This window comes from Ambystoma mexicanum, chromosome 11 (genome assembly GCF_040938575.1).
Source record: "Ambystoma mexicanum isolate Mex_15411 chromosome 11, UKY_AmexF1_1, whole genome shotgun sequence".
In the NCBI taxonomy this organism is placed as follows: domain Eukaryota; kingdom Metazoa; phylum Chordata; class Amphibia; order Caudata; family Ambystomatidae; genus Ambystoma; species Ambystoma mexicanum.
In genome coordinates, this window is record NC_090934.1 from 1,377,218,110 (window position 1) to 1,378,371,542 (window position 1,153,433).

General features: G+C 46.9%; 1 protein-coding gene across 6 annotated transcripts; it reads left to right on the plus strand.

The window, feature by feature from the left end:
- The first annotated feature begins 101,881 nt into the window (after positions 1-101,881).
- GABPB1 (GA binding protein transcription factor subunit beta 1) lies at positions 101,882-943,600 on the plus strand. 6 transcript variants are annotated; one of them, XM_069624968.1, is made up of 11 exons: positions 101,882-103,234; positions 201,562-201,718; positions 274,703-274,810; positions 376,830-376,997; positions 466,586-466,780; positions 618,403-618,514; positions 670,640-670,756; positions 776,440-776,628; positions 830,718-830,833; positions 941,636-941,692; positions 941,955-943,600. In XM_069624968.1, exons 1-11 carry the CDS (start codon positions 103,008-103,010, stop codon positions 942,105-942,107), a joined length of 1,599 nt encoding a protein of 532 aa, XP_069481069.1. In that variant the 5' UTR covers positions 101,882-103,007; the 3' UTR covers positions 942,108-943,600. The 6 variants fall into 6 exon arrangements, with proteins under 6 accessions (XP_069481069.1, XP_069481070.1, XP_069481071.1 ...); XM_069624972.1 differs by having other exon boundaries at positions 102,256-102,798; XM_069624969.1 differs by lacking the exon at positions 941,636-941,692.
- Positions 943,601-1,153,433: the final 209,833 nt, after the last annotated feature.

The window sequence follows — 1,153,433 nt, forward strand, 5'->3', positions numbered from 1 at the left end:
GGCTCTGGCCATCAAGTGGGCCATTATCCATTTTAGGTATTACCTATTAGGATGAAAGATCACACTTGTTACAGACTACTCACCCCTAGTTGGATTAGCCAACGCAGTTTCATCCTTTCCCGTGTTCAACCCTGATAATGTTTCTAGACAAGTCCGATTTATGAAAGTCTCATCAAAGCAGGTTCTCCCCTGCTCATCCAGAACTATCAAGGACCACATCAACACCCTTGCTCCAGCGTTGGCCAATTTCTACAATCACTTATTTGCCACTGGAACTTCTCCTCCCCCTTTAGCACTCTCTTGTGCACCCCCTTTTAAAGAAGCTTGCGGCCGATCCTTCCCCTCCGGCTAACTATCGCCCGATCTCCATCACTCCTTTCCTGGGCAAGCTCTTGGAAAAGCTGACTATCTCCCAGCTTAATCTACATACTGAATCTGTTGGTTGCCTCCATCACCACCAGTCAGGCTTCAGAGCTGCCAGAAGCATGGAAACTGTTCGCCTGAACACCCATGAAGACTTGCTCTCCAATCTTGACTCTAATCTCCCTTTTGTCCTCATTTTTCTTCATCTATCCTCTGCTTTTGACACGGTCAACCATGCCATCCTGCGCCATTGTTTCTGGGACAACCTTGGGATTACTGATCAGGCCCTGGCCTGGTTGTCCTCTTTTCTCAACAACCGACCCTCTCAGGTGCAACTGGGGTCTTTCCTCTCTTCTATCTGTCTCTCTACTTGTGGTGTTCCACAGGGGTCTAACATCTCTCACTGGCTCTTCAACCATACCTGGTACCTGTTGCCCACCACATCGCTACTTTCTGCTCCAATTTTTTTTTTTTCACTTTGATTTTTATCGAACATTTTTCATTAGGCAATACAATGTGTTCCAAATAACAGCAGCAACAATAACAACCTCTTTTATCCCTACCCTCCTCCTAGCTGTACCCTCCCCCCTCACATGAGCTACCATGACCGACCGTCCAGTGGGACCTGAAGACTAGTAATTGAGTCCAAACCTTCAGCTTTATCTGGCGATGCAAGTTCTGTGTATCATGCCTGTGCACTACAAGTGCCTTCTTCGGCCCAGCAGACCAGTGGCTCTGCAAAAAGCGGATACCACCATTTGGCTTAGAGCTTAAGGCCCTCACATCCCTCTTTTAACAACACAGCGCCCCACTCGGTGAAAAACCTTTCCATCTTATCATTTGCAATCGCCGTCAACTTCTCATACGTTAAAATATCCCACAGTTTAGTTAACCATTCATTATTGGTTGGGGTGGTTTTGCTTTTCCATTTCTGGGCCAATGCTGCCCTTCCGGCCCTTAGCATGGCTTCCACAATTTTTGGGAACCAGGAGGATTTGGAATCAGAGGGCGGGATACCTAACAAAATCTCAGGGGGACATAAAGAAGGAGACACACCGACCAGGTCCTCAATCCAGCTCTAGACTTCCGGCCAGTAAACCTGAACGGACGGGCACTCTCAACACATATGGTACCACGTTCCTCAGTGTCCACACTCCCTTGGGCAGAATGGGGAGGATCCCACAGAAATGTTGGAGAGCCTCACAGGGGGCAGGTGCCAAGAATAAAGAATTTTAGAGTTGTGTTCCATCGCTGACGTGTACAGGGAGCCAGCGAGCATTAACTTATAAACTTTCCCCCAGGTTTCGTCCATTATTTCTGCCCCAACCCTCGTCTCCCAGCATTGTCTAAAATTCTGCCTCCCCTCTAGGTCAGCCGTTACCAATACTCTATAAATCCTCAACAGTGCTCCATTCCTTGTGGTAACCTCACAGAAAATATTTCTCAAAGGGCTTAAGGGCTTGGGAAGTATCCATGTACCACTTGGGGTCAGTCAAGATACCCTTCAGCGCAGATATTCAAAGACAGTCAAGGCATTCGTCCCCAGGGCTTCTGACAATGCCTCATACTCGATGAAACTATTCCCCCTGAACAATTGAGCAACTCTCTCCAAACCCATGTCTGACCACTGCTGCGTGTTGCAGAAGCCTTTGCTACCCAGGTCCAGCAGGGCGCCCCACAACGAACTCAGGGGAAAAGGCCAGGAAGAGAGGGGAGAGTTTGCTTTATTACATTTCCACAGGCCCCAGAGCACTGCCAAAGTAGGGTGTGTTCTAATGTGAGACAGGATCTCCTTGGCATGTGTCCATAGGAGGTCTCTGACTTTTTTAGGATGGGTATGTGTGTCTTCAATGAAAGTCCAGTAAGTACCCATGTCATCCCTGAGGTGCTCCAACATTAGCCCTAGCTGCGCTGTTTTATAATATAGTCTGAAGTCAGGGAGGCCGAATCCCACTAAATCTCTGGGGAGAGTCAGAGTAGCATATTTAATTCTAGGCCTCTTCCCATTCCATATGAACTGGTGCACCATACCCTGTGATTTCACAAAGAAGGTCTTTCGGAGGGGCGAGGGGGAGCCATAAATAAATATAGAAGACGGGGTAGGATATTCATTTTCACAGATACCATTCAGCCAAACAAAGAGAGGGTGAGGGCCCCCCAGCGCAGAAGATCTGATCTTATTCTCTCTAGTATAGGAGTATAATTGGCCTCTACTAATATTTTCAAGTCTCTAGGGAGGTGAATACCCAGATACAGGAAGGACGAGTTCTCAACTCTCATACCACCCACTGTCTTCCTACCTCTGGTCTCACAGTCGTCCTCCCCCATGGGCATAACGCTTGCTTTGGGGAGATTTAGTTTCAGGCCCCAAAACCTGCCAAAAGACTGTATCTAGTTTAGGAGTTGTCAGGACAGGCGGGTGGAGGCTTTGCGACTACTAGAGGCGTTAACCTGTTCAGAGCCACGCTCTAGTCCTTATCCAGCATGACGGCTTGCCTTATAACTTCCAGCTCTGCCCCCTCCTCCAGTGCGTTGTATCTGTGTACCCTCCTGTTACTACGCTCGTACTCTTGTGACTTTTTAAAGTGATTACTCTTGCGCTTTCACCTTTTTCCTTTTTCCTTTTCCCCGTGCCTGTGCATTTTCAGCCCTACGTTATTCTTGTGTTTCCAAGCTGTCCCTTTCACACGGCGTCTGGCCGTGTTTCCTTACAGCTGTTATTTCTTACTTTCACTTTTGTATTTGCTTTCACGGCGCTCGCCGTTTTTCCCTTCTGCAGCTTCATTTCCATCCACTGCGCTTGCAGCTCTTGCTTCCTTTCCTATCACTATACTTTCACGGCGCTAGCCGTCTCCCTCCTGCAGCCTTATTTTCTGTCCACTGTACTCGCAGCCCTTGCATCCTTTTTCTGTCATTATACATCCACGGCGCTTGCCGTTTCCCTTCTGTACTTTCACTGCCGGTTTAACACTGCAGCCTTTCTTTAGTCTCGTACGCAAGCTGCCCTTGCATACTAGCTTTCTTTTGTTTATGCACAGCTTCTAAACCGTTCCTTCGAATACAATTCTAGTTTTCCCCTTTTTTTTTACTCCGTTTAGGTTGCTTTACCTTGGTGCATTTCTGTAGCATTTTCTGTCCACTTAAGTATTTGTTTCTTCTGTTTATTCATTCTTTCTGCCTATTCCGGGTGGCACATTATCTTTGAGCCTTCTCACTAAATTGGACAATTACACTCGCTGGACAATTGGTCTTTGGAACTACCATCCATCCATCCGAATATTACCTTATCCAGGGTTTTTTCTGCCTTTCGGCTTTTTCCCTGGGGCAAGGCTGGCCCCCTGGGGGTGCCCGGGGGCAGGTTCTCAACTCTGTCACGGTGGCATCTGGAGGGGCCAGACCTTACTTACATGACAGAAGAGGTGGGAAACTTAAGGAAGACAAGCCCAAGAAGAAGAAGAAGAACCCAAAGAAGTCTGAAGCTACACTTAAGGAAAGCTCTTCGGAAGACTCAGGTGAGGAGAAGGGGGAGTTTGAACCTGAGCCTGACAGCATACAACGCCCGACTCACACGATGGCTTCTTTGGAGCAATATCAAGAATTGGTGGCCGCGTTGCAGAATCTAACTGCCGAGGTTCAAGCCTTGAGAACTGAGAATATTGCGCTCCGACAACATGTAGTTTTACGCCGGGATGACTACGGCGACTTGCCTACTATGCCACTCTCCTTCGGGAAGTACGATGGGTACCCCGGAGGCCTTAAAGACTTTATTGATGCTTGTAAGGTGTACTTTGCCTTCAGGCCCCATGCTTATGACACAGCCAGATCAAGGGTTGGCTTCATCATCGCAAACCTCTCAGGAAACGCCTTATCTTGGGTCACTCCGTTGGTAACGAACAACGATCCGTCTCTGAACGATTATGACCGTTTTTTGGAAATGTTCAAGGAAAGGTTTGATAGACCCGAAGTACTGTACTCCTCTTTGGAGGCCATTCTGGATGTTTGTCAAGGAAGCACTGATCTCCAAACCTACATCTCTCGCTTCCACAGACTAGCGGCCAAGGCTGACTGGCCAGATTCGGCTCAACAGACCATATTCAGACGAGGCCTTCACGATGATATTAAGGACGAACTAGCTAGAGTTGCCAGACCAGCTTCTTTCCGAGATCTGATAACCTTGTCACTCCAGAAAGAATTTCATCTACAGAAACGACGACAAGAAAGAAGACGACCCAGAGTAACTCCTCAGGCTTTAAATCTTCCTCCTCCTTCACCTCAATCAAGAGCCTCAAACATGGCGGAAGGACCCATGCAAATCGGAGCCACTCGAGGTCCCCTGACTCCGGAACAGCGAAAAAGACGATGTGATACCGGATTGTGTATGTACTGTGGTTCTTCTAAACACCTACTAAGAGACTGTCCGGAAGTACCACCTCGACGGAAGGAAAACTTCAGCCCCCGCTCAGCTGCAAGGGAAGTGTCGGGGGACTTGACAAGTATCCTTGCAACAGCTCAAGAACCTTAGAAAATACAGAAGAAAACAGTCTGATGGTGTTTAAGGTTGAACTATGGTTGTCTAAATCTGCTCCCATCGAGGTACAGGCAATTTCATGGATTTAAGATGGGCAACTGAACATCAGGTGGCTACCAGACTTAAGTCAGCTCCCATACCAGTAGAAGGGGTAGATGGCAGACCCCTATCCTCTGGACCAATCACCACAGAGACATTCCCTCTCAAGATGAAGATGGGCCATCATGACGAGATTTTGGTGTTTGACCAGATCATGGCAGCCCATTTTCCTTTGGTTATAGGCATCCCGTGGTTAAGAAGACATAACCCGCACATTAACTGAACAGACAACAAGGTGAATTTTGATTCTCTATTCTGTAAGACCAACTGCATAAACCAGTCAACGGCCTGCCTTTCTAAAGTCAGATCAGTAGAAGGAAGGTCTGTGCACAATCCCTTGATTGTATCTTCTGTCCCTCTTCCGTATCAGGCCTATGCAGAAGTGTTCATGGATACCCTACCCAGAATGCTGCCTCTGCATAGGGTTGAGGACTGCGGCATCGACTTAATACCTGAGGCTGTGGTTCCCTTTGGCCGCATGTATCCTCTATCTCATCCAGAGCGGAATGCCCTTCGGAACTATTTGGATGCTAATCTACAGAATGGACTTATCCGAGAATCTAAGTCTTCCTGTGGGGCTTCTCTGTTCTTTATCCCCAAAAAGGATACTGTGGAGTTACGCCCCTGTATTGATTATCGTGGCCTGAATAAGGTCACCATCCGTGACAGGTATCCCATGCCCTTGATACGAGACATAATAGAAGCAGTACAAGGAGCTGTCTACTTCACGAAGCTGGACTTAAGAGGTGCCTATCACCTATTGCGTATAAGACAAGGTGACGAATGGAAGACGGCCTTCCGCACCCCCTTTGGCCTATATGAATACAGGGTGATGTCGTTTGGCCTTGTAAATGCTCCTGCAGTGTTTCAAAGATACATGGATAAGGTATTTGCTGACATGCTGTTCATAACAGTGGTGGTATACCTCGATGACATATTGATATTTTCCAAGACACTTGCAGAGCACAGAAGACTTGTCATGCAGGTTTTGCAGCGCCTTAAGTCTCATCAACTGCTGATCAAACCGGAAAAGTGCCAATTTGAAACTACATCAGTGTCCTACTTGGGATTCATACTGTCCAAGGAGGGCATTGCGATGGATCCTATCAAGATAAGGGCAATTAGAGAGTGGAAGGAACCTACTAATGTCAAGGAACTACAGAGTTTTCTGGGGTTGGCAAACTTTTATCGAAGATTCATACCCAATTTCTCTAACACTGTGCTTCCTCTCACTTCTCTGCTGAAGAAGGGCATAAGGTTTATCTTTGGGGAGGAACCCAGAAGAGCATTTACAACCCTCAAGGATTGCTTTTCTACGGCACCCATACTACTCCAGCCGGATCAAACCAAACCTTACATCTTGGAAATAGACGCTTCCTTAGGAGCAGTCGGGGCCATCCTACTACAGAAATCTGAGGACGATTTCGAACATCCTGTGGCCTATTACTCCAAGACCCTGACTTCCAGTGAGCGTAACTACTCTGTACTCGAAAGGGAACTTTTGGCCATCAAGTTGGCTTGTCAAGAGTGGCGTCATCTTTTGCAAGGGGCCGCTCACAGCTATACCATCCAAACAGACCATCGCAATCTGCGGGTTTTACAGCAGATGGAATGCACAAATGCACGTCACGCCAGGTGGGCTTTTTTCTTTCTGCAATTCGATTTTAGCATCACTTACATTCCCGGTACTGAAAACATGAAGGCAGGCGCCTTGTCTCGAAGCCAAGGGGAAGGTTCTGGAATATACAAGGATCACAAATTGATCTTCCCAGGTCACAAGATTGTAGCATCCACTCTCTCTTTCCTTCAAGATTTGATACCACAGTATCAAACAGGATTAGACCTCCCTTCCTCCATCATCCAAGGTAAAGATGGGTTGTACTATCGTGGAGAAGCACTGTTCATTCCCACCAAGAAGCTTCAAACTCCAGTCCTATCCTGGTGCCACGACACCCCTTTAACAGGACATCCCGGAGTTAGAAAGACTTACAACCTGCTACGTAGGGGATTCTGGTGGCCTACACTTCGGAATGATGTTGGTCGGTATGTATCTACCTGTTCGGTTTGTGCCTCCAACAAACATCAAACTGGGAGACCGGTAGGATTACTACAGCAACAATCCTTACCTGAACGCCCCTGGGAACATATTTCCACCGATTTCATTGTGGATCTCCCACCATCTGATGGCATGACAGTGATCATGGTGACGGTAGATTAATTCAGTAAGTTAGCCCACTTCTCCGCTTTCAAGCAAGTTCCTTCAGCCTCAGAGACAGCTACAGTATTTCTTCGAGATATTGTCAGACTTCATGGTTTGCCTCTGACTGTGGTTTCTGATCGGGGACCCCAATTCACTTTGAGATTCTGGGCTTCTCTTTGGCTGACTTTGGGGATTCACAGGGCTCTCTCTTCGGGTTACCACCCTCAGAGCAATGGACAAACCGAAAGGTTGAACGCCAGTTTGGAACAGTATCTGAGGTGTTTTTGTAGCCCACAACAGGGGAACGGGTATCGTTTCCTTCCGCAAGCAGAGTTTGCCTACAACAATGCCCTTCTTACATCTATCCAGATGAGTCCTTTTTTGTGCTTATGGGTACAATCCTCAACATCTACCCTGGCTCAGTTCTCCATCCTCCAAGATTCCAGCAGTAGATGGTGTGCTTAAGGACTTGCATGAAGTACATGAAATAGCTCAGAAAGCACACCAGGCCAGTCAACAAGCACAAAAGAAGTGGGCAGACAAGGGCAGACGCCCCAACCCGACGTGGCAGATAGGACAATTGGTCTGGTTGTCCACCTGTTTCTTACCCCGATGGGTCCATTCTGGCAAGTTCTCCTCACGATTCCTTGGGCCTTTCCCCATTGTGCAACGAATAAACCCGGTGGCCTTCAAGCTCAAACTCCCGGACTACCTCAAGAGAGTGCATCCGGTTTTTCACGTCTCCTTACTTAAGGAACACAAGGATGACCCTTTCCAAAGACCTGTCCACAGAGTACGTGCCCAGGTAACCCCGGCTCCAGAGGAATATGAGGTGGCCTACCTGGTAGATTCCCGGTACCGCAGGGGTAGGTTGCAATACCTGGTTCATTGGAAGGGATACCCATTGGAGGAAAGATTCTGGGAACCCGTGAGCCACATTCATGCACCCCGATTGATCAGGAGATTCCACCACTTTCACCCGGGTAAACTTGGGGGATCCCCAAGGAGAAGAGGGTATACTGTCAGGACCGGCAGGCGGAGGCTTTGGGACTACTGGAGGCGTTAACCTGTTCAGAGCCACGCTCTAGTCCTCATCCAGCATGGCGGCTTGCCCTATAACTTCCAGCTCCGCCCCCTCCTCCAGTGCGTTGTATCTGTGTACCCTCCCGTTACTTCGCTCGTACTCTTGTGACTTTTCTAAGTGATTACTCTTGCGCTTTCACCTTTTTCCTTTTCCCCGTGCCTGTGCATTTTCAGCCCTACGTTATTCTTGTGTTTCCAAGCTGTCCCTTTCACATGGCGTCTGGCCGTGTTTCCTTACAGCTGTTATTTCTTACTTTCACTTTTGTATTTGCTTTCACGGCACTCGCCGTTTTTCCCTTCTGCAGCTTCATTTCCATCCACTGCACTCGCAGCTCTTGCTTCCTTTCCTATCACTATACTTTCACGGCGCTAGCCGTCTCCCTCCTGCAGCCTTATTTTCTGTCCACTGTACTCGCATCCCTTGCATCCTTTTTCTGTCATTATACATTCACGGCGCTTGCCGTTTCCCTTCTGTAATTTCACTGCCGGTTTAACACTGCAGCCTTTCTTTAGTCTCGTACGCAAGCTGCCCTTGCATACTAGATTTCTTTTGTTTATGCACAACTTCTAAACCATTCCTTCGAATACAATTCTAGTTTTCCCCTTTTTTTTTACTCTGTTTAGGTTGCTTTACCTTGGTGCATTTCTGTAGCATTTTCTGTCCACTTAAGTATTCGTTTCTTCTGTTTATTCATTCTTTCTGCCTATTCCGGATGACACATTATCTTTGAGCCTTCTCACCAAATTGGACAATTACACTAGCTGGACAATTGGTCTTTGGAACTACCATCCATCCATCCGAATATTACCTTATCCAGGGTTTTTCTGCCTTTCGGCTTTTTCCCTGGGGCGAGGCTGGCCCCCTGGGGGAGCCCCCGGGGGCAGGTTCTCAACTCTGTCACGGAGGCCTCTGGAGGGGCCAGACCTTACTTACACGACAGAAGAGGTGGGAAACCTAAGGAAGACATGCCCAAGAAGAAGAAGAAGAACCCAAAGAAGTCTGAAGCTACACTTAAGGAAAGCTCTTCGGAAGACTCAGGTGAGGAGAAGGGGGAGTTTGAACCTGAGCCTGACAGGAGTTCTGAAAGAGAGTTTGAGAGATTCATCAGATAGCAGAGAATATCATCTGCGAACAAGGAAAGCTTAAAGTCTACTTCCCCACATTGAATTCCCATAATCCCTTGGTTCAGGGCTACATGAACAGGGCGTACAGCTTGATGGAAATGGGACAGCCCTGCCTCGTCCCTCTAGTGAGCTGCAGGGTGGAGGAGACTATGCCATTGACAGCCACTTTTGCCATAGGACCGTTATATAGTGTTGCTATCCACCGCCTAAAATTCATGCCAAACCCCATCTTCTGCAACACTTCCCCCATATACTGCCTCTCAACGCGTTCAAAGGCCTTTTCTGAATCTATGGATATCAGGTGTGCTCACAGCCCCCTACGCCTGGATTTGTGCAATAAGTTTATGGTATTTCTTATTTATCTTCTCCCTGCTGACACAGGATAAATCCCACCTGATCCCCATGAACCAGCGAGGTCATCTAATGAGCCAGTCTGTTGGCCAACAGTTTAGCCATTATTTTAAAATCAATGTTCAGCATGGAAACAGATGTATAAGATTGACACAAGGCAGGATCTTTCCCCTGCTTGGGTATCACTACAATTAGGGTGGTTAGCATGGACTGTGATAGGAGGCCCGTCTCCAGGGTGCAATTGAACAGCTTGGCCATGAACTGCGCCAGGGTGGAACGAAATTTCTTATAGAAGAACACCCTAAAACCATCTTCCCCGAGAGTGGCCCCCCCTTTCATACCACTAATTGTATCTATCATTTCCTGGGTGGTAAGGGGCGCTTCCAGGGGCTAAGCCTTTTCTGGCGGGAGACACAGAATCGGGAGAGAGTCAAGAAAACTGTCTACCTCAGACCTGTCTTATAACAAAAGGATGGGTTTCCCCTTCATCGTGGACCTGATATGATATTATATGTTATGGCATTTATAACACGCCTATACACAAGTGTTTCAAGGCGCAATGAGGAAAGGGAGGGGGAAACAGAGGGAAGACAGACAACGATCATCCTACTAGGCCAAGTGTCATTCAGATTGCACAAGTGCATTGGAAGGAGGAAGGGGGAAAGTTGAGGGGGTAGGGGGAAGGGACGGTGCAGTACATGGGATAATAGAATAAATAACAATAAGTACAAATAAGGCCAGCAGGTGGCAAGTGCAAGGGTAGGTGCAGACATCAGGTGTCAAGTGTTGTTAGGGGGGCTGTAGTGATACAGAAAACAGTCCCCAAGTGCGGGGGTTGCCAAGAAGGCAGTGCAGGTGAGAAACTGGCGGGGAAGGGGGACCTGGGCCCGAGATCAGAGGGTGGCAAGGTATCTAGTGAGAGAAAGGTTTTGAGGTCCTTCCAGAACCGGAGATGATTCTCCTCAAGTTTCAGGGAGGCAGGGAGGCTGTCCAAGAGGGAGGCCCCAGCTGAAGAAAGAGATCTACCACCAACTCGTTGCTTGGAGAAGCGACTGACCACGAGGGAGTTGGAGGCGGATGAGTGAAGAGCTCGAGAGGGAAGATATTTAGGAAGAGAGAGTTGAAGGTATTGAGGCCTAAAGCCCCAGAAGGCCTTGTGCACAATGCAGAGGGTTTTGAACTTAATCCTTGCAGCCACGGGGAGCCAGTCCAGAGATTTTAGTCCTGTAGAGATACGATCCCTGGGCTTGAGGCCAAGGACAAGTCTTGCAGTCCTGTTCTGGATGAGTTGCAGAGGACGGAGAGTAGAAGCAGGCAGATTTAGAAAGAGGCTGTTGCAATAGTCCAGCCTAGAGAGAACCAGAGCTCTGGAGACAGTGAGCTTCTGGGGGAAGGAGAGGGAAGAAAGAATACCTCTGAGGGGGTGCAGCTGATAGTGTGACTTCTTAGAGACGTTGGAGAGAAGGAGAGTGTGGAGTCAAAGATGACTCAGAGGTTTTTAGCCTCACAGGTGGGAGCAGGAAGAGGGCCAAGAGAGGCCAGCCAGAGAGTGACAGGAAAGGAGGGTGTGGGTGTGCCGATGAGAATCTCAGTCTTACTGGCATTAAGGCAGAGATCATTGGCAGCACACCACTCCTGGGTGGCGGACAGACAGTCAGAGATGAGAGAGGGAGAGGAGGTGGCTGAGGGTAGCCTGAAAATGAGCTGAGTGTCATCCGCAAAGCACTGGAAGTTGGGGCAGAGAGCGGCAATGCGGTGGACAAGAAGTGTCAGGTATTGGTTGAAAATCCAGGGAGAGAGGTTAGACCCCCGGGGAACACCACAGGTAGAGATGGAGATAGAGGAGAGGAAGGGCCCAAGTTGAACCTGGGAGGGTCGATCAGAGAGCAAAAAAGTCAGCCATGCTAGGGCCTGACCGGTGATCCCCAAGTTATCACGGAGACGGTTGGGTAGGATGGCACGACTGACCGTGTCAAAGGCAGAAGGGAGATCAAGTAAAATGAGGACACAGGGGGTGTTGGAATCGAGGTTGGAGAGCAGGTCTTCACGGATGTTCAGGAGAACAGTTTCCGTGCTTCTGGCAGTTCTGAGGAACATATAGAATCAAGAGACCAAGGAAAACAGTCACACAGAAAAGGTTTTTTCAATTTAGGATGAGAATACACTCAACTCAGGTGGGTGGACAAGAGGATAAGCTTGGTCAGTAGTAATAATTATGTGGTCGTATTTTATTAATATAGTAAACACAGTTTATAAAAAATATATGTCATAAAATGTATACAAAAATACGAAGTTCTAAAAACATTTAAATCTGATACTGCATGAAACCAAAATTGATACTCTATATATAGAGAGAATCTTTATATTCAAAAATACCCCTAAAGCAATGGGTACTGAATTGCCTGTATTGTAATTAGCCAAGCACCCATATTATATCTATTTTTCATAGGACTCTATTTCTCTCCAGTGACTACAAGTATCTTGCATGAGCTTGTATAGTGCATGTCCCAAAATATTTAAATTTTTTGTAGTTTCAACGAGTACTTATATCTAGTTCAAACCAAAAAACAATGTGGAACTGATATTCGTCTTCCCCAGGACACAAACACACATGGCAAGTCAATGTTCAACAATCAATGTGCAAGAACATATTTAAAGTTTGACTCATATTGAGGCTTGCTCTTGTTTAAATAATCAGTTGACTTTCGTCTTGAGTCATGCTCAAACCACCTATTCTTGTTACATCCTGTTGAAGTGTGGAGAACATCAACTGTATACATCCGCCACGACAACAGACAGATAATGGCAAAATGTATCTCCAGTGGTGTACTGGAAAGGCATCATCTCGATAAGTAGACACCCATCTTTTGTGCCTGCTAATGGGATTCAGTGGTGGAAAGTCAATGTTCCATTATGTGGAAAGCCTGTAGTGAACAAACCACAGTCAAACCTGATGCTGCCTGAATCAAGTCATGAACGTCTCAGACCTGTCTCCATTATATTCTGAGGTGTAAAGAGTCTTGTAGAATACTCGAAACTCCTCTGCTATCTGCGGATCATCACACACTCAATCGAACTGATCACGTCCACCCTCTGGCTATTCCTCAGCTCCCTCAACCTCCATGCCAGTATTTTGTCAGCCTTCTCCCCTTTCTCCATATACTTTTGTTTCAAGAAGGATAATTTTCTTTCCGTTTGGCTGACCAAGAGGGCTCTCAGTTTGGCTCTGTGCTCTTGCAGTTCGGCCCATTTCCCTGGGAACCTTTGGGATTTCAGTTTACCCTCAGCCTCAATATATTCTAAAGACCTTCTCCTCGCGAGCCCTTTCCCTTTATCTCCTTGACCCCATTCTTATTAGAACTGCCCTTATCGTGGCCTTGAATGCCTCCCAGACCCCTGCAGTCCCCACCTCCCCATTGTCATTAATTTCAAAGAATTTGCTGATCGCTATGAGGAGTGCGTGGCTAGCTCTTTGTCTCGTAGCAACAGATCTTTGCATGACCACTTAGTATTGTGCTGGTTCCTCTGGGGCACCCTAATTCAGACCCTCACCAGGTCATTACCTGACCACGGGATTATCTCAACAGCAAATTCTCTCATGCGTTCCAACAGGGGGGAGTCTACCAAAATGAAATCTGTCCTCGAGAAAGTATCATGTACCTTTGAATAATATGTGAATAAAGGGTCCGGACCCTGTCCCCCTGTGTGGGTGTCTGACTATCCCAACTCTGTGTTAACCTTCTGGAAGCGATCGGAGGGCTGCCGTTGTACCATGGTTTCGGCATAGGGACCCTCTCTCTTTCTGTCACTCTTGGGGTGTAGAACCATATTGAAGTCACCTCCTATTATGTAGTGTTTCGTGTGTCAAGTGGTGCTGTGTACCACGAGACGCGTGAGGCAGGAAGGAGAGCGGGTGAAGAGAACGCAGTGAGGGACGACAGTTGGAAGAGAGAGGACGAACTAGGCAGAGAACATGTTACCGGTGTGGAAGTCCATCGCACTGGGCGAGCTGTAACACATGTCCTGCGCTAAGATAATTTGCAGAAGATGCAGTGGAAGAGGACATCTGGCCAAATGCTGTAGAAGCAATCGGCGTGATGACCCAAATATGAATTGGATTGGTGATAATGATGAAGAAGAAGAATGCATATTTATGGTATCTGATGAAGGTGTACAAATTGACAGTCCACGAACAAAGATAACAGTGAATGGTCATCCTATCGTCATGATGGTAGATTCAGAAGCTAGATATACATTAATTCCAGAAGAAGTATGGAAGAGCTGTGGGCCAGAGTATCTATGTGAGGTAGATGTTAGAGCAAAGGCATATGGAGGAGCCAAGATTGAGCTCATTGGGTGGTTCATGGCTACCATCAAGTTCAAAGATAGAGAGGCAGTAGGTCGCATCTATGTATCAAAGAATGGAGGAACCGCACTACTTAGCTGGACTCACCAAAAGCTAATGAAGGTTCGATTAGATCCTAATGCGAGTGACACCGTATTTCAGTGGAAGGAACAGGAAATGATCACATGCAGAAGATTAAAGATGAGATTTTCAAGGAGAACACTATAGGATGTTCAAAAGGTTTTTCTCATCGAATCTTACTCAAATCAGGTTCCAGACCTGTTGCTCAAAAGTTGCGCAATGTACCTTTAGCACTCAGAGATGAAGTCAAACAAGAATTAAAGAAGTTAGAGGACCAAGGTATAATTGAGAGGATAGATGCGGCTGGATGGGTGTCACCTATGGTTGTGGTCAGGAAAAGCTCTGGGAAGGTGAGATTGTGCATAGATATGAGAGAATTAAATAAATGCATAATCCCAGAGAGACATCCATTGCCAAATATTCAAGAACTTATATCGACACTAGGTACAGCAAGAATATTTTCCACTTTGGATCTTACAACTGCTTACCATCAGGTGAAATTACATGAAGATTCCAAACACCTAACAGCTTTTATAATGCCAGAAGGCCTTTATCAGTACCGGAGGATGCCATTTGGTCTGATTTCCACAGCATCTGTCTTTCAGAAAGTCATGTACAGGATTCTGGAAGAAGGAGTTGTATTTTTCCAGGATGATGTTTAGGTACATGCCAAAGATGAAGAAGAACATAATAAAAGACTGAGTAAAGTACTGAGAAAATTACATCAAGCTGGTATAGTACTCAGCAAAGAAAAGTCTAAAATCAATAGAAGGGAAATTGAGTATTTAGGACATGTAATTTCAGGTGAAGGAATTACACCAAAATAAGAATTGACAGACTCGATTAGACTCATGAATACACCAGCAAATAAAGAGCAACTCAGGACCTTCTTAGGCATGGCGGAATACTATGCAAAGTTCATTGAAAATGTCTCTGATCACACAGTTAAATTGAGACCCCTTTGAAAGTAAGCAAGAAATGTACATGGGATGAGGAGTGCGAAAATGAATTCCAGTTTATCAAAGAGGCACTTGGTGAGGCACCAGCTCTTCAGAGTTATGTGAGAGGAAGAAAGACTATTATTACAACTGATGCTAGTGATCTAGGACTAGGAGCATCCCTGACACAATATCATGATGGGAGAGACTTTGTGATAGCATTCACTTCAAGACTGCTCAAAGGTGCAGAGAAGAATTACGCGACTATAGAGAAAGAGGCATTAGCAATAAAGTGGTCAACGGAGAAATTTAGGAGTTTTGTGTGGAGTGTAAGGTTTGAAATCTACACAGACCACAAACCACTGGTGGAAGTATTTAGCACGAAAGGCTTGGATAAGATCTCCAGCAGGATTAGAAGATGGGTGTCCAGGCTTCAGGAATTCAATTTCAGTATCATCCACATTCCTGGTTCTAAGAACCATACAGCAGACTGTTTGTCACGTTTAACTAATTACAGTGATGCTGATGATGGTGATCAAGAACAAGAGCAAGAAATAATTTGTGAATTGTCGGATCAAACATTAACTAGACAGGAATGGGATGAGGAAGTGCGTAAAAATGCAGTGCTGAAAGAAGTGATGAGAAATGTGGAAGAGGCAAAATGGAATAAAAGAAATGTGATAGAAACTAGAGTTGGTGCATTGTGGAACATTAGAGATGAACTGTACCTACAAAGTGGGTGTTTGATGAGAGGAGACAGATTAATACCTCCAGATGGTCTCAGAGAGAAAATAATTCAACTTGGCCATGAAGGCCTTCAAGGCATTGTGAAAACGAAACGAAGAATAAGAAATACTTACTGGTGGCCTGGATGTGACCGACAGGTGGAAGAGAAAATCAAAAGCTGTATCCTTTGTTCAAAGAGTGATAAAGTGTGTGTGGGAGCGAGCTATCCAATGGTATTAAGAGACATACCAGAGGCACCTTGGAAGAAAATTGCTATTGAAGTGTTGGGTCCTATTTGGAGTGAGGGTTCTTCCACTTTCTGTTTAGTAGTTATTGATATGTTGACAAGGTGGGTGGAAGATGCTTTCATGCCTCAAGTCACTACCCAGAAAGTTATTGATTATATCGAAGAGTTGAGTGAACGTGAGGGCTATCCAGAAGAACTGCTGACAGATAATGGCTCGCAGTTCAAGTCTAAGACAATGGAAAGGTATCTGAGTGAGAGATCTATAGTCCACAAATGTTGTGCGATATATCATTCACAATCAAATGGCATTGTTGAGAGATACAATCGTATAAAAAAGGATGCTATTAAATGGGCCTGGGCCAATGGGAAAGAATCGAAAACTGTAGTGAGAGAAACTGTATTGGCCCACAGATTCACACCACACAGCACCACGGGAGTTTCTCCGTTTGAATGGAGCAGGGGGAGGAAGGCTAATACTAAATTATTCCCAGGTGAATGAGTTCTGTGGCTGGTAAAGCAGTAAATTTAGATGGTGTGGAGAAGAGCATCAAACAAATGAAATCTCCAATAAGAGACAACATGATAACAGATGTTTCAGAAAAGGGAAAGAACGGTATGTGGGTTGTTTCGTTCAAGCTAAAGTTCTGGTTCCCTTAAGAGAGAATGGTTGTCATTTGGTCCAGACCTGTGAAAGTAGTAGAAGTGTATAGTCATGCAGTGAAAACCAATGATGGAAGAGTATGGAACAATGAGAGAGTGATGGTGTTAGGAGAAGAGCATGTGGAAAGTGGTGAATGGAATGTGACAAGAAATACAGTGAGTGAAGCAATGGTAGTGGTGATGGACTGAGAGAACTTGGCAATGATGGTGACATATCCAGAGGTAGTCTTAGTCATACTTCTGTGAAATCATATTCCTTGGCAAACAGTGCAGATATGCGTTTGGAGACATCCAGGAGGAAGTCAAGAGTTGGAAGGAACTACAGACCGCCAAGACACTTGATGGACTATGTGAATTCATAATATAAATTATATTGTCATTAAGGAAAGGGGATGTGTAGTGTCTTGTGTGTCAAGGGACGCTGTGTACCACGAGACGCGCGAGGCAGGAAGGAGAGCGGGTGAAGAGAACACGGTGAGGGACGATGGTTGGAAGAGAGAGAGAGAAGAAGAAGCACGCACATCATTCATGTCCCCTTTTACCTTAGCTATTTCATATTGTATATGCTATATATTTATACTACTAAAGTAATAATAATATACCAATAAACCCGTAATCAACTTACCTTGTTTCCGCCCCAACTTCATATTATTAAGGAGCCCTCAGCAAAGGTTTGAATTTGACCCCTAACCAATTCCCAGTACTGGTCTTGGGCTTCATTCGGGCAGTAGATGGACACCACCGTGAGCATAAAGCCCTCCCCATAACCATAACAAAACGGCCCTCTGGGTCTTTGAGCTGTACTTTCGGTGTAAACTGTAGCCTACTGGATACCAAGAGGGCAACTCCTTTTTTTATTGGTTGGGCCAGACACATGGTATACCTCCTTAATTGACCTGCCTTTCAAAGCCTGTTCCCTTCCCCTTAGCCAGTGGGTCTCCTGTAGGAACATGAAGTGCAGTTATAACCGATTGAATTCCCTTACCACTAGGGACCTTTTGTGAGGAGAATTCAAACCTCTTACGTTTAGTGAACTCAACTCCAGTGTGTACCTTGTGTCATCCATTGTGGGGACGCACAAATCTCATATACCTGTCACGACCACTGGCTCTATGGTAGAACCCTACCCCAACTCCTGCATAATTGCACACATATCTAACCCCCTCCACTTGGCCACCTAGTCCTCAAAGACATTATTGGGGAATTCATGACAGTCCATGTGCAGCTACTAGTAAGCACAGCTGGGTACAAGCCTGGCGTGCTTGGCACCGCACCCATTATTCAATGGTTAAGGGTTAAGCAACATCAACTTTCTGTTTCTTCCAACATGGGGGAGGGCCAAACCAAGCAACACTGATGTGCTGCAGACCAGCTTTTGAATGTGTCTGGGAGTTTATGGGCGTGGTTGGGTGTGGCTGTCTATATAAGCAACACCCAGGCCAACAGCCCTCGCTTCGGTTGGGTGTGGCTGGCTATGTAAGCCACACCCAGGCCAACAGCCCTCGCTTCGCGTCACTCTGCTTGGCAGCGTGACGCTCACCGGTACCAGCTCCTGCAAGAAAGAAGCGTTACTAAAAGGACTCGATCATAGTTTCTGCATAATTACCTGTGATCCTGCAAATGATTCTGGATGCTCCAAATACTGCAATTCTTCCGATGCAGCTCCGGTCTGGGAAAATCCATCGCGATCTCAAGGAAAGAAAGACATTAGAAATCCACGTGCAAGAAGAAGAAAAGCGCAGTAGCCACGCGTAAACACTACAGAGAAAAGTCCCACGCAAAGGAGGAGAAAGACACACAAAGGGAAAAGACAGTCAAAGAAGCAGAGTGCGCAGTGCATAAGCACTCATTATGACATTGGCACGTCAATCAGCATCAACAACAACTGTGTATTAAAGGGAGCAGCGTGCATAGCACAGAAGCACGTATTAAGACATTGGCAGGGACCAGGTGGAACTACATTGCCAGAAACAGCAATCCACGCCGCAGCAGGTCAGGGCTGGATTTAAGTCTTTAACCAGTGACGTAACTGGTTTTCAACACGCGCCCCTGCTTGGAGAAGAGGCAGGATGGAGAGCTTCCTTGTTATATAAAGAAGGTGAGTGCAGTCCCTAGGGTCTTGGGTCCCAGGGAGGGTGTGGGGACAATCCGTTACACTGTTTCCTAACTCTAGTGTTGTTACAACAAAGGCAACTCCAGTGCACCAAACACAGTCCCAGGAGGGAGAAGGTCCTGGTGCTCCTGCAGAGCTAAGGTGAGTGTAACAGAACACAAAGCCTCATTTTTAAACCTCTGCCCGAGCACCAAGGATACACAGACCAGTTGGCCCAATTGTTAGGAGAACTCAGAGCCGAGGTCCATGCCGGCCGGCAGGAATCAACTGCCTTACGGAGGGAATTTGCAGTAAACAGAGACCGTACTGATGACCTGGCCTGGCAGGTACTTCTGAGTCAAGCCAGTCAAGCCCCATTACCAGGGAAGCAACCTCAGGCCCCTTCTGCGCCCCTGTACAGGTCGTCTTGCCTGGCGCAGTTCCCTTGGCCCCGCCTGAGCAGTTTTTGGGTGATCCCAAGAAGTTTGCTATATTCATGAACCAGTGTCGCCTGCATTTCCTTTGCAGACCCGGAATGTTCCCCAATGACCAGTGCAGGGTCGCTTTTCTGTTATCATACCTAGGGGGGAAGTGCCGCCGACTGGTCAATACCCCAGGTAAACTGAGATGACCACTTATTGCGAGATTTTGGAGGGTTCCAACGTGAACTTGAGAAACTATTTGCCCGTGGTACCAAGGGACAGGCTTTGGACAACAAACTATTGTCACTCCGACAAGGCAGTCGGGACTTATTGACGTACATCGCCACCTTCAATAGATTAATCGCTAAAATCAACTGGTGTCATGCATGCTGGACATATTACCTCTGGACCTGTAACAACATCTTCACGCAGAACGAGTTATGCTCATAGAACTGCTAGACCGTTCTATTCTAAATGGAGATTGTTTGATGCACTGCCGGGAAAACAACGTCTACATTATTCAAGTCGTTAAATTCACTTGATTCTGGTTAGTCACGTGTGTTATGGCAGTACGTTCATAAGCAGCGTGGATACGTCGCTCGCTGCTTCTGATTGAACCAATATGGCGTTTGGTAGCTGAAACCCTTGATCTGAGTCCTCGCATTCTCTTCAGTTACTTCCTTGGCTTCTTCGGTGTGTTTTCTTCCACACGCGAATTCCTGGAGCCACTGTCTGGAAATCACAGGTTGGCCGCACTGTCTGCGTGCTCTTCAGTCACGTGTATTCTGACACGCGGGTTCCTGATTTCTTCGCATGCTGCTTTCCTGACTACGTGAAGTTTGGTTGCGTGTAAATCCCGCGCGGATGCTGTTTTCAAGGGCGGCTGTCCTGGGCTACGTGCACTTTGGTTGCATGTTATATCTTACGCGGACGCTAGCACGGCTGTCCCGGCTGCGTGTACTTTGTTCGCGGGTAATACACACGCAGACTCTGGAACTCTTCAGGTAAGGCTGCTCTGGCTGCGTGCACTTCTGTTTGCGTATCGCACGCCGTCTACTCTACTCTTTACACGCTGCGGTCCTAGTTACGTGTCCTTGTGTTGCGTGTGAATCCTCACGCTTGCAAGAGCGGCTGTCCCGGCTGTGTGAACTCTGGCATGTATAAACCTGCACGCAGGCTTTTGAAATCTGTTGAAACGTGTAATTCCACACTCATACAATTCTTGGCTTTCGAGTGAATCCCTGGCACCTGTGATGAGATAACAGGTGGACTCATTTCATCATTTTTCTGTTCTACGTCGGAAAGTAAGTATTTCTTTTTGAAGGTGATTGTGCACAGTACTTTGGACACTATCCTGTGGTGCACCAACCCGGTATCTAGCGTGAGCCTCGTGCCGTTCGGGATAAGTCTCCCTTACTAACCTTCCCATCCTTTTCGTTGTTTCAACTGCTGAATTTCTTCAGAGACTTTGGTGGAGACTTCAGTTCTAAGCCTACAGGTCAGTGTTGTTAATTAGTGCTATTGCTGTTCTATAGTTGATTTGGGACAGTTTCTCATGATACTTTATTTATCCTAGGTGTAACGCTCACCTGATTCTCGCAGAGGCGCCGGTCTTGACTGGGCGACTACCGTATCTCCAAAGGTGATGTGTAGCACCCGGTTGGCTCTTGGGCTGGACCTCTGTGCACTGTATGCCTGACGTGTAGAGTAAGATATCTGCAGATAGAAAATATGGGGTTAATGAACTGGGGTTATTGGGGTGTCCCTATCTCTTTCCTCTTCTCCTCTCCTGTAGACCCCCAAAGGTTAACGCTCTCACCTTAGGTAAGTGAATGCCGAGCTCTCCATCTGCCTCGGGGCAGGGTGCTGTATCCAGTTTCTTCACTGGATAGGTAGCGCAGGCCTCTTGACTTCAGAGGACTGCTGTCCGTCGTTTACTGCACGAACGGTAAGTTTCGAGTCATTCAAATGTCTTTAAAGTCTTTAGTAATGATGTCTCTTGTTTTGCAGGGTTCCGGCGATGGCGGATGACGGGCTGAAGTGAGTTGAAGATGGAGCCCGTGTAATGAATAGAAGCGCCTGGAAGCACGTAAGTAAGCGCTTGTTGCCTGCTTCACGATGCGCTCTAACTGTCTTTTTATTTTGCAGGTACGAGTTCGGAGCGGCTGCAGGGTGCCGGAATACCCACTGGATTAGATGTGGAAAGGAGTAATGGCACGTGAGTATTAAAGTTCCCCAATGTCTTTAAACGCACCTTGTTTTGTCTTTCAGATGCGGGATGCAGCGCCGAAGGCCTCCGGAGCGTGCGAAGAGTTGGTAAGCTTTTGTCTTTCAGATGCCGGAATGCAGTGTGAAGACCTCCGGAGCGCACGAAGAGTAGGTAAGCCTTTGCCTTTCAGATGCCGGAATGCTAACCTGTTCTTTCTTGTCTTTATAGGTGTTGCTGAAGACTGGATTCAGGATGGTAAGCCTTTGCCTTTCAGATGCCGGAATGCTAACCTGTTCTTTCTTGTCTTTATAGGTGTTGCTGAAGACTGGATTCAGGATGGTAAGCCTTTTTCCTTAGGCCCAGGACCGGATGCAGAAGACACGATGAGCGTTCTGCTGCAGAGGTTGCAGAATAACGCAAAGCAAGATTCATCCACCGGGTGTGGTTTAAATAGCCTCCTGTAGTGCTTCGGTCTCTCCTTCCACAGCCACGCCTAGGTAAGAAAAGAGTTCCTGCTTTCCAGAAGAGTTCCAGTGTTCTGAATCTAGGGAGTGGCTCCAGCCCCACCCAACAGGAAAAGTAGTTCCAAACAGAAGGGGATCAGAGGCTCAACTGGCAGGCAAGTAAGCAGCATGGTCTGCTGCAGGTAAGTCCACCCAAGCATTATGAGCCCGGCGCTTCCAGCGCTGGGACTGGGCATATTTATGAGCCTGGTGCCACTGGCGCCAGGACTGGGTCCAAAAGGTCCCAATTGGGACTGGTTGGCACTCGGAACCTGGGTTATGGATCTGCTTCCAAGGGAGTTGGGAAAACCCTGACCGTTTGGAAGCAGAGATCATGACACTAGGCTGACTTCCTATAAAGCTCCCACGCCCTTTCCAGTGATCCCTCTCTCTGCCTGTGTCACCAGTCAGAGAGTGGTATCATTTGGAAGGTCTAATTTGACTTCAATACTATCAAGTTGTGTGAATAAGGATCCGGAAGAGCCCTACCAATTGTATCCTTTTTGGTTACCGTATCCTTTTCATAAAATACCTTGGTGATTTATGACAACTGGCCAGAGGAGAAAAGGACTAGACTCTTATATCGGGGTCTACGGGGGGAGTTAAAAAACGTTTTTAGCTCAGGTGGTAAACCCACCTGGTGGATGCGCTGAGTATATTGACCTCACAGTACAGTTGGTTAAAAGACTCCAGGAACGAAAAAAACGATTGGGCACAGGCAGAAGGGAGAGCACTGTGTGTACGGCTCCGGGAGAAGCAACCTCGTCAACCAGAGCACAACCAACCAGAACCGATGCAAATCGGAGAAGTACGGAGCCCTCTGACCAGAGATGAGAGGGAAAAAAGAAGACAGCAACCACTGTGTTTATATTGCGGCAAAGCAGGGCATTTCCTACGTGAGTGCCCGGTGAAACCACCACAAAGGACCATGGGGGCCCTTGCGAAAGAAAATGCGCAGATGGACCCAGATTCAGAAAACTCCTATGCCCGGCAAGCGTAGGGGTCTGTTTGTCGAGCCAGGAGAATGAACCACAGGCCTCACACCTAGCCGTGCCAGTAATCCTGATTTGCCACCAACAGCCATCAAAGATGTACGATTTGGAAGCGTACATAGATAGCGGAGCAGTGAGCAATTATATTGATAGGGACCTGGCAACTCGGATTGGTCTTCAAACGTGCCCAAAAGCAGATACAGAGAACGTCACAACCGTTGATGGTACTCAGTTGTCTTCCGGACCTGTGACTCATAGCACCGAAAAAGTGACACTCCTCTGTCAGGATGGCCATAGGGAAGACATTGCCTTCAATCTGATTCAAGCTCCACAATTCCAAATGATCTTGGAAATTCCATGGCTGGAGACTCACAATCCGCGCATCAACTGGCAAACCAGAGTAGTGACCTTCTCCGACGAATGTGCTCGGTCCTGCTATACAAGTGAACACTCCCCTGCACAACAGGTGCAAGCCATGCAAAAGGGTGGGCCGATGTTGGGCCTAACGGGAACTTTACCCGCAATCTACCATGACTTCCAAGACGTATTTCAGAAGGAACAGGCGAACACACTGCCGCCACACCGGGCAAACGACTGCCAAATCTACCCTGATCATGGTGCCCAGGATCCTTGCAGCCGCATTTATGCCCTCACAAAACAGGAGAACCGTCAGTTGAAGACCTACCTTGAACAATACTTAGTTAACGGCTTTATACAACCATCCAAATCTCCGGCAGCCTCCCCCCTCTTCTTGGTCCCAAAGAAGGAGGGGGACCTCAGGGCCTGCATCGATTATCGGTCACTGAACCAGATTACAGTGAAGAACAGATATCCTTTACCGCTTATCCCAGAGCTCCTAGATCAAGTGAAAGATGTGCAGATATATACTAAGCTGGACCTCAGAGGGGCTTATCACTTGGTATGAGTGTAACAGGGCGACAAATGGAAAACAGCATTCAGGACAAAGTATGGCCGCTACGAGTACCAGGTGATGCCCTTTGGACTTTGCAACGCTCCAGCCGCATTTCAGTACTTCATGAACGACGTATTACGGGACTTACTGGATGTCAAAGCAGTGGTATATATCGACGACATCTTGATATATTCCATCAAGGAGCAAGAACACATCAGACATGTACTGGCCATCTTGGAAAGGTTAAGACATCACTGGTAATACGCAAAGCTGGAGAAGTGTTTTTTTCACGTGACGGTGATTGAGGTTTTAGGATTCCTACTCACCCCTCAGGGCATCTAAATGGACAATCGTAAGGTGGATGCTATCTCAGGTGGCCATCACTGATATCGGTTGAAGGAGTTCAGAGCTTCTTAGGCATTGCGAATTTCTATCACCATATTATTCCCGTGTTTTCTCAAGTCGTACATCCAATAACACCCCTGTTAAGAAAAAACAAATGCTTCAGCTGGACCACGGAAGCGGAGGAGGCTTTTCAAGTACTGAAACAGCGATTTACCTTGGCACCAATACTACAACACCCAAAACCTGATCTCCCGTATGTGGTCGAGGCGGATGCCTCTAACATCACCATGGGAGCTATTCTATCGCAAAGGAATCCTGAAACCGGTCAATTACACCCAGTAGCTTTCTGGTCAAAGAAATTCTCCCCCGCCGAAGTAAACTATGCCATCACCGATAAGGAGCTCCTCGCGATAAAAACGACCTTTAAAGAATGGTGGCACTACCTCTTAGGGCCCAGGCACACTGTCACAGTTATTACCGACCATCGCAATCTGCAGTACTTAAAATCTGCTAGAGCACAGTCATCGCGTCAACTGAGGTGGGCTCTATTCTTCACTGAATATGATTATGTTATCACCTATCACCTGGGTGTGCGAAACGCAGAGGCAGACGCTTTATCCTGTCTGGGTAAGGGTGGGGATGCATATGTTACACTGAACCAGTTACCATCATACCAGATGACAAACTCCTGGGCGTTACTGCCATCTCCCTTCTGGAAGATTTAGAAGCCGACATACGGCGTCACATGAGCCCGAAAGAACTACAAGCCTGGACCACCAAACACGCCCAACATACGATAATCAAGGGATTGCCATACTACAAGGGTCGTCTTTATCTTCCAACAGCAAGCCAACAGGAATGGGTCATAGCCAGTTATCACAATATGTTATTGGAAGGACACACAGGTATAACTAAAACCTTGGCCAAAATCAAATGGGTTTACTGGTGGCCGACTTGGTGGAGGGATGCCGTCCAGTTCGTGCTGGCATGTTGGATCTGCGCGCAGAACAAGGCCGAAAAGTAGAAACCAACAGGGCTTCTACATCCACTGGAGATTCCCCCCATGCCATGGTATACATTGTCATTAGACTTCATCACCGACCTTGCTCCCTGCAATGGACATAATACGATTCTGGTCTAGTAGAGGTGTTTTTGAAAATGGCTCACTCACTCCCCCTAAAAGGATTACCCACTGCATCCACTCTGGCAAAGGTCTTCCTGGAGCAGATCATCCGATTACATGTTTTCCCGTCAGTTTTGGTATCAGATCGTGGTAGCCAGTTTGTGTCTAAGTTCTGGAGGAAGAGTTGTGCCTTAGCACAAATTGACATACGCTTATCCACCAGCCACCATCCTCAAACCGGTGGCCAGACAGAACGGACTAATCAGACACTCGAGCAAAACTTGAGGTGTCTGCTTCACCAATCGGAAGGCACATGGAAGGACATGTGATGGATTGCAAAATATGCTTACAACAACTCATATCATTCCACAACGGGACAAACTCCGTTCTACATTATGTATGGGCGACACCCGCAAACTTCCATCTTCGATCCCCTGGTAGAACTGGAGGTGCCTGCAGTGAAGACTTTACATACAAGAATTGACCAGGTCCTCAAAGAGGCTACGGAACAATTGACACAAGCCAAGGAAAGACACAAAAGGTTCGCAAATCAACACAGAAAAGTAGCTATTGCGTACAAAGTTGGCAACGTTGTATGGTTAGCATCAAGACACAAAAGGACCCAAAGCATTTTGCCCAAGGTATCTAGGCCTGTATACCATTGAAGCCATAATTAATCCGGTTGCGATGAAGCTGACCTTACCCTCCAACATGCGCATCCACCTGGTATTTTACGTGTCGCTCCTAAAACCAGTCCAGTCCGGCACCCGATTAATAACACCCCCGGTTCCCACGCTTATAGACGGGGAGCCAGAATACAAGGTCAGAGAGATACTAGACTCTAAGATATTTAAGTCAAAACTGTATTACCTCATTGATTGGAAAGGGTATGGACCACAAGACAGGTCATGGGAACTCTGTACACATGTGCATGCTCCTCGACTGGTCAGAAAATTTCACTATAACCATCCAGCCAAACCAGGTCCAGGGATTCTGCCCTTGAGAGGCGCCTTGGGGCGGAGTGCTGTCACAACCACTGGCTCTGTGGTAGAACCCTACCCCAACTCCTGCATAACTGCACACATATCTAACAAAGACATTATTGGGGAGTTCATGCCAGTCCATGTGCAACTACTAGTAAGCACAGCTGGGTACAAGCCTGGCGCGATTCGCACTGCACCCATTATTCAATGGTTAAGGGTTAAGGAACAACCACTTCCTGTTTCTTCCAACATGGGGGAGGGCCGAACCAAGCAACGCTGATGTGCTGCAGACCAGCTTTTGGGTGTGTCTGGGAGTTTTAGGGTGTGGTTGGGTGTGGCTGGCTATATAAACCACAGCCAGGCCAACAGCCCTCGCTTCGCGTTACTCTGTTTGGCAGCGTGACGCTCACCGGCACCAGCTCCTGCAGAAGTGTTACTCTGTTTGGCAGCATAACGCTCACCGGCACCAGCTCCTACAAGAAAGAAGAAGTTTTACTAAAATGACTCGATCATAGTTTCTGCATACTTACTTGTGATCCTGCAAATGATTCTGGATGCTCCAAATACTGCAACTCTTCCAATGCAGCTCCGGTCTGTGAAAATCCATTGCGATCGTATGAACCTGCAGAACAAGAAAGAAAGAACAGTAAGTGCTGCGCACACGAAGGCAATGCACAATAAGCTTACAATATCAAACGCATACAAGACTGTGGGCCTCATTACGAGGAGTGCGGTAAAAACGGGGTCATTACTGGCATGGAGGTACTAGCAGGCCCGTGCTCGTATGACGCCGCTAATAGTGGGTGATTACGAGTGTGCGAGCATGCGCGTACCCCCATGCCGGTAATGGTCATACCGGCATGCCGCTAAAGGCCCTCCAACCTCCTGATAGCTCCATCACGGGACCCGCCGATTCTGCCTCTGCCTAGAAGGCACCCCTTAATACCGACCCAGTAATAACAACATGCTAATACCGGGCTCGTAATACCGGACCCGGAAGTAACGTCATCGGAATGGGAAATGCTGCGGTGGCCATCTTTAAAAACACAATCCATTGCCATACTCCCAAATCACCAGTTGCATTCAGGAGAGACCAGTGGCAATCCCTTCACCATGTCGAAAGCTACCCATAAAACAACCTCCCGCCTGCGCAAAAAGCGTTTCTCAGACGCAGAACTTAATATGCTGGCAGACACCCTTGCCGCACATGCTGACGAGATAAATCAGCAGAACCTGAAGCGTGAGGTGCAGCAGCGCAAAAAGGAAATCTGGGAGGAGGTAGCCCGCAAGGTCTCGGCTGTCAGAACCACCCCACGGACAGTGAAGGATTGCAAAAAGAGGTGGGATGACCTCCGCCTCAGGGTTCGTAATATCCTGGCAAGCAACAGGAGGGAGGCCATGGCTACAGGCGGGGGTCCCCACTCTACTGCCAAACTGACCAGCTGGGAGGAGACGACAAGCACATTCATCCAGATGGAGTCCATCTAGGGATTTGGGGAGATGGAGACGGGTGTGGCAACATCTGCAGATGGAGGTTAGTGACCCTGAAGCTCTCTGTAGGGGAAACCATGACGTAGCACAAGTGATGTGGAAGAGAGCCTGTCAAGGCAACGCATCTCCCAACACACACAATAACATATTCTTGTCCAGATGGAGGGCCAAACCCTGCCACACTGAAATGCATGCTGAGTGCCAATCCCATTACCAACGCACAGCCAACACACACGGACCGTGCCCATGTATACATCACACAAACCCCAATACAACGGCATACCACCTGCCATGCAGCAAACGCCAAAATTCCCCCTCTATACTACCCTGTGTGACACACCTGTAAGATATGAATGCATGATAAATGAAATACTCCTCAGCACCATATAATGCATCTAGCATGTAACACCATCACTGATGTCCTGCATCTCTTCTACCCCTCCAGGCACCGATGGAGAAGATGCCAGCCAGGATCCCACCACAAGGGCATCCACGTCCGGGCCAAAGACAATGGCCAAAGACAACGGCCAGCGACAATACCACCTCCGGGGCAGCCTCGCAGTCCACACCTACACCCAGTGCGCCTGTCATGATGCCTATCCCCGGAGCACCAGGCCAGGCCCAGCACCCCCGGGAGCAGGCATCATGCCCCCGGGTAAAAGCCCAGCGGCCCCTTATAGGGGCTCTTTGGACTCTGTCCTGGTGCCGTTGGCGCCAGGCTCATGTTGAACATCAGTCCTGGCGCCATAGGCGCCAGGCTCATAAAGGAAGGTGTTTTGTGCACTTACCTGATGCAGACCATGCTGCAAGATTCAGGCCTCCCTTAGACCTGAAAGGGACTATTTTTTCATTGGGACTATTTTGCCACTCGGGCGTGGCCAGGGAAGGATACTTACCTGGAACTACTTTGGGGGGCTATTTAAGCCACGCCCAGACAGTAGCTCACGCTTCGCGTTGTTCTGCATCCAAGCAGCTGAACGCTCACTGTGTCTGCTCCTGCATCTGGTCTCCAGCCACGCCCGCCTCGATCCTGGAACACCTGTAAGGAAAGAAGAGAAGAGAAAGGTGAAAACCAAGAATTTTATCAAACTTCTTACCTGCATCCGGAACCTTCACGCCAGCGTTCCTGAGAAAAGACTTTCATTTAAAAGCACTGCGTTGTTCGCTGCAGCGCCGCGCTACACTCACCTGTCCTCGGGAGTTCTTCTGGCTCCACCGTGACTGTCTGCACCGGTCGCCACATCTCTGCGCCTAGGGGAGAGAAGAGACAAAAGGTGAGCAGAAGGAACATAAGAGGAAAGCATAATTTTCCGCCATAACACTTACCGGTCTTCTGTTGGTGGACCATTCCTCATTTCGGGTCGGCGCCGCTTCGTTGGCAGGTACCGCACCCCGGCCCGTATGGGGAAAGGACAAAAGACATTACTGGAGGAATATAAAGACATTAAGAGGGATCGCCCCCATCGCTAACTCACCTGAGTTTACCATCGGCAATTCAATCCCTCAACGCATTGCCTTCATTCTGCACCTGAAATAAAGGACAGATCACAGGTTAGGAAGGCAACAGAAAACGAGGCTCTACACTTGAACTTTTGTAATCTTCATACTTACGGTGTTCCGCTCGGAAACGTCAAGTGGATTTTGCCAGCGCCATTCTGAAAACCAGTGAAGTAACTGGACAAACACGCGCCCCTGCACCAGAAGCAGGATGGAGAGTTCATCCTTTCAAACCATAAGGTGAGCTTCAACCGGGGATTTCGGAGGAAGTTAAAGAAGAACGAAGGGGGAAAGGGGGAGCAAGCACACTATTCTGCAGACTGTTAATCCTATTTCTCATCTGCAGAAGGATATTCCTACGGGCCAGACAAGTAAGATTTGAGGGTCCTGTTCAGTCGGTGTTCCGAGTTCTGCGCATCACGCTCGAAGAGGCCACAGCAACCCAGACTAGACCAGCGCCTCCGTGGGAGTCAGGTGAGCGTTACAGTGCCTGACACCATGGACACTGAGCTGCCTACACATACACCAGTGGAAGGCAAGGTCGTAGACCCACTGACCAACACCGATGATGCAGAGGAGGAGTATGTGGACCAGGAAGGACTGACGCATATGGCATGTCCACACTCCCCAGGCCCGTGCCCACCCCCCACCCCACATTCAGCCCTCACCCACCTGCAGCAGTGCGGATCCCCGCCTGCACGATTCAGACCTAAGCAGCATCCACGAGAACAGCACTACCATTGCAGGCCCCGTCACAGCACCCTCGGCCATTGCTACTCCCACCATCAGCCTTGAGGCACGGCTGGCGAGGGTGGACGCCAGACAGGACTCTATGTTGGACCTGCTCCGGCAATATATCGCGGATGGGGAGGACACGAGGCATGGGATAGCCCAGGCCATAGCGGGGACCACAGCCGCCATGGTGGCGAACACAGCCGCCATAGCCGCCAACACAGCCACCGTCAATACCTCGGCATTGTTGATGAGAGACTGTCTGGGGGCCATCACGCAGGTCCTCACATCCATCCTGCTGCACATGCAGCAGCCACGACCCACACCAGGCGTGCAAATGACCACAGCTTCCTCCCCATCCACCACACCAGCTTCCTCTGCCCCCACTTCCGCTGGACCCTCCAGCCCTGTGCATCAAAAACGGCGGAGTGCGAGGCACACTGAAATGCCGCCCCCGGACAGCAAGAAGTCCCGGAAATAGTGTGGGAGAACTATGGGGGTGGGTCAGATGGTGTTGGCGGTGAATGGGAGTATTAGGGGGAGTACATTGGGGGGTTTTTGGAGTTCACTGGGGAGTTTTGGGAGTACATTGGGGGTTTTGGGAGTACATTGGGGTGTTCTGTGAGTTCACTGGGGGGTTTTGGGAGTTCACTGGGGGGTTTTGGGAGTTCACTGGGGGGTTGCACTTTCTTCATTTGATAACAATACACCCATTGTGTTAAAAAAAATTCAATGGCTGGACATTCTTCTTTTCGTGTGTATCAATTTAATGTATGACAGTGTACAGTGGCCAACTCCCCACATTTCCTGTGTGCATGTCCACATGGACACAGTGTACAATGTGTCACTGACACATATCTATCAAGGTCCCTGTGGGTCAGAAGTATTCGTCAATCAGTGATTGGCGTACTGCACGGCCATCCTGTGCAGTGCTCCTTCCCCTCCATCTTCATCCTCATTATCCGCACGGTGCATGCATGTCAATGTCAGGTGGCAGTGGTACATTTCTCCGGACACACATGTTGTGCAGCATGACACAGGCCATGGTGATCTTTGCCACCTTCTCAAGCGCATAGAGGAGTGCTCCACCAGAACTTCTTAGGCAGGGGAACCGCGCCTTCAACAGTCCAAAGGTCTGCTCAATCACTTCACGGGTACGGGTATGTATCTGCTGATTGTACTCCTCCTCATGGCTGTTCCGTGGGTTCCGCACAGGGGTAAGTAGCCACCGCTTCAAGGGATATCCTCCATCACCTGCAAGTGAATACAGATAGGTCTAGGTGAGTCACTCAGAGCTGCCACCTTCAGGATACACAGTCATGGCCGCAGCTATTTGCTGTCGACCTGCACATGTCCCTGTAGGTATGCACAAATATTGTTTAGATGCATTCTATACTGCAATATGGTGTGGTAATCTGGATGGCGTTGTACAGATGATGCAGGGTGAAATCATGCATGCTGATGCGGATGTACTGTGGTTGTAGGACTTTGTTTTGCCTCCCATTTCTGCTGTGTATATTACACTGTGCATGGTCACACTAGCCACATTGGCACAGTTGCAATCCTGTTCAGTCATACATTGCTTGACATAGCCATGGTGGCCAGGTTGTGCGTCTTACATGTTGTCATTGATATGCGTAATTGGTCAAATGTGTGCCAGTGATGTGTCATGTTGGGGTTGGGAGGTTCAGGTCAGGAGTGTTTAGCTCTGCGTGCATTCACCACTCACCATCAATTCCCACCCAGGTGGAGTATGCATCCCCCCTTTCCCACCCAGGTGGAGTATGCACCCCCCTTTCCCACCCAGGTGGAGTATGCACTCCCACCTTTCCCACCCAGGTGGAGTATGTATCCCAAGACATCACTGCCCTAAAGCACTGCCATGGGCCAGTTAGCTAACTCACCAAGCAGCCAGGCACGTGGTCCAGCATGTCGCTCCATGTGATGGGGTAGCGCGGAGTTGCGCAGCACCATGGCATCATGTGTTGATCCGGGAAATCGGGCGCAGCAATGTGTGATGATCTTGCTGGAGTCACATACCATCTGCACATTGATGGAGTGGTATTGCTTGCGATTGCGGTACACCGCCTCTATGGCATGGGGGAATACCAATTCCACATGGGTGCAGTCCAGGGCACCAACACAATTAGGCATGCCTGCCAGTGCATGGAAGCCTACTTTGGTGTTGGCTATCTCCTGGGCAGTCCGTGGTAGGGATATGTGGGTGCTAGCGTGCTTCAGGAGGGCATCCAGCACTTGGTTCAGCCAGGAAGTGGAGCACAGACACCACCTTTAGTAGCGGGGGATGGCAGTGCGTATTTCTATGAGGCTGGCAATGTCGTTGCCTATCATGTCCTCTATGGTGGTGATGGTGTCCCGGTCCAACCGGTACAGGGTATGGATCTGGTCAGGGGTTAGATTGAATGGACTGGGTCTGATGCGAGGGATTGGTGGCTGCCTACCAGGTACTACTGGCTGGACTGGTGGTAATTGCTGGGCCTGTCTCGCCCTCCTTCTTCTCCTGGGTCTCCTCTGTGCTGCCTGTTGCTGCTGCTGTAGTTGTTGTAGTTGCTGTTGTTGCTGTAGTTGTAGCAGTATAGGCATGTCCTCCAGCGCCATGATTGCAACAGCTAGTGGTATCATTTTGGTGTAGGAAGGGGTGTGGTGTGCGGGTTTACTCCTTTTATACTGGGCCAGGCTCCATTGAGTCCACCTGTGGTGATTGTGTGCACCTGTAGCAGTTGGCTTGATTGCTGATTGCTGTTTACGGGTGGTCCGCGATGCCTGTATGGCCGCCATTGTGCAGGCCCTGATTACCGCCTTCGGGATGCCGGTATTTGCATGCCCGCGTGGGTTGTGATGTCCTCCTATTACCAGCATGCCGGTATTTACTCCCCGAAGGGGCATGTGTACGCGCCCATGCCGGTATGAGGGTGAACGGTACGGGCGGTGCCGGTATTGGCGGGTTGTCGGGTCGTAATGCCCCGGACCCGTTAACAATGCCGGTATTACCATTCCGCCTTCCTTTTTTCATTACCTCCATTCTCGTAATGAGGTCCAGTACCTGAAAAGACATGGAAGCCACTAACACCAGGAACACAGCAGAAAAGGCACAGAAGCTGCGCACAAGGAAAGAAAGACATTAGAAATCCACATAGAAGAAGAAGAAAAGCGCCGTAGCCACGCAAGCACTACAAAGAGAAAAGTCACACGCAAAGGAGGAGAAAGACACGGAAAGGGAAAAGACAGTCAAGGAAGCAGCGTGAGCAGTGCATAAGCACTCATGACATTGGCACATCAATCAGCATCAACAACAACTGGACATTAAAGGGAGCAGCATGCACAGCGCAGAAGCACGTATTAAGAAATTGGCAGGGACCAGGTGGAACTACATTGCAAGAAACAGCAATCCACGCCGCAGCAGGTCTGGGCTGGAGTTAAGTCTTCAACCAGTGATGTAACTGCTTTTCAATACGCATCCCTGCTTGGAGAAGAGGCTGGATAGAGAGCTTCCTTGTTATATAAAGAAGGTGAGCGCAGTCACTACGGTCTTGGGTCCCAGGAAGGTTGTGGGGACAATCCGTTATACTGTTTCCTAACTCTAGTGTTGTTACAACAGAGGCAGCTCCAGTGCACCAAGCACAGTCCCAGGAGGTCTCTGCACAGAGTCCGGAGGGAGAAGGTCCTGGTGCTCCTGCAAAGCTGAGGTGAGCATAACAATACCCCTCAGGTTTGGGATCCCAGTGTGCAATCCCCCCAGGCCTTGGTCTCTTACCCCTCTCTGATTGCATGGGAAATCCCCAATGGATTGGACTGGATATTGGTAGCTTGCAAAAGTTGAATCTTACATTAAGTAACAACAAACCCCCCCAACTTCCCTCCGTTCCCCCACAGGCACCTGGATTACCTGTGACATTGATCTTGTTGCTGGACCAGGCCCCAACTTCTACGCCTCCTGGGCCTGAATGAGACAAAATACCACCTCTGGGGTGGGGGCGTGGTTTGAAGCTCTAGACCACGCGTCTAATTAAAAATGCCCCAGTGAAAGTGCATTCCGCACTTAAATCTTCGGTGTCCTGAGAAGCTGCAAGGCTGCTGCAGGTAATGACCGACTTCCAGCCGCCATCACCCCGCAGAACACAGGGTTTATGACAAATCCCCGCTGAAGCGGGCAGGAGGGTACACAGAGCCCACAAGATGGCGAATGGTGTGGCGGCAGGAGCAGCCAGTGGAAATAACCTCCCGAGCAGTCCGCGCCGGCATGAGGGGAAAGGATGGAAGCTGAACCACTAACAGCCCTGCACTGCCTCTTCTGACGGGACTGCCCTCCAGCAGCAGACCGCTCAATCACGCAGCCCAAGCACACCGGATCAGGCCACTTTAAGCAGCCGAGACAAGCCGGGGGCTAACCCAACGCCCCAGGAGCCCAGCCCCTCACATCTCACCTGCGGCCAAACAGACCGGCAGGAGGCCGACAACAGCATCCCGGGGTCCCGGAACCGTCCATCAACACCAGTTGACCCAGCACAGAGGGCAGAGGAGGCAGAGTAAACCCATCAAGCCCCTTCCAGCCTGCTTTCCGTGTCTCACAGCTTCGACCCCTGCAGCCGCAATCCTGCCCCAGCTGGCCGCATGGCTCCTTCCCCAGATTTGGAGCCCAGAGGCGGGGGTCGGGAGGAGGCGCAGGCGACTGGCCCATGAACAATGCCCTGCAAAGGGAGCTGCCCTGTCCCCGGCCCTTGTACGGACTGAGAACCTCCACCAGGGTGGGGGGCGCCAGGCTGGTGGGCCCAAACTCAGCGAACTGCACCATCAAGCTCAACAGCTCCCCACGCACATCACCTCCTGCAGCTAAAACCCCTGCTGCCGCAGTCTCACTCCGGCCTGCTGCGCGGCCCCTCTCCTGGGTGCTGGGCCTGGCGTGGGGACTACGCGGAGGCGGAGTGGACCACTGGACCCCCCGATCAACGCTCCGAAGTGGGGGCCGCCCCAGCCTTGACACCCGCACGGAGACCGCACTCCGGCTGAGGTAGGGCGGTACCAGCCGCACCACAGCGTGCCTCCCCCTGGGCCCTGCAGCAAGGTCGATTGTCAGTAGGGCACACCACGAATGGCAACAGATGGGGGGTACACACCCACCACCCTCCCCGTCGGACAAAGCAGAATGCCCGGTGAGTCCAGGGCCCACATGTGTCGGGCCCCCACCACCATCACTGCCCGAGCCTCCCAGCATCAGCAAACCGAGTGAGGGGGGAGAGCGAGTGTGGCTACTCCAACAAAGCCCCCCCATCCACGTTCCGGGCCCCACAGCTACGCAGTCTCGCACCGGCTGGGTGCGCGACTCCTCTCCTGGGCCCGGTGTGGAGACTGTGGGGAGGCGTGGATGACGGGGCTGCCCCCCCATCAGACAAATAAGAAAGCCCAGCAAGCCCAGGGCCCACACTGAAGGAGCTCCCACCCTGGTCCAGCGAGCCGCAGACTGAAGTTGCCCAGAAAGACATTCCCCCCACGGTCAGCCCCGGCCAGCCCGCCAACAACCAACCCGCTGCAGTGGAGGCCCTGAAGTGGGACCCTGGCCTTCCCTGTGACCACCAGGAAGTGGCCTAAGAGCCGGACCCACCAATAACTTAACCGGCACTTCAGAGTCCCAGAACTGCCTTTAGGCCCCAGGGGGACCCTAAAACCTAGTGCATTCTACAAGAGCAACTAGGCAACACAAACACCAGTCTTTGGAAGCCAAAGGCAAAGGGACAGAGTCCGGGAGAGGGGTGAGCCCCATGCCAATCATATTGGGGACTAGGCATGAAAAGTCGGGCTAAGCCCTGCAGCCCCGAGACAAACATAATAGAATGTCCAGAAACATCAAGCTCACCAAACAGACGGACATTGCCACCCTGCTCTCAACAACCATGGTGTAGAAACCAAAGGAAGGGGAGCGCAATGAAAATGCCACCCCAGGTTCACACCTAGAACACGGCCCCAAACAGGACCCAGGCTGTCACAAAAGCTGATCTCCAGGACCTCCTTTCCTCTATCACCAATGAGTACCACAAGGGAACCAAAGAACTAAAGAGCAAAATCTCAACCCAAGACAAGCCAGTTGGGGAAATATAAATAAGAACTGAAGAAATTGAAATGACTCTCTCTGAACAAATCTTCAAAATCGGAGATGGGGTGGACAGGCTTACCGTGCTCGAGGGCATGTGCGACGCCCTCAAGAACAAACAGGAAGATGCAAAAAATAGGTCCAGGTGCAACAACATCCACCTGAGGGGAATCCTGATAGCCGTCCCCGAAGAAGAACTCGAGGCCTACGTCAATGACCTATTCCTCTTCATCTTAACACTCCCGGGCGAAGCCACCTTAGAACTCGACAGAGTGCACAGGGTCAGGGCTAAGCAAAACTCAGCCTCCCCTCCAGATGTCCTTGCAAGGGTTCATTTCTACAGAATCAAGGAAGAAATCATGCACGAGGCTAGACCACAATAAATCCACACATAAATCCAAAAGTAACACAGAGGGAACACAACGGGAACCCCTCAAATCCTGGACCCGTGTAGAAGTTGGTTGCAGAATGCGCGGCCCTGACCAAAAGCAAGAAGAGTAACAACCACTAAGAGAGGAGTCCTCTTCCTCAGTGGCTAAGGCCTGAAGGGGCCCCCAGCTCCCACTTCTCCTAAAATCTCCTGGAAGGGAATAAGCCAGTAACTAACCGCATTTGATGAAAGTCATATACCGCTCAGCCCCCTCGGTCTCCTTGCCAGATCACGCATACATTACAAAGCGGTAAATGATGGGCTGGTGGGGGCTCGAATGCCCATAGGAACTCTTACAGCCACAAGACTCAAGAATCAGATGCCGAAAATTCTCCTGTTTCACTCAAGAGGCATAGTTGCCTCCAGTCGCGTTAGCGCAACCGTCGGTCGACTGCCCCGTTGGTCGAAGGCTGGCCCGGAAAACCTGCTGTTTGTTGGGGGGGGGGATTGGGTGGAGGGACGTCCCTGGGAGAGGGGAGGGAGCCCGAAGAAGGGGGAACCATGGGAAAGGGAGCCTACAATGCAAGATCAAACCACCACCAGGGAAGACAACAGACCAAAGAACCACTGGCTCACTAGATGGGTTCCCAAGATAAAGTACTCACCATAACGACCTGGAATGTGCAAGGCCTGAATACCCCAAGAAAGCGGAAAATCTGCAGAGCACAGACTCGCCCAACTAGCGGCTGACATCGTCTGCCTTCAAGAAACCCACCTCGTAGCTGATGACGAAAAACGGATACGCTTCAGATGTTGTGCAAAATGCTACTTTGACTCAAAGTGAGCCAGGAAAAAAGAGGGGTCGCTATCCGGCTAAGCCAAAACCTGCCACTAACCCAGATTACTAACAAAAGAGTCCATGAGGGCAGATATCTACTACTAAAAGGCCTCCTAGTCGAACTTCCTATCACCCTAATGGTAATTTATAGACCAACCAAGGAGCAAGGCCACTTCCTCTGCAACCTTCTACCAGTCATTGCAGCTTTCTCCAGTGGTCACTTGTTAATCGGGGGCGATTTCAACCTCCCCCCAGACCCAAGCACTGACAAGACTCTCCCCCCTCGAAGGAGGAATTCATTAAAGCCCTAGCCATGGCGAATTCCTAAGGAAAACAGAGACTATCGACATATGGAGACTACTCAACCGCAGAGAGAAGGACTACACATTTCTCTCCCATGTCCACAAAGGATATTCAAGGATCGACCTGCTGTTGGCCGTGAGTACGCTGGACCCACGCGTGGAGGAGGTCCAAATCGGGCACATTGCAGTCTCAGACCACGCCTGGTCACTACGAGCCTACGAATGCAGGGCTTCCCGAAGCTCATCCAAAAGCAATGGAAAATACAAGACCACATCCTATCAGACATAGCCACCAGCTCAGATTTAACCGAAGCTCAAAAACTACTTTAAGGAAAACACGACCCCAGACTCCCCGGTGGCAATTGTCTGGGACGCTATGAAACCAGTTATCCGTGGGGAGGCGATGAACGCAGCAGCAAGGCTCAGACAACAAAACCAACTGCAGCAAATCAGGCTGGAGGAGAAAGTAGTGGAAATGGAGAGCAGGCTCAAAAAGCGCCACACCAAAACAACAAACCGAGAACTCAAAAGAGCGAAAGTGACTCTGGAGATGCATTTAGCGGACCGGGCGGCCAGAGCCCTAACCCATACCAAGCAATTTTACTACCTCAATAGCAACAAAGCAAAATGCCTTCTGGTGCACAAATTAAAGAAACTACAAACAAGGAACAACATCCAATGCCTGGCCGATAAAGACGGCAACCTTCACCAGACAGAGGCAGAGAAGCCCGAGATAATGGTACAACACCACGAGGAGGTCATGGCGGGGCCCCCAACAATCAGCTCGGCCCTGGCACAATTCCTGGCCTCCGTCCCAAAGATGCCACCGCACCACCTTCTGGCAGGTCTAGAACGACCAATCACAACGGAAGAAATAGGAGACATGATACGCCACTTGAAAAACACGACCCAGGGACCAGACGGGCTGACATCACAATTCTACAAGAAGTTTGCTTATCTACTAGCACCCCAGCTGGGAAGCCTATTCAACTCGTTCCTGTCCACGGGATCCACCACTGCCTCCATGGAGGAATCGTTAATGGTTCTTATCCCAAAACCAGGGAAAGACCGAGCGCAATGCGCATCATACAGACCCATAGCACTGTTAATCAATGACGCCAAAATATTCCCAAAGATCCTAGCGGACAGATTGGCCCCACTCGTCCCAGACATAATTCACTCAGACCAGGCGGGCTTCATCCCAGGCCGGAATACCCAGGATAACATCCGAAGAACCATCAACGTAATTGAGTCGGCAAACAAGATGGGCTCGGAACTGACGGTTCTCTCCCTGGATGCACACAAAGCGTTCGACATGCTAGATTGGGGCCACATAAGGGAAACTCTTCTCCACTATGGCTTTGGACCGAACTTCCTCAAGTGGGTACTAGCCAACTACCAATGCTCTTCCATGAGACTGTGCTTAAACAGTGCCAAATCTGACAAAATCAGCATAACCAGAGGCACCAGGCAGGGATGCCCCATGTCCCCACTCATATTCGCTCTTTCGATGGAGCCAGAATCCGCTACAACTCGGCAATAGAATGCCTCACAGTTAAAGGAAAATCCTACAAAGTGGCCCTATACGCGGACAACATGCTAATGACGGTCAACCAAATGAAGGAATCTGTGGAGGCACTATGGCAAGAACTAGAAGAGTTCAGAGCAAACTCAGGGTATACAGTAAACATTGCGAAATCCATAGCAATGGGCATTAATGTGCCGAAAAAGCTCAAGACCACGCTGGAAGCCAAATACCTGATGCCGTGGGCAAAGTCGAGAATCAAATACCTAGGAGTCCATATACCCAACAAAACAGGGAACTTAAAGAGATGAAAAATGACCTGGCACGCTGGCGGAAGCAAGAAGTCTCGTGGTTTGGCCGGATCACGGTGCTAAAGATGAACTTAATTCCGAGGCTGCTATACTTCAGACTTGCCCTCCGAGTAACCATCCGGAAAAGGGTCCTCCAAAAGCTACAGGCGGACATCCTACACTACATCTGGGAAGGAAAGAAAGCACGCATTCCGAAGCGCATCATCCTCCCGAACTCAGCGACGTGCGGCCTAGGGGTCCCGGACGTGGCCAGGTACAGCCTTGCAGCTCAGCTCTCCCAAACCTTTGCATGGAAACTATCCACCAATCGCCCCCTGATGGTTGCAACTGGAAGAAGACTGGAGCAAGATCCTGATCGAAGCACTACCCCAAACAAAAGAGCCCAGTGGTACCGGGGATCCGGGCCCACTGCCAGCAACGAGAAACACAGTGACTAGCTGGAAAAGGGTGGCCTGCCTATGGAAATGCATGAGCACGACGGGACCCCTCTCGCCAATCTGGGACAACCAGGACTTCTCCCCAGGAATCTCACCAAACAAGTTCACCAAATGGAGGGACGGCGGACTGAGAACCACGGCAGACTTCTTCGAGAATGGAAACCCGCTGAACTTTGAGGAGTGCAAAACCAAATTCCAGATCCCAGAGACAGAGAGATTCGGGTACACGCAACTGAGACATTGGCTATCGAGTGAGCCCGCTAGGAAGCACGGCAGCAGAGATCTAACAGCGTTAGAATGCACACTCACAGTGAACCCTCCGAGGGGGAAAATCTCCTCCCTATACAAACCCTTGGACAGAACAGACCCAACCAAAAAAGAACCCTACATGCTAAAATGAGAAAAAGTCAAAGGGAGAGTCATCGAACCGGAGGAGTGGAGCCGAATCTGGACCCGAGCACACAAAAGCTCAAAATGCGTAACAAACAAAGAAGGGGCGTTCAAAGTTTGCTTCAGATGGTACTGAACCCCAGATATCTTAAACAAACGTAACTTGGCCATTCCCACACAATGCTGGAGGGGATGTCTGGACCTGGGGTCAGTGTTCAACCTTTTCTGGACTTGCTCGAAAGCCACCCAATTCTGGAAAAACGTCCTGGAACAAATCAAAGCAATAACAGGTCTCACTATTCCTTGGGATCCGGGAAGCATCCTTCTCGGGGCGACGGGGGAAGGCCAACTCCCATTAACAGGCCGTATGGCAGACCTCTGCTCGCACCTTCTAACAGCCGCTAAGATTTCAATCGGCAGACTGTGGGAAAACCCTGAGAGCCCATCCATGTAGATGTGGTTGCCCAAGTGCTGGGAAATAGCAGTAGCTGAAAAGATTACAGATATCAGATTTGGCAACAAACCCAAGTTCGATCGAGTCTGGGCCCCTTTCCTGGACTACACACAGCAATTCCCAGGAGTAGCAAGACAGCCCCCAACCCTTTGTTGGATGGAAAGTGTAGGGGAGGACTGGTCCAAAGGACCCTCCTCACCCGCGTCTCCTCCCCAGGTGAGGGCCCTGGCTCACTGGGCGTCCCCTCATACCACCCGGGCCCAGGTGGTGGAGGGTCCACCTGCTGACGACATGGCTCCCACGTATCAATTACCCACATATGTATTAAAATTAGTTAGGCCTAGAAACCAATTTCGCCCACCAAGGATGAGGAGAGCTCAGCGCACTGTAGCGCGGCCCCCGCCCTCGGAGGATTTCAACTATCCCTGTTGCCGCAGCTCCCTGGCAGATCCGCTGCAAGCATGTTCCCACGAGAAGGGCGGACATGAGCTAACACAATATGCTGACATTGTAACATCTCACCGTCCGCAGGACATCACTGCTCCCAGGATGACCCGGTTGGCAGGGCCTGGGTGAAGGGAAGGTCTGCAGAACGGGTCTCGGATGGAAGAGGAAAAGTACCCAGATATAAATGTAAAAGAAACTACTTGTTGTACTCTCCCCATACACACCATGCATGCCAAAGATACCTATAGAATTGTGTAGTTAGTGTACATAACACCAGCCATCAAGGACCCGCACACCCTGCAGTCCTGCGCCATGCCTCAACTAATGCTGCTATAGTACATAAGAAGACGAGTGTAACCATGCAGGGGGCACCTGTGAAAAGTGTGCAAGAATGTACTCACCACGTGTGTTTGTTCAAAACCCCCTTGCATAACCGCCACCGTCACCATACAGCGGCGGCCCATTCTCTGTGTACTGCACCAACCGTAATGCTACCTCATTTATTGCAAGATGTTTATGCATATAGTTAAATGTTGTGATTATTGAAACATAGTGTACTAATAAGGCACTCCGACTGAATATTACTGGAACACGTTCTGTAAAGTTAAAATGTGCATTCTCAAGTAATCCATACAAATATTACACAGTGTTTTAACGTTTGTAAATGGTTGCACCTCCAAAAGACCGGCAACACGGGAGGAAGATACCTTTGAAGAAATATGCAAGGCCATTCCCCTCCCACCCCGCGAAGACTGCCAAAAGCATGAGAACAGAGAGCCGCGCCACGCTGCCCCACCTCCCCCTACCAGACTGGAACCGCTCCACAGATGCGCAGCCCCCCTTAGCAGCACCGAAGGCCATGGGCCTTCACCTCAACTATTTACAGCCTAGCAGTAAACCTCGATCTGAACCCACCATCCACAGGCGCCCCCTCGTAAACCCCACAACCCACCAGATCACCCTAGACTTATGGCCCTGTGCAATGAGGACACCCAACACTGTGGCAACACACAGAGACACATTTATAACCACATCTAACAAGATAGAGAGACTTGTACCATCCGTCCCATGCCCTGAAGCTTAGCCCCTCAACCTATGATACCGGTCAACAGGACGTTGGTAACCATGCCCTGATGAATGACCATCAGGCCTCTTACAAGGTGCATTCCTCCTGTGTTGCATTGACCTGTAGAGTAACCTATTGGAAGATTTACTGAAAAAAGATAACACCATAATGACTGAATGACTGCGGTGTGCATGGCTTAGGGCAAAGAAGTCAGGAAAAGACATTCATCTCTGACACTGGCCACGGAGACACACCAACACCGCCCGGATGACCTCTGCCAACTTGTCAGGCCCAGCCCTACCCACGAGGCTGACCAGTGACGTTCTTCTGCCACGACCAACCACCTCGCAGCAGCACCTATAGTTAGTCATCGCCACCCAATCCCATTGAACTTGTGCCCCCTATAGCATGCAGGTTTTGATGACGTTTTTTGTAATTATATACGCCTGTCTTTGCGATTGTCAGACAGAGCGCTCTCGGAGTTTTGCAGAGTCCTTTGCATGCCCTATTCTGATTGATTAACTCCCATTTAAGCTCACCCGCACTCTGTCTTGGCTTTATTCCCTACCTGGGAGAGTCCATCATTGTCTCTCATTGCGGGGAGGATCGTGCTGGCTGGGGACGCCTCCTTTCAGTGGTGACCCCGAAAGCGTGATTGTCTTTTTCTTCCCGATCTAACACTACCGTCCCCTTTTGGCACGAGAATCTCCGGTCGAAAAGGGATACGCACGGTGAGCCGGCTCCGGAAGGCTGGCCGCCAACGGCGACCGGTACAATAAGAAGTGCGCACTCAAAAGAGAGGGGATACGGGATCCCAGTTGCAAAATCCCCTTTGAGTACCGCTCGCCGGAGCCGGGGCTGACTGTTGAGCTGACGGCGACACTGCCTGGACGGACCCAGTTTCGGAGACTATCGGTTCAAGACGGGCACGTGAGTACCGAGTGCGAGCGACTGTAAAGGGAGTGGGGAAAGAAGCGTAGGACAGGGAACGAAGAGAGGGTACGCAGATCTACTAAAGATCATTCTAAAAATGTCCTTGCTTTTTCTTTGCATATGGCCATTAGGATTAAGAGGTGAAGAAGAGATAAACGAGACGGGAACCTAGCTCCGAAAGGGGGTGGAAGGCGGCGCCGCATAGTGCTATCTTGACTAGTACTGGGAATATATAAATAAGTGAAACATACGAAAAAGTGTCCAGCAAAAGGGGGCACTGAGAATATATTAGAGACTGCTATTACTTCTTTTCTTTTTCTTTAGAGTTAGGGGGAAAGTAAGAGGGGGAGAATCCTACTACAAGAGGGAAGAGGAGACCAATACATATACCTATGCGCATCAATAGATATCGAAATAAAAAGGTTAGGGACAGCCGGCTAGGGAGGAAAGGGAGGGCAGCGTGAATTGTGAACGGAATGCTACTGAGAGGTGTGTGCACCTCGTGTGGGTCAGACGACAAGTTGATGTTGTAAGTGTGAAAACTGGCTACAGAAATGGAGTAAGTCAGGGTGAGCGTGACCGGATAAGAGTTCTGTGTAGAGACAAAACGACAAAGGGGAGTGAGTGTGTGCCTATTTTGGTTTCCGGGTAAATGTTGACAAATAACTGATATTTTGCCCTTGTATGTGCCCCCCCCCGAAAAAAGAGAAGAGAATAGCTACTGTACACAGCCAGTTGTGCCGTGCGTAGGGAGGGCATAGAGCACAGAAGAGCCCATTTTTTGACTGGGAGGTAAAAAACGGAAGCACTATTGGTAAGGGGTCTACATTGTAATTATAGACACACAGATAGAAACAAGCGTTAAGGGAAATACATAAGATGGGGGCCGAGACACCCTTGTCGCACATTTGTAAGAGTTTACCAGGCCACGCGGAGCGGATTAAGAAATATCATGACCAATGGGTGACCGAGTTAAAGGGGGAGGGGTTACCTCAGATTTGGCCCGAGGGAGGGTCTTTTGATAAAAGCGTTCTGGACATGGTGGCCACATGCATTTTCATGAAGTACAAGGGGAAGCAGTTGCAGAATAGGAGAGAAGTATTAGATTTCTGGAGGTTATTTGAGGAGATACCTCCTCCTAAAGCGCCAGCGTTAAATCCTGACCTCCCGTCCACCACCGACAATCCATTGATGATACAGAAAGATGTCAACGAAGCGTCAAGTGTAGTACCACCAATAGAGGTCATAAGTTTGTACCCGATATTAAAGAAGCCTGTACCCGCAGAAGGTTACAGCGACCCCACTTACATACCTCCCCCCATAAACAATACACCCCACCGGCCAACGGCACCCCCGCCATATGAAAGCACCAGGGAGAGAGCCCAGGCAGGCACACAAAGGGTAGACATAGAGAAGCTTACAGATGATTTACAATCAAGACTTTCAGTAGCCAAAGATGAGCTCTCAAGGATAAAAGACATATGCGAACGAACAGCATTAGATGCAACTAGGGCAGGGCGTACGTCTAGAGCGCCAGGTGAAAACAGAAAGCCCGAAGAGGGGTGGAAAAAGGGCGAGATCCTGTTCAGAATTGAGGAAGAACCGACACGAATAATAGAAATAGGGGCACAAGAAGGAGATGTTGATAGTGGAGACAGGCTCGGGGGGATTAGGGAGGAATTACTATGTGACATAAGGGACGAGTTAGAAGAAAGTGACAGGTTGAGCATGGCGATGGGAGGGGGAAGCGAAGGAGAGGAAGGGACATGTTCCATGAGAACATTAGACGATGAGTGGACGGGGCGATTGAGGAACAGGGTGGGGAAAATGGCATCACTGGGTACATCAGTGGTCAAACCAGGTCCAGCTGGAACAACAAGAGGAAGGTTGCAGCTCCCATTGATACATAGGGGGGAAGGGAGACCCAACTATATCCCATGGGCTCAGATGGATAAAGCCAATCTACTAAAGTTATTGCCCCCGCTGTCAGGAGGGGCAAGCAAGTGGATATACGCCTTTGAGAAGCACACTGCCGGGGTACCCCTAGCAATAGGAGACGTGAAGAGCTTGCTCGTATCAGCGGTGGGGGATCAGGCGGAGAGAGTATGGGTTAAGGCTGGTTTCCCGGGAGTAACACTAGACTGCGACCGCCATGACGGAGCCTCCTTTAACACAGTACGGGCAAGGGTGTGGGATGCCTTGCGGGAAACATTCCCGGATACGCCAGACTTACAGTCAGTAATGCAGTGCACAATGAATGATGGAGAGGAGGCTATGGATTACATTTTTCGGGTCCAAGAGATGTGGAGAGCTGAAACGGGTACGCCCTGGTACCAATCAACATCCTTATTCTATTTTATTATAAAAAGAGGACTCCCCAAAGAAATGCAAAGGGCACTTGATAAAATAGCTGGTATTGAAGCAAAGGGGTGGCCTGAGATTCAAAGCATAATAGTACACCATTGTAAAAGAATAAAGGAACGGGAGAAGGAAGTGGCACAGAAGAGATTGGCAGATGAGGCAAAACTAGTGCAGACAAAGTTGGTGAAGGTCGCAGCGGCTGTAGCCGCACTCCCCCACTGCAGGGAGGGAGATGAGGAAGAGGAGGGGCTGACAGCAATACAAGGGAGAGTAGCAGCTAATTGGGCAGGAGCAGGACAGCGGCAGTGGAACGAGCAGGAACAAGGTGGAGGTCCGCAGTGGCAAGAGTGGACCCCTCGAGGGGGACGAGGTGGGTACAGGGGCCGAAGGGGAGGTGGAGCAGGATATGGAGGGATGGGAGGAAATGGATGGCAGGGCCCTAGAGGTGCGCAGGGAAGTTGCTGGAACTGCGGAAGATGGGGGCACTATTCTAGGAAGTGCAGATCGAGGCCCAACAATGGGTTCCAAGAAGGAGGACAGTATGGCCACCCCCATCCGGGGAGCCCATACGGCCTCCCTATGGGACAGCAACAGCCGAGAAACCCAGGACAAGGTAACACTGAACAGCAGCAGGGTCCCCAGTACAGAACACAGGCCCACCCACAAAATAATGACAATATGGAATATACGTCAGGCAATCCTTTCGCAATAACAGCAAACGGAGCCCCTGCCCCAGCACCCTACAACAGCATGTCAGTGGTTTCAGGGAGTGTATTCAACCAGGGGGGGGCGATGAGACATCCCGCATAGGACAGCCCACAGAGAACACTTGCGTGTCCAGTTCTATCTACAACCTACAATGCCGCAGAGGAACCATTGGTTGGGGCGCAGATAGGAGACAAGCAGTTCATATTCATGGTTGATTCGGGAGCGGAAAAATCATGTATTAGGGAGGGCCGGTTCCCGTTATCTAACAGGAAGTTAGAGACGCAGGGGTTCTCTGGGGCTGTAATTGAAGTTCCTTACACAGAAGCTTTGGATGTGACAGTGGGGGGTAAAACGGTAAAAGCACCCTTACTGTATTATGAGCATTCACCCATAAATCTATTAGGGAGGGATCTCCTAAGTAAACTCAATATGACCATATCGTTCACTGAGAGAGGGATAGTGTGCTCTACACCCGGGATATGCCCCTTGCGGGCGATGCTGGTAGTGCAAGCCTATACAACCACACTGGAAGTACGAGGAGTACCAGAAAATAAAGAAATGTTTATTGAAGGGCTAAAGACATTAGCCCTCATAATTCCAGAACTAAGAAGGATGAACTGGAGGATTCCGGCGGAATTCCTCTTCCGCCCCATAGTGTACCCTGATACCGCACCCGGAACAGTGGTACTGTTAGACCTGCATGCTGTACAGGTATCAACAAAAAGAATTGCTGTGATTGGAATGGATAAGGAAGGATGTGAATGGCGCACAGTACTATGTACAAATGCCAACATCGCCCTACGAGAGGTAACAGATGAGGATCTCTTCTCCGATGCAGAAGGGGATGGTGAGATAGTAATGGAAATAGCGATGCCCTGTGACATTCTGATTCAAGCCAGGGAAACCCCCGTCCAACTGATGGCAGTGGTAGGAGCACCACCGTCATTCTTTGACGATGACATGAGGCTCGTACCAAATAATTTGTGGACAACAGGCCCCCATGATGTAGGGCTGTTGCATGGAGTACAACCTGTGGTGATAAAACTAAAGCAGGGAGCAATTTTACCCCGAGTCAAACAGTATCCATTGTCCCGTGAGGCTGAAGAAGGGATAAAAGAGACCATCAATGCACTCTTAACACAAGGAATAATAGTGCCCTCGACCTCCCCATGTAACACATGCATTTATCCAATCAAAAAAGCAAAAGGAGGGTCTTGGAGGATGATACAGGACTTACACCCCCTAAACGATGTAATTCAGAAAGAGTTCCCTTTGGTCCCGAACCCGGCATCGATATTATGCAGCATTCCGAAGACGGCATCACATTTCACAGTAGTGGATTTGAAAAATGCCTTTTTCTCAATACCCCTTGCTGAAGAGAGTAGATACCTTACAGCATTCACACTAGGGGGGAAGAGGTATGAACACTGCAGACTACCACAAGGATACTGTGAGAGCCCGAGCATATTCAACCGCATATTGCATGAAGACTTGGGAAACCTATCAGTTGCAAGTACAATCATTCAGTACGTAGACGATTTGTTAGTGTGTGCACAGGATGAAGAGGCATGTAGGAAGGATTCAACAACGCTCCTAACACTATTGGCCAATAAGGGGTACAAGGTAGATCAGGAGAAACTACAATATTGCCTGACAGAGGTCTTATACCTGGGTCAGCTGATATCCAAAGATGGAAAAAGAATAATTCCCGACAGGGCAGAAGCAATAAGGTCAGTAGCAGAGCCCACAACAGTAAAAGAGATGCAGAAATTCTTGGGAATGTGCAACTATTGCCGAGCATGGATATTAGATTATGCAGCATATACCAGACCCCTACTGCAAGCACTTAAAGAAGCACAACAGGACAATAAAAGGATCGAATGGTCAGGAGAAATGAGTACGTCATTTCAGTCATTAAAAGAGTTAATTTCAAGCGCTCCAGTGCTAGCCAACCCTGATTATGGACGCGAATTTTACCTATTTTCACACTGCAAGGGAACACTAATGACAGCCGTTCTGACACAAAAGACGTCATTAGGACACAAGCCTTTGGCTTACTATAGTGGCACTTTGGATGCCGTAATGCAAGGCCATTTCGCGTCCGAGCAATCGCTCGCTGCAGTCACATTCGCAATTGAAAAAAGCGCCACAATAGTAATGGGTTGCCCAGTGACATTGTTTGTGGAACATTCATTGTTCGCAATACTTGAGAGGTCAAAAAGCACACTAACAACACAGCGGGCAACAGCATATGAAATAATATTGTCCAGTACCAACATCCATGTGGTTCGATGCAAAACAGTAAACCCCGCAACATTCATTTCAGAGACCTGGACATTAGAAGACATGCAAGACCACGATTGCGCAACCTACACAGGAGAGAGAGAGGGGGACACGGTGGTATGTGAGAACGCTCTGAGCGAGGGGGAAGTGTACTTCGTGGATGGGTCTGCATCAATTGATGTTGATACAGGAGAAAAGCATGTTGGGATGGCAGTGGTAAGATTAGAAGACGGTGAGTATGAAACACTAGTGCAGTACCGCCTCCCATCACATTACTCCGCACAAGCCGCTGAATTGATCGCGCTCATAGAAGCATTGCATGCAGCAAAAGGTTGCGCGGTAACCATATACACGGACTCAGCTTACATGACAACAACAGTGCATGGAGGTCTAGCAAGGTGGGGGCGGAGGGGATTTCGGCGGGCAGACGGAACACCAGTACAGCATGCAGATTTGTTGAAAGAATTAATTGAGGCCCTACAAAATCCTACTGCAGTAGCCATAGTTAAGTGCCAAGCACATACATCCAACACAGACATTGTGTCTTTGGGGAACGCGGCAGCGGACGCTGCCGCCAAGGAGGCTTCCTATTTTCAGAAATATGAAGCAGGTGAGTACATGATGCAGCACAAAACAAACGAAGAGCCCCCAGAAGGGTACAATATGATGCCCATATCTCAAATACTAGAATTGCAGGACGGGGCTAGTGAGGACGAAAAGTTGATGTGGACAAAACGAGGGTGCAGCAAGTCGGGAACAGACTTATTGTGGCGACAAAATAATTCAGGAAAAGTAGTAATGCCAATGGAACTACTAGAAATTGCGTTCCAGCAACTACACTTCCCTGCTCACAATACAAAATAGCACATTGCAGCTGAAATACAAGAAGAATGGTACGTACCCTGTCTCCAGGAACACGTGTCTCGATTAGCCATGGAATGCACAACATGTCAGATTTACAATTCAGGAATGACATTACGCACACTGCGAGGAACTATCCCAAAACCCATTGGCCCATTCAGAGAGCTGCATATTGATTATGCAGACATGGGGGAAAGGTGTAACGGCGCGCGGTACATGATCGTGGTTGTGTGCCCATTTTCAAGGTGGGTGGAAGCAGGCCCGTGCGCCCGACCAGATGCCAAGAGCGCAGCAAAATTTTTAGTGAGGGAAGTTTTCCCGCGCTGGGGAATTTGTGACGTAATACGTTCGGACAACGGCACACATTTTGTGAATGAACTATTCAAGGAGGTGACAACATTATTGGGAATAAAGCATAAATTGTGTTCGATTTATCATCCCCAGAGTAATGGCGTTGTGGAAAAGATGAACGGACTGTTGAAGGGCAGGCTGTCAAAACTATGCTTCTCATTAAAGAAAAATTGGATATACTGTCTGCCCCTTGCACTATTTGAACTGAGAAATCAGCCAAGTAAAGATCACCATTTGTCCCCGCACGAAATAGTGACTGGGAGACGAATGCACACAGCACACTCTCCACTGCGCGAACACTCAGATGCACACAGGAGCGCAGCGATATTGGGAGAGGAATTCACAGACTATTTGAAAAAACTGACAAGGGCAGCGCGCGCAATATCAAAGCAGCTCTCCCCACCCATCACTAGAGAGGAGAAAAGCATAACAGGGTCTGCAACAGAACCCGAGCAACAGCTACAGCTAATGCCGGGAGAATTAATATATGTCAGGAGTTTTGTGCGTCGATGGAATGCTCCAAGGTTCCACGGCCCATACGAAGTAGTGTTCTGCACGCCCACCGCTGTAAAAGTTAAGGGATTGCGGTACTGGATCCACTTGACAGATGTGCGAAGAGCATATAGCAATGTGCGAGAGGAGGTAGATGAGGAGGCACAAACAACAGCAACAGCTGCAACTGAATGAAATGAATGATGTGTATGTGCGTCAGCAATGGACGTAAATGGGAAAGTGATTGACAAAATATACCTGTGGGTTTTCTTTTTGTTTTGTTTTGTTTTTAGGGTTATATATATATATATATATAAAAAAAAAAAAATACAATATTCAATGGAATGCTAATAAGGGGGGGGTCTTTGTTTAAAAGTAATAAGTAATTAATGAAGCGGTCAAAATATGAGATGTTGATACCTTTATCTGTCAAAGCCCTCCCCTGCAACCCTCCCCGCTTCCCTTCCCCGTCAACGTGTTTACTGGTACCAACGGTGCCAACCACAATGTTTACACAAATTGTTTACACAAATGCACTTAATGCACTTTTATATCTCAAACAGGAACTACCATGGCATCTAACAGGCAGCCTGCAACGGATAGAATTAGTAGAATGAGAGAATTAATAACTGAGAGATGCATGTATTCGTATGAGTGCGGATTATCTGTGTGTATTATTACGTTTTTTATGATACTGTTTGGTCTGGTCACATATTGGTTTATAGCGTTCATCTCTATCGAGATGAACGAGGGGGGAGGTATTACCAGCACTGGTATTAACAGCACCACTGGGACCAATGTAACTGCAAGTGCCAATATAAGGGAAGGTGATTTTCTGGTATGGGATGGCACTAAACTTGTATGGGGCTACTACACCACACCATCCAATACTGTCATATCTGAAAAGAAAGGACCACAGGGTGAAGTGCAAAACAACACAATGACCCCACCTGAGATGCCAAAGTATAATGCTGGCAGTTTAAATGACAGAAACCCATCTGCTATATCATGGCTGTACAATACGCCTACCAGTCAACCAGCCCCCATTTTTAAAGACAACCTGCAAGATAAAGTAAAAAACGAAAATGAAAAAATGTTAGCAGCACACGAAATATTATACGAGGATTGGGCCAAGGGGGGCGGGAATGAGAAAGGGGGGTCTATTTTTTCCCTCGCCCAGGAGACTGGGAAGTACATGAGGAATAAGAACAACAGACGGAGAAGGGACACCGGGAGGGGGAGATATGATGAGTATCATGGGTTAGGATTAGACAAAATGGAAGACCCACGACACCCCCACCAGACAAATAAGTGGTATGCAGATATGAGTGCCACCGCAAAACAAACAACAAATGAGAGTTGTTATGTGTGTTCCCTCATTCCCCATGCTTCAGGTACACCCAAAGTACTATTGCCCAAAGAATTGCCAATGGTGAACGCCCAATGTCTCCTTCATCTAAAGTTATGCAGAATTAAGAACACCTTCCAGGCACATGAAGTTATTTTTAAAATGTTACAGAACGGAAAAACCTGCTACTCCAAACCCGCAGGGGTGGTATGCCTGGAGGAACCATTTTTTGTGATACAAGGGACACTTTTTTCAGACAACAAATGGAAGGATGAAGAAGTAATGTGTAAAGTTGAAGCATTGAGAGGTGTGGCGCCAGAAAAACTACAGTGGATAGAAGAAACGTGCACACCAGTATGGAAGGAACACATTTCAAAACTAACCTGGGTAACTGCCATCGAAAAACCCTTCAAACTCCAAAGCGAAATAGACTATGAACTATGTTTCAAAGGAGAGGGGAAAACCGCAATGGGAACAAATAAGAACTGCAACAAGACCCTCACTATCCCAGATCTGAGAAAAGGAACAGCGGCCTGATGGACATGTACTGGGTCTGCGGCAACCAGGCGTACCTGCATCTCCCCCCGTCTTGGAGTGGCAGCTGCTCAATGGCCACTCTGCACTCAGCCCTAATGGTAATACCAGAAAGCCACATTGATGGAAGCAAAAGGGCACAGGAACGCATGCAACCAAGTGCAGCCCAGCCGACTACAGAAGAACACATGTATGTCTTGTCTTCCGGGAACCAGGAAGGGGTGTTGACCCGTAACAAAAGAGCATCGAATTACATATCAAAGGCATCATCTGAACTGTTGGCACAAATCCCAGACAGATACCGATTATTTAGCTCAGCAGAAACATTTTTCGCTTCACTCGTCTCAAGTGTCCAAGCAAGAGCAAACGCAAAATGGCTCCAGATAACGCGATGGGAACTGATACAACTGGCCAATGACACTGAAGAAGGATTTAATGTTATCAAGGTGGAACTAAGGGCTTTACGGCTGATGACAATGCAGAACCGGTATGTCTTGGACCTATTGACGGCGATGGACGGTGGTGTTTGCCGAAAAATCGGGAGTGCCTGCTGCACTTTCGTACCTTCCGAAGATGCGGAAAACGGCTCCCTGTCCCATGTGATCGAAGCGGTGCATAACCTAGCAGAAAAAATGAAGATGGAAGGAGGAGCAGAAGACAGTAAATGGTTCGATGATCTTTTTTCCTGGGTCCCCTCATGGCTTGGAGTAACTATGAAATTTTTGATGCCAGCGGTGGTGTTCCTCCTCTTCATTTTTTGCCTGTGTCAGGTGGGTCTTCGATGTTGTGCTAACGCAGTGCCTAATGGAGCAATGATGATGGTGACAATGGGCAACACCAGGGGTACCATGCAAGCCACACAAGAAGTACAGGTACAAACAGGAAATGATGACGCACCTAGGTATCAACTAGTGCCTAGGTACCACGATAAGGACATCATAGACAAACTATGGCACACCACCATCAGAGAACCACGCATACTAGAATGGTATGAGGAAGTATGGGTAGACTTGGAAAGGGACAGCGGGTGTATATACCTGACCTGTACCCCAGATGAGTACGCCAGGAGGGGTGAGAGCTTAAGGGGGGTGTGCAGAGCCTGGATGCCCATAAAAGGCACCCCAGCATGGGATGAGGCAGTTATGAACGCAGAAGAGTGCAGAAGACTGAATGAGTTGAAGAATTCGTTACTTTAGTAACGAAAGGGGGGAAATGTAGGGGAGGACTGGTCCAAAGGACCCTCCTCACCCGCGTCTCCTCCCCAGGTGAGGGCCCTGGCTCACTGGGCGTCCCCTCATACCACCCGGGCCCAGGTGGTGGAGGGTCCACCTGCTGACGACATGGCTCCCACGTATCGATTACCCACATATGTATTAAAATGAGTTAGGCCTAGAAACCAATTTCGCCCACCAAGGATGAGGAGAGCTCAGCGCACTGTAGCGCGGCCCCCGCCCTCGGAGGATTTCAACTATCCCTGTTGCCGCAGCTCCCTGGCAGATCCGCTGCAAGCATGTTCCCACGAGAAGGGCGGACATGAGCTAACACAATATGCTGACATTGTAACATCTCACCGTCCGCAGGACATCACTGCTCCCAGGATGACCCGGTTGGCAGGGCCTGGGTGAAGGGAAGGTCTGCAGAACGGGTCTCGGATGGAAGAGGAAAAGTACCCAGATATAAATGTAAAAGAAACTACTTGTTGTACTCTCCCCATACACACCATGCATGCCAAAGATACCTATAGAATTGTGTAGTTAGTGTACATAACACCAGCCATCAAGGACCCGCACACCCTGCAGTCCTGCGCCATGCCTCAACTAATGCTGCTATAGTATATAAGAAGACGAGTGTAACCATGCAGGGGGCACCTGTGAAAAGTGTGCAAGAATGTACTCACCACGTGTGTTTGTTCAAAACCCCCTTGCATAACCGCCACCGTCACCATACAGCGGCGGCCCATTCTCTGTGTACTGCACCAACCGTAATGCTACCTCATTTATTGCAAGATGTTTATGCATATAGTTAAATGTTGTGATTATTGAAACATAGTGTACTAATAAGGCACTCCGACTGAATATTACTGGAACACGTTCTGTAAAGTTAAAATGTGCATTCTCAAGTAATCCATACAAATATTACACAGTGTTTTAACGATTGTAAATGGTTGCACCTCCAAAAGACCGGCAACACGGGAGGAAGATACCTTTGAAGAAATATGCAAGGCCATTCCCCTCCCACCCCGCGAAGACTGCCAAAAGCATGAGAACAGAGAGCCGCGCCACGCTGCCCCACCTCCCCCTACCAGACTGGAACCGCTCCACAGATGCGCAGCCCCCCTTAGCAGCACCGAAGGCCATGGGCCGTCACCTCAACTATTTACAGCCTAGCAGTAAACCTCGATCTGAACCCACCATCCACAGGCGCCCCCTCGTAAACCCCACAACCCACCAGATCACCCTAGACTTATGGCCCTGTGCAATGAGGACACCCAACACTGTGGCAACACACAGAGACACATTTATAACCACATCTAACAAGATAGAGAGACTTGTACCATCCGTCCCATGCCCTGAAGCTTAGCCCCTCAACCTATGATACCGGTCAACAGGACGTTGGTAACCATGCCCTGATGAATGACCATCAGGCCTCTTACAAGGTGCATTCCTCCTGTGTTGCATTGACCTGTAGAGTAACCTATTGGAAGATTTACTGAAAAAAGATAACACCATAATGACTGAATGACTGCGGTGTGCGTGGCTTAGGGCAAAGAAGTCAGGAAAAGACATTCATCTCTGACACTGGCCACGGAGACACACCAACACCGCCCGGATGACCTCTGCCAACTTGTCAGGCCCAGCCCTACCCACGAGGCTGACCAGTGACGTTCTTCTGCCACGACCAACCACCTCGCAGCAGCACCTATAGTTAGTCATCGCCACCCAATCCCATTGAACTTGTGCCCCCTATAGCATGTAGGTTTTGATGACGTTTTTTGTAATTATATACGCCTGTCTTTGCGATTGTCAGACAGAGCGCTCTCGGAGTTTTGCAGAGTCCTTTGCATGCCCTATTCTGATTGATAAACTCCCATTTAAGCTCACCCGCATTCTGTCTTGGCTTTATTCCCTACCTGGGAGAGTCCATCATTGTCTCTCATTGCGGGGAGGATCGTGCTGGCTGGGGACGCCTCCTTTCAAAAGCCATGACTGAAAGACAAGCCACAGCACAACCCAGCGTCGAAAACCGAGACACTAAACAGCCCGCATTCCAAGCCGCAAACACCAACAGAACCCAACCACAAAAATGACCCCCGCATCCAAGCACCATGGTGACCGACACACCTGCACCAAGCCAAGCCAACTGTGAAGGACTCAATCTTCCCATTCCTCTCCCCTGCCCCTGCCCCCCGCCTCTCCAAGGACTGTTATTTATGTTATCATTTATTTGTTGTGGTTTTGTTTACTACTATTTGAAAGCTCTAAGAAATCTGTTACCTATGATCTTCCGGAAAGCTTGTACACTTGAAAACCAATCAAAATAAATCCGGAAATAAAAATACCACTTCTGAGCCCCCCACCCCAGTTAGTCCAACTATGATAAAGAAACCACGCACATCCCCACCACCCAGGTACCAGAGACCCAACAGTGCTTCCACCTGGGAGAGCTAAACAGCACATAGGGGCAGTGCCCCACCATCAGGGACACAGACCGGTGTCACAAAAAGCAGAAAAACAGAAACCGAAAAACAGCATGACCGTCGGCCTATCACTCGATCAACTTCGTTTGATCCGCTGGATCAGATCCAGTACAATTTCCACTGACCTTCCGAAGTGGCATGTTGAAACACTTCCTCCATGCGCTCCATGCGCTCCCAAGAGGTCAGCCCTGGCCATCATTGAGTGGCGGGGACGACAGATTCAGTTTCTTAAATTTCCTGTGGTTACGGACGCGATGTCTGTCCACAAACCCATTCGGTTTCTGGAATTCAATCAGCTCTCACCCTCGGAGCGTTGGAGCCTTAGCTGGGGCGTTTTTCACCCAACAGTTCCTGTGACACCCTCTGTATATCATGCTCTGTGATGAGGCTGAATTTGTATACCCCATGTTCAAAGGAAAGGGAAAAAGGGAATCCCCACCTATAACAAACTCCTTTAGCATTCAGCCACTTTGTTAGGGGCCCGCACAGCCTCCTTCTTTCCAGGGTGAACGCTGATAGATCCTGATAAATAGTTATTTGCAAATTTCCCCATTCTATCGGGCCCCTCTTCCATGCCAGCTCCAAAATCTTCAACTTCTCTGAGAAGTAGTGAAATCTTGGATGAACAGACCTTGGCCCCCTGGAGCTTGCTCCCGCTCTGTGGGCCCTGTCGATGGTAGGTTCATTGGTGTTGCCCTCGTCGAAGAGTTTACTGACCACTGCATTAATGGCTTTCATAATATCGCTTTGAGTTTCACCTTCGCCCTCCAGGAAGCCAAAGAATCTCATGTTGTTGCAGCGATCTCGATTTTCTAGATCGTCCATCTTAAGAGCGCACTTTTCCTCCCTTCTCTCCAACTCCGAGAGTCGTATGACGATTTGGGTTTCCAGAAGGTCTACCAAGGTTCGGTTGGCTTCAAGATCCTGTATCCGGTTGTCCATACTGTCCACTTTCTTGTCCAGGCCATCCAGCCGCTTGCCAATGTCAGCCAGAAAGCCCCTGATTTCGTACAATAGGGCAGCCATGCTTTTACTCACTGATTGGGTCTCCTCTGTGTCAGCTGGTGATGTGGTTGGCATAGTTGCTTGCGCCGGGGGGGGGCTCTGTTCATGGCAGAATCCTTGGAGTGAGTCTACCCAACTCATGGATGCTTGCAGAGCGGGGGAACTTTCCGGGCTTCAAACTGATGCACTGCGGCAGGAGATCTCTGGAGGACGGGAGGGGGCGCTCCAGTTCCCCCTCGCATTCCTCACAGCTGAACTGGGGAAGTCGGACCTTCTTTTGTCTTCCCCCTTACTGGTCCCCTGAGTTACGGGGGAGCTCTGTCAAGGAGTATGGGGGTAACAGGAACTATCGCGTAGAGCGTGTGCTCCGAACGGGAGCCGGCTGGGGACGATAGCCATTTACAAGCACTGTATTAGGTTGGATGCACAAAGGTTGACAGGCCCTTTCCCCAAAGACTCCTCAGGGGTTCACTCGAGTAGGTGCTGGGTCGTAAGATGTAACAGGGTAGCCAGCCATCCTCCCCTATAACCGGGCAACTTAGGCAAGATGACGTATGGTGGGTGCACAAGGGTCACCACAGAGCCCTGAGCCCACGTGGCACCTTAGGTCTTCACGGAACACTGGATAAGCCTGGTTTGGGGAGGCCTATCAGCTTGCAGCGGTGTTAACCATCCAACTGTCCATGCAAGGCTTTCCTCAAAGGAAACGGGACATCAACGCCAAGAGGTGGATTCACCCAGGTTGAGGCACTTGGTTTGCTTGCTGTGTTCACCTAAGGCTGGGAAAAGGGCCAGTTGTTCCCCACTGGGGCCCGCGAGGTGGAGGGGCGGGACTCCTTTTCGTTGACTTTGGATGGGGTCTGATGCTGCCTCCTGATGGTCCTCCCTGGCCCTTTACCACATGGGGGTGAGCTGGCTAGAAAACTGGCTGTCCAACGCTGCACTGTTGCGTCACCTTGCTGGGAGCAGTTGAGTGGGGTTCACCTGGGCAAAGAGCTCCCAGAAGGTGTAGAATCCAGGCGTCGGGCCGGCTGGTGTTGGATTATCCTGAAGCTAGGAGCAAATTGTGGTGGGCTCAGGCTGTGCTCGGGGGGGCTTCGTGGCCGGAGCCCTAGAAGCTGGAGAGACTCCTCACTCTGGGTATTCTGAAGGGAGAAGAGCCCCTCTGCGGGTCTTGTCTGGGTTTTGGGGCCTCTCTGTGCTTTTGGGACCCAACAAACTCTATTCCCCGAGCTCCCTGTTGTAGCTGCATTTTTATGGGGGGGGGCTCTCTCACACAGTCCCTGGGGGTGTCCGCAGTGTCAGGGACCAGCTCACCCCCCCGCGCGGTGATGGGGATCTGTGACGGACCTTCCTGCGGGGGAGCCAGGCCCAGCTCCCTAGGTCCCAACTGCAATGGCGCTGCCCAGACTCCACAGTCTCTTGTGGGTTTTGTCTGGAGCTGACGGGCGGCTTGCTGTTATTCTGAGCCCATCCTTCTCTTCACTGCACTATATCTTTGTTGTTGAATGGGCTTCAGCACCCATTCTTTCACCTGCACACTGCACTGGGTTTCAACTTGGCCTGCTGGGGGGCAGAGAGGGGCATTCAAGCTCTATGGGACTATCAGGGGGGCTCTACTCCCTTTTCTAGCCTTAGTGGAGGGGACCGACGCAGATGTGTCAACACATATCTGTGCCCCCTGGTGGCCTCCTGTTCCAATTTTCAATGTTATGCAGATGACACTCAGCTCTCTTTGAGGCTCCCCTCAGCCACCTCTGATTCTTCTCTCATATCAGACTGTCTGGCTGTAATTCAGGAATGGTGTGCTGCCAATGATCTCTGCCTTAATGCCAGTAAGGCTGACATCCTCCTCATTGTGACACAACCGCTCCCTCCTTTCCTCTCTCTCTCTGGCCGCCCACTCTGGTTCCTTGTTGTGAGGTGTTTAAGAACCTTGGTGTCATCTTCGACTCCACTCTCTCCTTCTCTCCTCACATCTCTGACGTATCTAAGAAGTCAAACTATCAGTTGCACCTCCTCAGAGGTATTATTCCTTTTCTCAGTTTCCCCCAGATCCTCACTGTCTCCAGAGCTCTGGTCCTCCCTAGGCTATACTATTGCAACATCCTCTTTCTAAATCTTCCTGCCTCTGCTTTTTGACTTTTACAACTTATCCAGAACAGGACTGTGAGACTTGTCCTTGACCTCAAGCCCAGGGATCATATCTCTCCTGTTCTGAAATCTCTTCACTGCCTCCCTGTGGCTGCAAGGATCAACTTCAAGAACGTCTGCATTGTCCACAAGACTTTCTGGGGCCTGGTACTGCTCTACCTCCAACTTTCTCTTCCTTCTCGAGCTCTCTGCTCATCCACCTACAACTCTTTGAGGCTCAGGAGCTTCTCCAAGCAGAGAGTTGGGGGTAGATCTATTTCCTCGGCTGGGGCCTCCCTCTGGAACAGCCTCCCTGCCTCCCTCAAACTTGAGCAGAACCACTTCCGGTTCTGAAAGCAACCCAAGACCTTCCATTTCTCTTCCACTTTCTCTCTTCCTCTCCCCTGCTGATGCACCTGACTGCTCCGCGCACTGGTCACCCTCTGAACTCATGCCCAGGCTCCTTCATGTCCAGTTGCCCTTGAACTGTCTCCAGGCTCCCCAGCACTTAAGGGTCTGTATCTGCAACCCTACAGTCCCTTCTCTCTGCACTTATGAGCCCGGTGGCTGCACTGAGTTAACTGCACTTCCCCCTTCCCCTTGGCACTTCTCCCCTTCCCTCTTCCCCGCACTTGTGTGATCTGAATGACACAAGGCCTAGTAAGATCGGTATTTTGTCCTCCCTTTTTTCCTCCTCCTTGTCTTGTCGGGCCTAGAAATACTTGTGTACAGGCGCGTTATAAATGCCACATCATATCATATCAAAGACTCCAACCCTAGGATCAGGCAGTGGTTTCTAGACCTACAACCCTATTGTTTCACTGTGGAACACTGAAAAGGAAAACACCAGGGAAATGTAGATTTTCTCTCCCGATTCCACTGTGAAATAAATGTGGCTACATCGCATGGAGAAAGGGTATGTGAGAAACCAGACAGTGTCTCCCTAGCTAGTCCCCGGGGATCTGTCATCCAAGTGGCCAGGACACGGCCATCACTATTGGATCCAGTTCCTGGGGTGGATCAGTCAGGGAGGATCACCTGGATGGGGGGATCCTTGGGGAGTGGGAGTGGGATACCAGCGTGCGAGACACAGGATCCCCCTTCTTTCAACATTTCCCCATCCTACCACTTATGATATTCCAAAACACTGCCCCCCCCTTTTTCACATGAACACTTTCGCACAACACGAAAGACAACAGACTAACACCTGAGCCGTTTACCTGACGTGTCCCAATACCAGGGTCAAGCAAAGTCAGGCAACTGACCAGAATCACACACACTTAACGGCCCTTTCCCTTCCCCAAAGGGATAAAAAGTGGAGCACAAGAACACAGGACGAGCAAGGCAGAGTGCAAGACGTAAGAGCTAACTCAACAGAGCAGTTCATGAGGGGAAAGACGGCCCAGACCTAGAGGGAGACAAGGAGAGAGTCGACCTTGCCCTTTCCGACCAAGGCCCGTGGAACCTCCGCAGAGGGAATGATAAGTCAGCGAACAATAGCCAACATATATTGCAACAGATATGCCCGTACGCGAGGCCCTCCTCCGCTGATTACCAAGCCGGGGAGAGACGCTGGTCTCAGTTGTACAAACATTGACTCCAAGACATAAGAAAGCCAAGCAGTTCATCACAGCCAGTGAGTCGAATGGAGTGTTGATAAGAAACCGAACTGTGTTGAATGAAACGTAGCAGAAGGATAAATTGAACTTTGAAAGCAAAAGGATACTTTGAGAAAGAGGGGGAAAACCAGATACAGAGGAGTCCGGCACCAGGTGGGTGTTCACGCAGGAAACTCTGGGTGATTACCCAAAGGTAAAAAGACTACCGTAACCAGAAGACCTTGGGAAGAGTCAAAGGATGGTCAAAATGCTCATACAGGGGTCTTGTAAAATCCTCTGTACTGTCAAAAGTCTTTGACCAACATAGAACTGTGAAAACTAAGGGACATGAATCCTGCATGTTAAAAATAAGTACATGAACAGTGTGTTACAAAGGTTGGTAAGAGTGAACCCGGCAGAGGGAAGCCAACAACCAGGGGCAAAGGCCAAAAACCTGTTTAAAAAGGCATTGAGATTTGTGAAAGCAAGAAACATTGTAAAACAAGGGGAAGGGAAGTGTCCCCCTTCTTTTCTAGGGTTCGAGCACAGCCATTGAGGGGTGGAAAGGTACCACCCAATGTTCGTGAGAAAGGACCTGTCTTGTTAATTTGTTGAATACGTCTTCTGAGGGGTCAGCACCCAGAAGAGGGGGACCCCGGGGTGAAGCCATCACCCAAAGTGTTCGTAGAACAGAACTTTGTGTTTGTTTGTTGAGAGAATCAGGCCTCGAAGGCAAGAGACTTTTCATTATAAAGAGACTTAACCATCTAAGAACCTGATAGCTGATATGGAACTGTTAGCGTGTGCTAGGAAGGCTTGAGTGTGTGCTGTGCTCCAAAGTTCCACCTTGTCCCGTGCTAAAAACATGGGGAAGGGAGACAACAAGGCAATCACATCCTGACTTATGATTTGAGAACACTTCTTTCTTTATATGATACCCTTTCCTGCACTCTTTTTGTTATTAGTTGTAAGGATTTGGCAATAGGTTTTTCTTAGTATAGGCCCTTTTATTTTGACACAACACCACTAGGACTGCCTTATATTTCATTTGAGGGTCGATGCTCGCTCCCATCTTAGATTTGGGTTTAGTTTAGGTGTTTTACCACCCTGCATTTATAGTTCAATAAACACCCTTGAACTGTGATCACGTGTGTCTGTCTTTACTGTTGTCACCATGAGTTCCTTACAGAAGTCACTTTTCATACTTATCTAGTCTCGCAAAACATAACATACATACCATTACACGCCTTGTAGCCATGTATGTATTATAGTGCTCTGAAACTCTTGTGTACGAGTGTGATACAAATAAAATATCAATATCAATATAGCACTATTTGTGTAACATCAAGCTATCTCCGCCTGCTCACGTCCATCCGACCTTATCTAAGCGAGGAGAGTTGTGCCACCATTGCCAGAGCAACAATTCTGTCTCGGTTGGACTTTGGGAAAGCACTGATGTTGGGTGCTAGCAAGGGTTGCCTAACTAAATGTCAGATTATTCTAAACAACGCTGTGAGAATAATAAAGAGAAGAACATCGAGGGAACATATCAACAAGGATAGTACTGTCACAAGTCTCTCCTCTTCTCACCTGTTTTTCCTGTTTGCTTGCAACCTTCTTTTGTGACTTCTTTCGCACGGTCCGGGATTTGTATAAGCCTGTGCGCGGTCTTCCGATTCCAGCGTGCTTCGTTCAGATTGTCCGGGACGGAACCAGGAAGGAACAATGTCCACGCGCGAGTTGAGTTTCCATCGATTGTTTCTCTTGAACTCCTTCTAGGTTTCAGAGGACTGAGTTTGAATTTGAATATCCTCCAGGTGGGCGATTGCTTGGGCAACAAATATTGTGTGGGGAAACATCTTAGGAAAAGTCTAATCTTCAAGGGTTTCGTAATCAGGACGTCTGGATAAGGCATCGACTATTAGATTGTGTGTTCCAGGGACATGATGGATTTGAAACTGATATTGAGCAAAAAAGAAGGCCCAACGGGCTTGACGACTGTTTCTACATTCTAGGGATTGCAGGACCTGAAGATTCCGATGGTCTGTGTGGACCTGTACCGGGTGTTTGGCTCCCAGGAGAAGATGACGCCAATCAGTAAAGGCTTGGCGGATGGCTAGCAGTTCCTTTTCCAGGACGGAATAATGAGTTTCACTGGGAGTAAAGGTGCGAGAAAGATAGGCGATGGGGTGTTCTAACTTATCATCAAATTCCTGTTTTAGGACTGCCCGATGGCGTAGTTGGAACCATCAGTTTCCACAAGAAAAGGGTGATCAATGTTGGGTTGAGCTAGAATGAGAGCTTGTGTAAACTCCGACTTCAACCGTTGGAAAGCCCTATCTTGGGCTGAGGTCCACTGAAAGGGAGTATCCTTCTTTAGCAATGTAACAATAGGATGTACAATCTCCGAAAAGGCTGGTATAAATTTCTGATAGAAGTTAGCAAGCCCCAGGAAGGATTGAATTTGTTTTACAGTAGTTGGAACGGGCCAGGATAGAATGGAATCTACCTTTGAGGGGTCCATTCCAATCCCCTTAAGGCTAAGAACGAATCCGAGATAGTGAACAGTTGATACATGGAAAAGACACTTCTCAGGTTTGGCCAGGAGCTTATGTTTACGTAGACGTTGTAAGACTGCCTTTACGTGTTCTTCATGTTTCAGATGGTCCTTGGAGTATATCAGTATGTCGTCCAGATATACAATGACGAAGAGGAACAGCATGTCAGAAAACACCCGGTCCATAAAACGTTGGAAGACCGCTGGGGCATTAGCAAGTCCGAAGGGCATAACCATGTATTCAAAATGGCCAAAAGGTGTTCTAAAGGCTGTTTTCCATTCGTCACCTTCCTTTATACGAATTAGATGGTAGGCACCCCTGAGATCTAATTTTGTGAATACTACTGCACCTCTTACTGCTTCCAGGATATCCGAGATTAGAGGCAATGGGTAGTGGTCCTTGAGAGTACACTGGTTAAGGCCACAGTAATCTAGACATTGTCTAAGCTCCTTGGTATCTTTCTTGGGAACTAAAAATAATGAAGCGTCTGCCGGGGACTTGGATGGTCGTATGGTGCCATTTTCCAAGTTAGTATCCAGGTATTCCCGGAGGGCCCTCTTTTCAGGTTCTGATAAAATAAACATTCTCCCGAAAGGGATCACTGCTGAAGGTTCAGTATTGATGGCACAATCCTCAGGTCTGTGAGGAGAAAGAGCCTGAACTATGGCAGTCGAAAATACATCTGTGTAAGCCTGATAGGCCCTGGGAATTCGGATGATGTTAGAGACAGTGACTGGACTTTGCTGGATTTCTTGCGAGTTTTCAGAGGACTTTGGTAAGGAATCTAGGAATAAGCAGTGGGACATACAGTGTTCAGAACCAAGAAACAAGGAGCCTGCTGCCCAATTGATGTAGGGGTTATGCTTCTGTAACCAGGGCATGCCTAGAACCATTGGATAGTGGGCATATCTTATGATGTCAAATTTGATCCTCTCTTGATGGTGATTTATAGAGAGTAGGATCTCTTTAGTTTGAAGGGTTATGGGTCCTGAAGATAGGGGTCTTCCATCAATTGCCTCTACAGGTTGCATCGTCTCTCGAGTTTCATGTGGAATGTTGTGAATAGTGACCCAATCATGATCTATGAATATACCCGGGCTCCGCAATCCACTAATGCCAGAATGGGGTAAGATTCTTTCTTGGAAGGTGATGGAAAGGCCTGAAGAATCACAAGCTTATTTGGTCCAGGAGAGTTCAAGGAAGGAATTGATGTGGAGCAGAGATCATTCTCCCGAAACTGTGCCCCATCTAGGATCGGGAGCTGGCACTCCCTGACAAGATGTTTATCGGAGGCGCAATACATGCAGAGACCAGTGTGAATACGGCGCATCCTTTCTTGTAGGGTAATGGGTCCACGGAATGCCCCCAGTTGCATGGGTTCTGGATCTGAGGTCAGAGAAACTGCGGGTTCTGGGCTAGAAGGGTGGTCTATGACAGCCTTTTGGAATGATGATTTCGACTTCTTTCTCTCCGCCTTTCTTTCCTGGATTTGAAAATCAATTTGCAAGGAAAGGTCCAAGATGGCTTGGAAGGAATTAGGGTGAGCTACCCTGTCTAGCTCGTCCTTTATTTCTTCATTCAAGCCTCTGTGAAAGAGAGTGAAGCTAGCCTCTTGGGACCAATCAGCTTCCTTCATAAGTTGTTTGAAACAGGTGACATAGGTAAGCATATCCTGAGATCCTTGTCAAAAAACAAGTAGACGTTCCTGAGCGCTGTAAACCTGATCAGGATGATCAAACATGGCCTTTAGGGCTTTCACAAATCCATTGTAATCATCCAGGAGGGCGTCGCCCGATTTGACTAGGGGAGTTGCCCAGGTTAATGCGTTGCCAGTGAGGTGTGATATCATAAACCCCAGCTTTGCTCTAGGGGTGGAAAAGTAGTAGGGCTTGAAGGTGAAATGCACCAAACATGAATAAAGGAAGGCACGTAGGGTCTTTGGAGAGCCATCATATTTGTCCACCACGCCTCCCAATAACACACTTTCCTTGGTAGCAGAATCACAAGACAATACCAGCTGCTTTAAGGCAGCGTTCTCAGCTTTAAGGTTTTGAACTTCTGTGCTGAGTTCCTGCATGCCTCGCATGAGGCCTTGAACCGCGGCTTCCATCCCTGTATCCGTATCGATTTTTAGGCGTCTCAATCTGTCACAAGTCTCTCCCCTTCTCACCTGTTTTTCCTGTTTGCTTGCGACCTTCTTTTGTGACTTCTTTCGCACGGTCCGGGATTTGTATAAGCCTGTGCACGGGTTTTCGGATTCCAGCGTGTTTTGTTCAGATTGTCCGGGACAGAACCACGAAGGAACAATGTCGGCACACGGAGGCACGGAAGCCGTGACTGGAGCGCGGGTGAAAATCCAGGAAAGTTCAGTAAAGTTTGAAGGATGAAAGGAAAGGAGGAGGAATCAAGGAACCGGGAAATAGAATTCAGGAAATTAGCCCCGGCTGAACTCCGGCAGCACACGTCCAGCTACAGCGAGCAGTAGCGTTGAGACGCGCAGAGCCGCAGGGGCGTGTCTGTTTTGTAGAACGTAGAGCATGTAGCGCAGAGACTGGCAAGCAGCGTTCCGCATCAAGCGGCCATGTTGGAAGGATTACTGAGTTCAATCCCCTATGTGTCAGGGACCACGAAGTCCAGAAGGGACGCAGACGGCGGTTCATGACAAGAACAGACCTCCACTGGCTTGCTGTAGCAGACATGATCACTTTCAAAAGCATGACATTAGCACACAGATGTCTGTGTGGACACGCCCCAGCTTATCTCAAAGAAAAGATCACCCAATACTTACCAGCAAGAACCTTAAGATCAGAAGCTCTGGGTCAGATCAAGTGCCCATCCTTTAAGCGATCAAACAGTCTTTATAGAGCGTTCCCTGTAAGGGTAGCCAAAGAGGTTGCCCCTTGTCTTCTTGTTGCGCCCTGATGCCAGCAGGCTTTGGAGTGGTACAAATAAATAAATATAAAATATAAATAACAAAAGTCCCAATCAGTGCTGCATCAGTGCTGCATCCAACACTTACCAATGTTTCAATCACGTTGTGACTCATAAATTGATGGCGCTGCCGGTAAAAACATTCAGTATTACCCCCTTGCTTGTGCCATTCCATGCGCTCCTGCAAACAACTTGTGCAGCTAATATCCATCGGTTAAGTTAGTCTGTGCAGTTTGTTTAACAAAGGTCACAATCGAAAAAGGACTCAAACATATTGCACATCACTGAAAATATTGGCGACCATCTTAACAAGGCACTGACAACCATGCCACTACATTGATCAATTGCTCCGTGTCAGCCATAACGTCAATCATTGCTATGTGGCACACCAAATACAAAATGTAATTTAATTGTATACACACTTCAACATCTGACCTGAGCTGCTCACAGCATTGCACGCTCCCAATTGTATGATACACAATATATAGAACCATAAGATACCACTGTTTTTTCAGTTATTTTCTACTGAGAGCTAACATGTATTATAATAACTCCTACCGATTAGCAAAAGGCTCCAAAAGCTGAAGACAGAGCCCAACTCGTACATGCTAATCCTATCTTAAAGCACTATTCCACTCCACTGCCTCATTGAGACCCACCAAATGGGTGTGCAAATTATAAATCCAGAATGCTTCTCGACTCGCCAACAAATCTACATGAGACCCCCCTCTACCATTGCGGTTTACCTTTTCAATAATAAACCACTTGAGATCATTTTCTCTGTGGTCCGCCTTTATGAAGTGATTAACTAGTGGGACCGAAATAGTCCCTGTACGTATCTGTGATCGATATTCAGTAATCCGGATGTGGACTGGTCTTGGATCTTTTTGTCGTGCAAAGATATGCAGTCAATTTACTACCAATAGGCGAGTCTTCCAATAGATTATTGTTTTCCAGTTGTCTGCACAGGTATATACCCCGATTCTGACTGTCCAATAGATGCAATGGTTATGATTTAGGTATTTTCCTTTTACGCCAACATGATTAATGTATAAACTTTTTCAAATAGCTTTCTCCACCATCTTCTTGAAAGAAAAGATGTATCCACAATTGGTACCGTTTCAAAATTTCACCAAATTTTTATTTCACACTTTCATTGTCTTTCTTGTACATGAATTTTTAGACATTTATCGTCCTCTCCCTACACATGTTTCAACCCTTTTTTAATACAGAGGCTCATCAGGAGAGAATTCTATATCAGTAACAAAACGAGACAAGAACATAACGATAGTATCATACCAAAAATAACACATATTTCATTAATACATTTTATGTTCCCAGTCTTACAACAAATTTAGTAATCCACGCACCCTTTCTTAATGACAGTGTTTTGCTTGCTTTCTCAACATTAGAAATTCAAGTTGACCTTATTTTGTTCTTTTCTCTTATATTTCCTCCTGTTTAGATGACTATTTACTTCCTTACTCTCAGTAAACAGAGGTTTTTTGTTATTCTGGTACAGAGACATTGCAAAAAGAAAAAAAGAAATTCTTAAAAAATTAGAGTGCTTATCCTTTTTTTCTAAAAAGTACTATAATAACAGGTTTTATAATTACTTTTTTGGGACGCAGGTGTTAGAAAAAGAATAGTCTACAGGCAGTCATAGTTTCTTACCTTTTTTTGCCTTTTTTGGAAAAATGAGGATGCGATTGACCTCCGCTGTGAGCCGCCGATCCTAGGCTCGCATCTAGGATCACTTTGGCGTTTTTTATATTGTTTTGTGTTGCCACATGATGACGTCATTACACCTACGCTAATAAGCGCAATGACAACATTGCGTTGATGCGTGAAGCAGCCATCTTGTTTTTTACCCCTTCTAATGAAACGCTGCCGAAAATTGTGTTATCTTGACTCGGGTTACACTATTGCAAGGTTTTGATATCATATTCTTTTGCTGGCATCTCAAATTTCTTAATATTTTACTTTATTTTGATTCTATTTTGTTTCTCTTAATTTGTACATGTAGGGTAATTTTTCTGTGTATTAACCACACTGAGAGTTGCTCTCCAACCCTTCTTAAGCATTTTTCATTAAGATATCATTTTTTAACCAGTTTCTCTATACATCATCATGCCAAATTACTAATTTAATCATAGTTAAAGAGCAATTTTACCTATTTATTTCCGATATTTCACGATAGGAGGATATACGTTCCACGGATTTGGTGTTTGTAGAATTCCCCGAAAAAGGGAATTTCCAATGTGTACATTTATGGTTAAACTCTAGGCTGGTGCAAAATACAATTTGGCTAGCAAAAAATGAGTTGTTTTCGTTGGGTTTCACACTGACTACTGAAACAATAGTGAAAGATGAGAAAAAAAAAGAAAGCACATTATCAATCTAATGCATATGGACCTACTCGTTCCATACTCAAAAAGAATCCTTCACAGTTTGAACCCACTAATTGCACGTGCAGTCAACCAACAAATAAAGCCTAACTATTCCAATCAGTTGTGGAAAAAAACATTGCACTCCTTAGTTGGAATACAAGGGGGTTCTCCCATTTGATTAATAATCACAACAGTAATTTAGCTCAATATAACATACTGATGCTACAAGAAACATGGTTAAGTTCAGTCCCAGTGTGGGACAATTATGATCTCTTTTTGAATCCCGCAACTAAGGCTATGCATGGGAGGCCGTCTTCGGGGTTGCTCATTGCCATCAAATCTGATGAAGGTATATGTGCTCAGGCATGGGCAATGCCCAATGAATTTTTACAACTGATCAAATTGAAAATTAATAATGAAACGTATGGGTTGATAAATGTGTACTGGAACCCGGTGGGAATATCGGACGGGTGTTTTATTAAATCTCTTGGTGAATTATGTAGTCTTATCGCATTGGATATAACTGTATCAAGAATTATAATTGCTGGAGATTTTAATTTAGATTGCACAAGAGATCAGCCCTTTAGTAACAACCTACGATTGGAAAAATGGGCTGCTTTTGTGTCCTTAAATAACTTGTTCAGAATAAATGGTGCCTTCCCGACCGATATTCCCCCACATCCAATGTGGCATCGTGGTGGTAGTGCTTCAACGATGATTTTATATATGTGAACATGAATATGTTTCAAATTGTAACCAAGTTTTACATTGTGGAAAATTCACATAGTGACCATAATCAACTTATAACCCAGTGGCACCTTCCTCGCGTGTCATTGGAGAAAAAAGTAAATTGCTTGAGTGAAAATCTTAGGGTAAACAACAATGGTAACCGGCTATGATGGTCGGAAAAATCCTTAACATTGTTAAAAGATCAACTGTCCCTTGGCATTAGTAAAGGGCGTGGTGGGTTGCAGCCTTGTTATTCTGATATGTTACAACATCTGCAAAGGGGAGGGTGGGGTAAAGGTGTACTAAGCGGTCAGAGATTGCATCCTAGGCCACATATATATGATGCGGCCACTAGAGAAAAAAAACTGAATATCGTCGACAGTTAAGAGCAACCCGCAAATTGTCAACTGAAGATCAACCAGAGCGTATAGACTGCAGCATGATGGTAAATATATGCTGTCCGCAGTGCAGTCACAAAATCTTGCTCTAACGTGGTCCCTACTTAATAAATCAACACATTATTCGCAGGACATCATGCAAGCAAATAATGTCACGGAACAAGATTGGATTTCTCACTTTCAAGAGCGATACGCAGCACTCCAAAACACGGTTGCACTTCTCGCTGATGTTCCGGGACCTTTCTATCAAAAGTTTGACCTAGATGACATTCTTTTCTACACAAATAAAATCAGTAAGTCAGGGGCATGTGGACCTGACGGTTTATCGAATAGGATACTCAAGGAACATCCTGAGTTATGGTCCAAGATACTTTTTCAAATATTTACGTCAATTAACATAACTCAAACTCTTCCAGTTTCATGGACTCATTCATTAATAGTCCCAATTTATAAAAAAAGGTGACCGCTCGTGCCCATCGAGCTATAGACCAATTGCGTTATTAGACGCACCTGGAAAAATCTTCATCAGACTGGTGTTGAGAGATTTCAGAGAATAGACTCGCACGAACCGGCTGGATGACCCATTTCAAATGGGTTTTGTGACAGGTTTGGGTACTAGTCCTAATCTGATGGTACTAAATATGGTAAAATCGAAATACTCAGCAAGGAATCAAATGCTTTACATTGCATATATAGATTTTTGTTCAGCGTTTGATACCATTGATAGGAATATTATGTACCATAAACTTTCACAATCTAATTGCCCTCCATCTTTGCTTTCCTTGATAATGCGATTTCATAGTAACACCACAGTCCAAGTAAGGTTAACCTTAGCAGGCAAATTGACGGTTAAGGTACATACATTTCAAGGGGTCAAGCAGGGTTGCATTTTGGCATCATCAATCTTTAATTTCTTCTTGCTTAATCTTGGCGGTGACTTACGGGCTGTTCAGTGTGACCCACCTAAACTGGGGAAGTATGAAATTTCACATTTGCTTCACGCTGACGATCTCATTCTTCTTTCCCAAACGCCATCAGGGTTACAGCGGTTGCTTAACAAGTTGAATGAGTATGTGGTAAGCCATAATTTGATCATAAATTTGCTCAAAACCCAAATCATGGTGTGTCTGCCTCACACTAATACTAAATCTAAAGAGTATAAGTGGCAGCTACAAAACAGATGTCTTTCTAATGTGTCACAGTATAAATATTTGAGACTAAAATTTGCAGTGTGTGTGTCCAATAAGATTAATGAACTGGACAGAGGTAATAAGCTTCGAACACTAATATCAAGCGAAAATCTTAAAAGGAAACTTTGGGAAGTTTACATTGAATCATATAATGACCTTTTATCAACAAAAGGTCATTCCTACATTGTTGTATGGAACTGATTGTCTTCTTTTTGTAAACAACTACTGTTCGTAATTAGAATCTCGGTTCTGGAAAGAACTTTTGATGTTACCTAGTTCTGTGCCGATGCCGATTATTAGACATGAACTAGGTTTGTTGTCCCCTTGAGGTTCAAGTCAAGTGGGAAAAGGTGGCACTATTGAGAAAAAAGCATCCTTGGTTTACAAGCCAATAATCTCCTGGGAATAATGGCTGAACATCTCCTAGCGCGTGACCAATTATTTACTAAAGAGTGGTGTGAGCACATATTGCATGCACTAGCTGATGCATCTATAACTCTTGATCTCTTGTTGAGAAACCCAGATCGCGCAAAGATCAAATTATTCCAACATGATTGGATAGAAAATCGAAACCTGTGCTTTGGATATAATGACTTTAAGTCAAATCCATTTATACACAAACAGTTTCGAAGTATGGCTGACTATCTATCCAAATGTCCAAATCCCCAATTGCGGAATCTTTATCTGAGATTTCGAATGAACTTATGGCCAACTCGTGAGATCTTGGTGAGAAGGAGAGTTATTGCAAAAGAGTTATCTCATTGTCGCTTTTGTGAAAACAAATCCTCAAAAGAAAACTTAGAGCACTGTCTAACAGTGTGTCCGAAACTATTAAATCTAAGGAGCACACATTTTAAAAAAGAATGGGTAGTTGTATATAGTAGTATGGAACCAGAGATGGTTTGGCATCATTTATTTAATAATACCAAGCAAACAATTTGTGTAGCAATTTGTCAGATAGATCTGTCATATCCTCTTCCACTTGTGAAGATTCTGATTCCCTGTCCTCCCCTTCCTCCTCACCTCTGATTTTCCGGTGTAATGCAAGCTTCGGGTTATCCTGGGTTCGACTCTTCACCTTTTTTTTTATGTAGAGAAGGACGACCGTGAAAGGACGCCACAGTGACACCCAATGGGTGAACTGTGGCTGCCCTCCTCAGCCGTTGAACAGGAGGGAAAAAAACAGTGGCATAAAAAAACCCAGTAAGGTAGTCCTCTGCTGATGAGATGTGTTGCGATCAGGAAACTCCAGGGGTAGCAAAACAATAACGTATGAACTGCAGTTGAGTGCCAGAGAAACGCAGGTAGAAAGTTCCGGTAGCAACAAATCAATCGAGGAAGAGGCAAGCATTCCGTTGGACAGGCAGAGGTCGGTACACAGAAAGAACCAGGATAAAGCCGATCAGGAAGAGGCAAGGCAGTCCGTAGTACAGGCGGAGGTCGATACACTGGAAGACAGAGGGCTGAAGGCAGGGAAGGTGGAGTAGAAAGGAGTGAAAGAAGACGAGCCTGAGGGAAAACAACACAAGACGGGAGGAAGGGACGGGCGGAAGACGGGAGCGGAAAAGTAGAAGGAGGAAGGCCTATGATAACAGAGGCGAGAGGATTTGCTGGAAAGAAGAAAGGGATGAATAGAACGGGGAGACTAAAACTGGGAAGGAGACCAAAGTCTGAGGAGCGAAGTACGAGGAGTACGACAGCGCAGGCGATCAGAGAAACTGGCCGTTGCAACGCATCCGACACCGGAAGTGGGAGGCTAAAGAGTCAGCGTCGGAATGCGTAGAGCAAAAGACTAGACCCGTACTCTGCGCTTCGCTGTGCGTGAAGGAACCAGCAATGGAGGACGCAGGTTCCATTTAGACCAAAGCCTCCAGGTTCCCTGAGGTGTGACACAATTATTCATTTTTTGTTGGCCATTTTTCCCGATATGCTTGCTTGTTATCAATGTATGCTTTGCTGGAGTAATGTCGTGATGTTGAACTGATTAAGTTGTATTGTTAAAAATGTGTTAAATTGGTTGTTTTATAATGATGTTTAAATAATTTGAAAGGATGATTTTACTATCCAATACAAATAAAATATTTTTTTTTTAAAAATCATAGTTATAACCAATTGTACATATCATTATCGCAATTTAGACCATTTTCATATGTGTCCATGAGACAGATCCATTTGGCTTCCATTTTCCTTAGCAACGATTCTCTGTCTCCTCCCCTAGGTCATTCTTTAATGCGTTTGAGGCCCAGGAATTTGATGAGTTAAATTTTCATTTCTGGATGTTCCGTGTATATCTGGATAGACAATTTTTCACAAATACATTTAATTCCATAGATCACATATCTCGTATTGCAGTTTATAAATTGAAGTATTTGTTTTGTTTTTCCATTTGGCATTGACAGTTATTTTGTGCCATGTAGCATTTGTGAGCATAATTTGCAACTTCCACATCTGTAATTACCAAGAATTGGATTAAGATTTAACATAGTACATAAATCAGTAGTTTTGAGTGATTTAAAATGGCTGGAGCTGATCATATTTTTGATTGTGGGAGCCTTGCGGTAACATATTTTTGGTGTATCATCCAGGTGTTTTTTCACATTTTCATCAATCTGAAGAATATGCCAGAATTGTGTCAGAGTTTTCCTTACTATGTGGGCCTCTGAGCTAAATGTGTTGATACATTTTGTAGTAGTTATTTTATTCTTGAGTTTCATGTTATCCTTAAGTAGAGATTCTCTTGAGGTTCTGTCCACCTTCTGCACTGCTAAATGTAGTTTCTTAGAATCATATCCTCTTTGAATACATTTATTCCGCGTTTTTTAATGCTCTCTTTGTAGACCGCTTCTGAACTGCAGTTCCTTTTTAGCCTAATGATTTCCCCCTAAGGAATGTTATCGATCACATGTCTGGGGTGATTACTTAACGCATGTAGTATGCTGTTACCTGCAGTTGGTTTGGTAAAGAGTTTTGTTTGAATCTGGCTCTTACCTATATAGTGGAGTTGGCATGGGCATGTAATAACGTAAATACCATTGCATGATTTACAGTTGGTGTGCTTGCTTGGTTTCCAGGTTTTTAATTGTGAACAAAATCAACAATTTTCAGTAAAATTCCACACAGTGCATCCCCCACACGGATGATGACCTAGCACTGGTGGTAGCCTGCAATAGGTTATCATAGTACCTTGTGGGCTATCATCTTTACGTGAAGCGCTCACCAGGGACTGCCCACAAATTGATCCCTCTCTTGAAGGCAAACATCGGTCTTAACAAATCTGGATCCATGCTTTGCAAGATATGCCAATTTGTATTTATTATTTGTCAAATTTTGTTACTCAGTGGGCAGAAAGTGGTAACATATACCATAGATCTACCTCAGGTCTAGGTGTGTGGACCAATAGATGTTCACGATCATAAAATCTGGCCTTTTCATTGAGCTTTTCAGGAGTTTTTTTTAATACCCTCTTTCAGACAGTCTCTCTATCATAATGGAAGCTTGTTTATAAAATTCCTCAAGAGATACAATTGCATCGAGGAACTGGTTAAATGGAATGTTTTTGCAAAGACTCATAGGGTGCTGACTATTACCATGCAGAATAGTGTTGCGATCTGTGGGTTTTTTAAATAACATGACATCAATCTGTCTGACATTTTCGATCTAAGTAACAGAACCAAAAAAGATATTTTTTTTTTACTATAATGTAAGTCCCCGCAAACGTCAAATGCTCACTCAAGGTGTTGATCCAGGTAAGGAAAGCCACCAAGGAGGGTAAATCGCCCCTCCAAATAATCATGAATTCATCAATATGTCCCGAAAGATAATTATATTAGGCAGAAATAGGTTGGTATCTGCACAAATAAATGTCTTCTTGAAATCCTCAACAAACAAATTAGCTAAACTTGGGGAGAACGTTGCCCCCATAGAGGTACCTTTGATTTGCTTAAAGAACTTACACTTAAACAGAAAGCAATTCTCTTTTAATGCCAAATCTGAAAATTCAGCCAGGAAGGGTGTAGGAATCCTAAGCGGCATGGGTTGTGCATCAAGTGCAGAAGTAATGACCTTCAAAGCCTCTTCCTGAGGAATATTTGGGTACAATGACACAATGTCTAGTGTGACAAACCATTCACTTGTGCTATTAAAAGTAAGATCTATCACCAAATTAATGATATCACGTGAATCATGGACATAAGCTCAAACTTGGGTGGATAATGGTCTAATGCTTGAATCAACAAACATAGTGACTGACTCAAAGATAGACCCACATGCTGAAACAATCAGTCTACCTGGTGGATTCAACAGTGCTTTATGCCCTTTTGGCAACATATAGAAGGCTGGTACCTTTGGATTTTTCGAGTATAGGAATGTTAGTTCATTAGAGTCAATGATGCCTTCTGTATACGCACATGCCGATTCTGTGAAGCATCGAATTTCCACTTGCAAATTAGTGGAAGGGTCTTTCTGAAGAGCCATATAACGATCTGGATTGTGAAGTTGTTTAAATGCTTCCTGATCATATTGGGTAGTATTCTGTATAACAATTCCACCTCCTTGTTGGCAGGTTTAACTATTATAGAGTTATCGGATTACAAAGCTTTAATCACTAGGAATTCTTCTTTATTGAGATTATACTTAATATGGGGTTTGTGTTCCAACATTTTCTCAATGCCTTGCATAACTACACTTTCAAAAGTCAAAACCTCTTTAGGTAAATCTTTAGTCAGTGGAGTAAATGTAGAAGGTGGTTTGAAAAGCGACACTCGTTGCCTATAACCACTATCTTCAGAGTTTATAAAAAAAGAAGTGAAAAATAATCCTGCCTAAAAACTGGCACATTTCAGTTTCTATAAGACATCCAGAGGGTACTTGGGATGGCACAAATGACACCCCTTTATTTAGTAAATCCAATTCTGTTTTTGTTAACAATTTTGTCAGATATGTTAAAGACAGCCTCTATATTCGATGTTGAGGCTATTTCCGATACCTCCTGCATCGAGTGTCTGGATAAGGTAATATTGGCATTGTTGGGCCTCCCCGAGCTCTCCCTCGCCCCTCTTGGCGGCCGCGTCTCTAAAAAAAGACATGTTGGTTCTTCATTTTGTTGACCCTCTGCATGTGATGTCCATGCATGGGCAATTTCTGAATCAGAATTTCAAGATGAAGTTTCTGAAAATGTCACCCATTTCTGTCTGTTAGTTTGACCCTTATCGTAGGGAAATTCCCCTGGATACCACTGTGGTTTTGGAATAAAGTCATCCAATAAATATCTTTCCACCAGATCTTTTTAAGTTTTCCATTTTTTTTATTTACCGTTGATGTCTTGAATTTGTCTACCTCTTTCTGCATGGCAATCAATAATTCCTCGGCATTCTTAATCTGAGTATAAGACTGGAAAGTGCATTCTACTTTTACAATTTCGATACACATTTTCCTACTTTCACTTTGGGAAGTGGTAATAGTAAATACTAGCAGGTCCCGGCTACACTTGTAGCTTTCTGACTAAAAGATACTTTATATTCTGAGTTGTTCAAAAATAGGCTGGGCTCATTCTTTATTCGTAGACCTAATGGGATTACATTGCCTTTTTTTTCAAATTTGATTTTATTGATTTTTAACATAACATTATCATTATACCATTATATCATTACCAGCGTCATTATGCATATAAACAGAAGAATGTCATGTAAATCAACATTAAATGAGGCAATTGTGTACATCTGTAATATAAGATTTTAACACAAGAACATTCCTTTCCCTTTCCCTTGTCATCCCCCCACCCCTCCCAATACAGTGATTTCGAGGGTCTGTTCCTGTTTTTTTATCAGCATCCGCAAGAAAGAAAGCATTTATAACCAGATTTGTGTCCATCAGGTGAGTTAAAGGGCGGTGACCACATAGTGTCCAAGATATGTGGCATAGGGGTCTCACCGTTCCGCTCTTAGTATCGGGCCTGGTTCTTTAGTGACTATTATCGTTTCCACACCTGTGCCGTAGCACCTCACTTTAGGGATCAATACAGCTTTTGCGGTCTAATGGTTGGGTATATGTTGGTCTACAAAGTCTTGCCATATGGTGTCACATTGTGTGGATCTCGCATGTAGACCTGCCGTAATTTTCTCCATCACACAGATGCTGGTTGCAACATTCACCCATTGTTTCTTACTTGGGGTTACCTCAGGTTTCCATTTGATGACAAGACACGCCCGGCCTGCCAACAACAAGGGAGTGATCAGACCGGTTGCTCTCACATACACATCCTCATTCAGTTCTAACCCAAAAAGTATCAAAACTGGCGTACATTCATGACGTATCCCTTCAATGTCCTTAATCCACCCCAGGACTTCGTCACAGAACACCTTCACTTTGGGGCATTCCCACCACATATGCCAATAGGTTGTGATTTGGCCGCACTGGCGCTGGCACAGGGGGTTCACCGTCTCGTACATTTTGGACAGTCTGCGGGGGTCATATTGCCACCTGTGGAGGAGTTTGACTGCATTTGGCTTATACTGTGAGGCTATTGATACCTTCGGGGTTCCTGTGCATATCTTTGACCATAATTCAGGGGAAATCTCTATTTTCATGTCGGTTTCCCACCTTTTCCTGAGGTTATTTGTGGTACCGCTCCCTGTTTCTATCAGCGTTTTGTAGTTGGCTGAAATTAGACCCTTAGTGTCAGAAAGACTGTCAAGAAGCTTTTCAAAGGGGTTAAGGTCCCTTTGTATCTTTTCTTTCCATGGTCCTCTCGACATTATACTCTTCAACTGTAGAAATTGTAAGATTGAAAGTTTCCCAATATTCAAGGCACTTTCAAGATCAGTGATTGAGATAAATGTCCCTCCTTTCCAGAGTTGGCCTACCCTCTCCAGGCACGCCTCGAACCATGTTTGGAACCGTGCGTGATCTGGGATTTCCTCTCTCATTCCCAGTGCCCAAATGTGGCTCAGTGGGGATGGCCATGTCGTGATGTGGCGTATTTCTGGAGTATCCTTCCAAATTTCCCAAATAGTGCTTATTATTGGGTGTTCCTGTATTCTGCGTGTCAGTTTACTCTTTGGGACCCAGAGCCATTCAGAAAGAGTGACAGGGGCGGACAGGAAGTTATCGAGGGCTAACCATTGTAAGTGTGTGTGGTTTCTGAGATGTGGTATTAGTATTCTAAGTTGTGTTGCAATGTAGTATTTTTCAAGATCAGGTAAACCAACCCCTCCCTTTTCCTTGGACAGCGTCAGTACGTCATATGCGATTCTTGGTTTCTTCCCCTGTGAGAGGAAGCGTAGGATGGCCGTCTTGACCTCGCTAAAGTATGATTTGGGGCTTCTAATGGGGAGCATTTGAAAGGGGTATAAGAATCGTGGAAGATATACATTTTAATTGCATTCACCCTCCCCATCCATGAGGCCCTTAGGCTTTGCCACTTTTCCAAGTCAGCACGAAACTTTTCAAGCAATTGTGGGAAATTAGCATCATAAAGGGCATCCAAGTGATTGACCAGATTAATCCCCAAATATTTCAGTGTGGGCCCGCCGATAGTTAATCCCAGGGTCAAGTAGTTCTCTTTGTCACTCTGAGTGGGTTCATGAAGCGGGAACAGGATGGACTTGCTCTTGTTAATTTTGAAGCCAGAGAGAATGCCGTAGTGTTCAATCAGTTCTATTGCTCTGGGAATGGATTCTAGCGGGTTTGTAATGTGTAATAAGTGGTCATCAGCATATAATGCTAGTTTATATTCATGTCCGTTGACAGAGATCCCTTTGACCAACTGATCTGCCGTAATATTTTGTGCCAGTGGTTCAAGTGACAGGGCAAACAGAATGGCCGATAGGGGGCAGCCCTGTCTTGTTCCTCTTCTCAGGGGGAACCATCTTGAATAATCAGAGTTGACGGGAGATGTATAAATTGCCTTCACACCTCTTCTAAATCTTTCCCCAAGACACACCTTGCTTAAGACTGCTTCCAAGAACCACCACTCAACCCTATCGAATGCTTTCTCTGCATCAATCGAGAGGAGGACTGATTCCTCCTCTCTCTTCTGCGATTCATTTATCAGGTGCAGGGTCTTTTGCATGGTGTCCGATCCCTGCCTACCTATTATAAAACCCACCTGGTCTGAATGTATGAGCCGAAGCATGTATATTTCTAAGCGTGCTGCCAATATTCTTGCGTGTATCTTCGCGTCTATGTTGAGCAGTGAAATCGGTCGGTACGAACCGCAATGTCTGGGATCCCTTCCTGCTTTTGGTATTACTGAAATTAGAGCTTCAGAGAACGAGTCTGGAGCTACACCGGAATCGAGGATGTCGTTAAAAGGTTTTAGCAACAGGGGAAGCAGGGGAGACAGAAATGTCTTGTAGAAACTGGCTGTAAAGCCGTAATTTCCGGGGGCTTTCCCCAATGGTAATCTCTTCAACGCTGCCTCAATTTCCTCTCCGGTGATTGGGGCGTCCATTATGTCTGCATCGCTGTCTGTCACGACAGGCATAGTAATGTTGGACAGGTAGCTATTTATATCTGAATTATTCTGATCCGCTTCTGAGTCATATAGATGTTGGTCAAATTGGGTGAATGCTTCTGGGATCTCCGTTTCTTGTGCGCTCTGTGAACCATCTGGACTGTTTTGTATAGACGTAACCCATCTTTCCTCCCTCTGCCCACGAAGTCTGCTCACCAATAGGGCGTCAGCTTTATCTTCTTTCTCATAATATTTTTGCTTGAGAAGTTGTAGCTTCCTGACGACTTGGGCTTCCTCAAGGAGGCGGAGTTCCTCTATTTTCTGTCTAGATAGAATGATCTGCTATTCTCTTCCTTCTGTAGCTGTTCGGGCCGCCCAGTCTAAGTCTGCTATCTCAGTTTCTTTTCTATTAGGCATCTCTCTCTTTTCTTGTTCGCACCTCTTATCTGTACCCCACACCAGGTCGCTTTCCCTGCATCCCAGACAGTTTTTACAGGCACTACTCCATCATCGTTCACCTTAATGGCTTCCTCTATTTTGGTTGTCATTTCTGCATGGAAGACGGAGTCTTTCCATAGCGACTCGTTGAAGCGCCATTTCATCCCTCTGCGTGGAAGTGCATCCAGATCTAGCTCTATAGAGACCATATTGTGGTCTGACCAAGTGATTGGTTCAATTTTCGAGTGTGCCGTGACTGCCATGAGTTCTTCCGAGATATAAATATAGTCAATTCATGTGTATGTACCATGAGGTCCGGAGTAGAAAGTGTATCCCATAGTGTCTTGGTTTAGGGCACGCCAAACATCTCGTAATCTATAAGTCTGCATCATCTTTGTTACCTCCATCTTATCAGCATCAGCCGTTTCCGAGCGGCAAGGAGCTGCTGACTGTCTGTCGCTTTTAGTGTTGAGCCATAAATTGAAGTCTCCTCCAACAATAACATGGACTTCTGCCTCTAGCATTATTTTTGATATTGTGCGTTGTATGAATCCGGCCTGGCCTACATTTGGGGCATAGAGCGTTGCTAATGTGATCTTTAGACCTCTCATGGTTCCTACCAGCATCATGGCCCTCCCATCTACATTCATCCAGGTCTTTGAGACTTTAAAATACCCTTTTTCACTAATATTCCCCCTTCCGCCCTCTTCAGAGTCCCGGAGCACCAGTATTCCGAACCCAGCCTGAGCGGTATCATCTTTCGCTCCTCTCCTCTGGCATACTTCGTCTCCTGCATGAAAAGTACATCTACCCCTGACCTCCTAAATTCCCTTAGTACCATGGACCTTTTTGTGGGGGAGTTAAGCCCCTTGACATTGAGCGAGCAGATTCTCGTGTGGACACCCCCTGTATAGGCACCGCGATCACCTGTCTACAAGTTGTCGCGCACGTATTCGGGACCTTATCAAGTCCGTGTCAACTTCGTGGTTGCAAAGATCAGTTCTTGCATAAACATGCAGCACTTTATACCCCATCCCCCTTCCAACTCCGCACCCCCAACTTCACCCCCACCCCCCATCTCCCCTGTGCGGCATCCGATCCAGCTGGGTTAACCTCACCCAGTCAGCCCCGGACCACCAGTGAGGACCTTACCTCGTTGGTCCATTAACTTAACGCTTCTAATAAACAATGAGCCCCCGCTGACTCCCCTCTCCCCATACCCCAACTCAGAGCATATGTTATCATTGAATATTCTTACTGTGTAGCATTATTGTCAGTTTTGAACATTGTCTGTTTGTTTCCAGCTTCACGTGGGAGATCAGTAGTCTTAGGCAGGATCACCAAGTGTCCACATGGGTCGAAGCTACTTTGACGACTTTAGTGTCTCATAGAGAGTTCAATGTTGCATATCGGAAGAGGCATTCATCCGCCTACATTTTCGGGATCCTGGAATTTTCTCTCGCCTCGGGCCTTTGATCTTCTATTCTCTGTCTCTGTTCCGACTGCCCTCGGGAACTGAGGGGCCTTCCTGTTCGCAAAGCAAGTCTGTGATGTAGCCGTTAATGCCTCTTTCAGATTTCAATTTGATTGTGGTCCCTTCCCATTCAAAGGTCAGCGAAAAAGGATAGCCCCACCGATATCTTATTGCTTTGTCCTTCAAGAGTTTAGTCAGTGGAAGGCATTTTCTTCTCATAGCTAGGGTGAGGGAGGAGAGGTCCTGGTAAATGGCAACTTTGGCCGTGTCCATGGAGATCTGGGTGGTATTCCTTGCTTTTTCCAAGATTCGAGTCTTATCTGCATAATTATGGAATTGGGCTAGTATTGTCCTGGTTCCTCCCGCAACACCTCCTGCACGATGAATGTAGTCAAGTTTAGGCTCATCTACAGAGTCATCGACAAACAGTAGTTTCAAGATTGTATGTAGAGTTCTCTTTAGATCTATTTCTGTTTCTCGTTCTCTCTCTGGAACACCAAAAATGTGAATGGTATTGCGTTGTTCGCTATTTTCCAGGTCATCAACCTTCAGCCGGAATTCTTCCTCCCTCATCTCAATATCGGTGAGTCTGGTGTCCATTTTTGTTTCAAGTGTAGATAATGAAGTCTGGTTGTGTTCTACCTCCTCAAGTCTTCCTTCCATTTTGTCAATCCTTTGTGTTATTTTGTCGATCCTCCCGCTTATGTCCGCCCGCATACTCTTCATTTCAGAAAGCAGGTCTGCTACATCGGATTTCTTAGCAGCAGCCTCAGAGGTCGCCACTTCAATATTGGGAGGAGGAACATTGGGGACACGTTGTGATGTAAATTTATAAGACACAAGTTTTTCTTTAGTGGTCATAGGCTCAGAGTGGAAGGTGTTTGAGTCTGAGGTGTTCTAAAGGGTGTACAGGAGGGTCGCAGTGTCTGGCACACTGTTGTGTTCCATTTATGTGGGGATTGGCGGTTCACTCGCTGCTTTCTCCGAGAAATATATTCGGATGCCTCCAGGCTGATTCCAGGAGTAGGGGTCCCTGACTGTAGGACAATCTCCAAGATGTGGCGGTCATGGGGATCAAGAGGAGGGGCAGTGGTTTATTCAGGTTTCAAGTTGTTGTGAGGTCTTTACTTATTCTTCCTTCCACTGTGGTGAGAGAGCAGGGATCTGTGTGTGCCTTTCTCACTGGTGCTGACAGGTGTGCCGGCGGGCAAGAACCTGGTCTAATGAATGAAGACTGAGCGCCGGGGGGCTAGACGTGCACTTCTTACATCTTATTTTTTCCCTGTGGGACGTGTGGGGTCAGGTATGGTATTTCAGGGTAACAGAGGGATCCATGCTTTGGTGGGAACGGGTTTCCTTCTTTCTATCCTGACGTTGCTTTCTGTCGGATTGTTATAGCACAACCAGTGTGGTCTGGGTCGCTATAGGAATGTGAGTGAGCAGCTGCTTGGGTCACGGTGTAGAGCCCAGTCTGGCTTCGTGTACGGCTGATTGCCTATGTCCACTTACCATCAGGTGGCCTTGTTGGCATATGTGGTATAGCTCACCCTATTATGGCAGAGATGTCTATGGGGCTGCCAACGTGTGGTGCCTTGTGAAGTAGTAATGCGTCTCACTTATGTGATCCCTTTTCACCCAGGCGGCACCGCCGGGTTGTGCGATGTGACTCCTTGTAAATTCTGGGTCTTTAGAAGCTAGTTGGCACCCCAGCCGTTACTACCGTTCAGTGGTGGGCATAGGTAGGCGTCATCCACTCACCGGGTGTGTTCTGAAGCTGTGCTCAATCCGCTGTTCGTGTACGTAGTGTTGCGCCCACAGTCCGCTGTTGTGCTTCAGCGGTCTGCTTCTTCTGTGGCACCTCCGGATATATGGGCAGTGCCTAACGCACCTTCACCGGATCTGTAGGACCGTGTATGGGGGATCTTCTTTCTAACTGTGGGGGTAGCAGCCCCTCAGCATACGTTGTTCACTGGGCACCGCAGGGCCTGGTCTGCTCACGTTCTGTACACTTCCTCGTTCTCACTGGGGAGGAGTTCCAGGGTCGCTGTGGGCGGCTCCGAGAGGGGCAGTAGGGAGATTGCATTATCGTGAGGGTTCTTGTGCATCTGATCACCCCTATTGTTCAGTTTATGATCTGTTGGGTGCGTTCGGGGACCTTAGAGGCACGTACGTTGGTTTGTCAGTATAGGTGCCTTGGTATTATTTCCGAGTCAGGGGCTGCCATAATGATGTTTCCCTGCGGTGGAGGTATTTCCTTAAGTTCTAGCATTCTCTTCCCAGCACTGATGCTAGAGAGTGGGGGCTGATGTGCGCCTTCAGTAGTGGAACATGCTCTGCCGTGCAAAGTCCTGATATCAGACATGTGGTCCCGTGCTTCAGTCACTTTGTGCGGAGGGGAGTGCACTAATAATCAATCGCTGCGCTGTGTTATGCTCTGTTATCAGGGTAAATTGGTCTGCACTTTCAGCCTGCGTGCGATTCTTTCAGCCAGTGCCGAGCCACAGGTGAATGACAGTATTTCTGAAACTTACTAATGCGTTAGCTTAGTAATGAAGGGCAGGCGGGGCAGGCAATGATCACTTACTGTTCGCCTGGTGTCGGTCGTTTTGGGAACGCTGTGCTCGGTATCCAGTGTGCCTCATAGGGTCGCAGATATTCCAACCGTCACACCGGAGTGGGATATAAGTTTGGCAGCACTGCACGGGTCGAAGAAAGTGCACAGAGGATGCCGTCCACAGAGTCACTGTGTCATTGAGTCACCTGGGCGCTAAATTGCTATGTCTGTCCAGCACTCCCAGTGCTCTAGCGCTGGGTTCTGTTGTAAACAGGGGGGAGTTTTGGACAAGACGATGCAAACGGAGCGATATGAGGTTAGGGGCTGCGACCTCTGTGCTTTACTCTATCTCTTATCCCGTGGAGTCGTCTTCTGTGCCAGGAGCTTGTGGCGTATATTTGGTTAAACTTGGTCTCCGTTGAGCTTTGTGCGCAGCTCGATGGGTTGGGTCCGCCTGTTCTGTTGTGTGATGTGCTCCAGTTTCGGTTTCGTTTTCAAGCGGCTCCTATTCTTTTCCACTGCGTTTTCACCTTGAATTCAAGTCGATTTTCTTCAGGAAGGTGGGGGGAACTTCATACTTCACCAGTTCATATTGTCTCCTGTGGGGGGAGGGGGAGGTCCAGAAGCAGGGGCTCAAGCCTCTACATGGACTACTGGGGCAGAGCTCACACGGAGGAAGGATTCATCCGTGCACCAAGAAGAAAGGCATGTACTCCAAGGGGATTACAATCACAAATCTGTCAATGTCGCAAGCTGGTGGAGTCTGACTGAGGTCCCACTGCTTGTAATTAAAGGAATAGGTACCTTGTAATTTCTTGAACTAGGGGCTAGAGTACTAAGGTTGGGGGGAGTCGAGACAAAAATGGCTCACCCCAGGTTTGATGTTAATTCAACAAAATGGTGTACGTTAAACACTTAATTTCATTCAAAAATATGTGGATTCAAAGATTAGCAACATGTCGATAAGACCGATTTTGTAACACAAAGTTTTCCAAAAGTAAAAGAGAACCCTCTATGGGTTATTTTAATTCACAAAAGTTTTTTTATAGGCATTTTTTGTTAAACACAAAATAGGGTAAAGCAAAGCAAGTTCACATCACAGGCTTTGTTTTACAGAATCTCAATTGTAAGACTTTTTTTTTGAAAAAACATATTTGTAAGGTCCCTTTTTGATTCTAAAAGCGGAAATAAAGTTCTTTGGTTTGAAGTCACCAATCCAAAATAGTATCAGGATTTTTCAGTGTATTGCCAACACGTTTCGGACTTTACAACAGTCCATCTTCAGGGCCAATGATACTATTTGTTCCCAAACTGTATATGTTCATGATTTCAATTCCTAAAGCAAAAGATGTAGAAAATATTCTACTATTAATATTGTTTAACTGACTCAATATTGGCAATTCCAACTATAAAAATTGCAAAAAATTACACTTAACGCACCTCCTTTTTCGTGCTGGTAGAACCTCTAATTCCGATCCTTGGACACACTCTGTAGGTGGATTTGACTGCGCCCAAACCCACTCTGTGTGTGTTAAACTCCCCCTCAAGGAGATTCACTCAGAAGAACATTTCTAGAGTAGACACAGAAAGAAGTGTGGATTCAGTATATACTTCTTTGGAGATTCTGGATCTACATTTAATCATCCTCTATTGACTTTGTTAATATGGTAAACACCTTTGTGTGCGGGGATAGATAAAGTTATCCAACCCCCCTTCCTTAGTTTACTAGTTATCCTCTGTTTACTATGTCAGGATGGTAGCTCTATCCTAAAAGATGTGTCTCAAGATGCAAGTTAGGGTAAGCTCCTAGTTTACCTCTGTGGTAGTGTAGGGGCTTTCATATATCAGTGTAGCTATATCTCTTACCTTCGTGCGTGAGGCGAGTGTAGTAAACAAATCCTCCAGTGTCTGGATCGCGAGTAACTCTCTCCAGTCCGTGAGTTCGTATATGTGTGCTGTTTGTATGCTTCTGCGCATGCGTCGAGCGGGTCGGGCTGCTCTCCATCCGCGCATGCATACGGTGAACGCTAAACTTCTCAAAGCGCATGTGCGGGAGAGCAGCGGGAGTCCCAAAGTCGGGCCGCAACACCATTGCGACTGCGCATGGTGATTCGTATGGACCCCGGGTCACGCTCGCTACTCTCTGGCGCATGCGCGCATGTATTCATAACATCCCTTGCCAGGGGAACCAAGATATGTCAACTACGCGTATATTTTTTCACAACGTTAAGGGCTGGTGAAATTCAATAGCGGTGACTCATCAGTGATTGTAGTTCGTAGGTATGTAAGTTTGGATAGTAATCCCATAACTCAATGCATAACTTCTACGTTAGTAGGACGTTAGTAGTAGGTTTGGTTAGTAGTCCCATAACTTAATGCATAAATTCTACATAAAGTAAAACAGGTACTAAATCTACAGTTGATTCTGATTATTATTGGTATGGAAGGTTCTGATTTATGGCAAGGGTTCCTGTCGCCTGGGCCACTGCACGGGTGAGTGGGGGGGACGCAGACAGAAGTCTGCTTGGGTCCCCGTTTGTCCCATGCTTAAATTCAGGGCCAGGGCATCTCATTGATTCTGATTATGACTCTTCACATTGATGTCTGCCGTTATATAGGCTCACATTCTAGAATGTACATTGGTTCTACTGTCTGTCCCATAATCAGGATTGTGGCAACATCCTTCAAGCAAATCAGATACATTTTTAGGCCACCATATGGCTTCAGGTCAAGATCTGTCAACATCTTAAGTTCAGGCATTCAAATGATTCAGGTAGGATACATCTCACATCAGAATCAACTTTACAGTTTGATATATTAAACATAACACATCAGATCGAACTCTACGTTCATGCCTCTAGGGCTAAAACAGTCCAAGTGTATCAATCCACATTATCTCCCTCTGGTGTAGAGTTCTTACAACATCTCCACCTCTAGGGCCCAGTTTCACATGTTCAAATATCACGCATTTCATTTGTGCTATAGAGTGTCTAGCTTCTGCAAAATGCATTGCGACAGGTGATTTCTGACTCTTTGTTCTAATGTTAGATTTGTGCTCTGACCACCGGGTTTTGGCTTTTCTAGTGGTCATGCCTACATAAAATAGGCCACAAGGACACTTAAGTCCATAGATAACATTTGATGAATCACATGTACAGGAATGTTTAAGGGGGATGGTTTTCCCTGTGTGTGGGTGGCTGATGGTATTTCAAGATAGTATGTTACCACAGTGCTGGCAGTTGTGGCATGGGACAGTGCCCTCGAATGTGGTTTTTCTGGTTCTCATGGTGGTTATGTCTGCTCTGATCAAGCTGTTGCATAGGGATTTGTTGTTCCTGTAGGCTGTTATAATTTTGGATCCATTTGTAGCATATGCCAGTGTTATTGAATGATCCTTTTTATTCTCTTACTCTTGGTAGAATATGTTGTCACATATACCAGTTTTTGTTGATCTTGAACAGATCTTGGTGTCAGGAGAGTTTCTCTTTGCGTTAAGTTCACCCTCTCTTTAATACCAGAGATAAAATTTCTGTCACATCCCCTTTCAATGAATTTTGTTTGTAAGGCTGATGACTGTCTGGAAAATTCTGTAGTTTCCGAGATGTTCCTTCTATACGTAGGAATTGACTAAGCGGTACACTGTCCAGTGTTCTCTGTGGATAAAAACTTGTGGCTAGGAGTAAGCTGTTTCTGTCTGTCTTCGTTGTAAAAACGCATGTTTCTAATTTCCCTTCTTTTACGTAGACTTCAACATCCAAAAAGTGTATTTCAGACTCACTAGTGGATGTTGTAAATTTAATCCTGGGATTCATCTGGTTCATCTTGGCAAAAAAATGGTTCCAGCTCGTCCTTTGGGCCCGTCCAGATCCCGAAGATGTCATCAATGTATCGTGTATAGAGTGATAAGTTTCGTGACCATCTCGGAGATGTTACCACGTTCTCATACTCCAAAAAGAACATGAATATGTTGGCATAGCATGGGGCCATGGCGGCTCCCATGCTGGTTCTCGATGTTTGTAAAAAGTAGCACTCTCCGAACTTGAAAGAATTATTCATTAGGACCAGTTTCAATAAGGTCAAAACAAACACCCGGTCTGCTTTGCAGTCTGCTGTTCTTAGCAGCATCCATTCCACTGCCTCTCAACCTGTTTCGTGAGGCGAGTGTAGTAAACAAATCCTCCGGTGTCTGGATCACGAGTAACTCTCCAGTCTGTGAGTTTGTATATGTGTGCTGTTTGTATGCCCCTGCACATGCGTCGAGCGGGTCGGGCCGCTCCCCATCCGCGCATGCATACGGTGAACGCTACAGTTCTCAAAGCGCATGTGCGCCCCCTGGTGGCCGATCATTATATTGCCTTTTAAGTATTATTTTAATAAGAAGCCAGCAATGACAGTTTCTTACTGTGGATTGGCAAGGACATAGCAAACATCATGAATGTTCTCACATGGATGAGCACTTCCGCAGTCAGCAAATGTATGTTTGCTTCCCATTTTCTCCTGCTGTGAAGTGCAAAGCCAACATGAAAAGATTTCTTATATGGAGGGATTTTGTGCAGCCAGCAAAGACATGTTCTCTTACTGTGGCATGGCTTTTTATACAGGGGTTAAGGGAAAAACCAACATGAGTGTTCGTACATGTGGGTGGAGGGGGTGCATTTGTGAAGCCAGTAAGGACATGTTTTATTTACTGTGGCATGACATGTTATGCTGGTTTTAAAGGCAAATATCATGTTGTATCTTACATAGGTGGGGCAATGGAGCAGTCAGCAAAATGATTCTTTCCTGGCATTACGGGCAAAGCCAACATGATGAATGGTCTTACATAGACCCATATTGGACTACTTTGGGGCAACCTTTGTGGACATGTTTTAAACATATCCAGTTTGCTGTGCTTATGCAGGCCAGTATAGCCAGATAATAACACTTTTTTAGTGTGACATGGCATTTTATTATTGGCAACAAGGAAAAAGCCTACATGATGAGTGTTCTTACATGGCCATACTGGCCAACATTGGTGTAGCCGGTCTCGACATGTTTTCTTATTGTGGTAGGGTATTTTTACTGACATCAAGGACAAAAGTTAACAGAAGTAAGTTATCATATGGGAATAAAGGCATATATTGACAGAGAAAACACAGACATGGTTTAGGATAATTACTGGCATTATGGGCAAAGCAAATAGGAGTATGTTCTTATGTTGGAGTTCTGGCGTGCAAATGTGTAGCCCACATGGATGTGTATGGACATAATCAGTGGCAGAGAAAGATAGTGCATGAAAGAACAGTGATAAGAAGAGCTGAAGTGGCGAGCATCATGGCATGTGTGCAGAGGGCCAGCAGTGCACTTTAGGGCTAAAAAGAGCCATACAGGCGATGTCAAAAAGGGCACTATCAGCAGCCACCCACCTCAGTGTTTGCACTGTTCTGGTTCCTTGTAAACCAGACAGTGACTTCCAAGACGTGGTATAGGATGTGAACCCCCACCCCCCAAACCTTGTTGCGACTATTGCCAGGTTAGACTGGGGCCACTTTTTGCTTCTTGAGTTCTTCCAACCTGGACGCTGTAAGGAAGTCATGGTGCCACAAGTAGACACTGACACAAGATTGCAAGTTTCAAAATCTTTATTTATATATTTTGAATGGGGGGTTGGGAGAACTCCTAGCTTACCCAAATACTAAAATGGGAGTAATCTCAACCATAAACTAAAGAAAACACCTGGTTAGTCTTGTCAAAATAATAATGGCCTATGCTAAAAAAAAAAAAAAACGAATGCCTGCACTTACTCTAAGATAACAAATGGGTGAAGGGATATGCATGAGATCAAAAGAAAATCAGTGTGAAAACAAATGTCAGTGTGGCTGAGCAACCGTCTCTCCCCATGTTTGGCAGCATGTGGTAAGGTGGCACCCTTTGCTTGGGTGACACACTCTGGCTCCAGACAGACAGATGCAGGTCAAAGATCATGGACTAGGGCCCACTTGGCCTACCACAATCAAGTTCCTTTCCTTGGCAGTTCAACAAAATTACCACAGTTCAAAATCACGGCTCAACTGCTCCAAAAGTACAATTTCACCCAGGTCTCCCTCTTCCTTTCCCCAAGCTTTGTGTCACATTCACTAGGCTCCCCTCCGTCGGACTCAAGCTTCTTTTATTTTTCCTGCTGTCAAAGACTTTTGAATGGCAAGGATTTTCTAAGACCTCTGAATGACCACTTTTTTGACTTTCTATTCTCATTTGATTTTCCCTTATAACACAAATGTTCGTAAACATACAAAAAGAAAGTTCAACAAAATATTCACCAAACTTTCTTGCAATGTCTTCTGGTACTTGCAGTGTTTCACTCTCAGGCTCCATCAGTCGGGCTTTGTTTACATTTCTTGTCTGCGCCTTATCACAAAGCCCTTCGATTGTACCGCTTGTTACGTTATGCTACTTGGTATAATGCTGCATCTTTAACTACAAACAAGAGTCTTTAATCGCTTTCCTCATGGATGCCGTCTTATGCGCCACTTTGTTGGCGCTACAATCTTCGTTTCACACAGACCGGTCTTTCAGGGCATTCATTTCACTCTCCGGCTGTGTGAACTCCTTGTGTCTGTTTGTGGAGTCAAGGTTTGTAGTTCACAGCTGGTGCCTTGCGTCCCCAACTCTGTCATTCACCCGGAAGCGTGACTGATAACGTGGAAACACTATGCAAGCTTTCTCTTTCCATCGGCCTTTCATCCGCAACCTTCACGATTCCTTGGCGGTAATGACCTCTCACAGGGAGGTTCCGGGTTTCTCTCCTCCTTGCTTCCATCCCTCAGTCTGTCGTCCGGGACCGCCTGGTTTGCTGCAGCCTTGTAAGTACTGCTACATTCCATGTCTCACTTTCCACGCATCTGGGGCCCAGCACTCTGTTGCGGTGGCTCAGGCTTGGACAGTCCTGCTTCATGGGAGTCTGGAGGATCTTCCTGGAGCTCGGGTCCGAATAAAAAAAAAATGATGCACTCGATCTGGTGTTCCTCTCCCTGGCAATCGGCTCCTGCAGCAGCAATGGAAGTACAGCCAGCTCTGAGAGGATGTCCAGACGAGTTCGCTTTGGGGTCGATTGGTCCCACCAACCCAAGGGGAGAAGTTGTCAGTTGCAGGGCTTCTCTGGTCGAGGCAAATTTGTAGCTTTAGCAATGCAGCAGGGCTTCACCGGGCAAACCAACGGTCCAGGTGTTGCAGCAAGCCTCTCTTCCAAGTTCTTCTTCGGATTCCTTCGTCCAGTGGTCGACTCTGCCTTCCAAGCTAAAAGCCTCACCTTTATGCAGGTTTCTCCCACTCATTCACAGCCTGTCACACAGCAGGGTGATTGTACTCCAAGCACAGACAGCCAGCCAATCACCTAAGAGTGCATACTTGTCATCTAGGAGATTAAGCACAGGGAGTTTCGGGCAGCTCCCTCATTTCCTGCCCTGCCAGACACGCTGGAGCCAGAGTTCACCACTCAATCCCGCCAAAGATAAAAGGAACAAAGGGACCAAACCTGGTTTGGCGCACCGAGTAAATCTCAAAAAGGACCTTTCCAACAAGAAATGGCGAAAAAAGTAGGCCAGGGTAATTTTTACAAAATGGGCACCCATGGGTGTCTTACTGCAGCTGCAACTGCAGCCCGCAGAAAAAACACACAATGGTAGGAAAAAGTAAACCACTGCCACCAGCCATTAATTGTAGAAAGGGGAACATAAAAATGTTACATGGGAAACTAGACAAAGGGGATACCAAGTAACTGCTCCAGCACCCTATTGTAAGATAGTGTGTGCTGGGTCTAGAAAGTTACAATGTAAGTAAAGTCAATTTAACTTCACTGCTCCTGGAAACAGAAGGCGGGCTTGGTCATTCTTAAGTCCTTAACCAAACAGGGTGAATTGCTGTATTCTCTTGAGAATGGGCATTTCTGCAGTCGAGTATTGTGAAAGAAATGAGAAAGGGCAGATCCTGCATGCATGCACAGAAAGCGAAGACATTTTGGCACTTTGGCCTAAACATAAAGATTGCGATTTATTTATTTGGATTTGTAGAGAGCACGTCAGCCCGGGGGCATCGTGGCGCTTGTTACAGACATATCTTAGTTGCATATACATGACAGATATATAATTTACAGGAGCAGGTATGACATTTGTACATATTTACAGTGCAGTATATTTACAAAGTTAGCGAGTGTAACAAGTTATTGTGCAAGGAAGGAGGTCTTCAGTTTTCTACAAAAAATCAGGAGTAAGTTCTCAGATAGAAGCTATTGGATATCCTCGAGGCATACGCAACACTGTGGCAGACTGGAATGTCAGGCACTGTCAGAACTTAAGAGATTGGAGGCTACATCAGTGTTTCTCAAACTCCTTCACCTCTGGGGTTCTCGAAATGCAGCTTTTTAAAAAATCCTTTACCAATGTCAAGCATGAGTTTTTTCAGATGGAGGATGGATTGACAGAAAGCCATTTTCAAGGATGTAAAGGCTGATTTTTTGCAATAAAATAACAGGTAATTCAGTTTCTGAAAGTGGGATCTGCTTATCATTCCTCCCTTTCATAGTGCTCCATGCCAAAAACAGTGCACCCATGTACCTTTACTATGGCTGTCTCCTGACATCATCAGTGCCTGCCCTGCCGTATAGCAGGTTCAGTGGTCACCTGTGCTTCTGAACAGCTGTTGAAAACACAATGTTCCACCAGACAGAGATGGCTTTTTACTTGTCTGCACATCTGGTTCAAAACATTGTGTGCCCCCTGCCACCTGGTGGCACGTTAGAATGTCTGATCATTGCAGGGTTCGAAATTCTGATTCCTTGAGCAGGAGCCCAAAACCAGCGCCTGGTTGTCAGGCATCATGCAGTAGGCAAAAGCTACCGCTCGGGAACCAGGAGAGTACTTCACACGCCACAATTCTAGTTTTCACACAAGATGCAAACTTTACGCCCAGTGAGTATGATCTACTATATTTTAAGTGTGTCCTATATGTGTCATAAATCTTCTTTATTTACATTCCAACTCAAAGTTAATGTATGTTTGTATGACACCCTCCAAGAAGGTCAACACCTACTTGCGCACAGGAACCCTCCCTGGCAAACATTGCTTCAAGACAATCCTGACATGAGAATTGGCCCTCACACGCCAAGGTGATGATTACTAGAGTCCTTTTTAAGTAAGCAGACAGGGGAATGTGGTGGAGTTGGAGTAATCCAGAAGAGCAGTTTAATCCAGAAGGGTTCCATCATCAGCCTTTGCAGGGGCTCCTCAAAATTCCTACAGACAAGGCAATGTGCTTATGACATCAGCAGGAAAAGGATACTTGTTGCAGCAGCCAGAATCAGACTCCACCGGCTTGCTGAGGACCAATTCACTGTAGCATTTTGCCTATATAAAGGGGGACTCCTCTACTTTGGACTACTGAAGAAGGATTCACCTGGAACCTGGTCAGGAGTACAGTGTGCTTAAAAGTCCTCTGCCAGAGAGGTGAAGATTAGAGACTTCTAAGCAAGAGGCAAGCTCCAGCCATCCCCGAGACACATTTGGGGTAAAGCTGCTGTGTGGATTAAGGCCTTACTTGCTGCCAGAACACTGGAACCAGGATCCTACTCAATGGAAGTAGCAGTTCCTGCTGGTATTCTTTGGTAGCAGTCCTGGACTGGAAGTGCCAAACAAAGGCTATCTTTGCCACTGGAGACTCTGGGTAGTGCCTCCCAGAAGTAAAGGAACAGCCCTGGCTCCCGCCTTGAACAGCTTGTACACCAACTCACATCACCTGTTTGTCCTAAGCTCCTTCCTGCCATGTGCTGTTACTGCTTGGACAGCATCAGGTGTTGGACACAGTCGACCAGTTTACCAACCCAATGCCAAGTCACTAGCTGAGGGAGCTCCTGGAAGCCTGTCTCAACAACTTTATATGTTTGGGATCACTGCAGATTTAGTAGTTGTGCGGGGCTGACCAGGCACTTCAGCCACTACTCGTCCATGTACTTCATCGTCACACCGGACCCAAGATGAAACTGCCCAGGTTGCTTTTCAACAAAATTGGACAGATATCCAGGTTTATGTGTTCCTGTCTTCATGATTAATAATGAGATCATAGGATGGGGGTCACATGAAAAAAATGGCATCGCTTTAAAATGTTTAAACATCAGCTTCTCCATGCTTGCCGTACATGATCAGGTTTTAATGTACCTCTTGATGCCGAATTTCTTGCTCTTCTAAGCATTTCAGTAATATCTGTTATTAATCCATCTAATCAACCTCTGAACAGTGAAGCTCTGAGTCGGGCCTTCCATCGATTTGAACTTGCTTACTGCAGGATTGCCTCATGTCAAAGTTGAGCATCTAACCCTTGAGCTTTCTACCCGACAGTAAAAACATTTTAAAAAAACAATGCATTTGCATACATACACAGAAACAAGCTCTTTTGGCCACTAAGGAGTGTGCAGAAAAGTTAATATAGCAGATAAACAGGGGCCAGCGAGCCTCTTATAACAGGGGGGGGGTGGGAAGAGTTTCAGTGGCCTAATGACTAGGTTTGAGAAGGAGTACATTGGATACAGGGAAAAATACAGTAGTCAAATGTAGGATAACGGTCAGCGCATAAGCAGTTTAGCCAGCTAAGCAGAAGCTGTGACCTCAAATTATTAAATGCTAGTGTGGTGGAGAAAAGAGAGGGAAGGGTACAATTTGTGGTGAGGGAAGGTGTCAGTAGTACGGTTGGATAGGTGGGTCAAGATGATAGCTCAGAAACAAGGAGGTAGGCTTTCAATCTGCTGTGTTTCCTACTAAGCGTAGCAAGAAGAGTAAAAGAGCGAGCAGAAGCACGGGGTGGTTGAGGTGCCAGGGGACCGGGGTGGGTGGAGGAGGCAGAGAGAAGGCAGTTAGTGGGTTTTTGTAGGGGTTGCTAGGAGGAGGATGGAAGACATTTTAATTTAGCCCTATTTTTTTGCATAGTAGCCAGCCTGCTGACGATAGGAGGAATTGGGGGTGAAGTAAGGTAGTTCAAAAAGAGTCCTGGTAGCAAAGTTAATAATATTGTCATCAGACAGAATATATAGTTTGGAAGACCAAACCAATACAGACACAGTAGGCCAGTTTACAGAAAACAAAAGATGTTTGGTAGTTTTGAAGAGAAGGTGTCTGATTTTTAGGTTGGGTCGTGCCACCATTGCAGTTTTAGAAGAGAGTATATATAGATTCGTAGATGATGCCAACGTTTCCATCTGAAGAGGAATAGTGTCAGGTGGGAACTGGGTAGGCAGGGGAGGAGAAGAGAGGAGTTGGCAGGAAAGAAAAGCACCTGTTTTGGAGGATTTCAACATAAGAGTGTGTGAGGACATCCAGTATTTAATAGAGACAGTTGAAGATGTTGGTAGATAGTTCAGGAAAGAATAACAATATTAGATCGTTGCGTGCAAAGAGTTGGTACGAGAATGCAAAAGGCGTATGCAAGTGCCCCGAGAGCAGACTTGTAGTGTGAACATGAAGGGACCAAAGATTGAGCCTTGCGTTACATCAACAATAAGAGGAGTGCGTTGAGAGGAGTGTTCCAGGAAACAGAGTATTGACGAGGTGCCAGGTAGGACTTAATCCAGGAAAGTGCTTGATTACAACTCTAAGCAGATAGAGTATTGAAATCAAAGTGATAGACTGCACCATCGGCAGCACATGTGTCAAGGAGGATTAGGATATGCCGATATGTTGGAACGTTTAGCAGAGGCAATAAAGGTGGAGACATTCATGACAACAGTTTCAATAGAGCAGCAGGAGCGGAAATGAGCTTCAATGGGGTAACAAAGGTTTTATGTGTCAAAGTTAATAAGGCGGTTAAAAACAACTCTAACAATTTAGAAAAGCAAGGAAGCGACACAGGTCAAAGGTTGGTTTGCAGGTTTGGATCAGCACCTTGCTTTTTCAGGAGATGGGCGACCATAGCCGTTTTGAAAGTATAGGGAAAACAGGCAGTGTTGAAGGACAGGTTGAAGAAATTAACGAGGTGAAAGGCCAGTAGAGGGGTAATAGGCTTGACAAGCTGAGGTGCAAGAAGAGACAATGTTCTTTGTACGCAGAACATCTTCAAGTCATGTTACAACCAATTCAATTTCACCACCATACTGGTCTACTGCAGGGGTTTAACATATTAACTTGCAAGCTACTGACCAGGCCTAATGTGTACCCCGAAAGTCTGTACATACGCAAACAGCACAGCGCTGTCGCTGAGATTTAAATCTCACTCCCTGATAGGAGTCAGGAAAATTACAGCTGGCAAAACGAAAATGGCGCAATTCGGCCCCACTCACTTAGTCAAAGATTATTCTCAGTTTGCAATGTTTACGAGAATTTATTTTTTTGTCCGAAATTCGCTTTCCCCCAGACAAAATCCATGTTTTTTTGTGCAATATCGAGGTGTAGGGCAACATTCCTGAAAAACAAAGCAACATTTCAAATGATAAATATTTAAAATTGTCTCAGGAAAAGAAAACCCAACACACACCAAGACGCAGGAAAGGATAGGCAGCAATAAACAAGCACACACTCTACACTGCAGCCTACTCTAAGAGCCACAGCCAAACACAAAATTAAAATGTATGAGCTAAGCGCGGGCAGCACAGAAACACTTTTTCACAGAAACATGGCTATCGGACAACTACAAAGCAATCGGCAACAAAGCCATACCAGACAGCTTCAAACTAATACATTCCAATAGAGAAAACCGAAGGAGTTGGAATTCCAATGGTGCACAAAGACCACATCTGCGCCACACCACTCCTCTCCAGCTGATATAGAAGACTGCGAATTACTCCTAATCAAGCTCAATGACCAGGCCAACTTACTGTTCCTCCTGATCCACTGACCACCATTCTACAACCCAATTTTGAAACTAAGCTTGCTGATGCCAAAGCTAACCTCTCCTCTTACCATAACAATTGTTCAGGGGGAGGCAGTGAAAATATCTGGTTCGAAGGAGAAAATTTTACTGCAGCAAACTCTCAGCGCCCCAATGGAAATACTCCACTTACAACAAATAGTGAACAGACCGCACCCACTGTGCTGAACACACCTTGGAAGCAATTTTCTGCAGAGAGGACTCTCAACCACTGCCCGATCATATGGAGTTAGCACCACTCAATCCCATCCACGGTCAAAATCCCAAACCGCATATTACCCAGAAACGCAATTCTACATGCTACTAACAAAAAGAGGCTGGCCTGGAATCCCTGACAAAATGGAATCAGACAAACCATCTCCCAGCTAAATAGGACTACAGACTCACCGGAACAAAAACACTGGATCATAGGGTCCATTTAGCATCTGCAAAACCCTTCAAAGCCACTGCAAAAAAAGGGCAGCAAGATGGATCACAGAAGAACTGAGGTAACTCCAAAAAACAAAACCGCAAACTGGAAAAACTATGGAGAAGTCATTGCAACCAATTGGACAAAAACCAAACACCAACTCAGAATGTACAAATAAAGCAAAAATAATCATAGTGCGCCACAAGAATCCAATCGGTAACAAACACACAAATAACTATTCAAAATCATCAAAGAAATCAAAAACCCAACATTGTGCAGGAAATGCGTGATACCATCACAACCCCTATGTGACAACATCATAAACCACCCAAGAACAAAACTAGAAACGATTCAACAGACCATCGACACAAGCCGTGCAACAACAAACAAATCAGGAATCACCAGAAACCAGCACACCACCAACCACCACAACACTCGACTGATATTGGACAAGAAATCTTCAACAAACTAATAAAAAGGCACCAACCTCGTCGGATCCCCCAGTGACCCATGCCCGTCAGGCATCTTGAAAGAAATCCTCAACCACAGAAACCCAGCATCATAATTCGGCTACTGATTAATCAATCCCTAAATACATGAATAGTACCTAAAACATTTAAATCAGCATACATTAAACCCCTCCAAAAAACATGGGGAAGTGCAGAAGAACCAACAAACTAGACCTATATCGAATCTATCCTACTCAGCAAAACTATTGTAGTCCCACATCCAGTGCTCCAGATAAGATTTGGAAGTGGGAATATTTTTAAAGTTGGGAGTAGATATATTTTAGGGAGTAAAAATGTAAGTCCAACTCCCAATGGGGGCATTTTATAAGCGAGTAAAAATGTTTAACTGGAAAACAAATAGTTTTGCAATAATTATTTATTTGCACCTAGTTATTCATGCACATTAAAAAGATACAGGTTTACTGTTATTACTGCCCGATCAGAAGACCTAGTTTCTTCTGGTGGTACTATGTGCACTGCTGCTGCAATTATATTAATGGAGCTGTGTCGGCGAAATCAGGGGCAAGTGTCTGTGCCCTACTTTTTGTTCTGAGTATTTGTACTCCCTATTTTTTATTTTCTGGGAGTATTCGCCTATTTTTAGGGAGTAAAAGTGGCTGATCCACCCACTTATTTGTAGGGCTGACCACATCTACAAAATATTACTCAACCATGCAGAAACCAACGTAACACTACCACTCCCAAGTCAGCTTCAGACCAATGAGGGGGAACAGAATCAGCACTTCTATCCATATGGGATGACCTAAAAACAAACAGACAACAGCACCCAATCGGCCCTCATACTACTAGACATAGCAGCAGCATTCAACACAATCAGCAACACAAAGCTAATCCAGAGACTGGAGGAACGTGACACAAAAGACTCCGACCTAGCCATTGCTAACGTTCAGTTTGGTTGGTATGTAAAGAAGGTACATACCACCATTTACACCCAACACCAAAAACATGCGGCGTACCACAAGGATCTAGCTCTCCCCACTCTTCTTCAACATCTAAATGTCCCCCCTAATGATTCTTATGCAAACCCATGGGCTGACCGCCTACAACTACACAGACGATACCAAACTCATCTTCAAGATCACCTTAACTCAAGACCGAAACAGCAACTTCAACAAATGCCTCACGGACATATACAGTGGATAACAATCTCAAACTAAACCGGACCAAAACAGAAATAATGACCCCCCCATAGGATAATGCAACACAAACACACCTGAACTGGCCCCCATGCATGGGAACTCAAACGGAGGTATCCGCCGTGATACAAAACCTGGGACTCCTCATGGACAACAGACTCTCATTAGAGCCACAAGTCAACGCAATAGCATAGCATAAAAAATGCTTCTACTTCCTGTGCCCGAATCTCATATATAGACTAATAAATAATGGTCCCGGATAGCTTGCGCTGACAAGTATAGTTAAGATTTAGTAATCGTGATTTACAAAATAATAATAGTTTGAATATATTAGCAGAGACGTGTTTTAACTAATCTGGGTCTTTTTCAAGGATACGAGGTTTGAAAAACTACCCACGTGTGGTGGGTTGGTGTGTCAGTTTGATTAATTTCGATACAAATGGGCATGGCACTCCTACATGCATCCGGGTGTCAGTTGCAACTATCTATAGTAAGTGTCCGATGGTCATGTATCAGCTGTGCCTTTTGGCTCTAGCAGTGCACCAGTCTACGCTAGAGCTGAAAGGCACAGCTGCTACATGCCCGGATGGGCAATTATTACATCAAGTTGTGACACATGGATGCACATAGGAGTGCCATGCCCATTAGTCCCAATCAGGATTCATTGAACTGACACTCCAACCACTGACACTCCAACCAACTCGCCACACGTGGGGAGTTTTCAAACCTCATAGCCTTGGCTGACATAGTCAAACTATTAATTAAAACAATGTGTTACCACGATTAGTAACTATTTAACTATACTCATCAGCACAAGATTTCTGAGGTCCATTACTTAACTACTCATCAAGGATACACTACAGAAACAGCCTATACCTTGGAATGCCAGAACGCCTTACAAAAAAACTCTGAAGCATCTAAAATATTGCAGCAAGACTACTCCAGAGACGATACAAAAGAGCACATTACACCAGCCCTGAGAAGACTACACTGGCTTCCAGTATTAAAAAAAAATATATATATTTTTTTAAATCTTCCAAGCGCTCTGCATCCCTCACAAATCACTTCACAGACAGGAAGCCAAATTCCTCCAACCCATAATCAACCGCTAACAGCCGGGAAGAAACTTGAGCAAGCAATGACCTCTAAATCGAAACAAAACACTACAAGAAAAATGGAAATTTGGGTGCCCGCGTTTTGTTCCAGATAGCCAAACAATGGAACTCAATCACGAAGGAACCAAGAACGACACACCAAACGCCCAACTGAGCCAGCCTTACTACACACAGCCACCAAAAGAACAAACTGCCCCAAACAAACAACCCAGACACTGGACATTGCCCCTCTGGACAAAATAACCACAGTGCACAAAACCAAGCACACTCAGTAAGCCGACACACAGATGCCAGTTTTGTCTGGTACTGCAAATGCCAACAGAAGAGCACAACCTCTACCCCATCCCCCTTTCCCCACTAACCTACCCCACCCACTCTCTTATAGAGCCACGTAACTGCCTGGAGACCATGCAAATGGTAGCAGTGTGCTGTATAAATCAACATACCAAATCTGTATGACCCCCAACCAGTCTAAATTGCAATCAAAGCACCGGCACAAACATAGCCTGTCATAATCCTAGTACCTGCATAAATAACAAGGTGCTATATTTCTCAGTTATTGGTAACATGTTGCAATGACTAATAAATAATTTTACTTTTTTTAATGACCTATTTGCTATTTTGATTTAACCACAAGGCATAAATTCGTTTTAAAAAATTGATTAGCAGAGTTTTCTAATTAAAATGTTCTTGATTATCAAATACACTCATTTGATTAGCAATGCTTTACTAAGATAATGTTACCAAAAGTTATTTGTACCCATGATATAAAATGAGTAACAACAGAGCGGTTTTGTGTACCACTGAAGTAGGACATTAGTGAGATGAGTCAGGACACATTTGTTAAAATTCTGCTAGTCCTGGGGGTCAAGTAACTTAGTTTACCTACTCGACCTAAGAAAAAAGCACTCTACCCATGGCAACATAAAATGTAAACGCACTTTCTGGAAAATGGTGCATGTCACCACAAGCCCACTTTGTTTGGCACACTATGACCACACTTGTATTTTACATTTACTGCAATGTGAACGTTTTTCAAATATCCCCTGCAAATGGTACCCACCCATCATAAAATCTACTCTATGTGAGTGGGCGAAAAGATTTAGCAAGCCCTAGTTTAGTGCCTGTAAAATGTAAACAATTAGCTGCATGAATGGACACAAATATATACAGGTGCAGAAAACCGTTTGGCCAGCTCTCTCCCACAAGTGCTAATATATAATGTTATCATAATCATAAAGCAAAGCAAGCTCTGGAGGCTAACTACAGTGTAATGTATTTCAGTAAATCTGTAGACATACAGACTGGATGGAACTATTGATCACTACTTAAACGTCTAGTTACCTTTATGTATTCATTATGCAAAAGGAAATAAAGTCAGAAGAGGATGGCGCAGCAGGCAGAGAACTGGGCAAACTAGGTGGAATATTACATTTTGCGGCCATCCACCTTTCAGGGTAGGTGGTATAAAGCAACAGGGTGATAAGATGCAATGTCAAGGTGTATGGGATCAGCTCACGGATTGAGCACCAGTTGCACGGATGTATGCAACCAGCAGGTTACAGAACCAGTTGCATAACCAGATTTTCTATCAAAACCATTTGGCTGTGTGATCATGTAGGTTTTCAAAACGGTTCGCTCTGCAATAGGATGCATCTTCCCAAACAAAATGAAATATAGTTGACACTGAGATTTAGTTACACAAACCTTAACTTTTCTGTAAAGCATGTAGACCATGCAGCATTTTATAGTAGCAATACTGTAATTATGCATTATGTAACATGACTGTCTTTAAAAAAAGAAAGTAAAGTTAACGCATACTATTATGTCAGGCAAGATATAGTTAGTTCAATAAAAGTATCAGCTTTCTGGTTTGCTATTTGAAAAAGAAAAATATTCTTGCCTAGCACACCCACACAGACCATTGGCACTTGAGTGGAGGAGATGGCTCTCTCCATTAGTCCCTTTGAATTTGCAGTGAACAGAGAAAGGAGGGTGGAGAGATGCCCAAAGGCAAGAGAGGTATGCAGGGTGAGCTGTGCCGTCAATGAACACAGTAAATTAAATAGCTAATTTGCTACACATGTCAATTTAATTAGAAAATCCGCAGAACACGTCTTATTTTATGCCTCGAACCAGTCATCAAGTGTTATAACACGGTTACAAATGTATTTATTTGCACTGTGCTCGTTTGCATCTCCTCTTTTAAAAGCGAAAAGAAGACAACTGAAAGCAAAACAAATATATAAAATACCTCCACCTTCTTCGCTTTTAAAACACCTTTTTTTTTAAAGTGAGCAGATTCCGCACATCACCTACTTGCAGGGAGTTGTACGGGACCAATTTCTGATTAAATGACATTTAATACAGTTATAATTGCATATATGGTTTCGTGAAATATCCTTCAAACCTCAGAAACACACAATAGTAACCCCCAAACTCCCCCTCCCCCCAATTTAAAAGTTGCTGGATGTGAGCCCCGAAAGAGAGCCCGATCTTGGGTGTGAGGCAGAATGACGGACGTCTTCAGGCCAGTGCACCTAGAGGCAGCAGCACGGCACCTGGGCACTATGGGCAGTGTGTAAATAAATATATCTTCGGCCGCAGCCAGTCTGGCTCCTACTGCGCAAGTGCGTGTACACCATGGAGAGAACGGACGTGCACCAACACAGAGATATCCCTCCGCCAACTCTGACACAAGTAAACACTAGAATATATCCATTTACACAGCTCTTGTTATTAGAGACGAGACATATACGGGTTTTGGGGCATCCCCTTGCGATGCCTCTGTGTTTGCTGTTGTTTTAATGCAGATATCGAGCTACGCGTGCATTGTTCTTCCCTCAAAAGCTCCATGTTGGTGTCCCTCCGCGCGTGCCACCGGCGGACTATTCTTCGAGATTTTAGGCGCCCGTCGGTCGGCATTTTTGGAAAATCTGCTCGCTTTCCTCAAAGTCCCACCGCGCTGGAGCTGCTGCCCTTGGCCCGGACCACCCACATCTTGCGACACGGTAAGAAGCGAGGCCGTAGTCCCCCGAAAAGCTTTTCCAGGTCACTGTCGGCACACGCTGTGGTGCCTCTCTGGCCCGTACCGGATGTGGAAGTTGATCTCTTTGCTGGTAAAAAATAATTCAACTTCCCCCGGAACCCGCCATCCACACCAACGATTTCCTGTTTATCGGCCTGTGCGGCGCTTGTTTCCGGGGCCCTGGTGCCGCGCATGCCGCTGTTGCGTCTTTGGAGGCTTTGCCGGCGCAATGCGGACTGTGGCGGGGGGCGATGCCTACGTAGGGAGCGCGGGCCATGCTTCGGCCATGGAGGCTCCGGCGGCCTAGCGCGCAGCGCGGGCTTCCGCCTCTCCAGCCCACCCTTCTGTGGGACTGGGGGAGATCTCTCGCCCACTGGGAGGCATTATGCCCCCCCCGGAGGAGTTTCGTTTGTGCATAGGTGTGTCTGACGTACATTTATAAAATGAACAATGGCCCCTTCAACTCTGGGCAGGCAGGCTCGCCCAGGTGCACACGTGCTGCATATTAATTACAGTCGATGCGCCTAACAGTTTTTCCAAAAAGACTTCGAGGAACAAAACCCCTTACTATTAAGTACCCCCCCCCCCCCCCCCGTCACGTGACTGCTGTGATTCTGGCCTCATTCATAACTTTAGCTACCGGCTTCATGCCCCTCATTGGGTACGTGCCAGAAGTTTGGGTGGGTGGGCTATGAACTGAACCTTTATTTTATTTTTTGTTTTAAAGCGCGCTGCAGCTCAAAGGCATCGAGGGCGCTGTTGCAAGCAAGTGCCTTAGAGAATTTCTCTCCTATCATATAGTGGTAGTAGCAGTACGTGTTTGGAGTTTTCGTACTTTAAAAGTGAATGGCCAAAATGAGTTAGTAAATCAAATGTTTTTTTTGTTGTAATATTTAAGTAAAACAGGTGTCTAATAGAAACATTTTAATTGCAAACGTGATTAAATTGGAGCATTTTTAACGTGGACATGCATTAGGTGCCATGCAAAAGTAAACTTACTTTCACGTGAAGTATTTTCCTATGTTTTAGCCATCTGTTTAGTCTGTTAAATAGGATGTTGCAGTGGAAAACAAATCTTGCATTGTTGTTGCCCTCTCTGATTTTTGAAGAAGGTGCAGTCAATACCCGTAGTTAACCTCAGTCTGAACATTTTGATTGGCTGAGAGGTCAATAATGATGCGTGCTAATACATATTAGAACCTTGCGGGGGGGTTTATTACCACGCACTACCACCATCATACATCATAGTGGTCCCCTGGCGGATCTGAAAGAAAGAGGGGTAGGTTAGGACATGTTAGTAGGAGAGCAAGGGAGCTGTGATGTGCTGTTGGCAGCTTCAGTTCGGTTAACACTGTTGGCTGAGCTTTTTTGTGTGGTATCCGGTCTGAGGCTGTTGTGTAAGGCTGTGTGTGGTGGTGTTGCAGTGTAGTGAAGTGCGTGCAGGTTGCTGTGGTTTAAGAGGTATGGTTCTGTTTGAGAGGTGTGTGAAGAGGGGTGAGGTTTTAGTAGGGGTGGGAGGGGCAATAAAACAGGAAGCTTGGAACGTAGGCTGATATTTTTCAATCCCTTATTGCCACAAGTGCTGCTGCCTCTCCTTCTCTGCGCATTTGGCCGCCGTGGAAATGGAATTGGGCCTCTGTACGTGGCCCTGCCTTCCCTTTCCATGGTGGCCATGTTTGTAGAGTATTTTCTTTCTTTGAAGGTGACGCAGCCCAGTGACCCGTTTACGGAAAGAAAATACTTAAAATTAGCCCCGTCTCTTAACATGGTCCTGGGACGTTACCACCCATTCTAGCCCTTGGAAGGGGTTGTTAACGCTTAATTAGCACATGTAGATCATTCTTGACCTTCTATGAGCCAATAAGAATATTTAGAGTGCCTTCCACAACTATGGTATTGACTGCATTCTGAAACTTTTTTTTTTCCTCCAAAATCAGACATGGAAACAATTCAGTTTCCAGGCAAGATTTCTCTCAATAAGACACAGCCTTGCTGAGGATGTATATTGTTTAATGCAACATCCTTGTTAACGCACTAAAGAGAAAGCTAAAACATGCTTTGATTTCTTATAGAGAATCCGTTTACATGACCACAAATGCTCATGTTAAACTTCTTTCAGTTCAACAAAATGTGCTTTTAAAATGCTTAATTTGAGGACTATTATGTTATTTGAATACATGTTTTTACTTCAACTCCAAAGCATGTATTGCTGCTAACACTTGGTGCTAATAGCCAGGGGCCATTATCGCTTGGGATAATGACCGCTCCCTCATATGAGATGGTGGGTGAAGTGCAGTGCGAAGAGTGTGGCTCATCCGGTGCGTGAATGTTTGAAGTATAATTGGAGGTTTGACTGTTATAGGGACCGGTGGAGGAGGAAGGGGGGGTCTTTTGGGTTTCACATGTGGGAGAAGGGAGTGCAGTGGGGTGTGGGTGATTTGATGACTGATGGGTACGGATTTGGAGAGATGGCCGAGGTGGATGATGGGGTCTCCAAAGGTGTGTTTGGGGTTGGCGAATGTGGTGTCGAAGAAGAGAGGATTGCGGGGCGAGATCAAAGCTTTGGGTCAGGCGTATGTGGCAGGAAAGGAAGGATGCAAGGTGTTCACGGATGGTTCGAAAGACCCTGTGTCTGGGAGAGTGGGTATGGCGTACTATCTGGAAAGCACTGGGGAGTATTAAGTGGGACGATTGACGAATGATGTGTCGATCTGTACGGCTGAGTTGGTGGCGATTGCATTGGCGATTGATAGGGTCTGCGAGTTGGGGTTAGAGAAGGTGGTGATGTTTTCAGATTCATTGAGTGGGTTGCAGGCGATTGTGGCAGGGGATGGCGACAGGAAGGATGTAATTTTGGACATCTGGAGGAAGATTGGTGTGTGCGTGGGGGAATGGATTTGGAGTTGGCGTGGGTCCCCAGTCACAGTGGCATAAATGGGTAATGAGTTGGTGGATCTCGTGGCGGGTGAGGGTGTGAGAAGGGGAGCGGTTGATGTGAGGCTGCCTTTGAGTGTGGATGAGGTGAAGGCTGTGGTGGTGAGACAGGTCATGGATGAGTGGCAGGAGAGGTGGGTGAGTGGGGTGAAGGGCAGGTGGATGTTTGGTGTTCGTGGGAAAGTGTCGGTGAAGGTGGATGCAGGGAGTTTGGAATGGAGGAGGGGGGAGGAAGTGATGCTGAATTGATTAAGGATAGGGCATGTGGGGCTGAATGATTGTATCGAGTAGGGAAGCGTGAGACGAGGGATTGTGTGGGGTGCCTGAGACTGTGGGACATTTTCTGCTTGGATGTGAGAGACATGTTGAGGAAAGAGAATTGATGAGGGTCTGGTTATCTGCGCTGGGTGTGGCTGAGCTGAGTGGGAAGGCTTTGCTGGGAGGTGACTGGGTGAGAGGCAGGAGGAGGAACAGTGTGATGTTGGATTTTGTGAGGCAGACAGGGCAGTGGGAGGAGTTGTGAGTTTGTGAGACAAGTATTTATTGGTGGGTCTGGTGCACATCATCCTTTAGGATGGGGAAGCGCCTGCGTGGGTCCGCCCACGCATCCGATAATTAAGAAGACCACCGCTCCCTCATTCTATAGGGCTATACTATTTCTTTTTTGAAACGTGCAGCATTAACGTATAAAGTAGACCTGCTCATTAATTCAGATTCTTGCTACATTCTATTGGACCTTTAAAACTGTTTCTTGGGCTACTTTTTAGTTTTGGTTGACGAGCCAAATCGATTGGCATAGGGTATAGATGGTGTGGTGGGTCGCACGTTCTTTGGTTGTTTGGCTTTTTATCCGCCCATTCACTGCGCAGGGACGTGTTTATTCCTATGGCCATTGCCACCTGCTGCCGACTCTTCCCGGCCTGAAGCACATCCTTCGGAGATCCCTTCGCGCTCGTGCTTTTGTTCATAAACCGTGTGCTTTTATGGGCAGCTGTTAATTTCTGAGTTCTTGGTGCCTTAATTGCAGCTGTAAATCGTCTTCTGCTGTAATAAAAAAATGTCTTGGCCAAATGTTCCGTCAGTAACTTGATTTATAATAAATGTGTCCATCTGTTTCTTGCACTGAATGCCTGTTAAAACAAGCATTGGCAAAACCAACAGTTTAGTCTCTTTTGTCAGTCTTAAGTCATTGCCAGGCTTTGCCATGTAGTAGCACCATTTTTCTGCTGCTGCTGCTATTTTATGGTTAAATATTACCATTATCTCAGTATCTGACAAATACCTACTGAAAAGTCCAAACTGTTCACATTGCCAATGCCTGTTTTTTTTATTCTTCTAAAGAGGTTGGCGTGCAAGGAATACAAAAAGTATATAGGAATGTTGGCGGATGGTGGTAAACTCCAAAACAAGCATTGGGCGAGCCAGTGTGTTTTGCCTGCCACATCATGCGAAGAATTAAAAACAGCAATAATATTTGCACCATTGCAAGTGGTAGTGTTTAAAATAAGCAGGCACTTCATTTAAACAAGCATTGGCAATGCCAATAGTTTTGGCTTTTGTGCAGGCCTGGGATAGGCATTTGCCTGGCACTGCCTTCATGGTACAACTGGCCATTAATGGTAGCAGCTGCTAAACGTTAGGAGTACCTGGGCATACAATTAAGATTAACCCTCAGAAGACTGCTTAGAAATGGCACGAATAGCCAGTGTACAGAATAAAATATAATGTTACGGCTTGACACAGCTATCTCAAAGATCCTTGGGTGGGGGGTGTTTTGGGCAGGGAGTGGCTTTAAATGGCTATAAGGATTAGCCTGCCTCATGGCAAACAATTGGTGGCTAAGTAACAAAAAAAACCTGCAACCTTTTTGCCGCTTTTCATATCCCACCTGTTTTCTAGCTGTACTCCAATGCAATAGTTTCGGCTTGCATAATAACTCAAAAAGGCAGTGACATTACTGATTTAACTGAATCCGGCACTGGGACCCATACTTCAAATAATGCCTGCGTGTCTACTGGCACAGGTGCAAGATGGGCTATTGCTGATCATTGTAGGTACTTGAATCATCGGCCGGCGGCACGTAGAGTCGCTCACATGCGAGTGCCACAAGAGAACGAAGTGGAGGAGGGGGTGCCCGGGAGAGTAGCGGGGGAAAGGAAAATGTAAAAAGTTAAGGGGGTACCCTTCACATCTTTCGGTAGCAATGCATTTCACATAGCAAGCATACAGGGAAAATAACCCAGATATTAATTGATGTTACAAATCAGTCAGTCAAGGCCTTGTGGAATAGAGGGCTTGGGTGCGTCTCAGAATATGAAGTGACCAGGTCCAAGCTTTAGTTCCCAGGGAAGGTTGTTGCACATATCCCCTTAATTAGGCATTCTCTTTAGGTTGCTCTACAGAAGCGAAAACTCTAGCGACCCTCGCTTAAATGTCCCATTTTCAGTCACCCGCAATGGACGAGCTTCATTATGGACGCTAATGAGTATGTTGGTATGGGTCTTAACAGGCAGAACGGGAACCCCATCAGTACGCCAACCATTGTGCTAAAACAATGTAGACACGTCTGGACCACAAAAGCAATAACCGCTAACACCCCGACATTTTACTGCCACAAGCTGCTGGATGCATGTTAGGGGAAAATACATTTATTTAGTAATGGAGTCACCGCCTGCCATGCTGAATCATGTGCAACTTTACAAACGCAACACGGCGAATGTGTTCATTAAGATACTGATCCCGACTTGGGGCATGTTTTACCCTTCCAAAGAAGGTCGATGAGTTTGGGTCTTTACTTTAAAGACACACTCTTGCAAATGCACTGACTGTCTGAAAGGAGAAAAATGGTCCAGTAATGACTTATTTATTTTGTGAACGTGTATTATAAGGGAGAGAAAGATTACCAATGACAAAAAAATAATTCCTCCGTGCCCACAACCCGTTTATCACAAGGTCTTCTGTATCTTTTTTTTTTTTTAATTTAAATTGTAGTTGGTTAGTTCAAACCTTTACAAAAAACAATTTCAAGTAATCACATAATTAACAGAAGATGCTAAGAGACAATTAAAATAGTACACACACAGTTACCAAACAGGAAAACAAAATAGATTGAGAAGGGTAATAGATTTAAGTCCAATACTTCAACGGAGGTTCTCCCTCAAGTTCAATTTAATTGGATTGGTTCAGTGTGCACACAGCAATTAATACTACCACAAATAGAGCAGCATATAAAAAGATCAACAATGACATTCATATCAGATATTAAAGACTACCACTTGTAGTCTAGAGACAGTGAATCCACAGACAGTTCAGATAAAATAAATAGATGCAAGTCCAAATTTTGTGGATCGTGTCAAGTTAAATAAAACTAAAATGAAATCCATCCCCTGCCAAGTAGTTTACCAGGTCTACAAATCAGTGATTTGATGAAACCAGCCAGGGCCAAACCTTCCTGGATATTAAAGTTTTCAAGACAAAGTTCCCATATCATTTATCATATGTTAGTGCACGGTACAAATATCCTTTAACATTATCACCACCGGAGTGGTACCCTGGCGGCTTTGAAAAAGGGAGAAGGGGGGGTTAGTTAGTAGGAATAAGCTGGAAAAGTGCAAGAGAGCAGGGATGTGCTGTTAGCAGTCTCAGCCTGGTGTGTCAGTGGGCTGGGCTTGGGGTGTTTCACAGTCGGTAGTCATTGTGTGCTGTTCTGCAAGTCTGTGTGGTTTGTTTTGTTGTTGCAGTGTAGTGAAGTTTGTGCGGATTGCTGTGTTTAGGCTTGTGGTTGTGTTTGGTTAGAGTTTGAGAGGTGTATGCAGAGGGCTGAAGTTGTTAGTGGATTGGTTAGTTGGCATTGCTGTCCTTGCGATTGTTTCGGTGTGATGCTTGCTATAATTCACTATTCCATCCAAGTGTGGCACTTGTCATCACTCAGTTTCATTTAAGTGTAGCACATGCTAACATTCATAATCCTTCCTTTCTAGATGTGACGAAAGCTAAAATTAAGGATGATATCTAAGTGTGGCACATGTTAACATAGAGGAATGGATTCATTGCAAGCGGCCCCAGATATTGGGTTCCTAAACCCTGTAGTGGGAGGCATTCAAGCACCAGATGCCTTGAGGTTTCAAGTTTTGCCATACAGAACGTACAAGTAGCTGACTCTGCCGTGATAAGTGATCTCCTAAAATGGATTTCCCTAGTTGGTGGTAAATTCCACCTTGCCTTTACCCTTAGTAGGATAGTGACGATTAGGAAAATGTAACGGGATCTTAGTCAGAGTTCCTCTTCGTCTGTGTTCATGTGTCAGGTGGCACATAGATGGATAAGGGTGAAATGTATCGGTATTCTGAGACCAATCATAGTCAAATAAGGCTCTCTTAGCCTTAGTAGCGTTCGAGATCAGCATTTCCACAGACACATCAATCTCATTTAAAATATGTTCAGACCAAGCTCGGAAGGCCATTAAAACAGATGAATGGTCCAGATTTCTACTCATTAATTGGTGGTTTTTGAGTAGAGAACAAGGGAGGCCAATTGTACCCGTGCTCACAGCGACACCATGCCCAGCTCAAAATGGATGGCTGAGATCGGAATCACGTTCGGCACTCCAAGGATTCTCCTCCACATTTTTCCCTCAGTTCGGCTCAGGATTTTACACAAATGATCAGATCTTAATTCTAAACAGTAGGTTAATTTAGGCACAATTTTGCCTTCAAAGAACGTAATTGAGGGTTTGAGGGAGAATGTGCCAAACGTTCGGTCAATTCTAATAATCTGAGCTTCTAAAAGTTTAGCCGTGTGCAGCAAGATATCATTACCTATTTTAGGGCCTTTACAGGCAGAGAAATAGAAACCCAGATACCAAACTGAATCTGATCATTTAGAGGCATGACTCCAATGGTGCATACAGGTCCTTTAGTCATCCCCTTTGCTTCCCTAAAGGTAAGAATCTTAGTTGGGTTGATAATTAGCCCGTTGTCAGTGGCATAGTTCTCAAAGTTGTTAAGTTGGGCTGCAAAGATCTTAAGTGCAGTCAATCAGTACGTCATCTGCATACATTACACATACAATTTTTTTATTTGTGAGACCATTAGGGCCTGAGGCACGTGATGACTTGCATCTTGAAATTAGACCGTAAATAGTGGATGGATCCAGCTGAGGATCCCACGTGGCATTTCCTGTTTTTTCGTTTGTCGGACTATTGGTCAGCGGGTGCTAAATCTGTCCTCACAGAATTGCACCCACTCTTGTTCAGAAATTGAGTTAAGCTGGGATACAACATAATTAGGGTCTTGCCCGTTGACCAAGTACCAGAGTGAACTGACTTCAGATGTAATCAAAATCCCTAACATCAATTCTGCATCTCGCTGTAGAGTGAGGTGTTTTACAGAAATATCTCTAGGACTGACCTTTCTGGTCAACTCATTACATGTAGCCTGTTCTGAGGTGGTACATTGTATAATTTGAATTTCCCTTCTAGCCCTTTTTGCTTCTGCTAATTCCTAATTCCATGTTAAAACCATGGGTATGCCTAGGTTGCATTTTATGCTTACTACATGGTCCTGCCCCAATACCAAATACCAGGCCTCCAACAAGATTCTGGAATTCGTTAGTATTGAAGCAATTAATCATTAACTCATAGGAGGATAAGTCAAGATTGTTCCTTACCCTCGAGTTCGACAAGTGAATATTATGGTCCGTCCATTTGACCGCATTCCCTGCCACATTAGCAATTACTCGCAGTTGAGTCAGAAATTCCCTAATACAGACCGGCAGGTCAGAGGAAGCCGTTAAGATAGTGATCACTCCAATCATTTTTCATCACCTCAAATGACTGGCATAGGTTCATGAGTTAAGAATCAACAAAACTATAGTCCATCAAAGATGAATTTATCCTTCTATGCCAAGAGGTGTTTGGTCTTCCTGCTACAAGGAAGTATGTGCACAAAGCTCAACTAACAGAATAGGAACACAAGCCACTTTGGCTCCTGGTAACAGGGGCACCCCGCTTTAGACAGCTGGGGTGTGCTAAGAGAAGAACAGGTGGTTTATTTGAATGTGAACTTCTTACTTAGCAAAATGCTGGAAGAGGGAAGGGAAGGGATAAAAGGTGCAAAGTGGTGACATCTGCAGCATTGACTGGCAATGCTCCGGCTGCTGGAGCCATTGGCTCGTGCGTCACCCTGTCAGCGTGTTATCACAGTGTGCAGACACTGAGCTCTGGAGTGAGTTCCTCTGGCTGCCCGCAGACACTGTGACTGGCAATGCCAGTGTAGCCGATGGCAAACAGCCTGCTCCCCCAGCCTTTGTCTTCGCTGTGGGCCTTTGTCGCCGACTGGGAAAGCAATTCCAGGCTGGTAAGTTAATCCTCCGCAAGTGAGCCACACAACTCAATCACCGCGGACGCCAGAGACTGTGAAGAACGAATCTCCAGCAAGCACGCATTTCGCATTTTACCTTCCCACACTCTCTGCCTGGAGAAGCGTCTAACCCGTAGAGTGTTGGAGGTAGCTGAGCTAAGGGTTCGAGAAGGAAAGTATTTTGGAAGATAGCATTTTATGTAGTGCGGACCCCGGCCCCTGAAAGCCTTGTGGACAATGCAAAGGGTCTTGGACTTGATCCTTGATCATATGTGTCACAGAGTAAAATGTGCTGTCTTAACCCCTCCATAACACAAAGTGGCGACAACCTCTCAGATTCAAACCAATATCTCTGATTTGTAGCTGGGTCATTGTTATTGGTTTCAGTAGGGAACAGTGGTTTTAGTAATGCACCTCAAAGTGTGATGGAAACATTCAATGTTGCCTGTGCAGTACATATAGAAGGGATAAGGGAAGGGAGTGACAAAAGTATACCGTTGTACTTGTATTTTACTTTTTTTTTTGGTATGGGAAGTGTGCGCCTAATTTGTCACTTGGCAATCACTCCTGCCATTGCATGGTTTTTCTGAAGAAAACCTCACACAGTCCGAGTCACTTCCTAGATGCAGTCCATCAAACTGACATTGCAACCTCTGTCTATTGCTCGCATTGTTTGAGAGATTTACTAAAGTCCACCAAAGGGAGGACTTCAGAAGACTCGCACTTGGGGTACAGGGCTCCAACTCTTATTATAGGCCTGAAACACACAAGTATATTGGTAGCAATGGCTGAGCAGTCAGGCTTATCTTGGGAGGGAGTAAGGGTTCGAGGAAAGTACAAAGGTCAAAAAAACACTGACACACTAAACGTTCTAAAAATAATGGTTCATTTTATATGTAAAATAAGGTAAGTGATTCTTCAGAAAGGCAAGTACTATAAAAACAAATGCAATTTTCACATTAAGTAAATCACTTTTGTAATACTTGTAGAATGGCAGTAAGCAATTCAAAGGTAAATATCTGTTTCAGGTAAAAATAAATGAAACAAGACTAACATAAAGCAGGTAAATACTTGTTATAATTTCAGGGGACTTAGGCTTTAGTGTCTCAGGGTCAGATTGGAGGGCCAAACAAGCTGTAGAAAGTCAAGAGTTCCAGAGTAAGTCTTCAGTAACAAGTAAATAAAAGTCTTTGTTGGGGGAAACGGTTTAGGGACATCTGGGAAGGCTCCCTGAAGGCACACAGGCATTGGGCCTGGGCGAGTGGGGATGGGAGAACTCCCAAATAAACAAACCAGCACTTCCGCAACATAGGAGTAAGGAAGCAACATAGGAGTAGCAAAGCAACTCTAGGTATGTTCTACCAAGAGTCTAACAGTACTGTAAATGTTAAGAAGAGGATGCAGCACGATGCCCCAGCAATGCAGCAGCAGATCCGGTCACATGATTCTTGGTCAGGCCGATGAAAGGAGGGACACTGGAATGGATCTCGCAGCATCAGTTGAGTGAAGAGGCTCCAGGCAAAGGATTCATTGTGGTTTTGTGATGGTGCCCATTTCAAAGCACCAGTGAAGAACGGTTACCGCACCGTTGATTTGTCTCGCTTTCTTGGTCCAGAGGACTTCAAGGAGTGGAATCTTGCCTCTGGAGGTCTGGAAGGAGACATTGGCACCTCCATAAAACACAAAGGAAGTCTAGATAAGAAACCGGGTTTTGCTTTCAAGAAAAATCAAAATTTAAGGGATACCCTCGTTCATACGTACGTTGATCCAGTCAGGGTACCGAAAACCTTATGGGATCTGCCCCAGGTGAAAGGACACCACAAATGCGGCCACTGTATCGCTTGCAACTTCACAGATACAAAGAAAACATTCGACCACAAGACCACGCACTGGGAGCTGATAACCCACACAAATTGCAACAGCACAAATGTTATATACATTATAGAATGCCTGTGTGGACTTCTATATGTGAATAAAACCATCAGACCTCAAGCAAAGGATATCAGAACATAGGTCATGCATCAAGAACAGCGTACCTGACAAACCCCTAGTGGAGCACTACATCAAAATGGGACACTCCATTAATGACATCAAATGGTTTGTGCTTCAGCCAGTTACTCCACATAGACGAAGAGGGGACATTAACAAAGCCCTGACCCAGCTAGAACAAAGATGGGTGCATAGACTCAATACAGCGAAGGATGGTCTGAACATTACAGTGGAATGGAAACACTTCTGGCACTCCGGAGTACGCTGTAGAGAGTCTTGAAGATCCAGATATACTCTGACAATACCAACGGGGGGGATAACCCCGTCCAATGCTTACTATCCAACCACTGTTCATTGGCCTAGCACCGTTGGTTTTGTGATAACCCAAGTTCAGCCAAAATGGTGGGTCCCATTCTAATATTTTGTCCACATCTGAGACAGAATTGTTTGTTTGGTGAGCACTATATATAGATCACTACATATAGAGCCAAGACGAAACCACTGAACAAAAATATTGTTTCATGATGTAGCAATTATGTCGAAGATCTATTACACCATGCATTACTTTATTGTAATACCTCAATGATGATCCTTCATTGACCTAGTAGATGTATCATAAACCAACTGTTTTTTTCAATTCAGCAATAGACTTCCAATGAATTTCCCAGATTCAGAAGATGGACATTGAAACAGAGTCTTAGATTAATAACACGACTTTCCAAATTGACACATTGATATGTGAACTATCGTTGTATTATTATCACATGTTAAAATTAAGGACAATATGCCACCTGCCAAGATGAGATGTAATTGTTGATATGATCATCATTGTGAAAATATATATTTCATGCTACGTGTATCCGCCTATGTCTCACAATGTAGAATGACGTGCACTAGTGTAGGCGCTTTAATCAGATCTTGTATGCCATATGCCGACATCACAAACCGTTTCCTGCACACAACTCCACGACCACTAACCACTTGCCGAAATGTGTTGTATTGGGCCTCTAACACAGGGGCCTGTTTAGACCACCACATTAGAATTGGATCACACGGTTTCTAAGTCTGTGCATTGACATGGTTATGAAACACAGCGTCATTTTTTGCATTCCAGACGAGTTGAGCATGCGTCCAGTACAGACATTAAGGCCAGATATCTATTGGTCAGGCTTTTTTCCAACGCACTCGCCAGTTGAGCATGCGCCAACCACAGACACCAACATACCTAACAATGTTGCACGGTCACCCATAGCAACGTTCCAGTATCCAAAATGGCTACCGTCAGTATAAAGCTCACACATTGCCTAGGCAATGGTGCATGGCGTTAGAGATCAGTCACTCGGCCGCAGCACCTTGTGAGTTGTACGGATCATTTATACGGTTCGAGTCTCCCAGGTAAGGCACTGTTATTGTTACGCTCCCCTTTCGTTCCCGCTGTTCACACAGATCGTGTAACACTATAAAATACTACAAGAAGTGTTGAGCTGCATTGGGCGCTATACCGTTTTGCATTTCGCCATGGGTCACTTTTACTCGACTACACGGCGCGTGATAATACTAACAGTAGAAACATGTCTCTTCGCTACGCGCACAGCATAACATTTTTTTATCAGGCTGTTGCGCACCCTAGTATAAAGCCATACTAACACACCAGTAAATCCTTCTCCACGCCCCCCATAGGGTTGACCGTGCTCCCAGACCCACGGTATCAGTCCCGGTATTTTTAGTTTGTTAAACCGTTGGAATCTGCGGTAGATGGGCATTTAACATCTGCCCTTTTAATCCCCTTTCAGTCATTGGAAGGTACCTTGCCGTATGATTCTATACCGAGGACCCGGTCCCTTGGTTCCACTAATAGGACCAAAAGACCGCTGAACCTGAGCTTTCACAATTGAACCGGACCATTCAGGTATTTTTGTTGGCTCTCAATCTGATCTCATTCGAGATTTTGACAATGGCCCACCACCATTAACACCATTTGGACCCTTCTGTCTCTTTGTTACCCTTGGGTCCTTGGGTTAACTAATCGGACCATTTTTACGCCATGACCACCTAGATTCAACATGGGAGTACCACGACCGCTCTACACCGTAGCAAGCCCAAGCATACAGTAAGAGTAATGACCTACAACTTACAAATAGGCCACTTGAATCGCTTGGATATAGCCGCATTTATTTGCCCTCTTAAATTTCGTTAATTATTACTGAGATCACATACATTCTAAAACCACATATCTCATGTCGTTTTTAGGCAGAGAATCGTAGGACACCCTAAATTCCAACTGTCTTTCCATCCTGGTGAAAGCCAACCACATGCAAGCCATACTTAAGAGCGTATGATTTGGCTGAAACACAGTAGTGTCGACTACCTATTTGTTTATACAGTGTGTACTATTAACACTGTCAATTGTGTACTGTTTTTTTTTTTTGTACTTCACATACATGTTGTTTATTCACTAAAATCCCTATTACAAATAAGGGACAACACATGTCTTTCTGGAATTTACTTTAGTCAGCTCAACTGGACCACAAATCTATGTATTATGTTCAAAGTCTGTTATTAATGTGTGTCCTTCTGCACAAAGATAAGAAAAATGTAATTTTATGCATTAAAAATTTTGGGACAAAACACTGACGTATGTTCAGATTGGTAATAGAGAGCAATAATTGTCTTTATTTAAGGTCAATGTGATGAATGTTATGTGATTTCAGTCACCCTGATCACTTCACCATATAGGTCTGGAAGGAGTCCACTAAAGTTTCGGGAGGATTAGATATTTGGAAGATGATGCACTGCACAATGGCCACAAGTCCCAGGATATTGCTGGTTTGCAGCTGGTGGAGGTCATAGCTCGCAGCTCGCTGTGGGTTGGCTTGAAATGCAAGTTGTCTTGAGACTGATTGGTCCCAGCAGTCTAAGGCAAGAGAGTCATCCTTTTTGGGGCTCTCGTGACGCTTGGAAGAAGGGGTCGGACAGCAGTGGTTACTCAGAAGAAGGCATCTCTGGTCCCCTGGAAGCGGCTGTGGACATCTCTCGTTTTCTTCTGTGTGGATTTTTCTGTGGTCAGGTTGTCTTCAAGCTCAGGATCCATGCCTCTTATGCAGGAACCCAGCCAATCCACACCCATGCATCATTCAAACTGTGGGTGGTGGCTGGCTCCAGGCAGGTACAGCAGAAGACCAAGAACAGAAGAGTTTCGGAGTCCTCCCCTGTTTCCTGTCCTTACAGACACACTGGTGCATTGGCAGGCTTCACAAAGGGATCCTGCCGAAGACCAAAGTCAAACAAGCCCCCCCTGCATGGCAGAAGGACCAAGAAAGGACAAACAATCTTGAATTGGCAAAAAAGAAAACTGTCACCATGTTGGATCAATGGAGACCCTTCTGTGCATTACCACTGCTGTGAGTGCGACCTGCGAGTAAAACGTGCACAGAAGTAGGTGTGATTAAAAACACTGCCGCCAGCTATTCAGATTAGCTTGTCACTGCAACCAAAAAGTTACAGCGGCCGTGAGAAAGGGGATACAAGATAGTCTCTCAGCAATCCACATGAGGTGGGGTGTGCTGATCTCACAATAGGAAACGATGAAGTATACAGATATCCCTGTGACCATGGGAACATGTGTTAACATAAGGCAAATAACAGAAAATAAAAAGGGAAGCACAAGAGGCTCCTAGCAACACTGTGTTCTGCATAAGTCAACGACGGGTGCCACGAAACATGGAGGAAAGCAGGACTCCAAGAAAAAGGTATACAAAATGATCCCAAACATAGGGTAAAAGAATGAGGGAGTGTCAGGAAAACTGACACCACCCAGTAGTCTAGCGAAAAATGCTGTAGGACTTACAGATGAAGGGGATTTCACATAAAAATGGAAAATCTACCGAACACCCATCATTTGGTCCAACCACCTTTTATTTTGCCTCTCATTTGTCACCACCTAGTCTTATCCCAAACCAACCTGTTTCAGATCATTGAAAGAGTTGACATCAACCAGTCTAAACGCCACGACTCAACAACTATGCATTAATTTAATTCTCACTTTTTGACCATTTCCCAGACCATTGCATCTTCTGCTCTTGAAAAGTTCCTCCATTTTTATTTTGGTATTAATTGAGCACAGACCTAGCTTTTGGAAGCAACAAAGTGCTTTACAATCATAGGGGAAGAGCACAGTGAGGGAAGCAGAGAAAAAGGAAGTGGGCAGCTAACCGGGCAGGGTGGGAAATTGCCAGCAAGTGATCTACAAGCAACCAGTGGAGGAAACTGAGGAGCAGATCACCGAGTCTCAGGTAGGTTGTGCTAGTGGAGGATGTGTTGACATAGGTGTTAGGGAAGCCATGCTGTCCTCCCAAAACTGGGTGAGTAATAGACTCAAAATTCTCCAAAACCACAGCTACAAATTAAAGACAGCTTGGCAACGATGCCCAAACCCCACTTCCTTCACCTGCTCGCGTTGCTCTCTACCACAGAGCTATCCCTCAGTTAAAAGGGGCTACTTCACTTTTAAAAGTTAAAGGCCATTCGTTTTCTCTGGCAGCTGTTCAAACTTTCGTTGACCCTCCCACACTGCATCACCTCTTCCGCAGAGGGAGGGTGATGACCTCTTCCTTTACCAAAAAGATTGAGTTAATCTGAGAAAATATCACTTTCTCCCTCCAACTGTTCAACTGACTTCTTTGCTACTATATCATTCAGTTGTGTGCAACTGAGCGCAACTCCCATTTGGTCACTGTGGACTACATCTATGAGCTGCACTTAGACCAGCTGAAGTCTCTGGTGACCGCTGCCAGTCTTCCATTCCAACATTATATGCTGACTTTATTGCGCCACATGTTACCAGACTTCATCAATAGTTCCATGTCTACTGGCTTAGTCCCAAACCCTGAACAAATTTCCTTGTATTCCCAGACCAAAAAAAAACTTTTAAAAAAAGTCCCTAGATCCCAGGCATCCTGCAAACATCAGTGGCCTCCCTTGGCTAGTTACAATTCTTGCAAAAGTTGTATCTGCACGCTCCCAAAAATATGTTCACAACACTTGCTCTAAAATGGGGATGTTACCCACATTGCAGCCAGCACTTAAATCGGCATAATGCTCTACACATGGCTGACTTCAGCAACTTAATCATGATAATCCTGCTTGACCTCTGTAGCTTTTTACACCATCGACCATTGCATCTTGCTTCGGGGACTTTAATGAACTGCAGGGATTGTCTAACCATTTAATGGCATCATTAATCTCTTTCATTGGAACCATGCTTCAGAGGTAATACTGTTGCTAATGCATATGTAATGCCTGACAATCTTATGGGCAGTTTAGCAAATTGGCATTAATGTACACACAGATTGTTTGAAACATCCCCTCCCCTAATGTTGTCAGGTATGATTATTAAAGGGTTAATTGAGACCATTAACTTATAGTAGTTGCCGTAGCATACATTAAAGTCTATATCCAATGGGACTCTGAAAACCTGGAAAGGTTGCAGATTCCCTGAAAAGTATTGTAGATTTCTGAATATTGTTGCCCTAAAGCTATGTACGAGTACTTCAAGAATATTTGTACACCCAGTATCATTTGCAAGCCAAGAAAATATTGATCTCGTTGCTCTCTCTCCGTACGTTGGCCCCACAAAGTGGCCGTGGTGTAGCAGGGGGAGCTGAGCATGAAATGTGCCTCCCCCAAATCCTTAGCTAGCAAATCCATATGTTTATGTGGTCACCCTTGCATGTCTTGATGATGTGAAACAGACTAGAGCAGAATATGAACACTAGTTGGTATAAATCAGCTTTAAAAAAATAAAGCAATTAACTGCTGTGACACCTTGGTTGAGAAGGTGATGTCTGCTGCTAATGCTCTTCTGAGTGGCAGCCGGAGGGAAGCTGGTCAAACGAGCTGAAGGGGATCGTGGTCTACAAGTCCCCCCTTTACCCCCCCACCCCGCCCCCCCCAAGCAATCAGTGATTTTTATGCTGAGGCTACACTCCTGCAATTATGTTTCCTTCAGGCTCCTAATTGTACAAAACGCCCTTTGATATTTTGGATACCAAGCTTTTCGCTATAAAAATCTAGACTAGTAGCTTTGGTAATCCTTGCTTACTGCCATACTTTTTAGGGTACTGGAACAATTTAAGGCTATTGGCCCGCATTACAAGTTTGGCGGTGCAGGGGAAAAGTGCCAGTAATTCTGTTATCGCCACTTTTCCTGCACTGTCAAATTATAATTTTTGATGGATTTACAACCAGCGGAATTGCCATGTGGTAAATCCGCCTATTTTCGGAGAAGTGGCAGATTCTCCCTCCAGCTTGTTGCTGGAGGGAAATCCTTCCCCACTATACCTCCCCAAAATCGGTCATTTACCAAGCTGTTTTGCCGCAGCTGGTACACCCACCAAAAACCCCCAACGGACCCCAAAAATGGGGAATTGCCACGACTTGTAATTCTGTGATCCTCTATTGGACCAAGTGGCGAAGTTTGGTTTTAATTAGGCTGATTTACTGCCAAACTCGTAAGGAGGCCAAATTGGGCTTTTGTAGAAGTACATCGTGTTTCTTGAGACTGCAACTATATTGTTATAAGTGGCTGTTGCTTTTATTAGACTCAAATCTTGTCTGAACGTGCAGATGAACTCATTCAGCTGTCCATGGAGCAAAATGAGAAACATAGTTTATTTATTTTTTTGTCTCGTGTCACGGTTATTGGGGAATGTTCACTGGTTGTGACAGCCTACTTCCTCCCTGTGGGCAGAGGGCAGTCACATGTCGGTCCTTTGGATAGATGGGCTGGGGGAGACACGTGGCCCCCATTGAACGGGAGGAGCTGGAAGCTTTTGCAGCTAGATACAAACCAACCCCAGGGAAAATAAACTTGCTCCACTTTAGGGAGCACAGAAAATGGAGTTGATACATTTGTTCCTGTGGCAACGTTGCTGAGGGCATCAATAAAAGTGCATTTCCATGGTTCATCAATGCCTGCGAATAACGAGTGCGTCTCCCACAAAGTAGAATCATTACCATTGTTCCGGCGGTCACTTCAAGATTTCTAATATTGCAATTTTCCTATACTAAACATTCTGTTGCAGGAAGAAACATTTCCCCAAGCTCGCCACATGGTTTTCTAATTTATAATTCAGGCACTGGGCAGGCAGACATGGAAGCTGGCAACCTCAGCAACTGCTGGGGGAGTAGAAGAAAACACCTACATAGCCAGTACAATTTAGCAATCAAAATGATGGCTAGCCTTAGTATAATCTCCGGCCATCTCTGGCAGAGTGCACAACCCTTAGCACATGGACTGATCAGGAGACTACCCAACCCCCTTCTGCACAAGTGCAGGCCATTTCCCGAAGTACTATCAAAGGGATGGAGTTAACGTGCTTTAAAAGGCAGCAAGCTCAGTCAGTAACTATCAAGACTTGGAAAAGCTGGCAGAAGGAGACCAGCAGACCCTGGATTACCAATGTCTTGGAGACTCCATGGCAAGTGAGTGCGACAGTGAAAATTAATAGGAGAGACTGGTACAGAGGCAGAAGTGTGGAGTAGTGGGGAGGGAGATATTTTCTTAGGAAAGTCACTTGGGGTTTTATGAGCAGGGGCTAATAGTTGTATGAAGCTGATCAAATATCCTGGCTTGTTAAAAAAAAAAAAGTGTGATTGGGACGGAGTCACACCATCTTGGAGTTAGGGTACTGCTGTAGCACATAATGGACACCTCAAAATCTCACTTCACACCACATGGACTTACCAGACTCTGAAGAACTCCTGATACTACTCGCACCTGTCTACCAAATCAACCTCTCCTTCCTACTTATTTACAGGTGACCATCATGCATCCCAACCTTTGCTGAAAACTTAGCAAACGCAATTTGCAAACGGACGGGAGGAGAGCTCTGTGACAACGCGCAGGTCTTGGAAGCAAGACCATGCTGAGCAAACGCACGTTTGAATTCCGGACCCGTGCTTGAAAGGAAAAAACGGCGTGTTCTAAATGAAACTAGCGCCTAGATACCTACGGGTTATGTGCACTGTAAAAACATGCAAAAATAAATAAATTGCAAATCTAGCGATACACAAACATCAAACGGTACTCTGAGACTTTAACATTTGGTGCGAGGAGCTAACAGAATCATCAGGACCTATATGGCCTGTGAGGTCCTATATGGCCAGCTTTCCCTCCAAACAAATGGTTAAAAGAGCCACACATGTAGGGCACACCCCCGACCCAATATTTTGTGGAGAAGGTCCAATGACCACAGCACGTTTCTCCTCTTTGGGATCTATAGAGCGATCATCTAAGGATTATGTTTACTATCAAAATGCCAATGTGTCAACTCCCAAATCACAAAGAACAAACAACCACTGCCGGGAGAAGCTGGAAAAATCTAAACCTGCAGTAACTGAGCAATCTCATGGAAGAGAACAAGCCCAACCCAGATCTTGCTACCATAAGTGATTTTAGCGACACTGAAAACAATGGAACTAAAGCACTAGACACCCTCAGCCCACTAAGGCACATCACCCTCTCAGGAAAAAAAAGACCTTAGCAAGATGTTTCTCACACCACCTACCAGCACTGAACAAAGGAAATACAATTCTTGGAAAAAGCATGGAGGAAACATTACTACCAACAAGACGTGTTGGTCTGCCAAAGACAGATCCACCATTACTAAGCAGAAATCCTTGAAACAAGAAACGTTACTATTCCAAACCAATGTATGATGCCTCAGTTTGTGCAACAAAGTACCTTAAATAAATGAAGACCACTTCAACTTTCCTATCTCAAACATACTATACCCAGCTAGAATTCTAAAGTGCTATGTCTTCTGACACATTCTGGAGGATGTAGTGTAATAACGTACTAGATTGCTCACAATTTGGATTTAGACCTATGAGATGCACAGAATAGGCATAAGTTTCCATTTGGGATGACCTCAAAATTGCAGCAGATCCAAAGTCACCTAGACACCCTTACTCCTCAACAGCCTTCAACACTGTTAGCCACAGTAGACCAGTTAAACGGCTTAAATAAACCAGACGCCATAGCACAACTCTACAAAGGACTGAACAGAAATCCCATGGCCCCATTTGTGTTCAAACCTACTACCTGTGGCGTTCCCTAGGGATCGAGCCACTTGCCACTCCTCTTCAACATCTATATGAACCCTTTGATGAATATTATAAAATCTTATGGGCTCACCTAATTTTCTCCGGAATTGCCTCACACAAAAATAACTGAATGGATGACAACCACCTACCTTAAACTCCAACCAGACAAACTGTACATAACCACATTAACCTGGTACGATGTCCATTCATCGCTGGTTTTTTAAAAAAAAATACTTTTTTTCCTCTGCATTTTTTTTAAAAATGTGGGGGTGGGTAGAGGGATATAAGTTGTGGGGACTAGATTTTATATGGTTGGGGAAGGGGTTGTTTGGGGGTAATCCCCCTCCCCCCCCCCCAAAAACAAACCCCAAAAGGCGTTTGAAGTGTTTTTGTGGCAAAGAATTAGGCAGCAAAAAAATGCAATAACATGGAACCGTTAATCTCAACTCACTGCAACTAAAACACCTACCAGGGCTTTTTGAAATGGGTAGCTGCCCTAAACCAGTGACTGTCCTTCCCCGATGGAACTTGGGTCCTTTATCTCCGCTATCACTCTCTCTCTACTTGTGGTGTTCCCCAATCTATCCCACTGGGTTTTCAATGTCCACATGACCCCTTTGGCCCACACGATCTCTGCTTTCACCTCCAATATTCAGTGTTATGTGGATGACACACCACTCTCAGGCTACCCTCGGCCACCTCCTCCTCGCTCATTCCTGACTGTCCGCAATTCAGTCCTGGTGTGCTGCTAATGATCTTTGCCTTTTAATACCAGTAAGCAAGAAATCGTCCTCATTGGGACCCCTGCTCTCGCTTTCCCCTCTTTCATCACTCTGGCCGGCCTGTCTTGGTCCTGTGCTCTCTGGGGGGGTCTCTCTCTCTCTCCCTCTCTCCCGAGGAGTCGCCTCAATTTGGCTTGGGTGGTTAAAAGTATCCCATTATGGGGACGGATTATTATGTCAACAACACTTGCAAGGGAACAGTTCTCAACACTCTTCCCCCGAACCACAGAAGCCAGATGGATTCGACCCTCCCACCGTGGTTGGCACAGGCACCTGATTTTACTACACAGGTATGGAGAGGTTGTGGATAGGGTGGGGTAGTTCGGAAAGAGGTAGAGGGGGAAAAAACCTAATTTGGATGGGTTTGGGGGAAGCAACAGGAAAAGACCTAGTATACACAAACTAACAAAACATACTCGTATCCATATTCTACAATCCATGCCCGTCTATTGAACTCTGAGATGCCTATACCCTATGGACTTAATCAAATACCTTCATCATTTAGTCGCACCCAACATATCACATGGAACATATAAGCATGACGGCATGAGGAAATGTAGCAGCAAGCTGAATGAAACAAACAAGGGGGAGCTCCCCAGATGAATTGACAAAACACATGGCCCTGTGGGCAGGCAGAAGCAACGTACATAGCAGTAACATAACATCACTTTCCAACATGAATCATATTGCACCGAACTGGCTGATTCGGATTACATGTGTTATCTCATCACACGTGACCACAACTTAGCAGAGCTTTCCCCACCCGCTTATTATAACCATAGCTGTGGGGTAAATCATATGCTACACAAAAGGCCTGGGGCCAAAACCCTGATTTCAGTCTTTTCCAGCATAACGTGAGAGACATAATGTTAACATGAGACTGAACTTGTTGCGTGCCAAAGAAACAGTCAATGCAGTCGGAACGCTGACTATAGTAATCAGAACAGTCATAAGCATACCCCCGAGTACTTAGCTTTTTGTCCGGGAGCCCCGCGGGACTACCGGGACTGAAGAAGTAGAGCGTAGTCAGGGACCCTAGTGGATTCACCGCCGCATGGCCCACGGTCCTCCTTCCCCTTCTCCTGAAGTCCTTCAGCGTGCAAGGAAACGTGCAGGGAATCCTCCTCCCCGCACCTGATAACGACTGCACCGAACAAAATAATCTGCACCTGAGCCATGCCGTTGCCTGCTGATGATAAGCTGACAACAATCACTGTCAGCTAGTTACGCGCGTGAACTGTAGAACTACCATTAGTCCCAGGGGCTGCTGGGTATTGAAGTTCACACGCTGTTTTCCTGCTCAGATAGTCTGTTAATGCTGCAAACCTCTATTACCGGGTAAACTGCAATACCCCACGTCTGCCCAAGCCCTTATTTCTGACACGCAGGCTCCTTGCGGGGCTGAAGGGCCGGAGGCAAGGGAGCAGTCCCCTTCCAGGTAGGCCCTAGGAAGCAGACTCTGCCAAAAAGGTCGACTCCGCTCCTTCGCCAAACACCGAAAACACGTTGCGTCACTTCGCAAGTGGAGGGTCCTTTTAAAGAGCCTGCTGTTGCTTAAAGATACAGGCACTGCATGTTGTTCCACACTGGGTTAGCTCGGGACCATTAGCCAGGTTGGTAATCCGCTCTCAAACACACTGGCAGCGTAACATTCAACCGAAAACACTTCACACACTTCTGGTTGCTGTTTACTGATGATGGCCTCGTCTCGAGTTGCAGAAAACAGTGCAGAGTCAGGAAATTACTGTCATTGACATAAATTAAATATAATAGAGTTGTTAGCAGTGAGGAGAAAAACGGTAGCATTGCAGTGTTTTAGAAACTAAGAATTACATGATTTTATGTATTTTTCCAAAAGTTAAAAACACTGAAATGAAGTGTAAATGTTTAGGTTTTTTTTCTCTAGCATTGTGTAATGTTGATATGTCTTGTACCTGATGTACTATGTTTGAATTTATTTGGTTGTGATGCTTTTATGGCTATCTGGATGTTAGCCGAATAAAGAAAACAAATTGTCAAATTGGCATCACTTACCACTTACTTTAATTAAATTGTGTAGTTACGTTCATGCCAGGAACAAAGAATGGAAAAGCAGATGCATTAGCAAGACAACAGAATTCAGACAATGTTGTGAATGAAGTAGAGACAATGATTCCCCCAGAGAAGGTCATGGTGCTATTACGAAGGCTTTTTTAAGACAAGTGAAGAGGGGGCTGAGGCCACAGGAATGACAGAAATGGAGGAACAGTCCGTCCTCCATCAAGAACGGTGTGGGAAGGGTTGCCGTATCATGCAGGACGGTTATTTTTGCCTACTAAAGAGCTACAAGACAGGGCTTTGTATTGGTGCCACAACTGTCCATTAGCGGGGCATTCTGATAAAAGAAAGACACAGGTGATGTTGAAGTACTTTTGGTGGCCCGAATTGAGAAAGGATGTGGGGGCTTACCTTTTGAAATGTTAAACTTGTGTGTGTAACAAGGCTGACCATGTTAAAAAGAAGGGCTTGTTACAACCTTTGCCGACCCCGGAGAAGTCATGGACCCACCTCTCCATGGACTTCATTACGGATCTTCCACCAGACAATCCGCATGACACTATTTGGGTGGTGGTGGATTATTTGTCTAAATAAGCTCATTTCATTTCATTGCATGTATTGCTATTCCGGGGGCTGGCAAATTAGTTGTTTCTACAACATATTGTGAGGTTGCATGGTCTCCCTAGGAGTATTATCTCAGATAGGGGACCCCTATTTACTTCAAGGTTTTGGCATGCTTTCTGTCGGATGTTGGGAATCAACTGTGCTCTATCCATCAGCTATCACCCTCAAATCGACAGACTGAAAAAGTTACTTAGACTCTCAAGCAATACCTGAGATGTTATTTAGGAGATGGCATGGAATCTTGAGTGCAGGCATTATGGCTGGTGGAATTTACCTACAATAACACAGAGCATACTTCTTTGGGTATGGCACCCAATGAATATTTATATGGTGATGAGCAGAACATGATACCAGAAAAACTTTCAGAGGTGGAAGGTGGAACAGATCCCCGTTTTACAGGAGCGTAAACAGATGCTTCTTGAGATCAGACAGAAGGCACGCTCAAATTTGGAACATGCTAAGATGGCTTATAAAACACAAGCTGACAAGAAGTGACAGGAGGCCCCAGAGTATCAAGTAGGGGACAGTGTTACGCTCCCCTGGTCTCTCGGAGGTGTTGGGGCACGGTTACAGCCCTCCCGGGGGTGAGGTCGCTTGGGTCCGACTTCGCCCTCAGTGCTTATGTGGTGACTGGTGGTAATGGGTGATGCTGCTCGGGACTGCTCCTGCGTGGCGAATAGGGGGCGTAAGGATGCCAGCTTGTACGCTTGATCCCCCTTTTCCCAAACCATGGTGCCCGTTGGATGCACTGTCCCTGGAAAGCTCACCTGTTGATTAGTTTTGGCGAGCACTCCGTCCTGCTGCTTCTGGCAGGGGCGCTTCTATGATCTGGACCGAGTTCCTTCGCTGGTCCCGTGCACGTGGTAGTCTAGTCCTGCTGCGACTAAGCCATTATACTTCAGGTAAGTGTTCCTATTTGCCTTTGTCTTTCCTCGTCTGTGTTTGTTGTGTTGTAAAGGACATTGTCTTGTATTGCTGTCCGTTCCACTTTTGATGTTTGCTCTTTTGCTTTCTTCATTGAAGGTGATGTTGCTGGCTCGAGGCAACAGCCAGAGGGAATGAGGAACGAAGCTGCATCGGTACAGTAGCTGGTAAATTGTTAACTAGGGGTTGCGTGGGGTTCAAATGCGGCGTGGCCCTAGGGCGGATGTTCTAACCTTGTCTGTCTTCTTCTTCACAGGGTCTGAGTTCGTGGATGCGGAGTGCAGTGCTGCGGCGTCAGGATCAAGATCACTGGATGGAGTCTGCAGATGAAGCGCCGGTTTCCTGGAGGTGAGTATGCAGGTGAACGCCTGGTTTCAAAGGTAAGTAAACTGGTCCAAGCGGCGGTGAGCATCACGTTGCATGCGAGTGCCCAGTATGGCGAAGCACCGGCCTTAAAGATGGAGCAGCTTATATAGCTGAACTTCAGAAGCCACGCCCACCAGGTTCAGCCTGCCTGCCACACCCGATGAGTCAGCACATGAGGAGGTACTCTGAAATAAAGGCTTTAAGCTCCTGGAAAGTTCTTGTAAAATGAAAGTACTCCTGCATTGAAATGAAGCATTCCTGCTCACATCTCTATATGAGCCTGGCGCCAAAGGCACCAGGTCTGAGTCCAGTCGGGGCCCGTGTGTTTATAGGTCCCAAAGGGACAGAAGTGAGTCAAGTGACCCATTGCCCCATCACTAGATGGTGTGGTTTTTGTGTTCTGAGGCCTGTGGCCATGACAGATAGGGTATGGTTGTCTACTCAGAATCTATCTTTGGTGGGGTCCCGTAAGTTTGCACCTCGATTTATTGGGCCATATGAGATAATAAAGTGTGTGTCTTCTACGGCGATGAGATTGCGTTTGCCAAAGACTTTACAGATGCATCCAGTATTCCATGTGTCTTTGCTTAAACCCGCAGCTCCAGGGATGACCACACAACGACCGCCAGCTATTCTTAAAGAAGGCCAAGTGGAATACGAAGTAAAACACACACTGGGCTCCAAAAGAAGATGCCAGCAGTTATGGTATCTTATTCAATGGTCAGGTTATGTTCCTGAGAATTGTTCATGGGAACTCGCGGGTGCTGTGCATGCTCCTAGGTTGGTGGGACAATTTAATTTGTGACACCCGATGAAACCAGGTCCTGGGAAGAGCCCTGGGAGAGGAGATCCTGTCAGAAATAAGGGCTGGGACAGACGTGGGGTATTGCAGTTTACCCGGTAATAGAGGTTTGCAGCATTAACAGGCTGAGCAGGAACACAGCTTATGAACTTCAATTCCCAGCAGCTCCTGAGACCAATGGTAGTTCTACAGTTCATGCTTGTAACCAGCTGACGGTGATTGTTGTCAGCTTATTAGCAGGCAACGGCACAGCCCAGGCACAGATTATTTTGTTGGGCACAGGCGTTTTCAGGCGCGGGGAGGATTCCCTGCACATTTCCTCTCACGCTGAAGGACTTCAGGAGAAGGGGAAGGAGGACTGTGGGCCATGCGGCGGTGAATCCTCTAGGGTGCCTGACTACACTCTACTTCTTCAGTCCGGGTAGTCCTGCGGGGCTCCCAGACCCAAAGCTAAGTACTTGGGAGCAGGGTAGGGGGTATGCTTATGACTGCTCTGATTACTACGGTCAGCGTTCCGACTGCATTGACTATGTTTTTTTGGCACGCCACAAGTCCAGTCTCATGTTAACATTATGTCTCTCACGTTACGCTGGAAAAGACTGCAATAAGGGCTTTGGCCCCAGGCCTTTTGTGTAGCATATGTTTTACACTACAGCTATGGTTGTAAGAAGCGGGTGGGGAAACTGTTAAGTTGTAGTCACGTGTAATTTCGAATCATCCAGTTCGGTGCAATAAGATTCATGTTGGAAAGTGATGTTATGTTACTGCTATTTACATTGCCTCTACCTGCCCACAGGGCCATGTGTTTTGTCAGTTCATCTGGGGAGCTTCTCCTTGTTTGTTTCATTCAGCTTGCTACTACATGTCCTCATGCCCTCATGCTTATATGTTCCATATGATATTTTGGGTATGACTAAAGGAGGAAGGTATTTGATTATGTCCATAGGGCACAGGACCCTCAGAGTTCAATAGACAGACAGAGATTGTAGCATATGAGTATGTGTAGTTATGTTTGTGTATGCTAGGTCTTTTCCTGTTGCTTCCCCCGTACCAATCCAAATTAGGTTTTTCCTCTCTACCTCTTTCAGGTTTTTCTAACCACCCCACCCTATCCACAACCTCTCCCTAATCCCCTCACCCCATTGGCTGCCCCATGGTTACCTGTGTTGTAAAATCAGATGCTTTTGCCAACCACGGTGGGAGGGTCGAATCCTTTTGGCTTCTGTGGTTCTGGGGAGAGGATCGAGAACTCTTCCCTTGCAAGTGTTGTTGACACTGCGGCTGGATCACCATCTCGGGTTGCGCTGTATGTGTTGGCATAAGTAACAGTTTCCTGTTGTGCTAGGTCAGTAGCTAACACTTGTTTTCATTTAAAGATGAAGTTGAATAACCTGCGGAAAGGCAGATGGAGGTCTGTCGCGCGCAAAGGAGGAAAACTAGAGCGCAGCGCCAACCTGGTAGGGACTGCACTCTCCCCTAAATCAAAAAAGGACAAATTGAGTGTGCAACAGGCCTCACAACTTAACATTTCTGCTTTCCTTCCATCTGTTGCAGCCGCTAAGCCCATGGCAGCAGCATCCATTGATCTACCGGGGGTGGGTGAACAACTGATAGAAGAAATTGCTAGTCCAGGATTTGGTAATATTGATAACAATCGCTGCTAAACCTATGGCGTGGGCTTCACCGAGACTCGATAGGAGGGGGTCTTCCACAGAAGGCAGAAGATACTGAGTTTGGGAATATTGTTGGGACAAATCTTTTGGCAGGTCCGGTCTTTCCTCAACTGATTTCTCAGAATCGTCCAGTAAGGATGAGAGTACCCTGTTATCTAAGGTACGCCAAGGGGGAAGAGAGCGACAATCCCTGCCCCCAGTTGGTGAAAGACTGTATGAGTAAGATAGACGTCCTCCATTTATTGTGCAAAAAGATGGCTGAAGAACAACAGGACATGAAATTTATGTTGGCAAGGCTGGCCAACCATTTTCTGGCGTTGCATCATCAGTCCACAGTGACTATGCCCAACCAAACACAGGCCCAAGTGCCGAGATCAGTGCTTGACACTCTCACCCCTCATCTGGAGCCCCTCGTTATGATTAACATACAGGAGTATCCCCTTTCAGAGCTGCCTGTGATGAGCTTCCCACAGGAGGAGGCGGCACAGCCCGTTGGCGAGGGTATGATATGATATTTTATTCATATCGCGCCTATACACCAGTGTTTCAAAGCGTGGCGATGGAGGGGAAACCAGAGGGAACAATGCAACAATCGTACTAGGCCCAGTGACATTGAGAACACACAAGTGCAGGGGAGATAGACGGGGAGAAGTGCCAGGGGATGGGGAGGAGGGACAAGTGGAAAACATAGGATCAAACATTGAAAAACAGGAAGTGCAGCTGGCAGCGCAAGGGTTAAGTTCAGAAAAAAGAGGTGATAGATAAGTGCAAGTATGGGGGAGTTGGTAGGGTTTTAGATACAGCTCCAAGTGCAGGGTTGCCAAGGGGGCAGTGCAGGTGTGCAACTGGGAGGGCCTGAACATGGGCTTGTGCTACAAATGGTAGCCAGGTAACCAGTGCAGTATCAGACAGGAGATAAGCAAGGTAGCGGAAGAGAGAAGGCAGAATCAAAGAGGAAAGTCTTGAGCTGCTTTCGGAACCGGAGATAGTTCTGCCCAAGCTTCAGAGAGGCAGGGAGGCTGTTCCAGAGGGAGGTGCCAGCCAAAGAGAGAGATCTGCCCCCAACTCGTTGCTTGGGAAAAGCATCTGACCCTCAAGGAGTTGGAGGAGCGAAGTGCTCAAGTAGGAAGATATTTCAGAAGAGAAAGCTGGAGATATTTTGGTCCTAGGCTCCAGTAGGCCTTGTGGACAATGCAAAGGGTCTTGAATTTGATCCTTGCAGCCACTGGAAGTGAATGGAGAGATTTCAGTGCTGGGAGAGATACGGTCCCTGGGTTTGAGGCCAAGGACAAGTCTTGCAGTCCTGTTCTGGATGAGTTGCAGAGGACGGAGAGGAGAGACAGGCAGATTTAAAAGGAGACTGTTGCAGTAGTCAAGCCTAGAGAGAACCAGACGTTTATATACAGTGAGCTTCTGTGGGAAGGAGAGGAAAGGAAGAATACATCTGAGGAGGTACAGTTCGTAATTCGATTTCTTAGAGATGTCAGAAATATGAGGAGATTGAGAGGAGTCAAAGATAACCCTGAGGTTCTTATCCCCGGAGGTGGGAGCAGGAGGAAGGCCCAGGCAGGATAGCCAGAGAGTGTCGGGAAAGAATGGTGCGGGTGTGCCGATGAGGAGGATCACTGTCTTGCTTACATTCAGGCAGAGATCATTTGAGGTGCACCACTCCTGAACTGCAGACAGACAGGTTGCCAAGAAGGTCCACCACCGGCTGGGTCCACATAGATCAGAGGAGCGGAACTAGCAGGAAGCGAGACTGTGAGGCAGCGGTGCCCGAGCACGCCAATTGATTGAAGGGCAGAACAGGTTCTTGTTGGCCACATGTTGTAAAATAAACTGCTCTGCCTCAAAAGGAATGCTCCTCCACCCCACCAGCCGTTGTGAACGTTGGCGTAGGAGAGGTATACAAAATGGTCGCCATGGACCACGGAGGTTGAGCTGCCATTTTGTCGACACCTGAGCAGACTGCGTCACAGGAGAAAGTGAAGCAACTGTCTCCTCAGGGAAATGTAAAACTTTAGCCTTGAAACAAGGATGCTCGGCTGAGCCGGTACTGGCAGATCTAGGATGTTTACTGGACATCTCTGGTACTGTCCCAGAATTAGCCTCCAGTGGAGGAACCTCGGCAGAGCTGATACTCAAAGGCCTGTGGTGCGTGACCGCCCTCTTCACCCCCTCGACAGAACCGGTACCACCACACTGAACGTGGGGCAGTTGAGAAATGTACCTCACCGACATGGCCCTCAAAGAGGAACCCTTGACTCTGTCTGTACTGGAACTAGCCCCAAGAAGGGGAACCTAAGAAACTAACCCGGAATGTATAGCTCCCTGAAAAGGGGCCTCGAGACGTGACTTGTGTGGAAAGCTCCAGAAATGGAGACCCACTGGGCGAACCCCGGTATCCAGAGCAACAGAAGAACTGGGGTGAACTTTAGTCCCCAATGGGGCACCTCTGAACAAAGTCTGGTTTTGGCAGGCCCTCTGTGGGAACCCTCGGAGGAGCCAACGGTGTGCCTATTAGGACCCTTGTAGTATACCTCAGGAATGCCCCTGGTAACAGAGCTACTCAAGCCCCTCCTGGTCCTGGAAGTCCCCGGGAAGGAGTCCCTCCCAACCCCCCCCCCCCCCACCCTAGCTGGGGCACCCTAAAAAGTAAAGAAGTTACCGGGCGTTTCTTCTTCTCGTCAATAAAAAGCTGCAAATGTGGTGGAGGAACGTGTTGAAACACCTCCTCCCACCGAAGACGACACTGGAGTGGCCGGATGGAGATGGAGTTGCAGTAAAAACAGGAGCCCCCGAGATGTTCCGGGCCCAGACACTCAAGACAAAAGGAATGGTGATCCGCCCTCGCGAAGTGACGTTTGCAGGAAGAACAGGGCATGAATCCCAGATGCTCCGGCATAGACAGAGGACTAGATGCTGTGGAACCAGAGCAGGAGGAAGGACAAAAGGGGGAGGGGGGGGAATATTCCCTGTGATGCTAGTGCGTCCAGGCCCGACCGCACGGAGAAGAGGATTGGAGGGCGATGCGCAGGGCGGAGCCCAGGAGGGCGGGTTTACGCCACATGTGGTGTCCCCGCATAAAAACAAAAGGACAAAAATCACACACTTTTTTTAATGCTTTATTTTTACAAAAGTGCTCCGGTCCCGACGGAATGTGCCTACAAGTATGGAGGAAATGGGACGGGACGTAGGAGTATGATTTTAAATTTGCAAATGGCAGTGTTGGATTCCCCATTAGTTGGTGCTATCTTCAAGTATATTGACTACATGATAATGGCATTGGAAGACATGTGACCGAAAGGAATGTTGATGATTGCGGGGGATTTGAATTCTTCTCAGTTGCAGGAATATGTCAATATCCGGGAGAATACCAAGGGTCCGATTAAGGAGCATGGAATACCGGGAGGATATTCATCCTGGTGCATGAAATGGGAGAGCCTTATTCAAATGCATGATCTGGTATGTCTAAATGTAAAAGATTTAGAAGTGGTTTGAGTTATCCATCCACCGGGACTAACCACTTATAATCTTCTTGTATTGACTGTCTTGTTGGATCGACAGCTTGCGAACCAATGTGGGGCGCTGACTATTGGATTTAACCTGCTGAGTGCCCATGCAACACTTAATTGAATCATTATGCTTTAAAAGCCTTATACCTTATCTTATCTTGGGATTAATCCCAAGGTTAATATATCTCTGAATCATCTTACTTGGTCGGACAGTAATATCAGCAAACTTTCTTGGTTCTATGCCACTCATGAGGTCACAATGGGGAGGTGGCTTAGTAGAAATCAGTGGATTTTTCTATGTTTAATGAAGGCAGTGCCTCGTAGAGGGGTCTCTGATGTTGAAGTCCAGAAAAAGAAAAGGGTATCAAAAGTCAAGAGCAGATATTAAGAACCATTGGGATTTGGAAGAAGTGGATAAAGATGTTTTGATTTTCAAACTGTCAACGAAATATAAAAACTGGGTCAAAATGCACAAGGGAACATTAACGAGTGCTAATTGGTCTCATCTATTTGAGCTCCTCTGGTCCAACGACAGCAAGATATTTTGGTCCCTAATTAGGGAGTTTTTATTGGATAGTGCAAAAATTGAGGTCTCGGTTTCCACACAACAGTGGGTAGAGTTTATTAGGAATCTGTACTACAAAACTGCTTTGGTGCCACTTAATGTTATACCCCGGAAGCCATGCTGTTAAAAGACACAGCCAATATCGTCCCGGCGAACCAGGTAAACCAGGGTACCTATTCAATGTAGTACCTTGTGCCGAAAAAGATATAACAATGCGCCCTGTATTAGATCTGTGCCCTGCAAACGCCTATGTCAAGCCACAAAAATTCCACATGACAGCGCTACAGGAAGTAATCACACTGCTAAAGCAAGGGGACTACATGGCAACCCTGGATATGAAAGATACATATTTTCATATTTCAATGTTCCCAGTGCACAGAAAATTCTTGCGTTTCAAGATAGCATATGTTAAAAAGGGTGGATCAGTAGAAGCACTCCCTAATATTATATATTTAGAAATTAGTTTAATCAATGGTGTAAAATAATATCAATACTTTTTTTGAGGTGCGGGGGAGGAAACGTGAACCTGGCACAGGTTCACTGCAACAGTATATGTAGAGGAAAAACGAGGATCCAAAAGTAGGAACCCTCCCGTCCCCTGCACTCTATCATAAATCCATTAAAGGATGGTTCAACAAACTTTCAAAAGCATTAGTAATAGTTAAACAATAGTTTTCAAATCAGATAGAAAATAAAAATAAACATTCAATGATTTCATAAAGACACCAAGATAGCATACCAGCAATACCAATTCAAGGTGCTTCCCTTCAGCAAAGCATCCACTCCAAGGGTATTCACCAAGGTACTGGCGGGGGTGGCAGCACACCTGCGCTGGGAGGCAATCCCATTGTACCCCTACCTGGACAACTGGCTGATCACGGGGAATCGCCCCAAATTTGCAAGCAAAATACCCAAAGAACGATAAACCTTCTTTTCCAATTGGGCTTCTCGATAAACGAGAAAGACAAGCCTTGTCTCAAACAAGACCTAACAGTTCTTAGGAGCTGTCATTAAAAACAAAGGAAGGCCTAGTCTTTCCATCAAAGTAAAGAATCCAAAACATACTGCTGCAGATACCTCAGTATCAAGCCGGTCACCATATAAGCGTACGCAAAGCTATGCGTCTGCTCAGATTGATGGCATCTTGCATTTACCTGGTCCCACAAGCACCATAGCGCATGCGCCCGATGCAGGAATGGTTGGCAAAACGGTGGTCTCAGGCAAGCGGTCGCTGGGACGATCTAGTGGTTGTTTCGCCAGCACTTGTACAAGCTCTACGCTGGTGGACCGAGGAGAATCTGTTGAAGGGGAAAACCCTTCCACGACCTGGCGGTGCAAGCGGTAGTTACAACAGACTTGTCACTCTCCGGGTGGGGGGGGCCCCATCACCTTCATCTCACAGCACATGGTCTTTGGACTCAAACCACAGCACAGAACCACATCAACTTGCTGGAACTTCTAGCAGTATTCAAAGCGCTCCAAGCCTTTGAAGCACACCTGACAAATCAGTTGGTACAAATTCTAACAGACATCACCACTGCAATGTTCTATATCAACAAGCAGGGGGCAAACATTCTCCAAATGTCTCCAAGCTAGCACAGAAAATTTGGAAATGGGCACTCAAACGGGGGATGTTCCTGACTTCCCAACATTTTCCAGGGGAACTCAACACCCTAGCCGACTTCCTAAGCAGAGATCCTCTACCAGAAGATAACTAGTGGCAACTCGACAGAAATGTCGTAGATCACATTTTCTCACAGTGGGGTTACCCCATGCCAGACTTGTTCGCTACAAGGGAAAAAAAGCAATTCCCAGACTTTGTGTCCAGGTTTCTCCAACCAGACTCCAGGGGAACGCCCTATGGATGAGTTGGTCGGGGAAATTAGCTTATGATTTCCCCTCCCAACTCCACTAATTGGCAGAGTGGTGAACAAGATTCACAGGGAACAGATGACGCTAATCCTAGTTACTCCCACGTGGGCGAGACAACCTTGGTATCCACATCTGCACAAACTGGCAATGCAAGGCATAAATTAGTTTTGCAAATTTGATTAGTCAAAAATGCTAAATAAAAATATTTTCATTAGCAATCCATCCTAAATGATTAGCAATGTTTGCATCAATATTCTAAATGGGACGAGCAGTTTGTTGCAGCAAGACATCAATGAAGACACACAGTTTGTGTGTACCATTTTTTTTTTTTTTTTGTTTTATTGTCAAGCTAGTAAGAACATTTTGCCAGTGCTTGGTATAAAAGTGCACAGGCACAAGTAGCTGGTTGGATTAAGACGGGTACATTTTTTTTTTTAAAGTAATTTATGGCTAAGATGTGTCTTGAGATGTGCTTGGTGTACATCTGCTCTTTTTCGGAGTGCTTGGTCTCAATTTCTCAACCGCACCAGCAAGTCATCTAGGTTTCATGCACAACACATACCAACAATCCTTTCTGAATTCAACCCTGCTGGCACAGGGCCATACACTGTCTGGTTTAAAATTGGTTTGTCTTTTCATGTGATGTGCACTGTTCAAGTCTAATAAAACCAGACATTTTGCTAGCCCGTTGAAAGCGGAAACTTTATACACATTTGTACAAACAACTAGAGCCGAGAACATGATCCAGTGCCTGAACTGTTGGCTGGGTGCAAATCCCAGCTTCACCGCTTAACTTGTGTGATCTTTGACAAATAATTTTCAGTCGAAAATTGGAAATGACTTTTCACTCACAAAAAGCCTCTGTTCTTCAAAAATCAAAGTGCTTGTTGCAGCTCCATAATGTAACAGTCACCAATTATGATTGCACATCACAATTTGTCACTTGGCTCAAACAACCTAACTGCCCATATGATATCATCCACTATCAAAGACTGGTGATAATTCAGACTTGCAAAATTCTATGTCAACGCTGTTGAGAGTGTGATAACTAAACATGGAACAAGGCACTGTACATTTAGACAGGAGGAAGAGGTGGGGTGTGTGTGTGTGTATATATATATATATATATGAGCAGGAGGTAGAGTGTGCAGAGGGTCTGGTAGGAAGTGAAGGCCCCAGCTGGTGGATACATAATGGTGGGCAATGGATGGATTGGCTATTAAACAGGTGAGCCATTTGCCCAGTGGGCCTACCATCAAAGAGTCTGGGGCGGGTCCTTTGATGGTTTAGGGCTGCCTCCCTGCATGTAATCACCCCTCTCCCCGTTTCCTCTCAAGCTAATAATGGTTGTCTTAGACCAAACAAATACATTAGCATAACTAACGTGACTGTGAGACTTTCTGCAGCACCTTCCTCCTACAGTCTTCAGTTTAAACAGGGCTGACAACTAGTCTGCCACAGCTATACAGCTCAGGTTCACCTACAGGATAGATAGCTTACTGTGGTAGGTGTTTGCTGTTGAGGTCTGTGCTCACAGTGTAGATAACCATGTTCAAACCCAGGAAGGATCAAATCAGTTTTTCTTACTAGGTTTGATAATAATTTGTATTAACAGTGCTGTGAAGCATGGTTAGAAGCACTACATAAAATAGACTATTAACCATTCTGTTTATCTGTGAACGTGGAGTCAGAGCAGAGGGAACGTCAGTTTGCTACCAGGTGAAAGACTTGTTAGTAACGGGCTTAGAAGTCTTTTTTTTGTGGCAGTGCTGAGCACAGAGGCATTTACTATAATAGAAGTGACTGTTAAAACTTTTTTTATTTTTTTACTATTCTAGAGTCTGATACTGCCCGTGAGTAGTCGGGTTTTATATTGTTGGTTTGTTATGTTATGTGCAGATTCATGTCCAATAAAACCAGTTACTATGTTAGCACATGAAAGCCGAACCCTTTGTCCCAACAAATAAAGATGAAGGCACAGTGCAGTCCCTAAAGTGTAGCATAGGCTCAAGTAAACGCTTTACTGCCTAAATAACATGTGAGATCTTTAGCAAACCATTTACTGTCACTGCTCCTTAATCTACAATAATTAAAAGAGTTTGGTTGCATTATTTATAAAGCCCCCACAGTTTTAAAATATACTGCTTCTTGCTCCATAGAGAACACATCGACCACTTATATGCACATGATTGATTATACAGGTTTTTGCTGCTTGGATCGCTCATGTCAACTTAAATTAAATGTCCATATGATATGCTCACTTCACCATCAGACTGGTGTCACTCCAGACTGGACATCATTTTTGTCACCGCTATCAGGGAGAAAACATGGAATGGCAATGTGCATATTTAGGTAGAGGTCAGATATAAAGCGCACATAACAAGTGAAACAATCAGAATAGTTGGCATTTAGAAGAGAAAATGAAGCCACTGAATGTACATAGATTGTGAATGGGAAACCGCAGCCATGGCAAAGTGACAGATTGCTATACAGGAATGCATAGCTGTCAGTCTTTTCTGTGCCCACGTTGGGTGAAAACACCAGATTTTTGTTTTTGGGTGGTGAGAGCCCATTGAAGTGTATGGGTGTGTAGGTGGCTTGGTTGGGGGGGGGAGAGTACAATAATTACAGGGAGGGGGGGACACCCGCCAAAACGTGTTGAGAGGTATGGGAATGCTTCAATCATCCTGCCCTACCTGGAATTTACGAGGCTGGCTACAACAAACAGCTGGACAACAGTGTGCTGCTCAGCTGGACTGTGAGACAGGCCAGCCTGGCCTTCTGTGAGGTGCTAGAGTACGCCGATCAGCAGAATGGGCTGGCAGATGCACACAATGCTTTCTGCATCAGTTGGGAGAAATATTGCCATTCCCCCATCTACTGCAGAGCCCCGAACTCAAATAACAACGTGCAGGGCCTACTTCAAATACGGTGATTTTGTTTCTTTGTAATGGCAAAGGCTTTATTTGCAGTGTTCCCACTCCCATCCAGCATGTGGGATGTCGCCCAACCCCAGCATGACCTTATGCCCCCTCGCCGTAGTAGATGCTTAGATAAGGCGCATTTCAGCACCAGGCCTCCATAAAGGATTTTGTCTGCTCCTGCGATGCTCAGCCTTTTACTTAAATGCATTTGTGAGGACACATGGCAGTTCAATTCTGGGCTCGGGCCTCTGCACATACATTCCACTGACAGCAGCATGTGCCTGTGCTCCCGGGCTGGGCACATACATTGATAGTATGTTTCAGCCCAGCCCAGGAGCCTCTGCCTTCGCTGAACACCGCGATGAGAAAAAAAAAAAAGTTTACTGAAGCTGCACTACCCTCGCTTTAGAAATCATTTTGCAATTAGTGCGACATAATTCCTTAAATAAAACGCAAATCAATGGTATTACATCGCAAAATGCGATGTGATACCGCTTATTTTATGCCTTGCAATGTGCGATTCCCATCAAGCGCCCGTGCCAGACCAACTTGCTTTCCCAGCACAGGGGGACAACATTACACCCTCAACCTCACTTGCTGAATTTGGAAGCATCGCACCTGAGGTCAAAGAGTTTGGAGTTAATTTACCTCAAAAGTGTATGGATATCCTCAAGGAGACACGTAAACCAAACACCAGACACTGTTATTTTGAAAAGTGGAGAAGATTTGTAATTTGGTGGTAGTCATAACTAATACATCTGATAGAATGTACTCCAACACACATTCTTCATTACATGCTCCACTTATTAGACTCAGGGTTAGTCTTTAACTCTATAAAGGTTCACCTGGCAGCTCTATCTGCATAAACCACCTCTCACAGTAAAGTATCATGTGGAAGATCCCTGTCATTAAGTCATTCATGGATGGCGTAAAGACTCCACACTCTCATATCAAACCCACCGCCAGGCGGGGACCTCAATGTAGTACTTGCAAAACTCATGGGAGCCCCCTTTGAGCCTATGCATAAGTTAAGCATTAAGCACCTCACATATAAAACGTCTTTCTTGGTGGCTATCGCCTCCATGAGGAGAGTCAGTGAACTTCAAGCATTGTCAGTGCAAGACCCTTTCTTTGTTATCCACAAAGACAAATTGGTGTTAAGAACGCACCCTAGGTTTTCACCTAAATTCATTTCAAAATTCCAAATAAACCAATCCATTGAGCTACCGACCTTCTTTCAGAACCCAACAAGCTCTGCTGAGCAGAAACTCCATACACTAGTTGTAAGGAGGGACGGCCCTTTACTATGTAAACAAGACGAGACTGCTCAGAAAAACAGACCAACTGTTTGTCTCTGTAGCACCAGGCACAGAAGGAGACCTCATTTCAAAGAATGTCATCTCCAGATGGTTAGTCCGATGCGTTCAGCTCTGCTACTCTTTATCAAGCAAAACGCTTTCACACCAAGAGCTCACTCCACTAGGGGTACAGGAGCTACTCTGGCTTTTATCGCAAACATCCCGCTGGACGCCATTTGCAAAGCAGCTACATGGCGCTCAGTACATACTTTTATTCAGCACTACTGCATTGACACACACACACTAAAGCAGATTGTCAGGTGGGACAAGCAGTTCTAAAACATCTATTTGCCGCTGTACCTTCTCACAACCCACCACCTTCTCCACACTGCTCGCTAATCTATGGATAGCATGTGATCTAAGCAGATTCCACAAGCCTCAGAAGGGATACATTACTCATCGTAATCGTATTTCTGATGCTTGTAGCTCCTTAGATTCACATGCGCCCACCCTTCCTCCCCTTGGAGTAGAAGGTGCATAGATGTCTTCCTGGTCTTTATCTGATTCATATCTGCTTTACTACACCTGTACTCGCGCTACACTTCATGCAACCTCATGTCAGAAACAAAACAATCTGAGGGACCTCGACTTGTGAAGGACCATGAGCACAGTGGACGTCTCAATAGGAATAGTATTACTGGCACGCCCTGTCAATGCCCCTTTTTGAGTTTCGAAAACAATAACTGTTATACTGTGCAGCTTCTACTAGATGTCGGCCTATGCATCGCATGTGAATCTAAGCAGATACAAGCATCAGAAATATGATTAAATATGATTACAGTGAGTAATGTATCCCATATATATCTATCTCCAGGAAGAGGTGCACAAGCACCTTGCAAATGCACTCCACCACACCGCCCCAAAATCAAGCCGCATCTGGGTTTACAGGTACGAAGTACTTTAAAGGATCCCCAGACCAGGGATTAACACATTGAGAACCGAATACACACACAAATGACTTGTGGTTTGACTTGGTATTTATTACAACTCTGTGGTTACCTTCTGTTTAACCATGAGCCATTGTTTGTGTTCATTTCCACTGTCAGAGATAAGAAAGGTAGTATCTGTTGGCCATCTTAACATCAGCTTAGTATCCATCGATGTGACCTAGTACTAAACACTGTTATTTCGTGCAAAAAAAAATGCAATCCTCATACAATTAGAACCCCATGGCCATTATACATGTATTCAGTTAGCTGCCTCATTATGATACACAATATAATGCATAGGTTCAAATATGCATCAAAATACATATTGGGATTGCCAGTTAGATGCTTAATAAATCAATGTCATTTTTTTAGAAGATGTAATTATTGAACTTTTTCAATAAAGTGCATTGTGCTGTGAACTAGGAATAATTTAATTTCTGCACAGATATATTGCTGTGCCATTTGCGTAATTGTATTACACATTCCTATATTAATACATGTTGCACGCTACAAGATGATCTGCAAAGCATTCAGCAATGCCGTTGTCTAAAGTGCATAGTGTCACATGCATGAAGTGTATGGGACTGAAATTGCACAGTGCTCGTCACGAGGTAGATTGCAATAATTAAACACAATCTAAAACGACAGCAACTCTCAAAGTGGATTGTGCTTTACATAGGATTATTACAAATTGTTTCCCTTGCGGAAACAACTGAACCATACATAATAATACACAAAACATGGATATATGAGGGCGTCTAGTCCCCTCATTGCCACAGTTGAGAATAGTGAGTGCCAATCAACAAATAATACACTAAATCAAGGTCCGACCATGCAACATTGAAAAAGACAAAACACGCTGACAAACATCAACGCGTACAACATACCCCTATATGAAACACCACACAGCCAAAAATACAGTGCAGTTTTTTCATTTTAAACTCCAATCTTCTTCATAAACACCTCCAGTAAAGAAATCAGCCGATTCCTAAAATAAACCTGCATGAGGGCAATCCTTCATTGTTAGTCCATAATTACTAAAAACAATATAATGAAAGAAGAAAGTGCTAAATAGTTGAAAGAAAAAAGAGCAGAATAAGAACTGCCAAAAGCAAAGAGAAAAAGGAGAAGGAAGACAAATGTGACACATGTACCTGAGTGAGTACATTGCTCATATCTCATACTTGTACTATAGTCCGCCGTGGATCTAGCACATTCCTGTCACCCTTCACTCAATAATTGCAATATCTCATTATTTGTCAGCTGATATGTCATTTTGTTTTCGATATACAGTAAAAGTGTCTCAACAATTTTCTATAGGAAAGTATTAAGTTCTTCATCTGTTTTGTGTTGAAGGGGAAAGTGGGTTTTAAGATCTAGTATTGCCCTGGTTTCTTGCTGAGGCAATGACAATTCTCGATTCTTGATTGACCTATCCCACAAATTCAGTGTTGCATGTTCATCTTGTTGTTGATTTTTAATGTATGTTTTAACACTTGGTCCTCATAAGTGGTGCAATTGTGAGCATAATGGTAGGCTTTACATTTGGTGCATTTGTGGAAGCCTAAACCAGAAGCTTGCATCCAATTTGCCCCAAGGAGGTTAGGGTCCTTTTGCAAGAAGCTAGAAACAAGCAGATCTTTGATTGAGGTTGATTGCCCATAACTTGTGCTATGATTTTTAGCCAGGCTAATGTCGATTCATGATGGCCCAGATACTCTTTGACTGTTTATCAAAGGCTATTATAAACCTTGACTCCTCACTCCTTTATTGCTTTCTGTTGCCTGATTTGTAGTTGCAAGGAGACCCTCCCAGTGCATCTTTCATACTTTTAAGTATGCAGGTTCTATGACTTTCTTGGGGTACACCTGATCTCTAAAGCCCTTAAGTGATTTTGCTTTCTTTATCAAAAAGCTAGATAGACGAGCAATTTCTCTGCAATCTCAAATTCCCTGTAGGGTATACTACAGAAAAGGCTCTTTGGATGTCTGCTGGTGGCATGCAGGGGAGAATTGTACCAAGTTGGCTTTCTGTACAAGTCGGATTTGTATTTTGCTTAGTTGTTTTACTATCACATCCAAAAATATAACACTATCATGACTGTGAGACTCTATAAATCTAAGGTTTAGTGTGCTGTCATCTAGGATTTTTACAAATTCTTACCACTCCTTTGTGTCCCCTTTGAGATGAAGACATTGTCTATAAACCACAACCATAATACGATTTTATCCTTGTATTGGATGTTGCCTTCTGACCTACTATAAACTTTTCAAACCACCTCCATTGTTAAAATGCAGTTGTCTATAGTACTTCCCATCAAACAAAAAGACATTATTGGTAGACAATTCAATCATACCCAAAGTAATTGTCCCACCCACATGGGCAGTCCAGCACCGAAATGCTATGGCAATTCTCTTCTGAACAAGAGTACCAGCAGCAGCCCCAGAAACGTGTTTCAGCCCTTTTGGGCCTCATCAGTGAGGTGGAGCTGTGCCTCTCTGAGCACAGTGAGCTATATTTTTTTATAGTTATTCAGAAGGTCGACGGGTCGTGACTCTACTCCCCACTGAGAAATGGATCTGTAGTTCATTTTAATTTCAGGTCGTATTAGTCATGGAAATCGGAACATTCTATTTCCACCTACCCAGGGTCACCATGCATTGCTGCCGTTATGCGTTCCATCAAGTATACGCTCCGAGCCATGTTGATCCATTATTTCTTGCCAGGAGGGAGCACTCTCTTCCAGTGTGCGGACAGACAAACCTTCCCCTCTTACAGCAGGCTATGTACCATTTTCGACAACCTCTTTCTCTTGTAAACCAAACAATATCAACATCTGTGTCTTCACCCTCGGGATCCCATCGAGGTCCCTTATCGAACTAAGGACCTCATCCCAGTAGGGACAGGACCACATTGCATCTCCACCACATATGCAAGTAGTCTGCCCTCGATCCACGTTCACGCCAGCACATGGGGCTCACACTTTGGAACATTCTGGAAAGCCTAACCGGGTCATATTGCCAACGGTGCAGCAATTTGATGACATTTAGTATATACTGGCAGGAAATTGATGTTTGGGAGGCTCCCAGGCATATCCTTTGCCATGTCTGAGGTGGAAGTTCCATCTCAAGATCTCCCTCCCACTGCTGTCTCAACCGAACTGAGGGTCCCCTTCTCATCCCCACCAGGGCCCTCTATAATGCCCCGTTCAACCCTTTGGAACCAGTTGCGGTGTCTAGGGTCTTCTCGAAGGGTGTGAGTTCCCTCTGGATTTTCTCTTTCCAAACCTCTCTTGTCAGTACTCCCTTCAATTGAAGGTACGAGAAGACGGAGAGTGTGCCCATACCAAGTACCTCTTCCAGCTCAAGTATCGTGATCTACCGTAACTCCACAATCGACCAACCCTTTCGAGACCCGCCTCGTACCAGCCCTGGAATCTCCCTGGATTTAGAATGGCATCCCTGATCCCTGGCACACACAAATGACCCAGTGGTGAAGGCCACGTAGTGACGCTCCCCCCACCCCAGTCTGGCTCCTTGTTGCTACATGCTCTAAAGAGGACCCAGAATGGGATGACTCCTTATCTTCCGCTGTAGCTTCTATCTGGGAACCCACAGCCATTCCCCCAACAGCAGCCAGCCGTAAGTGGTAGTTGTCAAGACCCACCCATTGTAAATCTTCACGTAGTCTGAGATGTGGAATCGGGATCCTAAGCCGAGTAGCTTTATAGTACAGTTGTATGTCCGGGAGGAACCCCAGCCCCTCCTTCCCCAGTCCTTTGAGAGACTCAATGCAGCGTTAGAGACCCTTGGTTTCTTCCCCTGCCAGAGAAATCGTGCGAGAGTGCCCTTGGTTATTTTACGTAGGAGTCAGGGATCTATACTGGGAGCATCTGGAATAGGTAAAGGATCTTGGGGAGTATTACCGTTTTAATCGCGTTCAACCTACCCATCCATGAGACGGTAAGCTTATTCCATTTTGTTAGGTCCGTCTCCAGTCCAATCATCAGGGAGGGAAATTTGCCTCATAGAGATCCTTCAGTTTTCTAGTGACTGTAATGCTGAGGTACCTCAGCATCACCATACTGACCTTCATGTCAAGGGATGAGAATAGCTTAATATCACCGTCCCTGCTTTTATCCAAGGGGAAAAGGACTGACTTGTCATGAGCATGGCTTTCACGTACAGTCCCAATTTATAAGTCTTCCCTCCTACAACAAGCCCTTCTATTTGCGGTCCCGTCTCAGCCTTTGGACTAATGGCTCTAACAAGAGCACAAAAAGATTGGTGGGAAAGCGTGCAACCTTGTCTTGTCCCCTCCCCAAGTTAAACCACCTCCAGTATCCCCCATTAACCGCCACGCAAGCCCTAGGGGAGGAGTAAATCGCCATGATACCACAAGAAGTCTCTTGCCCACCTTTTTGTAAGGACCGCCTCTAGGTAACCCCATTCCACCCTGTCGTAGGCCTTCTCCGCATCCACAGAGAGGAGACTGGGGTCGCTTTGCATGCCCTGAGCTTCGTTAATCAGGTGGAGTGTCTTTCTCATAGTGTCCGCATCCTGTCACCTGGTGCAAACCCCACTTGGTCAGAGTAGACAAGCTTCGGTAAGAGCACCTCCTGCCTAGCCGCCAGGTACCTAGCATACATCTTGGCATCTATGTTTAGAATTGAAATTGGGTGATATGAGCCGCAGCACCCAAAATCTCGACCTTCCTTTGGTATCACCGTTATGAGGGCATGGGTGAATTAATCTGGTGCTTTCCCCGTTTCCCGAATGTCGTGAGGAGTAGTGTCAAGAAGGGGAGCAGGGCCATCATCTCCTGGTGCTTTCCCAAGCCGGCTGCGCCCTATAGCGTTCTTAATTTCCTCATCGGTAATTGGGGCATCAATCGCCCCCGATTGTCCCTCAACAGGGATGGTAGAGAAGCCCCCTTCGAGATACTCTTCGACCTCCCCGTCGACGGTCTCCCCTTCACTTCTGTATAGGTCCTCGTAGAACGAGGCGGATTTCTCTTGGATCCCTTCCACTCTACCCTCCATAGACCCCTCCATTCCCTCGACCTCGTAGACCCATCTCTCTGCTCTTTGTCTCCGTAATCTTGCAGCGGCCAGGAGCGCGTCTGCCTGGTCACCTTTCTCATAAAATGTCTGTTTCAGAAACTGTAGATTGCAGATTATTTTCCCATGCTCGAGCAATTTCAGCTCCTGTATTGCTCGCCCAGAGTGCACGGACAGTCATTAATCACCAGCGCAATTGCAGAGCCAATACTTTAAACGCAGGTAGACAATGCAATGACTTACAACCACACGCACGCTTAGAAAATAATGAGCACTTATACGGCTATTTATTCAAAGCTTGGAAGCAACAAGTGATAACACAGAAATAAATCACAGAAAAGACTGAGAATTCCAAAGAAAATACATCACCGTGGGTGTAACTGAAGCCCTCATCTCGCCAGAAGCGGCTGGAACACCCCGATAACAGCCAGGCCAAGAGCACAACAGCCCACAGGTATGCCGGACAAAGGCGCCCCCCCCCCTTCCGACCGAGGTCTTTGTACTTGTCCCGTCTGACCACTGAGGGGTTCCGCATATATGCACTCCTCAAAAAGGGGTGGTCATTTCTCGAACCTTCTGGCAATGCACTTGCCAGCTGGGTCAACCGACAGTAATCTCAAGGAGCAAATCGCTTCCCTCCTCTCCTAAGAACAAACGCCACGGAAAACAGTCCCATAACTCATAACAAGACATAACAAAACCAGCCTTCCCAGCAGAATGTCCTTGACTGCATACCAGGTTTGGAAAGCATGTTTTCTTCAGCAAAGTAAATTCAGCTCTCCGCAAAGTAAGTACAGCTTTTCACTGAGGGATGGAGTAAATATCCATTATGGCTCTGAGTGCCCCCAGAATACACTGCGCACCAGCGCCATGTTTTAGCTCAAGCATAACAATTCCACCCTTGGATATTTATCTTCCATAGCCCAGTGGCAGAGGAGCCGGTCTCTGAAACCGACAAAATATTAAAACTAAGTTGGGAATGCATTGAATACAACAACAACAAGCCATTGTGATAGCTAATATAATGCAAATACAAGCAAAAGCGTAACGCAGTGTACCCCCAATATCAGGAATCCATGAAAATAACCAATCGCACCAATTCCCAGTATGATCTTGGGACACTTGAGAAATGAGATCCCTCGAATATGACTTTCAATGGATCGTGAATGGACACTTAGATAGAAACAATACATATCTTCAACTGCGTTACAACCTAAATTATGCTTTAGCAATAGATAATCAACAGCAGCCCTGTTTTGCAAAGTTGCTTTTCTAATAACTTTGCTATCAAGGAGTAACTCTTCTAATGCTTGAAGAATGATTGAGTCCTTTGACTACTAAACATGCTAATTTGATTAAAGATTTGTAACCCCCAGCAGCTAAACCCCAAACTCCCACTAATGAAAGGGTTAATGCTAGAACCTCAGCTTGATAGCAAATTCACATGTGAATCACAATCGGGGATAGACCCACAGACTCAAAAGTTGACCTATTGCCTCGAGATATCGCTGGGTGTAAAGGGAACATCATTAGTCCTAATCGAGCTAAGGCACATGGACCTTCGGAAATGTTAGCTGGAATATAAGTGTATGTGGTGTTGCCACATGAAAAGAGCCATCCTGTTGGAAGTTTCACATGATTCAGATGACTGGCAGCTATCACTGTATGATTACAAGACAGTGTTATTCGCACTGGTACATGTGCGTGGAAGTCGTGAACACAATCGTTTCTCAAACACAGTTTGATTTTGCTGTTTGGTTAAATTGAGCTGTTGGCATTTGCCAATTTCTTTTGCATTGCATGTCATAAGGGAACACACATCACCTTGAGTTATATTATAGGTTATAATAATACGTGTCAAATTTCTCCATTTGCGATCTGTTTCCTGGCAAAACCTGCAGTACTCATAGTCGGAAAAGGATTGCCTGATATCGGAATCTTGAACCAAAGTATCATTGTGCGTGACGCCGAAAATATGCTTTAGAACCGGAACTGGCGTCGGCACTGCTACTAAGCACGTAGTCAGTAAGGCTTCAGCATTTGGCACGTCAGTAAGGCAAAAGTGCGTAATGTTGAGCACCTGTTGTGCCAGGTATGTCCACATATTCTCCGTTTGGGTGATCATTGGAGAATGTTTTCGCCGTCCTGAAGATGCCTCTCGCATAACTGGCATCAATGTTGTTTTCACTTGCGCCTGACGTGTTTGCCGCATTTCACGAATCCATGCCTTCGGTCTGGCTGGCTTTTCGGCATCGGTATAGGGCTGCTTTTGGACATCATTACTCATCATTATCAGTTTCTCCTTGATCGTTGGCACATATGTGACATTTTTCATTGATATCAGCATGCCATTTGACTCCCCCGAATGGAGTCCATTTAGTCCCACAATTACACCAGCCAGACACAGGATCTACAAGGCAAACCCAGAAAAGAGATATCAGTGTTGTAAATCACTCTCTTTGGTAACATTTGTCTGCGGGCACATATTGCCATTTCTTTCTACCGGGCTCCATTACTAAAAGTACTTGGTCTTTGCCTGATGCAATGACATCTGCGGGTACTAGCGGGCCACTTGGCCTTTCCACCCACACCTTAGCACCCGGGACCATACTGTCTGAAGAGCCAAAACCACGATCCCCACGGGTAGCTAACACTGTAGGAGGCTCCCCCTTCTTAATCATGGACAACTTAACGGGGATAATTAATTAGTTGGGCCACCCGATCGCCCTTGTGGATCGGTAACAATTGGTCCCCACTATTCATCAGGATGACTTTGATCTCGCCTTGGTAATCGGCATCAATGACCCCTCCCAACACTTGAACTCCCTTCAATGCTAGGCCAGATCTAGGGGCAATCCATCCCATATGCTCAGGGGGAATTTGTACTCCAATCCCTGTTTCAATTACGACAATCCCTCTTGGGTCTAATCTGATTTCCTCATGGGAATGCAAGTCTACCCCTGTTGACTCTAGAGTCGCCCGATAGGGAGCTAAAGAACCCGGGGTAATTTCCCAGTGCAATAGGGTTTCGCTGACTGAATTGGGTTGAATCTGTAAAGCAGGAGTCATTAGCCGCATCAAAGCAGTTTCATGCTCATTCACAGGCCTATTGTTTAGCACTTGCACCGCATCAAACACACGATCACGCCAGCCTGCCAAATTGCCATCTCTAGATTTGCGCAGCTGTTCTTTCAACAAACCATTCATTCGTTCAATCAGCCCTGAACTGGCAGGGTAATAAGGCACATGGTAGAGCCATTCAATGCTCTTTTCCTGACAATATTCCTGAATCAATTTGCCTTTGAAGTGTGACCCATTGTCACTTTGAATCTGCAAAGGCACTCCGTAATGCAATATTATCTGATCTAACAACCTAATGGTGTTCAGTTGTGTGGCACGCTTGCACGGCAAAACCATCATGTATCCTGAGTATGTATCCACAATAGTGCATGCATACTGACAACCTTTACTGATTGGCAGGGGACCGATATAACCAATTTTGACCTGCCAAATTTGACCTGGTCATTTTCCTCTTCGCAATGTACCCCGAACAATCTGAGGGATAGGCCTATGCTGTTGGTGTTGGCACACTGGACATTGCAAAATGATCGTTTTCACTACCTCTAAAGGAATACTGATTCCTCGAGTTTGTGCCCACCTGATGGTAGCCTTTTCTCGAAGGTGCCCACATTTCTGGTGAGCCCACTTGGCCAAACCCTCCAAATCGTTTTCCTGAGCCTCCGCATCCACAGATGAAATCTTGGTGTGTTCATCTGCAACAGAATTAAACCAACGTTCTAATGAGTCTGTAGCACAATGCGCGTCCACATGATACACAGTGACTTAACTTTGAGATACAATTTCTTGCCACAGTTCTTTTCCCCACAACTCTTTTGAATGAATCTTCCACCCATTCTTTTGCCAGGTTGGCAACCACACCGCCAACCAATTCGCCACTGACCATGAATCCGTATACAAATGACATCGACCAGGGGTCTCTTGTTTCAATGCCTGGTAAGCTGCGTAAAGCTCTGCAAACTGACTGCTCTTCCCTTTCCCTGACGTTGTCAAAATCTTTTTCGTCTTGGGATTGTACGACACCGCTTTACAGTATCGCTCTGCTGCCACATATCGGGCTGAGCCATCCGTGAACCAGGCATGCTCTGTCTGCTCCACGGTCAAATTGCCATAAGATACTATTAGGCAGAAACCTGTGCAGTTCCCTTAGGGACCACTGCAAAAGGCTTAAGACTACAGGTGTTGGCAGTAAACCCAATTGGTAGCAGTCTGTACCACCCAGATTTACCTGGTAGCTGTGGCTGAGCAGCCAGACTTCTCTCAAGAAGAGTTAGACAGTATATAGAGTATACACAATAGATACGGAGATACAGTAGCACAAGCAAACACTAATCAGAGCTTTGGTGTAAAAAATATATAATTATTTATTTAAAGACACATTTGTAATTTACACTAGCAGAAAAAGAGGTAAGTAAATTCAACACAGTCACTATTATAGATATACAACCCTGATTACTTATTAGACAAGTTTTAGTGAGAAACGCCACTTATTTTCAGACAGAGGTGAGCGCTTAACCTAAGATGGCACTCTAATAAGTTTAAGAAAAAAGGGAGGGAAAAGGCAGAGTTATGAAAGCACACAATTTCAATACTTTTAAAAGAACCACAGTGAGGCAGGTTAGGCAATGTCTACTGGAGAGCAAGGAAGTTGAAATGCCAGGCCCACTCTTAGAGAGAGCAAGCGAAATGTGTCCAGGTTCACACAGTGGGGGTTATGCCCAAAGAGTCTTTGTAGATAGTTCACAAAAAGATGAGATCAAGTCAGGAAAAGTTAGTTAGCAGGCCCCAGGCTAACACAGGTTAGAAAGTCGAGGATTTACTGTCACCCCGAACGATCTGTCGCAAGGGAAGCCAGGCGGGACACAGTACCTGAAATGGGAAGAACGCTCCAGCGGGGGCAGTTGTTCCTGGCAGCGGGTGCAAGTTGGTGTTTCATCCAGGGAAAGAGGAGGTCTCGACGTGGAGGAAAGATGAAGGTCGTTGCACTGCCAGGGAAGAAACCAGTCGCGGAGTTCTCCGGTTAAAAGGTACTACCCTTTTATTCGCGGTAGTGGTAAACCGTGGTATCCCGGTTGCCGGGGTGCTTGGCACAGACAAGGCGGCCACGAGATGATCCAGGAAGGCGAAAAGACGGGCAAACTGGTTATCCCCACCAGTCAAAGGAAGAAGACTCTCCGGACCGGAGATTTCCTCTGTCATCGGGAAAAGTTGTGAGACGGTTCAGCAGGGCTCCACCGGTGGTGTCATCATTGCAGGTCGGCTCAGCTTCTCCCTCCTCGGATTCTTTAGTTCCTGTGACGACTTCTGAAGTTCCAGTCCCCAAAGCCCTGCTTTTATGCAGAAAACCCCCATTCATCAGTCCTAGCTGGCGCTCAAACATGTAAAGTGGTGAGCCGGGCGGCTCACCACTGGGCCAATCACACAAGAGTGCGACTTGAGTTGCCGAGGCAACTCAGTCCAGGGTGCCTAAACCCCCTCCCACACCCCCTGTGGTACCCAGACAGAGTGGCACCACTTTTGGAGGCTTCTGTAGAGAAGCCTGCCAAAATGTGGAACAAAGGGCTCGACTTGGGTTGGAGTCACAGAAGCGAACACAAACGCCATTTTGGAACAGAGTTTCGGCAAAAAATACCAACCGGTAAATTTTATATCAATTTAATAAACTGGCAGTATGTTCGAGGCTATGAGAATTAAATAATTAAAGTCGGTAGCCTCGACCAATGGGAAAATCCCATAGGAATATATTTGCGGTCGAATATAAAAAGTAGTATCCACTGCCACCAGCTGAAACTCGGTCGGGGGGACTGGACAGTGCCCCCTCAAACAACAGACCCTGGGGCAAGCGAATTGCCCCAACCAGTACGTCCACAATATGATGGTTTGTACTGGTTCTGTTCACAATTTGAGACTAGTAAAGCCAATGGTGACTTTACATGCCCTGGGCGACAGTAGTCAGTCCCAGGGTATGGAGTCTGTTTGGGGTTCGCTACGACACCCCTGGGTTACTGCAAGGAGGGTGCTGTGTAACCCACATACCAAAAACACATGAAGCCCTATGGGGTAAAGGACCCCATAGCCCAAAGAAACACATACAAAGTCAAAGGAACACCTTAAATCATGTCTAAAAGTGGGAGAAAAAGAGTCTCACTCTTAGCAGGAGAAAAAAATAAACCCCAAAAAATCCAGCAAAGCTGCTGGGGGACTCACTAGGTTTGGGAAATTAGCCTTTACAGAGAATTCTCCCTAACGGGTACTCCCCATTTCACGGGAGACTTGCGTTTTTCAGGCACTTCCAGTGGCATGTAATCTGAGGGCGGTATGTTGGCTACTTGCTCATGTAATTTTGCAACTCTATCCTTCCCTGATTTGGCTCTGTCTTGAATGTGCCATTTCCACTTAACTATGCTGGCTTCTTGAGCATGTCCTATTCTATGTGTTTTAGGAGCGTTTAGTGCCCATTGCATAATCGGTATTTCTGGCCTCTTCAATACATCATGGCCCACCGTCATTTGCTCGGTATCAACAAGGGCCCAATAACATGCCAGCAACTGCTTCTCAAACGGAGTGTATGAGTTACCAGCATCGGGTAACTTACGACTCCAGAACCCCAATGGCACACATTTCCTGTCCTGTTTCTGCCACACACTCCAGTTAGCATAATTGTCTTGTACAGACACATTCAATTCCACTTCGCCTTCCTTCAATGGCCATAGATCAAGCACCTGCTGCATGGTGTCTTTCGCCAAATCAAATGCTTTCTGCTGCTCCCCCTCCCCCCCCACTGAAACTCATATTTCTTTCGTGTCACTTTGTAGAGGGGGCCAGTATCTGCCCTAGATGGGGAATGTGCTGTCTCCAAAACCCAAACAGCCCTATAAACTGCTGAGCTTGCTTTTTGTTCATTGGAGTGGTGAACTCAGTTTTTTCTGTCGGCCTTCGGCACCATTTCTCGGTGCCCATTATGCCACTGAATCCCTAGGAATATCACTGTTTCAGCTGGGCCTTGAATTTTATTCAGGTTTAATCTCCCACCCTTCCTTCTTCAATCCTTCCATAATGACTTCTAACTGGTTTTGCACACTGCGCTCATCCTTGCCCTAAATCAAAATATCATCAATGTAGTGAGAGATTTGTATGTCAGGTTTACACGGTATCTTGTCTAAGTGCTCTACCACCAGCCGGTGACAGATAGTCGGGCTATGTATGTACCCCATAGGTAACCTTGTAAAGGTGTACTGACGCCCGCTCCAAGAAAATGTAAACTGCTCTGGACACTCTTCAGCAATTGGCACAGAGAAAAATGCATTGGCTAAATCTACCAGGTCCCCTCAAACTTTTGGACATTCTCAATCAAGGTATGGCATCTGGGTCCGCGGGCACTAAGGAAGGAGTGTGTTTATTCAACTCACGGTAATCCATCGTTATCCTCCACGACCCATCCCCCTTTTTAATAGGCCAGAGAGGATTGTTCCATGCGGTGGTGATAGGGCGTAACACACCCGCCTCCACATACTCTTTGATGGTGTCTGAAATTTCCTTGTGCCCCCCAGGAATGCGGTATTGCTTCATTGCTACCCGCTTGGTTGCCACAGGCACTTCCACTGGGGGCATCTTCAATTTGCCTACGGTAATGGGTGTGCAGGTCAATGCACTCACCCCAAACTGGTACATTTTACCTCCAAGTCCCAAAGTCAACCCTTCCAGAATGTCAAAGCCAATTATGTACTCGGGTATCGGGACAATCAACACTTGGTATTTCTGCCTATTCAAATTGCCTATTTTCATCTCCACTTCAGTTTGTACTGCGGGGGGTCTCCTTTCCCCCCCGAGACCTGTAATAGTAAATTGTCTGCCTTTGAATCGTGCTGGATTGCCATGAATCGGAGAGGCCTCCGCCCCGGTGTCTATCAATGCTCGCACCCTTGCGTATTTCCTGGCCCCCAAAAAAATGTTAACATTAACATGGGGCCGCCTGTCAACTTTTATGCGAGCAGACGCTGCCGGAGCTTGGCCGTAACCCTAGTCAAATTTTGAATGAGTGTGACTTGACTCTGCCTCTAGCATTGCACTCACCACCTTCCTCAAATCAGCGTATGTTGGCTGGTACGGGGAAGGTGTCCCCATAGACCCTTCTTCTTGTTCTTCCTCAGGAGGAGCGGAAGGTGAGGTGTCCCCCTGTGGCTTGGTTACTACCTGTTTCTTAACCTGTTTATAGCGCTCTTTGGCTGCAAGCCCTCTCTTTTTGTATAATTCATACATTACCCTAGTTTCGATGCCATCAATTTATTCTCGTGGCACACCATCTTTTAACAAAGCCAAAAACATGTCTTTCCTAGACATTGGGAGTCTCTACTATCTTGCCTCCTGCCTTCAGTTCTTCTCTCACTACGCCCCTCTCTCTCCCGTGGCTTGTCATCACTCTTGTCCCACTCCCCTAAATGTGGCAGTTGCCGAATGGCATCCACTACCTCATCAGTGGGTTTGCCCGTCATACCTACGAGCAAAGTCATAATGACACTTTTATATGCGGGCTGTGCAGTTCTGATCACCATATTTCTAGTTGAAACTGAGAGCGGCACGGCCCCCATGTGTCCTGGAGCATCTACGTGAATTGCCTCTTTCATAGCATGCTCTCTAATCTTTTGAATTGCCTCCACTTTGTTTCCTCGCTAGGCCAATCTGTGGTAATGGGGTATTTACGGTTACATGCTTGGGATGCTAGGTGCAACAAAGACACCTGTGAATCATGACCATTCTCATAAGAGGGCGGCCCTGCCCTTAAGACCTCCTGGACATTGGTGTCAGTTGACAAGGGTAGAAAGCGCGGTGAGTCCGTGGATTCTACCAACAACTCTGCGGCGCCCCCATCTAGCAACCTCACCATCCATGTCAATAAAGGTTCCCCTGAGTTTTGCCTCAAACGGGTAATCATTTCCCCAACCTCCTGCTGGGTGTAATCCTCCAGCGTGGTTAAATCCACAACCCCGCCCGCAGGATTCTGCGGGTGGGGTCCGGCTCGCCGTCTTCTAACTGGCTTAGCCACCACTGTCTTCTGCTTAAATTCCATTTTGGGATCTGACTCATTTGCCATACTCCTCTCTGGACTGGTTGAGTTAAAAATGTCACCATCCCAATTATCCGGATCCCAGTCCACACTGGCGGTAGCGATTACAGCTGCCACCTTTCTTTGGTTGACCCCTCCCCGTCTTTTCCTATACTTATACCGGGCTACTCGGACTGCTGCCCTCGGCCACGGCCTGGTATGTGTCGGCTTTATCTTTAAAAAGTTTCAAAAGTTTCATTTGAATCTGCTGCATTAACACAATCTGCCTTTCTGCAGCCAACTCTTTCCAATCGCAAAATATTTTTCATTTCCAAATTCCTTTGATGTATTTTCCTATAGGCATGCAGGAGGACCCAACCCTGCCTACCCACCGCAGTGCATTCCCTTCCCCTTTCCACTGAAACTTGTTGTAAGCACAACATTACCCTCCCAATACCTGATCCCATGTTTCACTTAGCCGTGCGCCGCATGCCCACACCTGGGCCAATTTATCATATGGGCTCTTAGCCCAGTCTGGAATGATAACATCAGAACATTCACCGCCAGCGGGAACGCTCTTTTTTTTTCCTGAACAAACTAGTCATCATTGAAATAATGTACAAAACCTCTTTATATCTATATTTTTTTTTCTTTCCACACTGCAGTCACTCGCGCAGGCACGCACACACCAAAAAATAACAGATTAACACAGTCCAACACTCGCTGCCAAATTACTTTCGCTTGCAATGTAAACAAAGGCTGTCTGCGTTCAAACAAATTCTTTAATATTTGGAACAATTCATCACAAATACCCTGCTCACAGCGCCAAAATGTATTGCTCGCCTAGAGTGCACGGACAGTCATTAATCACCAGCGCAATTGCAGAGCCAATACTTTAAACGCAGGTAGACGACGCAATGACTTACAACCACACGTATGCTTAGAAAATAATGAGCACTTATACAGCTATTTATTCAAAGCTTGGAAGCAACAAGTGATAACACAGAAATAAATCACAGAAAAGACAGAGAATTCCAAAGAAAATACATCACCGTGGGCGTAACTAGATCCCTTATCTCGCCAGAAGCGGCTGGAAGACCCCGATAACAGCCAGGCCGAGAGCACAACAGCCCACAGGTATGCCGGACAAAGGCGTCCCCCTTCCGACTGAGGTCTTTGTACTTGTCCCGTCTGACCGTTGAGGGGTTCCGCATATATGCACTCCTCAAAAAGGGGTGTTCATTTCTCGAACCTTCTGGCAATGCACTTGTGCACTGATGGGTAACCGTTGGTTGCCAGCTGGGTCAACCGACAGTAACCTCAAGGAGCAAAGCGCTTCCCTCCTCTTCTAAGAACAAACGCCACGGAAAACAGTCCCATAACTCATAACAAGACATAACAAAACCAGCTTTCCCAGCAGAATGTCCTTGACTGCATACCAGGTTTGGAAAGCATGTTTTCTTCAGCAGAGTAAATTCAGCTCTCAGCAAAGTAAGTACAGCTTTTCACTGAGGCATGGAGTAAATATCCATTATCGCTGAGAGTGCCCCCAGAATACACTGCGCATCAGCGCCATGTTTTAGCTCAAGCATAACAGCTCCTCTCTCAGGCCTTTTGCCTCCAGAATAAGGTCCTCCCTATTAGTGGGAGAGGACTGACCAAGCCTTTCCAGGGCTCCCATTTTGTCCCTGAGCCCTTTCTCTACAAGTGTATGTTCCCTCTTCTCGCGGGCCCCCTCCCTAATCCGCAAACCCCTCCATGTGGCCTTCGGGGTAATGGCCCAAAATGTCGCCCCTTACAGTATATATGTTGGTATATGTGAGGGATATAATAGTATTGCGGGGGGGGGGGTCTCCCCCGCATATGTATGTGGTGTAAAGGGGGCGTCAGAATTCTCGGGGTCGTAGTAATCACGTAATCAGGTAGAGCTGCCTTTGCTCCGTCCCATGCTGTTCCCTTCCCCACCTCCCCTGGTGGAGTCCCCAGAGACTCTTGCACCTCCATTTGGAGATTCTAGGGTACAGACCTCCACAATTAATGGTCTACTGACACCATGTCATGGTCTGACCGGGTGAATCTCTGAGTCTCCTGCCACATCCCATAAGTTCCTGGATATATACAGGTAATCTATTCTCGTGAGAGTGCAGCGTGGAGCTGAATAGAAAGTGAAATGCCTCTCCTATGGGTGGAAATGCCGCCATATGTCCCTCAGCCCGTACAACCCCATATCACCTTCTCCCTGTGTCTGAGGGTCCTTTTCCTGTTTATGTCTGACTGGCCTGTCCAAACACCCATCCATCCAAATGTTAAAATCACCTCCAAGGATAAGATGCCCCTGTCCCACCACTTTCTCTAGGGTTCTTTGCAGGAATCTTTTCTGACCCTGGTTTGGAGCGTATGTCGTTGCAAAGGTTAACCTTATTCTCTTGATCAGGCCCAAGATCAGCACAGCTCTCCCTTCTGCATCAGACCATACCTTTGTCATTGCCATCCAGAGACCTTTCTGGACCAGAATCCTAACCCCTGCCTTTCTCGATATTCCTGACCCCCAATTTTCGTCTCCTATAATGCTGCAAGGAATCCTCCGCTCGTCCCCTCATTGATATCTAGTTTCCTCGAGGAATAAGGCGTCGATCCCAGCCCTTCTGAATTCCCTGGCAACCAAGGACCACTTGGTGGGGGAGTTAATGTCATGATCTCTGCTTCCAAAAGGTCAGGGTTTTCCCAACTCCCTTGGAAGCAGATCCATAACCCAGGTTCCGAGTGCCAACCAGTCCCAATTGGGACCTTTTGGACCCAGTCCTGGCGCCAGTGGCACCAGGCTCATAAATCTGCCCAGTCCCAGCGCTGGAAGCGCCGGGCTCATAATGCTTGGGTGGACTTACCTGCAGCAGACCATGCTGCTTACTTGCCTGCCAGTTGAGCCTCTGATCCTCTTCTGTTTGGAACTACTTTTCCTGTTGGGTGGGGCAGGAGCCACTCCCTATATTCAGAACACTGGAACTCTTCTGGAAAGCAGGAACTCTTTTCTTACCTAGGCGTGGCTGTGGAAGGAGACACCTAAGCACTACAGGAGGCTATTTAAACCACACCCGATGGATGAATCTTGCTTTGCGTTATTCTGCATCCTCTGCAGCAGAACGCTCATCGTGTCTTCTGCATCTGATCCTGGGCCTAAGGAAAAAGGCTTACCATCCTGAATCCAGTCTTCAGCAACACCTATAAAGACAAGAAAGAACAGGTTAGCATTACGGTCTTCAGTGACAGCTCTTCACTTACCTGGTCCATCGGCTGTCACCAACGCCTCGCGCTGCATTCCGGCATCTGAAAGACAAAGGCTTACCTACTCTTCGTGCGCTCCGGAGGTCTTCACACTGCATTCCGGCATCTGAAAGACAAAATCTTACCAACTCTTTGCACGCTCCGGAGGCCTTCGGCGCTGCATCCCGCATCTGAAAGACAAAACAAGGTGCGTTTAAAGACATTGGGGAACTTTAATACTCACGTGCCATTACTCCTTTCCACATCTAACCCAGTGGGTATTCCGGCACCCTGCAGCTGCTCCGAACTTGTACCTGCAAAATAAAAAGACAGTTAGAGCGCATCGTGAAGCAGGCAACAAGCGCTTACTTACGTGCTTCCAGGCGCTTCTATTCATCACACGGGCTCCATCTTCAACTCACTTCAGCCCGTCATCCGCCATCGCCGGAACCCTGCAAAACAAGGGACATCATTACTAAAGACTTTAAAGACATTAGAATTACTCGAAACTTACTGTTCGTGCAGTAAACGACGGACAGCAGTCCTCTGAAGTCAAGAGGCCTGCTCCCCTTATCCAGTGAAGAAACTGGTTACAGCACCCTGCCCCGAGGCAGATGGAGAGCACAGCGTTCACTTACCTAAGGTGAGAGCGTTAACCTTTGGGGTTCTACAGGAGAAGAGAAAGGGAAGAAGAGAGAGACATTCAATAACCCAGTTCCTTAATCCCATATTTTCTATCTGCAGACATCTCACCCTATGAGTCAGACATACAGTGCACAGAGGTCCAGCCCAAAGAGCCAGCCGTGTGTTACACATCACCTTTGAAGATACAGTATACGCCCAGTCAAGACCGGCGCCTCTAAGGGAATCAGGTGAGCGTTACAGTTAAGCTCCTTCGCATTCAGTGTGCATACATGCAGACTGTCACCCATCCTGACTCGACCTCTCTCAGCCATGTCCATCCCCATGCCCGAAGTGAATCTCAGAACAAAACCAGGCCCCATAAAGTAAAAAGCACAATTCCCCAGGTGAACAGAACACGAGCCAACATATGTAATCTAAAATCCCTCCCCATCTCTGACACCTCCCCCCCCCACCCCTGCAGTGCTCTGCCCCTCCCAGTTACCATCACTAGGTGAGTCAGAGCCACCAAACAAGTCTGGAACCCAGGCCTAAGACATTTCTTAAGCCCTCTGACCAAACCTCAGAGCACACTTACATCGCCCGTAGTGCAACATTGTGATCGCCATCCGACCAGACCAGAAGTAAAGTTTCCATAGGCCACCTTCGTGCCACCGCTAGGAGTATACTCAGGATGGTTTTTTTGGGGTTGGAGGGGTTCAACTTCATAAATTTCCTTGAGCCTGGAATTCATCTCCTCTTTGGTGCCTTATTGCGCCATTCCTCTCTCCTCCGATATCACCCTGAGGACCCAGGGCCAGTTCCCCCTCAGCGAGTAGTGCTCTTGTAGCTTGGTTTATTTCTTCCTCTGTCACAAGCCTGTGCCACTGTCCCTCGAGCTCGAAGGAAATCGAGAACAGCAATCCCCATCTGTACCGCACCCCTTTCCCGTTCAACCACTTTGTCAAGAGTAGACATAGCATTCTCTTTGTGAGAGTCAAAGTGGACAAGTCCTGAAAGGTGGCAATTCTGCCCAACCCAGTTGCACCAGACCCCTGGACTTCACCTTGTCCGAGATTTTGAGCCTGTCTGGGTATTTGTGGAAGTATGCTAGAACGGATCTTGGGCCTCAGACGGACCGTTGGACCCTCTCGATTTTTATTTGGTCGATTGAGTCGTCTTCAAAGAGGAGTATTGTAATCTCATGTATCATTCTCCTGCGGTCTCTTTCCGTCTCACTGTGCAGAGGTTATTTCTCCTCTCACGATTCTAATATCGTCCATTTTGAACTCCATTTCAGCTTCCTCTCTCTCCAGTTCGCCCATCCTTACATCTATTTAGGTCTCCAAAGTGTCCATGAAGGATTGGTTATGTTCCACCTCCTGCAGCCTCTACTTCATTTTATCCAGTCTGACTTTAATCTTGTCGACTTTGCTTCCAATATTGGCCCTCATGCCTCCTAATTTCCTCCATTAGCGAAGCAACGTCCCTCTTTGTCGCCATTGAGTCCTCACTTCGGCCGCTATCGCCCTCTTTGTTGTTGTCCACCCCTTCAGGCGTGCTCAGGTATGTGAATTCAGCAAGCCGGGCTCTGGGCTCCATGCAGGGCTGCATCCGGATAGGGAACCACTGCGTAGCAGGTCCTCCTTGAGCACCAGGTCTCCCGAGGGGGAAAGGGTCAGAAAGAGGGTAACACCTGTGTACAGCCGGCAGCTTTTCCGATCTCAGACAAAGCAATGGAGGAAGGCTCTCTATTTTGCCCCCTTACGGGGCCTGTTCCAGATCACTGGTCCAAGTTGCTCTCCAAATGTTTGTCACCAGTCTGCGTTAACCCTCTTACTTCACTCCCCCCGAGGTCCCAAGGACACAGGGGTTTCAGTGAGTCTTAGTATGCCTCCTCAGTTTCTGCAGATCCCCCGTATCAAGATCCAGTGAGGCTTCACATGCCCCAGTGCAGGGGTTCCTGGCCTCACTCTTCGGTCCTCCGGATGGCCTTGAGGTTGGCTCCGGTCCCTGGCCATCAAATCAGCAGGAGGGCCCAAGGTGTTTCAGAGCACCCTAGTGCTCTATCCTCCTCAACGCCACAAAAGGCAGATGGGCACTGGGGCCCCAGTGGGTGAAGTGGGCACTCTTCCCAGGCCTGGGGGGTGGGGGGGCCCCTCTTACAGCCCCTTTGTAGTCCTTTGTCGGCCCTATGCATTGGCCTCACACACCGCAGCCCGGAGTTATCCCTCAGCGCTCAGGCTACCTTCACCAATGGCCGCTGGGGGCCTTACCTCCTAGTCACCAATGTGCAATGGGCTGAGAGGCATGTAGGCTCTGCTGTCTGCGCCGGCACCTCAGGCTGACTCATGATGCCCTACTCAAGGCCCCTGAGCGGGGCCGAGTCTCTATATTGTAGGTGGGGGGGTGGGCGGAGCGCTGCAAACGGTCCCTTGTGTCGAGGGGTACACCCGGGCCTCCTTCTCACTTTTGGCTGCCTCCTAGCCTAGGAAGGGGGGGCAGGAACTGGGCAGCCCACTCCCAAGTCAGGTCGGCAGAGTCAGAGAAACTGCAGTGTCTCTGCGCCCCGGGCCTTCTCTCTCTCCCTCTCTCCACTTTCAGTTTTGCGCCGTTTGGAGGGGGAGCTGGATCTCCTCTTGACTGGAACCAATTTCTACCAGACTCCAGCCAGAATGAAGGCCACCAGTTTAGACGTCCACCGCTGGGGTCACCTTGGCTCCCGGGGGCTATAAGTGGGGGCAAATACACCTTATAGGGCCTGGGTGGTGGAGGAGCGCGTTCAGGCGATCGTCATCTGCGCGCCCCCTGGTGGCCTCTCGATTTATTTTTTAGAAAAATCATTCTCTGAAAATGTTTTCATTAAAATCATTGGATACCATTTTGTGCATGCATTGGAAGAAGTGAATTAGAGCTTGGACATTATCATATGTCAAAGTGGGGCAGAAATTCAGACCCAAATTCAACAAGTTTTTGGTCTGTCGTGAAGATGTGATCCGACAGGTTAATCCTATTTCCTGTTGCTCCGTCTACCGTAGCATGTGGCTCGCTTGAGACTGCTGCTGGTCTCTTTTCTGCCCTCTTTGACTTTGAACTCTCACTTGTTTTTTTTTCTTTCTCCCCCTCGCGATTGGCCCCTTCCTCTTGTAGTTTTGTTTGCTCGACTTTGTTTGCATAACAATGGTATCTTGTCTGAGTTTTACCACTGCCTCCTCGTTTTCACTTGTGGAGGCATCAGATTAATTTACAGTTATGCTCTTTACTGGTTGCACACAAAAAACTGATTTCGCAACGTACATGTTGCTTGATCACATACAAATGACATGTGGTTTGACTCCATATTTATTACAACTCCATGGTCGCCTTTTGTTTAACCTTCGCCCATTGTTTGTATTTAGGCTTCCACTGTCGGGCATAGAAAAGGTTGTAAACTGTCGACCATCTTAACGCCAGCTTGGCATCCATCGAAGTGACCTAGTGCAATCGCATGGTGCTACTAATTCACTGTGCAATACGTTTTATGGATTGTTTATCATGAATACATTTGTATTTTTGCAATAGAGGAGACCGAGTGCTTTGGAATTTTTCTAGTGGATTGGCCTAGAGTGCTATGAACAGATAGCTACTTGATACTGGCCACAGTTTTTGTAACCTTTCTCCAACTGCGCTCACTAGCACCCGCTGTATAGCCGGCCAAGCACCACATTTGGAGGCATTTCTCAGTCTACACTCTCTATTCCTTTTTCTTTTGGATTTAGGAATATATGCCAAAGAATCTATTGAGCATGGCGTTGCTCTCAAGACACTCTGCAAAATGTACTGCCAGAGGGCAGTTGCTATCCTTGTTTTTAATGGCCGTGTAGTATTATGAAACCCTAAATTTCAACTGACAAATAGTTGAGCCTATGTATATTTTCTTATAGGGACAAGTAATCGCATATACCATAAATCTGGTCTGGCAATTAATTTTGGAGTCTAAACTCATAATTTAATAGAACACTATGAAGCCTCAACGGCAGAACTCTGATAAGGAATTGATGATCCATTTATATAATGATTGATTTTCTATTGAAATAACATAGTGTTGTGTACATTTGGTTGTTGAAACCAAGAGATTATTTGTGTGTTTAAATTAATTAAACTATAGTGGATATAGGATGTACATTATCTAAAGGGTTTGTGGAGGTTTTTCTGAAATAGGAAATTTTAAAAAAGTTACATCTTGAATGTTTTACTGTATTGTAGCACATCAGAACTTTAGGAGGTGGGGTGATGAAATTTGGATGACAATAGTTGAGGAATGAAGCAATCGTTTTGTAGAAGTAGTAGGGAACCCTAGTTTCTAGCATATCTAGATGAAATAAACTAAGTTTGTGGAATGTTAATTATGTATTATAGGTTATTAATAACCGGTATATTGGTGAGTATGTAATGCCTACATATATATTGGATATCGTTTGATTTTATAATGGCACTAATACACTCAATTAGATAATGGAGGTTAAAGAGTTTTTTTTAGCTATAAACACTACAATGCATACTATCACTATACCTTTTTAATATTTTATATGGCGTAAGCCCACTTGGGCAGAACTTTAGTGAACAGAATTGGTGAAGTAGACTGCTGTTCTTTAGGCAGCATTTGTGTCCTTTTAAGACGTTCCACCGACATCATCATATTTAGTTATATTGTATTAGAAATTAAGGTCTATCAGACAGGAGGGCCATATATTGTGTTGTATTATACAGTATTTGTGAAAGTAACCCCTAAGTTTCAAGTGATATGTAACGGACAGAAGTTATTAGAAGCTCTCTCATTCCTTATTAGTAGCTACAGGAGTGAGCAAGATGCTATTTTACCATGTTAAAATAGCCGCCACATTGGCAGCAGTACTATAGACACTAATGAAGAATCGCATAATTAGCAAGTAGGATAGAGCGCGGGATTGCTAATAGAAACAAAAGATGTCCCTGATAGAATATGTGTAACTTTGCATGATGAAGTACCTGCAATGGGATGGAACGTGTGGTGTTTGCAGTTCCTCCTTAAGAACCAATGCTGTTCTCTAAGTCCATGTTGGTCATACATTTTATGGATTGTCATGAATACATTTGCATTTTTGCACTAAAGGAGACCGAGAGTGCTTGAGCATTTTTCTAGTGGATTGGTAGACGGTGCTATGAACAGATAGCTACTTGATCTTGGCCACTTTCTTTTTAATATATGTATTTTTATGTTCAGACCACTGAAGTGTTTTGTGTACTGTAAGACTGTGTGCAAAAAGGGTACCATACTTGTTCCAAGTGTAAAATGTGTTTGACGAAGAGTAGTGCACCAGGTCAGTCCAGCTAATTCTCTTCAGTGTTGCTTTGCCCAAGATAATACCATTTAGGTAAGATAGAAATATGGAAGAGGGAGATTTGAGCAAGATTTCATTTTTTGTTCCAGTATGGCAATCTAACAACTTGCCCACTATACTAAATCGGCGAGTTGGGTGATTAGTGAGCCTGGTCCTTCCGAGCAAATATAAGGCACAGTATATTTTTATTGTGTTTTTTAAAGCATGGGCATAGCTCTGGAGCACAGTAATAATTTACTGGGTGTCGATCACCAGCATTTGGGCTGGCCTCTCAACAGTAGTAGTATATTAGAATAAGTTGCGGTCTGTGCATTCAACAAGATTAGTCCGTGGTCCGGTATTGTTGAAAAAAACACATTTGAGAGATTTTCTGAATTGCAGAGTTTTTGGGGGTGCGGAGAGGGGTGGGCATTCTGAGCCAATACTGGGATCGAGTTTTTGTGGGTGGGTACTTGACAAGAGAAGAATTATTTGCAGGTCCTCTCGTTGCTTGTGTGTTTTGCGATTCAAGACGGTTGATCGATTTGCTGCGCGAGGAGTGTGTACCACCAGATATTTGGCGCTTAGCCGCCAGGCACGCTGGTCTGCTCTTGTGACTGCTTTGTAGATGATGCATGCTGTCTTAACACTATCCTGGTGTGGAGAGGAAGCCAGTGTAGTTTGCATAGGGCGAGGGTCATTCGGTCAAATTTCCGTGCACCCGTAAAAGGGCATGCTGCTGCGTGGTGGACTGTTTCCGGGAGAGGTCAGGTGGGTGGCTGGGAGCCCCATCATAAGGACCTTTTTGCCGTTGATGTGCAAGACCACACAGTCTTTCATTAATGTCACGTAGTTCTGCGGTGGAATGAAGGGTTTGATTTTTACGAGCGATCGAGTTTGTGGGTTCTTTTCAGTTTCCTTTACAGTATGTATTCCAACATAGTGTGAATTCTCCAATTTTGACAGTGAAGGGGATTCGTAATTCTAGACAGTAATGTGATCTGTATTGCACAGTTGGAAAGTGTGGAAGATGCCGACTCGTAGTTAGAGCCAACTCTGATAGGATCTTGGCCAGTGTCCACTAGGTTCGAGATCCTTTGCATGAGACACATTAACTTATTTTGTTGGTGTTGAAATTTGCAACCAACAGTTGCATGAAGCGCAAAGCCGAATTTAAGAGCTGGCAGATAGCTTTTTGAAAATTGAAGTCCTGCTTTGCAAGTTTAAAAAAAATAAAAATAATGAATACGTTCCAGGTACTTGGCAGTTTAATTTCTGGATTACATGAAATTATGTGGCTGGGTACTGTGTGCAGCGACACTTTGTTTGGGCATCATTGTGGAAGTTTGGATTCGGAAGAATCCTTTCTCTTTCTCAATAATTCTGTTTTCTAAACTCCACTAACATCAAACTGGTTGCTGGATGGTTCTAATTGTTATGACGTGTACTGCCAGCCAAATTTATAAATCCAACACTGACCTTGTGAGTGGGCCAGATTTCCGAAATTGGTTCTGGCAGTGGAAGTCAGATCGTTTATATAAACATACGGTGTTGGAACCAGAAGGAGTCCAGTTTCTGCAGCAGCGAGGTGATGACCATGAACAGTACTGTAGACTGGGAGTAGTCCATTTACAGCAGAGTAGGGGCGTGTCGAAAGGCAAATGTCCACACTAACACGCTGTTGGGCTTGGGATGAGGGAGGGCAGATGGGGCAGCAAGGGGTGGTGGTGGTAGTAGTGACAGCATCTCTTATTGTATAATTGGGAGGGAATCCAGGAATACACTCGTTAACTAACTAGTGTATACCCTTCCTCTATCCGGGAGTGTACAGTAATCTCAAACAATGAAGCAAGGAGAAACCGACAGTTCAAGATTTTAAATGATCAGTGCTATCACTGAGATTAGCTATGTTTATAAAAAACCTTTCATTAGAATATTAAAACATAGTATTAAAACGCATCTATCAATAATTACAATGTGACGCAATCAATAAAAACAATTACAAAATAGTAAGTGACCTTCTCTATTCCTCTATCGTTAACTCTTCTTAATAGAGTATATTATTGATGGATAGTATGTCAATATTCACTTCCTTATCAGGTTTTGTAAATATGCCTTTGTGATCTAAACACGTGTGTTGAATTACAGAGGGTTATATTCTCAACATGTTTCTGTTCATACTCTATAAATAGTGAAAATTCTTCAGGAGATTTCACATTCTATTAGGGGTCTATCTCTGTGCCCCATTTCTTTCTGAGAGTTTTCTAATTCCTGAGCGGATTTCAGAAGGACAGTCATACTTTGAAGCTAAGCGATGAGCCTCAATTTGGATGAAGTGTCATATGTGCTATTACAGGTAGTCTAAAGGGATCCCTTAGAGAAAGGGTTCCTCCACCCACCAAGCAATACAGAGGAGGGCAGGTCACCTCTGCACAGTAAACCAGTAACCTGGGATTCTTTTTGGACTTGATGGGCCACATAAATAATTTGCAGTTTAAGGGACAGCGAACAAGGAATCCCTTTCTCAAGACACCCCCACCTATAGGAGTGCCTGTGTTCCAGCACAACAGAGGTGCGTTTAGCTGTTTGGACTGGGGCTGGACCCTTCTCTCTGGGTTCAGGGCAAGACTACTTTGCACGTGATTGGTTCCTTCCTATGTCCACAGATGTGGTAAAACAATGGTGTTCTAATACTCTAGCTAAGACGGTCGATCCTGCTGAGGTGCTCTGTATGAAACAGTATGCCACTACTGTTTCATACACTACTACTAATGTATTCCATTTCGCATTTCACCATCCCATATGTCTAGTAACACTGCCAACATTGCATGCGCATGTGCGAATACCCGCTGTAATCTGTGCTCAAGTCTCAAAAGCGGTCATTGCTTGATTTACTAGTGCTCGACATCAACTATGTATTTAATTGTATGCATCTAGCCCTCTCTGACTGCATCAGCCTTGAAGCTTTGCTACTTCCTTGGCGGACTAGCCTATTTTACCGCATTAGCATTGAATAATCCTGTCAGACTAGCCCGCTCTCGACTGCATCAGCCTAAGTGAACCTATGTCGGACTAGCCTATTCTTGACTGCATTAGCCTAAGTGAATTCATATTGGACCAGCCTATTTTTGACTACACTAGTCTAAGTGAATTTGTCAAACTAGCCCATTTTTTGTCCAGACTAGCCTAAGTGATCTTATGTTGGACTAGCCTATTTTGAATTTACACAAGTTAACATATGTTGGACCTGCCTATTCGGCATTAGCACTAGCTTTGCAATATCCATTGCATCAGCTCTCTAATATCCATCTATCCACTAACTATTCTAGCCTGTTCACCTCAGCCCATGTTCCTCAGGCTAACCTGCTTATTACTATAGTCGAGCCTCCCTTGTTCGTAGTGCTGCATCGAGTACCTCTGTGCTCATCTTCGCACACTATGCAAATGAACATCCACCAAGCTTCTTTAAAGTTGAGTGAGTTTTTTGGATTGTTCATTTGTGGTACTTTGTCCACTATCCACCAGAGCAAGTTGTCTGGGCCATGGCAGAGTTCTAAAAAGTGTGGTACCAATATTTGACTTCCAGACGTCGACTCATTACAAGGGCACCCTCTAGCCTGGCTTTAAAGGTCTAGGTCTTCAAGGTCTAGTCTCCTAGATCCAATATATTGACTACATTTCCATCTAAGGAAGACACAAAACAACAAAAAAACTCTTTATGGAGCTTCAATTTCTAACTACGAGGTGCAGGATCTTGTGCACCCTGTAGGCTCTGTCATTTGGGACTAACTATCTCTACATATTCATAATGTTCAGAACTGAATGACAAAATTGCATGAAGTAATGCTTTTGATTTTTCTGAGCACTCCCTTTCACATGTGAAAAAAATTAACACTGTTGTGACTACATTGCTATCTGTACGATTCCCAGATCATGAGATCATTTGCATTGGCATGAAGTAATGCTTTTGTTTATTTGCATTGGCATGAAGTAATGCTTTTGTCTGTTTGTTTTACCCTGTTGGGATTACACTGATATTTGTACGTGTCTCCAACCGTGAGATACCCTGTATAATGCTCTGTGAACCCTAGTTGTGTCTTTGCTTATGTTGTTCACAGTGTATATATTTTTTTAACTTATGTATTTGTTCTCAAAAAAAGTGTCAGCAATCAGTAAGAAACTGACCTTCACTAACTATATTGAGTGCTTAACTGCATTTGTTGTACACAGCTATGCATTACATAACAGTAAATAATATGCTGCCAGTTTGCTATACATGGAAGTAGATTTGCATTTGAACAATTTGCAAAGGAATAGTATGTTTACAGGCAGGACCCCCTCTCTTGTATACAGCCTTGGCTTGCCCATAGTCCTGTTCCTGTTCTGGGCTCTCCCTCCCGTGTCCTTCAGGTGGGTTGCCTGCACGCGGATTACCAGTTTGTCTATCAAGTGTTGGCTCCGCCCAAATGTTGAAGTCGCCTCCCATGGTCACTTCACCTTCTGCTTCGATCATGACTTTGGGGATTATTTGTTGTAAGAACCTGGATTGTCCTGTATTGGGGGCGTATATGGAGGCAAGTGTGATGGTGGTATCTCGTATCCTGCCCACCAGCATGAGTGCTTACATCTGCCCAGGTTTTTAGTACTTCCATTTTGACTCCTTTGCTTACTAGCATGCCAACCCCAGCTTTTCTGAGTGGGCCAGAGCCCCAGTGTTTGGTTCCATATCTGGCATACAAAACCCTTTGTTCTTCTCCTCTTATAAATCTTGTTTCTTGTAAAAACAGTACATCCAACTTGGCCCTTTTGAATTCTCTGGCAATTGGTGATCTCTTGGTGGGGGAGTTAATTCCTTTGACGTTCAGTGTTCCGGTTCTGATTGAGGCGGGCCTGTTGGTTACAACATCCATAATATTAGCCATTAGCATTTGTCCTTTGTCTGTTCAGTCCCTTTTTTTAATCTCTGATTGCCAATGATTTGCGGATGTTCTGCTCGCTACGTCTGTCTGTCTTAAGTTTTAACATTTTAACCCCCCCTCTCTCTTCTTGCTGCTTTTTAAACCCATCCCGTCTTCCCTTTCCCCTCCCCCTTCTCCCCTCTTGTCCAAGTCTTGCATCCTTGATTGGTGGCATCTGATTTGGATTGGGTAAAAACTGTCAATCCAACGTCAGACCACTGGGGAGAACCGTTACTGCGCGGTCCGTGTTTCACACACAATAACTTTAACAGTTTGAGCCCCCTTCGCACCCCCCTTTTTATATAGAACACATGTCCTGGCACAAGCACTTTCACAACCCATCTTCTGCTGGTCGTTTCGCCGCACCTCCAGGAGGGTATCTTTTCGGGGCATCTGGTCTCGTGTCCGTAGGTTTAGAAGTTTTTGGCCGCTTCGTCATCGTTGGCCTATTAGGTCAAGTCTCTCAGTCTCTCCTGTATTGGGTTCCGACCATCTAGTCAATGCTTTCATTTGTCATTGTCTGGAGTGTTGTTGCCTCGCCTGTATTTTCTAGACCCCTTCACTCTTTTTCTCCTTGGTCCCTGGAGTTCCCATCGCGTTCTCCCTTCCTCAGGTTCTTCTCTGTCTCTTTCCTTTGGGCTTGTTCCCCGAGTTCAGTGATGCAGTCTCGAATCTCCTCTTCAGTTTTCAGGTGTATTCTCCTCCTTCCATGTTCAAATGTGAGGGAGAAGGGGTATCCGCATCTGTATCGGGTTCCTTTGTCTTTGAGCTATTTCATGAGCGGGCTACATAAGCATTTCAGGGCCAGGGTGAGTGAGGATATGTCCTGGAAGATGGTAATCTGGGCACCTCCAAGGGTAAGTGGACCTCTGGACCTAGCTTTCTAAGATCCTGGCTGTATCTTAGTACCTGTGGAATCTGGCAAGGATAGACCTAGGGCCACCCGGCGGTCCTCCGCCCCTGTGTATCCGTTCTGTTTTAGGCTCGTCAATATCTTCATCAGCAGTCAAGATTTTAATAATGTCATGGATTGTTTTCTTGAGGTCTCCCTCCGTTTCACCCTCTTGTTCCGGAAAATACCGAAAAAATGTAAGTTGTTCCTTCTCTCGCGGTACTCTGAATCGTCCACTTTTAGTCAGAATTCCTCCTCCCTTTTCTCTTTCTCTTATTTTCAGGACCATTTGAGTTTAGAGGGTATCTATGGAGGCTTGGTTATTCTCCTACGTCCCATCCCCTTTCCTCCATACTTAGGGGACATCTCTCCGTCCTTTGGGATGGGACCAGAGCACTTTGTAAAAAGCATCCAAAAATGTGTCCTTCCTCTCTTTCTTGCGCGCGGCCCAGCACGCGGCCGTAACTCTGCCCATCTTGGCTCCGCCCCGCGCATCGCCCTTCAGTCCTTTTCTCCGCTCGATCAGGGCCGGACGCACTTGCATCCTTGGAAGTTTTTCTTCCCTTTTTTCCTCTCTGGCTCTTGCTAGCGTTCGTTTACTGGTCTGTCTATGCCGTTCAAGCTAGACTTTCCTGATTGTTCATCCTGTCACCGTCGCTTCGCGAGGGTGGATCCCCATCCTCTTTATTTAGTGTGTTTGGGTCCGGATCACCGTTGGGACTCCTGTTTTTACTGTGACTCCCTTTCGGTCCGGGCACTTCAACGTTGGTTGGGGCGGTGGGAGGAGGTGTTGCGACAAACTCCTCCTTCACATTTTCAGGCGTTCATCGACGAGAAGAAGAAACGCCCGGTAAGTTCTTTACTTTTCAGAGCACCCCGGCCGGGGATACCTTTCCGGGTTCCTCTCGGGCCGGGAGGGGCGTTGATCGCTCTGTCACCGGGGTTCACTCTGAGGTACCCTTCGGGCCTAATAATTCTACCGGAGTTATCTCTGAGGGTCTCCGTAAGGGGCCTGTGAATACCAGAGTACGCTCCGAGGCACCTCCTGTGGGGGCTGTTTGTAGACCCAGTTCTACTGAGTCGTGGGGTACCGAAGCTCGCTCTGAGGCCTCTGTCGGCTTCCCTCAAAGAGAAGACCGGGGTTCGCCCCGAGGCCTTGGCTGGGCTTGTTGTTACCGAACGGATGTTCGAGGCCCGCACAGATAAGGCTTTTACCGGGCCTGGGTCCGAGGTCCCTTGTTCAGAGGCTAAAGCTACCAACAGTTCTGAGAGGCCGGTCAGGGCTTTGTCGGTGAAAGCTGTTGCTCACCGTTCCCGCTCTTGTGACACCAGACCTGTTGAGGGGGCAAAGAAGCAAAGTTCTTCTTTTACCAGCAGTGCAGATGCCCTTCCTTCGAAGGCTCAGTTGGCGGTTGGTATGTCACAAAAACATTCCAGGCCTCATAGTACTGGCTCTGCCGAGGTTCCTTATGTTAAGGCTAAGATTAAGAGCCCTGATCCATCGATGGGGACCCCTGCCTCAATACCTCACGTGCCGCAGTTCCCCTCAGATGAGGACAAAATGGTGCCCGTTCCCGCCACGACTGCGGCGGCCATTTTAGGTGCTACCCCTACAACTATGCCATCAGCCTCTGGTGTAGGGCTTGGTCCCTTGGGTTGTAACCTAAGGTCCCTTGTGCGCATCCTTACCGGACGGTTTATGATTGGAACGCCTGGATGCCTCTTCCACACAATGTTTTGTTGCCCGCGGGGGCGGCACCTTTGATTTATGTGGCTACGTCGGTGGAGGGGCTGGTGTGGCACCCTTCCCTGCTACGTCCTTGGATTTGTCCACCTCATGAGAGGCCTCCTCAGGTTCCGAAACAGTCTCCGGAGGACGGCTTTTTCGGTAAATTTCAAGCGCTTATGCGCACCGACCCCATGAGGAAATATTTCAAAGGGCTTTTCAGGGAGATATGTCCACCTACGCCTTCGGCTCCACCCGTTCCTCCGGTGGTTCCGCCGGGGCCTCCATTGTCTGTGGTGCCTCCCCCGGCTCTTCCGCCTTTGCCTCCATTGTCCCCAGTGGACAGGGCAGTGCCTGACACGGCTCAGCAGGATCCTGACCTGTCAGATGACCCTCAAGGCGATCAGGACAACGAGGACCTTCCCCGCTCTATCAGAGCTTTTCATGACCGGGTACTGAACATGATGAGTTTCTTAGATGTTCCGGTGCCCGAGGCACCCACTCCGCAGGAGGGCGTGCTTTCTGGGACGTTCACCCCGTCTCCCTTGGAGCGTACCAGCCTGTTCCTGCAGAAGGATGTTCTGGCCGAGGTCCGAAGAGTCTGGGAAAAGCCACACTCAGGGCTTTTTGTCAATAAGAAGATTGACGCGAGGTACAGGCTACGTTCTTCGGAAGAGGTGGCCCTGTCGTCTTGTCCACCTCCCTCCTCCACAGTGGTGGCTGCAGCCACTTTGCAATCCAGACCTGCAGCATCCTCTTCCAGGACGGCTACTCAGGTCCTGGTTAAGGAGGACAAGCTCCTTGACTCCCTAGGGAGGAAAATCTTTGCCAACTCGGCCTTGCAGCTCAGGCAGGCCAATGCTGAGTTGATATTAGCGGGGGCTTATGCAGATGTGGAAAGGTCTGTCGGAGATTGAGGAGCACATCCCGGTCAAGAAGTGGGAAGACTTCAAGGGTGGCCTATCCGACGCCAGGGTCTTGGCCCAGGATCTCCTGGAGGCTGCGGCTCATCACATAGACACCTCAGCTCGGGGCCTTATGCTGGGGGTTGATACCTCATGGCAGGCGTGGCTGCATGCCACTAAATTTTCAAAAGAAGTGCAGGACAAGGTGTTGGACCTTCCGTTCGATTGGTAAAGGGCTCTTTCATTCTACAACAGATGTAGAGACGAAGGATAGCACTCATTGTCTGTCCTGGTTAAGGCTCCTTTCAAAACCCAGAGACCGTTGTCACAAAGTCGACCCTCCTCTGGCTTTAAGTGCTTCCTCGACCGCAAATCTCACAGAGTGGATACCCATGTGGGGAATAACCACTGTAGGCAACAACGGACGCGTTTTTTCTCCCGCTCTTCAGCCTCCTCCTCAGGTTCAGGTGGCACCGCCACCGATAAATCTACTAAATGAGGGTTTTCCGCGCTCGCATGAGACCCCGGTGGGGGGACGCATTGCGTCTCATTGGGAGGCGTGGCAGACCATTACAGAAGGCAGATGGGTCTTGTCAGTTGCTCAAGCGGGCTTCCGCTTACCTCTACCCCCTACCCCACCCTGCAACCCTCCTTTTCAGCTGTCGGGCTCGCCCTCCCTCAAAGCCGAGGTTCAGAAACTTCTGGACCTCAGAGCTGTGGAACCCGTTCCCCTCGGGGGCTTTTTACGGTGCCCAAATCCAATCAGGCTGGCCTGCGCACCATCCTAGACCTTTCCCAGTTCAGTCTTTTCCTACCCCAAGAGAAATTCAAGATGATTACGCCCAGCCAGATACGCTCCTCCTTGCAGATGGGCGACTGGCTCAGCGTTGTGGATCTTCAGGACGCGTACATACATATCCTGATTTGGAACCCACACAGGAGATGGCTCTGCTTCTCTTTGGGAGAGGAGCACTTCCAGTTTCGAGTGCTTCCTTTTGGCCTCTGCTCAGCGCGTCTTTACGAAGATGTCAGTGATTGCGGCCTATCTTCGTCTCCAGGGTATCCATGTGCATCTGTATTTGGACGACTGGCTCTTGCGCAGCCCTTGTCCGCTAGCAGCAGTGGGCAATCTCCAGTCTCTCCTACAGTTCCTGTTCCATCTTGGGCTGTCGGTGAACTGGCGGAAATCTTCCATGACGGTCTCGCAGGACCTGATTTTCCTGGGTTTTCGCTGGAACACGATCGACTGCAGAGTGTACCTGACCGGGGACAGAATGGCGGATCTGTTAGCCACGTGTCAGATGTTTGTGCAGTTGGAGAGCATGTCAGCCTGGTGGTTCCAGAGGCTTCTGGGCCTCATGGCCTTGTGCGTGCTGGCTCTTCCTCTTGCTCGTCTCAAGATGAGACGGACCCAGATGGTTCTTTGGAGTTCCTGGCGTCAGGCTGTGGACCCGGATTCCAAGCGGATAATGATTCCGGATTCCATGAGTGTACCTGGACTGGTGGTCATCTCTCAGCAACCTGTCGGTGGGTGCGGGGTTTCAGGACCCAGCCCCCACGGTGACGATCACGACTGACTCCTCCCTGCTGGGGTGGGGTGCGACGTTAGATCTTCTTCAGGTCTCGGACCTCTGGTCGCCTCAGGACAAGCTCCTGCACATAAATCATTTGGAGCTTCTGGCGATCTTTCTGGCGCTCAAGGCGTTCAGACCGCTCATTGCCAACAAGGTGGTCCGCATACCAACGAACAATGTGGTGTCAATGTATTACATCAACAAACAAGGGGGAACAAAGTCTCCCCCACGTTCCCCCCCCATCGACCTGTCTATGCAGATATGGGAGTGGGCCGTGCTTCATGGTGTCTGGCTGCTTGCAGTACACATCCGGGGCCAGCTGAATGTCACAGTGGATGCCCTCAGCCGGCGGACAGTGGTCAACTATGAGTGGGAGTTAAAGGCGGAGGTCCAGTCATGGATTTTCTCGCGTTGGGGCACACCGGAGGTGGACCTCTTCTCTACGATGGTAAACAAGAAGCTTCCTCAGTATGTCTCCAGAGGGGGGCTGGGAGCCTCCTCTTTGGGAGATGCTCTCGAGATTCCATGGCACAACATGAGAGCTTACACCTTCCCGCCTCTGCCTCTAGTTCACCGGGCAATTTGGAAGTTGAAGAATTCAGTGAACTCTTCCCTTTTACTCATAGCCCCGTGGTGGCCGGCCAGGTTTTGGTTCTCAGAGCTTCAACACTTGTCGTGTGTATGCGCCGATCAGGTTACCAGTAACTCCCGATCTTCTTCACCAAGGGGAACAGCAGCTGTGGCACCCCTCCCCTCAATCGCTCAACTTGGCGGCAAGGTGCCTGAGTTCAAGTCTTTAGAGCATCTGAATTTGTCTATGGAGAACATGCGTATTATCCAGGCAGCCAGGAAACCCTCGACCAAATCTCAGTACAAGAGTAAATGGCTCAGGTTCTGTCATTGGTGTTTGGAGCAGAAGTTGGATCCAAGGGTGGCCACAATTGACACAGTGCTGTCCTTTGTGTTCTCCCTAGCAGAGTCAGGGGTTCATGTTCTGTCATGCAGGACTTATCTCTCAGCGGTTTCCGCTTATCTTTCTACAGACCAGTGTTCTTATTCCCTGACTAACCCAGTGGTGAAGAGGCATTTTGCTGGCTTGACACGCCTCTACCCTCCGGTTCGTAATCCACACCTGCCGCGGGTCCCAAATGTGGTCCTGATGGCGCTGTGCCATAAACCCTTTGAACCAATGGCTACTGTGGACCTCAAGTACTTGTCCTGGAAAGTGTCCTTTTTGGTCGCAGTTACGTCAGCAAAGAGAGTGAGTGAGCCCCAGGTATTGTCGGTGGAGCATCCTTTCTTGGTCTTTCACAAGGACAAGGTAGTCCTTTGACGTACCCGGCCTTTCTGCCGAAGGTTGTGTCCGAATTCCATCTGAGTCAGTCGATTTCCCTACCAGTCTTTTTTCCGAACCCTGCCTCTGAGGCTGTGAGGGTTCTACACTGTCTTGATGTCCGAAGAGCTCTTAAGTTCTACCAGGACAGGACTTCCAAGCGTAGGAGTTCTTCTCAACTTTTTGTGACCTTCGGTAACCTTCAGGGCAAGCAGGCGTCTAAGGCAACTATTTCTCGGTGGATCGCCGCCTGCATCACGGAGTCTTTCACCGTCCAAGGGCTGAAACCTCCTAAGGGTATTCATGCACACCTGGTGTGGGGCAAGGCAGCCACGGTTGCTTTTCAGAAATATGTCCCCTGGGAGTCCATCGCTTGGGCAGCTACTTGGGCCTCCCCATCTGCGTTCTGTAAGCATTATTGTCTCGACATGAGCTCAAGGGCTGACGCTCAGTTTGGTCAGGTTGTGCTGAAGGACCTGTTTCAGTGAGGGGTATTTCCATCCACCCGTAGTTCCTGCAAGGAGTGCTTGGGAATCTTCCAAACGTATGGAGGAAAGGGGACGGGACGTAGGAGTATTACCAGGTTACTCACCGTAGTGACCACCTTACTCCTAGTCCATGGTCCCCTTTCCTCCATACGCCCGCCCGCAGTCCCCTCTAATAAGGTTCCTCTGTTATTGCTAATCGATCTTTGACCTGGCGATAGAAAAGTACTGAAGGGAGATGCGCGGGGCGGAGCCAAGATGGGCAGGGTTACGGCCGCGTGCCGGCCCCCGCGCAAGAAAGAGAGGAAGGACACATTTTTGGAAAAAATGTGGATGCTTTTTACAAAGTGCTCCGGTCCCGTCCCACAGGACGAAGAGATGTCCATAAGTATGGAGGAAAGGGTACTATGGACTAGGAGTAAGGTGGTCACTACGGTGAGTAACCTGGTAATTCTCGACCCCTTTCCTCAATGTTGTCCATTCTCTGGGTTATCTTATCTATTTTACCTCCTAGGTTAGCTCCCATGTTCTTTATCTCATTCAGTAGTGCTGCCATGCCGCCGCACCCATTTCGGCTGTATCCATTATCAATTTGTTCTCCGTGCCTAGGGTTGGTGGGTTTGGAGCGTAGGCGTATCTCGCGAGTTTCGCTTTAGCGTTCATGTGGGGTTGCTGCTGCTGCTGAGGAGGCACACGCCCCTGATCCCGGGGCCCAACCCTCAGTGCGGTAGGTTGTGCAGTCGGTTTTGGTGTGATTTCAATTGAACTTGGTAACTATAGGCACTTTGCGAGCTGGGGATTGGAGGGTATTACCTGAGTCTCCTTGAGTGTCCTTGCATGTTACCCGGGTGCATATGGTGGGGGGATTATTTTGTTATCCTTTTACTTCCGGGCTCGTTGTCGTCTGTTCTTTTCGTGTGGGTACTTAAGGCCGTTCAGCAGGGCTGCAGTGACTCCCTCAGTGGCCGCTGCACCTATTCCCAATGCTTCCTCTGGTCAATTTTTTTTCCCCCCTTAATACCTGGGGTTGGTGGGTATGAGCTATAGGCGCGTCTAGTGAGTTACGCTTTGGAGTTTATGTGGGGTTGCTGCGGCTGAGGAGGCACTCACCCCTAATTTGGGGGCCCAACCCTCAGTGCAATAATTTGTATGGTTGGCTTCGAAGTGATTCCATTTGCAACTTGGTGATCAGTGGCACTTTGTGGGCGGTGGTTTGTTGTGAGTTATGTGGATTCCCTTGTGTGGCCTTGCATGTTGTCTGGAATGTAAATGGTGGGGGGGGAGGGGTGTTGCCTGGTTAGCGTTGTACACCCTCTACGATTGCCCTCCGTTCACTTCATGTGGGGGCTTGTAGCCGGCTCTCCCCCTTGGCAATGGGGTAGTTTTGGGTGACCTTACCTCGTTGGGGCTGAAATCTGCATTAATTGTTCGTTGACTATGTCGGGGCCAAGCAGTATGTAGGGCTACTGGACTGTGGTGTTAAAGTTTTCTTTGCGGTAGCTCTTTACGTGGATGCGCTCAGGCCAAGGGGCCTGTGCCTCCCTCACACTTTTTTTTTTTTTTGGTCCTTTCTGTTGAGTGGGTGTCAAGGTGCAACCATTTATTGGTGGTTAGGTGTTTTTGGAGGTAGTTCCCTTTGTGATCACTGTTCAATGGCTTTTGTTCCCGCATGCTTTTTAGGGTGTTGGGTGTGCTGATGTGCACTAGCCGGGGTCCTGGGTGCTACTCATTGCCTGGCGGGTCTTATTTCGTTATAGCCGTGGTGCTCCGGTGCCCAAAGATCTGTCCGCCGATTCCACCCGCGGTTCGCGCACCTTCAGTGGCCGCCGTCGGAGTGGACCGAGTAGGCGCACACCACCACCACCACCAGCAGCAGCAGCAGGCGGACCACGAAAGGGGAGTGCTGCAAAGGGGTCCTCTGGGCTGACCGTGAGGCCAGGGGCACTCCCCTGCGGGGCCTACTGCTCTGTTGATTCGGTATTCCGCGGGGGCTGCCACTTATGTAAAGCTGGGGACTGGTATGCGCGCGGCTTACCCGGAGGCTCCCGCTGGTCTCTGAGGGCAATGGATGCCAAGATTCGATGGGTTGTGCGCTCTGGGTCACGCCGTGGGGACGTTCACTTCCTTCTGCAGGGGGGGAGAGTCCGCCGTGGTCCGATACCGCAGTGGTCCGATACCGCAGTGGGATATTGTATGTTGAGAGGACCCGGCCAGATGCTCACCAAGCCCTCAGGCCAGGCGTCTGCCATTTTTCATGATCGGCGTGCTGGGCACTGCATAGTGTCACCGGGGTTTCACTTTCACTTTCACTTGGGCTCCCTCGTTTGGGACGAAACTTCGCACGGTGGTTTCATGCCTTTTCTCGTACCAATTTTGCTTGGGATTTTCCCTGCGAGTGGGGGTAGTCTTCCCACAACTTCTCACTTGTTCTCATTCTGGGTGTTTTGGGGGGGGGGGGTCACGAAGCGGGGGCTCAGGTCGCTTCACGGACCCACAGGTGAGGAGCTCACACAGAGATGGTGTTCATCCGTGTGCCCCCTGGTGGCCACCTTATTTATATCTCTTTTAACACTGGTTTGCCACCATTCACTTGTTGGATTCTCCCACTTTTTCATAGTGTTGCTTTCAACATGTACAATTCCTCTTTTCCTTCTGGCTCTTTCCCATGTTTGCTTTCTCTCAATGAGTATAATTCACAGTGCTTTATATTCATTACCAATACTTGCTTTCTTTAGTTTCCATGATTCATAGTTCCTTTGTACCTCAGCTGTCGCTCGCTTATCTGCAAGCACTCTGACCTTACTTCACCACATGGCTCGCACCACAGCAAGCTCTCCGTTAAGCTCACCTGTGCGGGCTATAAGTCTGTATTAATAAAGGATCAATGTAGGTTTCTTATCTCAGTGCCATAACCACCATAGGGAATGGATTGGAAATATGCCATAAAAGCCTGGGGGACATTTAATTCTTTATGAATTGTAAATGGGGGGGGGGGATACCGCGTCTCACCCAAGGGTGCCTCATCCCCACTCCCCAAATCTCCTCCTCCCAGGTGATCCTTCATCGCATATACACCCCCAGGGTCAGGAACCGAAACTGACAGCCTTTCCCTAGCTACCTGCGGGGAGGATATTTTGGGGAAAGAAGTGAGAACACCCTCAGATTCCTCACACCACCAAGTCCAGTTCAATAAAGTATCTGTATGTAGTTCTTGGTAGCTACTTTTATCAAATCACTCGGTTCTGATACTGGGTTCTCCAAGCTTTCCACCATCTTTCATTCAATTATTCCTTCTTCCCCAGCATGGGGTCTGGCATGGATTCACATACTCATGAATATTCCGTTTTCAGGCTGTGAATCCTTGGTAAGAGAAAACAGTTTCACTTTAAAATTGTACTTCTTCTCTAAACCAATCACTGTCCTCTGGGTCATACTGTCCCATCCAATGACAGCCTCTTCCTAAGCCCCGTCTTTGGAAACCATTTTTTTAAACTTTTTTAAACTTTTTTAAAACTTTTTAAACATTTTTTTACATTTTTGTTTGAGTTTTAATATAATAGAACTACAAAAGAGTGTGGCGGCTTGTTTGATCGGAAGGACCAGCAGTCAGTGGCTCATTTGAAAATATTGGAACCTCTGGGATTCCTGTAAGCCTAATTCTTACTTACATTGAGTGAAGGGTTTGACGTTGTCCCTTTAAAACATGTAGTGCATTTTGGTGCACCTGCGCTTCGCCAGTTTGCAAAGGTCACCTGCTGCATGCCAGGAGTGAACTGGGGATTGGCGAGTATTGGGGTTAAGGGAGAGGGGAATGGGGGAATGTCGTGATATGATGACTCATTGCATGGTCCCATGTGTCTTCTACAAGTTTTCTAATTTTGCTACAATGAATGTTCCATGGCCTGTCCTGCCTGTTAAGCCATAAGTTATCCCCCTTCCGCAGGCCCATTAGCGCAGTCTCCATTTGTCCCCACCTTTTGTCTGAGCTCCCTGTAAAGCAGTCTTTTATCACTCGTAGCTGTGCAGCCCTGTAGTACTCTCTAAAGTCTGGGAGACCCAAGCCCCCTCTATTTGGGAGGAGCATCAGCGTCTTCAGCGCAATCCGCTGAGTTTTTTTCTTCCAAATTAATTTAGAGATCATTTTATTTATCGTTTAGAAGAAACGCAACAGGATCTTAATTGGAAGGGCCTGAAATAGAGGATCCGGGGTAAGACCACCATTTTAATAGTTGACTCTACCCAACCACGTGATCACAAGTGGAGTCCATGTCTGAAATTGAGTCTGGATTTGGATGAGAAGGGGTTGAAAGTTTGCCTCTTATAACTCCGCGGAAGTGCACGTGACGGAAACCCCTAGGATTCTGATGTTTTTGGGGACCCACTTCAATTGCGTTGCATCTTTGGCTTAGGGCAAGTCATCCCTGTCTACTGATAGATTTCGTATTTCCGACTTCAGTACGTTAATTTTTAATCCGGCTACCTGGCCAAATCTTTCTAACTCTGCCTGTGCTGCGGGGAGTGAGGTTGCCGGGTCTGTGTTGGCCAGGACCATATCGTCCGTGCATGCCATCAATGTGTGTTCATCGGCGCCGAAGTGAATAACTTTTATCGCTGCTGACATGTGGATCCGTGTTAACAGGGGTTCCTGGTGTAGAGCATATAAAGGGGGGGGCGGGGGGGGGTAGGGTGCAGCCCTGCCTCGTACCCCTCTGGAGGGGGACCAGATGAGACAGCTGGCCATTTATCAGCAGTCTAGCTTTGGGATTAGCATAGCTGGCCTGCATCCATGAAATGTATTTGGGCCCGAATCCATTGTTCACAGGGTGTTGAAAAGGAAGGCCCATTCTACCCTGTCAAACGCTTTCTCTGCGTCCAATGAGACCAGCACTGCCTTGTCTCAATTTTTTGCTTACTTTTTCCAATAAATGGCAGATCCTCCGCAGGTTATCATGGGTTTGACGTTTTTTATAATTCCCGATTGGTCGGGTGGATTAGTACTGGCATCAGCTATTCGATGTGGGTCACAAGGACCTTAGTATAGATTTACTCCTACGTCCCGTTCCCTTTCCTCCATACTTGTGGGACATTCCATCCTTCGGGACGGGACCAGAGCACATTTGATAAAAAGCATAAAAATTGAAAAAAAAATGTTGTCCCTTTTTTCTCTTATTACGCAGGGTACCGCACGTGACCGTAACCCCACCCTCCTGAGTTCTGCATCGCCCTTCAGTCCTTTTCTCCGCACGGTCGGGACTGGATGCAGTTGCATCTTCGGGAATTTTTTGTTCCCGTTGTCCTTCTCTTCTGCTCTGGTTCTGCGGTCACATAGTGTTGGGCTCGATGAGTGTCTCCCCCCTTCTCCTCACCTGATTCTTCAGAAGTAAGATCCTTAAGGGCCGCTTCAGTACCTTTCCAATCCTTTTTCTTCTTCTGGGGTTTCTTAACCTTGAGTCTCTGTTCTTTTTTTTTTTTTTTTTTTCTCGTGCAAATAATGTCTAGCCCCTCCGGAGGCCACCTTGGCAGAGGTGAGACTCTACTTATGGGGAACCCCAGGGGTCCAGCCTTGCTCCCAGGGAAAAAGCCGAAGGCAGAAAAAACCCTGGTATGATGGTGGATTTCAAAGAAGGTGCGATATCCAATATCCAAAGTAACAGCAACAGGCAATCCGGAATGAAAAAACAAATGTTCCTTGGGTAAGGAAGTCCTTGTGAAGATGTGTACCAAGCAGTACAAAAAGGCAGAAGTAAAGGGAGGGATAGAATAGCAGTTACAAGGAAGCAATAAGTACTGATGGAAAAGGAACCCTATAAGAACACGAGTAATAAGAAAGTGGGTGTCTCATAGAAAAGGAGCAAGTCAGAGTGAAAGGTAGTTCCGTGAATGCAGGGGAAAACCTGTGGAACTGAAGGATAATGGTTCCACGGTGTCAGGACGGTAATACTAGAACGGACAGGCGTAAAGAAAATAGAAGAAATTGAAGTATAGGCGGAAAAGGAAATTAAATGCTACAGAAGCCAGAGGCGAACGAAATAGTGAGGGCAGACGGCAAACGCTGCAAGGAAAGTCAATGCACTGCACGCCCGAGGCGGAGAAAGCAGCAAAGGTAGACGGCAAGCGCCGCAAGAAAGAGAATGCTGCTCGCATCCAAAGGCGGACGAAGCAGCAAAGGTAGACGGCAAGCGCTGCAAGAAAGAGAATGCTGCTTGCGCCGAATGGTGGACGAAGCAGCCAAGGCAGGAAGCCGAAATCGGCGAAAGCCGCAGGGGACTGAAAAACCAAAACGTCCGAGGCGGACGATAACAGAAAGCCAAGAACAGGACACAGTAGAGAAAGTTAAAATAAGGTATACAAAAGAGGAGGACAAAGAAATAAGTAGGATATTAGTGGGCTACAGACAAAACTAGGAAAGCAAGGGCCAAGAGGGCTATTAACGGGTCGGACCAAGGAAAGTACAGAAAGTACAGCCACCGGAGTAATGCGCGTCGTAAACAAGTTGAAATACACAGATACAACGCGTCGGCAGGGTGGGCGGAGCCGGAACTTATAGGACGGGATGCCATTTTTAATGAGGACTAGAACGTTAAATTGCATAGTCGATGCCTCCAAACGTTCCATAGCTTCCATTGGCAATTCCTGACAGTATGACTCCTTTTCCTCGTGGAGGGCCCCCCGGGCTTTTCCGGGTGGAAATGGTGAAACCTCTTCAAAAGTCGAGGTGCATGTATGCGGCTCACTGGTTCCCAAGACCTCTCGTCCACTGGATATCCCTTCCAATGGACCAAGTATTGTAGCCTGGCCCTTCTGTACCGGGAATCAACCAAATAGGCCACTTCATATTCTTCCGCAATCTGGATTACTTTAGTATGTCCCCTATGGTTAGGTCTTTGGAATGGATCTTCCTTATGTTCCTTGAGCAAGGAGACGTGGAAGACTGGATGCACCTTCTTGAGATCGCTAGGGAGCTTGAGCTTGAAGGCCACAGGATTGATTTGTTGTACAATAGGAAAAGGACCAAGGAATCGTGGGGAAAACTTGCCGGAGTGAACCCATCGTGGCAGGAATCGGGTAGATAACCAGACTAATTGCCCAGTTTCCCACTTTGGGTTGGAACCCCGACTTCTGTCAGCCAATCTCTTCTGTATCTGTTGACTGACTAAGTGGGCCGCCTTTGCGAGTTTGTGAACTTCACATAGGCCTCTGAGTACTCCATCCAAAGTAGGGATCTTGGTAGCATGGGAACTGAGCTAGGGCAAAAACTGAGGATTATACCCATAAATACAAAAAAAGGACTCATTTGGATTGATGTGTGTAAGGCATTGTTGTAGGAGAACTCTGCATGCTTCATACCATTTGTCCTGTTGTGTGCTGCAAAAACACCTCAAATATTGTTCCAGACCAGCGTTCAGTCTTTCCGTTTGCCCATTGCTTTGTGGGTGGTAACCTGAAGACAGAGCTCTGTGAATACCCAGAGTCTGGCAAAGGGAAGCCCAGAACTTTGACGTTAATTGAGGCCCGCGATCGGACACTATAGTCCGGGGTAATCCATGTAAGTGGACTACATCTCGTAGAAACACCGCAGCTGTTTCCAAAGCAGACAGAACTTGTTTGTATGCGGAAAAGTGGGCAAGCTTGCTGAACGAATCAATGGTTACCATTATCACTGTCATGCCATTTGATGGGGGGGTTATCTACAATGAAGTCGGTAGAGATGTGTTCCCAGGGGCGTTCAGGTAGTTTGGGTTGTTGTAACAACCCTACAGGTTTTCCTGTTCTGTGTTTACTGGAAGCACAAACCGAACAAGTAGATACGTATTGATCCACGTCCTTCTTGAGTGAAGGCCACCAAAACCCTCTACGTAGGAGATCATGTGTCTTTCTAACTCCCGGATGTCCTGTCAGGGGGGAGTTGTGACACCATGACAGGCCTAGTCTTTGGAGCTTCTTGTTGGGGATGAACAGAGCCTCTTCGTGGTAATACAACCCATCCCTGCCTTGAATGATAGGAGGAAGGTCGGAGTTAGTGTGGTATTGGGGAATCAACTCTTGGAGAAAAGACTGTGTAAACGCTACGATCTTCACTCCCGGAAAGACCAAGTCATGTCCCCTGTAGGCACCGGAGCCTTCCCCGAGACTCCTAGACAGGGCATCAGCCTTCTTGTTTGCAGATCCGGGAATGTAGGTTATGATAAAGTCGAACTGCAGAAAGAAATGCGCCCATCGGGCATGACGTGCGTTAGTACATTCCATTTGTTGCAATACTCGTAGGTTGCGGTGATCGGTTTGAATGATGAAGCAGTGTGCGGCACCCTGCAAAAGATGACGCCACTCTTGGCACACCATTTTGATCGCCAACAACTCCCTTTCGAGTACTGAGTAATTACGCTCACTGGTAGTCAGGCTCTTGGAATAACAAGCAACCGGATGTTCACATCCGTCCGTGGATTCCTGCAGTAGGATGGCTCCGACTGCCCCTATGGAAGCATCGGTTTCCAGAATGTAAGGTTTAGTCTGATCCGGCTGGACCAATATTGGTGCAGTGGAAAAGCAATTCTTGAGAGTTTCAAATGCTTCCCTAGGATTCTCCCCAAAGACAAACTTAACTCCTTTCTTAAGCAGGGAGGTGAGGGGAAGTACTGTGTTTGAGAAATTGGGAATGAACCTTCTGTAAAAGTTGGCTAATCCTAGGAAACTTTGTAGTTCTTTGCTGTTGGTCGGTTCCTTCCATTATCTAATCTCCTTTATCTTGATCGGATCCATCTCTATTCCCTCCTTGGATAAAATAAATCCCAAGTAGGACTCAGAAGTCGTTTCAAACTGGCACTTTTCAGGCTTTACCAGTAATTGGTGGGCTTGCAGGCACTGTAATACCTGCCTGACTAATTGTCTATGCTCAGAAAGTGTTCGAGAGAATACCAAGATGTCATCTAGGTAGACCACCACTGATACAAACAACATGTCAGCAAATACCTTGTCCATGTATCTTTGGAACACGGCTGGCGCGTTTACAAGGCCAAACGGCCTTACTCTGTATTCAAATAAGCCAATGGAGTGCGAAAAGCCGTTTTCCATTTGTCTCCTTGTCTTATGCGTAGTAGGTGGTACGCCCCTCTCGGGTCCAATTTGGTAAAGTATACAGCACCTTGTACCGCCTCCAAAATGTCCCGTATCAAGGGCATGGGATGTCTATCCCGGATTGTTACCTTATTAAGTCCTCGGTAATCAATACAAGTGCGTAAGTCTGCAGAATCTTTTTTGGGGATAAAAAAAAGAGGCCCCACAGGAGGATCTGGATTCTCTAATGAGTCCGTTTTGCAGATTGGCGTCTAAATATTCGCGAAGAACCTTCCGCTCAGGGAGTGACAAAGGGTACATACGCCCAAAAGGAACTACTGCCTCAGGAAGTAAGTCAATGCAACAGTCTTCCGCTCTGTGTGGGTGCAATAGTTTGGGTATAGTGTCCATGAATACTTCGGAAAATTCTTGATACTGGAGAGGAACCATGGATATTACCAAGGGTCCTTGAATAGGAGGCCCCCCTTTGGGTTGAACCTTAGAGGAGTAGCCTATAGGCTGGTTCATGCAGTTGGCCTCACAAAACGGGGAGTTAAAGCTCACCTTGTTTGCAACCCAGTCGACATGCGGGTTGTGTCTTCTTAACCATGGTATTCCAATCACCAAAGGAAAGTGTGCTGCCCTGATCTGATCAAACACAACATATTCTTCATGATGGCCTATTCCCATCTTCAAAGGGATCGTCTCTGTAGTGATGGGTCCAGAAGACAAGGGCTTGCCATCTACTCCCTCTACTGGTATAGGGGAAGTCTTTTGTCTTGAAGATACTTGATGCTCCGTGGCCCATTTCAGGTCCATGAAATTGCCTGCTGCACCACAGTCCAACATGGCCAATACCTCAGTGGGCCCAGAGTCAGATAACCACAAATTTACCTTAAATACCATCAAACTGTTTTCCGCAGACTCTTCTAGTGTTCTTGAGTTGTTGCAAGGATACTTGTTAAATCCCCCGACACTTCCCTTGCAGCAGAGCGGGGGTTGGAGTTTTCCTTCCGTCGAGGAGGTACCTCTGGGCAATCTCTTAATAGGTGTTTCGAAGAACCGCAGTACATCCACAATTCGGCCTCGCGTCGTCTTATTCTCTCTTCCGGAGTCAAAGGTCCTCTGGTAGCTCCGATTTGCATAGGTTCTTCTACTGGGCCCATAGCTCTCGTCTGTGGTGAAGGAGAAGGGAGATGAACATCCTGAGGGGTACTACGAAGACGCCTTCTTTCCTGTTGACGTTCTTGCAATCAGAATTCAATTTGGAGGGACAAATTCACCAGATCTCGGAACGAAGCAGGTCTCGCTACCCGCGCCAACTCGTCCTTGATCTCACCATGAAGACCACGTCTGAATATGGTCTGTTGGGCTGAATCGGGCCAGTCCGCTTTGGCGGCGGGTCTCTGGAAACGGGATACATAGGTTTGAAGGTCAGTGTTCCCCTGTCTGACGTCGAGAATAGCCTCCAAAGAGGAATAGAGCACTTCGGGTCTGTCAAACCTCTCCGTGAATACTTCCAAAAAACGGTCATAATTGTTCAAGGACGGATTGTTGTTTGTCACCAAAGGGGTGACCCAAGATAGAGCGTTACCAGTAAGGTTGGCAATGATGAAGCCAACTCTGGTTCTAGCCGAATCATAGGCATGCGGTCGGAAGGCAAAGTAAACCTTATAGGCGTCAAGGAAATCCTTCAGCCCTCCTGGGTGTCCATCATATTTGCCGAACGAGAGCGGCATAGTCAGCAGGTCTCCATGATCGTCTCGGTGTAAGACAACATGTTGTCGGAGAGCAATGTTCTCTGCTTGCAAGGATTGTACTTCAGCGGTTAGGTTCTGCATTGTTGCCACTAATTCTTGGTACTGCTCCAAGGAGGCCATGGTATGCGATGGGTGTTGTATGCTGTCAGGCTCGATGAGTGTCTCCCCCTTCTCCTCACCTGATTCTTCAGAAGTAAGATCCTTAAGGGCCGCTTCAGTACCTTTCCAATCCTTTTTCTTCTTCTGGGGTTTCTTAAACTTGAGTCTCTGTTCTTTTTTCTCGTGCAAGTAAGGTCTAGCCCCTCCGGAGGCCACCTTGGCAGAGGGGAGGCTCTACTTATGGGGAACCCCAGGGGCCAGCCTTGCGTCCAAAGGCGGACGAAGTAGCAAAGGCTGACAGCAAGCGCCGCTCGCACCCAATGGTGGACGAAGCAGCTAAGGCTGGAAGCCGAAATCGGCAAAAGCCGCAGGGGACTGAAAAACCAAAACGTCTGAGGCGGATGATAACAGAAAGCCAAGAACAGGAAACAGTAGAGAAAGTTAAAAAAAAGGTATACAAAAGAGGAGGACAAAGAAATAAGTAGGATATTAGTGGGCTACAGACAAAACTATGAAAGCAAGGGCCAAGAGGGCTATTAACAGGTCGGACCAAGGAAAGTACAGAAGGTACAGCCACCGGAGTAATGCGCGCCGTAAACAAGTCGAAATACACAGATACAACGCGTCGGCAGGGTGGAAGGAGCCGGAACTTATAGGACGGGACGCCATGTTTAATGAGGACTAGAACATTAAATTGCATAGTCAATGCCTCCAAACGTTCCATAGTTTCCATTGGCAATTCCTGACACATAGTCCTCCGTCTATGCCGGAGGATCTGGGATTTGTGTCCTGTTCTTCATGCGAACGTTGCTTCGCTAGGGCGGATCCATATTCTCTCTGCTTGGAGTGTCTTGTGCCGGACCACCGCTGGGATTCGTGCTTCCACTGCAATTCCCTCTCTGTCCGGGCACTCCAGTGCCGTCTTCGGTGGGAGGACATCTTTCAGCGCGTTCCTCCACCTCATCTTCAGCTTTTCATCAAAGAAAAGAAAAGATGTCCGGTAAATTCCTTACTTTTTAGGGCGCCCCCAGCGGGGGACTCATTTCTGGAGTCTTCTCGGTCCAGGAGGGGCTCGAGTAGCTCTACCAGCAGGATTTCTCCTGAGGTGCCTCGCAGGCCTAATAGGCGTACCAGAGTTTTCTCCGAGGGTTCCCACGACAGACCTGCCAAGACCGGAACACGTTCCGAGGTTCACCTGTTGGTTGCTGAACGTTGGCCCAGTTCACCAGAGGCTTTGGACGGCAGGGTTCGCTCTGAGGTCTGTTTCTGGAGCTTTCCACACAGGCACCGGGGTACGCCCTGAGGCCTCCTTTTCTGGAGCTTTCTGTACTAAGCCATGGCATGAGGCCCCTAACAAGGGAGCTACACATACCGGGATGAAACCCGAGGTTCCTCTTCTTGAGGCTAAGGTCCGTACCGACAAAACCGAGAGACCTGTTCCTAAGGTCTTGTCTTTAAGGGTGATTCCTCAGTTTTCCCGTGCTCACGCAGTGATACCAGTTCTGTCGAGGGGACAAAGAGAGCGGTCATGCACCGAAACTCCTCTGTTACCGGCTCTGCCCAGGTTCCTCCCCTGGAGGCTATTGTTGAGGCCACCTCCAAGATGTCAAGCAAACATCCGAGACCCCCCAGTACCGGCTCTGCCAAGGATCCTTGTGTCAAGGCTAAAATGTTACTTAGGTCACCTGACCAGCCTGAGGAGACTGAGGGGACGTTTGCCTCAGCTGTACATGTGACGCAGTTCTCTTCAGGCATTGACAAAATGGCGGCCCACCCCTCATGGTCCACGGCGCCCATTTTGGATTCTTCCCTTACACCTACGTTCTCGACGGCAGCAGAATTATATGCAGTACCCTTTGGGAACACCACACAATTAAGACTACAAGTGACAGTACACATTCACCTTTGGTACACTCCTGTACTACACATTGGGCCAAAGTCAATGGGTCAAAAGTCTTTTTCTCAAGATCACACGGTTCAGGGTAGTTCGCGGTAATGTTAGTACCACAGATTCCGGATGAGGTGGTTGGCAGAAAAGTTAGTTCAACGAGAAGGACAAGCCCTCGGATTGGAGAAAGATTTCAAACACTTTCACCGCGGCTGAACGAAACGAACAACCGGATTTGCACAGTACCTTAAAACAGAGAGGAAGCTGTAGCTGAGGCAGACGTTCCTGGTAGTTCCTGCAGGCTCACTATTCCTGAAGCAACTGTCGGACTGACAAGAAGTAGGAAGACTGGAGGGTCCTGCACTACCCAGGGAAGAAACCAGCAGCAGAGCGAAACAACGAATAATAGGTGCGCTCCTTAAAACCCAAGCAGGGTCCGACCTTCCTGGCTATGCCGCCCACTGTAGCTCTGTACAATGAATACGACCAGAGAAGGGGTCCTGGCTTGCAGTTTGGGCGAACAGGTTGGTCCCACCAGCTCAAGGGAAGAAGTTTCCTGGAGGATCTTCTCTGTCGTCGGATTCTGAAGATTCGGACCTGCAGCAGGGCTTCACCGGGCGGTTCAGTCGTTGTAGGGCTCCTCTTCTGTCAGCTCCTCGTTGGTTCTTTCGTTCCAGTGGTGACTCTGCCTTTCCAGTCCCAGAGACCTGCTTTTTATGCAGTTTCCACCATTCACACAGCCTGGCTGTCAATCACACAGCAGGGTGGCTGTCCTGGCAAGGACAGTTACCCAGTCAATCAAAAATTGCCACTTGGGTTACCAATGACCCCATGGCAGGGGTCCTAAGACCCCTCCCTCACATCCTGCCTACCCAGATGTGGGGATAGTAGGGTCCGGACAGGTACGAGCCCGCTTGATGGCACGAACTAGGAGCGTACAGTGCCTCCCGACAGAGCTGCGGTGCTCTCGCCCAGCCTGAAGCGAATGGCAACACCAGCCACGGCAATGACAACAGGGCGTGAGACGCCCTCGCCATGGCCACCGCGAGCAGCAGGGAGAGGACCGGCCACCCACTCCGCTGGGGTCTGGCGGCTGATGAGAGACATACATGTCCCATACCCTGCCCCGGACCCCTTACCTTATGTGCCGCACCTGCAAACACGGCCTACGTGGCTCCAGCAAGGAGACTTCCTGGAAGGGGGCGGGGCCGGAGGCACGCCGAAGCTGGTAGGGGAAGGACTTGTGGCATCCCAAGAACGGGGCAGGAAAGGAAGGGAGCTGCAGAAGCATCATTACCCATAGGAATGCTGGGAAGGTTCTGTCACTGAACTTGCTGAAGTAGGGGAGGAGGTGGGGACGGCAACTCCTTTTATCAGGATTGGCTCCTGAAGACAGCAGCCTATCAGTAGGGGAGAGACTTGGCCAGAGGCTGATTGGTGGGGACATAAGCCAATTGCAAAGTATAAAAGGGATAACGTGGACTCTGTTTGTCGTTTTCCAGAACCCTGGAGAGGAGAAAGGAAGTGAATGGTGGGCCTATCCGGGCTCGAGTGACTAGAAAGGAGTCTCTTGGAAAAAACCCTATCCCCAAGACTTTGAGGTAGTGAAGAAACTACCATCAACCCTTACTATAGTTTGTTAAAGAGAACAGGACATTCTGAACCTTAAGAAATAAAGTATAATTTGAAGCCTCAATACCGTCTCCCATCCTGGTTCTTACACCAGACTTCGCGAAAAGACGGCGAACAAAGGGACTTAACCTGGTTTGGCACGCATAGTGAAACACGAGAAAGACTTTAACAAAAAGAAATGGCGAATAAACCCAGCCGGAGCCAAAATAAAATATATTTGGTGAAGCGGGTTTATGTTCGAGGCTAATAAAATAGCCTAAAATAATACCATGGTTATATAAGATAACCGCAGTATGAATAATAGGGTAGTTACCACTGCCACGTCTTGATGAAAAGGGAGCGAAACAGTGCTCCAAGAGAAATGGATAAAAAGGGATAAGAATTAACCCTTTCCAATACTCCATGTAAGATGGGTTGTACTGGGTCTGTGATTCAAAGAGACTACATAAAGTTAATGGCAACTTGACATGTTTCTGGGAGACAGTAGTCAGTCCCAGAAAAATTGAGTCAGTGGGAAGTCTAAAAGACAACCCTGTGTCAAGGCACTGAAGGTGCTGTGTGACACACATTAAAATGATGCTCATGGAGTAGGTGAGGCTCCAGAACCCAAGATCACACAAATGGTAAAAACACAAACAGCAAAACGCATGTAAGAGTCGGAAAAAGGCTCACACTCCTACCAGGTATAAAACATAAACCCTAGAAATCCAGCAAAGCTGCTGAGGTACTCATTAGGTAATGGAAATTAGCCATTTATGAGAATTCTCCCTAACACCGGCCTGGTCCTCCAGAATGACGTTTTGGCTGAGGCCTGTAAGGTCAGGGATAAGCCCCACACTCGGCTGCATATCAATAAAAGAATTGACACCCGTTACAGGCTTCACACCTCTGAGGAGATAGCCTTGGCGTCTTGTCCACTCCCTTCCTCGACGGTGGTAGCTGCGGCCACGCTTCAATCCAAGCCGGCATCTGCGACCTCTACGGCTGCGGCTCCGATTCTCTCCAAGGAAGACAAAATTCTGGACTCCTTGGGCAAGAAAGTCTTTGCCAACTCAGCACTGCAACTTAGGCAAACAAATACTGAGCTGATCCTGGCGGCAGCTGATATGAAGCTGTGGAAGGAGTTGGCTGATTTCTAGGAGTGCATTCCTACGGATAGGCTAGACGACTTCAAGGCCGTTTTGTTGGACGATAGGGTGTTGGCACAGGATATCCTGGAGGCTGCGGCACACCATGTCGATACTTCAGCTTGAGGCCTGATGGTGGGAATTGACACCTCCCGCCATGCGTGGCTCCATGCGACAACGCTTTCGAAGGAGGTGCAAGATGAAGTTCTGGACCTTCCCTTCTATGGAAAAGTGTTGTTTCATTCTTCTACGGATGACGAACTCACAAAGACCAAGGCGAGTACCCAAACCGCCAAATCCTTGTTGGTCCTGGCAAAGGTCCCAGCTAAGGCCCCTTATACTCAGAGGTCGGGGTCTCGGTCTCGATCCTTCTCTGGCTTCAGAGGCTTTCAGGACAGCCGGACGCACAGTACTGACCCTCCGGTTGGTGGCACCCATTGAAAAGAACAATGTGGTCGTTTTTTCTCTCGGCCTTCAGCCTCCTCTCCATGAGCAGGTAGTCTCACTGCCAACAAATCTGCAAAAACAATATTTTTTGTCGGTCGCACGAGACTCTGGTCGGAGGATGAATCTCGATTCATCTGGAGGCGTGGCAGACCATCACCGACGATCAGTGGGTTTTGTCCAACGCTCGGGCAGGCTTTCGCTTGCCCCTTCCCCCAACCACACCCTTCAATCCTCCCTTCAAACCGATCGGGACACCCTCCCTCAGAGCCGAAGTTCAGAAGCTTCTAGACCTTAGGGCAGTGGAACCTGTTCCTGTCGGGGAGCAAGGGGAGGGCTTCTACTCTCGACTGTTCATGGTGCCCAAACCCAACCAGGCTGGCCTGCGCACCATCCTCGACCTTTCCCAGTTCAAACTTTCTCTTCCCCCAAGAGAAATTCAAGATGATCACACCCTGTCAAATAAAGTCCTCTCTTCGGAAGGGCGACTGGCTCAGTGTAGTGGACCTTCAGGACGCGTATATGCACATCCTGATATGGAAGCCGCATCGAAAGTATCTGCGGTTCTCCCTGGGAGGGGAGCATTTCCAGTTCCGTGTGCTCCCGTTTGGTCTCAGCTCTGCACTGCGCGTCTTTACGAAGATGATGCCGGTCATTGCAGCTTTCCTTCGGCTACAGAGCGTTCATGTATATCTGTATTTGGACGATTGGCTCCTACACAGCCCTTCTCCACAGATGGCATTGAGCAATCTCCAATCTCTCCTTTAGCTCCTGTTCCACTTTGGGCTTTCGGTGAACTGGCGGAAATCTTCCATGATGGTCTCCCAAGACCAGATCTTCCTGGGTTTTCATTGGAACACGGTCAACTGCAGGGTGTATTTGACAGCGGACAGGATTGCCAATCTATTCGCCACGTGTCAACTCTTCATACAGTCAGAGCACATGATGGCTTGGTGGTTCCAGAGACTGCTCAGCCTCCTGGCCGCGTGTGTACTTGCTCTTCTTGCGCGCCTCCAAAATAAGGCGTATGCAGCTAGTTCTTCGGAGCTCTTGGTGTCAGGCTTCGGAATCAGATTCCAAGATGATACCAGTTCCATCCTGCATGATGGCGGACCTTCTATGGTGGTCCTCAACCAACAATTTTACGGTGGGGTCCTACCTTTCAGGAGCCCTGCCCACAAGTGACGATTACCACGGACTCCTCCCTCCTAAGGTGGGGAGCAACTCTGGATAATCTCCAGGTTTTCGATCTATGGACACCGCAGGACAGGCAGTTTCATACAAATTATTTGGAGCGCCTGGCTGTTTTTCTGGCGCTGAAAGCATTCCAACCATCCATCATGAACCGGGTGGTCCGCGTCTGGTACCAAGTCACCACCTCTTGTGGGCCTTGCCATTCAGATTTGGGAATGGGCCATCATGCACAGCATTTGGCTGCTGGCGGTACACATTCCGGGGCAACTCAATGTGACTGCAGACTCACTCAGCTGGCAGACATTGGGAACTGAACATGGAAGGCCTCTCCAACATCTTTCGCAGATTGGGCACTCCAGAAGTGGACCTTTTTGCGACTGCCATAGACAGGAAACTTACCCAGTGATGATTATAGAAAGTGTTCAGATCCCGACCGGGCACTTCGAGTTTTCGCCTTTATGTTGTTGATGCTTCTCCTGCTGACGGGAGAGAGCCAGGTGTGTTTCATAGGGGTAGATTTTGGAGCTTCCGTTTGGTGCGTTCCTTCGTCGTCTACTCCCAGTGTCGAAGACCCTTAGAAGTGTGTCTTTTTAGGGTTGCAGAACCTGGCTGGTGGTCGAAGAGGAGGCCAAAAGGAAAGGTCCATCTATAGGTAATCTTTTTGGCTTGCAGGTGTTCCAGTAGTCTTCTCATGTCCCTTCTCCTTTGCAGGGTGAGTTGTGAAAGGTCTTGGTAGAGTTGTATCTCATTCCTGCAGTAGGAGATTGGTGCAGCTTTCCTCGCCACCCTAAGGATCAGTTATTTTTGCGGGTAAGAGGCTATTGCAGCAAGGGTGTCCCTCGGGTGATTCCCCCAGGTCATTGCGTATCGGTCCTACGCGGTGGATCCTGTCTATTGGGACATCCGTTTCTCCCTTGGCACCAAACAGATCTTTATTTTAAAAACTGTAATTATTGATTTTCTGACAACCAGTTAACAAAACCGCCATACTTAAAGACTGCGCTCATTGTCACACTCAAACACTTTGTACGAGCGGAGCCAGGAAGGAACAATGTCCGCGCGCGGAGCCATGGAAACCGTGGCTCGAGCGCGGGCGAAAATCCAGGAAAGTTCAGTAAGTTTGAGGGTTGAAAGGAAAGGAGGAGGAATCAAGGAATCGGGAATAGAGACATCAGGAAAATGGCCCCGAGCGAACCCCGACAGCACACGTCCAGCTATGGCGAACGGTAGCGTTGAGACGCAGAGCCGAGGGGGTGTGTCTGTTTAGTAGTGCTCCGAGCGTGGAACGTAAAGGCTGGCAAGCTGCGTTTTGAATTCGACGGCCATGTTGAGAGGGTTACTGCATTCAGTGCTCTATGGGTCAGGGACCACGAGGTCCAAAAGGAACGAAGGTGACTGTTCATGACACAGTCCTTTGTGTCCCACCTTGGGAGTGGGCCTTATCATTGCCTTCCAGGGGTCATTTACCAATTATCTCAGCAAAGGTCATAGTGTAGGATTAGAGGTCATATCCATTGTGCACGCGCTTCCTCTATTTCACGCTTTGTTCGACTGTCATTGGTGGGGGGGGGGGTGCCCCCATATTTGAATGACATTTGTAGTTCTTTACCAGGAGGTTTCCGGAGAGTGTGTTTTCTGGTGTAAATCTGCGTAGTATTGACGGAATGGGGGCCAGTCATCTAATGGGCGGCCGCTTGTTGGGAGTGTGGAGGCGTATCTGGTTTCCCTCTTCTCACATGTATTCATAGTTTTCAACCATTTCACAAATGAGGGGGTGTCTGTTTCCTCAAGGTCAATGCCACCAGATATTGGGCTATGGCTTTGGCCATACCCAGTAGTTTCTTTTCAGCGCGGGTTCCATCCGTGATCAGCGCTAGGAGTCAGTTCTGGTGAGTATTGCTCTGTTGTGGACAGCATTTCGGCCATTGCTTCCTCTAGCTTCACCCAGTAGGTTCTAATATGTGGGCAGGTCCATGCTACGTGGAAAAAGTCTGAAGGCTCTGAGCCACGTCTTTCACATGAGGGTAGCCTCTCGATGAAGAACCTGCTCAGTTTAAGGGGAGAATAGTATACTTGGTATATGACCTTGTAGTGTTTAAGTCTAAACCGGGCATTCAGAGCTAGGGTACGGGTTTGCATGCAGATAATGTTCCACTGTTCCTCGCTCATTGATGTTCCCACCAATTTCCCTCCCCTGATCAGCTTATAGATAGTGGAGACGGGTTTTTTGGTGGATAGCGGGTTAGTCACATATAGTTGTGCAGGTGTGTGGTGTAGGAGCTAGTGGGAAGTCGCCCCATTTGGTTTTCAGCAGTACCCAGAGCCTATAATATAGGAGAAATGTCACAGCATTATGTTCCCCCTTCCGTTTCAGATCTTCCTATTTAATAAATTGGCCTCTTTGTACCATATCCCCTAAGGTCTGAAGGTGAATCTGAAAGGATCTCTCATGTTTAAGTGGCACTCCTACAATGCTATGTATCGGGAGGTCAGGGAGGTAGCAGTGTTCTACTCCCAGTAGTCGACTCATTTGTTCCCAGGCTTTGCATGTTACAGCTCTGGGTTGTACTTCTCATCGGGGGAATCCCCTCTCTATTTCCCCTAGTTAGCCCCATCAGGTAATTTGGGTTGGTGAAAGCCCTGTGCTAGTGGGTATGAGGAGGGCTGTCAGTGAGCGTTTTCCATCCAGATATGTGTTTGTCAGAACTCGTCCGCTCAGGCAGTTGCTCGCGTAGCGTGGACGATGAGTTCTTCTGACCAATGTACCTCTCTGAGTGAAGGAACACCAATAGTTGACCCAAGCAGCAGTAAAGACTTACTTAGGGTTCTGAATCTAAAGGGCCCAGAATGGCGATTGTTTTCTGCGTATCAGTGTCCCTGCAGAAAAAGCAGGATACGTCAATACTCAGATGTAATGAGCAAAGAATATAAATGAGAGCGTAAACAAGACCTACCTACCAGCATCCCACAGGAAGAAGGAGGTTCCAAGAGTAGCCCAGCTGTTGGTAGTGGTGAGAGGGAGGCTACCCCGACGGCACACGGACGCCTGATGCTAAGGTGATCCAGTCACAAGTCCCAGGAGGGAATCAACGGACCCGCCGGCACGAGGACGCCTAGGCAGGAAGTACACAACACTATCGGCAGTCTCAAGTCTGTGTGTGTACCTGCAACGATGAACTACCAACAGACCAGGCAGATGGGACAGGGTCCAAGTAACAAGACAATCCGAACAGCAAATCCAAGTAGTCAATGAGCGGGCAAAAACCAAAACAAAACGTGATCCAAGTGAAGGTCCATACAGCAGTCTGGGTCAAAGCACGTTCCGAGCAGAGCACAACAATCAATGAGATAAGGCAATCTAGAATCAAAATACCGTTGGCAACGAGTAAGCAGCAGACCAAGGGATAATCCAAAACACAATACCAGGAGGACAGAAAAGTAATCGGCAAAGTAAGCATTCAAACCAAAACAGAGCAGGAACAAGGCGTACTCCTGTAAAGCTGCAATCAGAAGCACCGGGCTATAGAATGGTTGCAATCTTATTGGCCACGGGTGTCACGTGATCGGGGAGAAGAGAGTGGAGAGTTGCGTGAACATGAGGAAGCCAATCTCCATGGCAACCTCCAACACTCTGTCTGGAACGCCCAGTAATAAACACCCGCAATCGGCTACCCCTTAGAGCAGAAGCGGTGCGCCCTTTCGGGTTACAGTGTTGAAACTTGACAACAACACCGTCCATCAGACTTGCTCATGTTGCTTGCATTGGCAAGTTCCGCCAGGCGAGCAGAACGTTTACTGACCGTGTTGAATTTATGCCGCAAGATAGTATAGGTACATGTCAGGATACTCTCGTCCACCCTGTTTGTATGGCCTGGTGAGGATATCTTAAGCTATTCTGGCTTGTCTATCCGCCCATACCAGCCACGTCATAAGACACTTGACGCAGGACCAATAGCGCGATATGGGCCATATAGGTACGTCATTGAAGATGTACAGTAGCTTTGGCAGGATAACCATCTTAGCTAAAGCTATACGAGTGACTTGGGAGATGGGTAGCAGGATCCAGGATTCTACTTTGTGCTCTAGTGTGTCTAGCACCTACACATAGTTGTCCTTGTACAGGTAATTCACACTTGTTGAAACCATAATTCCCAGATCGCATATCCCTTGGGGGCACCAGCGATTCATCACCCACATCCTCCTGTTGTAACACCCTTTGGTCATTTTGAATACCTGGTTATGCCCTTCGGACTCGCCAATGCCCCAGCGGTCTTCCAACATTTTATGGACCGGGTGTTTTCCGATATGCTGTTCCTCTTCGTCATAGTTTACCTGGACGATATACTGATGTACTCCAAGGACCATCTTAAGCATGAAGAGTATGTTAAGGCAGTCTTACAGCGGCTACATGAACATAAGCTCCTGGCTAAACCCGAGAAATGCCTTTTTCATGTCTCTACTGTTCACTATCTCAGATTTGTCCTTAGTCCAGAAGGAATTGGAATGGACCACTCAAAAGTAAATTCCATACTATCCTGGCCTGTTCCAACTACTGTGAAACAGATTCAATCCTTCCTGGGGCTTGCCAACTTCTACTGAAAATTCATACCATAGTACAACCGATCATTATATTGTTGAAGAAGGATACTTCCTTTCTCTGGACAGCAGCCCAAGATGAAGCGTTCCAACGATTGAAGTCGGAGTTTACACAAGCCCCCATCCTGGCTCAACCTGACATTGATCGACCTTTCCTAGTGGAGACGGATGCCTCCAACTACGCCATTGGAGCAGTCCTAAAACAGGAATTCGAGGACAAGTTAGGACACCCCATCGCTTATCTCTCGCAAACCCTAACTCCTAGCGAGACCCATTATTCTGTTCTGGAAAAGGAACTATTAGCCATCCGTCAAGCCTTCACAGAGTGGCGTCATCTACTCCTGGGAGCAAAACATCCTTTTCAGGTCTGTATGGACCATCGGAACCTTCAAGTTCTACAATCCCTGGAATGTAGGGATAGTAATCAAGCCCGTTGGGCCTTCTTCTTTGCCCAGTACCAGTTCCAGATCCATCATGTTTCCGGAACACACAATATAATTGCTGCCGCTTTATCCCGATGTCCCGACTACGAAACTCTTGAATATCAATCCTTTCCAAAGATGTTTCACCACACAATATTTGTAGCCCAAGCAATCAGCCTCCTGGATGACATTCGGATTCAAACCCAGTCCTCTGGCATCTGGAAGGAATTTACTGGGAAGAATCAATGGAATCTTAAAACAAAGGATGGGTTATTTGTTCAAGGATAATGGCCTGGTCATCCCCACACAGATTGCGACAAAGGATTACAAGCCTCTGTCATGATAGCCTTCATTCAGGACATCGTGGCATCACCAACACTCTCCGTTTAATACAAAGACAGTTTGGTGGCCAAAAATGAAAGTTGACATCCAGCAGTACATCCAAGCCTGTGCAGTCTGCAATCAAAACAAGCATGATAACAAGAGACCGGCGGGTCTCCTACTCCAACCAACGCTACCAACAAGACCCTGGGATTTCATTGATACAGACTTTATTGTGGAATTACCACCTTCCAGGGGATACATAACTATCATGGTTACCATTGATTTATTCACTCACATGGCTCATTTTACACCCTTAACTACCATCTTCCTCAGAACTCGCTGGAATCTTCCTGGAACACCTATTCCGACTTCATGGACTCCCTTCCAAGATCATATCAGACAGAGGACCTCAATACATATCTCATTTCTGGAACCACTTATGCCGTATACTAGGAATCCAACATGCCCTCTCCTCAGGTTATCATCCACAGACCAACGGAGCTACTGAACGTGTGAACCAAACCCTGGAGCAGTGTCTTCGTTGTTTCACCTCCAAGGTCCAAGACGATTGGTCACTCTTAATTCCTGTGGCTGAATTCGCCTACAACAATTCGGATCACTCGGCTGTCAAGACCAGCCCTTTCTTCTGCAGCCAAGGATTCCACCCTTCGGTTCTACCATCCACTCTCCCACATCCTACACCAGTTCCTACAGTCGACTCCTGGATTGAATTCCTCATCAACGTACACAAGGAAGCCAAAGAACACCTCGAAAAGGCTCAAACTAACGCCAAGCACTAAGCGGACTCCAAAAGAAGACCAGGCCTTCCTATGCAGTGGGTGATGAGGTCTGACTATCCTCAAACTACTGCCTCGACACTTACTACCAAATAAGTTGGCTCCCTGGTACCATGGCCCTTTTTCCATAAAGGAAATCATTAACCCAGTGGCCTTCCGACTCAAACTACCATACTCCTGGAAGAGGATCCGCCCAGTGTTTCACACTTCTCTATTGAAGCCATACATCCAGACCTCCCGGACTGCTCCAAGGTCTACCCCTGTGGTTGTCCATGATCAGCTAGGATACGAAGTGTCCAGAATATGTGACTCTAGGCACAGACGCGGTCAGCTACAGTATCTGGTTGAGTGGAAAGGGTACCCTCCCAGTGAACGCACCTGGGAACCAGTCTCAAACCTAAATGCCCCCAGACTACTCCATAGGTACCACCTTATACACCGGGGCAAACCCGGAGGAACAGGCCTTCGGAGGAGGCATGCTGTCAGAACCATCGGATGCGCCCTTTCTGGACTTCCTGGTCCCTGACCCATAGGGGCGTGCACTCGGCAGTACTCCCAACATGGCTGCCGAACGCGGAACGCTGTTTACCAGTTTCTGCGTCGTACGCACTACGTGCTATAAAGCTGACACGCCCCCGCGGCCCTGCGCGTCTGAACGCTACTGCTTGCAGTGGCTAGACGTGTGCTGCTGTAGTTCATACTGCGTATTCCTTTGATTCCTGGTTCCCGGTCCCCTAAATTCCTCCTCCTTCATTCCTTCCCTTCTTATCTTCTGTTGCTTCCCGGATCTCCTTGCACTCGTTCCCCCGAGTGCACCCCTCTCCGTTTCCTGGACTTTTCCCGGACATCTGAATGTTCCCAGGAGACGGGACGCTGAACACACGCTGGAAGCCAAGGACCGACGCACAGGGTTATACAAGACCCGAACTGTGCGAAAGAAGACTCCATCGAAGAACTTCAACAAACACAGACAGGTGAGAAGGGGGGGGGAAACCTGTGACACGTCCTACCACATTTTGTCAGAATGAGGGCAACCGTAGGTTTAGACCCAAATGGATTTTGGTTTTGGACTTTCAGACATCGACTGCCCTTCGAAACATCAGTTGAGGGAACCATGCCTTTAGAGTTGGGGCCAGTTAGGTATTACAACAAACCCAGCATTATAGTAAATAAAGGTTTTGAAACTATAACACTTAGGTCTGTGTCTCACAAATGCCAGTGTTTCCGTTCTGGATCTTGTACCACTTTTAAAAATAAAAACAATTCTTCCAGAAATTTCAGTAAATATGGCCACAAATCCCCTTTCCAATTACAAATGCAATGTCTTCCATTGCATCTAAGATGTGACTGTTTATTCTTTTTTTTAATTTTTTTTTTTAGATTTGTTGTTCTCTTGCTGTTGTTCCTGGTTAACTTGCTTCATCGCTGGGTAGCCTTCTGCCTGGGCATGCAGTCCATCCTCTACATTACAGATACGAGGCTGGACAATGCCCGCTCTTCCAGAGAAGGCCACCATTTGAATCACCAGGTCATTCAGGTCAGTTACTTGTTTCTTTAATCAAAGTCTTTTGGCATCTTTCTTGACTAACTTGTGCTTATGTCATGTGTGAGTGTTCAAGTTGCCTGACCCTGTGAGAGGTATCTGATTGAGCAAAATTGTTTCTCTTGCCCACCAAATGCAAAGGGCCATTGAAGCATGCACATTGCAGAGGATTAATGGGAGATCACTGCTTGTATCTAATCAGATGCCTCTGTATACTGAATACTCCCTTCCCAAGTGACTGGGGTGGGAGGAACGTAGGGGGTGACCATAATGCAGTAATGCAGATTTTTGGCTTGATTTTTACGGCAGACTTTCACATACATGTGAGTATTCGAATGGATTGTGTCCTCCAATGTATTCCTCATCTTTGACATGTGTTGTGCAGCTTCGGCTGCTCCAGAAACCTTTTTCTGCAGAGGGCGCCCTGCGTCGATGGCGTCTGGTCCATGTCCCTCGAAGACCTTCGTCGAGGGTGACGTCATATATGTATATGAGAGAGAAACTTTATACCGATGTACAAAGTGTGCGGTGTGCACTCCAGAAAGTAGTTCAATGAGGAGAGTCCACGCTTGACATTGAGACAAAGGAAACCAGTAGTTGCCGGGCAATAAAATACTTATTTATTAAATTAAATGCCATGGACAAACGAAGATAAAACAAACGATGCATTTCGCGGTAAACACACCGCTTGATCACGTTTGGGGTGTAGACGGAGAAGAAGGACTTTTAAACTGGCATACTCTCTGTGGTTGCAGAGTGTAGAGAGGTGTACATCTATAAGCTGCCTGGAAAGGAAATCCGCCATCTTTGACCATTATCTATAACAAGATAAAACATTCCAAATTCATGTACATTCTTGCAATAAAGTATTTAGGCAGCATTCCATATATCTCGACAATTTTTAAGGCAATACAGCTAAAATGTTAAACCCAGATTCAATGTGACAGTAAGAGAGATAATAATAATAATGTGGGGGTCGGAACAGCAACTCCCTGATCACGTATGCTTAAGCTCACATATCCGTGTCGACTTCTAAGTAACCGTAGTGGTCCGCAATACGGAGAAACACACGGAAGAGGAAACTATGTTGTGTTTAACCAATTGTACAGATTGATACATTGACCGTGCGAATGCATGGTCAATAAATCCCTCATATGTCCCCCATTGAATCTGGGGAGCCTGCCATTGCATAAGAAGATATTTGTTAGGTGTTACTTTGTGTTCCTTCTGTGTAATGCATATATGCTGCTTGGCCAAATGGGTCTGTTAAGTAATGGTAGTTAATGCAGTGCTGTTACTGGAGTGCAAAGTGCTTTAGGCAACTGCGAATTCCCGTTCCTATGTCCTGAGTTACCTTATTAAAGTGCAAATGCCAGTTATAAATAACTGTGCAAATATACATTTAACTGCCTTATGATAATAAAGTGCAAAGTGCATTTAGCAGCTGGATAGTGTTTCCTTTATGGAAATACATAAAGTGCTTAGTGCTTGTAATCTCAGGACATTAGACCGAGAATGACGTTGCCTCATACCAAAAAATGATAATACAGGTCATAAGTTAAAATAAACACTGCTATAAAGTCTATATACATAATGGAACATCATAAATATTTGCTGACCTTGTATGAGACCTATACAAGTCGAGATCCAGAATGTACACCATTTTATTATACTGCCAGTAGTCCTATCTGTCTGAGTGCAAAGGCAAAAACGTGGCCCACCCTCTAAGAGAAAAAAAGTTAGAATTTGATAGCCAAAGAGCAGAGAGTCTAAAATCCATTAAATTTCTCTTGTGGAAGTAAAATATTGAATTAATAGTTACTCAATCCAAAATACTGGTGAAAAAACATTCCTGCCTCCAAAAATCCCTTAAGTGCAATAAATGACTGACTTTCCTATTCAATTAGTAAGAACCACCTTTCTAGGTTAAAAGATGTTAGTCTCAATGAAGAAAAAGTTACAAATAGTCCCTGCATGTAGAAAAAGTCATATCATGGGTCTAATATAAGGTGCATCAGTAGTTCAGTTCACTACAAATAAACTTCTATGTCCTTAGGTGCCCAAAAAGGTATATAGTTCTTCATCCAGATTGTGGCCCTTAGGTTTCTTGGTTTCCAGTTCAAGGATATACTTGGTCTCAGATTGCCTGAGGAGGAGCTCTCGGTTTCCTCCTCTTGGTGCTTTAGGGACAGTGTGTATACTAAAATAAGCAAAGCCTTCTAGTTTCCCTCCATGCTTTTCTTGCAAATGCAAGGCCATGGGGTATGTGTGGTCAATATTCTTAATGGCTCTTCTGTGTTAGAGTATCCTGAGTTTTAAGTTTGCCAATGGTACTCCCCACATACAATTTGTCGCACGGACAGATGAGTACGTACACAACATATTTTGACAAATTTATATGCCTTGCATTTCATACACTTCTGAAAACCATCTGATTTGGCACTGAGCCAACCTTGACCTGCTAGGGCAATCTTGGGGCTCATATAGCTGGATACTAGGTTATCCTTGAGCGAGGTAGAACGTCTAAAAGTGATATTGATAATGCCCAGGATGCTTCCCAGATGTTCATCTTGTTTTAGTATATGCCAATGTTTATACATTATATGGCATATGTTGCTAGAAGTTTTAATATATGTCAAGATGAGTCTGATGTCTATTGCATCTGGGTCTACCTCAGTCATCACTTTAGACATCAGTAAGGTAGAGCAATCCTTCTCACATGCTTTGTTATACGCTCATTCCAGCACTCTCTTAGCATAACCTCTTTGTTGGAACTTTAAGGCCATGCTCCTACATTCCTTATCAAGTCTCCATTTGCGGGCAGTTGCGCCTTTATACGAATACATTCGCCATAGGGACTACTCTACTTTAGGGCTATGGGATGGTTGCTTTTTGCGTGTAAGGGTATGTTGGAGCTTGTGGGTTTCCGGTAAAGTTCAGTCACCAGTGCATCTTGTGCCACAGTTACAAGAATATCTAAGTACACGATGGCAGTCTTGCTGTGGCACTCGGTGAACTGCAAATTTAGTTTATTAACATTCAGTGACTTAACAAACTCCAACCATTCACTGATCGATCCGTCCCAGATAACAAATAGGTCACCTATATAGCGTAACCAAACTTTATCCGTATAGTGACTATTTGTCAAGCTCCATACTGTAAAGGTCATCCCCATGGCTGTGCCTTGCAACTGTGTGTAGAAGTTCATATTAAATAAAAAAAAAACTGTTGTTTGTCAAACAGATTGGTCATCTCTAAAATCATCTTTCCATGTTACAAGTAATTTAGTGATCTGGTTTGTAAAAGGTACTCGCATGATTTCAAGCTATCTGTATGTTTAATTGATGTATACAGGGAGACCACATCCAGTGTTGCTAAAAGGTTTTTCCCAAGGTATACCGTCGATTTTATTAAGGAAGTCCTTAGTGTCTCTCAAATACGACGGTAAACTGGTAACAAAGTTTACTAGCGTTTTGTCCACTAGTTTAGACGCATTTTCAAAGAGAGCTCCACAAAGTGTAACTATAGGGTTCCCTGGTGGTCTAGTTTTGTTTTCATGAACCTTGGGCAGGAAGTAAATAGTAGGCATCTCCGAAAAATTGGGGTGCCGATATTTGCACATGTCTTCATCAAGTAGGCCTCTCTCTTTCCATTCAGTTATAACTTGAAGAGTTTATCATTCTTTTCCGCTGTGGGGTCTATGTCCAATAACTTGTAACATTCTGTATCTTTAAGTTGTCTGTTGGCCTCATTGATGTAATCTTGCCTGTTCATAACGACTATGTTGGTGCCCTTATCCGATGGTTTAATTACATAGTCTTCCAATGCACATATATTGGACAAGATCATCTGCTCACGGCAAGTAAGGTTATCCTTGATGTCAATTTTTCTTTTTTCTAAATTTCTTTAGATCACTAATGACCAGATCTTGGAAGGCCTCGATGTTTCCCCCTGGATTGAACATGGGGTTGAAGCGTGACTTTAGTTTCAGTTTGCTTTTACTCGGCTGATCAGTTTGTATTTTCATAAGTTCCCACTGTGGGTCACTTATATCTTCATTGTCTTGCCATTCCGATTCTAAATGGATGAGATCTCGTAATATGTGTATGACCTCTATGACCAGAGGGGTATACCCACCCAAAGGTTCTTCCGTCTTTGGCTTAGGAGGATAGATGGCAAATAATTTCTTCAAGCGTATTTTACGCATATATCTGTCAATCTATTCTGGTTTCTGCGTAGTTGTAGGGAGAGGAAGGACAAAAGTTTAATCCCAGTTTGAGTACTTTTAGTTCTTCAAAGGAGAAATCTTGTGATGTTAAATTTATGATGGACATGTCTGGTGACTTGCTCTGTATTTTCATGAATTTTTTGTCCCAGAGCGTGTTTGCCTTTCTATCTTGTCCATTGCTGCGAGGTCTGTAACAATTGACCCTCCTTGTTTTCTTGTTCCTCTTGATCTGGTCAATTTTCCCCATCCTCTTCCTCTTGCTTTTTTGCTGTTGTTGCTTCTGCCATCCATTCCCAAGAGTCCCATCTCTATTAAAAAATTCAATTTTCTCTGGGGCTGTTCATTTTCACTTTCTGTAGACACGTGAGGGATCATGGGTACAGTGGACGTCACACTAGGTATAGTATTACTGGCACGCCCTGTGTCGACACCCATTTTCGAGTTTCGAAAAACAAACTGTAATACTCTGCAACTTCCACTAGATGTCAGCCTATGCACAGCATGTGAATCTAAGCAGATACGAGCATCAGAAATACGATTACGGTGAGTAATGTATCATATATTTCTGAGGCTTGTGGAATCTGCTTAGATCACATGCTGCGCATAGGCCGACATCTACTGGAAGCTGCGGAGTAGTAGTTTGTTTTTCGAAACTCGAAAATGGGCGTCGACAGAGGGCGTGCCAGTAATACTATCCCTAGTGTGACGTCCACTGTACCCAAGATCCCTCATGCGTCTAGGATCCTCAGATTGTTTTTTTCTGCCATACTGGTCGGAAGCATTTTGCGGAGTCCCCTGGCCTTAGCCATACTTTTGCTAAAATATCGATAAATTTACAATCTTTCCCCACCCCAACGTCAAACTTCGACACTCGACACTGGCTTGGAGAAGAATTCGACCGTCGGCTGCTGCACGACGATTTGGGCCTCGTAAGGCCTCTGGCCTCGGCCCTGCAAGTAGGGTGAGTGGGGGGTTGGACATACTCTACACTCTTTGTATATAGGTACATCTTATACATTTCCTACACTTACCAGCCCGCTGCCTCAAGGTGCGTATGGAGGGTACCCCTTTTCAATTCTGCCCCAAGTGCAATCGCAAATACCCTTGGGTCGACAGGCACGGCACGTGCAATTTCTGCGTGCCGAGGGACCACCCAGAGGCAAACTGCAGAGCGTGTAGTAGGTTTAAACCTAAGACACTTAAGGACCGTTCGATGAAGCGTTGGGCCCACCACGCCAGGCAGGTGGCCATCGCGGCGGAGGGCGCCTTCAGCGATGGCAGCGACGCCGTGCTTTCGGACGGCAAGGGCATTACGGCGTCTAAAGACAGCCGAGCGCAAGTCCCCGACCTCAGAAGGTCGTCCGACAGGGCGGCTATGGGGAAGACCCCCGGCGACACAAGCGCTTCACACACCACTCACACAAAACACACGAAGTCCAACCGAGACTCGACGTCGAGTTCTCGCAAAGAGGCACATAGAGAACGGTCCGAATCGGTGTCCTCTGGGCGTTCTCGATCGAGATCGCCGCATGACTCCAGGCAATCATCTACTCTTGCCAAGAGTGCCTCGCTCCCTAAGCTAACGGAAGTTCGATCGTCGGAGGACAAAGACGACTTCCACCCCCAGGCCGCTCTCCAGGAGTCGGAGCCCGCAGAGATCAGCGCGGCCCCACGTTCGAAGGACAGGGACTCTACCCCCGATACTCTACGCCAGGCGTCGAAAACCTCCGGAACCACAAAGGGACAGGGAAAACACTCTTCCACTCACGGCGAGGGGGGAAAACAGCAGAAGCAGCCACTGCACTCTTCCACACCTGTAAAACACTCCACTCCTCATAAACAGACAGACAAGCCCAAGTTTGCTGCTATTTCTAAAACCAGCAAGTCTACTCAGGATAAGTCTCCTAGACTTTCTGAGAGAGTCATTCCCAGTTCCAAAGAATGGTCGAGTGATGACATAGATAGGGTCATGTCAAGGATGTCTTCTTTGGCAGACTTTTATGAGAAAAATCCAGACCATTTTTTTCATATAATCCACAAGGGTCTGCACCCTCAGGCTCTAATGATCCTATCCCCCCCGAGTAAGAAGCCCCGGTTTGAGACACCTAGGAGGTCTTCGGACCCCTTCGATGTACAACCATACTCACAGCCATACTCACAGTATCAAGGAGAGACTTCCTTTGGTGAGGACCAAGAATTTGGCATGGTAGAAGAGCAAACCGGGACGCGCTACTATGGGGATGATGACCAGGAAGAGGAAGACCCTGAAACCTACAGAGTAGATTCCCCGGTAGAGAAGGAAGCCCTGGTTACCGACTCCCCTGTCGATAACCAACCCCTCCTGAACGAGGTTCTCGCATGAGCAGCAGAACATTTCCATATTGACACCCACGGTGTCCAGGAGGAGAGGGACTTCGCCGAGCAGTTAGTGGGAGAAAGGAGGCCTGTTGCCCAGACCATCCCTATCCTTAAGTCTATTCAGCGAAGAATAGACCCGTCCCTGGTGAACCCGAACCTCACCAGAGCAGTCAATCCCAGAGTTGAAAAACTTTTCAGGGCAGCCCAGTCTGACCCTCTCTATATAAGAGGACATCTGAAGCCAGACTCCCTGGTTGTCACTAACACTCGTAAGAGGGCTGGAACAGCCTTGTCATCGTCCGAAGCTCCTCCAGACAAGGAGAGCAAAAAACTATATGGTTTCGGCAGGAAAGTAGCCTCAACGTCCGCCTATCAGGCAAGGATTGCAAACTCCACCACCCTGTTGGCCAGCTACAACTGCCATCAGTGGGAAGAAGTCACGGCACTCATAGCCTCTGCACCAGAACCCTGAAAGGGCCAGTTAGTGTTAAGGTGTACGTCTCGCAACTTGGACGTACCTCTGTTTCCGGATGATGTCCGCGTTGGGGAAGCCATGTCTGAGATTCGGATTAACCAGTAGAGAATATGGTACAAGGAAGCGGCCTCAGTCCCGTCCTGATAGTACAGGATTGGACGGGGACCACCCCCCAGCACCAAAGATCTTCTTCTTGTAGTGACCTTGGTTGCTGTAGCTGGCACAGGCGAGACGGGCAATCAGGAAGTCGAGAAGTCCAGAGAGGAGAGAGCTCCGGAGAATGGCCCAAGAGAGAGAGCTCAGAGGATCGCCAGGAGAGCCAGAAACACTCATTTCAAAGGAGTTCCAAACAGTCAATTTGCAGGCTGTGGAAGGATGGGTAGCCATGTTGATGGAGAGAGTCCAGGCCCAGGCACATCCGGAAGGTGTTGAGGTTAAATTGGAGCAGGCAGGTAGGCAGGTAGACTGGTAGACTGGTACCCCAGTAAGACAACAAGGTAGGTACACCAAGGAGGCGGCAGATAGACCTCAGGAAACCTCAAGGATTAACCAGGGGAAGGTAGTAAGGGAAGAACAGGGAGGCCAGCCAAGGAATAGTGAGCAAAACTGGGAAGTTGGGATTCCAGGCGAAAGGAGGGAACCTGGCAGGGAAACCAAGCAACAGGAGGCAGTGGGTCCGGAGGGAATTGCTAGAGCACCAGACTGAAGGACTGGACGGTCTGGCAGGAAAGCAGGGACCCAGGCGGGCAAAACAGGAAGGTCATGAAGGGGAACAGGAGGTCCAGACAAGGAAGGGCAGGGATCCAGGCAGGGAAGGGAAGCAAGACTGCAGAGTCAAACAGGAGCAGGTGGCGAAACAACGGTGAGTCAGGAACGAACCGCGTTAAGACGCGATTCGTTCCTGCACCCGATCGCTATTTACGGCCGCGGTGCGAAACCGAGGCTTGGAGCGCGAAGAGAACCGCGCATGCGCCGCGGTCCTTCTGAGGCGAGAACGAGGCTTGAAGCGCAAGCCTACGATCGTCTTGGTCCGCGGCTCACGCGTGCGCCCGTAACCTGGACCACACAGCTGATTGGGACATCGGAGAGTCTCCCTCCCACTGATCCGATACCTAGAATAAAGCTGCCAAGGAATGTAGCGACCCGCAGCCTTCCAGGTACGTGTCCTAACACTATAACCCCCTCCAGAAAGGCCAGGAGCCCCAGGTTTCCAGGGATGACGGCGATAAAACTCTCTCACTAAACGAGGCGCATGGACATTACCCACAGGTTCCCAAGTGCGATCACAGACAGGGTAACCCTTCCAATCGACCAAGAATTGCAATCTCCCCCTAAGGTAACGGGAATCACATATTTCCTGAACCTCAAATTCTGGCATACCCTCAACCTCAATGGGTGCTGGAGGTGAAGGGGAACGACCATAGGGGTCGGGGCGATAGGACTTCAACAAGGAAACGTGGAATACAGGATGTACACGCCAGGACGTGGGAAGGGCCAATTTGAAAGCCACCGGAGAAACCCGTCTGATTATTTGGAAGGGACCAAGAAATCTAGGAGCCCATTTCAATGGTAAGTTACGGGCCGGTAAGTACTTAGAAGACAGCCACACCCAATCTCCCACTTGAAATTGAGGTGCAGGACTCTGATGTTTATCGGCGGTCTTGCTCATGTATTCTTGTGCCTGAGCTAGGGTACCAGCTGCTCGAAGGTGGAGGGACTGAATCTCGGCAACCAACTGATCCGCAGACGGGACTGGACTGAGTTGAACAGGAGAGAGAGGCAGCAGCTTGGGATGAAGTCCAGAATAACAGTAAAATGGGCTGAATCCAGTTGCTGAATGGACAGAATTGTTGTAGGCCACTTCAGCCAACACAAGGTGAGAGGCTCAATTAGATTGAGATGCGTTTGTGAAACATCGCAGATATTGTTCCAAAGTCTGATTCGTCCTCTCAGTCTGCCCATTAGTTTGAGGGTGATGACCAGAACGAAGAGCTCGATGAATACCCAGATGTCGACACAGCTGCCCCCAAAAGGCCGAGATGAACTGAGAGCCCCGATCCGAAATAATCTTCTCTGGTAACCCATGCAGGCGAAAGATGTTTTGTAGGAAAGAGTTAGCCATCTGAGTTGCTGTTGGTATCTTCTCAAAGGGAATAAAATGGGCCGTCTTGGTGAAACAGTCCACCACCACCATGATACATGTGTTGCCTTTGGAACTTGGTAGGTCCACAATAAAATCTGTGGCGAGTGTATGCCACGGATAAGGCAGCCTTTCAGTAGGATGTAATAAGCCCAAAGGTTTCCTGCGGGGAGTCTTGACTTGGGCACAGGTGGGACAGGATTCTACGTACTGCTTGACCTGAGTCGCCCAACCAGGCCACCAGAATTGGCGTGCTATCACTTCTTGTGTAGATCGAACTCCTCGGTGTCCCCCAACCTTGGAATCATGTAAACCATGCAATATTGCTTTACGAAGAGCTTCAGTGGGTAAGTACAGTCTATTTTGGAAGAGCAGCAAGCCTTCTTTCTCACGCGCTTGTGGATGTGTTAGCAAAGCAGACCGTTTGGAATCCACTGATGTTTCTTGGGCTACTCTCTGTAAGAATGGTACCAAGGCCAGAAGGAAATGTTTCGGGGCCAGCACTGGCTGATCTCTGCCTTCATGTTTGATGTCATCCTCAAGGGATCGAGACAATGCATCTGCTTTCACATTCCGAGAGTTCGGTACATAGGTGATGTTGAAATCAAAATGTGAGAAAAAGAAAGCCCAACGGGCCTGCCGAGAAGTCCTGCATTGAAGAGATCGTAGAAATTGTAGATTGCGGTGGTCTGTGCGTACCTCCACCGGAAACCGACCCCCTAAAAGGTGGTGATGCCATTCTTCAAAGGCGATCTTGATGGCCAGAAGTTCCTTTTCAATAACCGGATAATTTCGTTCACTGGCCGAGAGTTTCCTGGAATAATATGCTACTGGGAATTCCATATTCAGTCTGGGATCATGTTGTAACAAAACAGCTCCAATCGCAAAGTCGGAGGCATCGGTCTCCACTATGAATGGTCTATCCTCCCGAGGATGACAGAGTATCGGGGAGGTGCTGAAAGCCTCCTTTAACTGTTGAAAAGAAGTCGAGGCTTCTGATCCCCACTCAAAACTCTTCTTGGTACTGGTTAAACTGGACAGTGGAGAAGTCACCTTAGAAAAAGCCGGTATAAAACGGCGATAGAAGTTGGCGAAACCGAGAAAGCGTTGGAGAGAACGTCGGTCCTTGGGAGTCTTCCATTCCAAGATAGCACGAACCTTTGCCGGATCCATATTTATCCCGGAGGCACTGATCACGTATCCAAGAAATTCGATGTGATCCTGATGAAACTGACACTTTTCTGGTTTAGCATATAGACGGTTCTGATGTAGTCGCTTAAGGACCTCCCTCACTTGAGTAGTGTGTTCCTTCAAGTCTTCAGAGAAAACCAGAATGTCATCCAGGTACACCCATACAGAAACTCCGATTAAATCAGTGAATATTTGATCCATCAGACGCTGAAAGACAGAGGGGGCATTACATAGGCCAAAAGGCATCACCCGATATTCGTAATGGCCCAATGGTGTCTTGAATGCTGTCTTTCATTCATCTCCAGGCTTTATGCGCACCAGATGGTAAGCCCCACGTAAATCTAGCTTGGTAAACACTCGGGCTTTGTGCAAGGATTCCATAATAGTGCGAATCAAAGGAAGCGGGTATCTGTCCTTTCGGGTGATTTCATTCAGCTGTCTATAATCGACGCAAGGCCGTAAGGTACCCTCCTTCTTCTTGACAAAGAATAATGGAAACCCGGCGGGAGAATTTGAAGGTGAGATATAACCCTTCTGAAGACATTCCTGCAGATATTCTCGTAGTACCTCCCTCTCTTGGGATGTCAAAGAATACACTTTACCATGTGGAATATCAGAATCTGGTAGCAGGTCTATGGTGGAGTCCAATGATCTGTGAGGAGGTAGAGGAATATCCCCAGGTTCAGAAAAAACTTCTTGAAATTCGGTGTACTCAGATGGAATTGAAACAACAGAATATAGACTGATTCTGTTCTCCCCATCGGTCTGTGTTGAAGCGGGGGCAGTTGTTTGAATGGGATCACAAATACAGCATTCCTTAGAGCAACGATCAGAACAGAACACCAACGTTCTAGTCTCCCAATTAATGTTCGGATTGTGATGCAACAACCAAGGTAACCCCAAAATTATGGGGTACGTAGGTGTCTTGATTACATCAAGTGAAATCCGTTCCCTATGCCCTTCAATCTGTAGATGCAAAGTTTCAGTATGTTGGTGAACAGGGCCTGAAGACAGAGGAGTCCCATCGATTACCTCCACCATAGAGATGCGCTACTTTTCAAGCAAGGTGATTCCATTTCTGGCCACAAAATCGACGTCAATATAATTACCAGAAGCTCCGCAATCCAACAAACCTAGCACTTCAACTGGTTTGCTACCTGACCAAGAAACTTTAATAGGCAGAGCCATAAGAACCACAGGCTGCATGGGCTGTGTCTTCACTGGAAGGTCTGGAAAAGAAGAGGGGCCTACGTAGACTTCCCTACATACGACAGGCCATTTAGTTTTCCGAATTTCGGAGTGGTCGAAGCGGGCAGGTACTGAGGTAATGTCCTGAGGCCCCACAATACAGACACAACCTGAGATCTCTTCTTCTCTTCTTCTCTGCCTCTGATAAAGGGCCTCTGACGGCTCCGAGTTGCATCGGTTCTGGCGTTGATTCAGTGGAACCCGAAGCCTTGGATGGAAGATTCGGGAATCGAGGAAATGTTTTCTCCGAACGCCGTCTTTCATTTCTTCTCTCGGCCAGCCTGTGATCGATTCGTAAGACCTGTTCCTGGAGAGACTGTAAGGTATCTGGTTCTGGAATGTGAAGTAGCTCATCCTTGTACTCTTCTCTTAAACCCCTTCGGAAGAGTGTCTTCTGGGTTACCTCAGGCCATTGAGAATCGGTGGCCAATTGCCGGAAACGACTGATGTAAGAAATAATATCGGTTGACCCCTGTCTTAAGTCCATAAGTTGGTTCTGAGCGGTAGCCGCAAGGTTTGGTGATTGAAATACTTCCAAGAATGCTTTCTCAAAAGCCACAAAATCTTCAAGAATGGGACTCTTGGCTACCACCAGCGGGGTTGCCCAGGCCAGTGCATTCCCAACTAAGTTTCCCAAGATATATCCAATCTTGGCCTTGTCTTGATTGAAATGCTTTGGACGGCACAAAAAATGAATCCTGCAATGGTTACAAAATTCGGCCACTCGGCGAGGATCAATATCAAACTTAACTGGACTAGTCTGAGCCATTACAGACTCTGCAGAGATGACTGAACTAGCCCCATGTGCCACTACTTGCTGCAAGGTGAGATTCTCTTGACGTAAGGCTGACATCTCAGTACGTAGGGCTCTGATTTAGTTTCTTAATTCTTCGGTTTCATCCATCTCAGAATCTGAACTGGTGGTAAGGCGTCTTAATCTGTTAAGGTGTACGTCTCGCAACTTGGACGTACCTCTGTTTCCGGATGATGTCCGCGTTGGGGAAGCCAGTCTGAGATTCGGATTAACCAGTAGAGAATATGGTACAAGGAAGCGGCCTCAGTCCCGTCCTGATAGTACAGGATTGGACGGGGACCACCCCCCAGCACCAAAGATCTTCTTCTTGTAGTGACCTTGGTTGCTGTAGCTGGCAAAGGCGAGACGGGCAATCAGGAAGTCGAGAAGTCCAGAGAGGAGAGAGCTCCGGAGAATGGCCCAAGGGAGAGAGCTCAGAGGATCGCCAGGAGAGCCAGAAACACTCAGTTCAAAGGAGTTCCAAACAACAGTCAATTTGCAGGCTGTGGAAGGATGGGTAGCCAAGTTGATGGAGAGAGTCTCCAGGCCCAGGCACATCCGGAAGGTGTTGAGGTTAAATTGGAGCAGGTAGGCAGGTAGACTGGTAGACTGGTACCCCAGTAAGACAACAAGGTAGGTACACCAAGGAGGCGGCAGATAGACCTCAGGAAACCTCAAGGATTAACCAGGGGAAGGCAGTAAGGGAAGAACAGGGAGGCCAGCCAAGGAATAGGGAGCAAAACTGGGAAGTTGGGATTCCAGGCGAGGGAACCTGGCAGGGAAACCAAGCAACAGGAGGCAGTGGGTCCGGAGGGAATTGCTAGAGCACCAGACTGAAGGACTGGACGGTCTGGCAGGAAAGCAGGGACCCAGGCGGGCAAAACAGGAAGGTCATGAAGGGGAACAGTAGGTCCAGGCAAGGAAGGGCAGGGATCCAGGCAGGGAAGGGAAGCAAGACTGCAGAGTCCAACAGGAGCAGGCGGCGAAACAACGGTGAGTCAGGAACGAACCGCGTTAAGACGCGATTCGTTCCTGCACCCGATCGCTATTTACGGCTGCGGTGCGAAACCGAGGCTTGGAGTGCGAAGAGAACCGCGCATGCGCCGCGGTCCGTCCGAGGCGAGAACGAGGCTTGAAGCGCAACCCTACGATCGTCTTGGTCCGCAGCTCACGCGTGCGCCCGTAACCTGGACCACACAGCTGATTGGGACATCGGAGAGTCTCCCTCCCACTGATCCGATACCTAGAATAAAGCTGCCAAGGAATGTAGCGACCCGCAGCCTTCCAGGTACGTGTCCTAACAGTTGGCATGAATTTCAGCAGAGGGTAGAGCCGTGTCTGGTTGCATTTTAAAAGCAACTTTTGACACCACGGACAACGCAGGCAGATTGATAGCAGAAGGTACTGTTATCAAGAGACATGCGTGGTTACGGCAGTCTGGGTTTAAGGCAGAAACCCAGGCATCATTGTTGGACAAACAGGTGAAAGCCGATCTGTTGTTTGGTAAGGCGGTCGAGGACGCGCTGAAGAATGCCAAGGACGAATATGAGACACTCAAGTCCCTTGGCCAACTAACCAATAAACCCCCTAACCACAGAGGGAATGGAAATGTTCGTCGTCCACGCGGCCAAAATTCCCAGAGAGGATCAAACTATTCCCAGGGGCAGGGTACACAGTGGAACAGCAGCCAACAGTCTACCCAAGGTTACGGCAGGGGTAATAGGAGAGGATGTGGTAAAGGCAGAGGCAGCCCCAGTAGAGGAGGCGGCACGCCTCCACCAAAGCAATGACGCTCAGTTCAGGGTCCCTTCTCACGCAACCCCAATAGGGGGACGCATTTCCAACTTCACCCAGGCTTGGGAAGGGATCACATAAGACAGATGGGTGCTGTCAACAGTATCCGCAGGGTACTGTATAGAACTACTGCAGCGTCCCCGGAACCATCTTCCACGACAAAGAGTACACTCTTTAGAACATCAGAAGATTCTCCTCGAGGAGATCGCCAATCTGCTAGCAAAGGACGCGATAGAACTCGTCCCGGGACACCAGGTAAACAAGGGTATTTATTCAACTTACTTCCTTGTGCCAAAAAAAGATTTGACAATGCGCACAGTATTGGACTTACGGCCTGCCAACAAGTATGTCAAGCCCCAAAAGTTTCGAATGACTACACTACAAGAGGTAATCCCCCTCCTAAAAAAGGGGGATTACATGGCAACCTTGGATATGAAAGATGCCTATTTTCATATTTCCATGTTCCCAGCGAACAGAAGGTACTTGCGCTTCAAGGTGGACAGTCGGCACTACCAGTTCAAGGTACTGCCCTTCGGGATAGCTTCGGCTCCAAGGGTATTCACCAACGTACTGGCGGTGGCGGCTGCACACCTACGCAGGAAGGCAATCCCGGTGTACCCTTATCTGGACGACTGTAATGACAGTAATTTGCAGGACAAACATTCAAAGGACTATCAACCTCCTCCACGAATTAGGCTTCTCAATCAATGAGAAAAAGTCAAGCCTGGTGCCAAGCACCTCCAAATAGTTCCTAGGAGGAATCCTAGATACTCAAGAGGGGTTGACATTTCCTTCAGAGGAAAGAATTCGGAATATACTACTGCAAATTCCGCAATATCAGTCTGGTCACCAAATAACGGTACGCAAAGCAATGCGTTTGCTGGGCATGATGGCGTCATGTATTTACCTGGTCCCCCACGTGCGCCTGCGCATGCGTCCCATGCAGGAATGGTTGACGAAACAGTGGTCTCAGGCAAGTGGTCAGTGGGACGATCTAGTGGTCGTTTCGCCAACACTGGTACAAAGCCTTCACTGGTGGACAAGAGAGAATCTTGCACAGGGGAAACCCTTTTACGATCTCGAAGTACAGGCAGTAGTCACTACCGATGCATGCCTGACGGGGTGGGGAGCTCACCATCTCCACCACACAGCTCAGGGTCTCTGGTCTCCCTCAGTGGCCAAGAACCACATCAACCTGCTAGAGCTTCTGGCAGTATTCAGAGCGCTATAAGCCCTACCTACTAAACCTGTCAGTGCAAATCCGGACGGACAGCACGACAGCCATGTTCTACCTGAACAAGCAAGGAGGGACTCGTTCGCCAAATCTGTCCAAGCTTGCCCAGAAAATCGGGATATGGGCACTCAGACGGAACATCTTCCTGTCATCACAACATGTTCCAGGGGAGCTCAATTCCCTAGCGGATACTTTGAACAGAGACTCCCTCCCAGAGGAACACGAATGGGTTCTACACAATGAGGTCGTAGAAGATATCTTCTCTCAGTGGGGTTTCCCCACTATAGACTTATTCGCCACAAGCGAAAACAGACAATGCCCAGGATTTGCATCCAGGTTCCCCCAACCAGACTCCCAGGGGAACGCCCTGTGGATGAACTGGTCAGGGATGTTTGCGTACGTTTTTCCACCAACTCCTCTCCAGGAAGGTGGTCAACAAGATGAACAGAGAGTGGATGACGCTCGTCCTAGTTGCTCCCATGTGGGCAAGACAACCGTGGTTCCCACACTTGCCCAGGATGGCGGTGTGCGAGCCCATCAAACTTCCGGCCTGGTACAACCTACTGCTCCAGCACCAAGGTCAAACAGTGCATCAGCAACCCAACTCAATGAACCTGGCAGCATGGCTCCTGAGGTCATAGAGTTTGGACATCTCAATTTACCACAGAGGTGTGTGGACATCCTAAAGGAATCTAGGAAACCAAACACAAGGCACTGCTACTTTGACAAGTGGAAGGGATTTGTTATCTGGTGCCAGAGTAAACAAATCAACCCAGTTGATTGCACTCCTTCCACTATTGTTACATACATGCTCCACCTGCTGGATGCAGGACTGGTTTTTAACTCACTGAAAGTACACCTGGCAGCCCTGTCGGCATACACCACTTCCCATAACAAGGTCTCGTGGTGGAAAGTACCAGTAATTAAAGCCTTCATGGAAGGAGTAAAGAGACTTCACCCTCCTATTTCAAACCCACCACCAGGGTGGGACCTTAATGTGGTGCTATCTAAGCTCATGGGGCCCCCTTTCGAGCCCATGCATAAAAGCAGTCTCAAACACCTGACTTATAAAACGGCCTTCTTAGTAGCTATTACGTCTATAAGAAGGGTCAGTGAAATTCAGGCTCTGTCAGTGCAGGATCCCTACTTTACTGTCCATAAAGACAAACTGGTTTTACGCACACACCCTAGGTTCTCACCTAAGTTTATATCTAAATTCCACGTAAACCAGTCCATTGAGCTTCCGGCTTCCTTCCAGGACCCTCAAAGCTTGGCTGAGGTGAAATTACACACCCTAGATGTGCGTAGGGCGGTCCTCTACTATGTAAATAAAACCAGACCGCTAAGGAAAACAGATCAGCTGTTTGTCTCCGTAGCTAGAGGCAGAGAGGGGGATCGCGTCTCTAAAGGTGCCATCTCGAAGTGTATTATTAACTGTATCCAGCTGTGTTACTCACTCTCTGAAAAGACTCTGCCTTTCACGCCAAGAGCCCACTCTATAAGAGGCATTGGGGCCCTCTGGCCTTCATTGCAAATGTACCCCTTGACACCATTTGCAAAGCAGCTACTTGGAGCTCTATTCACGCTTTTACTCAGCATTACTACATTGACACCCATTCCAAGGCAGATACACAAGTGGTACAAGCGGTTCTAAGACTTATTTGCTCATGACCCTTCTCACATCCCACCTCCTTCAGGTACTGCTCGCTAATCTATGCACAGCATGTGATCTAAGCAGATTCCACAAGCCTCAGAAGGGATACATTACTCACCGTAATCGTATTTCTGATGCTTGTATCTGCTTAGATTCACATGCGACCCACCCTTCCTCCCCTCTGAGAGAAGGCGCATGGTTGCTTGTAGTCTTACCTTTCTATCTATCTGCTTGGATTATCTGTGCTCGCGCTACTCCTCATGCTACCTCATGTCAGAAAAAATACAATCTGAGGATCCTAGACGCGTGAGGGATCTTGAGTACAGTGGACGTCACACCAGGGATAGTATTACTGGCATGCCCTGTGTCGACGCCCATTTTCGAGTTTCGAAAAACAAACTAATACTCCGCAGCTTCCACTAGATGTCGGCCTATGCACAGCATGTGAATCTAATCAGATACAAGCATCAGAAATACGATTACGGTGAGTAATGTATCATATATATATATATATATAGCACAGCGCTCGTTGGCTTTAGTTCTGTTTTTCTGCAAATGCGTTTGCTTCGTGAGAAACTCTGTGCGCCTCATACTTGTTAAAGTATATCTCGGTGTGTTTTTTTTTAAAACTCGATCTGCACAGTCGAGTCCATGGTCCAGTTTTAAAAAATAGACTGCGGATCGAAGATGTCCATAACCGACCTGCATCGGATCTGCCTGTGATGCCTCGGAAAGGGCCACGATACGGCTTTGCGTTCCAAGTGTGAGTCCATGACGGGAAAGGCCTTGCGGGAACACAAGGGGAAGCTTCAGGTAGGCAAAGATTCCAACCCCCAAAGTCCAGACCTGCTCAGCCTTCAACCGATGAGTCGCGAGACGACTGGCCTCGGAGGAAGAAGGCCAAGCATTCTAGGTGTAGGAGTGGCTCGTGCCACTCATCTTCTTTCAGAAGGTTGCGGAGAAGGCACCGCCGGGCGCCTTCACCGATGTCTTCATCCGATGGCTCCCCTGTGAGGGTGTCATGTCCGTCCATAAAGTCGCCTCCTGCAGAATGGGAAGCTTTCCGTGTGGAAATGCTCAAAATATTTGAGAAACGGGGTCATGCTCCGACCAGCCCTTCTGTGGAAGCCCGGAGGGAGAGGTCTCGGCCAAAAACTTGCTTGCCCTCAAGCCCGGGTGAACAAGGTAATCCCCATCGAGTCCTCGATCGGTGAAACATACGGAGGATCACTCGAGACGTCGGGAGAGATCGAGGTCTTCGAAGCCGTCAACGCCTATGACGCCCATAGGGTCCTCGACCCTTATTAGGCCATCAATGCCAGTGCCGATATCGACGCCACCATTGTCGACGCCGGTTGTTCCACTTTTGCTGGCTCAGCCTTTGCTGCCTAGTGGTATTGACACCTCTCCTGAGTTGGAGTTCGGTAGGCCAGAACCCGGGGAGCATGCTGACTCCCCATACAGAAAACTCATTTCAAAGGTTGTTGAGTACTTGAGTTGGTCTAGACCCCCAGTACCCTGTGATCAGGATGATATAACAGACATTCTGGACAAGGGTCCAGCCACTGATCCAGTCTTGCTTTTACATGTGGCAGTTCAAAAAAGGGTGGCAAGTAATTGGGAAACTCTGGAGACTAATCCAGCAGTTGACAAATACCGTCCCTCCAGTAGCGACCCCCGGCTGCCTGTCCAAACACCACACTCCCAAGAGTCTGGTGGTCCAGGCAGCTACGGCTACCTCAAAACAGGCAGCGTACCCTACCATCCCTCTTGATAGAGACAATAAGCGTGTAGATGGATGGGCGAGAAAGGTATTTTCTGCAGGGAGCATGGCATTGAAATCTGCTAACTCCACTTGTGCACTTGTAAAGTTTTCGTACACTCTGTGGAAGTGCATTTCTATGGCGGCAGAGCATATTCCCGAAGGGTAGGAAAGGGACTGCTTCCTACCTATAGTTAAGGACGGCAAGGAAGCCCTGTGCGAGTCCCTTCAATCTGGATTGGACTCTGTAGAGGGCATCAGCAGGTTCATGGCTACCAGCACTGTGATGCGCAGATTTACATGGTTGTAAAAGTTGGATTTTGCACCTGATGTGCAGGCTCGACTTCTCAACATGCCTTTTGACAGGTCTCAGCTTTTAGGCAACAAGGCTGACGAGAGTCTTGAAAAGTTGCAGACCTCGAAGGCGGCTGCCAAGTCTTTGGGTGCTGCTGTTAGGCAACCTCAGCCTTTTCGTGCTAGCGGACAACCTTAGAAGGGTGGATCATTTTGCTACTACTCCTCATTTGGAAGGGCGAGAGGAATGGCCAGTCGAAGAGGCCATAGAAAATGTCCTTGTGGTGCTAGAGGTGCCAAGCCAGCTCACACAGCAGACTCTGTACCATCGGCCGCTGCAACTGCTGCTTCAAAACCACTATGAGGGCTTGAATCATAGATCACCATTGCGGGGCAGGCTGTCTCAGCATCTGGAACAATGGCGAGACATTACTTCTGATGCGTGGACTCTGGAAACAATAGCCCACGGATACTGCCTTCCCTTTCTAAAGAAGCCCAAGGACAATACACTGGGGAAACACTCTTGGAAGATTCCGGATCTCCTCCTGGTGCAGGAAATTTTAACCCTGCTAGAGAAAGGCAATATAGAACCGGTGCCTGTGTCGGTGAGGAACAAGGTTGGTATCCCCCATATTTTTTGATTCCAAAAAGGACAGAGGACTGAGACCCATCTTGGACTTGAGATACTTGAACAAGTTCCTCAAGGAAGACTAACTCAAGATGTTCACTCTTTCTCAGATCCTTCAGGCCCTTCAAGTCCAGGATTGGTTGGTGTCATTGTACCTTCAGGATGCTTATTTTCATATGACAATTCATCTCAAGCACAGGAAATACCTGAGGTTCGCAGTTGTGGGCTCGCACTTTCAGTTTTGAGTCCTGCCATTCAGGTTGTCCTCCGCCCCAAGGGTTTTCACCAAGCTGATGGCTGTGGTAGCAGCAAGTCTCAGGATCGGGGGGGGGGGGGGGATTCACGTCTACCCCTACCTAGACGATTGGCTGAACCAGGCGCGTTCTCCCGGACAAGCCCTGGATCATCTCCATGTTACCTGCCACTTTCTTCAGACTGGGCTTCTCCCTCTGTTACAAGAAGTCCCATATGACACCTCCCCAAAAGCTCCAATAAATCGAAGCTGTGCTAGATATATCCTTGGGGAAAGAACTTTCCACCCGAGGTGAGGGCTCGAGACATTCTTCAGATGATAACGAAATTTCAGAGTGCCCATTGTCTTCCGCCCTTTGAATTTTTGAGGTTGCTCGGCCTCATGGCATCCTGCATTTTTCTAGTGCCAGAGGCCCGCCTGAGGATGAGATCCCTTCAGTGGGCTCTGAGAACACAATGGTCACAATTCTCAGGAAAGATGTCGGACCGCCTTCAGATTCCAACCACAGTCTGACAGGATCTTCTGTGGTGGGCCTGCGAGGAGAATAAGAATATTCTGAAGGGAGAACCCTTTTCACCGTAGCCATGCACTCTCAACAAGCGAGGAGCGTAGGGTCACTACCTCTGTGCAGAGAGGCAATGCAGCTCTGGTACTGGGCTATTCAAGAAGGAATCTCCCTATCTGCGGTTCACCTGGCCGGAGAGGAGAACACGGCGGCGGATGCTCTGAGCAGGCAGAGCACCGTCTCCCACGAGTGGGAACTAGCTCAGGAAGTCCTTCAAGAGATCTTCACCCTTTGGGGAACCCCTCAGGTGGATCTTTTCGCGACCAGTGCCAATCGGAAGTGCAAACAGTACTGCTCAAGGGAATTTCCTCCAAGAGGAGCTCTAGGGGACGCATTCATGGTTGACTGGGAGTTCCCACTACTGTACGCATTTCCTCCAGTCCCCGTCATTCCTCATGTACTCAGGAGGTTGCGAAGGTTCAGCAAATTCATGATCCTAATTGCCCCAGATTGGGCCAGGAGAACGTGGTATCTGGACATGTCCATCTGTCCTCCGATGCATCTGCCACAAAGAGAGGACCTTCTCTCACAGGAGGGGGGTCGGGTTCTCCATTCAGAAGTCAAGAATCTCAACCTTCACGCGTGGTTTCTGAATGGCTGAGATATAAGGATTGGGACCTCCCGGATGACGTAATTGAGGTGTTGCTTTCCGCCAGAAGGCCAGGAACAAAATCTCTGTACCGTTGCCGTTGGAATACGTTTTACGACGGTTGCAGAGAAAAGAATGTTGATCCTTTTCCATGTAAAACTCTGGATTTTTTATCCCTTTTGCTTTCATTAGCACATAAAGGGCTTCACGTTGGCACTATTAAGGGCTACTTAGCAGCGCTATTAATCTTTAAGTGCTCATCAGAGGAATGCTCTTTTGTCAAGATCCCACTGGTGACTCAATTCCTAAAGGGGCTTACCAATGTATTCCCCCATCTCCTTTTCAGGTTCCGGTTTGGGACCTCAATCTGGTTTAAAAATTTGATGTGTGCCCCATTTGAACCTTTGCACACATGCCCGTTAAGGTATTGGTTGCTATCACATCAGCACGTAGAGTGAGCGAGTTGCAGGCACTTTCTTCCAAGCCACCCTTTACCATATTCCTCAAGGACATGCTTGTGTTACGGGTAAAACCCTCCTTCTTGCCTAAGGTAGTCTCTTAATTCCATTTAAGTCAGAAAATCGTGCTACTGGTTTTGTATCCTCCGCCTCTTCCTGGTAAGGAAGAGGAGAGGCTCAATAGGCTGGATCTTAGGAGAACGTTAAGCTGTTACATCGCCAGAATGTCAAAGTTGAGAGTGGACAACCAACTCTTTGTAGGGTATGCAGGACACAAACTGGGACAAGCTATTACCAAACATACCTTGTCTTCCTGGATCGTTTTAGCCATATCTGAATGCTACAGACTGGCAGGCAAAGACCCTCCTGAGGGTTTACGTGCTCATTCCACCAGGGGCATGGCTACATCGACAGCCCTTCAAAGGGGTTTCCCTGTTAAGAACGTATGTGATGCTGCAACATGGTCCTCAATACACACGTGTACAAAGCATTATGCTCTGGATGCATCCCATGATCAAGATGTAGTTTTTAGTAAGGCGGTACTTTATTCCACCCTTTAAAATTCTGCATATACAAATTGTACTCCCTCCTCCAATCATGGATACTGCTTTGGGAGTCTGTCAAAGATGAGCAATACGTTGGAGGACACAATTCATTCGAAGAACAAATTACTTACCAACTGGTAACGTTCTTTCGACTGGATGTTACTCCAACGTATTCCTCATCGCCCTCCCAACCTACCCCTCTGTTGAATTTCCCATGGTGTTACTGTTTTCGTCTCACCATGGCTAAGTACTATCATGCACGTATAATGGGCATCTGTGCTGCTCGAGGAGAGGGGAAAACAGAATTGAGGTCAATGGGTGCCGTGTGTGCTATATATAACCTCTGACGTCACCCTCGAAGGAGGCTTTCGAGGGACATGGACCAGACGCCATAGACGTGGGGCTACCTGGCCGAAAAATGTTGCCAAAGCTGGACAACACATGTCAAAGATGAGGAATATGTTGGAGGGACATCCAGGCGAAAGAACGTTACCAGTTGGAAAGTAACTCATTCTTCTCCACTTTTTGTAAACATTTACATTTTTCTGTTTTTCCACTACTTTTGTACATTTTATATCTCATGTACACGTGTGAGGTAGCGGTGTAAGTGTGATGGGGAAGTTACCCATTCTGAGATCAGTTATTCGAGCTGAGAGCTAGGCAGAAGACAGATGCATACTACAATTTGCATGGACCGGTTAGTTGCAGCGCCTTCCCCGACATTTTATTATTTTAGTTATTTTCTTTAGATTTGCAATACATGGATATTAAATACCAAGTGAATAATACAAAGACAAAAACGAAACGGATATTCTGTATAGGCCGATAATACTTATAAATGTATGAATACATTACATTCCCATGTAAAAAAAATAAAAAAAATAAAAAAAAAAACATTTTCAGGCACACAGTTAATGAATAGTATTACGAAATGGCAAATATAGACTTGATTGCAATAAAAAATAGGAATCCATAAAGTATACATATAGTAGTAAAACAAATATGAACATCATATGACCATGATGTCAGACAAATTAAAGTTTTTCCTGGTTGTGTGATGAATCTGAGAGTGTCCTCATTTCTTTCCCCAAATTAGCTCCCCCCCCCCCAGGTGGCCAGGGAAAGGCCATCGCTTTTAAATCCTGACCCTGGGGGTGGATATGCGAGGGAGGATCACCTGGGAGGAGGAGACTTGGGGAGTGGGGAAGAGGCACCCTTGGGTGAGATGTGGTATCACTATTTCCCTTTTATCAGGTATTAAATGTCCACCAGTCTGTTGTGGGATATTTCCAATCCCCACCCTATTGTGTTCAAAAACATCTCTCAATGGACACCACTCTGGTACTGAAACGAGGAAGAGACCACATAGGAACTCATGTTCAATCTTTATGAACTCGGGACATATACAAACCCCACTCTGGTACTGGGACAAAGAAGAATGATGCAGAGTACCAAGACCGTTGTAAAATTGATGCAAATGGCCTGTGGCTGAGGCAGAAAGGGTGGTATAAATGGCCCGCTCAGGTGAGGATGAAGAGATCGACATTGACTGGGAGTTGGCTTGGGAGATAGCCTGTGGAATGCTTGTTGACGGGGGAGCCGGAGGTGAAGGCTGGGAGAAGCGTGTCCGAGGTGCTGCAGAGTTATTACAGCAAAAGCAGATTGTGGCTATCCTTGTTGGAAGGTCTTCGATGGAAGGGTCAGGCTGCCGACCTCCTGGAGTCATGAGGACTCCCCCTCCGTTAGCCTGATGTGTCTCAGACCCTGGAGGAGGTGCTTGCCGAGCCAGGAACATACGCAGCCATGCAGGACCCACTGAAGTGGAGAAGGGCACACGAAGACGGTGTACCCGGTGAGTCAAGTGAGGCTGAATGACTCCGGTACGATGTGGTGTGAGTCGCGTGGTACAGGAAGGTCGGAAGTGCTCGCGAGTGGCAATGGGATTGCCGGTTAAAGTCGAACACAATGTGAAAGATTGATGAATGAAGCAGATTTTGAATACCAAACTGAATAGAAAGTAAGAAAGCTGTAAAGGGGCAAAAAAAGCAGAAAGTGTTGTACAGAATTAAAGGCAAATAAGCAAGATGCAAATACCCAGCATGAGAGTTTACTGGGAATTTGTAGGTACGTTGGTTTAAAGATGAATGAATTACCATTTTCAATACCGAGCCAAAGGAAATTGATAATGAGTGAATGCCACGTGAATAGAATGCAAATCAATGTGTTCCCTGATACAAAGAAACTATAAATCATCAACACTAAAAGCATGCCTTGGTAAGAAAGAATAGTGAATTGTGACAAACTGAGGAAAAGCAAGCGTTGGCAAGAGCCACAAGGAAAAGAGGAACTATACAAAATTGAAAGTTGAAAAGGTGGCAAACTATGAGAAAGTTGTGATAACTCAACAAGTGATGAATGGTGGCAAAATAAGTGTTGAAAAGGACTGCAAGAGTTTAAGTCCAATACTGATTGGACCACTGCTTGCGTGCATGAGTGGGCAGATCTCCTAAACGTCCAGGGTGTGCTCGCACACAGCTGGCCAATGAGATCTGCCCCCAGCTAAAACCCTACCACCCACCGCGCACACTAAGATCAAGCTCCGCCCTCCTCTTAGAGATACCAAACACCAACTCAGTCAGGTTAGGAGGATCATCATTCTCAGAGCCCTGGCCCCCACGCTATGGAACTCGCTTCCACCCCACATTCGACACACCGAAGACTACCTGTCATTCCGCAAATTACTAAAAACATGACTCTTCCCTTAAAGAATTGACGCTCAGAGCACATGGAATGAATAGCCACAACAAATAGAAACCCAAGGCTGTTTGAACAAAGAAAATAACAGAGCAAAGGGAGTCCATGGAACAGATAGAATGACTAAAACGGATAGTTTAACTAAAATGGATAGACTGAGTGAAACGGATAAAATTAATGGAATGGATAGAGTAGATGGAACGGGTGGAAGGATTGAACGGAACGGAACGGAGTGGATGGAACGAACGAACGAACGAACGAACGAACGAACGAACGGATAGATGGAGTGAATGGAACGGACGAATGGAGTGGCTGAAACGGTCGGAACAATATATCTCTGTATAGCTCCTATTTATGCCAAGTATGTGCTATGTAGCTGTTCCCCATGTTATCTGTTTCACATGTTTACCCTATCCATCCTGTCGCTTTATATACGTGTGCTGCTATGTACGCCCCTGTCCTACTCTCGTGCTTGGTCAAAGGCGCTTTACTGATAATCGCCATATCACACTACCATGCTTACTCTCTTCTATACAGCATCATTCAACTAGAACACAGCTATGCTATGACACATTCAGCCTAGTTGTTCTCATACTAACATGACCCCACAAACGCCTCATCATCCTAATAAAACACAGCTAGCTGAGCACATTTCGGCTATTTTAGGCGTCTCCACAGGCCTAACGCAGCCAGAACTCAGTCTGGGTGTCCACCCTCCAGAATGAACACATACATCTGGTTTCCTCAGCACCACACCCACCGCTAAGAATCAGCTATCAAGCAACAACCACACCAGCTGCACACACATCCGGTGCGCCCACGCACCATACCTTTTTCTCTTTCTCTTTCTTGCTCCTCCCCCCCCCCCCCCCATACCCCTCCCTCCCCACAGGCCCACCCCAGACATCCTGGCACCAGTAGTGACAGGGAACACTTCTGCGACGTTGGCCAAGACAATTCAAAGTAGCTTGGAGAGCAGCCAAGGCTAAGTCTCGGGAGTAGTGGGGGGTGATCTGAGGTCTTGGATGAACACACACAGAGTAGGACGACAAGAATTATCCTTGGACCGTAGTATATCAAAAATACACAATTTATTAGACCCAGAACAAACACAAGTGAATAATGGAAAACGCAGTAATAGCACTACTTAAACATACACTATGTAAAATATATGTACAGTAACTTTTCAGTCAATGCGGTAAAGTGCGGATTCCCACCAAAACCTGTAAGGAGGGAAAGCAGACAAACATTATCACGATGGCAAACTCCAGGAATGGATATCCTTAACTTTGTAGGTCCAGCCCTATGAAGATTGGAGCATTGTGCTCAATGTCAAGTTTGTGCGTAAAAGCGCTCTGTGATGTGTAAAGGGGCAGAAAGTTAAAAGAGGATACTGGAGTGTGGAATATTCGGTTCAGAGAGTCAAAGGAGGATCTGTTGTGGAAATCAAAGCTGTACCAAACTTTTGGATGGCTTTAGAAAGCGGAGGCCACCCAAGCCAAGGCAAGGACCACCAGGCTTCCTTTCTGCATAAAAACAGGGTTGAATGAACTAGGGCCCACCGGTAAGTGGTATGATTACTCACCGCTGTTAGGTCACTCCGGGGTCAAACTTGGCAGGTTTATAGAAGGTCACCTGGAGTATGAAAGCCCCTCCTTGGTTAAGTTTCAAAGTGCACAGGAGCTGCGGATGCGGTCCGGGTTTACAACTGGAGCTGGATCTCTCATCACGATTGCAGGACAAAGAAAGCACTGATGCAGATGGTCTCAGGACCAAAGTCACCAGCAGCGACGGTCACTGTCGCACAGTGACTCAGGGCACCCAAGTCTCACGGACTGACTCATGCTTCTCTCTCACAGCCCAAAGTAACTAGGACAACAGCATTTGGCAAGAAAGATGCTTTGCAGTGCGAACTAGGATTTCCCTGAAGCTTGAGCCAAAACTCAATGAAACCGTGCTCCAGCTCGAGTGCCAAGGTACAAGCTGGTCAGTCCACTGGAGGCTCCAGGGACCCTTCCGAGAAGGCTTGTTTGCAGTTCACTGAGGAGGCGTCATGAGTGATTGGTCCCACCACTTGAAGGGGTTGAAGCACTTTCACAGGCCTTCAGAGATCGAGTGCTAAGCAGGGCTCTACCGGGACAACAGCGGGCTCAGGGTGCCAAACCTTCTCTGTGCAGTTCCGAATAGTCCTTGGAAATGCTTTGCTTCTCTGGATACTTGGCTCTGCGTATAATTTGATTCGGTCCTGTGGGTGATCTTCAGGTCTGCACTCAGGACCCCTCCTCATAACCTTAAAATCCAGGTAGTGCTTGCACACAGCTGGCCAATGATGAGACCTATCCAATCAGGAATCACTGAGGCTCTCGCGTCTGCAGGCATAAAAATTAATGAAAAAGATTTTGCTGCCACCCATCGACTCCAGACCATTGTCCAGTTACCAAAAAATCCTATAGCCGAAAATGCAAGGACCCAGTGCACGTACAGTAAGTTACTTTGCACACTGACATACAGTTGCCAAAAGTGGCAACAAAGTCATAAGAGTAAGGCAAACAAACTTTCCTAGTACTGAGTGTCAGAAGCACAAGTCAGTTTCCCCATAACGATGAGCAAAATCCCAGTGGAACGCAGCTGAAGGCTGTGCTCCACTGGCAGAAGTCAGGACTCCACTGGCAGAAGTCAGGACAGGAGGCTGAAACAAAAGCAAACAGTTTGGGGTGGGGGGGGTCCACTAATATAGAGATAAAATAGCAGTCAGTGAAATGTTACCTACCAATGTTGAGCTGAAGCAGTGCTAGGTCTACTGTGGAAAGGAAGTCAATCGGGTTTGTTGGTAGCATGACCTGTAATTGGTGGACCATCTGGTCTGACAACTGCGTCTAGACCGAATACACCCCCCCCCCCCCACTAAAGAGAAGCCACGTAAATCATCTATCAGTTTATGGTTGAATATCCAGAGAAGCTGAGATATTGTGAACTAAAGGACTTGAACTTTATGATTCTGATGAAAGAGCTGAAAGCCTGAAAGCTGGGAAGTATCCAGAGGAATTGTGGTGTTGTGAAAACAGTGAGCGACTTGGAAGCTTGGGGAAGGGAGAACCCCTTTCCGATCAAGAGCTGGAAGAAGCTCTAAACTTTTGTTTGAACACTTTTTCGTTTTGATGCCGACATCCCTATACAGTTTGAAAAAATAAGTGTGAAGGCAAGTATAGGCTTTGGACACAGATGGACATTTACTTTGGACTTCCAGACAGACTATCAGTAGTTTTAGTTAAGCATGGAAATACCACCTAAGCATAAGGCAAGCATTATCTCAACCTTTTGTGATTTTAATAAAAGCTTGTAACCCAAACTTCTGTTGTCTGTGTCTACTTCCTGATGCCTTCACAATAGGTTGCCAGAAATTAATATAACATTTAATATAAGAGTAACTGCAGAACCATGTCTGGTAAAATCAAATCAAGCCCTCTGCATATTAATTGATGGTCATTTTGCATCTTTTCCATTTGGTATGTTGGCCATTAAACCAATTGATAATAAGAAATATCAACATTTAAGCTTGGAAAATGTAATTAACTGAGAAATTAGTACATTAATGTTAAGTATAAAATAATGTTAGTTTAAAAGCTGAAGGCACGTCCCTGAAAGCTCGCACCAGAGCGAATACAGCCCGCTAGGGAAGAAAGGCCCAAGTCGATCTAAGGATATCAAGTTTTAACCTCACACGCAGATGAGAGCAACAGCAAAGAACTCTGCTGCTAAGAACGGTCTGCCGAAAAGTAGTACAAGCAGAATCTTATAAAGGAAAGCATCGTCCTAGATGACCCAATACATAAAGTAAAAACCTGTGCGGCTGGTTGGTGTGCACCTATACATGTTCTGCCTCCTCCACGTGAGATGCAAGGTCATTGGTTCCAGCCCAGTCCGTCCGTCTTCCATCACATGGGTGCTGCAGTGATCATCTTCTTCTCACATCAAAGAACAAATTAACTATACTCTTGACATAATACTGTTTTATCACTGTACTGTGCACCTGGCATGCCTTAAAACGGGCACAAAGGAGGTTCTGTGACACTCTAACCTTCACACACACATTTAATTCACTCCCTTCCACGCCATCCGGCTCCAAGGTCTCCATCCTTATTTTTAACTATAATTCATCCCTCCCAGCACCTCGCAATACAAATCACACAATTGTCGCTCAGCGATCATGCGTTGGCCAGTGTGAGATAACATGCACACCAGGCGCCAATCTGTGATCACGCCTTGTAGGGCACATTCCTCTTGAATATCTTTGCAACACTGTTAGAACAATGAGTCAGCGTTGTGGTGGTTGGGGGTGTGGGCTGTCCTCATGGGAGCTCGGGCATAGTTGGAGATTGCCCTCGTCTTGCGATTTGGGCCTGGTGCATACAATGATGCATTTGCCACGCAGGCCTCGTTTCTTAACTAAAATTACTAACATCTATGCAAGAATAGCAATATTATATTGAAGTGGGGTCCTTTTATTGGGAGGTGTTCCTTTCACCATCCCTCCCCCCTCCTAGCCCATCCTAGTGCTTTGAATGCATCTCGCCTCGCTCTAAAGCACTTACGGGTGTGGGACGGGTCTGCCCCCTTCCCAACATAGCCAAAACAATGCTGATAGTAGTCCAAAAATCTTTAGTTTATGCCCAAATGCATGTTTAAGTGTGCCCTCAATGTTTTGCAAACGTTTATCAGTCTATCAAATGATCTGTAAGCATTTTTAGGGGTTGTACGAGAAAATATCTTGTACATATTGTACAAGACGCATCTTAAACCATTTCTGATCACATAGCGTAGGAGTTTCTTTTTCCTTTGCGTCAGTTGAAATCAAGGATGATGTGCATGCCAGCTATTTTCCTCATCCTTAATTCATTATTTAATTTCCGCTGAATATTATTAAACATTTGTATTTAGTGAATTTTCAGAGGAACATTACGATAACTAGAAGAAGTATTTGGTGCCCACTCCATATTTGAGATGAAGGCTTCTGGTATAAGATTACGAAAAACCACCCACTGGATTGATCGGACTACAATTGCTATCATAATGGCATACAGGAATTGATTGGAGATTTTAAACTAGTCGTCTCTAGTACTAAGCAGTGGGGGATTTTATTGCCTGTTGAGGTAAGTAACTAGAGACTGCCTTCCTTAGTTTGAAATGCTGTGTAAGGTAATCCAAAGTCAGTGATGGTACTACCTTCCCAATGTTTAGGAGCCTTAATTTTTTTTATAAAAAACGATGCTTGGCTTTTTATTTAACGTAAACTTTGAGAACATGCGTTCTACTCCCAAAAAATGGAATTTGCAAGAGAAGTGTTAAAGGGGTAGCACGCTCAGAAATAGCATTGTCCCAATAGATTGGGCATGTATTTTTGATCATGCATCGACCCATCTGAAAAATAATTCCAATGGCTCTTACCTTAGTTTTCCTCACTTGTATACATGTGAAAACCCCTGCCTGTGCACTGCCATCTTGTGGAAATCTTATCTGTTGATCTATTCGCCTAAGTTCAAGTACCTTCACAGCAGTGATACAGATCACCCACCCCTAAAGCTAACATCACTAGACGCTTACGCCCCTGTTCACAATGCCAATGTATGTCTCGTGTGAACGTCCTCTGTGCGCAATCTATCGACGTGTCTCCACAGAAATGCCAAGACGCCTCTTTCCTCGATAAACGTAAACAAACCATTTCTGATCACAGAACATAGGAGTTTCTTTTTCCTTTGCGTCAGTGTATCTCTTTTCGAGTCTCCCTGACCTGTTTCTGCTCTGTTCATCTATCTGCCAAGTACGACACACTGAGAACAGGTACTTTTGCCGCCGATAATTACCTCCGTAGTCGATTCTTATTTGACTATTTCTTATCTTATTATTTAAATGTCTTTACCAAACCATATATAATTCTACTTTAACATGACATGTTATTTACATGTGTCCTTGCAAACTTTTAATGTTTTTCCCTATTAATCTTGTATTTGCACGATTGGTTTTTCTAACATGGCATTTTTTTTCACTTGTTTTTCGTTAACCTTGAATTTTAATGTGAAACCTCATTTTGTTACTTTATACAAACAAAATAGCCCAACAATTGTACCGAAGAGAGGGAGAATAACCCCCTTGGAAGTTTTGTTGAACTGGTAAAGGTTGACCTAAGGAACCTACGGAAGAGAGCTAAGCCCTGCGAAGATCACTGTTCATTAGAAAAAGCCTTTCTGTTGAATTGGAACTTTTGGGCTGTACTTGAACATTTGAGCACTTGGGAAGGTCAAGAAACAATCCCCTTTACACATTTAGAGTGTGAGGGCCAGAATAGGATTATGTACACAGGCCAGGTAGTTTGTTTGGACATCATGACACTAGACAGACTCTGTAGTTTTGGTTTGAGGTTGGGAAATCCCTCAAAGAATAGGGATAGTGAAGCATTTTCCATCCCTAATTATTTTAATTAAAGTTTATAACCAAAAATATGTCTCCTCTTCATCCACGTCTTTTTCCTGGATCCCCACAATATATAATTAGCTAACAGTTTTTATAGACCTATTAAAATTAAGAGTAATTCTTAGCTTTGTCAATAAACAATTGAAAACTGCCCTTTTACATGCATAGCCCAGTGTTTGCAAGGCAGATCAGTGAATGTTATCATTAGCCGCAATAGAACTATTCAGTACTAGCATTTTATTTTTCCATTTGTCTTATTTACTAATTTAGTATATCAAGCTGTACTGGAAATCTGGAAATAGCTATGTATGGAGATCACACTCCTATCCACATGTGAGGCATTGTGTACTACAAGGGTGCAGAAGTAAGACTCTGACACAATGCAATTAGAATTTTGGATCTTGACATGTATTAATAAGTGAGTTGGAAAATGCCTCTCTATCCGTACATCTAAGATGGGTTTCCCTACCTCAAAGGAAACTAATGAGGTTGTCAGGAAGTCTGAAACTAAAAAGGCTGTCCTCGTCGTGTCCCAAAACCTTACTTCTCTCCCTAACAGTCTAATATAAACGTGCAGGGTTAGTCTATCCTCAAAGGAAAAAGTGTTCTTTGTTTTCAAACGACTGAAGGTTTCCAACGTCGCTGAAAAAGGGTGTTAAAAAAATAATGTTCCAATCCTAGGGATGTACTCCTTTCCTCTAGCTTCTTTCGTAGGTTAAACCTCTGAATAATTGGGGAGGAACTGTTGTGTGTTATCACAGTTCCTATTTCTTACTAGCGTGGTATGCTCTGTTCCCAAGCAAAAGTTTCCAATGATAGGGTTTTGGTTCTTTCCCCTAGATGTCTTTGATGATACAAGTCAGAAGGAACTGTTTCTTGGTTGTACAGTCCCCCCACCCCTATCCTACCAGCTTGACATGTTCTGCTGCCAAGCCTAGGATTCCTGGGGTTTAGATCCTGTTCTTATGAATCTCTTATATGGGTGCGAGTCTCAGGCTCTCAATGCTTTGTGTGACGTGTTTGATTTTCTTTTTTAAACATGTGGTTGTCTTTGGTCGGTGTTATCCCTCCAAGTCCCGGACTCTCCTGGCTCTCGACCTTGGTTTCACATTTGGGTGCAATTTCTCAGACCCTTAATGTTGCATTGTTACTACTTGGTTCACTTCCCTTCAAGTCTGCAACTCTTCCTCACTTACTTCAGGGTCCTAGAACTTTCCAAATGTGTAATTTGTCTCTTGTTTATTTTAGGGTAGTGGTCTCTCTCTGGTTCCAAACCCTCTTGGCTTTGAACTGTGCAACTGTGTCGCATCCACTTAGTTCACTCTCCTACCAAGTTTGCAACTTTCTCTCATTTGTTTCAGGGTCCCAGACCCTCATGATTTTGGGTGCGGGCCCCAGACTTGCACAGGTGTGTTGTATTAGTTTGGCTCACTCGCCTGCCAAGCATACAGTTTTTCTTATTTGATGCAGGGTCCCAGACCCGCATGCTCTTTAGCTCACCCCTGCACTTCCCGGACTTCCTACAGCTCCCGGGCGTCCCGTATACCTGCTCGCCTCCTTTGTGGCGGCCTCCATGGTCCCCGGGCAGCTGTCTCCCTCCAGGAGGCTCTGGCAGCGTTCAGGCGTCCAGTGGGGTCTGCAGCTTCGGCTGCGTGTTTGGTTTCACTTGTGCGTCATCTCTCATCCGGTTCTGCTTCCTGCTCGTCTTCGGGGACGGCTCTCCCTCTCTCCGGTGCTTTTGTTTGAGCCTGAGCTTGGAAGTCCCGCCTTCGATTGAAAAGTTCCTTCAAGCCAGTCGCGTGCCTCGGAAGCAAGACCGCTCATTTGGTTGCTTGTGAGTGATCTTCGTACTTCTGTCCATCTTCCTTGTCACAGTACCGTCTGTCAAGTTACCTTCACAATAGTTTTGATTGTCAGCATTGTTCTGTTAGTGGGTTTAACTATATGCATTTTCAATATTATTATGCAGGTCCGTTTGGCTATATGCATAATACTTCATACTGTCTAGGTCTTGAATATTATCATGTGGGTTATTTTCATTAACTTCACGTGTGTGTGTGTGTGTGTGTGTGTGTGTGTGTGTGTGTGTGTGTGTATATATATATATATAATTTTTTTTTTTTCTGATGTTTGTGAAATCTGCTTAGATCACATGCTATGCATAGGCCGACATCTAGTGGAAGCTGCGGAGCATAATCGTTTGTTTTTCGAAACTCAAAAGGGACATCAAACCGGGCATGCCAGTAATACTATCCCTAGTGTGACGACCCTGTACCCATGATCCCTCACGTGTGTAGGACCCTCAGATTGTTTATTTCCGCCATAGTAGTCGGACATATGTTGCGGAGTTCCTTCGGTGCTAAGCCGTTTTATAGTTCAATTAACGTTAATACTTCTCCTTTCCCCCTTCCACCGTACGCCGAAGACCGACGCCGGTGAAGATCGGAGAAATCAGCCGTATGGAGAGTACTCATTCAAATTCTGCCCCAAATGCAACAGGAAATTTCCATGGGTGGATAAGCACCTTACGTGCAATTTGTGTCTCCTACAAGACCACTCCGAGGCTGCCTGTCAAGCCTGCAGGCTCTTAAAGCAGAAGACCCTTAAGGACCGCTCAACTAAGCGCTGGGCCCACTACGCTAGGCAACTAGAGGCCATGGACGTAGAGGGGACATTCAGCAGTGGCAGCAACACTGCCGAATCAGACGGCGAGGGCAAAGGGGTGACTTCAGACACCTGCGCGCAGGTCCCCGACCCCGAAGGACTTGTTGGCGGCCAGGTTGTGGAGACTGCACCCGGCGGCAAAAGCGCTACACATTCTAGCACCACTAAATACATCATCCCCGGCCATGACTCGACACGCGTGTTAAGAGTTCGGCACTGGACGACACCACAAGAGCGGTCCAATGAATCTTTGTCCTCTGGGCGTTCCTGTTCGCCTCATGGCAAGGCCCACTTGTATTCGGTTGATAAAGGTGTCGCCCGATCAACAGTCCCTGAGGTCCGGTCGTGGATGATGACACCGCCTGGCACCCTCAAGAAGCTAGACGTGATTGTTACACACACCTGGTATCCACGGGGGTGCTACACAATACTGGATGGAGGTCTAAGCGCTATCCCGGACCCCTCTCTGCTTGGTTATGTGCCAGATGTTGGGTAGCTCCTATAACAGGAGAATAGAGGGTTAAAATTCTGGTTCTGTGATGGGTGGACTCCCACCTCCCTCTGGTCCAAATCCCCTACCTTGGGGTTATTGCTCACCTTAGGTTTTTGTGTGTTGAACTCTCCGTCCTGCGTCTCTGTGCAGGGGTTCGTGGTTGGTGCAAGCGTTCCGTGGACCTAGTTGTTTCACTGGTCCGTGTGCCCTTATGTCGAGTCCAGATGGGCTGTGACTCCGACTCTGCTTGCTGTCTTCCAGGTGAGTTATGTCTTTTCCGTCTTTATTCTGTCTCTTTCTTTCCCTCTGTTTTCTCTGTCTTCTTGGCGTCTTGCACCTCTACGCTGCTCCCTAACAATGCCTCTTTTTGTTTTCCTAGGGATGGTTGCGATCTCGGAATGCCGCACCGATGGCGAAGACCACAGTGAGTTATTGATGCGCAGAGTGCTGCGCTGTTTATTGGTGTTAATTGCTAATCTATGTACTCTTCTCTTTGTACCGGTTGCAGTGTTTCGGAGTGATGAGCGATAGAAAGAAGCGCCGCTTGCCCAGGTAAGTGCTTTGTTAATGCTGACCTTGTTTCTTTAACTTTGCAGGTTGCGGCGAACTCCGGAGATGGGCGAGGTAAGCGAAGCGCAGGGTGGATTCAAGACCGGTTACTTCACAGGTAAGTGTTCTTGCTCGCTAATGCTGTTCTTGTTCTTCCAGGTTATTAATGGAATACAGATCTAGGGCTTCAGGATCGGGCCGCCTGAGAAGCAGATGAGCAGGAGCTGGACACGGTGAGCGTTACGCTGCAGGAGTGCAGAATAACGCAAAGCATGTTCTGCTGTTTGGGTGTGGTTTAAATAGCCCAGGCCAAGTAGTTCCAGGCCCAGCCACACCCAAAACAGTAGACCACATGGCTTGGTTCTAAAGAACTGAGCTGTGTAATGGGCCTCCATGTTGGATTAAGGTCCAAAACTGGTATTGCTTTATTATTGATAATGAGCCTGGCGCCAAAGGCGCCGGGACGACTTATGTATGTTTCTGATGGAGTTTTAACCCCCTTGTGGCCAGAGTGACAGGCTTTAGCCCCACTGCTGCCAGGTGGCTGTTCTACCTGAGGAGGTCAGGGGCATGGATCGTGACACGATGCGTCTTAATGTACACCCGAGATTCGACGTCATTCTTCGAATCCCGCCTCCAAAACTCGACGCAATGCGTCGGACACCTCGGAGGCCCCTAAAATGTCTGATAAACACTCCTCTAGCCAGGGTGCAGGGGATAAACAACAGAAAAAGACCTCTTCGGATCCCCATGTTCATAGGGAGAAGCATAAGGCCCCAAAGGTAACGGGGAAGTCCAAAGTTTCAGAACCTACCCCAAAAACAAAACACATTCCTCCCACTGCTGAGGATATGTGCACTGATGAGGATATGGGCATCACTCCAGAACCAGTAACTATTCCTAGCTCTAAAGAGTGGAGCTCAGCAGACATTGACAGGGTCATGACAAGGTTAACATTCATGGCTAACTTTTATGAAAAGGACCCTAGCTACTTTCGTAGTTGCTCTTAACACCCCTCCTACCTCTGCCCCTTCTGGGTCCAAGCTAACACCTGTGTCCTCTCAACCCCCTACTAAAAAACACAGCTCAGACGACCCTTTCCAGGGCTTGGTCACAGAGCCCCTTCGTGGTGGAGCCTTACCACCCTGATTCCTATTGTGACGAGACAGAGCCTCAATATGTTGAGGACCAGGTGGGTGACCCTTGTTATGGGGATGACGAAGACCAGGAGGAGGATGACGAAGCTGAAACTTACAACATTGACTCCCCGGTTCCTAAAGACCCCTTGGTGCATGACTTGCCTGTAGACCACAAACCCCTCCTTAATGAGGTACTGGCTAAGGCGGCTGCCCACTTCAGTATTGACACACAGGGTGTTCAGGAAGACAGAGATTTCACTGAGGAAATCCTAGGGGATAAGAAAGCCTTTACTCAGGCTATCCCATTGCTAAAGTCCATCCAGAGCAGGATTGATCCCTCGCTGCAAACCCTGAATCTCACTTGAGCGGTTAATCCGCGGGTCGAGAAATTGTTCGGTGCCACGCCCTCCGATCCCCTGTATATTAGGGGTCAATTAAAACCTGATTCTCTGGTCGTGACAACCACCAGGAAGAGGGAGGGCACCCCGCTTGCTTCCTTGGAAGCACCTCCTGATAAGGAGAGCAAACGTCTCTATGGCTTGGGAAGGAAAGTTGCCTCCACTGTGGCCTATCGAGCAAGAATTGACAACAGTGTCACCCTTTTGGCAAGCTACAATTACCAATAGTGGGAGGAAGTGTCTGCCTTAGTTTCCTCTGCACCCAACCCCTTAAAGTGGCAGTTGGCTCGGGTGGCAGCAGAAGGGAGATCTGTGTCAGGCTGCATGTTAAAGACTAACTTTGATGCAGCGGATCATGCTGGGAGGTTAATTGCAGAGGGCACTGTTATCAAGTGTCACGCTTGGCTTAGACAGTCAGGTTCCAAACCTGAAACCCAAGCAACCCTAATAGATATGCCTATGGAGCCGAATGTACTATTCGGCAAGGCCGTTGAGGAAGCTTTGAAAACGGCAAAAGATAAGTACGAGACCCTGAAATCTCTTGGCCAACTTACCAACAAGCCCCCTGGACAGAGAGGTAACAACAATTTTTGCCCCTTTCGGGGCCAAAATTCCCAAAGGGGTTCCAATTATTACCAAAACCAGGGAACTTCATGGGGTAATAACCAACCCCAGTCCTCACAGGGCTACCCCAGAGGGCAGCGTAGGGGTCACACACGGGGTAGAGGCAGCCCTGCCAGAGGTGGTACGCCACCCAACAAGCAGTGACGTTCCGATCCAGGTCCCCTCCTATGCATCCCCAGTAGAAGGGCGCATTTCCACCTTAACCCACGCATGGGAGGGGATCGCTTCGGACAGATGTGTGCTGTCCACAGTGTCCGGAGGGTACTGCATAGAGTTGCTAAGGCACCCCCAAGACCATCCTCCGCGACAAACAATGCACTCGCTGGTACATCAGAAGATCGTCCTCGAGGAGATCGCCGATCTGCTAGCAAAGGTCGCCATAGAAGTCGTCCCGGCCAACCAGGTAAACAGGGGTATTTATTCAACCTACTTCCTTGTGCCAAAAAACGATCTGACAATGCGCCCAGTATTAGATTTGCGCCTTGCAAACAAGTATGTCAAGCCACAAAAATTCTGCATGACTACACTACACCTGTTGTAGGTGAATCTGTACTGATTGCTTCAGTGCCTCAGGTTGGAGAACTTCTTATTTCTTCTTTTGGCGGAATTTTCAGTAAGCCTTAAGCGAAGTAACCTCTCTCCTCAGTAGTCGGGTAACTCGTGTGGCTACTGGCCTTATCTCTGGACGATGTGTCCTAGCGGAGCTTTAGACTGGATGGTAGTGTTCCTGTCCCCGTCAAATGCACCAAAAGAAGAAATTGTTCTCCAACCTGAGGCACTGAAGCAATCAGTATCGATTCACCTACAATAGGCGTGGTCAGCAAGATGCACACCACAGCACGACTCCGCAGTCCTGAAGACAGCATCAGAACACGAATAACCTCAGTTCTTGCCAGAAACACCAATAGTGTTGACTAGACAGATGTTTGGTCATGGAAACCATACTCTAAGTCACTATCAGTACTAACCTTTCACTTTGTATAACTCACATTGCAAGCTTGTGATATGAATGCTTAATATGTCAAAAGTGTATTTGGTCTAATATAGTAAAAAACAGCTTCAATGAGGTTTTCATGAAACAATTAAGGAAAGTAAAAATGTTATTTGTATCAATGTCACATTGTGCATGCAGGAAAAAGAGCACCAGATTGAATTATATGACTTGTGTTTTTGTGTTGTGAAAAACTACCGGCAAGTGCCAAAAAGGTGGGGTAGCTTGAGTCCTTTGTCATATTTCCTAGGGAGTAAAGAGACGCCACCCTCCAATCTCTAACCCACCACCAGGTTGGGACCTAAATGTGGTACTCGCCAAGCTCATGGGACCTCCATTCGAGCCAATGCACAAGTCTAGTCTCAAACACCTGACTTATAAAACTGTCTTCTTAGTAGCCATCATTTCCATAAGAAGGGTCTGTGAAATCCAAGCTTTGTCAGTGCAGGATCCTTTCTTTATTATACGTAAGGACAAACTGGTTTTACTGACTCACCCTAGGTTCTCACCTAAGTTAATTTCCAAATTCCATGTTAACCAGCCTATTGAGCTACCGGCTTTCTTTCTGGAACCCAAAAGCTCTGTTGAGGTTAAACTTCACACACGAGATGTGAGGTGGCGGTCCTCTACGACGTAGACCAGACCAAACCGCTAAGAAAAACAGATCAACGGTTTGTCTCCATGGCACCAGGCAGAGAAGGAGATTGCATCTCTAAAAATGCCATCTCTAGATGGATAGTCAAATGTATCCAACTGTGCTATTCCCTTTCAAATAAGACACTGCCTTTTACGCCCAGGGCCCACTCGACAAGAGGTACTGGAGCCGCTCTGGCTTTCATTGCATATGTCCCCTTAGATAATATTTGCAAAGCAGCTACATGAAGCCCTATACATACTTTCACTCAGCACTACTGCATTGACACTCATTCCAAGACAGATACTCAAGTGGGACAAGCGGTTCTAAGACATTTATTCGCTCATGACCCTTCTCATATACCACCTCCTTCTTCTAACACTGCTCGCTAATCTATGCCCAGCATGTGATCTAAGCAGATATCACAAACATCAGAAGGGATACATTACTCACCGTAATTGTATTTCGGATGCTTGTATCTGCTTAGATTCACATGCGCCCGACCTTCCTCCCCTCTGAGAGAAGGCACATGGATGCTTGTGGTCTTATCTATCTTATTTGCTTGGATACTCTACTCGCGCTACTCCTCATGCTACCTCATGTCAGAAAAAATACATTCGAGGGGATTGGGTCCTCCGACGTATTCCATATCTATGACCGTAATCGCCACAGCTGTGCTGCTTCGGAAAATCTTTCTGCGTCCTGCGTCGATGACGTCGATCTCGAGGACCTCCTCCGACGGCCGACGTCGCCAGATGTTATAAGTAGGACGCACGATGCCCGTAGCCTCAGTTCCGTTTTTTCCGCGAACGTGTTCGCTTCGGGAATCTCAGCGCGCCTCGACTCTTTGGAGTTTTAGTTTCTCAGTTCTTCGAACATGTTCGTTTTGTGAAGTTTCTTCTTCGTGAAGGATGTCTACCTCGTCTTCCACCCCGCGTCAGGGCTTTAAGAAGTGCGGGGACTGTGGGTCCAAGATGTCGGTGACGGACTTGCACGACGCCTGCCTCTGGTGCCTCGGGGTGGCCCATGACACGGATGACTGTCGACTGCCAGTCGCTCACGTCTAAAGCCTTGTGGGAGCGCAAGAAAAAGTTGTCGGTAGGCATGGTTCCTGATGCGGTGCCAGATGAGATTCTCTCGGGCCATAGCCAATTTGAGGACCTGAGGCAGTCCCTGCACGATGCTAGTGGGCTGGACACCTCTCTGGAGATGGAGTTTTGTAGGCCAGAGCCTGGCACTCATGCCGACTCCTCGTACCGGCACCTTATGTCTGGGGTCACCGAGTACTTGGGATGGTCTGCTCCCCCAGGGGAGTTTCTTCAGGATGACCTTACGGATATCCTCGACCACGGTCCACCAACTGACCCAGTACTGCCATTTCATATGGCTCTACAGAGGAGGGTGGCGGCGGCTTGGACTGCTACAGAGAGTCTCGCGGCAGTGGGCAAGTCTTTGCCGCGAAAATACCGTCCAGCCAGTAGCGACCCCTGCTACCTGTCCAAGCACCCCACTCCGGAGAGTTTGGTGGTGCAGGCAGCTACGGCCCCAGCAAAGCAGTCGTCGTATCCTACCATCCCTACTGATAGGGACGACGAGCGTTTTGACGGCTGGGCGAAGAAAGTGTTTTCTTCAGGGGGGTATGGAACTTCAGGCGGCCAACTCCGTATGTACCTTGTCACGTTTCACGCACACTCGAAGGGGATGAACGGGATGGTTTCCTTGCCATGGTTCCGGATGGTAAGGACGCCATGTGTGAGGCCGTTCAGTCGGGTTTGGACATGGCAGATTGCGTCAGCCGGTCCATGGCGGCGAGCACCGTGATATGCAGGTTTGCGCGGTTGCAGAAGTCGGGGTTTGCTCCTGATGTGCAGGTCCGGCTCCTCAACATGCCCTTTGACAGGGAACATCTTTTTGGCAGCAAGGCTGACGAGAGCCTTGAGAGGTTGCAGACCTCCAAAGCTGCAGTGAAGTTGTTGGGCGCTGCAGTTCGCCAACCTCTGCCTTTTCGTCCTAGGGGACAGCAATGGAGGGGAGGTTCCTTTCGTTATTACTCGTCCTTTGGTAAAGCGAGAGGAGCTGCCATTCAAAGGGGCCACTGTAGGAGTGCCAGAGGTGGAAAACAAGGTACTCGAGGTACCAAGGCCGCTCAGGCTGTTGCCTCGTTGCCCTCAGGCAACGCCGCAGCCGCTTCAGCTCAGTCATGAGGCCATGTCCCATGGTTCGCCGGTTGGGGGAAGGCTGGCGCAGCATCTTGTAGAGTGGCGTGCCATTACTTCAGATGTGTGGGTTCTGGAAATCCTAGCCCACGGTTACTGTCTTCCTTTCCAGCAGAGGCCTAACGACAATTCACTGGGGAATCTCTCTTTGAAGAGTCTGGATCCGCTCCTTGCGCAGGAAATTCAATCCCTGCTGGAGAAAGGCGCCATAGAACTGGTGCTTGTAGCGAAGAGGAACAAGGGATGGTATTCCCCTTATTTTTTGATTTCCAAGAAAGACGGGGGATTGAGACCCTTCATGGACTTGCGCAGTTAGAACAAACTCCTCCGGAAGGACAAGTTCAAGATGGTTACTCTCTCTCAAGTCCTCCAGGCCCTTCAACTTCAGGACTGGTTGGTGTCTCTCGACCTCAAGGACGCTTATTTTCATGTGCCGATACATCCAAAGCACAAGAAGTACCTGAGGTTTGCGGTTGGCGACTCGCACTTTCAGTTTCGGGTCCTTCCATTCGGATTGACTTCCGCCCGAGGGTCTTCACCAAGCTCATGGTAGTGGTGGCAGCGCACCTCAGGAAAGGGGGGATTGACGTCTACCCCTACCTGGACGATTGGTTGATCAGGGTGCACTCTCCCGAGCAAGTCCTGGATCAGTCACCTGCCATTCCCTCCACAAGCTGGGCTTCTCCCTCAACTCAAAGAAGTCCCATTTCACACCAACTTGGAGGCTCCAGTACATCGAAGCAGTGCTCGGCATGTCCCTGGGGGCAGTGTTTTCCTCCCCAGGTGAGGGCTCATCACATTCAGCAGATGGTGCACAAGTTTCAGCTTGCCCAGAGTCTCCCAGCGTTCGAGTTCTTGAGATTGCTCGGACTCATGGCATCCTGCATTCTTCTGGTGCCAGAGGCCAGGTTGCGGATGAGATCTTTGCAATGGGCACTCAAGCTCCAGTGGTCTCAGTCCTCCGGCAGGATGTCGGACCCTGTTCAGGTGCCGTCCTCGGTCGCCCAGGACCTTCTGTGGTGGGCCGTCGAAGACAATCTGATGACGGAGGCTCCGTTTTGGCTACCCTGGCCGGAGGTGAGAAACGTGACGGACGCATCCCTCACGGGATGGGGAGCTCATGCCAACGAGTTGACAGTCAGCGGTCATTGGTCTCCGTCGGAGTCCAGACTCCATATCAATCTGTTGGAGCTGAGGGCTGTCGGGCTAGCCCTGAAGGCTTTTCTGACGACTGTGCGAGGGAAGAATATCCTGATCCTGACGGACAACACGGTGGCCATGCACTACCTCAACAAAAAGGGGGGGGCTGGGTCACTTCCTCTGTGCAGGGAGGTGATGCAGCTCTGGTTCTGGGCAACCCAGAGGGAAGTTTCGATCTCGGCAGTTCATCTGGCCGGAGACGAAAACGAGACGGCGGACGCTCTGAGCAGGCAGAGCGCGATCTCTCACGAGTGGGAGTTGGCTCAGGAGATTCTCCTGGAGATCTTCGCCCTTTGGGGGACCCCTCAAGTGGATCTCTTCCCCTCCAGTGTCAACCGGAAGTGCGAGAGGTTCTGCTCGCAGGAATTTCCTCCAAAAGGAGCCTCAGGAGACGCGTTTGTGGTGGAGTGGTCATTCCCACTGCTGTACGCGTTTCCTCCAGTCCCTGTCATCCCGCAAGTACTGCAGAGGTTACGGAGGTTTGGTTCTCAGATGATCCTCATTGCTCCGGCATGGGCCCGGAGGACGTGGTACCCGGACCTTCTCGACTTGTCCATCTGTCCTCCACGTCGTCTTCCCTACCGAGACTATCTGCTCTCATGGGACGGGGGTCAGGTTCTCCATCCAGATGTCAGATCCCTCAACCTTCATGCTTGGTTTGTGAAAGGTTGAGGTATAAGGATTGGGACCTCCCTTAAGACGTGATGGAGGTGTTGCTCTCGGCCAGACGGCCCGCAACAAAGTCCCTGTACCGTTGGCGTAAGTTCTGCCACTGGTGCAGGGTTAAGAATGTGGATCTTTTTACATGTGACATTCCCATGGTTCTGTCTTTTTTGCTTTCTTTGGCCCACAGGGGCCCTCAAGTGGGTACCATTAAAGGTTACCTGGCGGCGCTGTCCATATTTAAGCGCTCGTCTGAAGAGTGTTCCTATTTTAAAATTCCTTTAATTTCTCAATTTCTGAAAGGGCTCACTAATGTGTTCCCTCCGTCACCTTTCCAGGTGCCCGGTTGGGATTTGAACCTTGTTCTCAAGTTTCTGATGAGTGCTCCGTTTGAGCCTTTGCATTCATGCCCTTTGAGACTGTTAACTCTCAAAACTGTATTTTTGGTTGCGGTCACTTCCGCTCGCAGAGTGAGTGAGTTACAGGCACTTTCAGTTAAGCCACCCTTCACTGTGTTTCATAAGGACAGGGTTGTCCTTAGAGTTTGTTCTTCCTTTCTTCCGAAGGTGGTGTCGGAATTTCATTTAGGCCAGAAGGTTGTTCTTCCGGCATTTTATCCTCCTCCACATCCTGGTAAGGAAGAGGAGAGGCTCCATAGGCTTGATCCTAGGAGAGCGTTAAGCTTTTATATTTCACGCATGTCCCGTGTCAGAGTGGACGATCAACTCTTCATTGGTTACGCTGGAAAGCGTTTGGGACAAGCTGTGACGAAACAGACTTTGTCTCGCTGGATTATTTTGGCTATCTCTGAGTGTTAACGCTTGGCGGGTAAGGACCCACCGGTCGGCTTGCGGGCCTATTCTACCAGGGATATGGCTGCCTCTACTGCCCTACAGAGGGGTGTTCCTATTCGTAACATCTGTGATGCAGCCACCTGGGCTTTGGTACATAGTTTTGTACGCCACTACCCCCTTGATTCAATCCGTGGGCAGGATCTGGCCTTTGGCAAGGCGGTCCTTTACTCCGTAATTTGATTGGGCATTCTAAATTTCTGTTTGCTAAATTCTTTTCCCACCTCCTTGCATTGGTACTGCTTTGGGAGTCTGTCATAGATATGGAATACGTTGGAGGACCCAATCCGCTCGAAGAACAAGTTACTCTCTTACCTGGTAACGTTCTTTCGATGGGATGGTACGACAAAGTATTCCATATCGCTCCCTCCCTGCCTTCCCCACTACAGAATTTCTTATGTGATTGCAGCTTACGTTTCTGCAAGGCTTTGTGGGTCAGACTGGCAGAAGACTGGTACCACACGTACAACTGAGGCTACGGGCGTCGTGCGTCCTACTTATAACATAGGGTCACGTCGGCCATCGGAGGTCCTCGAGGACGGCGTATCGGCGTCATTGACGCAGACGCCGAAAGATTTTCCAAAGCAGCCTAGCTCTGGTGATTACTGTCATAGAAATGGAATACGTCGTCGGACCATCCCATCGAAAGAACGTTACCAGGTAAGAGAGTAACTTGTTCATTTGAGGGTCCTACACGCGTAAGGGATCATGGGTACAGGGGACGTCACACTAGGGATAGTATTACTGGCATGCCCTGTGCGACGTCCCTTTTCGAGTTTCGAAAAACAAACTGTAAGCTTCCACTAGATGTCGGCCTATGCACATCATGTGAATCTAAGCAGATTCAAGCATCAGAAATACGATTACGGTGAGTAATGTATCCCATATATGGTGTATCTAGGGAGGGAATAGTAGGAGTTTGTTTTCGAAAAGGGGTAGGCTGAGGTAAAGCAGAGTGACACCACGTTCCCTTGTGACAATCGTCCTCCATCTCACAGGGAGATTCCTTCCCCATGTGATTCCCCCTCCTCGGCACACCACCCCCAGTGGGATCATTGCACCGTGGATGCACTGCCCCGGCCCCACTGGAAAGGTCTCACCCCAGGGAAGTAGGATGACCTCCTCAGACTTGTCACTACTTCCAGTAGGTTTATTTAGTACAAGCACATAGCGACAAATGCGTAGCTCCACGGAGAGACTGCGTCTCTCTTCTCTCTACAGCCTCTTAAAGTACTACTGATCTCACCCGGTGGCATGATGACAGACAGGGCTTTACAGTGTGAGGGGCACACTGGGAAAGGAGAGGGTGGGGTAGGATGTGAACAAGAGCAGGACACAACACTTCTCTTTGAACATGCAAGTGAGTATGGTCTTGGGTAAGCTAGAAACATTGGCTTGGTCAAATCCACCAGGGATAGCTTTGGACGGCGGGCAGCAGATGTCTGGTACTCAAAGCTTCCTCCTTCTCCTTATTCCAGGCACCGCCATTTGTCAACTTCACGGCAATTCCGAAATCTTCCTGACCCACCATTCTGCCACAGTATTTGGACTCTCCTGTCCTCAGATAACTGGTGAACTTAATCTTCGCTTCACACCAGGCTCCAAGCCGTTCTCTTTACACCACAAAACAGGTTATATCTATTTTTAGGCCACATTCACTATTGTCTTCTTTATTCTGTCATGATGTACATCTTAAGTATACTTGCTCTATCCAACTGTGACACATTGGTGTTTGTTGTGGGACATGTAATGAATCCAAGGATCACATCCCTTGTTCTACCCAAACCCACATTAATGCTGTGGCCAAAACCCAATCTGGCTAAAAGGTTTTCCTCAATGTTCCTGTTCCTAACCTACTGAGGCCATGTTCATTATCATGGCTGGGGGAAATGAGGACAGTAACAAACCCGAAAACCAACCCTGTTTGGTACTGGGACGAGGAGACCACTGAGGCTCAAGACCAGATACAACGTTCTAGTTGTTGTAAAACAAAGAAAGCTGACACAACCATGAAAGATACACAAAACAGTAGTTGGGGTGTTATGGTTGGGCTAGTAGCAGTCGCAGCAGGAGAAGTCGTGGCAATATGGGCATCAGCAGTGGTTGTAGAAGTTGTGGAAAGTGGAACTTGCAACACTGCAATAAGTGAGAGCCTGGACGGAGGAGTGAAAGCTAGTAAACCATTTAAATATGGCAATTGTCGAACACAAGAAGAAGCTGAAGTAAGGCAAATCGAAAGGCTAGAAACTTTGCCTACAACTTGCGAGAGAAAGAGGGACTTGGGGTAAGAACGCAAACGGCTTTCTGAACTTGCAGAGGGAAAGTGTTTCTGTTTGAGGCTGTACGCAATTGTGTGAATGCCAGGGTGATAAAACAAAAGACCAGCTGTTTTAGAAAGAACGAAGACCGGCGACGGACTGCTGCGAGAGCCTGAGAGCCGGCAGAAACCAGGGCTTCCCGTAGTGGTCCTGCCTCTGTCTTCTTAGGATACAAGTGCGGTGCGGACGGAGAGAAGCTTCATGGACTGAATCAGTGCTTCAACTCATATCGCTCAAGTCCCCAGAACTGATTCCTTTGTCTGCTCTCTTCCCCCTGCTTCCATGGTTCTCTCCATCTCACCTATCTGCCCTAATTTCTACTCTGCCACTTATCCTCCCTCCCTCCCGCAACCTGGAGGGAAAAGGTTTAAGAAAGCACTCCTGGTCTCTAACCGAGGTCTGCCCATTGCCGACACCTATGTCAATGTTTCTTCCAGGCAGACTGTCACTGACATCCTCTTTGTCACCCCCACCCTGGATCTATGGACTACCCATATGGTCTCTATAATCTCCCCTTTCTCTTTTCCACACATTAATGGTGAACCAGAAGGGAAGTACTCTTACTCTTGGCTCACTTCCCATCCTCTAGGTCTATCATTATTGTGTATCGCAATGGCACTGTCATGGCCCAGGGGCCTCAGCCCAACCTACTCCTTCTTGGTAGGCGTCTTCCGTCTCTCATCAACTTACTTCTCCTGCCACTCCTCCTTCTGCCATCTCCCGGCTGCTTCGCCACCGACGGGTGTACCAGATCCCTATACCCTTCCTCGGAAAACCTTCAAAGGGGGCAATCGCCTCACTTAGCTCCTCTCAATGCTCGTTCTGCCACTAAACACTCCTTTGACATATGTCTCTTTCTTGAAGACTTTGACCTCAATGTTTTCGCCCTAAATTAGGTGTGGTTCAATGCCTGTTCTGTCACTGCTCTTGACACTCTTCTTTCTGAGTGCTACAAGATTCACTACAAGCCCAGGCCCAACCTGTCTGGAGGTGTAGTGGTCCTGATCTTCCCTGAATGGGTTCCTTCCACCATCATACCCACTCAACCCTATTCCTCCTTCAAATGCCTCGTCTGCAGGCTAGGTGTTTTCAACACCCGCTCAGTTACTCCCGCCACCATCTATAGGCCCCCTAGCCCGGTCTCCCTCTTACTTTCTGAATGGGCCGACCTCGCCTTTTCTCTCCTGACCTCCTCCAAGCTTCTTCTCCTTGGTGACTTTAACATTCATCTTGATTCCACTGATGCGGCCACTTTACTTTTCCGCGACCTCTGACTCTCTCCCTCACCATTCTTCTCTCTGGTCTGACTCACTCCGCTGGACACACCTTGGATGCACTCATCGCAGCAGACATCATGATCTCTAACCCTCTCACCACACCTCTCTCCTGGTCTGACCACGCCCTTTCTTCCTTCCCGCAGTGCTCACTGGCCATCTTGCCAAGCCTCTCCCCACACTGCCAGTCTCCCCCTTCGTCATTTGACCGATGAAGCGAGTGTCAGCTGCTGGCTTTGCTGCCACGTTCATCCCTCCTCCGCCCCTGCTATTGACTTCCACCGACACAGTCCTCGCTAATCTTCACCTCTACATCTTCAACACCCATGACACTGTCAAAAGCATCTGTTTGAAGCCTGCCTTCAAGCGCAACAGCTGGTAAGATTCCGTTGTAGCCTCTCTGAAACGCAAGTGCAGAGTTGCTGAACAGTGGCAGGCATCAAGCACATCCACTGACAAACTGGCCTGTCGCCTGCTCTGAAGACAATACTGTCTCCATCAGCTCCAAGAAGAGGACCCACATCCAACCCCGCATATCTGGGGCCACCAACAGCACAGCAGAATTGTTCAAAATCTGTAAGGAACTCTCCAATTCTTCGGCAGTCTTCACCTCTCCTCTTCCATCTCGGGCCCTCTGCACTGCTCTAGCCTCCCATTTCACATCCAAAACCCAGGACATCCTGTCCTCACTCTCCTCTACCTCCCTTCCCACCCACCCCCCTGCTCTCAGGCCTGCCTGGGTCACCCTCTCCCAACACCCCCATCCTCTCCTCCTTCTCGCCCATAGCACCGGATGAGGTCTCTAAAGTTGTCCGCTCCATGAAGTCTCCTCCAAACAGGTGCTCCCCTGCTCCACCAGAACTATCAAGGACAACATCTCACTAGCTCCTGCCTTGGCCGACCTTTGTAACCATTCTTTGCCACTGGCTCCTTCCCACATTCCCTCAAGCACTCCCGTGTGCATCCTCTCCTATGAAAGCAGTCTGCTGACCCCTCCTGACCGGCAACTATCTCCGGCTCTATTTCCACTACCCCATTCTTAGGCAAACTACTGGAAAAGATGGCCATATCCCAATTGATCAACCACACTGAATCTGTTGGCTGCTGTCCAGGTTCTTCTTTTGCTTCTTTTTTTTTTAAAGCACTCACACAGCCCGCGTGCATCGAGGCGCTGTTACAGGAATTGTTTTTTTTTTTAGTTGCGCAATTGGTTTTTTTGTTGTCTTAGTTGCATATTTATAACGTGCTTAAATACCCAGCAGTTTCTAAGCACGGACCCGGGGATCGAACGTGTTGCTTCTCGTCGTCTTGCTTCCTAGGCGAGCACGTTGCCGCTTAGCTATCCTCCCGGGACCTTAACGTTCTTCCGTGGAAGCTGCTGAACCCCACAGTCCCTCGCTAATTGCTCTGTGACCTACTGATATAATAAATTCCAGGAAGACTCAGGTCAGCCTAGGGGGAAAGGGGAATTTGGATAAAATAACAATGACACAGGTGCTCTTCTTGCCTCACAGCTGGACTCCCTGTACAACAAGTAAAAGTGTTATTGCATACCTAAATACCAACTCCAACTCCATTACTTCCCCTTCCCGTTACCTGTGAATCCTCTGCTAAGGCTTAGAGGATAGAATTCGTTTTATTTTATCATACAAAGTGCGCTTGGAATGCTTAAATTCCTTTTTTTCTTTTTCTTCAATTCCAAATAGATTATTTCAGAAACAAGTCTTCAGATGAACTAAAGTCTTTACGCACTTTGCCACTCTATGAATCTTTACCTTTGCGTAGAAACTTGTTTATCTGTCAATTTAAGAATTTTCAGGGTTTTCAAAATGTTTGTTTTTGTGTTCCTCCTTTTTTCGTATTCCTTTTCCTTTAATGTCTTTAAGTCCTTCTAAAAACAATAGGAAGTGGAAATGGAAATACAACTCCCCAAAAGTCAAATAAAATGGCCACCAGAATCTAACTAAAAGCTAAGTGCTTAAAAACTACTTAATCCTAGAAAAAACAAGCAGTTATTAGTCTTCGGGATCCTGCTTGGCTTCCTTAAACATATCAGAGTAAGAATGTTATTTTTGAGTTTGCTTCCTTCATGGAAGTTAGTTGCACAAGATACGACTTTATAAAGCACTCTGATGGAGTGCGCACGTTTTGTTTACATTGTTGAATTACCAATCCGATTTACAAAATTCCCCGACTTTTTGTGAAGAGGGAAGCCGTGACTTGCTGTTGCTTTATTAACAATTAAGGTTTGCAGCATGAGGCGCAACTGCTAAACACCATCTAGCGGCGAGTGCGCAAGTTACAGAACGTTATTTTAATTCCAAAGAAATGGTAAGTCACCGGCTTCGATATTTGTTAGAAAGCCGCAGACCTCAAAGCGCCACCTTCCTCACTAGTGTGCTGTGCTGAAAGTAGAAGTGGAATTCTTTGTTTGCCAGTACATTTTACTTCACCTGTCTTGCTCCTTGAAACAATTTACACCACTATTTCCTAGACTCATAATGTACACAGTAGATTGAAATGAACAAAATTAATGTCAGTGCTGCGTACTATGCTGTCTCAATAGTAGAATGTTACTCAGAGAAAGCACCATCTTGCCCTGGGTAACAGCCCAATTCTCCATCTTGTGAGTTGCCAGCTACAGATCTCTGAAAAAGGTAGTTAAGGAAAGCTGTGTGTATTTTCTTTTTTTCCCAACCTCCTGCAAATATCTGTACACTTAAGTCTGCGCAAACTCCCACTAACACAAGACCCTGAACCCAGTCTTCCTCGATCCCCGACAGCTGCCTCCACGACCACCAGTCTGGCTTCAGATCATATAGAGGCATGGAAACTGCTCTCCTGAACACACGTGAAGATCTACTCTCTAACCTCGATTACAACTCTCCTTCGATTCTCATCCTCCTTGATCTATCCTCTGCCTTTGATACAGCCAATCTTGCCATCCTCATAAAGTGGCTGCATGATACCCTTGGTATCACAGACCTGAGACTTGATTGGTTGACTTCCTTTCTAATCGCCCGTTACCTTTCCTCTCCTCCATCTCACTCTCTACCAGCGCCATCCCTCAGGGCTCTGTCCTATCGCTCTGGCTCTTCAACAGTGGCCCACCTGATCTCCTCATTCACAGTGTTATACGCAGCTCTCCTTCAAGCTTCTCTCCTCTACTTCCTCCCCTCTCATGCCTGACTGACTTCTATCCAGGCTTGGTGCGCGGCTAATGATCTCTGCCTTTATTGCCAGTAAAACCGAGATCTTCTCATTAGGACTCCTGCTTCTAGTTTCCCGCTCACTCTCTGGCTGCCTTCCTTGGGTCCCCGCCCCTCCCCTCCCCATCTTGAGGCAAAAAACCTTGGGGGTAATCTTCGATTCCGCTCTCTTCTCCCCCCCTCCCCACCCCCCACATCATGGACCTGGCCAAGAAGGCCCACTTTCAGCTTCACCTCCTCAGAGACATTCTTCCCTTCCTTATCCTTCCCCCAGAAAATGAATGTCTCCAGAGCTCTGGTCCTCCCAAGGTTTGACTATTGCAATAACATCTTCCGCAATCTGCCTCTTTCCTCTTTGCCCCCTACAACTAATCCAGAATAGGACTGTGAGAATTATTGGCCTCAAGCCCAGGGACCACATCTCTCCAGCCCTAAAATCTCTTCACTGGCTCCTGGTGGCTGCAAGGATCAACTTTAAAAACCTCTGCAACATCCACAAGGCTATCTGGGGCCTTGGCCCCTGCTAGATCCAACTCTCTCTCCTCCATCTGATACCTCCCTGCTAGAGACTTTTGGTCCTCTAGCTCCAACTCTCTGCTGATCAGATGTTTTGCCAAGCAGAGAATGGGGTTGATTCTCTCTCTTCTCTTCTCTTCTCTCCCCCCCCCCCTTTGGAATGGCCTCCCTGACACTCTCAGACTTTGAGCTGGATCTCCCTACCTTTCCAGAAGCTTCTGAAGCCTCTGCTCTTCTTTTCCTCTGATAACTTCCCCACCTGCTGATGCGATTGGCGGCCTAGTAATCTATGAATCACACAGCACCACGCCCTTCCTGACCAGTATTTACCAGCACTTCCCCTCGACCTGCATCCCCCTTCACCCAGCATTTGCCATTTCACTAAGACCCACTCCCTGACATTTCTCTGCCCCCCCCCCAAACCCCTGCTGCACTTTTATTTGTTTGCTTGTTAGATGCTTATACAATAAGACAGTACTGTGCAAAGCGCCCATAAGGCAGGGAGGGAGCAAGGGTGGGAAGAAAAACATTAAAAACACAATATTTAAGCGCAAAGGGGGGGGGGGGACAAGGAGGTTGAAGGGACGAACCTACTATGCCTTGTGAGTATTCAGAACGTGCAGGTGCAGCAAAGAAGAGGCGGTAAGTGCTGGGGAGTCCAAGCTCATGGGTGAGCCACAGATGAAGTGCTAGGAATGTTGAGCGCTACACGGACTGGGGCTGCGGGAGGCGGAAGTGTGAACCTCCAGGGCAGAGGGTGTGCAGATACAAGTGCTGTGTATAGACGGGAGCTGGGCAGGATTGATGTGGGAGGTCCGGGCCCCGAGGATGCATAAGAGCCCGGGACACCAATCGCAGCAACTGTGGGATTAGCAAAGGAGAGAAGGGGAAGGAGGAGGAAAAGAGTAAAGTTTTAAGGAGCTTCTGGAATTTGAGAAGATGCTGCTCAAGGCGCGGAGGGAGCGGGAGGCTATTCCATAGGAGGGAGCCCACTGAGGAAAGTGTTCGACCACCTACCCTGTTTAGCAAAACGCTTTACACACAGAGTTTGTGCTAGAGGAACGTAGTGGTCTAGAGGGAGAGTATTTAGTGAGATAAAGTTGAAGATCGTCTGATCCCCGGGCGCAGACAGCCTTATGAATGATGCAGAGGGATCTGAATTTAATACATGCAGCAATCGGGAGCCAGTGAAGACTTTTTAGTACGGGAGAGATGCAGCCCCTGGGCTTAAGGCAAAGGATAATTCCTGCTGCCCTGTTCTGGATTAGCTGGAGGGGTCGCAGAGTGGAAGATAGTAGATTCAGGAGGAGGCTATGGCTTGGGTGACATTGAGCCTCTGGGGGAAAGTGAGAAAAGGTAGTAATAGCTGAAAGTGGGACTTCTTGGCCATGTCCTGTGTTTGAGGGAGGAAGGAGAGATAGGCGTTGAAGATTACTCCAAGGTTTCTGGCTTCAGTTAAAGGTGCAGACGGAGAGCACAAGGAGGAATGCCAGAGTGAGGGGAAGAAGGAGGGAGCAGGTGTCCCGATGGGAATGTTCTACGTTTTACAGGTGTTGAGGCAGAGATCGTTGGAGGCGCACCAGGACTGGATGGCAGATCGGCAGTCCGGGATGATGGAGGGTGCAAGAGAGTCAGCAGGGAGTTTGAAAAAGAGCTGTGTGTCACCTGCGTAACACTGGAAGTTGTAGGAGAAGTAGGCAATGAGGCGTGCAAGGAGAGCAAGGTAGATGTTAAAGAGCCAGGGGAAGAGTATAGAGCCCTGGGGGACACCACAGGTGGAGAGGGAAGGAGAAGAGGAGAAGGTGCCCAGGATGACTTGGGAAGAGTGATTAGTGAGGAAAGAGGTCAGCCAGTCCAGTGTCCATTCCGAGATACCAAGGGTATCGTGGAGCCTTTGTGTGAGGATGGAATGCTTCACTGTGTCAAAGGCAGAGGAGAGATTGAGAAGAATGACAGCTATTCATTAACAAAGACTTATGTCATTGTCTTTGCACGATCCGAATGTCACAAGGCCTAGTAGGACTTGTTGTTTATATCCCCTACTCTCCCCTTTTTTACCTTATGGCACCTTGAAACACTTGTTGATGTATAGTGCACCTTATAAATATACAATGAATAAATCCACCAATTTTCCACTTTAATGTGAGGTAATCTAGGGTCCCTGTGCAACCAATCATTCACCACGCCCAATTGTGCGGCCCAGTAATACTGTTGTAGGTCCAGTAGGCCAATCCTTCCCTCCCACACTGAGCACTGCAAAGTTTTCAGGGCAATGCGGGTCCCCCCGCCCCCTCACAACAACTCCCTGAGTGCCATCTCTATTTTGGCCAAAAACTGTTTTTGGGACCAGAAGAGGGGCATTTTGCAGCACATAGAGAAATTTAGGAACAGCACAGGCAGCATTTTAAAAGGAGTCTCTTAACCTTCCCCTCTGCTCTCTCCTCTTCCTCCCCCCACCTTTTCCCACTCCCTCTCTTTCCACCCCCCACCCCCAGTTAATTGCTCTTTGCAATGTTTTGTGCAATGATTCATGATGTAAATTTTGCTCCAATTGTTAAATGTTGTTGTTATTTTGTATCTTGTTGTTCCTTTGTACAGTGCCTTGGTGTAAATAAATAAATCAATCAACCTAATAAATTCAGTGGTAGAGATTGCCAATGCACCACATCAAGCAGGAATCGTCTATCAGTGCATGGCGATTCAATGGGAGGAATTCCAGGAGTTAAAGTCCCACTGGATGCCCACTGCAGAAATCTGGTAGTGACAATTTTGTGGAGTTGCCTCATCTCCATGTAAAGGAGGTTGGGAACGATTTCTCATAGTTTATTTTTTTACCACTGAACCCTTGATATTCGGAGTTCAAATCACAGCGGGGCAGGAGACAGAAATATAACCCATGCAGATCAAAAGGTCATCTGCATATAGCGCGAGACCCAATCTCTTCCTGCTCCTCGCTCCCAGGCCATCTAAATCCTTGCAGTCGGGGTCAGTTCTAAGTTTAATTACCAATGGTTCTATGGACAGAGTTAGTAGGGGAGACGGAGGGTAGTCCTGTCTCATCCCATGTACCAAAGGGAAGGTCCTGGAGGAGACCTCATTAACTCTGAACTCTGCCATTGGCAAATAATAGAGCAAACCCATCCAGCCCAGCAAGTTCATTCCAAACCCCATGCCTTCCATACTTTCCCATAAAGAATTCCAATGAACATAGTTGTGAGGGGTCAGAAATGAGAGGCGGACACAAAGCTGGAATATTTTCATTAGCCAACATCCTTATTAAAATAAAAGGGTTGGATAAAAGGCCTCTGTCCCTATCCTAAAGAAAGTTTCCTACCTAGGAAACTAAAACTAAAGATCAGTCTGTGTCTCATTTTCAAAACATATAAACTGTTCTTGTGTCCAAAACCTACTAGTCTGACTCTCACGCTAAAAATGAACAACTAAGGGTCCAAGGAAATGTCTGACTTATGTTTGGAGTAAGTGTTCACAATTAAAGGAAGTAGGTAAACCCACCAGAAACTGTCTTCCAAGGAGAAATCCTAGGATCCAGATGGTGGCTCCCTTCCCCCTGGATTATTTAGGTAGGATGGAAAAAATGTCTCTCTTAAACAACAGTTTTCTTAGTTCCTTACACCTGGTTCAGGCAGTTCCTGTGCAAACAATAGGCCCAATACAAAATGCGGTCTTATTCAAAATAAGATGTTCCACATATGATTCTCTTAAACCTCTCTGGCATCTTAGCAGATCACCTGAGGCGCTTGTCCGTCAGAAATCTTCCTGTGATCTCTTCCGGTCTCTGCATATACCCTTCTGCCGGGTGTTTGGATTTCAACAGCAAAAGGGTCTTTGTTCAATTTCACAACTTCAAATGCCTGCTTTCTTAGAGTCTCTGCTATTCTTCTTTTACCATGTGTTTTGCAAAGTTAGTATGTTTCTTTCTACAACTTTAGTGGACCTCCTGGTATACTCCCCTGCCAGGAATCCTTTAGTAAGTTCTTCATATATCCTGCTATGTTCTCCTCCCAGTTATCTTCCCACAATTTTAAAGTTCTTATTTAACTTAAACGTGCCTAGTGGTTTGATTGCCAGGGCTTCCTTTCATCAATTTCGTAGGTTACCTGGTATATTGCCCTGCCAGGTATCTTGTCAGGATTTCCTATACTTCCATATGCTTTGAATGCATTGCTTTGTATACTTCCCTGCCGGGAATCCCTTTTTGTGGACTTGCAGATCCCCTGGTATTCTTCTCCCCCTTGCCCCCCCCCCCATCCTCCCCCCATCCCCCCCAAATGCCCCACCGCCCCCAAATGTTCACTACCTGGTGTGTTCCTTTCACCAGGACTTCTTCTCGAGTTCACTGTCCTTTAGTATGGCACAGTTGTATTATTTCACAGTGGTTCTACTTTATTAGCTTAAGGTACTACTTGTTCCAACTTCCCCTCATTGATATCTCATTCATTGGGTTTGTTCAAGTTCTGTCTTTACACTTTACTTGGCCGGTATTCAAATGGTATTATCTGCTTACATGCCTGTCGGTACGCCCCAGGGCCTCCGATGGCTGTGGACAGACTCACTCATGTTTTGCAGCATTCCCGACCCGTGGCACGTTGCTGCGACAAAGCTTCCACTGTGTAACGGCCTTCCTTGCACAGCAGACCTTCTTCCAGCTCTCCTGACAGCTACGTGTTCAACCGCCATCAAGACTGCTGCTTCTCATCAAATTAACTAGTCTGCATGTTTAACTTGGTGTTTTTTTTTCTCCAATCCTCATTAACTCATACGCCCTCTTCCTCGTCTCGGTACTTGAGGCTACTTGGGAGATTGAGTTCATAGGAAATTTGGGACTGTTAAAGTTATATTGTTTAAAGTTTTTATTGGACTTTACAATGGGGGGGAGGATTTGTATAGTGACAAAAAGATGTCAATAATTTAGTAATTATGAGGTTTTCTTCTCTGGGAAGGGAATAATACTGCATCTCTCCTGATGGGCTCACCACCTTTTCCTGACAGCCTTCTCCTCCCATGTGATGCTCCCTCATAATACCACCCTCAGGATCAGGTAGTGGCTGCGGTCCTCTGGCCACATGGGAGGAGATCTCTGTCGGGGAATCTGTGATGACTCCACAGGATTCACCAAAGTCAAAAGCCTTCTCAAAGTCCACTGAGAGAAGAGCCAATGGTTCTGGCATCCTGGGTGCTGGACTTATGGGCATATGCACCCTATGTATATTCATGCGTGCACATCATTTAGGCATAAACCTGCATTGGTCGGATGAATTAAGGAGCTAATTACCCCATATAAACAGTTGGCTAGAACCCTTGCTAGGATTTTTGCCTCAGGAGACAGCCATAACAATTTCTTCTTCTGAAATGCCCATTTCCAAACCCAATTTCTACTGTTCTGTTAGACATGGAAGCATCTACCGGCTCAATTGCTTTCAGCCCCTCGGGTACGGGGTGTTCCCGCGGATTGCAGTATAATGACTCCTAATATGCAGGAAATTCATTAGCAATGTCCGAATCTCCCGTTTAAACATCCCCATTTCCATCCTGCAGAGCTCTTACATAACCATTACCCATACCCTATCTTTCCAGCACTGTTAACATTTTACCAGATTTGTCCCCAGATTCATGAATCTTACTACCAGTGTGCCTGCTTAGCGTTGTCCAAGGCTACATTACAAAGCAAATCCTTGGCCTTCAGGAGTGCCCCCTGTGCCATAGGGAACCTGTACGCTTGGAAATCCTCCTCAGCCACTCTTAAGCCGATGCTGCCTCCCTCTCCGCCAATGTGTGCTGTTTCCGTTTTGCTGACACAAAGGATGTAGACTCACCCCTGAGAACCACTTTATATCCCTCCCACAAAGTAACCGGGTAGTCCACTGAACCTTAATGGCAAAGTATTCCGATGTAGTGTGCAAAATAGTCTCTGTGAATTCAGGGAAACCGAAATAGTGCATGTTCAATTGCCAAACCGCTGTGGGTTTTGTATGCCCGCTTTTCAATTCAATGAGAAGCAGTGAGTAAACCTGAAATCCCTCTAGCCAAAAACTGAGCAGAGAGAAGCCTAGGACTATTATATTGTGGGATACAAAAATAACCAAACCTTGACATAGAGGCCGAAGTACAGACCAGAATGAAAACCCTTTTTCCGAAGTGTAACCTTCTTCAAGTGTCCGACAGACCCATTGCGGAGCTAAAGTAGTACAGTTTTGTGGGTACATCATGGTTCCTACTGCCGGTGCGGGATTGGTCCACACCTATATCCACAACATCATTAAAATCCCTCTAAAAGCCAGGAATCAACCTGACTGTGCACTAAAATCACCTGGGGATCATTCAGTAGTCCCAGCCTGAGAGGAAGTGGGTGCATAAACTGCTACAATGCCCCAAGCTAGCCCCACAGCTCCCCCTTATCAAGGCAAACCATCCCCAGGAGTCGGGCCATACCTCGATGAGGGGCCCTCTTGTGTATGAGAATCAGAGTGCTGCTGCCCCCTAGAGAATTCAGTGTGAAAGGCCGTTTTATAGTTGGTTCTCATGAAGAACATGCATTCCAACCCAGCCAGGTGAGTTTCTGTGAGGGCAAAATCTGGCAAATACCTATAAAGAAACTGCAGCACCAGCCTTGTTTAATGCTAGAGCACAGCCCATTCCCATTCCACATTAACAGAAGGCAGTCCCATCATGTGCTATCCGCCCCGTCAAAGATCGAGCACTCTGAGAACCCGTACCCCCAGCTACCATCCAGGAGGGAGAGACGCACTGACCCAACTTAAACTTCAAGCAATTCAGCCAAGCAATATAGGTAATCTGAAAAACGTTCCCAACCCCCCGCATCCCGCACTTCACCCTCAACTGAAGTACCTGTCACCCTAAACCCGTGTGTAACATACACAAGCAAACTCAATCAACCATGTGCGGGGAGTCCGCTGAAACAGTTAAAGTGAAGTAAAGCACATCCTCAGACGCCCTAATGGTGTTGAGGCCATTCTAGTTGTAATTACATAAGTGGGAAGAGACTGGTCATGCCTGAAAGCCAGAGAAACTGAAAACCCCCCAAAACATCAAAAGCAGAGCACAGCTTCATCCGTTGTCTGACATTCCACGAGCATCCTCTGTGTCCTCAACCAGAGCTGGCGCTTGTGTGTTCGGTGGAGTAGACCATGGTACAGTCGTCCGTAGTGGTAGTGAGACTGCTTTCTGTGATGTGTAGACTGATTCTGACTGGATTTGGGTCTCAAACCAATCCCTCGCCTCTCGACTGCTGAAAAGTGGAGTCTTTGCCCATGATATACCTTCAACTGGGCATGAAAAAAGAGGGCGTATTTGATGCCGAGAGGTCAGCTTCTTCTTTATAGAGTCAAAGGACCTCCTCACTCGCTTTACTTCGCTGGTATACTCCAGAAAAAATCGAATTCTGGAATCATTACACATGATCAGGCCTGTGGCCCTAGCCATCTATAGCAAAGTGTCCCTATTTCTATAGTTCAATAGTTTAGCAATCTTGGTACGTGGATGAGCACCAGGTATGGGCCTACCTGCAGGAATTTGGGGGGGTGTTGGAGGAATTTCTTTTCCGTTTGCTTTTTCCCCAATTCAGGACTAACCTACCCGTGGCCTTGGTGTCTGGGACGTACTTCAGACAGGCGCTGTGGCTACTGGGGGGATAGAGAGGGGACGACGACGTCCATTTCTCTACAAGGAAAACTGCAGCAAAGAAAGGAAAGACCAAAGGAAACCAATCTACGAAGGCTTCACTCGAAGGAGGTGAGACTAGTTTGACTTCAGTAAACTCTGAGAGATTGCAATGCCAAAAGAAGGTCTTTGATGTGGAGCAATTACAATAACTGATGCAAGCAGTTTAAGGAATATCCCTGGAAGTCCAGCAGTTAAAGACCGAGAATGCTACACTTAAGCAATCCGTGGCTATCAGGGATGCTCAGGCTGCTGAACTGCCTACCCTAGGCCTAGTATACAGAAAGGTTGACAGATCTCACAAGAAAGTAAGGGAATTCCTAGATGCTTGCACAGTTCACTTTACCTTCAGGATCACCGCCTTTGCTACCGATCGGGCCAAGGTGGGGTTCATGATTTCAAACATGACAGGAAACGCCTTGGCCTGGACAACCCCTTTCGTTACTACAGCTAGTCCTCTGTGGGTGGACCATACTACCTCTGTACAAGCCCTTAAAGAAATGTTTGACAGATCCGAACTGGTGTCCTCTCCATATGAAACACTGTTGGATATAAGACAAGGTACCTCTGATGTCTTTGCTTATGTGACCACCTTTAGGAAGACTGTGGTTGAAGCAGGCTGGCCCGAGATCGATCAGTACACCATCTTTTGGTGAGGACTCAACAATGATAAAAATGATGAACTGGCTAGGGTAGCCCAGCCAGCATCACTAGCAGAACTGATCTCCATCGTTGTCCAGATCGAGTTTCGCTTGGCTAAAGGAAAGGAGGAAAGAAGATCTAAAGGAACCACACCTTCCTTATGACCTATACCAAATCCACTCATGACTGAAACCCATCTGGTTGATGAGCCCATGCATGTTGGAACAACCCACAGACCTTTATTCCTGCTGAGAGAAAGAGAAGAAGGGACATGGGTTAATGTTTGTATTGTGGTGTTAAGGGACACCCGCTATGAGACTGTCCTGATGTGCCCCCTAGAAAGCGGGTAAACGGACCTCTATCCTAGATGGGGACCAGGGGTCTGGGTGCCGTCCATAGTCCTATTGTTTCTCTGGTTCCTGCTGAAGATATTGATTCCCGTTTGATGGTTCTTGGAGTTACTCTTCTTGTTCGTAACAGATCTCCTATTGAGGTTTCGGCCCTTTTGGTTTGTGGAGCAGCCGGAAACATCATGGACACCTTGTGGGCTGAAGAGAAGAAGATAACCTTCTCTGCTAAATCAGAGTCCCTAACTGTCGGAGGGGTTGATGATAGACCGCTAGTTTTTGGACCCACCAGCAAGTGCTCAGTACTTCTTACCATGGGAATCAAGAACCATACCGAATCCCTCTCTTTTGACTACATCCGAGCCGCACATTTTCCCATCATATTGAGGATCCCATGGTTAAGAAAACACAGCCCTTCTTTCGACTGGATAGCCAATTTGGTTCGATTCTTGTCCCAGTTCTGTTTCCAGCATTGTTTTGAGGATAAGGCTCCTGATCTTGCTTCAATCTGCAGGCCTGTGTCTTCAACGGGCATTCATTCCATAGCCTCTGCGTACCTAGACGTTATGGATGTCTTTGAAGAAGTTATTCTGCGAGTACATCCTCCTCACCGGCCAGAAGATGGCCCTATCGATCTTCTTCCTGAAGTCATAGTACCTTTTGGGCGAATTTACACTTATCCATTCCTGAGAAAGAGGCCTTACGGATATATCTTGACGCCAGTTTTGAGAACGGTCTTATTTTTGAGTCTAGATCACCTGCTGGGTCTTCCGTCTTCTTTGTCCCCAAGAAGGACACCAAGGAGTTGGATTATACGGGTCTTAATGGGGTAATCATCCACGATAGATATCCACTGCTCCTTGTAAAGGACATTTTAGAAGCAATCCAAGGTGCTAAGGTGTTCACTAAGCTGGATGTACGCGGAGCGTATCACCTATTGCGCTGCGCATAAGGCGTGGAGATGAATGGAACACCGTGTTCAGAGTACAGTGTGATGCCCTTCGGTCTTGTGAACGCTCCTGCAGTGTTTCAAAGGTTTTTCGACCTGATTGTCTCGGATTTACTGTTTCACACAGTAATAGTCTACCTTGACGATATCCTGGTCTATTCTGACTCCAAAGAAGAACACTACTTGCACTTGGAAGAGGTCTTACTCTGGTTAAGAGCAAACAAGTTACTTGTGAAGCCCGAGAAATGTTTGTTTGAGTTATCTACGGTCTCCTACCTAGGATTTATCTTGTCTGAGAAAGGTATAGAGATGGATCTTTGAAAGAACACCACCATTCTGGACTGGCCATCCCCGTCATTGGCAAAGGGTGTCCACAGATTGCTGGGTTTGGAAAACCTCTATCATCGTTTCATACCAAACCTTTCTGGGATCATTCTCCCCATCACCTCTCTTTTTTAAAGAAGGATACAAGTTTCCTTTGGCATACTCGAGCTGAAGGGTCTTTTCTGCAGTTGAAATTTTACTTCGAAGGGATTGTGTCCTCCGACGTATTCCTTATCTTAGATATCTTTCCAGCTTTGCTGGCCTCGGAAAACATTTTCTCTCTAGAGGGTGCTGCGCGTCGACGTCCGCCGAGTCGATGTCCCTCGACAGCCGCCGTGTCGACGTCATCCTGCCTATAAAGGCCGCGCGCAGCATCCGTTGCTCAGTTCCGTTTTTCCGCGCTTACTCAGTGCCTCGGAATATCGTTGCTCAGTTTCGTAGAGAATTAATCCAATTTCCTCGAGATATTCGATCCATACTCGATGGCTTCCTCGTCGGAACCGACGACCCCTCGGTCCGGCTTTAAAAAATGCTGAGACTGTGGGAAAAAGATGTCGCTGACTGACCGTCACAGAGTTTGTCTGTGGTGTTTGGGAGCTGAACACCATTGTTCGGAGTGCGAGGACTGTATGTCCATGACAGCTAAGGCCCTGAAGGAGCGTAGGGGGAAGCTGGAAAAAGGTAGGACTTCTAAAGCTTCTTCTTCCTCGACAAAGTCGAGACATTCGTCTCCTCGTCACCATTTGCGCTCCAGGTCACGAAGCGGGTCCCATCACTCCTCGAGATCAAAGCACTCGAAGAGGAGACGTCAAAGATCCCCTTCTTCGTCCTCCTCTTCCTCTATTTCACCAAAGAGAATCCCTTGCCCCACGAAACATAGTTCCCGGGCTGAATGGGAGGAATTCCGTAAAAATATGATGAGCGTCTTTGAGAAAGCGGCCTCGACCCCCTCGAAGACTGCCGAGAGCGATGCTCTGGTCGAAAGACCCGAAGGTCCAAAACGCTGCGAGTCGCAGTACCCGGCGAAGGAAGCTTCTCGAGTGCGTCACGAACCCTGGAGTAAAGCTAAGACCTCGAATCCTTCTTCGAAGGTTCCGTCGACGCAGAGGTCGGTGTCTTCGACGCCGTTGTCGAAGGGACCTTCGACACACGGGTCTGTCGACTCGACGCCATCTTCGACACCGGCGTCGACGCCAAGGAAAGTCACGGTTGCGGCGCTCCCAGTGGCTATCCCCAGGTCTTCGATGTCGTCGAGATTGTCGACATCCTCAAGTAGAATCCCAATTCTATCGAGGACCTCGAGGCCTCCGCCTTTGTTTTCGATGCCACGTTCGAAGCCTTCGGCGTCAACGACATCGACGTTTTCGAGGCCGATTACAACAAGTTTGGCACCCTCTGCCTTGGAGATGGGTTTCACACCCTTTGTGAGTTCAGACCAATTGAGAACAATGTCCTCAATTATGGAAGAGGGAGAACTATCTGACCAAGAAGAGACATTTGAGTTGCAGGGATCTGCAACCCCAGTTCAAGAGGAGTTATCCTCAGAGGAACGCAGATTAAAGGAACTCCATGATTCCTTACACGAGGCAAGTGGTTTAGACACTTCCCCTGAGGGAGTTCGCTAGGCCAGACCCGGGGGAGCATGCTGAAACCCCCTATAGAGCCTTAATGGCCAGGATCACAGAATTTATGGGGTGGTCAACACCTTCACAGGCTTTCCAACAAGATGACCTCACGGATATTCTTGATAAAGGTCCTCAGGAGGATCCTGTAGTACCTTTTTCATAAGGCTCTTCAAAGGAAAATCATGACGAACTGGGAAACCCCAGATGTCGTCCTGGCAGTAAATAAAAAACTGTTTACTAAATACAGGGTATCTTCTGCAGACCCGGAGTTTTTGCCCAAACACCCATCCCCAGAAAGTCTGGTGGTACAGGCAGCATCTTCTACTGACATCAAGACTGCTTACCCTACCGTCCCACAGGACAGGGACGACAAAAAATATGATGCTATGGCTAAAAGTTTTTTCTGCATGTAGCATGGCGTTAAAATCTATTAATGCTACTTGCACCATTGCTAGATTCAGCCATACACTTTGGGAGTGTGCTTCTACAGCGGCTGACTGCATCCCGGAGGGAGAAGAAAGGGAGGCGTTCCTAAATATCATAAAGGACGGTAAAGACGCTATGTGCGAATCCCTCCAGACGGGCATTGATTCGGCTGACAGTATCAGCAGAGCAATGGCGGCAAGTACAACAACCAGGAGATTCGCTTGGTTGAGAAAGTCTGGTTTCGCCCCAGATGTGCAAGCGAGGCTCTTGAACATGCCATTCGATGGCTCTTCTTTGTTTGGGAAAAAGGTGGATGACAGTTTAGAAAAACTGCAAACATCAAAGGCAGCAGCAAAATCCCTAGGCGCTGTAATCCATCAGGCACCTTTTCGTCCCACAGGATCCTCTGCGAGAGGCAAGTGCTTTCGCTTCTACCCCACATTCGGAAGAGGTAGAGGGCGACTGGCTCAAAGGGGACAAAGAAGAACTACCTGAGGTGGACGGGGTAGATATTCAAAAGCCGCAGCAACAGCAGGTGCCTCTTTACCATCGGCATCTTTATCAGCTGCCCCAAAACCACTCTGAGGACTTCCCTCACAAGACACCTGTAGGAGGCAGGTTAACTCAACATCTGGCGGAATGGCAGGCTATCACGTCAGATGCTTGGGCATTGGAGACAGTTGCACAAGGTTACTGCCTGCCTCTCCTACGCATACCTCAGAGTCATCCACCGGGGATCAGCTCTCAAAAAGCTCCAGATCTGCTCCTCTTGCAGGAAATTTTAGACCTGCTAGAGAAAGGTGCCATAGAACCGGTACCTGTAGCGGAGAGGAACAGGGGCTGGTACTCCCCTTACTTTCTCATTCCAAAGAAAGACGGAGGACTGAGACCCATCTTGGACTTGCGAGAATTGAACAAATTACTCAGGAAAGACAAATTCAAGATGGTAATTCTCTCTCAGATCCTTCAGTTCCAGGACTGGTTGGTATCTCTGGACCTTCAGGACGCTTATTTCCATGTGCCAATCCATCTCAAACACAGGGAATACCTGAGGTTTGCAATTGGCAACTCTCATTATCAATTTCGAGTGCTGCCATTTGGGCTGACCTCCGCCCCGAGGGTCTTCACCAAGTTAATATCGGTAATAGCCGCAAGTCTAAGGAGGGAAGGGATTCACGTCTACCCCTACCTGGACGATTGGTTGATCAGGGCTGTATCTTCGGAACAAGCTCAGATCCAGCTAAATCACGTTTGCCACTCCCTGCACAGACTGGGCTTCTCCCTCAATTTAAAGAAGTCACAAAGGATACCATCGCAGAGACTCCAGTTCATCGGAGCGATCATGGACACTTCCCTGGGAAAAGCCTCACCACCAGAGGTGAGGGCTCAAGATATTCTACAGATGGTTACCAAGTTTCAAAATGCCCAACGTCTCCCAGCCTTCGACTTTTTGAGGTTGCTAAGCCTCATGGCATCCTGCATTTTCCTAGTGCCAGAGGCTCGCCTGAGAATGAGATCCCTCCAGTGGACACTGAACTCAGTGGTCACAATTCTCAGGGAGAATGACAGATTTTCTCCAGGTTCCCGACAGGGTGGCTCGAGACCTTCAGTGGTGGGCCTGTCAGGAGAACATTCTGAAAGGAGAACAGTTTTGGCAACCCTGGCCGGAGATAACAGTAGTCACGGATGCCTCACTCACGGGGTGGGGAGCCCACGCCAACGACTTGACCATCAGCGGTCGTTGGTCTCCATCGGAGTCCAGACTACATATCAACCTGTTAGAGCTGAGGGCCATCAGACTTGCGCTGAAGGCTTTTCTGCCATCTGTACAAGGAAAGAATGTCCTGATAATGACGGACAACACAGTGGCCATGCATTACCTCAACAAAAGAGGAGGCGTAGGATCACTACCTCTGTGCAGAGAGGCGATGCAGCTCTGGTTTTGGGCAATCCAAGAAGGAATCTCTCTATCGGCAGTTCACCTAGCCGGAGAGAAGAACTTGACAGCGGACACTCTGAGCAGGCAGAGCACAGTCTCCCAAGAGTGGGAACTAGCTCAGTAAGTCCTTCAAGAGATCTTCGCCCTTTGGGGAACCCCTCAGGTGGATCTGTTTGCCACCAGTGTCAACAGGAAGTGCGATCTGTTCTGTTCAAGGGAATTTCCCCCGAGAGGAGCTCTGGGAGACGCGTTCATAGTGGACTGGGAGTTTCCGCTTCTGTACGCGTTTCCACCGGTCCCTGTCATTCCTCAAATGATCAGGAGGTTGAGAAGATTCCGGAAAACCATGATCCTAATTGCCCCCGATTGAGCCAGGAGAACGTGGTACCCGGACCTTCTAGACTTGTCCATCTGCTCTCCAATTCGACTTCCACTCAGAGAGAATCTGCTCTCACAGAAGGGAGGTCAGGTTCTCCATCCAGACATCAAAACCCTCAACCTTCACGCTTGGCTTCTGAAAGGCTGAGGTACAAGGATTGGGACCTCCCTGATGATGTTATGGAGGTGTTGCTTTCGGCAAGAAGGCCAGCAACACAATCTTTATACCGCTGCCGTTGGAACAGATTTTGCAGCTGGTGTAGAGAAAAGAATATCGATCCCTTTTCATGTGGTACACCAATGGTTTTGTCCTTCCTACTCTATTTAGCAAATTCAGGCCTTCAAGTTGGCACCATCAAGGGCTATCTCGCACCGCTATCCATCTTTAAGCGCACTGCAGAAGAACCATCCTATTTCAAGTTACCCTTCGTAATACAGTTTCTAAAGGGGTTAACTAACGTTTATCCCCCAAGACCATTCCAGGTTCCCCTATGGGATTTAAACTTAGTCCTAACTTTCCTGATGGGCACACCTTTTGAACCACTCCACTCTTGTTCGTTAAGATTTCTTACCCTTAAGTTTTATTAATAGCACTTACATCTGCTAGAAGGGTGAGCGAGTTACAAGCTCTTTCTTGTAAACCCCCTCATACAATCTTTCACAAAGACAGTTGTTCTGCAAGTGAAGCCTAATTTCCTCCCAAAGGTGGTTTCTGAATTTCATATCACTCAGAAGATTACCCTTCCATCTTTCTATCCTCCTCCTCATCCGGGGAAAGAGGAAGAGAGGTTACACAGGCTTGACCCAAGAAGGGCTTTAAGTTTTTACATCAGTAGAGTGGCTAGGATAAGACAAGCAGACCAGCTGTTTGTAGGCTACGCAGGTCACAAGCTGGGGTTACCGATAACTAAGCAGACCATTTCCAGATGGATCATTCTAGCCATTTTGGAATGTTATAAACTGGCAGGAAAAGAGCCCCCTCAAAATCTTAGGGCTCATTCGACCAGAGGTATCGCAGCTTCATCGGCCCTCAAAAGAGGAGTGCCGGTTAGAGACTTATGTGCGGCTGCCACATGGTCGTCCGTCCATACCTTTACACGGTTTTACAACTTGGATTCCTCCTCCAGTCAAGAGACTAGGTTTGGAAGGGCAGTATTGCACTCTATTCATCAATAAGAGGAAGCATGAAGTCAGTACTCCCACCTCCAATAACAGAATACTGCTATGGGAGCCTATCTAAGATGAGGAATACGTCGGAGGACACAATCCCTTCGAAAAACAAGTTACTTCTTACCTTGTAACGTTCTTTCGATGGGATGTTTCTCCGACGTATTCCTTATCGACCCTCCCATCCATCCCCGCAGTACTACTTCCCTTGTTGTTGCAGCTTACGCTCCTTCAGGGTGATTAGTCTAGTCTAGTCCAGAAAGAATTATTGTGGGCTACAAAACGGAACTGAGCAACGGACGCTGCGCGTGGCCTTTATAGGCAGGATGACGTCGACACGGCGGCTGTCGAGGGACATCGACTCGGCGGATGTCGACGCGCAGCGCCCTCTAGAGAGAAACATTTTTCCGAGGCCAGCAAAGCTGGAAAGAGATATCTAAGATAAGGAATACGTCGGAGGAACATCCCATCGAAAGAACGTTACAAGGTAAGAAGTAACTTGTTCTTCTGTTCTGCCCCTATTCTAATACAGCCTGACCAAACCAAGCCCTTCATTGTAGGGACTGATGCCTCTACTCATGCTTTGGGGGCCGTTCATAAGCAGGTTGAAATCGATGCACTGGAACATCTGGTTGCCTACTATTCCAAAACATTGACCATTAGCGAGATCATTCTTTCGACGTACAGACAGATCACAAGAATCTCAAGGTTCAATGTTGCAACAGTCAACAGGCCTGTTGGGCTTATTTTTATTTCTCAGTTCGATTTTCATCTCGTGTACTTACCCGGTAAACAGAACATTCTTATTATGGTTTAGACCCCATGGATTTCTTCCCCAAGTCGGAGAAGGTACTTCAGGGTAAGTGGTTATTAATGGTTGTAGATGGTTTCGATGAAGTCAAGAAGGCTACCGTCAATACATATCCGGTTAATGCCAACCTACTTGGAAGACCAGCTCAAAGGAACCTGATTTTAAAATCATTCAGGAAATCACTGAAAACTCTTCTTTTCAGATGCATTTCGCCCCTACTCCCTACCCTTACTTTTTTATTTTAGGCCTCCATGTCCTGTCTCTTTATGTTGTCTATCTATGTTACTGTTTGTACCCCGATGGCCGCGGGCTGTCGGTGCATTACAAATAAAGGAATAAATGAAGGAAGAATGGCCTACTATATTTGGACTCTAGGATTTTTATTCCTAATGCCTTCCTACAGAGGAAGGTCATGTCTTGGTGCCACGCCACTAGACTGACTGGCCATAAAGGAATCACGGCAACCACTGAGCTGGTTTCTCATTCATTTTGTTGGCTCTCCCTTAAGAACAATATACAACAGTACGTCTCTACCTGCCCTACCTGTAATCGCTGAAAGTATTCCACTGCCAAGCCTTTGGGAACACTTCATCAAGCTCTTACCCCTCCTAGTACCTGGACTCCTATTTCAATGGACTTCATTGTTGAACTTCCACCTTCCAATAACTGTACTGCCATCATGGTTACAGTTGATTTGTTTTCTAAGATGGCACATTTCACTCCTTTATCCGGTCTCCCTTCCACCCTGCAGATGGCTTGCGTTTTTCTTTTGGAGATTTTCAAATTACATGGTTTACCCGAGGTAATCCTCTCTGACAGTGGTTCCCAATATACTTCTCATTTTTGGGCAGCTATGTGTAAACAACTTGGAATCGAAAAAAGCCCTCTCGTCGGGATAGCACCCACAAACCGATGGACAGACCCATAGAACTAACCATACCCACAAACAGTATCTTCACTGTTTCACAACTCTAAACCAAGATAGCTGGGTGGAATTGTTACCCACTGCTGAATTCGTCTACAATAACGCCTTCCACTCAGCCATAAAGATGAGCCAATTCATCTGCTATACTGGAGTCCACTCAAGATCTCTTCCCATAACCATACTACCTCCTACTAAGATGCCTACCGTAGATACCATTCTTGATACCATATCTAGTTAATCATAAACAGGCCTACCTAAATCTGGAAGAGAGCAAGAAGATCAACAAGGACTACGCCGAGAGTCATAGAAGAAAGAACCCTGACTGGAAAACCGGAGATGAGGTTTGGCTCTCTACCGAGTACCTACCTCTGTGGCTTCATCCCTCCAAGCTTTCTCCTAGTTACGTTGACCTTTCAAGATCAAGGAATGCCTCAATTCTGTTGCTTATATATTATGCCTACGTAAGGCTTGGAAGCACATTTACTCTGTCTTCCTGTCTTCCATTCTTCCCTGTTGAGACCTTACCTCCCTGGCCTTTTTTTGCATAAGAAGACACATTTAAGAACCCTCCCTCTGGTTGACCCAGAAGAGTACTAGATTTCCAGAATCTGCGATTTGCAATATCATCGCCGGCATTCTATAGTATCTTATTCATTGGAAGGGGTATTCTTCAGAGGAAAGGTCTTGGGGAACCCTCTTCTCGTGTTTCAGCAGATAGACTACTTGGACGTTTCCATCGTCGTTTCCCCTGGAAACCTGGACCCCATACCTGGAGAAAGAAGGGTCATACTGTTACGGCACAAAGGTATTACTTATGTAGGAAGTGGAAATGGGTACATTCTGTGGTGCTGTCACGCTATGAACGGAACAACCTTTGCAGGTCTAGTTGTTTTCAAAATGGCCCCCTCAAAACTATGCAGAGAAGACACAGAACGCCAATGTGTTGCGGCCCTTGGCCTTCGTATAAGAAGCTAGTTGTGTTCTTGTGCTTCTGCCTTGGATTCAGCTTGTTCTTCCTTTGCCTCCCTCCTCTGCTTCCTGCTTCGTTCCTGCTTATGACGTTTGCTTTCCTTAGACTTTCTGCAGCTTTTTGCTTTCCTGTTCTGTTTTTTGCTTGCTGCCTTTTTACCTCTGCTGCCCCTGCCTTTACCTCTGTTTTTTTTTCCTTGGATTCCTTTGTTTTTCTTAACCAACTCAGTCTACTGTGATCTGGATATCTTTTGACTGCTACTTCCATCTCGACCACATCCGTAATTCATTTTTTTTGGGGGGATTTTTTTTTTTTTTGCATTACCCGTGGCATCAGTGTCTGGGATGTACTTCAGAGAGGCGCTGTGGCTACTGGGGGGCAGGGGAGAATGTCCATTTCTGTACATGGAAAACTATGCAGCAAACAAAGGAAAGACCGAAGGAAAGACATCTGCGAAGGCTTCACTCAAGAAGGGAGAGGTTGGAACCAGCACTGCCTGCAGCCAAAAGGATGTTAAGACTGTGCAAAATATCAGTGGGGTTGGAGTATCTAACCACCATTGCTCATCACCAAGAAACTACGGGTCTAGTAAATCAAGACAACCTCTGAGAAATTTTTGTGTCCAGCATTGCCAAAAGGTTATGAGGGACTCGTAATAAAACAACCAACCAAAGCGTAAGTTCCCTTGTAAGAGATCTAGTTCTGGAAAAGTATGCATCTCACTTTGCCAGCAGTCAAGAAGTTGTGAAACCACGTCAGAAGACTGGTGTGGAGAATACTGAAATCAAACAAACAAGTTGGAAGTTAGTGGTAGGAGTTTTCTTCCTGGCAGGCGAGTATACCAGGAATGGGTTTATAGTAGTTAGTCCTGGCAGGCGAGCGGACCATGAAAGAAGTTGGTAACTTGATAACCTTGTGGCAGAAAGAGTTGTGGAACCTTGGTTGAAAGAAAATAACTTGTATACTTTATTCAATGTTTACAAAAAATATCAATTAAACAAGTTGTGGTTTGCTATCCTGACAAAATGTTATTTTACCAAGAAGAACTTTTCTACACTAACAGAAGAATTGCATTTTAATCTTTGAACTTGTGTGTTGGAAGAACGTCAAGCGTCTTTGAGCTTGTATGTTGCATTCTTAAAAAGGGATATTGTGGAAGACCTTGTGGTGTTTGAACTTTTAGCCAGTTGTGGGAAAAGACATTTGTTATTTTTTCAAGAAAGACTCTAGGGTTGGAAAATACTTTTCTATTTTAACAGAACTTTGTTGGAACCACTATAATTTGAGTATTCCTGAATTGATCCAGGGGAAGGGACTATAGCCCTGGTCATAAGGAGTGCTTCCAAGACATATTTGAGTTTGAATTGAAAAACCGCATTTTTGTTGAACCAAAGGTCTGCCATATTTTCCTTGTATAATTTGTTTGTATGTGTAAGTGCAAGGGCCAGAAGGATTTTGGACACTAGGTCGGTTTTCTTTAGTTTTAGTCTGCTTGGCTGGGACCTCTGTGAGGTTAGGGAAAGTGGGGCGTTTATCAAAACCCTTTAACTTTAAATGAATGGCAGACTATGTGGAAACTTTACCTTTGTGTCTGTCTCGCATTTCTGACCGCTCACAGTACCCATATTGAATTGAAACTGTAACCTGAAAATATTCTAACCAATTCCTTCATTCAATTGTACCTTCCACAGTAAAGAGTTTTCTATCCTGTCGAAGGTTGTGGAAAGATCCATTAAAGCCAAAATAAAGATTTTCTCCCTTGCCCACATGACACACATCAATAAGCGCCAAATTTAAACACTGTTCTATCGGACCCAAAGATTCTTGAAAACCTAATTGAAGGTACGAGATTAATTTCCTCTCTTCATACGAAGTTTGGAGCTTCCGTAATATGCAGTTTACTATTGGCTTCAACAAGATATCAGTGAGATAAATGGGTCTATAACAAATTGGATCTTGTTGATCACCCTCCTTGAAAATGGGCACAATTGACAAGGAGTGTGAATAGTGATTGCCCCTCGCTTTGCTCGGGCCTAACTTAGGCTGAGGCCGTGTAGAACCCTGAATATGGGAGGGTGCAGGGGAGGTGATCGCTATATTCTAAAGGCGCACATAACTACACTGCCATCTATTCATAAGGGCTTGCGTTACAGAGACGTTGACCCCCTAAGTGACCCTTCACTAATTGTATTTGTGTATTAAAACAAATCAAACGGTGAACGCACTGATAGGTGTCCTTTCTAGAACTGCAACTCAAGACTCATGGAAATAGTAAATTGGCAATCGCATTGGACATACATGTTCCGCTTTGAAATGAATATATAATTTATGGTCATAAGATTTCTGCGATAAAGCCGAGAACATTACATTCCACAGGGACCACTGGAACAAATCAAATTGAAAAAATGGAGAACATTGTGCTTTGTATTGAATTGCAAGCCACTTGGGGATATAGTAGCTTCATTCTCATTTTAACTATTTTTCTTTTCTTTTACACCTCATACTTCTATTATAGCACTCTATATGAGGCCTTGAGGAAATGAGAAAAAAATTACAAACTATGCATTCGGCCATTGGCACATATATGTTTATTGGTTTACAATTGCCCTAGCCAACGCCAGTAGGGGCACTCCCTCAGTAACTAGTCCTACACATAACTATGATAGCATTTCTTTAAGAATACTAGGCATTGTGTTCATTTTTCTGTATGTAGGAAGAAATGGAAATCTATTGTATTAGTTCCGAGACCTTTAGAATTCAGTCAGTGCAGACTGTGAAACACTTTGCCCTATGAATGATACCGGAGTTTGCTGCCGCCCCTATGCACTTACTGTTCTGCTTCAGCGCTGTGCTTTCTTTCTGTTTACCAAATATGAGGTGATAGTCTGTGGCTACAAAATATTTATTTTTCTCCTTCGTAATAAATTAATTCTCATGCAGTCTCCAAACATTATTTAACCTCCTTTTTATCGTATAATTTAGAAATTATTTTTTGTTTAACTGTATTCACCTTTGTTAAGGTATTTCGCTCTGCCATTGTTTCCAAAAAATAGTGTTAATCTTCATGTGTCTTCTTGAACCCTTGGAGTTCCCTTGGGATGTGCGTTTATACATCTGAAAAAATAGCCACATTTTGCCTATGGACATCTATATAATATATCCCAATTTTCATTGCTATCATTGATTTCCCGGCAGTCTGGTCTCCTGGGGTGATGGAGGACAACACAAAACGTGTTAATGAACAATTCAAGCAGTCTAAAGCCTTCTGTCAAACCTTAGACTTCAATACTTTATTTTGTGCCGTTTTGACAATGATGCAATTATTTAGCAAAACCTCTTTTTTTGTTTAACTTTTTTTAGGGGTCTGCAACCTTTGGCCCGACAGATGTTTTGGACAACAGCTACCATTAGTCCTAACCAGCATAGCCCATGGTGACAGATTATAGTAGTTGTAATCCAAAATATCGCATTTGCAGACCCCTGATTAAATATTTGCAAATGGTGGTTGTTAATTTAATGAAACTATTAATCCACACAGGCTTGTTATGTTGTATATTTGCTTTGTTTAAATGTTATACTGTGGACATACTTTTGGTTATTTTACCAGATGTCGTTGGTTGATTTGGGAAAGAAGCTTTTAGAGGCTGCACGCTCAGGCCAAGATGATGAGGTTCGCGTTTTAATGGCAAATGGAGCACCATTTACCACAGATTGGGTAACGTGTTTTTTAAAATTCTTTTAATTCACTATGTCTTTACTTTTATTTTTAGCAGTAATTGCAACAGAAATGGGTGTTATATTTATTGAAGATTTTAAAAACGTGTTTACGCTTTGGTTGGATTACCTCGAGGTGGCCTCTCCATGTGGAATGTTAGTTTTGAGAAGATTTCTTGAACACATTTCAGCTTTTGGCTTTTGGGGACAGACTAAAATATATACATCCACAACATACAAAAAACAATAATCGTAAAGTATGGGTGGGGGGTGGGGGGGTCCAATATCTGTGTATTCATTGCAGTTTTGGTGTAACTTCGATATAGTTCTAGCTGAAAAGGAGCTTGACCGCAAAAAATGGCTACTATAACGATGGTGACACTATTAAAAATGTTTGCACTTCTAAAGAGGCTGTTATTGGATGGTTGTTCTAGGTAAAGATCAGCATGAGGAATGCATTGTTAAGCCATCAGAGAAGATGCACTTAAGCTAACTGTTAGGGTAGATTTCTCTTATTTTGTGAAATCTTCACTCCCTGTGAGTCCCCAGTACTTTTTGCTGGACACCTTGATTTCTTTCGGACTAATTCTACTGGGTGAGTGGGAATCTTTTTCCACACTCCCCTTCTTTTTACTCTGGTGTAAAGGACCTTTTTGTGAAACAACACACAGCACTGTTAGGTAGAATTTCATTCTTTGCAATATTCTCCCTACTTGTGACTCCCACTGGTAAATCCCCTAGCTCTTTTTGCTGGACTCTTTGATTTTTGACCAGTTTTCCTGAGTGAGTGGGACCCCTTTTCCAGACCCACTCAGTCTTTTAATTTATCTCTGGGAACCTTTTTCAACCCTTTTGGTTGTATATTTTTGGAGTAATGCTTTCCTCCACCTTTTTGAGGCATCTGCAATGTATTTTTGCAGCACACATCACTTTCTGTGCAGTGTTACTGCGGGCTCTTTGAGCTGCCCTTTTCATTTCCCTTGATTTATTTTGTGGAATCATCACAGCTTGCCTTATTTGGAGTGCTGAGGGGACACAATGTATCCCCTTTTCCACGTCTCCTGTAACTTTCTAGTTACTGTGACAAGTTCATCTGAGTGGCTGCTGGCAGTGGATATTTTCTACCTATTTTTCGTAAAACTTACACGCAGGTTGCTGTCGCAGCTGCGGTAAGGGACACTTGGCCCACCATTGTACTAAAATGTTGCCTGTCTTCTTTTTTTCACCATCTCTTGATGCCTTGTGCTTTCTTGAGCCTTCTTCTACCTAGCTGAGTGAGATAGGTCTTGGTAATTCTTCTGTCGTTGGCGGGCTTCCTGGCGAAAGCCTGCCAAGGCTCTGACTGCCTGAAAGGACAGGAAGTGGGGGGAGGAGGGAAGGTGACCAAAACCCCCCTAGTCTTTGTCCTGCAATGTGGCTGCCTGGATCCAGCTCAAACCAAGAGGCTTGCTGTCGTTCTGGAGCAGCAAGCGAGTCGACCCATGGAACAAAGAATCTGAGGAAGGATGGAGTGTTGAGCATCCACCGAGGAATGCTGAGTGACCACTACAGCTCCAGCTTCCTCTTCTGATCGACTGGGAAGATCCAGACTGGCTGACTTCCTCCGCTGGACTTGTGGGACTAACCAGTCTCGAGACAACCTGCATTTTGAGCCGTCCCACGAAGAGCTGCAATTGTCCTGGGCTGCAATTTCCCACCTGGACCAATGTGCTGCGCATCGTCTCCTGAAGTGTGGTTTCGGCTGGAATTCGTGGGCATCCTGCTGGACCTCCAGTGACTCTTTCCCGCTATGAGATGTCTCCCCTTCCAAGTCGAGGACTGAGAAACGGAGAGAAGTCTGCTGTGTGACACCCGTCGCTGAACTGAAGCCTGTGTCGAGTCCCAATGAGCCAGTATCGTGAAGACCATCTGCTGGGTGTCCCATCCAAGAAGATATCCGTCTGATCCTGCCAAAAATGTCCTTCTGCCTCCAGGCCAAGAATCAGAACAGAGACTGCTGTTGCCTCACTTGGGGACCCGCAAATGAAGGTACTGTCCCACTCCAAGGTACTCACCTGGGTGCTTGCTGTGTGGAATCAAATTCCTCTGAGCTTTCTGAGACGCATTGGAGTGGACAATCAACTTTGTTCTCCCAGACTTGAAGGACACTGGTCCTTTTGGTCTACAATCTTTCAGGGTGTCTACCTGACCTTCCTGAACCACCTTTTAGCTAGGCATTTTACTTACCTGCAACACAGAGGATACCTACTATTTTTTTTACAGCATCTGCCTTCCTTTGTTTTGCAGTCCAGGGGACCAGGTTCCCTTGCGCCTTGTCTGACTCGGAGACTCTTATCCTCAGATAGGGTTAGGCTTCTTAAAGTATAGGCTGCTTAAAAGTACTTACCAGTATCTGTGTTGGATTGCTTAATGTTAGTTACAAGAATTGATGTAATACTCTTGACTACTTACCTCTGTTCATCTAAAGTCTACTATTTCCTTGAGTAATGCTTATATGCCTTTCTGTATACATATGAATGTTTGCTTACCTTTGATTCTAATATTGTGTCAGTTGGCTTAGTATTAATAATAACCATATTTTCTATAAATCTAAGTGTATTCTTGACTATAGGTGTGCTGTGAGTTCTTTGTACTTACCTACAGCCCCCCCTCCCCCTAGACTAAACCTGCCTCCTCAGCCATAGCTACCAAACCTTTTTGGTGGTTCAGGCCAAATCTTAAGAATTGGAGCCCTGCATACCTAAGAATGAATCTTCTCTAATCCTATCATAGGTGGACTTTAGTAAACCTCCCCAAGAAGCACCTTCTGTGCAGTGTTGTCAGAAGCTCCTAAAGCATCTCTTTAGTCTTTGCTTTCCCTGATTTACTCCTGCAGTTACCAGTGTAGGAGGGGATACTTTTTTATCCTACCTGTGTTTTATTTTGCTAGATCAGGCCACACCACCTTATGTGGAGTGCTGAGGGGATACAGTGTGTCTTTTTTTCACCTCTCCAGTCCTATTTTGTTACTTTGACAAGACCATCTGTTCACATTTTCTTTACTTTCCATCGCAGACTGTCTTCGCAGCGGTGATAGAGATAAGGCACCCCATACCTAAAAAAGTGGCCTTGTTTTTTTAAGCTGTGAACAAGATGGCTTGTCCTTTCTGATCTCCTCTTCTACCATCCTGGGTGGGGTGAAGGTTCCATTGTCTTCCCCCGAGCTTCTGGTCAACCGAAACTCAACTGCCTCTCGCCCTGCAGTGTGCCTGGCTGAAACCAGTTTAGACTGGCTGTCCTCATGGACAGCCACCCCCAAGTTTGAATTGTGCATGGGGCATGATTGGTCCTGGAGCAGAAACTCAGTCGACCACTGGAATGAGAAGATTCTGAAGAGGACAAAGTAGGACGTCGCCAGCACTTCTGACTACAAGAGCCTGTTGAGTCTCAGCTGCTGTCCAGAACTCGTCACTCCAGTTAACAGGGAAGATCGGAAGAAGACTACTTCCTCCCATAGACTGGTGGGCCTAATCAGTCTTAAGACAAGCTACAATTCGCACCATCCCCAGAAGAGCTGAGACATACCGGGCCTGCAAACCTCCAATACCCTAGGGCCTTTGCTGCATCACTGTGCAATGTCCCCGGAAGCACAGTTTCGTCTACAACTTCGAGGGCACCCTTCCAAGTCTGCAACAATTTGAATTGGCTTCGGAGCATCTCCTCAACCAGAGGCGAGGACAGAGAAACTGAGTAGAGTTGACCGCCGTGACATTTGCCTGCCCACAGAGCCTGCAGAAGGCAACAGCAAGCCATCACCCTGAAGATCCATTGCTGGGCGTCCTTCTGTACGAGTGCTGTCGAAAGATCCACCAAAGTCACCTTCTCCCCATCCCTAGGCCAAAGAACAGGAGACTGACTGTCGCCTCACCGCTGGAACCGTCCTGCAGCAACACCTTCATTCAATGGTTGTGTTCACCCCTGGTATAACCTACCTGGGGCCTGCTTGTCCTGTGACTCTGGGGGTTGCAGATATGTTGCCACTCCTCAGGTCTCCGAAGAGCGACATTGGGAGCTGGGAGGGGCCACCCTTTGTACTCTTAGCGGTAAAACCACCTGCCCATGGACACCGGTCCTTGAGTCATCCATTCTGGGGGTCATCCTAACCTCTGTGAGCCTACTTGTAACCACTGAATATACTTACCTGAAACTCTAGGGGATCCCTCCTGGACCCTAGTATTCTGAACACTGTGTTATCTTATTGCCTTTTCCTGGCCAATCCCCAGCCACTGGTGGCCCTGTGGTTCATCTGAATTTTGAGGAACTCGCCCTAGATAGAGTAGAACTATTAAGACAGGATTGGGTTGAGTTTGGAATGTTTGCATTTATGTTTCCGGTCGGTTTACTATGTTATTTGTTACTATACAAACTACTCTAAAGTGATTACCTAAGTGCATATGTGGTTTACCATTGAAAGAGCATTGCAAGTGATCTTGTACTGTATATGTATATATATATATATATATATATATATATATATATATATATAAATTTGATTTATAGTACTTACCTGAACTTAGCTCTAACAGTGTTTCTGATGCTGGTGGATCTGCTTAAAATCACATGCTGTGCTTATAGTCCGCCATCTATTGGAAATCTCGGAGTATTGCATCTTTCTTTCGAAGATCGAAAGGGGACGTCGACATGGGTGTGACTGTAACACTATCCCTAGCGTGACGTGCAGTGTGCCCAAAATCCCTGGTGCGTCGTGGTCCCTCAGATATATTTTTTCCACCAACCTAGTTGGTCGCCTATGCGGAGCTCGCAAGAGTATTATATTGCTAACTTTGTCCCCACGACCTACGGTCGTCTAGTCTCCTGACTAATCTTCTCAACACTGCCTCGTGGGTTTTCCGGCCGCCGCCGACATCTACAACTGCTCGTCGACTCTTCAACTGCTCGACAACTGTCAACCGTGTGGCATCGGCCCTCCGGCCAGGCCCTTACAGTAGGGAGAGTGGGGCCCTGCGTTTATTCATCTCTAAGAAAGTATTTCCTCTACTCCTCTCTTTCTCTTCTTGGTCTGGCTTCCGCTGCCCTCTGTTATGGCGAGGACGCCCTTTAAATTTTGCCTGTCGTATAACGACAAGTTTCCTTGGAAGGATACCCGTCGCCTATGCAATCTGTGTCTTCCTCGAGACCACGACAAGCGCTCATGCAAGGCCTGTAAGCTCTTTCGACCGAAAACGTTAAAAGACAGGCAAACTAAACGGTTGGCAGCCTACGCTATGCAGGCCGAAAGCCTTTCCCCATTGGCGCCATAACTTAGGACGACGAGCAATCCGTCGGCAGCCATGGCTCCAAATTGGAAGCCAGCAACCTTTCAGCGGAGCCTGCAGGCTCTCAAATGCCCGTCCCCGGCCCTGTTATGGTGCGATCACACCCCGGCGACAAGGGCACCCACGCACGACGGGCACAAAAGCACCAAACCCCTAAGGCCTCTTCGACGGAATCATCGAAGCGCACAACACCAACGGGGCCGCCAAAGCTGTCGACGGCACCTTCCGAACCTCGCGGTTCGGCACCCTCCACGCAACCGTCTTCGTGGCATGCGACTGGGCATTCCTCTGGAACGGGTGTTCACCCTAAAAAATACCGTCCTAGGGCGCACAAGCACCTAAGGCCTCGGTGGAGTCAGCGACCGCGACTGCACCTTCAGGCGTGTCGAGACCTTCGATACAAATGCCAAAAATCTTCGAAAGCCTTGTGGCTATCCTTTTAGCAGCCACAGAACACAAGGGCACCCTCTCTTGTCAATGCAAGTATTCTGAAGCCCCCCAGCCTCTCTCTAAGGCCTTATTGGGAAATTCTCCCCCTCCTGGCAACCTTTTCCACCTCCAGATCCTTCTGCCTCTTCCCTATGGACTAAGGAGAAGTTTGAGCAATACATGGACAAAATGGCCCAGTTTATTGACTTTTATGATAGGTAGATTACATCAAAAAGGCCCAGGGAAGAGTACTCCTGCCTCATTGCTTACAAACTGCAGAAATGACCCAGCTCTGCACAAGGTCACCAGGACGATATCTTGGATGTCCCAGAGGACCCAACACAGGAGGGTACTTATGATGACCTTAATACTTTTGCACAAGACATGGCTGATCAAGACCCATACTGGGATCCGGATCAGGGCCCTTGGCTATCACCAAGGCATACCCCTGACCCGGACGTCATCTGCCTAGATCCCCCTTCTTCTCCTTCACAGAGGAATTCGTCACCTGTTGACAATCAGATGTTGTTCAATGCTATTTTAAAGAGAGCAGCCAATCATTTCCAGATTGCAACACATGAGGCAACTCCAGACTCAGACTTGGTAGAGGATATCCTCAAGGAGAAGGCCCTACTAAACTCTAGGCCCCTGGCCCCTTCCATGCTGTCCCCGTCTCGAACACGGGCAGTCAACCTCCGGGTTGAAAAATGATTCCGCCCATCACCTTCAGATCAACTCTAGATAAGGGGTCATACTACACCAGATTCCTTGGTGGTCACTACCACTGAAAAGAAGGTGAGGGTTCCACTGCCTTCGGCGGAAGCCCTTCTGGCAAGTTACAGTGATGTCCAATGGGGCCTAGTTCAGGATGGTCTTCAAGATGTGCCAGAGCCCACCCTATCACGCCTGCTGGTGGTCGTGGCTGAAGGCAGACAAGTCACTCATAACATATTGAAGAATACTCTGGACTCTGCTGAGATGGCTAGAGTCCCACCTGGTTAAAGAACTACAGACCTCTTTAAGCCTGAAACTCGGGCCTCTCTGATCAACAACCCAGTGGAGGACTCCAACCTTTTTGGGAAGGCTGTTGATGACGCCAAGTCGCTTAGCCAGATCACGGCTAAACCCTTCCACCAGCGTGGAAGCTCGAATTTGCGCTGGTCCTTTCGTGGCCAATCCTTTTCCTGCTTTCCCCAAGGACAATACGGCCCAGCAAATACCCACTGGTCCTCTAGCCAAGGCTCATCTAGTAACAACCAATACGAACAAAGAGGCCCTTGTAGGGGCAAGGGCAGAGGCAGGAACTCTACTCCTAGAGGCTCCCTGGCCTCCACCTCAAAGTGACTTGCCGGTTCAGGTCCCCTCCCATGCTTCCCTGGTCGCGGGTCGCTTGTCATCATTCATCTACGCCTGGGAGGGAATCACTTCAGACCAGTGGGTACTAAAGACTGTTGCCCACGGGTACTGCATCGAGTTTCACCGGCCACCTCGATACCACCCACCGAGAAGCAGACGCTTGTTGCCAGAACACCTGCATATCCTGCTAGACGAAGTTCAGGTCCTGCTGGAAAAGGGCGTCATAGAAGTCGTCCCCCTTCTCCAGGTAAACAAGGGTATTTATTCAGTGTACTTCCTTGTACCCAAATAGGATCTCACCATGCGCCCTGTTCTAGACCTGCGTCCAGCAAACCAATATGTCAAACCTCAAAAATTGAGGCTGCCAACACTGCAGCAGGAGGATTACATGGCCACATTGGACATGAGATGCATACTTTCATATTTCAATGTTGCCAACGCACAGAAAGTACCTCCAGTTCATGATAGAGGACACCCATAATCAGTTCAAGGTTCCCCCCTTCTCGCATTGCCTCAGCACCAAGGGTATTCACAAAGGAACTACCGGTAATAGCTGCTCATCTGCGCACACAGTCCATCCCAGTCTATCCTTACATCGACGACTGGCTCATAACAGAGGATTCGTATGGAACATGCCAGACAAATACCCAGAAGACGGAAGACCACCTCTTCAACCTAGGATTCTCTATCAATGAGAAAAAAATGCAGTCTAGACCCCAATCGGGTCAAACAGTTTCTTGAGGCTCTAATTCGGACCAAAGACATCCTCTTCTTTCCCTTCTAACGAGAGGGTTCAAAACATGCTGTTCCAGATCCCTCACTATATAGCCAGTCACCAGGTGACCCTACGCAAGGTCATGCAACTGTTAGGGATGATGGTTTCCTGCATCTACCTAGTTGTCAAGCCAGCGGCCAGTGGGACAATCAAGTGGTTGTCTCGGCAGCCCTCATTTAGTCTCTGCAGTGGTGTTCAAGGGAGAACCTTCTGCAGGGGAGAACCTTCACGACCCCAGCAGTAGAATCCACTCTCACCACTGACGCATCTCTGACGGGGTGGGTGGCTCACCTCCTTCAACAGAAGGTGCACAGTGTGTGGTCCCCAGTGGTAGCATCCACATAACAACTTGTTGGAACTGCTAGCAGTGTTCAAGGCCCTGAAGGCCTTCCAGACACACCTCCAGGGGAAGACTGTTCTAGTCCTCACGGACAGTACTATGGCCATGTATTACTTAAACAACCAAGTGGGCACTCATTGTCTAGGGCTGTCCAAACTGTCCCAGTACATATGGAAGTGGGCGCTCAAACAAAAAAATGTTCCTCCTTTCACAACATGTTCCAGGGGAACTCCATCTTCTGGCGGATACACTCAGCAGAGACTCCCACCCCCCCCTACCCACAGAGCACGAGTGGCGGCTACAGGAGGACTTTGTACTCAACGTCTTGGCAGAATGGGGCTTCCCAGAGGTCAACTTGTTCGCCACTCTGGAGAACACCCAATGCCCAGATTATGCCTCCATGTACCCTTAGAACTGCTCCAAGGGGAACGTTCTTTGAATAACATGGCCTGGGAAATGTGTCTACGCATCCACCACCCTCCAACCTCCCCCCAGATTCTCCACTCCAGAATAGTGCACAAGATGCACCAAGAGCCAGTCAGGATGATTCTGGTGGCCCCGATGTGGGCCCGCCAGCCTTGGTTCTCCCATCTCATAGCAATGTCAGCCTCCCCTCCCAGGAAGCTGCCATGCCCGTACAACATGCTGTCTCAAGTCCAGGGAGAAATACTACATCCATGCTCACACTCTCAATTTAGCAGCCTGACTCCTGAGGTCATAGAGTTCAGGAGCTTCCAGCTCCCTCAAAGATGCATGGACATACTCGGAGAAGCACGGAAACCTAACACCAGGCATGGCTACTCCATCAAATGGAAGCACTTTGTCATCTGGTGTAACGGCAAGGGCACCAATCCTATTGAATGCTCACCTAAAGATATCGTCCTGTACCTAACCCACCTGTTAGAATCCGGTCTGGTTTTCAATTCTCTAAAGGTCCACTTAGCCACACTTTTGGCGTACACCACGTCCCAGAACAAGGTTTCATGGTGGAAAATTCCTGTAATTAGTAATTAAAGCCTTTATGGAAGGGGTAAAGAGACTTCATCCCCCTATTTCCAACCCAGCTCCCGGGTGGGACCTGAATGTTGTTCTTACCAGATTAATGGGGCCTCCCTTTGGACCAATGCACAAGGCTAACCTTAAAGCACACGTCTACAAGATCGCCTTCCTAGTGGCGATCACCTCTATAAGGAGAGTTAGCGTACTACAGACCTTTCAATTTAGGACCCATTTGTCACGATTCACAAAGACAAGGGGGTTCTGCGCACACACCCTCGCTTTGCGCCTATATTTATCTCAATGTAAACCAGTCCATAGAACTACCCACCTTCTTCCAGAACCCCACTAACATGGCGGAAAGAAGCCTCCACACACTGGAAGTAAGGAGTGCGGTTATCTACTATCTGGAAAGCCACTTAGAAAAACAAACCAATTCTTCGTTTAAGTGGCAGCTGTTAGAGAAGGGGAGGCTGTCTCTAAATCCGCTATCCCCAAGTGGATCGTAAGGTACATCACACTGTTACACTCTTGCCAAGAGCGATCTACCCTTCACCCCTACACCCTGCAACACAACACTACTGCCGAGATACAACCTCTTGGTCTGATTCTCAGGTGGGACAAGCAGTGCTAAGACATCTCTTTGCTACTGTTCCTTCACACATCCCACCACCATCTCTGGGTACTGCTTGCTAGTCTATGCACAGCATGTCATTTGACGCAGATTCACAAGCATCAGAAGACACGCATTACTTACCGTGATAGCATTTCTGATGATTGGATCTGCTTAGATTCACATGCACCCACCCTTCCTCCCCACGTGGAATAGAAGGAACATAGACCTCTTACACCTTCCCTCTTCTGTACTTGCTCACTCTGACTATAAGGCTCCCTCACGGCAGAAACGAACGCACCCAGAGGGACCACGACCCATGTGGGTTTTTAGGCACACTACACTTCACGTTGGGGATAGTGTTACTGTCGTGCCCATGCCCATATCGACGTCCCCTTTCGATCCTCGAAAGAAAGATGCAGTACTCTGAGATTTCCACTTGATGTCGGACTATATGCACAGCATGTGAATCTAAGCAGATAAAATCATCAGAAATGCTATTGCGGTGAGTAATGCATGTCGTACGTTAAATAGTCAAAGGCGTGTGCGGTAACTGTTTTATATTACTGTGGTTTATTCGTGTTTAATTATTAAGGCCTAGAATAAATGTGTGTGTGTGTGTGTATATGTATATATATATATATATATATATATATATATATATATATATATATATATGTATATGTTTATATATACTTGCTTGTCTAAGCATATTCTGTGGAGATTTACTGTTTGCTCATTGTGGGCTTCTGATCGGTTCCATGTATTAAATCCGCCGCGAAAATATCGCGATGCAAAAATATCGCCATATTTTTCTGGTGAAATTCACACATGGACCCTGCGGGGGACACCCCCGCAACACCTGCATCATTTTTTAATGTGCGGGGGACATCTCGCAACCCCCGCTCCCACATAATATTCCCAACAAAAATATTGCCTATGGCGAACCAAACGGCCATATCTACGGCAATATTTTTGTTGGGGATATTATGTAGTGATACCTTCCGATCACTCACACCCCTCCTGAGACTTGGTCTTGACCGCCTGCCAATCTACCGTCTTTGGTCTGAATTGTCCAGAAGGTTCCCCTGTTACACTAAACTAGGGTGGCCTCCTAAACCTCTGCCCACCAGGTCACAGTTTAGAAATCCATCTTAACATGTCCACTAACAACTCAGATGAACTGTTTAAAAACTACAGGGAACTTGCCAATTCTACTGCAGTCTCCACTTCTCCCCTGACATCCCTGGCCCTTTGTACTTCACTGGCCTCCCACTTCTTCACCAAAATTCAGGACATCCTGTCCTCACTCTCCCCTCCTCTACTCCTCTCCCTCCCCCTCCACAACTCACAGGCCTCCCTTGGCCCCCCTCTCCTCTTACCTCTTAGTCTCCTCTTCCTTGCCCATAGCACCGGATGAGGTCTCTAGACCAGTCCTCTGTATGAAAGTCTCCTCCAAACAGGTGCTCCCCTGTTCCTCCAGAACTATCAATGGACAACATTACCGCCCTTGCGCCAGCCATGACCGATTTTTGTAATCACTCCTTTGCCACCGACTCCTTCCCGCTAGCCCTCAATCACTCCCTTGTGAATCCTCTCCTCAGGAGGGGCCCTCTGCTGACCCCTCCTGCCTGGCTAACTACCTTCTTATCTTCATTCCTGGGCTGGTCATCTCCAAACTGATCAACATACTGAATCTGTTATGATATATGATTTGGTATTTATAACACACCTTTAGACCAGTGTTTCTAGGCGCCACAAGGCAAGCCGGGCAGACGGAGGGATGACGAGACATCTCCACAACCACCAGTCTGGCTTCAGAGCAACCAGAGGCACGGAAACAGCTCTTCTGAACACCCATGAAGACTTGCTCTCAAATCTCGATTCCAACTCTTCATCTGTTCTTATTCCTCTGGATCTTTCCTCTGCTTTCGACACCGTCAATTGTGCCACCCTAACAAATCGTCTCTGTGACACCCTTGACATCACGGGCCTGGCACTGGATTGGTTGACCTCTTTCCTCTCCGAATGACCTTCCCTGGTCCGACTGTGACCTTTTCTCTCCCCTTTCACACTCTCGACCTGCAGCGTCTCTTAAGGCTCTATCCTCTCGCCGTGCTTTTCAACATCTACTTTGTCTGGTCCGCCTGAGCTCCTCCTCGCCTCACTTCCTGTGTTAGGCAGATGACACGCAGCTCTCCTTCAATCTTCCCTCTACTTCCTCTACATCCTCCTCTCTCATCCCTGACTGTCTGACTGCTATTCAGGCATGGTGTGTTGCCAGCTATCTCTGCCTTAATGCCAGTAAGCCTGAGCGCCTTTTCATTGGGACCCCAGCTCCCTTCTTCCCTCCTACCCTCTGGCCACCCTCTATGGGTCCCCTCCGCTCACCCTCTTGTTCAGCAAAAAACCTTGGTGTCATCTTTGACTTCTCTCTCTCCTTCTCTCCTCACATCGCGAACCTTGCCAAGAAGGCCCACTATCAGTTGCACCTCCTCAGAGGCATTCTCCCTTTCCTCACCTTCCCCCAGAAACTCAATGTCTCCAGAGCTCTGGTCCTCTCTAGACTGGACTACTGCAACAGCCTCTTTCTCAATCTTCCTCTATCCTCCCTTTGCCCGCTTCAACTAATGCAGAATAGGACTGCAAGACTTATCCTTGGCCTCAAGCCCAGGGACCGCATCTCTCCGGCCCTAAAATCTCCCCATTGGCTTCCGGTTGCTGCTGCTAGGATCAAGTTGAAGACACTGCATCATCCATAAAGCTTTCTGGGACCTGGGACCCCTCTACATCCAACTCTCTCTCCCTAAATACCTCCCTGCTAGAGCCCTTCTGCCTTGTAGCTCCAACTCTCTGCAGAACAGACTATTCGAAGGGATTGTGTCCTCCGACGTATTCCTCATCTTAGATATCTCCTTCCAGCTCTGCTGGCCTCGGAAAATGTTTTCTCTCTAGAGGGCGCTGCGCGTCGACGTCCTCTGAGTCGATGTCCCTCGACAGCTGCCGTATCGACGTCAACGTCATCCTGCCTATAAAGGCCGCGCGCAGAGTCCGTTGTTCAGTTCCGTTTTTCCGCGCTTACTCAGTGCCTCGGAATACCGTTGCTCAGTTCTTAGTCAGATTAATCCTATTTACCTCGAGTCATTCGATCCGTACTCGATGGCTTCCTCGTCGGAACCGACAACTCCTCGATCCGGCTTCAAAAAATGCCGAGATTGTGGGAAAAAGATGTCGTTGACTGACCCTCACAGAGTTTGTCTGTGGTGTTTGGGAGCTGAACACCATTGTTCGGAATGCGAGGACTGTATGTCCATGACAGCTAAGGCCCTGAAGGAGCGTAGGGGGAAGCTGGAGAAAGGTAAGACTTTTAAAGCTTCTTCTTCGTAGACGAAGGCGAGACACTCGTCTCCTCGTCACCATTCGCGCTCCAGGTCTCGTAGTGGGTCCCATCACTCGAGATCGAAGCACTCGAAGAGGAGACGTCGAAGATCCCCTTCTCCGTCTTCCTCTTCCTCTGTTTCGCCAAAAAGAATCCCTTGCCCCACGAAACATAGTTCCCGGGCTGAATGGGAGGAATTCCGCAAAAATATGATGAGCGTCTTCGAGAAAGCGGCCTTGACCCCCTCAAAGACTGCCGAGAGCGATGCTCTGGTCGAAAGAACCGAAGGTCAAAAACGCCGCGAGTCGCAGTACCCGGCGAAGGAAACCTCTCGAGCGCGTCTCGAACCCTCGAGTAGGACTATGACCTCCAAACCTTCCTCGAAGGTTCCGTCGACGCCGTCGACGAGGGTTCCGTCGACGCCGAGGTCGGTGTCTTCGACGCCGTTGTCGAAGGGACCTTCGACACACGGGTCTGTTGACTCGATGCCAGCTTCGATACCGGTGTCGACGCCAAGAAAAGTCACGGTTACGACACACCCAGTGACTATCCCCAGGTCCTCGACGTCGAGGGCTTCGAGATTGTCGAGTAGAATTCCAATTCTGTCGAGGTCTTCGAGGCCTCCGCCTTTGTTTTCGACTTCACGTTCGAAGCCTTCGACGTCAGCGTCGACGACATCGACGTTTTCGAGGCCGATAATGACAAGTTCGGCACCCTCTGCCTTGGAAATGGGATTTACTCCCTTTATGAGTTCAGAACAATTGAGAACTATGTCCTCAATTTTGGAAGAGGGTGAATTGTCTGAACAGGAAGACACATTTGAGTTGCAGGGACCTGTAACCCCAATTAGAGAGGAATTTTCCTCTGAAGAACGCAGGTTAAAGGATCTTCATGATTCCTTACATGAGGCAAGTGGGTTAGACACTTCCCCTGAGGTGGAGTTTGCTAGGCCAGACCCGGGGGAGCATGCTGAAACCCCCTATAGAGCCTTAATGGCCAGGATCACAGAGTTCATGGGATGGTCTGCACCTTCACAATCTTTCCAACAAGATGACCTCACGGATATTCTTGACAAAGGCCCACAGGAGGATCCTGTGGTACCTTTTCATAAAGCTCTTCAGAGGAAGATCATGACAAACTGGGAAACCCCAGATGTAGTACCAGCAGTAAATAAAAAACTGTCTACAAAGTACAGGGTATCTTCTACAGACCCGGAGTTTTTGTCTAAACACCCATCCCCAGAAAGTCTGGTGGTACAGGCAGCATCCTCTACCGATGTCAAGACGGCTTATCCTACCGTCCCACAGGACAGGGACGATAAAAAATATGATGCTATGGCAAAGAAAGTCTTTTCAGCATGTAGCATGGCGTTAAAATCTGTTAATGCTACTTGCACCCTTGCTAGGTTCAGCCATACACTTTGGGAGTGTGCTTCTACAGCGGCTGACTGCATCTTATACAGGACGGTAAAGACGCTATGTGCGAATCCCTCCAGACAGGCATTGATTCGGCTGACAGTATCAGCAGAGCAATGGCGGCAAGTACATCAACCAGGAGATTCGCTTGGTTGAGAAAGTCTGGTTTTGCCCCAGATGTGCAAGCCAGGCTCTTGAACATGCCATTCGATGGCTCTTCTTTGTTCGGGAAAAAGGCGGATGACAGTTTAGAGAAACTGCAAACTTCAAAAGCAGCAGCAAAATCCCTAGGAGCTGCAATCCGTCAGACTCCCTTTCGTCCCACAGGAACCTCTGCGAGGGGAAAGTCCTTTCGCTTCTACTCCACATTCGGAAGAGGTAGAGGACGACCGGTTCAAAGGGGACAAAGAAGATCTACCCGAGGTGGACGGGGTAGATATTCAAAAGCCGCAGCAACAGCAGGTGCCTCTTTACCATCTGCATCAGCCGCCCCAAAACCACTCTGAGGACTTCCCTCACAGGACACCTGTAGGAGGCAGGTTGACTCAACATCTGGCGGTATGGCAGGCTATCACGTCAGATGCTTGGGCATTGGAAACAGTTGCCCAAGGTTACTGCCTGCCTTTCCTACGTATACCTCAGAGTCATCCACCCGGGATCAGCTCTCAGAAAGCTCCAGATCCGCTCCTCTTGCAGGAAATTTTGGACCTGCTAGAGAAAGGTGCCATAAAACCGGTACCTGTAGCGGAGAGGAACAAGGGCTGGTACTCCCCTTACTTTCTCATTCCAAAGAAAGACGGAGGACTGAGACCCATCTTGGACTTGCGAGAATTGAACAAATTCCTCAGAAAAGACAAATTCAAGATGGTCACTCTTTCTCAGATCCTCCAGGCCCTTCAGTTCCAGGACTGGTTGGTATCTCTGGACCTTCAGGACGCTTATTTCCATGTGCCTATCCATCTCAAACACAGGAAATACCTGAGGTTCGCAATTGGCAACTCTCACTATCAATTTCGAGTGCTGCCATTTGGGCTGACCTTCGCCCCGAGGGTCTTCACCAAGTTAATGTCGGTAGTGGCTGCAAGTCTAAGGAGGGAAGGGATTCACGTCTACCCCTACCTGGACGATTGGTTGATCAGGGCTGTTTCTTCGGAACAAGCTCAGATCCAGCTAAATCACGTGTGCCACTCCCTTCACAGACTGGGCTTCTCCCTCAATTTAAAGAAGTCACAAATGATACCATCCCAGAGACTCCAGTTCATAGGAGCGATCCTGGACACTTCCCTGGGAAAAGCCTCGCCACCAGAGGTGAGGGCTCAAGATATTCTACAGATGGTTACCAAGTTCCAACATGCCCAACGTCTCCCAGCCTTCGACTTTTTGAGGTTGCTAGGCCTCATGGCATCCTGCATTTTCCTAGTGCCAGAGGCTCGCCTGAGAATGAGATCCCTCCAGTGGGCACTGAGGACTCAATGGTCACAATTCTCAGGGAGAATGACAGATCTTCTTCAGGTTCCCGGCAGGGTGGCTCGAGACCTTCAGTGGTGGGCCTGTCAGGAGAACATTCTGAAAGGAGAACAGTTTTGGGAACCCTGGCCGGAGATAACAGTAGTCACGGATGCCTCACTCACGGGGTGGGGAGCCTACGCCAACGACTTGACCATCAGCGGTCGTTGGTCTCCATCGGAGTCCAGACTACATATCAACCTGTTAGAGCTGAGAGCCATCAGACTTGCGCTGAAGGCGTTCCTGCCAGCTGTACAAGGGAAGAACGTCCTGATAATGACGGACAACATGGTGGCCATGCATTACCTCAACAAAAGAGAAGGCGTAGGATCACTACCCCTGTGCAGAGAGGCGATGCAGCTCTGGTTTTGGGCAATCCAAGAAGGAATCTCTCTATCGGCAGTTCACCTTGCCGGAGAGAAGAACTTGACAGCGGACGCTCTGAGCAGGCAGAACAGTCTCCCACGAGTGGGAGCTAGCTCAGGAAGTCCTTCAAGAGATCTTCGCCCTTTGGGGAACCCCTCAGGTAGATCTGTTCGCCACCAGCCTAAACAGGAAATGCGACCTGTTCTGCTCAAGGGAATTTCCCCCGAGAGGAGCTCTGGGAGACGCGTTCATAGTGGACTGGGAGTTTCCGCTTTTGTACGCGTTCCCACCGGTCCCTGTCATTCCTCAAATGATCAGGAGTTTGAGAAGATTCCGGAGAACCATGATCCTAATTGCCCCGGATTGGGCCAGGAGAACGTGGTACCCGGACCTTCTAGACTTGTCCATCTGCCCTCCAATTCGACTTCCACTCAGAGAGAACCTACTCTCACAGAAGGGAGGTCAGGTTCTCCATCCAGACATCAAAACCCTCAACCTTCACGCTTGGCTTCTGAAAGGCTGAGGTACAAGGATTGGGACCTCCCTGATGATGTTATGGAGGTGTTGCTTTCGGCAAGGAGGCCAGCAACAAAGTCTTTATACCGCTGCCGTTGGAACAGATTTTGCAGCTGGTGTAGAGAATAGAATATCGACCCTTTTTCATGTGGTACACCAATGGTTTTGTCCTTCCTACTATATTTGGCAAATTCAGGCCTTCAAGTTGGCACCATTAAGGGCTATCTCGCAGCGCTATCCATCTTTAAGCGTACTGCGGAAGAACCATCCTATTTCAAATTACCCTTGGTAATACAGTTTCTAAAGGGGTTAACCAATGTTTATCCCCCAAGACCATTCCAAGTTCCCCTATGGGATTTAAACTTAGTACTAACTTTCCTGATGGGCACACCTTTCGAACCTCTCCATTCTTGTTTGTTAAGATTCCTTACCCTTAAAACTGTTTTATTAATAGCACTTACATCTGCTAGAAGGGTGAGCGAATTACAAGCTCTTTCTTGTAAACCCCCTCACACAATATTTCACAAAGACAAAGTTGTCCTGCAAGTGAAGCCTAATTTCCTCCCAAAGGTGGTTTCTGAATTCCATATCACTCAGAAGATTACTCTACCATCTTTCTATCCTCCTCCTCACCCGGGGAAAGAGGAAGAGAGGTTACACAGGCTAGACCCGAGGAGGGCTTTAAGTTTTTACATCAGTAGACTAGCCAGGATAAGACAGGCAGACCAGCTGTTTGTAGGTTACGCAGGTCACAAACTGGGGTTACCAATAACTAAGCAGACCATTTCCAGATGGATCATTCTAGCCATTCTGGAATGTTATAAACTGGCAGGGAAAGAGCCCCCTCAAAACCTTAGGGCTCATTCGACCAGAGGTATTGCAGCTTCATCGGCCCTCAAAAAAGGCGTGCCGGTTAAAGACATCTGGGGGCCCGCTACATGGTCGTCTGTCCATACCTTTACACATTTTTACAATTTGGACTCCTCCTCCAGTCAAGAGACTAGGTTTGGAAGGGCTGTACTGCATTCTATTCATCAATAGAAGACAGCGTGAAGTCAGTACTCCCTCCTCCGATAATAGAATACTGCTATGGGAGCCTATCTAAGATGAGGAATACGTCGGAGGACACAATCCCTTCGAAGAACAAGTTACTTCTTACCTTGTAACGTTCTTTCGACGGGATGTTCCTCTGACGTATTCCTCATCGACCCTCCCATCCATCCCCGCAGTTCTACTTCCCTTGTTGTTGCAGCTTACGCTCCTTCAGGGTGATTAGTTAGTCCAGAAAGTATTATTGTGGGCTACAAAACGGAACTGAGCAACGGACGCTGCGCGCGGCCTTTATAGGCAGGATGACGTCGACGTCGATACGGCCGCTGTCGAGGGACATCGACTCGGAGGACGTCGACGCGCAGCGCCCTCTAGAGAGAAAAAAATTTCCGAGGCCAGCAGAGCTGGAAGGAGATATCTAAGATGAGGAATACGTCGGAGGAACATCCCGTCGAAAGAACGTTACAAGGTAAGACGTAACTTGTTCTTCTCTAAGCAGAGAGTGAGGGGTAGGTCTCTCTCCTCCGCAGGAGCCCCCTTCTGGAATGGTCTCCCTGCCCCTCTCAAGCTTGAGCCGGATCTTCTTAAGTTCCAGAAGCTCATCAAGACCTTCCTCTTCTCTTCGTCCTTTCCTCTCCCCGCTAACACCCCCTTCTGCCGCATCAACTTTTTTGCCTGGTTCCCTCTGAGTTCTACAGGGCACCAGCCACTTCCCCTCTCCCCCGCCACCCATTCCTCCCCCCTCCTCATACCTAGCCATGTGCACCTTCACGCCCTGCACCCGTTTTCACCTGAGCTCTCTCCTCTACCCTGCACTTCCCTTCCCACCCTAGCACTTCGCACGTCACCCTTCCGGCACTAACCCCATCCCCCTCTGCACATCTTGTTACTGCACTGGTTTCCTGATGAACTTGCGCATTTGTGTTTACTCTTCACCATTTTAACTTCTCTATGATCTATTTCATGCTAGCACCTTTTGGGCGGACACAGACCTCTGAAAGGGGGCAGTGGTGGAAAATTGGTGCTTGCTTCTGAACATCATTTTAGTGCCACCCGTGGGAACTCTGTGCTTGACTTAAGATGCTTCAAAACTCATTTTTGCAGTGTTTTAAAAAATTGCATGTTGGTTATTTGAATATAAAAGTGATTGCTTAACAGAGTGTATATGTGTGTTGATAAGAAAGAACTCCAAAGATAATGTGAAGTGGCACCAATAAAACATGAGATTTTGGTGGCTGTTTTGCATATCAAAGAGCATTTTGGGAAGATAAGAATGCAAAGAGCTTTATAGCTGTCATATAAGTCTGTAAGAGTCGTATGACTGAATTGCTAAATACCCAGAACACGTTGGGTTTGGTACACGTTTCCTTTTCTCCCCCCCCCCCCCCTTCCTAAAAGTCACCCTAACAACGTTTTTGGTCAAGCATATATTTAAACTTGGCCGTCAATGACTATAGCTATCAGAGTGGAATGGCTGCTAACATCAAATTACTCAGTGTTGTGGATCAGCCAGACTCCGAGAAACAAAATACGCTTTGTATTTAAAATGCCGCTCCTCTGACAATCTGCCACCCTGGAGCTGGGCCAAGTTGGCCTTGTAAATACGTCTATGCCTTCCCCAATCTCTTGGATGTTTAAAACACCTATGAGCAGCATGTTATATTATCAGGGTTAACGTATTCGTCTTCCTTTTCTATACCTTTGTTGTGTATTTTTTTATTTTTTGTGAACAATCTCTTCCATTTGTGAGCCCCCAGCCCTTTTTGGTGGACTACTTGCTTTTTTGTCAGTTCTCCTGATTGAGTGGGACCTTTTTCCACTCACTCCACTTCTGTTATTCTGTCTATGGGAACTTTTAATATTTCTTTTGATGCCTTTTTTCTTGGAGCCATACTTTCCTCCAGATTTCATGGCATCTGCCATTGACTTTTGTAATACCCAACACTCTCTGTGCAGTGTTGCTGGGGGCCCCTTGTGCTTCCCTTTTTATTTTTAGTTATTTTGCTTCTGGGAACTTATGTTCCCTAGAGCAGGGGGATATGTTATCCTTCCTATCTTTCCTATTGTGAGACCAGCACACCTCACCTCACCTCACCTTACGTAGAGTGCTGAGGGGGGTTACACTGTATCCCCTTTCTGACTAATCGTGTACCTTGTTAATTGGTGACAAGCCAATCTGATTAGCTGGTGGCAGTGGTTTTAACCTAGCTACTTTTGCGCACATTTTTACCGCAAGGATGTACCCTGTGCCGTGGTAATGCACACAAGGGTCTATTGACGCAAAATGTTGACGGTTCCATGTTCTTTCATCACCTGCAATTTCATCCCCTGCCATTTCAATGTAAACATTCTAACGAAAATGTTCAATTTTCATTTCTTTTTTCTTTTTATTTTTGGGGGGGGTTAACCTTCCCAACCCCACCATCCCCCCAACTATTTTTAGCTATTCCCTACCAGCCCAACCCCTCATCTACCCTTTCCCAGCCCCCCTAAAACATTTGATGAGCGTTTTCGTTATAATGTTCACGTTGAAATGGCAGGGGATGAAATTGCAGGTGATGAAAGGATGTCGTACCAATGGTGACAGGTTTCTTTTTCTGTCAAATCAAATTGGCTTGTCCTTTCTTGGCCCTTCATTTGCCGTGCAGGGTGGGGGAGGTCTTTGTTTGACTTTTGTCTTCAACAGGTTTCCAAGGTACCTGTATGTCTGTGAAGACCGCCAGGATCCCCGAAGAGGACGACTCTCTCCGTTAGGCTGGTAGGTCCAATCAGGGTCAAGACGACCTGCATTTTGAACCATTGCATGACGAGCTAGGACCTTCACAGACTGCAAACCGCCAATACCCTGGCACCTGTGGCCACGGTGCAGTGCATCGCCTTCCAAAGAGCGACTCCTTCTGGACCTCCAGAGGCAAGATTCCACTCCTTGAACTACCTTCACCAGAGTGCTGGACCGAGAAAGGGAGACAAATCGACCGGACGGTAACAGTTCTTCACTAGTGCTTTGAAAAGGGTGCCAAAACCACAGAACCAAGAAGAGGATATTGCTGAATACCTCTCCACTCGACTGCTGCTGCGAGATCCATTCCAGTGTGCCTTCTTCAGTCTGCTTGACCAAGAATCCGGTGACCGCGTCTGCTGCTGCTTCTGCATCGTGGAGCCATCGTGCTGCATCCTTTACTTCACTTCTAAGGTAATGTGAGACTCATGGTAAAACTAACCTAGACATGTTTTGTTGCTGGAGTGCTGAGTCATGTATTTGGGAGTTTGCCCATACATGTTCGTCCAGGCCTAATGCCTTTCTGCCTACAGGGAGCCTTCTCCGGAGCCCCTGGACCTTTTTCCCCAACAAGGAAATTGTACTTACTTTCTACAAGTCTTCTTCTGGAACTCTTGACTTTCTGCAACCTGTGCCTTACTTATTTAGCCCCCCAATCTGAGTCAGACTCTCCTACCTAGATAGGGATGGGCTCCTAAAGCCTAAGGCCTCTGGGAATGTAATGCAAGTCTTACCTGCTCTGTGTTGGTTTTGATTCATTGATTCCTTCCTGATACCATTGATCCAAGTATGAATTGCCAAGTGCTTTATTTAAATTGAATTGGTTCCATCTATTCTACAAGTGTGCACAAAGTTATTTTTCTTACCAGTATTATCATTTTATGATTGTTGGTTGATGAATACTTTTCTAACCTGAAGAAACTCACTGATTGTTTGACTGAGGTGCGGCTTGACGCATTCTCTCTCTCCCTCCCTGCGATGGCGAAGCAACAAAGCGGTGGCAGGCTTTTTTGTTTTTTTGTTTGTTTGTTATAACACCTGCCCTGCTGACATCAGAACCGATGCAAGAGCCCCCCCCCCCCCCCCCCCAAGTGAGGGGAGGTGTGCCGCGAGACAGCAAGGAGTGCTGGAACCAACAGCAAGAAAAACGAAACAAGCACGCAGGTAATCTGAGAAAGGGCTCCGGGGGTGTAACCTTGGAACCAGAGATTTTTCGAATTGCTTTTCGTGCCCCGGTGGCTTTTCCATCCACGTTGTGGCCCCGACCCCCCAGAGGGCAAGGGGAAGGCTGCTGCTCGGCTAGTGGAGAGTCCATGTTATGGGTCCGTTCAGCCTGGACGTTGGTACCAACTCCTGAGCACCCTGGTTGAAGGCTGACTCAAGAAGCAGAAACAGAAATAGTGCCCCCTGTACTTGCGTTTGCGGCTGTGAGTTCAGATAGCACCTCGCTCTAACACTGGTTTTGGTGGCCTATTGGAGCTCGTTGTCTAATCAAAAAGTTAGATCAATCATTCCTCCTGTAATCCATCATATAGTGAGCATGAAATTGCGGCTGTGCAGAGGTGGTCTCTGCAGCAGGACAAGTTACTCGGGAAAGAAACCCCAAAGTCCAGGTAAACGGGCAGAGATCCTGAAAGCCCAACTATGTCCCAAAAAAAGGGAAAATTGCCCTACATGATGCTGCCAGTAGAAGTACTGGAAAACAATTAAAAAAAAACACCTATTTACCTACCGCAGTGCCGCACCCTTCACCATCAGCCACTGTTCCTGCCGAGAACCTACTACTGTCCCCTTCGACTGACTCTGGAATGAACTCCCGAGTCCATAACTGGACATCACTCCTTCATGATTGATAACGATGGCTCATTGCTTAACGTATGTCTTGACTTGAAGCGTAATTCGCAGTTCAGAACCAAGCTAAGTATAATGATAGCTTTGGAGGTGTCGATCTAGTTCCAACCTTGCAGCCTTAGCTTCAAGCCCAAGGTCCTCGGGTGTGGAAAGTGCACATGCAGCAGTTGCATCCACTACACTGAATGAAGAATCTTCAATGGAATTGGGCCCCCATGCTGCCTTACCTTCTCACTTAAATTCCATCCTCTCTAAAGTAGAGACACTGTTCTCACTTTGTACTAAAACACCTTATTGGAAGAGTTGTAGATGTCATCCTGGCCAGTATTTTGGAACTAAACACACACGTAGGAATAACACCTACTGAGCCCATACAAATCTGTTAGCAGGAGAGGTTGAAATTGCCCAGACGACCGCTAATGGGTCTCTAGAAAGCAAACCGGCAATAGTAGCTGAACCACAGCAACCTGATGTTCCTCCGATCCATCTTGCCATCATGTATAAGGATACCTTAACCATAACGGCAGCAACAGAAGATGATGCCATCGAGGTGGAGTGCCTTGAGATGTCTCTCCTAGGCTATCGACCCAAGCAGTGAAACAGCTATGGGAAAAGGCTGGCGTAAGGAAAAAACTCAAACGGGCTAAGGAGAGTGGAGTTCGCCAATGAGTTGAAAGGCTCTGCGAAGCGCAGACGATTTGCCTCGCCATCTTCAACTACTATTTAAAAAGACCTGGGCACTGACAAATGGATGAAGAATAATGTTGAGGCTGCGACTGGGTATCAAGAGGTCGATATGCAAGGAATTGGGCGATCTGGTTATAAAGCTGAACCCAGCACTATGAATGACACTCAGTTACCAGATCCACCTCTAAAAATCTGCCTGGCCCATTGCCAACGAAATACATTGCAATGCACTCCTATAAAGAATATCTAAGCGACTGCGCAAAGCCCCCTTGCAAGATCTGAGATCATTAATAACCCTGGGCCAATTGGTCAAACTGGTGGAACTGTCCCCAACGGCCTCCAGCACCTTCCTAAACCGATCTAGATTATTGGCAATATAAAGCATATGCTGTGGCTTTTATCAATAAAAAGTAGGGACCTACTATGTGTGGAATTACCAAAGTGGAATAGCCCCACAAACTGGGCACTTCAAACTGGCCTCATCCGCCTTTGTATCTCTACTGTGTGCGTGTCCACCACCACTGCATTTATTGGGATTCAAATTGACGGTATGCCACGATGATAATGAGAGGGGGAGCAAGTTTGGAATGGTGCATTAGAGCTTTGGGACGACCAAGACATAGCTTGTATTGTTCACACTCTCAAGACCACTCTGTCAAAAGGACCCACAGATGGGCATTGAAAACCGCTTGCATTGTTGCGAACTTGTGCCTAAGAGCCTGCAATGGCAGAACAACAGGCGACCAGACAGCGAAAGCAATATTTAATGGTCATAATGGCTCGTCGCGTATAGATTATTTCTGATGCTTGTTAATCTGCTTAGAATCACATGCTGTGCATATGGTCCAACATCCAGTGGTAACCGCAGAGTATTGCATCTTGTCTGTCAGGGACGGAAAGGGGACGTTGGCATAGGCGTGTCTGTAACACTATCCCTATCGTGATGTGTATGGTACCCGAGGCCCCTTTGATTGTTTTTTTCCACCCAGATAACTGGTCGCCCTATTACGGTGCTCTTCATAAGAGACATTGTTAATCCCTTTTTACCGACTTTGTTGGGTATTCCCCCTAAAGTCACTTAAACAGTGTTCAGATACTACGACAAAGACTGCGGGAACCTTTGACGGCGGTGGATTCAATGCCTAAGATCCGGCGGTGGAGCCATCCATGTGGTCGGGCCCTCTGGCCGGCCTACACAGTAGGGAGAGTGGGGTTGGGTGGTCATATCTTCCGCTATGTCTCTCCTCTTTCCCCTCTAGGTCTGGTCATCCCCTTCACTATCTTTCGCTATGGAAAGGACACCATTTTTAGGTTTTGCCCCTCTTGCAGGGTCAGATAGCCGTGGAAGGACAAGCACAACAAGTGCAATAACTGTCTGCCTCTTGACCACGAAGAAGCGTCGTACGCGGCCTGTAGACTCCTTCGACCTAAAACACTCAAGGAGTGCTGCGTTAAGCGGTGGGCTGCCTACTGCATGTTGCAGACTGGATCTTCTTTCTCCACCGCCGCACCCGCTGAAAGTGACAGGGGCACTAGTGATGACCAAGCATCTGTAACAGATGCCATCAACCTTAGGACGGACCCTTCTATGTCCGCCACGCCTGTCCTCGACCCTGATAGGCCTGACGCAAGTCACGCTATGGGGACAACATCCGGCGACAGGGGCGTACAAAAAACCCACACTAAACACACAACCCCAAGACCGGTTTTGACAGTTCCGCCGAAACGGGTGAAAGCGTTGACAGGACTGCTGAAGATTTCGACAGATTCCTCTGATCTTGAAGATCAACAGCCTTCCCACGCACCCGCAGCAGCGTTTTGCGACTGGGCTTTTGAAAATAAAGGGCGCTACCTCAAAAACACATTTGGCCGGCGAAGTGCGCTCAGCTGACGCTCCAACTCCCCCCTAAGGCCCCAGTAGGAGAAAAACCTACCTCTAGGCCTTATTGTCTCTCGGTAGGTGAAAAACCTACCGCTAGACCTCCTAGTCATACGGCATGGCCAGCTTCGCCGGACATCGCCGAAAGCATCACGAGAATTACTTCGGCAGTGGGGCTGAAGCCTAAATAGTCGACGAAGCGCAATGGGCGTGCCGTAGAAACGTCGAAAGACGTGCCACAGCACCCCGATGCTCACAAGGACTACAAAGACAGTCCGGAGCCTTTGTCTAGCGCTATTAGTAACACATTTTTGCGCCATGAGGAGGAAAATGAAAATGTTCCACCCATTGACCCTTCTGGTTCGTCTAAATGGACTAGGGAAAAATTTGAAGGGCGCATGGACCGTTTGGAAAGGTTTGTCTCGCTTTCGGAGCACCCTGCCCCCAAGAGACCTCGGGAGGACCCCGCTTCTGTGTCAACTTTGAGATTTCCTAGAAATTTAGGACCTTCTCAAGAACATTTCACTTCCATCCACCCTGAAGATGAAATCCAGATGGACACTTATCAAGACATTTACGACGATGAAGAGCATACTACCTTCGTACAGGACTACAGTGCGGATGACCCGGCGGATGCCATGGAAAACTGGGAGGCCACTCGTCAGGTTGAGACAGAGCCATGGGCGCTCCCTACTCATGATCAGGACACAGATGTCCTATGTTTGGATTCCCCTCCTTCCACTCCGGCCCGTCAGGCTTCACCTGTAGACGATCAGATAGCTTTCAATGCCATTTTAAGGAAAGCAGCCGATCATTTTCAGATCGTCACCCAAGAGGCCATACCGGAACAAGATTTCGTGGAGGATATTCTTAAAGAGAAATCCCCCTCCAGCCAAACCATTCCCCCCCTAAATTCCATTAAAAGGAGATTGGCTCCTTCCCTGGTCACACCAGCCCAGACCAGGGCAGTGAATCCAGGGATGGAGAAGTTATTTTGGCCATCGCCTACCGACCCTCAATGTATTAAAAGCCACGCCACCCCCAATTCCGTAGTGGTTACCACCACCCGGAAACAGACCGGAGTACCCCTTGCTAAGGGAGAGGCACCTCCCGATAAGGAGTCCAAAAGACTGTATGCCTTGGGTAATCGAATTACCACGGCAACTGCTTTTACCACGGACATAGCATACACTACGTTGCTTGCTAGTTATGCTGATGCACAGTTTAACCTGATGCAAAAAGGTCCCTAGAAAGTGCCTGAACCAGCAAGAACCAAATTACTCACCATTGTGGCCGAGGGCAGGCAGGTCAACCAAAATGTAACAAAAAAACACCATGGATACTGCAGATATGGCAGGAAGGCCCCTGGCTCAGGGCACCCTGCTCAAACGGCACACTTGGCTCTGAAACTCAGGCTTCAAGCAGCCTTTATAAATAAACCTATCGCGGAATCTAACCCCTTTGGTAAAGCAGTCGACGATGCTCTAGAGCCTGCCAAAAAAGAGCATGAGACTCTTAAGTCTCTTCAACAAATCACTCAAAGCCCTCCCCCCATAGGGGAAGCAGTTCCCGCTGGTCCTTTCGAGGCCAATCTCGGTCTTCACAAAACATGCACAATTCGGGAAACTGGAACTCAGGGCAAGCATCCAGCACCCCCACCAACTATCCACCTATGGGGTCAGCAACGCGGGAAAGGTAGTGGCAGAGGCCCCAACTCCAGGGGAGCCACAGCCTCTGGTCAGAAATGACCTACGGATTCAGGTCCCCTCCCATGTCACCCCGGTCGGGGGGCGCTTAAAATCTTTCCTTTCGGCATGGGAGGGAATTACATCAGACCAGTGGGTTCTAAAAACGGTCGCCCACGAGTACTGTCTGGAATTCACCCGACCCCCACAATTCAGACCACCCAAAGCATGACGCCTGACGCCAGACCATCTGCAAATCCTAATGCAAGAAGTAGAGGCACTTCTGGAAAAGGACGCCATAGATGCCGTCCCTATTCTTCAGGTAAACTAGGGTATTTATTCAGTGTACTTCCTTGTACCCAAAAAGGACCTCACCATGCGCCGTGTGTTAGACTGCGCCCAGCGAACAGATTTGTCAAACCTCAAAAGTTTCGTATGGTAACTCCACAGGAAGTAATCCCACTGTTGAAACAGGGGGATTACATGGCAACATTGGACATGAGATGCATACTTTCATATTTCAATGTTGCCAGCACACAGAAAATATCTAAGGTTCATGATAGAGTACAGGCACTATCAATTCGAGGTATTCCCCTTCGGTTTTGCCTGTGTGCCAAGGGTGTTTACGAAGATCCTGGCATTAGCAGCAGCACACCTGCGCGGACTATCCGTCCCAGTTTACCCTTACCTTGACGACTGGCTGATAATGGGGGACTCTTACGAAACATGTCTAAGGAATACTCGGAAGACAACAGGCCTCCTGTTCAATCTGGGATTCTCCATCAACGAGAAGAAATACAGCTTAGACCCCATTCAAGTGAAACAATTTCTAGGGGCCCTAACTTGGACAAAGTACGGCCTCGTCTTCCCCTCCAACGAGAGGGCTCAGAACATGCTTTCTCAGATCCCCCAATATGTAGCCAGTCGGGAAGTGACGGTACCCAAGGCCATACGCTTGCTAGGTATGATGGCTTCATGCATTTACTTAGTTCCCCACTTGCGGCTGCGCATGCGTCCCATGCAAGAGTGACTCAACAGCCAGTGGTGTCAGGATAGCGGACAATGGGAAGATCTGGTAGTTGTCTCACCAGCCCTTGTTTTCTCTCTGCAGTGGTGGTCAAGGGAAAACCTCTTGAAGGGGAAGACTTTCACCACCCCCGCAGTGGAAGCCACTCTCACGACAGATGCATCTCTCACGGGGGGGGGGGGGGGGGGCTCACCTACTTCAGCAGACAGCGCATGGAATGTGGTCCCCACAGGTAGCATCCAACCATATAAATCTGTTAGAGCGATTAGTGGTGTTGAAAGCACTTGAAAGCCTTTCAGACACAGCTACAAGGGTAAACAGTTCTGGTCCTGACAGACAGCACCACAGCCGTGTATTACCTAAACAAACAGGGGGGAGGAGGGGCAAACACTCTCCAGGGCTATCCAAGCTGTCACAAAACATTTGGATGTGGGCTCTCAAAGACAAGATGTTCCTTTTGTCCCAACACGTTCCAGGGGAACTCAATATTCTAGCGGACATGCTCAGCAGAGATTTCCCACTGCCCATAGAATACGAATGGCGTCTACACAAAGACATCGTCTTCAACATATTCGCAGATTGGCGCTTCCCAGAGATCGACCTGTTCGCAACTCGGGAGAATGCCCAATGCCAAGACTACGCCTCCAGGTATCCTCAGAACCGCTCCAAGGGGATCAGACTCTGGATAGCATGGTCAGGGATTTTTGTCTATGCTTTCCCCTCCCCTACTCAACAAGATAGTGCACCAAGAACCAGTCACTATGATATTGGCGGCCCCCATGTGGGCCCGCCAACCCTGGTTCGCTCATCTAATGGAAATGTCCCTCTCCTCCTCCCATCCACCCCCACTGTGAGACTACCCTGCCCGTACAACATGTTGTCTCAGGACGGGGGGAGGGGGAGACACTACACCCATGCCCACAAATTCTGAACTTGGCAGCCTGGCTCCTGAGGTCATAGAGTTTGGACACCTTCAACTCCCTCAGAGATGCATGGACATACTCGGGGAAGCTAGAAAACCTAACTCTCGTTATTACTATTCCAGTAAATGGAAACACTTTGTCATCTGGTGTTAAACCAAGGGCATCAATCCCATTGACTGCTCGCCTACCCACATTGTGTTGTACCAAACTCATTTGTTAGACTCCAGTTTGGTTTTTAATTCCCTAAAGGTTTAAAGGTTCATCTAGCTGCTCTATCAGCCTACACTACGGCACAACAGAAAGTGTTGTAATACTTGTTATTAAGGCCTTTATGGAAAGGGTTAAGAGAATTCCCCCCCCCCCCCCCCCCCCATTTCTAAACTGTTGGAGAGAATTCTCTGAAAAGGCTAATTTCCCAAACCTAGTGAGTCCCTCAGCAGCTTTGCTGGATTTTTGGGGTTTATTTTTTTCTCCTGCTAAGAGTGAGACTCTTTTTCTCCCTTTTTTTTCTCACTCTTAGGCATGATTTGAGAATGTCGTTTGACTTTGTAATGTGTTTTATGGGCTATGGGGTCTTTTACTCCATAGGGCTTCATCTGTTTTTGGTAAGTGTGTTACACAGCACCCTCAGTGCAGTAACATAGGGGTGTCCTAGTGACCCCCAAACATAGACTCCATACCCTGGGACTGACTACTGTCTCCCAGGGCATGTAAAGTCACCATTGACTTTTCTAGTCTTAAATTGTGAACAGAACCAGTACAAACCATCATATTGTGGAAATACTGGTAGGGGTAATTAGATTGCCCCTGGGTCTGTTTTTCGAGGGGGCACTGTGCAGTCCCCCCTCGTTGAGTTTCTGGCTGGTGGCAGTGGTTACCACGCGAAATATTCCACCGGAATATTTCCTATGATATTTTCCCATTCATTTTAAACGCACCACTTTTTTGGTGCAATGTTAAAGATGCCGCCAGGTTATTTATTTAATATTTATTCCCCGGTTGGGTCTTTTTGCCAGGACTCGGTTTTAAAATGGCGTTTGTGTTCGCCTCTGTAACTCCAAACCCAAGTCGAGCCCTTTGTTCCACTTTTGGCGGGCTTCTGCACAGAAGCCTCCAAAAGTGGTGCCACTCTGTCTGGGTCCACATGATGGGGGGGAAATAGGCACCCTGGACTGAGTGGCCTCGGCAACTCAAGTCGCACTCTTGTTTGATTGGCCCAGTGGTGAGCCGCCCAGCTCACCACTTAGCATGTTTGAGTGACAGCTAGGACTGATGAATGGGGGTTTTCTGCATAAAAGCAGGGCTTTGGGGAATGGAACTTCACAAGTCGCTACAGCTCCTAAAGAATCTGAAGAGGGAGAAGCTGAGCCGACCTGCAACGATGACACCACCGGTGGAGCACTGCTGAACCGACTCTCCACTTCCCAACGACAGAGAAGATCTTCATCCTGGAGAGTCTTCTTCCTTTGAACTGGCGGGGTTAACCAGTTCGCCCTCTTTTCGCCTTCCTGGATCGTCCCATGGTCGAATCGCCCGTGCCAAGCACCCCAGCGGCCGGATAGCCACGCTTCACCACTACCGCGAATAAAAGGGTAGTACCTTTTAACCGGGAAACTCCGTGGCTGGTTTCTTCCCTGGCAGTGCAACGACCTCAAGCTTTCCTCCACGTCGAGATCTTCTCTTCCCCTGGACGGAGCACCGACTTGCACCCGCTGCCAGGAACAACTGCTCCCGCTGGAGCTTTCTCACCATTTCAGGTACTGGTTCCCGCTTGGTCTCCCTTGCAACAGACTGTTCAAGGTGTCCCGTAAATCCTTGACTCTCTATCCTGGGGTGACCTGGGACCTGTTAACTAACTTTTCTGAACTGATCCAACTCCTTTTGAACTATCTGCAAAGACTTTTTAAGTGTACTTCAACTGTGTGATCTTGGGCACATTCCACCTTGCTCTCTCCAAGAGTGGGCCTGGCCTATGAACTTTTGCTCTACAGTAGACCCTGCCTTTCTTGACTTGCTGTGGTTCTTTTAAAGTGTTGGTATTGTGTGTTGTCATATTTCTGCCTTTTCTCCCCCTTTTTAAATAATTATTGGAGTGCCATCTTGGTTAAGCACGCACCTCTGTGTTGATAATAAGTGGTGTTCTTTTCCTAAGACTTGTCGAATAATTAATCAGGGAGGTGTATATATTTCTAGTGACTGTTTGAACTTGCTTGACATATTAGTGCCAGTGTATTTTTTATAGTGTGTTTTTAAATAAATAATTATATACTTTTATACCAAAGCTCTGGTCAGTGTTGTGCTACTGTATTTTTGTACCTAATGTGCATACTCTTTATACTGCCTAACTCTTCTTGAGAGAAGTCTGACTGCTCAGCCACAGCTACCAGGTAAGTCTGGGTGGTGCAGACTGCTACCAATTGGGTTTACTGCCAACACCTGTAGTCTTAAGCTTTTTGCAGTGGTCCCTAAGGGAACTGCACAGGTTTCTGCCTAACAAAAACCAGCTCCCGGATGGGATCTAAATGTGGTTTTGACCAGACTCATGGGGTCTCCCTTTGAACCAATGCATAAAGCAAGTGTAAAGGACCTTACTTAAGAGACGACCTTCCTAGTGGCCACCACTTCTATTACTTTCAGTTCTAGACCCTTTTGTTACAGTCCACAGGGATAAGGTGGTTCTGTGCACTCATCCCAGATTTGCACCTAAATTCATCTCGAAGTTCTATGTGAACCAATCAATCGAACTACCCACTTTCTTCCAGAATCCCACTAGAATGGCCGAAAGAAGCCTTCACACCAGATGTGCGCAGGGCAGTCCTGTTTCACCTGGAAAGAACAAAACCACTGAGTAAGACAAACCAGTTTTTCCGCTTCAGTGGCAGCTGGTAGAGAAGGTGATCCTGTCTCTAAATCGGCTATCTCAAGGTGGATTGTCAAATACATCACACTGTTATACTCTTGCTAAGAGAGAACTGCCCTTCAAGCCTAAAGCACACTCTACTCCGGGAACTGGGGCTTCCATAGCATTCATTTCAAATGTTTCCCTTGAGTCAATTTACAAAGCGGCAACCTGGAGTTCTGTACACCTTTACAAACCACTATTGCCTAGACACTCATTATAGATCTGATTCTCAGGTGGGACAAGCAGTATTAAGACATCTTTTCACTATTGTTCCTAATCACAACCCACCCCCAACTCCGCGTACTGCTCGCTAGTCTACGCACAGCATGTGATTCTAAGCAGATTCACAAGCATCAGAAGACATGCGTTACTCACCGTAATAGCATTTCTGATGATTGTATCTGCTTAGATTCACATGCGCCCACCCTGCCTCCTCGCTCGGGTGGAAGGAACATAGACGTCTTATTACTTTCTCTCTTTATGTATTCACTCACAATAGCCTTAGGCTCCCTCATGGCAAAAAAAATACAATCGGAGGGACCTTGGCGCATGAAGGATTTTGGGTACACTACACGTCACGATAGGGATAGTGTTAGACACGCCTATGCCAACGTCCCCTTTCGGTCCCCGAAAGACAAGATGCAATACGTTACCACTGGATGTCGGACCATATGCACAGCATGTGAATCTAAGCAGATACAATCATCAGAAATTTCATTATGGTGAGTAATGCATGTCATTTTTATCACAGGCACTAACTGGCCTAAGCTCCTGGGTTTTGAAATGGTAGAAAGAGGCGAGAGCGATCACTATCCTCTGGTGCTGCAATTCTGCATAAGGGCATTAAATCCTTTGCCGAAGCCAGACCGGCACAGGAGACCAGCTGCGACTGGCATGGACATTGGAAGGAAAACTATGAACTGGGCTAAGTGGATAAAAAGAGACGCAAAGTCAGAGGTTTATGACTCCATTAAAGATAATTTGGGAAATATCTGCAACAGCGTTTTGTCAAATAAAATGATCATTGCAGAATTTTAACAAATAAGTAGGAAACTGACCCCCTTTCTACGTATGTACCAGGCTGACCGTAAAAGATCACGGTGCTAAATGCGTGGTATGATGACTGTATAAAGGCAAAGAAAGCCATTGTGTCATGCAAAAGAGCCGGTGCAGTGCTGGATAAGCACTACCTCCGAGACCTTAGGGCAAAATATAAGGCCTCAATACTAACAAAATAACGGGGTTAGCCAAAACAAGGTGGGCAATCCTGCACATGGCATTGGTGCAGTTAGATGGCGCCGGCTTTTGGAAACTAGTAACACCAAGAAAGCCAAACCCCAAGTAAGCTCTTCAATGGCATATTTCTACAGAATGGTGGTGGACCCAATTCTCTAGACTATGACAACCCAGATCTACCAGCACGGACTGAGCTTGGGCAAAAAGAGAATGACCCAATCCAACCAGTGGCCTGGCCGATTACGATTGATGGTAAAAAATGCCTGGAATTTACAAAAATCGGGAAAAACGTCTGGCCCTGACTTGATCCCTGTGGGCTTGTACAAAGATTAAATCTTAATTTGGGCTCCAATTTTTCTCAAGGTTTTCAATGCTGTTAATGGTGCGGAAGAAATGCCTAAGACTTGGGGAGAGGTAACCATAGTCCCCATATACAAGAAAGGGGAGGGAACTTCCAGAGAATTACTGCCCAATCTCGCTACTAGACTGTGTCTGCAAAATATTTAGAAGAATAGTCTTGACCAGACTTCAAACTTGGGTGAACGAAGCAGGGGTTACTACAGGAGCCCAAGCAGGCTTCTGCGCTGGTAGAGGCACCGTAGACCATTGGTGGTTTGCATTAAACTATTATACTCAAAATCTGAGTCATCAGTCTGCTCTGGTGTTGTGGCAGGGAGGGGAGCAATCAAGGCCGTTTGTAGTGAATAGTGGTGCACCAGGGATGTGTCCTGGTGTCCCCTCTCTTCTTACTTTATATACAAGGCCTAATAGATGCATTAGAAAAGAATGCTCTACATGCCCCAAAAATTGGGAACAAGAAATGGCCTACCCTGTTCTATGCCGATGATGCGGTTTTTCTGTACACTTCTCCTAGGGGTCTTGAGACATCATTGGCAATTATTTAAGTGTAGTGAGCAGGCCTAGAATTGACTGCTGCTAAAACTAAAGTTGTGGTCTTTAAGCCTCCCTATATGAAGAATGTTGCTCTGAGATGAATGGTAGATGGCATAAAGTTGAAGTCACATTTTTGACTACTTGGGAATTAGGTTCCACAAGTCGGGGGGGCTGGTCTGACCAACTTACTATTTTATTTATCATTCTTCAACGCGCTACACGGCCATGGGCCTAAGAGCGCAACGAAATAAGAGGACAAGTCGATCAGAGAAGGCAAGCCGAGCAAAGTGAGAGAGAATAGGGTTTAATCAGCAGAGTTAAAAACAAGTGTTTTGATGGCCTTTTTGAAGACCGGAAGTGAGGAGGATAGTTTACAAGCATGAGGGAGAATATTCCATTCCTGGGGAGCGCACACCTCAAAGCAGGTACCTCAGAACCTTTTCAGACGAAAGCAAGGCTGATATAGAGATTACGAGTTATTAGAGCACAGGGCTCTGATGTGTTGAGCACAAGAGATTCTTCTTTCCAAGTAAACTGGGGCGGCAGCATTCTGGCATTTATAGGTCAGGGAGAGTAAGTTTGTTAATTCTTTATCTGACCGGAAGCCAGTGTAACTTTTTTTCTGTAGGTAGATACATGATCATTCCTGGCCAGACCTTATATAGCCCTGACGGCTACATTTTGTGTGGTTTTCAGACAGACAAGTTTAAATTGCGAGTCATTTGCCAGAAGAGACCTAATTTTAATGCATAGGTATTGCTTGATTTGATGCAATAAATTAATAATGTATCCACAAGATGAACGCACACTTAAGACCTGTTGTTTCATGGATAGTTCAGAGTCCAAAAATACCCCAAGAGTTTAAACTGATTTATTGACCGGAATGCTGTTACCCGAGATAGAAACATGGGAGTAGCAGGGGTTCGATGTTCGTCAGCCGGGGGCGTGTGTCAACAATGAGAAGCTGTTTTCTCAAAGTTAAGAGCTAAAGAATTGTAGGCCATCCAAGTTTGGATTTCATTATATATTCAATTCACCTGTTAGCTCAAAGAGGACCTGGGTGTCATCTGTGTAATTACCATATTGGACACCCAGGTCATCGAGAAGATCAAGTAGTGGTCTAATATATACGTTGAACCGGGTCAGAGACAGGCAAGAACCCTGAGGTACTCTACACGTAGAGAGAATAGAAATGGCTTTGGCATCCTTGAAAGAAACTTTTGAGGTTCTAGAGCTCAAAAACAATGAAATCCAATCAGCTGCTTTTCCTGAAAAGTAAGCAATATTGAGCAGCCTTTCATGAAGGAGATTGTTATCTATGAAATCAAAGGCTGCAGAGGCTAAGGCTAGCCTGGGGCAGCTTAGAGGTGGAATGTATTCTTTTTTTTTTCCAGTCATGGTAGTGGCACAATCTCCCAGGCAATGGAAATATGATGCAGTCCTTACCAGTGGCACTTTATGGGGCAGAGCTGTGGGGCCATTCTAAATCGGTCCCATTGTCAAGTATTGAGAACAAGCTTTTGAAAAAGTTACTGTTGCCTATACGTGCCCGACATCCCTGGTGCCAGTGCACCGTATTATTTTTTCCTATAGCAGACCAGATTGCTCCCAAGCCGGTACTCTATCAGGTCTGACTATGGTCTTCTCTGGGTCTGACAATATACCGGGAGGCTCTGACATTTCTTTTACTTTTGGAAGGGGCAAAGAGCTGTGGTTGACTGGCCCATGTAAAGCATCTATTATATACTTTCGATGAGAGATCCCTCTGGGATAACCCATTGAACTGTAATAATTCTGCCAAAACTGAGCTTAAAGCAAAGGCAAGGAGGAAAGCTATGGAAAGGCTGGAAGTGCAATGGGCCTCATTGAAGAATGCTCCAGAGTTTCCACGTAGTAAAATGATGGGAAACTCGCTGAGCCTTCTGGATGAAATCTACCCCCCTTACAAGCATTCTTTGTACGTACGAATGAGTCTCAGGATATTACATACAGCATGGTACACTCGCACATGGGCAACCTCGAGATCTGTGCTTCTACTAATGAAACATTAACACATTATATGTTAATTTGCCCTGTTACTATAGATTTAGGGAAAGTGTATTTGAAACCAGCATTTGCTGGGCTGGAGGTTCCGTGGCACGAAGGTAGCTATGCAACTTTTAATGTGCTCAGTTGATAGGAAAATATTTTTTTCATCTGCACATTATGTTCATTGAGCCTGGCTAGTGAGACAGACATATGTTGAAGTGTTTTTAACAAAGAGGCTGCAAGCCTGCTCTGCTCACAAAAGTGATATTGTATGAAGATGTAATATCATTTCTGATTAGTGTTCTAGGATTTGCTCTGTTTATTCTACTGTTCGATAACATTTGTATATTTAACTTATTATATTTTACTTGAATAAACTGTTAAATTGAATTAATGCTAAAGGTTCAATTCCGAATAAAGCTCTTGAAATGAGTTACAACTGCAAAAGTCCTATTGTATATATGCCTATCAGTTTCTCTTGCCTGAATTGAAAAGTGAACTTCACATTGCCTAGTATGTATAATAAATAATACGATTTATATATAACTACAAGTGTCTTCTTGACTGTTTGTGTGCTTAAAGATCTTTGTAGTCTACTACAGCCCTTCTCCCTTCTAGACTGAACCTGGCTGCTCAGTCATAGCTACCAAACCTTTGGGTAGTTCAGGCCTATACTAAGAGTTGGAACCCTTTACAGTAAAAGGAGAGTCTTCTCTACTCCTACCTTAGATGGACTTTAGTAAAACTCTCTAACATGTTTCCATAGGAAAAACTATTTCAGCGGTGAAGACTGAGAGAGGGTGTCGGCTCAAGACTCATGGTTTTCTTTCTCTACTGGGGAGGAGGATTCACCGGGCATTTGGAAATCCAAGGACAAAATGTTTCCCAGGGAGATGGTAAATCATGTCTTACCTTTTATTAAGATTAGGGTGTAGCTCACTCTCCAACCCAGTGTGATCTTAAAACAATTCTCTAAGCCTTTCACTAAGATGCTGTCTCCCAGTGTTCTCTACACCGTTTTCTCTGGTCTCCCTGGTTGCTAGGTTTTCCATGAGGACCGCATATATTTAATACCCCACCAAGTCTTTCCTCTCTGCCCAGGTGGCCAGAGAAAGGCAGAAGCTCTGACCAAGGGGGTAGTTAACTGCAGGAGGACCATCGGGTGGAGGGGGCAACGACTGTTGTAGGGAGAGTGGACCATTGTAGGGAGAGTGGGAGATCCTCGGTGAGTAGACCAAAAAACAGGTGTCCACCAAATTGTGGAGCACTCCTGTTCCCTGCACACCAAATTGTTAATGTAATATAATCAACATGTAAAATTATCAAAATGACTACATTTGTTTGCAAACCTTCTTCTCAAAAAATGCAGGTGAGACATGGTATACCTCCAGATATTTTTCAACATTCTAGACTCTTTTAGCCCCAAAAGCCTTATGGCATATTGCCAAACTGAAGTGGAGAATGTGACTGAGATTCATTACCCATTCTCTGCATTCTTCTCATTTAGAAGTACTGAGACGAGGAGGAGGAAGGGAGTAATGAGGAGTATCAGAACTGGCAAGCCAGCACAGCGGCCTAGTTTTTGGAAACTGCTGCGTGGTGCCGGGAAGTTTAAAATCGACGCAGCTGAAGCCGAAAAGGAGAAGGGTCCTTTTATAAGAAGGTCTTGGCTGCGAGGAAAAGGGTCATAGAAGATGAGTCATGGGATACATGGGTTAGAGCTTCTAGGACAACAACTCAAAACTCTTTTGGGAACTATGGCACGTTCTTTAAATTCAATTACGGTCCTGGTCTGTAATGTGTCGGATAAGGCTTGGTTGGACCATTTTACATCCCTATATAGTGTATTGCAGCCGTGTTAGCCTGGGCAAATTGGGGAACCTGGTTGAAGGGGGCAATGACGTAAGGATTGTATTTACTGTGTACAAAATTATCAAAGCCATTGGATGTCAGCATTGTAATCAGGGACCTGGACTTGACAATGCTCCGGCCGATCCTTTTTTTTTTTTGTTTTTGTTTGATTTTTTTTTTTTTCTTTCTTCAGCTCTGGATTTATTGGCCCCCCGGTATTGACCCAGGGTTTTAATTTCATCTGTGCTGGGGATGCAATACCTCCATCTTGGTCTTGCACCATCATCCACCCAATATACAAAAAGGGTTGACTGGAAGCTCCTGCCTCGTATTGGACTTAATCTTTACTGGATTTTTTTTTTTTTTTAAATTCTCATTCGTGCCATACTAGCAAGGCTGGAGAAGTGGGTTGTGGGCAGTGGGCTTCTTTCACTGGTGCAGTTGGAATTTCAGCCAGGGTTGAGAATGACTGAGCAATCCTTGAATGTTTTTATGGTGATTGCTTATTTCATTTATATAAAGGAGCCCATTTATTTGGCATTCATGGATCTGAGCACGGCTTTCAACAAGGTCAATCATGACCGTTTATGGGTCATCTGTGGAAAGGTTCTGTGGCTGTGTCAAATTGTAAAACAACTGATGGAACTTAATATTACACATTTGTTCCCTCCTTCCAATGTTCTATCCCGAGGTGAAGTAAGATTGCTCAACAGCCGTTTTTATGATCATGTCGGGACAAAGAGAGGATTAAGATGCTGAAACCAAAGAACAAATGGCTAATGATTATCATGTCTCCCGGTCCACAGAACTATTTATTATGGGCGGATTCCCCAGCGGAGCATATCCTCATAACAAGGGCACGGTTTGACTGTGTCTTGCTATGGGCTGTGGTGGCAGCATGGTCTCGGGACAGGGCCAATCAGTCCTGCCCTCTGTATGATGCATCATAAGAGGACCTTGCCCACCTGTTATTTTATGCCCTGCGTATCCGAGAGTGAGAGGTTGTGTTACAACCTTTGCTCTGCGAACTGGGTTTTACCCACTATTGGCCTGCTTTGATTCATTTCTTATGGCCTGAATCTCCATGTGGGGGATGGTCTCTCCTACTTTATTTGAAGTCGGCACTTTGTATTAGAAAACGTTTGATCATGAGTATGGCATGACATGCTGACTTGTCTGATCTTTTAAAAAAAAAAAAAATTGTGTCCTATTATTTGTATTGATGTAAAATGACATGATAATGATAAGGAGAAGGAGATGTTGCAGAAGGAGGAGCCACCGGGAGAGAAGGAGAAACAGCTGAGAGGGAGGCTGAGAAGAAACGCAGCTCATGTGAATGCAGTGGTATCTGCTAGAAGTGGACCATCAGCTGATGTCCCTTCAGAGACTGCTATATGAGACATGAGTGGAGAGTGGGTCAGCGGAGGCGTTACGCTTTGTTGCCGACAGCAGATGGAGCTGTGGAGGGCAATGGAGGGAGTAAAGCCGAATGGCTGACAGAACACCCCATCAGCCAGTGCCAGCACAGAAACTTGCTACTTGGCAGCCCGAGGCCGTGGGAGCCACGCACAGTGGATAAGGACGGAGCGAGGGCGAAGTGATTGGCAAGGAAGCCCATCTAGGTTGCAGCTTGGAGAAGGCGTAGGCGGTGAGATCCTGAAAACACCTAGTAAGCCAAGGAAAAGCAGATGGCATACCGGGTTGTTTGAGGGTGTATGCCGCCACAAGGATCAGGTAAAAGAAAATCAACCGAACCGTGCCAAAGTCCATAAAGAAATACTGGACAAATATCTTTTTGCGGTTGAAGGAAAGGATAAAAAGAGAATCTGGCAGGAGAGTACACCAAGCCAACAGTGAGTCTGGGACTCCCACCCATAATAGTTGGAATTGAAAGTCCTGGCAGGAGCATATACAAGGCAAGCTAGAGAACTGAAGCAAAACAGAAATGAAGAGCAATACCCCTTCTGGAAGAGAACTTTTCAAAAGACCTAGCAGGGGAGTATACCAGATGTTGTGCAAGTCTGGGACCCGCTCCCAAGTTATAACATTTTAAAGAGGGACTCTAAAGGAAGGTTCATACCCTTAGGATTTTGAACTGGATTTCATAAGGAGAAAACCAGGGGAAAGGGAGTCATTTTTTCGGGAGTGAATTGCAACATCAATAGGAGGGAGTTATCCTCTTGGGCTACAGGAACCTGGTTAGTAGTTTTGAACTTTTTGCTTTGATAAAGAGAACTCTGGGCGAAGGGAGACATCCCCTGGAACTGTGAACACTATGCACTGGAGATTTCTGTTGGATTTACACTCTTGTTGAATTTGGCTTGAAAAAGTGCAAAAATGTTCAAAGACGTTTTCCTTAGCACCATATTGTTGAGAGGGCTAGGATAGGATTTCAGACACAGGACATTTTTGCTTTGGACATTTTCACGCTTACCTCTGGTGCCCTGCAGGAATGCTAGGTCCGGACGGTGCTGCGGATTGGTCCCCGTGCTGATCCCCTTTTCACCCGGTCGTGTGTTCAAAACCATGCCTTCCCCCACCTGTCTCCTGGAGGAAAGATCTCCAAGGGGGCAGTGATGTTGGGAGGGGTTTGGGTGTGTTCGGGACTTGTGTTCCGGTGTCCGGGAATGTGGTGGAAGGGACGAAAAAAGGGTACGTGTACTGTGGGAAAGTACTGTAGTGTGCCCCCCCCTTCCCGTCTCCCTTCCTCTAATCCCCTTAAGCTGCGAGGTTGACTGGAGCGCGTGGATGCGGCTCACCTGTGATTCTGTGTCTGCAATCGCGACTCCGGAGATGGGTCCAGGAAGAGGGGTTGAAGCTGGTAACAGTCTCTGTCCCAGTTGTGCTGTCTTTGTTAATTGTCTTATGTTCTTTCTCTCCCTCCAGGTGTGGGAGCGCGAATAGCAGGTCCCCGCGGATGCGAGGAGGATGGAGCCCGCCGCGGAGCGGTGCTAAACAGGATGCTAAAGGCCGAAGACCGTGATGAAAGGCCAAAGTCCTGAAGGTCGCTGGAGGATGCTGAAGGACCGAAGGATGCTGAAGGAGTCCCAACTGTATGCAGAAGAGTGCTCTTGATCGAGGAGTTCAACGCGGGAAGATGCTTGAGCACAGGAGCGGTAAGCAAAACACTACTCTTGTTGGGAGCAGAAACAACGCTAAGTACAGGGTGCGGTTCGGGGGCACGGCTTTATAGTCCTGCGCCACAACCTGCCGGCGCTAGATGCGTAAGGGCGAGGGCTTCATGCACATCCCAGGTGAATCGCTGCACGTGCCGGGCTCACAGGTGCCTTATGCTTCTTGGCTGCTGATGGGCGGTGCCCTTGCTTTCTGCTCTTTCCTGCAGGCCGCAACCAGACCGCGTCTACCCACACGCTCGCGCCAGCCAACCACTATCCCTGTCCACCTTTTCCCTATTGTATAATCGGGGAGGTCCCTCTCCCCCTGTTAGCCCGCCACCCCTGGGCCTGTAAGGAGGTCGTGACAGCACTCTACTCCAAGACACCCCAATCCCCCAAGGAGTGTCCCTCCTGGTCCTTGTTTGTGGGGATAGTTACGGTGGAAACGGGCAGACATTCGGGGAGCATGAATGTTTTCCTTGGGTTATAACCCTTCGAGTCTACCAAATAGTATAAACGTTGCCTACATATTTTGGAATCCAGAATTTCTTGTACTTCGTATTCTTTTTCTCCTTCCTGGATCTCTATCAGGGGAGGCTTGTTGAAGGAATCCCGAGTCCCGGGGTGTACAGGTTTAAGGAGAGATAAGTGGAAGACTGGGTGGATCTTTAGATTTGGGGGGAGTTCGAGTTTCACCGCCACTGGATTAATAATGGCACATATAGAGTAGGATCCTATAAATATAGGGTGGAACCTCTTGGAACCTTTTAATCAAATATGTCTGGTGGAGAGCCATACCTTGTCCCCAACCCTATATTCCGGTGCCTCCCTTCTTCTCCTGTCTGCAAATATCTTTTGTGTATTTTTGGTTTCCTGAAGTGCTGTACGGGCTCTTAGTAATGTGTCTGTAATGTTGATATGAAGGGATGTGACTGTAGGCGTCTCCAGGGCAGTGGGTGAATCAAATTCAGTGGTCTTTGGATGTCGCCCATAGAGAAAATAGAAAGGGGTGAACCCAGTGGCGCTATGGATGTTATTATTGTACGCATATTCAACCACCCACAAGAGGTCGACCCAACTGCCTTCAGTTTGGGGAAACATGCACCGCAAATACTGTTCTAGTGTCTGGTTGGTTCTCTCCATCTGCCCATCTGTTCGTGGGTGATGGCTTGTAGTTAGTCGGACGTTGATATTGACTTGTTCGCATGCAGTGACTCCAAAGCCTGGACACAAACTGACTTCCTCTATCAGAGATGATGACTGACGGAAAGCTGTGTAACCTTACGAAGTTTGTCAAGAAGGAATGTGCTAATCTTTCGGCATTTGGCAACCCTTTAAGGGCAATGAAGTGCGCCATCTTTGTACCATTATGGTATTATACCCATTACACGGAGGAAACTCTGTTATGAAGTCCATTGAGATGGTGTGCCAAGGGATGGGTGGTCTTGGGTGTCTTACTACACGCTCACACATCACATGCTATAACATATTGTATTACATCTTTTTGCCAATAATATTGGTGGATTTTCCCTAGTGATTCCGGGGTGGCCCGCAAGGAGAGTATCATGGTAGTTATGCATCAGTTCGGTTTACAGACGGGGCGTAGAGCCGTCCTTGATGAAACGGAAGACCATTTTCTATGGAGCGGCGCTCATCTTGGATTATCCGTTCTTGCTATTGCTCTGGGGTTAGGGCCTGCATTATATCCTGGTGGAACTGGTCTAGTGGTGACACTCTTGGGCCAATTAGCCCCAGTATAATGGCCACGGTTGCAGGGGGGTGCATAAGCGTCTCTTCCTTCCTGACTCCACCCGATGCGCGACAAGGCATCTGCTTTTCCATTCTTGACCCCAGAGCGGAACGTGATTATAAAGTCATATTCAGAAAAGAACTGGCCCAAAGCAGCTGACTGGGTGGATTGGGCATGTGCGGTCGGTAATTACTGCAAGTTTCAATGATCCGCCTAGACCATAATAGTGTGTTGTGCCCCCAGTAGATGATGACGCCACTCCTTAAATGTCGCTTTGATAGCCAAAAGTTCCTTGTCGGTTATGGAGTAATTCATTTTGCAAGGTGAACATTTTTTTTCGACCAGAAGGCGATTGGGTGTATATGAGTGGTAACAGGATCCCTCTGTGATTAGCACCGCCCCCATCGCAACACTGGATGCATCCGTTTCGACTACGAAAGCAAGGTCAGGATTTGGATGTTTTAAGATGGGGGCCGATGTGAATTGTCTTGAGTTGCTCAAATGCCCGTTCTGCTTCAGAGGACCACTTGAAGGTTTTGCTTTTTCGTAGTAAGGAGGTGATGGGATGCGCTATGTCCGAAAACCCCAGTCTAAATCGTCGATAGAATTTTGCAAACCCAAGGAAGCTCTGTACTGATTTTATGGACGTGGGAGTGGGCCAGTTTAAGATTGCTTCCACTTTTCGGTTGTCCATTTGGATGCCATGCAGAGTTAATAAGAATCCCATACATTCTACTGTCTCCTCGTGGAAATAGCACTTCTCTAATTTGGCATAGAAGTGGTGCTGACGAAGTTTTCCCAGGATTGCGGTTACGTGTTGCACATGTTCCTCTTCAGATGCTGAGTAGATAAGTATATCGTCAATGTAAACCATGACGCACATCGAGTATCTCCCGTAACACGTCTGTCATAAAAAACTGGAAGGCCGCTGGGGAGTTGCACAACCCGAAGGGCATTACGGTGTATTCAAATAGCCCATATTTCGTGCGGAAGGCCGTTTTTTATTCATCTCCTTCTTTTATACGGACAAGGTGGTACGCTCCGCGTAGATCTAATTTGGTATATATTTTTGCATCCTTAAGCTGATCTAAGAGTGTGGGAATGAGTGGCAAGGGATATCTATTTTTTACTGTAATCATGTTGAGTCCCCTGTAATCCATGCAGGTCCGGAGTTCGCCTCCCTTCTTCGGGATAACAAACAGCGCTGAGGATGCTGAGGACTTGGATGGTCGGATGAACCCATTGGCGAGGTACCGGTCTAAATACTCTCGCAGGTGTTGATTTTCTTTTTCTGTTAGCGCGTAGATAACGGCTGCATGGGGGTTGCGTTCCGGGCATCAAGTCCATCTGGCAATCGTATGGCCCGTGCTATGGCAAGGTCTCTGCAGCCTCCTTTGAAAAACGTCCTTGAACTCTTGATACCGGTGAGGTACGAGCCCCGACACACTAGGGGATGACGCGGCTCCCAGTTTGAGCGCTCCGTGGACTGGGGCAGATACGGATAGCATGTACGAAGGCAATCAGATGGGAACATGACTGTATGGTTGCTCCAATTGATTACAGGGTTATGACGTTCAAGCCAAGGCATACATAGGATTAACTGAAATTGCAGAGCAGTGATTAGGGGGAAGGTTATGCCTTCTCGATGGCCGTCTTTACACAACATCTCTACTTCCTCAGTGCATAGGGAGACTGGTCCTGATACCAGTGGTGAACCATTCACCGAAACAATATGATCGGTCTTCCCCCGCTGCTGTCCTTGAAGGCCTAATTTTCGCGCTATGCCCATATAAATGTAATTGCTGATAGTTCCGCAGTCAATGTAGGCCTCTAACATGCATCTGATGGGGGTGTCCGGACTTTATCAAAATGACGGGCAGAGTAAGATGCGAGACCGTGTTTCCTTTTACCTCACTCAACAAGCCGATCCCTACTCTTGTCGAGTTCACGATCTCTCCAGTGACTCCCACGGCCCTTTTCTTTGGTTTGTTCGTGCAATCTTTTAAGAAGTGACCTACCTTGCCACAATACAAACATAACTGATGTTGCCGCCGCCTCTCCCTTTCTTCTTTTGAGAGGGGCCCTCGGGCACTACCTAGCTGCATAGGTTCCGGGGCACTCTCTGAGGCACATCCTGCCCCTTCCTGTGAACGAATATAAACAGGCCGGGCTTCCCCATTACTCCGGTCAGCCCTTCTTTCTTGTAAGCGATGGTTCAACTGGATTACTAGGTCTATGTAGTCTGCGCAGCGCGCAGGCGGATTAACCACCTGAGCCAGGACATCTTTTAAATCTCCCCTAAGACCCTGATAGAACAGAGTGGTTCTCTTTTCCTATGGCCAGTTCGTTTCAGCCACTAGCCGGTAAAAGGCAGTAATATACACCAATAGGTCTTCTGACCCCTGCCAGTAGTTCGGCGTCCAGAGCTACCCCTTGATTGTTACGAGCAAACAGTTTGTCTAATTCCTGCTCGAAGGCGCCAAAGTCGTGCAGAACGGGATCATCGCTCTTAACCAGGGCCACTGCCCAATTGGCTGCACTGCCCCCCAAGTAAGACGGGACAAAGGCTACTTTAGTTTGGTCAGAGGGGAAGGCCCCGGGCCGGCATAGAAAATGCAATCTTCATTGATTCATAAACACAGCATAACATTGGGGGTCTCCTAGGAATCGTTCTGGAGGGGCCAAGGGTACTGAATGTTCGGTGGTGGCCTGGATATGGGGTGCCCTCTCAGCTCCCCTTTCAACGGGTCCCACAAGTGGAACTTGACTGCTTGCGAGGCTAGTAACCGTTTGTCCAAATCCTCTGTCTTTTCCCGATTGACTACCACTTCCCTTTTTATGGCATTGGTCTTGGAGCGGGCCACATGCACCCCAGCCTGGAATTCTCCCAAAAGGGTGGACAACTGATCTACTCCTGGGTCCATGGCACCCTGGCAGGGCTTGCTACGTGGGCTTAGCGTTTTGTCACGCTTACCTCTGGTGCTCTGCAGGAGTGCCAGGGCCGGACAGTCCTGCGGATTGGTCCCTGTGCTGATCCCCTTTTCACCCGGTCGTGTGTTCAAAACCACGCCTTCCCCCACCTGTCTCCTGGAGGAAAGACCGCCAATGGGGCAGTGAGGTTGGGAGGGGTTTGGGTGTATTCGGGACATGCGTTCTGGTGTCCAGGGATGTGGTGGAACCTAAGGGGCGAACACAGGGTAAGTGTACTGTGGGAAAGTATTGTAATGTTCCCTTCTCCCTTCCTCTAATCCTCTTAAGCTGCAAGGCTGACTGGAGCACATGGATACAGCTCACCTGTGGTTCTTTTTCTGCAATCGCAGCTCCAGAGATGGTTCCTGGAAAAGGGGTGGAAGCTGGTAACAGTCTTTGTCCCAGTTGTGCTGTCTTTGTTAATTGTCTTATGTCCTTTCTCTCCCTCCAGGTGTGGGAGCGCGAGCGTTGAACTGGTGAAGGAGCCTTGCAGGAGACCTGCGCGCTCCGGGCTACAGGTAAGTTCTTAAGTGGGGGGTGGTTCTGATGGGCGAAGGACAGAAGATGGACACTAACCCTGTTGCTTACTTTCAAACAGGGCGGTGGACACCAAGAGCCAAGGGAGCCTGGAAGACCAAGGGCGAATAGCAGGTACCTGCAAATGCGAGGTGGATGGAGCCCACCGCGGAGCAGCGTTAAACAGGATGCTGAAGGCCGAAGACCGCGATGAAAGGCCAAAGTCCTGAAGGTAGCTGGAGGATGCTGAATGACTGAAGGATGCTGTGCAGAAGAATGCTTGTGATCGAGGAGCTCAACGCAGGAAGATGTTTGAGCGCAGGACCGTTAAGCGAAACACTACTCTTGTTAGGAGCAGAAACAACGCTAAGCACAGGGTGCGATTCAGGGCACGGCTTTATAGTCCTGCGCCACACACTGCCGGTGCTAGATGCGTAAGGGCGTTGGCTTCATGCACGTGCCGGCTTGCACGTGCCCCATGCTTCTTGGCTGGTGATGGGTGGTGCCCTTGCCTTCCACTCTTTCCTGCAGGCCGCAACCAGACCACGCCCACCCACACGCTCGTGCCAGCCAGCCACCATCCCTGTCCACCTTTTCCCTATTGAATAATCGGGGGGGTTCCCTCCCTCTGTTAGCCCGCCACCCCTGGTCCTGTAATGGGGTCGTGACAGACGGTGTGCAGTCATAATGTCGACATCAATAATGTCGACAGTCAAAATGTCGAAAAACAATAATGTCGACAAACAAAAATGTCGACATTTTTCGATATTTTTTCGAAATTTAATTTAGTGTATGAATAAATAAATAAATATATATATATATATGATGTGTTGAGTATGAGGGGTGATTGGGGGGTTGTGGGGGGGGATGGCAAGGGGGGTGTTGGGTGAGGGGGGTTGGGGGGGACCCCCCCATAGTAAATACATTTTTTATTTATTTAATTATTGAATAAATAAATAAATAAATAATTGGTATGTGTTGCGTATGAGGGGTGAAAGGGTGGTTGGAGGGGTGTGGGGGGGTGGCAGGGGGGTGTTGGGTGAGGGGGGGTTGGGGGGGGGACCCCCCCATAGTAAATGATCCTTTTTTAGGTTATTTATTTATTGAATAAATAAATAAATAATTGGTATGAGGGGTGAACGGGTGGTTGGGGGGGTGGCAGGGGGGTGTTGGGTGAGGGGGGGTTGGGGGGGGACCCCCCCCATAGTAAATGATCCTTTTTTAGGTTATTTATTTATTGAATAAATAAATAAATGGTATGTGTTGAGTATGAGGGGTGGTTGGGGGGTGTGGGGGGGGGTGGCAGGGGGGTGTTGGGTGAGGTGTTGATAGTTTTAAGGGTTTATAGTCATAATGTCAACAAAAAAAGTCGACATTTTTTTTGCGAAAAAATGACTTTTTACATTATAAGTATAGGATGTCGACATTATTATTTTCGACATTTTTTTTTAGACATTTTTGTCTGTCGACATTTTTTTTTCGACATTATGACTATAAACCGAAACATATCTCGACAACGAGCAGACCCTTCGTTTTTGGTTGAGGTAGGGAAACACCTCCTAGATTAGGGACAGAGAGGCCTTTCCCAAACCCCATTATTTCAATAAAACTTTGTATCCACAAACACGAATTCCCTGTACCCGCGTCTCATTTCTGGCTTCTCACAGTATGGACGGGATCCATGGGACCATCCCGAGTGGTAGTGTGACCATGAGAAGTTTGTGGTGGTTCGGGGACCCGACTAGCGACTCTGAGACCTGAACAAGTTGGCGAACGAACCCTTCCAACGCCAAAGCTGCGCCGAGTGCTGCGAGCTGACAGAACGATGAGAGAGGGTTTTGAAGAGAAGCGAGAAACCAGAGGTGGAGACTAGCCAAAACAAATGTGTCCCAACGCCAAGCCAGGGGAATCAACCCTTGTTATGTGAACGTACCCAGGTGATTCTGACAAAGAGGAGGCAACAGGGATTGTGTAAACTTTACTGAAGGAACTGCAATATTGAGGCTGGCTAAAATCCAAAGAAAGCAGGAAGCCCTGTATTGGGAAAGTCCAATAGACTTGGTTAGTGTAACTTGTAATGAATACTGCCATTCCTTGATGAAAGACTGATAAAACGGATAGTTTAGCCCAAGCACTATTTTTAAAACTCAGACATTTGAAGCAAAAACTGGAGGAAAGGCCGCAGGAGTTGGGGGGGATATCAAGTAAAGTAAATGAGTATAGGATATCCAAACACAGAGGAAGAGGAAACCTCAGAAGTAAAAAGGTTTGTTGCCAAGAAAGAAGGGAAAGGATTGTCGACATAAGAGTGCATGAGAGAGACTAGAAGGTCTCACAAGTTCCGGGAGACCAAAGGTTTAAGCACTTATTAAGAGCTGCAGAAATTCAGTAGTGAGGGTTACCAAACCCGGATGAATAAGTAATGGACTTTATACCACATTTAGGTACTGTTGTACCTTGGAAACCCTGAGAGAAAGCAGAGAGGTTCGGCTAAAGGGAAGCTACCTTATTTAGTTGTTGGTTCTAAGTGGTAGTGCCAGAAAGGATTAGATTGTTGGATCAAGGACATTTTGTTATGGACTTCTGAACACTGACGAGCACCATTAATTAGTTTGGTTAGGCAGGGAAAACCCCATAGCAATAGGACAAGCTAGGCTTTTTGTTATTTAATTGAAAAAAAAGAATATGCAAATGTCCAACTTGCGTTCGTCTCCTGGTTCGCCACAGTGTCCTAGATGCATTCCTGGTTTGCTGGACCACATACACTCTAATATCACGCAGTCCTCCACTGTAGCCACCCTTGTCTTACCTTTGGTGATGGAACCTGGGTATAGGAATTGTATGTGTTGTTCTGCTAAACGCACGAGCTAGGTGGTTGATGTGGCAAACCAGGAGTCGTCTGACTCAAGGGGGATATTTCAAGTGTTTTATTAAACAAAAACAAAAAAAAGGAAAAATGCCCATCTAGCCCTACTTGCAAGGGATTTTCCTTACCTATTAAGCAAAGGGTGCTCATCAAAATCAAAAGTGGTGCTCAGTCCAAACCTAATCGCTATCTGGCCTTACTACTGTAGAAAAACAACATAAAAATAAGCCAAAGCAATAGCTTCTTAGCTCAGGCTTTGACCGGTCAATGTCATTTGGATCTTTCTCAGGGGCTGTTTCCCGGTTCACTTAAAAAATATTTCAGAAAATAAATGTTTTCACCTTTACTGTTAGCCTCTTCTAGAAAGACTTGTAAGTCTCTATATAAATCAAATCTCTCAAGTTTTTTACATGGAGACATGATTCTCTTATTCCTTTTCCACTACTTTGACCACTTACTCTCTATTGGTTTTGTATCTTGAACAAATTGATTGAATCCTGCAGGTTTCTTTCTGCTTTTTTTCAAACATTACTTGTTTCTCAAGGGTTCTCCTGACCCCTCTAACTTGCAGGTTTCCTTAACCTTTCTGGTTGTGTCTGTGCTTCTTGCCAATATTCAATACTCTGGTTCCTAGGGCTCCTGTAACCCTCCCTGTCTGTTTCTTTCGCTGTTTGTTTCCGCTTGCCTCCCTCCTGTGTGGGCAATCCTGGTATTTTCTCTGCCTTTGCGTGTGCTCCAGCGGGATGGCGTCCCAGCGGGCATATTGCCATTCACACTCTCCACAGCATCTCTGCCACGGCTGCTTCTCTGGTTCTGCCCGACTCGGCAGTCTCTATGGTCTATGAATTCCAAGCAGAGGATTCCTTCCTCGGTTGTATCCTGGTCTCTGCCCGAGTTTGCGGGTCTCAGAACCACCACGGCTGCATTGTGGTCATACCACCAGGTAAGACTATCCTTTTGTTTTGTCTCTTTCTCGGTTTTATCGTCTTTCTCGTCACCAGCCTGTTGGTGCCTCTGTGTCATGCTCGCAAGCCCAGAACACAAAAACCACACCATCTAGTGATGGGGGCAATGGGTCACTTGACTCATTTATGTCCCTTTGGGACCTAAAAACACAGGGGCCCTGGCTGGACTCAGTCCTGGCGCCAGGCTCGTATAGAGATGTGAGCAGGAACACTTTATTTCAGTGCAGGAGTGCTTTTACTTTATTTCAATGCATGAGTGCTTTTATTTTACAAGAACTTTCCAGGAGCTGAAAGCCTTTATTCCAGAGTACATCCTCATGTGCTGACTCATCAGGTGTGGCTCCCTAGGCCTGGTCTTCATGTGCTGACTCATCAGGTGTGGCAGGCAGGCTGAACCTGGTGGGCGTGGCTTCAGAAGCTCAGCTATATAAGCTGCTTCATCCTTAAGGCCGGTGCTTCGCGTTACTGTGCACTCGCGTGCAACGTGATGCTCAACGCCACTTGGACCAGTTTACTTACCTTTGAAAGCAGGCGTTCGCCTGCATACTCGCCTCCAGGAAACCGGTGCTTCATCGCTTCATCAGCAAACTCATGTCCTGACATCCAGTGATCTTGATCCTGACACTGCATCACCGCACTCCGCATCCACGAACTCGGACCCTGTGAAGAAGAAGAAAGACAAGGTTAGAACATCCGTCCTAGGACCATGCCGCATTTGAACCCTGTGTTAGGGAGAGTCCCCCAGCAGCTTTGCTGGATTTTTGGGGTTTTATTTTTTCTCCTGCTAAGAGTGAGATCCTTTTTACTCCCACTCTTAGACATGATTTGAGGTGTTCCTTTATCTTTCAATGTGATTTATGGGGTCCTTTACTCCATAGGGTCTCATGTGTTTTTGATGTGGGTTACACAGCACCCTCCGTGCCGTAACCCAGGGGTGTCGTAGTGACCCCCCAACATAGACTCCATACCCTGGGACTGACTACTGTCTCCCAGGACATGTAAAGCCACCATTGGCTTTACTAGTCCCAAATTATGAAAAGAAACCAGTACAAACCATCATATTGTGGACCTACTGGTCGGGGCAATTCGATTGCCCCCGGGTCTGTTGTTTGGAGGGGGCACGTCTCCGTCCCCCCTGATCGAGTTTTGGCTGGTGGCAGTGGATACTACTTTTTATATTCGACCGCGAATATATCTCTATGGGATTTTCCCATTGTTCGTAGCTACAAACTTTAATTATTTAATTCTCACAGCCTCGAACATACCGCCGGTTTATTTATTTAATATTAATTCACCGGTTGGTATTTTTTGCCAGAACTTGATTCTAAAATGGCTTTTGTGTTCTCTTCTGTGACTCCAACCCAAGTCGAGCCCTTTGTTCCACTTTTTGGCGGGCTTCTCCACAGAAGCCTCCGAAAGTGGTGCCACTCTGTCTGGGTACCACAGGGGGTGTGGGAGGGGGTTTAGGCACCCTGGACTGAGTTACCTTGGTAACTCAAGTCGCACTCTTGTGTGATTGGCCCAAGTGGTGAGCCGGCCGGCTCACCACTTAGCATGTTTGATTGACAGCTAGGCTGAGTGAATGGGGGTGTGCTCCATAAAAGCAGGGCTTTGGGGACTGGAACTTCAGAAGTCGTCACAGGACCTAAGAATCCGAGGAGGGAGAAGCTGAGCTGACCTGCAACGACGACACCACCGGTGGAGCCCTGCTGAACCGTCTCACCACTTTTCCCCGACGACAGAGGAGATCTCCAGTCCGGAGAGTCTTCTTCATTTGACTGGTGGGGATAACCAGTTTTGCCTTCTTTTCACCTTCCTGGAGCATCTTGTGGCTGCCTTGCCCGTGCCAAGCACCCCGGCAACCGGAATACCACGGTTTACCACTACCGCGAAGAGAAGGGTAGTACCTTTTAACCAGAGGACTCCGCGGCTGGTTTCTTCTCTGGCAGTGCAACGACCTTCATCTTTCCTCCACAGCGAGACCTCTTCTTCCTCTGGGCGAAACACCGACTTGCACCTGCTGCCAGGAACAACTGCCCCCGCTGGAGCTTCCTTCACACTTAAGGTACTGTGTCCGGCCTGGCTTCCCTTGCGACAGATTGTTCGGGGTGACAGTAAAGCCTCGACTTTCTAACCTGGGCTCACCTGGGACAACCTAGCTAACTTTTCCTGACTTGAATTTCATCCTTTTGTGCGAACTATCTACGAGACTCTTTGGGCATAGCCCACTGTGTGAACCTGGACCCCTTCTGCTTGCTCTCTCCAAGAGTGGGCCTTGCAATTGACTTCTTGCTCTCCAGTAGAACTCTGCCTATCCTGCCTTACTGTGGTTCTTCGTAAAAGTATTGAAACTTGTGTGCTTCCTTAACCCTGCCTTTTTCCTCCCTTTCTTTACAACTTATTAGAGTGTCATCTTATGTTAAGCGCTCACCACTGTCTGAAAATAAGTGGTGTTTCTCACTAAGACTTGTCTAATAAGTGAATAGGGTTGTATATATATGATAGTGACTGTGTGCTGAATTAACTCCCCTCGTTTTTGCTAGTGTGTTTTTTAAAATAAATAATTATATACTTTTACACCAAAGCTCTGGCCGGTGTTTGTTTGTACTACTGTGTCCCTGTACCTATTGTGTATACTCTGCATGCTGCCTAACTCTTCTTGAGGGAAGTCTGATTGCTCAGGCACAGCTACCAAGTGAATCTGTGTGGTACAGACTTCTACCAAGTGAGTTTACTGCCAAACACCTGTAGTCTTAAATCTTTTGCAGTGGTCCCTAAGGGAACTGCACAGGTTTCTGCCTAACACCCTGTGCGCCCCCTAGTTAACAACTTACTAGCTACTGTACTGCTGCAGCGTTGTTCCTCATTCCCTCCGGCTGTCGCCTCGAGCTCCGCCCCTTCTGCCGGGCCGGCAACATCACCTGCAAGGGAAGAAAGCAAAAGAGCAACCATCAAAAGTGGAACGGACAGCAATATAAGACAACAAACTTTACAATACAACAAAAAACAGATGAGGAAAGACAAAGGCAAACAGGAACACTTACCTGAAGTATAGTGGCTTAGTCGCAGCAGGAATGGACTACCACATGCAAGGGACCAGTGAAGGAACTCTGTCCAGATCATACAAGCGCCCCTGCCAGAAGCACCAGGACGGAGTGCTCGCCAAAAATAATCAACAGGTGAGCTTTCCAGGGACAGCGCATCCCACGGGTACCATGGTTTGGGAGAATGGGTCTGGAAGGGGATCAGGCGCACAAGCTGGCATACTCACGCCCCGTATTCTCCACGCAGGAGCAGTCCCGAGCAACATCACCTATTACCACCAGTCACCACATTAGCTCAGAGGGCGAAGTCGGACCAGAGCAACCTCACCCCGGGAGGGCTGCAACCGTGCCCCAACGCCTCCGCAGAGACCAGGTGAGCGTAACAGAACGCAAAGCCTCTTCGAATCTCTGCCTGGGTGTTATGGAAACTTCTGAATCTGACCACTTGGCCCGATTACTGGGAGAGTTACGGGCTGAAGTTCATTCCTCAAGACAGGAAACCAATGCCCTGAAGAGGGATCTAATTGTGATCCGGGAGTGGACAGATGAACTCGTAAGGCAAATGCTCCAGGTACAGGCAGGCCAGGTCCCACTGCCGGGGTATGCCCCTCCTGCCGCGCCTCCACAGCCCATGCCAGTACAGATGGATCTTCCAGGGGGGTTCCCCTAGCCCCACCAGAACGCTTCACAGGTGATCCGAATAAGTATGCCATCTTTATGAATCAATGTCACCTACATTTCTTGTGCAGACCTGGGGCATTCCCCAGCAATCAAGCGAGAGTGGCATTTGTACTCTCATATTTGGCAGGTAGTGCAGAGGACTGGTCAATACCCTTGGTAAACCAGGGTGATCCTTTGCTTCGAGACTTCGGAGGTTTCCAGCTTGAAATGGAGAAACTATAACTGGCCAGAGGAGAAAAGAACTATGCTCTTTTACCGAGGCTTGCGAGGGGAACTTGAGGAGGTATTAGCCCAAGTAGTAAATCCCCCGGAAAGATGTGCTGACTACGTCGATCTGACAGTGCAGCTCAATCACAGATTGCCGTATCGGAAGATGGATTGTGCCAAGGCCGAGGGGCGGTCGGTCTACGTGCAACCCCGTGAGCGCGGTCGGTCTACGTGCAACCCCGTGAGAATCAAACCAAATCACACGATCAGTCGAGCCAATGCAAATCAGAGGCTTGCTGAGCCCACTCACCAAAGCAGAAAAGGAGAAAAGGGGACAGCAGCAGCTTTGTTCGTACTTTGGTAAGGCAGGTCACTATCTCCGAGAATGCCCGGTGAAACCACCCAGAAAAGCAGTTGGTGCAACTGACAAGGGTGAAGAAGAAGAACAGCACTCGGGGAAACTCCAATGCCTGGCAAGCGTAGGGGTCTACTTGTCGAGCGGTGAAAAGGAACCTATACAGACCTCACATCTAGTCATCCCTGTGCTCCTGGTAAACCACAAGTAACCGTCGAAAATACATGCCTTGGAGGCATACATTGACAGTGGGGTTGTGGGAAAATACATGGACCAAGATTTGGCTACCCGGATAGGCCTTTCTCTCCAACAGAAACAGGTTCAGAAAACGTCACAGCAGTTGGTGGATCTCACCTATCATCCGGCCCAGTGACGCATTACACCGAGAAGGTCACGCTTCTGTCTCATGTCTCAGAATGGTCACTAAGAGGACATCACCTTCAATCTCATCGGCGCTCCTCAGTTCCAGATGATATTGGGTATGCCCTGGCTGGAGACCCACAATCCCAGGATTGACTGGCGTAAACAAGTTCTGACCTTTCCCCAAGACTGTGCCGACACCTGTTATAGCGAGGGATTCTCATTAAAAGGTCTTACCAACCCAGGTTCTTCAAAGAAAGAAACCATACTGGGCCTCACCAGTTCACTACCACCTTAATACCTGGATTACCCAGATGTCTTTCAAAAAGAGCAAGCAAACACCCCACCTCTGCACAGACCATGTGACTGCCAAATTGATCTGGTACCTGGAGCTCAAGTTCCCTGCAGCCGGATTTACGCCCAGACAGAACAGGGAAACCAGCATCTAAAAACCTACCTTGATGAGGATCTGGCAAATGGCTTCATTCGTCCGTCCAGGTTCCCTGCATCCTTGCCCCTCTTTTTTGTGCCTAAAAAGGAGGGAGACCCGAGAACATGCATTGACTATAGACCACTTAACCAGCTCACAGTAAAAAAATGATACCCGTTACCGCTTATTCCAGAGCTCTTGGATCAAGTCAAAAACGCTCATATATATACAAAACTAGACTTATGAGGGGCCTACCATCTAGTAAGAGCAAAAAAAGGAGACGAGTGGAAGACGGCCTTTCGCACGAAATATGGCCTTTATGAATATCAGGTTATGGCCTTTGGACTATGTAATGCCCCGTGGCGTTCCAATTTTTCATGAATGACGTGCTCTGCGAACTGTTGGACTTCTGCGCTCCTGTCTATATTGATGACATTCTTATCTATTCGACCACCAAGGAGGACCACGTCAACCATGTCCAGGCAGTTTTGGAGAAACTGCAGCAACACCGGCTATATGCCAAATTGGAGAAATGCTTCTTTCATGTGATAGAGGTAGAATTCCTCAGCTTTATTCTCACACCATGGGGCGTACGCATTGACACGCGCAAGGTAGACGCTATCCTTAACTGGCCCTCACAGACATCCATGAAGGGAGTACAGAGTGTACTCGGGTTCACCAACTTTTATCACCGGTTCATTCCCAGGTTCTCCCAGATCGTCCACCCAATCACCTCTTTACTACTGAAAAATAAACTATTTAATTGGTCAGCAGGGGCAGAGGAAGCCTTCCAGGAGCTAAAACAAGCATTTACCACAGCACCAATTCTACAGCATCCTCGACCAGAACTACCATACGTGGTCAAAATTGATGCTTCCAACATAGCAATGGGAGCAGTTCTGTCACAACGAGACCTCGAAACAGGTCAGTTGTATCCCGTGGCATTCTGGTCTCGCAAGTTTTCAGCCCCCGAATTGGATTATGCAATCACTGATAAAGACCTACTAGCAATTAAGACGTATTCTAAGCCTGGAGACATTATCATCTTGGAGCTAGACATACAGTCACCGTCATCCCGGATCCTCGCAATCTACAATATCTGAAGACCGCTAAAGCGCAATCATCACGCCAACTCCACTGGGCTCTCTTCTTTGCGGAATACGACTTCGTCATTTCCTATAGACTCGGTGTACGTAATGAAAAAGCGGACGCCCTTTCCCATATGTGTGAGGGAGAAGAGGCATTCACTACAGCAGACCCTGTGGCCATCATCTCTGAAGGACTTATCCAAGGCATGATTGCCGCAACCACCACTCTAGACAACTTAAAATCTGACCTGCAACACTTGATGAGCCCACCAGCGCAACAGGAATGGCTAGGGAAGGGAGACTGGTATACGATTGTGGACAGCCTACCATACTACCAAGGATGATTGTACATCCCAGATAAGAAATTATAGAATCAAATCATCGCAAACTATCACGATTCATTAGTAGAAGGGCATCCGGGAATAGCCAAAACCCAAGATAAAATAAAGAAAAAATACTAGTGGCTAACTTGACGAAAGGACATTGTCCAGTTCATCACAACCTGTGGCACCTGTGCACAACACAAGTCCCAAAAACAAAGTCCTGCAGGTCTGCTACATCCTTTAGAAGTACCCCCAGCACCTTGGCATACGCTATCAATGGATTTTATTACAGACCTTCCATCCTGTAATGGATACAGTACCACCTTATTCGTCGTAGATCTGTTTTCCAAAAAGGCCCACTTTATTCCCCTGAAAGGTCTGCCAACTGCTTCTACTCTGGCTACCATGTTTTTGGAACAGATTGTCCGGCTACATGGGTTCCCATCAATATTGATATCGGACCGAGGGACTCAGTTTGTCTCTGCATTCTGGAAAAGGTGTTGTAAAATTGACAAAATCGACCTCTGGTTATCTACAAGCCATCACCCCCAAACAGATGGCCAGACCAAACGGACTAACCAGACCCTCGAGCAATACATAAGGTGTATGCTGCAACAAACCGAGGATACCTGGAAGGACATACTTTGGTTAGCAAAATACGCATATAACAACTCCATTCACACCAGTACAGGACAAAGCCTATTCTACATAGTGTACGGTTGACCTCCACGAACATCAATTTTTTACCCACTCGAATCATTAGAAATGCCCGCTGTAACAACCTTACTCAAAACCATCACCCAGGTTTTTAAGGAAGCAGCAGAGCATCTTGCCAGAGCCAAAGAGAAACAGAAGCAGTTTGCGGATCGACACCGAAGGGAAGCTCTCAACTACCAAGTTGGAGACCATGAAATTAGAATTACCGGCCCACATGCAGATACACCCAGTGTTTCATGTCTCTCTCCTAAAACCATTGAGACAAGGTACGTGGATCAATTCTCCACCAGATCCTGAAATAGTTGAAGGAGAACCAGACTATGAAGTTAAAAGGATCCTAGACTCCAAGATGGTCCGGTCCAAGTTATACTACCTTATAGACTGGAAAGATTATGGACCCCAAGATCAGACCTGGAAACCCAACAAGCATGTCCACGCTCCACTATTAATCGGGCAGTTCCACTGTAATAGCCCCACTAAACCAGGGCCGGGGGGGGGGGGGGACCACCCATGAGAGGGGCCTTGAGGGGGAGTGCTGTCATGGCCACAAGCCCCAGAACACAAATACCACACCATCTAGAGATGGTGGCAATGGGTCACTTGACTCACTTATTTCCCTTTTGGGACCTATCAACACAGGGGCCCTGGCTGGACTCAGTCAGCGCCAGGCTCATATAGAGCTGTGAGCAGGAAAACTTTATTTCAGTGCAGGAGTGCTTTTACTTTATTTCATTGCAGGAGTGCTTTTATTTTACAAGAACTATCCAGGAGCTGAAAGCCTTTATTCCAGAGAACATCCTAATGTGCTGACTCTTCGGGTGTGGCCCCCTAGGCCTGGTCTTCATGTGCTGATTTATAGGGTGTGGCAGGCAGCTGAACCTAGTGGGTGTGGCCTCAGAAGCTCAGCTATATAAGCTGCTCCATCCTTAAGGCCGGTGCTTCGTGTTACTGTGCACTTGCGTGCAACGTGACGCTCACTGCCACTCGGACCAGTTTTCTTACCATTGAAACCAGGCGTTCGCCTGCATACTCTCCTTCAGGAAACTGGTGCTTCATCGCTTCATCTGCAAACTCATCTCCTGACATCCAGTGATCATGATCCCGACGCTGCAGCACCACACTCCGCATCCACGAACTCGGACCCTGTGAAGAAGAAGAAAGACCAGGTTAGAACATCTGTCCTAGGGCCATGCCTCATTTGAACCCTATGCGCCCCGTAGTTAACAACTTACCAGCTACTGTACCGCTGCAGCTTTGTTCCTTATTGCCTCCAGCTGTCGCCTCGAGCTCCGCAGCTTCTGTCGTGCTGGCAACATCACATGCAAGGGAAGAAAGCAAAAGAGCAAACATCAAAAGTGGAACGGACAGCAATACAAAACAACCAACTTTAAAATACAAATAAAAACAGGCGAGGAAAGACAAAGGCAAACAGGAACACTTACCTGAAGTATAGTGGCTTAAACCAGCAGGACTGGATTACCATGTGCAAGATACCAGTGAAGGAACTCGGTTCAGATCATACAAGCGCCCCTACCAGAAGCAGCAGGACGGAGTGCTTGCCAAAACTATTCAACAGGTGAGCTTTCCAGGGACAGCGCATCCCACGGTTACCACGGTTTGGGAGAGGGGGTCTGGAAGGAGATCAGGTGCACAAGCTGGCATACTCACACCCCCTATTCTCCATGGAGGAGCAGTCCTGAGCAGCATCACCTATTACCACCAGTCATCACATAAGCGCAGAGGTTGAAATCGGACCCGAGCAACCTCACCCCCGGGAGGGCTGCAACCGTGCCCCAACGCCTCCGCAGAGACCAGGTGAGTGTAACACTCTGCCTTCTCTCTGCATCGCTCCACACTAATGCTGGCTCCGTGGTGTAGCGTGGCTTCGCCGCTCCATGAAGTCTGCACGTCAGATGCTCGCCTTTGTGTGGGATTCTTCCTCCTACATTCAAGGTTCATCGCGGCCTACTTCAAAGGGGTGTGTTGCTTTTATTAGTTGCTGAGTTGAAGTGTATTCAAGCATTCCCATGAGCCAATGATATAAAAGCAATTTCATTGTTTGTTGGATACAAAAAGAAGTAACATCTGTCTCTTCTATTCCCATATATACAGACAGAGTAGTCTTCTGTAGCACCTGTTTCTCGCCCATGGTCCATGTAAGGGCACTGTAAGAGTCAGAGATGAAAGCTAGACAGAAATATTCCATGTTTTTGGTTAAAGACTTTTATTAACATAATCTGGTTGGGGAAACGCATCTCTGACCCTGCTCTAAGAGGAATTTCCCTAACTAAAACCAAAAACGAAGGCTCTCTCTGGGTCTGGATGTCAAAATCATTGGCCTTGTGTCCAAACGTTCTATCCTGACTCTCACACTAAAAACCAAATAATAAGGTGTGAAGGGAAATGTGTTTAACCTAGCGATTGGAAAAAGTGCTCATAAATGAAAAATAGAACAGCTCCAAAGTAGAGGATCTGCAAGGTACAGAACCTTAGTTCCAGGAGGGCGATTCCCTTCCCCTGGATTCTTCAATGTTTCTTGGTTTAACAGTTGTGTGTCTTTCTTGGCCCACAACAATACAGTTAGCTACAAAGGTCTTTCGCCATTTGGTTCCTTCTTCAAAAAGTTCCTTCTTAAAACAAAATTCACCAAGAGAGACAAGCCTCATTTCCAAAGGTTCATTCCCTTCTCCTTGTTTCTTCATTATCACCAATGATTCTTAGTCTGACAAACAGTCCTTTCTTGGGGCCTACTGTATATTTGCAACTGCCTGGTATGTTCTCCTGCCAGGACTCTTTAAGCACTTCTGATTGTCTGATATACTTCCTTAACAGCACAGTTAAATGGTCATACTCCTACGTCCCGTCCCCTTTCCTCCATACTTATGGGACATCTCTCCGTCCTGTGGGACGGGACCGGAGCACTTTGTAAAAAGCATCACATTTTTTTTTCAAAAATGTGTCCCTCCTCTCTTTCTTGCGTGGGTCCCGGCACGCGGCCGTAACCCCGCCCACCTTGGCTCCACCCCGCGCATCGCCCATCAGTCCTTTTCTCCGCACGATCGGGGCCGGACGCACTTGCATCCTCGGAAGATTTTCTTCCCTTTTTTTCCCCTCTCTGGCTCTCGCTAGCGTTCATTTACTAGTCTGTCTGTCTTTTAAACTAGATTTTCCAGACTGTTCATTGTGTCACCGTCGCTTCGCGAGGGCGGATCCCCATCCTCTTTGTTTAGAGTGTTTGGGTCCGGAACACCGTTGGGACTCCTGTTTTTACTGTGACTCCCTTTCGGTCCGGGCACTTCAACGTCGGTTGGAGCGGTGGGAGGAGGTGTTCGGACGGACTCCTCCTTCTCATTTTCAGGCGTTCATCGACGAGAAGAAAAAACGCCTGGTAAGTTCTTTAATTTTCAGAGCACCCTGGCCGGGGGATACCTTCCGGGTTCCTCTCGAGCCGGGAGGGGCGTTGATCGCTCTGTTACCGGGGTTCGCCCTGAGGTGCCTGTCGGGCCTAATAATTCTACCAGAGTTTTCTCCGAGGGTCTCCGTAAGGGGCCTGTGATCACCGGAGTACACTCCGAGGCCCCTCCTGTGGGGGCTGTGTGTAGACCCAGTTCTACTGAGTCGTAGGGTACCGGAGCTTGCTCTGAGGCCACTCTTTCGGCTTCCCTCAAAAACAAAACCGGGGTACGCCCTGAGGTCTTGGCTGGGCTTGAGGTTACCGAACGGATGTTCGAGGCCTGTGCCGATGAGGCTTCTACCGGGCCTAGGTCCGAGGTCCCTCGTACAGAGGCTAAGGATACCAACAGTTCTGAGGTGCCGGGCAAGGCCCTGTCAGTGACAGCGCACCCTTCCCGCTCTTGTGGTGACACCAGATCTGTTGAGGGGGCAAAGAAGAAAGTTTCTTCTTTTACTGGCACTGCCGAGGCTCTTCCTTCGAAGGCTCAGTTGGCGGTTGGTATGTCGCAGAAACATTCCAGGCCTCATAGTACCGGCTCTGCCGAGGTTCCTTATGTTAAGGCTAAAGTTAAGACCCCTGATCCATCCACGGGGACCCCTGCCTCACTTCCTCACGTGCCGCAGTTCCCCTCAGGTGATGACAAAATGGCGCACGTTTCCGCCACGACAGCGGCGGCCATTCAGAACGCTACCCCTACAGCTGCGCCATCGGCCTCAGGTGTAGGGCTGGTTTCTCGGCCTTGTGCGCATCTTTATCGGTCAGTTTATGACCGGAATGCTCGGATACCCCTTCCACACAATTTATTGTTGCCTACAGGGTGGGCACCTTTGGTTGATCTGTCCATCCAGATATAGGAGTGGGCCATGCTTCATGGCGTCTGGCTGCTTGCGGTGCACATCCCGGGTCAGCTGAAGGTCACAGCGGATGCCCTCAGCCGGCGGACAGTGGTCAGCTACGAGTGGGAGTTGAAGGCGGAGATCCTCTCATGGATTTTCTTGCTTTGGGGCACACCCGGAGGTGGACCTCTTCGCTACGGTGGTAAACAAGAAGCTTCCTCGGGATGCCTCCAGAGGGGGGCTTGAGAACCTCCTCTCTGGGGGATGCTCTCGAGATTCCATGGCACAACATGAGAGCTTACGACTTCCCGCCTCTGCCTCTAGTTCATCGAGCAATTGGGAAGCTGAAGAACTCTGTGAACTGTTCCCTTCTGCTCATGGCCTCGTGGTGGCCGGCCAGTTTTTGGTTCTCAGAACTTCAACACCTGTCAGTGTTTCTGCTGATCAGGTTACCAGTATCCCCAGATCTTCTTCATCAAGGGGAACAGCAGATGTGGCACCCCTCCCCACAATAGCTCAGATTGGCGGCATGGTGCCTGAGTTCAAGTCTTAGAGCTTTTTAACTCGTCTACGGATAACATGCGTATTATCCAGGCAGCAAGGGAACCCTCGACCAGATCCCAATACTGGAGTAAATGGCTCAGGTTCTGTCGTTGGTGTTTGGAAAAGCAGTTGGATCCAAGGGTGGCTACGATTGACAAGGAGCTGTCCTTCGTGTACTCCCTAGCAGAGTCAGGTGTTTACGTTCTGTCATGCAGAACTTACCTTTCAGCGGTTTCCGCTTATCCTGCTATAGACCAATGCTCTTATTCTCTGAATAACCCAGTGGTTAAGACGCATTTTGCAGGCTTGACACTCCTCTACCCTCCGGTTCGTAGTCCGCACCCGCCTTGGGACCTAATGTAGTCCTGACAGCGCTGTGCCATAAACCCTTTGAGCCAATGGCTACAGTAGACCTCAAGTACGTGTCTTGGAAAGTGTCCTTTCTGGTAGCCGTTACGTCAGCGAGGAGAGTGAGTGAGCTTCAGGCATTGTCGGTGGAGCACCCTTTCTTGGTCTTTCAGAAGGACAAGGTAGTCCTTCGGACGAACCCAGCTTTCCTACCAAAGGTAGTGACCGAATTCCATCTGAATCAGTTGATTTCCCTTCCGGTCTTTTTTCCGAACCCTGCCTCGGAGGCGGAAAGGGTTCTACACTGCCTGGATGTCTGAAGAGCTCTTAGGTTCTACCTGGACAGGACTTCCGAGCATCGGAGCTCTTCCCAACTGTTTGTGACCTTCGGTAAGCCTCAGGCAAGGCCGGCGTCTAAGGCATCTATTTCCAGATGGATTACCGCCTGTATCACGGAATCTTTCACTGTCCAAAAGCTGAAACCTCCTAAAGGTATCCATGCACACCAGGTGCGAAGCAAGGCAGCCGCGTTGCTTTTCAGAAGTATGTTCCCTGGGAGTCCATCGCTAAAGCGGCTACTTGGGCCTCCCCATCTGCTTTCTGTAAGCATTACTGCCTCGATCTGAGCTCTAGAGCTGACGCTCAGTTCGGCCAGGCTGTGCTGAAGAACCTGTTTCAGTAAGGGGTATTTCCATCCACCCATAGTTCCTGCAAGGAGTGCTTGGGAATCTCCCATAAGTATGGAGGAAAGAGGACGGGACGTAGGAGTATTACCAGGTTACTCACCGTAGTGACCACCTTACTCCTAGTCCATAGTCCCCTTTCCTCCATACGCCTGCCCGCCCGCCGTCCCCTCTAATAAGGTTCCTCTGTTATTGCTAATGGGTCTCTGACCCTGCGATAGAAAAGGACTGATGGGCAATGCGCGGGGCGGAGCCAAAGTGGGCGGGGTTACGGCCCGTGCCGGGTCCCGCGCAGGAAAGAGAGGGACACATTTTTGAAAAAAATGTGGATGCTTTTTACAAAGTGCTCCGGTCCCGTCCCACAGGACGGAGAGATGTCTCATAAGTATGGTGGAAAGGGGACTATGGACTAGGAGTAAGGTGGTCACTACGGTGAGTAACCTGGTAATTTCTAGCCATGGAACATAGTAGCGATACACTGAGATGGATAGTACTTTTACACGTGGCTGCAGCACCTTGGGAGTACTACTGTGAAAAATAGGTTATTTAACCGTGAACAATGGTTGATTTTCTTTTTACCAATGCTTCAGAGACCGGTCTCAATGAACAAGTAGAGTCGTTTAATTGCTAGATGTGCAATACTTGCGCATAATTAGCGAAGGTTAGAGACACTTTTCCGTTTTTTTGCATGGTGACACCTTTTCCTATCTTACCTAATTTTTCTTTATTTTTTTTCACCAGTGTAGACGGTAGGTTGTCTAGGTGTCCATGCTGGGAGATGCTCAGGCCAGTCCATTGGTTCCCGTGACAAGTCGTCCGGTCCACTTGGCATTAACAACATGGACCTTTGCATAGTTATTTCATTGAAGTTGCGGGCCGAGAGTATTATTCTTGTGGTTTGAAGTTTGGTTTTGGGCAAGCAGTTAGCTATAAGTTGAGCACACCCTGCCATGATGCAGAGTAGCTAATGTAGTGTTTTTTCGTTAGGATGTAAATTGGTATCGAGCGCGTAGTGGCACACGTGATGCCGCTAGGACGTTAATGGAGGTCGAGTAGGTCTCTTATTAACAGAGTGACGGAAGAGGTATGCAACATGGATCATGTGACCGACCCCCGCACAGAGCCGACGCGCTAAGAAGTAACTACACGACTTGATCATGGTAAGCTGCGTTGCCGGTTTAGTAGGACCACGAGACGGTTAGGTGTTTTGTATATTCAGGGGGTTTATGGCCGACCCTGGACATGAACTGATGGAGGTTTTTATTTGTTTATTGTTTCTGGGTGCACGTGACTAAGTCTGACTCACCCAAGATAGAATATCGTGGGAATTCGGATCGACTGGACAACGCGAAGAGTAGAGACCAAGTAACGGCAGAGAGCTGCCTACGATCATTGAGCAGAGTTGCTCCAGCCTGCTCTAGGTACATTAGTTCACCCACTTAGGATCGTTGCTCACTGAGTTTGGGCTTAGAGATGACAGTATGTTTATGTGTTTACGCGCAAAAGCAGGTTAACCAAACAAGTCTTTTTTCAATTTAAAACTCACAACGGTAGGCAATGTTATCATCCGATTTAGTTGTGCTGTTGGTAGTCACAGGTAACAATTGAGTTCTAAACAGGAGTTCAGGGCAAAAGGTTTCCATCACCCTGTCTCTTTCGCTTATGTTCTGAGTGCAGACCAATGAAAGGAATGATATTTATAATGAGTTTCGTCACTCACTGTGGCGAATAGCCCCTTGAAATGAGGGATGATGACAGTGGTATGATGGTTACCTTAGTGGCTTACACAAGTGTGGACGAGTTTTTACTCAAGCTACTCTTCTATGATATTTCCCAGAAGCGTGTCTACTGAGAGGACGCTCAAACAGTTTTGTGCTCAAGACCCTTTGATACTTCATGCACGGTAAGCTTGTAAAGGGCAGATATTTGTGCCTTTGAGGCTGTAACAGCTAGATTGTTCATTGGAATTCTAAATTGCTGCTTTTCTTCTTTTTCCTCCCCCCGACTAAGGACGGTTTTGTGTCGTGTGTCCCAGAAAGATTATGGAAAGTCAAATTTGTTTATTCATTTATATTGCGCGCCAGACCCGAAGGTATGAGGGTGCAGGAGCAGCAAGGTTATTCTCAGCTTAGTTACAGTGCTGTACATTAATTTACAGTGCGTACATATGTTAATACAGTTACGATGGATACAGTAAGATACAGTTTACAATATATACATATTTGCAGCATTTGCAAAGGCTATGTCAGTTATTGGTCCTTGTTCTTTAACCACTGAATGTAGTTACATCTAAAGTGTGGGTAGGTTTGCGGTGGGTGGCAAGGAGTTCCAATGTTGGTAAGGAGTTCCAATGTTGGTCTGCTTTCACCTGGAAGCTGTTGCCACACATTTTAGGTATGTTTGAACCTGGGAACTGTGAGCAAGTTAGCATTGCTAGTCCTAGTGGGCCTATTGGGGGTGTACCTTATTATTCTGTCAGCTAGGTAGCGGGGGGCTGCGTTATTGAGGCATTTGTGTGTTAAGGAGGCTACTTTGAGCAGGATTTTGTCGGTGGTAGTGAGCCAGTTATGGGTTCTCCTAATGTTAGAGATGTGTTCTCTCTTAAGGAAGCTAAGCGCTGCTCTGAGAGCATTATTTTGTAGGGTCTGGATTTTATTGGTAACCTGTTTGTTGGCTCCTACATAAAGGGCATTACAATAATCCAGTTTAGATAGTACAAGGGCTCTGGCTAGAGTAATGGAGTTCTGAGTGGATAAGGAAGGGTTTGGCTGCTCTTATAAGCTTACATGTGTAGGCTGTGGTGGAGGCCAATGAGCTAACCTGTTTATGGAAGGAGAGGGCAGAGTCAAGGTAGATACCAAGGGTTTTCACTTCCTTGGCTACCTTGATGGGATTGCCGTCTATAATGAAGCTGATGTAGTTGTGGTCCAGTTTGTTTAGATTTGGGGTGGATCCGAGGATGATGAGTTCAGTCTTGTCATCATTCAGGCATAGACTGTGGGAGGCCATCCATGCCTGGATGATGAGGTACACCTTGTTCACCAAGGCCAAATCCTTGTTGTAATCTCCCGTCAACGGGATGAGGATCTGGGTATCATCGGCATAATTAGTGTAGGTGATACCCAGACTGTCAAGAACATCAAACAGGGGCTTTGTGAACATGTTGTACAGTTTGGGGGAGACGCATGAGCCCTGAGGGACCCCACATGTGATGGGGATGGGGTCAGCGGAGGCAGAGGTGGAAAAGACGCGCATAGATCTGTTGCTCAGGAAAGACTCAATCCAACCGATGGCTTCTTGGGAGAAGTGGGCAGCCGAGTCTAAGTGGTTGCATAGAATTTTATGATGAACAAGATTGAATGCTGCCGAGAGGTCTAGGAGAAGCAGTAAAGCTGCTTTCCCATTATCTCTCAGAGTGTCGATTTGGGCCTTAAGATCGATGAGAGCAGTTTCTGTCCCATGTTGGGGTCTGAAGCCTGATTGCCAGATTCCTAGGAGATGGTTTTGTTCGAGGTATTTTTGTATTTGTTGATAGGCTGTTTTATCTAGAATTTTGAGTAGGAAGGGGACGGTGGTGATGGGTCTGTAGTTAGTAGTTATAGAAGGGTCTAGAGAGGGTTTTTTGAGTAGAGGGAGGACCCAGGATTCTTTGAATTTATTGGGGATGGTACCTGACGAGAAGGAGGTATTAATGAGTTTGGTAATGAATGGTGAGAGGTCTCTTGCTGCATCTTTGATGATTTGTGAGGGGCAAGGGTCGCCCTGGCAGTTTGACGGTTTAAGGCTGAGTATGATCTTTTCCACTTCTAGCGTAGAGACTTTGGAGAAGCTGAAGCGGGTGAGTGGGTTGGGTGTAGGGTTCTGATGAATGGGGCGTAGGGGAGTGTTGGTGGAGTTAGTGGAGTTAGTTAGTGAGTCTTTCTTGTTGTTGGTTTTGATTTGAAGGCCTACGACTTTATTGGATAGGGCGTTTTGGACACTGGTGCACCATTGTTTATCTTTCACACAAGTGTCTGGGACTAAGACCAGTATTTCCAGCTCTTTGATGATAGTGAACAGTTCTTTAGCGCAGGATTTGGCTTGTAATATTCTCTGGTTATAGGATTCTTGTTTAGCGGTAATTATTTCTTTTTTGTAGGTAGAAACTATTTTGTTGAGGATCAGCTTGTTGATGTCTGTAGGGGATTGTCTCCAGGTTTGTTCCTTTTTGCGTTTCTCTAGTCTGAGAGCTTTTAGGTGGGCAGAGAACCAGGTATTCAAGTGTTTTTTTCGGCTTACTTTTTCTCAGTTTTAGTGGTGCGATGGCATCTAAGGCTGATTGCATACTATTGTTGTAGCTTTCTACAAGATAGTGGGGGTTGGAGTTAGCAGAGTTGGTTCAAGGTTGGGAGCATGAGGGGGGGGGTGAGTTTTTCCACTGTGATGTTTTTCTTGCTTCTCGTAGGGATAGCTGTGGCTAATAAGTTATTGGATATGGGGCTTGAGGCTTCAAGTGTGAAGGTGAGGAGGTGGTGGTCGGACCATGGTTGCGGGGTGATAGCGGTAATGGAGGCCACACAGTTGTGGTCTGCTATCCAGTAAAGGGTTCTCCCTTTGTTGTGGGTAGGGGTGGACACTCTTTGGGTGAAGCCTAATTCTAACAGTATATTGTTGATAATGGTAGCCTGGGGGTCTTTGGGGTCTTTTAGGCCAAGGTTAAAATCTCCTAAGAGTAGGCTCTGGGAGGTATTTTTTAGGTTGTTGGAGAGGATGGAAGTGAGGTCTTCCTCGAAGGAGCCTGGGGGTCCAGGAGGTCTGTAGAGTAAGTGGATGGTAATGGTTTGGGAGTTGGCAGTGGGAAGCTTAGCTGTGAGTGATTCACATGATGAGATGTGGTTTGTGGTGTCAAGTCTGATGTTGAGGTGTGTTTTGGCAATTATGGCGAGGCCTCTGCCTCTGCGTTGTAGTCTGTCCTCTCGGAGGATAGTGTAGTCATCAGGGATGGCCAGCGAGAGAGCTGGGCCAGCGGCTGCATAGAGCCAGGACTCAATGATGGCTAGGAAATCTAATTCTTCTGTGTAGCATGGGCTACTACAGATCACGCATTAATTAACACGCCTCTTATGGGCGAGTTGATAGTTTTGGTGCCTGTAGTTATGGTGGTTAAGTTGTGAACCTTATGCTTAGTTGTAGTATTAGTTAGGCTATGCTTGGGAATATCTGTGGGGCGGTTGGTAGGGGTGACCGCGTGCATAGGCGGGGTCCGGTTGGTCAGTTTAGACTGGATGGTGTCCCTGGCTCGAGGCTCAAATAGTTTGGGTAGTCTGGCACGTAATTTGGAGTTTTTGGCAGAGAGGCTGCATGGCGTAGAGGCTGAATGGCGTAGAGAGGTGCATGATGAGTGAGGAGGTGGTGCCTATGGGGGCAGGGCTGGAGGTAGGGCTAAGATAGCTGGATGAGTGGATGAGGTAGAGAATGACTCTCAGCAGTGCTGAGTAGATGCCTGGTAGGTACATTCTGTTGGGTGTAGGTGAGGTGCAGCAGTCAGGTGGCAGGTAGCTACTAGGTACTAGTTACTAGCTACTAGGTGCATTTTAGATGACCTGAGTGGAATTCAGAAGAAGGGCAGCTAGGTGCAAAGTGCAGTAATCAAATGCAGTAGTTAGATAGATGGTAGGTGGCTACTGGTCTACTATACAACATTCTGGCAATAGTTATGGCAACAGGGTCTGTCTAGACTCGAAATTCACCAAAACAACATAATCACAGTAGAATACACTATGTAAAATGAGTCTGGGGGCAGTGTTTCACCTAGATTCGAAATTCCCCAAAACAGCATAAATCACAGTAGAATACACTATGTAAAATGAGTCTGGGGGCAGTGTTTCACCTAGATTCGAAATTCCCAATAACAGCATAAATCACAGTAGAATACACTATGTAAAATGAGTCCGGGGGCAGTGTTTCACCTAGATTCAAAATTCCACAAAACAGCATAAATTACAGTAGAATACACAACACTTTATTACCCATGGAGAGCAAGTTTGAGGGGGGGGGGGGGGGGTTCAGTGTTGATGTAATATATGTTCCAAGTGGTATGCCTGATTCAAATGTTTGTTGAGGGTTGGAGAGGTGGCCAGTTGAAGGCTATATCATATAGCAAGAGTTACCTCTATTAGAGTACCCAGCAGGCATCACTTTCTCTAGGCGCACGGGCAGGGGGTCTGGCCCTGGGATCAGGACAGTCTCACGGCAGTTGCTAGCCTTGCCCACAGGGCCTACCCAGGAGGGTCTGCTCACGCCTACCAGCCTCCGATGGGCTTGGATAAGCAGAGCAAAGGCCAATCGGGAGAAAGGCTGTTACCAGGTAGGGACACTAGGCATGGCAGATTGAACAGGAAACACGGGCGGCCATCTTGGAAAAGCAAACACCTCGTGTGTTGTAATGGTGTTGGTGGTGCACTGATGGTCAGATGGAGACAACACAGCTTCTGTGCAACATGAATGCATTAGTGGTAAATGCACATAGTTAAATGGCGAATATGTCATGGCTACCGCGCCTAAAGCGCTAAGAATAGCCAAATTATATTCAATAGTTTTAAATTGTGCCAATGGTCAGCCTACCTCCAGATGGACTTGGCTTCAGGAGGATGCTGTGTCCGACTGCTCCTGCAGTGGACAGGAGCTCCTGCTCCTACTCTAGATGGGCTGCAAATGTGTATCTCTTTGACAAAACGTTGGTCCCCTGAAGAAGTTCTCGGACAGTTTGTTTTATGGATTTGAAGAACGAAACATGTTGGGTTGTTTAGCACTGAACTTAGTAACAGTGCTTCTAATTACATATTAACTATGGTTTGTTTCCTTTAGTGAGAAAAGGATTAATCTACCCAGAACTATTCAGTACACCAAAAGGTTACTCTGATCCATACTGGTCCCTTTGTTTGATTTCCGACGTCTGTTTGCACTTTATTTGATGTACACTGTTTACATATTTTGGCACTTTAGGTAAGTACTCCAGTAGGCGACAGTCTTCTGAGAGGTCATTTTTAATATTTTATTTTCTGATGTTTGCCAAACTGCTTAGAATCACTTGCTGTGCATAGTCCGACATCCAGTGGTAACCGCAGATTATTGCATCATGTCTTTCGAGAATCGAAAGGAGACGTCGACATGGGCGTGCCTGTAACACTATTCCTATGTGACGTGTAGTGTACCCAAGAACCCTCACGCGTCGAGGGCCCTCAGATTGGTTTTTCCGCCCAGCTATCTTGTCGCCCATATGCAGAGTTCGTAAAGAACATTGCTTTTGTCCCACGACCTTTTGTCGAGTTGTTCTATAAAGAACATTTAATACCCCTTCCGTCCATTGCCTCGACAGCTGTGCCAGTCCCCGCCGAAGACCTGCGAATTTCCACGGAAAGTGATCTGTCTCCATCGCCATCCACGTGGCTGGGCCTTCCGCCGGCCTATACAGTAGGGAGAGTAGGGTTGGGTGGACATTTCCTTCTAAAACTGAAAATGCCTTTCCTTTTCGTCACTCTTTCCCTGTCGGTCATAGTCACTCTGGGTCATCTCGGCTATGGAGAGGACTCCAATTAGATTTTGCCCTATTTGTAAGGGAAAATTCTCATGGAGGGATAAGCACAGACTGTGCAACCGGTGCTTGCCGCTCGATCATAAAGAGGAAAGGTGTGCAGCCTGTACGCTTCTCTGCCCCAAAACTTTAAAGGAACGTAGAGTTAAAAGGTGGGCGGCCTACGGTATGTCCAGGGCCGTGACTTCACCCACTGCTGCCACCACCGAATGTGACGACGGCGAGAGTGACTACCAAACCTCCGAACCGGAGGTTGTCGACCTTTCGACGGAATGTTCACATTCCGCATCGTCTGTCCCCAGCCCCGATAAGCACGGCGTAGGCCCTGCCGTGGGGAGATCACACCCCGGCGACAAAGACAGACACATGCATGACACTAAGAACACAACCCCTAGCCTTTCTTCGACTACGTCGAAAAAAGACTTCAGCGCCAATGGGTGGACCGGTAGTTCCGGTCATATCAACCGATCGAGATCGGCAGCCCTCCCCGCAGCCGCCTACGCGCCTGACGACTGGGCATTCCAAAACAAAGGGCTCTACCCACCAAACTCAATTCCGTCGACATGCATCAGAGGAAAGGCCTTCCGTGACGACAAACAAAGAACTAAGGAGAAGGCACTGTCGAAAGTTACGGCAACTGATAAAGGCAAGGCCCAAATCCCACCGAAACAGACTTCTGTACAATCCGCAGACGTACCGAGTCTCCTCCCGACGGGTGAGGAGGTCGAATCCAGTCTGGCAAAGATTGTAGCCGCCGATTCACATAAATGGCAGGCTAGGGAATCCCCAGTGGTCTCCGTAAAAATCCAAACATCCTTCGAAATCTAAGCACAGTGTTCCGAAGGAAAGAGTAGGTCACAGACAGGCCCCCACCTTCATGGGTCCAGCCAGAAAACTTCTCTGAGGGAGAGGAAGGGACTCTCTTCGACGCTGAGGGACAAAGCTCTACGTTTCTCGACGGAAGAGAGTGCTAGACACATTCTTTCAACGGAAGACCTAGAAAAAGACACCTTTCCACCCATAGACCACTATAAGTCTTCAGTCTGGACTAGGGAAAAGTTTGAGAACTGCATGGAAAGGCTAGACCAGTTCATCTCACGTGCAGAACATCCTAGACCTAGAAGTTTTTTTGTGGCCAACGCTCCACTCATCAACGCTACCCTTCTGGAAACAACTGGAACTCCCCGCAAGGAACCAGTACTTACAATACCCTGTATCTACACAGGGGACAGCAACGTGGTAAAGGAAGAGGCAGGAACCTGACCCCTAGAGGCTCTCCTGCCTCAGGCTCCAAATGACTCAAAGGTTCGGGTCCCCTGCCATGCCTCTGCGGTGGGGGGGCCATCATTTCTGAAAACATGGGAGGGAATAACCACGGACCAATGGGTGCTAAAGACCATAGCTCATGGATACTGTGTAGAGTTTAGCCAATCCCCAAGATACAGACCTCTACGCCAACGAAAACTAACAGCAGAACATCTTCACATACTTCTCCTAGAAGTCGAGATACTAGAACAAAAAGGTGCCATAGAGATCGTACTTCTATCACAGGTAAAGGAGGGTATTTATTCAGTGTACTTCCTTGTACCCAAAAAGGATCTAACCATGCGCCCTGTTCTAGACCTACGCCCTGCAAACAAGTTTGTAAAGCCTCAAAAGTTTTGCATGGTCACCCTGCAGGAAGTAATTCCCCTGCTCACACAGGGGGATTGCATGACCACTCTAAATATGAAAGATGCATACTTTCATATTTCGATGTTGCCAGCGCACAGAAAGTACCTCAGGTTCATGTTGCAAGACAAACATTACCAGTTCAGAGTACTACCCTTCGGCATAGCATCTGCACCAAGGGTATTTACAAAAGTACTAGCAGTAGCGGCAGCACACTTGCACAGGCAATCCATCCCAGTTTATCCTTACCTCGACGACTGGCTCATAACATGGGACACCTACAAGACATGTCTATCAAATACTCAAAAGACCATAGATCTTTTATTCAGCCTAGGGTTCTCGATCAATGAGAGAAAGTCCAGCTTAGACCCCAGTCAAGTCAAACAATTCCAAGGGGCTCTAATTCGAACAAAGGACGGCCTCGTATTCCCCTCCAACGAGAGGGTTAAAAACATGTTTCAGATCCCTCACTATGTAGCCAGTCGACAGTTAACAGTACGCAAGGCTATGCGACTGCTAGGAATGATGGCGTCATGTATCTACTTCGTTCCTCACGCGCGCCAGTGCATGCGTCCAATGCAAGAGTGGCTAAGCAACCAGTGGTGAAAGGCCAACAGACAATGGGACGATTTAGTAGTAGTCTTGCTGGCCCTAGTTCTCTCGCTGCGGTGGTGGTCGAGGGAAAGACTATCCTTATCCTTACAGACAGCACCCCGGCCATGTATTATCTGAACAAACAGGGCGGCACTCATTCTCCAGGGCTGTCCAAACTGTCTCAGAACATTTGGAAGTGGGCTTTCATCACAACATGTTCCAGGGGAACTCAATCTTCTGGAAGACGTACTCGGCAGAGACTTTCCATTGCCCAGGGAATACGAATGGCGATTACACGGGGACATAGTCTCCAACGTTTTCGTACAATGGCGTTTTCCAGAGATCGATCTGTTCGCAACCCTGGAAAACACCCAATGCTAAGATTACGCCTCCAGATACCCCCAGAACCGGTCCAAGGGGAATGGATTCTGGATAACATGGTCAGGGAAATGTGTTTACGCTTCCCCCCACACCCCCGTCTCCCCTTCTCAACAAGATTGTGCACAAGATGCACCAGGGACCAGTCACGATGATATTGGTGGCCCCCGTGTGGGCCCGCCAACCCTGGTTTCCTCATCTGATAAAGATGTCCCTAACTCCTCCAGTCAAACTGCCTTGCCCGTACAACATGTTGCAAGATAAAGGGGAGACGTTTCACCCATGGCCGCAGACACTGAACTTAGCGGCCTGGCTCCTGGGGTCATAGAATTCGGACACCTGCACCTCCCTCAAAGATGTATGGACATCCTCAGGGAGGCTAGGAAACCTAACACTAGATATTGTTATGCTAGTAAATGGAAACGGTTTGTCATCTGGTGTAACTCAAAGAGCATCAACCCAATAGACTGCTCTCCCACTCACATTGTCATTAACTCACTTACTTGATTCAGGCCTAGTCTTCAACTCAATAAAGGTTCACTTAGCGGCACTTTCAGCATATACAACATCAAAACAGAAGGTGTCATGGTGGAAGATTCCAGTGATTAAGGCCTTCATAGAAGGAATAAAAAGAATTCACCCTCCCATTTGTAACCCAGCTCCTGGATGGGACCTAAATGTGGTGTTAAATAGGCTTATGAGAGCTCCTTTCGAGCCCATGCACAAAGCAAGTCTTAAGAACCTCACCCTCAAGACTGCTATTTTAATAGCAATCACCTCCATTAGAAGAGTAAGTGAACTGCAGGCACTCCCTATTCTAGATCCTTTTGTAACAGTTCACAAAGACAAGGTGGTTTTGCGCACTCACCCAAGATTTGCATCTAAATTCATTTCCAAGTTCCATGTGAATCAGGCAATAGAGCTACCAACGTTCTTTCAAAATCCGTCAAGCCTTGGTGAAAGAACCCTGCACACACTGGATGTACGTAGAGCTGTCATGTTCTATATGGAAAGAACTCGGCCACTAAGCAAAACTAATCAGTTTTTCGTTTCAGTGCCCACAGGAAGAGAAGGAGACGCAGTCTCAAAATCCACTATTTCTAGATGGATTGTCAATTGCATTACACTCTGCTACAATCTTGCTAAGAGAGAAGTGCCCTTCAAGCCTAGAGCACATTCCACTCGAGGCACTGGGGCATCCATAGCATATCTTTGCAAATATTCCCCTTGAGTCTATTTGCAAAGCGGCAACCTGGAGTTCTGTACACACCTTTACAAAACACTATTGCCTAGACACTCATTCCAGGTCTGATTCTCAGGTGGGACAAGTAGTACTAAGACATCTTTTCACTACTGTTCCTTCTCACAACCCACCTCCAACTCTGGGTACTGCTCGCTAGTCTATGCACAGCATGTGATTCTAAGCAGATTGACAAACATCAGAAGACATGCATTACTTACCGTAAAAGCATTTCTGATGGTTGTATCTGCTTAGATTCACATGCGCCCACCCCTCCTCCCCGCTCGGATGGAAGGAACATAGACGTCTCACTACTTTCTCTCTTTTTTCTGTACTCTCTCACGTTAGTCATAAGGCTCCCTCTTGGCAGAACAAATACAATCAGAGGGACCTCGACGCGTGAGGGATCTTGGGTACACGTCACGTAGGGATAGTGTTACAGGCACGCCCATGTCGACATCCCCTTTTGATTCTCGAAAGACAAGATCCAATACTCCGTGGGTACCACTGGATGTCGGCCTATCCACAGCATGTGAATCTAAGCAGATACAGCCATCAGACATGCGTTTACGGAAAGTAATGCATGTCATTCACATTTGGGTTATTGTGGTTTTAGTACGGAATGTTTTATGACTGTTCACACTTATGAAATACACTGCGTATGTTTTAGAATTATGTGGCTGTATGTCGTTTTTAAGATGTATGATTTGAATTTGATCTGTTTAATACAATTGTATATTAACATCTTCTATGAAAAGACATTCTTTTTTACTGAGTACCTATTTGGTTCATGGACTGAGTAATCCTGTAGATGGGAGGTTCTGAAGTGACACACGGGTTCTTTAGTTTTTGATTGTCCATTGCTGGTTGTAGGGCTGAACCCCGGTATCTGTAAACTGCCCTCGGTCTCTTTTTGTATTCTCTGGTATACTTCCTTGCCAGGGCTGCTTCTATTCGACAGCTCCTTTTTTAATTTTTTTTTTTTTTAACTTCCACAACCTTTGTTCAACAAACAGTCCTTTCTTGGGACGTCCTGTGGATTTACAACTGCCTGGTATGCGCCCCTGCCAGGACTTCTCATGTACTTGTAACAGCCTGGTTTACTTACCTGCCAGGGCTTCTTATTTCCATAGTTTCTTTTACATCCACAATTGCACATATCTTCATTGGTTCTGTGTATCTGGTTGTTTCAACATTCACTTTAAATTTCCCCCATATTGGCGTGCTATGCATTTATATATAGCTGGGGGTTGTGTTTTGCATAATACCCTCTTGATTTGAAAACAATCTCCTTACTGTTTCTGTCTCTGTGGCTTTAACGTTTGCAAACTGTGTTTGGCGCAATCGACAAAATGCCCTGGGTTCCCCACTTTGCTTGGGTTGACTCACCGGCTCTGTGTGGCGTCTTCGGTCACTGTTGGCGCTTACACAGCATATCTTTGCCACCTGCTTTCCACTCTGGACTGCTTCCACGTTTTTCCAGTTTCTCTCGTGGCTCTGCTTCTGCACGCCTGCCTTGCTTCAGGTCCCGGTATGTGTAACGTTGCTTTCTCCAGCTGCCAAACGCCCAGGAATCATCGTTTGGTTAATGGCATCTCTGTGGCACGTCCTGCTTGCGCAACGTTCCTTTTCTTCTTTGCTGGTGAGCCCCTTGGCTCTGCCGTTTGTGCTTCCAGACGCCCCGAGAGAGATGCAACATTTTACGCAGCTTCCAGTAGTTTGTTTTCCATCTTTAAATGTCCCGTGCACAGGTGCCTTCTGAAAACAACTAGCATACTCATTGTGCTGGAGGCTCCTCCTGCTCTGCATTGTTCCCTTCTTCCTCCTCGGCCCAGTACTTTGGTGGTTGTGGGAATTGGAGTCCATTGAAATTAACTGATGCATATTACTTGGGAAACCACTTCCATATGATACGCCAGTTCTATATGAAGGGGAATTCGAACTGAAAAAGGTATTCTTGGAGCATTTCCTTTTTAGACCATTGATGGAAATTGGGCCTGAAGGGTTTTGGGAAAAGGTTACTCTTTTTTGCCTAAAGAGCGGAATGGATGCATGGCAATTGGCCATTAGGGTATTGGGCATCAAGGGGTCTTTTTCATGGGCAAATGGGGATACCATGTCTCATCCAATGAAGCCATGACATCCTCCCTGGTGGCTGACTCTTCCCTCATATAGCCGTCCCAGGGTCAGGTCTGGGTAGCGGCTGCCGTCTCCTGGGCACGTGGGAGGAGGTTACTGCCGGGGAATTTGTGATGGATTCATTGGATGCCAGTGGATCAATCACATAGCGTACCTCTCACTGTGAACCATGGACAGTCCCCAAGAAAACTACCACTGTCCTACCCCCCCCCCCGCCACCACCAGGCCCGCTGGGAAGAGAGAGGCGCTGCACCTATAAATACAATTGCTGATAACACGAGATGGGCTACATCCTGAGTTCTTGGATCATAAATGGACAAACACCAGAATTAATTTAATAGAGATTATTACAGGGACCCCTCTTTATTTATAAAACCACTCATTTTTTAAACCTTTTTTTTCTTTCTAGGATTCTCCTGGCGTGAGCTCCATTTTAATGGGGACGTGCTACCTCTGCTCACCCATCCTTGGAGTGGTCTCAGGGACCGTTGGGGTGAGTCTGATGCAACAGACCCCTTACCTGCACTCGGGTATCACTCACATGGAGTGTGAGGCAGAAGATGACCTCTGTGGGTGGTCCCATCTCACTAGGCTGCCTCAAGAAGGCTGCCACTCTATCCCACTACCTCACACCAGGGTAGCTCTCTTCCCCCGTTTTCTACTTAGCGTTCCTATTAATAATGATATCCTACCCCTACTTAACATTCCACCTAACACTTACCCCAAACTCTATGTTTACCCCTATTTCACATGCTACTGAACACTTCATAAATATATACATACAAACGGTACATACATATTTCTGTTTTACATACAACATTTAATCCACATAAAACATTATCACAATTGGGTGACTGCTGCAGTCTGTCACCCCCTTCACAGTATCTTCGTGGGTCTGCCTTTGGCGCTGGTTCTGTGCTGGCTGGTTCAGGGCTGGTTTCAGGTTGGTTGGTTGGTTCTGGCTGATCTGGTGGCAATGATAGCTGGCGCCTGGCCCCTCTTCTTTCTTCAGGGTGGTTTTGTCCATCACATGGGGCCTCCTGCACTCATCACGTAGCCCATGCTTTAAATGTTTTTGCGCTAGTTGGGCTCACCCATTGTCACTGATGCAGCCTTGTGACCTTTTGCCATCTTCATGGTGGGCCCCGCTGGCTGAGGGCCCTACCCATGCTCACCACCCCACCTGCAGCATACTTGAAATTCTTCTGCTTGGGAGCCTGTTAGTGTGGGGGCCGCCCCTGTCACCACGCAGCCCTTGCCACCATTTTATATTCAGGTGGTGGTGCTGTTGTCATGGAGACACTGCAACATTCACTGCTGTGCACCTGCAGCCTTGTTCAGGCCCTGGCCTGCCCCGCCCCTTCCGCAATGTATCGTGATTCGCAGGGGATCAGGCTGCAATCCTTCACCTGGGTTGCTATGCTGGGCAGCCCAGGGACTTCCTACTCGGCCATTCCAGCCTCTTCTTCAACGCTCCACACTCTGGGGTGGAGCAGACTTCGCGATCTTCAACGTTCTGGCTGTGCCATGCATAAACAGCCCAGGAGGGCTTTTTTGAAGGGCCTGCCTCGCTTGCCATGAGGCAGGCTCCCAGGGGTACGGCTAGCCAGTCTTTTCAGAGTTGCCAGTCATATGAGGCCTGGGCCGGGCTGTTCTTTATTGGCCCAGGCAGACCTGGCATGCTTCCTGGGCCATGAATACCACTGGACCCATCCGGTCTGGCCCCCTGGGGGTCCAACGGGTGCCACAGTCCTGGGGTGGCCGAGCTGCCCCTAGCATTAGCAGCTCCTGCCCCCTGGCTTAGTCTCTGGGGGCCTTCACACATGCTGCCTGGTGACATTTTCAGGAGTTGGGCCCTGGGAGGAAGCTTGAGGCAGCAACCACTCCCAAGGTAAAACTGTTTCTTTCTCTGCCTCCTTCTCTCCCAACTATCCTTTTCTAACTTTCTTTTTATTTTATATCCTCTTTGGATTCTTTTCTCCCCTGCCCAGCCCGTTCCTGGGGAGGGGGTGTTCTGTTTTATTGTTACTCTCTTATTTCTTTCTTTTAAACATTCTATCTTGTCCCATGGTGGGTTGGATGGACTCTTCCAAAAACACATACACAGAGAAATAATGAACACACTCCTCTAAATAAAATAATGTACCCTTTATTCCTAGGGTTCTTTGGGGGACAAGCATATAGCCCCTGCTATCTGGACCCGTGAGGTACACTACATAGGGAGATCCTTGTAGGAATAGAAATCCTTGTTCCCTAGCGGGGAGACGCTCCCAGCGAGGTCTCTTTCCCTGACGCCTAGAGTGGGTCTTGCTTAGAGGGCTCTCCTCCCTAGCCTCAAAGGGGCTGGCTCCCCCATGGAAAGAAGGAACACATTGTCCCGATTCATCACACTGCCCTCTTCTTCCTCAAAACACTGTTGGTAACTACTTACTGACCATGACACTATAACAAAGCTTGTCCATTGAGTTAGCCTGTTGAAGTGTATGGGAGAATATTCGTATTACTATCCCATAATTAAGTGACTTTACCTGTGTGACTGGTTGAGCTCCTGTTCAGGCACCAGCGATGAATTTCTGAAACCGTTTGCTGGGCTTTGCTGGTTTACTTGGTGATCTAAGGCCTGTATTATTGTTCCTAGCTCCCATTACGCTCCTCACTTTCCAGTTGCAGCAGTGTAGCTGATGGTATTCCACGTGTACGTTTTATCCCCTTTGGACACCTAATTATTGCTGTATGTAGTGCTTCCCTATATACATATCTTGGTTCATGGCACGGTATTTTTGTTAAATTGCTATATTTCTTTGTCACCCTGCTCTCCCTCCTTCCCAAATGGTAGGCACAGCCTGCGCCCACAGGCAGATCAGTAAAAAGAAAAGCTGCCACTTTAAAGTTCCGTTGTGTTAGGGAGAATTTTCAGTTTAGTGCTAAATTCCTCCCACCTTGGAGACCCCCGGCTCTTGCTGAACTTTGGGATTTTGTACTTTTAATTATTTGTGTTTTATTTGTTTCTTTTGACTTTGGAGTCTGACAAACTCCATAGGCATCATCTTTACATTGTGACACACAGCACCTTCAGTGCAGTGACACAGAGAATTCTCTTAGATTTCCCAAAGGTTTAATACCTTCTCTTGGATAAACTACTGTTTCCAAGAGCAGTGAAGTGAAATTGACTTTACTTACATTTTGTAACTTTTTAGACACAGCATACACTATCTTACCATAGGGTGCTGGAGGGGTTACTTAGTATCCCCTTTGTCTAGTTTCTCATGTAACATTTTTATGTTACCCTTTCCACAATCAATGGCTGGTGGCAGTGGTTTACTTTTTACTATTGTGTGTTTTTACTGCGTGCTGCAATTGCAGCCTTGGTAAAGCACCCCTGGGTTCCCATTTTGTCAAAATGGCCCTGGTATTCTTTCTCCATTTTCTGTTGCAAAGGTCCTTCCTGAGATTTACTCTGCACGCCAAACCAGGTTTGGTCCCTTTGTTCGTTTTGTCTTTGGCAGGATTCATGTGTGAAGCCCGCCTCTGGCTCCAGTATGTCTGTCAGGGGCAGGAAGTGAGGGAGGTGCCCTAAACTCCCTGTGCTTAATCCCCTTGGTTACAGTAATGCACCCAAAGGTGATTAGCTGGCTGTCCGGCAAGGACAGCCACGCAGTCTGTAATTGACAGCTAGGCGAGGCTTTTTGGCTTGGAAGACAGTCGACCACTGGACGAAGGAATCCGAAGAAGAACTTGGAAGAGATGCCTGTTGGTTTTCCCGGTGAAGCCCTGCTGCTGTGCTGAAACTCCGAATTCACCTCGACTAGAGAAGCCTTGCAAGGACGACTTCTCCCATTGAAATTGTGGGACCAATGAACTCCAAAGTAAGCCCGTCTGGACATCCTCTCAAAGCTGGTTGTATTTCCACTGCTGCTGCTGGAACCGAAGTGCCAGGGAGAGGAACACCAAATTGTGTGCGTTGCTTTTATGTCGGACCCGAGCGCTAGGCAGATCCTCCAGACTTCCCTGATGTAGGACTGACCAAGCCTGAGCCACCGCAACAGAGTGCTGGACCCCAGAAACAAGGAAAGTCTGAAGTAGTATCCAAGAACCGCGGTATTGCTATTTGCTATCAGACGTGGGGAGCTGAAACACTGAAGGACTGCTGAATTTAAGTTTTCCCATTGCTGCCACTGACCGTCCCATTGCAGAGCAGGAGTCCCCAGATGTCCTCCCTCTTGTCCTCACGACTGAGGCTCTCCGGAACAACAGGATCTGCAGAGCTGTTCAGCTGGAACCATTGCTTCTAACCAGCGGTACTGTAAAGTCTAAGAGAACTTACCTCTTGTTGTGTAGCCTTACTTGCTCTCAGTTGAGACCGGTCTTGGTTACCTTGCAGAGTTGCTGAAACCTTGCCCATCACAAGCCTCCCAGCTTGTGGCCCTTCAAGTGTTCTATTTTCTACAAACATTTCTAAAGACATTGGGCAAGACGTTTTACCTACCTACAAAGATCTCCAGCTCCCCTTGACATTATGCAATTAACATTGGCTTCATGGCTCCCTGAGAGACTCCTCTTTACTTTTCGACTCTGCGCTTTATCCTTTCCCCAGGAAAGGGTTAAACTTATTTGCCATTGGAAGGTTTTCTTAAAAGTACTTAACTGTTTGTGAATCGTTTGTTAACCTTTGTTTTATTCCTCTATTCCATCTATTTCACCAAACTCAGTATTGCTCTAAAGATACTAGTGATAAATCGATGTGCACAGTGTCCTAGCTATTTAAGTCACCTGAGGGTGTAGGAAGTGTCTGTGTGCCATCGCCAATGGGTATCAACTAATTTAGAGAAACTAAGTGTGTTTTGAAGTATATTTGAATTGTTACGTATATTGCTTCCTTCTGAAGAAGGCTTTACAACTGACTGAAATAAATTAAGAATTGTTTTATCAAGAAACCTTGAGTGTAAGTGTTTATTTGGGTAATTGCTACTGTGAAACTCTGTCTCAACATTACTGCTCACATTGACCCCTCTTGAGATAAGCCTAGCTGCTCAACCACACTACCGACCTGTGTAGTTCAGACTTATACCAAAGGTTGGGTCCCTATTGCCAGGAGGCTAAGGTTGTTGTAGTGCACCCAAAGGGTACTGCATACAGTCTTGCCCAACAAGTTGGATAGATCAGGCCCAGTGGACGTGATTCCCTCTGCGTGCTATTCATGCCCCTCTACCACTGCATCAACCAACACCTCCAACATGTTCCTGTTCTTTTCTTCTCAGAAGGCCGATTGGGTTAACTGTTGTTCTGTGGGGCCTCCCTTTTGTGGGCTCTTTTTGCTGCCACTCTGTTTATAATTTAATCCAAATTGTACAAGTTCCAAATCCCCGCCACCGTATGTTATACGTAACTGTCTTCAATTCTTGGCTATGGACCTTCTCGACACCTATGCTCCATGCCTGGGTAACCACCATTGGTGACAAGTTGCATCCTGTGTGAGGGGATTCTCCCAAGGCATCTTGGGAATTGCCTTCTTTTCATGTCTTAGCTGGGACTTGTACTAAAAACAATGGAGGACTTTGTAAAACACTGCAGTGAAGCTGATTGGGGCAAGGCAACAAGGGAGAAATTTCCTATAAGGTAGGTGCACTGACATTGCCTCTTGGTACCGATGTGAAGAACACGCCCACAGCTTCGCAGACTTCACTGGTCCAATCATGTGGGTGTTCCTCGAAGTGACTTTATCTTGGTGTCCCCCGGGTGGGAAAGTAGCAAGTGCCTCTTGGGAGAAGTAACCAGTACTACCAGTGCCTCCAGTTCCTGGTGACCTTTCACTCCCTTTAAGGTAACGTGGGTACAAAGAAGAACATTGGATCCTCAGAGATAAACCGAACAGGCTCCTAGTAGTCTGGTTAATCAGCCTTCTGCTAAATCCCCCTTTCCGAAGAAAAGGTTGGTACCAAACGCATCTTCACATGAGTCTAGTAGGACTGTTGAAGACTCACTGTTAGGTGTACAGGGCTCCAATTCTTGGTTATGGCCTGAACTAACCAAAAGGTTTGGTAGCTATGGTCGACCAGCCAGGCTTAGTATAGGGGGGGGGAAAGGGCTGTAGGTAAGTGCAAAGACCTCAGGGTACACCTGTAGTCAAGAATTCACCTACACAATGTAGTTTTATAAAAATTATTTAAAAAAATACTAGCGTTACAAGTAAGTAAACATTTATATAAATATATATATATATATATATATATATATATATATATATATATATATATATATATATATATATATATGTGATCAATCAGTGAGGAAACCGCGAAACGCATTAACTCTACTATGCGAGGGCCGCACTTTTTGGGAGAGCCACAATGTTAGTGGATTTTTAAATAGCCATGTGTTGTGCCCATATATATTGAATAAAGGACTTTCGTGAGATCTGTTTCCTGAGGAAATCTTCATTGAATGGGTGAGTGCTTTTCAAAAGACTGCGGAAGCAACAGTCCTACGAACAATATATATATATATATATTTCTGAGGCTTGTGGAATCTGCTTAGATCACATGCTGTGCATAGGCCAACATCTAGTGGAAGCTGCAGAGTATTAGTTTGTTTTTCGAAACTCGAAATGCCAGTTATACTATCCCTAGTGTGACGTCCACTGTACCCAGGATCCCTCACGCGTGTAGGACCCTCAGATTGTTTTTTTCTGCCATACTTGTCGGAAGCATAGTTGTGAAGTTCCCTGGCTTTTAGCCATTTATCATAGAATTATCAACAAAATCCCTGTTCTCAAACCCCACGCCGAAGATCGACGCTGGTACTTAAGACCAAGGAAGAACAGCCGTCGAGACTACATGAAAGACTTTGGGCATTGGAAGGCCGCTGGCTCTGGCCTCGGCCCTGCAAGTAGGGAGAGTGACGGGTGGACATACTCACACACACCCGTTTTCCTACATATACCCGCCCGCTGCCAGATATTGACATATGGAGAGTACTCCATTTAAATTCTGCCCGAAGTGCAACCATAGGTTCCCTGGGTAGATAAACATAACACGTGTAACCTGTGTCTTCCAAGGGACCACCCGAGGCAAATTGTAGAGCTTGTAAGCTCTTCAAAGCCAAGAAACTAAAGGACCGCTCCACCAAGCGTTGGGCCCACTACGCCAGGCAACTCGAGGCCATGGATGCAGTGGGATCCTTCAGCGATGGCAGCAATGCCGCCGTTTCGGACGGCGAGGACACATGGGTGTCTGCAGGCACCCAAGCGCAAGCCCCTGAACTCTGAGGACTGACCGGCAGGTCAGTTATGGGGACAACACCCGGCAGCAAGAGCGCTACCCACACCTCTTCCACTAAACACACTAACCCCTCCCGAGATTCGACACATGTGTCGAGCGATCGGAATAAAAAGGCACATAGAGAGCGGTCCACCGAATCGGTGTCCTCTGGGCGTTCCAGGTCACGGTCGCCCCATGACACACAGCAACCATCCACGATTGCTAAGAGTGCAACACTATCTAAAGTCACAGAGGTATGGTCGTCAGAATACAAATCAGACCTCTAACCCAGGCAGCACGTTCGATGGCTACTTCGGTAGCTCGTTCGACGGCTACTTCCGAGATTCCACGCCCCACTGCCAAGACTCCCGAATTTCATGATCCCTCCTCTGATTCTCAACGCCAGGTGTCGAAAGATTCAGGAAAATCCAAGGGGTCAGGAAAACATTCCTCTACACATGGGAAGAGGGAAAAACAACATAAAAAAGCCTCTGAACACCAGGTTCAGAAGGAGAAACACTTCAAGTCTTTAGGAAAGTCCAAAGCCTCTGAACCTGTCACTAGGCCAAAGATTGTCCCTCCCACTCCCCAGGATATGGGATTAGAGGAGGAACCACAGCAGGAAAGGGTAATTCCCAGTTCTAAAGAATGGAACTCGGAAGACATCGACAGAGTAATGAGGAGAATTTCTTTTTTTGTAGATTTTTATGAAAGACCCTAATTACTTCCAGAGCTATCACAATACCCCTGCTATCTCTGCCACTTTGGCATCCAAAGACCCTCAACCTCCTACTAATAGACTCCGTACTGAGACTCCAGTTCAGGGGCTGATTTCAGACCCGTTCAGTGTTGAACCTTACCAGCAGTATGGTGAGGATTCAGAAGTACAAATACTAGATGACCAGGTCGGGTCGATTATTGTGGAGATGATGACCAGGAAGAGGAGGAGGAAGACGAGGCGGAGGCCTATAGTCTTAACTCCCCTATTCCCAAGGACCCCCCGGTGAATGACTCACCTGTTGACAATCAGCCCTTGCTTAACAAAGTTTTAGCCAAGGCTGCAGCCCATTTCCAAATTGACACTCGGGGCCCAAGAAGAGAGAGATTTTGCAGAGCAAATTCTAGGGGATAAAAGATCCATTGCACAGGCTATCCCCATTCTAAAGTCTATTCAACGCAGAATCGATCCTTCTCTGATCACCCCTAATCCTACCCGGGCAGTTAACCCACAAATAGAAAGGTTATTCAGGGCCACTCCATCCGACCCACTTTACATAAGGGGTCAGCTAAAACCCGACTCATTAGTGGTTACAACCACCAGGAAGAGGGCAGGAACACCACTAGCATCTTTAGAAGCTCCCCCGGACAAGGAGAGAAAGAGAATGTATGGGCTAAGAAGGTGGCATCCACTTCGGCATACCAAGCACGTATTGCCAACACCACCACTTTGCTGGCAAGCTACAACTGCCACCAATGGGAACAGGTAGCTGCCCTCATTGCCGCCGCACCAGAACCTCTAAAGAGCCAGTTGGCCCAGATTGCGTCGGAAGGGAGATCAGTGACTGGATGCATTCTCAAGGCTAACTTCGATGCAGCAGACAATGCAGGGAGGCTGATAGCAGAAAGCACAGTAATCAAAAGACACGCTTGGCTGAGGCAGTCGGGGTTTAAACCCAAGACCCAAGCCACCCTCATTGACATGCTTTTGGAACCAAACGTCCTGTTTGGAAAAGCAGTGGAGGAAGCGCTAAAGACGGCTAATGACGAATATGACACCTTAAAGTCCCTTGGCCAACTAACAAACCCACAAACCAGCGGGGACTTATAATTTTCGTCGCTCTCGAGGCCAAAACTCCCAGAGAGGGTTCCATTAATTTCAGAACCAAGGAACATCGTGGGGCAGCAACCAACAAGTGTCATGCACCAGCCCTGGAAGCTTATCCATCGCTGGAGGTACTACTAACATGGATGCCAGAAGCAATCCTTACGGTCTAGTCTATTCCAAGATGGCCGCCCACTTCTATAACCTGCTGATCAGACTAGTGCTCGGCACGTTGTATCGAATTGCTACCAGCGCTGCCAGTCCCTTTCAGTGACTCGCTTTCTTTATTCAGCTTAGTTCCTAGCCTTTTTTCTGTGCCTTTCCACTCGTGGTGTTTTCAGGTCTTCAGGTAAGGTGATCGGAATCTATCCAAGCTGTCTTAGCTTTCACTACGCCTTTACTTCATTACACGCATATTCCTTATCAGTGTTTACTTTTGCGTTTCGTCCTGCCCCGCCGTGTACAACCGCTATATCGGTTGGGGTAATTCTGTACCTTTTCTGATCTATTCCCTATCTGTGTTTCCTCTATTCCTTCCCTCTACCACTCCGTATAATTCAGCTTGTTACACTCTTTGCTGGTTTATTCACGGAGGCCAGTGAAACCGAAGAATCCTGCGGTATGGGCGTGCTCCTCTGGTAACCTCCGGTTCTGCCTTACATCCAGACCACGGAGGCGGCCGAGGGAGCGCGGCCCTATTTACGACAAAAAAAGGAGAAGAAGAAGATAAAGAAGAGAAGCTCAGTCAGGGTGGAGGAAGAACCTGACCAAACAGGTGAGGAGGAGTCTGGGGAGGAGGAGACCCTGCTTGACAACAAGCTACCCAGGGTTTCGCCAAAAGAGGGGCCGTGATAGGGGGGAGAGGCAGCCCAGGTAGAGACGCTACGCCTCCCAATGGACTACAGTGACGTTCCCCTTCGGGTCCCTTACCATGCCTCTCCAGTAGGGGGACGCATTTCCATCTTCACCCACGCATGGGAAGGGATCACTTCGGACAGATGGGTGCTGTCCACACTGTCCGTGGGATACTGTATCGAATTATTGGAACGCCCCCGCGACAATCCTCCAAGACAGAAGATACACTCCTTGGAGCACCAAAGAATCCTCCTCGAGGAGATCACCATTCTTCTTGCAAAGGACGCAATAGAACTCTTCCCGGGCAACCAGGTAAACAAAGGTAATTATTCAACGTATTTCCTTGTGCCAAAAAAAGATCTAACGATGCGCCCAGTATTAGACTTAAGCCCGGCAAACAAGTATGTCAAGCCACAACATTTTTGTAAGACTACACTCCAGGGAGTAATCGACCTACTAAAAAGAGGAGATTACATGGCACCATTGGATATGAAAGATGCTTATTTTCATATTTCCTTGGTCCCAGCGCACCGAAGATTCTTGGCTTCAAAGTAGACAGCCAGTACTACCAGTTGAAGGTGCTGCCCTTCGGAATAGCCTCAGCTCCAAGGGTATTCACCAAGGTACTGGCGGTGGTGGCGGCGCACCTACGCAGGGAAGCAATCACAGTGTACCCTTACCTGGACGACTGGCTCATCACAGGGGAAACCCCCGTAATTTGCAGATCAAACATTCAAAGAACAATCTACCTCCTCTTCCAATTGGGCTTCTCAATCAATGAGAAAAAATGAAGCCTAGTGCCAAGCACCTCCAAACAGTTCCTAGGAGCTTTCCTAAACACCAAAGAGGGGTTGGCTTTTCCATCAGAGGAATGAATTCGGAATCTGTTGCTGCAAATTCCTCACTATCAGTCCGGTCGCCAGATAAGGGTGCGCAAAGCAATGTGTTTGCTAGGCATGATGGCATCATGCTTTTACCTGGTTCCCCACGCGCGCCTGCGCATGCGACCCATGCAGGAATGGTTGGCAAAACAGTGGTCTCAGGCAAGTGGTCAGTGGGACGATCTAGTGGTCGTTTCGCCAACACTAGTACAGAGTCATCGCTGGTGGACAAGAGACAATCTTTCAAAGGGGAAACCCTTTTACGACCCAGAAATACAGGCCGTAGTCACAACAGATGCGTCCCTGTCAGGGTGGGGAGCACACCTCCTTCACCAAACAGCTCAGGGTCTCTTGTCTCACACAGTGGCTCAGAATCAATCAACCTGCTAGAACTTCTGGCAGTCTTCAGAGCGCTTCGGGCGTTCGAACCCCACCTATCCAACCTGTCAGTGCAGATCCTAACAGACAGCACGACGGCTATGTTTTACATAAACAAGCAAGGGGGCACTCGTTCGCCAAATCTGTCCAGGCTTGCCCAGAAAATTTGGATATGGGTACTCGGACGGAACATTTACTTGTCGTCTCAACATGTTCCAGGGGATCTCAATTCACTAGCGGAAGCTTTGAGCAGAGATCCCCTCTCAGAAGACCATGAATGGCGTCTACATGAAGAAGTCAACGAAGATTTCTTCTCTCAGTGAGGTTTCCCAACTATAGACCTATTTGCCACAAGCGAAAACAGACAATGCCCAAAATTCGCATCCAGGTTCCCCCAGCCAGGCTCCAAGGGGAACGCGCTATGGATGAACTGGTCAGGGATGTTTGCCTACGCTTTTCCACCAACCCCTCTGATGAGGAAGGTGGTCAACAAGATACACTGGGAATCGACCTACGCAGACTGGCAGTGTGCAACCCCCATCAGACTCCCGTGCTGGTACAACCTAGCTCGAAGGACAAACAGTGCATCCTCAACCAAACTCGTTAAACTTGTCAGCATGGCTCCTGAAGTCATAGAGTTCGGGCATCTCAATTTACCCCAGAGATTTATGGATATCTTAAAAAAATCAAGAAAACCTAACACAAGGCACTGTTACTTTGATAAGTGGAAAAGATGTGCTATTTGGTGCCAGAATAAACAAATCAACCCAGTTGATTGCACTCCTTCCAATTTTGTTACTACATGCTCCACTTAGTGGACGCAGGGTTGGTATTTAATTCACTCAAGGTACACCTGGTGGTGCTGTCGGCCTACACCACCTCCCATAACAAGGTGTCATGGTGGAAGGTGCCTGTTGTCAAAGCCTTTATGGAAGGGGTGAATAGACTCCACCCTCCAATTTCTAACCCAAAACCAGGGTGGGACATTAATGTGGTGCTTGCTAAACTCATGGGCCATCCCTTTGAACCCATGCATAAAGCTAGTCTCAAACACCTGACTTATAAAAAAACTGCCTTCTTAGTAGCCATTACATCCAAAAGAAGAGTCGGTGAAATTCAAGCTCTGTCAGTGCAGGATCCTTTCTTTACTGCCCATAAGGATAAACTGGTTCTACGGACTCACCCTCGGTTCTCACCTAAGTTTATTTCTAAATTCCATGTTAACCAGTCCATCAAGCTTCTGGCCTTCTTCCAAGAACCCAAGAGCTCTGCTGAGGTGAACCTACACACATTAGATGTGAGAAGAGCAGTCCTCTACTACGTAGACGAGACCAGACTGCTAAGAAAGACAGATCAACTGTTCGTCTCTGTAGCTACAGGCAGAGAAGGAGATCGCGTCTCTAAAGGTGCCATCTCTAAATGGATAGTCAAATGTATTCAGCTGTGTTACTCCCTTTCAGAAAAAACACTGCCTTTTACGCCAAGGGCCCACTCTACAAAAGGTACTGGGGCCACTCTGGCTTTCATTGCAAATGTACCCCTTGACACCATTTGCAAAGCAGCTACATGGAGCTCTATTCACACTTTTACTCAGCACTACTGCATTGACACTCATTCCAAGACAGATACTCATGTGGGACAAGCGGTTCTAAGACATTTGTTTGCTCATGAACCGTCTCACATCCCACCTCCTTCTTCGTCCACTGCTCACTAATTTATGCACAGCATGTGATCTAAGCATATTCCACAAGCCTCAGAAGGGATACATTACTCACCGTACTCGTATTTCTGATGCTTGTATCTGCTTAGATTTGCATGCGCCCGTCCTTCCTCCCCTCTGTGAGAAGGTGCATGGATGCTTGTAGTCTTATCTTTCTATCTGCTTGGATACTCTGTACTCGCGCTACTCCTCATGCTACCTCATGTCAGAAAAAATACAATCTGAGGGTCCTACACGCGTGAGGGATCATGGGTACAGTGGACATCATACTAGGGATAGTATTACTGGCACGCCCTAGTTCGCCCCTTTTCGAGCTTCGAAAAACAAACTGTAATACTCTGCAGCTTCCACTAGATGTCGGCCTATGCACAGCATGTGAATCTAAGCAGATACAAGCATCAGAAATAAGATTACGGTGAGTAATGTAACCCATATGTATACAGTAAGACATTGGTTAAGAATTACACTTGCAATAGTAGATTCTTAGATATACAGGTAAGCAGTCACAGTAGCATACAAGTTAGTAAGTCAATTCTTTAACCAACATTTCCATGCTGGCCCAGGTAAGCGTGTGTGGTAGTCTTGCCCCTGACCCCCCATACCACCACTTTGGGGCTGCAAGCCCCTCGCTGCCTCCCAATTTAAATTACTCTACTCCAGAAAGCCCCCGCCACTCTACCTTACCTTTCCATAACATATACTGCCATAGACCATCATGCATACTTAGAAAGATTCGTGAACACCAGACTGTATCTATTCTATTCTGTATCTATTCAGGACAGATTTGTGAATGTTGCCTTGCATTGCATACTAACACACTTGTCAATATCAAGAAGTGCCACACCCAGAGAGAACTGTGGACATTGGCCTGCGTTGCATCTAGATAGGATTGTGAATGTTAGCATGTGCCACACTTAGATGAAACTATGAATGTAAGCAATGACGCACTCAGATGGATTTCTGAACATTAGCCTGCGTCGCATCTAGATAGAATTATGAAGGTTAGCAACCGCCACACATAGATGAAATTACGATTATTATCAAGTGCAACACTTAAATGGATTTGGGAATGTTGGCATGTCCCACACTTGGATGGAATCCTGAACGTTGGCCTGAGTCGCTTCTTGATGGGAATGTGAAAGTTGGCAGGTGCCACACTTAGACAGAATTGTGAATTTTAGCATGTTAAATATCATAAAACCCACTAACCAAAAAAGCTCAACATTTCTGCATACTTATTTATTTTTTGCATTTGTATAGCGCACAAACAGCCCTCGGGCATCGTGGCGCTGTTACTTGAGGGCACTTAGTTACAGGGACGGGTTACAGGTGAGTATACATTTACATGTTCTTCATTTAAACATTATAAACATACATTTTTGCATACGAACACCATAGGGAGAGCCCGTTCAGACCTATGCCGCATAGTTCTGAAGTAATTGTAACCATTGCAGCAAATACATCTCACTCAAAAAAACTCACACAACCATCTCTCGCACAACAACCTGCACGCCCTTCCCAACACTGCAACAACACATAAGCCGCACCAACAGCACACGAGGACTGAGAATGACCCGATACTCGCACCAAAGTTCAGCACCCGGTGTATACTGAGTTGGAACTGCCAACAGAACTCCACTCCTCTCACTATCCTACTCCCTCTTCACCTTACTTACCCATCCCACCTTCTCACTTCCAGATCTGCCAGAGTGCCTGGGGACCAACTCCGTTGGTGACGGTGCGCTGTACAAATACCTTTAACATTTAAGGTAACACAACAAGGATACTGGTAAGTAACGTTTATGCAGCCTACACTTTACAAAGTCCTGCCATATCTAGGGATGAGAGTCAGTCAGTTAGGACATTGGGCCTCATTACGAGGTTGGAGGTAAGGGAAAAACGATGCCGGTAAAGGATTACTGGCATCGCTTAATGCGCCAGGCTATTCTGACCTTCCAACCCGCTATTAGCTGCACCGTAAATAACAGTGCCACTAATAGCGGCATGGGCACGCAACCTTTGATGCCAGCAATACCGGCACGGTGTAAACAGGAGGACATCACAAGTTAGACGGACATGCAAATACCGGCATGAAGAAGGTGCTAAAAGTGGGTACCGGCATGGCAGCAATACTGGCATCGCTAACCACACGTAAACTGCCATGTGCAGTGTTCTCAACTGCCACAGGTGCACACAATCGGCAGAGGTGGAGTCAATGTAGACTGGGCAAGCACAAAAGGAGCACACCACACCCCTTCCCACACCAAAATGATTCCAATACTAGTAGCAATGCTGGGGCTGGAGGACATGCTTGCATTGCTACAACAGCAACAACAACAGGCAGCACAGAGGAGATGCAGGAGGAGAAGGAGGGTGAGACAAGCACAGCATGCCCCACCAGTGCATGGAGTTGTACCATGCAGGCAACCCCCCAATCCCTCGCATCAGAGCCAGTCCATTCAACCTAACCCCTGAGCATATCTACACCCTGTACCGGGGACACAATCACCACCATTGTGGACATGAAACACAACGACATTGCCAGCCTCATAGACATCCATACCGCCAGCCCCCCTCTACTGAAGGTGTCTGTGCTCCACTTCCTGGCTACAGGCACCTACCAGCACACGGTATGGCAGATGCATGGCATATCACAACCATTATTCTCACGCACACTGAACCAAGTGCTCGATGACCTCCTCAAGCACATAAGCGACCACATATCCCTACCACGGACCACCCAGGAGAACTCCAACACCAAAATTGACTTCCATTCACTGGCAGGCATCCCAAATTGCATTGGTGCCCTCGACTGCACCCATGTGGAATTGGTGGTTCCACATGCCATGGAGGTAGTGTATCGCAACCGTAAGCTATACCACTCCATCGTGCAAATGGTATGTGACTCAAACAAGATCATTACACATTGTTGTGCCCGATATCCCGGATCAACCCATGATTCAATGGTCCTGTGGAACTCCACGCTACATGGGGCGACATGCTGGACAACGTTCCTGGCTACTTGGGGAGTTGCAGGGCAAGCACATGGCAGTGTGATGCGGGAGATGCATACTTCACCTGGGTGAGATTGGGGGGGGGAGATGCATACTTCACCTGGGTGTTATTAGTTGAGAGACTGAACAATGCCCATACTGTAATACATTGTGACCCAAGCCAGCCCAGACTGTACCTGACACCTGAAACCAATATGCAAGACGTAAGCTGCACAAGAATAACAACAAGCCAATACAGCACCCATACCATATCCATCTACATGTACACTGCACATAATCAGACCGTACCCTCTGCAACGCAATGCAGCAACATGCTGTCAGTATGCCCAATGTAAATGACCGCTGAATAGCATTACAACGGATATGAGTCCATGAGTGCGTACAAAGGAATCGCATGAAGCCAATACACAGAATGTCACTGGCACACCACCACAGAAGTGCAGCATGCCAGCATGAGGACATCAAGCGTGAAATGGCAGATCATCAAGAGTCTGTTTCCAATGGTGACAGGATCAAAGCTTACGATTGACTACACATCACCTAGATCATGGCAACAACTGCCGTAGGCAACCACAGTGCATGAACACTAGAAAGGAATCGGACACTCCTGCATCAACTAGACGATGCGACGCACACTTGTGGATCATGTGACTTCACACATTGCAGTTACTTTGAATATCTCCATTCTTGCAGGAATATGTGGGTGTGAGCAAGAAATCAATGCAGGCTTGTGTGTGATAGGTACAGGTTACATTTGATGAGATCACTTACACATAACCTTTTTTGCACCCATGCACGTGATGCTGGCTATTCCTTGAAGAGGTGGCTCCTTACCCCTGTCCGGAACCTGCAGAACAGGCACGAAGAGGACTACAATCGTGCACATACCCGTACCCGAGTGGTGATTGAGCAGACCTTTGGCCTATTGAAGGCACGGTTTCCATGCCTCAGCAGGTCGGCTGGGGCACTCCTGTACGGGCATGAGAAGGTGGCCAAGATCATCATGGCATGTGTCATGGAGGAGGAGGAGGAGGAGGAGGAGGAGGAGGAGGAGGACCATTTCTAATACACATGGATGCGGAGTGTGCAATGGATGTGGGACTCTGGGCACTGGGTGTTGGGGGGACATGGACACTGTGCACCAACAAAGCACACATTCACAATAACCAATGTCCAGTCATGTGATTGTTCTTGACACAACGGGTGTATTAACCATAAAGTGAATAGGAAGTGCATGAACCCTCCACCCCAAACACCCTCTCTCCCCTCCCGCCACAACTCCCCCGCGCATGGCGTGCACTTCAGTGCAGCATTAGTCGTCAAGAGTCACCAATAACGGGCTGCCCCTACTTCCCATGTCCTCTACCAGCATTGAGTGGTTGCATGTCTGGCCGGCGCAAGGTCCGCGCGGACCTGCGCAGGGGGCTGGAGCTGGCAGAGGAGGAGGTGCCTGGTTGCTCCAGTTCCTGTGCGGGACGCTGGCTCTCCATTGCATCCGTGATGCGGCTGAGGACCTGCCTCACAGCTGCCAACTCATCGCAAATGCGAGTTTTATGCTCATAGCGTATTCAGCCACTCCTCCCTCGCCAGGGCACCCTTGCTCACATGCTGGCCAACCAGCACAGCGAGCTCCTCCTGGCGCTGTTGGATGAGGCTGATTCCCTGGTCTCTGTCCCTGCCTTTGGTTGATGTTGGCGCAGCTTCCGGCATGGGTCCGCCATCAGGTGAGCTCTCCCTGGGGCTCCATCTCCCTTCCAATGACTCTCCACCAGACAGCTCATGCTGCTTGCATTGGATGTGGGGCATGGGCTGAGGTGGGGTGACAGCTGCGGGCTGGGTGTGCCCTGTCCTACGGGTGTTTGCCATGGTCCCTCTACATCTGACAGGGGTGCCGTGGCAGCTGCTTCTCCAACAGAACTGTTGGCAGCGGACAGGGAGCCTTCTGCCACTGGCTCCTGTGTGGTGGGAGCGGCAGGTGTGGGTGCTATTGAATTGTCAGTACCCCTTTCACGCCTTGTTGACGTGCCATCCTGAGTGGCTTTCGCCTTCTGCAGCAGTCCTGGTTTGCCATTGCCTCTTGATGTCCTAGGCCTGTTGCCTCCTTCCATGCCCCTGGCCTTCTTCATTGGGGTTGTGGACTGTGCCACGGAGTCCTGGTCCTCACTGTCAGATTGTGAGCCTGTGGGGGACCAAGAGAGGGGCAACATTGTTGATGGTTCTACGTGCATCATGCATATGTTGGTATTGCTGCAGTTCTATGCATTTGGACTTTGAGTTGTGACATACAGGTTGCTTGCCATATTGGTGGGTCATACAGGCATACGTCTGGGTGACACATGTATGAGGGGCTGCATGCATGGGGATGTGATATGGATGTGGACAGCCTATGGGCAGGGTTGTGTACGTGTGTGATGCCCCATGCATTGGCTCATTTCAGTGTCACATTTGGGGAACATTGTCATGCTTTGCATTAGTGTTTTGTGTGGACACTCAACTCCATCAGCCGATGACGGCACACCACGCTCCATTTCCCCCACTCCCTCAATTGTCTCTATGCCTATTGTGCTGGCACATCTCTCCTCAAAGCGTGTCATCTTGATCGGGGAGCCTCCTCTGCCACCTGTTCCCATGCCCTGGCTCCGAATGGCTGCAAGTATGCTCCGTACACGATGGCGCAGGTCATCCATGCGCTTGCGCACGTCCTTTACAGTGCGGAGGTGGTACCCACTCCACTGACTTTGCGTGCCACCTCCTCCCAGATCTCCTTTCTTATCTGGGCGGCACGCCGCATGTCTTGCACGAACACGACCTCCACATTTGCAGCTCGTGTGTCGGCGAGCATATTTAGCTCCTCCAATGAGAAACAGACCTTGCTCTGGCGCGCAGCGCCTTTCTTCAGGGCTTTGGGCATTCTGATGTGGTGGTGAGTGAAGTTGGGGTTGCTGTAGTGCTGATGCAGGTCCTGGCTGCTGAGGATGGCAATGGATTGTGTTTTTAAAGATGGCCCCGTGCTCTTTCCCGTTCCTGTGCGATGACGCTACTTCCGGTTCCGCTTATTTACGGTCACCGCTATTAGCGGTGGCCGCTAATTGCGGTCACCGCTAATGGCAGATCCATGGATGGCGCTAGTGCTATCAGCGCTTTCCTTGATGCCGCTAAGGCAAGTTTTTGGGTCTTTAGCGGCATGGCGGTAATGTCCTTACCGGCATGGCGCAAAGCTTGTGCCTGCCAACTCGTAATGGACCGCTATTAGCTATTAGCGGGCTCTTTACTACACAGACACAGTAATTGCTCCATGCCGGTAAGGACCGTCACTTACCTCCAAGCTCGTAATGAGGCCCATTGGGTGACCAGGGCCCATGGGCGGAAGAACAACGGAAGCAAGATTCTTCACGGGTTGCACATAGGTAAAATGTTTAGTTAAAAGAAGGTTCAGGGAGGACCGCTATTGCATTGTCCACCCCAAAGTGTCTCAGGAATCTCAGGGGGAGTCCGATTAAACACAGCACGCACCCCCAGGTAAGCACCTAGAAGTGTGACAGTACCTTTTCTGATGAAGAACAACAATGTCACTGGCGGGTCCCCAAGGTGAGACAACAACAGCTTCTGTTCGAATTCTTGGCCTTGATGCTGAAGAAAGACCTTTTGGCGGGTGCAGACAGTCAGCTTCTTAGGATGGGATGCCCAGCAGACTATCTTCTCGATACTGGCTCGTTTGGACTCAACACAGGCTTCGGTTCAGTGACAGTGGTCACTTGTGTATAGGCGCGTTATAAATGCCATATCTCATATATCATGGCAGACTTATCTCTGTTTCTCTGTCTCCATCTTGGTTGAGAAGACTTCTATGAGCGGGGAAGAGTCACTGTAGGCCCAGAAGGATGCCCACGAAGTTCCAGCTGAAACCACCATTCAGGAGACGATGCACAGCAACATTTTCCAGGTCCCAGTGTATTTGGGAATTGCATCCCAGGGTGGCCACAGCTCTTCAAAGGACGGCCCAAAATGCAGGTGGTCTCGAGACTGTTTGGGCCCACCAGTCCATGGGAGGAAGTTATCTTCCCTGTCGATCAGAAAAGGGGGCCGCAGCTGCACCAGTTACGCAGTTGGCTGTGGCAGTTGCTAGAAATGTCTGCGGGCAGCCTTTTTCTTCAGTTTCTTGTTTGACTCTACCTTCTGCTCCAGGACCCTCGCCTTTTATGCAGGTAAACTACTGGGATTAACCAATCCACATTCACGCCTCCATGCAAATCTTTCGCAGGGATGCCCGCCAAAAGCAAAAGACAAAAGACCCAGCAGGATGTGTCCAGGACCGCCCCCACCCAAGCAGATAGAAGAAGGCCCAAGAAAGGACGAGTCATCAAGAGTTGGCAAAAACAAGTACAGCCACCATTTCAAGTCAATGGTGACCCATGTGTTCCTTACTGCAGCTGCAAGAGCAGCCTGCGTGTAAGATTCACAAAAATCGGTAGAAAACATCCACTGCCACCAGCCACTCAGATGCACTTGTCACTGTAATTAGAAATGTCCAGGAGAAGTGAAAAAAGGGGCACAATGTGTCCCATCAGCACTCAACATAAAGTGGGGTGTGCTAATTCCACATAAATCAGGTGGATAAAAAGTATCACCCTGCCATTGGTAACTGCTGTTATCACAAGGAAAATAAAAAGGGCAGCTCAAGGAGTTCCGAGCAATGCTGCCCAGAAAGTTCTGTTTACTGCAATAATAAATTGCAGATGCCTAAAAAGTTGGAGGAAAGCATAACTTCAGAAAGATCCATCTGAAAGGGTTGAAACAGGTTACCAAACGTAAGGCAAAAGGTTCCCACTCCCTCAGGAGAACTGATCATCAAAATCCAAGAGTCCAGCAAAAATTACCGCGGGACTCAAAAGTGGGGAGAATTACATCCAAAAAGAAAATTCTACCCAACACCCTCGGCAGTGCCACATACTGCACAGGCTCAGTCAGATCTTAATAATGGACTCTTCAAGCTTCTTCTGGTGGTTCGAAGAAGTAGTAGTGTGTTGAAACGGGCATCTATGCAGTTGTCTAAACCTCCATATTAATGAGCCATTTCTAAAATCTCTGGACGCTCATTTTCTTTTAACAACTTTATTTATTTCGGTTACAGCATATAAAGTTAGTTAAGGACATGAGGCAACCCACCTCACATTTGATGTGAACAAAATATATTTAACCATGCCTCCCCTCTCGCCCGATGCGATCGCCTCCGCGGATCGTTAGTCGTTGACAACTATAGGCGGCAAGGGGGCCACTCAGGATCTTGTGGCTGGAACGTCCGCGCTGGGAATAGGCTGTGGTAGTCCAGCACTGGGGCCCAGCAGTCCGTGAAGTGATGCAAAGCTGTCTCCTTTGCTGCCGTGACCTTCTCAGCCACCAGGTTTTCTCAAACCTTTATCCACCTGAGGGGTATCAGGAGGGGGGGGGGGGCAACTGTGCCTTCCATTTGCGTGCCACTGTTGTCTTGGCCACCAGTAGCAGATGTGTGAGCACTTTGGGGCTGCGCCCTGTTTTAGGGTAGCAGTCTGGACTCGCCACTCCCAGGAGGATCACCTCAGGGTCCATGGGTATTTTGTGCTGAGTAATGTCCTCTATAGTGTGTATGATCGCTGTCCAGAAGGCTAGACGCTAATTATAAAGCATCCAGGGAAGATTTTTTATTTTTTTTATTTTTTTAAGCCAATCTGCCGGCTAAATCCTTACTAGTGTCTGCTGCACTAGGCACAAAGGGCAAAACAGTCACAATTTGCTTGAATGAATAAACACATTAAAGCTTGGGAAGTGAAGGGTAACCAAAGCCTATTTAAATGCAGGACTACAAGTATGCCAAATCAATGTCTTAGTTTTTCTTGCAAGCTTTTGTATTCTAAATTTGGAAAATCATGAGCGATTCATGCACTGCCTCTCCACCCCCATAAGTGAAGCCAGAACCACGCTGCCAATTAGAAGTAAAGACGATGGGGTAGATGTGTGACGGGTCCTACTAACCAGGGTATGTCCTTCTCTTTGAACATGGGGTCCCCTTGGTTAGCATTCTGGTGTTACGCTTGGGTTGATCTTTGATGCTATATTGCTAAGGAGGGCTTCCAGTTTGTTGGTTCCAATTACTGTTACCCTGGTTTTGGTTTTAATTCAAACTTGAGTACATCATACACCCCTAAGCTCAAGTGTTCTGTTCCTCCTACTGATGAGAAAACTGAGTCCTTTTCCTTACAGGACTAAGTTGTCAGATGTTTGCAGAGTGTCATTTGTATACCCGTGAAGAGACCTAAAGAAACAGTTGCTCATTGGATAAACTGTTGATTCTTGCTTGTTTTCCAATCTTGGGTATTACAATTCCAGCCGGCAAGCGTGAAGCCATTCACTGATGCAAATAAATTGCTATCAGCACCCAGGTTTTTTAACCTGGGCTGTTACTATTAGCAAGAACACCCATGGCTGTGGGCTGGATTGGCCTGGTAACTGCACCAGGGCCTACTGTTAAAGCCCTCGTTTCGCTCAGGCCTTTAACATGGGCCTTAGGCAATTACTAGCTGATCCAGCCTGCTGCGTGGGTATTATTGCTCTGTGCCATAGAGCAGCTGTAGAAAGGGAACTAATGCAGTGGAGAATGGGAAGCATGTGGTTACTGACCCTAGGACGTTTGGTGAGCCTCGCTATTGGATGTATCTTGTGTCTATGTTTAAATTGTACCTTTTCAATGTATGTGTGTCCTCCCACGTATTTGTCATCTTTGATATGTTATCCAGCTTCAGCTGCTTCAGAAAGCTTTTTTCGGCAGAGGGCGCCATGCGTCTATGGCGTTGACTGGATGTCCCTCGAATGCCTCCGTCTCCAGGATGTCATCGAAGGCATATATAGCATGCGCAGCCCCCTGCTGGCTTCAGTTCTGTTTTTCCGCGACAGCTTTAGCTTCAAAGAAATACGGTGTGCTTCTTCATCACTTTCGTGACTAACTTCGTTATTGTTTTGAGAGCGAATCGAGATGTCTCCCCGAACACAGGGTTCAAAAATTGTTGCGATTGTGGGTCGAAAATGTCTTTGACTGATCCCCATCGTATCTGTTTGTGGTGCCTCAGAGCGGACCATAACACCTCAGACTGCTCCAAGTGCCAGTCCATGACTGGAGAAGTGTTGAAGAAACAAAAGGGGAAGTTGAAGGTAGGTAGAATCCCTAAATCTCCTACCCCGACCAAGAAACCTTCGACCAAATAGTCGAGAGGCGACTCTCCTTGGAGGAAGAAGGCCAAGCGATCGAGGTGGAGGAGTGGGTCCCATCACTCTTAATCTTCGAAGTCGAAGAGAAGGCACCGTAGGTCACCTTCGTCATCGGACGCTTCCCCCGAAAAGGTTTCTTGTCCAGCCGAGTGCAAGGCCTTCAGAGCAGAGATGCTCAAAATATTTGAGAAACAAAAGCCTCCAAGCCATGCTCCTCCTGTGCCTTCGAAAGAAGCCGGGAAGGAAAGGGCTCGACCTAAATCAGGCGCGCCCTTGAGCCTGGGACGAAAACCCGATCCGCATCAAGAACCTTCGAGGCCTCGATCCGATGACGTCTCATCGAAGGATCAGTCGAGCTGGAAGCACAGGTCGAGGTCGTTGACGCCATTGACACCTTCGAAGCTGGCTGTGCCTTCGACACCAGCCAAACCTGAAGGCATCAACGCCACCTGCGCCATCATTGCCAGCTGCGCCATCGATGCCGAGCGCCCCAGTAAAATCTACGGCGCCAATTTTGACGACTCTAACAGTGTCGAACCCATTATTTACAAAATCCTTCATTCCTGAGGAAACATATGTACCACTACCCAGGAAAGACTATTTTATGTCTTTCTTCCATTTATGAAGCATATGAGCAGTCTGATGAAGAGGCTCCATTTGTCCTCCCAATTTGGTACGCCAAATGTACCAGAGAGTTTTATTACAGGAGTCCAGGTTGAGGGATCTCTGACAACCTACAGAATGCAAGTGGGGTGGATACCTCACCTGAGTTGGAGTTTGGGAGACCAGAGGCTGGGGGGCATGCACATGCGTCCTACAGACCACTTATTTCTAAGGTAGTGGACCATATGGGGTGGAGTAGGCCTCCATTGCCATCCTTTCTACGGTCTTTAGCTCCAGATTGGTACCATTAAAGGATATGTGGCAGCGCTGTCCATCTTTAAGCGCTCGTCAGAGGAATGTGCAAACTTCAAAATTCCACTGGTGACGCAATTTCTAAAGGGGCTCACTAATGTGTTCCCCGCATCTCCTTTCCAGGTTCCAGTTTGGGACCTTTTAATATGGTTCTAAAATTCCTAATGTGTGCACCTTTTGAACCTTTACACTCATGCCCCTTAAGGTTGTTAACCTTTAAAACCGTTCTATTGGTAGCTCTAAAATCAGCCCATAGAGTGAGCGAGTTGCAGGCACTTGCATCCAAGCCACCCTTTAGTGATAGTGTTGTTCTAAGGGTCAAAACTTCATTTTTACCAAAAATCATTTCTGATTTCCACATAGGACAACACATTGTATCGCCCCCTCATCCTAGCGAGAAGGAGGAGAGACTAACTAGGTTGGGCCCTCGTAGAGCTTTGAGCTTTTATATTTCTAGAATGTCAAAACTCTGTATTGTTGACCTGTTGTTCATTGACTATACGGGCCACAAATAGGGTCTCTAAGCTGGATAATACTGGGCATTTCAGAATGCTACAGGTGTTTAGGGAAGGATCTTCCGGGAGGATTAAGGGCCCATTCCACCACCAGCATGACTCACTCTGCAGCCTGCAAAGGGGTGTCCCAATAAAAAATATTTGTGAAGCGGCAACGTGGTCTACTATCCACAGGTTCACAATGCATTACTGCCTGGAATCTTCCCTCGGTCAGGATGGTAGCTTTGGTAAAGCAGTACTGCAGTTGGTTCATGAAAACAATTCAAATTCTGCTCCCACCACCAAATCAAATACTGCTTTGGAAGTCTATCAAAGATGAGGAAAACGTGGGAGGACACAATCCATTCGAAGAACAAGTTACTTACCCCTGGTAATGTACTTTCGACTAGATGTTCCTCCTACATATTCCCCATGGCCCTCCCAGCCTACCGCACAGTAGAATTTCCCATGCTATTATAGCTTTCTTTCCTTCAAGGCTGAGTGTGGTCATTCCCGCGCTTTTGCAGGTATTTCTCCTGTAAAGGGGGAAAAAACAGAACTGAAGCCAATGGGCGCTGCGCGTTCTATATATGGCTGGTATACGGGTATATTTCTTAGTTTTATTGTGGGGAATGCTGCATTAAGGAACAAACAAAAATGCCCCTACTACATCTTGCTGAAGGGCCTTTTGGCATGTGAACTTGCAGTCACCGAACAACCACTAAATTCACTTTATTGATACAGTAGAAAGCATGTATTGAAGTATAGTCAAATTTGCTTTTATTTTCTTCACTTTGTCAGCTTGGAACATCACCACTTCATCTCGCTGCCCAGTATGGACACTACTCGACAACAGAGGTACTGCTAAGAGCGGGCGTGAGTAGGGACGCTCGAACTAAAGTAGACCGAACTCCATTGCACATGGCAGCTGCAGAAGGTCATTCAAGCATAGTGGAAGTGCTACTTAAGGTATATTTATTTATATTTTGGGGTACTTAATCTTGATCTCTGAAATATTTTTTTCATGCCAATCAAATGCAAGGTTTACTACCAATTCTGTGAGCGTTGTAACAATCTGCCAGGCTAGATTTTGGTACATCCTTCCCATAAATATTACAACTATATCAGTGTTTTAAAAGGGGGGCTGCTTGCACATTCGGATACCTTAGCTAGAATGTTTACTAAGAATCATACTTTGTATTGCATTAGGTCTGCTGTAATTTAATTTGTTTTCTGTATGTTATCCTGAAAATATCATCTGTTTTTCAAAAATGGTATCTAATCAAATTCTAATACTTTACAGGTGCACATTTCAAGCATCTTTGTTTTTTGGAAAGTCTGATTAATTACACAGGTTGAGAAACTGTTATTTGACAAAGGTTTTCTCCTATTATGCTTGTATTTTTAATGATTATGTTTATGAAATGAGACAAAGTACATTCTTAGGCAGCAAATGCATATTTTTATTTCAATATTGGGATAATTTAACTTGTCATAATTACTGTATGTTCAGTCTGTTATACAGGGTAGTTTTCTAAGACAGTTACATACTTTGATCCCTGACATCTGACTAATTCTGCTGTGTCCCATTCCATTTGGGGGTGTAGGGGGAGAAGCCTGATAAGAGGAACTATTCAGGTTTTGGATGTTTCATAGATTTTGATGTTTGAATTACTCCAGTATGTTATAACGCATAGAAGTTTAAAAGTGCATTTGAGGTATAGCCCATCAAAGATCTTTAGTACTCTTCCTATGCCAATGTGACGGTGAACTAAGCTCTGCCCGCTCGTGGACACCATTTTCTAATTGTATCGCCACAGATGGCTGGAGTCCTGTATTCTTTGAGAGGATCTGCTTAAAATAATTTGTTTGAAATATTTGTATGGGTATCCAGAAATGTTTTGGTGATAAGCTCACTCTAATAATGTACAGCTGCCTCTGGTTTTCCCAACTTCTTTTTTGCGTGTGTTGATATTTGGGCACTGGTATGGATGAGGCTTACTGTCACAGTGAGCCGTTTGTCACTGTGGCATCGCTGGTGTCAAGGGCAACGAGCACCCCACTACCCGTTACTGCGATCAGGAGCTACAAGCATTTCAGCACGTTGTTTCCCCATCTGCTGCAATGGTCTAGTGTTCAACCAAGATGGCCTCTCGCATCGCAGCATTTCCTCTTATACCGGCTAAGCCTCAACAAGCCTTGCGTTGCAACCCTGTTAGCTCCCGCTGTAGGGTAAGACACTAGTGCCCTTTCTTGCGGCATCCTCCCTTCTGCTTACCATGTTCCTTTTTTGATTCCTGCCTTCCCCTTCTGTCTTGTACTCCTGCTTCCTGTTCTTCCCTTCTCCTTCAGTCGTGTCAGTACACTTACTATTGTTGTCGTTCTTTTATCTCCTGTGTTTCAATTTCATCATGGTTCTCTTTTCCGCATCTCCCTGTGCTCTGGACATGCTATTTCAACATCCTTTGACTAAGTCCTCTAAGAAGTCAAACCTCTCATTACACCTTCCTGCACTTTATCCCAGTGTGCCCTTAAAGTACCACAATCCACCTGTGTACCCGAATCCTACTACCAGAAACCTGGGAAGGGTTTTTATGCCTTTGGTCTTTTCCCTCAAGTACCAGGACAAATCCTGTCTGCCGCTGTGCCCTACATGTGGTTACCTACAGAAGGTTATTGTAGCAGCAGGCCACGATAGGCTCCATCTCTTCCTGGACTGGTTACATGATGATGCAAAGGTTAAGAAGGGAAAACTCAAGACTTCTCGTGAGTACTCCGCTATAACAGACTCGGGTGAGAGTTTGCAAAGCCAAAAGCACACTTTCAAGATGGCACAGATGGAGGAACTAATAAATGCAGTCCAAGGTCTATCAGCTGTAGTACAGGCCTTGAAAGCGGATAATGATACCTTGAGACACATGATAACGGCTAAAGATTCGTTACCCACTGATGCCCTGGCTGGGGGGGGGTCTTACTTCAGGAAAATTTGACGGTTTGCCTGGACGTCTAAAAGCAATTTTGGACTCCTGTACGGTCCACTTTCTTTTCAGAGGACACCGATACAAGAGACTCGGGTGAAAATTCCATTACATCTTTTTATGGTTTATCTGTCAACATGCTCACCTCCTTTCATTTACTAATATTGCACTATTAACCACTTGGTGGAATAATATTTCTAAAAAATTGCTTCCATTAACCTATTTTGCAAGCACCATTAAAATGGGAACAGCGTGAAGGATGAAGGTCAAATAAATCATAGATCAAATTTCAAAACTCCACTGCCACAAACCACATCATTATTGCGATTTCAGGATATATTATCCTGCTTCAACTGGTATAATCTCCCTATCTAGTATATATAGTTGTTTATTCCCTTTCACTTCACACTCAAAGGTGGCACCCTTCTTGCGCTCCTCATAAATTGTTCTCTTTTGATGTACTCCAAGCTTTCAGTCTCATACTTTCTGCATTTTAACCCACATTTCCCTCTCTAAGGTAATAAGTACCCATCTTCACAATCAGTCTGTGCTCCTCTGTGTAGACATCAAATCTTCATAGTATTCCAGTCTTGATTCCTCTTATTTGATAGTACCTCTTCACTCTCTCCAGGTTTGTATCTCTTGTCTTTTTTTTAACCAACTTTATTTATTCAAAAATCATCATGTGCAGTTATTGGCCCAAGATTCCAGTAACTTAACCCAGATCATTCATCAAGGCCATCTGTTACCTTTGGTTTTACAGTTATTAGAACTAGTTTTAAGCATTAACTTAACATTAACTGCAACCGTTCAACAATCTTTCCCCTACCCCCATGCCCCCACCCAACTCCCCAGTGGCATGGACCATTCTTTCTGCTTTCCGATGAGATCTTTGCGTTCCGATTAGTTGGCTTCTGCATTAAGCCAAGACTGTCGCGCTCAATCTATCAGTGCTCAGAGTTGGAGCGCTCTCAACAGATTTGGTCAAAAGAAGTATGCTTCTCTTTCTCTGACGTAGTCAAAGAAGGGGTCCCAGATTGTTCGGAATTTCAGGTACTTGCCCTCTCTCAGGGCCCCCACCTTTTCCATGGCCATCACATTCCAGGTTTTCACCCACCACCGCGCTGTTATCGGACCTTCTGGGCTTTTCCACGCTTGTGCCAGCATCATCTTTGCTACCATTAGGAGGTGAGTGATAAGTGTTGCGTTGTTGCCAGATGCCGCATATGTCTTCAACCGTTGTGCCCAGGAGTATAACCTTCGGCTCTGCTGGCAGCTGTTTCCCTGTGATTTGTTTTATGTACCCCAGGATTTCCTTCCAGTAGATGGTCGCTTTAGGACAAGACCACCACATGTGAAATAGGTCTCCTATTCTTCAGCAATTTCTCCAGCACATAGGTGAGTAATTGGAGTTCATTTTGTATAACCTCTGGGGGGGGACAAGTACCACCTAAAGCAGATTTTGTGTGCGGTCTCTCTAATGGCTGTGCATCTGGAGGATCTCTGTGTTCTTTTCCAGATTTGAGCCCACTCCTCCTCGGTAATAGGGTCGCCTATGTCTTTTCCCCAATTGTCCATATATGCGAAGGTGTCACTCTCCTGTGCACTGTCCAACAGCTTGTATATTTTTGAGACCACTTTAGCCACGTCCCCTTCGTGAAGCGTTAGTTCCAGGCCTATCAGTGCCCTAATGGCTGCCTTCTTGATTTCTTTATGCGTAATCCAGTGACAGACCTGGATGTAGGTGTATCTGTCAGCTTCCCCTATCCCGAATTTTTGTTTACACTCTTTGAAGTGCAATGTTTTTCCCTCCTGAAAGAAGTCTTGCAAATCTAATATTTGTTCCTGTCCCCAGTTCTTCCAGAAACTGGGCCGCCTGCCTGGAGTGAAGTTTTGGTTGTGAGCCATTGGGGTGAAGGGACCTAGCCCCGGGGCAATGTTTTGTTTTTTCATTGCTCGGTCCCAGCCTCTCAATGTGATCTTGGTTGCTTCAAGCAGATCCCCCTCTGTTTCCCTATCGCCCGCCCTTAACCCGTGAAGTACCTTCAGTGGAATCGTGGTCACTGCTTGCTCTATTCCCACCCATCCCTTTGACTTGTCCTCTCCCCTTCAGGCTAACATTGGTGCAATTTGTGCGGCCAGGTTATATCTCTCCACGTCAGGGAACCCAAACCTCCCAAGCATGGTGGCCTTGTTAGGATTTTACGTTGTATTCTAGCTTTTCTTTTGTGCCATATAAAGGCGGTTAGGTCTTTCTGTAAGGATTTGCTTATCTTGGGGGGGACCTCTATTGGGAGCGAACTCACCGTGTATAGTAAGCGTGGTAACGGGGTCATTTTGAGTGCCGCGATGCGTGCGAACCAGGATAATTCCTGGTTGTCCCACCTATGTAGATCCTCCCTCAGTTGTTTTAACAGCGGGGTTATGTTTGCTCCATGCAGGTCTTTATGGCATTTGGTTAGTTGAATCCCTAAATATTCTATTGATTTTTCCTCCCAGGAGAGTGGGTACTCTGCTCCCAGGGCTTCTGCTATCTCTTCCCTCTTCCGAGATATTCAGGGCCTTAGGTTTAGTGAAATTTATAGTGAATCCGGAAATCTTTACAAACTCTTGCAGGGCATTAAGAGCTCTTGGCAGTGAATTCTTAGGGTTCCCGAGAAACAGCATTATGTCATCTGCATACAGTGCTATTTTATGTGTGGTCCCACTGCATTTAACACTTTGTATGGCAGGATCTTGTCTTATTATTTCAGCTATGGGCTCCATCGCCATTGCCAAGATTAAGGGCGAGAGCGGGCACCCCTATCTCGTCCCTCTATATATTCAGATTTTTGCTGTGGGGTTCCCGTTAACCATAAAGGTCGTGCTTGGGAGTCGGAAGTTTGCCAAGACCATTCTGCTAAAGGTGGGGTCCCATTAACCATAAAGGTCGTGCTTGGGAGGTGGAAGTTTGCCAAGACCATTCTGCTAAAGGTGGGATCGCACCCAAATTTCTGCAGCACTAGTTCTAGATATTTCTAGTCTGGGCTGTCAAATGCTCTCCTGGCATCTAAGGCGACTACTGAGAACCTTTGCCCTGTCCTGCTTCCCAGATCTAATATGTCCACTGCCCGCCCGATATTGTCCTGGGTGTGTCTCCCTTTTATAAATCCTGTTTGGTCGGTATGAATTATTTTGGGCAGGACCTTGGCAAGTCTAGTTGCGAGGACTTTAGCATAAAGCTTGGCGTCGGTGTTTAGTAGGGAGATCGGCTTATAACTGGCGCAGTCTGTGGGGTCCTTGCCCGGTTTAAGTATTACGATGGTGGTGGATTCTCCCATATCGGGTGTGACTATGCTACTGGTTCTTATGTGGTCAAATAATTTTGTTAGGGGGCCCAGCAACTGGTTGCGGAATATCTTATAGTATCCGCTTCCAAGCCCATCTGGGCCCTGGGCTTTGTTGAGGGGCAATGCTGTTATGGCATCGCTAATTTCCTGTGCCGTTATAGGGGCCTGCAGAACGTCATCATCTTCCTCTGTGATCTGAGGGAGGGCGATCCCCGATATATACTCTTTTTGTGTTTGCAGGTTTAGATGTTCGCTTTCTAACCAACCCTGATGGAATCTTTCCATTATCCTGAGCTTCCCCTCCTCTGTTACGCATGGTTCCCCCATTTCGTTTTTTAATTGAACTATGTAGTTATGGGAGTTTTGCTTGCAGAGTTTGGCTTCTAGGAACCGGTTTGCTTTACTACCCTGGGTGTAGTATGTCTGTTTGGTGTTGATTAGTGCTTGTGCTGTGAGCTCTGCTATGTGTGCTTCTAATTGTGCTGTTGCTCTTCTAACCGCCGTAAGTGTTTTTTGGGATTGTCTAGCTTTGTGTTGAATTTCTGCTTCTTTTAATGCTGTTTGCAGGTTCTAATAAGCCCTCTTTACCTCTAGATCTCTAAAGAGTTTGCCTAACGCCTGCCTATTTCTAGCGTCTGCTGCCATGGGTGGGAGGGTTTTGTCCAATGCTGGGTCCATGACACAGTTAAAATCTGCTCCAACTATTGTCTGACCTTCACACAAGCCCCCCAGAGTTTTCAATGTGTCCCTCAGGAATATATCCTGCTGCTCATTTGGGGCATAAATGGCTATTAGTGTATATAGTTGTTCCTGTATCATGCCCTTTAGTACTAAATATCTCCCCTCCGTATCCCTGTGTATTGTCTGCTTTTTAAAGATCAGTCTGGCCCCAATCAGGATAGTGACCCCTTTAGTTTTCCTACCACCCAAGGCAAAAAATTGGCGGGGAAAAGCCTTGTGCTTCAGTCTTCCTTCATCTTCCGGGAGGAGATGTGTTTCCTGGAAGAAGGCGTTTGAAGCCTCCAAATCTATGATCCTTGTCAGAATGGATCAGCGTTTGACTGGCAAGTTTAGGCCTTGCACATTGAGCGAAATTAGGCTCAGTTCAGCCATCTAGTAAATGTACGTGAGTTCTTGTCTTCCGGCTTGCCTTTTCCTATCGGTTCTCCCTTTCCCATTAGCCTATGTTGGTCCATGCCACTCCCCAAAGTTGAATAACTGCATAACTTTCTTTTGCCCCCTTCAACTTTCCCTCCACCTCCCCCCTAGCACCATACAGATCAAAGCTCCTCTGAGCTTTCTCTGCACCCCTCTTGGGGCATTGGGTATCCTTTGCCAGGACCTGTGATTGTCCTGCATTGGTTCCCAAGTGGATACTCCCCCTCCCTCCGTTCGAGGGTCAGTCCCTTTCGCCGTGGGTTTTATTTGTGTCTTTCCTTCTTCCCCGCGCCGCTTTCAGCGTCTCTTTAGCTAATTGTGTTTCGGTTCTTCTGGGTTATCACAAGTATTTCGATTGAGGGCTTCTCGTTTTCCTTCCGCTCCCCGTTTCTTAGTTGGGGTCGATGACCACTCCCACTGTCTAGGGTTTCCGCTTCTGAGGCTACGAGCAGGGTATGGGGCCGGGTGTAGTTCCTCTTCCTCGAGGTGCAAGAGAGCCAGGTGAACTGTAGGCCAAAGGGCTATGCCCATCTATAAATTATCCCTTTGTCTCTTAGTGCCCTTGTACTGGCGCCATTAATCTTCTTTTATGTAAGGTGGACAGGGCCAGATCCTGGAACAAGTGGACCTGGGCACCATTGATGGTGATCGGTTGTGGGTTCCTCGCTGCACGAAGGATCTTCTTTCTCTTTGATCGTGTAGGAGGTCATTGCCAATAGAACATCCATGGGTCTGGCCCCTGGGTCTTTTCTATGCGGGCCGACTCTGTGCCCTCTGTCTGAGTATATCTTCCAGTTGGGCATCCGATAGGAGGCTGCTGAAGCAGGTTTGCATTGTCTCGTTCAGATCTTTGTCCCCAATTGAGTCGGCCAAACCTTTCACCCGTATGTTGGATCTGCGGGATCTGTTCTCCAGGTCCTCTGCCTGGAGTTCCAGGTTGTTTGTGGCCTTGGCATTCTGTTCCAGGAGCACACTCATCTGTTTGGAGTCTTCTGCAATTTCAGAGAGCCCTGCCTCCGTAGTATCTACTCTCTCTCCTAGGTCTGTGATATCTCGTTTGACTTCCTTCAGGGATGAGCATAATTCTTCCTTTATTTTCCCCAATTGGTCTTGAAGGGAGTCCATCATGTGTTTCTCTATTCCCTGTAGACATTCCAGTAGCTCCTCTTAGTTCAGTGCCATCTTTGCGGATGCCTCTACAGAGTTCTGGGTGTGGAGCTCCCCGTTTATTTGTTTGTCTCGGGGAGCTTCCGCCCGAGAATCTCTCCAGCAATGTTCCAACCGGCCTTCTCCCGCTTTCAGCGTGTTTTGGGCTCTTAACTGGGCTTCTTTGAGCTTGGTTCTTGGCATCTGTGTCAGCACCAGAGGCGGGAGGGAGGATCCCAGCGATGTGGTTAGGTGGGTCAGATATCAATTGTGCGCTGTGAGAGGTGCGACGCCTCTGGGTGCCTTGTGCGTCCAGATCCCAGTCGCCTTTAGTGTTTCCTCACCTCAGCCTTACGGGGTGACCAGCAGTGGATCCCGCTTTCGTGCTCCCAACTGGCTTATACAGTCGGCACCATCTGACTGTATGGGTCTCCGTTGGTTGGGGGGGGGGGGTCACACCGCCCACACCCCCTGTATGCCCACTGCTGATTCTGGACTGCCCGTGCGTGCGTGCGTGCGTGCGTGCGTGCGTGTGTGTGTGTGTGTGTGTGTGTGTCCCCACTTATGGGGACAAGCAGGGGGGGGGGGGTGTCGGCAACAGGCCCGCCCAACCTCATGGTTCAGCCAAAGACATCAGGCTGACCGAGGGGGACTGAGCGTCTCTGTGCTCCTGCAAGCGTTGCCACCAGCAGGTATATGGGGACCCGCTAGAGCTTGCTCCTTCCCGCCGCAACCCACCTCACCCCCGTTTATGGTGCTCAACTGTCGCCTGGCTCATCCACCGTCTGGTACGCTTTGAGTTGTGCGGCGCTGCTATCAGTGGGCTCCGGGCGTTGTTCCAGACCGCTCTCCCGCTTATCTCTACGGCCTCGGTGCCCCTGTGCGAGCCCCACTGGGGAATGTTTATTTTGTTAGATGCCTCTGGGGTAGTTCATCAGTGTGGCCTTCCTTGGTCCGAGGTTCTCATGCCTCACCAGGGTTGCTTTAGTTTGTTATGGGCGCGGCTTGGGCTCTTCTCTTGCCCCCTTTCTCCAGCAGGCCAGGCTCCGCTGCTTTCCCCAGCCCAGATCAGGCGCCGGGCGGGAGCTCCTCCGCGTCCCCCAGGAGAGATTTTTGGGGCCTCTTCTTGCTGAGTGACCCCGCTGCGCTCCCCCCACCAACGAACCTCACCAGCGTGTCGGGAGGGCGTCGGCCGTGGCAGCCGTGCACCTGGGCCCACGACGGGAACTGGAGGGCCCCCAGGGGATCAGCGCCTCTCTTCACCCGCCCAGTCCTTTCTGCCCGGTGGGCCGATCCCTGCTGTGCACCCCCGTCACCGGTTCCGATCCTTGTTCCCATGCCGGTGGGGGGGAATGGGGAAGAGTGCGAGCTCCGGCCTGCATCTGGATCCTCAAAGCCCTCGGGGCCTATCTCCACCCGCCCAGCTCTGGTCGACGCGCGGCAGAGACAGGCGCCCCGGTGTCCCCAGCCCCACCAGGCGCAGGTCAGTCCAGGTCTCCCGCAGCTCTACAACCCACCGGTCACCGTGGTCGCAGCCTGGTTTCTTCTTCTGCGGGGGCTTCCGACGCTGGCAGCTTTAGTTTTTGGGTGGATTTTTGCTTTTTCTCCTTTTTTCGTTCCTGCTCTGACGGAGGTCAGCGGAGTGCACCTCCTCTACACGGCGGCCATCTTGGTTCAGTATCTCTTGTCTTTACAAACAACCTCTAATCTCCTTCCTGTAGATTTCAAAACTATGTTCTACCTTCTGTTCCACTTTTTTGACTTCCCAGAGGATACCCCTTCACCCTCGGCAAACTGATACCCTTTTTCCTTTCCAACTCTTTTTAACAGGATGAATATCTTCTCCTTTTTCCACACTTCTCTTGACTGACCACACAGCATAGCCTGCTCCTTCAAGAACTCCACTGTAGTAGTCTTCCTTGGACTTCCCACAGAACTGGCCTCAAAGGTTTTGCTGCTCACCCATAACCAGTTCTCCCAAATTACGGCTGCCTTTTAACTGCTGACCAATCTTTCCCTTGGAGAAATGAAGGTCTTGTGCTTAGCTCTAAAGGTTGTCAACCACACCTTTTAGTCCAATGTCTGTAGAAAGTAACACAATGGAGAGACCTTAAACGTTCATTCCTTTCCCTTTCAAAACCTTTAAGTAGCCGCAGAGCTGCTTCGCCAGTCAGCAGCAAAAGCAGGCCATTTGTTTTAAGGTAAAAATGGTTTGTGGCTTGATGTACCTGAACCAGCTCTGCGAGAATTGTGTTGACGACACTTCTCTTTTTAATTTGAACAAATGTGGAAATATACTAGTTGTGACTTTTTTCTATGCAGCAAAAAACACGTGGATAAATACAGATAAAAAGAGCACAAAATAAAAATGGGTAAAGGCAGATGGAAATGTTGAAAGAATAAATACCATAAAACCGGGAGCCTTCATTATATACACTAAGGCAATGTTAAGATCAATATGCAATCCAGGTAAGGAAGGAAAGTTTCACACATAGTTGCAATGAGACATTTGCTGGAGTGCAATTAATGGTGCAGAGTCTTTAGTAATTACAGTGGCAGCCTATCATGTATGGCAATTGGTGGTTAGTAAATTGTCCATCGAATACTAAAGTTTTAAGTATAAAATCCGGAGTGTCTTGGACTAATTTTCTATAGAATTTAGGGTCAAGGGTGGTGGGCGTGGGAAATCTATTTATTCAACTTGATTTATCTGGATGGTATTATGAAATGCTATTTTAATATTTTAATTAACTTTTATTATTGCAAAATCCTAGTTTTAATATGTTAATACTTAAACTGTGTCTGGGGAGAATTTTATTGTTTTTTTAATATTGTAAAAGGTGCAGATGAAACCAAATGCACTTAAAAATAAATTAAAAAAGGACACTTGCTGTTGCAATACTCTGTTCTATAGTAGACCTTTAGATGCAAATCAGGTCAGTTTTAAGAGTAGCTTCAGGTTAGCAAATCGTTCATCAACCAACATTTACTTAACCCACCAGTACTGCTATTTAATAACTTTGACAAAGCTTTTTTCTTTAAGTCCAACCCAATGTGGGGAATGCGGGTCTCAGAAGTCAGATGAGGGCACTGGGGGGCCAGTGACCCATGGTTGGTAGAACAAAGGAAGGCAAATGCACAGAAGATGTTTTTTTATAACAAGAAGGTAATGGAATTGGATTCAAAAGATTCAGGGGGCTAGGCAGGCCACCTGAAGGATTTCATCTCTAGGACAGATGTCCTAAGGCACGGGAGAACACGGTTGGGCCGTCCACCCCAATGTGGTTTAACAAGCTCAGGACGAACAAACAGCAACACAACACCTGCCCAGATAAGTACCCGGGAGTTAGACAGTACCTTCTTCAGTGAAGAACAGAAATGTCACTGGTAGGTCCCCAAGGTGAGACGGCAGAGCTCCGGCTTGGAATTCTGGCCTTGGTGGAATAAATCTTTGGCGGAAGCAGGCAGTTAGACTCGGTCACAGGGATGCCCAGCAAATGATCATAGCAGCACTTGGTTGTGGAGGCTCAACACAGGCTTTGTCACCCGGCAGACTTTCTTCCTTCTCTTGGTCCACAACTCAGCTGAGGGGACTTCTCTGATCGAGATGAAGTCTCTGCAGGCTCAGACAGATGCCCATACGTTTGTAGCTGGAACCGTGCGTGACAAGATGATGCACCACAGCGGTGCCAGAGATTTCAGGGCCGGAAGATTGCAGCTCGTCATGTGATGTCGGATTTCAAGACAGCTTATGCCCACCAGCCCAAGAGAAGAAGGCATCCGGCCTGCATCTTCCCTGTCGTTATGAAGGAAGGGCTTGAGATGCAGCAGTCACTCAGTCCGCTTTGATAGTCACTGGAGGTAGTTGCAGGCGTTCTTCTTTTTTCATTCTTCAGAATGGATCTTCCAGTGGTCGACTCTGGCTTTGGCATCAAGACCCTAGCCTTATATACTGGAACCCATCCAGACAGCATGCATGCTACATTCAAACTTTGGGTGGTGACTGTCCCAAGGGGACAGTCAGGAGTCCAAACAAAATCCAAGCAACACACTGGAGAACAAAGACCTGAGGAGTTTTCGGTGTCCTCCCAGCTTCCTGTCCTCTCAGACACACTTGCATCTTTGGGCAGGCTTCCCAATGGGAAGCCATCGTGAGCTTGCATAAAAAGAAGACTGGCACCATTTTGGTGCCCTCTGTGTGCCTTTTTGCAGCTTTGAATACAGTCTGCGATGTAAGTTTCACAAAATCGGTAGAAAATCATCCACTGCCACCAGTCACTCAGAGAGACTTGTCACTGTAACTAGAAAGTTACAGGAGAAGTGAGAAAAGGGATACAAGGTGTCCCTTCAGCACTCCACATAGGGTGGGTGTGCTGATCTAACAAAAGAAAAGCATAGGTGGGATAAAAAGTATCCCCATATCCTGGTAACATTAAGTTAGCACAGGAAAGTAAAAGAAAACCAAAGAGGGAAGCTCAAGGAGCTTCCAGCAACATTGCGCAGAAAGTGCTGTGCGCTGCAATAGTAAATTATGCTATAAAAAGATAGAGGAAAGCAGACTCAGTCATAAATAGCCAAAAGGGTTCCTAGAGTCACGGAAAAAGAATGGGTGGGTGAGGAAAAAGTTTCCCACTCACTCAGTCGGACAAAAATCCAATAGTCCAGTAGAACGTGCTGAGGGACTCGCCAAGTGAGAAGAATTCAACACAAGATAAAATTCTATCCAACAGCCGAGCAAGTTTCTTGAAAGTTTACTTCCCATGATGCCCTTAAGTATCTAAAGGCTAATGACGCTGCCTGTAATGTCCATTTTGAATGGGTTATGTGTTCCCTCGTATTCCTCATCTTAGATATATTCTTAAATCTGGTTGCAGCTTTGGAAACTTTTTTCATAGTATCAGGTGCTGTGCGTCGTCCAGTCATGGCCCTCGACGGCCTTCGTCCTGTCTTCGGCCATGACGTGGATGCTGGTTTAAGTAGCTTGCGTGGTGACCGTTCCCTCAGTTCCATTTTTCTGCATGCTTTGGACAGTTCATCGCCTCAGTGTTTTCTCACTGCATATTTTCAAGATTTTTAAAGTTCGTCAAAAATGTCTACAACGAAGCCAGGTTTCAAATGGTGTTCCAATTGTGGCACTAAAACTTCCATTACAGAACCACACCAAATCTGCCTCTGGTGTCTGGGTGTGGACCACAGAGTCGGCTGTGGTTCCAGTAAGTCAATTACAGTGAAGTCCTTGAGATAGACGAAGGGGAAACTTGTGGCTGTCGAACGACTCCATGGAGGTTTCCTCTGTGAAAACGCACTCCAAATATTCAAGGAGTTTGAGAAACGACACCATTGGTCGCAGTCGCCTTCGTCATGGTCCTCTCCTAACAAACGGGTTAACCTTCCTAGCAATTTGGTATCTTCTGCTGTCTGGGAGAAATGTTGTCTCCAAATGCTGGACATTTTTCAAAAGGCGGCTGCAAGCGCCCCTTCGTAAGAGCCCAAGAAGGCTTCAGAACCCACTGCATCTGGTAACACCAACAGCGTATCTTCTGAGACCACTACTCGCGTACCATAGAGTGTGGGCAGGAAGTTGCCTCGACATTTGTCAGAGTCTTTGTCTCGACACAAATTGAAATCTAAGCCTTCCTATTCGACTCCTGTAAAGGAGCGTGGTACCTGAGCTATCAAAGCCAGTGCCATCGTTGTAGCCTTTTAAGCTGTCAATGACCTCGGGGCCTTTGAGGCCTTCAACACCATCAACGTCTTTGCAGTTTTCGAGACGTAGTGTTGAAGTCTTTTAAGCCTTTACCTAAAACTGTTTTCTTCAGGACCATGTGGTCGATATTTGTGGAAGAGGAAGATGAGAATGTACCTTTTTGGCTTTGAAAATGGTACTCCCAATGTGCCTGATCAATTCATCTCAGAGGAGTGCAGAATGAAAAATCTTGTGGACACTCTGAAAGATGCTAGTGGCTTAGACACCTCACATGAGACCGATTTCACCACTCCTGACTCTTCAGGTCATTCGGACCCCTCATATAGAGCATTGATGGGAAAAGTCACCTAATATCTAGGATGGGGGAAAACCAGTGGCTATCCTGGAAAGGATGATCTTCCTGACATCCTCGATAGTGGACCCCCAAGGGAGCCTGTGTTGCCCTTCAACACTGCTTTAACAACCAGAGTGTTGGGAAAATGGTTAAAACCAGATACCACACTGGCGGTCAACAAAAATCAGACCAGAAAAATCAGGGCTGCCTCAATAGACCCTGATTTCCTGTCCAAACACCCTACTCCCGAGAGTTTGGTGGTCCAAGCAGCCACGTCCACTTCTAAGGCTGGAGCTCATCTTACTATCCCCCCAGATAGAGATGATAAAGGTTTAAAGCCTTAGGGAAAAGGGTATTTTCCTCTAGCAGCATGGCTCCCAAGGCCATACATGCAACTTGTGCCCTGGCCATGTATACACACACTTTGAGGAATGTGATAGCCTTGGCCACAGACCACATCCCTGAAAGGGGGGGGCGGGAGTGGATAAAACCTGGTGCAAGATTTATTTATTGTACACTTGTTAAGTGCTTATACAGGAAGCAAATACTGTATACAGGAAGCCAGATGGCAGGGATGCCATGTGCCATCTGGTCTGGATTCTGCAGACTTGGTTAGCAGGGCTATGGTGGCGAATACGGGTGCCAGAAGATTTGCTTGGCTAAGGAAATCGGGTTTTGCACCTGACGTCCAGTCAAGACTATTGGTCATGCCATTTGATGGCCCCCAACTTTTCTGCTCCAAGGCCGATGAGAACCTATGCAAATTACAGACATCCAAGGCAGCAGCTAAATCGATGGGAGCAGCGATACACCTGCATCAACAATCCCAAGGGTCTTCCCATGGGTGGAGGGCTTAGCCTTTTAGTTTCTTCTCCTCAATTGCTAGAGGAAAAGGCCAGTTTGCACAAAGGGGCCCAAGAAGAACTCCCCATGATTCAAGAGGACAAGGCGGAAACACTTCTCTGTCAACCTATGCTTCTTTGCCCTCTGATTCAGCAACAACGCCAAAACCCCTTTGACTCCTTGGTCCACAGGAATGTGGTGGTGGTGGGGGGGGGGGGGGGGGCTGACTCAGCATCTGGAGAGTTTGCAGGCGTAACCTCTGATGCTTGGGCACTGCAGACAGTGGCTCACGTCTACTGCCTCCCCTTTTTGAGAAGACCCCCATAATGTCCTCCATTGAGCCAAGCCTTGAAAAATGTAGATCCGCTACAGGAGATCTTTACCCCCTTGGAGAAAGGTGCCATAGAGCCAGTACTTGTAGCAGAGAGGAATCAAGTTTGGTACTTCCCTATTCTCTAATCCCCAAGAAGGACGGAGGACTGCGACCCATCTTGGACTTCAGACGCTTGAACAAGTTCCTCGGGAAGGACAAGATCAAGATGGTAGCTCTTTTGTAGGTCCCTCAAATTCAGGATTGGTTGGTGTCAGTGGATCTTCAGGATACTAACTTTCATGTGCCAATTCATCACAGACATAGAAGGTACCTGAGGTTCACAGTGGCAGTTCTAACTATCCGTTTCGGGTCCTGCCATTCAGGCTCACCTCTGCCCCAAGGGTGTTCACCAAGCTCATGGCAGTGGTGGCAGCAAGGAGGAATGGGAGTTCCATCTACCCCTACCTGGACGATTGGTTGATCAGAGCTTGTTCTCCCGAACAGGCTTTGGTTCACCTCAGTTATGCTTCCCACTTCCTCCACAGGCTGGGCTTCTCTCTGAATTTCAACAGGCCCCACTTTACACCATCTCAGAAGCTTTAATTTATTGGAGCGGTCCTGGATTTGTCCTCTGGGAAAAGCTTGCCCCCATAGTTGAGGGCACTACATCTCTCGCAGATGGTCCTAAAGTTTCAGAGTGCCCAGTCTCTTCCGGCCTTCGTCTTTCTAAGGTTGCTCGGCCTCGTGGCATCCTCCATTTTTCTGGTGCCAGAAGCATGTTTGAGAAGGAGGTCCCTTCAGTGGGCCCTCAGATCCCAGTGGTCTCAGTTCTCTGGCCGAATGACGGACATTCTTCGGGTCCCGAACAAGGTCGCACAGGATCTCCTGTGGTGGGCTTTTCGGGACAACGTGATGAATGGAGAACCTTTTTGGCAACCATGGCCGGAGATGACAATTGTGACAAATGCCTCCCCCCACATGACCGACCTTTCAGTCAGCGGTCCTTGGTCTCCTTTGGAATCCAAACATAACATCAACCTTTAGGAGCTGAGAGCAATCAGACTAGGGCTGATGGCTTTTCTGTCTTCTGTGCAGGGGAAAACTATCCTGATAATAACGGACAACAAAGTGGTCATGTACTACCTCAACAAGAGACTGGATGTAGGGTGACGACCTCTGTGCAGAGAAGCAATGCATCTCTGCTTTTGGTAACTGGGAGAACGCATATCTCTACTGGCAGTTCACCTAGCCGCAGAAGAAAGCATAGCAGCAGACTCTCTGAGCAGGCAGAGCACTATCTAGCACGAGTGGGAGCTGGCTCAGGAAGTCAATCTAGAGCTCTGAGCCCTTTGGGGGAAACCCTCAGTTGGATCTGTTTGCATCCAGTGTCAATAGGAAGTGCGACCTATTCTGCTCCAGGGAATTTCCTCAGAGACGAGCTCTAGGAGATGTGTTTGTAGTGGACTGGCAATTTAAACTTCTGTATGCATTTCCATCTGACCCCGTCATTCCTCACGTCATCAGGAGGTTGAGGAAGTCCAGGAAAAACATGAAACTTAGTGGTCCGATTGGGCTAGGAGAACATGGTACCGGGAACTTCTAGAGATGGCCATCTTCCCGCCAATTCGTCTTCCCCATAGAGAGGACTTAATCATGAAAGGGGGGGTCTCCTTCTTCATCCAGAAATCGGTACTCTGAAACTTCAGACTTGGTTTCTGAGAGGATAAGATACAAAGGTTGGGACCATCTGGAAGATGTAATGGAGGAATTGCTCTCGGCCAGAAGGCCAGCAACTAAAACTCTGTACTGCTGTCGTTGGAATACATTTTGCAGCTGGTGCAGAGATAAGGGTATTTGTCCTTTTTACCTGCAAAACATCTACTGTATTATCTTTTTTGTTACATATGGCCCATGCAGGGCTTCAGGTTTCCATGGTAAAGGGTTATTTGGCGATGCTTTCCATTCTTAAGTGTTTACTGGATGATAGTTCCTATTTTAAGGTCCCTATTGTAATTCAGTTCTTACAGTGATAAACATTTTTCCTCCGGTTACATTTATTGTACTGGTTTCGGACTTGAATTCGGTGTTGAGGTACCCAATGGGGGATCCTTTTGAACCTTTCCAACTCAGAATGTTCGCCCTTTAAGATTATTTTTCAGACAGTGATTGCATAAGCCCATAGAGACAGTGAGCTTCAAGCTCTTTCTTCTAAACTGCCCTTAACTACCTTTTTTTAAGTATAAGGTGGTTTTGAGGGTACGTCCTTCTTTCTTACCGAAAGTGGTATCGGAATTCCATTTAGGTCAAAAGAATGTGTTGCCTGCTTTTTACTCACCTCCTCATCCCTCTGAGGAGGAACGATTACATTGCTTAGACCCTAATAGGGCATTGAACTTTTATATTTCCAGAATGTCCAACATCAGTCAAAAGGACCAGCTTTTTGTAGGCTATTCAGGTCACAAATTGGGACAAGCTGTCCCCAAACAAACCATCTCTCGCTGGATAATTTTATGCATTTCGGAATGCTACGCATTGGCTGGCAAATATCTGCCCGATGGTTTAAAAGTGCATTTCACCCAAGGAGTGGCTGCTTCTTCGGCTCTTCAGAGAGGGATGCCCGTACAAGACATTTGTAGTTCAGCAACTTTGTCCTCTTTGCACACTTTCATCAAATACTATTTCCTGGATTCCATGTAGGGTCAGGAGGCAAGATTTGGCAAGGCTGTGCTTCACCGCATTAATTAGCAATACATTCTGTTCCCATCTTCTTCTACATTCTGCTTTGGGAGTCTGTCTAAGATGAGTAATACGTGGGACGACACAATCCATTTGAATAACAAATTACTTACCCATGGTAATTTTTTCGACTGGATGTTCCTCCGACCTATTCCTCATCGTCATCCCATCCTTCCCCTCTATCTTGCTTAGAATTCTGTGTTTTACACCTTTTTCTCTTTCAATCTCAGGGTCATTCCTTTAAAACAGCTGAGTATAGGGAGGAAAAAACTAGAACTGAGGCTAGGGGTGCCGCGCTAGCAACTTATACTAGCGTCAACGTCACGGGTGAGGACTGGACAGAGGCCGTCGAGGGCCACGACTCGACGCACAGCTCCCGATACTATGAAAAAAAACATTGGAGCTGCCAGCAGACTTACAGAGGTATCTAAGATGAGGAATACGAGGGAGCAACATCCAGTCGAAAGAACCTTACCAGGGGTAAGTAATTTGTTCTTCTCTTATGTCACTTCTGATGTCTATACATATGGAGATTTGGTGCTTGCATCTCATTTGCTGCACATGCCCCTGGAAATGCTGGTACCAGCCAGAGTGAAACTCTGTGCCCAAAATGCATAACAGTTCCCTAGTTTAGTTAATTGTTTGTATTGTTTTTGTCCGAGTTAAAATGCCATTGGTCCCACTGTTAACAAACAAGTAAATGGGGGGAGGAGGAAAGGAGCCAACAGGTGTCTGAGTAACACCTTACCTAACGAGATGCTCCAGACAGCTTCTGCTAATCATCTGCAAGTATATTGTCTTGTAAATCTTTTTGTAAAGTTGCCTGCCCGAAAAAGAAAGTATATGCACAACTCTTTCAATGAGCGACAGCACAGATGTTCTTCCTGTTTCCGGGACCTCACTCTCAAAAGGCCAAATGCAGGTACCGAATCTGCTCCACCTTGCTGCCCGAGTATGGCTCTGCGCTGTGTTGAGGGCCTGGTCTATACAATCGTGGATGTGGAGGAGGCTCAAAAATCGATGGCCAAACACTTCAAAGAACACTTGTCGTCTGAGCAAGTGCATTGGGTAGAACAGAAGGAGGACATTATCATAGATTGCCAGTGTACCTTCACAGAGGAAGAGGCACCAGAGTCCTCTGCAACCAAAGCAAGAGCTTCCTCGCCATTTTCAGGTTGGTTCAAGACCAGAACCCTCAAAAGACTCTGAGCACCAGATCTGAACTGAGTGACATTTGCCTTCTGTCAAATTTTTTTTTAAGCTTTATTTCTGATGCTTGTTAATCTGCTTAGAATCACATGCTTTGCATATAGTCTGACATCTAGTGGTAATCGCCGATTATTGCATAATTCTTTCGAGGATCGAAAGGGGACGTTGACATGGGCGTGCCTGTAACACTATCACTAATGTGACGTGTAGTGTACCCAAAATCCCTCACGTGTTGTGGTCCCTCAGATTGTTTTTTCCGCCCAACTAGTTGGGCGCCTTATGCAGAGCTGGAAAGAAATATATTGCAAATTATGTATTTTTTTTTTTTGTCCCACGACCGGTGGTCGTCTAGTCTTCAACTTTCATCTTCGACGGCTGCTTTGTGGACACCTTCGCCGAAGATGTCTTATGGCTTTTGGCAACTGGTGCATCGGTCGACCGTGTGGCCTTAGCCCTCCGGTCAGGCCTATACAGTAGGGGAGAGTGGGGCCCCAGGGTTTGATTCTCTCAGAATGCATTTCCCTTTTCCCTCTTTCCCTTTCTGGTCTGGCGGCCGCCCCTTACCTCTACTATGGAGAGAACTCCTTTTAAATGTTGTCCGTCTTGTAGCGGAAAATACCCTTGGAAGGACACACATCGCAAGTGCAATAGGTGCTTACCTCGCGATCATGATAAGTGCTGCGAGTCTTGAAAACATTTCCGTCCAAAGATGCTAAAGGACAGGTGGACGAAACGGTGGGCGGACAGCGAGGATTCTAGCGGCAGCCATGGCTCTGATCTGGAGGCCATAGACCTTTTCACGGAACAGTCCGGTTCCCATTTGCCCGGCCCTGCCCGCCAGGCACTGCTATGGGGAGATCACACCACGGCGACAGGGGCACGCCCTTGCCATCAAAGGCTAAGCATTCAACCCCATGGGCTCCCTCGACAGATGCGCGAGGAAGCGGCAGACGCCAATCGCCTGCTGAAATTTTCGACGGCGCCTACCGATACTCACGATCAGCCACTCTCAGGGCATCCGTCGTCTCGGCATGTGTCCGGGCATTCCACCCAAAAGGACGTCTCTTCTAAAAAAAAAACGCAAGCGCTGACATGCTGTGTAAGAGCGCGTCAGCCCCAAAGGTTTCTGCAGAGGCGAAAACCACGACGATGCCTGGAGGTGCGTCAAAATCTCCCTCCTCCAGCAGAGCTACACGCAGCTATTGTTTCGGCAGCGAATAGACCAAGAAGCACATCCTCTTGTTGAGAGGAGTATTCAGAAGGGTCCCAGTACCTCTTTAAGACTTCTCCTGGAGAGCGCCCCCCCCCTCCTGAACCCTCTGTTTCATCCCTGTGGACTAGAGTGAGGTTTGAGAGAGCTTGTTTGTAGACTTCTCAGAGAGGTTTATAACCCTAAGAGACCTAGGGAGGAAGATACCTGCCCTAGCTTACCAATAAGCTTTCAAGCCATTCAGGAACAAGTATTTGAACTCTCAGAACCTGAAGAGGTCTATGAGGATCTTATGGCCAGGAAGACCATCCTTTTGGCCAGGACAAACCTGCCCTTTTCCCAAATTGGGGTTGAGATCAGCCTGTGGAGGAAGCACCTTGGCTTTCCCCCCACTCGTACTCCTGACCCAGACACCGTTTGTCTGGATTCTCCCTGCTCGCCTCCACAGAGGAAGGCATCACCTATTGACGATCAAATGGCTTTAAATGCAATCCTGAAAAGGGCCGCAGACCATTTCCAAATTGTCACGCAGGGAGCTATTCAAGACACTGACCTTTTTGAGGACGTTCTGAAGGAGAAACCCCACCACAAGTCAGGCAATCCACTTGTTAAATTCCATCAAAAAACACCTCGCCCCTTCTTTGCTGTCCCCTTGCCTTACAAGGGCTGTCAACCCTCGGGTGGAATTTTTTGTTGCCCCTCTCCTTCTGACCCGTTTTACATCCGAGGCCATGCCACTCCAGACTTTATGGTTGTCACTACCACCAGGAAGAGGGCTGGGGTGCCACTATCTACTGCAGAAGCATCACCCGACAAAGACAACAAAAAATTGTACGCCCTTGGCAAACGCATCACCACTTCAGCAGCATATTCGACAAGAATTGCTAATAAATCAACCCTTCTTGTGAGTTATAGTGATGTGCAGTGGAACCTGCTTCAGGTAGGCCTCCAAGAAGTCCCTGGACCGGTGCGATCACGTCTACTGGCGATTGTCTCGGAAGGGAAATAGGTGACCCACAACATCCTAAAAAATACGTTGGATGCAGGAGAGACGGCGGGGCGAACTGTGGCCCAAGGCACTCTTCTCAAAAGGCACGCCTGGCTTAAGAACTCATGATTTAAGTCATAGACGCAGGCCTCCCTAAAGACACAAATTTGTTTGGCAAGGCGGTGGATGATGCTTTGGAGATGGCGAAGAAAGAGCACAAGACTCTTAAGTCTCTTAACCAGATCACTGCTAGACCCTATCAACAACGGGGAGGAAACACTCTCCGTTCCTTTCGGGCCAGTATTTTTCCCGATCTCCACACAACCAGTATGGCACAGGAGGTACCTCATGGTCCTCTACACAAGGCGCAGCTGGCACCAGCCAATACCAGCAGAGGGGACAACGAAGAGGCACAGGTAGGGGCAGAAACTCCACCGCAAGAGCCTCTTCGGCCTCCGCTCCCGAATGACTCGCCAGTCCGGGTCCCCTCCCATGCCTCCCCGGTCGGGGAATGTTTAACATCTTTTCTTCACGCGTGGGATGGGGGGCTCACTTCAGACCAGTGGGAGCTCAAGACTGTCACCCACAGTTATTGTATAGAGTTCCACCGGCCACCTCGATACCATCCACCAAGACACACACCTATCGCCAACACACCTGCAGATTTTGCTAGAAGAGGTACAGATCCTTCAAGAAAAGGGCACCATGAAATTCTCCCCATTCATCAGGTAAACAAGGGTATCTATTCAGTGTACTTCCTTTACCCAAAAAGGATCTCACCATGGGCCCCGTGTTAGACTTGCACCCAGCGAACAAATTTGTCAAGACACAAAAGTTCAGAATGACAACATTGCAGGAAGCAATCCCTCTGTTGACGCAGGGGGAATTACATGGCAACACTAGATATGAAAGATGCATACTTTCATATTTCAATGTTGCCAGCAAACAGAAATTACCTAAGGTTCATGATTGAGAATAGGCACTAAAATATGATATGATAGGTTATTTATAACACGCTTAATACCCAGAGGTTTCTAAGCGCAGACCCGGAGATTGAACCTGTGTTGTTCCATGTCGTCTTGCTTCCAAGGCGAGCACATTGCTGCTGAGCTATCCTCCCGAGACTATCAGTTCATGGTTCTCCCCTTCGGCTTTGCCTCAGCCCCAAGGGTGTTTATGAAGGTACTGGCAGTAGACTGGCAGTAGTAGCGGCTCACCTGCACAGGCAGTCCATTCCAGTCTATCCTTACCTCGACGACTGGCTAATAACTGGGGATTTGTATGGAACCTGCCTATCAAATACCCAGAAGATGGTAGATCTCCTCTTCAGTTTGGGATTCTCGATCAACGAGAAAAAGTCCAGCCTAGACCCCAGCCAAGTCAAACAATTTCTGGGGGCTCTAATTCGGACCAAAGACGGGCTCGTCTTCCCCTCCAACAAGAGAGTTCAAAACATGCTGTTCCATATCCCTCACTATTTAGCGAATCGCAAGTTGACAGTATGCAAAGCCATGCTACTGTTAGGGATGATGGCCTCCTGCATTTATCTAGTCCTGCACTCACGTTTGCGCATGCACTCCATGCAAGAGTGGCTCTCGAGCTAGTGGTGTCAGGCCAGCGGACAATAGGATGATCTAGTGGTTGTCTCGGCAGCCCTCGTTCTCTCTCCGCAGTGCTGGTTAAGGGAAAACCTCTTGCAGGGGAAGACCTTCACCGCCCCCGCTGTGGAAGTCACTCTCACCACGGATGCATCTCTGACGGGGTGGGGGAGGAGGCTCACCCCCTTCATCAGACGGTGCACTGCATTTGGTCCCCAGCAGTAGCATCTGTTTGGGAGAATTCTCTCTTTAGGCTGAATTTCCTAACCTAGTGAGTCTCCCAGCAGCTTTGCTGGATTTCTGGAGTTGTTTTTTTTCTCCTGCCAAGAGTGAGACTCTTTTTCTCCCACTCTTGGACATGATTTATGGTATTCCTTTGACTGGTAATGTGTTTTATGGGCTATGGGGTCCTTTACTCCATAGGGTCTCATGTGTTTTTCCTATGTGTGTTACACAGAACCCTCCGTGCAGTAACACAGGGGTGTCATAGTGACACCCCACCATGGACTCCATACCCTGGGACTGACTACTGTCTCCCAGGGCATGTAAAGTCACCATTGGCTTTACTAGTCCCAAATTATTAACAGAAACCAGTACAAACCATCAAATTGTGGACGTACTGGTCGGGGCAATTCGATTGCCCCGGGGTCTGTTAGTCGAGGGGTCACGTCTCCGTCGACCGTGAATATTTTCCTATGGGATTTTCCCATTGTTCGAGGCTACCGACTTTAATTATTTAATTCTCATAGCCTCGAACATACCGCCGGTTTATTTAATTAATATTAATTCGCCGGTTGGTATTTTTTTGCCAAGACTCGATTCTAAAATGGCGTTTGTGTTCTCTTCTGTGACTCCAACCCAAGTCGAGCCCTTTGTTCCACTTTTTGGCGGGCTTCTCCACAGAAGCCTCCGAAAGTGGTGCCACTCTGTCTGGGTACCACAGGGGGTGTGGGAGGGGGTTTAGGCACCCTGGACTGAGTTACCTTGGTAACTCAAGTCACACTCTTGTGTGATTGGCCCAAGTGGTGAGCCGGTCGGCTCACCACTTAGCATGTTAGAGTGACAGCTAGGCTGAGTGAATGGGGGTTTTCTGCATAAAAGCAGGGCTTTGGGGACTGGAACTTCAGAAGTCGCCACGGGACCTGAGAATCCGACGAGGGAGAAGCTGAGCCGACCTACCACGACGACACCACCGGTGGAGCCCTGCAGAACCGACTCGCCACTTCCCGATGACAGAGAAGATCTCCCGGCTGGAGAGGCTTCTTCCCCTGACTGGTGGGCACAACCAGTTTACCTTCCTTTCTTCGCACCCCAGCCCGGTTTGTGGTCGACCTGCCCGTGCCAAGCACCCCTGCGGCCCGATAGCCACTCACCACTGAACCGCGAATCACCGGACCGCTCCTTGTACCTGAGAAACTCTGCGGCTGGTTTCTTCCCTGGCAGTGCAACGGACTCCTGTCTTCCTCCACAACGAGATCCCCTCTTCCCCTGGACGAAGCACCGACTTGCACCCGCTGCCAGGAACAACTGCCCCCGCTGGAGCGTTCTCACCACTTTAAGGTACCGTGTCCGCCAGGCCTCCCTTTCTAAAGATTGCTACAAGGTAATAATAACCCCTTAACCTTCTGGACTGGGCTGGCCGCCTTGACCCTCTAACTGGTCCCTTTCTTTGGTCTAACTCCTTTTTGAACCTTTACAAGACTTTTGTGCACTGCAACCGTGTGACCTTGGACACATTTCGTTTGGATCCTCTGAAAGTGGATCCGGCCGCTTGAACTCTAACTTCACGGTTTTACTTTGCCTTTCCCTCTTGTTATGTTTTGATAAGTGTTGGGATCTGTTTCAACTTGTTCTCTGCTCTTCTCTCCCTTTTTGAAATGAACTATTAGAGTGCCATCTATGTTAAGCGCTCACCGCTGTCTGAAAATAAGTGAGGCTTTACTTAAGACATGTCTAATATTCTTTTAAGGGAGTGTATATCTTTTAGTGACCGTGTTTTTGAATTGCTTAGTATTAGTGCCTGTGTGTTTTTCTAGATGTGGTTTTAAATAAATAATGATATCTCTTTTACACCAAGCCCTGGTCAGTGTTTACTTGTTCTACTGTGTTCTCTTGACCTATTGTGAATACTCTGTATACTGCCTAACTCTTCTTGAGGGAAGTCCGACTGCTCAGCCACAGCTACCAAGTGAATCTGTGTGGTACAGACTGCTACCAAGTGGGTTTACTGCCAAACACCTGTAGTCCTAAATCTTTTGCAGTGGTCCCAGAGTGTTACGCTCACGTGGACCCCACAGGGGTGTCGATCGGACCAGGACAGCTGCGGTCTCCGTCAACATGATGCGTAGTGCAGAGATGACTGTCTGGACTGGCCCGCCTAGTCTTGTCTGCTGGACCCGAAGAAGTATTTTCCTGCAAGTGGAGACAGGGATTAGCCACCTGTGGCTTTTAGTGATCGCCTCCCAATTGTTCTCGCTCTCCCCCACTAATCACCTCCGATATCCCCTTAGTAGCCTCACCTTTATGTTTGTAAAAGATGAGCTCTCCATCCTGCGTGTCTTGCAGGGGCGCGTAGATACCAGTTACTTCACTGGTTTGAAGGCGTTGGGAGAGTTCCGGTAAGCATTGACTCTGAAGTCCCAGGCGGGATTGGTAAGTATAAAGTTCAAAGAGTTCAATGTGCCTGATGTTCACTCTTGTCCCCTTCCTTAAGTTGCAACTGAGTTCGTGAGAAGGTCTCGTAGCTGCTGCTGGGGTTCAGGTAAGAGTCTGTGTTACCCAATGCTGTTCGGTAACTATTGCATGCGTTAACGTGTTGTTTTTCTCCCTCTTTACAGATGCGGCATATGAAGATATGGAGAATAATACCGCCGGTGGTAAATCAGGTAAGTCTATGGTGGTAAGAGGTATTTGTTGATTCCCTTGGCTCACCTTGTTATTCTTGTGCCCCTAGGTGCCGGAGTACGGCGAAGAAATGATGGAGACAGTGCCGGATCAAAAGATGCTGTGAGAACTGGTGTGTATGGCGCCGTGCTGGAGCTGGCGAAGCGACGCGTGCAGGACTGATGTACTTTCCAGGTCGGGGGATGACATGGATCCGGAATCAGGTGAGGAATTTGAAATAAGTTTGTTTTCTAATCTTGTCCTTTTCTTCCTCTTTATTCTAGGAGCTCCAGATTCGAGGCGGGCGTGGCAGAAGACTGGATGCTGGCTGCAGGCACGCGGGCGTGGCAGAAGACTGGATGCTGGCTGCAGGCACGGTGAGAGTCACGCTGCTGGATGCAGAATAACACAAAGCATGTGCTGCTGTTCGGGCGTGGTTTAAATAGCCTCCAAAGTAGTCCCAGGAAAGAAGTTCCCCAGGACCACACCCGAGTAAAAAATAGTCCCTGTAGTAAAATAGTCCCATCCAGGCCTCACGTTGGCTTGGATTTATTTGCAGCATGGTCTGCATGAGGTAAGTAATGTCTATGATAGGCGCCAGGACTGATTTTTATTTTGAGCCTGGTGCCTACGGCGCCAGGACTGAACCCAGACAGCCCCTAGCTGGGGCTGCTGGGGTTTTTGTAAATGTCTGGATGCCTGCTCCCGGGGCTGATGAGCTTGATCCGGATGCCCGAGGGTAGGCATCATGACACAGAGGGAACTGCACAGGTTTCTGCCTAACAGCATCCAACCACATAAACCTGTTGGAACTGCTAACAGTGTGGAAGGCCCCGAAGGCCTTTCAAACACACATACAGGGAAAGACAGTCCTAGTTCTCATGGACAGTACCTCAGCCATGTATTACCTGAACAAGCAAGGGGGAACGCACTCTCCATTCAAACTGTCTCAGACCATATGGAGATGTGCTCTCAAACACAAGATGTTCCTCCTGTCACAACACATTCCAGGGGAACTCAATCTTCTGGCGGACATGCTCAGCAGAGACTTCCCACTACCCGTAGAGTATGAATGGCAATTGCACAAAGAGATTGTTTTCAACGTCTTCGCAGACTGCGGCTTCCCGGATATCGACTTGTTCGCAACTCTGGAGAATGCAAAATGCCAAGATTACGCCTCCAGCTACACACAGAACCGCTCCAAGGGGAACGGTCTCTGGATAGCATGGTCAGAGAAATGTGTCTACGCCCCCCGACTTCCCCTACTCAACAAGACAGTGCACAAGATGCAGCACAAGATACATCAGAAATCAGTCACAGTGATTCTGGTGGCTCGATGTGGGCCCGCCAACCCTGGTTCTCTCATCTGATGGTAATGACGGTCTCACCTGAGAAGAAGCTGCCATGCCCGTACAACATGCTGTCACAAGACAGGGGGGAGACACTTCATCCATGCTTGCAAACTCTCAATTTAGCAGCCTGGCTCCTGAGGTCATAGAGTTTGGACACCACCAACTTCCTCATAGATGCATGGACATACATAGAGAAGCACAAAAACCTAACAGCAGACATTGCTACTCCAACAAATGGAAACACTTCGTCATCTGGTGCAATACCAAGAGCATCAATCCTATTGACTGCTCACCAACACATATTGTCTTGTAACTGACTCACCTACTAGATTCAGGCCTGGTTTTCAATTCCTTAAAGGTCCGCTTAGCTGCACTTTCAGCTTACACCATGTCCCAGAAAAAGTTTTGTGGTGGAAAATTCCAGTGATCAAGGCTTTTATGGAGGGGGTTAAAAGACTTTATCCCCCTATCTCCAACCCAGCTCCCGGATGGGACCTGACTGTTGTAGTGACTAGCCTTAAAGCGCTCACTTATGGTGGCTGTTACATCGATAAGGGGAGTTAGTGAACAGCATGCTCTTTCAGTTCAAGACCCATTTGTCACGATTCACAAGGATAAGGTGGTCCTGCGCACTCGCCCATGGTTTACGCCTAAATTTATTTCAAATTTCCATGTGAACCAATCAATAAAACTACCAACCTTTTTCCAGAACCCCACTAACGTGGCAGAAAGAAGCCTCCAGACACTTGATTTGAGGAGGGTGGTGATATATAATCTGGAGAAAACAAGACCACTAAGAAAGACAAACCAGTTTTTCGTTTCAGTGGCAGCTGGTAGAGAAGGGGGCCCTGTCTCTAAATCAGCCATTTCAAAATGGATTGTAAACTGCATCACACTGTGCTACCCTCTTGCCAAGGGAGATCTGCCCTTCAAACCTAGAGCACACTCTACTCTGGGCACGGGGGCTTCCATAGCATTCATTGCAAATGTTCTTCTTGAGTCCATTTGTAAAGCAGCAACCTGGAGTTCTGTACACACCTTTACACAACACTACTGCCTAGAGACACACTCTAGGTCTGACTCTTAGATGGGACAGGCGTGCTAAAACATCTTTGTTACTGTTCCTTCACACATGCCACCAGCATCTCTGGGTGCTGTTCGCTAGTCTATGCACAGCATGTGATTGTAAGCAGATTAAAAAGCATCAGAAGACATGTATTACTTACTGTAATAGCATTTCTGATGATTGTATCTGCTTAGATTCACATGTGCCCACCCTTCCTCCCCTCTTTGAGTAGAAGGAACATTTACATCTTACACCTCTCTCTTTCTGTACTCCCTCACGGTAGTCATAAGGCTCCTTCACAGCAGAAAAAACACAATCTGAGGGACCTCGATGCGTGAGGGATTTTGGGTACACTAGACGTCACGTTAGGGATAGTGTTACAAGCACGCCAATGTTGACGTCCTCTTTCGATCCTTGAAAGAAAGATGCAATACTCTGCGGTTACCACTAGATGTCGGACTATATGCACAGCATGTGAATCTAAGCAGATACAATCATCAGAAATGATATTACAGTAAGCAATGCATGTTTTATTTGTAAATTTTTACCAGTGCTTTTGATACACATTTTCCATTTCCCCAAAATAATATCATTTGAATGCTGTCTCTTGTTGTCTATTTCACTAACGACAATGACCGTATTTTAATAACCAACTTCAGTCCCTTTATATTAAATCAATAACAAGTGTGGCATAACATTAGCCCTTAAAAGCCTGCCAATCATTCGTACTACACTCGACCACTCAGATCCCAAGCCCCTTTATTCACAGTATTGAAAAGCATTTTAGCACACCTAGTTTATAAAACTGTTATTTGAATGGATTGTGTCCTTCTACGTATTCCTTATCTTTCATATTTCCCAATATCCAGCTTGCTGCCTCAGAATTCTTTTTTTCAGTAAACGGCACTGTGCGTCGATGCCTGGTAGAGTCGATGTCCCTCGGAGGTCTCCATCTTGACGTCGACGTCACCGCAGGTATAAGTAGCACGTGCAGCACCTGTTGGCCTCAGTTCAGTTTTTCCACGCTTCACAGCTTTGGTAATGTAACGCCTAGTTCCTAGTCAGAAATCTTTTTGACGCAATATGGCCTCATCATCAGCGCCATCCGCTCCTTGGTCTAGATTTAAGACGTGCCGGGACTGCAATGCTAAATGTCCATGACGGACCCGCACAAGATCTGCCTGTGGTGTTTACGGTCAAACTATCCATGTTAGGAGTATGAGGTTTGCCTGTCGATGATGGCCAAGGCCTTGAGAGAGCACAGAGGGAGGTTGGCGAGAGGTAAACCTCAAAAATCCCCTTCTACCCCTTCTAAACGTAAATCGTCAGACGAGTCGAGACCAACATCGTCTCGTCGTAAGTGATCTAAACGCTCCAGTTCGAGAAGTGGTTAGCATCATTCCTTGTCTTCGAGGCATGGCAAGAAGAGGCGTCATAGGTTGCCGTCCACTTTGTCATCTAGTTTACTCGAACGGGTCGTTTGCCCTTCGAAATCTAGTACCCCGGCTCAGAAGGAGGTGTTAAGACTCTGTATGATGAAGGTGTTCGAGAACACGGCCTTGCCCCCCTTGACAACACCTAGAGGCGATGCTCCAGTCAAAAGACCTCGGAAGCACAAGAGCTGTGTGTCTTTGGACCCGGCCGTTGAACCTCCGCGAGAGCGATCTCATCCCTCGACTCGAGAAAAAACCTCCTCAAAACATAAAAAATCAACATCCTTGACGCCAAAGGAAATCTATACAACAGGTCCGAAGAGTGCGTTTTCGACGGCGCTGCTACCGATGGAGAAGCCATCGACGCCTCGAGTGTCGACCTCGTCAGCGCCACATGTGTCAATTCCTTCAACACATTCGTCGAAGACATCCATGATGATGATGATGATGAAGTCATCGATGCCATCAACGATTTTGATGATTTCAGCTCCTGTTATGACTTCCATAATACCTACTTCATTTGAAAAAACATATACACCACAACCACGTACAGAGTACTTTGAAACGCGGTCTTCAATTCGTGAAGACGCAGAGGAGTCCTCTGGGGAAGACAGACCATTTGGGTTGCAATATGGGACACCATCTGTGCCGGATGAACTTATATCCGAAGAATCTTGCATGAACAATTTGCAAGATTGTCTTCATGAAGCGAGTGGCTGGAAAGGCAGATCCTGGGGACCATGCTGCAGTAACGTACAGACAGCTCATGACAAGAGTCATGGGGTATATGGGATGGTCCAGACCACACCTGTTTTTGAACAGGACGATTTAACAGATATATTACACAAAGGACCACAGGAGGACCCATTTGGCCCTTTTCATCAGGCTTTGCAGAGGAGATTGACTTCTAATTGGGAAACACCCAAGGTTGTCCCGGCCTTAACTATAAAACTAACAGCCAAATCCAGAGCTTCTAGTTCTGACACTCTGTACCTCTCAAAACATCCTACACCAGAAAGCCTGGTAGTGCAGGCAGCCACTTCCTCAGGTAGACAAAATGCCTATCCCACAATACCACAAGATAGAGATGTTAAACCCTAAGTTGCCATGGCCAAGAAGGTTTTCTCTGCCGGCAATATGGCTTTAAAATCTGCCAATGCTACGTGCACGCTAGCGAGATTTACCCACACCCTTTGGGAATGCGTTTCTATGAAAGCAGACCATATCACCAAAGGGGACCAATGAGACGGTTTCCTTAACATTGTCAAGGGTGGGAAAGACGCTATGTGCGAATCCCTCTAGACTGGTCTCGACTCTGACAGCAGCAGCAGAGCTTTGGTGGCTAGTAGAGTGATCTGCAGATTTGCGTGGTTGCAGAAGTCGGGATTTTCCCCAGATGTACAATCCAGACTTCTCAACATGCCCTTTGATGGCACACATCCATTTGGAAATAAAGCTGATGAGAGTTTGGAGAAGCTGCAACGACGGCCAAATCCCTTGGAGCTGCAATAAGGCAAACTTCTAACCGCCCCACAGGTGCGCCCTGAAGGGGTAGGTCCTTTCGCTATTATTCCGCATTCGGACGAGGCAGAGGACAGCCAGCTCAAAAAGGACATAAAAGATTCCCCTGTGGTGGATGGGGGAGAGGTACTAAGACCGCAACAGCAGCGGCTGGTTTACCTTCAGCCACTGCGTCAGCCGCCCCAAAACCTCTCTGAGGTATTTGTACACAACACTGCAGTAGGAGGCAGGTTCTTACAGCATCTGAAAGAATGGCGGGCTATTACTTCAGATGCTTGGGCTTTGGAAACACTCGCCCAAGGTTACTGCCTACCCTTCCTGCAAAAACCTCAGTCATCGACTGGGGAACAACTCTTTGAAAGTTCCAGATCTGCTCCTTATGCAGGAGATTTTAACCCTGCTAGAGAAAGGTAATTATGGATGTTGGTAAAACGTTGTTGTTTACCGGACCTCCAAATAACAGTGTGATTTTAAAATCGGTTCACCATTGGAAGAATGTTGGTTATGTCCCTTTTGACTGGAATGAGCCGGAAGTTTATGCATGCCTCTTTCTCTTTCATGTAATGTGGATTCCACTACATTTATTTTGTTCTTTTGCAGGTTTTTGACTATACTTTAAGGGACCAGCTCATCTTATACTTTTTTAGATATTAGGAACTGTGGTAGATGTATATGACATACTGTTGCTTGCTGTTGAAGTTAGGTGCCTGGTGTCATGATGCCTCCCTCTAAGGAGCCAGGTCCGACCCAGCAACCCCAGAGGCAGGCATCATTTTCCCCAAGCTGGGGCCCTTTGGACACAGTCCTGGCGCCTTAGGCGCCAGGCTCATGTTGGACCCCTGTCCTGGCGCCTTAGGCGCCAGGCTCATAAAGCTAGACATGTGTTCTAGTGTTTTAAGGTGCACTTACCTGATGCAGACCATGCTGCTACATCCAGGCCCTCTTGAGGCCTGAATGGAACTACTTTACCTGTGGAACTACTTTCCCCTGGGTGTGGTCGGGGAAGGATACATACCTGATCGATGGAAGGATACATACCTGGAACTTCTTCCAGAGCTATTTAAACCACGCCTGATCAGCAACTCACGCTTCGTGTTGTTCTGCTCCTCGCAGCTGGACGCTCACCGTGTCAGCTCCTGCATCTGGACTTCAGCCACGCCTGCCAGCATCCTGGGTCACCTGCTAAGAGAGAATTGGGGAGAAAGAAGACCTTACCTGCTAAAGCTGCATCACGGAGACTTCACACCGACGATCCTGAAAGGGAAGACATCATTTTAAAGCATTTCGCTACGATCGCTGCAGCGCTGCATTTCACTCACCTTTCCTGGGCACCTCCATCTTCAGCAGAGATCATCCGGATCCGCAGCCACTTCCCAGAGCCTAGAGAGAAAAAGACAAGAACACAAGGTGAGAGAAGGAAGGAAATAGGAAAAGCTCAGTTTCCTTCTAAGACTTACCTGTTGGGTCATTCCCATTTCATTTCGGGTCCTGCCGCTTCCTGGCATTCCGGACCCCGGCCCCTATGGGGAAAAAAGACAAAGACATTGAATGAGCGAATGCAAAGACATTACCCGAACGCTCATCCAGAACTTACCTGTCATTTACTGGAACTGCACGTTTCACTTCGGGTCGGCGCCATATCTCCGGCATTCCGAACCCCGGCCCCTAAGGGGAAAAAAGACATAAGCGTTAGCGCTTGCTGCAATAAGACAATGAACATTATTATTTAAGCTTGAACTTTTGAACTTGCTACAGAACTCTTACAGCGCCTTACCTGCATAGTCAAGCTTATTTGAACTCCCATCAAACCTCAATCCAGTGAAGTAACTGGGTTTCAACGCGCCCCTGCATCAGAAGCAGGATGGAGAACTCATCCTTCCAGACCCTAAGGTGAGACTTCACGGGGAATCAAGGAAGGGTATCGTGGAGGGTTGAAAGGGAGTGGGAGGCTTGAGCATTATTCCGTCAGTAGGTAATACTCCCTTTTCACGCACAGGGGAATATTCCTGCGAGCCAGTGAGTCCATCTTCAGAGTCCTGCGCTTCACCATAGAAGAAGCATCAGCACTCGAAGCCAGACCTGCGCCTCCGTGGGAATCAGGTGAGCGTGACAGAACGCGAAGCCTACCCACAATTTCCCACCCGGGCGCTATGGAGACTTCCGAGACAGATCAGCTGGCCCAGCTTTTGGGGGAATTATGGGCAGAAGTGCACTCAGCCCGCCAGGAGTCTAACGCTCTCAAAAGAGAACTGATCCTATCCAAGGAAAGAACAGATGACCTGGCCAAAAGGTTATTGCAGGTCCAGGCAGGGCACACTCCTTTACCTAATTCCGGAGATACTTCCACATCAATGGGTTTGAATAACCCGGTACAAATCAATCTACCTGGACACATGCCTTTGGCCCCGCCTGAACGTTTTGCGGGGGATCCCAAGAAATATGCCGTCTTTATGAACCAATGTCGTTTACACTTTCTATGCAGACCCGGGGCCTTCCCTAACGACCAGACCAAGGTAGCCTTTATACTATCTTACCTTAGTGGCAGTGCTGCCGATTGGTCTATTCCATTGGTAAATCAGGATGATCCCATTCTCCAGAATTTTCAGGGTTTCCAGGCCAGCATGGAAAGATTGTTTGCTCGACACTCTCAAGGACAGGCCCTTGATAACGAACTGCTATCCTTACGACAAGGTAATCAGGATCTTCTGTCCTACGTTGCCACCTTTAATAGACTGGTTGTGGAAACTGGATGGCCAGAAAACAAAAGGATCACATTGTTTCATCGAGGCCTGCGCGGAGAGCTTAAGGATGTTCTAGCTCAGATAGTAGATCCACCCCAGGTCTGCGCAGACTACATAGACTTGGTGGTTCAACTTGATCACAGACTTCAAAATAGAAAAGCAGATCGGTTCAAGTACGAAACCCGAGTACCGATCAAAACCCACGCTAACTCCAAGAGCACCGACGTATCCGAACCTATGCAAATCGGCGGTGTTAAAGGACCATTAACACAGAAGGAACGAGGGAGAAGGCGGCAAATGCAACTTTGCCTGTATTGCTGGACTTCCGGTAACTTTCTTCGAAATTGTCCGGTTAAACCACCTAAGAAGGTGGTTGGAGCCACTGATAACGATTTATTGACACCTGATTCGACAAACGACCTAGCCCGACAAGCATAGGGGTCCGCTTGCCGAGCTTGAAAACAAACTCTTTGACCTCGCATTTTGTCATGCCAATGGTGCTCGTGGACCCAAAACAGCCTCAGCTGTTGCATGCTATAAAAGCATACATCGACAGTGGAGCTATTGGAAATTACATAGACCGTGAATTGGCTTCCAGGATTAAGCTCCCTCTCCTCCCGAAAGTAACCCAAGATGTCATTACTACAGTAGATGGAACCGAAATAGCCTCAGGGCCTGTAACGCATTCCACTGTTGAAATGACACTGGTGGGTCAGGATGGACATCGGGAAGCAATCGTGTTTGATGTGATCAAGGCCCCACAATTTCAAGTAATTCTTGGAATTCCTTGGTTAGAAACACATAATCCCAGAATTGACTGGCGAGCAAAGAAGATAAGTTTTCCTGATTGTGAACCAACTTGTTACCCAAGAAATCCAGTTATGGGTCTAGCCTCAGCCACTTCCACCCCTGTACAGCTACCGTCAGAATACCAAGAATTCCAAGACGATTTTCAGAAGGAACAGGCTAACACGTTACCTCCCCATCGGTCTTATGATTGCCAAATCGATCTGGTACCCAATGCTCAACTACCTTGTAGTAGGATTTATGCTCTTACGGAACCTGAGAACCTACATTTGCGTCAGTATTTAGATCAGTACCTAGCCAGTAGTTTTATTCGCCCGTCCAAGTCTCCTGTCTCCTCAGCTCTGTTCTTCGTGCCGAAAAAAGAGGGCGACCTTAGAACATGTATAGACTATCGCGCCCTAAATCAAATAACGATTAAGAATCGTTATCCTCTGCCCCTGATCCCTGAGCTTATCGACCAGGTGAAAGACGCTTGTGTGTACACCAAGTTAGATCTCCGAGGAGCTTATCACCTGGTGCGTATAAAATAAGGCGACGAATGGAAGACTGCATTCCGCACCAAATTTGGGCTCTTCGAATATCAGGTGATGCCCTTCGGTTTGTGCAATGCACCTGCCGCCTTTCAGTACTTTATGAATGATGTTCTTCGGGAACTTATCGACGTCTGTGTCATTGTTTATATTGACGACATCCTGGTGTACTCCTCTTCAGAATCCGATCACAGAAAACATGTTAGGGCAGTTCTTGAGAAATTGCGCCAGCACAGACTATTTGCAAAGCTCGAAAAATGCGTTTTTCATACCACAGAAGTGAAGTTTCTCGGATTCATCCTGACACCTCAAGGAGTCCGAATGGACTCGCGAAAGGTGGACGCCATCCTCAAATGGCCATCTCCTAGCTCGGTGAAGGGAGTTCAGAGCATGCTCGGCTTCGCCAATTTCTATCGAAGATTCATCCCGGAATTTTCCCGAACAGTCCAACCCATCACAGCTCTCCTAAAGAAAAACAAACGCTTTGAATGGACTCTTGAGGCCGAACAAGCCTTTCAGGACCTGAAAACCAAATTCACCTCTGCACCTATATTGAAGCACCCGCACCCAGATCTCCCTTACATTGTGGAAACCGACGCATCCAGTTCCACCATGGGAGCTGTCCTGTCGCAAAGAGACCCAGAAACTAACCAACTACACCCTGTGGCCTTTTGGTCCAGGAAATGTTCTCCTCCTGAAATCAACTACGCAACTACCGACAAAGAGTTACTGGCTATTAAATCTGCTTTCAAGACTTGGCGTCACTACCTTCTCGGGGCAAGACACACCATCACCGTAATTACGGACCACAGAAATTTACAGTATTTAAAGACGGCCAAGGCTCAATCTTCACGACAACTCTGATGGGCTCTATTCTTTGCGGAATTTGATTTTGTAATTACCTATCGCCCTGGCTGCAAGAATGGTAAAGCGGACGCCTTATCCCGGATTGGCATGGAAGAACCCAATTCGAGTTTAGAACCTGTGCCAATCATACCTGAACAAAGAATCTTAGGCCTAACTTCATTGCAAACTATTGAGGACATCCAAACGCAAGTAAAACAACTTCTAGACTCTTCAGCCTTACTGGAATGGAGTCAAAAGGGTCCTCATTACACCGTTAAGGATGATTTACCCTACTTCCAGGAGCGGTTGTTTCTGCCTAGTAAAGAATTGCAAGAACTTGTTATTGCCCATCATCATGAATCATTAATGGAAGGACACCCTGGTATCGCTAAAACGGAGGAAAAAATCAAACGCCACTTCTGGTGGCCTTCTTGGAGAAAAGACAAAGTCTTTTGTATTGTCTTGCGGAATTTGCGCCCAAAACAAGGGTCAAAAGAAAAGGCCAGCCGGCCTACTTCAACCCTTGGATATTCCACCGGCACCATGGCACACCTTGTCAATGGACTTTATAACTGACCTGCCTCCTTGTGCTGGTTACAACACTATCCTTGTAATTGTGGATCTATTCTCCAAAATGGCCCACTTTATACCTTTAAAAGGTTTGCCTTCAGCTTCCACCTTGGTCAAGGAATTTCTGGAGAATATAGTTCGCATACATGGTTTCCCTTCCATATTAGTCTCGGATCGTGGAAGTCAATTTATCTCCCATTTTTGGAAGAAGTGTTGCCAACTAGCTCAAATAGATGTGCGGCTATCCACCAGCCACCACCCCCAGACCGACGGACAAACCGAGAGAACCAATCAGACTCTCGAGCAATATCTTCGGTGCATGTTACACCAATCTGAGTTAAATTGGAAAGACATCCTTTGGATCGCTGAATATGCATACAACAATTCAGTGCATTCTGGAACCGGACAAACTCCTTTTTATACTTTGTATGGTCACCATCCTCGGACCTCTGATCTAGATCCACCTCTGACCCTGGAAATGCCCGCAGTAAATCATCTGCATTCCACAATAACCCGAGCCTTCAAAGAAGCTGCAACTCATTTACTGCGAGCCAAGAAAAAGTATAAAGAAAACGCTGATTTGCACCGAAGTAAAACTCCTCCTTACCAAGTAGGAGATCAGGTATGGCTAGCAACGAAACATTTACCCCTCAAGGGCCCCGCGAACCTTCAATCCCAGATTCATAGGACCTTATCCCATCAAGGCTATAATCAATCCCGTGGTCTTTAAACTGGATTTACCGTCTAACATGCGTATTCATCCAGTTTTTCATGCATCACTTTTGAAGCCAGTACAACCAGGGACCCGACTGTCCAAGCCTCCAGACCCAGTTCAAATTGAAGGGGAATTAGAATTCGAAGTTAAAGACATTTTAGACTCCAAGGTGTTAAAGTCCAAACTCTTCTATCTAGTTGACTGGAAGGGATATGGACCTCAGGAGAGATCGTGGGAGCCTAGTAACCATGTTCACGCACCTCGATTAATACAAAGGTTCCACCGGAGATTTCCGAACAAGCCAAAACCCCCGGAGGGAACAACCTTGGGAGGGGCCTTGAGGGGGGGTACTGTCATGATGCCTCCCTCTAAGGAGCAAGGTCCGACTCAGCAACCCCAGAGGCAGGCATCATTTTCCCCAGGGAAGTGCCAGCGGGCCCAAGCTGGGGCCCTTTGGACACAGTCCTGGCGCCTTAGGCGCCAGGCTCATGTGGGACCCCTGTCCTGGCGCCTTAGGCGCCAGGCTCATAAAGCTAGACATGTGTTCAAGTTTTTTAAGGTGCACTTACCTGATGCAGACCATGCTGCTACATCCAGGCCCTCTTGAGGCCTGAATGGAACTACTTTACCTGTGGAACTACTTTCCCCTGGGTGTGGTCGGGGAAGGATACATACCTGATCGATGGAAGGATACATACCTGGAACTTCTTCCAAAGCTATTTAAACCACGCCCGATCAGCAACTCACGCTTCGCGTTGTTCTGCTCCTCGCAGCTGGACGCTCACCGTGTCAGATCCTACATCTGGACTTCAGCCACGCCTGTCAGCATCCTGGGTCACCTGCTAAGAGAGAATTGGGGAGAAAGAAGACCTTACCTGCTAAAGCTGCATCACAGAGACTTCACACCAACGATCCTGAAAGGGAAGACATCATTTTAAAAGCATTTCGCTACGATCGCTGCAGCGCTGCATTTCACTCACCTTTCCTGGGCACCTCCATCTTCAGCAGCGATCATCCGGATCCGCAGCCACTTCCCAGAGCCTAGAGAGAAAAAGACAAGAACACAAGGTGAGAGAAGGAAGGGAATAGGAAAAGCTCAGTTTCCTTCTAAGACTTACCTGTTGGGTCATTCCCATTTCATTTCGGGTCCTGCCGCTTCCTGGCATTCCAGACCCCAACCCCTATGGGGAAAAAAGACAAAGACATTGAATGAGCGAATGCAAAGACATTACCCGAACGCTCATCCAGAACTTACCTGTCATTTACTGGAACTGCACGTTTCACTTCGGGTCGGCGCCATATCTCCGGCATTCCGAACCCCGGCCCCTAAGGGGAAAAAAGACATAAGCGTTAGCGCTTGCTGCAATAAGACAATGAACATTATTATTTAAGCTTGAACTTTTGAACTTGCTACAGAACTCTTACAGCGCCTTACCTGAATAGTCAAGCTTATTTGAACTCCCATCAAACCTCAATCCAGTGAAGTAACTGGGTTTCAACGCGCCCCTGCATCAGAAGCAGGATGGAGAACTCATCCTTCCAGACCCTAAGGTGAGACTTCACGGGGAATCAAGGAAGGGTATCGTGGAGGGTTGAAAGGGAGTGGGAGGCTTGAGCATTATTCCGTCAGTAGGTAATACTCCCTTTTCACGCACAGGGGAATATTCCTGCGAGCCAGTGAGTCCATCTTCAGAGTCCTGTGCTTCACCATAGAAGAAGCATCAGCACTCGAAGCCAGACCTGTGCCTCCGTGGGAATCAGGTGAGTGTGACACCTGGATATTAACTGAATGTTCACATAGTTTTCTCAGGGGATGGGGCTTTTGGGGTTCCTGTGGTTGTCTTTATTGATTTGGGTTTTGGTTAGGCAACTTTTCTTTTCTTTTTCTGGAATGCATTGTTGTTTTTTTTTCTATTGTGCCTTGGGAGGGGTCCTGGAGATGGTTCTACATGTTGTTTCAATTGTTTTTTAGGCTGAATAGACTTCACCGTCTTATCTGTTCTTTTTATTTTTTACTCTTTGTTTGTTGTTCATGTTTATGTGTGTCATTTCTGTTTTTTTTTAGTTTTGTTTTTGCTTTTGATGTTTTAAACCTACATAGTGTAATGATGACTACACGTACAGGTGGGACAGACAGTCAATGATCTCTGTATTGTCTCTTTGGAATGTGAATGGGGTAAATAATTTACTAAAGAAGAAGAAAGTGTTTCATATGTTACAGGACATGCATGCTGACATCTGTTTCTTACAGGAGACTCATATTCTGGCGGATGAAATTGGAAAAGGAGTGGGAGGGTTCTGCTTATGGCTCTTGCTTTTCATCACGATCAAGGGGTGTGGCCAATTTGTTTCGTAAGAAACGACCTATTAAAGTTTTGGGAGAGTGTGCAGATCAGGATGGTAGGATGATAGCCTTGCTGGTTGAGGTTCAGGGGGAACTGTTGACACTCTGCAATGTGTATGCTCCTACAGTGGACGATGGTTCATTTTTTAGAATGGTTGCACAGACCCTTTTAGATTTGAATAACTCTAATATTCTACTTGGGTGGGGGGGGACTTTAATACTGTGGTTGATCCTTTGATAGATAGAAGCCAGGTCAAGCGGGTGACACGGTGTGATCATCATCGGGCGCTTAGATCACTCTTGGAGGAACACGATTTGAAATATCCTTGGCGTCTTGAGAATGGAGACAACCGTCAATACAGTTTATTTTCCAGTGCTCATGGTGTGTTTTCTAGACTAGACATGATTTTTACTGGTGGGAATGCGTTGGATGGTGTTGTCTCAAGTGTGATTGGTAATATTTTATTGAGTGATCATGTCCCTGTTGTGATGCATTTAAAACTTAAATTTCGGTGTGATAGAACTTTCTCATGGAAACTGAACACATCTAAATTAATGGATGATGATATATTAGACTGGATTGTTTCGGAAGCAAACAATTTTGTTGTGGAGAATCGCTCAGATGAAATCAGTGTGGCAAACACGTGGGAAGCCTTTAAATGCTGCATGCGTGGTGTCTGTTTGGGGCTGTCTAGTGGTAAACGGAAAAGAGAGGAGAGGAGAAGGCAGGATCTTGATTTGCGTATTGGTGAGATTTCTCAGGATTTGATGCTTGATCCGACTGACTCAGTGATATTGGCGACTTTGAAAAAACGTAAAAAAAGAAATGGAAGACTTTTTGTCGCTAAGGGCAGAGCGTGGTTTGTTCTACTCTAAGTGTACATATTTTGAAAAGGGTGAGCGTTGTGACAGATGGCTGGCATACAGGTTAAAGAAAAAGATGTCAGAGTCAGCAATTGCTTCCATGTTTGACCGGGAGTGTAGGTTCACATTTGATCCCAAGAAAATTAACTCAATTTTTCGTGACTTTTACGAGGAACTGTATAGTAATGAGGCTGGTATTACTGGTAGGGGTGAGGACTTTTTTGGCAATTTTAATTTGCCTGAGATTCAGGATATGGAGCGTCATTTACTTGGTGGTATGATTTCAGTTGATGAGATCAAAGGTGCGATTTCAGAGCTGAATGTGGGTAAATCCCCCAGGTCCAGACGGCCTCCCTTGTGAGTTCTATAGGATCCTCCCGGACTCGGCCTTGGAGCTCTTGAGAGATGTGTTTGTTTCTAGCAGACTGGAGGGGATATTACCTAAAAGTACTAGGCATGCGTCTATCTCAGTCTTTTTGAAAAACGGAAAAGATTGCAATCTTCCTGAAAGTTATCGACCAATTAGCCTTAACAATACTGATAATAAGATTCTTGCCAAGGTCCTTGCTTTGCGTCTGGTTCAGTTGTTGCCTGCCTTGATTAATGAGGAACAATCTGGATTCATGAAAAATCGGCGTGCTTCTAGTAATATCAGGAGACTGTTACCATGGAGGTCGCGGATAGAATGGACTGTGAAGTCGCTGTCTTCTCCCTTGATGCAGAGAAAGCTTTCGACAGAGTTAGTTGGGATTACTTGTATTCGGTACTGAGGAGGATGAATCTGGGTGAGGATTTTATTTCTTGGGTTGCTCTTCTATATACCAACCCAAAGGCTGATGTTAAGACTAATGGGGTGGTTTCGGATCCTTTCTGTTTGGAACAGGGTACGTGTCAGGGCTGTCCTTTTTCTCCTCTGTTTTAGCGATTGAGCCATTAGACTTTTGCATCAAAAATGAACCGGATTTGCAAGGTGTTAACTGTTGGGGTGTTGTGCAAAAGGCGTGGCTTTATGTGGATGATCTTTTGTTAGTGCTGCAGAATTTGGAAGTGTCCCTGCCCTGTCTGATGAGGATTTGTCTGAATATCACGATTTTTCGGGATACAAGATTAACCGCTTGAAGTCTGAAGTGTTAGCACTGTCCAATAGATGTGATAGGTCGCTAGTTACAGGGCTTGGTTTTACTTGGTGTGAGGAGCGGTTGCGCTATTTGGGGGTATGGCTTACGTATACGGTCTCCCTAATGATCGATGTGAACATGAGTGTGGTTATTCGGGATTGTAAATTGGATTTATAGAGATGGTCACTGCTGAATCTTTCACTGTGGGGTAAAGTAAATGCCCTGAAAATGAATTTAGCACCCAGAATTAACTTTGTATCTAGCATGCTTCCGTTGAGAATTAAATGTTGTTATTGGAGAGATCTTGATCAAGAATTTTTATGGGACAAAAAACCACCGAGACTTGGTCTTTGGAAGTGGTTTAGGGGTTCCGAATTTTAGGGCCTACCAACTGGCGTTTTCGCTCATTCTTTTGTTCCATTTTTGCGTGGAGAACTTGACAGCTGGGCGGTGGCGGAGTTGACTGCCTATGGGCCGCTGGACCCAGAAGCATTGTTGTCCACTAATACGAAGATTTCTGGCAGTAATTTATTAGTGACGTCATTTTTTTGCTCTTCATGGATTGATATCTTGTCATTGCTGGGTCTTGATGCATTTAAATGCAGGAACGCCTGTATTTGGCTGAATCCTATGATTAGGGACAATTCTAGGACTGTTTTTTGGCCTGAATGGTTCTTGTCGGGTATTAAGCAGGTCTCTGATTTGAGAAATGATGCTCGGTGGTTGTCTGCGGCTGAGCTGAGGGAGAGATGGAATTTTGAAAGTTTATCAGATACTGCTTATAGACGCCTGAAGAGGGCTGTAGGTGAGGTGGACTGGTCCGACTCTTTGGATGTGAATATTTTTTTGACCGATTCTAATGGGAAGGAGGGTGGTCTGGCCAGTAGACTGTATAAGCTGCTCGTGTCACATTATAGGAGTAATGAGAATTTGCGGGGAGTCTGGGGTGAGAGATTTGGATCTGAAATTGATAGCGGTGCCTGGCAAAATATGTGTAGTAATGTCTCCTTGGGTTCACTGAACCTGAGTGAAAGGTCTCGACAAATTAAAATTCTGAATCACGTGTATTGGTGTCCTGAAACTCTACATAAAAGGGGTATGACTGACAATGTTGATTGTTGGGGTTGTGTTCAGGAAGTTGGGTCATTGGAACACATGCTATGGGGCTGTGTGCGGGTCAGGAATTTTTGGATTGAAGTCTGTGATGTGTGTGATAGGATTTTGGGTGGAGGGGTCTGTCCTGGATTTAAGGACGATGATCCTAGGTGATGATTCAGGGTTGGCTGATGTCACCTGCGCCCTTAAAAAATGTTTTTTTAGAGCTTCCATTGTTTGTTGCAAAGCGATTGATTCTTCGTGGATGGAAAGGTCGGATCCCACCTTCCTTTGAGGAATGGGTCCAGGAAATGCACCGTCTGCCAAGAACAGAAAAAACTGGTTTACAAATTGAAATGTAGGTTGTCTTTATATGAGAAGATCTGGAATGTGTTTAATGATTTCTTTTAATTTTGGTGTTTTTGCTTTTCCTTCTGTACTGTGATGTTGTTTCTGTATTTACTTGTAAATAAATAAATAAATAAAAAAAACAAAAAACAAAAAAAAAGAATCTCAGGAGAGGGGGGATTCATGCCTACCCCTACCTAGATGATTGACTGATCAGAGCCTATTCTCCGGAACAGGCCCTGGAACATCTCAACTCCACCTGTCACTCCCTTCACAGGCTGGGCTTCTCCCTCAACTTCAAGGAGTCCCAATTTCGAAGCAGTCCTGGATGCATCCCTGGGAAAAGCCTCTCCATCAGAGGTGAGGGCTCAAGACATTCTGCAGATGGTGACCAAATTCCAGAATACCCAGCATCTAGCGGCCTTTGATTTTCTGAGGTTGCTCGGGTTCATGGCTTCCTGCATTTTCCTGGTGCCATAGGCTCGCATGAGAATGAGATCTCTTCAAATCGCTCTCAGGACCCAGTGGTCACAATTCTCAGGACGGATGTCAGATCTCCTACAAATCCCAAACAGAGTTGCTCTGGATCTTCAGTGGTGGGCCTGTCGGGAGAACATCTTGACAGGAGAACCGTTTTGGCAACCATGGCTGGAGATAACAGTAGTGACGGATGCCTCACTCAACGGGGTGGGGAGCTCATACCTACGACTTGACCATCAGTGGTCTTTGGTCTCTATCAGAGTCCAGACTACATATCAACCTTTTGGAGCTGAGGACAATCAAACTAGCGCTGAAGGCCTTCCTGCAATCTGTACGGGGAAAGAATGTCCTCATAATGATGGCACAGTGGCCATGTACTACCTCAACAAAAGAGGAAGTGGTAGGGTCACTACCACTGTGCATAGAGGCAATGCAGCTCTGTTTCTGGGCAATACAAAAGGAATCTATCTATCAGCAGTTCACTTAACCGGAGAGAAGAACACCACAGCAGACGCTCTGAGAAGGCAGAGCACAGTCTCCGACACGTGGGAACTAGCTCAGGAAGTGTTTCAGGAAGTCTTCACCCTTTGGGGAACCCCTCAAGTGGATCTGTTCGTGACCAGTGCCAACAGGAAGTGCGAACTGTACTGCTCAAGAGAATTTCCCCTGAGAGGAGCTATAGGAGACGCGTTCGTGGTAGACTGGGAGTTTCCACATCTCTACGCGTTTCCTCTAATCCCCGTCATTCCTCACGTAATAAGGCGGTTGAGGAGGTTCAGGAAATCCATTATCCTAATTGCCCCGGACTGGGCCAGGAGGACCTGATACCTGGACCTTCTGGACATGTCCATCTGCCCTCCGATTCGTCTTCCCCTAAGAGAGGATCTTCTTTTGCGAGAGTAGGGTCAGGTTTTCCATCCGGATATCAGGACTCTCAGCCTTTACTCATGGTTTCTGAGGCTGAGATACAAGGATTGCGTGGTATCTGGTCAATCCGTTGAATGCTATTGCATCTAACACCAATCCATAGAATTATAAGCATTAAAATGCCATTCCATTGAATGACCATTTTGTTGTCTATAATTCGATGGATCCAGCGAAATGTGTTATATTGGATTAGGGTTAGGGGTTAGGGTTGGGTCTAGGGTTAGATTTAGGGTTAGGGGTTGGGGCTAGGGTTAGATTAAGGGTTGGGGTTTGGTTTAGGGTTGGGGCTAGGTTTAGATTAAGGATTACTTTAGGGTCAGGGATGGGGGTTAGCCGTGGGGGTTGGGGAATTGGGGGGGATCCCCCCAATATACATAAAAACTTGAAAACGTTACAAGGAGCTGGCCAGTGCCGAAATTGCAGCACTGGACAGCTCCATGTAACGTTTTAAAGTTAGAAAAAAATGCATTGAAATGCTATTTTATTACATGTAAAAGTGCATTTCCATTGAAACCAGTCCATTTATATTTTCGATGGACTGGTTTAGAAATGCACTTATACATGTTAAAGATAGCTTGTCAATGCTTTGGCAGACGATGCTTTACATTAGATGGTTTGGTATGTAGATGCTTTTTTTTCTCCAGATTGAACGTAAACCGATTGGGACCTCCCGGACGACATAATGGAGGTTTTGCTTTCAGCCAGACGGCCACCAACCAAATCTTTATACTGCTCCCAATGGAATAAATACTGCAGCTGGTGTAGAGATAAGAATGTTGATCATTTCTCATGTAACACACCGCTGGTGTTAACTTTTCTATTACATCTAGCAAATCTGGGGCTCCAGATTGGTACCATCACAGGATACCTAGCAGAGCTTCTATTTTTAAGCGCAATTCAGAGAAAGTCTGATATTTTAAGATTCCTCTAGTGATACAATTCCTAAAGGATTAACTAATGTTTACCCTCTGACCCTCTTTCAAGTCCCACTGTGGGATCTCAACTTGGTTTTAAACTTTCTGATGGGTGCTCCTTTTGAGCCTATATTCTTGTCCATTGAGACTTCTTACTTTGAAAACCATTTTCTTAGTGGCAATATCATCAGCCCGAAGGGTGAGTGAGCTACAGGCTTTATTCTGCAAGCCTCCTCCTACTGTTTTTCATAAAGACTGAGTGGTACTAAAGGTGAAGCCTACCTTTCTCCCCAAGGTTTTTTCTGAATTTCATATTAATTAGAAAATAACATTGTTCAGAGTGGGGGGTGAGTGGGCACCGCTGAATTTCTTTGCTTTTTGATTGGTTTATTCAAGATTTAATTGTGTTATTTGGTCCTGTCGCCAGAAACCTCCCCGTTTGCATAGTGGGATGGTAAAAAATGATAATAACATGTGACTGGGTTGATTGGCTCAGTCCGCTGGAACGGCCTACGTGGTATTCCACTGTTATTGATTCTTTATTTCTTGTTGTGAAGTGTGTAGTCTTGTTTGTAAGAAAATACTTTCAGACTTAGTATTCATTCAATCGTAATTTTCTTTATTAAAAAAATATTTTGGGAAAGACCTGTTTGCAGTTATTGCTTCATGTCCAATGCATTTTGGTCATACGTTTGACCTTCTTCAGGGACCGTTACAGAAAAATAGATGGATGAAGTTTAACTTAAATGGTCAAGTAAACCAAAACAAATATTTCAATTCAGTCATTGCAGTTCTAACCAAATAAAAATTTGTCATCTCAAAACATTGTTATTAGTACCTCCGTATGTAATTTTCTTTATCTCGTTGGCCTTGCTCATATGTTCTGTATTTTTGGGAATTGTCCTTTTTAGTCTGTCCGAGAGATTAAATAAACGTTCATTCTAATTTCCTTCTGCAAGTCGGTATCCTATTAGCTAAAACAAATGGTTTTACCTGAATTTCTTTCTTCAACCAATTATACAAAACACCAAAGCCTATATAAAAGGCACCACTCATTTTCTCAACATTTTATCAACTCTTAAAAACAGAACATAACATTAAACTCTTCATAGCCGACGTACAGAGTTTATACACTTCAATACCGCATAATCAAGGACAGGAATCAGTAGAATGGCTTCTCTTGCAGGCTACAGAACTAGAAACATCCAAGGAATTCTTAATGATGTTACTACAATTCATCTCTCAAAAATTGTACTTCAGATACAAAGAACAGTGCTATCTACAGACCAGCGGTACTTCGATGGGAGCAAACATGGCTCCAAGTTATGCCAACACTTTCATGTACAAGTTTGAAACCGAAAATATTCTTAACCACAGAATCTGCAAACACCTCCATTATTGGGGCAGGTATATTGATGATGTCTTTGGAATTTGGTTAGGAACAGAAAATGAGTTTCACTAATTTGCAGAATTTCCCAACACAATAGATGCGAATACAGTTTACCACAGCCAAAAGGAGGTCAACTTCTTGGATGTCACTGTGATGTACAAAAACTATAATCTTAGCACAAATCTTTATCGCAAACCTAGTGATTGCAACAATCTTTTACATTGATTGAACTTTCACCCACCAAATACTCTCAAAAGCCTCCCTTACAGCCAATTTTTACAAGTCAAGAAAATAGTGCAAGATGAACAAGAATGTGCCTGACAAATGAAAGAGATGGCCACAAGATTTCAACAAAGAGGATATCAAATGCAAGAGATCAATGACTCAATAGCCAAAGTAGAGACAATAGACAGAAAGACAATACTTGAAAAAGAAAAGATTGTTAAAGAAACACCTTTAATATATGTAACTAAGTACTCTATCAAAAGTAACAAAATAAAGAAAATTGTCGAATAACATTGGCACTACTTGTCACAAGGCCGAACTCTGGGTAATTTATACACATCTCTGCCGATGTTCGCGTCTACCATGAGTAGAAACATTAAAGATATGCTAACACAAAGTGACGTCCTAACAATAAAGAAGAAATCCAAAAGAAAGGAGTCATATCCTTGTTTGAACTGTTCCAACTCTAATATGGTCCAAAAAGGATACACCATATTTCTCCCGAACACTGGACAGATAATTCACCTAAGGAACTATGCATCATTTGATACAATAAATGTAAAATACATTATCAATGTCCCTGTGGAAAATATTATGTGGGACTGACTAGAAGGAAAGCCAAGCTGCGGTGGAATGAACATCGGCCAAACATACGGACTGGCAACATCAAATCTCCGGTGTCTAGACACTTTAAAGAAGCGAGACACCAGATGGCACAAATGAGATTCCAAATACTGGATGTGATCGAACCAAGGAAAGGAACGAATGTAGATATAAACAGACTTCTTAACCAAAAAGAAACTCATTTGATTGAAAGGCTCAACTCGTTTTACCCAGGAGGACTCAACGAGGAATGCAATTACACATATTTTCTTTAAGCAAAATGAATCAGAACTTTCTGAAAGAATAATGCAACACAAATTGGACAATGCAGAAATATCAACACTGAAACCAAAGCAGTACTATGTCATGATAGCAAAATAGAAGTACATTTAGCCAACACAATGTAACATAGAATGTTTTTATTACCGGTCACACTATAAGAACACTATCTGAACCTACCATATGGCAAATTGTAAGTATAATATCTAGCTACTAATAGATGTTGAACTATAAATGCGACCAGAGATATGAAAAGCAAAGAACTTATCACATTACCTAAAGGACAGTTTTTTACAATCATCATTTAACATCCATTACTTTTTTGTCTACCATCATTATCTTTGCGGTTTAATGTTTGCTCCGATAGAATTAGTTCCAACACAAGACAGACCTCGATTCCAGAAGTCATACCTGCAACATGCAATTAATTTAAATGCATTACTTGCTGGTGGTTTAATGTTTGCCCCAATAGGATTAGTTTCCACACAAGGTCAACCTCCATTCTTGAAGGCATACTTGCAACATACAACTAATTTACAATGTATTACTTCTGTTATCTCTTATCATTATTACATAGACAAAGGTATACTCGAGCATAATTAGCTCAATGTCAAAAAAATGTAACTAAAAAAACTTTGACAATTGTAAGCTCCTTAAGAGACAAAGTTTGTTACATTGAAGAAATGCATTCAAAATGGCAGCCGGCGCATGCTGACGTCATCACGTTGCATGCCAGCACCATTTTGAAAAGTATAAAAAGAGACGGGGACACCAGCAACGCGCGTTCAATTCTGCGTGGTGCCCCTCCGTTTCAAAAAGCGGGCAGCAACAGGGTAAAACTTCCCTTTTGGGGAGGAAAAACTCTCTCCCTTTAACTTCTAAATGAGAACAACAAGCATACAAGATAAAACTTAGAATTTAGAAAAAATTCTATTGTTCAGGTTAACACCAAAGAGAGAGAAAGATAAGAAGAAAACGCACTTAAGATCAGCAAACGGGTAGGAATTTTGTTAAATGCTAATTATTGAAGAGAGAAACTAGCTAATAGGATACCGACTTGCAGAAGGAAATTATAACCAGTGTTTATTTAATCTCTCGCACAGACTAAAAAGGACATTTCGCACAGAGTGGATACGACACTTTCTGGAATTAATTCCCAAAAATATAGAACATATGAGCAAGGCCAACGAGATAAAGAAAATGACATACTCAGGTACTAATAACAATGTATTTTGAGATAACAAATTTGAATTTCGTTAGAACTGCAATGAATGAATGAATTGAAATATTTGTTTTGGTTTACTTGACCATTTAAATTAAACTTCATCCATCTATTTTTCTGTAGCAGTCCCTGAAGGTCAAACCTATGACCGAAATGCATTGGACATGAAGCAATAACTGCAAACAGGCCTTTCCCAAAATATGTTTTTAATAAAGAAAATTACGATTGATGAATACTAAGTCTGAAAGTCTTTTCCTTACAAACAAGACTACACACTTCACAGCAAGAAATAAAGAATCAATAACAGTGGAATACCACGTAGGTCCTTCCAGCTGACTGGGCCAATCAACCAAGTCACATATTTGTTATTATCAGAAAATAACATTACCATCTTTTTATCCTCCACCAAATCCGGGGAAAGAGCAAGAGAGACTTCAGACTCGACTCTAGACGTGCACTGAGCTTTTACATTTCCAGATTGGCAAAACTGCGGCAGAATGATCAGTTGTTTGTGGGCTATTAAGGTCATAAATTGGGTCTAGGCCTATTCCCGGATGGATAATTTTAACTATATCGGAATGTTACAGACTGGCCGGTGACGACCCTCCAGAACATCTAAGAGCTAATTCGACCATGGGTATTGCAACTTCATCTGCTTTGCAGAGGGAGGTTCGGATAAAGGATATATGTGCAGCTGCCACATGGTCGTCTGTGCACACCTTTACTAAATACTGCAGTCTAGACTCCTCCACGAGCCAAGATTCTGCTTTTGGAAAAGCAGTATTGCACTCTGTGCATACATGATCACATTAAATTTAACCCCCTCCTCCAAATTATGTAAACTGCTTTGGGAGTGTATCAAAGATAAGGAATACATGGGAGGACACAATCCATTCGAAGAACAAGTTACTTACCCATGGTAACGTTCTTACGACTGGCTATTCCTCCCACATATTCTTTATCACCCCTTCCAACCTACCCTGCAGTAAAACTTCTCTTGCGGTTGCAGTCTACGCTCTCTCAAGGTGAGTAACCGTCAAACACAAGGCAGTGCTCCACTCGTCAAAACGTAACTAAGGCCAACGGGCGCTGCATGTGCTACTTATACCTGCGGTGATGCCGGCGTTAAGACGGAGGCCTCCGAGGGACATCAACCCGACCAGGCATCGATGCACAGCGCCCTCTACTGAAAAAAAAATTCAGAGGCATCAAGCTGAATATTGGGAAATATCAAAGATAAGGAATACATGGGAGGAATATCCAGTCGAAAGAACGTTACCATGGGTAAGTAACTTGTTCTTCCTTCAGACCTGTTCATGAAAGGGAAATCCTACTTTAAGCAATTTCTGGTATGTTCCGCTTGCCAAAGCGCATACCTTCTCCATTGCTAACACCCCCTCAAATCTTGACCCACCACCCAAGCCACCACAGGGCCCTCCTTGGTTTTCCACCCCTGGGCCAGTGTCATTCTTGCCGCGGTCAGGAAATGTGTGATACGGGTCGTTTTGGCCCTTTCTCTGCATATGTCTTCTGCTTCCGCACCCAGCAGGCGCACCTTTGGGGTATCCGGGAGCTGCACACCCACTATGTCTTTAATGTGTCCTAGTATCTCTTTCTAGAACAACCAGTCTTTTGGGAAAGAAAACCACGTGTCCCAGAACTCCTGCTTCCCTGCACTTTCTCCAACATAGGGGTGAGAACTGTCTGTTTTATGTATCCGTTCTGGGGATCAGGTATCACATGCAGTATATTTTGTAGCATATTTTCTAGGCAATTCCTTAATGGTCGTACATTTCGATGCCTTATGGGCCGTCCACCAAAGCTGTCCCCAATCTCCCTCCATAATTGTGGTTCCCAGGTTCCTTTTCCACTGAACCTGGATTGCCGACCCAGCCCTTTAAGAAATAGCAATACTTTGAGATGAATGGGGGATGCAGAAGAGACTCAAACATCAATAATCAGACTAACTCAGAAAGTTGGCCAAGTTGACTGTTTTAATGTCAATTATCTAAAATAGGGAGTACAACGGACATCAACGGACGTCTCCCAGCATGATCTCAAAGCATTGTATAAAAAACATTAGTTATATAGCAAAAACTCATCATTACCGACATCAACCTATGCAATTGCTGACGTCATTTTACGTGGCAAACTACAAAAACGTAGGCGGAAAAAGTGATAGGATTAGGGGGAAAATCTAGGTATAAGTTCCTTACTAGAAAGTCATAGGGTCTTGAACGTCAGATGGGGCGACTAAGCCCTCCCTTCAAACAGGTCACTATGAACGTCACAAAATACACAACTTCCCATTGCTTACATAAACTTTAGGGCCCTTAACTACGCAGCCCTCTATAATTGGTTGGCACTCTTACATCCATCAGTACATTTCCACCTATGCCAGCAGCAAACGGGCTGGTCTCCAGGTGCTGGTGGGTTGGTCCCATCGCTTCCCACCAATTAGCATATCATCACCTCAGTGGTCTGCACGTCAATTGATGCTTTGAACTTGGCCTTGGAAATTTTCCTTGTGCTGGAGAATACGAGGGAGTGGAGGCATGCTCTGTCTCCTTGCGTAAGTGTGGTTCGTCATGATTGTCCATTTTCACCCCTCCACGTGACTGAAGATCACAAATTTGAGCTCTGGTGCATTTAAAATGCTATTATTTAATGAATCTCTGACGTTTTCATGCATGTCTTCTGAACAGGAGTTTTATTCTTTCACACAATTGTAACTGATGTCTGTTCATCAGTTCAAATCGCCCTTGGCTTCTTGGGGCTGGTCCAGCCTTGCCCTTCTTTGATTCACTCCTGTAATTCAATTGCTTTCTCGACTGTGACACACTGGAAAAGGTCTTTCTTTTTCTGGTCCAGCTTGCCTATAATGCGTAGTGGAATCGTCCATAGTTCATTCACTCCTATATGTAGGTTGACGCTTGCCGCAATCTATTCACTATATAGCTAGCCTTAAGAATACTTTGTCTGCTTGCGTTTATTTGCATCTGTACATGTGTGAAATAACTTGATATCTTCATCGATTCTGCAGCATAAGCCTCTTCATTGTGAGCCAGAAATGTTTACTTATTTCTTATGGTTATATACTATCTACGTTCTGTTGTCTCTGCATCTCTTCTGGGTTTGTCAGTCTTACTGTGATGTCACCAATCTGTTGTTTTGTTAATTTCTGACTCTTATTTTTGGGATTTCATTCAAATGACCATCATACTGTCTTGTATGCATGTATGGCTTCCTCAACGGGAACCTTGCCTCCAGTATTCTCCTTTGTATTGGTTTCACTGTTACTGCACATACTTCACACTGTGGTTCCCAACATATAGGCAATATGGGCGAGATGCTTGAGGTGGGGATACTTGGCTCCTTCTCTACAGTCCCCTCTCTGGGCGATTCATTGCCCACTCTCCCATCATTATTCACATCTAGACAACCTTGTCTAAAGAAATACCTTTTCGGGACCCATATCTTGATTACTCCTTTAAGGCATCCAGCTGATTTCACATGCTCATCCTTGTTCCAAGTCATGAGCATGCACTGTCCACTTGGACTGCAATAGATCCATTTTCCCACATAATTGTTATGGTTCTTTGGGTAGATGAACTTTTGTCCCCGAGGTGCATGGATACTGGCTTTCACATAGTCTCTGATTTCTTAATCTGTCAGCTCCCTGGTTTTCCATCCTGATTCAACATCAGTCATGATCTTCATCCCCATGGCTTTCTTTGTAGTTTCTTACATTGTATGAGAGCCAATCTGATTACACAGAATCCAAGCATGATCATCACCAACAGGGCTCCAAGGAACTTGAACATGTCTGCCATCCATTGTGGAATATAAGAAAAAGTGATTTAAACCAGCTATCTGTTACGCTCACCTAGTCTCTGCGGAGGTATTAGGGCACGGTTGCAGCCCTCCCTGAACTTGAATCACCCCCTTCAAACCTCTCCCTCAGTAGAAAAGCTGTGAGCTGTGGTACGTGGTGATACTGCTCCTGCGTGGAGATAAGAGTGTGTGTGTGCCAATATGTGATTGTTGTACCTCTCGAACCCTTCACCCCAAAGTACGGTTTCTGTGAGCATACGTCTGCCCATAAAGCTCACCTGTGAATTATGGAAGATAAGCTCTCCGTCCTGCTACTTCTGGCAGGGGCACGTCGAATGGGATCTAGTTCCTTCACTGATCCCTGATGAGGATTAATACAGTCCAGCTGTGGCTATGCTTCTCCTTATGATTTGGTAAGACTTTCTCGAGCTCTTGTGATGCTGTTTGTTCTGTTTAATGTCTTTATATGTTTCTCCTATTTATGCCCGCAATAATGTCTCTTCTCTTTTCTTCCCTTAGATGGAAATGCAGCCTCAATGCAGCTGTGAGACGTGAGACGCGGCCGGATGGAGATGGATGCTACTGCAATGTTCGACAGCAGGTAAGTGATGGTTTAATATGAAGTATGGTGAAGCGCAACCTTAAACTGTTTTTTCGATGTCTAACCTTGTCTTCTGTTTTTCCTTGCAGGCACTGCTGTTGACGATGGAGCGTGTCGTGCTGCGGTGCCAAGAAGAAGATTTCGGCGTTCCGGAAAGTGTAAAGATGAACACTTGGTTCGCCAAAGAGATGTACAGGTAAGAACAGCTTCCCCCCATTTGGTAAGTATGCCGGCAGGAAGCAGGATGTCCAGGAAACAGGATCTTCAAAGGTAAGTCTGACCTCAGGCGACAGTGAGCGTTTACACTGCATGCAAGTGCAGAATAACGCAAAGCGTCTGTATTGAGGATCGGGGCAGCTTATATAGCTGAGATCATGGGCACGCCCATTAGGGCTATCTTACCAGCCACACCCTGCCACTCCTAGAGAGTGAACACGTGTGAAGGCAATCTATTAGCAGCCACACCCAAGAATACACTTGGGGCTGCTTCTTGGATGGAATGTTCAAGGTTAATCCATCCTGCTTAATGGATGGAATGTTCAAGGTTAATGCATCTGAAGTGCTATGTCCATAATAAAAGCTTTTTGGTGTTAAATGGATGTTCTTGTTTACTTTTGTTCATGAGCCTGGCGCCAAAGGCACCAGGACAGTGTCCACCCAGGTCTCCTGTGCAGGCAACCCTTGCATTCTTGTGCCGCTGACTTCATGGCCATGACACTATCGTCAGCAATGTCTTCTACTTCGTCTATCATTTGGACGTGTAGCTTCGTCAACATCTCTAAGGCCTCTGTCAATGTACCATTCTCATAGTCATGAGAAGGTATGAACGTGCAACATGATTCTTCAATTTTCACACAAATGCCTCCATCCATAGCTGTGATCATGTCTAGGACATATCTATTATGAAGATTTATCAGTTGTATGGCTCTCAGCTTTTCCTTGATGGCATTGAATCCCTTTATGGTAGTCTGCAACAACTCCCATCTGGAAATCTGCAACCATTTGTTGTTTGCTTCTGTCTGGATCCTAGGCATGAAGATTATCGTGAATATCAATGAAGTCTTACTAAACAATCTGTGCTCATAAGGGATAGAGTCAAAAGCATCTATTGACTTGGCTGAGAAATAATTCTCTCTTCATTCGATTTATCAGCTCCACAGATCTCTTCTCTTCTTCCTCAAGTGAGCATCTGCTTTTGGAATGCATACAATGTTCAAATCACTTTTAGGAATCACCAATGCTTGAATATGAACGTTTGCTATAGTACATAGTCCTCCCCAGTCCTTGACCAGCTTCATATATGCTCTGGATCCACAAGCCCAGTAGTTATCCATGATCACTGCTGTCCCAATGTTCATTCCTGGTACATCAAACACTTGACCACAGTTCTGATTCTCTCCAACTTGCGCCATTGTTTCTGAAGCACAGCTTTGCACTTTCCAAAGGCGCCATCTGCAACAGTCCTCTTTTATCTTCAACTCATGCCAGTAGTTTAGCAAGTTTCGCCCATAAAGTTTTGCATCCATTCTGTACAAGGTCAATGGTTGGCTGATCGAAACCAATGACTACCCATGCTCTGCAAATTACCACTCCTTCTTCCCATCCATCTGCTGAATGCAGTGATCCCCAAATCTGCATCTGGCCTCTGTTCTTCCATCTCTGAATTTCTTCTGCAGATGTTCCTGGACTCGAGTATTCCGTTTACTTCCCATCAGATTCCAGCTCCTTTTATTCCAGGCTTCTCGTATCTGATCACGTGATTCTTGGTATGAGCTCTTAGCCTTGTCTTTGTGTCTTGGAAATAATCCTCTTCTTCTGGATCTATCCATTCAGTTGCCCATTTGAGATAGGCTGTTCGGTCCATGAACTGACCTCTTGTACGGCAGAGCGCAATGTGTGACAGACAATGTGCTGTCTGTTCGTCTATTTCAATAGCTATGACTTCCCCATACTATAAGGCAGGAGTGCACATTCACAGCATTCCTCCTTCGAGGCACTCGTTCCCACTTCTTTCATATGCTGATACCATATGTTATTTCCTAAATGTGCTGTACTATCTAGGTAATCATTCAACTCATGATAATCTTCCCTAGCCCCTCTTTTAGGTCTCCTTCTTTTCTCATGAGCTTCTATAATCTCATTAAGTATATCAGCATAATTCCTTCTTACTGGGCCAATCATAGGAACATTTGTCCACAAACTTGGTGTCTTTACATGTGCTATTGGTGGAGGAGAAAGCCCCAGAAGCCTCAACCTATTAGCAGAATATGACAGTAACAGGGAGTCCCGTATAACTTCAATATGTGACCTCCCCCCCAAAAAACGATGCCTAGATTTATCTGTCACAGAGATAGGTGCCTTTAAATGTGCCTTTAGAGTAGGGACAATTACATAAGGTCTCGGCTGTCTGGTAGTTGCCACATCTGTACCCTCCTTCTGCATAGGAAGCTACACAGGGACCCTTACTTTATTTGGATCCAAATAGTAGGCAGTACATATTGTAAGTGAGAGAAGGATCACAATAAACAAGATGCATGTATAGATGACAAATAGCTAGGCTACTTGACGCAGCAGTAGTTCCTTGCTCATTGCGGTGGCCTCTTGTTGTTAGCAACATTATTAATGTTATCTATGTTACCCATTCTTAATTTTTTTTAAGGAAGGAAAACATACATTTTATTCGGGTAACATCATGAAATACTTTGGTAGCATCTAGATCTGCTTGACAAGTTCTTCAAGCAGCTGGCTGATTGCAAGACGATCTACAGGATTTTTAATGTACACAAAGGAGTCGTCCTTTTGCCAGACAAAGTGAGGGTGTGTCTCCAACAAGAAGTAAAAAGACCATGGACAGTACATTTCTGGATCTCTTCTCTTGAAAGCCTGATTCAGTATGTTCTTAGTGTTCGCTCAGAATATAGATTGACTTGTTTAATGATGTCATGTAGCAATGTATTAAGTGCCCCTGTATTAGTATTCCTCAGTGAGGTAATGCAAGACCATTCCATCCAGTCTATGGGCATTGTCATCTGATGGGGGCATTTGTGTTTTCCATACTGTACTCCGGAATCTGGAGAACTTGCTCTATTATGGCTGTGAGCAATCTCCTTACGATTGGACCATTCTTAGGATCTTGCAGGAACAGATGAACGCTAGTAGTTCTCCCCACAATTGCAGGGTATGCACAAAGAATACAGAGAAAAACAATAAGAATGATCTGATAAATGTGGCATTCGGCACTGCCATGGGTGCCTCCGAAAAGAAACTCTGTGAGAAAGGAATCGGGGAACTGATCCCTCTACCAGTCGTCGAAAAGGAATTCCAAATCAGGCATTTCTCCTTCTCGATCAAGACTTAAATGAGTCTCAGTCCAATGTTAGCAAGCACCTGTGGCTCAAGAACAAATAACCTTCTTTCACTCCTTTTGTAGCAGTTTAAAAGAGTGTCCTGAAAGAACCACAGTCCAATGCACTCTTTGTCCGTCTATTGGATATCCTCTGCGTCCTTCTTCCTTGTCATCGATCTAGTCTGCATGTACTGAGGTCCCTCCCCCAAAGCTTGCTTCCTACTGGGGTGGGGGTGAAGGGGATTCTTCGGTGTAGATCTTCACGTCTCTGAGAAATATCCACACACGTCTTTCTTGAAACTTCATGGCTGACAGCATTACGTCCGCCACGAGAAACGGACTGTTAAATCGCGGCTCGTGCCACTTTCTCGTGACCGTCCTAATTGGGACCTCATCTCTGGGGGAAAAGTTTGGGAAGACGTAATTTTTCAAGTCCGGTTGTTGTATGGTCTCCATCTGTGTTTTGAGCACCAAACCCCTTCCGCCTGAGCTGATCTGAAATGACAGAGTTACATGTAGTCATATATGATAAGTATGCATGTAACTCCTTTCCTAACAATTCTGCTGTTGTCTGGGCATTACTTCTAGTTCTAGATGGAGGAGTGAGGGGTGTCCTCATTCGACTCCCTGTCACTAATTCATGGGGCATAAGAGGGTGGTCAGAGCCTGGTTAATTTTTCAACGCATACAATGTTAAGGGCAGGCAATTTGGCTATCCTTTCTTTAAGCATGCAGTTGAGTCTCACAGATTCCATTCACTTCTGCGTGATAAGCCGAGGAAAACCTCTGCTTTATACTAGGCAACACGCGTATTTGTTCAAAGACTTTGTTAACAAAATGAGGGACATTATCAGATCTTAATACCTCACATATTCCCCATCTAGGAAACACTTCTCGTACTAAACATTTCACTGTGCGTGTGGAATCTGGATGTGTACATGGACCAGCTTCAATTCACCTTGAAAAGGGACATACTACCACATATATCTGTATCCTTTACAGATCTGCAGCATATCGACATGGTTGATGTGTAAATGCTGAAAAGGACCATTAGGTTGCGGGATGACTCCTCTAACCGTACGCAGTGTGTGCCCAGCAGTAAACGTTTGACATACGATGCAGTTTACTACATAAAATGCATTGTGTTCTAACAGGTTTGGATCGAACCAGTCCTCCGCAATGGGTGCTGCAACGTTTTCTCTGGTGACATTTGCAGGGTAGTGCAGCTCTTCCAACGCCACCCTTAATAAGGCTACAGGCATCATTGGTTTGCTAGTTTTATGTATTTATTTTTTATTTATTACATTTGTATAGCGCACAAACAGCCCAAGGGCATCACTGCGCTGTTAATTGTGGCTAGCTTAGTTACCAAAGTAACTCATGCATGCGAGTCATAACTGAATGTCAGAACAGGCGAGTACAAATATCCAAATACATACATTATGACATTTCTGAAGCATGTGGTTGGTATTGGTCAGTCTTGGGTCGGGCTTTAAGTAAAGAGCATTGTTTCACAGCTTTACAGAATGCTATGAGGGAGACTTCCTCTCACAGGGGTGGTGGTAGGGCATTCCATTACAAAGCGAATCGGTATGGGAAGCTAGCGCCTCCATCTTGGGCTCTCTTGACGCTGGAGATTACGAGCATGTTTGCATCGGGTGTTGTGGTCGGTCGCGTGGGGATTAAGGGATGAATTCTTTCGGAGAGGTAGGGTGGGACAGTATGGTGGATACACTTATGAGTAAGGGCACGGGCTTTAAAGAGGACTCTATTTAACTGGGAGCCAGTGCGCCTGTTTCCTGGCTGCTCTGATGGGTTCTTTTTTTGGGATTCCAATGGCTGCATGCAGCGCGTTGTTTTCTATTATTTGTAGTTTAGCCATGTTTTTAGTGGAGGTACCCAAAAGAGAGCATTGCAGTGATCTAATCTTAATCCTGTAATGGCTCTGGCAATGGTGATGCAGTTGTCCTTGGAGAGGAAAGGTCTAGCTCATGAGTTTGGCGTGATATGCCGCTGATGAGGCGATGGCATTGACTTGCTTGGTCATTTTTAGGTTGGAGTCAAGATAGACTCCCAATGTTTTTACTGAGTTAGCCACAGGCATTTTGATGCCGTCGATCGTAAAGTGACTGAACTGGGAGTCGTGGTTCTTAAGTGTTTCCTTGGAGAAAACCAGGAGTAGTTCAGTCTCATCTGAGTTTAGACAAAGCCCATTGGCTGCCATCCAAGCTTGGATAGTGTTGTAAATGTCATGGAGTGTCTGGAGTTAGTGTTATAGTCTCCAGTTTAGTGTGAGGAGGATCTGGGTATCATCAGCGTAGTTAGTGTACGAGATACCCAGTGAGTCGAGAATGAGGAAGAGGGGCAGTGTATAAATGTTATAGGTAGGTGAGATGCAGGATCCTTGTGGGACGCCACATAGGATGATGGTAGTTGAGGCTGAGGCTAAGTCAGAGAATACTTGCATGGTCCTTCCTTGCAGGAAGGAACAGATCTAGGTGGTGGGGTTACGTGAGAATTTAGCTGTGACGAATAGGTGGTGACATAGGACCTTGTGGTCGACAAGGTCAAACGCCGCCGATAGATCAAGGAGAAGGTGCCGCCGATAGATCAAGGAGAAGGAGGAGAGCAGGTTTCCCTGAGTCTCTTGAATCGTCCATTTGTTTTTTTTAGGTCGAGTAGGACAGTCTCAGTCCCGTGCCCTGGACGGAAACCGGATTGACGTAGCCCGAGAAGTTAGTTCTCCACAATAAATTGTTGTACCTGTAAATAGGCCGCTTTGTCCAATATCTTGAGGAGGAAGGGAACCGTGGGGATGTGCCAGTAGTTAATGGGTGCGAGGAAGGGTAAAAGGAAGGTTTTTTAATGAGGGGACAAACCCAGGCTTCCTTGAGGCAGGAGTGGACTTTGCAGGTGGCAAAGGAGGCATTCACAAATGCTGTAAGAGGCCTTGCACAATCCTTAATGAGTGCAGCTGGGCAGATGTCCCTTTTACAGTTTGACGGCTTGATGGATTTCATGATATTGATCATGTCGCATTCTTGGATTTCCTTGAAGGAGAAGGAATTGGGTGTGACTGGAAGGGGCGGGGGTGCCGAGGCTAGGGGGTATTGATGGCTTGTCTAGTTGTCTCTATTTTGGTTTGGAGGGTGTTAAGCTTGCCGATCATGGCTGATTGGATCCCGTCACTCCAGGTCTTATCTTTGTTGAAATTCTGTGGTGTGGGTGTGGGGGTCTCTAAATCTCTGAAGATGGAGAAGATCTCTTTAGTATTGGATTTGGCTTCCTGGATCCTGGTTTCAAATGAGATGGCTTTAGCACAAATGATAGCTTTTTCATACTCTAGCCGTTAATTTGAAGTCAAGTTTAGCTTCATCTGTGTGGGTGGTGCTTTTCTGTCGCCACAATGCTTCGGATCTTTCTCACCCTATGGCGCGTCCCCTTGAATTTCCATCAGTTGAGTCTTAGAGAAGATTTTAAAACTATCAGGCACACTCCTCATCACCACAATGCTTTCTTTCACATCAGGTGAATCAAAACTCATTATAACTTCAGAACATGCAACCCGTTTTGCTTCCTCGTCTGCAGCATGATTTCCACGCAAGATAAAGTCTGCGCTCTGTGTGAGCTGTGCATTTAACAACATTGATGGCTACTGGGAGTTGTGCTCTAATAAGTCTGTCCAATAAGGCGACATGTTGCACTGGAGTGCTGTCCGCCCGGAGGTAGCCACTCCTTTTCCAACGTGCTAGCCCTGTGTGTACTGTGAACGTCACATATGCGGAGTCACTGTACATCGTTACTTCCTGGTCTGTGTTTTTCTCGAGTGCAACAATCGGCGCCACTAGTTCTGCAGCCTGTGCTGAAAGTGAGACGGTATTTGTGCACTTATCAATACTTCAAACTCCCTATTGGCTATGTGCTTTACCACAGCGGCACCTGTATATCTTTGTCCATCATTCTGATCGATTCTAGACGAACTGTCAATTAAGAGAATTTCCCCAGCTGCCAAAGCATTTTCTTTCACCCTCGTGATCTCATCATAGAATTCCTCATAATTTGAGCAATCATGTGCATGCCCGTCTTCTGCCAGTGGTTCCGCTACACAAATGGCAGGGTTCACTATTCTGCATCTGACTATTTTATTTGCTGGATTCCATATGACCACCTTGTAGGCAGAAGCCCTTTGAGAAGTCAAAGTACCCTTAGCTTTTTCCAAAATAGCAAACAAAACATGTTCAACAAATAACGTCATGGAAACACCCCGTTACTATGCTTGCAGCTTTCCCAAAGGCGAATGCGGCAGCTTCCAAAGATTGCTCGCAAAGAAAGTGACCCCTCATCACTGGGTCCAGAATCCCACTGTAATATGCTAGAGGCTTGTACCCCAACATGGTTCTCTGCGTGAACACTGCTGTCATGACTGTGCCATTTGTGTGCGAAAATAAGAATTCCTCAGCATAATTGGAAATTCCTGACACTGGAGCTGTGCAAATTGCCTTTTTCAACTCATCAAACCCTTCCTCCATTTCCTGAGTCCAGACAATTTTTTCCTGAGTTGCCTGTGCCTTTTTCAGACTGGGTAACGAAAGTGACTGCTCAAGGATTGTTAAGGACTTCAGAGCTATTAGCTATTGGAACAGGAGGATGGCGTCCTACCACAAAAGTTTGTGTTACTTTACATACACATTTTCTGCAAATATTTTTACATTTAACATGCTTAGTATCAGTGGAGCTGTATAATTTAGCTCAATTGAGAAGGGAGCAAAATACACATGCAGAATGAGTTTTAGCTTATTTAGCCAAAATCAAGAGGGTGCGGATTCGATTCCGTATAGTATTTTTTAGTTATTTTGGCACCGCCTGCCTGTTATTTGGCAGACATATTAGTAAAACAAGGAAAAGCAAAAGAACAAGACACAAATAAGTTCAAATTACTCATAAATTAACCTTCACGTGACAATATACATAAGTGTAAAACAGTTATTCAGCAGTAAATGCTTCTGCGGTTGACCTCTATACATCACATTCAAATACTTTAAATGTTTTATAGACCAACCACCATGTGATCTCATAACAATAATGAGAGAATTGTCAGAAATTGGCTCAAACTAGTCTTCCCTAGTACATAATTCTTGGTACTTTGGAGGTGCACTACGTGTTGGGAGGTAACCTAGTCTTTGGTCTATGTCTAGATGTAGATCAAGTGATGGTACGGGACGGGGATGGCATGCCCATGTTTTGGAATGTCCAGTGAAGTTTTGGCAAAAAACCTTCTTCATGGGCCTGTACCGGGTCTTCCTGAATGGAGAAATGAAGTCAGGACTCAGTGTTGTGCTCATCCTGGTGTTGTGCCAGGTGGCTACAATATTGGCATGTAATAAAAACAAGTAAAAAAAAAAACTGAAGGATAGAAAGTGTAGAGGATAGAAAGTGTAAAGTCTAGCTGGTGGCTTGTAGACACTGACCTGGGCAGAAAGAGGTAGGGTGCGTCTTCCAATGGCGGGGAGGCGTGGGAGCCTGGCGTCGAGTTGCTTGAAGACGTGGTTACAGTTGACACACTTGGCTTAAAGAAATAGAGAAAAACAGGTGTGGACCCTTGAGCTGACTGAGATGTAACAAACCCAGGAGTGGTCGAGGGAACATCAAAAAATGTATTGGGCCAGGACCGGCAAGAGAAGAAAACCTGATCCGCTGGGTGGGCTCAAATGGAAGGTCTCAAAATGGAAGGTCTGGGCTGGACAGGTGCCAGGAAACGATTGCCTGAACGGGAGGGAGCAAAGAAACGGTTGGAGGTTAAAAGTATCTACTAGCCCTTGCTGTGGTAGAGCTCTCATATGGTTAGCGCGAGTCCGAGAAAGAGGTCATACCTGATGGTAGGGTTATGGAAATGCCCCGCTGCAGTCGTCGCGGCGTGCCCAGTAGAAATGGGTTGCTTCAAAATGATAGCAGATCCTGGATCTGCATAGGGGAAAACAGAAGGGAGCAAATGTGAACAGCCGTTTGGCGCCAACACAATGAAGATGGCCGTGCTCCCAGTCCTGTGGGCCAGGGTGGTGGCAGGTTTTGGATGTGGAAGGGTGAGGGGCCAAGCTCACCTAAGAAGAATTTCGTAGGGGTGCGTGTAGTCAGCGCTCCTTCACGTCGACTGCTAATGCTGTGCAGCTCGCGCAACGTCAGGGAAGGTGCTGTGGCTGGCGGGCTAAAACGGGGTTAAACACCTCAAAGACATGCTAACCCACGCCAGACTCAACAAAGAGTCTCAAAGGTCTGAATTATGGAGCATGCGAGAAATTGTGGGACACCACCCCTGCGGCACCTGTAACGTCTGTAAATTCACCAAAAAGACCACGTCCTTCATGATCGAGGAACAAGAATGGAAAATCAAACATTATTTTTCCAACTGTAAAACCACTAACGTGGTCTAAATAATCGAATGCCCCTGCGGACTGAGATATGTAGGCCAAACCAAGAGACAAGTGAATAAACGGATAGGCGAGCACAGGTCACGGATCCGCTGTAGGGTCCACACAGCGTCCCTAGTCTCACACTATCTAGAGTATCAACATGGGGTGGATGACATGAAGTGGTGGGTTGTGGAGACAGTCCTTAACACTACCAATGCTGCCAATGCATTAAACCACAAGGAATCCTGGTGGATCTTTAAATTGAAATCCACAACCAGGGGCCTCTACGAAGCCATGCCCACCACCTTCATATGAGATAGCCGGCAGTTCGTCCACACCATAGCCCCCCCACTATTTAACATCTCATGGGCTCTAGGGTTCACTGCACCAACTTCATACAGCTACTCTTACTGACAGTATGCTGCCCATTACATCCGACTCTCCAGGACCACCCCAGAGGATTACTCCTTCCAGCACCCACAGCCAAATGTATATCTTTCATCAAAACATGATGGTCTACTCTGTTTAAATCACTGTTACTGGCTGGGGTGCTTGGATCCACTGTGCCCCTGTGTAACTTCACCTGCATTTTACTTTGTTCAACTGCTTTGATCTGCTGATATCTTGCAAATCCACTCTGCACACCCAATACCTTTCCAACAGCAGCATGTAGATCGGCACGCAAACAGATGAGTCTGCTAGTGTACTGCAGCTCACACTGGACCCACCAACATCCAGCTTGAGGAGGCAGTTCCCCAGATTCTTCAACTATAGCTAGCGGTGCACAGCAGCCACATACCCGCGTGACAATCAGGTGGACTACATCCACTTAGGGCTCGGCTCTGCAGCAATCCACGTGCACCAGCATGCATGAGGTCCATTATTCCCTGTATACCTTTGCGCTCAGTTCTAACTACTGGCAGAGCTCGAACACATTTGAGGGCCCCCCTCTCCGCTGCATCAGCTGGCCCCAGTGTATGTTTTTGCATCTCCATGACTACTGCAAGACGACCGACAGCACGCATGCGCGGCCCACGATGGCACTACTACCCCGCGCATGCGCTGTCCCGCCAGCCACACAGCACCTTCCCTGACGCTGCACAAGCTGCACAGCATTAGCAGTTGCCATGAAGGAGCGCTGACTACACGCACCCCTATGAAATTCTTAGGTAAGTTTGGCGCCTCACCCTTCCACGTCCAAAACCTGCCACCACCCTGGCCCACAGGACTGGGAGCACGGCCATCTTCATTGTGGTTGGCGCCAAACGGCTGCTCACATTTGCTCCCTTCTGTTTTCCCTTATGCAGATCCAGGATCTGCTATCATTTTGAAGCAATACATTTCTACTGGGCACGCTGCAACGTCTGCAGCAGGGCATTTCCATAACCCTACCACCAGGTATGACCTCTTTCTCGGACTTACGCTAACCATATGAGAGCTCTACCACAGCAAGGGCTATTGGATACTTTTTACCTCCAACCCTTTCTTTGCTCCCTCCCATTCAGGCAATCGTTTCCTGGCACCTGTCCAGCCCAGACCTTCTATTTTGAGACCTTCCATTTGAGCCTGCCCAGCGGATCAGGTATTCTTCGCTTGCCAGTCCTGGCACAATACATTTTTTGACGTTCCCTCGACCACTCCTGCGTTTGTTACATCTCAGTCAGCTCACAGGTCCACACCTGTTTTTCTCTATTTCTTTAAACCAAGTGTGTCAACTGTAGCCATGTCTTCAAGCATCTCGACGCCAGGCTCCCCGCCTCTCCGCCATTGGAAGACGCACCCTACCTCTTTCTGCCCAGGTCAGTGTCTACAAGCCACCAGCTAGTGTACGTCCCCTACACTTTCTATCCTTCGGGTTTTTTTTTTTTTACTTGTTTTTATTACATGCCAGTATTGTAGCCACCTGGGACAACACCAAGGTGAGCACAACACTGAGTCCTCACTTTATTTCTCCATTCAGGGAGATCTGGTCCAGGCCCATGAAGAAGGCTTTTCGCCGAAACGTCAATGGACATTCCAACACATGGGCGTGCCTTCCCTGTCCCGTACTATCACTTGATCTAAATCTAGACGTAGACCAAAGACTAGGTTACCTCCCAACTCGTAGTGCACCTCCAAAGTACCAAGAAGGATGTACTAGTGAAGACTGGTTTGAGCCCATTTCTTACAGTTCTCTCATTATTGTTATGAGATCACATGGTGGTTGCTCTATGAAACATTTAAAGTATTTGAATGTGATGTATATAGAGGTCAACCCCAGAAGCATTTACTGCTGAATAACTGTTTTGCACTTATGTATGTACATTGTCATGTGAATGTTAATTTATGAGTAATTTGAACTTATTTGTGTCTTGTTCTTTTGCTTTTCCTTGTTTTACTAATATGTCTGCCAAATAACACGCAGGCAGTGCCAAAATAACTAAAAAATACTATGCAGAATCGAATCCGCACCCTCTTGATTTTGGCTAAATAAATAAGCTACAACTCACTCTACATGAGTTTCTTGCTCCCTTCTCAATTGAGCTAAATTATACAGCTCCACTGATACTAATCATGTTAAATGTTAAGATCTTTGCAGAAAATGTGTATGTAAAGTAACACAAACTTTTGTGGTAGGACGCCACCCTCCTGTTCCAATGTGCCTTTTTCAGAGCCTGCAACAAGGCCCTTATATATGAACTATAATTGAAGACCCATGCTCTAACATAATTGGATAGCCCCAAAAATCTTTGCATGTGCTTTATCGTGTGTAGCTTTGCTGTCTTCAAAATAGCCTCAGCCCTTTCAGGAGTAACTTTGTTTCCTTCATGCAAAATTAACAGACTTATGTGTAACACTTCTTCTTGGAAATACTGCAATTTCTCCTTGTCCACTTTATATCCTTTCTCTCTGAGAATAATCATTAGCTGAACTGAGTCATGCCTGCACTCTTCCTCTGAGGTGCTACAGACTATTATGTCATCTACGTATTGCAGCACAACACTTTGCAAATCAATATTGCTTAAGTCCATCTGCAGAACTCTATTGAAAAATCGATGGAGACTCACAGTACCCCTGGGGTAACCTTGTGCTTTTTAACATGGTTTGTCTGAACGTAAATGACGTCAGATATTGAGAATCCTTATGCAATGGGATTGAGAAATTCATTTTTCAAGTCAATCACAGTGAAATATTGCACCTCAACAGGGATAATACGTAAGATCATCGCTGGATTAGGAACTAGAGGAAACTCGGCCTCTACATTCTGATTAATTGGGCGCATATCTAGAATTAAACACCATGACCCCCGCTTAGATTTCTTGATACGGTACACTGCGGTATTACATGGTGACTCTGACATCAATAAAATGCCTTCGCTCCATCATGGCTGATATCGTCTTGAAAATACCTTTGTTTGCCTCTCGAGACATGGGATACTGTCGTGCTCAAGGAAAAATTGCTCCTGGTTTCAGTTTAATCTTAACTTCTCCAGCCCCTTCCAATAGGCAAACGTCATAGGGGCCTGTTGTCCATAATGACACTGGCACTTTTGCCATGTCTTTATTGAAAAATTCTGAACGTTTCTGTGCTAAGATCATTTTCTGAGGAACCTCATGTCTTATTGTTTGCACCCAATAAGTGATACTCATTTCAAATACTACTTCGTCATCTGACGGATGGTCTCTAAACATATCCTCGTCAGTCAATCTATAACCCTCTCCGATGGCAATCACTGTGCACCATCGTCTGCCTTCATAATCAACTACACCAAGTATAGCTAATTCTCCTCGCACTGTAGCTGCTTGTAACTCTAAGGGAAAAACTTGTCTTCCATCTTCATCCAGAGGTATCCTTGACCTAAATAAAAACTCATCAGGTATTCTCAGTCTTACCCACTGAACCAGGTAGCCATGTTAACAAAATGTGTACCCCAAGGTACTCCTCATATGGCCATTTGTCCTGTAAAAGCGATAATAAATTCACTCACATTTAAATAATGCATTCCTGGAGTGGAATGCACTATGCCTTCATCAGTGAACAAATCGTCATGTTCAGCTTTGTAAGTAAATCTCTACCTAGTTTATTGACTGGTGTCTTTCTTGAATACAATAATGGTACAGACATCTCACATTCTCCTATATAGACTGGACATTTTTTAGTAAAAGGTACATTTCCCCTCTCGTATACATGAGTGTGTTGCCCCCGATTCTACTAAAAAGAAAAAGATTGGCCCCCTCTAGTGACGTCAACCCTCGGTTACTCTTGAGGATTCGGAGTCACAGATAGTATTGAACACATCAAGTCACCCAGTGAGCTGTCTTGTGGGTACATGCTTATTCCCATGCCTGTGAAAGGATTCCCTCCCTCGACAGTGACCCCCCCCCCCCCCCCATCCTAGGTGTCATTAACTGTCCTGTGCTTGGGCCCTGCTGATTCTGCATGGGTGAATGTTGCGACTGCCCTTGTGGCGGATTCAGTGTTGTCTGCTGGGTTTGCAAATCTTGTTGCATTCTCAGCGCTTGTGTTTGCTGCACTCTCTGATTTTGGGCAAACCATTCTCCACTTTGTTGACTGTATGCAGGCGGGTGTGTCGTCCTCCCTATTGAGAACTGCTCATTCTGCACAAACTCTTGGCTTCCACACATGTTTACTATGTGCCCTGTCATTCCACATGTCCAACGTATAGGAGTTCTCCTAATGTGTCCTCCCTGCATGCCTTGACTGTCATTCTATGTGTTTTGAAACCCACTCTGATTATTCTGGAAGTTTCCCTGATTATTCTGGAAGCCTCTACCTCAGAAGCCTCTCGTACCCCGTGGTATGAAACCATTATTACCTTGGTCAAACTGCCTTTGGTTATTCACCTGTGGCATGCCTGCTGGTTGTTGTGATGCTTACCCTTCTCCGCTAGTCAACATCGCCACTTCTATGGTGTATTTTGACAATGTATGTTGCACTCATTTTGCTTCTTATAACCCTTCCTAACATCATCTTTCTTTCGGCTCTTCTCCTGCAGTAATCTGCAATAATGCACGATGGTCAGCTGCATTACTGATCATGGTTTCGCCTCCATATCCACCCGTTTCCTAAGCTGCTTCTGCACTGGGTCTGGCAGCCCCTGGCATAATATATAATAGAATACTGGTATAGATTTCCCTCACGGCTCGCGCGTTTCCAAAGACCACTGCTCTTGGAAATTTTGAATGTATACAAAGGAACGCCCCTTCTTTTTTTTTTTTTTTTTTTTTTTTTTTATTGTATTTGGTTAAAAACCTTTACAAAAAAATTTTTTCATACAAAACAGAATTCTCACAGTTCATTTTCCCATTTTGACCATAAATCACATACATTATATATGCTACCTAAACAAAAAGAATTTGTGCATAGCTAAACAACATTACTACATGCATCACATACCATATAAGTATTTACAGCTCATCTTATATCATTTATATCCTTTAGCTCAGATTCAATAATTATTAAAACAGATAGCAATCTTAATATGAATTTAGTACTATCACCAAGCATACATCGCTGCCATAGTACTTCACGCGATAGATTTGAGTTAGAGATCATATAGTTCCCAAACTTCGATAGTCTCAAAACTTCAAAATGTTCACAGTAGATAACTAGATGTTTAAGAGACTCGAGAGAAAACATATCCTTACAGAAACGGCAAAAACCATTGTTAGATTCTTTATCAGAGGTGCCCCATTTGCACAATCGTTCATTAGTGTGAAATACATTCAGTTTGAACCGTAAATAAATATTACGACCCATAGCAGAAGGGAACTGTGAAATATAGCCAGCTCTATCTCCCAATTTTCTTCTGAATTGGGCAAACTCGTAGTATAAACGGTAGGACCCAATTCTATCAGCCTGACAGCTCCAGTAATAGCGATACAACTTTTGTTTACAACTAGGTAAACCTAGTATTAAGTCATCTTTCAGGATGCCCAAGAGAGCCATTAGATCGTTCATTTTTTCCGCATATCGGGTCAGAGATTTCATACAACCCATAAGAAGAAATTCATTAAGGTCTTCATACAGTGAATTACCAGGGGGATCCAGGATTTTTGTATAGCTATTCAGGAGTCTCCAGTTCCGTTTGGCAGATATAGGGAGGATACCTAGTTCATGACGAACAATATCATTTGGGACTGATGCCGGAAGCCCCAAAACGCTTTTCCAGATCCCACCTTGAAGTGTGTCTAGGATGTCGTCTATATCATATATACACATGTCTAATATATAAAGTAGCGATGGTTCGACTTTAAGGAGGTAGAATTGGATGACAGGTAAAAGAGAAAGGCCACAGTATTTACCCATGATTATTTTCATCTGTGAAATTAGAGGTTTAGATTTCTCACATATTTTCTTTTTCCACCAGATTTTTGAGTAGGCATTCGATAAAGGATACCCTAGATATTTAATTTCATGTGTAATGGTGACCCGAGTATTTTCCATGAGCCAAGTGTATGGGCAACTCTTTTTATAACCATCCCTAAAGATGATAATTCGGGATTTGTGGTGATTGATTCTCAAGTTATGAGTATTTGCATAACAGATGAAAGCATTTAGTTTATGCTGGAGACCAAATGGTGTTCTATCTAAAATAAGAATGTCATCAGCAAAACCAATATAGTTCAGTCTTGTGCTACCAATTAAGATTGGATAGATGACTTCTTTTGTCCAACATTCCTCTATATCACAAGTATACAGATTAAACAGTACGGCAGCCAGAGTACAACCTTGTTTCAATCCAATTTTCGATGGAATTTTGTCAGTTAACATACCTTCTTTATTAAGGCGCACTCTGTAGGTTGTGTCTGTATGGAGTAGCCGTATTAATGCAATCAGATAGGCCGGGAAACCCAACACCTCCATCTTCCGCCACAGGTGCTCCCTTAGCACGGTATCGAATGCTGAACTCAGATCGAGAGCTGCCATATAGACAGCACCTGTGTTGTTATGTTTGGAGTTCCACTCGATGTGAGATATCAGTAAAGCATTAAGAGAGCATCCCATGTTCTGACGAAAACCAGTTTGAAATTTTGACAGGATGGCATTGGTTCTCATATAGACTAGCATTTCTTCAAGGATCAGTTGGGAGAATACCTTAGAGGATGCGTCAGTTAGCGCAATCGGGCGAAAGTTACCAGGATCATTAATAGGGCCTTTTTTATATATGGGGATGACAGTAGCTGAACACCATGAACTAGGAATTGCTTGGGAAGAAAATATCACATCAAATTTGTTTTTCAAAATGATAGCCCACAAGAGGATATCCGATCAAAAACAAGCAGGGATGCCATCAGGTCCCATAGCCCTAGAAGGATTTAGTTTCTTAATTGCACGTGTTAAATCTTCAATGCTCCAAGGGGAGCGAGTAGGTATTGTATTTTGAATTACAGCTTTAGAGCTGTTGTGGAATACTAAAGGTAACTCGTATTTCAGCCTAATGTAGTTTGCCCACTGATCCGCTGAGATGGCATTTTCTTTCAACCCCACATTATCGCCGTTAATCAGTCTCAATAAGGACCATATTTTGCGTGTATCGTTTTTCAAAATATGATACATCATGTTCTGGTTATCTTTCACATAAAGTTGTGTTTTTAGATTTTTGACAGCAGTTTTATGTGTAGCAAGGATTACCCTTTTATGAGAGTAGTATTGTGTTGATTCCAGAGATAACCTAGATAGATGTCGTAGTTTAAAATTCCTGAGCTTCTTTAATTTAAAGATCTCAATATCAAATTTATGTACATGATGTTTTACATCCAGAGCCGATTTTCTTTGTTTTACTATTTGTGATAAATGGAATTCAATCCTCTTTGAGATAAATTGATCTATACATAAAGAGTCACTCTCAATCACTAATGAATTCAGATCAAGGTCATCTCTGAGTCGCTCTGATAGCTGATGACATACAAGAGGGTTCCACCTCACAGATATACCCGCTCTGTCATTCTCAACAATTTGTAGAGAACGATTTGAAGTCAATCCCCAACCTTCGATTTTTAAATTTATCAATATCGCATTATGGTCACTAAAGCCCAAGTTTAAGACATTTACAGTGTCAATTTCCAGACAAAGATTAGATGATTTAAAAAAATGATCAATATGTGAGTGATGTCCTCCCCTAGACCATGTATATGTGAGATCCATCATTCCAGTGGGAATTATCTGAATATCCCAATTAAGAAAGAACTCCACCCATTTTCTCCCATTCATAGCCGATGTAGTATCTGTATGGGATTGCTGGCCCGGGCCTATATTGTGGATTAAACAGGAGGAATTAAAATCACCCCCTACCACCAAACCAACCTCCTCATGATGTATGAAGATACCTTCTAAGATGGAATCAAGAATATCGATGATATTATTAAGCATTATTAGCTTTCTATTCCAATAGATGCACATAAAAATGATGTGTTGATCCTGTGGAGATACAGGGAATAGTTCTATAACTAATACATTAGGATCTTTATAAACCAGTCTGGTTGGGGATTTACAGGCGTTATTTACTAAAATGGCTAGGCCCCCTGAGGGCCGACCCTTGTTCCCTCGAGTAGCAGGTTGTGAGTAACAGACAAAACCTTCGACAGATAATTGAGATACATACATGGTTTCCTGTAGTAAAACTATAGCAGGGATCTTATCGCTCTCGCATGAACCCCACCATCTATTAAAGTTAGCAAGCCCACAACAATTCCAAGACAAACATACAAATGATTGTTGATGATATGCCGGGCTAGGGAGATGGATTCGTCGCTGTTAATTGCGAGGCTGAATGTATGCCCGACAATGCAGCAGCCATTGCTATTATCTGTCGGACCAGATCACCACTAATTTGTTGTGGCAATGATTGCATCATTTTCTGGTCAATTGTGGATGTTAGTACCAGTGGCTTATCCAAAAAGACCCTCGCATCTTCATCAGATTGAATCAAAAAGGGGGTTAAGCCAATGGAAACAAAGTTTACCTTCTGTTCCCAGATAAGTTTCATAATCAATCTTGAATATAGGCCACAGGTCATCCTGTTGTTATTTTTATCTGCAGGTCTTACCCAGTCTATATCATCAGATCTCAGAGTTCGCAGGCAAGGTATTGTGTGAAAAGCTTTTAGCAGGGAAGAGCGGTTCAAGTTTTGTTTAACATTAACATTCGGATCACTCTCCCAGCCAAGTATGTATGGAGGTTCACGTATGGACTCAAATTCATTATGAACCGTCTTATGATTGTTAATAGGAGAACCTACCATTTTAGGGTTTATCATTTCCGTCAATGTCAGATTAGTATTTTCATTAGATGACTTGACTATGGGAGGTGGAATATTGGACCCCGGATCAACTATAGGGTCTTCCTTAGGTTCCTGGGATCGCAACAAGTCCCCACCTAATACACCCAACATCCAGGGTTCGTCGGAAGAACAATGGTGTGAAGTTTCCAGTTTAGCCGATTGTATCTTAGAGTCCCTAGATACGGTGACATTGGTTTTCACTTTGCTAGAAGAAGTTTGTTTCTTACTTATAGGATAGAATTGAGAAAGGGACATTTGTGATCCCCCACTTATGGATTCCGGGGGATTAGAACAAGATGGATTAGATTGGCAATCAATCGGCTCCTCATTCATATGTACATTAACCTTTTTTTATTTTTATTTTTATTATTATTTATTTTCCCCTCCTTATTTTTCTCATTGTTCTTATCAGGGGGATTGATATCTAATAATACCCTTGATTCATCATTCAGCTGAGAAAGATTAATCATCTCCTCATTCTCAAAGGTGACTGGTATTACATTAGATTTCTCAACTTGTACAATCCTTGCCCGTTTTTTTATTAAGGCTAACGCTTTGGCTTTCCTTTTTTGGGCCCTTCCCGCCAGTCGCTTTTCCCTCCGGGTTAGGACTGTTATAGGCTTAAGTATCAGATCACCCACAATAGGGTCAGACATTTTCACCATACCTATCCGGGAACAATCTCCCGCAAGATCAATTAAGTCCGTCAGATGAGAGGGACTATCAGAACCATATGATTTGTTTGTATCATCTATCAATTGATCAACGGGAGTATCTGTAATCTCTATAGACTCTTTGTTCATTTTGTCTAGGTGCTGCTCAATTTTTTGAACTGTCGTAAAAACTTTGTGCAGATCATCCACAATTACATCGGTCTGCGTACAGATCGAATTATGTGATTGAGTCTTTAGTGTAGCCGCATATGAACGCTTTATCTGTGAAGGATTGTTGAAAATACCATCAAACTGTGTGGCACTATCTACCATATCCTTTTTCTTATATTGTCTATCCGAAAGAGCTGCTACAGCATCACATGTAAACAGGAGGCCTTCAATTCTATTAGTTTTGTTGGATAGTTCAGTAATTGCTTCTCTCATAATTCCCATTTCATAATGAGAGCGCTCATGTCCCTTGTCCAGTAAATTTAAAATTCTCGCAAGAACTGGGAAGTCTGAACTCAGTGATGGTGCATCAAGGATGATGCTCGCAGATTGAGCATCATTATTGGAAGCATCTTTGTCTTTTCCATTAAGGCTCGACTGGAATTCTTGAATATCTAAATTCATTCGATCATTAATTGCTAATTGGGCACTAATGGCCTTTGGGGAGCTCACCATAGGTTTGTTGGGAGAAGCGTGGGACTCAAAGTCCATTTCCCAGGGCAAATTTACATTCTCATCACATATAGGATCAAGATTTCTTTCAGAAGGTATCATGCCTTTAGTACTCAACATGAAAACATCTTCTCTCCCCACTAGTTTCTGGTTAGCGGGCGTAGAAGGACCTAAAGATAGGCAGATGCGCTTACTTAACTCTGCTTCAATAATGGGGCCCATCATAGAACAATCCACAACATTCTCTTTGTAAGGATTATCGTAGACACTATCGGATCCTATATCATTTCTCTGTATTGATTCAGTTAAGATAGTATCATTGGGAGCACTATTATTCAAATCCTTTAGCTTGAATTTGGTGTTTCTAACAGAGATATCAGCAGAGATCTCAGCATCACTACCTACACAGTGAATCATAGCTACGGCATCAAATTTGGAAGCAATACCTATTTCTTTAAAGACCATCGCTTTCTTATCAGCTGACATATTATCACTGTCCACTCCCATAGATGTCATATTATCGGGGTGGACCAGTGCGGCTGCACTCTCAACCAGAATATCTTGGCTCACCGGTTGAGAAGATGATTGGGACAGAGGCTCAGTGAGTTTCCGTCCGCTTCGCAAACCATTCACCATGCTGCTATATACAAGAAAAGAGATGGTCTACGCTAAAATATGGCCAGAACTCCTATCGTGAGCGCAACCAAGTCACAACCCAATAGGGAATCAACACTTACTAAATTAGATGCAGAAAGGACATGTACAAAGGCTACAGATCATTAATATATTACCACCCTTACCACCCAGGAACGCCCCTTCCTGCATCTTCCGTGCCATTATAGCTCCCATATCTGATGTGTCTGGACAATGCACTTGCAGCGCCTTCCGGACTGCCGTTCAAGAGTTATTAAACAGCGCTCCATCATGAGCAGTGTTCTGTGCAGTGATACTGGAGTATCCCGCTCTTGTCCAAATGTCATCTGCGCTCTCCCCAAGAATAGCGGCTAGAAGACCTTTAATGTCTCCTATAGCCAACGTGTTTCCTCCTGTCATTTTTTCTAACTCATGTATCCACTTCCCAGCACCGGAAGTTAAACTCTGAAGTTTACACCTTAAATTACCCTTATACATTTGTGGCCATGATTTATATTGTGGTCTTGCTCCTCCTTTCTCTAACAAAGGAAACTGCGAGATACCAAACTCACATTCATTCCCCATTGTCCATAGTAGGGACAATGATTCTGTACCGCCTTCTTCGTGGTAGTGACCTTAGCCTGCTCACATGCGGCAAGTCCCCCCCTTTGACTATGGTATCTCCCTTTGGGTCTATCTAGTCGCATCCGAGATTCTGACGCCCTTGTTTTGGGTAGATCTAGATCTGACCATCTCACCTCTGTCCATTGGAGAACATCCTTCAGGATCACATGCATTATCTACCTCTTCCCCTCAGAAGATTTCTCTATCCTCGCCTAACATATCCTGTCCCCAACTCGTATGGCTTCCCTCCTTTTTGTCTCAATTCCCGAGTTAGCCTTTCCAAAGACAACTCTTTATGCTCGGAATTATACAAGCCTCCCTCTTTTTCGTACAACTGCGTTCTTTGTTTTTACCCTATCCTTTCGGTTCTTTCTTAGTCCTCATATCATGATAGACCTTATCGATCGCGTCCCTAATGCTTCTAGAATCAAAATCATCCTTTAGATTTGCTGTAGACGGACCTGGCATTGGTTCATATGTCGGGAAGAAGGAAGAATTCCTCTATATCCTCCCATGCTACTACTGGATTAGGCTCCTTAATTATTTTTCTATGCGATCAAATGTTGCATGCTCTTTGCCTTCTCTTAAGTTCTATTTCGCCGTCAGGCTCTCTTCGCTTCCTTGCTTCTTCTCTTAGCCTTTCTTCCTGTTTTTCATCTCTCTTTTCTCATTTGCCCTATGTATTTCTTAGTCTCTTTATCTTTGAATTCTTTTATCCCTCAATTTCTGTTCTTCCTCTTCCTCTTTATTTCTAGCTTGGCCCGTTCTTCAGTTGCCCTCTGTCTATTATCATACTTTCTTTGTTCCTCTGCCCTTTCCTGCTTTTTCAGCTGTTCATCTTGATACAGCGCCGCTGTCTTTGTCTATCCTTTCTTCTAGCTCCATCTCATTTCAATCGTTCCTCTCGATCTCTATCTTTTTTTGTTTTTCGTCTCGATCTTCCCTTTGCCTTACTTCCTCAATGCTCTTTCCATCAAGTTTGAGTAAAATCTGGCTGTCCATCCATTTGTTCTGTATAAGCGCTACCTCATCAGCCTTCTCTTTCTCTCCTTTCCAAAACTTTATTTCCCGTCCTATATCTAAGGATGTACTTGGTCAATCACTTCTCTCCTTGTCCCGTAGGACTTCAGAGATCAGATCTCTTTCAGGAGTCTTCTCTGGACTCTCGTTGCTGCTATGTGCAGGCGACTCGTATGCCGCATTGCTGTACTCTATTGCTGCCTTAAGTTCTCTTAATGGGTACACTCCGTCATCCTTCATACTATCGCCATTTAATTCAGGCGCGGCTGGCGAGCAGAAGGCTCCTCACCCCCCTTTGCACTCGTTAAGCATCTAGTCTTCAGGAGGTGGCTCTTCCCTTTCCTTCTGGTACATCTTCCAGAGCTTTAAGCTTGCTAGCCTCTTGTCTAACTTTTTTCCCGTGTATGCTGCGTGCAAGTATGTCTTCAGGTGTTGCAAAACTGACTTTGATAGTGATCCCTCTTGTGGCAATGTGTTACTCACCAGACAGTGAATGACTAATGACTAAGGCAGGAGACCACGTCTGTGTTGCCCTGGGTTGTTGATTGAAGCGCTTGGGGTGGAGCCTCCTCTCTATGAAAAAAAAGATCTTTTCTATGATATGTCTCTTGTTCTGTATGTAAAGACAGGTAAAAGAGACCGATCACCTAAAAGAGCGGGGATAACGCACCCAGCTATAAAGAAAGAACAGGCAACGAGAAACAGGTGGTGTAAGAGTTTAACAATCCCCAAAACACTAAGGGAGTATACCTGAAAACACTCTTCCTGACTTGTCACATGGAACACAGATCTACTTTTTCCCTCAAATACAAAGAATAGTTAGGAAGATCTATCAAACAACCAGGAATTGAGTATGAGAAGAGGAGCTACTCTTACCCCTAGTTAACTGGGATCAGCTTCAAGGAAAGGAACAGCAGTAAAAAACAATAAACAGGGTGGTTAATAAGGGTACTAGTCCCGAACGGCACGAGGAGTGCACTCGGTGCGGGTTGGTGCACACCCTGCAAAGCGTCCCTCTGTGCACTCGAGATACAGGGATAATATGCAGTCCCAGTACAGTTTGTTGGTGAAATGCAGCAATAAGGAGTATAATGTGCCCCAGTTAGCAAGATTCAGAGGAGATGACAGTGGACACTCCCAGAAGGCACAGTGGAAATATACTCAGACCACTGTTCACAAAAGGATCATATGCAGAGCAGGTCGATGGACGTTTTCTCATACACACAAAGCATGTATTCTGACTCACCGGGTTGGAGCGGAGACGATAGATTCACCAGGTAAGTCAGAGGAACAGGAGAGTCCGGGAAGAGGGATGAGCCCGGCACGGAGGCTGACGGGAGAAAGTTCGCCGGCAGGCAAAATGAGTCAGTACTGCAGGCAAGGCGTCCGGTACATGGCTTGTGAATATTGATACAAGGCTGAAGGAATCGTTAAGCAGATCAGAAGTTCGATGCACAGGCTGGCAGTAACTAGAATACAATGGAAGGCCAAAAGGAATCCACAAGGCAGGCAAAAGGATCTGGTACAGGGGCTAGTGGTTTGGTGTTTAAACAGGAGACGCAAGACAGTCTGTAAAACAGGCAACAGGATTCGGTACAAAGGAAGTAGAGAAGTCCAAGAACAGACAAGGGTTCATTACACGGGGAGTAGCAAAAAAGAATAGGCACGAAGACAGAACTTTGGGGGGCCAGATTTGCAACTTTAAACAGAAGCAGCGTTCGGAAGTTCACAGCTGCTTGTATTAATGAAAGAACGGAGCGGATGTAGCCAGGAAGCAAGTCAGTAATGCGTGATTGGAGGAATGGCTCACGTGATATAGAGCCTCATGGGAACTGTAGTCCATATTATCCCTTTTTCCATGGCAACTTCCACTGCATGTAGAATGCAGCAGTAAAGCGCCACACACCATAACGGAGGGCAATGATTATGTGCACGTACTTCCTTGAACGAGTATGCCTGCCCAGACATGAGGGAGGATCCCGATGTGCTGTTAACAAACGGTGAGGCGTAACAGCATGGCATGAACATATCTGCCGTGCCCTTAAACCATTCCGCACTGTACAGTTTAAGCTTGGGTGCGTGTTTTGGCAACTGATTCCATAGATGTATAAGCAGAGTAACATCCTCCATTTTGACTCGTCACACTTGACTGTCAATACTCATCTTTACGTTTTACACTTTAAAAATATGTTTCAGGAAAATTACACTATGAGCGTACACCAATCGTCAGAGCTCTAAGCCATCATTTCTGATGTCATCCTATCTGGCAAACTACAAAAACCTATTGGAAAAAGTGATATGATTAGGGGGAACATCTAGGTATACGTTCCATACTAGTCTAAGAAAGTGATAGGGTCTTTAACATCAGGTGGGGCGACTGAGCCCTCCCTTCAAACGGGTCACTATGAATGTCACTAAATACTTAACGTCCCATTGGTTACATAAACTATAGGGCCCTTAACTATGCGGCCCCCTATAAATGGTTGGCACTCTTAAATCCGTCAGTACTTTTCCACCTACGCCAGCAGCACGCAGGCTGGTCTCCAGGTGCTGGTGGGTTGGTCTTGACCATCGCTTCCCACCAATTGGCATATCATCTATCATCACCCCAGTGGTCTGCTCGTCAATTAAACCTTTGAACTTGGCCTTGGAAAGGTTCCTTGCTTTGGAGAATACGAGGGAGCGGAGACACTGTCTCCTTGCGTAGATGTGGTTCATCATGATTGTCCATTTTCACGCCTCTATGTGACTGAAGACCACAAATTTTAGCTCTGGTGCATTTAAAATGTTATTATTTAATGAACCTCTGGCGTCTTCCTTGTTTTCGTGCATGTCTTCTGAGCAGGGGTTTTGTTCTTTCACACGATTGAAACTAATGTCTTCTCATCCGAGTTCAGAGCAGCCTTGGCTTCTTGGGGCTGGTCCAGCCTTGCCCTTCTTTGATTCACTCCTGTAATTCACTTGCTTTCTCAACTGCGACACTGGAAAAGGCCTTCCTTTTTGTGGTCCAGCTCTGCTATAATGCGTAGTGGAATCGTCCATAGTTCATATATATATATATATATATATATATCTGTACAAGTGTGAAATAACTTGATATCTTCATCGTTTCTGCAGCATAAGCCTCCTCATTTCAAGCCCGAAATGTTTACTTATCTTTGATGCTTATAAACTATCTACGTTTTCTTGTCTCTGCATCTCTTCTGGTGTTTCAGTCTTACTTCGTGTGATGTCACCAATCTGCTCTTTTGCTAATTTCTGACTCTTCTTCTGTGATTTCATTCAAATGACCATCATACTGTCTTGTATGCATGTATGGCTTCCTCAACGGGAACCTTGCCTCCAGTATTTTCCTTGGTATTGGTATTTTCAGTGGTACTGCACATACTTCACACTCTGGTTCCCAACACATAGGCAATATGGGCGAAATGCTTGAGATGGGGGTACCTGCCTCCTTCTCTACACCACCTGTCCATGTATGGTAATCTGACTTTTGGGAATGCCCTCTCCAGCAGACAATAAAGCTTTGAGACATCCTTTGCTGTTATCTCCTCCCGCATTGTTATTTCCAATCCCAGCGGTACCATCGTACTTGCCTCCTTTACTACCTTCTATGAGATCCAATTCCTTGTCTGGATGTAACGGAACCTTTCTCGCTCACCCACATGAAATTTGTCTTTGCATTATTTGAACAGCAGCGGTACTGCCTCCTGATAGGTCTGTCAACCTTGCAGCAGCACGTCCTCCTGAGTGCTCCCAGAAGGTGTTACTCCGTCTCGGGGTGAAACACATTTTATATCCCATTGGGCTCAGCCCAAGTACCCCTGGGTGCTTTTGGTTGCCTCTAACAGTGGACTCCCCCACCCACCAGACTGTGTGTCTAACAAACTACAATGCCCCCAGCAGGATGGGCATAGCTCCCTACTCAATTCCTACCATTTTCATGTTCCAACCCCGACCAATACAACATTGGGACAATCTGGACCACCATCACATATCGTTTTGTCTTGGGGACTCCCTGTTCCCCCATCAGTGGTGATATAAAGAGTACCACTGTAGGGGCCCTGAGCCTTTTCTTATTTCAGATGAAGGAGGGACTCTTCCTCTGCAAGGTGTTCAGCAATCTGGGCCAGGATATTAATAGGGAGGGGGCTCACTAGATATAGCAGTCAAGGGAGTAATGTAGTTGTCACTGTAGCTATCTGGGTAAAACATGATCGCTCCTGTTGACGGAAGATCTTAAGAGATGGGATGCACCCATCTCTTAACATCTTCCGTCAACTGTTTCCATAACTGGGATATATTTGCTCCATGAAGGTTTTCATAATCCCCTGTCAGGGTGATCCCCCAAGTATTCTATCTCCTTAAGTCCCCAAATCAGCAGAAAATCTGGTACACAAGCCCTCTAACTCTTCTAGGTCTTCTGAAATGTTGAGCCTTTGATTTGGCGTAATTAATAGTGATCTCCGAGACTATCGCAAAATCTTGTAATACCTTCATCACTCTCAGCAATGTGCGTTGTGTTCCTCATCAATAGCAGCACAACATCCGCGTATAACGCAATCTTGTGCGTCCCATCCTTGCTGTGCACCCCCAGTATACGTTGCTCCTGTCTAATTCATGGCCCTAGCAAAATGTAACGCTGACAACAGGCATCCCTGGCGCGTAGCCCATTAGATCTTCGTCTGGGCTAAAAGTTGGCCATTAACCACAAATTTCGTAGATGGAATTTGAAATTGCCTATACGTGTAAACTCTGTATTACACCCAAACGCGGCCAGCGTCTGTTTCAGAAACCCCCAATCTAGGCTGTCAAAAGCCTGCTTGGCATCTAGGGCAGCTGTAGGGAATCTTTGCCCTGATCTAGTCCCCCAGTAAATAACATCAATAGCCCACCTAATATTGTCCTGTGTGTGCCTACTGTGAGAAACCTGAGGTGTTTCACAAATGATATTCCCGGGGATCCTTTGTTCAGGTGGCCTGGGGAGGGCCATCGCTCTTGGATGCCAACCCTGGGGGTGGACGAGTGAGGGAGGATCACCTGGGCCGGGGATCCTTGGGGACTATGGGAGACACGTATTTGGGCGAGGCATGTTATTCCTCCCGTTCCGATACACCCTACTCGACATCTCCTCAATTGTCAGTCCCATCATACGCCAGTACCTTTCTGTAAGGAAAAGGCAAAACCATCAGGGGAAACAAAGACTGTCCCTAAATTCCAACATGAGTTTTACCCCTCCTTCCTCGAAAACCCACTTCAACTACCCTACATTCAAACCCCTTTTCCTGACAAAAATCTACAACATCTTTATCCTTTTTTGTAGAACACCACAATTCCCATAATCCCATTCCCCTGTTGAAAAAACACCCAAGGACTGAGGAGTGGGACTAAGAGTATGAGTATAGGCGAAAAACCCCTCGGGAAACAGAATACAGACTATCGCACCTTGACAGGCTGTCCCACAAATAGTCAGGGATGGTCAGGCAGACCCAACCCATACCCAACACCTTCAGCCTGTTAACATCTTCCAGGTGGATAAAGGATGGCTGCTGAGCAAGGAGAGGCAGTTGCTCTTGGGACACCAGGAGTGAGGCTGCAAGGCTGAGTCCGGCAGAGTATCCCTATCTGAATCCCAAACAACGGGAGAAAGCAGAGGACCAGACCCAGCACTGGTAAAGGGGAGCCACAGAGCAGAGAGAAGAACCCCAGATCCTTTTCAGCCCAAGACTGACTGGTGGAGGGACGTATGTGGAGCAGAGCAGGAGCTCCCATCAAGGTCTACTAGGCAGAAGGGGTGGTGGCGGAGAGAAGAAGTCTTCCAGACCCTTCCCCTCTAAATTGAACTGTGTGTGTTTGCCTGCCCGGGTCCCTCCCGGTTGAAGACGGAGTTGGGGAGGAGGAGGGCCGGCATCGGAAGCCCCTACCTAAGGCAAAGACGAAGCTTAATAGAAGGAAGGTCAAGACAACCAGTGAGTTCTTGTGCACAATGGGAGAGAGCCTGGTCTATGACATTTAAAGCAATTATAGTAACAAGTGACTGTTGCATTGTGGAACTTGTGGTTCTAGGAAACAGCGACAGAGAAAACATCCAGTGTATAAAATGTTGTGAAGCAACAGAGTGGTCCGGCGAAGATAAAGGTGCCTTATCGAAAGTCTCTGACAAATGTGTAGGGAGACTCCCAGAGAAAGGGGAATGGTGATGGAAGGTGTCTAAAATGAACTGTTGAAACCAAGTCTGGTATGTGTTCTACTGAGGGAAGCCTGAATCAAACTACCCTGCTAATGAGTGATTGAACTTTGAAACTAAGATACGATTACGATTCGTTAGACTGAGTGGTCCGGCACTGCGTATGTGCTCATTCGAAGGTCTCTGTAAGGTATCCAACTGAGAGGTGGCCAAAGCGAAAGAATGACAATTTGTGAATCGAAGTGGTCCTGTGACTGGGCAAGCTAAATCGTGTGCACATTCGAAAGTCTTTGATCTTTGATTCAGAAAGGAAGGTTTTGAAATTGAGAGGAAATGGCCCGAGTCTGGTAGATGGAGACCAATTGAGAATATTGTGTTAAGGTGGGTCTGAGCCCGGCAGAGGGGGACCCAGGGTGAACAAGGACACCCTAAATTGAACTATGGCTCTTAACCCGTTGGAGGGGGAGCCAAGGCGAACAGTAAGTTGGTCCGAGCCCGAACAAGGGAGATCAGCTGAGAGCTTTGGGTTAAATAAGTTTGTGTTGAAGTAAATTAAAATTGGTCTGAGTCCGGCGGAGGGAGACTGATTGAACATTATGTTGAAGAGGATCTGAGCCCAGCTGAGGGGGATCCCGGGTGAACCGTGAATCACCTGAGAAATTGGATACCTGAGTTGGATACATGAAAATCCTATGAGCATTGTGTTAAAGGGGATATGAGCCCAGCTGAGAGGGATCCGAGGGGAAAAGTGAATCACCTGAGAAATTGCGTGTGAAATCCTGAGAGGAAAATAACTTTGTCGCATCAGGCCCTCTGAAAGCAGAGACTTTGAAAGGCAAAGAGTCTTGGGCATTGAAGGCCCTGATGCAAATATTTAACTGCATCCTCGTGCTAGAGAAGCCTGAGACTTGAGCGTGCCACCTTCTCCCATGCTGAAAACTTGGGGAAGGGAGGCCAACGGCCTGAATATCCTGACATATCATTTCTTGGACACTTCTTTCTTTTACATAACATTGTTTCCCACACTATTTGTAAATAAAGGTAAGGATTGGCAATAGGTTGTTTTAGTATAGGCCCTTTTTATTTTGACAGGACACCACTTGGACTGCATTCTTATTATTTGATGGTCGTAACTTGCTCCCATCTTTAGATTTAGGATTAGGGAGGCATTTCAAACCCTTTTTAAAGTTCAGTAAACACCCTTGAACTGTGATCACTTGTGTCTGTCTTACTGTTGATACCATGGTTTCCTTGCACTGTTAAGAATGGCCTGATCTCTGTGGATTATTTTGGGTAAGACCCTCATTAATCTGCCCACTATAACTTTAGCGTATATTTTAGCGTCCCTGTTAAGCAAGGAAATTGGGTGGTAGCTGGCATAGTCTGCCGGATCCTTTCCCGGCTTGAGCATCAACGACGTCGTGGAGATTTCAATGTTGTCTAATATTACTCCTCCGTCCTTAATCCTATTAAAAAGCTTGATCATGGAGTGTATTTGTGTTAGGACAGTTTTTCTAAAGTCCACCCAGCAGCATTATACAACTATACCTTGGGCAATACAGAAACCCCAATTCGTAGTATAAGGCTGTACCTATCACCTGAGATGTTGGTAGCAATGACGGAGCAGCCAGCTTATCTTTAGAAGGAGAGGGGCTCTAGATGGGTTTATTTTATATATACACAGGAAAAGAGACTTCTTTAGAAAGCTAAGTACTATTATCATTCATAAACACAATTGTAAAAAACAATACAATACTTATGATATACAAGCCAAAGTATAAACCTTATTTAGAAGAGCAGCATGTATTTCAAGGTGAGTAAAACCTAATGATACGCATTTAGAATGGCAACATGCTATTCATGGGGAGTAAAACCACATTAGTTAGACATTTAGAAACACAATGTAATTCAACGGAGCAGACCGTAATGGTAATAACTTAGTTTTATTCTGTTTCAGGAATACTGTAGTTATACCAACACTGTTACAAGTGAACCTGACCATTGTATAAATTATTCAGTTTCAGGAATATTACACTTAAACTACCAGGTAAACACTTGGCAACATATGTAACTTATTCTTCTCTCAGGAATGCATACAGTTACACAAGCAATACTTTTCAGAACACCGTTCAAAGGGAAGTAAATAACTTATATAATTTTCAGAGGGACAGTGAACTACTCATGGATGAGTAAGTACTCAGGCTACACATTTAGAATGGCACTAAGCTATTCAAGGTCAGTAAACCCCTACTGGCCATATACTCTAAGACTATTTCTATTACAGGAATAGTCATTTATACCAATGATACTGTTCAGAAGAGTGGAACACAATTCTAAGGTCAATAAGGAACGTTGTATACTTTTCAGAGGGGCAGAATGCAAATCTATGATGAGGGAGAACTTGAAGACTGTTTTAGAAACGCACTAAGCAGTTCAAGGGAAGCAAACCCCAATGGTACCCTTTCGAATGGCAACAGCTATTCAAGGTGAATAAACCCCATTGGTAGACTTTTACACTTGGTCGGTTTCAGGAATGGTAAAGAAATGCCATCTCATTTACTTTCTAGAAGAGTGGAACACAATTCAAAGGTAAGTAAATAACTTCTCTTATTTATCATAGGGGCCAACAAGAAACTGAAAGGTAAGTAAGAACTTTATGTAACGTATTCTGTTTCAGGAAGTTACGTACTAACACATTTACAGTCCATATATCTAAAAGTCCTCCCCTATTCTGAGACATGAGTGATTTCCGAGGCAGAAGAGAGAACCTAGTGGTCTATAGCCAACAAGTAGGCAGACCAGGATAGGGCTCAGTTGCAGGAAAGTCAGAGTTCCAGAGGATGTCTTGTCAAACTAGTAAGTAAAGACTTTAGAGTTAGTGGAAAGTGTTCAGGGACTTCATAGAAGGCTCCTTAGATGCATTCGAGCGTTAGGCCTGGGCGAACGGAATGGGCAAATTCCCAAACGCACGAATCACCCACTCAGCACACAGGAGGGACACAACACTTTACGTAAGTATTATGCAAGCTTACACATTACCTCAGCAGTGAAGAAGAGCTTTTGGACGGACGCTTACCCAATGCAGCAGCACAGGATCCGGTCTCTAGATTCTTGGTTGTGGTGTAGAAAGAACGGACACTGGAAGGGAACTTGCAGCAGTAGTCAACAGAAAAGGCTTCAAACAAAGGATTTGTCTGTGCTTCTCGTGGCTCTGTGGATTTGGTGCCCTTTTGCAGGTACCAGAGGAAGGACAGTTGCTGCTGGTCAGATTCTCCTCACTATTGTGGTCATGCACTCTGGTGAGGGGACTTCAAGGAATCGAACAGTGTCTCTGGACGTCCAGCAGGAGTTCACCAAAGCTTCCGCGAGAATCGGACTTCGGAAGACGATGCACAGCATTTAGGCTCAAGTCCCCATGGTATTGGTGGTTTGCAGCCCAGGAAGGTCACAGGGATGGCTCGTTTTGCAGGTCGTCTCAAGAATGAAGGGACCCAACAGTCTCTGGGTCGGGGTCCTCTTCGGGACCCCCAGGTCACATGGAAGAAAGGGTAAGAACAGGCTTTGGTTGCACAGCAGGCATCTCTGGTCGCTGGAATCGGCTACAGACGCCTTTTCTTCTTCCTCTATCTACAACTTTCTCTCACCAAATACTCTCCGTCCAGATCTTTACTCTCTTTCGGCTCCAACTCGCTGTGTGTTAAGCGCTTTGCTAAGCAGTGAGCTGGTGGCCTATCTCCTCAAATTCCAGAAGCTCCTCAAGACTCCTCAAGACTTTCCTCTTCACCTCTTCCTTCCCACTCTCCTATCAGTGATCAACCCTGCAGTCGCAGAGATTGGCCCTTATATGTCTTTCTGCGTCCTGGCCTTCTGTCCATTCTCCTCAGACCCCACCCTCCCCCCAGCACTTGCCTTAAGTCACCCATTAGCATGTGTTACCTACAGGTCTGCACTTATTTATTGGCAGGTGACCACCCACAAAGTGATCTCTACCAGGAAGTGCCTGGCAAAGATCACTTTGTGGGTGGTCACCTTGCAACTGACACACTAGCATTTTCTGCTCCATGGAACCTCCAGCACTCCAACCGCCCCCCCCCCCGCCCCTCCTCTCCCTCTCTCTCCCTGCACTTGCACAATCTGAATGCTCACAAGGCTTAATAGGACTACCTCTGTCTTTGTTCATTATTGTTATGTTATTTACGGTTTTTCCCCTGTTCCCTCCTCTTTGCCCTGTGGGTGCTTTGTAACACAATTACTGGATGTATAAACACCTCACAAATGCACAATAACTCTATCCTTGAAAAGCCCCTACGTGCCACCGAGTAGTGTGTGTAGTCCCTCTCATTGTGGCGGAAAAACCTCTAGGTTCGAATTCGGCTCAGATCCCTAAAGAGCTTTCCCAGGGCTTGTCAATATCTATGATCATTGGTCGCGGGGCAAATGTCTTATCTAGTTTAGGATCCATTACACAATTAAAGCTTACCCCTACTACCACCTGTCCCTCAAACCCTCCACCCCCAGTTTCCGGAGCAACATAGCTGTGAAATGATCCTGCTGTTGATTACAGGCATAGAATAAAACCAGTGTAAACATCAGATCCTCCAATGTCCCCTTTTGCACCAAAAATCTCCCTCCAGGGAACCTTCTACAGAAATTGCTTTTTAAACCTTAACGTTGTGCCCACCAATATCCCGATCTCCTTCTTCTTTGTCCCACTAGAAGCAACATATTGTTGGGGGTAATGCTTTATTCTTCATACAAACTTCATCACTTGGGAGCAAGTGTGTCTCCTGGAGGAAGACCACTGAGGCTTTCAGTTCTACCAAGCGTCTAAACATGGAATGCCGCTTTACAGGTGAATTCAACCCCTGAACATTCAAGATAATCATATTATATCATCCATATTTTAACGGCTGTAAAACGGCCAATCGCACTCTAGTTCCCTTTCTCGTCTGTCACCCCATGGTTTCCTGGTCATGTCACAAATAAACCCAAACTTAAAAACCCACCCTCGACGTCCAATGGTACCTGTGTCAGTTCACACCATGATGATCCCCACCAGAACCTACAAAGCGTCCCTGGATTCATGGGGCCCAATTCCCCAGCCCCCAACTCCCAAATCAATCCATCCTAATCAAGTGAGGGCATCAATCCCATCCTGCATCTCCCTCCGACACCTGCAAGTCTTCACATTCCACCCCCACCCCCTTTCCACTTGCTATAAAACAACTCCAGCATCAACTGCCCAGGAAGCAACCATATATCAGGTAACCGCAGCTATTTCAGTGCCCTGCCCCCTCCCCTTAGGGTAAGGACGCCGCGGTCACCATCATTCCTTTTTGGTAATGCACTCCGGGTGCTTCTGTCTGTCCAGCGAGACCTCAGCTCACTGTAGAGTTTCATCCTTCCCCACTATGTCAGTCATTTCATCCTCCCTCGACATGATATGCTTTTCCTGGGTGTTCGAACCAGAGTCTGCACAATTAAGCAAAATAAGCATTGCTTTTGATTTTATCCACCAGAGGTGGCACTTTTGCATATTTAACACACACCATAGATTCCTTGTGAAAATATGACCCTTTGGAGCACCCTAGATGGTTCCCTTTCATTTCTATAGCGGGCAAACAGATACAATTTCAAAAATAGATATTAGATATGCTGTGGTGAAATTGAGTAAGTGCAGGTTGCGGCTTCTCTGAAGGGGTCTTTATTAGACTAGACGCAGCAGTTACAATGGGGTTGGCCTTCTGTACATACAAACCTATTAAGTGATGAAGAAATTGATAAGGAAATGGACGTGAAGGGCTAACTATCTCTTGAAAAGCCTTCCAGTGTAAGTTTTTTTTTTTAAATGCATCCTATGGCCACATTAACATTTCATTCAGTAGAAACCTCTGCTTTTGGAATGCGCTTCTCGTCCGTACATAACTATTAATGATAATTGGGTGACAGTCTTTTCCTGTAGAGTCATTGGGGTGGGGGGGACGAGGACCTCTAGGCAGAGCCAAAGATTCTGTGAAGCAAATTGTTCAGACACTTAATAAAACATGATACATAAGGGAGAAACTTTTTTTTAGAAAGTATCATGTTCCAAGACTGGCCATTTCAGTTTCGGTTCCATTATGTGCCTCCATCCAACCTCTGTAGGAGTTTTATAAATTCCCTGACTTTCTAACACCAGTCTGACACTGTGGTACAGTCAATGCCATTCGTTCCTTAGAGCTTCTACTCTACATGAGAACTCCAAGAATAAAGTATGTAGACAGGACCCAAGATGCCGCCTGAACCCTCTGCCAGAACTTTAGAAACACTATGCTCCATGTCTGATAACCTCCTCACACAATCTGAACCTAATGTACAATTCCATATGCTGAATAGTGCTTCCACATTGTGTTTGGTAGTGTTAATGTTCATAGTTTTCTGCCATTTTTATGTTGCATGTCATTTACTGAGAGTACCTGAAAGGCCACTGTGAATGTCACTTAACATGACAATGCTGGTACTGCCTATCTCCCACCCTAACGTATGGCCCTGTGAACTCCTTAATATCCCCCCCCCACTGATTTCTCCCCCCTCCCACCACCTTGGAATTCCTGCATCTCTGTCCACTGTCCACTCCCACAGATCAGTTCGTGACCCTCCCACTTGCTTCACGCTGCAGCTTGCCGCCATCACCTCACTTGTGCCTTACACCTTGGGCTAGCAGCATTTACCAGTTGTGCAAATCCGCCACCATTCCCACCCGGCTGGCCAGTAAAGCTATATTATAAAAATGGTTTTCTTGATGGCACTCATGTCAGCCTGGAGATATAGTGAATTTCAGGCTTTTTTGGCTGATGAGCATTTTACATTACGAGCTAATGTAGTAAAAACCAACCTTATTGTATTGCGCATTAGTCTACATTACGAAATGAACAAATGGTGCCACTGCAGATGAAAAGCAGCAACATCAAGTTGACTGCTGATTCTTTTCTAGCGAATACTTGCAAGGTGATTTGTACATTGATCCTTCGAGTAGGCATTACATACTGGACTTTGATGCTTGAACCAACATTTAAGTTGGATAGGCAACTTTAAGGATCCTTGTTACACAAATTTCCCTCCTCAACTACAATTACTGCTATGAAATCTGTTAATATTCTGAATCTAGGGAGGATCATTTGATGGAAAACTAAACTTGTAACAATATTCAGCCAGGCTGCCAACCGGAGATTACAAAGTATTTTTCCACTTCCTCGCCACTGTCGAAAGATGGTAGTGGCTTATGTTTTTAAGTTGAATGAAGATGATCTCCTTGGTAGAGTGTTCTGGCAGCCCTCAGACCAACTGTCCAAAAATGTACAGTGTTGTAGTGGCATCACTTTCCTACATTTGACTGTTTTATTACATTTTTATTATTTTTAAAAAGCTATAAAACGTTACAGATACAAATACACATCCTCTGTTAATTACATTTTTTTTTGTTTTAGCATGGCGCAGATATCAATGCGAAGGACATGCTGAAGATGACCGCTCTTCATTGGGCTACAGAACACAACCATCATGAAGTAGTGGAACTCTTAATTAAATATGGAGCCGATGTTCATGCACAAAGTAAATTTTGCAAGACTGCGTTTGACATCTCATTAGACAATGGAAATGAAGACCTTGCAGAAGTTTTGCAGGTAATCTAACAGTTCATTGTAGCAGTGAAATCTCAAGACTAACCTGTACAAAATAAGACGCAAGTAATTTCCTCTTTCATGTAAATTTAGTTTGGTAGTGCCGATCGCTAGTCCTATGTCCCACCTTCTTTCCACCATGGTTATGGGACAATCCGTCCTTTGTGTTGGTAGCAGTGTTTTTATTTTTGTGGAACCAAAAGTCCTTTGTATATTTTTGGTCCGAGCTGGGAGCATGCAAGACCCGGTTTTTACTGCAGGAATTTCTTTTCTGGGTTTTTTTGTTTTTCGCCCTCTTTTTTTTTTTAATTTTAATTCTCCCCTAGTGTTTTTGCCATCAGGTTCATCCTCCGCCTGTGTCATGTCAAAAGGCCTTTTAAAGTGTATGTCATGTGGCTGGCATTTTGTGGTCACAGATCCCAAAGCTGTGTACCTCGAATGCTTGGGTCGTGACCAGCCCTAGGAAGCGTGTCTTCTTTTTCTTTATTTGATTTTTTTACTCGTTCCATCCGTGCACCTGGCACCATGAGCAACACCTCGGCGCTCACACTGCTCCTGCTGTCTCTTTTGCAGTTGTTTGTGATCCCCTCTTTGGCGTGCAATCCAAATGAATACTGGAAGGATGGCAAATGCTGTGAGAAGTGCCCACCAGAAAAAGAATCCTAAAGGCTCCAAGTTATCAGGTCCACAGACTGGCTCCCGAGGAGTCCAGCCTACTTCTGCACCATCACAATCTTGTGGCCAATGCTGGATTTGACTTTTATGGACTTCATTGATTCACGGTGTGTCACCCTTTCCCAACTGACTTCCTTTGCATCTTGTACTCATGGTGGCCCTGAATCATGCTGTTCCCATCTTCATCTTGTATCCTTCCTTGCAACATATGTGTTACTACTGACTTCTGCAATTGTATTTGCTCTCCCCTCTTGCTTCTCCACTCCTGCTTACTCTCTGTTCCCTCCTCCTCTCCCTTTATCCTTTTTCATATTTCCTCGCCTCCTCCCCTTACTTTCTTCTATGCACTTTCTCTATTAGAATTGTCCCTGGACCTAGTATGATAGCAACCTCGTCTCTCATCCCCCCACCCCTTACTTGTTTGCAACCCCCCCCCACACCCCAGCACTATCTGAAGTGTCGTCAGGCCTAGTACGATAGTTGATGTTGTTACTCCCCTCCCTTTCTGCAGCCCTCGCCGTCCTCTTTTGTTTTCTCCGGATCTACCAGAAATATCGTCAGGCCTTGTACGATAGTTGCCTGTTTCCATTTCCTTCCCAGTCTTCCCCTCCCATCCTTATCTTTTACTTAGCTCTTGTACTTTCTGAAATGTCGTCAGGCTGAGTACTATAGTTAATTTCACATCCTTACTTTTCATGTCCTGTAAGAATGTCATTGTATTTTCCCATGTTCCCTCCCTTGCCTTGAGGTGCTTTGAAACACATTGTGTATAGGTGCTATATAAATAAACAATCATATATCTAACGAATTTGAAGTATTCAAATTCATTGAGGGGAAGAAATCCAGGTGGGCAAGGTGACTTTATTTTCAAGGCACCATGGGTCGGTGATTCCTTTCCTAGCAGACCAGGCGACACTCCAGATTCCATGCTAATTGTGCTAAATTATCCCGCTGAACCAAGGATCCCAGTCTCTGGCCTAAAAACCTAGGCTCTGCTGAGGTTTTTTTTAATACTATGACTAAAATTAGACTTGCTGGTAGAGGATCTCTGTTCAGGGGCCAAACTCAACGAAGAGGTTCGAGCACCCAAAATGGTGTCTGAGACTGCCATTATGTTTACTTTTCCCCCTGATTGCCATTACATGTGGATCAGGCATGGGTAGACGACACTCTACAGAGTTCTTTGTTGGCGAGGGACCCTTTCACCCCCACCGTCGAATGGCCAGTGCCATAGAGGATGCGTTTGTTGCCTCTTTTCTCCCATCTGCCAACATTGTCCCTACTTCATTAAATGAAACTTGTTGTTGGTAAGACCTTCATTGTAGGTAGTTTCCACAAGTTCAAGGGTACTGCCCTCGCTGTCCTCCCAGATTCTGGCAGGGATTGATTTCAGGGGCTTTCTGCATTCTGACACTGAGGACCTATGATAAGGAGCACATAAAGGAGGTTCTACATGTGCAGGGCTCTGCAACCCTAGGAGCCTCTGGATGTACATCTGGGAGGGCCTCTGGTAGGGTTTCCAACACCCCCTTTACCAATCCCCAGGTTCCACCACCACCACACAGTAAGGAGCCAGATGCGGTTCCTCTGGATGATCCAAACCAGCGTGATTGTCTATGGGACGAGTAGATGATGAATCAGCAGCTTTACCTTTATGAACAAGGGCTTTTTACAGCTGGGTGATGAAGCTAATGCAGTTTTTGCAGTGTCTTCCCACAGAAACCCTCTCAAGAAGGCCAGAGAAGAAAACCGAGAGCACACCAATGTTAGAAGAAAGTATATATACAGGTATAGAAAGTGTAGTCAAGTTTTAAAGCAGTTAGAGGTGCAGGGAAGAAACAAGCAACTCTGGCGCAGAAGTTGCACAACACATAGAAGAAACTAAGTGTCCAAAGGTGGTGGACACGCCTGCCCCCTGCACACTATCTGAGATTGGTAAGCTAACAATGGTTTAGGATAATCCACAATGTTTAGGAACAACTTTTCGGAGAGTCATTTAAATGTGAGAGGATGCAGAGATCAAAAACATATTTTGAATAATTCCCTTCATCAGGAGCATATTTAGAAAGATATGCTTCATGGCTCCATAATTCCATCTATAATTAAAGAGGTAATCAGATAAAGCATTACAAATTGAAGTCCAAACCAAAGTTAAGTCAAAATAACTTCTATGGTTATTTTAATTAATTCACCTGTGAATGGGGGAAAGCCCATCTTACAAAAACAAATAGGTAGAGATGGCCTCAAAGTCAAGGAGAATATTTATTATCTAGATCGCGTTTCTGATTCTGACTTGGTCCGCAAGAAAAGAAAAGGTAGTAATGACATAAGGAGAGGTAACTGAAAGGTCGACACTACAGTAATGGGGAAAATCTGCTTACCTCACAATGTGAGGTGTTCTGCAGAACTAAGAAGTTTAGGGTTAAGTAACTGCAGGAGAACCTAAAATTAGGGAAAGAGGGTATATAAGGTAAAAGCGTACCACTGAATGCTGAGCATTTCTTAGTGTAGGTCAGGTGAGGTGATTCTTACCTCTAAAGTTTGTTTATTCAGGAAAAGTCAATCCGAGTTGTTAATGATGAACTGAAGACCTGTAAAGGTCATGGAGAACTGTATTAGTAAAGAGGGTGAAATATCCCAGACAGCTCAAGGAAATAGGGGCTAAGTGAAACACGCTTACCAAACCTGAAACAAACGTACTTCCATCAAGTTAAGTAGCGTGCAGAGTCTTGCAATCATAAAATTGCCGGTATTGAAAGGGTAACGTGAATTGACGTAATGATGTGTGACATCATAGAACACCGAGATGATATCACGTACCACGTCACAATAATGATCGATGTATGTACGAGATAAACACAAATAGGTATTTATCAAAGGAGGGACCCTGTGACGTCTGATCATCCTCTAGAATAAAGCATAACTAATGCATGTGGCAATGAAAACAAATATATATGGCATGATCTTATGTTACCTTGCCGTATTGTGGAGTGAAATACTGAGATAAGATGTTCGACTTGGAGTCGAAAAAATGTATATCAATAGAGTAAATAAGGCTTACCATTCTAGAAAAGCAGAACTGGCATATTTGAGGATAAAACCCTTGAATTGATTAAAATAATGCATATTACAATCTGAAGCATGAATATGATTTCAAGTGAATACAAAATGGCACCCAGTTCCAACATATGATTTAAATACAAGGTATGCTTAATAACTTTGATTAATTGCATTCATTACAATCTAAGTGCTGCATACACATTTACAAAAAATGTGCAAGAATCACAGTGGGCAAGTCCGGATAAATGACTAATCTCTGTTGCATGCACAAAGTGACCGCTTAAAAGAACATCGGGAAAATGGGAGTAATACAGGTATGTTAGAAAGTGACAGCTTTGGTAATGGATTAGTCTTATGCAGAGTATACAATGTTATACAGTGAGAGAGCAAATCAATGTAAGCCAAAGTATTGATAGTTGATACTCAAATGTCATCAGTGACAGAATAAGAAAATACAATAGGTTAGGGTGGACACACACAAAAAGGAAGTGCAGGTAATTTACAGGAATGGTAGAAGGTTACATTCCTCATTCATCCCTGACTGGTCCAGGGAGTTTAAGGCGTTTAGTTAGTAAATTTCTATTTGGGACATTTTCTGAGCAAAATTACCACTTAGTGGTGTGTGGACACGTTCTAGGACTTTGTGCACGTTGACTTTACATCCTTGTTAGATTTGTGATCTGTTGGGTGTTCTTTTACCCTCCTGATGGTTTTTCCTGTGTAAAATGTGTCACGAGGGCAAATAACAGAGTAAATGACATTTTTAGAGTGCGTGTTGCGTAATGCCGGGATGTGATTTTTCTGTCCTGTTAGGATGCTGTGATGAATCCAATAGCGTAATCGAGGATTCCCTGTTGATAACCTCCTCCATTGGCTAGGGGACGGCAGCCGCTCCTTGATCCTGACCCTAGGGGTGGCTGTAAGGGAGGATCACATGGGAGGAGACAGCCACCGGAAAGATGTAATGGCTTCATTGGATGAGGCGCAGTATCCCCCATTTTACCATGAGGAAGACCCCCTGTTGCCCAATACCCTAATGACCTATTGCCATGTATCTGTTCCTCCCTATAGGGAAAATAAGAAAACCCTTTTCAGTTCTAGTTTTCCTTCATGTATAACTGATCCTCCATACAAAGTCATTGAGGAAGACTCCAATTACGCATCAGAAACCACTAATGGGCTTCAATTCCCACAACCACCCAAGTACAGAAGGAGTTGATATAGAGCAGTAGGAGCGTCAAACTTAAGGAACGTGCTAGTTGTTGGAAACACCTGTGCGCGTGACCGAACTGTGAGAAAGAGCGCAGGAGAAGACGTTGCATCTCCATTGAAGGCGGACAGAAGCTGTAGGCGAGAGCCGGTGTGCAGATGCTGGAGGCACGAACCGATGCACGAAAGCTGGAGGTGAGAGCCTGTGTGGCGGAGCAAAGAAGCTTGGCAGCCCAGTAGGAAAGTAACAGGGTGTGAGCGAAGCATGCCATGGAGACGCCAGGAACCGCAAGAGGATTTCTGGGTATGTGGCAACCAAGATTAGCAGCGCTGTCCTTACTGGAAACCAGCGAGCAGGTGCGGAGCTGGCAGAGATCCTGGAGAGACATCGTAGCCACCCAGAGTGGGAAGCAAGCGGTGAAGGTAAGCTGCGTAAGTGTGAGCAAGCCCTAAAACGCTACAGAGAACCAGTGAGTTTGCCAGAGCAGAGTGGGGACCCTGGGCGTTTTGGCGACCGCGCCAAAGAGAATTTGAACATTGTGAATTCACAGAAAGTGAATTAATGAGATTGCTTGTAAGCTAAAAGGGCAGAATGCAAACTCTAATCCCAATAAGAAGTGAATGCAAATGCGGGGGCAGCATATACGAATTTTGAAAGCAAGTAGATAAACCAAGCCAAGAAAGATATGCTGCTTGGAAGTAAAGAGGAACTATAATATACAAGAAGCCCTCAGAAGCATCCACAAGGCAGTTAAAGTAGAAGAAAAGTCCTGGTAGGGGAGTTAGCAGGGAAATTGCAAACCTACAAGGAGTGTCGAGCAGAAACTGTGTTTGTTAAACAAAGCAGCAACTTGTGTTTAAAGAAGGAACATTTGTTGAAAAACGTACAAGGTTGAACAGTTGTTTGTCTAACAGGATTGTTGTGCGCCATGAAAAGACACCAAGAGACATTTGTGATACCAGTAAAGAATCCAGGGGAAGGGTATCACCCCCTGGAACTATGGTCCTTTTCCATTTTTGGAGAGCATTTATGTTGGAGCAATTCTACTTTTATTTAATAACACATTTTGTATATATCAGGTTATAGACCTTTCCTGTGTAACTTTATTATTTTGTTTTAGAGTGAGGGTCACAATAGAATGTTTGGGCACAAGGACGGCTTTTGATTTGACATCCTGAAAGACAGATCCTTAGTTTTTGGTTCTTAGGTAGGGAAACTCTTCTTTAGAATAGGATCAAAGAGGTATTTTCCCAACCCATTTAAGTTGAATAAAATTTATAACCAAAGCATGACAACTTTGTGTCCGCTTTTCATTTCTGACCCCTCACAGTGCCTAATATGACCTCCTTTGATCACATTATTGCAGTGACTACAGTTGAGACAGTGGAATGTGCCACATTTAGGTCTCTGGTGAAATGTCTGTTTTGTAGTAGTACTTTTGTCGGCTGTCACCAAGTGGTCCCCGAAATGTCTTTCCCGTGAAGGCTATCGGTGGTTTTGGAAAGAATCTTGTTTGCTGTGGGTCAAGGTGTATTATTTTCCAGTTTTCCTTCAGTATTCGTAACATCTGACAACCTTGTGAGGAGTATTCCAGAAGGTGAATAAAGGGAAATTCCTTTTAGGTTTCCATAACAGTAATTCATCTCTAGGCAGTGTGTTGGTTTTCTCAAATGCTGAGGTAAGCACGTGGTCTGGGTAACCCCTCTTTGAGAAACCTTCAGTAAGGTTCATTCATTCTCTGACCGGTGTCTTCTTTGGAAACAATTCTTTTAAGTCTTGGAAACTGACTAAATGGCAGACTGTTCTTCAGGTTTTGTGTGTGAAAGCATGAATAATGTAAGATCTTTACATCTGTTGGTTTTGGAAAAATGGTTGTGACGAGTTCCTGACCTCTTAGTGATAACTCAGCATCCAAGAAATGGAGGTTAGGATTACCTATTTCGATGTTAAATTTCATCCGGCAGAGTTCAAAAGTCCATACATTCAAGTAATTCAGTGTGGCTAGCATTCCAAATGCCAAATATATAAGGTATGTAATGTTTCCAGTAGTTCAACTTACTGGACCAATGTTGATGTGTCGGGATGTTCTGGATCTCAAAATAGTATATAAACAAGTTTGCATAGACTTGGGCCATAGCCAAGCACACGAAGGCCCCTGAGATTTGAAGAAAATAAGTCTTATTCATATGAAAGAAGTTGTTGCATAAAATAATCTTCGGTACTTCTAGGTTAAAGATTTTTCTTTGACTGAAAAATATCTTGCTGAAGTAAAATCAATTCCTGGGCATCAGGACCTTAACTATGCGAGATGGAGGTTTATAAGCTTTGTACATCTAGTGAGAAGAGAATAGATTTGGAATATGCAACATGCAAAACTCTTAATTCTTAACTCTGAATTAAAACATGGGAGGTGTCTCATAGATAAGTCAATGTCTGCTGTGCTACAGGTTTTGGCAGTAGATCCAGGTATTGCAAGTAGGTTGAAAACTATGTCTGTACCGGCCACTATATCAAGAGTTGTTGTTTCTTAGATTATATTGTCTGCTGTCACAATATTTGATTGAATTAAAATCTTTCAGCATTTTGAATTAAAAAGATAGATGGCCTATTCTGAATGAAAGGGTTAAAAATACTCTTAGGTCTGATCTCTAGGAAGTCAAAGGTAGAAGATCTGTCTTCTATGAGAATTTGTGAATCAAAGAAGACTTTCAGGCTCATTATGAGTTTGCCGGTCCAGAGATAAGGTGCTGGTAAAAACTTGTACCGGCACCTTTCCGCACCGGTAAACTCCAATTCTGCCAGTAGTGACTGATCTACTGGCAGGCCTGCTGCAATCACTGGCACTGGTATTACTGGTGCCTGTGATTGTGGCATCCCCATCCCAAGGAGTCCTGTGGCACTCCATGGGAATAGGGTTTTACCGGCATCTCTGACACCCTTAATATCCCAGTAATACCAGGATATTGGGTGGCGGAAACACCACAGTAGCCCCCCGGCATTCTGCCTAATATACTGGCGGGATCCCGGGGGACTTGTAATGAGCTTAATTTTACATAAAAGTTTGAAAGATTGATATGTTCCTCAAACAGTGAGGTGATGTTAGTGGGGACAAAAGGGACCTAAACCTAAGAGGTCTGTTCGGTAGATTTTTCTTCTTGTGTGAAATTCTGCCCACTGTGTGAGTCCCCCAGTATTTTCTGCTGGACTATTGGATTTTTGGACTGATTCTCGTGAGTGGGAATCTTTTTCCACACTGACTCGTTCTTTTACTCTGACATTGGGAACCCTTTATTCTCTCGTTTTGATACTTTTTAATGGAGTTATGCTTTCCTCCATGTTTGCTGGAATCTACAATGTATTATTGGAGCACACAGCACATGCTTCCGTTTTTATTTTAACCTGAGTTAACGCACGTTACTAGGGCAGGGTGACACTTATGTATTTTATTTTGTGAGACTAGCGCACCCCACCTTAAGTGGAGTGCTGATGGGAAACACGGTATCCCTTTTCCAGCAACTTTTAATTACTATTTTTGGATGTTTGTGTGCGGCTGCCATCGCAGCTGCAGTAAGGGACACTAGGGTCGCCATTTGCCTAAAAGGGTGGCTGTTTTTTCTAAGCCCTGTTCTTAACAACTTGGTCTTTCTTGAGCCTTCTTCTATCTGTCTGGGGGTGGGAGAACTTGATGGGTCTTTTGTCTTTGCCAGTTTTCCCTTGGAAAGGCCGCCAAGGATCTTGGAGTGCCTGAAAGGACAGGAAGTGGGAGAGGTGACCGAAGCGCCCTTGATCGATGTCCTGCAGTGTGCCTGCCTGGAACCAGTTTGTGCTGGGAGGCTGGCTGTCCCCATTGGACAGCCTGGTGATTGGTGGGCTCAGCCAGTTTTTCTGCATAAAGGATGAGTGCCCTGGAGCAGAACCTGGAACTGAAGATCCGATGAAGGACCTCCGCAGCCACTTCCAGCGACCACCAAAGCCATCTGAGTAACCGGTGCAGTCCCCACCTCAAATTCTGTGCGACAGAGAAGCCTCGAATCGGGTGGCTTCCTCTCTTGGACTGATGGGCCTAACCAGTTCCCAGATGAACTGCATTTTGTGCCCTCCCTGGAAGAGTTGCGACCTCCAAGGCCCGCTGTTCACAAATGTCCAGGGTCCTGTCCCATTTGATGGTGAAATGTCAACCGAAGCGTGGTTTCATTTGAAACTTTGCACGCATCCTCCTGGAACTCCAGTGGGTGGATCCCGCTACTGAGATGAGGACCGGGAACCGGACCGAAGTCTACCGCATGTCAAACAGCCTTCAACCGAGTCTTGACAAAGGTGCCAACGAGCCAGTGCTGCAAAGATATTCTGCTGGGCATTCCAACTACTTGATAGCAGCCGTCGGATCCATTGCAAGTTATTTTCTTTAGTTGCCAAGACCAAGCATTCTGAACCGGGGTCTGCTGTCACTTGTCCTTGGGGACCATCCTGCTGCACATTCTTCTTCACCTACAAGGTTCTGTTCAACCCCTAATACTTAGCTGGAGCCTGCTATGTTGTTCCTGTGCTTCGCATGGTTGCGGTTAAACTGTTCCTTGAATCCCCGCCCAGGCCTACATTGAGCTACATTGGGGTGGACAACCCCTTGTGCTCTATACCAAAGAAATCTCCTTCAAGTTTGCAGGTAAGTCGCAGAACTCTTCATAGACTCTGCCTTGTTTGCTGCTTACCTGCTTTTCCTTCCTCTGCCCTTGGTCACTGGACACCCAGTGCCCCCCCTTCAGTCTGTGAGACTCATCTAGAATAGGGTTGGACTTCTTAAAATCAGTTAAACAGGTGTTAACTAAAGTTATACAAGTTGGTCCGAAGTTTACAAACCTGTTTACGAAGTTTCTGCTACTTTGTGTTACCTTATAACTGTTCTAAAGTATATTTTTATCCTTTGGATATTACAACTTTTTGGGGAGATTTATCAGTTGTATGCCTAATCCCTTCTCCTTGTGACACTTCCAGCACGGTTTGCTGGATTTCTGAACCTTTTTCTTGTCCTCCTGAATGGAGAGTCCCCCCCCCCCCGCACCCCCGCACCCCCCATTCATCCTTTTTGCTCTGACCATTGGAACCCTGTTTATTGTTTTTTTTATTTATTGTTTGCTTGTTAGGCGCTTATAAAATAAGAAAATACTATTTCACAGTGCCCACAGAGGAGGGAGGGAGCAGGAGTGGGGAAAAAACATTTTAAACACAGTATTTAAGAGAGGAGGGGGGAAAAGGTAGAAGGGACGAACCTACTATGCGTTGTGAGTATTCAGAACGTGCAAGTGCAGCAAAGAGGAGGTGGGGGGCAAGTGCTGGGGAGTCTGAGCTCATGGGTGATCCACAGATGAAGGGCTAGGTATGTTGAGTGCTACACGTACTGGGGCCGCGGGAGGTGTAAGTGCGAACCTCCATGGTGGAGGACGTGCAGATGCCAGTGCCGTGGATAGACGGGAGCTGGGCAGAATTGGTGTGGGAGGTCGGGTCTCAGAGGATGCATAAGGGCTCAGGTCACCAATCGCAGCAACTGTGGGATTAGCAGAGGAGAGAAGAAGGGAAGGAGGAGGAAAAGAGGAAAGTCTTAAGGAGCTTTGGGAATTTTGCTTTATTTTATGGATTCATGCTTTCCTCCTCATACTTTTTAAAGGCATCTGTGTTTCACATTTGCAGCATACAGCACCCTAGGTGCAGTATTGCGAGAGCCCTTTGGGCTCTCCTTTTTATTTTCTTTAAGAACTACTGTTCCCGAAGTTAGAGGGATACTTTTTTATCCTTTTTAGCTTTTCCTTTTGAGAGATTGGCACACACCACCGTCTGTGGAGTGCTAAGGGGTTACTTCGTATCCCCTTTCTCTCTGCTCCTGTAGCAATTCTATTACAGTAACATGCATACAAGTTTGGCTGGTGGCAGTGGATGTGTTCTACCAACGTTTGTGCTATTTCTGCTTGCAGGCTGTCTTCACAGTTGCGGCTGTGCACAGAAGGGTCACCTTTGTTCCAACATGATGGCTTCTTTATTTTTCTGCAACCTTTTGTGTAGTTGTCCTTTCTTGGTCCTTCTACCATCCTGGGTTGGGGAGGTCCTAGTTTGAGTTTCGTCTTCGGCGGGAACTCTTTGTGTAGCCTGCCAATGCTCCCATGTGTCTAAGAGGACAGGAAGCATGGGAGGATCCCGAAACTCTGCTATCCTTTGTCTTGTGGTGTGCATGAAAGGAAACAGTTCCCACTTGGGGGCTGGCAGTCATGATTGGACAGCTGTCTGCCCCTTTCTGTAAATGGCAGAGTTTGCAGAGGATGAGTGTGAAATTCTGATAAAAGGTCAGGTTTCTGAGGCAGAAGGCAAGTCGACCACTGAAACAGAAGATCTGAAGAAGACGACCAGAGATTCCTGCAGCCCCTTCCAGCAACCTGCAAAGAGACCCCTGCTGTGCTGACCCTGTTTTCACATCAACAGAAGGGCTCTGAAGAGGACTCCTCCTCCTCCTCCTCCTCCTTCCTTTTGGCTGGTGGGTCCAATTAGCCAAAAGACGACCTGCAAGATGATCCAACCCCGGACATGCTGTGACCTTCCTGGGCTGCAAACTACGAATACCAGGGGACCTTGGACCATATTGCAGAGTGTCGTCTTCCAGTGAACGAATCCTCTCAGAACTTTGGGGGCCTCATTACGAGTCCGGCGGCAACCGAGCCGGAAAAACTGGCAGGTTACCGCCAGACTTGTATTACCATTCCGCCACCATGATTCCTGGAATCACCGGGGCATTACAACCCCGGTGACCTGGTAATTCCGGAGGTGGAATTTGGTAAATCCCCATTCCCATGCGAATGGGGAAGTGGAAACACCGGCACCATGCTGTAATGGTGCCAGTGTTTCCACGTCTGCCTGCAGGCAGGTGGTGTTAAACCCGCCAGGTCAGAACTCGAGATCAGCCGGTCCGGAAACAACGGTAGCGGCGGGTTTACTACCACCGTTATTTTCAGACCGGCTGACTCATAATGAGGCCCAAGATCTCCTTGCTCAAAGGCCCCTCACCAGAGTGCAGGACCAAAGAATCGAGGTGGATTGACAGGGCAGTAAACATTCTTCGTGGGAGCCTGTGTAAATGCGCGAAAACTGCAGACCGTTGTTGGAGCCTGAAGAATCCTATGCTGAGAGTCCTTTCTCTCGACTGCTGAAGCAACATCCCTTCTAGAGTCCCTCCTTTTGTCACCACGACCAAGGAACAGGAGACCAGGTCCAGCGCAGCTGCACTGTGAAATAATCCAGCTGCATCTTCTTAATTACTCCTCAGGTACTATGGGACTCTGGGTAGTACTTTACCTCAAGCCTTTTTGTCACTGGAGTGCTGATTCCGGTGTTTGGGTGTTCACCCATACCGTTCGCCCAGGCCTAACGCTTGTGCACCTATAGAGAGCTTTTCCCATGGTCCTTGAAACTTTTTTAACCCACACAAAAATCCTACATACTTGTAATTGAAGAATCCTCTGGAACTTTGCCTTTCTGCTGCTGTGCTCTACCCGCTTTCCCTCCAATCTGACTTTGAATAACTCATACCTAGATAAGGATGGACTGCTAAAGTCTTAAGGCCTCTGAAACGTATTACAAGTTTTTTAGAGTTTTGAACTGTTAGTGCTGGTGTTGAATAACCCTTTCTATTCCTACAAAAGAGCATTTTCTGAGTTGCTATAACACGTGAGTCTACTTAACCATTTAACTGTGTTCATGATCTGTATAATTCCCTATTATTGGTTTACTCACCTGCAGTATTGCTTATGTTTCCTATTGTGTTTTGATTAGCTAAAATAGTACTTACTTTCCTGAATAACTTTGCCTTGTGTATATCAAATATCTATTTTACTATAACTACAAGTATGTAAGAGTTTTTTTGGGCCTGTTTATTTACTGAGTTAATTGTACTTGCCTACAGCTCACATCCTCCTCCTAAGATAAGCCTGGCTGCTCTGCAATTGTACCAACCCTTTGAATAGTACAGACTTATGCTAAGAGTTGGGGCCTTTATACCAAGGGATCGTTTTATAAAGTCTCACTTTAGGAAGACTCCCCTAACGCAACTGTTCTGTGTTTTAATGCTACTGTGTGATAGTACTTATTAAATGTATCGGCTTCAGTGTATATAAAATAAATGCTTATTTTGTATGTAACTGCTAGAGTGTAAGTGTTTCTTTGAACTAAGTGTATGCTCGGAGTACTGTGTGCCTCACTACAGCCCTCATCCCTTCTAGACTAAGCCTAGCTGCACAGCCATTGCTACCAAACCTTTGGGTAGTTCAGGCTAAACCTAAAGGTCATCCAAGGTGGGCTTTCTAAAGTCTTGTCTCAAGGACTTTACAAAAACCTCCTAACAAGGTCTAGTTGCTGGTCTGTAAAGTTGTTAATAGAATTATTAACCACTAGATCACACCTTAAGTTTCTTTTGTCCTCCTCGGGTCTTCTTTCGCCCCAAAAAAGGAAGAATAGAGACTGAAGTTGTTTGGGTTATAGGATGTGTTGATATCTCAATGATAGGAGTCACCAAGGGTTGTGTTTGTGTGTTCGCGCCCACTTATCATTCTTCATCTTGTCATTTTCTAAAATAAAAACACCAAACCCGCTAGTACATTAGCATTTAGCAAAGAAGCATCTTGCATTCTTCCATTGATCAAAGATGTAGATAGAACACACTCCTCTGTGGCCAATCCAGAACAACTTATTTCAAACTTGGAGAAATTTGTTCGAAAATACATTTCTCAGAAGCTCCATGCCTCCACATTTAGCACAATATTACAAAGCTCAGCAAATCTCTTGAAAGGGAATAATTACGGTAGACCAAAGTTTTGGACTCCACCTGATCCTGCACAAATATATAGTTTTATGTAAAATAAGGATCTATGCAGTTTTTGTAGATTTGCGCACAGCGTTCGATGGATTTTCTAGAAACTTGCTGTGGTATATTCTTGTTAATAGAAACACACCACCACATCTTTTATGACTTATCCAGATACTTTATTCAGGGAATCAGGCCGTAGTTCGGTGGGGTACAGCAGGCGAGGTGACAGATCTGCTCTGTTAAAAAGGGAGTACGACTGAGTTGCGTACTTGCATTCCTGTTTGTTCACAAACTGATCGAAGATCTGTTGTTAACCTGCTAGGCTCCACCGAGAATAGGAAATTACAGGTTTCCAGCGCTCTTATTTGCAGATGATGCTGTCCTGCTGGCTACCTCCCTGATGGGCCTTAAGAGAACAGTTGATGGCTTTATCAGTTAATGTATCCAAATGGAATTTAAAATATACGCTAAAGAAAATGACCTTGAGATCGTTCTACAAAAAACGAAGATTCTCCTAATAGCCGGAAAAAAGGGTGAACAGGGTGAAGCTGGATTCTTCCTTTGGTTGTGTAGATTACCTGGATTATTATCCCTATCACGGTCTAGAGATGGGTGCAGAGACCACTTACTTGCACATCATTGCAGATAAAAAGAGGAAGACAGTACAGCTGACTCACCTCTTCCACAGCTTTGCTCGACAGTCTGCAGGATACTTCCTCGAGGGCATATTAATACTTTATAGGCAGTGCATCTGTCCTGCGATTTTATATGGCCTTTATATGGCCTTGAGGCTCTGACTATGAAGGATTTAAGATGGTTGGGTTGCTTAGAGGGAGTGCTCTGGAGAAAATTGCTAGGGCTGAGACCTTCATTTCCGATGGAGAATTACGCCTCAAGTTGGTCTTAATCTCATTGGGGGGGCGTGTGGAAGAGGTGATCAGTATAAAAAAAAACCTTGTATGACAATCTAGTATTAAATACTTTCCAGGCGATAAAGTGGTATCCAAACTGGTCCATCAAGGGTGGATACCAGCAGTTAAAAGCTTCTTTCAAATCCATATTCAACTTGCATGACTGTAATAAGAACTATGACCACATTGCTACTTTAAAAAGCTTAAATAACATTTCCAATGTGGTCCACAGAAATGGGAGCCCTCAACAGTCATTGGTAGTTTGTCCTAGCCCACAAATACGCTGGCACAAACTGCGACTTCGGATCAACCAACTTCCGATCTTAACTGTTCTAGGGTCACAATTGAACATTTCTCTGGAAAACAGGATTTGTTGAATCTGTAAATGCCAAGATGGCCTGGAAATTGTTAGGCATCTGTTCACTGAGTGTCCTAACTGGAGTAATGTATACATGTGCACATATGGGAACTTTGTGCACACGTACAACAGTATTGAATCCACTGAATTCTGGACATACTGTCTGACCTCCCCTAAAGTTGAGATACATATTGCATTATATTAGGCTTGGCGTAACATAATCGAGATGTTGCTCACTGGAATGACCATTTTATAGACTGCTCAGGAACTATGAGTTACTGTTGGTAACATATTGAAGTGAGCGCCCGGATCATACAATGATTTGAATAACTGCATACATTCATAAATGAAATAAAATACTACACAATATAGAACTGCATATGTTTGCACAGCTACGGTCCTTAATGTAAGGAATTGGCGCCTAATTCTAAAAACAACGTCCCCTATGATTATGATATATCATCTGGTATAGCACTGCTGTTGACTTGGGATGATTTTTAGGTCTGTAAAAGGAATTTTAGCAATTTTAGAATTTTATTAAATATGAAATGTAATGAGTTTATCTGTATATGAACCTTGTATATGTTGATGTATCGTTTTGTATGATTATATGTTCATTGTGATTTTAGTACTAATTTGTTAAATGTGTTAAGTCAATTGACTAATTAAAACATTTTAAAAATGGGGAAAACAAAAAACGTACTCTTCAGGCCCAAACACTTAAGACATTGTGCAGAGGGTTGCAAACTTGAGCAAGTCTGATTTCTTTTTTTGTTTTTTGTTCATGATTATTTGGGAACCAGATTTACGGACAGCGGATCTTGGTTTGCCAAACTTGCCAAAGCCTGTCTTAACACTTTTTGAAAGGAACTATGGGGCGATGGAACTCTTTACCATAGACACTGAGGCGGGGCCCTTAGTCCCGCTCTCATACTATCATTTGCAGCGAAAAAACATTGGCCATGTATGGAGCAGACATTGGGGGGCTTAAGTATGATAGAAGCTATGCTTCCGGGCAAATTTCTTTTTTTTTTAAAACTGCTTCTATTACCAGTAAGTACCCCAAATGCACCACTACACATCAAATGCAACTTGTAGAGTATTGAACGCTAGATGGGATTAAGACTGTTGTTCCACTGGATTAGATTGTGAGGAACCTCAGGTTTGTATCACTATAGGGAATGTATGAAACCGGTATTGGCACAAGAGGGGGAGAGCCCTCCAATGGTTTATCCATGTTAAAAGATGGTTGACTTTGCTGGAATTGGACGATCTTTGGGTAAATCCACTTTAATTTATCACCAAAGCAAATCTAAAGTTATACTAGCAGCAGCAACCTTGCTTAGAGTGAGGTTGGAGAGTGAAAGTCGAAACAGAAGCTTAGGATCACTATATATATATATTGAGCAAAAGCAATCCCAGCTATGACGATTATCCAGATTACATTCAACCACAATATGCATAAGACTTGTATATTAAATTCAGGCTGAATAACCTACAAGTGGCACAGTTTACCTGTATATGGGTACGAACAATTGTGTGGTTTGTGCCGCCAGCAATTAAACCTTGGTTCCTGTAATGTGTTTGTGCCATGGAACAAATATTTTAGAGAAATATCTGAAACAGCTTTTGTCATATTTCCTGGTATACGAACCCACAATGAAGCAATGTTGTACTGTAAAGAGACTGATCATTTGTATGTAGTTTATAGAGTTTCCAAATTCATCCATCTAGCCTGGATAAAAGAGTCTGGTGCCTACAGCTATGAACTGATCATTAATGTTAATTGTATTAATTGAAATAGTTTTAATGTGAGGACTACTGTTTTAAAATTTGGAGATCTGATGGGCAATTTCTGATAGTTAAATTGTTGTATGTGTATGTACTGTAAGGGTGTAGAAGTAGAAGATTGACAAACGGGTGGCATGCTTTTGGCTATAGACTTATGTTAGTGAGAAAATAAGAGCAACCCCTATCTGACCATCGCTCTGAGAGGGGTTTCCCTCGCTCGACTAAATACTAACAAATCTATCAGGATGTCAGTCTAAAGCAAAAATCCCACTGTCTTTTGTCCAAAACCTATTTCTAACCCTTATACTATAAACTCAACTAAGGAAAAGGGGTGCACTTCTAGGTCCAGAAGAATGTCTCCCTTCTTCTGGACGATGTCCCAAAGTTTACCTCTGGGTGATGCAAATGAAATGTTTTTCTCAAAGAATACAAAACAAGTCTCAAAACGTTCCTTGGATTGGGATTCCAGCAAAGCACATAGATCAAAAGGTATATCATCACAGTGTAAGGGGGACGATTCCTCCCCTTGACCTTTCTCAGTGGTTTTCCCAATGACAGGACAATATAATTAGTCGACTGGCCTTCATAAGACTCTTCACAATGCCAAGAGAATGACTCCCTTCCTCTTGACTCATTTCAGTGTTCATCAACACCAAAGGTATGCCTCCCTTCCCCTGGCCTTTCTCACAGTGTCCACTGTGTTCACAACCCACCTGGTTCACTACCCTGCCCGGTACTGTGTTTGTTATTGGATGTGGGTCCAAGACCCTTCTCAGTTCTTGCTGCTTTTCAATAATTATACACAGTTCACTATCCTGCCAGGTTTTCTTTTTGTTGGGTCCCAGACCCCCTTGCATTGGTTTCTTTCTCACAGATCACAGACCCCTTTGGTATTGGTTTCGTTCTCTCTGCCGTGGTCTAGGCAGCCTTGTGCTCCCAGTCTACCAGGCACTGCCACAAAGGAGATGACTCTTGATGTCACTCCTTATTGGTTGCAGGTCCCAGAACTGTCCCCTCAGGCTTCCCAGTAAGCCTTCCGGTCTCTTAACCCTCCTCTCGTTGCTCACCGGTCACTCTTGGCTGCTTCTGGGTTTCTCTGACCTATTCAGGTACCTCCTTGTTCCTCCAAGCTCTGTGGCGTCTCCACAGCGGCTTCCTGTATTCGGGTGGTGAGTTCAAGGGAGCCAACACACTTCAGCTCTATCAACCAGCTGATTATTTTTCCTCCTGTTTCCAGGCATGGTCCGACCCAGACAGACCTCTCGGGGACATCTCTGCCGACAGGCAAGCGTCCTGTCCTCAGCTGCTTCGTTCGGTTTATGACTGCAGGCTTTGCAACTTCCGGTTCCTCCAGGGAGGATCTCGCTCAGTGTTTGAATTTCCATCTTCTGTTTTAGTTGTACCCTAGCCACTAGGAAGTCGGTAAAGACTAGACAGCTCAGCATGGTTTATAGAGGGGCTCTTTATGCATCTGCACTTTTTCCTAGTCTCAGAACTGATCTAGAGGTCCTCCCAGTGAGTCAGTTGGTATTTTCCTCGTCTCAGAACATAAGGGAGATGGGTCCATTGAGGGGCCCACATTCTTCCTTGCCCCAGAACTTCCTACCTTATTGTTTTTAAGGAAACCGCTAGGAATACTAGAGATGGTGTTGTAGGAGGTTATTGATATTGATATTTTATTTCTATCGTGCTCGTACACAAGTGTGTCAGAGCGTGACAAGGCAAGGGAGGGGAACAGGGGAGAAAAAAACAGCGATCTTACTAGGCCCAGTGACAGTGAGAACGCGCAAGTGCATGGGAGAGGGGGAGGGGAAAAGTGCATGGAAGGGGGAGAAGTGGAAAGTGCGAAGCAGAGGAGAAACAGATAAATAACAATAAATAAATAATAAAGGCAACAAACAGTTTTAGTGCAGCCAGCTATTTGCAAGTGCTAGGTTTAAGGCAGCAGACAGGGTAGGTCTGATAAGTGCAGGAAGAACAGGGGGGGGCTGTATGGGTACAGATACAGACCCCAGTGCAAGGGGTGGCCCGGAGGCAGGGCGGGAGGGTGGCAGGGTGAGCAGGTACCTGGTCGCAGAGAACAGAGGGTGGCCAGGTGCACAGTGCCAAGAGAGAACAGATCAGCAGGGGAGAGGGGGAGCAAAGGCAGAAGAAAAGAGGAAGGTCTTGAGGTGCTTCCGGAACCGGGAGTTGGAGGTAGAGGAGTGAAGAGCTCGAGAGGGGAGGTATTTGCGGAGGGATAGCTGAAGGTATTTTGGACCCAGGCCCCAGAAAGCCTTGTGGACAATGCAGAGGGTTTTGAATTTAATCCTTGCATCCACTGGGAGCCAATTGAGAGATTTCATTGCTGGAGAGATACGATCCCCAGGCTTGAGGCCAAGGACAAGTCTTGCAGTCCTGTTCTGGATTAGTTGCAGAGGGCGGAGAGTAGAGGCAGGTAGATTTAGAAAGAGCCTGTTACAATAGTAAAAGCTAGAGAGAACCAGAGCTTGGGATACCATGAGCTTCTGTGGGAAGGAGAGGAAAGGCAGAGTACATCTGAGGAGGTGCAGTCGGAAATTTTGACTTTTTAGAGACCTCAAGATGTGGGCGGAGAAGGAAAGGGTGGAGTCAAAGATGACCCCGAGGTTCTTAGCCTCGCAGGTGGGGGTAGGAGGAGGGCCAAGGGAGGCCGGCCAGAGAGTGAGGGGAAAGGATAGTGAAGGTATGCCGATGAGGAGGATCTCCGTCTTGCTGGCATTCAGACAAAGATCTTTGGCGGAACACCAATCTTGAATGGCAGTTAGGCAATCAGAGATGAGAGAGGGAGAGGAGGTGGCAGAGGGCAGCCTGAAAATGAGTTGAGTGTCGGGGCAGCACTGGGAATTCGAGCAGAAAGTGGCAATGCAGTGGGCGAGAGTTGCCAGGTATTGGTTGAAAAGCCAGGGCGAGAGGTTAGACCCCTGGGGAACACCACAGGTAGAGAGGAAGAACCCAAGTTGGACCTGGGAGGGTCGATCTGAGAGGAAAGAGGTCAGCCAGGTCAGCACCTGGTCAGTGATACCCAGGTTTTCACAGAGACAGTTGAGCAGGATGGTATGGTTGACCGTGTCGAAGGCAGAAGAGAGATCGAGGAGGATGAGGACAGAGGGAATGTTAGAGTCAAGGTTGGAGAGCAGATCTTCACGGATGTTCAGGAGAGCAGTTTCCGTACTTCTGGCAGCTCTGAAGCCAGACTGGTGGTCATGGAGACAGCCAGCAGAATTGGAATGAAGGTTAAGCTGAGAGATGGCCAACTTTTCCAGGAGCTTGCCAAGAAAGGGTGTAATGGAAATAGGGCGATAGTTAGCTGGGAGGTTGGTGAGAAAGGTGGGTTAACGTAAGGTAAGGTAAGGTTAAGGTAAGGCGGGCCATGGGGATACCGCATTCTCCCCAGGTCAGAACTAATCCTACAGGGGGGCTTCCCTCCCAGTGAGATCCACCTGCCGAGTACTACCCACAGGGGGACTGTCGGGTAGTGGGCTCACCTCCTTGGTCTCATGGGAAGGGGCTCAGCCTAGGGGCAAAGGTACGACATCCAAGGATTCGTCACAGGACATAAAGACAGATTGTCCAATAAAGGTTTATAAAGATGATGCAAATTTATTCAAGGCCCACATTATGCAAAGAGAACCTAGAATTTGTGAAGAGATGGGAACACATTCTGAATATGTTTTCTCTTGATCTTATCCTTCGTACTATTGAGGAATTAGTCCAATCTCTTTTACATATTGACACTGAGGTCACTGACTTCAAACAACTCTCTGTTGGCCTATCTCGTGGGACCACCAGAAAATCCTAGAAGATACCAATAAAAATCTTCTCGCCAGGTTATAGAAAAACATAAGATCAGAAAATGTAGGAGAGATACTGTAGATTACTCGAAAGATCTTGAATATACGTGGCAGGAGTTTTATCAACGTAATTGACATAACTTCCCAAGAAAACCTGTGAACACCGATACAAGGGACACTGGAACCCTGCAGCGAAACAGCGAATAGCAGCAGCGATTTACGCCCAGCATAAAATCCCAGCACAGAAACACAACCCTTGGTGACTCCTACCATTGAGATATCAACAGACCCTAGAACACCAATGACGTTCGCCTCTAATCTTTTTTAGGCAAAAGAAGACCCAAAGGGGTCAAAAGAAACTTAAGCCCAAAGAAAAAAGGCATGAACTGGTCTTACAGACCAGCAACTAGACCTCTTAGGTTCAGATATCCTTTTTTTCCATACTAACAATACCTCACTGTTTGAGGAGCATATCAATCCTTCCAAACTTTTAATGCGAAATGAAACTCGGTCTTCTTTCATTCACAAACTCCCATAGAAGAAAGATCTTCTACCTTTAACTTCCGGGAGATCAAACCTAAGAGTACTTTTAACTCCTTTATTCAGAATTCGGCCATCAATATTTTTGAGGCCAAAATGCTGAAAGATTTTATTCAATCAAATATTTTGACAGTAGACAAAATAATCTAAGAAAACAAATACCTCTTGATAAAACAGGTAGTGGAAGGCGAGCCATTAGCAATCAACCCTGCTGACAAAAGAGGAGGTATAGCTCAGTGGCAACATGCTCGTCTTGGAAGCAAGATGATGCAGAGCAACTCGGGTTCGAATCCCCGGTCTGCGCTTAGAAACCTCTTCGGTATTAAGCACTTTGTAAAAAAACGATTCAAATTAATTAGTGATTATGGACACTGGTTTGTATACACAGTTGTCTGAACCTTCTTGATGACATTGCCACCTATGCACTTCTTGATCATGGTCCCACAGAGACAGTCAGATCAGTTCTTACCAACACACTAGATAAAGCGCTCGCTAATGGTTGGATCACCAGAAAAAACAGAGAATTTTTGCCCAATGAATTCCTCATAATGCTGATCTTCTACGCATTACTCAAAATCCATAAAAACTCAACTAACCCACCATTCAGGCCCATAGTGGCTGGTAAAGATAGCATGTTCGACCCACTTGCTAAACACCTGCACCTATTGCTCCAACCTGTTGTACAACAGACATCGACTTATCTAAGAGATACCTCCCATTTTTTTTATTCACTCAAATTTGCGTACAGAGTTTGCACACCTCCATCCCATTTTTACCCAAGAATTCACAATTGTTTTATACAACAACTTTTCGCTTTTATAAGACTTGTTTTCTTCAAATCTCAGGGACCTCTGTGGGCTCAGCTAGGGCTCCAGTCTATCTATGGCAACTTATTTATGTACTATTTTCTTATGTATGTATCATTTCGAAACCCAGAACATCCTGACATATCAATATTGATCTAGTAAGCTGACCTACTGGAAAAGTTACATAGATTATATATTTAGCATTTGGAATGCTAGCCACACTAAATTACTCAAATTTGTGGATTTTTTGAACTCTCGCCACCCCAGGATTAAATTTACTATCGAAATATGTAATCCTAACCTCCCATTTTTTGGCATGCTGAGATATCACCAAGAGACCAGGAACTTGTCACAACCATTTTTATTTTTTTAAAAACCAACTGATGTTAACAACATCTTGCATGATTCAAGCTTTCACCCACAACACCTGAAGAACAGTCTGCCATTTAGTCAGTTTCTGAGACAAAAGATTTGTTTCCAATTAAGGCACTTATCGAAGAGAATGATTAAACCTTACTGAATGTTTCTCAAAGAGGGGTTACCGAGACCATATGCTTACATCAGCAGTTGAGAAAAACAACACTCAGTCTAGAGTTTATTACTGGTACCCAAACCTAAGAGATATATTTTCCTTTTATTCACCTTTTCAAATACTCCTCAGAGTTTTCTCGCGAATACTAAAGAAAACCTGGAAAATTACCCACAGCTATTAAGACTCTTTCCAAAACCACAGCTGAGGACCTTCAAACGGAAGAAATTTCAGGAACCACTTAGTGAAGGCAGAAACATGTACCTCTATGAAACAGACATTTCTCCAGAGACCTAAACATGGCACATTCATGTCTTAACTGTAGTCACTGCAATCATTTGATCAAAGGAGATCATATAAGACACCCTAACACAGGGTGGAAAATCAAAATTTGGGCATTACACAACATGTAAATATAAAAATGTAATTTACGGTCTTATTTGACCTTGTGGCAAATTATGCCTAACGGAACACAAATCTAATATCCGAGCCAGGAATGTAAAGTCAACTGTATTTCGATAAGCACCAGCATTCTATCTCAACTGATCTGATATTTGTAGTCCTAGAACAGGTCCATACACCACAACATTTTTTGTCCACCTTAAGTCGGTGTATTTTCCTAATCTGTCACTATTGGCATTTGAATATCAACTATCGATACTCTGGTCTATATGGATTTGCTCTACCATTTTATAACATCATTTCTGATGCTTGTTAATCTGCTTAGAATCACATGCTGTGCATATAGTCTGACATCTAGTGGTAATCGCAGAGTATTGCATCTTTCTTTCGAGGTTCAAAAGGGGACGTCGGCATGGGCGTGCCTGTAACACTGTCCCTAACGTGACATGTAGTGTACCCAAAATCCCTCACGCGTTGAGTACCCTCAGATTGTATTTTTCCACCCAACTAGTTGGTCGCCTTATGCGGAGCTCGACAGCGATATATTGCACATTTAGTCATTTCTGTGTCCCAAGAACGATGATCGTTTAGTCTTCGACTTTCAACTCCGGTGGCTACTTCGCGGACTCCTATGTGGAAGGCGTCCACTGCTTTCGGCGGCTGGTGCATCAGTCGACACTGACTGCGTGGCCTCGGCCCTCCGGCCAGGCCTATAAAGTAGGGAAAGTGGGGCCATGGGGTTTGATTCTCTGAGAATGCATTTGGTTTTCCCCTCTTACCCTTTCTGGTCTGGCTGCCACCTTCTACATCTGCCATGGAGAGGACTCCATTTAAATTTTATCCGTCTTGCAGTGGAAAATATCCTTGGAAGGACATCCATCGCAAGTCTCGTGACCACGACAAGCGATCCTGTAAGTCCTGCAAACTTTTTCGTTGTTAGACATTAAAGGATAGGCAGACGAAACAGTGGGCGGCCTATGCGATGCAGACCGAGAGTTATACCCTTGTCGGCGCCATCGCCTCGACTGACGAGGACTCTAGCAGCAGCCCTGCCTCCGATGCGGAGGCCATAGACCTTTCTGCGGAACCGTCTGGTTCCCATTTGACCGGCCCGGCACTGCTATGAGGAGATCACACCCCGGTGACAGGGGCACACCCGCACCATCCAATGTTAAACATGCAACCCCCCAAGCTCCCTTGACAGATGCGTCGAAGAAGCATCAGACGCCAACAGGCCTGCCAAAAACTAGACCGTGCCTGTCGATCCTCATGATCGAGCGCCCTCCCCGCATCCATCGTCTCAGCATGAGTCCGGGCATTCCACCCATAAGGGCATCTCTTCTAAAAAAAAAAAAACCACACGAGTGATGAGGCACCGTCTAAGAGCGCATCGGCCCCAAAGGTTTTGGCAGAGCTGAAAACTGTGACGCCTACAGGCACGTCAATCCGGCTCACAACCACCGAAGTTATGCAAGAGTCTTGCAGCTATTATTTCGGCAGCAGAACGACCAAAAAGGCACCCCTCTCAGCTAGAGGAGTATTCTGAAGGGCACCAGCCCCTCTCTAAGGCTTTATTTGATAAGTCCCCTCCTTCTAGGGACCCTTTTCCTCCTGGAGAGCCTTTCCCCCCGCCAGACCCCTCTGGTTCATCCCTGTGGACCAGAGTGAGGTTTGAGAACTACATGGACAAACTGTCACAATTTGTAGACTTTTCAGAAAAGTTTATTACCCTCCAGAGACCTATGGAGGAGGATTACTGCCCTATTTTACAAAAGGTGCAGAAGCTTACGAGCCAATCTCTAACTCGCCAAGAAGAAGTTTTTGAGTTCTCGTAAGCAGAAGAGGCATACAAGGATCCCTATGGTCATGAGGACAATCCGTTTGGGCAGGACATAACTGACCAGTGCCCAGATTGGGGTCAAGATCAGCCAGCAGAGGAAGCACCTTGGCTTTCCCCCCACTCCATCTCCTGACCCAGACGTCATTTGCCTGGATCCTCCCTCCTCACCTCAACAGAGGCAGGCATCGCCTATTGATGATCAGATGGCTTTTAATGCAATCCTGAAAAGGGCTGCAGACCACTTTCAAATTTCCACGCAGGAAGCTGTTAAAGACACTGATTTTGTTGAGGACATTCTGAAGGAATTCTCCTCCCCCCACCCCCCACCACAAGTCAGGCAATCCTCCTGCTAAATTCCATTAGAAAGCGCCTTGCACCTTCTTTACTGTCCCCTTCCCTTACAAGGGATGTCAACCCTCGGGTTGAGAAACTGTTTCACAACACTCAGTCTGACCCCTTGTACATCCAAGGACATGCCACAACTGACTCCATGGTTGTTACCACCACCAGGAAGATGGCTGGGGTGCCACTATCTACTGGAGAGGAACCCCCCGACAAAGCCTGCAAAAAACTACGCCAGTGGCAAACGTATCACCACTTTGGTGGCATATTTTACACGAGTTGCAAATAATACTACTCTTCTTGAAAGTTTATAGTGATGTGCAGTGGAACCTGCTTCAGGAAGGCCTCCAAGATGTCCCTGAACCTGTGCGATCACACCTGCTGACGGTCGTCTGAGGGAAAACTGGTGACCCACAACATCCTTAATAATACGCTAGACGCAGCTGAGACGGCTGGGCGTACTCTGGCTCAAGGTACTCTTCTCAAAAGGCACGCCTGGCTAAAGAACTCAAGGTTTAAGCCAGAGACTCAGGCCTCCTTAATAAACAATCCTGTGGAAGAAACAAATTTGCTTGGTAAGGCTGTGGCCAACGCCTTGGAGACGGTGAAAAAAGAGCACAAGACTCTTAAATCGATTAATCAAATCACAGCCAGACCTTTTCAACAACAGGTAGGGGCAAACTCTTGCCGTTCCTTTTGGGGCCAGTCTTTTTCCCCATCTCCACATGCCCATTATGGCGCAGAAGCTAGCCCATGGTCCTCCGGACAAGGCTCAGCTGGCAACAGCCAATACCAGCAGAGGGGACAACGAAGAGGCAAGGGTAGAGGCAGAAACTCCACCCCATGAGGCTGCCTGGCCTCCGCGGGTCCACTCCCATGCCTCCCGGGGATGTTTAACATCTTTTCTTCACGCATGGGAGGGGATCACGTCAGACCAGTGGGTGCTCAAGATCGTCACCCACGGTTATTGTATCGAGTTGCACCGGCCACCTCGATACCATCCATCAAGCCGCAAAAGTTCAGAATGACAACATTGCAGGAATTAATCCCACTGTTGACGCAGGGAGATTACATGGCAACATTGGATATGAAAGATGCATAATTTCATATTTCAAGGTTGCCAGAAAGTACCTAAGGTTCATGAGAGAGGACAAGCACTATGGGTTCAAGGTCCTTCCCTTCGGTATTGCCTCAGCCCCAAGGGTGCTTACGGAGGTACTGGTGGTAGTAGCTGCTCACCTGTGCAGGCAGTCCATTCCAGTCTATACTTACCTCAACGACTGGCTAATAACAGGGGATTTGTACGCAACATGCATATCAAATACCCAGAAGACGGTAGATCTCCTCTTCAGTCTGGGGTTCTCGATCAACGAGAAAAAGTCCAGCCTAGACCCCAGCCAAATCAAGCAGTTTCTGGGGGCTCTAATTCGGACCAAAGACGGGCTCGTCTTTCCCTCCGAGAGGTTTCAAAACATTCTGTTCCAGATCCTTTACTATGTAGCCAATCGTGAAGTGACCGTACACAAAGCCATGCGACTGTTGGGTATGATGGCCCCCTGCATTTATCTAGTGCCACATGCACATCCGCACATGTGCCCCATGCAAGAGTAGGTCTCGAGCCAATGGTGTCAGGCCAGCGGACAGTGGGAAAATCTAGTGGTTGTTTCGGCAGCCCTCGTTCTCTCTGCAGTGGTGGTCAAGGGAAAACCTTCATCACCCCCGCAGTAGAAGCCACTCTCACCACGGATGCATCTCTGATGGGGTAGGGGGCTCATCTCCATCAGATGGCGCACAGCGTTTGGTCCCCAGCAGTAGCATCCAGCCACATAAACCTGTTGGAACTGCTAGCAGTGTTCAAGGCCCTGAAGACCTTTCAAACACACCTCCAGGGGAAAACAGTCCTAGTCCTCATGGACAGTACCACGGCCATGTATTACCTGAAGAAGCAAGGGGGCAGTCACTTTCCAGGGCTATCCAAACTGTCTCAGAACATATGGAAATGGGCTCTCAAACATAAGATGTTCCTCCTGTCACAACACGTTCCAGGGGAACTCAATCTTCTGGCGGACGTGCTCAGCAGAGACTTCCCACTGCCCGTAGAGTACGAGTGGCAATTGCACAAAGACATTGTTCTCGACGTCTTTGCAGACTGGGGTTTCCCATAGATCGACTTGTTTGCGACTCTGCGCAGATTACGCATCCAGGTACCCGCAGAACCGCTCCAAGGGGAACGGACTCTGGATAACATGGTCAGGGAAATTTGTCTATGCTTTTCCTCCAGCTCCCCTGCTCAACAAGATAGTGCACAAGATGCACAAGGAACCAGTCACGATGATTCTGGTGGCCCCGATGTGGGCCCACCAACTATGGTTTTCTCATCTTATGGCAATGTCAGTCTCCCCTGCGAGGAAGCTGCCATGCCCGTACAACATGCTGTCACAAGACCGGTGGGAAACAGTTCATCCATGCCTGCAAACTCTCAATTTAGCACCCTGGCTTCTGAGGTCCTAGAGTTTGGACACCTCCAACTCACTCAAAGATGCATGGACATACTGGGAGAAGCACGAAAACCTAACACCAGACATTGCTACTCCAGCAAATGGAAACACTTTGTCATCTGGTGCAATGCCAAGAGCATCAATCCTATTGAATGCTCACCAACACATAATGGGCCTCATTACGAGTCCGACGGTAACCGTGCCTGAAATTTCGGCAGGTTACCGCCGGACCCGTATTACCATTCCGCCTCCGTGATTCCTGGAATTACCGGGGCATTACGACCCCGCTGACCCAGGAATTCCGGAGGCGGAATTCGGTAAATCCCCATTCCCATTGAGTCCCGTAGGACTCAATGGGGAAGTGGAACCACCGGCACCATCTCGTGATGGTGCCAGTGTTTCCACGTCCGCCTGCAGGCGGGTGGTGTTAAACCCACCAGGTCAGACCATGCGGGAATGACACCTCCGCCGGCAGGTCTCGAGATCACCCGGTATGGAAACAGTGGCGGCGGGTTTACCGCCACCGTTATTTCCATACCCGGTGACTCGTAATCAGGCCCATTGTCCTGTACCTGACTGACCTATTAGATTCAGGGCTGGTTTTCAATTCCTTAAAAGTCCACTTAGCTGCACTTTCAGATTACACCATGTCCCAAAAGAAGGTTTTGTGGTGGAAAATTCCAGTAATCTAGTCTTTTATGGTGGGGTATAAAAAATGGCATCCCCCTATCTCCAACCCAGCTCCTGTACGGGACCTGAACGTTGTACTTACTAGACTAATTGAACCTCCCTTTCAACCTATGCATAAGGCTAGCCTTAAAGCACTCACTTACAAGACCGGCCTCCTGGTGGCAGTCACATCAATAAGGAGAGTTAGTGAACTGCTGGCCCTTTCAGTTCAATACCCATTTGTCACGATTCACAAGGATAAGGTGGTCCTGCGCACTCAACCACGATTTGCGCCTACATTTATTTCAAAGTTCCATGTGAACCAATCAATAGAACTACCCACCTTTTTCCAGAACCCACTAATGTGCAGAAAGAAGCCTCCACACACTAGATGTGAGGAGAGCTTTGATCTATTATCTGGAGAAAACAACACCACTAAGAAAGACAAACCAATTTTTAATTTCAGTGGCAGCTGGTAGAGAAGGGGACCCTGTCTCTAAATCAGTTATTTCAAAGTGGACTGTAAACTGGACCACACTCTGTTACACTCTTGCCAAGAGAGATCTGCCCTTCAAGCCTAGAGCACACACTACTCGGGGCACGGGGGCTTCCATGGCATTCATTGCCAATGTTCCTCTTTAGTCCATTTGTAAAGCAGCAACCTGGAGCTCTGTAAACAACTTTACACAACACTACTGCCTGGATACATACACACTCTAGGTCTGATTCTCAGGTGGGACACGCGGTGCTAAGACATCTTTGCACATCCCACCACCATCTATGGGTACTGCTTGCTAGTCTTTGCACAGCATTTGATTCTAAACAGATTAACAAGCATCAGAAGACATGCATGACTTACCGTAATAGCATTTCTGATGATTGTATCTGCTTAGATTCGCATGCACCCACCCTTCCCCTTTTGGAGTAGAAGGAACATAGACATCTTACACCTCTCTCTATACTCACTCGCGATGGTCATAAGGCTCCCTCACGGCAAGAAAAACACAAACGGAGGGACCTCGGCACAAGGGATTTTGGGTACACTACACGTCACGTTAGGGATAGTATTACAGGCACACCCATGTCGACGTCCCCTTTCAATCCTTGAAAGAAAGGTGCAATACTCTGCGATTACCAATAGATGTCAGACTATATGCACATGATATAAAATAAGGGTACCTGTAATACCAAAGGTCCTCCAGGTAAGTAATACAATAATAAACAACAAAATTAACTTTGGCAATGAGATTGGAGGTATAATGCTACCATATACTGTTCATACACAAAATAAATGTATTAGAAAACATAGAAAACCCAAGGTGTCCAGTTAAAGTATCGAAATCAAAAGGATCGACTGCAAAAGTTGAGAATACATTTGTTTGAATTACAATAGGCTCGAAATAGTCCTTTTTGAGAATCATTTTCGATCAATTTCGAACATTACATATTAATAATAATGACTTACTCTGTATTTTGTTTTTCAATAGTTAATTTATTATGGTTTGTATGTTTTGCATGTTTATTCTACATACTAACATACAGTATAATATATTGTGTATATTTACTAACATTTTATAAATATTTAAAGTAATTTAAACGTTAATATTGCATTTGTTAAGTATATAAATATATTGAAATTGTGCATTTGTTAAATAATTATATTGAACGTTTGTAAACTTTGTTAAACATGTATTACTTTTTTAACAGTAGATGGCGCTGTTGGATTACTTTTTGTATTTCAAAGTTTTGTTTATGTATTCTATAGCGTTTAACGTATGACGTCCCACGTTACATAAGGCTACGTGGTCGCCATTTTATGAGTTCTTTTTTCCTGGACCGGTTGCTTTTCGTACACGCTCCCTTTTTTAAATGGCTTTGCTTTTTTTTTTCCAATGGAAACCTTTTATTTTGGATTATTCTTTTTTTCTTGCATGGATTATTTCTACCCTTGATTGCTGTTTTGGATCAGAGCTTTTTTCCTTGAATTGATGTTTTTTAACTTTCCCACGAAGTTCGGAATCGGATTTTCGTTTATTTTCGTATGTTTTTTTTTCCCATGAATTGGTGTTTTCTTAAAAACTTTTTAATGGAATTTCGACTTGGATTATCTTTTGTACCTCTTTTGGATGTGTGTTTTTTCGGTTTCCTCTTTTTGGTGACATCGTTTGGACTACAGATATGGCGGTTTTTGGTGAGTTTCTCTTTATTTATTCTAGCATTTTAAGTTGTATGCAATGGCTTCTAAGTACTGCATTGCTTCCATTGTTTCAGAACTGTTTACTATGCTGGTTATTCTTTCCTCGTAATCTCTGTATTTTTTTTGTGTTTAGGGGTGGTTTCCATTGAAAATGATTGGGCTATTTTTATTTCTTGAGTAGTTTGTTCTGTTTTAAGGTGATTTATGATGTGTCATAAATTCGGATTGTTTACATTGAATTCCTTGCTCATTTTGCTATGCCATCCTTCTTGGATGTTTGTTCTTGGCCAGATTTCTTTTACTGATTTGTGGCAATTCCATATTTTAATTTGATATTTTACTCTTCTTGTGCCTTGTCGTGTTAGCTGGCCAATCCATGTATTTTCCAAATAGCCCAATAAATCAGATAATTCTTCCTCATGATTGGTGAAAATACTGTGTTGTAATCAATGTCTCATAATACGTTATTACACTGTCCTCTTGCACACATGCAAATGCATATATTTTCTTGATTTGATGTTGAAATTCACTGTACTCTATGTATTTTGTTCTCAGCCCTAATTTCTGTATTTTTTTTCCATATTGATTGTCCTTAATGAAAAAAACAGCCTTGTATGTGAGTGTCCGGGTATGCTTTTTCAAAAGCTTTCAATTGTCCTTGTTCAAAATCCATGATTGTTTTTGGTGATTTGTTTGGCAATGATTCCTTGATTTTTGTATATACACATCTATATAGTTCCTCTGATTTCCCTGGCATTAAAACATAAATTAAAGGTATTACTGTTCCATTGATTGTTCCGTGAATACTATAAAATTGATGAAATTGTGCTGGACATGATTTGAAAGTTGCATCTCCGTGCCATATTGATGGATCTCCTAGGTGTGATAAATTTGTCAAAGTAGCAAAAATCAACATTTTCTCATTTTTTATATACAATGTTGTCCACAGAAACTGTTTCTCTTTGTCCATTTTTTGTAAAATTTCCAGTACATGCATGTCTATATAATGTTTGTGGTGCCATCGGCAGGTTTTCCTTTTGTTTTTTCTATCTATTTACGTTTCTTTTCATCAGCTTCGTGTTTGGCATTTGCGCAGCTACATGCAGTGGCATTTTTTCATGTTTTGTTTACTAGCGAGCTGGTCGCTTCATTTTGATTTTCCTCTACATTTTTCTTCATTTATCAATTTTTTTTATTTTATTTTTTTAATTAATACAGTTGTAGTGTCAGGCATATGATTTTCCCCTGTACACCTTATATTTCAATTTTCAGTTATTGCTCTTCCTGTACACTGTAATTTATTATATTCTGTACACTTCCAGTAACTGGTTTCTTCACGTGTCGATTCTCTATTGTAGATGTATCCTTCAAATACTAGCTGCGATCCTCCCATTTGTGATTTTATGTACTCCATTTCTGTATCAATATGTATCAGAAATGGCCAATTTTATAATTATCGGTTGCTGACTGTAATGTGCTAATTTTTATAAATATTTCATCAATTTCATGTGTTTCACTTACCAGAAGATTTCAGTCAGGAAATACGTTCTCGTCTCTTTCTTTCATGTCAGCTAGTGGTTCCTTGTCACCTTCCCTCACGTACTGACAGTTTGTTTCCAACCGTCACCTGTGCATATGCTTTCTACACAAGGTTCTTTACTCTTCATTCAGATCTAGTGTTTTAACCCTTTATCGATCGAATTTTCATTTAATATGTTTAATCTTCGATCCTCTTGTTTTGAACAAATCACCTTTTACATGATTTTTACCTGATGTCGGACCTTTGACTTTCGATCCTTTTGATTCGATACTTTTGTTTTTCGGTCCTTTGTTTTCGGTAATATTACCTATAACCAAAACCCAATACTGTTTGCCATAAAAATCACAATAAATCTCTCAAATTTGACATTATCAATTTCATTCCACCAGCCATACATATTCTCACTCACACACATCCAATGTCCTCATTGACTCACAAATTGGTAATCTCTTACATGAGACCCTCTTAAAAATACAAAAGGTATTTCAATTCTTCACACCTGAAAAACACTAACGGTGTGTATATCTGTTAAGTGAAACAAAAGGTGTTAACAAAGTCTACATATGTTTCGGTCGGTATAAGCGGCTTTCGCAGTTAACCTATCGGTTATTCCGACCTTCTTCAGAATTTGGGAGGGGCGTAGATGTCACCTCCCCCTTACAGCATAGTCCGATGGAAGATGTCTTCGACCCAGAAGTTCTAAAAGAGCAAACAATAAACTAATTACCAACCAACCTCTTCTCATTTGATCAACAACGCCTATAATTTGTGCATATAAATCTTGCGTGATTATATTCGTTCACACTCACCTCCAGGGTGTATTTGTGAAGGTAAATCGAACTGTGGAATGAATCCTAAATGCTCCAATGATATTCCGATTATGCAGGAGCCTGGGGACGGCAGAGACACAGAGTGAATGAAGAGCTCCCTTCCTTGTTTAATATGCAGTCAAACCATTTGACACATATAAACACGCTAAATGTAACAACATCATACTTCTTTCTGTGCAGTCTAGGCTACCAGCGTGGCTCTGTGTCCACCCCTTTGAGGTGGCCCTTAAGTTTCACATGCATGTATCCGGTGTGTATACATAGTCAGCGAACCTGCGCTGTAAATGAACAAAGAAAAATCTGAGGAATAGGAGACTCCAATACCCCCCCTTCATCTTGCAGTATATTCCTACAAAGTTCAGGGAACATTCATAAACTGTCACCCTGCATGAAAGAACACAACACTTACTTGCAGTGTTGAAGTGTCTGGTAGAAGCGGCCCAAGTATCCAACCCTTCCCCGGCTGCTTTGGCACCCAGTTCTTTCAAAGCGTTCCAGCGTAAACTCGCTGGGGAATCACCAACGGGTATGCCTCTCAGTACTAGGAAATGCAAAGAAAATCAGTCATCACCTCAGTGCAGTGTATTTTGCATTAATAACACAAACGTGCATCAAAACAAACTCGAGGCACATGCCGAGTGGCGATGTCTACGTGCCAGACGACTGTATTGGACACTACGTATCCACATGTGGGGACACAGGCGATCACTGTCGCCTGGTGCTGTTTCCACTTTTCCGTTCCTGTGAACGGGAATCGGAACACAAAAAAAGGTTGATTTGGCCACAGCCACTCTTACATTCGCATCATTGTGAAGCATATCTATCACAGCATGTGTTTATAGCCACAACCACAAGACTAACGATTGTGCTGGCTTGGAAAGTGCACAGGTCACCTCCCATTCTCCTGTCACAACTGCATGTACATGACAGCCGTCCTGATCAACTTAGAGATTATCACTCGTAAGCCCAGTCCTTACCTGCTGTCTCCTAGCCTGCTGTGTTTGTGTTTGCAATATTTAGTCCAGTGGTGGCGGCACGTATTACGGCCAAATATGTGAACGGCTAAGAACGCTGTTCTAGTTCCATGGAGATAGAAAGGGGACACACGTCCCCGGGGGAATGGAAAAAGAGTTCAATGTGGTGAAAAACACTGTCCTGCACCGTGAAGGGGCGCATAGTTGTCATAATGGCTTGGAACATAACTCGAGCAGAGCAAATTTGATTATTTTATTTATTTAAACCGGACCATGAACAAAGATGGTATATTATCCCCCATGTGCAATCCATAGGCTAATCTAAGTTTAGAAATGTCTTTTTTAGTTTCCACTCGTTCGGCGCATGTGCTGATTTGAAAATAGAGGTGTCCTCTATTGTTTCCCACTCTGGGGCATGAAGAAATTGAGGTCCACAAAGGTCATTAGTTTCATTTTATGGAAAGGGTACCCACCCATCCGTACTCGAATCCCACTATGGAGACATGCTCAATGGCCTCCCAGCAGGCACCATGGGCAATGAACTTATTATGATTAACGGATACGGCCCACACTCACTGCACTGCACAAACGACACCAACCGGTCTCAGCATGGAACTTCACCAACATCCTATCCTTGATCACCTAGGTACTTACCTCAGCAACTTTAACCAGACTAGGGCGGACCAAGCCCCACATTCACCAGCAACGCAGGCCCAACAGGAAGGACCAGACATCAATGCACCCAGCATAGACCATGGCATACCTATGCCTCATACTCATCAGGTGAGCCTGCCTACTGATTTAGCTCTCTCCTACCAATTCTAACATTCTGAGCACAATACTAACTGTCTCTTATCAACTGTCTTCTCTCCCCCACTCAAAAACTGTGCTTCTATTTTCTAACTATTATGCAACCTGTGTATGTATACAACAATAATAATCAAATGTATGTTGAATTTACTTACATGTTCTGAATGGCATACAATGCAACAACTCAATGACAACTTTGACACAATGTCACCTAACGGGGATATTCTCAATACATGCCTCAAATGGCTAAATAATGACACCCTGTCCAATGCATTATCTTGTCTGCACACATGTCACACTGGGTTATGTTACTCACCATGCACTATGCACGACCCAAATTTTACCAATCTGTCCATGATCATGTATTCTGTAACCATATTGGTAGCCTTGAAAAAATACTTTTAAGGTCAAAAAACGTGTCGGCACCACTTGATACTCCATCAATTGGACAATTCAATTGAATAAACCCATAAAATGAAACTAATGACCTTTGTGGACCTCAATTTCTTCATGCCCCAGAGTGGGAAACAATAGAGGACATTTCTATTTTCAAATCAGCACACGCGCCGTACGAGTGGAAACTAAAATAACAATTCCTCATACTTGCAACAGGGACCACGACCACAGGCCTTTTTGAGTTTCTGCCAACTGGCTGCTAGTGCACCCCAATAACAGACTGTAGGCGCAGTAACCCACGGTTCCTGGTGCTCCTAGCAAACTGTTAATCTATGTTTAGACTCTTGTGCTCGCCTCTCGGGACTTAAGGTAGCTGATAGTGAGGAGCCACACCATAGCCCACCCAATGGTGGGCTAGTGGCAGCTAAAGGCAGAATCTGCAGACCCATCAATCTCAGACTAGATATACTAATCTGTGTGCTCATGTAGAGACGCATATAGGGATAGTGAATAGTCGGCTAGAAGGCATCATTGCGCACATCCAGAAGAAGGTCGGAATAACCGCTAGGCTAACTGGGAAAGCCGCTTATACCAACCGAAACATATGTAGACTTTTTGTGCCACTTAACAGATATAGACACTGTTAGTCTTTTCGGGTGTGAAGAATTGAAATACCTTTTGTGTTTTTTAAGAGGGTCTCATGTAAGAGATTACTCATTTGTGCATCACTGATGACATTGGATGTGTGTGAGTGAGAATGTGTATGGATGATGGAATGAAATTGATGTCAAATTTGAGAGATTTATTGTGATTTTTATGGAAACCACTATTGGTTTGGCTATGTTTTCTAATAAGTTTATTGTGTGTATGAAGAGTATTTGGTAGCATTATCCTTCCAACCTCATTGCCCTGATTCATTTTGATGTTTATTATTGGAATATATGCACAGCATGTGAATCTAAGCAGATACAAATCATCAGAAATGCTATTACGGTAAGTAATGCATGTCATACTCTACATAAGACTCATCCATTACAAATGCTGCCACTTTCAAACATATTTGTACTGCCCCTTTTTCTTGATGTTCTTTTAAGCTGTCACTTTGTGTGTGTGTAACATCGGACACTTGCTATTTACAGACTTGTCCACTGTGATTCTTGCACATCTTTTTGTAAATGTGTATACAGCACATTAATGCAATTAATCCATGTTATTCAGTATGCCTTGCTTTTAAATCTTATGTTGAAATTTGGGCCCACTGTTGTACTGTAGGGGAAGCATGGTATCACAAGTAGACACAGACACAAGATTGGCAAGTCCAAAAATCTTTATTGTAACTTGAAAGGGGGGTTTGAAAAAACGCCTATCTTGCCCTGTAGCTAAAGATGGGAGTACACTCAACCATCAAAGTAAAGAAAAACACAGTCTTAGTCACTTTCCAGTCAAAAAAAAATGGCCTATACTAAAAAAAAAAGATTGCCTGCCCTTACTCTACTACAATAAATGAGTATAGGGAAAGATGTATATGTAAAGGAAAAAACAGTGTTCAAAACAATATGTCAAAGTAACTGAGCAAAACTCCCTTCCCCACGTTTTTAGCACAGGAAAAGGTGGCACACTCGGGTTTTAGAACACTCTGGTTTAAGACACAAGGTTGCAGCTCAGGACGCGGACCAGGGACTTCCATGGAAAAGTCTCTTGGTCGCACAAAGTTTCTTATTCACAGGATGCCTTGGGTTCATTCAACAAAACAAAGGTTCCTTTCTTCCAGGATTCATAGTTCACAAACTTCAGGCTCTATAGTTCACATAGGTCTCCCTCTGTCGGGCTCAGACCTTCCGATCACACTTTTTCACAATTCGTTATAGGTCTCCCTCAGTCGGGATCCGACCTTCCAAATGACAATTACTCAGTTTGCTACAGGTCTCCCTTGACCGGGTACGGACCTTCCAAATTACAGTTGCTCACAGTTCGCTTTTCTCATCGAAGACTTTCGGATGTGGAAGGGGTTTTACAAATACCTCAGCATGACCACTCAAATTACTTCTCACTTTTCGTATTCATTTTCCCACTGATGTCAGATATATGTGCCATTCATGGGTTTCTCAGCTTTTCTTTTTCTGCTTGCACCACTATGCACATTTAAACAGAGACTTCGATTGGGCACTTTCGCTATGCAGGACCACTCTGTTATCTCTCCGTGTCTCACTTGTTCGATTCACAGTTCATCAATATTTGGCGGCTTAATCACATTTTACTGTCACTCACGTCTTCTCAGTATACGTGAAACCTTTGTTCGAAGGGATTGTGTCCTCCGACGTATTCCTCATCTTAGATATATCCTTCCAGCTCTGCTGGCCTCGGAAAATTTTTTCTCCAGAGGGCGCTGCGCGTCGACGTCCCTCGAGTCGATGACCCTCGACAGCCGCCGTATCGACGCTCGACGTCATCCTGCCTATAAAGGCCGCGCGCAGCGTCCGTTGCTCGGTGCCTCGGAATACCGTTGCTCAGTTCTTAGTAATATTTACTTCAAGTTATTCGAATCGTACTCGATGGCTTCCTCGTCGGAACCGACAACCCCTCGATCCGGCTTCAAAAAATGTCGAGATTGTGGGAAAAAGATGTCGTTGACCGATCCTCACAGAAATTGTCTGTGGTGCTTGGGAGCCGAACACCATTGTTCGGAGTGCGAGGACTGTATGTCCATGACAGCTAAGGCCCTGAAGGAGCGTAGGGGGAAGCTGGAGAAAGGTAAGACTTTTAAAGCTTCTTCTTCTTCGACGAAGTCGAGACATTCGTCTCCTCGTCACCATTCACGCTCCAGGTCTCGGAGTGGGTCTCATCACTCCTCGAGATCGAAACACTCGAAGAGGAGACGTCGAAGATCCCCTTCTCCGTCTTCCTCATCCTCTGTTTCGCCAAAAAGAATCCCTTGCCCCACGAAACATAGTTCCCGGGCTGAATGGGAGGAATTCAGAAAAAACATGATGAGCGTCTTCGAGAAAGCGGCCTCGACCCCCTCGAAGACTGCCGAGAGCGATGCTCTGGTCGAAAGACCCGAAGGTCAAAAACGCCGCGAGTCGCAGTACCCGGCGAAAGAAACCTCTCGAGCGCGTCTCGAACCCTCGAGTAGGACCATGACCTCCAAACCTTCCTCGAAGGTTCCGTCGACGCCGTCGACGAAGGTTCCGTCGACGTCGAGGTCTTCGACGCCGTTGTCGAAGGGACCTTCGACACACAGGTCTGTCGACTCGACGCCGGCCTCGACACCGGCGTCGACGCCGAGAAAAGTCACGATGACCACACATCCAGTGACGATTCCCAGGCCCTCGACGTCGATGGCGTCGATATTGTCGAGTAAAATTCCAATTCTGTCGAGGTCCTCGAGGCCTCCACCTCTGTTTTCGACGCCACGCTCGAAGCCTTCGACGTCGGCGACATCGACGTATTCGAGGCCAATAATGCAAAGTTCAGCACCCTCTGCCTTGGAAATGGGATTTACTCCCTTTATTAATTCAGAACAATTGAGAACTATATCCTCAATTTTAGAAGAGGGTGATTTGTCAGAACAAGATGAGTTACAGGGACCTGTAACCCCAGTTAGAGAGGAATTTTCCTCTGAAGAGCGCAGATTAAAGGATCTTCATGATTCTTTACATGAGGCAAGTGGTTTAGACACTTCCCCTGAGGTGGATTTTGCTAAACCAGACCCGGGGGAGCATGCTGAAACCCCCTACAGAGCCTTAATGGCCAGAATTACAGAGTTCATGGGGTGGTCTACACCTTCACAATCTTTCCAGCAAGATGACCTCACGGATATTCTTGACAAAGGCCCACAAGAGGATCCAGTGGTGCCCTTTCATAAAGCTCTTCAGAGAAAGATCATGTCAAACTGGGAAACCCCAGATGTAATACCAGCAGTAAATAAAAAACTGTCTGCAAAGTACAGGGTATCTTCCACAGACCCAGAGTTCTTGTCTAAACATCCATCCCCAGAAAGTCTGGTGGTACAAGCAGCATCCTCTACCGACGTCAAGACGGCTTATCCTACTGTCCCACAGGACAGGGACGATAAAAAATATGATGCTATGGCTAAGAAAGTCTTTTCAGCATGTAGCATGGCGTTAAAGTCTGTTAATGCTACTTGCACCCTTGCTAGGTTCAGCCATACACTTTGGGAGTGTGCTTCTACAGCGGCTGACTGCATCCCGGAGGGAGAAGAAAGGGGTGCGTTCCTGAATATTATACAGGACGGTAAAGACGCTATGTGCGAATCCCTCCAGACGGGCATTGATTCGGCTGACAGTATCAGCAGAGCAATGGCGGCAAGTACATCAACCAGGCGGTTCGCTTGGTTGAGAAAGTCGGGTTTTGCCCCAGATGTGCAAGCCAGGCTCTTGAACATGCCATTTGATGGCTCTTCTTTGTTCGGGAAAAAGGCGGATGACAGTTTAGAGAAACTGCAAACTTCAAAAGCAGCAGCAAAATCCCTAGGAGCTGCAATCCGTCAGACTCCTTTTCGTCCCACAGGAACCTCTGCGAGGGGCAAGTCCTTTCGCTTCTACTCCTCATTCGGAAGAGGTAGAGGACGACCGGCTCAAAGGGGTCAAAGAAGAACTACCCGAGGTGGACGGGGTAGATATTCTAAAGCCGCAGCAACAGCAGGTGCCTCTTTACCATCGGCATCTGCATCAGCCGCCCCAAAACCACTCTGAGGACTTCCCTCACAGGACACCTGTAGGAGGCAGGTTGACTCAACATCTGGCGGAATGGCAGGCTATCACGTCAGATGCTTGGGCATTGGAAACAGTTGCCCAAGGTTACTGCCTACCTTTCCTACGTATACCTCAGAGTCATCCACCGGGGATCAGCTCTCAGAAAGCTCCAGATCCGCTCCTCTTGCAGGAAATTATAGACCTGCTAGAGAAAGGTGCCATAGAACCGGTACCTGTAGCGGAGAGGAACAAGGGCTGGTACTCCCCTTACTTTCTCGTTCCAAAGAAAGACGGAGGACTGAGACCCATCTTGGACTTGCGAGAATTGAACAAATTCCTCAGGAAAGACAAATTCAAGATGGTCACTCTTTCTCAGATCCTCCAGGCCCTTCAGTTTCAGGACTGGTTGGTATCTCTGGACCTTCAGAAAGCTTATTTCCATGTGCCTATCCATCTCAAACACAGGAAATACCTGAGGTTCGCAATTGGCAACTCTCACTATCAATTTCGAGTACTGCCTTTTTGGCTGACCTCCGCCCCGAGGGTCTTCACCAAGTTAATGTCGGTAGTGGCGGCAAGTCTAAGGAGGGAAGGGATTCACGTCTACCCCTACCTGGACGATTGGCTGATCAGGGCTGTTTCTCCGGAGCAAGCTCAGATCCAGCTAAATCACGTATGCTACTCCCTTCACAAGCTGGGCTTCTCCCTCAATTTAAAGAAGTCTCAAATGATACCATCGCAGAGACTCCAGTTCATAGGAGCGATCCTGGATACTTCCCTGGGAAAAGCCTCGCCACCAGAGGTGAGGGCTCAAGATATTCTACAGATGGTTACCAAGTTCCAACTTGCCCAACGTCTCCCAGCTTTCGACTTTTTGAGGTTGCTAGGCCTCATGGCATCCTGCATTTTCCTTGTGCCAGAGGCTCGCCTGAGAATGAGATCCCTCCAGTGGGCACTGAGGACTCAGTGGTCACAATTCTCAGGGAGAATGACAGATCTTCTTCAGGTTCCCGGCAGGGTGGCTCGAGACCTTCAGTGGTGGGCCTGTCAGGAGAACATTCTGAAAGGAGAACAGTTTTGGCAACCCTGGCCGGAGATAACAGTAGTCACGGATGCCTCACTCACGGGGTGGGGAGCCCACGCCAACGACTTGACCATCAGCGGTCGTTGGTCTCCATCGGAGTCCAGACTACACATCAACCTGTTAGAGCTGAGAGCCATCAAACTTGCGTTGAAGGCTTTCCTGCCAGTTGTACAAGGGAAGAACGTCCTGATAATGACGGACAACACGGTGGCCATGCATTACCTCAACAAAAGAGGAGGCGTAGGATCACTACCCCTGTGCAGAGAGGCGATGCAGCTCTGGTTTTGGGCAATCCAAGAAGGAATCTCTCTATCGGCAGTTCACCTAGCCGGAGAGAAGAACTTGACAGCGGACGCTCTGAGCAGGCAGAACACAGTCTCCCACGAGTGGGAGCTAGCTCAGGAAGTCCTTCAAGAGATCTTCGCCCTTTGGGGAACCCCTCAGGTAGATCTGTTCGCCACCAGCCTAAACAGGAAATGCGACCTGTTCTGCTCAAGGGAATTTCCTCCGAGAGGAGCTCTGGGAGACGCGTTCATAGTGGACTGGGAGTTTCCGCTTCTGTACGCGTTCCCACCGGTCCCTGTCATTCCTCAAATGATCAGGAGGTTGAGAAGATTCCGGCGAACCATGATCCTAATTGCCCCGGATTGGGCCAGGAGAACGTGGTACCCGGACCTTCTAGACTTGTCCATCTGCCCTCCATTTCGACTTCCTCTCAGAGAGAACCTACTCTCACAGAAGGGAGGTCAGGTTCTCCATCCAGACATCAAAACCCTCAACCTTCACGCTTGGCTTCTGAACGGATGAGGTACAAGGATTGGGACCTCCCTGATGATGTTATGGAGGTGTTGCTTTCGGCAAGGAGGCCAGCAACAAAGTCTTTATACCGCTGCCGTTGGAACAGATTTTGCAGCTGGTGTAGAGAACAGAATATCGACCCATTTTCATGTGGTACACCAATGGTTTTGTCCTTCCTACTATATTTGGCAAATTCAGGCCTTCAAGTTGGCACCATTAAGGGCTATCTCGCAGCGCTATCTATCTTTAAGCGTACTGCGGAGGAACCATCCTATTTCAAATTACCCTTGGTAATACAGTTTCTAAAGGGGTTAACCAATGTTTATCCCCCAAGACCATTCCAAGTTCCCCTATGGGATTTAAACTTAGTATTAACTTTCCTGATGGGGACACCTTTCGAACCTCTCCATTCTTGTTCGTTAAGATTCCTTACCCTTAAGACTGTTTTATTAATAGCACTTACATCTGCTAGAAGGGTGAGCGAATTACAAGCTCTTTCTTGTAAACCCCCTCATACAATCTTTCACAAAGACAAAGTTGTCCTGCAAGTGAAGCCTAATTTCCTCCCAAAAGTAGTCTCTGAATTCCATATCTCTCAGAAGATTATCCTACCATCTTTCTATCCTCCTCCTCACCCGGGGAAAGAGGAAGAGAGGTTACACAGACTAGACCCTAGGAGGGTTTTAAGTTTTTACATTAGTAGACTAGCCAGGATAAGACAGGCAGACCAGCTGTTTGTAGGCTACGCAGGTCACAAGCTGGGGTTACCAATAACTAAGCAGACCATTTCCAGATGGATCATTCTAGCCATTCTGGAATGTTATAAACTGGCAGGGAAAGAGCCCCCTCAAAACCTTAGGGCTCATTCGACCAGAGGTATTGCAGCTTCATCGGCCCTCAAAAGAGGCGTGCCGATTAAAGACATATGTGCGGTCGCTACATGGTCGTCTGTCCATACCTTTACACGTTTTTACAATCTGGATTCCTCCTCTAGTCAAGAGACTAGGTTTGGAAGGGCTGTACTGCATTCTATTCACCAATAGAAGACAGCGGGAAGTCAGTACTCCCTCCTCCGAATATAGAATACTGCTATGGGAGCCTATCTAAGATGAGGAATACGTCGGAGGACACAATCCCTTCGAAGAACAAGTTACTTCTTACCTTGTAACGTTCTTTCGACGGGATGTTCCTCCGACGTATTCCTCATCGACCCTCCCATCCAATCCGCAGTTTTACTTCCCTTGTTGTTGCAGCTTACGCTCCTTCAGGGTGATTAGTCTAGTCCAAACAGTAATACTGTGGGCTACAAAACGGAACTGAGCAACGGACGCTGCGCGCGGCCTTTATAGGCAGGATGACGTCGAGCGTCGATACGGCGGCTGTCGAGGGTCATCGACTCGAGGGACGTCGACGCGCAGCGCCCTCTGGAGAAAAAATTTTCCGAGGCCAGCAGAGCTGGAAGGATATATCTAAGATGAGGAATACGTCGGAGGAACATCCCGTCGAAAGAACGTTACAAGGTAAGAAGTAACTTGTTCTTCTCATGATACATTGTTGCTGCTTGTAAATGTTAACTTCATCACAGACCGCCCTTTCACGGCTTTCTTTAACTCCTCGGCTGTGCTGGTTTCTGTGCTCGTGTCTTTGATCTAGGAGCCAAGGTTGACACCACAGCTGCTGCTTCACCTCTCCAACTCGGTCGCTCACTCGGGAGGGCCGCTGGTATCTTTCGCACACAATGCCGGATTTGTGGTTTTCTTTCGTCGGGCTCACTTGGGCAGCCTTCAATATTCTTTGGGGGTAACGAACGTTTGCCGGGACTCCCAAGGTCTCCCCACTCCTTGATTCTGCTTCACTGTCTTCTGTCCTGCTCCGCCTACCTCGCTGTTGCCCCGGAAGAACTGCTCCTTCTTGTGCTTTGCCTTGCTCAGAGTGTGTCCCAGTGCTCCACCTTTTATCCGTGTGGGGAAAGTCCATAGGTATCGGGTGTATGCAATTGTGGTCGATTGCCTGACATTGCCTGACCGTACTAACGGGACATGTCCTAGTTAATGTTTGAGTGTTAGTCTTTCTTCGCTTGGACCTCTTCTTCCTCTGCTCAGTGCTTGTGCAGGAAAGGGCGGGTGGGCGTTGGAAAATCTGAATATCTGAAAAATAGGATCGGGGTAAAGGTGTTGAACAGGGTGGGATACTTTGTCTCACCATTGCATACCTCACACCCACTCCCTGAGGTCCCTCACCCAGGTGATCCTCCTGCTCTGGTCCACCCCCAGGGTCTGGTTCTAAAGGCGATTGCCATGCCCCGACTACCTGAGCAAGAGATTCCCAGGGCTGAGACACTTGCGCAGTTGAAATCATATTCATGCTTTAGATTGTAAATATGCATTTGTTACAGTAGACTTTCCTTCTTCAGTGAAATGTTCTCCACTCTGCATTTTTTCTAGACTATTGGATTTTTGACTGCGTTGGTGGACGCTTTTTCCACACTCATTCGTTCTTTTTTACCTCCTTTTGGTATGTTGTTTTGGAGTCCTGCTTTCTTCCATCTGGCATCTACCTTTTTCATAGCACTTTCTGTGCAGTGTTAATGGAAGCTCCTTGAGCTCCCACTGTAATGTTTCTTTATTTTCACTGGTTTAACAAACAGTTATCAAGGCTGGGGGGGGGGACATTTTATCCTACCTGTGTGTTATTTTGTGAGATCAGCACACCCCCCTTATATGGAGTTCTGAGGGGAAACATTGTCTCCCTTTTCTCAATTCTCAAGTAAGTTTTTGGTTACTGTGACAAGTCCCTCTTTTTCAGGCAGTGTGGCTTTTACATGACTTTTTGTGAACTTTTTTTTTTTTTTTTAAGTTTTAAAAAATAAAACTTTTATTGTGGGTACAGAAAAGGGTAGGAATGACGGGCACAGTTCAGACAATTCTGGCGACAAAGGACTATGAAAAACAATTGTAGTACAATAATAAAACAAGACCCAGCTTCCACCGCTAATCCCCCCCCGCCTGCACACAATATCAACCCATTCACCATCCCAAAGATTAGGTGGTCTTACAGTGATGAAAAGTGCTGCAACAAAGGAGGCTTTGTAACAATAGTAGGATAAATCTCTGCAAAGTCATTGAATGGGCTCCAGATAGACCTATTTGGCATAGCGTCCTTCACACAGTGCAGTAATTTTGGCAGAAACCAAAATGTCTCAAATCTTAACCCACCACACCGGGACCACCGGGCCATCAACAGATTTCCAGTTTTGGGCACTGGTCCGTTTCGCTGCCAGGAGAAAATGCCCAAGAAGAGTGGCCATCGGGCCAGTAAGGGGGAATCGTCCAGCACCTGTATCCCTCAGGATTACCACCCGTGGATCCATGAGGAGTGATAGTCCTGTAATATCCTAGAGCACCTCCTTCCAGAAAAGGCCAACCTTTGGACAAGACCACACCATATGAAGAAGAGAACCCACAGCTTCACAACCACACCAACAAGCAGCAGAATAATATCAAAATGTGGTGCAACCTTTCCAGAGTCAGATGCCACCTGTAACAAAATAGGAACAGTCCCTCTCTGTGACACATCTGGAAGACTTAATCATCCTCCCCCATATTCTCAGCCACTCCTCATCCTCAATGAGCCCACCCAGGTCCACTTCCCATTTAGCCATATACGGTAGGCTCACACAGGGTCCCATGTGTCCATTAATTTCTATAGCTTTGAGATCCGACCCATGACAAACACCCCCCCATCCGTATTGATAAATGGGCAGACAGTGGCCTATTAGCCCCCTTTGTGAGTGGGTGAGAAGCTCAATGCTGCAGCTGTGCATAGCGGAACTGTTCAGTTTCCGGCAGGGCAAAGGCGCGTTTACATTTGTCAACCATTATTGGGCGATTATCTGTGAAGAGCTGATGTAGGCTCGACAAGCAACCTGCTACCCAAAGCCCACATGTTCACAGCCAGACTGAAAACCTGGATTGCCCCATATAGGTGAAAGAGGCCCTGTTCCCATTGACCCCATCTTCAGAGAACCCTCCCCATATAATACAGTGTACATTTGGTTGTTGCTAGCAGAGAGAATCCCCACTCCTGGCCCAGATATCTCTTATCCATATAAGGTAGCTGAGTCAGGCCGACCACCGACTGAGTTTACTCGATTAGTTTCTATTTTGGTTGCAAACTGGGCTCACTCCAGGTAAAAACATGAGAAAGCTGCGTGGGTAGGTTATAGCAGAAGACATCGGGGACCACCAGGTCACCCATACCCACTGGCCACAACAGCACCTTCCTGGATATCCTGGCTCGCTTGTTCCCCCAGATAAACTTGAATATCTTACCCTGAAGTATGCAGAGATCTGAGTCGGGGGAACCTCACTGGCAATGCCAAACACAAGTATACCAGGTGTGGAATCAGATTCATTTTGCCTGCCGCGATCCGCCCAAACAGGGTATCTCCTGGTGCCCCCACCTGAGTAAATCTTCAGCCAGTTCTTGAAACAGCGATGGGAAATTAGCCCGAAAGACTCTGAGATCCCCCTAGGGATACGCACCCCCAGATAAGGGATAGACTCCTGGGTCCATTGTATTGGGGCAAGAGCCCCAATCGCGCTCCTCTCCTGGGGCCTCAAAGAAACATCCAGCCCGTGAGTCATAGTTTACCTTGAACCCAGAGACCTGGCCAAAACCACCCAACTCCTGCAGCACCTCGGCTAGAGAGGAACGGGAATTACTCGGGGTGAGCAAAACATAATCTGCGTAAAGAGACACCTTATAGTCAGTCTCCCTAACCCGGATGCCCTCTATTGCCACGTTAGCTCTAATTCGGCTAGCAAGAACTCCATTCACAAGGCAAAAATAAAAGAAGATAGTGGCCAGCGCTGCCTTGTGCCTCTGGTAATTGAAAGTCTGGACGACAATGCCTCGTTAACCCTAAGGCATGTAAATTGGTGTTGGTAGATTGCCATTACCCAGCTTATAAAACCCAGCCCAAATCACTCCAAAACCTCAGGGAGATGCCCTGAATCCACCCTGTTAAGGCCCTATGGGCATCCAGCGCAATAATGCCCAAATTTATGCCCGAGCACCTCCCCACTTCCATTAGACTCAGAACTCACTGCACATTATCACGGGCACATATGCCCACAATGAAACCCGTCTGATCACTGTCAGATTCTGGGAAGGACCTCCATTTTACGTCAGGCCAACATTTTGGAGAAAAGCTTTGAGTCCATGTTAGTGAGGGTAATGGGGCATTACGAGTTACAAAGTAGTGGATCCTTACTGGGCTTGGGAATCAGGAGAGTTGTAGAGAGCCCCATCGAAGCAGCTACCCTTCCAGAGGAAATTAAGGAATTAAAGAGATCTACCAGTGGGGGGAACCAGAGGTTTGCGAACCTTCTTGTAAAAGGGAGCTGTAACTTCGTCTTGACCCAGATCCTTGATTTCAGGGTCTTGATTGTCCATTCCACTTCCCCCGTCAAGATCTGCCCCTCTAGAGATTCTCTATCCTCACAAGATAATCTGGGCAGATGCGCACCCCTTAGATACTGGGCATGGGCCTCTATTCAGGGGGGAACCCTCCCTGACACTGATTTTAAAATGGGCCTAAACAATCCCCAATTTATCAGCCTACCCCCGCTCCACCACCCCTTGCTCATTGCGTAAGGCTAAGACCGATTTCCAATTTTGGAGCTTGCTCAGCTTGGCCACCAGATGGCTTGATTCCCATTTGCGTAATAATACTGCTTGGTTTTCAACATTACCTGTCCTGTTCTGTCAGCCAGGGGTGCCTCCATTTTTTTTCTGTGCCATACAGAGTCCGCATAATGCCTTACGAGACCCCAACCTCTTGTGCTCCTTTTCAGCCTGTGTAACCTCACTTTCCAAACTCGCCCTAACCAGCTGCGCCTCTCTAGTGTAAGCCTTTGATTTACTGATGAGCTCTCCCCTGACTATGGCCTTCATAGCGTCCCACACAATGTCCCGTGAGGGACCAGAGTTTTTATTTTCCCTAAAGTAATTGGAGATGACCTCCCCCAGCTCTCAAGTCATCCTAGGGTCTCTAAGCACTGGGTCATATAACTTTCATGGGTGTCTGCCTCTCTGACCTATCCAGCACTGCCAGAGACACTGACACAGGGCAGGGTCAGACAGGGTGCATGTACCTATTTCCACCCCTCGAACACACAGATACAATGCACTAGGAAGAAGGTTGAGATTTAGTCTACAGAAGCCCCCATGAACATGTTAATAAAAAGAGAAGTCCCTTTTCTTCTCTGTGAGCCAGCAGAGGAATAGGCCAAATGCTGTTGAATGTTTAACTCGTGGTGCGAGGGAGAGCCTTGCCCACCAGGGGGTTGGGCACCAGATTAAAATCCCCACCTAACATGATTTGCCCCAGCAAAAGGGAGTACCTTGAGTAGAAAGCTTTCCAAAAATACTTCTTGACCAACATTAGGGACATATGGGGACACCAACGTGAACATCCGATCGCGCAACAAGCCTTTAACACAAACCTAGCACCCCTGCGGGTCTCGAAGGACATTAACTTTCGAGATCGGAGTCTGTTCACCCACCGAAATGGCCACACCTTGTTTTCTCTCGCCTCCAGAGGTGAAAAACTGGCACGGGAATGCTCTGCTTTACATGCGCTTCTCATCCTGTACAAGCAGGTGGGTTTCCTGCAGAAACACAATGGAGAGAAACATATCCCTCAGTTTGCTTAACACAGATTTCCTTTTCACTGGTGAATTCAAACCCTGTACATTGCAAGTGCCCATCAACATTTGTTCCTCCCCCGCAGCATCAATCGCTACATTAGGCAACATTCCCCGTAAATCAAGCTGGGCCCCCCCCCATCACCACAGCCTGAACTGCCCACAAACTAGTTTCGCAAAATGACTGTCCATCCCACAGTAAACATTTATGAACTGACCGCCCTACCCACTTTACCCCAACCACAAACCATGCTCAAACATGAGCGACTTCCAGACATCTGGGAACCCGACTTGGAGGGGTGGAAAAGAATCATAACCCCAAGAGACTCTCCCTCCAAGCACAGCCCCTGCTGTCAAATACTCCCCGGACCACCACAACTCAATCCTGGAGGACACCCCATCAGACTCCACTCCAGAGGACATATCACCCCAGCCCCACTCCCCGGACCACCACAACTCAATCCTGGAGGACACCTTATCAGACTCCGCTCCAGAGGAGATATCACCCCAGCAAACAAGCTACCACAAGACCCCAGATTATTCAAGTCTTTTTGGGTGGCCCCTTCACCTGCCTCCCCCTGCCCATTTTGTGCCATTTCTGCAAGGAGACCGAATCAGCACCCTGACTCGAATCCTGCACACCCTCCGGATCCCCCCCCCCCCTCCCTCACCCACAGACTCAGCAAGTTCTCCACTTCCTTCAGTGTTCGGACCACCCAGCGCCTCCCTTGATGAGTGAAATGAGTGCAGTAGGAAAGTCCCACCTATAGGGCACTTCCTTTGCCACTCGGTCAGCGGGCGCAGTGCCTTTCACTTTACCGAAGTCATTGACCCCAAATCCTGATACAAGGAGAGTGACATGTTGCGAAACGAGATGAACAGCAAGGGTCTAGCTGCAGCCATTATCCGTTACTTGAGTTTAAAGAAGTGAACCCTGGACTTGTGGGAGAGTTTCTGTGTCCTTTTGTATTTCTTTGCGGATTTCGGCCAACAGATCCTGCAGGTCAGACTTGGTAGACATCTGCGTGAGCATAGCTGGAAGTGGGTCAACCCCATGAACCTGTGCTGCAACGACCTCAGTACATTTGTGCTTGTGTGAACACTGCAGCATTGTAAAGATATCCCCTTGCTTCGGAGTTTTAGCCATGCCGGACATAGAAAGCCGCAGCCGGTCAGACCCACACCACTGCAATGCCTGCACCACCAAAAAACCAGGGCTATACTTCCAAGGCAGAGCCCACAATAGCCACCGCTATGCCAGGTCGACAAGCGTTCCAAAAAAGCGCAAAACAAAGCACAGCTCGCCCAGGGAGCCGATCAATCCCGGGTACAGGCACACCCAATGCCTATCCCAGAACCCCTCCAGTAGGCATAGGGCAGACCAGCGTGGCAACTAGACTGAGAATTCTGGTATGCTAGTATCAGTGCTACACCTTCAGCCAGGAGCTCAGTAGGTAGGGAATGAGTGGCAATACATTGGAAGAAGCCGCAAACTGAATATAGAAACCTCTGCAAACATTGAGACTAGCGAGCTTGGAGGTGCCCCCCTTCCTCTTCTTGCGGTAGCATCACTGGCCACTCAATGGGCTGCATCAGCAAGTCTTAAGACAGTGCTCACTTCACAAATCCAACTGGGCATGGGGAACCCAATGCAGCAAACCTCTAAACCTGCTTCACATCAAATATTCTTGGCCCCATGTAGAGTATGAGCAGAAAGCAGCGAAAGAATCCCAATGTAATGCAGGAGGAGCAGTGTGTCAATTTACAGTGTTACCACAATGGGTGTCTTCCCACACCATCGTCACCCACAGCCCTCTGGAGCGCGCACCCATTCACTTTATTGTAATCATTATGACTTTCCCCAGCTTTATTTTTCCTCTGAATCACACAATGGAAGGTGCAGTTTAGGAGACCGCATAATGGAGAATCGCAGGCAAGTCAGTAGGCCCCCCGGGGCACCTCCATCCCACGACGACATCCAGTGTTTCAGAGAGGCTTAGGGACCTGCTCCCAGAGCAGTCCCAGCTTCCACAATGCTGGCGAGCACCCAGTGGGGAAGCGGCCTGCCTACAAGACACCATTGCTACGCCGGCAGTCTCAGGATCACTGCCGTCAAAGCGCGGGTCCATTCCAGGCAGGTAGTACCTGGTGCAGGAGGCGCCGACCACACACATGCCAGTCCCAGAGCCTCCAAGGCTGCGCGCCCATCCCCACTCCTTTCTCCTAGGCCAGCGCTGCACTCTCCGGACCTCTGCAGAGGCACAACAAGAAGGTGACAACGTGTTCACGGAGCCGCGATCCGCTGCGGCACAGACTGTGTGGAAGGCGGCTCTAAAACAGGACACCGGTCAGAGCCGCGTAGGAGGCGCTGCACCCCCTTTACGTCCGGGCCAGGGCCAACATCTTGCCAGAAGGCCGGGAACACGTCATCAGAGGCGTTCTTCAGGTCGCCGGCCTCCTCAGTACTTCAAACTTCACCCAGCAGTGGCCACAGGGCTCAGGAGGGGAACCACACCATTTTCGCACAGTTTGGGGTGCCAGAAGAGGGTCGCAACGTGTTTCTCTGCCCTCACGATGCCGCAGACCCTGGGGCAGCCATCTTCCTGATGGCGTGCCTAGCCATGCCCGGTCGACTTTTTTTGAACTTTTTGTTGCAGGGTGTCTTCGCGGCTGTGGTAGGGAACGCAAGGGTCCCCATGGACCATAAATGGTGGCTGTCGTTTTTTAAGCCCTGAAAAAGAGGTCTTGTCCTTCTTTTATTTTAATTTTTTTAAACTTTTTTTTATTTGTGTTTGGCAGAGTGAGAGAAAATCAAAAAAAAGGAGAAAACAGTACATATCATCAGTTAATGTTGGAAAGGGTTCAACATGCCCTGGAGATAGAGTAACATATGCCAACATTGAAATACAGAGAATGCATTGGGCAGATGGATGCCAAGTTCAACAGAAGTTGCAAAGGAGGCTCCCTTCCCCAAGCTTATTTCACCTTGGGTCTCTCTCTGTCAGGCTCGGATCATTCACAATAACTTTCAACACAAACTTCGGGTCTCCCTCTGTCTGGCTCAGACCCCTTTCGGATGTCGAAGACTTTAGAATATGCGTGGCTTATTTGGCAGACCACTGCAGGACCAGTTCAACTCGAGAGTTCACTCTTCCCTTCTCTAGGAATTAATCTTCTTCCTTTAACATTTACTGTCCATTTGTTGTCTCGCTTTATACAAAGTACCTTTCACTCAGACCTTCGAGTGGGTTACTTCCTTTCACTGGACCACTCTGTTACATAGAATCGCTGATTTCCCAGTTGTTCTTTACATTAAAGTTTATTCACAGGTCTGCCTTTCTTCGCGTCTCATCCACACGAGTGCAGCCTTCACTTGTGATATGATGTTGCTGCTTCATTCAGTTTAACAGACACCGATCTCTCAGGTCGCTTGCCAACTCATTGGTTGTGTGCGTTTCTTTCTTGTTTTGCGTTTTCTGATTTTTGAGTCAAGGTTAATACCACAGGCTTGACCTTGCTTCGGCAACTCTGCCGTTCACCCGGGAGGGTCGCTAACGTCCTTGAAACACAGTCTTCACTTGTGTGATCTGGCCTTCGCCACGTGTCTCTCGCGACCTGTCGGAGGCGTCAACCTCCAGTAGGGAAGCCTTGGGGTTTTTGGGCCACTGCTCTCCTCCCTTGCTCTGTTGCTCTGCTCCAGTAGGTGTTCCTTCACCCCGGAAGTTCTGCTTGTTCTTGTGTTCCACCTTGCTAATTTCTGCCTTATATTCGTGTGAGGAGGGCTAATTGGTATCGGGTGCATGCACTTGGGATTAAGTGGCTGACTTTGCCTGACCTGATAAGCGGGACAAGGCCAGTACGATGTATGCAAGTCAGTGTTTTTATTCTCACTCATCCTCTTCCTCGGCCCAGTGTTTGTGTGAAAAGGGGGAGGGGGAGTTGGGGTGTCGGAGCATCCTAAAACATAGGATGGGCTTGATGAACAAAATAAGGGTCAATACCGTGTCTCGCCATCTGATATCTCACCCCCACCCCCCGAAGACCCCTCACGCAGGTGACCCTCCTGCACTGGTCCACATCCCAGGAACTGGATACAAAAGCGATGGCCGTGTCCTGGCCACCTGGATGACAAGTTCCCGAGGACTAGCGGGTGAGATACCCCTTGGTTTCTCACACTTAAGGCACTGGTCCTTGTGGCAACTCCACAAGGAAACCCCTAGACGACTTTGATTTCAAAACCTAACTTTTCTTTTTATTTTATTGTAAAACTTCAGTTCAATATACAATATCAAACTTTTGTTACATTAAATTAAATCCAATCCACCTCCCAATTCCAAACAAACAGTCCAAGTTAGATAAGCTCAAAAGAAAAAGAGAGAGAAAAGCAACAAAAAGAACCAAATCATCAGTTTCCTTTGGACAAAATTTGTAGCTCAAGTTGAGGCATGTTGCAAAATTGGATCGAGAAAATTAATTGGGCTGCAGGAGAGCTTGATGTTTTGACCTGCTACAACATGATCCCACCAATCATCAGGGTCATACATTTGAGGTTTAAATTCATTGAGATGCAGTTCACGTTGGTCAGTCAACATTGGCCACGCAGTTACAAGAAGTTTTGAGGACTCAACTTGCGATGATTTACAGAACCAACAAACTTAACTTTACCTATCTGCAAACTCAGCAGAGATCCTGTTGTACTTCTGAAACGTGCACACTGTCAGCTGCCTATCCTGCTCAACTCCCAACCTCTGGTGCCCCAGCGCCGTTCTGAACATTGTGAGACTCTCATAAAATGGGTTTGGACTCTTTAAGAGTAGGTAAGAACAAAGTTATCATAAGTTGGAAAAGTTTGCACGTATGTTTAAGATGGTTTTACTAAGAGATATGTTACTCTATATGTTGTTCCAAAAGTTACTATACCTATGGTCTTTTATCTCAAGAATCTTGCAATTGTGTTGACATGTGTTACTGTGTTTAGCACTTACCTTGATAAGAAACTGTAATTCGGCATGGAAACATGGCAGCCGCTGTGCACAACGCCATTCCCATGGAAACAACTTCTACAAACAAAATCAGCACCGCAGGCCCGGATTGGCTACGCCAGCTTCCTGCATCCCGTCCAACAAGAGAATGCTTGCCCAGCCGGCAGGCGAAGCCGTGCTGCGAAGCAAACCCTCCACATCTGCCACCCTGCTAACACCCGCAGGCTCCTTTACCTCACCAGGCAGTTGTATTCTTCCTTACCCAAGCCTGCCGACGGCACCAGCAGCAATTAAAGTACCAAATCTGCACACACCCAAGCACACTCGGGCACTCACCCCACCGATGCCCATCCTTTATGCAAAACATGACTTTCAAACCACCAGGCTGCCCGTCACACCTACGCAAAATGTGCAGGCAATTACTGCGGCCACCCTGCCCACGTGTGACATCATTACTATTGCTGAATGCCCATTTGCCTCCATGTTGCCTACTGCTGCCACCATGCCCATATGTGATGAGGCCACTATTGTTGCCTGCCCCTCTGGCTCCATTCTGTCTACTATTGCCACCATGCCCATATGTGATGACGTCACTATTGCTGAATGCCCATTTGCCTCCATGTTGCCTACTGCTGCCAGCATGCCTATACGTGATAGCGCTACTGTTGCTGCTTGTCCATATGGCTCCATGCTGCCTACTGTTGCTGCCATGCCCATATGTGATGACGCTACTATTGCTGTTTGCCCAACTGCCCCCATGCCTATGTCTGACCATGCTGAGCTTTTGTAAGCCCCACTGCCTCCATGCTTCCCATCATTGCTACTCTGTCCATGCCTGACACCTCCATGCCCCATGCCACACTGCAATCTACACCCAACTCGCCTAACCTCAACCGCACATACAGAGCTCATTGCACCCCCCTCTCCTCACCCTGCCCCAGAGGTAGTCACTCACCTCGGAACCCCATCCCACCCCCCACCCCTGCACACCACTCTTAGTTGTGCCCTCATCAACTCACGCACCCTCTCAAGTTACGCCTCAGATCTACAGGACCTGATCACTGTCCACAACCTCGACCTCCTTCTCATCACGGAAACATGGCTCCATGAAGTGTCTGGCCCAGCCATAGTGCTTGCACTCCCCAAGGGCTACACTATCTTCCGACAAGACCGTCTGCATTCTAAAGGCAACGGGGTAGCCCTCATAGCCAAGGAGTCCATCTCTATCAGAAAGATCGAAAAGTCAGTCATAAGTAACTGCGACTTCCTAGTCCTCAAACGTAACACCTCCCACAACTGCACCATCACACTACATATTGTGTACCGCCCCCCTGTTCCCCGATCCGACTTCCATGCAACCCTCACACACCTCCTCTCTGACAACCTGAAGACTGCCACTATGGTCATCTTGGCAGATGACCTTAATTTAGGGCTCACCAACCCCAATGACACTCCAGCTAAATCCCTCGCCAAGGCTCTGGAAACCCTAGGTTTGCCCCTCCCCCATCCTCTGCCAGAAGCTCATGCCTACTCACCAAAGAGAGACTCGTACCACATCTACTAGTCCTAGCCTTGAGGCTCCTCTTTTCTAACGACCCAAACACATTAACCCAGACTTTCAACACTACTTTAACTGAGGCAGTGGAGGCCATTGCCCCACTAGGCACCCGGAAAGCCAAACCTACTAAACACTCTTAACGCAGGGTTCTCCCCGGAGCTTCTAGAACTACGCTCTAAGAAACGTGCAGCCCTGTGTACCTGGCAATCCAATCACCTGGACTCAGCCAAATTTGAGTTTAATAAACTCTCAAAGGAATACAAAAAAGCATTCATCCATGCCAAAGCCACTTCTTTCAACACAAGAGTTACCATGCCAATTCCGACTCTAAAGACATTTTTGCCATCTTCAGGGAACTGGAACCCTACGTCCCCAGGCCATAACCAGAGATGTAGCCTGGTGCTCGGGCATACAATCATCCATGCTTAACAAGCTTGACTCCCTCGACAACAGAATACTAACCAACCCACACCCACCTAACCCTCCTAAACACTCACATGTGCCAGTTTTCAACCGCAGGGCCCCTGACACGTCAACGAAATGGAAGTAATCACCCTCATGAAGAACATTAAACCCTCCATGTGCAAAGGGGATAGCTACCCTGCCACCCTCATCAAAGTGTGTGCAGACACGCTTGCACCCTTCCTCTCTGCATTCATCGATTTCTCCTTTGCTTCAGGAACTGTCCCATCTAGCCTGAAGGAAACGTGGGTACGCCCCCTCCTTTAAAAAAAAAAAAACCTTCACTCAATCCTAGCACCCCTAACAACTACAGACCCATAACCACAGCGCCCTTCCTATTAAATTTCCTGGACAAAGCAGCCTTCCTACAAGTCCCAACACTTCCTGGAATCGAACAACGTCCTTGGCACCCGACAATGTTGCTTCCGTCCCTGCCACGGATCCGAAACGGCACTGCTCGACCTAAATAAACAGAGGGATGACATCAGAGGCACAGGCAAACCCGCACTACTCCTCCTCTTAAACCTTTCGGTCACGTTCAACCTTGTTTGACCTCAAGCTACTCTGTCAACACTTCTCCTCAGCCCACTTTTACGTCAATGCCATCGCCCGGACCTCCTCTTTCCTCCAAGGCAGAGCCATGCGAGTATTCTCTGACCAAGCATCTGCAAAACTAGCCATCATCCAATGCAGAGTACCATAGGGCTCCTGCATGTCCCCTACGCTCTATAACATATTCACCAGACCTCTTCAACATATTTGACTCGCTCTGCATCATGTACACCAACTACACCGATGATGCTCATATTCTCCTCCCTCTGTCCGGCGACAATGGGGCTGATGCCAAGACCCTTAACGCCACCTACACCACCATCCACACCTGGATGGCTGAAAACTGGCTTTGCCTCAGCGGTGAAAAGACAGAACTACTACTGCTTGGACCCACTGACACTCTGAAAAAGCTTGACAACCGATACTCGTCCTTCAATATTGACAACACTGCTATCCCAGTATCCTAGGCTGTAAAAGCACTTGGGGTCTACCTAGATGCTAGCCTATCCATGTCCAGGCAAGTCAGCACCATTGCTTCCTCTGCAGCCTACCACACAAAACTTGTAAACGCAGCCAGGCCTTTCCTCACCACTACAAACATCCTAACTATTGCTAGAGCTTTAATCTGTCCTAGATTGGACTACTGCAACATCCTCTTCACGGGCACTTCAGCAAAAAAACTTGACAAACTTCAAACCATCCAAAATAACGCCCTACGTACCTCCATAGGCATCCCGAAAAGGGAACACTTCTCTTCAGCCAGACGACAATCCTATTGGCTGCCTATCCGCGAATAAGTCCTCTTTAAAACACTTGGCCTTGCCCACAAGTGCATCCATCACACAGCCCCACCCTACCTATCACAGAGAGTAAACTGTCACAAATCTCCAGTTTGTCTGCAATATCTAGGTCACTTCCCAAATCGGTATCTTCCCCCTCCTCCTCGCCTGAAGAAAGGACCTTCTTAATATTCTTCTTTCTTTCTTTGCCGTAGGTCCTCTTTTTTTGATTAGATATGGTCTACCGCAAAAACGACGCCACAATGGTTTCCGAAAAGTACCGGAAACCAGTGGCCCCCGGATCCGCGATAACCGGAGGGGGAAAAAACCAGGTTGGCAAAAAAAACCAAGACTCCTTGATGCCAGATAACTTTCGGCGGAAGAGGTTGGTCTTCGAGTATCCACGAGAACCAGGTAGTAGGTGCGGACTTCACCCGCAATGGAATCGAAGTTGTCTGCAGGCGAGGCGGACCAATGAAAAAAGGAATGAGGTCCGAGCATCCAGTGAGAAGTCGAAGGTAAGTAACGAGGGGGGAGGAAGGCAGAACGACAGGAGAATGCCGGAATCCGTAAACGCTACGGAAACAGAAAGCCAGAGAGAAACGAGACGGGAGCCAAAGAAAGAAGGACCATCCTCCAGAGGGGAACAGACGAGAGAAACAGAAGGCATGAGAGGGACGGGCAGGAGCCCAAGGCAGGACAGGGGGGCTCAGCAGAGCCAAGAGAGAGCATTAGCGTATTAACTAGCCGTGAGGAGCTAAGTTGCAACGCGAGTTGCTCGAGGAGTGAGAGACTAGCGCGCAGCCAGGTGTTGCGGCTGTAACGTGGCGGAACATTTCAATGGCGGCCGAGCCTCCATCGAAACCAATGCCTCGTGAAAAAGGGGCGCATGACATAAACATACCCCTCTCTGCAAAACCCACAAGAACTGCTGGCACCCAAAGTCAAGCGTGCCAGAGGGGGTGGTGTAAACTTCCCCTTCTTTGCTGCCAGGCAATGAAACTCCCTTCCGCTCGCCCTCAGATCTGAACCTTCACACCTCGCTTTTTGCAAAGCTATCAAAACAAGTCTATTTTGTGAAACTCCTCAACAAAGCAAGCAGCGTCTCCATGCCAAGTCGTGGTGTGCACACATGCAATAATAGCTAAATGTAATGTGCTATGCCACAATATGTTCTACACTATGTAACCCTATGTGTAGCCATATCGCCATCCATGTAACACATGTACCCAAGTATGTACACCTACCTGTAACTAAGTCAATGCCATGTAACAACGCCACAATGCCTCTGGGCGCTTTAGAAATGCAAATAAATAAATAATATTTAACAGTGCGCCTTATTGTATATAATAACTATTTTTATATAATTTGTGTATCAGTGTTTCCCTGAATGTATGTATGCTCAGAGTTCATTGTACCTTCCTACAGCCCTTCTCCTCTCCTAGTCTAAGCCTGGCTGCTCAGCCATTCTACCAAACCTTTGTGTCGTTCAGGCCAAACAAGAGTTAGAACCCTGTACATCCAAGGTGGGCTTTTTGAAGTTCTGTCAGGCAGTAACTTGTGTAAAACTCCCTAACATCATTATTTTTATCGATTCAAGGGTTTTATTCTCAACCTCATTTAAAATATGCATGTTATGCTTTTCTAGAATAGTAAGCCTTATTTCCTGTATTGATATACTTTTTTGCCGCTCCTATTCGAATACCTATCTGTTTTTCATTACACAATGCGGCAAGGCAACATACGATCATGTCATATATGTTTTTGTTTTCATTGCCACAAGCATTATTTAGGTTTTATTCTAGAGGATGGTCCGACGTCGCAGGGTCCCTTTTTTGATTGATAGATGTATGTACGGGATAGAGATGAAGATGCATTTATTCTTGTGACACTGTGTGTGATGATGTCACACACGTTCTATGACATCACACGTCGTTACATCAATTCACGTTCTCTTTTTAATACTGCCCATTTTGTGATTGCATGACTCTGCCTGCTACCTATCTTGAGGGAATTACGCTAGTTAAGGTTTGGTAAGCGTGTTTCTCTTAGCCCCTATGGCTCTCTGGGCTATTTCACCATCTTTGCTTGTACAGTTCTCCATCACTTTCACCGTTCTTCCTTCTCTTGTTTAGAACTCTGATTGACTTTCCCTGAATTAACCAGCTTTGGAGGTAAGAATCCTCTCTCTTCTGACCTGCACTAAGACATACCCAGCATTTGGTGGTACGCTTTTATGCAATATACCCTCTTTACCTAATTCTACGATCTAGATGATACATATTCTCCTTGAATTTGTGGCCATCTCCTCCTATTTGTTTTTGTAAGATGGGCTTTTCCCATACAAAGGTTAATTGATTAAAAATAACCATATAAGATATTTTGACTTGACTTTGGTTTGGGCTTCTGTCAATTCATAATAGTTTATCTTTTGTCTCTTTAATAATAGATTGAATTATGGATACATGAAGCATCTTTCAGAATATGCTGCTGATGAAGGGAATTATTCCCAGAGCACGTTGAGCTCATAATTTTGTATATTTATCTTGCTAATCTATTTTATTAAAATGTGTTTTTGATACCTTACTCTTAAGAGCATTTTCTCACATTTAATTGACTCTCCCCACACCATCTAGTGAGACAAAATAACTTGGTGTCATCTTTGACGCCTCTCTCTTCTTCTCCCCTCACATCACATACCTTGCCTAGAAGGCCCATGTTCAGCTTCACCTCCTCCGAGGCATTCACCCCTTCCTTACCTTGCCCCAGAAACTCATTGTCTCCAGAGCTCTCTCTAGGCTGGACTACTGCAGCAGCTTTTTCTTCAATCTACCCCTTTCCACTCTTTGCCCCTTTCAACTAATCCAGAACAGGACTGCAAGACTCCTCCTTGGCTGGGCCTCTAGCCCATGGACTGCATCTCTCCAGCCCTTAAATCTCTCCACTGGCTCCCGGTGGCTGCAAGGGTCACATTCAAGACCTGCCGCATCATTACAATGCCTGTAGGACCCCGCTACATCCAACTTTCTCTCCCTAAATCCCTCCCTGCTAGAGCCCTTCGGTCTTTTAGCTCCAACTCTCTGCAGGTTAGATGTTTTTCCAAACAGAGAGTGGTGGGTAGACCCCACGCTTCGGCAGATGCCTTCCTCTGGAATGGCCTCCCTGCCCCTTTCAGACGTGAGCCGGACCACCTTGAATCCTGGAAGATTCTCATGACCCTGCTCTTCTCTAACTCCTGCCCCCTACCCTTCCCTTCCTAACAGTCCCCTCCTGCTGCTGTGACTGGCGGCCTGGTTCGTTATAAGTCACACAGAGCTTCAGGCCCTCCCACCAGCACACCCCTACCAGCACTGCCATCCCGGTTCACCTGCACACCCCCCAACCTGAACCTGGTCCACCCCCACCCCAATCGCACTTAGATGGTGGTCCTCCCTTGATTTTCCTCCCTCACTCCCCCCCTGAGCACTTGCTTGACCCCTGGGCCACTCCATTACCCGCCTGCACTTCTTGTTTCTGCACTTGCACGATCCGAATGTTACAAGGCCTAGTAGGACCATTACTGTTTATATCCCCTTTCTGCCGTCCCACCCCCTTCTTATCCTTGTGGCACTTAGGAATACCTTTGCTGTACAGTGCGCCTTATAAATACTCAATAAATAAAATAAATGAATCGGAGTGATTCACCCAGGAAATCTGGCTTGGAACCCCTCTCATGTGGCCAGGGAAAGTCAGACGCTTTCTGATCCTGTCCCTGGGAGCGATGTTACTCGGGAGGATCACTTGGAAGGTGCAACAGGTCAGGGGGAAGGGGAGATTTTCCATGAGACCCTAATCTTCTAATAGCTTATTGCAAAATAGAAGCTGTTGAAAGGAGTGCCTTTTGTGTTAGGGGCTTGATGTCCCAAAATTCCCTGAGTACTGGGACAAAGAAGAGGGCTCTAGAGGCACACTGTTGCAATGGTTGCCCATTCAGGTTAATGAGCTACACCCGAGGATGGCTGAGGGGCATAACAGGTCCTGTCGGGTGCAGTCCATTAGATCAAGGTGGAGGAAGGCAAGGAAGAAGCAGCGGCAGGGGAGGAGTAGTAGTAGTAGTAGTAGTCTCCACGAAGCAGCAGAGGATGAAATCCTGGAAGAGCCAGGACACCGGGACCAGAGTGGTGAGAGAAATGGATGCCGTTCCTGAGTGGGTCAAGCCCATACGATTGAGAGGGTCGTATGGGCTCGACATTTCAGCTGCAGAGTTCGCGCAGTGGAAAATGCTCCTTTTCATAACTTCCGCATTGGGAAGCGTTCAGCAGTGGCAGGCAAGCACTGGATCGCTGGGGGAGGTGTGAGGACTCTGGAAGTAGCAGACGCGGGAAGACGCGCAGGAGAACAAGCAGCGAGGTGCACGGACACGCACGCCAAACCCGGTGAGTTCACTATATTATTGTGACCTGGGAGAAACCTAAAGGTATTCTCCCCAGTAGACCGCAAGAATCCCTTATTCAGGTGGCCTGGTGTCCTCAGATCCCAACCCTGGGGGTAAACGAGCAAGGAAGGATAACCTGGATGGGGGAGCACAGGGAATACCCCAGGTGAGACGCAGTATTCTACCAGGGACGAAGGTGAGAAGGATGACATCCCTGAGGTCTTTGTAGGTTGTTCTGCATCTACTTCCCTTCCACCCAAACAATCTCCCGTACCTTTATCCGATGACCCTTCCACATCTAGTACATCCCCCCCTAGAAGCCCAAACCCTGTTGTATTCGGAAACACCATTTACCAGAATTCCTGTTTCCTACCCAGATACTCCCAGTCATTCTTCTCCACCTTCTTCTGATTATCATTATTTCCCAAATTCTCAACCTGGTTTGACGAAACACTACCATTCCCACAATCCCCTTCATTCATCCCACCAAAACTCACCTTTGAGTTAACAAATCACCCCCTTCCTTATTACACATTTCCCCCATCCTCCCCCACAGGATATCTGGAAACTCTACCTCCCTCTTTTTCCAACACAAACACTTTCTTACACTGTGACAAACAACTGACTAATAATAAAACGGGCCAGGCAGAGTCAGGCAATTAACAATAATCACACACACCTGACAGCCCTTTACCTTCCCCACAGGTATAAAAGGCGGAGCACGAGAACACACAGGCTGAGGTTCTACACCCGCAAACAAGAAGGGAGCGAACCCGTGGACGACTACATCACCAGGATGAGGGAGCTGTCTTCTCTTTGCGCCTTTGGCGAAAACGCAGAGCAGGTCATCTGCGACATGCTCGTCGTTTACACTAACTCTAGGAAAGTGCAGGACAAGTTCATACAAGAAAAGGAGGTCACCCTTGACAAGGCCATCCAAATTGCCAGGGCGGAGGAAGAAACCTCCAGCAGACGCAAAGAGGTGGGAAGTCACCTGCCCGTGCCCGAACTTGCGGTGCTACAATGGAGAGGGCGCAGAGACAAGCAGTCCCGCGACGGCCCCAGAGACAAAGGTCCCAGGCAAAAGGAGGCACCCAAATGCTATAGATGCGCCAGCACCAGGCACATGGCAAATGATCGCGACTGCCCCGCCAGGAATAAAGAGTGCTCTAAGTGCGGACGCATTGGTCACGTGGCTCCAGCATGCACGTGGCGGAAGAAGACTGTTTCCTGTGTCGATGGTGACTGCGTTTCAAGCGATGATGATGATCTACAGGACAGACCCATTGTCGTCATGGTCAACGCCCCCCATGCCAGGAGGGAAAAGCCCCACTGCACCATTAAGGTTGACGGAATGGAAACGCGCGTCATGGCAGACTCAGGATCTGACCTCACTATCCTCCCCATCAACACATATAAGGAAATGATGGGACAAGCAAAAGTAGAGATCAGAATGACCAGGCAAAAACTGACGGTGTTCGGTGGTGCAACTGTCGACCTTTTAGGCTACATTAAAGCCCGGATCGATTTCAAAGGGAGGTCTACCACCACCAAAGTGTATTTCTCACCCAAAGGCCCAGCCGTGCTGGGATGGGACGATCAACACAAACTCAGCATGAAACTAGATCCCAGCACTCCGGAACAGGTACTCATGGTCTCCTCAGGAGCAGCGCTAAATTTCAAGGAGATGTTCCCGAACCTGTTTTCCGAGAACCCAGGGAAGGTGAGAAACTTTGTCCACAAGATTCACCTGAAACCCAACGCGATCCCGGTGAAACTCAAAGTCAGGGCAGTACCTGCCACAGCAAGACCCGCATTGGATGCCCACCTTCGGAAGATGGTCGAAAAGGGAACCATCGAGACCGTGGAATCCTCAGAGTGGCTGAGTCCAGTCGTTTTGGTTAAAAAGAAATCCAGCAACGACCTCAGGATCTGCATTGACCTAAGAAGCCTCAATCTGGAGGTAATCACGGATAGCTTTCCACTCCCCAGCATCAACGAAATCGTCCTCATGATGAAAGAGGCGGCAATCTTCTCTAAGCTGGACATGCGTGATGCATATCGCCAGATTCCCCTGCACAAATCCTCTCGCCCCCTTACAGCGTTCATCACTCCTTTCGGCACCTTTCAATATACCTGCATGGCATTTGGGTTGTCGTCGGCAGCATCCGCATTTCAGAGGATGATGAACTCCTTACTTAAAGGACTCACAAATGTTTCCTTCTTTCAAGATGATATCCTTGTGTATGCCAAAGACAACAAGACCCATGACAAGGCACTCGGGACAGTCTTGAGCAGGCTTCAAGAGGAGGGCATTCACCTACGCCATGAGAAATGCGTCTTCGGAGTGAACAAGGTAGAATACCTTGGGTACTGCATCTCGAGTGACGGCGTCAGTCCCAAGAAGAACCTCATGCAGGCCATAACAGAAGCCCCGGCTCCGATGTCCAAAGAGGAGCTAAACTCATTCCTGGGCCTAGCGGAGTACTATGCCAAATTCGTCCCTAGATTCTCTGAGACCACGTCTCCCATGAGGGAGCTTCTGAAGAAGGGGGCAGCCTACTCTTGGGGCCCGGAACAGAGCAAATCTTTCTGTGAAATCAAAAAGAGAATTCTACACGCGCCGTGCCTGAAACCATACAACCCTGAATGGGACACCTGCATTACCACAGACGCCAGCGCGTATGGCCTGGGGGCCACCTTGACCCAGAAGAAGGGAGACACTGAGAATATTGTGGCGTTTGCATCCAAAGCGCTGTCATCATCGGAGAAGAATTACTCCACGGTTGAGAAAGAAATGTTGGCATGCGCATGGGCCGTCGACTACTTCAGATCGTACGTATGGGGGACGAGATTCAAGCTGATCACCGACCACAAACCCCTCATTCACATGTTGAGCCCGGGTGGCACCAAGACGGCCACCCCGAGGCTGGCCAGGATCGCCGCAAAGCTTCAAGAATATACATACGAGATAGCCCACATTGCGGGTTGGAAAAACGCACAAGCGGACTGCATGTCCAGACTCCTGAACCAAAGCGCCCCTGGTACCACATTCTTGGAAGATGTGTGTCGTAGCCTCCATCAGTGACTTGAGGAACGGCGAGTACATGGACCTGAGTGAGCGCCACTGGCAGAAGGAGTTCGAACAAGACGATGCCCTAAGGCACGTTGGTACCTGGGTTCGCGAAGGATGGCCCAACGAGAGAGCGATCCCCAAAGGCCTTCGTCCCTACTGGAAAGTGAACGAGGAAATCACCACCATGAACGGTCTCATCCTCAGAGGCGATCAAATCATCCCGCCCAACGGAATCCGCAAAGTGATACTGTGCAGAGTACACTCAGGCCACCTGGGATGCAACATGACCAGACGCAGGATACGCGACGCCTACTGGTGGCCAGGCATGGACCAGGACATAAGACAAATGGTCAAAAGGTGCCATGAGTGCACCAACAGTGACAAGCGCCTAGCCGTGAGGCAAGCCCCCATGCTGCCCACCGAAGTCCCCAAAGGAGTGTGGCGAAAACTAGGTTTGGATTTCATTGGGCCCCTGGACAACATGCACCCAGAACACAAATACGGGATAGTCATGGTCGACTACTTCTCCAAATGGGTGGAAGCTGACTTCACTTCAGACATCACCACAAGCACAGTCATTGAAGCACTCACTGCCGTATTCCAGCGGGAAGGTCTACCAGAAGAACTCGTCACAGACAACGGAGTCCAGCTAGTCTCCCGAGAAATGGAGAAATTTCTCAAGCTCAACAACATTCGACAGCGGAGAGCAAGCATATACCACCCACAGGCCAACGGCCTGGTTGAGCGGGCAAACCGCTTCATCAAAGGGGCGCTACAACTTGCTCATGCCTCGGGCCTAGACCCGTACCAGACAGTCAAGGAAGTTGTAGCAGCCCACCGCCTCACCCCCAACGCCGTCACTGGTGTTTCGCCATTCCATCTGCTGAGGGGGAGAAGGGCAGCATCCTCACTGGTACCACCCTGGCTCCATCAAGTGAGGGCTGACGAAGATGTGAACATGGATGACATAGCGTTTCGCATGCAGCGCAACAAAGAAGCCATGATGACCCAAGGGGACTTGCGCCGAGCCGCTCGACACACAGCAGTTAACAGCGGTGACCTGGTGAAAATACGCCTCCCCCACAAAGACACTTCGACTGGCTCCAAATACATCAGTCCCATAGAAGTCATGGAGAGAGCGTCAAACCACATTTGCACCAGCGACGGAAGGAAATGGAATCTAGAGAGAATGGCCATGTACCGCAGGAAGGAAGACATGGAACAACCACACTGGGATACCGGAGAAGATCAAGACCGCCAGGGGACATCCGAAAACCCTCACCTCTCAGAAAGAGATGCCCTGGCGCCACACAATGGCAACAAGTTCTCAAGCCCCAACTTTACAAGTACACCCAGGGAGTCACAGCGAAGAACAAGACAAGGAGAACTCGAATCACCCGCACCTCCTCAAGAGTACTCCAGCAATCCTGCCCCGTAAGCAGACCTCAGAGAGAGAGAAGAAAACCCAGCAAGTTTGCAGACTTCGTCATGGAATGACCACCCATCCTTTTTCCCAGCAAAGGAGGTGTGTGGGGACATCACACGATCGCGGGAGCGTGTTCTCGCGACATCGCACGTAACGTGATCTAGCGAGTCCATGCTCCGCGGGAAAACGTTCCCGCTTCAGAGCTGGCAGCCCGCCAGATGAAGCGGTCGCACCACAGCGCTGCTCCTGATGAGGAGCTGAGACAGTGAGAACTTGCAGCAGCCGTACAGCACAGCTTCTAGGCCGTAACACCACAGCCACAGGAGGCTACATGGGGGCCCTAGAAGCTTACAGCGTGCCATCATAGTGCACACACTTCCCACAGTGATTCAACTGGGGAAGTCCTGAACTGACTGTAAGTAAGTGCTTGATTTGAGCCTGGACATATAAGGGTCCACACCGGTTGCCATTTAATAAAGTCGGTTAGAACTCACTACAGCGTCCTGTCATCCCTTAAGGCCACAACACGGAACTTGAAAATGAGTGTGCATATAAACATTTAATTTAAAAAGTGTCAACAACGAAACGCTGTACAACACTCATGATCAACAAGAAGCTCAGCAGTATATCAGCACTTTCTTAGCACAGTGTTTTGTAGACTTGAAAACACGTGTCGGAATGATTATTTTTGATTCAAGTATTAACAAAAGCAGTATTGTCATGACAACACAGTGCAAGTAATGCCCTATTGTACTAATTTTGCCATTGCTGTAATAGGATTGAAGAAACCGTAAATACAAGTTTATGGTGTGAACTTGCAGTAAAAGCAAATAGTGTCAATAGAAGTGCACAAAGACACACAAATACAAGTAAAAGGTGACCAAATGTTGTAAAAGTCAGGAAGTCTTCCGTTATGACCTAAACTTTATTCGAATTGCCACATGCTCAGTCAGAAGCAGAGAGGAGCCTGAGGATTACCGTCAGCATGTAATAGAGGGAAATATATCAGAACAAGTACTGCACTTATGAACTATTGGACACAGGAAGTTACTACAAGATAACTTCAGCAGAACTACCACGACAACATAATAAATAAATATTTAAAGTGGCCATACAGACAATCTTGCCATAACATGGAACATAATGATTTCCCTGCATCTAGCTGTAATTTAGTTGCTGCAGTACCCTGAACATTTTCGTACCACAAATGAATCGGCAAGGGGTCAGCGTCCAAGGATTCGAGTATTTCAAGCGATAAGTGATAGTCTTCTCCAATTGTGTTCGCGCATGTATGACACCAGCAGCCAAATGTGAAAAATCAAGAAAGAACAACATGATTGTTAATAACATAAATATTGTCATGCCAAACTGAAAGTTTAATCCTATTTCAGCGCAGATATGGTATTGTTATCACAGCAGTCTACAGAAATAGAAATATACATATCTTATGTAAAACTACCAGCTCAAAATGTCATCTGAGGGTATGAGTGGGGATTTAAATCTAGCTCAGGACATATGTGAAACCCCCATATCCTCGAGTTTAATTCAGTACCTACACCGTCCAGAATCATTCAATCCTGAGCCATATGATGATCAGGCGCAGTGGTGGCAAGAGCGGGTGATTGAATTTGAGGGCTTCATGAGAGCACTAGGAAATGAGAATATTCCAAATAAATTACACATAATCATGAATTTGGTGGGAGGAGAAATGAGGAGTATCATAAGAACATTGACAACAACTGAGGAGAGAACATCGTATCAGCTTCTTCTTGCTGCTCTAGAGGAACGCTTGACAATTGCTCCTAACAAAGATTATGAGAGATATTTGTTTAACCAATGCAAACAGAGACCACAGGAGACAATTGCACAGTTTGTATTACGATTGCAAGAGAAAGCAACCTATTGTGAGTTTGCAAAGTTTGATGACGAAGAAGCTATCAGGTTAAGAATAATTGAAAGCTGCACATCGTCAGAGTTGCGGAGACATCTTCTGAGAGCGCCCCTCTCATTGAAAGATATTCTGGAATTGGCGAAAATGTATGAAAGACTTGAGAAACAAGCAGCAGATATGGAAAGCGACGGGAAGTTGGAGACACTGGCTGGCTTCAGATGCAATGTGCAAAAACAGTCCCAATACTCGAAGGATATTATCTCAAGGCACATGGAATGGTATCAATGGAAGTGGCCAAGGAAAGCTGTGTTCTAGATGTGGATTTAGGTTTCCACACAAAGGTCGATGCCCAGCCATTGGTCGACGATGTGTGGGATGTGGTCAGAGAAATCATTTTTTGGTCGTGTCTAAAGAGAGAACATCTCTATTGTCGACCTGTGGAACTGATGCCCAACCAATATTGAATGGGAAACCATGCCTAATGATGGAGCATTCCGAGAATGATGTGGCCACCCCAGATCGAGGACTAATGGTTGGAAGAAAGTGGCTATCTCAGGAAGAGACCCTAAGAAGTCACCGAAGGAGTTCCCATAAAGCGACAGGATGTGCTCTCAGTGAAAGAATGGTCAGCTGCCAAGGAAAAGACTGCTTCCCAGGGTGTGAAAATTATAATTGTGTAAATGGAGAGGAGGATGGTGACATTGAAAGGGAAGTAGTAAAGTGGGACAGAGTTTGGACAACTGGTAAGAGGAAAGTTGAGGAACATGAGGAACACTTGATGGATGAGGGGATGAGAGCACGCAAGGGGGTCAAAGGCAGCGAAGGAAGATGGTCAAGAAGATAGACCTTAATGATGAGTCAGAGCCTCTCTTTGTGACCGAGTTAAAGGGCCCGTGATCATTGCAAGGAGAGATGAAGTGTCTGGGGATCCGTTCTTTCATGCATTGTTTCAAGATGATTCAGGTGGGGAAGAAGCATATGAGGAGAGAAGAAATGAAGAGGTGCATGAGGAACGGGGAAATGAAGAACCTGTTGATGTCATGTCACTTAAAGACTGTGGACATTTGCCACCATGTGTAGTTGGTGAGGGAAGTCAGGGGACAGTCAATTTTCGGCCCCAAAGAAATGCTTGTAAGCCTGCACGTCTGATTGAGCAGATGTAGAGGTGATCTTGCTGGACAGATGGTGAATGAACCTATATGATAAGCAAGGGGGGAATGTTGTGGCTTGTGGAGTGAAGAGAGAATAGAACTAGAATGGGTATGCCAGGGAAAGGATTGAAGGGCAGTCAGTTAGAAAATGGAATAAAAGGAATTGAGACATGAAGACCATCTCCTGTCATCATTTAGTGGAGACATGTTACTAATAATTAAGTAAAGAAGGTATGCAACACTTATGACCTAGCAATTGAGGAATTACTAAAATGTTTTGGTGAAGTAGTACTAAAGCTAAAGTGGTGCCAAAATATCCTGATCAATACATTTGTGTTGAAATCTAATGATGTGTTGAACTATCCTTTTTTTGATGACAATACATTGGGCCTCATCACGACTTGGGCGGTAACGGTAACGCTATTAGCGCGGGCGGTATTTGCCCTACCGCCGAACTCCCCGGCGCTAATAGCGCCGGATCACGAGTTCGGCGGTAATGTAAGTCCCCATTCCCCACTGAGCCCATTCGGGAATGCCCCATTCCCCATTGGGCTCAATGGGGAATCTTCGTGCTAATACCGCCGGCGGATTTCCCGCCGGCGGTAATAGCGCAAATTTTCAGCGGATTTCCCCCCAGCTCAGAGCTGGGGCGAAATCTGCCGAAGCCCTGATTCGGCTCAGAGCTGGGGCGAAATCCGCCAAAGCCCTGATTCGGCGGACCCTTAAATCTCGCGGTAATAACGCTACCGCCGGATTTAAGGGTTACCGCCGAAGTCGTGATGAGGCCCACTGTTTCAAGATCTTTGCTGAAATATTGACAAGAAGCTATCTTGAAGATAAATCTGGAGACCTAGGCTATATAGCCTTCGGTGTGGGTTGCACACCCTATCGTCCACTATTCGGTTTGGTTGATACAGTTGATCTTCATGTGAAAGATTAATAGGTTCCATGATCGTTAATAGAAATCTGAATGATATACAGTGAGTATAAGAAGCTATCTCAAGACATTGGATATAAGTGGATAGAGGAAATCTTTAATAACAATTGTGAACTCTTTGAAATCCACGTGGCAGTAGGTGTTGTCAAGTTGGATTTAAAAACAGAATTGAAGTGCAACATTTTGTTATGACACAGGATTTCCTTATCATTTGTGAACATTTAAAGAAAAGCCTGCTTAAATCTGGGAAGGGGAGTTTGCAGCAATTTTAGTGTGACTCATACTGCCGGATATGTATATAACTGTGAGGGACACCCTTTCTTTGTTGGTGTTTTCCTTTCAGGGTAGGGATCATGAGGCGTTTATCCAACTTTTTTGAGTTATAAAAAAATGGCATCTTTTGAAAAACCTTCACAAAGTTGTCTGCCTCCCATTTCTGACCCCTCACAGGGGACTCCCTCTATAAAGGCTATTGAAAGATCAGACAACCATCTCCAGAAGGATGTGTTGCTGGAAGTGATTATAGATCTGAATTAAGCCACATTCGACAACTTGTACAAACAAACAAATGGACATGAGATATTGACAGTTGTCCCCCAAGTAGGTTTGCCTTTCTTCATGTCTATAGGCCTCCTCGGATTTAGTTTCAGTGGCAAATATGAACTCTAAATTGGCAACAGACATGAGTGCACTTGCTGAATATGACGGGGCATTGGGCACACTCTGGAGAGATGTATGCAAGAACTGCTCTTCATTTAAGTGAAGCAAAGGCAGACACATTGTTGGCATCACCTGCATAAAGAATTGTGGAAGGAGGTGTTGGACTTTGAAGCTTTCCTATCACCAGAGAAATTGGTCTTGTTCATGGCTGGATTGCAGATGCCTGGGTATTATCCCATATCTTCTGGAAGTGGGCGCACTTCATGTTGATAATCTAGAGAGGCAGATGCACATGTCATCTATAGAGCCCACCCCCTCACCTCTGTTCTCTTGCTGTCCTTCCAATATTATGCTGTGCATGACACCTGGTATCATCCGAATACCACATCGAAGGTATGAATGATGTTTTGCACTCAGACAACCATACTGAATGTATCCTCAAACTGATGCGGTAGACATGAGTTTGCAGACACCACTGGACATAGAAGAACTATAAGTAAAGTCGGACAGAAGAGAAGTGACGTCATGAAGAGTGAAGATACATAGACACACGAAAGCTGATGTATTTATGTCCAAAGAATGAAGATGCAACTGAAGCAATGAAGAAAACCATATGCACGTAGAACATAAGTGACAAGAGATGTAGTAGATGTATATATGCAGAAACACAAGGTAGATAAGACCACTTAGAAGCTTGCTTATGTAGGAAATGTAACACGTGTAAAGCAGCCATATTGAGAAAATGTTTGTCGCCATCTTATAATAGTAAGCGAGAAGCCTTGAGGAAAGAGACCAAGGCTGCAGAGCTGACACGTGCTGGAATACAGATTTGTGCAAGAACAAATAGTATTTGCTTCGCTCAGGATCAAGTATGCCACAGCAAGAAGCAACTACAAGGCACAAAAGGAGCCAAACAGGATAAGCCATGTACCGAAGACATATTTCTCTCAGATTAACTGAAGGAGTGAATAATTGTGAGTGCCAAGTATTGAACAATCAAAGTTGCAGAAAGCGGATTCAAGACTGAGCAACCAAGTATCCCGAGGCCAGGGAGAGTAATAGCACCCAATATAATTGAATCACATAGCATAAATAAAAGGACAGAATGCACAAAATCATGGTCTCTTCACACGTGGTGTAAGACCAGAAGACGAGGCCTATTCATAAAGCTTGAGACAAAGATAGCAATGTACCGGAGGAAGAGAACAGCTAGCAAGGTCAACTACAAAGAGGAAGCCTTGTCTTAGGACCTAACTGATGAGAGATGGTAGGCTAATTAGCTAAGAGAGGCAGTTGTCTGATGTTGTGCACGTGGGTTTCGTTGCCTAAGTGCTGCTAACGAGCTGAATGTCCAAGGTTGGTGAGAGTGCCAACCAATCATGAGGGTCTAAGTAATGGTGGACAATACATTGTTGCAGCAGCCTATCCGCTGCTGCTGTTGGTATGCCGTTATCTGTATTTTACAAAGGTGGAGGTTGTTCAAGGTGTGCCTACCAAATAAGGGGCAGCCAATGATGATACTAACACGTAGATGAACTATAGGTATATATGTTGCTTTAACCAATGCCTCTCCTCGACAGGTTTTTACTGTTTGCTACTTAGCATGACATCATACCTGACGTACAATGTACAAGTGCTTAATCATCAAGCCCCGCCCTTTCTCACAGACAAATTCACCTGGAAAGTGTCCAATAGAATTAAGAGCTCTTTCAACACACCTTGTCTGGTGGTACCCAGATTTAACTTAAAAATAGCTGGTGGAGCCAGTGTCCCAGTATTACCCGCTCGGCTTTGGAACACTCTCCTACAACATTCAAACTATCCAAGACTTTGACAAATTTAGAAGCCACACCATTGCATGGATACTCAACAAAACCTAAACGTTACTCTTTGTTGCTTCCACTGTCTGGATATTGTTATGACATATCTTCCATGTATACGGACTTAACAAAATTACCCATGTATGTACTTATATCCAGTTCACACAAATGCTTCGATGTATAAATGTATATACTCCTACGTCTCGTCCCCTTTCCCCCATACTTATGGGACATCTCTCCGTCTTGTGGGACGGGACCGGAGCACTTTGTAAAAAGCATCCAAAAAAATGTTTTAAAAAATGTGTCCTTCCTCTCTTTCTGCGCGGGCCCGGCACGCGGCCGTAACCCTGGCCACCTTGGCTCTGCCCCGCGCATCACCCATCAGTCCTTTTCTCCGCTCGTTTGGGACTGGTCGCACTTGCATCCTCGGAAGATGTTCTTCCCTTTTTTCCTCTCTGGCTCTCGCTAGCGATTGTGTACTAGTCTGTCGTTCAAACTAGTCTTTCCAGAATGTTCATCGTGTCACCGTCATTTCGCGAGGGTGGATCCCCATCCTCTTTGTTTAGGGTGCTTGGGTCGGGATCACCGTTGGGACTCCTGTTTTTACTGCAACTCCCTTTCGGTCCGTCCGGGCACTTCAATGTCGGTTGGAGCAGTGGGAGGAGGTGTTCCGATGAACTCCTCCTTCACATTTTCAGGCGTTCATCGACGAGAAGAAAAAACGGCCAGTAAGTTCTTTACTTTTCAGAGCACCCCTGCCAGGGGATACCTTTCCAGGTCCCTCTCGGACCGGGAGGGGCGTTGATCGCTCTGTCACCGGGGTTCGCCCTGAGGTGCCAGTTGGGCCTAATAATTGTACCAGAGTTTTCTCCGAGGGTCTTCGTAAGGGGCCTGTGGATACCGGAGCACGCTCCGAGGCCCCTCCTGTGGGGGCTGTTTGTAGACCCAGTTCTACTGAATCGTGGGATACTGGTGCTCGCTCTGAGGCCTCTCTGTTGGCTTCCCTCAAAAATAAGACTGCGGTGCGCCCCGAGGCCTTGGTGGGGCTTGCTGTTACCGAACGGATGTTCGAGGCCTGCGCGGATAAGTCTGTCACCGGGTGTGGGTCTGAGGTCCCTCTTTCAGAGGCTGAAGTTACCAACATTTCAGAGAGGCCCGGCAAGGCCTTACCGGTGAAGGCTGTTTCTCACCGTTCCCGCTCTTGCGGCGACACCAGATCTGTTGAGGGGGCAAAGAAGGAAAGCTCTTCTTTACCGGCAAGGCAGAGGTCCTTCCTGGGAAGGCTGATTTGGCGGTTGGAATGTCGCAGAAACATTCCAGGCCTCACAATACCGGCTCTGCCGAGGTTCCTTATGTTAAGGCTAAAGTTAAGACACCTGATCCATCGACGGGGACCCCTGCCTCACTTCTCACGTGCCGCAGTTCCCTTCAGAAGATGACAAAATGGCACCCGTTCCCGCCACGACCGCGGCTGCCATTTTGGGTGCTACCCCTACAACTACGCCATCGGCCTCAGGTGTAGGGCTGGGTTCCTTGGGTGAACATAGAGTCCCTTGTGTGCATCCTTATCGGCCAGTTTATGACTGGAACGTCTGGATGCCTCTTCCGCACAATGTTTCGTTGCCTGCGGGGTCGGCACCTTTGATTTATGTGGATACGTCGGTGGAGGGGCCTGTGTGGCACCCTTCTCCGTTACGTCCCAGGATTTGTCCACCTCGTGAGAGGCCTCCTCAGGTTCCGAAGCAGTCTCCGGAGGAGGCCTTTTTCGGTACTTTTCAAACGTTAATGCGTACCGACCACATGAGGGAATATTTCAAAGGGCTTTTCAGGGAGATATGTCCACGGAACGGCTACACCCGTTCCTCCCGTGGTTCCGCCGGCGCCTCCCTTGCCTGCGGTGCCTCTCCCGCCTTTTCCCCCCATTGTCCCCTGTGGACAAGGCAGCGCCAGACTCGGTTCAGCAGGATCCTGACCTGTCGGATGAAGCGCAGGGCGATCAGGACAACGAGGACCTGCCCTGCTCTATTAGAGCTTATCATGACCGGGTGCTGGACATGATATGCTTCTTAGATGTTCCGGTGCCCGAGGCACCCGCTCCGCAGGAGGGTGTGCTTTCTGGGGCCTTCACCCTGTCTCCTTTGGAGCGTACCGGCCAGTTCTTGCAGAAGGACGTTCTGGCCGAGGTCCGCAGTGTCTGGGAAAAGCCACACTCTGGACTTTTTGTCAATAAGAAGATTGACACGAGATACAGGCTGCATTCTTCGGAAGAGGTGGCCCTGTCGTCTTGTCCGCCCCCCTCCTCCACAGTGGTGGCCGCGGCCACTTTGCAATCCAGGCCTGCAGCATCCTCTTCCACAACGGCTACTCAGGTTCTGGGAAAGGAGGACAAGCTCCTTGACTCCCTTGGGAGGAAAATCTTTGCCAACTCGGCCTTGCAGCTCAGGCAGGTCAACGCCCAATTGGCATTAGCGGGAGCTATAATTGCGGATGTGGAAAGGTCTGTCGGATTTTGAGGAGTTTATCCCAGTCGAGAAGCTGGAAGACTTTAAAGGGGGCCTATCCGACGCCAGGGTCTTGGCCCAGGATCTCCTGGAGGCTGCAGCTCATCATGTAGACACCTCGGCTCGGGGCCTTATGCTGGGGGTTGATACCTCACGGCAGGCGTGGTTGCATGCAACTAAATTCTCAAAAGAAGTGCAGGACAAGGTGTTGGACCTTCCGTTTGATGGGAAGGAGCTCTTTCATTCTACAACAGATCTAGAGCTCACCAAGACGAAGGATAGCACTCAGACAGCTAAGTCCTTGTCGGTCCTGATTAAGACTCCTTTCAAAATTCAGAGACCGTTGTCGCAAAGTCAACCTTCCTCTGGCTTTAGGGGCTTTCTCGACCGAAAATCTCTGAGTGGATACCCCTGCGGGGAACAACCTCCGTAGGCAACAACGGATGCAGTTTTTCTCCCGCTCCTCAGCCTCCTCCTCAGGTTCAGGAGGCAACGCCACCGATAAACCTACTAAATGAGGATTTCCACGCTCGCACGAGATCCTGGTGGGAGGACGGATTGCGTCTCATTGGGAGGCGTGGCAGACCATCACAGAAGACAGATGGGTCTTGTCAGTCGCTCGGGAGGGCTTCCGCTTACCTCTACCCCCGACCCCACCCCTCACCCCTCCTTTTCAGCTGTCGGGCTCGCCCTCCCTCAAAGCCGAGGTTCAGAAACTTCTGGACCTCATAGCTGTGGAACCCATTCCCCTTAGGGAGCGAAGGGAGGGCTTCTACTCCTGGCTGTTTACGGTGCCCAAACCCAACCAGGCTGTCCTGTGCACCATCCTAGACCTTTCCCAGTTCAATCTTTTCCTACCCCAAGAGAAATTCAAGATGATCACGCCCAGCCAGATACGGTCCTCCTTGCAGATGGGCGATTGGCTCAGTGTGGTGGATTTTCAGGATGCGTACATGCATATCCTGATTTGGAACCCACACAGGAGATATCTCCGCTTCTCTTTGGGAGAAGCGGAGTGCTTCCAGTTTAGAGTGCTTCCTTTTGGCCTCGGCTCGGCGCCGCGTGTCTTCACAAAGATGTCAGTGATTGCGGCCCATCTTCATCTCCAGGGTATCCATGTGTATCCATATTTGGACGACTGGCTCTTGCGCAACCCTTGTCCGCTGGCAGCAGCGGGCAATCTCCAGTGTCTCCTTCAGCTCCTGTTCCATCTTGGGCTGTCGGTGAACTGGCAGAAATGTTCATGACGGTCTCACAGGACCTGATTTTCCTGGGTTTTCGCTGGAACACGATCGACTGCAGAGTGTACCTGACCGGGGACAGAATGGCGGATCTGTTAGCCGCGTGTCAGATATTTGCACAGTCGGAGAGCATGTAGGCCTGGTGGTTCCATAGGCTTCTTGGCCTCATGGCCTTGTGTGTGCTGGCTATTCCTCTTGCTCGTCTCAAGATGAAACGGACCCAGATGGCTCTTTGGAGTTCCTGGCGTCAGGCTGTGGACCCGGATTCCAAGCTGATAATGATTCTGGATTCCATGAGAGTGGACCTGGAATGGTGGTCATCTCCCAGCAACCTGTCGGTGGGTGCGCGGTTTCAGGACCCAGCTTCTACGGAGACGTGACGGACTCCTCCCTCCTGGGGTAGGGTGCGACGTTAGATCTTCTACAAGTCTCGGACCTCTGGTCGCCTCAGGACAAGCTCCTGCACATAAATCATTTGGAGCTTCTGGCGATCTTTCTAGTGCTCAGGGCGTTCAGACTGGTCATTGCCAACAAGGTGGTCCGCATACGCACAGACAATGTGGTGTCGATGTATTACATCAACAAGCAAGGGGGAACAAAGTCTCCCCCACCTCCCCCCTCGTGGACCTGTCCATCCAGATTTGGGAGTGGGCCGTGCTTCATGGTGTCTGGCTGCTTGCAGTGCACATCCCGGGCCAGCTGAATGTCACAGCGGATGCCCTCAGCCGGCGGACAGTGGTCAGCTACGAGTGGGAGTTGAAGGCGGAGGTCCTCTCATGGATCTTCTTGCGTTGGGGCACACCAGAGGTGGATCTCTTCGCTACGGTGGTGAACAGGAAGCTTCCTCGGTATGCTTCCCCGGGCGGGCTGGGAGCCTACTCTCTGGGGGATGCTCTCGAGATTTCATGGCACAACATGAGAGCTTATGCCTTCCCGCCTCTGCCTCTAGTCCATCGAGCAATTTGGAAGCTGAAGAACTCGGTGAACTGCTCCCTTCTACTCATACCCCCCTGGTGGTCGGCCAGGTTTTGGTTCCCAGAACTTCAGCACCTGTCGGTGTATCCGCCGATCAGGTTACCAGTGACCCCCGATCTTCTTCATCAAGGGGAACAGCTGATATGGCACCCCTCCCCACAATCGCTCAGCTTGGCGGCATGGTGCCTGAGTTCAGGTCTTTAGAGCATCTTAACTTGTCTACGGATAACATGCGTATTATCCAGGCAGCCAGGAAACCCTCAACCAGATTCCAATACAGGAGTAAATGGCTCAGGTTCTGTCATTGGTGTTTGGGAAAGCAGTTCGACCCAATGGTGGCTACGATTGACACTGTCTTGTCCTTCGTGTCCTCCCTAGCAGAGTCGGGTGTTCACGTTCTGTCCTGATGAACTTACTTTTCAGCGGTCTCCGCTTATCTTTCTACAGACCAATGTTCCTACTCTCTGAGTAACTCAGTCGTCAAGAGGCATTTTGCAGGCTTGACACGCCTCTACCCTCCAGTTCGTAGTCCGCACACGCCGTGGGTCCTAAATGTAGTCCTGACGGCGCTGTGCCATAAGCCTTTTGAACCCATGGCCACGGTGGACCTCAAGTACCTATAATGGAAAGTGTCCTTTCTGGTCGCCGTTACGTCAGCAAGGCGGGTGAGTGAGCTCCAGGCCTTGTCAGTGGAGCATCCCTTCTTGGTCAAGGATAAGGTGGTCCTACTGACAAACCCTGCCTTTCTACTGAAGGTGGTAACAGAATTCCATCTCAATCAGTCGATCTCCCTGCCGTTCTTTTTTCCAAACCCTACCTCAGAGGCAGAAAGGGTTCTGCACTGTCTTGATGTCTGAGGGGCTCTTAAGATCTACCTTGACAGGACTTCCGAGCTTAGGAGTTCTTCTCAACTTTTTGTGACTTTCGGTAACCCTCAGGGTAAGCAGGCGTCTAAGGCGACTATTTCTCGGTGGATCGCCTCCTGCATTACCTCCTAAGGGTATTCATGCACACCTGGTGCGGGGCAAGGCAGCTGCGGTTGCTTTTCAGAAGTATGTCCCCTGGGAGTCCATCGCTAGGGCAGCTACTTGGGCCTCCCCATCCGCTTTTTGTAAGCATTATTGTCTTGACATGAGTGTTAGGGAGAATTCTCTGTAAAGGCTAATTTCCCAAACCTAGTGAGTCCCCCAGCAGCTTTGCTGGATTTTTGGGGTTTATTTTTTTCTCTCCTGCTAAGAGTGAGATTCTTTTGCTCCCACTCTTAGACATGATTTGAGGTGTTCCTTTAACTTTCCATGTGTTTTATGGGCTATGGGGTCTTTTACTCCATAGGGTCTCATGTGTTTTTTTGATGTGGGTTACACAGAACCCTACGTGCCGTAACCCAGGGGTGTCGTAGCGACCCCCCAACATAGACTCCATACCCTGGGACTGACGGCATGTAAAGTCACCATTGGCTTTGCTAGTCCCAAATTATGAACAGAAACCAGTACAAACCATCATAATGTGGACGTACTGGTCAGGGCAATTCAATTTCCCCGGGGTCTGTTGTCTGAGGGGGGGCACGTCTCCGTCCCCTCTGATCGAGTTTTGGCTGGTGGCAGTGGATACTACTTTTTATATTCGACCGCAAATATATCTCTGTGGGATTTTCCCATTGTTCAAGGCTACCAACTTTAATTATTTAATTCTAATAGCCTCGAACATACCGCCGGTTTATTTATTTAATATTAATTCACCGGTTGGTATTTTTTGCCAGAACTCGATTCTAAAATGGCGTTTGTGTTCTCTTCTGTGACTCCAGCCCAAGTTGAGCCCTTTGTTCCACTTTTTCGCGGGCTTCTCCACAGAAGCCTCCAAAAGTGGTGCCACTCTGTCTGGGTAGCACAAGGGGTGTGGGAGGGGGTTTAGGCACCCTGGACTGAGTTACCTTGGTAACTCAAGTCACACTCTTGTGTGATTGGCCCAAGCCGGATCACCACTTAGCATGTTTGACAGCTAGGCTGAGTGAAAGGGGGTGTGCTGCATAAAAGCAGGGCTTTGGGGACTGGAACTTCAGAAGTCGCCACAGGACCTAAGAATCCGAGGAGGGAGAAGCTGAGCCGACCTGCAACGACAACGCCACCCGTGGAGCCCTGCTGAACCGTCTCGCCACTTTTCCCGAAGACAGAGGAGATCTCCAGGCCGGAGAGTCTTCTTCCTTTGACTGGTGGGGATAACCAGTTTTGCCTTCTTTTCACCTTCCTGGAGCATCTTGTGGCCGCCTTGCCTGTGCCAAGCACCCCGGCAACCGGAATACCACAGTTTACCGGTACCGCGAAGAGAAGGGTAGTACCTTTTAACCGGAGGACTCCGCGGCTGGTTTCTTCCCTGGCAGTGCAACGACCTTCATCTTTCCTCCACGGCGAGACCTGTTCTTCCTCTGGACGAAACACCGACTTGCACCTGCTACTAGGAACAACTGCCCCCGCTGGAGCTCCCTTCACACTTAAGGTACTGTGTCCCGCCTGGCTTCCCTTGCGACAGATTGTTCGGGGTGACAGTAAAGCCTCGACTTTCTAACCTGGGCTAGCCTGGGACAACCTAGCTAACTTTTCCTGACTTGAATTTCATCCTTTTTGTGCGAACTATCTACAAGACTCTTTGGGCATAACCCCACTGTGTGAACCTGGGCCCCTTCTGCTTGCTCTCTCCAAGAGTGGGCCTTGCAATTGACTTCCTTGCTCTCCAGTAGAACTCTGCCTATCCTGCCTTACTGTGGTTCTTTGTAAAAGTATTGAAACTTGTGGGCTTCCTTAACCCTGCCTTTTTCCTCCCTTTCTTTACAACTTATTAGAGTGTCGTCCTATGTTAAGCGCTCACCTCTGTCTGAAAATAAGTGGTGTTTCTCACTAAGACTTGTCTAATAAGTGAATAGGGTTGTATATACATGATAGTGACTTTGTGCTGAATTTACTCACCTCGTTTTTGCTAGTGTAAACTACAAGTGTGCTTTTAAATAAATAATGATATACTTTTACACCAAAGCTCTGGTCCATGTTTGTTTGTACTACTGTGTCCCTGTACCTATTGTGTATACCCTGCATACTACCTAACTCTTCTTGAGGGAAATCTGACTGCTCAGCCACATCTACCAAGTGAATCTGTGTGGTACAGACTGCTACTAAGTGGGTTTACTGCCAAACAGCTGTAGTCTTAAATCTTTTGCAGTGGTCCCTAAGGGAACTGCACAGATTTCTGCCTAACAATGAGCTCGAGAGCTGATGCTCAGTTTGGTCAGGCTGTGCTGAAGAACCTTTTTCAATAAGGGGTATTTCCATCCACCCGTAGTTCCAGTTAGGAGTGCTTTGGAATCTCCAATAAGTATGGAGGAAAGGGGACGGGATGTAGGAGTATAACCAGGTTACTCACCGTAGTGACCACCTTACTCCTAGTCCATAGTCCCCTTTCCTCCATACGCCCGCCCGCCGTCCCCTCTAATAAGGTTCCTCTGTTATTGCTAATAGGTCTCTGACCTGGCGATAGAAAAGGACTGATGGGCGATGCATGGGGCGGAGCCAAGGTGGCCTGGGTTACGGCCGCGTGCTGGGCACCACGCAGAAAGAGAAGGACATATTTTTGAAAAATAATTTTTGGTTGCTTTTTACAAAGTGCTCCGGTTCCGTCCCACAGGACGGAGAGATGGCCCATAAGTATCGAGGAAAGGGGACTATGGACTATAGGAGTAAGGTGGTCACTACGGTGAGTAACCTGGTTATACTCTGTCATGTAATATCATCCTGTCAATGCAAACTGCATTTATTTTTTATAACCATGTATAAAATGTACTCACTGTGCCTTGTAACCATTAGCTTCCAAATAAGCGCCTAGTTACCCCCGGGTTTGGTGAGCGTTATAAATAAAATAAACAATCATCGAGGTATAAAACATTTGTGTAATGGAAATGTGCTGAGTGTGTGAGCTATAATCTGTTTGCCATATTTCCCTTCTTTATTGAACGGATAATAGTCACATTTTGCCATATTCTTTCAGTCTGTCCGGTTAATTGGGTCTGAGATCATTTATTTGGTAATCCCATTTGGCACTTGGAATGCTCCAGTTGCTACTGCACATTTTGGTAGCGGATGGTTCAGATCCAGACTCTGATTTTTGACATCTCCCACCATTAAACCGAAGATCGCAAAGTTTCCTGTGGAGAGCGGAGAAAACACTTGTGTGAAGTGAGAAGGTCAGCAAGTGCCTCTTTGAAGAAATTCCTGTCCGATCCCCATGGACGCGCCTACGCTGACTGAAGGCGAACCGGTCGATTGGGGAAGAGTCGATACCGAAGGGATCGAATTGAGCAAAGGATGTAAGTAGAATAGAAAGCGGAATTGTATCGTAAGTGTAAATATGTATAGTAAGGGAAATGGAACAGGATTTGTTTTAGGAGAGAGATTGCCTCAATTCCTATTCTCAACGAGATAGAAGGTAACGCATTACACTCCAAGTGGGGTATTTTTAGGGATTTCTGAGGCAATGACGATACGAAGAATGCAATAAACACTCCAAAATGAGGTAAAATAGAGATTTCTTTACTAGAGAAAGTAAAGTAAGACATTGTAGAAATTGTTGTACACGTTTGGTTGGTGTTATGAATATGTCAGTGTAAGAAGTTTATTTGTTAAACAGCTAGATTATTACCATCGGTCTACGTTTCTAGTTAATCAGACTTTAAAAACAGGCGATTGGCACCAATCACCAACCGATCCATCAAAGAAGGATAACAGTTGAGGGAGGAAATGGAGCGAAATAAGATTCTTAGGTTGCCAATAATAAAACAGCAGGATAGCGAGAACCGATAGACCTATAACGAAGATGCCAAACTAATTCTATTGTGTAGGCTTGAAAATTGTTTTTTGGAAATGGGCAGCGATTGATGGTGCTTGCCCGAATTGATTGTTGTGATATAATGAATTAAAGTAATAGCAGAATAAAAGGTCTGGTAGTTGACAGTTAAAAATGACTTGTCATCATGGAGGATACTCCTCTTTTACATTTGTGCAAAACGTTACCGAGGTACACACCTAAGATTAGGAAGTATCATGCTGAGTGGGTAAGAGGCACGGCTGACAAAATGTTCCTGCCTTAGCCTCAAGAGTGTTCCGTATCAAGAACAGTATTGCAACACATGACAACATACTTGCATTCTGTGTACACAGGGAAGAAGCAACAAAAAAGGTTAGCTGTTTTAGAACTATGGAAAATGTATTGGAGCGAGAAAGACCCAATGAGAGGGAGTGGAGAAAGAGAGAAAAGATGGCGAGACAAAGAAACATCAGGAAATTGAAACACAGATTAAAAGAAGAAGGTTGCAAAGAAGGCGAGAGGAGGAAGAGAAGAGGGATATGAGAAGACGGGAATAGGAAGAACAAAAGGAAATGAGAAGAAGTAGAGGACAAAGGGAGGACGAAATAGATCATATTGTTAATAGATGTGTAATACCAGTTGAAGAACGAGAATGATGGTAGGAAGAGAGAAGGTCTCAACAGTCTCGCTGGGAGCTGCACAACATACCTAGAGCACGGACATGGGCTAATGAGCATGAGGCAGAACGCTAAGGGAAAAGGATTGGGGAATTATATAGACAGATGAGGAAAAAAGATGGTTACGATAGCAAAGGGAGTATTGAAGTATCTCCACCGAGAGGAAAAAGAGATAGATTGGATAACGTAATGATGGACAAGCCTAGAGCGCTGTCCCTAAGCAGATTAGATATTGATGATGAAGAAAGGGATAACTGCCATACCAGTTGGACTATAATGTCAGGCGAAGAAAACAAGCGTGTGGCTCTTCAGTAGATCCAGGCGTAGGAAAAAGGGTAAAGTCATTAGATTTAGGAGGAGCAGAAACTAAAATACCAGAACCTATATCATTTCCCGAACGACCACAAGGATGACCGCATAGTGTAACGGAAATGTCCTCTGCCATATGTTAGTAGGTTAAGGTCATTGCCAGGACAACGACGAGCAGGTGAAACCAGACCTAACTGCAAGTCCAGCGTAGGTGGATACGATTGTAAAACAGGGTTCACGCAATTCCGGTTATTAGAGAAAGGAGATCTATATATATATACACCATCGCTGCAGATGAATAAAGATAATTTGAGATGTATATTACCTAGTTTGACTGCAAGAACGGATAAATCGATTCATGAGTTAGAAAGAATGACAGCGGGAATGACATTAGCAGTGGGTGACGTAAAAGGCCTACTAGCAGCTATCCTAGGGGAGATAACTGATGACATTTGGAGATAAGCTGAATATGCAGTGTGACAGCACAAAACACGACACCTGATGGAACACCATTTATTAATTGCAGAGCAGATGTCTGGAGGCCACTTAAAGTACAGTTTCCTGATATTTCAGACATGGGCACAATTATAAAAAGGAAAATGGGAGAGAACGAAGATCCTATTGCTTATATCCAGGAGATAGAGGGAATGGGACTTATGTAGAAGTAGAGGGGGCATGCAGCAGAACTAGCAAGCTCCCAAGTCAGGGACGGGCTATTTTCCAAAGTATAGTACAGAACCACCAGAGTGTTATGCCCAAGATCACACGCAGTAACAGACTTGTGTCCCGCAAACACAGCAGATTCCGCAGCAATCACTCACCACAAGGGCAACCACAGTAAGCGACTATGCAAACACAAGTGCACACCCAACAGTACACTCCGACACAACAGGCAACAATACCACAATGGAATGCAAATACGGCAGCCCCACAAACACCTACACCCAGGATAGGGAGTGTGAGAGTAGTGGGGAGGAAATCCTTTTACAGGTACACAGGGGCGTAGGAGACGGATACAATCGGGGGGGGACAGGGGACATCTTGGGGACTTTGCTTTATTTATTTATTTATTTATTGTGTTTTAGTCAAAGAACTCAACTTTTCACAAAATTAGAATTAAAATATCAGTACGTATTAAATTACAAATATCACTATAAAACAAGAGAAAAGAAGAAAAGAAAACAGAAGAAAATTAAAGGATGCAGCAGCAAAGAACATGTCTTTGTATGTTGCATTTCTGGATTTATCATCTGACTATGAGCTCATGGTAAGCGAACGGGAATAACAATTACTTCAAGTGGGCCACAGCTAGGACGCCAGCTCGTTAAAAGGCAGATCACCTGTAAGTGGACTCCTGCCAAATAAAGGAGTTGCAGCCTTTCTACCAACTGCAAGTTGCTACTTTTTTGTGTGGGGCAAGGAGACGTGTGTCTCTTGGAATGGAAGGATGGGGGTTTCAAAGAAAAAGGAAATCTTGTTTGTACCTCTGAGTAAGCCCTGTTATGGGAGTAGAGGGTACAGCAAACAAGGAGGATGAACAATCGCAAGCCCACCCCCTTATAAGCACTCCCGAGGTCCGCAGCCAGATGTGTCGGATCCCGGAGGATGCCTAGTAGGTGTGGTGTATGTGGACCCAGGGGGGTGGCCAGAGGGGCAGCCCGCTATGTGGGCTGCCCCTCTAGCGCCCCTGCGAGGGCCGGGCCAACCTCTCACGATTAGTCTGGTCCCTTTTATTCCATCTCATGCTGGCTTCAGAGCCTAGCCTTTCTTTGCCTTTGTTATTCTGAATGCAGAGCTGGACTTTGTTCCTTTCTCGGTTAACATTTGCTGCAAAGCCTGATCTATTTGATTCTCTCATGTTACTAGGACGGCAGAGCATGGGTCCTCTGCCCTGCTACATTATTCAAAGAGCTCCTCTGGCCTTTCTTTGCCTGTCCCTTGTCTCACTGCTTGCTTAATACATACCTCCTAGCTTGAACACTCAACATATTCTCCCTAACACAGCAATGGCAGCTGCAGTCTGTCTTAACTTCTATATGTTCTGTATCTTGAATTGGCCTCTTTTTTCCGCTTTCCTGTATGCAGGGGAAAGGCATTTGCCAGTCACTGCCATGATGGTTCTACCTGGCCATAAGAGGGCAACAACTAGCCAGTATTGGAAGAACATTGGCATATTATGCAAGAGGCTGGCAACTGCCTTTATAATGCCTACACAAGAGACAACTCTTGCCTTTGTTTCTAACAGTAATTCAGTGGATGAAGATACGCGAGAACACACACATTGCTTATAAATGAAGGGGATGATGTCACACTTGGTTAAGGCATTTTGATTACGCCAGGAGCTTATTTCCAGCTGCAATTAAGCGATTACCCTTTTAGAATTCTGGCTTTAAATAACGTTAGTATCACCTGGAAAGCACAGAGGTTGCTCAACAGGGTTCCTGAAGCATGAGGGGTACCCTACTTGTGGGCATGGATGATTGGAGGGCATTCTTGCCCTGGTTTGGAGTGTGGCCCCTACAGCCATGATGGGGGAGGGGCCTATTACTTTTTGTTGTACGTACCCTTTGAGGGTGGGCAGTCATTGCCTCCCACTTTAGCCCACTAACAGCTCTGCTTTGCAACTTTATCACACATACCTGTCAGGTGGCATGTAACTCAATGCTACTAATGTTATCAGCCTCAGAAGTCTGGAATCCTTTGCCACATCAACTAGGGTACAGGCTTGCCACCTGAGACTTACCCATGTCTGAGTCGGCATCTGTCGCCCTGTGGGGAAGACACACGCAAAAAGAACAGGGCAGAGTGCCCTTGTGGGTTTTTCACACTTCTTCCTCGGGGTGGGCACAACTCACTCGCAGAGAAAGTGGCACATGCTGGGCAACATTCTCCCACTTTGACAATTTCACCCAAAGAGCGAAATTGGCCACTTGAAATACCTCTGTCGACTTATTATTGTGCAATCCACACTGATGGGTTTAAGCACCTCCTTAATGCGAGATGGCAATTAAGGGCATTTGCCAACGCACTCAAGAAGCACAGGACACCCTCTTACCAGCGACACGTCATGCTCACTCAATCTGATCACGAATTGCCATTTATCTGGGGTCATGTTAAATGGATTTATTTATCACATGTGTAGCATCGCGCAAAACCCCCAAGCATCAAGGCGCAAAGTAAACTGCATGGAGTGGACCACTTCCATTGGCGCACGTTTTTACTTTTCCGCCACAAAATGAAAGATTTTAGCGTAAAAGGCAGGTGAAATCACGTTGCTTTTTCACTTTGGAAGAGTGTAACTACCTTGCGCAATTAGCAATTGCTGGCAGAATTGACAATGGCTTCCTCTGGACTCCGCCCACTTTTACCAGGTTTAATTTCCAAGCAGGTTCCAGAGGAATCCCTTTCCTTATTTCCAGCATGAGAATTCCTGCTGGCAGTAAGGTCTCATTTGTCTGGTGGAGCGAGAAATACAGGGGGTCCTGGTATGTCCACTCGGCTCCCGAACTCCACCCAGAAAATGCACGAAAATCTGCCCAATTAGAAAAAGCGACAGTAATAGTGTTTTCTACCACTTTTTCTGAACCAATCGACCTGGAAAATGCTGTGTTGCATCGGAAGCTGAATGCATTCACTCTGCCTATTATCCCACTGGAAGATTAAGCCAGGAAGTGAACACAGGTGTTACATATTCCTGTGCGCAATCTGCATTTGGAGCATTAACTAACTGAGCTACCTTACAAATGATATCTCCTCTGGGGCTTTACCGTCTTAACTAACCCCTTAACTGCCATGGGTATTTCCCCCCAGTGCCAAGGCCTTTTTTTGGTGATCTCGGTATGTCGCCATTCAATCCTTTGTAACTTCTTTGTTACATGAGATATCTTGGCCAAAATTGGCCCCTTTTTTCCCACCTGTAGGCGGTCGTAACGCCACCCAAGAATCCTAGTTTGCTGTAGGGGGGTGAGCGAAAATAACCAAAAAGAACATTTGGGTTCTTTTCAGAAAATGCCAATAAAATGTCGTACAAAGAAGCCTGTGGTTTTTTCCTTGTAGGAGCTAGGAACAAATGGTTTGCTGTGCTGGATTCGCCATTTTCCAGGCTTTCAAGAATAGATTGAGTGGAAACCAAAATAACATATTTTGAAATGCTAATCAGCCGTTTTGTGAGAGGTAGGCGATTTTGGCGTTTTTTTGTCCAATAGGACATGCGTGGACGGAATGGAAGAAAAGGATAGGAAAGCTGAATGGGAAGCCAGAAAGGCACACATTTCTGAAAAGTAGAACATATTCCAAGTTTAGGAAAGGGTGATTTGTGCAGGTCAGGCAACAACTATGTAGGGAAAGAGTCCAAAGTTTGAGGGGAAATCGGGAAAATGACAGAAAAAAAACACAATTTCCGCACATTTCACTGGTCACCCACCGAAACATGCAGCCAACAACACATGGCCTACCTTCCCGCATTCCCAAACGTTTCCCGACGAAAACAGTACCTCACATCTGTGGGTGCACCTACCTGGGTGCAAAGGGAAAATCCTAAAACACTGGTAACCCCAAGTCTTTTCGCACAGCAGATTTTCAGGAATTTTGTTCATGCGGACAACCTACAGATTTGGGCCTAGGGTGTCGAAGCCACGAAGGAAAATGGGGAACCCCATGCATTTCCGAAAAGACACCCATGGGAATCCACAGAGGTCTGACGTGCGCGAATCGCCCCATAATTTATGACCCACAATCCCTGACAAAGTCTGAAATTTGGTGGAAAAAACACAATTTTCACTTTGTCTGGGATTGTGGGTATTAAATTCTGGGGCGATTCGTGCAAGTCAGACCTCTGTGGATTCCCACGGGTGTCTTTTCGGAAATGCATGGGGTACCCTGTTTTCCTTTGTGGCTTTGACACCGTAGGCCCAAATCTGTAGGTTGTCTCCCCAAACACTTTGGGGGTTACCAGTGGTTTAGCCTTTTCCCTTTGCGCCCAGGTAGGTGCACCACACATGTGAGGTACCATTTACGTTGGGACACCTGTGGGAACATGGGAAGGTAGGACATGTGGAGTTGGCAGCGTATTTCGGTAGGTGGCAAGAGGGAAATGTCTGAAAATTGTAGTTTTTTCACTAAATTTCAGACTTTGCCGGGGATTGTGGGTAAAACATTCTGGGGCGATTCGCGCAAGTCAGAGCTCTGTGGATTCCCACGGGTGTCCTCTTTTTGGAAATGCATGGGGTTCCCTGTTTTCTTCGGTGGCTTCGACACCTTAGGCCCAAATCTGTATGTTATCCACATTAGCAAAATCTGCTCTGCCGAAAGGCTTGAGGTTACCAGTGGGTTAGCCTTTTCCCCTTGCGCCCAGGTAGGTGCACCCACACATGTGAGGTACCGTTTTCGTCGGGACACCTGTGGGAATGCAGGATGGTAGGACATGTGGTGTGTTTCAGTGGGGGGCCAGAGTGAAATGTCTGAAAATTGTGTTTTTTTTCCCTCCAAATTTCAGACACATTTCCCTCTGCCCACCCACCGAAACACACCGCCAACAACAGGTGTCCTACCTTCCCGCGTTCCCACAGGTGTCCCGATGAAAACAGTACCTCACGTGTGTGGATGCACCTACCTCGGCGCAAAGGGAAAAGGCTAACCCACTGATACCTCCAAGCCTTTCAGCAAAGCAGATTTTGCTCATGTGGACAACCTACAGATTTGGGCCTAGGGTGTCGAAGCCACCAACAGAAAACAGAGAACCCCATGCATTTCCGAAAAGAAGACACCCGTGGGCACCCCCCTTTCCACTAAAAACATCCATGGTGGTTTAGTGACCCCAACACCCACTCAAAACAAGTTATCATTTTTTTGTTTTTGTTTTTGTTTTGCCTCTTTCATAGGGGCAGATTGTGCTAGCATACATAAGGTGCCCCCCATCCACTTAGGGTGGGGGGGAGGGCCACCCCCCTTTCAAAAATCCCTGGTGACTAGTGGTTCCACCCACCCCACCCAAAACTATATATTTTTATATTTTTTTAAAAATCTTTTTTGTTTTGTTTGCCCCCCTTCCCTGGGGGCAGATGATCACCCATCTGCCTCCAGGGTATTGCCCCCATGTCTCGGGGGCCAGGGGGAGAGGGCAGCTTACATAGTGAGCAGCCCCTCCCCCCACTTCAAAAACAGATCCCTGCACGACACACCAAACACTTAAAATTGTGTGGGGGGGATTTGCACCCCCCCGGACCCCCTCATGTCCTACGCCCATGCCGGTACAGGGATTAATTTATATCCACAATAGGAATGCCCCACAGAACGACCAGATGTGTTCAGTACTATCAGTGACACCAGACCCACAAGAGCAACCGAGGGTCAGGGTAACGATAAAGGGCAAGACATTTTCGTTTCTAGTGGACACGACGCAACTCGTTTCTGTGTTCGTGAGGGAAAGTGCCCAATGTCTGGCATTGCCATGAATGGACAGGGATTCTCTGGGGCAATGAGTTTGATTCCTTTCACTGATAAATTACCAATTTCAATAGATAGGAGAACATGACGTGTTTATGCCACTATTGTATTCTCTAACACCAGCTAACATATTTGGATGTAACTTAATGACAAAACTTAACATGACAATGGGCCTCATTACAAGTCTGGCGGTAGCTGTGCCGGAAAAACCGGCAGGCTGCCGCCAGATCCAGAATGAATTTCCGCCTCCGGGGTTGCTGGATTTACCAGGGCATTACAGCCCCGATGATACAGTAATTCCGGAGGCAGAATAACGTTATTCCCCATTCCCATGGAGTCCAATTGGACTCCATGGGAATGGGGACCATGGAAAGACCGGCACCCTAATTAACGGTGCCAGTGTTTCCATTTCATTCTGCAGGCGGGTTGCGTTACTCTTGCCAGGTCAGACCTGGCGGGAGTGACACCACCCGCCTGCAGAACTCAATCTGCCGGTCCGGAAACAACGGTGGCGGCGGGTTTACCTCCAAAATTGTTTCCGGACCGGCAGGGTCATAATGAGGCCCAATATCTTTTAATGAAAAAGGGATAATATGTTCCACTCTAGGGATATACTACATGAATGTAAGAGAGTTTATATTAGCATTTACAGGCCAAAAAGCATTATGGGCAGTTCCTTTAGACCCAGGAGTATTTTGTTGACATGGTGTCCTACATTGATAGGTAAATTATTGAGGATACTTGACGAATTCTTGTTAAGGCCAGAAATACCTATGGATGACGAGAAAGGACAGGTTATTCCCATAGAACCAGAGGCAGCAGTAGTAAGAGTGAAAAGGGTGGTAGTTCATGGGACGGATGATGAAAGAAGAGCATGGAGAACAGTAATAACCCTTCACAAAAGGTATAGACTAACAGACTTGACGGATGAGGAGCTGTTCAGAGATGATTATTCAGATGATGAATTAGTATTTTTTATAAGCCTTGCATATTAGATACAAGTTGGAAATAGGGAAATACCACAGAGAATGGCATTGGTAAAATAAGAAACCGTCATTCTTCCAAAAAGATTTAGAAAAGATGGTAAGCATCTTGGGGACCTGCAGTCCATATGACATGGGTCTATTGAGTGGAGCAGCAGCAGTTAAAATAAAGCTTAATCCAGGAGCAATTTTACCACGAGTAAAACAGTACACTATGTGCCGAGAAGCAAATGAAGGTATATTTGAAAACATTTCCACTTTCTTACAGCAGGGAATACTAGTACCATCAGATTCCACATGTAACACGGCTGTGTCCCCAGTGAAGAAATCAACGGGTCGGGGGGGGGGGTCTTGGAGATTTATTCAGGATCTACGGCCCCCTAAACAATATTGTCGAAGCAGAGTTTCCTCTGGTTCTGAATGCAGCTATCCAGCTACGATATTATGTAACATTCCAGCTAAGGTCAAATACTTTACAATAGTAGATTTAAAGAACACCTTTACATTCCCCTTAATGAGGACTACCAAGATTTGACCTAATTTTCATATAGAAATCAGCAATGGAAACATACAAGATTACCACAGGGGCACTCTGAGTCCCCATCAATCTTTAATAGGCTCCTTCACATGGACCTGGGTAATGTACAACTCGAGAGCACAATAATTCAGTGCGTAGATGACCGATTAGTGTGCAGCGAAACAGAAGAAAAATGCAGAGAAGATTCAGTCCAGTTAATGACCGTATTGGCAGAAAAAGGATACAAAGTGGACAAAGAGAATCTACAGTATTGCCAGGAGGAAGTCTAGTATATAGGGCAACTAATCTTTCAAGAGGGGAGAAAAGTGACACCTGAGAGAGCAAAAGCAATCATGAAAACTCTAAGACTTAAGACCGTGAGGAAAATGCTGCAATGTTTAGGCCCATGAATTTATTGTAGTGCCTGGGTTTTTGATGACAGCACATATATTAGACGGTACTACCCAATTTGATCGATTTTAATTGATCCAATGGTACATCTGGCCGAATTTGGCCAGTACCGTTCGATTAAAATCAAGTCAATTTGGTCATCGCTACCAAAAATGGGGAGCAGAGGTTGTAGGGTGTCCCCCACTCCCCATGATGGTAGTGATGGCCTTTTGGTGGTAGTGGGGGTGCCCCCCTGCTTCCGGAGGATTGAAGGCAGGGGACAGGGGAAAAAAGAAAAGCGGACACTGCGGTGTCCGATGCGACCCGCGTAGGAGGGACGGAACTGACACCGCAGGGTTCGAATGAAAGCAGACGCGTAAAAGGTAAGTGGGTGTTACGCTCACCTGGTCTCTGCGGAGGCGTTGGGGCACGGCTGCAGCCCTCCCTGAACTTGAATCACCCCCTTCAGGCCTCTCCCTTAGTAGAAAAGTTGTGAGCGCTGCTACGTGGTGATGCTGCTCCTGCATGGAGATAAGTGTGTGAGTGCTCCAATCTGTGATTGTTGAACCTCTCGAGCCCTTCCCCCTAAAGTACGGTTTCTGTGAGCATACGCCGGCCCATAAAGCTCACCTGTGAATTATGGAAGATGAGCTCTCTGTCCTGCTACTTCTGGCAGGGGCGCGTCGAATGGGATCTAGTTCCTTCACTGATCCCCGATAAGGATTAGTCCTGTCCAGCTGCGACTATGCTTCTCCTTATGATTGGTAAATCTTGTGATTCTGTTCGTTCTGTTTAATGTCTTTATATGTTGCTCCTATTTATGCCCGCAATAATGTCTCTCTTCTGTTTTCTTCCCTTAGATGGAAATGCGGCCTCAATGCAGCTGTGAGACGCAAGATGCGGCTGGATGGAAGATGGATGCTACCGCAATGTTCGACAGCGGGTAAGTGATGGTTTAAGGAAAATCGCGAAGTATGGTGAAGCGCAACGTTAAACTGACTGTTTTTCCTTGCAGGCGCTGCTGTCGACGATTCGAGCGTGTCGTGCTGCGGTGCCAAGATGAAGATTTTGGCATTCCGTAAAGTGTAAAGATGAATACTTGGTTCGCCGAAGAGATGTACAGGTAAGAACAGCTTCCCCCAGTTGGTAAGTATGCTGGCAGGAAGCAGGATGTCCAGGAAGCAGGATCTTCAAAGGTAATTCTGACCTCAGGCGATGGTGAACGTTACGCTGCTTGAAAGTGCAGAATAACGCAAAGCGTCTGTTTTGAAGATGGGGGCAGCTTATATAGCTGTGATCGTGGACATGCCCATTAGGGTCGGCTTACCAGCCACACCCTGCCACTCCTAGAGAGCGAGCATGTGCGAAGGCAATCCATTAGTAGCCACACCCAAGAATACACTTGGGGCTGCGTAATGGATGGAATGTTCAAGTTTAATTCATCTGAAGTCCTTAATAAAAGCTTTTTGGTGTTAAATGGATGTTCTTGTTTACTTTTGTTCATGAGCCTGGCGCCAAAGGCGCCAGGACAGTATCCACCCAGGTCTCCTGTGCATGCAACCCCTGCATGCCTGTGCCTCTGACTTCTTGACCATGACAGTGGGGGGTGAGGGCGAAGATGAGGTTGTGGGGGGGCATGGATTTCTTGATTTTGTTTGTAGCAAAAGAACACAGACCATGGTGGACCACTTTTGAAAGGACTTAAAGAGCACAGATAGGTAAAGACTACATAACATTGACAGATGAAATGACAAAGTATTTGAATTATAGCCATGATCGGATTTTTGATGCTCAAAAATGTGTTTTCCTCATCTGATAGACAACCCAATCAGTGCCATTCTATTGCCATTTTTACTTGGATCTGTAGGCAGTTTTCTGTAGCAACCGGGTGATTCTAGATGGGTGGTACACATTCTTATATAGTTCGAGGTGTTGAGGATTACTACATTGCCTCCCTTGTCCGCTTCTGTCAAGGAGTTCCCCCCCTTCTCACCTGAATCCGTTCTTTACCGGTGTTCTTGGAGGCTGCCTTCTTTCGGATGGATCGGGTTTTGAAGAAGGCGGCCCGTGTCTCTGCCAAATCCAGAATGTGTTCAGTTTTCCAGGAGGTGGAATCCAGGAATCCAGGAGGCAAGGTAAGTTCGCTAGAACTAGAATTCAGGAGGAAGAAGGGGGGGGGTTCTAGGAAGGGATAGCGGAGTGGAAAGGAGAACAACCGAGAACTGCGGAGCACACGTCTGGTCGCTAATAGCTATAGCATTGAGACGCGCGGAGCCGCGGAAGGCGCGGTCTAGAAATAGAGAAGGGTTACGTCCAACGCATGGAGCGAGAAGGGAATGCGTTGGACGGCCATATTGGAGGTATTAGTTTGTTTAAGTCCGTTGTGACAAGGACCATGAGGCCCAAAAGGGGCGCTCCCTGCGATTCATGACAGCATGCCTCCTCCGAAGACCCTTCCCTCCTGGTTTGCCCGGGTGGATGAGGTGGAACCTTCTGAGCAGCTGTGTGGCCTTGATGTTTGAGAGAGGTTCCCAGGTTTTTTCGCTAGGAGGATATCCTTTCCATTCAACCAGGTATTGAAGCTGGCCCCTTCTATACCTTGAGTCACAAATCCGAGATACCTCATATTCCAATTGGTCATCGACCAGTACAGGAGGAGGTCTGGAGGGTTTTTGGGAGGATGGATAGTAGGGTTTCAACAAGGATGTGTGAAACACTGGGTGTATCTTCTTCCAGGATTCAGGCAACTCGATCCGATAAGAAACAGGATTTATAATTTCCTTTATGGAAAATGGACCATAGTACCGAGGGGCCAGTTTACTAGGCCGTAGATGTCGGGGTAGTAATTTGGAGGACAACCAGGTCTGATCACCGACTGCATAAGAAGGGCCAGGTCTTCTTCTGGAATCTGCATATTTCTTGGTCTGTTTCCTGGCCTTCTCTAAAAATTCCTTGGCTTCTTTATGTATGTTGACAAGGATTTCGATCCAGGAGTCAACTGTAGGTACTGGTGTAGTTTGGGGAAGAACAGAAGGTAGGACCGACGGATAAAATCCTTGACTGCAATAAAAAGGGCTGATCTTAAGTGCCGAATGGTCAGAATTATTGTAAGCGAATTCAGCCACAGGTATCAGGAGCGACCAGTCATCCTGGACCTTTGTGGCGAAGCATCGAAGATACTGTTCCAGGGTTTGGTTGACACGTTCTGTGATTCCGTTGGTTTGAGGGTGGTAACCTGACGAAAGGGCACGTTGGATCCGTAAGCATTGACGGATGTTTCCAGAATTGAGAGATGTATTGAGGTCCGCGATCCGAAATGATCTTGGAAGGGAGTCCATGTAAACGGAATATGTGTTCCAGGAAGATTCCTGCTAGTTCAGAAGAGGGTGGTAATTTACGCAGGGGCATAAAATGAGCCATATGAGTGAACAGGTCTATGGTGACCATGATGGTGGTAAACCCAGGGGATGGTGGCAGTTCCACAATGAAGTCCGTAGCGATAATCTCCCAAGGCCTAGTTGGCAATGTAGGTTGTAGTAGAAGGCCCACTGGTTTCTTGTTATTGTGTTTATTTTGATTGCAGACAACACAGGATTGAATGTACTGCCGTACGTTGGATCCCATCCTAGGCCACCAGAATTGCCTTTGTATTAGACGGAGGGTATTGGTGAAACCACGATGTCCGGAGTGTAGGGTATCGTGGCAGAGATTCATTATTCTTTGTTGTGGTCTTCTTGTAGGGATGACCAACAGATTGTCTTTGAACAAATAACCTTCCAGGTCCTTTACATTCCAAGGATTTCTTTTGGATTTGTCCTTCCACAGATCAGAGGATTGGGTTTGGGCTTGGATTTCTTCGAGGAGGTTCACTGCCTGGGCCACAAAGATCTTGGGGGAAAACATCTGAGGATGTGCCTTGTCTTCAGTGGGCTCGTAGTCAGGTCTTCGAGATAAGGCGTTGGCGATCAGGTTTTGTGATCCAGGAACGTGAGTGAGATGGAACTGGTACTGGGCAAAGAAGTATGCCCAACGTGCCTGACCATTGTTCCTACACTCCAAAGACTGTAGAATCTGGAGGTTGGGTTTCACTAGGAGTCAGAGTTCGTGAGAGGTAAGCAATTGGGTGTTCCAGTTTATCTCCTAATTCTTGTTTCAGGACTGCGCCAATGGCATAATTTGAAGCGTCCGTTTCTACCAGAAAAGGATGGCTAGTATCGGGTTGAGCCAAGAAAGGAGCTTGCGTAAACTCTGTCTTTAAACGCTGGAACGCCATATCTTGTGGTGTTGACCAGAAGAAAGGAGTGTCTTTCTTCAGGAGAGCAACAATCGGTAGCACTATCTTGGAGAAATTAGATATGAATTTCCGGTAATAATTGGCGAGTCCCAGGAAAGATTGAATTTGTTTCACGGAAGTAGGAGCGGGCCAGGTCAATATGGCTTTTACCTTTGAAGGGTCCATACTGATTCCTTCTGGGGTAAGAATAAACCCTAGGTAGTGGACGGAGGTCACATGAAAGAAACTTTTCAGGTTTGGCTAGGAGTTTATGATCTCGGAGTCTCTGCAACACTGCCTTCACATGCTTTTCATGTTGTTTAGGATCCTTGGAAAAGATCAATATGTCATCCAGATATACAATAACAAAGAGAAACGGCATGTCAGAGAACACCCTATCCATAAAGCGTTGGAAAATTGCCGTGGCGTTAGCCAATCCGAAGGGCATGACTAGGTACTCAAAATGGCCAAAGGGTGTTCTGAAGGCAGTCTTCCATTCGTCTCCTTCCCTGACGCGGATCAAATGATAGGCGCCCCTGAGATCCAACTTGGTGAATATCACTGCGCCTCTCACGGCTTCCAGGATATCCGAAATCAGAGGTAATGGGTACCGATCCTTGAGGGTACATTGATTTAGCCCGGATAATCAAGGGAGGGTCTGAGTTCCTTGGTATCCTTCTTGGGAACAAAGAATAGAGAAGCACCAGCAGGAGATTTCGAAGGTCTTATGGTGCCATTCTGAAGGTTGGTATCCAGGTATTCTCTTAGGGCCTTCTTCTCGGGTTCGGAAAGAATGAACATCCTGCCGAAGGGAATCACTGCAGAGGGTTCCGTCTCTATGGGGCAGTCTTCAGGTCTGTGTGGGGCTAAGGCCTGGACAATGGCAGTCGAAAACACTTCAGCATAAGCTTGGTAGACTTCAGGAACTTGATTGACATTGGATACCATTAGTGGTGTCTGTTGTTCCTTTGTTGGTTCCTTTGGGTGTGTTAATGGAGGTTCTAGGGATAAACAATGAGACGTGCAAAACTCTGAGCCTAGGAACAGGGAACCCGCAGACCAATTGATATATGGATTGTGTTTCTGTAGCCAGGGCATGCCCAATACCAAGGGGTAATGAACTGACTTAATAATGTCAAACCTGATCAGTTCTCGATGGTGATTTATCTCCTTGGTCTGAAAGCTTATGGGTCCCGATGTGAGGGGTCTTCCGTCGATAGCTTCCACAGGCTGCATGGTGCTTCGTGACTCGTAGGGAATCTGATGATTATCAACCCACTCATGATCGATGAAAATTCCCATAGCTCCGCTGTCTACCAGGTCCAAAACGGAATAGTTTGTATTCTTGGATGGTGATAAAAAGGCCTGCAGTACCACCAAATTGTTTTGTCCAGGGGAGTTCAAGGATGGAATGGATGTGGAGCAAACATCTCTCTCCCGAAGTCTGCTCCATCTAGGATCGGGAGCTGGTGTTTCCCGAACGCCGAGGGGGTGCTAAGGGACACTCTCTAACCAAATGCTTATCTGAGGCGCAGTACATGCACAAGCCTGTATGAATTCTCCTCATTCTCTCTTGTGGGGATATGGGTCCACGAAAGGCCCCAATCTGCATGGGCCCGGATTCTGAAACTGGACTTGGGTTGATTTCTGGTCTGGGGGTACCCTCACATGATACCTTGGAAGGAGTTCCCCTGGATTTCTTCTTTTCTGACTTCCTGTCCTGGATACGGAAGTCAATCTGCATGGCAAGATCCATTAATGCCTGGAATGAGCTTGGTTGTGCCACTCTGGCCAGCTCATCCTTAATTTCTTCGTTCAATCCTCTCCTGAATAGGGTAAAACTCGCCTCAGTGGACCAGTCGGCTTCTTTTGCCAGTTGTTTAAATCGGGCCACATACGTGAGCATATCCTGGTTCCCTTGCTGAAAGTCTAACAAGCGTTCTTGTGCACTATAGACCTGCTCAGGGCGGTCAAACATGTCTTTTAGGGCACGTATAAACCCATCATAATCGTCTAGGAGGGCATCGCTAGAGTTAACGAGGGGAGTGGCCCAAGTTAAGGCATTCCCGGAAAGGTGAGAGATTATAAAACCCACCTTGGCCCTGGGGGTTGCAAAATAGTAAGGCTTGAAGGTAAAATGAACCAAGCACGAATCCAGGAATGCACGAAGGGTCTTTGCAGAGCCGTTGTATTTATCCACGACTCCGCCCAGTATAACACTCTCTTTTGTAGCAGAATCCCAGGATAGAACCTATTGTTTGAGAGCGGCATTCTCCGCTTTAAGATTCTGTACCTCGGTTGATAGTTCCGTCATACCACGCATCAAGTCCTGCACGGCAGCCTCCATGTCGATATCGCTTTCGATTGGGTGGCGTCTCAAACTGTCAATGAGTTCCCCCCTTCTCACCTGAATCTGTTCTTTACCAGTGTTCTTGGAGGCTGCCTTCTTTTGGATGGATCGGGTTTTGAAGAAGGCGGCCCGTGTCTCTGCCGAATCCAGAATGCGTTCAGTTTTCCATGAGGTCGAATCCAGGAATCCAGGAGGCAAGGTAAGTTTGCTAGAGCTAGAATTCAGGAGGAAGAAGGGGGGGGTTCGAGGAAGGGATAGCGGAGTGGAAAGGAGAAGAACCACGAGCTACGGAGCATTTAGATGGAAGCATTCGATGGAATGGTATTAAATGGAATGGGTTTAGATGAATTGACTAGATACCTCTACTTGCATTGGTGTCCCCATCTGATTCAACATCTGAGCTGCCTGGAGTTGTATTCAGAGTACTTTCACTGGATTTGGCTCGATATGCGCCAACCAATTTAGGTTGGAATATATACACTCTGTCTATGCGATAATCGCGATCATCCCGATAGTATTTTCTAAATTTACGAATCTTGATTTCATCTTGATATGCTTTAAGAATTGTGTACTTTTTTACTATAGTCCTTTTGTTTATTACTCTCTGCCGTAGTAATTTCTTGAATCTCTTTTTTGACAGTCTCAATGTAGTCCTGGATTCTAGTGTGCTGTTTATTGGCATGCTCTATTAATAGCTCTATCATGACTTTTGAACTCTGAGATTTGCTTCCCACTGGTCATCCAAATCTTGACCCTCCTTATTTTCAAAATCTGGTAAGATAAGTATCCTTACCCCCCTTGGAATCTTCTAGTTTTCTAAGTAATTTGTCATTGAGGGCTGTTCCCAGTATTTCTTTCTTTCTATTTTGGACAGTCTTATTTGATACATTTTTGTTGCAAGGTTTCTGTGGAACCGGAAATGGTACTAAAAGCGTTGCTCACGTTCCCTTTAGGTGCAAATAGGGCAGCTCTGTCCTCTTCTCTATTGAGCAGGTATTCTGCTATTCTGTTTTAGGTTTATGTCCTGTAAGCAAGCACTAGACCCGTGTCTAATAACCGTTTTAAATACAAGCAGGGTATTCTGTGTCCATTTGCGCTGAGACAGATTTTTGAGTTTCAAAAATGTCAAAAAGGCAGGCAAGCCGCGTGGCTAGTGGTCTGCGGCAAACAATAGAACTCGAATAGTGTATAGATACCACTGGTTACTCGCTTACTTTTAGAAATGTGTCCCTAAGGATTCATATCTGAAACGCTTCTTAAGAGTAGTGAGTATGGCAACGATACTGCCAAACAAATGCTCAAATCTGATCTGAACAAACTGGACAGACTGTTAGAAGTGGACCATGGGCAATGGCGAGGTGATCAGGGGACATTCCATTATGGGGTAGGCCACCTTTTATGTACACCTTTTATGTACATGTGCATAAACTGATTGACAAAAGCTCTATCTGGCAACATCTTTTTGGCTTGAATGCTGGTGATGTGCAAATATTTAAATCTTACGGGCCACTAATCAGTCTTGGGGCTAATGCATCTTCAAAGTTTCACTTATCAACTGCTTCCTTACCTTCTGCAGTTTTTCTGTCATGCTATACAGAAGTACCTATATAACAGCAGTCAAGTTTTGGTGCTTCTAGTTGGTCAGACCATTGTCGTCCTCTGCAGAGGCCACTTTGCTCTCATGGCTGCTCACCCTGAATCTTTTTCAATGCGGTGTGCTTTGTACAGCATAATCCAATACAGAGGAGAATCTTTTTTCTGCCTAAGTGGGACAAGATATGTTTGGACCTTTTGGGTCATGAAGTAGTTTTGTCTCTGTACTGCTTTCATTTTCCTCAAATTCTCCTCTCCCACCTCAGGATCATACCTGGATCCAGAGGTTGTGCAAGCGTCTCTCTAATGTGGCCGTCAAAGACAGGTGAACCCAGAAGCAACTGATGGTCAAGCTACTTCCTTGTTTCTAAGAAGGGTATTGTTGTGTAGCTTATCACAGACCACCTGTTGGATAAGATCCTACTTGTAAAAGCCTAAGATGGTGACTTTGTCCCATATTCCTAAGGCCATTTTGGAAATACTGTTTAGTTCCCCTGGACCTTCATGGCATGTTTGTATACCAAACTGTTGGGTAGAATTGAATTTTGTGCAATATTCTCCGCACTTGAGTCCCCCAAGTAAGGCTTTCCTCCACCTTTTAAGACATCTGCATTTTATTAACGCAGCACACAACACAGCACGTTCTGTGCATTGTTGCTGGGACCTCTTTAAGCTGGCCTTTTTATTTTCCTTGTGATAAGTACTGTTTCCAATGATGGGGAGATACTTTCTATCCCGCATAACCTTTATTTTGTGGAATTCTCACACCCCACTTTATGTGGAGTGCTGAGGGGATAAACTGTATCCCTTTTTCACTTTTTCATTAACTTTGTAGTTACAGTGACACGTTTATCTGAGTGGCTGGTGACAGTGGATATTTTCTGATTTTTTAATGAAATTTACACGCAGGTGGCTGTTGCGGCTGCAGTAAGGGACACAATGGTTACGATTGTACTAAAATGGTGCCTGTCTTCTTTTTCACCAACTCTTGATGACGTGTCCTTTCTTGAGCCTTCTTCTGCCATGCTGGGTGGGGGAGGTCCTGCTCACTCTTTTGTCTTTGCCAGGCTCCCATTGGGAAGCCCACCTAAGGGCGCCAGTGTGCCTGGGAGGACAGGAAGCTGTGAGTGCACCAAAACTCCTCAGGTCTTTGTCCTCGAGTGTGTCTGCTTAAATCCAGTTCTGAATAGGAGGCTAGCTGTCCCATTAAGACAGCCACCACCCAAAGTTTGAATGCAGCATGACTGCTGATTGGCTGGGTTCCTGCAGAAAGGCGAGGATCCTGGAGCAGAATGAAAGAGTCTACCCATGGAACGAAGAATCCAAGGGAGGACGTCTACAGCCCCTTTCAGCGACCACCTGTAACTGCACAGGAACTGCTGCTGCTCCAACCTCCTCTTCTGATCCAACCTCCCCTTCTGATCCTACCTCCCCTTTGATTGACATGGAATATCCAGACCAGACGACTTCTTCCCCTGGACTGGCGGGCTCAAACAATCTCGAGACAACATGCATTTTGAGCTATCCATTGAAGAGCTGCAACCGTCCTGAGCTGCAATTCACCAATACCCTGGGACTTGGAGCAATTTGCTGTGCAGCTTGTCCCAAAGCGCGGTTTCAGCTGGAACTTCGCGGGCATTCTGCTGGACCTACAGGGACTCTTTCCCGCACTGAGACGTCTCCCCTTCCAATTCGCGGACCGAGAAGCGGAGAGAAGCCTGCTGTGTGACAATCATCACTGAGCCAAAGCTTTGCGTCGAGTCCCAATGAGCCAGTATCGTAAAGCTCGTCTGGGTGCCCCTCGAAAGCAGATGACCGACTGCTCCTGCCAAACGTTTTTCGAATGGATTGTGTCCTTGCATGTATTCCTCATCTTTAGATATCTTCTCTACCAGCTTTAGCTTCGGAAAAAAAAGATTTCAGCAGATGGTGCTGTGCGTCGATACGGTCAACTTCAACTCTGTCACTCAAGGGCTTCCATCTCGGGGTTGATTTCACTGCAGGTATTTATAGCACATGCAGAGCATGTTAGCATCAGTTTGGTTTTTCTGCAAGTATTACGGTGCTCTTCGGTTTTTGTGAAAACTGCAACATAGTCAAGTACGATAGCCTCGTCATCGACACCATCAACCTCGAAGACTGGGTTAAAAAAATGTCATGACTGAAGTGCCAAGATGTCTCTCATGGATCCTCATTGTTTGTGTCTGTGGTACCTTGGCGTGGAGCATAGGACGGCAGAGAGTGGGTCCTTTCAGTCCATGACTTTTAAGGCTTTGAAAGAGCATAAGGGGACATTAGCGCTCGTCCGACGAGTCCAGAGGTGACTCTCCTCGAAGGAAGAGATCTAAAAAGCAGGAGTGGATTGCGCCACTTCTCATCTTCATACAAGAAGATGATGAAAAGGCGTTATAGATCGCCTTCTACTTCCCCCTATTCCTCTCTAGAATTAAAAATAACCTGCCCAGCCAAGTCCTCAACTCCTGCTGAATGAGAGGTCTTCAGCCAGGAAATGCTTAATTTTCGAGAAGGATGCCTGACCCCCGTCGAAAGAAAAAACAAAAAGCCATGCTCGTGTTGTACCATCAAAAGCTGACAAGTAAAGGGCTAAGGCTAACAAAACTGCTTAGAAAAATAGACCAACTGTTTGTCTCCTAAGCACCATGTGTTAGCTCCAACCCTAAGGAGATCATTCCATTCTTCTTCTTCTTCTGATATTGTCAAATTGATGTCATTCGACCAGACATCCTTCAACTTTGCCAATGATCCTACATAATCTAACCCCATAGTCATCAATGCATACAAGTGGATACACCATTTCCCCATCCATCAAACAGCTTACAAATCTCTGGCCTTTCCACCAATTCTCTATCAAGCATACTTATTCTGTGACCTATCAATGAATTCAATTCTACATATTGACTCATCTCTTTTCAGTCCAGACCAAACTTATATTGTAATTCCTCAAAACCTAGTATCCTACCTCCCTCTAAAATATCCCTCAGTCTAGATATACCCTTCTTGACCCAGCTCTGCCAAATGCAAACATCTATTATGTCAAAAATGTAATTGTATTTCTGATGCTTGTATCTGCTTGGATTCACATGCGCCTGCCCTTCCTCCATTGTGGAGTAGAAGGTACATAGATGTTTTCTGGCTTTATCCACTCTTAACTGCTTCATTACATCTGTACTCCCGCTACACTTCAGATTCTAATATTGTGTTAGTTGCCTTAGTATTCATAATAAATCGCCTTATTTTTTAGAAATCTGCGGTCTATTAGTGTATTCTTGACAATAGGTGTGCCCTGAGGTCTTTGTACGTACCTACAGCCTTTCTCCTGCTTAGACTTAACCTAGCTACTTGTCCATTGCTACCAAACTGTTTGGGTAGTTCAGGCCAAACGCACAAGCCCTATACACCTAAGAGTGAGTCTACTTCAGTCCTACCATAGGTAGACTTTGGTAAAACTCCCTAACACCAACCATGTGAACTACATTATGTACCTGCTTCTGTTCGCTGGTGTGGGGAAGGTGTGACAGGTCTGAATGTGGTTCACTACCTTGTTGCTTTTTGGTTCACTTCACCACTACTTGTCTTCGTGTTGGAGGCTGCATCCAGTTCAATGTGGTGGACTTCGACACTCTGGTTATGAAAGGCTTTCCATCTCCTGAAAGGACTGGAAACATCTGTCAAACGATGTGCATATTCCAGATAGACTCCTTTCTGCTGGCGTCATATTTCCTTAATGACCTGTGGCATCTTTCTGGTGACATGTAGCTTTTATTTAAAACCTCTAAGCGCTTGCCATCCACAACTGACCGCTCCAGCTCTTGAGTGTTGGAGATGCATGGGGACCTCAATTCCTCTAATCCCAATTCCATCAGTTTGTCTTGGAGTGCCCTCCAGGAGCAAGAGTCCATTCTGTTTTACCCCATATTGGCTAGTGAATTTTCTGCCTCTCATTTCAATATGATTTTGTACATTGGAAATAGTAGATTTGTTTTTTTCATCTAGCCACACTACAAAGAATAATGGGTCAGGGGAGTGATGTAACATATCCTACTCCTACATCCCATCCCCTTTCCTCCATCCTGTAGGGCGTCCCTCGCTAGGGATGGGAACTGAACCCTTTTCATCAGAAACAAATGATCTTTCCCTTTAAATTAAGTTGCGCACAGTGGCGCAGTCCGGGGAGCATGCGTTCCTTTGACCCCACCCAACGTTGCCACACATCATTCCTCTTTTCCGCATTGACAGGTACAGAGCGACTTCACCAGCGCTCGTGGTTGAGCCCCTACGACACGTAATTTCATGCGTTTTCTCCTTTTTTCCATACTTTTCTTTTTCTAATACTATTGTCTAATTCTTACAGGACACCGTTCATGGGTGGCCCACCCGTCCCAGTGCATGTTGGCCGTAGCGGCCTTCAGCAAGTACCTGACTTGCGACAGTTCTTTTCCGACATCAGACCCGCATGCCCTCTGCCTCCGGTGCCGTGGCGAGGACCACGGATGGGACGGCTGCTCTGCGTGTGATGCGCTTACTCCCCCGGTCCCTGGTCCCTGAAGAATTGGTTGGTGCGCTGGAGGAGCTGTTTGCTAGGTCTGCACCAGACATATAAAGGAGTATGTGAGAAGGAAAACCAAGAAGGCGAGTATATTGTTTTCTAAAGCACCCCACAGGGCAACTCCTTCCCGGGGAAGCCTGCCAGCAGGAGGGGCCAATCTGGCGGCTCAAGTAGCTAACGGCTGAGGGATCTAAAGATCCTCCCGTTCCCATCGTCAAGGAGCCTAGTGGCTTAATGTTACTCACCAGTTGCTGAACTGGTCGGGGCGTTGCTCGACCTTGGGATAACCGAAGAGGGAGCAGCTCTGGAAAGTATTCAGTCTAAGCTTGAGTGTACAAAGGTACGATCCAGAACCAGACCTCCTTAACTCGAGGACCTCTTTAAGGCAATGTACCCCTCTGCTGAATAACAAACAGTCAGAGGAATCGATTAACCAAAAGAGCGGGGAGAACCACACCGCCAAACCCAGGCTGTAAGAAACAAAAGCACAATATTACGTCACTGACTTGGAGACAACTGTGTAAATTCAAGATCAGACCAACAAACAATACCTGATAAAGGTTTGATAGGACTCTAAGGCAATATAGGATGGGTAGTCGGGAAACAAGAAGACCAATAGGTGTTTTTCGGGTAGCGAAAGTACTAACCAACGGGAGGAGAAAATAACAAACAGGAAGGTTAGTGTAGGAAAACTACCCCGAACGGCACGAGGGTCGCAAACTAGATCCGGGATGGTGCACTTCAGGAAAGCGTTCAGAAAGTGCACAGTTGCTGATTGAAAAGTTCCAAACGCAGAAGTTCACACAATGGTTCCAGGAGGATAGGAGATGGTCAAAAAAGGACTGTTCATGTTTTCATACATTCCCCATAAACAGTGACTACTAAAACGTGGAATGTTGTAGGCTGAGTGTAGTGGAGTATAATAAAGCAATGTGGTGGTCGGTTGAAGGGAAGCGGGCCAGCAATAAGGCTTACCTTATGAATGAAGGCAGCATGAGGTCTCAGCAGGTAGGCGAAACAGCTGCTGAGGAGACCGCTACAAGGAGCGGCGCGCCGGCAGAATGGCTTGCCTGAAGGAACGAAGGCAGCGAGGAGTATCGGCAAACGGGAGGAACCGCTGCCGAAAAAGCCGCTCCAAGGATGCTGCAAGCCTGGATGGTACGTCAAATCCAAGGGGTAATCCAATAGAAAGGTCAAAAAACGTTCCGAGTTCAGTTGTGGAAGAGATTCTGGATCAAAGGAATTGAAGTAATAACGCTAATTAGAAGCAGCGTTTACTGCTTTGGCATTCGTATTTGAAGAGGAAAAGGAGGCGTCACTGTGCGCGTATTGCGCGTAAACGTGTCACGTGACTACCCGAAACACGGGCAGCGGAAAAGCCACGTCTCCATGGTAATCTCCAGCGTTGCCAGATCGGAGATGCCTGGAGACGGGGAACGCGGCGGTGGTTCATAACACTTAAACACTGGGACACGTCCGAAGGGGCACTACTCTATTACCAGGCCTAGGCCCGATGGGGCGCCTGTACGCACTCCACACAGCACTACCGGCTCCGTAGCCGAGGGCCAACAGCGTACTTGGCCTCCACCTTAGGTGCAGGGAGGGGCGAGGCTATGTGTCCAAGCAAACAGGCCGAACCCAGGCCCAGTACAGCCACGGAAGCACGTGGAGCGGCATCAGACAAGATAGCGGCCCATGCGTACAGAATGGCGCCCATACTAGATCTGCGCCCATCCACAGAATCCCAAAGGTGGGAAACCACTGCCATGGCAGAATGGTCTCAAATTTCCATGCCACAGGTCACATGGTGTACCACCTATCCGACCACAGCGGGACACATGCGGTACACAGAGGCATTGTACTCATATGACAGACACAGCAAGGGCAGACAACAAGCATACATAAATCTGCCTAGGCAGGTGCCGGTGCAGGAATGCGCTCAACCAGCCTGTGAGGAGCGCTTCTTTCGATAAGTTCCTAACACTCCTGTGGTCCCCACAAATCGCAAGCATTCTTAAAGGTATCATACAGGACATGATCCCTCCCATGCTCCCCCCGCAACCAGCCTGAGTACAGCCACAAGCTCGAAGCGGAAGCGCATCACTCACGCAACCAACTCCATCAACCACACATATCTGATCTGCTCTGCATTGCCTCCGCCTCCAGCCATCACTTTGCTGCCTGGTAGCACAACGCCAGAGGACCCCACAGACCCTCCAGATGCAGGGGATCAGCAGGTCACTGACGAAGAGGAGCTAGATATGTCTTCTACTGCGAGAAAATTGCTGGACTTGCTGAGAACCTGGGCAATCTTCAGCCCCAGAAGGAGCAGCCGGAAGCAGGAGTCTTGGCGGAGGTCCTCACCATCCACACAAAAGCTAGATCAGGTATTCCTCTGCAAAAGGATGTGGAGACCCTTGCTAAAAAGGGATGGACCAAGCCACACTCCACACAACTAGTCAACAAGAAGCTGGATGCAAAGAATAGGCAAGTGAAGGGCGATTCACTAATCTTATCCGTGCACCCTCAGCCTCTATCATTTGTGTCATAGCGGCGGCATCCAGGTATGCCAAACCCCAGGCATCTTCGACCAACACAGCCGCATCAACACTGTTGGGAAAGGAGGAGATGGTCCTAGAAGCCTATGGCAAAAAGGTCTCCTCTAACACTCGGGCAGGCCAATGCTGACGCCATCTTGACTGCAGCGAATCAAAGGCCATGGTGGGAAATCACAGACTTCCTCCCGGACCTTTATTTATTTTATGTTTTTCATTTGTTATACGCCCAGACCCAAGGGTATCACAGCGTAGTTAGACATCTTGCTTATGATTTTGACAGAGTTCAGAGTGCATACATATTACAAAAATTAAAGTATTCAAGGTACATGCATAATCCAGTAGTTACAAAAAATTACAACATTATACAAAATCCAGTAGTTATAAAAAATTACGACATTATACAGAAGGTGTGTTGTCGTCTTGCCTATGCTTCCAACCCACAAGCAAGCCTCATTTAAGGCCGGTTTGGCGGAAGCCAAAATATTGGTGCAAGACATCATGGAAGCCACTGCCACACATCGATACAGCGAGCAGAGCTATATATGTAGCACCGGACATGAGGCGACTAGCCTGGTTTAGAGGCAGAAGATTAAATCCTGACGTACAAGAAAGGATTCTTCATCTTCCATTTGAAGGGGTGACTTGTTTCATTCCACCACAGACAAAGAGCTGGACAAAAAAAAAGCAGTTCCCAGACTGTCAAATCACTGGTCATTCTTACGAAGCCAGCTGCCAAGAGCTTTGGGCAGCGGCAGGCTCCAACAGATAGTGGTCATACATTTGGCTGCTTCTGTGGTTTCCAGGACCGTAGAACCAGGCAATCAGACCAGTCTCCTAGTCAACATCGGCGGAAGGCGTTCTTTCAGTCCCACTCCCCAGCCTCCACGCCAAAAACATTGACAAGGTGCACCAGATCCACAGCACCCAAGTGGGAGGCAGGCTAGCCCTCCACAGCCAGTCCTGGCACACTCTATTTGCGGACCCATGGGTAGTATCGGTAGTCTCTCAGGGCTTCTGTCTTCCCATTCCGCCATCCCCCCTTTTCTCCTCCCCTCCCTCAGATGGGGACGCCATCACACAGAACAGAGATACGTTCACTTATCGTGAGGCAGGCGGTGGAGGAAGTTCCAATTCCGCAACAATGGTTGGGATTTTATTCCTGGAACTTCGCTATTCAAAAGAAGCAGTCAGGCCTGCGAGTGGTCTTAGATCTATCCTTCTTAAACATGTACCTACCCTTGCAGAAGTTCAAAATGGTTACACCATCTCTGATGGCAGAGTCGCTTTGTGGAGTAGACTGGGCATGCTCCCCGGATCTGAAAGACGCTTACTTGCATATTCCAATTTGGCAGCCTCATCGTTCGTTCCTCAGATTTCAGATCATAGGACTGCACTTTCAATACAAAGTTCTACCCTTTGGCCTCAACTCAGCACCAAGGGTTTCCACAAGTCTTATGAACGTGGTGGCTGCGCTGCTCAGGACAGACCACCATGTATTATCCATACCATGGCTATTCGGTGCACAGTCACCAGAGCAGGCCAGGAGCACAACCTCCAAACTAATGAGCACACTGTACAACCTGGGATTCTCAATCAACTTCCAGAAGTCACATCTACAGCCTACACACCATAGTGTTCTTAAGGCTCTTGTTGGACATGCAAAGACGGGGGATGTTCCCCACAAGGGAAAATGTAGTGGCAATCATGGCGACCACAGGATACTTCCTCAGTAGAACTGTAACCCCGGCATTCTGGTATCAGCACCCGTTAGTAGTGTGTCTCATGGTGGTGCTTCATACTAGGTTCAAAATGTGGAGGCAGCAGCTACGTTTTTCAGCCTTATGGAGCCACTAGACTGGAGCTCAATCGGCAGCAGTTACCATACCAGCTTGCCTTCACCAGGATCTTGGGTGGTGGAGGCGGGAAATCAACCTCATGGCAGGCAGACCGTTCAGGCAGCCCAAGCCAGAATATACCATTACAACAGACTCCTCTCTCCAGGGTTGGGGAGACACTCTGGGCAGCTGCATGGTGCATGGTCTTTGGTCCAAAAAGTAACAGCAAAATCATATCAACTGATTGAGTTGATTGCCATCTGGCTAGCTTCAAGGCTTTCTTTCCTATGTTCAAGGACAGTTCGGTCTGTATTCAGACAGACAACTCCACTTGCATGTACTGCCTCAACAAACGGGGGGGACCAGGTCTCCCCCGACCCCTCTGTGCAGGCCTGTTATCAACATATGGGAGTGGGCTATCTGGCAGAACATTTGGATTTCAGCAGTCCATCTCCCCGGGGAGTCGAACCTAGAGGCGGACATCCTGAGCAGGCTGGGCTCTGACAATTAAGAGTGGCAGTTGAACAAAAAGATCCTTCGGGACATCTTCAGCAGTTGGGGTCACCTTCACATAGAACTATTCGCGATGGTGCTCAACCTGAACAGTTTGGTTCCTGGGGAGGGGGGTTGGCCTAGGCTCAATGGGGACACACAGCAGATACAGTGGGACAGAATATGGGGTTACGCATTCCCTCCGACCCCTCTCCTTCACAAGGTCATCAGCAAAATCAGAGAGACGCACCAACTGTGACTCATACTAGTAGCGCCGTAGTGGCCAGCCAGGCCTCGGTACTCGGACCTTCTGCAAATGGCGGATCAACCTCTGGTTCCCCTACCTGTTGGGATAGAACCTCTCCTGATGCAGCAAGGGGGAGGATGGTGGTTCACCCTCCCCGGAGAGGTTAGCCCTAGCAGCCTAGTCCCTGAGCAGATAACGCTAAGGCACCTCAATCTGTTTTACGAAAATCTGAAAATCGTACAAGGCGCTAGAAGCAGTGCTACATGCAGGCAATCCAAAAGCAGATGGACCAGATTCTGCTCCTGGGGCAGGGAGGCAGGAGTCGATCTCCTTTCGTGCTCTCTAGATCAGGTGTTGTCATTCTCCGTGCACCTATCAAAGTTAGGGGTCCAGGTGTATACATGTTGGATCTACCTGGCAGCCATGTCTACCAAAAAGGTTAGTGCACTAGACCAACCCGTGACCTACAGCACTTTTTAACTAAGTTGACCAGCCCATTGTTTTTACATTTGTAGAACACAATATATTGAGGGTTAGAAGACTATTAAGCCATACCAAAAAAGCACCATCTGTCCTGACGCAGCACTTCTAACCAACACTGGGAAAACCTACCAAAGGATGGGGTTTATTCCACGATAAAAGGACGAAACGCGTTGACGCATCATCCTGAAGACACACTATTTTGAAAAACATTCTTTTCTTAACTTGGAAAACTTGTGAAGAAAAATCTTCACTAAATGACTGTAGAATTCATGATCAGACAGCACATCAAGAAAGCCAGTCTGTTTATATTAACCCTTGAAAAATGTTTTTTTTGTACTGTGATAATTATGTTATCTATTATGTTTTTTAAATATGAAATCTTATAACAAGGAAACTACTATTGAAAAATAAATTAACCAACATGTTTACTTGAAAAATTATAAGAGTTCTGAGACTGGGCTTTTTATAATGATATAAGTTACTTGTATGTCACAGTGTGTGGTCTGTATTTCGACAAAACCAGGAGACAAGGGTGTTTCACGTTTACCTCGTATTGCCCTCGCCCTACTATAACACGGATCCCCTGAAAACAAAAAATCTTGGGTGTGACCTACTATATATACACCAGCCATCAGTGCCTACAGAAACTCAGACAGAAATTCGTTCTCTACTTCCAACCCAGTGGTGAAAAGACATCTGTTGGGGCTGACTAGGATTGTACCCACCTGTCGGTTGCCCGCACCCGGTTTGGGACCTCAATATAGTTCTCGGGGCCATTGCGCATAAGCCTTTCGAGCCCATGGCGGTCATAGATATCAAATTAGTCACAATAAAGACAGCGCTGCTTGTGGGCCTCAATTCCGCATGCAGAATTAGTGAGATCCGGGCTCTAGTCGCTACAGAGCCGTACATGACATTTCACAGAGACAAAGTAATGTTGTCGACTCATCCTACTTTTCTCCCAAAGGTGGTCTCATCATTCTACCTCAACAAGGAAATCGTGCTCCCAGTCTTCTTTCCTAATCCCACGAACAAAGCTGAAGTGGTCCTTCACTGTCTTGACATCAGGACCAAGGCAACAGCGGTCGCTTACCAGACACACGTACCATGGCAAGCCATTAGCAAGGCGGCCACATCGGCCACTCCATCAGCCTTCTACAAGCATTACTGCTTTGATGCCAGTGCGCAGGCTGATGCGGCTTTTGGCCAGGACGTGCTGCAAATTCTCTTCACCTAAACTTAAAGGCAACACTTCTCCCTAGGGCTTCAATCTGTGGTAATCGCCCATACAGGATGGAGGAAAGGAGACGGGACATAGGAGTAATTACAAGTTATTCACCGGAGTGACTAACATACTCCTAGTCCATAGTCGGTTTAATACAGCTGACGCATCAAAGGGGACTGAGGTGTGGGCGTAGTCAAGGGAGTGCATGCTCCTGGGGCCACGTCCCTGTGTACAACTAAATTTAAAGGGAAATACTTTTATTCTGGTGAAAAATGTTCTGTTTCTGTCCCTAGCAGGGATGCCCATACAGGATAGAGGAAAGGGGACTATAAACTAGGAGTACGTTAGTCTCTCCGGTGAGTAACTTATAATCTCCCCCCCACCCACACGCCTTTGTCAACTTCTAGGCTATATTAGATGGTATGGCTTGGAGTCTCAGATTGCCAGGAAATTAACCAAATGGGGGACATGGCATGAGCCCCCAGTCTGTGCTGCCGGAAGGACTCAGTGTAGCGTTCCCTCAATGAGGAGTGCCTTTCAATGAGGCCCACTACCAGCACCGCCCCCCCACACATCTACCCTGGCCACCCCTGTAACAAAAAACCCTCGCCACTCCTTGCTTTAATGCTGGATGCACATGGCAGACGTGGACCAGCACAGTGTGTCAAGCCCCGCCTCTTTCTCCCTAGCCCTGTCAGCACATATCCTCGACCTACTTCAGGAGTGATGCATCCGTCCCTGTCCCCCCTGCAGCACACCGCTTGCAGAAGGCTGATGCCAAAATGCGAGATTTATTCCTTGGAGCACTTGCTCCTTTCTAAGATGGCCGCCCTGCTTCTGCCATAACATTGAGACCGCAGTGAGCCAGACCAAAACAATGCTCTATCCGCAGTGATGTGTCTATAGCAGCCTTCGTGCCACTAGTTTGTCAAGACCCTGATGTTAATACTGACTACGATCAAAGCTGGTAGGCTTGCCAGTGTCCCCCCTTCGAAGGCCCCCTTGTAAGGTCCTTTGCCTGTCTGGGCATGGATAGCGCAGGGGGCCTTTCTTCTGCTACCGCCTTCCACATTATAACGATCCTGGTGTCCTCTTTGACCGTAAGTCTTGCCACCTTACTATTGCATCATTTGCAGCAACTACTTGTTCAATCCATTCTACATAACTTCCTGCCGCCCCACGGACCCACTTCTGACTTTGGCCCTCGGCTTGGACCCATCCGGTATGCTGCCGACACTCATCCTGCATGACTTTCGCCTGGCACGGCTCCCTATTGTACGTCTGCCTCCTGAGTTGTCTTTCTTCCATAAATCGCCTTCTTTCTACCCTTGTTTCTCTTGGTGCATTCTTGCCCCCCCACCCCATGTGTTGCGTGCAGCCGTTACTTTTTGTCTGCATTGTTGGCTGCTCTGAACCTTCCTTAATGCTTAATCCTTCTGACCCCATTTAGTTTAGCATCAATGTGCGCTCTTCCCCCTGCACTTACCTGACTTTCCTCTTCATTCCTAGCCCCCTGGACAATGTAGGGTGGCGTTTCTATTTTTACAATTTTCCTACCTTGCAACTGCTGTCTTGATGTAGCCCCCTGCACTAGTCATGGAGGCGCTCCAATGTTGCAATTGAACTACCTTGCACCTGCTGGCTTGATATAGCCCCTGTACTAGGTATGGAGGTATCACCTTGTACCTGCAAATGTGCTGTTGCCTGCTTCACCATTGAGTGTAACCTTCTGTGCATGCCTGATGTAGCCCTTTATTCCATGAGGCGATGCTTTTTCAGTCTGCAGTCACTCATACTTGCTTGTCATTATTGCATGCCTGGTTTTCCTTAATGCAGTTTACCTACTTGTTCCTGCACTTTTTATCTTGTTTTGCATTTATTGTACCTCTCGCCTTCTTCCCATCCTTCACTTCCCTTCCTCCACCTCTCCCCTTTTTTCATGTTCAGCACGTGCACGTTCCAAATCGTCCCACGACCTAGTCAGAATGTTTTTGTTTGTTTTCTACCCTTCCACCCCCTTCCTGCACTTCCCCTCCTCCCCTCTCCCCTGCTCTCATGCTATAGCACTTGCGTGTTCCGAATGTTTCACGACCTTTTAAGAACTTTTTTGTTTTTGTTTTATAACTTTTTCCTTATACCCGCCCTTGTCTTGATGCGCCTTCAAACACAATGTATTGCTGTATAATGTGCATTTACAAATGACCAATAAATAAATCAAATACATTTCAAATAGATTGTGTCCTCCCACGTATTCCTCATCTTTGATATATACATACCTGCTTGCAGCTTTCTGTGTAAATTCTTAGGGTCAAGCATCGTGCCGCGTCGAGTCTTGGTCTTCGGCGGTCTCTGTATCGTCAACTCTGGTATATGAAGCACGTGCACTGACCATTACCTCAGTTCTGTTTTTTCTGCATTGCTGCGTGCTACAGAGCTATTCACCTAAGTGAAATTTCAATTGTGTTTATTCTGCAATCAAGTCGGTTGGATACTCCGACATGTCCTCGACACCGAAGACCGGTTTTAAATGTTGTGCAGACTGTGGGGCAAAAATGTCCATAACAGACCCTCACGGTGTCCGTGTGCAGTGTTTGGGGACAGGCCACAAGGTGGATGTCTGTGGCTCATGTCAATCCATGACTGTCAAGGCCTTGCGGGAAAGGAAAGGGAAACTTTGCGCAGGTAAGCCCTCTTCCAAATCACCATCCATTATCCTGTCCAAAAGAAAGTCGTCCTTCGAATTGAGGGATGTTTCCCTAGAGAGAAAAAGTCTGAAACATTGAAGAGATCAAGGTCGAGATCACAACGCTTGTCGTTGTCTTCTCACAAGAAGAGTAAGAATTGGTATCACAGGTCTTCGTCTTCTTCCTCCTCTCCCAAAAGTGTGTCTTTCCCTAAGAAAACTTCAACTCCTTTAGGCATGGGAATGCTTCTGCTTAAAAATGCTCGACGTTTTACAGAGGCAAGCTCCTCTGAGTGCCCCTCTCAATGAGTCATGGAAACAATGCCACCACTCTGCGTCTGAAAAGACCCAAGGGAGTCTCATGTGTCTCCTCCTCGCGTGCCTCAGAGCCTGGGAAGAGAGGATTCTTTTTTTTTTTATAACACATTTTATTGTTTTGTTACTTTCAAGACAATACTCCATATACAAACATTACTTACATACATTTGTTTAAGGCACTGTGATTATTCACTATTTCTAGGTACAGTTCGTTAGCACGTATCTTGACAGTTCGCGTGCTGGATCATTCCCATATTCGAGAGTGTTGTATTTCTGGGTTTCATATTTTGATTGTTTATCCCGTGGTCCGTTCCCATTTCTGCCAAATGTTGTCATCTTTCCCAGGGCATCCCCTTGCTAGGTAGACTCGGCGCTCGATTATTATACAGGTGTCCACATCAGTTATAGGTATCGGGGAAATGGAACTAAAAGGACAGGTCAGTGAAGAAATGTTGATACAAACAGTATTTTAATAATTCAAAAACATTCATAAAACAAGTATTAAATCAAATGTCGTCAGAATACATTTTCTGACACAGCCATTCGCAGGCTAAACCTCAACTTGGAGCGTAGAAAAAAGGCAAGAGATGATAAATTATAATTTGTAATCATTAATAACTTAACAATTGATGTCCAAATTATTACTCTGTTATTTTACAGAGATAACTAGTCTCTCGACATGTTTGTTTCACAATGTCAAATGTACAGAACTTTCATCAGGAGAAAAAGGTGTGCATCAGATTCCTATTCTGCATCCAGCTTGCGTGAAGATAAAGTAAACAATACACGACCTCTGGGAGGTTCTTGCGGGGGCGTGCAATCCTTCAGTTGAATTGCATTAGGGAGCAATAAATACCCTAATATGTGGCTATGGTGTGTATCAATAGAGCTTGCTTATGTAGAGAGGTGAAAAAATCACTGCCTCGCTTCTGAGGTCGAACTTGTTACACAGTGTGGTCTGCATTCGCCATATATATCTACACCAGTGTTAGATAGTACTGCAGTCTTCTCCTGAAGTACACACAGGGTTTTCCAGGCTTCCACAGAGTCTTGAACCAATCTGTCAGATGAAAATAGAGAAGTCGCCTTTCGGGACTTCTTGGTGGGGAAACAAACAGATTGCAGGTCTCGCCTCCCGAAGAGAGAGCTCACCACATTCTGCAGATGGTAACTAAATTCCAGAATGCCCAGTATCTAATGGCATTCGATTGAAAATGAGATCCCTTCAATGGGCTCTGAGGACTCAATGGTCCCAATTCTCAGGGGAAATGTTAGAACTTTTACAAGTTCCAACCAGGGTGGCACAGGATCTACAATGGTGGACTTGCAGACAGCACATCCTCAGAGGGGAATCTTTTTGGCAACCATGGCCGGAGATAACAGTAGTGACGGATGCCTCCCTTACGGGATGGGGAGCTCACACCAACGAGTTGACGATCAGTGGTAGTTGGTCTCCATCGGAGTCCAAACTACATATCAGCCTATTAGAGCTGAGGTCAATCAGACTAGCACTGAAGGCCTTCCTGACAGCTGTACGGGGAAAGAATGTCCTGATAATGACGGACAACAAAGTGGCCATGTACTACCTCAACAAGAGAGGAGGAGTAGGGTCACTACCACTGTGCAGAGAGGCAATGCAGCTCTGGTTCTGGGCAATACAAGAAGGTATCTCTGTCTGCCATTCACCCAGCAGGAGGGCAAAACACAGCAGCGGACACACTGAGCAGGCAGAGCACAGTCTCCCACGAGTGGGAACTAGCTCAGGAAGTCCTTCAAGAGATCTTCACCCTTTGGGGAACCCATCAAGTGGATCTGTTCGCGACCGGTACCAACCGGAAGTGCATACTGTACTGTTCAAGGGAATTTCCCCAAGAGGAGCTCTAGGAAGCGCATTCGTAGTGGACTGGGAGTTTCCGCTGCTTTATGCGTTTGCTCCGGTCCCTGTGATCCCTCAAGTAATCAGGAGGTTGAGGAAGTTTGGGAAAACCATGATCCTAATTGCCCCGGATTGGGCCAGGAGAACGTGGTACCCGGACCTTCTCGACATGTCCATCTGCCCTCCAATACGTCTTCCAAGAAGAGAGGATCTTCTCTCACAAGAGGGAGGTTACGTTCTCCATCTAGAGGTCCACATACTCAACCTTCACGCATTGCTTCTGAGAGGTTGAGATACAAGGATTGGGACCTTCCGGGTGATGTTATGGAGATTTTGCTTTCGGCCAGAAGGCCAGCAACGAAATCTCTGTACCGGTGTCGTTGGAACAAGTTCAGTAACTGGTGCAGGGATAAGAATGTGGACCCTTTTCAATGTGATATTCCAATAGTATTATCTTTTCTGTTACATTTGGCTAATCTGGGGCTCCAGGTTATTACGATAAAAGGATACGTAGCAGCGCTATCTATCTTCAAGCGCTCGTCAGAAGAAAAATCTTACTTTAAGATACCTTTTAATAACACAATGTTTAAAAGGTTTAAACAATATATTTCCACTAATACCTTTTCAAGTTCCTGTGTGGGATTTAAATTTGGTACTGAAATTTCTGACGTGTGCACCATTTGAGCCTTTACATTCCTGCCCATTAAGGCTTCTTACTCTGAAAACAATACTTCTAATTGCATTGACATCAGCCCGCAGGGTAAGTGAGTTGCAGGCACTTTCTAGTGGTCCTCCTCACACCATCTTTTATAAAGATAACGTTGTCCTTAGAGTCAAACCTTCTTTTTTGCCAAAAATCGTTTCAGACTTTCACCTGTCACCGAAAATAATACTACCTACTTTCTACCCTCCTCGCACAAGTAAGGAAGAGGAAAGACTACATAGGTTAGATCCTAGAAGGGCTCTTAGCTTTTATATTTCAAGATTGTCAAAAATAAGTCATTGTGACCAACTGTGGGATACACTGGCCGTAAATTAGGACTAGCTGTAACTAAGCAAACATTATCAAGATGGATAATCTTAGCCAAAACCGAGTGTTATAGGCTAGCTGGAAAAGATCCCCCTGAGGGATTAAGAGCTCATTCAACTAGGGGCATGGCAACTTCAACAGCACTTAAAAGGGGTGTTCCTGTACAAGATATTTGTGCAGCAGCCACATGGTCATCCATGCATACTTTCATAAAACATTATGCTTTGGACTCAACTACCTCTCAAGGAGGTCTATTTGCCAAATCTGTTCTACATTCGGTACATGACTATAAAATATCTGTACTCCCACCTCCAATAGAAAACTGATTTGGGAGTCTATCTAAGATGAGGAATACGTGGGAGGACGCAATCCATTTGAAGAACAAGTTACTTAACAACTGTAATGTTATTTCGATTGGATGTTCCTCCCACGTATTCCTCATCGACCCTCCCATCCTAACCCACAGTACAGTTTATGTGCTTTACACTCTAATTTCTTTTAAGGCTGGGGTCAAAAGAGGCACGCCTTTAACCATAGTCATGGGCTCTGATACACGAAAAAAACAGAACTGAGGCCAACGGGCGTGCTCAAGACTTTTATACAACAGATGACGTTGGTGCTCGACAGATGCCGCCGAGGGACATCGTCGCCTCGAGTGGAGCGCCCTCTGCTGGAGAGAGGAAACATTTTCCTAAGCGGAATTGAAGGTAAGGATATATATCTATGATGAGGAATACCTGGGAGGAACATCCAATCGAAAGAACGTTACAGTTGGTAAGTAACTTGTTCTTCTTCACTGACCTGTCCTTTTAGTTCTATTTCCCGATACCTAAAACTTAATACTTCCCAGAATAGATAGAACAGACACTGCCATCAGGTGCTTAATTAGTGTCTACTGGGTTTCCTTCTCAATCTATCTACTGTCCACATCAGATACCCATTGTTCATATTGTGGAGTAGTCTCTGAGCCCCATAGCTGTGCAATATTCCTGTTGGCCAGCCCTGTTGTCGTTGAAAGCAGGAGTTTTTCGAATATGGTCATTTCTCCCTCCTCTGCTATCCCCAGTAAAAGAAGTTTTGGTTTGTTTGGGACTGGTCTGCCTATGACCCCTGACAATGTGGCACAGCATTTCTGCCAGAAGTACTGTATGCGTGTGCATTGCCATAGGATATGGTAAAAGGTACCTTCTTCTTGTTTGCATCGTAGGCATTTGGCATCTGTGGTGTTGCCCCACTTGTGTAGTGCCACTCGGAGGTAGTATATTCTGTGCAGAACCTTTAGTTCTCCAGCATGGGGTCTGGCATGGATTCACATGCTCATGAATATTCCCCGTCGCCAGGCCGGGAATCCTCGGTATAGAAAAAATCAGTTTCGTTTCTGATCTGTCTTTCTTAGTAGTAACCAATCACTGGTCTCTGGGTCATACTGCCCCCAGCCAATGACTGCCCTCTCCCTAAGCCCCGCCTCTAGCAGCCATCCTCAGATTTTTACCGCACGTTCAAGTGTTGGGAGTCCTTGTGCTGTAGCTCTCGAGCTTTTGCTGCGTTTTCGCGCTTTTTCAGGAGATTTTTCTAATTTTTCGGTTAAATAGAGCCTCAAGCTCCACCGTTTCTACATCCGATCAACGGGGACCCATTTCGGAGTTTTCTACACCCCTCAAGGGTGAAGATTGCGTCGAGTTACGCTTTTGGAGGATTCCAGAACTTCCGAGGCCTACCCGGACATGGCCCAGGAGAAAGGAAGCTCGACGCCAGGGAAGCTGTTCTGGACCTGCCCTGGATGCCAGCTTCAGAATGTTTTCAAGGAGGACGAGCATTCGTTATGCCTCTACTGTCTCCATGAGGACAAGACTCACACAGAGAAGGACTGTGCGTTTTGTGGGAACATGTCGGAGCGGACCATGAAGGATGGCCACCTCCGTCTCGCCAACTGGCTGGAAGGGAAGAGCCCGTCAGGCGAGAAGAAGAAAAAGATGTCCGAGCAGTCTTCTAAGTCCTGTGAGGGCGCCCCGGCGACGGGGGCCCAACAAAAGGCCAAGCACAGCGAGTCCGCGGGCACTGGGAGCGCCGAACGGTCGGGCTCCTTGGCTGCCAGACAGGGCGCATCCTCCCCGGCGCCATCAACCACGAGCTAACGCTCTGGCTCGGGTAAGAGGAAGTCCGAGAACCCGGCGAAGCTTCTGGAGAGGCGCCGGTCGATCTCGAAGATTCCGGCAGAGGGGGAGCGAGGCTCGGACCCTCCCCCCAAGGTGAAGGCCCCAGGTGTACAGAAGGTGACGATGGCCTTAATTCACCCTGCTAAGACCTCGATTGAGGATGTCGCAGCGGCCCTGGCTCAGCCTGTGGAGGCTACGCCAGTGGAGGCGACCTCAGGACCCAGAGTCTCCCTGCCACCGCGGAGGGAGTCGTCTTTCAGGCCCATTGAGAAGACCCCCACGAAGTCCTCGTTGGAAAAGGTGGGGGAGGGACAGGTGGCCATCGTGGATACGGACACGTCCTCTAAAGAAGAGCTCATCGAAGTCGTGGAGGAGGCCCAGCCCATCGGGAGGGATCCCGACGAGGGCGACGACGAGAGCGTCGGTGTCTCCGACGAGGTTCCTCAAGAGCCCTCACGCCCGTCGTTTCCGGTGCTGCAGGACACTTCAGTGGCCGTTTTGTCAGCTATTCAGTCGTTATACTCGGAGATGAGGACAAGGTTGCCACTCCCCCCGACAGAGGTACCTAAGCCAGACCCGACGGGGGAACCGGAGCCGGGACCTTCGGAAAGTCCACCGCATAAGAGGAGGACGCATCCTACGCCACCTCTGCCACCTCTGCGGCCTGCTCTGCCTTCCCCCCGGTCTACTACCCACGGGGGTGATACAGGCACGGACACGGCTACGACAGGTACAGATGACGACGGAGGCGACGACGGGATGTGTCCCCCGTCGCCCCCTGCTCGGGCGTCCCCGCCCGACGAGATTGGATCCTTCCATGCCATGATTTCCAGGGCATCCGAGCTCTTCCAGCTCTGCCCAGAAGAGAAGAAGGAAGGGTTCCTTTACCAACGGCGCAAGGCTAAAAGGAAGACGGTCCTCGCCGTACCACTTCTTGATGACATCTGGGATGAGGGGCTCGCCCTCCTCAAGAACCCTGCCACGGCGCCGGCTAAGAGGGACCGGTTCGAGAAAAAGTACCGGGTCCCCGACGCTGCCCCCTTTGTGAAAACATAAAAATAATATGAGGCGGGGAAGCCCAAAAAGAAACACACCAACACAGGTTACAAAGAACATACAAGTGCTTTATTTGAAAGCTACAACAGTTACCAAAGTCAATTGACAAACGGATAGCTATTCGGCTCTCAGAGTAACGTAACGAACTTCAACGAAGGTTCGATGCATTAGTAAGAGAGACCGTACATTGGAATATTTAGGTCTTTTATACTCTTTATCCAGCCCTTGGCCAACCCTCTCGCGGGTTAACCATTCTAGGAGTCGGGCCTATGGGTTCCTTGCCAGGTCAATCCTATAATACATGCATTTTGATTAGTTTCGCTGATATAGTTGTACATTTACACATAGGTCAACAGTAGGACAAGGTCTCAGTTCGCGACCCCGACAAGTGGCCTGCAGGCATATTAATTATTCGTGTGTACGGAGGTCACAACGGCCAGAATCTTACTCGGAATGTCATTCGGCCTCCATTTTGATGTTCAGGGTGACTTCCATATAACAAGAGAACCTAAAATGGCGGCTTAATCCAAGATGGCGACTTACATTACTTTCTCTAAGGTCAAGACCTTGCTGTGGAGTTTGTTCGCATATGATGTTTAGACAACTTGGCGTAGGCCAATACACATACAATTGTTGCGATAGGAGGCATAACATTTTTTCAATTCCAACAAACCCTCCTTTTGGCCTATGCAAGTGCTAATATCATTTCTAATATCTTTGTAAATAACTCCATGCATTGTTGTCTATACATCCTGAATCATTGGGCCTCATTCCGAGGTTCGCGTTAAATATCTGACTTTACCGGCATGGCGGAAATACCGTATCCGCGTTGGTAGCAGGGCGTAATTAGCACCATATTCCGACCTCGCGGGCATGAGCTTTCTGCCATGCCGGTAAACCCCCTAGCGCCATACCGGTAAAGGGCTCGTCAAACCCATTACCGACAACAACCGAGACGTAACTAACACCATCGCCCTCCACGTAGTGCGTAAATAGCGGTGCCCGTAATTAACGTTGACCGTAAATTACGGGCACCGGTAAAAACCGTAGACGGAAATTACGTCATCGAACAGGAACGGGAAGCATCATGGCGGCCATCTTTAAAATCACAATCCATTGCAATCCTCTCCATACAGGACTCATGGGCATATTGTGATAGGCAAAATAGACTCCAGAGACCAGCATCATGCCAAAAGCATTAAAAAAGGGTGCTGCGCGCATCAGGAAGGAGAAATTCACCCAGGATGAGCTCCAGGTACTCGTTGATACTCTGCATGAACATGCTGAGATTGTTTTCAGCAGTGACATGCGCAGGCCCACCATCCTCAGGAAGAAGGAGATATGGGAGCTGGTCTCGCAGAGGGTGAGCGCTGTCGGAAACACCCCCCGCAGCATGACGCATTGCCGCAAACGCTGGGATGACCTCCGTCTGAGGGTGCGGGCCATCCTCTCAGCAAACCGCAATCTGGCCCTAGAGACAGGAGGAGGCCCAGCCTCACCCATAAAAATGATGCCCTGGGAGGAAACATGTGCGGAGATGATGGGCACAGAAGCCATCGAAGGTGTCGGCGATATGGATTGCGGTGATCCCTCATCAGCTGACGCAGGTGAGTGCCATGAGTGTAAACAGTACATGCATCCCTAATGCAAGTCATCGCCAAGGGCTGGTCAAGCAGTCACATCATGTTTGGGTAAACCCCCCCTCCCTCCTCCAATGATGCCGTAACAACTGGGACCCAGGATGATGTCAGGTGCAAGGCTGACACCCATTTTGGGCATGCCACACAAAAAGCTGGTCAATGTCAGTCACCACAGTACACCGCCAACATGAGTGATCCTGCCGACAGTATGCTTTTCCCATCCAAGCAAAGATCACAGTCCCACTCAGCACCCAAATGTCACCAAAACGCTGCTATCCCATCGTAATACCATTGTCTGGAAGTAATTCTGACCCCCAGATCATTGCTCATGCCGTCTCTCTTGCCCCCCACAGGCACCGGTCATGAAAGTGAGGACCAGGAAGGCCCCCGGACAAGTACCTCCCGGGACACAGGCAGGGGACAGCGCACACCTGCAAGCAGGAAGAAGGCACATGCCACACCACCTGCCCCAGCAACCCCCATGGAGGGTATACAACCCCCATCCGCGGCCCTGGACATGCCTGCAGTTCTGCGGGACACATGCCCCACGCTGCACCATGAGGAATAGAGTGCGTCAGGGGAGAATGCTGCCTTGTGCATCCTCGATGTGCCAGGCAGCACATCACCAAACACCATTGACAACGTGGAGGAGCCCAATGACTATGTACAGAGCCCAGACACTCCCTCGTACAGCCAGGTTGCCCATAGCGACCCTGGGTCGAGTGACGGCCCAGGGGTCACAGGCGAAGGGGATACACTTGTCTGTCATGAGCCCACTCCCCCTATAGGAAGTCCTGAAAGTCCTGCAGGCACAACAACACGAAGCCTGCCGACCACATCGCCCACATCGGCTGCAGAAACAGTGCGCTGCCAGCACCTCACGGGCATGATAGAGGAGTTTCTCTGGGACAACCGGGAATCATGGTTGGTGCTTCATAATGACCTTCAGGCTCTGGGCGAGATCTTCAGTACCAGCACAAACCGCCCAATGCCCTGTCATCCTCACCCCCTCAGCTGACTTGTGATTCAGAAATATTGCTCGATCAATGCTTGTCGCACGGAACGTCCCTCCCGTGCATCGACACCGTGTTGCTGTTCTGCCATTCCTTCCTCCACCTCCTCCTCCTCCTCATCTGGTGGTAGCAGTCCCACGTCAGGGGGCAGTGGCACGTTCCGACGGATGCACATGTTGTGCAGCATTACACATGCCATGGTGATCTTGGACACCTTCTCGTGGCTGTAAATGAGGGCCCCACCTGACCGGCTGAGGCAACGGAATCGTGCCTTCAGAAGGCCGAAGGCCTGCTCTATGACCACCCGTGTACGGGTATGGGATCTATTATAGTCCTCCTCGTGCCTGTTTTGGGGGTTGCGGACCGGGGTCATGTGCCACGGTTTCAAAGGGTAGCCAGCATCACCTGCATGAGAGTGGAATGAAGGTAAGTGTTAGTACATTCATGGTGGGGAACTGTGCTAGTCTTACATTGCAGCGGGTGATGACTGGCTATGCACACATGTCCCTGGATACAGTCAACCCATTATTGGTCCGGCCATGTGTGCTGGCCAATGGAATGATGGAGGGGGTAGCTTCTCCCTGATGGGTCATGGTGCGCACTCATGACTTGTTGCATGTGCATCGTTTATGCATGCAGCAGTGTTGGACTGCATTAATTGATGACTTGCGTAAGACCTGCTGTAAGGGTGTGTTGGTAGTAGTTGGTAGCATACCCTTCATTCAGCACTGATCCCTATCATGGTGATTGGCAGCTATCCTATGGAGGTGCCGAACCAGTCACACGCAGTAGGATCCCTGTTAGACTAACCTCTATGCACTCCCATGGATGACTGTCCTTTGTGTTGAGATGCAGGAGTCAGCGACATGGTGCTATTGCACTGTATGGTGCACGATGACCTTACGGTGTGTAAGGTCCACCGATGTGTGGTGCATGTGTCGTGGTATTTGGCCAGGGTAACTGTTTGTCAGGTACCATTAGGTGTTGGCTCGTATTCACAACTGTGTGGTTAGGTGGTAATGTGGCGTGCCACTTGTCATGGGGCACAGTGTTCTGTGAGGTGCACAACGTACAATGGCGTTGACATTCCCTCCCGGGTGGAGTATGCATCCCCCCCCCCACTTTCCCTCCCGGGTGGAGTATGCATCCCCTCCCCCACTTTCCCTCCCGGGTGGAGTATGCATTCCCCCCCCCCACTTTCCCTCCCGGGTGGAGTATGCATCCCCCCCCCACTTTCCCTCCCGGGTGGAGTATGCATCCCCCCCACTTTCCCTCCCAGGTGGAGTATGCATCTCCCCCACCCCCTTTCACAGTGGGGTATGCTGACAACCTACTCAGAGCCCCAATGCACTGCCATGGCCCATTATGGTTACTCAGCAAGCAGCCAGGTACGTTGTCCGGCATGTCGGTCCATGTAGCGTGGTAGTGTTGAGTTCCGCAGGACCAAGGAGTCATGAGTTGATCCGGGGTACCGAGCATTGCATTGTGTGATGGCTTTACTGGCATTACACACCATCTGGACGTTGATGGAGTGGTATTGCTTGTGGTTGCGATACGGCACCTCCATGGCATGAGGAACCACCAATTCTACGTGGGTGCAGTCGAGGGCACCTATGCAATTTGGCATGCCTGCAAGTGCATAGAAGGCAGCTTTGGTATCATATATCTCCTGTGGAGTCCGGGGGAGGCATATGTAGTCCCTTCTGTGCTTGAGGAGGGCATCCAGCACTTGGTTGAGTATCCGGGAAAATATTGGCTGTGAAATGCCATGCATGTGCCCCACTGTATGCTGGTAGGTGCCTGTGGCAAGGAAGTGGAGCACGGACACTACCTTTAGTAGAGGGGGGATGGCAGTGCTGATTTCTATGAGACTCACTATGTCGGTATGTATCAGGGCCACTATGGTGGTTATGGTGTCCCAGTCAAGCCGGTACAGGGTGTGGATCTGCTCTGGTGTGAGGTTGAAGGGGGTGGCTCTGATGCGGGGAATTGGGGGCTGCCGGTGTGGTAATGGTGGCTGCACCGGTAGGGCATGCTGGCCCTGTCTCACCCTCCTTCTCCTCCTGTGTATCCTCTGTGGTGGGGGCTGTGGTTGCTGTGGTTGCTGTTGTTGTTGTTGTCGTAGTTGTTGCCTTGCAAGCAGGGCCTCCAGCTCCAGGAATGCTGCTACAATTGGTATCATCTTGGTGTGGGAGGGGGTGTGGTGTGTGGGTGTGCTCCTTTTTTATGCTGTGCCAGACTGTATTGCCTCCACCTGTGCTGATTGGGTGCACCTGTTCCTCTTCCAAACACTGATCAGGGTTGTTAACACCTTCCACGCGATGCCGGTATTAACGCCATGGCGGTAAGGTACTTTGCGCCCTTGTGGAGGTCGTTATTTCCGTGTTCGCTTTGCTTGGAATCGGAGATGGTTTACGCCTTCCCGTTATTTCCGCGATGGGGTGTCGGGCGCGCGACACTGGTCCGCTATTTACGCCATCGTAGTTTACGGTGGCGTAAATAACGGTGTGGCGGGTCAGAATGGCCCGTAACGGTAAAGGAAGTCGTTATTCCTTTACCGCCTCGTTTTTCCCTTAACGCCGGACTCGGAATGACCCCCATTATCTGTAATGTCTATAGCCATTAGGTCGTTCATCAGAACCTCTTGTAACACCAACTCTTTAGATGCTGTATCTGGGGCATACATTTTGTGCCCCACTGTGCTCACTGCTAGAGCACAACATCCCCCTAGCATTGCACATACACTAGGTAGACATTGGAAACAGCAACAAAGGAATAGCAGGATTCCCAAAATAACCAGGATAACAGAAAGCACCTTCCAACCCCAGGATCGTAGAGAATCCCAGAACCAGGCGCTAATATTCCAATCTCCCACAGGAACATGCACTTCAGAACTAAGGATGTGCAAGTTCTGTATTGCTTTGAAAATTGTCGGTGAGGAATCTGGTACGAAAACACAAGCGGACCCCACTAATTTGCATACTCCACCACGTTCTGCCAGGATGACATCTAATGCCATCCGATTTTGGAGTGCTACCAATCTTATTGCTTTTTGTTCTAGTGTCATATTGTAGAGTATATCCGTGGTCCGGTTGATGGTTCTCTCCAGTACCCTTGCTAGTCCCCTAATATTTTCAGAATTTGCTATCTGTCCCCAAAATGGCACAACTGATTTTGCTATATCTCCCAATACTTGCCCAGGGGTATCTCCGTTCTCGTCCCGCCATGGGCGAGCCTTAGAAACTTCCACTGTACTAGTTATAAATACCCCAGGTAACAGGATTCCTAAATAACAGGTTCCCTGCCAATCCTTGGGCAACCAGGGAAATGCTGAACTACCACAAACAAAATAAACAGGCCCCCCTACATACAGAGGCCTGTTCTCTCCGGTCAAATTTACAATGTTCACACAACCTTCAAAATCTCCCATTGGCCGAGTGCCATTTCTTTGTACACAGACGGGGACTGAATCAGGGCTATGATTAATAGAGTAGGAAGGAGGCACGGCGTCCTTATTGCCTATCGGAGCCATTTTAAAGGAAATTAGAGTTTGGAAAGGAAGAGATAGTTTATCCGATGGCCTAATAGAAGCAACATTAGGTCTACTTCTATTTGCAAAAAGCGAGCATCCCAGGGGAGTCAATTCACGTTTCTCAAAATCATTTAAATTAGTTCCATCAAAGTTCCCTGAGATGCTATCATTCCAACGGCCAAAGAATAGTGCTCTAAGAGAAGCATAGCAAGCAGTCGTTAAAGGTAAAGGGTGAATATACCATCCTAGCCCCTTGTTCCCATATTGCGGTAAATGGGTACAAATCCAGCAAAATGGCATGCGTTGAATTCATTATTATCATTAAAGTGTTATTATGGTACTTTCTTCTATGCTGGGAGTCTCTAGGTGACAAGGTGTGAAGGTGTACAGAGGGAGTCAAAGCAGTAGGTACAATCTCAATTGGCAGTAGAGGTTTTAGAGGGTACATTTTTTCGAAGTACCAAAGTCCCACAGCAGTAACTATACAAATTCCAATTATTATTAACACAACACAGCAATACGTTTTCGGGGTCCAGGCACATTGTTCGTTGTCCGAGTTGGTCACCCCCTTATTTATAAGTCCAATGCGTACAGCAGCGGTGGAAGTGGCAAGCATCGTAGTTTCTCAATCGACGACCCCAATGTTCGTTGCTGGCGACACTACGGTCGCGCGACTTTCGTCCTTCCCAACCCTAGCCAGCAGAATCCCTTTTTTTTCAACAAAAACTTCCTTTTGCAAGAGAAAAGACTCTCAATAACTTTTTCTTTCCAGATGCACAGGCAAAACCTGTGCCGTAGTTCTATTTTCTTCGTCGAAGGTCGTACCTGGTGGTACACAGTGCTGTTTGATCCGGAAATAAGGGAACGTCACTTCCTGAGAGAAGCAACGTATCGGAGGCGACGGAAGCCGCAGAACTTGAAACAGTGTTTTCCGGAAGTGACTTTTTCAAAGAGTGCAGAGACAAAATGGATTGTTCCCCAAGCTCCACGGGCTCAGAGAAATTCTCTGACGCACTCACAGCGCTGTTTGCTACTCCAGGATCCGAGATTGTAGCATCAGCGAGGGGTTCTGCATCTTCTGTAACGTGTGGCGTCGGGTGAGGAAGTTTCTTGACATGCGTCGCGTGGATCCAATGCTTCTTTCCAGCCACCCGCACTGCTGTTTGGGTGACCAACAGTACCTGATAGGGTCCCCTCCAGCGAGGAGCGAGACAGGAAGACCTTTCGTAGGCCTTCACTGGGACCCAACTTCCAGGCTGAATATCGTGTCCTGGGCCCGTAAACCGTACAGGTAAAGCTGATTGGACCTGATGATAAATGAGATACAGATTTTTAGTCAACTGGTTACAGTAGTCTACAAGCAATACATCCTCGACCTCCCTTAAGGTTTTGGGCTTCGGAAGGCCCCAAATGTTAGCAGGTCTCCCCATCACTACCTCAAATGGGGAGAGCCCAGTCTTAGTTTGAGGTGTGGTACGCATGGCTAGCAATACAATAGGTAAGGCATCTGGCCATTTCAGTTTGGTGTCGGCACATGTTTTTGCAAGCTTATTCTTTAGGATGCCGTTATGTCTCTCTACCAACCCAGCACTTTGAGGATGTCTAGCTGAGTGAAATCTTTTTTCAATGTGTAACGATGTGCATATCTGCAAAATTACTGCTGCAACAAAAATGGGGACCATTGTCCGACCAAATTACCCTTGGAAGCCCAAATCGTGGAAAGAATTCTTTTACCATAGTCTTTGCAGTGGTCATGGCAGTAGCATCTTTAACGGGGAAAGCCTCGACCCATTTACTAAAAGCACAAATGATCACAAGAACATATTTTAGATTGTTACACCGTTCCATCTCAATAAAATCAAAGTGGATGACCTCGAAGGGAACAGAAGGGGGCCCAAAGCTTCCCCTTGGAGTTACTGTCCCCTTCCCCACATTGTGCTGTAAACAAATCATACAATTCTGAACATGTCGCTGTGCAATCTTCGAAATTTTATCATTCACCCAGACTTGTTCTAACATTTTCGTGATCTGCTGAGCACACACATGCGTAGGACTGTGTGCCATCATAACCATTGCCAGCACATATGAATCAGGGAGCAACCATTTTCCTTCAGATGTATCCACCCAACACCCATCGTCATCCAGTTTCCCCATTCCTTCGGCCCACTTTTTAGACTCTTCTATTGTGGCATCAGTCTGGATATCTCGCACAGACCCGATACCCTCATCCATTACATAGGCATCTTTTGTTTCCCTTAGAGCATACATGCCTGCGCTAAGGTCTGTATCCGTTTTCCTGGCTATCTGGTCAGCAAAAGCGTTCCCTTTTCCCACATCATCTATGACCTTACGATGTGCTGCACATTTCATGATCGCTAACTGCCTAGGGAGTGAGAGTGCCGAGAGCAATTGCACTATCAGGGGACCATGCTGGATCTTGGTCCCATGTGAGGTTAGGAACCCTCTTTCCGACCAGAGCCTCCCAAAGTTGTGAGCCACCCCAAAGGCATACTGGCTATCAGTATATATGTTTACTGTATGCCCTTCGGAGAGTTCACAAGCTCGGGGCAAAGCTATAATCTCTGCGGCCTGCGCGGAGTTATGCGGAATTCTTAGTTTCAACAACCATACTCAACGTAGTAACTGCATAGGCAGCTGTAGATGTACCATCTGGGAGTTTGAAGCAGGAGCCATCACAAAACAGCTCCCCTTCTGCATTGCCCAAAGGAGTATCTATAAGATCTATCCTGCCCTTCGTTTCCTGTTCAGTGGTATACAAGCAGTCATGTAATTCTTCGTCACCGCAAACAGTATTTTGCGGGAAAGGTAGAAGTTCAGCCGGATTAAGATACAACACCTCTTAATTTGAATGTGAGGGGCAAACAGAATTAATTCATACCTTATCAGCCGTGCAGAGGTGAGGTGTTGCGTTTGAGTCTTATTCAATAGGACATCTACTGAGTGAGGTACCATCAAAATTAAATCATGGCCAGGACCATTTCCTCACTCTATTTTACAGACGCGCCAGCAGCAGCGACAGCTCGCAAACATCTTGGCAAAGCGCATGCGACAGGATCAAGGGTGGAGGAGTAGTAGCCGCACGGCCTATTCTTCGCTCCGTGTTCCTGTGTTAACACAGCCAAAGCACATCCATCACATTCATGCACAAACAACACAAAGGCCTTGTCATAATTTGGAGTACCCAGAACCGGTGCAGAGCATAACGCGGTTTTGAGAAGCTCAAATGATCGTTGATGTTCCGATTTCCATGGCAGCGGCAAAGAAATGCCCTTCTTCGTCAAAGCCAACATCGGTTTTATCACTAGTGAAAAGTTCGGGATCCACAACCTACAGTAAGAAGCCATACCTATTAAGGCTCTGACTTCCTTCTGTGTATTTGGAACAGACATGCCAGAAATGTGTTTTATTCTTTCGGGTGTCAATCTTCTCCCCTCCTTTGACAGGAGGTAGCCTAAATAGGTGACCTCCTGACAACAATATTGAAATTTTTTGAGCGAAGCTTTATGACCATTTTTAGCTAGATGAACAAGCAACAGTACAGTGCCTTCTTTACAAGCACTTTCAGAATTTGCGGCCAAAAGCAAGTCATCGACATACTGGAGCAGTGTACAAGTAGGTGGCAATTCAAGGGTGTCAAGCTGCTCTTTCAAAGCTCTACTATAAATGCTTGGACTTTCAGTATACCCTTGAGGTGCACGAGTAAATGTGAATGAACATCCCCCCAAGGTGAACGCGAACAAATATCTACTCTCCTTGTGTATAGGAATACTAAAGAAAGCATTCTTTAGATCCTCAACACTAAAGTGCGTAGCTGTAGCAGGGATCATTGTTAGTATCGTTGTTACATCAGGCACAATTGGAAATTGTGGGGCGACAACTTTGTTAATAGCACGAAGATCAATTATGAAACGGTATGGGATTGCATTGTCGCCTTTCTTGTATACAGGCAAAATCGGGCTGTTACATAAACTACCTGTAATCTCTTCAATCACCCCTCGATGCACAAAATCGGAGACAATGCACTTCAAAGCACGCTCGCCCTCAACTGATATTTTATATTGCGGAATGCATGGTAGTTTAACTCCATGCTTCAAAACTATTTTAACTGGCTCAATCTGTAGCACCCCAACATCATTGTCGTCAACCGCCCATAAACATTCTGGAACAACACTAAACTCCGGAGGCAATGGTCGAGTCAAAAACTGAGAATTGGGAAGTTGCTGTGGTGAAACCGTCAGTCGTACTCCATCAGAGGAACAATGAATTACTGCATTCAAATTCTTCAACAGATTTAACCCCAGCAAATTCTCTCCACAGTTCCAAGTCAGAAGGAAGGGACAATGGTCAATAAAGGGACCCAAAGAAACAGACACCGGCGAAGAAACCGGGCAAGCAATTGGTATACCAGAAAACCCTACAGAAACATTTGTTTGCCCTGACAGTGGAATGTTTGGAACCCGGGAATGATCAATGGAGCACTTCGGTGCTCCAGTGTCTATCAAAAACTGATGTTTCCTATTCCCCACTAACAATTCAACATAGGGACCTTTCTGATTAACGGGAATAGGTGAAGGTTCCAAACCCTGCTTCGGGCAGTCCTAACAAAATAAAATGTCATCGGAAGGAAGCTCTTCAGAAAGGTAGGCAGCAGAAGGGTGATCAAATAAGTTTCTCGTGTCCACACTCGAAGTCTGATTTTCCCGTGAAAAAGGTTGCTGAGGATCTTGCGAAAACTGACCTCTATCAGGGCCCCCAGCTCCGGGGCGACCTCTATGTCGTCTAAATGAGTCCCCAAACCTTCGATAAAAACATTTTTCTCGGGAAAATTGTCCATATTTGATAATGTGGAAAAAACGTTGACTTGATCACCTTTCTCCATACAGTGCTTAGCCCATGCAAATAATTCCTGTTTCTTGTCTGCAGAAACAGTATTTCGAGTGACAATCTTTGACCCTGCACCCCGATCAACTTCAGTCAATACAGAACCACTCGGGAGCGGAGATATGGGCAAATTCAAAGAGGGTGCAACTATCGGCGCAAGAGGAAGGGGTGGCGGGATAGGTGGAGGAACAACAACTAGAGGAATAGGAACAATAGGTTGTACAGGGGGAACAGGAATAACAGCAGGAACAACAGCAGGAATGGGCAGAGCACCCGGGAGAGGATCATACGGAGGTGGCGCAGAGGCACCAGGCCTGCGTTCGTTTGACAATTTTTCAATAAATTCTTCAGAAACATGGAAATCTTTAGAGGGATACATTTTCTGGATACATAGTGAGAAATCCATATTTCTAACTGACTCGAATGTTTTTCTTTATTATATAACGCCTTTTCGGCATTTGTTTTATGACGGCGTGCATGTTTTTCCCTACTTTTAAGCTGCTGCAACGCTTCTTTTTTCCAATTCTGCAAAACATCAAATGCTGCAGGTCTGGCCTTCTTTTTTTATCAAGACCGATTCTAGGTATTCAATACGGGGGATCTCGAAACTACCATTGATTGGCCACTGAAATTCGGAGGCATGTCTGGTTTGTCTGTGCCAAATATCATTAAATAGTATACTTCCAATGCCATACTTACAGTACATAGTACATGCCGGCGACCCCTCCTGTGGTGCCGGGCGGCTAAATTCCAAAGATTGTCGATTGCTGCGGAACAGAGCCCTAAAGCAGCTAGACAATTTCCCAGGCATTTCACAAAAAATTGGTGTTACTTGGTCAGTAATTGTGTCTGCAGATACAATACGCCAAATTCAAATTGTCAGGGTTAAATTAAGAGCCGGGTCACAACTGCACCTGACCAAACCTAAGGAGGACCGTACGGTTTACCAAAGAACTTACCTAACGAATTTTACCTTGTGTTTGGTGGTTTTGACAAATCTGCCCGCCTCAAAAATGGACCCTCGTCAAGATGCCGTGTCAGACCACACGACTATCGTCCAAGGATCGGATTGTGCAGCGCTGCCGAGGTATCGTGTCTCGTTCAGTCGGGCCCGCAGTATCACACCGTCCGATCCCGGTTCGATAGTCTGCGTCAACCTTCAATGATCCGGCATCAATTTTGAGGGTCCCTGTACGGGCGCCAACTGTGAAAACATAAACATATGAGGCCGGGAAGCCCAAAAAGAAACACACCAACACAGGTTACAAAGAACATACAAGTGCTTTATTTAAAAGCTACAACAGTTACCAAAGTCAATTGACAAACGGATAGCTATTCGGCTCTCAGAGTAACGTAACAAACTTCAACAAAGGTTCGATGCATTAGTAAGAGAGACCGTACATTGGAATATTTAGGTCTTTTATATTCTTTATCCAGCCCTTGGCCAACCCTCTCGCGGGTTAACCATTCTAGGAGTCGGGCCTATGGGTTCCTTGCCAGGTCAATCCTATAATATATGCATTTTGATTAGTTTCGCTGATATAGTTGTACATTTACACATAGGTCAACAGTAGGACAAGGTCTCAGTTCGCGACCCCGACAAGTGGCCTGCAGGCATATTAATTATTCGTGTGTACGGAGGTCACAACGGCCAGAATCTTACTCGGAATGTCATTCGGCCTCCATTTTGATGTTCAGGGTGACTTCCATATAGAGAACCTAAAATCGCGGCTTAATCCAAAATGGCGACTTACATTACTTTCTCTAAGGTCAAGACCTTGCCATGGAGTTTGTTCGCATATGATGTTTAGACAACTTGGCGTAGGCCAATACACATACAATTGTTGTGATAGGAGGCATAACATTGTTTCAATTCCGACACCTTGTGCCTTTGGGCGCAACCTACCTTGGATTCGGTCGTCTCGGCGGCGGCAAAGAAGAAAGCTGGGGGGGCATCGGCCTCGACATCAACTTCCCCGCTGGACGGCGAGGGCAGGAAGCTGGACACAATGGGACGACGGGTCATCTCATCCACAGCGACGACTATCAAGGCGGCCAACGCCCTGGCTTTCGTAGCCCGCTACGACAGGGAGTTGTGGTTCAAAATCGCCCCTCTGTTGGACTTCCTTCCGGACGCCAAAAGGGCTGAGGTCCTTGAAATCTTACAGGAAGGTGAGATTGCTTCGGACCACGCCATCACGGTGGCAACGGACATCGCCGACAACGGTTTCCGTCAGTTGGGCAACAGCGTTTGCCTGAGATGACGAGGATGGCTTAAGGCGACGGATTTCCGCCAGGACGTATAAACCAAGGTTTTGGACATGCCCTTCGACGGGAACAACCTGTTTGGGAAGGCGGTTGATGAGTCCCTTCAGGCCATCAAGACAGACACAGAGACTGCCCGGGCACTGGGAGTGCTCCAACGATGATGGCCGTCCTTTCGGAGCTCAGGAGGCAGACAAGGTGCCTCCAAGGGATCCGGCAGTGGCTCCTCCACGTACCGCCAAGTGGCAAGATCTTCGTCCCAGGAAGCCTACAGGGGACGCGGCAAGTCAGGTGGTGCCCGTCGTCGTCGACAAGGAGGTCAAGGGGGTAAGGCGGCCTCCAAACAAGATTGAACCGACCGTGGGGTCGGGCCCCCGCCGAAGCACCCCGGTGGGAGGCCAGCTGGCGAGGTTCGTCAGCATGTGGGAGTCCATCTCCACCGACCATTGGGTGCTGGACGCCCTGGCCCAAGGGCACGCCCCCGAGTTTCAGAAGAAGTGCCCTCGCGTTCCACCCGCGGCCAGGAAGGAAAATCACGTCCCTCAACTACTGTTGGAAGTAAGAGCGATGCTCAAGAAGGGTGCCATCGAGCTTGTCCCAAAGAGGCTTCGGGGCTCCGGAGTTTACTCAAGGTACTTCCTCGTAAAAAAGAAGACAGGAGGATGGCGCCCCATCCTGGACCTACGATGACTGAACAAGTACATCAAGGCACAGAAGTTCCGTATGGTCACCCTCCAGCATGTGCTGGGACAGCTGGAGGAGGGCGATTTACTGTCGTTGTTGGACTTGGAGGATGCGTACTTCCACATCCCCATTCTAAAAAGACACCGAAAGTTCCTCAGGTTCGTGGTCCAAGGGCGGCACTACCAGTTCAAGGCCCTCCCGTTCGGATTGAAGTCGGCACCCAGGGTGTTCACCAAGTGCCTCGCACTGGTGGCGGCGCGGCTGCGCCTACAGGGGATCCACGTCTACCCCTACCTGGACGACTGGCTCATCCGGGCAAGGACAAGGGAGCTCGCCGTGGAGCACACTGCGAAGACCGTCCAGCTGCTCACGGACCTGGGATTCTCCATCAACTTTCCAAAATCCCACCTGGTTCCGTCGCAAGTCGCCCTGTTTCTGGGAGCCAAGCTCGACACAGTGGCGCGGCTGGCCTCGCCATCGGAGGAAAAGACCAGGACCATTCTGGGCAAGGTGCAGCGTCTGCTGGCCACGGACATGGCCAGGGTAAGGTCTATCAAGTCCCTCCTCGGGATGATGATCTCCTGCATTTATCTGGTGCGCCTTTGCAGGCTTTGGATGAGACCCTTACAGGAGTTCCTCGACGCCCGCTGCATCCAGTCGACGGGCAGCTTCGAGGACAGGATCCCTCTCAACGAGACGTTCCGTCAGGCGATCCGGTGGTGGGGTACCCGCTCTCATCTGTCGGCGGGCACAGACTTTCAGACCCCTGCTCACCAGGTGACGGTGACGACGGACGCCTACCTGGAAGGTTTGGGAGCACACTCCGGAGATCTTCACACGAGAAGCCTTTGGCTCCCGGAGGAGAAGTCTCTCCACATCAACATCTTGGAGCTCCGCGCGGTGTTCTGGGCCCTCAGGTCTTTTCTTCCGTCCCTCAAGGGCAAGGTGGTGAGGATTTTCACCGACAACACCACCACGATGTTCTACATCCAAAAGCAGGGCGGAACCAGGTCCCCGGCCCTATCCAAGGAAGCCCAGGATCTGTGGCATTGGGACGTCGCCCAAGGGATGTTTCTGGTGCCTCTTCATCTGGCAGGAATAAAAAACACGATTGCCGACTCTCTCAGCAGGGAGCTGCGCTCGTGCCACGAGTGGGAACTACGCCAGGATCAACTGGATCGACTCTTCCGACGATGGGGCGAACCCCAAATCGATTTCTTCGCGACAGCGACGAATTCCAAGTGCCGGAGGTTCGCCAGCAGGTTCCCCCAGCCAAGGAGCATGGGCGATGCTTTCTCGTTCCCCTGGGACGGCCTATTTCTTTATGCGTTCCCTCCGCTGCTGTTGCTGCTCCGGCTCATCAACCAGCTCAAGAGGTCCCGGTGCAGGATGATCCTCGTCGCACCGGCGTGGCCGAGACAGATCTGGTTCCCGGACCTTCTGGACTTGTCAACGTCCCCACCAGTCAAGCTGCCGACGGACGCAGACCATCTCTCCAGATAAGGAGGCGCCATTCTTCACCACAACCTGGAGTCGCTGAACTTGCAGGCCTGGCTCCTGCAGCACTAGAGTTTGGAAGGTACAACATCCCGGCCGACTGCTGAGAGGTTCTTGCAAAGGCCAGGGCATCCTCAACTCTCAAGTGCTACGGACATAACTGGAAGAGGTTCTCTGTCTGGTGCCGTGCACAGAAGATTAACCCTCTGCGGATTACAGCCCCTCGAGTACTGCCGTACCTACTGTCGATGGCCAAAGCTGGACTGGCTCACGCCTCCATCAAAATACATCTGGCTGCAATCTCCCGATATACCAGGACGACGGGTCGGGCGTCCTTGTGGTCTCATCGCCTGGTGAAAGAATTCATGAAGGGACTATTCCGATCATTCCCGCCGGTGAAGGCTCCTGCCCCGGCGTGGGAACTTAATGTGGTGCTGACCAAGCTCATGGGGGGCCCTATTCGAGCCTATGCATTCGGCGCCTTTGAAGTTCCTGTCATGGAAGACAGCTTTTCTCGTGGCCATCGCCTCCGCACGACGAGTGGGAGAGATCCAGGCCCTATCTTGCAAGCCTCCATACTTGACTTTTCATGACACGAGGGTGGAGCTGAGGACACACCCATCCTTTATGCCCAAGGTGCCGTCGGACTTCCACCTCAACGAGCCCTTGGTGTTGCCAGTTTTCTTCCCGTCGCCTTCGTCGCCGGCCGAGAGGACTTTGCACTCGCTGGATGTAGCTAGAGCGCTGAAGTTCTACGTGGACCGCACGAAGAGTTTTTGGAAGACGTCACAGCTGTTTGTGAACTTTGGGACTGTGAATCAAGGGAAGGCTCTCTCGAAGACTTCCATTTCCAGATGCATCATGCACTGTCACCGGTTGGCAAACCGACAGCTGCCTGGCCGTCCGAGAGCCCATTCGACCAGAGCGATCGCTGCTACCACGGCGTTCCTGTCTGGTGTGACCACGCTAGACATCTGCAGGGCTGCGACGTGGAGGTCGACGCACACCTTCACAAGATTCTACTGCGTCGATCGGGACTCCAGGGAGGAGTCCAGGGTCGGCCAAGCAGTGCTGCGCAACCTGTTCGCCTAAGGTGAGCCTGGTGAGGAGGTAAGAGTTGCTTAATGTTGAGTTGTTGTATTGCTTAATGTTGAGCCTGTTGCCACCTCCCGTGGTTGTGCATGTGTGTACTGCTATGTATTCTCTTATTCATGAGCATGTGAATCCATGCCAGACCCCATGCTGGAGAAGGAACAAGTTACTTACCTGTAACTGTTGTTCTCCAGCATGGGTCTGGCATGGATTCACATGCGAAATCTCCCGCCTACCCCTCTGAGGCTCTTCCCTTGGTCATACTGCCACTTTACGTGCTACCAAATCTGAGGATGGCTACCGGAGGCGGGGCTTAGGGAGAGGGCAGTCATTGGCTGGGGGCAGTATGACCCAGAGACCAGTGATTGGTTACTACTAAGAAAGACAGATCAGAAACGAAACTGATACTGATTTTTTTTCTATACCGAGGATTCCCGGCCTGACGACGGGGAATATTCATGAGCATGTGAATCCATGCCAGACCAATGCTGGAGAACCACAGTTACAGGTAAGTAACTTGTTCCTTGCATGATTCGAATAACACAAGGCCTAGTAAGATCATTTGCCCTCCCTATGTCTTCCTTCCCTTGTCTTGTGGTGCCGAGAAACACTTGTGTACAGGCGTGTTATAAATGCCATATCATATCTTATATACGGATACCTGAGCTTTCCATTGAGTGTGATCCGGTGTTCAGGGGTTTGCTGAGGCCTGGCCTGCTGGATGTCTGAGTGGCCGATCTATGCAGATTCTCTCTGTGTGTCCATGACACATTCATGTGTGACTTCACAGCTATGTGCTTTGCACGCGTCCGTATCATACAGGGCATGACCAGTATCCCTATGTCTGCACACACATCGGTGTCCTGGTACAGGTTACATGTAGCACATGCACAATATGACTGTAATACTGCTCAGCTTACGATGTCACTGGACTGATGCGTGGATGCGTTGAATGAATGAATGGATGCATGCAAACTGCTGGTGATACTGTGCGGTATGTGGTCCTTAGACTTTGTGGCGGTGGGTGGGTGTGTGTGGTGATGCTGCAGATCGAGCACCCGCACTGACTCGGAGCGGCCTGCGCTGGGAGAGCGATGCGTGCGGGGAAGTGACTGGGTCTGAACTAGATACAGTGTGGCCATGGTCCTGAGGTTAACGCAGGCGAGCTGCTACATTGTACATCGGGCCCGGAACGGAGACGAAGCCTGGACCTGTAAAAAGTATCCAGCGCGATTCACTCCACGCTCACAGCTGTAATGGATTAGTCTGGGAGCTCAATGCAGGGCTTCGTTTCAGGAACTCCTAATAACATACAAGTGTTGAACGTTGTTGGATAACGGCTGGCTGCGCATTTAGCAGGAAGCTCACAGCATCTGTCAGCATACCCAACAAGTGACATGGGCAGAGGTACGGCCATATATCGACAGAACATTGAGTGGAAAGCAGCCATACATAGCATGCAGGCAGTCTGGATGGTGCCTGGAACACAAAGCTGTTGCACACGAGATGCACGTGAAAGCCCACTAAATGGCAGCCCATATTAAAACGCCTACAACCGAGAACAGTGTTGCTAACTGCCCCCGGCCCAGCAGTTGAGAACCCCAGTGAGCAGAGGTAACCAACAAGGGGGGGTGAAGCCAGGAACCCCTGGAAACACGTGAAGTCCCTTGTCTCTGGGGCCAAACCACACTATAACGTTCCGGGACTCACTTTAGCCCCCTGGGAAAGGTATGGATTATTGAGGGCTGCTAAGAGACCTCGAGGAGCCTAATCCCATTGACTGAGCAACTTGCATTGTGAAGGCGGGCCGCGAAAGGGGCGATCACACAACAGAACCTGCGACTGGCCCACGGATGCACGGTGAACAAGCCAGCTAGAATTGTTATTGGCAGCTCAGCCATGGAACAATTTACCGGATCCATTGCGAATGGAAAGCAGACAAGTGTGGGGACCGTGCACTGAGCCTGAATACTGGAGAGTACGAGGCACAGGGACGAGCTGGGTGACGGATGGTGCGGGAGCGGCCTCAGCGAACATAGACAGTGGTGCGTAGAGTATAAGGAGTCCAAGAGACAGGTGGTCCGACCGGGACCAAAAGCAATCTACAAGAAGCAGTAAGGACAAACGGAAACGCGGGAGGACACAACCCACCCGAAGATATAGTGCAACGCATGTGAATCCATACTGGGTACTTCAAGGATAACAGCCCAGAGCTGGAGTACCTCACAAGAGGCACGGCGGGACAGCGAAACAGAACTGCCACACCAAGAACAAAACAACCTCGGATACTTGAACAAGATTGTAAGATGGCAGGGAACGTAATCAAGGGCAAAAGCAACCAACCCACAATGGAAGTGTTTGCCAAGACACAACAGTCCCCAGCGGCGTCGGCGCACAGTGGTGCAAATGCACCCACGGAAAGCTCCCCAGGGACCGAAAACCAACAGATACTAATGGCTATAACGGAGCTAAGAGACTCATGGGGATAGCAATGGCGGACCTGCGAGGCTAAAATAGAAGCAGTGGGGATAGAAGTCAATCTGCTGAGACAAGACGTCAGGCCGCGCTGGCGGTCAGGACAAGCAGTCTGGAGAGTGCGGTCAAAACTAACACGGACACCAGCACTGGTAACGCAAAGGAGGTCCACATACTAAAACAGCAAGTGGCTAACCTGGAGAATCGTGTGGAGGAAGCCGAAGGAAGGGAGAGACGGAATAACATCCGTGTGGGTGGCCTGCCGGAGGGAGAAGAAGGCCAGGACCTTACGGATTATGTTAAGAACATGATACTGCAGGAAACAGGGTCCGACAAACTCTTGCAGGGCTTCACAGTGGAGCGTGCGCCTAGAGCCCTCATGAGAAAACCGAAGCCTGGAGCCCCTCCCCGCGCAATAATAGCCAAGATATTGAACTATAAAGACCGCAAGAAGATTTTGTAGTACTTTCGAAAAGGAGGAACGATCGAAAGAGTCTCGGCTACTATAACAGCCTATCCTGATTATACTATACTGGTCCAGAGGCAGCGGTATAGCTACGTGGCGGTAAAGAGGAGGCTGCGCACGGCTGGCATCAAATATATGCTTCTGTACCCTGCAAGATTGAAAGTACTGCATAAAAGCAGAATGTTCTTTTTTGACACCCCAGAGGAAGCCACGACATGGCTGGACCTACAGGGCTGTCCGGAATGAGATGCGGAACGGACCCAAGAAGAGCACGATAAGTGATTAGGATGTTACATGTATATTGGGGTAACACATAGCGGGGTATCCCAGTAGAGACTTGGTAAAGACACTGTTAGACGGGAACGGATGGGTAGTGTTGAAGCTAGGATATGGTATCCTAAAGTTTGTTGAAACTTGACTGACTGGAATAACACATGAGTAAACTGTATAGCGATGCGTGATTGAATTGAAGCAAATAGGAGCGGCAGGACACTGGCACCTTACCCCCTGAGCAGTAGTAGAAGTAGCAGGATAGCCATTAGGGCGACCTCACCCTGCTGAGCTTCGAGTACAGGCTATTGCCAGAAAGAGCTAGATGCGGGGGTGCCTGAGATCCAGGGACGGAGCTGGGCAATAGTTGGGGGGTGGGGGGTTAAAGTTGGTGAGGGGAAGGGGTGTTTGGGGTGTTTGTAGTTAAGGGAAGTTTGAATTGGGGAACAAGCCTATACAGACTGAGATGGGAGTGGGATCTGGACTGCACCGATGGGAAGGGAATGGGAACTCTAATGGGCTATGAGGGGCCTTAAAATAATTACGTGGAATGTCGGGGGACTTAATAATTATCTAAAGAGGAACAAGGTCAAGTTGTACCTGCGCAGACAAAAGATAGACATTGCACTGTTGCAGGAGACTCACCAGATATGGGAAAAGATGGAGATGGTTGTGAAGAAATGGAAAGGGGTTGTGGTGGGCTCAACCTATTCTGCCTATGCTAGAGGAGTGCTCATCTGGGTGGCGCCGCATGTCCCGTTCCAACTGTTGCGAGAAATGGCGGAAACTGATGGAAGGATGGTCATACTGAGGGGATTGGTGGAGAATAGGGAGATAAGCATTGTAAATACATACGCCCCCAATCAGAATACGGCAGCATATTTTAGAACTCTGTGTACTAACCTTAGCATGTGTATGGGGAGCGCGGTGATCTGGGGCGGGGATTTTAACTGTGTATTAAACCCCACGGTGGATAGATCAGACGGAAAGATTGATAGACCCGCCCCTGCGGCTAAAGCGTTTCAGACACTACTAGACGACTTTGGTCTGGCAGATGTGTGGAGAATGAGACACCCCCAAGAAAGGCAGTACTCGCACTATTCTACCCCGCAGCAGTTGCATACGAGGTTGGACTATGTCTTTGCTACGTCAGAGGTAACGGAGATTACTCGGGCAGAATATAAAGCGAGGGTCCTTTCGGACCACTCACGCCTGGTTCTCAGATGGCAATATTGCCCCCCGAGAGCAAGGATTCTGACATGGCGCCTCCGGGCAGAGGCACTTAGAGATCCCTTTTTCAGGGAAGATATAAGGGAGGAGATTATAAACTACTTTGAGATGAATATGGGTAGCGTGGACTCTGCGAGCACATTATGGGAAACCTTCAAGGTGGTGATGCGAGGTGTAGCCATAGCAAAATGAAAAGGCCTGCAAGGTGGGATCTTGGCTGACCTATAAGAAACAGAAAGGGAACTGGAAAAGGCATTGAGGGGAGGAGGTGACATGGAGAGAGACATGGAGCGGATACTAACTCCAGCAGAAATGTGCAGATCAATGGGAAAGACTATGCAACCTCAATTATAAAAAATATATAGAGAGAGACCGCATGTGGGAGGGGATAAAACAGGAAGGCTTTTGGCATGGTTATACAAGAGCGAAACCCCCAGACCCACGATTAGAACGATAACGAGAGAAGATGGTAGTGTGGCGGACACCCAAGAGGGAGTTAATCAGGAGTTTGTAGATTATTATAGGTTACTATATGGGGATGAGGAGGGAAGTAGCTATGGGGAGATAACAGAAACACTGGAGGACATAGGGTTGCCTACGATAAGTGCGGAGGAAAGAGAGGAGCTGGATGCACAGATTACTTTGGAGGAGTTAGATGAAGTGGTGAGGCAGCTGCCTACTAGTAAGACTCAGGGGGCGGACGGGTTCCCAAGTGCATTTTATAAAGCATATAGGGTGGAAGTGCTCCCCCCAATGTTAGAAATGTTAAATGAAGCGTTTGAGGTGGGACGACTGCCAGAGTCACTTAGAGAAGCGATAATAATACCGCTACCCAAACCCAACAAGCCTGGGCATAGCTGTGGCTCCTACAGACCTTTGTCGATGTTGAACCAAGGCAGCAAGATATTGATGGCTGTCTTGGCAAACAGACTGTGGAGATTTATTGGCAAACTAATGCACTCCGACCAGACAGGCTATGTCCTGAATAGAAATATAACTCATAATCATAGACGACTTCAACGGGTTGTTGAATGGGGGAGCGAGAACGAGAGCGAAGTGGCAATTGTGTCCTTGGACCCGGTAAAGACGTCGATTCGGTCAAGTGGCCATGGCTGCTGGCGGGCTATGGAATGGGGCTTGGATACATAAGGTGGGTGAAGATGCTATATAGTGAACCGCTGGCCTGGGTCAGAACAGGATCAGTGATATCTGAAATATGGCAATTTAGTAGAGGCACCAGACAGGGGTGCCCATGGTCCCCAATGCTCTATATACTAGCCCTGGAGCCCCTAGCAATATACCTTAGACAACAATACAACACTATAGGTATTGAGGTGGGACGGGAACAACACTTGATCTCCTTACATGCGGACGATTTGCTGCTGTACTTGAGGCACCTGGAGGAAAATCTCCAGTATGTTCTGGAGGTGATGGAGAGATATGCGGGGCTGTCGGGTATAGCGGCAAATCCCCAAAAATCTAGTATTTTCCCGCTAGGCAGTTATAAGGGAATCCCTGTGGGACGGTCATTGGTGTTACAAATACCATGGACGGTTAGTACTTTCCGGTATCTTGGGATAGACATGTACCATACGGTGGAAGAGGAGCACAGGCACAATACTGAGAGAGCCATTGAGAAAATCGACAAGTGTGCAATGATGGGACGAGGGGCAATGCTTAAGATGGTGGTCCTACCTAGGCTCCTGCATTATTTTGGGAATATTCCATACCTGATACCCAAGTTTTTCACTAAATTGAAGAGCATGTGTAGGGATTTTCTGTGGCATGGTACCCGGAATAGGGTGGCACTATGGAAGCTGCAGAACTTTTATGAAAAAGGGGGGATAAAACTGCCTAATTATGAGGTTTATTATGTTGCGAGCCAACTGCAATATATCGCTAAATGGCTCTCGGATGACGTGACCCCCGAATCCAGGTTGTTTGGACAAGATTGTGCCCCATTTTATTTAAGAGAAATGATCTGGCTGCCCAAGACAGAAATGGAAGAGCGCCCTAAAATGATGATACTTGGGTGGAAGATATGGCGCCGGGCATGCCAGATGGTGGAGAACCCATTCCCATGCTCCCCGCAGATACCACTAGTTGCACTGGCAGGGGGAGATAAGCAGCTGAGGATGATAATCAGGAACCATTGGGAATCAGTGGGGTTAGTAACGATGGGAGATATCTGGCGAGAGGGGACTATCATACATTTTGAAGTGCTGGAGGAGGAAATGGGGTTACACATGGGCCAGTATATCACATATCACAGAATGATGCAGAGAATTAGGAAAACATGGCCCGAGACGGTACTGGAAGAACCAGATGCTATAACAGATACAATATATGATATAAGGGAGGGGGGGGGCATGAGATCTCTAGACTGTACAAAATGATGATGTCTAAGGTCGGGAAGGAATTGACACAATTAAGACTGGACTGGGAAACGGAAGTAGGAGCCCCGATAGAGGACGGGATGTGGGAAAGTGCCCTGGGGTACCCCAAGAAGGTGTCAAGGAATGCGAGGCTAAAACAGATACAACTATATATTATGCACAGGGCATATATGATGCCCCAGATGATATCTAGGTTTTAAAAGGCTGGACGACAAGCATGTCCCAAATGTGACGAAGAAAAGGCTGGCATGGTACACATGTTTTGGTCATGCCCAGTAGTTGAGCATTTCTGGGGTGAAGTAGCACAGAAAGTAGCGGAAAAGGGGGTCACGATTATTATAGATACACTTTGGTCCTGCTTGCTGGGGGGTTCCCCAGAGCGCAGAAACTTAAGCATGTTAGTAAACTGAAAGATCTAGCATCTGTGCTTGCAAAAAGGATTGCCATGGGGTGCAAGACATGTCACAGGCCACGGGTGGAGGTGTGGTGGACAGATTTGCAGAAATGGGCGGAGGCAGAAACCATGGTATGGCAAGAGGTGAGCAATGAAGGGGGAGAGGAGGAGGCGGGAACCCTGATGGCATGGAAATCATTAATAGCAGAATTGTTTGGAACGATACAAGATCTGACAGAATCCACAGAAAGTGAAACCCCACCACGCGAGGCAGATACAGAGTGTGTAGAATAAATAGGCTCATAACGGGGGGTGGGGACAAGGGGAGCAATGACCGAAATTAAGCAATGAACAATTGAGCTGTTGAAATATGCACTGCGTGTTTGGTTTGCATTGTTTTTTGTTTGAATAAATCAATTAAATTGTTTTAAAAAAATAACTATTGGTTTCACTCATGCCCCACACTCAGACTTTCTGGCACCACATATGTGGAGTGGGACCAGGCAGTCCCACATACTTCTTGGGCCACACACAAAGGCATCAATAGCCCACGAAAGCTGCAGCTTTCCTGGGCAACTGCATCACCTTATATGGGATTTCCTGACCTGGCGAGGCAGGAAGGCCAAATAACAATATGGCTAAAGAACAAGTGAAAGTGTCGTTGCTTGGCCATTTTAGGGCACTAGCTACGTTTAGTAGCAATACACAGTATGCTTGAATGTGCATGCTAGAAATAACACAAACATGGTAAAAATATAATTGCTGCCACGAGCTTGTCTTTACGCACATATAAAACTACCAATAAAATCCTAAGTGCAAAAGGCTTGGGTGATACAAAAGTATCCCCATTTGCACTGCATTGTAAAATGATGTGTGCAAGGTTACAATGTTACAGAAGGATAAAAAGGGAAACATAGTTTCCCAATACTGATAGTCTGAAGGACTGGTCGGTTTCCCCATAGCATAATGAGCAAAAGTCAGGGGAAGTGAAGGCTTTACTTCCCCCTACTAACGTCAGAACAGTTTAAAAAAACAAAGCAAAAAGATTGTGGGTCCATATAAACTATGGAGGTAAAGTTGCCAAAAGAGAAATCTTTCCTAACTGACACTCATGCACTAAGTTGTATGTTACTGAATACATTCCATAAGCGCTTGCTCTGATGTTCAAGCATTAGGGTTCCCTCCGAACAAGTGGAGAATCGTTTTCAAAATGCTTTTTTTCCCTTCGGACTCTTACACAATGGAAACATTCTTCTGCATCCACCAGTGTAATTTTCTTTCAGCAGTAACGTGACCAGGGTGGTAGTAATCAAAGTTTTCAGCAGCCTTTTCAATAAGCTCCTTTTGGTGGTCTGCCACAAATCCTTTGACTACCAAGGTCAAGGTTAGACTCTGATAGGGTCTTGTGGAGAATGGAGGGCTGGGCACAACCATTGTTGTCATCAAGGTACCCACAGAGGTCACCAATGCGAATGGAGTCTGACACACTCAATTATATTATGTATGTGCTTTATTAAACCTGCAACAATTCCTCCTATGCATGGTACAGTGAAAATATGCACCTTTGCCTGCCCCCATACCAACACTTAGCAAAATGCCATGTGCCTCTTATTCTTACCGCTTCTCTCTCTGGCGGGACCCACAAAGTTCCATCTTCTTGTCCGCTCTGCTCAGGAAACGTGCTGCCATCATCTTCTTTCACGTCAGCAGCTCCATTTTCCCCTATAACCTGAGCCTGCAGTGCAACTTCAGAGTCCAAGACCTTTTAATTTGCCCACATACATAGTTTCACAAATTTGCTGACAGTGTACTTGGGAAGAGCAATTGCCATTCCTTGTACCTCCCTGAGCCCCTAAGAAGCCATTAGGTGGTTACTGCCCTGCAATCTCTGAACCAGCAATGCAAAGGGGATGCCAGCGGTACAGTTGCGCCCCACCTCTTGAATTCCTGCTGGCTTCAGGTTAAGAGAAATGTAAGAGGCCGGTTTGTTAAAGTAAGGTACAAGGTACGTTCATTCAATAGCGTGCTCTCAGAAGCCTCGTTCTGAGCGATTAGCAAGCACTGGATATCCTTTAGCATACATCAAAGCATACATCAAAGGCAGTAATTTTAACACATCCGAGTCGATAGATCGACTACGAAAACGGGATTCACGCCAACTAAAATGTTATTAGGTCAAAAGACCTTTCTATAAAAAATAAAATTAAAAAAAGAAACCGAAAAAGATCGTTTTAGAAAGAGCAGTCTTTCTAAATCGAACCGTCGGCCTCTGCGCCGCGCATGAGTGCGCGCAGGGGCTGACAGGCACAGCGAGACAGAGAGGACGAGCAAAAGGAGTTTTTGGGGGTGAACCCCCCGAATCAAAAAAGAACCCAGCAGTGATGTCCCTTTCCTGTTTTCTGAGGGCTGCACAGAATTGACAGACAAAAGATAGGTTTTTTGTTATGCGACCTTCAGAAACGGGAAGACGACGTAGAACCACTAAAATTTGCTACATTGAAAAAGACTTATGGGGGAATTTTGTGTTTCAGATATTTGGAGGAGGGCGCAATACACTGGTGAGAGGTTTTTTTTTTAAATGGAAGAACGAACTGTGGATCCAGGATGGATATTATTTATTTTTTGTTTCAAAGCTATTTAGTGTTAGTTGAGCTACAAACCCTTACAGCTCTTTGACCATTCAAAGATTAGTGTTCTCTGACCATTCAAAGATTAGTGTTCTCTATATGGGAATGCTGCTGCGCTCAAATTCTATAGTGGCCATCCAAGCATGACGTGTAGATGCACCCTTATTGGAGAGTAAAATGAATTCAGTTGTAAACGTTCTAACGTTATTTTTCAGTTTTTAAAAAAAAGAATTTCCCTTCAAATCAAGTAAACACCCCCTTTCTGAATTTCTGAATTTGTGGTAGTCATTTAAAGGGAACTTGTATGCCTATTGAAAGCTATATGTGGCAAACAAATACAAGTTGAACATGAGAATTTAGTAATTTGAAGGGCAGATTTCACACGTTTCAATCCGTACTTGCAATGTGTCCCCACCCTTATCGACTTAAAAACACAAATTGAGGATCTAAAAAATGAAGGCAAATTGGCCCTACTTCTATTGCTCGACCTATCGGCAGCTTTTGATTTGGGCAACCACCAAATTCTATGCCAACATCTCAAAACTGCTGCCCACTTCTCAGAAGGAGCCACATCCTGGATCAGATAATTTTTAGCAAACAGAACTATGCATGTCTTTTCACTGACTGCTTCTGCCGCACCATCTGCAGTCTTATGTGGAATCCCACAAGGCTCCTGTGTCTCTCCAACACTCTACAATGTATTTACAAAGCCCCTTTTTGATATTCTCTACTATCTTGGTGTCACCTATACCAATTATGCGGATGACACCCAGATACTCATCCCTATCACGGGCAACCATGCTACTGACTCCAAAGCACTTAATGTTTACTCGGTAATCCAGGCCTGGATGGCACATCATGGATTGTGTTTAAATGATGAGAAAACCAAGTTACTCATCCTAGGTTCTCACACCAGACTCAGTAAATTGGGTCCCACCTTCAAATCCTTTACCATTAACGGAAATACTATTAATGTCTCCAAGGATACAAAAACATTCGGTATCTACCTTGACACCACTATGTCACTCACAAGACAAACAAATGCCGTTGTATCTGCATCAGCCTACACCTGCAAGCTTATGGCTAAAATTGCTTACTGTAATGCCTTTATATCTAGGTACCAGCCAAAAAAAAAATCAATAAGCTCCAAGTCACCCAGAACAATGCTATAGGGACGGCCATTAACATCCCTAGAAAATCTCACATTTCTGACTCACAACGTAGTTTACACTGGCTTCCCATCGCCTCTAGAATATCACTCAAAACTCCTGCACTCACTCACAAATCTAAAACTAACCAGGCACCTATCTTGCTAACCGCTTCATTACCCACATTCCTAGCAGACCCTTAAGATCTGCACAAGACCATTGGTAATACCTAGATTCAAGCTCCAGAAAGCATGAGGATCTAGCTTCCCAGTCCTCGCGAAACTCTGGAACACATTACCCTCTACTTTGAGAGCGGAACCATCTTACCTGGCTTTCAAGAATAAAGCCAAATCTTGGCTCATCGAGCAGGACTACACTGCATCTACTATGTAATCTGCTGCACATCCACTATCTTCTCCTTTCCACTGTGCGTTAATACACCACCATATGTTTCTAACTGTGCCTTTTTGTAAACCTGTTTCCTCAGTTTTGATATATTGCCTCTTTTGTAAAAAATATAAATGTGCCTTTCACTGCTGTAAATGTTTCCCAAGTTCTGATATATTACCCCTTTTGTAAAAATTGTAAATCTGCTTGTCACTGCTGTATCGTGACATTATTGTAAATTCACTGCTATTCTATGTACCTCATATGTTACCCTTCCCTAAGAAATGCGCCCACATGCCTGTGGGCCAGGTGCGCAATACAAATAAAATAAATACAAATAAATAGATGCCTGCTGGAAACAATGTGGGCAATGGTGGTTTTCGAGTGTGAAATGTAGAAGAATCACCAGTCTACTATGCAAACATTTTAAACACATATTACATTTGAATGACTCTAAGTAAGAATAAATGGTGATCTTCTATGTGCCTAAGGATTCTATACATCATATGAGGATTATGACTAATTGAGATTCTGTGATTGTTAGGTTAGATTTTCATAGTTATGCCAAATCACCTTTACCTGTGAGGGTTCCGTGTCATTTCATCGTGAGATGTATTTCTGCTGGCTTTTTTACCACAGATTTTTTTTTTAACGAAAAAACTCCTCAATCCCCTCACCCCCTTTAATTTTTTATATATTCCTGAACACCCACACCCAATTTATATATTTTTCTAACCCCCCCAAAACAATTTGATTAGTTTTTTTCTGAAAAAAATAGCGGTAAAAAAACCCACGAAAAAACATCCTGCAATGAGAGGACGTCGTACCCCTGTGAGACCGCCAACACTTGTCGCTGGATTTATGGATTTCTTTTCTATGTTCTTAAGTGAATGTGAAACTTTTTTCCCCACTCACCCTTTCTTTTGCTCCATCTATGGGAGTCATGTGTGTGTCTCTCCATACTTTATTTTTGGAATCATCCTGTCCTTTAACTTTTTGGGCATCTACAGTTGACTGTTGTAGCACACAGCACATTCTGTGCAGTGTTGCTGGGGAGCCCCTTGTGTTTTCCTTTTTATTTTCTCTCATCTTCCTTGTGTGAACTAATGTTCCCAAGGGCAATTGGATACCTTTTATCCTTTTGACAATCCCCCTTGTGAGGTCAGCACACCACAGCTTATGTGGGGTGCTGAGGGGTTACATAGTATCCCCTTTCTCACTGTTCATGCAACAGTTCTGTTCCATTCCTTTACTTACCTTGTGAGAACACATGTTCACAAGGGTAGAGGGATATTTGTTATCCTCTCTACATTTTATATTGTGAGATCAGTACACCCCACCTTAAGTGGAGTGCTGAGGGAATCCACTGTATCTCCTTTCTCCTGTAACATTTCTGTTAGTGGCAAGCATACCTTTATGGCTGGTGGCAGTGGACGTGTTCTACCAACATGTGTGTCATATTTACTTGCAGGCTGTCACCACAGCCATGGTAATGCATAGAAGGGTCATAATTTACCAGAAATGGGGGCTGTATTCTTTTATTGCTATTTTTTGAGTGATTGTCCTTTCTTAGTCCAGAATAACTTACATAAGTCGCCAGGTACTTACTTGCAATTTTAGTAGTATAACTATATCATTCCTGAAACAGAATAAGTGTAATAGTTTACTACAAATAAAATCTTTTATACTGTGGTTTACTTACCAGAAGTATTGTGTTGGATTTTATGTTGTGTTTATGATTTATAATAGTACTTACCTTTCTAAAGAATTCTCTTTGCCTATGTATATATATAAAATAAACCATTAGTTTTACATATATCGGTGTATAAGTGTTTCTTTGGACCATATAGCTGGTCAGATAGCACAGCGAGTAGAGCACTCGCTTTGACATCCGTGCTGACGCCACTTTGAATCTCACCAGGGCCAAACTCCGCCTTTCATCCTTCCGAGGTCGATAAATGAGCACCACACACCGTGGGTAATAATAAGTAGCGCTCAGATGCCTGAGGGTTCGTAGAGCTATATATATGCTAAATAATTATTATATGTTTGCTACACGTACTTTTTATTTTGCTTCAGCCCTCTCTGCCTCCTAAAATAAGCCTGGCGATCTGCCATAGCTATCTCTATATTGAGTGGTGCAGGCTCGTACTAAGAGTTGGAAATTCTATATTGCCCAAGGATAGTCTTAGAAAGTCTTACTTGGGTGGACTTTAGAAATATTGTCCTAATGGGAAAAATATGCAGTGTAATTGGTCATTCACAGACCAACATCTCCCAGTGAACTCAAATGTTCTAATCGTGACAGTACAGCTAGTTCAGTACTCCCTGCATCCGTATCTTGAAATCACTCTTAAAATTAATTTTTTAATGGAAATGTCACTGCTTTATGTGCAATAAAAGAAAATTAACTAAATTCTTAAAGTTTTGCTGCAGCAGCTAAGTATTTAAAAAGATTGTTTGGCCCACTGTTGCTTTTTCGATCAAAAGCATACAGGCTTCTCTTTTGGTTTTACCACCACAATTTTATAAGATGAACCAGTTCAAGATCGTGCGAAATCAGACAGTAACTTTGGGGTTTTTATTGCAACCAACGCATGCATCTGTGCTGCAAACTGCCGTCCTCAGGAATTCTAGCATGGAAACAATGTAGGGGAGCACTGGTGTGTATCAGACCTGGGATATTTAATTTGAAGGTCTTTAAATAAAAATGTGAGTCAGCTAAAATTTGTTTGTGATTTCACATTTTAACAGTTGTTTTTATTGATTTAGAAAAGGTCTGTGTGGGTTCATAGATGTGCAGAATCTCTGTGAATTGTTTTTCTTAGAAAGAGGGGCGTTCTTCATACCTCTCTTTATCTTCGCTGCCTTTCCTGTGTCCCTTTTTTACCTTCTGTTTGAGCCTGCAGTTCACATTTTGGATTAATGTGTGTTATTGAGATTTGTCATAATGATCCACATTCGAGAATCTGCATGCTAACTAACATTCAGAAGGCAATTAACAAATGTGAACATTTTATATTTGGAAGCTTGTGAAACAATATGCAGAAATCCCAACCTTTCTGAAATATTCAGTATAAAAGTGGTAAAAGTGGGTATTTCCCAGGTAAATTAAATTTTTAAATGAAACTTCCAATTAAGTGAACAGTAAAATCATGCAGGATTCATTTGCTAATACAACAGCCTGTGTTGAGTATGAGAAGTGTAGGTGAGAAAGATTATATTGTATCTTTCACACCTTTCCACTCTGCGCATTTGAACAAAAAAATCAATATTATTGTTTACAATAATAGTTCACTCCCTCCATAATTGGGATAACGGTCTCAGGAATCTACCCAAACTGCTCAGATGGCACCATATAATGTAGACAAATTGGAACACACTCTGGTGGTCTTCCCTCAAGAGGGAGGCTTTTGGGTAGATGTGGGGTAAGGAATTCAGACAGACATTCCAGTAGATTGTGCTTGAAAAAATCATGCCCCTCTGCCTGGAGGTTCTTGCTGCACTGGAGAATAGGGAAATCATCTGAACTGGTATGTTTGTTGATTAAAATGTAATATATAGTAATTGGAGCAAAGCTTAAACTGTTACTGTAAACAAAAATGGCAGTTGCAAATTGAGCCCTGTATTAAAGGTAGGTTTTTCGAATCACCAGAATGCAAATGTAAAATGAAATGTGGGTAATAGACTGTCTTGAACGTTTAACACTTGTATACACATATTGCATATCAATCAAGTATAATAATGATTTTAAATATGCAATTCCTTTGGTTAATAAGATTTTTCTCTCCATCATCCTTTTACAAATGTATCTGTAATGCTTAATTTTGTACCTGTAGCAATTAAACATCAAGTAAAAAACAAAAATGTTATCATAGTGGTTAACCTCTAGTTTCTAGCAACACATTCTATTCTCTTTTTCTTTTTCTTTAGATTGCAATGCACGACCAAATCAATACAAACCCAGAAAGTCCAGACATAATGACGATACAGTCTGCAACCCCACAGTTTATCATTGGCCCTGGAGGGGTAGTTAATTTAACAGGTGTGCTATATCTCAATTTCCTCCTGTTTAACAAATATTTAATTTGGAATGCAGAAATGTGAACCTATTTAACATTTTTGCTCTTGGTTGCTACTTGGTTGCACTTCATTAATGCAAGGGACGGAGTTACCTTTTTGTTTTTCGATGTATTGTAAGAAATAAATATTGACTACAGGGAACTAGAAACACTTGTGTACAGGCACGTTATAAATGCCATATCATATATAATCATGTTGTCATGCCACTTAATCATTGTGAGGACATGGTCTGTTGGTGTGTAGCAACTCTGAATGTACTCCTATTGGTAATGTTTCTTTCCAAAATAGCGTTTTTCCCTTCATGCAGATTTTTCATGTTTTCACGTTTTATATATATGCAGGCTGTTGAAGAGAGCAATGGCTACACAGCCAGAATTATTTAAAATTTTTGCCACTTGCCTGTATAAAGGCAATGTCGCAATGCCTGGCCACCTTTGCTATCATATGTATCTGATTAGCATTCAACCCTGGATCACAAGATGTACCTGTAAGGGAGATTTATCATAGGCTGATGTATATGGGCTCTGCAAATAATGCCTATCTTATTTACAGGGTGTTTCCACTACCGTATCCAGGCTTTCCAAGAAGTAGTATGGTTGAGCAGTCAAGGCAACCTTTCAGATGGAGAAGGGTTGTTTATAAGCACAGTGAACACTTTTGATAAACACATAAAAAGTAGTGGTCCTGTGCCAGCACTTCTAAGTTGGTTGGAAGAGCGTCTTAGGAATTATTATTGGGGCAGGGGAAGCCACACACTCTGTAAGCAACCCCTGGGGATCACCAGAAGTTACCCATGTGTCCCGCATCTGTCCCACAAGCAGTCCCACAATCGTCTACCCAGGACAACCCTCCCTCCATAACCCACAATTCCACACATTACATTGCCAGTAGAGAGCAGTACCCCCCCCCCCCGCACCCTCCCAGAAGAGTCTCTGCTTGGTGCGAGCTGAAACCGTGAACCTGTTCATGGAGCAAGAGAATCTCGTGCCACAGTTGTTTGTAGATGGTGGGCTTGATCATGAATCAGTTTGTAGAGAACAGAAAGTGCTGTGGCGTGGTGGAGTAAGGAGTTGGACAAAGGGGTGGCATGTTTCAACAACATTTTTATTTAAGTAATAAAATAACCTGCTTCTCCCTTAAAGTGTTATCCCTATCTAAACAAATATCAACTCAGGTGCTCGTCATCAGGATGTTTGTGAAAAAAAGCCTTTGTTCTCTGTCCAAAAACCTACTGTAAACCTACCACTAATCTACAAAAGGGTTCAGAACCCAAATGAAAATCCAACAATCCTTTGCTCTAACTTCTGATTCAACCAAGAGATTATGGTCAGGAGAATGACTCCCTTCTCCTGACCTACCTTGCACAGCCTTGAGAGCTGTCTTTGGCAGTAGTTCTCAAGTGTCTTCACTTCTTCCCAAGGGCTCCTGAAACCTTGCTTTACAGTTCTAGCAATTCTTGCCTGTTTTATGACACTGTGAAGATTACTTCCAGAGAGCTCTTGTTGTCTAGTCTCCGCTTTAATCTCACTTGGATTATAACTGATATGAGTGGGATTTCTCCCGATTGCATCTTGACTCTTGTTTCTCTGGGTATCATTACTGTGACGGGGGAGATTACTCCCAAGACTTTCTTGACTCCAAATTCTCTGGGTATCACTATGGTGACGAGGAAGATTACTCCCAAGGCTTTCTTGACTACTGAGCTGCCCCAAACCTGTACCGGGTCTACCGCTGTTCCCTTTGCCTGTAGCGTGTTGGGACTGCGTTGCCGGTTTATCCTGGGGCGATAGGCTGACTTGAGATGCTTGAGTGCTTCCTACTTTCTTCACTCCGCTCCCCACTTCGTTCTTTGCGGATCCGAGGAGCCTTGGGCCACACATCTCTGGCGCAGTTACAGGAGCACACAGTCCACCTTCCTAAGGTCACGCCACCACAGTCGCTCACTGCCTTCTTCATACCTCATTATTGCTGAATTATTCTCATATATTCTTTGTATGGGTACGAGGAAATCTAATGAGATTATTAAATTAATAACAATTCTGCTTAAAATGGCCCCATCTACTCTATCAAAAGCTGTCTTAAAATCTACAAAGGTGATAAATAGCATTTCTTTCCTCGAGGTTACAAAGTTGCTTAGGAGCGAGAAGAGGCAAAATGCTTGATCAATTGTTTCTAGACCACTTTAAAACCTGCTTGCCGATCTGAGATATCTTTCTCACCATCCTTCACATTTCTAAGCATTCTAATAAAATCTACCCATATACCTTGGAGAAAATATGAAGAGAAATCGTACTGTGATTCCTAGGTGATTGCACACCCCCTTTCTTAAGGTGAGCACATTTTCTGCCTGCTTCCATCGTAGAGACTTGTAACCTGCATTATTCAACATATTCAAAAACCTTGTTAAAAAAGGCACCCAAACAGGAGGTTCTTTAAAAAGATCAATTTTTTATTTGTCCTTCCAAGGAGCTTTACCACGTTTTGGGGAATTCACTGCTGTACCGATTTCAACTTCAGTCATGATGGACAAATCTGGGCAGAAGCGCAGTCCATCCAGAGTTGGCAATGCACCTTGATCTACTGATTTACATAATTTACTAAAGTGCTTAAACCAAACATCCTTTGTAATGGTCGTTTCAAGTTCATGGATTGCTGGCTGATTTTCAGATACATTTTTAAAGACGTTTCCAAAAGGTACATTGATCTTTATACACCGTTGCATTTGTAAGAATTTTAAATTTTTCTAATTCGGCTGCCTTCTTTTAAAAGAAATTATCTTTGTAGGACTGTCAGGCAGAAACCTGTGCAGTTCCCTTAGGGACCACTGCAAAAGATTTAAGACTAAAGGTGTTTGGCAGTAAACCCACTTGGTAGCAGTCTGTACCACACAGATTCACTTGGTAGCTGTGGCAGAGCAGTCAGACTTCCCTCAAGAAGAGTTAGGCACTATGCAGAGTATACACAATAGGTACAGGGACACAGAAGTACAAACAAACACTGACCAGAGCTTTGGTGTAAAAGTATATAATTATTTATTTAAAAACACACTTGTAATTTACACTAGCAAAAACGAGGTGAGTAAATTCAGCACACAGTCACTATCATATATATACAACCCTATTCACTTAAGTCTTAGTGAGAAAGTTGTAAAGAAAGGGAGGAAAAAGGCAGGGTTAAGGAAGCACACAAGTTTCAATACTTTTACAAAGAACCACAGTAAGGCAGGATAGGCAGAGTTCTACTGGAGAGCAAGGAAGTCAATTGCAAGGGCCACTCTTGGAGAGTGATATATGACATACATCCTAGAGAGTCCATCAGCATTTTGATGGTGACAACCTGACCTGTGCTCAATGGTGAAATCAAACCCTTGCAGGCAGATAGACCATCTCAATAGTTTTGGATTTTCTCCCTTCATTTGCATTAACCATCTCAAGGGTTGGTGGTCAGTCTGAATGACAAAAGTAGAACCATACAAGTATGGCCTAAACTTCTTCAGTGCCCACACAATAGCAGAGCATTCTCTTTCGATTGTTGCCCACCTTGTCTCAGGATCCTTCAGTTTTCTACTGATGAAACAAATGGGGTGCTCCCTACCCTTCTCATCCAGTTGGCTAAGGACTGCACCTATACCTACATTTAGAAGCATCTGTCTGCACAATGAAAGTTTGGTGATAGTCAGGAGCTCTCAGTACTGGTGCTTGGCAAAGAGCATTGTTCAGGTTTTCAAAGGCCTGATTGCATTCCTCATTCCATTTGACCTTCTTAGGGAATTTTGGAGAGGAGATCACATTCAATGGAGAAGCTATGGTCCCATAGTTCTCAATAAAATTCCTGTAATACCCAGTGAGGCCTAGGAAGGCTCTCACCTGGGTTTGAATAGTAGGTGTTGTCCAATTTTGCACAGCTTCAATCTTACTGAGCAAAGGCCTTATTTCTCCACCTCCTACCTCATGCCCAAGGTAGACCACCTTACTCTGACCAATTTGGCATTTACTTGCCTTTATGGTCAGATTGGCCTGTCCAAGAGCCTGCAAAACATACCCTAAGTGGTTCACATGTTCTTCCCAGGATTGGCTGAACACTGCAATGTCATCCAAGTATGCCATGCAGAAGCCTTCCATCCCATTCAGAACCTGATTCACCATTCTTTGGAATGTAGCAGGTGCATTCTTCAATCCAAAAGGAATCACCTTAAATTGGTATAAGCCAAGTGGGGTAGAAAATGCAGTCTTTTCCTTGGCATGGTCTGTCAGGGCTATTTGCCAATAGCCTGACGTAAGGTCAAATGTGCTGAGGAACTTGGCTGAACCAAGTCTATCCACCAACTCATCTGTCCTTGGCAAAGGGTGGGCATCAGTCTTGGTGACTGCATTAAGAGCTCTATAATCCACACATAATCTCAATTCTTTGGTTCCTGCCTTTGGTACTAACGCAACTGGGCTAGACCATGGGCTAGTAGAGGGCTCTATTACCCCGAGATCAAGCATCTTCTTGACCTCCCCTTTGATGTGGGTCCTTACATTTTCTGACATCCTATGTCCTCTGCTTTTGACTGGCAGACAGTCACCAGTGAGTATGTCATGCTGTCCCCAACGGGTCAAGCCTGGTGAAAGTGAGAACAGAGAGGCAAACTGATTCAACATGGCTTTGCACTCTTCTTGTTGCTCAGGTGTCAGATTTGAAGAGAGATTTACTCCTTCAATCTTTTCGTCCAAGGGTAAGCCTCTGAGGAGATCAGGTAGAGCTTAGCTCTCTTCTTCCTCTTCCGTTGAAGCCAGAAGCAAGGCTCCTACTTTAGGTCTGGAGACATACGCCTTTAGTCAGTTGGTGTGGAAGACTCTGGGAGCCTCCTTGGGATTGCCCAAGTCCACCAGATAGTTCACCTCTCCAAGTTTACCCACAACCTTGAAGGGTCCCATCCATTTATCTTGCCAGGGCCTCCTCCTTGTGGGGATCATAACTAGAACTAGCTGGTCTTGAGTGAACTCAACCATGTTAGCCTTCTGGCCATGCCAATGCTTGACCAGGGCTTGTCCAGCTTTCAGGTTATCACTAGCTTCTGCCATCATTTGTGACATTCTCCTGCGGAGACCTATCACATAGTCACTCTGACTGGCTTGGGGGAAGGAGCACTCTCCAACCACTCCTTGATCAGGGCCAATGGACCTCGGACTGGATGGCCATAGAGAAGTTCAAAGGGAGAATAACCGACTCCCTCCTGAGGGACTTCCCTATAAGCAAAGAGAAGACATGGCAATAGAAGGTCCCACTTTCTTTTAAGGGGATCCTCTAAGGCACCTATCATGCTCTTCATGGTTCTGTTGAACCTTTCTACCAACCCATTTGTCTGAGGGTGGTAGGCGGTAGAGAACTTGTAATTAACTCCACAGGTTTTCCACATGGCTTTCATGTAGTGGGACATACAATTTGACCCCCTGTCACAGATTACTTCCTTAGGAAACCCAACCCTGGTAAAAATACCAAGGAGGGCCTTAGCCACAGCCTGAGCTGTAACAGTCCTCATAGGAATTGCCTCAGGGTACCTAGTAGCATGGTCTACTACTACGAGGATAACCCTGTTGCCTGAGGAGGTTGGGGGATCAAGGGGACCAACAATGTCAATCCCTACCCTCTCAAATGGGACTCCCACTACTGGGAGGGGCACTAAAGGTGCCACATTCTTGGACCCAACCTTACCAGAAGTCTGGCAGGTATGGCAGCTCTTGCAAAACTTATCTACCTCATCCCCCATTTTTGGCCAATAAAAGTAGAGTGAGAGCCTTTCCTTGGTCTTCTTGAAACTCAAGTGACCAGCCAAAGGTATCTCGTGGGCTAGTTGCAAGAACTGTTGTCTGTTTTCTTGAGGTACTACAAGCCGCTTGTAGTCTCCAGGTGCAGACTCAGTTGGTTCACTGTAGAAGAGGCCATCTTCCCAGTGCAACCTATACTTCCCAGGCTCTTGCCCATCAGCCTGAGAAGCTGCCTGTTGGCGAAGACCTTCCAGAGTTGGACATTCTCTCTGTCCCTTACTGAAGTCTGCCCTGTTGGGTCCACCTTCTGCCAGTAAAGACTGCAGCTCAGGATGGTCAACAGGATCCAGATCTCCAATGAGTTCCTGGCCTTCCACTGGCTCTTCTTCAGAGTCTAGTTCCACCATACAGGGTTGTACCTCCCTCTCAGCTTCAGCTGGAGGTGGAGTTACAGGTGTAACTTTGGACAACCTCAGGGAAGTCCTTGTTGGAAGCACTGGAGTGCTTGCTGTTGGCAGTTTCTTGGAAGTCTTGGGCTTCTTTTTGTTCAGTGATAGCAAGTTGTAACTCCAGTGGAGTAGGAGTGATATCTTTCTTCATCATCTCCTTGGGAGTACCTCTCATGGTTCTCTCCCTTGCAGGTCTGGTGAGCTCCTGTAACCTTTTACTAGGAGGTCTGGGGGTATGTGACACTACTCCGAGAGTTTTCAGGTCATTACCCAACATAACCCTTCCTGGCACCTCACTTTGTATGCTGACAGGTATCTTCACAGTCATGTCATTACACTGGATGAGAACTGGTAATTGGGGAAGCATCTGTACAGGCCCTCCAGCTAACTTGGTGAGGCGTTTGGGTGCCTTAGCAACATCCTCAGCCTGAAAAAAAGATGTATCCACCACAGTTATGCTGGCCCCAGGGTCCCTAATGGCAGGAGTCTCCTAACCATTCACCTGGACACTGTCCTTATAATACTCTTTAGTATTATCTGGGATAGAGTTATAGACATCTAAATTCTGTTGTTCCCACAGACCCAGAGACACTAAAGAAACACTGGCTGAGACTCCAATGGGTTCATCAGCCAGCAGTAGAAAGTTTCCACTTGCCATTTGTACTTCCTCCTCTGGAGTGAAGGCGAAGGAGACAAGCTGGACCCCTGAAGGTTTACCCTTACATCTGGGATCTCCTTACACATGGTCAGGCGAGCCACAAACAAAACATTTACCAAATGCTTTCTGGAATGGTGGCTTGCTCTGACTTCCTTCTGGTTTACCACCAGAGGGTACACTACTCTGATTTGTTTTCCCTTGTGGTTTACCCTTATTGTTCTGTTTGGGGCCCTCTTTGGGATTGGAATTATTAGAATTCTTTGGAGTCCTTTTTTGGCTGCTTTCCCTCACCCTTTTTCTGAGTTACCCCAGAGTCCTTGTGAGTAGCCCTGTTGGCAACCCACCAGTCAGCAGCCTTAGCTAGTTTCCTGGAATCGAATTCCTTTGAATCAGCCAAGTGCTGTCTGAGCTCAGGAGAGCAGGCATCATAAATTGACTCCAACATTACAAGATTCTTCATTCCCTCATAAGTGTTCACCTTGTAACCCTTAATCCATCCCTCTAAGTTCTTCAAACTTACACTCACCCAGGTAGCCCAAGGGGTACCATCATGCTTTTTGAGGGTTCTAAACCTCTTAAGGTACAGGGAAATGGTCTTCCCAAATCTAGCTATCAAAGCTAGTTTCACACATTCATAATCCTTCTTATCCTCCTCCCCCAACTCCATTACCACATCAGTTGCAACAGGGGGGAGCCTAGAGAACAACCAGGAAAGTAACTCATTTCCTGTAATGTTCTGGAGCCCATGATTATATTCAAACAAACTCAACCAGTCCAACACATCCAACTTAGGTTCATACATACCCACCAACTCCTTAGGCATCCGGGGTCTTTTGGGACTGGAACGCCTAGAGGATTCGGAGAGAGAAGCACTTTCCACAGACAATTTTTTCATTTCTAGCTCATGGTTGAGCTCCATTTCTCTGAGCCTTAGCTCTTGGTGCCGTTGTTCTGTTTGAGCATTAATTCTTTTGAATTCTAATTCAAGCTTCATTTTTTCTAGTTCCATATATTGAGGATTAAGTGTGGGACCTGTTAAGGGTCCAGTAGGTACAGCTGGCAGGGCAGGTAGAGGCCCAGGGGAGACAACTTTAACATCTTCCACTTCCTCTTCTGCTTCTGACTCAAAGTTATCAATACTAACATTCATATCAATATCATTGCTGTTATCTACAGTTGCTGGAGTGGTAGGTTCCTCTGAACCACCATCCAGACTTTGGTTTGCTAACAACCTTTCTATTAGCTCCATTTTCTTGCCTTTAGTCAGGAGATTCTTATGCTTACAGAGAACTCTTAAACAATCAGCAGTTTTTGTAACAAGGGACTCTTGGCTATAACTTTTCATAGTTGATAGGTTTTAGAAAATACTTCTTTTAGTGCTAAGCTTTGTGGTTAGTTACACTAAGGTATCTTTAAGCACACTAACATGTATACTCAATACAAATCCCACCACTGCTACCAGTGTTAGGCAGAAACCTGTACAGTTCCCTTGGGGACCACTGCAAAAGATTTAAGACTGCAGGTGTTTGGCAGTAAACCCACTTGGTAGCAGTCTGTACCACACAGATTCACTTGGTAGCTGTGGCTGAGCAGTCCGACTTCCCTCAAGAAGAGTTAGGCAGTATGCAGAGTATACACAATAGGTACAGGGACACAGTAGTACAAACAAACACTGACCAGAGCTTTGGTGTAAAAGTATATAATTATTTATTTAAAAACACACTTGTAATTTACACTAGCAAAAACGAGTTGAGTAAATTCAGCACACAGTCACTGTCATATATATACAACCCTATTCACTTATTAGACAAGTCTTAGTGAGAAACACCACTTATTTTCAGACAGAGGTGAGCGCTTAACATAAGATGACACTCTAATAAGTTGTAAAGAAAGGGAGGGAAAAAGGCAGAGTTAAAGAAGCACACAAGTTTCAATACTTTTACAAAGAACCACAGTAAGGTAGAATAGGCAGAGTTCTACTGGAGAGCAAGGAAGTCAATTGCAAGGCCCACTCTTGGAGAGAGCAAGCAGAAGGGGTCCAGGTTCACACAGTGGGGTTATGCCCAAAGAGTCTTGAAGATAGTTCGCACAAAAAGGATGAAATTCAAGTCAGGAAAAGTTAGCTAGGTTGTCCCAGGCTAGCCCAGGTTAGAAAGTCGAGGCTTTACTGTCACCCCGAACGATCTGTTGCAAGGGAAGCCAGGCGGGACACAGTACCTTAAGTGTGAAGGAAGCTCCAGCGGGGGCAGTTGTTCATGGCAGCAGGTGCAAGTCGGTGTTTCGTCCAGAGGAAGAAGAGGTCTCGCCGTGGAGGAAAGATGAAGGTCGTTGCACTGCCAGGGAAGAAACCAGCCGCTGAGTCCTCCGGTTAAAAGGTACTACCCTTCTCTTCGCGGTAGTGGTAAACCGTGGTATTCCAGTTGCCGGGGTGCTTGGCACGGGCAAGGCGGCCACAAGATGCTCCAGGAAGGTGAAAAGAAGGCAAAACTGGTTATCCCCACCAGTCAAAGGAAGAAGACTCTCCGGACTGGAGATCTCCTCTGTCGTCGGGAAAAGTGGTGAGACGGTTCAGCAGGGCTCCACCAGTGGTGTCGTCGTTGCAGGTCGGCTCAGGTTCTCCCTCCTCAGATTCTTAGGTCCTGTGGCGACTTCTGAAGTTCCAGTCCCCAAAGCCCTGCTTTTATGCAGCAAACCCCAATTCACTCAGCCTAGCTGTCAATCAAACATGCTAAGTGGTGAGCCGGCCGGCTCACCACTTGGGCCAATCACACAAGAGTGTGACTTGAGTTACCAAGGTAACTCAGTCCAGGGTGCCCAAACCCCCTCCCACACCCCCTGTGGTACCCAGACAGAGTGGCACCACTTTCGGAGGCTTCTGTGGAGAAGCCCGCCAAAAAGTGGAACAAAGGGCTCGACTTGGGTTGGAGTCACAGAAGAGAACACAAACGCCATTTTAGAATCGAGTTCTGGCAAAAAATACCAACCGGTGAATTAATATTAAATAAATAAACCGGCGGTATGTTCGAGGCTATAAGAATTAAATAATTAAAGTTGGTAGCCTCTAACAATGGGAAAATCCCATATAGATATATTCGCGGTCGAATATAAAAAGTAGTATCCACTGCCACCAGCCGAAACCCGATCAGGGGAGACGGAGACGTGCCCCCTCGAACAACAGACCCCAGGGCAATCAAATTGCCCCGACCAGTACGTCCACAATATGATGGATTGTACTGGTTTCTGTTCATAATTTGGGACTAGCAAAGCCAATGGTGACTTTACATGCCCTGGGAGACAGTAGTCAGTCCCAGGTTATGGAGTCTATGTTGGGGGGGTTGCTACGACACCCCTGGGTTACGGCACGGAGGGTGCTGTGTAACCCACATAAAAAAAACACATGAGATCCTATGGAGTAAAAGACCCCTTAGCCCATAAAACACATGGAAAGTTAAAGGAACACCTCAAATCATGTCTAAGAGTGGGAGCAAAAGAATCTCACTCTTAGCAGGAGAGAAAAAAATAAACCCCAACAATCCAGCAAAGCTGCTGGGGGACTCACTAGCTTTGGGAAATTAGCTTTACAGAGAATTCTCCCTAACAAGGATATCCTTTTTGTATAAGAGCAGTCAGCACCTGAGTTTAATAGCTCTGCTTTACCTACATGGCATTCCTTTTCATATCATGAACTTCATGAACTGCACATGCAGACCTTTCTTTACTAGTTGAGTTATGAATGGAATAATAGCTGATGTAAGACTTATAAATAAATTCAGTACTAGACTTCTCACTTGCCCTCCCTGGGGAATACATCTACAGAATGTGGGGTCAGAAGTGGTGGGGGGGGGAGCGCATGCAGCCGAAAACATTAATTGGTCATAGAGCATTGATGGAGAGCATTGATGGAATAATCAGTCTGCCCATATAATGCATCTGCTGCTGTTGGATAACCATATTTTCTTAAAATGGCATATCATGTAATGATTATGTTATGAGCAGCCCATCGAACTATGGATAAATTACCTGAATCGTGATCACTCTTTACTCCTTCGGGAGTCTGTGCAATGCCAGCTAGCTACTTAAATAAGCATATAGTCTATATGACTAGTTTAGAGAGCCCTTCTGGAGATTGAAGACACTGGTTGATCATCTGGTAGGTGACCATTACTGCTTCTCATTCCGAATGTATAAAACTGTCTGGATGCTAAATTATGGCCATTTCTATAACCACTTTTGAGTGTGTGGTAAAACAAATCTGCAATGCCCCAATATTCATCTTCAGAAATCCTATCACTGATGGGATGCAAGGGCTTCAAATAGCATGTTGTCGCTGACCATGATTTTCAATGTTTTACTCCCTGATTGGTCCTTACTAATGTGGGAAATAAACAGTTAGTCAGGCTTAGCCTCAAATAAAGATAGAATAGCAAATTTGTCTCATTAGGAAGTTTTATTTTGAAGCACATTGGGCCTCATTAAAAGTTTGGCGGTAAATCCACTGGAAGAACGCCAAACGGAATTATGTTTGCTGCCACTTGGTCTAACGGATTTATTGCCGGATTACAAGTGGTGGTAGGTGGTGTTCATCCCCATTTATTTTAGTCCATAGGACTCCATGTGGATTTTGGTGGAATTACCTCCACTTGAATGCCTACAGCTGTGCAGCAATGCAGCAGTAATGGAGTGACCACTCTATTACCGTTGTTTTACAGGGCTCTAGGTTAAAGGTTCGAAAACAAAAGGCTTGAATGCCTTTTTCTCGACAGTAAAAGGATCGGAAAAAAGGATCAAATGTTTTTTTAAATTTTTTTATATGGGGGGTTCCCCCACTCAACCCACTGTTTCCTTTTTATAAAAAGTTTTTTATACATGCTAAACTAAAAACATATATAAATGAATAAATAAATAATTCGATCCTTTTTTTCGGTCCTTTTTGTTTTCGATCAAAAGGTCATTTGATCCTTTTGATTCGAACATTTGACGGACACCATTTTACAGTCGTACTCATGAGCCCCATTATAGCCTATGGATGGTCTCCATCTTTCTCACTTAAGCATTTATGCTTCGATCAACCTATACCAACAGCCCTCCACTTGGCCATCCTTTGTAATGCTGCACTTCCGGGATTCACCACCAATATAACCAGGTTTAATGGAATGGCCAATTAACCATGTTTCCTGAAGGCAAATAATGTGGAAACGTTTCATAAAGGATTGCCAATCTTGGTGCTATAGCTCACTATTTATGTGGCAAGGCCAATAAAGGAGGACTGGATTGACAGGCCTACCAGAGCCAAGTTCTACTCCTGAGTCGGATAGAGGCAGCAGAGTGAGTCCCAATTCCTGCTCCCCCTTTTTTGTGCCAATTTTTATTTGTATAGGACCATGTCTCTTGCCTTGTCTATAAGCACGTATAATGGATTGTGTCCTCCCACATATTCCTCATCTTATGATATTTGAATCCCAGCTCTGCTGCTTCAGAACATTTTTTCACCAGAGGGTGCTGTGTTCGAGGCCGCGGAGTTGAAGTCCCTCGAAAGCCGCCGTCTAGCGTCGACTTCATCCGCTGTATAAAGGGCTTGAAGCAGCGCCCGTTACCTCAGTTCTGTTTTTCGGACACAACTGCTTCGTGTTACGAACAGCGCATCAGATTTTTCCTCGACGATGTCCTCATCATCTACTCCCACCACACCCAAGACAGGGTTAAAAAAATGTCAGAAGTGTGGTAGGAAAATGTTAATAACCGATCCACATCGAAATTGAATGGAATAATAGCTGATGTAAGACTTATAAATAAATTCAGTACTAGACTTCTCACCAGTACTAGACTGGTGCCTCAGCCAGACCATCGGGTTTACGAGTGCGGTTCCCGTCAGGCCATGTCCAATAAGGCTCTTAGGGAACGTAGAGGTAAACTGGCGGTGTGGGAGGAAATGTATAAGTCTTCAAAAAGACAAAAGGATTCGGATGAATCCAGTCAAAAATCTTGTCATGAGTCGAGGAGGTCGAGATTGAAGAGTCGCTCGGGGAAATCTTCCTCGTCTTCGAGAAAAAAGTCAAAAAAGCGACCTCACAGGTCTTCCTCCTTGTCCTCCTCTGAGAGGAGAGTAACTCATCCATCAAAGCACAATTCCCCAGAAAAATGGGAGGCCTTCAGAGCTTAAATGCTTAAAATATTCAAGAAAGCGGCCCAGACCCCCTCGAAGTTGCCACGTGGTGATCATGCTGCTACCCACTCTAAAAGTGACAGAGGAAAATCAAGATCTAAACACGAGAGAGTTGAAAAGGAGCCGAGAGTGTCTTCAAGGGAAAGTTCCCCGACGCCTCGTACTTCGTCAAAGCCTCTGGTGCATGAATCGGGATTAGCGGAATCGATGTCGAAGCCTAAACTCGACTCGACACAGTCGATGACCATAGCGTTGAAACGGCTGGCGAAAATTACGTCAACACCTTTGGCTGTATCGAAGCCTTCTTTGACAGCATCGAAGCCTCCTTTGACTTCGTCGAAGCCAGCGTCTTCTCTATCGACGCCTTCAACGCCTTTATCGAGGCCGCCTTTGATTCCAAGACCCAAGTCGACGCCATTGTCTATACCTAGGTCAATTCCACCTTTACCTGAAAAGACATTCCACCCTCAACCTAGAAAGGAATTCTTCAGGTCCATGTCATCCTAATATGAAGAACACTCCTCTGAAGAGGATGTCACTTCAGCTGGAGTTAGGTTTGGAACCAGAGAGGTCCCTGAAGAACTAGTGGACCAAAATTCTAAATTAACAGATCTTTGACTGCCTCCAAAATGCCAGTGGCTTAGACACTTCACCTGAAGTGAATTTTGAAAGACCAGACCGTACAGATCATGCTGATCCTAGTAATAGGAACCTTATGGGAAGGGTCATTGATTTTATGGGTTGGAAGGCAGCTTCCCCAGATTTGGACCAGGATGACATGACTGACATCCTGAGTGAAGGTTCTTTAAAAGATCCTTTTCTGCCATTCCATAAAGCGCTGCAAAAAGGGTGATGGTAAATTGGAATAGTCCTGATTCAATTTCAGCAGTGAATAAGAAACTTGTACCAAAATATAGGCCATCTTTATCAGATCCAGAGTATTTATCTAAACATCCCTCCCCTGAAAGTCTAGTGGTTCAAGCCGCAACCTCCACTAGGCAATCAGCTTACGCATCAATACCACCAGACAGGGATGATAAAAAAGTTGATGCTTGGGCCCGGAAAGTTTTTTTCTTCCGGCAGCATGGCCCTTAAATCGACTAATGTCACTTGCACATTAGCAAGATTTGCATATACCCTGTGGGATTGCATGTCAACAGTGGCTGAACGCATCCCGGAAGGTGAGGAACGGGATGGTTTCCTGGCTATAGTAAAAGATGGGAAAGAGGCTATGGAGGAATGCCTTCAGTCAGGACTGGACACTGCGGATAGTGTAAGCAGGTCCATGGCATCTAGCACGGTCCTGTACAGATTTGCATGGCTAAGGAAATCTGGCTGTGCACCTAATGTGCAATCTAGATTACTTAATATGCCCTTTGATGGCTTGAGGTTTTTTGGCAGCAAGGCGGACGAAAGCTTGGAGAAGCTGCAGACATCAAAAGAGGCAGCAAAATCACTTAGTGCTGCTATAAGGCAACCTCAACAACACTCTTACGCAGGCTCATCTTCCTGGAATATCGCCCTTTTTGCTTCTATTCCTCTTTTGGAAAAGGAAGGGGGCAGGCCAGTCGGAGGCCAAAAGAAAAAACCCTTTCGTGGTGGAAAAGGAAGAGGGGCTAGATCAGCCACAGCAGCGGCTAATACCTCCGCAGCCACTGCTGCAGCCGCTGCAAAGCCCCTTTGAGTTCTTCACCCACAAAACACTGTGGGAGGCAGAATCACTCGGTATCTGGACGAATGTCGGGGCATTATGTCAGATGCCTGGGCACTAGAGATAGTGACCCATGGTTACTGTCTTCCTTTTCATCAAAGACCTCAAGATCATCCACCGGGAGCCAACTCTGTAAAAATTCCAGACCCGCTCCTTGTGCAGGAGATCTTAACCCTGCTAGAGAAAGGTGCAATAGAACATGTACCTATAGCGGAGAGGAGCAAGGGTTGGTACGCCCCCTATTTTCTCATCCCCAAGAAGGACGAAGGATTGCGACCCATCTTGGACTTGAGAAGCTTGAACAAGTTCCCCAGGAAGGACAAGTTCAAGATGGTGACCCTTTCTCAGATCCTTCAGGCTCTTCAGCTTCAGGACTGGCTGGTTTCATTGGACCTTCAGGATGCTTACTGTGATTTGCCAATCCATCTCAAGCACAGAAAGTACCTGAGGTTCGCAATTGGTGGTTCTCATTATCAGTTTCGAGTTCTACCATTTGGGCTGACCTTCGCTCTGTGGGTTTTCACCAAACTGATGGTGGTGGTGGCAGCGAGTATCAGAAGGAGGATTCACGTCTACCCTTATCTGGATGATTAGCTAATCAGGGCAAGTTCACCTGAACGAGCCAGGAACATCTGGCCTTGACCTGCCACTTCTTACACAGTCTGGGCTTCTCCATCAATTACAAGAAGTCACAAATGATTCCAAGCCAAAAACTCCAATTCATCGGAGCAATCCTGGACACTTCCTCAGGGAAAGCCTTGCCTCCCGAGGAGAGAGCACACCATATTCTGCAGTTGGTAATGAAGTTTCAAAATGCCCAACATCTACCGGCATTCGACTTTCTAAGTTTGCTAGGCCTCATGGCATCTTGCATTTTTCTGGTGCCAGAGGCCAGATTGAGGATGAGATCCCTTCAATGGGCCCTCAGGACCCAATGGTCCCAGTTTTCGGGGGAGATGTCAGATCTTCTGCAAGTCTCAACCAAAGTGACTCAAGATCTCCTATGGTGGGCTTGCAAGGAGAATATCCTCAAGGGGGACCCTTTTTGGCAACCATGGCTGGAGATAACAGTAGTGACGGATGCCTCACTCATGGGGTGGGGAGCCCACAGCAATGTTCTGACAATCAGCGGTCGTTGGTCTCCATCGGAGTCCAAACTACACATCAACCTTTTGGAGCTGAAGGCTTTTCTGCCCTCTGTACAGGGAAAGAATGTCTGCATAATGACGGACAACACAGTGGCCATGTACTACCTCAACAAAAGAGGAGGCGTAGGATCACTTCCACAGTGCAGAGAGGCAATGCAGCTCTGGTTCTGGACAATGCAAGAAGGAATATCTCTATCTGCAATTCACCTAGCCGGAGAGCTGAACACGGCGGCGGATGCTCTGAGCAGGCAGAGCAGTCTCCCACGAATGGGAACGTCTTTCAAGAGAGCTTCACCCTTTGAGGAACCCCTCAAGTGGATCTGTTCGTGACCGGTGCCAATCGGAAGTGCGAACTGTACTGCTCAAGGGAATTTACCCCAAGAGGAGCTCTAGGGGACGTGTTCATAGTGGACTGGGTATTTCCACTCCTTTACCCGTTTCCTCCTGTCCCCGTGATTCCTCAAGTAATCGGGAGGTTGAGAAAGTTCAAGAAAACCATGATCCTAATTGCTACGGATTGTTCCAGGAGGATGTGGTACCCGGAACTTCTGGACATGTCCATCTGCCCTCCAATACATCTTCCACAAAGAGAGGATCTTCTCTCGCTGGAGGAAGGTTGGGTTCTCCATCCAGAGGTTAAGACACTCAGCCTTCATGCATGGTTTCTGAGAGGCTGAGATATAAGGATTGGGACCTCCCGTATGACTTAATGGAGATTTTGCTTTCGGCCAGAAGGCCAGCAACAAAATCCCTGTAGTGGTGTCGTTGAAACAAGTTCAGTGACTGGTGCAGGGATAGGAATGTGGATCCATTTCTTTGTAATGCTCCAACAGTACTTTCTTTTCTTACATTTATCCAATTTGGGGCTCCAAGTTGGTACTATAAAAGGATACTTAGCAGCAATATCTATTTTTAACCGCTCCTCGGTAGAGGCGTCCTATTTTAAAATGCCTTTAGTCATTCAATTCTTGAAAGGGCTGACAAATGTATACCCTTCAACACCTTTTCAGGTGACCATCGGGGATTTAAATCTAGTCTTAAAATTTCTCATGTGTGCCCCTTTCGAACATTTACATTCTTGACCATTTAAGACTTCTCACTCTTAAAACAATTCTATTGGTGTCTATAACATCAGCACGCAGGGTAAGTGAGGCACTGTCTTGTAAGCCTTCTCACACCATTTTCTATATGGACATTCTCAAAGTCAAACCATCTTTCTTGCCTAAAATAGTTTCTGATTTTCATCTGTCACAAAAGATTATCTTACCTTCCTTTTATCCTCCGCCTCACGCTAGTAAGAAAGAGGAAAGGTTGCATAGACTGGACCCAAAAAGGGCTCTGTTTCTACATTTCTAGTTTGGCAAATCTTTGACAATGTGACCAACTATTTGTTGGGTATACTGAGCACAAATTGGGCCTTGCACTGTCTAAACAAGCTCTATCCAGATGGATAAGTCTAGCAATCTCTGAATGCTATAAATTAGCTGGGAAAGAGACTCCAGAAGGATTAAGGGCTCATTCAACCAGAGGCATGGCAACTTCCATGGCTCTTCAGAGGGGTGTCCCGGTGCAGGATATTTGTGCTGCAGCCACCTGGTCGTCAATGCACACCTTTGTAAAGCATTACTGCTTGGACTCTACTTCATGTCAAGGAGGACTATTTGCAAAAGCTGTCCTTCATTCAGTGCATAATTAAAATGTCTAGTACTCCGACCTCCAAAATTACCACTGCTATGGTGGTCTATCATAAGATGAGGAATACGTGGGAGGACACAATCCATTCGAAGAACAAGTTACTTACCAACTTTAAAGTTCTTTCTATTGGATGTTCCTTCCACAAATTCCTCATCGACCGTCCCATCCTACCCCTCCGTACAGTTTATGCCAGTTGCACTCTAACTTCCTTAAGAGCCTGATGACTTTAAACCTGATCAGCTGATGCGGCCATGAACACCGTAAAAACAGAACTGAGGTAACGGGCGCTGCTCGACGGCGGCTCTCGACGGACTTTGACTCCACAGCCTCGAACACAGCGCCCTCTGGTAAAATGTTTTCCGAAACAGCAGAGCTGGGATACAAATATCATAAGATGAGGAATACATGGGGGGAACATCCAATCAGAAGAACGTTACAGTTGGTAAGTAACTTGTTCTTCTATTGTAGATGCAGACACCTAAGGAAGAAAAGTGGGAAAAACCAGAGAAGGGTCATCTGCACAAATGGTGCTCAAATGCCCCAGAGTACTGATCACTGCAGAGGAGTGGCTGACTTGAGAGACACTGACTGCAGTTACACCGCAGGAAGGAGCAGGCACACAACGATCGGGACTGGCAAAGTAGGGTGGTAATCCCACACCCAAGGACAATCTAGAGAATCACTCTAGACTTAAAAGGGGAAGGTTCCCCCAAATTTAAAGAGGTCACTGCCAATGGGCCCCAGAAAACAAACTTTGATACTGTTTTAACAGCACTGCCAAATCTCCCGTGCTGCAAATCCAAGCAGAGAAAGTGGCCAGGATTAAGACCTGTTATTAATTGTTTTGCCACACATACATGCTTGCGGACGGGGAAGGAAGAAGATTGGATAGGGACAACTGGCCAACCTTCACAAAGGGAGGGATTTATAAACAAGGGACAGGAAACGGTAGGTGTAGCGAGTGAGGTCAGAGAAGGAGGAGGTTGGCGGCGTGTGAATAAGAGCCCAACAAGAGGAAGGAGTTTTAGAGCATGTGCAGCATTGACCTAGGAGCGACATAGTTCATGCAGTTTGAGTGTGCCTGTTGGTGTGACGTGTGTGTGTGTGTAGATCGGGATGTGCAAGATATGGAAGTGAGTGGACTTGTACAGGGTATAAGGAGGGTTGCTATGTAGTAATGTGGGAGAAGGAGAATGGGTAGGGAGGAGTAGTAGTGTGGAATTAGGATGTAGTGTGTGAGGAGGGTATTGTACTAGAATGGGAGAAGAGTTCACATCGAAGGGTGGAGGCAGGAGAGAGGAGGATAGAATATCGGAGGGACAGAAGGTTGATGCGAAGGACTCTGGGTAGGGGAAGCAGGTAGAGTAGAAGTTCAAGGTAAAGGTGGTTGTGAGTGAAACTAGGTAAATCTTGAACAACTGCAAGGCACAAATCCATTCCCCATTAGAACACTAACTTGTGGTGAGGTTTAGGGAAAACCCTTTCCGTCTAAGCCAGACCTTGGACAGCAATGCATAGCCACTCTCCACTTGCACTGCCTCCCTGGCTCCTCCTGCACTGTGGGACTGTCACTGCATCCCTACAGCCCCCTTCCCAGCACTTGCTCTGCACTTACCTCGCACTTGCCACCAGCTGGCCCTTTTATTTATTATTTATTATTTATTATTTTATTACGCTACTTACCTTGTACTGCACTTCCCTCCCCCACCTCCTCCCCCTGCACTTTCTCCTTTTCCCCTTACCTCTGCACTTGCACGATCTGAATGACACCTGGCCTAGTAGGATCGTTTGTCTGTCTTCCCCTTGTTTCCCTCCCTCCCTGCCTCGTCGCGCCTTGAAACACTTGTGTATAGGCGCGTTACAAATACCATATCATATCATATCATTATCAATAATTGGGGTTACAGGTGCTGAGTTAGCGAGGAGGTTCGTGGGAAGGCAAAGGAGGCACCGCCATAGGCTCCACAAGGAAAATAATAAAAAACGTTGAACTGTTGCGGAAACTGTTTTCTCTGCCATCTGTTTTTATTATGGTGATTTATACCATGCACTGCTGCTATTTCCTGGTTTTCTCCAGGCGCTCACATAGCTCTGTAAGAAAAGTGGGTAGAGTTGGTTAGTGAGGGAGAGAGGGATAGGATAGAATTTGTGCTCATCGTGTGTGTGTGTGTGTGTGTGTTTTAGTTTTATATGCACTGGACTTGTTGGCTCCGTAAGGGTGGCGTCCAGTGTCTGAGTTGTTTGTAGTATGATTAGAGAGGGGTGTGCGGTTTGCACATTTTTTCGTGGGTTGTTTCACTAGCCCTTTTGGACGTGTGTAGTACGTGTCAGGGTGTGGAGATGAGAAGGGGGTGATTTCAGGTGATCTATGGGTGTTGAGTAGTTTTATTGTCGGTTCTTCTTTCTATAGTGTCTCGTGTTTGCTTTGGTCCTGGTTTATGGTTTGCAGAGTGATATGTCTAAACTAAATCTAATCAAATAAATCAGTACAATTAAAGTGTGGCAAGATTCAAAAGACAGACGCCAAATCAGTACGGTTCTATTGTGGCTAAATTTAAAACAGCGGATTACAATTGAAGTGCGGCTAAATTTAAAAGCAGCGGGTTGCAATTCAAGTGCGGATGAATTCAGAAGCAGCGTTAACTAACTCAGTACAATTCTAGTGTGGCTAATTTCAAAATCAGCAGGTTGCAATTCTAGTTTGGCTGAATTCAGAAGCTGGTCACAATTCTGGTGTGGCTAAATTCAAAAGCAGCCTTAACCAACTCAGTTCAATTCATTCTAGAGTGGCTAAATTAAAAAGCAGCAGGTTACAATTCTAGTGTGACTAAATTCAAATGCTCCGTTAACCAATTTATCCAGTGGCAAAACTCAGTGGTGCAACCTACGCATCAGCATATTCAAAATGGGGTGCACTACTTTTGGGACACTCTGGCGGGCAAAATGCAAAAAGTGGTTTGAATGTAACAAGCCCTCTGTTGTAACACCTTGGGAAGCACTATGCACGTGTGGCACAGTACAGGTAAGATTCAATGAAGACGTGCCTTAACTGGAAGTAGCTGCAGATGGGGCTAGCAAGGCATCTGGGAGGACTGGGGCGCCAGGCAAACAGGGATGGTAGGTGCCCTAGGGAAGACGCCTTTAGCCTATGCCCTTTGATGGCTGCCCGGGCAAGGCTGCCTTGGGAGTGGTGCTTAAGAAATGGAGGATGGAAGGGTAAGAAAAAAGCAGAAACAAAGGACTAGAGCACAAAGACAATGCACTAAAGGAGCAGAGCAGCTTACCAAAAAATGGGTTGAAAATCAAACAAAAAGCACAGATAAATCCCTCCAAAATGCACCAAACGGGCACTAAAACTCTTTACCAATCTGTCCCACTCTGACAGAGGCTATGGTTCCAGCTGCACGCACATACCGTACTGCAGCGTATGCAGTTATTTCTTTTGATCCAAAGTGTAGTCTCTTATGATTGAGGGTCACCACTCCTTTGGGACGTCTGGCGTATGATGCAAGGCAGTGTGTGCTTCCCCACATTCTAGATAATCGAACCTTATGTGATTATCTGCTCATTTTGTTACATATCTACTCTATTTGCTAGACTCTGGTTTAGTGTACCACAACCTCAATGTGCACTTATCGGCACTAGCAACATGCACTGCCTCACAACACATTGTTATGGTGTGAAGTACCAATGGCATTTATGGAAGGTGTAAAATTCATCTTCCTTTCAGTCGCACATCCACAACCACGTTGTGATCTGAAGACAGCCTTTCATAATGGGCACTTCTTTTGAGCCAATGTACAAAGCACCTTTAAAAGAAGAGAAAAGTGATAAGTGGGCTCTAGGATAGACCTCTCCTGTGCTGAGCTTCATATTTGATCTGATGGTATCAATGTTTCTGAGCAAGGTCACAGGTAGGAAGAGGTGAACCCAACACCTCTTGTAAGGGAGTAGTGGGAGGTCCTGGTTATTTTGCAGAAAGAACATTTCATTGGATCTTGCGACTACAAGGATTCTCAGGCTGGATGTAGTGATTCAAGGTGTATTACTTTAATATCCGTAATGTAGACACATGGTCTAAACGGTGGTCAGCCGACACGTCTTTCGAACCCGAATGTTCCTTCTCATGGCAGGTTTTGTAATGTAGATCGGGGGGTTTCAGGTGAACCCGATTTAGTTCAGTACACGCCGTGTGGCAAATAATCAAGATTGGTCACGTTGAGATTCATGGCTGATGCCGCCGTTCATCAGGTATTCTGTAAATCGGCCATGAATCTCAACATGACCAATCTCCTTTAAAGGAACTTGCATTCAAAGTGTCCTTCCTCATTGCTGTCCCTGCAACTGGGTGCTCACGCAAATCGCAGGTTTTGTTGTTCTCAATGCACCAAACATAGGTGGTCTTAAGCATACACCCATGCTTTTCACCAAAATACGTCAATCAAACTATTTAGTTGCCAGTTTTTTTACAAAATACACAAAATAGGGGCAAAATAAGCACTTGATGTTGGAACGGCAGCATGTACTGCCTTAACAGTACCAAGGAACTAAGAAAGACAGAGCACTTCTTTGTTTCAATGGCTACAGGAAGAGAGTACAATCCAGTACCATGACAACCAACGAAAGATGGATTGTTAGTTATGTACCCCTACATTAAACCGTTGCAAATGAACCATTTCCGTTCACTGCTAAAGAACATTTGACATGCAGCATTGGGCCAACTCTAGCTTTCATTGCAAATGCACTGTTGCATGCACTTTGCAAAACCACTACATGGATTTATGTGCAGACATTTACACAGCATCAATGCATGCATGTTTTGGACACAATGGTGAAGGCAGATTCACACTTGGGACAAGTAGTTCTGAAGCATTGTTTGCAACCGTTCCTTCAGCTCTCCCACCACATTAACAAGGTACTGCTTACTAATCTATGCAAAGCATGAGATTTTAAGCAGATTCACACGTCTACGAAGGAAATTATTTACACAGTATCACACAGTATATTCATGCATCCTGTCCGAAAAACAAAAATCTGTGGGTGTTTACGCATGAAGGATCATGAGTCCCTGTACACATAGTCTAGCGATAGCGAACAACAACATGTTCTACTCTGAGCCAACTACTAGATGACTACCTATGCAAAGCATGTGATTCTAAGCAGACCACATAAGTCTTTCTGTGGTTTGTATATGCTTAGAATCACATGTGTTTGCCATCCTCCACGATTGGTTGCAGAACTCTGTGCTAAACTAATACAATCACGCAGTATATTCTGCATCTTTGGCCCCAAAACTCGATATTCTTGAATCCTTAAATGATTCTACTGACCTAGTAACTCACCTCCTGCACTCCATCTAGCATCTGGATGGACTAAGATAATTAATCTAAAAAACATCAGAGAACTACTGGTTCAACACTAATATACTTGCTAGAAAACAAGAGGGCAAATGACTGGGTCTGAAGAAAGAACCCTTGTCTCCTCACAGTGGCGGCCTATAAGGGATCTGTCTCAAGCTTCAAATCAGCCACCACTCATGCAAAATATTCCAACTTCAATACAAGTGTTAACAACGGAAAGTTCAGCTCCAGAGAACTTTCTAAAATTGTATAGGATTTTGAGGGCATATCCTCTGACTCTGCCACCGTGGAGAGGATCTCCTTATGGTGTTAAAAAATACAGGATGAGTTTTCTAGGAAAATATTGCTCCATCAGCAAGAAATCAAGTCTCGGCAGCTCCATCTGAAAGATGACTGCTTGGCTAGTGGAATCTTTCAGTGGAAGTAGTTCCAACGCTGGGATTAACATGCCCAAGTTTGCTTTTAGGCAAAGTACTGAGTTAGAAATCGCAAAGATTTTTGCAAACCTAAAACCAACCTCCTGCACAGGGACCCCTGTCCAGCCAATAGCTTTAAAGACTCACTTGATTGTTTGAGCCCATGGTTCACCAAGATCACCAATGCTTCCTTTAGCTATTTGCCAAGTGCCTTTTGTATTTTAAGGAAGCTTGGATCACTCTGCTCCTAAAGAAAAATAGCTTGGACCCTACTATCACTGATGACGAATGTCCTGTACCTCCTGAAGATCCTTGGCTGCATTGTATATCTTCAGTTCCATGAATTTGAGGAGGTGAATAACATCTTAGGCACTCAGCAAGGTCTAGGGCCAGGTATGGTACAGAGACAGCCCTACTGGATCTTCAATGCAACACCACCAGTATTGTGGAGAGCGGTCATCCAGCACTCCTGATGCTTTTAGCAGCATTTGACCTTGTAGACCACACACTCCCTGCGACTAGGTTAAAGGAAATTGCTCATTTTTCAGCTAGTGCTGCCCAGTCGAGTCAGTCTTTTCTCGGCTCACAATCTTCTAGAGTAGCAGTGAATAGCTATCAAGCACTTCCCATTGTCACTAACTGTGGACCCAGGGCTCTTGTTTATCTCCCACTCTGTTCATTGTTTACATCAGACCATTGTTCAATCTTTTGGTCACCCTGGATGTGCAGTATACCAACTACGCTGATGATACCCACATACTCTTCGAACTTTCAGGCAATCGTACACAAGACACTGAAGTTGTGAACATAGGTTTCTCTGCGATCCAGTCATGGAGGGCATTTAAATCCTTGGCGCTCAATGATGGTAAAATAGAGGCCCTCATTACTGCATCTGGGCCCCGTCTGAAAGAATTGGACCTGCAATACAGTCATTTTTCCATCATGGGCTGTGAAGACACTGGGAGTGTAATTTGATGCTGAGCTTTCTATGAAACTCAGTGTTGCTCATCTTAGTTCTTCTTGCTCCTATGTCACGAGGCTGCTGAATCAAATCAAGCCTTGCTTGGCCATGGAAAATAGATAATTCCTCACCACTGCTTTAGTCAATATGAGATTGGACTATTATAATGGTTTCCTGATAGGAACAGCTCGAGCTAATCTGCACTCCCTTCAATCAGCACAAAACGGGGCAGTTAGGGCCATCTGTGGCTTAGCCAAACATGATCATGTGACTTTCTCGAGCCGTGCCCTGCACTGGCTCCCGGTCGGACATAGGATTACTCATAAAATGCTCTCATTGACATACAAATGTCAAACCTCTGTAGAGAAGGAGCAAAATACCCCCAGCTCAACCAGCTTGCCCATATTTCCTATATGTAGGGAACCAGAGTGTGAAACACATGCAGTACCATTGAAAATACAGATACCTAGGAGAATCCTGGAAGCAAGGTTTCCATTGAGAAAGCCATACCTGCATACAAGACAGTATGATGGTCATTTGATGAAATCCCAGAAGAAACAGGATATATATCTGGAAGAGAAGAATGGTGACGTCACACTCACAAAGCCAGACTGACGTATATAGAAAAGATGCAGCGACAAGAGAATGAAGATATTCTATAAGGCATCAAGAAAGTATCAAAGATAAGTGACAATTTGGGCTCAAGATGAAGAAACTTATGCTACAGAAATTATGAAGATATAAAGTAATTTTATACATGTAAATATGCAAAGAAACTCAAGCAGACAAAGTATTCTTGAGGCTAGCTCTATAGCGAGTAGATTGCTGCATGCATCAAAGTATACATATATAGGAGTGTGTAAAGAATGGCTGTTTCCACTACGTGTTATAGCATAGCTGGACTAGAAAAGGAAGGCCTTTTCAGTGTGTCGCAGTTTAAAAAGCAATTGAATTAACAGGAGTGAATCTCAGAAAGGCGAGGCTGGATGAGCACCAAGAAGCCAAGGCCGTTCAGGACTGGGATGAACAGGCTTTAGTTACAATTGTGTGAAAGAAAGAAACTCGTGTTCAGAAGTCATAGACAAAAACAAGGAAGATGTCAGAGGTCTATTAAATAGTATTCTAAATACAGAAGAGCTCAATTTTGTGGCCTTCAGTCACGTGGAAGGATGAAGTTGGACAAACATGACGAACCACACCTACGCATGGAGGCAGAGCGTGCCTTCACTCCCCTGAATTCTCCAGAGCAAAGAACATTTCCAAGGACAAGTTCAAAGCCTTAATTGACAGCAGGCCACTGAGGTGATGATAGATGATATGCTAATTGGTGGGAAGCTATGGTTATGGCCAGCTCACCAGCACCTGGAAGCCCATTCTGCGTGCTGCTAACTTAGGTGGAATAGTACTGACGGATGTAAGAATGCCAATCGATTATAGGGGGCTGCGTAATTAAGGGCCCTATGGTTTGTGTAACCAATGGGACGTCGTGTATTTAGTGACATTTATAGTGACCTGTTTGAGTGGAGGGCTTAGTTGCCCCACCTGATGTTAAGGAGCCTATCACTCTCTTAGACTAGTATGGAATGGATACTTGGATGTTCCCTGAGACCCAATCACAATTGCCACTAGGTTTTTGTAGTTTGCCACGTAGGATCATGTTAGCAAATACGTAGGTTGACGTCAGCTATGACTTTTTATAACATTTTTCTCTGAGGAACCATGCGCTGAGACATCCGTAGATGTCCGTTGTACGCCTTGTTTTAGATAATTTATATTAAAACAGTCAACTTTTTTTTTCAACTACCTGAGTCGTTTCGATTATTGATGTTTCAGTAACTTCTGTATCCCCATTCATCTCAAGGGCATTGTTACCTCGTCTTAAAGGGCTGGGGGTCTCCCAGTTCAAGGGTAGCAGAGATGATGGTTCAGAGCCATCGACCTAAGTAAGCTTTCGGGTCCTGGCAATATTGAACGTCATCTGCCATTCAGGTGAAAGGTGGTGAAGCTCCCCAAAGATAGCGGAACCAGTTTTTAAAAAAAACTAAGGCATGTAGGTGAGACGGGTCCCTCGGTTTGTACAAAATCCACTCCCAACTTCTACAGGAAGCTGAACGGACGGAAGGTCGAAGCGGCTGATAAAGAGGCGGTGGTCCCGAGAGTTGGAAGTCGAAAAAGGGAATGGTGAGTAAAAACTCAGTGAGGTGGCAAAATTGTGAATGGGCAATGAGTGGAGAAAGTGATAAGGGGAAAACAAGTAACGGAGCGAGGTTGGGGTAAAAAACAATTTGAGGCAATGAGCGTCGAGTTATTAAGTAATTGACTTGAGGAGTGGAGCCAAGCAATTGAGATATTGTGAGGAGAAGAGCCACAATAGAATAAACCCACTGTCCTGCATCATAAGCACGTAAGAGAAGGAACCATATCTAGAGTCCCATTTGTGGATGACGTAGCCTACAGAATTGTTTAAAGACAGTCCAAAGAGAACGGTTCAAATCCTGATCGGGATATTTTTAGGGAGGAGGACAAGGATCGTAGTGTCAGTTTATCTGTTTGTTTTATGTGATTGTATATGGTGAAGAAACAATAGAGGAATTGAGAAATGTGAAAAGAAAAACGCGAGATTTGAGTTTTTTTTTATTGAAGTTGAATTGATGGTGTTTAGTAAATAAATACATTGAAGTAAAAACGTGATATAGAGGGTTTGGAGCTGTGATTGGTACACACTCATATATTATTTTCTTGAAACATATTTTTGAAAAAATTGCAAAGTTTAAAGGTGAGTATTGACAGTCAAGTGTGATGAGTCAAAATGGAGGCTAATTACTTGCTTACACATCTCTCTCAGGATTCCTGCTATCAAGAGAACAACCAATACAAGACCGGGCAGAGGCTCCAACACCCGGGCTGCAAGAGCAGCTACAGTAAGTGGATACTCATGTTCTCGACCTGGGCACAATACAGCAGATGTAGTCTTCCCACATCGCCGAAGAAAAGCAAAGACCACTGCTCTCTTACACTCCCGATTCCATGAGCGAGCAGCCTGGAGGTTACCATGGCGACTTTGGCGTCCGTTGCGGTCGCTATGCAACGTACGCCGCTACGGAGGAGGGTTTACTGGTTCCCACAGAACAGGTACTTCATTTTCTGGGTCCCAGGGAGCGCCCCCTTCTGATTTTGAAAATATCAAGACCCTACGAAATCTCTGTTCTTGCCTTTTCCTTGCTCCCGTTTTTGTTCCTCGCCTTGTTTCCTGGTTACCCTTGTCCATGTGCCTTTTTGAAACTGCCTTTCTTGCTCTCGACAACCACGGAACGAAAAACGACTGGCTATTCTTCCCGATATTGTCCTTTTTCAGCCTCTCCTCGGAAACATACTCAGACTGCTATTATGAACGGCTACTTTGTGCCGACTTTGTCCTCGTTCAACCTTGTTTCGGAAACAAACCTGGACTGCTACTACGACCAGCTACTTCGTGCCGACCTTGTTATCATCGTGCCTCGTTCTACAAGCAGACTTGGACCTCAAGATCTACCAGTTTACCAGTGACATTGGTCGCTCCTCTCAAGCATCTGAATCCTCACCTCTTATCTGAACCCGATACGCGCCTCGCGTGTGTTGCCCTAATCTCAGCGCAGGAACTCCGACTTCCACCCCTGGTGCTTGATTGATGTTAGGCATCATCGTTCCGTCGTGACAGGTGGTCCCTTGGAACTAGAGACTACTGACCACTGCCGTATTAGGCATCATCGTGCCGTTGGGGCAGGATTGTTTGGGGCAATACACACTGGGTTCAGTATCTGGACTGATCTTCCAAACCTTCGCAGGTGGTAAGTGTTTTTCTGTCTTTGTCTGATAATAGCTCATTACCCCTGGGTGGTTGTGTCATAGTGTTCTTGTTATTCCTTAGAAATTCCTCCTGCCCATCGGAGACAACCGACTTGCAGTTAGAGGGGAATGGAAAAAGTTAGACAAAAGGTTAGCGAGCTTAAGCTCTGGAAAATGTACCAGAAGGAAAGGGAAAAGACACCTCCTGAAGACTGGATACTTAATATATGCAAAGAGGGGGGTGGGGAGCTTTCTGCTCCCCCCACCCTGGCTGAAGTAAATGGAGATAGCAAAACAGATGACAGATTGTACCCATTAAGGGAGCTTAAATCAGTGACAGAGTACAGCAATCCGGCATACGAGTCACCTCCGCAAAGCAGCGATGAGGGTGCACAGAAAATTCTCAAAAGCGGCGTGATCTCTTAAAGTCCCAAGGGACAAGGAGGGACGCGATAAGGAGAGAAGCGATTGACCGAGTACTTCCTTAGATATAGGATGAGAGATAAAGAGATGGAAAGGAGAAAAAGATAAGGGTGATGAGGTAGTGCTTATACAGAACAAATGGATGGGTGGCCAGATTTTGCTCAAACTTGATAAGAGCATCGAGAATGTGAGGCAAAGGGAAGATCGAGACGAAAAAGACAAAAAGGATAGTGGAAGAGAAGAACGATTGAAAGAAGATGGGGCAAAAAGGAAGAATAGACGAAGACGGGAACAGGTGTATCAAGAAGAACAACTGAAAAAGCAGGAAAGGTCAGAGGTGCAAAGAAAATATGACTAGATAGAGGGCAATCGAAGAAATGGAAAGGACCGAAAGAGAGGAAGAGGAGGAACTGAAATTAAGTGATAAAAGAATACAAAGACGAAGCGATACGAAGGGCAAATGAGAGAAGAGACATGAAAAGAAAAGAAAAGACCAGGTGAGAGAAGAAGCAAGAAAGCCAAGAGGTTGATGATGAAATAGAACGAAAGAGGAGGCAGAGAGCATGCGATCTTGAGCATGTAGAAAAATAATGAATGGAGCCTAATCCAATAGTGACATGGGAGGACATAGAAGAATTCTTCTTGACACATGAGCCAATACCAGGTCCGTCTAGAGCAAATTTAGAGGATGAGTTTGACTCTAGAAGCATTGGGGACGCAATCGATAGTCTATCATGATATGAGGACTAAGAAAGAACTTAAAGGAAAGGGTAAAAACGATCAACTCGAGAGTACGCAGTTATACGATAAAGAGGGAGGCTCTTGTAGTTTTGAGCCTTAGTAGCTGTCTTTAGATAGAGCAACTCTGAATAGAGACGAAGAGGAGAGGAGCCACAAAAGTTGAGGACAGGATATGTCAGACAAGGACAGAGAAACCTTACGTGGGGAGGAGGGAGGTAAAGCATGTGGCCCTGAAGGATATTTCTCAATGGACAAGGAAGTAAGGTGGCCGGATCTAGACCTACCTATATGTCGGGCATCAGAATCCCTGATGTGGCTAGATCAACCTAAAGGGCAATCCCGTGGTGAGAGGGGGGACTCGCTACTGTATGTGAGCAGGTTAAGGTCGCTGCCAGGATGAAGGTGGTGCGGGACCATTGTCCCTGTTATGGATAGACCGATGATGGGAACGAATGTGAGTTTGGGATTTTGCAGTTTCCCTTGTTAGAGAAAGGGGGAGCCAGACTACAGTATATACCTTGGCCACAGATGATAAGGATAATTTAAGGAGAAAACTCCTGAGTTGAACTTCTGGCGCTGGGAAATGGATACATGAGTTAGAGAAAATGACAGGGGAAAACACGTTTGTTGTAGGGGACATTAAAGGTCTCCTAGTCACTATCCTTGGGGAGAGAGCTGATGACGTTTGGTCAAGAGGAGGATATTTGAGTGTTACTGATGGAGCACTGTTTAGTAATTGTAGGGCGGGAGTCTGGAAAGAGATTAGTGCTGTATCCGGACACGTCAGATATGGGAGCTATAATGACAAAAAAGATGCAGGACTGGGAGGATCCTCTTGTTTACATTCAGAATTTCCAAGAGCAGTGGGCTTTGGAGACACGTGAGTCTTGGGAGAAATCTATACCTGTATTTTATCACATACTATGCCAAGGGCTTCCAGAGCCAGTACAGAAGCAGCTCAACAAATTGGTGGGCATAAAAGCAAAGCCATGGACAGAAATTCAGCTGACTATTGCGCATTGTGGTAGACTGTTGCAAGAGAAGAATTGAAAGAAGGACGATGCTAGGAAAGGTGAAGAGGCAAAGTTAGTGCAGAAAAAATTATCAAAGTACGCAATTGAAGTGGCGATGTTGCCTAGCGGAGAAGGGACAGGTTCACAGCTAGCAGCAGGCATGCCACAGGTGAATAACCAAAGGCAGTACAATCAAGGTAATAGTGGATTTGTACCACGGGGTAGGGAAGGCTTCAGGGGCATAGGCTTGCAGAATAATCAGGGACATTTCCAGAATAACCAAAGTGGGTTTCAAAACACACAGAATGATAGTCCAGGGATGCAGGAAATGCAAATTGGGAGACCTCTTGTATGTTGCACGTGTGGTATGTCAGGACACCTTGCATACATGTGTAGAAGCCAAGGGTTTGTGCAAAATGGCCAATTCTAAAGAGGGGGGACCCCATACTCGCCTGCATACATGCAACAGAATGGAGATGGATTTATTCAAAATCACACAGGGCAGCAAACTCAAGCACTGAGAATGCAGCAAGACTTACAAACACAGCAGACAACAGTGAATCCGCCACAAGGGCAGTCACAGCCTTCACCCATGCAGAGTCTAGGGTCCTTTTCTCTAACCTCGCGGCAGTGCTGCTGTGAGACTGGCCGCGAGGTGTATGGCGTTCTGTCTTCTGTTACCTAGCCCTGAGGGTGTCCCTTGGCGGCATTGGCACAGCCTTGTTCTGGTGTCCGAGATTTGGGCTGCATCTAAGAGTTCTGCCCGTTGTTCGTATCGGGGGAGCATTTGAAGCGCTCCTGGGTATCTCCGTGCAAAGAAGCACTTTCTTTGTGCTCTCGCCTTGAGACGCGTTGCATACGCCGGTAAGCTTCTGCTACGTATAACCATACTGCTGCCCCTGTATGGTGATTTTTCTGGTTATGTTCTCTCTTCTTAGCTTTGTACGTTATTTTGAGATCATACATCATGGATAAAGTGGATAAGGCTTCAAATCTGACTGACAAATTAGGTAATGAAATTGCTGCTGGCGCTGGCTTTATGCCCTCCATCAATCAGTCTGATGCCCTGGGCAGGGTGAGCTTCTCCCCACGCACACCACCCCGAACTTTTCAGAGGAATGGTGGTCGCCTATCTGAAGTACTAGCACTTAGTGCTAAGAGGAGACAAAGGCTTCAGACAGAAAGCCTTCTGCTCACTAATTTCCTGCGCAGTAATAAAGCCTGCGCAAATGATGCTAATGATATTTGCCTCTTTTTTTCCACCAACACATATTCCCCGGTAAAGGTGATGGATTGTTTTGAGGCCCTTGGGGGTGGGGGGTATAAATGGGGATTAACAGAGGTTAAGGAGCTTGATAAAATAAAAGGCTACTTGCCTTTGGATGCCCAGATTGTGTCAGTTATGCCAAATAATACAAGGGAAGGTTCAGGTGAAGGATCCTTGGAAACTAAGGTCAGAGGGCTGGGAAACTCCAAGACACTAGAAAAGTGGCTATTGATCAAAGAACATATGCAGCGTGACTTTGCTGCTTGTTCGAACATTGAGGACTGTCACGCGTGGATGGCCTCTATTGGTCCCTTAATGTGCATCTCTTATCCGTCAAACGGGTTGAAGGTCAAACAAGTGGAATCAAAACGCGCTAAGTTTTCTCAAACCCCCCTTCCCCAGAGTGGGTTTCACCAGGGTTGTCAAACCGATCTTAGAGAAACACCCCTTAAAGAACGGCTGTGGCAGGCCAAGGTAGCTTCCCCATGTTAGGTTTTAGGGATATAATCCCAGTGAAGAACAACCCGATTTCAGCTAAGTCTGCCTCATCTTCTGCACCCTTCATGTCCAAGGATATTCGCAAAAGAAAATCAACTATACCTAAAATTATGGACCGCAGTGTGAGGAACTTTGTTTTGGATCCAAGAAACATCATCATCACAAATGTAGACAAGCCGATGGAATTTGGGTGTAGGGAGGCATTTAACAATAAGATCTTGTTGTGGCTCAATCAAAAAGTGGGCTCTAACTATGTTAGAACCTAAGACTTAAAAGTCCTCCGTCGAATACAGCTAAACAACTGGTGCTCTACTGATATGACTGATTGTATTGTTGTGGGTTGCGGTTTTAGTAGTCTACCTGCGTTTTTGAATAGAAGTACAAACATGCATACAAATTTGTCCTCCATGAAATTAAGAATTGACCTGGACTGACCTGTCTTTTTTTTTCTTTCTGCGATCTCCCATGGATGTTGCTGTATAAACATATGCTGTTTTTATTTAATTCTAGAAACTGTCTACATGTTTATCTTTTATGTTTTTTTTGTGCCCAATCTGTGGGCTTCTTATTTCTGTAAATTTTTGTATGTCGGCGCCCTGAAGCCTTGGGGTCAGTGGAGCGCGGTATAAATATAAATCAATAAATAAAATGCACATACAGCAAGGTCCGAGCATGGAACGATTGATGACTCCTGGGATAGGGGGTGTCACTATCGATGGAGGGAATACTTTCACAGGTACAGTAATGAGAATGTATCCACAAGAGGACAGCTCACTAGGAGACTTGATGTGTTCGATACAATCTGTGATGCCCAATCCTCATGAGGATCCAAGGGTTGACGTCCATATAGGAGGCAAATCTTTTTCTTTTTTAGTAGTGCAACACGCTCATGTATACCCAAGGGGAAATTTATCATGTCTGTAAATGCCATGAATACTCAAGTTTTCAAAGGAGCTGCAAGTAGAATTCCTTTTACTGAAAAATTGCTAGTCTCTGTAGGGGAATGTAACATGCCTTTGCCATTATTATATTCAAACCAGACACCTGTCAATATATTAGGTGGAGATTTAGTTTAACATGACGATTTTGTTCACTAATGAAGGCATAGTGTGTCCAACACCAGGCATGCGTTATTTAAACGTGAGTGAATTTATTATGGCAATTGCAGGACAAGTGGCCATAATAGGAGTACCGTTAGAACCAGATGTTTTTCACTATGGGGTACCCATTCTGTTAACATGGCTACCAGGTTTAGTGGGTAGAACTATGAGAATACCTGATGAGTTGTTATTCAGGACAAAGATGCCTATACATGAAGAGGAAGGCCAAGTCTTTCCTTTAGAATTACAAGCAGCCATAGTGCAAGGAGAGATGGCTTTGCTTGATGGAGTTGATTATGAAGGCAGACACAGTGATTACCATTGGGGAAGGTTATAGATTGACTGACGCCACTGATGAGGATATGTTTGGGGACCATCCGTCAGATGTCAAAGTGATATTTGAAATGAGTATCACTTATTGGGTACGAGCAATTAAACGGGAGGTTCCTCAGAAAATGTTAGTATTGAAGCATCCCGAGTATTTCGATGAAGACATGGCAAAAGTTCCAGTTTCTTTATGGACAACAGGCCCTTGTGACGCAGACCTATTGAAAGGGGCTGGAGAAGTAAAGATTAAATTAAAACCAGGAGCAATTTTACCTCAAGCATGACAGTATCCCATGTCTCGAGAGGCAGACAAAGGTATTTTCAAGACGATATCTGCCATGATGGAGCAGGGCATTTTAGTGACCTCAGAGTCACCATGTAATACTGTGGTTTATCCGATTAAAGAAATCCATGGGGGGGTTGTGGCGTTTAATACACGATCTCTCCCTGATTAACCAGATTGTAGAGGCCTATTGTAGAGGTAATCCTGCGACACTTTTATGTAGTATCCTTGTTGAGGCACCATATTTCACTGTGATTGACTTGAAAAATGCGTTTTTCTCAATCCCATTGCATACAAACTCACAGGATCTGACGTCATTTACTTTCCCCCAAACTCGACTGAAAAGTACTCGCCTGCCCCAAGGGTACTGTGAGTCCATCGATTTTCAATAGAGTCCTCCAGATGGACTTAAGCAATATTGATTTGGAAGTGTTGTGTTGAAATACGTAGATGACATGTTGGTCTGCAGCACCTCAGAGGAAGAGTGCAGATGTGATTCAGTTCAACTGATGATTATTCTTGCAGAGAAAGGATATAAAGTAGACGAGGAGAAATTGCAGTATTGTCAAAAAGAAGTATTGTATATAGGGCAGTTAATTCTGCATGAAGGAAAGGTAGTCACTCCTGAGAGGGCTGAGGCTATTTTGAAAACAGTAAAGCCACACACGATAAAGCACATGCAAAGATATTTCGGACTATGTAATTATGTAAGAGCATGGGTCTTAGATTACAGTTCATACATTAGGTTGCAAGCTCTGAAAAAAGCACAGGCAACTCAGGAAAAAAATTGTCTGGACTGAGGAAATGGAAGAAGGGTTTATTTGCACAGCTCTAATTTTAGGGATTCCCAATTATGCTGAGGAATTCTTTTTTTCACACACAAATGGCACTGTTATGACTGCTGTACTCAAGCAGAGAACCATGTTGGGGTACAAGCCCTTTGCATATTACAGTGAGATTCTAGACCAAGTAATGAGGGGTCAATTTCTTTGCAAAAAATCTTTAACAGCCGTCACGTTTGCCATTGAGATGGCTGCCAGTATAGTAATAGTGTGTTACATGACGTTATTTGTTGAACATGCTTTGTTTGCCATTTTGGAAAAGCCTAAAGGCATGTTTACTTCTCAAAGGGCTTCTGCCTATGCGGTGGTTATGTTGAATCCGGCAATCAAAATAGTTTGATGCAGAATAGTGAACCCTGCCATGTTTATAGCAGAACCATTGGCAGAGGACGAGCATGCACATGATTGCTTTAACTATGAGGAATTTGACTAACTCCCGAGGGTGAAGGACAATGCTTTGGCAGCTGGGGAGATTCTCTTTGACGGTTCTTCTAGATGGAAAATCATGGAGATAGACAGGTGCTGCTGTGGTGAAACACATGGCCAATGGGAAGTTTGAAGTGTTGATAAGTGCACGACTGCGTCTCACTTTTCGGTACAGGCTGCAGAATTAGTGGCGCTGATTTTCACGCTCGAGAATCGCGCAAACCAGGAAGGAACAGTGACTCTGCCTATCTGATGTCGACAGTGCACGCAGGGCTAGCACATTGGAAAAGGAGGAGTTACCTCAGAGCAGACGGCATGCCAGTGCAGCACACACTCTTATTGGACAGACTTATTAGAACAGCTACACTACACTGCGCATTTCACTAGAGAGAGCCTCGCACCAAATGTTGCAGAGGAATGGTTTGTTCCAAATTTGGTAGAACACCTTGCATTTTATGTAGTAAACTGCATTGTATGTCAAAAGTTTACCTCTGGGCACATACTGCGTAGGCGTTATTCCGAGACCTAATGGTCCTTTTCAGCATTTACATATTGACTATGTCGACATGCTGCAAGTCTGTAATGGATACCGATATTTGATTGTAGTTGTATGTCCTTTTTCAAGGTGGATTGAGGCTGGTCCATGTACACATCCAGACTCCACCTGTGTGCAACATTTTTAGTACAAGAAGTGTTTACTATATGGGGAATATGTGAAGTATTGAGATCAAATAATGGCCCTCATTTTGTTAATGAAGTCTTTGAACAGATAAGCGTGTTGCTTAGTATAAAGTACACGTTTTCATCGGCTTATCACCAGCAAGCAAATGCAATCTGTGAGAGACTCAACTGGCATTGTATGCATTGAGAAATCAGCCAGGTTCCGACCACCATCTTACCCCCCCATGAAATAGTGACAGGGAGGTGGATGAGGACACCCCTCACCCCTCCATCTAGAACTAGAAGTGATGCCCAGATGACAGCAGAATTGTTAGGAAAGGAGTTACGTGATTACTTAACATGTATGACTACAAGTATCTGTCATTGCAGATCAGTTCAAGCGAAAGGGGTGTGGGGCACAGAATACAGGAGATGTTACAACAACCAGAGTTGAAGAATGTCATCCCAAACTTTTCCCCGGTGATCCGATCCTGATCTACAATTTTACTAGCAGATGGCACGAGCAACGCTTTAATGGGCCATTCATAGTGGAAGACGTAACGCTGTGAGCAGTGAAGGTGCAAGGTAGGCATGCATGGATATTTCTTGGAGACCTAAAGATCTACGCTGGAGAACCCCCTTGAACCTGACCCCAGTCGGAAGCAAGCATCGGGGAAGAACCACAGCACGTGCAGCCTAGGTCCTTGACGAAGAAGAAGGACGCAGAAGCTGTTGAATAGACTGATAAAGAGTACATTGGACTGTGGCTTGTTTCGGGACACTCTTTAAAGCTACCGAAAAAGGAGTTTAGGGAAGTTATTTGTTCTTGAACCACAGGAGTTGGTTGACATTGGACTGAGACATGTTTAATTCTTGGTCGAGAAGGAAAGCCTACCAGATTTGGGCTTCCTTTTCGACAACTGGAAGACGGAACAGTTCCCTGATTCCTTTCTCAATTAATTTCTTTTCAGAGGTGCCATGGTGGTGCCCAATGACAATGTTCATCGGATCGTTCTTACAGTTTTTCTCTTTATTCTGCACACATACCATGCACTTGTGGGGAGAACTACTAGTGTTCATCTGTTCCTGCAAGATCCTACACCTGGTTCAATCTTGAGGAGATTGCTCACAGCTTTAATGGAGCAAGTTCTTCATCTTCCTGAGTACAGTGGGGAAAATACAAATGCCCCTATCGGCTGATAATGCGCATAGACTGATTGGCATGGTGTTCTACTATTTGATTGAGGAATGCCCGCATATTGTTGGAAGACAAACTGATGTTCGCTCCTTAAGAGACCCGAGGAATAACATGGCACTTAATGAATTGTTACGCAATGTAATAACACATGTCAATCTATATTCTGAGAGAACACTGAGAAATGAATAAGGCTTTTGAGGGAAGAGATCCAAAAGTCTACTGTTTAAAGTACTTTATTTCGTGCTGGAGGAGAATGTTCATTTTGTCTGGTGAACGAACGATTCCTTTGTCTTCATTGGGAACTTTGTTAAATCGTCCGGCAGCAGCCAGCTGATCGAGAAACGTGTGGAGCAGTCTCAGCGGCTTCCAGAGTACTGAATGATGCTGCTCGAATAAAATTAGATGTTTTCCTTCCTTAAAAAAGATTAACAATGGGCAGCATCAATGGCAATAATATAATGGCAGACGAGAGACGTCCATGATATGCAAGAAGCTATTGTTGTAAGAAGTGGGCTTACCTGTACGTTATTTACACATGCATTTTGTTTATAGTGATACTGCTCTCACTTATAGTGCGCACTGCTTACTATTTGGATCCAAACGGAGAAAATAATTCTGTTTATCTTCCTATGCAGAAGGAGGGTACAGATGTGGCAACTACTAGGCAGCCAAGATCTTATGTAATTGTCCCTACTCCAGTAATCCGTGTAGGATCACCTGGCTCTGACAAATGTTACTATGCATCTTTCCTTAAAATAAGGAATTATAGAAATGTTCCTTGAGCACCAGAAACAGGCTCATAAAGAAAGATAAAAGAAGAGATTGTCTAGGAGCACGCCTACACAGGTAGCACATGTAAAAACACCAAGTCCACTGACAAATGTTTCTATGATTGGTCCAGTAAGAAGGAATTATGCTGACATACTTCGTGAGATGATTATAGAAGCTCATAAGAAAAGAATGAGACCTAAGAGAAGTGCTAGGGAGGATGATCATGAGTAGAATTATTTGGATAGTACAGCACACTTAGGGAATAACATATGGTATCAGCATATGAAAGAAGTGGGAAGAAGTACCTCAAAGGAGCAATGCTTTGTATGTGCACTCCTGCCTTATAGCATGGGCGAAGTCTAAAATCTTCATGGCTATTGAAATAGACGTCCAGACTGCACATTGTCTATCACACATAGCACTCTGTCCTACAAAAGGCCAGTTCATGGGTCAAATAGCTTATCTCAAATGGGCAACTGAATGGAAAGATCCAGATCAAGACGACTATGTCCAAGACACGAAGACAAGAAATAGGGCGCACACTAAGAATCACGTGATCAGATACTAAAAGCCTGGAGTGAAAGGAGCAAAAATCAGATGGGAGGTAAACAGAAGACTGAAGAGTCCAGGAAAGTCTGCAGAAGACATTTGAAGATGGAAGAATAGAGGCAAGATGCAGATTTTGGGATCAGTGTTATCACCAGATGGATGGAAAGAAGGAGTGGTTATCTGCAGAGCCTGGGTGGTCATTGGTTGTTATCTGCCGACCATTGACATAGTACAGAATGGATGCAAGCCTCTGTGGCCAAGACTTGTTAAACTACTGAAATGGGTCGAAGATAAAGAAGGACCCTTGCCGATAGTGCCTTTGGAAAGTGCAAAGCTGTGCTTCAGAAACAATGGCACAAGAAAAGTTGGAGAGAACCAAAACTGTGGTCGAATCTTTGATGTACCGGGAATGAAAATTGGGACAGCAGTAATCATGGATCACTATTGGGCTTGTGGATCCAGAGCTTATAAGAAGCTACCCAAAGACTGGGGAGGTCGATGTTCATTAGTAAATGTCCATGTTCCAGCATTGGTGATTCCTAAAAGTGACTAAAGCCTTGACAGCTTCCCAAAAGCAGATGCTCACCTGAGGAAGAAGAGATGAGATCTGTGGAGCTGATAAATCGAATGAAGAGAGGGAACTATTTCTCAGCCAAGTCACTAAAAGCTTTTGACTCCATCCCGTACGAACACGGACTGTTCAGACAGACTTTGTAGATATTCACGCTGATTTTCATACCAAGAATCCAGGTTAGAGCAAATACTAAATGGCTGCAGATTACCAGATGGGAGTTAATGCAGACAATTAACACTACCATAAAGGGATTCAATGCTATCGGGGAAGAAATGAGAGCCATATGACTGATTACTCTTCAGAACAGATATGTCCCGGACATGATCACGGCTATGGATGGAGGTGTTTGTGCAAAAATCTGAGAATCATGTTGCACATTCATACCTTCTCATGATGCCGAGAATGGCACCTTGACAGATGGAACCCATAGAGATGCTGACGAAGCTACACGTCCAGATGATAGACGAAGTGGAAGACATTGCTGATGATAGTTGGTTTGGATCAATCTTTTCTTGAGTTCCACAGTGGATGGCAGACCTGTTCAAGTTCCTTGGAGCCCTGATTGTGATGGCACTGCTTGGATTATGTGTGATTAGGATAATAATCTCACAATGCAAGAAAACTGTAAAGAAATCCATAGGGATGAAAATCATGATCGGTGTTGAATCAAGATAGAAGGCCAGAGATCTATGCTGATGACACTCAGCTCTTTCTTTACTTCTCATCCTTCACACCGGATATCCATCTCACCCTCTCATGTTGCCTCACTGCCATCAAATTGTGGATGACTTCTCCCTTCCTTACTCTAAACTCCAGAAAGACCAAAGTCCTTTTCTTTCCCTCTGTTCTTCCATCCCCTTTTCCTACTCCCTCTATCTCCTTTCCTCCCTCTATCTCCTTTCTTCCTTCTAATCTCTCCATCTCCCCCTCCACTGCTCACAATCTTGGCCTTTTCTTTGACTCTGATCTGTCCTTCGCCCATCACATCCTACTCACTTCACGTGCCTGTCGATTCCATCTTTACAACATACGTACAATTCGCCCTTTTCTTACCTTTCATGCCACTAAATTCCCAGTTTCTTCGCTAGTCTTTTCTCGACTCTTTTACTGCTCTGTTTTATTCTTTGTTTTTCCCTCTTCATGTCTTGTCCCGCTCAAACCAATCTATCACTCTTCTGTTCGCTCACTTTGTCTGCTCTTACTGAGACACAATTCCCTCTTCTCTTGACTCTCTCAGATGGCTTTCTTTTCACGCTCCGCTCAAATACAACTTCCTTTGTCTAGTGTTCAAATCTCTTTATGGTCTTGCCCCCAATTACCTTGCTTCTCTCATTCTATTCTCCTTCTCGGCCTCTCCACTCTGCTGGTCTTCTTTGACTTAATGGTCCTTGTGCCCCCTGTGCGCAATCCCGCTTCTGATCCTTCCAACTCCTTGCCCCCTCCATTGAAATCTTCTTCCGCTATCGCTCCGCTCTGTCATTTCCTAGTCTCTGTTTCACACTTGCTTCAAAAATCACTTACGTCAATCGTCAGTTTGATTGATTGTTACTGGTCGACTCTGAACACTGCTTTCTACTGTTATTTTATTGTACTGCTGATTGTTCTCTGAAGCGATTTGGCTAAAAGCGCTATATAAAAATATAATAAAATACAAATCTCACAGATGAAGAAATCGGAGACTTTGCGAAGGCCAGTATTCATGCACCTGAAGAAACCAAGTTCCTGTATCCAAAGAACCATAAGAAGTATGTGGGAAGATTTTGCAGTCCAAGTGGACAGTGCATGCTCATGACTCGGAACAAGGATGAGCATGTGAAATCAGCTGGATGCCTGAAAGGAGTCATAAAGATATGGATACCAAAGAAGCATTTCTTCAGAAGAGGATGTCTAGATATGAAGGATGATGGGGGAGAGTTGATGAATCGCCCAGAGGGGGGGGGGGAGTGTAGAGAAGAAGCCAAGTACCTCCACCTCAACTATCTCACCCATATTGCTTATATGTTATGAACCAGAGTGTGCAAAATGTGCAGTACCATTGAAAATACAGATACCTAGGAGAATCTTGGAAGCAAGGTTTCCATTGAGAAAGCCATACCTGCATATGAGGAAGTATAATGGTCATTTGAATGAAATGCCAGAAGAAACATGACAAATGTCTGGAAGAGAAGAATGGGGACGTCACACACAAAGCCAGATTGACGTATATAGAAGAGATGCAGGGACAAGAGAATGAAGATATTCTATAAGGCATCAAGAAAGTGTCAAAGATAAGTGACATCTTGGGCTCAAGATGAAGAAACTTATGCTACAGAAACGATGATATTAAGTAATTTTACACATGTACATATGCAAAGAAACACAAGTAGACAAAGTATTCTTGAGGCTAGCTTTATAGTGAATAGATTGCGGCATGTGCCAACATACACATATATAGGAGTGAGTAAAGAATGGATGTTTCCACTACGTGTTATAGCAGAGCTGGACTAGAAAAGGAAGGGCTTTTCAGTATCTCGTATTTGAAAAAGCAATTGAATTAACAGGAATGAATCTCTGAAAGGCGGGGCTGGATGAGCACTAAGAAGCCAAGGCCGTTCAGGACTGGGATGAACAGACATTAGTTACAATCATGTGAAAGAACAAAACTCCTGTTCAGAAGGCATGGACAAAAACAAGGAAGGCGTCAGAGGACTATTAAATAATAGTATTTTAAATACAGTAGAGCTCAATTTTGTGGCCTTCAGTCACGTGGAAGGATGAAGTTGGACAAACATGATGAACCACACCTACGCCTGGAGGCAGAGCGTGCCTTCACTCCCCTGTATTCTCCAGAGCAAAGAATATTTCCAACGACAAGTTCAAAGCATTACTTGACAGCAGACCACTGAGGTGATGATATGCTAATTGGTGGGAAGCTATGGTTCTGACAAGCTCACCAGCACGTGGACACCCAGCCTGCATGCTGCTAACGTAGGTGGAAGAGTACTGACGGATATAACAATGCCAACCAATTGTAGGGGGCAGCGTAATTAAGGGCCCTATAGTTTGTGTAACCAATGGGACATTGTGTATTTAGTGACGTTCATCTGTTTGAGGGGAGGGCTTAGTTGCCCCACCCGATGTTAAGGAGCCATTCACTCTTAGACTATTATGGATTGTATACTTAGATGTTCCCTTAGACCCAATCACAATTGCCACTAGGTTTTTGTAGTTTGCCGCGTAGGATAACTTTAGCAAATACGCAGGTAGACGTCAGCTATGATGAGTTTTTGTTATAAAAGTAATGTTTTTTTATAAACTTCTCTGAGAGACCATGTGCTGAGACATCCGTAGATGTCCGTTGTACTCTCTGTTTTAGATAATTGATATTCGAACAGTCAACCTTTTTGGCAACTACCTGAGTCATTTCGATAATTGATGTTTGAGTAAATTCTGCATCCCCATTCATCTCAAATGTATTGTTACCTCTTCTTAAAGGGCTGGGGGTCTCTGAGTTCACCTCCAAAGCACCACAATACTTGACGAAGCGCCTGACACCGGCACAATCTGTGAGAAGCCTGTGCTCTAGTGACTATCAAAAACATATACAGCTGCGCTTTAAGCTTGAAAGATTGGTCGGGACAAGTTTTGATATCCGTGCCCTTAATGCTCTGCCTCTCTCTCTACGGACATTACCTTCTTTTCTTTTTTTTCAAAAGGGCCATCAAAACACATCTTTTTAATCTGAACCTCGGTTAAATTACATTACAGTGTGCCTCCCCTTTGTTTCTACGCCTCGATTGTTTGTTTGTCTTTGTCATTTGTGCCACCTGAGGCCCATGGGCAAGTGGCGCGTAGGAAGAATGAAATAATAATAAATAATATTGTCAGAAAACAAAAATCTGAGGCTGTTGATGCGTAAAGGATCATAAGTCCCTGTACAGATAGGATAACGATAGTCTGGCAGGTACTCCCTCCTTTTTCAAATTCGAACAGCATGTTATACTCTAAGCTAACCACAAGATGGCTACCTATGCAAAGCATGTGATTCTAAGCAGATATAAACACCAGAAAGACTATTATTGTGTAAGTAATGTGTGTCTTCTATCAAGTTGATTAGACTACTGCAATACACTATAAATGGACTCTCAAAAACGTGTATAATGAAACTACAGAGCCTGCAGAATGTGGCTGCCTGCATGTCTTTGTGTGATTGAGTTGAAGAGATCACATTTCCCCATCTTTGTGCATTGACTGGCTCCTGTGATGGAGAAAATTGTCTTTAAGGCCATGTTTATCATACATTGGACATTACACCAGCTAAGGCACCTCTTCTTTGCAAGGAATGCACACCGTACATTCCTGCTAGATTACTAGGAGAAGTATCTTTGAACCTCTTAGTCCTCCCCAAAATCAAATTGACTCTCGGGGAGGCGGGGCCTTTTCTTGTAAAGCAGCTAGCCTGTGGAACAACTTGCCTCCTGATGCTCAGTAAATAATTAACCATTTGATTTTAAAACTGAAGTTAAAAACATTCCTATTTCCTAGAAAGTCATAAGTCCAATATCTGCTTCCGTCTAGTGGCTGCTCAGCACACCTGGACCGGCTCATAGCAGCAAGAGGCCTCTTTGTGGTAAACGTTTGCACTTATAATAATGTACCAAGTATGGAGGTGAGGAGCAGTGATAAAGGAATAAGTAAACGTTTCTCACCATAATTTACTCCACGATCTCCATTCTGTAGAGAGCCCTCCCAACCAAGCCCCTTTTGATTAGAACTGTAAATGGAATTCGTTATTAAAGGACTGTTGACTGTTCCCCGGAGCATAGACATGGGAGGTGCCAATATGAGTCGTGGTTGCACCCTAGCATTATTTTTCTGTTCATCATTTAGTCTGCTGCACATCATGCCCTTATCCCATCCTGAATGATGGAATGTCCTGTAAGAATGAAGAAAGGGGGAAGACTATGAACTAGGAGTACAGTAGTCGTTCTAGTGAGTAACTTTCACTTAATAATGATAGTGCCATATTAAGAGAATAGCATGGTCTATGCAAATTCAACTGCAACTTGTGACTTGAGAATTCTGAAAACAATACGTGCTGTTCTTATCCGTTTATCATTCAAAACGTCTCCATAGTTTCACAGGTGCTAAACCCCAAATGCACCAAAGACAAGGGAAAACGCTGATTTTCCTTAAGGTAAATTTTATGAGCATTTTAAAGTATTATTTACGTTGTGTTTTTTTAATAAGTGGTTCTGTGTTTTTAGTTTTCGCTACTGGATGGCACTGAAGCACCACTCATATGCAAAAACTATTGCATTGTACTGCTGGTAGAATGGAGATGGGATGTCGGGGACATAAAGCTTGTGGAGGTTTTTTTTTATGACTTATTCACTGCTCATGGCCAGGCTAATCCCTAAAACCATTGCAACCACTACCTGCCCCTCCCTGCCCAATACTCATATTTCTGGGATCTCGCACGCCCCTGAGCTGTGGAATGTTATTCCTTAATTTATTAATTCTAGACCTCCGTTCCTATAGAAAATATCTGTTGTCTCTTTATAGAATAAAACAACCCCACACATTAGATAGCTTGGCAGGCCATCCATGGAACCGGATTGTGTGGGTCCTTTGAACCAAACCTTCTTTGATGAGTGCTGGTATCTGCATATTATGAAGCCACGCCCTCCTTATTCATAACCTCTCTACTTGACTACGGGGCTGCGCGCATCCGCTTGTGCGCTTCCCGGAGTGTTCTCCAGTGCCTGTTCGCCTGTGGACAATGCTGGCGGAACACACTGTCACCATAGATTTGTTCTTGCTGTGTTTAAAAGCACTCTATTGTACATGGACTCAGCTTCTATCACTTTGAGAAGTATTTATATATTGCATGTTCATATTCTGATATTATTCCATTCGTTTTTCTATTTAGATTGCTGGTATCTGCATATTGAGTTAACCCACGCCCCCCCTTATTAGCAACCTCTCGACTTAACTATGGGGCTGCGCGCATCTGCACGCAAGTATCCCGGAGTGCCCTTGAGTGCCTGTTCGCTGGCTCGCTGGGCGAAAGGGGTGAGGTAGTTTCTTTCATAATCTTTGAGGGGGCTGTTTGCCAGTGAAACACTTGCTTAACAACAAAACTGAGTGTCTGGCGTAAACACGGATAGTGTGCAGCAGTCAGGCGGTTTAGAGCCAGGGAGGTTTTTCCTTCTATGACACTCCGCCAGTTTTTCTGAGTGGGGAGGCCTCGCTCCTGGCCCTGTCCGGCACAGAACAGTCCCCTTCTGTCGGCACAGCCGCCTCCAGGTGCCCAGGTGGAGGAAGTGGCAGCCGAGGAGGAGCGCAGCATCCAGGATCTCATATTGAGTGAGCTTGGAGACCAGACTTAATGTCTGAGAGATGTTACCATATGGCTGGTCAACTATCAAAGTAACAGGGCGCATAAATCGTGTCTGTTCCGCTACTGTAGCAACGAACACTGAGGTCCTGCCCGTGGACGATACCATGAGGGTGGGTTCATCAAAAGTTCCCAATAAAGCAACTATAACAGCGGACTTCCAAAAGGAGGGGCCGATAAGAGTGAGAAGCTTGAAATCATAGAAGCTCACGCTGAAGCCCTAATGCTAGGGAGAAATTCTCCCCTCTTTCCCCAAAAACGTAGAAAGAAGAATAAAATACACAAATTGGTGCCCGGGAAAGCGACTAATAAACCTGCTCGCAATTCTTGGCGGAATGTGGTAAGGGAAGGACTGGCGGATTGCTGTGATTGTGGCGCTGGGCTGAACTTGGTGGAGGAAGAAGGGGCCAGTACTGGCCAGGAGGTCAGTGGCATAGCTACAAACACCTTAACTGAAGCTATGAAACTTAAAGGGGAAAAAAGAAGCTAATCAAAATAGCCTCATTGCAGGGACAGAGTTTCCAGATCCAAAGGGGGGTAGGGCTATTTACCAACTTTTTTCCAAAAAGACAGAGAAGGGGACAAAACTAGAATCTCGCCAACTTCTTGTACTTGGGAACAAAATCACAATGAAAAAAAAAAAGGATGAAAGGGGAGAGCTCATTATAAATAAAGAATACGCTCTGCCCGGAAATTTGAAACCCCCATTGGCGGCTAAACTGTAGTCTCACTTTCCCCGGGCAGTAGCACTAACAGACCCTGAAAATAGTGAAGCGAATGACAGCGTCTCTGCACTCAGACGAGAAAGGTCACCAGGGAACCCACTGGCTACTGAGCCTCTGGTCAAATGATTGCCCCCTAGAAATCAGTGGCTAAAATCAATGGTAAGAATACCTTGACCCATATACTCGGTCAACAGTGGAGGTGTTCATTGTCTACTCCCTCACAGGGTCCCAGGGCGCCCTCGCAGACCTACCAAGTGGATGTAGGGTACTACAGGAATTCATCCTGCATACACACAATCCCTAGTGATGCTGGAGTCAAACAGGATTTGGGGACAAGTGATCAGCCGGGGCGGCAAGATCTGATGGCCTATTGCCCCATGGAACAAGGGCCATGTCTGTCCAGCCCATTTCAGTGGCCCATCATCAAATGGGTGGGAAATTTCCACTAAGGTCCTCGACAATAAGTGCAATAGTGCAAACCTGTCGGCTGCTTCCACGCTTGTGAGTGAAGTGAAGGCTCCAGAATCTGTTTTTAACAGCAAATTAAATACAGTGCCCTGGAGACAACCCTGTTACACGGACGATCCAAGTATATTTCTGCACTTCATGTTCGCTATGGTGGCCCAGACTCATTGAACAGATGGAGTGTTTTAGCTTTGCTAAACGAAATCCCAAGCATTAGACTATTTACCACAGCAGACATAAAATTGGTTGATTTTATCCATCTCGATTGCTAGGATCCTGTCCGCTTGGTTTTACATTCCCGCTCAGTAAATGATGTCTTGCTGTTGGTGGTAAACCAATTTAACAAACTGATCTATAACATTCTTACTTTCAGCCCTGGATTCTCTAATGTTCAGCATGGTAGTTATCGTGAAAGATCTGGTAGGGGCATACAGGATGTGGAGCATAATCAGAGGAGTGGGAGGGCCCAATTTGAGGAGGAACAAGATCCTAGCTGGAGATGGTTGGCTTTAAGCTTACATGACTCCATATCCCAACTCCAAGCACTAAAAACAAATCTTTAACCAGGTTAAACAAGTGTCTTTGCTATCTTGGAATTCTAGAGGCTCTGGTCACCTACATGCCTCCATCAAACTTTGCGATAGATTAACCCAGTATTTGATAATTTGCATCCAGGAACCGTGGATGATATGCCCACTTGTTCTGGATGGTTTCGATGTTCGGATTGAGCTTGCCTCTAAGGGTTTGAGAGGGCGTCCCTCAGGGGGTCTTCTAATTGTCATCAGAAATGGGGAGGACATGGAAATAAGAGTGCATGCATGTATCCCATTTTGTTTTCGCAGTCTTGCTGGAGTTAAGTATGCTTGTCAACCCAATTTATCTTAATCATTAACATCTATTGGAATCCTGACTCGAACCTCCAGGTAATAATAGCGAAAATCAATTCCCTCATTATAGATTGGATGACTACTATTCCGAGGATGCAGATTGTCATAGTGGGGAATCTAAACATTGACATTATATGAGAGGGGTAAATGGGTGAGCAGTGGAGAAGGAGCTCTCTTGGGGCTCTTGACATCACTACAGGAAAAAAAAAGAATTTAATATTAGGGGTCCTCCGGGGTGCAGTAGAAAGAAATTGCAGGGACAGCTTTGGTCTGACTTTTTTCTAAATTGGGGCCTGTTCCCTGCCAACGCACTCTTGGGTGCTACCGATGATCCTTCCACATGGATGGATGGTTCACTGACTTCCACGATCCACTATATCTTTATGTCCAAAACCTTGATTGATGTGGCTTAAGATTTTAATGTAAGATGTACCCTGCTGTAAGAAGTACTCCAGGATGTTGGAAGTAGTTCAGCCAGGTCGGGAAGTAAACCCACCAATGTATACAGTGTTCCTCTGGAGGTGAACAATTCCAAATCTAGAACTGTGCGGTACAACCGAAACGTGCAAAAATTAAACATGCTTTTTATGACCAACTTTGCTGTAACAACAATTGAAACCAAGCTGTCCCTGTATACTCATGTCCACTTCTGTACCTATGTTGATGAACTTATAAGGAAATCAGTTAAGAGCCCTGGAACTAAAATGAGAAGATTAAGACATAATCATATCTTCGATAGTTTAGTCCAAGGACGAAAAAACCTGTTTAACAAAGAAGTACGCTGTATACTAAAAAGTGGTTATATTTGGGAGATGAAAATGGAGTGGGTGAGACAGGAAAAACAAAAGTAAAAAACGGGCTCAAAGGTCATTGGGCCTCATTACGACCCAGGCGGTAAGTTACCGCCTGGGTCGTACCCTTACCACCATGGTGTAAACTACGTTTACACCATGGTGGATGGCGGATTTACCGCCCCATTCCAAGGTGAGTGGGGCGGTGAATCCCCAATTCCCATTTTACCCTTCCCCATTCCCATTTTTGCCCCATAGGGCATAATGGGAGTGGGGAAGGCGCTAATTACGCCACCGTAAATTACGGTGGCGTAATTAGCACCATGGTCCCTTAGCGCCATGGATTTTAACGCCTGCAAAAAGCAGGCGTTAAAATCACCATGGCGCTAAGGGACCTTGAAATCAGGCGTTAAATGTCGGCGCCGTTTACGGCGCCGTTAACCCCTTAACGCCTGACTCGTAATGAGGCCCATTGTGCTGAAATGTACCAGTCCGATAGCGTATATATGTTTGCAGCCCCAAAAGACTGCACAGCCAGGCAATTCTGGATCCTGGTGAATACCATGGAATCTACTCAAATGATGACTCAACTACCCCCATCCCGGAGGAGGTTCGGGCAGGACACGTTGGGTCCCTTTATGTATCGAACTTGCGGCCCCCCTTAGGTCTGGACCTCCTAAAACTTCACTGGTGGGATTTTGAGTTTTTGATACCAGATATTACACTTCAAATCCAGAAAGCAAGCTCTTCAAGAGCGACGGGTCCTAATCAGCTCTCGATGCTATCTTTAAGGGAATCCCGATTTGTGGGCGAAGGCTCTTTACATATTATTTGCGGATATTATTCAAACTAGGTGCATTCCAGCTTCATGACACTTCTCGTATGTGGTGCCGATATATAAAAAGGGCGACAGGTCTTGCCCAATGATTACCGCCCAGTGCGCTTTTAGACGCGGACTCAAAAATCTTTGCAGGGTTAGTACTAAAACAGGTAGAGGATTGGTCCGATAGAAATAATAGTCTGCATATCAACAAATTTGGTTCAGAAAAGAAGTGGGGACCAAAGTGGGGGGATCTCCTGGTATCTATATTGCAAGAGAAGGCTTGGAAGGCCAATGCCCCTCCCATCTGTATGGTATGATATTTTATTTATATCGCGCTCGTACACAGGTGTTTCAGAGTGTGACCAGGCAAAGGGAGGGGAACAGGGGAGAACAAAAACAACGATCTTTCTAGGCCCAGTGACATTGAGAACACGCAAGTGCATGGGGAAGGGAAAATGGGGAAAGTGCATGGAAGTGGGGAGAAAATTGGGAAGTGCAGAAACATAGGAGAGAACGAAATAAATAATAATAATTAAAATAAATAAAGGTGATACAGTGGTAGTGCAGCTGTTGAGTGGCAAAGTGCTAGGTTAGACAGGTAGGCTGTATCTGATAAGGGCAGAAAAAGAGTGGATCAATGCAGAAAAAGATGGATCAATGCAACTATGGATCTTTCTCTAGCATTCAATTTGGTGGACAGGGCCTTGCCGGCGGAAACTGTATAACTTAGGGATACCGGGGGTCTTCTTTCCATTCTTATCCACCTCCATGAAGGCTCTCTAATACAAGTCTGACTAAATAAAGGTATATTATCTCATCCAATAAGTACCTCGAACGGCCTGTGTCAAGGCTGCATTTTTGCACCTGTGTTATTCAACCTCTACATGTGAGACGTGGGTAAAACTTTGGATGGTGCTTCTTTCGTGTCCCCAAAAATAGAGGGGTTTAAATTATGCTGGTCCACCTATGTACTAACCTAATCAGAATACCATTGGTTAACTATAACAAATGCATTTAAAAATTGTTGAACCATCATTTGATGGACTTATGATAGAGTGCAGGGGACAGGAGGGTTCCTAGCTTTGGATCCTCGTTTTTTGTTACTTCTTATACGGTTGTTGTGATCCTGTGCCAGGTTCACGTTTCCTCCCCCGCACCTCAAAAGAATATTTACATTTGTACACATCATTGAGCAAATCAATCTCTAACTATATAATATTAGGGAGTGCTTCTACTGATCTACCCCTTTGCTAAGTAGACGTACAACAGCTATTGGGTATGCATGGTTTCTGAATCATGAGAAATTAGCCATCAGGACCTCTATGCGACATTTAGGCTTTTCAATTTTTGATAATCCAAAGAAATGCCACTATCGCCAATAACTGCATGAGAAAGTCGGTAAGCAAATGGCATTAATGAAAAAAGTCGATAGTTAATATGGTAAATATTCAATGTGTCCCCTACTTCGCTTCTATAACTCCAAAATGATCCCACAACTATGCTAAGATCTGGAATTATTTCCAATATGGATAACAGCGGATCTATACAAGTTGGAGTCACGAATTTGGTGAACCATCCTATATTGTTTACCCAAATAAGTACCCCTACCAGCGATTAGATATGAGCTGGGTCTTCAATCAGTTGAAAGTATTGTGGAATGGAGAACACTGTCTGAGCACCAGGAATAATCTATATGCCTTATTAGGAAAGGGTTTACGCCAAGGGGTGCCTGAGGTGGGCCCCCTATCCAAACTACAAGAACAATGTTCTGTGACCCTAGTCAAACTGGGTTTAACAATGGAAACTCTTATATTCAAAAAAGTTCCTACAATATGCTGATTGGGCCAAAACAATGGATGCTGTTTCAAATACTACGCTGTACTACCAATTGGTGTCAAATTACCGAAAAATGGGCTTTCCTGAATCGTATCTTGTTCGCTTTCCTGACAAAAACCGTAGCCATGACTTTGAGGTTTAGATTCAATGTTTTAAAGACGGTTCGTCATTATGTAGATTTTGTAAATGTGACAACAGTAAAGAAACTTAACGTCATTTGCTGATAGAATGCTCTGCATTAAGGTTGGAATGTTTGTGCTGTTTTGAAAAATGTGTAACCAACTTAGAGTGGAGTTAGACATCCTATGGTGGAATATGTTACATGGTAGATCAGTCTCGTTAAAGATTGCTGTAGTACGATTTCTTCCTGATCCCTGCAAGCTACTTAAGTAATGTGCACCGAACGTGGAATTTTTATTTTGTGTCGAATGATGTGGATTTCATATGATTGTTTTTCTTTGAGAAGGCAGAGAATAGAATGTTTTAGCAGATATGTATATAATGCTTAGTGGGGTTTCTCTGGAATGTTTAAATACTCCAAATCCAAATTCTTTGTCGAATAATGTGGATTTCACATGTTTGCTCTTCATTGAGAAGGTGGAGAATGGAATGTTTTATCAGATAAGTGAATAATGCCTAATGAGTTTCTCCGGAATATCTTCGGGGGAATATCATACATGGAAGATATGTCTATTTGAAATTATGTGTCCTGGTCTCGGAAAACATACGTAAACTTACTTGATGCGTCTCATGAAATGTGTCTTAATTTTAGATATCAAGTTATTATATGTGCTGAGTTTTATGTGCCAAGAATTTTAATTGTTAATGTTTTAAACTGCCTAGTGAACACTTTTGTATGATCTTCTTTCTGTATTATATTTTGTAAAGGTTAGGAAAAGAAATCCCAAATGAATAAATAATATTTCTGGGATCTTAGTGCTAGCACCAAAGCAGCAACATGAAACATTGTGCTCTATAGGGCCTCCCATTGGTATTTTGAAGCAGTCATCAGAGATGTAATGCTGAATATGCACATAATGGTGGTAATGGGAGGGGGTGTTGTCTGAGCATGCAGAATCGCCATGTACATGTCTTCATGTGTCTGTTGTCATGTGAAACGGTCCAATCGGTCTCTGAGGTTGAAGGTACCATTTTTGTTGCGATGAAGGGTGCATAAAACAAGTAGTATCGGAGTTGCACAGATGAACAGTCTTTTCCCATCCAGTGTGTTGCATGTCCATATGCTTTTTGAACAGTCTATGGAAACGCTTTGCCCATTTCTAAGAGTGAAGTCAGCATTTTTTCCTAATGGCTTTACCAGCGTTTTTGTAATTGCTCGATGTGGATAATACTTCTCCACTGCTTTTTTCTAGATGAGTCTGGAGTCTCTTCTACTGTACAGTTTGGAAGCTCATCAACATCAGTACTTGCTACACTAGCAGCATTAGCAGAAGCCTCAGCGCCATTATCCAACTCATCCGATACACCAGGTTAGATTTTTCAGGCCAGTTTTTGTCATGAATTTTCAACTACATAAAATCACTTACAGGCAATGCATATAAATGCTCTCGCACTGTACTTTCAGCGAAAGTGGAATCTTCTTCCACTTAATAAGGGAACCTTCCTTTGTAATGTTCACATAAATGTTCTTTTTATTGTGTTTGTGTGAACATTACAAAAAAGGTTGTTTTATTAATCCACATTTTGCTAAGCTCTATGTATATTCTGCTTCTTTTACTGGAGTCAGCCTTGAGATATCTGTTTGTAGTTGTTACTCTACCGACTACCCAGAGTCAGGTAGACATGACGTCCAGCATAATTAAGGTGTTAAAATGCATGGTGGATTCCATTACCATATTAGGCTAAGTAAGAAAGGGTAACTAATGTTTCTAGGGCATAGGGCGGTGTCTCCTTGTTGGCAGGTTGTGCTCGAAAACGTGAGACATTCTATATTTGGTGTTAGGGTATTTAGTTTACAAAATTCAATTTCTTCCTGCTAATTGGGAGGGGGGAGGGGCTGGGAGAAAACATTTTCACTGCCTGCATCTAGTGGAAAACTACGAGACAAAATACATGGATTTTCATTTTTGCTCTGTTTTCTATTTCCCTGCATGTATATCATTTGGTTTCTTAGAGTAAGGGTGGGGGCACACAATTTAGGAACTTGGGGCCAGTGGGGTCCTATTTTATATGTTAATCTGATTTTTTTCAATGCATTATACATTGCTGTTGTGTTGCCCTTTTATAGACTTTATTTATGTTTTCTATGTTGTCATTATTACCTCCTGTTACTTTGGCTTGTTTTAGATGATAAGCTATTATAACATAATACTGAACAATAGCTCTCTCCTTACAAAGTAAATTCCTTATTTTATCCACAAGTTGTTATTTTATTAGTTTGAATAACTGCTTTACAGTCAATGTCTCTTTGTTAGTCTCTTATAGCTATGGGTACACAAATTGAAATCATCCACCAAAATGATTACAAAGTATATAGTACCCCTTGATCAGGTGGCAAGAATTCAAGATGCAAGTTACTCGCCAGCCATACACCACTTGCCACTTCAATGGTGTACATACAGTACACCATTTTATATTCGCCAAGAATATAATTTAGCCTATATTGGCTGCACAATTCATAAGAGTATTAAGAAGTCACTGGATTTCTATCTTCTGGAAAAGGTCAAACATACAGAAGACATGCTACCTTTGCTGTAAATGACAATGGGCATTACCTTTCAAGGAGCACACACACCATATTTTTACCAAGAAACCTACAGGAAGCATCAAGGGCAGGGTCAAAAATTGCACTTGCCACTAGCCTTTGGCTATTGATATTTGATTTTGTCTTTAACCTATTGTGCCTGTATTCAGAAGCTTTCAATAATTACCAAACTCCAGGCTTTTTTCCAGTTTCCTGAATATGAAGAGGAAAACATCCCTGGAGAACTATTGTTTCATAAATGTCAATTTGGATACTCCAATCATGTGTCTGCGATTACCTTTCTCAGCCTAATGTTCTTGACTCCCATTGCATTCCTGCATGGACAATAAATAACGTTCTTCTTATTAGGTTCGAGCTGGTACTGTGAACCACAGCTTTTAGCATGCAACATAAATGACTTTGTTTCAGTTATCTTCATATCTAACTGGCAATTGAGACCGAACTTGCAAACATGCCGCGGGCGAGGGGGGTTCTTTGGCTGCCTTCTCGCACTACATTCTTGTGTTGGGCAGAGGAGTTGACGTTTGTTTTTTCTGGTGGGGCAGAGATTGCATGCAAAATTTCAGGATGTCCCATTGTAAGTATAGGGATTTTCGCACCGATGGCTTGTGCCCCGGAGCACCCGCGTACTATGTGCCCCTGGCCATGGACTCCTTCTCGGTCTCATTGTTCAACACTGATTCGTTGTCTTTTGCACTCCTGTGATTACCATTCCACCACGTGTTGATTTGAATTCAAGTGATATTTTCAGAATTGTTGGCTGCCTGGCTGTTCCGCTTTCTGCCTCATCACCGCCGACTCTACCATGGATCTCAGTTAGCGGTTTCCACACTTGCACCCTCTATACCAGCAGCAGCTGTCAGCGTGGCGTCTCTACTCATCTCAGCGAGTCAGCAAATCGTGAATTGCTCCAACCTGTCTTTCACTTCATTCTTTCTTTGGGCGGTCACTCGCTCACACAGCTTTTCCTCTCTGGCACTCCATCACACTTGGATGTGACTGGGTCAGCTCACATTGTAAATCAACAGATCTGACAGTTCAGCTTTCCCTGCATCTTTACTGTGGACATTTCTCATTTTGAACTACCTGCTTTATGCAGGGGTGGACAGATGATCAAGGACTCTGAACAATAACTGCTTGTTTCCACTTTGTACATTTTCTAATGGTAGTGCTGCACAGCAATGGGTATACTTGCATTGGTCGTGATCTATACATGCTTATGTAACCAGTCATCACCATTCCTTTAAGCACTGGATTCCTCTTTCTCCATTCTGTACAGCATAGTCTGTGCCCTCCAAGCCTGGGCAGGTTAATCCCTTAGTTGAGCGCAGCATTTCAATAGGAAGGAGGGGTCAAGCACCTGGCCACCTTAATTTCATTGCCTACCCTTTCCCAGTCCTCTGCTTGTGTTCTACAGGTTTGGATTCCTCGCTACTAAACTTTGTATGATTCATGTTCATCATGTTTTCTTTCAGCAAACCCTTTTTCCTTTCTCCCATGACTTCCTTTTTACGCAGACTTCCATATCCAGGGCCATCAGTGACTGAGACAAGATAAATCTGTGCCTGATAGCGAGGTGCGGGATAGCCTTTCAAATGTGATCATTTAAACAAGACTACAGTTCTAGGAATTCTTTGACAAAAAACACTCCAGATCATCTTTACCTTTGCACATAGGAAGGATGAAGCTTTGAGACCTAGGATATGATCTTCTTTAAATTGAAAAAGATGTTCTAGTCTCTACTAAGATGCAAACAGACTATCGGTGGTGGGGGGGCGGGGAGTTCACATAAAAAATTTCGAAAGTGCAGCATGGGACAGTCAGTTTACTACAATGGGATGCAATAAAATAACCTGCAGCATATCCCTTTTTAAACTAAGAACAATGTGCAGTGTACGTATCCTAATGTTTTATTTACTTTTCTAAACTTGTTGGTGTACTCCTTATCAAACGATTTAATTGAGCCTTCGAGAATGTTAGTCCCTGGAGAGATGCATACTCCCACTTCAGGACGTGAAGTCCCAGTTGTCCATCATTAGTATCTTTTACACTGTTGCTTCCTCTAATCATGTGGCTCAGTCCTTTGGAAAATTATGGTGGGACAGAGGTTACTGGGGAGTCCCAGTGAAAGGAGACCCAATGTTCTCAAGGATTGCCATCTGGCAATTGTGTGAAAACTACAGCACCATGTCTCTGCATCATAGGATGCCTTACTTGCCAAGATTTTGGTCAAATGTTGTGCTCTCTGCGGGCTAGTCCCCGGGCAAGCTAGTATCAAGTGGTGAGAGGTTTAATTCGTTTCATTTTCTTCGCAGAAATGGCAGTTGCTTGTGGTTGCTTGATTGCACCTTGCTCTTACATCATTTGTCAGAATTTGTTGTAGTCTAAACCTCAAGAACAATCTGACCAGTTTTTTTATCCAAGAATTTAGCCAAGTAGTTTCTTACTGTATTTACCTTCGCTGGATGGTTGGAATATCTCTTGTTTTATACTGTGCTGCCAAGTCCAAGGTCGTAATCTAGTCCATTTCTATTAATTTTTTGTTGACTTTATTGGGATTTGTGGAAAGTTCCTCGGCTGCAGTGTTCAGATCTACCAGCATTTGTTTGTTTTTTGCTGCCCATTCAGACATGACAATGTTCTTTCCTTGCTCCATTTCTGTGTTGATAATATACATTGCACTTGATTTGGGCTCTGTGATGGCTTTCCTGTAGAGCATCAGTGTATTTCGTGATACAATTGCTGCCAGCGATGAAAGACACAGTTCTCTTATGATCAGCGTTATGGGTGTGGTTTTTGACAGACCGAGGACATTCCCCCAGAAATAGCTCTCTATTTTGACCTAGATAGATCCTGGCAGCTGTGGCATAGCATCAGACCCGTATATTATGCTTGCTGTTCCTTTAGACTTGTAAAAGTCGATCACTGGGATCAGGGAGTATCGACCGTATTTATTGTCGATGGCTTTTGCTTGAGATGTCGGAGATTTTATTTTTGCAAAGAGTACCTCTTGCATCGGTTGTTCCAAAGCAGTGTTACTTAGCGTCACTCCCAGATATTTGAAGACCTCTACTTTTTCTAAGACAGTACCGTTAGCAGTCCATTTGTACTTTACGACTTGTTTTTTCTTTTTTCCCCAAGTCTAGGATCTTAGTCTTTGTTTTGTTAATCTCTAAGTTGTTAATTTCCAAGTATTCTGCCAAATTATTTATCTGCCTTTGGAGGCCCACCGGCGTTAATTCGAGAACAATGATATCAGCGTAGAGAATTCTGGAAACCTTCACATCTCCTGCTGTAGGTGGGACAATTCTTAGGTCTTTCTCGGAATCTGCGTAATCAGCTATATAAGCATTGTACAAAGCGGGTGCCAACAGGCACCCCTGCTTTATGCCCCTAGACATTTTTATCTCGTTCGATAGGACCCCCGCTTTATTCAATCTCACTTGCGTTGTAGTATCTTGATACAGTGCTCGAATTGGTCCCATTATTACTTCTGGACAGTTGTTGTTTTCCAGTTTCTTTCACAGTCTTTCTCTGCTAACCTGATCGAACGCTTGGACAAGATCTATTAGTGCTAGGTATACTGTTTGGCCATCCTGAAAGTTTCTTGCTTTTATGGTGCTCACTAATAAGATGTTTGCTGTAGTCCCTGTGTTTATTGTAAATCCCGTTTGGAATGGATCGTCTAGTTCTGTGGCTTTTAGCCAATTCTGGAAGGCATCCATGGCAAGAGACCCGAATACCTTGCCGAAAACGTGCAGTAAAACCATCGGGCGATACTGACACGGTTTGTCTCTTGCACCCCTTTTGAAGAATGGAACTACTGTAGCTTTTCTCAATGAGGCTGGTATTTCTCTTGCATTGTTACATCTCCTATAGATTTCACTCATGTGTCGAGCCCAGGTTTCCGGATTTTTCTTCAATTACAGATTAGATATGCCATCTGGGCTGGGTGCTCTTGAATTTGACAGTTTCTTAATTTTGAACAAGATTGTTTCCGTGTCATCAGGGATTCACCATTGAGACATTGTACTTGTCGGAGGTTCGTAAATTGATGACGTTGGTAGTTTATATAGGTTGCTAAAGTGTAAGACCCATTTAGCTTCCCCAACACCAACAATGTTCAACAGTAGATCTTCCGTTGTGCCACTGGCATTTCTAATTAGCGACAAGAAATCTTTTGTATTTTTACTGTCTATTGCCCAGAGAATGTCCTCCGCATCGTTCTGGTAAAGGGCATGTCTTTGTTGCATCAGCCATTGTTTATAATGTAATTTAGCTTGCTTTAACCTTTTTTGATTTTCTGATGCCATGACTTTTTTATTGATTCTGGTTAACTGCCTCAATATTTTCCTTCTCGCTACCAGCTGTACATCATAAATATAGTGATGCTGCTTCTTTTCCTTGAGGTTGTTCCCTCATTTTGTTGTGTAGATTTGGAGAAGAGGGGTATAGTCAATAGCTTTAGTTATGTCTCTTTTGCTTCCGATTTTATTTGCCGAAATCTCCTGATATTTATTTGTAATTGACTGGATTGCCCTTTCAGATAACTTCACTCTATTTCCATGATGCGTCATCTCTAGTTCATATTGCATTTTCTGCTTTGTCTCTCGGGGCTGCCCATGTTGTTTTTAAGATGTTATGGTCGCTATTTTTAATTCTGAGGACTGAGAAATTAACTATCAGCCCCAAAATTTCCTTTGAAACCTCCGGGTCTTTAACTGGTGGCTAGTTTCTGGAGCTTGAACTCGTTAGAGGTGTGGTCCATGACCACTTTGTTTTATCATTCTTCTTTATGTGGGATCTTCTTTCTGTTTCCCCTTTTGAGACAGTTCCCTTTTATTTGCTGACAACTAGACTTGCTTTTTGTGATCTTCTTGGGCCGAGGGCTGCTCGCCTCACCTCTTGTCCTTCTTCGCGACTTTTTCTTTCTCGTGACGGGTCTAAGTGATCACTGCTGTCCGATGTACATTTTTTATTGTTTTTTGCAGTATTTCGGTTTTGGCTATAATTGCCCTCTACTTGGTCGTTACCCGACTGTGAGTTACTTCTTTGACTTGCTGTGGGCTCTTGTTTTTCTTCAGTCAGCTTATATCCCAAGATGCTCAATCTTTGTTCTTCCTCTTTTAATTGATTTCTTATTATTTTTGAGTTGATATGTAGGTAGGAACAATCTCTTCTGCCGCTGTGGCATGGTTCCACTATCCTTATTTTGGAGTTGCCGGAGATTTGGTATTTGTTGAAACAGCCAAAGAATGGTTGTTCTATTCAGAGTCAGATTGTCATCCCATTTTTGTTATTCGTTTCATCTTAAAGATGCAGTTGCTCTGAATTTTTTTCACCATTTCAGCTTTAGTTGTTTTTCACTGCTCTGACCCTAATATTCATTTTTGGGTGGAGTAACTCGTCTCTCTGGTTCCTGTCCATTTCTTCCTTTCGCTCTTATCACAAGTAGAGTTGCGTGGAGATCTGCTACCTGATTTTTTTACCTCCCTTGTCTTTATTTTTATATTCGCTGAAGTTTGTCTATCATTGCTTTTATAGTTCGGAGAAGGTGTTCTTGATTTTGCTTTGGGAGGTCTTGGGAGCAGCGCCAGGACCTTTCTTGGGCTCCTTATATTATGTTTGACCTCATTCCTTTATTTAGATTCTCCTGTCCTTTTTTTGGTGCTACTGGTTCTATTATGAAAAATTTCTTTTTTGGTTCCTCGTTTGCCAGGTTATTTTCATTAGAGTCCGCTTTCCTTTTGTATTCCAGTACTTGATGTTGTTCAGGTTCTGACTCTTCGAATGAGTAGGTGCTCCCATTCATCAGGTCAGCTGTAGATGTTAAGCTGTCTTCCACCAAAAGTAGAGACCGATTTTATTTATTATTTAAATCGTTTTTCCTTTTCGGTCAGTTATCTTTAAGTGCCCCTGGCTTCGGACTCTTTTTTTTTTTTATTGGTCAGCTGGTCCTTTTGTCGGTTTTCGGAGGCTCCCAATATTATAAGTACTGGTAAACACTCCTTTGGCCATTTCGTTTGGTTGAAAATGCCATAGGAGAATAGGTTTTTCGTACTTTGTTCTTTGTTTTTGGTCTTTCTCTGATGTTGTTTTTATTAATTTCGAGATGTTTTCCTCTTCTTGAGAGACACATCCGTTTCCTCTCCTCATTTTTTTGCCTGTTGGAATTTTAGTCTCTGCCATGGTGGATCCCTTCTGCTGAGTTTTTACTCCAGCCCTAGCAGGAACTTTATAAGCTAATTGATCACGTTTGTTCGCCATGGTCGCTCGTATTTCAGTGATGTTCGGTAAGAAAGGTTCATGCAGGTTCAGTGCTTACAATTGACAACGTACCTGAGTCCTGATCACATACCCGCAATTGCAAGCAGGTTGGGGCAGATGTAAGCCTTTTCGTGCAGCATGATGGTTTTAAAGGGCTGCGTAGTTCCATGCCCCAGTCATCCCGCGATGGGCAGCTGCTCCATAGTCATGTGTCGGGTGGCTCACACATTTTTGGGTGGTCGCACCGTACCCTTGATGTCTTGATGCTGTGGACTGCCGATGACTGCAATTTGCTCCGCAATTCACTCCGCAGTCCGCTCTGCGGAAGAAGCAGTCTTTAATGGTTGCTAGTGGGTCCACCCACAATAATTGCCACTGAAGGCAGACTCTGGAAGCAGGCTCTGAATCTGGGACTGCCGAAGACTGCAATTTGCTCCGCAATTCACTTTGCATGATTTCAAAAGCTTTTTGAAACAGTTAAACCATTTTAAAAGAGCATAATTACATCATCAGACACGATAAAGGGAAAAAAAGATTGGAAGACTTCCATTAACAGAAATTTTCAGCACCCTCCCAACTAAACAATTTTACTTTAGATTCTCCAGAGTGCAAATTCTTTTTTCCAGAAGAGCCTAAAATATATAATGCATGCTTCATTTTTTCCCTCCTTGAAAGTATCCCAGTGAACCCCAGGAGTGAGTTGATGGCTCATCCCGGCCGCAGTAAGGGCCATGTTTCTACCGCTCAACAGTGGGGCACAATAGATCAGCAAATGCTGGACCAACTTGAGGGCACCACAGCCACAGATTCTGCACATGCGAGCAGTCCTAGGGATGTTCAACCAAGTGCCCATGATTGCATAGGTCTTATATTGCCCACAAATTGACTGATGTATCTAGGAACCCCTTCTCGTGCAAGAATGTACTTGGTGAATTAAGCATTAATCGACATTGAGGCAATTGCCCAATGTACTGTTCACGATGGCAACTGTAAACCCTCCTTTTCAGAGTAGTTTTAAACCACAGGAAATGCCAGTTCAAAACGACGTCCGAAGCCATGAACAGCCGTCCATTTCCAACAGAAAGTAGACGATGCATGGCGCTACCCTGCATAAGGTGAGCCTTAGTCAAGCCAACACATAGAATGAGGGAATTCAAGGTATCAACACTTGCAAGTTGCCAGTGTATGTTCAAAGATGATAACTGAAGTCGCGCCATGTACGAAGAGATAACAAATTCATGGAAGATGGTCTGGACTGGAGTACGAGTGGGGAGCCGAAATAGCCTCTTAAGGAGGAGTGCTTCCAGTTTAGCCACTCCCTCGAGGTTACCCGGGTACCAGAACACTGCTCCATACATTAGGATCAGGCTAATTTTGGCCAGATAAAGTTTAACAAGGGTCCCGAGGGAATAGCCTCCTCCAATACGAGACATTTTACCCAGGGCCCTGATGACTTGGGAGCCCCTGAAGCTAATGTAATCAAGGCGGCAGCTACCGCGTAAGCCGTCGTCAAAGTGAATGTCCAGGTATTTATATTCCTTGACTACCTTTTCCCGTTCCAAATGCCATGTAATACAGATCTTTTTTTGGCCGGACGGTGAAACACCAGGATTTCATTTTCCGGATGTTAATGACAAGGTCCAGGGAGTCTGAGTACCTCTTTAGCTACTCCAGGGAAGCCCGTAATCCAAATGGGCTCAAATCCAACAGGATGTTATCATCCGCGTACCCAATCATTGGAGGGGGAAGATACGCCCAGCTTGGGGGAGGAGGGGGATCGATATAGGATTAGGCAAGGCATCACCCATATCCGCAAGATGTACTTTAAACAGAAGGGGATCCAGTCTACACCCCTGCTTCAAGCCACGGATCGTAGGGATCCATGCGGTAGTACTACCCGATGGATCCAGCCTTACTTTGGCCCGAGTGCCAGAATGAAGGTGGATGATCATGGCTGAAGGCCTGCGGGAATATTCCTGGCAGAAAGTTTAGCCCAGAGCTTGTTCCGGTTCACAGAGTAAAACGATGCGCATGTAGTCGATAAACGCAGTGTAGACCGTGCACCTACGTATAGGCCAAGTCTGCTGGATTATAGTCTGAAGGGCAAGGCAGTTAGTCGTAGTGCTCAAGCCCTTTCAAAAGCCGGTTTGGTTGAGGGTAATAAGCTTAGCAGCCTCTGCCCAGGACCACAATTCGTCAGGAATCATACCAATGAAGATTTTTGACGAGGCATCGCGAGGAGCCGATATTTGCCCCGATTGATGCATTCCCCTTTCTTCCAGATGGGTACAATGATGCGATCACAAGTCTGTGCGAGACCAATCCAGACAGTCCAATGCAATCAACCAGCCAACAGCATCTTTTTTCATTATCGTGCTACAGATGCCGTCAGGTCCTGGAACGTGTGAGGCCTTGCTTTCATTAATGATATTAAGGTTATAGTTAGGGGTATGGGTATACTGCCATCTACCCAGTGAAGCACACAGGGCAGGCAGACATACTTCCCATTCCCCTCCAGAGTACCCACAATGTGCTCTGTCCAGGCTATCGCCAAGGCACCAAGGAGCTCACAAGGGGTGTGAGAAACATCAACCGCCCTCCAAAATTCACGGGAATTGTTTGTGGGGGCTAAATGCACCAAATTCCGCCAGTAGGTACACTCAGTGGTGTAACGATGTTGCCTTAACCATTTACGGCAGAGGCACTTACCTTTATTCAACAAATGTGCACGTACAAGTGGTGCTACGTGCATATCCGAAATGAGGCGCAGTTCAAGTTGCAGGGCTTTCCTCTTGTCCACCAAACTTCTGTCATACCAATGGTGGTGGGATGACAGTAGGGTGATGGGTGAGACTTGTTTATCCTAACTAAGATAGCAGAGACCGAAGCGACAATCACCTTTGCATAGTCCTTGATCACTGCAACGGAATCGGCCCTAGAATAATCCACAGTGTTCCTCCAACGCTCAACAAATAAGTCAAGAGAATTGCTCAGGTACGCACAAACCTCATCCAGTCTCTGTTCATTCCAAGAGATATGATTATGTGTGGAATTGGCCCGAGTACACCAGAAGTCTCAGGAGGGGTGAGGTGCTTGGTAAAATTGAGTGACAACACAAGAGGCACATGGTCACTTTCTAGTCAAGGTCAAATGCTCATGTCCACAATCAAAGAATGGTAAAAAAAAAACATAATTCTAGATGCTACTGGATTCAGTACATTTTGGAAGGGAGTCCAATGGAAAGGCATTGTTAATTATGGAAAATCTGAAATAATATAACGGGGATGCCCACTCGAAACCCTGTTTACAAGAGCGAGTCAATATTTACCTTCCACTAAGGGGGTTAATGGCCACCCTCAGCGTCTGCCAAAAGCATAGAAGAAGTAATCGGTGAGTTCAAATTCCAACAAATAATTCAAGAAAAGCAGGGCAGATTACCAATCAACGTCTCAATCTCAGACAGGACAGAGGTGTGGGGCAGTCTATACAGTGGGTCATAAAGGTTGATAAGGACAACCTGTCTACTACACGTTCCAATGGTGAATGAAAGCACTGCCATTAAGATATTCAGCAAACACGTTGGTATATCCCTTAGGCCAAGGCAGTTCATAGTGCCCAAGAGGGCCCTGAATGGCTGGTTTATGTATAAATTGACACCCATCAACGATGAGCGGATCAACCAACCAACCAACTTTACTTTTACTTTATTGAATTTGTAACGCGCTCGCATAGACCCATAGGCGTTAGGGCGCCAACTGACTCTCAACCACATAACAGAAAGGGGTGCTAACGCAGGGGAGAAGGGTAAAACAGGGCCTGAATCAGGATTGGTTGGAGGTCTAAGCAAACAGCAAAGACTTCAGACTTTTTTTAAACATATCTGTGCATTCAGTGCTTCGCAGATCACTGGGTAGGTCATTCCAGAGCCTGGGAGCAATCGCATGAAAGGCTCCCTTGAGGGCCTTTTCAGTTCTGCATCTAGGAGTCAGTAAGGCATCTTGGTTATTAGTCCTCAACAATCTGCCATATGTTTTTTTCGTAAGTAGTGTTTGCAGGTAAGCCGGCATCTTGCTCTGCATGCACTTTTGAGTTATGACAAGGGCTCTTTACCGAATTCTCGACTCCACCGTGAGCCAATGAAGCGAGCGTGTTGCTGTAGTTATGTGATCTCTACGGGAAAGTCCTAGGACAACCCTGACTGCACCGTTTTGGAATACCAGTTTCTTACAAGTGGTCTTGTTGATTCCAATCAGAAGACTAGAGCAGTAGTCAATTTTGGCTTCTATTTTTGCCCTTGCAACTGTCTCTGCGTTGGACTGCAGATCAGCTGCCTAAGTTGAGCCAAAAGTCTGATACAGTAGGCACAAGATGACACAATTGTGGAGACCTAGCGTTTCATTGTGAGATTTTGATCTATCACCACCCCCAATGTTTTTACCTTTTTGAGAGGACGAATTGGTACCTCTCCCAGGTGGAAGCATTCATATGTTGGTCCCAATTTACACATTATATTCTGTGAGCCAACAACTAGAAGCTCTGTTTTCCCTCTATTCAAAGCCAATTCATTCTGCACCATTCATGACTCAATAAGCTGATAGGTTTTGTTAATAAGAAATTCATCAAGATCATGGTTCCCAGAGAGAGGGATGATGCACTGAGTATCATCTTCATAATTTGTAAGCATAACCCCCTCATGTGCTAGCTTTGTAAAGAATGGGGCAGCAAAAAGGTTATATAGGCATGGCGATGTACAGGAGCCTTGAGACACACCAAAGCTGACAAAAGTAGGATCTGCCTCAGCTTCCGGGCTGAAGACACAGCTCTCTCGGTTGCACAGGAAGAACATCATCCACTGCGTCGCCTCAGGGGAGAAGTTTGCCACCTTCCACAACCTGTTGGTTAAGATGTGATGATCCACCAGGTTGAAAGCAGCTGTCGGGTCCAACAGCATTAGTAGAGAGGCCACCCCACTATCCATACAGTGATGAAGTTTTGATTTAAGTTCCAGGAGTGCTGACTCTGTACCATATCTGGCCCTGAAACCTGATTTAAATTAGTTAAGAATGGGAAAATCCTTCACATGCTTAGAGATCTGTCAATAAGCCACCTGAACTAGAATTTTCAAGAGGAATGGTGTATTCGTAATAGTTCTAAAGTTGCTAGGAGTATCAGTTGGAAGACCTGTTTTTTTCAGCATCAGTGTTGGGAAAAATTCCCAAAAATGTGCTAATTCCCTCCACCTTAGAGACCCCCAGCAACTTTGCTAGATTTTGTAGAGACTGAGACCCTTTTTCCTACTCTCTCATGATTTAATATACTGTTTCTTTTTGGTTATGGAGTCTAACCAACTCCATAGGCACCATCTTTTACAATTGTGTCACAAAGCACATTGAGTGCAGTGCCACAGGGAAGTCTTCCAGATTTCCCAAGGTTTAAATATCTTCTCTGGGATCAACTACTGTTTCCCAGAGCAGTAAAGGGAAATTGACTTTACTTAGCATTGTACTTACTAGACCCAGGACACCCTATCTTACAATAGAGTGCTGGAGGGGTTACTTAGTATCCCCTGTGTCTAAATGCTCATGTAAACATTTTTGTTACCCTTTCCTCAGTTGACCGGCTGGTGGCAGTGGTTTTGTTTTGAACTACCTTGGTTTGCATTTACCACGACCGTTCGCGGCTCCGGTAAAGTTACAGCGGGAGCCATCTTTTTCAAAATGGCGTCCAGCCATCTTTGCTAAAATGGTGCCCGGTCTTCTTTTTTCGCCAGTTCTTTGTGGAAAGGTCCTTCTAGAGTTTCTCTGCGCGCCAAACCAGATTTGGTCTCTTTGTTCGTTTCACCTTTGTTGGGGTTTCAGGAGTGAAACCCGCCTCTGGCACGAGAGTGTCTGGGGTAGGCAGGAAGTGAGAGAGATGCCCGAAATTCCCTGTGCTTAGACTCCTAGGAGACCCAAATGCACTATGTGGTGATTGGCTGGCTGGCTCACTGTGTCCGGCAAGGACAGCCACCCTGCTGGGTGAGTGACAGCTAACTGGAATGAATGAGAGAGAACTGAATAAAAGGCGAGTCTTTTGGCTTGGAAGGCAGAGTCGACCACTGGACGAAGGAACCAAAGAAGTGCTTGAAGAGGACGCCTGCTGCAACTCCTGGACCGTTGGATTGCCCAGTCAAGCCCTGCTGCAGTGACGGCTTACCAAGTTCGCTTCGACAGAGAAGCCCCTGCAAGGACGACTTCTCCCTTTGAGTTGGTGGGACCAATCAACTCCAAAGTAAGCCACCTGGACACCCATCTCGGAGCTGGTTAAATTTCCTCAGAGTGTTGCAGGAAACCGTACAGCTAGGGAGAGGGACACCAGATTGTGTGCGTTACTTTTAAGCTGGCCTAAAGCTTTTGGAAGATCCTCCGGACTCCGACAAAGCAGGACTGACCAAGACTTAGCCCCCTCAGCAGAGTGCGGGACCCCAGAAGCAAAGACAGTCCACCTTGACAGCCAGGAACCGCGCTTATTGCTATTTGCTGTACCGCAAGGAGCTGAAACGCGAAACAGCCACTGAAGTAAAGTTTGCCGGTTGCCAGTTTTGACAGTGCCAGTGCAGTGCAGGAGTCCCCCGACATGCTCCCTCTTGTCCCCACGACTGAGGCCCAGGAACAGCGAGAGCTGCACAGGAACAGAAGTCCTCAGCTGCATCTTTTCTTCTTTACCAAGGTACTGTAAAACAAGTCTAAGGGAACTTGCCTCTTACTGTAGAAGTGCTTGTAACTTTCACAAGTCTAATCAGCTTGTGGCCCTACATTTGATTCTTCTTTTCACCAAAGACTCCTAAGAACGTGTGCAAAGACTTTTCCATTACTTACCAGAAGTGATTTATCCTATCCAAGACTTTTGCCCATTGACTTTGGCTTAGCCTATTGAAATGAATGACTCTTGTAGTGAACTCTGAAAGTAGTTGCACTGCTTAGGAATATTTGTGGTCTCTTGTGTTCTAATAACCTTTGCCTTGTACCAACTTTTAAAGAGTATTCTGAATGCCAACAGTAAGGTATTAATGTCCCCAGCACCCTTGTTACTGAAGTCACCTGTTGGTGTAGGTTGTGTCTGTGATTTCCCAAAGGGGCCTTGTCTGATTCAGAAACTGAAAGTGTACAGTATTAAAGTATATTTGTGTGTTACTATTCTATTTCTCCCTTCTGACGAAGGCTTCATAACTGACTGATAAATTATTAATTGTTTATGCAAGAAACCTTGAGTGTAAGAAGCTCTTGGACTCCCATATGGACAGGGACAGTCTATGAATAATCGCTACTCCCCCATCCCTCCCATTCATCCTGTAACATCTAAACATCCCATAGCCAGAGGGGATGGCCAGATGCAAAGATGGTGCCGCAGCTGCATGCGCCCATGTTTCAGTAATAGTACAGACATCTGTGGAGTTAGCTTCAATGTGTGTAGCCACATCCACTCCATGCTTCAGTAGGGATCGAGTGTTCAACAACAGTATTGTCAATGTAGGGATGGGTGTTACCATAGGTCTGCTTATTACCAGCACTATATTCTTATCCATATCAGAGAGCGGGATATATTTCCGAGATGGTGTTATAAGCATGGATGAATTAGTACTTTCATCTGGTGAATGGGGTCTCTCCTCAGTGAGCTTTATTAGTTTGGTCTCTATCCCATCAGTCATGGAGTTTTGCAATATGGAGGACGAGACGGGACTATTAGGAGATGATATGTTAATCATGCATTCAGCGCCTACCTGTGAGGAAGGTATTGCATGATTAGACAGTATATCAATGCAGGCAGTAACTTCGAGTGGAGACTTGTGTACATTGCCTTCTACCCTTAGCATGTTGTTACTGAAGATTCCTCTTGCTGCTTCAATTGGCACGCAGATCTCCATTATGCCCATTATACAAGCAGTTTAGCTTCCAGCCTTTCTTGCCCAGCACTGACCGGCACAGACTGGCTTGCTCCTTCGCGCTGACGCGTTTGCGCCGGGTTTGTAGTAAAGAGTGCGAAGGGGAACTACAGAGCCTGATGGGAGTTGTAGTTTTTTTTTAAATAAAATGCAAGATGCGTGCAGACAAACTGCTTTAATTTGCACGGGAAGAAGAGCAAGAAAGAGGCACCGAGTGCAAATTAACAAGGCAATAAAGTAAGTATTAACTTCAACAGTACAATAAAATTATTAAAGTGTTAAGATTCAGCAATTTTAGTTATTAGGAGGCTAGGAACAATGGAGCGGAACGAAACGTTCTGACACCGAAGGTAAAAGCAATGATCTAGTAAAAACAAATAGCAGCACAGGGTATGTCAACAATAACAGGGCACCTCACCAAGTTTCCTGGAGAGCAACCGAGGAGCACTCATCCAGAGTATCCATAAAACCACCCTCTTCCAATAAATGTGAGTGACCACATTCCAGTTAATGAACTGGGCTAAAGGCTCATAGACCCCTCTGTGCCGCCAGTTTGGTCAGCCATGCACAGTGGCTCTTTAAACCCCCCCCCCCCACCCCTTCAGATACCCCCAGTCCCTGCTCCATGTGACAAGCTAGGGACTAGAGGGGGAGGATGGACGGAGACAAGGGCAGTGAAAGATCCCCCACTGATCTCCACCAGCCGGTATCTTCTACCATCGGAGGGATCAATTGAAGTACATTCATATCCAAGCTGGTTGAGATGGTCAAAGTGTTCAGCAATATAGGTCATGGTCTCCCTAAAGTGGAACTAAACCACCAAAGTGGCTTTCGGAGTGTTCTCAGAGAGGTCCACTATTTATATCATCGCTACAGATGAACCGGAGAGGGATGACCCAATTAAGAAAATGGAGCACGTGAGCACGCTTCAAAGGCTGGCCATCTGCCTCACAGAAGAGGGACTGGATTAGAAGGGCCTTTAAATCTTGCTTACCGGTCATAGGCGGGCACCCCTGAGTGCCCCTCAATGTTGGAGTCCTAGAAGAGCTAACCATAGGAATTAAAGAAGGGGTAAAAAATGCAGAGCCACCCTCCGTCTGAGCCGAGGAATCGGCAACCACCCTTCCGCCACATTTGGAACGAGGGCTACGGGAGGGTTAAGAGTATTGGTAGTCATATCAGCCGAAGGCTTCACAATCAGAGGCAGGTGCAATGGGCCCCCCTCTGTCTCAGCCGAGACAATACCAGGAGGGGGTAGAGCCACTAATGTTGAGTCAGTCTCAATCAGCAATATGCCCTCTAAGGCTGTACTTAAAGTACAGGAGGAATAACACCACCAGATGTTACGGAGGGAGAAACAGTTCCCAAAGAAGGGTAAAAGATATAAAATTGGGCGGGCAAAGTTTCCTCCCTGGGGGCAGCCACCATAGATTGTTTGTTGTTTGTTAACTAGAGGCTCATATATCAGCGCTTGGCTGACTACTTCCAGGGCCGCCGTTTTTGCTGGATCGCCAGATTCTGATGAGCACTAGTAAGGTCACTACCACTGTCCTTAGACACACACATTACAGGCTTGCGAGGGGCAGAAAGGGGGGGGGGGGGACAGTTAGATAGAACCACAGCTGGAGTGGGCCGAGGTGCCCGGGCCTTGGACCAGTAAAGTTCATGGCGTTTCATAACCCCAATAAGTCTGACAGTCATACCCATCGACTTAGTGAGCAGTGGCTACTGCTCCTGCACATTCAGTTTAGACATGATCACATTACTTTTACTTGATTGGTCAGTTAATAAAGATTCTGAAACATTAATCATTGCTGCAAAAGAATTGCTTGCGTTAGATAAGTGAAAAGAGACATTGGAACAATCAGATGCAGATGAAGAAAAACCATGTTGCCTATGCACAGAGACAGGATGCAAATCACCAGAAGGGGCCGAAGGCATCTCCCGTAGCACAGGGGGTATTTCAGACAAGGGGACAGGAGGGTCATCCATAGTAGGGATCGCTGCAGGGTCACAAGGTGCCAGCGATGATTCCGGAGAGGGTTCGGGGGACACACAAGCCAGGGGTGGAGTAACTTCAGGAGACAAACCACTGGCGTCATTTTGGTAAGAGTGCACCATGCTGATAGTTTCACACCGAATCTTAGCAGAGTCAGGGTTAATATCAAGAAGAGGAGGAGACGTCACAGGACTCGCCTCACTTAAGGGAGTGACTTTACCAGATGAAAAAAGCTGCAAAGAGGTGGAGAAAGGGTCCGCAGCAGTCCACGCCAAGGGCAGGGTAAATGACCTTGCTATTTGTTCAATAGATTTAGTGGCCAGACACTGCAGTGAAGCGGAGAGTTCATGGGCCAATTCCGCCAACAAAGTTAGGCGGCAATCCCAACATGATCCTAGGCACATGCTGGATAAAATGAAGTAATTTTGGAGTCAGCAATAGGCTTTTTGACAACTTCAAAGTCTGTTACGAGCATGCACTTTGAATACGGCGAGTATTGTTGGCTGGAATATCAATTGGCACTGCAATGGCCCCCGACCATAAAGCCTTCGTCAGTTACCTGCTGCAAAGCAGCATTTGAGGCCACCCGATCTGCCATAATGGTCGACAAGAGTAAGGTCACGCGTTTAAGCGGGCGTGGTAGAGAGGGTTGGGGGCTTTGCGCTTCAGCGTTAATAGTAGTGAGAAGAGGAGGGGGATCTTGGTGAGAAAAAAAGAGGTCAGACCGCAAGTGTAGGCCAGATAGCTCAAAGAGCCACAAGGTGGTAGCCCCCAAAATACCGACCACCACAAGGCCCCCAACCCACCAAACTGCTAAACTGTGTCCTCACTTCCCAGCTCACTTCACACTCGCGTGTGCATTCGCGCTGGAAGCGAGTTCTTAATAGAGCAACAGGGTTGTCTAACCGGGCACCGACCTCCAAGGCAGGCAAAACAATAAATTGCAGAGAAATACACCGTTCCAGTAGACAGCAGCAAAAGGAAGATGAAGTATAGTAAGGTTGGCAAAGTCCACTGCCAAACTGTGTCCTTACTTTCCAGCTCACTTCAATCAAAGGTGAGGCCTTTTCCAATCTGCACACTCATGATACTGCTGCTTCCTTTCCGTTCCTACTGCATCTTGCACCCTACTCACCTTGAACCACTGGATTGACTTTCTCAGCCCTGCGCTCTATTTTGTACTCCAACTACCTAGGCCTAGTAGGAAAGTTTTTGTTTTGTTTTTCTTCATCCTTGTTCTTCATCCTTGTTCTTCATCCTTGTTCTTCATCCTTGTTCCTCCTCCTTTGTCTTGATGCGCCTTGAAACATTTGCTATATAGGCGCATTATAAATAACCAATAAAATAAAATAAAAACCTACCCCTCACATGCCAGTCTGTTTTTGAGCTGTCTGCCTTTGTCAAAAGATGTTTGCCAGTGTTCCCTTATTTCTCCTAGTGATACTCAGTGGTTGAAGTGAGCGGGAGCGGCTGAGAGCGGTGCTCCTCTACTTTTTTAAATTACGTTTTACAGCTCCTATACTTTTATTTTAAAAAGAAACCGTTCTGGAAGGGTTTCGTTTTAAAATAACAGTGTAGGAAGAAGTTGAGACTTGCACTTTCAGTGCACTACACTGAACGCTCCCTCAAACAACAGGTGCATGTGTTTGGGAGTTTGTATTGTGTGTGGGAGGTGGTGTGATGATGGGGTTTTTGGGGAATGGGTGCAGGCTTGCAGGGACCATAGCTCCACTACTTCTTTTCGTGCACTTTGACCACTGGTGATACTGCTTGAAAAAGGGAATAGAACAAGAAGCCTCGAGAGAGAAAGGTGATACTGCGTTGCATGCCAGCCGCCATGAGACCAGGGCACGACTACCAATGATAAGCTCTGCATAATTCGTCAGTCAGGCGGTAGAGGAGAAAGACCGGCAGGGAGAGAAGTCATGGTGCCTCCAGTGCGTGGCAGCCCAGGTAGCTGCATGGAGCTGCCATACAGATTCAGCCAGCGCACAGAGCTGCAGTTAACAACCCTAGTCCACCAGTGACCAATATAGAGTAACCAGACCATCCAATAATGGGACTTACCTATGGGGTCCAAAGAACCAAGGCCTCATCTCCTGGGCTGCCATTGCTGTTCGGCAATGATCCAGTGCAGAGTAAATGGTTGGGGCATAGTTTTACAGCACGCTGGCTTGGCTGGGAGGGAATGTCCAGGCCAGATTAACCAGGGGGAGAGAGCCAACCAAGAGAATGGGAGAGGCATATAGATGGACAACATGAAGCAGAAAGTGTGGGTTATTCAGATGAGGTCGGAGGTGGAAAACCAAAAGACCAGCAGGAGGGAAGATGGAGCAGCACAACATGGAGGTGATTTTTGGAGAAGGTGAGGTATTAGCTACTGAGTGAAATTGATCTTGCTGTGTAATTGTGCTTGTTTGTGTAGCAAGCGTGGTTGGGAGAGTTGGTGTACGGAGTAGTTGTGATGTGTATGGCACTGAGTGGAAGAAAGATGTTTGAGTAGTATAGTGGAGTGAGGAGTGGTAGTTGGAGGGATGTGGAGTAATAGGAGTAATGAAGTAGGAGCGAGGCACAACAAATGAGACCAGGTAGTGACATACAAGGGTGGAGGCGAGGTCCAGAGTAGTGGGAGACCTCTGAGGGGCAGGAAGTGGAGGAAGGAGTGAGAACTGGGAGGAGTTAGGAGAAGAGAGGGAGAGACGTGAGTGTGAAAGAAGACTGAGTCAACCAGAGTGTTTGCAAGTCACAAATCCCATATCCCTTTAGACTACTAACTACTAGCGAGAGCAGAAAGAGTTAGGAAATAGGGAGTCCAGTGAGAATAGGCCAAAGGGCCTTTAGTGAGATCAGATCAAGGGACTTGTATGTTAAAATATAAGTTCATCTAGCCCTTAGCAGACTAAAAGAAAACAATTTTTCGCGAGCATTGGATCTTTCATAGATTCACATGTTGTGACTATTCCCCGTCGTCAGGCTAGGAATCTCTGGTTACCTATATTATAATGTATTTCATTAAGGAAAAATGTTGACACCTTGAGTGTCCTATCCACATCATTGTGGGAGCTTTTGGCCCCTACCAATGGGACGTCGAGTGTATAGCTCCGCCCCAGCAGCTTCCCCTCAGATTTCAGCCATCCTGTTTGTTGGTAGGAATCCTCATGTTCGTCTCTCCTAGAGAAATTCATTCTTTCAACTTAAAAATTACCCTAATTCTACAAAATATCTGTATAATTTTACCTTGCTTACACGACAACGACAAAGATGGAAACACTGTTGTCCCAAACTTCGTTATTTAAGGTCTGTGGGACTTGCGGCCTTAAGAACGTCTACAAGGGGGACAGGCACCTGGACTGCATATACTGCCTGTACCCCAATCATTCACCGGACTGCAAAATTTGCAAGGGTTTTTCGCAGAAAACCCTCAAGGACAGAAAGCGCTGACTTATCTGCTGGCTAAACGAAGGTACCTATCCTGCCTCCGAAGCGGGTTCTACGAAGAGTGTCAGAGCTAACACTCCTACTGAGAAGCGTCCCCCTCCTTGCCACATGTCTAGGTCATAAAAAAAGAACCTGTCAAAAGGCAATAAAAACAGGAGAAAGCATCTCAAAAAGGTGAGCTCTCCAATACACCAAAGCCAGGGGCAAAGTCGTCAACGGGACAGGGCCATACAGACCAACTGTCACCGTCTCCTCCACAAAAGGTGGCAGTTGGCCCAAAGAGCTCATAGTCCAGTGCCAAGTTGTCGTTGGTGGGGTTGAGGGGGGGCAAAAGGGGTGAGTGACGACGGGCCTACAAACACACACGGACACGGCCAAATCATCATCAATGAAAAAAAGGCACTCCCAGCGGTAACAGCCAAAGGTCAATCGTTGTCGGATCGTCAGCCAACAGGAGTGTCAATGACGCTGTCGTCGTTGAAATCCAAAAAGGAGAAAAACACAAAAGCCAGTCGTCGACTGCAGAGAGTTTGTGAATGAAACACTAACAAAAACACTGGTCGTTGTCGTCTCACTCGTCCAGTAAAGAGAGACACCAATCATCATCGGGACACGAATCGTCAATGACGAAAAGTCAAAAACAATCGTCATCTGGGGGAAAAGGCTCAACGGTTTGCTGAAAAACATTCCAAGCCAAAGGATTTTGTCCCGTCCACAGTGCAATCCATCCACCATATCAAGACGGGACCCCAGTCTCCCACAAGGGGGGAAGGAAGTGCGCCAGGGCTACTGCAGGCCCCTCATCCTCAGACAGGGAAAGTGCAGCCCTCAACAGCTCCTTTGGGACAGTCAGTAGTACCACCAACATGTCCCTTATGAAACCCGCAATCGCTGCTGTCACTGTTGTCAACATGGAGAGGAACCAGACTGCCCCACCCTTTAAATGCTCAACGGGGAGAAAAACCTATTGGCAGCTAGGGATTATTCAAACTAGCTAATGAGGCTCACGCTTGTAATCATACACATGAAACAAGTGTGTTCCTCATTAGCTAGTTTGAATAATCTCTAGCTGCCAATAGGTTTTTCTCCCCCTTGAGCATTTAAAGGGTGGGGCAGTCTGGTTCCCCTCCTTTTTCCTATATTGATTTTGCTTTCCAGGACCCCTGTTAACAACAAAGAAAGCTAGTGCCCATTTATTTTTTCTGACTGTTGTCAACATTACAAAACCTTTTGGGACAGCTCAACTCCAGGCTACCTCTTCCGCAATCGGGCCCATTGCAAGATCTCCATCAAGCAGTACTAAAGGGGCAAATACCACCCCTCCACAAACCAGTAAAGGGTGGCCATCTCGCTCCCAGGAGCGAGCAAAGCGACCTCACATACCACATAGGTCGCCATCTCTCCCTAGACCTCCACCTGCACGCAATGCAAGCCCACTGCATGGTGACCTAGATGAAGGAGAGTTAACTGACACAGACCCAGACACTAACCCTAGGTATAACGACTCCACCACAACGCAATTGCAACATGGTGATACCTGGGATATGGATGATTCAGGTCAGCCAGACTTGCAACGCAGCCAAGCACAGCCGTCACCACCAGATGACATGGGGGCTTTTCACTCCATGCTGTCCAAGGCGTGTCAAGAATTTGGGTTGACACCAACAGAAGAATAGGACTGTTTTCTTTTCAACCACTTGAGAAGGCATTGCAAAGCCATGTTCTCCATACCTATTCTGGAACACGACAGGAAGGGCTACGAACCCTGAAGCACCCTTTTACCGAACCAGCAATCGAGGGTAGTCTGGATAAAAAATTCAAGGCTCCAACACTATGCCAAAATGCCTCACATCCCAGGCCTCGCCAGAATCTGTAGTATCTGCAGCAAGTCAAAAAGCACATTCACCAAAATGTGCCACAGCTCCAGAGAGTGAAGGGAGAAAACTGGATGCCTTCGGGAAGAAGGTTCTTACCATTGGGGCAAGAACAGTCAAGGCTGTCAACTCACTTGCCATTGTGACCCACTATGATCGCGAAATGTGACACAGACTGGCTCCCACCTTGGAGCATCTACCCGACGACCAGCAGAAAGAAGCCATGATTATATTACGTGAAGGCAAGGAAGCTTCTAACCACAGCATCAACATTGCAGTGGACCTCGCGGAAACAGGCTTCAAACACATTTGTAATGGGGTGGTGCTTGGAAGGTAAGGCTGGTTGCGCTGTACAAACTTCAGATAAGAGGTACAACTTCCACCTATGTGTCCAGGGGACAAAGACCTTAAAGGTGCATATTGACAGATAATGACCCCCCCCCCCTTCCCCACACCTGTAGTCAAGAAATCCTTTCTCTATTCGGCCCCCTACATTCCACCCAAACACTTACCACTCACACAACACCTTTTACTATTGATATACCTTTTTGTAAAGTACAGGAGAGAAAAAACATGGAAAGAATAAGAGTCTACGGTAACCATAATCTCTAATCTGGTTGCGCCTTTTTGTGAAAACTGTGCTCGATTTCGACTGAAAACATTGACCAGTGACTACGATGCAAGAACTAATGGGGCCTTTGCGATTACTTCACTTACATTCAAGAAATATACTTGTCCTGAAGACGGCTAGAACAAGAGGGATAGACACTAGGGATAGTGTCTAATAGATTACCTTAGCTGAAACATATGTAGACATATCTTGTGGATATATAACAACAATCCAAACCTTATGAGAAACTGTATTAACTGTCCCTCTATTGAACAACTGAAATAAAACCATTGACAAATTTAAGAAAGCTTGAAAAATCTCAGTCAATTTGTGTACGTTAAGTATGTGTCATTTACTAACCCCACTATCTGGTTAAATCTGGATGTAATAATTCACTGACAATCGAGTTTGTTTTATATTGATGTGCCTTGTGGAAAGTGCACATAAACAATTGTAAACATTTTTTATAATTTTTGATGTATTGATGAATGAATAAACTTTGTTTTAAGGTATAAAAACTGGCATGACATGGTAAATGTGTTTTGACTAATACAGTGAACAACACAAATGTAAAGGACTGTTGGGTCTTACATCGGATACAGAGAGAGGTAATAAGGCTCACATTTCGATTGTTTTTGCTTACCTTCCCAGTGAGAGTCTGATCCCCCTTTACCTTAAAATCGGGAACTACCCATGTAATATCTCTGTTTTCCTGACAGACAGATCCATAGTTTTAGTTTCAATGTAGGGAAGTTCCTCTTTAGAATTGGGCAAAAGAGGTGTTTTTCCAACCCATTTTTGTTTAATAAAAATGTCTTTAATTCACCATACCATAACCTTGTATCCGTCTCTCATTTCTGACCCCTCACAAATACTTGTTCCAATGTGTGCTGTAAAATGATGGTCTGTTTTCCATTTAGCTTCATGATACATTGACCCTTTTATGGGGTCATTTTCGACTCCACACACTTTCTCCCCTCACATCTGACATCTCTAAGACTTCACACTATCCGCTGCACCTCCACAGAGGTATTCTTCGCTTCCTCTCCTTCCCCCAGAATCTCACTGTCTCCAGAGCTCTGGTTCTCTCCAGGCTGGATTAATGCAACAGCCTCTTTTTAAATCTGCCTGCTTCTACTCTATGCCCTCTGCAACTCATCCAGAATAGGACTGCAAGACTTCTCCTTGGCCTCAAGCCAGGGATCGTATCTCTCTAGGACTGAAATCTCTCCACTGGCTCCCTGTGGCTGTGAGGATTAAGTTCAAAACCCTCTGCATCGTCCATAAGGCCTCCTGGGGCGTGGGGCCTCAATACCTTAAACCCTCTCTTACTAAATATCTTCCCTCTCCAGCTCTTCGCTCATCCGCCTCCAATTCCCTCAGGGTCAGTCGCTTCTCCAAGCAACAAGCTGGTGGTAGATCTCTCTCTTCAGCTGGCGCTTCCCTCTGGGACAGTCTCCCCGCACCTCTGAAACTTGAGGAGAACCATCTTCGGTTCCGGAAGCACCTAAAAACCTTCCTCTTTCCTTCTGCTTTCTCCCCCCTCTCCCCTGCTGAAGTCCTGGCTGACGGGTTACCTGGCCACCCATCTGAACTCTGGCCCTAGCCCTGCCAGTTGCACTGGGTGACTGTTTTCTGTATCCCTGCAGTCCCCAAACCAGCACTTATGTCTGCACTTGCCACCAGCTGGTCGTTCTTTATTTATTTTATGTGATTATTATTCCATGTACTGCATTGCCCCTCGCACTTTTCTTTCTCCCTTCACTTGCACTTGCGCTATATGAATGACACCTGGCCTAGTAAGATTGTTGTTCGTCCTCCCTTTGTTCCCCCTCTCTTGCCTCGTCGCGCCTTGAAACACTCGTGTATCGGCGTGTTATAAATGTCATATATCATACCATATGTACATTTAGGAGCAAGTGTGTTTGATTGGAATTTGCCTGTGCCCCAGGCCTTGCAGTCCGTATTGCTAAAATACTGGTTTGCCTTATTGGGATCAGTCATCCCTGTCGTGGTAGCAGACTGAGCACCTTTTATCGCTTCCCTGAACATGAAAAAGGGAAGCTATAAATGTTCCATGTTTGTGGTAATTGTGTAGTCCTTGTATGTTTTTTGCTGCTGTCATACGATATACAATCTGCTTCAGTTTGCACTCTTATGGCAGTTCTCACTAAGCTGGCATATGGTGCTTGCTGAGTCATAACCCATACATGGAGCTGTAAACAGGACTACATTGGAAGTCAAGACATTCAGATGGTCCTATATGCGTCATCTGAAATTAATAAATGTTTCACCCCCTTGTGCAAGGATATAGACCAAATGGAGTTGCTAACCGGATTTATTTTCCACTCTGACCCCGGCCACCTTTCTGTTCCTTCCAGCCTCTCTGAGGGGGGCACCTAGAACCACCACGCTTTCCTTCGCCCTCCCCATGATTCCCTGCGTATATGAACCCAGGGGACAGCCTGGAACCTTGCCATCCCCAACTTCCCCTTTCCCTCTCAGGTCTCCCTCACTCCAGTCTGTTGCACCCCCCTCCCTAAACCATCCCTTCCCCCCCGCTCACCTCTCTAGTTGAATCCACAGCAAAGCTACATCAGTTACAATGGGGTACCAGTAGAATACATGGCAGCTCTACCGCATCTGGAGTTTGCTACCAGTTGACCATTGAATATATATATATATATTTCTGAGGCTTGTGGAATCTGCTTAGATCACATGCTGGGCATAGGCCGACCTCTAGTGGAAGCTGCAGAGTATTACAGTTGTTGTTTTTGAAACTTGAAAAGGGACGTCGAATAGGGCGTGCCAGTAATACTATCCCTAGTGTGACGTCACCTGTACCCATGATCCCTCACGCGTGTAGGTCCCTCAGATTGTTCTTTTCCGCCATACTTGTCGGACGCATGTGTGCGGTGTTCCTTTCGGCGTCAAGCCTCATCTATATTTCAATTACCGTTCGAACTCTTCCTATCCTTTGTTCACCAAACTCCGAATAATGACGCCGGTGACTATCGGAGAAACTCCGTCGAAGACTGCTGCGAGGGCCCCCACACCTTGGAAGGCCACTTCGGGCCTCGGCCCAATCAGTAGGGAGAGTGGGGGGAGGTCATACATACATACATATATATAGATTCCCCTTTTTCCGACGTATATTCACCCCGCTACCATACCTTAACCTTATGGAGAGTACTCTGTTTAAATTCTGCCCCAAGTGTTACATTAAGTTTTCCTGGGTAGATAAACATACTGTTTGCAATCTGTGTCTCTCTCAGGACCACTTTTTGGCATCTTGTAAGGCCTGTATGCTTTTCAAGCCTAAAACCCTAAAGGACCACTCCACGAAGCGCTGGGTCCATTACGCCAGGCAGCACAAGGCCATGGACGTAGAGGGTGCTTTCATCGATGGCAGCAACGCCGCCGAATCGGACGGCGAGGGCGACAGGGCGGCTTCAGCTACCCAGACGCACGCCCCTGACCCCCTAGGACTGGCCAGCAGCCATGTTGTGGCAACCACACTCGGCGGCTAAAGCGCAAAACGAACATCCACCACCAAGCACATTAGCCCCAGCCGAGACTCAACACGCGTGTTGAGCCATCGGCAACGGTCGGCAGCTAGAGAGCGGTCCCCCGAGTCCTTGTCCTCTGGGCGGTCCTGATCGCGGTCGCCTCACGACAAGGCCCACCCGTCCTCGGATGGAAAAGGTGTCGTCCATCAAACCGCCACCGACACCCGGTCATCCAATGACGACAATGTGTCTCGACCCACTACCGAAACTAGACTCTGCGTCTAACCCTGCACCCAAAATTTGATGCTCCTCGTCGTATCACGCCGCCGAAAGTTGCCGCGATGCGTCGGACCAAGCGGAAGGCCACAAAAAGTCTAGTAAGACCACTTCTAGCCATGGTGGAGGGGGTAAACACCTCAAACGTCATCTAAAGATATCACACTTCTAAAGAGAAGCATAGGGAGGACAAGGCTGCTAAAAAATAAAAAGAACCTCAGTCAGCCACCAAGACCAAGGTTATACCTCCCACAGATGAGGACATGGGCCTTACCCCTCAGTCTGTGATTATACCAAGCTCCAAGGAATGGAGCTCTCAGGATATGGACAGGGTAATGAAAAGGATGACCTTTATGGCAAATTTTAATGAAAAGGATCCTAACTATTTTCAGAATTATAGGAACACCCCTCCCACCTCAGCTCCTTCTGGTTCCAGGGCCACTCCTGTGACTACTCAACCCCCTCCTAAGAGGGCTCGCTCTGATACTCCCTTTCAGGACTTAGTAATAGACCCCTTTGTAGCGGAGCCTTATGACTCAAGTTCTTTCCATGAAGAACCTGACCCTCAATTTGAGGAGGGACAGACTGCAGACCCTTAGTACGACGGGGATGATGAGGACCTGAATATGAGGCTGAAACTTACACAGGACCCTCCTGTTAATGATTCTCCAGTCGATAACCAGCCTCTCCTTAATGAGGTGTTGGCTAAGGCTGCTGAACACTTCCAGATAGATACACAGGAAGTTCAGGAGGACAGGGATTTCGCAGAGCAAATCCTGGGAGACAAAAGGGCAGTAACACAGTCCATCCCATTACTAAAATCAGTCCAGCGCAGAATTCTACCTTCCTTTCAGACACCTAACGTGCAGTCAATCCAAGTATTGAAAATTTATTTTGCGCTGCTCACTCTGACCCTTTATATATCAGGGGACAACTAAAGCCAGATTCCCTGGTCGTTACCACCACTAGGAAAAGAGCGGGAACCCCACTTGCTTCCTCGGAGGCTCCTCCAGATAAGGAAGGCAAAAGAATCTATGGTCTAGGAAGGAAAGTTGTTTCATCTGCGGCTTATCAGGTTAGGATAGCCAACAGTGCCACCCTCTTAGCAAGCTATAATTGCCATAAGTGGAAGGAAGTATCTGCATTGCTTTCCTCAGCACCTGAACCCTTAAAGTCCCAGTTAGCGCAAGTATCACCTGAGGGGAGGGCAGTGTCGGGCTGTTGCCTGAAGACCAACTCCGATGCGGCTGATAATGCCGGTAGAATAATCGTTGAGGGTACGATCATTAAGAGACGTGCATGGTTAAGACTGTCAGGATTCAAGCCAGAAACTCAGGCGACCCGGATAGACATTCCGGTCGAGCCTAGTGTATTATTCGGCTAAGCTGTCGAAGATGCACCCAAAACAGCAAAAGAGGAGTATGATTCATTGAGATCCCTTGGTCAACTCACCAACCAACCCTCTGGACAGAGGGGGAATGGTAATTTTCGCTGCTTTCGAGGCCAAAGTTCCCAAAGAGGGTCAAACTATAATCAAAACCAGGGCTCTTCGTGGGGGAATTACCAGTCTCGATCTTCCCAGGGCTACCCAAGAGGGCAGCACAGAGGTCGTGCGCGTGGAAGAGGCAGCCCCGCTAGAGGTGGTACGCCACCTACCAAACAGTGACATTCCGCTCAAGGATCACCTCGGACAGATGTGTGCTGTCCACAGTGTACAGAGGCTACTGCTTTGAGTTACTACATAGCCCCCACGACCATCCTCCACGACAGAAAGTACACTTGCGCACTTGCGGGAACATCGGAAAATCCTCCTAGAAGAGATCGCCACTATGCTATCAAAGGACGCCATAGAGGTCGTCCCGGCGTATCAGGTAAACAGGGGTATGTATTTCAAAAAAGGTAGCAGGCGCTCCTCTCCAGAAAGAAAATGGCATGATAACCTGTTCTGAGATGAGAGTTTGCAGCACACGCTTTTTGCTCACTGTACTTTTCACAGATAGGAAATATCCATTTGCATATCTGTCTTTGTCCCAGATGTATGTATTCAACCTACTTCCTTGTGCCAAAGAAAGACCTCACAATGCGCCCAGTATTAGATTTGCGCCCTGCAAACAAGTATATCAAGCCACACAAGTTATGCATGACTTCGCTACAAGAGGTAATCCCCCTACTAAAAAGGGGATTACATGGCAACACTGGATATCAAAGATGCCTATTTTCATTTTTCAATGTTCCCAGCGCACAGAAAATTCTTGCATTTCAAGATAGCGAACCAACACTACCAATTCAAGGTGCTGCCCTTCGGAATAGCCTCTGCTCCAAAGGTATTTATTCACCAAGATACCGGCGGTGGTGGCAGCGCACCTGCGCAGGGAGGCAATCCCAGTGTACCCTTACCTGGACAAATGGCTCATTATAGGGGAGTCCCCCCTTATTTGCAGACAAAACATCCAAAGAACCATCAAACTCCTCTTTCAATTGGGTTTCTCAATCGAGGAGAAAAAGTCAAGCCTTGTGCCAAGCACCTCCAAACAGTTCCTAGAAGCTGTCCTAAATACTCAAGAGGGGTTGGCCTTTCCGTCAGAGGAAAGAATTCGACATTTTTTGCTGCAAATTCCTCAATACCAAGCTGGTTGCCAAACAAGGGTGCGCAAAGCTATGTGTTTGCCAGACATGATGGCGCCTTCTATTTATCTGGTTCCCCATGTGCGCCTGCGCAAGCGATCCATGCAGGAGTGGTTGGCGAAACAGTGGTCTCAGGCACGTGGTCAGTGGGACGATCTAGTGGTCGTTTCGCCAACACTAGTACAGAATCTTCGCTGGTGGACGAGAGAGAATCTAACGAGAGTAAAACCCTTTTATGACGCAGAGGTTTAGGCCGTTGTCGCAACAGACGCCTCCTTAACAGGGCGGGGAGCTCACTACCTCGCCCACACAGCTCAGGGTCTGTGGTCTCGCAAGGTTGCTCAGGACCACATCAATCTGCTTGAACTTCTAGCAGTATTCAGAGCTCTACGGGCATTTGAACCCCTCTTATGGAACCAGTCAGTGCAGGTCCTTGCAGACAGCACAACTGCCGTGTTTTACATAAACAAACAGGGGGGGGCACTCGTTCTCAAAATGTTTCCAAGCTTGCCCAACAAATTTGGAAGTGGGCACTCAAACGGAAGATTTACCCATCAGCCCAACATGTTCCAGAGGAACTCAACTCGCTAGCAGACTCTCTGAGCAGAGATCCCCTTCCAGAGGAACACGAATGGCGATTACACGAAGACGTCCTAGAACACGTCTTCTCTCAGTGGGGTTTCCCCACAATAGGCCTATTCGCCACAAGCGAAAACAGTCAATGCCCAGACTTTGCGTCCAGGTTCCCCCAGGCAGGCTCCAAGGGGAACGCCCTATGGATGAACTGGTCAGGGATATTTGCCTACGCTTTTCCACCAACCCCTCTAATGAGGAAGGTGGTGGACAAGATACACAAGGAACCGATGACGCTTAACCTAGTTGCTCCCATGTGGGCGAGACAACCATGGCATCCACTTCTGCGCAGACTCACCATGTGCAATCTCATCAAACTCCCGTGCCAGTACAACCTACTCACCCAGCACAAGGGGCTAACAGTACACCCACAGCCGCACTCAATGAACTTGGCAGCATGGCTCCTTAGGTCATAGAGTTCGGACATCTCAATCTGCCACAGAGATGTATGGATATCTTGAAAGAATCAAGAAAACCAAAAACTAGACACTGTTATTTTGACAAATGGGGAAGATTCGTAATTTGGTGCCAGACTAAACAAATCAACCCTATAGAATGTACTCCATCACACATTCTAACTTATATGCTCCATTTGCCAGATGCAGGGTTGGTATTTAACTCCCTAAAGGACCACTTGGCGGCTTTGTCCTCCTCCACGACCTCTCACAATAAGGTCTCATGGTGGAAAGTACCAGTCATCAAAGCTTTTATGGAAGAGTTAAAAGAGACTCCACCGTCCAATTTCCTTTTTTTTAAAACTTTTCTTTATGGGCATAAGGCAGTAGCAAGCACACAATACAGTACATTAGCAAATGGTGTTAGACATTCATGACTAGCAATGCATACAAGGGTTTTTTGAAGAGGATGGCCTAATAACTCGTTTGACTTTACACATTGCGGGACATAGTACAATCTATGCTTCTGGCAGGGGGGAGGAAAGCAGTTCGATGTCATCTCTACTGTTCAGGTAGCCACAGAAATCTGTCCACACATTTTTGGGATGCGAGGTCATGGGGAGGGAATTGATGTAGTCATCTTCGCACATTTGAGTCCAAGTGAAGGCCTTCAACCACATCTCGAATGAGGGGGGGAGCGGCGCTTCCAGCACTGCAGTATGCATTTTTTGGCCACCATGCCACCGATGTTCAAGAACTTAGACACTTTCTTCGCCCCAGCCCCGTCCCACAGCCCAAATAGAGCAGCCAGTGGATCAAGGCCGATCTGGATCCCAACTATCTCTTATAGGGCTCCGTCACGGCTTCCCAGAACGGACCCAGAGCATCACAAGACCAAAACATGTGAGTGTGTTCAGCCTCCATAGATCTACATCTCGGGCAGGTGCGGGCCTGGTTGTGTGCAAATTTCACCACCCTATGAGGCGCGTAGTACAGACGGTTAAGGAGCCTTGTATTGCATATATCTGAATCTGAAGTTAAGGGAGACCTTGCTTGTGTGCAAGCACATTTTACCCCACGTGGCATCTGTAATTGCTAAGCCCAGTTCGTCACTCCATGCGTCCCGTGGTATCAGAGGTTGCATTATCCGACTTTGCCAGTAACATTTCGTACAGGGAGGACGTTATACCTCTACCACCGGCTGAGTTGGTTATGAAGTGGATCTTGGGTGAATCGGGGGGTTCATCAGGATAGGAGGGCCACATGGCTTGAACCTCCGATCTCAATCTGTAATATTGCAGCAGCTCCAGCGCCGAACCCGAGTGCCCAGGTCACCATGTCTGCGTTGTGATGAATTTTCCTTCGGGTATAGGTTGGACAGCGCCCGATAGCCTAGATCGTGCCAGTGTTGCATGAGAAATTTGTCATGAGTGGGGCTGAGGCCCGGGAACTGCCAAATGGGTAGCCACTTAAAGTATGGATGATGTTCGGGATGGGACTGCATTAGGCGTCTCCATGCCGTGGTCGTGGCAGCCACGGGATCCGCCGGGGCATCAGTGTGGTATGTGCCATGGAGGATTAAGGACATGTTTACCTCCGCGCTTGCTAGCTTCTCAAGTTTCACGTGGGGTGGTGGATCAGGGTATGTGTACCTGTGTGTGGCATGTTGAGCTAGTGCGGCAAGCCAGTATCTGGCGAGGTCAGGGGCAGTGAAGCCCCCTCTCTCGTATGGAGGAGTCATATGTTGCCACTTCTTGTGAACCGCACAAGAGTGCCATAGCAATTGGGCACATACGGAGTGTAGGTTCCTAAAGTACTGTTTCCCGGGCCAGATCGGGACATTCGCAAAAATATAGAGAAGCTTGGGGACTATTATCATTTTGATAGGGAAAGCAGGAGGTTATGCCATTTTGACATACGGGACTCCACAAGCTGCGCTGTAACAGTGTAATTGTCGGCCAGTAGCGAAGATCTAGAGAGGGACACCTGAACCCCGAGATATCTGATCCCTCCTGGGGACCAACGGAGAGGGAATTTGCATGTGGGCTGATGGGTTGTCGCAGTAAGTGGGAATATTTCAGATTTAGAGTAGTTTACGATGAAGCCCGAGAATGTGCCGATTTTTGTTATGTCGCGAATTATCGGGTCTAGATGTACGGACGGGTCTCTGACATAAAGGAGTACATTGTCAGCGTACAGTGAGATTATTTCAGGCGTGTCCCGCAGTTGAATTCCCTTGCAGGTGTGTTTATCTCTGACGCTATCAGCCATAGGCTCGATGGCTAGCGCGAATAATATAGGGGAGAACGGGCAACCCTGGCGAGTGCCCCTGTGAAGCGTGAAGGGTGATGACACCTGGGAGTTGATCAGGACTCTGGCCATGGGATTTGTATATAGTAGTTTAATATATGACATCATGCACGGACCGATTCCCATTTTGTGCAACACAGCCCACATATATTGCCAGGACACTATATCGAATGCCTTTTGGGCATGAAGAGTAACTGCAACGGCCCTGGCATTGGGGTCGATTCTAGACATAACTTTAAAAAGCTGGCGGATGTTGAGGGCTGTTGAGCAACCAGGGAGGAAGACACTTTGGTCCGGGTGGACCAAGTGCATCATTATGGGGAGGAATCTGCTTGCTATTACCTTGGCAAATATTTTTGTGTCTGTATTTGAGTGATAGCAGTCTATAGGATCCGCAGTCATCAAGAGACTTACCCGCTTGGGGAGCACAGTTATGAGGGCTTCGCGCATGGATTTGGGCAGGGTGGCCAGGTGAAGTGACTCAGTCCAGACCTCGTGGAGTCTGGGTGCCAAGATAGCGACATGTTCCTGATAAAATTCTGAGGTGAGCCCGTCTGGACCGGGAGCCTTGCCCTTCGGGAGACCCGAGATAGCCTCAGTAATCATCAAGGGTGATCGGGGCATCCAACTGCTCTCTGGTAGCTCGGGAAATGAAGGTCATGGGGATTTGGTCCAGTAGGAGGTTTATGTCATGGATGCTGCGCTCCCGCTGGGGAGCACATAGAGCTGCGTAGAATTCAGTGAAGGTCTTGAGGATGAGTTGGACTGACCAATGCTGGGCACCACTTGCATCCCTGATGCAATCAATGCGGGTTCTACCCCCCCTCCATACGGGCCAGTCTAGATAGAGTTCACCCCGGTCTGTCTCCCTCACCGTACATCCGTGCAGCCAGGGGATGGGCGTAGTATTGTACCTCCTTGAGGGCATAGGATTTGAAGGTTTCCAGCACCAATCTTATCTGTGCTAGTATGGCTGGGGAAGGTGCAGTGATATACTCCCTCTCGAGTTCTGTTCTTTAAGGTTGGTTTCGGAGCGTTGTAGGCTATTTTTTATGTCCTTAAGAACCCCGGCTTCCCTGGAGATGCACATACCTCTAATAAAGACCTTGAACGCCTCCCACCGGGTCCCCTCAGATGTGTTGTGCCGTTTATTGCAGTCGAAAAAAGATGTTAATGTCAGCCAGGATTTCAGCTTAAAGAGAATGGGCCTCATTAGGAGTTTGGAGGTAACCATGGCGCTATTAGCGCCATGGCTGCCTCCAAATACTTACCGACTCCGCCCTAGTGAATGGAGCTATTACCGCCCCATTCCAAGGTTGGCGGGGCGGTAATTTCCCATTCACCAGGGCTCTTCCCCATTCCCATTTGAGCCCCCATAGGGCTCAATGGGAATGGGCAAGGCGCTAATTACGGTACCGCAAATTGCGGTACCGTTATTAGCACCAAAGTCCCTTTGCGGGTCCCGTCCTTAACACCTGGTAAAAACAGGCGTTAAGGGAGGACCCGCAAAGGGAACTTGTAATAGGGCGGTAAGGGATTACTGGTACCAGTGCCCTTACCGGTACCGGTAATCCCTTACCGCCCACCTCGTAATGAGGCCCTATATCCTGCAGTGCCTCTGACTTGAAACGCCAGGCAGGGTGGGTAGATGGGCCGGGCCCCAGCTTGATCCGCAGCGTTACTGGGGAGTGGTCTGAGAGTGTGCACGGTAGTATCAGTTGGTCTGAGAGTGTGCGCGGTAGTATCAGTGTCTCTATGGCCCTGCCCACTAACATGCTCGATATGAGGAAGAGGTCTATTCTAGATGAGCTGTCATGTACTGATGAGTAAAAAGTATAGTCTCTTGTGTGTGGGTGGAGTGTTCTCCACACATCAGAGGCCCAGTGAGACCATGTGTGTGTGTAAGCGGTTGGCTGCCCGTGACATGGCTCTGCGGGCCGTGCCGGATCTGTCTTGATCATTGTCTAGGATCAGGTTCATACCCCCCACCCCCCTATATAATTGGGACTCAGATATCTCATGAGTAGGGTGGTCACTTCATCAAAGAATTTGGGGCGTCGATATTCGGGGCATATGTGTTAACAAGTAGGCCTTCCATGTTGGCTATTAGACAATGAAGGATTACATATCTACACTCCGAGTCTATGTAGCTAGTGCGCAATGAGAATTCAACCGATTTGTGGACCAGGGTGAGCTCTCCTCTGGACTGAGTGGAATACCATGTGTAGAACCTGTTGGAGCCCCAGGTCGGAGCCAGGCATGCTGCGAGGTGCCCTAGAGCATGTTTTTTGAAGGAGGAGTATTTTAATTTCGTGTCTATGGGCATATGCAGTTATCCTGCGGGCTTTGTTGAAGTTGCTTAACCCCCGGACGTTCCATGTCATAAGATTAACAGACATAATGTAGTATTATGGAACATCCCTGCAGTAATAATCATCACCATTTAGTACCGTACGCACCGCTGCAGCATAGTTGTACCACATTGTAACCGCCGCCTCTGCTTTCATGCTATTTTCATTAAAACATCCCCCAACTTTACCACCCCCCACCCTCACTGCCCACCCCAACCAGCAGTGTAGTACTCACCATCCAAATTGCAGGTTCCGGGGTGCCATAACCAACTTGGCAGCACCAGCTTGTGTGCCCAACAGGGCCATAACTGAGAACAAACCGCCAGAGTAGGCATTGCAAATGCAGCGGGGGTCGCCACTGCCGTGTTCCCAATTTAGCTGATAATGTGGTGCATCAAGCATTCCTGTTTGCTCAGCGGTAATTTGTAAAGGATTACAAGAAAAGCATTATGGTGGATGGTAGCAGACAAAAGATAAGGATGTCATGAATGCGGTATGTTTATTTGTTGGGAGCCTGTAGGAGGGTCAGAAGAACGAAGGGCCCCATCCATGTGTGTGGCGGTGACAGCGAGGGCCGGGGTATAGCCCGCCACTGGCAGGAGCGATCACAAACTGTTGTCTGTCTTGCACAGATGGTGTACCGTGATATCGGGTTCGAGAGAGAAGGATCCCATGTCGGTGGCTTTGGATGCGCCCGAGAGGCCCCTCTCCTAATGGGAAGTATCAGCCGCCGTCGTCTGCGGGGTCCCTCAGCGGGATCTGTGATTCAATGAATTTTACTGCTTCATCCGGAACCGTAAAGAAATAGTTTGTTGTGATAGGTAAATTTCAAGCGTGCCGGGAAGAGCATTGCGTATTCGATTTTCCTTTCTCTGAGCATTTTCTTCACTCCATTGAATTGTCTGCGCTCCGCCTGGACCCACACGGAGAAGTCCGGTAAAATTCTGATGGTTTGCGAATCTATTCTCAGTTCACTTTTACGCGTGCAAGGTGTAGTATGTTATCCCTATCTCTGTAGCTAAGGATTTTAGCGATTATCGGTCTGGGAAATTCGCCTTGTTTGGGGTGGGGAGCCAACGCACAGTGCGCCCGCTCACCTGTGAAGAATGGGGAGAGCTGAGGGTTGTCGAGGAGGTCCTTGAGGAGGGTCTCAGCCACTAGTTCCATCCGACCCTTGAGGGGGAACTCCGGAACTCCCACATTGCGGATATTATTCCTGCGCGATCTTGACTCTAAGTCATTACACTTAGCCTTGACATTCTTCATGTCGCGTATCAGTTCCGTAACCGTGTTCTGGAGGGCGAGCACACCGTCCTCGTTGGCCCCAATTCTGGTTTCTGCCTCAGTTATCCTAGTACCATGGTGGCCCAACTTAGTTCTTAGTGAGGCCACGTTCGCGTTTATATCATCGAGCTTCTCATGAAAGGAGGTGAAGTTCTTTGCCATGGACTCCAGCATCGCCGTGAGGTCAGGCTGAGGGGGTGGGACTGGCGTGATTCTATGTCGTCATGGTTAGAGGAGGAGCCCCCTGCTCAGACCTGGGTGTTGATTTAGTGAACCTGTCCATAGCCCCAACCCTGTTGGCACTGCGAGATCTATTCGACATCCTGTAGGCGGGTGATGTGTGCAGAAGCGGGCAGATGTCACCTATGCAGCCTGGGCGAGCAGGCCCTCCCAGCCCTCGAACCACCGCCCAGATGACAGGGAGGAGCAACACCTGCCGCTCGGATTGGCGCCCCACTCTTTTTTTAGTTGATATGCCAGTTAGAAGAATTATTGAGTAAGGATCTTCTGTGCACGTTCGGTAGAATCACCCTGCCGTCACACCCGGGACACCAGCTGGGGAGCAGGGCTGTAAAAGCGGACAGGGTGCTGGTTATTCAGTTCTTCACTCTGTGGCCCACTTAACTATTTCAACTATGTCCATAACCTCTGTCCTGGAGAACGTTTATGCCTTTTCCTGTTCCCCACAGGCCTCAACCGTCAAAAGGGGGGGTGGAGGGGTAAATGGTTTCCCAGCAATGTTGCTGCGTGACTCACTGCATTCAGGTGAAAGAAATTCCAGGTCGCCGTAACTTCCTCCTTGGTTCTGCCGCCTCCCTTTCGTTTTTCAGTGGAAGCTGCAGAGTATTATAGTTGTTGTTTTCGAAACTCGAAAAGGGACGTTGACAGGGCATGCCAGTAATACTATCCCTAGTGTGACGTCCACTGTACCCATGATCCCTCACACGTCGAGGTGCCTTAGATTGTTTTTTTCCGCCATTGTAGACGGACTAGTATAGCGCAGTTCCTCTTTCGACATAAAACCACTTACGTATCTACCACCATACCTCCTCCAAGACAAAAAATACTAGCACACTATCAGGCTCACTTATTAATGCTAGATCCATGGTGGCCCACGCCACCGAGATCGCTGACATACTAACCAATGAGAATCTGGATTTACTGGCCATAACCAAAACATGGCTCCACGAGGCTGCAGGACCTGCCCTCATGATAGCTGTACCAGACGGATACCAGGGTATAGCTATGTGAGCTAGAGACGGATACCAGTTACTCAGAGCAGACAGACCCATCGCCAGAGGCGGTGGACTAGCCATCATCCACAAAACCAACCTAGCCTTCAGGCTTGCCAATGCCCCACCCAACCAATCCTGTGAGTCCCTCACTGCCATGCGATAAAGAGAGCGGGCGCAAGAGGGCAACCCCTGTTTAACTCCCCTTTTCACCTGGATCTCGTCCGATAGATTTCCCTGTTGATTTAGCTTCACTCTTACGGTTGTGTGTGAGTGAAGCGCTCTGAGAGGGTCAAGCACAGGTTGCGGACACTCCCAGGATTCAAGTTTTTTCCATAGCAAATTCCTGTCTATTTTGTCAAAAGCTTTTGGCAGATCTACAAAAGCCAGATAGATCTTCGGTGCCCCTTCTTTTACTTTTGCTTTAAAGGTGTTAATTATCAGGATGTTAATTGCTGTGGTGCCATTTTTTTGAAAGCCAGTTTGTAGGATGTCTTTGCACTTGGCCGTTTTTTCCCATGTTCTCAGGTGGTCCAGAATGAGAGAGGAAAAAATCTTACCTATAATGTCCAACAATGCGATTGTCCTGTAATTTACAGGGTCTTCCCTACTGCCCTTCTAGTAAATCGGGACAATGACAGCTGTCTGCCAAATCACTGGGATTAGATGAGTTCTTTCGCATTCCTTAAAGATCATTCCAATCAATTCTGACCATTCTTTCGGGAATTGCTTAAGAATGATGTTAGTTAAGCCGTCAGGTCCCGGGGCTCTAGATATTTTCAGATTTCTGATTTTTACTTCAATATCTTCAGGGTTCGATATTGTCACCCAAATCGGGTTGGTGGTTCTTTCAGACGCCCCTACAGATTTCTTAGGTTCTTCAAACTCCCTCGAAAAGTAATCTATCCATTTCGCTTCTGAGACTGCGTTTGATGGAGCTAAGTTTTATGCGAGATTGCTGTTTTTAATTAGTGACCAAAAGTCACTAGATTTGTTGGTTACCAATCTTCTCATCATTTCTTCCGTATCCAGTTGGTATTGCCATGTTCTTCTTCGCTTCCGCCAACCAGCATATCTTTTCACTTCATATTGCCATGCCGACCAGTCTTGTTCCATATTGGATTTCTTTGCCCTTCTTTTTAGTTGTCACCCTAGTTTCCTTTGTTCTACCAGCTCTTTTTTATATGCATGGATGGGATGCGTTTGAACAGTCCGTCTGCCTCCTGTTGGTTTCTGGTAGGGCAAAAGAAGTAGGAGGTAGTTTGGTCTCTCCTTAGCCTTACTTAGGAGATTAGCAGTTGTTTTTTCCTCCCAAGATAATTTAATTTTCAGGAGGTTTGCTTCAGTTAGGCGTAACCGAGTTTGTTGGGCATTTGTTTCAACATTGGCCATGTAGACTGCTTTTCTTGTTCTCCATCCTTGCCACGTACATGTGAGTAAGTTGTGGTTACTGTTATTCGTTTTTAATACTTTGAAACTCACTATGTTTGCTTCAAGGGCGGATGAGATGAAAATATAGTCTAAGGTCGCTTTCGAGGCCCCCCGTTCCCAGGTTGGGATATTCAGTTGGTTAGGGAAAAGGGAAGCTATATTTTGTAGATTTCTTGAACTGGCTACTTTCATCCATGCTCTTCCGCGTTCCAGATTAGAATCCGTCCACGATCCCTGGTTTTCTTTATTGCAATTGGCATTAAAGTCTCTGCATACCATGATCTCAATTTCATCAAACTCTTTATAGAGCTGATCAATGGTTGCACTCATTGTTGAACAAAAAGCTTTGGAGGTCGTTCGTTGAGGGTTCCAATAGCAATTTATAATTGCCAAACAGTTCTGTCGAGCACCCTTGCTCTTCTGGATTGGTGGGGACCATGTAGTCAGGATCACCAACATTTCGTATGATTCCTTCCATTTCTTCGGAGCTTCGAGTCCCAGGCCATTTTTAATGGCTGTTAACAGTCCCGTCGATGGTCTTCCTTAGGTTCCCCTGGTTGCTTCTGAGATTTCCAAACAGAATCCATCCAACGTGGGTTTCTCCAACAGCCACATCTCTTGAAGTCATAATATGCCAAAAGCATCCAGGTTCACGTCACCCAGCGTTGCTAAATGATTATGACCTCTGGCGTTCCAGGATCCTATGATATAATGGTCCTTGTCGGGCCGTTCCTCGGTGGTCGATGCCGTTCCAACATTCTCGAGGCCCAGCCCTGTTCGCTGCTATTTAGTACTTTTCTTCGACCAGGTGGAGGTGAACCAGTCCCACTGGCCTCTCAGATGTCTGACATCTGCTGTCTTTGCTGAAGTCTTCAAGTCAGAAGCTTTTGAGATGGAAATGCTCCCTAATTTAGGCTTGTCATCATCTTTTCCTCTTGATCTTTTCGATCTAATTTCATGGGGACGATAGTTGTAATCCGAGTCACGTCTTAGACGTAATTTTTTACTTGCGTGGTTCCTGGCCTCAACCCGGTTGCGTATTCCATCTCTTCGGCAGTGCTGGATCACTTCTCGAGCCGCTTCTTCATCCCTCAGCCAGTTCCATTGGTTATGCGAATACAGTTCTTCTGTTTTTGAGTGGTAATGTGATTCGTGGTTTCTAGATTTTGTTGAGTCTTGCTCCTCTCGGTGTGGCTTTTTTATTTCGGTCAGGCAAAATCCCATCGATGCCAATTCCTCAAAAGCTGATTTATCCATGTGGGTAATACCCGCTGCTTTTACGTGTATATACGCTTTGGCTATTTTGTCCTTGTGATATGGTTCAACCAACTCGAGATCCTCCGTCTTTACACACCTAAGAGCTTTAGATCTTTTCATAATCTGAAGGATGGTCGGCCGGTTTAGAATTATATGTTCTTTTTTGAGGTCCTTTTGCTCGAGCTTAAAGAGGCGGGTCCGGCCATTTCTATTCATTTCCATTTTCCTCTTTCGACTTAAGGGGGACTGGACACCCGGGCTACTTCTGCCTCTTGGGCTCGCTCTTGGGAATGATGGTTTGTTTTCTTTCTGAGGTCCCCTGTTTGTCCCACCGACATCCCCTTTTTTTGAGGGATTCTCCCTTCGTTTCATGTTTTCCCATTTGTCACTATCCTCGCCTTGTTCCTCCTGTGTTGTTTTTTATTTCCGTGATTGTTTTGGCGGTGGTGGCGGACATTGGGTCATATTCACTGCTGTCCGTTGGTTTGTTTCCAAGTGTTGTGACAAATTCATAAGTGGCGAGTCTGTCAGGAAATCTTCCACCGCTCTTGGAGATCTTTGGGCGATACTCTTTGGGGGAATGTGGTCGTCAAGAATTTGGATCTCATCCACCTCCCCCTTTGATTTCTTTAGAGTTAACACCAGTTGCCCTGTTGTTATTGTGGTGTCCAATGATAGTTTGCGAGGTGCAGTCGCTGCTGAATCTTTTTTATTATTTTGAGGCTAATTTGCCTGACTCTTCTCCACAGTGCCCTCCAGGGCTTTGGTCACACTAGTCTGCTTTTGTGATTGCACTTCAAGGGGCTTAACCACGTTCGCGGCATGTGGTGGTAAAGTGGTTCTAGTTTGTTGCTCCATACATTCGATTTTTCTTTCAAGGGCCTCGATTTTGCTTTCCCAGTTTTTTTGCTGAATACTTTTCTGATCTTCTACAGCCGTTATATAACTTTCTACATGGTACATTTTTGTGATCATATTTGAGACGATTGCTGTATCGTCCTAGATCTCATCTTTTATTGCTTTATACAATTTACAGAAGGGTGCTAAAACAATAGACATTGCTGACATGATAGCTATCATGTCCGGCTTCTTGTTAGAGGAGTCTTTATGGATGGCAGTTGCTATGTCACTTAGCCGGCGATTATTTGGGGAGGATTGAATTTTCTCAGCTCTTTTAGGGGTATCCGAGATTAATGAGGCCTGGCAATCCATTGAGGAGCTTAGGTCCTGTTCCATTTGTGGTCGGCCTACCGAAACTCTTCGGGGTGTGCGTTGGAATTCCCCTTTTCTTACGTATGGTAGAGGCATAGTTTGCATCCCTGTGATCAAATGAGGCTTCGTCCATGCGAGTCGCTGTTCTTTGTCGTCTCTTGCTTCGGACGACCTTTGAATTTCCTCCAACGGCTGACTTGGAGTAAGCTGGTCTCTACAAGCCTCTGTCCCACCATCGTTTTTGGTTTCTGGAATTTTTTGCACCCTGCTGTTGGGCGCCGCACTGTCATCATCTGATGCTGAAAGGATTAGGGTACAGGAGTGTTCTGTTTGTCGGGTCGGGGGCTGATCGTCATCCCTATCCTTAGCCTGGGTTCTATCTTCACTCGCATAAGTTTTTTTTGGAATTCCTGGATCATCAGACTCTTTCTCTGCTAGTATGGCTTTTAGGGTTGGGGTTTCGTCCGTTTTCCTTAATTTCAACCCTGGCAGAATTTCTTGTGCAACTTCCAGCATCTCTGCATCTGACATCTCGGAGTCCACTGTTAATTTCCGTTTGTATTGTTGGGTAACAAAAGCTTTTAAGGGACAGGATAGTAAAGGCGAAGGTAACTGGTTGGCCGTGGGTCTTTTTCTTTTCATCACCTTTACTTCCTCTCTGCTCCTTTGCTTCGGCTCTTTTATGCACCTTTTGGGTGGTTGAATTGAATTTGCCTTCCGGGGATTTTGACCCTTCTTCGTTTTGACTTTTTCTTTCTTTGTTGATTTGGTACCGGCTTTAATAGCTTACCCCCTGTTTCCTTGTTTGAGTCCTCCTGGTCGCTCACTATGTTCACTTCCCCTACTATTGGACCCTCTGTGAAGAAGACATCAAGCTCTCTTTCTGAGTCACTAGAGCTAATCTCGATGGACACCATGTTGTCCTTTACCAGGTTTTTATCAGCGAGTGTAGTTTTTAACCTGTTGGTCTTGCTTTTCAAATCTGGGACTTGACTTTTATATGAGGAATGTATCATCGCCTTAATGTTCAAGGTTTTCTGGACGAGGTCCGTGTTATTTACGGTTCCCAAAGGCAAAGATGGTGCGTTTTCTTTCATTTCTTCAGATCCTGCCCTCGGTGGCTCAGTGTCCACAAACAAAGGATTTGGCTGAGGCGTCGCGTTGAGGGGACTATCCTCAACCCTCTGATCTTTCCGGCCAACTTCCTCGGCATTCCAGCTCCCCCCGCTTACCCCACAGCCAAGGCCCCGCGAAGGTCCAGACGCCGGCCATCCTCCGACAGCCCTACTGTCGCTACCACTCGTCTCCAGGACGGTACGCGGAGCCCCTGCTGCGGCGCTGCAAGGCGAGACAGGAACACGGACATCCGTGATGATGGGCTCCTTTGGCATGGTTGCGTCCGTAGAAACCTTGCGCCGGCCAGTCCCTGCCTCCTACTCCTCCGCCTCCGCCACTCGGTGTATTCGCCCTCCATTCACCGAAGGCGATGCGGAGTTGGAGTTGGGCAGCGACCTTCCAGGAACACTCGCCGATGCCAAAGCCCATAATGCGGGTAAGCCAGTTAATGTCGATCTTGGTTGGGTCTTTATGTAACGCTCACCTGATTCCCACGGAGGCGCTGGTCTAGGCAGGAAGGAGTCTGTGACTCGAAAAGTGATGTGCAGGACTCGATTGGCTTCTGGGGCTGAGCCTCTTCGCACTGTGTGTCGAACTGGAAGGGTGAGATTTCTTAGATAGGTGAATGCTGGGCTCTCCATCTGCGTCTGGTGCAGGGTGCCGTTGCCAGTTCCTTCACTGGGTGAAACGTAGGCCTCTTAACATCAGAGGATTGCAACCGCCGTTAACAGCACGAGCGGTGAGTTTCCGGACACCTTTTAGTCCATATAGTCTTTAGGTGCGTGGACACGTAAGTATTGAACAGGGCTCGGAATAATGCTTTGTTCTATTTGTTTTGCAGGGCTCTAGCGTTAGAAGATGGTAAGAAGAGAGCCAAAGCTGGAGCCAGAGCCTTGGAAAGAAGCGCTTGGAAATGCGTGAGTATATGCAAGCGCTTTAACTGTCTATTTCCTTCACAGCTGTGAGTTCGTGCTGGACAGGTGATGGAAAACGCCGGAGTGGTTGCAGGCGCTCTATTGTGGAGAGCGCGATGGGCGTAAGTAAATACCTGTCTAATGTCTCTTCTTTTGTCTTTCAGATGCTGGGTTGCAGTGTTGAAAACATCCGGAATTCGCGGATTGCCGGTAAGTAATAACTATGCTTTTGTCTCCACAGGCGGAGGTGCAGCGTGAAGAAATGGTCGCTGCCGATGGACCAGGTAAGGAATGTGTTGCATGTGAAGTCGTCGTGCTAACCTGTTGTTTCTTGTCTTTTACAGGCGCTGCTGAAGACTGGATACTGGAATGGTAAGTATTGTTCTTGCAGGTACAGGATCGGAAGAAGAAAAGCTGGAACAGACTCGGTGAGCGTTCTGCTGCACATGCAGAATAACGCGAAGCACGCTTCATCAATCGGGTGTGGTTTAAATAGCCTAGGAGTGATGAGGCGTCTTCCTCCACGGCCCCGCCTAGGTAAGAAAAGAGTTCCTGTTCCAGAAGAGTTCCAGTGTTGTATCCAGGGCGTGGAGCTTGCCCCACCCAGGTAAGAAAATAGTTCCGGCTTACAGAGGATTCCTATGTAGCTGGTAAGTAAGCAGCATGGTCTGCTGCAGGTAAGTCCACCCAAGCATCTTCACACATATTATGAGCCCGGCGCTTCCAGTGCCGGGACCGATGGCTTTGATGAGCCTGGTGCCACCGGCGCCAGGACAAGGTCCAAAAGGTCCCAGTAGGGACCGGCTGGTGCCTAGGCTTAGGATTAGGGGCCTGCTTCCAAGGACGTTGGGCTGGTCCTGGCTCCTTGGAAGCAGTGATCATGACACTTTACTATCGTTTTCTCTCTGGGGGCTCTCGGTTTTTCGGTTCGGGTGTCCACAAATTCCTGGAGATCTTCAGCCACCAACATAGGGTCGGCACCCTCTTTATTAAGTGGTGCTTTCAATTTCGGCTTTAACTTCGGCCGGGCCACGCCATGTTCATCTGTCAGTTCAGGCTTCAAGCTAGAACTCTTGGCGTTTCCTGTTAGCGCTAATGGAGGTCGTACTTCTGGCTCCATCGCGCTCTTACTTCGCGTCTGCAGCGGACTGCAGCAGACTGCCTCTCACCTCGGCTCTCAGCTCCGCTCACCGCTCTGCGGTGTTCTTGGATCAAATAACGAACTTCCTGCCAAAATGATGTGGATAGGCTGCAGGACTGCAGCAGACTGGCTCTCACCTCGGCTCTCAGTTCCTCAGGACCCCCTGGTACAGGACTCAACGATTGATAATCAGCCACTCCTCAATGAGGTACTGGCTAAAGCAGCAGCTCATTTTCAGATAGACACACAGGGTGTCCAAGAAGATAGAGATTTTGCAGAAGAAATCCTAGGGGACAAGAGAGCCATTACCCAGGCTATCCCAATATTAAAATCGATCCAGCGTAGAATTGATCCCTCGCTGGTAACCCCAAGTCTTACTTATGCAGTTAATCCACAAGTGCAAAAATTATTCCGGCTGCACCCTCCGATCCCATGTACATAAGGGCTCAATTAAAACCCGACTCCCTGGTAGTAAAAACCACCTGAAAGAGGGCAGGTACACCACTAGCTTCTTTTGAAGCATCTCCCGATAAGGAGAGCAAAAGGATATATGCTCTGGGTAGAAAAGTTGCTTCCATGTCAGCCTATCAAGCACGTATTGCTAACAGTACCACTCTTTTAGTAGCAAGCTATAACTGCCATCATTGGGAAGAAGTAGCTGCTCTAGTAACCTCTGCACCTGAACCACTAAAAGGCCAGTTGGCCCAACTTGCAGCAGACGGACGTTCCATATCTGGATGCATCCTTAAAACAAATTTTGATGCAGCAGATAATGCTGGAAGATTGATAGCCGAAGGCACAGTAATAAAACGCCATGCTTGGCTAAGGCAGTCGACATTCAAACCCGAGACCCAAGCCACACTTACAGACATGCCGGTAGAGCCGAACGTTCTATTTGGCAGGGCAGTGGAAGAGGCACTAAAGACAGCTAAAGATGAGTACAAGACCCTAAAATCTCTCGGCCGACTCAAAAATAAGCCCCCAGGTCAGAGGGGAAATAATAATTTTCGTCGTTTTCACGGCCAAAGCTCCCATAGGGGTTCCAACTACTACCAAAATCCAGGAACCTCTTGGGGCAACAATCAGTTCCAAACATCACAGGGATTCACCAGAGGCCATCACAGGGGCCGCACTAGGGGTAGAGGCAGCCCCGCCAGAGGTGGTACGCCACCTAGTAAACAGTGACGTTCCTCTTCGGGTCCCCTCCAATGCATCCCCAGTAGGGGGATGCATTTCCACCTTCACCCACACATGGGAGGGGATCACTTTGGACAGATGGGTGTTGTCCGCAGGATACTGTATAGAACTATTAGCGCGCCCCCACGACCATCCTCCAAGACAGAAGGTACACTCGTTGGAGCACCAGAAAATCCTTCTCAAGATGATCACCACTCTACTTGCAAAGGATGCCATACCGGGCAACCAGGTATTTATTCAACCTACTTCCTTGTGCCAAAAAATAAAAATCTAACAATGCGCCCAGTTTTATATTCGTGCCCTGCCACAAAAATTCCGCATGACTACACTCCAAGAGGTAATCCCCGTACTAAAATAGGCAGATTACATGGCAACATTGGATATGAAAGATGCCTATTTGCCTATTTCAATGTTCCCAGTGCAAAGAAGATTCTGCGTTTCAAGGTAAACAACCAGCACTACCAGTTCAAAGTGTTGCCCTTCGGTATAGCCTCTGCTCCAAGGGTATTCACCAAGGTACTGGCGGTGGTGGCAGCGCACCTATGCAGGGAGGCAATCCCAGTGTACCCTTACCTGGACGACTGGCTCATCACAGGGGAAACCCCCTTAATTTGCAGACTAAATATTCAAAGAACAATCGACCTCCTCTTCCAATTGGGCTTCTCAATCAACGAGAAAAAATCAAGCCTGGTGCCGAGCACATCAGAGAGCTGTCCTAAACACCCAAGAGGGGTTGGCCTTTCCATCAGAGGAAAGAATTCAGAACCTGTTGCTGCAAATTCCTCAATATTAGTTTGGTCGACAAATAAGGGTGCACAAAGCTATGCGTTTGCTAGGCATGATGGCATCTTGCATTTACCTGGTTCCCCACGCGCGCCTGAGCATGCAACCCATACAGGAATGGTTGGCGAACCAGTGGTCTCAAGCAAGTGGTCAGTGGGACGATCTAGTGGTAGTTTCGCCAACACTAGTACAAAGTCTTCGCTGGTGGACAAGAGAGAATCTTACGAAGGGGAAACCCTTCTACAATCCAGAGCTACAGGCCGTTGTCACAATAGACGCCTCCCTAGCAGGGTGGGGAGCCCACTACCTGCACCATACAGCTCAGGATCTCTGGTCTCTCACAGTGGCTCAGAACCACATCCATTTGCTAGAACTTCTGCCAGTCTTCAGAGCACTTCAGGCATTCGAACCCCTCCTATCCAACCAGTCAGTGCAGATCCTAACAGACAGCATGACTGCAATGTTTTACCTAAACAAACAAGGGGGCACTCGAACTCCCAATCTGTCCAGTCTTGCCCAGAAAATTTGGAATTGGGCACTCAGAAGGAACATTTATTTGTCATCCCAACATGTTCCAGGGGAACTCAACTCGCTAGCAGATGCTCTGAGCAGAGATCCCCTCCTAGAGGAACACGAGTGGCGACTACACGAAGAAGTCGTAGGAGACCTGTTCTCTCAGTGGGGTTTCCCCACTATAGACCTATTCACCACAGGCGAAAACAGGCAATGCCCAGACTTCGCATCCAGGTTCCCCCACGCAGGCTCCCAGGGGAATGCCCTATTGATGAATTGGTCAGGGATGTATTCCTACTCTTTTCCACCAACCCCTCTGATGAGGAAGGTGGTCAACAGGATGCACAGGGAATCGATGACGCTCCTCCTGGTTGTTCCTATGTGGGCGAGACAACCATGGTATCCACACCTACGCAAACTGGCATTGTGCAACCACATCAAACTCCAGTGCCGGTACAACCTACTCTCCCAGCACGAGGGGCTAACCATGCATCCTCAACCCAACTCGATGAACTTGGCAGCATGGCTCCTGAAGTCATAGATTTCAGACATCTCAACTTACCTCAGAGATGTATGGATATCCTGAAGGAATCAAGAAAGCCTAACACAAGACACTGTTACTATGACAAGTGGAAAAGATTCTTTATTTGGTGTCAGAATAAGCAAATCAACCCAGTTGATTGTACTCCTTCCAATGTTGTCACCTACATGCTCCACTTACTGGATGCAGGGTTAGTGTTTAACTCACTTAAAGTGCATCTGGCTGCTCTGTCAGCCTACACCACTTCCCATAACAAGGTGTCATGGTGGAAAGTGCCAGTTGTCAAAGTATTTATGTAAGGAGTAAAAAGACTCCACCCTCCAATTTCTAACCCACCACCAGGTTGGGACCTTAATGTGGTACTTGCTAAACTCATGGGATCTCCCTTTGAACCCATGCACAAAGCTACTCTCAAACACCTGGCTTTTAAAACTGCCTTCTTAGTAGCCATTACATCCATTAGAAGGGCCAGTGAAATTCAAGCTCTGTCAGTGCAGGATCCTTTCTTTATGGTACATAAGGATAAACTGGTTTTACACACTCACCCTAAGTTTTCACCTAAGTTAATTTCCAAATTCCACGTTAACCAGTCCATTGAGCTACCGGCCTTCTTCCAAGAACCCAAAGGCTCTGCTGAGGGGAAACTTCACACACTAGATGTGAGGAGAGTGGTCCTCTACTATGTAGACAAGATCAGAGCGCTAAGAAAGACAGATCAACTACTTGTCTCCATTGCTCTAGGCAGAGAAGGAGATTGCGTCTCAAAGAATGCCATCTCTAAATGGATAGTCAGATGTATCCAACTGTGCTATTCCCTCTCAGATAAAACACTGCCTTTTACGCCAAGGAACCACTCAACAAGAGGTATTGGAGCCACTCTGGCTTTCATTGCAAATGTACCCCTTGACACCATTTGCAAAGCAGCTACATGGAGCTCTATTCACACCTTTATTCAGCACTACTACATTGACACTCATTCCAAGACAGATACTCAAGTGGGACAATCGGTTCTAAGACATGTATTTGCTCATGACCCTTCTCACATCCCACCTCCTTCTAAAACTGCTTGCTAATCTATGCACAGCATGTGATGTAAGCAGATTCCACAAGCCTCAGAAGGGATACATTACTCACCGTAATCCTATTTCTGATGCTTGTATCTGCTTAGATTCTGCTTAGATTCACATGCGCCCGCCCTTCCTCCCCTCTGAGAGAAGGCGCATGGATGCTTGTTGTCATATCTGCTTGGATACTCTGTACTCACGCTACTCCTCATGCTACCTCATGCAAAATACAGTCTGAGGGTCCTACACGCATGAGGGATCATGGGTACATAGGACGTCGCACTAGGGATAGTATTACTGGCATGCCCTAGTTCAACGCCCCTTTTTGAGTTTCGAAAATAAACTGTAATACTCTGCAGCTGCCACTAGATGCCGGCCTATGCACAGTATGTGAATCTAAGTAGATACAAGCATCAGAAATACGATTACAGTGAGTAATATATCCCATATACATACATACCACAGGCCATGTAGTTATGGTTAAGTTGCTAAACTCCTAGCAAGACCACTTTTTCTGCAGCTTATAACTTCCCTCCCACTGGACGAATGCTCACCAAACTTTGCAAATAAAGTATATGGCCCGCTCAAGTTTGGTTAGGTTTCGTGTGCGTGGGGGAGGAGTTGTACGGGGGGGTCCTTAATTTTTTTTTTCTCCATAGACTAAATGGGGGAAAAACACACGGCTGGACAGATTTTCACCAAATTTGCAGCAGGAGCGGGGGCTTGGCTCAAAGCGTGCTTTTGGTGGAAATCCGACCAGTGCTTTAGTTGCAAAGAACTGAAATATAGGGCTCGAAAAATGTGTGATATATGGCTCCACTCCACTGACCCATTTCCCTTTTCACTCCGCGGACAGAAGTGTCATTGGCTTGCAGTACGCCGTGATGGCGGTGATCATTGGATGCGGCCGGTGGTTGACTGGAGTGTCAAATTGTTTGCGAAACGCTGTCATGGTGTAACGGAAGGCAGTGCGGCAGCGGCAGACTCTGGAAAACATACTTTATGCCATGTTGTGGTGGGAGGAAGGGATGAAAGGGTGGGGGAGTGAGAAGTGGTTTATGTGATATGTCAATAGGTGGAAGTAGGCGGTTGTGTGCGTGCAGTATCTGTGCGTATTGCGCCAATTCACAGGTGCTTCCACAGGCGACTGCCTTGTGTGGGGGCTGCAGGCAGCCTGTGTTACGGCACAATAGCTGGAGCGGCAGCCTCTTTCCGTGGTCACTGATGGTACAGCAATGGCAGAAGGGGAGTACAATGACGACCAAATGAAATTGAAAACTTGCAGTGTTCTATAGTGTGTTGCGTGTGCGAAGGCCGTAGCCCTTCGATTAATGGGTGGGCCCCTTGACACGACAAGAATGGGTCCTGGGGTGAAGAAGGTTTCACATTGTTTCCTTCTGTGTGTGGTTTGTGAACATTGCATACAGGGACTGCAGGCAGCCTGCGTTATGCCACGATTGCTGGTGCAGCGACCTCTTTCCGTAGTCACTGATGGTACAGCAATGGCAGAAGGGGGGATACAATGAACACCACATTAAATTAAAAACCTACAGTGTACTAAGGTGCATTGCGTGTCCTAAGGCCGTAGTCCCTTCAATTAATGGGTGGGCCCCTTGCATCGACAAGTATGTGCTGTGGGGTGAAGTAGGCTTCACATTGTTGCCTTCTGTGGGTGGTTTCTGAAAATTGCATACAATGTTGGTTCCATGGGTTTGGGGATTGGCAGCACTTCGTACAGTGTTTACTGCATGCCTGGACCTGATGGAGTGACCAGTCATGTAGTTTGTCTACTGGGTGCAGTGGTGAAGTACTGGGTGCTTAGAAGTGGTAGGGTTGAATGTCATGTACGTGGCCACTTGTTCACCTGCATGACTGTTATGTTGTGCTGGGTGTGGCCAAGACCTACACTGTTGGGTGTATGGCGAAAGGCCAAAGGCCACGGCACCGAAGAGCCCAGGCCTGCACCGTAGCCACGGCACCATAATGCAGATATGCAGTTTAAGGTATGCATGTCTCCGAAGGAGGTGACGTTTGAAGAATGGTGGTGAAGGAAATTGTACACGTGGTAGAACAGCACAAGTAAACTGATATGCGTACAGTACCATATGGTGTAGATTATTGCACTTATTCCACATTAAGGAGCCACATGACGACATTTGTCTTTGGTATGGGTTGCCCTTTATACCACCCATTCTATGGTACATTTGTGAATTGTGGTACGCGGAAAATGTTCCCATTCATGGCGCCATTATGTTGTGCCGTGGGCCTTGATAATGCACACAAGAGCCTAGGCCTTGGCCACACCCAGCACAACATAATGGCGCGATACAGGGTTAACTCTCTCCGAGGATGGTGACCTTTGAAGAGTGGTTGTCGAAAAACATTTTACACTTAGTGGAAATCCAAAGTGAGGTGATATACGCGTTCACTAGCACATGGTGTAGGTCATTGCACACGTTGCACAGTAGGGACCAATTTCTTACCATTTCCATTTGCTATGGCTTGCCATTTACAAGACCCTTGCTTGAGGAAGTGTTTTAACATATTGCGCCATGAGAAGAAGTCGTCAGCATCACAAAGTTGAAATATGGACAATGAACACAGCCACCCACATACTGTTCAGCACAGCCATCACAAAGTAATGGAGCCATGCATGCAAAGATGTGGCCAGGGTGAAAGTTAGCAGGCGCAATCGTAGATGCAGAGGGCATTACACAGATGAGCATTAAAACATGGGGTGTACTAGGGTGAATTGTGTGTGGTGAGGCTCTAGCATCTTGGATGCATGGCTGGAGGCCTTTCACAGACAGCTATGTGGGTTGCTTGCACATACTCTTCAGATTGTTGCGTTTTGCTTCTGATTTGTGAGCTGTGCATGCATTTTTGATGTTCCTAGCACCGTAACTCGGCAGATTCTGCGGTACTTTGCGAATTAGACATGCTACATCCAGCCCTTTTCAGGATGGCAGCTATGGCCATGGTACTGTGGAGGCTAAGGCATTGCGCAATGTGGTTGCAAGTTGTGGTGTGTACACAAACACTGTGGCAGAAGGTCTGTTTGTACTGAAAAATGTAGGAGCCTATGGTGAATGTGTGCAAGGTAAGGGGCAGGCATCCTGTTTGCATGCATGCGCTGCACGCGCTTGCTTACTTTTGCTAACATACATTCAGTGCTGCTTTTGTGGGATCACTTTTCAGACATTTGTAGCGAATGGGTTATAGCGGAAAGACCATTCTGTGAAGTCTACAATGTAAGTGGCAGGCATCATGTTGCAATGAATACAGTGTGTGCATCATATGATATGATGTGATACGGTATGCTGTGGCATTTGTACTGCGCCTACACACAAGTGTGTGAAGGCGCGACGAGGAAAGGAAGGCAGAACAGAGGCCACACAAAGACAATGATCTCACTAGGACAGGTGACACTGAGAGTGCGCAAGTAAATGGGAATAGGGAGGGCAAAGTGGAGTACATGGGAACAACAAAAAATAGCAATAAGTAAAACTATGGCCGGTGCTGGCAAGTGCAAGGATAAGTGTAGACATCAGGTGGTGGTTGGACTGTTAGGGTTACAGAAAACAGTCCCCAAGTGCTGTGGTGCCAGAAACCAGTGCAGGGTGTAACTGTTGGGAGGGAGGTGGCCTGGGGCCCAGATTTGAGGGCGGGTAGGAAACCAGTGCACAATCAGTTTCAGGCAGGAAGTGAGCAGGTGAGAGGATGGGAAAAAGAAGAAGCAAATGGAAAGGTTTTGAGGTGCTTCCAGACCCTAAAATGGTTCTCCTCAAGTACCAGGGAGGCAGAGAGCCTGTTCCAGAGGGAGGCCCAAGCAGAAAAAAGAGATATACACCAACTGGTTGCGTACAGAAGCAACTGACCCTGCAGGAGTAGGAGGCGGATGAGGGAAGAGCTCGAACAAGCAGATATTTATGAAGTGAGAGTTGAAGGTATTGCGGTCCCAGGGCCCAGAAGGCCTTGTGCATAATGCAGAGGGTTTTCACTTTATTCATTGCAGCCACTGGGAGCTATTGCAGACATTTTAGTCCAGCAGAGATACCATCCCTAGCCTTTAGGCCAAGGACAAGTCGCACAGTCTTCTTCTGGATGACTTTCTGAGGGCAGAGAGTAGAAGCAGGCAGATTTAAAGAGAGGCTGTGTCAATAGTGCCGCGTACAGAGAACCACATCTGTGCAGACACTGAACTTTTGGGAACTGCCTTTAGGTTGGTAAGATACATTCAGTGCTGGCTTTGCTGCCATATTTTTACGATTTATGTAGGAGATGGGTTAGTGGGGAACACAATTCGTAGCTTTATCGGAAAGAAAAAAGAGAGTTCCTGTTTCGCTATTAGACTGTGATATGAGTAAATGAAAACGTTGCAAGCAGAATTGAAGTGCCACTTCATGGTAGGCGATAGGAGAACAAACAGTATGCTTTTTAAAAACTTAATGGACGCTCATTGCCAGATATTGTGCGCAGAGGCACTTATAACATAGTTGTAAACATACTGCAGAGAAAATATTCATACCTTTACTTTGTGGTGATCGGTGCTCATGTGGATGAATGTGCATGTACAAATCCTGCAATCTTTCACTGAACTTTCTAGTGAATGTGCTTTCAAATAACTCCACACTTGCAGGCTGAATTTGTAACAGTACATATGACGTCTTGTGGAGAACTGACAGCGTTAGATGTTGACGTCTTGGATGGCATTGGTGGATGCGTGTTTGACTATTTAACAATACCCAATGAGGGCATGGTGGGAACAAGATATTAGAAAGGGAAGAAGGACTGTTCATGCTTTACTGGGGCGTGGCTCTCGCGGTACTTTGAGAAGCGCCCGTGCCACATTCTGCGCTTCTGGCCATGCTGGCAAATGCAAATGGCACTCTGGGGATTATCCAATCGGGTACTGAAGGTGTGGGTCACAAGAAGGGGCGGTAATACCGGTATTCATTACTCTGCGTAGTGAAGAGGCCCGACATGGAGAAACGCATTGTGTTGACTTTGGGTGATGCCTTTATCATAGATCTACACAAGTATGCCCTTGAAAGACACTTTGACAGCAATTTCAGTTTGGAAGGAGTGGACGTATTGTGGAACGCGGTCTATGACCCCAGTTTCTGCGACATACATGTACTTTGCAAAGAACTGGCCAGTTTCGCTACTAACGTTCATGTTGTCGTCATGCACTATGGTGGCATGCATTTAGGTTGGACAACGTGTTCACGTTTGTTCCATGAAGTGAAGAGGTTGATGCAGTGAAGAGGCTTTTTCCCACTGCCCAGGTGATTTTCTCCGCCATACCACCAAGAGGAGTATGGAACTCTCATATTGGCTGTTGTACCCAGTCAGAGGCTGGAAGGCATCTGATTAACAGAAGCATGTCTGATTTTTTTGTGTGTGCTCATAGGATTTTTTTCTGTAACAATTACATCATTAGTTTGCAAATGCAGAGTTCTCCCAATCAAATGGCATTTCGTTGTTGTCCATTGGTAATGCTGTTTTGTTTGCTCATCTCCAAGATGCACTCAAAAGGTTCCTGTAAGATTCTGTGGAAGAAAAGAAGAAAAGAAAACTATAAAATCTAATCTGCAGACGAAAGGCCATACCCTGGTTGACATTTATTTCCCCACTCGTGTGCAAACAGCATGATAAGTCTGCTGACATTGCAATAGTGCAAGGTTGCACATGTGACATCCGGGCCTTTTGCACATGGCGACCTTAGAAATGGCCCTGTGCAGGCTACGGCATTGCTGAATAAGGTTTCTGGGTTTGGTTTGTACGCACAAACTGTGAAACAGTGTATTTGTCCTACAGTGGTAGGGCGAGTTATGGTTGCTTATCTTACCATAACTGGCGAATTTCTGGGGTTTTTCGGTTTTACCTTTAACCATAACGTCCCTCCTAACAACTTTTTTCTATTTCAAATGTTTTTACTAGTGCAACTTAACCATAACATCCCTTTGACAATGTTTTTTGTTGGGGTATATATATATATATATATATATTTCTGAGGCTTGTGGAATCTGCTTAGCTCACATGCTGTGCATAGGCCGACATCTGGTGGAAGCTGCAGAGTATTACAGTTTGTTTTTCGAAACTCGAAAATGGGCGTCGACACAGGGCGTGCCAGTAATACTATCCCTATTGTGATGTCCACTGTACCCATGATCCCTCACGCGTGTAGGACCCTCAGATTATTTTCTTCCGCCATACTTGACGGAAGCATTCCGCGGAGTTCCCTGGCTTTCAGCCATATTTGGCTAAATATAATTATTTCCCCGTTTCTTCCTCTCCCACGTCGTGTCATCGAAGTTCAAAGCTCGACGCCGGCCGGAGAAGAAACAACTGTCGAGAGCTGCATGATGGACTTTGGGCCTCGGAAGGCCTCTGGCCTCAGCCCTGCAAGTCGGGAGAGTGCGGGGTGGAAACATACTATATATATATATATATATATGATATATATCCTATACACACTAGCCCGCTGCCATAGGGTGCGTATGGAGGGTACCCCTTTCAAATTCTGCCCCAAGTGCAACCGCAAGTATCCTTGGGTTGACAAACACGGCACCTGTAACCTCTGCTTGCCGAGGGACCACCCCGAGGCGAACTGTAGAGCGTGTAGCCGGTTCAAGGCTAAGACACTAAAGGACTGCTCGACCAAACGTTGGGCCCACCACGCCAGGCAACGCGAGGCCATGGAAGCGGAGGGCACCTTCAGTGATGGCAGCAACGCCGTACTTTCGTCCCCGACCTCGGAAGGATGTCTGGCAGGGCAGTTATGGGGAACACACCCGGCGACACGAGCGCTACCCACACCACTTTCACACCTAAACATTCAAAGTCCAACCGAGACTCGACGCGCGTGTCGAGTTCTCAGAAAGAGGCACACAAAGACCGGTCCACCGAATCTGTGTCCTCTGGGCGTTCTCGGTGTAGATCGCCTCACGACTCCAGGCAACCTTCCACGGTTGCCAAAAGTGCCTCACTCACCAAAGTCATGGAGGTACGCTTGTCAGAAGACGAAGCCGACCGCCAGCCCCAGGCCGCTCACCAGGAGTCGGCGCCAGCAGACCGTTCGGCGGCTGCTTCCGAATCCCGATGCCCTCACTCTAAGGAAAGGGACACTACCCCCAAATCTCGACGCTAGGCGTCAAAAAGCTCTGAGAGGGTGAAAACACCAGGGAAACACTCTTCCATTCATGGGGAAGGGGGGAAACAGCAGAAGAAACCATCTCAACCTTCTTCTGCACCACAGTTACATAAAGACAGTTCTAAGTCTTCTGATAAACAGCTAGACAAGACCCATGCACAAGCCCATGGGCCCAGTCAAGTCATAGAAGGGGAACCCTCTCAAGAAAGGGTCATTCACAGCTCCAAGAAATGGACCAGTGAGGATATAGACAGGGTTATGTCTAGAATGTCCTCCCTAGCAGACTTCTACTCCAAGAACCCAGAACACTTCCTCTCCTATACCCCTGACGGTGCTACTCCCTCAGGGTCTAGGTTTGAGACCCCAGTGCAAGGTCGGTCTTCAGACCCTTTTTACATCCAACCTTACATCTAGTATAGTGAGGATCCACTACAGGATGAGGATCCAGACTTGGTAACGTTGGGCGACCAAACTGGGGTGGTCTATTATGGGGACGACGAGGACCAAGAGGAGGAGGAAGATGACCCAGAAGTCTACAGGATAGACTCCCCGGAAGGCAAAGAACCTCAAGTTACAGGCTCTCCAGTCGACAACCAGCCCCTCCTAAATGAGGTCTTGACTAGAGCATCAGAACACTTCCGCATAGACACTCAGGGGGCACAGGAGGAGAGGGACTTTGCTGAGGAACTAGTAGGAGAAAAGAAACCCATTGCTCAGGCCATTCCAATTCTCAAGTCCATCCAACGGATAATTGATCCTTCCCTTCTCAATCCTAACCTCACCAGGGCAGTAAACCCCAGAATCGAGAAATTGTTCAGGGCATCCCAATCAGACCCGCTTTACATAAGGGGGCAACTCCAGCCTGACTCCCTGGTAGTTACTAATACCCGGAAGAGGGCGGGAACGCCTCTATCCTCATCTGAGGCTCCCCCCGACAAGAAAATCTACGGGTTGGGAAGGAAGGTAGCATCCATTTCCGCTTACCAGTCAAGGATTGCCAACTCCACCACTCTGCTGGCTAGTTACAACTGCCACCAATGGGAGCAAGTAGCTGCCCTCATCGACACCACACCGGAACCTTTAAAGGGACAGTTGGCCCAGGTTACGTCGGAGGGGAGAGCCGTGTCCGGTTGCATCCTTAAGGCAACCTTTGATGCCGCAGATGACGCCGGCAGGCTGATAGCAGAGAGCACTGTCATTAAGAGGCATGCTTGGTTAAGACAGTCAGGGTTTAAACCCGAGACACAAGATTCCTTAATCGACATGCCGCTGGAGCCTAATCTACTGTTTGGCAAAGCGGTAGAGGACGCATTAAAGAATGCCAAAGATGAGTATGAGACTCTGAAATCCCTGGCATAGTTGACCAACAAGCCCCATAATCAAAGAGAAAATAGTAATTTTCGTCACCCACGCGGCCAAAATTCACAGAGGTTCCAACTATTCACAGGGGCAGGGTACATCATGGGGTAACAACCAGCAGTCTACCCAGAGTTACAGCAGAGGAAACAAAAGGGGCCGTGGTAAGGGTAGAGGCAGCCCCAGCAGAGGCGGCATGCCTCCTGCTAAACAGTGACGCTGCGCTCAGGGTCCCTTCTCACACATCCCCAGTGGGGCGATGCATTACCAACTTCACCCAAACTTGGGAAGGGATCACATCAGACAGATGGGTGCTGTCCACAGCGTCCGCAGGATACTGCATAGAACTGCTTGAGCCTCCCCGAAACCACCCCACGTCAAAAAGTACATTCCTTGGACCACCAGAAGATTCTTCTAGAGGAGATAGTCAATCTTCTAGCAAAGGACGTGATAGAACTCGACCCGGGCAACCAGGTAAACAAGGGTATTTATTCAACTTACTTCCTTGTGCCAAAAAAAAATCTGATGATGCGCCCAGTATTAGACTTACGCCCTGCAAACAAGTATGTCAAGTCCCAGAAGTTTTGCATGACTACTCTCCAAGATGTAATCCCCCTCCTAAAAAAGAGGGGTTACATGGCAACATAGGATATGAAAGATGCCTATTTTCATATTTCCATGTTCCCAGTGCACAGAAGATTCTTGCGTTTCAAGGTGGACAGTCAGCACTACCAGATCAAGGTGCTGACCTTCGGTATAGCCTCGGCTCCAAGGGTATTTACCAAGGTACTGGCGGTGGCAGCGGCTCCCCTGCGCAGGGAGGCAATCCCAGTGTACCCTTACCTGGACGACTGGCTCATCACGGGGGGAAGACCCCAGTAATTTGCAGGTCAAACATTCAAAGAACGATCGACCTCCTCTTCGAATTGGGTTTCTCCATAAACGAGAAAAAATCAAGTCTGGTGCCAAGCACCTCCAAACAGTTCTTAGGAGCTGTCTTAGACACTCAAGAGGGGTTGGCCTTTCCATCAGAGGAAAGAATTTGGAATCTACTACTGCAAATTCCTTTTTACAAGCCCGGTCGCCAGATAAGGGTGCACAAAGCGATGCGTTTGCTAGGCATGATGGCGTCATGTATTTACCTCGTCCCCCACGCGCGCCTGCGCATGCCACACATGCAAGAATGGTTGGCGAAACGGTCGTCTCAGGCAATTGGTCAGTGGGACGATCTAGTGGTCGTTTCACCAACACTTGTTCAAAGTCTTCACTGGTGGACGAGAGAGAACCTGTCAAAGGAGAAACCCTTCTACGATCCAGAAGTACAGGCTGTAGTCACTACAGACGCATCCCTGTCAGGGTGGGGAGCACATCTCCTCCACCACACAGCTCAGGGTCTCTGGTCTCACACAGTAGCCAAGAATCATATCAGTCTGCTAGAACTTCTGGCAGTATTCAGAGCGCTTCTGGCGTTCGAACCCCACCTGTTGAACCTGTCAGTGCAGATCCTGACAGACAGCACAACAGCAATGTTTTACCTAAACAAACAGGGAGGGAGCTAGCGGACGCTTTAAGCAGAGATCCCCTCCCAAGAGAACATAAATGGTGTCTACTCAGAGAAGTCATAGAAGACATCTTCTCACAGTGGGGTTTCCCCACGACAGACCTATTCGCCACAAGCGAAAACAGGCAATGCCCAGAATTCGCATCCAAGTTCCCCCAGCAGACTCCAAGGGGAACGCCCTGTGGATGAACTGGTCAGGAATGTTTGCCTATGCTTTTCCACCAACCCCTCTCATGAAGAAAGTGGTCAACAAGATGCACAGGGAATCGATGATGCTCATCCTAGTTGCTCCCATGTGGGCAAGGCAACTGTGTTTACCACACCTACGCAGACTAGCGGTGGGCAAACCCCTCAGATTCCCGTGCTGGTACAACATACTTTCCCAGCACCAAGGACAAACCGTGCACCCTCAACCCAACTCAATGAACCTGACAGCATGGCTCCTGAAGTCATAGAGTTTGGACATCTCAACTTACCACAGAGATGTATGGACACTCTAAAGGAATCTAGGAAACATAACACGAGGCACCGTTACTTTGATAAATGGAAATGATTTGTTATCTGGTGCCAGAATAAGCAAATCAACCCAGTTGATTGCACTCCTTCCAATGTTGTCACTTACATGCTCCACCTGCTGGATGCAGGCCTGGTATTTACCTCACTAAAGGTACATCTGGCAGCGCTGGAAGGGGTAAAGAGACTCCACCCTCCAATTTCAAACCCACCACCTGGTTGGGACCTTAATGTGGTGCTTGCTAAGCTCATGGGCCGACCATTTGAACCCATGCATAAAGCCAGTCTCAAACACCTGACCTATAAAACTGCCTTCTTAGTAGCCATTACATCCATAAAAAGGGTCAGTGAAATTCAGGCTCTGTCAGTGCAGGATCCTTTCTTTACTGTTCATAAGGATAAACTGGTTCTACGAACACACCTTAGGTTCTCACCTAAGTTTATTTCTAAATTCCACGTTAACCAGTCCATCGAGCTTCTGGCCTTCTTCCAAGAACCCAAAAGCTCTGCTGAGGTGAAACTACACACTCTAGATGTGCGAAGAGCGGCCCTCTACTATGTGGACAAGACCAGACCGCTAAGGAAAACAGACCAACTGTTTGTCTCCGTAGCTACAGGCAGAGAAGGCGATCGCGTCTCTAAAGGTGCCATCTCCAAATGGATAGTCAATTGTATCCAACTATGTTACTCCCTTTCTGAAAAGACTCTGCCTTTTACGCCAGGAGCCCACTCTACAAGAGGCATTGGGGCTACTCTGGCTTTCATTGCAAATGTACCCATTGACACCATTTGCAAAGCAGCTACTTGGTGCTCTATTCACACCTTTACTCAGCACTACTGCATTAAAACTTATTCCAAGACAGATACTCAAGTGGGACAAGCGGTACTAAGACATCTGTTTTCTCATGACCCTTCTCACAGCCCACCTCCTTCTTCTAACACTGCTAGCTAATCTATGCACAGCATGTGATCTAAACAGATTCCACAAGCCTCAGAAGGAATACATTACTCACCGTAATCGTATTTCTGATTCTTGTACCTGCTTAGATTCACATGCGACCCGCCCTTCCTCCCCTCCTGAGAGAAGGCACATGGATGCTTGTAGTCTTATCTTCCTATCTATCTGCTTGGATAATCTGTACTCACGCTATTCCTCATGCTACCTTATGTCAGAAAAAATACAATCTGAGGGTCCTACACACGTGAGGGATCATGGGTACAGTGGACGTCACACTGGGGATAGTATTACTGGCACGCCTTGTGTCGACGCCCATTTTCGAGTTTCGAAAAACAAATTGTAATACTCTGCAGCTTTCACTAGATGTCGGCCTATGCACAGCATGTGAATCTAAGCAGATACAAGCATCAAAAATACAATTACGGTGAGTAATGTATCCCATATGTCTCTGAGGCTTGTGGAATCTTCTTAGATCACATGTTATGCTTAGGCCAACATATAGTGGAAGCTGCAGAGTATTACAGTTGTTTTCGAAACTCGAAAAGGGACATCGACAAGGCGTGCCAGTAATACTATCTCTAGTGTGACGTCCCCTGTACCTATGGTCCTTCACGCGTCGAGGTTCCGCCATCGTGAGCAGACACTTCTCGCAGAGTTCAATTTTGGCACACTGCCATTTGCTTATGACAAGTTTGAAAATTTGAAAATAGTTTACTCTTTCTGTCCTTTCCTTCTGACTTCGACTAATTCTTCGACACGTTGGAAAAGACAGCGCCATCGGACGACATCAAGATTCGACTGACCCTTTCGGCCTTGGAAGGCCCACCGCGCCTAGGCCCATACAGTAGGGAGAGTGGGGGGGCGGTCATTGTACAATGCATTTTCCCACCCTTTCCCTTTTCTCGCCTGGCTGCCTTTCCCAGACATGGATAGAACACCTTTTAAATTCTGCCCCACGTGTAATAAAAAAATATCTGTGGATTGACAGAGAGTGCAACCTCTGTCTAAACTATGACAAAAGGCACTGTTGAGCTTGCAGGCTCTTTAAACCTAAGACATTAAAGATCGCAGAACCAAGCGCTGGGCCCATAACGCAATGCAGGCTGAGGCCGCCATTGACGTGGAGGGAGCTTCCAGTGACTGAAGCGTCGCCGTCTTTTCGGATGGGGAACAGCCAAGTTCCCAAGTGCAAGCCCCTGACCCTAGAAGACAGGCTGGCAGCTATGTTATGGAGACGACACCCGGCGGCAAGAGCACTTCTACTGCACACGCCACTAAACACACATCCCGGGGCGATGAGTCGGCGCAGCTGACCAAATGCCCAGATATGGCGTCTAGGGGGAGATCTGTAGATTCCCTGTCTCTGGGTACTCGAGGTCCCGATCACCCCATGACAGGCCCCGGAAACCGAAAGATACTGCCCATAAAACATCGACCTAAAGTGGGCAGACTATGCGGAGGTCCATTCCAATACCGAGAGTAGACATCATTCGTCGAAATTGGCTGTAAAGTCCAAAAACACTGGGTTGTCTCACCTGGTTAAGAAACATGTTCCTGAGAGCCTGTTAAAGGCTGCTCATACCCAAAAGTCTTCTTCCAAGAGTTCTAATCACAAGGACAAGTCTTATAGGGACAAGTCTAGCCCTTCTAAGGAAATTTTACCTGTCCCACAGGAAGAGGGTTCTTTGCCTGAGGCCTTGGTGAATAAGGGCCTACCTACACCTACCCCATCGTACCCTGGGGTCATCCACAGTTCAGCCCAATGGACTGAAGAGGACATAGATAGGGGGATTTCAAGAATGACATTTTTTGCAAATTTTTTCCAAAAAACCCTCAGGCTATTAAAAACTTTCAGATTGCACCTCCTACTGTTCAGGCTTCCAGCTCTCAGCCCCTATCCTCCACTTCTCAGCCCCTGCCTTCATCCCAGCCACCAGCAAAAAGGTCTCGTACAACAGCTGAGCTTTATGACATTAATACAGACACTGAAGGGGATAATGAGGACTACCAACACTCTGATCAGTACTATGATGATGGGGATGATGATGAAGAGGCAGATGTGTATACCATGCCCTCACCAATTCAGCAGGATTCCACAGTGCCTGATTCTCTGGTGGATAATCAGCGGTATTCAAACACAGGAGACTCCGCAAGACAAGGACTTTGTCAAAGATATCTTGGGAGACAAGAAAGCTGCCACCCAATTCATGCCCATTTTAAAATATGTCCAGAGAAGAATCAACCTTCACTGGAAACACCCAATCCAATCAAACACTGGCTGTAAACCCGTGGGTAGAAAAACATTTCCGCCCAGCGCCACCTGACACTCTATATATCAGGCGACAGCTTAAACCGGATTCGCTCGTTGTCACAACTACACGAAAGAGGGCAGGTACACCACTAGCCTCTCCAGAGGCTCCCCCAGACAAGGAGAGAAAAAAGCTCTATACCATTTGAAGGAAGGTAGCGACTTCAGCAGCTTTTCAAACTAGAATCGCCAACAAGTCCACACTGTTGGCAAGCTATGATTGCCATAAATGGGATGAAATTACTACTCTCATTGACTCTGCTCCAGAGCTTTTAAAGTCAAAACTTGCCTTAACAGCAGCGGAAAGGCAAGGCTACTGCCAGCTGCATTCTTAAGAATAAACTTGACGCTGCAGATAATGCGGGACGTATTATTGTGGAAGGAACCATAATCAAGCGCCACGCTTGACTACGCCAGTCTGGCTTTAAGCTTGAGACACATGCAACGTTATTGAACATGCCAGTGGAACCGACTGTGTTATTCGCCAAAGCAATAGAGGATGCCCTGAAGTCAACCAAGGAGGAATACGATACCCTCAAATCCCTCGGGCAACTAACTAATAAACAACCTGGCCAGAGGGGCGGGAACAATTTTTACCTTTTTCGAGGCCAAAATTCCCAAACAGGCTCCGTATGCAGACAAGGACAACATTCTTCATGGAATAACAGCCAGGGTCAAGCGTCCCAGGGTTAACGCAAATCCCGTGGCCGGAGGAGATCCTTCACATCAAGAGGTGGAGGAACACCTCCCAAACAATGACAGCCAGCTACAGGTCCCCTCCCTTGCCTCCCAGTAGGGCAACGGATTTCATACTTCACCCACACATGGGAGGGCATCACCACAGACAAGTGGGTGCTATTGACAGTAGCGGGAGGTTACTGTATGGAGCTCCTCCAAAAACCATCCAACCATCCCCGCGCCAAAGGAAGACAACAAAGGAAGAACAGCTCATCCTTCTCAAAGAAGTCAACGCGCTGCTTCTCAAGGACGCCATAGAGATTGTGCCGTCCAACGAGGTAAACAAGGGTACTTATTCAACCTACTTCCTTGTGCCAATAAAAGATCTAACTATGCGCCCAGTGTTAGACTTACGCCCTGCAAACACTTATGTAAAGCCACAAAAATTCTGCATGACAATGCTACAAGAGGTAATCCCCCTGCTAAAATGGGGAGATTACATGGCGACACTAGATATGAAAGATGCCTATTTTCATATTTCAATGTTCCCAGCGCACAGAAGACTCTTGTGTTTCAAAATAGAAAAACAGCACTACCAATTCAAGATGCTACCCTTCGGAATAGCTCCGGCTGTGGTGGCAGAGCACCTGTGCAGGGAGGCAATCCCAGTGTTCCCCTACCTGGACGACTGGCTGATCACGGGGGAATCGCCCCATCTTTGCAGACAAAACATGCCAAGAACCATAAACCTTCTCTTCCAATTGGGTTTCTCAATAACCACAAAACAGTTCCTAGGAGCTGTCTTAGACACAGAGCAGGCTTGGCCTTTCCGTCCATGGAAAGAGTTCAAAACATGCTTCGGCAAATACCCCAGTATGAAGCCGTTCGCCAGATAAGCATACGCAAAGCAATGCGTTTACTAGGCATAATGGTGTTGTGCATATACCTGGTCCCACACCCACGTCTGCACATGCGTCCGATGCAGGAGTGGTTGTGAAACAGTGGTCTCAGGCAAGCGGTCAGTGGGATGATCTAGTGGCCGTTTCACCAACACTACTTCAAAACCTATGCTGGTGGACAAGGGAAAATCTGTTAAAAACCCTTCCACAAGCCGGAGGCGCAAGCGATTGTTACTACATATGCATCACTCCCTTGGTGGGGTGCTCATTACCTTCACCACACAGGAATAATCAATTGGGTACTCCCTAATTTTTGTTGACGGAGGGTCAGATCTGTTTTTAAGGGAGAATATTAAATGTATTAAGAACAAGTGATAGATTGACTACCCCTCTCTAGAGGTCCTGTATGTACAACAGGGTGGAGTGAGGTGGGACTACCTTCTTCGTAAGTAGAGCTAACACCTGGGTTTGGGACAGTTATTTAAGCACAAAGCTTTTATTGCAGAACAAAATACTCTTTAATAATTTTTTATAAAAACATGTAAAACATTTCAACATTTTGGCCCAATATTCGAATTAGTGACCACCCCAGACAAGGGTGGTACATCTCCAAGGGCCGAAACATATGTCGACCGAAAAAGGGAACCCTATGTATTTTTCCTATGTCAGATACGCATAAATGATCAACTGTTATGCCTGAAGAATACTAAATTTGCTTTACCCCATTACTGTATAAGTCTTTGTTGAATGAAAGGTATGAATGATGATCAAAGTATCAAACGTTGAAATGTTTTTTTTACAATATTTTTTATGAAAAATTATTAAAGAGTATTTTGTTCTGCAATAAAAGTTTTGTGCTTAAATAACTGTCCCTATCCAGGTGTTAGCTCTACTTACCAAGAAGATAGTCCCACCTCAATCCACCCTGTTCTTCACCACATGGTCTGTGGACTCACATCATGGCACAGAACCACATCAACTGTTGGAACTACTAGTAGTATTCAAAGCTTTTCAAGCATTCAAAGTGCAGCTGATGAACCAGAAGGTTCAACAGACAGCAACCCTGCAATGTTCTATATAAACAGTCTAGGGGGCACACACTCTCCAAATCGGTCCAAGATGGCACAGAAAATATGGAGGTGGGCACTCAAACGGGGGATGTTCCTATCATCCCTACATATTCCAGGAGTACGCAACACTCTAGCAGATTCTCTGAGCAGAGATCCCCTACCAGAAATACATGAGTGGCAACTAGACCCAGATGTAGAAGACCACATCTTTTCCCAGTGGGGTTACCCCACCCTAGACTTGTTCACTGCAGGAGAAAACAAGCAATGCCCAGACTTTGCGTCCAGGTTCCCCCAACCAGACTCCAAGGGGAACACCCTATGGATGAACTGGTCAGGGAAATTTGCTTACTACGCCCCCCCCCTCCCCACCCCGACTCCATTAAGGATCAAGGTAGTGAACAAGATTCACAGGGAACAAATGACGCTCATCCTAGTTGCTCCCATGTGTGCAAACTGGCGATGTGCGATCCCATCAAACTTCCATGTCAGACGAACCTATTGACTCAACCCGGGGGAATAACAGTACACCCTCAACCACACTCTATGAATCTGGCAGCTTGGCTCCTGAGGTCATAGAGTTTGGACACCTTAATCTGCCACAACGGTGTATGGATATCCTCAAAGAGGCTTGTAAACCAAACACTAGACACTGTTATTTCAACAAGTGGAGAGGATTTGTAATCTGGTGCCAGTCTAAACAAATCAACCCTCTGGAATGTACTCCATCCCACATTCTAAAATATATGCTCCACTTGTTAGACTCGGGATTAGTATTCAACTCCATAAAGGTCCACCGGATGGCTTTATCGGCGTACACCAACTCTCAGAGTAAGGTATCATGGTGGAAAATTGCAGTCATTAAGGCTTTCATGGAAGGGGTAAAAAGACCTGCACCCTCCAATTTCTAACCCACCGCCAGGCTGGCATCTCAATGTTGTACTTGCTAAGCTCATGGGGCCCCCATTCGAGCCTATGCACAAGTTCAAGTCTTAAACTCCTGACTTAATAGCCTCTAAGCAGACAGTCTTGTACTTCCATAAGAAGAATTAGTGAATTGCAGGCATTGTCAGTGCAGGATCCTTTCCTTATCATTCATAAGGACAAATTGGTTTTACATACCCACCTGAGATTCTCTCCTAAATTAATTTCCAAATTCCACGTAAAGCAATCAATTGAGCTACCAGCCTTTTTTCAGAATCCAACTAGCTCAGCTGAGGTAAAACTCCACACATTGGATGTAAGGAGGTAGGTCCTTTACTACGTAAACAAGACCAGACCACTAAGGAAAACAGACAAGCTGTTTGTCTCCATAGCACCAGGCAGAGAAGGAGATTGCATTTCTAAGAATGCCATCTCCAGATGGATAGTCCGATGCATACAACTGTGCTATTCATTATCAAATATGACACTGCCTTTCACACCAAGAGCTCACTCCACTAGAAGCACAGGAGCTACCTTGGCCTTTATTGCAAATGTCCCCCTAGATGGCATTTGCAAAGCAGCTACATGGAGCTCAGTACATACCTTCACTCAGCACTACTGCATTGATACCCATTCCAAAACAGATACACAGGCGGGACAAGCGGTTCTAAAACATCCGTTTGCTGTTACTCCTTCTCACAACCCACCACCTTCTCCTAACACTGCTCGCTAATCTATGCATAGCATTTAATCTAAGCAGATTTCACAAGCCTCAGAAGGGATAAATTACTCACCGTAATCGTATTTTTGATGCTTGTATCTGCTTAGATTCACATGTGCCCACCCTTCCTCCCCTAAGAGAAGGTGCATAGATGTTTTATGAGCTTTTCTGATATTTATCTGCTTGGATACACCTGTACTCGCGACACACTTCATACTACCTCATGTCAGAACAAAACAATCTGAGGAACCTCGACGCGTGAAGGACCATGGGTACAGTGGACGTCACACTAGGGATAGTATTAGTGGACGCCCTGTCGACGTCTCTTTTCGAGTTTCGAAAACAACTGTAATACTCCGCAGCTTGCACTAGATGTTGGCCTGTAGCATGTTAATCTAAGCAGATACAAGCATCAGAAATACGATTACAGTGAGTAAAGTATCATATATTTACACGGCCCGTGGTAGCAGCCGTGTAGTTATGGTTAGGTTTCTCAACTCATAGGAAGACCACTTTTTGGGAGGCTTATAACTTTGTTCCGGGTGGACGAATTTGCATGGAAGTTTGCAGAAAAAGTATATGGGCCGCTCAGAATATTTTTTGGCAGGTTTGGTGAGATTTCAACCACGAGGGCCAAAGTTATCGGGGGGCACCAAAAAAAATGGTTTTCCCATAGACTTAATTGACAAAAACATTTGCGCATGCGTACAGCCCAAGCCGTTGGATGGATTTTCATCAAAACTGCAGCAGGAGCGGCAGCTTGGTCCCGAAAGGGTGCTTTTGTAAATTTGATGAAAACCCGTTCCGTACTTTTAGTAAAAGCAGGTGAAATGTACGTAGCAAAACATTAATGATATCTGTCTCTGCGGTCCCATTTCCCTGTTCGCTCTGCGGTCAAAAGTCTTGGACTGCAGTGTGGTGTGATGTCGGCGGGCATTGGACGCGCTCGGTGGTTGGTTGAAGGGAAGCGCGATGTGTGTCATAACTTTTGGGTAATGCTGCCATCTTGTATCCAAGGACAGTGCGGTGTGGAAAGGGCCTGGAAAACATACTTTACGGCATCTGGCGGGTGGGAAGAAGGGATGGCAAGGGTGAGGGAGGTGAGAAGTGGTTCATCTGATATTTCATTAGGTGGAAGAAGATGGTAGCGTGCCATCAGTATCTGTGCGTACTGCGCCAATGTGCGGGTACCTCCACAGGTGACTACCTTGTGTGGTGAATGCAGGCAGCCTTCGTTACGGCACGATAGCTTGTGCGGTGACCTCTTTCTGTTGTGAGTGGTGGCAGGGTCAATTGCAGAAGGGGCGTGCATTGCACATGACATGAACATTTTAACATAGCGTGTACTATGGTGTGTTGAGTGTGGTAAGCCTGTAGCCCCTTCCATGCATGGCTGGAGCCCTTGCACCAAAAGGTATGTCCACTGGTTGCAAGTAGGTTTGACATTGTTGCCTTGTTTGTGTGGGTTGTCAGCATTGCATACATTGTTTGTTCCATGGCTGTGGTGATTGTTAGCACATCCTACCGTTTTTAGTCCATGGCTGGAACTGATGGAGTGAACACTCCTGCAGTGGGTCCACTGGGTGCAGTGTTGAAATACTGTGTGCATAGAAGTGGAAAGGGTTCAACTGCATATTTAATCTGCTTGGCTAGTGTCCATTGCACAGATTACAGACAACTGTAATGCACTATGAAGTATTGGCTCTGTGCACTTAATAGAGTGCTGGGAGCAGGGCCAATGTTGTGAAGATTTTGTGGTTTGGTTGGCAGTAACACAATACTTTGTGAATGGAAGTGGGTAGGGGTGCCGGAGGGTGTGGTATGTTTGTGGATTCTGCTAACTGTTACATGTTTGCATGTATCGCTGTATTATGGTGCGGGGCTTGGGTAGAGTGCCGCTGGTTATTACTGTCATGACCACTGTGAGGGGGCACAAGTTGTGCCGCAAGCAGGCTCCCACCAGAACCCTGAGGGCCTTAAACCACTGCAAAAGTGCTCCTGGAGCCAGTCCTGGTGCCTTTCACACCAGGCTCTTATGTAGGAAGGAAGGGCTGTTCAAACTAGGTCCCATTTATGGACATGGGCCTTTAAATCCAACATGGAAGCACCCACACAGTCTAGTGTTAAGAACCAAGCCATGCGGTCTAGTGTTTTGGGTGTTGTAGGCCTGGAACTACTTTCCCTGGGCTATATAAACCACACCCTGACTGCAGAACATGCTTCGTGTTATTCTGCAACCAGCAGCGTGACACTCACTGTGTCCAGCTCCTAGTCTTCAGCATCTTCCTGTAATCATGCAAGAACAAGATTATTCTGTTTTACCTGAAAAAACACCATCCAGCGCTCAGCATCTCAACTGGGCCGCAATCTGTGGAAACCGAGAGAAGAAGAAACATCACTCACCTGTAAGTACTACCTTAAGGACTTCCGGCGAACCGCTACCACAGCTGATGTTCGAACATTGTGACCTGCAATAACGAGAAAGGGAAAAACAATATTAGAACGCGCACTTCCAAAACATCGAATTCCATCAGTCTTACCTGAATTCCATTTCGCTACGCCACGCTTCCATCCAGAGCACCACAGCAACATCTACAAAGGAAAAGCCATATTCAGGTTCGCTGTCAATATTAAACAACCGCACAGTGCCGTACTTGCCTTAATGGATTCCGGGGGCCTGTTTTTCATTGCGCTCTCATCCACTTGCAGCACCACAGCAGCCTGTGAGGAGAAGAAGAAGAAAACACAGGTTAGCTTTAAATGACAATAAAGGCACTGCGCTTTGTGCTTTCTCTTACCTAGAAAACGTGCCTCTCCATCTGGCACGCCAGCATCAAGACCTTTGCACCTGAAAAGGAGATAAAGACATTAACAAATTCCCACCATAAACAGAACAAAGACTTACAATTAACAAACCTACCTGCCTACCAGCAGATTCGGGGTCACAGCAGGTCTGGGCCCAAGGAAGGTGTACTGCACCAGTGAAGCAACTCTGGCAGCTCGCCAACAAACGTCAAGCGCCCCTGCACAAGAAACGTAGGACGGATAGCTCACCCTACAAATAACTAAGGTGAGAAAAGAGCCCAGTGGGAAGGGAATCGGTCAGAGGGAGGTGGGAAATTCACCTATTAGAGGCAGTTATCACAAATCCTCCCTTCTGTAATTGCAGATTCATTATTCAGCACTGGGCAACTACGCATCCAGGGTTCCAGATCTCGGAGCCTTCCAGGCACCCCCGGGGATATCATGTGAGCGTAACAGTTAAGTTTGTGGATTGTGGTACCTGGCCACATGTGTGCATGCATGGCTCCATTATGTTGTGCTGGGTGTGGGCAAGGCCTAGATTCTTGGGTGCATGGCCAAAGTGGTGATGGGTGCCGGATACATGGCTTGAGGCCTTGCACCGACAACTATGAACCTTGGTTGCAAGTAGGTTTCACATTGTTGCCTTGTGTGTGTGGTTTGTCAGCATTGCATACATTGTTGGTTCCAAGGGTGTGGTGATTGTTAGAACATCCTAGAGTTTTTAGTCCATGGCTGGAGCTGATGGAGGGAACACTCCTGCAGTGTGTGCACTAGGTGCAGTGTTGAAATACTGTGTGCATAGAAGTGTATAGGGTTCAACTGCATATTTTATCTGCTTGAGTAGTATCCATTGTGCAGATTACTGACTTCTGTACTGCATTATGAAGTATTGGTTCTGTGCACTTAATAGAGTGCTAGGAGTAGGGCCAATGATGTGAAGATTTTGTGGTTTGGTTGGCAGTAACACCATAGTATGTGAATGAAAGTCGGTAGGGGTGCCGGAGGCTGTTATGTTTGTAGATTCTGGTAACTGTTACATGTTTCCATGCATAGCTGTATTACGGTGCAAAGAGCTGGGTACGAGTGCCGGTGGCTGTGGTACGTTTGTGGATGGTGGTACCTGGTCACATGTTCGCATGCATGGCTACATTATGTTGAAGTGGGTTTGGCCAAGGCCTAGACTCTTGGGTGCATGGCCAAAGGCTGTAGGCCATGCACCCAAGAGCGTGGGCCTTGACCACACCCACCGCAAAGTAATGTGGCCATGCAGTTTTAACTCTGCATCTCTCCGAGGGTGATGACCTGTAAAGAAGGGTTGTGGAGCACATTTTAGACTTGGTAGAGCACCAGAAGTGAGCTGACATGCGTATATTGTTGGTTTCGTGGGCGTGGTGATTGTTAGAACATCCTACGTTTTTTTGTGCATGGCTGGAGATGCTGCAGTGAGCAATCCTGCAATGTGCCCAGTGGGTGCAGTGTTGCAATACTATCCGTGCAGAAGAGAGTAGGGTTGAACTGGATCTTTTATGTGCTTGGGTTCTCTCCATTGCGCAGATTACTTAGTGTTGTACTGCACTATGAAGTATTGGTTCTATGCAGTTAATAGAGTGCTGGGAGCAGGGCCATTGATGTGAAGATTTTGTGGTTTGGTTGCTAGTAACACAATACTTTGTGAACGGAAGTGGGTAGGGGTGCCGGAGGCTGTGGTATGTTTGTGGATTCTGCTAACTGTTACATGTTTGCATGCATCGCTGTATTATGGTGCGGGGGTTGAGTAGAAGTGCCACTGGCTATGTTGCATTTGTGTATTGTGGTACCTGGTCAGATGTTCACATGCATGGCTCCATTATGTTGTGCTGGGTGTGTGCAAGGCCTAGACTCTTGGGTGCATGGCCAAAGTGGTAGTGGGTGCCACTCTGGATGATTCTGGATGCTGAAATCGTGGATTCTTTTGCAGAGCTTTCTACTGGAGGTGCTTTGGAATCACACGCGACATGTATACTCTGAGTGTTTAACAGTACATATGGAGTGCTGTACAGAAATGATAGTGTACAATGCAGAGGTCTTGGATGTGATCGGTGCATGCATGTGTGAATATTAACAGTGCCTAATGAGGGAGTACTGCAAAGAGAATAGTGGAAAGGGAAGGAGGACTGTCCCTGCTTTACTGGGGCGTGGCCCTCGCTGTAGCTGGGAAAGCGCACGTGCCACATGCTGCTCTTCTCAGCATGGTGGGCATGGAAATGGAACTGTGGGGATTATCCAATCGGGTGTTGAGGGTGTGGTTCACAGGAAGGGGCAGTAATATGTTCACCCAAAACACGATGCAGTGAGGTTGGCAGGGATGGCGAGACAGAGTGCTGATTGTGGGTGATACCTTTGTGCAAGATCTGCACAGGTATGCTGTGCAAAGAGGCATTGCTGCTAATTTCCAGTTGGAAGGAGTGGAGGCTTTGTGGAGCAGTCTCTGAGTGCAGTTTCGGCGGTATAGTTCACCTTTGCAGATATGTGGCCTCTGTCGCTACTGTTCATGTTGTCATGGTGCATTATGGAGCTCTATATTTGGGTTACATGTCATGTGGACATTTGCTCCGTCACCTAAAGAAATTGATGAATGCAGTGATGCAGATTTTTCCCACTGCCAAGGTGTTCTCATGCATACCACCAAGAGGATTATGGGACCATGCCAGTGTAATTTGTCCACAGCCAGAGCTCGGAAGGTGTCTTATAAACAGAAGCATGTGTGAATTTATGTGCACTGCTGCGATGTTCTCCACCCACTATGAGATCCTTAATTCGCGAAATATGCAATGTTTGCATGCAAATGGCATTTCTTTGACCGCCATTGGCAATACTATTTTGTTTTACACTGCAAGAAGCATTGACGAGAATCCTGTAAAAATTTAAGGAGGAGAAGAAAACAGAAATTCATATGAAGAGCAAAAACAAAAAGGTTCTTAGCAAGCACGTAAAAAAGGCTCTTTTCAGAGCCACCACTAAAGATGAAATCCCCTAACATGTTTGAAATTCGTTTTCCCCCTCCCGTTCCTAGCACGATAAGTCTGCAGACATGCAGTAGTTTCAGGATTACTCGTGCCACATCCAGGGTTTTTCAGGATGGCAGGCATGGAAATTAGACTGTGGAGGCTAAGGCATTGCTCAATAAGGTTTATGGTTGTGGTGTGTATGCAAAAATTGTGGCAGAAGGTCTATTTGTACAGAGAAATGCAGAAGCCCATGGTTATGGCTGTGTGGTTCAGGCGGCAGAGTGCATGGATTTTGGGGGACTCCTACATATATTGGTGGAAAGTGAATGCAAAGCACTGTGAAGTGGCTGCAGATTTTCTATTCTATCATGTTGATGTGCACTGCTATGGAGTACGTGCAATGAAGTGGCTGATTTGGTTCCTCTTTGTGACACTTTGGTGGTGCTCGATCATCCACATATCATTATTGTTCTTTGTGAAGGGAACAGTTTTGGACATGTTACCGGAATTTGTGTACAGTTTGCGATGAAGGTGGCAGTTTTCCAGGTTTTGCCAATGTTTTCGAACTCCTGAGTATTTTTTTGTTGCATTGCACAGACACAGATGTGCCTGCGTTCATCTTTATTTGGGCCGCAAATGGAGAAGGGGAGGCGCAATGTCAGGAAGGCTGTTTGTGCCTTTTTGAGAGATGTTACCATGTCCAACTTGTACACTGTAAATATTCCATTTAGTAGCACAAAGATTTTCTCCCACAGATGGCGTTCATCCTACTGCTCCTGCCAATCAGCTTTTTCTGCCAACTATCTAAAATGCATTGCTGCCCTTTGTGCAAGTACATTACACATTTTTTTAGTAGGTCTTGCGCACTTCAAACTTTCGAAACACCAACAAACACTACAAAAAGCCTCTTTTTACAGCCAGCCCTTTTTCCCGAAATCAACCGCAATGTTTTTGATGGAGCCACGCCTCTCATTACTTACCGCACAATGTGCAAAGCTTATAGGCTGCGTCGCAGCTTGCATCTGTTCATTGGCAATTCCATTTTTGATGTCTTAAACTTTTTCGTTGTTTTGTATCTTTCTCGATCTTGCCACACACGACACAGAAGGAAAGTAAGGGAAGGGAGGATACGGAAGGGGCACCAACCACAGGGATAAGACAGGCCAAGTGCAGGGACAGGAAGATGTTGGGTGACCCTCACTTAGGTAGGGGGCAGTCATTCTCATGGTCCCGGACAGAACCCTTGAAAGCACTTCCAAGTTGCTCCCCCTGCAGGGTGTCACGTCACTATACATGCACAACACATTGACTTTTCACAGGTAAGGGTGTGCTGCCCTGCATATGGCCTGCAAGGGTGCTTTAGGGATCCACTGCCCCACAGGAGTGTCCCTGGTGGTGGCAGGAGGAGATGCGGAGAATGCCTTAGAGGAAAGTAACCTACTGCCCTGCTCGAAGGCCTGTACCCTCCCACTTGCTGCCTTGTGGCTCACTTTGAGGTGTTGTTGCATGGAGGTGGTGCGATAGCTGTACATGCCACGTTTTACGCACCGGAGTCCCTGCATGTCACCTGGTTAGCAGGACATTCCGCCACGTTTCCTACACTGGTAAACACTTTCCACACCCAGCAGTCAGGCTGGCTGTAGGCACTGGTGATTTGCTGAACTACATTCACGTTTTCCTCTTGATCCCGATCTACTTCACCACACCTGTTCCCTTGTCCAGGCCCTTCTGAAGGAGGAGGAGGTGGTGGTGGTGAGAGTGAAGGTGTGGGTGCTGCTCACTTAGAGGTAGCAGCCATGGTTGCAATTAGTTGCAAAGGTAATATAGCACAGTAGAATGGATCACAAAGCAATTTCAACACGAAGCAATGTTGCCCGCTACTCTGCATTGCAAAGCCATAAACAGACTGCCAAACAGCTTTGGGATGTTGCCTTTTGTAGGGCTTAAACAAATAGTTACATGTACAATGGCGCAGTGTGGCCCATTTGTAAGCGTGTACTTTCACACTAACACTCCTTACACTGCAGAACATAGTACTTTTCCAATGTTGGAGGGCTCGCATCGTGTCCGGCAAACAAGGTCCGTCGCGCAGCATGGATGCGTTACATAGTGATGTTGCAAACGTTCTCAAATGGGACGGCTGTCCCCAGGACGCGCATTCGGCGGAATATGTTGTACGTATGTTCATAGGTGTCCTACGGGAACTGTTGGGATCCCCAGACTAATTAAAAGTGCGACACAAGTGCGCCAGACATTTTCCAACAAGCTGGGTGTTTGTAGGGTACAGCAGGTGGGATGTTCAGGTGTACAGGTACCCGCAGAACGTGATGGGTGCCTCCAACTACTACAAGTACATCACATGTTTCCTTGCTTATGTGGGCGAGGGGCAGTGTTACGAGGACACGGAGGAAGTGATACGCATGCCCAAAGTTGTGGTACGGACAAACGTGCACTCCTACAATAAATTCCAGGTCCTTCACTAGATGCAGACATGCAGCCTGTAGTGGCATCCTACAGATGCCTCCATTGCGATTGCAGTTAGGCCGCCAAGGTGCGTTGTCCGTAGGACACCTCAATTTTGCTTACTTGCAGTTACCCCCAGTACCGTGCCCTGCAGAGTCACAACAGGATTTTAAAGGCAAAGGGAATGCCACAAATACACTTGACAGCAATTTACGTATAAATCTTTATTTCCATACATTCATACTATTAGGAAAGGGAAGGGGTAGCAGAAAAGGTTACATATACAGGGGAATTGGGGATTTCACCAAGTTAGTCGTGAGGGGAGGAAGGGATTGAGGTCTCATGGAAATGTCTTTTACTGATACGGAATTTGCAGGGATGGCGGGCTGGGAAATGGGGAAGGGGTACACGTGCAGGTGGGGTAGTGGTACTTTATTTTCTCCATACTATGTCCTTATACAAAATCTTTTAAGGCAGCAAAATTGATCAACAATTCTGCCATTTTGGCATCCAGGCTGTCCAGTTTGCTATTTACAACGTTCCCTTCAGTTACTGTGGCTGTATGCTGTTGTGGAAGAAGTGTCGCTTGTGGTCCATTCCTTTCACTTCCAGTATGTTCTGTAAAAGAAAAAAGTCTTGCTATACATGAAGCAACATAGAGTAATTGCTTCACTTTTCACACTGCAGTGCCTATCAATGGGGTTACCATTGTCACTCATTTCGTCATGCGGGACATTCTATTCCAGCCATTCTAGCGTGCTTGCCATTGCTGCATACAAAAAAAAATCATTCTTTTGTATTATTGCACACTGCACAACCTGTACAATTATAAGAGAAACTTTGGTGTACTTACCACGTTGCAGTGACGTCCTCTCAGTACTTTGCAGTCCTTACTCTGCCACTTCCCTCTTCGTTCCTACGTAAAACAGCACTGTGGTAACTTTGTTGAAGGCAGACGTTATTTCTCTTGTTGGTGCATTCCATTATGGTGTATACCTTATGCCTTTGCTCGGTTTGTTTCATAGGTACAAGTTTGCAGACGTACTGTATTTTCCCTTGCACTTCACGCAAAATTGCGCTGTTTGTACATGTTCTTTCTCTCTGCTGCATTGGTACCACCATGTAAGAGGACCCCTGCCTTTCTCGGCAGGTTCGATGCCACCCGATGTCCGTGAACAGGCATATAGTCTGCGACCACTGTGCCCATTGAGCCAGCCTGTTCAGTATGCTGTACAGTTCATCTATACAAACTAAGGCTATCCTGCTAAAAACCTATGAAATTCTGTGAAAATACATTGTTAAAGGGACGTTATGGTTACATTGCGCTAATAAAAACCCATCACCTTCACTGAAAAAAACTATGTTAAAGGAACATGATGGTTAAGGTGCCCTACTAAAAACCCATCAAAAACCCATCAAATTCAGTGAAAAAACGTTAAAGGGACGTTATAGTTACTTTGCACTAACAACAACCTATCCATGTTATGGTTGCAAGTAAAACCGAAAAACCCCACATGTGCATTTACTTTTTTTTACTTTTTCATGAAAAGCCTTGACAAGGGATTGTCAATATATAATGTTGTCAGAAAACTATCAGAGGTCATTGGGAGAACTATAATGAGATACATAGTTCATTGCACAATGCATTGCTATAAACACCATTGCATTATAGAGTTCTTTCCAGTATAGTAACCGACTCGTGAAGAAATGTAGGCATTGTCTGCAGCATGCACCATAGAGATGCAATATTCAAAATGTTGCCATGTTGGATAGTAAAATGATGAATGCTTTCATTTCAGAGTTTGGCTGCCTGTAAATTCTCCAGCATGGGGTCTGACATGGATTCACATGCTCATGAATATTCCCCGTCATCAGGCTGGGAATCCTCGGTAAAGAAAAAATCAGTATCAGTTTCGTTTCTGATCTGTCTTTCTTAGTAGTAACCAATCGCTGATCTCTGGGTCATACTGCCCCCAGCCAATGACTGCCCCCTCCCTAAGCCCCGCCTCTGGCAGCCATCCTCAGATTTTTACCACACGCTCAAGTGTTGGGAGTCCTCGTGCTTTAGCTCTCGAGTTTTTTGCTTCGTTTTCACGCTTTTTCAGGAGATTTTCTCATTTTTTCGGTTTAATCGAGCCTCAAGCTCCACCGTTTCTACTTCCGACAACGGGAACTCGTTTCGGAATTCTTCTTCGCCCCTCAAGGGTGAAGTTTTCGTCGAGTTTACACTTCTTGGAGGATTCCGGAAGATCTGCGGCCTACCTCAACGGACATGGCCCAGGACAAGGGAAGCTCAACGCCCGGATCCAAGCTGTTCAGGTGCTGCCCTGGATGTAGATTGCAAAACGTTTTCAAGTAGGACAAGCATTTGCGATGTCTCTACTGCATTCATGAGGACAAAAAGCACGTGGAGAAGGACTGTGCGTTCTGCAAGAACCTTTCGGAACGGACCAAACAAGATAGTCGTTCCCGCCTCGCCGCCTGGCTGGAGAAGGGCACGGCAGGTGAGAAGGCGAAGAAAAAGTCTGAGCGGGCTTTTAAGTCCTGTGAAGGCACCCCGGTGACGGGGGCCCAACAGAAGGCCAAGCACTGCGAGTCCACGGGCACCGGGAGCGACGAAAGGTTGGGCTCTTCGGCTGCCAGGCAGGGCGCTACTTCCCCGGCACGTCCGACCACGAGCCAGCGCTCTGGTTCGGGGAAGCAGATGTCCTAGAACCCGGGTAAGCCGTTCGAAGGGGGAGCGAGGCGCTGACCCTCCCCCCAAGGCGAAGGCCCAGGAAGCACCTAAGGTGGTGAGGGCTTTGATCCAGCTGGCAAAGGCCTCTATCGAAGTGGTCGCTGCGACCCTGGCGAAGCCGGCTGAGACTACGCCAGGGGAAACGGCCTCCGGGCCCAGAGTATCCCTGCCACCGCGGAGGGAATCCTCTTTCCAGCCCATCGTTAAGACCCCCGTGAAGTCCCCGGCGGAAAAAGAGGTGGGGGCGGCCGGGGGCCATTACAGACTCGGAATCAGCCTCTGAGGACGAGCTGGTGGAAACCGAGAAGGGCCTCAACGAGAGGTCCATAGGCCTCAACAAGAGGTTCGAGAAGGTTCGAGACCAGGGGGCGGTCCCTGCTGACGTGATCGAAGAGGGCCCAGTGGAGCGGTGATCCCGTCCGTCGCAGCCATAACCCGAGCCCCATGATAGCTCGGCGGCCATTTTGTTGGCAATCCAATCCTTATGTACCGAGATAAGGACGAGATTGCCACGGACCCCGACGGAGGATCCAGAACCAGGCCCGTCGGGAAGCCCTCCGAACAAGCGGAAGAGAGTCCACCCCGCTCTGCCCTTCATGCCTGCGAGACCTGTGGACCCTGCATCCCCCTCGCCGGACCCTAGAGAGGATACAGTGACTGATACAGCAACGGGGACGGACGATGACGGCGGCGATGACACAGCGGACATCCCGTCATCACCCCTTCACCACCCGCGGGCTTCTCCGGCGGACGAAATTGGCTCTTTCCACGCCATGATAACCAGGGCATCCGAGCTCTTCCAGCTCTGCCCTGAAGAACAAAAAAATGAAGGATTTCTGTACCAACGACAAGAGGCCACGAGGAAGATGGTCCTCGTGGTGCCTTTGCTCGATGACATCTGGGACGATGGGCTTGCTGTCATCAAGAACCCTTCCACGACACCCGCCAAGAGGGACAGGTACGAGAAGAAGTACCGAGTATGCCGCCCCCTTGTGCCTCAGGGCCCAGCCCACGCCGGACTCTGTCGTCTCGGCAGCGGCTAAGAAGAAGGCAGCGGGTGCAGCGGCTTCAACTTCCACTTCCCCGCCAGACAGCGAGGGCAAGAAGTTGGACTCAATGGGACGACGAGTCATCTCGTCGGCGGCGACGACGATTAAGGCGGCCAATGCCTTAGCGATCGTGGCTCGCTACGATAGGGAGCTCTGGTTCAAGATAGCTCCCCTGCTAGACTTCCTACCTGACGACAAGAGGGCGGAGGCCTTAGAAATTCTGCAGGAAGGCGAGGTGGCATCGGATCACACCATAACGGTGGCAACGGACATTGCTGATACCGGATTTCGCCAACTGGGCAACAGAATTTGCCTCCGACGACGGCTCAAGGCGACAGACTTTCGCCAGGACGTCCAGACCAGAGTGTTGGACATGCCGTTCGACGGCAACAGCCTTTTTGGTAAGGCGGTGGACGAGTATCTACAGGCCATGAAGACCGACTCGGAGATGGCCCCGGCCCTAGGGGTGCTTCAACAGCGACAGCCCTTTCGGAACTCCGGAGGCAGACAGGGTGCCTCCAAAGGTTCCAGCGGTGGCTCCTCAACTTACCGCCAGGCGGCCCGCTCCTCTTCCCAGGAGGCCTACAGAGGTCGCGGCAAGCAAGGGGGGATCCCGCCGTCGTCGCCAGGGAGGCCAAGGCGGCAAGGCCGCCTCCTAGCAGGACTGACCCGGCCGTGTTGTCGGGTCCCCACCGAAGCACCCCGGTGGGAGTCCGGCTGACGAAGTTCGTCAGCGTGTGGGAGTCCATCTCCACCGACATTTGGGTGTTGGACACCCTGGCCAACGGGCACTCGCTGGAATTCCAAAAGAAGTGCCCTCGCATTTCTCCCGTGGCCAGGAAGGAGAATCACATCCCTCAACTGCTGTTGGAGCTAAGGGTGATGCTCAAGAAAGGTGCCATCGAGTTCGTCCCCAGGAGGCTCCGGGGCTCCGGAGTGTACTCAAGGTACTTCCTCGTCAGAAAGAAGACAGGCGGTTGGCGCCCCATCCTGGACCTGCGTCGGTTAAACAAATACATCAAGGCGCAGAAATTCAGGATGGTCACCCTCCAGCACGTGCTGTGACAGCTGGAGGAGGGCGACTTCCTATCGTCGTCGGACCTGGAGGATGCTTACTTTCACATCCCCATTCTAAAACGGCACAGGAGGTTCCTCAGGTTCGTGGTTCAGGGACGCCACTACCAATTCAGAGCCCTACCGTTCCAATTAAAGTCGGCACCCAGGGTTTTCACCAAGTGCCTGGCACCAGTGGCGTCGCGGCTGCGCCTGCAGGGGATCCACGTCTACCCCTACCTGGACGACTGGCTAATCCGGCCAAGGACAAGGGAACTCGCCGTCAAACACACGGCGAGGACCGTCCGGTTGCTCACGGAGCTGGGGTTCGCCATCAACTACCCCAAATCCCACCTGGTTCCATCGCAAGTAGCACTGTTTCTCGGAGCGAAGCTCGATACAGTGCGGCAATTTGCCTCCCCTTCAGAGGCAAGGACCAAGACCATCCTGGGCAAGGTGCAGCACCTGTTAGCCACGGACGTGGCCAGGGTGAGGTCCATCAAGTCCCTTCTCGGGATGATGTCCTCATGCATCTATCTTGTACCCCTTTGCAGACTTCGGATGCGTCCGTTACAGGAGTCCCTCGACGCCCGCTGGTTTCAGGCGAGGGGCTGCTTCGAGGACAGGATCCCTCTCGACGAGGAGTTCCTTCGGGCGATCCTATGGTGGGGCACCCGTGCTCACCTCACTACAGGCACAGACTTTCAAACCCCGGCGTTTCAGGAGACGGTGACGACGGACGCCTCTCTGGAGGGTTGGGGGGGGCCCACACCGGAGATCTCCACGCAAGAGGCCTCTGGCTCCCGGAGGAGAGGTCTCTTCACATCAACATTCTGGAGCTCCGAACAGTGTTCTGGGCTCTCAAGTCGTTCCTTCCGTCCTTCAAGAACAAGGTGGTGAGGATCTTCACCGACACCACCACCACAATGTCTACATACGGAAGCAAGGGGGCACCAGATCCCCAGCCCTATCCAAGGAGGCCCAGGATCTGTGGCACTGGGCCATCGCCCAGGGGATGTTTCTGGTTCCCTTCCACTTGGCAGGAATAAAAAACACCATCACCGACTCATTCAGCAGGGAGCTGCGCTTGTGCCACAAGTGGGAACTGCGCCAGGATCAGGTGGATCGGCTCTTCCAACGATGGGGCAAACCCCAGATCGACCTGTTTGCGACGGTAACAAACTCCAAGTGCCAGAGGTTCGCCAGCAGGTTCCCACAGCCGAGGAGCATGGGCGATGCTTTCTCGTTCCCCTGGGACGGCCTGTTTCTATACGCGTTCCCTCCGTTGCCGTTGCTGCTCCGCCTCATCAACTGGCTCAAGAAGTCCAGGTGCAAGATGATCCTCCTCGCACCGGCGTGGCCGAGGCAGATCTGGTTCCCGGACCTTCTGGACTTGTCAACGTCCCCACCAGTCAAGCTGCCGGCGGACCCGGATCTTCTCTCCAGAGAAGGAGGCGCCATTCTCCATCACGACCCACACGCGCTGAACTTGCAGGCCTGGCTCCTGCAGCACTAGAGTTTGGAGGGTACGATATACCGGCTGATTGCAGAGAGGTTCTTGCAAAGGCCAGGGCGTCCTCAACTCTCAAGTGTTACGGTCATAAATGGAAGCGGTTCTCTGTCTGGTGCCGTGCACAGAAGATTAACCCTCTGCGGATTACGGCCCCTCAAGTACTGCTGTACCTACTGTCGCTGGCCAAAGCTGGTCTGGCTCACGCCTCCATCAAAATACATCTGGCTGCCATCTCCCGATATACCAGGACTACGGGACGGGCGTCCTTGTGGTCTCATCGCCTGGTGAAGGAATATATGAAGGGACTATTCCGATCATTCCCGCCGTTGAAGGCTCCTGCCCAGGCGTGGGTGCTTAATGTGGTGCTGACCAGGCTCATGGGGGCCCCATTCGAGCCTATGCATTTGGTGCCTTTGAAGTTCCTGTCATGGAAGACAGCATTCCTTGTGGCCATCACCTCCGCACGACGAGTGGGAGAGATCCAGGCCCTATCTTGCAAGCCTCCATACTTGACTTTTCATGACACGAGGGTGGTGCTGAGGACGCACCCCTCCTTCATTCCCAAGGTGCCGTCAGACTTCCACCTAAACGAGCCCTTGGTGTTACCAGTTTTCTTCCCGTCGCCTTCGACGCCGGCCAAGAGGACTTTGCACTCGCTGGGTAGCTAGAGCGCTGAAGTTCTACATGGACTGCACAAAGAGTTTTCGGAAGACGTCACAACTGTTTGTGAACTTTGGGTCTGTGAATCAAGGGAAGGCTCTCTCGAAGACTTCCATTTCCAGATGGCTTTCCGGCTGCATCATGCACTGTCACCGGTTGGCAAACCGACCGCTGCCCGGCCATCCGAGAGCCCATTCGACCAGAGCGATCGCTGCTACCACCGCGTTCCTGTCTGGTGTGCCCCTGTTGGACAGCTGCAGGGCTGCTACGTGGAGGTCGACGCACACCTTCACAAGATTCTACTATGTCGATCGGGACTCCAGGGAGGAGTCCAGAGTCGGCCAAGCAGTACTGCGCAACCTGTTTGCCTAAGGTGAGCCTGGTGAGGAGGTAAGAATTGCTTAATGTTGAGTTGGTATGTAATGCTTAATGTTGAGCCTTTGCCACCTCCCGTGGTTGTGCATGTGTATACTGCTATGTATTCTTTTATTCATGAGCATGTGAATCCATGCCAGACCCACGCTGGAGAACAACAGTTACAGGTAGGTAACTTGTTCCTTATGTAATAAGTAGCTTATAATGACTCACTTACTACATACACGTACTACTACACTCAAAAAGAGACCACAACGCATACAGATATGACCATATAAAGGGAAAGAAAAAGCAGCAGTATTACCAGAAAGTGTTCATAACCTTACTGATTATCATCATCATCAGAAATTATTGCTGTTTCAGGCCTGATTCTTCCCCTATGTATATGTATCATATGATGTGACTGAACCCATAGGAAAGTAGTGTAGAACATATGAGCAGGGTAAGGTCTACAAAAAAAGAGGGAGCCAGGCATGTGATGTCATCAGTGATGTCATCAATGACATTTGTGATGTCATCTTTGATGTCATAGGTTTTAGTCTTAGCAGTGCACAGTGGTGGCGTGAGTTATGGTTGCTTAGTTTACCATAACTGGCGAATTTCTGGGGTTTTTCGGTTTTACTTGTAACCATAATAGGGATAGGTTGTTTATTTTTTTTTTATTTATATGGATTTATAAAGCGCCCGAGGGCATCGTGGCGCTGTTACAGGATATTCACTTATGACATGGTACAGATAATTCGTAGGCAGTGGTACAGGTAAAAAACATGACAGTGTTCCAAGGTTACATAGGAACGGTATTAGAGGCAGTACATTTGGCAATAGACTAGTTGAAGAGATTAGTTTTTAGCACATTCCTGAAGGTTGTGAGGGATTGTTTATTTCTTAGGTTGCGTGGGAGCGCATTCCAAGCTTTTGGTGCTAGAACTTCAAAGCTTCTGCCGCTAGCTTTGGTTCTGTTGAAGGCTGGGACGGAGAGCAAGTGAGCGTATTGGTCACGTTTTGGTCTGTGTACCAGGGCTTGGTGAATTCTTTCTGCTAGATATGCCGGGGCTGTCAAGGCATCTGTGGGTGATAGTGAGGGCCTTAAATGTAATGCGTTCCTTGATAGGGAGCGAGTGAGCGTCGTTTCTTGCCTGTGTGATGTGCTGTCTCCACGGGATGCTGAGGGCGGCTCTGAGGGCACTGTTTTGTGCCATTTGAAATCGGTTGACATTATTTGTGGAGGTGCCTAGGAGTAAGATGTTACAGTAGTCGAGTTTTGCGCCAATTGTAGCTCTCGCTATGTTAAGGCAGTTTTTTGGTGATAGGTGAGGTTTTACTGCATTTATGATTTTAGTAGTAAGTGCGGCTGAGTATGAGATGGCACTAACTTGTCTGTCCATTGATAAGGTGGAATCTAAATATACACCAAGAGTTTTCACTGCAGTGGCGGCTCTGACAATAGTGTTCTCAATAGTGATGGAACTATATTTGACGTCTAGTTTTTTTAGAGATTCATTTGGCCCTACCAGTAGGATTTCTGTCTTCTCCCCATTTAGACAGAGACCATAAGCTGCCATCCAGGCCTGGATGTGTGCATAAGTCTTCTGGAGGGTGTCAAGATCTTGTTAATAGATTCCTGTTGGTGGGAGAAGAATTTGAGTGTCGTCGGCATAGTTGGTGAAGGCTGTGCCGAAGTCTTCTAAGTCACTGAACAAAGGAAGGGTGAAAAGGTTGTAGAGAGTGGGGGAGGTACAAGACCCTTGTGGAACACCTCATTCAATGGGTGATGGCGAGGCTGAGGCCTGGTCGGAGAATACCCTCATGGCTCTGCCCTCTAGGAACGAGGTGATCCATGGAGTGGCTTCTTGTGAGAAGTGGGCAGTGTCAATGAGGTGTTTACACAGGATCTTGTGGTCAACCAAGTCAAAGGCTGCCGATAGATCCAAGAGTAGTAGGAGTGAGATTTTGCCTTTGTCCATGGCTTCAAGTAGTTTGTTCTTGAGGTCTAGTAAGGCTGATTCCGTACCGTGACGGGGGCGGAAGCCGGATTGCCTTTTACCTAGAATGTTATGAGTTTCCAGGTACGATTGGATCTGTAGGTAGGCAGCCTTGTCCAGAATCTTCAACAAAAATGGTACAGTAGTGATTGGACGGTAGTTAGGGGAGTGTTTTGCTCTCTAAAAGCGCACAGACACTTCATCGCCAGTACATGTGTAGAGCAAAGAAAAATAATTTGAATGCAGGTAGGCGAAGCAATAACTCACAGCCAAATACGCAGCTAGTGAAATAATGAGCACTTATACGGCTATTTATTCATAGCTTGGAAGCAACAAGTGAACACAGAAATAAATCACAGAAAAGACAGAGAATTCAAAAGAAAATACATCACCGTGGGCGTAACTGAATCCCTCATCTCGCCAGAAGCGGCTGGAAGACCCTGGTAACAGCCAGGCCGAGAGCACAACAGCCCACAGGTATGTCGGACAAAGGCGTCCCCCTTCCGTCTGAGGTCTTTGTGCTTATCGCGTCTGACCGCTGAGGGGTTCCGCATATATGCACTCCTCAAACGGGTGGCAATTTCTCGAACCTTCTAGCAATGCGCTTGCGCATTGATAAGTGACCGTTGGTTGCCAGCTGGGTCAACCGACAGTAACCTCAAGGAGCAAGGCGCTTCCCTCCTCTCCTAAGAACAAACGCCACGGAAAACAATTCCATAACTCATAGCAAGACATAACAAAACCAGCTTTCCCAGCAGAATGTCGTTGAATGGCTGCATACAAGGTTTGGAAAGCATGTTTTTTTCAGCAAAGCAAATTCAGCTCTCAGCAAAGTAAGTACAGCTTTTCACTGAGGCATGTAATAAATATCCATTATGGCTCTGAGTGCCCCCAGAATGCACTGCGCACTAGCGCCATGTTTTAGCTCAAGCATAACAGGGAGTCAGGGTCGAGGGTAGGTTTCTTCAGAAGCGGTCGTACCCAGGCTTCCTTGAGGGCAAGTGGTGAAAGGGGCTAGGGAGGTGGCACAGTCTTTGACTATATTAGCTGGGCATGTGTCCCCTTTACATAGAGATGGTTTTGTCTGTTTCATGATCTTTAGGACTTCAGGGATGATGACTTGTCTGAATGCAAATGGTGTGGGTTTGTTTGCGCCCTGCGGGGTGTCTGGAGGTCGTGATATTGCAGGAGGTTTTGGTGTGGGTGTTGGCGCTTTGGGCAGTTTGTCAAATTGGGATTTGATTTTGGTCTGATGTGTTTTGATTTTGTTTAGCATGGCCTGCTGTATGTTACACCATGTTTCATCTTTCTCGGTGGGTTGTGTGGTGGTGGGGGGGATCGTCAGTTCGTTATAGATGGCAAATGGTTATTTCAATTGGGAGTTTGCTTTTTCCATTCTGGAGTTGTAGGTGGCGGCTTTGGCTTTGGTGATGGCCAGCTTGTATTGTTTGGCTACTGTGAGGTACGTGTCTCTAGTGGTGGTGGAGCGGTTTGTATGCCAGGATTTGAATGCTGCTTTTTTTGCTGTTCCTGTGTGAACCATGAGTTGGCATGAAGTGTATATTTGGCTTTTTTTAATTCTAGTGGGGCTACTGCGTCTAGAACCTCCTTCAGAGTGGTGTTGTAGATCTCTACCAGCTCTTTGGGGTTATTGGATGTGGGATCGGCGAGCGCTGAGGCTTCAAGCTGAGGGAGGATTCTTCGGTGGTGAGTAGTTTTTTGGATCTAGCTAGGGTGGGTGGTGCGGGTGTGTTTGGGTACCCTCCTGTTTTAGAGGGTATGAAGAAGTGTAGTAGATGTTAGATGGTGGTCAGTCTATGTCTAGGTTTAGGTCGTTTTAGTGCAAAGTAACTATAACGTCCCTGTAAAAAAGTTTTCCCACTGATTCGCTAGGTTTTTCTTAGGGCAACTCAAGCATAACATCCCTTTTAATGGCGTTTTTTTACTGAATTTGATAGATTTTTAGTAGGGCACCTAACCATTACTTTCCTTTAACATAGTTTTTGCAGTAAAAGTGATAGGTTTTTAGTAGCACAACTTTACCATTGCGTCCCTTTTAACGTTTTTCGTTTTTTTCGCTGAATATATATATATATATATATCACTCTAAATCAGATATTTTTATACCAGGCGAATCCTTTGCATCACACGCTCAATTGCATTTAATCAAACCCATAACATGCTTCATCCTCTTGTTGTGGCTCTTCAACATCTACCTTGCCCCTCTGGCCCACCTTATCACCTCCTTCTCTCCTAATTTACAGTGTTATACAGACACACAGCTCTCCTACAAGCTTCCCTCTACCTCATCCTCTTCCTCCTCGCTCATCCCGGACTGTCTGACTGCTATTCAGGCATGGTGTGCTGCCAATGATCTCTGCTTTAATGCTAGTAAAACTGAGATCCTTCTCGTTGGGACCCCAGCTCCCTCCTTCCTCCTACCCTTTGGCCGCCCTCTATGGGTCCCCTCCCCTCACCCTCTTGTGAGTAAAAAAACCTTAGTGTCCTCTTCTACTCCTCTCTCTCCTTATCTCTCACATTGCAGACCTTGCCAAGGCCACTATCAGCAGCACCTCCTTAGAGGCATTCTCCCTTTCCTCACCTTCCCCCAGAAACCCGTGTCTCCAGAGCTCTGGTCCTATCTATGCTGGACCATTGCAACAGCCTCTTCCTCAATCTTGCTTTATCCTCCCTCCGCCCCCTTTAACTAATCCAGAATAGGACTGTGAGACTTATCATTGGCCTCAAGCCCAGGGACCTTATATCTTCAGCCCTAAAATCTCTCCACTGGCTCCGGTTGCTGCTCGGATCAGGTTCAAGACCCTCTTCATCATTCACAAGGCTTTCTGGGGCCTGGGACCCCGCTACATCCAACTCTCTCTCCCGAAATACCTCCCTGCTAGAGCCCTTCGGTCTTCTAGCTCCAACTCTCTGCAGATCAGACTCTTCTCTAAGCAGAGAATGGGGGTAGATCTCTCTCCTCTGCAGGAGCCTCCTTCTGGAATGGTCTCCCTGCCCCTCTCAGGCATGTGCCGGATCTCCTTAAGTTCTGGAAACTCCTTAATACCCACCCTTTTTTCTGTTCTTCCTTACCTTTCCCCCATCCTTGCCTAAACCCCTTCCGCTGCTGTGACTGGCTGCCTGGTTCCCTCTGAGTTCGTTCCCTCATCGCACTTAGCATGTGAGCCCTCTCCCCCTGCACCCCATGCAAACCCTTGCACTTGCCCTCTTGGCCTCCCCTTAGCACTCACCTGGACATGTGCCCCCCCTCCTCGAACAACCCCCTCCCTTTTCACTTGAACTCTCTCCTCTTTACCCTGCACATCCCTTCCCACCCTGGCACTTAGCAGTTGCGCAGACCGGCACTCCACCACACCTCCTCGCCCCCCCCACCCCTTGCACTTCTTGTTACTAACTGCACTTGCACGATCCAAATGTCACAAGGCCTAGTAGGACAGTTATTGTTATCTTTCTCCCTTGTTCCCCCTCCCCGTCTTGTGGCACCTTAAAACACCATTTGTTGTATATGCGTCTTACAAATATCCAATAAATAACAGATACATCTTTTTACACTTCACTCCCAGATGAATCTATAGCACCATGACCTAACGCCATTGACCAGACCAGCTGAACCAGTAAAATCGCTACTCCAATTGCTTTGCAATACCTGTTGAATTCATAGCACTGATGCACAAATTGCAGCTTCTACAAGTTTGAACCCATACCAAAGGAACCTCAATCTCTGCACTGTACATCAGTTGACTGAATTTCATTACAAAATCAATTGCTTTGGGGTAACGGTTATAATTGCATTATCATTTCACTATAATATGATTTTAAACCATATCAAAATTAACTGAATTTGTCTTGTCATACCAGATCAATTGATGTCTAATACCAGTCTAAGCATGACATTGTATGCATCATTTATTTCCCGATACCTGTTTAAACCACTGCATCAATTAAACTGCAATAGCAGTGAATTCATAGCGAAGCCAGATCCAAGTGCATTCTGATTTTAGTTGAACCTACAGCAGGGGTCTGCAACTTTTGGCCCGCCTGGTGCTTTAGATTGCCACTCCCTTCAGCCCTATCCAGCATAACAAGTGGTGAGGTATGATGGCAATAGTCAATCAAAGGATCTGCAGAGCCGCAGGTTGCAGACCCCTGACCTATAGCAAAGCTATTCCAATTGCATGTTGAGACCAATTTGAACCCGTAGCAAGCTGCTTCAATTGCTGGGCCTTTAGCATAGCCACTTTCACTCCACTATTGATACCATTTAATTCTCAGATTAACTACATAAATTGTATTGCACTGTTAATTGAATCCACAGTACTATTAGTTAACATTACGAGAACAACAACATTGTGATTCCAGATCACTATTAGATCGATTGCATTGGAATACCAGCTAAACCTATAACAAAGCTTCATCTTTAATACTTTGGTACCAGTTCATTTCATAGCATTATCATATCAATTACTATGTCCTACCAATTAAAACCCATAGCACTATGAGAACAATGGTATGGTGCTACAAGTTACACTCAAAGCACTAATACCAGTTTTTATTCATAGCGCTATAAAATAATTCTATCAGCTGCCTGCCGAATCCATATAATTACGAGAACAACGGCAGGGTGACATTCGTTTATTCCATAGCACCGATTTTAAAGTCTTGCTCCTTTCAGGCTCTTATTAACTGAAACTCTAGGTGCAGAAAATATAGTAATAAAAAAAACTACACAACACTGATCAACAAGTATTACCCTACTCCTAACCAACAAGTGCACCAACATGCTCTTCAGGTCCATGTAATAAGCGCAACAATGATGCCAACAAACCACAAAGACAGTAGAATCAGAAAGGAGGAAAGGAAAAGAACTGCGTTGGAAACTGCTATATTGACGCCCTGAGACCACACATCAGGAGATAGGAGGACTTACAGTTTCATTCCTTAGAAGATCCTTATCAACCGCCATATCCACATAGCTCCGGAGACACCCACCTTGATGCAGTGTTGAAAAGGTACCCCACTGCTCACCTCATAAATTAATAAAGGAGGAAAAAAAAGATTGACACGTTAACCCAAGAATCCCTCCCATCACCCAGCAAACCAAGCTACCAGCCGTTGAGCAAACTACCATGGCAAGAATTCTCGCTCAACACACACTATTCGTCACAAGACTTAGATGAATACATCAACCAGGCAGTACACATACACACTGGCTCCATGTCAAAAAAAGAATACACTTCACAACCCTTTACATTGCCCACTCACGTACCATGGTAAGAGCCCAGCTTGCTTCATCTGGATTTGTCAACATTACACACCATCCAGAACTCTTAGATCGAGTAACACCACTCAAGTGCTTGTTCCAAACGTCAAAAGAAAATGATGACGAGGATCCTCTCTCCATTTTGTCTACCAAATTTTGGAACCCTCTGCCTCTGGCTTCCATAGATCTCTGTTCATAAAATGCTCAAGGGTGGGTGTATGGACAATCAACCTAATTCTCGTTCTCAACAAAGGAGAAACAAAGCAAGCTTGCCTCAAACACACTTGAAATCACCCAAAACGCACTCCACTCCTCCATTCCACCTAATCCTCTCTCACTACTCGCTTATACATCTCACTGCGTTTTACACCTCAACCACCCCCCGCACCCTCAGCATTAGAAGACATACAAGGACTAGCACATTAAATGCAGACTCCATCTTTTCCCTGCAACAACTCGAACCACTCCACTCCAGTCAAATGCATTCATGGCTGCAATCTGAACCCCAGGACCATCCTTACAGCTTACAAACCAAACCTCCGGATACCTTCCCTGCCCGAACACAGTAGAACTCCTATTCGGCGCAAAGGGTGCTTCCGTCTTGCACTTATTACGACCACATTTTCAGGCATCGACTACTCTTGTATTCCACTAACACTACTCTGCCTCTCCCCCAACATCCTTTGTTTTTTATAGCGCCCTGTGCAGCAGGGCCAACAGTATTGTAGTTTGTTTGTTTCTTTATTATTTGTATGGCGCACCCGACCCAGAGGTATCTGGGCACCTTCACATGGTAGGTTACAGGAATACTTTCAACTTAGTTGTAGCATTTACAAAGAAAGGAAGTGATAGTAGTTAGCGCAATGAGTACAGAGTAATTGCAGCTTAATTACAGCATTACATAGAATAGAAGTGATAATAGTAGTGCAGAAAGTTCAGGTGAAATACAGCAAACACATAAACAGGAATATATATACAAATATACAGAGAGAAAGAGAGACTTCATAGGTAGCCTGGGGATAAGAACAGAGACAGTCTGTGTTTCAGTGAGTTTTATACAGGACTAAGGACGGCCACGGGTGTCATTGGTGATGAGCCAGTTTATAATGTTGCGCCTAAATATATAAAAGGGTTGGTCTGCTCTCAGTGTATAGAAGTGTAGAGAAAAGTACTTTACTACTTTCTGCTGCCCAGACCTTCTTGTTCCTTTCTCGTGTTCCGATATTATGCAGAGGACATGTCAAACTGGTTTGCATTTGAAACGCCCTCCTCTGTGCTATATTTGGTGCACACTTCTGCAGACATCTCATGCAAACTCTTCCAGGCAATTGATTCACTTGTGGTGTCTTCCCTCATGCAGCTGGTAAATCGTCTGTAGCCCACATTATACTCATTCAGTTCACATGCCACACATTTCTAGCCTACTGGTTTTTGGATTCTAGAGTGGTATCTGTCGGCAAGAGGTCTCTGAGAAGGAGCTGGGAATATCTGAGGGATCGTCTGTGTACTGCTGAAGAGGTGCATCAGGAACCCAGTGGCTACCATTAGCCCACCCAGTTTCCCAGTTTTCCTCAAAGGGTGGCCTCCAAACGTAAGCAATTCAACCAACTGTATGCTTAGGCTGCCAATCCTCTCTATATCAAAATATTTTGTAGCTTTAGAGATGCACTGCTCTTCTGTTGATATTGTATGCTGCTTTTTGTTTTACTGTGCCAAGTTATGTAGTAGATTGTGATGCGCCTGCATTACAGAGGGGCGATTCGTTTTTTAGAATGGCCTTTCAAGCCTTACCTCTAGAGCTTTGAAACGGTTGCATTGCTTTCTGAATGTTACACTATATAATAGAGATTCAGGCAATATTAGATCATACAGTCATCAGTGGATCATGGGATGCTTTGAGGTTTTTCAAAATAATGTGGATTCTTATAAAGCACTTTATTAAGTTTGGTATTACAGTGATAAGAACCAAAGGGATTTGTCATAGAGTTTAATTTACCCACTATTGAATACTGAAGAGTTCACTTGGCCCGTCTGTTTGAATCGACCGTGTGAAGTGCAGGCTGGTCCCATGTCATGGGTAAATGCTTCAAATTTGAGCTACGAGCCAGCATATGAGCCAGGCATACATGATATATATTGTTTGGCTACTAGTGAATGGAGGTGGCGTTCTGCTCTGCCACCTCTGCTAGCCAGTCTAACTAGAAGTTGAAGCAAACGGGAAGCCATGTTGCTCCTTGTAGAACATTCAAGGGAAAGTGGTCACTGTCTCAGTCTGCCACACCTGATCTGCTGTAAGTGCTTTGTGTGAAGGTGGCATTGAATGTCGAGAAATAATGGAAGACTACATCGAATGGATGAGTTGAACATTTTCAGCGACACTCCAAGATGGCGCCCTGGGCAGACATGAAACATAACAGAGGTAAAATTACCCATCAACCCTGACCGTTTCCTAGACAACGGCGTCACTTATGATAACACAAACAGAAAACATTTGAGTATTCGTTTCAGGATACGCGGAAGCCATCCACACGGAGTTTGGAAATCACGAATAATCGTACTGCTAACTGGAATCTCCAGTAACCCCTGGAGCACTCACACGCTTACCCCGAGCGCGTACGAATGAAGACTTCAAGTTCCAGCCGCATACCACGCATCTAGAGCTGGAAGTAAGTCAGCACAACAAACACGGTGCGCCGCAGCACGGTATGTTAATTTAAAAATAGATGCAGTTATCCAAGCATCTAACAACAATTTACAGATTGTAAATCGATCAGAGGCAATAAGCGGAAACTGTAGAAATCATAACCAGGAAAACACAGCCCCAGTTAACAAACTACATGACAAACGGAAAACAAAACATGAAGTCCACCATCACTGTGAAGACAGTGAGTAGTTAGAATTGTATACTTGTGAAATATAAGTGAATTGACCGTGTAGTGGGACCCAGAGCTTTTCTGTGTGACTGTGTCCCACACACGGTTTTATGAAATCGGATTTATGACATGTTTTTGGAAAAAAATATTTCTCTACTAGGTGACATACTGTTGAGACTCTGAAAATCTATTAACATACTAGATTCTACAAAATCTTTTCCAATCAATAGTGGACACTAGAAGAACACAGGTCAGTTCTTTGTTTTTTTAATTACAAGTAGTCACAAATCGAATTACATATACAAATTTAAATGTAATTTAAGTCTTACATGACTTTACTCTGTTTATTAACAGTGAAGTCAGAGTTGAAAACTGTACCTGAAGAAGGGCAAGTCCCGAAACGCGTCGTACAAACTTAATTAGAATGACATCGTTTAACAATGAAAATGAAATGAACTTTCGCTTTTCATAAAATGATGACTGATTGTCGAAATTGTTTACTCTCTATGTACTCAATGGGTTTGTTTTACCTTCAAGATTTTCTGTTCAAATTAAAAAGTGCAATCCTTTGAAGTATATATGTGTGAATAATACCAGTATGTTATCTCGAAGTAAATTAACAAATCATTGGTTTTACCAAGAAATTTCCTTATTGCAATTACTGGCTAGGGTCAGACAAAGTGTGCCCTGTGTTCGCCCATTTTCAAGGTGGCATTGAATACCTTGAAGGTGGCAGTTTTCGTGAACCATCCACATTGAAATTCAGATAAGTAGAACTTCAGTTGTCTCTACTTTTATTTACCAGCTATTAAGTACCTTCCTAAAAAGGAAAAAGGGTCAACATATGAAGTATTTCTATTTTTATTTTTGACAAAAGCATGCCATAGTCTGTTTTTATTTTTAAATCGTCAAGTACTACCGGTGTAGGTAGCAGGACAGTTATCATGCTTAATGTCAGAGTGGGAAAAGCATAACACAAGGCAGGCATTGGGAGTGAGGTGGGCTTAAGTGTGCATGCAGGGAGTCGAATATCTGATGTTTTAGTGCTGTAACAAGTTCCTTCAGAGCACTTTTTATAGAGGAGGAAAATCAAGCCAACTGTCCTGTCAGATTTGGTTCCACTAGGTTGACAGCCATACTGTATGCTCATGACCTTGTCATCGTTGACCATACCTTTAGAGGTATGAAGGCTATATTGTAAGAACTTGGGCGTTTCACAACCGAGCACAACATGAGTATCAATTTAACCAAAACTATAATACCATGCTAATTTCGGCAAATAAAGTGAATAGTCCTAAAATTACATGAAGTTGGGGGTTGATGGACTATGCTTCCTCTTATAAATATCTGGGAGTAGTAGTGGATAGTAATGCAGACTGTCATGCTCTGATAACCAGTAAGACTCTGCAAGCCAAGCAAATCTCGATGCTGATTTGCAGCTTTGTATTGCAGTAATCTGGCTATTCACTAAAAGGCATTATGACATTATATACTCAATGATGTATTCCAGTTGTTGTATATGGTCTGGAAGTTTTAACCATTCGCAACTTTTCATGGTTAGATAAAGTTGAAGGTCACTTCTGGGTACTGTTTTGGGTCTCCCTCACACCTGTTCTATCCAATACATTTGCATCAAATTTGGTTTGACCTCCCTTAAGGCGATTACCTTACAAAAGAGAGGCCTACTTCCGCTAAAAGTGGTATGTCATCCTGTAAATCAGATACTAAAAATATTGGGGACTAACATCATGCAGAGACACAAAACCAAAGCTGATAACAAATATGATGCTATGTGCATTGATTTATATACTGAACTTCATTGGTCAATTAACCGTTCTTGGTGCGGATGATACGATGTGGTCAAATCAATTTTTTTTAATGAATAACTAGCAGAGCCAAACAGGTTCTGTAGACAGACATGGGAACACTGATCCTGTAGGTCGCTGTTCCGATCCGCTTATCGCTTAATGTGCTTTGTACCCTGAAGTAAACTGCACTGAGTATGGGCGCATGTGGCTGGCTGACATACCCAGCAGCAGACGTTGGTGGGAGGCGATAATTGGTGTGCTGCTGCATACTAGGACCCATGCATCCTAAGGCCTGGACTTGGAGTTGTGTACCTCGTGTCGGGGACGGTCCTTCTACGACTACATTGATGTTTCACTGTTTTCAGGCAACTGCCTCTAGTAATGTCCGGAGGGTCCTAACTGGTAACTATGCCAAATCTGGTGCAGATTGGTGAAACAGTGTGGAATTGTATAAGGAACAATGCTTCGCCAACCCCCCAAACCTACAAACACATTTTGACTTGTGCTAAAATATGGAGAACGGGGTGGGTGTCCAAATGTCATGTCGCCAGAAATGTCTGGAGGGTCCTAACAGGTAACTATGCCAAATGTGGTGCAGATTAGTGAAACAGTGTGGAATTACACAAGGAACAACGCTTTGCCACAAATCCTGCCACAAACGAACACATTTTCACTTTATATCTCTCTACATATATATTAAACAGCCACAGTAGTGGCCATGTAGTTATGGTTAAGTTGCTGTTTCCATAGGAAGAGCACTTTTTGGGCGGCTAAATACTCCGCTCCACTTGGACGAATCCTCACCAAACTTTGCAAAAAAAAATGGGCCACTCTGAATTTTGGAGATGTTTGGTCCAGGGGGGGCAAAGTTATAGGGGGGGTCCCAAAATGTCTTTTTTTCCCATAGACTGAATGGGAGAAAACTTTGCGCATGGCTACAGGCCAAACCGCTAGACGGATTTGAACCAAATTTGCGGCAGTGGCAGGGGCTTGGTCGCGAAAGCGTGCTTTTGTAAATTTTGTGACAATCCATCCAGTAGTTCCCTTAAAAACGATCAAAAAGTATGTCTACAAATTAGTGATAACTATGTCCGCTCTGCAGTCACACTTCCCTGTCCGCTCCGTGGAGAAGATTGCAATTGGCTATTCCATGGTGTGCTGGCCGTGACCATGTTGCGCTTTCACCGATTGGTTGTGGCACAGTGTGAAGTGCATCTTAATCTGATATTTGTGATGTCATCTTTGATGTCCTGGGTGTTAGTCTTAGCAATGCAGGTAGATGCTGCGAGTTACGGTTGCTGAGCTTACCATAATGGGGGAATGTGCAGTGTTTGGTTTCACTGTGAAGTAGAACATCCTTTTAACAAAGTTTTTTACTGAATGTAAATATATATGTAGAGCAGGGAACGAAAACAAAGGGGCTAAACATGTGATGTGTTCAGTGATGTCAACAGTTACATTTGAGATATATCTTTCATGTTCTGGGTGTGACTGTTAGCAGTGCACAGTGGTGATGGCAAGTATGGGGGCTCAGTCTGCCATAACTGGCGAATTTCAGGGGTTTTTCGGTTTTAATTTGAACCATAATTTTCGTTTAGTGAAGTGCACAGGTTTTTCGTAGGGCAACTTAACCATAACGTCCCCTTTTTTTGTAGTGAATATATATATATATATATATATATATATATATATATGGAGAGGATATGAAGCACCAGGTTGGGGGGAGGGGTGGTTTGGTCGTCAACGGCCAATGCCACTCCAAACCTGGTGATTGATGCTATCAGCACATCGGGACTCCATCCAGAGCACTAAAATACAGACAATATAAGGGAATTGGGTGTGCAATGATCCTACTGGTCGTATTCCGGTAAAAAAAAAAGACCAAGACAGGCCACCATGCAATGTTCGAAAAGGAGGAAGTCCCTTTTTTCTATGTTGACGGTGGCTGTGGTGGGAGGCTGGAGCGATCTAATGAACAGGAGGGGGAGCTGGATGGGCCCTGGCATTAAAAAAGTGGCGCTGGTGGCTGGAAAGTAACCTGGCTTATTTTATGGTGCAGGCCTAGGTTCCTTGCCACCTGATTGACTAACCCCGCTCTCCATCGGTGCTAATAACTTGTGCTGTGAACTTGGGCTGTTTTTTTGGCAGCTCTGAATTGTTCTGTTTTGGTGCCATAGAAACGTACAGACTATAACTTTTGTGTTGGTGCTATGTAAAAACAAATACAATCTATACATTTAGCAGTATTTTTTAAAGCGGGATCATTACAAAGAAATACTTTAATTGTGAATAAATTGACATATGGCTTATGCACAATACTTTCATTTTGCTACATTTCTAAAGTGATTAGTTAACGATACACATTGTATATTTAACAAAATCCTGACAGCAACAGCGTCTCCAGAATACATGCTTTATGGACAGGTGAGAATGAAAACTGTCAAACATTATTTTTTTTAATGAGTTATAGCTCTATATTTTCTTATAAGTTTACTTTTCTGGTTAATGTGATTCATTGTCCGTTGTTCAACATATGGTCCTTTTTCAAAGGGTTCATTGCTTGGCCATGATCAATTACATTCTCTTAGGTTTTCTTTAAAGAGAAATTAAACTAGAAAACATTTCAGTAGATCTATATAAAGTATTAAACCAACGCTTCAATGTAATTAATGGTGTATTTGTCACTTAGTTGCGTGTAGGTGATCTGCTCATGTAATTATTGTGTCTTTCTTTAGTGTTATACTGAGTTGTTTTGTGTCTGTTTATAAGAAAGATGTACGTTTAAAGTGCTATTCAATAGACTCCATGCCGTGCACAATGTCCAGTGTGCATTTTCCATATTACCCTTTGCTGTATTGTTATATAACCTAGATGCATTATTATTTGCTTTCATTCATGCGCCTGCTCTGCTAGATCGTAGTTATTTCTTGCTGTTGCTGTAGAGGTTATAACATCTAACCCTAAAGTTCTTCAGAAGTTGTGATTGGTGTAATTAATGTAATAATACCAGTGATTGGCAATCCTGATGTATTTTACTGTAAAGATAAAAGGATGAGCTTGTTTGATGCTTGTTGCATCCTTAGATTCCAGATATGAGATGCTAAGAGCAGTACCTTTTTACATTTCTCCTTGCAGGAGAAGCCATCAAATGGGCTTCATTTATTTCAAAAAATCAAAGCAAGCAATACACGAGTTTGAGAAGTGCAGGCATTGGTCTGCTGAATGCATCCCTCTTTTTCCATCAGCATATGTTTTCTTTTTATCCGAGTCATTTCTGCATAGCAGTTTCTTCAATATAACCCCTGGCAATTCCTCAGCAATTGTTGTGCCCAAAAAGAACGATGTGCCGATTTACTTCCTAATTTGACTTCTGTGTGTGTGCGCGCATACATACGTACAAGCATGAACTATATAGCTATGCATGTATGTGTGCTCTTTATGAGGGGCAGAATTACACAGCTATGCATATTTTGAGCGATTTACAAAGAAGGGCCTCACAAGTTTAACATGTTACAGGGATCTATGCTGCACACCGCTGCTGTTACCATGGTTTTCAGGCACTCTGGAGGATCTGAAATAGGGGGAGGATTGTTGGGTTTAGCGGAGAGGTAAAATGCAAGACTGCTTTACTACGGTTTTGATGTGTGCAGTTCAGAAGTACTCCGGTCTACTGTGTGTTAGTCTTTTTCTAGATGGTATGTGTGTATCCATGAGGGCATTTGTGTCACAGTGGTGCTTGGGTGCAGGTGTGTTGCTAGGTCTGGAAAAGATCCGGGGCTACGTTAATGTCGGAACTGTGGGGACTGGGGGCTAGCTAGCCTTTTGGTTGTAGCTCCTGAGATTCTATTCGGGGCTACAACCAAAGGACCAGGGGCTATAGCCCCATTACCCCCCTCCCATCCCCCCTCCGCAAGCAACACCTCTGCTTGGGTGCGTTGGCCGTTGTGTTGGTTTGGGAATTATCTGTAGTGGGGTGGGACATGAGTGACAAAGGTGATCCACGTATAGTGTTTGGGCGCATAAAGACGAGCGTGTTGTGTTGGGCAAATGGTTCATGCTGTGGGCAAACAATCTAGGATGCGACAAGTGTGTGCCGAATGAAGAACAGTGTATTTAAAGGTAGGTCGGGTAGAGGCGACATGAAGTGTGGGCTGAAGTTAGACTTATAAGTAGTATTGTTTGCACTCTCACAATTAAATAGGTATATATTGATTAACCATACCACCAAACAATAGCAAACGCTGCCTCATTGTGTTTCCATAATGTTAGCAGCTTGGCAATATTTTGCTTACTCTCTCAGAAAAGCATCTTGAGAACTGGGAAGGCAGATACTACAAAAGTCTATTTTGCAGATGTGTGAACAGAGTTTTGTTGTAATTGAAATTGGTATTACACGTGACATTCGCGTTAAAGGTGCTTTGTTTGTTTTGTCATGATAGTTGTCACTTTATCTGGTGTTTTTAAAGTGTCCCCGACACCGTAAAATAGTCTCCAAGGGTCTGGTTTTCTTCCCGTTAGTGCGCAGGCCCGTCTTTTCGCTTGTCTCTCCTTTTCCTAGGGTGAGTGCCTCCATCCTTTTTCCTCTGCCTTTTCCTTCGTCAGAGCCTTGGCCGTTCTCTGGCTTGTCGTTGGTCAGAGGTTTGGCATTTTTTCTCTCATCCCTCCTCCGATATCTGGGTTTGCACTTTTATTCTACCTTCCAGGTTTTCTTTCACCCCACCTTGCTCCATTTTCCAGATTTTCCCTTTTCCGCCACCTGCCGTGCTATTCCCTCCACACTCCTCTTATTGACCCACGCGACATTTCACAGTCCTTGCCTTTTAATCCTAGATCTCTGGAATATTCCAACTCGCCACTGTGTGCTCCAATTCTCCCTTTCACTGCTGTTCTTGGTACGCTGGCCTTTATCTTGGTCTTGTACTGAAAAGCCTGCCATTGAGTGTGCTACAAAGGTCAGGTGTTTTGCCTGAACATACTCTTTGGTAGGGAGGGTTTGTAGTCATGAGTTTGGAATGGAAGTCTTTAAATAAGTCACCCACATGTGTGTGCGTGTGTGTCTGCTGTCTTGACTCTCCTTCTGGTTGCCAGACCCCATCTTGTTTTTCCTCCATACTCAACACGATTGTTTGTGTGTTTGATAAAGTCAGTTTATGGAACTGGGAGTTTGAAAAAAGTTCCCCCTGCATTTTGTGTGCTGGGGGTGTTTTGTCCATTGATTTTAATGGGGGCGTTGGCTGCAGGACATTCTTTTTCTACCACGACTGCAGCTATAGGGAAAACACGTTCAAGTCTCTGTAGTGTGGATAAGAAGTGAAATCATCTGTGTTTGGTTGTTAGACAGAAAATAATTGTGCTTCTCTGTCACCATGGGTGCTAAATGGAAGAGTAGTGTGTGGGTCTCCCATTGTTCTTTTCTGGGAGTGGAAGGTTTTTCTATGGTCTGGTTGAGGTTTTCCTTACCTTGGATTGGTAGTTGTTTCCGGATCCGATTCAGGTTTTCCCTCTCTTTTAGAGAGTGGTATTCTAGGAGATGAGGTCCTTTTTTTCCCTTTTTTTTTTGTCTTTCAGATTGGTCTGGCAAACTGGCCCTTTGGATATATTCTTAAGAGCTTTTCCAGGTTTTTAGCATCTGGTTATTTTCTATTTTGTTAATGTGCTTATATACTGTGCCAAAATAAAACCATACTAGTATCAGAATTCCTAAACTTGTCCATGGAGTGGCATGCTCTGCCCCCGCCAGAGGCATCCGGACCTCTATCTGATGGAGGAAAGAAAATTAGCGAGGGGAAAATAAGAGGATATGAAAATGGAAATTATAATGGGAAAATGTCACCTGGTCTAATAGCCGTTAAAGTAGCTGTATAGATGTTATATTCACAAGCTCTAATTGCGAGACTCACACCCCGGTGCTCGAGATTCGCCCTATGATGGCAAGTGATCACTCTATGCTGTTGATGACCTGTAAAGGTGTTCCAACAAAACCTTGAGATACACTGTACTATAACCCTTTGGTTAATCCCCAGGGGAATAGATTGCAGTGAATTATTAGCACATTAGGAATATTTAACACTTTACTATTAAATTGTGGGCTCCAGAAGGAGGAAATCATGCTTTGTCAGGGAGAAGTGGGGAAGCTCAAAGCATTATTGGGGCCTATGGACCCTAGGTGTCATTTAAAAAGGAATAATCTCGCTAAAGTAAGCCACCACTATAATGCAGATATAGCCTATAAGAAGAGGGAACTAAATGCAGCTATTCGCCGAACGAGGAGATCTGACTTACTATCGTGGAGCGAGAAATCCGAAAGAATTACAACATTGCAGACAAGATATAAGAACTGGTTAAAGGGACATAGATTCTCCACTAATGACGCAGGTTGGAAATCCATAAATCAGCAGATGAGGATCAACAACTTGAAGAAATCCTGGCATCGATTAGGTGGCTGTGGGGACAGTGGCTTAGCTAAAGAGATTGTGGGCATCCCTGAGACCCAATATGGGTTATTTATAGGTCGGGTGTTTAGTGGAGAGGAATTTGTAGACCCGGGGCAGGGACTGAGGTCCATGCACAATACGCTGTTAAGTAGATATATAAGGAGGCGAACTTGGTCAATAGCATAAATAAAGGCTTCAAGCGCCCCAGGCCGAGATGGCCTGTGCAATTTGGTACTAAAAGGAAACCCTTCATTCTGGGCTCCGCTTCACCATCAATTATTTGATACAATCTGAAAAACAGGATGCATACCAACTTCCTGGAAGGTGTCCATCCTTATTCCAGTTTTCAAGAATGGTTTACGTACTCAGCCCTTTAACTATCATCTACTGGCGATGTTAGATTGCAGCTCCAAGTTATTTGCCAATTTATTACTAGAGCTGCTGACAGAATGGGTGATCGAGAAAGGTTTGTTAAAATCTCAACAGACGGCCTTTCGCAAGGGCTTTGCAACTACGCATTCAATGTGGACTCGCTTCACCCTTATCTCGGACTCCCACAGTTAACCAGGAAAGGCATTGTACCTTTGTTTTGTTGACTACACCGCAGCGTTTGACAGTGTCATCAGGTCAAAACTGTGAACATTTTTGCACGTTGGGATATTGACACCTCACTTCTCTACTTTATAAAGGCTCTATATAGTGACACCAAAGTCAGAGAAAGAAGGATGTCTCAAGAAGGGGACCTGAGAGGATTATATGCTACGACCAGAGTTTAGTTTAGTTTCTTTATTTGTACCGCGCACCGAACCCTCAGGTAACTGGGTGCTTAGAGCTTATACAGAGGTTACTGAGTTATGAACACAACGATCCACAGATAATACAGGTAATTTACAGGAAATACAGGTGATTTTGGACACAGGGATATACAGAGACAGAAAACAACAACAGAGATAAGTGCAGGATGACCAGAGGTTACAGAATGTGGTCGCGGAGGGGAGCAATAAAATGCCGTTTTAGGCAGGGAGGTTACAATGGGCGGGGTAGAGTCAGTCTGGCTGGGCCAGGGACTGAGCAAACTGGGAGTTTCCCGAAGAGCCATCTCTTTACTTTGGCTCTGAAGGTCCAGAATGCAGGTTCCGTCCTGAGGCTAAGGGGGAGTGCATGCCACTGTTTGGCAGCTAGAACTGGGAAGCTTGCTCCACCTGCTCTTTTTAGTAGGATTCTTGGCACAGCTAGACAGTGTGAGTAGATGGTCCTAGTTGGTCTAGTGGGCTGGCGTATGTTGAATTTATCAGCTAGGAATTTGGGGGCGGTGTTTGATAGACACTTGTGGGTGATGACGAGTGTGCGGAGGGCGATTCTGTCCTGTATCGGGAGCCAGTGGGCGTCTTGCCTGAAACTAGTGATGTGCATGGATCTTGGTATATTTAGAGCTGCTCTTAGGACGATATTTTGAAGGACCTGGAGTTTGTTGAGGTTCCCTTCGGAAGTGCCTAGGAAGAGAGTGTTGAAGTAGTCGATCTTGGATAACATTAGAGCCCTGGCTTGTGTGATGCAGCTACTGAGGGAAAGGAATTGCTTGCAGGCGTTAATATGCTTGTTAGTGTAGGCCATAGAAGACGCGTCGAGTTCACCTGCTTCTTAAGGGACATTGTGGAGTCTAAGTAGGCTCCCAGAGTTTTGATCTCTTTGGCCACTTTGATTGGGTTTGCATCAATGTTGATGGAGGCATAGCGAGGGTCTAGTTTGTTCAGCCGGGTTTGAGAGTTGACGATCAAGAGCTCAGTTTTATTGTCGTTGGGGCAAAGGCAGTGATCTGCCATCCACGCCTGGATTTCCATATATATTTCGTTGATTCTTTTAGAATCATCTCGATAGCTCCCTGAAAGTGTGATGAGAACCATGTATTAGGTCACCCTCCAGCCCGGCTATAGACATCAAAGAGTTTCCGCATTTTTTGCTTCTGTTTGGATTGTCTTGTATTGAATACACATTAATCACATGTCACAAGAGGTGGTGGTTACACAGTGCTCTTTATAGCATTATCTTGTTTTATCATTGCATTTTTGCAATTTACCTTGTCATAATAATTGTGTAAGGGCAAGGCTAAGACTGAGAATTAACCTCCCTGCACACCCAGTATTTGTGAAGAATTTGTTTGCATTTTTGTTTGTTATCTTTACAAATACCTCTTTTTGAATACCATTGATGCATGACTACTAAATGCATCCAGCAACAAAATAAATTTAAAAGCTGTCTGAATGATATCTATTCTTGTCTGAACTCCTCATTGTACATCTTCACATTTAATGTGTTTTTGTATTTTCTTGGACACAATAGAAATTACCTAGGCCTACTACAATTAATAAGTAGCCCCCCTAAATGTTACACTTCAGTACAGACCCCATTTGTTAACCGAGAACCTGGGTGTCATCAGCATAATTGGTGTATGTGACACCCAGGTTGTCAAGACGGTCAAAGAGGAGCTTGGTGAAGATGTTGTAAAGCGTTGGGGAAACGCACAAGCCTTGTGGTATGCTGTAGTGGATGGGAATCGGATCAGCTGAGGCAGAGGGTGCAAAGACCCTGGTGGTGCGGTTAGACAGGAAGGATTGTATCTAGGTAGAGGCGTTGCTGGAGAAGGCAGCTGCTGTGGACAGGTACTCAGTGAGAATTTGATGATCGACAAGATCAAAAGCCGCCGAGAGGTCTAACAGCAGGAGCATGGCAAGCTTGCCATTGTCCATAGCCTCATCCATTTGAATTTTGAGATGCGGGAGGGTTGGGGGGGGGGTCATTATTGGCCCAGTCCACCTTACATGCTTTGAGATTCACCAAGAGCGTTTAATTTAGGGACCTGGACATTTCTGTAAAGCATTACCTATAGTTAATTGGGGTATTCAACCTTCCTGAAACAAATTGGATGTTAACCTCGCTAAAATACAGGTGAGGTCCCTTCGTTTTGAGGCTGGTGAAGATTTAGATTATTTAGCAGGCAGTCGGAAATACGTGCTATTTTCATATCGAGCGTTCTCAATAGGGAGGCATAAAACGCATCTATTAAAATTACCATATTAATTGTATCTCTTAACAGGGGTTTTTGCAGGAATCCACATCCCCCACCACCATCACTCAAAAAAAAAAAAATGTTATATTTTTCGTTATAAATGTTTAATTATAAGTGCATTCTTGATTAAATGTTTTGTTATAAAGACATGTAACCGTGTAATGGTGGATGCATGAGGGGCTCGAGAGAGTGCTTGGGCCATCCTGAAATGGGGATCTGGCCAGCTTGTACACATGGAAACTCTTTTAATAAAATTATTCGCAATATTGTCAGATATGTGAATTAGCAATGTTCACAACTGCCTGAAGAATTAGCAAAATTATCCCCTTTTTTCCTCTGTTTGGTATGTTACGAAGTTTTTATACTGCATCAAATCGTCACCACCACCTCAGATGTTTCAGAGCGCCTAAGCTTGTCCTTTTGTGTAAATTGTTTATGGACATGGGCACTGACTTTGGCCCAGCAACGGTCAGGCTAGTGAGCCTTTCACAGTGCCAGGGTGTCATTGTGAGCCTGGGCATACTGAATCCATACGAAGGAAAACATGAGGTCAAAGCCCTTCTACTTACATCTCTAGGCCAATATTGGCCACAAACAGCCAGACTCTATAGATGGGCAATCCGGACAGAAGAAACCATGGGCACTTTTCAATAAGGGTGGGGGATTGAAAAACTGAAAACTCCAACATTTCGGGTGGAGAGCAACCAAACCATTGCTCAAATAAAAAGGAGGGGATTAGATTACAATTTCTGAGGGATTTCTGGCAAGAGTCGTTAGTATTTTTTCACTTTGATACTGAAAGCTCAAATATACAACCTGAAGCATAGTATGTACTCTTTCATAGACTCTAGACAGATGAAGAAATGTGAGCAATGCATACTGATAATGGTTCTAAGACATTTGAATTCAGAAAACCAATATTTCCATTCTGCACACTGAGGGGTCTGAGGGATATTTTAAGTGGTCTATGTGCAGCGTTCGATTTTGCACAGAGGAGTTTGCATATTTCCTGTAATAACAAAACCATGATTCTCCAATTTCTTAGGTCTGTCTCAAAATATGCATGTTTAACAGTCCATTTTAATTTTTAGCAGGTTGAGGGTGATCTGGATCCAATCTGTTTAATTGTGGATGGGCCGATTTTTCCCTTACTTTAAAGAATATTTGGATTATGTAAATGTATGTTAGAAAATGATATCAAGTCAAAATGCACAACCCTAGCAGTGCTCATGCCAAACTTGCATCTGATGTCTTTTTATTTACATATAATAAAATCATTGTTACAGTTGTAAAAACTCTAATTGTAGACCTATGAAACCTCTTTCAGTGGTGGCTTCTGAGGAAGTAGTGACTGCAGAATCCGTGGATGGAGCAATACAACAGGTTGTAAGTTCCGGAGGGCAGCAAGTTATCACAATCGTCACAGATGGCATTCATCTCAGTAATCTACAGTCTGGACTCCAAACAGGTGGAATGGGACAACCAATTATTGTGACCATGCCAGATGGGCAACAAGGTTAGTTGAAACATAACTTGTGTGATATTTCTTTAAAAAAAGGGTTTGCAACATACCATTGAGGAAAAATGTTTTCTTGATTTGTTGTAATCCAACTACATCGCCATTACTTTCTGCAACCATGAAAAGTAGATTGGATTTGCCCATTCTATGTATCGTGTTTTAGAATTGAGCACATTCCAATAATGGTAAAAGCAAGAAATCTGTATGGGAATACAGTAGGTGAAATATTTCCTGTACTTGACAATTTCTAATTTTCCTAGGTTAACACATTTTTTTCCAAACATTACTGGACGTTCTCATTTTATAACTATTTTTACCATTTTCCACCCTTGTTTCTCAGCCATCAGAATATGGGGTGAGTTCACTACAGCACCTTTGAACAGCAGAGCCAAAACAATTTCATGCCCTTGGTGCATGGGAGGAAGGACTTTGTATGCCCTAAACCCCTCCCTGCCGCCCCCCCCTTTAGCTCAACTCCTCTTCCTCTTACCCCTTTCTTAATATGCTGTCTGGGCAGCTCTTAAGTAGTCTTGTTTTGTCTGGATACAGTGATCAGACAAAATTAGACACACTGTTTGTAGGGCCCTAAAATAGCTTTGTTTTTTTTACTTGCACACTGTGGTGCTATTTTGCACCCATAAGGGGGCTCCTTCCTGCAGGCCTACTCACATTATTTCCCAATCTGGTAGTGCAGGCTTGAGGTCAGGGTCTCTCCCCCACTCTCAGACAACCTTGGGGCCGGCACAGGTCCCAAGGGAACAAGCAATGTTCTGACTGCCAATAGCAGCCTGCAGGTTGCTTCGCTCCGGCACCATGGAGACAGCTCCCTAGCCACACTGCAGCCCCTCACAAACACCAGGCCAGCGTCTCCTTGGCTTCTCTGGCCAAGACAACGTCCCCAGCTTGCTCTTTCACCTGTGTAGAACCACACCTTTTTATAGTTGTGAAAACAGTCAAGTGGAATCGGGTGTAAGTGATAATTTAGTAAATAGCTGATTCTCATCAATGGGACAACTTAAGTTCTTTCTACAGCCTGTTTCCCTTACACTTCCCATGTTATTCCGGTTGCCTCTTCCTTGTCCCAGTATTTGTTGGAAATGGGGAGAGGGAGATGGAATGGGTTTGGAAATACCACTAAAGGCTGAGGGAGAGTGGGTTTGGGCTTTTCTCATCCTCTTTTCAGTACTAGGTGTGGGGATTTTTTTGGGGGTTTATTAAGGTGAGTGGGTGATGTTTTCCACCTTTCTTTATTTGGGTTGTTGGAGTACTATTGATACGGTGTGTTGCTTCTAAATCCCTTTACAGTATACCCTCTGGGTTTTGAGGACGGAGAGACATGGTTAGTGTCAAGGGTTGTGAAAGTGTTTGGTCTCCCTAGATGTTCAACATAGTTTTATCTTCCCTTTTCTTGAGGGGAAGGTCAAGGGATTGGACCAGACTTGGATGATAATATCCCATGAACAAAGAGGGGAGTGTAGGATTTATAGGGACAAGGAATGAGGGAATACCATGTATCCCCTTCGGACGCTCTCCCTGCAGTCCGAAGTACCCCCCTGACCAGGTGATCCTCCCTTGCTTGACCGCCCCCAGGGATCCAAGAGCGATGACCCTTCCCTGGCCACCTGAACAGCAGATCCCCGTGGAATACTTGTGAGAACTCCCTCAGGTTTCTCATAAATGACAGACAGCAGTTGGCAGTACTTAGAAGCCACCACTAATTGGTTATCCCTGCATTGCTCAAGCCCAGACCACCCCAAGCTTGCATGTTCTGCAAGTTCTTTTGAAAAGGTAGATATCTGAAAAATCATTTGTCCTCCCTATCCCCTAGACCCCCACCCTTGGGAAGACGAGGTCAATAGGATCAGGACTCTTAATTCCAATGATAGAACTAGATTGTTCTAGTGACTGTCCAAAGGGATGATTCTGCCTAAAACAGATCTGTGGTAACCTTGCAACTAGACTCCTCCCCAGCAACCATTCATTCAAAAGTTAGGTGCTTATATAAGGTGCTTTAGATGCCTAATCTATACCTTTTTCCTTGATGAAGAGAAACTGGAACAAGGTGCCTTTCTACCCCTGGTGGAATAATATAGAATTCCTTTCCTTCGAAGCAACCTCTTTCCATCCTGTCTAAAAAGTCTGAACTTGTGGGCCAGAAGTATCTCTTGCGTTCACCTTGGCAAGGTGAAGTTTGTGCGCTCCCCTCGCGCAATGGCTCAGAGGACCTCTCTGCGTTCACCTTGGCAAGGTGAAGTTTGTGCGCTCCCCTCGCGCAATGGCTCAGAGGATAGGGAATAGGATATCGTTGGCGATTCCCCTTCTCGCTTGCCTTTGAGAGTGGGGGACAAAAATACAGACTGGTGTCGGAGGAGGACATCAGAGGGCCGATGGCGGAAATGATGGACTTTGTTGGAGACCGAGGTCATGAGTCTGAAGGAAGGGCCACAGAGGAAACAGAGAGGAAAGACAAGAGACAGGAGAGACATCCCTGGTTGAAGGAAATTTAAGAAGCTCAATACTCCTCCCGCCGGGAGGCCCTGAACCCTTCTTTGATAAAGGGGATAGTATCTTTCGATAATGTGATTGTGTTTAAGCCCCCCTCTTTGTATGATGAGTGGCTAAAAGGTAGAGAAGACCTGTAGGGGCATGCGCTTCCAGAGTATCTCTGAGGGGGTGGGCAGTGAGACATTAAGGGGGCATTGTGGAATTGGGGTGGATGCGGGGGGTGGACGATGGGAAAAATAAGGGGGGGGCAGCAGGAAGCTCAGGAGGTTGTGGCGAAATAGCCCGGTGATCTAGTTATTTCTGGTGGTTCAGTCAGGAGTCGACCTTGGCAGGGACTCCGGGGAGGGGAGGGGAGGGGAGGAGAGGGGAAGAGTATTGAAGATGGGTAGGGATGTTGGGGAAGTTTATGGCAGGTTTTATTATGGGGTGTTTCAAGTGATTTAGCGTTTTATGAGTTAAAGGCAGGGCTTCCATGCTGATAGACTGGGCCTACAAGTATTTGCTGGAGGAATTAAAGTGCAGAATATTGGGTATTGGTTGGTTCACTCCTCTATCTAGCCCACTGTATGCAATGTCAATTGGCTTCTTAAACGCTGGTGGCATTAACTCACCCACAAAAAGATGGTGCGTGACTAGAGAATTTACACATTCCAAGTTGGACTTGCTTTTCCTCCAGGAGACACACTGAATGAAGGGGCAAGAACCGACTCTTAGATCAAAACCTATGGAGGATGTCTACCAGGCCTTGTTTACGGCAAAGAAAAAAGGGGTGGCAATCCTGGTGTTGGAACGTGTAGGTCTGGAAGTGGAAAATGTACTCTGGGACCCTAAGGGGCATTATCTGTTTTTGAAAGGAAGGATACAGAGGAATTATCCGTCACTGGGCACAGTGTTTTGCCCAAACGAAGGACAGGTCACTTTCTGGGACAAGATGAAGGAGAAACTCAAATTGTTAGTGAAGGGCCCCCTAATAGAGTGTGAGGACTTCAATATGGTTTGCGACCCGACTGGAGACAGGAAGAGAAAGGGGACATTGGGGGGCGGCTCAACAGAGAGAGACAAGGACTCCAAGAAATGTCAGCAGATTAATCGAGAACTTGGCATATTGGATTCTCTGACCCTTTCGGGATCCGGCGATCCACCATTTACATTCTACTTTCAGGTTCACGACTTGTTCTCAAGGATTGAAAATATCTTAATAGATAATAGCCTGCAAGGTCATGCTTCCGGATTCCGGGTGGATCCGATACCATGATCAGACCATGACCTAGTACGTATAGAGGTGGGGAATGGATGGGGAATTGTGTGGAAAGGTAGGTGGAAATGCAATGATTCTCTATTAAAAGACAGAGACCTTGCAGACCCCCCTTACCAGTATGAAAGGGTATTTTGACTTTAACGATAACAGGGAGGTTGGACCAGGTACCCTGTGGGAGGGCTTTAAGGCTACGATTCGAGGGTTAACTCATTTGGATAAGATCCCACAACAAAAGATAAAGAATGAAGCAAGAACGCCTAAGGGCAAAATTTAAAGATTCAATCAGGAAGTGCACAGCAGAGGTTTATGACTCCAGAAAAGGCAGGGAAATTGAAAACATGTATGAATAGGTATGGGTTTGAATCCTTAAATGTGCCCTATGACCACTCTGAGTTGATATGAAATGGCAAGCTGCGTCACCTATCCCCCAAGGCCAACCCTCACAATGCCTTAAAAAGATAATAGTACAACAGTGGTGGGAAATGTTGTATCGCGCTCTGCCTCTTTCACGTGAGTGAACATATATTAGGTACAGTAATGCGTTCTTTAAATCCTCAAGTCTTCCAGTAGACAATTTATTCTCAAGAAAGTCAACCGACATGTGTTTCAACCTTTGTCGTCCTCAAGGCTGGCATGACGAAGCATAAACATGTATGTGATCACATTACAAAACAGTAAAATAAAAAATGTTTTTGACAGCATGAAAACCATGATTATGCGTATTTGTTATGTACCATTTGGAAATTAATGAATATATATGCATTAGCGTGGTAAGTAGTTGAGTATTAGGTCAAATGGTTACATACCCGTGCAAATTGCTTCAACGCGGGGGTAGTCCAGAAACGGAAAAACACAAAGATACACATTCATAAAATAGATTCAATCTTAATATTATTGTACTTGTATGAATTGCATAGGCTCAGCTGAGTGATAGACCTCACCCACATTACACCATCTAAGACTTGGGCTACCACCTTTGTGTTTGGCACGCGTGCTCTCTACTTAATTGGGGTATTTACCACATGATACATTTATGCTTGCTATTTAAATTTCTTGTGTCTTGGCGATAAATTGGCAAGTATGCTCCATCATACTGGCATAGGCCCAAACTGAGCATAGTGGCACCGTGGCCATTTCCTCACCCAGTGATGATTGAAAATATATATGCCATTGTAACTCACCCAGTCTTAATCCAAAACTATTATGCATACCTCATAGAACAAGATGCATTAGAAATGTGTGTTTAATTACTGCCATTTTATCTTAGTCTTAGAAAGTATAGCCTGGACATGGGATCCATAATACATGCTATTCAATACCTACCATAACTGCCTCCAATGCGCTGTATCAATCTAAATACATCCCATCCCATGTGGAGTGTCCACAATTATGTTGTGATGAGTAATTACTCATTTAATAAAAAAGAATTGATGAACATATTTGTTGTAATTGTGTTTTCACTATTGCTTAAAACCAGTTTCAAATTAAATGAGCTCAGGTTAATAGATATCAAACGCTTACCGTGTATGCGCTGAAAAGACATTATTCAGGTGCACGTATTCAGCGTTGTGTGAAATCCCTCGAATTAACTCATCCAATATGGTTCATAACCTATACAGGTAAAGCAAAAGATATGCTAGATGTAGATAGGCTCTAACTGGTTATTGGGGACCAGTCATTACATCTTGAGCTAATGTTATTAGTAAAAGAGGCTTACCGTGTTTGTGCTGTTCTACCGAATATTCAGGTGCACATGTTCCAAATTGTATGGGTATAATCCCATGATAATTATATACATTAAGTTACACGAACTCTATAAAGGAAAAATTGTATGCTTAGGCCCTCTTAGAGCCCCAAATAAGTCCTTATAACTCTCTAATAGTAGCCCCATGTAGCGTTGATATATATTCACGTACCACGATCATGTAGAATTCCCAGATCTGACTAACTACGTCTTCACGGACAAGTGCCACGCAAAACCACCACTGCATTTGTGATGTCGAGCCATGCGAGTGACGTCACGCGCATCGCTGGCCGAGTGCACGCGGCATCACACGCCTGACGTCATTTGTTTACATCTGTAGATTTGCGCTCGTTTAAAGTCTTAGAATCAGATAGAAAAGAAGCCATTCTAGCTATATTAGCAATGCTATATTTCATAAGTGCAATTGCACATATGTATTATGATAGTTATATATTTATTCCGTTCCTCCAGACCGCACGGATTCAGATGGCCCTAACTTGACTGGGTATTTGAAAGATTAGAGAAACAAGCCAATTCGAGCACAGATTCAGATGGCCCTGACTTGACTGGGTATTTGAAAGATTAGAGAACAAGCCAATTCGAGCACAGATTCAGATGGCCCTAACTTGACTAAGTATTTAAATGGTTGGATAACAAGCCAATTCGAGCTTTATTAACAATGCTATATTTAATAAGTGTATGCACATATGTATTATGATGGCTAAAAGTGTATTCCCTGCCTCCAGACCGCATGCATTCATATAGTCTCTATGCCATGTGTGTGAATACACGTGTTGGTTTGATTCTGGTTATATAGTAGTCCCACTGGTAAATTGTAAATCTTGAGTAGAGTGGGAAGTGCTACACATGAAATCATACCTGTAGAGGTCACGTTTTGTTATTCTCCATGCAATTTATATCATTTCATGGCCCATTGACCATTGTCATATTGTGAGTGCTAATTCACTGTTGATCCATCGGATGTGCTATACCTATCCCTGATTGGGGGGGGAGAGGAGAGAGGAGAGAGAGAGATTTTCTCATGCTGAGGTAAAATTAAAATTGCATAACAGATTTCATATATTTTGCAATGAAACAGTAAGTTTGGGTATCATAAACTACAAAGTATGACAATATGATGTGCAAGCATACTCAATAAGGTTAATACAATTTTTATCCGGTGGTCTCCTTAAAAAAAATACATTTATTTTGTGGTCTGTATTGAGACCCACTAGAATACATCGCAATAGACAAAAACATTTACTCTCATTTGTCTCAATTTCATTTTCATATCTCCTCCCCTCTTTCCTCTTTGTTTTCTTTAGACCAATACATTGTATGTCTGCTTTGTCCTCAAATTGATTATTCTGTTGCCAGTGGACAACAAGGGGCATCTGTTGGTCCTGGCTGCTCAAGCTGGCTGAATGTTCTCTCACTCTAACGCGCAAATGCCTGATTGTGCTGCCCACATACAATTTGCCACAGACACAGATAAGTGAATAGACCACAAAGGTAGTCTTACAATTAATAAAGTCCACAATCGTTGTCAAGACGTAAGATGTGCCAGTGTTTTGACACCGGTCTACGTAGAGAAGGTACATCTTGTGAGTACTTGGTAATGATGCTCAATTGTTTGATTGGTTTAGCCGTTCAGCTCAAATGTCAAGCATTCTAGATCGATCAATAGACTTGTATCTTTGTGAAGCTTTGGCTATAGTATCCTGTTTGTAACCCCTTGGCAGGAAACTCTGATTTAACAAGTCACATTCATGTTCGTAATCAGTTACTTGACTGCAGTTTTGTCTTGCCCTGTAGAAATCACCACCTGGAATGTTAATGATGGTAGATTGTGAATGGCAACTTTGGGCATGTAATATGGAATTGACCTCAGTTTGCTTGCGAAAGGTACTGGTCTCAGTCTTACCTTTAATGATGGAGATATGGTGATCAAGAAAATCTATGTTGTCTGAGTTACACTGCCCTGTAAGCCTAACGCCAACATTGTTCATATAGAATACAAAATTGTCAAAGCTTTCTTCTGTACCATCCCAGATAATTAAAATATCATCGATATAACGTTTCTAAGAAACAATGGTATTGGAAATATTGTTGTTGTTATGAACTTGTATTTCCTCAAATTGGGCCATAAACAAATTAGCCAGTGATGGCGTATACTTGGCCCCCATTGCCACCCCTTTCTTCTGTACATAATAAACACCATTGCACAGAAATAGATTATTGGTTAAGGTGAATCTTAGAAAGTGCATGCAATATAATGCTGAGGAGTCCCGGTATGTGTAGTCTACTGATTTGATTGCTAATTCCTGGTCTATACTAGTGTACAATGCAGTGACATCCAAAGTCGCAAAAAGGTATTCCGTCTTCCAATTAATAGTGGATAAGAAATGCAGCACTTGAGTACTGTCTCGGATGTAAGAGGGCATGCTTAACAATTATTGTGTGAGTGCATTATCCAAGTACTGTGAAATACCTTCTGTGGCCCAGCCCACACCATAACGGTGGTCCTAATTGGTCTTACATCAGGAAAATGTGTAAATGCTTTGTGCACCTTAGGTAAAAAGTATAGCGTAGGCATGTTGGGATCAGTAATACATAGTTCTCCAGCATGGGGTCTGGCATGGATTCACATGCTCATGAATATTCCCCGTCGTCAGGCTGGGAATCCTCGGTAAAGAAAAAATCCGTTTCAGTTTAGTTTCTGAACTGTCTTTCTTCTAATAACCAATCACTGGTCTCTGGGTCATACTGCCCCAGCCAATGACTGCCCTCTACCTAAACCCCTCCTCTGGCAGCCATCTTCAGATTTTTACCGCACGTTCAAGTGTTGGGAGTCCTCGTGCTATAGCTCTCGAGCTTTTACTCCATTTTGCGATTTTTCAAAGAGTTCATCTCATATTTTCGGTCAATCGAGCCTCAATCTCCACCGTTTCTACTTCTGATGAACAGGGACCCGTTTCGGAATTTGCAACGCCCCTCAAGGGTGAAGTTTTCGTCGAGTTCCGCTTCTTGGAGGATTCCAGAACATCTTTGAGGCCTACCACGAGTGGACATGGCCTAGGACAAAGGGAGCACGACGCCCGGATCCAAGCTGTTCAGGAGCTGCCCTGGATGCGGATTGCAGAATGTCTTCAAGAAGGACGAGCATTCTAGATGCCCCTATTGCCTTCACGAAGACAAAACGCACGTGGAGAAGGACTGTGCGTTTTGCAAGAACATGTCGGAGCGAACCATGAAGGATTGGCGGATCCGCCTCACCAACTGGCTGGAGGGGAAGAGCCCAGCAACAGGTGAGAAGAAGAGATCCGAGCAGTCTTCTAAGACCTTTGAGGACGCTCCGGCGATGGGGCCCAACAAAAGGCAAAGCATCGTGAGTCCGCAGGCACCGGGAGCGCCCAACGGTCGGGCTTCTTGGCTGCCAGGCAGGGCGCACTTTCACCGACGCCATCAACCACGAGCCAACGCTCTGGCTCGGGGAAGAGGAAGTCGGAGAACCTGGGTAAGCTTCAGGAGAAGTCCCAGTCAATCCTGATGGAGACAGCCGAGGGGGAGCGAGGCGGCGACCCCCCCCCCGCAAGGTGAAGGCCTCAAGCACGTCCAAAGTCGTGAAGGCCTTGATTCACCCAGCTAAGGCCTCTATCGAGGGAGTCGTGGTGGCCCTGGCGAAGCCTGTGGAGGCTACCCCAGTGGAAGCGACCTCGGGGCCCAGAGTTTCCCTGCCACCGTGGAGGGAATCCTCTTTTTCAACCCATCGATAAGACCCCCGTGAGAACCCCTGTGGAAAAAGAGGGGGGGCCGGTGGCCATCACGGACACGGATACAGCCTCTGAAGAGGAGCTGGCTAGAGTCGTCAAGATCCTGGACAAGAGGTTCGAGGAGGTCCGTTCCCACGGGAGGGATCTCGACGAGGCAGACGAAGAAAGGTGACTGTGGTGCCGATGAGGTTCCCGTGGAGGCGGAGGATGCCACTCCCCAACCGTCACGCCCGTCCCAGCCGGTACCTGGTCCCCAGGAAAACTCAAGAGCAATCTTGATGGTGATCCAGGTCTTGTGTACAGAGATAAGGACAAGGTTGCCCTTACCCCCAGCGGACGACCCAGCAGAGCCTGGACCGCCAGGAAGCCCTCCAAGCAAGCGGAGGAGAACGCATCCCCCACCGCCCTTCCAGCCTGTGTGGCCCTCACAGCCTTCATCTCCTTCCCCGGATCCGAGGGATGACACGGGAACAGAGACGGCCACGAAGGGGACGGATGACGACGATGGTGACGACGGGTTGGGCCTTCCATCACCACCCCCTCGGGCCTCCGCGCCCGACGAAATTGGCTCCTTCCACGCCATGATCGCCAGGGCATCCGAGCTCTTCCAGCTTTCCCCGAAGAACAGAAGAAGGAAGGTTTCCTCCATCAACGGCGTGAGGCCAAGAGGAAGAGAGTCCTCTCGGCCCTGTTACTTGACGACATCTGGTACTAGGGGCTAACGCTCCTGAAGAACCTGTCCACGACCCCTGCGAGACCAGTACGAGAAGTAGTACCAGGTCGCAGACTCCGCCCCCATGTGCCATAGGTCACAGCCGACCCTGGATTAAGTCCTCTCAGCGTCGACCTCCCCGCCGGACAGCGAAGGGAAGAAATTGGACACCATGGGACGACGGGTAATCTCGTCGGCAGCAACGACGATTAAAGCGGCCAACGCCCTTGCGATAGTGGCCTGCTACGACAGGGAGCTGTGGTTTAAGATCGCTCCTCTGCTGGACTTCCTCCCGGACGACAAGAGGGCTGAGGCCCTGGAGATCCTGCAGGAAGGCGAGGTGGCGTCGGACCACGCCATAACGGTGGCCACGGACATTGCTGACACCGGCTTCCGCCAGATGGGCAACAGTGTTTGCCTTCGCCGACGTGGTTGGCTCAAGGCAACCGATTTCCGCTAGGACGTGCAAACCAGTTTTGGACATGCCTTTCGACGGGAAAAACCTGTTTGGCAAGACAGTGAACGAGTCACTGCAGACCATCAAGGCCGACACGGAGACGGCGTGGGCCTTGGGAGTTTTGCAGCAACGATGGCTGCCCTTTCGGAACCCCAGAGGCAAGCAAGGTGCCTCCGAAGGATTCGGTGGCGGCTCCTCAACGTACCGCCAGGCGGCCCACTCCTCGTCGCAGGAGGCCTACAGAGGACGCGACAAGTCGGGAGGATCTCGTCATCGTCATCAAGGAGGCCAAAGCGGCAAGGCCGCTGCCAAGCAGGACTGAACCGGCCGTAGCGTCGAGCCCCCACCTGAGCACCCCGATGGGAGGCCGGCTGGCAAAGTTTGTCAGCGTGTGGGAGTCCATCTCCACCGACTGATTGGTGCTGAATTCCCTGGCCCGCGGGCACACTCTCGAGTTTCTAAAGAAGTGCCCCCGCATTCCACCCGTGGCCAGGAAGGAAAACCATGTCCCGCAACTGCTGCTGGAAGTAATGGTGACGCTGAATCATCGAGCCATCGAGCTCGTCCCAAAGAGGCTACAGGGCTCTGGAGTGTACTCACGATACTTCCTCGTAAGAAAGAAGACCGGCGGCTGGTGACCCATCCTGGACCTTCGTCGTTTAAACAAGTACATCAAGTCCCAGAAATTCCGGATGGTCACTCTCCAGCACGTGCTGGCGCAGCTGGAGGAGGGCGACTTCCTATCGTCGCTGGACTTGGAGGATGCCTACTTCCACATCCCCATTCTAAAAGGACATCGAATGTTTCTCAGATTCGTAGTCCAAGGACAGCACTACCAGTTTAAGGCCCTCCCCTTCGGATTGAAGTCGGCGCCCAGGGTATTCACCAAGTGGCTGGCACCGGTGGCGGCGTAGCTGCGCCTGCAGGGGATCCACGTCTACCCCTACCTGGACGATTGGCTCATCCAAGCAAGGACAAGAGAACGCGCCATCAAACACACAGCAAAGACCTTCCAGCTGCTCACGGATCTGGGATTTTCCATCAACTTCGTGAAATCTCACTTGGTCCCATCGCAAGTCGCACTGTTCCTGGGAGCCAGGCTCGACACAGTGGCGCGATTGGCCTCTCCGTCAGAGGAAAGGATGAAGGCCATCCTGGGCAAGGTGCAACGACTGTCGACCATGGACGTGGCAAGGGTGAGGTCCATCAAGTCCCTTCTCGGCATGATGTCCTTGTGCATCTACCGCGTGCGCCTGTGCAGGCTGCTGATGTGTCCACTGCAGGAGTTCCTCCAACGCCTGTTGGATGCAAGCAGCGGGGAACTTCGAAGATAGGATCTAGCTCAACAAGACCTTCCGCCAAGCGATCTGGTGGTGGGGCACCCGCATGCATCTCGCGGCGGGTATGGACTTCCAAACCCCGGCACATCAGGAGACGGTGACAACGGATGCCTCCCTGGAGGGATGGGGAGCGCACACCGGAGAGGAGAGGCCACTACATATCAACGTCCTGGAGCTCCGAGCCGTGTTCTGGGCCCTCAGGTCATTCCTTTCGTCCCTCAAGGGCAAGGTGGTGAGGATCTTCACTGACAACACCACCATGATGTTCTACATCCGGAAGCAGGGAGGTACCAGATCCCCAGCCCTATCCAAGGAGGCCCAGGGTCTGTGGCACTGGGCCGTCGCCCAAGGGATGTTTCTGGTACCCTTCCACCTGGCAGGAATAAAGAACACCATCGCCGACTCACTCAGCAGGGAGCTACGCTCGTGCCACAAGTGGATCTACTATTCCAACGATGGGGCAATCCCCAGATCAATTTATTCGCGACGGCAGCGAACACCAAGTGCCGGAGGTTCGCCAGCAGGTTTCCCCAGCCGGGGAGCATGGGCGGTGCCTTCTCATTCCCCTGGGACGGCCTGTTCCTCTATGCATTCCCGCCGTTGCTGCTGCCACTCATCAAACAACTGAGACGGTCCAAGTGCAAGATGATCCTCGTCGCACCGGCGTGGCCGAGACAGATCTGGTTCCCGGACCTTCTGGACATGTCAGCGTCCCCCCCAGTCAAACTGCCGAGGGATGCGGATCTCCTCTCCAGAGAAGGAGGCTCTATACTCCACCACGACCCGGGGTCGCTGATCTTGCAGGCCTGGCTCCTGCAGCACTAGAGTTTGGAGGGTCCGATATCCCGGTGGACTGCAAGGAGGTGCTTGAAAAGGCCAGGGTGTCCTCAACACTCAAGTGCTATGGACACAAATGGAAGACGTTCTCTGTCTGGTGTCGTGCACAGAAGATTAACCCTCTGCGGATTTCGGCACCTGAAGTGCTGCCGTACTTGCTGTCGCTGGCCAAGGCAGGGCTGGCCCATGCCTCCATCAAGATCCATCTGGCGGCTATCTCCCGCTACACCAGAACTCCGGGGCGCTCATCCCTGTGATTCCATCGCCTGGTGAAGGAGTTCATGAAGGGACTGTTCTGATCGTTCACGCCGGTGAAGGCTGTGGCCCCGGCGTGGGAGCTCAACGTGGTGCTGACCAGACACATGGGGCCGCCTTTCGAGCCTCTGCATTCGGCACTGTTGAAGTTCCTGTCGTGGAAAACAGCATTTCTTGCGGCCATCACCTCCGCACGACGAGTAGGAGAGATCCAGGCTTCTGCTGCAGGCCCCCATACCTGACTTTCCACGAGACGAGGGTGGTGCTGAGGACGCACCACTCCTTCATGCCCAAGGTGCCGTCGGACTTCCATCTCAACAAGCCCTTGGTGTTACCTGTTTGCTTCCCGTCACCTTCATCACCGGCCGAGAGGACTTTGCACTCGCTGGATGTAGCTAGAGTGCTGAAGTTCTACGTGGACGGCACCAAGAGTTTTCGGAAGACGTCACAACTGTTTGTGAACTTTGGGCCTGTGAACCAAGGGAAGGCCCTCTCGAAGGCTTCCATTTCTAGATGGCTCTCCGGCTGCATCATGCACCTTCACCGGTTGGCAAACCGACCGTTGCCCGGCCGTCCGAGAGCCCATTCAACCAGAGCGATCGCTGCTACCACAGCGTTCCTATCTAGTGTGCCCCTGCTGGACATCTGCAGGGCTGCTACGTGGAGGTCGACGCACACCTTCACGAGATTCTACTGCGTCGACCGGGATTCCAGGGAGGAGTCCAGAGTCGGCCAGGCAGTGCTGCGCAACCTGTTCGCCTGAAGGTGGGCCTGGTGAGGAGGTAAGATATGCTCAATGTTGAGTTGATGAAATGCTTAATGTTCAGCCTTTCCACCTCCCGTGGTTGTGCATGTGTGTACTGCTATGTATTCTTGTATTCATGAGCATGTGAATCCATGCCAGACCCCATGCTGGGGAAGGAACAAGTTACTTACCTGTAACTGTTGTTCTCCAGCATGCGTCTGGCATGGATTCTCATGCAAACCCTCCCTCCTACCCCTCTGCGGCTCTTCACTTGGTCCTACTGCCACTTTACATGCTACCAAATCCCAAGATGGCTGCCAGAGGAGGGGCTTAGGTAGATGGCACTCATTGGCTGGGGTCAGTATGACCCAGAGAGCAGTGATTGGTTATTAGGATAAAGACAGTTCAGAAACGAAACTGAAACTGATTTTTTCTTTACCGAGGATTCCCGGCCTGACGACGGGGAATATTCATGAGCATGTGAATCCGTGCCAGACCCATGCTGGAGAACAACAGTTAAAGGTAAGTAACTTGTTCCAAAGGTCTTTTCTACATTGGTAAGCTATCCGAAATGATACAGTTCTTCAACTAAAGCTAATAAATCTTAAATTCCAAGATGGCCGCAATGTTGGGTGCACCGTGACCAACACTCTCCCAACCCACAGAGCCGCAAATATACCATAAAAAGCACTTGTAAGCCCTCCCCAGGCTCGAAAAACACTGCAAACAGCACCGGGGGCCAGCGGAGACAAGAGGAAACCACCAGCACTCTCCTCCGACACCAACAACAGGCAGCGAAACCAGCAAGAAAGCTCATACGTGACCCGCAACGCCAACTACAGCGTCCAGCAGGGCCATGCAGCGCTCCGAGGAGTGAAAACAACCGAAGTGTGGAGGGACAGAGCGAGACGGGAGACTGGAAATTCTACCATGTCGCCACCCCCCCCCCCCCCCCCCGATCCAGCAAACATACCAGAGCATAACGCCGCCCAACTTCCCGGGGCACCCGGAGGCACCGAGCAGCACCAATAACGAGGAACGGAGGGCTCGTGGCCCGATCCGACCCGGGACCGTTCAAGCAGGCACGGTCCCCCGCCGAGGCCATTGACAGCCCTCTGTTGAAGACACTGAGATGGCGAGGCCCTGAAGCGCACACAGCAGAGTACAAGAAACAAGTAAGCACGGTGCATGTGAACACCCGATACACTTGATCCCAGCGCTCCAAGCAACCAGATTTACGGCGGGGGGCGGGCCCTCCAATACCTCCACCTACCGGACCCACCGACCTGACCTGAAGAAGTAGGGCACATCACACTTGAATCAGCCCCAGGCAAGAGCGCAGCTCCCTGGGTGTCATGATCCCTGCTTCCAAGGGGTCAGGACTTGCCCCACGACCTTGGAAGCAGGCCCATGACTCTGATCCCAGGAACCAGCCAGTCCCTATAGGGACCCTCTGGACCTTGTCCTGGCGCCAGTGGCGCCAGGCTCATGATGGTGACTGGTCCCGGCACAGGAAGCGCCGGGCTCATATTAGATAAGAGTGCTTGGTGGACCTACCTGTAGCAGACCATGCTGCTTACTTACCAGCTAACTGGTCTCCTGATCCTTCTCTGCCTGGAACTACTTTTTCTGTCTGGGTGGAGCAGGAGCCACTCCCTGGAAGCAGAACACAGGAACTCTTCTAGAAATCTGGAACTCTTTTCTTACCTGGGTGGGGCCGTGGAAGGAGACGCCTAAGCACTACAGAAGGCTATTTAAACCACACCCGATTGGTTTCACGTGCTTCGCGTTATTCTGCATCTGCAGCAGGACGCTCACCGTGTCAGCTCCAGGAAACCTCCAGCTCCAGATCCTGTGAACACGAAATAACCTGCTGGAATCCAATCTTCAGTCTTCTTCAGTCTTCTGCAGCTCCTGTAAAACAAAGGCACAGGTTAGGCTAAAGTAAAGGCAGCGAATCTACTTACCTAATCCAATGGCAGCATCCAAGGCGCCTTTTTCTGCCTTTCTCTTCCGGCATCCGACATCTGCAAAGAGAGAGAACATCGGTCAGTAATATTCAACTACAAGTTCTGCTTACCTGTGTTACGCCCGTTCCAACTCAGCTCGCGCTGCATTCCGGCACCTGCAAGGCAAGATACATCGGTTAGTAACGCTTAGTTACAAGACTGCTTACCCGTCGCTTTCAATCTGTTCGCGCTGCACCTCAGCACCTGCAAAGACAAAAGAGACATTACGGAGCATTCTCCAGCGCTAGTGCAGTCTTTCTACTTACGTGCCATTAGAAGGATAATCTTCATCGTCACAGCATCTGAAAAGGGAAAGACATAGACTTTACAGACTTAAGACTTTTGAAAGAGTAGAGAACAATGCAAAAGGAACTTTAATACTTACAAGGCACGCTCGTGCATTAACGGCGTCTTCGCTCTCAGCAAATCCTCTGCTATCAAGAGGCAGAGCTCGCATCCAGTGAAGCAACTGGATCCAGCGCCCCTGCACAAGACGCAGGATGGAGAGCCCGGCATTTACCTATATAAGGTAAGCGCAATATCAACCCAGTTCCACGGGGAAAGAAAGGGCGAGAGGGGCTAGGAACTTTCCGAACCTTCCAAACACTAATACCTTGGTTTACCCTTGCAGACATCTCACTCTTCAGCTTAAACTGTCGGTGGGAAGGGGGCCCAGTCCGGGAGCAAAACGAACCCTGCGCCTAACACTGAAGACAGTATCCTCGCCAGATCAAGACCTGCGCCTCCGGGGGAACCAGGTGAGCGTTACAGAACGCGAAGCCATACCACAAAATTCCCGCCCAGGCGCAATGGAAACCTCAGACACAGACCAGTTGGCCCAATTACTCGGGGAGTTGAGGGCGGAAGTACACGCTGCACGTCGGGAAACAAATGCCCTAAGGAGGGAGTTAGTGGTCTCCAAAGAGCGAACAGACGATTTGGCTAGACAATTGCTGCAAGCCCAAGCTGGACAAACTCCTCTACCAACCCCAAGTGGGGGCCACGCTCCTCCAGCTTCCTCGAATCCGGTACAAATCAATCTACCAGGAAATATACCTTTGGCTCCGCCCGAACGCTTTTCAGGTGATTCAAAAAGGTTTGCTGTGTTCTTCAATCAATGTCGCTTGCACTTTTTGTGCAGACCCGCCGCTTTTCCAACGGACCAGGCTAAAGTGGCCTTCGTGCTCTCTTATCTCAGTGGCAGTGCCGCAGATTGGTCTGTTCCTTTAGTGTCTCAAGATGACCCCATTCTCCATAACTTCCAGGACTTCCAAGCCAGTATGGAGAAACTGTTCGCAAGGCACTATCAGGGACAGGCCTTGGACAATGAACTTCTTTCACTACGACAGGGCAATCAAGATCTTCTGACTTATATTGCATCATTTAACAGACTAGCGGTGGAAACCGGATGGCCGGAGGATAAGAGGATCACACTGTTTTACAGAGGTCTGCGTGGGGAATTAAAAGACGTTCTGGCTCAAGTGGTAAATCCTCCACAAGACTGTTCCGAATATATCGATCTGGTAGTGCAATTGGATCATCGACTACAGAATCGGAAAGCCGATCGATCCAGATTTGAAACTCGACTTTTTTCAAGACCACAAAGTTCTACGAAAGGAACTGATTCCGTGGAACCCATGCAAATAGGGGGTGTAAAAGGACCTTTAACCCAAAAGGAGAGGGAAAGGAGGAGACAACTGCAATTATGCCTCTATTGCGGAAACTCAGGGCACTTTCTTCGAGATTGTCCAGTGAAGCCCAAGAAGAAGATAGTAGGGGCGTCTGATAAAGGTACCAAGAATTCTGAGCCGGGAAACGACCTCGCCCGGCAAGTGTAGAGGTCCGCTTGCCGAGCGTTAAAACCAGTTCTTTGACCTCGCATTTCATCATGCCCATGGTCCTCGTGAGTCCTGAACAACCTAATCGTATGCATGCCATTAAAGCATACATTGATAGTGGCGCAATCGGGAATTACTTGACTGTGAGCTGGCCGCCAGGATGAATCTGTCTCTTTGTCCAAAGACGGTGAAAGACGTCATTACCACCGTGGATGGGACGGAAATAGCTTCCGGACCCGTAACTCACACCACCATGGAAGTAACGTTAGTAAGCCAAGATGGGCATCAAGAGAAGATCGTGTTTGATGTGATCAAGGCCCCTCAGTTTCAAGTCATCTTGGGAGTTCCTTGGTTGGAGAAACACAATCCTCAAATTGATTGGCGAGCAAAGACAATCCGGTTTCCAGAATGCGCTTCTACCTGCTACCCTCAGCTCTCCACCAAACTAGCTGCAACTGTTTCTGAGAGTCCGCAACTGCCTCCTGAATACCAGGAAATCCAAGATGTCTTTCGGAAAGACCAAGCTAATTCTTTGCCTCCACACAGATCATACGACTGTCAGATAGACCTGATTCCCGGATCCACTCCTCCGTGCAGTCGGATTTATGCCCTTACTGAACCTGAAAATCTCCACCTAAGGCAATATTTGGACCAGTACCTGGCTAACGGATTCATCCATCCTTCGAAGTCCCCGGCCTCCTCAGCTCTGTTCTTCGTGCCAAAAAAGGAGGGAGACTTAAGAACGTGTATAGACTACCGTGCCCTGAACCAGATTACAATTAAGAACAGGTATCCATTGCCATTGATCCCAGAACTACTTGACCAAGTCAAAAACGCCTGCATATATACTAAGTTAGACCTCAGAGGAGCCTACCATTTGGTGCGAATAAAGGAGGGCGATGAATGGAAGACGGCCTTTCGTACCAAGTATGGACTGTTCGAGTATCAAGTGATGCCCTTCGGGTTGTGTAACGCACCGGCCGCATTCCAGTTCTTTATGAATGACGTGCTCCGTGAACTCATTGATGTGTGTGTAGTTGTATACATTGACGACATTCTGGTTTATTCGTCCTCTGAGGCAGAACACCGAAAACATGTAACCGCAGTACTGGAGAGGCTCCGCAAACACAAACTTTTTGCAAAATTAGAGAAGTGCGTCTTTCATGTTACTGAGGTCGAATTTCTGGGATTTATTTTGTCACCTAATGGAGTTCACATGGACTCGAGGAAAGTAGATGCAATAATCAAGTGGCCCTCACCATCATCTGTAAAAGGGGTTCAAAGTATGTTGGGCTTCGCCAACTTCTATCGCAGATTTATTCCAGACTTTTCTCGGGTAGTCCAACCCATTACAGCTCTCCTCAGAAAAAACAAACGTTTTGAATGGTCTACCGAGGCAGAACAAGCCTTTCAGGAGCTAAAGACTAAATTTACCTCCGCCCCGATTTTAAAACATCCCCGCCCGGAACTACCTTACATCGTCGAGACCGATGCCTCCAGCCTTGCTATGGGAGCAGTGCTTTCACAAAGAGATCCAGAAACCAACCAGTTGCACCCCGTGGCGTTTTGGTCTCGTAAATTATCAGCCCCAGAAATCAATTACACCATTACCGATAAGGAACTGTTGGCTATTAAGTCCGCCTTTAAGGCCTGGCGGCATTATCTCTTAGGAGCCCGACACACAGTCACTGTCATTACTGACCATCGTAATCTACAGTATCTTAAATCAGCCAAAGCTCAATCCTCCAGACAACTTCGCTGGGCATTATTTTGTGCCGAATTTGATTTTATAATCACCTACCGACCAGGCAATAAGAATGGTAAAGCGGATGCCCTCTCTCGAATCGGAGTAGAGGAACACATGGTTAACCCTGAGCTCGTACCTATTATTCCTGAACAAAGAATCCTGGGTTTGATCAGCATGCAATCCATTGAAGAAATTGAAACCCAGGTTAAACAACTTGTAACTCCAACGGACATACAAAAATGGCAGCTTCAGGGGGAAGACTTCACAGTAAAGAACGACTTATTATACTTCAAGGAACGACTTTATCTACCCTGTACCAGCTTACAAAATCAAGTCATCTCTTGTTATCACGACTCCTTAATGGAAGGACACCCGGGTATGGCCAAGACCTCGGAAAAGGTCAAGCGTCACTTTTGGTGGCCATCTTGGAGAAAAGACATCAGAAACTTTGTCATGTCCTGTGGAGTGTGCGCCCAGAACAAGAGTCCTAAGGAAAAACCAGCAGGCCTCTTACAACCACTTGAAATCCCACCTCATCCCTGGCATACCCTTTCCATGGACTTTATCACCGACTTACCTCCCTGTTCCGGATACAATACAATCCTGGTAATCGTAGACTTATTTTCAAAAATGGCACATTTCATCGCACTAAAGGGGTTACCGTCAGCAGCAATCCTGGCTCGAGAATTTCTTGAAAACATCGTTCGGTTGCACGGCTTTCCTTCAGTTTTAATCTCAGACAGAGGAAGTCAATTCATCTCCCACTTCTGGCGGAGTTGCTGTCGGTTAGCTCAAATTGATGTGAGGCTTTCCACCAGTCACCACCCACAAACCGATGGTCAGACCGAAAGGACCAATCAGACTTTGGAACAGTACCTACGCTGCATGCTGCAACAGACAGGAGGAACTTGGAAGGACATCCTTTGGATAGCCGAGTACGCTTACAATAACTCAGTCCACTCTGGAACCGGAAAGACCCCGTTTTTTCTTTTGTATGGTAATCATCCTCGAACCTCTAACCTGGATCCACCTCAGGATCTTGGAACACCAGCAGTTGACCACCTACATTCAACCATCACCCAAGCCTTCAAGGAAGCTACTACCCACCTTCAAAGGGCCAAGGAACAATACAAGAAAGGAGCAGATCAACATCGAAAGGAAGCCCCTCAATACCAAATAGGAGATCAAGTCTGGTTATCCACCAAATATTTACCCCTAAAGGGACCACGCACCTTTAACCCAAGATACCTGGGACCCTACTCTGTTACTGCCATAATAAATCCAGTAGCGGTCAAGTTGGATTTACCCCCTCGCATGAAAATGCACCCAGTCTTCCATGTTTCACTACTAAAACCAGTTCAACCAGAAACCCGATTGACTAAATCTCCTGAACCTATCCTAGTTGACGGAGAACTTGAGTTTGAAATCAAAAATATCCTGGATTCCAAGATCTCCAAATCAAAACTACACTACCTGATTGACTGGAAAGGCTACGGCCCCCAAGAAAGATCTTGGGAACCTGCAGAACATGTACACGCACCCCGACTAATCAAGAAATTTCATCGGACATTTCCTAACAAACCAAGACCTCCGGAGAAGTCAACCTTGGGAGGGGCCTTGAGGGGGGGTGCTGTCATGATCCCTGCTTCCAAGGGGTCCGGACTTGCCCCACGACCTTGGAAGCAGGCCCATGACTCTGATCCCAGGAACCAGCCAGTCCTTATAGGGACCCTCTGGACCTTGTCCTGGCGCCAGTGGCGCCAGGCTCATGATGGTGACTTGTCCCGGCACAGGAAGCGCCGGGCTCATATTAGATAAGAGTGCTTGGTGGACCTACCTGTAGCAGACCATGCTGCTTACTTACCAGCTAACTGGTCTCCTGATCCTTCTCTGCCTGGAACTACTTTTTCTGTCTGGGTGGAGCAGGAGCCACTCCCTGGAAGCAGAACACAGGAACTCTTCTAGAAATCTGGAACTCTTTTCTTACCTGGGTGGGGCCGTGGAAGGAGACGCCTAAGCACTACAGAAGGCTATTTAAACCACACCCGATTGGTTTCACGTACTTCACGTTATTCTGCATCTGCAGCAGGACGCTCACCGTGTCAGCTCCAGGAAACCTCCAGCTCCAGATCCTGTGAACACGAAATAACCTGCTGGAATCCAATCTTCAGTCTTCTTCAGTCTTCTGCAGCTCCTGCAAAACAAAGGCACAGGTTAGGCTAAAGTAAAGGCAGCGAATCTACTTACCTAATCCAACGGCAGCATCCAAGGCGCCTTTTTCTGCCTTTCTCTTCCGGCATCCGACATCTGCAAAGAGAGAGAACATCGGTCAGTAATATTCAACTACAAGTTCTGCTTACCTGTGTTACGCCCGTTCCAACTCAGCTCGCGCTGCATTCCGGCACCTGCAAGGCAAGATACATCGGTTAGTAACGCTTAGTTACAAGACTGCTTACCCGTCGCTTTCAATCTGTTCGCGCTGCACCTCAGCACCTGCAAAGACAAAAGAGACATTACGGAGCATTCTCCAGCGCTAGTGCAGTCTTTCTACTTACGTGCCATTAGAAGGATAATCTTCATCGTCACAGCATCTGAAAAGGGAAAGACATAGACTTTACAGACTTAAGACTTTTGAAAGAGAAGAGAACAATGCAAAAGGAACTTTAATACTTAAAAGGCACGCTCGTGCATTAACGGCGTCTTCGCTCTCAGCAAATCCTCTGCTATCAAGAGGCAGAGCTCGCATCCAGTGAAGCAACCGGATCCAGCGCCCCTGCACAAGACGCAGGATGGAGAGCCCGGCATTTACCTATATAAGGTAAGCGCAATATCAACCCAGTTCCACGGGGAAAGAAAGGGCGAGAGGGGCTAGGAACTTTCCGAACCTTCCAAACACTAATACCTTGGTTTACCCTTGCAGACATCTCACTCTTCAGCTTAAACTGTCGGTGGGAAGGGGGCCCAGTCCGGGAGCAAAACGAACCCTGCGCCTAACACTGAAGACAGTATCCTCGCCAGATCAAGACCTGCGCCTCCGGGGGAACCAGGTGAGCGTTACACTGGGACTACCAAGACCGCATTAATACCACCCCACCTACGTGGAGAGTGGGGACAGGCCGGGAGACACTTTGTGCAGCCCTAGAGCAGATGCGCCAACCGGATAGAAAGACGCAGCGGTGCATCATTGCAAATTGGCACCAAGCAAGAACACTGCCCCTGGGACCACCAGGGAATTTGCTTACAGCATCCCGCCGACGCTGAGAACGGGGAGTGTCCAGGATACACCCATACACCCCAGTGGCAGCAACTAAGAGGGAAGGGGACTAGCTCGACCCACCAACAGCGCACACTCCTCCACTCAAGAGGAACACACAATTGAAGAGTATCAGGCCCATGGGACATCTAATAGATACTCCTTCACAGAGCCATCGCACCAGAAAAGGAGACATTGCTCACTTGGGCGGCCCCTGGGGCACGGAGGTGGGCACCCAAGAACCCAAAGGGCTTATCCGACCCCCCCACCCACGAAGCACGAGGAGCACACAACTATAGCCAACAAAGCAAGCACTAAGGTCATTGGCACATAACTCATCTACTAACAACGCCAAAAACCATGGGAAAAGATCCCCATCAGCAGCAAAAAGCTCCAAAAAACCCCAGGAAGGAGCAATTGCCACGATATGGGCCAAAGAGTCTGACCCTCCCGGGGGAAACCACACAGCAGACTTGCCCCCAGAACCAGGGGAATACCCCTACACAGGAGGAGCAGGACCGACCTGTAAAACACAGTCTGTGTTACGCTCACCTGGACCCCACAGGGGTGTCGATCGGACCAGGACAGCTGCGGTCTCCTTCAACGTGATGCGTAGTGCAGAGATGACTGTCTGGACTGGCCCGCCTAGTCTTGTCTGCTGGACCTGAAGAAGTATTTTCCTGCAAGTGGAGACGGGGATTAACCACCTGTGGGTGTTAGTGATGGCCTCCCAACTGTTCTCTCTCTCCCCCACTAATCACCTCCGATATCCCCTTAGTAACCTCACCTTATGTTCGTAAAAGATGAGCTCTCCATCCTGCGTGTCTTGCAGGGGCGCGTAGATACCAGTTACTTCACTGGTTTGAAGGCGTTGGGAGAGTTCCGGTAAGTATTGACTCTGAAGTCTCTGGCGGGATTGGTAAGTATCAAGTTCAAAGAGTTCAATGTGCCCGATGTTCACTCTTGTCCCCTTCCTTCCTTAACTTGCAACTGAGTTCGTGAGAAGAAGGTCTCGTAGCTGCTGCTGGCGTTCAGGTAAGAGTCTGTGTTACCCAACGCTGTCCGGTAACTATTGCATGCGTTAACGTGTTGTTTTTCTCCCTCTTTACAGATGCGGCATATGAAAATGTGGAGAGTTATGGAATAGTACCACCGGTGGTAAGTCTATGGTGGTAAGAGGTTGTATTTGTTGATTCCCTTGGCTCACCTTGTTTTTTTCTTGTGTCCCCTAGGTGCCGGATTACGGCGAAGAAATGATGGAGACCGTGCCAGATCGAAAGATGCTGTCAGAACTCTTGAGTATGGCGCTGTGCTGGAGTTGGCGAAGCGACGCGTGCAGGACTGATGTACTTTCCAGGTCCGGAGATGAAATGGTTCCGGAATTAGGTGAGGAATTTGAAATAAGTTTTTCTAACCTTGTCCTTTTCTTCTTCTTTATTCTAGGTGCTCCGGATTCGAGGTGGGCGTGGCAGAAGACTGGATGCTGGCTGCAGGCACGGTGAGCGTCACGCTGCTGGATGCAGAATAACGCGAAGCATGTGCTGCTGTTCGGGTGTGGTTTAAATAGCCTCCAAAGTAGTTCCAGGTAAGAAGTTCCCTAGAGCCACGCCCGAGTAAAAAATAGTCCCTGTAACAAAATAGTCCCACCCAGGCCTCATGTAGGATTGGACTCTTTTGCAGCATGGTCTGCATCAGGTAAGTAAAGTCTATGAGCCTGGTGCCTATGGCGCCAGGACTGATTTCTATGATGAGCCTGGCGCCTAAGGCGCCAGGAATGAACCCAGACAGCCCCTAGCCGGGGCTGCTGAGGTTTAAACAAATGTCTGGATGCCTGCTCCCGGAGCTGCGGGCCTTGGTCCTGATGCCCGGGGGTAGGCATCATGACAGCCTGTGCTTAAGCAATTTCTCAGTGACTTTGGGGACAAATAACCTCCGCGATACAGAAACAAATCGATGTTCTGACGGAGGAGCTGGCGGAGGGGCTGCAGGAGATAGAGACAGCAACAAAATGGATGAGAGGGTGGACAGTAACGAAAGGGCAATCCATGAGCTGATGGAAGATGCAAGGAAATCCAACGCCTTGCTGGAAACTCTGGCGGCGGCCACCCACAACCTCGAATTACAGGCGGAGGACCTAGAAAATAGGTCCAGGAGGTCCAACATCCGCATCAAATGCCTCTCAGAGGATACAAAGGACGAAGGTATTGCGTTAGTTGTTAAAAATATCTTCATGGGCCTCCTGGAACCCAACGCTGATCTGGAGATTAAATTTGATGGGATCCACAGAGTGGGCCCCTGCAAGACATGAACCGGGGGCGAGACCGAGGGATGTTCTGGCTGCCATCCAGGACTATACCACCAAGGAAAAAATACTCACCAGGGCCAGGAGAGCGAAACAGATCACACACAATGGAGCAGAAATATTCCTTTACCAGGACCTGTCACAATCCACCCTCATCAAGAGGATGATAATGGGCCCAATCTTAGCCTTCTTGAGGCACAGAGAGATCCGCTACAGATGGGACATACCCATTCGGGGCACTCTTTCACTGGCAGCGGAAGCAACACAGAATTACGTTGTACGAACAAGGAGCAAGCGTCCTGGGCATTGAAGAAGACCGCCAGTCGCCACCCCGCCCATAGGACCCGCAACAAAACACCTGCAGACCCTGGGAGTGGACCACAGTAAGGCCCAAAAGGCCCAAGAAGGGGGAACACCAACCACTCCTCGGGGGTCCCGCAGCAGGAAATGATCAAGACAAGAACAAACCCCCCCCCCCAACAACACTCCCGACTGAACACGCAACACTAGGGGGTCCTACATCTCAACATCTCGCATGGGGAGGGTGCAAGGGGAGAGGAACTCTTGGAATGGGATTGGGAGAACCCGCACAGGGCAATCCTGGGGCTACTCAAGGATTCAACTATCGAGACAAGGATTCGAAGGGGGCTTGAAGCCAGTTGAATTCATGCCAGTCTAGGGTGTGGGGGGATCGATGACAGGAGGGTAGATATGATATATGATATGGTATTTAATACATGCCTATACACAAGTGTTTCAAGGCGTGACTGGGTAAAGGAGGGGAAACAGAGGGAAGATATAGACAACGATCTTACTATGCCTGGTGACATTGAGATCACGCAAGTGCAGGGGAAAGGGGAAGGCAAAAGTATGGTGGGGTGGGGGGGAAGTGCATTGCATGGGATCGACAGTAAAAATAAATAGAATAAATAAAGCAATAAGTAAACAATGCGTCCAGCAGGTGGCAAGTGCAAGGGTAAGTGTAGACATCAGGTGTCAAGTGCTGGTAGGGGACTTGTAGGGATACAGAAACAGTCCCCAAATGCAGGGGTTGCCAGGGGGGCAGTGCAGATGTGCAACTGGCGGGGGAGGAGACTTGGGCCCGAGATCAGAGGGTGGCCAGGTGACCAGTGCAGTTTCAGCCAGGAGTTCAGCAGGGGAGAGGAGAGGAGAGGAGAGGAGAGGAGAAGAGAAAGCAGAAGCAGAGGAAGGTTTGGAGGTGCTTCCGGAGATGGTTCTCCTCAAGTTTCATGGAGGCTGTTCCAGAGGGAGGCCGCAGCAGAAGCAGAAGAAAGATCTGCCATCAACTTGTTGCTATTAGAAGCGACTGACCCTGAGGGATTTGGAGGCGGATGAACAAAGAGCTCGAGAACGAAGAGTGAGTTGAAGGTATTGAGGCCCCATGCTCCAGAAGGCCTTGTGAACAATGCAGAGGGTTTTTAACTTTAATCCTCGCAGCCACTGGGAGCCAGTGCAGAGATTCCAGTCCTGGAATGATACGATCCCAGGGCTTGAGGCCAAGGACAAATCTCCCAGTACTGTTCTGGATGAGTTGCAAAGGGCGGAGAGTAGAAGCAGGCAGATTTAGAAAGAGGCTGTTGGAGTAGTAGTATGGAGGGGGGTGTTACGCTCACCTGGCTCCCACAGAGGCGTCGATCTGAACTGGACAGCTGCGGTCTCCACCAGTGTGACGCGTAGGGCCGAGATGACAGACTGGACTGGCCCACCTAGCTTCGTTTGCTTGGCCCGTAGGAATATTCTTCTGCAAATGGAGAAAGGGAATTAACCACCCGTGGAATTGAGCGTAAATCCCCCTACCCCCGCTGTTCTCCCCACAGATCACCTTTGATGTCCCCTCTTATAGTCTCACCTGATGGTATGAAAAGATGAGCTCTCCATCCTGCATTGAGCGCAGGGGCGCGTTGATAACCAGTTGCTTCACTGGCTCGAAGGAATTGGTGAGTTCCAGAACAATATTGACTCCGAAAAGTATGTAGTTCGTAAGAGTTCACATGTCTGACTTTCACTCTTGTCCGATTCCTTGCAGTTTGCAGCTTGACCCCAGCGAAGAGTTCCTCATGGTATCTGACGAAGTTCAGGTAAGGATTTGTCTTATCCTACACAGTTCAATAAAATAAGGCCAGAATGTAACCTGTTGCTTGCTCCCTTATTCAGGTGTGGGTAGAAAATATGAAGTTCGGGAAATAATGCCTCCGGTGGTAAAATTAGGTAAGTCTTTTGTGGTGAGAAGAGTTCCCCTTGTTTGTCCCTTTGTCTCACCTTGCTGTCCTTTTGTTCCCCTTAGGGGCCGGGGTACGGCGAGCATGCAATGGAGACTGCGCCGACCCGTGAAGAGGAATAGTACCGCCGGCGGTAATCAGGTAATTCTATGGGGGTAGTTACTATTGCCTCTGTTTGTTCCCTTGGCTCACCTTTGCTGTTCTTGTGTTCCCCTTAGGTGCCGGAGTGCGGCGGGAACGTGCAGAAGGATGCAATGGATCGTGAGGATGCTGCGAAGGCCGGTGAGTTCAGCGTGGCACTGCAGCAGGCGAGGCGGCGTGCGTAAAATACTTTTCTTCCAGCTCGAAGGTGCAGTGGATCCGGAATTCAGGTAAGGATCAAAGGTTTTGCTCTTATTCTAACCTTTTCTCCTTCTGTTCCTCCCTTTTTCTAGGAGCTGCAGACTCGAGGTGGGCGTGGCAGAAGACTGGATCCAGGCTTGCAGACACGGTGAGCGTTACGCTGTTGGATGCAGAATAACGCGAAGCGTGTGCTGCTCTTCCAGCGTGGTTTAAATAGCCTCCAAAGTAGTCCCAGGTAAGTATTCCTCCACAGCCCCACCCGAGTAAAAAATAGTCCCTTCCAAGTCTCATTTGGCTTGGAGCTCTGCAGCATGGTCTGCATCAGGTAAGTTCTACTCTGAGCCTGGCGCCTATGGCGCCAGGACTGACTCTCCATATGAGCCTGGCGCCATAGGCGCCAGGACCGCACCCAAACAGCCCCTAGCAGGGTTTTTTGGGCTTGCTCAAAATAACTTGATGCCTGCTTCAGGGGTTGCTGGACCTGGTCTGGTTCCCCGGCGGTAGTCATCATGACAGGGGGGGGTCGGGGAAGACCGGAGGTCCACGGTGGTGGGGGCAAGAGGGGAATGATGGAGGAACCAAAGGAGCGGCCCCAGACCTGTTTGAAAACCAGACAACTAGAAGAGTAACACACACGTGACAATGGGTAGCAGCAATAACCTCAAGATTATATCTCTAAACGTTAATGGTCTAAATCCCCCAATCAAAAGGAAAAGGATAGAGAGATACCTAAGAAGGGAACACCCAAACATAGTAATCTTACAAGAAACACGTGTCCACTCCCAGGATAGAAGAAGAATTAAGTTCTGGGGGTACACGAGACTCTTCCAAGCCACTCAACCCAGGTACTCCTGGCCCTGAAAGATGGGCTGGACCTGGCCCTGAATGGAATAGACACTGATGACTAGGGGAGATACCTTGCAGTAGCACTGTCGGGAGAGGAGAAACCTACACAGTAGCAACACTATGCCCCCCTAATGTAGGCCAAGACGCATTCGTCCAAAAAGCACTGACCAGACTCAAAAGATTCGCGAAAATGCCCATTATCTTAACAGAGGATTTCATTATAGCGTTGAACCCCACTAAGGACAGAAGCAACAAAGAGCTAGGGGTGCAAGGGAGACCCTCAGGAGAGCTCAGGGGAAAAAATTAATGACCTGGCTTTGGTAGACACATGGAGAGAGCTAGAGGGAGTCAAGGAGAGCTATACCTTCTACTCACATGCCCATCACAAGCGCACTCTAGGATAGGCATTTATATAGCGCTCTGTATATCATTGGGATGACCTCAAAGCGCTGGTAGGTTGAACGCCCTTGGGAACCGTAGTTCTGGTCAGTAGAGAGAGATAATATCGTAGGGTGCGTGGGTGCACCAGAATGTGTGCAGCTGATGTAATTGTCGGGTGGTAACTGCATTTTAGCATTAGGTGTGGTGTTGGAGATATCAGTTGGATGTGTGCAGACTGGTGGATGGACGCCCAGACTGGGCTCTGGCTGCGTTAGGCCTGAAGGACGCCTATGTGAGCGACTAGGCCGGAATGTGCTCGGCTAGCTGCGTTTTATTAGGGTGATGAGGTGTTCATGGGGTAGTATTCGTATGTGAACAGCTAGGCCGAATTATCAGGGGTATAGCTGTGTTCTAGATGAATGATGGTGTAAAGTCTTTGAATTTGTATTTAGTTTATTTGTATTGCGCACCTTGCCCTGGGCCATCTCAGTAGAGAGTAAGCGTAGTGGTGTGATATGGTGGTTATCTTTAAGCACCCGAGACAAGGCACGTGAACAGGATGGCAGGGAACAGAACGACACATGGTCACATAGAGACGGGGGGCTGGGTTTATAGTGACGGGAGGGGCATACAGATATGGCAACAGCATGGGGAACAGGAAGGCAGGGTACACTGTGACACTTGACTTAGGCTAATGTCCACGATTTAATCTCTAAGTGATGCACACGCTAACATTCACAAATGCGTTTAGGTGAGGCACATGCTAATATTCACAATTCCATCTAAGTGTGGGGCATGCTGACAATTCCATTCTATCTAGATGCGACTTAGGCTAATGTCCATGATTTCATATCTAAGTGTGGCACATGCTAATATTCACAAATGTGTTTAAGTGAGGCACAGGATACATAGGGAGAGGGGGAACAGGAAGGCAGGGTACACAGGGATGCAGGGTGGCATGTTAATATTTACATTTGCATTTCTATCTCGATGCAATTCAGGATAATGTTCGCAACTCCACCCAAGTGTGGGGCATGCTAGCGATTGTAGTTCTATCTAGGACCGACTCAGGCCAATGTTCGCAACTTCATCTAGGCGTGGCACATGCCACCATTTACAACTTCATCTAAGTGTGACACATGCTATCATTCACAATTCCATCTACTTGTGGGGGACGTTCTCATCATTTACAATTCTATCCAAGTGGGGATATACTACCAATCGTAATTCAATCTAAGTGTGGCACATTCTACCATTCACAATTCTATATGTGTGGCACGCGTTATCGTTCATAATTCCATCTAAGTGTTTGTGCATGCTGTCATTTACAGTTCTATCTAAGTGCTGGATATGTTACCATTCACAATTTCATCTTAGTGTCACTCAAGCTACCATTCACAATTTCAGCTAAGTGTGGGATATGCTACCAATCATAGTTCTATCTAGAGCAGGCACATGCTGTCATTCACAGTTCCACCTAAGTGTGACAAATGCTATAATTCGAAATTCTATCTATGTGTGGCACATTTACGTAATGGAAGATGAGGTAGAGTGGGGAAGGGGTTTCTGTAGTAGATTAATTGCTCTACGCCTCACCCATGCTACACTTACAGTTTTGTTGATGTCTGCTCACTGCTGACTCCATTGGCTTCCGCTGCGGACACCTGCAGACACTTTCTGGATCTGCCTGTGTTTGGAGCCGCTGTTTGCCTTGGGGCCCTTAGACGCAGGAACTGCCGGGCAGAGGACTGCCAATTATGATCAGGTGAATAAGCCAATCGGGGGTGTGGGCGGGACGGGAGGTGGGAGCGCTGACCAGAAAGGGGAGCCTGGAATCTGCACGCAGGGCCTAGGGTGGTTTATTTCAATCAAAGTTGGGCAAAATGGGGATGCGGGGAATGCAGGCATTATTTTTCAAAAGATTAAGCAAAATGGGAACGCGGGGCATAGGCACTAGTTTTTATTAATTTTGGGCCAAGAGGGGTAGCGGGGGCACGACTCACCTGTATCAGCGAGGAGATGGAAGTGGGATGGGATGAGCAGGTCGTTGGGCTTGGTGTGCCGGGAACACAGCCAATCAGGGGTGTGGGCGGGACGCAGGAGGCAGGAGTGCTGCCCAGGAAGGGGAGCCTGGAATCAGCACACAACACGCAGGGCCTGGGGGGGGGGGTTTATTTCAATCGAAGTTGGGCAAAAAGGGGTCGCGGGGGGATGCAGGGAATGGGGGCATTATTTTTCAAAAGATTAAGCACAATGGGGTCGCGGGAGGACACGGGCATGGACATTAACTTTTACTAATTTTGGGCCAAGAGGGTTCGCGGGGGCACGACTCGACTCACCTGTATGGCTCCCAAGCTGTCTACTGGGTCATACGACAGGGATCAGAGTCGGGTGGATCATACAGGCCGGCCACGCGCCCATAACCCTAAACCTAAAAAGAAACCGATGCCTAGCCGGTTTGTGGAAGTGGCGTTACCCGGCCCCCCTATTTTAAGATAAGAAACTGGTCAAATAACTCACAGAAGAGATGTAGGCTTTCTTCGAAAGTAACAAGGTCGAAGAAACGACCCCACAGACCAGATGGGATGCCTTCAAGGCAATAATAAGGGCACAGATCATCGCCATCAAAGCAAGAATAGATAGGGAATTGAGGTTAGAGGAGGCCCGTCTAGAGGCCAAATTGAAGGAGATAATGTCCAGGATGGGGATACCCCTGAGCCCTGACACTAAAAGGGAGTACAGAGCCACGAAAGGCCAATTAGATGTAATACAACAAGGGCTGCGGAACGTAAGCTATTATCCCTAAAACAAAAATACTACATAAAAGCCAACAAGTCGGACCGCTTACTGGCCAGACTGTTGAGGGAAGAAAAGGACAAAAATATCTTGCAAATTAAAGTAACACGGGTAAGACTACCGCTAACAGCAAGGACCCTGAGAGAGAGTTTGTCCAATTCTACCCCAAGCTCTACGGGTCGGACAACCCCCTATCATTACTATATGAATCCTACTTAGAAAAGATCGATCTGGTTCGAATAACAGAGGGGGAAGGAAGGCCCTGGATCAGGACATAACCAGCAAAGAAATTCGGGTGGCAATAAAAACCTTACCCATTAACAAATCCCCAGTACCAGACGGCTTCTCCGCTGAGTTCTACAAGACTCAGTGAAACACTAATACCCCACATGACCGAATTGTTCAATCAGTTTGGCCTAGACCGGGCCATCACAAAGTCTATGGAGGAGGCGAAGGTGGTCCTTATTCCCAAAAAAGACAAGGACCCCACAGAGGGCGTATCCTATCGCCCAATTGCCCTGATCAACGTCGATGCCAAAATCCATACAAAAATTCTGGCAACCAGACTCGACCAAATGCTTCCCCGGTTGGTTCGTCAGGGGCCGACAGACTGGGGACAATGTTAGGAGGATAGTGCACTCAATTGAAAAATCACACAAAAAGGTAATCCCGCTCTCCTCATGGCCTTAGATGCTGAGAAAGCCTTCAACCGAGTGGAGTGGGGATTTGTGTTCGCAACCATAGATAAAATGGGATTTGGTAATACATTTATGAACAGGGTAAGGACCAACTATCAGCATCCATTTCTGCGGCTGTCCTCTCAAACCCAGTAGTAGTCCAGCAGGGCACCAAGGAGGGGTGTCCGCTGTCTCCCCTATTGTACGCAATCCACTTAGAACCCTTTCTAGCTGCGGTAAGAGCCAATGAGGATATAGTGGGAATCACGTTTGCGGGAGCAGCACACAATTGCTGCTTTCACGGATGATATGCTTTTAACCCTTACCCAACCAGAGCTCTATCAGTTTGGGGTGGTGGCCACGCTAAAAATAAATGCAAACAAGTCGGAGGTCCTGAATCTCACGCTCCGGAAGGAGGTAGTACAAGATCTCAATAGATGCTTCCCTTATAGATGGTAGGAACACTCTATAACCTATTTGGAAATCAAATTGACCAAAATCGATGGAGCAACTCTACCAAGCAAACTATCCGCCCCTCCTAGAGAAGCTCAAGACTAAACTGATAGACTGGGGCCCCCATCCAGAACATAGCTAGGTTGCATAAATGTCCTAAAAATGGTTGTACTCTCTCAACTACTGTACTATTTATTGGCCCTCCCAGTCCACGCACCGGCCGCCCTATTCAGATCCATCCAAAAAATGACGAGTAAATTTGTGTGGAATAACAGAGCACCGAGATTAGCCGCTAGAGTCATGAAACTGCCCACTTCTAGAGAGTGGATGGGGGAACCAGACTTTAGGGTCTACTATTTAGCAGCCCGGATGAGAGTAATCCGGGACTGGCAAAACGAGGATCAGGAAAAGATATGGAGGCCAGTGGGCCGAGCAGTAGCAGGGGAAAACTTGGAAGGGATACTTTGGAAACCCAAAGCGGATAGACCGCCCCAAATGTACAGCAGCACCATCCTTTCACTGGTGGCAGACTCATGGGATAAGGCCACGAAGCAGGCACACATCATCTCCTAAACATCCCCATTCACACCGATATTTGACAACCCACAATTCACCCCAGTACACAAAACCTCCCCTTTCATCACCTGGCAGCAGGGGCGATACCTATAGATTAGAAATATGATCGAGGGGAACCAGGTCAAACAATTCGACCAATGTAAGTCAGACTTCGCCCTGGGGGAGAGGGAGAGATATCGTTATGTGCAATTGAGGCACTGATTACTTCATCCCATCATGAAACAAGCAGGGACATGCCAACTAACTCCCGTCGAAAAATACCTGAACACGGACCCCGGTGACAGGCGAGTGGTGGCGTCCATATACGCGCAACTAAAATCGGGTGAAGATCTGCCCTAAAGGCCCTATATGAAAAGATGGGAGGCATCCATTGGGCACACAATAAGAGGAGACGGAGTGGTCGAAATTATGGGCATACATTCCCAAACTTACGAGATCCCTTCAAATACGGGAGATAAAAATGCTCGTGGCACTTAACGCCCATAAGACTCCATAAGACTCCACAAAATGTAACCGAGGGACTGTGGTGGGGAGGGAACGTGGAGCCACATATGGTGGGAGTGTCCCAAAATAGATGGATACTGGGGGGGCATACAAGAGGCAATAGAGGGAGTCCTGGGGGTGATGGGGCGGAAATAGAGGCTTGGCACTGATGGGCCTAGATGGGACTCTGGAGGAACTTCCTTCAAAACCGGACCGCAAGCTCTTCGTTATCATGATGATGGCGGGCGCACTTGCGCTGGCACAAAAATGGAAGTCCAAGGACCTCCCCAATGGAACATGAATGGGTGGCGAAAATCAGGAACTTTGCAACCCTAGAGTGGCTCACCTACTCCCTCCAGGGGGAACACAGAATGTTTTGCACAGACTGGTCGAGGTTACTGGAATTTCTACAGGAGGGGGCGAAGGGAGCATGATGCCCAAGGAAAATGCGCCTCCTGGGCATATCGGAATAGCTGCTCAAGGAGCTAAGGCAAGGGAGATATCCCAGAGGACTGTGCAGAAGGTCGCTGCTAAGTATGGACCCCTGACACAGATGAACAGATGGCTACAATAAAATATGACCCCAGTTACACCCTTTATGATACAGAAAATATCAGCACACTCTTCAAGAACTATTATAAAGGCCTATTTAAGTCTGAATACGAGGGGGGTGGATCACACATAACTAAGTTCCTGGAATCTTTGCTGATACCAGGAGTAGCAGGTGAAATGGCCTCCCCACTGGAGCAATGAAGTGGGCACAACACCTGGAAATGATGGGTTTACGGTCAAGTTTTATAAACTAGATCGCTCCACTCTGGCACCATACTTGGTCAGAGTTTTTAACAAGGTATTAGAACGGGGGATCTGCCAGAAATAATGACGGGGCTATCATAGTAGTAATCCCCAAGGAGGGTAAATACTCGACCCTGTGCTCGTCGTACCGCCCAATCTCCCTTCTCAACATGAATGTTAAGATACCGGTGAAAAATTGTTGGTGAACAGACTAGAGGTGATAGTGCCAACTCTAGTGCATGGAGATTAAGTTGGCTTTGTCAGAGGTCGACGGGGTTCGGACAACATCCAGAAAACAATCTACCTGATGCATTTTGCGCAAGAGTCTGTCCTTGACACCTGCCTGGTCTCTCTAGACTCTGAGAAGGCGTTAGACAATGTGGAATGGAGTTATATGACCATGCTTTTGGAAAGAATGGGGCTGGAGAAAACCTTTAGAAATGGGTGTTTGCACCATACAGAGCACTGTTCGCACGAGTACAGGTTTATGGTGGCCTGTCTGAACGGTTTCCTTTAACCTGAGGTACTACAGGAGTGTCCTCTATCCCTGTTTAGTTTAGTTTAGTTTAGTTTATTCATTTGTATTGCGCATCAGACCCGAGGGTATGAGGGCGCATGAGCAGCAAGGTGATTCAAAGCTTGGTTACAGGATGCTTATACTTTACATTACATAATTATACATTACATTACATAATTACAGTGTGACGATGAAGGAGCATGTGTACAGTTTGGCAGGAGAGAATGCAGTAGATGTATTTAAAGAATTACAAATATATACAAGTTTAGTATTACAAATTTACAGATTCTCTTAAAGCATGCAACGCGGAGAGCAGCCGTGTGGTGTTAGAGGTGTTAGTGGTTCGTGTTCTTTAACCAATGGATGTAGTTGCGTCTAAAAAGTGAGTAAGGTTGGGGAGTTCTGAGCGATGGTGGTAGGGAGTTCCAGTGTTGGGGTGCTTTCACCTGGAAGCTGTTGCCACCCATTTTAGTGCGTTTAAACCTGGGGACGGTGAGCAGATTAGCATTGGAGGTTCTGGTGGGTCTGATGGGGCTGTGTTTGCATATTCTGTCTGCCAGATAGCGTGGGGCAGCATTATTCAGGCATTTGTGGTTGAGCGATGCTACTTTAAGCAGGATTTTGTCTGTTGTGCTGAGCCAGTTATGGGATTTCCTGATATTGGAAATGTGTTCCCTCCTGGGAATATTGAGTGCTGCCCTAAGGGCGTTGTTTTGTAGCGTCTGAATTTTGTTGGTGATTTGTTTGGTGGCTCCTATGTAGAGGGCGTTACAATAGTCCAGTTTGGATAATACCAATGCTCTGGCAAGTGTAGTGCAGCTGTGGGTGGAGAGGAAGGGTTTGGCTGCTCTTATGAGCTTACATGTGTAGGCCGTAGAGGATGCCATCGAGCTAACCTGTTTGTGGAAGGTTAGGGAGGAGTTGAGGTATATTCCTAGGGTTTTTACTTCTTTCGAAACCTTGATTAGGTTCCCATCTATGATGAAGTTGGCATAATTGTGGTCGAGTTTGGTTAGGTTGGACGTAGAACCAAGGATGATGAGTTGTTGCTTTACGTTCACAAAGGAATCCCTGGCGATAGGGATCAGCAAGCATCAAGGGATAAAGGGGATTAGATGGGGAGAAGTGGAATTCAAGCTCTCCCTGTTCGCAGCTGACATTCTGGGCTACCTGGGGATGCACACAACTCTCCCAACATTGCTATCTCTTATTAAAACATTTGGATCTTTTTCTGGTTGAAGATTAGTGTGACCATATCTTCCATCATGTCGATGCATTCATGACTACCTCATAGGAGGCAGATACTTAAGATAGGGGTGGGGAACTCATGATTAGATACCTCTGCATTTTCTTACCAAGAGACTTATTAAAGCTCTAAGCGATTAACTTTGACCCTCTTGATATAAGGCGGTGGGTCCTGCTCATATTATCTTGGTATGGTTGTATGACAGTGGTTAAAATGAACGTGCTCCCTCAGCTCTTATCTGTTCACGGTTTTGCTGACGAAGCTCCCAGGCAGTTTTTTTTAGAGACTTATTAGCTATTAGCTAATTAGCTATTAGCTATTAGCACCGGATCACAAGTAGCGGTACAGCAGTAAATTCCCTTTCCCCATTGGGTCCATTGGACTTTAAGCGCTTTGAAACACGTGTGTATGGGCGCTATACAAATAAACTATCAATATCAATAGGGTTGGGGGCACTATTACCGCCGGTGGTAATAGCTGGGAAAATGGCCAAAAACGGCCAGTAAGGGGATATTTTTACCTCCAGCAAAAAGCTGGTGGTAAAACTCCTGCTTACCGCCTGAGTCATGATTGTGCCAACCCTTAAATGCGGCGGTAATGGCGTTACCGCCGCATTTAAGGGTTAAGGCCCAACTTGTGATGAGGCCCTTAGTCAGCAGTGAGCAGATTTGTGTGGTAAAATAAACGCTTAAATATTAGAAGGACCATTCTCACCCTTCCGAGGGAATCGGGAGGGTTTGACTTTACACCGCGACCCATTTGAGAGTTTTACTAGAGCCCATGAGGGATGATCAAGGGATGTTTTGGACATACCTAGAGGATGTGGACACTCACCCGGTGAAAGTGAGAAACCTATTATGGGCCCCACGCAAGGCTATACCGAGAAAATTGAGGGACCACCCTACTTTAGGGTTGTTGTGGTCTCTGTGGCGGAAGGGCAGGTTTAATGACACATTATCCTCATGGCTGTCGCCCATGACATTGGTATGGGGTCTCCAAGGGAACTGGGGCGGCAGTGCTTCCGGGGTTCGCATGCATGGTCGGATATGGGTTTAGAGACAGCGGGGCAGCTGTTCAAATACAAGGTCTTTTGGGATTATGAATCGGTCAGCAGCGTCCTGGGCAGAGATGATTGAGTACCTTTGTCTCAACCAGAAATGGGCTAATAACCTGCAGCGTACACTCACCCTCTTTGAGAAGGTTATAGACACTTCGGAGTCCAGGAAAGGAATTCTATACAGGATTTATCTGGCTCTGATTACAGCAGATGTGGCAAGTAGACCACATTTTAATAAATACTGGAATGAGTTGAGAGCAAAGGAGATTTCTGAGAATATATTTAAAAGTTTCATGGGAGCTTGTTTACAGCATCAATGGAGCATAATTTTAAGATATTACATTGCTGGCACTGAGACCCACTGAAGATAAGTGGGATCCTTCTCCAATATTTGGTGGCACTGCCCGAAAGTACAGAGATATTAGAGAAAACTCCTGGGTTGGATGACAGAAGTTACAGGTGAACGACTTCCAATGGCTCCTCTTCAAATACTGCTATGCATTCTCCCGGCAGATAAGGAGGTATACAGATATCCTATAATGTGGGAGGCCATGTTCAGGGCTAGAAGAGTGGTGCTGGCCCAGAAGTGGAAGAGCACCGGAACCTGGTAACTTAGCCTGGCTATTGAAACTTAAATAAATGTTTACAATGGAAAAGCTGACTGCTATGGTCAATGACTACATGGGCTCTTTGAGGGAGGAAAGGGGGCCAGCGATACAAAAATGGGGGTGGGAGGTACATTAGAGATGTATTTGTGAAAACTAGGGTTGGTATGGGTCCTGTTCCCTCCCACACTCCTGCTTTTTTCAGGGTTTTGATGTGGGTATGGGATGGGGAGGGGTCGGAAATGTTAGGGCAATGGACCAGTAAGCCATTCTGAGGGACTGGACGAGGCTTCCTAATACTCTGGGACAGAAGTTGGAGGTTAAAAGCGCAAGGACCCAGAGGGGATAAGGGAGCCGTAAGGGGAATGTACAAGGTTTCATTTAACGGAACCAGGACACTTATGCTGGCATGTGGTACTAATCTGAAATCACTTGTAACAGTTTGGGGGGAGGGAGAGAAGGAGTTGTTTGAAAGAAATTGCAGAAACACCTGTGATAGAGTTTGATTATGTGCAAAATTAAAGTTTAATAAAAAGAACGAATAATGCACTTTGTTTACAATGTTGAAATTGGGAAGAGAGACTTGAAAAAGGGAACAGGAAATACAAAAGTGGAACACTGTTATGTATAGATGTAGTGGGAGAGACCCAGGAAGTCCAAAAGGGGTGTTACGCGGGGGAAGGAGGGTGTACGATCAATGACCCCTGATTTGCCAGCATCGGATTCACATACTGAAGAAACAGGAGTTTTATCCTCACCGGGCAGGCTGCAAGGGCAGGAGTGTGAATTCCAACATGTGAACATGCCAAATAATTGGTCTGGCACCTAAACCTCAAAGGAAGCTCAGGTGAGTGTATTAGGGGCAGTGGATGCAAGCCCCTCAACAATTCTAGGACTTGCGTAGACCCGCATGTAGAGGCCATGCCAAGGGGTAGTGAGCGCTGTTATAAAATCCCACAAACTGTCTTGGATGGTGGGCATTTAGAGGAGTGGGAGAGATGAGTTTAGAGCAGATTGGTACACATGAAAAATATATGGAGGAGAGGAGGTGAGACAAAAGGAGATAAGGACCTGCTCTGCCGGACACACCTTGGATGCTATCATCCCAACAGACATCCCTCTCTCCAACCCTCTCACTACCCCCTCTCCTGGTCCGACCACTCACTCCTCTCCTCCCGTGTTGTCCTCCCCTTTCCCCTGATTCCTAAGCTTGCACTGCAAGTCTCCTCTGTTATTCAACCAATAAAGCGCTTGTCAGTCGCTGCAGTTGCCTCTTCTTTCATCCCGCCTCTGCACCCATCATTGGAATCTCCTTCTGTTTTTGTTCTTGCTAACCTCCATCTCTCTATCTCTAATACCCTGGACATCCTTGCCCTGAATGAGGATCTGCATGAAGCCTGCCTCCAAATGCAACTCTTGGTAGGACTCTGACTTGGCCGCTTTAAAACACAAGTGCAAAGCTGCAAAGCGGAAGTGGCAGGCATCTAGCTCATCCTCTGAAAAACTGTCTTGCCACCTACTCCAAAGGCAATAGCGTCTCGCTCTCGCTCTCTCTCTCTCGCTCTCTCTCGCTCTCTCTTTCTCTCGATCTATCTGCTCCAAGAAGAGGGCTCATGTCCAAGCCCGCATTTCTGGAGCCACCAATAACGTGGCTGAATGCTTTAAAATCTGCAAGGAACTTGACAATCCTACCAGTCTCCTCCTCTCCACCCTCCCAGGCCCTCTGCTCCTCACTGGCCACCCACTTGTCCTCCAAACCTCTAAACATCTTATCCTCTCTGTCTTCTGAACCCCCCTGCCCACAGCATCCCCCACCACCCTATTGCCTCCCTTGGCCCTCTCACTCTCCCATACTCGCTTCTCTCTCTCTCCCATTGCACCGGAGATCGCCAGAGTTGTGCGCTCTTTGAAAATCTCCTCTAAACAAGTGCTCCCCCAAAAACCTTAAGGACGACATCGCCTCTCTCGCTCCAGCCTTGGCCGACCTCTGCAGTCGCTCATTTGCCACTGGCTCCTTCCCTCAACCCTTTAAGCACTCTCTTGTGCACCCTCTCATAATAAAGCCGTCTGCTGACCCTTCTTGCCCGGCTAACCATCACCCTATCTCTATCCCCCTTTCTTGGGCAAGCTCACAGAGAAGCTGGTCATCCCCCAACTGACCCTCCACACTGAAATGGCTGGCTGCCTCCATGATCACCAGTCCGGCTTCAGGGCAGCCAGAGGCACGCAAACTGCTCTCCTGAACACCTATGAAGACCTACTCTCTAACCTGGACCCTAATACTCCCTCTGTTCTGATCCACCTCAATCTTTCTTCTGCTTTTGACACAGTCAACCACTCCATCCTCACCAGAGATGGGCCCAGCCAGTCATGAGGACTCATAACTGGGCTAGAAACAATCAATTGGCTTGCAAAATCATTCCTAACATGGTCCAGTCCTTTGAGTTGATAGGTTGTTGGTATGGCCTCACTGATGACATCCTAATTTAATGATTATCTCAAATAAGCCCCCTCCCAGACATTCCCATTTAACTAGCGGACCACCCAAATAGCACATTACCTGGATCAAAAATGTTTTTTGTAGCTTTAGAAATTGCTGTGTTGTAGAGATCTGCCCGTGGCTAGAGATGAAAGCACCCTTAGTTTGCCACAAGGTTTTTCAAATCAGCTAGCCAAACAGCAAAAGAAGCTAAATTATAACCCGTTCATTGTATCAGTCATTATTTTATTGAACACACTTGAGCTAAAAATACACAAAACCGCAGAATACATCTGTTTATCACAAGAGTTCAAACACGCCAGCTATATAATTGAACATAAAACATGCCCACCCAGAGATGGAAAAAAAAAAAAAATCCATAAATGTGTTGCCTCTAGTTGTCAGTTCTTTCTGGGATAAACATTGCTGTTGGCAGTGCTTTTCCACACATTTTTAGTGAAAGCAGGGACCACAGCCGTCTTTACAGCTCCCACCATGTACTGCCTTCCAGGGAATAGGGGTAATCTTACACTGGATCTCTTTGTGACGGCTTTCTACGCGTTTATTTTTATTTTTTTATGTTGCAGATAATTCGGTTTCTGAAAAGGCATCTCTGCTAAACAGACCTCCTTTTTATAAATACTGCATGTCAGAAGTATAGTAAACATGTGCCTTTGCTGTAACCAGTGGCAAAGAGCCGTTTCAAAGGTGAACTGTGCGTTCCTGACCACTGCTTTGACACAAAGGCTCTGTTGGTAGAGGTGACCTTTTGATCTTCTTCACCTCTAATCGAAATTATAGTAATGGTTTGCCATAGTCCATTTGGTTGCACATATATCTTCAAAACATAAGCCATGCCGGATTGTGGCATGGTAACTGCTAAGGAGACCGAAATATGCAGCCACAGCAATTTGGTATCACACCAATGTAGGGACATCATCGCAACTGCTACCCCTGAGGTCTCCCTTGCCACCCCTAAAAATAACTAGGAAAAAATAACTTTTATTTGTTTTTTTTTTATTTAAATGCAAGTTCCTGGGCTGTGGTCAGCGCCATGTGGCTCGTTGCTTCTGGAGTGGCTGGCTTTCTTGTTCAGACCTCTTAAAAAAACCAAAAAAAAAAAAAAAAAAAACACATGGGTTCCACAAGTCTAACAGTTTCATCAGTGACCCTAGACAAGAAAGAATAGGAATACAAAGTCATTTGTCTTTCTGTAATTCTATAGAATAATTGCTGGACTCATTCAAGGTTTATTACTGGCACACTTCAGGAGGTGATTCACTGATTTAGTCTGTTCTTAAACGCCTAAACTCAGCCTTTCATCCTTCTGAGGTCCATAAATGACTACCAACACAGGTTGGGTGATATTGTATGTATTCTATATAAAGTGATTAAGCGTAAGTGCTATATAATAATACATCATTATCATTTGGCCATGGATGTCTGCTTGCATTCACAGTAATTTGGTAATATGGGCCTATACGCACTGATCTTACAGATTTCTTGTAGGAAATGTATATCACATTATAGTGATATCGTAACCATATTTCTGATGTTTGTTAATCTGCTTAGAATCACATGCTGTGCATAGGTCCGACATCCAGTGGTCACTGCGGAGTATTGCATTTTGTTTTTCGTAGTCGAAAAGGGGACGTCGACAAGGCGTGTCTGTAACACTATCCCTATAGTGACGTGCGTTGTACCCACAATCCCTCACGCGTCGAGGTCCCTCAGATTGTTTTTTTCCGCCCAGTTTCTGGTCGCCTTTCGCGGAGCTCCTAGAGAGACATTGCTATACTTACCACGGACCTCGGTCCTTTTGTCATAACTTAATATACTGGTAACGATCCCTCCCCCTCGACGTTAGCTGTGAAGCTGTTTCTCCGCCGAACTATTTTCGACGGAGAGGAAGAGCGGAGGAGATCCTTCGGCGCTGCCGAACACGTGGCCTGGCCTCGACGGCCAACTTACAGTAGGGAGAGTGGGGGTTAGAACTTTGTCTCTTCTCTTTGAGAATGTCTTTCTTTCTCCCTTTTTCTTTCCCTTGGGGTTGTTATCGCCAGCTATTATTGCCTCAGCTATGGAGAGGACACCATTTAAGTTTTGCCCACGCTGCAGGGGCAAATATACTTGGAAAGATAAGCACAAGCTCTGTAATCGTTGCTTACCCCTCGATCACATAGAGAACAGCTGCGCAGCCTGCAAGCTCTTAAAACCCAGGACTCTTAAAGAACGTAGGGTTAAGAGGTGGGCAGACTACGCGATGTCGAAGTCAGTTTCCTCACCCGCTGCCGCTGTTACTGAAAGTGACGAGGAGTGCGATAACTCGACGTCCGTTACGGAAGTCATGAACCCCCAGAAGGAGCGCTCACGCTCCTCGTCGTCCGTCCCCGGCCCCGACGGGCTCGGCTCACGCCCTGCTTATGGGGATGAACACCCCGGCGACAAGGACGCACACAAACCCCATAAGGCTAAACACACTACCCACGGCTCTTCTTCGTCGAGAACGAAGGATCCATCAGCGCCGAAGGGGACGCAGGGCACTCCGGCGTCTACCGCAGACCGTAAAGGTCACAAGCCCCACCCGCAAACGCAGCCGCGACCAGCGATTGGGCTTCCATCTAACACGGGCGCTACCCCAAAAACATCCGACGCAACGCTCCATAGAGCGACCGTCGAGGTACAACGCGCAACGCACACAACGTCGACACCAAAGCCCTCGACGGACAAAATCGTGGCCGAGAGCCTAGCGAGAATTGTCGCCGAAGACGAACGTACGCGGACGACGAAACAAACGTCGAATACCGCGTCGAAAAAACACAAAAGTAGCCAGGAACTGCCCCTTTCTCCAAAGGACGCTTCCGAACTACCTGAAGGCTTTTCAGAAGGAGACGGGAACCTCTCGTCGACGCTGTGGGAGCGTTCGAAACGATTCGAAGGCGAAAACACTAATTTTCCCCCTCTAGACTATTCAGGGGTACCCCATGAGACCCTTGAAAGACTCCATTCTTGCATGGAGAAAATGGAAAGGTTTCTAGGAAACCAAGACCCACCCACTCACAAAAGACAAAGAGAATGGCCACAGGATGACCCTAGAGTCAAGATTCCTAGGCTGGTTGACCTCACTGAGGAGGAGCAATACCTCCAAGAAGATGAGGAGTGTTTGGGTGGAGAAGAAGAGGTAGAACTTGAGGAAGAGGGCTTCGAAGAAGATCCTTACACCACTCCTACAGGGTTTGAAGAGGATACAGCTACCTCGCAGCCCTGGCATTCACCGTCAGTGCAGCCTTGGCAATCCCCATCAGTACATTCAGACCCTGATGCCTTTCTCCCTTCTCCTCTCAAGGATTCACACGGGAACTCCTCTCCCATAGATGACCAACCTTCCCTCAATGCACTATTGCGCAAGGCAGCAGCGCATTTTGAGATTGATACAGGGGAAACTCTTCCAGACATCGACTTTGTAGAAAAAGTCATCAAAGAAAAAGCCCCTGTTAGCCAATCTATTCCTCTCCTGGCTTCTATTAAAAGAAGAATTTCTCCTTCCCTTACTAACCCAGCTCTAGTAAGAGGGGTCAACCCTAGAATAGAAAAGCTCTTCAGCCCTTCATCCTCTGACCCTTTATACATCAGAGGACACTCTATTCCAGACTCCCTTGTGGTTACCAACACAAGAAAAAGAGCAGGGGTGCCACTATCCACTAGTGAAGCACCTCCAGACAAAGAAGGCAAAAAACTCTACGCACTGGGGAAGAGAATCACGACCTCCGCCGCCTTCTCCACTAGAATTGCTAATAACAACTCACTTTTAGCTAGCTACGCAGATGCACAGTGGAACAAGCTGCGCAGTGAAGCAGAGGAAGCACCTGAACCTCTGCGTTCTCGCCTGCTAGCTATAATATCAGAGGGCACACTGGTAAACCAGGGCATCGTTAAAAACTCCCTAGATGCCGCTGAGACGGCTGGCCGCTCCCTAGTTCAGGGAATACTTCTCAAGCGCCACGTTTGGCTACGCAATTCAGGTTTTAAGCCCGAAACCCAAGCCTCCCTCATAAATAAACCCATTGAACAGACGCATCTGTTTGGGAAAGCAGTAGATGAGGCCCTAGAACATGCTAAAAAAGAGTTTGATACCATCAAAACTCTTGATCAAATTTCTAGGCCCCCTAACAGGCGAGGCTATGGTAATAAACGCTCCTTTCGTGGCCAAAGACAGCAGCAGAACCAACAACAACAATATTACTCTGGCTCCAACTGGCCCACCAACCAGGGTAACACCCAGTTCAGTCAAAGAGGCCAACGCCGTGGCAAAGGAAGAGGTCGTGGCTCCAGCCCCAGAGGTTCCACGCCCAATACCAGCAAATGACCCGAAAATTCGGGTCCCCTCCCATGCATCACCGGTCGGGGGCCGGCTAACATCGTTCCTTTCAGCATGGGAGGGAATCACGTCAGACCGTTGGGTATTATCCACCATAGCCCACGGATACTGCATCGAGTTCAACGGTTCCCCGAAGTACAAACCCCCACGGAACCGGCGCATGACACCGCAACACCTCTCCATTCTTCTTCAAGAAGTGGAAGAACTACTGAAGAAAGAAGCTATAGAGCCCGTCCCCCTATCACAGGTAACAGAAGGTATTTATTCAGTGTACTTCCTTGTACCCAAAAAGGACTTAACCATGCGCCCTGTATTAGATCTGCGCCCAGCGAACATATTTGTCAAACCCCAAAAGTTTCGTATGGTGACCTTACAGGAGGTAATCCCACTGTTATCACAAGGGGATTACATGACAACACTGGACATGAAAGATGCATACTTTCATATTTTAATGTTGCCATCGCACAGAAAATACCTCAGGTTCAAAATAGAGGACAAACACTACCAGTTCAGAGTACTACCCTTCGGGATAGCATCTGCACCAAGGGTATTCACGAAAGTACTGGCAGTGGCAGCGGCCCACCTGCGCAGATTATCCATCCCGGTATACCCTTACCTCGACGACTGGCTCATAACAGGGGATTCTTACGAAACATGCTTCTCCAATACCCAAAAGACCGTAGACCTTTTGTCCCAACTGGGCTTCTCCATCAACGAAAAGAAGTCCAGCTTAGACCCCAGCCAAACCAAACAATTCCTAGGGGCTCTAATTCGAACAAGGGACGGCCTCGTATTCCCCTCCAACGAGAGGGTCCAAAACATGCTGTTTCAAATTCCCCATTATGTAGCAGGCCGAGAGGTGACGGTACGCAAAGCAATGCGCTTGCTAGGGATGATGGCGTCATGTATTTATTTGGTACCTCACGCGCGCCTGCGCATGCGCCCAATGCAAGAGTGGCTCTACAGCCAGTGGTGTCAGGCCAGCGGACAATGGGACGATCTAGTGGTGGTCTCGCAGGCCTTGGTTCTCTCGCTACGGTGGTGGACAAAAGAAAACCTGTTATTAGGGAAAACTTTTGCCACACCCGCAGTGGAAGCCACTCTAACCACAGACGCATCCCTTACAGGATGGGGGGCTCACCTATCCCATCAAACGGCACACGGAGTGTGGACTCCGAGTTTAGCATCCAAGCATATAAACCTGCTGGAACTACTAGCGGTGTTCAAAGCACTGAAAGCCTTTCAGGAACACTTACAAGGAAAGACAGTGATGGTCCTCACAGACAGCACCACAGCCATGTACTACCTCAACAAGCAAGGGGGCACTCACTCTCCAGGACTGTCCAAGCTGTCCCAGAATATATGGAAGTGGGCTCTCAAACACAACATGTTCCTACTAGCACAACATGTACCAGGGGAACTCAATCTGCTAGCAGACAAACTCAGCAGAGACTTCCCCCTGCCCGAAGAGTACGAATGGCAATTGCACGAAGACATCGTCTTAGACATCTTCACGCAATGGGGATTCCCGGAAATAGACCTGTTCGCAACCCTGGAGAACTCACAATGCCAAAGTTACGCCTCCAGGTACCCCCAGAACCAGTCCAAGGGGAACGGTCTGTTGATTCAATGGTCAGGGAAATTTGTTTACGCCTTTCCCCCGACTCCCCTTCTCAACAAAGTGGTGCACAAGATGCACCAGGAGCAGGTTACCATGATACTAGTGGCCCCAATGTGGGCACGGCAACCTTGGTTCGCTCACTTGATGGAGATGTCCCTATCTCCCCCAGTGAAACTTCCCTGCCCGTACAACATGCTGTCACAAGACAAGGGCAGGACACTGCATCCATGCCCTCAGACCATGAACTTAGCAGCCTGGCTCCTGAGATCATAGAATTTGGACATTTACAACTCCCACAGAGATGTATGGACATCCTCAGGGAAGCCAGAAAACCTAATACTCGACACTGCTATTCTAGCAAATGGAAAAGATTCGTTATCTGGTGTAGAGGTACTAGCATCAACCCAGTTGACTGCTCTCCTACTGACATTATTCTATACTTGACCCATTTACTGGATTCAGGTTTAGTATTCAATTCCATTAAAGTCCACCTAGCGGCACTTTCTGCATACACCACTTCCCAACTTAAAGTGTCGTGGTGGAAGATACCAGTTATCAAAGCCTTCATGGAGGGGGTAAAAAGGATACACCCTCCGATAGCTAACCCAGCTCCCGGATGGGACTTAAATGTGGTACTTTCCAGACTCATGGGCCCTCCCTTCGAACCCATGCACAAGGCAACTCTTAAAGATATCACCCTTAAGACTGCTTTCCTAATAGCTATCACCTCCATTAGGAGAGTAAGTGAACTACAGGCTCTTTCTGTACTAGACCCCTTTGTAACAGTTCACAAAAATAAAGTGGTTCTACGCACACACCCAAGGTTTGCACCTAAATTCATCTCGAAATTTCATGTAAACCAAACTATAGAACTACCAACGTTCTTTCAAAACCCTTCCAGCTCGGGAGAAAAAAGTCTGCATACACTAGATGTACGCAGAGCTGTCATGTTCTACATGGAAAGAACCAGACCACTGAGAAAGACTAATCAGTTCTTTGTCTCGGTGGCAGCAGGAAGAGAAGGAGATGCGGTCTCAAAATCCACTATATCTAGATGGATTGTTCAATGCATCACTCTCTGTTACACTCTTGCTAAGAGAGAACTACCCTTCAAGCCAAGAGCACATTCCACTCGAGGCACTGGGGCTTCCATAGCATTCATTGCAAATGTTCCCCTTGAGTCCATCTGCAAAGCGGCTACCTGGAGTTCTGTGCACACCTTTACAAAACACTACTGTCTAGATGCACACTCTAGATCTGACTCCCAGGTGGGACAGGCAGTATTAAGACATCTTTTCTCTACTGTTCCTTCTCATAACCCACCGCCAACTCCGGGTACTGCTCGCTAGTCTATGCACAGCATGTGATTCTAAGCAGATTAACAAACATCAGAAGACAATGCATTACTTACCGTAAAAGCATTTCTGATGGTTGTATCTGCTTAGATTCACATGCGCCCACCCTTCCTCCCCGCTCGGATGGAAGGAACATAGACTTCCTTTATATCTCTCTTTTCTGTACTCACTCACGTCTATAAGGCTCCCTCAGGGCAGAAAAATACAAACAGAGGGACCTCGACGCGTGAGGGATTGTGGGTACAACGCACGTCACTATAGGGATAGTGTTACAGACACGCCTTGTCGACGTCCCCTTTTCGACTACGAAAAACAAAATGCAATACTCCGCAGTGACCACTGGATGTCGGACCTATGCACAGCATGTGAATCTAAGCAGATACAACCATCAGAAATGCTTTTACGGTAAGTAATGCATTGTCTTTTCGTACTGTACTTAGGAACAATGCTATGTGATACTGCTTCCTGTTTTGTTAAGGGGTAAAGGTCGTGTTCCATCGCTTCCCGTAATATCACTTTGCTGTGGGGTCAAATGTCATCACTTCCTGTGATGTCATCAGAGGTCAAAGGTTGTATGATGGCACTTCCGCTACCCCTGGCATTTTGGGTAAATCACGACCCTGCATCAATGTACGCTTTGTGAGCAGTGCTGAACTATAACAGGGCAGATTGTAATTTGTAATATAGGCTGACTGCCACCATAGCTTGCATGTGGAACAATAGCAGGGTGCTGCCCCTTTCATTCTCAAGCATGAAGGGCCACCCCTTCCCACCAGGGAATAGACTCATCCCCCTGCAAACCATGCTTCAAAGGCAAACACTAGCATACAAAAAAGCCTAGCCTTCATCACACCAGGGTGCTGACCACTGCAGCCCCTTTTAAATAAGGGGGCATGGGAAGTGGAAGAGTTAGAGTAGCCAGAGGGAAGGTGGGCCTGGAGAAGGGTCCTTTCCACCAATCATGATTTCAGTTAAGTCTCTTCCTTTTTTATTTCCCTCTCCTCTGCGTTTCTTGCATTCAAGGTACTCTGGTTGTGATGTCATAAGGCAAAGGGCACTTGTTGCAACACTCTGGATTTGGACCCCTTACAACAGGCTTGCTTTGGACCAATGCCCTGTGACATATTGCCTTTAAAAGAGGGCCACCCCTCATTTGTTGATTCATGTTTGGAACATCAAAAGGAGGATACGCTTTTTGGAACCCTGTTGGCAGTGCAGTCTATTCATAAATCCTGTGGCATAGATGTGAAGACAGAAGGCATCCAAGGCAGAGAAGAGCTAGGTCCTTTCACAATCCACAGGGAAGAGTAGAGGTGTACTGCTGGGGACAAAGCCCTACCTCTCTGCTGGCTTCACAGGAAACAGGCCCCTGTTCACTAGAGGTGAAGTAACCCCTGTAGGTGCCAGCTAAGCTCCATGGAGTGGAATTGCAGAACTGAAGTACTCCCCTTATCCTAGAGATACTGGATTGGGTCTCTCCAGCAACCCATAAGTCAAGGAACAGCTCTGGGGCCTGAATCCTGCATCAAACTGCTTCTGAGCTACTCTGACATCGCCTACCTGTCAAATGCTTCTTTATGTCATGAGCCGTTGCTGTTTGCGAACCGCACTGTATTGAACCCAGTCACCCAGTTCCCCAACCCCACACCAAATCACTGCCTCAGGAAGTGCTTCGAGGTGTGACTCAATGTGTTGAGCCCAAAGACAAGAACATAGGTTTCTGTGAAGAGGCCCTGTCCCACCTGGTCCACCCTTGGGACCGTAGCTACCTTTTTAAGCCCTCCTTCTCAATCTTTTTTTCGTCAGAGGCATTCTTGAACATTGTCATTGTGCTAGTCAAGTGCTTGAACACCCCTACACATCTACCCAGAGTGCCATTCTACAGCAGTCTGAATTTTCTCTGTTTTCTTTACAGGGGTGTTTTTGTGTTAGTGTTTTTAGTTAGTTTTTTAATCCAACAATAACATGCAATCAACTATTTCTTTTATAGGACCTTGATTGGACATTCCTTTAATTTAGAACAGTTTTACTTAAGTTGTTTGGGTTGTCATTACCTCACACCCTTCCTGAAGAGTATAGGCTGCCTTCGTCCTTCACTACCATATAAGGTGAAGGAGATGTATACCTTTTGGGCTAAGGCTGTTTCACCTTTAGGATTGGGATCTTTTAGGGGTTCCATGTCATTTCATTGCAGGAATTTCCAAAGCCTGGCATTTCAACGTGGAAATGTTCATCGATTTATTTTAGTTTTTTGGGGGGAGTTATGCAAAAGTCCACCAAAGGGAGGACTAAAGAAGACTCACACTTGGGGCACAGGGCTCCAACTCTTAGTATATGCCTGAACCACAAAAGTATGTTTGTAGCAATGTCTGAGCTAGGAGGGAGGAAGGGCTGTAGGAAAGTACAACGACCCTAGAGCATACACACATTCCAAAGAAACACTGACACCCTAGAAAGGTATATAGGAATATTAGTTTCATATATACACTAAGGCAAAGATGATAATTATTTAGAAACGTTAGTACTGTATGTTAATATAGTAGGCCCAATAGCATAACCAATGCAATAGTCACAGTAAATCACTGTTGAAATAACTTTCAGAATCGCTGTTTCAGGAAAGAATGAATGAAATTAAATCAACATAAAGCAGGTAAATACTTTTCAAAACTTGTAAAACTCCTAATACTAGTTATCTAGTTATGAGAGTTCTCAGGGTCAAATTGGAGGGCAGAACAAGCGAGGCACAAGCTGGAGAAAGTAATGTGTTGCAACTGAGGCTTCTGGTAACAAGTAAGTAAAGTTGTTTTGTTGGAAATGGGTTCAGGTAATTTGGGAACAGTCACCCTACATGCATAGTCTTTCTGCGTGGGCGAACACCCAACCACACAAATCACTACTCCAGCAACACAGGAGTAGCAGAACAAATCTAGATAAGTTCTACCTAGGCTCTCACAGTACCTTAGGAGTGAAGAGGACGATGCTGCAGGATGCCCTCCTGGTGAAGCAGCATCAGACACGGTTGCCAGATTCTTGGTCGTGGTGACAAAAGAAGGGACACTGGAAGGGATCTTGCAGCAGCAGTCGAGTGGAGGGATGCTCAGCAAAGGATTCTTCATGGCTCTGTGACTTTTGAAGCCCTTTTCAAATCACCAGTGAAGAACGGTTACTGCCTGGTCAATTGGCCTCGCTTTCGAGGGGACTTCAAGAAGTGGAACCTTGCCTCTGGAGGTCCGGAAGGAGTCAACCAAAGTTTCAATGGGATTGGATCTTTCGGAAGAAGATGCACCACACTATGGTCGCAGGTCCCAGGGTATTGGCGAAATGCAGCCGGAGAAGTTCCCAGCTCTCTCGTGGGATGGCTCAAATGGCAGGTCATCTTGAGACTGATTGGACCCACCAATCCAAGGGAGGGAGTCGTCCTCTTCGGAGCTGCCCTGTTACATGACAGATGGGGTCAGGACAGCAGCGGTCACTTGGCAGGCTCTGACGGTTGCTAGAAGTTGCTGCAGGCGTCTCTGGTCATCTTCCTAGTTAGGATTCTTTGTTCCAGTGGTTGATTTGCCTTCAGCCGCAGGAGCCATGCCTCTTATGTAGGAACCCAACCATTCAGCACACATGCACCATTCAAACTATGGGTGGTGTCTGTCCTTTTCCAGGCAGGCACAGAAGAAGACAGACCAGCTGAGTTTTGGAGTCCTCCTCTTTTTCCTGTCTACCCACACACACTGGCAAGGCGGCAGGCTTTCCCATGGAAACCCGCCGAAGACAAAATTAAAACAAAGGCCTCACCCACCCTTTACGGCAGAAGAACCAAGAAAGGACAAGCCATTTTGAATTGGTGAAAAAAGAACATTGTCACCATTTTGAGTCAATGGGGACCCTTCTGTGCATTACCACAGATTTTGGCACAGCCTGTTAGTAATAATTACGCAAAAGTTGGTAGGTTATAACCACTGCCACCAGCCATTCAGATTAGTTTGTCACTGTAACCAAAAGGTTACAGGAGCAGTGAAAAAGGGGGATACAGTGTAACCCCTCAGCACTCCACATAAGGTGGAGTGTGCTGATCTCACAATAGAAAAGATAGGAAGGATACAAAATACCCACCTGCCCTTGATAACATGTGTTCTTACAAGGAAAATGACAGAAAGGGACGCCCAAAGGGCTCCCAGCAACATGTGCTGAAAAATCCATGACAGATGCCACAAAACCTAGAGGAAAGTATGACTCTAAGAAAAAGATATACAAAGAAAATTAAAAGACTTCCATAGATACGAGTAAAAGATGAGTGAGTGTAGAAAACGGTTCCCACTCACTTGGGAGAAATGACCAAAATCTCCAATAGTCCTGCAAAAAGTGCTGGTGGACTAAAATAAATCTACCTAACAGGGATAGTAGGTGATGCAGCCACTACTCATTCCTGTACTCCTGCAGAGCAGTAGTCATTTCATCAGACTCTTCTTTGTGGGTCTTTTTGGCTCTGCTATCCGGCTGCTGACCTTTACCCAATCTTGCTACTCGCGCCTCAAATCCCTGACCCGACTCTCCCTTGTACTCTATCCCTCCCGACTCTGCCTTTAACGTTTGTTTGGGGGAGTGGGGTTCTGTCTCTCGCGTAGCTCAGCTTGCCATATCTTTTGACATGATCGCTGCGCCTGCAGTTGTGGGTTGTGATTGGCTGTGTGCTTTCCTTCTACTTTCTTCTGCCTCTTTCCCACTACTTGGGCCCCACGCTGTTCCCATTTGGACCCCTTTTCTGCTACAGCATGAGGGGCTGAAGAATTGCGGGCATGACGAGATGATTCCCTATCGTCCCTCCCAGGAACCTCTCCGTTCTGACAGTAGCTTGGTAGCCTGGATTTCCTGGGCTCCAAAGTCAACTCCCAAGTCGTGGGATGGAGCTAGAGATCTGTCCTGGGCACCATCGCTGTATTATGCCAAGTGGTTTTACAGGGTTCTTGTCCTTTGTACAGGCAGTTCCACGTGGTTCGCTTTGGATGGGACTTTAACAACTCTTCTCATCTCTGTACAGCCACAGTTGATCAACCTTGCTCCACTGCCTCTGGGAGAATCTAACATAATGGTTCTTAGTAAGCACCCATCAGGATTCCCTTTGTTCTGTTAAATTCCTTGGAGAACCGATGGAGCTGTGCTGACTTCTTCTCAGTCTAATTTGCCATCCAAAGGCATCTGCTTAGCAGCTACTACTACACACTCATGACGCGAAGATTCTGCTCTAATTCTAATTAGACCAAACTAAAAATATCTTATAGAGCGCTATTTGTTTTACGTGCTTTAGCACGTGTTCGTGTGGGATGTTTATAAACTGTTCAGTTCTAGAACGGTGTTTCATTCACTAGACTGCACTATGCATTGTCTTACCATGGTTTACCCATCATGCAAAGCTATAAGACTTTCAGTCAAAGAAAAGGCTGGTATTGCAGCTTTTTTAGGCCTTTTCCAGAATGTTCTGCCTTGAATAGGATTACAGGCAAGTAAAATACATGTCCCCTATGTCCTACGTGTTTCACAATGTCAGAGCTGACCATTTTTTTGGTTGTTTGACTTTTATTGTACATGATGAAATGTAGGAGTATTTCCTTTTAAGACACTGTTAAACAACATTTTGATGTGCTTGTTTGTCCTCCCTGCCGCTTATCCCCCACTCACCTGCCATCTGTGTTTAGGCACGATCTTGTTTGGCATTTAAACATTGCCTTGGCAGTCATGGCCTCTAGCGATATTGAACTATTTTTTAGGAGACTGTGCTTCCCATTGCAGTCCGCTACAAGATGAGTACACATATGCCCCTTTCAATAAAACGCTTTACATTTGCATGGAACTTGCCCATCGTTGCACTAAAATAATCGGACATTTTTTGCTTCCTGCCTCCTTGCCAAATCATACTGTTGATGGAAGGATCCTCTACTATCGTGACACAGTCCTTCAGGTTGTACCAGGTTTGGATACAAAACAATTAATATTCTCAGTCTTATGTGGTGGTGCTAACCGGGCCACTAAGACCTTTTTATGCTGGATCAGAGTACTGCTTTTGCCTGGGACGCTGTGCAAAGAGGGGGTTCACTCCTTTGGATGGCATTCATTCATGGCTTTCTTGTTACATTGTGCTGTATTTAATCTGCAGCCCAGCAACCTGAGCATTGCGTTATGCTTTGTTTAGCGTAGCAAAGCCAGCAGCATATTGTCAGCCTGCACCATGGTGTGTTCAGCCATGCCATATTCTCAGGCTTTGAAACTGCTTTTACAGTGTTTTCTGGGTAAAAGTGCTCTGCTAATGTAAGGACAGTCAAATGGCCTGAAATAAGAGAGGTTGTATGATGGTGCAAACAGGAACTACATTTAGGAGTGTGTGTGTATATGTATGTGGTGCATAATTAGTTCTCCTGTTTTCCGTCTTTTTATTAATATCTGTTGTGCTAATTAGTTTATATTTTTCATGACAGTGTTAACAGTACCAGCAACAGACCTGGTTGAAGAAACTGTAATTAGTGATGAGCCACCTACCAAAAGGCAATGTATTGAAATAATGGAAAATCGGGTGGAATCTTCCGAAATACAGGTACGGTGATGAAAGAACAAATAGCGTGCAAGCGCACTTGCTGTCTGAATGGAAGTATGAGTGAGTAATTAATGTTTATATTTATTTAGTAATATGATTTCACAAATGTCCTTCTTATCTTTCTTGTGAACTATTCAATACTTATTTCATACGAATATGGAAAATAGGAAGTCTAGCTATTGGTGCATGAACTCTGGGAAAGGTATATTTTTTATCACCTCAGATTTTGTTAGTGGGGATGAGATGGATAATGAGTGGGAGAGTGAGAAGAGGAAGTGAGAGAAGAGAACCAAAAGAGCAAGTTGGAGACCCGGGGAGAGAAGGAGCATGGGGAGTGGGAAAGGAAAAAGGGGAAAAATATGGGGTTAAAGAGGACGGGGGAGTTGCAAGAAGGGGAAGGAGGGAAATATGAGAGTAAGATCACGCATGGAGTGTTGGAGAGAAAACCGTCGAGGATGAAGGGAGAGTGGGAAGAAAAAGAAAATGATGGAAGGCAAGGGAAGAAATAGAGTCCGAGAAGGACATTCTGGAGAAACTGAATAAAAAGCAGGGTGAGGTGGGGCGGATCGAGAGGAGAAATGAATAGGGTAAGGCAGCAAGTGATGGAGAGGAGATAAGTAGACGTGGGACGTTTCTAATGGATACCTTCTTCCCACAGATTTCTCATCTTAAAGGTATCCTCAAGAATCACCCTCAGCCCTGGTCTCTCTTCCCTCCTGGGAGCGTTGCTGCTCTGCGTCTTTGCCAAAGAGGATTCTGATAGTGCGCTCATAGGTGCTCTGTTTGTCTCTATGTTATATGCATAATATAGCTGCCTTTTTTTTCCGATTTACCTCTTTTTCTTTTTTATGCATGCTGAGAATCTGCTTTAGGTTGGACACCAGAGTCCGGTCTCCTCCTATGGCCCGGGAAGCCAGTATCTCTTTAGGATCCTTACCAGTGCTGTTTGGTGCCTGCTGCTGGTTGTAATGTGTTTTCTGTACTCCAAAAGTCTGGCAAGCCCTTTACAAGTGCTCCCATCTCTTTAATGTCTTTTACCCTTATAGACTAGAAATGTTCTGGTCCCGGTCAGATGATTTGAGGTATAAAGAGAATAAAGATAGTGAAGGGAAAATAATCCAGCTACCGACACTGTTCTTTTTGGAGACAGTAATGCTACTCAAACTCTCCTCCATCCCCAAGTGGTGGGAGCAATTCCTGCTGAAGATGTTTCCTTTTCACTAAGGACACAGTGCCTTTACTGCCACTTGAAAAGCCCAGACCGCTGCACCTTCTAAGCCCAGTAGAGGACCTTTGTTATGCCTCCGGCCCACACAGAACAGCTCAGTGCCGACTCTCCAACTTTTACACTTTTGACATCCTGGAGCAAGGCCCAGCCAAAGAGAGTCTACTCCCTTTCATCTCTGTCTTTTTTCAGCTTGAATATGGGAAAGTCCGCTTTAACCTGGCCATGTGCCCAGCCCCATAGCGCCCCATAGCGGCTAATCTTATTTTCCTGCCTAACCTTATACCCAGGAAATCGTTGTGTTACAAGCTTTGATTGCCTGTGCAAAGACAGCTTCCTTTCTGAACCTCCTTGCAAACAGGTAGAGTAAGACGCTGGATGCCTTGGAGAGAATGTTTGCTTCAGGAAGCCTAACCCTAAGAACAGTGAAAGATTCAAGTACTTCCATCTGCTTTCGCCCACACTGCAGGGTGTTGTCTGAGATGCTGCTGCTATTTTACCCCAGAGGTGCCATGCCCCTTCTCTGAGCTAGTTATGGCAAAGGGGTAGCTTAACAATATTGTAAGCAGGTCTGGACACATCTGACTGTTATGGTCAGATTAATTAGCACATTTATAGATGAAAACCTATGGATCTGCTCCTGATGTCGTGCTCCCTTCTCGTTCCTGCCTGAACTTCCTTCTCCATTGCCCTAGGTGGGCAACATTGGGGTTCTCTTTTATAGCGACCTCAGACTACAACAAGTCATCACTACCACTCCCGCTCATATTCACCTTTTCATCATTCAGAAATGTCATCAATTTCTTACTCACCACTCTACGAAAACTATAATCTAAACCTTTGTGCTCACTAAACTATAGTACTGCTTGTGCCTGCACCTTGACCTTCTATTTCAACTTTCCAACAGTTACAACATTACTCCCCAATATTCCACCACCCGAACCCTGCCCCCCTCTTTAGGTTCCACACATCAATAGTTTTATAATCAAAAAGTCTGAGGCAACCCAAGACCCAACAAAACGGATGTCTAATAAACACAATCCTCAGAGAGAGGGCCTCTTTACACCCGGTGACCTTCATATAAAAAAGCAAGTACAATTTCAAGGCTTCACAGTTCATACTTGGTTAACATATCACATAAGCAACAACTACCCCCCAGATCGCTCCCCCCACCCCCTCCATTGTGGCACGCAGCAAATTCAGCATGTTTTGGGCCGGTCCAAACGCATGGCGGATATATCCTACAAAATGGCAATAAAAGATGGTTCACCTACAAAAACAGATCTCCAAGACCAGACCGCGTCCGGGGGGGGGGGGACCCACTTCGTTGCAACTCCACCCTCCTCCCCAGTGTTCCAAAAGACAAGGCTGCTGCGGTTGAGCTCCGGGCTCACCAGAGCCGGGCCTCACAGCTAGACAGTAAGGGATATGAGGGCCCCTATGATGTGGTGCTCGGCACCCCGCCATCCTTATTCAGAAGATATGATGCATACGCATCCCAAATTTGAACGTCATTTCTACCCTTCCCAGATATTACACCCCACCGCCGCTCCAAGTCATTACAGTACATAATTTCTTGAGACCATTGATCTATCGTCGGAGCGGTGCCCTTACCCCACCCCATAGCTACCCTACACTTGGCAAGGATCAACAAGAGGCTTATTAACTTCCAAAACCCTTTCGGTATCTGGGCAGTGTAACCCAACAGCCCCATCACCGGATCTGGAGCACATCGCTGACCCATAACCTGCTCTAACACATCGAACACCCCTCTCCGAAATTGAGCCAGCGATGGGCAATCCCATGCCACATGGACAAAGTCTGCAGGCTCATTCCCACATCTAATACAGGCCGCAGATCTGTGGGGAAAATATCGATGCAGCTGCGCCGGAGAGTAATAATATTGGTGTAAATATTTAAAGTGAACAAGCTTAAAATTAGTGTTGATAGCCCCTTTTCTTGTGCCTTCACAACAATACGACCAAACATCTTCCGATATATCCCTGCCCAGCAGACTTTCCCATGCATCCTTCGTTACCACCACGGACTGCATCCTAGCTCCCAACACATTCACGTATAGCCCCGAAAGCAGCCGCCGATCCAAGTCACCCCTGATTACCCTATCTAGTAGCTCGGTCACTCGAGGCTGCTCTGGGAAACTCGGGAAGAGCTGCTGCAGCGATACCCGCAGCCTATAGTACAGAAATATGTCCAACGCAGACAGGGCCCCCTACCCCTCAAGAGCTCAACAGTGACAAACCTACCATCCAGGAGCAAATCCGCAAACTTGGTAAGTCCCAACCGCTTCGTCAGAGCGACATAGCCTGCTTCACTAGTCACAGGTACCTCCGGAATGTATATAATCGGAAGCTCCGGCGAGTAAAGTATCCCCCCTTTCGGGACATGCTCTAGCCAATACCATGCCCTACATGTTAGTTCCACCAAATTCTGAATCGCCCCAGAGTGAGCCTGAGTAGTCAGAATAACTGATCTCAGCAAAGCCGGGGAAGAAATCAACCTCTCTATCTCAACATGTTTGTGTTCAGCTGCCAACCCGTACCAATATCTTAAATAGCTAGCCTGGGCCACATAAAAATACAACTCAAAATCAGGCAGGGCCAAGCCTCCCTTCTGGACAGGTGCTATCAACTTATCCCACGCTACCCGCGCCTGTTTCCCAGCCCAAAGGAATCGGGTCACCGCCGACTTAAGGTCTTGAAAAAGCTTCTTAGGTATCCAAATGGGTACATTGAGAAACACATAGAGAAATCGAGGTAAAATGGACATCTTAACCACCGAGATCCTACCAAACAGGTCAAGCGGGAGCGAGGCCCACCTATGCATTGCTGCCTTAGCCTGATGTAAAGCCTCCACATAGTTACTACGATAAACCTCCCCCTCCGATCTCGCCAGAATAACACCCAAGTACCGAGTTTTAAGCACATCCCATTGAAACCCCAATCCGTCATGAAAGCAAAGCAGGCCCATCCGTCAGTGGAAATATTGCAGATTTGCTCGGATTCACCCTTAACCCCGAGAGCTCCCCCAATTGATGAATATCTAACATGACCGGATCTAAGTTAATATCCGGATGGCGCAAGAACAGGACCATATCGTCTGCATACAACGACACCACCACTTTGTGTGTGTGCAGCTGAATCCCTCTATGAACATGGAACTCCCTCACTCTCTCAGCCCAAGGCTCAATCGCCAAAGCGAACAGTAAGGGGGACAAAGGACACCCCTGACGTGTTCCCTGCTCAAGCGGAATCATTGAAGTCAACTGTCCATTGACCCGCACCCTAGCGACCGGTTGCGCATATAGTAATGACACCAAAGCTAGAAAGGACTCCCCCAGACCCATCCGTCTCAAAACAGTGAATAAAAATGGCCATTCAACAGAATCAAAAGCCTTGGTGGCGTCCAATAAAACTGCAGGCGCTGGGTACTCACTCGGCAAGGCAGCCATCAGCCAAAACATCCGCCGTAAGACAAACAACGTCGACCGGCCCGGAATAAAACCCGCCTGATCCGCACAGACTAATGTAGACATCAGTGGGGACAAACGAGACGCTAAGAGCTTGGCCAAGATCTTATTATCCAAGTTGATCAAATAGATCGGGCGGTAAGAAGAGCACTCCCCCTTTGGTTTACCTAGTTTCAATAGCACCACCACCAGAGCCTCCCTGAGAGAATCCGGCACCGGCCTGCCAGGACCGCTTCCTGATATACCCGCAGAATATAAGGCACTAACTTGTCCGCGAAACACTTCTAGAACTCCGAAGTAAACCCGTCTGGACCCGGAGACCTCCCACTAGGCAATGACTTTATGGCCTCCAACACCTCATTCAACTACACTGGCCTATCCAGCCATTCTCTCTGCTCACCCGAGCACCAAAACAATCCCACCTGGTCGAGGTACGCATCAATCTCCGCCTGCGAGACGGAGAGCTGGGTGGCATACAGACGAGCGTAAAACGCGTGGAACTCTTGAAGAATCGCCTCGTCATCAAAATGCATCGTCCCCTCCTCATCCTTAATTGCAGATACCCTGCCTTCCGAAAGTATCCAAGCGTGTGGCCCTAGCTATCAGCCTACCCGGAGCCTGACCCTCACCATATCTCCGAGGAGCAGATCTACCCCACAAGTATTTGACATCCCGTTGGGCTAACTCACAGAATGTATGGAGGTGTGCCATTATCTCGCCCCGCTGAACCCCGGGAGGAACAGGAGCAGCCCTCTGCAGGGTCCGAATCTTCTCTTCCTCTCTCTCCAAGTCCCTACGTATCACCTTCAGTATACCAGCCTCTTTAGCAATGCATACCCCCGTATCACACATTTAAACCCCTCCCACAGGGTTCCGACCGATGAGACCGAGCCTTCATTCACCTCGAAATATTCATCTATAGCTTTCCCCAACTCCTCCCTGAAAACCACATCTGTAAGCTCATCGCTCTTAAACCGCCATGGTGGCCTACCCTCCGCCCGCCCCCTCAGCCGAACCTCTAAAACAACCGGGGCGTGATCCGAGAGAGTGCGAGCCAGGATCCCTACATCAGCAACCTGTCCCAAAAGAGTTTCGGACACCAGGAAGTAATCCAGGCGTGCCGCAGAGTTGTGTAGTGAAGCACCTCCGGATTTCTTACCCTCCAGGCATCTGCCAGTAGCCACACCTCTTGCACGCCTCTGATTTTAGCAGAGCACCTGCTATTCAAGAGCGGGGATTTCCCCGTCCGATCCCGAGCAGGGTGCAGTACCGCGTTAAAATCCCCCACCCACAATACCTCCCCCAAAGGTATATCCGCCAAGTGTCGTTCAACCCATTCCAGTGAGTCAGATGCTTCTTTATTGGGACCTTAGTAACAAACCAACGTAACAAACCTCCCTTGGATAATCCCCTGGACTATAACTGCCCTGCCCTCCTGATCTCTCAGCAACCTAGTCAACTGAAAGCCCATCGATCTATGTACCAGCACACACACACCTCTGGAGAGGGAAGAGTATGAAGAAAAATATCTATGGCACCCCCATCATTTGCCAAACCTAGCTTCTGACTCCGCCGACAGGTGGGTCTCCTGGAGAAAGGCAACTCCCACCTGGTGACGCCGCAGATATTGCAACACTTTCCGACACTAAGCCCCCGCACATTCTAAGTTAAAAACTTAAGTGTCACCAATAAACAACATCATAAACCCCACCATGAATAAGGCACCCGACCTACCGAAGAAGTATACACTACGTGCCACCGGACCCCCCTCCCCTACCGACAACCCCCCAACTTGTCGGTGCCTACCCAACTCCCATCCCTCCCCATACCCCCCCCAACACTACCCCCCACTTATGCCGGACACCCCAACTCTCCGGCAATCCAACAACCCACAACTTAACAGCCGCCAGCTTTCGCACTGGGGGAAGCCTCCAGCCCAACCACCCAGCACCCTGTTATAGGTCTCCCAACTTCAACCTTGAAGAAGAGAGAGAAAAAAAAGAAGAAAAAAGGTTCCGAAGATATAGCCAGCGTCAGGAATGTAAAACCAGCCATACTCTCACCCCTGCAATAGACCTGAGTTTTGCCACAGCATGTCGAAGAAGGAAGCTGCTTCACCAGGGGTGTGGAAAAAGAGGGATTTGCCCTTATGCTCCACTCGGAGCCGAGCCAGGTATAACATGGCATATTTCATATTTCTGTTCTTTAACCGTTTCTTCACATCCAAAAAAGTCTTCCGGGCGGCTTGCACCTTGTCCGAAAAGTCAGTAAAAAATTGGGTAACGTCTCCCTTGTAAGTGACAGTACCCTTTTCCCTCGCCTTCCGAAGCACAGCATCCCTGTCGCGAAAGTTCAATAGACGAGCTATCAACGGCCTAGCAGGGGCTCCCGGAATTGGCCTTTTCCCACTGGGAATTCTGTGAGCACATTCCACCGCGCATATTGGGGAAAACCCCTCCGGGCCCAGGGCCTCCCTCAAGAGGCCTTCCACCAAACTCTCCATGTCCCGCTGGTCAAACGATTCGGCCAAGCCCACAATCCTAACATTGTGCCTTTGTGTGCACGATTCGAATTCCTCCTCCTTCTCTCTGATCTCCTTCAAAGCTTTCTGCACCCCTGCCATTGCTCCCGACATTGAGCTCGCAATGTCCTCAACACCGGAGATCCGGCCTTCAGCCTTGTCCAGCTGCTCCCCATGCTTGTCTAGACGGACCTGCATGTGGTCCACCTTACAGGTCAGCGTATCCAGCTTCCCATCGAGGGACTGTATCCCAGACTGCAATTGCGCCAACATGGCCTTAATATCCTGAAACGCAGATGATGGATCCATACCAGGGGTTGGGGTGCACTGCTCCGATAGGTCTGCCTCTGCCCCGATGGTTTTAGCCTGGGAGGACACCTCAAAATGCAGTTTGGCCTGCTGTTTACCGCCCTTGCCCGCCTTTGACATATTGCGTGAATAGAGTGGGGAGGGGGGAGAAGATCAAATGCAACAAACCGGATTGCCAGCACAAGAGTCCTCCTACAGCATCGGCCCCCCTCAGCACCCCTAAAGACCTGTACAGCTCACTCCATGCCAACAGTCAGAGCCCCGCAGGACCACAAGGAAGAGGGGGACAGGTGTGGGTCTCACGAACCCCCAGTCGCGGAGGTACAAAAAAAAACAGCCGATGACAGCAGGTAGAAAAAGCTTTCCAGGGCTACAAAAATCAGTGGGCTCACAATCCACCGCTCACATGCTCCTCTGAATCCAACAGATTGCCCACGTGTCCATAGCACCAGTAATCCCTGGAGGGACTACAGAACATTGTCGGTCCCAAAGCCCTTAACTAGGGGTACATCCGAGGCAGCTTAAATGATCCAGGAGCACAGTGACCAGCAGCGCCCCTCCTCTCCCGTCCGCAGCCTCCAGGGAGCCGTGGAGAGGGTAGGGGGGTTGGCGGGAGGGGGGGAGACCGCCTTCACCAGCCGGGGGCGCAGCACCGCACCACCCCTCACCACAGAAGTCTCCACTCACGGGCCGGTCCAGCCCCGAGCCGGCACAGCTAGATGAGGGCCCCGCTGCACAACAACTCCACCACGTCAGTGGTCTGGCTCTTCAGTACCCCACTGACTATAGCTGCTAAACACCATCCCGTTTTCACTGTTCCCCCTCTCTGCACTCAATCTCACTCTTACCATGCACTGCCTGTGCCTCCATGCTTCTGCCCTTTCTCCTTACTCTTCCCCGCACAATTGGAACCGGAGGCCAAACTATGGATTTCTTCAAGGCTTGCCTTAAAGGTCACCTAGTTGCCAAAGGGGGAGCTCCCCTATCCTCCCTACCTAACCCTATCACACCTTCCAGTGCTGCTTAATTATGTATGTTTTATTATCTTTGTACAGTGCTCTGTGAGGTTGCAGCAATTGCCTCCCTAGGTTCCTATTGCCTGTTGTTGTTTTGTCCCTGGTTTGTATCCCACTTGGTTCACACCCCCTTGAAATGGTTTACCAGTTGTTCTCATATTTATAATACTGCACACACACCCTTCCAGGAAACATCCTCCCCTTATTGGTAAATGTGTTACTATATGCAATTTTCATTTCTGATAGAAATGAACATTCCTTTTCTTCTAACAAACAGAAATGCAAATCCGCTCTCGCAAATCTTTTAAAATCTGACTAGACCGGCAGGTCAAATAACAGTTTACATACTCTTCCTGTGGCGGATCAGAAGGATGTCGCAGAGACTTGAGGACATTTCCAAGATGTATGTATTAAAGAATGAGGCCCATCTTTCCCTATGACTAAGGAGGGTTCCCTACCTATATTACTAACTAAGGTGCTAGTCCAACGTCCGTGAATGCCTAAAAGGAATAAGTCTGCTGTCCAAAACTAGCCCTAACTGGCCCTATCACTATTCTAAACAAACTAAGGTCAAGAGAATGACTCCTTTCTCCTGATGATTGCTTCTTGCAGTTGTCATCTTGCTTTTTCTTGTTAATATACAATTTCTAAATTCTCTCTCATTACTTTCTTTTTCAATTCACATAGTTCTCGCAAGATAGTGTTGGCTTTTCTCTCGCCGTTAGAGATGTTTTTCTTTAACCTTTGTTGAACCTTTGGATCCGGGTTAATGGGCTTTGTGTAACCTTTGAAATGATATTTCCCTATGTGGGTCTTTCTTTCGGAAGAATTATATTTCGGAGTCTTTCAGTCTGCTCTAGTTTTCAAATTATTTATCTTGGGGGGGGGGGGGGGGGTTCTCTGTCTTTCAGTTCACAATGTTTTCTCTGTGTTATATTGCACTCTATCCTTTTTGAATATTGGGAAAGTTTCCCCTCTTCCCAAGCACTTTTGGTTTCCCTCTCAGAGTCTTCTGTGATTCTCTTACTCACGGTAATACAGTTCAAGTTAATTAGCTTTTGTTTCCAGTGTTCGTCGCTTGTACCGGGACGCTTATCTCTGAATACATAACAAGTCCCGTTCTCCTTGTTACCTTCACTCCTCCTGGGGCAGTATTCGCTTGAGACCTTCTCTTTTGTTCCTCCGCATGGTCAGTTTGGGTTTGCCCCCTTCCTGTTTATGTGATCCTCTTTCTCTTTCACAGGGTCTCCCTACCTCCAAGGGTACTGGACTATTTGCTGCAGTTTGTGCGTGGTGGTGTCGGCGTAGTTGGATGGGTAGACTACCCACCACAAACTCCTCGTGGGCACGCCACCACTGAGGTTCGGGTTCCCGTGGCCCCTGTTTCTCCCTTCTCTCACACTCTGGGCTTCCAGCATCTCCTGCTGCCATTCAGAGCCAGCCTGCTTGTCGCAGGGTCTATGTCTCTTTCACTCTGCCTCCTTCAGGTGTTACGTATCAGGGGGCCTCCCCTGCCTGCGTATGCGTTCCTCTCGCTCGTGTTTGGGTCCGGAACACCGTTGGGACTCTTGTTTTTACTGTGACTCCCTTTCAGTCCGGGCACTTCAACGTCGGATGGAGTGGCGGGAGGAGGTGTTCTGACGAACTCCTTCTCATTTTCAGGCGTTCATCGACGAGAAGAAGAAACGCCCGGTAAGTTCTTTACTTTTCAGAGCACCCCGACCGGGGGATACCTTCCCAGGTCCTCTCGGCCGGGAGGGGCGTTGATCGCTCTGTTACCGGGGTTCACCCTGAGGTGCCTGTCGGGCCTAATAATTCTACCAGAGTTTTCTCCGAGGGTCTCCGTAAGGGGCCTGTGTACACCAGAGTACGCTCCGAGGCCCCTCCTGTGGGGGCTGTTTGTAGGCCCAGTTCTACTGAGTCGTGGGGTACCGGAGCTTGCTCTGAGGCCTCTCTTTCGGCTTCCCTCAAAAACAAAACCGGGGTGCGCCCAGAGGCCTTGGCTGGGCTTGTGGTTACCGAATGGATGTTCGAGGCCCGTGCCGATAAGGCTTTTACCGGGACTAGGTCCGAGGTCCCTCGTACAGAGGCTAAGGCTACCAACAGTTCTGAGGGGCCGGGCAAGGCCCTGTCGGTGAAAGTGGTTGCTCACCGTTCCCGCTCTTGTGGTGACACCAGATCTGTTGAGGGGGCAAAGAAGAAAGGTTCTTCTTTTACCGGCAGTGCCGAGGCCCTTCCTTTGAATGCTCAGTTGGCAGTTGGTATGTCACAGAAACATTCCAGGCCTCATAGTACCGGCTCTGCCGAGGTTCCTTACATTAAGGCTAAAATTAAGACCCCTGACCCATCGACAGGGACCCCTGCCTCACTTCCTCACGTGCCGCAGTTCCCCTCAGATGAGGACAAAATGGCGGCCGTTCCCGCCATGACCACGGCGGCTATTTTAGGTACTACCCCTACAACTACGCCATCGGCCCCTGGTGTAGGGTTCGGTCCTTTGGGTGAACCTAAGGTCCCTTGTGCGCATCCTTACCGGCCGGTTTATGATTGGAACGCCCGGATGCCCCTTCCGCACAATGCTTCATTGCCCGCGGGGGCGGCCCCCTTGATTTATGTGGATACGTCGGTGGTGGGGCCGGTGTGGCACCCTTCTCCGTTACGTCCCTGGATTTGTCCACCTCATGAGAGGCCTCCTCAGGTTCCGAAACAATCTCCTGAGGACGCCTTTTTCGATAAATTTCAAGCACTTATGCGCACCGACCCCATGAGGGAATATTTCAAAGGGCTTTTCAAGGAGATATGTCCACCTGCGCCTCCGGCTACACCTGTTCCTCCGGTGGTTCCGCCGGTGCTTCCCTTGCCTGTGGTGCCTCCCCCTGCTCTTCCGCCTTTGCCACCATTGTTCCCAGTGGACAAGGCAGTGCCTGTCACGGCTCAGCAGGATACTGACCTGTCAGATGATCCTCAAGGCGATCAGGACAACGAGGACCTTCCCTGCTCTATCAGAGCTTTCCATGACAGGGTGCTGGACATGATGAGTTTCTTAGATGTTCTGGTGCCCGAGGCACCCGCTCCGCAGGAGGGCGTGCTTTCTGGGGCGTTCACCTTGTCTCCCTTGGAGCGTACTGGCCTGTTCCTGCAGAATGATGTTCTGGCCGAGGTCCGAAGAGTTTGGGAAAAGCCACACTCGGGACTTTTTGTCAATAAAAAGATTGACGCGAGGTACAGGTGGGTTCTTCTGAAGAAATGGCCTTGTCTTGTCTGCCTCCCTCCTCCACAGTGATGGCTGCGGCTACGTTGCAATCCAGACCTGCAGCATCCTCTTCTGCGACGGCTACTCAGGTCTTGGGAAAGGAGGACAAGCTCCTGGACTCCCCAGGGAGGAAAATCTTTGCCAATTCGGCCTTGCAGCTCATTCAGGCCAATGCAGAATTTATTTTGGCGGGAGCTAACATGCGGATGTGGAAAGGTCTGTCGGAGTTTGAGGAGCACATTCCGGTCGAGAAGTTGGAAGATTTCAGAGGTGGCCTTTCCGATGCCAGGGCTTGGCCCAGGATCTCCTGGAGGCTGTGGCTCATCACGTAGACACCTCGGCTCGGGGCCTGATGCTTGGGGTTGATACCTCGCGGCAAGCGTGGCTGCATGCCACTAGGTTTTCGAAGGAAGTGCAAGACAAGGTACTGGACCTTCCATTCGATGGTAAGGAGCTTTTTCACTCTTCTACTGATGTAGAGCTCACCAAAACCAAGGATAGCACTCAGACGGCTAAATCATTGTCTGTTCTGGTTAAAGCTCCTTTCAAATCCCAGAGACCGTTGTCGCAAAGTCGACCTTCCTCTGGTTTTAGGGGCTTCCTCGACCGCAAATCTCGCACAGTGGATACTCCTGCGGGGAATAACCGCTGTAGACAACAGCGTACGCGGTTTTTCTCCCGATCCTCAGCCTCCTCATCAGGTTCAGGTGGCACCGCCACCGATAAGCCTGCCAAATGAGGGTTTTCCGTGCTTGCACGAGACCCCGGTAGGAGGACACATTGCGTCTCATTGGGAGGCGTGGCAGACCATCACAGAAGACAGATGGGTCTTGTCAGTTGCTCGAGCTGGCTTCCGCTTGCCTTTACCCCCTACCCCACCCCTCAACCCTCCTTTTCAGCTGTCGGGCTCACCCTCCCTCAAGGCCGAGGTTCAGAAGCTTCTGCACCTCAGAGCTGTGGAACCTGTTCCACCTTGGGGAGCGAGGGGAGGGCTTTTACTCCCAGCTCTTTACTGTGCCCAAACCCAACCAGGCTGGCCTGCGCACCATCCTAGACCTTTCCTAGTTCTATCTTTTCCTACCCCAAGAGAAGTTCAAGATGATCACGCCGGGCCAGATTCGCTCCTCTTTGCAGATGGGCGATTGGCTCAGCGTGGTGGATCTTCAGGATGCGTACATGCATATCCTGATTTAGAATCCACACAGGAGATACTTCTGCTTCTCTTTGGGAGAGGAGCACTTCCAGTTTCGGGTGCTTCCTTTTGGCCTCAGCTCGGCGCCGCGTGTCTTCACGAAGATGATGTCAGTGATTGCGCCCTATCTTCGTCTCCAGGGTATCCATGTGTATCCCTATTTGGACGACTGGCTCTTACGCAGCCCTTGTCCTTTGGCAGCAGCGGACAACCTCCAGTCTCTCCTTCAGCTCCTGTTCCATCTTGGGCTGTCGGTGAACTGGCGGAAATCCTCCATGACAGTCTCACAGGACCTGACTTTCCTGGGTTTTCGTTGGAACACGATCGACTGCTGAGTGTATCTGACCAGGGACAGAATGGCGGATCTGTTGGCCACGTGTCAGATGTTTGCGCAGTCGGAGAGCATGTCGGCCTGGTGTTTCCAGAGGCTTCTGGGCCTCATGGCCTCGTGTGTACTGGCTCTTCCTCTTGCTCGTCTCAAAATGAGACGGACCCAGATGGCTCTTCAGAGTTCCTGGCGTCAGGCTGTGGACCCGGATTCCAAGCAGATAATGATTCCGGATTCCATGAGAGTGGACCTGGACTGGTGCTCATCTCTCAGCAACCTGTCAGTGGGCGCGGGGTTTCAGGACCCAGCCCCCATGGTGACGATCACGACGGACTCCTCCCTTTTGGGGTGGGGTGCGACGTTAGATCTTTTTCAGGGCTCGGACCTCTGGTCGCCTCAGGACAAGCTCCTGCACATAAATCATTTGGAGCTTCTGGCGATCTTTCTGGCACTCAAGGCATTCAGACTGCTCATTGTCAACAAGGTGGTCCGCATAGGAACGGACAATGCGGTATCAATGTATTACATAAACAAGCAAGGGGGAACGAAGTCTCCCCCTCTCGTGGACCTGTCCATCCAGATTGGGGAGTGGGCCGTGCTTCATGGGGTCTGGCTACTTGCAGTGCACATCCCGGGCCAGCTGAATGTCACTTCCACTTCAAGAAGTTTTACACTAATCTGACTCAATTTCTGTAATTCATTGCGTCAGTCCTAGACATTTGAACAGTTCTGGAGGAGCGCGTTTCCAACATTTACTAAATTGTCCAGTAGTTCGAAACAAACTCCAAGGTGCTGCCTTCAGCATTTCTCAGTCTCCAGCACCAGGCAAATGCAGGAGGCGATGAGACCCAGAAGGCAGTTTGCACATTAGATCCCTTCAGTAGTTGCTGCGTTGCCAAAGCTATCAATTTGAGTGCAAAAAGGCAAGCCTCTTGCAGGTCTCGAACAAAGTTTCACTTGACCACCTTTAGTGAGCCCTCAAGCGACAGTGGTCAGAGACTCCTTTCTGAAAAGTTGTATTTCTCACTTGGGCGAGCGTACAGTGAGTGGGCACTGGACTCAGACAGACTCTAAAGAACACACAATTCTTCTGGAACTGTGTGCTATCAGGTTGGCTCTCATGGCCTTACTTAAGTGTGGGGCAACTTTGTGCAATTCCTCACAGACTGCACTGTAGCCATGGACTACCTCAAGAGGTTGGTGTGAGGTTGTTGCCTCTCTGAAGCATATTGATATTTTATTTCTATCGTGCTCGTACACAAGTGTTTCAGAGCGCGACAAGGCAAGGGAGGGGAACTGGGGAGAATAAAACAGCGATCTTACTAGGCCCAGTGACATTGAGAATGCGCAAGTGTATGGGAGAGGGGGAGGGGAATAGTGCATGGAAGGGGGGAAAAGTAGAAAGTGCGAAGCAGAGGAGAAAAAGATAAATAATAATAAATAAATAATAAAGGCAACAAACTGACCATGTGTCTATGATCCTGAGCTGTACAGAACAGACACCCTTTTTGCAGCTTATCTAGCCAGGGTGGAGAAGTTTGTGTCAGACTTGGTGGACAACTATACCCTTTGTGTGCCTGGTAAGCCTTAATCTTCCAGGCTATAATCAGCATATACAGAAAATGGGGATCAAGGCCTCCATGTCACACATTTTACACCCAATCATTTCTCATCACTCGATATTTTTATCAAGAAAATATAATTGTATTAATTTATCAAAAGTTAAAACGTGCTGTAATTTAATTGTTTTTTTATAACTCGCCTAATACCGTACCAGAGTTCGGTTTCTAAGCGCGGATACGGGATTCAAACATATGTTGCTCTACGTGGTCTTGCTTCCAAGACCAGCGTGTTGCCCCTGCGCTATCCTCCCTGTACATATTTCCACAGACAATACATGAACAATTAGATATATTGCATAGCTACAAGTCTACTATGTTAAGTAGGCACAAAGAACATCCGTATTCAACATACCACCCAAACAAACATAGATCCGACATGTATTTGTAAGTGCAAAGGAGCCCCTGGCACATCAGGGGACTCTACAATTCTTGCTAGTCCTTTTATCCTATGACCTGCCCCTTGTTTGCAGTGTTGCGATTGCTTCTTAAAGTGGTTGACTGTACTGCTTGACCATGCTTCTTGAATGCCGCCATCTCCCAGCCTCTTAGAATTCACAATTAGCTGGTATAGGGGACGGAGGTGACCACTCAATCTGCAAATGCGGACAGATGCTGGAGCCAAGCCATTCCCAGAATAAATTGGTCCTGAAGAAGATGACCTCATTAGCCATGCTCATCGAAACCGGTCGACCCTACAGATCATGAGACCCATCATGATCATGACGATTTTCTCTAAATCAAGCTACGATCCGTTAAAAAAAATGAATATACTTACCCTTAGTGGGTACTGATTTTAGGTTCTCAGCATATTTTGGGATATATTTCTATCTAGGAGCGACAATTGATGTTCTGAGAGCCTGCTACCCTGTTGGTGAATAAATACTAAAGGAAATTCTCCATGGCAGCACGCCTCTTACGAACGCAGACGAGACATGATCCAATCAGAAGATCTGTCTCGATATACTCTCACTCCTCTGGATTCTTTTTTTTAATCCTCTTTATTTAACTTTTAAAGAATAACAAAATAACAACAAAGTCATATTTCAGGATAATACATCATTACAATGCAATTAGAACAATGAATAGGTAATCCGCATGGAACGTATAATAAAAACAAAAACAGATTGCATAAACAATATGAAAAATATCCACAGGATCTTAGAATGTCAAACAGAACTTTGATACAATATTGTCAAAGGTACCAATAATGCACAGACCAACGCAAGACACAGAACACAACACTAACCCCCTCCGATCCCCTGCACCCACTCTTAAAGAATTAAAACATAAGCAACCTAACTCCGGTCAAATATTAAACATAAAATTCATTTGAAACACTCCATTGTTCATTATAAGCCTCTATGCAATTTACCAAATTTGATCTTCTCAAAACGCGAAAGGAACTGCACATATACTAGCCATTCTTCAACGCATGGCTTTTTCCTTGTTTTTCAGACGCGCAAAATTAGTAAAGTGGCCACCAGAAGAACTTTGGTGACCTAACACAACACCACACAATTTAAGTGTCGAACACAATTTGGGGATTTCAAAAGTACAGCCGAAGGTGTTCTTGGAAAAGCAATATTCCACACCATGTCAACCCTATCTAGGACCTCATTCCAAAAAACATTCTCCTTTGTATAATTCCATAACATATGTATCATGGTGCCCTTTTCCTTCAAACAACCCCAACATTTATCACTCAGGCCAAATCTATACATTCTGTCTGGAGTCCAATAAAGACGTCCTAAAATTCTCTGTTGGATGTAGCGTAGATTCAGGTCCACTTTCGCTTTTATCGGGACTCTCAACATGTTTTCCCATTCTTTCAAAGATAAATCTACTCCTAACTCATTAGACCATGCAAGTCTCAAATTATCCCAGGAACTAACGGAATTATTCTCCATCGGAAAGAGTTTTAAAAAATGTGAAACTTTATGGGGAGCGGCCATAATAAAATCACGCCTCTCTGGTCTTTGTATCAGAGGAGTGGTCATCATATTGCGTCTTTCAATTAAGTGCTTTTAAAAATTTATACCTTCTTTGTTCCCGTTTTTGTAGGCCAAACTTCCTTTGTACGTACTCAAAAGTTTGCATCCCCCCCATCATCATCACACCAAATATCTTCCAGCACTAGAATGCCTCTTTTGATCCAACTCCTCCAATGCAACATCCTATTATCAATTTGTAAGCCTGGATTCTGCCAGATGGAGGCCACCGCGTACATAAACAATCCCTGTCCACCACGCAATATATCAATGAAGTGACAGCTTCCTTAGTGGTTCGTATCGTTTGTAAATTCACAACTTGATTGGGTACCCTACCAAAAGAATAGAGACTTTTAAGGAGAAATGTCTCATTTTGTATTTTTCAATCTGAGCCCAAAGTGGAATCCCCTACTCATTTGTAGAAAAAAAATAGCCGATTTTCTTTTTTTGCCAAAAAACCTTTATAGTAATTGTCAAGAACAGCATAACCGAACCGTCCATCCTGAACACTTAGAATCATAATATACCTTAGTATCTTAGGCCTTTTCCCAATACCCCACAAAAAATCTTGAAAAACTTTATACACTCTGCCCAAAACCGTTTTGGTGAATCTTAATGGAAGTGACTGTATGATGTATAAGACTTTAGTCAAGAGAACCATTTTGATGGCATTAATCTTAGCCCAAACAGATAACGAGAGCCTTCTCCATTTACGGATATCCCGCCAAAGAGTATCTGTGACTTTATCCACATTAAACCTAGCCATGCCTCTTAAGTCCCTAGTGAGATATACCCCTAAATATTTCACACATTTGTTCTCCCATTTGCAGTTCCAGTCCATCAACTGGTTACGCACAGGGGTATTCCGAACTGGAAATACCACTGCTTTCTCCCAGTTTATTTTGGAACCTGAAAGTCTGCCGACCTCCTCAATTGTATATTTCAAAATCCCCCCCTAACCCCCCCCAGGGTTGCCAAGGACAGTCGTAACATCATCTGCAGAAGCTAGCATTTCAATTTCGATCCCCCCCACTCTAAACCCCGAAAGTCACAGAGCATGCCGAATATAAATGAAAAAAGGCTCCAGAGCTAGATTGAAAAGATAAGGTGACAAAGGACGTGTGCCCTTAAAAAGTTTAAAAGAAGCTGACAGGACTCGGTTTACTCAGACTCTGATATCTGACTGCAGTGCTCCAACTGCATTAATGAATAAAGGGCCAAAGCCCTTCCTCAACAGAGTAAAATGTAAGAAGGTCCAATTTACACTATCGAAAGCTTTCTCTGCGTCCAAAAAAATAAGGAGCAGGTTTCCTATTTCTGCGCTTGACAGATTCAAAATGTCAAGAAGGGTTCTAATGTTTTCATAACCGTAGCAATGTTTCATAAATCCTACTTGAGTCTCATTTATCAAATCACACATAAACTTATCCAACCTGATCGTCAAAATTTTCGTAAGTACCCTAACATCTACGTTAAGAAGGGATATAAGGCCATAGTTACAACATTTGGTTGCATCTTTCCCTGCCTTATGAATCACAGTTACAATTGCTTCCTTCATTGATGGACATAAGGATCCCCCCATAAGAAACCAGTTAAAAAAGAGCACATCATTCTGGTGCTATCTGTTCATCCAAGGATTGATAAAATTCAGTCGGTAAAATGTCTGGACCCAACGATTTTCCAGTCTTCATGCTCTGAATAGCCTGCAAAACCTCTTCAACTAATATTGGAGCACCTAAAAACTCCCTGGCTTTAGTGGACAAACAGGGGACATCAATCTTATCAAAAAACTCTGTCAGCTCATTTTCCAATGGAGTACGATCTTGGGCATACAAAGTTTCATAGAGGGAGCGAAAGCACGCACGTATCTCTTCCCTCTTCGCCAAAACTCCACCTGAACCATTATCAATTTTATGAATAAATTATCTCTCACATAGCCCTCTCAACCTATTTGCAAGTAACCTACCACTACAATCTCCAGCCTCCCAAAAACACTGTCTGGTATAAAATGTCCCACGTTCAGCTTGAGTATCAATCTCACACTTCAACAATTCCTTCATCTTTTCCACCTTTATACGATCTTCCGCGGCTCTAGTGTGGCCGAAGATGGACTGCAACTCAGCCAGTTCCTGTTCAAGATCTCTCAACTTTGCTTCCCCCTTTCTTCTCACCCTAGCGGTCCAGTTAATTAATTCACCTCTAATTGTAGCTTTGAAAGAGTTCCAGACAAAGAAACTATCAGTAGAACCATTATTTTCTGTAAATAGTTCAAAATAGAGATATTTAGTGAACTTACAGCTTTCTCTTCTTTGAGGATAAAAGGTTTCAATCTGCACCTGCAAGATTCTTGCTAATGCAAATGAAAAAGTGATTTCACTTTAACCAACGGTTGATCTGAAAGGTATCGTTCTCAAATCTGAGCTTCAGTTACAGCCTCAACCAATTTGTCAGATACAAGTGCGTAGTCAAGCCTGGAAAGGAAGTCATGCGCAGGGCAAAAGAAGGTAAAACTCCTTTCACTTTGATGCACAATCCTCCACGCATCCACCAGATCAAAAACTTTGAGAAATTCTCTACTAGACTTTTGACCTCTAAAAGAGCACATCGAAGATCTGTCCAAATATAGGACACAGTTAAAGTCTCCACCTAAAACAATCATCTCTCCTCTCATGCCACACAATAAATTCCTCAAGGTAGCAAAAAAATTCCCACTAGCTGCACACGGACCATAAATAGAACCAAGGTGATAAGTCTATCCTCATAGAGCAAGTCACCTAAGATAGAGCAAGTCAACTAAGATTATACGACCCACAGCATCCACAGAAACCTTTTCCACACTAACTCCAAATCCCCTTCAAATCAAAATCCCTACTCCCCTTGAATTGGAGGCGAAAGAGTTCAACCACATCCTTGTGTATCTTGAATTGGAAAAGGATTTCCCAACTCCTTCCTCAAATTGCATCTCTTGAAAGAAGATCACATCAATTCTTTCCCTCCAAAGCTTCGATAGCACTTTCCTCCGTTTAGTCAGACAGTTCAAGCCTTTCACATTCCAAGTTCCTACCGTTAGTAGCCCCATAATTGTAAGTCAAGTAGAGATCAAGGATTCGAATTTGGCATAACATCAATACAAATGAATAAATCTACGAAGGAGTAAAATAAAATTACCAGAGAAAAGGAAAAAACAGCAAACATATCCAGAGCATAAAATATCATAAATTACCTGTCCCAGATAAACACAGAGACAGCACACAAAAACATACACTTGTCTCAATTGAAAGATGCCTGACAATAGTCAGACTCCACAAAATGTCTAATATATACATGAATAACCAGTTCTCCACTACCACCCAGAAACCTATGCCTGCATTTAACAAATGCATTCAATCTTTCCTATTTAATCACAGCTCACCTGTTCAGTAAGGTGAACAAAAGTAACGAAACAAAAAGGTGTTACACAATACAACCATATAGAAATATAACATTTGCAGTAGTAGTTGACATTTATCCTAGCCAGATTCTTATTATTTATGGCCTATCAGAAGTGACCCACCATCTATGTAAAATTAATTCAGCAACTAACTGTCACGATTTGCTCCCTTCGCTCTCGTTCCCACCACTTGGGGGCACGATTTGGGGTTTGTTCCCTATTGGACTTTCCTTCCGATCCTTATGCTACAGTGCTGTGATGAATTGGGAGTGCTAAATCCTTATTTTCCAAGCTACTTCCCTTACGTATCCATTCCAGGTGTTTGGCAGCCAGCATGCTGTTTTAATCAAATGACTATGCTTCCCAGAATGCCTGGCCCACTGCTTCATCTCCACCCTTGCAGGACAATGATGGGTGGAGGATAGGCAACACCTGTGGCTGCAGGTGTAGCAAGCAACACACCTGAGGGGTGTGCTCGTTAAGCAGCTTTAAAAGCCTCAGTTTGCTTCAGTCCAGTGCTGGTCATTGATGCAGTGTTCCTGTTTGTGGCTGGTCTCTTGTTGCTGGTTCTTAGATTCCCTTTCTGTCTTCTCTGTTTGCAGGCAGCATTTGTCAGTGCTTTCCTTTTTGGTGCAGCCCAGTTTACCTGTGTTCTATATTTCTTTGACTTTGCCCTTTGCTGCTGTAAACCTTAATGCTTTAGTCTTTCCTCTTTATAGATTTAGCTTCCTGTCTTTTTCCTTGGATGGGTGGGGGAGGTTTGCCTTTGTAATTTCGTTTTTTTCTGCTCCTGTTCCTTTACTTTCTCTTGGAATCCATTCCAGGTTTTCCTGTGCACTTCTGCATTTATTTCCTATTGATTATTAGTTGTGGTGTGCTGTTTTAGCTAGCTCCTGTGTGAATGCCTATGTTTTCCTCACTATTCTCTAATCACTATTCCTACTTGCCCCTTGTCATGAGTGTTATGCATTTAGTTCTCCGCCCATTGCTGTTATAGCCTTTCTGGGTCCCTGTTTGATCAACAGGGTTTGTGGGCTTTGCTGACATTCAAGTGGTATTTCTCCTCCTTGTGAGTACTGTTTTTAAGTTCCCTTATTCAATACCATCAAGAGTGTTAGATCACAGATCCTGTCGTTGCTTGCCCTCTGCGTGGGTTTAGCTCTGTCAGTACCTGTAACAGCAATTGTGGGTAAGGAGCTTGCTGACTTTCCTTGTAATCATAAGGAGCTTCTAAGTGCTTACCCCACATCCCTTTTCATGTTTGTATTGTTGTCGCACTCTTTTTGCACTCCTGGGTTTTAATATACATGAGTCTTGGTTCCTGTGTGCATGTTTGACTCAGACCTATTCACTGTGTGATCTTGTGCACATTTCTGTTGCCATATTCACTGCCTTTGTCCTCACCTGACAGCAACTAAGCATTAAATGCATTGTATCAGTAGATGGCAAGACATTTTGTCATGTGACCAATACTCACACAGTTCACCTCATTTAACCTTGTGAATAAAATAGACATTAGACCGAGTTCAGCAGTACTTCAAATGTACTAGTCCATCCAGCTTTATGCTTCACAAATATTAGTTATTCAGCAGAGATAACTCATCAACACGTTTTATACAATCTAAAAAAAGGTCAAAATCAGCAGCTGCAAATGAGTATATTTAGAGCACAACTAAATCTCCAAATTTATAACTCAATGTTTAAGTCAAACTGATCAACCTTGAAAGGTATCTGAGCTAAATATATTACTTACAAACCAAAATAAACATAAAAGAATTTCCCCTTCCCGAAATCACAGAGAAATCTTTTATGACACAAAAACCTCAACTATATACTTGCATATAATTAAACAGTGTGAGACAAGAATTTTATAACAATCTCAAGCCAGCACAGTTCACCTAAAGGTAAGGTCTCACCCAAGTTTCATCCCTCATAATCATTCACACACATCAGCACACCTCAAAATACACACACTCTGACTTGTACCACTCATTTCACTGCTCATCCTGCATGTTACCCAGTGAAGCATGGAGGACTTAAAAACGTAGCTATGTACTAGCAATCCAAGGTCAAAATACCAAATTTGTACTTAAAAAAGCGCACTCTAGACGTGACTAGCACGTATCACCCCAGAAATAACCTTTCCATACAAACGCAGCAGTAAAGACCCACCACGACATGGACATCCACAGTTACTCACAATCACTACCTTATAAATATAAGAGTATCACTGTCCAGGAATCCCATAACGACAACTCAGGGGGGCGTGGCTAAGCGGCCATGCGTTAAGACGCACTACAGGGAAGCTCCTGTAAAATCCTTTTTATAATCTGCTTTAAACTGACCTAATTTGATTTAAACTTCACTGGCAGTCTTCGGAAGATCCATTAACCACTCGATCAAAATCCGGCGAAGAATCGGACCATGGATCGAGACGAAAAAAGAGTATAAAACTCACGGATCGTCAAAGGCAAGATGGCGGCCTGCTGAGAGGAGCCCTGCAGTGCGGCCACTCGAGACGGGAGATGGAGAGGAGCTTCTGGATGGAGCCGCGGACCCAGCCACACGGAGGGAGGAGAAGAACACCAGCGGTGGACGTGCGAATGCGGGAGAGTGGCCGCGACAGTAAGAGTGGAGCGGCCGTAGAGGAAGCAGCGCCGGGGGACCTGGGTAAGCCCTGCTTGCTGGCGCAGACCCAGCATGTATGGGGGGGGGCGCCCTGGTTCCGCGTTGTGGATTGCACCCTCCCTGACCCCCGCCGAGCCCCACACACAAGGCAGGACGTCCCTAGAGGCAGCGGGGGGCCGGCAGACAGAGCGGACCCATAAAGGGACAGGAGGGCACAGAGGGCGAGACACAGCAAGAAGCAGCCGACTCGGAGCGGGTGTCGCTCCAGAGGAACAAACACAGCCCAGCAATAAAGGAGGTGAGGAGATTGCCGGGAGGCCCGCATTCCACCCTGGGGGCACGCAGGAACACCTAGGAACAAAAGGGAGCCCCCAGGAGAGCATGATTGACTGGAGGAGGGGGTGCACAGTGCATGAGAACTATTGAAAACGCAGCAATCCAGGCCCCCTGAAGAATAATAATAATCATAATCCACTAGCAAGGAGGTGAGGGGGGGCTGGGAAGAGCCCATTCCACCCAAAGGCACATAGAAACGGCTAAGAACTGGAAGAACCCTCAGGAGAGTGCTGAGGACCGGAGGAGTGGGGCGGATACAAAAAGCGAGCACTAGCATAAAAATGCGACACTGGGCCAGAGCCCTCCGTTCTTGGGAGGTGATCATAGCCCAGTGGAACAGAAGGTGAAGAGACTGTCGGGAGGTGCCCACCCCGCCCTAAAACACGCAGAGATACCAAGCAACAAAGGGAGTATTGTGGAACAGAGGAGAGGAGCGAACATAGAGGGAGAATCATTATAACACCACGGCAGACCAGGCCGAGGCCCTTCGCTGATACTTCAGAAGAGGCGGGCTCCTGGCACATGAACCCAAGGGGAGGCGCACAGCTTGAACCGTAGACCGTGCAACACCCATCGAGGAACTGCACCAGACGGTGATAGAGGCTGAACTAACATATACTGCGATCATAAGCCTGGGGAAGAGTGGCAAGAAGGGAAACGAGAGACCACAGCAAGCCGAACAAAGAGAAACCAGATACCAGCAGCCCATACCCAAGCAGGACCCGACCCCACACAGATCTTTGCTACAGGCTGCGGGTGAGGGACGCAAGAACAGTACTGTACCTTATGCCTGCATAGTGACAATGTCCAACAAGAAAACACAGGGGAAAACCAAGCAAGTTAGTATGGACACCTTCGCCAAGACATCGGGCAATAAGCAGCCAAACCCATCGGATACAGTAATGACGGAGGCGAATACCCTTCACCAACCAGAAAAAGGAAAGGATGGACAGTTCCTAGAGGCGATTGCCTCCCTAAAGACGTCTCTTGAAAACAAGATGGACACAGCCATAGGGGCCCTGAAAGTGTCCCTAGAACAAAAACTAGATACAGTCATGGTGGACGTGGGCCTCCTTCGCCAGGATGCAAGAAACCTGATGGATAGAGTAACAACAAAGGAGCAGCAGGTACAACAAAATACAGCAGACTTTGCCGTCACACAGACACAAATGACAGAAGTGCTCCAGAAAGTCAAGATCCTGGAACGAAGAGTAGAAGATGCAGAGGGAAGGGCGAGGAGAAATAAAGTCAGCATAATCGGGGTTCCGGAGGGAAACGACCCCACAGAATATGTCGAGAACATGCTTATTCGGGAGATTGGAGCTGAAACATTGTCCCAGGGCTTTGTGGTGGAACGGGCACATAGAGCACTAACTAGGAGACCTCAGCCGGGCGCCCCTCCGAGAGCCATGATTGCCAAGATTATGAATTTCAAAGACAGGCAAAGGATACTGGCATTTTCGAGGGTGGGGAGTGTGATCACTAAGAATTCCGCCAGGATCACCATATACCCGGACGATACAGCCACGGTCCAAAAACAAAGAGTACAGTTTGGCCCCACAAAAGAACATCTCAGAAGAGTGGGGGTACAATATATGCTTCTCTTCCCGGCCAAACTGAAGGTGCTAAACAAAGGGAAAACCCACTTCGAATCTACGGAGTAGGCCTACGCATGGATGGTTACCCAAGGAATCCCCCAGCTAGAGCAGTGAAACTACAAACAACTCAATTGACTAAATAAACAGGATTGAAGGATAAATATAGACAGTAGCACATTAACAGTTTGCAGTTCATTTTTCAGATTGAAATCTGAATGTCACATGGAGCCTGGTGTCATAACCATATAATTCCATAAGGAAATAAATGAAAATGTTTGCCTCCCACTAGCAGCTTAGTGGAGTTAAATGTTGAAATATCTATTTGCTGGTTATAACTCCCAAAGTGAACGTTTATTACTTCTTCTTTCACTCTGTGTGACTAATTTAAAACAACAGAGGCAGAAAACACCCACTAATAGTTGCACACATCTCCATTACTTCATATGCACCATGAGTAATTGACCACAATTGAAATGCAGGACTAGCTGAGGCCATTCAGCATGAAGAGGAGGGGCGCCTAAGGCAAATCCAAGATATGCGTTAACAGAGCACCCACGTGAAACTTGCCCAAGCTGCCGATCCTTGCTGTGTCCATTCAAATCGTGGACAGAACTGCCTCAGTCATTCACATAGTTTTCCAAGAATAAACGCGCTTTCTACATTAAGCCATTAAGCCGTCGAGTTGAAGAAGGGCGGACAGCTGAACATCCGCTACATGTCGCTTACCGATAGGCAGTTAGAGGTATGTGCGATCACATATGGGAAGTGACTAAGTCTTTGGCAGCCTGTAATCGTATTGAGCCATAAAGCTTTGAAGTCTCCATATGTGGAACAAAAAAACAAAAATAAGTTAATCTGCATTACGGAAGGAAGGATGACGGTACCTGAGTAATCACTGCTCTAGCAACATGATGACGTTACCCACGATCACGTATGAAAGCCCCAACAGTGTCTCAAAAGTCTATCCAGCAAAAGAGATAAATGAATCTATTGGACAGCTAAACACTAAGTTTAATTTTTGGTTTGTTTTATTTGGACTTTGTTTTTATTTTACATTTTTTTTATTATTATGTTATGTTACTTGTCTGACCGTTTAACGGTTTCTTTGGTTGTTTTGTATAATGCGGGCTGGAGTGTTAAAGAAAAGCACTCCTGGATTCTTAATTCAGTATGATTAATTGAGTGTGAATAATTGTTGCTGAGGGACTGTTTCCTCTCGCTGTACCTATTAGTCGGCGCACCACCAGCAACCTAGGGAGAGCTTTCCCTGACAGGGTCAGTGTGGGCTTCCTGTGAGGGACAGCCTGTATGTTTTCCGATACCAGTATGGAGGAGAATGCTACCTTATATGAAAATACTTACTCCCTAACTCGTTCTTTTTTTTTATTCAATGTGGGACAGTTGGGATTTTTACGTTAGCTATGTAGAATGATGGATGGCTGGGCGGAGGGTGCTATCTTCTTGGGTGGGGATTTCAACCTGGTGGTGGACCCTGCACTGGACTGATGGTCGGCAAAGGGGATGGGTCTCAAGGCGGCGGGCAGAGAGAACCTGGCTTTTCGGGACTTTCTGAAAAGATCACTATTGGGCGGATGTTTGGCAGTGTGCTCCCTGTCCGGACCCAGGGGGCTACACATTCCCCCGCCCCCCCCCAACACATCAGACCTATATGGGAATAGATCTCCTGCTAATCCCAAAAGAACAGGAGGATGAGGCAAGGTTGCCCAGAGCTGGTGGCGGCAGACTGGTGGGTACCTAAACCTCGGCAGTGTTTTAGATGGAGCTGTAACAATAGCTTGCTGAGGGACCGGATGTTTCAGGGCTTCCTGGGGAAGGAGATACGGGCGTACTTCGAAACCAACGACCATGGGGAGACGGGTATGGCAATTGTATGGGAGGCGGCCAAGGCCACTTTTACGGGCCTACTTATTGCCAAGGGGCCTTGCAAGAAGAGAGAAAGGGAGCTAATTGAGGATAGGCTAAGAGAAGAGCTGAACACGCTGCAGACCAAGCAGACCCAGCGGGACGCAGATAGGGTGAGGCTCTTGGGCGAGATGAGGGACAACAGGCAGGAACTCCACACGGTATTGATAGGGGAGGTGGTAAAGAGGATGAGGTTCACCCGGCAAAGGTACTACGAAGGGGGAGACACAGTGGGCACTCAGTGGACTAGTAGAGTGAGGGGCTTTAGGGTGGAGAGGAGAATAGGGAAACTACGGGATACTGAAGGTCGCGTGGTGGGGCGGGTGATATCTCTGCTCGGTTTTCGTGTTACTGCAGGGAGTTATACACCAGGCTGGTGGAGCAGGAAGTGGGGGAAGTGCAGAAGTACCTTGCTGAGCAGCGGCTCCCCAAGCTCACATGGGCAGAAAGCAAGGCCCTAAAGGAGGAGATAACTCAGGAAGAGGTATTGAGGGCCATCCGAAGATTGAAAATAGGGAAAGCCCTTGGGGAGGACGGATTCACTGCCGACTTCTATAAGCAATACCAATCCCCACTGGCAGAGCCGCTGGCTAAACTGTTTAATTCAAATGGATTGTGTCCTACAACGTATTCCAAATTTTTGACATGTAATGTCCACAGCTGTGCACTTCGGAAACTTTTTTCGGCAGAGGGCGTCCTGCGTCGATGACGTCGGGTCGATGTCCCTCGAAGGTCACCAGATGTTGTAAATAGGACTCACAGCGCCCGTAGCCTCAGTTCTGTTTTTTCCGCAAATGTGTTTGCTTCGAGAGGTCGGCGTGCCTCGTGTGTTTCATCGCAGTGATGTCTTTTTCTTCGACCCCTCTGACTCCACGGTCTGGCTTCAAGACCTGCCGGGACTGCAAATCAAAAATTTCGATCATCGACCCGCATCGCATTTGTTTGTGGTGCTTGGGCGAGGGTGGCAACACTGACGACTGTTCAAAATGCCAGTCGCTGACTGCCAAGGCCTTGCGGGAGCGTAAGGGGAAGCTCCAGGTAGGCAGGGGTTGTAAGCCCAGTAAGTCCCATAACCAAAGGGTTTTCCACTGATGATTTGAGGGGTGACTCTCCGTGTCAGGAGGAGGCCCGGGGTTCTCGGTCCCGGAGTGGTTCCCGCCATTCTTCTTCCTCGTTGCGGCATTCTCGGAAGCACCGTCACCGGTCGCCTTGCCCGTCCACCTTGGAGGATGGAGCCGCGAGAAAAGTGGAATGCCCGACAAAGTCCTAGACTCCGGAGGAATGGGCTGCCTTTAAGGAGCAGATTTTGGCGACAGTTCAATCGCAGGGCACGATTCCGGTCACGCCTTCTAACGAAGCCAGAAAGGAAATGCCTTTTGGGCTCCGGGCCACGATGTGACTCGCACCGGGAACCTTCAAGGTCCCGTTCAGACAAGGCTTCAGATAGTCGCAAGAGATGTGCTTTCAAGTCTTGGTCCTCGTCTCCAGCGAGACCGATGCAATCTGCTAAGTGTCAGTCCGACTTGGACGTCGACGCTTTGCCGTTTTATCAGCCTATGGCGCCGTCTGCACCAGTGTTAACGCCGAAGCCTTCGGCGCTCACAACGCCAAAGTTGTCGACGCTTTCAGCGTTGAAGCCTTTGACGCCTTTGGGTGTTTTTGCCCGCAATTTACCATTGGAGTACCCTGATTTGTGATTTGGTGGATCCTTCAAGGAAGGCTACGATGAAGTCTGTGAGGCCAGTTTTGGACTCCAGGCCCTCTTCTGTCCCGAGGCCTGGTTTTCAACTCCCTCTGGATGACATATATGAAGAGGAAGAAAGGTCTGAATTTGAGGACCCTGTTGAGCATGAGGTGGCTCCTGTCTTTTCTGGAGACAGTCAATTGGAGGAGTTGAGGCAAACCCTTCATGATGCCAGTGGGTTGGATAATTCTCCCGAAGTGGAATTTGGCAGGCCTGAGCCTGGGCCTCATGCTGAGTCTTCATACAGGCGGCTCATGGCTAGGGTCTCGGAGTATCTGGGCTGGTCCAGTCCTCCGGAAGACTTTGTGCAGGATGATCTAACGGACATTTTAGATCAAGGTCTGTCCTCTGACCCGGTGTTACCGTTTCATCTCACCTTACAGAAAAGGGTGGCAGCTGCTTGGCAGTCACCTGAATCTCTTCCGCCTGTTAATAAATCATTGACAAAAAACTACTGCCCTTCTGTTAACGACCCCAGCTGATGGTTCAGGCTGCTACGGCCACCTCAAGGCAAGCGGCGTACCCTACCATCCCTCCTGATCGGGACGACCAACGCTTCGACGGTTGGGCTAGGAAGGTATTTTCTGCGGGGAGCATGGCATTGAAATTGGCCAACTCCACTTGTGCCTTTGCAAGGTTCTCACATACTCTGTGGAACTGTTTCTTTAGCGGCTTAGCATATTCCCAAGGGGGAAGAAAGGGATGGGTTCCTTGCTCTCGTGCAAGAAGGCAAGGATGCCATGTGCGAATCACATCAGTCGGGTTTGGATACGGCCGACAGTGTTAGCCGGTCCATGGCTGTGAGCATTGTTATACGAGATTTGCATGGTTGAGGAACTCTGGTTTTGCTCCGGATGTGCACGCCTGTCTTCTGAACATGCCCTTGGATGGTGCACATTGGTTTAGCAACACGGCTGACGAGAGCCTTGAGAGGTTGCAGACAGCAGTGGAGGGGAGGGTTTTTTCATTAGTACTCCTCCTTTGGTAGAACGAGAGGAGCCGGAAGTCAAAGGGGCCGGCGAAAAAGTACCCGTGGTGGTCAGTGAAATAGAGGTGCCAAAGCCGCTCAGGCAGCTGCCTCTTTGCTTTAAACTGCAAAACAGTCATGAGGCCATGTCCCATGGTTCACCGGTTAGGGGTAGGCTAGCTCATTGAGCTATTACTTTGGATGGGTTCTGGATACGATAGCCCACGGCTACTGCCTTCCCTTTCTACAGTGGCCTCACGACAAACCACTGGGGAAACTCTCTTTGAAGCTTCCAGATCCACTCCTTGTGAAGGAAATCTTAACCCTGCTGGAGAAAGGCGCTATAGAACTGGTGCCTGTAGGGGAGAGGAACAAGGGATGGTATTCCCCTTATTTTTTTTATCCCAAAGAAAGACGGGGGATTGAGACCCATCCTAAGCTTGCGTTGGTTGAACAAACTTCTCAGGAAGGACAAGTTCAAGATGGTTACTCTTTTTCAAGTCCTCAAAGCCCTTCAACTTCAGAATTGGTTGGTGTCTCTGGACCTACAGGAGGCTTACTTTCATGTGCCGATTCATCCCAAGCACAGAAAGTACCTGAGGTTTGCGGCTGGAGACTCAAACTTTCAGTTTCGTTTCCTGCCATTCAGATTGACCTCTTCCCCAAGTGTCTTCACCAAGCTAATGGTGGTGGTGGCAGCGTATCTCAGGCGTGGGTGGATTCACGTCTACCCCTACCTGGACGACTGGCTGATCCGGGCACGCTCTCCTGAGCAAGCATTGGATCACCTCGATCTCACCTGCCGCTCCCTCCACAGGCTGGGCCTCTCCCTCAATTTCAAGAAGTCACATCTGACACCTTCCCAACAGCTCCAGTACATCAGGGCTTTGTTAGACACGTTCTTGGGGAAGTGCTCGCCTCCCAAGGTGAGGGCTCATCACATTGTGCAGATGGTGGACAAGTTTCAACATGCCCAGAGTCTCCCGGCTTTCAAATTTTTAAGGTTGCTTGGCCTCATTACATCCTGCATTTTTCTGGTGCCAGAGGCCAGGCTGAGGATGAGATCCCTGCAATGGGTCCTCAAGATTCAGTGGTCGCAGTTCTCAGGCAAGATGTTGGATCCTGTTCACATTCTGCTCTCGGTTTCCCAGGATCTTCTGTGATGGGCCAACGAGGGGAACCTGATGAAGGTGGAGCCGTTTTGGCAACCATGGCCGGAGGTGACTGTAGTGACGGATGCTTCTCTCACAGGATGGGGCGCTCATGCCAACGACTTGACCGCCAGCGGTCGTTGGTCTCTGTCGGAGTCCAAACTCCACATCAACCTGTTAGAGTGGAGGGCTGTCAGGCTAGCCCTGAAGGCTCTTCTGCCGTCTGTGCGGGGGAAGAGTGTATTGATCATGACAGGCAACACAGTGGCCATGCATTACCTCAACAAAAAAAGGGGGGGGGTGGGTCACTCCCATTGTGCAGAGAGGCAGTGCTGCTCTGGTTCCGGGCCATCCAGCAGGGAATTTCGATGTCAGCAGTTCACCTGGCCAGAAACAAAAATGCGGCGGCGGATGCTCTGAGCGGGCAGAACGCGATCTCTCACGAGTGTGAGTTGACTCGGGAAGTCCTTCAGGAGATCTTCGCCCATTGGGGAACCCCACAAGTGGATCTCTTCGCCACCAGTGTCAACCGGAAGTGCGAGAGATTCTGCTCAAGGGAATTTCCTCCAAGAGAAGCCTTAGGCGTGTTCGTAGTGGATTGGTCATTCCCGCTGCTGTACGCGTTTCCTCCAGTCCCCGTCATTCCTCAAGTGTTGCGGAGGTTCGGTTCCCACATGATCCTCATTGCTCCGGATTGGATCAGGAGAGCGTGGTACCCAGACCTTCTAAAAATGTCCATCTCCCCGCCACGCCGTCTTCCCTACCGAGAGGATGCTCTCTCTCTCTCTCTCTCTCTCTCTCTCTCTCTCTCTCTCTCTCTCTCTCTCTCTCTCTCTCTCTCTCTCTCTCTCTCTCTCTCTCTCTCTCTCTCTCTCTCTCTCTCTCTCTCTCTCTCTCCAGAGGGGATGGGCAGGGAGGGGGGACAGGTGTACGGATCAGGTTCTCCATCCAGAGGTCAAGACTCTCAACCTTCACGCTTGGTATCTGAAAGGTTGAGGTATAAGGATTGGGACCTCCCGGATGACATGATGGAGGTGTTGCTTTCGGCCAGGCGGCCTGCATCAAAATCTCTGTACCGTTGCCGTAAAGTTCTGCGACTGGTGCAGCGGTCCCAATGTTGATCCTTTTCAGCGCTCCATTCCTATGGTTTTGTCTTTCTTACTTTCTTTGGCCCACAGGGGCCTTCCATTAAGGGTTACCTGGCGGCGCAGTCTATCTTTAAGCGCTCGTCTGAAGAATGTTCTTACTTTAAGATTCCTTTGATTTCTCAATTTCTTAAAAGGACTGACTAATGTGTTCCCACTGTCCCCTTTCCAGGTGCCGGTTTGGGATTTAAATTTGGTTTTGAAATTTCTCATGGGTGCTCCGTTTGAATCTTTGTACTCTTGTCCTTTGAGATTATTGTCCTTCAAGACTGTGTTCTTGGTTGCGTTTACTTCCGCTCGCAGAGTGAATTGCAGGCACTTTACTCTTAGCCACCCTTTACTGTGTTGCACAAGGACAGGGTTGTACTGCGGGTACGTCCTTCCTTTCTACCTAAGGTAGTATCTGAATTTCATTTGAGTCAGGTGGTTCTCCCATCTTTCTATCCTCCTCCTCATCCTGGTAAGGAAGAGGAGCGACGCCATCGGTTGGATCCTAGGAGAGCTCTGAGCTTTTACATTTCTAGGATGTCCAGGGTCAGAGTGGACGATCAACTCTTTGTAGGATATGCTGGACACTGATTGGGCCAGGCTGTTACCAAACAGACCTTGTCCAGGTGGATTATCCTCACTATTACGGAGTGTTACTGATTGGCGTTTAAGGTCCCTCCTGAAGGGTTGCAAGCTCATTCTACTAGGGGCGTGGCTACTTCCACCGCCCTCCAGCGGGGTGTTCCTATTAAGAATATTTGTGATGCCGCTACATGGGCTTCGCTTCACACCTTTGTTGAGCATTACTCCCTGGATACAATCCATGGTAAGGTGGTTCTTTAATCCGCCATCTGATTGGGTACTCTAAATTCTTTTCCATCCTCCATTTTCTGGTACTGCTTTGGGAGTCTGTCAAAGATGTGAAATACGTTGGAGGACACAATCCATTTGAAGAACAAGTTACTTACCAACTGTAACATTCTTTCGACTGGATGTTCATCCAACATATTCCACATCGCCCTCCCAGCCTGCCCCTCTGTAGAATTTCCTATGCGATTGCAGCTTACGTTTCCGCAAGGCTATGTGCAATCAAGCAGGCATGAGACTGGTGCCACCCGTTGTGGGGGAAAAAACTTAAACTGAGGCTACGGGTGCTGTGCGTCCTATTTATAACATCCAGTGACATCGCCCTCGACGGAGGCCTTCGAGGGACATCGACCCGACATCATCGGCGCAGGACGCCCTCTGCCGAAAAAAGTTTCCAAAGTGCTCAGCTGTGGACATTAAATGTCAAAGATGTGGAATACGTTGGAGGAACATCCAGTCGAAAGAACGTTACCAGTTGGTAAGTAACTTGTTCTTCTATTGTGGAGGAGGGTATGATACCGCCAACGTTTCTCCAGGCCTTAATAGCAGTTATCCCTAAACCCTGGAACGACCTAACTGACTGTGCCTCGTGCAGGCCTATCTGCCTCCTCAATTTTGATGCTAAGATCTTCGCCAGAATTCTCGCATCAGGCTTGGAATCTTGCCTCCCCCGACTGATCCATCCTGACCAGGCGTGCTTTGTACTGCATAGGCAAGGGGTGGACAACATGCAAAAGACGCTTCATGACCTTAATGCACCGGCGGTGAAGGAGGAGGGGGTACTGCTGCTGACCGTAGATGCTGAAAAAAGGCGTTCCATCGGGTGAGCTGGACCTTTACGGGGGAGGTCCTTGCATCCCTAGGGATGGGCCCAAGGTGGACAGGCTGGATGGCGGCCCTATACTCAAATCCGATGGCCAGGATGGTGGTCAGTGTGACCGAATCCAGGTGTTCCCGCTACAGCGGGGCACACACCAGGGGTGCCCGCTCTCAACGCTGATGTACGCCATGGTTATGGAGCCGTGGGCGGCGGCGGTCAAGGGTAACGAGGAGATAAGGGGTATCACGGTGGGTGGGGTGGACTGTAAGATTAGTCTCTTTGTGCAATATGGGAAGTTATTATCAGGCTTTAAAGTACATCTGGGAAAGTCACTGGTTTATGCTGCGGGGGGCTGTCGGATACGGAGAAGGAATACATCGCTAGGCTACCGTTAAGGTTACAAGAAGACACCTTTCAGTACCTGGGGATCCAGGTATCGCATCGCTTCGAGGACCTCTTTCCTAGTAATGTCCTGCCTTTGTGGTTGACTATAAAACGAGACATGTAGAGATGGTCGAGATCAGGGCTGTCATGGATGCCATGTTTAAATTGTATAAAGATGGTGGTGCTCCCCAAATTCCTGTTCCTATTCCAGATGTTACCGTTGGGATCCCATTGTCGTTCTTTGTGGCTATGTTGAGATATCTCTGGGCAGGGGCCAGACACAGGGTGGCTTATAAGACACTGATATGCCAAAGGAGGAGGGAGGCATAGGGTTCCCGGACCTAGCGACGTATCACAGTGCAACCCAGCTTCAGGTCCTAGTGGATCACCTGAATCCACTTTCGGACAAATAGTGGGTACTGATGGACAATGCAGTACTAACTCCGGTGACACTAGGTGAATGGTTGTGGGTCCCTAGAGCCCATATCCCAAAGAGGGTGCTGCATTACCCGGTCTTGGAGGTTTTGTGGTCCATATGGAGAGGGGCGGGGACAACAGATGGTTCACAACATGGCCGTTGCCCCTGAGTTGTATCTGGGCCCCCATTGAGGGACGAGATTGAGGAGCCATTGGCATTCCAGCTCTGATACGAGGCAGGACTAAGCTAGACAACTGTGGAAAGGGGAAGCCTTCGTCTCCTTGAGCAGGCTGTCGCCATTCTGTTTCCTACAACTGAAGGGCGTGCTGTAAGAGGGCAGATGGGGTGAAAATGTAAGGAGGGAACTGACAGGCTTTGAAAGGTTCCTGATCACACAGGGGGGATGAAGGGGGCTCATAGCCGGGTTGTATAAGATGATCCTTTTTGGCAAATTCCAGGTACCTCCCCAACGAACCAACCCCCACCCCCATCGAGAACCAAGTGGGGACGAGAACTCGGAAGGGACATTGAAGACACATTGTGGGTACAGATGTGTAGGAGGGTAAATCGCTCCACGACATCACTCCAGTATAGACACCAGGCCCTAAAGCTATTGTATAGATGGCATTACCCCCCTACGATGATTGCTGGAATGAGTGAGGGATATGACCCACACTGCTGGAAGTGCCACCGGGAAAAGGGGGACTATATTCACATGTGGTGGAGCTGCCCTAAGGTCCAGACTTACTGGAGGGAGGTCTTGTCCTGGATAAAAGGGGTGGACGGGATTCGGAGAGAGTTTTTGCCATGGCTTCTTCTTTTTGGGGTATGGGTGGAAGAGGAGCTAGAACTGGAAGAGGGGGACAGGTTTCAAATCATTCTGGTCTCTGCTAGATGCTGCCTGGCCCAACTGTGGAAAAACCCACGAATGCTGGTCGAAAGGGAGTGGGTTTTAAAGATCCGAGCCATTTATGACATGAAATATCTCACTCATCTCCTGGACGAGTCCAGGTCTGACATTGAGGGCCTCTGGCTCCCTTTCTTTGAGAAATATGGGCAGTGAGGGAGGTGGGGGAGAGGAAAGTGGTGGGGGATGATGGGGGTCGGCCACCACTAGGGGGAGGTCAACATGTCCTAATCGGTATCCGGGGAGTTGCGCTCAGGGGATGTTCTCCGATTCATAGCTAGGTGTACCCTCGAGGGGCCTGGTTGGAAATGAGGTATCAGCCTTTGTTTGGACTTTGTGGAGACAATCAGACTTTGCTGCATGGGGGAGAGAAGGGCGGGGAGAGGTTTAATTGTGCTGGTTATAGGGGAATGCTTTTATGCTGACCTGTGATGTTTTAAATAAAATATCAAAGTTTTATTTTGAAAAGTGGTGGACAGGCATTGTCAATCTACCTCATGCATGAGCAGTATCACGAAGTCCTGGGTATCCATCAGGTAGACTACTGTCTGCTTCAACAGGATTTGTGAGTGGGTATGCTTCAGGGAATTTCTTTAAAGGGTACACTGAGAAACGCATTGAATCTAGTGCAAAATTATGACTCCTACGGATTCCCAGCATTTCTCTGGTTCTCAAGAGACTGAGGAGGGTAGGGTCCACCTTGATTTTGGTTGCACCAGATTAGGCTGGGAGGATGTGGTACCTGGAGTTTATCGATATAGGCCTTTCTTAGCCCTTGCCACCTCCCAGTGAAAGTGGACTTTCTGTCTCTGGCAGATAGCACAGTCCTTCACCCGAACCGGTTCACCCTCAGTCCTCTTTTGTACCTGCTAAGGGGCTGAGAGAAAAGAGGTGGGACTGTCACATGCGTTTCTGCGTGGCCTCCATCAGAAAATACCAATTTTTCTATGCCTGCGCATTGTGAAAGTTCTCAGACTGTTGCAGAGCTCGTTGGGGACCAATTGACCTGTTCACATCCATTGTGATAGATTTTCTACTCTTCCCTAATTGCCTTCAGGTCTGCAGAGGGAATGTGACTTTCATCTCGGTCTTCAACAGGACCCTTTAGCAGTGCTTGTTCTTTCAATGTCCACTGTTAAACAGTTTTTGAAAGGCTTGTCTGTATGTTTCTATCAATCCAGTTTATTACTCCTATGTGGGAGTTAAATGTAGTTTTTACCTTTCAAATGGCAGCTATTCTGGTGCTCTTTAATTCCCTTTCTTTGCCTATGCTCACCTTGAAGAGAATGTTGCCTGATTCCATCTCTTTGGACAGTTGCATTAGTAAAGTCTAGCCCATTCGGTGAAGCCCCCCCCTATCTTCCTTTTACAAGGGAGAAGGTTAGGCTCAGAGTAAGGCCACCTTACTTGCCCAAATTGGTGTCAAAGTTACACCTTTCTTTAAAGATAGATCCCCTAGTTTGTTTTCCCCTTCTCATCAAACCAAGACAGTGGATAGTTTGTTTGGACCACAAGATGCCTATGAGCTTTCATTTCTCTTGGCGTGAGTATTCTGTAAGGGTGACCAGTTTTAATATGCTTTCTTGGTGCCTAGGCAGGTGGGGGCTATCACCAAACAAACTCTATCCACGTGGATTTTCTCTGCATAAGAGTGTTCTGCTCTGGTGAACAAGGTCATGCCTACAGGTCTTCTGGCTCATTCCACTAGAGGTCCTGCAGAGGCATCTGCTAGGCATAGGATTTTCCCTGTTATCGACGTCTGTCAGGTTGCTATGAGGCCATCCTTACACACATTTGCTAAAGACGAATACCTTGATTCCTTGTCTGGAAAGGGCACCTGCTTCGGTCATTCAGTCCCACGTTCCTTACTGCCTTAGTCATCTTTCTAAGATAAGCGATCTGTGGGGATAAGTTAACCATTAGAAGAATAAATTAGTTGCCTTGAGTGATGTTCTTTCTTTCTGATGGTCGTCCTTCCACCAACAGATTTGTCATAACCTACTTGCTTACCTCTCAGACCGAATGCTTGTAAACCACAACAGTTATGTCCTCGGTCTGAGTGCAGGAAAAATGTTCTTAAATAAGGTCATAGAGCGCAGGTGGATCCTAGTATACCACCCAAGATGTTGGTCCAAAGTCATGGGTACTACTCACACATAACCGCAGTGCCTCTTCTAGTGGCTAAAAATGTTTCCAAATTCAGACCATGCCTGGCGGTATTTTCTAAGATGAGGAATCTGGTAATGTTCTTTCTGATGGATAAATCCTTGCTCCCACAAAGGTAAACCATGTTTTATTTAAAGTTCAAAATAAAAAGTTTTAAAAAGTATGAAAATTTCACAATGGCCATTGGTCTGTGGATGGCACACAACTGAATAGTGAGAAGGCCATGCTACTGATCCTGGATGGCAGTCCTGAACTCTGAGGTCCCTTTCTCTGGCTTCCTGATTTACCCTCTATTCCCTTTATTTCTGTTTGTAACAGGCCTTTGTTTCTTCTCTTTCTATTTGTTCTCCAGTCAATACTTCCTTTATCAGCTACTTTTTCTACATGAAGATTGTCCGTAAAACTCGACCTCTTGCCTTTCTCCTTGACCCCTATGGTAGTTTCGGTTTCGGTGGCATCGAAGATGGTCTATGGGAATGCCCTCTGTTTATGACTCCCTCACACTTCAGAATGTTGCTGCCAGTCTGGCTCTGGACGTTACACGCCATCACTGTTCCTTTACAGAGGACTTGGAAATGGATTGTAGTGTGGATGAGAAGCCAAATAAACGTAGACAGCAATGTTCATCAGCCCTTTTAAGGGGGTGGCCCCACTTTTCTTTCCTTTAAACTTATCCTGAATTGTCCGGTTTGCTCTCTCTGCTCTTCTAACCTCAGGCGTCTGAAATTTCCTCGCTATCAATCCCAAACTAAAAGTGGCAGTGCCTTTTCTGCTCTGCTACCTACCATTTGGAATAAACTCCTTCACTTTCTCTGTGTTATTCATAACCACTTGACATTGCGTTGTTCCTTAAAAACCTATGTTCTATTAAAGCCAGTCGGGATAGGGAATTGAGGTTGGAGGAAGAGAATCTGAGTAAGAAACTCGCCGATGTGTTGGCTCAATTGGCACTAAAACATACGCAGGCCTTCGCTAGGGAGGTCCGGACGCTAAGGGGTCAATTGAACCTCATCCAGACCAGAGCAGCTGAGCGAAACTTACTTCGCTTGCGTCAAATGCATTAGGTTAAAGCGAACAAATCCGATAGATTCCTCGCCCGGATGTTGAGAAGGGAGGAGAAGGGAAAAACCATCCTTAGAATTAGGGGTGCACATGGGCAGACGTGGACCAACAATGGGGAAATAGAGAGGGAATTCTGCAGATTTTATACTTCTCTGACTCATCCAGTAATCCGGACCCCGCTACGCAAAAGGTATACCTAGACAGGCTTGACCTGCGGACACTGTCCATGGAAGAGCAGGACCGGCTTGAGGGAGACATAACAACTGACGAAGTCAGAAAGGCAATCTTAGCTCTCCCCCCCCAAACAAAGCTCCAGGTCGCTGGGCTGAAGGTAAACACTGACAAGTTGGAGATTCTTAACCTTAATTTAAGTGAAGCTTCAATTAAATGTCAAGCATCAATACGCATTCAGATGGGCAAGCAAGGGAAGCAAGTATCTGGGGATTTACCTCACCAACACATTGGGAGAATTATATCGGGCCAATTACCCCCCCACCCCCTCTCTTGGAGAGGATCAAATCAAAGCTGGTAGATTGGGGCCCCTTGTATATCTCGTGGCTGGAGCGCATACATGTCCTAAAGATGGTGGTGCTTCCACAGCTTCTGTACCATTTTGCCGCCCTCCCAGTAGTGGTCCCGTGCTCCTTTTTTAGAGCCCTACACAATGCTACAAACCGGTTCATGTGGAGCCACAAACGACCTAGAATAGCCTCAGCTCTCATGAGGACCTCGACTCTCAGGGGTGGAATGGGCATGCCCGACTTTGAGGCCTAATATATTGTGGCCTAGATACAGGTGCTCAGGGATTGGCAGAGAAACGATTGCGATTAACCGTGGAGGCCGATGGATAGGGCAGTGGTAGCAGGACAGTTGGAGAGAGCTTTGTGGCTCCCTAGGGTTTGAGAACCCACAGTTTTCCCCAGGTTGTAGTAATCCAGCATTTACGGACTGGTACGTGGGGGGATGCCGGATGTTGCGAGACATGTATGGGGATGGCCAGGTAAAAGACTTCGTACAGTGTAAAGCAGAATTCGGATTGAAGGAGACCCATATCTGCAGCTGAGGCATTGCTTATCCCACCAAGAGCAGAAACAGGCAGCCACTCGCTCTCTAACCCTGTTTGAGAAATATTTAGATACACATGAGGGGGACAGGGGTCTCAAGGCCTCCATATATAAATACATTAAAGAGGGAAAAACTCCCCTGAACAGAACTTATATGACGAAATGGGAGGCGGACACAGGGGTACAAATAGAGGAGAGGGCGTGGCAAGACTTGTGGGCCTGGATTCTGAGGCTCACACGGTCCCTTCAGATCCGGGAGATTTGGCTTAAGCTGATGTTTCAATGGCACCTTACCCCAGTCAGTCTAAACAGGATGTTTGCTAGATCCTCGCAACATTGCTGGAGAGAGTGTGGGGAGGGGCACTTGGACTCACATTTGGTGGGAATGTCCAAAATTGAATGCATTCTGGGACAACATCCAGCAGGCTATCAATCACGAGGATCTCCCCACGAAATCGGCCCGCATAGTGTATATCATAATGATGATCTCTGCCGCATTGGTGCTGGCGCGCAGGTGGAAGTCGAAGGACCCCCCCCGCCCCACGAATATGAGTAGGTAGCAAAGATCTGGTCGATAGTGGCTATGGAGTGGCTCACATATACCTTGCAGGGTCATCACATGACGTTTGTATCCGCTTGGGCCGACCTGCTAACTTTTCTGAAGCAAGGGGCACGCATAGCCTGGTGCCCTAAAAGCATGTCACTACTTGGTATTATTCTCCCTCAAGAAGACTCTGATCCTTGAACGCGAGGAACGATGCACCGGTCAAGGGTTCTCATCAACAATACCAAGTGGATCTAATGACTTAATGCTGCCGGTACGATATCCCCGTGAAGGGGCAAAACTCATACTTCTCCTGGAGGGGTGGGGGGAGTTGGGGTTGTTTTTGTTTTTTCAATTTAGTTTTTTTGTTCTATTTCGATTTGTTACTGTCTTCACAAAATGTCAATAAAATGTCAATAAAAACAAGTAAAAAAAACGTTTTCCCCTCTATTTTTTCATAGCTCTCTGTACAATCAGCACCATGACTTGATGCTCTACAAGTCCTTGCCCCATTCTCCATTACCCCAGAAAGAACCAGTAAAAGATAGCGAGACCAGGAAGCATGATGAGGATACAGGCTAGACTTTCTGGGGTAAGAAGCACAAACTAGCAGACGAGAGAGAGGCGGGTCCCATAATGTCCCTCTATTGTACTATATAATGTGGCAGTTTGGATTGAGAGAGTGAGAGAGAGAGAGAGAGAGAGAAAGAGAGAGAGAGAGAGAGAGAGAGAGAGAGAGAGAGATGGAGAATTAAAATAAGACAAAAGACAAACCGAGTTGGAAAAAATGAGTGAGTGGAACAGTGAGTGAGTGTCTACACTCTGCGGTGGTGAGGGTGTAACAACTACATCTGTGTTCGTGCCTTTAACATTGCTGGCTGGACTATGCCCTCTGTGGCCCTGCTGGGTAAGGCCTTCTTAAAATACGAAAATGTTAATGTATGCGGCGTGAACGCACATCCTGGAGCATAATGTTATTCCTTCATTCCATGGCTACATGTTGTTTCTGCAGGACGTGTTACTTTGGCAACATGTTGTCCAACAAAAGGATCGAGATCCTTTTCAAATCTGACTTTGGCTTCTCACTGCCCTTTTCAAGATCGCAGCCCCTCTCTCCACTCTTGTGGCCTGCCAGCTTCCCTCCCCGTGGTTGGGTAGGCTTTATTAGCCAACCACCATTACCGTGAGGCGGGAGCCCGCCTGTTCCACAAAGGCCTATGATGAAGGCCCCGGTCTACTACCGAAACGCTGCCCGCTTTCCCTTACCCCCAACCCCTCTGGTCCCTCTTGATGTCAGTGTGTACCCCACCCCGATCAAGTCCTCCGTGATGTCTGTATGTACTCCCCACCCCCTCTGGTCCCCAGTGATGTCCGTATGTACTCCCACCCCCTCTGCTCCCCCATGATGTCCTTATGTACCCACCACCCCCCTCTGGTCCTCCGAAATGTGTGTGCCCCCCACACCCCTCTTGTCCCCTGTGATGTACGTGTGTGCCCCCCTCAGGTCCCCCTTGATGTCCGTATGTACCCCCCACACTCCTCTGGTCCCCTGTGATGTAGCAACCCCCACCCCCTCTGGTCCTCTGTGATGTATGTGTGTGCCCCCCCCCCTCTGGCCGTGATGTCGATATGTACCCCCCTCTGCTCCCCCATGATGTTCCCTTTGTACCCCCACCACCTCTTGCCCCTTGTGAGTATGTGTGTGCTCCCCCTCTGGTCCCCCGTGATGTCCATTGTGCCCCCCGCCCCCTCTGGTTTGCCTGTGATGTCCCTGTGTCCCCCCTCCCCCTCTCTGGCTTCCTGTGATGTCTGTGTGCTCCCCTTCTTGCATACAGGTGCTGCCTGGTTTTGCTTGATTCCTCTACCCTGCTCCCTCCCCCCCTTCAGCCCTCTCCTTCTTCCCCCTCCTTCTTCCCCCTCCACCCCTACATCTAACCTCTGCAGGAGTCTGTCTTGATTCATTATGTTTCACCATCACTGTCTTGTTGGCCTATGCTTGGATTTGACTTTTTATGGACTCATTAACTCATTCAACATTTCTCAGTTGTCATGCTGGATTTCCCTTGCATCTTTTACTCATGGTGACCCTGAATCTTGCTGTGCCCATCTCATCCTAAATCCTTGCCTGCATTTGCTGTTCTCTTGCAATGTTGTGTGTCTTCTGCAACTGTATTCGCTCTCCCCTCTTGCTTCTCCTGTCCTTTTTTACTGTTTCTACTCTCCCTTTTCTCCCTTTTCTCCCTCCTTCCTCTCTCCTCCTCTTACCTTTTTCTATGCGCTTACTCTATCAGAATTGTCCTTGCACCTACTATAATAGCAACCTTGTTTTGTCTCCTCCCCCATCCCTTGTTTTTTCTCCCCCACCCACCCCGTCTCCCTCCAGCACTATCGGAAATGTTTTCAGGCCTAGTACAAAAGTCGCTTGTTTTTTTCCTCTCCCTCCTTTCTGCTCCCCTTTTCCCTCACCTTTTGTTAATCTCCGGCTCTACCAGAAATGTCATCAGGCCTAGTAACACCTGTCTGTTTCCCTTTTCCTTCCCACTCGCCCCCTCCCTTCCTTATCTGTGTCTTAGCTCTTGCACTATTTGAAATGTTGTCCGGCCGAGTACGATAGTTATTTCACATTCTTATTGTTCATGGCCTTGTAAGAATGTCATTGTATTTTCCTTGTTCCCTCCCTTGCCTTGAAGCGCTTTGAAACCCATTGTGTATAGGCACTATATAAATAAACTATGATATCATATCCTATCAAAGTCAGATGGGGGCAATTTTGTGCTAAATGCTCGTAGCCTCAGAGGTGTGTATGTATATTGCCATTTGTTTCTGTACAGGGTCAGTGGTTAATTATTTGATTTGATTTTAATTTTTTATATTTGTAGCGCGCACCAAATGAAATAAACCGTATATTGGCGCAGATGACACAACTGGAGGTAGACGAGGAAAATCAAGACATGCTCCCAGATGACATGGGGCCGTTTACCTAAAAAGGAAGATCTTCAGTGCCTGGCGAAATTGAATTATATATTGTGTGGCAAATTAACTTGTGGCCAAACATTGGTTTCTCAGAAACTGATGCACAATCACTCAGTACGCAGAAAATTATAGTCTTGCTTATAGAGCAAGTGATGGTCAGAAATTATGAGAAACCTGTGCAGAGTGAGTGATGGGAATGCATTATGTGCACACATACTAATAGACTCACATTCTATGACATAGTAGATAGTGCACAAGTGCTCTATGACACAGGTACTAATGGATATAAATTCTATAGCACTATAATCAGCAATTAACAGGCTTGCATTCAATGTACAGTGCCTGGTGGAAGAACATTCTGTTGATCATTTAATGATGGGAAATAATCTTGAACGAGGGCATGACCTGTGCTGGGTGCATATGGAAGTACTATGGCACAAAAGGCAGGCCAAATTCCCTCCATCCTCCAGCGGAAGCATTCTTGCTGTTGACAGTGTACAGAACTGAAGTTGAGAGGAGAAATTGGAGCTAGGGACAGAACTTTAAAGGAGATCAATGAGTTGAGTTCAATGCAGTGTGGCCAAGATGGTGCGAGGCACAGGGATGGACCACTGCTCAAGTGAATCGGTGCCTTCTAAGGAACTCCAGCATGACATGTTAAGGCGGAGTAAGTGTAGTTTGTCCTTGAAACTATAGTAAAAGGCAGACTCTGTGCTTGGCCTGCCCTGGTTTACACAGGCTCCTTCAGGATATACCGCAGAGTCTTATAACGTGAACCAAGCTGGTTCAAATGAAGAAATTATGGTGGCATTATGATGCCTCTGTAAGGAATGCCAAATTAAAACGGTCTAGGAGGAAGGTGTTGTGAAAAGGTAGGCACGGAACACCGATTTACAAAATATGGTTTGTACATGTTTATTTACAACAAAATGGTGAGGTGTGGGTAGTGAGGAATCAACCAAAACAGAAGACAATATTGATTAAGATAAGAGTGTCCTCCGCCAAACCAAGCAGTCCACGATGTGGGTTCCTGTGCTGAACGGTAGGAGTGAACATCCCCTTGTATCATTAGAACGTCTTCACCCTTTTGTAAGCCTGACTTGAGATTTTCAAGTCTAATAGTCCCCATCACAATCTTAAGGGGACCAGTAGAGTGAAATTAACTCCCATGGGATCTAGGGGATTCTGCAAAACATGGCACCCTTTGTAATGAAATATGCCTGGATGAGTTGATAAGAAATCCGGGAACCTTATTCTAAAGAACCAAGTGTCCTGAGCCCCAAAGTTCATGTTTCATAGTCCATTCTCATGTTTCCTGAGTGTCCACACTGTGTGAAATGTCCATCAAAAGTCACACGGTTTTACAAAATTCATAATGCCAGAGTCCGCTTATTAGGCTATGGTCTTGATGCAGCTGTCGGTAACAGTTATAGTTTTGTGCCTCCTGCACGGGCGGTTGGCGTCTGGGCTGTTGTTGTACTCCTCGTGTCCACAGGGATTCCTCCTTCTCTTTGCCTCAGGGGTCTTTCCTGCATTGTGCCAATGGGCAACACGGGTAGGTATTCTCCCCTCTACCCAGTACATTCGGGCAGGACATTCTGCCCTCAGCTCTCAATATAACATATTTTCTTAGGGCTGGTGGCTTTGCAGCTGCCACCAAAGACTGGGCTAGAGACCCAGCTAGCTTCAGTCTCTGCTTCTGGGCTAGGGAATATAGCATTGCATTTGGTTTGTACTCTGAGATATAGATCACTGCTTGCAACTGCTCTTTTTGGAAAATGGCACAGCATTCGCCTTTCCTTCTTGCAGTCTCTGGGCCTCGGTTCTTAAAAGGTCTCCTATGCTACCTAGAACTCTCAACCTAGCCGCTCGTACTGTGGCTTACTTTGCCCAACCACCTCCTTATCTCATTCAGACCTCGCATACTGTTTTTGACTCCTTTGTACTGCTCCTTTTCTTTCACTGCCTCACTACTCTCACTTTCGGATGTTATCTTAACACCTACTAGAACATCTTCCAAGTAAGCTGCTTTCGAAGGGATTGTGTCCTCTGACGTATTCCTTATCTTAGATATCTCTTTCCAGCTTTGCTGGCCTCGGAAAAAAATTTCTCTCTAGAAGGCGCTGCGCGTCGACGTCCGCCGAGTCGATGTCCCTCGACAGCCGCTGTATCGACGTCGACGTCATCCTGCCTATAAAGGCCGCGCGCAGCGTCCGTTGCTCAGTTCCGTTTTTCCGCGCTTACTCAGTGCCTCGGAATATCGTTGTTCAGTTTCGTAGAGAATTAATCCAATTTCCTCGAGATATTCGATCCATACTCGATGGCTTCCTCGTCGGAACCGACGACCCCTCGGTCCGGCTTTAAAAAATGCAGAGACTGTGTGAAAAAGATGTCGCTGACTGACCCTCACAGAGTTTGTCTGTGGTGTTTGGGAGCTGAACACCATTGTTCGGAGTGCGAGGTCTGTATGTCCTTGATAGCTAAGGGATGAAGGAGCGTAGGGGGAAGCTGGAAAAAGGTAGGACTTCTAAAGCTTCTTCTTCCTCGACGAAGTCGAGACATTCGTCTCCTCGTCACCATTCGCGCTCCAGGTCTCGAAGCGGGTCCCATCACTCCTCGAGATCGAAGCACTTGAAGAGGAGACGTCGAAGATCCCCTTCTTCGTCCTCCTCTTCCTCTGTTTCACCAAAGAGAATCCCTTGCCCCACGAAACATAATTCCTGGGCTGAATGGGAGGAATTCCCAAAAAATATGATGAGCGGCTTCGAGAAAGCGGCCTCGACCTCCTCGAAGACTGCCGAGAGCGATGCTCTGGTCGAAAGACCCGAAGGTCCAAAACGCCGCGAGTCGCAGTACCCGGCGAAGGAAGCTTCTCGAGCGCGTCACGAACCCTCGAGTAAAGCTAAGACCTCGAATCCTTCTTCGAAGGTTCCGTCGACGCCGTCAACAAAGGTTCCGTCGACGCCGAGTTCGGTGTCTTCGACGCCGTTGTCGAAGGGACCTTTGACACACGGGTCTGTCGACTCGACGACATCTTCGACACTGGCGTCGACGCCAAGGAAAGTCACGGTTGCGGCGCACCCAGTGGCTATCCCCAGGTCTTCGATGACGATGTCGTCGAGATTGTCGACATCCTCAAGTAGAATCCCAATTCTATCGAGGACCTCGAGGCCTCTGCCTTTGTTTTCGATGCCAGGTTCGAAGCCTTCGGCGTCGACGACATCGACGTTTTCGAGGCCGATTACAACAAGTTTGACATCTTCTGCCTTGGAGATGGGTTTCACACCCTTTGTGAGTTCAGACCAATTGAGAACAATGTCCTCAATTATGGAAGAGGGAGAACTATCTGACCAAGAAGAGACATTTGAGTTGCAGGGATCTGCAACCCCAGTTCAAGAGGCGTTATCCTCAGAGGAACGCAGATTAAAGGAACTCCATGATTCCTTACATGAGGCAAGTGGTTTAGACACTTCCCCTGAGGTGGAGTTCGCTAGGCCAGACCCGGGGGAGCATGCTGAAACCCCCTATAGAGCCTTAATGGCCAGGATCACAGAATTTATGGGGTGGTCAACACCTTCACAGGCTTTCCAACAAGATGACCTCACGGATATTCTTGATAAAGGTCCACAGAAGGATCCTGTAGTACCTTTTCATAAGGCTCTTCAAAGGAAAATCATGACGAACTGGGAAACCCCAGATGTCGTCCCGGCAGTAAATAAAAAACTCTCTACTAAATACAGGGTATCTTCTGCAGACCCGGAGTTTTTGTCCAAACACCCATCCCCAGAAAGTCTGGTGGTACAGGCAGCATCTTCTACTGACATCAAGACTGCTTACCCTACCGTCCCACAGGACAGGGACGACAAAAAATATGATGCTATGGCTAAGAAAGTTTTTTCGGCATGTAGCATGGCGTTAAAATCTATTAATGCTACTTGCACCCTTGCTAGATTCAGCCATACACTTTGGGAGTGTGCTTCTACAGCGGCTGACTGCATCCCGGAGGGAGAAGAAAGGGAGGCGTTCCTAAATATCATACAGGACGGTAAAGACGCTATGTGCGAATCCCTCCAGACGGGCATTGATTCGGCTGACAGTATCAGCAGAGCAATGGCGGCAAGTACAACAACCAGGAGATTCGCTTGGTTGAGAAAGTCTGGTTTTGCCCCAGATGTGCAAGCCAGGCTCTTGAACATGCCATTCGATGGCTCTTCTTTGTTTGGGAAAAAGGCGGATGACAGTTTACAAAAACTGCAAACATCAAAGGCAGCAGCGAAATCCCTAGGCGCTGCAATCCGTCAGACACCTTTTCGTCCCACAGGATCCTCTGCGAGAGGCAAGTCCTTTCGCTTCTACTCCGCATTCGGAAGAGGTAGAGGACGACCGGCTCAAAGGGGACAAAGAAGAACTACCCGAGGTGGACAGGGTAGATATTCAAAAGCCGCAGCAACAGCAGGTGCCTCTTTACCATCGGCATTTGCATCAGCCGCCCCAAAACCACTCGGAGGACTTCCCTCACAAGACACCTGTAGGAGGAAGGTTAATTCAACATCTGGCGGAATGGCAGGCTATAACGTCAGATGCTTGGGCATTGGAGACAGTTGCACAAGGTTACTGCCTGCCTCTCCTACGCATACCTCAGTCATCCACCGGGGATCAGCTCTCAAAAAGCTCCAGATCCGCTCCTCTTGCAGGAAATTTTAGACCTGCTAGAGAAAGGTGCCATAGAACCGGTACCTGTAGCGGAGAGGAACAGGGGCTGGTACTCCCCTTACTTTCTCATTCCAAAGAAAGACAGAGGACTGAGACCCATCTTGGACTTGCGAGAATTGAACAAATTACTCAGGAAAGACAAATTCAAGATGGTAACTCTTTCTCAGATCCTTCAGGCCCTTCAGTTCCAGGACTGGTTGGTATCTCTGGACCTTCAGGACGCTTATTTCCATTTGCCAATCCAACTCAAACACAGGAAATACCCGAGGTTCGCAATTGGCAACTCTCATTATCAATTTCGAGTGCTGCCATTTGGGCTGACCTCCGCCCGAGGGTCTTCACCAAGTTAATGTCGGTAGTGGCTGCAAGTCTAAGGAGGGAAGGGATTCACGTCTACCCCTACCTGGACGATTGGTTGATCAGGGCTGTATCTTCGGAACAAGCTCAGATCCAGCTAAATCACATTTGCCACTCCCTGCACAGACTGTGCTTCTCCCTCAATTTAAAGAAGTCACAAATGATACCATCGCAGAGACTCCAGTTCATCGGAGCGATCCTGGACACTTCCCTGGGAAAAGCCTCGCCACCAGAGGTGAGGGCTCAAGATATTCTACAGATGGATACCAAGTTTCAAAATGCCCAACGTCTCCCAGCCTTCGACTTTTTGAGGTTGCTAGGCCTCATGGCATCCTGCATTTTCCTAGTGCCAGAGGCTCGCCTGAGAATGGGATCCCTCCAGTGGACACTGAGAACTCAGTGGTCACAATTCTCAGGGAGAATGACAGATCTTCTTCAGATTCCTGACAGGGTGGCTCTAGACCTTCAGTGGTGGGCCTGAAAGGAGAACAGTTTTGGCAACCCTGGCCAGAGATAACAGTAGTCACGGATGCCTCACTCACGGGGTGGGGAGCCCATGCCAACGACTTGACCATCAGCGGTCGTTGGTCTCCATCGGAGTCCAGACTACATATCAACCTGTTAGAGCTGAGGGCCATCAGACTTGCGCTGAAGGCTTTTCTGCCATCTGTACAAGGAAAGAATGTCCTGATTATGACGGACAACACAGTTGCCATGCATTACCTCAACAAAAGAGGAGGCGTAGGATCACTACCTCTGTGCAGAGAGGTGATGCAGCTCTGGTTTTGGGCAATCCAAGAAAGAATCTCTCTATCGGCAGTTCACCTAGCCGGAGAGAAGAACTTGACAGCGGACGCTCTGAGCAGGCAGAGCACAGTCTCCCACGAGTGGGAACTAGCTCAGGAAGTCCTTCAAGAGATCTTCGCCCTTTGGGGAACCCCTCAGGTGGATCTGTTCGCCACCAGTGTCAACAGGAAGTGCGATCTGTTCTGTTCAAGGGAATTTCCCCCGAGAGGAGCTCTGGGAGACGCGTTCATAGTGGACTGGGAGTTTCTGCTTCTGTACGCGTTTCCACTGGTCCCTGTCATTCCTCAAATGATCAGGAAGTTGAGAAGATTCCGGAAAACCATGATCCTAATTGCCCCGGATTGGGCCAGGAGAATGTGGTACCCGGACCTTCTAGACTTGTCCATCTGCCCTCCAATTCGACTTCCACTCAGAGAGAATCTGCTCTCACAGAAGGGAGGTCAGGTTCTCCATCCAGACATCAAAACCCTCAACCTTCACGCTTGGCTTCTGAAAGGCTGAGGTACAAGGATTGGGACCTCCCTGATGATGTTATGGAGGTGTTGCTTTCGGCAAGAAGGCCAGCAACAAAATCTTTATACTGCTGCCGTTGGAACAGATTTTGCAGCTGGTGTAGAGAAAAGAATATCGACCCCTTTTCATGTGGTACACCAATGGTTTTGTCCTTCCTACTCCTTCAAGTTGGCACCATCAAGGGCTATCTCGCAGCGCTATCCATCTTTAAGCGCACTGCGGAAGAACCATCCTATTTCAAGTTACCCTTGGTAATACAGATTCTAAAGGGGTTAACTAACGTTTATCCCCCAAGACCATTCCAGGTTCCCCTATGGGATTTTAACTTAGTCCTAACTTTCCTGATGGGCACACCTTTTGAACCACTCCACTCTTGTTCGTTAAGATTTCTTACCCTTAAGTTTTATTAATAGCACTTACATCTGCTAGAAGGGTGAGCGAGTTGCAAGCTCTTTCTTGTAAACCCCCTTCATACAATCTTTCACAAAGACAAAGTTGTTCTGCAAGTGAAGCCTAATTTCCTCCCAAAGGTGGTTTCTGAATTTCATATCACTCAGAAGATTACCCTTCCATCTTTCTATCCTCCTCCTCATCCGGGGAAAGAGGAAGAGAGGTTACACAGGCTGGACCCAAGAAGGGCTTTAAGTTTTTACATCCGTAGACTGGCTAGGATAAGACAAGCAGACCAGCTGTTTGTAGGCTACGCAGGTCACAAGCTGGGGTTACCAATAACTAAGCAGACCATTTCCAGATGGATCATTTTAGCCATTTTGGAATGTTATAAACTGGCAGGAAAAGAGCCCCCTCAAAATCTTAGGGCTCATTCGACCAGAGGTATCGCAGCTTCATCGGCCCTCAAAAGAGGAGTGCCGGTTTGAGACATATGTGTGGCTGCCACATGGTCGTCCATCCATACCTTTACAGGGTTTTACAACTTGGATTCCTCCTCCAGTCAAGAGACTAGGTTTGGAAGGGCAGTAATGCACTCTATTCATCAATAAGAGGAAGCATGAAGTCAGTACTCCCACCTCCAATAACAGAATACTGCTATGGGAGCCTATCTAAGATAAGGAATACGTCGGAGGACACAATCCCTTCGAAGAACAAGTTACTTCTTACCTTGTAACGTTCTTTCGATGGGATGTTCCTCCGACGTATTCCTTATCGACCCTCCCATCCATCCCCGCAGTACTACTTCCCTTGTTGTTGCAGCTTACGCTCCTTCAGGGTGATTAGTCTAGTCCAGAAAGAATTATTGTGGGGGCTACAAAACGGAACTGAGCAACGGACGCTGCGCGCGGTCTTTATAGGCAGGATGGCGTCGACGTCGATACGGCGGCTGTCGAGGGACATCGACTCGGCGGACGTCGACGTGCAGCGCCCTCTAGAGAGAAAAAATGTTCTGAGGCCAGCAAAGCTGGAAAGAGATATCTAAGATAAGGAATACGTCGGAGGAACATCCCATCGAAAGAACGTTACAAGGTAAGAAGTAACTTGTTCTTCTGCTTTCCCTCAAAATGTGCTGATTATTGGTCCAATAAGGGCTTTGATTTGTGGGTCTGCTACCCTCTAAACTACCTGGACTGTGATTAGCCTTTGTCCCCAGGTTGCACTACCTCTCATGTTTGTGAGCCTCCTCCCCTGCCTGATCTCTAGGTTTTGTTCAACCAGTGTCTAAGCCTGCCTTATTAGGGTCAGGCAGAAGGATTAGGTCAGCCTTCTGAGCCATTTTTCTGACCTCCATATTCCCAAGGACTTGGCTCCACCCTCCATGTTTACGTACTAATCATGAATGCAAGATCCAGCCCTGGTCCATTTTCTGGTCTGTGGTTTGGTTCCTCGACAAATGGCAATTTTGTATGTCCATCTGCAGACTCTAGAGGGGCCCAAAAGGGACCCAGAGGGCGTAGCTTGTACAGCAGGTCTAGCAGGATTTTACCTGCACTGATTTGAACATGTGGTGTTTTTGCTTTTTACTCTGGTAGTGCTTGAGACCCCAAAACCCAACCCTGGATCCTCTGTGTTACCCAAGGTGCACAATTGACCTTGGGACAGTTCTGGACTTTCCTAGCCTGGCATCCCCTAAACCCCGGTTTCGATGGATTTTCAAAATCCACCTTGTAGGTGTATTCTGGGAGGCCATCCTATTAACCTGACCAGGAAAAACATTGAAGTCTAGCCAACTCCAGTCAAGGTAGCAAGCAGAGAGGTAAGGCTTAGATTTAGCTGATCCTATAGGGGGCAGTGGGACATGTGTGTTAACATACCCCCCACCCCCACTCCAATTTCTCCAGAGACCACTGCTGAGGTTCTGGATTCTGTTGGGGAGACAATGTTCTGTGCTTGACTTGGTCGAGGGAGGCCTAGGGGTCACGGATGCAGTGGTCACTTTCGGACACAGGATTTAGTTTTGCTTGTCGCAGTACCTGAATCTAGGTTCAGCGCACTGTCCAGCTGACACTCTTGAGAGAAAGAAGAAGGCTTCTGACGAGCAGGCAATCTCATGACACCTCCAGAGAGGGAAGAAGACTGGTTGAAATGGGAATCGCCACCATCAGGCATCGACAGGCGATCTATATTGAACAAACAAAGGAGCAGGACATGCATGGCTTCTGTTGGGAATAGAAGGCTGAGAATGCAAGAACGGGCATCTTCTAGCACAAGTTGAAGATCCTCAAAGTTCTAAGGATGCCCTCAGAATTGCGACTTCTGCAACAAAGTAGCCTAGAAGGAAGCTGGAAAGTCCACCGGGTGGACCAGGGACACTTCAGAAGGCACCACACACGAGGGGTCGAGACTGGTTGTTCCCACCTGTCCAGAGGTCAAAGCACTGATGAGGCTGGGGCACAGGAGCAGAGTTTCACCAGGACTTCACCTGAGTTGGTGTTGGCCAGCTGCAATGGTTGTCCTTGGGTCGTCAGCTGCTGCACTTCTACACGGGGGTCTTGGTTCGAATGACGATCTGTCGAATGGCTGCAGGAGTTCTCCTTTTATCCAAGAGCTGGACTGAAAGCTTGCCCGGATCCACTAATACTAATAATCTGCACCCTTCAAACTGGCAGTGGGTATCCAATCATGGATAGCCAATGATCACACTTTTTGCCCAGCAAGAGACACTCGGGGGTCGTTTGTGAACTGGGACAAGACAGTCCCAGCCCCTACATCCGGCCACACACATGCAAATTTGCCCAGGAAAGCAGGAGCTTTCCCTGTGAAGGAGAATTGCCTATATGGCAAATCCATACCATAGAGGACAAAGAGGAATATGGCTAAAGGACCAGGAAATACCTTGTGGCATGTCCATTTTAGTAGCCATTTGTGGTAATTGCAAAAGTGCACGAGTAAAAATTCAAGATGTAAGTTAAGTGATACTACTGGTCTGTTGGTGATACGGAGCTACAGGACTGCATTTGAGTGACCAAAACTGCTTTTATCCCAGCCAGCTCCACCCTCCACACAGCACTGCAAGCACTGGGCTCTTGCTGGTCTTCGGGAGGCAGAGCCGTTGAGGAGCATTGCCTATATGGCAAATCCATACCATGCTGGCGTCCACAATAAGGCGGAGAACGAAGGCTCCTGACCTGAGCCCTCATCACAGCCCGCCGTGTCAGGAGCAGGAGCTCCCCCTTCGAGGCACACTGCTGGAGCAGTGCCCCCTAGTAGCTCGAGCCCAGCTGCAAAAAGGAGGTATGCCTGGGGTCCACCCACCTCCCTCTACCCGCCGGAGCGTGTCTGCTGCACATATGTGCGTTACCCTTACTGCGCTCCATCAGCACATTGCCGTGTATTTTTATGCTCACGAAATGCTCAGTCTATGGAGGTGGCCTGACCATTCTAAGATGGCCGACCTGTAGAGCCCTCAGCACCCTCACCCAAGCGATCCTCTGATTGGCTGCCCCACATCCTATTATCTACACCGACTCACCGACAGGCACAAGCCGGCATCCGCACTGAGGCGGAGAACAAAGTCTCCTTTCCTGACAGAGCCCGGGGCCAGCCTCTATGCCTGATATGCCCGTTCCAGGATCCAAATTTCTCTCCATCAGCCCAGCCAGTGATCTGGTACGACTCTTAGATCTATGTGTCCTGAACATTGACTACAAACACAGTGCTATTGCACCATCCGTTATAATCCACGAGCTCACTTATTTGCATCTTGTCTACTGTGCTTATGTTGATTGCCAACCACTCGCTATGTACCGTAGTACTTTGCCATAATCCTCACCTATGTTGCTACACCCTGCTCATATTTACTGCAAGAGTAGATGTAATATTACCCGTGTCTACCGTACTTAGAAATTACACCCCCTACCAGCATAATGTTGTGATACTGTGGCTAACCATATTAACTGAATGCTATATGCATGATGTATGATTGTAGTTACTACCGTCCTGTTACTGCTTTAGATCTGTACCTTTAGCTCTCCAAATGACTTGGTGAACTATTTAGCGCTACTACCTGCCCAGCCCTTCCCCCATAAGTGTTGTCATTAGCCACCCTACCGACAGCAGACGCCGAGCCCTCTAAACTCAATTAAACCATGCCAGGCTGGTTACTGTTTAGTATGTTCCCCTTTTGCATTGTACCGTGTGACTTACCCTGTACAGGCTCCCATTTCATTAACCATGATAATGGCTTTTCCAGAGCAGCATGCCCCTGTCACCACCCCATCCCCTGTCCTACGCCCTTCTTACCACACACCAATCCTTTCCTCCAGTATCACCACCAGATCAATAATCAAACTGACAGTATATTGGCCCAAAAGCCACAAACTGCCAACAAACAGCTCACAGTCATTACCAATAAATTGACTAATATGACCTTCCTGGTCCTTAGTACACTCAGATGTGCAGACTTAGATCACGGACCTACACCATTCCTTGGTGTCCAGTCAGGGATTACACTAAAGCTAAGCAAATAAAGCAGATCCCACTACAAGGTATCATTAGAACCCAAAGACTCAGATCCCGATTCATAAATCGCCCTAGCATACGAGCTTTTGCCACTTCTGCCACCATAGGTAGTGTATTACCACCAGCGCTCCAAACCAAACCTTCCAAAATGATTATCATTACCAAACAACAAATCATTGTCGCAGGGACCACCAACACATGCCCATCTCCTTTAGTCCTAGTGCCACCCCTCTCTATGCACCTCATTGCAGCCCTCATTAATGCACGCTCCATTGCTACACATGCCATAGAAATAAATGACTACATTAGCAATTACATTAGCATTACCAACATCTCGACCTACTTATAGTGACTGAAACCTGGCTCCACCAAGCCTCCGACCATCACTTACCATTGCCATTCCTCCGGATTACACTATCCGCAGGACAGACAGAATGAAATCAGTAGGCGGGGGAGTAGCTATTATTGCTAAAACTCAAAATAAGAGCCTGTCCCATAGAGAACCCAGACGGGTACGAAATCATGTTAGCCAAACTAGCTACAAACCCTAAAACTACTATAAACATAATATCCATTTACAGAGCGCCTAATACTAAATCTCAGCCGGAATCAGACATACCCTTACTACTAACGCCACTCATTAAACCTAACTCAAAATGTATAGTCCTTGGTGACTTGAACCTAGGATTCAACGACACCCAAGACTATAAAGCAGAAGCACTATACAGTGCACTCAAAGACATGGCATTCACACAACTTGTGAACGCCCCTACCCACACGAAAGGGAGAATGTTAGACTGGATACTACCACTCAATACCACAGTTTCCATAGACTCCATTAACGTAGTACCCTGGTCAGACCACCACATTTTTCCATCTTTGCCTAAATCTTCCCATTTTTGCCCTCAGAAATAGTAATGCTTTAAGGAACAGTTTAGTCAGAGCAGATCTGCCCACAACTCATGAGGCAATGACTAAATACAAAGGAACCCAACCATGTCATAACTGCCAGCATTGCAGTAACATTATACCAGGCAATACAATCTTTCATCCCCACACTGGCAAACCTATTTCACTTAAACATTCATGCACCTGTGATTCAACCAATGTAGTTTACGCTCTCAAGTGTCCCTGTGGCTACTATTATGTGGGGATTACTATTAGGAAGGCGAAACTCCGTTGGACGGAACATAAGTCCAACATCCAAACTAAAAGTCCTAGATCACCAGTGGCAATGCATTTTCAGGAAGCAAGACGTTAAATTGCTCAACTGAAATGCATGATCCTTGAACAAGTGAGAATAGGTCCAAGAGGGGGTGATGTGCAAAAGAGACTACTCTAGAGGGAAGTCTTTTGGATTGATTTGTTGGATTGCCTCAGCCCAAGGGGCATGAACTATGAATTTGATTTAATGTGTTTTCTCTGATTTCCACGTGCTTAGCTCATGTGCTTGCATTTGTGTTTTTAGCAGTGTTTTAACAGTGTTATGCCAACTAAAAGGTTGGCTTTTACTTCCGAACCAGATTTTTCACTCTGGCTAATAAAACATGTGTTATATATGTGATTTGTAATTTTTGTTGACCCTGTAATTAGCACAGGAGTACTAGGTATATGTGGCTGTGAACATACGGAAAATGCACTGGATTAGCATTGGAAATGTTTATCTTGTTACTCAAAATTGATTGTTATCTGGAAATGTTTATCTTGTTACTCAAAATTGATTGTTATCTGATCATGGATTTGACTCTACATTAGACTGTGAACGGCCCAACAGCCGGGAGCCCGAAAAATCCTCAATGTAATAGGAAGGGAGGTCAGTGACCCCTATAAGACACTAGAGGGCAGAGTTCAGTATAATTCAATCTATAACTGGAATAACAATCACACTGGATAGCTTCTGGCCGTTTGCCATGTCGCTGTCTGACTTGTGATTTTGGTTATTCAGCAGAAACACAGCGGGTGGTAGGGGCTCCAGGCAGCTCCCTGCTGCCTCTTTGCCCCTACCCCCGCAACTCAAACACTCAAGGTTACTTGTCTCCATACCCGCACGTTTGTCCGGTTAACTTTAGGATCGAGTGGTTTGAATCTGATCACCTTGCAGATTATTGGCTGCACGCGATAGTTGCGCCTACCTCAATACACCCGCTCAATTACTGGTCGTGGAATCCCCTCGTCTTTTCGGCGTCAGGACCCAGACAGATTATAACGGAGAGACGTAAAGCATCCCTAGCAACAGAAAATAGAGCGCGCATGCGCGACACGGAACATTCGGTGTATACAAACCATAAAGGTATTTTTTTCACTTACGTTTTCACTGTACCACTATGTTTTAGCACGGTTTAAGGGTTGCAGGTTACCTTAATACCAAGTTTGGAGCTCGACTCAAGTTAGATCGTACTTGGGACCTTTGTCCCACACAAAGATGGTGTCCCGCGAGGGGACGCGTCTGCGCGCCGCTCCCATGGCAACGCATTTAGCTGGGGAGTGCCGTGCAGCGCGCCTGCGTGAGCTGCTGCTGTTTCACTTTGACGTATGGTGGATAACCCGCTCGTTGTAAGTATTCATGATCCTGATGTTCAGTGTACAATAATCACGATGGGTGCATGAGCACAGTGAATAGCCTCCATTTCTTCACTGCACTTTGTACTGATACCATGGCTAACTCCTTCCACTAGAGTTACGGACTTTTGCAGTTCCCTTAAAGTCTTGGCGAATACAGTCCTTACGCTACTCCACTGACATGATACCTTTGGATTCCGCGGTGCTTTACGTTTACCATGCTCACTGAAACCATACATTTACATACCTGGAGCTAGCCTGAATAGCCCGAATCGCCTTCACTTCTTTATTGTATGTTGTACGGTTACTACGATTAATGCCCTCAACTAGAGCTACTGACTATCTGAGATGGTTGACCACTAGTTTTGGCGAATACAGAGTTCACGCTAACTTACGTTTTTCTTGATTATTATGCTCATAGAATACATAAATCCACATGGCTTAAGTTGACAGTAACTTAGATTCTCTTCCATGCCTCCAGTTGCCTAATCCTCATGTTACAGCCTGTCACCACCCTTGTACCCGGCGAGACATTGCCGTCTTGTGACTGGGTGAGTAACTACCTTTACAGCTTTGAGTATTGGTTCAATATGATTTTACGTATAGGGTCAAACATTTACAAGCTGCATTTTTTGATATTTCAACCACACAGGTGATTATGATTCGATTCTGCTTCACAAGAAGAGCAGGTTAGTGTACTTCCATTTATGTGAGCTAAATGATAGAGTCCTCTAAATACGCTTCAGACCTAATCAGTGTATCCTTATACTTTGTAGGAACTACAACTGAACTTTGATGAAACTAAAACACATCCTGCCCTGAAGATGGATTTTTACTAATCCGAAACGCGTAGGCACTAATTATCCAATAGGAGTGTCTTTAGGAACCCTGAGTAGAGTGAATGTAACTACTCAGTAGTGGGGCAACACCAAGGTGGTGATTACCCTGCATATAAATTACCCTACAACCGGTATTCTGTAAATGTACACTACATAGGTGTGTTCTTTTCTTGACCAAACAGGTTTTGTTTGAGTATGTTGTCCAGCTCAAATTGAATTGAGTTTGTCGTTTCTTTGAACCATTGACCTGTACAAATTTATTTGGGAATGCGATTAGCATTAACACACTCCAACGGAGTTGTATGTTATTAATTAAATTGATTATGCTCTGTTATATTGCCTACTGGGTCTACTTTATATCTGTCCACTCTCAGCTTGATGTTTTCTTGTCTGTAGATTGTCAGATTGACAGAGCCCCTGATAAACTATTAATCTTTTGAATATAAGACAAAACCAATTACAATTCTGTAACAATTTGATTTCTGTCCCGGTATATCTAACTCTTAAGCATATACAAGGTATTACTTTCACTTGGGCCTAGCTTCCATTAGGAGTGCAGCAGAGGGTTACCGACTAGCAATAGTCGGTGTATGTCTTTTGCTTTATTTTTGCTGAACCTCGAGTGGCCTCAAGTTTCTCCCTCCTGCACCTGAAATACAACGTACCAAAAACACATACATGATTTAAGACCCTCTTTGGGCTACTTATAATTGTCTTGAATTCTTTATTAATTCGAGTGCCTCCCAACCCAGCTCTCTTTTTTCTCAGACCACCACAGTGTACATTTGTCCACCCTGTGCAATGAACCAAACCCACCTAAAACTACCATAGCGGAATTTTACGTAACCAGAAATATCCGTAAACTCTCAGCAGAAAATCTTAACCCATTGCTAGCACCCGCCCTCAACGACAAAAGTATCAAAAATGAGAACCCCTGTACCTTGGCTGCCACGTACCACAAATGCCTCACTAATACAATAGATACCTTAGCTCCTTGCATCACCAAAACCAAATGTAAGGACAAAAAAATCCTCGTTCTGGTTTAATGCGGAACTAGTTTCTCTTTGACGGATTAAACGATCGCTTGAACACCGTCTAAATAAAACCCACACTCCAGAAGCCATGGAAGCTTTCAACACAGCAAATAAAACTTATAAAGCAGCCATTATTGCTCATAAACCAAATGCCCTTAATACCAGAATCAGAAATGCCTCCTCTGATACAAAAGAGTTATTCACCATACTTAAAGAGCTGGAGGACCCTATCCCTATCATTAACCCTGTCCAACCAAGTAAAGAATGGTGCAACACCATTCAAGATGCTCTTGCCAATAAAATCCAACTATTACAAAACAAAATTATCTCCAAAAGAAATCTCCTATCTGACAAACCCCCCTTGTCGAACCAAATTACCAAGCACATAGGCGACACTCCACCCTCCTTTAATTTCACCCCAGTCTCTCAAGATGTAGTACATAGTACTATAACCAAACTCAAAGTATCAAACTGTAAAGGAGACAATTTCTCAGCACATCTAGTTAAACTGTGCGCCCCTACCCTCACACCCATAATCACTAATTTCGTGAATGCCTCTTTCAATACTAATCTGGTACCAGCTAGCATCAAAAAAGCGTGGGTCACCCCACTACTAAAAAATGTATAAATGAATGTTCCACCTACTGAAGAAGAGGGTCGAGTGGACTTGGGGGGACCCTCAGTTGCAGTCACCCATTGATCTCATTGAGCCAAGAGACGAAGATCTCTTGGAGTTAGAAGTGACTGAAGCAGTGAATGGGCCCTTTGAACAAAACGCAGCGGAGGATGTTCAAGAGCGGTCTCGCTGCAAAGAGTCTGTTTATAAGGCCATCAATCCTCCGATAATTCCACATAAAAGTCCCGCCAGGTATCAAGCTAATACATCCCAGGAACTGGCACCCTCAACAATAATGGCTTTAAATTTTGTTTTTACATCATTGGTAAAAGTGTTTGAAAATCTAAAGATGGAAGTTCAGCAACATACAGGCATTTTATTGGAGGTGACCAAAGAATTGGAGATAAATGAATCAACGATGACTGCGCTGACATCGGCAATTAATGAGTCAATGCGGGTAGCTGTGAAGGACCTGCAAGAAGAAATCTGGATCAATCATTCAAAATGGATTATGTGACAGCAGCTTGTGGAGACCTATTGAAGATGTCGATGACCATTTCTGAGAAACTTGAGCTCGTCGATAGATCGTAGATTGAAGAGAAAGGCCCCCCACAGGAATCGAACACAGAATCTTTTGCACAAGATACTCCACTTTCAGATTCGGTGATGGAGGAGTTTTTGAGGATGGCTTTAGTGGTGGATAATGACCTTTTGCAAGCTGACCAGGAGCAGCCGATTAATCTCCTCAGGAGATTCTGATCGTGTGGCTCCTAGGAGAAAGAAAGTGAATGGAAGAACGAAAAAAGGAAAAGAAAAAGGCGGGCAAGAGTAACATCTGCAGCTCCAGCTTAGGCAATTAGTCAAGGGAAGAGCAAAAAGAAGCATCAGTAATCAGAGTCAAACCATTTCTTGAAAAGTTTAAAAGAAGGTATGAAAAAGGATGATTCCAAACAGAAGGAAATTCCACCAAAAAGAGGTTAAGGAAAAAAGTTAAAGAAGTCGATTATTTCAAATAGCCAACAAAATCAGACTTGGTAGAAAAAATAAATCTGTGGAAAAACTAATCGTGGGGAGTCAAACAGAAAAAATTGAGCCACCAAACAAAATTGCTCCAATATTTCTTTTGGCAAAAGGTAAAAATAAGTCCATCAAGCCATCGGTAAAAATTGCTCCTATTTTTTTGAAAAAGGCAAAAAGTGATGCCCCCATATACTTAGAGGGATCTCATGGTTCAAACAATGAAGGGAAGCAGTAATCACGGGAGTAGCCATAACCTCAGAGGGCAGAGGGCTCCCAATCAAAAATTCGGAAATACATTCCCCTGTTAGTTAGGGGGTGACAAATTCAGCAAGGGATAACGGAAGTAACCCCTTGGAAGGAGTGTCAGAGATTAGCAATGAGGCAAGAAGATTTCTAAGTGCCTCAAATTCTGGCAATCAAGTAATCTCGAGAAAACGTCCCATTGCCCAAAACTCCATGCCACTAAATCGATCTACAGTCTTGCAGGCAATGAAGACGATTCCCGCCTTAAAATACTTTACATCAGCTGACATTGAGGTGGTGAGTTTTCCTCTTAGGCCTGACACTAACACTGCAGAGGTTACTCTGAAATCAAAAATGGGTGTGGACTTAATCTTGAGGGAGACATTGGCTTGGGACAAGAGAGGTCTGATGGCTCCCAGATATGTCCAACACCAATTACTCTGAACCAAAGGCGCTCAGAGAACTTAAAACAGAATACAGAACTTAACAACAAAGAGAGAAATCTTTCTAATCCAATAAATATGTGTGAAATTGTTCCGGAGATAATCTCTCAGGTTTTCCTGAAAATGGGCGTATCCCAACAGAGACTCTAGGGAAGAAACAAATAAATGTACTATCATGGAATACCAGAGAGTATGCATCTTTCTCCTAAGAACTAAGGAAAACTCAAATATTTCAGTTATCTGATTTAATATTTTTTCAAGAGACTTGGTTAACAGTTTCCGTTGGGGTTGATGGTTTCTCTATTTTTCAGCAATTGGCTCTGGGATCAGAAGGGAAAAGACCTAGGGGGGGGAATGCTTATAGCCTGTAGCAATGAGATTTTTGAGTCTTCGAAAATTGTTTCGAAGGTCAGTGAAGGCATTCTTATGGTGAGAGCCACTAGGAGAGGGGTTAACAAGGGAAAAACATGGCTCATTGAAAATGTGTACTGGAATCTCAATGCCATCTCTCTGTCGGAGTTTCTGCTTAACCTCTTGGATGGCCTGTTGGAATGTTCTCTCCAATTCTCATTAGATGATCTCATTATTGCGGGGGACCTAAACTCCCAATGTATTTCCACAGAGGACCCTATTTTGGGTATATGCCATCAGATTACCATAAACGGGAAAATGTGGGTAGATTTCATGCATGAATGGGGCTTTGAAATGTTTAATGGGAACATTGTGGGGGATATACCGAACGCCCTGTCGTGGCGTAGAGGATCCGCCTTTTCAACTATTGATTATCTCTTTGCATCAAAATGTATTTTTGAATCATGCTCAAGTTTTCAAGTGGTGGATGGGGACAGTTGTGATCATCTAATACTAAGAGCAGTCCTGCTGTTTGAAGGGGTTCATGATGTATTGATTTATGATCAGGAGCGAATTACGAACAGAGCAGGAAATGTTGTAAGGAGTTTTCACGGCGGGGGAAAACTTTAAATCGTAAATTGAGGGTTCGGGTGCATCAACTTTCAGATCAACAACTCTCTAACCTTTGTAGCCCAGGCAAATTCACTCTTTTTCTTTCTAACTTGGCATCTGCTGATTCCGTCTTGCAGAATACACATAGGATTCACAAACACACTTTTAGTGTTGAAATAACTGAAAGGAAGAAGCAGCTTAGATCACAAAGAGGGCAGTTAAAGAGAATGTCTATAGATTTGGTGCAGCTTAAGAAGGGTTAGAGAACCCTCAGTAATAATTATAGAAACTGGTATAGGGCTCACAGATACCTTATGTGGCAACAGGATGGTGAGAGAATGTTATCTGCTTTATCGATGGGAAACTCAAGGAACTTTTGGACTTTGGTAGGGCAAAATGAGGTAAACCGTTGCCAAAAATAGGACACGGTTATCAAAGAACAGGTTTGGTGTGAGCACTTTGCTAGGGTCTATAACTCTCAAAACGTTAGTCAGGTATAGAAATACACTGATTAAGTGGTCCCTGAACTTCTCTGCTACGGATCTAGAATTGCTGATAAGGAAATCATCAGCCTCTAGACCTGTGGGTCCCAATGAGTTGAGCAACTCAATACTAAAAATGGATCGTCCCCTGTGGGCAAAGACTCTAAAAAAAAAAAAAAATAAAACTTTTTGATAACATCATTCATCCCCCCAAAAAGGGGGATAGACTGTTGGCAATTAATTACCGTCCAATTTCCCTTTTAGATGCAGACAGCAAAATCTTTACAGGTCTCATTTTAGGGGAAGTGGAAGCTTGGGCAAAAGAGAAGGGTGTCATTCCAAGGCAGCAATCTGGCTTCAGAAAGGGTCTATCTACCTCACTCAATGGGCTGATTTTAAACTGTCTGAGCGCCCGTTTGTCCAAGGAGGCTCTCCTTTTTAGGGCTTGGTTAGACCTTTCCCAAGCCTTTGATACGATTGACAGGAATCTCCTATGGAAAAAACTGGACGATTGGGGTATTTCACCTAGTTTATTGTCAATCTTGATAGTTACACCATAACAACTCTATGCAGGTGAGGCTATCTAGAGCTGGTCTCCTGACAAACCCTATATGGGTAGCGAGAGGGGTCCGCCAAGGATGCCTGTTAGCCCCGTTTTTGTTCATTTTGTTCATGGCAGATCTGGTTGAGGGGCATATGGTTAATATCACCAGTCCTTGGCAAAACAAAAATCAATTGGTTGGCATACGCGGATGGCGTGGTAGTCCTGGACCATTCCCAAGTAGGGTTGCAGCGCCTTTTGTCTGCTTTAGAAAATTATGCCCGTAAAAATAATCTCGCCATCAATCCAGCAAAGTCTAAAATAATAAGATTTAAACAACCAAGAAAGATAGTAAAGCACTATGTTTGGAATCTGGACCAACTACCGATTGAGGTTGTCCCAGAACTAACTTATTTGGGAACATCAATTAGCTCTTTTCCAACGAAAGGCAGCTTGCTGCGCTTAATTGAGCTAAAAGTTGTAAAATTGGGAGCACACATGAAAAAAATCAGATCCCAATTCTGCAACTTTTCGATTCTCCCTTTGGTGAAATTTTATATAGGGAAAATAATTCCCATAATCCTGTTTGGTCTGTACTACAACTGTGTAGCTATGGAACTTGAGTGGGACTCCTGGGAAGCCAAGTTGTGGAAACGCACACTAGGACTACCGGATTGTGTGCCGATAGTCTCTCTCCGTTACGAATTAGGTCTGCTGTCCCTCAGATCATGGCTACAATGGAAGTGGCTGACATTGTATAGATCAATTCTAGATGCCCCTAAGAATTCTCTATTTGAGGAAATTGCTGGAGAGTTGCATTTGGGTAAAAATGTGTTTTTGGTTAAGTTCCAGCAAAGATGCTTGGAAATTTTAAAGAGAGCGGACTGTGATTCGAACTTACTCCTTCAAAATCCAGATCGGGTAAAATATAAAGTGAAACAAAGGGACTGGATAGATACTATAGAGAGTATGAGGAGAGCGAATAGATCTGCCTCTTTTACTGTGGTTGACAAGCCTCTATCCATGGTCCCTGCTTAAACACCTGATTTATGTCTTGGACTATCTCTCCTCATATTTCGATTAAATCTACTTCCTACTCTGGAGATTTTGGCCATTAGAGACAGAGAAGGGAAACTAGAACCGTACTGTGATAATTGTCATCAACCTGTCCGGGCACTTGGTGCATGAGGGACTTGGCAGATTTCTTCATCCGGTATCTTGGCTAAATTTGGGCGAGTTCTGGGGGAGAGTATCATCTTGTCATGAGTCTGCCTTCTCAATGGAACTCGTCAGAGCTCTACAGGAGTTGAATTTGATCGGGAACTGAGTCCTGATTTGAACTAAAGGAAATGAACAACAACTAGAGTCACAATGGTCTGAGTCACTGCTTTGTTTTGTTTTCATTTTATGTCTTTCTTTAATGAAACTGTTGCAGTGTACAGATGATTTTTGGAGTCCGATTTCTTTGTTTATCTTTGAAGTAAGTTCTTTGCTCCTTCTCTGTTTCTATTATTACTTATGTGTTTCATAATATAACCGCAGTGCTCGTGGTATATTTTCTTTTGTTCATTTTGAGGAATATTTTTAGTGTAGTGATTTTTCTAAGCTTTTTGAAGTGTGTTCATTTTATCTTTTGTATGTATTGTTTCGAAAGCGTTAAAAGTCAAAAGTTGGCTATTGAACAATAAATTAAAAAAAAATAATAATTCAAAACACAGTTGAAAAATATCTGCAGCCACCAACCAATCCTGGGTACATAGTTTAAGGATACAAAGTATACTAACCGCACTTCACATGATGTGAAAAGCTTTAAAATACAAGAAATCCATGAATGGCGATATAGGGCCTCATGACATGTTTGGCAGTCCAGAAATAAGTTCAGGCCCCTACCGGCAGTGTTTTAGCTGAAGCACTGGCACCGTTCGTAACTGTGCCGGTGTTTCAGTGACCCCATTCCGGTGGAGTCCTATGGGACTGGGACTCCACGGGAATGGGGATTTACTGTTTCCGCCGCCTGCCACCCAGTGGCACTGGGACGTCAGACGGCGAAACCAGTGTTACGGGGTTGCTGGTAACCCACCTACCAGTGGGTTTTACCGGCAACCCTGTAATGAGGGCCATAGTCTCCCACTACTAATAGACTTAGGGACTGATCAGTTTCCCCATAAGAATGAGCGAAAACATGAGGCAAGTAAAGCAGGCAGCTCCAATAAGTCAGGTAACCGTCAAAAATAAGCAAAAAGAAAGGGTGTCCCATAGAAGACTATGGGATGAAAGCAGAAAAAGGAAAAGCTTTCCTAACAGTGTTTTGCCTCTTCATGACTGAACTGACAACGCAATCCTTTTAATGGATATTTGGGGAGAAACATGGCATGTAATCCTAGCCTTTGCTGGCTTGCTTCCAGAGTCTTGGCCCCATACATCCCCCCACCCCCGAAACCCCTAGATCAACCTGCACCAACTCTAGTGCCAATACCATCTAAACTACTGACTCCTCCTTCCCTGCCTAGCAGTCTGAGGGGGGTCAGTAAATCTCCTACAGTTGGACATTTTTCGCAAAGAAAACATGGAAAATGCCACATACAATGTAGTCCATTAACAAGTACTTTGAAACGAGGTTCATTGCCTCCCATTTTTCAGCACTATTTCTTCCATGTTTGATAAATGTAAAAATGTATGGTGACATTGTCCAGAAGCAAGCTACACCTGTGTGAGGTGGCAGGTTCTTGAAGCTCTTGGCAGCCTAGGACACTACCACCAAGACTTGTGGACATTGTCAGTGAGCAAAGGATTCTGATTGCCATTTCCACTTATCCCTCAATATCCTCACATTCGCCTAAAAACTCTCATTGGTCCCACAAGCAGAAAATGGCAAGCTGCTTCAAATGAAGGCCATACCACACATTTGATCATTTTGGAGGGGTTCCCCTCTCACTTTTTCACAGTCCCGAGGAAAGAAAGGCCAGGCACGACTTGGGCCATTGCATTTGAATTTCTTCAGGTTTGCAGTTCAGAATTAGTTCTTTGTCATCTTTATGAAGGGGATGGCAGCAGTAGTAACCCACCTATACCACAGGGCAATACAGCTCTACCACGATTTGGACAAGTTGCTAATCCCAGCCTCAAGCACATAATCTGCATCTTCGGTCATACGGGTTAGCCTGCAATAGATCTCACTTTTGGCCTTTCAAATAATATCAAGACATCTTCCATAACCCCTGAAGAAAGTTATTACATTGGTCTCTCGGAGATTCTTCCTCCGCAAAACAAAGTTTCATGAAGTAATGCTTTATACATTGTGCATGCGCAGTAGTGAAAGGGGAGCAGGCTGACCAGTGCCATATTAGGCCTTCTACTGACGGCAGGCAACGTGTGGAGGAGTGTAAAAGCAGAAAAAAAGGAGCCAGTGAAGATGAAAGTGGAGGGGAAACGACAAGAGCAGTGGAGTGTGCGGTGGACAACAAAGCAGAGGAGTGGCAAGCCTATGGTGCCTCAAACTGGTTAAGAGAACTGGGTGGGAGGAGTAATGGCGCAAGGGGGGTACATGTCCTGTCAGTTTTGGAGAGGAGTTCTCACCACAGTTGAGCATCCCGTCCCTTCCCTGTGCAACCCCCAATCCCCATCCACTTGGGGCCTTTGATCTGGATGACTTGGATCAAAGAAAAATGATATATTGATATGACATTATTTATATTGTGCCCATACACAAGTGTTTCAAGGCGCAACAAGGCAAAGGAGGGGTGCAAGGGAGAACAAAATAACAATCTTACGAACGTGCAATTGCAGGGGAGAGGAAAGGGGGAGAGTGCCAGGGGCGGGGGGGCAGGGGAGGAGTGGGAGCTAAGCACATGATCAAAACACTAACAGGTAGTGGGGCCAACAAGCGACAAGTGCAAGAATTAAGCACAGAGAACAGGTGTCTAATAAGTGCAACTAAGGGGACTGCAGGGTTGCCAGGAGGCAGTGAGGGTATGCAGCTGGGTGGGCAGGGATCTGAGTCCGAATTCAGAGGGTAGCCAGGTGCCCAGTGCAGAAACAGACGGAGATCAGTAGGGGAGAGGAAGAGAGAAGGCAGAAGCAAGAAGGTCTTGAGGTGCTTCCGGAACTGAAGATGGTTCTCATCAAGCTTCAGAGAGGCAGGGAGGCTGTTCCAGAGGGAGGCCCCACCGAAGAAAGAGATCTACCACCAACTCATTGCCTGGAGAAGCGACTGACCCTGAGGGTGTTCGAGGTGGAGGAGCAAAGAGCTTGAGTAGGAAGGTATTTCCGAAGGGAGAGTTGAAGGTATTACGGACCCAGTCCCCAGAAGGCCTTGTGGACAATGCAGAGGGTCTTGAACTTAATCCTTTCAGCCACTGGGGACCAATTAAGAGATTTCAGGGCTGGAGAGATACGATCCCAGGGCTTGAGGCCAAGGACAAGTCTCACAGTCCTATTCTGGATGAGATGCAGAGGGCTGAGAGTGGTAGCAGACAGATTTAGAAAGAGGCTGTTGCAGTAGTCCAGCCTAGAGAAAACCAGTGCTCTAGAGACAGTGAGCTTCTGGGGAAAGGAGAGGAAAGGCAGAATACCCCTGAGGAGGTGCAGTTGGTAGTTTGAGTTCTTAGAGATGTCAGAGATGTGCGGAGAAAAGGAAAGCATGGAGTCGAAGATGACCCAGAGGTTCTTGGCCTCACAGGTGGGAGCAGGAAGAGGGCCAAGGGAGGCCGGCCAGAGAGTGACAGGAAAGGAAGGTGTAGGCGTGCCAATGAGGAGGATCTCTGTCTTACTGGCATTAAGGCAGAGGTTGTTGGCGGCACACCACTCCTGGATTGCAGACAGACAGTCAGAGATGAGAGAGGGACAGGAGGTGGCAGAAGGGAGCCTGAAAACGAGCGAAGTGTCTTTCACATAGCACTGAAAGTTGGAGCAGAGAGCAGCAATGCAGTGGGCGAGGGGTTCCAGGTATTGGTTGAAGAGCCAGGGAGAAAGGTTAGACCCCTGGGGAACATCACAAGTGGAGAGTGAGACAAAGTTGGACCTGGGAGGGTTGGTTGGAGAGGAAATAGGTCAGCCAGGCCAGGGCCTGATCGGTGATACCCAGGTTATCACGGGGTCGGTTGAGCAGGATGGCATGGTTGACCGTATCAAAGGCAGAAGAGCTATCGAGTAGGATGAGGACAGAGGGGATATTAAGATCAAGGTTAGAGAGCAGGTTCTCACAGATGTTCAGGAGAGCAGTTTCCATGCTTCTAGCTGCTCTGAAGCCAGACTGATGGTCATGGAGACAACCAACAGAATTGGTGTGGAGGTTATGCTGAGAGATGGCCAGCTTTTACAGGACTTTGCCCATTGAAGGAATGATAGAGATCCAGCGATAGTTAGACGGGCAGGAGGGGTCGGCTGTGGGTTTTTTGAGAAGAGCGTGCACAAGAGTGCTTAAGAGGGGAGGGGAAGGCTCCATTGGCGAAGGAGTTTTTGCAGAAGTTAGCCAGGGCAGGAGCAAGGGTGTCAATATGGTCCTTGATGGTTTGGACAGGATGTTCTGGGTTTTAGAGATGAAATGAGAAGCCAGGGCCATGCAGAGGGCCTGGGAGGGGACAGGAGAAGCAGATACTGAAGCAGGATGGGCCAGCTCCTTGCAGATTTTAAAGAGTTCGGCCGAGTTGTTAGATGCTGCAGAGACGCAGTCTTGTATGTGGGCTCTCTTCTTAGTGCGGACAGAAAGACAGTAATTCCTTTGGAGCAGGCAACAGGCTAGTTTGTCAGAGGATGAACCAGATGCCCGCCATTTCCTCTCAGCCACCTTACACTTGCGTTTAAGGGTGACGAGGTCGGAGTCGTACCAGGAGTTGCACTTGGCTTTGGGCTTGAAGCAGATCCTCATGACAGGATCGAGAGTATCAGATATAACAGAGTAGAGCTTGGAAAGGGCAGTGTCAGGATGGGAGTCAGCCAGAGGTGGAGGAGGGGGAGACTAAGTTGCAGCTAAAGCCACAACTGACACACGCATCATGGGCCGGATGACCGAGAAGATAGGTGGCAGTGCTGTAGATGGCTTGGCCTGAGGGGTAGAGAGTGAGATATGGAAGGAAAGGAAAAAGTGATTGCTCCAGGAGAGAGGAGTGGTGAGAGGATTAGAGAGGGAGAGGTCAGAGGAGATGAGAACACCCAGAGTGTGCCCTGCAGAGTGAATCTGGCCAGAGGGGAGAATAGAAAGGGAGAGAGAGTCGCAGAGGTCGCGAAAGAGTCCAGAAGAGGGACAGGAAGCATCCAGGTGGATGTTGAGATCTCCAAGGAGGAAGAGTTGAGTGGTTGAGGCTAGGAGGGAGGAGGAGAGGTCAGCCCACTTGGAGAGGAAAGAAGTAGTCGGACCAGGTGGCCGATAGATAGTAGCAATGGTGTGAGAGTGGCCAGGAGAGATAGAGAAAGCCTGCAGACAAGGCATTCAAAGGAGGGGAGTAGGCCTGCATAGGAATCAGAGGCAGGAATCCACTCTGTGAAGATCAAGGCTACACCCCCACCGGGACAGTTGGATCTGGACGCGCAGAAGATCTTGCAGCCATCGTGGGGGAGAGTGTCAAAACTCGTGACAGAGCTGGCCGTGAGCCATATCTCGGTGAGACTGAAGACATCGAGGTCGAGTTCTTCCAGGAGGTGGCAGATGTCAGAGGAGTGTTTGACAGTCGAGGGAGAGTTGAGAGTGGTAAGATGGAGAAGGTTGCCAACCTTGAAAGACTTCGGGAGAGGGATACAAATCAGAGGTACGCCCTGCTGAGGTGTAGAAGGAGCCTGAGGGGGGGTTGCAGAAAACGAGGGAAGAGGGCTAGGTAGCCAGGGAAGAGGCAGAGGTGGGAGGCAAGGAAGTCAGACAAGGGAGAGAAGGAACAGCAGGGGAAGGAAGAAAGGAGGTTTATGAGGTCGGAAGTGTCTATGATAGAGGAGGAGGTGTCCCTCCCTGGGAGCCTTGGACCAGGACAGTGCCATTCAGGTAGCCATTAATGATGACCTTAGAGGAGTGGATGGAGACCAGGAGGGCCTCCCATCTGGTGCCACCATTGATTGAAGAGGAAGAGAAAGGGGAAAGCACAGAGACCATATGAAGAGTCCATAGGTCTGGCGAAGGAACGACAAAGAGGATGTCAGTGAGGGTCTGTCTGGAGGATGCGCTGGCGTAGGTGTCAGCGATGGGGAGACCAGGGTTAGAGACCAAGATATCCTTTTTGAACTTCTTCCTGCCTGAATTAGTGAGAAGGTGATGATAGTCAATGGAGAAACAGTTGGAGAAGATAGGTGAAACGGAGAGCGCAATAGGTGATGCGGAGGAGGAGGAAGAGGGGAGAGAAGGAGGAGAGTGGGGTGGGAGTGAAAGCAGAGGAGGTTGAATGGAACAGACAACAGGACAAGGTAGCACAATGCAGTCACTGGGCCAGACAGAACAAGAATTTGTAACTAGGTGAACACAGTTACAGCCACAGGGCAATGCTAGATTTTAAAATTAAGCAAACTAGGTGAACACAGTTAGAGCCACAGGGCAATACTAGGTTTTAATGACTTTACGTTTGTGGTTTGATTGAACGTGCAGGGTAATTGTCCCAAAATTCATGCAAAGGAAATCCTGTCTAGTATATTTATCCTGATGGATTGTGGTAATCTGCAACTGCGGGTCAGCTAGCTGTCAGTAATGTCCTCAAATGTGGTGCGCTTGATTGTCCAAGTAAAGCTTGGTTCTTTACTTAACAGTATTCAAAACAAGTCCCTAATGGGGATAATACCCTCATCTGGATGCATAATCCTGAGCTTGAGCCATGATTTCCAATGCGGGATCTATCTGGTTTATACACTCAGATCTAATCAGGTATTAGTACCTCTCTACGGGACAACTTTGATATTTTTCAGAAGGACTTTCATGGTGAATACTTACTAGGATTATGCATCCAGACGAGGGTATTATCCCCATTAGGGACTTGTTTTGAATACTGTTCAGTAAAGAACCAAGCTTTACTTGGACAATCATGCTGCACCACATTTGAGGACATTACTGACAGCTAGCTGCCCCGCAGTTGCAGATTACCAAAATCACAACAGGAACCCATTTGCTTCGGGTTCTTGGATTGCACCTCTCAGACATCTGATGACTACCATTTTATATGGGATCCAAATAAACAGCAATCTTTGCCTTGAGGACAACCGTCTGGTCGAAACACGTGTCAGCTGTTAATTTTATTAGACTTTGTGAATAAATTGCATATTTTGGAACCGCTGTAATGAAATCTCTGGATGTGAAACACCGGAACTCTGTGAATACATGAATTATAAATTGTCTTAATGAATTTTGGATCTTTGTGCAGTATAACAACAATACATTTTGTTCTACTTAATTTCTAGGGGGAACAGGGGAGCCCCCTTGTTGTTTTTGCTGCATTAGATCATCAATCACAACTGTGCACTAAGCGCACCATTACCTGAGTGACTTCACCCTGTTAGCTTTATCCAATTTTATTATTGATTGTGGATGAGTTGTTGATGGTGCGATTGGTATGATTGAGTATATGGTTTGTATTAATTGACACATTCGGTTGTTGCTCGATTTTTAAAAAACGTTTTTTATGTTCGTGGTAGGCAGTTCACTGGGTCTTGACTCTGCTTTTGAAGTACTGGTATGATTAATTTTCTATTTGTACAATCAAATAAGAATCTTGAATAAAAGTTTCTTTAATAAATATGACCTAGAATTTTTCTTCACTTGTTCTATCGCTAACCCGAGACTTACAACCCCCCAAAGTGAATCTCATCATGTTCTGCTGTAGTGTCTGAAGTGCTGCTCTGGAAAAGGGAATCTGGAGGGCCGACACATAATACAACAATCTCGGGAGTATATTCATTTTGACAGCGGTACTCTGCCCCCGCCATGAAATCTCTTTTGAAGCCCATCTGGAAAGGTTGTCAGCCATAGCTCTAAAAAGTGGCCCAAAATAAACCATGTACAAGTCTGTCACTGCCTGGGTCAGATGTATCCCTAGGTAATCCAGCTCTGTCACCACACTGGAATGGGGAGTCCCGTCGTATGAGGGCCATGTTAACCCTGGACTGCGATATGTTTAAGCCCTTAGTTTTCTCCATGTTAATCATAAAGCCTGACAGGGCTTTGAACTCACCTAGCACTCCCATGGCTGCTTGCAGTGTTTCCCAGGTCTCTGACATCAGCAAACAAGCCGCCAAAGTCTCCATCATGAGCGTGATGGCCAAAGGAGAGAGGGGACACCCCTGCCGGGTTGCCCTAAGAATTGGAATGAAGCATGAATAGTGCTGTTGCTGTTGATTCTGGTCCAAAGGGAGCCATAGCGAGCCATCACCCATTCGACAAAGTTGGGGCCAAACCTTTGTAAAGTAAACCTGATAAACCTCCAGTCCACCCTGTCAAAGGCCTTGGCGGCGTCTAGCACCAACAAGGTCAACAGGGTTACACGCACTCGCCCTAGCTCAATCACGTTAATGGGTCATTGTATGACATCATGCGCGCTCGGTCCTTCTATAAATTCCGTCTGATCAGGGTGTATTAGGGAGGAAAGAGAATCAGGCACGAGGCTAAGACCTTCACGTAAATCTTCACGTCCTTATTCAGAAGGTATATTGGGTGGTACGATTTGCAGAGAGTGGCATCCTTTCCCGGCTTCAGCATTAAGGAAAGATAAAATTCGCCCATTGTTTGTGCAACCACCTTTGAATCCAGGAACGAGTTGAACAGGCAGGTGAGGGTACCCAAGAGTTGGGCCCAAAAGGTTTATAAAAGGCAGAGGAAAACCAGGGAGGACCAAGGACCTTCCAATTGCGAAGAGAACCAATAGCTTGTCACACCTCTTCCTGTGTTATAGGGGCCTCTAGTAATCCTCTGGGATACGTGGAAGTGAGGACCTAGCTAAACACCAGGACTGACTCCCTGTTTCCGGGGCCTAAAGCTTAAGCAAGGATTCAAAGTACTTGGCGAAGGACTTGAGTTTCTCCCCCTCTGAGAATGTAAGTACTCCATACCCATCCCTGATTGCTTGGACACAGTTATCTGTTTTTTTGTTTCTTTAATTTGTATGCTAGATACCAATTAGCTTTATTTGTATAGGAATAATATGACTGTTTTGTGCGAATTAGTGAGTTGGCAGTCTCCAAGGCCATAAGGGCCTCCAAGTCAGATCTGGTGAGCCTCAACTCCCGCAATTCTCTCCCTGAATGAACGCGAGCATTAGTCATCACACAATCCCTCACTGGGCCTCCAATAATTCCCAGTTATTATTCATGGAAGCAAAATAGGCTGCTGAGCAACCGATGAATTCCCCTCTGACCACCGCCTTCGAGTCGGACACCACCACCTGTCTCGTTCTCCTTGAAGTAATTATATATCACCCCTACCATTTTCGTTTGAAGCATGTTATCCTGAAGGAGGGAGTCATAAAGCTGCAACTTGCGCCTGATCATATGTTGGGAACACGGGAGACGTGGTTCTAGAGAAACCAGAGAAGGATCTGAGAATAACCTAGGGCCAGTGGTAGTGTTGGACTTGTGTTGAACTAGCGAAAAAGAAACCAACTGGAGGTTGATTTGTGATAACCTTTTATGGACATATGAATACAAAGTAAACGTTCTCCCCTTCGTGAAAGAGCCTCCAGTCATCAACCACATTCGGCTCTCTGAGAAACCTCATGGCCAAGGAGCGTCTATACTCGGCCATGGCCAGTGGCAAGGTCTTGTCCATAATTTGGTCACTCCCCACCCCGTTCCCCAAGAGTAGGTCCCCTTCTACAAATCCTGCCACAATCGGAAGCAGGGAGATCAAGAAGTCATGCTGGTTGTCATTAGAAAGATATAACAAAACCAGGGTTGCAGGATTGGACCTCACAGTACCCTTCACCAGCAAATATCTTCCTTCTTTATCCCTAAGTATTCCCCTCAAACCCCCAGCTGGAATGGGACATCTCTAGCGCTCAATATAGCCAACCCCCCCCCTTTGTTTAACCACAGCAGGCGCATAGTACTGCTTAGGAAAGGATTGATACTTCATGCAGAACTCATCCACAGGTAGCAGGTGGGTCTCTTGGGGAATGGCAATGGCAATCTCAGATGTATGTAGTCTCTGTAGCATCGACCTCTGTTTAACTGGAGAATTCAAGCCCTGAACGTTAAGTGTCGCTATCTTGTTCAATTCAATCCCTGCCAAGGACCAATATTAAAAGTAACATCACTCTTGCTTCATTGAAATTGTAGACAGATTTAAGTTCCTCTAAGCACTCTACACTAAAAACAAATAAAAAGCACTTAGAACTTCCCCTGGTAACTCCTCATAACTGAACCCCAATCTAAACAACCCCTCCCCACATGTTGGAGTGTGGATTCATGAAGGGCATAGCGCCTTGCATTGTGGAAATCGAACGCTGCTCACCCTCCCACGTGAAGATCACTCCAAACGCGCATACCCCCATCAATATTTTGTTTTTACGCCTCAGCCATTGGGTAAAGTCCTGGAGCCAGCGTCTTTTGGCCAGGGTAGAGGGAGCCAAGTCCTGTGGAGCACAATCCTGGAACCCCTAAATTAAAATTCTGGATGAGCACGGGCAGCCTTCATAATATCCTCTTTAAGCTTGTAAAAATGTATTCTGGACAAGACATCGGGCGACCAGTTGTTCCAAATCTGAACTGAAGAATAGACCCGGTAAGTCCTGTCCAGTTCAAGCTCCTTGAATAGAGCCTTGTTGTATGCTGCCAGGTCAAGATCCATTTTCTGTGTCGGGACCCCTTGGAACGTAACGTTGTTCCATCTGGACCGGTTTTCCTGATCCTCCAGATGCAGCTGTCAGCGTTTGCTTGCAGATTCCAGCTCTTCCACCCTGCCCATCAGTTGTGATAGATCATGGGAGTAATTCCAGACACCAGTCTCGAGCTCCTCGATGCAAGATTTAGTAGCTCCAACTCTTGTCGATTTCCATCACCTTCTGGGTGAGCTCCCCAACATCCCCTTGGATCTCTTTTTTTAAATATCTATGAGCATCTGACATAGGTGAGCCCTGATAGCCAGAACCACCAGGTCACCCTCAGCTTCTCCAAGGCCCGTCACATGCACTTGCTCTTCCATCAAAATTTCATGAGATTTGTCCATCTCCTGATTATGCATAAGCGACAAAACATCATTGTTTTTGCCCCCTTGGGGGCCTTCCCCGTCATGTTAAGGTTGGAGAGCCAAGCAACCCCTGCGCACACCAAGCTCTCACGATTCGAGGGGACCTTGCTGATAGAACTTCTCAGCACTCCTCAGAGCCTTGGCGCTGAGACCCCACTAAGCAATTCCGCCCAACGGAGCTCACAGTGGTCATCTAGAGACCAGACCTCCCATGGGTGTCAGGTTGCTGGTACTGATCTGCCGGCCGCTGTGCATGCCCTCCGCTCAGCCAAATTCTGATCGGGGACTCCGCAGGACACACCGCAGCGGGACCCCAGCTCCTCAAAGGTAGCACACTACTGAAAAACAGCCCTCCGGCCAAGGAAAGTCACCAGAAGCCCCAGTCTGCTTCACTCTGCTCGCCCATGCCACAGTCATGGGACCCGGATCATGAAAGGCTTGAGGCGTGCTCCACGACCGGAGAGGAGAGTCACCTTGAACGGAGCCCTGGAACTCCCAATGTGGCAGGGCACCTAATGGAGGGAAAGCCTCCCAGATGCAGCCCACTCCAGCTTTCTCCCCCAACTGCACTGCCCATCTGCCAGTGTGGCTCTGATGCACCAAGCCAGGCTCTGCGTTCGCAGTCCTCCCTTTCCACCCGTATGCAGCTCCTCTCACCAGACCCATAGTGTCACTGCGGCGCCTCCGCTTCATAAACATCTTAAAATCATGGGTCCCAAAGCTCAAGATAAAGCCCCAAGCCGTTTTCAGGTTACGGGAGTTGCTACCGCTCCAGCGCTCGGCCAAGCCGCCAAGTGGTGCATCCATCATGGCATCTTCTCATTTGATATCCATATAGCAGGAAAACTGAATGTGCTATAGCCGTGGGATCAACAAATGATTCAAGCAAGGAATGCCTCTTCACCTTTCCCTTTATTTGGGTACAGACCAAACAGAAACTAGGATTTGACGAAGTACCCCAAAGTGGGGTTAGGATATCCGATTGTAGCAGGTTTTCTTTGTCTGTGGACCTTAAACCTTACATCTCTCCCTTATGCCAAGTCTGCCTTCTTGGCAGGAACAGTTATTTAGTGTGTGTTTCTTTACTTTCTTGGGGGTCTTTCTTGCTTGTTATTGACGTCATCAGGAATTGGTGTTGGTTCACCAGTATTATTCTATCAGTTTAACCCTACATGTACCTCTTGTTTTCTGACAATGTTTGGGCAGCAGTCAGTTGAACACATGACAAGACCGTAAGGCTTTTCTGGCTTCTGCTCCTAGTGCCAACAGTTTAGTTCTACTGGTGGGTTTTCGAGGTCAGGCTTGACAACCTCAGACACCTCCACCACTGTATAAACTTCTGTAGCATGTGGTTTCTATACTCTCACCCTATTCCTTCCACCTTTCTGTGCTCTTACACATCATAGGTGTTCTGTTTTTTCCTCCTCATGTCTCCACCATGTTACCCCCTCCCATTTTGCGCCCACTTTCTCTGGTCGGATGTCTATTTTTCTCTCCCCCTCCTCCCCCATCTACCAGAGTCTATTTTCTCTTAATCCGCCCTGGTTATTTGGTTTCTCTTCTCCACCTCTTTTTTTCTACATTTGTCCCCTCCCCACTCTTTCTCCTACATCCATTTCCTCTTCTCTCCTGCATTCTTTCCTCTCCCCTTCCCCGCTAGCTCCTTTCCTCTACTCTCTTCTTCACACTGCCACCACCATGCTGCATCCTGCACTTCCTAATTCCCATACTTAGGCTTGGTTCTTTTGTCTTTATTCCTTGTAAGGATGGGACATAGATGGTGTGAGCTAATTGATGTGAACACTTGCTTCCCGTGTGTGAGCGTGTGCTGGGAATTGGCACTGTCAAGGTGTACTCTGAACTTACTAGCTAACGGTCTAGTAGCCCACTATGCCCGCAGGGGCTGTAGTGCGGAGGTTTGTCATGTTAAAATAATTTGGCAAGTGAGCTATGCCTCAACAATTGTTCACAAATGTTGCAGTCTCTTACTCTGTATTTGTGCAAGTTAACCTGATATGGCCATGCAGGCGACAGTGGGAGCCAGCAACGTTCACGATTCATTACCAAGCAGTTGTGTGCTCATCATCTTATGTCTCTGTGAACCAAGCTTCATTAATTCTCCCAGGTGGATTGCAAGTGCCCGAGTTGGCGGTCCCATGGGTTATTTGGCTCTCTTTCAGCCCTCAATGTGTTCATTACTAAAGGAGTTTTACCTGGGTATAATGGAGATTTATATTTAGTCTGGATATTCATTGATGGTTCGTAGCGCTATATAAATGCGAAATAATGTTAATTATTATTATTATTATTCTGAGGCGGCTGAAAGATCTGCTGTATTCTTCTCTTGCCTAAAGCATGGGACTTGGTCCCAATATAAAATCAATTACCCCATGAAGGAAATCGGACCCTCACGAGATGTGAGTTGGATGTGGGGTGGTGAATAAAGATTTTCCATAATAACTTACTAGAAATTCTTGATTCTATTAAAGACACGGAGGCGAGCATTATGCTTCTCTTTCTTTTATTAATATATAAATAGAAAGCTCAGCAGAAAGTGTTAATGCACCTTATTGAAAGCGCAGGAGTGCGTGGCAGACAAAAGGTGCATGAAAAAACACAAAGAACTTAGTTAACATTAACAAAAACAGTGTAAGTCCAAGAAAAACTCCATTTCCCAAGATGCTTCAGGAAAGGTCCAGCAAAGGGTCACGAACATGTGACTTAGTCCACCAATGAATAACTGGCTGTCCTTATAAACAGTCATACAAATTATGTCACTTCCTCTTTCGAAAGCTGCGAACTTGAAAAAAAAAGCGGTGAAAAGAAGGGCTGTAGCTGAGGTCATCTCGAGACTGAAGCCGAAGCAGAGCTGATTAGGCAATCAGGAGGGCTTGTCTGGAGCCGTTGTCAGAGAAGAGAAAGTAACTAGAATTAGTTTCTGCATCAGAGAACCCTAGTTCCCCTTACGGGGGTGGGAGAGAAATAGTGTGTTAACTTGACATACATAAGTCAGTCCAATAAGCAGTAACATTCCCAAAGAAGTCGCACAATTATAACCCAAAGGTGGTAGCGCTGTTATTTCTCTTGCTGGGCGGGATAATGCTCGCCTCCGTGTCTTTAATAGAATCAAGAATTTCTAGTAAGTTATTATGGAAAATCTTTATTCTATGTCAAGACCGGAGGCTCCCATTATGCTTGTTTAAAGCTTACTTACCACGATAGATGCTGGTTGTTCTAGCGGTTTCAGGTAGAATTCCTTGAATATTGATTCACCTGACCAATCCGCCATTCTCATGATATCTTCTAGGCGTACTCCGACCTGAAATGCTTTGGAAGCCATGGCTCCTCTAACGGAGTGGGCCCCGAAATGCAGGGTATCTATTCCTGCTTGAGTCAGAGTCCAGCGCACCCAGCGTACTAGGGTTGGAGACGAAACTGCCTTGTGCGGTTTACGCAGGGCTATTAGCAGTTGCCCGTTAGGGGAAGTCCTAAGCGGGGCAGTCTGCTCCTCGTAAACTTTTAAGCATTTAACTAGGCAAAGCTTAGGTTGATCTTTGAAAGCGGGGTACGACATAACCCTCGAGTTACATTTCGTTCTCCTGTGCAAATGTAATACCACCCCATCAGGAGAAAAGGTCCTGCCCGCCAGATCGAGGGCTCTAACGTCAGAGACCCTCCTGCAGGAGACTAAGCAGAGCAGTGTAGTAAGTTTGCCTGACAAGGCAGTCCGAGACAGGTCCTTGTTATGCGGCCATGACAGAAAAAGATTCAGAACCTCGTTGACGTCCCAAAGCTTATCATAGCGAGACGGGGGCGGAATTGTAAGTCTTATTCCTTTAAGGAGTCTGCAGACGAGCTGATGCTCTCCAGCTGGAAGCCCTTGAATGAGATCATGCCCGGCGGAAATAGCCGAGCGGTAGGCGTTAACCGTCCTATAGGCGAGGCCTCTTTCAACTAATGAAGCCAGGAAATTTAGGATTTCCTCTATAGGTGCTGAAACTGGATGTGAACCGTTCCTATGGCACCAGTTACTCCAGGCGTTCCAGGAGTTAGAATATCTCTTAAGGGTAGCAGGGGCCCAGCTTTCCTCAATGAGGTTGATTGCCATGGCTGAAATGCCGGGAATCCTCCACCTTGACCTGAAATCCTCCAGGCTGCTAGGTTCAGTGATCCGTTGAGGAGAAGGGGGTGACGCTGTCCTGACGGATCCAGAAGGAGATCTGGAAATTGGGGTAGAAGGATTGGAAAATCCGAAGAAAGTTCCAGAAGAACTGGATACCAGGTCTGAGAGGTCCAGACCGGGGCTATGAGGACCAGGTCCATATGCTCCTGACGGGCCTTCGCCAGGGTCCTCGCTATCATTGCAAATGGAGGAAAGGCATAGTGAATCCCCTGGGTCCACTGCTGTAGGAATGCATCGGTCGCAGCTGCTGCTGGTCCGGTCTCCAACTGTAAAAGATGGGTAGCTGGGAGTTGAGACGGGATGCAAAGAGATCTACAGACATGGGGCCCCATGTTCGCTGGAGGCGGAGAAAGACTTCTCTGTCGAGCCTCCAGTCGCTGAAATCTGTGGAGTGACGGGAGTGCCAGTCCGCCACTACGTTTGTGAGCCCTGGGAGATATTCCGCTGTCACCGAGATCTGATGTTCCAGACAGAAATGCCAAAAATCCTTGGCTAATTCCGCTAGAGGTCTTGACTTGGTCCCTCCCAGATGATTGATGTACCGTACTGCGGAGATGTTGTCCATCTTTAGTAAGATACAACAACTCGCTTTGCTTCTGGCAAAGGAGCGCACAGCGAAAGAGCCGGCGAGAAGCTCCAGACAGTTTATATGCATTTTCAGCTCCTGAGGTGACCAGAACCCTCCTGTGGCTACAGAGCCGCATCTCGCTCCCCAACCGGAGCGACTGGCGTCTGATTCTATGATAATATCGGGGGTGGATCCGAAAATGGCTCTGCCGTTCCAAGCTTCCATATGAGTGAGCCACCAATTGAGCTCCGTGCGCGCAGAGGTCGACAGTGTCAGACGTTGAGAGTAGGAGAGGCTCCGTCTTAGATGCTGACCCTTGAGCCTTTGCAATTCTCTGTAATGAAGAGGACCGGGAAAAATCGCTTGAATGGAAGATGACAGGAGACCGATTACTCTTGCCAACTCTCGAAGAGATATGAGGTCTCTCTGTAGAAGTCTGCGGATCTCCCTCCGTGTCGCATGTATCTTGGCCACGGGAAGATGAAGTTGCGAGTTCACGGTGTCCACCAAGAATACGAGAAATTCTAGATTCTGGGATGGACGGAGTACAGATTTCTCCCAGTTTATGAGGAAACCAAGACTGTGCAGTAGGTCGATGGCTATTCTGGCCTGATGCACTACTAGGGCCTGAGAATGAGCCATGAAGATAATGTCGTCTAGATAGACTATTAATCTTACTCCCAGTTCTCTCAAGCGAGCTACTACGGGTCGCAGAAGTTTGGTAAAGGCCCAAGGCGCTGAGGAGAGCCCGAAGGGTAAACTCGTGCACTCCCAGTCTTGGTTTTTCCAGGAAAATCTGAGATAGCTTATGTGGGCCTGGTGAATAGGAACTGCTAGGTAAGCGTCCTTCAAGTCCAGGCGCACAAGCCAATCGTTTGGCCTCAGGATGTCCCTGAGCATGTGTATCCCTTCCATCTTGAAGTGATGGTAGACAATGAAGTCGTTGAGAGCTCTCAAATTTATAACTGGGCGTACTTTTTGCTTCCTGCGAACCAAGAATATGGGACTGAAGAACCCGCCTTGGCTTGAGCAGGGGCGAATCGCTTGTTTTAGATGTAGACTGCGTATTTCGCCATCTAACGCTTCCTCGTCTGCTATGGACATAACTAATGGTGCAGGACGAGTGGTTTGATGAGGTTGAGCGAAAAACTCTAAGCGCAGGCCGCGCGCTGCGTCCCTGATCCATGCATCTCCTGATAAGGAGTCCCATGCCTGTGCAAAAAGAGCTAACCTCCCCCCTACGGGTGTCTGTGGCGCAGGCGCTACTATGGGTACATTGACCTGTAGTTTGCTGTTGGGCTGGATATCTTGCACTTCTTCTCCATCCACGACCTCTTCCCCGCCCTCTTGAGGGGAAGAAAGTGTCTGAGCGGTCCTGCCAAGAATTGTATTGGTCCCGGGATTGCTGAGGTCTTCGATCAAAGGCGAAGCGGCCGGAGGAGCGACCTCTGCCTCGTCCGGCCCTGGAGAAAACCTTAGTAGCGAAAACCCTTCTGATGGAGGCTTGAGCCTTATCCAAGGCTGTAAAGGTGCCGACGAATTTCGACATTTCTTTCATGAATGGGTCTCCAAAAAGCAGACCTTGGGCTGCTGCTCCTGATTCTGTATCTGCTAGCTCGGTTAGTTTGCCGTCAATTTTGTATAAAATACCTTTACGGCGTTCAGCCGAGATGGCGCAACTGGCATTACCCAGTAGACAGAGGGCTCTTTGCGCCCAACCTGAAAGGATTGTTGGATCAATGGGATCACTAGAATCAATGGCCGCCTCGGCCAGGTCCATAATCTTGGCTAGAGGACCAGTAATGTCCAGGACTCTGTCCTGACAGGACTTCCAAGCGCGGTCGATACCCTTTCTCGGGTCTTTCACATTCTTTCCTAGAAATGTGATCATCTTGAAGTCTAACTCCGGGGTGAGGGCTACTTTTCCAGGAATATTGGGACGGGGGCATTCTGCCTTTAATCTGGCCCTTACTTCCTTATCTAGAGGCTTGCGAAGTCTGTTCATGATATAATTGGTTGTTCTGGACGAAGGTTCCCAGTCAGAGGATCTGGGGTGCACAAGATCTTCTGGAGCAAACATCCCGCTGGAAGTGGGGGGTTCCTCCGTTACCTTCTTGGGGATGGGGACTGCCACAATCCCAGAGGTAGAGGGTCGCGACCCTATAGTTTGAGAATCCTCATCAGAGGATGAAAGGGGATGGTAGTTATCATAGACCCCTCTATCTTCGTCATCAGTGCCCTGTTGTTCTCCCTCCGGGCTTGAGGGTCTAATACCCCTATTGTCTTCCTCGGGGTAAGAGGGTCTTTCGAGGGAAGGGGAGTCCTTCCTGTCCATGAAGGCTTTTTTAAGCCTGGAGAAGGCGTCTGAGACGGCAGCGGTGGCAGGAGTAGGCTGGCTCGGGGGGGGTCATGGAGTCTCTGCTCCTACGAGCCGGAGTACATCCCCCATCTATAAGGTGCTTTCTTTTGCGTGTTTTCTTTTTCCCTGTTGGGTAGGTCTCCTGAAGATGCTCCTCCATACTGTCTAGGCGCTGCTGGATAGGCAGGAGCATCTCGGATTCTGCCTTCTTGATGGTGGTCTCCACTGAGGATCCCAGCACCTTTTTGAGGCTGTCTGCCATTGCCACCTCATCTATGTGATACTCTTCCTCCTCATGATCAGACCAATCCTGATCTGCCTGGGGAAAGTACTGAGCTGCCATAATCAACTTCAAATGCACCTCTTCTTTTTTTTAAATATAAATGTAAATGTTCTTAGTGGGCAACAGACAGCCTTCTCTCAGCCCACTCAATTTCAGACAAGGAAGGTGTGGAGCACGATACCTTGCTGAAAAGAAAAATCAATCTGTTTCTGTGGAAGTTATCTGTGACTTCCTTCGATTTCGTTTTCTTTCTTTTTTTTTTTTTTTTTATAATGTTGAAAGGAAAGGAAAGGGGGCTCGTAATTGCAGCTGGCGCTCGCTTTCAAAATCCGTTGTGAAAGCAACGGAAATGACAAGCGAGCGCCAGCTGTTTGAGGAAAGGACTCAGGGAGCAGAGGCTCCCTCTAGTGGCCACGGAAGGCCACCACAGCGAAATGCAGCGAAATGCTCTCCGTGTGCGGCCTTCCCGGGCTCTGTGGGAGTGAAGAGCGAGCCGGAGGCCGCGCACGGAGGGGTGAATAAATTAAAAGGGCCGCTCGCGAACGCGAGGGCTCCTGTCAGCAGCAGAGATCCTCTCGCGGCAGCGAAGCTGCTAACGCGGAGGATCGAGTGAAACTGACCGACAATGAAGCGCGTTACGCGCGCGTGTACTTATTATATTTACGAACGCTGAATAAAATATGTAAATATATCATTCACCTTATTAAAATATATTTAAATATATTTAAATACATTTTTTTTTTTTATATAAACAAGGAGATAAAAAATGGGTACTTATCTTTGCTGTGAGCAGCAAGAAAGCGGAAGTGACATAATTTGTATGACTGTTTATATGGACAGCCAGTTATTCATTGGTGGACTAAGTCACATGTTCGTGACCCTTTGCTGGACCTTTCCTGAAGCATCTTGGGAAATGGAGTTTTTCTTGGACTTACACTGTTTTTGTTAATGTTTACTAAGTTCTTTGTGTTTTTTCATGCACCTTTTGTCTGCCACGCACTCCTGCGCTTTCAATAAGGTGCATTAACACTTGCTGCTGAGCTTTCTATTTATATATTAATAAAAGAAAGAGAAGCATAATGGGAGCCTCCGGTCTTGACATAGAATCAAGTCTTCAACAGGTTTGGGAATCTTCTAGTGCATGGTTTTGCTACCTACCGCTCGCCAGATGTTTTGGGCTGCAACTCGCATGATCGCTCATCATTACTACATTGGCTAGGGCTGATTGGAGTTGTTGGCCAGAGCATCTGGCGAGCCAAAGGTTGCGGAGACTTGCTGTAGTGATTGCTTCATGACTAAAGAGAACAGATGCCACCTGCATGCATCATTGAGACGCCTCTCTGTCTTTGGGGGATGCTATTCTACTCCCTTCGGAGGGTCCATTACTTAATACCTTCCCATTCTACTCTCTTATTCCACTTTACTCCTATCCCCGTTCATTCACAAGTTGTGATGCAGCAGGAACTGCCACACGAGCTTAGTAGCACCAATATCGCCCACTAGGCTCTGGTGCTCAACCTTCCTGCAGTCACATCAGCCTCAATGGATACTTCTGTAAGCTTGTGACTTCCTGTCATACCAAGTGGGTTTCACCTATGCCCCAATCAATATCTTTAGCAGCGTGTTCCTGGTGAGCTTGATTTTTGCGGGCCATGCTTTTTAAACGGAATACCTGGATTAACTAAAAGCAGCCAGGAAGCATGACTGGTGTGCCAATCGACTGTTTTTTCCACGGTGATAAAGGTAGACATTCACCCACCGAGAAGCTCTTTGAGTCATGTTTTCTCCTTTATAAAGGACCTGGCTAGATCTGGCAGCAAGTTGGAAACTTGCAGGAACTATGTTCTTCCCTAGGTCTATACCTGATTTTGAATGGCAATGCTGTCGGTTAGAGTAACCCATGGGTGAAGAGAGACCACCTTGCTACATTTTTTGTCAGGTCCAATGCCTTCTCTGGACACGGCACTTAAACGAAAAAGCTATCGAGTGAATGGCCTTAGCAGTCTGGAAATGTGTATTGGGAATACAGCTATTTTGGTATTCATCTCATCAGCCCACAAATTAGGGGAATTATACAGTCAATGCTCAGAAGCACCTTTTCTAGATTTTGACATTCTTTTCAGTCAAGCACCCCCCCCCCGTCCCCCACGCCACCCACTCGTCATTACTCAAGGTGTAGTATTTCAATGCAAATCAAACAATAGGCCTTGATGTATTTTTCTTAAACACATATAAGTAGGTGGTATGGCTGCATGATTTTAGATCTTCTACAAACCTTGTAGTTGTTTATGGGGCTCTTCCCCTGGTTCCAAGCTATCCAAAGCCTTCATTACAGGATAGCACTCTGTTTTATCTTTGAAACATGCAGACTCTGAAAAGGTGTCAATGATCACTTGGTAAGAGCCTAGGTTGCCTCAGTGCTGCCTTTCCACAGACACATTCCTGTCACCATTAGTAAAACCTATCTGAGTTAGTCAGCAGGGCCTTTTCAGCTCAGGAAAGCCATTCCACCAGGGCTACTTAGCCAAATCTGGGAGCTACCTAGAGGTGGTAAATAGAGGGAGATGTAAAAGTCCCCCTCAATCGCCAAGTCTGTCTGACTTTAGCAATGCCAGATTCTAAAGGGCCAACCATCCCTATATTATAGAAATGTTATTTTAGCATCTATATCCTAGTAAGTGAAAGGTAGGCTTTGGCAATGGAGACCTCTTTTCTAAACTTGACGTACCTTTGGTATAAGAGCCCAGGGAAGATGAAAGCACATATGACCGTACTAAAGAACATACCAACTCTGTAGGATTTGCATCCTATGTGTCAAAACTAGTTGGAATAAGGTTACCCTGAATAGAGAAGGTAATTGGCAAGAGGGCTGCTCGTGCTCTGGGAGACCAGCAGAAAATGGATTCCTTCCTTTCAGCTATAGAGATGGATATCTGGATGGCGGTTCCATGTGTTATTAACGCCTATGTGTCAAAACTAGTTGGAATAAGGTTATGCTGAATATAGAAGGTTATTGGAAAGAGGGTTGCTCGTTCTCTGGTAGACCAGCAGAAAAGGGATTACTTCCTTTCAGCTATACAGATAGATACCTGGATGGGGGCTCCTTGTGTTATTAACGAAATAGAAAATAACAAAAACATTTTTAACGAAAAATAAAGAATTACTTTTTTTTTTTTATGTGGCCCCAGACCCTGTTTCTCTATGAAATGCCCATTGGCTCCCCAGTTGCGAACAGATTATACTCAAAACCTTGTCACTCACACATAGATGTCTCTCCAATGTGACTCCTCCCTACCTCTCACAGAAAATCAGAAAAGCCAATTGATGCCGACTCAGCAGGGCGGCTATGCTAACCGTCTCGTCCAACCCAAATTTAAACGGACTAAAGCGGGAGGCTCAAGTTTCCTGACTATTGCAGCCAAACAATGGAACTTACTCCCTCCGGCCTTGCGTGCCAAGCAATCATACTGTACCTACTGCACATCTTATAAACATTGATCTTGAAACTTCATGTTGAACTGACTGTACATATTTACTTGTGGATAACTGGTTTATGTAACAGCACCTTGATGCCCTTGGGTTTAGTGTGCTTAATAAATGGATAAATAAATAAATATTGCTCAGCCATTTTATCAGCTTGGGTCACATGGACACTGAAGAGTTGATGGGTCAATTCTCTAGGGGGAGCCATGTAGACACCCTTACTAAGTATTTCAGAAGGCCACCAATAATCGCAAGGAATAAGTAATTATGAAAGGGAGCATTGCCTATAAACGGCAGCGGTAAAGCTACATGTTTGCACCACAGGTGGGAACAGATGCACGGAAGAGAAGCAGAAGGCAGGAGGAGAGGAGCCAGATCTTCATGAGCATTCCAGGAATACTGAGAAGAGGGGTGAGGCTCAGAAAGGGTGCAGTACTGCAAACCAAGAAGTACAGTACCTGAGAAAGCTAGTATCAAGGCTGAGAAATGACCTAAGAAGCTTAGGCACCTTGGCCTGCTGAATCCCTGCCAGGGTGAAGGGCACGATGGGCACTATAATCTGTAAGAGAAACCTTCCTCTTGTAGGAAAGGCATTCTATCCCTTACTATCCCTTATAAAAAAAAGTATAAAGGGGGAGAGAGAGATGACTCATAGTGGGAAAGGCACAATATCCCTTGCAGGAAAGAGGGGTCAGTGATCCCTTTAATGAGAGAGCAACAGACCGCTGTGGATCAAAAAGCAGTACTCCTGACACTATCCTGTTGTGGGTTACAAATAGTGAGCAGTGCTCTACAACCTGTGAAGACCAGTGGCAAAGACGTGGCTGAGTGCTATCTTCCTCTTTCACTCAATTGAGACAATAGGCTGAGCATTATATCCCTGGGACCAGTGCTCTAGATAGGAATTGGAAGTAGGAGTATTGTACTCCCTATTTTTTAAAGTTAGGAGTAAAATTATTTGTAGGGAGTAAAAATGTAAGTCCAATTTGCAGTGGGTGTAGTTTATAAGCGGGTAAAAATACGTTTAAACTGGAAAATTGAAATGTTCTTGTAATAATTTTCTTTGCGCCTAGTTATTCATGAACATAAGATGATACAGGTTTACTTCTTCCCATCAGGCAGTAATAGTAGTTTTTTCCTGTGGTATTACGTGTTCTACTGGTCCAAAAATATCCATGGAGCTTTGTGGGTAAAAGCTATTTTTGTTGTGCGTATTTTTACTCCCTACTTTTATTTTTTGGGAGTATTTGTCTATTTTTAGGGTGTAAAAGTGGCTGATACACCCCTTATCTGTAGGGCTGCCTGGGACTGTTAATTATTATTTTTGTTTTAAACCTAAGCGACACCAACATGTTAATGTTCAGTAATACTTTCAGGGATTTCTTGATCATGAAACTATATTTAAATCAGACCTTGAACGGGACCTTTTCTTTTATAGATAAAACGGAGTCCCTTTTACGTATTCACCTCACATAAAGTGTCACTAAACAAGAGCTTAACTTGATCTTATTGAGTCATGCGCTCTTGTTGATTCACCACAAACTTCTGAATGGTCTCAAATTCAATGATAAATTACCAATTTACACAGGCCATTCTGCCAAACGTTTTTGGACGGGCATGGAGAAATGTCTTTTTTGTCATAACTGTTTATTTCAAATTTTGTGTTCACAAGTAATAAAAACATTGCCGGGCCACAGCACAGCAGCTAGTAGATTTTACAAGCACATATCTTGGCACTCCATCGCCAGCTGTCCGGAATATACTAAAAAGCTGAAGGAAAGGCACAGGTATCTATCAACATTTTGACTGTAGGTTCGGCAATAGGTGCATCATGGGAATGTCCCTGTGACACATTTGGGTAATAGTTACTTATACATCCATGGAAACCGTTTTACAGTGCGGGTATGTCCCGAGCCACAACACATAACTCCCTCCCCCAATATATCCTGTTTAAGGGTGCATCTCTTGTATCACCCTATTGCAATCCTCCTTACCACTCGGGAAGCTATACAGAGGAATTGTGTGGTTGTTTAGCTTTCAGGCTGCAATCACCCTATTAGCCAGAACGTGGGAAGGAGTGTGGCCCTATGCTTGTGATTTCTGTAAGGTGATGCAACCCTTGGACCATAGTCCACCACACTGGTACTCTCCCACTTCTTATGGAGGAACCCTACATTTACCCCTCTGCACCTGGGACACCTATCCAAAGTGTCTGGGAATATTGGATCAGTTTCCAGGGGGTGTAATCCATTGAATGCATATATTTCGCATGGAACGGTTTGTGTTTATAGTGCAGGGAGACTTCCTTAGTCCATCTGCAGACCTTTTACCAGCACCAATCATCCAAGGGATGCCCAAATTCCTCTTCGAAATGTCAATTAGCTTTTTAAGATAAAAGGAAGGGAATTCCAGCATGTCTGTGCAGTATAATTGGAGATTAGATGCCAGCAATTCCCTATGGTTGCGATGAAGTTAATCCATTTGGATATTTCTTTAGAACACTGCAATTCTGGAGGTTTTGTCTTTTAGAGTTTACAGCAGTCTGAATTGAAGGAATAGCCTCTAAGCGTGTCCAACCTCATTACCTTTATTTTTCCCATATGTTGTAAGAACACTCCACAAACCGACTCTGTAGTCCTGATACCGAATGCTCTTAAGACATCAATGAACCCTGCTTCATGTGTTGTGGGAGGTGTAAAGCAGACATGTTAGGGCAAGGAAGCATTGCCCGATTCCAGACTGACGATGACCTAGCAGAGGAATTGTCGCTTAACAAAGTCAATGGACTTCACTGTATCAATGACTGCAAGGACCATCGGCAGCTCAGGGTTGACGTTATGCATCATTGAAAAGAAGCATTGTAGGTTACTTTTTTGTGGACCTAACTGGTACAAACATGTCTATTCATTTATTATCAATAAAGGCATCATGGGTCAAAAGAGATTGGTACAGAGTTTAGCAACTATTTTATCTACATTGACCAGAGACGGGAGATGAGAGGATCTGAGTTGAGTGGGGTCTGCCAATCTTTGGGAGCAACATGGGCAAGACTTAGTGCAGGCTCAATGGGAGCTTGTCCTCCAAGGAATTTTCATACATCCTAAGTTACCTGTGGAGTAAAGAGCTTGGTTTATTCACTTTTAGGGAATTAGGGACACAGGCCTTGCCACTGGCTGAGTCCTCTAGAATGGATTTAACCTAGACAGTCATGGGTGTCATTAGGCCTTCCCTTTGCTCATCCCCCAACCAGGCCAGTGCTACATGGTCAAAATAGTTCACATTGTAGATGCTCTATAGTTACATTTTCTTATTAAATTATTGTATCCCATATCATCCACAACTTTAGTGTCATTGGCAGTCTCTATTGTATTTATAAATTGACCCCATCTAATGTTAATTGACCATTTCAGCACACGTCAAAGTCTAGCTGCTTCCCAGTAACTTCTGGCGGCCACCCATTGCCCTATACATTTAGTTTGCCTTGAAGCTGCATCCTTAAACTACTCCATCTTAAATCTGATCTCCCTCAGTCTGTATGGGTCCCTAGGGTTGTTTTTCAAGGAAAAACCCCAGCCACCCCAGCCCACCCACCCCGCCCCAATGCATCATCCAGCTCATCAAGCGTACCAGTCATTGATTTAAAGATACTGTACTTTCATGAAGTGCACACACCCTGGACATATTATTTCAGGGCTTCTTACGTGGGTATGTGGCAATCAGTCAACTTCTAAATCTTTTTCGAATCAAAGCAATGGCATCACAAAGGTAGCCTCAAAAGGCTGGGTCTGTTAGGGAATACTGTCTGCATAACCACGATTTCTAAGTCTTAGGTTTTTCGCTTTGACAGTGGACAGGTCAGTCTTGTTGAATAAGATCTCCCTCACCAGTCTGTGGACCCCATCTGTGTCACACACCCTGTTCAGTCAGTCAATAACTTTTTTCGGCCATCAGACCATAAACGTACATCCTAACGCATACAAATAGCAATACAAAATGTCAATAACCATGCATCCTTTCAGAAAATAATATAAATTACTACAACTCCCAAAGCCCCAATATTGTCCGTCAAGCACATTGTTCAGTTACATTTTTACAGATCAACTAAAGGTCCACGTGCCCCTGTCCAACTGGAGTTACCCAAGGTCCTTTTCCCCAGTGGTACTACATTAGCTCTGTATAGCACAGGATACTGAAGCCTGATTTTAAAGGCGTAGTCGTTATTGTGGTGGATGTAGACGCCGATTTCAATTATGCTGTTGGGTATTGGACAGCATCTCATGTTGATAGCCAAAATACCATTAGCCACCCTCTGATCCCTGAATTCTAGCCGAAGGAAGTCACAGGCGCTCTCCCCCTGATAGTGCAGTTTAGAATATCCTCCCAGATTGCAAATAGACAGCCGCGTACAACACGGAGCCAGGGCGTGCGTTTGTTTTTAAGTGCTTCCCTGGATTCTAGTTTATTGGGGGACAATTTGGGGACCTTGTGGAGACATACTATACCCCTCTTGCGGCCCCCACTCACCTTACTGTTTGTCATACCCTCCCTGGGCTGTGCTTTGCGAACCCTAGTGCAAGCATCATTGGGGACCTGGTTATGTGCTCCATAGCCAGCCCTACCAGCTGGTTTGTTATTCGTTGGATTCGTGCTAATGGCATGATCTGCCCACCTGGGTATGGACTGCTGGGACAATTGCGCTGCTTGGTTCCATAATCGTGGAGTTGGCACAGGGGGACAAGAGTCGATTGGGGCCTGAGGCGCCACGTTAGCCATAGCGCTGTTAAGACCAGTGCTCTCTCAGATTAAAAAATTGGGGCCGACCCAGTTATACTGGAGCTCATTATATTTCTGGGGACCTCAGGGTTGTCTCCTCAGGTGGTTGGTGAACTCCGGTAGCATCCACCTGTCTGGTTAATGCACCCTACAACACCCCTCCCCCCACGACTCCAATTTGGTGGTACACTGTTTACAAAATTCTGGCCTGTGCTCGCCAACACTGATGCAGGTGCTAGTTCACCTCTGCCCATGTCGGTTCTGGTTAAGGGGGTGTGGGGGGGGGGTGTCAGAACTAATTGCTGGGTACTTGTTGGGGGTCAGAGCCTCAATGGCTGGAGTTGTTGAGGCAGCTCCGTTGCCACCCCCCTGTTCCCCTTTCGCAGGGATTGTGTCTGCTTGGGATGCTGGGCAGGCCCTCAGTCATTAATGGGTCAACTGAGCAGTCTGCTGTGACATTATCTGTAGGATTGTCTCTGGCCAGGTGCTCAGGGCTCTAAATGACCGCCCCACTGCTGCAGGTATATGGTTTGTCCCTTGGCTTGTTAACTGGGTCTTTGTCCCCCCAAACATCCTGATTAGTGCAGAGAAACTGGTTGATTTCCTTAATCATGGAGTACACCTCTCCTGTGAGCCTTATAGGGTTATGGGCTTTTTTCTTGACATCGTTGATGCCGGTGCCAAGTAGAGGGGGATCCGTTGCCATTTGCTGCCTTACAGTCAGTATTTTGTGTTTCGTCATCGCGTGTTCTTGCATGGTATAACAGGGGTGGTATACTTGGTGTATGTTAGGGAGAATTCTCTGTTAAGGCTAATTTCCCAAACCTAGTGAGTCCCCCAGCAGCTTTGCTGGATTTTTGGGGTTTATTTTTTTCTCCTGCTAAGAGTGAGACTCTTTTTCTCCCACTCTTAGACATGATTTGAGATATCCTTTGAATTTGTAATGTGTTCTATGGGCTATGGGGTCTTTTACTCCATAGGGTTTCATGTATTTATGGTAAGTGTGTTACACAGCACCCTCAGTGCAGTAACACAGGGGTGTCATAGTGACCCCCAAACATAGACTCCATACCCTGGGACTGACTACCGTCTCCCAGGGCATGTAAAGTCACCATTGACTTTATTAGTCTTAAATTGTGAACAGAACCAGTACAAAACATCATATTGTGGAAGTACTGGTAGGGGTAATTAGATTGCCCCAGGGTCTGTTTTTCGAGGGGGCACTGTGCAGTCCCCCCTCGTCGAGTTTCTGGCTGGTGGCAGTGGTTACCACGCAAAATATTCCACCAGAATATTTCCTATGGGATTTTCCCATTCATTTTAAACGCACCACTTTTTTGGTGCAATGTTAAAGATACCGCTGGGTTATTTATTTAATATTTATTCACCGGTTGGGGCTTTTTGTGTTCGCCTCTGTAACTCCAACCCAAGTCGAGCCCTTTGTTCCACTTTTTGGTGGGCTTTTGCACAGAAGCCTCCAAAAGTGGTGCCACTCTGTCTGGGTCTACAGGATGTGTGGGAGGGGGTGGTTTAGGCTCCCTGGACTGAGTTGCCTCGGCAACTCAAGTCGCACTCTTGTGTGATTGGCCCAGTGGTGAGCCGCCCGGCTCACCACTTAGCATGTTTGAGTGACAGCTAGGACTGATGAGTGAGGGTTTTCTGCATAAAAGCAGGGCTTTGGGGACTGGAACTTCAGAAGTCGCCACAGGACCAAAGAATCCGAAGAGGGAGAAGCTGAGCCGACCTTCAACGACGACACCACCGGTGGAGCCCTACTGAACCGTCTCACCACTTCCCAACGACAGAGAAGATCTTCATCCCGGAGAGTCTTCTTCCTCTGAACTGGTGGGGATAACCAGTTCGCCCTCTTTTTCGTCTTCCTGGATCGTCTTGTGGTCGAATCGCCCGTGCCAAGCACCCCAGTGGCCGGATAGCCACGCTTCACCACTACCGCAAATAAAAGGGTAGTACCTTTTAACCGGGAAACTCCGCGACTGGATTCTTCCCTGGCAGTGCAACGACAAACAGCTTTCCTCCACGTCGAGATCTTTTCTTCCCCTGGACGAAGCACCGACTTTCACCCGCTGCCAGGAACAACTGCCCCCGCTGGAGCTTTCTCACCATTTCAGGTACTGTGTCCTGCCTGGTCTCCCTTGCAACAGACTGTTCAAGGTGTCCCGTAAATCCTCGACTTTCTATCCTGGGGTGACTTGGGACCTGCTAACTAACTTTTCATGAACTGATCCAACCCTTTTTGAACTATCTGCAAAGACTTTTTAAAGTACTATTCAACTGTGTAATCTTGGACACATTCCACCTTGCTCTCTCCAAGAGTGGGCCTGGCCTATGAACTTTCTTGCTCTAACAGTAGACTCTACCTTTTTCTGACTTGCTGTGGTTCTTTTAAAAAGTGCTGGTATTGTGCTGTCCTAATTCTGCCTGTTCCCTTCCTTTTTAACTAACTTATTGGAGTGCCATCTTAGGTTACGCGCTCACCTCTGTCTGCAAATAAGTGGGGTTTTAACTAAGACTTGTTCAATAAGTAATCAGGGATGTATATATATTGATAGTGACTGTGTTTGAACTTGCTTGTCATATTAGTGTTCGTGTATTTTACAAGTGTGTTTTTAAATAAATAATTTTATACTTTTATACCAAAGCTCTGGTCAGTGTTTGCTTGTGCTACTGTATCTCTGTACCTATTTTGTATACTCTATATAGTGTCTAACTCTTCTTGAGAGAAGTATGGCTGCTCAGCCACAGCTACCAGGTAAATCTGGGTGGTACAGACTGCTACCAATTGGGTTTACTGCCAACACCTGTATTCCTAAACGTGTTGCAGTGGTCCCTAAGGGAACTGCACAGGTTTCTGCCTAACAGTGTAAAAGCCTGGTTTGGGGATACACAGCCACAGAGTGGTCCCTCTCACCAGATCAGGCTCTTCCAGTGTTGCTTCTCCCTACATGTACGCTCAGCCAGTCTTGTACGGCCACCTTCCCCCTGCAGGCGCTGAACATTGTGTGGAAATGGAATATCCATGCCCTTTTCCCCACAGGCTTTACCCTGGCGGGTCGGGTCTGGTGAGTAAAAAGAGGGGGCGTGGCCTCTAGCAGTCCCCGGACAGCGAGCCCTCTGGTCCAAGAAGCAGGAGCGGCACACATGCACCCTTTTCCTCATGGGCTTCACCCTGGTGGGCTGGATCCTGTGAGTAAAAAGGGGAGGGCGGGCGTTGCCTCTAGCAGTCCCTTGATGACAGCGAGCCCCCTGTGCCAAGAAGCAAGAGCAGAACACTTGTGCCCTTTTCCCGGCTAGCTTCTTTGGCCCGCAGTGCCTCAACGTTAGTGAATCTATTTTCTGACTAAGCTTTTGTTTGGTTGTCAATATATCCTTTATCGGGGCCTGTAGATTGTCCTCCTCAGTTTCCCACTGCTTTATCCAGTCTCTGTAATCCATTGTTCTCCCTGTGGTTGTCTTTTTCAGTGGACAGCTTTTGCAAGCTGTCAGCATCTTCCACACTTGTGTGCAATCTGTGGAGTGAGGAGTGCTTCCCACCTCGCCCATGCCAGTGGGATCCTACGGTGGAGATCTTGCAGGTGCTGCCTGTGTCTGGTGGCTCCTGCTTTCCAGAATATTTCTGTGGTCTGAGCCTGTGATCTAGGTGGAGTACCCTCCTGAGAATCTATGCTTTTGGAGAGCCACAGAACCTGTTGGAGATCTGATCATCTCTGCTGGTGGAGATCCATCATTAGTAGTAAGGTCTGTACGGGAAGTGGGTAGGTTGGATATGGTCCAGCATTTCATGGTTCAGTTCAATGAGCGATTAGATCCCCACATTGTCCCACCAACCAAGTGACTCCCAGTAGGGGAGGGAAGTAGGGTCACTTGCAATGCAAACACAGGTGTCTGGCTTTGCTTTCGTGGATCAACATAAGATACCTGTCTGCCAAACCAACATGTGGGCCACTGCCCAGAGACACTCTGTCAGTTCACAATGAGCTATTTATAGTTCATATGCCCAGGTGTCCTCAGTGGTGGAGACCTCCCCATGACTTTCTCTAACATTCCATTCCGCCTAGCCTCCAACAATGATGCTTCTGTAAGGGCACCGGCCTGGACAGACACTGGTTCCACACAAAGGATCTTCACCCTGGGGCAAAATGCTCCCCAGCTCAGCGTTCAGATGGATTTCTAGAATCTGGCCTGGTGGACAGATTATAGGAGGCCACCCTGGTTATAGTGAACAGGGTACTCTGAGAGGTTAGTCAGAATCCAATGACGCTAGCAATGGAGAGCAGTGAAGGCTATTCTGAGGAGAGTGTAAGTGGGGTCAGTGGCTCTAAAATGGTCCACACAATATAATACACAATAATTAAATTTAGACGGGCATGCATAAAAAGTTCCTTCTCGGGCATGGGGTCTGTTATGTATTCACATGCTCATGAATATTTCCCGTCGTCAGGCTGGGAATCCTCGGTAAAGAAAAAATCAGTGCACTTCTGAACTCTTTCTCCTAACAACCAATCACTGGTCTCTGGGTCATACGGCCCCCAGCCAATGACTGCCCTCTACCTAAGCCCCTGCTCTGGTAGCCATCTTCAGATTTTTACCGCACGTTCAAGTGTTGGGAGTCCTCGTGCTATAGCTCTCGAGCTCTTACTGCATTTTGTGATTTTTCTAAGAGTTTTTCTCTATTTTTTCAGTCAGTCGAGCCTCAAGCTCCACCGATCAACCTTTCGATTAATGGGGACCCGTTTCGGATTCTTCAGTGCCCCTCAAGGGTGGATTTCTTCTTCTTAAGAGGATTCCAGAAGCTTCTTCGAGGCCTACACCGCGTGTCATGGCGGAGCAGAAGGACTTGGTGCCTCTCTTCAAGGTTTGCCCTGGCTGCAACCTACGGAACGTCTTTTCGGACGATGGACATTCCCTGTGCCTCTACTGCCTGCATTCGGACCAGACGCATGTGGAGGACGACTGTGTGGCTTGTCGGGAGATGGTGCCATGCACGCAGGCCGACCGACGAAAGCGCCTTAATGAGTGGCTGCAGGCCAAGGCCTCTGCTCTGGGTGAGTACTGGCAGTATGCCTCCCCTGCTCAAAAGAAGAAAGCGGAGCAGCCTTCTAAGACCTTTGAGGGTGCCCCTCCCACGGGAGCCCAACATAAGGCTAAGCACCGCGAGTCCACTGCCTCTGGGAGCACCGTTGCGACGGGCTCCTCAGCAGCCAGGGCGAGTTCAGTGTTTACAGCACCTTCAAACACGAGCCAACGCTCAAGTTCTTCAAAGAAGAGGAAGTCGGACCATCCGGGAAAGCTTTGGGAGAAGACCGAGCCTGGACCGACGGAGAAGGCCAAGGGGGAGAAGCGCTCCGACCCTCCCCCTAAGGTGAGGGCCGCAGTTTTGGGCAGGACTGTGAAGGCCGAAGTGCATCAGACGAAGGCCCATACTTCCATGGAAGTAGTAGTGGCGTCCCTCATGAAGGCCACCGTGGCAGATTCGCAGGGCATGGCCCGAAGGCGAGAGTATCCCTGCCTGCCAGGAGGGGGGAGTCCTTCCAGCCCATCAAAAAGACTCCAGAGAAGATGATGGCCACCATTTCACCGAAACCATCTCCCTTGATCACAGAGAAGGGGAGGGGACACAGTAGTCCTCCAGAGCACAGACATTTCCTCAGAGGAAGATCTCACCAGCCTCCCGGTCCTCCAGGAGGGGAGGTGCATCGAGAGCAGGCCCCACGGGAGGGATCCTGACTAGGGTGATGATGAAGGTGACCACGAGGAGACCGATGAGGAGCAAAAGGGCAGGGATGACGGAGCGGACCAGCCTAGGCTGCAAACGCCCCGGTCCCTTGCAATTCCACCACAGCAGCCTCCTGGGGATATCTCAGTGGACTTTCTGACGGTTCTGCATACCCTGTGCTCGGAAATCCGGTCAAGGATGCCCCTTGTGCCAATGGCCCCACCCGCAGTGCCGAGGCCATCGGAGGAACCACCATCAAAGAGGAGGAGAGTTCAGCCTCCTCCGCATGTTCACCCCTCACCTGTCTCTCCCCCCGAGGGATGACACGGAGCCAGACACAGCAACGACGTGCACTGGCACAGACTATGACGGCGGCCTGGAGAAATTCCCGTTTCCGCCGGCCAGATCATCACCACCCGATGAGATTGGCTCGTTCCACTCCATGATCTCCAGGGCCTCAGAGGTGTTCCAGCTCGTCCCGGAGGAGAAGAAGAAAGAGGGTTTCCTTTACCAGCGCCGGGAGGCGAAGAGGAAGACCGTGTTGTCGATCCCGTTATTGGATGACATTTGGGAGGAGGGGTTGGCCCGCATGAAGAATCCTTTCTTCGGCTCCGGTGAAGAGGGATCACTTCGAGAAGAAATACAGAGTGACGGACTCTGCCCCCAAGTACTTACGTTCCCAGCCATCTCCAGACTCTGTGGTTTCGGCAGTGGCCAAGAAGAAGTCTTCGGGCTCATCCTTGTTGGCGCCCCCCCTGGACGGGGAGGGGAAGAAGTTGGATGCCATGGGGCGAAGAGTGATCACATCGGCGGCGATGACCATCAAGTGCGCTAACACCCTCGCCATCGTGGCGCGTTATGACAGGGAACTTTGGTTCATGATGGCCCCCCTCCTCGACTTCCTTCCCGACGACAAGAGGGCTGAATCGTTGGAGATTCTACAGGAAGGCGAGGTAGCTTCGGACCACGCCATTACAGTGGCCACAGACATTGCCGATATGGGATTCCGTCAAATGGGCAACAACGTTTGCCTTTGTCGGCGTGGCTGGCTGAGGGCCACTAATTTCGATCAGGATGGTCAGTCGAGGGTGTTGGACATGCCCTTCGACGGGGGCAATTTGTTTGGAAAGACTGTGGACGAGTCTCTCCAGGCCATCAAAGCAGACACTGAGACAGCTCGTGTTTTAGGCACGCTTCAATGACAGCTGTCCTTTCAGACTTCTCGAGGGAAATCCCAAAGTTCCTCTAAAGGATTTGGAGGAGGCACCTCGTCCTACCATCCGCCCCCCCCCTCCCCCACCCCTGCTAATCGGCCCACGAGACTAACAGCTGCAGCGCCAAGTCTGGAGGTTGACATCGTCGCCAAGGCCCCCAAGGCGGCGCTTCGATGTCGAAACAAGATTGAACCGGCCTTGGAGTCAGGGCCCCACCCATGCACCCCGGTGAGAGTGTGGCTGGTGAACTTCATCAGCGTGTGGAAGAACATCTCCACCAACCGTTAGGTGCTGGATGCTCTCGCCCACGGACACACTCGAGTTCCAACGGAAGTGTCCACAGATTCCACCAGTGGCCTGCCAGGAAAACCACGTCCTTCAGCTGCTGCTGGAGGTACGGGCCATGTTAAGAAAGGGGGCCATCGAGCTCATCCCAAAGAGGCTCTGGGACTCCGGAGTTTACTCTCGTTATTTCCTCGTTAGAAAGAAGACCGGCAGTTGGAGGCCCATTCTGGACCTCTGCCATCTGAACAAGTACATCAAGTCCCAAAAGTTTCGAATGGTAACACTTCAGCACGTGCTAGGACAGTTGGAAGAGGGGAATTTTCTATCGTCGCTGGACTTGGAAGATACCTATTTTCACATCCCCATACACAAGTGACACCGCAAGTACCTACGCTTCGCGGTTCAAGGACAACATTACCAGTTCAAGGCCCTTCCTTTCAGGTTGAAGTCAGTGACAGAAGTGTTCACCAAGTGCCTGGCCCCGGTGGCACTGCAGCTCCGTTTACGAGGGATCCACATGTACCCGTACCTGGATGACTGGCTCATCCGGGTGAACTCAAAGGACATCGCCGTCGACCACACAACAAAGACAGTCCAACTCCTGAAAGACCTCGGGTTCTCGATAAACTTTGCAAGTCCTGCTCGACTCCATCCCAGGACGCACTGTTTCTGGGAGCCCGACTCAACACAGTGTCGTGCCTGGCATCTCAGTCAGAAGAGAGGATCGCAGCCATCTTGGGACAAGGTACAATGGCTGTTGGCCCTGAAGGTCGCAAAGGTGAGGTCCATCAAGTCCCTACTCCGCATGATGTCGTCGTGCATATGCCTCATTCGGCTATGCAGGCTGCGTATGAGTCCGCTGCAGGAGTTCCTCGATGCCCGTTGGATACAAGTGGCGAGGAGCTTCGAGGACAACACCACACTCGACGAGAATTTCCGTCGAGCGATACGGTGGTGGGGAGTGCGTGCGCATCTGTCCACAGGCATGGATTTCCAGACCCCACCTCATCAGGTGATGGTCACGATGGACGCCTCCCTGGAAGGATGGGGAGCGCACTTTGGAAGTCTTCATTCAAAAGGCTTGTTGCTACCAGAAGCGAAGTTGTTGCACATTGTGGGAGCTGCGGGCAGTGTTTTGGGCCCTTAAATTCTTCCTTCTGTCCCTCAAGGGCAAAGTGGTACGGGTCTTCACAGACAACACCACCACGATGTTCTAAATCCGGAAGCATGGGGGGGGGACCAGATCCCCGGCGCTCTCCAAAGAGGCGCAGGACCTTTGGCACTGGGCCGAAGCCCACGGGATGTTCCTCAACCCGTTTCCTCTAGCACGAGTGAAGAACACCATTGCCGTCTCTCTCGGCAGGGAGCTACAGTTTTGCCACGAGTGGGAACTGTGGCAGGACCAAGTGGATCATCTGTCCGCAGGTGGGGCAATCCCCAGATCGATCGGTTTGCGATGGCGACTAACACCAAGTGCCGGAGGTTCGCCAGCAGTTTTTCCCCAGCCGGGGAGCATTGGGGATGTATTCTCTTTCCCCTGGGACAGCCTGTTTCTGTTTGCGTTCCCTCCGTTGCTGTTGCTTCTTCGACTAGTCAATCAACTCAGATGGTCCCGGTGCCGGATGATCCTCGTCGCACCAGCGTGGGCAAGAACAATATGGTACCTGGACCTTCTGGACATGTCAGAATCCCTTCCAGTCAAGCTTCCGGCGGTTGCAGATCTTCTCGCCTGGGAAGCAGGTGCGATTCTGCACCAGAACCTAGAATCGCTGAACCTGAAGGCCTGGCTCCAGCAGCACTAGAGTTTGGGGGCTACAATCTCCCAGCGGATTGTAAAGAGGTGCTCGCCAAGGCCAGAGCGTCATCTACTCTCAAATGCTACTGGCACAAGTGGAAGAGGTTCGCCGTTTGGTGCCATACCTAGAAGATCGACCCTCTACGAGTCACTTCTCTGCAGGTGCTTCTGTATTTGTTGTCATTGGCCAAGGTAGGACTGGCCCATGCTTCCATCAAGGTTCATTTGGCGGCTATTTCCCGCTATACCACATCTCCTGGACGATCATCCTTATGGTCGCATCGTTTGGTCAAGGAGTTTGTCAAAGGGCTAGTTCGCTTGTTCCTGCCGGTGAAGGCTCCGGGCCCGGCATGGGAGCTTAATGTTGTGCTTATTAGGCTCATGGGTCCCCGGTTCGAGCGTATGCATTCGGCGCCACTGAAGTTTTTGTTGTGGAAAACAGATTTTCTTGTGGCCATCGCCTCCGCACGATGAGTGGGAGAGATCCAGGCCCTCTCTTGTAAACCACCTTATTTGACATTCCACGAGGGTGGTGGTGCGGACACACCCCTCCTTCATGCCCAAGATGCCGTCTGACTTTCATCTAAACAAGCCCTTGGTGTCAACTGTATTCTTCCCGACACCTTGGTCGCTGGCTGAGAGGACTTATCACATATATGCACAGGTTGATGTATTCCATGTAGAAATGACCCACTCTCTGTAACACCGGGATAAGAGACAACACTGTGGAAAACAAGAACCCCCCTGTGGACCCTGTGCGCCTGCGCCAGTAAACGGCTGCAGAAACCCCGGCCCCCCAGGGAAACCCTCTGGGGGGGAAAAAACCCTGGTCTTCAATAGGATGGGGAGACGTCTAGATGGAATCAGGAATGGAGAATACTTCTTTCGCTCTAGGAATCAGCCGGTGTTATGGTTGGTAAGGGGTTGCTCTGGTGATGAGCAAGAAAGCAGGTAAGGTTTAGCAGGTGTGAGCACGGAGAGAAGTCTAGATTACCAGAATAGATTAGTAAGTACAGGCACCTATGCAGAGCACACTGTAGTGGGAGTTTACCCGGAAACTGCAGTATTCTTGTTACCGGAGGGCAGGGGGCATGTAACGCCTAAGTTAACAGATAGGTTTAGAGAAAGTCAAGGAAAGAGTAGATACAAGCATGTAATGAAAAGAAAACCCATTCTTCCTAAATCTGATACCCTGTGAGGCGACAGCTGAGGTCTGATGCAGGAGGAGTCTTTCTTTTCAGCCCACTCGGAACTATTAGGGCAGAGCGTGTGCGAAAAGCTGCTCATATGCATACAAAACTTGCGATGGTCTGAGGAAACAGATCTAAAAATAGAATGAAATGAGTAAAGGCGTCTGCCTGGAGTACAAGGATTTAAATAAGGGATTCGCTATGCCAACTACCTTCTCTGCGAGAACCAGGAAGTCTTGCGTAGCAGGCTCTGGCGGAGCCCGAAAGTGTAAGTAGCCACAGAGTTCTGAGGACAGAAGAGAAAAGAGATTAACTGGTGCGTAAGAGCAATAAGGAAGTTAGTAAGGATAGTATCGAACTCACAGAGCGTTCACTATTAGGAACAGCAACGCAGCGTCTTACGGGATTCACTGGCTGAAGTCTTCTCCGAAGGGGGAGGCGAAGCCAGGTAGTCACATGGCTCTTGGTAGACTGCAACATTGCAGACACCAGCAGGCACCATGTTGGATGGAGGAACTTGAATACAAGTAATGCGCTTTCACCGGTGCTACAGAGGCCAACAGAAGTGGTGCCGCATGACAGGACTTTGCACTCGCTGGATGTGGCTAGAGCGCTGGAATTCTATGTGGACCGCACAAAGAGTTTTCGGAAGACGTCACAACTTTGTGTGAACTTTGGCCCTGTGAACCATGGGAAGACCCTCCCCAAGGCTTCCATTTCCAGGTGGCTCTCCATCTGCATCAATCATTGTCAATGGTTGGCAAACCAACCATTGCCTGGCTGTCCGAGAGCCCACTCGACCAGAGCGATCGCAGCAACTACGGCGTTCCTGTCTGGAGTGCCCCTGCTTGACATCTACAGGGCTGCTATGTGGAGGTCAACTCACACCTTCACAAAATTTGACTGGGATTCCAGGGAGGAGTCCAGAGTCGGCCAAGCAGTGCTGCGCAACCTGTTCGCTTGATGGTGAGCCTAGTGAAGAGTTAAGAGATGCTTACTGTTGAGATGCTTAAAGTTGAGCTTTGCCACCTTCCGTGGTTGTGCATGTGTGCACTGCTATGTATTCTTTATACTCCTACCTCCTGGGTAGGTGGTACCGCTGCCGGGGCAACAGGTGCCATAGTTGTAACTGTCAGGCAGGATGTGGCACCGGAGGGCAGATCTCCCTAAAAAGACCTTTAAAGTACTCCCTCATGAAGTCAGAGTTCATAAGACTTTGAACCTTCCCAAAAAAGGCATCCTCTGCCAAAGTTTTAGGCACTGGAGTGGGCAGAGGCCGCTCATGAGGGGCATTCCCCCATGAACATAATGAAGAAGGCTGCCAAGAAGGGCCGCCACCAACCGGGTCTACATAGACCAACGGGGCAGAAGCAGGAGGAAGCGAGACCGTATGCGGTAGTGGCATACAAGCGCGCCAGTCATAAGAGGGGCGGAACGGATTCACACTGTCCCGTGGAAAAGGTTGTCCGCCAAACAAAAGGTTCCCAGCACCCGCCGTCGACAGCGTGGGTGTGAGGGAAGAATCCAAAATGGTCGCCGTAGACCACATGGGAAGGCCCGCCAATTTGTTAACATCTGAGGAGAACTGCGTCACGTGTGGATGGAGCAGGCATCTCCACAGACTGGTCAGGGCACTTGATCGAAACTTTAGCCTTGACACAGGTATCCTCGGCAGAGCCGGTACTATGGGGTCTCGGATGTTTACTGGACATCCTGACATGGCCCCTTGAATTAGCCTCCAAGAGAGGAACATTGGCAACGCCAGTAACGGTCAGAGACCTCTCCCTTTGCCCCCTCAACAGAACCGGTATCACCGCAAGCGCAGGAATGTTGAGGAATCCACCTCACAGACAAGACCCTAACAGGTCTCTCAGTTCTGTCGGTACACACCTTAGCCTCAAAGAGAGGAACCTCGAAACAGAGTCCAGTCTGAACAGCTCCCCCAAAAGGGGCCTCGAACCGTAGTTCGGTACAGAAAGCCTCAACGGAGGTCTCAGGGCGCACCCCGGTGTCTCTATGGTAAGCTCCAAACAAGGAGACCTCGTAGCGAACTTCGGTACCCAAAGCCTCAGCACGACTGGGCTGACTATTAGCACCTGATTGGTAAACCTCGGATCGTAACCCGGTGTCGGCAGGCCCCTCGCGGGACCCATCGGAGAAAACCCTGGTACGCCTATTAGGCCTGCGAGGCACCTCAGAGGAAACCCTGGTAGCAGAGCTCTTGAAGCCCCTCCCAGACCTGGAGGACCCGGGAAGGAGTCCCCAAGGAACTTACCGGGCGTCTCTTCTTTTTCGTCGGTTAAGAGTTGAAAATGCAGTGGAGGAATGCGCTGGAAGACTTCCTCCCACCGACGAAGACAACGCTGAAGTGCCCGGACCGAAAGGAAGTCGCAGTAGAAACACGAGTCCCAACGGTGATCCGGTCCCAGACACTCCAAACAGAGAGAATGGGGATCTGCCCTAGCGAAACGACATTCGCAAGAGGAACAAGAGACAAATCGCAAATGATCCGGCATAGACAGAGGACTACGCGACCGCAGAACCGGAGCAGGAGAGAAGGACAACGGGAAAGAAGAAAAATGTCTTTCCGGTGATGCAAGTGTGTCCAGCCCCGACCGCGCGGAGAAAAGGAATGGTGGGGTTACGGCCGCGTGCGGTACCCCACGTAAAAAGAGGACGCATTTTTCAATTTGATGCTTTTTTACAAAAGTGCTCCGGTCCTGTCCGAAAGGACGGAATGTCCCAAAACTATGGAGGAAAGGGGACTATGGACTCGGCGTAAGGTAGTCACTACAGTGAGTAACTTTGTTATTCATGATCATGTGACTTACCTGTAACTGTTGTTCTCCAGCATGGGTCTGGCATGGATTCACATGCAAACCCTCCCGCCTACCCCTCTGCGGCTCTTCTCTTGGTCCTATTGCCACTTTACATGCTACCAAATCTGAAGAGGGCAGACATTGGCTGGGGGCAGTATGACCAGAGACCAGTGATTGGTTGTTAGGAGAAAGACAGTTCAGAAGTGAAACTGAAACTGATTTCTTTTTTACAGAGGATTCCCAGCCTGACAACGGCGAATATTCATGAGCATGTGAATTCATGCCAGACCCATGCGGGAGAACAACAGTTAGAGGTAAGTAACTTGTTCCTTATTCTAGGCCTTTTACACCACTGAAAAATGAAACTAACAGGTCATATTTTCACCAAATACTTTTATGATATAAATGTACATTCACAATTGGTTCATATGTGCATTAAAATAATGTATTCAGCAAGCAGGTAAGTAAATGAAATGCCAGGTAATGATGGAACCAGATCGCAAGTTAATTCCCTAACTTAAGCTGTCCAAATCCTAAAAATATTGGGGCCTTGTGCCCAAACGTCACAGAGTGAAGTCTCTAAGTTATAATATACTTGTGTTGGATCAAAATACTCCAACAATTTTACTAACATAAGTAAAGTTATTTTGTATTTCAGGAGTTACTGCCCAGGTTCGATGACCAAAATGCAGTGGAATAGAAGCTTGGCAGACCAAGGGACTTACTCCCAGTGTTCTCCTATGGCGAACAGGGGGGGGAACAGATTCACTTCGTTTACTTACCCCATTACTTCTATTTTCCCAGTTATCTTTGTGGATCTTCTGGGGGTAGCTGGAGATCGGATTTCCCACCATTGGTTCTACTGAGGGGTACCTAGAAGTTGCGGGTGCGAGTATTCTTCTGGTCAGATACAGCAGCAAGATGCAACCTCTGGCAATAAAGTAATGCAAGGTTCACCGATGCAGGCCTCTTCAGGACACGTCACAGAACGTGAAAAGGTGATTTCCAGCGACGGTCTACGCAAACCGGCAATGGCAAGAGTCCTTCCAGTCACGGTCACAGATGCTTCTCTAGGGCAGAATCCCTTCATGCTGGTGTACTGAAATCCGGAGGCAAGGCGACTTGTGGCACAAGCTGGCAACTACCAAAGCTCCTGGTGCAACCATGCAACGGCCATGGCGAGGTAGCCCCAGAGAGAGCTGATCAGTCCACCGGTGGTCCAGGGACCATTCTGAAAGCTCAGGACGGATGGATCCTCGAAAAGGCATCGAGATTAGTTGGTCCCACTAGTCCAAGGGCTGAAGCACTGCTCAGGGTCTTCAGAGATCAGGTAGCCCAACGGGGCTGCACCGGGCCAGACAAAGGAAGGGATGCCAGGCCTCTTCAGGAGTTGTCTTCGATTCTTCAGTCAGCTGTTTTTCTGCAAGGGATTCCTGGCTCCAAAGCTGATCTGAACAAATGGCTGCAGGATCCCTCTTCTTATCCAAAATCCAAGCTGGAAGCAATTCCAAGCCCACCAAAGTTAGTATCTGCACCCTTCAAACAGAACAGCCAGTAGTACACTCGGGGACAACTACGGGTTTCATTCTTGCCCCACACCCCCAAAACCTTCTGGCACCATGGATGTGGCGGGGAACCAGGCAGCCACCCTCTTCTTGGGCAACATACACACAAAGGCATCACTAGCCCATGAAAGCATCAGCTTTCTCGGGCAAGTGCATGACCATATAAGAGATTTTCTGACCTGGCAAGGCAGGAAGAAGGCCAAACAATATGGCCAAAGAACAAGCGCAAATCTCATGGCATGCCCGTTTTAGGACACTAACTAAGTTTAGTAGCCAGAGAGGAAAACGCGAATGTGCACTCTAAGAATAATGCAAAAATTGTAAAAATATAAAAGCTGCCACCGGCTAGTCTTTAGGCACCGATGAAAGTAACCAAAAATCCCAAGTATAAAAAGCTAGGGTGGGTGATACAAAAGTATACCCATTGCACTGCATTGTAAGATGTTGTGTGCAGTGTTAAAAATGAACAACATGTAAAAGGGAAACATAGTTCTCAGTACTGATAGCCCGAAGGACTGAACAGTTTCGCCATAACAAATTAGCAAAAGGCAAGCAAAGCCAAAAAAGCAGAAGTGGTTCAAAAACTGAGCATAAAGAAAGTGGGTTGATATAAACTATGGAGGGAAAGTTGCAAAAGGAGAAATCGTTCCTAACACTCAGTCACCAGCTACTTGTATTTTGGCAACTCCATCAGCCTCTCTTCACCACTGCTCCACGGGAAGGGCTATTAATCTGTCCCCCAAGCACCTTTGTCTAAACCTGTGTTCCTGATTTGACCAGGGGCATGCGACTGCAACTGTTCAATTTCTCTGGCCTAACAGCAGCCAATCTGCTCACTGTGGAGTCTCTTCCCAGCTCTGCCCAACATTCCTGCATCTCCTGCCACAGGGTTATAGAGATCTCCACAGACAGTCTTCTTGCACTAGCCACCATGAAGGCTAGGATGGTTATGGTGGAACAGAGGTCTTGGACATCTCCAAAACACACTACGGCAGGGCAGGGAATGGCCTACCTCCACCGTGCAAGAAATGAAGTACATTTACTGTTACTGCTACTTTATCCTTTGGGTTAATCAGGGGATTACAAGTGTTGGTACAGCAGTGTTAATTCCCATTTTCAGAGTCCATAGAACTCCATGGGGATTCATTCTGCTGAGATTTGGCCTTAAAATGGTGGATATACTGCAAGCCTAGTGCTAGAGCAAAATCCTCCACTTCAAGGCCAAACCTATAATTTAAAGGTGCAGTCGAAACAGCAGTAATTCCCTTACTGTTAGTAAAGTGGAAGTAACAGAGTTAACAAACTTTTTTTAAAATGTATTTTTTACCAGCACTGCCAAACTCACAATGAGGGACTGTGTATCCTCTGTAGTGACTATTGTCTCATTGTCCCCTTTCCTGCACACAACCATCCATCCGTGCTAAGTACCATATCCAACATTCATACGCTGGTAAAAGGGTTGGCAGTTGGGGCCAGCAGCATGCATGCAGGAGGCATTGCAATGTATGCACCCACCACAGTTTTGATTTGAATGCTGCTTCACATCCTGCTGCGATACCTTCTCTTTCCCAGGGACCAAGAACTCCTCATTCCTGTGGCATTGTTTAGGTGAGTAAAACTATTGTATTATTTTTAAATCCATACAATTTAGTATTTAGTAATTCATTAACATTAAACTGTTAATTCCTCTTTGGATTTGGCAATGATATGAGAACTCCTTCCTAGCACTGCTCAGCTGGTACCAAACATGTCTATGGAGCTTTGTTGACATAAGGAATTGGCTCCTATGCACCTCTCTGCTATTTTAGTGTGAGTATTTTTACTCAGTTATTTTTCCAAAACTAAAAGTGCCTGGGAGCTATCGAGGATGACATTCCATATGGGACTGTACACTAGGAGTACAGTAGTCCCTACTGTGAGTAACATTTTTTCACTTGGAGGAAAAACAAGATGAAATTATCCAGGTATTTGATATCAAGATGATGCCCATCATGTTGATTGGTGAAATGTATCCAGCTTTAAAACATTTTCTCATCTGAAAGGCATTTGGTTGTAAGCTGATCATAGAGCTTTATTTAACCTTAATAATATTTGCCAAAAGAAGGCCCCGGTATAACAACCTGTTGTGGTCCAGTTCTTGTTAATACACAATACATTTGAAAAACAACAATGAATATTGAACCTGTGTCATTAGGATCTGGAAGCAAGTATAACTTACTCACTTGGATAGGGTCACAAACAAACTACCATCTATGAAATCTGAAAAGGTATACACATATAAGGTACGCCAATCATCTTTCGTTCTTTTGTTCGATACATCTGTTATTACCGCACTGGCGAAAATGTCGCCTTTGAAATTGCTGATGAAATTTACAACGGACATGCAGCGATTTCATAGATGTTAAAGGCGGTTATGCAGAAACCACACGCGGTCAATCGGAAACATTAAATCATAATTAAAAAAATCACAGCAAAGATTGAAATTGAAATAAATGTGAAATGTACCATGTGCAGCAGGACAGGAAATTAAGGTTTTAGATTATGTGTGGAAGGGTAATACTTTATATATCTTTGTTTGCCGTGCCCACACTCAACAGAATAATAAGAAAATACTGTGAGAATATGCAAACATTGGAAAGGTGGGTTATGCGAGCCTGGCTAAACTAAAGAAAAAAAAAATGAAAATGAGTCGTTGCTAGGAAAACCAACTATTCACAGAAAACAGTCAGATCAGGAGTTGAGGTGATTAGAAGAAAAGTAAATAAGTATTGTAAAAACAGAACAATAGTATTTTGAGTGAGAATAAAGAATGTTGATGGATAAAGGGTAAGTTCTTTTTTTGAGTATGACAAAAAAGTAGTAGTGTAGACAAATAACTAGATAACATTTTTTATTTGGTTTTAAATATATTTTTTTATTACGCTAGGTGAATGTGGAAAAATGGAGAGAGCCACACACGTTTTCTCAAACAAAGGCAATAAACGGCGGAGCCTACAGGGTTATATTTATTCCAAGGAAAAAAGTTTTGTAACACTATGGAAATGTACACAATATGCAATAAATAATTGTTGTGGACGTGCATGTACTGATAACAAATCTGAAAGTATAAAGTATGTTAGGGAGCATAACCACAAACCCAATATTGGTGAAATAGAGATGTGAGAGCATACATGAAATGAAAACTAAATCAGAGCAATTGACAAGTGGTCAGGTGGTAAGACAGGTACCGAGTGAACTGCTGCAACATCTTGCGGGAGAAATGCCTAATGCCAGAGCACTGAAAAGAAGACTTCTATACAGAAAATCATTAAAGGAAAATCTACCAAAAATACCCAAATGTATAGAGGAAGTAAAATTACCGGCACAATTTACAGTAACAAGCAATGGAGAGCGATCTTCGCTTACAGATGGTGTGACTGAGCAAGAAGAATTTTACATATTTTCAACAAGCCAAAAACCTAGAAAGATTAGCAAAAAGCAACCATTTGTTAATGGACAGAACTTTCAAAAGTTGTCCAAGGCCTTTTGCTCAGCTTTATATAGAATACATGGCCGGGTTGGTAGTGACTTCTTCCCGTTAGTATATATTTTGATGAGCAACCGATTGGAAAGATGTTATCTTGAAATTTTCAAAAGAATTAAAGAAAAACGAATGCAACAGGTTTTGAATACAGTTCGATGCGGTATGGACTATGAGTTAGCGGCAATAAAAGCCTTACAGGAAATGTTCCCAAACATCTAAATCCAAGGTTGCTTCTTTCATTACATCAAAAATTTGTGGAAGAATATCCAAAAGCATGGATTACAATCCAAATATACATCTGACAGTGAATTTCAGTTCCAAATAAAAGAATTGTGTGCATTAGCATATGTTCCAAAGGATGCAGTAATCAGCAGTTACAAAGAAATAATTTCAGGGGAATGCTATAAGGAAAACGAAGAAACAATTGCTAATTTTCTGAATTACTTCGAAGAAACCAGTTGGGAAAGCATGCAAGGTATCGAAGACGTCAGCCAAGAATCTCGATAAACTTTTGGAATTGCTATGAAGCAATAATAACAGAGGCACCAAAAACAAACGATAAGCTTGAGGGGTGGCATCACAGCCTAAATGTGGCAATTGGGAGAGGAAAACCAACTTTATGGAAATTCTTGAAATCCTTAAAAATTGAAGAAAGCGTCCAAGAAATCAAAATGGTGCAGCACATGAGTGGCAACCGACTCAAACAAAAACTAAAACGGAACAAAAAGATAATGGAAATAGTGGAGAGGTTTTCGCGAATGAATATCAGAGACTACATTTCTAGTCTTACATTTAATGTGGCGTTCATGATTCAATGAAAGGGGACAATTATTATTGTTTTAAGCACTAAATATTTGTAAAATAGTACGACTAGTTCTGAAGCTATATTAAGGTGTTCACATGTGATATAGTATATATTTGAGAAAAGTTTAAAATAGCTGGAAAAATGTTTGCAAAAGTATACAAATATTAAAAGACTCATGATTTATCCGTTCCAGTTATTGTCGAAAAAGATTAAAATGAAATAAATACTTCCTTTTATCAATCCGCATTGTACATAGAATGAATAAGTGATGTGTTTGCCCTACCACGTTGTACATAAAAATGACAGGCAGCTCGCTTGCATTGTTCCTCAGAGGGGTCGCAGTTGACATTAAAGGGCTGATTCATGGAATTATTTGCGCCGGAAAACGGGGATTTGTGCGCCATTCTGCCTGCAAATCCCTTGGGGATTTGCCGGCAGAATGACGCACAAATCCCCATTTTCTGGTGCAAATAATCCATGAATCAGCCCCTAAATCGAAAATATGTTCAATTCATTTAACGCAGTAACGGGATGGTCGCAGAAATGGAGGCAAGATTTTGGTATTCCGTTTGAAAGATGAAAGTGGGAAAATCCTTGTTGAGAAAGGAGGTACATTCCAGCTTCATTTACAAGAATGCACTTTGAGATGTAGAGTGGAGGAATGTACTGAAAGGGGCTTATTTTATTGTATCCACTTAAAGGGGCTGTTAAAATATAGGGTTAGTGATGTACAGTGGGAAGTATCTCATGCTTATTTGTGCAACACCACATTCTTGTGAGCTGGTTTTCAATTTATTTTCTCTACTACATGTTCTGTTTTGCATTACTGAAATGATTGGTATTACATTTACATTGTTAATTGCAATTTACTGTATGCATCGGAGCACTGTCGCACATTGATGACTTGTGTTTATTAAAACTTTCAGTCCTAAGGTGAAGATGGTTAAAGCATTTTGAACTTTCTCTTTGCTCTGCCAGATTCCAGAAACTTCTGGGTCAGAAATCTATATTCTGAATACTCAAGAGTTCTCTCAGGTAAACAAAAGTAATTTGAAGATCTTTTTTTCTGAGAGAACATCTAGGGGAGCACACCTTCTGTTCTGTTAAGTGTGTATTGGTTTTTTTTGTTTTTATCGAATGGCAGTCGTTTTGTGGATGGTCCTTTTTCCAACTAGTAATTGGCTGCATGACGGGCCAGGATTTTTACATGTGCTATATTACTTATAGTCATGGAACGTTGCTTTTAATTTGACGCACAAATGAATATCAGTTTACAAAAATCTCTAACTTTTTTTAGGAGAGGGAATCGCTACAGAAACAGTTGGATGAGGCTAACCGAGAGGCACACAAGTATCGACAGCAGCTTTTAAAGAAAGAGCAGGAAGCTGAGGCATACAGACAGAAACTTGCGGCCATGACCCGCCTTCAAACTAATCAAGAAGCTCTTTAATCTGCACAAACACACATGAACTTTTTATATTTTTCAATACAATCTTGAACTGTGCACTTGATGGCAATTTACCTGGTGTTGCAAGATACAAAAGAGCGACTACATGTGGAGAAGTGGACTCAAACCATGAACTCTGAAGAATCTCTTGTAACCGAGAAGGCTATTACCATTATTGGTGGAAACTATTTAAAATCAAATGCTGTACATAGTCATCTTTTTTTACTGTTAAAGAAATGAATAATGATTTTGCAAGGACAGCAAACCTCTTACTGGAAGCCAACATTTTTGTCAAATAATTTTTTAAGAATTTGAGGGAAGCACTCCGTAAATGGATCCAGATTACAATCAATATTTACTTAACAAAAGATATTTTTCTTTTATCCCTGCAACAACAAGACGTTCTTTCGAAGAGACCATTTCCCATCGGGAATGTTTTTGCAGAATCCATCACGTCATTGGAATAGTTTTCTAAAAAATATTTTTTTATATTTCCTCAACTTCAGATATATCCATGTAGATTTCAGTGTTGATGAAACTACTATTTTTAAAAACTCTTCTATTTGTACATAGGCTGCATTTCATTTTTTATTTTATTTTGACACACTGCATAATATTTCCACTTTCAGGAATACCCTGAACACATTTTCCTAAAGGTCCTTTGAAGAAAACTACCCATAGGTTTTATTGTGACTGGTGTATATCTTGAAGGAAACCGATTCTTAAACCTATAAATGCAATTACTGCACATTTAAATGCATTGGACAATATAGTAAACAATGTTTTTTTTTTATCATGACCTCTACAGTCAGTCAATCTTGAACATGTGTTTTGGAAATCTTTACACAGATGAGTTATCCTAATATACTTTTGAAACAATAGGCCCCTAGTACAGAATTCTATTGAAAGAGGTTTTTGGAAGGTGTCTGAAAGGGAGGTTACATCTCGGACAAAGGTTTGGAAACTCTCTGGAAGGTTTTATACATTAGTTAAGCTTTGTGTCTCAAAGCATGGGTATGGTTTACCAATGACACAAACTTACCAGACCCACTTTAGTCAGTGCAATGACTGTCACATTATCAACCATTTCCATGTTTTTTTCTAGCAGCATTGCGTCCGTATGCATGTTGTACTTTCCTTTGTCTTGCCATGTTATATTGTTCTCAACGTTGCTTTACAAAATCCTGACCCCCAAATATAAATCAAAAACGTTTATATTGCCTCTAAACCATTGCCTGGTCCTTGTTTGTACTTTTTTTTATTTCAATATTTAAATATTGTTCAGTATGAGTTTTGCCATTCCCTCCCTTCCCTCCCCCAGTGCCCATACCTTCTCATTTGTACATAATTGTACCCAGTATTACCAAAAAGGAGTGGGCCATGTATCTATAACCAAACTTACCTGTAAGATTGGATGTCGGCATGTCACTGTTGCCAAGGTTCTGTTGTGCAGCCCTGACGGTATATTCAAAAAATAAAAGTGCTCTCCAAATTAATTCTGGTACTGTTTGTCCTTTTGCCAAATCCGACAATACCCACTGTGTATTTTTACCTCTGGGGAGACCTAGACTGGAAGAGTGACACTGGAGGATTCCAGAGATAAAAAAAGTAATTTTTGTTGTTTAATATCTGGTAAAGAGGAGCACGATTATCAATCATCTGTAAAATAATTGCATTATTGCACATAATTGTTTTAGGAATTCACTCCACAGAAACACTGCTAATGTGTAGGTCATTACAGATGATCATAATCGTAACCTCTAACAGTTCCCGACTAAAGAATATCGAGAAAATGATGGGCAACTCCCCTACGCTCGCCTCATGTTTGCCCACCTACAACCCACTAGTTAACTCTCCTTCAGGAAGAGGCCATGTGCGTATGCCACTTGGGGTGTGGTTTCTCTTCCTTCCTTTTCCCTATTCCCTCGCTTGCGATTGTACTCTTCCTTTGCTTACCACTTCAGGCAATCACAGATTGGGTCTCTGAGTTTTTTGCTGGGGGGAAAGGGGCCCGAGAACTGCTGACTGGTGGTTCTGGTCTTTGCCTGGGTGCTTCTTGGGGCGGTTGTATGGCCATGCTCCCACTGATTCTTGTACTGCCACCACTGGATAATGTTTTTTTTTTATAGCTCAGAATGCTTTCTTTTCCCTCTTTCTAGGTCAGTGTTCAATTCCATGCCCCTACAGCCCAGTAATTCTTTTATATAACTCGACTCGACCCCCTTGGGTTTATTTCATTTATTCTATGCTTCCATTCCTTATACTGCGGCTATCTTCCTTCCATTTTGTCCTTTGCCCTTCATGGTGCACCGGTTTCTCGGACAGGTTTCCTGCGCTGTGGGACCATTAAGGTAATGACTGCCACAGTATGGAGACTTGATAGCATGACATTGGATCATAAGCATGGTGCACTCTCAATCGCGCACAATAACACTCGCCTCTCGCACGTCCTGTTATAGGAATAGGCTGACTTGTTGAGTTTGGCTTGTGAGTCACAGAATTATCGTCAAATTTACCTGCGGTACCTTAAAACTACTTTGAAGGTATTAAAACCTATATATCCCAATCGTGCACTCCAATCACACACACCCAACAAACTGCCTTGGAATCCCAGACTATGTTATTTCAACACATTATGTTTCTGCATCGCCTCTCCGTAGAAGATAGTCCATATACAGTGAACTAAAATACATGCCTACTAATACTCAGCATTTCTCTGTGCTGAACTCCTTCACTGCTTTCTCGTGTTCTTACTTCACTGTTGCTCATGCTCTCCTTTCCCAGCAGACTGAGGTCTGGTTTCCCCAGGCAGAGGAACGATACACCACGTGATTTTGCACAGTACAAAAGCAAAGTAATGTTACATAGCTAGAGCAGTGCACTGGTGATGTGTAATTCTCTAAGGGAGCAATTAATACCGAAAAGCAATAACAGACGTGTGTGCATCTGTGGTTTTTCCCAAGACTTCTGCCACATATTTTCTTTGGAAATGAAAAACACCTTTTCTTGTTTGAACAGGTTCTTGTCAGTAAATAGTTTGGTCGGGAAGTAAAGGAAACCAATTTGAAGCGTTGCTGATTAGAGCAAAAACTGTTCTTCTCTTGAAGCAATATTTACTAACCATAAATTGCATTATGTATCTGGCCTAATCAGAAACGTCCCTCGCGTGTTGTTTTATCAGTGAATGAAAGACTCTGCCAAGCAAACCAGTATACTAGATCTAACTGAATGCCGCACGTAATGCTTGAGAACAATTAACTGTAAAATGCAATGCTAAAGACATACATTGCAAATACATTTTTATGTGCTTTGAATCAGCCCTCCCGTAAGCTAGTTTCAGTACAGCACTTTGTCCTTGAGTGTACCAGTTCACATGTTTAAATGTCAAACCCACCAAATTACATCCAGTAGAGTACTTCTAGATGGGAGGATCAGACATTCTCTGCGCTTTGTCCTTTTGCCCCAGAAAGCTTATTCTTTACTGAGTTTTCTGTGTAGATTATGAACATGTGCTGTCTGATTAAAACAAAAATGGGCCGACTAAAGTGTTATGTTTCCATGGTCTACACAGTTAAATCGCAAAGACCATTATATAATGGTCGAATTTCCCATTTCTTTCTTAACCCATAGATTTTTTTTTGGTTTCAAAAGAATCGACTGAAATCTATATACTTTACCCAAACAAACTTAAGTTGAAGGTACATCCATGGTTGCAGTGGTTCAATAGTAACTATAAGTCTGCCACCACCACACACTGCTCATGTCACACGTTGTGCTTATTGATGTTATGTTAGCATGCGTTATACTGTGTCAAATCATCACTGTTATGGTTGCCTTGGGAATTGTAACTCCCTCAAATCTGTTCTTTGTTTTGCGCTTCAATCATGTCATCCATTTTAAATTTAAAAAATCAGTGATTTCATAACGTTTGCATTGCAGAAACCTGACAATAAATGTACTTTGCAAGGTTTTTTTCTCAATGGTACAAACTAAAATACCCAGAGTGGAAACGTTGCCCAGGTCATGGAAGGGGCACACAAAGTACACAATGTGCCCAAAATGGTATGGCCTGCTTCCATGCCCACTGCATCTGGTGCATCACTGTCAGCTCTGCCACAGGCCAAGACACTCGGTGGGCCTCATTTCGAGTTTGGCTGTAAATCCGCTGAAATACCACCAAAATCGGTTACAGTTACTGCCACTTCGTCCCATGGGTTGACCATGGGATTACTAATGGTGGTAGGGTGGTGTTAACCCTCATAAATGGAGTCCATAGGACTGAATTAAGGGAGTTTTGGAAGAATTACCATCAGTTGAATGACTGAGTGGTAATTCCACACATTTTTTGAGGAAAAGTGGAGGATTTACCTATAGCATCAAGCTGGAGGTAAATCCTCCATGTTTTATAAAAAAAAACAGTGGAATTGCCACTTGTTAATTCCGCCGGTGGTAATTCCATTAAAAGTTGTAGTTTGGCATTGCGGGAAAAATTAAGGTAATTCTGTTGCCACCCAAAAAGTGGTGATAACGGAATTACCACCACTTTTTTCCCCTGCAGCGTGAAACTCGGACTGATGCCCAATGTTCCCACTGATCTTGGAACCTGGACTCCTCAAGGTGCACCTGTGCTCATGTCCTTTTGTTCTCTAGCAATTTGAAGCGTCCTCTATGTGCTAGATGGAATTACGAGTAATTGTCTTAGAGACCAAATAACTGGACAGACATAAGGTAGATGGTAAAATACTGCTTTAATCCCAATGAAAGAAAACGGGGAGATGTACAGCTATCAAAATGGATGCATGCATATTCACACTTCCTCTGGTTTGTACAGAGTTTATATACTTTTTCATATGTCATCCTACGTGGCATTTTGCAAAACCTACTAACAGAAGGGATTGGATTAGGGGAACACATCTACTTGTAGAATCATATACGTGTTAATATCTCATTGGCTTCCCCCTGCCTTTAGGACATGTCCCGAGCTACTTCTACACACGTAGTATACTGATTATAGCAGAGAATATGGCAACAGGTTGGTTACTGCAACATTGTTTGTAGAAATGTGTGGCTGGCTTTATGATTGGTTTGCAACCCCATCCAACCTTTGACTTTCAGCTTGTTTAGCAGCATGCAAGTGAAAACAAAACACAGGTGCTCGAGGTGCATCAATTCAGTTCTTGTTTTCCCAATTAGTCCATCGTATGTCATCGACCTGATCCTTAGCCAACACCTTTTGTTTGAAGTTGACCTCGTAGTCTACTCACTGTTCTGGAACATTGAGGGAGAATGAGCAGAATATTATCTCCATCTATGTTTTTAATGAATAGCCCTTGTTTTTGACTTCTGAGTCGCAAGTTAGGAGACCACGATTTTGTCAATTTCAGCCTCTTATTTGGGACTATTTGTTTTTATTAAACGGGGTGTCATTACCATATCTGGCCTTTAGAGACTTGCACACTCCACCTCACATAGGCTTTTGCCCTCGCGTTTGTTCAATACTTGGCACTTGCAAATGTCCTTGTTTCTCCTAATCTTAGCAGAAATAGGTCTTCAACTCCCTTTGTGCCTTTCACCCATCTCTCGAAAAAGCCCTCTTGATCCCAGGCCAAGGTACTCCCTTATTCCGCACATGATAACAACTTCATCAGTTCAATTTTGCAATTCTCAGCTCGTCTTTTGAGATAACAGGGTTGATTCCGTCATCCATTTTCTTTCAATGGCCAACCTAAACGTTGTGTATATATACCTCCTTTTTAGCAAGCTTTTATGTACCTTTTCTACTTTGCATTACAGCGTATTTAGAGTTATTGGTCAGCACATTATTTGATCTTTTTATATTCATGATTACTTCGTCTTTAGGCACATGTTTCTCTTAGTGCTTCAGTTACCTTGTCAGTTTTAAGTATGTTCATATCGTTTCGGCATAGGTTCATACATCTCCTTTATGACATCATTCTGTCATCTTCACACTTTACTTATAGTTCACCGCATTTTGACATGTTGGTAGTGGGCCCCCTTCCTGGTAGCATCCTTCTTCTGTTTCTATGTGAGGGTATAATCTGAATGGCTGCCTGAATGCATATCATCCTTCATATAATTTATGTGGTATAGGAATGTTGCATGGATTCATGCATGGGTTCCCAATTGTAGCTCTTCGCCCGCTACTCCAATAGGACGGTGGAGAGGGTGCATTAACCAGAGGAGAGGCATCCACCTGCTCCTCTACAATCCCCCCTATGGTCAAGTATTCAACAATACTCTTCTTCTTGCACAATTCCTGCTTCATCTTCTTCTATCATCTCATCATATTTTCTTTTCTTTGCGACCCATATTTTCATCACCCCCCTCAGGTGACCTGCATTTTGTATATGTTCATCCACACTCATTATCTTCATTCCAATCTCTTTCTTGGCTGTCTTCTGGCATTGTCCCAAGATGATCCTCTTGAGACAGAATCCTAGCAGTACTATCACTAGTATGGCAGCAAGTAATTTGAAAGCATTTGCCAACCAATATGGAATCCATGAAAGCAGATGAGAACCAATCGTCTCCTGCCATCTCATCAGCTTCCTCTTCCATCTTTGTATACAGGGTTGTTAACCTCTTTATTGCTTCTGTCAGGGTTCCATTTTCTCCATCATGGGATGGTATACACGTATAGCAAGCCGACCTGACCTTGGCACAAACACCCCCCCTCCATTGCTGTTATTAGATCCAGAACATACGTGTTTTGGAGGGTCATCAGCCTGATAACTCTCAATTCTTCTTTGATTGCATTGTTCGTCTGCAGCAATTTCCACCCAATGATTTGTAACTACTTGTCACTCACTGCTGCTTGGAGTCCTGGTGTGAATATGGATGTCATTATCATGGCATCTTAATGAATAATTTGAATTCATCAGGATTATCTTCATAAGACTTTAATTTTGATGAGAAATAGTTCTCTCTTTAGTCGACAAAGATGAAGTGATCTCTTCTTTCTTAGGCACTCATTCATTTTTGGAAACACCTCAATATGAAGGTCACTTTGGGGAATCACTAACGCTGGGATGTATACCATTACAATGGAGCACACTCCTCTCCAGTCTTTAGGCAGTTGCACCTAAGCTCTGGATCCACAAGCCCAATATTGATTCATTAGCACTGCAGTTCCTCCATTCGTTCCTGGCGCTTCGATTGTTTCTCCATAACCTTTATTCTTTCCAACATAGACCTTGCCATCATTCTTGAAGCAGGTTGTCGCATTCTTCACTTGCAATATATGCACTGGTCCTGCTTCGTTCTCAACCCAGATTATTAGATTTGCATGCTTGGCCCATGATTCTAGGCATTCATTATTCACCATTTGCACCTTGCGGATTGCTTCTTTCTTTAGTAGGTGTGCAGGGCATATTAGGCCATCTTCCCATTCAGTACTGGTTGCTACATGCCCATACACCAACAGCTGTGTATTTTCCCAGCATCCTCGCTCTCCTTATTTTTTTCAGTCATGTGTGAGCAATTATTCTCTTAATTTCAACAGTTTTTATTGGTTCTCCATACTGGGAAGGATACATGAGTTTTTTGCTTGTCCACCCCAATCCAGTCTCCATTCTCTTTGTCTTTATGTATGTGTCTTCATATGGAAAAAGTCTGTCTTGATTGCCATCTTAGAGTTGCCCCTTTTCCTTCGAATTGTCCTCTCGTGGTGCATACTGCTAGGTGGCTGAGACATTTTGCATCATGTGAAGGCATTTCTCTTGCAAAAAATGTTCTTGCCGTATTCATGGCATACGTATTAAGGAACAAACATAACAACTTTCTTCTGACGTTCTTTCTCCCGCCTCTTTCATGTGCTTATACCATAGGTTGTGTACTCGAGGTCCGGGTAACCTCTGACGGGCCCATGGGATCAGAACTCGACCCTGGAATACCTTAAGACAAGATAGCTGCACCTTGAGGAGGTTGGGGTGCAGGATTCACATACTCCAACACCGGTAAATAAGGATCACTCAATGATTCAGCACAGAGACTGTTAAGTTCATCAAGGTTTATTTCATGCCATTGCTGACACAGTGCACACCCAGCGTTGTGGTCAAGTTCCCGGACTCAACCACCCCTCAGCTCCTCACAGAGCTCACTTTTATAGCAAAATGAGAGGGAGCATTCTGCCCCCACCTTCCCTACACAGTCTAAGCAACCTCATCGTTAAACATTAGCTCACTGGGAAATTATTTTTTAATTCAACTAAACCTTCAAATTTAAATACGCCCTAGCATGCATGGCTGACTTTTCCTCCAGTGCTCTGCTCAATTATAGTTGATGCAGCTGGATTCTTCAGATAAGGTCCTCGACCAGGCCCAATTAAATGTCTGGTTACTGCCTATTCGTCAACGTTCTGACAGCATGCTACCCTTGAATGTTTCAACTTTAAAATTACCTCATCCTACACACTCTGCTCATTTTAGCCACATTTTCAGTTACATGCGTTTTCAGTAAACGCATTAGCCAGAACTATTTTGTGTCTGTGTACAGAAAATCTTATTGTCCATTCTGTGCCTTGCCACCTTACCACAACATGGTAGTGACATTTTCAACCTTATAAACACAATGCCCTTTTTGAATCCTAGTATATACTAACATTATGCATACCATTTTCACATAATTACAACACCAAATTAGTCCATACAAATTTCTCTGCTTAGGTTTAAGTGGGGGGGGGCTGCCCTCCACTTCAATCAGTTGTTCATTCAATATATCTTTAATTCAGGTCCTCCAGTACACTCCCTCGTCTCAAAAGTTCTTTGTAAAGCAACAACTTTGAACCATATCCAATGTCTATTCTCCTTAATATTTATCTAAAACATCTTAACACAATCTTATAATTTGGCACATACTAACGTATTGTTATTTAAAACAAACATGTGTATGTCATCTCCTCCCATGTAAGCCCCACTTCCTGCAATCATTTGCTTTTAAACTAACTGTATGCCTTAGACAATTCACAGCCATTGTGAGACTCGAGGTTTGGTCATGCTTTGAGGAAACCCATTAGCCCATTGTCTCTTCGTATGTCATACCTTGTCTGCAACTCCCACCCCAACAAAGTACAATCTCTCCTTGATCATCTTCTCCTGCCCATGCATATCGTTTTCCCTTTGTCCTTCCCTCTTTTCCACACTCTTTCCTTTTCCGTATCTTCCGTTTTACTCGTCTTTAGTTTGGCGTTAGTGGACCGTCTGCGTCCTGTCGCCTCTTCCTTTCCATTGTGCTGTTTTCACAGTTGGCCTCCCAGGTTCTTTTGATGCTTAGACCAGAAGTCCATTGTTTTTTCCTTTTCACAAGAAGTTCAATTTTTTCCAGAGTGTCTCTCTTTCAAGAGCGTTCATTGTTCAATGAGTCCACAAGAGGGGATATTTCAGCATGGGGACGCAGGGTTGGGGGAGTCTTTTTGCACACACAATTCAGCATCAGGCTTTCACTGTGTTCCTCTACGATCTCCCTCTTTCCTCATGTGGTTCAACGTTAATTTCCATACAGGCATACAGGTCCCTCGATGCATACCTGTAATATAAAACGGAATGAGTTTCCTTTGTAAAATAAACATGTCTCTTCTAGTTGACACATTTTCTACCAACCCATTTCCTTAACCCCTCTCTTTTTCGCATTTGCTCTTGTACCTTATTCCCTAGAAATTGCGAAACCTTCCCTCTTATTTGACACCCCTGCCTCCTAGACAAAGCTACATTTTCATTTGCATGTTGCCTTTATGTGGGTCATTTTCCCATTACAACCAAAATACCCCCCATTCCTAGCTCTGTGTCAGCTGGCTCGAACATGATATTTGTTTTCAATAACACAAAATACACCTTGTCCTTCATGGGACACATTTTTCCCCTTCCAGGTGCCACCTGCAACCCTAAGGAGATAAAACAATCAAAGACGTCTTCTTCTTTCCTGGTCTTCTAGGCACGTCTGTAGTAGATGACAGAACCGTCCTTGGGGATCCCCGTCGTCTGTAGAAAGTCAAAATAGAGACAAAAGTCATTCGGGTATTGGCAAGGGGTCAGGTTTTCTTCCCGACTTTAACCCCTTTTCCTGCTTTTCTGCTAACAAAAAATACTCTCTGGGTCATTCTCCTCTATTCGTTGGTGCACATAAACAACTATTTTCCAAACACCCCGCGGGATACTTAGTATCGGCTTGGTTCTTTGCCCAGCTTAGCTGCACATTCTTTCAGGTTAGCAGTACATTCTTGCTGGTTAACTGCACATACTTCCTCAGCTCAGCTGCCATTCTTCCTGTTCTGTTCTTGCCGTTAGTTGTCCATGGTCTATGCGTGTGCTTTGTGTTCATCCTACGGAAATAAAACAGAGGCGTTTTGCTGCACACTGTCCCTGTCTAACTTGATCTAGCCTACCCCTGTCTTGCACGACTATGACACCAGTTCTAACTACGTGCCTCCATTTTTATCGTTCCCATTAATGTTTGCCTCTTCTAATGCTTGCATACCTCTATCATAACAATCCTTTTGACATTATGAACATGAAAGTGATTACTCGCCTTCAATTTTAATACTGTTTTCTGTGGTTGTCTGAAATGGCCATGTTGTTATCTATTTTCTACTCTTTCCACACCAGTTGTACCTGTCTTGGGCAAACAGCTAACTTTTGAAGACATTGGGCCTCATTACGCAGTAGGCGGTAAGGGATTACCGGCACTGGTAAGGGCACCGGTAATCCCTTAGCACCCTATTCCGAGGTCCCTTCCTTTACCAGGCGTTATGACAGGGACCCGTTGAGGGACTTCAGAGCTAATATTATTAGCTCCATCTCCATTCCCATTGATCCCTATGAGGGCTCAATGGGAATGGGCAATGGTTCCCGGAATGGGGATTTACCTGGTCCTCCAAGGTTGGAATGACCAGGTAAGTCCCTATTTCGGGAACCCGGACCCGGAATGCGATAAGGCCTTAGCCATGGCGCTAACAGCCTACCGCGTAATGAGGCCCATTGTCTCTTACTACCTTTTTCCTGTTACTCAACTGGATCCTCTTACCTTTAGTGTAGATCAAACCCTTTTAGCGTGAACTAGTACTTAACTTTTTCTTTTTCTCCCTAATTTAAGGCCATGCAGACAATTTCTTGTGGTTCCACGCAAGAGGTCCATAGCTTGTCTGTAAAATAAATCAAAATTGTTACAAGCACTCACAAGTTGTTTTTGCTTACTTCATCATATTTTCTTAAAATGGCTTGTGCGAGTTTCCTTTGTTTAATTGACCCCATTTTATCAGCCATACTCCTTTTCTTGGTCTTGGTCTTCATGGTCTCTTGATGCTTTTTTTATTGCCCAACGCTCCTTTTTGCTGTTGGCCAGGAAACCTCATAAGTGCTACTTTTCCAATGTTCTGATTTTTTTTCCTTGTCCATTTATGCTTTTGAGTTTATCCATTATCCTTTTGTTCATTTGCCCAATTGTTCCTTTTCTCAACTTTCTTTTATTCATTTTTTTATTCAAGATAATAACTCATTTTCATTATTTCCGATTTATTTGTTTATTTATTCCTGTAACCACTCCTTTTGCGCTTCCTCGCCTCTTCTCTGACCATATCTTCTTCCTTTTCCCTTTATTTCTACGTTCATCTGTCCTTTGAACTTCCTTATCCCTTCTTTCACATACCCTTTGCTTTTCTTCTAACCTTTGCTTTTTCTCTCTGTCTCGTTCTTTCCTTCTTATCCTTAACTACTTCTCTTTCTTCTTTCTCTGTGCCTCATCTAATGTCTGTCTCACATCATCACCTCCTTTACCATCGAGTTCCAACAATATCTATCCTCCCATCCATTTGTCCTTTGCGAATGCTATCTCATCAGTTCTGTCTTCATTTCCTTTCCAATTCTTTCCCTCTCTCTCGTTATCGAGAGGTGCACTAATCTGTGCCTGATCCTTCCCTTCATCATTGCGTCTCTCCTTGTTCCTCGGGACTGCGGAGGTGGGATTCTTGTCTTTTATTCTTCCCTTGAATTTTCCACTACTGTGCATAGGTCACTCATATGACGGGTTTCTGTACCCTATGGCTGCTTTAAGCTCTCGTAGTGGGTGGAGTCCCTCAGGCTTACTTCCCTCGGTTCCTTTTTCAGGCGGGGCAGGCGTTGCTGTAGGCGTCTCACCCCCTTAAGTGCATCAGTGCATATTTTTTTGCAACCAAGCTGCTGGAGGCTCTTCCTCCTTTCCTTGTTCTTATATTTTTACAATTTGAGAACAGCATAGCGTTTTCTAACTTTTTGCTTGTATATGCGGCATGCAAGTAAGTTGCCATGCGTTGTAAGATGACTTTAGATGAAGACTGGGCGGTACCTTTAACCCACCCCTCCAATTGGAGTAATGTTTTCCAGGCTTAACTCTGTGTTTAACGATATCCTTATGTGAGTCCAACACTCCCATCACTATGAGCGAGGACCAAATACCGCAAGCTCCAATCCAATCTCTTCCCGCCAAATTATTTATACCACCAATTTACTCAAGAAAATCAATCTGTGTGCGATTCCCTCTCAACTATAGAATGGCGTAAAAACCCTTACTCGATTTCAAACAACAAGGAGACAAAATTCCTTACATGTGACATACAACAGGACATGTATAACAGACACTTGACAGACTAGACAAACACCAGCTGGACACAAATACACCTGCCTTCTAATCAATACCCCGACATGGGGTTTAAACATACCCCTTTTATGACGTCTTTAATTGTCATAGTAGCCTAATTTTTCCCTATTATGTGGGACTATGAGTTCACGTTTCTTCTGACCGCAGTATTAAAGCGCAGGAACAAGGCGAATCCTCTTACTTTTTCTCTCAGGTGCCCTCCCGGTAACCTTACTTTTTCTCTCGGGTGTCCTCCCGGTAACCTTACTTTTTCTCTCGGGTGTCCTCCCGGTAACCTTACTTTTTCTCTTGGGTGCCCCCTCCCATCCCCCCTGGTAACTTTTCGTTTTTCTCTCGGGTGCCCCCCCCCCCCCGGTAACCTCTCACTTGAACCACTGCTGTCCTTCATGATTCTTATTTCATTCTGCTTGCTCTTTAATTATTTGCCATATTTCCCTATGTTATGGCTTCCCTTACTTTCCTGTAGGTCATTTGTCTCTACCTCTTGTTTGCAAGTGTTCATATAAATTTGCGGACTGCACCTGAACTTCATTATTTCTCCGCCAGGTCATACCGCTGCTATGTTTACCGCGCTGCAAAATGATAAAATATTTTACTTCTCACTCACCCAATCTCATTGTTCTTCTGCCGCTTTCATGCCTTCAAAATTGCTTGTGTTCAACTAGGGCATGTCCTAAATAACATGCTTTCCTTGGTACCCTAAACACTGTCATCATGCTTTCACGCTTTGTCATTCAAACCTTCTTTATCCTATAACACCTGAATCACAACTGATCGTCTCAAATCACAAAAGGGTTTTCCCTATTTAATAGAAAATGTTCTCCACTCTGGCCGTCAAGGCCTCAAAATTATAAAATACAACCCCTGGTCTGACTCCAGGCAAACTGTCCTACCACTTACGGTGGAGCTCCTGGAAAAAGGCTTTTAGGAGCACCCCAAAATCCCCTTCACTACATTTGTGCTATCCTCAAAATTCCCCAAAAGCAGGTTGCAGATTACCCAGTAACCTCCTTCAATTTCAGGGGGCATCCTTCATCACAAAATGATAGAAAACATGAATGGCAATGGACCATTCAGCTACAGGGCAATGCCTGCTCCTGCCCGCACGTTGGTTTAAAACCCCATGTAAAATCACTTGCTTCCCATCTCATGAAGTTTATCACTACCGCTTTTAACTCTAACACTATTTCTGTAGCTGTAAAATAACCCTTGTTCATGTCATGCCAGGTTACATGCTACACTCTGTTTTGTTGCACTTATCGTTTGAGTGCCATTGCAGGGACGTCATTTGGGGGTTGCCAGGGGTCGCAACTGCAACCCCTGAGGGATCCCTTGTTGCCCCGCGGTCTCCCTTGCTACCCTAAAATAAAAAAATGTTTCAAACTTTTCCTACAGTGATGTCATCAGAGGTCAAGGGTCGTGAGAGGTCACTTCCGCTACCTCTATCATTTTGGTGGAATTACGTCCCTGTGTCATTACTTCCTTTCCACTACCACATATGCTAATGCCACCGGCCCTTTTCCTTTCCCCGTCATACTTACAAAAACTGATCATTCATTTCTCGTGCCATTATCAGTGTTATAGTGTATTACTACACTGCCATCCTTGTAGGCATCTTATCAAAATCCTCACAGGCTCTAAAAGAGCGGAGTGCTGCTGTGTGCAACTCTCAGTATTCTTTGAAAGAATACACATGACTTCGCGCCAGACGAGCTGCTCACTGGCTACCCATGGAGGAAAAGGCTAATTTTTAAAATCACGCATGTATGTCTCACACAGCGCTAGTATATTTGGCTGATGCTGTTACTAGGGTCAGTTCAGCCCAGTGGCGGCAGGTGACTTTGAAAGTTGGTGGGGCGTACATATCTTGGTGGGAATTTGGGAGCGAGCTGGGCCAACTCACACCAATCAGTGTGCCGGTGACTTCTCCCCATGCAAGACATTTTGGAAAAATGGCTTCCAAATGTGCAATTTACTGTCCAAACCCACAGAAATATGATATCACAAATCCTGGCCTAATTATGAGTCAAACAGCCTGGATTCCACTGAAATGTCAGCAATGTTTTTTTCCAGCTCAAGGGCATCTGGACTGGACTAATGTGAAGGCATTAACAAATAATGCATACGAATACAATTTTCTAAAATGAAGCACCTATCAACACCACCAAAGGCAGTTCACAAAAATGGAAACACTGTGCCTCTGCCATATAACGCACATACACAATAGACTAACCAAAAGTCCACATATCAGAAATACAAAGCAATATCTGAGCCAAGGTGTCACCAAACAAAGGGTATGAAAGCCAAGTGTCCAAAAAGCACACCATTAAGCAACATGTATGAGGCTGGTGGCATTCACAGATATGCACAGACACAGATTCTGCCCTTTGAAGGACCTCTGCCAGCCCAGAAAGGGGTTGAGAGCGAGGAGACAGCTAGATGAGACTGCAACCTCCATTCTCTAGCTCTTTCAGAGCCACACATGCTATAGAAAGCAGCATTCACACACTGACTGCCATCTTCCATCTGCCTAATTTGCTGGCAGTCCTGCATGTACCACTGGGACTGCTGGCGCAATGACACAGCCAATATCTTCTGTGATGCTCGGCCAGGGCCAGGTTGCCTACCTGCACCAGGCTGCTTGCCACCTCACAACACAAAGGAATTGAAATGAAGCTAAGACCTGTTTCATTGTCATCACTGGCTCCCCTATTGGGTGCGCAGGATGGTCATACACAGCCTTGAATTCCCCCTCCTCATGCAAGGAATAAAATCCCAATTTAACTATCCAATTAGGCACGCTCACCCTGCAAACTCAGTGTTAAAATCCACCACTACTGCTAGCATTCTGTTTCCATACAGCACTTAACAATACATAAACACATACACACGCGTCGATGCAAGGCCAACCTAGATGAGAAGCTTTTCCGGCATGCAATACGAGAGGCAAGCATTTCTTAAATCCTGAGCTACCACCTAGTGCTCATGCTCGTGGACTCCTTGCCACCAGCTGCTGTCCCCATTATCTAAAGGAGCTAATGCCACAGGGCTAAGCTTCCCCGTCTTTTCCCCGAACCATGGAATGCTTTCTCTAGCAAAGTTAGAGCGGAACCATCCCTCCTCATTTCTCGCAAAACTCTCAACCCTACTTTGGTTACCTACCTCTATCAGTTCCCCCAGCAGTGTATGTACTCATCCCCCTGTTGCTAAATTAACCTCTATGTTGTGTTTTACTTAATATCTACTCTATCCAGTGTGAGCTTAACATGCAGCTCATTCATGGTAATTGCAATATATATCTATTTGCCCTATAGCTACAGGCGAAGCTTTGTCATGCAGCCCCTAGTGTATGCCATTTTATTGTAATCTGGAAGCCCCTTCCTTGTAATAGCACCACGATGCCTACGGGCTTCTGTGTGCTCCATGCTACTAGGAATCGCTCATTCCTTGCCAGACTACAATAGGCACCAGGGACGTTTTTATGGGAGAGCAAATGCGGCACCTGCCCAGGACCCCCGACAATTCTGCCCGATCTAAAGTAAGGTTCCCTTTTTCATCAGGCTTAAATAGCGCACGCCAAAAAAAGAAATGTGTTGCGTGCGGCTGAGGCTCTAAACCCCTTGCCTGTCTGTATTGACAAGTACATTCTGCCTTGATCAATTAATCATGCAATGCTTTTTGTTTTTCACTGTGGAATACATAGTTTGGGTAACACGACCTTTGTATCGTTATTTCCCCTCTGTGGGAATGTGGCTGATCGTGTGCAATTGCCAAAGTTGAAATCCATATTCATCGACAATGGTTCAGAAGTTGGCTCAGTGTGTTAAGCACTCGTTGCAGAGATATGTGTTCATATGAAAGATTAGATGGGCACATCCCAGTAAGACTAGCTGAACCGTCTTTAAATCTGAAGTTCAAAAACATACCTGCATATTTACTTGGTTTTGCAGCACAAGCGGCGCTATTAACAGCACTGTTCCTGCACCAGATAGGGGTTAGTTTATTCAGATGGGCATTCTTAAAGCCTAAGCGATCCCTTAAAAAGATGTGCATAACCTATTCTTCCAAGAGGCGAATAAGTATGCAAATTCAAGACTGTGCAGCCAAAGTGTTCATGTTTGTATCCTGGCTTTGCCAGCAGACGACACAGTGATCCTGGTCAAATCATATAGGATCCCTTGCATTACTGTGCTATCTTCTGTGAGGTTTTACCTTCCTGCACGCTGGTACTCCCCTTCATAATGGGGAAAATGATGCTGGAATCATTCTCACGTTGTATAACATCTTTCTGTAACATTTTGGTTTAAAAATTGGCAGGTTTGGGAATGCGGTTTGCGTACCTTGCAAGTCAGTTTTATAAAATGTTATCGTTTTAGTACACGTTAAGAGCTGGAAGAGAAAGTGCTGAAATGCAGGAATTGCAATATTGGCACAAATCCCAGCTTTACCCCCTAAATACTGTGTGATCCTGGGCATCTCATTTAATCTTTTACTGCCTAAAATTTCGGAATTGCCAGTCCCTAGACCTTTCAAAACCGTCAGCCCTTCAGGGTGATTTTCTTCTCAGGGTATGTTTTTCATCAAAGCACCACTCATAGTTTCACTGGCTATGGCGTTGTTTCCACTATGATAGTGAGCATTGATATATTCCACACTACAGGCACTTGTTCCCTCGATTTCTAATGGCAACGCAGTTTGAAAACCATGTCCCACTCCTACTCTGTCTGCCTGGATAGAGACACCTTCCTGGCAGTTTCTAATCTGCCTTCACTATTTATGCTGTGCTATGTACAGCTTTCTCCTTCTTTACGGTCTATTCTATCCATGCTTGAGCACTTTTGCATTCTCTGAGGCAGCTAATTTGAGTTCTCTGCCTATTCTGGGTTGCATGTATCTTTTCACATACAGTCTACATTAGTACTGCAGGCTGCATACCTTCCCGGATGCTAAAAGGTATCTTGTTTCTATACTAGAAGAGTAGTAAACTCTTCGTAGATTGCTAATTTTGGCCTTCAAATGCTACTTGTTTCTCATTCTGATTAGAGCAGGAATGGAGAGGGTAGGGGACTCAAAAGGGCGTAAACATGCTTATCTTGCATGTTGCACGGCAGCATAAGTATGTCTCACAGATAGTAAGGCCTCTAGGCAATGCTGAATATTCCCATACAGATGCCTCTCATAAGACAGGTGAAACGCGCACAAGCTATCAGTAAATTAATGCATTTCTTTGTCAAACTCATTGGCAAACAGGCAAAAATGTCTTTTTGCCCATGCCCGTTCATACTTATCAGAATGCATCATTCTTGTTGGCCCATCAGACCCTTCGTGTCAGTCCCATATATTTGTATATCTGCCTTTAATAATTCACAACTGGGGCCTATCTTTAGTCTTCCGACTCCTAAAGCTGGCATGCCCGCCCATCAGTACTAAAACTAAAAGAATCTTGCATTGCTTTCCTAAACAGGCTAGAAGCATTAATATACAATCAAACCCCTACCTACTTTCCTCATGGTGAATGGCTAGGCTGCCTCTAACGCCATTCATGTGCTAATTCTTCTCTTGCTCAATGTATTCCTGCTTTAGCACCATTGAATTCTCTGTGCTCGCGCCATACATGCTTAAATGACTACCACTGAAAGGTGCCTATTAAAATCACACCACAGCTGTCTAAGTGTGGGCCTCTTATTCCATACCTTGCAGCAATGTTCAGAATGATTCTTTGCATTCTGCGATCTGCATTTCACACCTTGTTTTCTAATGAAAAACAGTCTGGCCCTCATTACGACCCTGGCGGAAATCGAAAAACGATGGCGGAAATGCAATACCGCCATCGAATAGCGCTCGGTGCGACTATGACCCGTCACCGCAAAGTACGAAGCCATTAGCGACACCGTAGTGAACGCCAACGCTAACTGCACCAAGCACGCGCGCGCGCGCCATGCCAAACCGCAAACACCACCATGGTGCAACGGTACGCCAATTCCGACCCTAGCGGACATGTACCTAACGCCATCAGGCATGGCGGAATGTACCATTCCGCCATGGCGAGAAGTACGGCATCGCGAATCAACCGTAAACGGCCCCACTGAGTGCCTGTACACCGCTCCCTGCCCACAAAGTACAACTCCCGGTAAGTGCAATGAAGTCACAATGCAACCATTGAAATGTACAAAGCACCCATGCATGCCAACGAACAAAAGCAACACAAGAGGGGCCAATGGGAGCTGCAGGTCACAGATGGCACGAATACAGAAGCCATCCCAATGGACATGACCACAGTCCCCCACCAAGAAACGCACGCAAACACAGGCACCTGTGCCCAGCAATATTCCGAAAATCACATCATTCCACCAGTCCACCTGGCTGACCGGCATCTGTTACACAAAACCCATTCCCCCACCCCTGAGCATGACAACATTCAAACTGTCATATAGGCAGCCCCCATCCCTGACCTCACGGGCTCAGTAGGCAAACGCGCCCAGTACAGTACCACGCAACTAAACCCCGAAGCTGGAACCCAATGCAGATCTCCTCACAATACATCGCCCCCCAAATAGGCATATGCCACATCACTTGCAAAGAAAAACGCTACACGGGCCAAATCAGAATAGCAATTTATGCACATCAAAGACACCAAGCCCATACAGCCATCAGGCCATGAACTCCAAAACACTAATCACCATTGTGGGCTGCATCCGCAAGAAATGACCAACCACTACTTGTGTGTCGCCCTGTACCCCCATGGTACACAGAGCCACATTCACGTACGAAAAGGCAACATGGAAGCGCACAGAACCGCAGGGCTGTCCCAATGGGGAGGCACTAGTCCAGCTGAAAGGCCGAAATGTTGCTCCGAGACACCAGTACTGCGTAAGGGCATGTGGGCCATTGGCGATCGTCCCATAAGATCGTAATGCTGCTCCACCGATTAACACGAAGCAGCAGGTGTCGGGAGTAAAATCCATCTGCAGGAGTGGCATACAGATGGCAGTGGCAAAAGGGGAGGAGATACCTGTCAACCAAAAGAAAAGAAAAAGAACAGAATGGCCATCAGAACTACATTCGAACAACTCACTTCAATGATCACACGAAATCCACAGCCATATGCATGCTAGCCCACTCAAAAGGATCATCACCACCCCAAAACCACTTGCGACTCATAACCATCTATATCGAGGTGCAAACACCATCACAAACGAGTGTACCTGTGCATGCGTCTGTCAAAACAGAATCCATCAGATGGGAATGTCAACGTGCATGGACACAAGTGTCTGAGGGCGCCTCGAGACAGGGAGGGCTCAACAAGGCCAGATAGACGATGGTCCCACTATGGCAGCCCTGCATCACATAGCGTAGGGGAGGCGGATAGATCCCAAGAAGCCCTGTACATGGCAAACTCTGTATCAAATCACCTGCCCATGCATCCATTCATCATTCCCTCATCCCGGGATCAAAACGCCTGAATAATTACTCACATGACATTAGAAACATCCATTGAGTCTGTGCGTTATGCAGCCTGCAAAATCCACAGTGCCCCAGCCCGTAATTCCAGTGTTGTGAAGTAACATGTATTTGGGAACGGCCGGCCTCATCGCCCACGTAGCTAATGCGCATCCCAAACTATTCATATCAATCATTGCTCCCTCGCCATGGGCCCTGTCTCAAGGACATTGAACAATAGAACGTTATATTTGCAGTCAGACCTGTGGGCATCTCCTCGCCGCCAGCTGAAGACCGAAAGCGCCGCCCTTCGAATTCCTCATTTGCAACACCACGTCGGAAAGGCATCTGTGGCCGTTTGAAATCACTAATTATTCCATCGAGTGCGGCTGTGTGTGAAAATGGCAACTGCCTTCACCCACGAATGGGACGCCCCGCCCGTCGTTGCAACTCGGTACAGTGATGCATGAGGGCCCACCGTTACTCGAGTACTAAGTTCCACTGACCCTTCACAAGTCTGTTCGCGACTGCACAGATAGAATGGGAAACAATGGGACCATAGCCGAATGAACATAACAACCAATCCAACACGGCCATCGGGTACAAATACATGATAGCAATAGCAAGATACCATTCCCCGAATTGCAGCGTTGTGCGCGTGACGTGCTCGGCCAAAGGGGAGGGCAGTTTGCACAGGTGGAATGAATCACCACAGGTGGAGGCCATACAGCCTGAAAACACATAAATTGCACAGCCAGTCTCCTCCCACAACCACACCGAAATGCTACCGGCAGGACTCGCGATGTTGGCCCTGGGGGACCTGATAGCACTGCAAGTGCTCCAACTCCAAGAGGAAGACGAACACCAACTACAACCGGCCGCACGGAGGAGACGCAGGAGGAGGAGGAGGGCAAGGCAGGGCCAGCAAGGCCCACCAGCACAGCCACTACCACCACGCAGGCAGCCCGCAATCCCACGCCTCCGAGCACATCCGTTCAACCTCACTGATGAGCAGATCCACACCCTCTACCGTTTGGACCGGGACACCATAGCCGCCATTGTGGACATGACACAGGCTGACCTTGTCAGCATGATAGATAGCCCAACCGCCATCCCACCCGTACTGAAGGTGGTGTCTGTACTCCACTTCCTGGCCACAGGCACCTACCAGCACACAGTCGGACAGTTGCATGGCATTTCTCAGCCACTGTTCTCACGGACACTATTGCAAGTGCTCGATGCCCTCCTGCAGCACGCAGACGACTACATCTCCCTACCACGCTCGGAGCAGGAAATTACAAACACGAAAGTGGGATTCCATGCACTTGCCGGCATACCGGGTTGCATTGGTGCCATCGACTGCACCCATGTTGAATTGGTCGTCCCACATGCCAGGGAGGCCCAGTACCGCAACCGAAAACAATTTCATTCCCTGAATGTACAAATGGTGTGTGACTCCAACAGGATCATTACACATTGTTGTGCCCGATTCCCTGGATCAACCCATGATTCTATGGTCTTGAGGAACTCTAGAATACCACGCTACATGGAGCGACACGCAGGGAACAGATCCTGGCTACTCGGTGAGTCTCATTACATGCATGATGATGTGGGGTATGTGAATTGGCAATGACCTGGCAGGAAGGGGGGGGGGTGTGCGTACGTATCAATGGCATTCCACATCATACGTTTCTCGTCCACATACAGGTGATGCTGGATATCCACTGAAGAGATGGCTCCTCACACCAGTCCGGAACCCACGGGACCAGCATGAGGAGGACTACAACCATGCCCACTCACGTACCCGTGTAGTCATAGAACAGGCATTCGGCCTACTGAAGGGCCGTTTCCGCTGCCTCAGCAGGTCTGGCGGGGCACTCCTGTACCGCCATGAGAAGGTTGCAAAGATGGTGATGGCATGTGTCATGCTCCACAACATGTGCGTACGTAGAAATGTGCCCATGCCCCCTGACGCAGAACTGCAAGCACCTGAAGATGGTCATGATGAGGGTGGGGATGTGGCAGCACCTCATGGAGTCTGCGAGGCACCGGAGGCCCGTGACATTCGTCAGCATCTCATTGATGTATGCTTCTAGCACTCACGCCTGGTGGCTGATACATGGACACGGGACTCGTGGCACTGCGTGTGTCTGGGACATGCACAATATGGACTGTACGCCTATGATGGCCTAGTACACAAAGATCAATGTCCACACATCTCATTGGTTGATCGTGCACTTTTTATGGCATATGTGATGTCATGTTGAACACCCTATCGACCCGCCACCCAAGTGAGCCCAACACACCCCCTCCACCCCCCTACCTCCCCCCCGAACACCAGTGTCCAAAGATGCTCATTGTCAGTGGGCTGTCGCTATTGCAAGCCCCCTCTGCGGGTATCAGGGGCACCCCTGCCTGTGGAGCGCAGGTTCCTTCCAGATCTACGTTGGGGGCTGCCCTGGACGGAGCTTGCAACGGATGATGTGTCTGCCTGCTCACGTCCATGCATGTCCCTAAGGGTTTGCGAGCGCTCAGTGAGCACACGGCGCACTGCGGCAAGTTCGGCACATACGTCCTTGGCCGTCGCATGCAGTTCCCCCCTGAGGCTCTCGGTGCTTCTCTCCATTTGGACTCTCAGGCTCTCGGTGCTTCTCTCCATTTGGACTCTCAGGCTCTCGGTGCTACTCTCGATTTGTGCCCTAAGTGTCTCAGTTGATGTTTCTATGTCTGCCTTAGTGCCCCCACATTCATCAGCATGGTCCTTGAGGAGCGTGGCCAGTTGCTGCTGTTGTTCGATCAACTGATCGAGGGACTGTTGCCTCTGCTGGGCCAAGGCCATTTGCGGGGGTGTCACAGAGGGGCTGTTGTCCTCATGTTGCCTTGCCACAGGGCTTGTGGGGGATGGCCAGTCGTCGTCTGGTGGGTGCCCCTGCGTGGTATCCTCATGTTGTACGGGATGGTACAGACAGGGGGATTGGGACAGGTCATGGATGGATCTGACTTCGGCATCCCCGTTTTCTGTGTCGGAGCATGCTGCCATCAATGGGGTGTCACCTATGGTGCTGCTGCCACCGGAGGCAGTGCCTTCTGTGGCATCCATTGGGGGGGCCTGTGGTGGTGGTGTTGTGGGCATGCTGGCTGCTGGGGTGCCTGTTGATGTTCCCTCCTCTGTGCTGCCACCTGATTTGTGCTGCTGCCGTGTCTTGATGCGTGCAGCTGAGGTGGAGGGTCTCTGGCCGTTGGTCTTGGCCCTCTTTGCAGGTGTGCTGGTAGGGGTGTCCTGTAGCTCGTCGTTTGGATCGGACCCTGTGGTGGAGTAGAGGAGGGCGAGGGTTATTGGTGGGTCTGTGGGAATTGGAATGGCATTGTATCACATGCATTGGGGTGGTACCTGAGGGTGATTTGGGCCGGGCCCTTGGAGGTGCTTTGATTTGTGTGTGGAGTGAGGGTGCAGTTGTTTGGCAGCCTGCAGTTAGGGTGTGCCTGCTGCACGTGTAGTGCGTGTATTAGGGGTTTTTAATTATTTATGTATTTATTGTGGGTTTTAACGTGCGCTATCAGGCCGATGTGTGTGGACGTTCTCCTGGACATGTGTTACTGTTGCACTATGTGGACGCATGGTACTTCACATGGATGGACTGTGTGGATTTGGCATTGTTTTTTCTGGCCCACCTACCTGTATCTTCGGATGTCTGCACTCCTTTCTCCATCCCTCCGACTCCCTCTATGCTCTCCATTCCGATGGTGGAGGCACAGATTTCTTCCCAGGGGGTCAACTTGATGGGTGATTCAGGACCTCCCCCGGTGGCTGTGGCAATGTTGCGGTTGGCAGAGAGTATGCTGCGGACGCGTATCCGCAGGTCGTCCCATCGCTTGCGGCATTGCTGTGGGGTGCGGGGTGCGGTCCCCACCGCACTTACCCGCTGTGCCACCAGAGCCCATATGGCCTTCTTGTTTGCAAGTGCCGTCCTGGTCATTTGCGTGCAGAAGACGACGGCAGCATTCTCCTGGAGGGTCTCTGTTAGCACGGTGAGTTCCTCACGGGAGAAGTGGACCTGCCGCTTGCGGTCGCACGCTTTCTTCGCTGCTTTTCCCATTATTCTTGGTTTCGCTAGGGTGGTTGACGGGTTGGGGTGTGTTTCAGGGTAGTGATTTTAGTGGTTGTGTGGTTTTAGTGTATTTATAGGTGTACGCCGGGATGTTTTAACTTCCGTTTCCGTATATTTCCGGGCACCGTACTTTCCGGTAGGCGCACACTGCGGTGACCGCTAAGAGGGGTGGCGGTATTGCACCTGGGGCGCCGTACGGCGGCGGTGTGGGCCGTTTTGGGGTCATTTCCGCCATCGCGGACTTTGCACTTCCGCCATGCCGTGGTGCTCGTGCCCGATGGGTCGGAATGGGCCGCACTTTGCTCCTTCGTGCAATGGCGGAAACGCTATTTACGCTGTGGCGCTCCGGTCAGTCGCTTTCCGCCAGGGTCGTAATGAGGGCCTCTGTCTTTTACAATACTCGTTTGTGTGTGATAAATACAGCCTTTGCAAGACAGGATCGCAGCGCTTATCTCAAAAGACTGTCCTTGCACATTCCTTTCTTGATAAATTGCTGCGTTCACTTTCGTGGGCCAGAATGCAAGCCTGTTTCATTTCTCTTGTCATCCTCTGACGCATTAGCTTTCAACCATGCGTTTTTCCAGCCAGCTGCTCTGATGTTAAAACATAAAATCCCCACTATCTTTAATCACTACTTGCAACCTAATACAAACATTCTAACAAAATCAGCTTATAACCCATACTTCAGATCAACATCTCTTGAATTTAGGCGCATGTGCGCCATTGATTATGTATCACTAAGCTCTGTTTTTGCTTTAAAAGTCTTTCAATCATTTCTTATTTTTATTTGTACACACTTCACAGGCTCACAGTTCCTAGTTCTAACCGGACTTCCTCTGTACTTCTCAGTTAAAAGCATTACCACATGATGCATTCCTTTCGCTCAGCGCGCGCTTAATTCACGAGAACAGTACTTCTATAAATCACTATAACACAGCCATTTTAATGCGAAAATCTATCGTTCTTAGCATGATTTATCAGTTATCTTGCCTGCTACGAGGAAATTACAAATTTAACTCCACAGCTGCCGTTTGAATTTTTTGTGTTGGCTTATAGTGCTACAGCTTTTTGCACTTATCTCAGGACTGTTTAACTCTTTTTGGGGTAAAATCACCATGAATTTGTGTGCTTTAAATCATTACATCTATTCACCTATCTTAATGTAATTTTTTCGCAATTTAAAAACCTTGGCTTGATGCCAATTTTTTATTTAGCTTAAAATATCCTTTTTATACTAATTCCAATGTTTTTACAGTGCACATGCAGTTATGCCATAAAATAAACCACATGAACAGCCATAACATACAACAATTAGACACACAACATAACATGACGTGACAAAGTCAGACACGATCTGGTCGGCTGCATGCGAGCCCCTCATGAATATTTTACTCTTGTTATTGATTTTTAAATGCAGTTAATGTTTTTGGTTTGTTCCCAAATCTGGACTGCCATTGTTCTCTTTCCCTGAAAAATTACCACATATATATGTGTGTTCCCCTTTCTGCTTTATTGTCCTACCTCCCTGTGTCCCTGTCTCTATCGGCTAGGACAGTTGCCGTCTGACCTATCCCTAAATCATAGCAATTTTCCAGTTTCTTCACTCACCTATTTGTTCTCCCGACCCTCACGATCACCGCCTTCCTCAGGTTTTTCATCTGGTCAGCTGCCTGTAGGAATGGGAAGGGAGATGTTTATAAACACGGGGCTCTTCAGGCCCCGACTGCAGTCTCAATTACACTACCATTGTCTACGGGGAGCTTCACAGTCTACTCAGCCCGAAATGGCATAGGATTCGTGATATTGCCGAAGACCTAGAGTTACTTTGTCAACGGCCATTAGGTGTCTTATTTTAATCAATAATTGATGGTCAAAACCATCCTCTGCTACCATGTGTACTCGAGGTCCGAGTAACCTCTGACGGGCCCATGGGATCAGAACTCGCCCTCGAATACCTTAAGACAAGATGGCTGCACCTTGAGGAGGTTGGGGTGCAGGATTCACATACTCCAACACCAGTAAATAAGGATCACTCAATGAGTCAGCACAGAGACTGTTCAGTTCATCAAGGTTTATTTCATGCCATTGCTGACACAGTACACACTCGGCGTCATGGTCAAGTTCCCGGACTCAACCGCCCCTCAGCTCCTCACAGAGCTCACGTTTATAGCAAAATGAGAGGGAGCATTGTGCCCCCACCTTGCCTACACAGTCTAGGCAACCTTATTGTTAAACATTAGCTCACTGGGCAATTATTTTTTAATTGAACTAAACCTTCAAAATGAAATACGCTCTAGCATGCATTTCTGACTTTTCCACCGGTGTTCTGCTCAATTATAGTTGATGCAGCTGGATTCTTCAGATAAGGTCCTCAACCAGGCCCAATTAAATGTCTGGTTACTGCCTATTCGTCAACGTTCTGACAGCATGCTACCCTTGAATGTTTCAACTTTAAAATTACCTCATCCTACACACTCTGCTTATTTTAGCCACATTTTCAGTTACATGCATTTTCACTAAAGGCATTAGCCAGAACTACTTTGTGTCTGTGTACATAAAATCTTATTGTCCATTCTGTGGCTTGCCACCTTACCACATCATGAGAAGGACATTTTTGACCTTATAAACACAATGCCCTTTTTGAATACTAGTATATACTAACATTATGGATACCATTTTCACATAATTAGAACACCAAATTAGTCTATACGAATTTCTCTGCTTAGGTTTAAGTGCGGGGGCTGCCCTCCACTTAATTCAGTTGTTGATTCAATATATCTTTAATTCGGGTCTTCCAGTACAGTTGTTAGCTAGATGAGCTCATTTATCCAAATACTTAGGTATACTTTAATTGTCTTCTTCAGTACCACTCTCTTTTCGAGAAAAATGTCTTTTAATATCAGAGATCAGTGGGGTTTTCGGCCTCTTAATGGGGACAATAATAGTTGTCTTATTTTCTTGTTCATCACTGCCTATAATATGTGTGAATGCCAATGTAATAAGGATGGCAATTAAAATCAAAATACCACAAAAAGCTCCAATCATTTTTCTTCATACAGTGCATTTCTTTGTTGGGGCTACATTTCTTACTTCTTGAAACATTTCCATTTCCCTAATCCTTTTCAGTATACCAAAGTTATCGATTTATTGAAAACTCATTAATTTATAATAAAAACAGCAAAATAATCGCCAATAGAATTCTTAAAACAATAGTGTTGTTTTTCTGGTTTGTGAGAAATGCCACAATGTCTGTGGCCCTCATTACAACCCCGGCGGTAAGCGAAAAACGATGCCGGTAAATGATTACCGGCATCGTTCTCTGCTAGGTACGATCATGACCCGTGAAAGTGCTCTTAGCGGCATCGTAGTTAACGGTGCCGCTAACTGCACCAAGGTCGCGCGCACGCGACCTTCCACGCCGTAAATACCGGCATCGCGCAAAGGTACGCGAATCACGAACCAAGCGGACATGCTCTTAACCCCATCACAAAGGCCGTTAAGTACCTTACCGCCATGGTGCTAATTCCGCCATCGCGAACCAACCGTAAATGGCCATGTGCAGTGTACCCAGTTGCCACAGGTGCACAGAATCAGCACAGGTGGAGGCAATACAGACTCACCAAGTACAAAAAGAGCACACCCCACACCCAGTCACACTCCACAATGATTCCCATACGACTAGCAATGTTGGGGCTGGAGGACCTGATTGCAATGCAAGTGCTACAACAACAACAACAACAGGCAGCACAGAGGAGACGCAGGAGGAGAACGAGGGCAAGGCAGGGCCAGCAGGCCCCACCAGCCCCACCAGCACAGCCAGTGCCACCACGCAGGCAGCCCCCAATCCCACGCATCAGTGCCAGTCCATTCAACCTCACCACTGAGCAGATCCACACCCTGTACCGTTTGGACCGGGACACCATCACCACCATCGTGGACATGATACACAATGACATCGTCAGCATGATAGAAACACCCACCGCCACCCCCCCCCCTACTGACGGTAGTGTCCGTGCTCCACTTCCTGGCCACGGGCACCTACCAGCACACAGTGGGGCTCTTGCATGGCATTTCACAACCATTATTCTCACGTACACTGATCCAAGTGCTCGATGCCTTCCTCAAGCACACAGACGACCACATCTCATTACCACGGTCTACCCAGGAGACTGCAAACACCAAAGTGGGTTTCCATGAACTAGCCGGCATACCTGGTTGCATTGGTGCCATCGATTGCACCCATGTTGAATTGGTGGTCCCACATGCCATGGAGGTACCGTACCGCAACCGTAAACTATTTCACTCAATCAAAGTGCAACTGGTCTGTGACTCCAACAGGATCTTCACACATTGTTGTGCCCGATTCCCCGGATCAACCCATGATTCAATGGTCCTGAGGAACTCCACAATACCACGCTACATGGAGCGACCTGCAGGGCCAAGATCCTGGCTACTCGGTGAGTCCCATGTCATGGCCATGGAAATATGAAGTGGGTAGGTGATTGACGTACGAATGCATACTTTACCTGGCTGGAAGAGGGGGGTGGGGGGATGATGCATACTTTACCTGGCTGAAAGGGGGGGGAATGATGCCTACTTTACCTGGCTGAAAGGGGGGGAATGATGCATGCTTCACCTGGCTGAAAGAGGGGGGGGAATGATGCATACTTAACCTGGCTGCGAGTAGCAGAGGCAATGGAGCCAGCTCATACCCTAAAGCAGCACAAACGTCAGCTGACACCTGTACACATAATGCCTGATGTTAGCAGCCCTACCATGTGAATGAAGGTGTGCCCCAACCATGACACAACCATCTGCAAGTGCATTGTACCGATTCGGACCACATTGACTTCAACGGAATGCACCTACATGCACGGCACCAAACACTATCAACTGAAAGGCCTGTCCCCCAAAACTGCACACAAAGGAGGCACATGACGGACAGAAACATCAATACACCATTCCACAGACAGCGAGGCCCCAAAAATGTCCCTATCAACATCAGTAGTGCTCAGTGGAGTCATCATGAGGCTGACATCAATGTTTCCATGATGTGAGCGTTGATATCACAGGACACGTGCCAGGTCACCAAAACAAACGCCATGAACAAACACAGTGGATGGGCACTCACATGGCACTTGACCCCCCTGCAAACATTGGTTGATGGCATGCAAAACAGTCCATGAGAGGAATACACATATACTGGTCACATAGTGTGAATCCATTTGTGCATGTCAAATTGGTACAAAGTAACAGTCAAATGCATGCCATGGTGGCACATCATGTTTGGTATTTGATGTCATGACTGACACATACATTGTTGCCCACATACAGGTGATGCAGGCTATCTCCTGAAGAGGTGGCTCCTTACACCAGTCCGGAACCCACAGAACCAGCACGAGGAGGACTTCAACCGTGCACATACACGTACCCGTGTGGTGATTGAGTGTAACGCTCACCTGATTCCCGCAGAGGCGCCGGTCTTGACTGGGTGAATGCCGTATCTTCAAAGGTGATGTGTAACACACGGTTGGCTCTTTGGGCTGGACCTCTGTGCACTGTATGTCTGACTCGAAGAGTAAGATGTCTGCAGATAGAAAATATGGGATTAATGACCTGGGGTTATTGGGTGCCTCTCTCCTCTTCCCTTTCTCTTCTCCTGTAGAACCCCAAAGGTTAACGCCCTCACCTTAGGTAAGTGAAAGCCGAGCTCTCCATCTGCCTCGGGGCAGGGTGCCGTAACCAGTTTCTTCACTGGATAAGGGTGCAGGCCTCTTGACCCCAGAGGACTGCTGTCCGTCGTTAACTGCACGAACGGTAAGTTCTGGGCACTTCAAATGTCTTAAAAGTCTTTTGTAATGATATCTCTTGTTTTGCAGGATTCCGGCGATGGCGGATGGCGGGCTGATGAGAGTTGAGGATCGAACCCGCGTGAGGAATAGAAGCGCCTGGAAGCACGTAAGTAAGCGCTTGTAGCCTGCTTCACAATGCGCACTAACTGTCCCTTTTATCTTGCAGGTACAAGTTCGGAGCTTTAGAGAAGCTGAAGGGTGCTGGAATACCCACTGGATTTGGCGTGGGAAGGAGTAATGGCACGTGAGTATTAAAGTTCCCCAATGTCTTTAAACGCACCTTCTTTTGTCTTTCAGATGCGGGATGCAGCGCCGAAGGCCTCCGGAGCGTGCGAAGAGCTGGTAAGCTTTTGCCTTTCAGATGCCGGAATGCAGCGCGAGGCATTGGTGACAGCCGATGGACCAGGTAAGAGATGCGCTGCCACTGAAGACCGTAGTGCTAACCTGTTCTTTCTTTGTCTTTACAGGTGCTGCTGAAGACTGGATTCCAGGATGGTAAGCCTTTGTTCCCTTAAGCCCAGGATCAGAAGCAGAAGACACGATGAGCGTTCTGCTGCAGAGAATGCAGAATAACGCAAAGCAAGATTCATCCATCGGGTGTGGTTTAAATAGCCTCCTGTAGTGCTTAGGTGTCTCCTTCCACAGCCACGCCTAGGTAAGAAAAGAGTTCCTGCTTTCCAGAAGAGTTCCAGTGTTCTGAACCTAGGGAGTGGCTCCTGCCCCACCCAACAGGAAAAGTAGTCCCAAACAGAAGAGGATCAGGGGTTCAACTGGCAGGTAAGTAAGCAGCATGGTCTGCTGCAGGTAAGTCCACCCAAGCATTATGAGCCCGGCGCTTCCAGCGCTGGGACTGGGCATCTTTTTGAGCCTGGTGCCACTGGCGCCAGGACAGGGTCCAAAAGGTCCCAATTGGGACTGGCTGGCACTCGGAACCAGGGTTATGGGTCTGCTTCCAAGGGAGTCGGGCAAGTCCTGATCTTTTGGAAGCAGAGATCATGACATTGAGCAGGCATTCGGCCTACTGAAGGCACGGTTTAGCTGCCTCAGCAGGTCTGGTGGGGCACTCCTGTACCGCCATGAGAAGTTTGCAAAGATCGTCATGGCATGTGTCATGCTACACAATATGTGCATCAGACGAAATGTGGCCCTGCCTCCTGACGCTGAACTGCAACCACCAGACAATGAGGATGAGGAGGGTGGGGATGGGGCAGGGGCAGCACCTCAGGGAGGCAGCGATGCACAGGAGGGGCGTGAAATGCATCAGACTCTGATGAACGAATGTTTCTAGCACACACGAATGGGGGGTGTCGCATGGAGATGGCAATTGGGGCACTGTGTGTGTCTGGGATATGGACACTGCGGACTGTTCACCAATAAAGCACACATACGCAATGAACAATGTCCACACATGTGATTTGTGGTCAAGAAAAAATATATAGTAAATGTGAATTCAATTAACACACCCACTTCACCCTCCACTCCCCCATTCCCCCTCCACTCCCCAACACACCCACTCCACCCTCCACTCCCCAACACACCCACTCGCCCCTCAACTCCCCAACACACCCACTCCCGCCTCCCCCCTCAACTCCCCAACACACCCACTCCCGCCTCCCCTCTCAGCTCCCCAACACACCCACTCCCGCCTCCCCCCTCAACTCCCCACAAAAGTGCGTGGATCCCTGTGTCGCAGTGCCTAATGTGGAATTGATCCACTGGGTGGCCTCTACTGGCAGCCACCTCTGCCGGCCCCCGGGGCACCCCTGCCTGTACTCCGCAGGTTCCTGGCCGGCCTGCGGACGGGGCTGCTTGGGGCAGAACTGGCAGCAGAGGAGGTACTGGGCTGCTCGCTATGCCGCATGTCCCTCCTGGTCTGTACAAGCTCACTGATCACGTTCCGCACCGCGGCTAGTTCAGCACAGATGTCTTTGCTGGAGGATACGATGGCTGCCTTGACAGTCTCGGCACTTCTTTGCATGTCTGCACTGGCACCTCCACAATTGGCCACATGCTGCGTGAGGAGTGAGGACAGTTGGTGTTGCCTCGTCAATATTTGGTCCAGCAGCTGTTGGTAATTTGGGGCATTGGATGATGCAATTGCCGGGCTCATTGGGCTACTCCCCTCCTCCACACCTCCCACTGGGCAGGGAGTGGCTGGCCAGGAGTTCTCAGGGGATAGCCCCTGTGTGTTGTCATCGTGCAGGCTACTTAGGGACAGGTGGGGGGAATTAAGGTGGGCAGTGGGGGGGACATTCTGTGTCATCCTCATCATTCCCCACATCACTGTCAGAGCAGGCTGCAATGGCATCAGTCTCCCCAATTGTACTGCTTCCTGCAGACACATTCCCCTCAGTGGGCACCAGTTGTTGCGTGTCTTCTGTGGGTGGTAGCATGCTGCTTGCCTTGAGGATCATCGCTGCCCTGGGCTGTGTTGTGGCAGGCAATTTTGGCTGCTGTGATTTGTTTTTGGGTCCAGCAGAGGTGGAGGGTTGGTGTGCTGTTGCCTCTGACCTAGCCTTCTTGGCAGGTGTGGTGCCACTCTCGTCCCTGCCGGTGTCCAATTGGGAGCCTGTGGTGGAGCAGAGGAGGGAAAGTGTTATTGATGGGTCAGCAGACATTGAGCAGGCATTGTGATGACTGCCATGAATTTGATGGATAGATGGTGCACTTTTTAGGCTGTGACATACAGGTTGTCTCCCTTTTGGGTGGGTTGAGCATGCAGGAATGTGGGTGCCTACTGTGGAGTGTGCATACTGCATGTGTGCAGAGTGTAGGTCAATTATGCCTGTTGGCAGTCTTCTGCTGATGTGTTGCGTTAACCCTATAGGGCAACATTGTGATTCCCATGTAAGTGGACTTCAGGGAGTTTCGCATGGCTTAATTGAAGGCACCTACCTGTGTCACCTGATGTCGGGGCTCCTCTCTCCATTCCACCGACCCCCCTCGATGCTCTCAATACCGATCGTCGTGGCACATATCTCCTCCCATGGCTGCATTTTAATTAGGGAGTCTGCTCCTCTGCCAGTTGCCATGCCCATGTTGCGGTTGGCCGACAGTATGCTCCTTACCCAGAGCCGGAGGTCATCCTACCTTTTACGGCACTGTTTGGTGGTGCGGGGTGTAGTTCCTACGGCACTGACCCGTTGTGCAACTAGTTCCCATATGGCCTTTTTGCGTGCTATGGCCGGTCTGGTCATTTCGGTGGAGAATACGATGTCCGCCTTCTCCTGGAGCGTTTCTGCCAACATTGTTAGCTCTTCCCTGCTGAAGCGGTCCTGCCGCTGCCGATTGCAGGCTTTTTTAACAACTTTTGGCATTGTGGGGATGCGTGGATGTGGGTATAGTTTTCTGCAAGGTCTCGGGGTCAGATGTGCAGTGGTTGTGGAGGATTGCAATGGATTGTGTTTTTAAAGATGGCCACCATGCTCTTTCCCGTTCCGGTGCAATGGCGTAATTTCCGGATCCGGCTTTTTACGGTCACCGCTAATAGCGATCACCGCTAATAGCGGTGACCGCTATTTGCGGTGCACGCTAACATCGGTGGGTAGGGAGGCGGTGGTGCAGTTTACACGGCATACGATTTTGGTAGCTGATGTTTTTTGGAGGTTACCGGCGTGGCGCTGATTACATTAACGGCATGGCGCAATGTTCGTGCCCGAGAGGTCATAATTTAGCGCTTTTAACGGTTCAAGACCAGCACGGACACGTTAGTTGCGCCATGCCAGTAATGTCCATTACTTACCGCCGGGGTCGTAATGAGGGCCTGTGTGTCTTCTGATCAGAGCTGGATAAGATTGCAGGAAAAAAGAAAAGACGGCAAGCAAGAATGTGTGTAGAATTGGTAGCATAGGAAATAAAGTATTCTTCTTTTCTTCTGCCCTTTACTGCTTTTGTACCATTGTCTTTCTTGTCCTAGTCTAAGGAAAGCTTTCCAGGATATTATTCCTTAAGAAACCCTAATCAAAGCGGTTTAATTGTTCTTCCCTTGCCTTGCCTTGCCTTGGCTTCTGATTACGAATCTCATTTGCACATGCTGAAATTCTTCACTTGCTTCAGTAGTGGTAGTTGCAGGAGAGCTCAAGGTTTCTCCTTTATAGGGTTTGAAGTCATGTAAGTGTATCCATGCTCTCCTCCCTTGTAATTTCACACCCGTAGGGTTTACTTCCTCCACTTCAAAGGGGCCCACAAAGCGGTGGGCACTCCAGACACGTAAGAATTTGTGCACCAGCACCTGGGCCCCTGGATACAGGCTGGGAGGCTTGAGTGTTTGTTCCAGATCAATGGACTGATTGTCCTTTTTATTTCCCCTTGACCCCTCCCATTGATTTTGGTGCTGTTGAGACATAAAAGAAACCTTTTCACTCATTGTTTTGAAATAATCATGCATTTCATCGCCTAAAGCCCTCGCTACACTGTGGGGGTCTGTATTTGCCCTTGTTGGGGGAGTGAGAGGAGTTCTCATACGGCATCCAGTCACCAACTCATGAGGAGTCTGATGATGATCTGAGCCTCTGCAGCGCGTATAGTGCTAGGGCTAGGCAATGAAACCATCCCTTTTTTTAAAGAGACTTTCAGTTTCGCTATTCTTTCATTCAAAAGACCATTTAATTTCTCACAAATCCCATTTGTTTGCAGATGAACGGCTGATGCAAACGTGTGACTTATCCCTAATAGTAAAACTATATTTTCAAATAGCTCATTTACAAAGTGCGGTCCATTATCGGATCACAAAACTTCGCATATACCCCATCTTGGAAATACTTTGCGCACAAGGAACTTGACGGCACACGCAGCATCAGGGTGTGTGCATGGACCCACCTCGATCCATTTAGAAAAGAGACATACTACAACTAACATATCTTTTTCTGGCAGACAACAGGGCGATGCCTTATATTTTTTACTTCCCTTTCGAAACTGGTTGAGTAATAGGCTGCTTTTTTGGCCTCTAAATCTGCAGCTTATTTTCCACGAGAGATTAAGGGCCTCATTACACGGATGGCGGAGAACCATGGCGCTATTAGCGCCATGGTTCATGCCGGTAAAATACCGGCACCGCCTTGGCGGAAAGGGGAATTACCGCCCCATTCCAAGGTTGGCAGGGCGGTAATTCCCCCTTCCACCATTGCCCTTCCCCATTCCCATTTTTGGCCCATAGGACTCAATGGGAATGGGGAAGGCGCTAATTACGGTACCGCAAATTGCGGTACCGTAATTAGCTCCCTGGGTCCCTTTGCGGGTTGGTTTTTAACGCCTGCAAAAAGCAGGCGTTAAATCCCCCAACCCACAAAGGGACCTCGTAGTAAGGCGGTAAGGATTTACCGGTACCAGTGTTTTACCGGTACCTGTAAATCCTTACCGCCATCCGTGTAATGAGGCCCTAAATCTGTTATCTTTGAATGGGCTGCACATTTTACGATCGCTATTGTATCTGGGAAACTCAATGCTTCAATACATTTTTCTAATAAGGCGGCATGTTCCTTTGGAGTTCCCTCTGCGCAAAGGAAGTCTCTCCTTTTCCAACATGACAGGCCTGCATGCACAGTTGATATCATGTAGGCAGAGTCAGAGTACACCGTCACTGCCTCATCCTCAAAGCTTAGTAAAGCATCGATAAACGCTGCAAATTGTGAAGCCTGTGCTGAATAATTTGGGGACAATATTCTTCTAATCATTACCTCACATGTATCCTCTCGATTCAGTTGTACCACTGCCGATCCAGTATGTCTCACTCCCGTCTTTTGATCAATTCTTGATGACCCACCAATGAAAGCCACCCCCCCCCTTCCTAGAGCATTCTCTCTCATTCAGGGAATACAAAATTCTGTATACGTTATAGTCATGCACATTGTCATCTTCTCCCACTTGTTCAGCTATAAACATTGCTGGATTGACTGTGCTACACCGAACAATTGAGATTGCAGGGTTTGAGATCATTACCTCATACGCCTGATGCTCTTTGTGTGATCAATGTAATTACTTTTGGGTTTCTCTATAATGGCAAGTAATGCGTTCTCTATGAATATCGTTACTGAACACCCCATGGCTATACTTGAGGCCTTTTGAATTGCAAATGCAGCTACAGCTAAAGATTGCTCACAAGGATTATGTCCTTCATGACTAGATCTAAGTTCCCACTATAATAAGCCAATGGTTTATAACCATGTTTTAGTGTTGTTTTCTGTGTAAATACTGCTGTCATGACTTCTCCATTTGAATGAGAGAATAAGTAAAATTCTTCACTATAGTTTGGAATTCCTAATACAGGAGCTGTGCTGTTTGCATTTTTTAATTCATGAAATCCCTCAGTCATTTCTTCGGTCCTTATTATTTTATTTGTAGCCATCTGGGCCTCTTTGAGTCCTTTTAAAAGTGAACTAATATATGTACTGTAATCAAAGACCCAGGCCTTGCAATAATTGCATTTGGTTGTTCAGTTCTCATAATAGCCCCTGCCCTTTCAGGTGTCACTTTTCTTCCTTCATTTGAGATCAACTATCTTATATACAGTACTTCTTCTTGACAGTATTGTAATGTTGACTGATCTACTGTGTACCCTTTCTCTGCCAGTATAGTCATACATTTGACAGTCTTCTCTTCAGCTTTATTCTGTCTCACTGCACACTAAAATGTCGTCAACGTATTGAATTATGGTACTTTAAGATGAACATTACCCAAGTCCATCTGAAGGACTATATTAAAGATTGATGATGACTGTAAGGGAGGCATGGTATCACAAGTATGACACTGGACACAAGAGCTACAAGTTTCAAAACCTTTATTACATTCTTGGGGTTTGGAAAAACTCCTACTTCGCCCTATAGCTATGATGGGAGTAGTCTCTACCATCAAATAATAAGGAAAACACAGTCCTAGTCAGTATATGTCAAATGAAAATGGCCTATGTATGCTAAAAAAAAAAAAGAATCCCTGCCCTATCTCTTATACAAAAAGTGTGTGAAGGGGAATGCATATGCAAAGGAAAGTCTATAACATAAAGGATCAAGATGGCTGAGTTAGCTCTCCTCCCCATGTTGGACAGCATAGAGTAAGGCAGTCCCGGTAGATGGGTTGAAACACTTCAGCTCAGGTTATCCAAAAAAAGGCAGTTTAAAACGTGGGTCAAGGCCACCTTGGCCTTCCACGTTAGTCACTTAAGTTCACCAAAAGTTCTTTGACGGGTCAACAAAAATGTGTGTAGGTCTCTGTTAGGCAGAAACCTGTGCAGGTCTCCCTCTGTCGGACTCCGGCCTCTCAAGGCATTAACAGTTCACATAGGTCTTTCTCAGTCGGGCTCGGACCACTCAACAAAAGTACCTGATTCAACCTAGATCTCCCTCAGCCATGCCCGGACCTCGCAATCACAGCACTTGCAGGAGCTCCCTTTCCCAAGCTTTATTCAAATTCGTTAGGGGTACCCTTCCCCAAACCCATTTCATGTCCCATGTCTCCCTCAGCCCGGCTCAGACTTTTCACTGATGTCAAAGACTTTCAAATGTGCAAGGCTTTTTCCATAGACATCTGCAGGACCACTTCGAAATTTCACTTCAGCTTATGGTATTTGCCCCAGTTTCTCTTGGTCTTGGTAGTTCCAGAACACAATCGGGAAAGTACAGAGACATCTTTCTCTTTTTTTTTTGTAAATCTTTTTATTATTTTAAACCATACATAAACATACTTGCATACATACACTTCCTTACACTTAACAGTTTATGATTGGGAGCGCAGATCAACAATACAGTAGTGCGGTTGAACATTGTCAAATCAATTCAGGCAATTGAACGTTTCTCCCCTTATAGAGTCCCAAGAGTTCTTGTTAGTTCCCTTCTTCCCACTTTCCCCATATTCTTGTGACCTTTACTGGGCATGCACATGCTGTATATATACAGTGTTCCACTGTAGCACACATGTCCATATCCACTACGCATTGAGCCAGTATCAGCTTCTCCGGTGAGCCCCACAGACGGGCAATATTTCGTTTAAACAGTCTAGATGCTGTGGAAATAAACAGTTTTTCCCATTTGTTAGTGATGTGTTCATCGGGTATGCCCAACAGTGTTAGCTTCAGGTCTAGTGGCATTGTTCTCCCAAGTACTGTTGCCAGTTTATTGCAGCATTGTTGCCAGTATCTTCGGATTTGGGGACATTCTCATAGAATATGAATGAAGGTCCCTTCCTTCTCTCAGCATCTCAGACAATTTGGAGTGGAGGCCTGGCCCCATCTGCACAGCGCTACTCTGTGTAATATCTTGAGCTGTACCAGGTGAATTCTAGAGGCGATTGCTATTTCCCTTGGGTGCATCAGTGCCAAAATCTACTCCTCTGGGTCAATAGTACCCACATCCACTTCCCATTTCTGTTTTAGGGTAACCAATTCTGGAGTGGCGACAACCGTTATGGCATTGTACAGTGTGATACCTAAACCAGGTGCAGTTCCCAACTTTTTTTCTCAGGGGATCAGAACTCAAAGGGAACTAACTCAAAAGAGAAACACATAAAGTGAGTCTGATTTACCACTCTTTCCAATGCCCCAATGTGTCAAAGTAACCAACAATTACAACATAAACAAATACCATTTGATGTTATTGTTATGAAACATCATGAACCCGGCACAATTTTTATTGTCACACGTTGTATATGAATAAAAAGGCACCAATTGCCACATAAATACGATATTGCACATTTAAACAATTCACCATTTGCTAAAAAAGAGGAAAATAAGTGCATAAGGCACCAGTAAGACAAAGGGGTGCGAGCAACACAAAGTTTGTATATTATTTTAAACACTTTGTTTGCATCAAAATCCCACAGGTAATTCATATGAGTATTTCAGATAACTGTCGACATGTTTCGGCCATTTTCTGTTTCAGACACTATCTCTAGTGTCTTAAATTCTTTCTTTTTTAGGCCATCTTCAGGACAATATTTCTTCAAAAGAAGTCAACGAAGACTCTTTACCCCAAGAGTTGATCAGCATGACCAATTTCTTTATATCAATTGTGAGGAGTTTCCACGTTATGCCAAAACTTCCAGATGCGCAGCTTTCATTGAGATGGAACGATAATGCAGAACATCTTTTCGCTTATGTGATCGAAGCGGAAGGCAAACACCTAAACCTGCCACATGTCTGCAGTTCCCTTCCTTGCCGCATGCTTCCAGTGTTTCAGCTCTCAGAAGTGGTTGTACAGTGACAGGTTGGCGCTATATGGCTAACCAGCAGTGATGGGGAGCGTGAGGCCCCTTACTCGAGTCGCTTTGTCTTATCGGAGCTGTGATCTTCTTTGGGCCTCGTCTTTTCAGTACAGTCTTTCTCTATTGTACAGTGTGGACATGACCTTAACGGGCACACATTCCATTAAAAGATTCCATTCCATGGGAGTACATTGTGGTATGTCGGTAAATGAGGGTATATTCCTATGCAGTGCATGGGTGGCTTGTGTGTAGTGGTAGTGTTCCGTCAGCGGGAGGCCATATTTCTACTGGAACATGTCAAAGGTGATGAGGTCACCGTCAGGAAGAATATCGCCGACCACCCGTTATCTGGGCCTCGGCCTAACGCGGCCATAGCGGTAATGTGTTCAGGTCAGCTAAATTACTATTATTCCATAGGGGCTGCACCTGGGTCACCCTATGGTCCCAGCCAATGTGTTTGTGTGTACTCCTCCAAACGCTGGCAATGTGTGCTGCTGTCGTTTGCGGGGGGGGTGGGGTTTAGGGAAGGTTTGGTAAAGCAGTGCGATGGGCGAGGTGTTTGGTCGGCCCTGTGTTCCGGCCCTGATTTGTGGTAGTTCCAGGTTACCATGAAGCAGGTTGTTAATTATGGACATTTGGCTCGCCCAATAATAAGTTTGCAGACGTGGTAGGCCTATACCTCCCTCCCAGACCAATTGTTGGAGCGTACTACAAGCAATACATGGATGTCACCCCCCCCCCAATATTAGTTTCTTTAAAAGACAATCTACTCTGAGTCAGGAATCTAGAGTGGAGCATTCAGGAGAGCGTAAAGGAACCGTGGCAGCGCTAGCATTTTGAACAGGGCTGCCCTGCCCTGCAGCGTCAAGGGAATATGCATCCAATGGCGAACATCGCCCGCAAACCAATCTATTACTGGATGTAGGTTCCGGGACACATATTGTACCAGGCTCCCTGATATCTGAATGCCTAAGTAGCAAAAGCTTTCTCATTCAATCTGATATGGGCAATCGGGCAGAATAGCCTGCTCTCCCCCCACCCCCTTGACTGGAAATGGGACCGATTTCCCCCAGTTGACACGTAGCCAGCTAAAGGCACCAAAAACTTGCCAGGATTTGTGTAACCACCGGGCAAGAGTATGCCAAGTTGCCCAGATATATCAGAAGGTTGTCTCCATATAAAGAGAGTTTATCCTGCCCACCCTCCCACCAACTGAAGCTCCTCCATGCATTAATTTGGCAGAGCCATGGGGCTAGGGGTTCAATAGCCAACGCGAATAGTAAGGGGGATAGGGGACACCCCTGTCGGGTACCTCTGCCCAGTGGAAAGGGCTTGGAGGACCAGCCATTGACCTTGACTTCTGCTTGTAGGGACTCGTACAACAGCCTCACCCATCCCAGGAATGCTTCACCAAAGCCCATACGACGCAGGGTCTCCCAGAGGCTTTCCCATATCACCATATCAAAATGCTTTCTCAAAATCGATTGCCAGCAAGGCGAGGGGGGTGTCAAGGATCGGAGCACGATCTAAGAGCAAATATGGAGACGTCATAAATTCTTGCGTGTCGATTTATTCAGCATGAAACCACATTGGTTAGGATGGATCAATGAAAGGATAAATAAACTGTCTGCAGTCGTGTCGCAAGCACCTTAGCTAAAATGTTGACCTCCCTTTTGATCAGCAAAATTGGCCTATACGAGCTGCAGAGTTCTGGGGGGTTTCCCGGCTTAGGGATAAGGACTATTCTAGCCCTGCGGAGGTCTGAAGGGAGGACACCTTGCTCTCTGCAAAGAAGAAACAGCTTGTGGAGCGGGGTCGCCATTGCCTCCCCGCCCAATTTTTTCCACGTCTCGACCGGGAATCCATTAGGACCTGGTACCTTCCCGGAGTTCAGCTGGGCGATGGCTTCTGCGATTTCAGCTTCAGTGAGGTCTATATCCAGCTGTGCTTGTTGTGTGTCAGTTAGGCGGAGGAGCAAAATGTTATCTAGCACGGAAAGATCCACCGGGACCGATGGGCTCTGGTAAAGTGGTGTAGTGCTCCGCAAACGTTTCCGCTATACCAGCTCATTTTGGCTATTAGTTCTTTCTCTGACATACCGGTGCCCTTTCTCTTTTTTCGCCAACCACGCTAGCAGCTTGCCTGCTTTGTCCCCGTGTTCGTAAATGCGTGCCCGTGTCACCCAAAGAGCCAATTTAGCATTATCCAGTGCAATGTTTTGATGGCATTCTCTCGCCCTCAGAAGGGAGCTGTGCACCTCCGGGCTACTGTTCCGAATATATTTGGCTTCCCACTCTTCGGCCTCTTTCTGCCACTGCCACTTTACAAGTGTGTTCCCTTTTCTTTGCATGTGTCCAGGAGATCACCTTGCCTCGGAATATGGTTTTATAGGATTCCCAAACCGTTGCTGGGTTTTCGACCGAGGAGGAGTTTATCTCGAGGTACTCCACGGTTTTCTCATGGATGTGGTCCACAAACTCGGGAAAACCAAGATAACAGTTTTTCAGCCGCCATGATTTGGGAGAAGCTGGGGCATTGACAGTTATCTCTATCACCAAAGGTGAGTGATCCGATATGCCCTGGGGCAATAGTGATGCTGCAGTGACCCTGTACGCGTCTGGGGTCAGGAGGAAAACGTATTCTAATCTAGACAGGGAGGCATGCGCCCATGAATGAAACTGAGTATCCGTTTTCCAGCATGTGAAGGTCTCTCCATACGTCGCAGAGACCCAGGGCGGATGTAAATGTATTAAGTCTAGTCGGAGTGTCAGGGTTCCGTCCTCTGATTTGAGTGCGGTCCCTCGTAGTACTCATGATATCATTAAAATCACCTCCAAGGATCCATAGGTCCGGGTGGTACTTCGCCATTACATTCCCAATATCTGTCAAGAGCTCGCTTGTAAGCGTGGGTGGGGCGTACACGGCCATATACCCATGGTTTAATTCCACAGCGTGCGTTGCGACAGGACAAATCTTCCCTTGGGGTCCTGTTCCACGGAGGGTAGAGTGAGTGGAAGGTGTTTATGTATTAAAACCAGAATCCCGTGAGCACCCAAGGTGAAGCCCGCATCCAGAGCAGTGCAGTAATTCGTCCTGCGAAAGAGGTTACATGTCGTGCCTGCCAGGTGTGACTCGGTAATAAGGGCAATGTCGGGGGAGTGCCTATTTAGGAATTTGGCTGGCCAGGCATCTCTTTATCCAAGACCCCAGACAACTGACGTTTCAAGTTAGAAGTCGCAGGGACCTACTTGGGCCACCAGTCTCTAATCAGTTTTGACTGTGTGCCATGGGTAGTTAAGTCATGCCGCCACAGGTGTATAGCATTTCCAATGGGTACGGGTTGGTTTGGGTAAGTGTATGTATTCTGGTGTTTCCACATTCGTCTCTCAGACTCAAACAATGAACAAAAGTGATTTCGGTGTTCACATATCCGTTCACAAAAACTCAAACAATAAACCAAGGTAAACCTTCCCCCCTTCTCCTCCCTCCCCATACTCCTCCCAACTTGAAGTATCTGTCCCCCAAACTTCTGCTGGGAGACAACAAGAACCTGCTCCCAGCCTTAACAAAACAATCTACTAATCCAAATGAAGGTTTAGCCTCAGTGTCCGCCGTCTCTATGGTGATTCTGTAGCGAAAAAGAAGTGTAGGGCCCTGGTTGATGCACCTGCTCTTGTCCACACCTGCATCTCCTCCGTTCTTGTGTCGTTCAGGTCTTTGTCCTCATGGATCCGCCACTTGCTCAGGGGTCATTCTGCTCTGGTGGTAGAGGATACTGTGCAGGCGGGCTCCGGTTCGGTCGGGCACAGGGTCTTCCCCCTGGGTCTGGGCCATCTGCTTCCCAGTTTCCTTCATTATGGTTTTCCGCCCATCTCCAGGCCGCTCGTGGGTTGGTGAAGTGCACCGTGGTACCATTATGGTAGATCTTTAGCTGGGCCGGAAAAAGCAGTCCATATTTCACTTTCATGGATTGGAGACTCCTCTTCAGGTGTTCAAAGGATTGCCTGGCTTGTTGTACATCTCGGGTATAGTCGGGAAAGAAGGCGATCCTGCAGCCGTTGTGTGTGATCGTCCCTTTTGTGCGTGCCATTTGAAGGATCGCATCTCTGTCTCGATAATTCAGTAAATTAGCGAGAACTGTTCTTGGAGAGGCGCCCAGGATAGGTATTCCAGACGGCATCCGATGGGCTTTTTCCACCAAGAAGAATTTTGAGAAGGATTTTGGTGCAAAGAGATCCGCCAACCATTGTTCCAGAAAGAGTTGAATACTGGGTCCTTCGGTGTTTTCGGGAAGGCCCAGGATATGGATGTTATTTTTGCGTGATCTGCCCTCACCCTCGTCCACCCAAGCCTCCAGGGTGTCATGATGCCTACCCCCAGGGAACCAGACCAGGTCCAGCAACCCCGGAAGCAGGCATCACGTTATTTTGAGCAAGCCCAAAAACCCCTGCTAGGGGCTGTTTGGGTGCGGTCCTGGCGCCTATGGCAGCAGGCTCATATGGAGAGTCAGTCCTGGCACCATAGGCGCCAGGCTCATAGAGTAGAACTTACCTGATGCAAACCATGCTACAGAGCTCCAAGCCAAATGAGGCTTGGAAGGGACTATTTTACCTAGGGATTATTTTTTACTCGGGTGGGGCTGGGGAGGAATACTTACCTGGGACTACTTTGGAGGCTATTTAAACCACGACCAAAGAGCAGCACACGCTTCGCGTTATTCTGCATCCAGCAGCGTAACACTCACCGTGTCTGCAAGCCTGCATCCAATCTTCTGCCACGCCCGCCTCGAGTCTGCAGCTCCTAGAAAAAGGGAGGAACAGAAGGAGAAGAGGTCAGAATAAGAGCAAAACCTTCGATCCTTACCTGAATTCCGGATCCACCGTGCCTTCGAGCTGGAAGAAAGAAGCATTTTACATGCGCCGCCTCGCCTGCTGCAGCGCCGCACTGAACTCACCGGCCTTCGCAGCATCCTCACGATCCACCGCATCCTTCTGCACGTTCCCGCCGCACTCTGGCACCTAAGGGGAACACAAGAACAGCAAAGGTGAGCCAAGGGAATAAACAGAGGCAATAGTAACTACCCCCCATAGACTTACCTGATTACCACCGGGGGTACTACTCCTCTTCACGGGTCGGCGCAGTCTCCATTGCATCCTCACCGTACCCCGTACCCCGGCCCCTAAGGGGAATAAAAGGACAACAAGGTGAGACAAAGGGACAAACAAGGGGAACTCTTCTCACCACAATAGACTCAACACAATAATTTTACCGCCTGAGGCATTATTCCCCGAACTTCATATTTTCTCTCCACACCTGAATAAGGGAGCAAGCTGCAGGTTACATTCTGGCCTTATTTTATTGAACTGTGTAGGATAAGCCAAATCCTTACCTGAACTTCGTCAGCTACCACGAGGAACCCTTCGCTGTGTTCAAACTGCAAGGAATCGGACAAGAGTGAAAGTCGGACAGGTGAACTCTTACGAACTACATACTTTTCGGAGTCAATATTGTTCTGGAACTCACCAGTTCCTTCGAGCCAGTGAAGCAACTGGTTATCAAGGCGCCCCTGCGCTCAATGCAGGATGGAGAGCTCATCTTTTCAAACCATCAGGTGAGACTATAAGAGGGGACATCAAAGGTGATCTGTGGGGAGAACAGCGGGGGTGGGGGGATTTACGCTCAACTCCACGGGTGGTTAATCCCCTTGCTCCATTTGCAGAAAAATATTCCTACGGGCCAAGCAAACTAAGCTAGGTGGGCCAGTCCAGTCCGTCATCTCGGCCCTACGCGTCAGACTGGTGGAGACAGCAGCTGTCCAGTTCAGATCGACGCCTCTGTGGGAGCCAGGTGAGCGTAACACAGGGTCTTCAGGCGTGTCATTGTGAGAGTTGCTGGCGCAATTCGCCGAGGTAGTCTTCCAGTCCGGAGATACGTTGTTCCACCTCCCCAGTTCAGGAAGATCATTTCTGAAGGTCGTGACGGAGAAAGGAAACCTCAGCCGTGATGCCGTCCATCTTTTTCTCCATGGAGGCCCGAGAATTGATAATGGCAGCCATCACGACTTTTGAGGATAGAGGCTCACCCGTGGTAGGGTAGACGTTTGTGGCACAGAGTCCGTCGTTACGGTGAAGACATTGGTCGCATTTTGTCCATTGTACTCTGTGTAGGCGCTTTCTTGGCCTTCTCCTTGCCCATGCTGTAGAGTTATGAACCATCGGAGATTGATGCGTTCAGGATAACATGCACATCACAAGGCGCCTTTGAGATGTAAAGTCACTGACAACAAGTATTTTCAGCTGTCGTTATCTCATACTCGGGATAGTATTAGTACGGCAGACTGAGGTCAAGACACTTATAGGCTTTCTGTCAATTGACTTGCATGCGCAATCTTGGATTGTTCTTGGAGCTGGAGTTGCTTCGCTTTCCTAGGTCAGTGTTAGTCACCCCCTACAAGTAAGCCGCAGTGTCTTTGTAATGGGACTTCAGTGTTCATTGACAACTCGTATGGTAATATCGACTGTTCTGAGCTCAACTGTAGGCGATCACCCCTGGATGCAGTCTATTTCACTTTTGGTGTTAATTAGTAGGGTGTGACAATCGTCCTCTGGTGCCATTGGGTTTGCAAAGCTCACTCCAGAGCAGGTTCCGTCACTTGCCTTCCCATGTGCTGTCTAGCCCTTGTCTGTATTCCAGAGAGATTCCTGGCAGCCTGCTACAGATCTCTGGCTCTGACGCCCCCAGCAAGCCCTTTTCCTTGTCAATTCTGCTTCGGGTGTCGGGCAAAGCATATAATGGCAGGTTCTGGGGTCTCAAGGGTATGGTAGACGGTCTTGGTCCTTCCTCTATGTTGGGGAGAATTCTCTGTTAAGGCTAATTTCCCAAACCTAGTGAGTCCCCCAGCAGCTTTGCTGGATTTTTGGGGTTTCTTTTTTTCTCCTGCTAAGAGTGAGACTCTTGTTCTCCCACTCTTAGACAAGATTTGAGGTGTTCCTTTGACTTTGTATGTGTTTTATGGGCTATTGGGTCCTTTACCCCATAGGGCTTCATGTGTTTTTGGTATGTGGGTTACACAGCACCCTCCGTGCAGTAACACAGGGGTGTCGTAGCGACCCCCAAACATAGACTCCATACCCTGGGGCTGACTACTGTCTCCCAGGGCATGTAAAGTCACCATTGGCTTTACTAGTCTTAAATTGTGAACAGAACCAGTACAAACCATCATATTGTGGACGTACTGGTTGGGGCAATTCGAGTGCCCCGGGGTCTGTTGTTCGAGGGGCACTCTCCAGTCCCCCCTGACCAAATTTTGGCTGGTGGCAGTGGATACTACTTTTTATATTCGACCGTGAATATATTCCTATGTGATTTTCCCATTGTTCGAGGCTACCACTGTTTAAAATAGCCTCGAACATACCGCCGGTTTATTAAATTAATATAAATTCACCGGTTGGTATTTTTTGCCGAAACTCTGTTCCAAAATGGCGTTTGTGTTCGCTTCTGTGACTCCAACCCAAGTCGAGCCCTTTGTTCCACTTTTTGGCGGGCTTCTCCACAGATGGGTATGGGAGGGGGTTTAGGCACCCTGGACTGAGTTGCCTCAGCAACTCAAGTCGCACTCTTGTGTGATTGGCCCAGTGGTGAGCCGCCCTGCTCACCACTTAGCATGTTTGAGTGACAGCTAGGACTGATGAATGGGGGTTTTCTGCATAAATGCAGGGCTTTGGGGACTGGCACTTCAGACGTCGCCACAGGACCAAAGAATCCGAAGAGGGAGAAGCTGAGCCGACCTGCAACGACGACACCACCGGTGGAGCCCTGCTGAACCGTCTCACCACTTTTCCCGACGACAGAGGAGATCTTCATCCCGAAGAGTCTTCTTCCTTTGACTGGTGGGGATAACCAGTTTGCCCGCCTTTTCACCTTCCCGGATCATCTCGTGGCTGCCTTGCCTGTGCCAAGCACCCCGGCAACCGGGATACCACGTTTTCTCCACTAGCGTGAATAAAAGGGTAGTACCTTTTAACCGGAGAACTCTGCGGCTGGTTTCTTCCCTGGCAGTGCAAGGACCTTCAGCCTTCCTCCACGTCGAGATCATCTCTTCCTCTGGATGACGCCATGACTTGCACCCGCTGCCAGGAAGAACTGCCCCCGCTGGAGGATCCTCTCCACTTTAAAGGTACTGTGTCCGCCTGGCCTCCCTCACAACGGTCTGTGTGGGGTGACTCTTAAAGCCTCAATTTACCAGTTGGGTTGGCCGTAGGCTGGCTAACTGAACTTTTCTAAACTGAACTGATTCCTTCTGAACTCTCTGCAAGACTCTCCAAGCCTTTTAAAGTGTGATCTTGGGCACATTGGTGTTCTACTTTCTCCAAGAGGGAGCCCGGCCTCTGAACTTTTTGCTCACAAGTAGACTTTGACTTTCCTGCCTTGCTGAGTGCTTCTAAAGGATTGTGGTGTGTGCTGTTCCTAATTTCTTCCTTTTCCCTCCCTTTTTTTTAAACTTATTGGAGTGCCATCTTTAGTTAAGCGCTCACCTCTGTCTGGAAATAAGTGGTGTTAGCTAAGACTTGTCTAATAAGGAATAAGGGATGTATATATATATTAATAGTGACTGTGTTTTTGAACTTGCTTATAATAATAGTGCTGGAGTGTTTCTAAGTGTGTTTTTAAATAAATAATGTTATACTTGTTACCAAAGCTCTGGTCAGTGTTTGCTTGTGCTACTGTATTTTGGTACCTATCTTGTATACTCTATATACTGTCTAACTCTTCTTGAGAGAAGTCTGGTTGCTCAGCCACAGCTACCAGGTAAATCTGGGTGGTACAGACTGCTACCAATTGGGTTTACTGCCAACACCTGTAGTCTTAAGCCTTTTGCAGTGGTCCCTAAGGGAACTGCACAGGTTTCTGCCTAACACTCTATGTCCCAGAACTGTGGTCGCTGAACCACTATCTCCCCTGCTTCAAGGGTGCAGGCCACATCATGTTGGTTCGGTGTATGTGCCTGGTCCAGTAGCTCCTGTGACAGCATGGGCACAGCCAGTCACCAGAGTTGGCTACACGGCTGCCCCGACGATGAGCAGGAAATGCTTCTAGTCTGTTGCCTCTCGTTTACTGCACGTATTTGATGGGTATATGTACCTGCTGTCTGATCTGGCACCGCTGCTCTGGATTTTATGTGGACTCGCTACTCCGCCATGCGAGATCCACGTTCTGTTCCACACCTCGGTTGTCGGCCTAGTCCCGACTCGGCAGGGTCTTATTTGGGTGATTTTAGTATTGGCACACTACGTTCCTTGGTAGCGGAGGACAAGGAGGTAGCGGAGGACAAGGGGAGTCCCATCCAACTTCTGTGTCGCCGTATAGACAGTTTGTGACCATGACACTCCCAAAGCTAAGGCTGGCTACCCTGGGTTTTGTTGATGGCTTCTACGGGCTGTGGTGAGGTCGTCTTCAGCTGCCCCCAGCTTCAGCCTTTAAAAGGAGGGGTGAAGCTGCCACCCCTCTCTGGCCGTGGGGGGGTGCCTCCGTGCCCCCCTTCCAGATGGGCTTTCTGCCTTAATGAGGCAGAGGAGTGTGCGTCGCCCTGCTGCCAGTAGTGGACCGAAGCAGCCTGGTCAGATGTCTGCGAAGGGAGGCTTGGTGTACTTGTTATGTTCTAGATGCAGTCTCCTGGTAGTTATTAATCGAACAGTGATATTGGCCAGTTGTTAGGTAGTGCCACAGAAGAAGGGAGGGGAGAGCCCATTCTGTGCCTCTGTGTATAGTTAATTTTCCTATCACTGCTCGGGAGGGGTGAGTCGATAGGGCCCCCGATGGGGTCCCCACTTCCTGAATAAATTCTGTGGCAGCAGTGTAGCTTTATGTCGCAGGCCGTACAATACGCATTGCAGCAGGTATTCAAATATATATCACAGTGTTCAGGAGTTGAAAACAAGCATCAGTAGAGCTAGCATGTCTCTCCGGACTCACCGTCAATGGTGTTGGGTGCTGGTGTTCCCCCTTCGCTCTCCCGGTCAGTGCCTCACCCCGGTCAGGGTTGCGGTTCAGTAGTGCAGGTCTTCATAGGGTGCCTCTCTCCCCGGATCACCCACCGTGGTTAACAGATGTTTTGCACGGCTTCCAGACTCTTGAGTCACAGGGTTGATGCTACTTTACGTAGGAAGTGGCTCGCTTCGGTATGCTAGCAATGTGCGGACTGTTTAGCCACCAATTAGGTGGATGAAGCTGGTCGCCACCGGTGCCGGCCCGGGGGAACTCAGCCCAGATCCTGGTGTACCCCTTCCACTGTGGCCGCTCAGTGCAGCCTACGGTCTTAGGATCAGTAGCTTAGGAAAGTTCCGTAAGAGCGACGGGAAGGGCCACCACGCACTGTCATGCCACGCAGATCTCCCACTGTGCCAGGGGTTCAGTTCAGCAGCTGTTGCCGTCCCTCCACTCGGAGGGAGTCAAGAGCAGATTGTCCTCTCACCGGCCATGCAGACTGTTCTCTCTCCGGCCGCACTCCCCGCTCACACTGTCAAGGGCTCCATGACGGCCATCTTCGCTCTGCCACCACCAGGCAGCCGATCCTCTCTTGTCTGCCAACCCAACAAGACAGGTGTGGCCTGATCAGTCTTCAGATGGCAGACATCTGCTTCGGGTCGTCAGCTCCTCAGCCACCATGCACAGCTCGGCAGGTAACGTCTTGTGCTGGTGAATGTCCATAGGCAGCGTGCTTTTCAGGCATTGGCGGTGGCCATTTTGCTGGAGGTTCTCTACGATTTTTTGTTCCCAATATTTCTGTCAGAATTCTACGCCTGCTTCTCAAACTCTCCAGTTCTCTTCCGTTCACATTCGCCTCTCAGGATGTGTATTGTCTTTGCGTTTCGCCCCTGAATCAGGATGTTTACTGCAGGATATAGCTGGCGGTCTCAGGAGCTCTCAGGGACTCAGGTCCACATCGCTCGTTGGCTAGCCATGCCCCAGAAAGAAATCTTTCTCTTAAAGCAATCGCCTTTTAACTTCCCCTTTCATCTGGGTTAATCTTGGCCATCGCGCATTTCAGAGCTGTTCACTTTGTTGCTTTAAAAACATCAAACATTTCGCAGGGACTTTCGAGTGGGCTGTTTCCTTTTGCCGGGCCACTCTGCTGCTCTGTATCACTGGCTTCACAGTTACTGCTGACTTTTTAAAGTTCACTACAGATTTGCTTTCTTTCGCGTCTCATCAGCACACGCACAACCTTCAATTCGGAGATACACTGTTGCGGCATCAATCTTTCCTTGACACGAACCGGCCCTTCATGTCTTCCGCTAACTCACCTGTTGTGTGCATTCCTTTCTGTTCTCTACGGCTTTGATTCACGAGTCGCGGTTCATACCATATGCTAGTCCTCGCCTGCACAACTCTGCCGTTCCCCCAGGAGGGTCTCTGGCGTCCTAGAAACACAATGCAGGCTTCTTGTCTGGGATGTGGCTTTCTCTGCGTATCCTTTGCAGTTTCCCAGAGGCAACAACCTCCTGCAGGGATCTTCAGGGTTTCCCTACTTCTCGCTCTGGTCCCTTGATCGGTCGTCCTGCTCCAGTGGGTTCACTTTCGCACCGGAAGATCTGCTCCTTCTCGTGTTCCACCTTGTTCAAAGTGTGTGGGGAGCTAATGGTTATCAGATGTATGTGATTAAGGTCAAGTGCCTGACATTGCCTGAATTTATTAACAGGACATGTCCAGTGGGATATGCAAGTGTTAGCCTCTTTACTCTCAATCCTCCTCTTCCTCGGCCCAGTGTTTGTGTAGAAAGGGGGGGTGTTTGAGCATTGGAGAAGCCTATAAAATGGGATGGGGTTGGGCCCGGGAAATGGGGAGATACCATGTCTCACCATTGGTTGTCTCACCCCCACTCCCTGAACATCCCTCACCCAGGTGATTTCCCCCCCACCCCCACACTGGTCCATCCTCAGGGTCTGGATCCAAAGACGATGGCCCTGCCCTGTGTGAGAAACCAAAATTATGTCTCACCCGCTAGTCCCCAGGGATATGTCATCCAGGTGGCCAGGACACCCCCATCGCTTTTGGATCCAGTTCCTGGGGGTGGACTAGTGGGGGAGGCTCACCTGGATGAGGCGCCCTCAGGAGTGGAAGTGGGACACTGGAGGGTGAGACGCAGTATCACCTTCCCAATAACACCTTTTCCCTATCCTACCAGGTAGGATACCTAGGAATTCATCCCCCCCAACCACCTTTTCGACACAAACTCTTTCTCAAGGACAGTTCACCGTGAGCGACAACTGACTAACACCACACCCGTATACCTGGCATGTCCCAACACCATGGACAGTCAAGGTCAGGCAATTACTAGTTATTACACACACCTGACTTCCAACACACTTCCTCGCACAGATAAAAGGCAGAGCACGAAAACACACTCTGAGCGAGGCAAACCGCACAAGGAAACAGCAGGTCCAAAATGGCAGTTTAGTAAAAGGAAAAAGATGGTGAGGCCAGAGAGAGTTGCAAGGAGGGAAGTACCCGTGACCTCTAAAGACTGTTGCTTTCATGAGCCTTGGAAAGGAAGAAACCGAAGACCAGGAACTATGACTGATCAAACCTGCAAATTGTGTCAGAGGTGCCCGGGGCTCTCCCGCATTGATAACTTAGGCGGGGCGGAGCGATTGCCGCCGTGATACTGTCCTTGACTCCTACAACAAAGCAGTGTAATAGAAGACCGCACAGCCGGTGAGTAGGAGAGCCTGATGCCAAACCAGCTTGTGTTTTGAACGAAGGATGCAAGTGTACAAAGAGAACAGTGTAAAAGGCGTTTGCACAAAGCGACGTAGAGATAATTTGAACTTGCTATTGAACTTTGGGAGGTAAGCCAAAGTACCATACACAGAGTGGTCCGGCGCCACATGGGTTCTCATTCGAAAGTCTCCAACTGATGCTGAGTGTAAAAAGGAATAATGAGATCGAAGGGGTCATGCAACGGGTCAAGCTAAATCCTTTGCACATTTGAAAGTCTTCGATAGTTTAAAGTGCATCTCAATTGGTGTGAGCCCGGGTGAAGGAGACTTATCGAGTGAAAGAGAGGGATCTGAACCCAGCTGAGGGGGATCTGGGGTGAACCGTGCATCACCCGAGAAAGAATTATCTCAACATACTTGGAAATGGATCTGAGCCCGACTGGGGGGGATCCAGCGTAGAACTTTCGGTGTATAAAGGGATCTGAGTCTGGCTCAGGGGGATCCAGGTTGAACACTCAGAATTGAATACTGAGAAGAGGAAAAGAGCATTTTTAATGGATTGTGCCCTCCCACATATTTCTTATCTTTGATATTGACTAATATCCAACTTGCTGCTTCAGCAAAAAATGTTTTTTTTCCCAGTAGAGGACGCTGTGCGTCAATGCCTGTTGAGTTGATGTCCCTCTAAGGCCTCCGTGCCGATGTCAACGTTATCACAGGTATAAGTAGCGCGTGCAGCGTCTGTTGCTCAGCTCTGTTTTTCCACGCTTCACAGCTTCGGTAACGCAACGTTCGGTTTCATGATATTCATCGAATTTCTTCAATTTTTCTGTGAAACTTCAACAAATTCTTCTACGAGATGGCCTCCTCATCGGCTCCATCTACGCCTCGGTCCAGTTTTAAAAAATTCTGTGACTGCTAAGATGTCCATGACGGATCCACACAGGGTCTGTCTGTTGTGCCTAGGGGCAGAACATCCGTGTTCCAAATGCGATGAATGCATGTCAATGACGGCCAAGGCCTTGAGGGAGCACAGAGGGAAGTTGGAAAGAGGTAAGCCTCAGAAGTCCATTACCCCATCCAAACGCAAATCCTCTGAGTCGAGTCCTTTGTCTCCTCGTCTTAAAAAACACTCCCGATCATGTTCTCGAGGCATAACAAGAAAAGGCACCATAGGACACCGTCGTCTTCTTCTTCCTCTAGTTCACCACAGAGGGTCATTTGTCCCTCGAAACACAGTTCCCCAGTAGAGTGGGACGAATTCCAAAAAAGTATGTTCAAGAACGCGGCCTTGCCCCCCTCGAAGACACCGAGAGGCGATACCCCAGGTAAAAAACACCTGGGAAGCTCAATCTTCGACCTCAGCTGTGGAAACTCCTTGAGAGCGTGATAAACCCTTGAGTCGAGAGAAAGCATCTGTGATGCACAAGAAGTTGTCACTATCGCCCCATACGGCAAAGCTGAAGACTGTGTCATCGACACCATCGGTGCCCTCATCGAAGGAGAAGCCATCGATGCCTTGCGTGTCAACCTCCTCGACGCGTACACCTCAATGCTTTCGTCGAAGACGTCGACATTGCTGTTGATCCCATGGACAACTTCAGAGCAGTCAAAACCGTCGACAATTTTATCGAAGACATCTACGTCTTCATAGACTATTTCAACATTTTCAGCACCAATTATGTCATCTATAGCACCTTCCACTTTTGAAAAGGTTTACACACCTCAGCCTCGATCAGAATATTTCAAGACCCTCTCCTCAATCTGTGAGGATGCAGAATTATCTGATGAGGAAAGGCCTTCTGGACTTGAATATGGGACACCTTCTGTTCCAGAAGAACTTGCATCAGAAGAATCCTGAATTAAACATTTGCAGGACTCTATACATGAGGCAAGTGGCATTGCACTTCCCCTGAAATTGAATTTGGTAGGGCTGATCCAGGAGATCATGCTGAAGGGACATTATAGAATACTTATGTCTAAAGTAATGGAGTACATGGGGTGGTCTAGACCCACACCTGCTTTCGAGCAGGATGATTTAACTGATATACTCGACAATGGTCCACAGGAAGACCCTATTGACCCATTTCACAACGCTTTACATAAGAGTGTATCTTCCAACTGGGAAACACCTGAAGTTATCCTACCAGTTAACAAAAGGTAAATATAGAGCATCAGCTTTGGGCCCTCTATATCTTTCAAAGCACCTAACACCAGAAAGCCTGGTTGTACAGACTGCAACCTCTTCTAGAAAGCAAAATGCCTATCCCACAATCCCGCAAGAAGGTTTTCTCGGCCGGTAGTATGGCGTTAAAGTCTGCTAATGCCACATTTACGCTGGCGAGATTTACCCACACCCTTTGGGAGTGTATTTAAATGGCGGCTGACCATATCCCCGAAGGGGAGGAACGGGATGGTTTTTTTAACCTTATCAAGGATGCTATATGCGAATCTCTCCAGACCGGTCTTGACTCTGTTGACAGCATCAGCAGGACCATGGCGGCTAGTACAGTAATATGCAGGTTTGCGTGGTTGAGGAAGTCGGGACTTGCCCCAGACGTACAGACCAGACTTCTCAACATGCCCTTTGACGGCACACATCTATTTGGGAATAAAGCTGATGAGAGTTTGGAGAAGCAGCAAACTTCCAAGGCAGCATCCAAATCCCTTGGAGATGCTATAAGGCAAACTACAAACCGCCCCACAGGCGCGCTCTGGAGGGGTAGGTCCTTTTGCTATTATTCCGCAAACGGAAGAGGCAGATGACAGCCGGCTCAAAGACGATTCCCCTGTGGTGGACAGGGTAGAGGTACTAAGACTGCAACAGCAAGTTCTACTTTACACTCAGCATCTGCGTCAGCCGCCCCAAAACCACTCTGAGGTCTTACATCACAAGACAGTAGTAGGAGGCAGATTAACACAACATCTGACAGAATGGAACGCTATTACTTCAGATGCTTGGGCATTGGAGACAATTGCCCAAGGTTACTGCCTACCTTTCCTCCAAACACCTCAGAGTCATCCACCGGGGGACAACTCTTTGGAGGTTCTGGATCCGCTCCTTTTGCAGGAGATTTTAAATCTGCTAGAGAAAGGTCTTATAGAACCAGCACCTGTAGCAGAGAGGAAGAAGGGTTGGTATTCCCTGTATTTTCTAATTCCGAAAAAGGATGGAGGATTCAGACCCATCTTGGACTTAAGAGATTTGAACAAGTTCCTCAGGAAGGACAAGTTCAATATGGTAACCCTTTCTCAGATCCTTCAGGCCCTCCAACTTGAGGATTGGTTGGTGTTATTGTATTTTCAGGATGCTTACTTTCATGTGCCAATCCATCTCAAATACAGAAAGTACCTGAGGTTCGCCTTTGGCAACTCTCACTATCAGTTTCGGGTTCTGCCATTTGGGCTGACTTCTGCCTGAGGGTTTTCACCAAGTTAATAGTGGTTGTGGCAGCAAGTCTCAGGAGAGGGGGGATTCACGTCTACCCCTACCTAGATGATTGGTTCATCAGGGCCAATTCCCCGGAACAAGCCCTAGATCATCTAAGTTACGTTTGCCACTCCCTCCACAGACTGGGCTTCTCCCTCAACTTCAAGAAGTCCCAAATGATTCCATCACAAAGACTCCAATTTATTGGAACAGTCCTGGATGCATCCCTGTGAAAATCCTTGCCACCAGAGGTGATGGCTCAAGACATTCTACAGATGGTGACAAAATTCCAGATCGCCTGAGAATGAGATCTCTCGGGACCCAGTGGTCACAATTCTCGGGAAGGATGTCAGATCTCCTACAAATCCCAAACAGAGTTTCACTGGACCTTCAGTGGTGGGCCTGTCAGGGAAAACATTTTGAAAGGAGAACCTTTTTGGCAACCATGGCCGGAGATAACAGTAGTGATGGAGGCCTCGCTCATGGGGTGGGGAGCCCATACCAACGATTTGACCATCAGCAGTCGTTGGTCTTCATCGTAGTCCAAATTACATATCACCCTTCTAGAGCGGAGGGCAATCAGACGAGCAGTGAAGGCCTTCCTGCCATCTGTATGGGGAAAGAATGTCCTGATAATGATGGACAACACAGCGGCCATGTACTACCTCAACAAGAGAGGAAGTGTATGGTCCCTACCACCTTGCAGAGAGGCAATGCAGCTCTGGTTCTGGGCAATACAAGAAAGAATCGATCTGTCGGCAGTTCATCTAGCCGGAGAGAAGAACACGACGGTGGATGCTTTGAGCAGGCAGAGCACAGTCTCTCAGGAGTGGGAACTAGCTCAGGAAGTCCTTCAAGAGATCTCCACCCTTTGGGGAACCCCTCAAGTGGATCTGTTCGCAACCAATGTCAACCGGAAGTGCGAACTGTACTGCTCCGAGGAATTTCCCCCAAGAGGAGCTCTAGGAGACTCGTTCGTAGTGGACTGGGAATTTCCACTTCTCTACGCATTTCCTCCAGTCCCTGTCATTCCTCACGTAATATGGAGGTTGAGGAGATTCAGGAAAACCATGGTCCTAACTGCCCTGGATTGGGCCAGGAGAACGTGGTACCTGGACCTCCTGGACATGTCAATCTGTCCTCTGATTCTTCTTCCACAAAGAGAGGATCTTCTCTCACGAGAGGAAGGTCGGGTTCTCCATCTGGATATCAGGACTCTCAGCCTTCACGCATGGTTTCTGAGAGGCTGAGATACAAAGATTGGGACCTTCCGGACGACGTAATGGAAGTTTTGCTCTCGGCCAGAAGGCCAGCAACCAAATATTTATACCGCTGCCATTGGAATAAGTTCTGCAACTGGTGTAGAGATAAGAATGTTGATTCTTTTTCATGCAATACACTGATGGGGTTATCTTTCTTGTTGCATTTAGCAAATCTGGTACTCCAGATTGGTACGATCAAAGTTTACCTAGCAGTGCTTTCCATTTTCAAGTGCTCTGCTGAGGAACCCTCCTACTTTAAAATACTGTTGGTAATACAATTCTTGAAGGGGCTAACTAATGTCTATCCCCCCCCCCCCCACCCGACTCCTTTTCAAGTCCCCCTGTGGGATCAAAGTTTTGTCTTACATTTTTTAATGGGTACTCCGATTGAGCCTCTTCATTTGTGTCTATTAAGACGTCTTACCCGCAAAATAGTCTTTTTAGTGGCAATAACATCTGCCTGAAAGGTGAGTGAGCTACAGGCTTTGTCTTGCAAGCCTCCTCACACTGTCTTCCACAAGGACAGTGTGGTATTAAAGGTGAAGCCTAACTTCCTCCATAAGGTGGTTTCTGAATTCCACATCACTCAGAAAATAACCTTGCCATCATTTTACCCTCCTCCATATCCGGGAAAAATGGAAGAAAGGCTGCACAGACTCGATCCAAATCGTGCTTTGAGCTTTTACATTAGCAGACTTGCTAAATTGAGACAAACTGGCCAATTGTTTGTGGGTTACACAGGTCATAAGTTGGGCCTAGCCATTAGCAAACAAACCTTCTCTAGGTGGATTATTCTAACAATTGCAGAATGTTATAAATTGGCTGGTAATGACCCTCCAGAGCATATAAGGGCTCATTCAACCAGGGGTATCGCAGCTTCGTCAGCTCTTCAAAGAGGAGTTCCAATAAAGGATATTTGTGCAGCTGCCACATGATCATCTGCACACACCTTTACAAGATACTATAGTCTAGATTCCTCCACTAGCCAAGAAACTGTGCATACCTTAAAAAAAAAAAAAAACGTACATTTAACTCCCTCCTCCTAATCATATTACTGCTTTGGGAGAGTATCAAAGATCAGGAATACGTGGGAGGACACAATCCATTCGAAGAACAAGTTACTTACCCATGGTAACGTTCTTTCGACTGGCTGTTCCTCCCACCTATTCCTTAACGCCCCTCCCATCCTTCCCCACAGTAAAACTTCCCTTGTGGTTACAGTCTGCGCTCCCTCAAGGGTAGTAACCATCTAACTCAGGCTTCGCTATTCAAAACGGAACTGAGCAACGGACACTGTGCGCGCGCTACTTATACCTGTGAAGGCATCGGCACAGAGGCCTCCGAAGGACATCGACTCGTCAGGCATCGACGTACAGTGCCCTCTACTGGGGAAAAACATTTTTTTGCCAAAGCAGCAAGCTGGATATTAGGAAATATCAAAGATAAGGAATACGCGGGAGGAAGCTCCAGTCGAAAGAACGTCACCATGGGTAAGTAACTTGTTCTTTTGTATTGTTTTGTGTAACTGGGCCTCTGAGTCAAGAGACTTGCAAGAAGCAAAGAGACTTGAACCCAGAAGGTCTTGAACTGTGTGAATAGAACTGTGTCCTCGTACCTCAGAAGCCGGAGTGTGTGCTTTGCTGAAGTGAACCGCCTTGCCCCGTGCTGAAAACATAGGAAAGGGAGGCCAACGACCCGAACGCCCTGCCTTATCATTTTGTGAACACTTCTTTCTTTTTCATTAACCCCCTCCCCCACACATTGTTTGTACATTAGTAAGGTTTGGCAATAGTTTTTTTTAGTATAGGGCCTTTTAGTTTGACAAGGCTCCACTAGGACTGTATTATTATAATTTGATGGTCATAGCTTGCTCCCATCTGTAGATTTAGGTTTAGATAGGCGTTTATCTCAGCTTTGTGAAAGTTCAATAAATACCCTTGAACTGTGGTCACTTGTATCCGTCTTACTGTTGTTACCATGCCTTCCTTACACATGGCCACCTGAGAGAGCGGTTCCCGGTGACTAGCAAGTGGGACACCTTTTGGTTTCTCACAAGACTTGCAGTGGTCCCCGGTGACTAGCAAGTGAGACACATTTTGGTTTCTCACAAGACTCGCAGTGGTCCTCGGTGACTAGCAAGTGAGACACCTTTTGGTTTCTCACAAGACTTGCAGTGGTCCCCGGTGACTAGCAAGTGAGACACCTTTTGGTTTCTCACAAGACTCGCAGTACCCTTGAGGCAAACAAGGGTGTTTCAGGCGAATCGTTCTATACGAAAAAGAAGGTCAAATCTTGTGAGTCTTTATGAAGGGGAATTGAGAAAAATGCATTTTTATTAAATCTACAACAGTGTAATACTTTGCTTTTTCGATGGGATATTGCACAATACTGCTTTGACTATATTGTTCAGAGGGTGAAGGTCCTGTGTAAACCCCCACAACACCCCCACCCCCACAGATGTTTTGACACGGTACACGGCTGTGTTACACAGGGTATCAGATGGTACCAAAATGCCTTGCTTCATTAAAGCAGAGAAACAGTTTCAAATATACCTTCATCCACTTCTGTGGACATTGGATACTGTTTTGCATGTGGCAGAATTGCTCCTGCTCCAAGCTTAATTTTACCTGCTCCTACTCCTTTGAATAAACCCACGTCATGTTTTCCAAATCTTACTGAAAAAATAGCTGCTTCTTTTTTACCAATGCCATTCTCTGTGGTATTTTTACATTCTCTACTTGGATTGAATAAGTGAGATTTATGAAAAATACTAACTCATCATTTGAATAGTCATCCCTAAATAGCTCCTTGTCTGTCAAATCTGTTAACCTATATCCTTCGTTAAGGGCTATCACCGTTCTCCATCCCCTTCCCTCATTGTCTGTCCCATGAAGTGTCACCCTTTCTTCTTTAACTATTCCTGCTTCTAGTTCTAAAGGGATAATTTGCCCTTCCTCATCATCCACAGAGCTGTCTGGCCTGAACGAAAACATATCGGGTATTCTCAATAACTTACCGTTCAATTTAGGCAACCATGATAGTAAGACATTCACTCATACAAAAACTTCGTAAAACTTTCTTTCCTTTAAACCCTAATATGAGCTCCCTCACATTGCCATAATGTATCCCTGGAGTTGAACACAATATTTTTTCGTCAGTAAAAGGTATCGTCATGTTATTAAGTCACACCCAAGTATGTTTACCAGCTTTTGTCTAGAGTATAATAATGGCAAAGTTTACTTACAGGAATTGGTAATTCATCTGTGAAAGGAACTAAGCTCACCCCCCCCCCCCCAGAGAATCCCTGCGCATTCATGGCAACACTTGACATTTGGTATTTTCCCTCATGGACACAGGAACGAGTTGCTCCAGTGTCCACAAGAAATGAAAATGTCTTGGCTCCTATCGTCACCTGGAGCCCTTGTTTCCTCTTGGAGTTCTGGTGTCCCAGATAGTACTTAACACATCAGGTCACTCTGTGGGCTGTCCTATTGTGGATATAAATCCATCCCTGTACCTGTAAAAGGATTCCCCCCCTACCACAGTCACACTCCCCAATTTAAGTGTAGCTACTTGCGTGGTTCCCGTATCCATGTGCCATTCTGATACACCTGTCTGTTGCATTGGAATATATTGCATTTATTGCGTCAGTGCCTGCTGTTGCCCCTGCAGTGATTGCATCTGCATTGGGAGTTGTATTTACTGTGATTGCGGTGCATGTGTCTGAGTTTGTGTGTGATCTTGGGCGTAATATGCTTGTGAATCATATCCCACCCCCAACTCTCGGAAATTGCCAAATCTGTTGGTGCATGCGTCCCCTGCTTCTGCATACTCTAGCTACATATCCTAATTTACTGCAACTCCAACATTGTGTTGACTGCCTGCCATTAAATCCTCCCCTTCCTTGAGTGTTTTAAAATCCACCTCGTCGTCCTTCTCAAGGCCCATTCGCTCTGCCTCTCGACATAAACTTATACCCCTTCTGATCCATAACGTATGCAGCATTAGTTTGCTGCGGTAACTGCACTATTTTTGCCGTTGCTCCCTCATTACCTGTCAGTACCGCTCCTTGTATGGCATACTTTGATAGTTTTTTCTGCACCTACTTCGCCTCTTCCTGTTTCCTTCTCTCTGCTTTCTTTTTATCTTTCTCCCTTAATATTCTACAGTAATACAAAATTGCCTACTGTACCTCTGGCCATGGTTATGCTTCCATTCCAACCTGTTTCTTTAGCTGGCGTTGCACCGGCTCTGGCATCCCTTAACATACAATATGATAGAATAATGCTACCGTCTTATCCCAGGATTCATGCGTCTCCAAATTCCATCTATCCAGAATCTCCTGCATAAAGGCAATGGGGCCTTCAGTCTCTTACATTTTCCTAGTCATTATTGCCCCAATATACGATGTATCAGGATATTTTCCTCGGAGTGATCGCCATACATCTGCTCTGCAATTATTAATTGGCGCTCCTCGTGCACCGTGTTTTGCGCTGTGACTTTCGGATATCCTGCTTTTTTCCAAATGTCGTCTGCTCTCTCTCACCTAGACTATCTGATAATAGGCCTTTAATGTCGCCTATGGCTAACGTCGCTCCTGATGTTTTTTTTCTCTAATTACTAAATCCACTTTCCTGCACCGGACGTTAAACTTGGTATTGTGCACTTTAAATTCTCCTTATCCATGTGGAGCCATGGAATATATATTGTGGTCGACCCCCCCACCCTCCTCTAATTGCGACAGTCCTGATTCATAATCATACCCACCTGCACTCCTTGCCTTCCACGCAGCGTTTTGCTCGCCTGTTTGTGTCCTTCCTGGCAAATACCTTAATCTGCTTACATAAGGCTGTGATATATTTCCTGTACTGCACGATCGGATTTGTGGTCGTTCAGTATATGGTGTTGGTTCTGGTGTTTTCTCTATGGGGTCCTCTAAATCTGACCATTTTACCCCTTTACGCTTGATTATCTTGAAAATCCATATGCACCTTTTCTTTGTGCTTTCTCATCTTCCTTCCTTTCTTCATCTGACATTATTCTGCCCCAACTTTTATGACCGTTTTCTTCTATATCCTCAAGATTTAATCTAGTTCTATGATCATCTGTCATGACGTCTCCTGATCTACCTTCAGTACTCTTTAATCGTGAACTCTTGAGTATTCTCTTGAGGACCATAGCTTTCTCTATCACTCATTTGCCTATATAGGTTCCCAAGCCTCTGCTCTATGTCTTCTGTATTCTGCGCACCAGCACATGCTGATCTTGGCATTCCTTGCAGTTCCCTTTGGGACTGTTGTGACCCTCTTTCTTTTTCCAATAATTCCTGTGCTTCTATGGGCGCTATGCTCCTATGGCATAAATATTCAATCACATCTCCTTTTAATCCCCTACTCTGATTCATTTCTTCCTCTCTTCTCATTTCCCTCAACTCTTCGCTCGCCTTCTTTGCAACCTACATACTTTCAAACTTTGGGCTTTGGCCTCTTTTTGTTTCTCTTCTAATCTCTCCTTCTCTTTTCTCATGTCACATTCTTTCCTTCGCTTACACTCATTGTCCATTTCTTCTTTGTATAATCTTCTTCTTTCTCTTTCTCTCCTCTCACTCTTCTCTTTCCTCTTTCTCAAACTCCATCAATACCTTTGTCATCTAATTTAAGCAATATTTGTCCTCCTATCCATTCGTTCTGTACTAGTTACATGCCCTTAACTGTATCCTCTGTTCCCTTCTGTCACTCTGCCTTTTGCTCTATCTCTTTCCGTCTGTCCTGCCTATCCTTTCATCATACGGTTTATCACACGGTTTATCTTTCTTCGCGTGTTACTATATATTTGCATTCTCAATTCCCACTCTCTTCCTTGTTATCGTCACTGCTATAAGCTGGGGGCTCATACGTTGGATTAACATACCCTGCTGCTGCCTTTATTTCCTTGAGGGGATGAAATCCCTTTGATTTCAGAGTTTACATCTTGCTTTTCAGGGGGGAAAGAGGGGCCGAAGGTGTTAAATCTTCCGCACTATGCTGATTAAGCATCCACTCCCTCTCAGCTGGATCTTCTTTCTCACTCTGATACATTTTCGAGTTCTAAAACTGCCAACTTTTTCTCTAACTTTCCTTTATGAGTGGCATGTAAGTATGCCATAATGTGACGCAATATCGATTTTGATAATGAACCCTCTGGGGGCCACGACATAAGTGTTTTCTAAAGCATGCCCTTGACCCACTCAGAATGATATTTCCTCATTTTGTGTGTATATCTTGGCAATGTTCTGCATAGGTGTAAAAGAGGTGTGTCCTCCATGGTGGCAAGCCAATTTCGACTGCCAATACTTACCCAGTATATTATTATTCTCCCTAGGTTTATTAAGTATATCGTTTCAATGTCTTTGAGCAAGCACCATCAATCACTGCTCATAATCCATTAATGTTAATATTTTAAAAACTTTATACCACTGTTCTTTTTGCTCCTTAGTTTACACTTTCTATTAATTATTTTTATATCGTTCTTTGTTTTTTAGTATCTTAAGGTTCTCTTCTTTATTTGTATATTAATGTCATCTAATTTGAACCTTCTGATTGACAAAGATCCTTTGTTTACAAAATGTACCAAAAATCACTTTTATTTATTTATTTTTGCTGTCGATTCATATCTATCAGTTTAAACACGCAGAAAGCTTTAGAGAAACATATTACATCCCCTACATGGGTACTTTTCAATTTGATACCCCACGTACGTCATCCTTTACAATTCTTAGTAAATGTATCTCATCTCTTATTATTTACTGTGTATCTTGAGTTTAATACACGCTCTTCTTATTGGCTCTATGCCTCAGGAATCCTTAACAATCCTATATGGTGTTAGTGTCTATTCTTTCTGTTCCTCACGGGTCTATGAAATTGAGGTATCCTTTTTTCTTCTTTAAAATCCCCAAAAATCCAGTTACTCATACACACACACTACAGTAGACTCCCTCCACCCACTACTTACATCGCTATTCAGCTTGAGTCCCTCGGCATGGACTCTCCCGCAAATGACCAGTTCACCTTCAGTCCGCGGGGTGCCTGGGGGATCCGGACAGGAATTTTGTCAAAGAGGAACTGCCAACCAAATCTTTGACACGTGTTCTTCGACTCTCCGCAGGAAACTCTGCGATTGTCTAGCTAATGGTAGGAGCAGGCGATCATCCAGGGTCTCGATCTGGTCCTAGATCTAAGTTGATGGATCGAACCATCCTCTGCTACCAAGTGTGCGCTAGTACTTTGATGCATCCTCTATGTGCTAGATGGAATTACCAGTAAATATCTTAGACAAATAACCAGAGAGACCCAAAGAAGATGGTAGAATACTGCTTTAATCTCAATGAAAGAAAGCAGGGAGATTTACAGCTATCAAAACAAATGCATGCATATTCACACCTCCTCTTGTTTGTATAGTTTATATACTTTTCATATGTCATTTATGACATCATCCTACGTGGCATTTTGCAAAACCTACTAACGGAAGGGATTGGATTAGGGGAACACATCTACTTGTAGAATCATATAAGTGTTAATATCTCATTGGCTGCCCCTTGTCTGTAGGACACGGCCTGAGCTACTTCTACATACCTGATATGATATGGCATTTATAAAGCACCTATGCACAAGTGCTTCAAGGCGCGACGAGGCAAGGGATGTAAACAGAGGGAGGACAGAACGATCCTACTAGGCAAGGTGTCATTCAGATCGTGCATGTGTGTGGGAAGGGGGCAGGGACAGTGGAGTACAAGATAACAATAAGTAACGGCCAGCATGTGGCAAGTGCAGTACAAGATGATAACAATAAGTAGCGGCCAGCATGTGGCAAGTGCATGGGTAAGTGCGGACAACAGGTGTCGGGGGCTGGTAGGGGGACTGTAAGGATACAGAAACATTCCATGAGTGTGGGGTTTGCCAGGTGGGCAGTGCATTTGTAAGACAATGGCAGGGGAGGGACCTGGGCCCGAGATCAGAGGGTGTCCAGGTAGCCAGTGTGGTTCAGGTTTGAGCCAGGAGGTCAGCAGAGGTGAGGAGGAGAGGAAGCAGAAGCAAAGACAAAGGTTTTGGGGTGCTTCCGGAACCGAAGATGGTTCTCCTGAAGTTTAAGAGAGGCAGGGAGGCCGTTCCAGATGGAGGCACCAGCTGAAGAAAGAGATCTACCACCAACTCATTGCTTGGAGGAGCGACTGACCCTGAGGGAGTTGGAGGCGGATGAGCAGAGAGCTCGAGAAGGAAGGTATTTAGGAAGGGAGAGTTGAAGATATTGAGGACCCAGGCCCCAGAAGGCAGTGTGGAAGATGCTGAGGGTTTTGAACTTAATCCTCGCAACCACTGGGAGCCAGTGCAGAGATTTCAGTCCTGGAGAGATACGATCCCTGGGCTTGAGGCCAAGGACAAGTCTCGCAGTTCTGTTTTGGATAAGTTGCAGAGGGCGGAGAGTAGAAGCAGGCAGATTTAGAAAGAGGCTGTTGCTTAGTCCAGCCTAGAGAGAACCAGAGCTCTGGAGGCAATGAGATTCTGGGGGAAGGCGAGGAAAGGAAGAATACCTCTGAGGAGGTGCAGCTGGTAGTGTGACTTCTTAGAGACGTCAGAGATGTGAGGAGAGAAGGAGAGTGTGGAGTCAAAGATGACCCCAAGGTTTTTAGACTTGCAGATGGGAGCTGGAAGAGGGCTAAGAGAGGCCGGCAAGAGAGCTACAGAGAAGGAGGGAGTGGGTGTGCCGATGAGGAGAATCTCGGTCTTTCTGGCATTAAGGCAGAGGTCATTGGCGGCACACCACTCCTAGATAGCAGACAGACAGACAGTCAGAGCTGAGGAAAGGAGAGGAGGAAGCCGAGGGTAGCCTGAAAATGAGCTGGGTGTCATCTGCATAGCACTGAAAGTTGGGACAGAGAGTGGCGATGCAGTGGGCAAGGAATATTAGTTGAACAGCCAGGGAGAGAGGTTAGACCCTTGGGGACACCACTGGTGGAGAAAAAGATAGCGGAGAGGAAGCACCCAAGCTGGATCTGGGAGGGTTGGTCAGAGAGGAAAGAAGTCAGCCACACCAGAGCCTGATCAGGGATACCCAGATTATCACAGAGATGGCTGAGCAGGATGGTATGGTTGACAGTGTCAAAGGCAGAGGAGTGATCAAGCAAGATGAGGATGCAGGGGGTGTTAGAGTCAAAGTTGGAGAGCAGGTCTTTACAGATGTTCAGGAGAGCAGTTTCCGTGATTCTGGCAGCTCTGAAGCCAGACTGATGGTCATGAAGACAACCAACAGATTCAGTGTGGAGATTAAGATGGGAAATGGCCAGTTTCTCCAGGAGCTTTCCCAGGAAGGGAGTGATGGAGATTGGGTGATAGTTAGCCGGGCGGGAGGGGTCGGCAGAGGGTTTCTTAAGAAGAGGGTGCACAAGGGAGTGCTTCAGGAGGGAAGGGAAGACTCAAGTGGCGAAGGAGTGATTGCAGAAATCAGCCAGGGCAGGAGCCAGGGAGTCGATGTGGTCCTTTATGGTTTTGGAGGAACAATGGTGAACCTGTTTTGACGAGACTTTCATAATTCGGACTTGTCTAGAAACCTTGTCAGTGGAGAACAGGGGAAAGGCAGAGAAGGAGGGAGGAGAGGTAGCTGAAGAAGGGCCAGAGGAAGAGCAGGGAGTAAAGGGAGGAAGGGGAGAGGGGGAGAGGAGGAGAGAGAGGACAGGATGTCCTGAGTTTTAGAGATGAAGTGAGAAGCCAGTGCCGTGCGGAGGGCCTGGGAAGGGACAGGAGAGGTAGAGACTGCGGCAGGATTGGCCAGTTCCTTGCATATTTTAAAGAGTTCAGCCGAGTTGTTAGATGCCGCAGAGACGTGGGCTTGGATATGAGCTTTCTTCTTGTTGATGACAGAGAGTCAGTATTGCCTTTGCAACAGGCGGCAGGCCAGTTTGTCAGAGGATGCACATGAAGCACGCCATTTCCTCTCGGCCACCCTGCACTTGCGTTTTAGGGTGACGAGGTCTGAGTCGTATCAGGAGTTGCACTTGGCTTTGGGCTTCAGGCGGATTCTCATGACAGGGGCAAGGATATCAAGAGTATCAGATATAGCAGAGTGGAGCATGGAGAGGCCTGTGTCAGGGTGAGAGTCAGCCAAGAGGGGAGGGGGGTGAGAAGGTGGCAGAGAAAGCCTCAGCTGACACACGCTTCGTGGGTCAGATGACCGAGAAGGTGGGTGGCAGTGATGGAACTGTCTTGGCCTGAGGGGTAGGGAGGGTAAGGTGAGAGGAGAGGAGAAAGTGATCACTCCAGGAGAGAGGAGTGGTGAGAGGGATAGAGAGGGGAAGGTCTGAGGAGATCAGAACATCCAGAGTGTGCCCTGCAGAGTGAGTCGGGCCAGAGGGGAGAATAGTGAGTGAGAGAGAGTCGCAGAGGTCGCTAAAGAGTCCAGAGGGAGTACAGAAGGCATCCAGGTGGATGTTGAAGTCTCCAAGAAGGATGGAGTTGAGTGGTAGAGGCCAGAGGTGAGGAGGAGAGGTCTGCCCACTCAGAGAGGAAGGAGGAAATCTGACCCGGTGGCCGATAGATTGTAGCCACAGTAAGGGAATGGCTAGGGGAGAGAGAGAGCCTGCAGACGAGGCATTCAAAAGAGGAGTAGGCCTGCGTAGGAGTGACAGAGGCAGGAATCCACTCAGGGAAGATCAGGGCTTCACCCCCACCGGAGCGGTTTGACCTGGGTGCAGAGATGATCTTGTAGCCGATGGGTAGGAGCATATCAAAGCCTGTGACAGAGCTGGCTGTTAACCATGTCTCGGTGAGACCTAGGACGGGAAGGTCAAGTTCTTCTAGAAGGCGGCAGATATCAGAGGAGTGTTTGACAGCAGAGCGAGAATTTAGGGTGGCAATATGGAGAAGGTTGCCATCTTTGAAAGCCTTCTAGGGAGGGGTACAGATCAGAGGTAGCCCTGCGAAGGTGTAGAAGGAGTCCGAGAGGGGGCAGAGAGAGAAAGGGTAGGCATCGTTAACCAAGGAGGGGCAAACGTAGTCACAGAAAGGGGAGAGGGGACAGCAGGAGAAGAAAGGAAGTTGATGAGACGCGAGAAGCGTCTATCAAAGAGGTGAAGTTTGGCCTTAGGGCCTTGGACCAAGACGGTCCCATTAGAGTAAACATAAATGATGACCTTAGAGGCCAGGAGGGCATCCCAACGGTGCCACCATTAATGGGAGAAGAAGAGAAAGGAGAGAGTACAGAGACCAAATGAAGGGTCCATAGGTCCGGTGAAGGCACAACAAAGAGGTTGTCGGTGAGAGTTTCTTTGGAGGCGGCACTGGTGTGTCAGCAATAGAGAGGCCTGGGTTGGAGACCAGGATGTCCTTTTTAAACTTCTTCCTACCAGATTTAGTGAGGAGAGCAGGATAGTCAATAGAGAAGCAGTTACAAAAGATAGGAGAGACAGAGAGCACCATAGAGTAGGTGGGAGAGGAGGGGGGTGGAGGTGAGAGGGGGAGGCACTAGCGAGGGACACTAGAATAGGCAGACAAGATATTGAGAGTGAAGCAAGTTGAGCAATAGGACAGACACTCAGGATTAAGGAGTTTACACAATGCACATGTTCAAGACAGATGAGAAGACACACCTAAGTTAGAGAATCCTAAATAATGGAGAAAAGGCCTAATTTTTCGCAATGCAATTCTTTTAAATACAAATACAGTGCATATTAAAACAATACGGGGAAAAACACACCTAAGTTTGAGAATCCTAAATAAGGGAGAAAAGGCCTAATTTTTCGCAATGCAATTCTTTACATAGTATACTGATTATAGCAGAGAATATGATTGGTCCAGCAAACCTCGCTCACAGTTTGGCTCATTGTGTCTATCTTGAAAGCCCTAGTCGCCCTAAATTTGAGTGAAAATACAGATTTTCTGCTCATGGGATTTCCAATTGGAAGGATAACTCGTGGTGGTCTCTAGTTTAGGGAAAGAAGCTCATAACCTATTTCCAAGAAGGTTCTTTGACGCTGCTGAGGCCAAATTGTGGTCTGGGAAGATGAAAATGTGTTGCCCTTTAAAGAAATGTTTCTTTGTAGCAGCTGCAGCCAATAATGCCAACCTACAACTCTTGTGCCTTAGTGATGCTAGGATTGTGCTGCATTCAGGTGCCGAACATTTCATACCTTAGTTAGGCATCTGAAGAACCCTTTGTAACATTTAGCCCACAAACACATGACATGGCTCTTGTAGGGTTCTCGCCAGCTCAGAAAAACTGGCATAGCAGGGCAGTTGCCAGAGCCAAAAACGACCTGGAAGTGGTTAAGGGAGAAAGCTGCAGAGTACCCAGTTATCCTTTGGACCATGCTCTTGTAGGGTTCTCTCTAGCTCAGAAAAACTTGCATAGCAGGGCAGTTGCCAGAACCAAAAATGACCTGTAAGTGGTTAAGGGAGAAAGCTGCAGAGAACCCAGTTATCCTTTGTGCCATGCCATAGTCTAAAGTGATGAGACCTCATTCTCTGAGTAAAATATTAGACCGAGCATTCCTTTTTTTTATTTTTTATTTTTTTTATTGAATTGGCTGAATTATTCAACCTTTCAAAATTAATTACATTGTGAGTATAAAATTAAATTTTTCGCAACAAAACTTGTGGAACATCAAATAAACAAAAAAACAACAATCCATCTTCTGTCTTGATTAACAAAAAAGAAAAAGAAAATGGTACAGAGCAAAACAGAAAATACAATGGGTCCACTAAACAGTTTAGGCATATAAGGTTCACACTATGATTTGTCATATAACACCATATTCCCTTCAGGTGGGATTTAGTTCCACTTGGTGTCTGATGGTATAACAATACTAACAAATTGGACAAGTGCAATCTGTATAGCTGTTTTTGTGGTAGTTAATAAAAAGTTCCATGTTTCTTCTCTAGTGTGTGGACATAAAAATTGACAACATTTGTTAAAATATCTAAACTGAGTGGTAGTCAATGCGGGACAGGCAACCATCCAATGACGGAGAGTTTCAGTTTGATTCAAATCATTGCAGTAGCGACAGACAGTTAGATCTTTAGAGATTATGGTTCTTCTAGCCCGTATCTGCTTGGTCAGACATAAATATAAGTGAATACGTACCATTTGAGTCCTAACATATTTTGATGGGCTTTTAAGTAGGTAAGATTCCATAGTACGGAGCCTTTTGTGAGTGGACATCATAACATTACAGTCTACATAGTTTAGACATTGTTTGCAGGTGACTATCCAATCATAGCGATACAAGTTAATTTTTGTCTTAGTTGGATTCATCAAAAGGAGTTCAATTGAGATGCCAGCATCTAACAATGCATCTAGAACACACTTTGACCATGCCTTTGGGAATCTAAGTTGCGATGTAAGGAGATGATTGGCAAGAATACCCAAAATATTAGGGGACGCTGCACCTATTAAACATTTCCTATATAGGCCACTCAGTTTCCACAGTACTTGGCTATAAATGAAAATAGCACCTAATTCATGGCGTAGTAAAGGTAGAGGTGTGCATTTTGGCAGTCATAATACTGATTTTCAGAACTTAGCCTCACAACGATCCCAATAGGATCTAGGCTTAGGTAGACCTGTTTCTGCTCCGTAAGTGATTACCGGTACGACCTTCTGTTGGAAAAAGGTCATTACATGAGATAATGTAAATTTCCCATATTTATGTAGAAGTATTTTAGCTTGTGAGTTTAACATTCGAATTTTAGCATCTAAAGTTGCTATGTAGATGAGATCACTTACTGTATGTGTGAATGGCAGACCTAAGTAATTATACTGTGAGACAACTGATAACCCTTGATTCTGCAGGGTCCATTTATAGTTTGATATCTTATTAGTTAGTGTCTTATGGCAGCTTAGTATTTGAGTTTTGTCAAGATTTATAGTCAGATTATTTACAGAGACGTACTCGTTCAATTTGTTCAAGAGATTTTGAAGACCACTTGGCGTTCGAGATAACAGAACTAGGTCATCAGCATAAAGTAGCTAGATAATCTTTTGGTTTTCTAGTTTTGGGGCATCTGAAATGGTCTCTTCAAAGTTCAAACCTATATCCAGCAAGAATAAGTTGAACAGGGTAGAAGCTAGTATACACCCCTGCTTTAAACCTTGTTCTGTTGGAATAGTGGCAGATAACAGGCCATCGAGAGTTAGTCTCACTTGCAAAGTAGTGTTAGAGTGTAACAATTTAATTAAAGTGAGGAGCAATGAAGGACATCCATAGCGTTGTAATTTCGCGAAGAGCAATTGTCGATCAACTGAATCAAAATCTATACTAAAGTCAGCAAAGGCCAAATACAGTTTTTGATTTTGATCTAGATATTTGCTTTTAAGTAAGTTCAGGATGACCATGTTTGGGGACGTGCCCATTCCACTAACAAATACAGATTGGAAAGGATCCTTTTTAAGCTCACGCTTTGTCCAGTCATTTAATTCTTGAAGTATAATACGACTATAGTTATTTCCAGGGGCATCTAACGAGGCGATGGGTCTATAGCTTTCAGGTTGCCGGCAGTCATCCTTTTTAAAAATGGGAACAATTATAGAATGTTTCCATGTTGGAGGGATACATTGAGAAAAGTTAATATGTTGAAAAATGTGTAGAAATATATCTGTCCAAATATCTGGATTCTGTTTAAAGGTCTTGTTGGATAGTCCATCAGGCCCCGGTGCTCTAGATTGACTTATTGTAATAATGTAATATAATATGTCCGCCCTTACTAGGTGGAGATGAAAAAAAGTCCTTTCCTCAGGCTCTTGAACACTTAGAGGTCACAGGTTTTGCATATATTTTTGTAAAATGTTCTATTCAAGCCATTTCGGGTACGTTATGTACCTGTATCAATGTTTGGGGAATTACTGTTGCTTCATTCAATAGTGACCACATTTGTGCAGTGTTTTTGTTTTTCACAAGTGCCGGCATGTATTCTTCATCTCTTTGGCAGAGCGTTGCACGATGAGAACGCAACCAATTTTTGTATGTCGTATTTGATCTAATCAGGGCAGCTGATCTTTGATTAGCAGGAACAGTTAGAGCTTTGCGTTTTTGAGCACAGTATTCTGATTTTTTGGTTTTGACTTGTATGTCAAAAACATGAGGTCTTTGTTTAGTTATCGTTTGTCTCTGCGTATTTGCAGTGTGCTTCTGTATGAGATCATAATAGAGTATGTCACGTTGCGCACTATTATGTCATTAGTGAGCAAAGGCAGAGGAAAGATTATTAGCAAACTGTCAATGTCCCCTCTGTTCACCTGACCCAATTCATGTGGGCATTTACCGTCACAACACCAGAAGAAAACGCCTTATGTTGAGAAGCTAGGTCATTAGATATGGACCATTGAGTTGTGAGCATTTGGTGATCACTATCCGCTGCTGGTAATATGCAGAAAAATCCTACTTGTGAAAGTAGCTTGTAGTCTACGTAGATGTAATCAATGGTGGCTTCAAGATGACCTCGTTTCCATGTAGTATTCGGGGGAATATCCCCTTGGCATGACCCATTAAGTATACATAGGGCTCGAGAAGACATTAAGTGTTCCCATTGAATTATCGTAGTCTTTTCCTTTACATTACCAGGCTCAAAATAATGCAAATTAAGATCCCCTGCTAACACCATATGGGCAATGTCTGGAATCATAGCAACATAGTCCAACATGCTAGTTACATCATACAAAAAACTTGAATCTTCAATACCTATTGAATTCCAATACACCTTAACTAGAGCATACAGAACTGTGCGAACTGAAACAATGGTAAATTGGCAAAAATCATTGGGAGCATAGGAGAAAACAATGCTGAGATCAGAGCTGATTTTAATGCAAGTGATCAGGCCAGACATAGGACGACCCTTCTCAGCTTGTAATGTTGGGGTAAAATGCATTACATGGTCATGCCAAATGGGTGGACGAATTAGCCATGTTTCTTGGAGCAGAATATATCAAAATGCTTTAGCTGGGACTCCTTGTTGTTAAACAAGTGTCGATGCCCACAAGTGTTCCAAGATACAATTTTTATGAGTCTGCACATTCCCTGTTGCTCTAGTTAACTAGTAGATTCACAATTGCAGAGACATTTAGCAACAGAATGTTGATTGCGATCTGTGGTGGCAGAATTGGTTGGCCATTCGTGAATGGGTGCTCGTGTGAGCAGCACCCATGTGTTGGACAGCATTAGCTTGGACAGGGCCTAATAATAGCAAAAAGCCCATATCGAATAATTGATTTTTTTCCTGGGTCGTCCCGGGAGGATAGCTCAGCGGCAACGTGCTCGCCTTGGAAGCAAGACGATATGAAGCAACAAAGGTTCGATCCCCGGGTCCGCGCTTAGAAACCTCTGGGTGTTTAAGTGCGTTATAAATACACAACTAAGAAACAAAAAAAACAATTACACAACTAAAAAACAAACAATTCCTGTAACAGCGCTTCGATGCCCACGGGCTGTGTGAGCGCTTTAAAAATGCAAAATAAAATAAAATAAAAATCCAGATGATATTATGTACCAACCGTGATCGCAATCGTAAGCAATACAGTACTGAAAGCATTTTCATTAATGAATTCAACCTGATCAATGTCTGCCGTTCCTATTTCCTCTAATTTGTTGATATCAGAGAACAATTTGAGAATACTATGCCTATTCAAGATATATTGGGGATAAGGGGCAGGTCAACAGCCAAGTACTAGTGTGTCAGAATGTTTGTCACATGATGCTGGATTTAGTTGTAACTTTGGAGCTTTTTTACGTTGTAATGTGTCTGCTATAGGAAAAGGTGCTTTTTTATTTTGTAGTTTTGGAAGAAGGGACTGCAACATTTTTGCAGTCTCTGCTCCATGTTCTCCATATTGATCTTCCACCGCTTTCACAGTGCCAACAGAACCTATTGAATCACACATAGATTTACACTGCTCCGAGGGCACTTTAGGTTCAAACACTATGAGGGTAATTCATATAAATTCGCACAAAAGTGGCGCACAGTGTCCCCGTACGATACACTGCGCCAGCCGCGTGCAAAAAAATCCTTTTCATCGCACATCGTATTCATGGATTTTAGCCTCCGAAACCAGCCGTGGCGCAGAGTGGCACAGCGACCCTGCAGCAGCGCCAGTTACGCCCTCGCGCAAGGAAAAGCCTTCAAAATCCCCAAATCATCGCAAAGGGCTGCGCTAACCCTGGACCAGTTCACAGGGCTGCCAAACAGCAAACACCAAGCGGGGAACGTGTATTTCAGTGGTTCGCGGGAAGTTTCACACGCGATTGTCCTGGGTACGTGTACATCAGGGGGTGTGTGGGAAGTAACACAAGCGATTCCATCAGGGCACGTGTATTCCAGGGGTGTGCGGGAAGTATCACACGCAAAAACAGCAGGGTACGTGTATTCCAAGGGTGCGCGGGAAGTATCACACGCAAAAGCATCAGGGTACGTGTATTTCAGGGGTGCGCGGGAAGTATCACACGCAATTCCATCAGGGTACGTGTATTCCAGGGGTGCGCGGGAAGTATCACACGCAAAAGCAGCAGGGTACATGTATTCCAGGGGTGCGCAGGAAGTATCACACGCAAAAGCAGCAGGGTACGTGTATTTCAGGGGTGCGCAGGAAGTATCACACGCAATTCCATCAGGGTACGTGTATTCCAAGGGTGCGCGGGGAGCACCACACGTGAATTGCATGTGTGGGTCCTCCCAGGTGTTCCCTCTACACCCTCCACAGCCCCTGCAGGTGGCCCACACCACAGGGGCCTACCCTGCACATGTCCCGCAGGCACCCCATCCACCATGGCCATGCCTCCAGCCAACCCACATGTCACCATGTACTACTGCCCACCAACGCATGTCCCCCTGCATCCCCAACCACCAGGGGCACCCTCCACCAGGCCCCCACTCATGTCTCCCACCACCCCCAGCAGTGCAGGGCACCCTCCACCAGGCCCCCACACATGTCTCCCACCACCCCCACACCCCAGCAGTGCAGGGGCAGCCTCCACCAGGCCCCCACTCATGTCTACCCCCACTCCCCAGCATCCAGGGGCACCCTCCACCAGGCGCCCACTCATGTCTACCATCACCCCACCCCCCAGCAGTGCAGGGGCAGCCTCCACCAGGCCCCCACTCATGTCTCCCACCCTCCACCAGGCCCTCACACATGTCTCCCACCACCCCCACCCCCAGCAGTGCAGGGGCAGCATCCACCAGGCCCCCACTCATGTCTACCACCACCCCCACCCCCCAGCATCCAGGGGCACCCTCCACCAGGCCCCCACTCATGTCTACCATCACCCCCACCCCTCAGCAGTGCAGGGGCAGCCTCCACCAGGCCCCCACTCATGTCTCCCATCACCCCCACCCCCCAGCAGTGCAGGGGCAGCCTCCACCAGGCCCCCACTCATGTCTCCCATCACCCCCACCCCCCAGCAGTGCAGGGGCAGCCTCCACCAGGCCCCCACTCATGTCTACCACCACCCCCACCCCCCAGCATCCAGGGGCACCCTCCACCAGGCCCCCACTCATGTCTACCATCACCCCCAACCCCCAGCAGTGCAGGGGCAGTCTCCACCAGGCCCCCACTCATGTCTACCACCACCCCCACCCCCCAGCATCCAGGGGCACCCTCCACCAGGCCCCCACTCATGTCTACCATCACCTCCCAGCAGTGCAGGGGCAGCCTCCACCAGGCCCCCCACTCATGTCTCCCATCACCCCCACCCCCCAGCAGTGCAGGGGCAGCCTCCACCAGGCCCCCACTCATGTCTCCCACCACCCCCGTCCCCCAGCAGTGCAGGGGCAGCCTCCACCAGGCCCCCACTCATGTCCCCCTGCACCCCCACCCCGCAGCATCCAGGGGCACCCTCCACCAGGCCCCCACACATGTCCCTCTGCACCCCCACAGCATCCAGGGGCAGCCTCCACCAGGCCCTCACTCATGTCTCCCACCACCCCCACCCCCCAGCATCCAGGGGCACCCTCCACCAGGCCCCCACTCATGCCCAACTCAAGTCTCCCTGCACCCCCACCCCCCAGCAGTGCAGGGGCAGCCTCCACTAGGCCCCCACACATGTCTCCCACCACCCCCACCCCCCAGCAGTGCAGGGCACCCTCCACCAGGCCCCCACACGTCTCCCACCACCCCCACCCCCCAGCAGTGCAGGGGCAGCCTCCACCAGGCCCCCACTCATGTCTCCCACCACCCCCACCCCCCAGCATCCAGGGGCACCCTCCACCAGGCCCCCACTCATGTCCAACTCATGTCTCCCACCACCCCCACCCCCCAGCAGTGCAGGGCACCCTCCACCAGGCCCCCACACATGTCTCCCACCACCCCCATCCCCCAGCAGTGCAGGGGCAGCCTCCAGCAGGCCCCCACTCATATCCAACTCATGTCTCCCACCACCCCCACCCCCCAGCATCCAGGGGCACCCTCCACCAGGCCCCCACTCATGTCTCCCACCACCCCCAGCATCCAGGGGCACCCTCCACCAGGCCCCCACATATGTCTCCCACCACCCCCACCCCCCAGCAGTGCAGGGGCAGCCTCCACCAGGCCCCCACTCATGTCTCCTATCACCCCCACCCCCCAGCAGTGCAGGGGCACCCTCCACCAGGCCCCCACTCATGTCCCCCAGCCAACATGTCACCACAAAGTAGATCCCTGGCCCTTATGGTCAGCCTCCAAATGCCAAACACCCACCTGAGTATTGCATCCACCCACTTAGAAATGGCAAAAACATGATAGAACCCCAATTGCAAGTTTGGAAATGAACACATGTCCCTCACATACACCCAATGGGTGTCAGTGAATGTCAAAACCCATATCATGATATGCATGAAACCAATGAGATGATACTACACATTGAACTTTGAAGAAAAAATATGTATTAAAAGCAACATAAATTGAATCAAAAATAAACAAACAACAATGGAAAACAGCAGGTCCGTGAAATAATGCAAAGGAAAGGTGTCCAAAGTCACAGTCCACAAAAGTAAATCCAATGGAAAATTAAAATCGAAAAACCATTGCTCCATGGGGAAATCATTAAAAAAATTGAAAATCCAAAAGTCAACTATATACAGATAAACAATCCAGGGTCCATGATCCCAACCGAAGAAATGAAACCTATCTAATAACACTACCTAAAAAAAAAAAAAATACAAAAATGTGGCCCATTGTCCAAAAGGTCCAAAAAAAATGCAAAACCAAAGGAAACCTAACACTAACTACAGAACTATTTACAAGGGCAGCGGGCTAGTCCGACGGCTCACTTCGGGATGTTCCGGGCCAGGGCATCATCGAACTCCTGCTCAATGTCCCAGAGGCGGTCCTCCTCCACGGCCCCGATGGTCCGCAGGGCCGTCCACATGTTCACCCCAAACTCCCTGCGGATTGCCTCGAGGCACTCAGTCCGCCTCAGGGCCCTCCGCATGGAGTTCTCCGCCCAGACCATCGTGAGCCGTGCCTCTTCCGCCCGCTGCCGCTCCGCATCTATGGCGTGGCCCAACCGCTGCCACACGGAAGACACTTCCTGTCCTGGGTCCTCCTGCCCTTCGGCCCATGCCTGCCCCTCCGAAGTCGAAGGCCCCGAGCCATCATGGCTCCCACCACGTTGCTGCTGCGCCTCTGCCCGTGCACTGCCTCCTGCTGCCTGCACATCCTCCGCTGGCTGGGGTGCAGTCGTTGATGTGGCCACCCCTGCTGGACGTCCGACTCCCGACTGTGGCAGGGATGCCTCCTCCACCAGCCTGGCCGCACTGTCAGAGGCAGCTCCACAGGGCACCCAGGTGACTGATGGGTGGGAAGATGGCACGGAGGACGACTGGCGCATAGGGGGTTCAGTTGAGGAGGGGGTCTGAGCAAGCCCCATCAAACGGAAGAATCCGGCCTGGGTGACCTGTCCCAGTAGGCTGACGCGGTCAACGAGCCATTCGAGATGACGTGCAGTCTCCTCATGAAAAGACTGCAGGTCACCTCGCATGGCCCGTTGACGCAATGCCACACCAGTCAGGACAGGCTCAACCCCGACTAGGATAGCCACGTCCGCAGGCAGAGGAAGGCCAGTTGACGTGAGCTCATCCCCTGCCTGAAAACGGGTCTGGACGTAGGCATCCCTGCTGGTGCAAGATGATGCAGTGACACAGGATCAGGGACAGGATTGCACACAGGCACCTCCGCGGCGACCTGTGCTGCCTCCTGTCCCTGGTCCTGCACTGCACCACTAGCACCAGTGGAATCCCCACCTCCAGACCCCGTCTCTTTTGCTTGCACGGCCTCCTCCTCCACCAAACCCCCCACCAACCTGGATGACTCCGTGCCATCTTCCTCCGTTGGGCCCTGTGGGGTCCCAGCTGCCCCTTCTGCTGCTGAGGAGTCCAACTTCGACCTCCGCCTCTTGGACCTCCCCCCGGCAGCTGCGGCCTGTGACGTGGCACCGGACTCCTCACTCCCCGACGAGATCACAACCTGGGAGGGGAGCCGGGCCTTGCATCTCCGGCTGACGGTGCGATCCCCGCCGCTGTGCTCCACAGCACCTTCTCCTCCCTCTTCATCAGTTGACGCTGCAGACAGGGAGAAATAAAACACAGGCATCAGGGCACTGTACAATGGACACATACACACATGACAGTTGCACATGAGTGGCATTGGCAAACCTCAGACATGGCATCACAATTGGCAACACACATGTCATTTCCACTTGCACACATGAGCCATACCACAGCCACATCGCAACTGCCAGCACCATCCATAAACATACAACAGCATGAGCAGGCAAAGGTGAGCCAGACATCACATGCAACACAGGGAGTGCACTACACATGCACGCACACCACCACACTTGCATGCATGTGTACACCTCAGCCAACTGTCGCAGTGTTCCGATGGGCATCCATGTCACATCTGCCAATCAGGCTTCCACATCCCGCTGTCACATGCATCCATGTTGCATCACTGTTGCACCCTTGTCAAATACACACACATGCACATGTACACAGTGCTGATACATGCAGCTGAAAACAACATACATGCGTGACATCACGAACATGCCTACTTACATACACATTCATCCAAACATGTGTGCCCACACAACTGCATTTGGCATTCAAGCCTACACACACAAGCACCATCCATGTCTCACACATGACAGCCCTCGCATGTGTTAGCCTCATGGCCCTGTACACCCCCACCCATACTCGGCCCCATACAAACAGATGTGCAACCGGCACACTACTGGCACATCACCACACGCACAGCTTACAATCATGATGCATGTACACTTACCGCTCGACTCCAGATGGGTCTGCCTCTCAAGGACCTGGACGTGGAGCGCTGGGGATATGCGTTCCAGGACCCTCATCTGATCTTCCGACAAGTGGCCCTGGCGCCCCTTAGCATCCGCTGCCTTCAAGAGGCGCCAGGCCTTGTCCAGGGTCCTGGACCTGAAGTCCTCCCAGCGCTTCTTGACATGTTGGAAGTCGCGGACTGCCACCCCCTCCGCGTTGATGGCAGTCACAATGTCCGTCCAGATCCGAGTCCATCCTTCCTTGTCGGCGCGCACACTTCCGAAGAGGGCATCATACTGCCCCAGGACTTGCTCCACCAGGACACCAACTTCCCAGGCACTGAAGCTGGTGCCCCTCTGCCTCTCTGGCCGGGGGTTGTCAATGGTGCCAGATGTTGCAGTGCCCGACATGACAACCCCAGAGGCAGGAGTGGGTGGGCAACTGGGTCCTGGGGCTGGGCTGTGGAGCGATGGAATCCCAGTCGGGAGTCTTCGGTTCCAGCAGGGGTGGTCACAGCAACAGCACCCCTGGCTGATGTGCAGGCAACAAATGGCAGGGCACCTGGGCAGCAGGCAGTCAGGCAGCAGCAGATGGCAGGTGGGAGCGTGCTCGGGGCTCTGGGGGGCAGTAAATCGGCTTTCTGGGCAGGAGCGTGGTCTTCTGTGTGCTTACGCGTGGCAAGCTTGATACGGAGTGATTTGGCACGTGAAAATCCTGCACGTCTGCGTGTAATTCGAGGAAAGGCCCTTAGCGCGTAAGCGCGTCTGCACGCATACTTGATTTCATTGGCCCAAAGGCCCCCATGCACAGCTATGACGTCACGTGCATGGCCGTAGAGAATGGCGCGTGTAAAAAAAAAAAGATACACGTCCGAGTGTCAAAGCGTGTAATTGGTGGAAGTGGCCTCATCGCGTTTGCGCGTCTGTGACGTGTGTATAAAACGTGCAGAACGCCATTTCCTTGTACGTGCTTTTTGTGGAGAGCGAGTGGGTGAAATCTGTACTTCTTCTCGGATCACACGCGATTTACTTCACTGCGTTTCAAGTTCGTACTCCCTGTTACCTCTGACAGCTTTTTCTCTTTTCCTCTTTTTCCTGGGCCTGTTTCCTCAAACAGCGTTCCCTTCTACTGTTGTCCTGTCTCCTCAGACAGCGTACAATTCTTCTTTTGGCGGGGGTGTTGCCAACGCGCACACGCGCATATTTTTCACGCTTTTGTTCCTGGCAGACGGTGAGTCGCGCACGTATTTAACATCTGTGCTTGCCCCGTGTGTCGCATACCCCTTCAGAGGTCATTCTAGGGTGCGTGTGACACGCATACGTTCATTCTTGTGTTTCTGGGTGCCACAGCGTAGTGCAGGTTTATTTTTCCACACGTGGTCTAGGAGGGGTTGCGTGCACCTTACTTCCCTTTTTTGGGGTACCTGTGCGATGCGTGACCCGTCATCTTTCCCCAGGGGTGACATACAGCCTTGCTAGAGCACTAGGGTACGATTACCATCTGGTTCCCCAACCCCTTTGACCCCCAATTGCCCAGGACAATAGTTTACATCGACTCCCATACGCACAATAACATCAGTGCCATGGCTGGGAGGCGAACAAGCCGTAAGGGTGGCAAAGGTGGCCGAGCCCCAAGTGGTGGCCATGGTGGATCCGGTAGGGGACGTGGCCGTGACTTGCAGGGTGCCCCTAGCCCCCCATGTGTGGAGGAGCAGTCAGGGACACCCATGCCCCCCCCCCTGGTTGAGGGTAACGTGGCTGACATCATCCATGCTCAGCCCTTGTTGGACCAGCCCACTGTGGAACCAGACCTGGCACAGGGTGACTCCATGGCTGACTTCCAGGTCAGCAGGTCTAGACCATGTGCGCCGGTGCACGTTGGTGTCATCAGGCCACGTGGATCAGGGGCAGCTAGGTCATCTGCTGCCCCGCGTAGGCAGGCTGGGGAGGCTGAGGGGCAGCTGCTGCTCCATCCACCCCATCTCTCACACACCCAGCCAGGACAGTGTCGGTCCAAGTCCATCATGCTGACATTCCCCCTGACACCATCACACTTGAGCTAATGCCTGCACCAACTCCCATGCTGAGTGTGCAATCCCACACTCCTAGTACAGAGTCCACCGGGGCTCCTGCCCCTAGTGTCCAGAGCGGCATAGGACACTCAGGATCCCCACCACCTTCCAAGCGGAAGAGGAAGAGTGCTCGTCCAGTAGAGGCTGATGCCCCAGACACGGCTACACAGTCCGGCCCGTCAAGGAAGCCCAGCTTCAATGAGGCCAAACTGAATGCACTTGTAGAGTATGTGTCCGCACATGACCGCGAAATGGTGATTGTTGCAGGATCCAAGACCACACCTGCACAACGTCAGGCACACTGGCAGACGATCGCGGACATCATAAGTGCCCTTGGAATCGTGAGGCGCACAGCTACTGAATGCTACAAGCGCTGGAATGACCTGAAGTGCAGGGCAAAGAATAAGCTGGCCTCAAGTCATGCCGCAACTCTAATGACTGGAGGTGGGTCTCCAGCAGAGGACATAGAACTCACTCCACATGAGCAGGTTGCTGGGACCTACGTCACGGAGGAACAGATCCAAGGCTTGGGAGAACTGGCAGATTACGAGGCATTGTACGGTGAGTGCACATGCATGTGTGTGTCATCCATGTGCATGGTGTGTGTGGGAGGGCTTCTGTTTGGGTGCCAGGTGAGGGTGTGTGTGCCTGAGTGGTTTGGGTCACCCATGTGCCTCATCCAATACATTCTGCGCACCAGCATTTGGGTATAGCATTATCCCTTCTGCCAACATTAGACATCCAGCCCAACACCACGCCAGTTGCCCTTGAAGTGTCATCTTGCCACAACATTGTTGCTTATTTTCCTCTGTTTATTCAGGCAGATTGTTTGCATACCACCACTTTTACTCTGCATTTCTCAGTCCTATTGTCACATGTCTGACATTGCTATGGTACAGTGGACTGGCTTTGTTTCCTGGACATGATTTGTTTAGACATGTCCCTGTGCTATAGGACCATTTTGGACTGGCAGCTCCAGGTTAAACATTTGAACCATTTCAATGAAAAAATCAATTTGATGAGCAAACTGGACTGAATGAACAATTGGTGCCCTCCTCTCCCTCTTCACTTTATGGCTAGGGTACATGCCATCTGTGTGATGGCATGTGTATTTGACCTGCCAATCACTGGCCAATGTGTGATGCCGCTGCTAAGCAGCATGCAGCAAATGTGTTCATCTTCCATCTTGGTTTCATCAATGTGTGCCATCTGCCTACCCTTCACACGCAGTGACGGTGCATGCATGGGAGGGTTTTAGTCATGTGGGACATGTGTCAATCAAGTACTGTTTCTGTAGCCTCTCAGCCCTAATTGTGTGCCATAGTGCTAATGCCTGTTTCCATTTGTTTTCTTTTATGTCTTTGCAGGGGATGACGCACTTGATACTGCTGGGGTTGTGGAGATGGTGCAGACCCAGGAGGGGTCTGAGGCCCGACCGAACACCAGTGAGGGACGTGGTGTGGTGGTGGGTGAGAACCCACAACTGCTGCAGGTCGTGCTCTCAAGGGGTGTCTCTGGCTGCACCTCCCCCGAGCTGTATTCAGGTGTTGATTCGGATGAGACCCATGTGCCGTCACAGGTGAGTGTTCCTGGGAGGGATTCTGTTCTGTCCGACCCACCTGCACCAGGGTTAGAACCCTCAATGGGGATGTCAGTGTTGGCAGGTATGCCTTTGGTGGTTACGGATGCAGGGTCACACTCCACAACATCTGATCCTGTTCCTGGGCCAGCAGATCAGAGGGGGAATGCAGTCCTGCAGCCTCAGGCAGTGCCGGCACAGCAAGGCGCAGTTCGCCTTGCCCCAGACAGGTGTGGTGCCCGCCGACGTGGTGGCCGTACGCCACCTGGCAATACCGCATGGGAGCAATCCATATACGGTATGGCAACCCAACAGGCAGCATCATCAGAGATGATGGCTCAGGCCATGTATATTGTGGCCACTTCCATTGTCCCCCCCCCCCCGAAAGGCTGATGGAGCGACTACAGCAGGCAACAGACTCCATCTGCCAGTCACACAGGGAGGACATGTTGGCGTCCGACAGGGACAGGCGGGCGGCACTGGCGACTCTGCGGGAAGCCATTTCTATAGAGTCCCAGGGCCACAGGGAAGCCCTGAGGGTGGAACTCCTTCACCTCAGGACGACTCTTGTTGAGCTTGAGGCTTCAACAAACAGAAGGACAGAACAGCAGCTGGAGCGTCTCACACGTACGCTCTCAGCTGAGATGCAGGCAACTAGGGCGGAGGTCCGGGCATCCCGTGAGTTGTTGCATGGGGACCTATGCACAATTATCCTCCAGAACGAGACCTACCACACCCGCATGCTTGCTGCCATGGAGGAACAGACTAGTGCTTTGCGTGGGCTGCCTCCCATAGTGCCACCACCTCCTGATGCAGCTGCAGAGGGTGAGGAGAGCGACAGCAGTGATTCTCCCACAAAAGGGTAGCCATGTAGGCCATGAGCCCATGGAGGTGTTTTTTTCGCAAGATCCACACAGGTGGGTTTTGGTGTGCACCCTGTCCTCAGACCTCCTGGGTGGCCTCCCCCACCCCCCGCGCCCATTAATGGCCAATTTTGATTTTTTTTTTTTTGGGGGACAGTGTGTTGCCTTGTGTGGCTCCCGTGGGCATACGCTGCATTGTGGCTGGGCACATGCAGGCTTGTCATGAATTTGGTTCAGATGCTTGGGTTTGTGTGACACACACCCCTCCTTCTTCCCGTTTGCATGGGCTTGCAAAAGGTGTGCCCAAGTGACATTGACGTACATGGTGACGTTGGACTCCCATTCGATGTGTGGGCAGTCTGTAGTCAATACTGTGTATACATTCATAGTGCATATTGTTGTTGTATTGTACACTGCATGGTGTATTGATATGTGCCTCTGCATCCATCTCATCCTCCTAATTTGCAGGTCCATTTCTCATGTCTTCACAAGGTGGTCCACCTTGGAACTGGAGTCCATGTTGTAAGCAGTGCACCTACACTCTTGCGTGGCGCTAACACTGTATACTTGGAAGTATTCGAAGTGCTGGCATCATCAGGTAGTGAGGCTAGCAAATTTTTAAGTCTGTAATGTCATGTTTAAGGTAGGTTGGAGGTTGTGTAGGTGATTGGTATTCTTGGTAAGTATTTGGTAATGTGTGTTGTAGGTCCTGCATTACTGTGAGCATTTCATGTGTGGCCATGTTTCCATTAGGGACACTGTAGCTGGTGACACTTGGGGCATGTTGTGGGGATTAATTTGTTTGCTCTCACATTGCATGACATGCCATGGTGTGTTGTGTGGCCGTGCCGGGGAGGGGTTGGGTGACATGGCACTGTTCTCATGTAGTATTTTGCAAGTGGGTATTCATTTCTGCAGCATGGAAGTGTGTCTTTTGATGACACTGCATTGGTGGTGTTTGTGTAGGTAGGGATGCACACATTGTGACACTTCCACATGAACAATCTCAGGCTGCTATGGTTCTGACAGTTGACTGTCCCTTTGTTCGTCATAATTGTCAGGTCGAGTCATCATTGCTTATCAGATGGTATGTGCCAGGGCTGTGTGCACTCCACAGGGGTGTGATTTCTATGTGAAGTAATTAGCCACCAGCTGCGTACGGGCTGCCTCACCCCGTGCCCTTTCCCCACCCATGCGCAGCGGGCGTGCATGTGGTTGGGGTTGTGGGGGCACCCCCATGTCCACAGCCAGGCCCTGGCGTGTTGCAACATTGTGCAGGACACATGCTGCCACTATGATCCTGCACACTACTGGGGGCGCATGTAACAGCTGCCCGCCAGAATGGTCAAGGGAGCGAAAGCGTGACTTGAGCACTCCGAATGTGCGCTTCACTATGCTGTGTTGTATCTTACCTCGGGAGGCGTGATGGGGTTCTGAATTGGCGTCATCATGTGGGTGCTCAGAGGGTAGGCACTGTCCCCTGGTGAGGAGGTGATGGGTATCATTAGTGGGGTAGTGACATAACTCTGCATCTGACATGCATGCATGTGCAGTGGCATTCATACTCGCCAAGCAGCCATGTATCGCCATGCCGCCCAGCTTCTAGGTCCCGGCTTAGGATAGACATTCGGTAAATGAAGCTGTCGTGGGTGGACCCTGGATAGTTGGCATATACTGAGGTGATGATTCCCTTGGCATTACATACTACCTGCACATTGATAGAATGCCAGTGCTTGCAGTTCCTATAGATGTGCTCAGATGCCCTGGGTGGACGTAGTGCCACATGGGTGCAGTCAATGGCACCTAGCACTTTGGTGAATTGTGCCACACCGTAGAAATCGAGGGTGGCAGCCTGCCTTTCTGCAGGTGTCCTGGGCAGGTATATGTACCTACGGACTGATGGGCGTGCAGTGATGATGTTCAAGACCTGGTGTAGGCAGCGTGACTGCGTAGCCTGTGACACCCCACCCACTATGGCACTTGTCAGCTGAAATGATCCTGTGGCCAAGAAGTGCAGTACATTGAGGACCTTCTCCAGGGGGCTGAGTGCTTGGGAGCACAGGGTGAGGTCATCCTCCCACTCACTGACCAGGTCCAGTATTGTGTGGTAGAAACCTGTACCTCCCATACACCTGGTCATCAGGCATCCCAAAAAGGCTGGTTCTGGGAGTGAAAATTCGGGCCCTAACTATCCTCCTCCTCCTCCCTTGGTAACCCACGGCCACTGCTGCTAGGAACGGTATATTCATCCTGGCGTCTGAGCTTGTTTGTTGTTTGCGCGCACTTTTATGCTGCGCGGGTCGACGTACGCCTGCTTCATGCTGGCGTACGTGTTTCAGGATTGGACCATTTATTTTCGGCGCGTTGTAGGCGAACGTGTGAATCTTCCCGCCCACCCCAGGAATACACGTAACACGCTCTCCCAGGCCCAGTTGCGAGTAAATATTCCCGCCCACCCCTGCAATACACGTAACCCACTCTCACAGGCCCAGTCGCGTGTGGAAGTTCACGCGCACCCCGAAATACACGTACCCAGGGCAATCGTGTGTGGGACTTCCCGCGAACCCCATAATACACGTAGCATGCTGGTATCGAGTGTGGAAGTTCACGCGGACCCATAATACACGTACCCTGATGGTATCGCATGGGAGACTACCCGCGCACCCCAGGAATACACGTACCCAGGTAAATCGCACTGCTGGGGGGTGGGGGTGGTGGTAGACATGAGTGGGGGCCTGGTGGAGTCTGCCCCTGCATTGCTGGGGGGTGGGGGTGCAGGGAGACATGAGTTGGACATGAATGGGGGCCTGGTGGAGGGTGCCCTGCACTGCTGGGGGGTGGGGGTGGTGGGAGACATGTGATGGGGCCTGGTGGAGGGTGCCCAGCACTGCTGGGGTGTGGGGGTGCAGGGGGACATGAGTGGGGGCCTGGTGGAGGGTGCCCCTGGATGCTGGGGGGTGGGGGTGGTGGGAGACATGAGTGGGGGCCTGGTGGAGGCTGCCCCTGCACTGCTGGGGGGTGGGGGTGATGGGGAACATGAGTGGGGGCCTGGTGGAGGCTGCCCCTGCACTGCTGGGGTGTGGGCGTGGTGGGAGACATGAGTGGGGGCCTGGTGGAGGCTGCCCCTGCACTGCTGGGGGGTGGGGGTGCAGGGAGACATGAGTTGGACATGAGTGGGGGCCTGGTGGAGGGTGCCTCTGGATGCTGGGGGGGTGGGGGTGGTGGGAGACATGAGTGGGGGCCTAGTGGAGGCTGCCCCTGGACTGCTGGGGGGTTGGGGTGATGGTAGACATCAGTGGGGGCCTGGTGGAGGGTGCCCCTGGATGCTGGGGGGTGGGGGTGGTGGTAGACATGAATGGGGGCCTGGTGGAGGCTGCCCCTGCACTGCTGGGGGGTGGGGGTGATGGGAGACATGAGTGGGGGCCTGGTGGAGGCTGCCCCTGCACTGCTGGGGGGTGGGGGTGATGGTAGACATTTGTGGGGGCCTGGTGGAGGCTGCCCCTGCACTGCTGGGGGTGGGGGTGCAGGGAGACATGAGTTGGACATGAGTGGGGGCCTGGTGGAGGGTGCCCCTGGATGCTGGGGGGTGTGGGTGGTGGGAGACATGAGTGGGGGTCTGGTGGAGGCTGCCCCTGGATGCTGGGGGGTGGTGGTAGACATGAGTGGGGGCCTGGTGGAGGCTGCCCCTGCACTGCTGGGGGGTGGGGGTGGTTGGAGACATTTGTGGGGGCCTGGTGGAGGCTGCCCCTGGATGCTGGGGGGTGGGGGTGGTGGGAGACATGAGTGGGGGCCTGGTGGAGGCTGCCCCTGCACTGCTGGGGGGTGGGGGTGCAGGGGGACATGAGTGGGGCCTGGTGGAGGCTGCCCCTGGATGCTGGGGGGTGGGGGTGGTGGGAGACATGAGTGGGGGCCTGGTGGAGGCTGCCCCTGCACTGCTGGGGGGTGGGGGTGCAGGGGGACATGTGTGTGGGCCTGGTGGAGGCTGCCCCTGCACTGCTGGGGGGTGGGGGTGGTGGGAGACGTGTGGGGGCCTGGTGGAGGGTGCCCTGCACTGCTGGGGTGTGGGGGTGATGGGAGACATGAGTGGGGGCCTGGTGGAGGGTGCCCCTGGATGCTGGGGTGTGGGGGTGATGGAAGACATGAGTGGGGGCCTGGTGGAGGGTGCCCCTGGATGCTGGGTGGTGGGGGTGCAGGGAGACATGAGTTGGACATGAGTGGGGGCCTGGTGGAGGGTGCCCCTGGATCCTGGGGGGTGGGGGTGGTGGGAGACATGAGTGGGGGCCTGGTGGAGGCTGCCCCTGGATGCTGTGGGGTGGGGGTGCAGGGGGACGTGTGGGGGCCTGGTGGAGGGTGCCCCTGGATGCTGGGGGTGCAGGGGGACATGTGTGGGGGCATGGTGGAGGGTGCCCTGCACTGCTGGGGGTGGGGGTGATGGGAGACATGAGTGGGGGCCTGGTGGAGGCTGCCCCTGCACTGCTGGGGGGTGGGGGTGGTGGGAGACATGTGTGGGGGCCTGGTGGAGGGTTCCCTGCACTGCAGGGGGGTGGGGGTGGTGGGAGACGTGTGGGGGGCCTGGTGGAGGGTGCCCTGCACTGCTGGGGTGTGGGGGTGCAGGGGACATGAGTGGGGGCCTGGTGGAGGGTGCCCCTGGATGCTGGGGGGTGGGGGGGGGGGTGGGAGACATGAGTGGGGGCCTGGTGGAGGCTGCCCCTGCACTGCTGGGGGGTGGGGGTGCAGGGAGACATGAGTTGGACATGAGTGGGGGCATGGTGGAGGATGCCCTGCACTGCTGGGGGGTGGGGGTGATGGGAGACATGAGCGGGGGCCTGGTGGAGGCTGCCCCTGCACTGCTAGGGGGTGGGGGTGGTGGGAGACATGTGTGCGGGCCTGGTGGAGGGTGCCCTGCACTGCTGGGGGGTGGGGGTGCAGGGGGACATGAGTGGGGGAATGGTGGAGGGTGCCCTGCACTGCTGGGGGTGGGGGTGATGGGAGACATGAGTGGGGGCCTGGTGGAGGCTGCCCCTGCACTACTAGGGGTGGGGGTGGTGGTAGACATGAGTGGGGGCCTGGTGGAGGCTGCCCCTGCACTGCTGGGGGGGTGGGGGTGGTGGGAGACATGTGTGGGGGCCTGGTGGAGGGTGCCCTGCACTGCTGGGGGGTGGGGGTGGTGGGAGACATGTGTGGGGGCCTGGTGGAGGGTGCCCTGCACTGCTGGGGTGTGGGGGTGCAGGGGGACATGGGTGGGGGCCTGGTGGAGGGTGCCCCTGGATGCTGGGGGGTGGGGGTGGTGGGAGACATGAGTGGGGGCATGGTGGAGGCTGCCCCTGCACTGCTGGAGGGTGAGGGTGATGGTAGACATGAGTGGGGGCCTGGTGGAGGCTGCCCCTGCACTGCTGGGGGGTGGGGGTGGTGGGAGACATGAGTGGGGGCCTGGTGGATGTTAGGCAGAAACCTGTGCAGTTCCTTCTGGGACCACTGCAAAAGATTTAGGACTACAGGTGTTTGGCAGTAAACCCACTTGGTAGCAGTCTGTACCACACAGATTCACTTGGTAGCTGTGGCTGAGCAGTCAGACTTCCATCAAGAAGAGTTAGGCAGTATGTGGAGTATACAAAATAGGGCCATCTACACAGTAGAACAAGTAAACACGGAACAAGGCTTCGGTGTAAAGATATAAAGGTATTTATTTATAACAACACATCTATGGAAAACACTCTGGCACTAATACGGCAAACAACTTCAATTACAATTACTAATACGAAGAAAAAGATCAATCCCCCTAACAATAGTTCGACAAGTCTAGGTTCACCGGCATCACTTATTTGCAGACAGAGGTGTATGCTTTAACCTAGATGGCACTCTAGTATTCGTTAGGACAGGAGAGAAAAATAAGGCAGGTTATGAAATCAACTCGGCACTGCTGGGGGGTGGGGGTGCAGGGGGACATGTGTGTGGGCCTGGTGGAGGCTGCCCCTGCACTGCTGGGGGGTGGGGGTGGTGGGAGACATGTGTGGGGGCCTGGTGGAGGGTGCCCTGCACTGCTGGGGTGTGGGGGTGCAGGGGGACATGAGTGGGGGCCTGGTGGAGGGTGCCCCTGGATGCTGGGTGGTGGGAGACATGAGTGGTGGCCTGGTGGAGGCTGCCCCTGCACTGCTGGGGGGTGGGGGTGATGGGAGACATGAGTGGGGGGCCTGGTGGAGGCTGCCCCTGCACTGCTGGGGGGTGGGGGTGATGGGAGACATGAGTGGGGGGCCTGGTGGAGGCTGCCCCTGCACTGCTGGGGGGTGGGGGTGATGGTAGACATGAGTGGGGGCCTGGTGGAGGGTGCCCCTGGATGCTGGGGGTGGGGGTGGTGGGAGACATGAGTGGGGGCCTGGTGGAGGCTGCCCCTGCACTGCTGTGGGGTGGGCGTGGTGGGAGACATGTGTGGGGGCCTGGTGGAGGGTGCCCTGCACTGCTGGGGGGTGGGGTTGGTGGGAGACATGTGTGGGGGCCTGGTGGAGGCTGCCCCTGCACTGCTGGGGGGTGGGGGTGCAGGGAGACATGAGTTGGACATGAGTGGGGGCCTGGTGGAGGGTGCCCCTGGATCCTGGGGGGTGGGGGTGGTGGGAGACATGAGTGGGGGCCTGGTGGAGGCTGCCCCTGGATGCTGTGGGGTGGGGGTGCAGGGGGACGTGTGGGGGCCTGGTGGAGGGTGCCCCTGGATGCTGGGGGATGGGGGTGCAGGGGGACATGTGTGGGGGCATGGTGGAGGGTGCCCTGCACTGCTGGGGGTGGGGGTGATGGGAGACATGAGTGGGGGCCTGGTGGAGGCTGCCCCTGCACTGCTGGGGGGTGGGGGTGGTGGGAGACATGTGTGGGGGCCTGGTGGAGGGTGCCCTGCACTGCAGGGGGGTGGGGGTGGTGGGAGACGTGTGGGGGGCCTGGTGGAGGGTGCCCTGCACTGCTGGGGTGTGGGGGTGCAGGGGACATGAGTGGGGGCCTGGTGGAGGGTGCCCCTGGATGCTGGGGGGTGGGGGGGTGGGAGACATGAGTGGGGGCCTGGTGGAGGCTGCCCCTGCACTGCTGGGGGGTGGGGGTGCAGGGAGACATGAGTTGGACATGAGTGGGGGCATGGTGGAGGATGCCCTGCACTGCTGGGGGGTGGGGGTGATGGGAGACATGAGTGGGGGCCTGGTGGAGGCTGCCCCTGCACTGCTGGGGAAGGGGGTGATGGGAGACATGAGCGGGGGCCTGGTGGAGGCTGCCCCTGCACTGCTAGGGGGTGGGGGTGGTGGGAGACATGTGTGCGGGCCTGGTGGAGGGTGCCCTGCACTGCTGGGGGGTGGGGGTGCAGGGGGACATGAGTGGGGGAATGGTGGAGGGTGCCCTGCACTGCTGGGGGTGGGGGTGATGGGAGACATGCGTGGGGGCCTGGTGGAGGCTGCCCCTGCACTACTAGGGGTGGGGGTGGTGGTAGACATGAGTGGGGGCCTGGTGGAGGCTGCCCCTGCACTGCTGGGGGGGTGGGGGTGGTGGGAGACATGTGTGGGGGCCTGGTGGAGGGTGCCCTGCACTGCTGGGGGGTGGGGAAGGTGGGAGACATGTGTGGGGGCCTGGTGGAGGGTGCCCTGCACTGCTGGCGTGTGGGGGTGCAGGGGGACATGAGTGGGGGCCTGGTGGAGGGTGCCCCTGGGGGGTGGGGGTGGTGGGAGACATGAGTGGGGGCCTGGTGGAGGCTGCCCCTGCACTGCTGGAGGGTGAGGGTGATGGTAGACATGAGTGGGGGCCTGGTGGAGGCTGCCCCTGCACTGCTGGGGGGTGGGGGTGGTGGGAGACATGAGTGGGGGCCTGGTGGATGTTAGGCAGAAACCTGTGCAGTTCCCTCTGGGACCACTGCAAAAGATTTAGGACTACAGGTGTTTGGCAGTAAACCCACTTGGTAGCAGTCTGTACCACACAGATTCACTTGGTAGCTGTGGCTGAGCAGTCAGACTTCCATCAAGAAGAGTTAGGCAGTATGTGGAGTATACAAAATAGGGCCATCTACACAGTAGAACAAGTAAACACGGAACAAGGCTTCGGTGTAAAGATATAAAGGTATTTATTTATAACAACACATCTATGGAAAACACTCTGGCACTAATACGGCAAACAACTTCAATTACAATTACTAATACGAAGAAAAAGATCAATCCCCCTAACAATAGTTCGACAAGTCTAGGTTCACCGGCATCACTTATTTGCAGACAGAGGTGTATGCTTTAACCTAGATGGCACTCTAGTATTCGTTAGGACAGGAGAGAAAAATAAGGCAGGTTATGAAATCAACCCGGTACCAATACTTTACGGACAAATGCAAGGCAAGTAAGGCAGGGTCTACTGCAGATCACAAAGTTCAGAGGCCAGGCCCACTCGGAGAGAGGGAAGGCGATATGTCCCAAAAAGTGTCTCAGTGGAAATGCGCTTCGAGTCTTTATCACAAATTGTTATGGAAAGATTGGACCAGTTCAGAACAGCAAGTTAAAGAAAGCTTGGAGGCGACCCAAATGACAAGCAAGGATTAAGACACCTCACTCTATCCGGCAGAAAGGGAAGCCAGGCGGACACGGTACCTTGTTTGTGGAGAGACTACTCCGGCGGGGGCAGTTGTTCCTGGTGGTGGATGCACGTCGGGTCTTTGCCAAGAGTAGAGGTGATCTCGTCGTCGAAGAAAAGTTAAGTCCCTTGCACCACCCGGGAAGAGACCAGCCGTGGAGTGCTCCGTCACAAGGCACCAACTTTTGGTCGCGGTACAGGGGTAGTGGCTATCCGGTTGCCGGGGTGCTCTGCACGGGCAATTTGACCACTGTGTCCTGGAGCGAAGAAAAAGCAAAGGGCACTGGTTGTTCCCACCAGTCAGGGGAAGAGACTCTCCGGCAGGGAGATCTCCTCTGTCGTCAGGAAGTGGTGAGTCGGTTCAGCAGGGCTCCACCGGAGGTGTCGTTGCAGGTCGGCTCAGCTGTACCCTCGTCGGATTCTTAGGTCCTGTGGCGACTTCTGAAGATCCAGTCCCAAAAGCCCTGCTTTTATGCAGAAAACCCCCATTCATTCAGCCTAGCTGTCAATCAAAACACGCTAAGTGGTGAGCGGGGTGGCTCACCACTTGGGCCAATCACACCAGAGTGCGACTGGTGTTGGCAAGGCAACTCAGTCCAGGGTGCCTAAACCCCCCTCCCATACCCCTGTGGTAATCCAGACAGAATGGCACCACTTTGGAGGGTCTATGTACAGAAGCCCGCCAAAAGTGGAACAAAGGGCTTAACCTTTGGTTTAGGAGTCACAGAGACGAACACAGACGCTATTTTAAAAACCGAGTTCTGGCAGAAAATACCATCTGATAGACTTATTTAAGATAAGTAAACCGGTGGTAGGTTAGAGATTAACGAGAAAAAGTATCAATCTCCAACAATGGGAAGAATCCCATAGGGTTATATTCGGGGTGGAATATAACAAGTAGTTTCCACTGCCACCAGCCAAAACTCGACGAGGGGGGACGGGACAGTGCCCCCTCGGATAACAGACCCAGGAGTAATCGAATTACCCCTACTAGTACATCCACAATAGGATGGTTTGTACTAGTTCTGTTAGTAAATTTAGGTCTAGTAAAGCCAATGGTGACTTTACATGCCCGGGGAGACAGTAGTCTGTCCCCGGGTATGGAGTCTATGATGGAGGTCCGCTAGGACGCCCCAGTGCTATGGCACGGAGGGTGCAGTTAAACACATAGGAGAACATATGAGACCCTATGGAGTAAAAGACCCCATAGCCCATAGAACACATTGACATTCAAAGGAATTACACACATTCATGTCCAAGAGTGGGAGAAAAAGAGTCTCACTCTTGGCAGGATGGAAAAAACAAACTCCAGAAATCCAGCAAAGCTGCTGGGGGACTGTTACGCTCACCTGGTTCCCACGGGGACGTCGATCTGGACCGGCCTGGTGCCACGTAGAGCCGAGATGACTGACTGGACACCCCACTTACTTCGTTTGTTGGCTCGTATGAATATCTTTCTGCAAAGGAGAAAGGGAATTGACCTCCCGTAATTCGAGCGTTAACCCACCTTCCACTCCCGTTGTCTGCCCACTGACCACTCCCGATGTTCCCTCTTGTTCTCACCTGATGATTTAGAAAGGTGGGCTCTCCATCCTGCATCGAGCGCAGGGGCGCGTAGATGACCAGTTACTTCACTGGCGTGGAGGAATTGGTGAGTTCCAGTATTGACTCTAGGATCCAATAGTTTGTAAGAGTTCAAATGTCTGATCTTCACTCTTTCCGATTCCTTGTAGGTTGCCAACTTAACCACCACGGAGAGTCCAAAGGGCAGTTGGTGAGAGTCGGGTAAGTCTATAGTGGTTTTCCCCTTAGGGGCCGGGGTACGGCGATGATGCAGAGTTAACTGCTCCGACCCGATATGAGGTGAGTTCCCCCTGCGGTAAATCAGGTAAGTCTTTGGGGGGGTAGCTTGTAATGTCCAGTGGTTTCCCCTTAGGGGCCGGGGTGCGGCGGTGATCCAGAGTTAACTGCCCCGACCTGAGATGAGGTGAGTATCCCCCGTGGTACTCCGGTAAGTCTTTGGGGGTAGCTTGATTACTTGTCCTTTTGTTTTCCCTTAGCTCACCTTGTTGTTCTTGTCTCCCTAGGTGTAGGCGAGCGGCCGGGAGATGCTGAAGATCGCGATGGAATGCGGAGATGCAGCGAAGGCCGGTGAGTTCAGCGCGGCGCTGCGAGACGACGCACGTGTGACTGCTTGCTTCCAGCTCGAGTGAGTGATGGATCAAGGATTCAGGTAAGGATTACTGTGATGCTCCTGTTCTAACCTCTTCTCCTTCCTTCTTATTTCTAGAAGCTCCGGGCTTGAAGCGGGCGTGGCAGAAGACTGGAAGCTGCTGCAGGCACGGTGAGCGTTATGCTGCTAGATGCAGAATAACACGAAGCACGTGTGGCTGTCCGGGCGTGGTTTAAATAGCCTAGGAAGAAGTCCCAGGTAAGTATTCTTCCACAGCCCCCACCCGAGAAAAAAGTAGTCCCTTAAGTAAATAGTCCCTCCTAAGCCCCATTTGGCTTGTGGCTTCATGCAGCATGGTCTGCACCAGGTGAGTATGCAGCATGGTCTGCATTAGGTACGTTTTCTGAAATGAGCCTGGCGCCCATGGCGCCAGAACTGACTTTATCCTTATGAGCCTGGCGCCATAAGCGCCAGGACTGCACCCAAACAGCCCCTAACTGGGGTTTTTGGGCATGCTTTAAATGGCATGATGTCTGTTTCCGGGGTTGCTGGGCCTGGTCTGGCTTCCCGGGGGCAGGCATCATGACAGCACTCCCCCTCAAGGCCCCTCCTAAAGTTGTTCTTCCCCCTGGCCTTGGTTTGTTAGGAAATTCTCGGTGGAACCTCTTCACTAATTGAGGTGCATGCACGTGGTCACTAGGTTCCCAAGACCTTTCCTGAGGACCGTAGCCTTTCCAGTCGATTAGATAAAAGATTTTTGATCTCACTTTTTTTGAGTCCAAGATGCTCTTAACCTCAAATTCGGGCTCTCCGTCTATGAGGATGGGGTCCGGAGGTTTGGTTAGTCTTGTTCCTGGTTGTACTGGCTTCAAAAGGGATACGTGAAAAACGGGATGAATCCGTATATGAGCAGGTAGGTCCAACTTGACAGCCACCGGGTTAATGATGGCCTTGATGGAGTAAGGTCCTAAATACCTAGGGTTAAAGGTCTGTGTTTCCTTGAGTGGGATGTGCTTAGTGGCCAACCATACTTGGTCCCCTATCTGGTATTGCGGTGCTTCACTCCTGTGCAGAACCGCATCTTTCTTGTATTTTTCCTTAGCCTTTCGCAAATGTGCAGTTGCTTCCTTAAAGGCTTGTGTAATAACAGTGTGGAGATGGTCCACCGCAGGCATCTCCAAGTGTTGGGGCGAATCAAGGTCCGAGGTTCGAGGATGGTGTCCATAGATGGTAAAAAAAGGACTTTGTCCGGTTCCCGAGTGTACGGAATTATTGTACGCATACTCGGCAATCCAAAGAATGTCTTTCCAAGTACCCTCAGACTGATGTAGCATACAACGCAAGTACTGCTCAAGAGTCTGGTTGGTCCTCTCTGTTTGACCGTCGGTCTGAGGCTGGTGACTGGTGGAAAGCCTAACATCTATCTGCGCCAATTGGCAACATTTTCTCCAGAAATGCGAAATGAATTGACTGCCCCGGTCCGAAATCAACACGGATGGAAAGCTGTGTAGGCGAACAATGTTTTCAAGGAACTCTTTGACCAGGACTAAAGCTGAAGATATCCCCTTTAAAGGAATAAAGTGAGCCATTTTGGAAAAAAGGTCTACAATAACTAAAATGGTGTTAAAGCCATTGCACGGGGGTAGATCTGTTATAAAGTCTAATGACAAGGTATGCCAAGGAGTGGGTGGGATATCCAAAGGTTGTAATAGTCCAGCGGGTCTTTTCTTTTGACTTTTATTTTGGGCGCAAATGCCACAAGACATGACAAACAATTTAATGTCTTTGCGCCAGGTGGGCCACCAGAATTGTTTCTTAATTTTGGCCTCAGTTTTTGCAATACCAGGATGTCCTTCCAGTAAGGTGTCATGGTAGCGGGAAATGACAAGTTCTTGTAGTTCCTTTTGTGGCAGAAATAGCCGGCCTTGGTAATAAGGTAAATCATCGGTGACAGAATACTCTGGACCTTTCTTGGCCCAGTCCTGTAAGGCAACTGAATCAAAGAGCTGGTGGATCTTTTCTTGAATGTCCTCCAGTGAATGTATGGATGTCAGGCCAAGGATCCTTTGTTCGGGAATTATGGGTACTGGTTCTAAGGCTATTTCTGTTTCTCCCATTCCAATTCGGGACAAGGCGTCTGCTTTACCATTTTTACAACCTGGTTGATAGGTTATTACAAAATCAAACTCGGCGAAGAATAATGCCCAACGGAGTTGGCGCGAAGATTGGGCCTTAGCTGTCTTTAGGTATTGCAAGTTTCGGTGATCGGTGACGACCGTGATGGTATGTCTGGCACCCAGCAGATAGTGCCGCCAAGCCTTGAAGGCGGACTTGATGGCTAATAGCTCCTTGTCGGTAATGGCATAGTTTAATTTGGGAGCCGAAAACTTCCTTGACCAGAATGCCACTGGATGAAGCTGGTCAGTTTCGGGATTCCTTTGGGAGAGCACTGCTCCCATGACTGAACTGGATGCATCCGTTTCCACTATGCATGGAAGCTCAGGGCGCGGGTGTCTTAATACAGGGGCAGATGTGAATTTTGCTTTTAACTCTTGGAAGGTGTTTTCGGCTTCCTCTGTCCACACAAAGCGTTTATTATTTCGCAATAGCGTTGTAATGGGATGCACAATGTGTGAGAAGTCTGGGATAAACCTGCGGTAGAAATTGGCAAAGCCAAGCATGCTTTGGACGCCTTTGACTGAAGTTGGCGAAGGCCAATTAAGAATTGCGTCCACCTTACGTGTATCCATCCTGATTCCTCTCGGGGTCAGAATAAATCCAGGGAATTCCACTTCCGTAGTGTGAAAGACGCACTTTTCCAGTTTAGCATATAGTTTATGCTGGCGTAACTTCTCTAGGACTGCTCAGACGTGTTTTACATGATCAGATTCTGATAAGGAGTATACTAAGATATCGTCAATGTAAACGACCACACAAACATCGATGAGCTCTCGGAGGACATCGTTCATGAAGAATTGGAAGGCTGCTGGTGCATTGCATAGTCCGAAAGGCATCACCTGATACTCAAATAATCCGTACTTGGTGCGAAAAGCAGTCTTCCATTCATCGCCCTCTTTGACACGTACCAGATGATATGCCCCCCGAAGGTCTAGTTTAGTGTATATACAAGCGTCCTTCACCTGGTCTAGTAGTTCAGGTATCAAAGGCAATGGGTATCGATTCTTGATGGTTATCTGATTCAGAGCGCGGTAGTCTATGCATGTTCTAAGGTCGCCTTCCTTTTTTGGTACAAAGAACAAAGCTGAAGATGCAGGGGACTTGGACGGGCGAATGAAACCATTAGCAAGGTACTGGTCTAGGTACTGACGCAAGTGGAGGTTTTCGGGTTCCGTAAGGGCGTAGATTCTGCTGCAAGGTGGTTGTGCTCCCGGTACAAGATCTATTTGACAATCATACGATCTGTGAGGTGGTAAAGTGTTTGCCTGTTGCTTTTGGAAGACATCCTGAAAGTCTTGGTATTCAGCAGGTAATTGCGTGGCAGCTGGAATTACTGGGGCCAGGACTGCGTTTTGAGTTTTCTTAGGGTAGCAGGTGTGAGCACATTCTGGGAAGGTTAGTCTCTTCTCTCGCCAATCAATGCAGGGATTATGTTTTTCTAACCAAGGTATTCGCAGTATTAGTTGGAACTGTGGGGCCTTGATCAAATCAAACACAATAACCTCTCGGTGCCCATCTTGACCCAGCAATGTCATTTCTGCAGTGGAATGAGTTACGGGCCCAGAGACAATTTCCGTTCCATCCACTGTGGTGACGACATCGGCAGTGGTCTTTCGGGTGAGAGATAGATTCATCCTGGAAGCCAATTCACAGTCCAAATAGTTACCTATGGCTCCACTATCAACGTATGCCTTTACCGCGTGCATGCGTGATGGTTGCTCTGGATCTACAAGGACCATGGGTATGGTGAAATGCGAGGTCAGAGTGTCCTTCTTTAGGCTCGGCAAGCGGACCTCTACACTTGCCGGGCTTGATCGTTTCCCGAGTCAGGTTCTAAATGGCTTTCGTCTGCTGCTCCTATAGTTTTCTAGGGTGGCTTTACTGGGCAGTTCTGAAGGAAATGACCGGTAGCGCCGCAATAAAGACATAATTGCAGTTGTCGTCTTCTTTCTCTTTCCTTCTGCGTTAGGGGTCCTCTAACCCCCCCCAAGTTGCATAGGTTCTGGGGCATCTACTCCCTTGGAGCTTACGTGGGTTTTAATCAACACCCTATTCTCAAACTTGGTTCGGTCAGCCTTTCTGGTTTGAAGTCTGTGATCCAACTGGACCACTAAATCTACATATTCAGCACAGTCCTGAGGCGGGCTCACTATTTGGGCTAAAACATCTTTGAGTTCTCCTCGAAGCCCTCGATGGAATAATGTGATTCGCTTGGCTTCAGGCCATTCGGTTTCCACTGCTAATCTGTTAAAGGTTGCAATGTAAGATAAAAGGTCCTGATTTCCTTGCCGTAAGGATAAAAGTTCGTTATCCAAAGCCTGTCCTTGGGAGTGTCGGGCGAACAGTCTTCCCATGCTTGTTCGAAAACCCTGGAAATCTCGAAGAATCGGGTCATCCTGACTGACTAGTGGAATGGACCAATCCGCCGCACTGCCGCTGAGATATGACAGCACAAAGGCCACCTTGGCCTGATCGTTCGGGAAGGCTCCAGGTCTAAACAAAAAGTGCAAGCGGCATTGATTCATGAATATAGCAAACCTTTTTGGGTCTCCGGCAAAGCGTTCAGGCGGAGCCAAGGGAACGGCTCCAGGTAGATTTATCTGCACCGGGTTACTCAGTGGTACAGGAGCTGGACTTGCCCCAAGTCCTGGTAGAGGAGTTTGTCCAGCCTGGCTTTGCAATAGTTGTCTGGCCAAATCATCGGTTCGTTCTTTTGATTCTATCAGTTCTCTCCTGAGGGCATTAGTTTCTTGACGGGCGGAATGCACTTCGGCCCTTAATTTCCCTAATAATTGGGCCAACTGATCCGTTTCTGAGGTCTCCATGACGCCCAGGTGGGTATTTGTGGGTAGGCTTTGCGTTCTGTTACGCTCACCTGGTTCCCACGGGGATGTCGATCTGGACCGGCCTGGTGCCACGTAGAGCCGAGATGACTGACTGGACACCCCACTTACTTCGTTTGTCGGCTCGTATGAATATCTTTCTGCAAAGGAGAAAGGGAATTAACCTCCCGTAATTCGAGTGTTAACCCACCTTCCACTCCCGTTGTCTGCCCACTGACCACTCCCGATGTTCCCTCTTGTTCTCACCTGATGATTTAGAAAGGTGGGCTCTCCATCCTGCATCGAGCGCAGGGGCGCGTAGATGACCAGTTACTTCACTGGCGTGGAGGAATTGGTGAGTTCCAGTATTGACTCTAGGATCCAATAGTTTGTAAGAGTTCAAATGTCTGATCTTCACTCTTTCCGATTCCTTGTAGGTTGCCAACTTAACCACCACGGAGAGTCCAAAGGGCAGTTGGTGAGAGTCAGGTAAGTCTATAGTGGTTTTCCCCTTAGGGGCCGGGGTATGGCGGTGATGCAGAGTTAACTGCGCCGACCCGAGATGAGGTGAGTATCCCCCGTGGTAATCCGGTAAGTCTTTGGGGGTAGCTTGCTTACTTGTCCTTTTGTTTTCCCTTAGCTCACCTTGTTGTTCTTGTCTCCCTAGGTGTAGGCGAGCGGCCGGGAGATGCTGAAGATCGCGATGGAATGCGGAGATGCAGCGAAGGCCGGTGAGTTCAGCGCGGCGCCGCGAGATGTGAGGCGACACACGTGTGACTTCTTGCTTCCAGCTCGAGTGAGTGATGGATCAAGGATTCAGGTAAGGATTACTGTGATGCACCTGTTCTAACCTCTTCTCCTTCTTTCTTCTTATTTCTAGAAGCTACGGGCTTGAAGCGGGCGTGGCAGAAGACTGGAAGCTGCTGCAGGCACGGTGAGCGTTACGCTGCTGGATGCAGAATAACGCGAAGCACGTGTGGCTGTCCGGGCGTGGTTTAAATAGCCTAGGAAGAAGTCCCAGGTAAGTATTCTTCCACAGCCCCCACCCGAGAAAAAAGTAGTCCCTTAAGTAAATAGTCCCTCCTAAGCCCCATTTGGCTTGTGGCTTCGTGCAGCATGGTCTGCACCAGGTGAGTATGCAGCATGGTCTGCATTAGGTAAGTTTTCTGTAATGAGCATGGCGCCCATGGCGCCAGGACTGACTTTATCCTTATGAGCCTGGCGCAATAGGCGCCAGGACTGCACCCAAACAGCCCCTAACTGGGGTTTTTGGGCATGCTCTAAATGGCATGATGCCTGCTTCCGGGGTTGCTGGGCCTGGTCTGGCTTACCGGGGGCAGGCATCATGACAGGGACTCACTAGGTTAGGAAATTCAGCCTAATCAGAGAATTCACCCTAACACTCCCCCCCCCCCCCAGACAAAGGGACAGGAGGATTTAATCCACTCCTGGATGAATCTCATACCTCTAGTCGATGACATACATCCTAGAGAGACCATCAGCATTTTGGTGGTGACACCCTGACCTGTGCTCAATGGTGAAATCAAACCCTTGCAGGCAGATCGACCATCTCAATAGTTTCGGGTTTTCCCCTTTCATTTGCATTAACCATCTCAAGGGTTGGTGGTCAGTCTGAATGACAAAAGTAGAACCATACAAGTACGGCCTAAACTTCTTCAGAGCCCACACGATAGCAAAGCACTCTCTTTCGATTGTTGCCCACCTTGTTTCAGGATCCTTCAGCTTGCGGCTGATGAAGCAAACGGGGTGCTCCCTACCTTTCCCATCCAGTTGACTGAGTACGGCACCTATTCCTACATTTGAAGCATCTGTCTGCACAATGAAGTGTTGGCGGTAATCAGGAGCTCTGAGTACTGGGGCTTGGCAAAGAGCCTTTTTCAGGTTTTCAAAAGCCTGATTGCACTCCTCGTTCCATCTAACCTTTTTAGGAAATGTGGGCGAGGAGATGACATTCAGTGGAGAAGCTATGGTCCCATAGTTCTCGATGAAATTCCTGTAATACCCAGTGAGGCCTAGGAAGGCTCTCACTTGGGTTTGAGTAGTAGGTGTTGTCCAATTTTGCACAGCTTCAATCTTACTGAGCAAAGGCCTTATTTCTCCACCTCCTACCTCATGTCCAAGATAGACTACCTTACTCTGTCCAATTTGGCATTTACTCGCCTTTATGGTCAGATTGGCTCGTCCAAGAGCCTGCAAAACATCTCTCAGGTGGGTTACATGTTTTTCCCAGGAATTGCTGAACACTGCTATGTCATCCAAGTATGCCATGCAGAAGTCCTCCATCCCATTCAGAACCTGGTTTACCATCCGTTGAAACGTAGCAGGTGCATTCTTCAATCCGAAAGGCATTACCTTAAATTGGTATAAGCCAACGGGGGTAGAAAATGCAGTTTTCTCCTTGGCATGGTCTGTCAGGGCTATTTGCCAATAGCCTGACGTCAAGTCAAATGTGCTGAGGAACTTGGCAGCGCCAAATTTATCCACCAACTCATCTGTTCTTGGCAAAGGGTGGGCATCAGTCTTGGTGACTGCATTAAGAGCTCTATAGTCCACGCAGAATCTAAGCTCTTTAGATCCGGCCTTTGGTACTAACACAACTGGGCTAGACCATGGACTAGTAGAGGGCTCTATTACCCCGAGATCGAGCATCTTGCTGACCTCACCTTTGATGTGGGTTTGTACGTTTTCTGACATTCGGTATCCTCTGCTTTTGACTGGCAGACAGTCACCAGTGAGTATGTCATGTTGGCCCCAAGGGGTCAAGCCTGGCGAAAGCGAGAACAGAGAGGCAAACTGATTCAACATAGATTTGCACTCTTCTTGTTGCTCGGGTGTCAGATTTGAAGAGAGATTTACTCCTTCAACTTTTTCGTCCAAAGGTAAGCCTCTGAGGAGATCCGGAAGAGCTTCACTCTCTTCTTCTTCCTCGGATGATGCTAGAAGCAATGCTCCTACATCAGGTTGGGAGGCATACGCTTTGAGTCGGTTGGTGTGGAAGACGGTCGGAGTCTCCTTGGTTTTGCCCAAGTCCACCAGATAGTTGACCTCTCCGAGTTTACCCACAGCTCTGAAGGGTCCCATCCATTTGTCTTGCAAGGCCCTCTGCCTTGTTGGGATCATAACGAGAACGAGCTGGTCTTGAGCGAACTCAACCATGTTAGCTTTTTGATCGTGCCAATGCTTGACCAATGCTTGTCCAGCTTTCAAGTTATCGCTTGCTTCTGTCATCATGTGTGACATTCTCCTCCGGAGACCTATCACGTAGTCAGTCACTCTGACTGGCTTGGGGGAAGGAGCACTCTCCAACCCCTCCTTAATCGGGGCCAATGGACCTCTGACGGGATGACCATAGAGAAGTTCGAAGGGAGAATAACCTACTCCCTCCTGAGGGACTTCTCTATAAGCAAAGAGAAGGCATGGCAGTAGAAGGTCCCACTTGCGCTTAAGGGGTTCCTCTAAAGCACCTATCATGCTCTTCATGGTTCGGTTGAACCGTTCTACCAACCCATTGGTTTGTAGGTGGTAAGCTGTTGAGAACTTGTAAGTAACTCCACAGGTTTTCCACATGGCTTTCATGTAGTGGGACATAAAGTTTGACCCCCTGTCAGAGATTACTTCCTTAGGAAACCCGACCCTAGTAAAAATACCAAGGAGGGCCTTAGCCACAGCCGGAGCTGTAACAGTCCTCATAGGAATTGCCTCAGGATACCTAGTAGCATGGTCTACTACAACAAGTATAAACCTGTTGCCTGAGGAGGTTGGAGGATCAAGGGGACCAACAATGCCAATCCCTACTCTCTCAAATGGGACTCCCACAACTGGGAGAGGCACTAAAGGTTCCACATTCTTGGAGCCAACCTTACCAGAGGTCTGGCAGGTGTGGCAGCTCCTGCAGTGTTTTTCTACTTCGGCCCCCATCTTTGGCCAATAGAAGTAGAGAGAGAGCCTTTCCTTAGTCTTCTTGAAACTTAAGTGACCAGCCAAAGTAATCTCGTGGGCTAACTGCAAGAACTGTGGTCTGTTCCCTTGGGGTACTACAAGCCGCTTGTAGTCTCCTGGTGCAGACTCGGTCGGTTCACTGTAGAAGAGGCCATCTTCCCAGTGCAACCTGTATTTCCCAGGCTCTTGCCCTTCAGCCTGAGCTTCTGCCTGGTGGCGAAGACCTTCCAGAGTTGGACATTCTTTCTGTCCCTTACTGAAGTCTGCCCTGTTGGGTCCACCTTCTGCCAGTAAAGACTGCAGCTCAGGATGGTCAACAGGATCCAGATCTCCAATGAGTTCAAGGCCTTCCATTAGCTCTTCGTCAGAGTCTAATTCTACCGCACAGGGTTGTACCTCCCTCTCAGCCTCAGCTGGAGGTGCAGTTACGGGTGTAACTTTGGACAACCGCGGGGAAGTCCTTGTTGGCTGCACTGAAACGCTGGCTGCTGGTTTCGGGATAGAAGTCTTAGGTTTCCCTTTCGCTTCTGCTTTCTTCGAGATAGCGGCCGACAATTCCAGTGGAGCAGGAGTGATTTCTTCCTTCATCATCTCCGGGAGAGTACCGCGCATGGTCCTCTCTCTTGCAGGTCTGGTTAGCTCCTGTAACCGTTTACTAGGAGGTCTGGGAGTATGCGATACAACTCCGAGAGTTTTCAAATCGTTACCCAACAGTACGCGTCCTGGTACCTCACTCTGTATGCTGACAGGTATCTTCACAGTCATGTCGTTACACTGGATGAGAACTGGTAATTGGGGAAGCATCTGCACAGGCCCTCCAGCTAACTTGGTGAGGCGTTTGGGTGCCTTAGCAACATCCTCAGCCTGAAAAAACGATTTATCCACCACAGTTATGCTGGCCCCAGTGTCCCTAATGGCAGGAGTCTCCTGACCATTCACCTGGACACTGTCCTTATAATACTCTTTAGTATTATCGGGGATAGAATTATAGACATCTAAATTCTGTTGTTCCCACAACCCCAGAGATACTAAAGAAACACTGGCTGAGACTCCAATGGGTTCATCAGCTAGCAGTAGAAAGTTTCCACTTGCCATTTGGACTTCCTCCTCTGGAGCGAAGGCTAAGGAAACAAGCTGGACCCCTGAAGGTTTACCCTTACATCTGGGATCTCCTTTCACGTGGTCAGTCGAGCCACAAACAAAGCATTTACCGACTGCTTTCTGGAATGGTGGCTTGTTCTGGCCTCCTTCCGGTTTGGCACCAGAAGACACACTATTCTGCTGCGGTTTTCCTTGTGGCTTACCCTTCTGGTTTTGTTTGGGGCCCTCTTTGGAATTTGAGTTATTCGAATTCTCTTTTGAGTCTTTTTTAGGCTGTTTTCCCTCATCCTTCTTCTGAGTAGCCCCAGAATCCTTATGAGTAGCCCTGTTGGCAACCCATAAGTCAGCAGCCTTAGCCAGCCTCAGGGAATCCAACTCCTTCGAATCAGCCAAGTGCTGTCTGAGCTCAGGAGAACAGGCATCATAAATCGACGCCAACATAAAAAGATTCTTCATACCCTCATAAGTGTTCACTTTGTAACCCTTAATCCATCCCTCTAAGTTTTTCAACCCTTCACTCACCTAGGTAGCCCAAGGGGTACCATCATGCTTTTTGAGGGTTCTAAACCTCTTAAGATACTGGGAAGGGGTCTTCCCCAATCTAGCTATCAAAGCTAGCTTCACACTTTCGTAATCCGTCTTATCCGCCTCCCCCAACTCCATTACCACATCAGTCGCAACAGGGGGGAGCCTAGAGAACAACCAGGGAAGTAAATCATTCCCGGTGATGTCCTGGAGCCCATGATTGTACTCAAACAGTTTTAGCCAATCCAACACATCCAATCTCGGTTCATACATACCCAGTAATTCCTTCGGCATCCGGGGTCTTTTGGGACTGGAGCTCCTAGAGGAACCAGAGGAGAGAGAAGCATTTTCCACAGACAACTTTTTCATCTCTAATTCGTGATTAAGTTCTATTTCCCTGAGCCTTAACTCAGCTTGCTTCTGCTCAGCCTGGGCATTTATCCATCTGAACTCGAGCTCTTGGTTTCTTTCAGATTGAGCCAAGAACCGTTTGTATTCTAATTCGAGCTTCATTTTTTCAAGTTCAAAATAAGCAGGGTTTCATGTGGGACCTGGTATGGGCCCCGGTATGGGCCCCATAGGTACAGCTGGTAAGGCAGGTAGAGGAGCAGGGGGGACCGTTTCATTAGCCTCTCCTTCCTCTTCAGCCTCTTCATCACTATCGTCAGAATTACGATTTAGATCAACACCATCACTGTTATCTACATCTGCTGGAGAAGTTGGTTCTTCTGAACCAGTACCCAGACTTTGGTTTTCCAGCAATCTCGCTATTAGTTCTAACTTCTTGCCTCTTACAGAAAGGTTCTCTTGCCTACAGAGAGCTCGTAAACTCTCAGTATTTTCACCCGACAAGGATTCTTGACTGTAAGCTTCCATAGTAGACATGTTTTTGAAAGTTGCTTTTTAGTGCTAAGCTTTGTGGTTAGTTATCCTAAAGTGTCGAAAAGCACTCTAAACTGTATACTCGATACAAATCCCACCGCTGTACACCAGTCTTAGGCAGAAACCTGTGCAGTTCCCTCTAGGACCACTGCAAAAGATTTAGGACTACAGGTGTTTGGCAGTAAACCCACTTGGTAGCAGTCTGTACCACACAGATTCAATTGGTAGCTGTGGCTGAGCAGTCAGACTTCACTCAAGAAGAGTTAGGCAGTATGTGGAGTATACAAAATAGGGCCATCTACACAGTAGAACAAGTAAACACGGAACAAGGCTTCGGTGTAAAGATATAAAGGTATTTATTTATAGCAACACATCTATGGAAAACACTCTGACACTAATACGGCAAACAACTTCAATCACAATTACTAATACGAAGAAAAAGATCAATCCCCCTAACAATAGTTCGACAAGTCTAGGTTCACCGGCATCACTTATTTGCAGACAGAGGTGTATGCTTTAACCTAGATGGCACTCTAGTATTCGTTAGGACAGGAGAGAAAAATAAGGCAGGTTATGAAATCAACTCGGTACCAATACTTTACGGACAAATGCAAGGCAAGTAAAGCAGGGTCTACTGCAGATCACAAAGTTCAGAGGCCAGGCCCACTCGGAGAGAGGCAAGGCGATATGTCCCAGAAAGTGTCTCAGTGGAAATGCGCTTCGAGTCTTTATCGCAAATTGTTATGGAAAGATTGGACCAGTTCAGAACAGCAAGTTAAAGAAAGCTTGGAGGCGACCCAATGGACAAGCGAGGATTAAGACACCTCACTCTATCCGGCAGAAAGGGAAGCCAGGCGGACACGGTACCTTGTTGAGGAGAGACAGCTCCGGCGGGGGCAGTTGTTCCTGGTGGTGGATGCACGTCAGGTCCTTGCCAAGAGTAGAGGAGATCTCGTCGTCGAAGAAAAGTGAAGTCCGGTGCACCACCAGGGAAGAGACCAGCCGCGGAGTGCTCCGTCACAAGGCACCACCTTTTGGTTGCGGTACAGGGGTAGTGGCTATCCGGTTGCCGGGGTGCTCTGCACGGGCAATTCGACCACTGCGTCCTGGAGCGAAGAAAAAGCAAAGGGGACTGGTTGTTCCCACCAGTTAGGGGAAGAGACTCTCCGACAGGGAGGAGATCTCCTCTGTCGTCGGGAAGTGGTGAGTCGGTTCAGCAGGGCTCCACTGGAGGTGTCGTCGTTGCAGGTCGGCTCAGCTTTACCCTCGTCGGATTCTTAGGTCCTGTGGCGACTTCTGAAGATCCAGTCCCAAAAGCCCTGCTTTTATGCAGAAAACCCCCATTCATTCAGCCTAGCTGTCAATTCAAATACGCTAAGTGGTGAGCGGGGTGGCTCACCACTTGGGCCAATCACACCAGAGTGCGACTGGAGTTGGCAAGGCAACTCAGTCCAGGGTGCCTAAACCCCCCTCCCACACCCCTGTGGTAACCCAGACAGAATGGCACCACTTTGGAGGGTCTCTGTACAGAAGCCCGCCAAAAGAGGAACAAAGGGCTCAACCTTTGGTTTAGGAGTCACAGAGACGAACACAGACGCCATTTTAAAAACCGAGTTCTGGCAGAAAATACCATCCGATAGACTTATTTAAGGTAAGTAAACCGATGGTAGGTTAGAGATTAACGAGAAAAAGTATCAATCTCCAACAATGGGAAGAATCACATAGGGTTATATTCGGGGTCGAATATAACAAGTAGTTTCCACTGCCACCAGCCAAAACTCGACGAGGGGGGGACGGGACAGTGCCCCCTCGAATAACAGACCCAGGAGTAATCGAATTACCCCTACTAGTACGTCCACAATAGGATGGTTTGTACTAGTTCTGTTAGTAAATTTAGGTCTAGTAAAGCCAATGGTGACTTTACATGCCCGGGGAGACAGTAGTCAGTCCCCGGGTATGGAGTCTATGATGGAGGTCAGTTAGGACGCCCCAGTGCTACGGCACGGAGGGTGCAGTGTAACACACATAGAAGAACATATGAGACCCTATGGAGTAAAAGAGCCCATAGAGCACATTGACATTCAAAGGAATTACACACATTCATGTCCAAGAGTGGGAGAAAGAGTCTCACTCTTGGCAGGATGGAAAAAACAAACTCCAGAAATCCAGCAAAGCTGCTGGGGGACTCACTAGGTTAGGAAATTCAGCCTAAACAGAGAATTCTCCCTAACAGTGGAGGCTGCCCCTGCACTGCTGGGGAGTGGGGGTGCAGGGAGACATGAGTTGGACATGAGTGGGGGCATGGTGGAGGGTGCCCTGCACTGCTGGGGGGTGGGGGTGATGGGAGACATGCGTGGGGGCCTAGTGGAGGCTGCCCCTGCACTGCTGGGGGTGGGGGTGATGGGAGACATGTGTGGAGGCCTGGTGGAGGGTGCCCTGCACTGCGGGGGGGTGGGGGTGGTGGGAGACATGTGTGGGGGCCTGGTGGAGGGTGCCCTGCACTGCTGGGGCGTGGGGGTGGTGGGAGACATGAGTGGGGGCCTGGTGGAGGCTGCCCCTGCACTGCTGGGGGGTGGGGGTGGTGGGAGACATGTGTGGGCGCCTGGTGGAGGGTGCCCTGCACTGCTGGGGCGTGGGGGTGCAGGGAGACATGAGTTGGACATGAGTGGGGGCCTGGTGGAGGCTGCCCCTGCAATGCTGGGGGGTGGGGGTGCTGGGAGATATGTGTTGGTGATCAGTAGTGCAAGGTGACATGTGGGTTGGCTGGGGGGCATGGCCATGGTGGATGGGTTGCCTGTGGGACATGAGCAGGGGTGCAGGGTAGTCCCCTGTGGTGTGGGCTGCCTGCAGGGGCCGTGGAGAGTGTAGAGGGAACACCTGGGAGGTCCCACACGGCCAAATCACGTGTAGCATTCTCCGGCACCACCGAAATACACGCACCATGCTGAAATCGCGTGTGAATCTTCCCGCGCACCTCGGAATACCTGTACCCAGGCCAATCGCGTGTGGAACTTCCCGTGCACCCGAAGTACACGTACCCAGGCCAATCGCGTGTGGAACTTCCCGCGCATCCCGAAGTACACGTACCCAGGCCAATCGCGTGTGGAACTTCTCGCGCACCCCGAAACACACGTACCCAGGCTAATCGTGTGTGGAACTTCCCACGTGCACCCCGTAGTACACGTACCCAGGCTAATCTCGTGTGGAACTTCCCGCGCACCCCGAAGTACACGTACCCAGGCCAATCGCGTGTGGAACTTCCCACGCAACCAGGAACACACGCACACGCTATTTTTCACACAGCGGGTGTCCGTGTTTCTCGGTACCCCTTTGCACCTCATTTGTCCTAGAGGGCCACTGTATGGACCATTCATCATGGATGCTTTTTGTTAGCGCACATTTTGGCGCACATTTTTTTCAGGCGCAGGGACGCTACCGCCTGCTTTCTTGGGGCTTACTTGTTTGCCCCTATGCGCGTCTTTGACCGTGCACTGGTTTGCCCTATTCGATTCCATGAATACGGGTTGTAGGCGAGCGTGTGGGCGTTCCGCGCACTTGCCTCCTGTACTTCCCCCGTGACGCCCATATTTTCACGCGTTGTTCCCCATTCCGAGTGTTACGCCCCGTGTTCCGCCTACTTTTGTGATGTGCGCCGCGCTATGTGCGATTTCGCAGTGGCCGTGGCGCACGCTGTTGGATGACCTGTGCGCCGGCGTGCGCGGCACACTTTTTCAGCGCACATCCAATGTTTTTCTCGCGCACGGACTTCCATGAATCGATGTGCGCTGGTTTCCCTGCGATTTTCGCACTTGCACTGCGATTTTCGCACTTTTACTGCGAATAGCACGTTTTGGCACCTCTGCGCGGGAATTTTCGGTGCACATTAATTCCATGAATCGACCCCTAAATGTTTGTTTGTGGTCTTGTGCTCAATGGAAGAAGGTTCAGATTTGTGTGCTTTTTTTACAACTTCACTGTTTTTGTTCAAAGGGGTCTTGTCAGATGGATTTTGAAAGGTCACAGTTGCGGTTGTGGTAGCAGCACACTGTCCAACTGATGTTATTATCGGAGCTCCTATGTTCGGTAAGTTGGTATATCTTGCCATATAGGCATCGACCTCATTCCTGATTTCCTGACGCTTAGTTGCCTTGACTACTTGATCCTCGGTTGGAGGACAAGTGGGAGGAACTTTTAAACAAACAGCGGCAGGTGTTCTCGATGTTAGACTGGGAAGTAATCTTTGATGATTATGAATTGCTTCAACAAGTTTGTCTGGGGAGGGGGGATAGGGTGTGTTATGATGCTCACTTGTATTTTGTAACCCCATTTTAAGTTTACAAGTTTGATTCAATAGCATATATTTTTTTGTAACAGTGGCAGAAGCCAATACTGTGCTTTGTGTGGGAGTTTTTAAAGCTTTGATAAATTGCTTGGTGGCTCCTGACGTAAGGTTTTTCTTTGTTTTTCTGTTTTTGGTCTTTTTGCAATTTTCACCCGACATATTAATCTTACCTATATTAGGATTCGAATTCTTTTTGCCAATGGTGAAAAAGTCTCCCTTTGTAGGTTTCATAAAGATTGTATATGCTTTTGTACCATCAATAACAGGCACTATTTTCTGTAAAGCTGTGTCTGTGTCGTGATGTGGTACGTCATCGGTAATTATGCCTTTGAAGTGCGGTAGTAGAGATGGTGCATCTATGTTAGTTGGGTTAACAAAAGGTAGCTCATCAGTACGCCCAAAATTCCCCAGAGAGGAAGCTCTGTCAATAGATGGAAGTCCTAACGGGGAGAGTGCTTTAGTCTCAGAACGCCGCACACCTTGCTCAAGAGATGCCTTATGGATGGTTTGCCATGCAATGATGGATGCAATTTGAGAACTTTGAACATTCATCTTATCGTTCAGAGTTTCAAAGAGTCTCACGATTGTGTTCATGGTCGTATTAATTGCTTCCAGGGCTAATCCCATAACTTTGCCCACAGTATCAGAAGTAGATTGAACTTCTCTAGTGGTTGTTTGCCTAGGAGTAGGTGCAATAAATGAAGAGGCTACATTAGATCTTGCTGGACTTACATCAGAGAACATGCTGGGAGAAAGGGACACATTTTCAGAAATACTCTGAACAGAGTAATCAGTGTGCATTGAATCTAAATCAATGACAGCTACATCTGCGGTCACCTTTGGTGCATTGCCATCACTGAATGCTTGGTGTGCGCGCAGACTCCCATTTGTAACGCCACAGAAAAAGGGGGGGCCCTTTTATATTAGACCTATCATTCCAGCAGGTTCTCCCTATGTAACTCTTATGTGAATATCCAAATAAAGGTTAATCCTGGCCTCATCTTGGTTGGCTTTAGCAATGCTGCAGCTGGAGCCATTGAAGCAGAAGATAATGATATCCCTTAACTCAAAGATCAATTTCGAAGGAGGAGAGCATGCAGGACCATATCATGGGATCTGGTTCCCATGCAATGAAGAGAAACCAACGGTCGCTATCAGACAGGGCAGCTGGATGCCTATGCAAAAACATATCAGTGTAGCATGGAAGTTCCCGAAGCGCACTATAGCCAATCGAAGCAGAGAGGAATGTCTGCAAAACCTGACTACATCCAGGCAGCCGGTTTTCAAACTTGGACAATGTATCTGGGAGAAGTAGAACAGCAGAAAGCAGGATTTTTGTCTCACTTGAAAAGGGCCACAGGACCTTTTGTAACTTCAGGAGATCGTAGATCCGCAATGAGGGAGCTTATTCTAATTGACAAAGAGGCTCCATCAAAACCTTATTTGTCTAGCTAATCCAAGACCGAGAAAATGTGAAACATAAAAAGGACCTTCTAAAAGGCCAGATAACCAGGACACTGGGGAGTTCTAAGAGCACAGAGCAAGGAGTAGTGGAGTACAAGCAAAATGAGGAAGGGGGAAGGAACGCTTGATTAAGCTGATATCAGCTAGGCAGAAGTAATAAATAACACCTGGGGGGCTTAGACTGCTAGTGGACTGGTGAGTTGTCGAGAGGACCAGTAGGGGCTTTCAAATAGTTAAATGCCCAGAACAGGACTTTGTGGACTCTTATCAAAAGGTGCTGAAAGACGTTTAACCCCATAATAATTCTGTCACAGGCTTTTGGACTTGCCAGGGCATAATATGTTCTGGCTCCTTTACGGACGGCAGAAGGTGCTTAGTGTCACTTATTTGAGAAGGGTACCCCTACTAGCCGTGGACCAGAAATAAATGGGCCAGGTACAAGCCTTCTGCTGTGTACTTCAAATAGTGGGCCGAATGCTTAACCCATTTTGCAAAGAAGAGGCTGGGAATGTGACCTAAAACTAGAAACTGCTGGGTCTGTAACCATGAGACTTGAGTTCGAGCCAAGAAGTGCTCTATCCAAGAGGCTGTTTTATTTAGAACACCTCGTAGAGACATTATCCCACACTAGGCATTTCCTGAGCACTTTATTCTTCAACCCTTCTTGACGATAATGGAGAGCAATCCCAAAGAGGCAACCCCTATTGTGTTGTAGAGATAACCCAAATCCGGCAGCAAGTATCTACTCCAACCCCTCCTATTTGTTACTGCGTTTTGGTGAATGTCTTGTCTCAGGAGGATAGCTCAGGGGCAACGCGCTCGCCTTGGAAGCAAGACGAGACAGAGCAACACCGGTTTAATCCCCGGGTCCGCACTTAGATACCTCTGGGTATTAAGCGTGTTATAAATAACCAATTATAATTATAATCTGACTCGCATTCTTTGAGTAGCCCATTAACTCATTCTCCCAACAGCTCTAGGCAAACACTCCAAAGATTGTCCCCACCTTAATTAGGCAATACGTCTAGAGTATGCAGACCACCCACCTTTACCCTGTTGTCCATCACTTCAAATCTTTGTTGCGTCCTAATAATGTTAGTGGCTGTGCAGTTCTAAAAGCTCACAAAATTGTCAGTTTTGGTGGTGGTTGTTTGAAATGAGGTTTCCAATAGAGTCATAATGTTACATTCCTTGCACCAAGGTTTCCACCTCAGAAATGTGTGTGCCTGTGCTGCTTGGATGTACCCACATTTTCGCCAACTTCGTCTCAAGGTTATTAGGTTGTGAACCCTTGCTGGGTCCAGTTCCATTCTGACGATTTTCAGAGCATCCTCCTATATTCTGTGAGACTGTGGCTTGAAGAATTACTCTCTGTTGCCCTTTATGATTAGGTCATCTTTTTTTTGTCCTCACGCTCTAGCACATCTTAGGATACTATTACTGCTTGCTCATCTGGTTGGAGCAAAGACATCATGAGTAGCCTTCTAGGGGATTGTCAAGCTTGAAGACATTTTCAAGACCGCTCCATGGGGCACATGCATTCTGTAAGTACTACTCCTTGGATGTCATCTTGAGATCTGATGGTCCGTTTGGGAAGGCAGTGCTTACATATTTGTTTGGGTCGGATGTCAGACCTTCATCTTCGTAGTGTGGTTTAGTTCTTTTCCAGCCTACCTTTGCTTAATGCGCTTTATAATCTTTGATAAGTATGGAAGTAAGAGAGCAAGACTTTGGGGTAAATTAAAGTTACTCACCACAGTCAATAGTTCAGGAAAGGTGACTCGGCAAAGTCCACTTTTCTTAATGCACCCCACCAACCATATCTGCTAATAATAGTTCTTCTAAGAGCACCAGACCATGGACTAACAGCTGAGGCGGCGGCGGGGTGGGGTGGGGTGGGGGGGGGTTGTGTGTAGTTTCCTGCACGGACAAAGTGTATGTGGACCACCAAGGCACTCAGCTATTTTTTTTTATTTTAAATGTTGTGTGCAACATACTTGGGTCCCGCCCCTTCCATAGGATGACGCCCCATAAATATGGAGAAGATGGCACATGGAACCAGGAGTATAGTCGTCACTACGGTGAACAACATTTTACTTCCAACCCTCTTCCACGATCTGAAGCACATGAATATTGATTTCAACTCGTGCAGGTTGTCTGTATCAATGTCCATCTACAAATCAATCATTACTGGCTTTAATCGAGTGCATTATGCCCTGTATAGCTTCCAAATGTAGTGCCATGAAGTGTGTAGAACTCCTTTTCTCTGCACAGCCCCCTCATTTTCAACCAAGAGGACCCTGATTTGCTTAGGTTAGCTAACTGATCCTGCTAAGGTTAGGTTAGCTAACTGATCCTGGCTGCTGTTAGCTTCCCTCAGTCCTCCAGGAACCTTTTCTTTTGTGCTGTTTCCAGAAGCCTCACTTTTATTTAGAGGTCTTCTTTTTCCATAGCTTTTGGTTTATTAAGATGCCGTGATATCACAATGTATTAACCCCTCACTGCTGCTTGAGGTCATCCCGCTTTATATTTTAACAAAGTCTTTTTCTTTTAATTCCAAGTAATCCCTAATTTTCTCTGTGATCCTTCAAAATGATGTACCGTCAACCTTGATCAGGGGGAATTGATTCCCTGGGGACAAGAGGGTGATCTAATATGACTGGTGCATTGGCTGAGATTCGGATGCTAGCAATAGTTATTCTCTGCAACATCAAACACAGCCTTGTTTTATAAGCCATAGTCTATGCCAAATGAAATCCTGTTACATTGCCTCCAAATGTTAAGCAGCAATAGGTTTCCAAATGATTGTTTTCATTCTAGTCAAGTCCCACTCTAGATTAGCAAGCCCATTTCTGCTACCTATTCCTACAAGGGTCAAACACCAGATTCAAGCATGCTGCCATGCACACATCGCTCTACCAACTATAAAATCATCACCAGGACCTCCACGAGGAAGGCCTCGCTCACCTGTTTTTGAACAGAAAACACTAGAGGGTTGTCAGTCCTAGTTGGGCTGTGCCACTACTCAAATAACTAGTGCTCTAGAGTTAGTAAAAAGCTGCTATGCCTGTGATACTAGCACACCGCCAGGTGCTGGCCCAACCAAAACCAAACATTAAGGCACAACCCCAATGCAAGCACTCTTTCTTCAAAGCAAAGTGTTAGTTACCACAAATTAGCAGTTCTGCAAGTATGTTTTAATCTTATGTCAAATTATGTACATTTGCAAAGTGATATCAAATAATTCATGTGCGTGTGTGTGTTAGTAGAGCGACAAAAACACACCCAATATCATTTGGACACTGACATTGGATTAGCCATATATGCTGAAAACATTTTCCTGAGTTTCGCTCTGCGCAAGCTTTATCAAGGCAATTGCAACCATTTAGATACAGTCACTTTTGTTAAAACTGCGGTCCAATGTTGGTTATGCAGACTAAAAGGTAAGTAGAGGCAACAGAAAAAAGTATATAGACAAACCACATGGAGAAGAGAAATATGAAAATAAACCAATGCTACCAGTAGCACCAAAGAATATAAATGGTTGACTATTCAATAGAACATGTATATAACCTTGAAGTGAAAATGTTTATAGTCCCATAGGAAGTACTATTGAATTGTAATTTCTTTAGTCCACAACACAATCCTCCAAATCCACAAATATATATTAAATCTGTGTTCCAGTGATCCACCTAAGAGATATACAGAAAATCCACAATAACAATAATTCTATCTTCCAGTCAGTATAATGCTGGATAATTGAAGTACCATTACTCCTCTTTGGCAAATAATGTGGTCTAACACCAGAGAAAAGTAGTCTGCTAAAGTAAAGTAAAGTCCCTTCCTAACCAGGTAGGATAAGTACTGGTGTGCTGCGTTGTTCGAGCACCACCATTTTGTAATGTGGTATTAATAATTACTGTGATGTCCTCGCATGCACCCAGGTGTGACGTCACAGGTAAACAAAACGTGTCTCAGTACTGGAAAAATATTCATGAGTGAATGAAGGTTAGGAACAAACATATGTTGTTCCTAACCTTCATTCACTCATGAATATGTACAAGGCCAATTCAATTTTTTATAAAAATAGAATATATTAACCATTACTATGTAGGTTATCTATTCCATTGGTTGATTAACACAGCCTCTGCCGTTCTCCAGCATGGGGTTTTGCAAGGATTCACATGCTCATGAATATTCCCTGTCGTCAGGCTGGGAATCCTCTGTAAAATTAAAGCAGTTTCACTTTCAAGCTAAATCTGCTCATCACTTCTCTAACCTGTGGCAGTCACTTTGGCTAATACTGCCACAAGCAATGACACTTATCCTCCTAAGCTCAACCCCTGGAGGCCATCTTCAGATTTGTAGTGCACATTTTCTTTTTGGGATTCCTTGTGTTTTTGCTCCATGAATTACTGATAACTGTTTTCCTATTTTTGTGAGAAATCGTCTAAAAGAAAGTGTCTTTGGTCACGTTGTGAATACCGGCAGTGGGGATCCATTGCCAGATTAGAGCCTTCCATCGTCGTATCTCTGGACTGTGGGCAGCCGCAGGCCCAGGCTTGGGCCTTCTTAACACCATGGCGGACGCCACAAAAAAAAAGCTTCTTCAATTCAAGGCTTGCAAACAATGAAACCTGAAAAACATCTTCATTGAAGATCGCCACTTGAAGTGCATCTACTGCCTACATCCCAACCACGATGCTGACCGATGGTCCATATGCCAAGCCTTCTCCAAGACACAGAAGGACCGCCATAGGAGATTAGTTGTGTGGATTGAGGCAGGGAAGGCCTCTGACTCAGCCTCTGTGCACAGTCATGCCTCTTCCAGGGTCGGCAGGCCCAAATAGCGTGCTCCCTCTGACAAAAAGAGGTTGAGTTCCTTTGAGAACACTTCCCGGGGGAAGATACCAAAAAAGGCTACATTGTCTCATGCTGTGACTTCCTTGTTGATGATCTCCTCAGCTGAGGAGCCCAGGTCTAAGAAACAGCGGTCGTCATCGTCCTCAACGCTGATGGGCAGTTTGCTGTTGAGTGGCCAAGTTCCGTCTGCGAGGAAATCGCTGATGCCAAGAGTGAAGCATAAAACCTCGACACAGTCCCCGTCAGCCAGACCCATCAGCAGTTTCTCCATCAACGACCTCATCTGGCAAGTCAGTTACCCCATTGACGACTTTGTCCACGAAGACTCATCTTCCGTCGACGGGCTCGTCCACTACAGTGGCCGTCTCCACAAACCCTTGCTACCTCTCGGCAGTTACCGTTTGCACCTCTTCCTTTGGTAGAAGAGGCAGCTCAGACAGACACTGATACCGATACAGTCATGACCCCAGATACACAGGACACTGATGAGTTTGACGACTATGTTCGTGCAGATGGGCAGCCTCCTGACTTCGAGGTACTCTCAGGGATTCTTCACCAGAGGAGATTGGTTCTTTGCATTCCATGATCTAACGGGTGGCAAAGCTGTTCAACCTCATCACTGAGGAGAAGAAAAAGGAAGGTTTGCTTTTCGAGCGGTGGGAGTCCTTCAAGAGGACTATTGTGTCAGTTCTCCTTCTGGATGACATTTGGGAGGATGGCCTGTTGGTCATGAGGACCCTGGGCACGGCCCCAGTGAAAAGGGATTATTTGGAGAAAAATACTGGGTCCCAGACACAGCCCTGAAGGGCCTCAGATCTCAACATCACCGTACTTGGTGGTTTCTGCTGTGGCTAGGATGAGGTCCACTAATCCCTATTACATTTCTATGGTTCCTCCTTATCAGGAGGGTAAGAAACTGGATGCAACTGGGAAGCTTATCATCACAACAGCATTGTCTACCATCAAGGCCGCCAATGCCTTAGCCATTTTCTCAAGGTACGACAGAGCTTTGGTATAAGTTGGGGCCCATCCTGGACTTTCTCCCGGAAGACAAGAAGGCTGAGGTACTGGCATTGTTCCGCCAAGGAGAGGTAGTCTCCGACCATGCAATTACCATTGACCTGCATGTCGCAGACTCAGGTTTTCGGCAGATGGGCAATGGAGTGGCCCCCCATCACCAAGGTTGGCTCAAAGCAACTAACTTCCACACAGATATGCAAATTATCTGGTAGACATGCTGTTTGATGGTGACATCCTGTTTGGGAAGACAGTCAACAACACCCTACAAGCCATAAAAACCAACACAGAGACAGCATGTTAATTGGGCACTCTCCAGCAGAGGAGGCCATCCGTTCGCTCCTCTAAAGGGAAGGTTTCACAGCCCTCCAAAGGGTTCACCTTGCCAGTATCGCCAACCCTCCTGTTCAACCACCCAGGTGGCATATAGGGGATGTTTCCAGGCCTACAGCAGTGGCAACGAGCGATGGCATGCCCCAGTAGGATGCTGTTTATCACAATTTGTTGACCAAGGGCGCAACATTTCTACACACAAATGGGTGCTCGATATCTTTCAACAGGGCCACTCTCTGGAATTCCATTAAAGATGCCCCCAAGTTCCTTTCATCCCCAGACAAGAACAGCACGTAGCACAGTTGCTAAAGGAGGTTCAAGCCATGCTAAACAAAGGAGCAATAGAGTCAGTCCCTGAGCGCCTCAGTGTACTCCAGATAGTTTCTAGTGCAAAAGAAGTCAGGAGGGTGGAGACCCATTCTAGACTTGCAACGCCTTAGCCAATTCCTCAAGTCCCAGAAATCCAGGATGGTCACATTGCAGCACGTGCTCGACCAACTGGAGGAAAGAGATTTCCTGGCTACCCTCAACTTAGAGGATGCTTACTTCCACATCCCCACACATCGCAAATACGGGAGGTTTCTGCATTTCGTCTGTCAGAGAAGACATTTTCATTTCAAAGCCCTTCGGTTCAGCCTGAAGTCGGCCCGAGGGTGTTCACAAAGTGTTTGGCCCTGGTGGCAGCTCACCTGCGTTGCAAGGTAATGTGCATCTATCCTTAAATAGATGGTTGGCTCATCAGATCCTGCTCTCACGCACTAGCTATCCAGCACGCTACAGAGACCATCCAGACCCTAACTTCGCCGGGATTCTCAATAAATGATCAGAAATCCAGTTCACTAATGACGGGCTCTATGATAAATCCAGTAAGAAGGAGACATAAAAGAAACATTAGGGGGAATAATCACAAAGTGAATAATTATCTGGACAGTACCGCACACTTGGGAAATAACATTTGGTACCAACATATGAAGGAAGTGGAAAGGAGGACTACAACAGAGGATTGCTTTGTATGTGCACTCCTGCCTTACAGTATGGGGAAGTCTAATATCTTCATAGCTAATGAAGTAGACGTCCAGTCAGCACATTGTCTTTCCCACATACCACTTTGCCGCACGAGAGGCCAGTTCATCGGTCGAGATGCCTATCTCAAATGGGCAAGTGAATGGACCGATCCAGATGAAGATGATTATGTGTAAGACTCCAAGACAAGAGACAGAAAGCACACCAAGAATCATGTGATCAGATATGGAAAGCCTGGAGAAAAAGGAGCTGAAATCAGATGGGAAGTAAACAAAAAACTTGAGACTCAAGGAAAATCTGAAGAGGACATTCGACATTGGAAATACAGAGGACCGATGCAGATTTGGGGATCAGTGTTATCACCAGATGTATGGGAAGAAGTAGTCATCTGTAGGGAGAAGAGATGAGAGCCATAGGACTGATGACTGTTCAGAATAGATATGTCTTGGATATGATCACAGCTATGGATGGTGGCGTTTGTGCAAAAATCGGAGAATCCTGATGCACATTCATTCCCTTGCATGATGATGAGAATGGAACCTTGACAGAGGCCATACAGAAGCTGACAAAGCTACACGTCCAGATGACAGACGAAGTAGGAGACATTGCTGATGACAGCTCGTTTGGATCATTATTTTTGTGGGTTCCACAATGGATGACAGACATGTTCAAGTTCAATGGAGCCCTGATTGTGTTGGTACTACTAGGATTCTGTGTGATCAAGATAATAATCACACAATGCAGAAAGACCGCAAAGAAGGCCACAGGGACAGAAATTATGATTGATATAGAGTCAGGATGGAAAGCCGTAGATCTGACAAATAAAGAAATCAGAGATGTTGTGAAGAACAGTATCCATGTAGCTGAGGGAATGAAATTCCTCTACCCAAAGAACCATAAGGAGTATGAGGGAAGATAGTTCCACTGCAGTCCAAGTGGACAGTGCATGCTTATGACCTGGAATAAGGATGAGTATGTGAAATCAGCGGGTTGCCTGAAAGGAGTTATAACAGAAACAGTTCTTCAGGAAAGGATATCTGGAGATGAAGACTGAAGGAAGAGTGGTCGATAAATCGCCCAGAGGCAGGGAGTGTAGAGGAGGAGCTAAGTACCCACACCTCAACCACTTTGGTCAAAAACCTATATGTTGGAAACCAGAGTATGTGACCTATGTGGAACAACTGAAACAACAAAGGACAAAGGGAATACTGGAGGCAAGGTTCCCATTGAAGAAACCATATCCGCATATGAGACAGTATGATGGCTGTCCGAGTGATGATCCAGAAGAAAAATAAGACGAATCGAATATGAAAAGAGAAATGATGACATCATACGAAAACGAAGCTGACGAATAGAGGAGGAGATGCAGAGACTAAAGAATGGAGGCGAGTTTATAAGGCATCAAGAAAGTATTGTAGCAAAGGATATCTTGGGATCAAAATGAAGAAGCTTATGCTAATGAAATAATGAAGATATCAAACTATTTAACATGTGTAAATATTCAAAGAAACGCAAGCAGATTAAGTATTCATAAAAGGCTAGCTTTATAGAGAATAGATTGTGGCATGCGCCAACATGTACATGTATACATATTTTGAAGTCATTGAAGGATGGATGCTCCCACTACGTATAATAGCAGTGCTGAACAAAAAGAAGGAAGACCATGTTTTCATTTGTGAAACAAATACAATTGACAGAATAAGGCAAACTTGTCCACAGCGCTTGTACAAGTTAGCAACCAGGCAGCGGGTGTCTGGGGAGTGTGGGTATACTGCCAGTATACTACCACTTTAGAAGAACAATAAAACAGAGGGTTCCCAAAACACACTGCGCCAAAAAATGCAAGAATTGAAATACAGTCTGGTATTTATATAGAATGGTCGATCAGCCTGATACGTGTTTCGAGCTTAACTGGCTCTTCATCTGAGGCTTGTATTTGAAGTAGTGATTTCAATTCATGAGGGCATAAATTGCCTATAAGTTCTCTAATGCTTCGCAGGTGCTTTAGAGGCTGAGTAAAGGACGAAAAGCAACAGGAATGGGCTCGAGCGCCAGACTGTATTTCAATTATTGCATTTTTTGTCGCAGTGTGTTTTGGGAACCCTCTGTTTCAAGTTTTCATTTGTCGCAGTCAGAAAACAAGTGAATTACAGGAGAAACCTTGGAAAGGCAAGAATGGATGAGCCAAGAAGCCAAGGCCTTATTAGACTGGGGTGAGCTGACATTAGATACAAATTGTGTGAAAGAAAACAGCTCCTGTTTAGAAAGAATAGACGAAAAACAGGAAGATGCCAGAGGTTTATTGGAAAATATCGGTTTAATATACTGAAAGCTCGATTTCATGGTCTCTGGTCACAAGGGGAGAAGAAGTCAGACGAGCATGATGGTCATACCTACGCACGAGGGCAGAGTTTGCCTGCATTCTTCAGTAGCAAGAGACATTTCCAAGGCCGAATTCAAAGCTCTAATTGATGGCAGACCACTGAGGTGATGATGTATGGTCATGTTAATTGGTGGGAAGCTTAGGTTAAGGCTAGCTTATCTGCACCTGGACGCTCAGCCTGCGTGATGCTAAACGTGGGTTGGGAGAGCATTGACAGAGGTTGAAAAGCAACCAATGATAGAGAGCCGTGTAATTAGGGGTCCTATAGTGTATAACCAATTAAACATCATATATTTAGTGACGCTCGTAGTGACACATAACAGGGAAGGGCTTAGTTGCCATACCTGATGTTAAGAAAGCTATTACTTTACTTCACTGCCTGGATGAGTGTGGATTGTATACTTAGATGATCCATGCAGACCCTATCATATTCACTCATAAGTTTAAGTTCTTGCCACGCAGGATGACGTTAGTAATAACGCAGGTTAAGCGTGAATAGTGACGAATATGCACTATAAAATTATATGTTTTTTCTAAATGCGGAGAGAGGCCTTCTGAGAGATTGTGATGAGGGACGTCTGCTGATGTCCGTTGTATTCCCTGTTTTAGATAATTGATATTAAAACAGTTATCCTTTTTGCCAACTACCTGAGTTGTTTCAATTAGTGATGTTTGAATGAAATTCTGCATCCTCATCTATCTCAAAGGGTATTGCTATCTCATCTTAAAGTCCTGAGGAGGTACCTCAGTTCAATGTGGTACTTTAATTGATAAGTTAGTTTAGTTTTGTTTATTTCTAAGTGCAACTCGCCCTTAGGCATCGAAGCGCTACATAAAACCGAAATTCACAAACAAACAAATAAGAATAAACAAACAGCAGAAAAAACATAAAACAATGCAGTCCTCAAATAATCCTGATAATAATATTGGGCAAATCATAAGTAAAAACACCATAATCAGAAACAAGTCCTGTGTTCAGGAGGCCTTGGAACAGGTAATAATGGAAAAGTCCATAACCAATTTGAGATCCAAGGAAACAAGTACAATGTCATTACAGATGGACAAAAAAGATGGAAGGTTACATTTGCTACTCCGAACCAAAATACAGTCGGTGCTTCTCGGTGCACCAATGATCAATCTTAATTCTACGAATGATTTTAAAGTCTGACATTCTTACTATCCGTCGGGCCAGTGTTTTGCCGCAACCAGGCCAGAACTTTGTTCATCAAGTGGTCCCTAGGTTCATGACCTTCAGGGGGCTTCACATTGGTGATAATAAAGTGTATGTGGTCCATGACGGAATTCTTAAGGGACTTATCGACTATGGGGGGGCATGAAAGTTTTGCCAATACGTACATTTCCAGGGAGAGAATATTTAGTGTTAAGGATATTATGATGGACTGATACTCGAGAAGGTTGAATAATCACTCGATTTCCTTCAGTGAACAGAGATGATTGAGCATGCTCCCCATGCAGGCCAGACGTAGCTGAGACCCACGTCTGCTCAAACATCAATACGCAGTACGCTACCGGGCCCAGAATACTAAAACCGTCAGTGCCGCAATAGGGCAGATCTGCATGCTGATCGAGCCGGCATGCATACCAGGTTCCTGCGCCCCGACTATCCGGAGTGCCAAAGGGGAAGCTAAGACGGTATGCTTACCAACACGGGCAATCAGTGATGCCACAATGATCTTCCCAGTGAGCTCCCCTACCCTGGAGAAGAAGCTCTATCTCTCCGTCTCTGGATACAGCCGCAGGACACCATAATAGCCGGCAGCCAACAAGCCGCGCCGTGAAGACGCACACACGCAAGCGCGGAGTCATGCAGAAGCATGTGCATCACTGGCCTCCTCTGTCAGCCTCAGCCTCCAAAGATGTCTTAAAGTGATCGCAATTATATCTGATTACAAAACATATGGGCAATAGAGAATATGAATGAGTGGCATTAATTGATACAAATCTCTGGTTTGCAGCTTGTGATTTGAATATGCTATACATTTCCCTGATATAGTGGTATTTTATGCTCTCTGCAGAACAGACATGCAGCTAAACATACTCCTATTGTTTAACTATTCAAGTTTTGGTACATCAATTTTTAAGAGTTAATCTCAAGGAATACAGTCTACAAGAGGGTGCATAATGGCAGTAGGTATTACATGTCTCTGGTATTAGACCACATTATTTGCTAAAGTGTAGTAATGGCACTTTTATTATCTATAGGAACTTGGACCAACCTATACATTTGCAACTAGAGAACTTGCGAGTTCCCCTAAGCAACTTGAATCTTAAGTGAGTACTAGCGGCACAATTTGAGCTAATGGATTTTTGAATGACAGTGGTGTAATCAAGCATTATAGTGACTGGAAGATAGAATTATTGTTATTGTTGATTTTCCGTATATCTCTTGGGTAGGTGGATCACTGGAACACAGATTTAATATATGTTTGTGGATTTGGAGGATTGTGTTGTGGACCAAATGAATTACAATTCAATAGTACTTGCTATGGGATTATAAACCTTTTCACCACAAGGTTAGATACATGTTCTATTGAATAGCCACCCATTTATATTCTATGGTGCCACTAATGTCATTGACTAATGGTTTCACTTCATATTTTTCTCCAGCATGGGGTCTGGCATGGATTCAGGTGCTCATGAATATTCCCCGTTGTCAGGCCGGGAATCCTCAATAAAAATAAAAGCAGTCTTGCTTTAAAAGCTTGAAAACGTCCTTTCCCCCATTAACCAATCACTGGAGAGTCATACTTCACGCATCCAATGACGATCATCTCCCTAAATCCCACCCCTAGTGGCCATCTTCAGATTTTTCCTGCACGTTTTGGTGCAGAGTGCTCTCTAGTTGCTCTTCAAGCAATTTTTTCCAATTTGTGTATATTCCCACTGAAACATTGACCTATTTTTTTTCCTAAACGTTCTCGTTTCCCTACCATTGGTCCGGTTCCGGTGAAGGTTGACCACTGTATTGTGGGATCTTCGATTTTCAAGTTCGGAAGGCATTGTTGAGGCCTACTTTGCACCTCGCCATATCACTGGAAGGCAATAGGAGTATGTTCAGGCTCTGCTCCTGGTGTGGCTTGAGGAACATCTATGTAGAAGACCAGCATACAAGGTGCCTCTATTATTTGCATCCTGATCATGACAGGGACCGATGCAACATCTGCCAAGGTTTCCTTGACAAGAGCAAGCCGGACCATTACTGCAGATTGGTTGCGTGGCTGAAGGAAGAAAGGGTTCCAGGCGCAGCCTCGCGGCGTGCACTGGCCCCCTCCAGGTCCATATGACATTTGGAGCACTTTACTTCAGGGAAGCGGTTGAGATCCGCTGAGGATGTTCCTCCACAGAATGGCCAAGCACCACTCAGCAGTTTCGACAGGGAACGCTGCTGCCCCGGGTCCCAGTTTAGAGCGCTCTCCTTTGCCTTCCCCGTCAACGGTAGGCTTGCCGGTGGGTGGTATATCTTCAGAGAGGCCTTCCAAGCATAGCCCTTTGTCGAAGGATAGACTGAGGAAACATTTGCATATGGAAGGGACTCTGAGAACCTCATTGACGCCTAAGTCCACGACTTCACCAGTGGTGACACCGCCAGCGCCTCTCAAGCAGAGGCCCCCTTCTGCGACACCACCATCAACCACGGCTACGACCAAGACACTGTCGATGGTTTCTCTGTCAATGACTGTGGCTGCTTCCCCATCGATGACCACAGCGAAATCAATGGCAAAATCGGCAATGAGGCTTACACTGCCTCCCTGGCCCATGACTACGACCGCTCCAACCATGACTACGACTACCCTGACCACGACTACCCTGACCACGACTACCCTGACCACGACTACTCAGTTTGTGAAGGCCCCAGTCGTTTCCTGTTTCCCAAAGGATTCGGGAAGTTAAAGGGAGATGTTGCTGAGGTCAGATTTTCTACACGGATCGTCTGTGGGTCTAAGGGCGGTTACAAGAGATCCTATCATGGTGATCTACACAAGCTCAGAAGATGAGTCTTTACAAGAAGGCGGATACTCGGACAAGGGCAGACACAGCCCGATGGGTGTGGAAAACCCTGATGTGGGACAGGACCGGCCATCAATCCTGGTGAGGCGCACTAGCCCTCAGTCAGTGCCACTAGGATGCGCTAACCCTCCTTCAATACTAATGAAGCGCCCTAGTCTTCCATCAGTGCATGCCCCGGTGGTCGCTCAACAGGTCCCTAGAGACATGTCTCTGGATATTCTGGCTATGCTACATACTTTGGTGTCACAAATACAGCAGCGTCTCCTCCCCCGGTGGTCCTGACGGAGAGCACTGCAGGCACGGCTGTCCAAGACCTCGCCCCAGACACCACACTGCTACTCCAAAGTGCCCTACGACATCGAGGCGGCGGAAGCCACCTCCCACTCCAGCGCTACCAGTAGATCCACCCCATACAGATACTGGAACAGCACATAGACAGGCACTATGGAGACGGATATGTTTGATGACTTTGTGCCAGCGGATGGTGAACCATTGAGGATCGATGATACCTGCAGAAGATAGAGGCTTTAGCCCTATTTCAGGAAGGCGAGGTGACCTCTGCCCATGCCATCACAGTGGCTATGGATGTTGCAGACTCAGGTTTACGGTAACTGGGGAATGGAGTGGCACTCAGACACCATGGCTGGCTGAATGCCACTAACTTTAGACCTGACGTCCAGGCCAAGGCGGTGGATCTGCCCTTCGATGGGGATAATCTCTTCGGCAAGGTGGTGGATGAACCGCTCTAGACGATAGAGACGGACACTGAAACAGCAAGATCGCTGGGGACCTTGCAGCAGCAGCAGTCTTCGTCCTTTCGATCCTCCAGAGGGAAGTTCAACAGATCCTCTAAGGGCTATGCATCCACCTCGTACCGACAGACCTCCTGCTACACATCGCAAGAGACATACATCGGCCGGTCACTGGGGCACAACAGGACAGTGTCACCAAAGCAAGCCTGACCCAGCCCTGGGCCTGAACCCGCACTTTTGCATCCGAGTGGGGGTCATCTGACATACTTCATCAACAAATGGAAGAACATCCCCACCGACGAGTGGGTGCTGTGCATACTTTGTCAGGTGCACACCCTGGAATTCGAACATAGGTGCCCTTTCTTTAATGGTCCAGCTGCTCCGAGAAGTACAGGCCATGTTAAAAAATGGTCAATAGAACCTGTTCCTCTGTTGTTCCAGAGTGTACTCCAGATACTTTCTGGTCCGCAAGAAGTCAGGGTGGTGGCATCCGATCCTAGACTTGCAGCGTCTCAACAAATACCTGAAGTCTCAAAAATTCAGGATGGTCACGTTGCAGAAAGTGCTCGGCCAGCTGGAGGAAGGAGATTTCCTGGGGCGTTGTTGCACCTAGAGGATCCCTACTTCCACTTCCCCATACATCCAAAACATCGGATGTTTTTGCGCTTTGTGGTTCTGGGACGTCACTATCAGTTCAAGGCTCTGCTCTTTGGTCTCAAATGGGCACCAAGGCTGTCCCCTGTGGCAGCGCACCTGCTTTTTAAGGGCATTCACGTCTATCCATACCTGGACGACTGGCTCATCCGGTTCCCCTCTCAGGCTCTGGCTGTGTAGCACACCATGGAGCCCATACGCCTTCTGACGGATCATGGATTCTCCATCAACTTTCCAAAGTCCTACGTGGTGCCATTGCAGAACGCTCTGTTCCTGGGCACCCAACTCGACACAGTGGCATCTCTAGCGTTCCCCTCAGATGAGAGGGTGGCAGCTATGTTGGGGAAGGTGTGTCGCCTAGCTTCAGCCCATTCCGCAACGGTGCGCACCATAAAGTCGCTATTAGGTATGATGTCGTCCTGCATTCAACAGATTCTGTTCTGCAGGCTGCAGGTGAGACCTCTACAGGAGTTTCTGGATGCCAAGTCGCTCCAGGTCACGGACGCGTGGACGGACAAGATTGCCCTTAACCAGTACTTCAGGCATGCCATTCAATGGTCAGGGGTGCGCCTTCATCGGATATGTTATGTTATTTGGTATTTATATATCGCTCTATATATCATTGGTAATAACTCAGAGCGCTGGTAGGTTGATTGCCCGTGGGGACCATAGTCCAGGTCAGTCGAGAGAGTAAGGTGTCGGAGGGTGCTTGGGTGCACTGATTATGTGCGTAGCTGGTGCGATTGCCTGATGGTAGCTGCATGCTAGCGTTAGGTGTGGTGGTATTTCATATCAGTTGAATGTGTGCAGTCTGGAGGATGGTCACAAAGACTAGGTTCTGGCTGTGTTATGCCTGTGTAAGGACGCTTATGTGTGCAGCTAGGCCGATTTTTTTCGTGGGGTATAGCTGCATTTTATCAGAATGCTGAGGTGTTCATGGAATATTGTTCGTATGTGAGCAGCTAAGCCGAAATTGATCGAGGGGTGTAGCTGCGCCCTAATTGTGTGTTGGTGTAGAGTAAAGAGTGAGCATAGTGATAGAAGAGTTGAGTGTCAGGGTGGAGATTTTGATCTAGTGAGCTTGCAATTCCGGATTTCAAGTGTGCGATTTGCAATTGCTGCATTCAGAGTAAGCTTATTAGTGACTTAATAGGCGCATTTAGTGGTGTCATTGCTCAGGATCTCTTGAACATTTGTTATGAGGTTGCAAGGTCTCAGCGGCCTTAGATGGTCTTAGATGTCATGTTGGAAAGAGCCAGGTTTTTAGAGCTTTGCAAAAGGCCTTGTAGTCTTTAGTGTGTCGGATATGTGGGGGGAGTGAATTCCACAGAGTTGGGGCCAAGGTTAAGAAGGCGGACCATCTGATCCTGACAGAAGAGGTTGGAATCACTAAAAAGAGGGCAGAGCTTGATCTTAGGGTGCGAGATGGGAGGTAGGGTTTTATCTTCTCTTGTAAGTACGTTGGTTTGGTCTTGTGTGCTGCTCGGTGAGTAATACATAGGGTCTTGAAGGTGGCCCTTCGTCCAACTGGAAGCCAGTGGAGGGTTCGGAGAGCAGGTGAGATGTGGTCTCTGTGTCCCAGGGCGAGGAGGAGTTTGGCGGCAGCGTTTTGGGTTCTTTGGAGTTTGTTGAGCTGGTATGCCGGTCCTCCCAGTTATAAGGAGTTGGCATAGTCCAGTTTCGACATAACAGCAGCGAGTCTGTTGGGGTAGGAGAGGTAAGGAAAGATGTGTCTAAGAAGTTAGAGGTGGTAGTGACAGCTGTTTTGAAACATTATTGATCTGACGGGAGAGGGTTAGGCCCGAGTGCATAGTGCAGCCTAGGTTTTTCACTATAGTGGAGGGAGGGGTGGTGGACCGAGGGAAGCAGGGCACGGGAGCAGTTGTGGGAGAAGGGCAGTATTGCCACACACCATGATTTCAGTTTTATCAGGTTTCAAAAGGAGGTGGTTACTTTTCATCCATCGGTCAATATCACAGAGACAAGCTTCTAGGTCAGGACATGGGTTGGTGCTTGTCTTGAGGATTTTTAGGATAATTTGGGTAGCGTCGGCATAGTTGTAACAGGAGAGGTTGCGTGCATGAATGATTCCTGGTAGAGTGATCATATAGAGGTTGAAAAGGAGAGAAGAGAGGCAAGCGCCTTGGGGTACTCCAGTGTTCACAGGGCGAGCAATTGAGGCAAAAGGGGAGAGGAAGGCGATTTGTTTCCTGTTGCTGAGGAAAGAGGCAATCCATTTGCGTGCCTAGCCACGGATTCCTAGGGCATGGAGGCGGTCAAGGACGATTGAGTGGTTAACAGTGTCGAAGGATGCAAAGCGATTGAGGAGGATAAGTGCTGCGCAACCCTCAGAGTTGGCTGTGAGCTTGAGATCATCCCAGATAGAGATCAGAGTAGTTTCTGTTCCATGTCGATGTCTGAAGCCTGATTGTGCAGGGTTGAGGAGTTTGTTGGATTCTACAAAGCAGTTGAGCTGGGAGTAAGCCGTCCGGTCAATGAGTTTCATGAGAAATCTGGTGTTGAAGATCGGCCTGTAATTCTTAGGGTCAAGGGGGTCGAGGGAGGCCTTTATTTAGAAGTGGTTTGACACGCACCATTTTAAAGGCTTCAGGAAAGGTGCTGGAGGTGAGGGAGTCGTTTAGTATGGCTCTTGCATGTTCTCCTGCGTAGGTAGAGGAGAATATTTCTTTCAGAACTGAGGCGGGGCAGGGGTCGAGGGGAAACCCGGAAGGGTCTTCTGGTTGATAGTAGGTCAAGCAACTCATCTCTGGAGATAGGTTTGAAAGAATTGAAGGTTGGTAAGGTGTGTGTCAGGGCAATGGGATCAGGAGGGGTCGGGGTATGGTGGGGGGTGAGCAAGGATAATTTGGTGTTTGGCTGTTTCAGGTTCCCCCATTCCAGGCTATGGTCACCATGGATGCCTCTCTAGATGGATGGGGGGCACACACTGGGCAGTCCCACGCCAGAGGCCTCTGGCGTCTGGAGAAGGATCTGCACATCAATGTTCTGGAGCTGCAGGCTGTGTTCTGGGCCCTCAAGTCTTTGCTACCTCTTCTGCGAGGAAGGGTGGGGAGGATCTTCACAGACAACACCACCACCATGTTCTACATTCAGAACCAGGGCGGCACATGCTACCGCGTTCTCTCCCTGGAGGTGCAGGCCCTGTGGCACTGGCCCATTGTTCAGGACATGTTTCTCATCCCTTTTCATCTAGCGGGCATCAAGAACACCATCACGGATTCCCTCAGCACAGAGCTGCGATCCTGCCATGAGTGGGAACTTGAGCAGGCACAGACGCCCCGTCTGTTCAGCATGTGGGGCTAACCCCAAATCAACATCTTTGCGACAGCAGCGAACTCAAAGTGCCAAGACTTCGCAAGCAGGTTTCCCAAACCGGGGCGGCTGGTGGATGCATTTTCGTTTACATGGAAGGGCCTGTTCCTGTACGCGTCCCTCCAATACCTCTATTGCTTCGTGTGATCAACACTCTCAAATGCTGCCCTAGCAAGATGATGGCCGTGCCAGATCTGGGACCTGGAATTGCTCTGCATAGCGGTGGCGCCGTCTGTCTGGTTGCCTCCTCTTCCCGACCTCCTGTCCAGAGAAGAAGGAAGGATACTGCACCACAACCCAGCGTCATTGAACCTCATGGCTTGGCTCCTGCAGCCCTAGAATTCGGACACTGACATTCCTCTGGAATCCAGGAAGGACGTGGCCAAGCAAGAGTGTCCTCTCCACTTTCGTACTACAGACACAAATGGACACACTTCACTGTGTGGTGCAGAGCGCAGAAGATTGCTCCTCTACGCATCATGGCTCCTCAGCTACTGCCGTACCTACTGTCTTTAGCCAAGGCTGGATTGGCCCACGCCTTCATCAAGGTGCACCTGGCGGCCATTTGCAAGTACACGCGATCGCTGGGCATGCTCTCACTGTGGTCTCACAGATTCATTGAAGAATTTCTGAAAGGCCTCTACAGGACTTTTTCACCAGTGAAGACTCCTGCCCCGGTGTGGGAGCTCAATGTCGTTCATGGGGCCTCAATTCGAGCCATGGCATCAGGCTCTGCTGAAATGTATTTCCTGGAAGACAGCGTTTCTGTTGGCCATCACCTCGGCCAGGCAGGTTGGGGAGATTCAGGCACTCTACTGCAGATGGCCACAGTTGTCTTTTTATGCGGCAAGGGTGGTGCTTCAGACCCACTCCACCTTTATGCTGAAGGTTCTGTCTGAATTCCACCTGAACGAACCCTTGGTGCTTCCAGTCCTCTTCCTGAATCCTTCTTTGGCCGCTGACGTTGCTGGACGTTGCTCAGGCTTTGAAGTTCTATGTAGCCTGCGCAAGGGATTTTCAGACGACATCACAACTCTTTGTAACCTTTGGACCTGTGAATCAAGAAAAGGCCCTGTCAAAGGCTTCCATATCCACGTGGCTCTCCGGCTGCATCATGCACCGCCATTGTCTGGCCAAGAGCCCATTCCACCAGAGCCATCCCAGTGATGATGGCGTTTATCTTTGGAGTTCCCCTGCTGGACATTTGCAGTGCTGCTATGTGGAGGTCTACGCACACATTCACAAAGTTCTACTGCGTCAACATGGACTCCAGGGAGGAGTCCAGAGTCAGCCAGACAGTGCTATACAACATGTTTGTTTGAGGTAAGTCTGTCACAGGGTTAAGTGGTTGTACTTATGCTGAAAAAGAAGATGTATCAACAGATGTCTACACCACAACTACAAAAAAAGAAAGAACAGATAGGATGTGAAGTATCCACATTAAAACATTTTTATTAAACCTACAAAAAAATGTTTTTCTCATAAAATGATCACATTACATAAAACTCAATATCGACACACGCTATATAAAACATATAAGACATATACTTTACAATACACAAGGAAAACACATACTGTGGGTTAGTACTTTTAGGGATTTTAACACTTCTCCGTATGAAACTTCACACTGGAGTAATTTATTGTATTCTGAGATGTTATTGGTATATCTATAACATCTCAGAATACGATAAATTACTCCACTGTGAAGTTTCATACGGAGAAGTGTTATAATCACTAAAAGTACTAACCCACAGTATGTGTTTTCCTTGTGTATTGTAAAGTATATGTTTTATATATCATGTGTTGATATTGAGTTTTATGTAATTGATTATTTTATGAGTACATTTTTTTTTATAGGTTTCATAAAAATATGTTTTAATGTGGATCCTTGACATCCTATCTGTTCTTTCTTTTTTCATAGTTGTGGTGTAGACATCTGTTAATTTTCAATATTATAGATCTTATCCATGTGGTAAGAAGTGTGTGATCCCCAGAGCATGGTACATGCCATTTGAGAATAGTGTACTTAAGTTGAGCCTTGCCACCTCCACTTGTTGTGTATATGTACTGCTGCATAATCGTATTCATGAGCATGTGAATTAATGGCAGACCCCATGTTGTAGAAGGTACACGTTGCTTACCTTTAACTGTTGTTCTCCAGCATGGGTCTGGCATGGATTCACATGCAAACTCTCCCTCCTTCCCTGCTGTGGCTGTTCCGGGATCATGCTGGCACCTTAAGTGCTTTCGAATCTGAAGATGGCCGCCGGGGGTGGATTTTAGGGAGACTATCATCGTTGGATGGGTGTAGTATGACCCAGTCTCCAGTGATTGGTTAATGGGAGAAAGGCAGTTTTCAAGCTTTTAAAGCAAGACTGCTTTCTTTTTTACCGAGGATGCCTGTCCTGACCACAGGGAATATTCATGAGTATGTGAATCCATGTCAGACCCATGCTGGAGAACAACAGTTACAGGTAACTAACCTGTACCTTCTCTTCCATGTGGTTTGTCTATATACTTTGTTTTCCTATTTCCTCTGCTTATCTTTTAGTGTGCATAACCAACAATTGGAGTTCAGTTATACCACAACTGACTGTATCTATATTGTTCCTATTGCCTTGATAAAGCCCTCGCAGGGCAAAACTCATGGCCATGTAGTCGGCATATATGGCATATCCAATGTCATTGTCCATATGATAATGAATGCGTTTTTGTCACTCTACCAACACACAAGCACATGGATTATTTGAAATTACTTTGCAAATGTGCATACTTTGATATAAGATTAAAACATAATGCCTTACAGTATTGTTCAAAAACAGAACCAAACATTAACTCAATGTTAAAATGACTACCCCCGGTGATCGTGTTTTTCTTCAGGGTGAACCCTGCTCATCTACCTGCAGTGACATGCTTCTGAGACCAAACATGACCAGCCTTTTAATACAGCCTTTAAACTTATGAGCCTCTGCAAATCCTCGGGCCACAGCTTGCGGGTAGGTCATTACCCAGTCAGGACGACTCCTCCCTCAGTCTATAAGGATCTATTAATCTGCTCTTTTTCCATCATGATGAATCATAATTTGAATGGCATTTGCTGGTTCAGCAGCGCAATCACCGCAAACATATTTGTGTTGCTGAAATGCCAAGAACTGCAATGGGCTCTGCCTACAGGCTTATCTTTTCTGATCAATCCTTTCTAAGTGCGTTTCCTGAACGCAACACAACCTCCGTTTGCAAATCTCTGAATTTACACAATAAGAGGCGCAGGTGGCAAAATAACACTATCAATTGACATTATCAGAAATTGGCTTAACCATTATCTGAACACACAAATCAAGCACTTTTTTCTAATAAACTGTATTTTATTATGATCTTAAATTACCAGAAAATGTACAAATATGTAATATAACCAAAAGACGCCAACAATACATTTGAGGTACATAATCCCTTCTTGTGATCTTCCCAGATGTCCGGTCCAGGTTTACGGAGTTGCTGGGTAGTTCAAACCTTTTGTATGGTCCTGGTAGTTAACGCTATTCACAAAAGGGGACCCGGAAATCTAACTCCTAACCACCTGCAAATTATCAAACACTTGTATAGCACACCTTGGGGCAGCAGAAATAAGCTTGTCTTGTTACTAATATTACATATGCAGAGGTCTATTAATTATTGTACACGCTTCTTTATCAATTCATTTATTTGTTCTCAAAAGCACATATACAAAAACTGGCATAACTCAAAAAATCTTTTTTTTAAAAGTTCTGCAATAAGACTTTTTTTACGGTGGTCATGGTTAATAAGTGCATCATTCCACAGTCCATTTTTTGTAACATCTCAAATGTATGGAACAAAAAGAAGTCACTCTCTTGTACGTGGATCAGAAACCCTCCTTTACTACAAGCTTGTCAGTGGCATCTGTTAAGATGCTAATCAGTGTAAACATGAAATCATTGACACTGTAGTCTTCTCAGCCTAATTAGCAAAGGCTGTGCATCAACAGGGATATTCTTGACCCACATATTTCCCCACGATATTAACATCAACCAACCATCTGTCAACGAAGCTTTGTTTCGGCCACAACGTTAGGTACAATTAAACAAATACTTTCCCAATAAGATATCTCCGACCTTCATCAGGACAAAATACAAATATACGCTGCCACATGTGCTCCCCTCTCTTCTTCTATGTCTCTGGTAGTCAACTTCCAGAAACCAGATACTTTGGGCCTCATATGAATTTGACTAGTATACAATCATTTATTGTGGATTTTCACAATCTTTTCTTGACTGCCTCGGTTTTGGGAAATGCATTTTTCAAGTTCTTATTCTCATAGTGGCGACTACCCGGCTCGCTCATTCCAATTAAATAGCTCTTTTGGCCACAACCATTGCCTGTCTTCACATTTCTGCATGCATCGGGGCCTGATCACATTCCTAGTAGATCCAACTAGTAGTCATGTTCAAGGTCCACACCCACCATTTGTGAGAGTGATACAGATTTTGAACCCAGTATCGCTGAATATCTGAACAGAGCTAGATTATGTGACAGACAACCCTCAATCTCCATCCTGCATATGTAGACTGGTCCTAATCAACAATACTATGATGGGATAATTAATAAAGCATTAGGGGTATTCTGACGTGAGGATCCTGGCCTCATCCAGCTTCGCTAAAGGCAACAAAGTCTCAGGGTAATAGACCCCAGTTGCTTATAGTTTCTCTTAGTCTCAGGAGTAAATCGTTGAGCCGCTTATTTGCCACTGTCCTCATGACACGCTCATAGTACCTGCTCACTATTTGCAATGAACGCCAGATGGACAGTGTCTGGCACACTGCTTTCCGACCTCGGGCTATAATGCCCCAGGTTCAGTAGTTGGGTTATAGTGCCCTTCTCATTTGCTAATGGATCCCACACCTTTCACATCCTCTCCCTCCCTCTCAAGGGATGTAGGAGCTCATTACGAGTATGGCAGGGTGGAAAAAAGATATGGTAAAGTGCCAGTAATGCCTTTACTGCCACTTTTCCCTCATATTACTGCACCACCCGTACTATTGGTTTTGGCAGTATAGTCGAGGATGTACCTCCTGCAGAAATCTGGAGGTAAATCATCCACATTACTGCTATAAATCCTCGGATTTACCATGCAGAATTGCCTTGTGTGTTAAATCTGCAAAAATTCCCCAAGGAGTCCTATGGCCTCCAAAAATGATGACTACCACCAATGTGCCACCACTAATAATCCTGTGGTAATTCCACGGTACTGAGTGGCAGTAATTGTTTGGATATATTTATTACAGAATAAAAACATCTATAAAAACAAATCATTCATACAATATAAAATTCATCCACAAATATAGTTCGATAAAATAAAATATTTCAAAATACAAATAACTGATTCATGCTAATATAAAATGCATCATCATTTGTTAATGGCAATAAGATTAAAAAAATACAGAGCCAATGATGCATAACGTGTGCAAGCAGCAATGCCCTCTAGGCTGAGATCCAGGTGTAATGCCATGCTAATTCTCAGTGTTTCGGCTCTCAATAAATGGAGATATGCTGGCCGACATTGAACAAAAGCTGCTTCCAGTAAAATGGGCTTCAACGTTCTGAATTTGATATCTTTAAAGGCTGGACAGACAGTCAAAACTGCATTAAATCCTCCTCAACAGCCTGGCATGATAGACAGAATGTTTAATTTATCTGGCCCATCCATACTGCAGTAACATATCTCAAATATAGGCCGTTAAATCTTGCTCTGGTCACAAGACCTCGCGCGTGTGCATGGTTAGACCGTAACAGATTATTCTGAATGGTACCAGTTGATAAAATTACATACTTTCGTTTACAAGGCTTTACCAGTTCAGCTGATTGACATGATATGTTGCTTAGAGAAGATGCCTGTTCCTTTAGATACTGCATACACCATTCAAGGAAAATCATTTACAGGTACACCTCACATGGAGATACAGACCTTCCTGTTAGATATACACTGGGGGTTGCTCGTATAAAGAGCCCCCACATCTATGGTGACTAACCATTGCGTTTCGGTGTCGAATTGAAGTATCCCAAGGGTGTTAAGGATCCCAGGTTATTTTTAGTAGTTTTGTAATGCTCATTGTAGCAATAGGGGTAGTTCTTCTCTTCTCCTATCCTATTAGATAGTCCGGTGCACCACCTTGATCCTAGGGATAGCACACTCTATAGGGTTAGGGTGTGCTTCTGGCAAGGGATGGCATTAGGGAACACATTGATTGTCTTGTGAAATTGCTTTATAAAATAATGATCTGTGCCTGTCTTTGTTTGTATGTGATACCACCCTTTAGATACTGCACCACATTCCGGTCTAAGATAGCTAGAAAGAGAAGTACCTGTTCATTTATCTTATGTGAGGTTTTTACGAGCTGGATCCAGAGAATAGAAAGTGCTCTCGTTTTACGTAACAAGGCATTTGTTAGTTCAGCCGTAGGGTTCGACCAAATGCGCAGCCACTGAAGGACTGGTTGGAGTGCCAGGTCGTTGGCCAACAAATGTAGACCCAACTCCAGATGAGCTGCAAAATTAGACGCCGAGTGTGGCAAGCCCAAAAGTCATTTAATAAAATAATTTCCCACCATTTGTAGTAGTGCTACATCAGAGAATCCCCATAATGAGGCCTTGTATTTAGCAATTACACTGACTTCACGATTGTATACATTCAAGCCATGTTAATCAGTTGGGCTTTACACCAAGTGCTTGTTCCATCCTGGTAGATTGTTTGGCTATGTGCGACCCTGCTGTTAATCCAGGGGTAAAACGTACACCTAGGTAATCTAATTCCCAAACGTTAGGCTATATTGTTGTCACTTCTCATTTTTGGAAAACACATTTGTCTATTAGCTAGGTGACGGGTCATAACTGACTACTTCCCCGCATTCACTTGCAGATCTAAGTTGTTCATAAACTCTGTTTATTCCGTGAGTAGAGCTTGCAGTGCAAGAACCATCTTGCCAGTAAATTGGCAAATATAGTGCCAAATTCTTAATGAGGCCCTAGTGCCCTTCACGCTATAAAGGCTGTCTCTCCCTCAAGCATGAGAGGATAGTGTGCCCCTCTGACTCATCAGGTATCTCTTCTCTTTAGATAGCATATGGAATATTCTAGCTAAAGTTCCTCATGAGTATGGCGGGGCAGCAGAAAGTGATGGAAAATTCCATTACCATCACTTTACTGCACGCCATACTAAGAGTTTTGCAAGTAAGATGGAGAATCTACCTCCAGCGAAAAGGAAGAGGTAAATCATCCCCCATACTGCCAAAAATGTTCAGATTTACCATGCAAAATTAGCACTTGCAGTAAATCCAACAAAAATCCATATAAAGTCCTAAGGACTCCAAAAGTGGACACTAGCACCACTTTGCCACCACTCGTAATCCCATGTTAAGTCCCTAGTACTGAGTGGTGGTAACAGTGATTCATTTTTGCAGTAAGTCTGCGGATTTAACGCAATTTACAGCCAAACTCGTAATGAGGCACATAGTGACGTCTCACTTCACTTTAAGGGATATAGTGCCTTTCTGACCATGTCAGGCATTCCTCCCCTTCTACATCTCCCGTCAACAAAAAAGGATCTAGAACCCTCCTTACTCCGCCATGGATTCCCCCCTAGGGATGTAACATTTCTGGAAATGTTGAAGTCATGGAAAGAACATTGCTTCGCTTTTTTCAGTAAAAAAGTGCAAGTTTGGGGAAAATTGAAATATATACAATATTTATTTTCAATGGATTGAAATGCTCTTTGCTACTTTGAGAACATAAAATAGATTGCAATTGCATGAGCAAGCCAAGTATTACATAATGTTTGAAATTTTAAAGCCAGGTTGCTCTCCCTTTCAAATGAACAGCAAAAACGCCATTCTGGCGAGCAGCACTCCCAATAAGTGAATTTGACAGTCTTTTCAAGTTGTTGCAGCAGACAAAAGCCAACTTACAAACTGCAAGGGTTGAATAGTAAACCAACCTTTATTTGTGAAATTTGCAGTTTAAAATTGCGGTTTTCCCAGTCACATTCATGCCGGCTGTCAGCCCGACGTGTTTCACCACAGACCTGTGGCTTGATGACAGTAACCCCTCCCTTTCCAGAGAAACTAATTTAACAAAACACTGAAAAGGTGACTGGTAGCATATTGAATTTGTTACGGCCATCTTTGAAAGGACAGACTCCATTTGTAATAGCACATGCATCATAGTAACAGTCATCTATCATACATATAAAGTCTTTCAGATTAAGCATAGTGCTGGAAAGAGCCTTAGTCGTGCATGCATTAATACACAAAAATTACTATATTTTCAAATCTTAACGCAACCATTAGGCCGTAACCCAAGACAACAAAACATGTACATATTATGGAGCACTTAATTCGCAAAAGAAAGCGTAGTCAAAATGCACGTTGTGTTCCCATAATTATGTGTGTCCTAAATGCGATCATCTGCGCCAGATTGCTTATGCATCTAGTGAATATTAGATGCAATTCCATATAATGACTTGCATGACTTATGCGTTCTCGCCAAAGCCCTCACTGGGACCAATGATTGCCGATATGGCCAGTTGTAATGCATGGAACCTTCCTATATCATGTGTTGCTGGTGCGACCAATAAAGTGCATAGTGCATGAAACATGCAGAAACAAGAAATACATGTATAAATGTATATCATAATAAATACATATACATATAGCTGTCACTTAGTAGCTTACTACCATCTGTGTAAAAGTGAGACATATAGTATGTGTTTCCATTATCTTCAGTAGGATCTGGCAACTCTTCTGACCTTCCCCTCTCCGTCCCTCTCTCCACTCCTCTCTCCTGGAGTGATCACTTTCTCCTATCCTCCCACCTCACCCTCCCTACCCCACAGGCAAAGCCACCCTCTTCACTGCCACCCACCTTCTCGGTCATCCGACCCATGAAGCGTGTGTCAGTTGAGGCTTTCGCTGCTACCTTCTCGCCCCCCCCCCCGCCCCTTCGGCTGACTCCCACCCTGACACAGCCCTCTCCATGCTCCACTCTGCTATATCTGTTACTCTTGATATCCTTGCCCCCGTCATGAGAATCTGCCTGAAGCCCAAAGCCAAATGTAACTCCTGGTATGACTCGGATCTCGCCACCCTAAAACGCAAGTGCAGGGTTGCAGAGAGGAAATGGCGTGCTTCATGTTCATCCTCTGACAAACTGGCCTGCCGCCTGCTCCAAAGGCAGTATCGGCTCTCCGTTCTCACCAAGAAGAGAGCCCTTATCCAAGCCCGCATCTCTGCGGCATCTAACAACTCCGGCGAACTCTTTAAAATCTGCAAGGAGCTGGCCAACCCTGTTGCAGTCTCTACCTCTCCTGTCCCCTCCCAGGCCCTCTGCACTGCATTGGCCTCTCACTTCATCTCTAAAACTCAGGACATCCTGTCCTCGCTCTCCTCCTTTCACCTCCCTCCTTCCCTTCCCGGCTCTTCCTCTGGCCCTTCTGCAGTCACCCCTCCTCCCTCTTTCTCTGCCTTTCCACTTTTCTCTGCTGACGAGGTTTCCAGACAAGTCCGATCTATGAAAGTCTCGTCTAAACAGGTTCACCCCTGTTCCTCCAAAACTATCAAGGACCACATCGACTCCCTGGCTCCTGCCCTGGCTGACTTTTGCAACCACTCCTTCGCCTCTGGAGTCTTCCCTTCCCCCCTCAAGCACTCCCTTGTGCACCCTCTTCTCAAGAAACCCTCTTCCGACCCCTCCTGCCCGGCTAACTATCGCCCTATCTCCATCACTCCCTTCCTGGGCAAGCTCCTGGAGAAACTGGCCATCTCCCAGCTTAACCTCCATGCTGAATCTGTTGGTAGTCTTCATGACCATCAATCTGGTTTCAGAGCTGCCAGAAGCACGGAAACTGCTCTCCTGAACATCCGTGAAGACCTGCTCTTGAACCTCGATTCCAACACTCCGTGTGTTCTCATTCTGCTCGATCTCTCCTCTGCCTTTGACACTGTCAACCATGCCATCCTGCTCAACCGTCTCTGTGAAAACCTGGGTATCACTGGTCAGGCTCTGGCGTGGCTGACCTCTTTCCTTTCAAATCGACCCTCCCAGGTCCAACTGGGGTCCTTCCTCTCCGACATCTTTTTCTCCACCTGTGGTGTCCCCCAGGGATCTAATCTCTCTCCCTGGCTGTTCAACCAGTATCTGGCACTCCTTGCCCACCGCATCGCCGCTCTCTGCCCTAATTTCCAGTGCTATGCGGACGATACCCAGCTCATTTTCAGGCTACCCTCAGCCTCCCCCTCTCCTTCCCTCATCTCTGACTGTCTGTCTGCTATCCAGGAATGGTGTGCCGCCAATGACCTCTGCCTTAATGCCAGTAAGACTGAGATTCTACTCATCGGTACACCCACTCCCTCCTTCCCTGCAGCTCTGTGGCCTGCCTCCCTTGGCCCCCTCCCTGCTCCTACCTGCAATGCAAAAAACCTTGGTCATCTTCGACTCCACACTCTCCTTCTCTCCTCATATTTCTGACGTCGCTAAGAAGTCACACTACCAGCTGCACGTCCTCAGAGGTATTCTTCCCTTCCTCTCCTTCCCCCAGAAGCTCACTGTCTCCCGAGCCCTGGTTCTCTCGAAGCTGGATTACTGTAACAGCCTCTACCTTAATCTGCCTGCCTTCACTCTCCGCCCTCTGCAACTCATACAGAACAGAACTGCGAGACTTGTCCTTGGCCTCAAGCCCAGGGACCGTATCTCTCCAGGACTGAAATCTCTACACTGGCTCCCAGTGGCTGCGAGGATAAAGTTCAAAACCCTCTGCATTGTCCACAAGGCCTTCTGGGGCCTTGGTCCTAAATACCTTCAACTCTCTCTTCCCAAATATCTTCCTTCCCAAGCCCTTCGCTCATCCGCCTCCAACTCCCTCAGGGTCAGCCGCTTCTCGAAGCAACGAGCTGGGGGTAGATCTCTCTCCGCGGCAGGGGCCTCCCTCTGGAACAGCCTTCCTGCCTCCCTGAAACTTGAGGAGAACCATCTCCGGTTCCGGAAGCACCTCAAAACCTTCCTCTTTGCCTCTGCTTTCTCTCTCCCTCTCCCCTGCTGAACAGCTAATATTCTTCACTGAAACTGCACTGATTCTGCAACTGGACCACTCTTAACGGCCTCGGTCCTGGGCCCAGCCACTCTCCACTTGCACTGATGCCCTGGAACCCCTCTGCACTGCGGGACTGTCTCTGTATCCCTACAGCCCCCCCCCCCCTTTTCCAGCACTTGTTCTGCACTTACCTTGCACTTGCCACCAGCTGGCCCTATTTATTTATTACTTTACGCCACTTACCTTGTACTGCACTTCCCCTCCTCCCCTTCCCCTTGCACTTTTCCCCCTCCCCCACCCCTGCACTTGCGCGATCTGAATGACACCTGGCCTAGTAGGATCGTTGTCTGTCTCCCCTTGTTTCCTCCCCTCCCTGCCTCGTCGCGCCTTGAAACACCTGTGTATAGGCGCGTTACAAATGCCATATCATATCATATCAAGTGCATGGTGCATTACTATTAAAAACAACATAAGCTGAACATTAAAGTGCATGATGCATCAGTTATTCAAACACAAGAGCAATTCTCCATCGCCGATGAAGCTGGATGTATATGGTATACAACATACTAGATGTAAATACAAACATATAATCTAAAATCTATTATGGTAAATAATATTCAATTATTTCCAATTAGTAATCAATTATATGTTCTCAGCACCCGGCTTTGCCCTTGATTAAGTGCGAAGTGTGACCAAATAAGGTTTAAAGTGCTGCACAAAGATCTAGAGGTGCATAGTGCCAATTAAACTGAAGAAGATATCGATGGACCGGATGAGCATCATTCTGCCCCGAGTCTCAAACCATATGTATCTTCAATTATATTGTTTCTGTACTCACCAGTCTAACAAGAATGATATAATCTTATACTGCCATATTATCAGTCAGATATTTTAAAATCAGAATAAAAAATCAAGTGAATATACAACACCAAGAAAGTTATGGTGGGTTAAAAAAGGTTTGAAAAAAAAACCTTTCACTGGAAATGTGAAACAGGAAAGTCCATTTGATCCAAGTCACACATTCCACAACGCACCTAGTAGCCATTGCTGGAATTTCACCTCCAGTTCTGAGCCACAATTTGCTGGAGAAAAAGGTTTGCATTTGAGCTAATTTGCATACCCACAATGCCTTGCTGTTGTGGCTCAGAAATGGTGGTGAACTTCCAGCGATCACTACTAGGTGGCATTGTGGAATGTGTGGCTTGGCTCAAATGGACTTTCACATTTGAGGTCAAAGGTTTTTTTTCAAAGCTTTTTAAACCCACCATAACTTTCTTGGTGTTGTGAAAACATGGCCAAAAGCTTCAACACAAAGCGGTCAGGTCGATACTGCACTGATGATCCTTAATGTGAATGAAACCGCCTTGCAAATGTCTGTCTTGGGTTGATTAAGCTATGTATAAAGTAGCACTGCCCTCTTAGACAAAGACTATTTCCTGTGCTAATTTGCATACCCACAATGCCTTGCAGCTGTGGCTCAGAACTGTAGGTGAGTTTCCAGTGATGGCTATTAGGTGGCGTTGTGGAATGTGTGACTCGGCTCAAATGTACTTTCCTACACTATATATATATATATATATATATATATATATATATTACACAGCCCGCAGTAGCAGCCTTGTAGTTATGGTTAAGTTGCTAAACTCAGAGGAAGGGCCCTTTTTAGGCAGCTTATAACTTCGCCCCCCCTGGCTCTGAAGTTTTTTGCCAAGTTGGGTGAGGTTTTGTGCAGGAGGGCAAAGTTATAGGGGGCGTCCCACATTTTCTTTTTTAATAGACTGAATGGGGAAAAATTTGCCCACGGCTTCAGGCCGATCGGCTGGACGGATTTTCACCAAATTTGCGGCAGGGGCTTGGGTCAGAAAGCGCGCTTTTGTGTGTTTGGTGGAAATCCAACAAGTACTTTTGTTGCAAAGAACTGAAATGTACGTCCCAAAAAATGAGTGAATATCTGGGTCCACAGAGCGGACCCATTCCCATGTTCGCTCCACAGAGAGAAGTGCCATTGGCTCGCGATACGTGGACGCGGCCAGTGGTTGGCTGGAGGGAAGCGTGGTATGCGTCAACATTTATTGGGAAAGCTACCATGGTGTATCAGAGGACAGTGCGGCGGCGGAAGTGTCTGGAAAATGTACCGTATGGAATGTGTTGGTGGCAATAAGGGAGGGAACAGGTGGGGGAGTGAGAAGTGGTTCATGTGACATATGTAGGCGAGTACTGTGTGTCGTGATTGGAGGCAGCTGTCGTAACGGCCCCATAGCTTCTGCCGCAACTTGTTTGTGTTGATCCCTTTTCATGGTGAGTGGTGGCAGGTCAATTGCAGAAGGGGAGTGAATTGCACATGACATAGGGTGGGTTGGAGCGTGGGTGGCTGTGCGCTGTGGATGGAATGCGGTAGTTAGACACATGGTGGCATGCATGGGTGAATGAAGGTGTGGTGGGTCTGTGGAAGGATTAGACTATTGGTTGCATGGGCGAAGGCCGTATGCCGTAGGACATGCACTCAAGAGCCTAGTCCTTGAGGACACCCACGGCAGTAATGCATTTTTGAATGTGCATCAGGTAGAGGGTGGTGACATGTAAGGAATGGTTGTGGAGCACATTTCAGCCATTATAGGCCAGTAGTGCAAACTAATTGTGGGTAGGTTGGCAGTGGCACAATACTTTGTGAATGGAAGTGGGTACGCCCAAAGTATGTGCTTGAAAGTGCACAGGGATGCAGGAGAGTGTTTTGTTTGTACATTATGGTAGCTGTTGTAATTTGTTGCTGCATAGCTCCATGGCAGTGCGATGTGGTTGGAGATGCTGCAGTGAAAGGTCACTCAGTATGTGCTCCGAGTGCAGTGTTTGCATACTGTCAGTATGGTAGAGGGTATGGGTGAAGGGCAGCTTAAATCCGCTTGGATAGTGTGCTGTGTGTACAATGCTTGCAGCATGGGCAATGTTGTAAACATTTTGTGATTAAGTTGGCAGTGACACAATACCTTCTGAGTGGAATTGGGTAAGACAATAGTATGTGAATGAAAGGGCGTAGGAGTGCCAGAGACAGTGTAATGTTTATACATTATGGTAACTGTTGCATGTAAAGTTGTGCATGTCCATTGCGGTGTGGAGGTTGGTTACGAGTGCTGGTGCCAGTGGTGTGTATGTGCATAGTGGTAGTTGGTGATATGCAGACATGCATGATTGCATTACGGTGCAGGGAATGTGTGCAAGGAGCACACCCACTGGAGCAATGCAGGTTTGACAGTGCATGAGGTTGTAGGGCATGCACTCGAGAGCATAGGGCTGCAACATACCCATCACAGGAACGCATGTTTGACTCTGCATTCGGTACAGGGTGGTGCTTGCATAGTGTGGTGTGTGCAGATTGGTTGCAGTAGGGTCAATGTTGCGAACAGAATGTGGATAGGTTGGCAGTGATACAGTACTTTGTGAATGGAAGTGGGTACGCCCATAGTAAGCGAATGAAAGTGCACAGGGGTGCAGGAGAGTGTTTTCTTTGTACATTATCTTAACTGTTGCAATTTGTTGCTGCATGGCGGTGCGCAGGTTGGGTAGGAGTACTGGTGGCAGTGGTGTGTATTTGAATGGTCGTAGTTGGTGACATGCATGGTGGCATTACGTTGCTGTGGGTGTGTGTTCACGGCCTATGCTGTGTGCAGATTTGTTGAAGTAGGCCCAATGTTGTGAAAATGTTGTGGTTATTGGCACAATACTTTGTGAATGGGTGTGGGTAGGGGTGGTGGAGGGTGTGGTGTGTTTGTGGTTTCTGGTAATTGCAACCTGTTTTCATGCTTAGGTGTTTTATGGTGTGGGGGAGTTGGGGTGAAGTGCTGCTACCTACGTATGATACGTTTGTGTTTAATGTTAGCTGCCCACATGGGAGTTATGTTAACTAGTGCAATTTGTTGTTGCATAGCGCCATGGCGGTGTACAGGTTGGGTAGGAGTGCTGGTCGCAGTGGTGTGTATGTGGATTGTTGTAGTTGGTGACATGCATGGTGGCCTTACATTGCTGTGGGTGTGTTCAAGGCCTAGACTATTGGGTGCATGGCCGAAGGCCGCAGGCCATGCACTCAAGAGCCTAGGCCTTGGGGACACCCATGGCAGTAATGTAGTTTTGAATGTGCATCAGTTAGAGGGTGGTGACATGTAAGGAATGGTTGTGGAGCACATTTCAGCCATTATAAGCCATTGTTGTAAACAGATTGTGGGTAGGTTGGCAGTGGCACAATACATTGTGAATGGAAGTGGGTACGCCCATAGTATGTGATTGAAAGTGCACAGGGATGCAGGAGAGAGTGTTTTGGTTGTACATTATGGTAACTGTTGCAATTTGTTGCTGTATAGCTCCATGGCGGTGCACTGTATTTGGAGATGCTGCAGTGAAAAGTCACACAGTGTGGGCTCTGGGTGCAGTGTTTGCCTACTGTCCGTATAGTAGAGGGTATGGGTGAAGGGCAGCTTATATGTGCTTGGATAGTGTGCTGTGTGCACAATGTGTGCAGTATGGGCAATATTGTAACCATTTTGTGGTTAAGTTGGCAGTGACACAATACCTTCTGAGTGGAATTGGGTAAGACAATAGTATGTGAATGAAAGGGCGTTGGGGTGCCAGAGACAGTGTAATATTTATACATTATAGTAATTGTTGCATATAATACTGTGCATGTCCATTGTGGTGTGGAGGTTTGTTAGGAGTGCTGGTGCCAGTGGTGCATATGTGCATAGTGGTAGTTGGTGACATGCTGACATTCATGATTGCATTACGGTGTAGGGAATGTGTGCAAGGAGCACACCCACTCGGTGTGGAGCACATTGTCGACGTACTATAGCACCACACGTGATTTGCAAAGTATGTATTGTGTGTTCCATGGTTGTTGTGATAGTTGCAACATGCTACAGTATTTGGTGTGCAGCAGGAAATGGTGTAGTGAGATGTTTTGCAGTGTGCCCACAGGGTGCAGTGTGTATGTAATGTGAGTATGTAAGTGGGTATGGTTGAAGTGCAGCTTATATGTGGTTGGTTACTCTGCTGTGTGCAGATTTTTTGAAGTAGGCCCAATATTGTGCAACTGTTGTGAATAGGTTCCCAGTGACACAATACTTTGTGAATGGCAGTGTGTAGGGGTGATGCAGGTTGTGGTATGTTTGTAGATTCTGCCTAGTGTGACACGTTTTGTGAATGGGTGTTTTATGGTGTGGAGGAGTTGGGTAGAAGTGGCGCTACGTATGTTACGTTTGTTCATAATGTTGAGTGCCCACATGGTCGCTTGCTTGGATGTATAGTGTTGTGGTGGGTGTGGAAAGGGCTGCAATGTTGTGTACATGGCCAAAGGTGTGCTGGCTGTGTCTTAGGATCACCTGAAGAGGTTGCTGACTGCAGTGATCGTATTTTTCCTACTGCGAAGGTCGTTTTCTCATGCTTTACACCAAGAGGAGTATGGATACATGGCGGTGTAATTTGTCTGCAGCCAGAAGTCAGAAGGTGTGCTATAAACAGAATTATGCGTGAGTTTATGCAGACTGCTGGCATGTTCTCCACCCAATATGAGATTATGAGGGCGCAAAATATTGCAGTGGTTCCGTAGAAATGGCATTTATTTGAGCGCCATCGGCAATGCCCTTTTCTTTGACACTGTGCAAGCAGCATTGACCAGAATGTGGTAAAAATGTGACGAGAGGCAAACAGAAACGCATATAAAGAGACAATACAAAAAAAGTTGATTGCACACACGTCAAAAAAATAATAAGAATAAAAAAACCTTTATACATCTACAATGGAAGACTGAATCCCCTACCCAGTTTGATATTGTTTACCCCCCCTCCAACTCCTCTCACTATCATGAAAAGGTAGTGAATTACGTGGTACTTTCAGGATTACATGTGGCACATTCTGGGTGGCTATGTGGATGTATGCGGATGGAGAAATCGTGCACACTTAATTGAACTGTGTATTGGACGTGCTTTGGAATGGCATGACATTTGTACTGTAAATGTATAATGGTACATTTCAAGTGTTGTACAGGAGGGACAGTGTTGGGTGATGGTGACTTCGATGTGATTGGTGGATGCATGTGTGCCTATTTACGCGTAACCCAATGAAGTAGAGCTGCAGAGAAGGGAGTGCAAATGGAAGAAGGACTACTTCAGCTTTACAGGGGTGCAGCTCTTGAGCTACTTTGGGAGGCACACATGCCAAAATCAGCCCTTTACATCACCTTGCCCAATTGCAATGGCAATGTGGGGTTTTAGCCAATCAGGTACTGTTGGTGTGGTTAACAAGAAGGGGAGGTGAAACTTTTGTACATTATTCTCTACGTACTGAAGGTGCCTGAATTGCCGAAACGCATTGTGTTGATTGTAGGTGATCCCTTTGTCATAGATCTGCACAACTATGCCCTGCAAAGACTCTTTGACTGCAATTTTGGTTTGGAAGGAGTGGAAACATTGTGGAACGCTGTGTATGAGTGCAATTTTGCCGATATGCATGCACTTTGCAAAGACCTTGCCACTTTTCCAGTAGTAGATGTTATTGTCATCAATTACGGTTGCGTGCATATGGGTTACCTGCCTTGCTTAGAAGTGTTCCGTAGACTGAGGAGATTGCTGAATGTCGTGAGGGCGCTTTTTCCCACCGCCAAGGTGCTTTTCTCATCCATAATACCACGAAGGATATGGCCTACTGCTCATGGATGTTTCCAAGCCAGACGCAGGAAGGTGTCTCATCAACAGAAGCATGTATAATTTTTTGTCCGCTCGTGGAATGTTCTTCTGCAACAATCACCTCATTAGTTGTGGAAATTCAGAGTCTTTCCAAGAAAATGGCATTTTGTTGTCACCCATTTGCAATGCAGTTTTGTTTGCTCGTCCACAGGATGCAGTGAAGAGTTTACTGTACTAATGTGAGCAGAAGACACACAAAAGCTAATAAAAACCGAATAAAAGTGTTTCTGTAGAAGAATCTAAACAACAAAAAAAACAACAGGCTCTTTTAAGAGTCGCCCCTTAACACGTACTCCCCCTACCCTGGTAGCAAGTTATGCCCCCACACCTGCACGCAGCACAAAAGCCACATCCGGGGATTTTGAGAGTGGCGGCCACGAAAATGGAACTGTGGGGATTGTCCAATCACATGCTTAGGGTGTGCGGTAATAGGAAGAGGGACTCCTGCTTCACTCTGGCCTGTCCCTCAACGTACTAGGGGATCCGCACGTGCCACATTCAGCGCTTCTCACCATGCTGGTCTATGGAAATGGGACTGCAGTGATTGTCCTATCGGGTGGTGCTCATGGTGTGCATCACAGGAAAGTGTGCCAATAGGAAGAAGGACTGCTCCTGATGTACTGGGGCACGGACTAAGAAATACCACGATACAGTGCTCCAGGTGAACTCCTGTCAACACCCCACCACCTAATATAACTAGTCTATAGCCCACTACTCCCTGCTACTGCCTGAATAATGTTTAAAGATGTAAAGGCAGGCGGTCTGTTACCGGTCTTTAGCTTCTCCTCCTAACGCACCTTTTCATGACTTCATCATTCTTCAGGGAGGCTGAGTTTCTTAGTTATTTCAGGCAGGTCTGCATTTCTTTTTCAGGTGTGGCAAGTTAATTAGCTCTGAGGATTCTGGTACTTGTATTTTTCGCACTTGATTTTGCTGGCAGGTAACTGGAAACAACTGCCTCCATAGCACAAATCTTCCCCTTGATGGGGGGAGGGGGAAAGCCATGGTTGTGGCTCTCCAATGTAAGGCATGATGGCCCTGCTGCTGCTGCCTTTCCCGGGATTTCTGGAACAATGTTTAAAGATGTAAAGGCAGGCGCTCTGTTACCAGTCTTTAGCTTCTCCTCCTAACACACGTTTTCATGACTTCATCAATCTTCAGGGAGGCTGAGTTTCTTAGTTATTTCAGGCAGGTCTGCATTTCTTTTTCAGGTGTGGCAAGTTAATTAGCTCTGAGGATTCTGGTACTTGTATTTTTCGCACTTGATTTTGCTGGCAGTTGACTGGAAACAACTCCCTCCATAGCACAAATCTTCCCCTTGATGGGGGCAGGGGGAAAGCCATGGTTGTGGCTCTCCAATGTAAGGCATGATGGCCCTGCTGCTCCTGCCTTGTTCTTGAAACGCACACGGCCCTCCTATGTAATGCTGCTGCTCTTTCAGGAATATATGCCACCAACTGCGTTTGAACCGCACATTGCCCACCTCTAAATGTTGCTGCCCACCCTGAATTGTATACTGCCCACTCCTGGAAATGCACAGTGTCCACCGTTGAATTACTGAGGCCAGACTACGAAATACCACGATACAGTGCTCCAGGTGAACTCCTGTCAACACCCCACCACCTCATATAACTAGTCTATAGCCCACTACTCCCTGCTACTGCCTGAATAACCCTATACAATCTAGATCTTCCCTCTCTGTAACATGGCACATACACTCCAATGCTCCCACGATGTACCACCTACACCATTCCTACCGGCACTACCCACAGGCACAACCAACCTAAGTCCGAAGTTGGCCCTCCCTGGCACCATGCCTAACCACACCATCATCATGCCTAAATCACTCCACAGCACACAAGCCAACACTCACCCTATGCCTCTCCACTTGAGAAATCAGAGGCTACGCTGCCACTCTGCCCACCCCACTAGGACCCACCCTGAAAAGTATTCCCACCACCCAACATCACCGACCGCCACCCCCATACCAAAAATCCCTCCCATAAAACCACCACTCCGAATAGTTTCACTGCAACAAACAAAACAGGTGGCAACCAGAAAACACAGCTCCAATGTGCACTTATCAACGCACGGTCCTTGCCAGCACATGCTGCAGAGATTCACAATCTCATTACAGATCTAGACCTAGACATAATAGCGATTACTGAGACCTGGCTACATGAAGCTTCAGGTCCAGCCGTCTGCCAAACCTTACCTGCTAGGGTACATTATCCTTTGCCAAGATAGAACCTCTAGGATAGGAGGAGGGGTCGCCCTAATTCTCAAGGAAACTCTCAACGCTAGGCAACTTAAGACCGCTGAAGCTGACAACTTTGATACGCTATCAGAAAAAATATCTCCTTAACCAAATGACACCATAACAATACACATTGGGCCTCATTACGACCCAGGTGTTACGGGTTAACGCCGTCATTAACCCTTAACGCCTATTCTGATTTTAACGGCTGCTCTTAGCAGCCGTTAAAATCCATGGCGCTAACCTGCCATGATGCTAATTACGCCACCCTAATTTACGGTGGCGTAATTAGCGCCTTCCCCACTCCCATTATGCCCTATGGGGCAAAAATGGGAATGGGGAAGGGAAAATGGGAAATGGGGATTTACTGCCCCACTCACCTTGGAATGGGGCGGTAAATCCGCCATCCACCATGGTGTAAACGTAGTTTACACCATGGTGGTAAAGTTGGCGCAATTAGCGCCTGGGTCGTAATGACCCCCATTGTCTACCGCCCACCAGGCCCCACTCTCGACTTCCAATCCAACATTACCCACATCCTAGAGGACAACCTTAAAACAAATTCAAGAGCCATTCTCCTAGGAGACCTCAACTTGGGTTTAATGACCCAAAAGTAAAGAAAAGCAAAGCCCTCGCTAAAGCCCTCCTTAGGCTTCACCCAACTAGTGAACGACCCGACCCACACCAAAGGTCGTATACTAGACTGGATTGCGGATCACAACTGTGCGGCCGACATCAGTTCCAACACCCCCAGCCCATGGACTGACCACCATCTACTGCACTTCTTCATACCCTTAAAAACAGGAGGGAACCCAAATCCACCTGCGCCAGCCCCTTTGGCAAGATCAAAAAAATTGCTTACCATGGACAGATTACTCCCCCTCCTTGAAACCTCGGCATTGGTCCATCCCACATCTAACAACCCTACAATACTAGTAGAGATCTACAACACCACTCTTAAAGATGTATTAGATGTTGTAGCTCCACTGGAAATGTAAAAAGCCAAGCATATACTCCATGCAAACTCTTGGTTCACACAAGAACTCCAGAATGCCCGAACCGCAAAACGAGCAGCATTAACCTCCTGGCAAGCAAACCCTCCACTACCACAAGAGATACTTACCTTACAGTCGCTAAACTATATAAAAAGGCCATCCTAAAAGCCACAGCTGCCACATACAACTCTAGAAGTGAGAAAGCTAACTCCCAGTCCAAAGAGCTATTCGCCATCTACAATGAGCTGACAATCCCCCCCCAACCACATCCACACAACCGACGGAGAAAAACGTAACCTGGTGTAATAACATCCAACATGCCATGCTAAACAAAATCAAAACACTCCAGAACAAAATTAAGACTCAATTTGACAAATTGCCTAAAGCCAAATCGCCACCATCTATGCCCTCTGTCATTCCGCTTGCCGGAAACTCTCCACACAGTACAAACATACCCAAACCCTTTGCATTTAGGGAAGTAACAATTCCTGAAGTCCTACTGATCATGAAGCATACCAAACCATCAATATGTAAAGGAGACATTTGCCCAGCCAACCTAGTCAAAGACTGCGCAACAGCCCTTGCTGCATTTGTCACCACCTTCATCAATGCCTCCTTCGCCACTAGCACCATCCCGCTCACCCTTAAGAAAGCCTGTGTTCTGCCTCTATTAAAAAAACACCCTTTACCCTGACTCCCCTAACAACTACCGTCCAATTACTACTGTGCCATTCCTGTTGAAAATTCTGGACAAGGCTGCATATTTACAGATTCAGTCTTACCTAGAAGCTCACAACATTCTTGGAAAAAAAGCAATCTGGCTTCCGCCCTTGTCGTGGCACAGAGTCAGCCCTACTTGACCTTAAAAGCCAACTACTCAAAGCCATGGACAGAGGCAAGTCCTCACTCCTCCTACTCTTGGATCTCTCGGCGGCCTTTGACTTGGTTGACCACAAGATCCTGTGTAAACATCTCACTGACACAGCTCACTTCTCCCAAGAAGCCACTGCTTGGATCACCTCCTTCCTGGATGGTCGAGCTATGAGAGTTTTTTCTGACCAAGCATCAGCCTCTCCATCACCCATTGGATGTGGAGTCCCACAAGGCTCATGTACCTCCCCCACTCTCTATAATCTATTCACCCTCCCCCTCTTCAGTGACCTAGGACATTTTGGCATAGCCTTTAGTTACTATGCCGATGACACAAAAATTCTTCTCCCCCTAACAGGTAACTATGAACAAGAACTCAACACCCTCCAGGAGACATACGCACGCATCCAGGCTTGGATGGCGGCCTATGGCCTATGTCTAAACGGGGAAAAAACAGAAATACTACTGATGGGCCCCAAAGAATCCCTAAAAAAACTAGATGACAAATACAGCTCCTTCAGCATTGAGAACACTGATATTACAACCTCTGCTGCAGTGAAAACCCTGGTTGTCTACTTGGACTCCACCTTATAAATGGATAGGAAAGTCAGTGCAATATCCTCATCAGCAGCCATTACCTCAGCAATTATAAATGCTGTTAAATCCTACCTATCACCAAAGAACTGCCTCAAGATCGCTAGAGCCACAATTGGCGCAAAGTTGGATTACTGCAACATCCTACTCGTAGGCACATCCGCAAACAAGAAAAACAGACTGCAAATTGCACAAAACAGCACCCTCAGAGGTGCACTCAGTATCCCCAGGAGAGAGCACATTTCCCAGGCAAGAAAAGATGCCCACTGGCTCCCAATCAAAGAACGCATAACTTTCAAGGCCCTCACAATCACACACAGATGCCTTTCCCAGACAGCTCCAACCCATCTAGCTGAAATAATACACCAGGCTCCTGCCCACAGACCAAAACGTAACCAATACTCACAACTACTCTGTCCCTGCCTTCAACAGAGCTAATGCTGGCGGCACCAGCTTTGAAGTACTAGTCCCTAAAGCTTGGAACTCGCTTCCGTTCAGTTTAAGAAAGGAAGAATCCCTCACAGCGTTCAGAAAAGTACTAAAAACAAAGCTATTTAACTAAAACCGTTACCATACTGTACTGCCTCCAACATTGTTCCTCTGCAACCTCGGAACCCCCTCAACAATGCCATAGAATGTCAATAATTACTTCTGTAACAACTGTCATAACATGCATTAAGTGAATATTCTGTAACAGGGCCACGATGCCTCTGGGCCGCTGTGCGCTCTATAAATCCAAATAAATAAATAAGTAAATAAATAAATAAATCGTGCACTTTGGAGCCTTCTTTATGGGTTACATGCCTTGTTCCTGTGTGTTGAGTCAACTGAAGATTATGATGAAAGCAGTGCAGCACATTTTTCCTACTGCCAGGGTGCTTTTCTCATGTATACCCCCAAGAATAATGTGGAAGTATTCCAATGATTCCTGTCGCCAGCCAGGCATGTCTTTGTCGCACAGTGGCAATGAAATGTTTCACAATCTACACACTGCAGTGAAGACCCTATTGTAAGAATGTGAGCTGACACTGAAAACACACATTTACATATGTAGAACGCAAAAAAAGTGTTTCTATGGAAGCACCTTTAAAAGAAAATTATAATAAAAAAAATCAAACCCAAAGGTTCTTTTAAGAGCCACCACACCTAAAGATGTCTGCTCCGCTGGTTTGAAGTTATTCCCCCAATCCCGTGCGCGCCTAGCAGGGAAAATCCGCAAATATTGCGATAGTTGCAGGGTGGCACGTGTTACATACACCCCTTTTGCAGATGACGGCCATAGAAATGGGCCTGCAGAGGCTACGGGATTGGGCAATAAAGTTTGTGTGTATGGACAGACTGTGGTACACAGTGTATTTGTCGACAGAAATGCAGAGGGTGCCGTTATAGCTGTGTGCTTCACGGGGAACAGCATGCAGGTTTTAGGGGATTGTGACATACATTGAGTGAAAGTGAATGGAAAACACTGTGCAGTGGCTACTCATTTTGCAATCTATCATGTGCATGTGTAGTGCTATGGAGTGGCAACAATGAAGTGCCAGATTTTGGTTTCTCTGTGTGACACTTTGGTGACACGCAATAATGCCGATATTATTGTTGTTCATTGTGAAGGGAAAATTGCGCAGCATGTTACACAACCTAAAGTGCCGTTTGCGATGAAAGAGGCACTTTCCCAGTTCATGTGTTTGTTTCCGATCTCTTGCATAAATTTGCATCACATTATGCCGCCACCAATGTGGCAGCATAATTTTCTATTTGGTCCGTGAATGGAGACAGCGCAGTACATTGCAAAGAGGAGTATTTGTGCCTTTGTTCGACATGTGCCAATGGCATACTTCGCCCATGGGAATATGACGTTTCACAGCACTAATACTTTTCCCCAGCTATAACATTCATTTTACTATGCCAGCCATTACGATTTTTGCACACAATTGGCTTGATGCCCTTCTTGAAAGTAGTGATTTTTTTGTACTTAGTGTTGTGATGTGACTCTCTTGAAAACGCTCTGCAACACATAAAAAACCTCTTTGTAGAGCGACCCCCTTTGTAACCGATCATTATAATAAATGAATGTGAACTGTGAAAAGTGCTTTCTTAATTAACTTTTTTTGCTTTCACAGTTCATATTCATTTATTATAATGTTCTGACACACGCCACAGAAGGAACGGCAGGAAAGGTCTGGTACAGAAAGGGCAGCACCTGCCATGGGTACTATAGGGGACCTGCTGGGAGGCGGAATTATTGGGTTGTCCCCACCTACATAGGTGCCAGTCATTGTCATGCTCCCGTAAGGACCATTCCCATGCCCTTCCAAGTACCTTCCCTCTGTACTTTAGCGCATTGCAGTACATGCACAATACATGCCCTTTGCCGGGTAAGGGTCTGTAGTGCGGCATATGGTTGGCAAAGGTTGTTTTACAGCTGCACTGCCCTACAGGCGTGCCCCTCTTGTTGCCCTCAGCAGAGGTGCAAAATGGTATACATGAAAGTATCCTATGTAATTGTTGGAAGGGCGGTAGCCTGCCGACTGATCCCTTGTGCTTTCATTTTAGTTGTCGTCACATGCAGTACAAACACTTTATGCTATGCCATTAGTGTTAGGGGTAGCATTCACAAATATACATACATTGTGAAATACAAGAATGTTTGGACGGGAAACACAGCTTCATTACGTGCAGCAGGAAGCCATTTATTCCATGCGACCCTTGCAGCTACAGCACTTTTCTAACCACCGCTAAGGATGTTTGTGCTCTGCATATTCTGCTGTTTCCTTACTTGCCTTTACATGCACTAGTATGTGCGTGCGTAACGTGCAGCAGCTTCGCCATTTTGCAGACTTAGTACAAACTGTCCCACCTACAGTTACATGGTTTCTTCAAATGTACGACCAGCAGGCGACCTCTTCATACTTTCCATCACACTGCTGAGTGCAGACACAATGTATCTATTTCACGGGTCATGGAAAGGCAACCAGCAATTAAATGAAAGTAATGCGACAATTAACACCGCCATGTGACAATGCAGGCTGCTGTTCCTTGTTTACCAGTGGCCGTTATACAGTTAGGAGTACTTTAGCCACACATTTGTAGGTTTGCAGAGCCACCCACGAAGTCAGTAGCAGTACTTTAAATGCGGTAGCCTACTGCATGAATCTGTAGGGCTGGCGACAGGGGCGGTGTTACCAGCATACAGTGGATGACCTATGCCTGGGTCTAGGTGTGGAACGGAAACAGGTGCACTTCCACAACTACTTAAAAGTGCATTCGAATATGCAGACATGAGGCCAATAATGGAGTCCTATAGATACTTGCAGTGTGATTGCACATACGCCAACCAGGTGCAGTGTCCCTAGGAAATGTCCATAATGCTAATTTGTAGTCATGTCTGCCAGTAGTGTGCGGCACAGATTTATCATGCACTGTTAATACAAAAAGAGAGCCTACTGACACACTAAACAACATTTACTATGTACATCTGTAATTGGTATGATACACCAACACTATTCGGAAAAGTAAGGGGTAGCGCAAATGGATACATACACCAAACATTTTGCTCTTTCCACACGTTTATCATGAGGACAGCCAAGGAATCAGTAACAAACCGTTAACAGGACATTATGGTTATGTTGCCGTACCAAATACCTATCATCTTTACAGAAAACGCTATGCTAAAGCAACGTTCTGCTTACAGTGCCCTACTAGAACCCTATGGAATTCACTAACAAAAACATTGTTAAAGGGACGTTATGGTTAAGTTGCACTAGCAAATATCTATGAAATTCTATGGAAAAACGTTGTTTTTACCTGTAACCTTATGGTTACAGGAAAAACCGAAAAAACCCTGAAATTTGCAAGTTATGGTAAAATAAGCAACCATAACTCGCGCCACCAGTGTGCACTGCAAGGACTAACACCCATGACATCAAAGATGCCATCACAAATCCATTCATTAAGTCACTAATGATATCACATGTGCATTTAGTTTTCATGGGAAGCCTGCACAAGGGATTGTTATTGTTATGGTGGGAAAAAAACTATCAAACATCATTGGAAGAACTACCAAGAGAGAAGTAGTTCATTTAGCAATGCATAGCTATACACACCATTGTATTACACACTTCTTTGCAGTACATGAACCAACTCATGTGGAAACAAAGCCATTCTCTGCACCATGCCCCATTGAAGTATAATATTGAAAATGTTCCCATGTCACATAGTGGTGACATTATGAATGCTTTCGTTTCACAGTTTTGGGTACTGTGAAACATGTAAGAACTAGCTACAATTCTCTTAATAATTACATATTTGCACTACTGTACAGAAAAAATAAAGACACCACAATGCATACCAATATGAGCATATATAGGGAAATTAAAGTAAGCAAAAAAGCACCACTATTACCATAAACTGTTCATAACATAACTGATTATCTTCATGCACAGGAATGCTTGCTGTGTTTTACGCTTTCTTCTTCCCATATATGTATATGTATGACATCATATGAGTGTACCCTAAAGAAAGTAGTGTAACAACATATGAGAAGGGTGCCGTACACAAAGACAGAACCTTTTTTCAACTCTGACTTAGTGACTGTTAGTGAAGAAAAGCACCTGGCCTACTTATGTCAGTGAACAAAAAAGAGGGAGCCACCCATGTGATGTCATCAGTGATGTCATGAATGATATTTGGGATGGCATATTTGATGTCATGGGTGTTAGTCCTTGTTAGTCCTTGCAGTGCACACTGGTGTCGCGAGTTATGGTTGCTTAGCTTACCATAACTTGCGAATTTCGGGGGGTTTTCGGTTTTACCTGTAACCATAATGTCCCTATAACAACGTTTTTCCATAGAATTTCACAATGTTTTTGTAAGTGAATATATATATATTACCCGGCCCGCGGTAGCGGCCGTGTAGTTATGGTTAAGTTGCTAAACTCGGCAACGTATAACTTCGCTCCCCTTGGGTGAGGTTTCGTGCGGGAGTAGAGGGGAGGGTAAAGTTATAGGGGATCCCAAAATATTTTTTTTTCCCATAGACCGAATCGGGAAAAACTTTGCGCACGGCTACAGCCTGAAAGGCTGGATGGATGTTCACCAAATTTGCAGCAGGAGCGGGAGCTTGGGTCGGAAAGCGTGCTTTTGTGTGTTTGGTGTGAATCCAAACAGTACTTTTGTTGCAAATTACTGAAATGTACGTCCCAAAAAATTAGTAATATCTGGGTCCACTCCGCTGACCCATTTCCCTATTCGCTCCGCGGACCGAAGTGTCATTCGTCAGCGGCACGCCGTGATGCCGGCGAATGTTGGACGCGGCCGGTGGTTGGCTGAGGGAAGCGTGCGTGCTGTGCATCAAAGTTTTTTTCGGAAATGCCGCCATGGTGTGTCGGAGGACAGTGCACCACCGAAAGGGACTGACAAACATAATGTACGGCATGTGGTCGTGGGAATGGAAAGGGTGGGGGAGAGAGAAGTGGTTCATCAGAGATATGGGATTATTAGGTGGACGAAGACGGAGGAGTGGCTGCAGTATTAGTGCGTATTGCGTCAATTCGCGGGTATGTAGACAGCCGACTACTTTGTGTGGTGATTGTAGACAGCTGTCGTAACGGCCCAATAGCTTTTGCCGCGACCTGTTTGCGGCGACCACTTTCCGTGGAGAGGGGTGGCAGGTGAATTTTAGAAGAGGAGCGAATTACACATGGCATAGGCTGGGTGGGAGTGCAGATGCTTGTGCTATGTGGATGGATAGCGGTAGTTGGCCACATGGTGGAATGCATGGGTGCATGATGTATTGGTGGGTATGTTGAAGGATTAGACTATTGGGTGCATGGCCGAAGGCCTTAGGCCAGCGGTCATGCACTGAAGAGCCTAGGGCTTGAGCTCACCAACCGTAGCAATGCCTGTCACACTCTGCATCCAGCAGAGGGGGGTGCGTGCATAGTGTGGTGTGTGCAGATTGTTTGGAGTAGGTTTACTGTTGCAAACAATATTTGGGTAGGTTGGCAGTGACACAATATTAGTGAATGGAAGTCAGTACGTCCGTAGTATGTGAATGACAGTGCACAGGGGTGTAGGAGACAGTGTGGGCCTCATTATGAGTTTGCCGGTAAAAATGGCAAATTACCGGCATGCCGGTGCAACCGTGTCCATGTTACACTGCTGCTGGAACCACCGGTTGATTCTGAGTCAGTATGCACGTGCATACCGGCATGCCAGTAATGGCTGCACCGACATGCCGGTAAGGCCCTCCAAACCCCAGACAGCGGCATCATCAATGCCGCACACACAGGCACCGGCATCCTAGATGCCCTAAAGAATGGTACCGTTGATACCGGAACCATAAATACCAGTTCCGGAAGCAACAGCATCGCGCCGGAAACGTGAATTCCACCGGTGGCCATCTTGAAAATCAGAATCCATTGCAATCCTCGACCGACGGGAGTGGAATAGAGCTGCAAACTGCCAAGCCGTATAGAATACCATGTCAGGGACACGTGGAACCGTTCGACGCAGAAAACCCTGCTTCAGTGAGCCCGAGCTGAACATGCTCTCAGAAACTCTGGTCGAGAGCGCAGATGTAGTGTTCGGAGGAGACCTGCGCCGGCCAGCCCAGATCCGGATGAAGGCCATATGGACGGAAGTTGCCTCAAAAGTGTCTGTGGTGGGCACAACACCCAGGACTGTAAAAGACTGCCGCAAGAGGTGCGTCTCCGCGTCCGGAACCTCCTTGCAGCTGAGCACAGCCAGGAGCAGGCCACAAGAGGCAGTGCACATTCACCCGTCAAATTACAGCCATGGGAAGAAACATGCGCCTCAGTCATCAACATGGAAAGCACTGAGGGGGTTGGAGATGCGGAAGCCGTAGCATCATCGTCTATAGATGCCGGTGAGTGACCATGACTTACATCCCAAATCCCAGAAATGTCCCCCCATTCTCAATGGTGCTTTTCGAATGACAAGTCAGTGCCACCAGATACCTGCCGCCTTGCCACACACCAACTAGACCATAGCACTGAAACATGCCCCTTCCTGGAAGACTGGCAACAAACCCTACAGACATACTCCACCACATGTCCCCTGCAATGATCCCTGCCAATTTTCGTCCTATTTATTTACTTCCCTTTCTGTCTAAGCTTTTGGAGTCTCTTCTTACTCCCCTCCTGTCTTCTTTTTTGGAATATTCCAAAATTCTTAATCCCGCTGAAGCTGGCTTTAGACCAGGGAGAGGTCAGGAAAGTGTGCTGGTGTCGGTACAAGACATGTCCAGACTAGTTGACACAGGTGGAGTGGGTGCTCTGATTCTGCTGGACCTATCATCTGCTTTCGATACGGTTGACCATCCAATTCTGCTCTCACGTCTGGCTCAGATTGGGATATCTAGCCAAGACCTTGCATGGTTTACTTCTTTTCTTTCAGATCACACCCAAACTCTGGCCATACCCCCCTTTCTTTCTTCTTCCTGCTCCCTTACTTGTGGTGTCCGACAGGGATCCTCACTCTCTCCAATTTTGTTTAATATATACGTTCGGGCACTGGTTTGTCTCATCCGCTCTTACGGCCTCAATTGCTACTCTTATGCGGACGATACCCAAATTCTGATCCGCTTAGATCAAGACCAGGATAGGGTATCGTCGTGCCTCCATGACTGCTTGAGAGCCGTGAGGGACTGGATGGACCTGAACTGGCTTAAACTTAATGGTGACAAAACAGAGGTATTGGTGGTGGGCTGGCCTCCGGAATCCTCATTGTGGACCTCAGCCTTCTGGCCCACTTCTTTGGGACCACTTCCGAGCCCAGTCCGCAAAGTGAGAAATCTGGGCGTTATATTCTTTGCTACCCTCTCCATGTCCAGTCAAGTGACGGCTGTGTGCCAAGCCGCCCATCACCAGATCAGGCTCCTCAAGAGGGCCCTACCTATGATACCGGAAGCCTTCCGCCCCCCTGTGGCGGCTGCGTTAGTGCTTTCATAATTAGACTATTGCAATTCCCTGTATTTGTCGCAACTGATTGGTTTAATACAACGGCTGCAGTGTATGCAAAACTTGGCGGCTAGGTTAGCCACTGGCACTCCTTATGGTGCCCATATCTCCCCAGTACTCTGCAAATTGCACTGGCTTCTGGTGGGCCAGCGGGTTCTTTTTAAGTCCTTGTGTATTGTGCACAAGGCGGTTTATGCCCATGGAGCAGAGTTTTTGCAAGCGAAATGTATTCGCTATGTCCCTACACGGGCTCTACGTTCCTCGACCACCAATCTTCTTGTTGTCCCTAAGTTCAATCGTGAAAAGATCAGGGGCAGAGCCTTCTCTATCGCTGCGGCTAGACTCTGGAACAACCTTCCCCCGACACTAAGAAGTGCTTCTAATCACCTTAGCTTCAGAAGACCTCTTAAGACCATGCTGTTCTAATCCTCTCCCCTAGGCCATCTTCTGTGGGATCAGCTCTCCCTTCTCAGCGCCATGATGCCTCGGTGACCGTGCACTTTATAAGCTTAATTAACATAACATAACATGCACACACAACTACCATCAGCATGCGCAGACATACATCACTGTCTACAACCTGCCCTCAAGGCCATGACAACACATGGTCCAATCGACCTCAGGCCAAGACGCATGCATCATTGCCATCACTCACCCACATGCCACCCCCACCATATCCCTTCCCACAGACCCAACATCATTGAAGCAAGGTACACGGGTCGACCACATCCCCATCACAGGCAGACTACACATGTCCCTGAGCTATGGCCGCATGGACACAACACCCATGCCAGAACACACCAGTACCCCAGCCAACGGGCATTGCCCCATTCATGTCCACACTGCAAAATGTCCCTGCTCTGCTCCACCCGCACCCATGTGTGCACCATGCCGCGTCCTACACCATGAGCAGGACAATGCACATGAACATGAATGTACCAAGCATGATGCATGTCACATGGATTGTCACATAACAGTAATGGGTCGCTGCACTGTCCACCACAGGCACCTCATCAGAAAGTGAGGGCGAGCTAGCCACAACACCAACCACCACTACAGAACGTGGACGGAGCACCAAATCCATCAGCAGCAGCCAGGACCCACTGGCACTGGACCAGAGCGTACAACATCAACCGCTCATCTCCCCACCATCTACATACACCTGCCAGCGAGTATCTGCACAGGAAGTCAAAAACACCTGCAGACAGTCATCCCCGCAAAACAACAGCAGCAGTGCCCAACCCGGCATCTCACCTCAAAACACCTGTTGCCAAGCCACCACATCGACATGCCGATCCAGTGTCACCAGACATGACCCTGCCTGAAGACCCACTCTCCCCTGTCCGGAGCATGCCGGACCTTCAGACTCATCCACACCCACCCATCTGCCCCTCCCAGGAAGTCCAATGTCGGAAGCAGGGGCATGCGGCACCATTGAGGCCACTGTGTCAGGAACACATAGGAGTCTGCCACAGGATGTAGAGCCTGTGTTCAGTCCATCAAGCCCCCGCAGCCCACCACCCTTGCCACTAGCTGGACTCTGCCTGGACTCTGCCACATCTGGGACATTGAAGGCTGCCTCAGCTGAACGGAGGAGCGGCAGGAGGCCATGCATGCCCTGGTAAGCTGCTACCTCACTGAGGCTGAGCTGACCCAGCAGACGATGCAGGACCACACGCACAACACTGCGCACATGCTGGGCAGGGCAACTGAGGCCGTCTATCAACTGGCACGAAGAGTGTGAGACGGAAACAAGGTCATGTCCTCAATGGCTGAGTCAATCAATCTGCTTGTCACTGCAATAGCCGAACAACGGCATATCATCACACCACCAGTCGAATCCGCTAGTGCAACGCCAAGCACATCCACCCAGAGGAGCCCTATGCGGCACTCACAGAGACTGACTCGGTTGCAGGGGCCTCAACCACATGCACCTAAAAGGGGCCGCAAATAGTCCATGGTCACCAATGCATGGGTGGAAGTAGTTGTTGGGGAAGGGATGTTGGTGTAATGGTGGAGGTGGCTGTGGATTTGGGGGTGGTGTTTGTTGGGTGGGGGTGTTTGGATATGGGTTACTGAGGGAGGGTGTGTTGGGGCATTGTGTCTGGGGACGTTGGGAGTGGGAGTTTGGTCATTCATGAGGGGGCAGATGTGTATGTGGTGACAATGTTATACTGTACATAGTTCAACAACCATCAATACACCAGGTGTAGAAAAAAATTGATCGCCTGGACATTCACTCTTCAGTGTGTAACGATTCGATATTGCACAGTGTCCAGCACCCAGTGTGACCCACGCCCATTCCCATGTGTCCTATATTTATTCAGAAATAATTTGCAACCAATGCTGACGTGTTGCATGTCCATCATGGGCATGGTGTTGCTGAGGAATTCCTGCATCCTCCTCGTCGTCCTCCGGTGGCATCATGTCCATGTCAGGGGGCAGGGGTAGATTGTGCCGGATGCACATAACAAAACAATTTTGCCCACCTTCTCAGGCCCGAATATGAGTGCCCCACCCGACCTGCTTAGGCAGCGAAACCGTGCCTTCAACAGCCCAATAGTCTGCTCAATCATCACACGAGTGCGTGCATGCGCACAATTGTAGTCCTCTCCGTGCCTGTTGAGTGGATGCCTGAAAGGGGTGAGGAGCTATGGCTTCAGGGGATACCCAGCATCACATGTATGGGAGCAATTGGAAATTTTATTGTGAGGGTTTTTGGCATTCCTTGTGTACACTGACTGTACATTGTTCGTGGTCAAATGCACGAGATCTTTACTGCCAGCTATTGCCATTTCATTAGAGCAACACTCAGGTTGGTGTACTTGATGTTGATCCATGGTAGGGGAGCATGGGTAAGGTTCAGGTCTTAGGGACCTTAACACCTGATACAGCACTCAAACAGATGATGTCAGTAGGTCCATGATGTACATTTGATGGCTGTGTTGCAGAGGAAGATTCAGTATGCATGTAGGGCACTGTATGATGCATTTCCCTGATATGACACATAATACATGTTGTTTTGCTTATCATGCTTTCAAATACCTGATGACGCCATGTACATGTCCTTCAACGCCTTAACCCATGTGACCATGGCACAATGGAATTGGTGGTATGGTCCGCTAGTGTGGGGAGACGTTTCTGTGATGGCGCTGGGTGTCAACTGGCATGGTGGAACTGAGGTTCTGTGTATTGGTCCTGCACCACTCGCACATGTGTCAGTGGTGTTGACTACTTGCTGAATTCTATTTTCTACATCCAGGTCCCATTGGTTTTTGGAGTGTCCCTTCTGGTGCACAGAATGGCATGGTGGTGTGTGGTGTATCTGTCGGGCAGGGCCAGTGACGGGGGATTCCCTGAGAGGCAGTTAGATTTGGCTCAGTCATGGCTGCATGACCTGCGCTGTACTTTGCTGCGCTCATGTGAATTATGCATTGTGACTGCAGGTTGGTGCATTGTGGTACCTGTGGCTCAGGTCTAATGATGTACCATGTGCATGTGCAGGGGTGGGTGCTGTGTTTGTAGCTACCATTTACACATAGCTGTGCAGCCATGGCACATCTACATCCATTGTCAGTCTCACGTATCCTGTCGTAATCAATGGGTCAAAGTGTTAGGCACACAGGACGGTACCCCCGGCCCCAACGACAACCCCCATGGCCCTGTGGTTGGACTTACCCAGCAGTCAGGCACGTTGTGCAGCGTGTCGTTCCATGTAACGTGGAAGCGTGGAGTTGCGCAGCACCATTGCATCATGTGTGGATCCCGGGAATCTAGCACTGCAATGCGTAATTATCTTGCTTGCATCACACACCGTCTGGACATTCAAGGAGTGGTACAGCTTCTGGTTGCGGCACACTACCTCCACGGCATGCCGGACTACCATCTCCACATGGGTACAGTTGAGGACACATGCCTGCCAGTGCATAGAATGCAATTTTGGTGGCATTCACCTTTTCCGTAGTCCGGGGTAGAGATATGTGGGGCCTTGCGTGTTTCAGGATTGCATACAGCACCTGGTCCAGCACACAGGAGAAAAATGTTTGTGAGATGCCATACAGCTGCCCCACTGTGTGCTGGTTGGTGCCTGTAGCAAGGAAGTGGAGCACAGACACTACTTTCAGCAGAGTGGGGATGGCGGTACGGATGTTGATCATGCTGACCAGGTCATCGTGAATGAGATCCACAATTGTGCATATTGTGTCCCTTTCCAGGTGGTACCGGGTGTGGATCTGTGCAGGGGTTAAGTCTAATGGACTGGCCCCTATGCAAGGGATTGGTGGCTGCCTGCGGGGTACCACTGCCTGCACTAATGGTATGTGTTGGCCCAGTCTCACCCTACTTCTCCTCCTGGGCCTCCTCTGCATGTCCTGATTTAGTGCCCGCTGGAGTAGTAGCAGTGCAGGCATGTCCTCCAGCCCCAGCATTGGAACTGCTAATGGTAGCATTTTGTGTTTGGAAGGGGTGTGGTGTGTGGGTGTGCTCCTTTTGTGCTGTGCCAGACTCCATTGCCTCCACCTGTGCTGATTGTGTGCACCTGTGGCAGTTTTCAACACAGCAGATTGCTATTAACGGCTGCCCCGCAATGCAGGTGTTAACGGCATCATGGTAGCCATTCTTACCAGCATCTGGATGCTAGTAAGTGCATGTCCGTGAACCTCGTAATGTGCACTTGCTTACGGCATGCCTTTGTTACTGGTACGGCTGCCGCGTGCCCGCATCCATTCCGGGTAGGTGCTACCCGGTCACAACGGGTCCCTGCTGAGGCCGGTAGCACCGGCATTGCGGGTCGTAATGCACTGGTCCGGTAAACGATGCCGGTATTCCCTTACCAGTATCGTTATTACCGGACAGACAACCTTGTAATGATGCCCAGTGTTGTATTTTTAAAATATGGTAAATGTTGCAAGTTTGTACTGGATAGCTAAATGGCGGTGTGGAGGTTGGGTAGGAGTATTGTGTATGTGGATTATGTTAGTTGGTGACATGGAGACATGTATGATGTAATTGCGTTGGGGTGGGTGTGTGAATGGCCTAGACTATTGGGTGCATGGCCAAAGGCCGTAGGCCTTGCACTCAAGAGCCTAGGCGTTGAGCAGAATGATGGCACTAATGTATTCTTGAGTCTGCACCCTGTCAGTATGGTAAAGGGTATGGTTGAAGGGCAGCTTACATGTGGTTGGTTAGTGTTCTATGTGCAGATTGCTTGTAGTATGGGCACTGTTGTGAGTAGTTTGTGGTTAGGTTGGCAGTGACACAATACTTTCTGAGTGGAAGTGTTTAAGACAATAGCATGCGCATGAAAGGGCGTAATTTTGCCGGAGACAGTGTAATGTCAGTACATTTTGGTGACTGTTGCATTTAACGCTGTGCATATGCATTGCGGTGTGGAGGTTGGGTAGGAGTGCTGGTGCCAGTGGTGCATATGTGCATAGTGGTCTGTGGTGAAGTGCTGATATGAATGGTAGAGTTACTGTGGGCGCAGTGTATGCAAGGAGCACAGCCACTGCAGCCTTGCTGGTTTGACAGTGCATTAGGCACGGTGTGGTGATGTTTGGAGAATGGGTGTGGAGCACATTGTATGCATGCTACAGCAGCACAAGTGAGTTCCAAAGCGTGTACTGTGCGTTCCATGGTTGTGGAGAAAGTTGCAACATGGTACAGTATTTGGTGTACGGCAGGAGATGGTGAAGTGAGAAGTTGTGTAGTGTGGCCACAGGGTGCAGTGTGTCTGTAATGTCATTATGGAAGAGGGTATGGTTGAAGTGCCGCTTACATGTGGTTGGTTACTGTGGTGTGTGTAGATTTCTTTGCAGTGGGTGTGTTGAAGGATTGGACTATTGGGTGCATGTACGGTAGGAGATGGTGCAGTGTGAAGTTGTGTACTGTGGCCACAAGGTGCAGTGTTTATGTAATGTAAGTATAGAAGAGAGGGTATGTTTGAAGTGCAGCTTACATGTGCTTGGTTACTGTGATGTGTGCACATTTATTGAAGTAGGCCCAATGTTGTGCAGCTGTTGTGAATAGGTTGCCAGTGACACACTACTGTGGGAATGGCAGTGGGTAGGGGTGGTGCAGGCTGTGGTATGTTTGTGGATTCTGCTAATTGGGATACTTTCCGTGAATGGGTGTTATTTGGTGTGGGAGAGTTGGGTAGAAGTGTACATTATGTTAGGTGGCGAAATGGTGGTATCCATGGATCCATAGTGTTGTCGTGGGTGTGGAAAGGGTTGCACTGTTGTGTGCATGACCAAAGGTGTGGTGGGTGCGCCTCTGAATAATTGTGGATGCTGCAATCATGCATTCTTTAGCAGAGGTTTCTGGTGGAGGGGCTTTGGAATGAAACATGTGTACTGGGAGTGTGTAACGGTAAATATGGAGTGGTGTACAGAAATGATAGTGTGCTATGCAGAGGTTTTGTATGTGAATGTTGCATGCATGTTTGACAATTTGCCAGCACCTAGTGGGAGAATGGAGCAAAAAAGGGAAGAAGTATTGTGTGTGCGTTACTGGGCCGTGGCCCTAACTGTAGATGGGAAAGCGCACGTGCCATATTATGCCATTATGAGCATGGTGGAAATGGAACTGTGGGAAATAGGCAATTAGGTGTTTAGGATGTGGTTGCCAAGAAGTGGCGGTACCAAATCGTCCCAATACTGTCTCGTGAGGTTGGTGGAGATGGAGAGACGCACAGTGCTTATCGTCGGTGACACCTCTGTGTGCCATCTGCACAGGTGTTGCGTGCAAATAGGCGTTGCTGGTAATTTCGGGTTGAAAGGAGTGCAGGCTTTCTGGGGCTGTCAGGGTGACTGCAGTTTTGGCAGAATGGTTTGACTTTGCAGATATGAGGCCACCGTAACAAACGTTGACTTTGTCGTCATGCACTATGGAAGTACACGTTTGGGTTATATGTCGTGTGGACGTTTAATCTGCGACCTGAAGAGGTTGCTGAATGCAGTGATGCAGATTTTGCCTACTGCTAAGGTTGTTTTCTCATGCATAACCAAAGAGGAGGAGGGGCCCATGACAGTGTAATTTGTCCCCAGCAAGAGGTCCAAAGGCGTGTTATAAACAGAATTATGCGTGATTTTATGCAGACTGCTGGCATGTTCTCCACCCATTATGAGGTGATGAGATTTCACAACATGCAGTGGTTCCGTAGAAATGGCATTTATTTGAGCGCCATTAGGAATGCTGTTTTCTTTTACACTGTGCAAGAAACATTGAGCAGAATGTGGTAAAAAAGTGAGGAGAGGCAAACAGAAACTCATATAAAGAGGAAAACCAAAAAAAGTTGCTCGCACACCCGTTAAAAACAAACCACAAAAAAAGAAAACCTTTATACATGTACGATGGGAGATCCAATCCCATTGTGAGGTTCATATTACTTACCCCGCCACTACCCCCCATTACCCTTCACTATCACAAAAAGGTCATGGATTGTGCGGTACTTTTAGGATTACAAGTGCCACATCCTGGGTGGCCATGTGGATGTATGTGGATTAAGAAAGTGTACATAGTTTTACAGAACTTTGTAGTGGATGTGCTTTTGAATGGCACACCACTTGTGCTGTAAATGTGTGACAGTATAATTGAAGTGTTGTACAGGGGTGACAGTGTTGGATGATGACGGCTTCGATGCGATTGGTCAATGCGTGTGTTCCTATTAACGCATAAGCCGCAGAGAAGATAGTGCCAAGGGAAGAAGGACTCCTCCTGCTTTCCTTCTCACTATGCTGGCCAATGGAAATGGGACTATGACAGGTAAGAGAACCAATAGGGAGAATGACTCCTCCTGCTTCAATAGGGTACAGCCCTTGCGCTAGTTCGGAGAGCGCACATGCCACATTTTGCCTTTGTAAGCATGCTGGGCAATGGGAATGTGCCTGTCGGGATTATACAATTATCTTCTTAGTTTTCGCCTCACAGGAAGGGGCGGTAACAAAAACAAATTGTTACTGTACTTCGTGCACTCAAACTGGTAGAAATGGAGAGATGCAGACTGCTGTTACTGGGTGATGGCTTTGTGGTAGATTTGCACAGGTATGCCCAGGAAAAAGACTTGGATGGCAATTGTAAGGAATGGAGGCATTGTGGTGCGCTGTCTACGTCTGCAATTTTGGCATTTCATTGACCTTTGCAAAGAAGTGGTCTCTTTCGGCCTTTTGACATTGTCGTGCTACACTACGGAGCTCAGCATGTGGGTCGCGCCGCTTCTTCATATGTGGTGCATCAACTGAAGAGATTGCTGGCAGCAGTGAGGCGTTTCTTTCCCACTGCGAAAATTCTATTCTCATCTATACCGCAAACAAGAATGTGGGTCTGTTGCAATGGAGTTTCTTCCAACCCTGGAGGAAGAAACGTGTACCATCAATGCAAAAATGGCTACTTTTTTTTAGCAAAGTTGGAATGTTCTTCTGCAACAATGAGATCATGGGGTGTAGAAATGCGGTTGTCTTCCATGACAATGGCATGTCTCTGTCCAACATTGGCAATGGTATTTTGTTGTAGCATTTACAAGATGCATTGAAAACCTTACTTTAAGACTGCGCGGAGTACAGGAAAAGAAAAATCAGCATAAAAGGCAATACATCCTTTGTATTATCCATACCACTTACAAGACTATGCACTAGTTCAAATGGAGTTTGTTCTCTGCGAGAGGGCAGAAGATGTGTCAGCAATGGAAGCATGTCTCCATTTTTGTATGATGCTGCAATGTTTTTCTGCAAGATTGACATTATTCTGTTGGGATGTCGTGTCACGCTGAAGTCTCGCCAGACCTCGGGCGACCCCCGAAGGGCTGAAAAGAAAGAGCGCAAAGCCGACGCAGACTAAACCTGCAGAGGACACTAAGCAGGTCGAACTTCCGGCCCTCCTCTCAAATGAACTGTAAAACGACTCCAGAGTCCGTATTTCATTGCATCACCCTGCACTGTTGAAGGCCAGCTACCTTTGGACTATATGCTGCACTTGTTGTCGATTTTCCACTGCTGATTTTGCTGCAGTAATAAAGAGTTATGCTTGTAACACAAGAACTTCTGCTACATCATTTTACAACACATTGCTTCAAAAAATGCAGACTTATTCTATGACAATGGCATTTCTTTGTGCAATATTGGTAATGTTGTTTTGTAGTTGCATGCACAGGATGCGCTGAGGAGGTTGTTGTAAGAATGGGCGGAGTGCACACATATAAAAATCTCTATAGGAACCACAGAAATAGTTTTCCCTTAAAACTCTTACACAAACAAAACCGTGACCACCTCTTTTTAGAGCTACCGCTACATATAAAATCTGCTGTCCTGGTTGAAATATATTCCGCCACGTCTGTACACAGCACGAAAAGTATGAGTAAACCCCGTTACTTCTGTGATTCCACATGCACATCTGGGCCATTTCAGAATGGCGCACATGGAACTGGGTCTGTGGAAGCTATGACATTGTGCAATAAGGCTTCTGGGTGTGGTGTGAGCAAGAATGTGTTGGAAGCGTAACGTTTGTAAATTACCAACAGAATATTACAGTACCGTATATGATGTTGTTAGAAGGTAATTGGAATAGCTATTGAAAAGGGTGGGCGGGGACTTGGACATGCATTGCGATTGAAAGCCGTCGACTGTAACTAGGTTCCAATTCGCACTGTGTTCCTTTTGTCTTGCCTGTGAACTAAGGGCCACTGTACAGGTTGCGATGAACAGTACAATAGAACAGCAAATGTACATATCCTATGTCTCCTCATGCACTACTCCTACAGAGCTTGTGCAGTGGCACTGCCAAATGTGTCAATGTCTCACCACAGGTAATTTGTTCTCATACTTATTGATGTGCACTATATTCTATGCCATATATTACGCCACAAAACTGCTATTTGTACGTCTTCTAATATAGAAATCTGTGCATCCAGGCAAAAATTGCCTCACTTGATGGTACGATATTAGTGGTATCTGTAGCATTTATGGAGATGAGTACATTTTGCCACATAGAAATGCTTTTCATTAGGAGACATGCAGTTTAATTAGGAAGCGCAATAAGACAGTTGGTTAGGCAGCGGCACGCGGCCACAATACTTTTGTAACCAGCACTGTTAATGTTTGAGATTCCAAGATTTTGTTGTTTACTCAGCTGTGCTCACATGCAACTGTCTGGGATTTAGCAAGCAGCAACAGCGTTCATATTTTCCAGAGTCTCTACTCATATGTGCAGTGCAATATTTTATGCACTTGTGCAAACGGTAGTGAGGAACTTGCTACGTACCCTCATGTTGCTAAGTGCAGAGATGGTGTGTGAGTAATGGAATGACAAGCAGCTCATCAATCAAAGCAATGGGCCATTTAACACGCCCACTGTACACTGGAACATCCTGTTCCTTGCTCCCAATGGGCCCCAGGCAGCCAGCCGTGACGCAGTCATAAATTGGTAGCTTTGCAACACAAAATCCATAGGCGGCAGCACAGTTTGAAATGAGGTAGTGTGTGGCATGATCTGGTAGGCGTGGCGACAGGGGTGGCATTACCAGGAGACAGAGGATGACATACGCATACGTATAGATGTGCAACTGACAGACGTCCGGTGCCACGACTAATTAAAAAGGGAATGAGAAGATGCAGACATGAGGCCCGTTCTGCAGTCGTATGGACACTTCCATTGCGATTGAACATATGCTGCCACATGCACTCTCAGTAGGAAACCTCAATTTTGCTTGCCTGCAGGCATTTGGGGCAGCACTGTGCGCTACAGACTCACAATGCAGTGACAGCACCAAAGCAACAAATTTGCACACAGTCACAAACAGTTTACATGTACATGTTTAGTTTGTAAGAAACATCGGCCGTATTTGGACAGGGTACTAGTAATTGTTTAGCAATTGTTCCATATTTACGTACTGGCTGTGTACATTACGTTTTACAGTGTCTCATATACTTTGTGTGGCTACATGCTGTTGTGGAAGAGGTGCTGCTATTGATGCGTTCCTTCAATGTAAAGTGTGTCCTGCCTGCCCATGCAGTTAGTATCCTTACTTATTTAGGGAAGAGGGACGTTCTTTTGCAGCTATTCTAGGGTGTTTTGCATTGTTGCGAGAAAAAAACCCAAATATCATGGTTTGCTATTGTGGTACACTGCAGAAATTAGGCATTAATAGGAGACACTTCAGTGTAGTTACCACATTGGAGTTACGTTTTGCTGTCAATACTTTGCATTGCTTACTCTATTTGTTTCTTTGTTTTCATGTGTAGCTGCAGTGTGGTAATATTGCTGGTAATATTGTGGTAATATTGCTGGAAGCACACGTGTCTTTGTGTACTGGTGTTTTCCATTATGGTGCATACTGTATGCCTTTGGTCTGTGTGTTTCACAAGTACAGAGTTTGCACGCTTACCTTACTTCATTCTCCTTGCGATCTACATACATGGTGCTATTTGTACATGTTTGTTCACTTTGATGAATGGTAGCAGTATGTAAGACAACTAACGCTGTTTCCAGCAGTTGGAATGCTAGCCACTATATGCGCTCAGACGTACATTTTGTGGTTTTTGTGGTCCTTGGTATGGAAACATCAATTTCCTATGCTGTATGGCACATCTACGCAACCCAATGGCTTTGTGGTCAAAATCTATTAAATTCAGTGAAAAAACTTTGTTAAAGGGAAGTTATGTTTACGTTGCACTAATAAAAACCTATGAAATTCAATGAAAAAACTTTGTTACAGGGACGTTATGGTTACAGGTAAAACCGAAAACCCCCAGAAATTCACCAGTTATGGTAAGCTAAGCAACCATAACTTGTGCCACCAGTGTGCACTGCAAGGACTAACGCCCATGACATCAAAGATGCCATCACAAATCTCTTTGATGACATCACTGATGACATCACATGAGCATTTAGGTTTCATGAAAGCCGCCACATGGGATTGTTATTGTAATGATGGCAGAAAACTATCAAAGGTCATTGGAAGAACTGTCATGAGATAAGTAGTTCATTGAGCATTACCTTGGGATACACACCATTGTAGTACAGACTTCTTTGAAAAATCTTCCCATGTTACATAGTGAAATCATGAATGCTTTCGTTTTGGAGTTTTCGCGTACTGTCAATATGAAAGAAGTAGCTAGCATTGCCTTACTAAGTACATAATTGCACTACTGCACAAAAAAATAAAGATACCACAATGCGTACAAATATGAGCATATACAGGGAAATTGAAATAAGCAAAAAAGGAACAGTATTACCAGAAACTGTTCATAACATAATTGATTATCTTGATGCACAGAAATGATTGCTGTGTTGTACGCTTTCTTCTTCCCCTATACGTATATGTATCATACGATGTGAGTGAACCTTTATGAAAGTAGTGCAAGAACATATTAGAAGGGTGCCGTACACCAAATAGAACCTTTTGAATTGTTAGTTCCTGACTAAAAGTGAAGAAAAGCACCTGGCCTACTTATGTCTGTGACCAAAAAAGAGGGAGCCACACATGTGATGTCATCAGTGATGTCATCAATGACATTTGTAATGTCATCTTTGAGGTCATGGGTGCTAGTCCTTGCAGTGCACAATGGTAGTGCAAGTTATGGTTGCGTACCTTACCATAACTTGCAAATTTTTGTGGTTTTTAGGTTTTACCTGTAACTATAACGTCCCTGTAGCAACGTTTTTACATTGAATTTCACAGGTTTTTTTAGTAGTGCAACTTAACCATAACGTCCCTTTAACAACGTTTTTTGTTAGTGTGTGGATATGTGGATATATATATATATGAGAGAGAGAGATGTATATTATAGATTATAGTTTCCTTGTGCCGTATTAGTGAAGCATACAATAAAAAGTGTTGATCCAAAATAAAACAAATTGGTAGCTTAATTAGGCTAATGAAGCAATTTGTTTGTTATATAATGTTAAGTTGATTTGCACCTCACTGCCATTTCCGTGGTCTACAGGTGCTCTTGTGGCTCTGCAAGGTAAGGTGGGATGGGATGGTTAGTGAGCGAGAGAGGGATAGGATAGAAGGAACTGGCATCTGTACGTGTGAGTTTATTGTTTCCAGATGACCAGTATTTGTGTTGTTTGGCATTGGAGGTTATTGAGTCTGTACCTTGGTTAGAGAAAGATGTGCTGTTTGCGTGTTTTTAGTAGGGTTGTTCACTAGCCTATCTGGGTGTGTATGTTAAGAGTGGCATGGGGTATGGAAGAGAAAAGGGAAATGGTTAGCAGGTTTTGGGTAAGCTCTGGGTATTGTGCAGATGTGTTATTGTTTTTTTGTGAGCATTTATCTTGCGCTTTCTTTACTCCTGCTTGTCTGTGGATGAGGCTTGGGGCTTGTGTGCATTGGGGCGGTCTGGTCGTGAGGATGGGGCTGCGTGGTTCTAGCCATTTCTTGAAAGTTAGATGGTGTTCCGTTGTTCTGATTTCCTTCGGCCTCGAGTTCCACAGTTTGGCAATCAGAAAGGAGAAGGAGGTATAGTGTCAGTCAGATGCCAGAGAAGGACTTTGGAAAGATTGATGGTAGGGTTCAGTTTTAAGTATTGTGATCCCGGGATTTCAATGGGTGGAAAGATTCTGTGGGGATAGGGACTCATGAAAACGCAGTATCTGTTCAATCCCTTATCAGTGTATTAAAAATATGTATGCGTTTACATACAAATAGTACAGGAAATGGAACCATGCCGTGCAAATCAAAAGATGCGTAAGGTGTCCACATATCGACATTTCAGATACAATCAATATACTCTACCTGTGGGAGGACTACAAACATTATTGAGTGTTTTACATGTGCATCAAACGACATTGTACACTTGATTATGTGCATGAGAAGCAGACTGTGGATTTACCACCCCACCCCCAACAACTCCCTCATACTTCTGACTCAATTTTCAGTCTCATCTTTGGCAGATGGCAATGGATTGGAAATCCTCAAAAGTCCACTGAGGAACTTATCTTGATTCTGGTGGAAGCAGAATTGTCCCCAGATCGCTGCTGGCAGTAACAATATTTCTTGTGTTTTCTTCCATGGAAATTATATTTTGAATACTGTTACCACTGACTCCGTGGTAAATACTGAATATGGTCAGACGACCATGATTTTCCCCAGTGGGTGAACTTCTTCCAGAAGAATCCCCTCAACAAAGCCCTTTGTGTCTGACACATAGAAAGAAAACTCAATCAAAATATGACAAAGAAAAAGAGGATCCAAGGAATTGTGCCTATACACTACAAAATTATGGACAGCACAAACATAGGTAATATTACTATGAAGAAGCTACTTTCACATCAATGATGAGTTAACTGCTTAACTAGATCTAAAAATATTCAGCAAGCACAAGGGACCATGAAAGAATATGCAGTGGTGTGGTGAACAGAAGGTGGCCACTGTTCATTGTTATTTATACTGTCATGGTAGTACACAAAAAGCAGCTGCCATGACGATAAGTCTTCATGCCATCAATGTTGCATAAAGAAGGAATATCCATACAATAAATCATTATTGTAATATTGTATTTATATTACAAAATAGTTGACAAAACTGCACTAGAATTCAAAATGTAAACATGCACATACTGGGTAATAAACCAAATATATACATTGTAAAATCACACTTTTAAAGATATGGAGTAGTATTTTCAGCCCTATGCATTTAAGTCCCTTGGAAGTACGAGACCTTCTTCACGGTATAGAACATTTTTATAATACAGCAAGCCTGTAGAGCCATAAGAAAAGTGGGGAGGTGAGAAAAAAAAGAGAAATGTGGTCAGTCGTTTGTATCATAATCACACACTGACAGGTAGAAAAAAGTAAGAAACTCTATGAATGGAACTTCTACTTACCCCCTATCACAGCAGTTCAAATTGGGAAAAACCATTGAAATAATTGAATCCTCTTTAGGGTACCAAAGGTATGACCCAGACCTTTACGGAAAAACTCTTGTATAGTAATGACTACATCCAAAGGGGAAAGGATATGGGACACGAAACACAAATAAATTGAACAGTGGATCACGTACGGTTGGTTTGTAGAAGAGGAATAGTCAAAAAATTTCAAAAAAGAATGTGGGAGTTCGGAAATTTAAACAATGGTTTGAATGAATCTGTAAATAAAATGTGACAAAAATGATGAAAAACTGTTGCTGCAAAAAATGTCTTTGAAAAGGGGACAAGAGAGAGTAAGGCACATAGCTCAATTTTACTCTTGTTCTTTGTCTTATTACATTACAGCGCATTCTGGAACTTGCAGTTTTTATCCGGGATGCGGCAAACAAAGCTACAATCATATCTTTTTTCACATCATTCAAAAACAGGTTTTAGCCAGTTAAATGCGCTCAGCCTCATTACTGACCTGGTGCTGCAGGGCTAGAGCAGGCCACGCTCTATATATTCAAAAAGACAGGGTAAGGTGCAAGTGAGATGATAAGATCAACTATAAACAGCAGCCAAAAATGCCCAAGCACTCAAGACCAATACTGTGTTTTAAAATCCATTTATTATATCAAAAAAGTGCAAAAGTTATAAAAAGCATACATTACAAATCCTGGGCAGACCAGGTGTCGTGCACCACTTACCCCAGTGGGTGGAAAAAGCTACGCGTTCCGCTCGACTCGCCTTCTCATCCTTTCCTCTTTTCTCCCCTGACAAGTCCACTAGACAAGTCCGATCTATGAAAGCCTCATCTAAACAGGTTCATCCCTGTTCCTCCAAAACCATCAAGGACCACATTGACACCGTCGCTGATTTTTGCAACCACTCCTTTACCTCAGGATTCTTCCCCTCCCCTCTGAAGCACTCCCTTGTGCATCCTCTTCTCAAGAAACCCACAGCTGATCCTTCTTGTCCAGCTAACTATCGCCCAATTTCCATTACTTCCTTTCTGGGCAAACTCTTGGAAAGTTGGCCATCTCTCAGCTTAACCTTCATTCCAATTCTGTTGGCTGTCTCCATGACCACTAGTCTGGTTTCAGAGTTGCCAGAAGCACAAAAACTGCTCTCCTGAACATCCGTGAAGATCTGCTCTCCAACCTTGACTCTAACATTCCCTCTGTCCTCATCCTCCTCGATCTCTCTTCTGCCTTCGACACGGTCAACCATATTATCCTGCTCAACCATCTCCTTGAAAACCTGGATATCACTGATCAGGCTCTCGCCTGGCTGACTTCTTTCCTCTCTGATCGACCCTCCCAGGTCCGACTTGGTTCCTTCCTATCATCTATCTTCCTCTCTACCTGTGGTGTTCCCCAGGGGTCTAACCTCTCGCTCTGGCTTTTCAACCAATACCTGGCAACACACGCCCACTGCATTGCCATTTTCTGCTCAAATTTCCAGTGCTACTCTGACGACACTCAACTAATTTTCAGGCTGCCCTCGGCCACCTCCTCTCTCTCTCTCTCATCTCTGATTGCCTAACTGCCATCCAGGATTGGTGTGCCGCCAAGGATCTTTGAATGCCAGCAAGACGGACATCCTCCTCATCAGCACACCTTCACCATCTTTTCCCCTCACTCTTTGGCCAGCTTCCCTTGGCCCTCCTCCTACCCCCACCTGCGAGGCTAAGAACCTTGGGGTCATCTTTGACTCCAGCCTTTCTTTCTCCACCCACATCTCTGAGGTCTCTAAAAAGTCAAACTTCCTACTGCACCTCCTCAGAGGTACTCTGCCTTTCCTCTCCTTCCCCAGAAGGTCATGGGATTCCAAGCTCTGGTTCTCTCTAGGACTATTGTAACAGCCTCTTTCTAAATCTACATGCCTCTAATCTCCGCCCTCTCCAACTAATCCAGAACAGGACTGCAAGACTTATCCTTGGCCTCAAGCCCTGGGATCGTATCTCTCCAGCTCTGAAATCTGCCTATTGGCTCCCCCTGGATGCAAGGATTACATTCAAAACCCACTGCATTGTCCACAAGGCTTTCTGGGGCCTGGGTCAAAAATACCTTCAGCTATCCCTCCGCAAATATCTCCCCTCTCGAGCTCTTCGCTCCTCTACCTCTAACTCCCTCAGGGTCAGTCGTTTTTCAAAGAAACGAGCTGGCGGTAGATCTCTGTCTTCGACTGGGGCCTCCCTCTGGAACAACCTCCCTGCCACTCTAAAACTTGAGGAGAACCATCTCCGCTTCTGGAAGCACCTCACAACTGTCTTTTTTCTTCTGCCTTCGCTCCCCCTCTTCCCTGCTGATCTGTTCTCTCTTGGCACAGTGCACCTGGCCACCCTCTGTCCTCCGGGCCCAGGTACCTGCTCACCCTGCCACTCTCCCACACTGCCTCCGGGCCACCCATTGCACTGGGGTCTGTATCTGTGCCCATACAGCACTCCCTTTTTCGTCCTGCACTTATCAGACCTACCCTGTCGGCTGCCTTAAACCTAGCACTTGCAAATTGCTGGATGCACTACCACTGTTTGTTGCCTGTATTATTATTTATTATTATTTATCTGTTTCTCCTTGGCTTCCACTTTCCACTCCTCCCCCCTTCCATGCACTTTTCCCCTCCCCCTCTCCCATGCACCTGTGCTTTCTCAATGTCACTGGGCCTAGTAAGATCGCTGTTTTGTTCTCCCCTGTTCCCCTCCCTTGCCTTGTCGCGCTCTGAAACACTTGTTTACAAGCGCAATAGAAACAAAATATCAATATCAATATAAAAAAGTTGCATTGTTGGGTGTTGGACTTCCTCCCACCACGTGGGACTCTCAAATCTAGCTGTGTGTAGTCTTGGCACAAAGTGCACTTACAGATGTAGCCCCCTTCCCACTTTATATGACCCACAGATCGAGCTGGGTCTTCTGTCATACACAAAGGTAGTCCGGTTCTATCTTGCACGCTACCTGTATCATGAAACTTAGTCCCCAATTCGTAACACAGTCATCGAGGCACCATGTCACTCACTGGCCATATCCGTGCATCCCACGGGTGCACCATTAGCCCCACTGAGACCCACAGCAGTTGCTCCCTACCCTCTCTACCACACAGCCCACCTGTCAGGATTCTTTCCCTATATCTCTTTATTATTATTATTATCCCTTTTAGATTGGCCATATGTGGGTGGGAAGTTTTCTATTGTAGTTGGTTTGGCCTTAACTTCTTAATACAGAATCCTGATTCTGACGCAAGGCAAGATGGAGTTCCTCAGTGACTGCTCTGATTGGCTAGAGAACCCTGCAGAACAACAATGAACATTCTAAACTGTCACTCTTTGCCTTTCATCATCTAACACCCAGCTGCGAGGACGTGTGTAGTGGCTGCTCCTGCTTTAGTCTTGGGCCTGGTGGATTTTATCCTTCAGGCGCTAGCAGTTGAGCGGCTACTCTCTGGAGGGTGTCAGGAGAAGATCTTTGTTTATTAGGAAAGTGATCTGAAGACAGGAAGCCCTGAAGGTATTTAGAAATCATTTTGGAGATAAGTGACTATCTTTTGAGATTTTAATTCTACTGCTTTGCCTTCATCTTGAAGTCGTTTGAGAGAGAATTCGTAAAAAGTTTTCTTGAAGCCTTTAACTTTGAATTGTTTAGGTGCGTGAACTTTGGTGTTCGTTTGAAAGTAGGCGCGAGGTTTAACGTGTGTTATGCGCGTGGGCTTTCTATCGCGAGTATTCCTCGGGGCGAGTACTTGTCTGCGCGAGAACTCTACTGCTCGTGTGTAACCAGCGCATGTGTTTCTTAGCGCGAGAATTCGTCTGCGCATGTACATAAAAAGCACGAGTGTGTTATGCGCGTGAGATTCCTATCACGAGAATTCCTCGGCAAGCGAGAACTCTGTTGTGCGTGTGTTTACCAGCGCGTGTGTTTCCTAGCGTGAGAATCCTTCTGCGCATGAACTCTGCTGTCCGTGCGTTTTCAAGCGCGTGTGTTTCTGCGCGGGTACTCTGCTGTGCGTGTGTTTTCAAGCGCGTGTGTTTTAGCGCATGAACTCTGCAGTGCGTGGACTCTTCAGCGCGTGTGATTTTAGCGCGGGTATTGTTCAGCGCGGGTGCGCTTCAACACGTGGACTTTTCAGCACGTGTCATTTTAGCGTGGGTATTCTTCAGCGCAGGTGCGCCTCAACACGTGGACTTTTCAGCGCGTGTGATTTTAGCGCGGGTATTCTTCAGCGCGTGTGCATCTTTGCGCACGTTTCTTAAAGAATCTACGTACTCAATGGTTTTGTAAATAGTTTGGAACTTAAGAAAAGAATAAAACAAAGACATTACTAAAGACAATCTTACTGGAACAATTTGTCAACTTTGAAAAGGCAAGAGCAAGACTTCTCAGGTTTGCCATGAATAAGAAGTTGCTGTAAATTTCAACAGACTCAAGTAAGAAAGATTTTCAGCTACTTCTGCAAACTTCTCTAAGAAGTTTTAGGAGAAGAACCAGTTATGATTCTTAACTTATTAGTTATGGATTTAAAGTCAGTTCTAATCAGTGAAGTTAAGTAAGTAATGAGAGGATTTGCATTTGTTTTCTTGTATTCTCTGCAGGTTCAGTTTCGGTTAGTCTTGACGCAGGTGTTTTTATGTTATCCACTTCCCCCTTTCCCTTAGGGGTGTAGTTAACAGAGCTGAGTTGTATTTCTGGTTCTGAGAATTACACTTCAGGGGGATTGCCGGGGGTTCAGCAGCTTCCGCGGACACAGGAACTCTAAGCCTGACAGAATAAAAGGCTAATAACTTAGTCCGCCTGAGTTGTCATGAACCCTGAAGAATTCATGGAGGCGTTGGGATCTTTGATCAGGGAGTTACGGGAGGAGTTGAAAATATCCCGTGATGAGAAGGCTTTACTTAGTCAAAAGGTGGATGACTTAAGTGTTAAAGTGATACAAATTCAACAGATGGGAGAAAGGAGAGAGGATGAGGTGTCTGGGGGTGCTGGTTCTCCGCCTGAGTTAGAAAGGGAAGGAGGTGACCGGTTACCACAAATACAATGGACCCCTCCAGTTACAGAAGGGGTTAGAAGCTTAATTATGCCAGTTCCTTTGGCGCCACCAGAACGTTTTCAAGGGGACTCCAAGAGGTTTAGGGTGTTTTTGATGCAATGTGAGTTACATTTTATGAGTAGACCAGAGATCTTTCCCACGGATGCATCCAAGGTAACTTTCATGTTGTCTTATCTTTCTGGGGAGGCATCTGCTTGGGCTGGGTTGTTGGTGAATCAAAAGAGTGCGGTTCTAGGAAATTACACCAATTTATTTAGAGATTTTCAGAAAAATGTTTGATAGAAGGCAGTTATCTCTGGAAGTGGATGGTGAACTTTTAGAATTAAAACAAGGTAATAGAGATTTGGTTGCCTATATAAGGCAATTTAAGTCCCTTGTGTTAGAAAGCAGATGGCCCGAGGAAAAACCGGCCTCGTTGTTTTATCTGGGCCTTAGAGATGAGTTAAAGGATGCCTTGTCAGGAGTGGTTGCACACCCCTCTACTTGTGAAGCTCTGATTGATTTGGTTATTCAATTAGACTTTCATTTGAGTGAAAGGAAGGCAGAGAGGCGACATAGTCAGAGTGATTTTAAGTCTCTAGTTGAAGTGGACAGATCTAAAGTGGAGGTTAGAACAAAGGGGAATAATCCACCTTCCAGGGTCAGAGGTCCTTTAACTATAGAAGAAAGGGCTAGGAGGAGAGATAACCATCTGTGTTTATATTGTGGAAGAGGTGGACACTTTTTAGGGAATTGTCCTTACACTCCAAGAAAGACTACTACTTCAACTGCCAAGGTACAACAGATCGCCAACACTGTGCAGACAGCTGTTCCTCATATCACGATAAATGTATCCTTGTTCCTTGAGAGGGAGTGTAAGGGAAATGGTCCCGTTATGGTTGACTCAGGTGCCACTGGGAATTTCATGGATTGGGGTCTGGCAAAATCTTTGGGAATTCCCATTCTTCAGAAAGAGGTTGTAGAGCAAGTTAGAGCTGTAGATGGAACGTCTCTATCTTCAGGCCCAATTACCCACAAGACTGGTTCCTTGATTTTGGAGTTAACGGGAGGTCACAGGGAGAGGATTTCGTTTGAGTTAATTGATGCTCCTTTGTTAAAGATTATTTTGGGAATGCCTTGGCTTACTCTTCATAATCCTTTGATAGATTGGAGTGCCAGGACAGTTAACATGCAGTCAGATTTCTGTCAAGAGAATTGCTTTTCAGGAAGTCTCTTTGAGGAAGATGTCAAACAAAGTAATTATGTGTCTAGTTTTCTGGCTGAGTTTGGAATTGGATGTCATGATGTGGGAGCGGTAGTGGGTCAACTTCCCCAGTGTTACCAAGATTTCTGGGATGTATTTGATGAGAAGGTGGCAGGAGAATTACCACCTCATAGGCCCTTTGATTGTAAAATAGAGCTAAAGCCAGGAGCAATTTTGCCTAGTAGCAGAGTATATGCTCTTATTGAGAAAGAGAATAATTATTTAAAAGAATATTTAACAGAAAACTTGGCCAAAGGTTTTATTCGCCACTCTAAGTCTCCGGCGGCCTTTCCTTTATTTTTTTAACCAAAACCGGATGGAACACTCCGAACATCTATAGATTATCGAGCAGTCAACACAGTCACTGTTAAGAACCGGTATCCTCTTCCTCTCATCTCAGAAATGCTTAATCAAATACAAGGGGCCACTATTTTTTCTAAATTAGATTTGAGAGGAGCTTACCATCTTGTGCGTGTGCAGGAAGGGGACGAATGGAAGACAGCCTTTAAGACCAGGTATGGGCTGTATGAATACCAAGTTATGCCATTCGAGTTGTGCAATGCTCCAGCGGCTTTCCAATTTTTTATTGACAAAGTTTTTAGGGAATTCCTGCATATTTTTGTTGTCGTGTACATCGATGACATTTTGATTTTCTCTTCTGACTTGGATCAACATCAGAAACAATTTCGCTTAGTTTTACAAAAGTTGCGAGAAAATCATTTGTTCGCCAAACTGGAAAAAAGTCAATTCCATACAGATTCAGTGGAGTTTTTAGGTTTTATAGTTTTACCAAAGGGTTTAGAAATGAATCCTAAAAAAAGTTCAAGCAGTTCTAGAGTGGCCTACTCCAACTAAGGTTAAGGAAATACAAAGTTTTTTAGGGTTTGCAAATTTTTATAGGAGATTTATCGAAGGATTTTCTCGGCTAGTTGCTCCTATAACGAGACTATTGAAAAAAGGAGTGAAATTTAACTGGGACCTTGAAGCAGAAAAACCTTTTCAAGAGTTAAAGGAAAGGTTCACTTCTAGTCTGATTCTAATACATCCAGATCTTTCTAAACCTTTTTTTGTGGAGGCGGATGCTTCAAATTTAGCATTGGGGGCGGTACTTTCACAAAACATGAAACTACTGGTCAGTTACATCCAGTTGCATTCTTTTCAAGAAAGTTTTCTGCAGCGGAAGTTAACTATACAATTTCAGATCGTGAGCTGCTAGCATTCAAGTCCGCTTTTGAAGAATGGTGACATTTTCTTAAGGGAGCAAGACACACGGTAACGGTTCTTACTGATCATCGAAACTTATTGTTTTTAAAATCTGCAAGAACTTTGTCTCCACAACAGCTTCGTTGGTCCTTATTTTTTGCGGACTATGATTTTGTCGTGACCTTTAAACCTGGAAGTTTGAACAAAAAAGCTGATGCCTTATCCCGCCAATTTCCTGGAAGTGAGGTGAGAGAGGTTCTGGAACCAGAACCTCTTATTGCTCTAGAACGTTTTTTGTTAGCTGGAGTCATTAAAGGCATGGATGTCTTGAACGAAGTTCACCAGAATATATCCTTGCAGAAGATGGAGGAGAGGGTGAGACTAGATCCAGCCAGAAGATTAAAAGACGGTCTACCATTTTTTGACAACAAGCTTTATTTAACTACTGAAGAGTTAAGAGAAAAGGTTTTGAGAAACTGTCATGAATCCATCTTGTCAGGACATCCTGGTTTCAGGAAAACTCTGGAGTTAGTTCGAAGGAACTTTTGGTGGGAAAAAATTTGCCAAAACACATTGAACTTTGTTAAGACATGTGTAGTCTGTGCACAGGCAAAAAGTCAAGTTGGGAAGCCGCATGCTTTATTGGAGCCGTTACCTGTTCCTCCTCGTCACACTATTTCTATGAATTTCATTGTTGATCTTCCTCTGGATAAAGATTGTGCTACCATTCTAGTTGTGGTGGATCTTCTTACTAAAGAAGCACATTTTTTACTGATGGAGGGAGAGGTTACTGCGGAAAAACTGGCTCATAGTTTCTTACAAGGTGTTGTTAGACTGCATGGGCTCCCTAGTCAAGTTATCTGTGATAGGGGATCTCAATTTATCTCAAAATTTTGGAGGGCCTTCTGTAAGAAACTTAGGGTGGAAGTTAGTTTAACTTCTGGGTATCATCCTGAGACTAATGGACAAGTAGAGGGAGTAAATCAGGAATTGGAGAAATTTTTAAGGTGTTATTTACAAGGCGGAGAGGAATGGGTAGATTTAGTATGGTTGGCTGAATTCTCTTACAACAATTGTGACAAGGATGCTACTTCTATGTCCCCGTTCTTTTTGGGTCGTGGGTTTCATCCGCGCTTTCTGAGTTTTGAGGTTGTTGAGGATTCCGGTAATCCTGGAGTGGAAGATCGTTTGCTGGTAATGAAGACTAATTTGGATAGAGCAAAAAAGGTGCTGGGGGAAAGCAAGTTGAAGTATAAAAGATGTGCTGATTTGAGAAGGAAAGCAAGTCCTGAGTAGAAGGTAGGAGACTTAGTGTGGCTTTCTACCCGTTATTTAAAAATTAAGGGGAAGAATAAATTCAGTCCACGATTTGTAGGCCCTTTTGAGGTAGAGAAAATCATCAGTCCTGTGGCAGTGCGATTGAAATTACCCAAGCAATTGAAGGTACACCCCACTTTCCATGTTAGCCTTTTAAAGCCAGTTAGTTCAGGAACTAGATTTAGAACACCTCCTCCCCCTGTGATTTTGGAGGATTCGTCTGAGGAATTTGTGGTTCAACAGATTTTGGATTTCAGGAAAGTGAGGGGAAAGTTGCAGTATTTAATTGATTGGGAGGGATATGGACCTGAAGAACGAACTTGGGAAGATTCAGTTGATGTACATGCTCCCAATTTAATGCCAAAAATCCACATAAAGTAGGCCCAGGGACTGGGCATTAGGAGGGGGGTACTGTCCGGTTTCTTTTCCTTTATCTCTTTATCATTATTATTATTATCCCTTTTAGATTGGCCTTATGTGGGTGGGAAGTTTTCTATTGTAGTTGGTTTGGCCTTAACTTCTTAATACAAAATCCTGATTCTGACCCAAGGCAAGATGGAGTTCCTCAGTGACTGCTCTGATTGGCTAGAGAACCCTGCAGAACAACAATGAACATTCTAAATTGTCACTCTTTGCCTTTCATCATCTAACACCCAGCTGAGAGGATGTGTGTAGTGGCTGCTCCTGCTTTGGTCTTGGGCCTGGTGGATTTTATCCTTCAGGCGCTAGCAGTTGAGCGGCTACTCTCTGGAGGGTGTCAGGAGAAGATCTTTGTTTACCAGGAAAGTGATCTGAAGACAGGAAACCCTGAAGGTATTTAGAAATCATTTTGGAGATAAGTGACTATCTTTTGAGATTTGAATTCTACTGCTTTGCCTTCATCTTGAAGTCGTTTGAGAGAGAATTCGTAAAAAGTTTTCTTGGAGCCTTTAACTTTGAATTGTTTAAGTGCGTGAACTTTGGTGTTCCTTTGAAAGTAAGCGTGAGGTTTAACGTGTGTTATGCGCGTGGGCTTTCTATCGTGAGTATTCCTCGGCGCGAGAACTTGTCTGTGCGAGAATTCTACTGCTCGTGTGTAACCAGCGCGTGTGTTTCTTAGCGCGAGAATTCATCTGCGCGTGTACATAAAAAGCATGAGTGTGTTATGCGCGTGAGATTCCTATCGCGAGAATTCCTTGGCGCGCGAGAACTCTGCTGCGCGTGTGTTTCCTAGCTTGAGAATCCTTCTGCGCATGAACTCTGCTGTGCGTGCGTTTTCAAGCACGTGTGTTTCTGCGCGGGTACTCTGCTGTGCGTGTGTTTTCAAGTGCGTGTGTTTTAGTGCATGAACTCTGCAGTGCGTGGACTCTTCAGCGCGTGTGATTTTAGCGCAGGTATTCTTCAGCGCGGGTGCGCTTCAACACGTGGACTTTCTAGCGCGTGTGATTTTAGCGCGGGTATTCTTCACCGCGGGTGCGCTTCACCACGTGGACTTTTCAGCGCGTGTGATTTTAGCGCAGGTATTCTTCAGCGCGTGTGCATCTTTGTGCGCGTTTCTTCAAGAATCTACGTACTCAATGGTTTTGTAAATAGTTTGGAACTTAAGAAAATAATAAAACAAAGACATTACTAAAGACAATCTTACTGGAACAATTTGTCAACTTTGAAAAGGCAAGAGCAAGACTTCTCAGGTTTGCCATGAATAAGAAGTTGCTGTAAATTTCAACAGACTCAAGTAAGAAAGATTTTCAGCTACTTCTGCAAACTTCTCTAAGAAGTTTTAGGAGAAGAACCAGGTATGATTCTTAACTTATTAGTTATGGATTTAAAGTCAATTCTAATCAGTGAAGTTAAGTAAGTAATGAGAGGATTTGCATCTGTTTTCTTGTATTCTCTGCAGGTTCAGTTTCGGTTAGTCTTGACGTAGTCAGCCTGGTGTTTTTATGTTATACACTTCCCCCTTTCCCTTAGGGGTGTAGTTAACAGAGCTGAGTTGTATTTCTGGTTCTGAGAATTACACTTCAGTGGCATTGTTGGGGGTTCAGCAGCTTCCGCGGACACAGGAACTCTCAGCCTGACACCACTCTCCTTCCACAGCACACATCCAACTGGTATCCCTCGCGCCCTCTCTTGCCCCCGCCCCATACCTCCCCTCCTGCCACAAACTGTAACTCTCTCCCTGGCCCATAGATCCCGATCTTCCCAATTAAGAGCAGCAAGATGGAGAGACGGATGAGACAGCTCCCACCCACGGAACACACAATCCCTGAGACAGCCCACTCACACTCACTCCATCCATCTACAGACCATGCCCAACTCCTACTTCCCTTCACTTAGGGCAGCAAGAGAAGCCCTAGCCAACACTCCACTCACCAGAGAACCACCCACTCTCTACCACACTCCCTTGACCGCACACAAGGCAATGAAAGGGCAAGACCGCTGTCACCTAATGCCCCCCCAGCATCTCCCATTCTCAGACACAGTACGCACCCACCATCACTGCAATATAGGAGCGAACCCTCACCGCACAAACCTAACCCAGTCCTAGCTCTCTTCCCCTCCCTCCCCTACCCACCCACTCCAACTACTCCCCCATCACCACACCCTACCTCCTCCTTCCCCTCCCCCACTTCAGTTCCCCACAGCAGACCCTGCTCTCCCCCCACTCACCAACCACCCTCCACCCACAAAGCTGTCCCTCCAAATATCCTGCACCCTCATCAATGCCAGGTCTGTTTAAAAAAACAAACTTCACATGTACAACCTCATCACAGAAGAAAACCCAGACATCCTCTTCATTACTGAGACCTGGTTCTCAGATGACTATGAACCTCTCGTGCACGAGACCTTCCCACGTGGTTACACTGTCACTGTTCGGAACAGATCTCATAGGGGAAGTGGGCTTGCAATATTACCCAAAGACCAACTCAAGCTATTAACCAAAGACACCTCCACCAGCACCACTGACTACGAATCCCTCCTGGTAAAACTCCAACTCACAACATCCACCTCACACAGCTTCCTACTCATCTATAGACCCCTGGCTACAACAAAAACTTTGCAGACACATTTGGTGAAGCTCTGGTTGCCAACCTCATCCAACACCCAACTCTTACCACCCTAGGAGATTTCAACATATGGTTCGACTCCATATCAAACCCTATGACTAGGTCACTTACAGAGAGTCTAGATCCACTCAACCTGAAACATCACACTTCCACTCCCACCCACACGAGAGGCCACACCCTTGGTGCAATATTCAACGCCACAAACATATCCACCAAACCCCCGCGCCCACTTTCATGGTCTGATCACTCAGCACTCTGTTTCATCATACCGCTACACACAGTGGTCAGTGGTCAGCGGCCAACACCGAACACGTCCTCCACAAACTGCCCCCTCCATCTTCCCATTATGGAACAAACTGGTAATCATCCCAGATCTCAAACTCTCACTTCGCAACTCCCTCAACTCTCTTTTCCTAGTGGAAGGACCACCAGCAATTGACTCCTTCAATCTCTGGCTTATCAATGCCCTCAAACCCCGCACCCGTCAAAACGTTCCTCGCAGAGATGTGGGCCATCGCCAAAGTGGTTCTCCTCCAATCTCAAACACCTCAAAACTCTCAAGCAACGTCTGGAACGGGCCTGGAGAACTGACTCTTCAGTCCGATAGAAAACCGCCCTAGCACGGACAACCAGAGCCTACAGATCGGAAATCAGAAAAAGCAAGCAAGCAATCACTCTATGGCAACCAAATCCAAAATTCCTGCAACCTATGTAAGGAACTACACAAAATCATAGCAGAATTCAAATCACCCTCATGTTCTCGCCTGACCATCCCAAGCCTTATGCAACACACTCTTCCTCCACTTCTACAACGCTGCCAACGAAAGACACAATGCTATCATCGCCAAAATAAAAATCCTAACACCACCGCCCACCCGCACGAAGCACCCCACACAAACCCCACCCCAATCACAATCTTCTTTTGACTGCTTCTTTCCCATCACAAGATTTCCTGTAGCTGGTAGTGGCCAGCCGCCCGTCAGGCTCCCCAGAAGGCCCGTGCCCACCCACACTGCTCAAGAAAATACTAACCGCCACCTGTGCAGGTAACGTCGCCAGCGCAATCCTTAACCACTCACTCACCTCTGGATCCATCCTGAAAGCTCTAAAAACATCCCACACCAAACCCATTCACAAAAAACGGATGCTTGACCCAATTCTTCCCCAAAACTACCAACCTATCTCCAATACGCGTTTCATCGCCAAATTCATTGATCACGCTGCTTACAAACTGCTCAGCCTATTTGCTGAAACCAATAACCTCCTCGGCCCAGCACAATCAGGTTTCAGACCACTAAGGGGAACAGAAGCCTCCATAGTCTGCATCTGGGATGACCTAAGAAGAACAGCTGATGCAGATGGCTGTGTGGTTCTCATCCTTCTAGACCTTTGCACAGCTTTCGATACCATTGATCACAAGATTCTATTAGACAGATTACAAACACTAGGAATCAATAGCACAGCACTAGGAATCAATGGCACCTCTGCAACTAATCCAGAACAGGACTGCGAGACTTGTCCTTGGCCTGAAGCTCTGGGATTGTATCTCTCCATTGGCTCTCAGTGGATGCAAGGATTAAATTCAAAACCCTCTGCATTGTCCACAATGCTTTCTGGGGCCTAGGTCCAAAATACCTTCAGCTATCCCTCCACAAATACCTCCCCTCTTGAGCTCTTCGCTCCTCTACCTCCAATCCCTCAGGGTCAGTCGTTTTTCAAAGAAACAAGCTGGGGGTAGATCTCTGTCTTCGGCTGGGGCCTCCCTATGGAACAGCCTTCCTGCCACTCTAAAACTTGAGGAGAACCATCTCCAGTTCCGGAAGCACCTCAAGACCTTCCTCTTTTCTTCTGCCTTCACTCCCCCTCTCCCCTGCTGATCTGTTCTCTCTTGGCACTGTGCACCTGGCCACCCTCTGTCCTCCGGGCCCAGGTACCTGCTCACCCTGCCACCCTCCCGCACTGCCTCTGGGCCACCCCTTGCACTGGGGTCTGTATCTGTACCCATACAGCCCCCCCTTTTTCTTCCTGCACTTATCCGACCTACCATGTCTGCTGTCTCAAACCTAGCACTTGCAAATTGCTGGCTGCACTACCACTGTTTGTTGCCTTTATTATTTACTTATTGTTATTTATCTGTTTCTCCTCTGCTTCGCACTTTCCACTTCTCCCCCTTCCATGCACTTTTCCCCTCCCCCTCTCCCATTCACTTGCGCGTTCTCAATGTCACTGGGCTTAGTAAGTTCACTGTTTTGTTCTCTCCTGTTCCCCTCCCTTGCCTTGTCGTGCTTTGAATCACTTGTGTACGAGCACGATAGAAATAAAATATCAATAACGGTTCATAGTGAAAAAATCGAAAACAAAAAGGTCGAAAGTCAAAGTGTCGAAAAGAAAATGTCGAAAAAAAAGTCGCATTTTTTAATACGTTTTTTATTCAAAATGGGGGGTTCCCCCCAAACCTCCTTAAAAAAAAATAAAAATGTTTTACCCATTTTTTTTTTATTCCCGGACCCCAAAATAAATATATAATTTAAAAAAATGGAATTCGACTTTTTTTTTTCGACCTTTTTTTTCGACATTTTTGTCTTTCGACCTTTTTTTTCGACATTTTGACTGCATACCATCAATAACAATATCACAGCCCTTTCATGGATCTCCTTTTCATCTCTAACCGATCTCAAATCATACACCTCGACCAATTCACATCCATATCTCGTCCAATCTGCAAAGGTGTTCCCAAGGAGCTTCCACGTCACTGTTAACCTTCAACTTCTACATACAACCCATTCCCGCAATCATCCATTCGTACAACCTTACCTGTTACACCTATGCAGATGATACCCAGATCATCCTCAAAATCCCAAATTCCCAAGGACCTGGCAGCCCGGACCTGTCATCGTGCCTCTCTGATATTGATCACTGGATGACGACCAACCATCTCATCCTCAATCCCGGGAAAACCAAACTCCTACTCTGTGGGAAAACATCCCTCATCCCCCAACCAATCCCTTGGCCCATATCACTAGGACAAGCACCAGCTCCCTCAAACGTGGTTAAAAATCTTGCATGTCAATTTGACTCAGATCTATCCCTCACCCAAAACACCACCAGTGTGGATTTTCCCCTACCTCACCTATCCCCACCGCTTCTCGGCCATCAACTCCATCATATTCTCCGGCCTTGACTATGCAAACTGCCTCTACCTAGGAGCCCCCACATCCCAACTACGGAAACTACAAAGAATCCAAAATGCGGCAGCATGCCTTCTCATTAACCTTCCTGCCAAGGAGCACATCAGCCCTACCCTGAGAGTCCTCCACTGGCTCCCTATTGCTCAACGCACCACCTTCAACGCCATGTGCATCACCCATCTTGCAATCCACAACACGGGCCCTGAATTCCTGCGAGACAAAATTGTCCCTTACCGACCTTCCAGGAACCTCAGATCTCGCAGCGCATGTCGCCTAGTGATCCCACCGCATAACCCCACAAGACTTGGCGGCTCCTCCTTCTCCGTCCATGCGCCAATCGTCTGGAATTCCACCCCCTTACACATTCTTAACAGCGAAAACCACCTGAAATTCAGGAAGGCACTTAAAACCTGGCTCTTCCCTATATTCTCCTAAGCCACAGCACCCTGTGAATACACCTTTAATAAACTCCACCGCTTTCTAATGAAATTCAGGGGCCGACAGCTCTCGCAGTGGTCTCACCTGACACACCACCACATACTGCTCAATTAATTTGCCTGCCTACTAGAACTCCAGGTAAGCCAGCAGCTTTGGCATTCCTGATCCTCCGTCACCCGACCCACAACATAATTCCAACCCAAAAAGCACCAGAGCTAAACCAGCAGCCTTCGCTGTGGTTACGCTTGCACCTTACCCACCCGACCCTGCCTGCCACTCTCAAATCTGGCTGTGCCTAGCCGGATACTCAAATCGCACCGTTGGGTGTAGGCCTCTCTCCCACCATAACAGGACTATCAACTCTAGCTGTCCCTAGCCTTGTACCCAAATTGCACTGTTAGGTTTAGGCCTCACTCCCACTATACAGGACTCTAATATCAGTCTGTACTTAGCCTGGTATTCAAATTGTACTGTTTCGTGTGGGCCTCTCTACTGCTGTACAGGACTCTCAATCTCTAGGTGTGGCCTCAATTTCTCTTTAATATCGGCAAATACCTACTACAGTATGAAAGCTGGGCTTTTTATGAAAAGTAAATGGACATGTGATGTCATCAGTGATGTCATCAATGACACTTGTAATGTCATCTCCGATGTCATGGGTGTAGTCTTAGCAGTGCAGAGTGGTGGAGTGGGTTATGGTTGCTTAGCTTACCATAACTGGCGAATTTCTGGGGTTTTTCTGTTTTACTTGGAACCATAATATGGATAGGTTGTTATTAGTGCAAAGTAACTATAATGCCCCTTTCGAAAAGTAGTTGCACTGAATTTGATAGGTTTTTCTTAGGGCAACTGAACCATAATGTCCCTTTAATAACATTTTTTGTCAGTGAATTTCATAGGTTTTTATTAGGGCACTATAAGCAGAACGTTCCTGTAGCATCATTTCTTTCAATGAAGCTGATAGGTTTTTGGTAGCGCAACTGAACTATAACGTCCCTTTAACAATGTGTTTTCACTGAATTTGATAGGTTTTTAGTAACGGAAGTTAACCAAAACGTCCCGTTTACAATGTTTTTTCACGGAATCCTTGGCTGCCCTCATGACGAACTTGCTGAAAGCCCACATTCCCCTGTGTATTTATTCATTAGTGCTATTCCTTCCCTTTCCTAATAGTGTTTGTGTATCTTAGAAATTAAAGGTGTACATGTTAAGTGTTGGTGAGTGTGTGAGTGGTTTTTCATTTCTTTTTGTTTACATTGCATGGTGAGTCTGTGGCACACAGTACTGTCCGAGATGGCTGCAGGTAAGCAATATGGAGGTTTCCTAGGGAGACTGCATCTGGCCGGCGTATGTGCAGTCTCAATGCAAGTATCTGTAGGACTCCACTGCTGGCTGCAGGGCCACATCTTCTAATACACTTTTAATTAGTTGTGGGAGCTTACGTCTGTCCGTTCTATAGCTATGTGCATGTGTAGGGTATCCTCTGTTTGCTGGTAAAACTGCCCCTGTCGCCAACCCTACAAATTCATACTGTAGGCTATCGCATTTCATGCAGTGCTGCCAACTACGTGGTTTGCTGTGCAAACCTTCCAATTTATGGCTGCAGCACGCCTGCTTGTGTGAGGCCCACTGGAAACAAGGAACAGCAACCTCCAGTGTACAGTGGGCGTGTTAAATGTTGCATTAATTTGATTGATGTGCTGCTTGTCTTTCCATGACCCGTGAAACAGACACACCGCCTCTGCACTGAGCACCATGACAGAAAGTGTCAAGGGTTTGCCTGCGGGTCGTAGAGTTGGAAAAAAACATTTAACTGCAGGTGTGACAGTCTGCAGTGAGTCTGCAAAATGGCAAAGCTGGTGCAGCTTGGGCACTCACATACAAGTGCATGTAAAGACAAGTAAGCAAACAGCAGATTCTTCGGATCGCAAGAAATATCAGTGATGGTTTGAAAAGTACTGTAGACGCAAGGGGCTCGCTGAATAATTATCTTCCTGCTTCACGTAATGAAGCTGCGTTTCTCCTTGTTGTAAGTATTCTTGTATTTCAGAATGTATTCATCTCTGAGAATGCTGGTCCTACGGCTAATGCTGTACCATGAAGTGTCCGTACTGCATGTGACGAGAACTGAAATCGAAACACAAGGCACCAGTGGGCAGGATACTGCCTTTCCAACAATGCAGTAGGTTAATTTCCTGTACAGCATTCTCCACATCTGCTCCTGCCAAACAACAGGGACACTCCTGTAGGGCAGCGGATCCTTAAAACATCCTTGCAGACCATATGCTGCGCTGCAGACCCTTACATGGCAAACAGATTTTGTTTTGTGCATGTACTGCAACGCATTACTCTACAGAGGGGAGCTACTTGGAAGTGCTTGGGAAGGGTCAGTCCGGGAGCATGACAATGACTGCCGCCTATTTAAGTGCGGGCCACCCAACATTTCCCTCTCTCTGCACGTGCCCTATCTTATCCCTGCAGGTGGTGCCCCTTCCGTACCAGCCCTTGCCTTCCTTTCCTTCTGTGTCATGTGTTACAAGACCAAAATAAATAGAAACCAACAGGAAAAGGAAAAAAGTTAAAAAAAAGCTCCTTTCAGAGTTGAAAAATGGAATTGCCAATGAACAGATTCAGGGTGCCGCGCAGCGTATATGATCCACAGAATGTGCGGTAAATAATAGGAGGCGTGGCTCTGTGGAAAACACTGTAGTCAAATCGGGTAGAAAGGGCTGGCTGTAAAAAAGTTTTTTTCCATGCTGCTGTGCGTTTTGAAGCATTTAAGTGCGCAACACCTACTACAAAAATTCTTCCTATACTTCCAGGAAGGGCAGCAAGGCATTTTGGATAGGTCGTGCAAAAATCGGAATGGCAAGAATAGCAAGTTGAACGCTATTTGTAGGGGAAATTCTTCGTGCTGTGAAACGTCACATTCCTATTTCGGGAGGACGACATTGTCACATGTAAAAAAAAGGCATAAATAGACTTCTTCACCTCGCTTTCTCCATTTCCGGACCAAATGAAAAGTAACACAGCCACATCTGTGTCTGCGTAATGCGATAAAAAATTATGCAGGAGATCGGAAACATATGCATGACCTGGGCAAGTGCCTCCTTCATTGCAAACAGCATTGAAATTCCCGTAAAATGTTGTGAACTTTTCCCTGCACAATGAAGAACAATAATGTCGGCATGATCATGCGTCACCAAAGTCTCACAAAGACAAACCAGAATCAGTCACTTCATTGCAGATACTCCATACCAGTACAAATCCACATGATAGAATCCAAAATAAGCAGCCACTGCACAGTGTTTTGCATTCACTTTCAATCAATGTATTCGGAACTCCCCCAAAACCCGTACGCTGTCGCTCGTGAAAAACACACAGCCATAACCGCACCTTCTGCATTTCTATCGACAAATACACTGTGTACCACAGTCTGTGCGTTCAAACCACACCCAGAAATCTTATAGAGCAATCCCATAGCCTCCACAGGCCCATTTCTATACCCGCCATCTGCAAAAGGCCCGGAAGTGACACGTACAACCCTGCAACTATTGCAATGTCAGCAGACTTATCGTGCTATGCGCGCGGGAGTACGGGACTACATTTCAACCAGGGTAGGGGGATTTCATTTTTAGTGGTGGCTGTGAAAAGACACTTTTTTTTTAAAAAAGGTGCTTCCATAGAAACACCTTTTTCTGGTTTTTATAAGTGTTTTTGTTTTTTGTAGTTTGCCTCACATTCTTACAATAGGGTCTTCAGTGCAGCCTGTAGATTGTAAAACAAAATATCATTGCCACTGGTCGACAAAGAAAGGCCATTTGCATTGAAAAGGTGCATATATCGAGAACCAATGTTGTCATTCTCACAGGAGAACATCCCAGCAGCACTCAAGAAATCACACATGCTTCTGTTGATAAGACCCCTTCCGACCTCTGGCTGGTGACAACATTCATTGGAATAGTCCCATACTTTTCTTGGTGATATACATGAGAAAAGCACCTTCACAGTGGGAAAAATATGCTTCACTGCTTTCATCAACTTCTTCAGTTGATGGGACACACTGAGCAAGCCATGGAACCCAAATGCAACACTCCATAGTGCACCACCACAACATGTACAGTAGCGAAAGTGGCCACTCGCTGACATTCTGCAAGCCCAACGCCGAAACTGCACCACAAAGCCCCCATCCCCTCCAATTTGAAATTGCCACGAAAGCCTCTTTCCACGGCATACTGGAGCAGATCTAGCACAAAGGCATCACCCACGATGGAAACTGTGCTTCTCTCCATCTCTGCCAGCCTCACTACACAGAGTAATGAAAAAAAATATTGCTGCCCTTTCCTGTAATGCACACCCTGAGCACCTGATTGGACAATCCCCACAGTCCCATTTCCATTGGTGGCATGGTGAGAAGCACAGAATGTGGCATGTGCGCTTCCCTGAGTACCGCGATGGCTGCACCCCAGTAAAGCAGCAGCAGTCCTTCTCTTTCTACTATTTTTTGTCCACCACTACCTCATTGGGTACTGTTAAATAGTCACACACGCATCCACCAATGGCATCCAAGATGTTAGCATCTAACACTGTCACTTCTGTACAACAATTCATATGTACCATTACACATTCAGCTTGCAAGTGTCGTGTTATTGGAAAGCACGTCCAGTAGAAAGTTCAGTAAAAGAATACAAGATGTGTCCATCAACAGTCATCCACATGAACACCCATCACCATAAAGTAGAGGTATGAATATTTTTGTCTGCAGTATGTTTACAACTCCGTTACAAGTGCCTGTGCGCACAGTATCAGTCACTGAGCGTCCATTATGTTCTTAAAAAGTATACTGTTTTTTTTCTCCCATCTGCTACCATCAAGTGGCACTTCAATTGTATATGCTTGCAACGTTCCATTTACCCATATCACCCATTGTAATATTGAAACAGGAACTCTCTTCTTTCCTTCCGACAATGCTATAAATTTATTTCCTCACTAACCCTTGTAAAAATATGGCACCAAAACCAGCACTGAATGTATTTTACCAACCTAAAGCAAGGTCTCAAAGCTCACTGTTTGCACAGCTGTGGGTCTCTCTAGGCTGGACTATTGCAACAGCCTCGTTCTAAATATGCCTGCTTCTACTTTCTGCCCTCTGCAACTCATCCAGAAGAGGACTGCGTGCCTTGTCCTTGGCCTCAAGCCCAGAGATTGTATCTCTCCGGTACTCTAATGTCTGCACTGGCTCTCAGTGGCTGTGAGGAATAAGGTCAAAACCCACTGCATCATGCACACGGCCTTCTGCACACAATTCCTACATATCTCCCTGCTCGAGCTCTTCCCTCATCCGCCTCCAACTCCCTCAGGGTCAGTCACTTCTGCAAGCAACCAGTTGGTGGTAGATCTCTTTCTTTGGCTGGGGCCTCCCTCTGAAACAGCCTCCCTATGTCACTGAAACTTGAGGAGAACCATCGCTGGTTCCGGAAGCACCTCAAAACCTCTCTCTTTGCCTCTGCTTTTTCTCCTCCTCTCCCCTGCTGATTTCCTGGCTGAAACTAATTCTGCACTGGTTACCTGGCTACACTCTGATCTCTGCCCCAGACCACCTCCTTCGCCAGTCGCATCCCTGCACTGTTTTTTTGGCAAACACTGCACTTGGGGACTGTTTTCTGTATCCTAACAGTTCCACTACCACCTGATGTCTACACTTATCCTTGCACTTGCCACCATCGGGCCGTATTTTTACTTATTATCATTTTTTCTTCTTCCCATGTAGTGCTCTTTCTCCACCCCCTCCGCTTGCACTTGGGTGATCTGATTGACACCTGGCCTAGTAGGTTCATTGTCTCTGTCTCCCCTCTGTTCCCCCCTCCCTTGCCCCGTCGCACCTTCAAAAACCTGTATATATGCGCACTATAAATGGCATATCATACAATATCACATCATATCATACACACATTGCATTCATAACAGTAGGATGCCTGCCACTTACCATGTACACTTCACAGAATTATTTTCTGCAGCACTCCACTTACTACAAACGTATGAAAAATGATCGCACAAAAGCAGCACTAAGTGTATGTTAGCAATTTCAAACAAGTACCTACAGTGCATGCAAACAAACAGGATGCCTGCCCCTTACCTTGCATACTTCCACCATAGCCTTCTGCATTTCTCTATACAAAGAGGCCTTCTGCCACAGTGTTTCCATACACACCACAACCAGAAACCTTATTGAGCAATCCCTTAGCCTCCACAGTCCCATTTCCATGACTGCATTCCTGAAAAGGGCCGGATGTGGCACATGTAATCCTGAAACTAGTGCGGAATCCGCAGAGGTCGCGTGCTAGGAAGAGGGCGGGGAAGAAGTGCGAAACAGGTTAGGGGATTGGGTCTTCAGTGGTCCCTCAGAAAATATATATAATTGTTTGGTTTTTTTACGTGCTTACTAAGAACTTTTTTTGTTTTTACTGTTTATATGAGTTTCTGTTTTGTTTGCCTCCTTCCACTGTCTTCAACACTTTTTGCAAAGTGTAAAACAAAGCAGCATTGCCCAAAAAAATGACATTTGCATGGAACCAGTGCAAATTTCGCTCATTAATGATGTCGTAGTCGGTGGAGAACATCCCAGCAGTGCACATAAATTGACACATGCTTATGTTTATAAAACACCTTCTGACCTCTGGCTGGGGACAAATTACACCGGCTTGGTCCCATGCTCCTCTTGGTGGTATGCTTGAGAAAACCACCTTGGCAGTGGGAAAAATCTGCATCACTTCTTCCATCAACTTCTTAAGGCGAAGGAGCAAACGTCCACACAACATGTACCCCAAATGTAGAGCTCTGTAATGCAGCATGACAACTTCAACAGTACTGACAGAGGCCACACATCTGCAAAGGTCAACCATACCACTGAAACTGCCCTCATAGATAGTGCCCCAGAAAGCCTCCACTCCTTCGAAAGCAAAATTAGCAGCCATGCCTCTTTGCGCAGCATACCTGTACAGATCTTGCACACAGGTATCACCCACTATTAGCACTCTGCATTTCCCCATCTCTGCCTGCCACCCTCATTACACAAACTAATGGGGAATAATAGTACCAGCCCTTCCTGTGAGGCACACCCTCGACACCTGATTGGCTAATTCCCACAGTTCCATTTCCATGGCCACCATGCTTAAAAGGGCAGGATGCGGCACATGCGCTTTCCCAGCTACAGCGAGGGGCGCACCCCAGTAAAGCAGAGACAGTCCTTCTTCCCTCACCACACACAACAAACCATAGTACACCCTTTTTAAAAAAAATTCTCATGTCATGTGCAATGCACTCCCCATCTGCAAGTGTGCCTGCCAGCTTTCACCCTGGCCACATATTTGCATGCATGGCTGCATGATGTTGCGTTGGGTGTGGTGAATGGTATGTAGATGGATGTGTACATTGTCCATATTTTACATGTGTGATCCACTTCCTTTCATGGCACAATATCTTAAAGCACGTCCTAAAGCAAGGGTCTTATAAGGGCCAAACCATAGCAAATGCAAATGGTCACATGTGGCTCCCTAATGTGCAACACGTCCAGTGATCTACACCATATGCTAATGTACGCATAGCAGCTCACCTCTGCTGTTCTACCAAGTCTACAATGCCCTCCACAACCATGCAGAGTGACAACTGCATGCCTGCATTATGTTGTGGTGGCTGTGGTGAAGGCCTAGGCTCCTGGGTGCATGGCCTATGGCCTACAGCCATGCACCCAAAAGTCTAGGCCTTGCCCACACCCACCACAACATAACAGAGTCAGGCAGGCAAGCATGTAGCCATGTAGCAGAATTCACAAAGGCAACATAGGCACTTCTACCCAACCGCCGAAACCATAATACAGCGATGCATGCAAACATGTTACAGTTACCATAATCCACAAACATGCCACAGTGTTTGGTACCGCTACCCACTTCCATTCACAAAGCATTCTATTACTGCCAACCAAACAACAAAATCTTCACAACATTGGTCCTGCTCCCAACACTATAGTAAGTGCATAGAACCAATACGGCATAGTGCAGTACAACACTTACTAATCTGCGCAATGCAGACTACCCAAGCACATATAAGAACCAGTTCAACCTTACCCTCTTCTATATGGACACTATTCTAACACTGCACCCAGTGGACACACTGCAGGACTGCTCACTGCAGCATTGCCACCCATGCACCGACAACTGCAGGATGTTCTAAGAATCACCACACCCATAGAACCATCAATGGCCCTCATTCTGAGATTGGAAGTAGCCATGGCGCAAATAGCGCCATGGCTGCCTCTAATACCAGGTCCGGCACCGGTCTGGTTGAATGGGGACTTTCTGGGTCATTCCGACCCTGGAGGACCCGGTAAATCCCCATTCAACCAACCATTCCCATTTGAGCCCCCATAGGGCTCAATAGGAATGGGGAAGGCGCTAATAACGGGCCAGCGAATAGCAGGCCCGTTATTAGCACCCTGGTCCCTTAGTGGGACCCGTAAAGGATATGTGGTCAGACCACACGTCCTTTACGGTTCCCGCTAAGGGACCCTGGAATTGGGCGGTACGGGATTACCGGCACCGGTCTCCTTACTGGTGCCCGGTATCCCTTACCGCCCAACTCATAATGACCCCCAATGTATGCAATGCAGCCAAACCACACACACAAAGCAACAATGTCAAACCTACTTGCAACTAGTGGACATACCCTTTCAACTAGTGGACATACTTTTCCATGCAAGGGCTCCAGCCATGCATCGAAGGGGCTACGGACTTACCACACACAACACACCATAGTACATGCTATGTTTAAATGTTCATGTCATCAGGAATGCACTCCCCTTCTCCAATTCAGCCTGCCACCACTCATCACAGAAAGAGGTCGCCGCTGGAGCTGTCATGCCATAACGAAGGCTGCCTGCAATCACCACACGAGGTTGTTGCCTGTTGAGGTAACCGCAAATTGGCGTTGGCGTAGTATGCACGGATACTGCTGGCACACCACTGTCTTCTTCTAATGAGATATATCAGATGAACCTCTTCTCACTCCCCCACCCTTTCCATCCCTTCTTTCCACCACCAGATGCCGTAGAGTATGTTTTCCAGGCCCTTTCGCCACCGCATTGTCTTCGAATACAACATGCCGGCGTTATCCAAAACTTATGACGCACATCACGTCACCGCACACTGCAGTGCAATCAGACTTTTGACCGTGGAGCGAACAGGGAAATGGGACAGCGGAGCGGAGCCAGATATCACTAATTTTAGTGGGCACACTGTTACGTACAAGAGCCCCAGCCATGCACACAATGCCTTAGGGGCTTGGCACACACACCACAACACTATCCTCCGATACACCCTGGCAGTGTTTCCCAAAAACTTTGATGCACAGCACGCTTCCTTCCAGCCGACATCCCGGCGTACTTCAAGCCAATGAGACTTTTGTCCGCGCAGTGAACAGGAAAATGGGTCCGTGGAGCGGAGCCAGATATCACTAATTTTTAGAAATGCACATTTCAGTTCTTTGCAACAAAAGTATTGGTCGGATTTCCACCAAACACACAAAAGCACGCTTTTGGAACCAATCCCCTGCTCCTGTCGCAAATTTGGTGAAAATCCATCCAGCCGTTTGGGCTGTAGCCATGTGCAAAGTTTTTGCCCATTCAGCCTATGGAGAAAAACATTTTTTGGGACCCCCACTATAACTTTGCCCCCCCCTGCGCGAAACCTCACCAAACTTGCCAAACAAAAATCAGAGCTGGCCAGATACCTTATTTGCAAAGTTTGGTGAAGATTCCTCCAGGGGGAGCGAAGTTATAAGCCACCCAAAAAGTGGTCTTCCTATGGGTTTAGCAACTTAACCATAAATACATGTCTGCTACCACGGGACGTGTAATATATATATATATATATATATATATATATATATATATATATATATATATATTGGTTCAATAAAGCCAAGGTTCATCTAGGAGCTATTATTTGATCCTTGATAAGAGCCAAGACCAATCATTCTCACAAACATTCATCCTAGCATTTGAACATGTGCTTCCTGCCCTTTAAGCCCCTTTGTGCTTTTCACAAAGATATGTTGAGCGCAAGAAAGTAACAAGGTTTTCGCCTTAGTCAAATCATACATTAGAGGTACTAACTGACCGGTTTCCGACAGATTTGCTTGGAGCACTAACCTAGACCTCATTTGCAACAGCACACGGTCCAAGGTGTGCTCACTAATGAACTCCACTTGCTCAATATCTGCTGAAACAATGTCCGTTAGAGTGGGTATAGATTCGAGCTAGGATGTAACACTAGACTGATAACGAATAATAACTCCTATTTGAGATTGGAAGTCTTTTTTTTTAGCAACAGACAGTTGGTTAATTTAACTTGAGTAGAATGATTATCAGTTGAGTTTCCATGTGATTGCTTGCTTCACTGTAAAATCCCTTAACAGGGCTGCTTGTTTTTTCTACAGCGTCTTAAAGGAATCATCTATAGCCCAACTGGTCTGTGTTGTTGTAGGGGGAAGAGCTAGATCAGGATGAAGAGACTATTGTTCTTGATGGAGAACAAACAGATGGGGTTAGAATGAAGAGCCGAGGGTTCCAGCGTTGGGACCTCAGTTATGATAATAATTTGGGAAAGCGACTGTGAAGTTGGATTGGCAAGATCCTGAGGAGCCTCGTCAACAGAATACTTTGAAATGTCCATCAATAACTCATCTGCATCCACTGATTCAGTATCTAGATTTATATATTTGCCAGGTGATTTGTGGACTATTTAAGACCTCTATAAAACAGAATATCATTTTAGTTCTTTAAAGCCATACGTTTACACGTATTTGTAACAGCTAGAGCCGAGAGGATATGTGGTCAAGTGTCTAAAATGAAAACTGGTCTCAAATCCTGGCTTCACCTACTGACTGAAGTGCTGAAGTGTTTTTTTTTATAGTTCATTACAAACTTTTAAAATATTAGGCATAATAAAAAGAAAAGCATTTCCATACATTTACGAACTTGCAAAGATAATAAAACAGTAAATTTGGCTTTTTAGTTTCCAACAGAAGTTGTCTTTTACATCTTGGAGTTCCGCAATTTATCATGGTTTTAGTAAACTTTTGTGAACTTAACAAAGGTATTCTCAATGATGTTCTGCCATGATATCTTCAAGTTTTTCTAGGTAAAAAGTTAAAGCAAAAGTTAATTTCACATCAGTTCCATCTGAAATTACGTTCTACCAATCTTCGCCGTTTAAGTGCGGTCTCTAGATTTTCGGGGCCTGGATAGGTTGTTCTTAACTCACTTCGTTTTTTGCAATATAACACCAGATGTTTTAGTGTTTCGATTTCTGTTTTACAAAATCTGCATTCTTCATCTAAGGTCTTATCCTTACTTCTTATGTTCATTACAGATTTGGTTTGAAACAAATTCATACGAAATTTCAAAAAGGTATTCCTTTTTTTACTTCATGGAGAGTTTTGAAGATATTTTGGGAGTGTATTCACTGCTCTTGCTTCTGGTGCGACTTGGGCCATACATCTATGATGTGCTCTGTGATCTATGTTTTCACACCAGTCCCGATTCCATAATTTCTTTTTCACTGCGTTTGGGTTTTGGATCAGCAATAATTGATCAGCTTGTAGTTGTTTTAATGTGATCGCACAGGTTTGTTTCCACATGCTCAATATTGATTCATCTGGATGATTTGCATCTGTGCGCAGAATTCGGTATTGTGGAAGGTCTTTGGCTCCCAGTACTTTCTTGTAAACTGCCAGCATGTTCCACATCACCTTGGCGTTGAACAAGGTTAATCCTAGCTTGTATCTAATACAAACAATTGGGGTCGCTCTGGGCAGCAATAGAACTTTACTCAAGAAGATGTTTTCGCACCAGGACCATATCGCGGCCGGGCAGCCTAGCATTGCTTCCCCGCCGAAAATCAATGATGGAATTACTTTTGCTTTATAAAATTCAATTGTCGGTTTCAAAGTAAATCTCCCATACTCTTTGTTTATTAAAGACCCCTGGGCTGCCAAGGCTTTACATTTCCGTAAATTTTTTTCTACCATTTGGTTGTCATTGCTGTGTGAGTTTATCATCACTCCAAGGTACTGGGTCTCCATCGTGAGTCTGATTGTTTTTTTTTTCAATTTTCCATTTGAATTTTTCAACCTTTCTTGAGCCCATTAAATTTTGAAGCACCAATATCTCGCTTTTTGTTGGATTAATCACCAGACTATTTGCATCTGTGTACTCTTTTAGTGCCGTCAGTTTCCTCTGTAAACCGATCTGAGTTACATCAATTGTCATCGGCATATAAGATGTGTCCCAGTCTGTTTCCGTTTATCTTTGGGGTGAACACTCTTGTTGTCTCTAGCGCTCTTCCTATGTCTGAGATAAATGCACTAAATAGAGTGGCTCCAAGGGGGCACCCCTGTTTCACTCCTCTAGATGTTGTAATAGCCAATGAAAGGGTTCCATGCCGGTCCAGTCTAATTCTTATAATGGTGTCCGAGTAGAGTTCTTTAATTGCAGCAAGCAAACTTCCTGGACATCCCCATTTATTAAGTTTTGTCCATAGAAGCTCACAATCGATGCTGTCAAATGCGTGAGCTAAATCTATGAAGGCTAAATATATATATTATTTTCTTTTCTTATAGCCTCCATTTTCAGTAAGTTAATTAGCAATAAATTTAGCCCACACCCGACACCCTTCACAAAACCAGGTTGGCGATCATCAGCAACGCCTGCCCCGTTTATCCACTCTGTTAGTTGTAATAACAATTGGGTCGCAAACATTTTTCCCACAATGTCCAAAAGGGTGTAGAGGAGGTCCCAAATGCTGCCCGAACTCCAACCGTCCATTTGAAAGTACCAGGAGCGTTCACACCGAGATATGTGAGATATGATCAGCAAATAAACCAGCAGAGAGCCGCAGTGGGGCTCTGTCCAGTACCTATCAGAAGAACGATGCCTATCAAAGTACCAGTACCGAGGAAACCATGGACAGTAAGGTACCCATTGAGGAAGACATATCAACAAATGAGACGAACCGAAGATCGTCTAAATACAGTCCCTGAAGAAACCAAAAAGGTCCTAATGGATGCCGAATGGTGACGTCACGAGAACCTGGACTGACTCACCTATAGAAGAAATGATGACCAGAGAATGACATAAAGAGATGAAACGCCATGCATAAGGATATCGTGAATTTTCAATTTCAAATGAAAGAAGCTTAAACTGTAAGCATGGCAAAGATATTTGACCAGTTTACACGTGTACATATGCTTGGAACCGCAACAAAGCTAAGAGAATTGTGTGTCTTGCTATGCTATGCTTATTAGAGGGATAGTGCGGCAAGCGCCATATACATATCTACCTCAAATAAAGCACTTTATTTGAAGTATACTTCCACTTAGCACAAAAAGCAGAATCAACAAAAATTACTAAGGCCATTCGAGAAAGGTAGATTCAATGTAAGGGCACCTGGCAAAACCCTGAAAAACCCAAGTAGGTGTACTTAAGTGAACAAAACCAAAATTTCAGGATGAGAGGTCACCAATCCTACATGTTAACACATAGAACAGTCACTAGTAATGAATTTCTGAACTGAATGTATTTAATAACATTTAGACAAAAAATGGTGGGGATAGAGCACCCAATGGTATTTAAAATACAATACAAGTACGTATAATCCAGTAAATAAGAGCTGGATTTGAATGCAACAACAACAAACTGCCAAACTTAGTCAATTGTTTCAATTGTGCAGTTACAGAATGAACATAAACACAGTTTCATGGACATTTCCAAAGAAAACAACAGCAATGCTTGAGCTGTACACTGTTCAGGTGGTATGATTGTCGACACAACAGTGTTTCGGCCTAGAAAAGAGCTGTAAAATGCAGCTTTGTGTGCAGGCTTTCATCAGGACGTGTGATAGGGTGAGTGGTAGTCCCGGGAACTCTATCTACAAATAACAAATGTAGTGTGATGAGTAAGGGAGTGACCTCGGAATTAAAATGGTAATTCATTAAGCTCCCAAAGGATGCTTCATTAAAACACAGGAGAAAAAAGCACCACCATACTGTAGCCTAGTTCTTACCAGTGGCTTATCCAGTAAAGGTTTCACATTCAACGACATCAGGAGCTGAGCGGCAGAAACGAAACTCAGCAGAGGCAACTCGTGCCTAGGGAAGCAAGGTTGTATCCATCAAAATGAACAAGCAGTAGCTACAATTAACTGAAGCAAGGACCAGAATATACTGCTTTGATTGGGCAAGATGATAAGGCGAAGGCAGGTGGTGGGTGAACATAAAATCAAATACACAAATTGTTGAGGAAAAGGCAAATCCACAGTGTCTGAATCACATGACCAGCTGAACAAGCAAATCAAGACCCTCACACCTACGCATGGCTGTGAGCCAGGAGAAGATATATAGGCAGAAGATGCAGTCTCAAGGCCAACCACAGCGAAATATTTGACACATAGCCACTAAAGTGATGATTGATTGAAGGAAGGCCGGGTGAGTTGAGGGGCACCCTGCCAACCATTCTGCGTGCTGCTAAGCAAAGTGAAAAATTATGCATGGGGTTGGTGCCAACCCAAACAAAGTGGACCAAGTAATCTAGGGTCCTTTAGTTAGTAGAACCAATGGGATGTTGAACTTTTAGTGACATCTCCAGTAGTCATTTTTGAAGGAAGGGCTTAGATTCCCACCTGACAGTGTTTTCCCAATCCCCTCACTCCGTTACCATATACAGATATAGTACCTATAGTAAAGTTACCTTTTCCTAACCAATAGAATTGCATTGCAACTTTTGAGTGTTACACGTCAATGATGACGAATTTTCAGTATAAATGCTATCATTTTTATGAAGTTCGTTGGAGTTGAAGCGAGAAGGAAGATCGCACCATTGCTGATATTCATAACTCCCTGTTTTTTGTACTTGTCATTAAACTGACTCCCTTTGCTAAACCGTTGAGTTGTCCTTATTGATTGGTGTTGAAGTAATAAATCTGCACCCCCATCCATCCCACGGGTGCCGCTATCTTGTCTTAAAGTGCTTTTGAGCAAAGCCCAACTCTATGGGCCGGTTGGGGGTCTCAGAGTACACTTTGTAGCAGAAGATGGTTATCGATTATCGATTAGAATAAGACAGCCTTTGATGGTCGACATAAAGTAACTCTAGGTCCTCGGCAATATCACAAGTCCTTTGCCATTCGGCTGAGTAGACCGTGAAGCTCCCCGTAAAACAGTGGTAGAATAAAAAATAAAAATCTGCAGAACGAGGTGTGAAGGGACCTATGTTACCCACATAACCCCTTCTCACTCCTACGGGCAGCTGAGCGGGAGAAAAGCCGGAGAAGGCGGTGACGTAGGCAGTGATCCCGGGGATCCAGAGAGGAAACATGCGAAAGCTGAGTAAAAAAGACTAATGCTTTGGCAAAAGTGCATGCCTTAGAACAAGTTAGGGAAAAGGTAACAGAGGGAGGCGGGAAAAACGAGTGCCTAGAGAGCAATCAGCTTTACGACTCTGAGGATATCTCCTGAAGTAGTGGGAATAGAGAACTGTCCCTAGGTAGACTGGAAATAAGCAAGAACGAAGAGGACGCAAGAAGTTGCACAAGTTGGGGGCAGACAATGTCTGACACCGAAAGAGAGGAGCATGAAGAAACAGAGAAGTAGAGAAGACGCGAAAAGAGAGTCTCAGGAGGGAAAGGGATAAGATGGTTAGACTCTAGGGGATCTACACCGAGGGCATCAGAATTTGCCACACAGTCAGATCGGCACAAAGTAGTACCTCACGGTCAAAAGGTAGTGAGTTTTCCACAAGGACAGTCCCAACAGTCACTGATGCAACTGTCACAAACAGTGAGTATAGGACAGGCTGCGATCCCTGGAATTGAGGGGTAACACTGGCAATGGGGGAAATCCATCAGCACAAGGTGGGCCAAACCTATATATGGACTAGGACAGCTCACTGGGAACCCTGATGTGTTCTATCCTATCAGTGACTCCAGACCCTCACCAGGAACCAAGGGTGGATGTTGTTATAGGGGATAAAGAATATTCCTTCCTTGTTGACATGGGTGCAACACGTTAGTGTATACGTGAAGGCAAGTTTTCCTTGTCCGGCGATGCCATAAACACTCAGGAGTTTCACAGGAGCTACAAGTCGTGTTCCCTTTACAAACACACTTGCAGTCTCTATAGAAGAATGTGAAATTAATGTTCCTCTATTATATTCACGACAAACCCCAGTAAACATTTTGGGTCGAGATCGAATGACAAAGTTAAATATGACAATCTCATTCACGACGGAGGTCATAGTATGTTCAACTCCAGGAATGCACTATTCAAACGTATGTGAAATGATTGGAGTATACGCAGGACACACAGCCATGAGGGCTGTACCATTAGAGCCCGAAATATTCGCGTATGGAATACGAATGCTAATGGCAGGGCTGCCAGGTCTTACAGACAAAATCATGAGGACGCCAGATGAATTTCTATTCAGGGAAAGAATACCTATGCTCGAGGAAAAGAGACAAGTATTTCCCTTGGTGATACACACAGCTGCAGTACGAGGGAAAATGGCTCTGATTGATGGTTATGACGATGAAGGCCGACAATGGTGCACAGTAATCGCCATTGAAGAAGGATACCGATTTACTGACATCACTGATGACGATCTGTTTGTTGAGCAAGCAGATATGGGAGAGAAAGCAGTTGAGGTGAGTCACACCTTTCGGGTGAGAATGATCAAAAGAGAAGTGCCTCAGAGAATGATGTTAGCAGGGAACCGTCCCAAATATTTTGATGACGACATGGCCCAGGTGCCTGTCTCAGTATGGACTACAGGCCCCTATGACATAGGCTTATTGAAAGGACTCGGAGAGGTGAAAATCAAACTGAAGCCAGGAGCAATTTTACCAAAAGAACGGCAATACTCTTTGTCCAGGGAGGCAGATGAAGGGATTTTCAAGACAATTTTGGCTATGATGGAGCAGGGCGCTCTTAGTGACATCAGAATCGTCATGCAACACTGCAGTTTACCCTATCAAAAAAAATCAAAGAGAGGGTCTTGGTGTTTAATTCAGGATTAACGCCCAATAAATGATATTGTTGAGGCCAAGTTCCCTTTAGTCCCTAATCGGCTACAATTCTATGTAATATACCCAGTGATTGACTTGAAAAATGCCTTTTTATCAATCCCATTGCACTGTGACTCACAAGATCTGATGTCATTCACGTTAAGACAGATGCGTCTGAAAAGCACAAGGTTACCTCAGGGGTACTGTGAGTCTCCTTCGATTTTCAACAGAGTCCTGCAAATGGACTTAAGCAATATTGCATTAGAAAGTGTTGTCCTGCAATATGTGGATGACATCTTAATTTGCAGCACAACAGAGGAGCAATGCCGACACGATTCTGTTCAGCTATTGACTATACTGGCTGAGAAAGGACATAAGGTTGACAAAGAAAAGCTACAATATTGTCAATAAGAAGTGCTATACATAGGTCAGCTGATCTCGCACGAGGGGAAAAAAGTTATCCCAGAACCCAGAAAGAGCTGAAGCCATACTAAACACAGCCAAGCCACACACGGTAAAGCAAATGCAGAGTTTCTTGGGCCTGTGCAATTATGTCAGGGCATGGGTCTTCGACTACAGCTTTTACACCAAGCCTTTGCTTCAGGCCCTAAAGAAAGCCCAAGTAACGAAAGAAAAGATTGAATAGTCTGAGACCATGGAGGAAGGATTTGCTGAACTCAAAAAATCAATTTGCACAGCACTAGTTTTAGGAATCCCCAATTATGCAGGGGAATTTTTCCTGTTCTCGCACAAAAATGGCAGCGTTATGACAGCAGTGCTCACACAGAGAACCACATTGGGGTATAGCCCCTGGAATATTACAGTGGAAATTGGGACCCAGTGATGAGAGGCCATTTCCCGTGCGAACAAAGTTTAGCTGCCGCAGCATTCGCCATAGAGGAGGCTACAACCATTGTGATGGGATGCTCAATGACGTTGTTCATTGAGCCCGCACTATTTGCAATTCTAGAGAAACCAAAAGGCACATTGACATCTCAGAGAGCTTCTGCATATGAAGTGGTCATATCAAATCCATCGATTAAAATAGTCCGATGTAAGATAGTGAACCCAGCTATGTTCATAGCAGAGCCAGAAACTGAAGGAGAGCCAATACATGACTGTGCAAATTATGAAGAATTCTGTGATGAAATTCCCAGAGTGAAAGAAAATGTATTGGCAGAAGGAGAAAGTGTCTTCATTGATGGTTCTTCGAGAATCGATCAAAGCGATGGGCAAAGATATACAGGCGTCACTGTAATGAAACACACCGCAAATGGACAATTTCGAGTGCCCCTTAGTGCACGAATACCATCTCATTATTCAGCAGAGGCTGCAGAAATATTGGCGTTGATACTCGCCATTGAGAATCACGCAGACCAGGAAGTAACTGTGTACAGTGACTCCACCTATGTGACGTCGACAGTGCACGCCAGGCATAGCACGTTGTAAAAGGAGGGGCTACCTCCGAGCAGACGGCACGCCAGTGCAGCACGCAGCCTTATTGGACAGGCTAATCAAGGCACTACAGCTCCCAGTGGGCATAGCGGTTGTAAAACGTGCCGCCCACATGAAGGGGACAGATTTTATCTCGCGAGGAAATCAAGCAGCAGACACGGAAGCCAAGCGTATGGCATCCAAGAATGAGACAATCATGGATATGAAAGTTATTAACACTAATGAGAAAATGAGTGTTGCACAAAGTACACCGGAAAGCTACAACAATATGGGACAGGCACAGTTGATGGAACTCCAAGGGGAGGCCCCACAGGAGGAAAATAATTTATGGAAGCGGCAAGGGTGTTCTTTAAACCCCTCTGACAGCTTGTGGCAACAGGACAGCACTGGTAAACCAGTAATGCCTATAGCCCTGTTAAAATTAGCGCTGGAGCAGTTACACTACCCAGCACACATGACAAAAGAGAATCTAGCGCCAACGCTCATGGAAGACTGGTTCATACCGAATTTAGCGGAGCATGTTGTACTTTTTCTGGTGAACTGTATAATTTGCCAACAGTTCACAGCTGGGCACACGTTGAAGGTAATTAGAGGAGTCATCCCAAGACCTAACCGACCTTTTCAACACTTGCATGTCGATGTGATTCAAGTATGCAATGGGTACAGGTATTTAACTAAGGTATTGGACTAAGGTCCATTCTCTAGATGGATAGAAGCAGGTCCCTGTACACCCCCAGACTCTATCTTTGCGGCCAAATTTCTAGTGAGGGAGGTATTTCCCAGCTGGGGGGCATGCAAAGTCATGCGATCAGATAACGGGACCCACTTTGTAAACAAAGTTTTCAAGCAGATCAGCTTGTTGCTTGGTATAAAGCACAAGTTCTCGTCTGCGTATCATCAGCAATGTAACAGGATATGCGAGAAGCTCAACGGCTTATTAAAGGAGAGGATAGCCAAGTTGAAGCTTACTCTAATAAGGGGGTGGTTGCACTGATTTCCTTTGGAATTCTATGCACTCTGGAATCAACCCAGTTTCGACTATCTTACGCCGCACGAAATAGCCACAAGAAGAAGAATGCGCACTCCACTGACACCCTGAGACAGAGCTAGATGTGATGCCCAGTCAACAGGAGAAATCTCAGGATCTGAAATGCAAAATTACTTGAATTGCATGACATTTTGTCTTACTGTAATTTCAGGCCAGCTGCAGCGATGACGAAAAGGGTGCAGGGCAGCACAGAGCACAGAAGGAGATATTACTGAAGGCACAGCTCAAGCACTTTGTGTTCTATCTGTTTTCCCTGGAGACACCGTGTTGGTAAAAAACCATACGAGGAAAAGGTGGGACGAGCCAAGGTTTAACGGTCCCTTTACAATGGAAGACTGCACTGCCTCTGCAGTAAAACTACAAGGAAGAAGAGCTTGGATCTTTTTGGGTGACGTCAAGCCATACATCTGAGAAGGCCCCCTGCCTGCACCCCAGCGCGAAGAGAAGACAGACGATGGGGAAGAACCACAGCATGTGCAGACGAGATCCATGACGAGGAAGAAGGACGCATGAGCAGTCACAAAGCAAAGACAAAGAGCTTTTGTACAAAAGTTGTGGTTTTATTTTGGACATTCCTCTGAGCAATAAAAGAGGATAGGACCATAAAAACAGACACTCTGTGCATCCTAGTTGCTGGGTGAACAAGAAAATTGCATTTATAAACCACAACATAGCCTGCCGAATTTGAACTTTGGACTGAGGCACACCGAAGCCTTAATAAGGAAAAGAGAACATGCAAAATTTTGATTGAGGACACATAAGCTGGAAGAAAACCAGTATCCTGACTCTTTCCGCATGATAACCTTATCACTTATGGTGTCCCACAGTAGCAACATCACCAAAGATGTGGTGACGTACTTCGATCTAGTGCTAAGATCGTACCCGTCAGTGGTGAGGAGGCTCACCAGTGTCACTGACTTTCTTCAAGATCCTGAAAACAAAAATACTATAAGGAGATTGCTCACTGTGATTGCCAAGCAGTTCCTCCTACTTCCTGAGTACAGCGAGGAAAAACCAAATGTCCCAAGT

Coding starts and splice junctions, on each gene's coding strand:
- GABPB1 (XM_069624968.1), top strand. CDS start 103,008: ATGCCGCTGTTGCGTCTTTGGAGGCTTTGCCGGCGCAATGCGGACTGT. Junction 776,629..830,717: donor CATGCCAGATGGGCAACAAG/GTTAGTTGAAAC, acceptor TTTTCATGACAG/TGTTAACAGTACCAGCAACA. Junction 941,693..941,954: donor ATACTCAAGAGTTCTCTCAG/GTAAACAAAAGT, acceptor AACTTTTTTTAG/GAGAGGGAATCGCTACAGAA.